Source organism: Aquarana catesbeiana, linkage group LG03, assembly GCF_042186555.1.
Source record: "Aquarana catesbeiana isolate 2022-GZ linkage group LG03, ASM4218655v1, whole genome shotgun sequence".
NCBI lineage: Eukaryota > Metazoa > Chordata > Amphibia > Anura > Ranidae > Aquarana > Aquarana catesbeiana.
Genome location: NC_133326.1, coordinates 496,153,878 through 497,189,112, shown reverse-complemented (window position 1 = coordinate 497,189,112; position 1,035,235 = coordinate 496,153,878). Strand labels below are relative to the sequence as shown.

General features: G+C 43.5%; 1 protein-coding gene and 1 long non-coding RNA gene across 6 annotated transcripts; one reads left to right on the top strand and one right to left on the bottom strand.

Moving 5' to 3' along the window:
* The first annotated feature begins 157,867 nt into the window (after positions 1 to 157,867).
* Positions 157,868 to 249,239, top strand: LOC141132529 (uncharacterized). The gene is made up of 3 exons (XR_012242922.1): positions 157,868 to 158,312; positions 226,118 to 226,178; positions 247,588 to 249,239. It is a non-coding gene; the product is annotated as an uncharacterized lncRNA (long non-coding RNA).
* Positions 162,367 to 793,397, bottom strand: RNF213 (ring finger protein 213). 5 transcript variants are annotated; one of them, XM_073621071.1, is made up of 68 exons: positions 793,306 to 793,397; positions 753,319 to 753,448; positions 746,878 to 747,062; positions 710,881 to 711,963; positions 694,585 to 694,977; positions 686,119 to 686,213; positions 682,617 to 682,775; positions 663,471 to 663,673; positions 635,727 to 636,007; positions 633,497 to 633,753; positions 617,445 to 617,645; positions 610,663 to 610,852; positions 599,884 to 599,936; positions 593,487 to 593,640; positions 574,767 to 574,925; positions 569,736 to 569,825; positions 567,336 to 567,458; positions 559,780 to 559,963; positions 549,299 to 549,472; positions 546,402 to 546,548; positions 540,871 to 541,487; positions 538,885 to 539,050; positions 535,104 to 535,321; positions 498,157 to 498,297; positions 452,459 to 452,614; positions 449,029 to 450,184; positions 445,673 to 445,866; positions 427,344 to 427,493; positions 417,982 to 421,533; positions 397,486 to 397,622; positions 395,924 to 396,019; positions 394,726 to 394,844; positions 393,546 to 393,653; positions 390,205 to 390,434; positions 389,023 to 389,164; positions 377,941 to 378,076; positions 376,991 to 377,173; positions 375,999 to 376,138; positions 373,226 to 373,380; positions 366,293 to 366,505; positions 364,236 to 364,417; positions 363,737 to 363,857; positions 359,038 to 359,138; positions 355,733 to 355,915; positions 354,285 to 354,430; positions 314,033 to 314,138; positions 313,827 to 313,941; positions 295,704 to 295,911; positions 292,017 to 292,198; positions 288,921 to 289,043; positions 274,951 to 275,064; positions 271,762 to 272,004; positions 270,941 to 271,019; positions 268,395 to 268,429; positions 257,938 to 258,032; positions 251,870 to 252,029; positions 250,749 to 250,923; positions 249,781 to 249,875; positions 239,253 to 239,510; positions 226,424 to 226,556; positions 225,306 to 225,389; positions 224,305 to 224,485; positions 208,437 to 208,638; positions 205,725 to 205,802; positions 202,931 to 203,128; positions 201,536 to 201,625; positions 195,489 to 195,667; positions 162,367 to 164,052 (listed from the first exon to the last, which is right to left on the bottom strand). In XM_073621071.1, the coding sequence occupies exons 2-68, from the start codon at positions 753,422 to 753,424 to the stop codon at positions 163,908 to 163,910; spliced, it is 16,257 nt and encodes a 5,418-aa protein (XP_073477172.1). In that variant the 5' UTR covers positions 753,425 to 753,448; positions 793,306 to 793,397; the 3' UTR covers positions 162,367 to 163,907. The 5 variants fall into 5 exon arrangements, with proteins under 5 accessions (XP_073477172.1, XP_073477174.1, XP_073477173.1 ...); XM_073621073.1 differs by having other exon boundaries at positions 793,266 to 793,374; XM_073621072.1 differs by lacking the exon at positions 793,306 to 793,397 and adding an exon at positions 792,913 to 793,026.
* Between the last annotated feature and the right edge of the window lie 241,838 nt (positions 793,398 to 1,035,235).

Genomic DNA, 1,035,235 nt, shown 5'->3' with positions numbered 1-1,035,235 from the left:
CGATAAAAATCGCTGATCGCCGCCATTACTAGTAGAAATAAAATTATTACTAAAAATGCAATAAAACTATGCCATATTTTGTAGACGCTATAACTTTTTCGCAAACCAATCAATAAACACTTATTGTTATTATTTTTTTTTTTTTTTTACCAAAAATATGTAGAAGAATGCGTATCAGCCTAAACTGAGGAAAAAAAATGTTTTTTTATATATATTTTTTGGGGCTATTTATTACAGCAAAAAAAGTAAAAAATATTGCTTTTTTTTTCAAAAGGTGATCAAATACCACCAAAAGAAAGCTCTATTTGTGGGGGAAAAAGGACGTCAATTTTGTTTGGGAGCCACGTCGCACGACCGCGCAATTTTCAGTTAAAGCGACGCAGTGCCGAATCGCAAAAAGTGCTCTGGTCTTTGGCCAGCCAAATGGTCCGGGGCTTAAGTGGTTAAAGAAGGAGTCAAATTTGGGTTGAGAAAAATGGTAATTTGGTTCAGAATTTAAACAGTTATATAATCTATGATAAAAATTCCCCAAAAACTTTGGACATGGCCTGGGGGCAGTAGGTAGGGGATCCATTAGCTTGTATAAGAAAATCTGGGAAGGAGTGAAAAGGGCGGGGTTTCGATCTGTTCACAAGCATCCTGTGAGGATTGTTGGAATATTCATAGAATTTCTGCTTGGACCACAAAGGGGATTTAGCATTTTGTTTCATGTCCAAAGACCTGAGTTGATTGCAGAGGAAAGTAACAACGCGGAGGGGGACCACCGTGGGGGAAGAGAGCAGCAACTCCTCAGCCTTACGTAATTTGAACAAAATTGAGGATCGTTGAAGAGCAGTCTCTCTCTTCAGACGTGCTCCAGCTGAGATACATTGGCCTCGAAAGTAGGCTTTGTGTGTTTCCCACAAGGTGGAAGCCTCTGACACTGTACCCTCAATGAGCTAAAAAAACTCAGCCAGTTGACAGTTGATCCCTCATTTCTGGGACACAGAGAAATGTTTCATTAAGACACCAATGACATGTTCTAGGAGAGGTGGTATGTCTAAAAGTACAGATGAGTGATCTGACCATGTCATGGGGTTGATTTCTGTGGCTACAGTGGCTGACAGCAAAGGGGAGGTTATAAAGAAATGGTCCAGTTTGGAGTACACTTTGTGGGGGGAGAGTAAAATGTGTATTGCCTATATGTAGGGTGTTTTATTCCCCAAATATCAAGGAGGCTATGTGTTCGAACAAGTCTGCAAAAGGAGGTGGATAGGCGACTCACTTTGACAGCTGTAGTAGGGAATAGTACTCGCCAATCTTTCCCAGGTGACATAGTCAGATTAAAATCTCCCCCTATAATCATGAGGGGTTGAGAAAACTTCTCCAGTCGCTCAAATAAGTCAGTGAGGGATTGAATTTGACCAGTATTAGGAGCATAGACATTGACCAATGTAAAGGAATGCGTGAGATAATCACAATCTAGGGAAACAAATCTCCCACTGGGGTCTAAATACGAGGATTTAATTTGTAGGGGGCATGAATGGCGGATTAGGATTGCTACACCTGCTTTTCCTGAAGGATCGGAAGCCATATAAGCAGTTGGGAATAGTTTACTGGCAAATTTAAAGGACCCTCCTGGGCGGAAGTGAGTCTCCTGGATCATGATCACATCAGCGGCTGAGGACTTAAACTCCTTCAACGCCATCCATCTCTTTTGAACCATGTTTAAGCCCTTGACATTATAAGTAAGAAATCTTAACATCATATTATCGTAAATAATTCAGAAAGCAAATGACTTAAGATGCTGTACAACAAAAGTAGAAATGAAGGAGGCCATGGTGTATGAGGTAGAGGAATAGCAGAAAAAGATGTCATTAGAATTGTAGAGACATAAGTAATACAAAAAACTTTCAAATAGTCCATATGGTGGACTGACAACAGGTCAAAAAAGGACCTGAAAAAAAAAGAGAGAGAAAAAAAAAAGAAAAAAATACAAAGAAAACCTGAGAGGTAAAAACCCGTCAGAAAGCCAGGGCTGCGGCCCTGGACTAAAGGAGTGGCACATGAAGACCTCCAAACAGTGGAAGGGATGAGGGGTCCCCGCCATCTTCTGGTATAAGAACATAGGTATGTAAGCATTAGAACAAACAATATTCAGTCACAGAAAGAAAAATAAGGTTTCAACGGAATTAAAAGAGTCATCCTATGGATACGAGGAAAAGTGTTCCCAACCCATGGAATCCGGCTAAAGGCGAGGAGCGCACAGCCAGAGACCCAGAAAAAAGGAAAAAAATAGGGCTCGTGGATGTGGAGAGGTCCGTCAGGTAGAGAGTCTGGAAGGAGGACGCCCCTGAGGGGTGGAGATGGACTTGGGATGTCGTTGTCGAACTGGGGTCCAGATCTTGCTTGGAGCAACTGGTGCTTTCGGTGTTTGAGGCAAGGGCAGGAGATCCTCTTCAGGAAGGGGTGGTATGCCCAGGTTTCGGAGGAAGGCTTCACTCTCCTGGAGATCACGCATGGAGTGCTGTATTCCCTCCCGGGAGGCAGAAAGGCAGAATGGGAGGCCCCAGCGGTACATCATTTTATGATTTTGCAGGTGGCTGGTTATAGGTCGAAAGCTCCAACATTTGGCAAGGGTAATGGGTGACAGTTCACTAAAGATCTGTATTTTGGCCCCCTTGAAATCCAGCCTGGTTTTGTTGCGGGTAGCCATGGTAAGGGCTTCTTTACCATCATAGTAATGAAAGCGGACGATGATGTCCCTGGGGTTCGCCCCAGCTGGGGGTTTGGGAGCTAAAGATCTGTGTGCCCTATCCAGGTACTGTAAGTTATAAACAAATATATACCGCGCTGTCTCAAAAAAAAAAAAAAAAAAAAACTAAAGCAGCCAGCACAGCAGTGGATAAAGTTGCAAAAATGACAAATAGGGTGAAATGTGCAGCGCTTATGTGATCATATAAACCATGACAAATAATATTAGTACAGAAAACTTGAATAATAAATGATGTGCTCAAAAATACTCCAAGCAGTCCTCTATTATGACATGTGATGTCTATAAACAGAGTAACTGGACGTGTGATGTCCAAAAAAGAAAAAAGTCAGTGACAAGCTTCAGTCATGTGTGATGATAATCCTCAACCACATGTGGATATAATATAGTGACAGTCTTTAACTTCAAATAAGTATGATGTAATAACAGTTAATAGTGGGTCCACCACCAAAGACACCAGAAGCTGCTTACCAGAGGGATTGAACTCAAATAGGTGTACACCTAGTGAGTCAATCAAGCTTTGTGGTATAATATACCAAGGGGATCAGATGCTCTATCCAGATATGACCTCCAGATGGACCTCCGAACAAGTGTAAGGTATGGATGGACTCAGTAGATATAGGCAGTCAGCCCCATAATTAAAAGAAAGAGGAAGGCATATAGTGTAACTCCATATGAAAATTTTAATACATAAAAAGCAAAGAAAACACACTCATGTGTTAAGCAGTAAAATCAAGCGCTTGTATAAAAGAAGACAGTGGTCTCAGCATATCCTTCCGACGCGTTTCGACTTAGAAGTCATCATCTGATTGCCTATATCTACTGAGTCCATCCATACCTTACACTTGTTCGGAGGTCCATCTGGAGGTCATATCTGGATAGAGCATCTGATCCCCTTGGTATATTATACCACAAAGCTTGATTGACTCACTAGGTGTACACCTATTTGAGTTCAATCCCTCTGGTAAGCAGCTTCTGGTGTCTTTGGTGGTGGACCCACTATTAACTGTTATTACATCATACTTATTTGAAGTTAAAGACTGTCACTATATTATATCCACATGTGGTTGAGGATTATCATCACACATGACTGAAGCTTGTCACTGACTTTTTTCTTTTTTGGACATCACACGTCCAGTTACTCTGTTTATAGACATCACATGTCATAATAGAGGACTGCTTGGAGTATTTTTGAGCACATCATTTATTATTCAAGTTTTCTGTACTAATATTATTTGTCATGGTTTATATGATCACATAAGCGCTGCACATTTCACCCTATTTGCCCTATCCAGGTGCCAGTCAATATCCGGGATGTCAGGGGCCACAGTCTTAAACAAGCTTAGGAGATAAGGGCGCAGATCCTGGTCACCCACTGTTTCAGGCACCCCTCTAAATCGTAGATTTTGTCTACGTTTCCTGTTCTCCAGGTCTTCTTGTTGCATCTGGATCTGGGTGACAGTGTGTTTTAAATAAGCATTGTCCTCTTCCAGAACATGAACATATTGTACCAACTCGTCAAATTTGGTTTCTAGTGTGTCAGTACGTTCACCTAGATGGTCAATTTCCCCTCTTAGTTCTTGGGCAATCTTCCCCACCTCTAGTGAGATATTATGATATTTTCAAGCAGGGGGTTCAATTTGGCATCCAGGACGTCTGCAGTCAGTCGGGTGAGTGACCCTGGTGGTTGGGAATGTGGTGCATGTAGGGGGTTACCTCCACCGGTCGCTGTGGTAGGGGGAATTCGGTGAGGTGACTCCCGAGGCTCGTGGAGCTGTGAATCGTGCAGCGGGAGTCTCGGAAGAACGGCAGGAACCAGAGCCGAAGGATCACACATCCGCCATGTTCAGAAACCGTGCATGCGCCCCCCTCAGTTGTTTTTCTGATCCATCTCTTCTGATAGGAATAATCAATCTAGTTGACAATCCATTCAATGTATATGCCACACATGATTTTGATCAATAGCTAAGATACAATTGTTAGTTATTGAGCGTATCTCTCGTTTCCACAATTTAATGATGTGATTGACGCCAACCGGTCAATTATTTTCTGCCCTGGCTAATCGACACAGATTAATTTAGTCCAATACAAATTAAGTTTAAATCAGTCAGAAAGGAAGTTATGGATATTCGATTGTTCACAGATTAGATCATTTTGGTCGAATCGCACATACAGTAGATAACATTAAAGCATATACGGCCACCATAACAATTTAAAACTGAACTCCTGCTAACACTTTTTAAGCAGGTACAGCAGTTTGATTTTTCCTTTTGGGAAGTATACTATACAGGATGCCAGGGATGGGTCCTGGAAGGCAGATATGTGTCAGGAAGCTAATGCTTGTTTTTGCACAGCTAATGCTTGTTTTTGTGCAGCTAATGCTTGTGTACTAGCACACAGACGAGCTCAGGCTAATATGAAGCATGCACTGACATGTAAGCGCATTTCTGTGCTCCAGCGCGCATTGGCATGTAAGTCCACACGTCTCGGTGCCAAGCTGCCTATTTAAAGGAGATCCTGGTGTGTGCTAATCACTGGATGTTCTTCAGCTTTCCTGTGACCAATGTTCCTGTGTTCCTGCCTGCTGACTGATCTTCCATTGCTGACCTTGCTCTGTGGATTCTGGATACCGACCTCGGCTTGCCTCTTACTATTCTCTGCCTGCTTCCCTGGTACTGAACCTTGCTCTGCCTGCTTCCAGTCCACGCTGCTGCCTCACCGTGTATGACCCTGGATCACCTTGACTACGTCTCTGTCCATGGACATCACCTGCAACCAAGCTACTAACATAGGTGCTTTTTTGAGCCTTGTTCCTCTGTCACCACATTAATGTCCTGTATACACGATTTTCCGACTGAGAAAGTGCGATCGGATTGTGTTGTCGAAAATTCTGATCATGTGTGGGTTCCATCGGACTTTTTCCGTCGGAATTTCCGACACACAAAGTTTGAGAGCAGGATATAAAATTTTCCGACAACAAAATCCAATCCTTTAAATTCCGATCGTGTGTAGACAAATCCGACGCACAAAGTGCCACGCATGCTCAGAATAAATTAAGAGACGAAAGCTATTGGCTATTGCCCCGTTTATAGTCCCGACATACGTGTTTTACGCCAACGTGTTCAGAACGATCGGTTTTTCCGACAACTTTGTGCGACTGTGTGTATGCAAGACAAGTTTGAGCCAACATCTGTCGGAAAAAATCCGATTTTGTTGTCGGAATGTCCGATCAATGTCCGATCGTGTGTACAGGGCATAAGGAGTGTTTGGACCAGAGCCGCAAGGGAAGCCTCCAACCAAGGTATGTGACAGAAACATCCATCCATGTCTGAGGCCGAAAGAGGTGCTACTCCTTTAGAGAGTCTGTGCCAACAAATTGTGATTTTCGCCCAGTCTGTGAAGAATCTGCATATTTTCAGCTCGAGGGACGGATACAGAACCTGTCCACCACTGCCACCACCTCAGGCCGTAGCCCAGCTACAGGTGCAACTGCGCTAGCCTCCACTTCTGGGAACTCTCAACCTGTGATTCCTACTGTGGTAATACCACCACCAGAACCTTGGGTGCCAATCCTCAAATGCTTTTTAGACAATCACAGGAAATTTAGTGTGTTTAAAAAAGCGTGTGAACTGTACTTTTTTTTGCAACCTCAGGCTTTCTCATTGGAATCAGTAAAGGTGGGGTTCATTGTGTTCTTGCTGAATGATGAGGCCCAGTCATGGGCACACCACCTCCTGGAACAATGTAGCCCTGTCCTTTACCACTTCAATACAGGGCACTTTCCCCCCTTCCTGCCCAGGTCAATTTTCAGCTTTCAGCGCTGTCGCATTTTAACCGCTTGCCGACCGCCAGCAGAATGAAACGGCTGCGCAAATTGACGTACTTGTACACCCCTTTGAATTTGCCGCCATGTGGTAGCGTGCGCACCACCGGCGGCGTGCGTGTTACCCTGCCGCAAGCTCCGTGAGTGTGATCGCGGGTCCCGTGGACTCGATGTCTGCAGGGATACCCACGATCGTCTCACGGAGCTGAAGAACTGGGAAATGCTAATATAATCATTTCCCCGTTCTGCCTAGTGACACTGTCACTGATCACCGCTCCCTGTAATCGGGAGCGGTGATCAGTGATGTGTCACGCGTAGCCCCTCCCCCCCACAGTTAGAATCACTCCCTAGGACACACTTAACCCCTACACTGCCCCCTAGTGGTTAACCCCTTCACTGCCAGTGTCATTTACACAGGAATCAATGCATTTGTATAGCACTGATTGCTGTATAAATGTCGCAGTCCCGATAAAAATCGCAGATCACCGCCATTACTAGTAAAAAAATAAAAATTAAAATGCCATAAAACTATCCCCTATTTTGTAGACGCTATAACTTTTGCGCAAACCAATCAATAAACGCTTATTGTGATTTTTTTTTATTACCAAAAATATGTCGAAGAATACGTATCGGCCTAAACTGAGGGAAAAAAGTTTTTTTATATATATTTATTGGGGATATTGATTATAGCAAAAAGTTTTAAAAAATTGCTTTTTTTCTCAAAATTGTCGCACTTTTTTGTTTATAGCGCAAAAAATAAAAACTGCAGAGGTGATCAAATACCACCAAACAAAAGCTCTATTTGTGGGGAAAAAAGGACGTCAGTTTTGTTTGGGAGCCACGTCGCACGACCGCGCAATTGTCAGTTAAAGCGACACTGCCGAATCGCAAAAAGTGCTCTGGTCTTTGGCCAGCCAAATGGTCCGGGGCTTAAGTGGTTAAATGACAATTGCCGACCATGCGACACTGTACCCAAACAAAATTTTTATAATTATGTTCCCACAAATAGAACTTTATTTTGGTGTTATTTCATCACCACTGGGTTTTTATTTTTTGAAAAACAAAGTTCTCCTTCACTGATGGGCACTGATAAGGCGGCACTGATGTGCACTGATGAGGTGGCACTGATGGGCACGGATGATGAGGTACTAATATGCAGCACTGATGGGCACTGGTAGGCAGCACTGATGGGCACTGATAGGCCACACTGATGGGCACTTATAGGCGGCACTGATAGATGGCACTGATGGGCACTGATAGAATTGAAGTGGGTGATGGACTTTAAAGGCACATATGAAAGTAATACATTTTATTAATCTACATTCAAATTCATAACATAATACAAAGCTAGTAACGTCACAAAAGGTTGGTGGGACTATAACGTGGTTCCTCTGGAGGGTGTGATAGATAATACTTCCTGTGAGACAGGATTGAAGCTATGCCCACACATAAGCTCCTCTCAGAATGGATTCCACTTGTCTTCCTTGTTTTAAAACAATTCTACTCTACATGTTTCACGACCTTCAACGTCGCTTCTTCAGGAGCTTGAATATTTATATTAAAAAAAAATACCTTAATTAGAGTACATAATACAGTTGATGATATATGTATATGCATGTAAATATGTTCACATACAGACAAACAGCAAGTTCAATACAATCACCACTCACTTGCACCATGGGAATCAAAGCCACAATACCAACCCCCAGATGACCGTCAGGGCCCCTTGCAGACAGAGAGCAACCACAATGGGCATATTTGCCAGGATGTGGGGACATACAAGGTAGCTATAATAGTGTGAAAGGTAATAATAGCAAATAGCCCAGAATATGTTTACTTGTACAGTGGGGACGGAAAGTATTCAGACCCCCTTAAATTTTTCCTCATTTTTTTTTTCTCATTAATGTAGACATGGCACCCCATATTGACAGAAGAACACAGAATTGTTGACATTTTTGCAGATTTATTAAAAAAGAAAAACTGAAATATCACATGGTCCTATGTATTCAGACCCTTTGCTGTGACACTCATATATTTAACTCAGGTGCTGTCCATTTCTTCTGATCATCCTTGAGATGGTTCTACACCTTCATTTGAGTCCAGCTGTGTTTGATTATACTGATTGGACTTGATTAGGAAAGCCACACACCTGTATATATAAGACCTTACAGCTCACAGTGCATATCAGAGCAAATGAGAATCATGAGGTCAAATGAACTGCCTGAAGAGCTCAGAGACAGAATTGTGGCAAGGCACAGATCTGGCCAAGGTTACAAAAAAAAAATCTGCTGCACTTAAGGTTCCTAAGAGCACAGTGGCCTCCATAATCCTTAAATGGAAGACGTTTGGGACAACCATAACCCTTCCTAAAGCTGGCCGTCCGGCCAAACTGAGCTATCGGGGGAGAAGAGCCTTGGTGAGATAGGTAAAGAAGAACCCAAAGATCACTGTGGCTGAGCTCCAGAGATGCAGTCGGGAGATGGGAGAAAGTTGTAGAAAGTGAACCATCACTGCAGCCCTCCACCAGTCGGGGCTTTCTGGCAGAGTGGCCCGAAGGAAGCCTTTCCTCAGTGCAAGACACATGAAAGCCCGCATGGAGTTTGCTAAAAAAAACACCCGAAGGACACCAAGATGGTGAGAAATAAGATTCTCTGGTCTGATGAGACCAAGATAGAATTTTTTGGCCTTAATTCTAAGCGGTATGTTTGGAGAAAACCAGGCACTGCTCATCACCTGTCCAATACAGTCCCAACAGTGAAGCATGGTGGTGGCAGCATCATGCTGTGGGGGTGTTTTTCAGCTGCAGGGACAGGACAACTGGTTGCAATTGAGGGAAAGATGAATGTGGCCAAGTACAGGGATATCCTGGACGAAAACCTTCTCCAGAGTGCTCAGGCTGGGCCAAAGGTTTACCTTCCAACAAGACAATGACCTTAAGCACACAGCTAAAATAACGAAGGAGTGGCTTCACAACAACTCTGTGACTGTTCTTGAATGGCCCAGCCAGAGCCCTGACTTAAACCCAATTGAGCATCTCTGGAGAGACCTAAAAATGGCTGTCCACCAACGTTTACCATCCAACCTGACAGAACTGGAGAGGATCTGCAAGGAGGAATGGCAGAGGATCCCCAAATCCAGGTGTGAAAAACTTGTTGCATCTTTCCCAAAAAGACTCATGGCTGTATTAGATCAAAAGGGTGCTTCTACTGAATACTGAGCAAAGGGTCTGAATACTTAGGACCATGTGATATTTCAGTTTTTCTTTTTTAATAAATCTGCAAAAATGTCAACAAGTCTGTGTTTTTCTGTCAATGGGGTGCCATGTGTACATTAATGAGGAAAAAAAATGAACTTAGATGATTTTAGCAAATGGCTGCAATATAACAAAGAGTGAAAAATTTAAGGGAGTCTGAATACTTTCCATCCCCACTGTATATAGGTATAGATTCAATCCCCCCTTCCATTACTTACATAGCAAGATGAAGATAATAATAACAATCCAATAATACTGCAATAAAGCTGTAAAGAGCTATCAGGAATCCAGTGGGAAAAAGAGAGAATTTCCCATATGATTAGTAACTGATGCCTGGGTAAGGGGCATACAGAAAGGCACATTGAATATTTGCAATACTCACTGATATGTTGGTGGTGAGTTCAAGCTCAAAAGTGCATTGATGGGCAATATGGATAGACTGAAATTGGATAGACTGAAATTGACTGAATAGGTGTCACTGGGCGCTGATAGGTGGCACTGATATGCAGCATTGATAGGCAGCACTGATAAGCATTCGTAGGTGGCAATGATAGGCCACACTGATGGGCACTTATAGGCGGCACTGATGGGCAGCACTGATGAGCCACTGGCAGGCATTACTGATGGGCACTGATTGGCATGTTTAATGGGCTCTGATTGGCACCTCTAATGGGCACTGATTGGCATCCCTGGTGGTGCACTGATAAAAGCAGACCCACCAATGCTTATCAGTGCGAATAGAGGAAAAGCCTATAAATGGCACTTCCTGTTTACGATGTGACCAGCTGTGATTTGACACAGCTGATCACATGGTAATGAGCCTACATAATAGGCTCTTTACTGATATCGGTAATGCGGTGTGTCATACTGTCACACCACCGATTGCCACGCTGCACGCCCCCACAGGCGCACGTGAGCGGCTTAACCTGCTGGATGTCAAATGACGTCCAGTCAGGATAATGAAACCACTTTGCGGCCGTCATATTGCTATATGACGGGCGGGAAGTGGTTAATTCAGTAGCAACATTCTTTGAATCCATGGCTCAACTTTATGATGATCCTCAACGCACAGCTACAGCAGAGGCTGCGTTACATTCACTTTAACAGGGTTGGCTGCCCGGGTGGAAGACTCCACCAGCGAAGTTTGCAGATGGGCAATTGACACAAACTGGAAAGACTTTGCTCTAAAGTAGGGGTCCCCAGCCCCTGGGTCCATGGCCTGTTGATGGCCGGGCAGCACAGTGGGAGGTGAGCGGCAACCGCAGTCCCAACAGGACTGTCACAGACTGTGGTTGCCACTCACCTTCTGCAGTGTCACCGAGGCCCTGTGTCTTCTGGGTCTCCACACACTGCCGATGTCAACCTATCTGTATAAGCTGTGTCCAATCACAGCTGATCACTGTGTAAACAGGAAAATCCCTGTATCGGCTTTTCCTCTATCGCGTCTGACAGACGTGAGTAGAGGAGAGCCGATCGGCTGCTTTCTTGACAGGGGGGGTCTGCACTGATTGATTATCAGCGCAGCCCCCCCTGAGGATGCCCACCCATGATGACCACCAGGTATGCCACCCATGACCACCAGGGATGCCAATTAGTGCCCACAAATTATGCAAATCAGTGCCCATCAGTAATTCCTGCCAGTGCCTCCTTATCAGTGATGCCCATCAGTGCCCATCCATGCCGCCTATCAGTGCCACCCATAAGTACCCATCAGTGCAGCCTTTCAGTGCCCATCAGTGTCACCTATGAGTGCCCATCAGTGCCGCCTATCAATGCCCATCAGTGCTGCATATTAGTGCCCATCATCAGTGCCACCTCATTGGTGCCACCTCATCAGTGCCACCTTATCAGTGCCTGTCAGTGCAGCCTCATCAGTGCCCATCAGTGAGGGAGAAAACGTACTTATTTACAACATTTTATAATGGAAACAAAAAAACTTTTTTTTTTCAAAATTTTCATTTTTTTTAAATTTGTTTAGCAAAAAATAAAAACTCCAGTGGTGATCAAATACCACCAAAAGAAAGCTCTATTTGTGGGAACAAAATGATAAAAATTTTGTTTGGGTACAGCGTTGCATGATCGCGCAATTGTCATTTAACCACTTCAATACTGGGCACTTTCACCCCTTTCCTTCCCAGGCCAATTTTCAGCTTTCAGTGCTCTCACATTTTCAATGAGAATTGCGCGGTCATGCAACACTGTACCCAGATGAAATTTTTATAATTTTGTTCACACAAATAGAGCTTTATTTTGGTGGTATTTATTCACTACTCAGTTTTTTATTTTTTTGCGATATAAGCGGAAAAAAGAGCGAAAAAAACAATATTTTCTACTTTCAATTTTAACCTCTTGCCGTCCGCGCTACAGCCGAATGACGGCCACAGCGTGCGCTGTGATCACCGAGTGACTGAGACTCGGGTGATCACAGATCCGAGGAAGGGGCCGGTCCCAGACATATGTACGCAGATGATTATTGGGACAGATGATTTTACTGGGACATGTGGGGGACAGGTGTTTTTACTGTGTGGGGACATGTGTGTGGTGACACTGTTGTGGGGACATTGTGTGGGCACACTGGGCTGGTGATAAGTGTGTAAAAAACTGTAAAAAACAGCTCTTACTCACTGATCGCCAGCCGGCTGCAACTATCCGCTCTCCCTCTCCTCGCTGACAACTTCCGTGTGAGAAGAGGGGAGCTGATCGCCTAGCAACCGACTCTATATTTACATCACATGATGACTGTGGTTGGACACAGCCATCATGTGATCAGGAGGGCCAGTCACAGAGCCTTGCTGCCGATCTGAGATGCGCCGTGTCCAGGGTGACACGAGCGCATTGGGATTGCGCCGCTGCACGGGCACGTGCGCGATCCCTCACCTTCTGAAGGACGTTCCTGAACGTCCACTCAGAAGGAGGAAATAACCACCCAGCCGTATATGTGCAGTGGGCGAGTGGGAGGTGGTTAAAAGGCGACAGCGCTGAAAGCTGAAAATTGGCCTGGGCAGGAAGGGGGGAAAGTGCCCTGTTTTGAAGTTGTTAAACCATTCCCTTGTTGTAGGTCTTTCTGGATCAAGACATTTTTTTGGTATTACTCCTTTAGCTGCATTTAGCAAGTAGAGAACTAATGTATTCTTATACTGCTTTTTTGTATTATTTGTACTATGAAATAGACAGCTCCACAGATTATCTGGTACCTCAATTTCAGAGATTTCAACTATCTTTTGTCTGACCTCCCGCCAATATTCCCGTATCTTTTGGCATTCCCACCGTATGTGGGTCATAGTGCATTCAGAGTTACATCCTCTCCAACACAATGGGGATTTCTCTAGTTGATATTTATGTGCTTTAAGTTATATACCATTTCACCAGACATTTATAGTTCATTTCTATGCTGTTAATATCCACCGAGTAACTATATACAGCTCTTAGTATTTTATTTAATTACTGCTCTGTTAATCGTGTACCCAAATCCTTTTCCCATTTTTCATTGTATGGAGGTATTCCCAGCTCCGCCATTTCCAAAGGTATTTTACGCTATGTAATGTTTAACAGGCCCCCGTGAATTACATAGTTTTTCAAATTGACTCAACTTCTCTTCTGATCTTATCGATGTCAACCTAGCCTTAATCTGAATGTGGTTTAGAAACAGTTTGTAAACCTCTGATACAGAGCAAGCTCGTTGCACCACTGTTTAAACTCCTAGTCATAAACTATTTTCCCATCATACACTGAAGTCCGTTGGGGGGAGTTAGCAAAGCTTTCTGCGCTACTGTAATAGTATAAGTGGAATGCACTCATTAAAGTGATTGTAAACCTCTTACATGAGGTTAGAACCTAGGAGCGTAGCATCAGGCAAGCCCGCGGCTCGGGCCTAGCCCGTCGGCCATCTTGGTACACCCAGTGCGGCCGCAATCCACCACCTCCACCCAGAGCTCATCCCGGACCCCCCCAGCAGGTTAGTACCAGGACCCGGTCCCTCCTGGCCCCCCCAGGCCTGCACCGGCCCACCTCCAGGCAGGACCACCACCCCACCGACCCCTACCACGGTCCCACCCCCCCGGGGGCACCACCGCAGCCGCCGTCCAATCACCCCGTTCTCTAGCAGTTAGACTCGGGGGACAGACCACGGCTGCAGCCTACATCCAGCCAGCCCCCTCCTCGACACTGGACTTCCCTGCGTGGGCACAGGTTACCACCGGACCTGACCAGCGTCCATCTTAGATCCTCCTAGACCCATCCTGTACAGGTAAGCCCACGGGGTAACCTAGCAGTTTGATCCAGGGTCCTTGAGTCCGATCGCCCCTCAGGGGGTCAGGAAGGAATTTTTCCTCTGCTGTAGCAATTGGCCAGCTCAGCTAGGGTTTTTTTTCCCTTCCTCTGGATCAACAGGAAGGCGGTAGGTAGCCTCCATCCCCCCCCCCCCTCAGCAACTTGTGCTTCTCACCATGTTCAATTTCAAGAACACAGCGGACGCCCTCCACAGGCTAAGAAACATCGCTTCAACTTTACCAACCGCCACTCAAAAAAGACTAAAAAAAGAAAAACTACTTAGGACCAACATACAAGCAACCATCAAATACAGGGAGACACCAATCCAACCACAACAACTAGCATGCGCCCTGATCAACACCAGATCTGCAGTCAAGCACAGACTGGAAATCCATGACTTCATCATCGAAAACAACATAGATTGCCTCTTCATTACGGAAAGCTGGCTAACATCCGACTGCAACACTATCCTAACTGAATTAGTGCCTGAGAACTACAGCATCCTAACCGAGCATAGAATAGGAAAAAAGGAGGAGGCCTAGCAGTGATCTTCAAATCGCACCTTGCCTTCACCAAACCAACTTCACAGAACTCAGTGCCTTTCATGGAGATACTCCCCCTGCATCTTCAAACAACACCCCAAGACACCATTCACATACTACTATGCTACAGGCCACCAGGACCAAAGACCAATCTCCTTACACCACTCAATTAATTCATTTCAATGCACACCTTGAAAACCAAAAACCTGGTACTTGGGGACTTAAACCTCTGGGCAAACTCTACCCAAGACCCTATTGCGACTGCCTGCATCAACCAACTGGAAGAACTAGGTCTTCAACAGCTGATAAATACTCCCACGCACGGCTCAGGACACACTCTAGACCTCATCTTCAAACAGAATATGGACATCAACATATTCGACAACACACCACTACCATGGACGGACCACCACGCCATCAAATTTAAAATCACCACTAACACCACCCTCCAAAAACAGAAACATGCAACAACAACACACTGGAACAGATCCCAGAAGAAACTGCACTCTGAACTCTTCAAAACCACATTATCAAACAAAATACAATCGCTAAACTTAAACCTCTCAACGGAACAAACACTCAACTCCCTAAATAAGGCATTACTACAAACAGCAGACTTAGTAGCGCCAAAACGCAGAACACTCATCCGCAGAAAAAACTTGAGATGGTTTAATGACACTCTCACCCTACTCAAGCAAGAACGTAGAAGAGCTGAAAGAGCGTGGAGAAGAAATCCTACCAAGAAAAACCATACAAACTACAAAGTACTCACTGTTAGATACCACAAAGCAATCTTCGAAGCCAAAAAAGAACATTTCTCAAACATCATCTGAACTGCCTTAAACCAGCCGCGGGAACTTTTCAAAATAGTTGCCCAGTCAATGAACCCAACCTGCTTAGAGCCCCCAGCAAGCGATACTCAGGAATTCTGCAATGCGTTATCAAATTTCTTTATTGACAAAATCAACAACATTCGAAAATCAATTCAACAGAAAAAAACAACCAACCTTACCCAAGAAAAGCAAAAAGAGGATATCACGAACATCACACAACCGCCGGACGTCTTCCTGACCCCAATCACCACTGACACGACTAAAGACATTATGAGAAGCCTTCAAGACAGCACATCACCAAATGACATCATTCCCACAAAACTCCTTAAAGAATGCTCCGACATTCTGGCTCCCACGATAACATACCTCATAAATCAGTCGTTCAAAGTAGGGATTGCGCCAACCACCCTCAAGCAAGGCATCGTCAAACCCCTGCTAAAGAAACCCAATCTCGACCCTAAGGACCCTAACTACCGCAGACCGATAACAAGCCTTAACACCATCTCCAAGATTATGGAGAAAGTGGTAGTACAACAGCTACAATGCCACCTGGACACGCATCAACTTCTGGACACTCTACAATCAGGGTTCCGCCCAGGCCACGGCACAGAAACTGCACTTCTAAAAATATGAGATGATGCCCTCGAAGCAGGAGATGACGGAGAATCATGCCTCCTGGTACTGTTAGACCTCAGTGCAGCCTTTGATACAGTGGACCACAATACTCTACTTGTCCGCCTCACAGAAGTAGCAGGAGCCACAGATTCTAGTCTAAAATGGTTTGCATCGTTATTAGAGAATCGCTCTCAGACAGTGAAACTAGGAGCATTCACCTCTGAAACCCGAACAATCTCCTGTGGAGTCCCTCGGGGTTCACCCTTGTCGCCAGTGCTATTCAACATCTACATCCACCCACTCCTCAAAATCATCAAAAAATCTGACCTCTGCTTCCACTCATATGCTGACGACACCCAAATCTACTTCCGCATCACCGGACAAAAAGACCACCATCAGCAATTAGAGAAATACCTCACTTTGATAGATGATTGGATGAACATTAGTTTCCTCAAACTCAACGGGTCAAAAACAGAACTTCTTTTCCTACACGCTAACCAAAATCCCCAAATCAAGACTCCATGGACAACGCCCCCCATCTTTGGATAGACCATCTCTCCGAGCACCAAAGCCAAGAGTCTCGGAGTTATCTTTGACTCAGAAATGACAATGGATGCACAAATAGGATCAGTAGTTAGTGGATCTCACCATCTCCTCCGCCTGCTACGCAGACTCATCCTCTTCATCCCAGAATAGGACAAAGCAGCAGTAGTTGGAACAATCATCAATTCCCGACTCGACTACGCAAACTCGCTCTACAGAGGATTACCCCAATATGAGCTTGCGCGCCTACAGGCCATCCAAAACATGGCGGCAAGACTGCTAACAGGAAAAAAACCCTGGGAGTCCATCTCCCCATCCCTGAGGAGCCTCCATTGGCTAACCGTAAAGAATCGGATCACATTCAAGACCCTCTGCCTCACCCACAAATGCATACAAGGTAACGCCCCTCAATACCTCAGAGAGAAAATAAAACACTACACACCCAATCGCAATCTGCAATCATCCAACCAAAACCTCTTCCTCATTCCCAAATACCGCTACAAAGCAAGGGGAGACCGAAGATTCGCAGATTTGCGCTTTACAAATCATTCATTCATTCAGTTACTCTTGTTGGGCGCAGGAATGGGCCCTGCTGTTAAATATTATTTGAAAAATTTTAGTTACATGCCCCAGTCAAACAGGTGCAGAAAAATTGGGCCATGGGTGTTGGTAGTGCCAGAACACTGTAACCCCTCACAGTTACTCTTGTTTAGTGCAGGAACGGGCCCTGCTGTTAAATATTATTTCAAAAATTGTAATTACATGGAGCTGTTAAACATGGACAGAAAAATTGGGCCTTGGGTGATGGCAGTGCCCTAAAACAAAAATATTGTTGGAAGCTAGCATTGTCAAGATTCAGGCATAGGATAAGGAGCATAGGCAGTCTTCAAGGGATCCCAGATCCATAGCAAATTTAATTAGTTACATCAGCACCGGGGGCTTGATAGCTGCTGATCCAGGACTGATTCATTTTTATAAATGTGAACCTATCAACGGAGTCTGTGGACAGGCACACTCATTGATCCATTACTAACCCTCCAACAGCACTGAATGTGCGTTCAGAAAGCACACTGGATGCAGGACAGGCCAGTAGCTCGATTGCATATTGAGCAAGTTCTAGCCAGTGGTCCATCCTCAAGACCCAGTATCCCAGTGGATGCTCTGTTGGAAAGGTCTCCAAGTCTGCTCTTGCCCCTAGATATTCCTGCACCATATAATGCAGACGCTGGCGATGGTTGCTTATACCTATCAGGCCTTGGGGCAGAGGACTGAAATTCTTTAAAGGCATTGGTCACCCGGCCACCTTCTCCACCGCTCTTCCTCTGACCGAATGAAGCCTCAGAAACAAATTGTCCAGCACCAGGAAATGATGCCACATGAAGGCCACGTGAAGATGTTTCATTCTCTGCTCCCTCTGCGAAGGCAGGATGAGTTCTGCCACTTTACCCTTGTAACATGGTTCAAGAAGGGTTGCCAGCCAGTAATGATCCCCCTCCTTAATACCAGGAATCCTAGGGTTCTTTCACAGGCTTTGCAGAATCAGGGAGGCCATGCAGCATAAGTTTGCAGAGGCATTCGATTCTGAGTCCTCTGGGTCACTAAGGATGATATTATCAGGAACTGCCTCCTCCCAGCCACGTAAAACTCCTTGGGTTTCTGGGGACTGAAAACCATCCCTTGAAGTCTGCTGCTGAGTGTTATCCTCTACATCCATGCTGACACAATCCTCCTCCCCCTCTTCTTCCTGTGTGTTTGGCGGCCCCACAGGAATGCTATCTGCATAAAGGGGACCTTGAGAGGAAAGGAAGTCCTCCTCTTCCTCCCGCTGTTCTGCCTCAAGTGCCCTGTCCATGATTCCACGAAGCGTGTGCTCCAGCAGGAAGACTAGAGGGACAGTGTCACTAATGCATGCATTGTCGCTGCTCACCATCCTTGTGGCCTTCTCAAATGGTGACATGCATCTTTTATCAGTAGCCACTGGCGTGGCGAAAAGATGCCAAGCTCCCCTGACCCTGTCCGGGTGCCATACTCACACAGGTACTCATTGGTGGCCCTCTGCTGTGTGTGCAGCCACTGCAGCATTGCCAATGTTGAGTTCACCTGGTGGGCATGTCACAAATGAGGCGGTTGGTGGGCAGGTTAAATTACCTTTGATGTCAGCCAGCCGAGTACTGCCATTGTATGACCGCCGGAAATGACTACAGACTTTTCTGGACTGCCTCAGGAGATCTTGTAAGCCTGGATACCTGGTCAAGAAACACTGCACCACTGAATTCAGGACATGTGCCAAGCATGGAATATGGGTCAAGTGTCCCTGTCGGAGGACGGAGAGACGGTTGCTGTCGCATACAACTGTTCCTGGCTCAAGCTACCGTGGCGTCAACCACCTCTGAGCCTGCCCCTGCAGAGGTGACAGAATCTCTGACCCAGTGTGGCTCCTGTCCCCTAGGCAGACCAACTGAAGCACCACATGGCATCTTTTAGCATGACTGGTTGCATAGCCCCTTGAGCACTTACGGAGTACTGCTGGTTCAGAGGACAATTCTGCAGAAGAGGCCCTAGAGGAAGAAGAAGAGGAGGGAGGGGAGCATACAGCTGTTGTGGCAGAATCACCACCAGCTTTTTGGAGGCGTGGTGGCGGAACAAGCTCCAACACTGAACCCTGTCCTGCATTCTTCCCAGATGCCAGCAGAATTACCCAGTGCGCCATGAAGGAAAGGTAACGTCCCTGCCCATGCCTGCTGGACCATGAGTTAGCGTTAATATAAAAGAAGTCAAACAAATCGCAGACCGGGCTTTCCACTGTAGGTTCCTACATGTGTGGCCATAACACCTGTAGGCAGTGTCATAGACATAAAAAAAGCACCTCAGTTTTTTCTTTTTCTACCAAGAAAACATATACCATCAAATAGTATATAAACTGCAACTCTAAATCGGTGGTATATGTTATTCAGTGTAGTGCCTGCAGTCTACAATACGCTGGGTGCACTATACGCCCGTTGAGAGTTAGAATCCTGGAACATGTGAATGACACTACAAATACTAATGCTAAAAATATCTCAAATGTGTCAAAACATTTCCGGGAATTCCATCATGGTGATCTTGGTAAACACTTTTTCCTTTTTTGGTGCTGAACAGGTTAAAAAACCCCAAGAGTAGGTGACACTCATCATATTTTGCTCAAGTGTGAAGTATGGTGGATACATACCCTCAATACTAGAAAACCGTATGGTTTGAACGATAGGATGGATATAAACCTTTTTTTAACATAATCGCATTTTTCAACATAGTCGCATTGTTTGATACATTTATTGCACCATTTTGAATATGCTTTATTTGTTCATATGTTTCTCGTATGCCTGCTGTGCTTCTCTTTCTTTTCTCCAAGTGTTTTTAATTGTTTTGATTGCTCTGATTAGGATGCACCTGCCCTATTTGGAGTGCTTACTCTGTTATAAATATCAGTTTTTAAATCAAACATGTATGCTTTGATGAAGGCTTCTTAGCCGAAACGCATCAGCGTAGCCTGTACTCGTGTACCCATGTAACCCAATAAAGAAAAGAAAAAGACTGAAAGATGCTCCTTAACATGAGACACCTCCATCCCTATATTTCACATAAAAAATAAAAGATTCGCCCATGGGACTTTAAATGAGGTGTCCATGCTGATCACAGGTGAACAAATATAAAAATAGAAAAATGTTGTATTAAGATTTATTAAAATCATTAACGTCCAATACAGGTCATACATATAGATGGCAATTCATAAAAGAAATAGCATAACATGATAGTCCTACAAACATAGCCAGAGTGACATACATCAAAGTATCATAAATACAGATATACATAATACATCTCTAACCCGACGCGTTTCGCGAGCTCTCCTCGCATCATCAGGGGCTGATGTGTATATCTGATGTCTGTAACAAGTAAAAAAAGTAAAAAATAATAATTTGGAGTATAGGTTATGATTTGGACAAAGGCACAAAGCCAAAACTAATGGTCACCGTTATACTGTTTCGTATTCCTCTGCTACATCTATTTTTATAGATTTACATATATATATATTTATACTCATATATCTTATTATAGTGAGCACACTCTGCAAGGATTCTGGGTGACATTTGCGTCCAACCCTCTCCTCCTCTTTTCCATTCTGTTGTCCTGCCTGCCCTATGCCTGACCTCGGCTTTCCATGCTTTGGCCGTCGTCCCTTCAGCTCCCGTGGGAGAGGCTCTCCGTCCGCCCCTGCTGGGGGTTGACCCCTGGAGCTAATTACCTGACAAGTAAGTACGGTGACCATTAGTTTTGGCTTTGTGCCTTTGTCCAAATCATAACCTATACTCCAAATTATTATTTTTTACTCTTTTTACTTGTTACAGACATCAGATATACACATCAGCCCCTGATGATGCGAGGAGAGCTCGCGAAACGCGTCGGGTTAGAGATGTATTATGTATATCTGTATTTATGATACTTTGATGTATGTCACTCTGGCTATGTTTGTAGGACTATCATGTTATGCTATTTCTTTTATGAATTGCCATCTATATGTATGACCTGTATTGGACGTTAATGATTTTAATAAATCTTAATACAACATTTTTCTATTTTTATATTTGTTCACCTGTGATCAGCATGGACACCTCATTTAAAGTCCCATGGGCGAATCTTTTATTTATTATTTTTTACATGTAACCCAATAAAGGACTTTTATTCAAGAGCATCCGAGTCGCCAGCCCTTTTTTGATCCAAGTACTGCATTTTGAGGCCTGAACGTCCTGGCTAGAGCATCGGATCACAGCTCAAAGATCATCATATTGGCAGTGGAGCTGGGGTATCATTTTGCTTCTTCAGCGGTAATAAACCTTGCAGCTGACCGCCCTGTGCAGCGAGGCCAAAACATTACCTTGCACATTACGGCAGAGAGCTGGAATGGCCTTGCGTGAAAATAAATGTCGTTTTGGAACCTGCCACTGTGGTACAGCACATTCCACAAATTCACAAAAGGGGGCAGAGTCTACCAGCTGAAAAGGCAGCAGTTGCAGTGCTAGCAATTTGGCCAAGCTAGCATTTAGACACTGAGCATGTGGATGGCTGGGACAGAATTTTGGTTTACGATTCAGCAACTGGGGTAGCAAAATTTGCCTGCTGAAATCAACTGGTGGTGTAGCAGATTGGCTGCAAGTACTTGTGGCACCTTTTGCTATATCTTTATTCCTCTCAGTGCAAGTTTTTGAGAGGACTGGAGGTATAGTAGGGTTTGAGATCCAAGATGAGGAGCAAGGAGAAGTCCGCCTTTTTCTATGATGTGGGTCTTTCAAGTGCTGTTGCCAACGGACTGCATGGCAGGTCCTCATATGTCTTGTCAAGCATGTGGTGCCCAAGCGGCTGCTGTTCTGCCCATGCTTGATCCATTTCAGACATAGATTGCAAACAGCTTCTACTGCACACGTGTCGAAAAAAGCCCACACCAAGGAACTTTTGCAAGTCAGTGGGGAGTCAGTAGAGCCCTGCACCTGCGGAGCTCTATGGTGTAATGCAATAGGGTGGCTGCACTTAGGCTGACCCCTAGAGGACTTCCTGCCTCTTTGGAGTTGTGCCTCCCCCTCCTCCTCACTTTCCTCCTGTCTTCTCTCAGGTACCCAAGTACAGTCAGTGACCTCATCATCCCCTCCCTCCTTGTCACTGGAGCAAACTTGTCAGTACGCAGCCACGGTGCCCATCAAATGCAGCCACTGTGCCCATTAAACGCAGCCACTGTGCTCGTCAAAAGCAGCCACTGTGCCCAAATGCAGCCACTATGCCATAAAGCGCAGCCATGTTGCCCATCAAACGCAGCCACTGTGCCCGTCAAATGCAGCCACAGTGCCATCAAACGCAGCCACTGTGCCCATCAAACGCAGCCACTGTGCCCATCAAACGCAGCCACTGTGCCATAAATCGCAGCTACGGTGCCCATCAAACGCAGCCATGGTGCCCGTCAAACGCTGCCACTGTGTTCATTAAACGCACGGGGGGGCTGTTTGCAGGGGGGGCCCCATACAACATTTTGCTATGGGGCCTTGTGATTTCTGGTTACGCCCCTGCCTGGGAACCAACATCAGAGCCTTCAAATTGCTCTGCATCCTCCAGTAGCATGTAACCGACACTATGGTCAAATAATTCTGGTGACTCCTCCGTGCATGATGGTGGGGCTACGGAAAAAGTAACTGTGGACAAGGAGCCGGTGGAATAGGCCGCTTTGGCAGCTGCATTGGAAGGCAAACTACTATGAGCCTGGGTGACAGAGGATGAGGACGGCTTCGTTATCCACTCCACCAATTCTTCTGTGGCTCAATAACATGGCCAGCAGCAGAAAAAAAGGATAAGCGTGCCCACAGGCCATCTGCAGAGGATGCACCATGTCAACGACCACCACTGTTCACTGTAGACACAGAGACTGCTTGCCCTCTTTTAGTGGCCTGTGAGCATCTGCCTCTCCTCGGTGGCCTTCTGGACATGATTGGGATTTTTTTTTAACACCGCATTACACTGTATTATATACTGTGTACACCGCCTGCACTGTATTAGAAACTGCACACCATCTGCACTGTATTATATACTGTGTATATCGCCTGAAGTGTATTAGAAACTGTACACACTGTATTATATACTGTGTCCACCGCCTGCACTGTATTAGAAACTGTACAACGGCTGCACTGTATTATTTACTGTGTACACAACCTGAAGTGCTGTCAGGGAATTTAGTAGACCAGACTGTGTGAACTACAAAAATAAAAATTAAGTACAGCGCTACGTTTAGAAAGAAAGTGAAAAGCAGCCAACACACCTATAGACTCAAGGCAGAAAAAAAACAAAAGAAACAAAAGTGTGGCGCTATATATCACATCCACAGCCGTGTGTATTACAATAAAGACATATAAAAATAGTGAATACTACCAAAAAATGTATGATCATAAAATGGATAGTGTCAAATAATTAATCAGTGTTGATCACATATAAAGTAAATACACAATAATGCTTAATCATCAGATGTGCCAGTGATTAGTAGAAACCCGTGCTGGTTCCATGAGCCAGACACCAAACATAAAAAACATAAAACTTTAAAAGTCCATAAAAAATGTGTAGAAAAATAGTGAAGAAAATATTAACAGAGTTCAAAGGGGGTGATGCATGGCCACATGGTATTCACAGAATTTTAGTCGCACCAAATCTGGCGAGTGGGCAGAAGTCGCACCAAAGTCGCACCAAATCTGGCGAGTGGGCAGAAGGGAAACCATAAGTGTACATAGATTGTACATCAGTGCCGGGGCCAACACCAGGAGTAGAGGAGGCTTACCGGAAAAAATTGACCTGAAATGGCGTACGCCAGACAAGTCAAAAAAACATAATAACCACTGGTTCTGGTAAATGCGTCTTGTCAGATGTCATCAACAGATGGTGGAAAGAAAAAGGGGGGGTCCGCACGGCTTCCTCTGCCATAGGTGGACCCCTCACGATCGCCGCTATTTGATATTTGAGCTCTGTTTCGTTCTTCCAAATGTGAGTTTGTTTTTTATTATTTTAATAAACTAGTGTTTTAAAACGTTATTACGCTATGTGAGTTTTGTTTGCTCCTTGCATGGCATATGAAACTACACGTTTGGCTTATGCTGGATTACCTATGGGAGAGGAAGCCGTGCGGACCCCCCTTTTTCTTTCCACCATCTGTTGATGACATCTGACAAGACGCATTTCCCAGAACCAGTGGTTATTATGCTTTTTTTACTTGTCTGGCGTACGCCATTTCAGGTCAATTTTTTCCGGTAAGCCTCCTCTACTCCTGGTGTTGGCCCAGGCACTGATGTGCAATCTATGCACACTTGTGGTTTCCCTTCTGCCCACTCGCCAGATTTGGTGCGACTTTGGTGCGACTTCTGCCCACTCGCCAGATTTGGTGCGACTAAAATTCTGTGAATACCATGTGGCCATGCATCACCCCCTTTGAACTCTGTTGATGTTTTCTTCACTATTTTTCTACACATTTTTTATGGACTTTTAAAGTTTTATGTTTTTTATGTTTGGTGTCTGGCTCATGGAACCAGCACGGGTTTCTACTAATCACTGGCACATCTGATGATTAAGCATTATTGTGTATTTACTTTATATGTGATCAACACTGATTAATTATTTGACACTATCCATTTTATGATCATACATTTTTTGGTAGTATTTACTATTTTTATATGTCTTTATTGTAATACCCACGGCTGTGGATGTGATATATAGCGCCACACTTTTGTTTCTTCAGACTGTGTGGACTGCACAGGGGAAACCAGAAATGCATGTAAGTGAATAATAATGGTGTTTATTTAAATAGGTGACAAATAAGTGAATATAAACAGTGCAAAACCAACCACAGACCCACAAACAGTATATACAAATAAATGGAGAATCGTAAACAAAAGCCAGGCCGAGGTCATACACAGGGAGGTCAGCAGATGGATAAGGATGGGAAACCAACAGGACAGGGGGAGGATGGATGGATAGGTTACATGGCAGGGATCCAAGGAAATCAGGAAACAGGAGGGACAGGTCCAGGATGGGCTTAGGAAAGGGATCGGATCAGATCAGGTCAGAAACAGGCTCAAGGTCAGGATACAGGCAGCAAGGTCAGGGCGCAGGGAGAAAGATACCAAGGCAAGCATGTGAGGGCTTACTGGGTATTTATGAGACTGCCTGTAATTGACCTTATGTCACACCTGAGTGCAGGAGGTGCTGTCTGCTCCACACTGCCGGAACACGCCCGCTGGTGGACACCGGTACTACGGCCCAAGGATCCAACAGTGCCACCAGCAGGTGAGTCCTCTTATTACAGGTCCTGGGTGTTGGAAGACATCCGCTGGTGGACACTGGTACTGCAATGCAAGAGACCAGCAGCGCCAACGGGTGAACCCTTTCATGACAAGTGTATTAGAAACTGTACACACTGTATTATATACTGTGTACACCGCCTTCACTGTATTAGAAACTGTACACTGGCTGCACTGTATTATATACTGTGTACACCGCCTGTTAACTTGGTGGACAGATCTGATTTTACCAGCTGACTAAAGGACCATACACACAATCAGAAAACCATACAAAAAAATATCTCTTTTGAAGGGATCGTACAATTATCTGATCATTAGTACACAGCTTTCGTCAGAAATTATCCAAAGGGACAAACATGAATATTTTTCTCGTACGATTCCAGATCATACAATTTTCATTTAAGCAGTACAACGTTTGTCTGAAAATACAATACAAACACAATACAATATATTATATCACTTTTGAATTTTTATTCTGTCGTTCGAGAATTTTCAAAATTTAGTAACCTCTTAATTTTTGACAGCTTAACCTCATCTTTTGACCTAAACCAACGGACACATACTTCCACTCACTCCAATGGTATTACCCTTGACCTTGTATTCTCCCATCTCTACAATCCTGGCAACCTCACCAACACCCCCTTATCTCACTCTGATCACAACCTTATCAGTTTCACTGTATCCTTACCTCAAACCACCCATCCCTCCAAGCAGCAAACAATTACTTGTAGGAACCTTTGCCACTTTAACTCTTCTCTTCTCTATTCTGCTACTGACTACCTATGTGACATACTCTCTGCCCTGTCCTGTCCCGACCTAGCCACCTCTGTCTACAACAGTTCACTCTCATCATCACTAGATGCACTTGCTCCTCTAAAAACATGCAGAATCAGGCCCCGATCGTTACAACCCTGGCAAACTGACAACACTAGAAATCTCAAGAGACATTGCCATGCTCTTGAATGACTATGGCGTAAAACCAAATGCCTGCAAGACTTTACCTTATATAAATCTGCCCTTCTAAAATACATGGCTCAATGCTGCTAAACAAGCCTACTTTGTCTCTCTTATTAATACCTTGTCATCCAGTCCCCGTCGGCTCTTCTCAACCTTTAACTCTCTGCTTCATCCCCCACCCCCTGTACCCACTAACTCACTCACTGCCCAAGAGATTGCCAATCACTTCAAAGACAAGATTGATGCAATTTGTGAGGACACCTCCACTGTGTGTACATCTTCCCCAGCCAACATACCTTGCCTAACAGCACATTCAAGACTCGCCTCTTTTGAATTGGCTACTGCTGAAGAGGTTACAAAACTTTTCTCAGATGCCCACCTAACCAATTGTCCCTTTGATCCTGTTCCCTCACTACGGTCACCCTCTTCTTCTATCCTATGCTCCCTCACTCACATCTTCAATCTTTCCCTCTCTAGTGGCACCTTCCCCTCCCCTCTAAAACATGCGCAGATCACTCCCATACTTAAAAAGCCCTCACTGGACCCCACCAACCTGAACAACTTAAGACCCATCTCATTGTTCCCATTTACCTCTAAACTTCTAGAACGCTTAGTCTAAAACCATCTTAGCTCCTACCTCAGTGAAAATAACCTTCTTGACCCCTTACAGTCTGGCTTTCTCTCACAGCACTCCACGGAAACTGCCTTACTAAAACTCACTAATGATTTACTAACTGCTAAAACCAACAGTCAGTACTTCATACTCCTACTACTTGACCTCTCTACAGCCTTTGATACTGTTGACCACCTGCTCCTTCTCAATAAACTACATTCCCTTGGCCTCCAAAGATTCTGCTCTATCCTGGTTCTCTGCCTATCTATCACAGCGCTCCTTCAGTGGAAAGAAAGGAAGTAGTGGTTGTTATGACCTTAGTAGATAAGGCACCTCATCCCAATAGTAAAATAAAATAGGGAGCAAGGAGATGGGGATTGTTGCGGTGCCAGAAATACATCAATACAAAATAGTATAAAATAAATGAGTTTATTACAATTGATTAAAAAGACAATTCATAGACAATACATAAGTTGAGGGAGCATAGAACAGTGTCTGTACAACCAATAGTGGATGGAGGTAGGTCAGGGTGTCCCTACTAGTTTCGCCAAAACATTGGCTTCATCAGGGACACAGAGCAAGATATACATCGGTTGTTATTCTACAAAAAAGACATATGAGCATTAATTATGCAAAAAGAAAAAACAAACATCGCTGTGTGTGTCACTAGATGGCTATGCATAAGGGCTAGACAAGTACGGTCCCCTCCCAGATGTCCCCTCCCCCGGATGGAAGACCATCTGTTGGACACTAAGCCATATAAAGGTCACCCAAACATACCCTGGGAGCCCAACGGGGCAGGATGGAGCAGAAAGATCAAGAACACAAAAGATACCGATACCTTTAACAGAGGAACAGATTTTCGTACTTAAACTCGGACTTACATTTTGCCCTTCTGTTGATCTTGATAGATTCCAATTGATTAAGGATATACACCTGTTCGCCCGACATTTGATGTTTAAAGTCATTTATGATAAACCTTTGTCCACTGAATCCCCTGACTTTTCCCCAGTGGAATGAAACTGAATTGCAGGCCATGGATGACCTTATGTCGCTTTGGGAGGAGGGACACACTGACAACGACGGGCCGTCCAATATTGCCCTTTCCTGTGTCGTCGTCCCTGGTGTGTCCTTTCCCCCTCCTGTTTCTTTTAAGCCTAAGTCTCGCGCATTCCCACTACTTCAGTCGAATCCCAACATTTGGGCCTTTGTCCAACAAACTACTTTTGAAATCAAAAATCTCGAAACACACGCAAAGCTCTCAGGAACCTTCAATGTCACCCTAACTTGCTCATCAAGCCGGCTGACAAAGGTGGCAATGTCGTTCTCATGGATGTCCGGGCTTATGAGCGCATGTGCCTGGACATCCTTGACAATCGACATTGGTACCAGCCCAACTCTAAAACCTTAATACAAAACTTTACCCGCGAGTATGATTTAATTTGTAAAGCCTACCAAGTGGGCATAATTGATTTAAATACCTGGAACTACTTGAATGTGAAAGATCCAAAGATACCCACCTTTTACTCTCTCCCAAAAGTGCATAAGTCCCTACAACATCCTCCTGGACGACCGATTGTTTCGGGCTGTTCTAGTTTAACCGAGAATGCCAGCGCTCTGGTAGATAAGTATTTAAATCTGCATGTTACGTCTTTGTTTTCTTATGTTCAAGACACTATTGATTTACTCAGAAACATAGACGGCAAACAAATTCCCCCTAATACTTGGTTGGTAGCCTTGGATGTGGAAAGTCTCTACAACTGTATTCCACATACCAAGGGTTTAGAGGTTATCCGTGATCAATTGAATGAACATGGACCTTCGTCCAATTCATATAGCCGGTTTGTTCTTCAGTTGTTGGAGTTCATCCTAACTAGAAACGTATTTATGTTTGGCTCCTCCCACTACCTCCAGGTGCAGGGTGTGGCTATAGGGACCAAGTGCGTGCCCTCATACGCCAACCTGTACCTGGGGGGGTGGGAGAGAAGCCTTTGTTCAAATGACTCGTTGTCTGCATTACTCAAGAATCTCATCGCCTGACACAGGTATATTGATGATGTTCTTATATTTTGGTCTGGTACTCGGGATGAACTCACACAGCTGATGGACCGACTGGCCATCAATGATTACAATCTCACTTTTACTATGGAATACAGTCAGTCCAGGATTAATTTCCTGGACTTGCAGATCCATGTTGATAGTGACGGAACTCTACATTCGTCCTTGTATCGTAAGCCCTCCGCGGGCAATATGTTATTACATGCTACAAGCGCACACCCACAACCTCTGTTGGATAGCATTCCATATAGTCAGTTTCTCTGACTTAGGGGAAACTGCACTTTGGATCATGACTTTTACCAGGCATCCAAAGATTTGCACAATAGACTCCTTCAAAGAGGCTACAGCCAATCCTTATTGAAAAGGGCGTTCAATAGAGTAGTCAAACTTAACAGACGAGATCTTATCCATTCAAAAAAACCTCCTAAATCTGATCAGTCGGTCTGTATTATAACTCAATTTTCTAAACAGCACATGCAAACTAGAACCATTCTGAAATAATTTTGGCCTCTATTGACCGCAGACACTACTATTAGCAAGTATGTAAAAGCTTATCCAGAGATCACATACTGACGGGCTCCCTCTATGAGGGACCGTCTGGTTACAAGTCATCACATGTGAAAAAATCCAGTAAATTGTGCCAACGCTGGCACTTTTTCCTGTGGACGCTGTGACATCTGCTCCTTAATCATCAACTCTAGAGATGTCACTCTCCCTAATGGCCAAACTCATTCTGTAAAACATCGAGTTACATACTATTTAAGTGGTCTATTTAGCTATCTGCATTTGCAGATGCTTTTACAACGGAAATACGAAACGTCCATTCTTTAAGCGTATTAAGGACCACATCACGCCCCTTTATAAACGATTCACCAACACTGCTCTTAATAGACATATTGCTACCCAACACAACTATGATCCCAATGTTGTATGATTTACAGCACTTGAGCATGTACCTTTACATGTCCGAGGCGGTGGTATCGATGTTACATTACTACAGTTGGAAACTAGATGGATACATTGTTTGGATGTCATTAAATACCCTGGCCTGAACAAATACATAAGATTTAAGTCCTTCTTATAAAAAAGTTCTTTTATATAAAAAATAAAAAAATACATCTCAGATTAACCTGTTCAGTCTGGTATCTAATGGGTTTGATTTGTAGTTTGTACGTTTGGTTAATCCCCACTTTTTCATCGTGCTTCCCCATCCCATGATTATGACAATCACTGCTTTACCAACCCCCTTACCATCTTGGGGTCTAACATATATGTTAGTCCCTAGTCACTCATGTATTTTAAAATTTTACTTTAATTGGTATTTGTTCTTGATTTCTTTTAGTCCGTGTTTGATGCTTTTCCCTTTGTGATGAATTCAATTCATATTTTGTTTTTTATTTTTAGTTATATGTCTTAAATGGATTATGACTTTACACATCTTTTGCATTCTTGATCTTTCTGCACACACTGTTCTTGTCTTTGTACCCTTTGTACTGTTCATTAAATTGCAAGAATATATGGTCATTGTCAGATTTACATCGCTGTTTATATTGTCGCTGGATGACTGGCTGAACTATCTGGCTTCTGGAGCATTGCCTGGCTGTTCCTTACCTGGCCCGCATCCCGATCTCCTCTCGCCCCTGCCATCCCTCTCCCATTCGCTCATCCACCTCTGGTTTCCTTCTGTGGTTTTTGGCCACTTCCCTCTCTCGGTCTTGTTCACCTAGTCACAGCCTTTGGCTGTATGGACACCCAAGGGCTGACTGTCTGGAACAGCCAGACAGCCCCCCGGCATATCTCCGCCCCCTGCCCTCCGCTCTGTACATCAGCCTCCTTTATTATCCTCCCCATGGTCGCTGGCTTCATTCCGCCCCATGGGCAGGCCTACCACTTGCCCACGCCCCTGTTTGCTTGCATCGAATGGTGTTCTGCCGAGAAAGTTCCGCTCGGCGGATAAGGACCCCCCTGTACTGCGCAGGCGCTGGGCCTGCGCAGTAGGATCCGGTGGAAATAGCCGAAGGTGAATAGGTGAAAATCAGCTGTACACGGCGCCTGTAAGAGGGCCCCTCACGGGCTCGCTTCGCTCGCCACGCTTCGGGCACGGCCTCGCTTTGCTCGGCTCTTTTTTATTCCCCCTCTAGGTCCACTTGGATGGTGGGGAAGGAACCTGGACCCAGGGCGCAGGCGCCGTGAACAGCTGATTGTAGATTTTGAGCTTCGGCTATCTCCGGCGGCTCATAGTAGTTCGTACTGCGCAGGCGCTGTGCCTGTGCAGTACAGGGGGGGTCCTTATCCGCCGAGGGAACTTTCTCGGCAAGACACCGGCTGCCGCCCTCAGATGCATCACATTCGGCGTTGGCCTCATGGGGCTTGTAGGCATCGTGCGGCGGTCACTGCACAGACGCATAGGCCTTTTTTCGTCTGCTCCTGATTGGCTAAATCTCGTTATCAATCAAGTGGGGGGCTTTAAATGTGTATGCTCTCAGTCTGCTGTTGCTGACTTAACGGGACGCTGCTGTGTTGGACTGTTTCGTTGCAGGTAAACTTTATTTCTGGCAATCTTGTTGCTCGTCTGAGCTGTTTTTTCAGTCTTGATTGAATACTAATTATAACCTTTATTCATTGGGATATATGTTTGTCCCATTCAATAGGCTTATGCACTCTAGTGATGTGAATATCCCTTTCACTCACCCCGGTCTCCTGCTCAAATCTGCAGCAGTTTTTGCACTGTTCTTGTTGATTTCAGGCTGAAGGATAAGTCCCTAACCTCCTTCATTGAGGTATTATTTACTATCTAGTTTGTTGGCATATCCCCATTTTTTACCATCATTATTTTTTTATCCTTTAATTTTTCTCTCAATATACTTCACTTTCTCCTTCTCCCCTTTTTTTCCACCCAACTATTTTTATGAACTTACTAGCATAGCCGCTCCATACGGTCTAACTATACATTATCGATTTCTACAGCGTCCCGGCACTAGGATATCATATTTGTGCATTTTGGTATGTAATTATGTATTGTTCCCTTTTTCCTTGAACATAGTTGAGCTTTCTATAGCCCTATAATTGTGTATTTTTTACAGTTTTTACTAGGTTTTCCTACCAAGCCCCCTACAGCCATACTATGGCAGTGTGGGGTGGCCATTCCCGTGACAGCGGATTGCATCCATCCTGCCCCGTTGGGCTCCCAGGGTATGTTTGGGTGACTTTTATATGGCTTAGTGTCCAACAGATGGTCTTCCATCTGGGGGAGGGGACATCTGGGAGGGGACGTACTTGTCTAGCCCTTATGCACAGCCATCTAGTGACTCACACAGCGATGTTTGTTTTTTGTTTTTTCTTTTTGCATAATTAATGTTCATATGTCTTTTTTGTAGAATAACAAGCCGATGTATATCTTGCTCTGTTCCCCTGATGAAGCCAATGTTTTCGCAAAACTAGTAGGGACACCCTGACCTACCTCCATACACTATTGGTTGTACAGACAATGTTCTATGCTCCCTCAACTTATGTATTGTCTATGAATTGTCTTTTTAATCAATTGTAATAAACTCAGTTATTTTATACTATTTGTATTTCTGGCACCGCAGTAATCCCCATCTCCTTGCTCCCTATTTTATAGCGCTCCTTCAGTGTTACCTACAACTCTGTCTCCTCCTCTCCATTGCCCCTTTTTGTGGAGGACCCCCAAGGCTCTGTTTTTGGACCCCCTTCTCTTTATACACCTCCTCCCTTGGTCACTTGATAACTGCCCACAGCTTCCAATACCACTTATACGCCGATGACACCCAAATCTATCTGTCTACTCCTCACCTCACTCTTTCAGTCTCCTCTCCCATTACTTACTGACATATCAGCATGGATGTCGCACCACTTCCCTAAACTAAATCTCTCTAAAACTGAGCTTTTAATATTCCCCCCCGCCCGTGCCCCCCTCCATGACCTTTCCATCAAAATCAACAATGCAACCATCAGTCCTTCCCCTCACGCCAGGGTACTAGGTGTAATCCTAGAGATTTGTCATTTCAGCCTTAAGTCCAATCTTTGTCAAGTTTGTAGAATTTACCTCGTAACATCTCTAAAATTCGCCCCTTTTTAACAAATGAAACCACCAAGCTCCTTATTTACTCCCTTGTTATCTCTCGCCTTGACTATTGCAACTCCCTTCTCATTGGCTTGCTTCTCCATAGGCTATCCCCTCTCCAGTCTGTCATTAATGCTGCTGCCAGACTTATCCAACTTTTTAACCGCTCAGTGTCTGCCAACCCTCTCCTCCAATCCCTACACTGGCTCCCAATCACCCAGCAAATTAAATTCAAAATACTAACCACAACATACAAAGCCATTCACAACTCTGCCCTGAGCTACATCACCAATCTTGTCTCCAAATATCACCCAAACCGTCCACTCCTCTCAAGACCTCCTACACTCAAGCTCTCTCATCTCCTCCTCCCATGCTCGTCTCCAGGATTTCTCCAGAGCCTCTCCCATCCTCTGGAACTTGCTACCTCAACCTGTCCAGCTATCCCCTACTCTTGCTACCTTCAGGCGATCCCTGAAAACTCATCGCTTCAGGGAAGCCTATCACGCCTCCAACTAATCTTTTACCACTTCCATCAGCTCATTCCCCACAGTTACAACCTTTTGTACCACCTGCCCCACCCGATTAGATTGTAAACTCTTCTGAGCAGGGCCCTCTTAATCCTCTTGTATTTTATTGTATTATAACTGTATTGTCTCCCTTCTGTATTGTAAAGCGATGCGTAAACTGTTGGCGCTATATAAATCGTGTATAATAATAATAATTGCGCAGTCGTGCGACGTTGTACCCAAACAAAATTGACATCCTTTTTTTCCCACAAATAGAGCATTTTTTTGGTGGTATTTGCTCATATCTGTGGTTTTTATCTTTTGCGCTATAAACAAAAAAAAGACCGCCAATTTTAAAAAAAAAACTATTTTTTACTTTTTGCTATAATAAATATTCCTAAAAAAATGTAAAAAAATACATTTCTTCATCAGTTTAGGCCAATGTGTTCTTCTACATATTTTTGTTAAAAAAAAATGCAATAAGCGTATATTGATTGGTTTGGGCAAAAGTTATAGTGTCTACAAAATAGGGGATAGATTTATTGCATTTTATGCCATTTTTATTATTTATTCATTTTTTACTAGTAATGGTGGTGATCTGCGACTGCAACATTGCGGTGGACAGATCAGACACTTTTGACACTTTTTTTGGGACCATTGACATCTATACAGTGGTCAGTGCTATAAAAATGCACTGATTACTGTATAAATGTCACTGGCAGGGAAGGGGTTAACACTGGGGAGAGATCAAGGGGTAAATGTGTTTCCTTGTGGGTGTTTCTAACTGTGGGAGGATGGGACTGACTGGAGGAGGAGACATTTCGCTGTTCACAATTACTACGAACAGCAGATCTGTCTCTCCTCTCCTGTCAGAAAGGAGATTTGTGTGTTTGCATACACAAATCCCCATTCTGGTTCTCATGCCCAGGATCGTGCATGGCAGGCGGACATCGCGGCCGCCGGCAATGCGCATCAGATCCCCCACCGTGTAGCGGGCGCGTCTACTATGGCTCTTATAGGTCCCGCGATTCGCGGGAGGGAGCCACATTGCCGCCGGCAAGTGGTTAAGGGCTTGTGTCTGTAGCATCCCCCCCCAATGCCCACAGCCATTTGAGGGACCCCTAGTGGCTGGGTTGGCTGACATTTACCCCAGGGCTGAGTCCATATCTAAAAGGGATTGGGAAACATTGAGCATCAGTCACTTTAAGTGTGTTTTCAAGGATTTTATTGCTTAGCACACAGAGAGAGGAATAAGGGCTGTAGGAACCCAAAAGCAACACTTAAGCAACACTTAACGTCTCCCCGGAGAGCCACCTGGCCCCTGCAGATATCCAACTCCAGGTCATTATTGTGTCCGCTGACATCATTGTTGGGTTGTTAATGTGTCAAATGACACCAATGCTGAGAGTTATTATTGTGTCCACTGACACCAATGTTGGGGGTTAATATTGCGTCCACTGACAGCTGTGTTGGGGGTTAATACTGCGTCCACTGACAATGTTGGTCACTAGTATTGTGTCAACAAGCACTGACACCAATGTTGGGGATTCATTTTGCTTCCACTGACACCAATGTTGCAGGTTAATTTTGTCTCCAATGACACCAATACTGAGAATTATTATTGCATTCACTGACACCAATGTTAGGGATTAATATTGTGTCCATATCAATGTCGAGTGTTAATATTGCATTCAGTGACACCAATGTAGGTTTTTTTTTTTTTTTGCACCAAAGTTGGGGTAATTGCATCCACTGGCACAAATGTCGGGGCTTATTATTACCACTAATAGCATTGTCTCCTGTGGGTATCCAGCTCCAGGTTATTATTGTGTTCACGGACACCAATGTTGGGGTTATTATTGTGTCAAATGACAACAATGCTGAGAGTTGTTACTGTGCCCACTGACACCAAAGTTGGGGTTCAATATTGCATCTGCTGACACCAGTGTTGGGGGTTAATATTGTTCCTACTGACAGCAATGTTGTGTATTATTATTGTGTCAACTGGCATCAATGCTGAGAATTATTGACTCTCGGTTGGTGCTGATTTCCTGGACAAGACAAGAGCAGAGGCAGTGTTATGGCTGTATAGGAAGATGTTATGTATGGTCATTTTTGGAGGGTCACTCCACCCAAAACTTTAAGTAATAGATGGAGGAGCCTTAATTCCCCACGATTAAGTTCCGAGGCAGAGTGAAATGCATTGGAGAGGGGCATAGCTTGGTTGGAGCCTGGGCTGAGGCTGCCATATGCCTCCTCACAGGTTTTGCTGTGATGTGCGACTTTTAGGACTTTCTTTCCCTCTTGGATGTTTTGAGCTGGGATAAGCTCTGTCCTTGTCAGCACTCCTAGCAGTTTGTCATGCAAGAGGACCCGTTGGAGCCTTGAGTGGCACCTGTAATTTGTGTTGTGGGTCACATAGATGGAGGAGCGTTATACTTCCTAACTGTATTTCATATGTTGTGATGAGATGTCTGGACCTGAGATCCCAGATCTTCACATTTACTCCAACTCCAATGGGGGGTTGACTCTCCCAGATGAGCGATTAAATTCTTCGGATGGTGCATGCAACAGGGGAAATGGGAGCACCTTATTGTGAGCAGGAATAGAGCAAGAAACTATTGTAAGATGATGACACTACAAGAGACGTAAGAAGCCATGGACGACTAAGCCTAGCACACTCCATTTTTACCTGAAATATCACTTTTGGATGGACTGGCCCTTTGAATTGTACAGGTGTTACAGAGGACATTGCAGAGGGAGTGTGTGTAACCCCCCCACCCAGTGCTGCTGACGTATGGAATACATTAGTGGGTTAAACTAATGTAGCGCCCTGGGGTTTAGTCAGGGAGCTCCTCGCCAAATTCCTTGTCAGGAGTAGCTACTGTAGTTAATTACTAGGGATCCATTGACTTCTTAAGTTTGGCCTGGTCGTACTTTCCTCTTCTACCACCAGGTGGCCGGGCACTTGGAGGTATTAGATTGAGAAGGACAACTCAAGGTCAAGTTATGGGTATATGAGGTTTCTCAGCCAATGGGCAGGGATTTTGTTGAATCCCTTCGCCTGCTGTGAGAGCCTATATATTTGGGTGAGGTCAGGTGATCCAGGTTCTTGTGTGTCACCCAGACCATTAGATGGCCGGGTACTTGGTGGTACTATATATGAGAAGGGCAACCCAAGGTCAGGTTATGGGTATGTGGGTGTCCCAGCCTTTTTATCATTTTATATGAAAACAACATTAACACAATACAAAGAAAACCACAAAAATAAAAATCGCACCAAAATAAAAAAATTAAAATAAAAAAAAAAAACCATAGACCATCCCCTTTCAACAATCGTCACCGTCCCACCACCCTCTACTCACTCGGAGTAAATATGACACACACACAAAAAAGAATAACAATATCCAGTATTACAAAGTACACAGTACCCATTGGTTGACATGATACCTAAGTCATAGATTGAAGCCATCTAGACCAAATAGCATCAAACTTATTCAGGGAGTTCTTTAGGGAACATGTATGTTTTTCAAAGAGAACAATCCCATTAAGATCTACAATCCAGTTGGGTACAGTCGGTGGGTGTGGAGAGGTCCACTTAAGAGCAATCTGTCTGCGGGCAACAAAAAGTGCATGCCTTATAGTGTTACCAGTAAAGGAGGTGTAGATAGAGGTATCACAGTAACCCAATATACATATAAACAGTTCAACCGGATGTTAATATCCAATATCCTGATCAAGGTGCCAATCACCTCCACCCAGTATCTTTGGAGTTTCGGACATCGCCACAGAAGGTGTATTAATGTACCTGTGTTACCACATCTAGCACAGACTGGCTCAGATTTCAGTCCAATTGCACAGAGAAACTGCAGAGTTCTATAAACCCTATGGAGAATAAAAATCTGGGTCAGTCTGTGTGATGGAGAAAGAGACACCGTGAACGGGGACCAGAGAACATCGTCCCAAATCTCCTGAGATGGGACCAATGTCTTTCTCCCAGCCAGCCCGAGAATGGATGGGGAAGTTCAATAAGAACCCTTCTAACAATATCCTATAGGTAACCGAGGTAAGACCCTTTATTAAGCCTGACCATATTATTTTATCTAAGACAGGGATAGAGGGGGAAAAATATCTTAGCAGAAGAAAACTTGGCATGTTGAGCATGTCTTAATTGAAGACATTTGTAAAACCAATTGGATTCTACAGAGAACTCTCCCCTCAGAGCTTCAAAAGATTTAAGTATACCATTCTGATATAGCTGAGCTAAAGTAGTTATTCCTAATTTTCCCCATCTCTGATAGCCTCTAAAAGAGACAAAATTTGAAAAAGTCTATAATTTTCCCATATGAGTATATCTAGTGGGATATGAGACACCCAGCATTTTTTTAACTGTATCCCATACTTTACAAATTAACATACAGGTAGGCATATCAGCAAGCGAGACACCCCCTCTTGCACCATTGGGGGCAAAGAGAGGAAACCGACCCTTAAATGCAAAAGAGAATAATCGTCGAGCAGGAATGGATATCTGTTCAGACTCCCATCCAGCAAAATGCTGTAGTTGGGAGGCGAAAATATATCCTTGGATTGGGAACAGTCTCCAGTTTGATACGAGGGGTTTTGTTCTGCCATATTAATCACCTAAATATAGTGTTTATCTTAAAAAAGATCTGGACAGGTATCCAAATCGGGGCATTATGTAGAAAATAGAGGAGCTGAGGCATCCATATCATTTTTATTAAATTAATATGACCTATTAGCAATAAAGGGAGCTTGGTCCAGGTTTTGCTCTGATTTTGAAATCTAATAAGTAATGGAGATATATTATCCACAATATATGACTTTGGGGAATCTGACATAGTTATCCCCAAGTATTTTATGGATCATACAACCTTAAAATGAGAAAGTATAGGTGACAATGGATCCGGAAGGGGGTCTAAAGGCATCAACATGGATTTCTCCCAGTTTATGCCTAAACCGGAAAACCTTCCAAACTCCTTGACGTATTCCATTACTACCGGCAGGAATGAACAGACATTAGACATGAAGAAAAGATCACCTGCATATAATGATATCCTTTCCTCCATGTCTCCCCTAGTCAGACCAATAACATCAGGAGGGGCCGTATGAGACACGCCAAAGGCTCTATGGCCAGGGCAAAAAGCAGGACAACGGACACCCCTACCTAGTGCCCCTGAAGAGTCTGAAACTAGTAGATTGAAATCCATTCATCCTCACCGATGCCCCCGGAGCAGTATATAACAACCAAATCCACTTACAAAAACCAGAACCAAGCCCAAATTTATCAAGAATGGCCCACAAATATAGCCATTCGACACAATCGAATGCCTTGATTGCGTCTAATGCTAAAAAAGCACGGTTTGGATGGTCCGGGGCCGGAACATGCATATTTAAATGTGCAATAATACTAATACTGAGTGCAGTTGATTTGTTGGACATAAATCCTACCTGATCTGGATGAATAATACTGTTAATAACCTTATTTAATCTAGTTGCAAGAATCTTCGCAATAATTTTAACATCTGTAGATAATAAAGAAATTGATCTATAAGATACAGGGTGTAGCAAATTTTTGTCCTTTTTGGGTATGACTACTATTAAGGATTGTCCAATAGTCTGGGAGCCAACCTATATGAAAAGCCTCATTTAGTGTACTAAGAAGAGCGGGAAGCAATTCTTTGTTATATTTTTTATAAATCTTGATAGGGAGACCATCAGTCCCCAGAGCCTTGGCATTGGAAAAACTAGCCGCTGCATTTACCAATTCCAATAAAGTGGAGCATTGAGAGTTTCTCTCTCTTCTATTGAAATAGCCAGAAGATCAATACTGGCCAAGTAACTAGATAGCTCTGCAAGGGTGAAATCTGCCCTGGAAGTATATAAATCTTGATGATAAGCCTTAAAGATAGATATAATTGAACTGGTCTGGTTACAAACCTCCTCCTCTGCATTCATTAAAGCTGAAACATGTGTAGGGTTGGATTGGGACCTTACTAACTGGGCCAATAATCTACCATTCGCTTCTCTCTCCGCCCAGCTAAGTTTCTTCTGAAAAGAGTTTATTCCTGGTCCTAGATGCCAATAATTCGTTCAGGCTATTTTGAGATGAAAGCCATTCCTGTTGAATATCCGAAGAGGGATTTTGAATATATATGGCTTCCACCGCGGAGGAGCCGCGCCAGCTCAAGCTCTCTATGGGAAGCACTTTTGTTAATGTTTATATTCTGGATTAACAATCCCCGAAGATAGGCCTTTAAAGCATCCCATACAACTTGTATGGAAGCAGAGCTTAGGTTGAGGGACCAAAAATTCAGGATACGGGTAGGAATAACATCCTCCTTGGGGAATAATTCCAACCAAAAAGGGATTCAACCGCCAAGACATATTGGACGCCTGACACTCTGATGTTAAAGTAACTAACAGAGGAGAATGGTCTGAGATACTTCGGGGTTCGATATTCACATCCAGCACATGTGGCATAAAATCAGCCGAGCACAAGACCATATCTATTCTTGATAGTGTGTTTTGTGTTTTAGAATAGCATGTATAGGCATTTTCTTAAGCGTGTAGCTTCCTCCACATATCATGCAATCCTACCCGTTGGTCATTGACCTTAGAGCTGAGCATCTGTCCCACCTCATATCGACAACACTATTGAAGTCTCCGAGTACCAATAATGGTATCTGAGGAGAGATCCCTGCAAAGGAGATAAGCTGACAAATTATTTCTGAATTATATGGGGGAGGTAAATATAGCGGCAAGGATCAGCTCGAGATCATCCAGCTTGCTTTGTAAAAAATATATCTGCCATCATCGTCTACCATAGTCCAACTGCAGGGGAATACAACACCAGCATAGACCAGGATTGTAACCCCCCCTTGAATGAGAGGTATATAACGAGTGGTATGCCTCTCTGACCGATCGGCGCTTCAAAAACCTGGTTGTGCTGGATGTGGCATGTGTCTCCTGCAGACAAACGAGGGCAGGACGAAAAGAAGCAATATAGTCAAATATAGATTGTCTTTTTAGAGCATTATTCATACCCCTAACATTCCAAGAAAGTATTAGTAATTAGTTGATTTCCATATGTACAATGGCATAACATTACTAGTCAACCAGCTTGTACTGTACACAAAAATATAATATATAAATGCAACGGAAAAAACAAAATATATATCAATGCTCCATAATTTCATACTGTATACATATAAATTTGCTAGAGGGGTGGGCCTAACACCACAAAGTCTAAGTTTTAACCTGACCTTCAAGCCAGTCCTTTGCATCCTGCGGTGTTTGGAATATTTGTACATTGCCTTCGTGATTCACTCAGAGACAGACAGGGTATAGCATTGAGTATTTAAGCCCTTGCAGTAACAAACGTTTCTTCACTTCTTGAAAATTTGCCCTCCGTTTCTGAACCTCTGGTGAAAAGTCCGGAAAAACATAATTTTGGATCCATTATATTTAATATCATTTAGAGCCCGTGCCTGCCGCAGAATATTTTCTTTATCTCCATCATTTAGAAGACTTATTAAAAAAGGTTGAGGAGTTTTTCCCATTTTCTGAAAATGGGAAGGGACCCGGTGGGCACGTTTTATTACAAGTAGTGGAGAGAAGTGTTCCTTGCCGAAAATTTCAATGAGCCAACGTTCAGCAAAGCTAACTGAGTCGTTACCCTTGGCATTCTCTGGTATGCCCAACACTCGGACATTATTAGAACGTAAACGATTCTCCAAGTCTTCGATTTTAGAGATAATAGTATTTAACTTGCGGGTAGCTGCCTTCATCTCAGTTACCATGGGAGAAAAAGTATCCTCTATGCAACTAATCCTGTTTTCAAGGATCTTAGTGTTTTCTTGTACTTTTTGGAGGTCCCCACATATAAAAACAACTTCTTCCGGTATAGCCTGAACCTGGCCTGTGAGCACAGAGAGGGAGGAGGAGCAGTGTTGTATCAAAGAATAAACATCCCTTAATGTGGGTTCAATAATCTTTCCAACTGTCCCCTTCAGTTGGTTTCTGACTAGAATCTGTTTGAGCAGTTTGAACAGTTAGAGAATTGGTGTTCATACTCACATTGAGCGTAGAAGAAGATGAACTCGGGGGGGGGGGGGGGGGGGCATTCACTGTCACCACAAGAATACGGCGTAGGCAGGGGATCCATCTTAGTGGTTTGCGAGGAGGGTACTTCTGTGCCAAAGACCACACTGCAATCCTCTAGTTGACCATGGTGGTCTGGGGTTGAGTTGATGCCATCGTGGCGGGCGGCAATTCCTTTTGCAGTTTCTGCTCTTATAGTAGCTCTAGAAAGAGAAGCATGGGTAGACACCTCTCCAGCATTCGCTGGTCTTTCAGGGTTTGACATAGCTTTAGTAGAGATAGTAATAATTGTACCTTTACCCTCCTTAATTTTAGACATAATGAACAAAAAAACCTGTGTCTCAGCTTCTTTGCAACTCTGCTTCAAAAACTCAGTATCGGCTCAGTATCAGCTCAGGATGGAGCAGTGCCCGGCTCTCCCACGCAGCACCCAATCAGCAACCACAACTGTCCAAAAGCGTGGAGGCGGGGGGGGAAGACAAAAAAAAGAGAGAAAAAAAGGGGAGCCGACCAGTCAACAAGCCAGCTAGCTAGTCAGTCTAGCAGGATGTTTATCACAATGTCTATCTCACAGCAAAGATCACAAACCTCTCGGCTGCAGATGGATTGAAGAGGGAGAGCTGTCCGTCGCAATCATCCACCAGTCCTCTGGAGGTCCTCCGGAAAGCGGTAAAGACGAAAGCCAGCAGCCCACTACTCATAGCCCCAGCACAGTGCAGCCCAGCACACAGCGCAGGAGGCACAGGGAGCCAGCATGGCGCAAACACAGCTAGGACAGACCGTTCAGGTATGCAAGTATGCAGTGGGATGAGGTGGGGGATGGATGTGAGAATGGGGGCACAAACACCGCCCCGGTCACGGCTTTCTCGCAACTCTCCCCAGCTCTCTCTCGATTCCCCTGTCATCCTAATCAGTGCAGTTAGCAAGGCAAAAAAAAAATGGCTCAAACAGAGGCTCGATCAGAGGCTTAGTCAGCCTTTCGTTTTCGCTCTGTAGTATGCCTCAGACAGCCCAATATGGCTCAGACAGCATATGGCACTCGGTATGCTTGTTTTATGCAGGTATCACAGAGATAGAACACGGTGTGAGACACGAGGACGGAGCACTAACAATGATCAGTGAGCCAGGCATCGGAGCCCAATCAGCTGTGAGTGCTCACAGCTGCTCACATCCTCCTCCTCCTGTGTTTTTCTTTAATCCCTTGGCCTGCTGGGAGAGCTTATATATTTGGGTGAGGTCAGGTGATCTGTGTTCTGTGCAACCCAGACTGCCATCTGGGTGGACGTGTGTCGTCTGCCCCGGGATGTTAGGCCAGAGATTGGGCCTATCCCAGGGGCATCAGGATGTCAGACTGTGTGAGGGCCTATCCAGAAGTAAGAGGGCAGCGCAGGGTTGGGACTGCAGCTTGCAATCCAACGAAAAGTGACAGTTCTCCAGGCCGGAGAACCTGTTGTGGTCGGAGGTAGAAGGGAAGCTGTTGCCACTAAGAGACCAACCACCTTTACTGGGGACCATAGTAAGTAAATGAAGCATGTACTAGAGCAGTATTCTCACCGAACCAGCGCGGTGGAGAATCTGGAAACTTCAGTCGGTGATCAAGTCAGGGACCCAACCAGCGGAGGTGACGCTTGCAGAGCAGCCTTGTGTGCCAAGCTAGGGACCGAGCCGGTCAGCAGGGGTGAAGCTTGAAGGCATCCGAAGTGCCAAGCTAGGGGCCCAGCAGGGAAGCATGAGTGATGCTTGAGGGAGATACCACCGCAAAAGCCTTGAGGAGCTCACAAGATTCAGAGTCAGTGAATCCAGAGGGTCCAGTGGGAGATCAGGAGCTCAAGGGGCTGAAGAACTACAAGGAGAAATTGTAGTACAGCTGAGAGAACTGTTACATTGAGTTAGGAACTGTTTAAGTACTGTTGCCATATGAGACAGCAATCCTGCCTGTGCAGAAGTGGCACCTTGCTGGGGCCTTTCCCTGTACGGTTGTCCTCCTGTTGAAGTCTTGGAGTCTGTCATTTGAAATTGCAGCTACTGAAGGGTGTCCTTGGCATTTACCCTCTTTCCCTTGCAAAATTTAAAAAAGGACTGTCAAAGACATAAAACCTCTTTTACATCCAAGAAGTGTTTGGCGTCCAATGACTTTTATCACCTTTGCACCCACTATGTCTCACAACCCACCACATATTTATTTATTTGATTCATTTCCGGTACTTATATAGCGCTGTCAATTTACACAGCGCTTTACATATACAGTACATTGTACATTCCCATCAGTCCCTACCCTCAAGGAGCTTACAACCTAAGGTCCATAACACACATTCATACATATACTAGGGCCAGTTTTTTTAGACAGGATCCGATTAACCTGCCAGCATGTCTTTAGAGTGTGGAAGGAAACAGGAGTACCCGGAGGAAACCCAAGCAGGCACAGGGAGACCATGCAAACTCCAGGCTGATGCTATTGAAGGATTTCCGCTAGCTTTTTCCCTGAAGGTACCCATTAGACTGGAATAGGGCGTACACACGGTCGGACTTTGTTCGGACATTCCGACAACAAAATCCTAGGATTTTTTCCGACGGATGTTGGCTCAAACTTGTTTTGTCTACACACGGTCGCACAAAGTTGTCGGAATTTCCGATTGCCAACCACGCGGTCATGTACACCACGTACGACGAGACTAGAAAAGGCCGGTTCAGAACCAAGCGCGGCAACCTTTGGGCTCCTTTCGCTAATCTCGTGTTAGTAAAAGTTTGGTGAGAGACGATTCGCACTTTTTCAGACTCGTGGCTTTCAGATCGTTTTCTGCCGTTCAGTTTGTGCTTGTGGGTTTGTATCTGCTCTTCAGTGCGTGCAGCAAGTTCCGCGTGACTTTAATTAGTCATTGTATTCTTGTTCGTTCGTTACTGTTTTTCAGGCCGCTCTTCACAGGCCTTGCTGTTCTTCAGTGCGTTCTGTTACTTCGTTCTGAGCAGCCGATCGTTTTCTAGCCATGTTGCGTATGCGTACTCCTCGTAGAGTTCGTGCTGTGTGGGGGCTTGGTGTTGGGGTCCTGACCTTGACACAAGTCCAGTCCATGAACAGGGTGGGGAGGAGTTCATGGACCAAGAATTGGTTGCTTCAGCGTGACCAGTTCTCTCATATGCCTTTGCTCCGTGAGATCCGTGAGAATAATCCTGATGATTTCAGGAACTTTCTCCGGATGACGGACCCTGTGTTTCACCGTTTGTTGGCTTCGCTGACCCCCTATATCAGCAGGCTGGATACCTGCATGAGGCAAGCCATCACTCCGGAGCAGAGGTTGGTCGCTACCCTGCGGTATTTGGCGACAGGAAGAAGTCTGCAGGACTTGAAGTTCTCGATAGGCATCTCCCCCCAGGCTCTGGGGATCATAATCCCAGAGACCTGTTCTGCCATTATACAGGTCCTGCAGAAGGAGTATATGAAGGTAAGATTTTTATCCTTTAACATCACATTTTATTGTATTGAATGTTTGCTAATATATTGTATTTCTTTCCTCATTCCCTAATTACCATGATTGTAATATGCTGTGAATGTCCCCTTTCTCCTCATGCATGCTGGATTTTTATGTAATTATTATTTTAGGTCCTTCATACATATTTGCCCTTCACTAACCTCCCCAGCATGGTGTCTCCTGGCCCTATATTCACCTCATGTAGTCACTTAACAATGTATTTTTTCTGCTCCATAGTAGTGCTTTACCCCAAACACCCCCTAAAATGTTTGGAAATGTTATTTTTGCTTTAAATTCTGGCAGAGTGCCAGAGGCTTTTTTTGTGGTGTCCCCAAATAATTTTTAGTAACCCTCCCTCCCCCAACTGCTAAGTCAGCTGATCCCAATTCTCTATCCTCAATCATCTATCTGCTGACTTTGCCAAACCCATACACACTATACCCATCTCTTTAGTGCTCAGATTTATGGATGAATTCCCCAAAGCATGTAGTGCAAGGGCCTGCCTGTATTCTTTCAAATGGTACTGTTTAAAGTTTTGGGATCCTATTATTATCTTGATAGGTAATAGCAGAATGTCCAAATGTCCTCAAATGTGTACAATGTGTATTTATATCTTTGTATTATGACACTTCTTACCTGTCCAGTGGGCTGCCAATAGTGTAACTAAGGAGGGGCTGTTCCAAGTAATACCCTGTATTTAGGCATTCATCTCTCAATGAAGTGAAGAGGGTTACCTGTCCAAGATTTCCACACACCCCCTATAATGTTAGAAATGGCCCATGAGAGGGGGGGGGGGGAATATGATAGGTGTACCTTATACTTTGGCGTTGGTAAATTCCCCTTAATAAATGCTATCTGGAGGTTGCCCCATAATGTTTGTGTCTAATCTGCTTGCCATGTTTCTGAGTAAAAATAGTAATGTTTATTGTTTTTTCCTCAACAGTTTCCTTCCACGCCACAGGAATGGCAGACTGTGGCCTCCCACTTTGCCGAGCGGTGGGACTTTCCTAACTGCGGAGGGGCAATTGATGGGAAACATGTCCACATCGTCCCACCACCCAACTCGGGGTCATACTATTATAATTACAAGGGGTTCAATAGTATAGTGATGTTGGCGGTGGTGTCGGCTAATTACGACTTCTTGTATGTGGACGTGGGGAAGAATGGCCGGATGTGTTCTCCATAACTTTTTAAGGAAACATTCGGCCAACTATGCTAGTTCACTTGGGCCTGAGGCCGGAATGATACATCAAACCACACTGACGGCGCTTGAAAGTGGCCGTCCTGGCTTGCCCTCCCTGACTGCCTGTGATGTCCGGTTACGCTACCTGGAGTTCTTTGCGGGTAGGGGGGCTATCAATATGCCAGACAAACTGTGAAGCCTTTTTATAATAAAAACAAAAAAGAAATTCTTTGTGGACATTTACTGCTTGTGTTTGTTTTAGCTGACCCTGACAGAAATGTGTTGAGTCCAGAAAATGTTGTGATTGTGTAACCTTATTATACAAAGCACTGTTGGCTGTTATTTACTAAATGCAAAAACACATTTCGCTACAAGTGCACTTGCAACTGCACTGAACCTGCACTTGTAGTGCAAAGTGGTCTTTTGCCCTTAGGAAATAACCCCCATTTTTGCTGAAAACAGCAACTACATCACCCCAAAAGTGTTGTAGTGTTGAGACAATAATCCACACATTCTTGAGTAACCAACTTTTTTATACCTGCACAATCACATGTGCATTTATCAAAGGTTTTTAAAACAAACCAACATGTTTGTTGTATAACAATTTTTGGAGTAGCATTATCAAAAATAGAAATGTCCATTTAAGATAAAACAGGCCTGTGTAAAACCAACAAGAAAGACAAAAAACTTGAACTTACAAAGTTCACATTAGGTAAAACCTGAAGGCTATATCAGACATCAGTATTTAGGAACTGGGTTTGATATAGCGTTCAGATGGGGGGAAATCACCCCTGGAAAAGCCAAATTTGGAAGATGCACACCAATTTACGAATGTCAACATGTGCTAGCTGCCATCAGGGAGGATCAAGGGACGTGTTTTGGGGGAGCAAGCCCTTCCTCACCGCTACTTTATAATTGAGGAAGGGGTTGCACCCCCAAAACGCGTCCATTGATCTCCCGTGATGGCAGATAGCACATGTTGGCACACTGTGTGCATCCTCCAAATTTGGCTTTTCAAAACATTGCAAAAAGATTTAAAAGATTGGACCACAATCCAAAAAGTGATTTTGTGGGGTTTTAAATTCGCCCCAAAACATCAATGATGTTATTATTTTTTTTAATCACATCATTGATTTTTTGCTGTATGTTTTGCAGTTCTACATTACACCCCATGATCTCCCCGATCAGGATCTGGGCACTTTCTGATGTGAAAGGATCTGGATCACGATCACCTAAAAAGAGAGAAACAAAACAAAAACAGGTATCAAAAATCTGCCATCATCCATCTCTTACCTGAGCCTGTGGTCGCAGACACTCACCTGTTGTGGTGCCAATCTCCACCACATCTTCTTCTTCCTCCTGCTCAGCTTGGGTTGGTGTTATTTCCCCTTCTTCCATAGGTGGGGGGGTCTCTGGTCTCCTCGGATGAGGGGTGTCCTCCGAGTCTTTTCTCCCCTATGTAAAACAAAAATGGTATAATTAGCACACAGATATTTGATGGCAGAACTAGAAATAGGAAACATTGCTTGGAAGTGGGGTACAATTGTCAATTTTAGCCGAGTTCCAAGATGTCTTTTTTTTATTGCCCTTTGTCAAGCTGCAATACTTTACCTGTTTAGTACAAGCTTCACAGATGGAGACCCCCCTATAGTATACACTGGAGCACCTGTGTGGCCCCCCTAATAAAAATGGTGTTCTTGTGTCCCACACTAGTGCTCCAGTGTCCAGATGTGAAAACAGCTGCTCAGTGTCCTCTTCTTACACAGAATCTAGTTTGCATTTCATTCTAGTAACAAACCCATCTACACAAACAAATATTTGGCATCCAAGTAGGCCCCAAAAAAATGTGGGAAAATGCATATGGCCTAAACAATGGTGTTTTAGAGGCCGAAAGAAAAATGTTTGATACGAACGAATAATGGGCTCATGAACATTAAAGTTGCCCTTTTAAACGTTACAATTAAGAAAAGCATATGGAACAGCAGGAACGGAATAAAGACAGAAAGAATAGGAACACAGCAGAACTACTTACTTTTTTGCAGCACTCTCCGGATCTTTCGGTACTGCTCTGGCTCTCTTAATTTCAGGTCCGACCACCGCTTCCTGAGCTGATCTTTCGATCGTCGTACCCCGAAATTCTTGTGCAGACTTTTGATCACTTTCGCCATGATCTTGGCCTTTCTGATATTGGGGTTGGGGTAAGGCCCATACTTTCCGTCATAGTCGGACTTCTTCATGATGTCGACCATCTCCAACATCTCCCCAAAGGACATATTTGTGGCCTTAAAACGTCTCCTTCTGGATCGGAACGTGTCCAGATCCGGGCTTTCCTCCTCCTCCTCGTTCCTGCAATTATCACGCACCTGCTGTGACTCCGCCATGTGCTCTTCCCCCACTGCGCCGAACGAAAAGGGGCGGGGAATAGACTAGAAAGAACGTCAGGGGCGGGCGGAGGTACACGCATGCGCCGTGTGTATAAAGCGTAACACGCGTGCGTATTACGTACGATCTGTGAGCGAAGGAAGGAGCATTGGACGCGCCGATCGTAAGAACGAAGGTAAGAGACAAACTTGTGCCTATACTGCTTCTACATTGAGGCCTATATTGTAAGAAGATTAGGAGAGTTTTGTCTGACATTAGGCTTTGTCTTGTGTTGTGTCTTGCAGTGAACATGAATATGCTACTGAAAGACAATGACTTCATGTCAGTATTTCTAGATATGTTAAGGGAGCTGCCATGTCTGTGGGAGATTAAACACCCCCATTTCAAGAACCAAGCAAAGAGGAAGGCAGCCCTGGAGCAATTGTGTGAAATTGTGAAGCAGGTGATCCCCACAGCAGACATCACCTATTTAAAGATATTAATTGGTGGCCTGAGGAGCACATATCTAAGGGAGCGCAAGAAGGTCCAGGATTCACAGAGATCCGGAGCAGCAGATGACATCTATGTCCCCAGGATGTTGTACTATGACAGGCTGCATTTTCTGGCAGGCCAGACTGAACCCAGGCCATCCCTCTCCAGTCTTCCTTCCATGCTTCCTTCCCCCCGGCTGAGGCTTCTGACGCCCAACCTGGGCCTTCCAGGCCGCATGTGGAGGAGCCCAGATTGAGCCAGGTATAGCATTCCTCGAAATATTTCTGCTTGTCCAATCAATGATGTTAACTAGATGTTAGTTGGGAGTACTAATTTATGATTGTGATTGATGAAGCAAAAACTAAAACCATGTCCCTTTTTCATACACAGGGAAGTCTCAGCCAGGAGGTGGCCGGGCCGAGCCGGCTGGCTGATCTGCAGGTCCCTCCACCCCCCCTGAAAAGAGAAAGTGGCAGTAGGAGGAGTGCCCTAGAGGAGGCTGCCAGAGGACTCTTTTGGAGGGCTACAGAGGTCCTGGGAACACCACACACCGTGGAGGAGGACATTGCTGCCGTCATTGCATATAAAATGCAGAGGATGGAGGAGGGCCAACAAGGCATGTGTGAGTCCCTCATATTGGAGGCTCTTAACAAAGGTATGAGGGGCCAAATTACAGCTCAGACACACCTTTGCGATGGTCCTCCTCCTCCTCCTGCAGGTCCTCCTCCTCGTCCTCCCTCTCCTCCAGGTCCTCCCAGTCCTCCTCCAGGTCCTACTCCTCCTCCTGCCACATCTCCAACAGCACAGCCACAACCCGGAATGAAGCGTGGAAGGAAGACCAGAAAGTGAGGACCCTGGATCCAGTCTGGTCGGCCAAAAAATGCAGCCTCTTGTGGTACCACAGCCTGGGGACACACATGTCATCTGCTGCTTTCAAGATCTCTGAGAATCCCGGACCAGACTGCCCTCCCTTACATATGGACTCCTCAGGCCACCAATTTTGATGTTCAAGAATTGATGTCTGCCGTGGGGGTCCCAGGCTTCGCTAATTTCTCCTGTTGATCCAGTGTTGCCTTCCTCTTTGTTTGGTTCTGATCCCTTAATAAAGGATTTTTGTTTTGAATTATACTCTCCTATGTGTTTTACTTAAAAAATGACAGTTTGTTTGTGAGGATTCAGGTACATTTCAAATATACAATGTGAAATGAACAAGGGACACCAACAACAAACAATCTCCTGTTGATTAAATAATAAAAGATATCAATGGTGTTGGGGTAACTTGACACACAAAACACACACAAAAATATTCTGGAGTAAAAATAAAAATAACATTGAACAAAGATCAGCCTTTGAAAAAATACAAACATTAAATAAAAAAAAAAAAAGGCTTAAAATCCCCAAAAAAATTAAATAAAAAATAAAAAATTATGTCAGATGTGACAACTAATAACAATATATTCAGGGAATACCAATAAAAAAACAAAAATAAAACTTTGGGAGAAGTGTGTGTGAATATGAGCAGCAAAACTACTTCATTCTTGTCACATTATAAAGAAGAAGAGAGTGCGCTGTATTAAACCATTTTTAACATTGCAGCGTGACAAAAGTGCTGTAACCATTGCGAACGCTAAGTTTACCAGAACGAGCTGTTCCGTCTTGGAATTTCTTCTGAGCATGCGTGGCACTTTGTGCGTCGGAACAGGCCACACACGGTCAGAATTGACGCGATCGGATTTTGTTGTCGGAAAATTTTATCTCCTGCTCTCCAACTTTGTGCGTCGGAAAATCCGATGGAAAATGTCCGATGGAGCCCACACACGGTCGGAATTTCCGACAACACGCTCCGATCGGACATTTTCCATCGGAAAATCCAACCGTGTGTACGGGGCAGAAGAGGTCAGAGGTTCTGCTACACTAAGGATATGTAAACCCTAACAATGAACTTCTCCTGTTTTGTCCAATTTAAAAAAAAATACCTGCCAGAAATCTATTAAGCCTGTAAGTTCCCGTGCTCTGTGCCTCTGCTGCACTGAAACCTCAAGCAGTATTGTCAGCCCTGCTGAGTTCTCATCTATAGACTACAGAACACCTGCCCCTTATGTTATGAAGATCAGGAGGGGTTGTCCTATAGTCCTAACACACTTTTTGCCCAAGGGTGGCTATGATGCTTTTCTATGCATACAGTATGGCAAATGAACTTTGTCACCCTAGGACAGGAAGTATGTAACTGGCAGGATCATCAGATGAAAACTGATGTGGCCACCACATCTTAGGACTGGTAAACAGTAATATATTACATTTTCACTGCTCCCTTCTTCAGATGGCATACTCACATTCCTTTCACTCTCCTGCCACTCTATTAAAACCCAAATGAACATTTTGTTTAAATTGGCTAAATCTTGTTTGTTCCAGGTGCATCATGACAAAAGGGCGTTCAGTGTATTGCAGTTGGAAAAACAGCCACAGCCTGCCAGCAGCTGCAAAGTGGGGCCCTTGCTTTCCGTGTGGAAGCAATTATCTCTCTGTAGAGGTCCAACATGCCCCATGCTGAGCCTGAGATATAGCACTGCAATCAATACAGCTCAAGCTCCCTGCTATTGGAGAGCTCTAGCTCTGACCCTTCAGGGAGAAAGCTGGACCTCTGCAGAGACTCTTCTGCTTCCCTGTGTAGAGCGAGGGACCTTTCCTGCAGCATGATGGCGGGGCACAGGTCTAGTCAGGCTGCGGCTAATGTTTAAAGATACCAACCTGTCTGGCTTTACACACCTTTTGTTTTTATGCCTTTGGTTTGTACTGAGCTGATTGAAAATAAGTTTGGTTTGGCTTTAAGGTCAGGGGTTAAAGTGAGCCTGTGGTGTGCCTATGGAAAACAGTTAAATTTGTCAGCAGCTAACAGATTTACTCAGTTGTGTTGTAGCGATTGATCGCTAAAGGCTAAACAGAAACCACACAAGAATAGTATGTAATTCTACATTTTGTTGTGTTCAGAACAAACGAAAAAAATTTGACCAGCACAATAGCTGTGTGTTGATGTCCGCTGTGGTGCACTGCAACACATACAGTATGTGTTGGAAGTGCACTGGGTCAATGTGCTGAGGTACCATTGACAATGAATGGCACTGCAACACACTAAACATGTAACATGTGATAACATGTATTGCAATAACACACAAAAGTGTGATTCAGTGCTTAAGCATGGCAGTTCACAGAACAATACAATACACAGAACACTTATCAGCCAGTCAGCAAAAAAAGTTCAAATTGTTTGAACAGTTTGGTTTACGTTGGATACATTTGCAAATGCATGTGAAGCTGCACTGTCACGTCAAGGCTCCTCTGCAAAGTGCGGTCCCTCACTTTACTCTAACATTGTTTCCAAGTGGAGACATACATAACAAGAAATACATTGAGAGTCTAAACTAGTTTAAGAAATTCATAAAAAAACAGGTATTGGTTCCATATATTTGCAATCATATGTGAAATCACCTTCCATTATAGCAAAAAAAGGTCCAAAACATGCCTGAAAAAATGACTGGCCTCCTCTTAAATCTAGACCTGAAGATTGTCACCAAAACCTTACTAACCGTCTTTTACCACACATCACAAATATCATACACCTGGACCAAGTAGGACTTCTCCCCACTACGGAGGCCAGGGACAATGTCATCAAAGTCCTCAACCTCATCCTTGTTGTCTCCTCCCCAAAGACACTGTTGCCTCTTCCTATCAACCAATGGCAAAAGGGCTTTTGATCCGGTAAATTGGAAAAAGACATATAGGCATAGGCCCCAATTTCCTCCAATGGATCCGCACAATTTATTCTAACCCCTCTGTAGGGGTCAAGGAGAATGGTATTCTGTCTTACCCATTCCCTATCATAAAGGGGACCAGACAGGATTTCCCTTTGTCTCCACTTCCCTAGCCTTCTAAAAGATGTGGATCTCTATGGAGACCTCACATTCTTTAAAATGAATGTACAAAAATCTGAGGCCATGCCTGTAGCCATGCCCCTTACTCATTCGCGGGCCTTCCAAACAAGCTTCAAGTTCCACTGGGCAACTAAAGCTCTTAAATACTTGGTACTCACATTCCAGTGAATCTAAAACACACTTTTGAGCTCAACTTTCCTCCTCTCCTTTACAGGACCCGTCAACTTCTACAAAAATGAAACCCTGGTCCCTTTTCCGGGTTCGGCCCCTGCAAGATCCTTAAAATTACAATCCTCCCAAAAATCCTATACTTATGACCCTCCCGATCTACACCCCTCCCTCCGTCAACTCTACTCGACTTATATGACTATTGGACTGGCACAAACATGGAGACCTGAAAGAGTGGATCCCTCTGGAACTATCCACAACTAGCTCCCTTCTGAGCTACCTACCCTGGTGCTTCCCTCACATTCTTCTTCCCTTGCATCCTTGAAAGCCCATCCTACACTCAGCCCCATAATCTCTTGTTCTGCCAGAGCACAAACTCTTCCTGGTCCCATCCCCTCTGTACCCAACTTTAGGTAACCGATTATTTTCCCCAGGTAAAAACCCAGGCCTCTTCAGGCCTGGATTTTTTTCAGACCTCCCACTTTCTGGAAGCCCTCTCTGACAGACTCTGCCCTCTCTAATTGAACTTTTAGAGCACCTCACAGCTCCACCATTTTCTACTTATGGTCCCTGCCTCATCAGCCTTTTGAGGGTCCCTCACCCAGTTCAAACACTCCATGGTCTCCTACTGGCCTCCAACCTTCCCTTATAGCTGGTCTAACACCTGTCTGAAAAAAGTACCAGTCTCCAACCTCCCCTCATAACCAGTCCAACACATGCCTGCACAAAAAGGCTACTAGTCTACCAGCCTCCATCCTCCCCTCACAGCTGGTCCAGCACGTGCCTACAGAAAAAAAAGTCTACTGGCCTCCAACCTCCCCTCACAGCTGGTCAAACACATGCCTGAAGAAAATGAAAAAAATCTACCAGCCTTCAACCTCCCCTCACAGCCGGTCCAACACAAACCTGCAGGGAAAGAAAAGTTTTCTGGCCTCCATACTCCCCTCACAGCTGGTCCAACACATGCCTGCAGAATAAAGGTTTATTGGTTTCCAACCTTCCCTCACAGCCGGTCCAACACACGCCTGCAGAAAAGAGAAAAGTCTACCGGCCTCCAACCTCCCCTCACAGCTGGTCCAACACATACCTGCAGAATAAAGAAAGGTTTACCGATTTACAACCTCCCCTCACAGCTGGTCCAACACACACCTTCAGGAAAAGAAAATGTTTTCCGGCCTTCTACCTCCCTTCACAGTCGGTCCAACACACGCCTGCAGGAAAAGAAATGTCATCAAACCTCCTCTGACAGCCGGTCTAAAACATGCCTGCAGAAATAAAAGTCTTCTGGCCTCCAAGCTCCCCTCACAGCCAGTCCATCATACGTGGATCTCGCCAGAGTGGAGATGGAGGATCCCTCTATACACGCCTCCATCCCTTACTACAAGCAGGAGAAGCCAACACATTTGCTTTGAGTGCCCTGCAGTGCATTCTGGGAGGTGTAATCTCTGCAGAGAGCAGGCACCGGCAGGTTAAGTCTAGTGTGTGATGTGGAGAACTACAACTCCTGCCATGCAATGTGGTGCAGGTTTTGAGAGAAGGCTAGGACGGCAGTAGAGCCTGCTTTTGGCTGCAGCTGATGAGATGTTCCCTGTGGTGTGAGTGAGGGGGATGTTACAGCTGGCTGAAATCTCCATGGCTTTACCCCAGTGTGTGCCAGCCTGCTTACCCCGCCAGCCTGGTGACACCCAGGGCTGTCTTTAATATTGATTGGACCCTGGGCAAATATTTTCCTGGGTTGATAGAGGTTACTGCACATAATTACCGCTTACCCATTGGTTGCTAGAGGTTACTGCACATCCTTACCGCTCACTGATTAGTTGCTAGAGGTTATTGCACATTTTTACCACTCACTGATTGGTTGCTAGAGGTTACTGCACATTATTACAGCTCACTGGTTGCAATGGGTTACTGCTTATCATTATCACTCACTGATTATTTGCTAGGGGTTTCAGCACATCATTACCTCTCACTGGCAGGGCAGTATTGTGGTGTGTGTGTGTGGCAACTGTTGGGGGTACAGTTGGTTGGATGACAGGATGCAGTTTGGGGTGATGGTGGCAGCATTGGGGTGAGAGGCTGATGTCATATCTCCTCTATAATGATAGGGGGTAAGGTGATAGGATGCCAGAGGTGGGGTACAAGAGGGATGAGGATTATAATGACAGAGGGCAGGTGTCAGGGCTGGGCTCAGCCCTTCTTTCTCTGAGCTGGCCGCTCAGCTGTCGGCTAATTGCCAGCTCTTATCTCTTCACAAGTACCCAGCTGTTGGTGATATCCTGCTCGTTAGTCCTGCCTGCTTAAGCCATCAAGCCCAGAGGATCTCTGCCTTCGCCTTAGTCAACATCACAGAGACGTTCTCCTGCATTCCTGTTAAAAGACTTGCTTGGCTGATCCCTTTTGGCTCCAGATCCTGCTAGCTGTTTTACTACGCTCATCTCCAGCTCCTTGACGCTTGACCTGTCAGGCTATCCATTCCGGTTCCTTAACTCTGGCTATGTTTTGACTAAGTTTGTTCTATTTACTTTTATTATTAAACAAGTGTGATTTAACTGTACTTCTGTCTCGGTCTGATTTCATGGTTTCTGATAGTAGGCGAAGGCCATGAATTCGGAAGATACAGTCAATCCACTTGTTGGTAATATTTTTTCCAGATTGGATAAGCAAGATCACCGCATGGATCAGTTTGCCATGGCGTTACGAACGCTCCTGAGTCACACGGCTCACCTGGAATCTCCCATTGTGGCTGCTCCGGTTCAACCTGAGTTGCAGGCCATCCCTGCTGCTGCACCAGTCCCTGTGCAGGCAGCCGCCTCGAGTATTACCTCTATAAGAGGTATGTCTGGTTACGCTCCACTTCCCCCGCGATTTGAGGACGATCCAGTTCAATGCAGAGGGTTTCTCAATCAGGTTGAGATATACTTTGAGATGCTGCCCCAGGCATTTCCCACGGACAGAAGCAAAGTAGGTTTCGTGATATCTTTGCTTTCTGAGAGAGCCTTGGCCTGGGCAAACCCTCTATGGGAGACGCAAAAACCTGTTGTCTTGAGTTACCCTTTGTTTGTGGCCTCCTTTAAAGGGGTAGTTGATGTTCCCGAACCCTCCGTTTCTGGTTGCCAAGTGCCTCATGTCCATCAGAGTATGAGAACTGTTGCTGACTACGCCATTGAATTCCGTACTCTGGCAGCAGAGGTTGCTTGGAACATGCAGGCCCTCGTGGCTGCTTTTTCTCATGGTCTCTCGGATTCCATCAAGGATGAGATAGCAGCCTGAGATATACCCACTGAGCTGGAGAAGTTGATCACGTTTGCCATCCTCATTGACTCCAGACTCAGGGAAACACTCTATTTTAAGGAGCGCTTGCGGAAGCCTCCTGTAAGTTTGCCTCCGAGCTTGCAGTCCCACCCGTGCCTCCCTCACCTCCCATGCCTCCTGGTACCGAGTCAGTCAGTGAAGATGAACCCATGCACTTGGGCTTCACGCGTCTCTTTGTGGATGAAAGAACCTTTAGGAGGAGGAAGAGATTGTGCCTTTATTGTGGCCAAGCAGGTCATTTTTTTGAAGTCTTGTCCTACCCGTCCAGGGAACGCCCTAACCTTGAGGTCCTGTCACGGACAGACCTTAGGTGGCTTTGTTTCGTCCCCAGTTATCCAGAAGGATGAGCCCCTGGTTTCAGTCACCCTTTCTTGGTCTGAGTCATCCATCGAAATACAGGCTCTAATCGACTCTGGGGCTGCAGGCCTGTTCATTGATGCTGCCTTTGTATCAAAGCACTCGATTCCGCTGCAGCTGTGTGACACTCCACTTGCCATTGAGGCTCTTGACGGGAGACCCCTACAGTCTGCCCATGTGTCTCATGAGACAGTTCCGTTGTCCATGGCTCTTCACTATGAGATAATCCAATTCCAAGTTATTTCCTCACCTAAGTTTCTGTTGGTTATTGGTTATCCTTGTTTACAGAGGCACAACCCCTCTTTTGATTGGCTCCATGCTGAGGTTCTCTCCTGGTCACCACAATGCAGTGAGACATGCTTCCAGAAGGTAGCCAAGGTCCTGTGCACCTCTTCACTCTCCTCCCTGTCGGAGGAGTACCACAATTTTAGCAATGTCTTTGACAAAGGTCAAGCGGGTAGTTTGCCTCCACGCTGGCCGTATGATTGCGCAATTGACCTTCAACCTGGTGCCATACCCCCTCGTGTCCGGGTTTACCCTTTGTCGGTCTTGGAGGATAAGGCCATGGAGGAGTATGTTGCAGATGCACTTTCTTGAGGTTTCATCCGCACTGTTGGATAGCAACATGGTTTAATATCTTACTTCTGGTATTTTACTTCCTGTTTGATACAGCTAGGTAGGAATGAAACACATCAAAGCTTTGTGATCAGAAGAACAATGCCTTGGCTCAAGCCCACCTGCTGTGACATGTGTGAGTACAAGTTTCAAAGAGACCACTGCTGCCAAGATGTCTATTGAAGATCTGACACAGGGCTAATAGAGACGCTGGCCCTGGTGGACAATATAGCATGCTTCCTGGAGAATGGGCAGACATTTGGGAGGGATACCTCTCGGCAATGTATATTGGATAAAAGGCAAATGGGGGTGGCTACGAGTGGGCGTGTATGTTTGAATGAAAGGAACACACAGGCTTTTGTTCTTTCTCTTGGTTGCTGAGAAGCCTGCTGTAAGGGTGTCCCTCTGCTATCTTGGGACCTCGCTCTGACCGAGGGCTTGGGCCTATATTCCATGTGGCCCAGACCCCTTTTATCATCCAGAACCCGCAGAGGAAACCATGTGTGATAAGTATCTTTGATATTTCATTGTTGTTATATGTTGTAGAGATATGCTGTTAGTATAGTGTGTTCTGATTGTAAGCTATGTAACACTGTAATACCCTTTTAGTACTTTTATGATAGTTTCCTAACTCCTTGGGAAATAAAATAAGATATTGTTTTACTAGCAGCACCGTGTGTTTGGTTTCATAGCTAACCTGGTATTATTGTGATATTAACAATAGCATGTGCTCAGAGTTTAATAGACCAACTAATTATAGGGACTAGATAAATTAATACACAGATATAATATTAATAATTATTATCGATTATTACACGCACATACTCGTCCCCTGCTGGTGCTGGTTTCTTCTTCATGAAGAAGAGTGGTGAACTGAGATCGTGCATTGATTATAGGGGTCTCAATCGTTTCACACTTAAGAATGCCTATCCAATTCCGTTGATTACGGAGTTATTTAACTGCCTCAAGGGAGCAACGGTTTTCACAAAGCTTGATTTGAGAGGGGCATACAATCTCATGAGGATTAAGGAGGGCGACAAGTGGAAAACTGCATTTAATACCAGAACAGGCGACTATGAGTACTTTGTAATGTCTTTTGGTCTTAGTAACGCCCCGGCAGTTTTCCAGGAATTCATTAACAATGTCCTCCGCGATTTGTTGCAGTTATGTGTGGTGGTTTATCTCGATGATATACTCATTTTTTCCAAGTCCCTGGAGAGCCATGTCTGTCGTGTGCTTCAGAAACTGAGAACAATCTCTATTGTAAATTGAAGAAGTGCGAGTTCCATCGTGAACAGGTTAAATGTCATTTCCACTGCTGGTTTTTCGATCGACCCAGAGAAACTTTCTGCAGTCCTACAGTGGCCCCGGCCCGTGGGTTTACGCCCTCTGCAGCGTGTCCTGGGCTTTTCCAACTATTATCGGAAGTTTATTCATAACTTATCTCTGGTCAAGCCCCTGACTGATATGACCCGAAAGGATGGTAACCCACAAAGTTGGTCTCCGGAGTCCGTTAAGGCCTTTGAGAGTCCCAAGGCTGCCTTTTATTTCTGCTCCTGTGTTGGCACATCCTGATCCTACGTTACCTTTTATCCTTGAGGTTGATGCTTCTGAGACTGGAGTTAGCGCCCTTGTGTCTTAACATCCTACCTCTGAGAGCGCTTTGCGTCCTTGTGGCTACTTTTCCAAGAAATTGTCACCTGCGGAGTGCAATTATGAGATATGAGATTGGTGACAGAGAGCTGTTGGCAATCATTTAGCCCTAAAAGAATGGAGACATCTCCTCGAAGGTACCACTGGGCCGGTTCTCATTCTTACTGACCATAAGAATCTCACATTCTTGTCTGAGGCTAAACGCCTCTCTCCCAGAAGGGCACGATGGGCTCTTTTCTTGTCAAGTTTCAATTACATTGTCTCATTCTTACCCGGTACTAAGAAAGTAAGGGCTGACGCCTTGTCACAACAATTTTTCTCAACTTCCAAGTTGGAGTTGGTTCCGGTTCCTGTGATTCCTCCTGATCGTATTCTGGCTACGGTTCGCACCAGTCTCACTTCTCCTTTGGGTGACAAAATTCTTGCTGCTCAGGTCCATGCTCCTCCTGAGAAACCTTACCGCTGCTTTTTCCCAGAGTGTCTCCATACTGCCGTGCTCCAGACTTACCATTCTCCCAAGGCTGCTGGCCACCTTGATAAGAATCAACTCTTTTGGGCTATTTCCCAACAATTCTGGTGGCCTAATCCTACGTGCTGATGTAACCGCCTTCGTAGCTGCCTGCCTTTAATATGTCATTCATTCTTTCTACCTTCCCACTACTCTGGTAGGGGTGGTAGGCTGTGTGAAACTACTAAGGCGTACTCAAATCGTCCACTCTTTGGCATTTGGATGTGGTCAATTTGTATCCGCTGGAAAGGGTACAAGGGCTTTGCTAGGTGTTTCTGCAGCGTTTTCTCTGTGCGTCCCGGGTTACACTTTGCACAAATGGTGAATGACTTACAGAAGTTGCTAGTCAGTGGAGTATTTCCTGAAGTTACATAGTATTTGTTGATGAGGGAATTCATAAGAGTCTTTGACAGGATGGGCAGCTCCATGTGCCCAGTGTACCACAGCCGGGTACATATTCCTGGGCAAGCAAGGTTTCTTGTTACACTCGAATAGTCCATCCTTGAGGGTTGCTCCCTTCCTCTTCCAGCTTTCCTTCTCATCCGGACTTGCTGCTTCTTGTAGTTCTTTCAAATAAACTCTGTCCACTTGGAAGAGTCTGTAGAGCAAGCATGGGATGGTCTTCTTCTACCACTCTACTTTCCACTTCCCGTGGACCGCTGGCTGCCTGCTTGGCAGTTGAATTGGCTAGATGATTGCCTCAGGCTTCCTTCGAGTTCAGTTTGCTGTGTGCTTTTACTTTCAGAATAGCCACTTGGGGTGGGAGAAGTAAGGTGTCCATCAGGTCTTTGATAGCTGAACTGTGTTTCACAGGTGTTCCTGCAGCTGCCCAGAATCCTCTGGCCTTCCAGATAACACCAAAGTCATGGGCAACGCTGAAAGCATATCTTGAGTCTGTATAATTGTTGGCTCTTTTTCCCTTGACAGAATGACAGTCTGCCATGTTTATGTAGCACTGTCCCCTTGGGGACTGCTTGAATTTACCGACTCATCTGCACCTTCGTGACCCTGAGAATGCTCCAATCCACCTGACACTCTGGGTTCAGACATCTTTGCACCACCTTAAAGTAATAAGTCAATCACGCAATGAGTTTATATTCTTTAAAAACGTTTACTGAGTAACTCAAGGAAGATTTTGTTGCAAAAGAAGGTAATAAATCCACTGAACTTCGGATAACAGTCCTAGTTCAGAAGAAGAATTCCTCCACAATAATACAAATAAACAATCTGAAGGTAACAATATCTTATATACACATATATACAATGGAGTACCACTTGAACAAGACCTGAAAGGATAAGCAAGAGTTAAGACCTTATTCCTGGCAAGACTTCTAAAAGGGAAACCCAGGCCGGCCTATTCAACTTTAATCCTAATGAGAGATCAATTGAACAAGAACAGTATGAGGGCCCCTTTAAGTGGTAAAGGCAGTAATGTCCAGTTACAGGCCTGATGGTCTTAGCTAGCAGTTGGAGCTTGTTAACTATATCCAATAATGTGCAATAACAAGGCACTGGTATTTCTTGGTAAGGTTGATGTGACAGGTGTGTGTGTGTGTGTGTATATGTGTGTGTGTGTGTATATGTGTGTGTGTGTGTGTGTGTGTGTGTATATATATATATATAAAATGTTCAAATAGAGATGTAGTAAAGTGTTTCCCCAGGGTAAAGCTGTCTGTGCACAGTGTCCCAGTGAAGTAACGAAGGAAGGTTTGTAAAGTTAGGCAATTGCACTCTCACCAACGACCAGGACTGATTCAATGCCTTCTGAACAGCGATTCCTTAAGGATGTCCTTGTAGCGGTTCCACTCACGATAATCATCCGATGAACAGCATGAAGCACGGGTTGCTGGACTATCGTGGTGATGCTGGATAGATGCCTGAAGATCAGCAAGTAGAGATGGGCCAGGAACACAGAGGTCCGTCACACGCCAGGCCCAGGAGAAAGAGAGCGTAACGCACGTCTCTGGTCTCTTTTATGCTCCTCTCAACATTCTCCCTGATAATAGCAAACAGAGGCGGCTCTCTAATTAGGCAAATCAGGCGTTTGCCTAAGGCCTCGTAATCCCAGGGGCCTCGCAAAAGCCTAATTTGCCCGTAGCTCAACGTCCCCAGGATAGTCCTGGCGAATCAGAGGATATGGATATGAAATCCACCCCCCTCACCCCCCAGCACAAGTCTTTCCCCCTCCCAAAGAACTCCCTAGCACATATCCTCCCCCCCCAATCAAAAAGATGCCCTCTGTGGCTGTAGTGTTTGGTAGCTGCTGCAGCGATGTGAGCGTTTGCTCGTCATTATCAATCTCTGACCGTCTCCTGTCACCATCTCTGCAATCTCTGACCATCTTCTGTCACTACCTCTGCAATCTCTGACCGTCTCCTGTTTTTAAATCTGCAATCTCTGACCGTCTCCTGTTTTTATCTCTGCAATCTATGACCGTCTCCTGTATCATGTCTGCAGTCTCTGACCATCTCCTGCATCATGTCTGAAGTCTCTGACCATCTCTTGTATCATGTCTGCACAGTCTCACACCTTTTTCTGTATCATGTCTGCACAGTCTCTGACCATCTTCTTTATTGTGTCTGCAGTCTCTAGGAGGGGGGAGCCAACAGAAGAGTCAAGAGCTGGAGCGCTGCTAGGATGGGGGTCACAGGAGGAGTCAGACGTGTGTGTGTGTGGACTGTGGAGAGGATAATATAGGATGAAACTAGAGCCACCAAGCTGGAGCCCAGAGAGGACCGTCTGGCTGAGCCCTGCATGGTGCACCTGAGAGGAGGTCAGTGACAGCGCTGCAAAGATAGTCTGATGGGGGTCAGTGATGTTAGGGGGAGTGAATACAGTAAGGTAAGGGGGCACTGGTATAAAGGTTCCCCCTTATATTAGTAACCCCCCTTTTACCTTAGTGTATTCACTCTGCGGGTGGTCTGTGGTCACCAGCGTATCCCCCACATTGGACTTCTCATTTTAAATGCAAGTTGGAACTCCACGGACCCTGACAAAAAAGGGGAACTCTGATGTAAATGGGAATGCTGAGCACTCTGATATAAGGTGATCTCTGGTCACCAGAGCCCCCCTTACTTTAGAGTTTCCCCTTACTCCAGTCTGCAGCATTGCCCCTTACATCAAATTTCCCCTTGCTCTGTAAGAAATATGATTTTTGACTTTTATTCTACTACTACTACTACACATTACTAGTAGCAGCTGCACAAATTGTATTTACATTTGTGTGCATGTAATATATATATATGTTTAATGATGATTTGCTAGAGAAAATTCTAGAAACTGTGAAATTATAGTTCATAGTGTTTAAAGCTCTTAATATATGCAATTTATACAGTTCATTTTTATCGCTTGAATTATTTTTCCCATTATGGGCGTGAGTGGGGCCTCATGTCTAGGTTTTGCCTAAGGCCTCACAAAGCCTAGAGCCGCCTCTGATAGCAAAGACCCCTGGGATATGAAGTCCGGTTGCATAGTGTCAGGTCTGGGCTCAGCCCTTCCTTCTCTGAGCTGGCCACTCAGCTGTCGGCTAATTGCCAGCTCCTATCTCTCCACAGTGACTCACCTGTTGATGATATCCTGTTCGTCAGTCCTGCCTACTTAACCACTTCAGCCCCGGAAGGATTTACCCCCTTCCTGACCAGAGCACTTTTTACAATTTGGCACTGCGTCGCTTTAACTGCTAATTGCGCGGTCATGCAATGCTGTACCCAAACGAAATTTGCGTCCTTTTCTTCCCACAAATAGAGCTTTCTTTTGATGGTATTTGATCACCTCTGCGGTTTTTATTTTTTGCGCTATAAACGGAAAAAAACGAAAATTTTGAAAAAAAATGACATTTTCTACTTTTTGTTATAAAAAAAATCCAATAAACTCAATTTTATTCATACATTTAGGCCAAAATGTATTCGGCCACATGTCTTTGGTAAAAACAATGTCAATAAGCGTATATTTATTGGTGTGCGCAAAAGTTATAGCGTCTACAAGCTAGGGTACATTTTCTGTAATTTACACAGCTTTTAGTTTATGACTGCCTATGTCATTTCTTGAGGTGCTAAAATGGCAGGGCAGTACAACCCCCCCCCCCCCAAATGACCCCATTTTGGAAAGTAGACACCCCAAGGAAATTGCTAAGAGGCATGTTGAGCCCATTGAATATTAATTTTTTTTTGTCCCAAGTGATTGAATAATGACAAAAAAAAAAAAAATTACAAAAAGTTGTCACTAAATGATATATTGCTCACACAGGCCATGGGCATATGTGGAATTGCACCCCAAAATACATTCAGCTGCTTCTCCTGAGTATGGGGATACCACATGTGTGGGACTTTTTAGGAGCCTAGCCACGTATGGGGCCCCGAAAACCAATCACCGCCTTCAGGATTTCTAAGGGCGTAAATTTTTGATTTCACTCCTCACTACCTATCACAGTTTTGAAGGCCATAAAATGCCCAGATGGCACAAAACCCCCCCAAATGACCCAATTTTGGAAAGTAGACACCCCAAGCTATTTGCTGAGAGGCATGTTGAGTCCATGGAATATTTTATATTTTGACACAAGTTGCGGAAAGTGACCCATGGCATGTTTGAGCAATATATCATTTAGTGACAACTTTGTGCAAACAAAAAAAAAAATTTGTCTTTTTCCCGCAACTTGTGTCACAATATAAAATATTCCATGGACTCAACATGCCTCTCAGCAAATAGCTTGGGGTGTCTACTTTCCAAAATGGGGTCATTTGGGGGGTTTTGAACTGTCCTGGCATTTTATGCACAACATTTAGAAGCTTATGTCACACATCACCCACTCTTCTAACCACTTGAAGACAAAGCCCTTTCTGACACTTTTTGTTTCCATGAAAAAATTTTTTTTTTTTGCAAGAAAATTACTTTGAACCCCCAAACTTTATATATTTTTTTTAAAGCAAATGCCCTACAGATTAAAATGGTGGGTGTTTCATTTTTTTTTTCACACAGTATTTGCGCAGCGATTTTTCAAACGCATTTTTTGGGGAAAAAACACACTTTTTTAAATTTTAATGCACTAAAACACACTATATTGCCCAAATGTTTGATGTAATAAAAAAGATGATCTTAGGCCGAGTACATGGATACCAAACATGACATGCTTTAAAATTGCGCACAAACGTGCAGTGGCAACAAAATTAATACATTTTTAAAAGCCTTTACAGGTTACCACTTTAGATTTACAGAGGAGGTCTACTGCTAAAATTACTACCCTCGATCTGACTTTCGCGGTGATACCTCACATGCATGGTGCAATTGCTGTTTACATTTGACGCCAGACCAACGCTTGCGTTCGCCTTAGCTCGTAGCTTCCGGTTTCTTAGGCCATAGAGAAGGTTGGAGCCACTCTGGTCTCTGATCAGCTCTATGGTCAGCTGGTTGAATCACTGGCTGCATTCTCAGGTTCCCTGTTGAGACAGGAGAGCCAGAGAAAAACACGGAAGACGGTGGGGGGGGCATTCCCTCCCACTGCTTGTAAAAGCAGTCTAGAGGCTAATTAGCCGCTAGGATTTCTTTTACATGAAAGCCGACCGCTGGCTGAAAAGAATGATACCAAGATGATACCTAAACCTGCAGGCATCATTCTAGTACAACCACTCAAAGTCGTGAATTGCGTACCTGAAGACAAAAAAATGGTTAACAATAAAACACAGTAAACGGTAAAGTATAAAAAATTGCATACCTGAAAAGCAAACATGATAAAACATAATAACAATAAAACATTGCAGAATAGAATACAGTAAAAAAGAGCAGAACAATAGAGAGAGAATAGAGAGAGAGAGAACAATGAAACGACAACTATTTTTTTTATTTTATATTTTTTTTTGTGGTTTTTTTTTTTTTTTACACTTTTTTTTGTAACTGTAACTTTTATAACTGTAACCAGTTCCAGGTTCGGGTCTCTCAAAATGCGATGGCATCTTGGGAGACCCTGTGAAAGTGTGCCTAGTTTGTGCAATGCTGTACCCTACGCTAATACTCAACTAGTGTATGGTAGCGTTCAAAACATGCACCAATGCAAAGACCAGGATTGTCAGGACAGGAGGGACAATAATAGTGGGTGTCACGCCTATATCCGCGCTTGCTGCAGACACAACATCTTTTTGGGGGGGTTCGTTGGGTAGGGGTACTCAGTAGGACATAAAAATGCCTCTCATGCAGCCGACTGCATTTGGTTGGGGATGTGAATGGGGGAAGTACGAGCGCTGCAGAAGTGGTGGGTTCCCAATTATTAGGATTGGCGAATGCAGCAGGAAGGGCATTATGGGCACGACGGGCCTGTTTGTCTTCTTCTTGGTGGCAGCGGGACACTACTTGTGCTTGCCACCTCACCAGCTTGAACTGCACTTATGGGACTCGCCACGTCACCAAGTGTTACTGCAGTGCTGGTTTGACTACGACCGGGGTGTACTAGGCCGCTGGTGCTTGCCAGTTCACCAAAACGCTACCAAAAAAACTGTTAGCGATTGCAGTGATCAGGCCTGACTCTGCGAACGCTGCAGTTATGCGTTTAGTGTTTTGTAAGTGTCAGTGATCGATCGATACTGCACTTGGGTGGGCTGGGCTGGGCGGGCGGAGGGGCAAAACGCAGGTGCTAGCAGGTATCTGGGCTGATCCCGATAACACTGCGTTTTTGGGAACCCTAAACTGCTGGGGACGCTAGTATAGATCTGATCGGATCAGATATTGATCCGTTCAGATACTATACCACTAAGGGAGGTGTATGTTGCGTGCGTGGGTGTTAGCGGTACTGGCGCCAATCTGACGCTGCCTGGGGCGACGCATATCACCGCCGGGCGATCAGGGGGCTAAACCTTTATTCGGTAATAAACGGCAGGTGCCCTGACACTATAAAAAATAAACAAGCTAACCAGCGTCACCCGTAACAGTTATACTGTGATCAGTGGTGAAAGGGTTAACTAGGGGGCAATCAAGGGGTTAAAACATTTATTAGATAGTATATGGGGGTCCCTGTCGCTATAAAACGCTGACGGCGAACCTAAATATTTACCTCCCTAACTAGCGTCACCAGTGACACTAATACAGCGATCAGAAAAATGATCGCTTAGCGACACTGGCGACGGGGGGTAATCAAGGGGTTAAAACTTTATTAGGGGGGGTTAGGGGGGTACAGGGGGATAATACTAACTGCCCTACCACACTAACTGTCACAAACTGACACCATGCAGTAATCAGAAAAAAAAAAAGAAAAAAAGACTGCTTGGTGTAAGTGTGACGGGGGGGGGGGGAGGGGTGATTGGGGGGTGATCGGGGGGGGGATCAGGGGTGTAAGGTGTGCCTGGCATGTTCTACTGTGTGTGTGTGTTGGTGCACTCACAGTGAAGTCTTCTCTCCTCGGCGCCGGAACGGAAAATACCGAGCTGAGGAGAGATGACATCATTTCCTTTGCTGCTGTTTAGCATACAGCAGCAGAGGAATGATTCTGATTGGCTGGGAGCGATCGCGAGGGGGGGGGCCACGAATGGATGGTCTCCCCCTCGCCTCTCATCGCTCCCAGACCAAAGCCGACTGTCTCGGGCACCGGGGGGGTCGTCTGATCGGACCGCCCACCCGCGGGAGGCAGATCACGTACAGGTACGTGATTCTGCCTGGCCGTGCCATTCTGCCGACGTACATCGGCGTGAGGCAGTCGGCAAGTGGTTAAGCTGTCCACCCCAGATGATCTCTGCCTTTGTCAACATCACAAAGACTATCTCCTGCGTTCCTGTTAAACACTTGCTTGGCTGACATTCCTTCTGGCTCCAGATCCTGCTTGCTGTTCCACTACACTTATCCCTGGCTTCCTGACTTTCTAGCTTGTCTGACTATCCGTTCCGGTTGCCGAACTTTGGCTATATTTTGGCTGCGTTTGTTATATTTACTTTTGTTATTAAACAAGTGTGATTTAACTGTACTTCTGTCTTGATCTGATGGTTTCAAATACATAGTCATACGGAGTGATTGCCATTCTGAGGAACTACTAATCCCACAACACCTTTGGGTCAGCTTACAGATATGATGTCAGTTAGTGATGCTGAGCACTAGAGAGACAATACAGTATATAGAAATGACGGGGAATCGCCATGCTTTGCAATTGTAGTCCACATTGCTACATTTACATAGGCAGACCGCCGTTCTGCCTTTCCTCTGAACGATTTGCGGGTCTCATCGGCCATCGTGGCCGCCGGACCCATAGATTGGCTCCCGCTGTGTTCAATCATAGCAGGAGTGGGCCACCAGCGCCCCAGACCCCGAGGTGGAAACAACATACAGGTACGTTGTTTTGTGCAGGCGGGCTGCCCGGCCGCAGTATATGTGTGGTAGGCGGTCCGGAAGTAGTTAATTACATGTACAAATGCTGTAATTATGAAAATTTTACATATTGTTGATGGGCTTTTCAATAAAATTGACTCAACTATACTCTTCTTTATTTGTATTGTGCCAGGGGGTGTGCCAAGTGTGCCTGGGCACACCCTAATAACCTTATGCAGCATCGATTACCCCTGCTGCCTGGGCCCTCGTGTCCCACCCCTACCCCACAGTGCTTCTGGCTTCCCTTCTCTCCTCTCTCACCAGCTGCTGTGGGGATGTGTCAGGATGGAGAGTGGGGAAGGGACTGGTAAATATGTCATTTACCAGCCCCTATATTTTCTGAATGAATACAGTGAGTGATCGCTACTGATCACTCCTCGGTCCCTTTCTCTGTCTCAAAAGTGAGACATTAGGGGTCTGTCCCCCAATAGGGCTCAAAAAAAAAAATTAAAGCATTTAAAGAATTTTTATAAAGTTTTTTTTTTTTTTTTAATAAAAAAAATAAAAAACTACTGACAGTCGACTGCCCTACTGATACCATCTACTGCTCTACTGACAGTGGCGGCTGGTGAAGTTTTAGGATGGGGGGGGCGCCAGACCCCGCCCTTCCTTTTTGACCCCTCCCACTTGGTGAAAATGGGCATGGTTTCAGTGAAATAGTGGGCGTGGCTAGTGGTGTGGTTAGTGTCTGAGATGAACGAGGGATGGAGGGAGAGAGGGATGGAGGGACAGCAGGCCCAGATCCTACACAACAAAAGAAATATGTGTATTCTAGAAAGTTGAACAATCAGCAGATAAAGATACTCCAAACACCTGGTGTTAGCGCTTCAATCATCCCAGCACCATGGTTGTTATGGTGTCAGGATGATTAAAGCGCATTATTTCTATTATTACATTGTAATATAAAATGAAATAATTTAACTCACCATAATGCAGAATCAGTGGGAGCCCTGAGCGTGTCACTAGCCATGTCGCCTGCCACCAGATGCCATCAGGTGTCCCCAGCGGAGTCCCTCCTTACATCAGGTGCCCCAGAGGAGTCCCTCCTTACATGCAGCCTGTGTCCCCACCAAATTGCAGCAGCAAGTGTCCCCACCAAATTGCAGCAGCAAGTGTCCCCACCAAATTGCAGCAGCAAGTGTCCCCACCAAATTGCAGCAGCAAGTGTCCCCACCAAACCCCCCTTCCCCGGTTACTTACCTTGCTGTGTGTTGTCCTCTCCAGCGGTGTCTCCTGTGGAGAGGTCCGTTCCTCTCATATAATATGCTGCAATTGGTGGTGAGACATGCTGCTGTAATTGGTGGTGACACATGCTGCTGCAATTTGGTGACACATGCTGCTGCAATTGTCCGGCGTCCTAACACAGTGCACTTAAGGACCTTTTTTGTTTTTGTTTTTCTTAAAGGGCCAGCTTTAAAAAAAAATTATTTATTTATTTTTTTTACATTTTTTATTTATTTTATTTATTTTTTGACCGCCTGGATCGGGGGCGCCGCCCAGGCACCCCCTATGGATGGGCCACCACTGTCTACTGATATTGTCCATGTTTTAATATAAATTAATGTAAACAAACATTTTAAATGGTAAGTATGTATGTAGATAGATAGATAGATAGATAGATAGATAGATAGATAGATAGAACTTTGGGGTGTACAACCTAATGCAATAGGCTGCGCATACCTTTGGTGCCACTACTCTACCTATATACATAACATGCATTAGTCAGGTGTTACATGCATTTACCCTTTACTGACTGGTCTGAACGCACCTCATATAATGTCCCACCCTTTCTTTTTTCTTCCTAAATGAAACAGGGATGGAGGCACGTGGCCTGAGTTGCGGTGTGCTTCATTTAAAGTCCCAAACCCCTCCTTTTTAATGATTGATTAGGGATGGAGGCGCAAGATACTCAGTTGGTATGTCTGATGATAGCCTCATGGCTAATATTTCAGTTATTTATCCTAAAGGCAGACTCTAGTACAGGTGATCTGCCATTTACACAGTTCGAGTGTATAATATGGCACTATCTAGGTTACACATTACATCAATCACATGTTTCATTTGAGAATCCAGCCCTCCTGGTCTCACGCAGTGTGGGCATGTGGTTGATGGGTCTGTTTGTTTCTGGGAGCTGCGATGCACTCAAATCTCTGTTCACTTCCCTTTTCACCCCTCTGGGACACTCAGCCAGACACTCTGGAACATGGCTACAATATGCAGATTGAGGTATATTACTTAGGGATCGAGATTTCACTTTTATTATATTTTGTACTTAGTTTTGCACTTACCTCGATATGTTCCTCGTGGGATCATTTCCCCTTGGTTCCACAATCTCCCTTGTTCCCCATTTCTTTTTTTCATTTTTGCGATCATGACTACCTCCACACTTTCTCACTTCACCCTTTGGTGTAACTGACTTCTAAGGCTTGTTTAACTCTGGATCAGATTTACCAGCACACCTTTTTTATTCTGTTTTCTTTCTCTCTTCTTTTTGGGATTCAACTGGTAGACACTTACTTTTTGCAATTTTGAAACCAGCTATCACAACAATCATGCATAATGTAATATTTTTTGTGATGGTTGATTTAGTGACCATTGACTACACCATGGACATTCTTATTTTTTTAATGATGTCCTCTTTTGTGTACCTTGGCACTCACGGTTAGTATTCCCACAGTTCCCAGTACAGATATCCCCAGATGGCCCCCTGCCCACAGCAATGTGTGTTGAACCTTGAGCTGATTTGTGAGTACATTTATAAGGGTATTCCTTCATCTGGGTGGGCTAACTCTCTCTCTCTCTCCCACCAGCAACAAAAAATTTAAAAAAAAATCACAGGGATTGAATATATTAGGTACCTAGGCACCAAATGTTCCTCATCCACTCACTTATATATTGAAGTGGGGCTCTGTGGCAAATCCAAGCCTAATTAGAAAACAGAATGGTACCAGAAAGAAGGCACCATCCAAAGAACCACTCAATTTAGCCTCAGGGATGTAGCAACAAATGAAACAAAAAAATAAACAAATTAAAAAAATATCTAATTTATTAATGACAAAATCATACAAAAATAGCAAAACTTCCACCATCTAAAAAGACAACATTGTCAATACCAAAAAAAAAATACATCTAGTCGCCACTCACACCACCATGCATGCCTGAGCATCAAAAATAAAAATGAAATAGAGGACTATGAAAAATACAGGTATATCAAGGTAGCCCATCCAGCTGATAAATGTTTAAAAAATATTTCTTTAAACTGTGGATCATATCGTACAGATCAGCGGGCAGGAGCATGGAGCGATGTCAGATGTGCAAGGGCATGACAACAACACGTTTCGCTGGGGAACCCCAGCTTCGTCAGGACATTGGTACCCTCTAGCTGGGACATGTATAAATACACTTTTTAATCCAGTCTCTTTTTTTTTCTCTTAGGGGCACCTGATGCATCATTTCCATTTCATTAAAGTTGGGTTATGACATGGTCAGAAAATATGAATGAAAAAGACACAACGAAGGGAAAAATGGCAAGCAAAAGCACATACATCAACCCACAAAAAAGAAGAAGATGATAATTAAAGGAAATAGATGAAAGACCTTAAATATGTAACTAAAAATACAGAGTAAACAAAATGAAAAAAAAAGGAGGACCATAACATTGTTTACATACCTTTTACAGTTACGCTTATTGTACCTGCTCCTGAGGAAGTGGAGTACAATCCATGAAATGCGTCAAGCTTTTAGGATGCATTCTTTTGCCTACCACAATGCGTTTACATAATTGTTATTTTACCATATGGACTTTTACTATATGAATTTTCCGCCATACATGTATGCACATTGTTTTATTTACTTCAGCTCTTGACCCTATTTTTACATATCATAGCATATGGTGATCCAATTGATGTATTATTTAATTACATGTACAAATGCTGTAATTATACAAATTTTACATATTGTTGATGTTCTTTTCCTATTCTTTATTTGTATTGTGCCTCTACTCTACCTATATACATAACATGCATTATTCATGTGTTACTTGCATTTACCCTTTATCCACTGGTCTGAACACACCTCATAAAAAGTCCCAACCTTTCTTTTTTCTTTCTAAATGAAACAGAGGTGGAGGCACATGGCCTGAGTCGCATTGTGTTTCATTTAAAGTCCCAAACCCCTCCTTTTTAAAGATGCATATACATTTCTATATTTCATACATTCCTATACTATACATAATCGTTTAAAAAAGAATGTTTGAATGCCCGATGAAACTTATCCTAGCACATGGGCATTACAATAAGTGCAATTTTTCCACAGTTTGTAATCTGATTTTGACAATAAAAGTCCTGCTCTGAAAATGAGTGTGCCTAGCTTTTGGCACCAAACATACCAATGACCATATACATGCACCAATACGCATTTGTACCTTCACATCATTTGGACACTCAAAATCTTGTACAGAGATGGTCATCCTTGGGTACAAGCCACACAGAGTGTAGTAATCAACAAATCTGGTCTGACATGATCTTTCTTGGTATATAATGGTATAGATCAACATGTTCCAGAAAATCTCTAATTCTAGTCTTCCCTTCACATTCTACAGCCTAATGCTTTTTAGACATACTGTACATTTGATGTATACAATCTCATCAATAATTTATTGTATCATTTTAAACATTTTTGATCCTCTGCAGTAATGATTGGTACCTAGAATTTAGCCTGCCTTGGCTGGCAGCTGTGAATATCAATTTCTATAGTTAAGGAAAAGGGTAATTTTTGATCCAAAAAGTAATGATTTGGAAAGGACAGGGCTTTGAATTTTAACAACAGGCATAAGTTTAAAGGACAAGTTGACCTTTGAGAACATGTTACATGTTCCACTTGTTTTTAGGGTAGGACATGGTAGGACATGTAACATGTCTCCACTTCTCCCCACACACACTGTCACAATTTGAAAAGAGCGTGGCCATGTGGGGCTCCACCCACACGGCTGTGTCATTTATTCACAGAGTTCAGTGAATGAATGCATACTTTTAGCTCTCAATAATCTGTGAGGACACTGATGAGCACTCTTATAGTCCATTGAACTTCCTGGACTGAAGTAACTGCCTGCCCGTATCATAGGTACAAGCAGAAAGCTACACTGACAGTCTGCAGGAGCACGACACCGCACCTGTGATCTGCTGTTCGCTGGTGCAATGCTTTACAGGCTTCTAATAAAAAAAATGCACATTTTTTTATCTGCAAAAAATGTGCATCTATTATTTTTTTAAGATGAACTTATTCTTTAACCACTTGCCGACCGCCGCACGACTATATACGTCGGCAGAATGGCACGGGCAGGCAAAAGGACTTACAGGTACGTCCTTGCCTGCCCGCGGGTGGGGGGTCCGATCGGACCCCCCCCGGTGCCAGCGGCGGTCGGATCGAGGTCAGGGTCGATCGAAGGTGAGGGGGAGGCCACTCATTCGTGGCTCCCCCCTCGCGATCGCTCCTGGCCAATGACGAGCTTCCTCGGCTTCTGTGAATGTAAACAGAAGCGGAGGAAGTGATGTCATCTCTCCTCGAGCCAGTCTTTTTGATCCGGCGCCGAGGAGAGAAGACATCCAAGTAAGTGCACCAACACTACACTAACAGTAGAACACGCAGGCACACTTGTCACCCCCCAGTCACCCCCTGATCACCCCCCTGTACCCCCACACATACTGACACCAATAGCAGGTTTTTTTTTTTCTGATTATTGCATTGGTGTCAGTTTGTGTCAGTTGGTGTCAGTTTGTGTCAGTTACAATCCATGAAATGCGTCAAGCTTTTAGGATGCATTCTTTTGCCTACCACAATGCGTTTACATAATTGTTATTTTACCATATGGACTTTTACTATATGAATTTTCCGCCATACATGTATGCACATTGTTTTATTTACTTCAGCTCTTGACCCTATTTTTACATATCATAGCATATGGTGATCCAATTGATGTATTATTTAATTACATGTACAAATGCTGTAATTATACAAATTTTACATATTGTTGATGTTCTTTTCCTATTCTTTATTTGTATTGTGCCTCTACTCTACCTATATACATAACATGCATTATTCATGTGTTACTTGCATTTACCCTTTATCCACTGGTCTGAACACACCTCATAAAAAGTCCCAACCTTTCTTTTTTCTTTCTAAATGAAACAGAGGTGGAGGCACACGGCCTGAGTCGCATTGTGTTTCATTTAAAGTCCCAAACCCCTCCTTTTTAAAGATGCATATACATTTCTATATTTCATACATTCCTATACTATACATAATCGTTTAAAAAAGAATGTTTGAATGCCCGATGAAACTTATCCTAGCACATGGGCATTACAATAAGTGCAATTTTTCCACAGTTTGTAATCTGATTTTGACAATAAAAGTCCTGCTCTGAAAATGAGTGTGCCTAGCTTTTGGCACCAAACATACCAATGACCATATACATGCACCAATACGCATTTGTACCTTCACATCATTTGGACACTCAAAATCTTGTACAGAGATGGTCATCCTTGGGTACAAGCCACACAGAGTGTAGTAATCAACAAATCTGGTCTGACATGATCTTTCTTGGTATATAATGGTATAGATCAACATGTTCCAGAAAATCTCTAATTCTAGTCTTCCCTTCACATTCTACAGCCTAATGCTTTTTAGACATACTGTACATTTGATGTATACAATCTCATCAATAATTTATTGTATCATTTTAAACATTTTTGATCCTCTGCAGTAATGATTGGTACCTAGAATTTAGCCTGCCTTGGCTGGCAGCTGTGAATATCAATTTCTATAGTTAAGGAAAAGGGTAATTTTTGATCCAAAAAGTAATGATTTGGAAAGGACAGGGCTTTGAATTTTAACAACAGGCATAAGTTTAAAGGACAAGTTGACCTTTGAGAACATGTTACATGTTCCACTTGTTTTTAGGGTAGGACATGGTAGGACATGTAACATGTCTCCACTTCTCCCCACACACACTGTCACAATTTGAAAAGAGCGTGGCCATGTGGGGCTCCACCCACACGGCTGTGTCATTTATTCACAGAGTTCAGTGAATGAATGCATACTTTTAGTTCTCAATAATCTGTGAGGACACTGATGAGCACTCTTATAGTCCATTGAACTTCCTGGACTGAAGTAACTGCCTGCCCGTATCATAGGTACAAGCAGAAAGCTACACTGACAGTCTGCAGGAGCACGACACCGCACCTGTGATCTGCTGTTCGCTGGTGCAATGCTTTACAGGCTTCTAATAAAAAAAATGCACATTTTTTTATCTGCAAAAAATGTGCATCTATTATTTTTTTAAGATGAACTTATTCTTTAACCACTTGCCGACCGCCGCACGACTATATACGTCGGCAGAATGGCACGGGCAGGCAAAAGGACTTACAGGTACGTCCTTGCCTGCCCGCGGGTGGGGGGTCCTATCGGACCCCCCCCGGTGCCAGCGGCGGTCGGATCGAGGTCAGGGTCGATCGAAGGTGAGGGGGAGGCCACTCATTCGTGGCTCCCCCCTCGCGATCGCTCCTGGCCAATGACGAGCTTCCTCGGCTTCTGTGAATGTAAACAGAAGCGGAGGAAGTGATGTCATCTCTCCTCGAGACGGTCTTTTTGATCCGGCGCCGAGGAGAGAAGACATCCAAGTAAGTGCACCAACACTACACTAACAGTAGAACACGCAGGCACACTTGTCACCCCCCAGTCACCCCCTGATCACCCCCCTGTACCCCCACACATACTGACACCAATAGCAGGTTTTTTTTTTTCTGATTATTGCATTGGTGTCAGTTTGTGTCAGTTGGTGTCAGTTTGTGTCAGTTACAATCCATGAAATGCGTCAAGCTTTTAGGATGCATTCTTTTGCCTACCACAATGCGTTTACATAATTGTTATTTTACCATATGGACTTTTACTATATGAATTTTCCGCCATACATGTATGCACATTGTTTTATTTACTTCAGCTCTTGACCCTATTTTTACATATCATAGCATATGGTGATCCAATTGATGTATTATTTAATTACATGTACAAATGCTGTAATTATACAAATTTTACATATTGTTGATGTTCTTTTCCTATTCTTTATTTGTATTGTGCCTCTACTCTACCTATATACATAACATGCATTATTCATGTGTTACTTGCATTTACCCTTTATCCACTGGTCTGAACACACCTCATAAAAAGTCCCAACCTTTCTTTTTTCTTTCTAAATGAAACAGAGGTGGAGGCACACGGCCTGAGTCGCATTGTGTTTCATTTAAAGTCCCAAACCCCTCCTTTTTAAAGATGCATATACATTTCTATATTTCATACATTCCTATACTATACATAATCGTTTAAAAAAGAATGTTTGAATGCCCGATGAAACTTATCCTAGCACATGGGCATTACAATAAGTGCAATTTTTCCACAGTTTGTAATCTGATTTTGACAATAAAAGTCCTGCTCTGAAAATGAGTGTGCCTAGCTTTTGGCACCAAACATACCAATGACCATATACATGCACCAATACGCATTTGTACCTTCACATCATTTGGACACTCAAAATCTTGTACAGAGATGGTCATCCTTGGGTACAAGCCACACAGAGTGTAGTAATCAACAAATCTGGTCTGACATGATCTTTCTTGGTATATAATGGTATAGATCAACATGTTCCAGAAAATCTCTAATTCTAGTCTTCCCTTCACATTCTACAGCCTAATGCTTTTTAGACATACTGTACATTTGATGTATACAATCTCATCAATAATTTATTGTATCATTTTAAACATTTTTGATCCTCTGCAGTAATGATTGGTACCTAGAATTTAGCCTGCCTTGGCTGGCAGCTGTGAATATCAATTTCTATAGTTAAGGAAAAGGGTAATTTTTGATCCAAAAAGTAATGATTTGGAAAGGACAGGGCTTTGAATTTTAACAACAGGCATAAGTTTAAAGGACAAGTTGACCTTTGAGAACATGTTACATGTTCCACTTGTTTTTAGGGTAGGACATGGTAGGACATGTAACATGTCTCCACTTCTCCCCACACACACTGTCACAATTTGAAAAGAGCGTGGCCATGTGGGGCTCCACCCACACGGCTGTGTCATTTATTCACAGAGTTCAGTGAATGAATGCATACTTTTAGTTCTCAATAATCTGTGAGGACACTGATGAGCACTCTTATAGTCCATTGAACTTCCTGGACTGAAGTAACTGCCTGCCCGTATCAAAGGTACAAGCAGAAAGCTACCCTGACAGTCTGCAGGAGCACGACACCGCACCTGTGATCTGCTGTTCGCTGGTGCAATGCTTTACAGGCTTCTAATAAAAAAAATGCACATTTTTTTATCTGCAAAAAATGTGCATCTATTATTTTTTTAAGATGAACTTATTCTTTAACCACTTGCCGACCGCCGCACGACTATATACGTCGGCAGAATGGCACGGGCAGGCAAAAGGACTTACAGGTACGTCCTTGCCTGCCCGCGGGTGGGGGGTCCGATCGGACCCCCCCCGGTGCCAGTGGCGGTCGGATCGAGGTCAGGGTCGATCGAAGGTGAGGGGGAGGCCACTCATTCGTGGCTCCCCCCTCGCGATCGCTCCTGGCCAATGACGAGCTTCCTCGGCTTCTGTGAATGTAAACAGAAGCGGAGGAAGTGATGTCATCTCTCCTCGAGACGGTCTTTTTGATCCGGCGCCGAGGAGAGAAGACATCCAAGTAAGTGCACCAACACTACACTAACAGTAGAACACGCAGGCACACTTGTCACCCCCCAGTCACCCCCTGATCACCCCCCTGTACCCCCACACATACTGACACCAATAGCAGGTTTTTTTTTTTTTCTGATTATTGCATTGGTGTCAGTTTGTGTCAGTTACAAGTGTTAGGGCAGTTAGGTTAGCCCCCTTTAGGTCTAGGGTACCCCCCCTTATGTCCAGGGTACCCCCCTAACCCCCCCTAATAAAGTTTTAACCCCGTGATCACCCCCCGTCGCCAGTGTCACTAAGCGATCGTTTTTCTGATCGCTGTATTAGTGACACAGGTGACGCTAGTTAGGGAGGTAAGTATATAGGTTCGCCGTCAGTGTTTTTTATAGCGACAGGGACCCCCATATACTACCTTCTAAAGGTTTTAACCCCTTGATTGCCCCCTAGTTAACCCTTTCACCAGTGATCACCATATAATTGTTACGGGTGACGCTGGTTAGTTGGTTTGTTTTTTGTAGTTTTTTATAGTTTATTATAGTTTATTATAGTTTTAGGGCACCCGCCGTTTATTACCTTATAAAGGTTTAACCCCCTAATTGCCCGGCGGTGATATCAGTTAAGTTTTTAGGGTCAGATAAGGTCTGCGTCGCCCCAGGCAGCGTCAGGTTAGCGCCAGTACCGCTAACACCCACGCACGCAGCATACACCTCCCTTAGTGCTATAGTATCTGAACGGATCGATATCTGATCCGATCAGATCTATACTCCCCAGCAGTTTAGGGTCCCCCAAAAAAACGCAGTGTTAGCGGGATCAGCCCAGATACCTGCTAGCACCTGCGTTTTGCTCCTCGGCCCAGCCCAGCCCAGCCCACCCAAGTGCAGTATCGATCGATAACTGTCACAAAACACTAAGCACACATAACTGCAGCGTTCGCAGAGTCAGGCCTGATCCCTGCGATCGCTAACAGTTTTTTGGTAGCGTTTTGAATCAGTCGCTGACAGTCAGGAGCTTTTTTGCCTGTGAGTCTCACTAGTGTACCCCTAAATTTAGAGCCCAAAATGGCAAATCGAAGGTACACTAGTGAAGAGGCCTACACGTTTCTGAGCATGACAGATAGTGAAGAGGAAGTCACTCATCTGTCAAGTTCAGGCTCAGAATACGATCCTGTAGAGGACAGCGGCTCCATGACAGATAGCTCTGACGACGGAGTTGTGGTCCCTGCTAGGGTCAGGCGTACCAGACCCCGAACTTCTTCTTCTGTCCTTGAAGTGCAAGAACCGCAGGTCCCTCGTATTGAGCAGAGCAGTACTAGTGCCGCTATTCCTTCTGGTGAACTGGCAAGCACCAGCGGCCTAGTACACCCTGGTCATACATCCAGCACTGCAGTATCACGTGGTGACGTGGCGAGTCCCATAAGTGCAGTTCAAGCTGGTGAGGTGGCAAGCACTAGTAGGGTCCGGCTGCCACCAAGAAGACGAACACAGGCCCGTCGTGCCCATAGTGCCCTTCCTGCTGCATTCGCCAATCCGAATTGGGTACCCACCACTTCTGCAGCACCCGTATTGCCCCCATTCACTGGCCAACCCGGAATTCAGGTGGAAACAGTTGATTTTACGCCACTGGATTTTTATTCACTGTTTTTCACCGAAGATCTCTATAGATCTATTGTGGACCAAAGCAATTTATACGCTGGTCAACACATCGCCACTATTCCCCAGTCCTCCCTTGCCAGAGATTGGAGACCAATTACGGTCTCCGAATTTAAGATCTTTCTGGGCCTTTCCCTCAACATGGGCATAACCAAAAAGAGTGAGTTGCGGTCATATTGGTCCACTGACCCAATTCACCATATGCCCGTGTTCTCTGCCTCCATGACCAGGGCACGATACGAGCAGATTTTGCGGTTCATGGACTTCAACGACAATGAACTCTGTCGTCCTCGTTGAGACCCTGAATACGATCGGCTCTACAAAATTCGGCCCCTCGTAAACCACTTCAACCAACGTTTTGCAGACTTGTTTACTCCCCATCAAGTTGTCTGCGTTGATGAGTCCCTGATTAAATTTTCTGGCCGCTTGTCATTCAAACAGTACCTTCCCAGCAAGCGTGCCAGATACGGGGTCAAGATGTATAAGCTCTGTGACAGGGCCACAGGCTATACATGTAGATTTATGGTTTACGAGGGCAAAGATAGTCACGTAGAGCCGACAAACTGCCCTGACTACATAGGAAGCGCTGGCAAGCTAGTGTGGGACTTGGTGTCACCCTTATTCGGAAAGGGGTACCACTTGTACGTGGACAATTATTACACGAGCGTGCCACTTTTTAGTCACTTGTTTGATCATCAGATTGGAGCATGTGGCACCGTGCGACCTAATCGCCGGGGCTTTCCTCAGCGGCTTGTAGATTCCCGTCTTAGGCTGGGGGAGAGAGCCTGCTTGCAGTGTAATAACTTGCTCGCTATGAAGTGGAGGGACAATAAGAATGTTTTCGTTCTTACCTCCCTTCATGCAGACACGACGACCCAAATTACTACGGCGACTGGTGTTGTGGAGAAACCCCTCTGTGTCCACGAATATAACCAAAATATGGGAGGGGTGGACCTCAACGACCAGTTGTTGGCGCCGTACCTAATTGCCCATAAGGCCAGACGCTGGTACAAAAAAGTGTCTGTATAATTATTTCAATTGGCTTTGCTGAACGCTCATGTGCTATACAGAGCTTCAGGACGGACTGGATCCTTCCTTAAATTCCAGGAAGAGATCGTCAGAGCCCTTCTGTTTCCAGACGGTGCTCCACCTCACCTTCCCCAACCAAATGCAGTAGGCCGGCTGCATGAGAGGCATTTTCCTTATGCCATCCCGAGTACCCCTACCCAACGAGCCCCCCAAAGAAAATGTTGTGTCTGCAGCAAGCGCGGATTTAGGCGTGACACCCGGTATTATTGTCCCTCCTGTCCTGGCAATCCTGGTCTTTGCATTGGTGAATGTTTTGAACGCTACCATACACTAGTTGAGTTTTAGCGTAGGGTACAGCACTGCACAGACTAGGACACACTTTCACAGGGTCTCCCAAGATGCCATCGCATTTTAAGAGACCCAAACCTGGAACCGTTACAGTTTTAAAAGTTACAGTTATAAAAAAAAAATGCAAAAAAAAAAAAAAAAATACACAAAAAAAATATAAAATAAAAAAACCAAAAATAGTTGTCGTTTTATTGTTCTCTCTCTCTCTATTTTCTCTCTATTGTTCTGCTCTTTTTTACTGTATTCTATTCTGGAATGTTTTATTGTTATGTTTTATCATGTTTGCTTTTCAGGTATGTAATTTTTTTATAGTTTAATGTGTTTTAACCATTTTTTTGTTTTCAGGTACGCCATTCAGCTGCAGCGCGGATTTATTTATCTTGACAGCAACAGCGTTTGCTCCCACGATACATAAAGCCGTGACTCCAGCGCTGTCAGAGGTGATTTCACCACCACAGTTACATACTTCAGCATATATGCCGAAGCGTGTGGGCAGCAGTGGGTGGAGGAGCGATTTGCTCCTGCCTTTTGTGGGAGGATGCCCCCATGCTTCGGCATATATATATTTTAGGTAGGCACAGGTTGCGTTAAATGTTTTATTTTTTACTATGTTTTTTTTTTTGTATTTGCTTTGCAGGTATGGTAAGTATTACTGTTATACTGTAATGTTACTTTGTTTACCATCATTTGCTTAGCAGGTACGCCATTCAGTTGCAGCGCGGATTTATTTATCTTGACAGCAACAGCGTTTGCTCCCACGATACATAAAGCCGTGACTCCAGCGCTGTCGGAGGTGATTTCACCACCACAGTTACATACTTCAGCATATATGCCGAAGCGTGGGGGCAGCAGTGGGTGGAGGAGCGATTTGCTCTTGCCTTTTGTGGGAGGATGCCTCCATGCTTCGGCATATATAAAACGGTGCATGTATGCCCATCATTAGAAGTGGGTGAATGAAGGGAGGTATTCTAATGGTGGGCATACCCACCGATCAAGATCTTTTTTTCGTTCAGCCCACAGGCTGCATGAAAAAAAAGTTTACAATGTATGCCCAACAAGGACCAGCAATGTACTGGTATGTTGCTGGACTTTGAGTGGTTATACCAGAATGATGCCTGCAGGTTTAGGTATCATCTTGGTATCATTCTTTTCAGCCAGCGGTCGGCTTTCATGTAAAAGCAATCCTAGCGGCTAATTAGCCTCTAGACTGCTTTTACAAGCAGTGGGAGGGAATGCCCCCCCCCCCACCGTCTTCCATGTTTTTCTCTGGCTCTCCTGTCCCAACAGGGAACCTGAGAATGCAGCCGGTGATTCAGCCAGCTGACCATAGAGCTAATCAGAGACCAGAATGGCTCCAAACATCTCTATGGCCTAAGAAACCGGAAGCTACGAGCATTTCATGACTTAGATTTCGCCGGATGTAAACAGCGCCATTGGGAAATTGGGAAAGCATTTTATCACACCAATCTTGGTGTGGTCAGATGCTTTGAGGGCAGAGGAGAGATCTAGGGTCTAATAGACCCCAATTTTTTCAAAAAAGAGTACCTGTCACTACCTATTGCTATCATAGGGGATATTTACATTCCCTGAGATAACAATAAAAATGATAAAAAAAAAAAAAAATGAAAGGAACAGTTTAAAAATAAGATAAAAAAGCAAAAAAATAATAAGGAAAAAAAAAAAAAAAAGCACCCCTGCCCCCCCCTGCTCTCGCACAAAGGCGAACGCAAGCGTCGGTCTGGCGTCAAATGTAAACAGCAATTGCACCATGCATGTGAGGTATCACCGCGAAGGTCAGATCGAGGGCAGTAATTTTAGCAGTAGACCTCCTCTGTAAATCTAAAGTGGTAACCTGTAAAGGCTTTTAAAGACTTTTAAAAATGTATTTAGTTTGTCGCCACTACACGTTTGTGCGCAATTTTAAAGCATGTCATGTTTGGTATCCATGTACTCGGCCTAAGATCATCTTTTTTATTTCATCAAACATTTGGGCAATATAGTGTGTTTTAGTGCATTAAAATGTTAAAAAGTGTGTTTTTTCCCCAAAAAATGCGTTTGAAAAATCGCTGCGCAAATACTGTGTGAAAAAAAAAAATGAAACACCCACCATTTTAATCTGTAGGGCATTTGCTTTAAAAAAATATATAATGTTTGGGGGTTCAAAGTAATTTTCTTGCAAAAAAAAATAATTTTTTCATGTAAACAAAAAGTGTCAGAAAGGGCTTTGTCTTCAAGTGGTTAGAAGAGTGGGTGATGTGTGACATAAGCTTCTAAATGTTGTGCATAAAATGCCAGGACAGTTCAAACCCCCCCCAAATGACCCCATTTTGGAAAGTAGACACCCCAAGCTATTTGCTGAGAGGCATGTCGAGTCCATGGAATATTTTATATTGTGACACAAGTTGCGGGAAAAAGACAAATTTTTTTTTTTTTTTTTTTTCACAAAGTTGTCACTAAATGATATATTGCTCAAACATGCCATGGGAATATGTGAAATTACACCCCAAAATACATTCTATTGCTTCTCCTGAATACGGGGATACCCCATGTGTGAGACTTTTTGGGAGCCTAGCCGCGTACGGGACCCCGAAAACCAAGCACCGCCTTCAGGCTTTCTAAGGGCGTAAATTTTTGATTTCACTCTTCACTGCCTATCACAGTTTCGGAGGCCATGGAATGTCCAGATGGCACAAACCCCCCCCCAAATGACCCCATTTTGGAAAATAGACACCCAAAGCTATTTGCTGAGAGGTATAGTGAGTATTTTGCAGACCTCACTTTTTGTCACAAACTTTTGAAAATTGAAAAAAGAAAAAAAAAATACGTTTTTCTTGTCTTTCTTCATTTTCAAAAACAAATGAGAGCTGCAAAATACTCGCCATGCCTCTCAGCAAATAGCTTGGGGTGTCTACTTTCCAAAATGGGGTCATTTTGGGGGGTTTTGTGCTATCTTGGCATTTTATGGCCTTCGAAACTGTGATGGGTAGTGAGAAGTGAAATCAAAAATTAACGCCCTTAGAAATCCTGAAGGCGGTGATTGGATTTCGGGGCCCCGTATGAAGCTAGGCTCCCAAAAAGTGCCACTCATGTGGTATCCCCATACTCAGGAGAAGCAGCAGAATGTATTTTGGGGTGTAATTCCACATATGCCCATGGCCTGTGTGAGCAATATATCATTTAGTGACAACTTTGTGCAAACAAAAAAAAAAAAAAAATTGTCACTTTCCCGCAACTTGTGTCAAAATATAAAATATTCCATGGACTCAACATGCCTCTCAGCAAATAGCTTGGGGTGTCTACTTTCCAAAATGGGGTCATTTGGGGGGGTTTTGTGCCATCTTGGCATTTTATGGCCTTCAAAACTGTGATAGGTAGTGAGGAGTGAAATCAAAAATTTATGCCCTTAGAAATCCTGAAGGCGGTGCTTGGTTTTCGGGGCCCCGTACGCGGCTAGGCTCCCAAAAAGTTCCACACGTGTGGTATCCCCGTACTCAGGAGAAGCAGCAGAATGTATTTTGGGGTGTAATTCCACATATGCCCATGGCATGTTTGAGCAATATATCATTTAGTGACAACTTTGTGCAAAAAAAAAAAAAAAAATTGTCACTTTCCCGCAACTTGTGTCAAAATATAAAATATTCCATGGACTCAACATGCCTCTCAGCAAATAGCTTGGGGTGTCTACTTTCCAAAATGGGGTCATTTGGGGGGTTTTGTGCCATCTTGGCATTTTATGGCCTTCAAAACTGTGATAGGTAGTGAGGAGTGAAATCAAAAATGTATGCCCTTAGAAATCCTGAAGGCGGTGCTTGGTTTTCGGGGCCCCGTACGCGGCTAGGCTCCCAAAAAGTCCCACACATGTGGTATCCCCGTACTCAGGAGAAGCAGCAGAATGTATTTTGGGGTGTAATTCCACATATGCCCATGGCATGTTTGAGCAATATATCATTTAGTGACAACTTTGTGCAAAAAAAAAAAAAAATTGTCACTTTCCCGCAACTTGTGTCAAAAAATAAAATATTCCATGGACTCAACATGCCTCTCAGCAAATAGCTTGGGGTGTCTACTTTCCAAAATGGGGTCATTTGGGGGGGTTTTGTGCCATCTTGGCATTTTATGGCCTTCAAAACTGTGATAGGTAATGAGGAGTGAAATCAAAAATTTTGCCCTTTGAAATCCTGAAGGCGGTGCTTGGTTTTCGGGGCCCCGTACGCGGCTAGGCTCCCAAAAAGTCCCACACATGTGGTATCCCCATACTCAGCAGAAGCAGCTGAATGTATTTTGGGGTGCAATTCCACATATGCCCATGGCTTGTGTGAGCAATATATCATTTAGTGACAACTTTTTGTAATTTTTTTTTTTATTATTTATTTTTTTTTTTTTTGTCATTATTCAATCACTTGGGACAAAAAAAAATAAATATTCAATGAGTTCAACATGCCTCTCAGCAATTTCCTTGGGGTGTCTACTTTCCAAAATGGGGTCATTTGGGGGGGTTTTGTACTGCCCTGCCATTTTAGCACCTCATGAAATGACATAGGCAGTCATAAACTAAAAGCTGTGTAAATTCCAGAAAATGTACCCTAGTTTGTAGACGCTATAACTTTTGCGCAAACCAATAAATATACGCTTATTGACATTTTTTTTACCAAAGACATGTGGCCGAATACATTTTGGCCTAAATGTATGACTAAAATTGAGTTTATTGGATTTTTTTTATAACAAAAAGTAGAAAATATCATTTTTTTTCAAAATTTTCGGTCTTTTTCCGTTTATAGCGCAAAAAATAAAAACAGCAGAGGTGATCAAATACCATCAAAAGAAAGCTCTATTTGTGGGAAGAAAAGGACGCAAATTTCGTTTGGTTACAGCATTGCATGACCGCGCAATTAGCAGTTAAAGCGACGCAGTGCCAAATTGTAAAAAGTGCTCTGGTCAGGAAGGGGGTAAATCCTTCCGGGGCTGAAGTGGTTAATATACATGTGTCTTCACCTTTCTAGATGACAGTGACTGAATGCCAGAGCAATGCGGCTTTGCTCTTTTTCATTCAGTTGCTTGAAGCCCACATCCACCCTCTGCAGGGCTCTGTGTCAGCAGTCTCCATAGCGAGGGTGCTGAGCAAAGTTCCGAAGCACCAGCAGCTGGGTCTTCCCCTTCTCCATGGACCCTTGCATCTGGATCTCCCCTGACCCTCTACAGAAAAAGGCCTGACAACAGCAGGATGTTTATGGGACCTGCAGTAGCCATTGATTCTTGGTTATTACAATCAGCCACCTAAAGGAGGAAAAATAAAATAAAGTCAAGCAAAAGCTTGACTCTAAATTGTACATGTAAAGGTCTGTGCCAGAGAATGTGTCAAGAAGACCCCTAGCAAAATATGAAATCCTGGCTTTGAGCTACATTTTTTTATTTACTCGCCTTCAATACAGAGCCATCTCCTGAAGAGCCTCTTATTTTCCCAGTCTTATGGGATAAATGATACCCAACATCACTCAACACAGAAAATAATGACTCTACAGTGAATTCAGGGCATCATGGCCCAGCTCCATGAAAGGACATCATTATGGTGTCCTTTACTCACCTGGTGCAATGATAAAGGTCGGACTGCAGGGTCACATGACTGGGCTTAATGCTGAACTAAACCCATCGATTTAACAGTTTCAAAAAACTATTACATTCAAGGCATGCTGGGATTGCTAAGGCTGCATTCACACCTGAACGTTTTCAGCTCATAAAACGCTTGTAAAATGCCCCAAAAAACTCCTGAAAAACGCCCAACAAGCAAAATCCCATTAATTTCAATGGCACTTGTTCACATCTGAGTGTTTTGTCACCTGAAGCAAAACGTGTGAAAAACGACCTAAGCTCAGAAAAGAACATGAGCTTCTTTGGGGCAGATTACAGGTGTTTTTCTGCCTTTTACATTGGTGACCTGAACAAACGCGGTAAAAACAAAGCTCTCAAACAAACTGCCAAACCATCAAATGTCTACTGGCATAACTGAATGCCAAAAGATTTAATGCAAGCGCCTTTAGGGCTCAATTATAAAATGGAAAGCGCATATTGCTGTCCGCTCTGTTATACTTCCCAAGGACACCTATGAAAACTACACCCTGAATTCATAGTCTGCTTCGCAGCAGAGAGAGAGCTTTGTGATTGGAGGAGAGCCTGACATGAATTTATTTATTTAGTTTTTGTTGCCCTTTGGTGGATTCATATCCCTGAAGCTAACTGAGCACAATGCATTTGGCTTTTCCTATCTAGTTAGAGAAAATCAAGTGCCACATTCTGTAAAATTAAGTAATTAAACCAAACACGAATATTGGGATTTTTTCAGTGACAAAACTACTTGAAACAAAAACGTAAATATTTATTATATTTCTTAAAAACACTGTGTATATTGTCATTAAAACTTAGCGTAAATTGGTCTAGAGCCAAATATTGTAACCACCATGAGATACATCTACATGGCTATTGCATGCAAGAACCCCAACACGATTCAATTCCTGACACAAATCTTCATCAGGGGGATATATCACAGTGGTTAAACATACAGTATAAGCATATACTGTATGTTTCATGCATAAACCATATACACTATATAACACCAAATGGAAACATAGATGATAACCAGAGGCGGCTCTCTAATTAGTCGAATTAGGCGGTCGCCTAAGGCCTCGCACTCCTGGGGCCTCACGGCCGTCTAATTTACCTAATCTGTGTGTGGGAATGTTCCCCAGTTGGTGTCGCCAGGGCTGTCTTTAACGCGGGGCAAAAGCCTGCGGTGCCCGTAACTAGTTTTTCCTGGCCAGGGGAGGACTGAACACTTGAGCTCTGCCCGAAGTCTCATTGTCAGTGGATGGCTTCGTGTACTCCCCTCTCCTGGCTCCTCCACTTCTGCCATGCTCTGCAAATCTCCTGCCATGTGCAGAGCGCAGATAATGCCCGCAGCGGCTGTAAAGCTCTCCCTTCTGGGAAGGACAGTCTCTGTAAGGGAGAACCTGCCAGAGCTGGCAGCTGACAGTCATTGAGGAGCCAGTCTGCCACAGCCTCAAGGTACTGTCTGACTGTCCTACCCGACACTACAGCATCCTGTGATGTCACCTCCTGAGCGAGGGTGCTCCAAAAATCATCACTGCCGGCTGCCCCTGACCTCACACACACAGCCCTGATGATATGTATGCTATCCAGCATATGATGCCACCTGCTGACCCTCTGCCATAATCATTATCCTCCTAATCATCCCCCTGATTCTGGCATCCCACCACCCTACCTCCTGTCATCCTGCTTCCATTATCAACTTCCTACCAACTTACCCGTCATCATCTCTATCCTCATCATAATCCCCCTATGCCTGGCATCCTACTACCCTACCCCTGTGTCATCTTCATCCCCCCCGTACCCCTCTGCCAGCTTCTTACCACCCCACCCCATATTCATCAGCCCATCTGTACCCCATTTCCAGTTTATTACCACCCCACCTTCTGTCATCTTCATCCCTCCCACGTACCCAACTGCCAGTTTCCTACCACCCCACCCTTGTCATCTTCATCTCCCTGTACCCCTCTGCCAGTTTCCTACCACCCCACCCCGTGTAATCTTCACTCCCTCATACCCCACTGCCAGCTTCTTACCACCCCATCATCATCATCTCATCTGTACCCCATTACCAGTTTCTTATCACCCCACCCCCTGTCATCTTCATCCCCCTGCATATCTCTGCCAGCTCTTTCCACCCACCCCCTGTCATCTTCACCCCCCCCATACCCCACTGCCAGCTTCCCAACACCCCACCCCCATCATCATCATCCCATCTGTACCCCATTGCCAGTTTCCAACCACCCGTTTCCTGTCATCTTCATCCCCCCTGTACCCCTCTGCCAGTTTACTACCACCCCACCCACTGTAATCTTCATCATCTGCACCCTCCCCCAGCTTCCTACCACCCCACCCCGTCATCTTCATCCCCCCATACCACACTGCCAGCTTTCTACTACATCACCCCCATCATCATCATCCCATCTCTACCTCATTGCCAGTCTCCTACCACCCCACCCCCTGTCTTCATCCCCCCTGTACCCCTGTCTCAGCTTTCTACCACCCCACCCACTATCATCATCCCCATACCCCACCTCTGACATCCTACCACCCTGCCTCCTGTCATCAACATCCCCCTGTACTCCACCTCTAGCATCTAACCACCCTACCCCCATTATTATCATCATCATCCTCATCCCCATGTACCCCACTGCCAGCTTTCTACCAACCCACCCACTATCATCGTCATCATCCCTATACGCCACATCTGACATACTATCACCCTGCTGTCAGGGCTGGCTCAGCCCTTCCTTCTCTGAGCCGGCCGCTCAGCTGTCAGCTAATTGCCAGCTCTCCTCTCTCTCCACAGTTAACCAGCTGTTGTAGATCTGCTCGTCAGCCCCGCTTACTTAAAGACATCCAGCTCACTTCATTCCTGCATTCGCCTTGGTCACATCACAAGAAACCATCTCCTGTGTTCCTGTTTAAAGACTGGTTTTGCTGACATCCCTTCTGGCTCCTTATCCTGCTTGCTGTTCCTCTACTTGGATCCCTGACTTCTGGTCTGGTTCATTACCCGATCTGGTTACTGAACTCCAGCTTGGCTGAATACCCGATCTGGTTACTGAACTCTGGCTTTGCTGACTACCCGATCCAGTTACTGGACTCTGGCTATGCTTTCACTACGCTTACTCTATTTACCTTTTTATTTTTATTAATAAACAAGTGTGATTTTACTGTACTTCTGTCTCGGTCTGGTTCATGGTTTCTGACAGTAGGCGGAGGCCATGAATTCAGAAGATACAGTCAATCCACTTGTTGGTAATATTTTTTCCAGATTGGATGAGCAAGATCACCGCATGGATCAGTTTGCCATGGCGTTACAAACGCTCCTGAGTCGTACGGCTCACCTGGAATCCCCCACTGTGGCTGCTCCGGTACAACCTGAGTTGCAGGCCGTCCCTGCTGCTGCGCCAGTCTCTGTGCAGGCACCCGCCTTGAGTATTACCTCTATAAGAGGTATGTCTGGTTCCGCCCCGCTTCCCCAGCAATTTGGGGGCGATCCAGTTCAATGCAGAGGGTTTCTCAACCAAGTTGAGATATACTTTGAGATGCTGCCCCAGGCATTTCCCACGGACAGAAGCAAAGTAGGGTTCGTGATATCTTTGCTTTCTGAGAGAGCCTTGGCCTGGGCTAACCCTCTATGGCCTCCTTTAAAAGGGTATTTAACGTTCCTGAATGCTCCGCTTCTGCTGCCAAGTGCCTCATGTCCATCAAACAGAGTACGAGAACTGTTTCCGACTACGCCATTGAGTTCCGTACCCTGGCAGCAGAGGTTGCTTGGATCAATGAGGCCCTCATGGCTGCTTTTTCTCATGGTCTCTTGGATTCCATCAAGGATGAGATATACCCACTGAGCTGGAGAGCTTGATCTTGTTTGCCATCCTCATTGACTCCAGACTCAGAGAAAGACTTTCTTTTAAGGATCGCTTGCGGAAGCCTTCTGTACATTTGCCTCCGAGCTTTGCAGTCCCTCCCATGCCTCCTGGTACCGAGTCGGGGAACACCCGAACCTTGAGGTCCTGTCATGGACAGACCTTAGGTGGTGTTGTGTCGTCCCCAGTTATCCAGAAGGATAAGTCCCTGGTTTCGGTCACCCTTTCTTGGGCTAAGTCGTCTATCGAGATACAGGCTCTAATTGACTCTGGGGCTGCAGGCCTGTTCATTGATGCTGCCTTTGTATCAAAGCACTCGATTCCACTGCAGCTGCGTGACACTCCACTTGCATTTAATCAATGTGATCCGGTCTGTTTCGGGTTTTTTTCTCGTTTGCAATTACCAAGATGGCCACTAGGGGACTACCGTCCTTTTGGACGTGTTTCCTCTGTCCGACCATTTCCGGCCTGTGTTACGGACCGCGTTGGGCGCTGCGGTTTTAAATACCTCTGACTCTGCCGCGGTCTGTTTTTGTCCGGACTCAATACATCCCTTCTCTGACCCCGCTTCATGAATGGGCTCATTAATTTGGATGTATACTCCTCTAATGACACAATATCTCACATTTATATTTTATTTCATTTTTCGGTTACTGATTTTAATTTTTGGTCACCGATTTTTATCAGTTGGCTATTGATATCATATTCGATATCGATATATATAGGGCACTCTCATTAGGATTGTGAACAATATCTTTTATGTGCCTTATGTCCTATTAACCTCTGATCCCATATCCTCCATCCTGAGAATAAAAGTCTGTAAATTCCATGGACTATACTGAATCCTCATTGATTACGGGCGCATATGCGCATTTGGATCACTCAATGTTTGCGATCCAGGCCCATTATGGAAGTCCGCCGATGCAGCGGAACTCAGAGTGAGGCTTGGATTGGTCTTTTGCTGTATATAGGGAGGTGACGCGACGCGCCGCCCGTGCCCCTGGAAGACGTAATTTTATTACGAAACTCCGCGTAGGGGGGAGCGACACGTTCGCGTCACCTCTCACCGCTGTTGTGACACCAGTAGGACGGGCTGTCTGTGAGATTCCGGCTGGCGCTCCAGACTTCTTTTCTAGGCGCTCAACTTTAACATTTACATGTGAGTGTTTACTTTTTTGATTTAATAAAGCCATACGATTTTACACTATTTTAGTTTTTTTCCGTTTATATTACATCCACTTCGTTGAGAGTTTGACGTCCTGCAAGTGTGAACCACTCCATCAATATATCAAGGCCCCTGATGTTCCATCCCAGTGTCAATGGTCGGTCTTTTGGTGGTGGCATGGAGCAATTAGTTCTAACAGCTCACTCTGACCCTCTGTAGTGGGGGGTCATGAGTTTCTGGTAAGCGACCAGTCTCTCTCTGTGGTGGTGGACCAAGCACTCTGTCCTTATCCATTAGGACCCCCATTGATTTCCAGTAATCACTTGGGTGACTCATCTTGTTGTCTACACATGGACTTATATATAATAGTTTTTTTCACTGTTGCACAATAAGAATGCATTTTTGATGGACTATTTATTCGTTATTCATTCTCTTATATTGGTGGTTCATTTATATGCTCTACACACCTAATTTGTTATTCACTTACCAGGAGGACTGATGGTCATTTGCATGGACACCAGTTTCCTCCCTAGTGCGATTCCATTTTTCTAAGTTTATTTTATTGTGTTTGTGTTACATACAGGAATTTGCAGCTTGTATATCGTTTTCTTTTGTTTACACATTTCACCTATGCGCAGTTATATCCCCCCTTTTTTTCTGATCACAGGGGTGATAACCCTTCCCTATGTTTTCCAAAAAGCTTAAAATAGATTTTTTGGCTGGAGCTAAACACGTTCAAAATGTACCAGTTGAAAATGTACCAGTTCAAAATTACAAACAGATTCTACTTAACAACAAACCTACAGTCCCTGTCTTGTTTGCACCGCCTGTATACTTCTGTTCAGAGTACAGAGCCTGTATACTGCTCTTTCCTTTTTTTAATTTGGGTGCGGGGTTCCCCTTAATTTCCATACAAGACCTAAAGGGCCTGGTAATGGACTGGGGGGTACCCATGCCGTTTGTCTCACTGATTTTCATCCATATTGCCAGGACCCGACAATACATTAAAGCCGCAAGCAGTTTTAAATGACTTTTTTTCCTTTAAAGATGACATTTTGTGCAGGTACTGTTCTAAGCACGGGAAACACGCGCCACTTTACAGGCATACTATAGACACCCCCCAGGTACGATATTTAAAGGAATATTTCACTTTTTTTTTTTTTTACTTTAAGCATCATTAAAATCACTGCTCCCGAAAAAACGACCGTTTTTAAAAGTTTTTTTGCATTGATACATGTCCCCTGGGGCAGGACCCGGGTCCCCAAACCCTTTTTATGACAATACCATGCAAATTAGCCTTTAAAATGAGCACTTTTGATTTCTAACGTTCGAGTCCCATAGACGTCAATGGGGTTCTAACGTTCGTGCAAATTTTCGGTCCGTTCACAGGTTCTGATGCGAACCGAACCGGGGGGTGTTCGGCCCATCCCTACCCTGGACCCACCTGTCTATGGATTTCATTATGGAGTTCCCCAACTCCCAAGGCAACACGGTTATCCTTATGGTGGTTGACCGGTTCTCAAAGATGTGTCATTGTATTCCACTTAAAAAGTTGCCCACTTCTAAGGAACTGGCTTCCATTTTTGCTCGGCAGATCTTTCGTTTACATGAGCTACCCAAGGTGATTGTCTCGGACAGGGGTAGTCAGTTTGTGTCCTGGTTCTGGCGAGCCTTTTGTGCACAGCTGGGAATTCAGCTTGCTTTCTCCTCTGCGTATCACCCGCAGTCTAATAGGGCCGCAGAATGGGACAATCAGTCCTTGGAGCAATTCCTTCGTTGCTATATTTCTGACCATCACAACAACTGGTCAGACCTATTACCATGGGCAGAGTTTGCTCACAACAGTGCCTTGAATTCTGCTTCCCGATTGTCTCCGTTTATGGCGAATTATGGTTTCCAACCTACCATGTTGCCTGACTCGTTTGTTCCGCAGAGTATTCCTGCGCTAGAGGAGCATATCCATGGTCTTCGTTCCACTTGGGCACAAGTCCAGGAGGCTTTGCGTCATGGTAATGATAGGTACAGACTCCATGCTGACCGCAGACGCCTGCCTGCGCCTTCCTACCAGGTTGGGGACAGGGTCTAGCTGTCATCTCGCAACCTCCGACTTTGCGCTCCCTCACTGAAGTTTGCACTTCGGTTTATTGGGCATTTAAGTATCCTACGCAGGATTAACCCAGTGGCTTACGCGTTGGACCTTCCTCCTAGTATGCGCATCTGAAATGTGTTTCATGTCTCCTTATTGAAACCGTTGTTCTGCAACTGCTTTACCACCTCGGTGCCACGTCCTAACCCTATACAGGTTGAGAACCATGAGGAGTATGAGGTACAATCCATTGTTGACTCCCTTAGGTTCTGTGGCCGCATACAGTACCTGCATTGGAAGGGATACGGTCCGGAGGAACGCTCCTGGGTCTCAACCTCAGACGTACATGCCACTGCCCTCCTTCCTGATTTCCATAGACGTTTTCCCCTCAAACCCGGTGGTCCTCGGAGGGGGAGGGGTCATTGAGGAGGGGGTACTGTCAGGGCTGGCTCAGCCCTTCCTTCTCTGAGCTGGCCACTCAGCTGTCGGCTAATTGCCAGCTCTCTTCTCTCTCCACAGTTAACCAGCTGTTGTGGATCTGCTCGTCAGCCCCACCTACTTAAAGACATCCAGCTCACTTCATTCCTGCCTTCGCCTTGGTCACATTACAAGAAACCATCTCCTGTGTTCCTGTTTAAAGGCTGGTTTTGCTGACATCCCTTCTGGCTCCTTATCCTGCTTGCTGTTCCTCTACTTGGATCCCTGACTTCTGGCCTGGTTGCTTACCCGATCTGGTTACTGAACTCCGGCTTGGCTGATTACCCGATCTGGTTACTGAACTCTGGCTTGGCTGACTACCCGATCCAGTTACTGGACCCTGGCTATGCTTTGGCTACGCTTACTCCATTTACCTTTTTATTTTTATTAATAAACAAGTGTGATTTTACTGTACTTCTGTCTCGGTCTGGTTCATGGTTTCTGACACCTTCAAACTGGAAAAAATTACTGCGCTATCCCCAAAGAGCAATAAATGTGAAAAAATTATGAAGAAAAAAATATTAATGAAAAAAATAATAATATCATAATATATAGCTGCAACTATAAATGTGAGACACATCCACTGTATAAGCAAAGACCAAAAAGATAAATGCACTGGAATTAGTGAAATTAAATCAAACAATGAAATAATGTGATCACCTTATTAAACACAAAAATAAAAATAAAAACATCCATACATAGTGAATTCGCAGTGAAACAACAGTTGAAAAGTCCTCTTGAGAAAAGAAAAACTAAATTGTAAAACCAATAAACATGAGAAGTCCAATTGCAAAAATGCATAAAGTGAAAAAGTTCATTAGGATGAAGTGATCTTGGCAAAGGAGAGAGTAACAGACAACCCAACGGTGTATGACATGCGTCCTTATCACCCGGGAAAATGTAGTGACAGAAAGGTTCCTCCACCTATGAATAGACTGACCCTTACCGACTCCTTTGATCTCTTATCAGGAGATCATACGGGCGTGTGGCTGTCTACCCCAGCCTCAGGTATAGGTAGTGAACGGATCCCATGTAAACCTCCTTGACAGAAATCTTCTAAATGCTGGATGGGCACTCGTTCCCCATGGAAACATAAAGAAAGAAAGCTCCCATAGCGTAACACATTTAACAATTTATTAAAAGAATAAAATGGAAATACACTCACAATGTTGTAGAAAAAGATGCGCATAAAAATCGAACGCCGGCCGGCTTCAAAACTGCTGCCCGTAGCTTCCGGGATCAGCGAGGATAGTGGTGACGTCAGCACGCCGCTCCTCCCTATGCCGTTTCGTCACAACTGACGTCTTCCAGGGGCACGGGCGGCGTGCTGACTCACCACCTATAAATATCCTATCAGTCAAACGGAACGCCCCTATCTGAGCTCAAGGTGTCCCGCGGTTGATATCGCCATTTTGAAAGAGGGCGAACGCCCTTCCCCAGAGCCGACATGTGTAATGCAGTGTTAAATCTATGAAGAAATCCTTAGTCCCCATTAGATCTCACAATACCCATCCGAAACTGTTTATAAGATGCAAAATATTAGGAGGCAACCCTCCTCATCGCCCCTTCTGTAGGCGATAAAGATTAATATTCCTATATAATCCTATAAATTCATGGGGATTAATTTAGCAATGCCAATCCGGCTATACTTAGCAATCGCAACCCAAAAGGTGCCAGATATACCACTGAATTCTGTGCGGACACTGAAAAAAAGGCACAGCTTATACGGTAAAGAACATTAGCTAGTTAACATCAATAGGACCGTACCACCGATCCCATATTTATTAAAGGGTATAAAAATGATTTTAAAACCTCAAAAAGGTTGGATAGTTTGTCTTACCCCGAAATCGCAACGCAATTAAGGGTCGCAGAAAATCAACGGGATGTGTGCCTAGGTCCAACTCGTTCTATATGTTATCTTGTGTTCCCCCTAGCTACTTAAGTAGGCCATAAATATTCAAGTCAATGGTCATATTTAATGGATGGAACTGAAATTGATGTGGAAAAATTATTATGATGGACCCCAAAAAAATATATATATTTCTGACACCTGCCTCCTGTCATCAACATCCCCATCATCCCCCTGTACCCCACATCTAGCATCCAACCACCCTACCCCCATCATTATCATCCTCATCCCCCCTGTACCCCACAGACAGCTTCCTACCACCCCACCCACTGTCATCATCATCTCCCTTTTCTGACATGCTACCACCCAGTTCATTGTCATCAACATCCCCATCATCCCTCTCTACCCCACCTCTGGCATCCTACCACCCCACCCCCTGTCATCATCATCCCCATGTACCCCCCTCTGGCATCCTACCACCATGCCTTCTGTAGTTATAATCCTCATCCCTCATGTACCCCACCTCTGGCATCCTATCACCCTACCCCCTATCATTATAGAGGAGATATGATCTCAGCCTCTCATTCCAACGCTGCCACCATCACCCCAAACTGCATCCTGTCGTCCAACCAACTGTACCCCAATAGTTGCATCACACACCACAATACTGCCCTGTCACCTAGTGAGAGGTAATGATATGCTGAAACCTCTAGCAAACAATCAGTGAGTGATAATGATACGCAGTAACCCATTGCAACCAATCAGTGAGCTGTAATAATGTGCAGTGACCTCTAGCAACCAATCAGTGAGCAGTAATAATGTGCAATAACCTCTAGCAACTATTTTGTGAGCGGTAATGATGTGCAATAACATCTAGCAACCAATGGGTAAGTGGTAATGATGTGAAGTAACATCTAGCAACCAATGGGTGAGATGTAATGATGTACAGTAACCTCTATCAACCCAGGAAAATATTTGCCCAGGGTCCAATCAATATTAAAGACAGCCCTGGGTCCAGGCTGGCGGGGTAAGCACGCTGGCACCCTGGGGTAAAGAGGTTTCAGCCAGCTGTTACACCCCCCTCACACAGGGAACATCTCATCAGCTGCAGCCAAAAGCAGGCTCTACTGCCGTCCTAGCTTTCTCCCAAAGCCCGCACCACATTGCATGGCAGGAGTTGTAGTTCTCCACATCACACACTAGACTTGGCCCGCCGGTGCCTGCGCTCTGCAGAGACTGCACCTCCCAGAATGCACTGCAGGGCATTCAAAGCAAAGGTGTTGGCTTCTCCTGCTTGTAGTAGGGGATGGAGGAGTGTACAGAGGGATCATCTGTCTGCACTCTGTCTGCCGAGATAGTCTATGGCTGTGGCTCTAGTGGCTGCTACAGCAATGTGGTGTTACCATATTAGCCAGGAGACAGTTTGCTTGTCATTACCATAAGACCATCTCTTGTATCATGTCAGCACAGTCTCTGACCATCTCTTGTATCATGTCTGCACAGTCTCTGACCATCTCTTGTATCATGTCCACACAGTCTCTGACCATCTCTTGCATCATGATGTGCAGCATTCCCCTTTTCATCACAGTTCCCCTTGCACTGTAAGGGGGAATCCTGCAGACTCTGATGTAAGGGGGAACTCTTTGCTGGCTGGGTTATATTAACCACTTCAATACCCGGCCATAGTCAAATGACATCCACAGATGGGATCTCCCATCCTGGGTGGACGTCATATGACGGCCTCGGCTTTCCGTCGCTACTGCGGGCCCCCGGGGGCCCGCAGAGCGGCGATCGGGGTACCGTTGTGTCCCTCAGGACACAGCCGTTCCCCGATGGGGGTATTGAAGCGGCGGCGGGGCGGCGGTAAAGGCAATGCAGAGCGGCATTGGGAATCGGCGTGTGTCGTTGGTGACGGCGCTCAGAGCGGTGATCGGGGCTGAGGCTTTTCCCCTGGATACAGCTCAGCCCCGATCACTGTAGCCAATGACATGGCTCCAATCACAGCCGGTCAGTAATATAAACAGAAACACTGTGGGTAACTGCTGTTGCTGGGCTCTTCTCCTCACACACCGATCCAGTGTGAGGAGAAGAGATCAGCTAACAGTGAGTTACCTATTGTACATGTACTACTGTGCCCAGATTGCCCCCCCTAAATAAAGAGTACCTGTCATCAGGAGTACCTGTCATCTAGAGTACCTGTCATCTAGAGTACCTGTCCATCAGGAGTACCTGTCCATGAGGAGTACCCGCCACCTCACCACCTGCCACCAGAGTACCCACCACCTCATCACCTGCCACCAGAGTACCCGCCACCTCATCTCCTGCCACCAGAGTACCCGCCACCTCATCACCTGTCACCAGAGTACCCGCCACCTCATCACCTGCCACCAGAGTACCTGCCACCAGAGTACCTGCCACCTCATCACCTGCCACCAGAGTACCTGCCACCTCACCACCGGCCACCAGAGTACCCGCCACCTCATCACCTGCCACCAGAGTACCTGCCACCTCACCACCTGCCACCAGAGTACCTGCCACCTCACCACCTGCCACCAGAGTACATACAGCCAGTCAGCCACTATGTCCAGAAAGATGTACACCCCAGAAGAGGCATACCAAATACTGAGTCTGACCGATGAGAGCAACGGGGAGCTCTCACCGCTCAGTTCAGATTCTGGTTCCGGTTTGGAATATGAGCCCCCCGAAGGCAGCACATCAGGATCCGAATCAGAGGAGGAAGCAGTCCGTCCAAAAAGATGATGGTCTGAACACCAGGCAGCTACCAGCAGTGCCAGCGGCGGTAGACCCCAAAAGGAGGGGCCCGGTACAAGCGCTGCTAGACCCCAGGAGGAAAGGCCCAGCACAAGTGCACGCCAAAGAAGTAGGGCCCTAACCCATCTTCCAGATTCCTTGGCAAACCCATTGTGGCTGCCTTCTACCACAGGGTCAGCCACGATCCCTCCTTTTACAGCACAGCTGGGTGTGCAGGTCAACACTGCAGGTTTTTCACAAATGGATTTTTTAAATTTATTTTTCCCTAACGAATTGATTCAAGGCATCGTGGACCAAACTAATCTCTTTGCCCAACAATTCATTACAACCAACCCCAGCTCCAGCTATGCCCGTCCTTTTGAATGGAGACCCCTAACGGTAGTGGAGCTAAAATTGTTTTTAGGCCTAACCCTCAACATGGGGCTTACAAAAAAAAATGAAATTCATAAGTATTGGTCGACCAAACCCATCCACCATATGCCAGTTTTTTCATCAGCCATGTCCAGGTCCCGATATGAAATCATAATGCGCTTCTTGCATTTTAGTGACAACTCACAGTGCCCCCCCCCCGAAATCACCCAAACTTTGACAAACTATATAAAGTTCGCCCCCTAATTAATTTTTTTTTCCAGAAGTTTGCCGAAGTTTATGTCCCTGACAAAAATATATCTGTGGACGAATCCCTGGTGCATTTCACAGGCCGGCTGGGAATCAAGCAATATATCCCCAGTAAGAGGGCGAGGTATGGCTTGAAGCTTAACAAGCTTTGTGAAAGCGCCACCGGTTATGTGCACTCATTCCGTGTGTACGAAGGCAAAGATTCCCAGCTCCAGCCCACTGAGTGTCCCTCGTACATGGGAATAAGTGGGAAAATTGTTTGGGAGTTGGCATTCCCACTCCTCCAAAAGGGGTACCATATTTATATGGACAATTATTATACTAGTTTGCCCCTTCTCCGCCACCTATATCTCAAACAAACTTTGGCCTGTGGTACAGCAAGAAAAAAACGAAAGGGCTTCCCACAGCGTCTTGTCACCACAAACGTTCAAAGGGGGGAATCGACAAGCTTGAGGAACGAAGAAGTGTTGGCTGTGAAGTGGAGGGATAGAAAAGATGTGTACATCATGTCCACCATCCACGATGACACCTCGGTGGAACTTCACAGAAGATGCGGTACCGTTCGCAAGCCTACCTGTATCACTGAGTACAATAAATACATGGGGGGGGGTGGATTTAAACGATCAGTTGTTGCAGCCCTATCTTTCAACAAGAAAATCCCTATTCTGGTACAAAAAAGTCGCAATTTACTTTTTTCATTTGGCCCTTTTAAATTCTTTCATAATCTACCAAAAACAGAAACACCCACCACCTTCATAAAGTTTATTGAAGACATTGTCACTGCCCTGATTTATCAGCAAGTATCCCCCCCAGAAAGCATTCGCTCCGATTCTGTCAGCAGACTACATGAGCGTCATTTCACGGACCATATTCCACCAACAGAATCCGGAAGACGATGCCAAAAAAAATGTGTGCACCAAAAAAGGGATTAGGAAAGATACCAGCTTCCATTGTACAGACTGTCCCTCCCAACCTGGCCTTTGCATCGGAGAATGCTTCAGGCGATATCACACTCTGGAAAATTATTAGTCCATATTTCTAATACTGCCATTTCCCCGTTTTTAATTTCTGTCCTGAATATTTCCCTTCCTCAACCAACCATATAATTGCCTTTCATGTGAACCGACCCTGGCCTGTCTCTCGACTATGCCTCTGCCTACCGTCTGCATTGTTTTTCCGCCATGTTTTTGCCTTTCACGTGAACTGACCCTGGACTGTATCGACTATGCCTCTGCCTACCGTCTATTTCTGCCTTTTACCTGCACTGACCTTGGCCTGTTGACCATGTTTTTGTCTGCCCCTTGGATTGATGTTTCACCCTGCTACACAGGGGTCTCACATATGTGAGGGGCTCCAGAATAGTGTTCGGAGTTCAGAAAACCAGTTTTTGGTTTTCTGTGTTCCCATAACAGGGTCTGGTTGCCCGGAGGCTTCAAAGCGATTTGGGTGGGAGAAGCCTCTACCCCTGACCCCATTCTTTCCTGACCGATGCCCTAAGCTTGATGGTACTACCTGCTCCCTGGACAAATACTCTGGCTGTGCTGACCATACCTCTGCCTGCTGCATGTACTATCTAAGGACAGTATTCCTGCCTGCTGCATGGACGATCCTTTGATCCTTTTGCTGCTGCTGACCACATCCCTGCCTGCTATCTGGACTAATGCTTTGGCTGTGCTGACATCTCTACCTGTACTGACTATTCCTGCCTGCTGCCTGTCGCTGTCCACGTTCCTGCCTGCTGCCTGGACCGATGCTTTTCTCTGTGGACCACTGCACTACTAAAACTGCAGGTAATCTTATCTTTACCCTTTACTCAGCAGAATGTATTTTGGTTTGTAATTGGTATGTACAGTACATGCTATGTGTTAGAAATATGAAGGGCCTTCAACAATGTGATAGGTTGGCAGGAATTTGTGTGTAATGTATGCTCCTAGAACAACTGACAGTGCTACTTGGATGTTGGGCCTCTGTATGTGGCCAGACTATGTAAAAGTCTCACACATGTGGTATCGCCATACTCAGGAGGAGTAGCAGAATGTATTTTGGGGTGTCCTTTTTGCTATGTACATGCTGTGTGTTGGACATATCTTATAAATGGACAACTTTGTATAAAAAAAATGCGTTTTCATTTTTTTTTTCACAGTTTCCAAAAACTTCGGGAAAAAAATGAACCATTCAAAAGACTAATTATGCCTCATAGATTATACGTTGAGGTGTTAGCTTTCCAAAATGGGGTCATTTTGTGGGCGTTTCCATTGTCCTGGTGCTCCAGGGCCTTCAAAATTGTAATAGGTGGTTGAGAAATGAGATGTGTAATTTATGCATGTAGAACGCCTGACGGTGCTACTTCAATGTTGGGCCTCTGTATGTGGCCAGGCTGTGTAAAAGTCTCACACATGTGGTATCGCCATACTCAGGAGGAGTAGCAGAATGTATTTTGGGGTGTCATTTTTGCTATGTACATGCTATGTGTTGGAAATATCTTATGAATGGACAACTTTGTGTAAAAAAAAATGCGTTTACATTTTTTTTCCACAGTTTCTAAAAACTTTGGGAAAAAAATGAACCATCATTATGCCTCATAGATTATACGTTGGGGTGTTAGCTTTCCAAAATGGGGTCATTTTGTGGGCGTTTCCATTGACCTGGTGCTCCAGGGCCTTCAAAATTGTGATAGGTTGTCATCAAATGAGATGTGCAATTTATGCTCGTAGAACGCCTGACGGTGCTAGTTGGATGTTAGACCTCTGTATGCGGCCAGGCTGTGTAAAAGTCTCACACATGTGGTATCACTATACTCAGGAGGAGTAGCAGAATGTATTTTGGGGTGTCATTGCAAGTATGCATGTGCTGTGTGAGAGAAATAACTTGTTATTATGACAATTTTGTGCAAAAAAAAAAAAAAATTTCCAAGAATTATGGGAAAAAATTACAACTTCAAAAAACTCAAACTACCTCTTACTAAATACCTTGGAATGTCTGCTTTCCAAAAAGGGGTAATTTGGGGGGTATTTGTACTTTCCTGGCTTGTTAGGGCCTCAAGAAATGAGATAGGCCTTCAGTACATCAGGTGTGATCAGATGTGATCATTTTTCAATGATTTGCGCCATAGCTTGTAGACTCTATAACTTTCACAGAGACCAAATAATATACACTAATTTGGGTTATCTTTACTAAAGATATGTAGCAGTATACATTTTGGCCCAAATTTATGAAGAAAAATTACTTATTTGCAAAATTTTACAATAGAAACTAAAAAAAGTGTTTTTTTTTTTCAAAAATTTCTCTCTTTTTTCGCTTATATTTAAAAAAATAAAAAGAACAGCAGTGATTAAATACCACCAAAAGAAAGCTATGTTTATGAGAAAAAAATGATAAAAATTTGGTTTGGGTACAGTGTAGCATGACTGAGTAATTGTCATTCAAAGTGTGAGAGCGCTGAAAGCTAAAAATTGGTCTGGGAAGGAAGGGTGTATAAAAGCCCTGTATTGAAGTGGTTAACCTGACCTTCATGGTTTTTGACCTTTGTTAACTTAAACACATTGCTAGTAGCAGCTGCACAAATTTTATTTGTGGGTGTAATATATACATATATATATATATATATATATATATATATATATATATATATATATATATATATATATATATATATATATATATATATATTTAATGATATTTGATTAAAGAGTAATTGGTTAGAGAAAGTTTTAGAAACTGTGAATTCATAGTTCATAGTCTTTAAGGCTCTTAATATATGCAATTTATACAGTTAATTTCTATCGCTTGGATAATTTTTTCCATTGTGGAAGTGAGTGGGTCCTCATGTCTAATGCCGCGTACACACGGTCGGACTTTTCGTCTACAAAAGTCCAACGGACGCTGACGGACTAAAGCTGGCTGGTAATCCGATCGTGTGTGGGCTTCTCCGGACTTTCAACGGACTTTTTTAGCCTCAAATCCGACGGACTTTAGATTTGAAACATGCTTCAAATCTTTACGTCGTAAGTACGACGGACCCGAAATCCGCTCGTCTGTGTGCTAGTCCGACGGACAAAAACCCATGCTAGGGCAGCTATTGGCTACTGGCTATGAACTTCCTTATTTTAGTCCGGTGTACGTCATCACGTACGAATCCGTCGGACTTTTGTGTGGTCGTGTGTAGGCAAGTCCGTTCGTAAGAAAGTCTGCCGCAAGTCCGCCGAAGGTACGTCGGAAGTCTGTCGGACAGGCTGTCGGACTTTTGTAGACGAAAAGTCCGACCGTGTGTACGCGGCATAAGAGTTGCCTAAGGCCTCACAAAGCCTAGAGCTGCCTCTGATGATAAGGTGTGGTGCGGCTCTTGTCAATGTTAAGCAATGTTAACAGCTCTTTAATTAGGCGACTAGTGAAGTAGATTTGGCAATCCATAATAAACAAAAACTTCTCCCACAACACTTTAGCTACAGTTACTGCTTTCTGATCTTTGGTGGGATAGGCTTGAGCGTATCGAGTATAGTGATCAGGCACAATCAGAACATTTGCCACACCACTGCTGTCATTGTCAATACACAAAAAGTCCATGCACACTAAATCCATTGGACTAGAACTTTTCAAGTGTTCCATAGGAGCAGCTCGAGTAGGCAAAGTTTTCCGTTGCAGACATCTCACACAACGGCGGCAATAGTCCACAAGAGATTCCCTCATTCGTGGCCAAAAGAAACGGTCTTGGATTAGTCCGTAGATTTTTTTCAACTCCTAGATGTCCATGTTGGTCATGCAAACTTCTCAAAACAGATTTTCTGTAGACTTGAGGGAGCACTAGCTGTCTCCTTCGAGGATGATCATGGAACAAATGTACCCTGTATAAAAGTCCATCAATTATTTTGAGTTTATCCCATTGTTTAAGATAGTAGGTACTCTGCTCAGGTAGGGTTTTTCTCATGTAATTAGGATCTTTGTGGAAAACAGATTCTCTAATGCCCCGTACACACGAGCGGAATTTTCGTCAGAAAAATCTTGGATGGTTTTTCCGACGGAATTCCACTCAAGCTTGGCTTGCATACACACGGTCACACAAAAGTTCTCTGAACTTTCGACCGTCAAGAACGCAGTGACATACAGCACTACGACGAGCCGAGAAAATTAAGTTCACTGCTTCCGAGCATGCGTCGAACTGTTTCCGAGCATAGGTAGGAATTTTGCGCGTCGGAATTGCTACAGACGATCGGAATTTCCGATAGGAACTTTTTCCTTTGGAAAAATAGAGAACCTGCTCTAGATCTTTTGCTGGCGGAAATTCTGCAAGCAAAAGTCTGATGGAGCATACACATGGTCGGAATTTCCGACCAAAAGCTCACATCGGACTTTTGCTGGCAGAATTTACGCTCATGTGTACGGGACATAACATGTCTGATTACCGGATCTCTCTTTTGTAGAAGGATCATATCTTTCTCTTGCAGCTGGATGTTTTCTGGTACCCCTAAAGCGGTGGGGCAGAAATACATGTTTGGTGTTGGTGATACACTCTTCACCAGCTCCCAAGGAGTCAACAACTCGTAAGTCAGAGAAAACAATATTGTCTCCTTGTACAGCAGCTGTAGCACAGTAGGCCAGGTACTTCCTCCAATTCACTTTCTTCTAAGTTCACTGGCAACCCAGGACGCCTATAGAGAGCATCAGCCCCAATATTTTTGGGCCCTGGCTTGTACTTGAGAGCGAATTGGTAATTAGACAAGGCAGCAAGCCACCTATGACCAGTGGCATCCAGCTTAACTGTAGTAGGGTTGCCACCTTTTCTTCAAGCCAAACCTGAACATTTTAGTGGTGCTCGGCACTGCGCTTGCTTAACTCAACCCATTCACCTGAATGGGGCTGCGCTACAACTGTGTGCAATGCACATGGCTACAGCAGTGTTATGGGTTTTTAGGGATTTAAAACAGGTGGTGAGGAGGCAACATAACTCTTATTCACCATCTGTCAAATACCTTCAAAACATGATCCACTATGGATCACTCTTCAGAGTGCCCTGCGATTCCGTTTACACTTGTGGTTGGAGGACAGTAAAAATTAGAGGTTATGCTGTGTTTTAACAGCTACCCAACCATTCCCCTTAAGCTGAAAAGGCAGCAAAGGGGGATGGACGCTTGCCACAGCCAAAATGTTCTGCATGACAGCGTGGCAAAACATGTCTGCACTGCTGGGTTCAGTGAGCAGTATTGCCTGCCAAATGTGGACCATTCAAGTGAATGGGGGCTTCCTGAATCCATGTGCAATGCATTAAATTGCGGGGCAATGCTGTGGGGTTTAAACAGGTGGTGAGAAGGTGATATAACACCTCCTCCCTGCCTGTCAAATGCCCTCTGAAGAACAAAAACAATGTGGATTGCTCTTCAGAGGGCACCACATGTGTAAACTAGGAGGGGGCAGAGTGACAGGAGGGGGCAGAGTGACTGGAGGGGGCAGACAGAATGACAAGGAGGGGAACAAGGAGGGGGCCAGGCAGAGTGACATGGAGGGGGCAGGGTGACAGGGAGGGGGCAGAGTGACAGGGAGGGGGCAGAGTGACATGGAGGGGGCAGAGTGACAGGGAGGGGGCAGACAGAGTGAGAGGGATGGGAACAGGGAGGGGGCCAGGCAGAGTGACATGGAGGGGGCAGAGTGACATGGAGGGGGCAGAGTGACAGAGAGGGGGCAGAGTGACAGAGAGGGGGCAGAGTGACAGAGAGAGGGCAGAGTGACAGAGAGGGGGCAGAGTGACATGGAGAGGGCAGAGTGACATGGAGGGGGCAGAGTGACAGAGAGGGGACAGAGTGACAGGAGGGGGCAGAGTGACAGGAGGGGCTGACAGAGTTACAAGGAGGGGAACAAGGAGGGGGCCAGGCAGAGTGACATGGAGGGGGCAGGGTGACAGGGAGGGGGCAGAGTGACAGGGAGGGGGCAGAGTGACAGGGAGGGGGCAGAGTGACAGGGAGGGGGCAGACAGAGTGAGAGGGATGGGTGCGCGATGACTTATATAGGAATGGGGCGTGGTCATCGGGTGATGATCCCGCCCCCTTATTATGTCACAGTCCCAGGGCATGATGGAACTGTGACATCATAAGGGGCGGGGTCACTGGGTGACATCACCCGGTGACCATGCCCCATGCCTATATAAGTCATCGCACACCGCTCACACAGCATTACAGCGGGAGAGAGCGTCGTGTCAACATCGAAAGAAGAGAAGAAGGAACAAGACGGCGGAGAAGACCGGGCCACCGCTAGCAAAAGAGCGGCAAAAGAGCAGAAGATAGCGGAGGAGCCCGGCAGAAGATCCGGACACCGGTAGAAGAGGCCGGAGAGCAGGAGAAGAACCGGACACCGGGAGAAGAGGCCTGAGAGAGCGGAGAAGAAGACCCCCCGAAGTCGGAAGAAGACCCCCCAAAGTCAGAAGAAGACCCCCCCGGAGCTGCCTAATAAATTACTTTTAAAACCTGTGTAGTGTGTTTTTTTATTGACACTTTCCCCCCAGGTGAATGGGTAGGGGTACAATGTACCCCATACTCATTTAAAAAGAGTACTCAAGCGCTGTAATGAAAATAAATGAGACACTAAATAAACAAGATAAATTATGGTGCACAAAATATTTTGACTTGGAAGAAAGCCAAATAATAAAAGCTGCAAAACTAAAAAAGTGTTCAGCCACCTAAAATTAAAATGTGAAAAAATATATAGTTGCACTAATATTAACCTTCCAATCAAATACAATAATGTCTAAATCATCCAATTGCTAGGATTGCAAAGTGTATGTGCTCAAATCACAACCACTAAACTGTGAATAAGTGCTAAAAAGTATATATATCACTAAACTCCCAAAAACCATCTGTGGTGATGATTATAGTGAAAAACCATAATAGAAAGTCCAGTATTAATAATAGGAAATATATAAAAATACAGTAAAAATTTATACCACAAGAAATGTCCCAATAAAACATATAAAATTGATGGCCGTTCTTGTTTATACTTCAACAGCACACATAGGAATAATCCCCTTTACATTGGAACATACAATCTGATCATCAAGTGCTTCCAATATCGCTGTGTGGTAAGATGTTTCCAACAGAATATTCTTAGGTATCACCAGTATATGTAAGGAAAAAGAAAAAACATCATTGCGCAGTGAACTTGTACTAGAAAACACGCAGCACTACACTCACATAAGCCTGGATTGTTAATCAGCCTGGATGGAAGACAATCAGCCGCTTGGGGCGCAGTGGATACTCACACCGCTCGTTACAAGCTGCTGACTAGCCACAATATCATACGTCACTGACTCCTCCTACGCGTTGCATCACCCGACACGTGACTATTTCAAGGATAGTCATGTGACGCTCGAGCTCCATTATATATTGGTGCCAGCGTCAGCGTTACTATAGAAACAGCGGTATCATCGAATCATCATTTTGTTCTTACATCGGGCTTGATTATCATACTACATACCAACTTTATTCACAAAACAGCATTAAAAGATTAAAAATCGCTAATCCAATAAATGATTAGTAATGTGTAGTTACATTAACAAACAACATTAAACACATTTAAACACAAGGAGGTACTAATTACTCACATACTCCCTCTAGTGGATAATATAAATCCACTATCATTAAAGCGGGGGTCCACCTATCTATAGTTTTTTTTTTTTTTTTTTTTTGAGTTCATTCACAAACTTTTCTTCTCAGCATTACATACTCACATATTGTGTGTAATATGTCCACCTGTGTCAGATTTCGTCGGAAAGAATAACTTATATTATTCACTGCAGGTGGTTTGCATCTTCATTGTGGGCATTTGAAACCCACAAGCATTTATTTCCTGGATGTGGTGAATGCTGTGCTCCCAGCATTCACCGCTCGTTCCCGCACATGCTCAGTGGCATCCTGGGAAGCCTGAGACTAGCTCCCAGGAGTCTGGGAGAGGCTAGAAACACGCCTACTCCCACGGGAGGAGAACCAGGAAGTGCAAAGAAGAATAGAAAAATAAAAGGTAATTACGGCGATTTAATTTTTTTAAACGGCATGTCAGCATCTAGGCAAGGAAGAGAATACATACAGATATTGTTCAAAATTTGGGTGGAACCCCGCTTTAAGTATTACACTCGTGGGATATATGGAAGAAATGCAGGTAGTAATAATGCAAATAAATAAAATAAAATATTGTAAATTAGGTGTTCCTCCAAAACAATCCTAGTCATTGCATGTATAGTCAGCTTCCCTACCTATCAAATTAACCATATAGAAGCCATATCCAAAAAGGGAACAATAAATAAATAAATGTACACTGCTAACTAAACCCAACAGGATATCGACAAAAAAATGTAACTCTAACATAGGGGTACTCATACATTAAAATACCATATTACATCCAAATATTCAAATATGTAGAAATTAAGACCATATAAAAAAAAGAAATGCCATAAGAAAACCATATAAATATATAAATGGTAGCTATGGATCCCCCTAGTGGAGATTTAATAAAATAGCATGTAATTAAAATATTAAAAATATCCAGATAAACATGCCTTATGGATATATATAAAATTAATAACTCAAAATAGTGCACTAGTCAAATTGATTAATTACAAAATCATCAAAGTTAAAAGGAGAGACACGAGAATAGTAAATTATTGCAGGAAAAATCAAATGGAAACGATATCTAATAATCTGATATAAAACAATTTAAATCAATTTCTATATTCAACCCCCTCGGCGTAAGTGTACACATTTAAAACATCCACCTGGATTCACTCTTGCTAAGTTCTCTAATTTTATTAGATCCTCTCCAGTGTGGTGTGTACCTATCAATGGCCCAGAATTTTAAGCCAGTAGGATCTTTATTATGGTGGGTTGTGAAGTGTTTAGAAACACTGTGCTTCGTAAAACCGTTCTTAATATTCTGTATATGTTCTTTGATCCGTTTCCATAGTGGGCGTTTAGTTCTTCCCACATATTGTAAGGAGCATGCACATTGTAACACATATACAACTCCCTCAGACCTGCAAGAAATGAACTCTTTGATTTCATATTTCTTCTTTGTACTTGTTGATTCAAATATTGTACACTTTTGTCCGTTGAGGTTCATATTTTTGCATGCAAAGCATCTTCTGCACAGATAGAATCCTTTTCCCTGGAAGAAAGTTAAACCTGCTGATTTCTTTGGTGGATCTGGGACATTTTTTGCTACAGGGTCTCTCAATGTGGGTGCTCATCTGTAGATAAAGTGGGGTCTTTCAGGTATACTATTTTGAAGCATTTTATCAGCTCTAAGGAGAGGCCAATATTTTTAAATTATTTTTTCCACCTGTTTGTGTTGTGCACTATAATTCATTATTAGTGGAATCTCATTTTGTTACAAAATCAATCGGAACAAGTATTTAATTGGCAATTAAATTTAAAACAAGGAAAAACTGGATCTACTACCTCATCCCCTGAAAGGGAGGTAAGGATTGTTACCCCACAAAGGGAAAGCAGGTATTTCCCACAATATGTGGGAAGAACAAAACGCCCACTATGGAAATGGATCAAAGAACATATACAGAATATTAAGAACGGTTTTCCGAAGCACAGTGTTTCTAAACACTTCACAACCCACCATAATAAAGTTACTACTGGCTTAAAATTTTGGGCCATTGATAGGTACACACCACACTGGAGAGGATCTAATAAAATTAGAGAACTTAGCAAGAGTGAATCCAGGTGGTTTTTTTAGATGTGTACACTTACGCCGAGGGAGTTAAAAATAGAATTTGATTTAAATTGTTTTATATCAGATTATTAGATATCGTTTCCATTTGATTTTTCCTGCAATAATTTACTATTCTCGTGTCTCACCTTTTAAATTTGATGATTTTTTAATTAAACAATTTGACTAGTGCACTATTTTGAGTTATTCATTTTATATATATCCATAAGGCATGTTTATCTGGATATTTTTAATATTTTAATTACATGCTATTTTATTAAATCTCCACTAGGGGGATCCATAGCTACCATTTATATATTTATATGGTTTTCTTATGGCATTTCTATTTTTTTCTATGGTCTTAATTTCTACATATTCGAATATTTGGATGTAATATGGCATTTTAATGTATGAGCACCCCTATGTTAGAGTTACATTTTTTTGTCGATATCCTGTTGGGTTTAGTTATCGGCAGTGTACATTTATTTATTTATTGTTCCCTTTTTGGATATGTCTTCTCTATGGTTAATTTGATAGGTAGGGAAGCTGACTATACATGCAATGACTAGGATTGTTTTGGAGGAACACCTAATTTACAATATTTTATTTTATTTATTTTCATTATTACTACCTGCATTTCTTCCATATATCCCACGAGTGTAATACTTAATGATAGTGGATTTATATTATCCACTAGAGGGAGTATGTGAGTAATTAGTACCTCCTTGTGTTTAAATGTGTTTAATGTTGTTTGTTAATGTAACTACACATTACTAATCATTTATTGGATTAGCGATTTTTAATCTTTTAATGCTGTTTTGTGAATAAAGTTGGTATGTAGTACGATAATCAAGCCCGATGTAAGAACAAAATGATGATTCGATGATACCGCTGTTTCTATAGTAACGCTGACGCTGGCACCAATATATAATGGAGACTCGAGCGTCACATGACTATCCTTGAAAAAGTCACGTGTCGGGTGACGCAACGCGTAGGAGGAGTCAGTGACGTATGATATTGTGGCTAGTCAGCAGCCCCAAGCGGCTGATTGTCCTCCATCCAGGCTGTTTAACAATCCAGGCTTACGTGAGTGCACTCAGTGTAGTGCTGCGTGTTTTCTAGTACAAGTTCACTGCGCAATGATGTTTTTTCTTTTTCATTACATATACTGGTGATACCTAAGAATATTCTGTTGGAAACATCTTACCACACAGCGATATTGGAAGCACTTGATGATCAGATTGTATGTTCCAATGTAGAGGGAATTATTCCTATGTGTGCTGTTGAAGTATAAACAAGAACGGCCATCAATTTTATATGTTTTATTGGGACATTTCTTGCGGTATACATTTTTACTATATTTTTATATATTTCCTATTATTAATACTGGACTTTCTATTATGGTTTTTCACTATAATCATCACCACAGATGGTTTTTGGGAGTTTAGTGATATATATACTTTTTAGCACTTATTCACAGTTTAGTGGTTGTGATTTGAGCACATACACTTTGCAATCCTAGCAATTGGATGATTTAGACATTATTGTATTTGATTGGAAGGTTAATATTAGCGCAACTATATATTTTTTCACACCCCATACTCATTGACATAGGGTGGGGGCTCCCGGATTCCGATAAGCCCCCACCCGCAGACCCCGACAACCAACGGCCAGGGTTGTCGGGAAGAGGCCCTTGTCCTCATAAACATGGGGACAAGGTGCTTTGGGGTGGGGGGCCGCAGGGCGCCCCCTGCCCCAAAGCGCCCATCCCCCGTGTTGAGGGCATGCGGCCTGGTACGGTTCAGGAGGGGGGGGGGGCGCTCGCTCGTCCCCTCCCCCTTTCCTGACCGGCCGGGCTGCGTGCTCGGATAATGGTCTGGTATGGATTTTGGGGGGACACCCACGCCGCTTTTTCGGCGTAGGGGGTTCCCCTTAAAATACATAGACCTAAGGGCCTGGTATGCCCCTGGGGGGGAACCAATGCCAGTTTTTTATTTAAAATTTGGCGCGGCATTCCCCCTCATGATTCATACCAGACAGCTGTCAGCACTGCCTGTCGCTCATCGCGAAAGGAAAAAAAAGCTTTCCTTTCCCCAAGGAGCGAGCCAGCTCGGTGCTGGCTCCTGCGACGGGGCTCACAGGTGTCAAATCTCGCCGATAACAACAGCAAGATTGACACAATATCGCAGTCACCTACTGTATGTGACCCACAAAGTTTACTGAAGAGCGAGCAAATTTATATTTGTCCATGGAGAGTTTCAGACCTTCTTTTCTCAGACGATCTAGCACTTTAAACAGTCTCTGGTCATGCTCCTCCAGAGTGGAGCCCAAAACAATTATGTCATCTAGGTAGACAATGCATTGAGTGGGACAAAGGTCTCCCAGTGTCCCATCCATTAGACGCTGGAAAGTTGCAGGTGCACCACGAATGCCCTGAGGCATGTGAACAAACTGGAGAAACCCCAGGGGGCACATAAAAGCTGTCTTTTCTTGATCTTCCTCACTCATCGGTATTTGGTAATAACTGGATCTTAAATCCATTACTGTGAACCATTTGCTACCATGCAGGGCATCAAGAGTTTCCTCAATGCGAGCTAGCGTGTATTGATCCGAGACCGTTCACCGATTTAGAGTCCTATAATCAACACATACAGTATTCGTACTGCACCATTTTTCTTTCTGACCACCAATATTGGGGATGCATACGGGCTTTTAGACTCAACAATGAAGTTTGATCTTTCATTTTGTGCAAGCGCTCTCGAACATCATACAGATCTTTAACCACTTCAGCTCCGGAAGGTTTTACCCCCTTCCTGACCAGAGCACTTTTTACAACTTGGCACTGCAACGCTTTAACTGCTAATTGCGCGGTCATGCAATGCTGTACCCAAACTAAATTTGCGTCCTTTTTTTCCCACAAATAGCGCTTTCTTTTGATGGTATTTGATTGCCTCTGCGATTTTAACTTTTTGCGAAATAAATGGAAAAACCGAAAAAAATTTTAAAAAATTATATTTTCTAATTTTTGTTATAAGAAAAATCCAATAAACTCAATTTTAGTCATACATTTAGGCCAAAATGTATTCAGCCACATGTCTTTGGTAAAAAAAAATGTCAATAAGCGTATATTTATTGGATTGCGCAAAAGTTATAGCGTCTACAAACTAGGGTACATTTTCTGGAATTTACACAGCTTTTAGTTTATGACTGCCTATCTCAAAAAAAAAGAAAATTTTTTACAAAAAGTTGTCACTAAATGATATATTGCTCACACATGCCATGGTTATATGTGGAATTGCACCCCAAAATACATTTTGCTGCTTCTCCTGAGTATGGGGATACCACATGTGTGGGAATTTTTGGGAGCCTAGCCGTGTACGAGGCCCTGAAAACCAATCACTGCCTTCAAGATTTCTAAGGGCGTAAATTTTTGATTTCACTCCTCACTACCTATCACAGTTTTGAAGGCCATAAAATGCCAAGATAGCACAACCCCCCCCCCCCCAAATGACCCCATTTTGGAAAGTAGACACCCCAAGCTATTTGTTGAGAGGCATGGTGAGTATTTTGCAGCTCTCATTTGTTTTTGAAAATTAATAAAGAAAAGAAAATTATTTTTTTCTTTTTTCAATTTTCAAAACTTTGTGACAAAAAGCGAGGTCTGCAAAATACTCACCATATCTCTCAGCAAATAGCTTGGGGTGTCTACTTTCCAAAATGGGGTCATTTGGGAGGGTTTTGTGCCATCTGGGCATTCCATGGCCTCCGAAACTGTCATAGACAGTGAGGAGTGAAATCAAAAATTTACACCCTTAGAAAGCCTGAAGGCGATGCTTGGTTTTCGGGGTCCCGTACGCGGCTAGGCTCCCAAAAAGTCTCACACATGTGGTATCCCCGAACTCAGGAGAAGCAACAGAATGCGTTTTGGGGTGTGATTTCACATATGCCCATGGCATGTTTGAGCAATATATCATTTAGTGACAACTTTGTGCAAAAAAAAATAAAAAATTGTCTTTTTCCCCACAACTTGTGTTACAATATAAAATATTACATGGAATCGACATGCCTCTCAGCAAATAGCTTGGGGTGTCTACTTTCCAAAATGGGGTCATTTGGGGGGGGGGGTTTGAACTGTCCTGGCATTTTATGCACAACATTTGGAAGCTTACGTCACACATCACCCACTCTTCTAAACACTTGAAGACAAAGCCCTTTCTGACACTTTTTGTTTACATGAAAAAATAATTTTTTTTGCAAGAAAATTACTTTGAACCCCCAAACATTATATATTTTTTAAAGCAAAGGCCCTACAGATTAAAAAGGTGGGTGTTTCATTTTTTTTTCACACAGTATTTGCGTAGCGATTTTTCAAACACATTTTTTGGGGAAAAAACACACTTTTTTTTTCATTTTAATGCACTAAAACACACTATATTGCCCAAATGTTTGGTGAAATAAAAAAGACAATCTTAGGCCGAGTACATGGATACCAAACACGACATGCTTTAAAATTGTGCACAAACGTTTAGTGGCGACAAACTACATACATTTTTAAAAGCCTTTAAAAGCCTTTACAGGTTACCACTTTAGATTTACAGAGGAGGTCTACTGCTAAAATGACTGCCTTCGATCTGACCTTCGCGGTGATACCTCACATGCATGGTGCAATTGCTGTTTACATTTGACGCCAGACCGACGCTTGCATTTGCCTTTGCGCGAGAGCAGAGGGGACAGGGGTGCTTTTTTTTTAATTATTTTTTTTGCTTTTTTATCTTATTTTTAAACTGTTGCTTTCATTTTTTTAAATAATTTTTATTGTTATCTCAGGGAATGTAAATATCCCCTGTGATAGCAATAAGTAGTGACAGGTACTCTTTTTTGAAAAAAATAGGGTCTATTAGACCCTAGATCTCTCCTCTGCCCTCAAAGCATCTGACCACACCAAGATCGGTGTGATAAAATGCTTTCCCAATTTCCCAATGGTGCTGTTTACATTCAGCGAAATCTAAGTCATGAAATGCTCGTAGCTTCCGTTTTCTTAGGCCATAGAGATGATTGGAGCCATTCTGGTCTCTGATCAGCTCTATGGTCAGCTGGCAAAACCACCGGATGCATTCTCAGGTTCCCTGTTGGGACAGGAGAGCCAGAGAAAAACATGGAAGACGGTGGGGGGACGACGACATTCCCTCCCACTGCTTGTAAAAGCAGTCTAGAGGCTAGTTAGCCGCCAGGATTACTTCTACATGAAAGCCGACCGCTGGCTGAAAAGAATGATACCAAGATGATACCTAAACCTGCAGGCATCATTCTGGTATAACCACTCAAAGTCCAGCAACATACAGTATGTTGCTGGTCCTTGTTGGGCATATATTGTATTTTTTTTTCATGCAGCCTGTGGGCTGAACGAAAAAAAAGAGATTGATCGGTGGGTATGCCCACCATTAGAATACCTCCCTTCATCCACCCACTTCTAATGATGGGCATACATGCACCATTTATATATGCTGAAGCATGGGGGCATCCGCCCCAAAAGTTAGGAGCAAATCGCTCCTCCACCCCTGCTGCCCCCATGCTTCGGCATATATGCTCTTTTTTTAACTGTGGTGGTGAAATCACTCCTACAGCGCTGGAGTCACGGCTTTATGTATCGTGGGAGCAAACGCTGTTGCTGTCAAGATAAATAAATCCGCGCTGCAGCTGAATGGCGTACCTGGAAACAAAAAAATGGTTAACAATAAAACACAGTAAACAGTAAAGTATAAAAAATTGCATACCTGAAAAGCAAACATGTTAAAACATAATAACAATAAAACATTGCAAGATAAAAATACAGTAAAAAAGAGCAGAACAATAGAGAGAGAATAGAGAGAGAAAGAGACTATTTTTGTTTTTTTTTATTTTATATATATATATATATATTTTACACTTTTTTTTGTAACTGTTGTAAGTGTAACGTTTCCAGGTTCGGGTCTCTCAAAATGCGATGGGATCTTGGGAGACCCTGTGAAAGTGTGCCTAGTGCTGTACCCTACACTAATACTCAACTAGTGTATGGTAGCGTTTAAAACATTCACCAATGGAAAGACCAGGATTGTCAGGACAGGAGGGACAATAATAGTGGGTGTCACGCCTATATCCGCGCTTGCTGCAGACACGACATCTTCTTTGGGGGGCACGTTGGGTAGGGGTACTCAGGAGGACATAAGGAAAATTCCTCTCATGCAGCCGTCTTACTGCATGTGGATTGGGAAGGTGAGGTGAAGCACCGTCTGGAAACAGAAGGGCTCTGACGATCTCTTCCTGGAATTTAAGGAAGGATCCAGTCCGTCCTGAAGCTCTGTATAGCACATGAGCGTTCAGCAAAGCATCTGGCCTTATGGGCAACTAGGTACGGCGCCAACAACTGGTCTTTGAGGTCCACCCCTCCCATATTTTGGTTATATTCGTGGACACAGAGGAGTTTCTCCACAACACCAGTCACCGTAGGAATTTGGACCGTTGTGTCTGCATGAAGGAAGGTAAGAAGAAAACATTCTTATTATCCCTCCACTTCACAGCGAGCAAATTATTACACTTGAAGCAGGCTTTCTCCCCCAGCCTAAGACGGGAATCTACAAGCCGCTGGGGAAAGCCCTGGCGATTAGGTCGCACGGTGCCACATGCTCCAATCTGATGATCAAGCAAGTGACTAAAAAGTGGCACGCTCGTGTAATAATTGTCCACGTATAAGTGGTACCCCTTTCCGAATAAGGGAGACACCAAGTCCCACACAAACTTGCCAGCACTTCCTATGTAGTCAGGGCAGTTTGTCGGCACTACGTGACTATCTCTTCCCTCGTAAACCATAATACTATGTAAGTATAGCCTATGGCCCTGTCATAGAGCTTATACATCTTGACCCCGTATCTGGCACGCTTGCTGGGAAGATACTGTTTGAATGACAAGCGGCCAGAAAACTTCATCAGGGACTCATCAATGCAGACAACTTGATGGGGAGTAAACAAGTCTGCAAAACGTTGGTTGAAGTGGTTTACGAGGGGCCAAATTTTGTAGAGCCAATTGTATCCAGGGTCTCCACGAGGATGACAGAGTTCATTGTTGTTGAAATGCATGAACCGCAAGAGCGATAGGCCCAGAAAGAGCTTAAATTCAGAAACCGTAATTGGTTTCCAATCTCTGGCAAAGGAGGACTGGGGAATAGTGGCGATGTATTGACCAGCATACAAATTGCTTTGGTCCACAATAGATCTATAGAGATCTTTCGTGAAAAACAGCGAATAAAAATTAAGTGACGTAAAATCAACTGAATGCCAGGTTGGCCAGTGAATGGGGGAAGTACGGGTGCTGCAGAAGTGGTGGGTTTCCAATTAGGATTGGCGAATGCAGCAGGAAGGGCTCTATGGACATGACGGGCCTGTGTTTGTCTTATTCTTTGTGGCAGCGGGACACTACTTGTGCTTGCCACCTCACCAGCTTGAACTGCGCTTATGGGACTCGACCACGTCACCAAATGTTACTGCAGTGCTGGTTTGACTACGACCAGGGTGTACTAGGCCGCTGGTGCTTGCCAGTTCACCAGAAGGATGAGCGGCACTAGTACTTCTCTGCTCCATATGAGGGACCTGCGGTTCTTGCACCTCAATGACAGAATTAGAAGATCGGGGTCTGGTGCGCCTGACCTTGTCAGGGACCACAATTCCGTCATCAGAGCTATCTGTCATGGAGCCGCTGCTGTCTACAGGATCGTATTCTGAGCCTGAATCTGACAGATGAGTGACTTCCTCTTCACTACCTGTCATGCTCAGAAACGTATAGGCCTCTTCACTACTGTACCTTCGATTTGACATTTTGGTCTCTATATTTACTGGTACAGTAGTGAGACTCACAGGTAAAAAAAGCTCCTGACTGTAATGCCATGTACACACGGGCGGACTTTTCGGCATCAAAAGTCCGACGGACTCTCTAACGAACGGACTTGCCTACACACGATCACACAAGTCCGACGGATTCGTACGTGATGACATACGACAAGACTAAAATAAGGAAGTTCATAGCCAGTAGCCAATAGCTGCCCTAGCGTCGGTTATGGTCCGTTGGACTAGCATACAGACGAGCGGATTTCTCGATAGGAACTGGGTCCGGCGGAGTTCCGGCGGAAAGAAGTCCATCAGATTTTTGACCGAAAAAGTCCACTGCAGGTCTGATGGAGCCCACACACGGTCGGATTGTCCGCTGGATTTGGTCCGTCGGACCAGTCCGGTCGAAAAGTCCGCCCGTGTATACACGGCATTAGCGACTGTATCAAAACGCTACCAAAAAAACTGTTAGCGATCCCGGGGATCAGGCCTGACTCTGTGAACGCTGCAGTTATGTGTGTTTAGTGTTTTGTAAGTGATAGTGATCGATCGATACTGCACTTGGCTGGGCTGGGCCTGGCGGAGGGGCAAAACACAGGTGCTAGCGGGTAACTGGGCTGATCCTGCTAACACTGCGTTTTTGCAAACCCTAAACTGCTAGGGATGTTAGTATAGATCTGATCAGATCAGATATTGATCCGTTCAGATACTATACCACTAAGGGAGGTGTATGCTGCGTGCATGGGTGTTAGCAGTACTGGAACTAACCTGACGCTGCCTGGGGCGATGCAGACCCTATCTGACCCTAAAACAGGGCGATCAGGGGGTTAAACCTTTATTAGGTTATAAACGGCAGGTGCCCTGACACTATAAAAAACAAACTAACTAACCAGCGTCACCTGTAACAGTTATACGGTGATCACTGGTGAAAGGGTTAACTAGGGGGCAATCTGGGGATTAAAACCTTTATTAGGTAGTATATGGGAGTACCTGACACTATAAAAAGCTGACGGTGAACCTAAATACTTACCTGGCTACCAGTGACATTAATACGGTGATCAGAAAAAAGATCGCTTAGTGACAGGGGTTAACTGGGGGGTGATCAAAGGGTTAAACCTTTATTAGGGGGGGTAGGGGGTACCCTAGACCTAAAGGGGCCTACCACTAACTGCCCTACCACTTATAATGCCGCGTACACATGAGCGGACTTCTCGACGGACTAGGTCCAGTGGACCGGACTCCATTGGTCAATTCGATCGTGTGTGGGCTCCAGCGGACTTTTTTTTCCCAAAAGTCAGACGGACCTAGAAATAAAACATGTTTCAAATCTTTCCGACGGACTCGAGTCCAGTCGAAAAGTCAGCTCGTCTGTATGCTAGTCCGACGGACAAAAACCGACGCTAGGGCAGCTATTGGCTACTGGCTATGAACTTCCTTATTTTAGTTCGGTCGTACGTCATCACGTACAAATCTGTCGGACTTTGGTTGATCGTGTGTAGGCAAGTCCTTCGGAAAGTCCGTCGAAAAGTCCGCCGGATCTAGTCCGTCGAAAAGTCCGCCCGTGTGTACGCGGCATAACAGTCACAAATTACACCAATGCAGTAATCAGTAAAAAAAATAAAAACTGCTATTGGTGTCACTGTGACAAGGGGGGCGGGGGGGGGGTGATCGGGGAGGTGATTAGTGTGCAGGGCCATTTGAAGGAATTTGGGGGCCCCAAGCAAAATGGACATGGAGGCCCCCCCCTGCACGCAAAGCCTACAGAGAAGGGGTTCCTGTCCTCAGGGGGGAGAAGGGGTCGTTGTTCTCAGGAGAGAAGGGAGTCCCTGTCCCCAGGAAAGAAGGGAGTCCCTGTCCCCAGCAGAGAAGGGGTCCCTGAGGAAGGGGAGGGGGTCCCTGTCCTCAGAGGGGGGGAAAGGGGTCCCTGTCCTCGGGGAAGATGAAGTGGGATATGGGATGGTCTCACTTACCATGACATGCAGGTCCCTCATCTATGGTCATCTGGGCTCCCTCCAGCAGCATGGATGGCAGCAATTGATGGGCTCACTTGCAGCAATTGATGGGTACAGTAGCTGCGTTTGATGGCACAGTGGTGGCAATTTATGGGTACAATGGTTGCCTTTGATGGGCACAGTGAGGCAGCGTTTGCTGGGTGCAGTGAGGCAGCGTTTGATGGGTGCAGTGGCTGCGTTTGATGGGCACAGTGAGGCGTTTGACGGGCACAGTGGCTGCGTTTGATGGGCACAGTGAGGCAGCGTTTGATGATACAGCGAGGCAGCATTTGCTGGGTGCAGTAGCTACATTTGCTGGGTGCAGTGGCAGCGTTTGATGGGCACAGTGAGGCAGCGTTTGCTGGGTGCAGTGGCTGCGTTTGCTGGGTGCAGTGGCAGCATTTGATGGACACAGTGAGGCAGCGTTCGATGGGTGCAGTGAGGCAGCTTTTGATGGGCACAGTGAGGCAGCGTTTGATGGGCACAGTGAGGCAGCGTTTGATGGGCACAGTGAGGCAGCGTTTGATGGGCACAGTGAGGCAGCGTTTGATGGCAGAACAATGTACTGTACTTGGACTCAGTGCTATGCACGGGGGCCCGCCCCCCTCTTCAAGCTCTGCTCTATCTCCCCCTCCCACCAATTCTCCGCCTCAGCCCACCCCCCGAGTCCATAATTTTTCTGGACCCTGGACATACATGAGATTCGTGCATGCGCGATTCAGGGCGTGTTAGTGGGGCGGGCGGGTCTGTTTCTGACATTTAACCATCTCTCCGCCTCTGCCCGCCCGCTCGAGAGCATAATATTTCTCGACCGCGGCTCGCTCCCGCGTATGCGCGATAAAGGGCCGTAAAATCGCGCATGCACGGTAAAGCCCCATCGTCAGCTGTTTGAGTGACAGAGCCGCACAGGAAGTGACGCGGTCGAGATTCTGCATGGGTCGCAGAAATTTTTACAACACCTGCCGGACTGACAGGAAGTGAGCACTCAGTGTGTGCACTTCCTGTCAATCCGGCCGGGAACAGGAAACCGAATCTCCTGTACCGTGCGGACTGCAGGAGGAAGGAAGAGGAGCTTAGCCACGCTACAGGCTGCAGCTTATAGGAAGCGGCGGCCGGCGGCGCGGCTGGGGCCCCAGGCCAGTTCGGGACCCCAAGCTATTGCTTGTTTTGCCTGTCCTGTCGCCCACGGGAGGCGAGTAAAGTACCCATATGTTACTTTGCACACCTGATAGTTCACAAGTAAAATGCCCTACACCTCATGATACCTCCACTGCGCTTCTGAATAAATAAAAAAAAAGTAAAAAAAGTGCGTGTCTCAAAATAAACTTTGATGATATATAACAAATAAACCTGCGCTAGCAATTTACTAAAAATAATTGATTAACTATACCAAGACCAAATCATAAATAATCTATACAAATAATAGTGAATGTGAAAAATGTGTAAAAAATATTGATAATATATACCATACACAATTAACCGCACACTGGGTGAAATCGTGCATGAAATGCACTAATAAGGAAAAAATATGCAAAGTGAAAGAGGACAAATCGCAAATATATGTGATGAACAAGCGCGACTATGAAGTGATATAGTGTCATTAAACTAATGCAAAAATTATATAAAATAAAAGCACTCTCATAAATGGTGAATGACAATGAAGTAAGCCTCTAAACAATCATAGACGCCAAGTGAAAAAAAGAGACAAAAAAGTCAATTGCATCCAAATTTACAAATGATGGAATATCCATAGCTTTAAGAAGCTCCTTCACAGAAGGGACAGATGGCAGACTTCCAGCATATTCATCCGCAGGATGATATATGGCTACCGATATGCTGATGTTAAAGATGGTTGGGACCATAGAACTTGCGTTCCACCAAAAAAGAAGGGAAAAATATATAGCATAAAACCTTAGGATAACATAAGGTCACCTGCGCATATATGCGCTACTCACAAGACCGGCATGCAGAGCAGGCATTCAGATAGTTGGTCGGTTCGCCGCTGATCGGCATGCGTTCCACCAAAACAGGAAGTGATGTCACTGGTACTGGTTAGCAGGCGTAGGCAGGATGTTACGTCGACGCGTTTCGCCCCTCCCCCAGGGCGTCATCAAAGACTAAACATCCCGCTCACGTAAGGAGCTATTTGTAACAGGCTCAATGAGTGACAGCCAATTACGGCCAATGGCTGAAAAATCACCCATTCCTTCCTCTGTCATCATATCCTGTTGCAATTAAAACTTTATTCGGTGGCCAAAGGCACAAAACATATCCAATATGCAAATGAATACACTTGTACCATTTAACGCTATCCATCTTAAACAAAAATAAGAAATATATTACAGCATAATATCTAGACAAATACAAATTCTATATGCATATGTAAAATATTCGATTCCCTAATTACAATAAATCTTTTAATATAATATAAAATAAACTAATAGACATATGAGATAAAAATATATATGTGAAAAATTACACGTACATATAAATAAAATATGATTAATCAAAAAATATTTTTAATAGGAACACTATACCTTACTGGATTGCTAAATCTTAACAAGAAGAGTATGATGTTCATATTAATGAACATGGTATGGAATTATCCCAACAAATAAAAAAAAAAAAAAAATTAAAATAAAATAAAAATAAAAAATAATAAAAATAAAATAAAATAAAATAAAATAAAATAAAAATAAAAATAAAAACTACCAGTTAGATAAAAAACAATTTAGGTCCAACTCAATATTCAGGCCCAGGGGGTTCAACGTACGTAATCTATGTATCCACTGGGTTTCATTTTGTGAGATGTTTTGTCTAAGATTGGAACCTCGCCAGTGTTCCTCGACTCTATCAATCCCACAAAAAGTAAGTAGGCTTGGGTCCTGATTATGAAATATTTTAAAATGGTTGGAAAGACCATGAAACTTGTACCCCTTTTTGATCCTATTTACATGTTCCTTGAGTCTTGTACCCAATTGCCTAGTAGTTCTTCCCACGTACTGAAGATTACAAGGACAAGACAAAAGATAAGTAACATGTGTAGTGCTACAGGTTATAAATTTTTTGATTTCATAAGATCTGCCATCCACCAGGGAACTAAAGTGGGTAGTTTTCCGCTTGCGGAATTTGGATGTCCTACACATTACACACCTGCCACAGCTGTAAAATCCAACACTGTCTAGAAAGGTCAATACCTTCCTAGGAGGGTCTATGACATTGTGTGCTAGCTGGAGCCTTAATGTAGGTGGTTTGGTGTAAATAAATCTAGGTTGTTTTGGCAACACCTTCTTAAGATCATTGTCCTGAAGAAGGAGAGGCCAATGTCTCTTGACAATTTTCTCTAAGTCACGATACTGTCTGTTGAATCCTGTAAAAAAGGACAGACTATAATCGTTTTGTTCCCTTTTCTCTCTAGATCTAAACAGATCATTCCTGTCCATTTCCCCAACCGTTTGTTTAATCCTCTCCAAATTTTCCAGACTATACCCTTTTTCTTGGAATCTTTTCAGAATAATATTGGCTTGCAAGTTGTAATCACTTAAATTGCTACAGTTTCTTCTAATCCTAAGTAGCTGGCTTTTTGGGATACCCCCCAGCCATCTTGGATGATGGCAGCTTGTCAGGGGGATATAGCCATTTCTATCAACATCTTTAAAGAAGGTACGAGTAAGTAGTTTATTCCCCTCTCTGAAAAGTGTCAGATCTAGAAAATTAATTTGTTGGTAACTAAAACTTTCGGAAAAAGAGATACCAAACCGATTGGTCCCTATTTTGGCCAAAAATTCCAAAAAGGAGTCGGGTGTTCCTGCCCAGATAATTAAAATATCATCTATGTACCTTCTGTACAACCTGAGCTCTGGGATATTAGATTGAAAAATAGCCTCATCCTCCCAAAAGCTCATGAACAGATTAGCCACTGAAGGTGCATACTTGGCACCCATTGCGACTCCTTTCTTTTGTCTATAGTATTCTTTTTGATGCCAAAAATAATTGTGGCTCATTGCTAGGTCAAGAGCTTTTAGGATGAACTTCTTTTGCTTTGATTTCATATCTGTATTACCCAGGGCCCATTCAACTGCTTGTAGTGCATGTTCTTGTTGGATATTGGTATAAAGTGAATTCACATCAATACTTACAAGTAGACAGTTTTCATCTATTGTTAAGGTCTTCGTTAATTCAATTAATTCTCTGCTATCTTTAAGATATGCAGGATATTTTTTGGTGAGTGGTTGTAAGAAACAGTCCAGGTATTCACCGAGTCTGGAAAAAAGGGATCCAATCCCGCTGATTATCGGTCGGCCTGGAGGCTTAGATCTATTCTTGTGAATCTTCGGCAATTGGTATATCACAGGTACCCGTGGTGCATCAGGGGTAAGGTATCTGGCCTCTTTTTTCTTCAAAATACCCTCTTCAGTTGCTGTTTTAATTAAATTCTTTAATTTTATCTTAAATTTCCTAGTAGGGTTACTCTTTAGCTTTTCATAAGTTTCTTGGTCTCCAACTAATCTGTTTAATTCTTCTAGGTAATCGGTTTTATTAAGTATCACCACTCCCCCTCCTTTATCGGCTGACCTAATCACTATGTTTTTGTTTTTTATCAATGACTCCAAACCTCTTTCTAGATCTTTTTTACGTTTTTGGGGTTTAACAACAAGTTTGTCCAGATCCTGTTCAACCAGAGATTTGAACACCCCTACGAAATGGTTGTTATTAATCTGGGGGTTGAAGATTGAATTGTTCCTCAAAGTTGTATGCATATACTCCTCTTCCGGGGAATTTAATGCGAATTCTTTGTTAGAGAAATGTTTTTTTATATTGACTTTCCTAATGAATTTTTGTAAGTCAATGAACACATCAAATTTGTTGAGATTTTTTTCCATAGCGTATTTTAAACCCAAATCTAAAACCTTTAATTCTTCTTGAGAAAAAATGACATCACTTAAATTAAAAATTCCTTATATTAAACCATTCTTTTTCGCTTTCCTTTTCCCTCCTCTACATCCTCTTGTTCTCCTCTTCTTTCTGGATTTGGTTGCGGGGTCATGGGATACCATGGTCTCCATTGTTCTGGTGGACCCTGGTCTCTCCCCCAGCCCCTGGGGGTTGTGACACCTCTCCCTCTCGTGATAGGTGGTCCCCCTGATCCTCTCCTCTGAAAATCCCCTCTTTGGTTACTAGGGTACCATCCTCTTCCTCGATGGGTTGAAGGAAAATGGTCAGACTGGTTGTAGGCCCAGGATTGTCCTCCATATTCTCCTCCTCTATTATTGTATCCCCTTTGATTATGAGATCCTCTATGGTCGTAGCCCCTTTGTCCATAGGATCCCCTTTGGGATGGTTAAGGATGATCATAATCAAGGGGTTCAAAACGGTTGTAAATGGGTACACTGTACCCAGATGCTGATGCACCATAATAGTCATTGTTCTGACTATTGTAAGTGGCTTTCCCGGGGTCTCTATAAGAGCCGTCATATTTCCTAACAGGAGTTTTGATGGTATCCAACACTCTAGTTGGCTCTGTCTCCATAGGATTGGATACAGTGTTTGACTCCTCTCCTAATTCTTGCCATTTGTAGACCTTATTAGATTTGTAATCATTAGTATCTTTAAAGAATTTTTTAATTTTTTTCTTTTGAGTATCTTTATCCAATTTGTCTACAAAATCCTGAAGCTGTTTGAGTTTGTCCTTACACTCGCCCGAGGCGATGAGAGGACCTAATTTGGATTTGATTCCATTAATGTTAGCTTCAATTAGTTTTAATTTCCTTTCTTTTCTTGCTATCAGCATTTCTAAAAGTTTCCTTTCAACGCCGTTAAAAAAGGAAAACCATTCATCCTCCAGATCTTTGTCTGTAAGTCCATCATTTGGGGCTAAATCCCATCTAAGCCGTCTGGGGGTCATCCTATCCTTCACATATTTTCTGAGGGAAAAAATATCCCACCAGGTTCTTACTTGCTTGTCAAGGGCACCCTTAAGATGTTTAAATTCTGAATTGATATCAGATTGTTCATTATTGGATGAAAAGAAATCATCCGCATTTAGACTTCTATCATTAATAAATGAGAAAATCTCCATTGTGATCTAAATATTTTTGCAGCTGCTGTGACCAAGTGCTCTACTTGTAAAATGCAAAAAATATATATAAAACAGCGCTCGCAAATGAATTCATGTAATGTAGTGATCTTTAAAAATCCTCTTGCAGCTGCAGGATAAAAGTGCTTACACTTTGATGATATATAACAAATAAACCTGCGCTAGCAATTTACTAAAAATAATTGATTAACTATACCAAGACCAAATCATAAATAATCTATACAAATAATAGTTAATGTGAAAAATGTGTAAAAAATATTGATAATATATACCATACACAATTAACCGCGCACTGGGTGAAATCGTGCATGAAATGCACTAATAAGGAAAAAATATGCAAAGTGAAAGAGGACAAATCGCAAATATATGTGATGAACAAGCGCGACTATGAAGTGATATAGTGTCATTAAACTAATGCAAAAATTATATAAAATAAAAGCACTCTCATAAATGGTGAATGACAATGAAGTAAGCCTCTAAACAATCATAGACGCCAAGTGAAAAAAAGTCAATTGCATCCAAATTTACAAATGATGGAATATCCATAGCTTTAAGAAGCTCCTTCACAGAAGGGACAGATGGCAGACTTCCAGCATATTCATCCGCAGGATGATATATGGCTACCGATATGCTGATGTTAAAGATGGTTGGGACCATAGAACTCGCGTTCCACCAAAAAAGAAGGGAAAAATATATAGCATAAAACCTTAGGATAACATAAGGTCACCTGCACATATATGCGCTACTCACAAGACCGGCATGCAGAGCAGGCATTCAGATAGTTGGTCGGTTCGCCGCTGATCGGCGTGCGTTCCACCAAAACAGGAAGTGATGTCACTGGTACTGGTTAGCAGGCGTAGGCAGGATGTTACGTCGACGCGTTTCACCCCTCCCCCAGGGCGTCATCAAAGACTAAACATCCCGCTCACGTAAGGAGCTATTTGTAACAGGCTCAATGAGTGACAGCCAATTACGGCCAATGGGTGAAAAATCACCCATTCCTTCCTCTGTCATCATATCCTGTTGCAATTAAAACTTTATTCAGTGGCCAAAGGCACAAAACATATCCAATATGCAAATTAATACACCTGTACCATTTAACGCTATCCATCTTAAACAAAAATAAGAAATATATTACAGCATAATATCTAGACAAATACAAATTCTATATGCATATGTAAAATATTCAATTCCCTAATTACAATAAATCTTTTAATATAATATAAAATAAACTAATAGACATATGAGATAAAAATATATATGTGAAAAATTACACGTACATATAAATAAAATATGATTAATCAAAAAATATTTTTAATAGGAACACTATACCTTACTGGATTGCTAAATCTTAACAAGAAAAGTATGATGTTCATATTAATGAACATGGTATGGAATTATCCCAACAAATAAAAATAAAAATAAAATTAAAATAAAAAAAAAAATAAATAAAAATAAAAATAAAAAATAATAAAAATAAAATAAAATAAAATAAAATAAAAATAAAAATAAAAACTACCAGTTAGATAAAAAACAATTTAGGTCCAACTCAATATTCAGGCCCAGGGGGTTCAACGTACGTAATCTATGTATCCACTGGGTTTCATTTTGTGAGATGTTTTGTCTAAGATTGGAACCTCGCCAGTGTTCCTCGACTCTATCAATCCCACAAAAAGTAAGTAGGCTTGGGTCCTGATTATGAAATATTTTAAAATGGTTGGAAAGACCATGAAACTTGTACCCCTTTTTGATCCTATTTACATGTTCCTTGAGTCTTGTACCCAATTGCCTAGTAGTTCTTCCCACGTACTGAAGATTACAAGGACAAGACAAAAGATAAGTAACATGTGTAGTGCTACAGGTTATAAATTTTTTGATTTCATAAGATCTGCCATCCACCAGGGAACTAAAGTGGGTAGTTTTCCGCTTGCGGAATTTGGATGTCCTACACATTACACACCTGCCACAGCTGTAAAATCCAACACTGTCTAGAATGGTCAATACCTTCCTAGGAGGATCTATGACATTGTGTGCTAGCTGGAGCCTTAATGTAGGTGGTTTGGTGTAAATAAATCTAGGTTGTTTTGGCAACACCTTCTTAAGATCATTGTCCTGAAGAAGGAGAGGCCAATGTCTCTTGACAATTTTCTCTAAGTCACGATACTGTCTGTTGAATCCTGTAAAAAAGGACAGACTATAATCATTTTGTTCCCTTTTCTCTCTAGATCTAAACAGATCATTCCTGTCCATTTCCCCAACCGTTTGTTTAATCCTCTCCAAATTTTCCAGACTATACCCTTTTTCTTGGAATCTTTTCAGAATAATATTGGCTTGCAAGTTGTAATCACTTAAATTGCTACAGTTTCTTCTAATCCTAAGTAGCTGGCTTTTTGGGATACCCCCCAGCCATCTTGGATGATGGCAGCTTGTCAGGGGGATATAGCCATTTCTATCAACATCTTTAAAGAAGGTACGAGTAAGTAGTTTATTCCCCTCTCTGAAAAGTGTCAGATCTAGAAAATTAATTTGTTGGTAACTAAAACTTTCGGAAAAAGAGATACCAAACCGATTGGTCCCTATTTTGGCCAAAAATTCCAAAAAGGAGTCGGGTGTTCCTGCCCAGATAATTAAAATATCATCTATGTACCTTCTGTACAACCTGAGCTCTGGGATATTAGATTGAAAAATAGCCTCATCCTCCCAAAAGCTCATGAACAGATTAGCCACTGAAGGTGCATACTTGGCACCCATTGCGACTCCTTTCTTTTGTCTATAGTATTCTTTTTGATGCCAAAAATAATTGTGGCTCATTGCTAGGTCAAGAGCTTTTAGGATGAACTTCTTTTGCTTTGATTTCATATCTGTATTACCCAGGGCCCATTCAACTGCTTGTAGTGCATGTTCTTGTTGGATATTGGTATAAAGTGAATTCACATCAATACTTGCAAGTAGACAGTTTTCATCTATTGTTAAGGTCTTCGTTAATTCAATTAATTCTCTGCTATCTTTAAGATACAATGTCATAGACCCTCCTAGGAAGGTATTGACCTTTCTAGACAGTGTTGGATTTTACAGCTGTGGCAGGTGTGTAATGTGTAGGACATCCAAATTCCGCAAGCGGAAAACTACCCACTTTAGTTCCCTGGTGGATGGCAGATCTTATGAAATCAAAAAATTTATAACCTGTAGCACTACACATGTTACTTATCTTTTGTCTTGTCCTTGTAATCTTCAGTACGTGGGAAGAACTACTAGGCAATTGGGTACAAGACTCAAGGAACATGTAAATAGGATCAAAAAGGGGTACAAGTTTCATGGTCTTTCCAACCATTTTAAAATATTTCATAATCAGGACCCAAGCCTACTTACTTTTTGTGGGATTGATAGAGTCGAGGAACACTGGCGAGGTTCCAATCTTAGACAAAACATCTCACAAAATGAAACCCAGTGGATACATAGATTACGTACGTTGAACCCCCTGGGCCTGAATATTGAGTTGGACCTAAATTGTTTTTTATCTAACTGGTAGTTTTTATTTTTATTTTTATTTTATTTTATTTTTATTATTTTTTATTTTTATTTTTATTTTATTTTAATTTTTTTTTTTTTTTTATTTGTTGGGATAATTCCATACCATGTTCATTAATATGAACATCATACTCTTCTTGTTAAGATTTAGCAATCCAGTAAGGTATAGTGTTCCTATTAAAAATATTTTTTGATTAATCATATTTTATTTATATGTACGTGTAATTTTTCACATATATATTTTTATCTCATATGTCTATTAGTTTATTTTATATTATATTAAAAGATTTATTGTAATTAGGGAATCGAATATTTTACATATGCATATAGAATTTGTATTTGTCTAGATATTATGCTGTAATATATTTCTTATTTTTGTTTAAGATGGATAGCGTTAAATGGTACAGGTGTAATAATTTGCATATTGGATATGTTTTGTGCCTTTGGCCACTGAATAAAGTTTTAATTGCAACAGGATATGATGACAGAGGAAGGAATGGGTGATTTTTCACCCATTGGCCGTAATTGGCTGTCACTCATTGAGCCTGTTACAAATAGCTCCTTACGTGAGCGGGATGTTTAGTCTTTGATGACGCCCTGGGGGAGGGGCGAAACGCGTCGACGTAACATCCTGCCTACGCCTGCTAACCAGTACCAGTGACATCACTTCCTGTTTTGGTGGAACGCACGCCGATCAGCGGCGAACCGACCAACTATCTGAATGCCTGCTCTGCATGCCGGTCTTGTGAGTAGCGCATATATGCGCAGGTGACCTTATGTTATCCTAAGGTTTTATGCTATATATTTTTCCCTTCTTTTTTGGTGGAACGCGAGTTCTATGGTCCCAACCATCTTTAACATCAGCATATCGGTAGCCATATATCATCCTGCGGATGAATATGCTGGAAGTCTGCCATCTGTCCCTTCTGTGAAGGAGCTTCTTAAAGCTATGGATATTCCATCATTTGTAAATTTGGATGCAATTGACTTTTTTTCACTTGGCGTCTATGATTGTTTAGAGGCTTACTTCATTGTCATTCACCATTTATGAGAGTGCTTTTATTTTATATAATTTTTGCATTAGTTTAATGACACTATATCACTTCATAGTCGCGCTTGTTCATCACATATATTTGCGATTTGTCCTCTTTCACTTTGCATATTTTTTCCTTATTAGTGCATTTCATGCACGATTTCACCCAGTGCGCGGTTAATTGTGTATGGTATATATTATCAATATTTTTTACACATTTTTCACATTCACTATTATTTGTATAGATTATTTATGATTTGGTCTTGGTATAGTTAATCAATTATTTTTAGTAAATTGCTAGCGCAGGTTTATTTGTTATATATCATCAAAGTGTAAGCACTTTTATCCTGCAGCTGCAAGAGGATTTTTAAAGATCACTACATTACATGAATTCATTTGCGAGCGCTGTTTTATATATATTTTTTCAAAATAAACTTTAGCTGTCACTTAATGTATGACAAATGTGTGACTGAATTTAAACCTCTAAAATAAGTGGAACAAATAGTAGCGCTTTAAAATAAATATGTGCTAATAAACAAAAACAGTGATGAACCTGAATGAGCAGTAGCAATAATATATAGATGTGAGTACTTGAATAAGTTGGTTGTGAGGAAACATGTCAGGGCGTGGCTATACGGCAAGCATCTGAAGCGTGATGTAGGACGTTGTGACGTGACACGATGCATTGAATGGTCGAGGCTTGGGACTAGGAATGGGTGAGACTGCACAGCTGACACACTATCCTTGGTCCGCCGCGACCGCTATAGATCGCTTTACCAATGCATGGAGTTTATGTTGCGATTTCCTTTGTAGTGTTTTTGGCTTGTTGTAGTTTTTACACATGTGAGTGTAATGGTGTGCGATGGTGTAAAATTTTAATACATTTGCTGTACTTTATCACACTATTTGGAGCATTCTTTCATTTTCATGTGGAACAATCACTTCTTGAGGAAAAGGATTTGTGGTGTTTACATTTGCTATTTGCCATTAAGTGTGGGTTGAGGCGAGATATGCCAAATGCAGCTGGTGAGTGCAAATCTTTAAGTGGGAGTGGAAGCACAAGCATTGAGGTGTGGTGGATGATCACAAAGAACAAAAAATAGATTTTATTTTTTTTCACCATTCATTGAATATTCACAATTTATGAACTTTATGTCAACACTTTATTCACTATTTCGGTTCGGGGGGGGGGGGGGGCTGGGGGCGCTTGCTCGTCCCCACCCCCTTTCCTGACCGGCCGGGCTGCGTGCTCGGATAAGGGTCTCGTATGGATTTCGGGGGGACCCCCACGCTGTTTTTTCAGGGTGGGGAGGGTTCCTGTTAAAATCCATACCAGACCTAAGGGCCTGGTATGCCCCTGGAGGGGAACCCATGCTGTTTTTTTATTTAAAATTTGGCGCGGCGTTCTCCCTCATGATTCATACCAAACACCTGTCAGCAATGCTTGTCGCTCATCGGGAAAGGAAAAAACACATTTTTCCTTTCCCGATGAGCGAGCCAGCGTGAGATGCACAGTATCCTGTTGCCGAGAACCAGCGCGATGGGATCGCGCTGGAAACAGTCTCGTGGGCAGGTACTGTAAGTTCCCTGTCCTGGAGGCGACTTCAAGTCGTGTTGTAAGTCGCCCCAAGTCGCGCTGTGATTCATACTCAAGTCGTGTCTAAGTTGCCTCCCAAAGTCGTGCTGGAAGTCATGTTGCCCCTGTGTGAATGGGCTCTAAGTGTTGCTGATAGAAGGGCCTGTATATGATAGTCAGCTGAGAACCAGTATCAAACAGAGCAGTAGTGGGTATATCATTAACAAACAAATTGAAATTACATCTGCGGCCTATCCCAGGTAGTTTGGTAAACATTTGTTTTATAGATTTTCCCTGTTTTCTTTTGTACACATGTCCAGCTTTACTGTGAATTTCAGAACTATCAGCCAGCAGTGGACACTTACGAACTGTGTGGCCTGCATGTCCACAGCGGAAACATTTAATGTGGAAGAGAGGCTTATCACTGGAGGTTTTATCAGCAGATTGAGCTCTAGGCTGTGGGTGTCTACCCACTTCATTGTTTTTAGCAACAGTCTAATTTTTGTGCTCAACCAAAGAACTCTGTTTAACTTTGCTCTTAGAAGGGCTACTAAAACGGATATCAGATTCCTGTTTCTTTACTTCAATCATAGTTTCAGTGAAAGTGAAGTTTCTCTCTCTCAAAACAACTCTTAGTACCAGTGACATTGGGTGATGTGGCAGGTCCCTGGTTCAATCCCAGGTTACAGCGACTATACATGCTCCTTGGTAGTATTAGATAGGATCCACCATGGAGGAAGTTTTGATCATGTTAAATTGCAACATGAGAGTAAATGGATATGTCATTTGAAACCACCTGGATTTAATGAATCCATTTAGGGGTAAAGCTAGAAACCACAGGGTCCCGTAGCAAAAGTTTTATGGGGCCCTATGTAAACAGAAAATAAAATGCCACTGAACAACACCCTCATTACTACAGTCATATGGCACAGGGTCTATACTACAGCATGTATGCAGCAAATATAAGATCAGCAGGGAGGCAATGTTACATTATAGGCTGGTTCACACCAAACGCTGCACTAACATATGCAGTCCTGTGTGTTATGCACACATCTTTTAGCAGCACGCAGCAATACACAGTAAGTGCACCGCGTTACCTTTTAAAATCTATGGAACCACAATGCACTTGACCAGGGATATGCATTTTTCCCCAACACAATACATGGCAATGCAAGAACACGTGTTGCATTGTGGCAAACTGAAATACAACCTTTTTGCATTCTTATTCCTCTTTCATAGTTATCCACAATACCCAACACTTCTGGGTATGAAGCAAGCATATGACCTCCTTTCCTGTGACAGTGCTCAGATCAAGCAGCCAATGGCTAGGCTCAAGCATTGTCACATGGCTGACACCAATGATTTCATTAGAATTAGCAAAAACAAAAACTGCACTTAGTGCCAAGTAAATCACATAAACTTGTACAGCAGCACTCAAGAACATAAAATGCAAGTGTCAAAAATATGCTATTTACAATATTGTCTTAAGGAAGCACAGGGCAGACCAATAGGGTATTCAGCTATATGTCCTCTTTCACTCCAAAGATGGCAATCCGGCAAAAAGCAAATGACAGCCTCCAATGGTGTAAACCCGTATAGTTTATTTAAAAGAATCATTATGCATTTACTCACAATCTCTGCAGTAAAACAAGCAGTGAGTGGCAATGCTGGATCTGACTCCAGCGTGCACAATGACATCAGCACAGCCTCTGTCCAATCATTGCGCACCACTCAGTAGTGCTACTCACTGTTTGAAACACTTGTTTTACCGCGGAGATTGTGAGTAAATACATAGTAATTCTTTTAAATGAACCATACAGTTTTACACTATTGGAGGCTGTCATTTGCTTCTATTGCCGGATTGCCATCTTTGGAGTGAAAGAGGACATATAGCTGAATCTCCTGTTGGCAGGGGCATTGCTAGGTCTACAAAAGATCTGGGGCTAGAGCCCATAGCAGCGAAGTAAAGAAAGTCATAAGCTTGGGCGGGTATATACATGTATAAAGTATACATGTGTGTGTGTGTGCCTGTATTATATATATATAACATTATCATTACATTAGGGTCCCTAAAGCCCCCCTTTATTACATCAGGGTCCTGAGAGCCTCCCTCTTACATTGGGGTCATGAGGGGGCCTCCCCCTAACATTGGGGTCACCAGAGAGCTTGTCACGTTACCTGCCACAAGATGCAGATTGTCACTTGCCACGTCACCTACCACCAGATGTGGATTGTTACATACTGAGAGGCTAGGGTATATAGAAGAGAGGCTAGTGTATACAGAGAGGCTGGGTATACAGAGAGGCTGGGTATACAGAGAGGCTGGGTATACAGAGAAACTAGTGTATATACAGAGAGTCTAGGTATACAGAGAGGCTAGTGTGTATACAGAGAGGCTGGGTATACAGAGAGGCTAGTGTATATACAGAGAGGCTAGTGTATATACAGAGATGCTAGTGTATATACAGAGAGACTAGAGGACACAGAGAGGCTGGGTATATACAGAGAGGCTGGGTATATAGAGAGGCTAGTGTATATACACAGAGACGTTGGGTATACAGAGAGGCTAGTGTATATACAGAGAGGCTAGAGGACACAGAGGCTGGGTATATACAGAGAGGCTGGGTATATACAAAGAGGCTGGGTATATATAAACCATACGGTTTTACACTATTGGAAGCTGTAATTTGCTTCTTTTGCTGGATTGCCACCTTTGGAGTAAAAGAGGACATATAGCTGAATCTCCTGTTGGCAGGGGCATTGCTAGGTCTACAAAAGATCTGGGGCTAGAGTCCATAGCAGCGAAGTATAGAAAGTCATACGCTTGGACGGGCATATACATGTATATAATTTCCATGTGTGTGTGTGTGTATATATATATATATATATATATATATATATATATATATAGCATTATATATTATCATTACATTAGGGTCCCCAAAGCCCCCCTCATTACATCAGGGTCCCCAGAGAGCCTCCCTCTTACATCGAGGTCACCAGAGAGCCTCCCCCTTGCATCAGGGTCACCAGAGAGCTTGTCACGTTACCTGCCACAAGATGCAGATTGTCAATTCCCACGTCACCTACCATCAGATGCGAATTGTTACATACAGAGACGCTAGGGTATACAGAGAGGCTGGGTATACAGAGAAACTAGTGTATATACAGAGAGGCTGGGTATACAGAGAGGCTAGTGTATGTACAGAGAGGCTAGAGTATACAGAGAGGCTGAGTATATACAGAGAGGCTAGGTATACAGAGAGGCTGGGTATACAGAGAGGCTATTTATACAGAGAGGCTAGGTATATACAGAGAGGCTGGGTATATATACAGAGAGGCTGGGTATATATACAGAGAGGCTGGGTATATATACAGAGAGGCTGGGTACATACAGAGAGGCTGGGTACATACAGAGAGGCTAGGTATATACAGAGAGGCTTTGTATATACAGAGAAGCTGGGTATATACAGAGGCTGTGTATATACAGAGAGGCTGGGTATATACAGAGGCTATGTATACAGAAGACAGGCTAGGGTAGTACAGAGTTTCCCCCATCCCCCATGGTCTGCACTCACCTGCTCAGGAGCTCAGTGTGAGAAAGTTCCCCCTGACTCTATGATATGGGCGGAGCAAGGAGGAGACTCACTCTCACACTGATCTCCCTTCTCTGGCTGTCACTGAAGCACTGAGTGCAGACTCAGTAAGAGTTCTGCGGCTGTGCGGGATGCGCTGTGTCAGGCAGCCCGGGACACTCTCATGGTAGGGTCAGCCCTGAACTCGGGGCTTTGGGCCCCAGATTTGGGGCTCCAGTCTCAATACCCACCCCCTAGTGATGCCACTGCCTATTGCTGTGCCCTGTGCTTCCCTAAAGCCCCTGAAACACGGGCTGAATATCAGCTGTATTGAACGGGAATGCTGGAAAACCAGTATCCAATCAGCATCCGATCAGCGCTGGCAGCCAATGGCTGAGAGCGCTGACTGGTGTATTCTAATGGAGGGGCAGTCCCCCTTTAATAACACAATAGCTCAGTGGGAAGATCGCTGTACTAACGGATAGTTAGTACAGCATGTTCTTTTTGAGCTCTTCAGTTATCTTTCATTCAGACTGGTGGGTTGAATGAAAAAAAAAAACTGATAGTGTGTACCAGGCTTATGATCTGATGATCCATTGTTGCAAGGTCCATGCACCTCTGTTCTATTACATACAGCCTATAATTTGGGGTCTTTTTATCTTGTAAGAGGCTGTGTGGCACTAGTTGGTGGGATTAACTGGTGGCATCTCATATTAGGAGCTACTGGATGGATTAATGGGACTGTTTAAAATGTTTATATTACATGTCTATGGATTTGTTTGATTCTGTTCATCATAGGTGGTGTTGGTCACATTTAAGTGTATTTGGTTTTGTGATCACTTATTTTTTAGAGGTATAGCGCAACAATATTGTAAATAACAATGATTTAATTCCAGCTGTAGAGGAGGAGGGAGCGGAGAGGGAATGCTGGTAAGGCAAGTATATGATGGTCGGGGAGAAGTCCATCAAATGTAAAAAAATCCACGTTTGTTAAGTCGAGTTGTTCCAACAGGACCACCCACAACTCAGGTTTCAGCTGATTTAGAAGGAATTGGCCAAAACTGGCCAGCTTTAGACCACAGAAGAAGCAGGCAGAGAGACCAAGAGAACATTATATATATATATATATATATATATATATATATATATATATATACTGTATATATTTATTTTTTACTTTAAAGTCGGCCAGTTTCTGGTGAATTGGCCAAAATTGGTTTAGAGAGTGGCATCCTACCACCAGACATTCTATCATCTGAAAGCAATTGTTCATTTTTTTTACTGTAAATAACAAACATGTTATACTTACCTGCTCTGTGCGAGGGTTTTGCACAGAGTAGCCCTGATCCTCCTTTTCTGGGGTGCCCCGGCATCTTTCCAGGCTCCTCCTGTTTTGGCGAGTGCACTCACAGAGCAGATTTCCATGGGGGCACCCGCGCGGGCGCACTCGCAAGTCCTGCTGCTGCGTCCATTGACACAGACAGCAGGACTCGGCCCTGCCCCAGCTCCTGTGTCACTGGAATTGATTGACAGCACCAGGAGTCAATGGCTCCTGCTGCTATTAATCTGTCCAATGAGGACCCGAGACGGCTGGAGATGCTGGACTCGTTCTCGTTGGAACGATCAGGTTCAGGTAAGAAACGGGGGGCTCTGGGGGGCTGCTGCACAGAAGGTTTTTCACCTTAATGCATAGAATGAGACTGAGACTTTAGAACTCCTTGAAGGATCTCGGTGGACAGAAAAATGGAAACACAGAAGAATGAAGGCAGAAAAAAAGAACCAAGTGAACCATCAAGTTGGCCTCATTGTCCGAGTATAAATCTAGATTTGTCCTAATCATGTTTGAATCTACTTACTGTTAATGGACTCACTACCTCTGCTGGAAGTCTATACCAAGCATCAAGATTAGTTATGAGTCACATCCTCATTTTAACCCCATTTAGCCCTTACAGTCCAATGGCTTAAATAAAGATCTGTATTCCTATGATAACACTGGGAATTCAGACTTATCACTTCATATAAAGTGTTCCTGCAGATCAAATATTTTCATTTCTGCATCACTTTTATTTTATTTATTTTTTGAAATATCTTTTATATTATAATTATTACCCAAAATAATCAACTTTTTTTATTTTGTTTATGATCCTTCCGGTATTTGTTTAGGAGGCTCAAACCTCAGTTGATCAGTCTGAGCTCAAAACAAAGCTACAATAATTACCAACAATGCGTGTAAGACACTATCAGAGCTGCAAACAAGAGAGGCTGCTGATATGTTATATCAATCATTTTCTCTGTACTCTCTCTCTCTCTCTCTCTCTCTCTTGCTGGCAGTTGGTGCAGGCATTTCCAGTCTTCCTGATTTTAACTTTCTGCTGGTATGCAGGGGAATGGGCCCCATTCACACCGCTGCATCGCATTTGTTGCACCATTTTTGCTGCATTTTTCACACCACAGCACAGGGCAGCCCATTCCTTTGCCTGATCTGCCCCACATGCAACAAATGTGCCAAAAGAAGCTCCAGGACCTTTTCTGGTATGGAATGGTGATGCGTGTTCTTTACTCATTTTTCATGCGTTCCGGGAAAGCACGTGGAAACACACATTTCCGCAGATGTGAATGGGGCCTTAATGTAAAAGGGGGTGCAGCAGAATACACATAGGGCTCCGCAGGGGAGCAGTGATATCCGCAGACGTGAGAAGAGACAGAGAGGTGGAGGCGTGAGCATCAGACGAGTTTTATTTATTATTATGGCTGTTTTAACCCTTTCACTGCCAAACCATTTTCTTTTTCTTTTTCCGCTCACATGTTAAAGTATAAAGGCAAATCTTTTTTTTTTGTTTTTTAGTTTTGGATGGAGTGGAGAGGGATTGTAACACTTGTCAGGTTTTCATTGCTGTCTGTGTCCCGTTAACGGGATTCACCCTCTGTATTTTTTCATGTTTACCGTTACCACCAAAAGTGTAAAAAAATCCCAAATTTCGGGTTATTTCCAGAACAGGAATAAAGAGAAAATCTTCCAATGGGGAGACTAATTCTGGTGACAACCAGGGATCCTGCCACTGTCACTTCCTGTTTCAACTATGAGGCAGAAAGTGAAGGGAAATCCCCCAATGGGGACACATGGCAAAAAACAGACAGGGGTTATAAGCCTTCCCTACTCTATCCCCCCCAAAAATAATTGCCTTTAGTTCTATTTAACTTCCAGTTGGTATGCAGTGGGACGATGTGATTGTAAAGCGTCAGGTTTTCTTTTAATAAAACAAAAAACATGTCATACTTAACTGCTCTGTGTAATGGTTTTGCATACAGTAGCCCCGATCATCCTTTTCTGGGGTCACCCGTGGGCACCACTAGCTCCTCCTCTTCATTCAGTGCCCCCATAGGAAGCCCCCTTCCCATGGGGGCACTCGTGCGGCATCACTCCCACCTCCGTCTTCATAGAGTTTTATTGACAGCAGCAGGAGCCAATGGTTCCCACTGCTTTGAATCTGCCCAGTGAGGAGGGATAGAGCAGAGAGAGACACTGTTCTCATGCACAGTGCTGGATCACGATGGGGTTCAGGTAAGTATAAGGGGGGGCTGGGGGGGGGGATCCCAGGTACAGAAGTTTTATCTACTTATCTATGGGGCACATTAATGCATAGAATATATGATGGTAAAAACCCGTAAAGCATGGGAACCATTTTAATCTAAAAGAGGGTGCAGCATATTACACTTGGTGCTCTGCGGTGGTGTAGTGTCCGCAGACATGAGCACTTGCCACTGCCAGAGAGAGGGAGGGATGAGCGCTCAGGTATTCATTAGAGTCATTTGATCCCTTTCACTGCTGGACAATATTTTCCCCATTTTTTCCACACATGCTAATTGTCAAAGAATGAAATTATTTCTGAAATCATTAAGGCCCCATTCCCACCTGTATGTCACAAGTGCATTTCTTCAGGCATCTTACTTGTGTCTGGTTATCACTACAATTCATGAGGGCTTTATACAGGATGTCTCTATACTACTGGAAGCAGGGCTGGGACAAGGGGGAGTAAGGGTCATATGACCTAGGCACTGGGTTGGGGGGTGGGGCACTGGTGACAGCTAGTGTATCCCTCTCCTAGCACCTCCCCCAGAACACTACAGTAGAGAGATTACATCATACTCTCTCCACCCCACCCCTAACTATTCTGCTCCACCCACTCCTCAATATGAATCCTCTTATCTTCCTTCATACGCCAAGAGACTTGAGGAGTCGCCTCCCATAAATTGTCCCTGGCTCCACCTCCCATACAGGCTCCATGGCTCATAGAGCCTTCACTAAAATGACAGACAACCCACAAGTCCCTAGCAACCAATGAGCTCACATGTGACCTACATCCTCTGCATCAGGTTTCTCCTCCCAACTCCTGACTCCTGCCTGCCAGGCTACAGAGACATCTGGGACAGGGCACTGTGATGGGGCAACTTATCTATAGGGCACTGTGATGGGGGCAACTTATCTATGGGGACACTCTGATGGGGGACAACTTATCTATGGGGATACTCTGATGGGGGCAACTTATCTATAGGGACACTCTGTTGGGGCAACTTATCTAGGGGGAAAATCTGATGGGGTCAACTTATCTATGTGGATACTCTGATGGGGGGCAACTTATCTATGGGCACTCTGTTGGAGCAACTTATCTATGGGGACACTCTGATGGGGGGCAACTTATCTATGGGGATACTCTGATGGGGGGCAACTTATCTATGGGGATACTCTGATGGGGACAACTTATCTATGGGGACACTCTGATGGGGCAACTTATCTATGGGGACACTCTGTTGGGGCAGCTTATCTATGGGGACACTCTGTTGGGGCAACTTATCTATGGGGACACTCTGATGGAGCAACTTATCTATGGGGATACTCTGATGTGGACAACTTATCTATGGGGACACTCTGATGGGGCAACTTATCTATGGAGCACTGTGATCGGGTAACTTATCTATGGGGCACTGTGATCGGGTAACTTATCTATGGGGACACTCTGATGGAGCAACTTATCTATGGTGCAATGGGGCGTCGGAGGCTCCACCCTAAGCGTTTCATCACAAATGGACGTCTTCTGGGGATTTCGGCCAATCCCCAGAAGACGTATTTAATCTTAATAATTAATTAATTTGTAATCGCTCTATACTATCATATGTGTATAATAAAGCTCCTGAAGAAGCGGTATCTCTGTCCGCGAAACATGTCGAGCAATTAAAGTGGAGTTCCACCCAAAAAAGTTTACTTCCGCTTTAAGGGAAGGCGACCCTCTGACATGCCACATCTGGCATGTCATTTTTTGGGGGTGGGAGATGAAACCCTTTTTTTAGAGGGTTCCAGCTCCCACTTCCTCCCGGCGCACCGCGGCGCCAGAAGCAAGTTAACCTCTCCTCCCTCCCTCTCGGCAATCATCTGGGACACGTCACAGGTCCCAGATGATTTCCCAGCCAGTCACGGTGTGCCACACGGCTCGTGCATGCGCAGTGCGTGCCTGGCTGAGAAGCCACAGTGACAATGCCGGCGCCGCAGAGAGGAGGGGGCGACGAGCGGGGCTTCATTCCCCCGCATCGCTGAACCCTGGGACAGGTAAGTGTCCGATTATTATAAGTCAGCAGCTTCAGTATCTGTAGCTGCTGACTTTTATTTTATTTTTTTAAGCGGGACTCCGCTTTAAATGCACAGATGGTATAACTGTTTTAGTGTCACATTTTCTGTGACCCTATAGAGCTATTGTTCTTTGTCTTAGTTTTTTTTAAAGCTATGTATTTTAATAATTTTTTGTAATAAAACTTAAAAATTCTTTATATCAAGATTGTTATTCTTTGTTTTTGTACGGTACCATTCCATTTCAGCCTCCCCCCTAAACTTTCACTCCACTGATGTTGGGACGAAGGTACCCATTTAATATTAGATTATTTAAGGGAGTGCCAGGAATATATAATATATGGGGGCACTTTGATGGGGTAACTAATCTATAGAGACACTCTGATGGGGCAACTAATCTATGGGGGCATTCTGATGGGGTAAGTACTCTAAGAGAGCATTCCGATGGTGAAACTAATCTATGGGGGCACTCTGATGGAGCAGCTAATCTATGGGGGCATTCTGATGGGGCAACTAATCTATGGGGGCACTGTGATTGGTGTGACTTATCTATGGGGGCACTCTGATGGGGCAACTTATCTATGGGACACTGTAATGGGACAACTTATCTATGGGACACTGTAATGGGGCAACTTATCTATTGGGGCACTTTGATGGAGCAACTTATCTATGGGGACACTCTGATGGAGCAACTTATCTATGGGGACACTCTAATAGGGCAACTTATCTATGGGGCAAAATATCTATGAGGACACTGTGATGGGGTAATAAATCTATGGGGCACTGTGATGGGGCAACTATTCTATGGGTCACTGTGATGGGGCAACTTATCTATGGGCACACTCTGATGGGGCAAGTTATCTATGGGGCACTGTAATGGGGCAACTAATCTATGGGGCACTGTGATTAGGTTACTAATCTATGGGGCAATGTGATGGGGCATCTAATCTATGGGGACACTCTGATAGGGCAACTAATCTGTGCGGGTACTATGATGGGGAAACTGATCTATATATGTAGTCTGATGGGAGCAACTACTGTATGGTGGTATCGTATTAGGGGCAACTAATGTATGAGGGCACTTTGATGGGGTGACTAATCTATGGGGAAACTAATCTATGGGGCACTGCAATAGGGGCAAATGGGTTCACTTTGATGGGAACAACAAATCTATGGAGTCACTGTGACGGGGACAACTAATCTATGGGGCACTCTAGTGGGCGGGGGGGGGGGGGGGGACTAATGTTTGGGGGCACTCTGTGATGGAGGCAAATAATCTATGGAGATCTAATGAAGATGGCTTGAAAAATAATTACACAAAACATAGTACGTACATACGTTTGTGGGATAAAGTTATTTACTATGCCCAAAAGAGCAAAATCCAGGTATTTAAGGATCAAATAAGTGTACATTATTATCCAGAAGTGGTTTAGACCAATACCTGGATATGAGTGGACACGTCCAGAACACATACATTACTACATAATTTATACTACTTTATATACTACATGTTTGATGCATTACTGAACCTACAGGTTATAGTCACTCATGGTAATTTGCGAGGTGCTCCGTCTGTATTACTTGTGTACCAGACAGCTGAGGTACCACCTGGCTGATATTACACAAGACAGGCTGGAAAATTGATTGTACAGAGTGTGGCCTTAAAACCATTTTTTGGTTGTGCTTCCTCCTAACAAGGGGACAACTTGGGCAAGCCTGCTGTGTATTTTTTTGCTATTTTTAACTTTTTCCCACAAATCCTCTTCAGCAGATCTCACATCGCATCGACCTAGTCTATTTTGTAGCTGCCTATTTATTTCCTAGAGAAAAATTTTTGACACTTCTCTCCCGCATGCTGACTATGCAATTTTCCTCTTCTTTGCCTGCAGAGCAGATTACACATTTCTCTGCACTTTTCCTTTCCCTCTCCAGAAATATATTCACTTTCCCTGTTCTCTGCCTTCAGCACCAACTGTGCATTTCTCTTCTGCTCCTCCATAGCTGTCAGTGCAGATTGGTTCTCCTCTGCCTTCAGCATAAATCATGTACTCCTACACCTCCAGTGCTGACTTCTCTCCAACATTGACTGTGCACTTCTCTTCAATAGCAATCATGCATTTCCTTCCACATCCAGTGCTGACTATGCAATTCTCCCCCACCTCCTGCAACCATACACTTCTCACCTTCTCCATTGCTGACCATCATGCACTACTCCATTTTCTCCTCCAGAGCCAAACTAGTATTTCTTCTTTCCCTATCTCCAGAGCCAATCGTACAGTATACTTCTCCTTTACTCTAGTGCCTACTGTGCATTTCTCTTCTACACCTCTAGTGTTGACTGTGCACACGCCCATTTCCCCTACCACCAGCGCTGACCCCCCCCCCCCCCCCCCCCCCCCATACCATTGCTTCTCTTATGCCTCTCTTATGCCACATACACATGGTCGGACTAAAAATGTTCGATGGGAGCTTGTTGTCGGAAATTCTGACCGTGTGTAGGCTCCATCGGACACTTTCCGTCGGAATTTCCGACAAACAAAATTTGAGATCTGGATCTCAAATTTTCCGACAACAAAATCCGTTCTCGTAAATTCCGATCATGTGTACACAATTCCGATGTACAAAGTTCCACGCATGCTCAGAATCAAGCAGAAGAGCCGCACTGGCTATTGAACTTAATTTTTCTTGGCTCGTCGTACGTGTTGTACGTCACCACGTTCCTGACGTTCAGAATTTCCAACAAGATTTGTGTGACCGTGTGTATGCAAGACAAGTTTGAGCCAACATCCGTCGGAAAAAAAACACGGATTTTGTTGTCGGAAAATCCTATCGTGTGTACAGGGCATTACACTTTCTCTTTCAATGTTTTTATTGAAGGTTAACATACAATTAGGTAACATTACAGCCATAAGCCCTTCATGGTAATGGCTAAGGCAAATGGAGCTCGCAACCCCTCTTCCACTTTTATTTATAATGTCTCCCCTGATCTCCCCAACTGTCTCTGGTAGCATTTCTACAGTTCTTGACTGTCTCCTGTAGAATGTCCATAGTACTTTAATGCCTTCCGTAGACTATTCACAGTTCCATACTGTCCCCAGTTAAATGTCTGCAGTCCCTGACTGCCTCCTGTAGAATGTCTGAAGCCCCTGAGTGTCTTTTGTAGAGTGTCCCAAGTCCTTTAATGCCTTTGGCATCATGTCCACAGTTCCTGTCTCCAATAAAATATCTGCAGTTCCTGACTGCAATAAAATGTCTGCAGTCCCTCACTGTCCCCCGTAGAATGTCAGCATTCTAGCTTCTGTATTTTGAGTTTAAAGCAAACAGCGTGTGGTCTAGCTATTGTTTAAAAGATGAGAAATCAGTTGAAACCAACTTTTAGGGGTTCATTTATAAGGGAGAATGGATCTCATTATGTGCTGCTTGCAATAAATAGTTAAACCTGTAAAATACTACACTATTGTTGGTAATATTTGGATTGCTTAAAAATTTATTGGGTTTTTTCAACCTCTCAGTTGCAGTTTCCATATGTAAAATGTATCTCAAAGTGATAGAATAACTTTTCGCAGCAACGGTATGTACAAACAAAGGCTATATGTAACAAAGTAATCCTTCATAATATTTACAAAAGAAAAATAAACACAAAAATACTAGGAGCCTAATTATTACTTATTACTACAAGGTATGGCACTCCACAACGTCCAACTCCACCCCCCCACACACATTCCCCATGAACCCCACAATACCCCCCCCCCGCAAAAAAAACAAAAACAAACTACTATCCCACACCCACTAACCCCCTGGACCCCTAAACTGATGATATAGGGCTCATAGGAACCTCCCCTTCGGAGCTTGGACAGCGTGACTGTAACTAACTACCCCCCAAGATGTAACCCCTGATAAATGCCCCTGCAGCAAAAGGTTAGATCAGAGTCCAGGAATGCAAAGGCTCCAATGACATCCCAGGATCCAGGATGGAGTAGCTCTACACCTTAAAGCCACAATGGGTGAATGCAGTGCAACCCACCATACCAGGTAATCCTGGAAGTCGGCCACACTAATAACAAAATTGCCCCGCTAGTAACAATCCTGGGAAATATATGATCAAACTGCCAGTCCCGTCATAACAAGTAATGGTAAGTGCCTGGAGAAACTATATGGAGAGATGAGTGGCAATGTGGAAATTCATGTGGCCAGCAATTGGCTATAGCGATGTATATGAGAGACCACTCCAGAGGCTGATAGTTCCGCTGATCGCTTCACACCTGTATGATGTCATGTGATGAAAGCAGTGGGATAGCATCAATTATGAATCTCAGGAAACACAGGACAGTGTAAACATGAATAATATCCTCTAACTGCATTTGATCCAACCAATGCTAGTAGTAAGTCCCAGTGCTTTGGGTATCTGTGTAAAACTGCGGATATGATTGCAGATAGCTCAGTTACTGTCCCGCTTCCATCTTACGACATCTCTGTGTGTGCTGTAGTCGTTGGGCATCCCATATCTTGGTAACCTCACAGGTGGTGCGATCAGATCAAGGATAGTATGTCATACAACATACTGGTGCAGGCAAGTGTCCCGTGCAGGTGCCAGAAGGCACCAGATTACCATGCTAAAGCCGTGCATCCACAATACAGAGACAACCAGTCCCATAGGGTACCAACAGCAGAATCGGCCAACAGGCTATCCAATTGCCAACAAGTCCCATGGATGGGAATTTCAATGGTATCCAACAAGTAGCTGAGGCATGCAGTTAATCAGGGGGTGTGGGGTCTGTCCCTGTATCTTGTCTACATGTTTCGTTCTGTCCCCAGAACTTCGTCAGGACATAGAGGCGCTCTTCCTGTCACTGATTATAAATACATGTAAGCACCGCCTATCGGCTGCCATTCTTAAAGCAGCTGTCCATAAATGTGCCCTATCAAAGCTTTGTGCATGCACCAATCTATCTGTTCACAAAAATTAAACAGTGTAATTTTTTATATACAGTATCTCACAAAAGTGAGTACACCCCTCACATTTTTGTAAATATTTTATTATATCTTTTCATGTGACAACACTGAAGAAATTACACTTTGCTACAATGTAATGTAGTAAGTGTACAGCTTGTATAACAGTGTAAATTTGCTGTCCCCTCAAAATAACTCAACACACAGCCATTAATCTCTAAACTGCTGGCAACAAAAGTGAGTACACCCCTAAGTAAAAAGGTCCAAATTGGGTCCAATTAGCCATTTTCCCTCCCCGGTGTCATGTGACTCGTTACCGTTACAAGGTTTCAGGTGTGAATGGGGAGCAGGTGTGTTACATTTGGTGTTATCTTTCATTGAGGGAACCATGAATGCCAGCATGTACTGTGACATACTGAAGCAGAGCATGATCCCCTCCCTTTGGAGACTGGGCCACAAGGCAGTATTCCAACATGATAATGACCCCAAACACAACTCCAAGACCACCACTGAATTTCTAAAGAGGCTGAGGGTAAAGGTGATGGACTGGCCAAGCATGTCTCCAGACCTAAACCCTATTGAGCATCTATGGGGTATCCTCAAATGGTAGGTAGAGAAGGGCAAGGTCTCTAACATCCACCAGCTTCATGATGTCATCATGGAGGAGTGGAAAAGGACTCCAGTGGCAACCTGTGAAGCTCTGGTGCATTCCATGCCCAAGAGGGTTAGGCAGTGCTGGAAAATAATGGTGGCCACAGAAAATATTGACATTTTGTGCCCAATTTGGACATTTTCACTTAGGAGTGTACTCACTTTTGTTGCCAGCGATTTAGACATTAGTGGGTGTGTGTTTAGTTATTTTGAGGGGACAGCAAATTGACACTGTTATACAAGCTGTACACTCAATACTTTGCATTGTAGCAAAGTGTAATTTCTTCAGTGTTATCACATGAAAAGATATAATAAAATATTTACAAAAATGTGAGGGTGTACTCACTTTTGTGAGATACTGTACATCAAGTTAGGCATAGTTATTGCCCAGAGAGACATAGAAAATGCTGATATTGCTTAAAAGAGCAAAATACATACCCCAACTACCAGTCATATATAGCCTACAGGAAACAAGGAAAGGGAACATCCCCATTTTCCAGTGCTCACATTTGGGCATCTCCCCAAATTAGCTAAAATCACCTAAGAGACTGAACATTGGTGGTATACATCCCAGTTGTATGCAGCCACTAATACATAGGAAGAGGAAAGAAATCCCTTTTGTCCAATAGGGAGTTGCAGGGGAAAGAGGTACACACCACTCAGATGACATTGAGTCCAAAAGGAATATCCATTTGGCTTCCTTTTGTAGCAGTATTTTGTCCCGTCTCCTCTGCTATCAGACAATTCAACTTTATATATGGCTCACATTTAAATCCTTCTGTTGAGGCCTCATGCATATCTCTAAAGTGTATTGCTACTGGTGATTCATCATCTTCTTTAAACCCCTTAGTGCCAGCCATACGCATATATGCGGCCTCGGCTTGAAGGGGTTATACTGGGGTGATGCCTGCAGCTTCCCTATGGTTTGCTTGCATTTTATGAACTTTCGGGGTGACATAGAACATAGGGATATTATATTTGTTCATTTTTAAATACTCATACTCTTTTTTTTATTAGCAAGTCTACTTCAAATGCCTTACTAAGGCAAAAGTTTATCTCATCAACCAGATCTGGGAAAGGGTTCTGAGGACATTTTTTATAGCAAAACGGGTCATTAAGTTGCCTATATACCTCATCTGTATGTGCTTGTTCCTGCCAAAGGACCACATTTCCCCCTTTATCACTTGGTTTGATTATACAGTTGGGTAATTCTTTAAGTTCTTCTAGGGCCCTACATTCCCCTGGGGTCAGGTTATCCACAAAAGGTTGCATCTGTTCCCATTCAATAGCAAATCATGCGCAATAGCTTCCAGAAACACCTGCAAGCATCTATTACTTCCAAATGTCGGAAATTTTTTAGATTTATTTGCTAATTCAGATCGGGTGGAGGGTCCAATAGATCAGAATCCATCCATGTATTCCCTTCCAGATAGTCCAGTAGTTCAGTGTCACCTAGACGTTCAAGCTGGTTGGTTCCTTGAGTATTGTCCCTATTGTTGTCCTTGCCATAATACATGATCTTAAAGTTCTCTCGTCGCAAGAACAAACAGATATCTTTATAAATAATAAATAGATTTAAAAGGTTACATGGTGAAAAACCTAGACCCTTGTTGAGTAGGGATAAGTGGTCCTGTCCTAGTGTATATTCAGTTAAATTAATAACATTCTGATCCAATTTTTCCAGTTCTGTGTCATTACACTGTTGCCCCGGGAACTGAATTTGCCCTCCTTGGATTGTGCTGTTTTTCCCTATTTGGGGCTCTTTTCCGTTGTTCCCTTCTTTTTCGTTTCCTTTTACTTCTCGCCCCAGGTAATCCCTGTATGCTCCATTCTAGTCCATCTCTAAAAAATGAACCGATTTTCCTGCTAGATCTGCATCCCTATTCTGTTTTCTAAACCTATCGTGGGATCTGCTACGTCCTCTTTTCCCTTCAAGATCAAATACCTGTCCACTCTCAAGTCTGCCACATCTCTCTGATATTTTTTCTGTTTACCTAATTTCTGTTCCCTCTGGAATTTTTCTACTTTCTTTTTCAGTCTATCATTGCATCTCTCAAATTCTTCTATATCTTGATATCCGCCTTTTGAGAGAATTTGAGTGATTCAATGATAGACTGAAAAAGGAAGAAGAATTCCAGAAGGAGCAGACTTTAAGAGTGGACAGGTATTTGATCTTGAAAGAAAGAGGACGGAGCAGATCTTGCACTAGATTTAGAAAACAGAATAGGGATGCAAATCTATCAGGAAAATCGGTTAGTTTTTTAGAGATGGACAACAATGGAGCAGACAGGGACAACCCGGGTGGAGAAGTAAGAGAAAAAGGAAACTAAAAAGAAGGGAACAAAGGAACAGAACCCCAAATAGGGAAAACAGCACAATCCAAGAAGGGCAACTTCAGTTCCCGGGGCAACAGGGTAACAACACAGAACCGAAAAAAATAGAGCAGAATGTTATTAATCTATTAATTTAACCTAATATACACTAGGACAGGACCACTTATCCCTACTCAACAAGGGTCTAGGTTTTTCACCATGTAACCAAGGAAATCTATTTGATATTTATAAAGATATATTTGTTCTTGCACAACAATAGGGACAATACTGAAGGGACTAACCAGCATGAAGGTCTAGGTGACACTGAACTAGTGGACTATCTTGAAGGGAATACATTGATTTGCATCTATTGGGCCCTCAATTGGGCCCCTGAATTAGCAAATAAATCAAAAAAATTCCTGATATTTGGAAGTAATAAATACTTGCAGATGTTTATGGAAGCTATTACGCATGATTTGTGGTTAATTAAATGGGAACAGATGCAACCTATTGTGGATAACCTGACCCCAGAGGAATGTTTCGATTTTGAATTTATGCAACTACCAATTATTGATTGCATATAGGTTTAGCACAATTCAATTTTCTTCTGATTTATGCCTACTGTGTTTATGTTATACAGGAGAATTGCAGCTTGTATCATATTTTAGAAATTTGTGTTATTTTATTCTCTTAGCGCAGTTTCTTCACCCCTTTTTCTACTGTTACCATATACCATAAGATACCCCTTGTATTGTGACCCTACTACATCCCTGATACCCCCTACACTGTGTCCTCTCTACATCATTAATACCTCTAGCACTATAGCCACCCAAGATACCCCAAGCATTGCTACCCCTGTAAACCCCAGATCACCCCTCAGCATTGTTTTCCCCCATACACCCTTGATATCCCCCAGCACCATTATTCCATCCATGTAGTACCCCCTTTTCCAGTGGAGATACAGTGCATGTGAACTTTTGGCTATGTGCCCACCTCCAGCACTGTGACAAGGACTCACCTATACCAATCAAGTCATGCAGGCAGAAGGAGGGGCGGAAGAGGGAGCATCCCTCTGGGCATTCCAAGCCCTTCGGTGCAAGCAGTGCTGGACAGCTGGGCTCACTATGACACCATCCACAATGTCACTTACGCAGGCAGGCTCTCAGTGCTGCCGACTCAGCAGCTCCCACGCCAGCTCCTACCCCGTGGTCTCCGAGTCCGGAGAATGCAAGCTGCATTGGGGTGGGGTCAGAGCATCACTGGCACTCCGGCCCTGCCCCTCCCCGCTGGCTGTGAAATAGGTATCATTCTGCACAGCACGGCGCACCGCTGCCAGCCTGCCTCCCCTGTGTATCCATCACTCTCAGTGCCATGATGGTGCCCCCAATTTCTGGGCAGCATGGGCTCAAGGAGTAGCTGCTTTGGGGAAAGTGCAGGGGACACCCATATAGCTGGGGCCCCTGGGCAGTGTCCTAGGTGTGCCCGTTCATTAAGATGGCCCTGATCCTGGTTGATTGATAGAGATCTATTGATTTCTCCATAAGTTTGGCCTTGTTCCGCTTTTCTCTTCTATCACTAGGTGGTTGGGTACTTGGTGGTAGTCCTCGGCTGCAGCACGCTGACATCTACCACATCTAGTCTACACCCGGGACCCCCCTAGACTGGACCCCGCAAGTGTCCCCGGGTCTGGAACCTCCTGTCCATCCTCCATCCCTGCTCTTTTCTGGACCATCCCCTGACCGGCATTACTCCATCCCCCCTGCTTATAGCATCGGGGACCCCCTGATTCTGGGGATCATCCAGCGGGGGTAATACACCCGGCCACTCCGGACCCAGGCCTAGACGCACCATTACTTATCACTTTTTTAGCCTCCCGCCTACATACCACTGACGGGCTCATTCAGATTGGAGCCCCCTAGGATCATTCCTTACTATTGGTGGTCTTCTCTGACGCCCTCTGTTGGGGAAGTTCTTCCTGGCGGCCGCGCCGTGGGGGGCACACAAGCCTTGCGGGTTGTGGACCAGGACCAGGACACACCTTTATGTTCAGCAGTGTTACGTCCCCTTCAGACCCCTGATCTTTCTCTTTTTGGTTTTAAATATGGATGCAGCATTAGACACATGCCCTCCAAGCAATACTTTATGATATACCCTTTGCTTGCCGATTCCAATCTGATACCCCTGAGGAAGAGTATATATCTCGAAACGCGTCGGGTACTCCCCGCATATGTGTTCCATGTGTATTGGAGTTCCATGATTGTGAATTGTTTGCATTGGCATTTGTATTGCTATTTCTTTGTATGTATTACGTATGCTGCATATGTACCCCCATGTATCACAGATCCCTTTAACTATCTATATTACCAATAAACACTCTATCATACTAATTCTACATTTTCCATATTCTTTATGACCCATGAGTAGGTGTTCCCTTTAAAAGTCCCGTTAGAGGATCAATTTCCATGTAGCCAGTTCAACTTGGGATGTGGGTTCATCCTACCTTCTAGACCAACCTAGCACCAAACCCCTCCTCGTAGTAGATATGAGAAGGCCAACGCAAGGTCAGGTTATGGTTATGTGGGGTATCTCAGACAATAGGCAGGGGTTTTCTTGAATCCCTTGGCCTGCTGGGAGAGCCTATATATTCAGGTGGAGTCAGGTAATCTGTGTTCTGTGCCACTGTTGTCTGGGTGGATGTGTGTTGTATTGCCCTGGCTGCTAGGCCGGAGATTGGCCCTATCCCGGGCACATCTGGCTGCTAGGCTGTCTGAGGGTCTATCCAGAAGCAAAAGAACAGCAGCGCAGGGTTGAGATTGCAGCTTGCAGTCCAACCGAAAGTGATGGTTCTGCCGGACAGAGAACCTGTCGTGGTCGGAGGTAGAGAGATAGCTGTCGCCAGTAAGGGACTATCTGCCTGCTTACCAGGGACCACAGTGAGTAACTGAAGCAAGTACTGGAGCAGCATTCTCACCAACTGGGGAAGGTGAAGAATTGGGAAACTTCAGTGGGTATCAAGCCAGGGACCAACCCAGCGGAGGTGACGCTTACAGAGCAGCCTTGTGTGTCAAGCCAGGGACTAAGCAGGCCAGCGGGGGTGAAGCTCGAGAGGTATCTAGAGTGCTAAACTAGGGACCCAGCAGAGAAGAGGGGGTGACGCTTGCGGAAGATACCACCGTGAAGATTGGAGGAGCTCAAGGGATTCAGTGGCAGTGAATCAGTGGGTCTAATGAAAGATCAGGAACTCAGTGGGCTGAAGAACTACAAGGAGAAATTGTAGTGAAAGTGAAGGAACTGTTACGCTTTGTGTTAGAAACTGTTAAAGACTGTTGCCATAGTATAAAGCATTCCTGCACGTGCAGATGTGGCGTCTTGCTGGATGCCTTTCCCTGCATGGCTGTCCTATTGAAGTCTTGGAGTCTGCCCATTAATCTTGCAACTACCTAAGGGTGCCCAGGCCCTAACCCTCTCTTCCCCCAAAAAAAGTTTGTTGAGAGAAATAAACTTTCGTTTACATTCAAGAAGTGTCTGGCGCCCAATAACTAACTACTCTGCACCCACCATGCCTCACAACCCACTACATACAGAAGGATGTCATCTGTCCCTGGCTCTGGAGGTTCTCATTAGATCAAAGGAGGCCTGGGTCCTTGCTACATGTCAAATCAAACCAAGTGATAAAGGGGGAAATTTGGTCCTTAGGCAGGAACAAGCGTATATAGATGAGGTATACAGGCAAGTCAATGACCTGTCTTGCTATAAAAAATGTCCTCAGAACCCTTTCCTGGATCTGGTTGATGAGATAAACTATTGCCTTGGTAAGGCATTTGAAGTAGGCTTGCGAATTAAAAAAAGAGTATGAGTATTTAAAAGTGAACAAATATAATATCCCTATGTTCTATGTTACCCTGAAAGTTCATAAAAATGCAAGCAAACCACCAGGGCAACCTATCGTTTCCGGGATAGGGGGTCTCTTAGAAAGGGTAGGGAAGCATGTGGACAAATGCATTAAATAAACATCTGGTCATGGAACTGCCATAATTTGTCCTTTATTCATCTGAACTTCTACGTAAAGCGAAGGACCTTATTATACCAGAGGATTGTGTCCTGGCAGGGGTGGATGTTGAGTCTTTATACTCCTCCAACCCACATGAGGTACTACTACATGTGGTGTCCCAAAAGGCTAGAGGCACATTACCCCCTGGCAGGACCACATAACGAGTTCCTGGTGGAACTGTTAGAGATGATCTTGAATAACAACCTCTTCATATTTAATAAAAAGTTTATTGCATTTGGGATGGGATGTTTGCATTTGGGATGGTGGGAGCGGGAGGATGTATACACCCACCCTGCCTTTGACCAACATGTGATCATCTGGGTCTGCTATATTGATGATGTGCTGGTGGTGTGGAGGGGTTCTTCAGAACAAGCAGAGTTCCACCCATTTTTTTTTAACTTTGTGCTGCATACCCTTAGTTCATACTTTTCACAATGGGCATTTTTTTTTTGCTTGTAAATACCTTTTTTTTGTATTTCTCCGTTACTTTCGCCTTTCCTCCTCCTAGGCAATTACATCACTAGGCGATTTGCAAGGGTTCCTGGGATAGAGGCGTCATGTATCCCAGGAGTCCTTGTGAATCGCCTACTGCCGAAATCTTGCGTTATTTGTAGATAGGAAATTACGCGAATGGGAGGAGTTACTGCATCAGCCGGGAGGAAGTGTAGGAGAGATCTGTTCCTACCCATATGTGGCCTGGCCAGGACTATTCAGGCAGTGCCAAGGGGGCCCCATAAGAGGCTTGTGGTAGGACTGGAGCCAAGTGGGCAGTGGTGTCACTAGGGGGTAGCCCCGAGTCTCTGCAGCCAGGCCGCATGACAGAGCTGCACCAGAGAACGAGCGGGCAGCATGGGAGAACCAGAGAGTGGGCGATAGAGCAGAGAGATGACATCTCTCACCGCCCACCCTCACAGTGCCATGGGAACGTCTCACCGCTCTTCCGCCCTTACTATGTAGCTGTGGGGAGCAGAGAGATTACATCATCTCTCTGCTGCCTGCCCTCTCTCTGGGGACCCTGATGTAAGATGGGGGGACTCCCTGGGGGCCCACATGTGAGGGGGGAGGCTCTCTGGGGACCCTGATGTGATGGGGGGAGGCTCTCTGGGGACCCTGATGTGAGGGGGGAGGCTCTCTGGGACCCTGATGCACGGGGAGGCTCTCTTTTTACCTCTTCTTCGCGTGCTCTCTCTTTTCACACGCTCTCTTTTTCTCACGCTCTATTTTCTTTCTCTTGTTTGGTATCTATCGCTGTCTTCTTTCTTTTGTCTTCCTTTTTTTTCCTTTCTACTCGATCTCGATTTTTCTACGTACACCCTATTCATTTTATTATTTTTGTTTTCTTTTAGGTATAATTGGACAACTAGGATTCAACCTAAGAAAATGTTATTATAGCAATAATGTATATTTTCATGTGCCAATAAAAATTGATGTCATTAAAACGTGTATTTTACAACATGTGCTTTTTTAATAAATATTTCATTTATTTAGATATGATTTTTTTTTTCGATACCCACTGTATATATGCTTTGGCATTTCAGCCTTGGTTGAGTGCCAATGCATCTGCGATTAGTAAAACAGAATTGGAAAATCTGATATGCGGGTGCCGGGCACTGGATGTGCTACGGTGACCGCCTATCCTCTGTAAACAAACCTAACAGGGATCTGCCTATGTAAACTAGGCAGATCACCATTAGACAGGGGGGAAGCAAAGCAGAGACTACAATCCACCTATTCAGGTGCGCTGTGCGTCACTTATGCTTTGATCAGACATTGCATGTGATTGGCACCGCAGCGAACTGTCAATTCGGACAGGAATTGGATCACATGAGTGTGAACACCCATGCGTTACGATTCTGGTGCGGACCAGAAAAAGGGCCCTGTGCAAGTGTGGTCCAAATTCGATGCAAATTAAGCCATACTATCTGTATGGCTGAGTTTGCATCGCACAGACATTGCATGTGATCTGCACTGCAGTGTGGTGCGAATCACATCCAATGTCAGACAGCACAGCATAGTAAATCGGTGTCCTGTCAAAAAATGCCTCAGATGAAGCGTGCATGCACAGTAATGACGTAACTACAGCTAATCGGGAGACCCGCTGGAGTGACATTACATACTGTGCATGCGCGGATCTTCGGATGCATTATTCGATGGAAGGCATTATTTGACTATCTGCACAGCGCGGAGGCAAAATCTGACAGTCATATTGTGCCTCGCTCTGTGCACACCTGTGTAAGGAAGCCCTAATGGGAGGGGGAAGTCTTGGGGGTCATTATAATTATAGCCTAATATTCCACTTTAATCAGATGTTACATCTGCAATAAACTGCAGCAACAATTCACTTCACACACATAAAGGAGTTTTGCAGGGAGAGGGCAGAATATACAATGTGCACACTGTGAGCGGACATACTCCTTGCCAGTGCCATGACATGTTGTACAATGCCTTTGCATGCCGTACAGTATCATTACATGTTGTACAATACCACTGCATGCCGTACAGTATCATCACATGTTGTACAATGCCATCACATGCCATACAGTATCATCACATGTTGTACAATGCCATCGCATGCCGTACAGTATCATCACATGTTGTAAAATGCCATTGCATGCTGTACAGAGCCATCGCATGCTGTACAATGCCATCACTGTGCATGCTCAGCTCATTGAATGCATTATCTGATGGGAGGCATTATTGCACAGGACACCTACAGTTGGCTACCAGTGAGTTGATGGAGGCGGAGTGAGAGCCGCTTGTCAGAGGAAAATGGGGCGACATAGAGAGGACACAGCGCTGCTAATCATCTGTTACCATGGCGGCCCTGCTACTGAGAGGAGGCCTGAGCAGAGGGCCTGCACTGCAGGGAGATGGTGTAAGGGGTAAGTCACCTTCTGTGTGTGTCTACAGGCTGATACCTACTTACATGGGGGGGGGCACAGCCATGTACACATAGTTGCCAACTGTCCTGGACATTCCCGGGATTTAGACTCCATTCCCGATTTTGTTGTTTCCCGGTAAATGTCCCAAGAAATCAGTTTCTTCACGGATTTTCGCCGCCGCCTGCCGCTAGAGGTCCGCGGCCGGCAGAGACATTGTCTCCGCCGGCCGCCATTTTTCAGAAGAACAGGAAGACGCCGGGGGGGGGGGGTGTTAGACGGAGCTCCTGCATCGCCGCCCATCCCCCGCCCCGCTGCCAGTCTGTTATGGAAAGGGGCGGGGGTTCTAGCCATGCAGCCGGTGGAGGGAGACAGTATACACTGTCTACTACACTACTAGGACACCTGAGGTGGGGGGGGGGGCGCACCGCTGGGGGAATCTGATGTAAGGGGGCTCCACTGGGGACACCTGATGTGAGGGGGGCTGCACTGGGGACACCTGATGTGAGGGGGGCTGCACTGGGGACACCTGTGAGGGGGGGCTCCACTGGGGACACCTGATGTGAGGGGGGCTGCACTGGGGACACCTGTGAGGGGGGGCTCCACTGGGGACACCTGATGTGAGGGGGGATGCACTGGGGACACCTGATGTGAGGGGGGGCTGCACTGGGGACACCTGATGTGAGGGGGGGCTCCACTGGGGACACCTGATGTGAGGGGGGGCTCCACTGGGGACACCTGATGTGAGGGGGACTCCACTGGGGACACCTGATGTGACAGGGGGCTCCACTGGGGACACCTGATGTGAGGGGGGGCTCCACTGGGGACACCTGATGTGAGGGGGGCTGCACTGGGGACACCTGTGAGGGGGGGGCTCCACTGGGGACACCTGATGTGAGGGGGGATGCACTGGGGACACCTGATGTGAGGGGGGGCTCCACTGGGGACACCTGATGTGAGGGGGGCTCCACTGGGGACACCTGATGTGAGGGGGGGCTCCACTGGGGACACCTGATGTGAGGGGGACTCCACTGGGGACACCTGATGTGACAGGGGGCTCCACTGGGGACACCTGATGTGAGGGGGGCTCCACTGGGGACACCTAATGTGAGGGGGGCTGCACTGGGGACACCTGATGTGAGGGGGGGCTCCACTGGGGACACCTGATGTGAGGGGGGCTCCACTGGGGACACCTGATGTGAGGGGGGCTCCGCTGGGGACACCTGATGTGAGGGGGGGCTCCGCTGGGGACACCTGATGTGAGGGGGCTCCACTGGGGACACCTGATGTGAGGGGGCTCCACTGGGGACACCTGATGTGAGGGGGGCTGCACTGGGGACACCTGATGTGAGGGGGGCTGCACTGGGGACACCTGATGTGAGGGGGGGCTCCGCTGGGGACACCTGATGTGAGGGGGGCTGTGCTGGGGACACCTGATGTGAGGGGGGCTGTGCTGGGGACACCTGATGTGAGGGGGGGCTCCGCTGGGGACACCTGATGTGAGGGGGGCTGCACTGGGGACACCTGATGTGAGGGGGGGATCCGCTGGGGACTCCTGGTGTGAGGGGGGGCTCCACTGGGGAGATCTGATGTAAGGGGGGCTCCGCTGGGGACATCTGATGTAAGGGGGGGGTCCGCTGGGGACATCTGATGTAAGGGGGGCTCCGCTGGGGGCACCTGATGCAAGGACGGACTCTGCTGGGGGCACCTGATGCAAGGACGGACTCTGCTGGGGGCACCTGATGCAAGGACGGACTCTGCTGGGGGCACCTGATGCAAGGACGGACTCTGCTGGGGGCACCTGATGCAAGGACGGACTCTGCTGGGAGATCTGACGCAAGGACGGACTCTGCTGGGGGCACTTGATGCAAGGACGGACTCTGCTGGGACATCTGATGCAAGGACGGACTCTGCTGGGACATCTGACGCAAGAACGGACTCTGCTGGGACATCTGACGCAAGGACGGACTCTGCTGGGACATCTGACGCAAGGACGGACTCTGCTGGGGGCACCTGATGCAAGGACGGGCGGCTGGTGGCAGGCGACGTGGCAGGTGACACGCTCAGGGATCCCACTGGTTCTGCATTATGGTGAGTTGAATGATTTCATTTTATATTACAATGTAATATTAGAAGTAATGCACTTCAATCATCCTGACACCGTAACAACCATGGTGCCGGGATGATTGAAGTGCTAACACCAGGTGTCTGGAATATCTTTATCTGCTCATTGTTAAACTTTCTAGAATACACATATTTCCATTGTTGTGTAGGATCTGGGGCTGCTGTCCCTCCATCTCTCCCCCCCCCCTTTCCCTCTTCATCCCTCATTCATCTCAGACTCTAACCACACCCCGTTAAGCCACGCCCATTTAAGCCATGCCCACTATTTCGCATAAACCACGCCCATTTTTCGCAGCAACGCGCAAAGCGCACCGCATTTTTGCTTTGGCCCTTTGTTACACCCACAAATGCATGCCCCCGCCCCCTAATTAAAACAAGACTCCACCTACAGCCAAAAAAGTGTCCCTAAAATTTTTTTTTCAATGTTGGCAACTATGTGTACACAGGCCTATACCTACCTACACAGGAGGGCACTGTGTAAATGGCTGTGCCCTCCTGTGTATAGATATATAGGTACATGGCTCTCCTGTACCTGGCTCTCGCGTCATGGTTTCCATGAAGACTGATAAGGTTTGAAGGAGGGAGGTTCTATGAACATAACGCGTATGAGGAGGAGCTATGCGCTGACGTCACCCGCTGCCGACCTGCATCCTACACACCACTCAGCCATCTGTGATGGAAATGCTGTTTTTAAACAGCCGTTTGTGAGTAACCATTTTTTAAAATAAAGCTGCTTTATAACTGATCCACAGTGAGCGCTGATGCCGCATACACACGGCCGGACTTTCTGACAGAAAAAGTCCGATGGGAGCTTTCGGCCTGACATTCCGACCGTGTGTATGCCCCATATGCCCCCGGACTTTTTCTGTCTGCATTTTCGATGGACTTAGATATAGAACATGTTCTAAATCTCTCCGTCGGAAAGAGTTTAGACTGTTCGCAAATCACCTTCACCTTTTGCATATTTTGGAGAATCTACTAGAGTTCCTGTCTTTGCCTGAATCATTTTCCCTATGAAGGGACCTGCTTATTTGACCATTGACCATTATTTGACCACCTGTTAATTCAGTGGTCCAGTCCTTGAGGTGAGCAAAGCGATTACTCTGAAGGTAGATTGTCTATCACCATTATCTTCCTTGAATTGTGCTATTGCCACGTGGAATCCTCTTGGTGCTCGCTGAGACTTCTAGTCCTCCTTCCCTTCCCTGTTGGACTTTTATTTGACTGCTTTTAAATACCGTATTCATAATTTATCTGTTCTTGCGCTGCACCTTGCCTTATGCATCTCCTCTGTACACGGCTCTCCTCTGTACATGACTATGCTCTCCTCTATACATGGCTATGCTCTGCTCTGTACATTGCTATGCTCTCCTCTGTACATGGCTCTCCTCTGTACATTGCTATGCTCCCCTCTGTACATGGCTATGCTCTCCTCTATACATGGCTCTCCTCTGTACATTGCTATGCTCTCCTCTGTACATTGCTATGCTCTCCTCTGTACATGGCTCTCCCCTGTACATAGCTATGCTCTCCACTGTACCTGGCTCTCCTCTGTACATTGCTATGCTCTCCTCTGTGCATGGCTCTCCCCTGTACATGGCTGTGCTCTCCTCTGTTACTGGCTCACCTCTGTACACGGCTGTGCTCTCCTCTGTACCTGGCTCTCCGATATACATGGCTGTGCCCTCTTGTGTAGGCATTTATAGGCCTGTGTACATGGCTGTGCCCCCCTGTGTAGGTTGGTATCAGCATGTAGACACACACAGAAGATGACTTACCCCTCACACCGTCTCACTGCAGTGCAGGCCCTCGGCTCAGACCTCCTCTCGGTAGCAGGGCCGCCATGGTAACAGATGATTAGCAGCATGTGTGTGTGTTTGTGTATATATATATATATATATATATATATATATATATATATATATATAAATATATAAACACACACACATTTAATGATGTTAATAGTACATTTGCCTGTCAATAACATTTTGTGGGGGTGCACTCTTTGCCTGATCCGACCTCTATTACGTTCCCCTCCTGTTCTCTGATTGACAAATTGCTACAGCAATGGGGCGGGAACTTCCGCTGACGTCTACATTGCTATGGCAACCTGTCAGAAAGAAGGATGGCCTTGCTGAGGCATTACTGAGCATGTGTGAGATCTGGAGGTGCTTGCTGGGTAGTCAGCTGAGCTAAAATGGAACCTGCCTGCTTCCGAGATCTGTAAGTAACAAATTATTTTTAAAGAAAGTAAATAGCATAAAAATATGACATGTTAGAAAAGTTCATGCACAGGTTTGGACAATTACAGAGCAGTTTAAAAAAAAAAAAAATATGTTTGGGGGACTGGAACTCCGCTTTACGAACTTTATCCTGGACCTCAATAGGAATAATATAAACATCTTTCTTTTTAAGATATTAATTTCAAATTGAATTTCTGGATCTTTTGATCAGTAAAGAGGGTACAAGGATAAGAATTAAAACTTTTGGAAAGCCCATGGCAGGCAATACCCTCCTCCACGCCACCAGCCATCATCCATGGCCCCTAATCAGGGGTATCCCAATAGGGCAGTCCCTGAGGATTGACAGGAAATGTTCTAACACTAGGGACTTCCATCAGGAAAGCAAGGAACTCAGACACAGATTCAAGGCACGTGGCTATCCCAATTCCATAATTACACAAGAGGCGAAGAAAGCATTACATAAAAGTAGGGTACACATACTTGGACTTGAACATAACACTAATAACATCATACCTGAATTAAAACGTGAACGAATAGGAGTTGTAACTTACTTATGGGACACATTGGAATCGTTTGAAAACAGTCTTGACTAAACATTGGCATATTCTCTTTCTCGACCACGGACTCAAAGAAATTTTAGGTCCCTGACCGAATCTGATTGCAAAAAGAGCCCTGACTATAGGAGATGCCCTAGTTCAAAGCCAAAATAGGCGAAAAGAACAAACTGGCGGGTTTGTATGGGGCAAAAGTCTGTTGAATGATATGCACCCCTGTGGGCAAGTCCCATGACCATAGCCTTTTCTTGTTTGCAACCGCTATTGGGGATGGAGGCTTGTCACTGTGGTTTGTGCCAGATAATTTTTTGCTTTTCTCCATGTAGTGAAAACAAAGTCTTTCATGGACTCAGAAAGTAAAGGGATGTACCAAATAAGATCATTTGTCATTTGTGAATTGCTCCTCTAGTTTTAGAAAACGTTATCCATTGTAAACGTTTTTGTGAGCGTTATATGATTTTTTCCCAGTCCTTGCAAATACCACTTTTTCTGGACAGCGTGTTCTGTTTAAAGCGGAGCTCCACCTTAAAAAAAATTTTAAAAGCCAGCAGCTACAAATACTGCAGCTGCTGACTTTTAATAAATGGATATTTACCTGTCCCAGGGTCCAGCGATGTTGGCAGCTGAAGCCGATCGATCGGTCGTCTCTCGGCTGCCCCGCCGCCATCCTCGGTCAGGGAATCAGGAAGTGAAGAGTTGCGGCTTCACTGCCCGCTTCCCTACTGCGCATGCGCGAGTCGCGCTGTGCGTCTTCACTGGTCCCCGTTGTGTTCTGGGAACTGTGTGTTATAGGGGAGATTATCTGCGGCTATCTAAGCCCGGAAGTGGGTGCAGATACCTTTATTAGACAGGTATCTGCACCCCCTCCCCCCTGAAAGGTGCCAATTGTGGCACCGGAGGGGGGGAGGAATCCGATGAGTGGAAGTTCCACTTTAGGGTGGAACTCCGCTTTAAGGAAAGTAAAAAAATAAACGCTCTACTGGCAGGATTAACAGGTAATAAAGTTAAAGTAGAATTCTAGCTTAACTATAACAATGACTGGACCAGACTAAAAATAGGTAAGTATACCTATACTATATTTTTACATAGGTTTGGCAGAACAAGTAGCAGGAGAGGGCAGGGAACATTTTTAAGCATAGTTAGTGTTAGGCAGGAATTTTTCTGTAAAGGTGTGACCCAGAAAAACAAAAAATGCTGTGTTATTACTATTAACAGATTGCAACATTTATTTTTCTCATAGTTCCATTTTAATGAAATTCCTGTTTTCTGTACATGATATAAAACAATCTATGCATTTATTGCACATAATTAGAATCGTACAGGTTTTGTTGGCACAAAGCAAATTAAAGTAATGTAAAGTGCTAAAAATAAACATGTTATACTATATGTGGTATGAATAGTTAGGTCCCACCTGCATGTTCCTAGCTTAGGTAGCCCGCTGGAGTGGTTTAATGACTTAACAATATTAACTTTCAAGTGTAAACCCTTTTATGCATAACTATATACGGCATAAGCTACATTTGTAAACCTGGTTCGTAGATATGGCGAATATGTCATATAATGCTATCAGTATCAATTACATGAATCATCTGTAGCCACAGTACATACATACCACTGAAATTAGACTGGGAATGTATATACAGATTTTTTTCTTTGGTATGTGCAAAACGGCAATGTGACAAGCGCAATAACCTGCAACTAATTGAAACAAATCCGTTTCAAACGAGTCCCGATTGGTTATTAGCTTTACTGCACTTTGAGAATCATTGCTGATTTTGCAGTATGTTAATGAGCATGCCTAAAATTGTTCTAGGAATGTTCACAACGTTATACGCCTATAGCTGTTCAATGAACTTTCTGGCAAGGCCAATTGTAAATCAACTGACACTACTAGTGAGTTCCTGGTTTTACCATTTCCCAGTAAATGTTTTGCCCTTTATATGAAAGAACAGTAAAAAACAAAATGTTACTCTAAACTTGACAATAAAAAAATGCTGATATATTTTAGGAAAACCGGGTCTATAGTTCTTGGAAATTACCGCCACAAGGTCTTTGAATGATCATTTTATATGGATTATTTTACAAGTGCATATTCAGTATTGTTAGGTTCCATATAACCAGTAAAATGTGCTTGTTTGTTTGAAAAGTACAAAGGTTGAAGTGTGCTGACTGGTTATTTTTTCTGGTCTGTAATTGGTAAGCATAGTATATTTTTTTTACCCGAGTTATGGTAACAATATAAGAGGCAGAGAGCTGGGTTCTGCTTATACAGCTTTGCAGCTGCCACAATTGCCTCAGTAAGGCACTGGTAACTTCCAGCCTACCGCTATTTAAGAATGAAAATGCCTCTGCATTCCCTCTGTTGTCATTTTTATAGGACTGTGGCGTGTCTAAGTCTGGCATGGGCACTGGGCAGTAAATTGAAAATTTTATAGACTCTCTAAAGCATAAACTACAGATGCTTACTACATAACTAAAAGGCAGCACTAAACTCTATATTGTAAAAGACAAAATTGCAATATCCTATTTTGCACTAATTTTAAGCTATTAGTCATTACTTTTTTTTCCCTAGTATATCACATTCAATTATTGCTATATATTCTATTATGCATCCTGTGCATATATCTAGACAACTATATCATGTTTATAACAGAGCAAAATATAACCTTTATAAAAATATAAAACAGCCTGAGTTAGCAGCAGCAATATAAGGTCTTGAAATGCAGTACACAGACTTCACAGCCACTTTTATCCCTTTCAAGTGGCTAAATGCGATTCCATTTCTTAGTGGCAGCAACCTTCCATGCTTCAATGCAGTGGGCTAGTGCAATTTGTTCAGGGAAGTCATTCTCCAGTTCTGGGAAGGTAACCTCTTTATCATCAAGAAAAGGAACCATCACGTCCCTTAGGCTGCAATCACAAATGTTAACATTAGTATCATTTGGAGATGGAAAGGGGTAGGGGATATTCTATAAATGTAAAAATAATGCCCATCACCTCTGCTGTCCAAGCCAAGTAATCCGGTGATATAATGTTATGACAAATCTTCCACCAATTTTTTAAATAAAATGTTTATGTCTCCTCAAAATAAAAATAAACATCATAATAGTGAAGAATGGATGTGAAGATACACAATGAGGGGAATTTATCAAAACTGGGGCAGACAGAATCTGGATCAGCTGTCCATGGCAACCAATAAACGTCTGTTGTTAATTTACAATGCTTAAAGTGATTGTAAAGTCTTGTTTTTTTCCCCTAAAAATAACAAACATGTTATACTTACCTACCCTGTGCAGTTGGTTTTGCATAGATCAGCCCAGATCCTCCTCTTCTCGGGTCCCTCTTCGGCTCTCCTGGCCCCTCCCTCCTGTCAAGTGTCCTCACAGCAAGCAGCTTGCTATGGGGGCACCCGAGCAGAGTCACACCTCCCTGTGTCCATTCAGACACGGAGCCCCGATTCGACCCCACCCCCCCTCTCCTAATTGGCTGAGTATGATTGACAGCAGCGGGAGCCAATGGGGCCGCTGCTGTCTCTCAGCCAATCAGGAGGGAAGACCTGGATGACCGAGAAACTCGTGGACATCGCTGGAGAGAGATGGGGCTCAGGTAAGTAATTAGGGGGCTGGGGAGGCTGCTATAGAATGCATTGAGATAAAAACATTCTGACTTTAACTGAACAAGCTGAAGATAGAAGCTTGTTTTGATGCCATGCACAGCTGCTCCAGATCCTGTCTGCTCCAGTTTTGATCAATTCCCCCTAATATGTTTTATAAAAGTGAAGGTAAGCATAAAAAAAACTGTGGAGACATCAGTACAAACCCATCCTATAATGTTACAAATGTCGATGGAAAATCTTATGCAAACAGATGTTACCATTAATTCCACTTTGTTGTTACATCAGTTGTAATTTACATTTTTTTGTTGTCCATCAAGAGACAAAAACAAGATAGGTATCAGAGAGGACATTTGTCTTTTATCACAATTTACATGTCACAGGTTGTAAGGGAGGAAGGGCCCAGAAGCACAGGTGACCCAGGGTTGTGAGGGAGATTTACTAAAACTGGAGAGTGCAAAATATGGCGAACCTCTGCATGGTAATCAATCAGCTTCTAACCTCAGCTTGTTCAATTACGATTTGACAAGAAAACCTGGAAACCAACTGGTTTCTATGCAGAACTGCACCAGATTTTGCACTCTCCAGTTTTAGTAAATCTCCCCCACTATGATTTATGGTGGTAGCAATAGCATTTGGAAAATACATTTGAGTGAAAATACTGTATGTATACAGAGCCGGTACAAGGGGGGGGGGGGGGGGGCGGATGCCCTGGGCGGCACAATTTATTGGGGGTGGGGGTGCGCAGTGAAGTGTCCTCAGGGCCGAGCTACCGCTAGGCAAACTAGGTACTGCCGCCTAGAGCACAGCCATGGCCGCTGGCTTCTCTATTCTCTGCCAGATGACATCTCCCAAGCAGGGGCACACTGACCATAATAAACATCTGTGCAGAGTGTGCGGTGGCACCGCCCCGGCCAGGATGCAGCTCAGAGTGCAGCTAATCAGATCGCTCAAGGAAGGGGGGCGGGATCAGGAGATCAATGGGCAGTTATGATCCTTCTCCCTTCCCCTCCCGGCTGCTCAATGTCATTTCGCTCCTCCTCAGGGGTTACTCCGCACCTCCGCCCCTCCCTTCCTGTCCAGCTCCGATTCTGTAGCTCGCCTCCAAGTATTCCTGGCTCCTTCCTCGGCTCACCCGGGCACCTTGTCTCGGCTCCTCCCCGATCCGAGTATGGAGCTTGCTCCTGGGTATTCCTGACTCCTCCTCCGGCTCACCCCAGCGCCTCAGCTTCGCCCCTCCCTTCCAGCACGGCTCCTAAATATGGAGCTTGCTCCCGGGTATTCCTGGCTCCTCCTCCGGCTCAATCCCAGTGCCTCAGCTCTGCCCCTCCCTCCCCAGTTCGGCACCTGAGTATGGAGCTCACCCCCAGGTATTCATGGCTCCTCCCCCGGCACCTCAGCTCCGCCCCTCCCTCCCTGGGTCAGCTCCCATGTGTTCCCGAGTGTGCTCTCCCGCCCCAGCAGCACATCTGACCCGGGATCCCATCAATCTCCAAGTCCTCCTCTTCCTCCCCAGGGAAGGATGCTGGGGATGTCAGGACCAATCAGGATCTGCCCTTCTTCTCTAGAAGAACCAAGAGCTGCTCCAGGCTGTCAAGACTGAGGACCTGGGCACCATGGTGCAGAAGCTGCTGCAGTGACCCAAGGCAGGTAAAGCCTACGGACATACCTACCTACTCTGATGATGAGTCTAATGGGATCAGTCATTAGATGAGATTAGAGGTGGGGGGGGTGGGGTAGGGTGACCACATTTCCAAACTGCCATTCAGGGACAACCCCCCCGCCCAAAAAAGATGTTTATTGCTACTTTTTATGCCAATTTTTGGAAAAACAAAAGCAAACGTGACAATTCAATTCTCTTAACCGCTTTTCATTATACTGTGGCAGGTCGGCGCGTACCGTCTTAGTTATACGTCAGCTCGCGGGATCGGGATAGCAGGCGCGCACATGCGCCCACTGCACTGCTCGTGGCAGACGGTCACATTGACCATTGGCCATGAGTGATCGCGGGCACGAGAGGCAGAACAGGGATGTAAACACACAAATCCCTGTTCTGTTCTGTGAGGAGAGACAGATCGTATGTTCCTAATAGCTAGGAACCACGATCCGTCATTTCTTCTAGGTCAGTCCCCTCCCCCTACAGGTAGAACACAGAGAGGGAACACAATTAACCCCTTGATCGCCCCCTAGTGTTAACCCCTTCCCTGCCAGTGACATTTTTACAGTAATCAGTGCATTTTTATAGCATTGATCGCTGTATAAATGCCAATGGTCCCAAAAATGTGTCAAACGTGTCCGATGTGTTTCCGCCATAATGTCGTAGTCCCGATAAAAATCGCAGATCGCCGCCATTAGTAAGTAAAAAAACATAATAATAAAAATGCCATAAATCTATCCCCTATTACTTTAAAAAAAAAATGGGGATATTTATTATAGCAAAAAGTACAAAATATTGTGTTATTTCAAAATTGTCGCTCTTTTTTTGTTTATAGCACAAAAAATAAAAACTGCAGAGATGATCAAATACCACCAAAAGAAAGCTCTATTTGTGCGAAAAAAGGACGTCAATTTTCCTTAAGGCTCTGTTCCTTAAGGCCCTTTTTCCACTACTGCGAGTTGTTGTGCGACTTGACACATGTCAAGTCGCATGACAAGTCAAAACCCATGTATTTCAATGGCCCCCATTCTAATTGGTGTGACTCAAGTCGCAGCGACTCCAAAAAAGGTTCTTGCACTACTTTGTTCCTACTTCGGTGCAACTTGTTCTCACATGGCTTTACCGGTCGCATGACATCGCATCACAAATCGCATATCAAAGTCGCAGTGTAAATCACGTGACTTTGGGGACGCAATAGTGGAAACATAGCCTAAAAGCACAATGTCAATAATGCCAAAAGCTTCTTGAGAATATTTAACATAGCAGCAGAATTTGAAAGAAGCATGTTGCAGGCAAGGGGAACGTATAAACCTGTGGATATTTCAATTTACAGATACAGATTATTACATCTTCTTCTACAAAGCAAATGGGTCACTACTATACAGAACAATAGACATACAAGCGGAAATCGCATTTAATTCCCTCTTTATGTACAGTTCACGACATGTACAGAGTCAGACTTGTTAGATCATATACAATACAAACCTGGAAGTTTGGCTGGGGGGCCCCCCCTCAGGCGCTCAGTCGGGCAGCTCGGCTCACGGTTGTGAGGAGGAGAGAAGTCTGGCTGCGGGCAATGCGCTGAAGGCAGCGGGAGTTGGCCCCGGGACTGGCACTGGGCACCGGCTGCTGTGGATCTGCCGAATGCCGCTGGACTGGACTGGACGAGTCAGGACTCAGGAGGTGATACACACGCTCTCTGGCTGCTCTCTCTATGCTACTGCTGATGCTGCCGCGGCCGGAGGCGGAGAAGGGGAGGAGGTGGGTGGACGTGGAGCGCTGCGCAAGGCAGCTCTGGGTAAGGCCTTGCTCAGCCTCTGAATGACTGGGAATATGATGTCACTGGTTGCTAGATGCGAGGTGGGGCGGCCCTAGCAACCAGTTTGTTGTTTATTAGGTTGGCTGTGTGTCCTTATTTCATTCCAGGACACTGTATTGTCCCGGAATGAAGGTGCCCGGGACACGGGACATGAATATGAGTTGAGGGACAATCCTGGGCAATCCAGGATACGTGGGCACCCTGGGAGGGGGGGAGGCGTGGTGATCAGGACAGGCTGGGGTGGACTATTTGGGCACTTGAACACTGCCCGGGGTCCCCATTACCACTGGAGTCCCAGAGCCCAGTGCCGGAACATGGCACTTGGCTCCACTAATTCACCTCCTACTGCAAGGGATTACACTGGGGGATTTATACGGGGGAGGGGACTACACTGCAGGGAGTACACTAGGGGGATTTACATGGTGAGGGTGGGATTATACTGGGGGGGGGGGATTTACTCTTAGGTATGCGTTAACCACTTCAGCTCTAGAAGGTTTTGCCATCTTCGCCCTGGGCACCAAATGGCCTTGTCCCAGCACTGTATGTATATATTGGGGAATTCTATACAACTGCCAAAATAAATAATTAATATTCTGTATCAGAAGTTTCTTTAGAGATAAGAATGATAGAGGGTCCCATAAAGGTTTTCCTGTGGGCCCCATTACACATGGTTATAGCACTGCAAGGAGGATAAAATATATTTTTCTTGGTGTTCATTGAGGGACACAGAATGTCATATACTGTTATGTTACACTTAACAGTATATTCGAAACTAGCAAACAATAAAAAAAAATCTGTAGGCAATTCCAAGGTAACTACTTCTCCTATTCCTAGCATGCCTCAGGTTTTTAAAATGCAGTACCAGAGCATAATCACAAACATAGATTAGTGGGACCTGTGTCCCTCAATGTACACTAAGAAAAGGATTTTACAATGAGTACAATAGTCCTATTTTCTTTCTTGTCTATTGAGGGATACAGGAAGTCAACCAGATATGCCCAACACGTTTCATGGATTAAACCACTTCCACAAGGGCGGGTGCAGCCATATCTGCAAAAGGACATAGGTAAACCAATATGGTCTAATATTACACCCATATATTGGGAAAAATTGTACGTGGAGGGGAGGGAATAACCTATAGCTTTATATACTCACAAATCGGCTAAGTCTGGAACCTGTGAAGCTGAAAACTGAGGGCTGCTTATGATGTTTATCCCGGGAACTGTGATATTGGGGACTCTGATACCACAGTTCCCAGGATAGACATCATAAGCAGCCCTGTTTTCAGCTTCATAGGTTCCAGACTTAGCCCATATGTGAGTATATAAAGAGATAGGTTATTCCCTCCCCCAACGTATAATTTTTCCCAATGTAAGGGTACAATATTAGACCATACTGATTTACCTATGTCCTTTTGCAGATATGGATGCACCCGCCCCTGAGGAAGTGGTTTAATCCATGAAGCGTGTCGGGCATATCTGGATGCATCTTGTTCCTTATAGACAGTATGTATGTATTTAATCTTGATTTTACTTCACTATCCTGCTTTTCAAGTGATCCTATGACATGGAGGACATTTGTCCTATGCCACATAATGCAATGTGCTATGTTGTTATGTTCTTCTCTTTGAATATGGTCTGCAATATGTTATTTATATGTTCATAAATCTATGTATGTATCTACGGTATTTAGCTATGCCATTTACTGTTTAAGACAATAAACATATTTTTTACATTTGACTCATTCTTTAGCAATTCTGTACATGCCTCATTTAAAGTCCCAACCCTTTTCTTTTTTGCTTACAGTTATAGGGATGGAGACATATATTTCCATGCATTTCATTTAAGTGCCAACCCCCCCTCCCCCCTACATTAGCTGGTCTGTATAGTAGTAGTAGTAGAAGACGAGAATTCTCCACCAACAGGATCTTAGCACAGAGAAGAGAAGTTCTTACCAGCCTCAAAAATGGTGGGCTGGTTCATCAGGATAGAGACTACCTTTTTCTTAGAGTTAGACAGATAAGTCTGCCTAGATCCACAATGCAGAGGGGAGGGCTGTCGTTTGAAAAGAGAAACAGGCACCCACTTTTCTCCTTAAAGGGAGACCCGTTGGCACCCGACTCTACTGCAACTGTTGAGAAACTGGTAACTTCCTGACCTAGGGAGAGGAGCATGAGGGTAAACCTGCAAGATCAAGTTAAATTTGTGAGGCTGAAGCCCATTCAGAAGGTAAAATACTCTAAGGCCCACAGCGACCAATCTCTTCACAGGAAGTTGTCCGAGTGTCCCACAATGGGGATGTTATGGGGAGAAGCTAGTACATACACTGGAGCATTCTGAAGAACACTAGCTGTTCAGGGACAGCACTGGTCAGAATTCTGCTGGGACAGTGATCAGAGAGTACTGGTCCCTGCTTATCATGTAGATCAGAGGGTCCCCCTGGGGAGGAACAGGAGTAGTGGATCCAACAGATACTAGGCTTAACCAATGGCCTCACATGTTCCAAATGAGACAATTGATTAACCTCACCCAGAATATGGCCCATTTTTAAGAGTAAATGTGCACAAGGGCTAGTGCAAGACTTTCTTGTTTCAGGAGGTCCCAAGGGAGCAGAGGTAGGTCTGATAATCTGTTTGGTGGCACCAGATGGTAGAAGGTGCACTGTTGAATAAAGTGTCAGAGGCCAATAGTGAATATGTTTTTTTGGGGGGCTTTTCCTTGTAGCTTTTTAACACCTTTTTCTGACACTTTTTAAACAGCTTTTTTTCTTTGCTTCCTTCAGCCTACTAATTATGGGGAGTTGTTAATTGGTCACAGGTGCTTGAGGCCTATATAACCTTGTGTAGAACTCATTGTGAGCCTGCTCATCTTTGAGTCTGCTGGAACTCTGTCCAAGTGAAACTGGTCTAAGTGGTGAGTTAAAACCAGATTTTAAAACAGGAGGTTATAACAGGGGTCATAGTACCTGTGTAGTGTGAGTACCTGAGTGTTGTCTGAGTAGTGTGTGGATCGTTAGTACTTGTGTATTGTGAGTGCGAGTGGTCTGCGAGTGCGCATAGTTCTGTGAGTGCACGTAGTTCTGCTAGTGGTCTGCGAGTGTGCGTAGTTCTGCGAGTGGTCTGCGAGTGCACGTAGTTCTGCGAGTGGTCTGAGAGTGCACTTAGTTCTGCGAGTGGTCTGAGAGCACACGTAGTTCTGCAAGTGGTCTGAGAGCGCACGTAGTTCTGCGAGTGGTCTGAGAGCGCACGTAGTTCTGCGAGTGCACGTAGTTCTGCGAGTGCACGTAGTTCTGCGAGTGCACGTAGTTCTGTGAGTGCACGTAGTTCTGAGAGTGGTCTGCGAGTGCACGTAGTTCTGCGAGTGCACGTAGTTCTGCAAAAGGTCTGCGAGTGCGCGGGGTTCTGCGAGTGCATGTAGTTCTGCGAGTACACGTAGTTCTGCGAGTGGTCTGCGAGTGCACGTACAGTAGGTGACCGCGATATTGTGTCAATCTCGCCACTGTTATCGGCAAGATTTGACACCTGTGAGCCCCGTCGCGGGAGCCAGCGCCGAGCTGGCTCGCTCATTGGGAAAGGAAAACTTTTGTTTACCTTTCCCGATGAGCGACAGGCAGTGCTGACAGCTGTCTGGTTAGAATCATGAGTGGGAATGCCATGCCAAATTTTAAATAAAAAAAACGACGTGGGTTCCCCCCCAGGGGCATACCAGGCCCTTAGATCTGGTATGGATTTTAAGGGGAACCCCCTACACCGAAAAATCGGCGTGGGGGTCCCCCTTAAAATCCATACCAGACCCTTATCCAAGCACGCAGCCTGGCCGGTCAGGAAAGGGTGTGGGCACGAGCGCGCATTTTGACCATGTTGATGAGGACAAGGGCCTCTTCCCGACAACCCTGGCCGTTGGTTGTCGGGGTCTGCGGGCGGAGGGCTTATCGGAATCCAGGATCCCCCTTTAATAAGGGGGCCCCCAGATCCTGGCCCCCCCACCCTATGTGAGTGAGTATGGAGTACATCGTACCCCTACCCATTCACCTAGGGAAAAAAAGTGTCAATAAATAAAACACACTACACAGGTTTTTAAAGTAATTTATTAAGCAGCTCCGGGGGTCTTCTTCCGACTTCTCCGCTCTCTTCGGCCTCTTCTCCCGGTGCCCGGTTCTTTTCCCGGTGTTCGGCCTCCTCTCCCGTTGTTCGACCTCTTCTCTCGGTGTCCTCCGCTATCTTCTGCCGCTCAGAGAAGTCGGAAGAAGACCCCCGAAGTCGGAAGAAGACCCCCGGAGCTACTTAATAAATTACTTTAAAAACTTGTGTAGTGTGTTTTATTTTATGACACTTTTTTTTCCCTAGGTGAATGGGTAGGGGTACGATATACCCCATACTAATTCACATAGGGTAGGGGGCCGGGATCTGGGGGCCCCCTTATTAAAGGGGGCTCCCGGATTCCGATAAGCCCTCCGCCCGCAGACCCCAACAACCAACGGCCAGGGTTGTCGGGAAGAGGCCCTTGTCCTCATCAACATGGGGACAAGGTGCTTTGGGGTGGGGGGGCCCGCAGGGCTCCCCCCTGCCCCAAAGCGCCCACCCCCCCATGTTGAGGGCATGCGGCCTGGTACGGCTCAGGAGGGGGGCGCTCGCTCGTCCCCACCCCCTTTCCTGACTGGACGGGCTGCGTGCTCGGATAAGGGTCTGGTATGAATTTTGGGGGACCCCCATGCCGATTTTTTGGCGTAGGGGGTCCCCCTTAAAATCCACACCAGACCTAAGGGCCTGGTATATGCCCCTGGGGGGGAACCCACGCCGTTTTTTTATTTAAAATTTGGCGCAGCGTTCCCCATCATGATTCATACCAGTCAGCGGTCAGCACTGCCTGTCGCTCATCGCGAAAGGAAAACAAAAGTTCCTTTTCTGATGAGCGAGCCAGCGTGACATGCACAGTACCCTGTCGCCAAGAACCAGCGCGATGGGATCGCGCTGGAAACACAATCTCGTGGTCAGGTACTGTAGTTCTGCGAGTGCACGTAGTTCTGCGAGTGCACGTAGTTCTGCAAGTGGTCTGCGAGTGCACGTAGTTCTGCGAGTGGTCTGCAAGTGCACGTAGTTCTGCGAGTGGTCTGCAAGTGCACGTAGTTCTGCGAGTGCACGTAGGTCTGCGAGTGCATGTAGGTCTGCGAGTGTATTGTCTTGTTGAGTACCTGTGTATTGTCTTGAGTATTAGTGTCAGGAAGCTAGTTGTTAGGTAATTTGGACAGGGTATAATCCCCAATCCACATTAAATTTAATACCGATGCCCAGCGGGTGTGGAGAGGCGGCTTGTTGTACATCTTGCGGCATGTATGCGTTCCTTGATCATCCGATCGAGGGTGAATACTGCTGTGCAAAATGTAAACGCATTGTTTCCCTGGAAGCCCAGGTTCTGAATCTGGGGAAGCAACTGTCAGCACTGAGAAGTCCCTCCTTACTAAAGGAGAGCCAGGAACGTACACGACAGGTGCCGGCAGGGGCCAGCACAGAGGCGGGGTGGAGACAAAGAGGTGCAGGCACTAGCAAAGAGTAGATGGGTACCAGTCAGGAAGGGTAGAGGGGGAAGTGCCAGGGAGGCCGATCCAGGGCTGGAGCGTCCCAATAAGTACGCTCCATTGAGTGACATTGGTGAAACCAGTCAGGGACCAGCACTGCTGGAGCTGAGGGACTCTCCTAGCTGCCGGGGGAAGAACTCCTCCAGTGAGAGTGGGGGGGAAGCAAAGGGAAAGGAAAGACAGATTCTGGTGGTAGGGGACTCAATTCTTAGAAGGACAGAGAGGCCAATCTGTAACAAAGACCTGAAGCGCCGAACAGTATGTTGTCTATTGGGTGCTCGGGTTTGGCAAATCACGGATCTGGTGGACAGATTACTAGGAGGGGCTGGGGAAGACTCAGCTGTCATGGTGCACGTTGGCACCAATGACAAAGTCTGAGGCAGATGGAGTGTCCTAAAGAACGATTTTAGGGACTTAGGAGCTAAAATGAGGAAAAGGACCTCCAAGGTAGTATTCTCAGGAATATTACCGGTACATTCGAGCCACACCAGAAAGGCAGAGGGAGATTAGGGAAGTAAACAAGTGGCTGAAGAGCTGGTGTAGTATGGAGGGGTTTGGGTTCCTGGAGAACTGGGCCGACTTCTCCTACTATAGAAGGAACGGACTGCACCTAAATGAGGATGGTGCAGATCAGCTGGGAATAAAGATGGCTGAAAATTTAAAAGTTAAAAGGGGTTTTTAAACTAGGCAATGGGGGGAGGGTCCAGAGGTAGAGATAGTCAGCACGGAACATATTCCAGAGGGTAGTATTGGGGGCACTAGTGGTAGGTTGATCAAAGCACATAAACCTAAGGTAAGTATAGTAGCAAGTCCTAGTTGCAATCTCAGAACACCCAATAAGAGGATAATATGCGACCGGACTCAACTACGTAGCATGTTCACCAATGCCAGGAGCCTGGCGGACAAGATGGGTGAACTAGAGATACTATTGCACAAGGAGGATTTGGATTTTGTGGGAATTTCAGAGACCTGGTTTAACAGCTCTCATGATTGGCTGGCAAACATTCAAGGGTATACCCTTTATCGCAAGGATAGAGAGGGTAAAAAAGGGGGAGGGGTATGCCGATATATCAAGAATAATGTACAAGTGAATGTGAGAGATGACATCACTAAGGGAGCTAGGGAGGAGGTGGAATCCTTATGGGTAGAGCTCCAAAGGGATGAAGCTAAGGGGAAAATAATACTGGGAGTATGCTATAGGCCTCCTGACCTGAGGGATTAAGGGGAGACAGATCTCCTATCACAATTTGGATTAGCAGCAAGGATGGGAAGTGTAATCATAATGGGGGATTTTAATTATCCAGACATAGACTGGGCGGAGGGAACCACGCATTCATCTAAGGCTCGCCAGTTCCTAAATGTCTTGCAGGACAATTTTATGGGTCAGATGGTAGACGCACCAACTAGAAATAAAGCGTTACTGGATCTACTGATTACCAACAATACAGACCTGATCACGGATGTGGAAATACGGGGCAATTTAGGGAACAGTGATCACAGGTCCATTGGCTTCCATATAAATCACACAAATAGGAAACATAAGGGGAATACAAAGACACCAAATTTCAAAAGAGCCAACTTCCCTAAACTACGAACCTTGGTAGAAGGCATAAATTGGGATAAAATCTTAGGAACAGGTGCGCATGCGCGTGAGTTCCGTAATGGCCGCTTGAGCCGCGAGCTCCGCTCCACCCCGGCCCGCCGAGCTGTACAGAACGCGCTACACAGCACTGGGAGGAATATCACCTACCCCCTCAGGTCCGGGAGGCTAACGGGCACATTCCAGGATGTCCGGGTCCCTCAGTCAGACGTGACCTAAGGCCGCAATTCGATACGGTGGCGGAGGACGGGTGTACCAAGATGGCCGCCGGCATTGAATCAAACATGCCTCATGCGTCCTTACAGGCCAGGAAGCCAGAGAGCAGGCAAGTTCTCACCCCAGCCACACTGACCTACGCCCAAGCGGCCCAGGGCATCGCCAACAAGCCCCAAGCAACCCCTCTTGGCATCCAGGGGTCCCAGGCCCTCTCCCCAGCCGTCCTGACCTTCTCACTCCATTACCCGCTTATGGGTACCTCCCGTTGGGACAGGAGTCCCCTCTGTTGATGGAGCTTTGCTCCAAACCTAGATTTTGGTTCATTTAGGTCCACACTTTCCCGATTATCATTGGTCCCCATGGCTTTGCTGACACTAAGCTCCTCTAACCAAAGGTGAAACACTTTCATAACTGTTTGTCAGCCTACACTACAAACTTCCAAGGAGCGGAGCACTGGATCTTTCTCCCCTCCAGTTAGGGGACTTTGCTTAAATGGCCCCGTCGACTCCGGGAGGCGAGGGTCTTTCCCCCTCCGGGTCTACTACAGGACTTTAGGCCCAACTGGGTCCAAATCTATCTAGGGACTTTTACCTATGATCCTTCAAGTAACCTGCTCCCCCCTCCTTTTTTGGGAGGCTCGGGGCCCTTTTTGTCCTCCGCCCCTGGCCTGTCCGGCTTCTCCCCGCTGCCAGGTGGGGGGGGAGGCGGACAGGTCTCAGGAGAGCATTTCAGGGGTGGCCTGGCCTAGTGCCAATAACGGTTTATATTTTCTTCACCAGTTTGTTATGTTTTGATAATTTGGCGGTTCGCACCCAAGACATAAATTGAATAAGTGTTTGTGTTTTAATTTCCATCTGTTACACGGGTCCGGGGTGGACCCCTTGCACCTCCACCCATTCCTTGGAAACCGATTGTGTTTCTTCGGCATGGGTCGTGGGTCATCCTCTTTAGGTGACCGACGTTTGAGATTTGGGGGGTGGCGGATATTTCCTCCGCCACTCACCACGGATCTTGTTAAAAGACCCATGTCTTTGTGGTTGTTTTTATTTTACTTTCCCCCTTTTCTTTCTTCTTACACCTTCGTGCCTATCTTCGAGAGATAACTCCTCCCAAGATCAACTCAAATCTCGGTTGCGTCAACCCTATTCATCCACTACTCAAAGGGAGAAGTCGTCGAAGGGTAAGTGGCTAACTGCATGGCGATTCCCCCCCCTCTGTTCCCATGGCTGATAATACGGTGAAGGGCGTAGACCTCAGGGTGGCATCTCATAATGTCCAGGGCCTGAATTCCCCTAGGAAGAGGAGAGTAGCATTCGAACACTACAAATCTCTCAAACTAGATGTTGTGATGATTCAAGAGACGCACTTTCTGATTCGATACAACCCCAAGTTCCTCCACGCCCACTACCCATCCTTTTTCATTGCTAACGCTCCAAACAAGACGAAAGGGGTTGCTATTCTGTTTTCCAAAAACTGCAAGTTTTCCCACATCTCTGAGTATAGGGACCCAGAGGGTAGGTTTATTCTTGTAAAGGGTACGCTGGAGGGTATACTGTACTCTCTAATCTCTTACTATGCCCCTAATAAGGGTCAAACTCTAAGAGCCTATTTTCAACTCTAAGCCCCCTCCTGGAGGGTAAAGTCATTTGGGGGGGGGGGGGGGATTCCAATGTGGCTTTTGACCAGGGTCTTGATCAAAACCTTCCTCTTCTAAGAAGCTGGTCAACACTAACGCATTTAGCGCCTTGAGGCGATTCAGTTCGCATTTGCAGCGCTTTACAAATCATTCATTCATTCATAAAACGAAGCCCCCTAGAGATCAGCTTACGCGCCAACGAAACAGAGTTGCAGAATAGCCAAACTCTTACACTCTAATGGATTAGTGGACATCTGGAGGGAATTGAACCCTAAGAGTAGAGACTATACACACTACTCCGCCCCCCATCGATCTTACGCTAGGATCGATCACTTACTTATACCGTCACACCTTGTCCCTCTGACCAATAAAGCTTCTATCTTGGACACAGCATGGTCGGACCACTCTTTAGTCCTCCTTTCTCTTAGAAACACTCTAACTGGAAAAAAGGGGCTCATTCTGGTGACTCAATGAATCGCTTCTTAGCGACCCGATTCATACCAAGGTATTGGCTGACGCCATCAAAGAATTTTTTAATTTGAACGATGTTGACAACATTTCTCCAGAGACCCTATGGGCAGCCCACAAGGCTACCATTAGGGGAGAGATCATTCGCATATCAACCCATGTTAAGAAAGAACGTCTGATTGACATTCAAAAACTAGAAGCAACTTTTGTAGCCTTAAAAGCAGGACACAAGAAACAACCCTCGAAAGCCCTAGCAGATAAACTGGACGTGACTAGGCTCGAACTAAACCTAGCATTAACAGCCAAAGCGGAGAAACACATCCGATTGTCATGGTTATGCAATAGAGCTTGTCGATCAGCATACCTGTCTCCATGTGTTCATCTCTAGAGACCAGCTGACCTTCACATGACTGCTTTTGTAACCTCTCCTCTAAGCATGGCCCCACCCCAGGCCCTATCAGGGAACCCTATATTAACCTGTGCACTGCAAGCCAGCAGTGCTGATCAACCATTGTGTGTTATGCTGGCCATACACTATACAGAAAATCGGCCAAACCCATTTTCGAAAAACGAACGTTCGACCGTGACCGCAAACGATCGTGCCATCATATAATGACCGATAAATTGTTCAGTGGACATGAATAAATAATTTTTTGTTCGTTTTTTTGCATATACCTAGTGCAGACAGTTCGGACGGGAAACACATTAACCTTGCAATTTATCGTACGTTCGGCAGAAATTTTCCAAACTTCCCGTTCGTTTTTTTCACACAAAAACGTCACAAACGATTATCGATTTGTGCCCATTAACTTGCCGAAAAACGAACGAAGTGTCTATACGAACGATTTTTCGGCCGATTTTTCTTATAGTGTATGGCCAGCATTTGCCTCTGTGTGTACTTGCTGTGTTTCCTACATCTGATTCCTGTTACCGACTTTGGCCTGTTCTTAACTATTCCTGTCTGCTCGTGACCCTGACCTTTGGCGTGTTCCTGACCATCCCTGTTTGCCTGTGACCCTGAACCTTGGCGTGTACTCTGTTGTCCTTGTCTGCTTGTGGCCCCGACCTTGGCTTGTCCCTTACTTTCCTTGTTGTTCCAGCCTACTGCCTCCTTCCTCTTCTCCTGTAGTCTACTGTGAGCATGAGCTGTGAGACCCTGGAGGCCGCGACCTGGAGCCAGACTGCAGCGCAGTCCATCCTTACCATTAAAGGCTCTGGTGAACACCTGCTGGCTCTTAGACTCTGCGCCCTGGGGAATCTATGCTCTAGCTCCCATTGGGATCTGTGTCAGTGATCCAGTAGACCTGCTTCCTGGACCTCCCAGGGTTCAGTCCGCAGCAGTCAGCCGTAGGGTCCACTACCTTGCGGTGCACTCCTGATCCCAACGGTGTGCATCTGTCACCCAGCCTCTAGGTGACCTGACACCGATGGAGCGGGGCCAAATATTACCAAAAAGACAAAATAGGTATGATGTTAGCAGCTAAACTTACCCCCAAGTACCACTCTCGCTCTTTCCCTAAACTGCGTATTGCAGGACAGCCCCCTACTGCCAATCCAAACAAAATTATGTCCGCCTTCCACGAATTTTATTCCAAGCTATACAACTCAAACCACTCTATTAGCAACTCCGTAACCACTTCTTTCCTGCTGAACATCCAAGTACCCTCTATTTCCGAAGATCATAAAGAAATTATGGAGGAAGCTTTCATGGTAGAGGAAATAAGGGAGTTTATTAAAGGACTCAAACCTGGTTCAGCCCCTGGCCCTGATGGCCTATCAGTCCCCTATTACAAGACATTCGGAGAAACTTTAGCCCCATATATGTCTAAATTTTTTAATTCCACAAGATCTGGTTCCCCTCTTGATCCCCACCTCAACACTGCGTTCATTTCCTTAATCCCCAAACCAAACAAAAACCACGAAGAAGTAGAAAATTATCATCCCAACTCCCTAATTAATAATGACCTGAAAATCCTAGCCAATCGTCTAGCCTCTTTTATTAAAGGTTATATTCACAAGGACCAAGTGGGTTTTATCCCAGGCAGGCAAGGGCCAGACCAAATCAGGAGAGCGGTTGACATCATCTCCCATCTTCAATCTAATTGGGTAGGGGGCACCAGGCAAGAGGGAATGATCTCATCACTGGACCTACATAAGGCCTTTGATTCGATCGAATGGCCCTATTTATTTACCCTATTAGAGAGATGGGGATTTGGAACCCGATTTTTAGGGGTCCTCAGCTCCCTTTACTCTACCCCGAAGGCGGTGATCCGTTTGCAAGGCCTGTACTCCAACTGCCTGAATATAGCGAGAGGCAATAGACAGGGCTGTCCTCTATCTCCCCTAATTTTTGCAATGGCTATTGAAACTCTGGCAATAGCAATACGAGATAATCCCAATATTCAAGGAGTGTCTTGTGGGAATAAAGTTCACAAATGCGGCTTCTTTGCGGACGACATGTTACTTTTTATCACGTCCCCGATCACCTCCCTTCCAAACCTCCACAAACTCCTGAAGGAGTTCTCAGCGATCTCGGGTTTACGGGTCAACTACACTAAGTCATATGCCCTTAACATCTCCCTCAAAACAGAAGTAGTGGCCTCACTCTAAAGCTCCTTCAACTTTAAGTGGAGCGACTCCGCCATTGACTACCTTGGGATTAAACTCACGGCAAAAACGGAACAACTATACCCTGCTAACGTCCCACCCACATATCGCAAGCTTGAGGCAGACCTGGGGGTTTAGGCAAGGGGGGAGGTTTCCTGGTTAGGCAGAATACATGCTGTAAAAATGACGTTACTGCCAAGACTCCTCTATCTCTTCAGGGCCCTCCCAATAAACATCAGAAAGGATCACTTGTCTGCTTTCCAAAGGAAAGTCAACAAATTCATATGGGCGGGGAAAGGACAGACTCCAGCAAACAACCCTGTTTCCAGATCTCAAGGAGGCCTAGGACTTCCCCAGTTCTTTTGGTATTATCAAGCTGCCAGGCTAGTCCAACTCTCCTCAGTCTACTCCAGGGCTGAGAAGCCAGACTGGATCCAAATAGAAAGGCAGGCGGTGCCTTCATACAGCCTAGATTTCTTACTCTGGACACCCCCACGACTCTGCCCCCCAATCCTATCTCCAACTCTCTCTCAATCATTAAGAATCTGGGACAACATGAGATCTAACCCTTCATTAACATCGAGCACCCGTCCTCTAGCTCATATTTTCAACAACCCTGACTTTACTCCGGGCCTAAACATTAAAGCCTTTAAATGGTGGCTGGACAAGGGGTTGTATCAAATCGGACACTATTTCTCTGCCAACGGTCCTATTTCCCTTGATTTCTGTGTTAATCAACTAGATATCCCAAATTTGGAGCGTTTTAGATTTCACCAATTGAGCCACTTCCTGCATCATATCTGGGTGGGGAAACCCTCCCCTCCAAGTTTCATCCTGTACGAACTATGGTGCAGCCAGCCCATGGAACAGAGGGGCGGAATCACCATTATCTATCAGGCACTGTCTCACCAATCTGAAAAGACCTCGTACATGATAGAATGGGAAAAAGATTTATCCCTCAATTGGAACTTAGAAAGATGGAGGACCTCCTTCAATAGATCTTTCAAGGGTATCCAGAATATTTCCCTTATAGAATCTAGCCTTAAGGTCATCACCAGGTGTAACCTTACCCCGGTAAGACTATCCAAAATGTTTCCCTCAGCAGACCCTAGGTGCTTCCATGGTTGTCTTCTCAATGGCACCCTAGTCCACGTTTGGTGGGAATGTCCAAGACTTAGACCCTTTTGGAGTAAGATCTTCGCCCTGATCCGTAAAATAACGGATATCCAGATACCAAAAACCCCGGCCATTGCTAATGATAATCTACCCAATACTCCAAAACAGACGCGAAAGACACTTCATACTCCTGGGTGCCAAGCTAACCATTGCCAGAGCGTGGAAACAACCCAGAGTCTCCTTCAAAGCGGCCACATGAAAAATTTCCTGGCTCATGTCCCAAGAGAAACTCTCAAGCATCCTCCTCGACACCAATTCGAAATTTGAGGCCACCTGGGAACCATGGGCCCGCTACTTGGGCATCTCCCTCATTCCGGGGGTCCAACCATAGAGCCCCTGGGGCTGCCAGAGTACACGAGGTCATCCCCCGTTGATAGGCTCTTTTCTCTTTCCCCCTCTCTACTTCCCCCTCCTCTTTCCCCCTCTCCCACTTCCCTCCCCCCCTCCTATGAGTCCTCTTTACACATGGAGTAACCCTCCGATAGTAGTAAAATCTTTTTCATTCACAGGGAGGACGTCCCCTTTGGGACTAGCACATCAGGTGTTAGCAACCCTAAAGTTTATCTTAGGTTTCCGTCTGGACCGTTGATGTATTGGGCCTAGGGGCTCGGAGGGAATTGGCCGGGCACAGCATGATCCCTTTCGGGGTGCTGGCGGATTCTCTACGTGGCCTCTCCCAGTTTAAGTCCCAGGCTCGACGGATATACAAATGTTGGTTGTTTGGGAAGGGCTTTTAGGAGACATTCCATTTGTTTGAAGCTAATATGCATTTTGCCTTACGTCTATAATATCTGATCAATCACCAAAGAGTTTGGTTTTGTATTATTGTATTATTTTGTTTGCTTATGATTGTACTTTTAATTTTGAAAAATCAATAAAATACTTTGATATAAAAATCTTAGGAACAAAGAACGTAGAGGAGAGATGGGTTTGCTTTAAGAGCATATTAAATAAGGGCATTAGCCAATGCATCCCATTGGGTAATAAATTTAAACAGCGAACAAAAGTCCTGGATGGCTTAACTCCAATGTAAAAATGCATATAAAAGCAAAGAAGGCCTTCAAAAAATACAAGGTTGAGGGATCATCATCAGCATTCAGACTTTATAAAGAATGCAACAAGAAATGTAAGGGTTCAATAAGGACGGCTAAGATAGAACATGAAAGACACATAGCGGAGGAGAGCAAAAAAAAATCCCAAGAAATTCTTTAAGTATGTAAACAGTAAAAAAAGGGAGGACGGACCATATTGGCCCCATAAAGAATGAGGAAGGACATCTGGTTACAAAGGATGGGGAGATGGCGAAGGTATTCCACACTCAATCCAAGCTATGGGTCTCCCTAAAGAAATATATGGTGGGGAGAAATTTGGCCTATGCCCCATGGCTGGCCCAGGAACATAGGGGGCTGTCTACCTCTACTTCTCCGCTGAAGACCCAGGCTCTGAAAACCAGGGACCGACCTAACGCCAACTTGGCACTGGTGCCCCCTGTGTCCCCTCTGGCCCTATTGGGCGGTTGTCTGTGGTTCCTGCCGGGTGAACAGGTGGCTTTTTTCGGCTCCTGGGTAGAAGATGGTAGCGCCAGTTGTGGTAAATTAATGCAAGACAGTAAATGAATACCCTTTGAAACCCTATGAGACCGGACGGGGAGTTTCCCTATGGACTTGTGGCGTTATAGGCAGCTACACCATTTTTTTAAAACGCAAGGAGGCTCCATACAAGTTATCTCCACCCTCACACCTTTCGAACGCCTTTTCATAGCAGAAGAACCAATCCCACATATGATCTCTGAACTCTACCAACTGCTTAGCACTGCTTCTCCCGCAGTGAAGCCCTCATACATTAGGGCCTGGGAACGGGACTTAAAGACAATTTTTACCCCCGCCCAACTATCTTCCATCTACCAACTCACCCGATCCAGCTCAATTGACTCCAAGACACAGGAAATTAACTACAAAATACTAATGCGCTGGTCCCGAGAACCGTCAGAACTAGCAAGAATATACCCATCCATATCAGACCAATGCTGGAGGGGTTGCGGTCAAAAAGGCACCCTTTTGCACATTTGGTGGGATTGCCCTGTGATCAGGCCTTACTGGGAAAACAACAAGTCCCAAATTAAAGAAATTATGGGCATAGACATGCCTCTCTCTCTCCGATTCACTTCCTGCTGCACATTCCTCCCATGCCAATGAGCCAGTACAAGAAAAGTGTGCTGCCCCACTTGCTAAATGCAGCTAAGCGGCTACTCCCCATATTCTGGAAGCGCCCGCAAACCCCAAGCAGGGAGGAATGGAGACGCAGGGGGGGTGACATCTAGGAGGCAGAGGATTGGATCGCCACCTGCAGGGATGCCCGTGACCGCTTCACCGCAACTTGACAGCCCTGGACAGTGTATGTCTCGGACGTGGGCCATATGCCTTCCAGCTTAGATGTAGTCCTCCTGGAACTGGCGGAGCCATCCCTGAGGGGGCGCCCTAGAGGCTCACAGATGGGAACCAAGAGCTAAAGAGCTCCAACATACCACTACGTCATTTAACCAATTGAGGGAACGGGGACGAAATGTTCTTTCCTCTCCTTTTAGCTCTTCAGCATGTGTGGAGATGTTGACGGGGCTCGGAGCGGAGGCGGAGTCGGACGTGAGGTTCCAGGTATGTTCTAACCTACCTTTCTTTTCCCTTCTTTTTCCACTTTCTATTACTCCATGTCTTAACTGATTATGACCGCCTATCCATAGGTGGCCAGTATGTTAGATGCCAGGTGACGGGTGAGAAATAGAAGAGCAGGCTGGCCTGACGTAAATTGGTGATCTGGTGCCATGGGACACCCGACCTGTAAGGGGCACTGGCACCTTTGTGCCACCATGGTACAAACGCCTGGACTGGGGGGGACCAGGGCGGGAGGCGGTGTGGGCAGAGACTAGTCGGAGGCACAAGTTCGCCCCCCACACACGCCCGTTTGGCACATCCCTTAACCCTATGCGATACGCCATAATTTAAGTATTGTCCGGGAAACCTGCCAAATATATTGCGCACAAGAACCCCTCTTAGGAGGATAGATATGTCCCATACTCAGTGGAAAGTATGATGGGTGGAGCTTACCGCACTCGAAAAACAAGTTGAGACTATTTTGTCGACCCGTTACCTGATAATTGCTCTTTCTATAATTTTAGTTGCACCAAAGTACAATTGTGACTGTGATTGTTTATCATCCATGTTCTCATACTTTTTTTCATGTGAAAAAAAAAAAAAAAAAGAAATGATTGGTGTATTACTTGAAGCCACCACTTTTGGCAAATATTTTTATATTGCAATGTAATAACCTGTCTTTCATAAATAAAGATTGTTTAAAAAAAAATGCCTCTAATGTTCTTGTGGTTTCCCTGTTAAGGTGGGTCCCTGGCAGATCCACAGTGGATATAGACCGCTGTATTTCAAATTCCTTTAAAAAAAGAAACAGATTCAAGAAGCAGTCATGGGGGGTTTAGGTCCTCTCAGGGTGCTTTCAATCCTCAGAGAAATACAGGTGCAATGGGAAGGTTTTTGCAGATGTAGGAGCCCCAGATGTAGAGTAATATGTACTGCATCAATTAGGGTGGACAAAGTCTTGAAATTCTGAGGTAATGGCAGAGGACTGCGATTCCTCAAACAAACTCATCAGAGAAACAATGAGGGAACCTGACTCTGAGTCAGAGATGGTAACTGTGACCGGTGGCCTGGTCTCTTCTAAAGGGAGACAACCAAGCCGCTCACTTCGGACCTCCTGCTCTCTAGCTCCCTTGTCACCTCCTCCCATGCTCGCCTACAGGATTTCTCCAGAGCTTCTCCCATCCTTTGGAACTCCCTACCACAATCTGACCGACTGGCCCCTAATCTATCCATCTTTAGACGATCCCTGAAAACCCTTCTCTTTAAAGAAGCTTATCCTGCTTCTAATACACTGTTTTACTTTCTCCATCAGCTCATCCCCCACAGTTATTACCTTTTTGTATCAACTGAACCTCCCTCCTAGATTGTAAGCTCTAGTGAGCAGGGCCCTCTGATTCCTCTTGTACCAAATTGTAATGTAACTGTAATGTCTGCCTTCATTTTAAGCGCTGCAATAACTGTTGGTGCTATATAAATCCTGTATAATTATATAATAATAATAATAATAATAATAAAGGGAAATCAGAATTCAACCCTGCAGATGAAGGTGCTAGAGCATTCTTAGAGCCTCTGTGCTATACACTGCAAAGGACTAGGTGAATTTGGCCACAAAGGCACAAAGTAAATAGGAAGTGTGGCCTGGGGTCACCTGTTACAGCAGTACTGCTGCCTTTGTGTCTAGATACAGATGTTGTGACCATGTGCCAGTGATGCAACTAAGCCCAGGGTACAAGGTACTCACAAAACTCAGACAACTGGTAGCCAGAGGGTCAGATGACCAGGGGTAAACAATGTCACTGTAGACAGGCAAAACAAACAATGCAAATTGTGATAGCGATATAATATCATCAAAACAAGTCCAGTGCACTAGCAAATTGTGATGGTGATATAATGTCCTCAAAATAAACAACCTGTGTTCAACTTTTTACAAATTCCAACGGTGTCCTTCAACCTTTCACATCCTGAGAAAGTCAAATGACAAAATTTGCTGAGCAGAAATTACTTAAAATGCACGCACACCTGGATGTGCTGATCTCTGTGGATTTTAAAGCGTAATAATTTGATTTAATTTTGTAAGTATATTTTCTTAAAATAAGTGTTTTTTTTTATCCTAAAATGTGTAAACTATGGAAATATCTCTGACTTAATGCTGGTCCTGAGTGAAGGAAAGTTTTTTTTTTTTATCTCCAATAAAATTCTCTTTTACAGAAAAACAAAACAAAACATCACAAAACAGTACATGTTCCAGAGTATGCACAAAAATACATTGAAAGAATACAGTGGTTCCGATTACCGCCACATATACCACGGCTCATACTCAATGGACCATAATCTGTTCTCCACTATCTAATTCCATCCTGGAAACATAAATTCAGTCATGACACCAGAACTCGGCAACTAAGGTTACATCAAATTAGAAGGCAGTCCAAAATGAATTCTATAGAAGAAAGTCCTGGGGTATCTCGCCAAGGGGACCACAATTTATCAAATTTGCCCAATTACCGCCACATATACCATGGCTCATACTCACTGGACTATAATCTGTACTCCACTATCTAATTCCATCCTGGAAACATAAATTCAGTCATTACACCAGAACTCGGCAACTAAGGTTACATCAAATTAGAAGGCGGTCCAAAATTAATTCTATAGAAGAAGGTCCTGGGGTATCTCGCCAAGGGGACCACAATTTATCAAATTTGCCTGGGCATCCTCTGCCCTGGAAAATATATTTCTCCAAATGCAACGTATCTCCCATTTGGACAACGCACCCCTTTAGCGAAGGTGGTTCAACAACTAGTGTCTGAGAATTAACTTATGGGCCTGGAAGAGAGCTCTACTCATGGCTTGTTTGGGAAAGTCTTCAAATGGATGAGCATCTAAAATTACCAAAATGCAGGGTTTAGGATCCGCCTGAATAGTAACCTGCAATACCTTATTAATAGTATTGAGCACACCTGTCCAATAGAGGTGCAACTTTGGACATCCCATAGAAGGTGGATTAAATCTCCATGGTCTCTGGAGCAGGGGTAGGCAACCTTTGAGAGGCAGAGTTCTACCTGAACAACATTAAAGAGATCAAAGATCACCAGGGTTCGGCGCCCCCCCCTTTTCCCTTTTTTTTTTCAAAGAAAGTAACTAGCAAGGCCTAACGAAATAGTAATGAAAACTTAGAAAAATATAGTAATATAAATATCACTGTAAAAATATATACTTACACTAGCTTAAAAGGGGACAGTGTCAGAAGGGCAGACGTTGGTGGATGGGCAGTCGACGGCAAGTGGATGGTATAGGTGTGTCAGTAGGGCAGAGAACAAGGTCAGTAGATCAGTGGGCAGTGTCAGGAGTTTTTCTTTTTAAATAATTTTTTTACAATTTTTTTTACTATTAAATTTTTGTTATTGCTTTTTACTTTTTTTTTTTTTTTTTAAACAGCCCTGTTGGGGGACTTTGGTGAAATATCAGGGGTATAAATAAACCTCTTATGTCTCACTTTTGAGACAGAAATTTGAGATTGAAGACAGTCCTCAACCACCATGGTTTACCATGCTTCAATTATGAATAGAGATGGGAGTGACTGGTACCAATACTTTACTGTGTTAATTCAGGAAAGGAAGGGGCTGGAAAATATGATATTCTTACCGGCTCTTCCTCTGCTCTCCATCCTGAAAGCAGCAGCTGGTGGGAGAGAAAAGGAAGGAAGCTGGCAGTGCTGTGGGGGGGTTCAGAGAGACAGGGGAGCACACATAAGAGTAGCCTAGACAGGGCAGTGGGGGTGGCATGTACAGTGTGATTTCCTTTATTTTTCTCATGCAGCCGCAGAATACCGGCGAGAGGGAAAGGAGCTTTCAGTAGCTGCAGGAGGAAAATACAGGAAATTGGTCCCTGTATATGCCACCCCCACTGCCCTTCCTGTCCAGATGTAAAACCAAATGTGACAGGGAGGCAGCACTGGTCACTGGAGCATACATAGGGTCACCACTGCCACAGGCCATTCATGTCACACTTCAAGTCCCAGCATGTCCAGGACTCACCCCCTTCCCCATGCTTGCTTCTGCCACTCTCCCACATATGGGATGTCCTCAGTACAGGGGGAGGTCTCAGTCTCACTCAATGTGTAGAAGTCCCCCAGCCCTATGTCCCAGACTGTAGAATGTTCTCAGCATCTTCCACATCCACCCCTCCTCCTCCCCCTCTCGCTGCCTCCAGCTGGACGGCATTACCCCCTGCCTGGGCCTTTGCCGTGATTGACAGAGAATGAGTGTGGAATAAGCTTGGACAGGGACAGGGAGGGCAGAGGGGAGAACACTATCCCTGCTCGTTAATGTGTAGTAGTCGTGCATCATTGCTCCTCCACTCAGCAGCCCCATCCTGTGTGAAGGGGCATAGTCTGTCCTGTCACATTCCTCTCATACCGTTGTCCCCCTGCCCACACACAGGCACACTCTGCTCGGTGTCACAGGTATGTGAGAGGGAGGCTGCATTCATCTCTATAGCAGAGCAGAAACCAAAAACACATTGCCTTCTGATAGTTCCCCATAGATCTCTATAGAGCACAAATTCGCATTGCACTGTCCAAAAGACGCACTAGACCCGCACTGCAAATCAGCTGCACATATCACCCCACAGAACAGTTCCCAAAATTCATTCATATTGCTATGCACAAAACGCATTACAAATCGCAGGAATATTTGTTGGGTCAGCGGGGCATGGACTCATTGGTGATCTGCCTGTCACCTGCCCGCGGTCGACAGGTCGATGGCGATCGACGGGTTGCCGACCCCCTTTCTAGAGCATCTAGTGCAGACTGGGTCCTCTCTTAAACCCATTTTAATTAGCCTTGCTGGTGTAAGGTGAACCCTCAGTGTAATATAGAGCTGAGACAAGCATTGTGAGACATTGAGAGAACATGCTGGTACCGCCTGTAAGGCCTCCTGCCACCAAACAGAACAACATCATTCTCCCACCTATCAGGGCCCTGGAGGGGAAACCTTTCAGAAAGATGGTCAACAACATAAAATAGCACCTGGAGATAAACCCTTTGAAGTAAGACACCTCTGACATGTAATGAAAAATTGGGGAAGGGGATAGCACCCACATATCTATACCTGATTGCGCCCTGACAGCATGCTGCAATTAAAGATAATGAAACCACAGATTGTGGAAGTTGAAATTTGTCCTGCAAATCTGGAAATGAATAGAGCGTACCATTAGCAAAAATATGTGCCAGGTGAGTAACACCATATTGTTTCCATCTGGGCCCACCTTGAAGGCATAGCTTGGGCAATGTGTTGTAACTGGGCTGTCATGTAATAAAGACACGGATAAGGTAACGCCAAACCGCCCTCATCCTTAGGTTTCTGGAGTTGCTCCAGTTTGATCCTTGGGGGGGGCTAGGTTGCCATAGGGAGGTTAATAATATAAAATTGTTTTAGTGGGACAACCATTGGGGAATTGTGCAATATATATATAGGAGTTGTGGCAATAAAAAATAGGATTTTCATAACAGCTTACCTGTAAAATCCTTTTCTTGGAGTATATCATGGGACACAGAGCCATAGTAATTACTAAGTGGGTTATAGGCCACCTTTAAGTGATGGACACTGGCACACCCTAAGAAACTCCCTATATAACCCCTCCCACTACTGGGAGTACCTCAGTTTTTGTAGCAAAAGCAATATACGTGTATTAAAAGAGGGGAGGGACCTCTGTGTCCCATGATGTACTCCAAGAAAAGGATTTTACAGGTAAGCTGTTATAAAAATCCTAATTTCTTTATCGTACATCACGGGACACAGAGCCATAGTAATTACTATGTGGAATGTTCTAGAGCAATACCAACTGAGAGGAGGGAGACACAACAAAATTAGGGCACCATGAGACCAGAGGACTTAAACTGCTGCCTGCAGCACACTGCGCCCAAAGGCGATATCCTCATGCCTTTTTACATCAACCTGATAGAATCTAGTAAATGTATGGATTGAAGACCAAGTTGTGGCCTTGCAGATTTGAGCCATGGAGGCTTGATGATGCACTGCCCATGAAGCACTAACAGCCCTGGTGGAGTGCGCTTTGATTTGAGAGGGTGGAATCTTCCTCTTCAAACCATAAGCTTGAACAATTACTTGCCAAATCCATTTAGAAATAGTAGATTTCGATGCTGCCTGCCCTTTTTTAGGACCTTCAGGCAACACAAACAAAACATCCGTTTTTCGAATCTGAGCAATCACCTTCAAGTAGACTTTGACTGCTCTCATCACATCAAGAGAATGTAATGACTTTTCTTTCGTAGAACTGGGCTCTGGAAAAAAGGTAGAACAATATCCTGGTTTAGATGAAAACCTGACACTACCTTCGGTAGAAAATTAGGACGAGGACGCAAAACTGCTCTATCCTTGTGAATAATTAAATATGGCTCTTTAGAAGAAAGAGCAGCCAACTCTGATACCCTTCTTGCAGATGATATGGCTACCAGAAAAACTAGTTTCCTTGTCAAAAGGACCAAGGGATCATGACGTTTTGGCTCAAAAGGTTGTTTCTGTAATGCCGACAGAACTAAATTCAAGTTCCAAGGGTTCAGGGGTGACCTAACCGGTGGATTAAGACGCGTTACCCCCTGTATAAAGCTATGGACCAAACAATACGAAGCAAGTGGTCACTGAAACATTTGCTGAAACAATACCGATAAGGCTGAGATCTGGCCTTTGGTAGTACTCAAGGTCAGCCTCGTTTCTAACCCCATCTGCAGAAAGTCAAGCATTCTACCTATGACATACTTTCTGGGATGCCAACCCTTGGATTCACACCAGGAAACAAATGCCTTCCAGACTCTATAATATATGATTCTAGAGGCCGGCTTCCTTGCATTAATCAAGGTAGATACCACTGAACCTGACAGCCCACGCTTCTTCAGAATGTGGGTCTCAATAGCCAAACCATTAAATTTAGCTTTTATAAGGTAGGATGGAATACCGGACCTTGCAAGAGTAGGTCTGGACGTGGTGGTAGGGTCCACGAGTCCCCTACCGCCATCCTTATGATCTCTGCATACCAAGATCTTCTGGGCCACAAGAATCACCGACTTCCCTTCCTGCTTGATTCTGCGAAGAAGTCGTGGAAGCAGCAGAATAGGAGGGAATGCATAAATCAGTGAGAACTGATTCCACAGGACCACCAAGGCATCTGTTCTGCATGCTAGCAGATCCCTTGTTCTTGACACAAAGTTCTCGATCTTCTTGGTGAACCTGGACGCAGACAGATCTACGTCCGGGATCCCCCATCTTCGGCATATTGCCACGAAAATTTCGGGGGGGAGAAGGGACCATTCTCCCGGGAACAAATGCTGGCGACTCAAATAGTCCGCCTGCCAATTTTCTATCCCTGGAATAAAGACTGCTGATAGGCAAGATAAATTGTTTTCTGCCCAAGTTAGGATATAATTCACCTCTCTCTGGGCCGCATGACTTCTTGTGCCCCCTTGGTGATTGATTTAAGCCATTGGCTGTGGCATTGTGGGATTGGATCCTGACAGGACTATTCCGTAACCTGAACGTCCAGGCCCTCAGGGCAAAGCACGCTGCCCGAATCTCTAGAATGTTGATGGGCAAGGCCATTTCTGATTTGGACCATTTCCCTTGGACGGTTGCCTCCTCCAGGACTGCTCCCCAACCCGAAAGGTTGGCATCTGTTGTTACCACTTTCCAGGTAACTAGAAGGATTTACCCTTTTGCAGATTCTTGGTTATCAACCACCAATGAGACTCTGACGCACCTTTGGAGACAGATACATTGGGAAATCTACAGCTTGGACTTTCTCGTTCCAAGCTAATAAGATACTGTTTTGCAGCAGCCTCGAATGAAACTGAGCATAAGGAAAGGCCTCGAATGAATCCAACATCTTTCCCAACAACCTCATGCAAAGCCGAATAGAGGGATTCTTTTTTGCTTTGACCACCTGAATCAGTTCCTTTATGGTGCTGAACTTTGCCTGGGGCAAGAATACCTTTTTCTAGGCTGTATCTATGATCAGACCCAAGTATTCTAATCTCCTTGACGGTTTTAAGGAGGATTTCTCTAGGTTGAGAATCCAACCTAGGTATTCCAGGTAGTCGACTGTGGTGACCATACTTTGGTCTAAGCGCGCTACCGACTGGTCTATCAAGAGCAGATCATCTAGATAAGTTATAATTTTTATACCTTGGGCCCTTAATCTGGCTAGAGGAGGGGCCAGGACCTTTGTAAACACTTGAGGTGCAGTAGCTAGACCGAAAGGTAGAGCTACAAACTGAAAATGAAGATTTTCTACCTCGAAACGTAGATATTTCTGGTGAGCAGGGAAAATCGGCATATTCGGAGGTATGCATTCTTGATGTCGATTGACGCCAGAAGTTCTCGTCCTTGTAGGATAGAGACTACTGATCAGATTGACTCCATGCAAAAAGAGCAGATATTTAGGAACCAGTTTAGATCTTTGAGATCTAGAATGGGTCTGACATCTCCATTTGGTTTTGGCACCGTGAAAAAGTTTAAAAAAAAAAACCCAATCCCTGCTCTTGCATGGGGATCACCGAGATCACTTTTTGAGACAAAAGACGCTCCAATGCTTGAAAGAGAGATTTCTTTTTTTCTGGATCCTTGGGAACGTTTGATCTGAGAAAACGAGGAGACTTGGAACTCTAGCTTGTACCCTAGAGCTATTGAGGAAGTCACCCATTTGTCCAGACACTCTTCCTGCCTGACCCTTGAGAACTGCAGAAGTCTTCCCCCCACTTAAGCGAGTGGGGGCGCACCTTCATAAGGAGGCTTTAGTATTTTGTTTTGTAGGTTTCCTCCCCCAGGACTTCTTTTGTCCCTGGGGTTGACCCTGAGGTTTACCTCTTGAACCTGACGGCGAAGGCCGTTGTGACTGCCTGGAAGCTGATGCCCCTGGTACTGGAGAAGGAGCTTGCTTAAATGAAATACGTTTACTCCTTTTCCTAACTGGCAAAAGGGTACTTTTCCCACTAGAAATTTTTTGGATGTATTTATCCAAATCGTCCCCAAACAGCCGTTCACCGCGGAAAGGGAAACTAGCCAAAAGCTTTTTGCAAGGCGCTTCGGCTGACCAATTTTTCAACCATAGCATTCTACGCATATGTACCAGCCCAAGCGTAAGGCGTGAGGCCTGAAGAATCGAATCTCTCATAGCGTCTACTGCAAAACATAAGGCTCCAATCCATGTACTCACCCTATGCTGCATGCCAACAGACCTTACTTTGTACAGTAAACGTTTATGGGGAACTGTGTCAAATGCTTTTGCAATATCCAGATACACCACGTCTACGGGCCTTCCTTTATCTAGATGGCAGCTCACTTCCTCATAGAAGGTTAATAGATTGATTTTGAAAGAACGATTTTTTATGAATCCATGCTGATTACTGCTAATGATACAGTTTTCATTACTAAAATCTTGTATATAGTCCCTTATCATCCCCTCCAAGAGCTTGCATAATATTGATGTTAGGCTAACTGGTCTAATTCCCAGGGATGTATTTTGTCCCTTTTTTAAATATTGGTGCTGCATTGGCATTTTTCCAATCAGCAGACTGTCAGTAAAAATTAGGAACAATGGTCTGGCAATTACTTGACTGAGTTCCCCAAGTACCCTCAGGTGCAAGCCATCTGGCGCCGGTGATTTATTAATATTAAGTTTCCCAAGTCTATTTCTAATTCTGTCCTCTGTTAGCCATGAGGGTGCTTCCTGTGATGTGTCATGAGGACAAACACTGCAGTTTTGGTTGATGGGGGAAAAAAAAGAAAAGGACATGGTGACTGTCATGGTCCTGAAGTTAACCGAAAAATCCTAGTGAAGAGAGGAATAATTTGGATGTTCTACTGACACATATAGAATACATTCTTTAGGCTTGCTTTAAGATAGTGAGTTAATAAATCCGGTGAGCCTTTTATCTACCTATAGCTCTGGGATGTATATAAATGAAGATACAACTGTGTTTATTATTATTTAGTAGAATATTGTGTAAGCTTATAATTAATACAAACTATGCTATGGAGATATTTATGTTTTGAACTGAGGAACATACTGAATGTAGATTGCAGTGGGATAAGTGAGAAATTGGAGCTGGTTTCGTTGACCTTCCTTTAATACATAATGAAAGATCTGAGGAGAATTTTGAACATCCTGCTAATTTTATCCCTTTTGGAAGAAGTGTTTCATGACTGACTTATTTTTATAAGGGGTCGTGGTTATCTAGTAAGCCTTTTTTTCTGCTTGGGAAAACACGAAACACAGAGGTAGAAGCACAGATGGAATTTGTATGAAGTTGAACGCAGATTATTTATTTTGGAGGACATTACATCACAGTTAGAATTTGCTAGTGTACCGGATTTGTTTTGAGGATAGCACATCACTGTCACAATTTGTCACACTGGATTTTTCTATTTTGATTCAATTTATACTCATATTCTATGTATTTTCACAAGGGCAGTTTTTTTATATATTTGTTTGAAACACTAGGGGGTGTTACTTTACTGCCAGCAGCTGTTGGATTATAATAAATACATTTTGTTTTACCAGTGCAGGAAATAAGCATTTATATTAGCGGTAGGAAAGGACTGTAGATTGGAGTTCCACGTGCCAAAGCAGGAGCAACTGTGGGGTAATGATTTAATTCAATGCACAAGCGGCACTCCACCCAGTGGATGATATAAGCTCTCAGTTCCTCAGCATTAACCCATTATGTGTCAAAACCAGAGGAGTAGGAAATTCAAAGGTGTCCAGCTATGCAAATAATGAGGTAGTCACTGATGCTCAGGCACATCAGCCTACTCAAAGAGTAAGTCTTCAGAGACAGGGCAGGTATAGAGCCAATGCCAATGGCTCTGGACCTGGAAAACACTTGGTGGCTAACTTACATAGTTACATAGTTAGTAAGTAAGGTTGAATAAAGACACCAGTCCATCCAGTTCAACCTGATAGTTAGTTAAACTTGTTAGAAGGAAGGAATCTGAAAATCCTTTTATAGTACCCAGTGCAGGCTAGCCCTGCAAGTCCAATCCAGCAGGGTCCAGGTATGGCACTCCAAAGCTAAGCTGAGGCAAGGTTGAGAATAAGCACAGACATCTCTTGGTGTTGGACTGTCAAAAAGAAATAGCAACTGAACAATGTTTTCAGACCTCTCCAATTCCCCCTTGCAGCAGTTGGCTGTGGAATGTCTACTACTGCCATAGATTTTCAACCAAATCAGTTGACATCCCATTTCTAACACTAAAAAACAAAAAAAACAAAAACAAAAAAAAAAAAAAACACATCCCAGCAAGAACAGAGATTCACTCACATCCAAGAAGGTTTGAAATCATGTACACTTTGTGGATTTCGTAATTTCAGCACGATCATCTCATGCAGCTCCAGAAGGAAAAGGTTGGTGCCATTCTGTTCCAGGAAAACATTAAGTGCGTGTTTCCCCTCCTTGCCAAGTTCCTGCTTGTACGCTTTGTCAACATTTTCAAATGGATCCTGAAACATTATCACAATACACTAGGTTACAGAAAATATGATTTCTTTATTGTTCTGCAATAACTCTAGCTATAGCCAGTGGATGCTGGTCAGTGAAAATTGCAAGTTAGACTTACCGGTAACTTGTTTTCCTATAGGCTTTCAGGACAGCACCCGAGAGATCATGGCTCCTCCTCCCACAGGAAACACCTCATCAATTAAGTCTTTAAATTGGAGCCCTCCACGTTGCCTCGTCAGTTGTTTGTAGAGAACTCCAGCCCCAGCTGCAACACATAAGCGACAGTTATATCATAGTATTACAGCATTAACATAAAAAAAGGGTGGGTTACTGCTGTCCTGAAAGCCTATTGGAAAACAAGTTACCGGTAAGTCTAACTTGCAATTTTCCAAAACGTCTTTCAGGACAGCACCCGAGAGGATAATCGAGACTTACTCCATTTAGGGTGGGACAACAGCCTGTAAGACTTTCCTTCCAAAAGCCTGGTCCCCAGCCGTCATGAGGTCTAACCTATAATGACGGGCAAAGGTTGTAAGACTTGTCCACGTAGCTGCCTTACAGATTTGTTCGGGGGTGGCGCCAGCTTTTTCTGCCCAACTCACCGCCGAAGCTCTTGTAGAATGAGCCCGGACATTCATTGGACTCTCTTGACCTGTAAGGGAATAGGCTTCTGAGATAGCCATTCTCAACCATCTGGCAATGGTTCCTCTAGAAGCTTGTCTTCCTTTTTTATTACCGGAAAATAAAACAAATAGAGCATCTGAACATCTAAAGTCTTTAGTGTTTTCCAAGAAACTCAAGACTGCTCTTTTAACATCCAGGGTATGGAATTCTTCTTCCTTCTTACACGATGGATTAGAACAAAAGGTAGGAAGTATTATTTCCTGAGTTCAATTCTGGATCGAAGCGACTTTCGGCAAAAAATTAGGATCCGTCTTCAGAACAATTCGGTCTGAAAAAATGGAAAAGAAAGGCTCCCTGATTGATAAGGCTTGCAGCTCACTGACTCTTCGAGCTGTTGTAACAGCCACTAAAAAAACTGTTTTCAAAGTAATTAATTTCAGGGAGGCTAAATTCATGGGTTCAAAAGGTTCCTTGGTCAGGGCCTGTAGAACAACCGATAAGTCCCATGCTGGACAGCTTCTGATTACCACTGGTCTAGACCGGGTAAGAGCTTTGAAGAATCTTATTACTAGGGGTTCTGATGAAATGGATTTTTCCAGGAATACCCCCAGCGCAGCAACTTGAACCTTGAGGGTGCTGACCGCTAGGCCCTTGTCCGCCCCTTCTTGCAGGAACTCAAGAACAGAAGAAGTTTGTTTTGGTGATCTGTCAGATGCTGTGCACCAGGAGTTGAAGATTTTCCAAACTTTGGAATATATTGCTCTTGTAACCTTCTTTCTACTGGATAGGAGGGTAGCTACCAACCTATCCGAGAAACCTTTTCTCTTCAAGAGCTGTTCCTCAGTAGCCAGGCCGTGAGCTTTAGTTTTGCTACTTCCTGGTGAAGCAGAGGACCTTGTAACAGAAGGTCTTTTCTTAACGGAAGGTGCCAGTATGGTTTTAGTTGCATCTGAAGAAGGGATGAAAACCAAGGCCTTTTTGGCCAGAAGGGAGTGATGAGGATCACGGTTGTATCCTCCTTCCTGATTTTTGCTATGACCCGAGGGATAAGCTGAAACGGGGGGAATGCGTAACAGAGGTGAAATTTCCAATCGTGCGCCAGAGCATCCACTCCCAGTGATGCCTCGTTCCTGTTCAGGGAGAAGAAGCGAGACATTTGCGAGTTTTCCTGGGTGGCAAAGAGATCCACTCTTGGGCGCCCCCATTTCTGCACTATTAAATGGAAGACTTCTGGATTCAATTGCCACTCCGCTTCCAATATCTGGTTCCTGCTTAGGAAGTCCGCTACTCTGTTTAGGGTCCCTTTTAAATGGACCGCGGATAAGGATAGAGTATGGAGCTCTGCCCAACTCAGAATGCCTTTTGCCAGGCTTTGCAGAACTTTGCTTCTGGTTCCCCCCTGTCTGTTTATGTAAGCCACCGCCGTGGCGTTGTCTGACAGGATCTGAGTATGCTGCCCCTGGACTTCTTTCACAAAGGTCAGTAAGGCCATCTCTATAGCTTTTAGTTCCCTCCAATTTGAGGACCTCAGTGCATCTTTTGTGGCCCACGAGCCCTGGGCCCACCGGCCGCTCATATGAGCCCCCCAACCCCAGGAACTGGCATCGGTTGTCAACCTCACCTGGGTTGGGAAGGACCATAACAGACCCTCTGAATACCTTGTCTGGTTCTTCCACCACCAAAGACTTCTTTTTACTGAAGTAGGGATCTTCACTAATGAATCTAGTGAATCCTGCTGGTGATTCCAGGTTTTTAACAGGAAACTTTGCAGAGGTCTGAAGTGGAGCTTTGCCCACTGGATGGCCGGTATGGAAGAGGTCAGGGTTCCCAATGCTGACATGACCTTCCTGATGGACAGAAATTGATTGGACTGTAGCAGTGACATCACTTGTACCAACTTTTTCTGTTTTTCCTCTGGAAGAAAAATTTTTTGTTCCAAAGAGTTGATACGGAAACCCAGGAATAACACTTCCTGTGAGGGAATCAGATTTGATTTTTGAAGGTTTAAAATCCACCCTATGGATTCTAGGTGAACACGGGCTCTGAGCAAGTTTTCTTGAAGACCTTCTCTGGTCTGGGCGAAAAACAGCAGGTCGTCCAGATAAGGAATAACTGAGATCCCCTCTAGACGCAGAGGCGCCAGAGCTTCGGCCATTATTTTCGTGAAGACCCTTGGGGATGATGACAGACCAAACGGGAGTGCTCTGAATTGTAGATGTACCACCTTCTTCCCTTCTTTCAGTGCTAACCTCAGATATTTCTGTGACCTGGCGGCAATAGGAATGTGGAGGTAGGCATCTTGTAAATCTATTGATGCCATATAGCACCCTTGATACAGGAGGTTTCTTACTGAAAATATTGAATCCATCTGAAACCTTCTGTACTCTACTGATTTGTTCAGCATTTTGAGATTCAGGATAAGACGGAACTTTCCTAAAGGTTTCTGAACCAGAAAAACATGTGAGTAGAACCCCTGGAAGAACTCCCCTGCCGGGACCGGAACAATGACTTTCTGATTTTCCAGTTCCTGAATTAGGGACTTCATGGCGAAAGCCTTGACTGCACCCCTTGGGACGTTTGTCACCAGGAATCTTTTTGGAGGTTCCTCCGTGAATTCTATCACATACCCCTGGGAGAGCATATTTACAACGAACTGATTTGAAGAAATGGCTCTCCACTGAGGAAGAAACTCCTGGAGTCTTCCCCCGACCTTGAAGACTTGAAGTCATTGTGGTTTTGCGGAGGCCGCAGGAGGATTGAAGAGGACTCCACCCCTACCTTTTGGCTTCTGAGAAAACCATGATTTCCTCTTGCCCTGCGTTTTTCCTTCCTGCTGACCTTTTTTGGGACCTTTTTGGGGCCGAAAGAAACGCTTACGGGTTTGCACCTGCTTTTTCTTAACCGGAAACGACTTTTTCTTATCTGCTGTACGGTCAAGAATGGACTCTAGCTCTGAACCGAATAGCAGATCACCTGCAAACGGAATACCACACAGTCTATTTTTAGATGCAGCATCCCCTGGCCACGTCTTCAGCCATAAGGCCCTTCTGGCAGAATTAGTTAAAGCTGCTGACCTTGCTGACATGCGGATAGATTCCGCAGACGCATCCGCAATATATGATATTGCTGCAGACAGAGTTGAAAAAGAGTCTAGAATCTCCTGTTTTGAGGAATCTGCTATGACATGGGCTTTCAACTGGTTAACCCAGTGATCTAAGTTCCTTGCAACACAGGTTGTTGCCATTGCTGGTTTCAGATTGTGCATCACTGATTGCCAGGTTCTTTTAAGAAGCAGGTCTATCCTTTTGTCCATAGGCTCCTTCAGAGTGCCCATATCCTCAAAGGCGAGGTCCGTAGACTTAGAGACCTGAGAAAAGGCAGAGTCCAATTTTGGAACCTTATTCCATATAGAATCTGGATTTTCCTCAAATGGAAATCTTTTCTTGTGAGCCCGGGAAAAGAAAGGCTTTTTCTCAGGTTCCAGCCACTCTTTTTTAATCATATCAGTGATAACTGAATGGACTGGAAAAGAACGGCCTTTTGAATCTCCTAAACCAGCATACATGCGGTCATGCAGGGAGAGTTCCTTCTTTTCCTCTTCTATCCCCAAAGTGGCATGGATTACCTTCAGGAGTCCTCCCACCTCTTCTAGTGACAATTTGTATTTAGAAGCAGCATCTGAATCATTTTCCTCCTCCTCAGAATCTGTATCATCTGGAGCGAGGGAAACGGACCCTTGGGAAGCGTCCTGGGATATCGGACCCCCAGAAATTATTTGAGAGCCGCCCTGGGGTTCTGAGGATGGCTGCGGAACCAAAGAATCCCTAGAGGGACCTGGTTCCTCTCTTAGGTTAGACCTAAAAGCTTGAAAGGTGGCCCGGAGCTCATCCTTTATTGTTGAAACCAAGTCGCCACGGATGGAGTCTCCTCTCTGACCAAATTTGTAATGCACTCTGCACAAAGCGTTTTGGTCCAAGCATCGCTTAATTTCTCTTTGCAGACAGGGCACCTTTTCTTGACTGGTTGGGCAGAACCTTTGGCCTGGACAAACAGAAAAGAGACATGGAACCACGCTTAAAAGGCTGCAATACAGCGCAAATAAGACACCCAGGTGCACTAAGGAAGATAACATCTCACTTTCCATGTGCCCAGCAAGCCACCACCACTTAATCCCCTGTTGTAGGGCAGATATACTAAATCTAGCCACTGCAACATACATTCCCATGAGGGGGGTTGGGGGAAAGGGTGAGTAACCCCCCCCACAGGACAAAACGGCCCCGGGTAATAGAGGACACAGTCCCTTACCTTAGCCTTGCTGGCGCCTTGGCTTGCCCCTTTATCCGCTGCATCGCTATGCATAGCTGTCTGCGGTGCGTGGTGAAACGACCGGTTCCAGATTCGAAAACGCCGGAAATGACCCTGCCCTCTCCCACTGCGCTTTGCGGCTGGAAATGATGCGCGCGCCGACCCGGAAGTGCTGCCTCCTCCCATTACAGGACGTGGCTGAAGCGCTCTTCTGCCACCAGAAACATGGCGGCCGCCACCGCTTGTTCCTCCAATGCAGCCAGCAGGGAACAGAGGCGGCCGCCTGTCTGGCCAAAAAATTTGGAGGCAGCACCCCCAGACGTACAGGCTCTCCCCGAGCACGGAAGAGGGAGAGGGAGCCCACGGGACCATCCATCTGAGAGGCAAGTGGGAGGCTCACTCTCCTAGCCATAAAAAGACCTAACAGGTGAGAACCTGTGTCTCCCAGGATAAACCTGAGAGATCATGGCTCCCACCAGAGGTGTTCCTCCAGCTGGAGGAAACACAAAAAACTGACGAGGCAACGTGGAGGGCTCCAATTTAAAGACTTAATTGATGAGGTGTTTCCTGTGGGAGGAGCAGCCATGATCTCTTGGGTGCTGTCCTGAAAGACGTTTTGGAAAGATATCTTTGCACACACATGCGCATTGCCAACATGAATGCATATTTATGGGACTTGCATCACCCCCCCCCCCCCCCCCCCGACACCCTGAGCTATATCGGATCCTGTGAAAGTCTACTGATACCTTTTGTTAATTTCAGATTAAAACTTATCACAACTTTTAATATCACTCAATCATTTTGAACCACAGTATTAGACAAACTCCTCCATAGGGGCCAGGATTTTCACCCTGTTGTAACCAGAGTTTTTCTTGTTGTGATTTCATTGTAAATAATGTTTTGGATATTTCTTTTAAGCCAAAAACATGTGAACATCTTACCCTCTTTAGATGTAAAAGATGTTGTGACTTCAGTGCAGTGAGAAGCTGCCAAAGAGCTATTGTGTTCTTCAGGTGACAGCGTTTCAGTGCCTACAAAAAAAAGGACAAATGGCATGTTTATTAAATCAAATGCATTCACAGTGGATTCAAATGCAAATATTTGGCCCTTCAATGCCAAGTTTAATGACCTATCTAATAAGTGTATCGTTATTTAAAAATTCTTTGTTTTTCAGTTCCGAATATATTGGATAACGATTATAATTTAGTTTCTATTACTTTTTGGGCCCGCTTTGTATATTATTACATTGTTCCATCAGTTACCATGACAATAATAAAATCCTGACACATGAATTGGTCAGTGTTAGAATATTATTCCAAATTCATTATTCGGCACTTATAGGTGATAAAATTCTATTCATGGCAAGCTTGCAAAACAAATTTGGTTTTATGATTAGTCATAATAAATATAGTATGTGTGAATGACCTTGATCAATTAATTTGATGATTCTTCATCTAAAGCTGAGTATTACTAGAAGTTTCTGGTGTATGAGAATGACATATAAGGTATCCTGGTATAGAATGTCATGAGAAGACAAAAATAGACACGTATCTACGTAGCTAGATGAATAATACATATTTGTTCACATCCTGTTAAGTTAGTTTAGTGTAGTCTCAGTCATATTAATAAGTATTAGTATATAGTTACTTAATGTATTTCAAGTTGGTAATATGTGTTCATATAAGTAGATGTTTGGTTATATGATATTACATGATCAGCACATTACTACAAGTGTTACATATGGGATTGTTAATCAAACTCTATATATGGCTCTCTAAGTTAGTATCTCCTTTTGTATAGCATATTGCTGAATTTAGCAGAAATAAATGTGTGCCATTCAAGGTTCTACATTTTTGTGAGGTTATAACGTTCACATGTAACATATACAGCCAACACTTCCATACTGAAGGTCAGACAGACACACACACCCACTAGGAGAGATGACACAGACATTTTTACACCAGGACTTTGACAAGCTGGAACAGCTGAATTCTCCCAGAAGTGTAAGAACGTCATTTCCTGCTTCTTTTTGGTTACACAAGACAGCATGGAGACAGAAGGCAGCAGCCATGAAGCACACATGCTTTTATAAGCTTATTACAGCTTTATAACTATTTATTCTATTTCATATATTTTTACTTACACTGAACTATTATACTTTTTACATTGTAATTATGATGCCAACTGTGTGACAATAAACTCACACTTTGTTTTAAGTCAGTCTGACTATAAATGCTATTCATCCAGAAACACCCTTGAGATACAAGAATATTAGATAGTATTTATACTATTCTTCAGTTAGCAGTACAGAACAAGTGTGACTTGACAGAATCTACCTCGAGAACATGTGCGCTGCTCTGTTCTCCCATCTGTAAGATGTCTTCCACATATTCTGTTAAGGAAAGGTCTGGATTTTCTCCTGACGTTGCCAGAAACCCCAGTGAGATGTCCACAATGTTTAAGGCCTCACAGACATCACTGAATGCATTCAGGTCTTTGCTTATGGCATTTATTGCTGAGTTTGATAAAGAGTCCTAAAATAACAGAAAGAAACAGAAGAAAAATGATATCAAATTATTTTTACTTGATTTCCACAGGAACAGTAAAATTGTACCAGGTAGCACTGGAAATGTAATATCCTACTATTGAACAATCCCTCTTTTACCTGACATCGATATCTACTCAGAGGGATGGGCTTCTATCACTGTGTATATATAGCAATATCACACTTATTACTAATTATTATTACAACTGTACAAAAATGTATTGAGAGAACTGAAAACTTGCAACCCATGCTATGGTTTATTTGGGGAATAATAAAATGCTTCCAACCATAAAAAAAACTTGGAAAAAATGACTAATCCAGTACAGATCATAACCTTTTTGATTAGGAAATCAAAGTAGAACATTGCCATACATCAGCCAAGCAGGGTGGATGTCAGCACTCCTTTGGTGTAAGAAGGTAGATGTGGTATTATTTATTACAGTTATTGAGAAATTATAATATGATTAGTAGTGTTATATATACATTTCACCAGTGAAAGAAAGCTTGCATGGTAGCTCCCATTGATGCTCAAGTTGTGGATGTACGGTGGGCTCACGCTGCATTTCAAAGTATATCTCTAGCCAAAACTTTGTTTTGATTTGTTTTAGAGTGGGGAAAGCTCAAAGGATATCTAAACCCAAAAATGTATGATATTGTAGCTTACTGGTCCTTAGATGTGGTGGCTGCATTAATTTTCTTTTTGCTGGTCTTTTTTCATTTATTTTCACCTGGTAACTCTGCACGTGATACAGTTCCTGCCTCTGGATGACTACGCTCATTTCTCCATTGTAGCTATGGAAAGAGCCTTGGTTGTCACACAGGCTGGATTCTATGCCTGCCCTTGTTCATCTCCATTGCATGGTTGTTGATGGGACCAGCAGTTTAACCCCTTCACGCCAACGTAAAGCAAATTTGCAGCCTTCGGCTTCAAGGGGTTTACCAGGGGGAGGCCTGCAGCTGTTTGCATCTCCCTGGTACCGTGGTTTAGAGTGGACAGTCGGCTTTCTTGTAATAACAACTGATGCGGCTAAACTGTTATTACAAGCAGCAGGAGGGGATGACCCCCCTTCCCGACGCCTTCCGTGGCTTGTCTGGGCTCTCCCGTCCCACCAGGAGGCCCGAGCGACAAGCTGGCATGTCCGTCTGCTGGCTGGAGACCCGAACAATGTCAGAATCAGCTTTGATTGGGTCTTGGATCTAGTAACCCGGAAGCAATGCCATGACATCACGTCCAGTTAACTGAAGACTTAAAGGAGCCAGATTTAAAAAAAAGAACAGTATTCAAAACTGCCAAACTTGGTGTTTTGAATGCATTTAGTTGCAAAGGAGAGATTTGGGGTCTTACAGACCTCAGATCCCTCCATAAAGAGTACCTGTCACTGCCTATTATTGTCACAAGGGATGTTTACATTCCTTGTGACAGCCATTAAAGTGATCAAAATTAAAACATTTAAAAAGGGACAGTGTAAAAAAAAAAAAAAAATTAAATAAGATAAATAAGAAAAAAAAAAAATAAAGCACCCTATTCCCTCTATGCTTGCATGCAAAAGTGAATGCATACGTAAGTCGGGCCCACAAATGTAAAGTGTTCAAACCACACGTGAGGTATCGCCGTGATTGTTCGTGTAAAATCAATAATTCTAGCGCAAGACCACCTCTGTAACTCCAAACAGGTAACCTGTAGAAATTTTCAAAGTGCCACCTATGCAGATTTTTAAGTACCGTAGTTTGTCGCCATTCCACGAGTGTGCGCAATTAGTGTTGTTAGGTATCTTTTTACTCAGTGCAACATCATCTTTCACATTATACAAAAAAATTGGGCAAACTTTACTGCTTTGTTTTTTTTTTTTAATTCATGAAAGTGTATTTCTTCCCAAAAAATTGCATTTGAAAGGCCGCTGCGCAAATAAAGTGTGAGATAAAATATTGCAACAATCGCCATTTTCTTCTCTAGGGTCTCTGCTAAAAATATATATTTAATGTTTGGGGGGTTCTAAGTAATTTTCTAGTAAAAAATACTGATTTTAACTTGTAAGCAACAAGTGCCAGAAAAAGGCTTAGGCAAAAAGGGGTTAAAAAAAAAAAGAATATAAGGGCACTTCCTATGCTCTTTGAGGCAGCAAAAACAAAAAGACACTGCAATTGTGACAAGGCCAATAAGTTTTATCTTTTTTTGTACTTACTGAAAATGTAATTAGCCTGAAAAAAGATCCACATATTTTTTCCAGTCTGTGTACCATTGGAGACATATGCCTTCACTTCCTGTGCTGGTAACACAACAAAAAGTGAGAGGAAATCCCCTTTCAGACATTTGTTACCAGAACAGATGTCCCCATTCAAAGATTTCCTCTCTATTCCTTTTCAAGTGAAAACAGTAATATTTTAGATTTCCCATCACTTTCTGTTACAGTGACAATGGTCACTAGCCCTGGTATAGTAGGATGAATCTCCCCTGTGGGGCGCACACAGCACCTAACAGGTCTTTCAGCACTTTCCCACTCCAAACAAAACTAAAATACGTTTTGGATTTAGATACACTTTAAACTCCTCTTTAATGCACAGAACACTTATTTGAAATACATTACCTGAGGAAGTCTTTTCTTCACATCTGTAAACAGATTCTTGTAGTTTCTATCATGGGAAAGGGTGAGAGTTGGCAATCCCTGGAATGTACAAACATCTAATCTTACAGAAAGTAATACTTTAGGTATAATAAATAAAAAAAAAAACGAAACTTATATTAAATGTATTAAGTCAAAATTATATTTAAACTTATATTCGGCCTACTGTGTCAGAGGGGTTTTCCAAAAGCAGTGGACCTATGTGCAAGATGACTTACTTATAGAATGAGGCCATTTTGAATAGAGATATACAGCACAATATCCTTGGAGGTACACTGAAGGAACTAGAGCCCAACATTAGATAATGGGGCACCTGTTCAGGGGCCAGTAGTGAGTGAAGCAGAGTGTAGAGTTCAGTAGTAAGTGATACAGATTACAGGGGTCAGTAGTAAGTTACAGAGAGTTCAGAGATCAATAGTTATTCAGAGTTCAGGGGTCAGTGCTGATGCAGAGTTCAGAAAGTAATCGTGATGCAGAATTCAGGGGTCATTAGTAAATGATGCAGAGTTCAGTAGTAAGCGTGACAGAGTTCAGAGGTCAGTAGTAGGTATCACAGAGTTTAGAGGTCAGTAGTAAATGACACAGAGTTCAGGAGTCAATAGTCAAAGATGCAGAGTTCAGGGGTCAGGAGCAAAGGATACAAAGTTCATAGGTCAGGGATAAATGATGCAGGGTTCAGGGGTCAATAGTAAGCTATACAACGTTCATAGGTCTGTAGTAAACAACGCAGATTTCTGGGGTCAGTAATAAGTGATGCAGCAGCTGTAATGTGAGACAGAGGGTCAGTTACTACTGACTTCTGAACTCTGTGTCACTAATGATCCCTGAACTCTTCGTCACCTACTACTGACCTCTGAAACTACGTACCCTAAATCCTGCATCACTCATTACTGACTCCAGAAATCTGCGTTGTTTACTACAGATCTATGAACGTTGCAGAGCTTACGACTGACCCCTGCATCATTTATCCCTGACCTATGAACTTTGTATCCCTTACTCCTGACCCCCTCACCTAGGCGAGAATGATTAGTGAGCCAGCATAAAAAAAAAATAAGGTAAATAAGAAGAAAATGAAAAAATGGAGGGTGGAGGGTTTTAATGCCCCAAAGTTCGATTTTAGAGTAAAGGTCCTCTTTAACCACTTAAGCCACCGGAAGATTTGTCTGCTCAATGACCAGGCCATTTTTTGCGATAGGGCACTGCATTGCTTTAACTGACAATTGCGCGGTCGTGCGACGCTGTACCCAAACAAAATTGATGTCCTTTTAGTCCCACAAATAGTTTTTTTTTTAATGGTATTTGATCACCTCTGCGGTTTTTATTTTTGCAACAATTTTGAAAAAAAACACAATATCTTTTACTTTTTGCTAAAATAAATATCCCAGTTTTAAAAAACAAAAAAAAAAATTGCCTCAGTTTAGGCTGATATGTATTCTTCTACATATTTTTGGTAAAAAAAAAAAAAAAAAAATTCGCAATAAGTGTATATTGTTTGATTTGCGCAAAAGTTATAGCATCTACAAAATAAGGAATAGATTCATGGCATTTTTATTATTATTATTTTTTTTTTATACTAGTAATGGCGGTGATCTGCGATTTTTATTGGGACCGCGATATTGCGGACAAATTGGACAGTTTTGACACATTTTTGGGACCATTGACAATTATAGAGCGATCAGTGCAATGCACTGATTACTGTATAAATGTCACTGGCAGGGAAGGGGTTAACACTAGGGTGTGTGTGTGTGTGTGTGTGTGTGGGGGGGGCTGACTAGGGGAGGAAAGAGATCGGTGTTCATACTTGGTATAAACACACAATCTCTCTCCTCTCCCCTGAGAGAACTGGGATTTGTGTGTTTACATGCACAGATCCTGGATCATGCTCTGTCACGAGCGATCGCAGGTGCCCGCCGAGCACTCGCACCCCGGCGTGGCACCGTGGGTGCACATGTGCGACCCCTAGTGGTCAAAAGGCGTACCAACGTGCAGTTACATCGTTTCTCCCAGGGGAGCCAACCTGCCGCAGTACAACTTGCCGGGAAGGGGTTAAGCATTAAGACAACAACAAATATTCTTAAAGTGGACCTTCAGTCATTTTTCATCTTTTCATCTATTAAATCTTCTGCCCTTGCTGTTTTAACTTTGGATAGTAAAACATTTTTTTTCTGTCAGTAAATACTTTTTACAGCCCACTTCCTGTTTCTTGTTTGGTAAAAAGCCTAGGCTTATGACATCATCACAGCTCTTTCTCTCTCTCTCTCTCTCTCTCGAGAGAGAGTTTGCCAGTAAGGAAGGGGGGCAGGAGAGTGGAGGAGGGATGAGTAACAGGAGAGCTAGAGGAGGCTGGATGAGGGTGAAAATAGGAGGAGACTGCAGAGATCCATGTGTATTTAATAGAGAGAGGAGAAACGTGCAGGCAAGCAGGGGCGTGTGTGTCTGCCTCTCTGTGTAAATCTAGAAAGTGAACAGACAGCAGCTTCAGCCGCCCACAGTTAAATTGGCTGCAGTCAGACTGAGTGGAGGGAGATTTCTGCAGCATATTTGGCAAGTACAGAATCACAGTATATATAAAATAATATGCAAAGAGGTTGGAGGGAAGCTTCAGAATGGCAAAGATGTTTTTATTACAAATTATGTGAGCAGACTGCAGTTCCTCTTTATTAATAAAGCACATACAACCATGGTGATGAGAGGCTTCCCCTGGAAAAGGCGGGTGGTCAGTTGATGCTGGATTGTTGGAAAGTCAAATTCTTGTAGAGTCTCTTTGCCACTCTCTAGACTATACTGGCAGTTGGATAAGATTATAGGCACTAGATCCTTTTCCAGCTCATAACTGATCACATGTAGATCCATTACTTCCGAAGCTTTAATGGAGTACCTAAAGAAAGTAAAATTAAGTAAAAACTCTAACTGTAATAATGATTTGCTAGCACACACTAGACAGAAAAGAAAGAATAAAAAAACCCTTGCGGATGAACTGATCTTTGTAACATTGCTTTTAACATCCCTTCCCAATTTATTGGGTGAACTTACTCGCTTTGCGTCTCTGTCTAATTTTAAGATAAATGATACCAGGTCAGTGGCAATGGCGATTGAGTTGGATTATGACATGTGTAGTGGAATCAGTAAACATTTCCTGTTTAATTGGTTTACCTCTCATATTCGCTACTTTGGAACTAACATTCATATAATACTCCAGTGAATTTTTAAAATTCAATTTCAGTCCCTTTGCTAAATTAATCGAATAAGCTTTACATAGGTGGAACAAGGAAGTTTCCTGACAGACTCTATGGCAGCATACATATGGGTTAATCCCGCCTCCACTTCTTCCCTATAGGACCCCACTCCCATAAATCTTTGCTCTGAGCCAGAAGCCGCATTCCGCATTTTTTGTCCTCCTAAGGACCGGTTTGGTTATTTTTCCACTCCACGATCAGAACCGGCCAAAGGTGACTACTGGGAAGACAGGTCGCAATACTCCGATAAGCCTTAACTACTAGCTAGGTATGGAGTGGGCAAACAGAAGAGGCACTGGAAGAGCTAAAGCCTGGCCATTGGCAGGCAAGTGGCACATTGGCCAGAGAGCCTAGCTACTAGAGGGTGGCCCTATCTGCCCCAAGTACGGCGTGATCAGGCTACCTAATCTGGTTTGATCGTGGAAGCAGGATTAAATTGCAGATCTGTGTTCATGCCATGTGCGGTGATGTATACTTTTATTTTACATATTCCATGGCGGTTTGTGTGTTTTCTGTTTGTCTGTTTTCTTCCCTGGCTCTAATGTCTTTCAGTCTATGGCAGCTGGAGCGCATTCAGTGGCGTTGTTAGGTGGGGCCGCACCGGGTGACACCCGCCAGAGGGGTGACACCCGTAGGTAGCGGCACACACCGCTACACTGCCCGCTGCCCTGATCTGCGCCACGGGACTTGTGCTGTGTCCCTCAGCACAGCGGACTGAAGCCGCCTCCCCCTCCTCTCTGTTTACTTCACACAGGAGGAGGAGGAGCCCGAGGGACACACACGGCTGTGTGCATCTGTCCGCGCTGTTCTGAGGTCTGTAAACTTTATGCATTACATACAGTATGTGGGTGGACATCATGTGCAGGGGGATTCTATACTAATGGGGGGCGCTGCACTGAGGGGGATTCTATACTAATGGGGGCTCTGCACTGGGGGATTCTATACTAATGGGGGCTCTGCACTGGGGGGATTCTATACTAATGGGGGGCTCTGCACTGAGGGGGATTCTATACTAATGGGGGGCTCTGCACTGAGGGGGATTCTATACAAATGGGGGGCTCTGCACTGAGGGGGATTCTATACAAATGGGGGGCTCTGCACTGAGGGGGATTCTATACTAATGGGGGCTCTGCACTGAGGGGGATTCTATACTAATGGGGGGCGCTGCACTGAGGGGGATTCTATACTAATGGGGGGCGCTGCACTGAGGGGGATTCTATACTAATGGGGGGCGCTGCACTGAGGGGGATTCTATACTAATGGGGGGCGCTGCACTGAGGGGGATTCTATACTAATGGGGGCTCTGCACTGGGGGGGATTCTATACTAATGGGGGGCGCTGCACTGAGGGGGATTCTATACTAATGGGGGGCGCTGCACTGAGGGGGATTCTATACTAATGGGGGGCGCTGCACTGAGGGGGATTCTATACTAATGGGGGGCGCTGCACTGGGGGATTCTATACTAATGGGGGCTCTGCACTGGGGGGGATTCTATACTAATGGGGGGCGCTGCACTGAGGGGGATTCTATACTAATGGGGGGGCGCTGCACTGGGGGATTCTATACTAATGGGGGCTCTGCACTGGGGGGATTCTATACTAATGGGGGGCTCTGCACTGAGGGGGATTCTATACAAATGGGGGGCGCTGCACTGAGGGGGATTCTATACTAATGGGGGCTCTGCACTGAGGGGGATTCTATACTAATGGGGGGCTCTGCACTGAGGGGGATTCTATACTAATGGGGGGCTCTGCACTGAGGGGGATTCTATACTAATGGGGGGCTCTGCACTGAGGGGGATTCTATACTAATGGGGCGCTCTGCACTGAGGGGGATTCTATACTAATGGGGGGCGCTGCACTGAGGGGGATTCTATACTAATGGGGGGCGCTGCACTGAGGGGGATTCTATACTAATGGGGGGCGCTGCACTGAGGGGGATTCTATACTAATGGGGGGCGCTGCACTGGGGGATTCTATACTAATGGGGGCTCTGCACTGGGGGGGATTCTATACTAATGGGGGGCGCTGCACTGAGGGGGATTCTATACTAATGGGGGGGCGCTGCACTGGGGGATTCTATACTAATGGGGGCTCTGCACTGGGGGGATTCTATACTAATGGGGGGCTCTGCACTGAGGGGGATTCTATACAAATGGGGGGCGCTGCACTGAGGGGGATTCTATACTAATGGGGGCTCTGCACTGAGGGGGATTCTATACTAATGGGGGGCTCTGCACTGAGGGGGATTCTATACTAATGGGGGGCTCTGCACTGAGGGGGATTCTATACTAATGGGGGGCTCTGCACTGAGGGGGATTCTATACTAATGGGGCGCTCTGCACTGAGGGGGATTCTATACCAATGGGGGGCGCTGCACTGGGGGATTCTAAACTAATGGGGGCTCTGCACTGAGGGGGATTCTATACTAATGGGGGGCGCTGCACTGAGGGGGATTCTATACTAATGGGGGGCTCTGCACTGAGGGGGATTCTATACTAATGGGGGGCTCTGCACTGAGGGGGATTCTATACTAATGGGGGGCGCTGCACTGATGGGGATTCTATACTAATGGGGGGCTCTGCACTGAGGGGGATTCTATACTAATGGGGGGCTCTGCACTGAGGGGGATTCTATACAAATGGGGGGCTCTGCACTGAGGGGGGAATCTATACTAATGGGGGGTCTGCACTGAGGGGGGATTCTATACTAATGGGGGGCTCTGCACTGAGGGGGGGATTTTATACTGATGGGGGAGTCTGCACTGATGGGGGATTCTATACTGATGGGGGTCAGCACTGGGGGGGGGGGTGTATGTACTGATGGGGCGGTCTGCACTGAGGTGGGAGGTTGATACTGATGGAGGGGGGTCTGCAGACTCTGTACTGAGGGAGGGTTTCTGTACTGATGGGAGGTCTGTACTGAGGGAGGGGGTCAGTACTTAGTGGGGGGTCTATACTGAGGAAAGGGGGTCTGCACTGAGTGGGGGTCTGTACTGATGGAGGGGGTCTGTACTGAGGGAGGGGAGTCTGTACTTAGTGGGGGGGTCTATATTGATGGAAGGGGGTCTGTACTGAGGGAGGGGGGCTATATTGATGGAGTGGGGTCTGTAGTTAGTGGAGGGGGGTCTGTACTGAGGTAGTTGGTGGAGGGGGGTGACACCAATTTTTTTGGCACCGGGTGACACCAACCCTAGTGACGCCACTGAGCGCATTGGTGTTCCAAGCTGCTGCTTTCTCTTCCGGCTGGGCATCCCTAGGTTACTCCTGCCCAGGGAGTAACATCTTTTCCGTGGAGAAATTCAATCAGCGGTTAGTTCTGTTGATGTTAGGATTTCTCTGTGGGCAATCATCACAGGCATATGTTCTGCACTAACACCCTGGTATGCTGCCTGTGTGATTCTGCTATTATTTGATCACCTGTGCAGGTTGTCTGTCTGTGCAGTTTTAAACTCTGGATGTTTCATTGCCCCCCCCCGCCCCCGTGGCCAGCCCTTGTGTAGCAGGTATGAGAGGGTGGGTATAACCCTTTCCTTTTCCTTGCTGACCTGGGTACTCTTTTTGTTTTGTTTTTTTTTTCACCATTTTCTTTCTATCCTATTTTGCTTTTTTTGAGTCCTCTAGATCAGATTGACAATATACTGCACGAGATGATAAATACCTCATTAGGTCACAACATTCCTCTTCCAGATATACAGTATTTAGCATAGGTCACTGTCAAGGTCCAGCCTTCATAGTAGAAGCTATGAATCCTCCTTTACGCATCCACCGCTATGTCAGCCGCTCCAAGGTGGGGGGCCTCCTGAAGATGCGGGACTTCAGTCCCAGAGGGCGAGTCTTTGTGTGAGCTATGCTAAACCCAGGCGTTTGGAAAAGGTGATGGTGATTTCCAGCAAATGGAATCTCTGGTGAGGCAGGTGGTGCAGGAATGGGATACAAGCCACATGAAAAGTTCAACAGCCATTGCAGTGTGTTCTCCCACTAGGATGGCCTGGAACTGTCCAACAACCAAGCCATGCATCTATAAAGACCTCAGACAGTGAGGCAGAGGGAGATGAGTCTCTTTAACCTTGTAATGCCTTTTGGTTAAGGCAATGATGGGTGCATTTACATGAATAGAACCTGTAGAGTCTCCTGCAAAGCAAGAGGAAGTTCCGTAAGCACCTTGGGCTTCCGTTTTCCTCCAGTGCGACTTGTCATGCAACTTTGGACACATAGGGTCACAAGACGAGTCTCGGCCCATTGATTTCAATGGCACCCATTTCAATTTATGCGACTTAAAATTGCAGCGACTCTGAAAAGGTTCCTGTTCTACTTTGGTGTGACTTTTGATGCAGCTTTGATCCAAAGACTGTAAAGTTGGTTCAGGGCTGCACTCAGAATCGTATCAGGGTCGTACTCCAAAATCGCACTCTAAATCCTGCGACTTTGGGGTCGCAATAGTGGAGACGTAGCCTTAGAGAGAGTGTTCTATTCTACCCATTCCTAACAGAACTAGGGGACATCATTTTGGATGAATGGAACAAGGTTTTGAGATGTACTTCCCTTCTGAGCAAGCATATTGCTTTTCCTTGGAAGATGCAGTGAATACCCCGAAAGTTGGCCTGGGCTCTTGTGGCCATGTTGAAAAGGATGAAAATGTGGCTGGAGAATATGGATGCAGTATTCAAGAACGTTTTCTGTAGTTCAGGAGCCGGTGCTGGTGTCAGTTTCCATAGGGAAGCTCCAATTGACATCATCCTCATAGTGGCACGGGTTATGCTATCGTCAGTTACAGCAAGTGATTGCTATGGCTGGGTCCCAGGCTTGCTGATCCTGCCTCTAACAGGCGTAATATAGCATTCCTTTTGAAGAAGCTTCATCTTTTGGCAAGCTGGATAGCACCGTAACCCGGGCCACAGTTGGCAAGTTGGGGTCCTGCCTCAGGACTGGCACCTGATAGGCTGGAAGACAACAAACTACAAAGTTCTCCCAGGTCAGGATTCCAGGAACAGAGGGTATGGAGACCAGGTTTCCCTAAAGCATGGTCCATCAGAAGTCCTCTTGATCTTAGTTTCACTTTAATGGATTTTACCTCACTCTGAGATAAAGGAAGCATATATTCATGCTTTATGTAAGTCACTGGTGTTGCAAAGTGCTGCTGTGCCAGTCTCTGAATGCGAGAAATATCAGGGCAGTTACTCACCCCTCTTTATGGTCATAAAGAGGAACAGCTTGCGGAGGCCGGTTTTGGACCTTTCGCACCTGAAACAATTTTTAGCAAGGAGAAGTTCAAGGTGGAAACATTGTCCCTTAATCATAGGGGGTCCAGCCAGATGACTGGCTTGTTTCCAATAGACCTAAGACGCTTACTTTAATTTGCCCCTTGTAAAAGACTTTCGCAAGTTCCTACAGCTCGTTGTAGGTCAAGACCATCTCCAGCTCCAGTCATTCGGGCTTTCAACATCACCCTGTATAACTTCAGGGTCTAATTGGTTGCGATGGTCTTTATCAAAACAAGAAGCATACGCCTGCATAGTTATGTGGATGCTCTTCTCCTACTGTCCCAAAGCAAAGGGCAACTGCTGGAGCCCAGAGCTCAGGTCTTTTCAATGCTCGTCAATTTCGTATGGCAGCTGAATCTGGAAAGGAGTCACCTGGAGCCCACTCAGTCTCCTATGTGTCTCGGGGCTCAGTTCCATATAATCAAGAGGACCATTGCCATGACTCTGGATCCCAATGTTCTGGAGCAGAATATTTCTGGCCCTGTCTTCCTCCCACCCGCATGCCTTTCAGTATCTAAAATTATTGGCACCATGGTGTCTACAGATACGAGGGTCAAGTGGAAACTGGAGAAGGTGGCCCTTCCGGAAGGGGTTACTCCAGCCGTGGGAGCCAGGAAGCAGAATACAGGCCTTTCACCATATAACAAAGGCAGTGTCAGTGCTCTTAGGTTAGTCAACACTACGGCGGTCTCCTACGTTAAAGACAAGAGGGACTCACAGCCTGTTCCCTATTACAAGAAGCGGAGTCGATTATGTCTTGGGCTCAGAAGAATCAAGCCTACATCTCAGTTGCTTTTTGTCCCCAGAGTCCAAAATATTCTAACAGACTTTCTTTCCAGAGTCCAATTGGACAACAACGAATGGTCTCCACATCCGGAGGTTTTTCAGGCACTGATGTCTTGATGGATCATTGGAAAAGCAGTAGGACCTGTGCATTTCTTGCTGTCCTTGTCAACCTTGGGTTTCTATGAAGACTCCGAACAGAGGTTGTGGAGGTAGTGGCAGTGATGCCTTATTGGCCAATTAGGCCATGGTTCCCCTTGCTAACACAGTTCAGCTTCCAGAACCCAGTGCAGCTTCTCCTCAGGCCAGACCTTCTGTCACTGGGTGCAATTCTACATCCATGTTCAACACGGTTGCGTCTGACATCCTGGTTCTTGAGATTGGAGCTCCTCCAGCGCCATCTCCGCTCTCTTGAATACTAGAAGTATGAATGCAGTTTACGGGAGAATCTGGTCAAAGATTGTTCAATACATGTCTGCTGCTGACAAACCATGTAGTGATCTAGAAATGCTAAATATTCTATGCTTCCTCCAATTGAACATAGATCTGGCCCTATCGGTCAGCTGTAAAAATAAAACCGGATATGCTTTAAATCATTTTTAAATTGGGGTGCTACCCATCACTAGGGGCAGGGTGTATTCACAAGGCATACAGTTGTACTCAAAGGTTTGCATACTCTGGCAGAAATTGTGGAATTTTGGCATTAATATTGAAAATATGACTGATCATGCCAAAAAACTGTCTTTTATTTAAGGATAGTGATTTATTATCACATAGTTTTTTTAATCCTTTTTAAATCATAATAAACAGAAATCACCCAAATGGCCCTGATAAAAAGTTTACATACCCTGGAATGTTTGGCCTTTGTACAGACACAGAAGGTGGCACACCCAGGTTAAAATGCCAATTAAAGGTTAATTTCTAACATTTGTGACTTTTTAAATCACAATTAGTGTCCATGTATAAGTAGTCAATGAGTTTGTTAGCTGTCTCTTGGATGCCCTAAGCAGGCTAGACACTGAGCCATGAGGAGGTAGAAAAGAACAGTCAAAAGACCTATGTAACAAAGTAATTGAAATTTATAAAGATGGAAAAGGATATAAAAAGATACCCAAAGCCTTGAAAATGTCAGTCAGTACTGTTTAATCCCTTATTAAGAAGTGGAAAATTCAGGTCTCTTTTGATACCAAGCCAAGGTCAGGTAGACCAAGAAAGATTGCATCCACAACTGGCGGAAGAATTGCCCAGGATACAAAGAAAAACCTACAGGTAACCTCAGGAGAAATAGAGGCTGCTCTCCAAAAAGACAGTGTGGTTGTTTTTAATGAGCATAATTTACCGATACTTGAACAAAAAAGAGCTGTATGGTTGAGCTGCCAGAAGGAAGCCTTTATGACAATGCCACAAAAAAGCCCAATGAGGCATGTCAAGGTGTTGTTGGGCATATTGTACACATGCTTTTTTTGTGGAACTTTTGCAGTAAAGGCTTATTTCTGGCAACTTGACCATGCAGCTCTTTTTTGTTCAAGTATCATCGTATTGTGCTCCTCAAAAACAACCACACCATCTTTTTCCAGAGAAGCCTGTATTTCACACAATTAGCTGTTTAGATCACTTACGTTTCAACAATGTAGCGCTTCAAGTCATAGAATCAGTAGGGAACTGTAGCTGAAGATCACAGCAAGTATAAAGCATATTATATTATTGTATATTAGACATAATTCATTACATCCGATCCGGGCCAGTGCAGAGTCCCAGCACTCCAGGTAGCCCTGAAGCAACTGCTGATATTATCTGTCTGCAATAGCTAAAAAGTACTCACAGTCCCATTTCCTCGGATATGGGCTCAATGTAAATTGGAGTCCTCCAGTTCCAGGATCATGTATCTGCAGGCTGGGTAGCTGTAACTGCGAAATATTGTGTGTTAGGCGGCTGGTGCAGTGCAGCCGATTCCTCTGTAGATACCAATTACGCACACTTGAAGTATTGAATAAAACTCCCGTTTGAAGAGGATTTACTCAGCATTACAGCCATACAGAGTGACAGAAGCGTGGATACAAATTGTAGCCAAGCGGTGGGCAAGTGATCAAAGGGTTCCCTTTATGAAAGTTCTGTTGAAGGTTGATTTGGTTGGTTAAGAGTCACTATGGATCTCTATAAACAGCTAAATAGCCAAGGCATGCGGTGCTGTGGGGAATGAGGGGGGGGGGGGGTTTCGCTCCTAGGTCTGGTCTATCTACATGTTTAGTTTTGCCCCCGGAACTTCATCAGGATATCTATCGGTCAGGTCCCTCGGAGTTCAAGAGTCAGCTTTAATAAGCCTTCACATGTGTATCCCGGTCTAGGCATCTTTTTCTGTCCAACAATTCTTCAAGGGAGCAGCTAGGCTCAGACCTCGGAGTAAACAGAGGTTTTCCAAATGGAATCTCCCTCGTGTTCTCAACTCCCCCTCGGGAATTGGAGCGTAGTATTCTAGGGCTGTCTCCGTTAAAGGCCTATCAGTAAAGTTTGCCTTCTTTCCTGGCTATCATGTCGGCAAAAAAAGCCTCAGAGATTGATTCACTGGCCTTGGTGAACTTTCTTAACATTCTTTCCAATTCAAGTGGTGCTGTTACCTATCCTTAACTCATTTCCCAAGGGTGCATTAGTCTTTCATGGGAGCCAAGAAATTGTTCAACCTCTGTTCAACCTTTAGGCCGGGTTCACACCTATGTGAATTAGATGCGGGTTTCCCCGCATCTAATTTGCACAGCAGGAGAATGTGACTGGCTCCCTATGAAGCCGGTTCACATATCTCCATTGTGGCTGCGGAGCGCACTGCACAGAAACGCTGTGCGTCTATGGCTCTGTTTCAAGGCCGAATTCAGGCATAGATTCGGCCCCGATTCATCCCTGAAACAGGGAACAGGGACGCTCCTGTGCGATCCGCAGCGGGTTCCAGTGTGAACCGAGCCTTAGAGTTCTATCTTGCGTCCTTTAAACGTGGGAGAGGGCGCGCTGTGGCTTAGTTGGTCAAGCGCATGTCTAGTAAACAGGGAATCCTGAGTTGACTTCCAGCAGTGCCTTCCTTCAGTTCTAGGAATCCCTCAGATATTGTGATGTTATATCTACAAAGCTACAACTTCCTTCAGGCTTCAGAACGCCTGTTCATTCTTTTGCCAGAAAGGACAGAGTAACGTGCCTCATCTAGGATGATTGTGGCACGGATTGCCTAGGCCATCCAACAGGCTCACAGAGCCAAGGGCCTGGCTCCTTTGGAGGCAGTGTCTGCTCACTCGACCAGGAGTGGGTCTACATCTTGGGCATCTTTGCAGCATATGGTTCCCAAAGTAGTCTGTAGGGCAGCCTTGTGGTCCTCGATCAATATGTTTATGGCTCATTATTGTGTAGAGTCTGCTTCCTTATCCTCTGTTTAATTTGTACCATCAACAGAGGGGACCTGCAAGCCAAAATAAAACCTTTGGAGTAGCATCGCCTACCCATTGGGTGTATGGCGAATTAGCTCCCAATACATATGCTGCCATGGAGTCTGTCAGGAAAACGGAAAAGTTCCTATCAAATACTTACCATAATTTTCCTTTCCTGATTGACTCCATGGCAGCAGGAGTCCACCCCCGTGTCATGAGTAGGCTAATTACGGAACGCAGCCTCTGGCTCAGAGCAAAGATTTACGGGAGGAGTGGAGGCGGAGTTAACCCATACGTATGCTGCCATGGAGTCCATCAGGAGAGTAAAATTATGGTAAGTATTTGATAGGGAGTTTTCCGTTGTTTACCTGGTTTGGCGACAACAGTATTACCAAAATGAACGTTCTTCCCTGGCAGTTATACTTGATGCAGACCCATTCCACCACCACCTGGTTTTCTAAAGGGTTTGCGTGGGGGAGCAAGCCTGCATGCAATAAACGTTCAGTTTTGACTTTACTAAAACTGAGGGGGGCATGGCTTTTGACCGATCAAGCACCATGAAGCATTGTATTTATTGAGAAAGCTTGACTGGTATACTTAATATGACTATAAACTGTGGGTCAAATTGGAACAATCCCAATTTGCTTCTCCATTAGCAGATCTCCAGTGCCTTCCTAACCTTTCATACCACATAGCTATTAACAAACACTTAATGGTATCTGGAACACTTTGAACTCTTAGTGGAATATTTCATATCACATTCCCACCACCAGCGGCTAGTTTATGTTTCCATGCACATATGTTTCATGTCCCATGTTTATGCACATACCAGATCCAACCAGCAATTTAACACCCTTCTACAGAAGAGACTTTTTGCCTCACTCATTTCTTGGAAGGCAATCACCCCTGTGACCAGACTGGAGTTGGAGACCAAATTTACACCCCAATTAGATTTCCTATGACTGGCTCAATTAAGCAGCTTCCTACATGACCTCCATAAGTTTTGTAAGATGGTATGCACCCCATTTACATGGAAAGTATTCACAGCGCTTCACTTTTTCCACATTTTGTTATGTTACAGCCTTATTCTAAAATGGACAGGTGTGTACCTTTCCAGATCATGTTTAAGCAACTGAATTTACCACAGGTGGACTCCAATCAAAATGTAGAAACATCTCAAGGATGATCAGTGGAAACAGGATGCACCTGAGCTCAATTTTGAGTGTCATGGGCAAAGGCTGTGAATACTTATTTACATGGGATTTTTTTGTTTTTTATTTTTAATACATTTGCAAAGAATTCAAACAAACTTCTTTCACATTGTCATTATAGGGTATTGTTTGTAGAAAGTTGAGGAAAATAACGAATGTAATTCATTTTGGAATAAGGCTGTAATACTTTCTGGATAAATTGTAATTCCTGTGAGACAATCTTTGCCACTCTTTTATGCCTTCCTGACCGATAAAGTGATTACAAATTAAGCAAAGTTACTAAAGCACTAGGAAGAGGACCTGGGCATTGTTTTCTTCAAAGCTCAAAGGGAATGCATAGACCTTTTTGCACATTAAGCCTCCCTTGCCTGATAATATATTAAGAAAGTGGTTACAAACTGTTAATCCAATGGTACAGAACTCCCTGTGTTTTCCTCCGCATGTTTCCACAAGTGTAAAACTGTTGTTGGAAATGTTTGGAGGCAGAGGGAACCCTTCTTCCTTTCTTTTGAGACTGCCCCAGCCCCAAGTTGAGGGCATACTGTGATTCTGTGGAATATACAGTAAAGACCCTCACAGATATGTCTCTAGAAAGAACTCTGGCAACCTACTTACTGCATGATACCCCTCTGTCTATTAGGAATACAAATACTTGTTGCTTAAACACCTCCTTAACGCTGCCAAAGCTTATATTTCAGCAATGTGGAAACAAAGTTCTCCTCTCACCATCTCAATGTGGTAGGCTAAGATCACAACAAATGGAACAACTCACTATGGCTCCGAGGGAGCAAGATGAGAAGTTATTTTACAAGGTTCAAACTCAACTAGCTTTCTAACTGTAGAATTTACTCTTTACTTCCTATTGTTCCCCTTCTGGCCCCAACCCACTCCCTTTCTTTATACTACTACTGCCCCATCTCCCTGAGTCTTTCGATCTCATTCACTTTCCTAAACAAGTACACTGGTATTGTCTCTTTTTTTTTTTTTTTTATAAAGAGAAAAAGAATAGATAACAGAAAAAACACAAAGCAAACAAATAGTGTAGATAACATACTATACTTTTTTTTATATAAGACTAAAAGTAGAACAACAGTTTCTAATTGCATAAACTTATTTATGTATGTTTTGAAAAAAATGATCTGTCAACTACTGCATATATTCTGTGTGCATCTGTAAATGTATATTTTTATTTATTGGCATATAACACTCACTTTTTCACCATGAAAATCGGGTGCAAATAGCGTGTGCGTGTTATATGCCAATACTTCAATTTTAGCTGCCTCGGAGGGTGGCGGGACGAGCATTGTCAGATTCTATACAGTGAGAATCTCCTGTTTACTTGGCGGCCTCTGTAATAGAAAGTTCTGTCTCCTGGGCCACCACTGGACCACTGTTCTGTCTATCATAGAAGATTCTCACTGTATGTAATCTGTCAGCGCTCATACCACCCCCCGTCCCCTCTAGGCTTCAGATGGGCATCGATCAGGCTGCACTGATGGCAATAGTGAGGCTGCTGCATTGATGGCAATGGTGAGGCTGCTGCATTGATGGCAATGGCGAGGCTGCTGCATTGATGGCAATGGCGAGGCTGCTGCATTGATGGCAATGGCGAGGCTGCTGCATTGATGGCAATGGCGAGGCTGCTGCATTGATGGCAATGGCGAGGCTGCTGCATTGATGGCAATGGCGAGGCTGCTGCATTGATGGCAATGGCGAGGCTGCTGCATTGATGGCAATGGCGAGGCTGCTGCATTGATGGCAATGGCGAGGCTGCTGCATTGATGGCAATGGCGAGGCTGCTGCATTGATGGCAATGGCGAGGCTGCAGATGGGCATTGATCAGGCTGCATTGATGGCAATGGTGAGGCTGCAGATGGGCACTGACCCTAATTTTGCTTCAAAGTTCCTTATTTAACCACTTCCGGACCGCCGCACACCGATGTACGTCCCTACTTTGAGGACTGATATCGTTGTTATGGCAGCAGCTAGCTACCATAACCCCGGTATCCCCATGTTCAGCCGACGGTCCGGTACAAGATAAAAGTGGTCTCTGAGGCAGATTCCCGCAAGATCACTTTTATTGGCAGCGGGACAGGACCTCCCCTCCCGCTGTGATCCGGTGCCCTTCGCTGCTTACCGGAGCCATCGGCAGCAGCGGAGGCGATCGGATCCTTCCTGTGGCTGTGAATGGAGATGAGTGAGGGGAAGATGGCTCCCACCCGTCTCCATGACACTGCAGGGAGCACTTTCACTTTCGCACGTCACTTTCGCCCACAGCTCTTAAAGGGCCATTTTATTTTTTTCATTTTTTTAAATGACAAATTTTTTTTTTTTTTTTTTTTTTTGCATTTTAGTGTAAATATGAGATCTGAGATTCTTTCTGACCCCAGATCTCATATTTAAGAGGTCCTGTCATGCTTTTTGTCTATTACAAGGGATGTTTACATTCCTTGTAATAGGAATAAAAGTGACACTTTTTTTTTTTTTTAAAACAGTGTAAAAATAAAAAATAAAAGGTAAAATAAATAAGAAAAAAAAAAAAAATGTTTTTAAACGTGCCCCATCCCGCCGAGCTCGCGTGCAGAAGCGAACGCATACGTGAGTAGCGCCCGCATATGAAAACGGTGTTCAAACCACACGTGAGGTATCTCCGCAATCAGTAGAGCGAGAGCAATAATTCTAGCCCTAGACCTCCTCTGTAACACAAAACATGCAACCTGTAGAATTTTTTAAAATTTTGCCTATTTTTAAGGGTAAAAGTTTGTCGCCATTCCACGAGCGGGTGCAATTTTGAAGCGTGACATGTTGGGTATCAATTTACTCAGTGTAACATTATATTTCACAATATAAAAAAAATTGGGCTAACTTTACTGTTGTCTTATTTTTTAATTAAAAAAAAGTGTATTTAACTGGTTCAATACAGGGCATTTTCACCCCCTTCCTTCCCAGACCAATTTTTAGTTTTCAGCAGTGTCGCAATTTAAACGACAATTGCGCGGTCCTGCGACGTTGTACCCAAACAAATTTGACGTCCTTTTTTCCCCACAAATAGAGCTTTCTTTTGGTGGTATTTGATTACCTCTGCGGTTTTTATTTTTTGCGCTATAAACAAAAGAAGAGCGACAATTTTGAAAAAAAAACACAATATTTTTTACTTGTTGCTATAATAAATATCCCAATTTAAAAAAAAAAAAACACCACATTTTTTCCTCAGTTTCGGCCGATACGTATTCTTCTACATATTTTTGGTAAAAAAAATTGCAATAAGCGTATATTGATTGGTTTGCGCAAAAGTTATAGCGTCTACAAAATACGGGATAGATTTATGGCATTTAAAAAAAAAAAATATTTATTTATTTTTTTTACTAGTAATAGCGGCGATCGCGATTTTTTTTCGTGACTGCGACATTATGGCGGACACATCGGACACAGTTTTTGGGACCATTCACATTTATACAGCGATCAATGCTATAAAATTGCATTGATTACTGTATAAATGTGACAGGCAGTGAAGGGGTTAACCACTAGGGGGACACAAGGGGTTAAATATGTTTCCTAAGGGAGTGATTCTAACTGTAGGGGGAGGGGACGTACAAGGGGAGGAGACCGATCAGTGTTCCTCTGTACTGGGAACACAGATCGGTCTCCTCTCAACTGACAGGATGTGGATCTGTGTGTTTACACACACAGATCCACGGTCCGGCCCGGTTAACGGGCAATCGCGGGTGCCCGGCGGACATCGCGGCCGCCGGGCACACGCACCGGGTCCCGAGCAACACGGCGGGCGCCCCCTAGACGGCCGGGAAGCCCAGGCCGTCATATGACGTCCACCCAGGATGGGAGATCCCATTTGTGGACGTCATATTACTATAGCCGGGTAGGGAAGTGGTTAAAAAAAAAAATGCTCTTATAAGACCGCTGCGCAAATACGACAAAATGTATTGCAATGACCGCCATTTTATTTTCTAGGGTGTTCGAAAAAAGAAAATATATAATGTTTGGGGGTTCTGAGTAATTTTCTAGCAAAAAAAATTGTTTTTAACTTGTAAACACAAACAATGTTTTATAACAATTTTACAATTGACTTGTACTTTTGATTTTTCTTTGGTTGGAGGAATTTTCTGTAAGCTGCAATAGCAGGGATATTATCTAAAACTGCATCATGCCCCTCTTTTTTTATTTGGTGTTAAAAATAGTACAGTTTAAAGTGAAACTAGTAATGTAATCTACATATAAAAAATAAGCCTCTGAAATGGTGTTAAACTAATCTAATAGTGACAGAACCTTTTGTATAAGTATAATGTCATTTGCCATGCCAGCCAGCAAAGACTGTATCTTCCTCTTCCGGACGGAGGGGGAGAGACAGATAGGATCTGGGCTGTGATAGGATGGGGTATGTACTTTTTTTTTAGCATATTCAAAATTCTTTACCTCTCCAGCCTCTAAAATCTCACGAACCAATATGCTTGTGCTGTTCATAATGAGGAATCACATGGAGGCCATAGACATGACACTCCCAAGCGGCTGTATAATGGAGGGAGCAGTGACAACCACAATCTTACTCCTGTTAATGCAGTCTAACAATAAATCAATTCTAGTTTAATAGAACATATTTTGAAAGAATATAATAAAACAAGAACATACTTTTGTTCAATGTTGGTGTATTTTGCCAGTGCGTAAATGAAACTGTTGTGCAATGCTATGAGGTAGCTGGTGAGGGCTGTAGCACACAGGCCTAGTCCCTGCCGACGAGGAAGAAGAAACTCAAATTCGCTGTCCATGGTAAGGATCTGATCACACATGCCTTCTGGGAGCTTTATTTCACCTATAACATTTCCAAAAAGAGAAAATAACTGAAGTAAAATACTATAGGCACAAGCTCAGGTAATTTCTTGTACTGCTCACTGGTTTAACGTGCACTTGTCATAGTGATATCTTTTTCAGTTTATAAGCTAATTTCAGATATAAGATATTGTTTGATATTTCTTATTGCTGGAAATCTACCTGTTTGAGGGTTCGCCGTACTTGGTGGTGGACTGCTCACCCATTTGTCATATGGTTGATCATCCAGCACTTGGCCGTTTAGTTCTGCTCACTCTGTCTTTCTGTTGAGGATTCTGTTTTCTGTGGTTGTTCGTCCTGTCTTCTGTTGTTGCTGTTCCTGTTGGTACTGTCCACAAACTGTTCCTAGGTACCTTGTCATTGCTAAGTTACTGTATTTTTTGCTGTCTCCTAGCTTTCTCGATTCCTGGAATTTGCTGAACTTTTGTTTATATCTTCGCCCTACACTCCAGTTTTGACACTCAGCTCTGGTTAAACCTAGCGATGTCCTTAGGCAACTCCCCTTAATTACTCCACATTTCCTAGCTCCCTATTGCTATAGGATTGTGAACTATCCTAACAAGGCTGACCCAAAATGCAAAACTTCAATGAGCAAAACTACAAACAACCAAAAACTTTTCGATGCAGTCATCACCATGTCACCATTTTCAGCCACGATACACTATCATCTAACATCCAATCCAGGAACTATCCACTTCTTCTTAATAAGCAGTATTGTCATGATTACTGTATATATGAATACAAAAACTGCACTTCAAAAAAGTAGCCAGGGCAGAAAAGTTGCAGTGAGAGTTGATACTCACCGTTGGTCTGCAGGGAAAGCCGCAGATGATTCCAAGCAAGCATAAATTCTCGTATACGCTCATTAAAAATACAGCGAGCTCCTTCTGTAAAATGAATAAGACCATTGTAGCAATATAACAATTATAAACATATATTTATATCAACTTCTATAATCTGAGATGCCAAAACCCACCCAGATTTGATTGAAATTGTGCTCTTCTTAAAAAAACCAGACCTCTAAAAACAAACTTATGCAAATTTTACATACAAGGCACTCACAACAAACAGATGGCCAATGGGGAAATAAAGAGTGTGTAGGGAAGTTGTGCCATGAGGAAGATACACAGTATTGTACTGGATGGATGTGAAGATTCTACCATCTTAATTTATTACTGTAATGTACAGTCAGGCTGCATATACAGTAATAAATATGCCTCTATTTTACTTTTTGTTATCAGCTAATTGCTGCTGCATAGGTTAAGAAAAACCCTACGCTGCTAGCTAGGAATCTGACCTCGACCCTCACACACAAACTTTTCTGGGGTCTAACAAACCCAGCTCTAATCAACATCACTTCTAGCACTGTTGATTAGAGCAGCATTCAGTGGGGAGTGGAAGAAAGCTGAACTGCGGCTTGTGTGTGAGAGTGGTAGCCTGGCTCTATTAGTCTTTGCAGCAGAGTTTTGTTTTATTCATTACTGTTCATTACAAACTGACTGCATTACAGTAATGAATTAAAATTGTTCAGCTAGGCTTTAGGATTCAGGGTAGTGACAAGCAGTACTATGCCTGTGCAGTGTGTGTTGACATGTCTGCTTGTGTTGTTCACCAGGGTGACAGGAACACAGCTGGGAAACATTTGTCGCCCTACAACCTAGAAACACCTGAATAAGGTAAGCATCCTTATCTTAGAAAAAACAACCTTAATTAAGCTGCATATTAAAAAAAAAAATGAAGACAACTTTAGAAATCACATGAACATGTTAACGTTTTATGGAATTTTAGTGATTGGATTTAGATCTGCTTAATCATGAAAAATAGTCTTTCATAGCATAGGCTACCATTTTGTATCTTTAGGTCAAACTACCAATAATGTCCTATGCAACAGCGAAGATGTTGATAAATGTTTGACGGGTACCAGAGTTTATGCTCTTTATGAATTCTTCAATAGTTGTATAACTGAGGTCTCTGTAATTTTGGAACTTCTTCACCAAATCCTTCTGAAGTTTTAAAATATTTGGCAAAAACTTCACCATCTGAAGTTCAGTTTCCTGCAAAATAACAGAAATGTAATGTAATAATAGTTTTCTTTATTTGGAAATATTTCCATATAGCAACAATATTCCACAGGTGGTGTGACAGAACTCACTCTCAATGTGTGTTTTGGAGGGGGCTGTGGGCTGGCCTCCTACCCACAGACTATGGCACAGCAGAGAACGGGATATTAGGGGACTAATTGCCATCTCCAGCAACCAAGAGAAGATGCCACCTCCAGACATTTGTGTCCACGTTCTCCGGTTCATCGGAACCGGGTGAACGAGGTATCTGTGGCTCGGCTCTTGGAGCCGTTTCCAGCTACTTAAACCTATTGGACCGGCTGAGCTAAATATATACTTTTATTCCACAAACAATGTAATTTTAGCTGATAAAGGCCTATACAGGATGGTGGTATGCCCAAAGCGTGGGGCTACGAGACTTGGGGACAAAATGGTGTTGGGATAATGTAATGATGTCCCTATATAAGTTGCATCCCTTCTCCCCATCCTCCCCCTCTTGTTATTGTGCTTAAGTATGTTATGTCATGGCACGTAAACAAAAGGTGTCCCAGCAGGGGAATGTGTAAGGAGGGGCTGCCTGCTTGTCAAAATCCCTTTATGTGTTTCAACTGTAGTTTCCGTTTGAATGTACAAGTGTTGAGTTTCCATTGGTTCTTCCTTGTCCCCTACCCCCTCTATGACGAAGCTAAGGGGAGTGTCCCTAACTGTGTTTAAAAGTGTATGTTTTGTAGTTATTAAACAGTTTATGCTCTGCATGTTTAACCCTCAACATCTGTGTGGTTTGCCTCGTGATTGGGGGTTAAGAGCTGGTTATAGTGAGTCGGCTGGCTGAGGGTGCGTTTGGAGAACAGGAGACACAGTTCTGGCAGAGGTGCCCAGTCGGGGTATCCAGGATCTATCACAAGTGGTAAAACAGCATACACAAATATCAATGCTTAAAGCATAATTGAACCCTAGGAAAAACACTACCAATAGCTTTCTAGTGCATTATAACAGTAGGGGAGACCAGAGTCTTACTGTTTCTTTAGGTTTGAAAGCAACTCACAGCCATAGTTAAAGTTTTACTAAACAAGTAGTGAGTGTACAGCTTGTATAACAGTGTACATTTGCTGTTCCCTCAAAATAACTCAACATACAGCCATTAATGCTTAAACCACTGGCAACAAAAGTGAGTACACCCCTAAGTGAAAATGTCCAAATTGGGCCCAAAGTGTCAATATTTTGTGTGGCCACCATTATTTTCCAGCACTGTCTTAACCCTCTTGGGCATGGAGTTCACCAGAGCTTCACACAGGTTGCCACTGGAGTCCTCTTCCACTCCTCCATGACAACATCATGAAGCTGGTGGATGTTAGAGACTCCTCCACCTTCTGTTTGAGGATGCCCCACAGATGCTCAATAGGGTTTAGGTCTGGAGACATAAATGGTCAGTCCATCACCTTTACCCTCAGCTTCTTTAGCAAGGCTGTGGTCGTCTTGGAGGTGTGTTTCGGGTCGTTATGTTGAAATATTGCCCTGCGGCCCAGTCTCTGAAGGGAGGGGATTATGCTCTGCTTCAGTATGTCACAGTACATGTTGGCATTCATGATTCCCTCAGTGATCTGTAGCTCCCCAGTGCCGGCAGCATGACACTTCCACCACCATGCTTGACTGTAGGCAAGATACACTTTCCTTTGCACTCCTCACCTGGTTGCCACCACACATGCTTGACACCATCTGAACCAAATAAGTTTATCTTAGTCTCATCAGACCACAGGACATGGTTCCAGTAATCCATGTCCAGTTTGTCTTCAGCAAACTGTTTGCGGGCTTTATTGTGCATAATCTTTAAAAGAGGCTTCCTTCTGGGACGACAGCCATGCAGACCAATTTGATGCAGTGTGCGGCGTATGGTCTGACCACTGACAGGCTGACCCCCCCACCCCTTCAACCTCTGCAGCAATGCTGGCAGCACGCATACATCTATTTCCCAAACACAACCTCTGGATATGACGCTGAGCATGTGCACTCAACTTCTTTGGTCCTAGGCCTGTTCTGAGTGGAACCTGTCCTGTTATGGTCTTGGCCACCATGCTGCAGCTCAGTTTCAGGGTCTTGGCAATCATCCTATAGCCTAGGCCATCTTTATGTAGAGCAACAATTCTTTTTTTCAGATCCCCAGAGAGTTCTTTACCATGAGGTGCCATGTTAAACTTCCATTGACCAGGATGAGAGAGTGAAAGCAATAACACCAAATTTAACACACCTGCTCCCCATTCACACCTGAGACCTTGTAACATTAACGAGTCACATGACACCGGGGAGGGAAAATGGCTAATTGGGCCCAATTTGGACATTTTCACTTAGGGGTGTACCCACTTTTGTTGCCAAAGGTTTAGAAATTAATGGCTGTGTCTTGTTATTTTGAGGGGACAGCAAACTTACACTCTTATACAAGCTGTGCACTCACTACTTTACATTGTAGCAAAGTGTCATTTCCTCAGTTTTGTCACATGAAAAGATATAATAAAATATTTACAAAAATGTGAGTGGTGTATTCACTTTTGTGAGATACTGTATGTCCGTTGGAAATAAAGTGAACTTAATATACAGCCGCCTCTATTATATAGATTGTGAATGTTGAAGATGAACACAAAACAGGTAAAGTAAATAAATATATATCACAGTATGGTAGATGAATATTGTGGAACAGGCAATTACAACCTTTGGATTAGAGAGTCAATCCATCATTTTCCATCCATAAGGAAAATGCATGTAAGAAAACATGCTAGAGACTTAAGGAAATGGTCTTCATGGGGAACCCAACAGGGGTTTCAATCCTAGGACGTAAGATTGAAGCCAATATCCAATACAGTCATCGTCTAGAAGCTGGATAGCATTAACACAAGTCCTCCAATCAATGCGCACTCAAGATTTTAGAATGGGCTTCAATTTATATATCTTAGTGGAATTCACAACACATATAGTTGATAGCTATGATGAGAGATGACCACTAATGACGCAATCCACTACTGACAGCAATAATAGTCACTATAGAGTCTATTGATATATGCTGATTTCCAGAAATTATGTATAAATATCTGCCGACTCTATACAAACCTGTCACCTATGGACAGGTACCATAATAATGCTGCAATGTAACAATCTAATACATAGACATAACCAATCTCCTAGAGACACAAATCCTCAATGTAGTTTGGCAAAAAAAACAGTGAAAGATGATGGTCAGCCATGTCATAGTAAAGTTCCTGTAAAGCAGAAATAAAGGTGCCAGTTCCATGCAAACACAGATAATGAGGTATTCATTGCAGCTTAAAGCGGTAGTAAACCGCTGTTCTTTTTTATTACAAAAGCTTTTATTGAAAGATCAATAACATACAATCATTGTGTTGGACAAAGTCTAATGTCTAGAATAATATATAGCAGCTACATAGTGAACTGATACAGTCAGGTAAATGGGGATCCACAATAAGAAAACAGACATTTAACATTGTGTTTTTGTATGGACAAATATACATTCAGATGGGATATCTTAGCAGTACTTATCTAGATCATGAAAAAGCAGTATTCCAATGCTTCCATTTATTATCATATATATGCATAGTGTCATATATTGTATATATTGTATGGTGAATGCGTTCGGACAATTTGATAGCTTCCATTCTAGCTAACACTTGTGACCAGGGAAGAGTTGAAGAACGCCAATTTAGAGCTGTTACCCAATGAATAGCAACAAAGAGCGTGTGGATTAGCTTTCGCAAGGTGCAGAGACATCAGGAATAGAAGTAAAGCATAAGCACATTTGTACTGTTAAAGTGATTAAACGACCTGCAATGGTGGATGCCTTTGAGGCTGCTTTCTGCCAGATGGGTTTAAGGAGTTTACAGCTCCAAAAAATGTGGATTAATGAGCCTAGCTCGTTGCAGCCTCGGAAGCAGAGGAGATACCTCGGGGTAGATAGAATGGATTTTCTCGGGTGTCATGTACCATCTTGTGTGAAGTTTGATAGCTGTTTCACAAATTGTGTATGACCTTGTGTGTTTAAACATGTTAGTTAGCATCTCTACCCAAACAGGCGGCTCAAAGGTTAGGCCTGTCTCACTCTCTCAGTTAAGCATTGGTTTAGTCTTAAATAAGTGATATTGCGCTAAGTGCATATAGAGTAAATTAAATTATGTACAGTGGGGACGGAAAGTTTTTCAGACCACCTTAAATTTTTCACTCTTTGTTATATTGCAGTCATTTGTTAAAATCATTTAAGTTCATGTTTTTCTTCATTAATGTACACACAGCACCCAATATTGACAGAAAAACACAGAATTGTTGACATTTTTGCAGATTTATTAAAAAAGAAAAACTGAAATATCACATGGTCCTAAGTATTCAGACCCTTTGCTCAGTATTTAGTAGAAGCACCCTTTTGATCTAATACAGCCATGAGTCTTTTGGGGAAAGATGCAACAAGTTTTTCACACCTGGATTTGGGGATCCTCTGCCATTCCTCCTTGCAGATCCTCTCCAGTTCTGTCAGGTTGTATGGTAAACGTTGGTGGACAGCCATTTTTAGCTCTCTCCAGAGATGCTATGGGTTTAAGTCAGGGCTCTGGCTGGGCCGTTCAAGAACAGTCACGGAGTTGTTGTGAAGCCACTCCTTTGTTTTTTTAGCTGTGTGCTTAGGGTCATTGTCTTGTTGGAAGGTAAACCTTTGGCCCAGTCTGAGGTCCTGAGCACTCTGGAGAAGGTTTTCATCCAGGATATCCCTGTACTTGGCTGCATTCATCTTTCCCTCGATTGCAACCAGTCGTCCTGCCCCTGCAGCTGAAAAACTCCCCCACAGCATGATGCTGCCACCACCATGTTTCACTGTTGGGACTGTATTGGACAGGTGATGAGCAGTGCCTGTTTTTCTCCACACATACAGCTTAGAATTAAGGCTAAAAAGTTCTATCTTGGTCTCATCAGACCAAAGAATCTTATTTCTCACCATCTTGGAGTCCTTCGAGTGTTTTTTAGCAAACTCCATGCGGGCTTTCATGTGTCTTCCACTGAGCAGAGGCTTCCGTCGGGCCACTCTGCCATAAAGCCCCGACTGGTGGAGGGCTGCAGTGATGGTTGACTTTCTACAACTTTCTCCCATCTCCCAACTGCATCTCTGGAGCTCAGCCACAGTGATCTTTGGGTTCTTCTTTACCTCTCTCACCAAGGCTCCCCCCCCCCCCCCCCCGATTGCTCAGTTTGGCCGGATGGCCAGCTCTAGGAAGGATTCCGGTCGTCCCAAACATCTTCCATTTAAGGATTATGGAAACATTCGTTTGTCCAGCACCCTCCACAAGTGTTCGGACGTCTCCGCTGCTCTGTGCCTAGCCTCAATTGTCTAGATTGTTACATTGCCTCTAGGCACGGAGCAGCGGTGATGTCTGAACACTCGTGGAGGGTGCTGGACAAGCGAATGTTTCCATTTTGAGCCTAATTTTATCGTTTTTATTGTAAGTACAACTTTTAATAAACTCCTGTGTGTTTTTAAAAGAATGTTGCGCAATGAGTTTATCTTCCTCTTTCATATGCTGAATGTGTGACCGGACTCTGGAGTTTCCTTAACTGATGATAGCTGTGGAATATACACCTGTGGAATCCAATCAAGCAGGCTGGGTAGTTGATGCGGTTGAGCACATAGTGAGGGGTGAAAGCTCACTAATGTGCAGATAGACCCTGGAGGGTCTAAAAATCTGGTAAGCAGATATACTTACCCTGTCTATCCTGTGGGGAGCACTGGGTGTCTTCACCAATTGAACATTGGAGCAACACACATTTTGAGTTCACTTTATAGATGTGGATTTGGGACATTTGGACTATTATTAATAATAATTTTTTTTTTTTCATTTTTCACATTTTTCATCTTTATTGCATTATATTAGATGTTTTTTTGAACTTTGATCATTAAGGTCATGGTTTGACAGCGCTACACGTTTTTGAATTTAATTGGTTTAGTCTTGTCTTCTAAGGCAAACTAATTGAGCAAGCGATAGAGTCTGGAAATAACACCTTTGTCCCTGGAAGACTATGTGCATATGTGTTCATATTGAGTGCACTGTGTTTGAGATTCCAAGGTGCCCCTACAATAGTAAAAGTGTTTGATTTGCGTGTAACTGTATAATTCAGAGGGGGGAAAGTCGTGATCTACTTGTAGCTGAAGAAAAGTTTTAAAGTGATGACCTTTTTTGAGAGATTGAAACGTAGTTACTCCAACAGTACACCACAGGAGAAACTGGGTTCTATCGTGAAATGCTGGAGCGAAGTCAGAATCACTTATAAAGGAGTATAAGGGAGAGAGGGGTGAGGCTAGGTGGAATTTACCACCATATAGTGACCACAGGTATAAGGATTGATGTACTGTCGCGTTTAGAAGGGTGAATTGACTCCGTTTAATTGATCTGGACCACAATAATCCTGGCAGTAGGAAAGGATAAATAGCTTGTGCTTCAAAAGTAATCCATGGTATATTGGTAGAAGGAGTGTGCCATTGATCTGTTTGAGCTAATCTGGTCGATAAATAATAACGCCAGAGATCTGGAAGGCCTAGTCTTCCGAGAAGTTGGGGTCTGTATAGTAGTGATTTGTGGAACCTAGGTTTTTTGTGATGCCATATGAACTTATTGACATCTCTCTGAATTGAATCAATGTAAGACTTAGAGACATAGAAGGGGAGAGACCTGAAGAAGAATAATAACTTAGGTAAGATTGCCATTTTAATGGCTGTGACCCTTCCCCAGGAACGATATGTGGTACTTATGCCAAATTTTTAGTAGAGATCTGATTTTTGATACTATAGGTTGGTAATTTACTTGAAAAAGTGACTGAAACTTAGGGGTAAGCTGTATTCCTAAGTAGCGAAATGTATGGGTACACCAGGTAAATGAGAAGTGGTGTTGTACGGAGGTTGCAAGGTTGTTTGGGATATTTATTGGCATGGCTAAACATTTAGCTAAATTAACCTCTAGGCCTGATATTTCAAGGAATGAATCTAGCAAAGAAATTAGGTTGGGTAGTGCAATCAGTGGGTTAGTTAGAAATAAGAGGACATCGTCGGCGTAGAGACTGAGTTTATATTCTTTGGATCCTTTATGATATCCTTTAATATTCAAATTTTCTGAGATGGCACGGGATAAGGGCTCTAAAGCCAGAGCAAATAAAAGGGGGGATAAAGGACACCCCTGTCTGGTACCTTTTCGTAGTGAGAAAAATTGGAAATTGTTAACTGGTAGCTTTATCCGAGTTTGGGGGTTAAGGCATGAAATCCTTGCAGGACTTCGCCATTGATGCCGAATCTGGGTAACACCTCATCTGGGTACGGCCAGCTGACGCTGTTAAACGCTTTATGTATATCAAGCCTGAGAAGAAGTGTCTGCTTAGAATGTAAATTGGAATCTTGTATTATTTTGGTAACTAGGCGGATATTATCCATTATTTGGCTTCCTGGAATAAATCCAGTTTGGTCAGGGGAGAATAGGGACATTATGACAGAGGCCAATCTGTTTGCTAGCAATTTGCCAAAAATCTTCAAGTCATTATTGATGACAGAGATTGGCCAGAAGTTTTGGGGAAGGGAGTGATCTTTGTGGGGTTTGGAGATGAGGGACATGTTGGCTAATAACATTTCTGCGGGGAAAGTATTGCCTTTTAAGATATAGTTATAGAGGGTAGCCAATTTAGATGATAAAATATGTGAGAATTTTTTATAGTAGGAGGCGGAGTAACCATCTGGGCCCGGTGCTGTGGAGGTTTTTAGTGATTTAATTATAGTGATTATTTCTGCCTCAGTGCAGGGAGCATTTAATGCCTCTGTCTGCAAGTCAGATAAAGTGGGTAATGTCAGGTTCGAGAACCAAGATTGGGATTTTGGGTCACTAGTTGGTTGGGAGACTGCGTATAAATTTTTGTAGAAATCTACAAATATGTCCATTATGTCATTCGGATGTGTGACCAAAACCCCAGATGAGTTGCGTAGTTTATAGGTGTGGGGTGGTTTCATAGCCTGGTTAAGTTTTCATGCAAACATCGTGGACGCTGTGTTGCTATTTAGCATAAATTTGGCGTTAGCCCATCTCAAGGCTTTCTCAGTATTTTCTGAGAGCAGGATATCCAAGGCCTGCTTTTTGTCCTTGATTTGTTGAAGGAGGTCTGGGGAGGGAGATTGGCTGTATCTGTTGTATAGCCTGTCCAGGGTTTTTGTAAGAGATCAGAGTTCAATTAATTTGGCCCTATTTTTTTTGGAGGCTATACTGATAAGATGACCTCGCATAACAGCTTTATGAGCTGTCCAGAGTGTTTCAGGGAGCTGATTGTCCGTGAAATAGTCACTGAGTTGTGTGCGAGGGTGTCTATGGTGGAGGGATCAGTCAGTAAAGAATTGTTGAGTCTCCAGGTATAAGTGGTGGGTTTCAGGCCTATTCTGGATACCGTGAAGGAGACCATATGATGATCTGACCAGGGGAAGACGTGAATATCAGACCTAGATGAGTTTGCTAAAACTGTAGGGGTACTAAAAATATAATCTATACGAGCAAAGCTGTCATGCGGGTTCGAGTAGAAAGTGTAGGATCTGCATTGAATGTTATGTGCTCGCCATACATCAATAAGTTGTAGTGTGTTCAGGCTGCTGGTGAGCGATTTAGGGAAGGCTTTAGAGGAGGGGGTAGTTCTACTTTTGTCTAAACCTGGGTGTGCCATAAGAGTAAAGTCTCCTTCCACTATTAAGTGTGGGGAGAGATAGCGGTCTAAGATGGTAAAAAATTGTTTGAAAAATGAAGCATGTGCTTCGTTGGGGGCATAGACAGAAGCAATAGTAGTGGCCCGACCTTGGATCTTACCATGTAATATTATAAACCTACTACTTGGGTCCTTATATATATGATCAACTTCAAATAATACTGAGTTTTTTATGAAAATGACTATTCCACGGGATTTGGTGGTGTGGGTTGTACAATAAAATTGTTTAAAAGATCTGTCAAAGAATAGTGGGTGATTGGTGTGGGAGAAGTGGGTCTCCTGCAATAAGAGAATATCTGCACCCAGACTCTTGTAATGACAGAATGCTTTCTTCCATTTTTGAGGGAGACTAAAGCCTTGCACATTATGTGATATTATTTTAAGGGCCATAGGAGCTCAAAGAGTGTGTAGCTTGGTGTTCGCTATAGGGGCTGTGAAAGGAGTAATACCATGGAATAGCCAAAGTCACGTCATTTAGCCAGTAAAAAAAAAAAAAATGTAAATACTTCTTAATAGAAAAGACCTTTGTCTGCGGTTCAATATGAATTGGTATTGTTAGAGAAGATCTTACCGAGCACAATAAATGAACAAACTTAAACATACTAGTAGAATCTGAAAAACTGCTCAAATACAAAAAAACGAGCATGTGGGTCAATGGAAAACATCTCTATTGACCAACTATAAACCTTTTTTGGACTATGAAGTCCAATACCAACCGGGGGGTCCACGAGTTGCCGAGGCGAGGAACAGAGCGACCATAAAGAACAGGTCGCGCTGCGCCACACCACGGAAAGGGACAGAGAGTCGGTAGGGGGATGACTATGGACGCGAGGAGACTTACCGCCCGAAGGCATTAAGTTATATTGAACATTGTTCTGATGTGGACAAACCCTCCAGAAAGATGACTCGCCAGATGGGAACCGTGATGCAAGGGAGAGGAGGGTTCCCTTAGGGCTTACTACATGAGCTGTGGACCACAGAGTTGTGCTCCAACTATATAATCACAACTGGGAGAATAGGAAACCCCCTCAACATGGCTCAGTTCTAGTGTTTGTTGAGTTAGGTAACCATCTTGGGGCGAGTCAGACTTGTAGAATTCTGAAGAAATTACAGGCAGGGTGGGTTAGGCTGGCTGGTCCCAAAACGGTTGGCGCCATCTGCCTTGGATCCGACGTGAAGAAGGTGTGTTCCATATTGGACTAGGCCCTGGCGTGGGAGGCTGCCGACTCGGTGCGTCTGGTTCCAAAAGGCAGAGTTTGAGCAAGATTTCCTTTCCTTCAGCGACATTGTAGGCTGTGTACCTGGGTACCACTGTGTGGAACAGTAAGTTTGAAGGGGAAGCCCCATCGGTATAGGATGTGGGCTGATTGGAGCACTGATGTGACTTCCTTCATCTTACGCCTACGGTCAAGTGTGGCCTGCGAGATATCGGGGAAGATTTGGATCTTCACTTCATCCAATTCTATGGCAGAGAGTAAGATGTCTTCCTTGATCAGGTAATCTTTCAAGCATAGTACAACATCCCGTGGCGGTTTCTCAGCAGGAGGTTTGGGGCGCAAGGCCCTGTGAATCCTATTGCACACAAATGCTGAAGATGGAGAGGAAGGAAGGAGCGCATGGAATAACTTATTGGCCGCAGCAGGGAGGTCGGTAACGGTTTCTGGGATGCCACGCAATCTCAAATTGTCTACGGTTACGGTTATCGAAATCCTCGACCTGTGACTGCACCATTTGGAAGTTTACAGCAAGTGAATCATAATCCTTACAGAGATCAGCATGTGCCAGTGCCAGCTTGTCATGCTTGGTTTCTAATAAGTCTGTGCGACCGCCCAGAGCAGTTATTTCTAATGACAATGTATTGGTTGCTTTGTGTAGCTCTAATTGAAAAGTACCTGCTAGCTTTTCATACATGGCGGATAAACTATCCTCCAGATCAGTCTTTGTAAGCTGTGCAGGGCACTCACCTTCTTCTCGGGCTGATGCTGAGAACACAGGGGAAGCCGCTGGAGACTGTGAGCCTCGCTGGGTCTGGGCGCCATCTTTAGCCATGCCTGTTCGTTCTGCAGTGCGCAGGAGATATGTGGTGAGGGACCCTTGCTCCTTCTAGCTGCGTCTGTCTCCCAACGAGCCGCGCATGCGCCCCCGTTCTTTTTTTTTTTTTTTAACCTGCAAAGGCAATGGCATAATGTGCTAGTATGCATCGCATACTAGCACATTATGTGAAACTTATCTTAGAACAAAGCCCTCTAGTGGTGTGCTGTCACCGCTGAAGGCGCTTACATCTTCACCTGGTGTCTTCTTTCCGGGTTCGCAGACTCCGACTGTGAGTGGCTGATGATATCACTCCGCGCATGCGCCTGGGAGCCACCGTTTACGGCACAGGACTCGGACTCTGAAGAAACGCCGTGGGTATGCCGTTCCTTCAGAGCGCATGCGCCAGTGACTTCACCAGCTGCATGTACAGCAAGTCCCCTTTCACACTGGAGGCATTTTTCAGGCGCTTTAGTGCTAAAGATAGTGCCTGTAAAGCGCCTGAAAAAAACCTCAGCTGCAATCCCAGTATTAAAGCCAGAGTGCTTTCACACTGGGGGCGCTGCGCAGGCAGGGCGTCACAAAAAGCCCTGCCAGCAGCTTCTTTGCAGCACTGTAGGAGTGGTAAATAAACTGCTCCTCCACCGCTCCTGCCCATTGAAAACAATGGGGCACCGCTGCCATACCGCCAGTATAGTGCCGCTGCAGCGGCACTTTGCGGACGGTTTTAACCCTTTTTTCGGCCGCTAGCGGGGGTTAAAACCACCCCGCTAGCGGCTGAATAGCACCGCTAAAACGACGGTAACCGCTTTACTGCCGACGAACGGGTGCTTTCAGAGTGAAAGGGCTCTAAATATCTCCTAAATGGTGCATTGGTATTAACAGTATCAGTTTAATATAGGCTTACCTATAGGTAAAAATCATGCATGGGAGCTTTGTATAGAAGATTATACTTTACCAAAATCCAAGACTCACTTAAAGGGGTTGTAAACCATATGTTTTTTCACCTTAATGCATCCTACACATTAAGGTGAAAAAACTTCTGTCAGTGACCAGCCCCCCAGCTTTACTTACCTGGGTCTGTATTTTCCTCGGCGGAGATGCGCTGTCCTCTGCAAGGGGGCCCGGCTCTTGATTGGATAGATTGATAGCAGTGCAGCCATTGGCTCCCGCTGCTGTCAATCAAATCCAATGACGCGGGCGCCGGGGCCGAGTCCAGCATTCTTGTCTGTGGACGCAAATGCTGGACTCGGGAGCGCGCCCACAAGGTAACCCCACCCCCCGGAGGGCCCTTCTCCTAGGGTGTTATCTGATGCGAGGAGCCGCGAGAGCCGCCAAGGGACCCCAGAATAAGACGATCGGGGCCATTCTGTTCAAAACAAGCTGCACAGTGGAGGTAAGTATGACATGTTTGTTATTTTAAATAAAAAAAAAAAAACGAAGGCTTACAATCACTTTAAATAGGAACGATTAATGTCAGATCCATCGAGCAGAGGCGTTCAAAGAATATGGCTTAGAAAGAGGACAAGGCCAGTTGAATATCTGTCCTACACCACCTTGCAGTGGGCCCAAACCAGTTTGCTTGGTTTGTAAGCAATGCCCCTCTCTGTTGTGGTCCGACATGCCCCCTTTTAGGTTCCTGTTCCCTGCTGGTTGTAGGGCTGTGGGTCTTACTTAGGGGGTAGTAAGGGTCTCAACTTTGCATCCTGCACACTAAGCTTTTCAGTTACACCACAAAAGATAAATTTGATGAACTGGCCATTGGAATCCTGTGTTAGGATAATGAGCAAGTATGTCTGGCAAAAAATGGGGAGTTGCTGGATGTTTTTGTCCCTAGTAAATTGGGAATTATATCTTCAAAATATCACACTGAAACCAAAAACAAGGACTTACCTTCTCCAGGAATTTCCAGAGTAGAGGCAGAGTGTCCTTTCCATCCTTCTGCTGGACGGCATGTAGAATATATTCAATGGAGATCCGTTCTCTGCAGCTCCATATTCTAGAGCAATACACATTACTGTCCTTTGGCAAGTCCATCTTCTCTCCGCTTATCAAAGGATCACCATAGACCACCTTCACTACAGGATTTGAACTAATTCTCTCATCTTGACGGATGTAAATGTTCACAGTCATCAGGTCTGTGTCTAAGCTCTGAAAACATAAAAATAATATATTTAGAAATCCAGCCACATGTACAGTCTTCTTCTTTATACTTTACACAAGCAGTGTAAAACCTTTAACCGATTCCCTGCCATGGTTCATGTTTTTACCCTTGCTCTACCCATATTCTACCAGTGCCGCTTGTCAGGGACCACCACGTCAGGAACCACCAGTGCCGTTTGTCAGTGAGAACACTGATCGCTGATGCCCCACCCCCCATCATTATGATTGCCAGCACACTGTTCCTATAACGGCGGGGGATGGGAGATCAGCGATCAGTGTTCTCATAACAATACCTGACACAGTGGGAGATCCCAGCTGTTTCATACAAGTAATTACTGATGATAATCCCCGCTCTGCATGGAGATAGCAGGCGGGCGGTGTGGCGGGGATGCGGGGAGGAGTAGAGGGGCGGTGACTGGCAGGAGCAGAGGAGGAGAAGGAGGACACCTCCTCCATGGGCGGTACAGACCCGGGGCTGTGAGACCCCTTCCGCCCACAACATGTCCGCTTCCTCCCTGCTCGTTTTCAGAGGACTACAACAGGGTGTGTCAGACCGCTGGCTGAGCTTAGGAGAGGGATAGAAGCCAGCTGGCAATAACAGTTCTTCAGCAAGTTCAGCAACCTATTACAGAGGAACTACAGAGCTCAGAAGAACATGGATGGCAAAGTTGGTGAAGGTAGGAGATCAGCACTGTTACTTCAGTGCCAAGTGGTTGTCCTTCTGCATTCTGAACACAGGAAGCTGGTTGCTTGGCATGGGCGCCATTCAGAGAATACTTTGCACTTTCTTAGTAAATTCAAAGCGTTCTCTGTTCGGACAAGGTGGAGAGCATGACATCACTGCCTCATCAAAACATATGAAAAGGAGACTAAGCCCAGGTTCACATCGAGCCGACTTGGCAAGCGATGTGACATTTCAAATTGCATGCCAAATCAGTGGCTATTGCTGGCAATAGCACCGTCCAAATCTTTGCTGTGCCGCACCGATTCCCAAAAGTAGTTCCTGTACTACTTTTGGCGACTTCGGGGACGATTTCAATAGACATCTCTGCAGCAACCCACAGAGATGTCTCTGAAATCGCTCCCAAAGTTGGACTGACATGCGGGTATGAAATTCAGCTGAACTCGCACAATTTCTAACCCGCAGTCAGTGTGAACCTGGGTTAAAGCAAAAGAAATGTTCAAGCAAGAAGGAAAAATGTGCACATGCACCCACTTCAAAAATACCGACAGAAATAGTTACATTCCTACATCTAGTGGCCATCACCCAAAATGGATAGCAGATATACCTAAAGGGCAACTCATGAGAATAAAAAGAAACTGCGACCGACACAGAGTGTGTGACGAGGAGACCCGGTCAGCGGCATCTCCCAGGCAATCAGGGCACTGATTATTAGTGCCCTGATTACAGTACAGCCCCAGCAGTGCCCATCAGTGACACCAATCAACGCCCATCAATGACACCAATCAGTGCCCATTAGTGATGCCATTCAGTTCTGCCTTTCAATGCCCATCAGTGCCCGCTCATCAGTGCCTCCTCATTAGTGCCCATTAATGCCACCTCATCAGTGCTAACTTATCAGTGAATGAGAAAAATTAATTATTTACAAAATTTACTGAAAAAACGAAAAAAAACTTTTTTTCTATTTGTGTGAAAAAAAATTATAAATTTGGGTACAGTGCTGCATGACCACGCAATGGTCATTCAAAGTGTGACAACGCTGAAAGCTGAAAGATGGCCTAGGCAGGAAGGGGGTGAAAGTGCCCAGTAGGCAAGTGGTTAAAAAAAAAACAAAACAAAACAAAGATTTAATATCACTTTGAGTAATCTCTTTGAGCAAAAATGTGTGGAAGGCCCCAGAGCGGTACAGAATGTCGTAGCAGGTGTTGTGACAAAATGACCAACATGGCAGAATGTTCAACCCGCATCACTTCCTGTGATGTGGAATCAGCTGTAGCTCCAAACCGTGTGCAATGCGCAGGCGCAACGCATCATACATCCGTTCAGTGGCTGACATCAGTGTACAGAGGAATTTGCCTGACAAAATGCTTGACTGACTACAGTTTATAGGATGGGGTTCCCTATTATAACACTAAGTGAGAACTACCTCACGTGATAGACTAGAGAGCATGGGGTGAGCAATCACCAAGCCACGAGAAAAATGTAGAAGATAGAAATTGGTATGTGCCTAAATGCTAAACATCAGTAAATTACAGATGCTGGGGGATCTCTGGGAATCAGTCTGTAGAGCAGTCAGATAATTGAACACGTTTAGTGGGATGGGCAGGTAAGTGCCTGGGGCATCTTAACACTGCATGTGGAGGGGACACAACACATAAGAGCGATACTGAGAACAGGAGCAATGTGATCAAAGCCGGCAAAAGAAGTTGACCAGTGTCAAGGACGTTTCTTTTTAGGGCGAGCGCTGAAAGACTTCCCAGCTTTTAAAACAGGCAGCATGTTTATCCCAAACCCTAATAAAGGGAGGAAGGGTCTAATAAAGGGAGGAAAGGTCCAATAAAGGGATTCAGGCCTATTAAAACTCAGGTAACAGTCAGGGATTTAGGATAGGAGGATCTGTGTAGAAAAGGGGGTCCATGTAAAAAGCTAACCCCTGCAAAGTGAGGAGCAGAGTTCCAGGGACCTTGAGTGGAGAACTGGACACTGGTTGTTTCAAAATGAGCCTGCCAGCAGATCCTGAGGGAAATGCTCATGGAGAGGCGACCGTAGTGGGGCTATGACAGTATGTTCATGGACATGGGGTCAGCTATACACAGAATGTTCTGCTGAAAGAAAAGTAGATAATTCCGATGTGAGTATACGGCCCAGATATCCCATGCAGGACAACGTCAGGGGTGAGCCCATCAGTGTTTGGGCCTATGTTGTAATGATTTTACTCATGAGCTTTTTAAGAATAGAGTCTCCAAGGTACCCTGGAATATAAAAGCTCAGGAATTGAATAAGTCTAAAGCTATAGCACCAAATAGTGTGGTGAGTTCAGAAATGTAAAAGTTAAAATGAAGGGTTAATAGATGGGGAGTAAAAGTGATAAGACTGAATTTGCTATTTAAGTTAGAGGATCTCTCATTTGATCATTTGAGAGATATAGTGGTAGGTCTATAGGGCACCACACAGAAGCCACACTGCTGAAGGGGAACTGCAGTCTGCTCATATAATTTGTAATAAAAACATCTTTGCCATTCTGAAGCTTCCATATTTGAAGGGATATTTAGCTTAACCACATCCATTTTACAATTTAGTTTCCATTTTGTGTTTTTCCTTACTCTATTTCACATATTACTAGGTGTGTAATGTAATCTAGTTTCGTTTCTCATGTCCCTGTTATCATTAATGTTTCGTTTCTTGTAAAGCACGTGATTTCTTAAAAATAATAAGTTTCACTTTTGCATAAAATGTCTCTGTATTTGATTGGATAATTTGTATGACACGTTCAAAGGGCGGTAGTTTCTGAAAGCCCCTTTAAATATTCACACCAAAGAATAAAGATTAGATTTGCTCGACGAGACTTTGTCATTTTTTTTTATCATTGTCTCAATGGGCTAATCTCACAGGCCTGTGGGGATTGTAAGGTACACCTTATGCAGAGTTATCGAGGGTCTAAAAATATCCCTAGACAATCTACATTTCTCAACAGCTGGGGACTTGTCCGAAATTGATCATAATACGTCCGGTGATCTAGATTTATATCTATTTTTCTCTTGCCGTGATTTACTTAGAGATTGATTCCTTTTAAGGGACCTGTGATGAATTTTTAGAACTCAATAAGTTTAATTGCTCTGAGAAGCAATAATACAGCTGTTCTGAGTTAACAGCTAGATAAAGCCCTGGGTGCGCTTCAAAAAAATTGCTCTGAGAAGCAATAAAAAAAACCTGGGTGGGTTTTAAGGACTTTAAGGAGAAGTCCATAGAATAAGACTGCAGCGACTGTTTCGGGAAAACAGTATATAACTCCGGGAGAGTTTAATGATTTATACAGTACTGTAATTATAAGAAAAAGTCTGATAAGGTGTGCTGGACAAAACCTAAACTCTTTGCTTTATCCTCCTATTGTATAGCTAGCTGTTATAAGATGATTTGTAATGTTTGTCTGTGTGGAATTTGTCGGGTGTCATAAGGTAAGATGACACCTTTCCCATTGCATTATACTCAAACGAGTGAAGCTACAATATCTGGTGATGTATTGATGCTTACTTTTAATCATTTACATATGAATGCTTTGACTCTAAAGTTTAAGATATAACCTGTATCATATTGTAGTCTGCAGGATGACTCTGGCATTGATTCAGTGAGTAAAAATATTTTCTTTTCCTTGCAGTAATCAGACATTCTGTGTCATTTTAGGGAAAGAACTAAAAAGAGAAATCAAATATTGGGTGGTCTGACAGAACTAAGTCTTATGCCCCGTACACACGGTCGGACTTTGTTCGGACATTCCGACAACAAAATCCTAGGATTTTTTCCGACGGATGTTGGCTCAAACCTGTCTTGCATACACACGGTCACACAAAGTTATCGGAAAATCCGATCGTTCTAAACGCGGTGACGTAAAACACGTACGTCGGGACTATAAACGGGGCAGTGGCCAATAGCTTTCATCTCTTTATTTATTCTGAGCATGCGTGGCACTTTGTCCGTCGGATTTGTGTACACACGATCGGAATTTCCGACAACGGATTTTGTTGTCGGAAAATTTTATCTCCTGCTCTCCAACTTTGTGTGTCGGAAAATCCGATGGAAAATGTCGATGGAGCCCACACACGGTCGGACAACACGCTCCGATCGGACATTTTCCATCGGAAAATCCGACCGTGTGTACGGGGCATTATACCGAAATTATTGTTTTAAGGTTTATTGGTGTTTAGTTTCTGCTGATTTATCTGTATAGAGTTGAATAAGAATTTTAGAGTTTATAAGGAACCCTGGATTGGTGATTATCCAGGTTAATTTCTTCTTATTTACTATCAAATGTCTCTAAAGTGTCCTGATTGTATTACTGGTCTGTTATTCTGTTATACTGGTCCTCGGACATATCTTGTAGCCAGTGTCCCGGGAGGTTATCATTCTAAATTAGGAAAGGGACCCTTATTTAGAGAAGGCAAATCACGGGTTCAAGTTTTAAGGTTTAATTTACATAACAAATTTGTGTTTTAAGAAGGGTTGACAGTGAAGGGAGTAATGTCACTTATTCGAAGAGCAGGGGAGACTTATCAAGTCTGTCCCAGGTCTTTGAAGTATTGTGACATTAGGGACGTTTTTACCAATTAAAATATGGGTAGAGTGTTAATAACACTTTCTTAAGGTAATACATAAATTGGTGAGGCTAACTTTTAATTAAAATATGCTATTTGAATAATTCTTTTTGCTACTGACATTTTTTGCGAAGGTGAAGTCAGGTGCAAAATTTGGACATTTGGCTTTTTGCCAACAGGGTTCAAGTGCTAATATCTCACTAACCGTAATAGTTAGTGGGGAATTATTTGCTGCATTAATACTACCGCAATTGAAGGCACTGTTTGAATCTGTTGGTACTCTGCCAAAAATTTGAAATGTAAAAAAAAATTGTTTGGTTATAAACATAGGAAAAGTAATAACATACAAAGACTTAGTATCTACAAGTATTTAGAATGTTTAGAAAGAAAAATAAAGATGAAAATAAAAATGCATGCTGTGGAGAGCCCCAGCTGGACCCCTATAGCATCCTAGCCCAAACATTGTCCACAATGAGGTTAGCAGAGTCATAGGATGGTAAATTTAAGGGTTAAATCAACCTTCTCTATGCTTGTACTGTGTGCCCCGCCTCCTCCCCCTTACATTCCACAACCAGATAAGGACCTCATCACATGAAGACACACAGCGACAATTTTTTTTTTTTTTTCAGCTTGCAAGCAAAAGTCAGCAGAATCTGTGTTAGAATTCTGGAAAAGATTTATAGAAGTTTGAACACAAGAGGCAGTATTTGTTCAGTATAACATGCACAGTCTCTTAATACAGACATACTTCAGCAACTTTGGCCCTAAACATGCACTTACAGTAAGACAGCAAATATACGATTGGGCTACAAGCACTGTAACTGATTTTTGCAAGAAGCTGACAGAGAAGGATGCTGCAGGATGTTTTGACATTCCTAAACAAACACCAGTGCAGACACATTATCAAAATGATTTCTCAGGAGATCAAAGGGGGAACTTTTATACAAAGAGGGAGGGGGCAATGACAAAGAGGGAGTTACACATAGAGAAAAAGAGGATTTCTTAAAGAAAGGAATCTTAAGGGAAATTGTCTCGCCCTACAATACTCCCTTTAACCCGGCAGTAACCAATCATTCCAAGAAATGTAAGCATGTCTTTCTTGGTAAGTGGGCGGGGCAAACCCACAAGAGCGACAGCTCTTTTGTGACTGACTTTCCTAACTCCCGGAGACAGCACAAACCCTAGGTACTCAACCTCCTGTTTACACCATTGTAACTTTTTCTTAGACACTTTGTGACCACATACATGTAACCATTTCAATAAGGATGGCCACTTCTTTCACTCTGGGACACAACACCACACTTCACACCACCCACAATGTGTCAATCTTGTTGAAAAATGTACATACACAGCACGTCTGCTCAGAGGTTGAGCAGATATGAGGTGATTTTGCTGTCCAATCCAAAATTGCACATCAAATATGCTTCTCCCACTGCAGGCCCAACACCAATTTTAAATGCCCTTTTAGGATTAAAAGGAGAACAGGATGAGGTCGTGCCACATGACTGCATTAACCTCATTCACCAAGACACATCACCCAGGTCTGATTTATCTTCCACAGCACTACCAGACACACAGAATGTTTTTGTGGATGGTACTTGCTCTAGGCCAAATGATTACACATACCATGCAGGGTATGCAGTTGTGCAGCTTCCAGATGTTATACTTGAGGCCAAGCCTACCCCGTATCAATCAGCAAAGGCTGCTGAATTAATTGCACTCACTGGAGCATGCCAGGTCTTTGAAGGTCAGGACGTAAACATTTACACTGACTCGAAGTATGAGTACGACGTGGTACACGACTTTGGTGTGATATGAAGTAGGCATGGCTTCGTGGCAGCAGATGGAAAGAACATTTCACATTCTTCTTTGGTAATATCACTGCTAAAAGCTATCCAACTACCTAAAACACTGGCTATAGTACATTGCAGAGCATATACGGGCCAACAGACAGAGATAGCCAAGGGAAATGCCCTGGCTGACCTTGCTGCTAAACAAGCTGCTATCTCACAGACAGCAGACATCCAAATGGCTATGCTGATATCTGACCTATCTCCATTTGAACAGTCACTCGCAGATCTCCAGGATTATGCATCAAATTATGAGTTAAGGGACTGGGATAAAAAGGGTGTGCAGAAAGATCCACAAACTGGACTTCTCTGCAAAGAGGGGAAACCATGTATACCAACGGCAAGTGCATCACTCTTCATCTCACAGTACCACAGAATAGGCCATGCAGGTATACAGGTCACGGCTGATCTTCTGAGTAGAGATTTTTATATTCTCAAGATGGGTCGAACTTTTCGTGACCACAAAAGTAGATGCACAAACAGTAGTGAGGATCCTCACTCAGGAAATCATTCCTCGATGGGGATGCCCACTTCAAATAAACTCAGACAATGGTCCAGCTTTCATGGCCAGGGTCTACCAGGACTTGGTAAAAACTCTCAAGAATGTAAGTTTCACATTCCCTACCACCCTCAAAGCTCAGGGATAGTAGAAATAATGAACAGAACAATAAAAGACAAGATAAGAAAGGCCACAGGAGGAACCTTTGCCAACTGGAAAAAGGTCCTCCCAGCAGTCCTGGCAGAAATAAGAATGACCCCTTCCAAAACAACAGGGTAGTCACCTTTTGAAGTTTTTATGGGTAGACCTTTCCCCACCCCATGGGCCAGAGCACCTTTAATGGTAGAAAAGGGAGAGACTTAATACAGGAAGAATATGTAAGAAAACTGGTTGAAACATTGGAGTCGAAAGAAATGTTGCTTGCACGTCTCCTTTTTCTTCACAGTTAGCTACTCACCCCTTCAAGGTGGGAGACACCGTGGTGGTCCAACAGCTGAACAGAAATAAGAAGCAAGAGTATCCCTTTGGACCTCCTACCACAGTGGTTGCAGTGACCAGAACAGCCATCCTAGTGGAAAACTGCCAGTCCTGGATCCATGCCAGCCGAGTAAAAAAGGTTGCCCAAAGCCCCAGGAGCAGGAAGTAGACCTTGGATAAAGGAGGCCCTCAAGCAGAAGTCCAAGCAGATGAAGGAGGAGTTCCTGGGAAAGCAGGTCCGGCCAGAGAAGATGACCTCGCTTATTTCACCACAGACTTCTGGCAAGGCATTTTGCCTCCTGATCCTGATCTCTTTGATAGTGTTCCTGCCTACCTGGATCATCACTAACTGTATCTACCACCCTGAAGATTTGGGTGCAATTAAAAGTATCTGTGGGAACACACACACACACACACACACACAAGAGAACATTACAGTGACACAAGCTAGAACAGAGAGATTGGAGATAGTTTTACTGATAAGATGCTTTTGCTAAAATTTAAGTATGCTTATGCTCAAAAATCAGGGTATGAAGAATGTTGGATATGTAGCAAACAACATCCTAGCACTGCCCGAATTCCCCTTTTGGCTGTACCTTTAAATATTTCCTCCTTCCTCAACAAGACTCCTCCTGTCTTCTTAACTAACATATCCACTCTGTACATAAACAACACTGTTACCTTTCCAATAGCAGGTAAAACTAATTCCCCTGATTGGTGTTTTAATTTAGGGAATGAGACACAGACTAACTCCTCCATTTGTAGTAGGTCAATATTTAACATCTCCATGTGCGAACCTAGAGGCCAGTATACACCCCAGATACCCCCTCAAACACTGCGACAAAAGGGAATTGTTCTATAAACAAGATATAGCCTGGGCATGGTTTCCTTCTTGGACAGGATGGGCTATAGACATGATGAGAAGGTTGAACAATTATTCAAGTATATTGGATGAGATAATGGAGAGGAATTCAGATGACATTGCTATGTTAAGCATAGAAACTAGAGCAATTAGAAAACAGCTAGAACTACATGAGTTAGCTATAGAAAGCATGAGTGCAGCTCTCACAGGTTTTTGTGAAATGACTTAGGACTAAGAATGTTGTACTTGGAACTCTAACACAAGTACCAAGGTGCCTGACTACTATGATATTTATCCTTGCTCTGATTCTTTACCTCTGCTTTAAGTGTTGTATTTGCATAATTGCATGCATTAAATCTCCTGATGATAAGGTTCTATCCTACATGACATACATGAAGAAGCATCAGGCAATCTATGCCACAATCCCAAAGAACTACTAGAACACTAGATAGTATGTAGAGATCATCTTATATGATCTAAGAGGGGATTGAAGGGATATTTAGCTTAACCACATCCATTTTACAATGTAGTTTCCATTTTGTGTTTTTCCTTACTCTATTTCACATATTACTAGGTGTGTAATGTAATCTAGTTTCGTTTCTCATGTCCCTGTTATCGTTACTGTTTCGTTTCTTGTAAAGCACGTGATTTCTTAAAAATAATTAGTTTCACTTTTGTCATAAAATGTCTCTGTATTTGATTGAATAATTTGTATGACACATTCAAAGGGCGGTAGTTTCTGAAAGCCCCTTTAAATATTCACACCAAAGAATAAAGATTAGATTTGCTCGGCGAGACTTTGTCATTTTTTTTTTTATCATTGTCTCAATGGGCTAATCTCACAGGCCTGTGAGGATTGTAAGGTACACCTTATGCAGAGTTATCGAGGGTCTAAAAATATCCCTGGACAATCTACATTTCCCAACAATATTATTTTATATATACTGTGATTATGTACTTGCCAAATATGGTTCAGAAATCTCCCTCCATTGAGTCTGGCTGCAACCATTTTAACTGTGGGCAGCTGAAGCTGTTACCTGTTCACTTCCTGGATTTACATAGACACACAGAAGCACACCTCCAGTCCAGCTCTGCAGCTCTTATTGGCTCTCTTATGACCCATCCCCCCTCCCTTCCTGGCAAACTCTCACGAGGGTGTGAGAGAGACCTGTGTATGATGTCATAAGCCTAGGCTTTTTACCAGACAAGAAACAGTGTACTGTGGGAGGCCAGATATAGTGAATGCAGGGTCCTGGGTTTAGTAACACTTTAACACACAAGTACAAACACATTCCTTACCCTGAGCACAGGGGTAATGACCATTGATGCAAAATGCTTTTCCCAGCTGTTCCTCATTTGTTTGGTTGACCAAACATCATCAAAGTTGACAGGCCCTGCAGATAAAATGATTACAGATTTTTAAAGAAGATTTAGCCATTAACTAAAAATTTCAACAAACTTTTTTTTAGATAAGAGCGAGGAAAACGTTGATTTTCTTTCAGGTTTCCTGGCTTTGCTCGTACTCTGGAAAACTCCCTCCCTTCCTGTGCCTGGGAAAAATTGGATAACATGACAGGAAGTGATGGTACACCACCATAACAGAGACCCCCCAGACAGCAACAACCTAACAGATGTTCTATCCCTATTTAGTCTATAAAAAACTGAAAAAAAAAAAAGCATCTTAAAGGGGTTGTAAACCCTCGCTGTTTTTTTAAAATAACAAACATGATATACTTACCTTCACTATGCAGTTCGTTTTGCACAGAGTGGCCCTGATCTACCTCTTCTGGGGTCCCCCCGGCGGTGCTGGTAGCTCCTCCCTGCATCGGGTGTCCACATTGGAGAAGCGCTCTCCTTGGTGGACACCCGTGCACGCGCGCTCCCGAGTCCTGCTTTTGCGTTTTTTTTTTGGTATTTTCACACAAAGCAGGACTTGGCCCCGCCCCCGCGTCATTGGATTGATTGATAACAGGAGGAGCCAATGGCTGCGCTGCTATCGATCTATCCAATCAGGACACAAGACACCAGCTAGAGTTTGTGCGCTCATTCCCGCCCAGAGGAAGACAGCGTTCAGGTAAGTAAAACGGGGGGGGGGGGCTGGAGCACTACAGAAGGTTTTTCACCTTAATGCATAGAATGCATTAAGGTGAAAAACCATGAGGCTTTACAACCCCTTTAACTATCCAGTTGGTACCAATAATGCTCAGATTGGTTGCACTGCTAACAGTTGGAAACACATTGTAAAGTTATTAATAAAGCATACTTACACTGCTCAGACTGTTGAGGGGTCAACATTTTGTCAAGTACAAGATGTACAACAGTTGTGGTGTCATCTGTGCTTTTTCCAAGGCTGTTCTTCAGATATTCCAGATCTCTTTCAATGTGACGGAAAATAAAATCTGTAACATCTCGAATTGGTGGCTTCACAATATGCATCAGGCTCTGTGACAAAGAAAATAGTGCATACAAAAACTATACACTCAGCAACTTTAATCTTCTCTAGTTAATTATTTTTTCACATTCTGTTAGGTAATCATATAAAATAAGAATCCAGTATAAACAATAGGAATCTCTCAGATAAATAACCATAATAACGCACGCTTCAATAAAAAAAAAAAAAAATTAAAGACAACAACATCTGGCAGAATCTTCACGTTGTCATATTCAAACTTCTCTGTCTTGAAGGACTACAGGGTCTGGCAAAATCTCCACATCGAACACCCTTCTGGGTGTGTTGGATACCTGGTCCCCCACTGCACTCAATGGTTTCCCTAACTGTCCCCCACGTGCGGTAGGGGATGCATTCATCCAACATTTCCTTTAAAGAAAGAAGAGTTCAGACTCTTCATCTGCTAGCAAGGTAAGAATTTAAAGGCTTCTATTGCAGGGAGCTTTTATTCAATTTTTTAAGTGAAATGTCAGTTCAACATTTACTGGAGACAGCTGAGGTGATCTGGTCATCTTATACAGAGGCTCCTAGGAGTCCGGTTTGAGCAATTCCTGCCCTATACACATCGGTTTTTACTTTTTTCTTCAGAAAGGATTGCTCAGATTTGATTCAATAGTAAAAATAGGTTCTGTTAAATGAGACTGGGCACAATGACTGACCCTGTCTGAAAGAAACTATATATTGCTCATAACAACCAAGATTGAGACAAACATTTTGGAGGCCTGAGCCTTTATGTGAATATTGTGGAGCAGGAAGGAGCATGCCATCATGGTTGGTGGGGATTATTTCAGGTACAACGGGTTTTCTAACCTATACGACCACTACTCCCCTTCTCTCTGACCCCCCCCTTCAGATATCTCATCAAGAAGCTCCTGCAGGTGACTATAAACATGAAAATGTCATTATGACCACATTTAAGTGAATTTCTCAGCATGATACCTGATTATCCTCTTCTGATCCCAGAAGCATTGCCAGATGTGTTATCATCCTTAGTAAAATAAAGGCAGGGGCCGCTATATCTCGGTCTGGAGCCACAGCTGGGCCCTGACGAGCCGGGTCCCCCAACACATGTCCAGTCTGTGTTCGGTCTACATTCTGCCTGTTATAAACAAAGTCATTGTTACAAAAAAAAAAGAAAATTATGTAGCCAGGATAATTTTACTAAAAGAAGTAAACAAGTAATGGCTCTAGGCCTGTGAGGGCTTGGCCCTCCACAAAGAAACTGGCAAATAAGGGAGCTTAGATTGTGAAGATATAAAAAAGTAATATTTCAGTGCCTGGTACTTTAGGAAGCCAAGATAACTCTAAAGGAATACAATTTATTCCAGCTATATATTTATTAAAACAACTTTTCGTGTATTTTTAAATACAATAATAGGAGCTAGAATCTGTATTATTAGCTTCTGGTGATCCCTTGTACTGCAAATTGGGTGAGGAAATAATGAACCTGTAAGCCAGTAAGGCTTTACCACACTGCACGGTAGGAACGCACCAACATTTCAGCCACTGAAAATTATGGGCGAAAATAGGGTTTTCATCGTTGTGCCGAAAGAAAAAAAATGCTGATAATGGCTGCAGAAAACGCCTGAGATTTTGCTGCAATTTTACCATGCTTTTGGTGTTTTTTTTCATAGGTCACGTTACTCAAAACATGCATCAAAAACGCAATATGGGCGCATTTTTTTATGCGTTCTTGCTGCGTTTTCAGTGCATTTCAATGGGGAGGTGCATTTTTTTTAACTGACCAAATATGCACCAAAAATGCAGCAAGCAGGATTTTTAACATTGCTTCAGAAGGTGCCGATAATGGCTGACAATAAATTCATATTCGGTTAAATTAATGATAATAATTAAAAAGTCGAATAGAATAGAATTATTTATTAATATATATATATTTTTTTAAAAACGTCAATTTCAGTTTAAGCGGTTGTATACCCTGCTTGGTGATTTTTTACCTACAAGTAAGCCTATAATAAGACTTACCTAAAAATATACGAAGAAATGCGCTAAGTGCATAAATAGTGAAAACATAAAATGAGAGAATCATTAATAAACAAAATAACTGTGATAAGAGTCCTGCTGCTAAACACTATAACCCCGATATAAGGCAAAAAATTGTATGGATGTTAATCAGTGTAGCGCTGGACATACATTCAAGTGAAAAAATATTAAATGACAAATAGTGATATAATAATAATGCTAAAAATGATGAAAAAATATTAACCACAAAATATGCTAAAACAATCCAGGGTATTAATAAATCTCCAATGTGTGAAATTTCATCAGTGAAGAAAAGGTATGTCAAACCGAACAGTGTAGCGCTGGACTGGTGATATAATAAACATATATGTTATGAACACATGTGAATTATAAAATCTTGACCTAAACTTAATCCATCATACAAAAATAGTGAAAATCACATAAGTAATAATAATTGTTAATATGAGTCCATACCCTGGAAGGGTGTATGCAAAGAAAAAAACACAAGTGCAAAATGAAAAGTATAAAATGTAAAGTTCATAAGTGTCATCAATGAAGAAATAAATCCAAAAAAAATCCAAAAAAGGCTATTGCAGGGTTCGGGATTGCATGATCCACCACTAGTGCAGCCCACCACCAGATGGTAAAATTAGAGGCTTACCAGAAAGCCTGCGACCGCCCTTATTCAGGGGGGTCAATACAGTCCCCTTTGTTTTTTTCTCTTGGGATTTGTGGCTTATTTGTGCCTGGCCCATCCGGGAAGAAGCACTGAAGGAACCCCTGGGAGTATTCCCTCCATATTGGAGTCCCCGTTGCTGCGGACCATCTGTTTGGCGAGGAGAGCGGGAGAACAGTCTAGGGAACTTATCATCTCCGGATATTTTCCACTACTAAGCTTGTATTGACCCCCCTGAATAAGGGCAGTCACAGGCTTTCTGGTAAGCCTCTAATTTTACCATCTGGTGGTGGGCTGCACTAGTGGTGGATCATGCAATCCCGAACCCTGCAATAGCCTTTTTTGGATTTATTTCTTCATTGATGACACTCATGAACTTTGCACTTATGAACTTTACATTTTATACTTTTCATTTTGCACTTGTGTTTTTTTCTTTGCATACACCCTTCCAGGGTATGGACTCATATTAACAATTATTATTACTTATGTGATTTTCACAATTTTTGTATGATGGATTAAGTTTAGGTCAAGATTTAATAATTCACGTGTTCATAACATATATGTTTATTATATCACCAGTCCAGCGCTACACTGTTCGGTTTGACATACCTTTTCTTCACTGATGAAATTTCACACATTGGAGATTTATTAATACCCTGGATTGTTTTAGCATATTTGGTGGTTAATATTTTTTCATCATTTTTAGCATTATTATTAAATCACTATTTGTCATTTAATATTTTTTCACTTGAATTTATGTCCAGCGCTACACTGATTAACATCCAATAAGACTTACCTGTAGGTAAAATGAATATCTCATAAACCTGCACAGTTTAGGAGATATTCACCCTGCATGCAGCCACTGATGCCGGCAGCGCATGTGCTCTGAAGGTCCGGTGTATCATGCCGGAACACAGGGCTCCCATGCACATGCGTGGGAGTGACATCATTGTGGCTTAGGCCACTCACAGCGCCGGAGCCCACAAACCCGGAAGAAACGCCGGGGGGAACATGTCAGCTCCCTCAGCGGTGACCGGGCGCCGATGCGGGGGCTTCATTCTAGGGTAAGTATTTCATAATGTTCTAGTATGCGATGTATCCTGAATTTTTGGATTTCAGTACCAGAATTTTCGTTTTGGTGCACCACTACTGCACAGTATTGTTTGTCTAACAATAGGAGCACTGTGGTCATTCTTAATTGGAGATGGGTCAGTGACTAAGCTGTATTGATTAAAGAATATATACAATATAATATATTAACACACAACAACCACAGTACATTCTAATGTAAGAAATAACATTTATTAACAATGCTCAAATGTACCTTTGCATAGTTGCCAACAGTCCCGATTTTCCCGGGACAATCGGGACTGTTCGGGATTTTGCCTTTTTTGTCCAGGGAAATCAGGAATGTTTGGCTCTGCAGCAGCTGGCTCCAACAAAATGGCCCCCGGCGTTCCCCTTGTGTTCAGTATAGAGGGGAGGGGGCTCAATCCGTGCAGCCAATGAATCAGCTTCTCTCTTCGCAATTCTGAAGCCGTGGTTAGCTGCACGGATCGGCCCCTCCCCTCAACACACAACGCCGCTCGTGGAGTTTGCTCTGCTCTTGTCCCTCTCAGTGTACAGCCCAGGCCAGCAGCGATGTATCTGTAATGTACAGGGGGAGGGTAGTAACTATGTACAGGGGGGGTAACTATGGCTCTTCCTGGGACACTGGTGTAAGGGCGGACTCGGCTGGGGGCACCTGAAGCAAGGGCGGACTCGGCTGGGGGCACCTGAAGCAAGGGCGGACTCGGCTGGGGGCACCTGAAGCAAGGGCGGACTCGGCTGGGGGCACCTGAAGCAAGGGCGGACTCGGCTGGGGGCACCTGAAGCAAGGGCGGACTCGGCTGGGGGCACCTGAAGCAAGGGCGGACTCGGCTGGGGGCACCTGAAGCAAGGGCGGACTCGGCTGGGGGCACCTGAAGCAAGGGCGGACTCGGCTGGGGGCACCTGAAGCAAGGGCGGACTCGGCTGGGGGCACCTGAAGCAAGGGCGGACTCGGCTGGGGGCACCTGAAGCAAGGGCGGACTCGGCTGGGGGCACCTGAAGCAAGGGCGGACTCGGCTGGGGGCACCTGAAGCAAGGGCGGACTCGGCTGGGGGCACCTGAAGCAAGGGCGGACTCGGCTGGGGGCACCTGAAGCAAGGGCGGACTCGGCTGGGGGCACCTGAAGCAAGGGCGGACTCGGCTGGGGGCACCTGAAGCAAGGGCGGACTCGGCTGGGGGCACCTGAAGCAAGGGCGGACTCGGCTGGGGGCACCTGAAGCAAGGGCGGACTCGGCTGGGGGCACCTGAAGCAAGGGCGGACTCGGCTGGGGGCACCTGAAGCAAGGGCGGACTCGGCTGGGGGCACCTGAAGCAAGGGCGGACTCGGCTGGGGGCACCTGAAGCAAGGGCGGACTCGGCTGGGGGCACCTGAAGCAAGGGCGGACTCGGCTGGGGGCACCTGAAGCAAGGGCGGACTCGGCTGGGGGCACCTGAAGCAAGGGCGGACTCGGCTGGGGGCACCTGAAGCAAGGGCGGACTCGGCTGGGGGCACCTGAAGCAAGGGCGGACTCGGCTGGGGGCACCTGAAGCAAGGGCGGACTCGGCTGGGGGCACCTGAAGCAAGGGCGGACTCGGCTGGGGGCACCTGAAGCAAGGGCGGGCTCGGCTGGGGGCACCTGAAGCAAGGGCGGACTCGGCTGGGGGCACCTGAAGCAAGGGCGGACTCGGCTGGGGGCACCTGAAGCAAGGGCGGACTCGGCTGGGGGCACCTGAAGCAAGGGCGGACTCGGCTGGGGGCACCTGAAGCAAGGGCGGACTCGGCTGGGGGCACCTGAAGCAAGGGCGGACTCGGCTGGGGGCACCTGAAGCAAGGGCGGACTCGGCTGGGGGCACCTGAAGCAAGGGCGGACTCGGCTGGGGGCACCTGAAGCAAGGGCGGACTATGCTGGGGGCACCTGAAGCAAGGGCGGACTATGCTGGGGGCACCTGAAGCAAGGGCGGACTATGCTGGTGGCAGGCAACGTGGCAGGTGACACGCTCAGGGGTCTCACTGATTCTGCATTCTGGTAATTTTGAACAAGTGGCGGGATGATTGAAGCGCTAACACCAGGTGTTTGGAGTATCTTTATCTGCTGATTGTTAAAGTCTGGAATACACATATTTCTATTGTGGTGTAGGATCTGGGGCTGCTGTCCCTCCATCCCTCTCCCCCCTTTCCCTCTCCATCCCTCATTCATCTCAGACTCTAACCACACCCCCCTTTGAACCATGCTCATTTAAGCCACGCCCACCATTCTTCAGCACAATGTGCGCCGCATTTTTATTTTTCCTATACCACGCCTACAAATGCATGCCCGCCCGATTATAATGCCACTCCGCCTACAGCCAAAAAAGTGTGCCTAAATATTTTTTTACAATGTTGGCGCTATGCCTTTGTTTAAAATAAATGTTTTGTACTTTTTTATAATGTTTGTTTCTATGAGATCAATTCTCCACCTAACACAGTGCCCTAACTACACTCACTCCAGCTGACAGTCTGCAGCTAGTCTGCAGCCCTCCCTAACTTCCTGTAATAAAGGCTTCACTCTCATCCTGCAGCCATTCTCACACACATTACATTTTAAACAGACTGCTTCTTTACGGGACCTAATCCATCTGAGAGGACATGTGACTGCTAACTGACAGGTCAGACACAGAGGGGAAGAACATTCCCCGCCTGTGTGCACTGTAGTTTTGGCAGGGAGGCTTTGCTGTCAATCAACATAGCAGGGCTGGGAGGGGGCATGGCACTAAACTGACTACAGTAGAGGATGCTGTGCATATGAATGGTGTGCTATATCTCCAGAAAACAAACTGACCATGCTAGAATGGATCTGCCTCCATGCCTAGCGTGGTCAGTTTGAAACAGGAACCCAAGGAACTGGCAGTATCATGAGAGTTTCTTCAGCAACCTGCTTAATGAAGACAGGTTACAGGCAACACTCACTAAGCACTACAGTATGTATATTTGAAAGCGTATATGGGTTTTAATTTTAGGGGTAACAATTACTTTAAGTATATGAGAGAAAAGCAAGATCACTGAGCTGGCAGAGGTACATAGATCACTAACTGGACAGAAATACAAATGTTTTGTCAGGTAACACAATTCCTCTAATATGTATTTAGCTCCTTGCCTGGAGTTCAGCTTTAAAGAGCAGTAATTTGGCTACTAATAGGACTCATTTTATAAGGTGTTCACATTCATGCCAGATTGTTCTTATTTAGTCAGTAATCGTACGAATTAAAGGACTGCAAAGCATTAAAGAAATAAACACAAACATACTGAATTCTCTGAAATCCTGGAACGGCTGCATGGTTTTGGCCTCCAACATTGACACCACAATCCACACATCGACTGGTCTCCATTGGCTGACCACACTGTTTAGAAATGACAACAAATTATGAAAGCATCCTATGTGAAAGAATACTATTTGCTTGCAAAATATAAACATTTGATGGTTAGTTATAAGTGGGTTCCTTTCCTGAAGGGATTAGAATGATCACAACATCTCTTCAATACATTGCCTCTAATATAATTATGCACTTGCACCTTTCTACATTCCCTTCCTTTTTACTTTGGGTGATGTTACAGGTATCAGCAGTATTAATCAGATATGGAGCAGTAAGCTGGCAAGTTTTAGTTAGGAGGGGGAAGTAAAAGTGGTCTAAGCTGTGAATCTATAACAAATTCATGTATACCAAGGAACATCCTAAGGGCCTGTGCTGACAACCTTTTGTTTGTATCAAGTGGTTTTGCATTGCCACGCAGGTCTACACAATAAACAATGCAAACAGACCCACATAACAAACAAGTTAAGAAAGGCTTGACAGGCAAATAGAGAAGTTTTTACCTGAAATAGCATCAGAGGAGGCCTGAACATCTACCTACATCTACATCATCCCCCAGTAACAAACTGTCTTTAATACCACACTTTTATTTTAAGGGCCTCTCCTGCCTATTTATGCTGAAGTGTCTCTCTAAATGGTCGCTGGGAATTAACTTCTATCCTTGGGTGCCAGCAACAACAGTTTTTTATCTCCTTCATTCAAGTGTTGGTGGGTTATGTTTCACTTATATATGAGTAATTGCTAGGTTCACTAAGTGTGGAGGGACACCTCTATTCCTCTCCCCCTTCCTTCCTGGCGCTATCCCCCGCCCTCCTTTCCTCCCTCCCACCCCCCCCTTCTTTTTCCCTCCCCTTCCCCCCCATCCAATTCCCTCTCTCTTTTTTCCTCCCCAGCCCCCCCCTTTTTCCCTCCCCCCCTCTCCCTTCCTTTCCCTTTCCCCCCTCCCCTAACTCCAGCCCCCCCCCTTTTCTTCCCCCCCCTTTTTTTTTCTTCCCTTCTATTCCCTTGTCCCACCCCATCCCTTTCCCCCCTTTTCTCCTCCTTTCCCTTCCCCCTTTTCCTCCCCCTATTAATCCCTCCCCTCCCACTTCTCCCCCCCCCCCTTCCACTCCCCAATCCTCCTCCTCCTATCCATTCCTTTTTCTCCCCCCCCCCACTGTCTTTTCACCCTATTCACTCAGGTGGAAATCACGTCATCATTAGTTGATACCCCACACCAACACTCATTATATCTTATGTTTTCTACACAATAGCTTACTTTGCCAAAATACCCCCCTTGCTCGCCCCCGGGGGAACGCCCGAAGTGGGCGTCTCACAAGTGCCGTCTAAGCCCGAAGAGGCAGTGGTTGGCGAGTGTACTTTCAAAATTTGAGTAACTACTCCAATATCATGCTACCTACTTCATATTACTTCTCATCACTATGTATATATAATTTTGATTGTTTTACGTTGTAGATAGTTTACTTGGACGCCTCCTGAGGAAGCGGCTTGACCGCGAAACTGTCGAGGCTTACGTCCTTAAGTATTCAAAACCTGCCTTCATCCACCTATGCGGGCGCTTAAAGTTATTTCAACAAATACTGTATTGTAATATATGTCTTAACTATACCTGTGTTAATCTATATTGTGTATATATAGATTTTTTAATGTTTATTTTTGAATAAATTGATATTTTACCTATATTGCATACTTTCATGAGGTACCGCGATAGTCCATACTGCTTCTCATGGTAAGGTAGGACTTAATTGGAGAAGTCCTGGTTATTCCCTCCCCAATTCCCCCTACTAATAACTCTCGAAGGATGATGGTACCTACAAATTATACAACTTCCCCTTCTTAATTTTGTGGCATTCACTTTATAATTCTGAACATCTACCTGGTGAAATTTAAGATAAGTGAACAGAAGCTAAGGTGGCCAACTTGAAAATCTAAGACACAAATGCCTGATGCTAAAAAGCTCATGAATCGCAAACAGATCTGGTAATGCGTGCCTTAACAGGGAAGAGAGGGATACTATCCTTCAAAGCATAAGCTTGATAAATGATAACCCATTTGAACCACCAAGCAATAACAGAGAAAGAAGTAGGGAAACCCCTGCAGACCCCTCCAGAATTACAAAGAGGGAATGTGATTGCCTAAAAGAGGATATAGCTGAGAGGTAAACTCTCACATCATGTACCACATCAAGATAGTGGAAAAAATTGATTTGGATGTTTTGGAACAGGACATAAGGAATGAAGGGCAATGTCCTGGTTGAGGTGTAAAGACTTATGCCCCGTACACACGGTCGGATTTTCCGGTGGAAAATGTGTGATAGGACCTTGTTGTCGGAAATTCCGACCGTGTGTAGGCTCCATCACACATTTTCCATCGGATTTTCCGACACACAAAGTTTGAGAGCAGGCTATAAAATTTTCTGACAACAAAATCCATTGTTGGAATTTCCGATCGTGTGTACACAAATCCGACGCACAAAGTGCCACGCATGCTCAGAATAAATAAAGAGATGAAAGCTATTGGCTACTGCCCCGTTTATAGTCCCGATGTACGTGTTTTACGTCACCGCGTTCAGAATGATCAGATTTTCCGACAACTTTGTGTGACCGTGTGTATGCAAGACAAGTTTGAGCCAACATCCGTCGGAAAAAATCCTAGGATTTTGTTGTCGGAATGTCCGATCAATGTCCGACCGTGTGTACGGGGCATAAGACCAGCTTCAGGAGAAAGGAGACTTTAGGCCTCAATCTTGTCCTTGTGCAACACCAAGAAAGGCTCTTTACTTAGCAAGGCTGCTATCGCAGAGCCCCTCCATGCAGAGGTGATAAGAAAAGCCATATGTTTGACACCCTATACCAAGGCCTTAAATATGGAGTGACAGGCTTAGGGTCTCTAAAACAGAATGGTTATGGTCATGATTTGTCCTTTGATGGTTCTCAATACCATGGTGTACTTTCTAGGAAGAAAGTTCCTTGACAGCAAAATAGGTGTTCCAAGTGCAATGGTAGAGAAGTTGATTATGAAACCTTCAAGAGGGTGGAGATGACTGATTGACAGTTTCCTGTCTTCAACAGCCATGCCGTTAAAGCCAGAAACAGAGAAGCAGGATGGAAGATTAGCCAGCGGTAGCGTCTACTAGGAGTCTCAATATATCTGGGTACCATATTCTCCTTGACCAATTCGGTGCAAGGAGAATCATCTGAATGCTTTCCCTTTTGATCCTGCAAAGCAGACAAGGAAGACTCTGGAGGGGTGGAAAGGCATAGATCCGGTTGAACTGATCACACAGGGACACACCACAGCATCCACTGCAAATTCCCGAAGGTCCCTGCACTAGACCTGACGACATACCTGCCCAGTTTGTTTTTGAAACTGGGTATCTGGCATCTCCCACCTGTGGCAAAGGGCTTGAAACACTTTCAGATGAAGAGTGCGTTCCCCCAGATAAAGAAGTTGACAGAGAGTCTGCCTGCCAATTTTCCTGGGATGTGGTTAGGTGACAAGGCTGGAATGTGGAATTCTGCCCAGGAAAAGATCAAGTTTGCTTCCTTTTGAGCAGTGTGACCTGGTGCCTCCTCAATGACGGATTTCTTTCACAGCCATGACATTGTCCAATGGGATTTTTTTCAGGTGTCCTCGCAAAACAGGAGACCAGTGTTGAAGAGTTAATTGAATCACTCTGGGCACCAAAATGTTAAGGGGGAAGGCAGGTGCTTCCTCTAACAACCAACTCCTTTGCACGGAGAAGGCATCTAGGACTGCTCTGCAGCCCAATAGACTGCATCCATAGTTAGAATCTTCCATAAACTTAGAGGAAAGGGCTTCTGTACCTCCAGCATGGCGTTGGTAATACACCACACTAGGGAGAGTCTGGCCTTGAGGCCATATGCATGGGATGGTTGAATGACCGAGTCTGATTGTCCCATGCTACCAGAATGTTGAGTTGCAACAGTCTAGAGTGAAACTGAGTTTACAGCACAGCCTCCAAGGAGGTAACCACTAGCTTCAAGACCCACATGCAGGCAATGATCAAGCAGTTTCCCTTGACCCAGAGGGCCCGGGCACAAAAGCGGAGGAACAGAAGTGTGTCCCAAGGCAAGAAGATCCTGGACTGGGCTGTGTCTAGCATCAGGCCCAGGTACTCCAATTTGTGAGATGGGTCCAACAAAGACTTCTTCAGGTTAAGGATTCAAGTGACAATCCGCAGTGGCTGCACAGTCTGTTGGAAGTTGGCTAACAGGGAAAGGGAGGACTGGTCTTTTAATAGGAGGTTGTCTAGGTATCCCACACATGGCTACTTTGATCATGAAGCAGAGCCAAAACTGGCACAAGCACCTTGATGAAAATCGGGGGGGAATTGTAGACAGGTCAAAGGCAAGGATGACAAACTGGTAATGCTAATTGCCCAATCAAAAAATTCAGAGATCACTGATGAAGCAGAAAGCTTAAAATATGCAAGTAAGCATCCAGGATGTGTATTAAGACCAAACAATCATCCAGAAATAGGGTGGCAATGAATAATCTGACAGTTTCCCTGCAGAACACTTGAACCCATAGGAACAAATTGCGAGCCTTCAGATCCAGAATAGATCACACTCCTTTGTTCAGATTGGGAAACAGGAAAGTTTCAAGTAGAAACATTGAAAGTGTACATCTCTTGGTACAGAGGTAATGACCCTTTGAGGTACGTGTTGCTGGACAGCAGCAAACATCCCATTACTGGGAAGAAGTCTTGAAACCAGGCTTGCCTGGTTTGGAGGACCATGGCTTCTTATGAAAATATGTTCCTGCCTTAGATTTGATATTGGAAGTCTGAGATGGGTGAAAGGAATCTTTCCTAACCTTGGGAGTAGGAGCCCTATTGGTAGAGGCGCAAGCTTTGTTTTTCTGGGGGAGAAGAGTATTCCTATCGCCTGTAATTTGCTTGATGTGCTTTTCCAAGGAGAGAACAAACAGGCATTGGTCTTAAATGCTGGTCAGCTGAGTTCCCATTAAAGAAGCAGTTACCCTTTGAAGGCAAAGGATCATGAGCATGTGGATAGGGACTTAACCTGGAGTTCTAACGGACTATGGTCTGAAGAATTCTTTAGGATTGAACTAAGATCTTGGGCCATGTGTATAGGCAAGACAGCAATGGTCTGGAAAACTGCCATAAAAGCAACCACAATGCATGGTGGAGGCCCCCAGGAAAAGGGAGCTTTAAAGAGTGCCTTTAACTTCTTGTCTACCGAGGCTTTAAACACAAGATTATCCTCCATGGGGGGCCGTGGGTGCTTTATTAAAGCAACATTTATCTGTATCTGAGCACCACAAACCGAAAATGCTATTTCATTCATTTTTAATAGTCAGAGCAAACTCACCCATCCATGCCTCCATGCTTTATTATGTTAAGAAATCACTTTGAAAAACACTCCCTAGAATTTTTGGCCATGCCTATCTTGAGTAAAGACAGATAATTTGTTTAGTGTTTACTTCCAGGAATCCATGTGCCCTTAGCTGCAGGCAGGAGGATGTGTTTAGCTGAGAAAGCCCTTCCTTCCCTCCTCCAGATGAAAGAAAAAAAATGCAAATGAAGACTCTTGGGATTTATAACATAATTTTGGCATAGGCCAGAAACCAGGAAACAACTGAAGAAATGTGAAGAAAAAAAGTTTAAAACAAGTAAATATAATATACCTTCTTATCTGTATACTAAGGCTAGAAGCATAAGGATTAAAAATAGTTAAAGTTATTGAGAGAGTAAAGTTCCACTTTAAGACAAATTGCTGGATCTACCAGAGGAATTGCCCACTTACATAGGAAACGTTCCCAAAATGGATACTGCAGAGCAAAACGTATCTAAAGTAAAAATGTTCTCTCAAAATGTGACATTGACCGTGAGGGGCGTAACTGGATGCTCTAGAGGGCGGACGTGTATGACCTAGCCCTGCCGTAGCTCCGGGAAGAGATCCTGTAGGCTGGAGCCGATGCAGTAGCGTGGGGACGGCTTACACTCGGCTTAGCAGTTCTGCCGCCCCGTCGTTCCGCCAGGAGGACCCAGTCTTCATATAGGGATCGAGGGACCAGAGAGAGAGGAGAGCCACTGGCACACCCGCAGTACGCTCTGCCATCGTCTTCGGGACATGCGGCGTGGATGGTCAGACGCTGAGTAGGGGGAGAAGTCACACAGCCTGATTACTGACTGAAGAGAGGAGAGACCTCAAAGCTGAAACGTGAGTCCAGCATTTGAAAATTATCTAACCAGGGGAGACTAGGCTTGGTCTGCAGGGACACCCAGTTGATATTTAGTTATCTGCATCTGGAATATTTTAGTTCTCTTTTGCATCTGAAGGGGGGGGGGGGGAGTAAGGGGGCCTCCATCGGACTATTGAGATGCTACTTCTCGGCTTCGTTAGCCTGCCTCCCCTTTCTTTCTCTTTTTCTCGTGTGTAAGCGCTATCCTCCCCCAAATGTCTTTGCTAACACATAGTAATGACAAGGAAGATGGGGGGGCACAAGAGGACAGCGCCAGCTCCAGTACCCAGTCACAACGAAGTGTGAAGGGGAACCAGGCAGCAGCCAAACTAGAGATTTGCCCATAACCCAGGTCAGATCCCCTCAAAAGGAGGGCAACAGAATTTTCAAGCGCAATCTAAGGCACATGCTGGGGCCACAGCTGTGAGGAAAAGCCAAGGTCCAGGGCAAGCTATGGCAGTACCAGAGGTTAATCACATAGGACTGAAATCTGCAGGGGAGGATATCCAGGACATTCAGGATACTCCAGAGTCCCCGTCTGGAGCTGGAGCTTTAACTGAAGGATATCCATCATTGAAAGAAATCCTGCAGGCAATTAATTCCTGTAGGATTTCTTTAGGTGAACTGTCAGACCAGCTTTAAAACAATCAAGGAAGAGCTATCCTTTGTCAGGCATGACCTACAAAAAGCGCGAGAAGAGGAGGTGGAGGATGACCTGAACCCCCTTAAGCGGAAGATAAGAACAGTAAAAGAACAAATGGCCAATTATGAGATAAAAATGGATGATGTTGAAAACAGGATGCAAAGGAAAAATATAAGGATCGCGGGGCTCCCAGAGCGCAGTGAGGGCCCGGATCCTGTGATATTTCTAGAAAAATGGTTCAGGGCTCTTTTTGGAAAGGACACTTTCTCACCCTTCTTTGCAATGGAGAGAGTTCATGGGGTGCCTTCTAGACCTTCTCCACCTGGGGGCCATCCAAGATCACTACTGGTAAAAATGCTCTTCTATAAGAACAGAGTAACTATACTACAGAAGGCCAGGGAAATGGGTAAAATCATCTATGAAGGTGCTAGGGTATCCATATACACAGATTTTTCACCAGAACTGCAAAAACGGAGGGCTAAGTTTTTGGAAAATAAACGTAAGCTACAACAACTGAGTTTCCAATGCCCTGCTATATCCAGCAAGACTGTGGGTGACCTACATGGGGGAGACTTTGTTTTTTGATTCCCCGGATGGGGTGAAGGGGTGGTTGGCATCCCATAAGGGAAAATTATAGAAGAACTAGAAAATAGCGTTTCAAAGATAGAAGTATAATAACTGCATGGGTGACTTAGGGGCACAGCTGATCACTTATTTTCACATTAAGGAGCTGGGGAGGGGGGTTGCATTTAGGTTAGAAGGATAATGTGTATATGGCCCCCTTTCTCAAAGGGATTTGGGAGAATGTTTTCTTTATTTTTGTATCTGCATGAGCTTTTAAATTTTTTTTGGTGGGGAGCTTATGTATGAAAGAAATAATATTTGTCATCTTGAGCACATAGGAAGGTCACTTTGGAAGCCCCCAGAGAGGACCCAAAAGGGTGGTGAGTGAATCGGGAATGAGACACGGTTGGGGTGCTAGGTATGAAAGGGGTATGTGGGGATGTATGAAGAATAAACGCATGTATGAAGAACTATATGTTCTTGGAACGTCCAGGGGTTGGGAGATCCTGCAAAAAAAACTGCAGTTCTTTCCGTAGCAAAAATGTATGGGGTGGGATTACTGCCTGCGGGAGACACACCTCACTAATGTCTCTATACCGCAGCTGGGTTGGGGGGAATTCCGAACCCACTACCATTTAATTCACACCTCCTACTCTGGGGGGGGTGAGTATTCTGATCAGGTCTGGGGTGATGTTTACCTGCAGGCAGATCAAGACTGGCGAATTGGGGCATTACATTTTCCTATATTGCACTATAGAAAATAGAACTTACGTGTTGGCTAATTTATATGTCCATCCTCCATTCGACACTTTCATTTTGTTCAAATTAGTGGAGTTTTTTCTGGACAAACCGGGTGTGCCGGTTATTGTCATGGGTGACTTTAACACGATTTGGGCCGGAAGGCGGATAAGCTTCCCCAGGAGACACAGACGGGCGCTACAGCTGATGTCCAACGTCATCGGCTGTCCCTATTTTTGGGAGAGGCCGGACTAATGGATATTATGGAGAGTGTGGAATCCGGCAGCACTCATGTTATGTTTTTCCAGGACACACTCCACTCTTTCTAGAATTGATTTGGTTCTAGGGAATGAGGAGGCACTGTAGGTGATAAAAAATGTAAGTTACATGCCAAGAGGCCTCTCGGATCACTCCCCGGTGATAGTGTCGATAGAGGTGAAGGAGAATTTTCGACCTGGGGAGTGGAAAATAAGCCCCTTCGGGATGGAACTAATGGGTAACCCAGATGAGGTGCTAACAGCTTTTAGAGAAAAAAATTGTTTGTATATTAATTAAATATGGTAAATGAAAACATTTTTCAATAAAGATTATAAAGTTAATAAAATGTTCTCTGGGTGAAGCTAGGGCAGACTCTACCATCGAGTGGACTGGTAAAGTCTTCATTTAGGCAATTAAGGGACCTCATGATGAATAACTTTGGGAGGACAGAACCCAGCTGCTCAAACACTAAGCAAGAGCATTGAGCGTCAATAAGGGTTAGCAATGGTATCCTTCAGTTTGGGCAAAATCAATATTACAGGTGTGTCATTAAGATCCAATTTCTTAGAATAAGAAGGATCATCCTCAACTACCATCATCTTCCCCAGATAATGGGGGAGATTTACTAAAACTGGAGCACTTAGAATCTGGTGTAGCTGTGTATGGTAGCTAATCAGCCTCTAACATCAGCTTGTTCAATTAAGCTTTGACAATAAAACCTGATAAAACCTGGAATCTGATTGGTTTCTATGCAGAGCTGCGCCAGATTGTGCACTCTCCAGTTTGAGTTAATCTCCTCCAATGTGTCTGGGTCAAATTTAAAGGCATGGGTGTGACCCCTACTATCTATGACCTTGATAAAGCTAGAAATGTTGCCCTTGATACCAGACAGTGCGGCAGAAAATTCCTCTCCATGGAATTGAAAAAGGCAGCTAGCTTGGCACATAGGCAAGCATGATGGTCTGAAGAAGGCAGTGTTAATCAGATTAGGGACAACCATTAGATTAAAGGGTACTGGGACCCTGGGTAGATAAACTATCACCCCTGTCAAAGTCATTAGGTGAGCTAGCAAGTCTACAGACCATTTTCCCATTCGCTTAAGATCTGCCATGCTTGTGAAATATTATCCCCAGAGGAGTACCCATGACCTCTGCTGCTGTAGAGAGGGAGGGGAGTGCCTCGCTGTCGAGCACCTGTAGGCCACTGTGAACCCAGGTAGTGTGGTTAAAACTGCTATACTGTGCAACTATGAGAGAGCCAGGAGTTGTTGCCGGTCCAAAGTCACCCCCAGCTGCAATAACCCAATTGAAAGTGATATATAGAGAGAGAGAGAACTGTGTTTGGTGATTGCCAAGTGCTTTAACTATGTACAGCCACCTCTTCCCTTCCATCTCAATGGGCGGCTGTACGAGGCGGCAGCAGGTCCTGTGGAGGAATTATGCAGGCTCTATATGCTGTACAGCCACGTGTGTAAAGCCGAAGACTAAGGCCTTCATATATGGTATGTGGCAATACATGGCAGCCAATAAGAAATAACTTTATATATGTTATATTTTGTTATTCTGATTACAACAAATTGATTCTGACCAGATTAACTTGTTAATTGTCTGCCTGAAAATCTGCACTTTGTCTCACCTTAAAATACCTTTCCAGTCTCCTTTTCTTGTAGCTGCCATCTGTGTGTATAATACGTTGGAAGGAAGCAGTGCCAAATCTAATAGGTGGTCCAGGAGAATCAGTTACATCTCCTCACTTATTACTCTGCCCTGCCATTGCTAATGGAGAAAACACTAGTTTGTGGGTGGATCACTGCTCATAGTGCTCCTTTGACCTTGCATTTTTTCAATATTTGACATTTCTCTCACTTGTACCCATGCTCTTATTAGTAAGAATACACCAGACATACTAATACTTCACAATAATGTAATATGTGCAAAGTTATGTCAAGCCTAGCTTACCTCTCCGATGGCACAGTAGTGGCCATTGGGACAAACTGTAATAAGAGAAAGTAAAAGGTTTAAACACTTAAAGGTAGATCTGCAGGCAGATGTAAAAAAAAACACTTTTGTTTTTTAAAATCTAATATTTAAAATTACATTCAAGCATATTTCTTAAATAGTACTTCTATCTTGCTTTATGTCCACTTACACTAGGGTTGCCACCTGTTCCACATAATCCAGGATTGTTCCAGATCTCAGGCTGACATGCTGTGTCCTGTATTGGTTCAATATGCCACACAGTTTGTTCCATATTAGTACATCATCACTGCCACCTGCTGACTCAACTAGTGGACGCTGTGGTGGCCTGTAACATGGTGTGGAGCCTATCCATCACTGTGACAGACCGTTCCCGTGCACCATGCACTCTGTGCAAGATTGCATGCCCCCCCAGCATCAAGTAACTCGATGACTGGAAGAAGTAATTCTTGGGGATGGTGCTGGAGGCTGGAGAGAAACAGAGCAGTGCTGAGTGGAGGGCTGCCCATTGTGCTGCTAGGGGGCCAGTACAGTACTGGAAAGACCACCTTCATCAGTTGGGAGCATGTCATGCTGGGTATAGTGTCTTCAGTGCTGTGCCAATGGAGTGGGCTGACTCTCAACCTCTGTGTGCCATACATGCCACCTGGCTAATGCCCTGTACACGATCGGATATTCCTACGACAAAATCCATGGATTTTTTCCGACGGATGCTGGCTCAAACTTGTCTTGCATACACACGGTCACACAAATCTTGTCGGAAATTCCAAACGTCAATGACACGGTGACGTACCACACGTACGACGAGCCGAGAAAAATGAAGTTCAATAGCCAGTGCAGCTCTTCTGTTTGATTCCGAGCATGCGTGGAACTTTGTGCATCGGAATTGTGTACACACGGTCGGAATTTATGACACCGGATTTTGTTGTCAGAAAATTTGAGAACCAGCTCTCAAATTTTGTGTGATGGAAATTCCAATGGAGCCTACACACGGTCGGAATTTCCGACAAAAAGCTCCCATCGAACATTTTCCGGCGGAAAATCCGACCGTGTGTACGGGGCATTACTCTGTACTGGTATGCTTCCTTCTGTGTGACTGACATGGCTCATCCTCAATGTGCCACCTTTGCTATACTTACCTGCTGTTGCTGTACCTGCATGCTTATTTTTTGTGCGACTGGCATGGCTCTGACCCTAAATATGCCACCAATGTAATACATGCTGGCTGTCACGAAACTAGCATGCTTTCTTCTGTGTGACGGGCATCGCTATCACCCTCACTGTGCCACTTGTGCAAACTGCCTCTGTATTGATGTACCTGCACCTGTATTACTTGGATGACTTTCACCCATGTTAACTGTAATGACATGCTTATTTTTTGTGAATGTATGTCTTTTAAGCTCACTATACCACCTTTGTCATGTATGCTGGCATCCCCTGGACTGCCATTGTTTTTACTCTCACTATGCCACCTCCACCATGCATGCTGGCTGTCCCTCTACTGACATGCTTCCTTCTTGTGAAGGGCATGCCTTTCACCCTCATTATGCCACCTCTGCCATGCCTGCCAGCTACCCCTGTACTGTACCGCTGCACACAACTTTCTATTCACTCACTTAGACCTGCTTCATCCTAAATGATATTACTTTATTTTCGAGTGTATTGTACTTTTCTGGAGATTCTTATAATTATTCTATTCATAGAGATACACATTACATTTTTGATTATATGTGTCTCTAAATTCCTTTTTTTTTTTTAAACAAAGCTTTTCTTATATAACCTCATATGTTGGTTTTAAATAGTAATACAATAAAGATTATTTTTATTGGGCTTTGGGAAGGGAGGGTTCTTTTGCATTTTTTGTATTTTTTCGCATTTTTGTACTTTTTGGCATTTTTGTTTTTGCATTTAGATATCAATGCTATCCAATTTTAATAGGTCCCTGCGGTCTGATTATACTTGATCTAGCTTTCACACATTTCTGCAATAGATCCGCACACACCTGACACTTCTTTTTCACTAAATGTGACATCCAATGATGCATAAAAACTCCCCCACATGCCTGGAATCTCCAGCCCCATGAATAAGCTCTGAGGGGCTGAGCAAAACATGTTGGGGGCGTTGCCCGGCCAGAGTCCAGGCTGAGGTTGCCACTTACTTATCATACCTTGGGATATTATGGATGCGTGGTCACAGGTACACCTTCCTTCATACTGAACTACCCCTGTACTACTATGCTTCCTTATGCTTTTGTGAAATCCAAAACGGCGGCACCCTGCAGCCGCGCAGGGCTTTCGGATCTACACAGGGGAGGCTTTCAGGAGTAAACAACATGCCTAAACCCCTATATGCATATTAAAGCACAGTGGCATTCAAGACATCAACTGGTACACATCACAATGTTCCACATTGAGAAAAATTAATTCTCCAGATGAAGCTGGATCCTGAGGCACCTGCCAAAATTGCTCTGTGGGCAAGCCATGCAATAAACAATATCCAAAATGATCAGAAACAAAAAGTATACTTACCATACCAGTGCAGTTGTTCTCCCACTGCAGATCTAGCATTGGAGAGCATGTCCTCTGGCATGGTTGGCAAAAAGGAGTTCTTAAAACAGGATAAAAATAAATGTATTTATATGCCTACTTGAACTTATAATATAATTAAACCCTCCGTTAAAAATAGATGTTCTAAAATAGCATGTTAAATGCTGAGGAATCTCTATTTTTGAGCTCTCCTTTATCATTTTACATTCAGGTATGTTTACATAATCATGCCATGTTTGGCACTGCAGCTTCCTAGGCTGGATTCCTTTTTATGCACCAGCAGCAGAGTCACAAATGCAAGTAAGGGAGCAAAGCCACGAGTCTCTTCTTTATGGACCACGTATCTGTTGCTCTGTGGCCAGTCTTGACGCTGTGGCTTTAAAGAGGACAGTCTCAATAGCAGCAAAAAAGCTGAAAGCACCTGCACACTGTGACTTGTACTGCTGCAGGAGTGAGTGTCCTAAAGTGAGAATGTTACTCCTGCAAATAAGTGCTGTTGTAGAATGTAATGCAGGAATATATATATATATATATATATATATATATATATATATATATATATATATATATATATTTTTTTTTTTTTCCTTAAACAAGTACAATACGTCAATATGCGCTAACTACTGGCTGCATATGAAACTATAAAACATTCATATACTTTGTTTTTCACATCACATTTTTCCAGTCTTATCATCTTCTATATTTAAAAAAAAAAAAACTGTATCTGGAACCCAGTACCTCAGTTTACAATATGTTCATAAATGTCAATCAGAAATAACAACAATACAAACAACATAATTTACCTGCATTCTAGCAGAAAAGAATGAGAGATTTTTCAAGGGTAGTAAAATGTGGTTATTTCCAGATAGAAGAATGGAGGCCAAGTGCATGGCTAATCCAAAAATGGTTGTGTATGACCCTCTCATGCCGGGAACAGCTTGGAGGAATGGTCGGTTGTTCCTCAGCAGTGTCTCCAAAAACTGATTCAGAGATCTGTCCTTGAAAATTTGGGCATTTTTTATAAAGTCCATCACAGCCTTCTGTTCCTATGTCAGACACATTTGAAAAGATATTATTTACTAGGTTGTGAACGCTTAGGTACAATATGCTGCAGGAGTTCACTGTATATTGCAGCAGAAAAGCATTTAAAGCAGGGCAAAGCTGCATTTCTGATTAGTGTCAACCCCACCAGATGCTTATATTTCTCTTCCCTTAGCTACCCCCTGCTCTGTTTGTGTTATACCTTATACTTTTGGGTATAAAAGAGCATGTGATTCACTTCCCTTTCTCCTGTGTGACATTACTAGTGTTTAGCACCTAAATGGGTATGAGGACTCTCTCTTTATCCCTCTTCATGTGTGAGTGCATACCTCCGAATCATCCTGGATTCCGCTGGATTTTCCCGCACTTTCATGTAGGTCCAGGGGTCCAGCGGATCTGGGCTAGAGTCCCGGATTCCCCCTTAGTGTATCATCAGTGGGGATGCTCTTATTCATTTCTGGTCGGCAGGGCATTCCTGCACACTGCGCTTCTGCCCCTCCCCTCTCCTCAATCTTCTGTGCAAGAACTGCTATGCAGGTGCACAAAGCAGGAGGAAACAACCTCCGTCCAGAGCAGCTAGTCCTCCCAGGTCTCTCCTCCCGACTGGAGAATGCCAACTTCAAAGGTGAAATCAGACCAAATGACCGATCTTCCCATCCCACTAGAGGCATGCTATGTTGCTATCAATAACATTTCACTATTTGAATGGTACAATTAAGGCATTAAGTGGCTGAAAGATTTGTACCAAGCTGAATTCATGAAACCATTCCCGACTCTTTAAGCTGAATATCACATACCAGGGAAAGAGTATTACACATACTTACAACTTAAATTACTCTTACACCACAACCCAGAGAAGGTATGACTAATCCCCAGGAAAATTGCCAAATACTTCCAAAGCCCCATGCCTTCCAAAGGCAGCATTTGCCTTATTTACAGAATCATACAGGATAAAAATAGTTTCTGTAAATCTGAACCTTTCCTTGCTTGGGAAAGAGCCCTAGACCAGACCTATAGCCCTCACCAATGGGAACAGGCCATATCTTCTACTTATAAGTTAACGAGAAGTGCCAATCTATGGGAATCGATGCACAAAATTATGTTACGCTGGTATTTGACCCTGTATAAAATATCAAAGTTCCAACCACACTTATCCAGCCTTTGTTGAAGGGAATGCGGTCAGGTGGGTACTCTCCTCCATAATTTATTGGCCTGTAAATCTTTAGCAAAATCTTGGATTCCCATTTTAAACACTATCTCGGAAATTATAAAAATTCCTGTACAGCCATCCCCTGGTCTAGCACTATTAAATGTAGGCATAGATTATTTCCCTTATCAATCCAGAATAGTAGTTACCAACACCCTTTTAGCTGCAAGGCTAGTTCTAATGAGGCACTGGAAATCCTCCACACCGCCCTCTGTTCAAGAGGTAATAAATACAGTGCATACTCTATATACATATGAAACTCTATTTGCATTATCTAATGGTTCTTATAAATGAGTTTGCTTGAGTTGGAGTGTCTGGTCGCAATGGTATAACAACCAATCTTGAATTATTGGTGCATTTACTACTGTGTTGGATGTGTATTACGATTAGTCGTTGTCTCATCTTGTTCATTCTGACATTTTACAACCTTGTTGGTGGTTTTTATGACTCGTACATTTGTTTTTTTCTTTACTTATTGTTTATCTCTGATCTATAGTTTTGAAGTGATATATGTATGCATACGGTTATATAGCTTCAAAGTAACCATACAGTATGTTTTTGTATACCTTTATGCTTTTGAAACTCCAATAAAACATTTATTGACCTTAAAAACAATCATAGTGGCTGTTCAGCTGCTTGATTGTTTTTACAGGCGGAGGAAGTTTACCATAGAGAATACCGCAGACCAGATGGTCCCCGGCAGTCTCTATGACCTTCGGAGGACCGGGTGCAACGTTATGACGTCACGTCTGGCCCAGCAGATGCAAACACTGCCATGTACTCAGCTAGAAAGGCTGAGATCGTTTTTTGTTTTTTTTTTAGCTTAGTCTTTTCTGCCTAGAGAAGAGATGTGCGGAGGAGGACCTGTCATGTCCTATTCCTATTACAAGGGATGTTTACATTCCTTGAAATATGACTAAAAGTGATAAAAAAAATAATAACAATAATTTTAAAAGGGAAAGTGTAAAAAAAAAACAGACATTGTAGTGTCATAGTGACACTGTACTTGCTCTGGTGACAGTGTGTAAAACTATTTTTTTTTTCATTTTTTTGAAAAAAATGTTTACAGTTTTTTTCTACACTGTCACCAGAGTAGTGTGGTGTCACCATAGTGGGGTGATCAGGGCTTTTTTTTACAGTATGATTGCTTATACAGTGATCAGCACTAAAATAAGCAATCATTTATACTGTGTAACGGCATTCATAATGCCATTTCTTAGTATTGTGATCTATGTGATTGGTCACATTTATCACATGGTACAGGGCCGCTATGATTGGACCTGTACAATGTGATCACTGTGACCAATCACAGAGATCACAGCAGTTCTCAATGATGTCATGAATAACAGCCATTGTGTGATCCCTGTGATTGGTCACATGATACCAGGGCCGCTCATAGCGGCCCAGTACACTGATCTGTATTACACTGTGTCTGGTAGATACAGTGGTCACAGATGGTGTGGCTGCGAGCACCAAAACTAGGAGGACGTAACAGTGCGACCAGTTATAACAACACTGCTCCCGCCTAGCCATACCTGTGCATTGGCAGAGCGGGAAGAGGTTAAAAGGTTATATTCTATATGTTTAATGGTCATTTGTATTCTCTTGGTGCACACTTAAACACTGTCATTATGCTTTATCCTTTTGATGTTTGTACAGTTACACAATACGTTACAAATAAAATAAAAGCAAATAACTAAAGCAACAGACATTTGTATTTAAGCAAATTTTTTTGACTACTTACAGTGTGTTCTGTTCCTTGTTGACCACAGTTACGTACCCCATAGTACAAGGTTATTTCACGGAATACAGCAAGCAAGAGGTGGACAGCCAGTGCCTGATCCTGGCTTTTACATTCCTTAGAAAAAACAAGACATACTGAGCTAAGAAGTGTAGAACTAAAACAAAAATCCTTATAGTGTGCAAAACTCGGAAATAAATAAGTGTCGTGGTGTTCACAGTCAGCTTCAAAAAATGGCCTTTGCAGTTCTGTGTAGCACTTTTATGACCCTAAAATGAAACCTGACTTGTGCACAGTCCTGTCAGGGGGTGGCAACTGCTGTTTGTAGGAATAGGTTCCTGGTGACCACACACCTTAGCAGTCCAAATGGAGCTTTCAGAAGGGTTTGGAAGCCCAAAGAGGGGCCCAGTTCTTAGTGTGAAGGAATGTAATGTAGATAATAATAATAAATCAGAAAATGTCTATTTTCTTATGTGTACACATGTTTTTTCTCCTTACTCATTATATAAGTATACAGATTTGCTCTGTTTCTTTATCTTCTCAAAATGGCGGATACACCCTACATCCCACATATCAGAAGAATGTGGAACTGGAGACAGAACCAGCAACTACCAAACCTCGACATGAAGTTTCTCCATTTTCTCTTCTATCTTAACCAATGAGATGTACCTATTAGACTAACATAGCAATGACGTATTTTTGTGTATAAAACATTAGCACCTCCTCGAATAAATTAGAAGTGTAACAAGTAATCACGCTGAGCGTGTCTCAGAGTGTTTACTTCTATATGCATGCATATCCACACTTTCCAATTAGAGACAGCAGCAGATAACCTTGAGCTCGATTGAAGCTCTTAACCTTAACAGCTGGTGCCGAAAACTGGGAGCTTCAGGCTACAGTCGAAGCAAGAACGCGATAAGGGTCGGGCGGCTAAACTGAGAGAGAAGGAGGGGGGTCTGCGCAGCCCTAACAGTACGGTAAGCAAATATATTCTTACCACTGTACGACTTTCTTGTCTCTTGGTTGGTCGCTGGATTCTGTCGGTATGCTGAGACTGTTTTAGAGGCAGGTATCATTTCCTCGCCTGAGGCTGTTTTAACGAACCTGCCGATGGGTTTCTGCTGACTGTATTATCTGTTCACTGTCTGTCATTCTTTGAACTGCAACTCAGCAGACTAAAAGTGCTGCAGATGTGTGTTCTCATCCCAATATGAGCTGTCAGCCTCTGGAGTGAGATGTTATCCTGCAGCAAGCGTTTATAGACGGGTTACTCGAGGTTTGTAGGACCTCTGAGGGTTTATCTCAGCTGCTGGCTTCGCAGTCTGAAAGTGTTGCAGATGTGTGTGTGTTCTCATCCCCAGATGAGCTGTCGGCCTCTGGAGTGAGATGTTCTCCTGCAACAAACGTCTAAAAATGGGTTTTGCAGGGGAGTTGTCTGCACTTGTGGTTTATTTTAGCCTGCTGAAACTTTGCAGTTCAGAGAGTGGCAGGTGTAATGTCCTGTCCTGAGTGTATTTGTGGTTTACTGTTTGCTATACACGAGAGGGGTTGGGGACTGCTGAAAGTCAGAGAAGGTGTCTACACGAAGGATCTGTTGGGTCACAAGCCGTTGCTCCCCACTACCCCTGATGTGCTTGCACTGAGATTAAACGTACATTACCCGGTGACAGGGGGGTTTGGGCAGACCCTCGAACAGATAGAACAGAGAGCCACGCAGGATGGTTATCAAACTATAAGTTGTCCTCACTCCCCCCTCAAACCGCCAGCCGAGACTGCGGCAGACAAACAGAACAGAGTTGGAGACCTTGGTTACGTGTTAGAAGGCCCAGAGAGAGGAGGGGAAGATGGGTCAGAAGAACACTAAACCGGAGAGAGGAATACTAGCTTGTGATATTGTAAAGAGGAGGGAGGGCAGTGAAGCAGTTAAACGATTGTCCAAAATAGTGAAAGTTTGTGGTTTAAAAGATTGCGTTGCTAGGCTACAAGCAGAGGAATGGCGTGTGCTGTTAGAGAGAACAAAGGGGGTTTATGTTTGATAACGGCTTGTTGGCTGTGGCAGAAGCTTGGTACAGGAGTGCAAAGGCATTGCACAACGAGGGTTGGATAAAAGAGGAAATCAAGAAAGATGCCAATTGTATTACATATGTGTATCACAGAGTTGATAATGTGCCTAAACCGCCCCCCCCCCTATGAAAAAACCTGGACCGAGAGAAGGGAGGGACAACCCTGACCTCCACCTGACAACCACTCCCTTCACACCACCCCAGCCCAAGCACAACCCACTGTGACAACTCCGCGGCCATCTTAGTGCACCCATGCCTTCACTTCCTACCCAGCCCAGTGCACTTCCTGCCAGCGGCCATCTTAGTGCACCCATGCCTTCACTTCCTACCCATCCCAGTGCACTTCCTGCCGGCGGCCATCTTGGTGCATCCATGCCTTCACTTTCTGCCCAGCCCAGTGCACTTCCTGCCGGCGGCCATCTTGGTACACCCAGTAGGCTCAAATACGGCCTATACCCAGTCCTCCCTGTTTTAAACCAGGATGGTTCCTTCTACACACCTGTCTTCTCCAATATGGAAGCACCACATTCACAAGCCGGATATGTTAATGATGAAGAAGCATCTAAGTGGGAAGGCCAACAACAGGCAGCATGGCCACCCTCTGATTTAACCCCCAATCCAGTTCCGGACTCACAGTTCCGAGAGGATCTCAAACACATGCTGGCAACCATAAGGAACAGTGTCCCTTCCCAGCCCCCGCAACAACAACAGTCTCGGTTACCAAAAGGGGCACCAGTGATGTATGTCGCTTTTACCCCATCACAAGCAGCGGCCTTAATGACAAGTCTGCCTGACCCAGAGAAGCAGCCAATGCCCTTCTCCCGCGGGATAGTGCAGCTACAAGAAACTTACTCTGCTGCCTGGAGAGACTTGATCAGCCTATGTCAAATCAAAGCAGGACATGTCTTTTGGCCGGTCATGCAGACGGCCTTCAATGATGCCTGCCTGACAAGTGCCACTTCCTACACCTCAGGCGTGGAGTTCTGTGCACAACTCCGCGACTGGGCAAAGGAGAAATTGGCGGACCAGACTACCACAATCCAAGATATTGCCCAAGATAAAGGGGAGTCTGTGGAGAAGTATCATGCTAGACTCATGCAGGCCTTTGATGATCTGGGATTCTCCCATTATGAAAAGGCACACACACACACACATTATCAACTGCTTTTGTTTCAGGGCTCAGAGAGGATATTAGAAAAAGCCTGATGGTGGCCCGCCCTGAATACCGTTGAATGAAAACGTCTGATTTATTGTTGGTGGCCAGAGGTATAGAAAATCAAAAAGGTAAAAAACCAACACCCCTCATGGTAACCCATGACGAAGATCCCACCTACACTCGTCCACCACCACTGCCCAATACCAAGGAAAGGATCACCTGTTACAACTGTGGGAAACAGGGTCACTTTAGAAAAGAATGCAGAGCCCCAAGATATCCCAGATGAGGCAAGGATCCCCATGAAGGGCAACGGGGACATGAACCACCACCACGCCCCAACTCTCGCTAGGAAATCGGCAAACCCGTGTCACCCCTTATGGCAGTGTCCTCAAATGGGACTGGGGGACCCCTAGCAAAGGTCACGTTACCTATACAAGGAAAACCTACCACTTTTCTCATTGACACGGGTGCAGCCAGAAGTGTGTTGAGGGCTGTGGACCTGCCTGATAGTTCTTTCCTTTCCACTATTGATGTTTCCTGCCTAGGAGTGGATGGGGTGCCCCGCTCCAGTTCACTTACTGAGCCACTCCAGGTGGGAACATTTCCTGATTTACTTGCCAGATTTGTGGTGTCCTCTACATGTCCCTTGAATCTGCTAGGAGCTGATGTGCTGTCCAGATTGCAGGCTTCAATCATTTTCACCCCTGAGGGGGGGTGAAGTTGCATACTCCCCTATCCTCAGACGACTCATCTGCCTTGTATTCTCTGCCTCGCATGATGACACTTCATGAAGCAATAACTCCAAGTTCAATACCACAGGAAGTACTTGACAGAATCCCTGCGTGTCTATGGTCCACAGGACCGGAAGACATTGGTCACTTGAAAGTGCTACCAGTATCAGTCAAGCTCAAAGAGGGCGCATCGTTGCCCCGGAAACCACAATACCCACTTAAGTTGGCTTAATCAACAGCTATCTCAAAACATGTAGCTGCTTTGGTCCAGAATGGGGCCTTGATCCCCTGTACCTCACCACGTAATACACCTCTTTTTCCTGTCAAGAAGAAAACGCCTAAGGGAGAACCTGACAGATACAGGATGGTGCAGGATCTGCGAGCAATTAACAAAGTCACAGCGTTGGACACCCCAACTGTGCGAAATCCACACACCTTATTATCCGGTGTACCTCCAATGGCTGAGTACTTCACTGTGGTGGACCTGGCAAATGTATTCTACAGTGTACCCCTGCATCCTTCCTGCAGGTACCTCTTCACTTTCTCCCACGAAAGACAACATTACACCTGGGCAGTTATGCCACAAGGGGAGCAAAATTCTGCGAGTCAGTTTGCCAAAGCCATAGCCTCCATACTTGATACATGGCAAAAAGAACACTCTTCAGTGACTCTCCTCATATATGTGGACGATCTTCTCCTCTGTGCAGATGACCAACACGCTGCAGAAGTAAATTCAGAAAGTCTACTATGCTACCTTGCGGAACAAGGTTGTAAAGCCTCCAAAGACAAAATACAGTGGTATTCCAAAACAGTCATTTTTTTGGGCCACTACATTTCCAAGGGTGCAAGACATCTCACATTGGACCGAGTAGCTGCAATCCAGGATATTCCCCAACCAAAAGCAGCTAAACAACTGCATGCCTTTCTTGGACTCATTTCTTACTGTAGGGCGTGGATCCCGGATGCATCAATCCTTATGCAACCACTCTATGATGCCCTCAAGTCTGTGCCATTTACCCTGTCAAGCGAGGCTCTGGACAATTTTATTCTGCTGAAGCAAGCAATATCCACCGCTCCTGCTTTGGGCCTTCCAGATTATGGGAAACCCTTCAAACTGTTTGTGTCGGAAAAGAAAGGCCACGCCACAGGGGTCCTAGCCCAAGATCATGGAGGACGGATCAGACCCATTGGGTACTATTCTTGTCACTTGGATCCTGTGGCAAGGGGTGGCCCTTTCTGTTTAAGAGCTGTCTTTGCTGCCCAAGCTCTGCTGGACAAGATTTCAGATCTCGTTTTAGCACATCCCCTGCTTCTTCTGGCACCGCATGATACTGCTGCCATCCTGAATCAGGTGCAACCCAGACACCTGCCCATGGCCCAGCCATCAAGGATTTAATGGATGCACTACTCCTGCCTGACCAAGTGGCTGTCTTGAAGGTTAAAGCACACGGCAAACTGAATTCTCAAGAGGCCAGAGGGAACCACTTGGCAGATATAACTGCTAAACAGGCAGCAAGAAACCAGCGAAAAATGGCCGAAGTGGCCAAAAAGGAGAGTGAATCCTCAGCACAAATGCTTTTGGCAGTGCATGTGTCATCTGACCAGCAATACCTAGCCTCTATGCAAGGAGCTGCTCACACAGAAGAAAAGTTGGAATGGATCGATAAAGGAGCGGACCACGATGGAGATCTGTATTTGATGAGAGGGAAAAACTTGTTTACCAAGATATATGTATCCAGCAGTTGTCCAATGGGCGCATGGACCTGCACATGTCTCTAAGAACTTAAAGAATTCATTGATCAGCAAATACTACTGGGCCCCAGGGATAACCACCTTAACCAGAAATTACTGCACCTCGTGTGCAGTATGTGCAAAATACAATCCGGGAAGAACAGAAAAGACACCACAGAAGCGTTTGGCGAAACCCCTCTATCCGTTCCAGAGGATACAGATTGATCATATACAGATGCCAAGAAGTGGCCAATATGATTATGCCCTAGTAGTGGTGGACATGTTCTCCTGCTGGCCAGAAGCCTATGCCGTTACAAACATGACACCCAAGACCACGGCTAAGAAACTACTAAGTGAGATAGTATGCAGATTTGGGGTCCCAGAGGTGATAGAGAGTGATCAGGGCCCAGCCTTCACAGCAACCCTTACAAAAGAGATTTGGGCAGCACTGGGGGTTCAGTTGGCACTACACACCCCATACCACCCTCAAAGTAGCGGGAAGGTAGAAAGGATGAATGGGACACTAAAAAACAGGATGTTAAAGATGGCCCAAAAGACTAACATGAGTTGGCCAGACAGTTTGCTCATTGCCCTGTTCAGTGTCACACACAGCCACCGGGTGAAACATGCCCTATCCCCTTATGAAATTTTGTTTGGTTGAGCCCCCAGACTTGGTTGTTACTTTCCACAACAGTTACAGTTGCAATCTGATGTGCTAACTAGCAATGTCACACGTTTGTCTAGGGAATTAACCAATATCCATTTGCAAGTGTTTTCCTCCATTCCAGATCCAGATTCAGACTCGGTAAACCCACAGTCTTCAGCCAGGAGACTGGATGTTAGTGAAGAATTCACGAGGAAAAATTCCCTTGATCCAAGATTTGATGGACCATTCCAGGTGCTGCTGACCACAGCTACATCAGTCAAGCTAGGAGGGAAAAGCACCTGGATACACACCTCCCACTGCAAGAAAGCCCCATCTTCTGAAGACAAGACTCTGCCTGCACCACAATGATCGTGGTGTATATCCTTTGTCTAATAAGTTTGGTAGAAGCTCAGCAGATAGCTATCACCAAAACAGGTACTCAACAGGCAGCCATCACTAAGACAGATGGCATCACCACATTCTGGTACAATTCATCCAACACACAAGTGGTTGCGTTTACCTTTGATTTTTGTAGCATAATACCCAGATATTGCAACAGGTATGAACTAGGTTGGGCAAAGCGGGCTTGCATGGCGATTCGCCTGGATCAGATATATATATGTGTAACGGATGATTATTGGGGACAAAACTGTGACCATTGGGGATCAGTGGGATGGAGTACCGGAGCAGGCTGGGGGTATCAACCACAGAGCGCCTTAGAAAGGAGAGATCACATGGGCAAGCCCCTCATTAAGCGTATGTCCATCTGGAAGTCAGGGTGTAGTGATGACGGAGAAAGACTGGTCTTAAACATTGAGAATCCCACCCCCCGTGATGCGGGACTTTACTGGTTAGGCAGGTACCCATCGTATGGTGTTCCAATAGCAAAATTTTACCTAAAAGACATGTATAACGTATCAAAGCCAATAACAAATCCCCTTAAACCTTCTATCACTGCTATAAAGGACATGGTAGCAATGGCAAACCCAACCTTTGAAGAGACGATGGCAGCCGAAACCGGGTTCTCTGACACTAATCTGTGGCTTGAGTGGATGAGATTCAGTGCAAACCAACATAACAGAAGTAACTGCTATGTTTGTGGTAGTGCCAGGCCACACTTAGGGACAGTCCCTCTCCAGATACCACAAGACAGTGGGGAATGTTTCCTCAGTCTTTTCACTAATACATCCACCAATCACACTGCGTATGAAATGTGGAAAAAGGAGTATCCAATAGTTATCAAAAACCCAAAGCCTGGAGAGGGCATCACAATATATCCCGGGAACTACACCTGTTACTCCAATTACCAGGGTAAGGGAAGGTTCCTGGGTAATTTCACCGAAGGCTACTGCTCCACCTACAGTAAGGTCCCGGGAAGTTAACACAGAACCAAATCCAGTCACTTGGTGATGTGTATTGGATTTGCGGGGACCTAAAAATCAGGACCAGATTGGAGGGAACCTGGACAAGTGAATGTGCCCTGGCAAAGGTCATTATGCCTCTCCATTTCCTAACCGAAGATACCCCTGATACATACACTGACCCAGAACACAGTCAGAGGAGGAATCGAGCAGTTCTCCCCGGAAGCTTTGACCCTCATGTATACATAGATGCTATAGGGGTTCCAAGGGGGGTCCCTGATGAATTTAAAGCCAGGGACCAGGTAAAAGCTGGTTTTGAGTCTTTTATCCCCATAATAACTGTCAACAAGAATGTAGATTGGATTAACTACATATACTATAACCAACAGAGATTTGAAAATTACACTAAAGATGCCCTCCAGGGAATTGCTGACCAGTTAGCCCCCACTTCCTACATGACATTCCAGAACTGGATGGCCTTAGACATGGTGTTGCTGAGAAAAGAGGTGTTTGTAAAATGATAGAAAAAATGGGAACCTGCTGCACCTACATTCCTAATAATACTGGCCCAAATGGTAAGGTTACTCTAGCTATAAAGAAATTAGAAGATCTGTCACTGGAGTTGAAGAAGAACTCAGGTATCACAGACCCATAGGATCAATACTTTAGCTGGATGAGTGGGTGGCAGAAGGTGCTCGCCCAGATAGGGGTAACGGTATTAATAATCCTGGTTCTTTTAGCGCTGATTGTATGCTGTATTCTACCTTTCGTAAAAAAGTTAATGAGCAAGGCTGTAGACAACAGCACACCTACATTTCTCCACCAAGAAGTGGTGGACCCCCTTATGATGGAAGATGACAAACCCTTCACTCCTCTATAGTCACTCCCTGTTCAAAATCTTACAATTCTAAAGGGTTATAGGGATAGATAGTGCCTGACTGCACCTCTCCAGCTGTATCGAGGAGGGTAGTGAACAAGTTGCTGCCTAACTCTATATACAGCCTAAAAGAGTTGCTGAGGAGAATGGGCCAGGCGAAGTAGGACCTTTAGTATTAGGGACAGAAAAGAGAAAATAGCCATTTTAGGGGGGACTGTGAAGGAATGTAATGTAGATAATAATAATAATCTGAAAATGTCTATTTTCTTATGTGTATACATGTTTTTTCTCCTTACTCATTATATAAGTATACAGATTTGCTCTGTTTCTTTATCTTCTTAAAATGGCGGATACACCCTACATCCCACATATCAGAAGAATGCGGAACTGGAGACAGAACCAGCAACAACCAAACCTCAACATGAAGTTTCTCCATTTATTTTCTCTTCTATCTTAACCAATAAGATGTACCTATTAGACTAACATAGCAATGATTTATTTTTGTGTATAAAACATTAGCACCGCATCGAATAAATTAGAAGTGTAACAAGTAATCGTGCTGAGCATGTCTCAGAGTGTTTACTTCTATATGCATGCATATCCACACTTTCCAATTAGAGACAGCAGCAGATAACCTTGAGCTCGATTGAAGCTCTTAACCTTAACATTAGAAGCATGTGGTATCTCTCTAGAGCAGCTTTTCTCAATCTTTTTATTTTTTTTAATACTGAGGAAACCTTGAAATTACTTTCTGGGTTCAGGAAACCACTGCTAATAACTACTATATCTACAGTTTACAGCACATTAGAGTGTGATGGTCATTGGAATGAATGCTCCTCATATCTGTGGTCATTGGGGAAAATTCCTCCTTACAGATAGCTAAAAAGATCATTGTTGTCAGTAGTTACTCATCTCAGAGGCAGAAGTTACCCATTGCTCAAGGAACCCTAGGGTTCCACAGAAGCCTGGTTCAGAAAGGCTGTTCTAGAGGTAACGTGGACAAGGTCAGGGAGTAAACCAGTGGTCTGCAATTTAAGTTAAAGTGCATGTATAGCCAAAACTTTTAGTTTTGGATAAGGTAGAGAACAATTTCAGATTAGAAATGTATTTTTTAGATGTGTCTTGCTGGGGAGGTTTACCCTCACTTCCTCTCTTGGACATGCAACAAGAAGTGAAAGAAAATCTACCTGATGTGAAGGGAATTCCCATCTTAGTCAGATGTTACTGGAACAGTCCCCCCCCCCATTGGAGGATATTCTATCAACTCTTGCTCTCATGACAACAATGTGATTAAGGATTTCTGCTTAGGCAAGCCATAGATTATTCATTTTTCTTTCCTTCCACCACAAGTGGAAGGAAAAATCACTCAATTCCCCCATCAACATAGTCAGTACTGATGGGGGAATCTGTCTCGCAGTGTTATTGTGTTCTGCCAGCAGAAAGCCTTCCCAGCCGGCAGAACATGACGATTGCTGCTAGTGGCTATAGCCACCAGCAGTAATTGCATTTAAACATTTTGACAGGCTGTCTCTACCCATGTCAATCGATGGATCAACTTGGGTACAACCAGCCTGCCCATAGATGGATCGAATCTCGGCTGGTCCCTGCTGAACTAGCCGTGATTTGATCCATCTATGACTGGCTTAACTCTTTCCCTTGGTGACAGAGGGTGAATCTTCCCAGCATTGACACAGACCACAATAAAAGTCTGACACATTATTTGGGAGCAATACGTATGGAGAGGGAGCTAACTGAAGAACTTATTTAATTGACGTTTGTGAACCTAGGCACTCATGCCTAGTCAAATGTAGAAAAATAAGCTGAAATCCTGCAACAGGGCTAAGTATTTATGGTAAAACTGGTAACAGTTAATATAAATAGGATATCCCAGTCACATGTCTATACAAAGAACAAAACTATCTGCTAAAGACTATAAATCATTATCCAATGATGATAACTGCTTATATGAACTATAAGAAAAGCTACTTTACTTATGCTTACAGGCTGTGGTTGGATGCTTTATTTAATGAAAAGTAAAGGCACTGATCTACATTATTTTTCAGCCTTCAATACTAGAATTGTGTCAACAACATGGCTGTTTCTGTATATATTGTGTATAACGCTAGCTGTTGTGGACAGCGATATTCCTTGCCATATCACAGCGTTCAGGATTCATCCTCTGTGGAATCACATAACTCCGTAGAATAACGTGACCAGGTACCACCTCGACGTACGTTTCGTGAGTTACGTTTTTAGGAAAACGAAATGTACGTCGAGGCGGTACCTGGTCACGTTATTCTACGCCACTTCCGGTCCCTCTGGTTGTCGTTTGGAGCCGGTGGAACGCACGCCATTCATGGAGGTGGACGCAAGGTTGTTACAACACATCACTCGATATGACAAGCCAACAGCCCCAGTGCCAGGACAGGCACTTTTAAATGTAAGGAGCCATTTGGCCACAATTTTATAAATTATTCTTAATAAACGTTATCACGCTATGGATGTTTTCCATTCTCTTTGTATATCCCGCTTTTATCCTTGAGGAGGAAGGTTCTCACATATCTCCAATCCAATCCATGTAAGCAGGCACTATCCTGCACAAGCGTTGTTTGACTATCTTTTTAATTAAAGAGGTCAAATTTTTCTGGTAAGCAGATTACATATCCATTCACTTTGGGTGCTGATTTTTTAGGTTTGGTGAAGGATCACTTATTAATTTGTTGGAAGATATCATCACAGCTGTTTCTTTGTTGGATTCACATGAACTTTCATTACTATCTTCAATATGTTGGGACTTTATTATTAATATTTCATTATATATTTTTTCAATTGAATATTTCACTATATATTAATTAATTAATAATGATCCCGCGCTACAGCCATAAAAATAATGTGCAAAACGTGACAAATAAATATTATTAATAAGTGTAGAAAATTGATTAATTAATAAATTAATCCAGGGACATTCAAAGTAAAATGACAAAAAGTCAATATGGTGGTTAGAAAGTCATCTTCTATTCAGGCATCTTTCTGATTACTGTCCAAAAATGCTTCTCATAAATAGACTAAATTAACCACACATCTTGAGGGAGAGAGGTGTGTGCTCTCATCAATGAGCTCCCAGAACTCTCACCTTAATTTCTTGAATCATCAGCATGTATTTCTATAAGAAAATCTGTTCCTCTATTCAGACATCTACCACCAGGGGGTCCTCCATTCCAGCTTGTGTTATGCTTGTATGGAAGCTGTAAACCCCTGATGAAGTCAAGTGATGACGTAACGCATAGGGAGTGGCCGGAAGTGGAGGTCGAGTAAATACCGGAAGTGACGTGAGAATGGTGTCCAAACGCCACATGATTAAGTTTTTAAGCTTTTTGTATTTTTTATTCATGTAAGAGTCCAGCCTGTTTACCTAATAAAAGTAATTGTACATTTTGGACATGCTACACTATTGGAGTTCTCTCTTTCTCCCACCCTCTCCCCTTCTTCCTCCCCCCCTCCCCTTCTGGGAGTGTGAGAGCATTACGAAGTCGTGAGTTTACAGCTTCCATACAAGCATAACACAAGCTGGAACGGAGGACCCCCTGGTGGTAGATGTCTGAATAGCGGAACAGATTTTCTTATAGAAATACATGCTGATGATTCAAGAAATTAAGGTGAGAGTTCTGGGAGCTCATTGATGAGAGTACACACCTCTCTCCCACAAGATGTGCAGTTAATTTAGTAATCGCTGATGAAGTCTTGATGTGGACGATACGCGTGCGGGAGGTTTTTGGACATCACTGCAGCCACCATTCAACTGACGCTATCCTTTGATGGTATTTTATCTTTATCCCAGCACTAGCGCATAGTGCTGTGTATGTGAGTACCTGACTTTTAATAAATGTTACCATTTTAGCCACGCAGTGTGCACTATGTATTTTCATTTTCATTGCATGTGAAATGATCATCAATATTGAGTGCCATCCATATTACCGTGGGACCATCTGCCTATACAAGTCTTCATCCCTATCCACTTTTTAGGTTATTAACTATATATTAATTATTGTCACCTAACCTTAATAATAATATTTTGTAGTGTGAACACTTTAAGATATATTAGCATCACACTATAGCACCCCCTATCCCACTATAAAGTAGAAGATTACCTCCTATATAAATTACAACCCCTCCTGGATACATTTAAATTTAAGAGTAAGGCGTGGTCCAAACTACCGTTATCTGTGGTGGAACGGATGAACCTCATCAAAGTGATTTGGGCACCACAATTATTGTACATTTTACATAATTCTTCTGTCAGGATCACCAATAGCTGGTTTAAAAGAATAGACTCTCTCACTTATATGGAAGGGTAGGAATCCCAGAATTTGTTGGTCCATTTACAATTGCCAAAAGACAGCAGGGGGCCTAGCAGTTCCTCAAGCGCAATTATATTTCCTCGCTGCTCAATTACATTCTAACAATGGACAGGATACACAGTGATTATTTTAGTGTGCCCTGACATGCAGAGAAACAAGCAGAAAAATCCAGTTGCAGACCTCTCTATTCTTCTACATAAAAGAATAATCCCTAGAAGTCCACCAGCAGACCATTTCAGTTTCCCTGTCGTCCCTTTGAAACTCCTTGCTATAGCTCAGAATCTTGATTAGCTTGGGTTGGGAATTAAAGGATAGATGAGCGAATTAATGAACATGCTAAACTAACAGGAAGAATTGTGTCTGTCAACCCTAAACCCATATCCCTGACCCCTTCTTTACATCCTTACTTTCTTTTTGTCTTTACCTCCCCATCTATCCCCTCCCTCTCTCTTTATGTTGCTCTTTCTTTCACCCCCTATAACCTTCTTTGAGGATAATATGGAGTTCTAAATGTGTTTTCCTTTGTTTATAAATTAGCTCAGGTCACCCCACAAGAACAGACACTGACTTCACAGAGCCAGGCGATCACATAAAAGAGGGTTATTGAGCAGTTTCAAACAATCGTTTTTCAAATAATCCTTGTCAGATTGATGGTACTGCCCAAATGGCCCACAAGATCGTTGGGGAAGGGTGATAATTCAATTTTATTGATGTATTGTAATGGAATGTGGACACTATTGTTATGTGCACCTAATATAACAACTGTTCCTCAATATGGTGTAACTTTTCATTAAAACCTTATGGGGAAAAAAAAAGAATTGTGATTTTCTCCAAGCGTTTTTCGAAGTCAAAATTGTGTGATGACAGCATGTGCTGTTAACACTCAATTATAACAATATTCTAGGAAGAATGGGTGGCTGATATCAAGAAAAAGGTCCTGTCAATAGCTGCATAATAGCTTCCATAACTGCTCTAATGTGTTTTTTGAAGACTTGCCCTTGAACTCGACTTTGGTGAAGTATGTAAGATAGATTAAAAAACCTGAGATACCTCTAATGCAGTTGCAATCCTTTCTTCTTTGCCTTCCATCATTGCTCTGCTTATTCCCTCCCTCAGTACTTTGTAGCTTTCACCACATACCAAGAAATGGTCCATGTGATTTGTCTCAGTGTCCTGCAAAAACAAACATGGCACAGGGTAATAATGAGTGTCAGTCTTGCCAAATGTTAAGATTATTCCATATATACAAAGCATATTTGATCTAGGTACTTGCTAAACATTTTTAAAAAGGACTGCACACTAAGAAAATGATGACTAACATCCTAGACAAAATAGCACAAACAGGTTAATTTACTAAGGGAAATAAATAACTGGCCGCGCTAAACTGTGATGATGTGCAAACAAAATAATCACTCAATTAATGTGAAATCCAAAAAAAAAGCAGCAATGAGTATGGAGACTGAAACTCCTATCAGTGCAGCAGTGGATCCTGTGTAATATATGGGCTGCCTTTGATTTTAACATACACTGAAGTGGGAGATACTGCAGCAATCCAGCCAAGCAGCGTGTGTGGAACTCCTTCATGATGAGGCTATCATTTATAGGCTGATTTGACTAAGTAATAGGGTCTATCTGTTCCGGTAAGAGTCTGTTTCTTACGGTGGTGATGGTCCATATGGTGATCACACTATTTGATTCAACACGATATTTGTAACAGAACAACAGTGATTTGGCATTCAATTGAGACTGTCATTATTTTTTGCACATATGTAAATTGGACTTTATGATTTTTTTTTTTTGGATTTCACATTAATTGAGTGATTATTTTGTTTGCACATCATCACAGTTAGCGTGGAAAGTTATTTATTTATTTTGCTACACAGTTTATCTGACTGCTTCTTACCAGAGGCTTGATTTTGCACCTGCCAGCATGATTTCTATAAATTTTTTTTAATTTACTTAGGGGCCTATCACATGGGCTTTTCGATCAAGTCAGTCTGTCAGTTTTTCAAGCAGACCTGATCGGACTCTCCAGTCTCCCCTACGGACACATGCCGCTAACACCCGCCACTATTCGATCCGATCCGGACGGATGGTGGTCCTATTTTCCATCCGTCTGCCGGATCGGATGAAAACGGACAGGCGGTCATATTCCATCCGATTTCCCCATATAGGAAAGTCCATGTCCGCTCTGCACAGCGGAGTGGACCTGTCACCCGCCTGCTCAGTGGGGGTCAGTGGAGCGATCCCCCCCCAGCAAGCGGATTCCGTTAAGCGGAGGCGTCCGTGTGAAAGGGGCCCAAGGGAGTAGAGCATTATCACATTGCAAGGTGAATAAAAATGTGAAGCTGTGCTGACTTCAATCAGCCACTCGTGCATACAAAAAAAAAAGTTTTTTTTCTTGCACAAGTAAGTTTTCACTTAGCATTACCTCATTCAATAAACTGTGTGAAAATTCCCTTGGCAAAATGAGCATTCTCTACTCCCTAAGTATATAAACCCAATTGAGTTTGCTAATTAGTTTATGAATACTTTTGAATTTATTAGTTATTCTGCAAACAATAGGAAATAACAAATTGCAAAATTATTAAATATATGTGGAATTCTGGCAAAATCATTTAAGTTGCTTCACATATGAGTTGTGGCAACACTTGCCTTTAAAGGTGTGTTATGGCAGTGCACGCACCATGCATTGCTGTTCATTTTAAATAAAAATCCTGGTCTGGCCGCACCTAGACTATGCTGTCCAGTTCTGGGCCCCAGTCCTCAGGAAGGATGTACTGGAAATGGAGCGAGTACAAAGAAGGGCAACAAAGCTAATAAAGGGTCTGGAGGATGTTAGTTTGAGGAAAGGTTGCGAGCACTGAACTTATTCTCTCTGGAGAAGAGACGCTTGAGAGGGGATATGATTTAAATTTACAAATACCAAACTGGTGACCCCACAATAGGGATAAAACTTTTTTGCGGAAGGGAGTCTAACAAGACACGTGGCCACTCATTAAAATTAGAAGAAAAGATGCTTAAACTTAAACTACGTAGAGGGTTCTTTACTGTAAGAGCGGCAAGGATGTGGAATTCCCTTCCACAGGCGGTGGTTTCAGGTTTCAGCGGGGGGGGTATCGATAGTTTCAAAAAACTATTAGATAAGCAGTACCTGAACGACCGCAACATACAGGGATATACAATGTAATACTGACATATAATCACACACATAGGTTGGACTTGATGGACTTGTGTCTTTTTTCAACCTCACCTACTATGTAACTAAATAAATGTAAACTCCAACAGTAATGGACTGCTGTGCGTTGTGGTATGGTAGGTAGGCAGAGGAGGCGCAGGTGCAGTTCTCAGTGCTTTGTGGTGCAGCGGCAGTGTATCAGCCCGCACAGATGTGAAGAGATCAAATATAAGAAAGGTCAGAATATCTCTCAGGTTCTACTGTTCTGTGTTCTCTTTCTCCCTGTCCCATTGGCAATGGACAGACACTTATATTTTTAGGAAAAATAGTTTGAAAATCTAGTTTTATAATGTTAATAGTATTCCCATTGGAGAACCCCCTTCATTTTCTGACCCTGTATAAGCTGTAACCAGAATAAGAAGATAGGAAAATCTACCGGACCAGAAAGCAAAAAAGCAAAAAACTAAAATATAGACAGCCCCAGAACACAGGCCCAATGACCCCAGAACACAGGAGGTTGAAGTTTATGTAAACCCAGACAATGTACCTTAATTGCCTATTTTTGGTCTGTTAAATATACAATAGAGAGCATTTGTTATATGTGTACAATAAGTGCAAGAAACTACTTGTTGACCCTGCCAGAAAACTTGTTGGCTAATAACTTCCTGTAGTAAGTAGATAACAGCTCAAGTGCATCAAAATCTCAAGCGGTTTTATCAGATTACAAACATGCCTGCCTTTGTTCATGTCTGTAGCATGATGGATTGATGGGACTAGTAGTTTGCACAAAATCGATAATGATATTTGTGCTTTGTTTTCTGGCAAGATCAACAAATGTTTTCTGTAAATGCTGAAAATGTTTTTAGATCAAAAAAGAAAACAATTGCAGCCACAACATCCAATGACTGGTAAGCTGACATATATAAAATGTTATGTTCTTGGGTTTATATATTCTTTATATGTGTTACCTTATTTTGCAGCATTTCTTGAGGGAACAGCCATGTGAATGCACGGTCTTTAAAATGTCTTTGGACTGTGTCCATGCCATGCAGGTTAGCCAGTTTGCGTATTAGATAAACTCGGTACCAATCATTGCCAGACTGGGAACATAAATCCTTCACACATCTCATGTATTGTTCATGTATGCCCCCTGAAACATAATTCCAATGTTACATAATAAACTACTTAAAGAGGAACTGCAGTCTGCTGACATCATTTGTAATAAAAACATCTTTGCCATTCCTAAGCTTACTTCCAAACACTTTGCATATTATTTCATATATACTGTGATTCTGTACATGCCAAATACTCTGCAGAAATCTCCCTCTACTAAGTCTGGCTGCATCCATTTTAACTGTGGGCAGCTGAAGCTGCTGCCTGTTCACTTCCTGGATTTACACAGAAGCACACCTCCAGCTCTCATTGGCTCTTCTTGTGACTCACCCCCCTCTCTTCCTGGCAAACTCTCACAAGAGTTAGAGAGAGAGCTGTGCATGATGTCATAAGCCTAGGTTTTTTACCAGACAAGAAAGAGGAAGTGGGCTGTATAAGGTATTTACTGGCAGAAAAAAAATGTTTTACTATCCAAAGTTAAAACAACAAGGGCAGAAGATTTATTAGATGGGAATATGAAAAAATGACTGAAGTTCCGCTTTAAGTAACAATACTACACAGCAAGTGATGTACACAAAGACCATATGAAACTGGAACATGACAACCCCCCTGTTTCTTTCTTGCTTAACCTTCTGGCCTTTATCCTTACCTTTAATCATTAGATGACACATTCTACTCACAGTTTTCCAGGGCTGTAATGGGATCTAATGTTGCACTCACTTTTGCAAACATATACATGCACCAATATAAACATAATATCTTATAGCCTAGATTGGCACCACATGTGTTGTTTTATCATTGTTATATAGACAAACTCATGCTCCTTTGGTCTGGAAGTGTTAATGGACTGACACAGAGAATTGATAAGCTCAATGATATGCCTACCCCAATCAAGTTTACTCTAAGGGCAGGTTTATACCTGCTTTGCTGTCTAAAGAATGATCTGCGCACAGATCGCTCTGCAGCAAACATTTGACAAGCGGTGAGGAGGCATTGTATCGCCTCCTCATCGCCTGTTTAACCCCCTAAATACTGGACCACCATGCTGCACACATTGTGCGTGGTTGGGGGGCGATTGCAGTGTGGCCACATTCACTTGCGCACCCGCTGAGAACAACAGGGGGTATAGTGGATTTATAGATATATAGTGGATAAAGTAGAGGTGGATTTGTTCTGTATTTCTGTCCTAGGGCGACAATGCTGCTTCTGTATGGATACAGTATGGTGATGGTGTCACCCTAGAATAGGAAAAGTGTTACTGTCAGGCTACATGCCCACAAACGTTTTAAAAAAACGAGCTGCAAAGCTAGTACCGACGCCAGGAAAAAAGCGGCGTAAAAAACGCGTCTCTTTTTGTGTTTTGCATTGGCGTCAATGCGCGTTTAGCCACGCTAAAAACGAGCTGCAAAGCTAGTACCGACGCCAGGAAAAAATGGCGTAAAAAATGCGTTTCTTTGCGTGTTTTGCATTGGCGTCAACGCGCGTTTAGCCACGCTAACTTTCAGCCGTGTTTCTCTGTCTCTATTCAAAATCAATGGTTCCCTATGGGAGCCCACTGATTTGAATAGAAGTCGCACCAGAAGTCGGATCAAGATGATCCGACTTGCGGTGCGACTTGTGTGCTGAGAATCTTGAAGGGGAACCCTGACAAAATTTTGAGTGAGGTTCCCCCCCAAGACCCATACCAGACCCTTATCCGAGCACGCAGCCCGGCAGGTCAGGAAAGGGGGGAGGGAACGAGCGAGCGCGCCCTCCCCCCAGACCATACCAGGCCACATGCCCTCAACATGGGGGGGTTGGTGCTTTGAGGAAGAGGGGGCCCCTGCGCCCCCCCACCCCAAAGCACCTTGTCCCCATGATGACGATGACAAGGGCCTCTTCCCGACAACCTTTGCCTGGTAGTTGTCGGGGTCTGCGGGCAGGGACTTATTGTGATCTGGAAGCCCCCTTTAACACGGGCCCCCCCACCCTAGGTGAATGAGTATGGGTACCCCTACCCATTCACCTAAATAAAAAAAGTGTCAAAAATAAACACACTACACAGGTTTTTAAAGTATTTTATTAGGGCAGCTCTGGCTCTTCTCCCTCTTCTGGCGACGTGTTTTCTCCTCTCCGGTTCTTCTCCCCTCTGCGCTGTCCTCTCTCTCCGCTATCTTCTGCTCTTTTGCAGGGTCTTCTCGCTCTTTTACTGGGTCTTCTCCCCTCTCTGGTTCTTCTCCCCTCTGCGCTGTCCTCTCTCCACTAGCTTCTGCTCTTTTGCTGGGTCTTCTCCCTCTGTTCTTCTTCCGATGTTGACTCAACGCGATCTTCCGGTGTAATGCTGGGTCCGCCATGTGCAATGACTTATATTGGCATGGGGCGGGGCCACCCGATGATGTAAGTTAGAGGCCACGCCCCTTGTGATGTCATCACCCCATTATGCCACGGGTGATGACATCACAAGGGGAGTGGCCTCTAACTTACGTCATCGGGTGGCCCCACCCCATGCCAATATAAGTCATTGCACACGGTGGACCCAGCTTTACACAGGGAGATCGCGGCGAGTCAACATCGGAAGAAGAACAGAGGTAGAAGACCCAGCAAAAGAGCAGAAGATAGCAGAGGGAGAGAGGACAGCGCAGAGAGGAGAAGAACCGGAAAGGGGAGAAGACCCGGAAAGGGGAGAAGACCCAGAGAGGGGAGAAGACCCAGAGAGGGGAGAAGACCCAGCAAAAGAGCGAGAAGACCCTGAAAAAGAGCCGAAGATTGCAGAGAGAGAGGACAGCACAGTGGGCAGAAGAACCGGAGAGGAGAGAACACGTCGCCAGAAGAGGGAGGAGAGCCGGAGCTGCCTTAATGAAATACTTTAAAACCTGTGTAGTGTGTTTATTTTTGACACTTTTTTATTTAGAGAAATGGGTAGGGGTACCCATGTACCCCATACTCATTCACCTAGGGTGGGGGGCCATGATCTGGGGGGCCCCTTGTTAAAGGGGGCTTCCAGATCTTGATAAGTCCCCGCCCGCAGACCCCGACAACCACCGTGCATGGATTGTCGGGAAGAGGACCTTGTCCTCAAGGGGGCCCCCTCTGCCCCAAAGCACCAACCCCCCCATGTTAAGGGAATGTGGCCTGGTATGGTCAAGGAGGGGGGGGCGCTTGCTCGTCCCCCCTCCCCTCTACTGACCTGCCAAATCAATGGTTCCATAGGAAACCATTGATTTTGAATAGAGACAGAGAAACGCTGGATGAGGCATAACGCTGTGTATACAGCGTTAAGCCTCGTTAAATCGCGTTTAACACCTTTTACTATCGTCTGGCATTTTTACAGCTCTAGCGCTGGAGCCTCAGAACGCTCTGGTCCTGGATTTTTTTGGAGCTTAAAAACGCCTATGCCACTTACAGCTCAAAAACGCCATGGTGGGCATGAGGCCATAAGCTAACATGGAGAGGCGTTTTTAAGCTGCAAAAAACGCTCATAAAAGCAGCTGTAAAAATGTCCGTGGGCATGAGGCCTCAGAACTGCAAAATGATGATGCAGTGTATATGCTTTTTCCACATACCTCTGGGTTTGACTGACATCACTTCTGCTGCCACATCAAGTGCCAGCCTCACCCTGGCCACATCCTGAAGTAGCTTTACAGATGTCTCCTCCTTTCTTTGCTGCTTGTTGCTTCTTAAGTAGTCTTGTAAAAACAGCGCTTCCACTTCCAAATATTTGAGTTTTTCATTTTCATGTTGAACTTTTTGTTTCCTTTCATATAGTGAATCCTGTAATAAAGCCCAGGTATATTCAAATAATATGCTATATGTGAACATTTTGCTTAATATCACACATATATGCCTGTTTACAACACCACTGTCCGGATGTTTCTATTCTCCAACCAAAGTACAGCTTTCAAATTTTTAGAAATCCACCAAGATGTTCTGTGCACGTGCAATGGGGCCACAATCACCTCACTTGGAAGCCCACCTGTCAACCTTGGGATGGACTTTCCAATTAAATGAATAGATCTGTGGGGCACATACACTACTACAGCTCACCAGAGGATTTATGAATTTAGTCTTAGGCTATAGGGTGCCAATGGGCTGCATGATGAAGCTTTACAGACAGGTAAATTCAGGATATGCTTAGTGAAATGGGAGAGGTGACTTTTCTTGAATGCCTAGTTTAACCCTAAAGATATGAAAACAAGCAATGTAATCATATGATGCAGGAGGTTAATAATGGATCCGAATGGCACACTCCATACTTGATAGGCAGGTCACAGAAATATCCAGGTTCATCAATATCAAAAAGACATCAGGACTCACACAAGGAGATGGATATATTGTGCGATCACCAACAGGATATAAACCCAATAAAGAGAAAAGCAACAATAGTGAAGCCCGTAAAGGTAAAACACACGTTTTTATTGTAGTCTACTTACAGGTAAAAAGGAATATCATGACATATAGCAAAAACTCAGCGGCTCACAGCGTACTTGCATCGGCCAGCCTGACATGTTTCATCCTATGTGGATATCATCAGAGGTGTGGCCAATGATGCAAGCACGCCCAAATATATACTAAACATCTCAAGCCATGCTGACCTCTGATAGGACAGCATGACATATATTGCAGCTGTTTCGTTTAAAAGCTCCGACCGCACATGCGCACTAAGGCCGTGCTATCCAGGAAGCAGGAAATGGAAGACAGCATTATTCGGCCGCACATGCGCAGTGCAGCCGTGCGGTTTAAGAGAACAGGAAGACAGAACCAGCAAAGTCACCTATCACCTCAGATGGGAGGAACGACGTCAACGCCGATCGGAAGTAATATTGGCATAACACAGCAGAACACTGCCCGTACGCCATAACAACATCCGGAAGGTGAAAATCAAAACACCTAGCCCGGAAATGATGTAGCTGAGGCGCATTTCAACCATGTTTGCGTCTCAAGCTAAAATAAACAATAGGATACAAAGATGGGAACAATGAACAGCAGTATAAAATTAATTAAACAGAACCCTACATAGACCTTCATATTAAGAGGGATCTCACAATTCTAAAAAATGCAATTAAAAAAGCATATTTAAAAAATTATTTAAAAAAATGGCAATATCTTACATTGAAGAGAAGAATTAGGAGGCTCTCAAATATACAATGCAACAATCAAAAGATAATACTCGCCATAAAAAATAATATATATATACACACTCACATAGACTTGTGTGGTAGACATATAATATTAAAAAATTCTAAAAATACAGGTATAAAAACCGTAAAAATAATTATATGTAAACACTGCCCACTAGTGTTGAAATATATAAAAAATTAACTATTATTGATAAAACAATTTACATCCCAATCGACATTCATGCCGAAAGGGGTGTAACACTTTAGGTCATATATCCAGCGGGTCTTGAGTTTGGAGATCTCCCATTTGGACAGACTTCCACGCCAGTGTGGATTGAACTTGTTGATGGCCACAAAGGTAGTTCCCTTAGGATTTTGATTATGGCACTCCAAATAGTGTCGGGAAACAGTATGTTTCGGGAATCCCTTCTTTATATTTGTAATGTGCTCATTTACCCTAACGTGCATGGCACGTGTCGTGCGGCCCACTTATTGTAAGCTGCAAGGGCAAATCAATAAGTATACCACATTTAATGAGGTACAGGTGATAAAGGTGTTGATGTCAAAAACTCTACCAGTGGTATGAGATTTAAATTGGCATACTTTCTTACTCTTATCCTTATTGATAGCACAGACATTACAATAACGACAAGGGTGATAGCCTTTAGACTTTGGAAAAAACTACACTCTATTAGGAGCATCCAAGATATTGGGTGCTATTTGAAGTTTAAGGGGGGGGGGGGGACTCATCTAAAAACAACCTGTGGCCAATCTGGAAGCACTGGACCCAATAATTTGTCATTTTTTAGGACCCCCCCAATGTTTAGTAAGAATCTTCTTGATATCAAAATGTTGCTGGGAATAGTAGTAACCATTGAGAAATTATAATCAATCTCACTAGATGAGGGTTTTTTTCTTATTCTGAAGAATAGAGGCTCGATCCATACTACCCACTTCATTGATTACTATATTCAAATCGTTAGGTGAATAACCTTTTTCAATAAATTTTTCTTTCAGAGTGGCGGCCTGTATGAAGAAATCTTCTTTAAGAGTACAATTTTGCCGTAAAAGGAGGAATTTGCTCTTAGATACTGACTTAAGTCACGAAGGGTGATGGCAACTACCCTGTCCATTATAGCCATTTCTATCGGTACTCTTAAAGAAAGTGGACATATTGAATGCACCAGGGGCGGATCCAGATTCTAGTCTCGGGAGGGGCACTGCCAGAAAATATATTTTTTCGGGGTACATCTATCGGGGAAATGGCTGGTGTTGGCGCTTCAATCATCACGGCACCATGGTTGTTATGGTGTCAGGATGATTGAAGCGCATTATTACATTGTTATAAAAAATTAAATAGTTTAACTCACCATAATGCAGAATCAGTGGGAGCCCCGAGTGTGTCACTTGCCACGTCACCTGTCACCAAATGCAGATTGTCACTTGCCACATGTTGCGGATTGTCACTTGCCATGTCGCTTGTCACCAGATGCAGATTGTCACTTGCCACGTCGCCTGCCACATGTTGCGGATTGTCACTTGCCACGTCGCTTGTCACCAGATGCAGATTGTCACTTGCCACGTCGCCTGCCACGTGTTGCGGATTGTCACTTGCCACGTCGCTTGTCAGCAGATGCAGATTGTCACCTGCCACATGTTGCGGATTGTCACTTGCCCCGTCACCTGTCACCAGATGCAGATTGTCACTTGCCACGTCGCCTGCCACATGTTGCGGATTGTCACTTGCCACGTCGCCTGTCACCAGATGAAGATTGTCACTTGCCACCTGCTAAGGTGGTCTCTTGTGTCCCAGAGACAGGCAGCAGAAAGATGATGTAATCTCTCTGCTGCCGCAGCTGCCTGCATGGTGAGGGGGGAACTGCAGGGATGCAGGGCGGGCGCCGGGTGGTGAGAGATGATGTCATCTCTCTGCTCCCCCGCCCGCCGGCTCCCTGATTGGCCAGCAGCCAACAAACACATCGAGCGGCGCCGGCACATCTCACCAACTGAGCCGCCAGGCCAGCCCGCTGTCTCTCTCCTGCGGAGCAGCCCGGCGGCTCTCTCACCTATGAAGCCGCCCGGCGGCTCTCTCACTTACGGAGCCGCCCGCCGGCTCTGTCACCTATGGAGCCGCCCGCCGGCTCTCTCACTTACGGAGCCGCCCGCCGGCTCTGTCACCTATGGAGCCGCCCGCCGACTCTCTCACTCACCCGCATTTTTCGGAGGGGGCAATTGCCCCGTTGCCCCCCCCCGGATCCGCCCCTGGAATACACCATGTACAGTTAGACCCAATAAATTGATCTTATTGGTGCTGCTCTCAAATTGTAATACAATACCCAATGGATATTTCTATGACCTGCCTATCAAGTATGGAGTGTGCCATTCGGATCCATTATTAACCTCCTGCATCATATGATTACATTGCTTGTTTTCATATCTTTCTGGTAAGCAGATTGATAGCACGTGGGTGTGGTGTGCTTTCCTTTGCACATTGAAGTTTGGTGGAGGCTCTATGTCATCTCTATCTTATATTGTTTTTCACATGGACTATTACATATATTTTTATATATTTTGCTTCATCTAAGCGCTGCATTTTGGACTTTTATATTTGTGTTTGTTGAATCAACAAACTATGCTGGCTGCTTTTCCTGTTCCCTTTTTTTAGTTAGTGCAGATATTTGTTCACCCCGTTAACCCTAAAGGTCCTTTCATACCATACTGCACATAAAAATGTGTAAAGAAAATGCATGTGCAATAATGTGCATTTGTATAATTTTTATGTGTATTGCATTGCATTTATATGTGTTGCGTTGTAAATGAGGCACACATAAATCCATGTTTTCTATGTGTGTATTGCAGTGACCTGTGTCTATCCAGTGCAGAAAAATTAAGGTAATCAGATGTGATGTCAATGAGCCCTTAAGGGTCAAATATAGGGGCCAAATAGCAAGCGGCATTGGTCGGTGGCTATTGAAACATTTGGACCATGCGTACGGCAGCCGGGTTGGCTTCTGTCGAAGGGGCATGACTGAAAAAGGCCTGCCAATTTTATCTAAATGTAAAAAAAAAATGCTGATAGGAAGGATTTTTAAAACAGAAGAGACTTGAATGGTCTCTTTTGTCATAAATGTCTTCCCCTGCCTGTCAGCAGTAATGTGATCTGAGCCGTACATGCGGAGCTAAGACCACAGCTTCACAGCCTGGCACCCACTGCGCATGCGCGAGCGGCGCTGCGCGTCGTGACTGGTCGCTCAGTTACCTGGGACCTGTATTGGGTCCCAGATGATTGACAGGAGGGAGGGAGCAGAGCCGAGCCCTTCCTGTGCCGAGGGGGAAGTGATGTCACCAGCCCAGGCACTGGAAGAGGCAGACTACGAGGGACCCCCCAGCATTTAGAGGTAAGTAAGTCATGAATTTTTTTTTTTTTAGGGTGGAACACCACTTTAACAACCAGTCTCCTACAAAAAATAAATAAAAATAAGCATGAAAACTCATAAAAAATGTGTGAAAAAAAAAAAAAGCGCAATAAAAACACATTGAAAAAGGCATAATTATGCAGCAACACGTGTGAACATAGGGTAAGACTTTACACACCTTTTTTTTGATACAACTAGAATGCACAAAGCAAGGTCCATAAAGACATGGATGAGCGAGTTTGGGGTGGAGGAACTTGATTGGCCTGCCCTCAACCTGACAGAACACCTTTGGGATGAATTAGAGTGGAGACTGCGAGCCAGGCCTTCTTGTCCATATCGGTGACTGACCTCTCAAATGCGCTTCTGGAAGAATGGTTAAACATTCCCATAGACACACTCTTAAACCTTGTGGACAGCCTTCCCAGAAGAGTTGAAGCTGTTATAGCTGCAAAGGGTGGGCCAACTCAATATTGAACCCTACGGACTAAGACTGGGATGCCTCACACAGGTATGGAAAAAAGATATGAATATTGGATTAAATGAATGCTAGTAGGAATTTCAGGCCAGAACCATTTTGCAGTAAGCAACTACAAAGCACATATAAGGCCTCATTTACAGGACACTGTGTCCCACTGAGAGCTTTGTTTATGCAGCTGCCTAGAGCTGCACACAGGCATCTTATGTTACTCTATAGGGACACAGTGGCTCTACTGTGCCACACACCCACATGCCTATCAAAGTAGGACCCGCGGTTGTATCCATACAGTCACTGCTTCTCCATGGAGTAACATAGGCTGCCTGCACACAGCTCCAGGCGGCTGCAGTTGAATAAAAAAAACTCTTTCATCCTGTACTGGCCATAGCACATGTGTTAATGAACCGTAACAGTGCTTTTTTTAACAATCAGAGTAGCTCACGTTCAGCCATTTCTAGCTTGTATAAGATTTTATTGAAAATGTTGTATTGTCCAATTGTTGTTTTTGTATGCCAAATATAAAATTACACATATACATGGGTGAGTTCAAGAAGGGAGGGGGTAAAATCAGTAGGGAGAGGTTGAGCAACAGATTGAGAGAGAAATAAGAAAAGAAGTAAGGAGGCAGGTTAATATCATGACTGGAGTACGAGTACTTAATGTGAAATGGAACAGCTTAATGTAACATTTACATTTGGCCTTAAAGTTTTACTAAACCCAGGACCCTGCATTTACTAATATCTGGTCTCCCACAGTACACAGAACATTGAAATGCAATTATTTTAGTAAATATAAACTGCTAAATACCTTTTCTCATCAGCAGTATATAGCAGTTTTGTGATTTCTATCAGTCTGGTTAAAGCTTGTAGGAGATTTCATTCTACTCTGACTGTCCTTTGATGTGGCAGGACCCCTGACCCTCTGTCTGAACAGTGCTGATTGGCCCTGTGCTGATCACATGCACTCTCCCAAGAAAAAAAAAAAAAAAAGCTCTCTAGCAACACACACCAAACTGAGCATGTGCAGAGGGACTCCAAAGGCTCCGTTCTCTCAAAAATACAAAATCATCCTGATGTAGTTGTGAAGGCAGCAGATAAGGGTGGCAACATGGTTCTTATGACTAGGAACCTTTATGAAACTATGTGTCACAACATTCTATCCAACCCTCACTGGTATCGGCATATTCCCATACTCCGTGCCTCCTCTTTCAAAGATGAATTTCTTACCATTATCAATGACGTCTATTCCCAAGGCCTCACTGATAAAGACGTTTACGATTACCCGAATGTTCGGTCTCCCAGGGTGGCGACGTTCTATGCACTCCCCAAGGTGCATAAGAACCCCTTGTCGCCCCCTGGGAGACTGATAGTTTCAGGAATCGGTTGCCTTACTGAAAATGCTAGCAGGCTTGTGGACTCTGTCCTAATGCTACACGTGGCAGCCTTACCCTTATATACTAAAGATATGCTAGATTTGCTCAAACAGATTGCGGGGGTGGTCGTTCCTCCCGACTCCCTGCTCGTGACCTTGGATGTGGAGGCCCTGTACTCCAGCATCCCGCACGAGCAGGGAGTCGAGACGATTCGGACCTTCCTTTATGAGGAGGACCATCATCATTGGAACGACAACTAATTCATTCTGAAACTGTTGAGATTTATCTTAACTCACAACTGGTTTGATTTTATGGGCTCCCACTACCTCCAGGTACAGGGCGTAGCCATGGGCACTTGTTGTGCCCCTGCCTATGCCAATCCGTATCTGGGGGGTGGGAGCGATATCTGCTTTCCTGCGAATCATTGACTAAATTCACTGATCAGATCCTATGTTGGAGACGTTATATCGATGACGTCTTCATCGTATGGACAGATACCCATCATTCGCCCGTGACGATTTCATTCAATCTTTACACAATAACCAGTTTAACCTAAAATTTACCTATACCTGTTACATCAAATATACAAACTTCCTTGACCTTGTCATCTACAAGGACAAGGATAACACAATAACAACCAACCTCTTCTGAAAAACTACAGCCGGCAATACTTTGCTGCAGGCAGCTAGCGCACACCCTCCAGCACTTATTCGAAGCATAGCTCAGTACATCAGACTCCGCCGAAACTGTACGCAGATGTCAGACTTTCAGCATCAAGCCAAGTTACTACAATCACATTTACTGGCACTAGGTTAAAGCCTCTCACTGCTGTGTCACGCCTATAACAAGGCTGCGCGCCAATCGCGCAGTGACCTGCTTTACAAAACCAAGACCCCCCTGAAAAAACCGACAGTAAAACTGATTACTAAATTTTCATCACATCACGAGGACATCAGAATGATAATGGACACACACTGGCATCTCTTACAAGAAGACCCAATACTTAGAAAACATGTGGGTGAACGTCTGGAAATCGTTTTCAGATGTGCTAACTCTCTTAGAGATAGACTTGTAACCAGCCACTATGCAGCACATAACCTTTGCACACCCAAGCTGCCCTTGGGGACATCACGTTGTGGCAATTGCGCATTCTGCCCATGGGTACTACCTGGACATAAAATTCTACTCCCCAATGGCGAGACCTACCACCCTAAATTTTCTGCCACATGCTGCACACAAGGGATAGTTTATCTTATGGTGTGCAAATGTGGGGCTTTTCATGCGCGGTAGCCGGCGGTCGGACCGGCGTGTGTCACTTCCGTTCGGATCTGACGCACTTCTGGTGGGGATGTGTATAATATACCCAGTGCCTCAAGCTGTCAGCAGAGGCTGATGGGCTATCAAGCTACGCACATCGCTTCCACGGCCTGGTTTTTTACTCTTGAGGTAACTACTCTCTTCTATTGATGTACACACCACTAGCTCTATCATCCTTGTGGCTAAAATAGCAGCTCTGCTCCACACTAAAAAACTTTTTTGCTTGCATTATAGGTGTTCACCTCCCTGAGCTGCTGGTCTGTTTTTTCCTCATGACTACATAAACAGACCACAGTACCACATTAATACTGGGTTACCAACCAGTATTTTACCCTTCCAGTGCTGTGCTGCCATTATAGGGTGTGCCCCCCAAATATGTTTTTGTATATTGTAATAGACCCTGACCAGGTTTTTTTGGGCTGGAGCACCCCTCCCCCTCCTCATTACCTCTTATTTAGTGGTCACCAGTGCATAGGAGGAATCCCTTCAGTTCTCCCACATAGAGGAGTTTGGCTCCCATGGTTGAGACAAAGGATCTTTCATTCTATTGCTAGGGTAAGACCCACTATTTTGGGGTACTTTGTTGCAGTAAGTGGGCTTAGCACTATATGACCATATAGTGTAACCAAACCCCCATATTTTTTTGAATATGTTCAGATGTTTTTAACTAGCCTTGCAGGAAAAGTCATTCTTGAATGTGTGCGCTGTAATCTGTTTTGTATTGTTTGTTGGTCTTATAGCAGCACCATCTTGAATTTAAACGCATTTTAGGGTGTGCCCCCCAAATATGTTTTTGTTTTTTCCTCATGACTACATAAACAGACCACTGTACCACATTAATACTGGGTTACTAACCAGTATTTTACCCTTCCAGTGCTGTGCTGCCATTTAACTTGTGGTCTCTGGATAGACCCTGAAAACTGTGCTTGTTAGTTATTTTTGAGTTTCTGTGTCCCGCGTCTGAGTATCACATGGTAAGCTATGTATTTAGCCCTACTCATTGCCGTTTTCCTACTCAGTCTTATATCAGCCTCTCTGGTGTAGACCGCCCTCCATCACTGCAGAATTTATGTCCAACCTATATGTATACATATACTCCCCCTTAGTTCCCCCTCTTCCTAGGTAATTGCTGGTCTCTTATGTCCTCTAATACCATTTCGTTTCCGCATCATTTGTTGACATTATGGATGTCATAAACTTATTTTTTACTCTTAAGGTTGCTTCATTAATATATGTTATATACATACCGGTTGGTGGCTGGTCCTAATACCAGGCTATATCAACTAAGTACTACCATATACCCTATTTTCACTGTTACAATATACGTCCCAATTATCTAACTTTGCTTTCTGTCACCGGGTGCCCAGTCCCTTATGGGGTTTTTGCATGTAGCCTATTGGCCCGGTGGGAGCAATTCTCTGTACATCTGTGAACGTTGTTATTATTTTGTTTTTGTTTTTGCCTCTTTATATGGTGCTAAATTGTATATATATTTATATTTGTTTTTTCACGTATATTTAATAGAATTTCTTATGTTCCTGAAGAAGCGTATTCCTACGGGCAACATGTCGAGCAATTAAAAGATCATGTATACCCGGACCTACACCCTGACCCACAAGCCTGCCTATCTACACCCTCAACAGAAATACCATTACGGGAATTTGATTTCCATTTTGTTGGTTACACCACTATTTCTATGTATCATATGAAGCGGTGTTAAGGTTATGTGCGGGGTATACAATATTAATCTCACAGAATTTTATATGCCTTTATCTGTACTTATTGTTTGTACTATATGAATTTTTGTATCCAATAAACCAACCTTACTATTTTTAGACAGTTTACTTGTGTGCCTCTAAAGTCCACTTTTTAGTTGTTTAGTATTCATATGCTCTCAGGAGATTGGAGACAGTGGAAGAAGGGGAGGATCAGAGGAGACAGGATCAAACAACTTTTTTTTTTTTTGCTACTTCAGCGCTTCCATTGAGAGGATTTAAATCACCATTTATGGCTCATTTTTTTGTCCCGTCTCATCGTCACATCATAGTAGCATAACCTTGACTTTTTTATATTTTATTCGTTTTGAGAAATCTTTGTTTATTCTTTACAAAAGTTACAAATCAATCAACTAGCACTAACCCACGGTATGCTACTTAAAATCTCATGCCCCAGCCCGCCCCCAACCTGCAGTCATGCTTCCGATAGAACATGCATTCATTACAAGAACTTCTCGGCGAATCTCCCAGTTTTCTTAAAGGATATCCGCTTCGCCCACTTGTCTCCATCCAGATCATCTTCTATCTCTTCAGGCCTAGTATCGTCAACCTCGCCCGCCTCTAAGATATAGGTTTCATTGACCCTCATTAACCAATCTCGAATGCTTGGACCCTCAGCATCTTGCCATTTTTTTGGTATTAAGCTTTTTGCCGAATTTAAAAATACCAGAGTTAGAGATATATTGTACTTGCTAATATGACCCAGGGGCGGATCCAGAGTCTAGTCTCGGGAGGGGCACTGCCAGAAAATATATTTTTTTGGGGTACATCTATCTGGGAAATGGCTGGTGTTGGCGCTTCAATCATCACGGCACCATGGTTGTTATGGTGTCAGGATGATTGAAGCGCATTATTACTATTATTACATTGTTATAAAAAATTAAATAGTTTAACTCACCATAATGCAGAATCAGTGGGAGCCCCGAGTGTGCCACTTGCCACGTCACCTGTCACCAGATGCATATTGTCACTTGCCACGTCGCCTGCCACATGTTGCGGATTGTCACTTGCCACGTCGACTGTCACCAGATGCAGATTGTCACTTGCCACGTTGCAGATTGTCACTTGCCATGTCGCCTGCCACATGTTGCGGATTGTCACTTGCCACGTCACCTGTCACCAGATGCAGATTGTCACTTGCCACGTCGCCTGCCACATGTTGCGGATTGTCACTTGCCACGTCGCCTGTCACCAGATGCAGATTGTCTCTTGCCACGTCGCCTGCCACATGTTGCGGATTGTCACTTGCCACGTCGCCTGTCACCAGATGCAGATTGTCACTTGCCACGTCGCCTGCCACATGTTGCGGATTGTCACTTGCCACGTCGCCTGTCACCAGATGCAGATTGTCACTTGCCACGTCGCCTGCCACGTTGCGGATTGTCACTTGCATGTCACTTGCCACGTCGCCTGCCACATGTTGCAGATTGTCACTTGCCATGTTGCCTGTCACCAGATGCAGATTGTCACTTGCCACCTGCTAAGGTGGTCTCTTGTGTCCCAGAGACAGGCAGCAGAGAGATGATGTAATCTCTCTGCTGCCGCAGCTGCCTGCATGGTGGGGGGGAACTGCAGGGATGCAGGGCGGGCGGTGAGAGATGATGTCATCTCTCTGCTCCCCCGCCCGCCTGCTCCCTGATTGGCCACACATGTCAATGGTGCTCTGTCACCTATGGAGCCGCCCGGCGGCTCTTTTACTCACAGAGCCACCCAGCGGCTCTTTTACTCACAGAGCCGCCCGGCAGCTCTTTTACTCACAGAGCTGCCCAGCGGCTCTCTCTCTCACGGAGCCGCCCGGCGGCTCTTTTACTCACAGAGCCGCCCAGCGGCTCTCGCTCTCACGGAGCCGCCCGGCGGCTCTTTTACTCACGGAGCCGCCCAGCGGCTCTCTCTTTCACGGAGCTGCCCGGCGGCTCTTTTACTCACAGAGCTGCCCGGCGGCTCTCTCACAGTGACACTCACCTGCATTTCTCGGAGGGGGCAATTGCCCCGTTGCCCCCCCCTGGATCCGCCCCTGATATGACCTTTAGTCCCATGGAACAAGCACACCCAAGGGTCCTCCTTGATCTCAGTACCCATTATCTCCTGTATTATCTTTAGCACCTCCTGCCAGAATTTTTAAATAATTGGGCACTCCCAGCAGAGGTGGGCCATTGTTCCCCTGACGGAGCACCCCCTCCAACAATTTCCGGAAATTTCCGGTTGCATCTTATTTATCCTATCTGGTGTCATGTACCATCTGGCTAAGCATTTGAAATTTGATTCAATCATTCTCATGTCCACTGCTGATTTGTGTGTTGCGTTTAGGATGGCCTCCCAAGTCACTCCGCTAGATGCAGATCCCAATTCGGATTCCCATTTATTGAAATATAACGATTTCGCTGCTTCACCGCACTATTTTATATAGTTCTTTTGTTTTCCTTATAACTCTATTTTTCAGGAACAGTTTCTCCAAAGGCCTGAGGTTCTTCTTATCTCTAATGGGACCTAGGAGGCTTTTAATAAAGAGCGCAAGCTGGTTATATCGCCATGTGTCTAATTTCATTAGATCTTTGAGTAGATTTAACTCCTGAAAAGTGACAATTTTACCATTTTTCATAATATCCATCAATTGTGTATAACTATTTTTTATCCAATTCCCTCCCACTTCCCTCAACCCTGGCAGAAAAAACTCATTATCTTTTAAGTAAATAAATGGTGAATTAAACTCCCAAGCATTTTGTTTGTGTAACTGATCCCAAATCTTTAAAGTGTAACGTGTTATGCTATGTGTATTAGTGCCTAGCTTTCTAACGTGTGGGGGATTCCAAATTACTTGGTGTAATTTTGCATTACTCAAATCTTTTTCTAGGTTTACCCATCTTTTATCTATCGGTTCCTTTCCCCAATCTAACACCCGTGACAATACTATCGCTCTGTGATATTTTTTAAAGTCTGGAAGTGCCAGACCACCCTGTGCTTTATCCCTGCTCAGGACCTTATAGGCAATCCGTGGCTTCTAATTTTTCCATATAAATCTAGTAAAAATATTGTTCAATACCCTGAAAAAAGTCTGCGCTAGCGCAATTGGGAGTAACTGCATTTTATACAGGATCTTTGGGGCCAGGGTCATTTTAACAGTGTTTACTCGACCGATCCAAGAGATCGGGAGATGCATACTTTTTTTCGTTTCCTGCTTGATCTCGTCAAGTAGAGGAATGAAGTTTAAAAGGTACATTTTCTTTAAGGAATTTGCTAATGTGACTCCCAGGTAACTGATTTTTTTGCTCCACGGAAAATGGAAAATTTCCTTAAGTTTGGTTACTTCTCGTCCATCGATATTGATGTTTAGGACTACTGACTTACTAAGGTTGACCCTATAATTTGATAGCTCCCCGTATCTCCTCAAAGTAGCCAGAAGGTTGGGGAGCGAAATCCTCGGTTTAACAATGTAGAACAATACATCATCGGCGAACGCTGAGAGCTTGTGTTCGTCTTCCCCCACCACGCATCCGCATATATCCGCGTTCTTTCGAATCGAGGCTAGTAAGGGTTCTAGGGTCAGAATGAACAGAAGGGGGGACAGAGGGCAGCCCTGCCTGGTCCCGTTTTCCATCCTGAACTCTTCCGACGGTGTGCCATTCACCCTAACAAATGCCGAGGGAGATTTATACAATGCTTTAATCCAGTTCAACATGGTACCACCCAAACCGACTGCCCTCAACGTCCTCAACATGAACCCCCAGTCTACTCTGTCGAAGGCTTTCTCTGCGTCAATCGACAGAAGTAGACCGGGGGTCCCCTTCGCTTTCAACGCATCCATAACCAGGAGCGACCTAACGCCGCTGTCCCTTCCCTCTCTTCCTGGTATAAAACCTGTCTGATCTGGATGAATCCAGTACGACATTTTATCCTTTAATCTACTGGCTAATACCTTAGCGTATAATTTAATGTCTACGTTTAGCAATGCTATCGGCCTATAACGCGAAAACAGCGAGCTATCTTTCCCGTCCTTTGGTATTAGTGTTACTGACGCCGTCAGTGCCCCCTCACATAACTCTTCCTGACCCCCTATCCCATTCCAAATCTGGCAAAGCTTAGGGATCAGGGACTCCTTAAATTTTTTGTAGAAATAGGAAGTAAAACCATCTGGCCCTGGACTCTTTCCAGAGGGAGATGCTTTCAAGGCCCTCTCAATCTCTACTACAGTAATCGGTCCATCCAGTTCTTTTGCATCACTGTCCGAGAGGCTTGGTAAACCTGCCTCCCTTATAAACTCATCCATCTTTTCCTCTCTTTCCAGGGTATTTATCCCGCCTTGCCTAACCTTATAGAGGGATGCAAAGTATCTCCGAAATTCTTGAGCTATGTCTTTGGAAGTATATTTTAGTACCCCCTTTTTATTTTGGATCCTATCTATAAAGTTGGTCCCTCCTTTCCTTTTCAATACTGTTGCCAGATGCTTCCCCACCTTATTACTCCATCTAAATCTATCTTTTCGATTTTTGTTTAGGATACGCTTAGCATATATCTCCATTACATCTTTTAGTTCTTCTCTTTTTATAATTAGTTGATGTAGGAGCAAGTTGTGACTACTACTAGCGGCCTTATGTAGCTGTTCCAGGTGGTGAATTTCTTCTATGAGTTCTGTTTTCCTTTTTGAACTTTCTTTTTTCTCATTAGCCCCTATTGAGATCAGAATGCCCCTTATATAAGCTTTTAGCGCCGCCCACAGGACTGATCCAGAAATCTCACCGGTGTCGTTTATCAAGAAAAAAACATTGATTTCTTCCTGTATATTTCTACTAATATTAGGATTCTCGATTAGCTTTTCATCTAAATGCCATGAAAATGGGGATCTCCGGAATCCCCACCTTCATCAGGACTGGGGCGTGGTCAGACAACGTGGAAACTCCAATCTTCGTATCCTTAACATATTCTAATAATCTATGATCTACCATAAAATAATTGAGCCTTGAATAAGACCCGTGGACTGAAGAAAAAAAGGTATAGTCCCTGTCCTTTGCGTGCTGTACTCTCCATGCATCGATCATATGGCAACTATGCAATTTCTGTCTTTTTTTTATTTTTTTTTATTTTTTTTAGAGTTTCCTACCCACTCCCTGTGATCTAGATGTACTATCCAATGTTGGATCTAAGCAGAAATTGAGATCTCCTGCCAAAATCACCTCACCTGCCTTAAAATCCATCAACTTGTTCAGGACCTGAGACAGGTATTCGATTGGTTTTCTATTGGGGCAATATACATTTGCTAGAGTAAAAACCGTTTCTCCAACCCTCACCTTTAAAAAGAGGTAGCGGCCCTCCAAATCTGCGCTCCTCTCCAAGAGCGCAAACTTGGTCCTTTTTGAGAACCCAATTACCACCCCTTTGGCCCTCTTAATAGGAAAGTCACTATAGAACCAATTGGGGAAGCAACTGGAAAACAATCTAACGTGTGCCTCCTGTGAGAGGTGGGTCTCTTGTAGAAACACAATGTCTGCATTGAGATGCTCTAATTCTCTTAACACCTTGTGTCTCTTGAGAGAGGAATTCAACCCTTTAACGTTATATGTCAGACAAGTGAACTCTGTCATTTATTCTTAGATAGAACTGCTTTGTAATGGTGCATGTTACTCTTTGAATCCCAATACGGAGCCTCTGCAGGACCAGATCCCCCCCCCCCCCCAACACCTACCCCATACCCTACCCACTTTCCCCCCTCTCCCTGCCTGCCAATACCTGGCTACAAGACCGCAGCAGAGAAATACCGTTGATCTCTGCCTATGACCAGCCAAATCATTGGGGTGCGACTCTGACAACGGGTCGCCACGGTCGCTCTGCTCTCCCCCCATCGGGTAGAAAAAAGGGGGGGAACAAGGTGAGCGGGCGGCCGGAGTACCGCCAATCCCCCCCACACAGGGCACCGCCCCGCCCGCCACTTCAAAATCACTGTTCCAATTACATCATCCAATGTCCTTGGAGATCTGACAGCGATCAGGAACATCCTCCTCCTAATTAGACATAACTGGGACAGGAATGTCAAGCTCGCTACAAAAATCTTGCAAGTTCTCTATGTGTTTCAGTCTGACTGTTCTGCCTGCTTTCACTACATTTAATGGAGTGGGGAAACCCCAACTGTATTTCATATTTGCCTTCCTCAGTTCTTCCAGCAGAGGTCTTAGCTGCCGTCTCCTGGCTAGAGTCCCCACCGAAATATCGGCAAAGATCTGAATTTCTGCCCCATCAAATTTTACAGGCTGAACTTTTCTAAGATTGCTCCAAATTCTTGCTTTATCTTCATAATGGTGGAACCTAATAATGACGTCTCTAGGTGTATTTTCACTGACGCTTGGGGGTTTCCTTAACCTATGGACCCTATCAATCTTCAGTTCTTCATTTGGGCCTCTATCTAAGATTGGATTGAAGATAGCTTTCATTTTGGAAAGCAGGTCTTCGCCATGTTGTTCTGGTAAGGCGCGCAGTCTCAGGTTTTGTCTGCGACTTTGGTTTTCTTGCTCTTCTAATTTATAGAGAGTGTGGGCCAATTGCAGATTCCTTACTTGTTGTTTTAGTTCGACTATTTCACGATTTTGTTTCTCTGAGACCTCCTCCACTATTTCCACTCGCTTCAATAAGTGGCCCATGTCAGTTCTAACGTTGAGGATTTCTGTTTTGATTACAGTTTCCAATTTGGCGAACATCTCTAGTAGTTCAGTTTTTGTTGGTAGTGCTTCCATGGTACTATCTTCCGCCGTGCAGGAGACTTTCCTTTCCTCCCCGGATGTTCCGCCGTGAGCGCCTTGATTCTTCCCCGATTCTTTCTTCTTGTCCTTCCCACTATGCTGTTTGCTTTCTTGAGCTGGGTTCTTTGAACTTCCCAGATTTGCCTCCTTCAGGTACTTCTGGATGGAGCTAGAATTTAGACTATCTCTCGGCTGCTTCACTTCCGCTCCTCTTTGAGGGCGCCCTCTCATTTTCACCACCACTCACAAACCTCTTCTCTCTATCCCCACCTACTAAATTTTTTCACTTCTCTGTTGCTTGTCCCCACCACATTCCGGGCCTCCAAGACGATCCTTAATGCGTATTTAACACAGAGCCTTGCGATACCCAGAGATCTATAAATCACTCTGAGTCCTTTGGCGAACAGTTATTTAAGCTCTAATAAAATCAGGACTGTCTGCTCTTACACATCCATTAATCAATAATGCTTTGGCAATGATCCAGACATTTAGCTTACTAAGGTATATTGTTGAAAAATATAATTTTTTTTTTTAACTTCCTTTGAAAGCGACACGGCTTGACATTAATTATAGCGCAGCCTCCTCCATAAACCTTTTAGGGCATTAATCTATGCAACAACCGACCAGCACTTCACACGTTTGTACTGGTATCTACGGATAATGCATATCTTCAAGTGAACCTGCTCACATTACACAGTTCTCAACACGTTACCTCTGAGACCTGAACTGTCTTCCCGGGGTTCCGTCTGGGGTCTCACTGATGACACAGCTCCCATCCTCTTCATAGGGTGGAGTCCCACTGAGGCTTTTCAGCCAACCTCCAACTCAGGCAAAGCCCTGGTGTGGCCGGAAAATTGTGAGGTTGCCCTCCTGCCAGGTGCTGCAGCTCGTTTTATTTTCGGGATGCAGTGAGAATGATGCGCTGACCAGCCTGTCGGCAATCCAGGTGCAACACAGGGGAGTCAGAGAGGCTTATAAGGCAGGTGGGGGGACGACCTGGGAAAGGCCGTAGAGGGCGACTCACACCCAGAACAAGTCCAGTATGGTAGGTGGGGTACAGGGAGGAGAGCCCGCTTGGTGCGCGCAGCGTCCCCGGCAACCCGAGATCCACTGCTAGGAGCCGAGACAGCTGTCCTACTTACGGCTCCGTCAGGGTCGACGGCTCTTAGTCTCGCGTGCTGCTGCTGTTTGCATCACGAGCTACTCCGCCGCCCGCTTCCATGGTGCCGCCATCAGGCCCCTCCCCCAGTCCGTGCGCGTCACATCATGCACCTCCTCCTCCTGACCTCTGTCTTCTAACAGGATCACACCCAAACAACCTTTTTAAACAATGCAGAGGATTAACCCCTTAGGTTGCACAGTCAGTAGAATAAGCACGATTTACTGCATATACAGACTGATTTTACTGTTGTGGATTTAGTAACACTATAAGTTCATGTGGTGGCTAGTACCACCACCTGTTATATCTATATATGTGAGAAAGTCTTACCTCTAAACAGTTAATGAATAGCACGTAAACTTCTTTTGTGTCTGCAAGTTTAAGAAGATTGCTCCTTTTAACTTTGTTTAAATATTCTTGCACATGCTTCATGATGATGTCAAAGCTAAAATAAGAAGAGCCAAAAACAAACATAAATTAGCCACTTACTGCCAATGCAAAAGAGTACAAGACGGCCGACTGTCCTTTTTTTTTACCTGTACTTCAGCAGCAGTTTCAAAATGACAGAGCGTATCACTGGGGTTTTGTCTACAGCATCCTCAAAGGGGGAAAGAGAACGTGTGAAACTCACAGACCCTAAATCTGGAAAGAACAGAAACAGCCTACTTAAAAGGTAACTATTTAGACTTTAGGTACATTTAATTTTACATTTACTTGTAAGTTTGTTTTCAAACTATTTCAATTAATTTAATTTTTTAAATTTTTTTTTTATAAATTCTGTTTATTGTTTTTTCTTTTTTATATCATACAACAATGGGCTCGTCCGAGGGACCGTGCCCATAAGGTCAACATGACCTCATATCTATCTAACAAAGACCAACTATCTAACAGTCATTCCCTCCCCCCCTTCCCCACCCCTTTGAACCACAGCTCGACATATTATCATACTTCCATACAGCACTTTTCATGATATGTACTCCCTGTTCCCCCTGTGACAGAATTTATAACATTCAGTTTCTCTAATATCCAGATGTATTTTTAGACATTAAGTGATTAGGACCTTCTGGCATCTATTGTCCAACACAGGATATCACTTTGCTTAAATTAAATTACAGTAGATTACAGTAAATTATTTCCCCATTAACCCACCGTGCTGTTGGATTTAAACCACGCTTGCCACACCCTATCAAATTTTTTCATGCATCCTCTGGCCTCGTATGTTGCTTTATAATATGGGAGCATGGCATTTACCAGGCCTTTCCAGGCAGCAAAACTCGGTGCTTTAGATTTTTTCCACTCCAAGAGAATGGCTTTCTTAACATAGAAAAACAAGACAGTTAGCATTGTTCGCATGGCCCTTAAGGGTACAACTTCATCCACCAATCCCAACAAACACACCCTGACATTCATTGGAATCGGTACTGATATCACTTCAGAAATACATGTCGTGACATCAGTCCAAAATTTTTGAATGTGTGGACAGTTCCAAAAAATGTGGTTAGCGTCAGCTGGAGAATAAGAGCATCTCCAGCATTCCGCCGACACCATGGAAAAAATCTTATTCAGTCTAGCAGGCGTGTAGTAGCTTCTATGAAGGAATTTAAACTGAATCAGCCTGTCTCTCGCCGATACTAGATGTTTAAATGGCTGTGTCCATAAATCATCCCAGTCCTCTCCCTGCACTTCTGGGACTTCCTCCTCCCATTTTTCTCTGCATCTAGACATCGCTTTTGGTGTTACCTTAAAAAGTTCCTTATAAGTATTTGAGAGAGGTTTGACCAGATCCACGTCTGACAACATAGCTTCGAGAGACGAGGGCACAGATTCCACCCTCTCCTCGCGAAACTGCATCTGATATGCATGACGAATTTGCAAAAATCTAAATAGATAGGAGTTTGGGAGATCATGCCTAGACTGTATTTGTGGAAAAGTTAAGAGTTCACCATACATTGTAATATCCCCCAGCGTTTTTATACCTTTAATTGCCCAGATCATGGGATCCGGTAAGTTATAAAATTGTGTTAACCTTGGGTTCATCCATATGGGAGTTGACGGCGACACTCCCCCATAACTAGGACATGCTAGTTTAACTGCTGTTTCCCAGGCCTTAATAGTGGCCTTCATTGTCAAAGTCAAGGGTAACTCAGACCTGGATCCCCTATACAGAGCAAACTTGAGACTTTCATAGGATCCCAAGTGTGTCGCCTCCAGCACCGTAGCTGCGTCTCCATCTTCAATCGTCAGCCACCTGTGAGCAAAGACCATCTGTCCCGCTATGTAGTACTTTTGCCAATCTGGCAATGCCAGACCTCCCTGCTCTCCTGGTTCCTGCAACACCTTATACCCAATTCTTGGAGGCTTAGGGGCCCAAAGGAAGGACGATATAATACTGTCCAGCCTCCGAAAATATGATTTCGGAACCCAGACAGGTGCATGCCTTAGAAAATATAGTACTACCGGGAGAAATTTCATTTTCAGTAGGCTGATACGGCCTATTAATGATAGCGGGAGTTTTGTCCATGTCAGCACCCTCTGCTTTAACAACGTGACCAGGGGTAACAGGTTGAGAGATATGTAATCTCGAATGTTCGCTGTGATCTGTATGCCAAGGTACTTAATGGAGGAAACCCACTCCAACTGCAAGTCAGGATCTGCATCTGCTCTAGCATCTGGGTCTATCGGTAGGACTGATGACTTATTCCAATTTACTTTTAGACCTGAAAACATTGCAAAGCGATTAATAATTTCTAATGCTGCTCTCAAGGATTCCCTGGGGTCATCCAAAAAGAGCAGCATGTCATCTGCGTAAAGTGCCAAGGTTTCCTTTATGGTGCCTACCCGAATGGATTTTATTGCGCTGGCTGATCTCAGTGCAACTGCCAGAGGTTCCAGTGCAATGGCAAACAGAAAGGGGGATAGCGGGCACCCCTGCCTAGTTCCCCTACCCACTTCAAAAAAATCCGAGGTGGAGGTTCCCAATCTGATTGCTACTTTTGGATGATTATACAGCATGGCCACCCATCTCCTAAAGTAGGGCCCAAATCCCATAATCTCCAGGACCTTAAACATAAAGGCCCAATCCACTGAGTCGAAGGCCTTTTCAAAATCAATAGATACTGCTATTCTGGTTCCAGGGGTCATTGAGTGCACTTGTAAATGAGTAAATAATCTCCTTAAGTTAGTGTCTGTCGACTTCCCCGGCATAAAGCCGGTTTGATCAATATTGATGATCGAGGGGAGTACTGTAGCCAACCTCATGGCCAATACTTTAGTCAGAATTTTAAGGTCTGTATTTAATAATGCTATAGGCCGATACGAGGCACATTCCTGTGGGTCTTTCCCTGGCTTTAGCAAAAGGACCATATATGCCTCTAACATGGAATCAGGCAGGGCGTTATGTTCATGACAATAAGCCAGTAGTGTGTTAATTCTCGGGGCCAGGACCTCCACGTTTGCCTTATAGAAGTCTGCTGGAAACCCGTCTGGGCCAGGAGCTTTTTTTTGGGGGAAATGAAAAAATTGCCTGTTCAATTTCCTTTTTGGTAATTTTGGCCTCCAGTGTATTCCTGTCCGCTTCGGTAAGTTTTGGTATTGGCAAGCCCTCAAGTAAGGAGTCTAAGTCAGTCTGGTCATAAGTGGGGATTGGAGAGTAGAGAGAGGAATAGAACCGGGCAAATTCCTGCATAATCTGTTCTGGTTCACTAAGTATGGACCCCCCTTGGGGGTTTTAATGAATGGAATATTTGTAATCTGTCGAGAGTCAGCGACCAACATGGCCAGCAGTTTCCCGTTTTTATCTCCCTCTGCGAAGACCGTCTGTGCCCCTTTAACCATTTCTACCCGGGCCTGTCCCGTAAAATGTAGTGAAATGGACCGTCTTGCTTCCAGCAAGGCGTCATAGGATGTTCTTGTAGGGGAACCCGCATGGGCTTCTGCAGCTTCTCTTTCTTTATTCTCTAGAATTTCTATCTCTTCTCTATCCTGTTTACGTGTTGTTTTAATGGCTGAGAGAAATTCCCCCCTTGTCACTGCCTTGAAGGCATCCCATACCACAGGAGGTTCCGCCGAGTCAACATTGGAGGACCAATATGTATTCATGGCCTCAGTTACCTGGGCGGAAACTTGCTCATTCTGTATCCAGCCGAGTGAAAGCCTCCATCCCCCTCCTCTGGGTCCCAAACCAAGGATCAGAGTAACAGCTAGGGGACTGTGATCAGTCAGACCACCAGCTAAATACTCTGTGCCTTTCACCAATGGTAGCAAGAGATCATTCCCGAAAGCAAGATCAATCCTTGCTGCAGATCTATGAGCTGTTGACACGTGTGAATAGCATCTATCAGTTGGATGTCTCCAACGCCATAACTCCGTGAGACCGGCCACAGATTCCCATCCATTCAGATCACTGGAGCTTCCCCTAGATGGGTTAGAGCTATCCAATGCTGCATCAAGAACCGCATTGAAGTCCCCCAAAACCACCACAGGAAAGTGAGCATAGGGTGCTAATTTAGGCAAGAGGTCATATAGTATTTTAGCCTGAAATGGAGGAGGTACGTAAACATTTATTACCACGATAGTTTTATGACATATCTAGGACTACTGCTGCAAAGCGACCATTTGGATCTGTGAATACCTGATGTATCGTGCAAGAGAGATTTTTGCATATCAAGATGGAAACACCCCTAGCAAACGTGGAATAGGTTGAGTGTATTGCCCTTTGAATCCATGGTTTGCGCAAAGAGAGAATTCTACTGCCATCCAGGTGTGTTTCCTGTAGCAGTATTATATGTGGGCGGATCTGTTTAATGTACTGGAATATGGAGGCCCTCTTAAGTTTGTGGTTCATGCCTCGGACATTCCAAGACACAATCTTAACCTCCGCCATCATTGTGTCTACCACCGTCTGTCATCAATCGGATGTTTATCCATATAGGGGGGTCACCCCAACATATCTTATCCATCACTACTGTACAAGAATTTAAAATAAAACAAGAAACTCTATGTCGAGCTGTGGTTGCAAAACTCCCCCCCTGCTTTTATACCAGAAACAGAACACCCCAGTCCAGTATATAGCTTATTCCCTAAACAAAACAGCAGCAAAAAAAGAAAACTTGCGGTGACCTCCCGCCGCGGCAATCGAAAGTTCGGCAGCTCTTTAACTGGTCTTTTATCACCTCCACACACTCCTACTGTAATAGTTAGAGTCCATTAGGGAATTTTCCATAAGGACTACGTGAATTCCTATCCCGCAGTACATGTGAATTATTCAGGATATGCTGGTAAGAGAAAACAACTTGTATTAAATGAAAAAAAAAAAAAAAAATTAAAAATCTTTTCCCTCTCAAAAACGGGAGTCTCTGAAAAGAGATACAAAATCACCCCTTTTAACTCTACAAGGGATGCAGAACATGTGCGTCAACAATTTAACTGTGGTCAGCAGTACCATACAGAATTTCCATCCGCACTGTACCCCCCATAGCATAAATTATAATAGTAATAAAAAAATAAATTGGGGGTGTCAATGAGAGTTACTACATGTTAGGGATTTCTTGAAGGGGAATATGAGCCGTCATGCCAAGTTATGGTGGTGTAAAGCTCAACAGATCCATGCTTCCTCATCATTTCTCATGAGTATGGACTCCATAAAATATAGCCGAAAACAAAAATTCCCAGGAAAAATTAAAGATATGAAAAGGGAAAAGAAAATATAACATGAATGAGAAAGAAAAAAATGAGAAGAAAAACAAAAGCCGATTTCACAAGGCCTCACCCCGTATCTTTCACTTCAGGAGGACGATATCTTCGTATATTCAGCGTGTTAAAGTTCCTTGTCCATCCATTCACTGGCCTCCTCTGGATTCTCAAAAAATTTCACTGATCCCTTATGCTGGATCCTGAGTTTGCTAGGATATATCATACTGTATTTGACTTCTTTTTCTCTCAGGCGTCTTCTGACTTCATTGAAGGATCTGCGTTTTTGCTGAGTCGCAGCTGAGAAATCTGGAAACAGCATTATACGTGTGTTGTCATGCTTCAGTTCCTGTGTCCGCCTGGCCTGCATCAGGATCATGTCACGATCACGGAAGTTTAAGAAGCGGACCAAGAATGGTCTGGGGAAAGCCCCCGGGGGTCTGTTGCCCGTCGGAACCCTGTGCGCTCTTTCAACCACATATGTTGGGGGCATATCTGGCATATCTAGCAATTGTTTGAAGAAATGTTCAGCAAACTGTGCAGGCCTTTCCCCCTCAGCTCCCTCAGGGAGACCCACCACTCTTACATTGTTCCTCCTCTGGCGGTCTTCTGCATCTATGGTTTTGTGCTGAAGGGATCTGACCTGATCTCTAAGCTCTGCAATTTGCGCTCCATAATCATGTGAAGTGTCCTCTATGTCTGAGACACGTGTCTCCACGATGGTTAGTCGGCCTCGGATTTTATCCAGATCATGCCTGATTAGATTGCACTCTGATGAGAGATGATCAATGCGCCCCATGAGCTCTGCTTTGCTAGCGTTAATTGCCTCAAGAATCGGCCTTGTGATAGCTTCTGCGTCTACTGCAGGGTTCAGCTCACCTGCTCCCTCCATTCCCCCTGCACTCTCCGTGTGAGCCATCTTACCAGGATGTGTCTTGGCGCGCTGCTCTTTCGGAGAGGAAGACAAGATGGCGGGGGCGGGGCCAGGCGCCGTGTCCTTAATGGAGCGCATCTGCCGCTGATCTGGCGGTGCCTTGCCGGACTTTTTCGAGGTTGAAGAGGGCATCCCCACGTTCAGCGTTCTCTCCCCCACCAGATCTGAGGTTTGTGGGTCAGAATATGTGCTCTGTAGCTGCGGATGATGAGCAGGAGAGCGGAGCTGTGGAGAGGTGCGTCCTGTCTCGATCACATCCGGCCGGAAGTCTCTTAATTTTTTAAATTTAACTACCCCAATACAGGGCACTTACACCCCCTTCCTGCCCAGACCAATTTTCAGCTTTTAGCGCTCTCACAGTTTGAATGACAATTACCCAGTCATGCAACACTGTACCCATATGAAATTTGCGTCCTTTATTTCACACAAATAGAGCTTTCTTTTGATGGTATTTAATCACTAGTGGGTTTTTATGTTTTGTGTTATAAATAAAAAAAGATCGTAAATTCTGTGAAAAAAATGCAATTTTCTTTGTTTCTGTCATAAAATTTTGCAAATTAGTAATTTTTCTTCATAAATTTTGGCCAAATTTTATACTGCTACATATCTTTGGTAAAAATAACCCAAATTAGTGTATATTATTTGGTCTTTGTAAAAGTTATAGAGTTACAAACTATGGTGCCAATCACTGAAAATTTATCACATCTGATCACACGATGTACCAAAGGCCTATCTCATTTCTTGAGACACTAACAAGTCAGGAAAGTACAAATACCCCCAAATGACCCCTTTTTAGAAAGTAGGCATTCCAAGGTATTACGTAAGTAGCATGGTGAGTTTTTTTAAGTTGTAATTTTTTCTCACAATTCTTTGCAAAATGAAGATTTTAATTTTTTTTTCACAAAATGTTAATTTCAACAGGTTATTTCTCACACAGAGCATATGCACAAATTACACCCCAAAATATATTCTGCCACTCCTCCTGAGTATGGCGATACCACATGTGTGAGACTTTTACACAGCCTGTCCACATACAAAGGCCCAACATTGAAGTAGCACCTTCAGGCGTTCTACGAGTATAAAGTACACATCTCATTTCTCAACCACCTATTACACTTTTGAAGGCCCTGGATCAACAGGACAATGAAATTGCCCACAAAATGACCCCATTTTGGAAAGCAAACACCCCAACGTATAATCTATGAGGCATAATGCGTCTTTTGAATGGTTCATTTTTTCCCAGAAGTTTTTGGAAAATGTGGGAAAAAATGAAAATGCATTTTTTTTTACACAAAGTTGTCCATTTATAAGATATTTCCAACACGTAGCAAATACATAGCAAAAATGACACCTCAAAATACATTCTGCTACTCATCCTGAGTATGGCGATACCACACGTGATACTTTTACACAGCTTGGCCACATACAGAGGCCCAACATCCAAGTAGCACCATCAGGCGTTACATATTTAATTTCCTGGCAACCTATCATTTTTGAAGGCCCTTCATATTTCTAACACTTAGCATGTACATACCAAGAATTACAATCCAAAATTATATTGCGTAAAGAGTAAAAAAAAAAAAAAAGCATTACCTGTGCTTTTAGTAGTGTCCACAGAGGAGCGTACTGGTACAGGCAGCAGGCAGGGATGTGCTTAGCGACAGCAATAGTAATTATACAGGCAGCAGGCAGGAATATTGTCTATAGTCAGCACAAGGATATTGTCAGCACAGTCCATAGAAATTGTCCAGGCAGAGACAGCCAGCACAGCTATAATATTGGTCCTGGTACACTGTTACCTGCAGACACTCATTATTGCACCACTATCCAGCGCTTCACAAACATACTGCCTCTTGCTACAGCTAATTATTAGCATAGTCCAGGTAGCAGGCAGAGGTGTGGTACATTCATGTGGCAGGCAGAGGCATGATAAGTCAGCAGCAGGCTGAGGGCCGCAATCAGGTAAGACCTGTACACAGGGGCACAGGGGTAGAGGCTTTGCCCACTCAAATCTCTATAATTTCCCTAATCAGGAAATTACGAAACCCGGAGAAAACAAAAAAATAGTTTTCTCCATCCGGAAAAATAATTCTGGAGCCCCTCACATACGTGAGACCCCTGTGTACTACAGTAGCAGGGCAACAGATCAGTCCAAGCGGTAGGCAAAAGCATAGTCCATAAAACAGGCCAGGGTCAGTTCACTTGGAAGCAGTCCAAACGGTAGGCAGAGGCATAGTCAAAAAACAGGCCAGGGTCAGTTCAGGTGGAAGCAGTCCAAACGGTAGGCAGGGGCATAGTCAAAAAACAGGCCAGGGTCAGTTCACGTTGAAGGCAGTGGCATGGTTATTTGGGGAAGCATGGAAAATGGTCAGCAAAGATTATGAAAATGGTTAAAAATATGGGCTAATATTTTAGGGATGTATGATAAAGTTGGAAGCATTCACCAATGCAAAGGCCAGGTTGGGAGGGACACTGGGGACAATGGTAGCTGGTATCTCTTCGAAATCCTCTTTTGCTGCATGTGCCATTTTTTTTGCCGCCTTCGGCCTGCTTCTGATGGTGGAATGTTGTACGGGAAGTGGTGCTCATGAAGTCGGCTAACAGCATCAGAGCGAATGTCTTCTGGGGGGTCTTTGTTGATAGATGAGGGACGTGACAATTTCTTCTATGAATTTTAGGAAGGGGGGGGCTTTTCGTGGATTTGGTGTAGACTACATAGGAATTATAAATGGCCAAATGGATGAGATAAATTGCTACCTTCTTGTACCAGAATCAGGACCTCCTTATTGACAAATAGGGCTGAATCATTTGATCATTGAAATCCACCTCCCCCATGTAGAGATTGTAATCTTGGAAACAAGTTGGCTTTTCAATGGGACCTCATCTTCTTTGAACCTCGATTGTAGTGTCGTCATGGATGGTGGACATCATGTGCACGTCCCTTTTATCCTTCCATCTCAAGGCCAGCAATTCGTTGCATCTCAGTTTTGATCCTTCCCCCTTCGCAGCTTTTTGCTCGCTAAAGATTGTGGGAAGCCCTTTCTATTCTTGGATTTTGGAGGTTCCGCAGGCTGGGTTTTTGCGATGTAGAAGTGTTTGAAAAGGGGCAGGCTGGTGTAGAAGTTGTCAAGGTATACGTGATATCCTTTGTTCAGAAGTGGGTATACCAGGTCCCATACAATCTTTCCAGTAGGTGCCCATGTAGGCCAGGCACTCAGGGGGCTAGAGCTGGGAATCTCTTACTTCATATATGCGGAACGCATACAGATATCCCGTGACTCTCTCATGGAGCTTGTAAAATTTTACTCTGTATCTGGCCCTTTTTCTAGGAATGTATTACTTTATTCCTAGCCAGCCTGAAAAGGGTACCAGGGACTCATCTACACATATATTCTGCTTGGGGACAGTTGAGGACAGTTCTGCAAATCGTTGGGAAAATAAATTTATCAGTGGGCGAATCTTATATAACTTATAGTAATTTGGATGATTGTGGGGAGGGCACTGGGTGTTGTCGCTAAAATGAATGAATTTCAATCATCTCGTATCGGGACCTGGACATTACGACAGAATAAATGGGCATGTGGTGGATGGGGTTGGTGGACCAATAGGCATGTCCTTCATTTTTTTGGTAAGCCCCATGTTTATGGTGAGGCCCATAAACAATTTGAACTCTTCCAAATTCAGATCTCTCCACTCAAACAGACGGGCATATGATGATTGGGGGTTGCTGGCAATATACTGCTGGGCATATAAATTGGTCTGGTCCACAATGAATTGCAGCAGTGTCAGGCAAAAACAGATAAAAACAATTGATCTGTGAAATTTTGGGTGTTGGCCTGCACACCTGGCTGTGCTATGAAAGGGGGAATAATTGGTGACCCCGAGTCGGAAGGCAGCCAGGTTGGTTTGGCAAGACCATCTGGCATGTAAGTAGAGGCCCTGGCTCTTGGGAGACGTGACACTCCAGTAGTTGGTGGATTTGAATTTCCTGTGCTGGTATTCAAGTGTGATGTGACAGCACTGGTACTGGGCCTGGGCATTTGTTCCCGGGGCCTATCGTTGGAGGCAGCGCTGGTACTGGGCCTGGGAATTTGTTCTTGGGGCCTATTGCTGGCGGCAGCGCTGGTACTGGGCCTGGGAATATAATTCTGGTTGCTGGCGGCTGCCTGGTTTCCAGAGCTCCATGCCCTTTAAGGAATGACCCATTCTTCCTCCGAATCATTTGGCGATTCACTACTCTCAATCGGTTCAAATGCCAAATTTGATTCGGAATCAGAATTGAAATCTGATGAGAACTCTCCGCTGTTCTCATCAGTTATGAATAGGATCTGGAATGCCTCCTCACTGGTATATAATCTTTTGGACATGACGCTGATGGCTGTGTGACAGGTGACGGTCACTGATGGGCTGTGTGATGGGTGGCAGGTGACGTTCACTGATAGGTGATGACGGTGTGACAGGCGATGATCACTGATGGGTGACAGGCAATGGTCACTGATGGGTGACAGGCCACGGACAGTGACGGGTGATGGTCACAGACGGTTGACAGGCCACGGTCACTGATGGGTGACAGGTGATGGATGACAGGCCACGGTCACTGATGGGTGACGGATGACAGGCCACAATCACTGATGGGTGACGGGTGCACTGCTGATGGTCACTGATGGGTGACAGGGCACGGTCACTGATGAGTGACTGGTGCACTGCTGACGGTCACTGATGGGTGATGGATGACAGGCCACGTTCACTGATGGGTGCACCGCTGATGGTCACTGATGGGTGACAGGACACGGTCACTGATGGGTGACGAGTGCACCGTTGACAGTCACTGATGGGTGCACCGCTGACGATCATTAATGGGTGATAGGCCACAGTCACTGATGGGTGCACCGCTGACGGTCACTGATGGCAGTCTATTATGTGACAGGTGCACTTTATGGGGTGACTGTGGTGACTGTTGGGTGACAAATGACAATGGGGGGGGATGGGACAAGTGTTGTTGTCAGAGAGGTTACCTGGTTGGGCGCTGGTGCGCACGTTCCTGTGCGTGCTGGGGCGCGTGTTCCTGGGGGCACTGGCGTTTCTAGTCCGGCCTGCCATGGTGTGCGGGGTGGCGCCGGGCGCGCGTTCGCCTATGGGCGTTGCTGCACGTGTGCCTGGTGGTGCTGGTGTGCGCACCGGTGTCCGGGGGCGCGCTTGGGCGTGTGCGGGCGTCTGGGCGTATCGGCGCGCGCACGAGCGCGGCGTTTGCTGCCGATCAGCCTATTTAGGTTTCCTTCAATCTCTGATCGGTGCTGCCTGATCAACAGCTCTGTGCCAAAGTTCCGTGATCCTCTCTGTGTTTCCGTATCTCCGAAGTTCTGATCTGTTATCACCTGGCTTGCCCTTGGACCTCCTTGACTGCTGCCTGAACCTGACCCCGGCTTGTTTGATCCTGCTTTTGCCCTTGTTTGACCCCGCTTTTGCCTGCTCCTTTTGTACTTCTGCTGCCAGCCCATTGCCGACCTCTGCCTGTGTGTGACCAGCCTAATAAGCTCCTGCTCAGCATCAGTTCCCAGTGTTCCTGAGTTCTACCTGCTGCTTGGAAGACCACCTCTCCTCCGGATCCTTACACCAGGCCCTCATACCACTCCGTACTCATGGGCTTCCTGTCTGCTCTATCAGGGGCCCCGAGTCGGATTCGTAAGGGTGCCTACCCTCTGCCCAAGCGGACTCACCGGTCTGGTAAGTGTGAGACCCGACAATTGTGCTTGGTGCAGACACTACAGAACACAGATCTGTAACTCACTGCTCCTGGCTTTTCTCTCCTCACACTGGAAACAGGTAGTTACCGGTCTGCGTTTACACTTAGTGATCGGCTGTGAAAGGATCACAGCCAATCACATGGTAAATAGCCGCCGGCCAATGGCCGTTTACCAGCGTCGGTGACGAGCAGTGTTCCCGGGAGGTACCTGGGGAGGTACCATCTGTGATTGGCCGTGACTTCATCACGGCCGATCACATGGTAAACAGCCATGCATAATGGCTGTTCACCCCCGTCGGTGATCGCGCGCATGCCCTGTTTAAATGGACGGACGTCATATGACGCCCGCCCAGAACAAGAGCCGCACCGCCCAGCCGTCATATGACGGTGGGCGGGCAAGAGGTTAAACTACATTTTCTTGTTGTTATATAAATGGTTTGTTTAAACATTTAATACAGGATGTACCCATGACACTGGATTTACAACGCATGATGGGGTTTCTAAAGAGTGCAGCAGAAGCTGATTACTTTCAGCCTCTTTGTCTTTGACTAAAACGATAGCCTTATTTTTCATAAATAATCCTTACACAACCAATATTTAATAGCCCTGTAATCTAGTGTTCATGAAATAATTTCAAAACTGTGTTTTCTGCCTCCTTGTAACATTCTCAGTAAGTTCCTGATCCTTCCTTTCCTCACTTCCTGTTTGGAATAACAACAACATCAACATGTGCACACTACAAATTCCATAGTTCCTAATCCATTTCCTCTTACTTACTGTGAGACCATGGAGAACAAAACAAATAGTGCATCGCTAAAACAATGAATAACTCAGCAGAAAAAGGAAATATAGTCGTTATATTAGATTCAAATAATGCAATAAGTGCGGCGCTAAAAATTAAGAAAAATATTTGAACTAAAAAAATTGGGAAATACCTAAAAATATTGAAATGAGCCCAAAAAAATTATTTACAAGTTGGATAATAAATTTGAGAAGAGTAAATCTAAAACACAGCAGCAAACATAATAGTGAAATACTCAAATAGTGATAATTCTAATAATAAATAAAATAAAACCAACAATTAACCCCAAAAAAAAGAAAAAAATCCAAAAAAGAAAAAAAATAGGAAAAAAGAAAACTAAAGCAATGTCCCAAAGTGATCCTTAAGAAAATCCATAAATAGTGTGCCTCCACAGGAGAAAAGGTGAATTGTAGGAGAACAGAAGCTGTGGTTTGGTGGTGAGTTTTTTCTACAAACATGTGGTGTAGCAATGGGGGCTAAGTTTGCCCCTAGCTTAGCAAACTTATTTATAGCCCGATGGGAACAGGAATGTATAGACAATAATCCACCTGGAGAGTTGCGGTTATGGAAAAGATACATTGATGACGTGTTGATCATATGGGAAGGAGATTTCTCTTCCCTGAAAGCTTTTTTTTAAAAACTGAATCAGAATGATAGGGGTACGGATGTACGTCTAGCTGAACATGTAGGTAATATAAAACTAGGTTTTAAAAAAAACACAATTTATCTAGGCACTATGACAAATACCATGACCGACAGTTGAAAGGAACACTGTTTTTGCCCATTGATATGGCCCGTCCACATTGGAGGGGTACTCACATGGTTAGATCCATCTCAAGGCTTGAGACCAGATGGATTTTTAATATGAGAAGTTTTGTACCCTTTGGCCTCAACAAAGATTGGGACATTAATTGTTTTATAAACAACTCCTAAATTTGTCTTCAACTAATTTTTATTGTTTTTAGCTGTGGTTTAATAAAATTCCTTTTATTTTTCAATTTTTTATTGTATGATTATTAATATTCATTGCACATATTCATAAAAATGAATTAATTTATTCATGTAGTCTCATTTATATCGAGCTGACGGTGTCACTATCAAAATCTCTTTGCTTCCCCCCTCCCTTTGCGTTCATTAGCCTCCTTTTTATAATTCCCTCTTTGGTTTTTGCTTTTCCGCCACTAGATGGCGTTGATATCCATTGTCTCTATTCCCCTATTCATATTAGTAGCCGATACTTAAGATGGATTCGGCACTCTTTCATATATGATATTGCCCCGGTCGCCAGTAGTAAAAATGGCGCCGTAGGGGTATATATACACCTTCGTAGTGATGACACATTCATTCGACCAATCCCCAGAAGACGTCCGTTCATAACAAAACGCGTAGGGTGGAGCCTCGGACGGTAACGTCATCACGCCAGCCTTCCACGACGGTGGTGAGACGAACTATTTGGGAATAGGGAGAAGCGAATAGAGACACCGCAGCTTTACACGAGACTTAACCGCTTTTGATGACACATCGTTTTTGTAAGTACAAATCTTTCTTTTAATAAATAAGATTGAATTGATATAATGCACTATGGAAGTTTCTATTTTCTATTTCTGAGCATTAATAGAAAGAACGGCTGATCTGGAGAATAATAAGTTCTGGGGAGACTTTCAAAATTCCCTGTGCTGGGAGAGACTGTTAGCAGCAGTCATGGCTTTTTGCTAAGCAAGCTACCTCACTCTTGGGTGTTGACCTGTTAATTCGTATTAGGAAGATTGGAGTCACAGCTTCTGTTTTCCTGCAATTCACCTTTTCTCCTGTGGAGGCACACTATTTATGGATTTTCTTAAAGATCCCTTTAGGACATTGCTTTAGTTTTCTTTTTTCCTATTTTTTCTTTTTTGGATTTTTTTCTTTTTTTTGGGTTAATTGTTGGTTTTATTTTATTTATTATTAGAATTATCACTATTTGAGTATTTCACTATTATGTTTGCTGCTGTATTTTAGATTTACTCTTCTCAAATTTATTATCCAACTTGTAAATAATTTTTTTGGGCTCATTTCAATATTTTTTGGCATTTCCCAATTTTCTTAGTTTTAAATATTTTTCTTAATTTCTAGCGCCGCACTTATTGCATTATTTATTATATTGGAAGTTTTGTGGTATTGATCTTTGAGTGCTGGCTGCTCCACACTCTTTACTATTTGCTAATTATTGAGCGCAGCGTTGACCTTAGGGTCTTTTTCTTTCTTATATTAGATTCCCCTAACCAGTGACCACTCGTGATGCATCTTCATAATGGTGACAACGTGCATAGCTTTCACCTCTGATATCACTAGCCGCTCACCTCAGATCGTGGACCCTCTGAGTGAACAGATGGGTCGAATGCACCTTCCCATAAAGGGTCAAAATCCACATCGATCAGTGAAGTAACCACCAGCCGTAATGAAGGCGTAGATCTAATATTCCAAATCCTGATCTCCTTATGGCAATATACCAGAACTCCAAACGGTTATGGCACATGTAACAAAAGGAGGTATCTAGATATCTAATGCTCTCTGTATACAACTTAATTTATTGAAGAAAGCAGAATAAAACTTACAAACATGGCACTTTGACCTAGCGCCAGGTAAACGAGCATTTAGTGTAACCACGATGATGGCCACGGGTGACGCCATGCAATTCCTTCCGTTCTGTACGCATTACTTCCTGTGGGTGGGACTTCGTCAGCGTATACGGAATCACATCACCTACTTGCATATTTATAATCACGGCCGGTGCGCTATTAGCTATTAGGGGTTAATCATGGTACATCACGTATTCATCTATTAAGCATCCACTTCCGGCTCAGCCCGAAGGGCACCTCCTTTGTATATGTGTTACTATGGAATCACCCCACTCACCCAGCTTAACCAGGAAGTGTTTAGTAAGCGCTTGAAAAACATTTATTGTATAATAACTGCAAAGGGGGTGTGCAAGAAAAAACTTGGAAAATGTTTCAATACCCTAATACAATAGCAGCATAATGAATTTAATTGAGTGTTAAAAATTAATCATAGAAACAATTAAATACCCATGTAATAAATAATACAATCATCCACGTCCATCATGTAGTATAAAAATTCATATTAAAACTAACGATGAGATAAAAAAAAAAAAAAAATCAAATTCGACATTCAAGCCCGATGGCACAGAAACTTTGGTCTCATATCCAATATGATTCTCTTCTGCTTAACCACTTCCCGCCCGCCCTATTAGCAAATGACGGCGGCAAAGTGGTTTGATATTACTGATTGGACGTCATATGACGTGATTAGAAATATCAAGCCGCTGAGCACTCCCGGGGGCGCGCATCGCGGCGATCGTTGTTGCGGGGTGTCAGTCTGACACCCTGCAACACCGATCTAGGTAAAGAGTCTCTGACGGAGACTCTTTACTACGTGATCAGCCGTGTCCAATCACGGCTGATCACGATGTAAATAGAAAGAGCCGGTGATCGGCTTTTCCTCACTCGCGTCTGACAGACGCGAGTAGAGGAGAGCCGATCGGCTTCTCTCCTCACAGGGGGGGTCTGTGCTGATTGTTTATTAGCACAGCCCACCCTCGGATCCCGACCAGGACCACCAGGGAAGCCGCCTAGGACCACCAGGGAAGCCATCCACACTGGACCACCAGGTATGCCCCTAGACCCCCAGGGAAATACTAATGTGTGCCCAGGCAGCTGCCAATCTGTGCCCAGGCAGCTGCCAATCAGTGCCCACTCCAATGTCTACCACTGCATGTGCCACCAGGGATGCCCATCAGTGCCTCATATCAGTGCCGCGTATCAGTGCCCAGCAGTGCCGCCTATCAGTGCCACCCTATCAGTGCCCAGCAGTGCTGCCTTTCAGTGCCCAGCAGTGTCGCCTATCAGTGCCCATCAGTGCCAACCAGTGCCACCCATAAGTGCCCATCAGTGCCGCCTATCAGTGCCACCAATCAATGCTGCCTACCAGTGCCCATCAGTGCCACATATCAGTGCCCATCGTCAGTGCCCGCTCATTGGTGCCACCTCATCGGTGCCGCCGTATCAGTGCCTGTCAGTGCTGCCTTATCAGTGCCCATCAGTGAAAGAGAAAACTTACTTATTTACAAATTTTTTTAACAGAAACAAAAAGCAAAACTTTTATTTTTTTCAAAATGTTCGGTCTTTTTTTATTTGTTTAGCAAAAAATAAAAACCGCAGAGGTGATCAAATACCACCAAAAGAAAGCTCTATTTGTGGGAAAAAAATGATAAAAATTTAGTTTGGGTACAGCGTAGCATGACCGCGCAATTGTCATTCAAACTGCGACAGCGATGAAAACTGAAAATTGGTCTGGGCAGGAAGGTGTCTAAGTGCCTTGTATTGAAGTGGTTAATGGTCTTATAAAATTCCCTCCCCTCCAATGCTTTTTAACCCTCTCGATGCCCCAAAATTTTAAGCCCCTCGAGTCCCTATTATGACATGACCGAAAATGCTTGGACACATTATGTGTTAATAACCCCTTTTTTATATTGTTTACATGCTTGCCTATGTGCACGTGTAGGGGCCTAGAGGTCCTCCCTATATACTGTAAACCACAAAAGCACTCGAGCATGTAAATGACGCCAACTGCGGAATATGTGATCAGATCCTTAATGGTGTATTGTCTATAAGTGGCCTTGGCTGTAAACTCATTTCACTCACATTTTCCTTCAAGTGCCTACAGGCAGTACATCGACCACAAGCATAAAATCCTGATAAAGAAGAAAAAAGTTTACTGTCTGTGTGGGTGGATCCACAACTCCTGGTGCTAAAAAAATCGTGTAATGTAGGGGCCTTTCTGTATATAAACTGTGGGCGCATGGGAAGCACAGAACCCAAACCTCTGTCTTAATTTAATATAGACCAATGATTTAAAACAATTTTTTATGTTGTACATTATAGTCCAACAAAATTTTAAAATTAGAATGGTCTTGTTTAGGTTCCCTACTTTTATCCGCTACTGTTTGTCGATCCATCATTCCTACCAGTTCAATTTCACCATTTAAAATCATTTTCTCATACCCTTTCTGTTGAAATCTATTGGACAGAACCTGAGATTGGGCTATAAAATCTTCTTTTTGAGTACAGTTCTGCCTCAATCTAATGAACTGCCCTCTGGGGATATTACATAACCATTGACGATGATGGCAACTATCTAAAAGTATGTATGCATTGCGGTCGATTTAAAATAATTACACATTTTAAAATTGTTACCCTCTTTGATAATTTCTAAGAAAACCATCCGATCCTGGCTTATATTCCACGTTAATGATATATTTTTGGTATTATTATTCAATTTCTGTATGAACAGATCCAGACTGACCACATCTCCCTCCCAAACCATAATAAGGTCATCAATAAACCTTTTATAAAATACGAGCTCAGGGGGACGATTAGTGAAAACCGATTCCTCCTCCCAGTGGGCCATGAAAAAATTGGCCACACTGGGAGCAAATCTGGCCCCCATCGCTACACCCCTGGTCTGCAAATAATGCTGCCTGTCATACCAGAAATAATTTCTCCATAAACAAAAGCACAAACTATTTAAGAGAAATTTCTTATGTTTCCTTGAAAGGTCAGAGGAGGAATTTGCTCCCAATGTGGCCAATTTATTCATGGCTCACTGGGAGGAGGAATCGATTTTCACTAATCATCCCCCGGAGCTTGTATGTTATAAAAGGTTTATTAATGACCTTATTATGGTCTGGGAGGGAGATAGGTCAATCTAGATCTGTTCATACAGAAATTGAATAATACCAAAAATATATCTTCGACTTAGAGATTATCAAAGAGGATAACAATTTTAAAATGTGTAATTAGTTTAAACCGACCGCAATGCACCTTTAGATAGCTGCCATCATCGTCAATGGTTATGTAATATCCCCAGAGGGCAGTTCATTAGATTGAGGCGGAATTATACTCAAGAAGAAGATTTTATAGCCCAATCTCAGGTTTTGTCCAACAGATTTCAACAGAAAGGGTACGAGAAAATGATTTTAGATGGCAAAATTGAACGGGTAAGAATGATGGATCGACAAACATTAGTAGCGGATAAAAGTAGGGAACCTAAAGAAGACCATTCTAATTAGTGGGACTGCTTTAGCAGTCCCACTATTGTTATTCAGTTTTATTAGTGGGAATGCTTTAGCAGTCCCACTATTGTTATTCGTTTTTATTTATTTTTAATTTTATTCCGTACGTTTTTTGGCTCTGCGTAACTTCTGCATACTTTCAGCTATTAAAACCATTCAACTATTAAAATGTTTGTCTCTTTCAGCTGATGATGGGACTTTTTTTTTAACATTGAAGTCAATGGGAGCATGCTTCAGATCCTTAAAATCTTCTTCCGCTCCCAAAAGTTTCAGCTCCTTCATACTTTCACCTACAGACGCCAAACAAACTTTAAAATGTTCACAAAATATTCAACTATCTGGCTATATCTTTTCAGTTTGATATCTTTTACAGTTTTTGTAAAAAAGCTGTTTAGTGGTCATTTCTGGAAATTTTATCCATTAAACAGAGTGTACTGTGTTGCTTTTGTTGCCATGGTTACCAAAGCTTCTGTTATACACAAGGGGGGGAGGTGGCTGGAGCATCTCAGCTCTGATTACAGAGTCCGGGGGAGGGGACAGACACACCATGTACTGATTTATAATAGAGGAATATGATGGGGCAGTTTTGATGGGGCAATTCTGATGGGGCAGTTTTGATGGTGGCAGTTCTGATGGGGCAGTTTTGATGGTGGCAAAATGATGGGGGCAGTTATGATGGTGGCAATATGATGGGGCAGTTTTGATGGGGCAGTTTTGATGGTGGCAATATGATGGGAAAGTTTTGATGGGGCAATTCTGATGGGGCAGTTTTGATGGGGCAATTCTGATGGGGCAGTTTTGATGGGGCAATTCTGATGGGGCAGTTTTGATGGGGCAATTCTGATGGGGCAGTTTTGATGGGGCAATTCTGATGGGACAGTTTTGATGGTGGTAATATGATGGGGCAGTTTTGATGGGGACAATTTTAATGGAGCAGTTTTAAAGGTGGCAAAATGATGGGGCAGTTTTGATGGGGGCAATTCTGATGGGGCAGTTTTGATGGCAATATGATGGGGGCAGTTTTGATGGTGGCAATATGATAGGGGAGTTTTGATGGTGGCAATATGATGGGGCAGTTTTGATGGGGCAATTCTGATGGGGCAGTTTTGATGGTGGCAGTTTTGATGGGGCAATTCTGATGGGGCAATTCTGATGGGGCAGTTTTGATGGTGGCAGTTTTGATGGGGCAATTCTGATGGGGCAGTTTTGATGGGGGCAGTTTTGATGGGGCAATTCTGATTGTGGCAATATGATGGGGCAGTTTTGATGGGGAAATTATGATGGGGCAGTTTTGATGGTGGCAATTTTGATGGGGCAGTTTTGATGGCAATATAATGGGGGCAGTTTTGATGGTGGCAATATGATGGGACAGTTTTGTTGGTGGCAATATGATGGGGCAGTTTTGATGGGGCAATTCTGATGGTGGCAATATGATGGGGCAATTCTGATGGTGGCAATATGATGGGGCAGTTTTGATGGGGCAGTTTTGATGGGGCAATTCTGATGGTGCAATTCTGATGGGGCAGTTTTGATGGTGGCAATATGATGGGGCAGTTTTGATTGGAACAATTTTGATGGGGCGATTCTGATGGGGCAGTTTTGATGGCAGTTTTGATGGGGGCAGTTTTGATGGCAGTTTTGATGGGGGCAGTTTTGCTGGGGGCCGTTTTAGCAATTCAGCTATTCAGCATTCCCACGCATTTTCCCCAGGAAATGCATTTTCTAGTTCCGTATGTTTTTTGGCTCTGCGTAACTTCTGCATACTTTCACCTATTAAAACCATTCAACTATTAAAATGTTCATCTCTTTCAGCTGATGATTGGACTTTTTCAACTTTTTTTCTACTATTTATACTTTTTAGAATATTAAGCTTTTTAACACTTTTTTTTAACACTGAAGTCAATGGGAGCATGCTTCAGATCCTTAAAATCTTCTTCCACTTCCAAAAGTTTCAGCTCCTTCATACTTTCACCTACAGACGCCAAACAAACTTTAAAATGTTCACAAAATATTCAGCTATCTGGCTATATTTTTTCAGTTTGATATCTTTTACAGTTTTTGTGAAAAAGCTGTTTGTTTAGTGGTCATTTCAGGAAATTTTAGCCATTAAACTGAGTGTACTGTGTTGCTTTTGTTGCCATGGTTACCAAAGCTTCTGTTATACACAAGGGGGGGAGGTGGCTGGAGCATCTCAGCTCTGATTACAGAGCCCGGGGGAGGGGACAGACACACCATGTACTGATTTATAATAGAGGAATATGATGGGGCAGTTTTGATGGGGCAATTCTGATGGGGCAGTTTTGATGGTGGCAATATGATGGGGCAGTTTTGATGGGACAATTCTGATGGGGCAGTTTTGATGGTGGCAATATGATGGGGCGGTTTTGATAGGGCAATTCTGATGGGGCAGTTTTGATGGGGGCAGTTATGATGGGGGCAGTTATGATGGGGGCAATATGATGGGGCAGTTTTGATGGTGGCAATATGATGGGAAAGTTTTGATGGGGCAATTCTGATGGGGCAGTTTTGATGGGGCAATTCTGATGGGACAGTTTTGATGGTGGCAATTCTGATGGGACAGTTTTGATGGTGGCAATATGATGGGACAGTTTTGATGGGGACAATTTTAATGGAGCAGTTTTAAAGGTGGCAAAATGATGGGGCAGTTTTGATGGGGGCAATTCTGATGGGGCAGTTTTGATGGCAATATGATGGGGGCAGTTTTGATGGTGGCAATATGATAGGGGAGTTTTGATGGTGGCAATATGATGGGGCAGTTTTAAAGGGCAATTCTGATGGGGCAGTTTTAAAGGGCAATTCTGATGGGGCAGTTTTGATGGGGCAATTCTGATGGGGCAGTTTTGATAATGGCAGTTTTGATGGGGCAATTCTGATGGGGCAGTTTTGATGGGGGCAGTTTTGATGGGGCAATTCTGATTGTGGCAATATGATGGGGCAATTCTGATAGGGCAGTTTTGATGGTGGCAATTTTGATGGGGCAATTCTGATGGGGCAGTTTTGATGGCAATATAATGGGGCAGTTTTGATGGTGGCAATATGATGGGGCAGTTTTCATGGGGACAATTTTGATGGGGCAATTCTGATGGGGCAGTTTTGATGGCAATATAATGGGGGCACTTTTGATGGTGGCAATATGATGGGGCAGTTTTGTTGGTGGCAATATGATGGGGAAGTTTTGATGGGGCAATTCTGATGGTGGCAATATGATGGGGCAATTCTGATGGTGGCAATATGATGGGGCAGTTTTGATGGGGCAATTCTGATGGTGCAATTCTGATGGGGCAGTTTTGATGGTGGCAATATGATGGGGCAGTTTTGATTGGGACAATTTTGATGGGGCGATTCTGATGGGGCAGTTTTGATGGGGGCCGTTTTAGCAATTCAGCTATTCAGCATTCCCACGCATTTTCCCCAGGAAATGCATTTTCTAGTTCCGTATGTTTTTTGGCTCTGCGTAACTTCTGCATACTTTCAGCTATTAAAACCATTCAACTATTAAAATGTTCATCTCTTTCAGCTGATGATTGGACTTTTTCAACTTTTTTTCTACTATTTATACTTTTTAGAATATTAAGCTTTTTAACACTTTTTTTAACATTGAAGTCAATGGGAGCAAGCTTCAGATCCTTAAAATCTTCTTCCGCTTCCAAAAGTTTCAGCTCCTTCATACTTTCACCTACAGACGCCAAACAAACTTTAAAATGTTCACAAAATATTCAGCTATCTGGCTATATTTTTTCAGTTTGATATCTTTTACAGTTTTTGTTTAGTGGTCATTTCAGGAAATTTTAGCCATTAAACAGAGTGTACTGTGTTGCTTTTGTTGCCATGGTTACCAAAGCTTCTGTTATACACAAGGGGGGGAGGTGGCTGGAGCATCTCAGCTCTGATTACAGAGCCCGGGGGAGGGGACAGACACACCATGTACTGATTTATAATAGAGGAATATGATGGGGCAGTTTTGATGGGGCAATTATGATGGGGCAGTTTTGATGGTGGCAATATGATGGGGCAGTTTTGATGGTGGCAATATGATGGGGCAGTTTTGATGGGACAATTCTGATGGGGCAGTTTTGATGGTGGCAATATGATGGGGCAGTTTTGATGGGGCAGTTTTGATGGTGGCAATATGATGGGGCAGTTTTGATGGTGGCAATATGATGGGGCAGTTTTGATGGGGACAATTCTGATGGGGCAATTCTGATGGGGCAGTATGATGGGTGCCGTTTTAGCAATTCAGCTATTCAGCATTCCCACGCATTTTCCCCAGGAAATGCATTTTCTAGTTTAAAAATGTTGGTGGACTATAATGTACAACATAAAAAATTTGATTTTTTTTTTAAATCACTGGTCTATATTAAAACAAGACATAGTGTTGGGTTCTGTGCATCCAATGTGCCCGCAGTTTATATACAGAAAGGCACCTACATTACGTGTTTTTTTTAGCACCAGGAGTTGTGGATCCACCTACACAGATAGTAAACTGTTTTCTTTTTTATCAGGTTCTTATTGCTTGTGGTCAATGTACTGTCTGTAAGCACTCAAAGAAAAATGTGAAAAAGCAAAAAGAGTTTACAGCCAAGGCCACTAATAGACAATAAAGAATAGAAATAAAAACTGCGCTATAAAACAAGTGAACAGTAAATAATCAAAAAGCTGCACTCCCGACAATAAACATCAATTGTAGAAAGAAACATAAAAAATCTGAGAGTTGCGCTAGTGCATGTGCAATCATAAATATATAATATATATATACAGTATATATATATATATAATATATAGGGTTCCCCTGGAAGACGTGATGATGTCACGAAACACGTAGGGCGGAGCCAGACGACGCGCTGACGTCACCCCCAAACAGTGTTACTTCCCAAGAGGACGGTTTGTCCGCGCTCCTGTGGCCAAGGAACCGGACTTTAGGCTATTTTATCTTCGCACATTTGTAAGTGTTCATTTATGTATCCAATTTTAAAATAAATCTTTACAGTTTTACACTATGTGAGCTCCCCTTTTGTATTCTATGGTGTATCCCTGCTATGGGTTCTGCTGGTGTGGCTGACGCTGTGACGACCTCTAGTGGATGCCGATAGGAGCTCCCATTGTCTGTTCAAAATTTTGCCTGCTAGCTGTGATCCTCTGTGGTGGGGGCTCATGGCCATTTGGTAAGCATTAACCCCTTCCATTTTTCGGTGGTGGATCCTCCTTTGTAGTCACGAAATAAGTAATAATCATCACCTGGATTTTTTCTACATTATCTGTGGGCTATCTGGAGTCATTACCATTTACATTGAACTTTCTTACCTTGATGGAACATTTTGGTGGATCATATTCAGTTGTTATCTGCCTTTACTTGTGTTTGCACATATCATTATAGTTTGCTCACTTTGGTTATATATTTATGATTGCACATGCACTAGCGCAACTCTCATATTTTTTACACTAATAGACAATACCCCATTAAGGATCTGATCACGTTTCACAGTAGGCGTCGTTTACATGCTCGAGTGCAACTGTGGTTTACAGTATATAGAGAGGACCACTAGGCCACTACACTTGTGTATATGCGAGCATGTAAATAATATAAAAAAGGGTTAATAAAGCATAATGTGTCCAAGCATTAGGTCATAATAGGGATCCGAGGGGCTTAAAATTTTGGGGCATCGAGAGGGTTAAAAAGCATTGGAGGGGAGGGAATTTTATAAGACAATTGAGCAAAAGAGAATCATATGATATGAGACCAACGTTTCTGCGCCACTGGGCGTGAATGTCGAATTTGATTTTAATTGGTTTTATATCTGATCGTTAGTTTTAATATGAATTTTTATACTAGATGATGGCCGCAGATGATTTTATTATTATTTATTATATGGGTATTTAATTGTTTATATGATTCATTTTTAACACTCATTACTAATTGAATTCATTATGCTGCTATTATATTAGGGTGTTGTACAGTTTTCCAAATTTTTCCTTCACACCCCCTTTGCAGTTATTATACATTGCATGTTTTTCAAGCGCTTACTAAACACTTCCTGGTTAAGCTATACAAAGGAGGTGCCCGCCAGGCTGAGCTGGAAATGGATGCTTTATAGATGAATACGTAATGTACCGTGAGTAACCCCTAAAAGCGCACAGACTGAGAATATAAATATGCTGGTAGGCAACGTGATTCCGTATCCGCTGGCGAAGTCCCGCCCACAGGACGTAACGCGTATGGAACGAAAGAAAGTGACGTCACCAGCAGCCATCATTGTGTTTACACTGAACGCTTATTTACCTGGCACCACGTCAAAGTGCCATGTTTGTAAGTTTTATTCTGCTTTCTTCAATAAATTAAGTTGTATACAAAGAGCACTAGATATCTCCTTGTGTTACATGTGCCATAACAGTTTGGAGTTCCGGTATATTGCCATAAGGAGATCAGGATTTGGAATATTAGATCTACGCCTTCATTACGGCTAGTGGTTACCTCACTGATCGATGTGGATTTTGACTCTTTATGGGAAGGCGCATTTGACCCATCTGTTCACTCAGAGGGTTCACGATCTGAGGTGAGTGGCTAGTAATATCAGAGGTGGAGGCTCTGCACATTGTCACCATTATGAATATGCATAACGAGTGGTCACCGCTTTGGGGAATCTAATATATGGACTATATTTCGTTTCTCTGCTGAGTTATTGTTTTAGCGCTGCAATATTTCTTTATTATTATTGTGCTGGGATTTGGTTTATTGACTCTGAGGGTTCATCAGCTTTATTTTATTTTATTATATTATATTGGATAGTTGCGCTGATTGGTTTTCTTTATACATGGAGAATAAATGTATCCACCCTCCAACAGATAGATCACAGCAGTAAAATAAAATGGAATTTGGAGATCTAGAGGAGGCTGAGAGCACTAGAACAAACTTTTTGAGTTAATAATACATACTTAATGAAATAATATATTTTTTTAAACCCAAGTTTAGTGCCACTTGAACCTCCATAGGGTTCTTAGCAGAATAGGCAAGGAGGGGAGGGGGAGGGGGTAGATATTCTACTGTCTTATTCAATTTTCTGTGTAAATTGAAGCTTTAGCTACTGAGCTCTGTCTTTTTTTAGCTAAGCAGATATAAATTTTCTGTTTTCCTGTCGCATTATGGCAGCACACACTGGGAAGTAACTCGCTAAACTGGTGGGTGCTTATAAGGTATTCATTTATTCACAAGATACAGAGAAACTTGCTTGAACAATTTTTTTCCCAAATTCTACTGTCATCTATTGCGTGGGATCTACTCTGTAATGTGTCATGAACGATGTCTTTGATGACCAAGTAGCCGCCTTGCATATGGTTTCTGCCGAGACCTTGCAGTATGCTGCCCATGATGTTGCCACTGCCCTTGTAGAATGAGCCCTTAAGCCCTTAGGTATTGGAATCTGCTGTGCAATGTATGCTTTTTTAAATTAGGCTATTTTGCGAGACGACGCTGCTTGTCCTTTTTTTGGACCATGCGGGATCATCAGAAGATTCTCCGTCTCCCTAACTGGGCTGGTAACGGTTGGGTATGAGGCAATAGTGGTTGTCCAAAGGATGTGGATCACCTTGACTAGTGAGGAATTGAGGTAGGTTGATTTCCTGATTGAAATGAAAAGCGGATGATACTTTTGCAATGAACAGATCTGATGGTCTTTGAACTACTCTATCTGTGTAGAATATCAGATGAGGTTCCTTCATCTGTAAGGCTTGCAACCCTTTTGTCTAATATTATGGCAATAAGAAAAGTTGTTTTAAGCGTTAAATCCCAAAGGGAGACTGCTTCGATGGGATGGAAAGGAGAGCTTGATAGTGCCTCCAACACTGTGGCGAGATTCCAAGTAGGAAAGGCTGGCTTCTTTGGTGGTCCTATCTTCAGGCATGCTTTCAAAAATTGAGTAATGAGAGGATTTAAGGCCCATTTTATCCCCATCATTGCTGACAAAGCAAATACCTGAACTTTTAGTGTACTAAAGCTTAGGCCCTCATCTAGGCCTGATTGTAGGAATTCCAGATTTTGTGAAACTGTGGGTACAAGCGGATCCCCGTCTTGCCGCTGTGCAAACATGGTGAATCTCTTCCGTACTCTTTTGTAGGTGTTATTAGTTGAATTCTTCCTAGTCTGTTGTAAGGTAGCAACCACTTTTATTGAACATCCCTGACTGACTTAGCAGCCTATCCCTTTCAATTTCCATGCCGTCAGATGGAGTTTTTCCTGAGTCGGATGTAGGAATTAGCCTTGTGATAGTAGATCTGGTGTTACTGGTAGGGGAAATGGTTCCTCTATACTCAACTGCAGGATGGTTGTGAACCATGGACATCTTGGCCAGAAGAGTATCATTGCTATCACCGTGGAGGTGGATCTTCGAAGTCTGGCTAGAAATCTCGCTATTAATGGTACTGGAGGGAAAATGGATCCCAGGCTGAAGTTCCATGGTTGGTGTAGACAGTCTACTCCCGCTGCTGTGGGATATAATGTTCTTGCCAGAAACCTTGGACATTTGGCATTTATCGGTCTTGCTGTCAGATCGATGTCAGGGACTCCCCAGGTCTGTGTTAGAAGCGAGAAGGCTTGGAAAGTCAGGCGCCATTCATTGTTTGAAATGAAGGTTCTGCTCAGGTCGTCGGTCAAATGGTTCTGGACTGCTGGGACATAAACTGCTCTCAGATCCGTCAAATACAACTGAGCCCATTCGAAAATCAGACGTACCTCCCTCATGAGTGTGCGACTTCTGGTCCCACCTTGTCTTTGTATATAGGCAACTGCCAGTCTGTTGTCTATACATAATTAAACACTCTTTCCCCTGATAAGTGGATTGAAGGCTAGGAGAGCTTGGAAGGCAGCCCTCAGTTCCAAGATGTTTGAAACTACCCCTAGAGGTCTGAAGTGCCAAGGTTCCTGTACCGCTTGGTCCCGGTAGTGGGCTCCCCATCCATCTAGACTGACATCCGATGTAATTATCTCTGGATAAGAAGGAATAATTTGGCAATAACGTTTTAGGCTGTAGGTCTAAGTCCACCACCATATCGACTGTTTTCCCATCTCGTGATTATATATCAGCTGATACATTGAGACTCCATCCCACTGCGTCAATAATTAATTTTGGAATGTTCTCACGTGCCACTGTGCCCATTGGATCGTAGGTGAAGTGGCCGACATGGACCCCAGAATACTTATGCATGCCCTGGCTGGAAGGTGAACTGCTGCCCTCAATTTCTTCATTTTGTGAGTTAAGGGCTTTTTCTTTTCCTGGGGGAGTTCTACTTTGTTGTCTCTGGTATTTAATTCTGCTCCCAAGAAGATCATCTTTTGGGTTGGTTGTAGGTTGCTCTTTTTTCCAGTTTATTAGCCACCCGAACTGCTGTAGTGTGGATAACAGAATTTTCCGGTGGAGAATGAGAGACTTCTGGCTGTTGGCCAATAAAAGGATATTGTCAAGGTAATGGTGGACCCTCAATCCTCTTTCTCCCAAGTATGCTATGACTGGAAGTAGGATCTTTGTGAATGTTCTGGGAGCCGTCAAAATTCTGAACGGTAGGCTTTGAACTGGAAGGTCGGATGTATGGGGACGTGCAAGTAGGCGTCTGACAAATCGATTGACAGCGTCCAATCTCCAGTGTTTACTGCCATCAGGATGGATTTGAGACTCTCCACTTTGAATGATTCGACACAAATTTTCCTGCTTAGTCTTTTTAGGTCCAAAACTGGACGGAGGTCTCCCGTTTCCTTTTTTACGAGAAAAAGAGGAGAATAGAAACCCCTTCCTCTCTGATTGAGGGGAACTTGCGTGATTGCAAACTTCTGAAGCAATTTAAACACATACTTGATCAACACTCTTTTGCAGAGAAGATGGAAATCTGGTAGGTTGAAAATGGTCCATGGGAGGACTGTTCTTGAACCTCCACTTGTGACCTCCGAGGGTAGTGGATATTGCCCACGGATCTTATGTAGACCGTTTAAGCCTGCAAAAAAAAAAATCTGAGTCTGGCTCCCACAGTTGCAGGTTGGACGGTTGCGCCTTCAAACGGATTTTTGTTGATCTCTGGTGATAGCGGGTTTTGGTTTTTGTAGATGCAGAAAGGAAAATTGGGTATTCTTCCAATTGCGCTTGAACTCCTTTCCTGGTCTATATGACCTCGCTTCTCTATACCTTTCAGGTAGATTGCGTCATTTTTCAGTTGTTTTGGCCTTTTATCAGATGCGATAAGGCCCGACTTCCCACCGGTGACTTTCAAGATGGCTGAGTGTGGTTTTTCGCCAAACAGACTTGTTCTGTCATAGGGTATTTTACACCAGTTTGTCTTGGAGGCTGGGGCTGCCACCCATGGCTTTAACCATAGAGCCCTTCTTGATGTAACGGAGGCCAGTATAGCTCTTGCTGATGTCCCGATTATGTCTACTGAAGCTTCTGCCACAAAATCTCCAGCTAAAGTGATTTCCTGCAGGGCGGACACCATCTTTTCCTGATTGGCCCCCTCCAGGAGTAGCTGGAGTAATTGCTATACCTACTGCCACCAGTGCGATAGCTGGCCTACAGGCACCCCCCTGCTGCTGAGCAAGATCTTTTTAGGTCGAGGTCGATCTTGCAACCAAGTGCGTCTTCAATAGGCAATGCCACTGGTCTGGTGAGGCGCATTAGGGATGTGTCAACCACTGGTGCCAAAATAAGAGGGTTAACATTTGGTTCTTTTAATGGATATATTTTTGCTAGTCTGTTGTTTAAGCTAGCTTTCTTTTCTGGCTTCTGCCATTCATCTTTTATTAGGTCCTCCAGCTCCTCTATAAATGGAAAGGTCTCTGGCTCTTTTTTCAAATTTGGAAATTATTTCCGAATCTTGCGCGGTGCTTTCTTCGACTCCTCCCAACCGGTCGCCTCTTTTACAGATTTTGTAAATGGGTCTTTTAGAGCGAAGTCGACGCCCGTAGATATTTCTAATCCCTCCCTGTCAGAGGAATCCTCCGATTTTTGAGCTAAATGTGAAGTGGCTGAAGATGTGCTTGGACCTGGTCTGTCCGCTTCTGGAGCAGCCACCTGCATAATAGATTCTCTTACTGGCTCGTATAATATTGGTTACTTCCCTTGCATCTGTATCTTTTTCCTGTGTTGCTTCCTCAAAACATTTAGCTTGTCTGGGAGACCTGAGGCCCCACATACCCAGCAAGCTGGCCGTTGGGCAGGTGCGATGACTGCCATATGATGAAGATGGCTTTCTCTGGTGCGACTGATGCCTATGGGAGGGGGATCTTGACCGACTTCTTCTGGATTGTCTACTTCCTGAAGAGGAGTGATGTGTTAAACGATCTCTGCGCTTGGAGTGGAAAGATCTTGATGACCTGGCAGGGCTGTTCCAGATAAAATGGTATTAGTGGAAATGCTCTAATTTTCTCATCTTCAATACTTACCAAAACACCCCTTACCTTAAAGACTTGTGATGGTCTGTTTGGACAGCGGCCTTTATGAGTAAAGCAAAAGACAGACACCCCCTAGAGTATTATGATAAGATTTGGTAGGAGTGAGGAACAAGCAGAACAAAAATGAAGCATAGAGACAAAGTTTAAAAAGGTAGCTTACCAGGAGAGGAACAATAGACCAATAGAGCAGCAAGGAGCAGATGAGGAAAAAGCTTGATCCAGCAGCAGCAGGGAATCCATACTGTTCCTTCAACCATCTATCATTTTTTTTTTTAAAAGACAGAAGGCTTTTTAAATTTGCCACCGTCCCGGCGGAAGTGACGTCATTGCTGCACATGCGCGGTATGGCTCTTCTGCATCCTGCGCCATCTTGGAGACTGGCAGCAGAGCCCCACTCTTGCATCACTTCCGGTTGCACATGCTCAGTGTGGCAGCCATCTTGGAAGGTCATGGATCCGAGGCACTAGAGAGCCCAGCAGACTAGCAGAAAGATGGAACGGAAAACAAAACATTCTGAATCTAAAAAGGAGTGACTTTAGAAGAAAGACCTAAGAGGTGAGCAGGAGATAGAGTAAAATGCAGGTCGCTGTGAATGTTCTAAGCCTATATAAGGCTTGTATGGTATAATATAAGCAACCCCTCAGACCATCAGAATGGGGATCCCTCCATTTAGCGACTGTACAGGTGGGGACTTCCATCCAGGAGAGGCTGAACCTGGCTGGGGCAGATGCGGTAAGGGGTCTGGAGCCATCCATCCACTCCAAACCAGGTGAGGAAAAAAAAAGGAGAATAGGGAGGTGGGTCTCTCTTCAACTCTTATAGCTAACCAGTCCTACCAGGTTGTGGGGGCAGAGTCACAACCCAGTGTGTGCTGCAATGATGCAAAACAAAAAATAGGATTTTTTAAAACAGCTTACCTGTAAAATCCTTTTCTTTCAATGGACATCACAGGACACAGAACCACAGTAATTACTGATGGGTTATATAGGTATCACTGGTGATTGGACACTGGCACACCCTAACCAGGAAGTTCAACCCCCTATATATTCCCTCCCCTTGCAGGGATACCTCAGTTTTGTAGCCAAGCAATATAGTGTATTAGAAGAGGGGCGAAATCTCTGTGTCCCGTGATGTCCATCGAAAGAAAAGGATTTTACAGGTAAGCTGTTTTAAAAAATCCTATTTTCTTTCTCGAACTTCACGGGACACAGAGCCACAGTAATTACTGATGGGATGTTCCAGAGCAATGCTATCTGAGGGGGGGAACCACAACCAAGTAGGGTGCAATCAGACCTGAGGACCCTGTACCGCTGCCTGCAGCACACTACGCCCAAAGGCGATATCCTCATGCCGTCTCACATCCACCTGATAGAATCTGGTGAATGTATGAACTGAAGACCAGGTTGTGGCCTTGCAGATCTGAGCCATCGGGGCCCGGTGATGCATTGCCCAAGAAGCACCAATAGCCCTTGTGGAATGTGCCCTGATCTGAAACGGAGGAATCCTCTGTTTCAAACCGTAAGCTTGAATGATCAATTGTCGAATCCATTTAGAAATGGTAGCTTTTGATGCTGCCTGTCTTCTACTGGGACCCTCTGGCAGCACAAACAAAACATCCGTTTTGCGAATCTGAGCAGTCGCTTCCAGATAGGCCTTAACTGCTCTTACTACATCCAAAGAATGTAGTGATCTTTCTTCCAGAGAACAGGGATCTGGAAAAAAGGAAGGCAGAACAATGTCTTGGTTTAGATGAAAATCTGAAACCACCTTCGGCAAAAAACTAGGATGAGGGCGCAGTACAACTCTATCCTTGTGTACAATCAAATAAGGCTCTTTACAGGAAAGAGCTGCTAATTCCGATACTCTTCTAGCAGAAGAGATGGCTACCAGAAAAATTAACTTCCTTGTCAGCAAGACCAAAGGAATCTGACCTATTGGTTCAAAAGGCTGTTTCTGTAACACAGACAGATCCAAGTTCAAGTCCCAGGGGTTTAGGGGCACTTTAACCGGAAGGATTAAGGCGCGTCACCCCCTGCATAAAGTTTCGGACTAGAGAATGCGAAGCAAGTGGCTGTTGAAAAAATACTGATAAGGCCGAGACCTGGCCCTTGATGGTACTCAAGGCCAGCTTCATCTCTAACCCCAATTGTAGAAAGTCAAGAATTCTACCGATCACATACTTTCTGGGATGCCAACCCCTGGATTCACACCAGGATATATAAGCTCTCCAGACTCTATGATAAATCATTCTGGAAGCTGGCTTCCTTGCATTGATCAAGGTAGATATCACAGGACCTGAAAGCCCACGACTCTTCAGAACGTGGGTTTCAATAGCCAAACCGTCAAATTTAGCGTTTGTAAAGCAGGATGGAACACTGGACCCTGAGATAACAGGTCTGGTCGTACTGGTAGTGTCCACAGGGAACCCACTGTCATCCTTACTATTTCCGCATACCATGTCCTTCTGGGCCAAGCGGGGGCCACCAGAAGTACCGACTTCCTTTCCAGCCGGATCCTGCGAAGGAGTCGTGGCAGTAGCAGAATAGGTGGGAATGCATAAATCAGTGAGAACCGATGCCACGGAATCACCAACGCATCCGTCCCGCATGCAAGAGGATCTCTTGTCCTTGCCACAAATCTGTCTATCTTTTTGTTGAATCGGGATGCAAAGAGATCTACATCTGGAACCCCCCATCTTTGGAATATGGCCCAAAAGACGTCGGGATGCAGAGACCATTCCCCTGGAAGTAACTGCTGGCGACTTAGATAGTCCGCCTGCCAGTTCTCTATCCCTGGAATGAAAACTGCCGATATGCATGGCACATGCATCACTGCCCAGACTAAGACCTGGTTCACCTCCTTTTGAGCAGCTCGGTTACGGGTTCCTCCCTGATGACTGACATAAGCCACTGCTGTGGCATTGTCAGACTGGATCCTGACCGGGCAACCCTGTAGCCTGATAGTCCAGGCTTTTAGGACTAGGTATACCGCCCGGATCTCCAGAATGTTGATGGGTAAGGTCCTCTCGGTTTTGGACCATAGCCCCTGGATCGCAGACTGTTCCAGAACTGCTCCCCAACCTGACAGACTGGCATCTGTTGTTACCGCCGTCCAGGTGACTGGTAGAAAGGATTTCCCCTTCTGCAGGTTTTCGGGTATGAGCCACCAATTGAGGCTCTGACGCACCGCATGCGACAGGTGCATCGGAAAGTCTAATGCCTGAACCTTCTAGTTCCAGGCCGACAGAATACTGTGTTGCAGCATTCTTGAATGAAACTGAGCATAGGGAACTGCTTCGAATGAAGACACCATCTTCCCTAGTAGTCTCATACAAAGACGGACAGAAGGACCCTTCTTGGTCCTGACTGCCAGAATCAGCTCTCTTAAAGCAGTGATCTTTGCCTGAGGTAGAAATATTTTCTCCTGGCTTGTATCTATGATCAGACCTAAATACTCCAGTCTTCTTACTGGTTTTAGGAAAGATTTTTCTAGGTTGAGGATCCAACCCAGGTGTTCCAGATACCTGATGGTGGTCTTCAAATTTCCGTTCAAGGAGGCTACCGACCGGTCTATCAGGATCAGGTCGTCTAGGTATGCTATGACGGCTATACCCTGAGCCCTTAATCTGGCCAGAGGAGGAGCCAAGACCTTTGTGAACACTCGAGGTGCAGTGGCTATCCCAAAAGGCAGAGCCACAAACTGGAAATGGCGCCCTCCTATCTCGAAGCGCAGAAACTTCTGATGAGCAGGAAAAATGGGCACATGCAGATATGCATCTCTGATGTCTATTGATGCCAGAAATTCTCCTCCCTGCACGGTGGAGACTACTGTCCAAATTGATTCCATGCGGAAGGATTGAATCCTTAGGAATCGGTTCAGATCCCTTAAATCCAGAATGGGCCTGACATCCCCATTTGGTTTTTGGACCCTAAAAAGGTTGGAATAGAAGCCCAATCCTTGATCCTTCGCCGGAACTACCACAATGACCTCCTGCGACAAAAGTCGCTCTAACGCTAGAAGGAGCGACTGCTTCTTCTCTGGATCTCTGGGGACACTTGACCTGAGGAAACGGGAAGAAGGGAACTCCTGAAACTCCAGCTTGTACCCTAAGGTTACCGTGGAGATTACCCATCTGTCCTGGAAAACCTCCTGCCAGAGCCCTGAGAACTGTCGCAGTCTTCCCCCCACTCGAATGAGCGCCCCCTCATGCAGAGGTCTTAGTGTTTTGCCTAGTAGGCTTCTTCCCCCAGGACTTCTTTTGTCCCTGGGGTTGACTCTTGTCTCTGGACCAAGATGGAGGAGGCCGTCGAGACTGCCTGGAGACTGAAGCCCCCGGCGCTGGGGAAAGAGTCCGTTTGAAAGAGGGACGCTTACTCTTCTTCTTAACAGGTAAGAGAGTGCTTTTCCCACAAGAGATTCTCTTGATATAGTTATCCAAGTCTTCTCCAAACAACCTTTTACCACGAAATGGAAACCCAGCCAGGAGCTTCTTACATGGTGCTTCAGCTGACCAATTTTTCAACCATAGGATTCTACGTATATGCACCAAACCCAGTGAAAGACGGGAGGTTTGCACGATAGAATCTCTAATGGCATCAACAACAAAGCATAAGGCCGCTGGAAGGTTAGCCAACCCCTGGGCCTGCTGTTCAGGTAAAACTTTGATGACCTGTTTAACATGGTCTCTTAAGTATTGACAGACTCCAATCGCTGCTACGGCAGGTTGAGCCACTGAACCTGCTAAGGAGAAAACATCATTCAATAGGGATTCCATCTTTTTATCTACAGGATCCCTGAGCATCTGAGCATTGTCTACAGGACAAGTCAGACTATTATTTACAGAGGAAATGGCGGCATCAATGGCCGGTATTCCCCACATTTTAATAAACTTTTCTTCCATAGGATAAAGTGTAGAAAACTTTTTCGGCGGAAAAAAACGTTTATCTGGGTGATCCCACTCAGCATAAAGGAGCTTTTCAAGTAAATTATGAACAGGAAAAGCCTGTGCTGTTTGAGGAGGTTTCAGTGACCCTAAAGAAGAAGAGGGTTCTTTAACTAATTCAGATATGAGCAACTTAAATGTGGAGAGGACCAATCCAGTAAGGATCTGCACTAAGACTTTTTCCTCTTGGGAAGTCGCAGAGGGTCCCTCTCCACCTGATTCCTCCGAAGAGGAATCATCTGTCCCATCCCGATCCTCTGAAAGGGATTCCTCTCCTTTATCCCAGAGCTCCTCTTCCTGAGGGTCTTGGGGAACAGAAGAAGGCCTAGTGCGTTTTCTTCAACCAAGTGAAGACGTAATCACGGCCATTAATCTTTCCTCTAAACCATTAATGGTTGAGGAAAAAACCTCCTGTGTAATATATACAGGGGCTGAAGTGCCAGAAGCAGGTGTAGCCCCTGACCCCAACTGCTCTCCCTGGCTAGCCGTCCCTGGCCCCTCAGGGGGGGAGGATGCTGCAGACAGGGGGCCCTCAGAACCTGAACGAGATCCCCTAGTGTCTCTGGTTCTTGGGGTGTTTGAACCTCTTCTACCCATAGTGCAAAGCAACAAGGTGGAGGTATCAAAAAATGAACATTGACTGCTGAGCGATGTAGTCTGGCTAAAAGCCTTGCTACCCAATGCTCAGTCTGGTGTTACTTTAGTAAATGCTGCCTAGGAGAATGCCTGTGTCCCACCTTACATGCGACTGTCAGCTTTGTGTCCCTCCAGAAAGGCTTAGTGCACCTGTAATTAGTGCCTTTAATAGCCTGCAGCCGGTCCTGTGGGCGTCTGAACACACTGTGCTGATGCCCCGCCCCCTCCCCTCAACCGCGCCCCCCCCTTCGTTTTTTGAAAAAACGAGCGCTTCCCGCGCTAGCCGACCCTTCTAAATCAAACATGGAGGTGGCTGGGGGAGGGGGAGGAGGGATAGAGTCTGGTAATGATGGGCCTGTCTGTGTAATGGCGGCGGCGGCCGCGACGGCTGTGAAAATGCGGTGTCTAACCGCCTTACAGATCACCAGCGGCCTCCCCCTAGTCTGGGGGGAGATATCCCTGAGGAGAGCCCTCCATCCCATCTTACCTGGAGCCGGCCGGAGGAGCTTGTACAGTGTTGAACACTTGAGACAGACATCAGCATGAAAAGGTATGTGCTCTTGGCAGCCCCTGGTGGTCACAATAGGCATAGCATGCATTTACCTTAAAGGAGAAACCTACTAGAATTAAAAAATTCTGTGGAATCTAACTTACCTTATCCAGCCGCAGGGTTCTGTTGTACAGACCCAATCTTCGCCTCTCACGGTTGGCTCAGTTTGAAAAAACCGTCAGAGACTGGGGCCCCCTACGAATAGGGGGATCCACAGTTCTGGCCCTGTAAAGCACCCGGCTAGAAATTAGGCTAGAAAAACCATTTTCTAATAAGCGGGGTCCAGCTCTCTAAAAAGAGAAGCGTTACAGGTAAAACCTCATTTCTTCTGACACGAGGCCCGGGTACCATCCAATTCGGCCATGAAAAGACACTTTGGAATGGATCCGGTTCGCCTGGCCTGCCCCAGTATAGGATATCAGAATATTCCCTTTGGAGCTCAGCACAGGACATCTTTACACGTCCATCACCTAAGACACTGGCGTAAAAACTGAGGTATCCCTGCAAGGGGAGGGATTATATAGGGGGTTGAACTTCCTGGTTAGGGTGTGCCAGTATCCAATCACCAGTGATACCTATATAACCCATCAGTAATTACTGTGGCTCTGTGTCCCGTGATGTTCGAGAAAGAAATACTCTTGTGCACGAATGTGTTAGCCAAGCAGTCCAAAGTTCAGGATGGATAATAGCTAGCGGCCTTGTTGCCCTCCAGGATAGGGGTATCCTAGCAATCAAACAGTGCGCCCTCTCTTTTCTGTTTTCCTGTTTGTGTGCTGCAATGATTTTTTTCTCATTCATTGAGGGATACAAGTTGAAAAAAGGAGTTACCATAAAGAGAAAAAAGGACCCACCACCTGACATGATCAACAATGGAGCTCTTAAAAGCAAGAAACCCCAAGAAAGGACCTAAGCTAAAAACATGTTCTGTAAAGCAGACCAGTTTGTCTATATGGGGGTGGCCCTAAAGCTTTTAGATGCTTGACTATGTATACAAATGGAAAATGCGGGTGGTGGGGATTTTTTGGGGCATATAAATAAACAGAAGAAAAGGCATTAAAAATGCATATAAACTTTATTGTTTACAGCTAAAAATCCACAATATCTGCCATAGCTTTGGAAGTGTATCCCACAAAACATATACAAGGTTAACAAATGGCGTAAATACTAAACACGATACATTTTCTGATGTTATAATCCCCCAAATCGGGATTGACATTGTAACATGAATGTGTAACATAGAAAGACTTCTGCCCAAATGTCCAATGTGTTTCAAGGCTTGTTTTTCGTCAGGGACAATCAAATGAACCTTAAAGAGGAGTTCCAGCCGAGGTCCAGTCAAAAAAAAAAAAAAAAAATTAAAAGTCAGCAGCTACAAATACTGCAGCTGCTGACTTTTAATTGGACACTTACCTGTCCCAGGGTCCAGCGATGCGGGGGATTGAAGCCCCGCTCGTCTCCCCCTCCGTTCAGCGGCGCCGGCATTGCAACTGTGGGTGCCGGGCTGTGGCTTCACAGCCTGGCACCCACTGGGCATGCGCGAGCTGCGCCGCGTGCCGTGATTGTCCGCTCAGTCACCTGGGACCTGTAATGGGTCCCAGATAATTGACAGAGCTGAGCCCTTCCTGTGCCGAGGGGGAAGTGATGTTACCAGCCCAAGCACTGGAAGAGGCAGACTACGAGGGACCCCCTAGCAACAGGCATTTAGAGGTAAGTAAAAAAAAATAAAAAATATCCAAATGTTTTTTTGTATTTTTTTTAGGATTTTTCATGTAGTTTTTTTTTTTTTGGGTGGAACCCCAATTTAACTGTGTTGTATTAAACATGTAAGTTACATCAAATTCTTCAATAAAGATAATATGGCCTTTACATGCATATTAAAACCAAGGAAGTCAGTGCAATCCAAAAAAAGAACCTCCCAGGGAGGCAGTAGGGTGAGGCCTCACGCCAAAATACACAGAGAGATCCCATGGGGCGCTTCAAAATACTTGAATAATGGCTCCCCCACCCAACAGACTGCTGCCACCACCACCAGGGCATACCGTGTCACACTTAAAATTGCCCATAAGTTGCAGACAGTCTCCAACACTGGAAAAGTAGATCCAGTCAGACCTTGCAGGTGTAAGGTCCTTCAGGAAGACGCTGGTTACAAGGATCCACGAAACTGACCCTCTTCACAGGAGATTACCTGAGCATTCCATAATGGGGATGACAAGAAAAGGCACTCGGTCAAACACAGGAGCTAATGTTTTGAGAGCAGCATTAGGTAAGCATGGGTGATACTGAGGATCCAGTTCCTCAAATGGGTAAGAAGTAGCCAAAGCTAGTCCATGTCGACCTGGTAGGCCAGGGGGTCCCTCTGAAGTGAAGGAATGCTAAAGGGTACCATGCACCATCAAGGACTTAACATGTCCCAAGGACAGGGCATTTATCTGAGGTTAAAACTGGTGGTCCAGATAGGGCACAGCTGCAGATACCAGATTAACACATAGACTGGATCAAAGGGTCCAGAGGTGAATGGAATCCAAGGAGAAGGGTACAACAGTCTGTGCAGTAGCACAGGGAAGATAGGAGGGGGAAGCTGGAAGGGGCAAACTACACAAGGACACTCTAGAACTCACAATCAGCCTCCCATTTCTAAAAACGGGGGAGGACTTAGCCAGTGCCCGACTTCAAGCCCTATGGGCGGTCTGTGAGTCAGGAGCACCTACTGCAGAAGTAGATAAAAAAAGGGGGATGGGACCGCACCAAACTCTCATTAGACCTCCTGCGTTAAGGCACAAGTACACTTTGGCATCCCATAGCATCCCTGATGACGGTATCGAGTGGAAGGCCAAAGAGGCAGCATCCTTCAAAGGCCAAGTGTGTCAGGGAAGTAGTGCAGGGATCTGGGCCTCACCCAATGGAGCTGGAGGGGACTGCAATAATGTGAACCTTACAACTACAAGGTCATTGGAATCTAGATTGCATGCATTGGTTTCTTAAAAGGATACCAATCGATGCCCCTGGAACCATTAGGAAAGCATGGGCTAGAACCACCAGTGGCAGCAAGACTTTCCCCTCTTTGTCAGACATGCGCAGACATGTTGCTACCAAGAGGCGGTGATGCCCAAAATGTGAGGCAAGTCCTCGGGTACTCACAAACCCAGGCAGCTTGTCCTATGAAGGGTCAGGCAGCTGCAGGTGTCAGGTAATTGTAGGCAGCAATGGAAGAAGGCTGGTGACCAAAATTCAACAGGGTGGTTATAATAGCAGGAGTAGCACTGGATGATGCTTCATCTACTCCTAATGGCAAGATGAAGTGCACAAGTTCGTGAAACTCCACCCAGCAGATGACATCCACACTCAGTCCCTCAGTATTAATTTATTCCCTCATAAAAATAGACAGAAGAAGAAAAATTAAAAATGCACCTCGTGGTGCAAATAGTAAAGTAACTCCAGGTGCTTAAGCCTGAATGGCCTTGCTTTACAGATTGAGGCTTTCGAGACTGTGCTGAGTGCTGAGACAATGACAAGGGTCTGGACCTGGAAAGGGGTCCAAGGCAAACATTTACTAGTACACGAAGGTCTGGAAAGCCCCACAAGCCAGAGTCCATTGTCTGAAGGAAACAATCCAGCCCCACAAGTCCAGTACAGCCCAGCATGGTCCGGGTATAACACTCTAAAGATCAAGGAAAATCAGATCCAGATAGCCGCTATGTAGAGACTAGCTCAGCAGCGATGATGTGAAGAACCTCATTTGAAGTTGATGGAATTCCTGTGCCCCTCAATGGACAGGAAAGAAAATATACATTTTTTATTTATTTTATTTTTTTTAGTTCTGACCATAATAAAGAATATACACTCAAAACCACTATACGTCCCCAGTAAAAAAGAATAATAAATCAATCCTAGCTGTTCTAACGAAAGATGTTGCTTACCTGTGTTGTTGAACAGGAAGGATAGTAGATGTTGTATGACCTCATCATCTGGTGGGCTGTTGTCCTTGAAGCACAAATTGCATACGATATCCACGAAAAATCCATTGCATTGTTTTCTGAACTCAATATTTTTCTGTATGGAGTCCCTTGAAATGATAATTAGATAGATAAGTAGCACTCAGTGAGTGACTTTTTTTATTTCTGTGAATCACGCCACTTTATGCTATTTAACTTTTAAAGGCTTAATTACATTTATACACATGGCATTGCAGGCCAGTGATTCCGCAACAGCAAGGTTTCCTTCAGCTGTATCGTCTATTTATTCTGGTGTAGAATCTAGTAGGAAAGGATTGACAATCCTGCTTGGCTTTAATGGTACAAGTTCCCGAGTGGGAGAGCAAAGAATTATACTGAAATCTTGCAGTTGGAACTTGAAAGCTAGTCAAGGTTTTAACTGTCTATCATTCAATCAAAAATAACAGTTTGTGGCGAATGCAATGATTACTATATTGCAATTGATTATATTTGCACAGTTAAATTAAGCCTGCAAGAAGCAAGGGAGCTGTCATTGCTAACTTTTAAAGGTCCAAACTTAGGGCTTTCATACAGATCATGGCCTCGCTACCAAGTGAGGTGGATAAAAGTGCATTTTGTGCAAAGATGTACTGCAGTGTTTGTTTTTTGCCAAAATATGCACTTTAAAATCAGTAACATTTTATTTGACTGACATTTTAATGGGCTACTTAGACTTTTAAGAACATGTGTTTGATCATATAAAAAGGAAGATATTTGTTTAAAGGAAATCGGTCTTGAAAGAACCATGGCTCCTATTGCTACTATTCCTTTGGAAAATGCTAGTTGCCTGGCTTGCACACTAATGCTTTGACTATAGTAAGACTCAAAGTAACCTGGAAACAAATAGAGATAATCTGGCTACTTTTTAAATACTCATTTCTTGCATGCTCACAGCTGGTATCCGTTACCCTCAGCATTACCTGCTTACTGAGTATTGAGTGCAAATTTATGCCCAGTATGAAATCCAGATGGAGGTGTAGAGCTCCTACCCAAAGCCAGTAGTATATGATTGCTAAACAACCAGAGTTGTCCTGGTCAGAGATGGCAAGTGAAGGTGCCATTCTGGAACAGAATAGCTGCAGAGGAAGGACTAAGATCTTCACTCATCTTGGGCTTCAGTAGAGCTGTTCAAGGAAATCCATCAACTCTTGAATTTTGGCAGAGATGTGCAGTTATTGAAAAGAATAAGCTTCTTACTGTTCTTGTTCGTGCCTTCAGGACGTGACACAAATACCTTTCTTTTCTTTCTGTGTCCAAAGAGGAAACTAAAACTAGGCACTAATGCACCTGGACTGACACTCTTGGCATGTGCCACAATTTTCACACTGCCAGTCCTGGACAGGCTGTAAGAAATAAATATAACTGTAAAATACCTGATTTCTTTAGAGACAACCATTTTGAAATTTTCTGGCACCAGTTGTTTACACAATGGACAAGTCCTGTTAGGGGTGTCCAGCCACTGCTTCAGACAGGATCGGCAGAAAACATGGCCACAATCAAGGCAGACTGGCTCATTTGGGTCACCACGGCAAACTGTGCACAATTGCATTCCAAACCTATAGAAAAACAGCTTAATAAATAAAAAGGATTAAAAACAAAACATTGTAAAAATGTTTGAATTAAGTTATGGACTGCCACTTGACCTCTGGAAGATTTTACGCCCCCTTCATAACCAGGCCATTTCTTGCGATACGGCACTGCGTTACTTTAACTGACAATTGCATGGTCATGCAATGCTGTACCCAAATAAAATTTATGTCCTTTTTTCCCCACAAATAGAGCTTTCTTTTGGTGGCATTTTATCACCACTGCATTTTACATTTTTTGCGCTATAAACAACAAAAGACCAACAATTTTGAAAATAAAACAATATTTTTTTACTTTCTGCTATAAAATACATCCAATACTTTAAAAAAAAAAAATCTAATTTCTTCATAAATTTAAGCCAATATGTATTTTGTAAAAAATCCCAATAAGCGTGTATTGATTGGTTTGCGCAAAAGTTATAGCGTCGACAAATTATGGTATATATGTATATACACTGGAATTTTTATTTATTTTTCACACTAGTAATGGCACCAATCAGTGACTTATAGCAGGACTGCCATATTGCAGTGGACAATCAGACACTGACACTTTGTGGGAACCAGTGACATTAATACAGTGATCAGTGCTAAAAATATGCATGGTCACTGTACTAATGACACTGGCTTTGAAGGGGTTAAACATCTAGAGCGATCAAAGGGTTAACTGTTTGCCTAGCCAGTGTTTATGTGTACTGTGTTAGGTACCTTTACTGAGGGAAGTGATGGATTTTATTCCCTGCTTTGCAGGGACACAAAATCCATCACCCCCTCCCTCCGTCAGAATGGACCTCTGCCTTGGTTACATAGGCAGAGCTTCGTTCTGTGTCTCTGCCCGACAATTAATCACAGATTAATCACAGTGATTAATTACAGCAGAAGCGACTTGTACCCCCCCTAACATCTGAATAGTTGTTATTGCTTTCTGTGTCCCCATTAATCGATATATTTCCTCACTTCTTATCCCAGTGAAGGCAACACACAGGCATCAGTAAGAACCCTTCAGGTTTTAGTATGGAAGGGTTACAATTTCTGCCACATGTTATTACTGTGTTCCTGTTGGGGAGATTTTCCCTTCCTTTCTGTTCTATAATCTGTTGTATAATGTCACAGGAACAGAATAAGGGAGACCATCTCCTTAATACCACCCTATTCAAGAGAAATCTTCTTTTGAAATTTGATAACAAACTGATATTGCAGGAATGTCAATCTTCTGCTCTCCCACTGCACTCAGGGGTTCCTCCCACTGACCTGGACTGCTACCTGTAGTGACAAGGAGGTTGGCAGTAGGAACCACTAAGTGCAGTGAGCGGCACACGGGGCCTCAATGTATGTCAAAGTCAAAACTTTACTAGACAGCAAAGACTTTGGCGTTTGAGCCCCCCTCCTAAAAATCTACACCAGACCCTTATTTAGGAATGGATTGACAAAGAAAGGAGACAAACATGCACCCCTCTCCTCTTGAGGGATGCCAGGCCACAAGCCCAAAAAAAAAACAACACCCGTTTAGGGTTACCTCTAAAATCCATACTATACACTTATCAGGGCATGGAGCCTGGCTGGCCAGGAAAGGCAGGAGCAGTGAGTTTGTAGCAATGCTCCCTCCTGAATCCCTGATGGGGAAGTTGATGGAGACAAGGGCCACATCCGCACACTCTTGGCCTGGTGGATATGGGGGGGTGACTTATCAGTATCTGAAAGTCCCTGTTAGAATAAGGAGGCTAACAGATATCTGATTTCCCACTTGTGTGAATGAGTAAGGGGTACCTAGTACCACTGGCTACTCAAGCACAAAGAAATTGTAAAAATAGTATATAAAAAACAGACAGCTTATAAAAATGTCTTTATTAAAAGAATTCCTAAATAAATGTCCAATGATGTAGATTCAACGTCCAACTGGCCAAAGCTTGCCATTTCCTTCACATGTTCAATGAATGCAAAACAGCTTAGGTTCATGTCGACTTCAAAGTCACACCTGAAGCTCCTCCTTATATATAACACATATATTACTATATCATATAACATTTAAAGTGGTTGTAAACCTTTATATATACCCAGTGAAGTGATTGGCCTCAGGTGATACACTGAGACGAAACCTATATAAGTTGTACCTGCCTTGTCTGCAGTCTTCTCTTATTTAAATCCATTCAAATGCTGGATTATAAAGCTTGTCTGAGCATTAAAAAAAAAAAAAAAGGAGGCGGAGAGCTGAAGTTGCACTCTGTAGAGCACAGTGAGGAGAGCTCTGAGAGCTGATTGGAGGGAAGACACCCCACTCCAGACTATACAGGAACAGAGCTGAGGCTCTCAATCAGCTGGAGGTCACTCCCCTGTCACATTTTTCGCTTGGTGTTAGGAAAAATTGTCAGACGTGATTTATGCTGATAGCAGAAGAACAAAGCAGCAGACAAAAGTGACACTTAGCTCTCTTAACTATGGGTGGATATGCTTTGCTTATATTTTGTGTCTGAGATTTACAACCACTTTAATATTTTCATAGATTGCCTTTCCATTTCAATCTGTAGGCAAATGTGATATTCTAAAACTAAAAAAGTGTAAAGTATTTTATGCCTGAACAAGGCCTCTAGTAATTTACCTTGCCTTTCCCATATTGTTAAAGTGGTTGTACACCCTGTACAACCACTTTTACCTACAGGTAAGCCTATATTAAGGCTTACCTGTAGGTGCATGAAATATCTCCTAAGCCTCCACAGTTTAGGAGATATTTACAATAAAGCCATGCGCCGATGTCTACGGTGCATGCACACTTTAGAAAAGGCAGATCGTGCCGTTTCTAAAGGGGGTCATGCCGTGACTGGCAGCTCCCGCGCGCATGGAGTGACATCACGTGACTTCGTCCAGTCACAGAGCCGGAGTTCACGGCCTCGGAAGGAAGAGGGGTGAAGATGGACGCTTGCTGCTAGTGGGGACAGTAATGACATTGCATGCTTCGTTTTCATGTAAGTGACACATAGGAAGAATAGAATACTATTCAGGAAGAATAGTAAAAAACGAAAGTGAATAGAGTCTGTAGCGCTGGTAGCAGAAATTTAAGACATTGTTTAAGTAATGCAATGTTTGACTTTTTGTTTTACCTTGATACAGATTCAGCAACTTCATTTCTGCATTTGTGAAGTGCATCTACAACAGCCATGAAAGGTCTGGCTGTCTTTATATCTGTAAAGTTTTCCAGACGCTAAAAGATAAAAAAAAGGAAATATGCACTATTAGCTATACAAAAAAACGATAAAATAAGCCTGGCCACAGAAATAAAAACTATACTGAAAAAAGGACTTGAGGGAACATTACACCTAAATTGTAACTCCACTGATATCTTGTAACTTGCTTATACTTTGCTTTCTGCTGTTCCTCCTTTCCCTCCTCATGAAGATGCTAATAAAAAGTTTAAATTAAACTTTTTTGTTTCTATTACATATCTTATTTTAGACACAGCGACGTAATGAACTTTGTGCTTCTCTAGTCCAGTGTTTTTCAAACCTTTTTATAGTCAAGGCACCCTTTAGAATTGCACACAATTCCAGGGCACACCAGTCTGAGAACTCAATCACACAAGAGGGTGTGTACGAGCCCAAGCACTTTTTTGTGCATTCTGTTTTTTTAATAGGCTGCTCTATGCTTGTGAAACACTCTAGCCACAAACACCCCTTACTAAATCCTCCTCTTTGCCCTTGCTACAGCAAAATGACACGAAGCCCTGTAGAGTCGGACCATAAAGCAGTTACTGTGTTAAGTTCTGTGTACAGAAGGAGAGCACATCCCATTCCTCCTCCGGGCTCTCTCCTCCTCTATGCTGTTATCTGTACTTTTGCCAGAAAAAATGAAAGCCGTACAGGCTTATACAGCTTTCACTTTTGCCGGCAAAAGTACACATAATCATTTTGCTGTGGCACCCCATAGGGAGTCTTTGCAGCACCCCGGTTTAAAAACTCTGCTCTAATCATTGTAACAGATTATGATGGGCGGGAAGGGCTGGCAGGGTGCTGTACAAGCCTTCCTGAAAAATTCACTCCACCCTGCCTCAGTACATCTCAATGCCTCTCAGCTCTGATGCCAAGCAGTAGGCTGGCTCTTGGGAGGAGTTATGCAAATATTGAAATGTCTTGATGGGTGAATGTCTATCTAGAGGAGTGGATGCGCCTAGGCAGACTGTATATGCATGCAGATAACTTTTAGTAATGCCAATATGTGTTGCTGAAACCTTATTTTTGGACTAAAGTCCAATTAATGAAATGGGTGGGCCAGGAACATTAGGGCCTGTGTCAATGGCTTGGGACTTTTGTCAAAATCAGATTGACATCAGCTTGAAACTTTTCTGAGATAACTCAGAAATCATTGACCGGTCTATTTGACCTGCAGTTGACTCCCTTCTTAACTGCATTTGACCTGATTCAAGCAATTTTGCATTTCCATAAACGTGTAATTGAATGCAAAATTCACTTGAAACAAACAAAAGGCCATTGACACAGGCCCCAAGGCTGGGAAGGAAAGGGCCTGAAAATGCTTGATGTCTTCTAGTCAGGAAATAAGGTTGGCACTATCTGATTGGCTGTAGCTAGAAATGCACACTATCATTTATAAGCTATAAGCTTTTAGCATGTGCATTGAAAATAGAGTAAGCAATTTCAGTAAAGAAGAGAAGCCTGCACAATGTAAGGCTGGAGTTCAGCTTTAATAGCTGCAACAGTTTTTTGCTGCCATCTTGAATTTATAGACAAGTCCACCCACATGTAAAGCTATATTCAAATACATTTATTTCACATACACACTTAAAAGCTGGGTTATGTTAGTAGTAAAGGCAGTAGTAGAGATGATAGTGTGGAACCTGGTGCTGGCTTTACTTACTGGATAATGTTATGGATTCTGCACACTATGCCACTGCACTGGGACCCACTCCCAGCCACAGCACCGATACACATTTCCACACTAGCTGCCATTGCACCGACACCCTTCAACTGCATATATACTTTTTTGTTTGTTGCCACTGAATTGACATACACTTCCGCAGACATACACACACAGTATTCTTTTAAAAGGGGTCCTGCTTAATGTAAAAAAAAAAAAAAAAAATCATATAAAACAATAACAACCTGATGTCCTCTCAAACTCATATCGTAGGATTTCTAGTTTATCTGCAAAAGTGGGCACTTGTTTTAGATCATTCTGTTTAGTAATGCTATAGATAAAGATTACTGTTGCATTTGCAATATGGCATGAAATCTGTGCTCCTGCAGGTTTCCTGCATGTGTAAAATCTAGCAGTATTCCACAAGCTTCAGCATGCCTTTAAACTTACTAATGTCTTCAGCTAACAGCCAGCACTTGCATTATGACCTCTTTTTAACCTTTCATGACCAGATGTGTTGAGTAACTTGACTATCACTCTCTGACTTGGGGTCCTTTCACACGGGACGGATCCGTGATGATCCACCCCGTGAACATCCGCTTGCTCAGCGGGGATCGCTCCGTGGATCCCCGCTGAGCAGGCAGATGACAGGTCCGTCGCTGCACAACTGTCAGAGTGCCGCTCTTCCCTATGGGGGATCGGATGATGACGGACCGTAGAGTTGGTCGTCAACTGATCCGATAACGGATGGAAAAGTAGGTTTTTCCTCCGTTACACTTTTTCGGATCGGAGCGGGTCGAATGTCAGCTGACATGTCACCGCTGAAATCCGACGCTCCATAGAGGTCTATGGAGGGTCCGTTCAGGTCCGCCTAAAAAACTGACAGGCGGACCTGAACAGATCGTTCATGTGAAAGAGGCCTAATATACATAAATGATACTTTTTAAAGGCATTTTGTCACACTGTTTAATCAATACTCAGCTAAAACTTTTTAAAACTTTTGGAACTTTTAAAACATAAATATTTTTTTAATACTGCAATTGTATCAGACATTGTCCTTTTTCCTTTGCGTGAGTGCACACAGAGAGAGAGGCACAGTTCTACCTGCAAGCTGGAGATTTATTTGTAAGGAAATCTCCAGCCTGTATGTGATCACCATGGTTGACTGCTTTAGTGACCCCATAATTGGGAACAACACTGGCTGGTGTCTGATTATTAGTCTGTGACCTTGGCTGTCACTGAACTAACTGTGCAATGGAGGGCGCTTATAGTTCTCAGCTGCAACGTCCATTAATGTACTCTCTGGATGGGAACCTTGATGTACAGAATGCAAATGTCAACTGCTAACTTCTCAAAATTGAGTTGAAGTGCTTAAAGGTTTAAGGGCCAGTTCACACCATAGAAAACGCAGTCCAGATGCATTCCAGATGCTTTTCTGCATGCACGTTTTTGACGCATTTATGTTGCGTTTCAATGCGTTTTTTGATGTGTTTTTGATGCAGTCCAGTGCATTTTCCCCTCTTTTTTCTTAACCTTAAAGGACGTGTGTTTCAGTGCATTTTTGGTGCGTTTCAGTGCATTTTTGATGCTCTTTACAGCGTTCTAGTACAGTCCAGTGCAGGAAAAATGCAGCATGTTCTACTTTTTTTTTCTGCAACTGGAACGCACTGGAACTGCAAGCACTGGTGTGAACTATGCCATTAAAGACCATATAACCTACTTTTCATGTATTTTTGATGCAGAAAAAAAATGCACTGGACTGCATGTGGTGTGAACTGGCCCTTAAAGTGATTGTAAGGGTTTGTTTTTTTTGTTAAATAACAAACATATGATACTTACCTCCATTGTGCAGCTCATTTTGCACAGAGTGGCCCCGAACATCCTCTTCTGGGCGGCTCTCACGGCTCCTCCCCACATCAGATAACCCCCTAGGAGAAGCGCTCTCCCTGGGGCTACCTTGTGGGCACACTCCCGAGTCCAGCAATTGGCGTCCATAGCCGCCGAATGTATGACTCGGTCCCGCCCCCCCAGCGGATTTGATTGTCAGCAGTGGGAGCCAATGGCTGCGCTGCTATCAATCTATCCAATCAAGAGCCGAGAACCCCAGGCAGAGGGACAGTGCATCCTCGCCGGGTCAAGTTCCCGGGCTCAGGTAAGTAAAATGGGGGGGCTGGGGGGCCGGTCACTGCCAGGTGTTTTTTTTCACCTTAAAGTGGGGTTCCACCCAAAAAAACAAAACTAACTGAAAAATTGTAAAAAAAAAAAAAACAAAAAAACATTTGAATATTTTTTTTTTTTTTTTTACTTACCTCTAAATGCCTGTTGCTAGGTGGTCCCTCGTAGTCTGCCTCTTCCTTTGCCTGGGCTGGTGACATCACTTCCCCCCAGGCACAGGAAGGGCTCGGCTCTGCTCCCTCCCTCCTGTCAATCATCTGGGACCCATTACAGGTCCCAGGTGATTGATCAGCCAATCACGGCATGCGGCGCCGCTCGCGCATGCGCAGTGGGTGCCAGGCTGTGAAGCCACAGCCCGGCGCCCACAGCTGAAATGCCGGCGCCGACGAGCAGAGGGGGGGGGACGAGCGGGGCTTCGATCCCCCGCATCGCTGGACCCAGGGACAGGTAAGTGTCCAATTAAAAGTCAGCAGCTGCAGTATTTGTAGCTGCTGACTTTTAATAATTTTTTTTTTTTTAATGGAGCCCCTGGGTGGAACTCCTCTTTAATGCATAGGACGCATTAAGGTGAAAAAACACGAAGGTTTACAACCTCTTTAAGAAAGCTGCTTGGAGCCTGTTGTCAGGTTTGCAAATGCTTTGTAAATGCTTGTTGTACACTGAATTTACACAAGATGAAGCCTGTGTTTACAATGTACTAATGCCCAGGAGTGCGATTCAATGCACAGAATTTAAATTGAATGCACTTCCACTCACCCTCCCAAGGAACAATGTATGGCCTCTTATCAGTCCCTGCATGTTTTCATCCTGAAGATTCTCCTCCACCAGCAGATGTTCCATAAAAAGTGCCATGGAATATACACAGTTCCAGAGTTTTCTGTGATGAAACAAGAAAGGAGAAATAGGTGTATATAATTTATTAAAATAGTAAACAAACCATTGTAGGCCACTATCCATTGTATTATATTATAAAACCTCACAAACTACAATTTTGGAACCCCTATTTATGACAGAATATCAGCATGCTCCTTGTGCAGCAACACAACTCATTGGCTCCTTGTACTGTTTTACCCACTCCCTCCCTGCACTCTGATGTATGGTAGACAGAATACTTATACCATGTCAAAATCATGCACTTACAAAATAGATTTAATCATGCAAGATGAATAAAGAAATCATGAACATGTGTCCTTTATATCTGCCTAGAGTTTTGAGCTTTAACAAGCATTCACTGTTATATACATTCTCAGGGTACCTGATCTGTTTGATTCCTTTTTCGCACCAAGAACCCTGGCCCTGTAAATATCCTTCGGAACAGGTCAATTCAATAGGCACTTGTATGTTTTTTACTTGCTGCATCCATTTTTTAGAGTCTGAACTCTGCATAGTGTGCTTCAATGATTCTAGGCAAGCAATGGCAGCATAGAGGTCAAGAACCTGGAAAAAGAACAAAATGATGTTGCTACACCAGCTAACAGCCCAATAAGAGCATTTTGAAATGGTTATGCAGTCAGGTTGTATAACAAATAAAGAGTATGTCACCTTTATATTTTTACTATCTGGGTGCTTAGAACTGTAAACGCTGGCCTGTGTCAACAGCACACTGGAGAGCTGGACCACTGCAATCACATATAGCACATCAGGTCTGAGTCTCTAGTGGTCTGATATGCCCCCTAAACAGTGCTCTGAGTAACATCACTCATGCTCAGGCAGATACTTACAGTGGTTGTAAACCCTTACATATACCCAGTGAAGTGACTAGCTTTAGGGGATACACAGAGATGAAACAAATCCTCCTACATAAATTGTACTCGTTAATTTAAAAGGCTTATGAGAGGTTTTAGAAAGCAGGGGGCAGGGAGCTGAAGTTACACACTGTAGAGCTCATTGATAGCTGATTGGAGGGAAGGGACACACCCCCTACACACAGCACAGAGGAACAGAGCTGAGTCTGTCATTCACAGACAGTGTGCTGGAGCTCCATCCCCATCACCTTTTTTCTCTTGGTGTCAAAAAAAGTGCCTTCAAAAACAAGGCAGCAGTGGCAGCTCTCATATTCCCATCTTAACCACTTCAGCTCCAGAAGGTTTACCCCCCTTCATGACCAGGCCATTTTTGTGATACGGTACTGCGTTATTTTAACTGACAATTGCGCAGTCATGCACAAACCCACACCCACAAACAGAGCTTTCTTTTGGTGGTATTTGATCACCTCTGCGGTTTTAATTCTTTGCAATATAAACAAAAAAAATCGACAATTTTAAAGAAAAAAAAAATATTTTTTACTTTCCGTTATAAAAACCAAATTTCTTCATCAAATTTAGGCCAATATGTATTCTGCTATATGTTGTTAGTAGAAAAAATCCCAATAAGGGTATATTGATTGGTTTGCACAAAAGTTAAAACGTCCACAAACTATGGGATATTTTTATGGATTTTTAATTTATTTTTTTACTAGTAATAGTGGCGATCAGCGACTTATAGCGGGACTGCTACATTGCGGTGGAGAAATTGGACACTAAGTAACACTTTTATTAGTTCTTTGGGGACCAGTGACACTAATACAGTGATCAGTGCTAAAAAAATGCACTCTCACTGTACTAATGACACTGGCAGGGAAGGGGTTAATATCAGGGTGTGTCCCTAGGGGGTGATTGTTAACTGTGGGAGATGTGCGAGGGGGTGGGAGGGGGTCACCGCGACCTGGAAGTGCAGAATCACGTACCTGTACGCGATTCTTTGCACAGAAACCGCCGCCCCGCAGTAAATGTGCGTGGGGCAGTTGGCAAGAGGTTAATGTAAATCTAATGTGCAAACTGTTTTGTTTCTTATGGAGTAGGAAAAGGGTGAAACCTCATCAGTTTTTTGCCATCTGTGTCCCACTGGGGAGATTTCCGTTGACTCCATTCCTGTGAATCCTACAGGTTGAGAGGAAATCTTTCCAAAATGACTAAAATCTCCTTCTTAGCTGTCATCAGAGCAAGTGTTACCATTCAAAAAAATCCTTCTATTTCTGTTCTAGTGATAACTTATACTTTTTTGATTTCCCTCACTTTCAGTTACAATGACAATGGCCACCAGGAGAAGTAGTGAATGGAAATTTTTCCAGGAGGTTCAAATCGTTGCCAACTCTATCTAAAATAAGAAAACGTTAGCTTTAGATGCACTTTAATAGCAAATTATTTACTTACAATTCTGAACTTTAAAGGTGATACTTTAAAAAAATCATTTGCTAATTTGCTCATTTGGGCAGAACATGAGCAATCAGACTGACCTACTCCTACCAAGTTTCATGGAACGCAATATCCTCACCATCTCATTTCTTAGCATTGGCTTTGGATCAGCAATCTTTTGAAGGAGGGAATCCACTACTGAAGGGTTGACCACCAAAATCCTGTTCAAGTTTTGAAGCCTGTGTTGATATGTACTATATCCAATATGAACCCATGGAAGCAGTAGGGGTTCCTCAATTTTTGTAGAGGATCTTAATTCTTCGATACAGGCAGACAGAGCAAATTCAATGATCTGTAACATAAAAGGAGTAGGTGTATCTTGTGTTATCAAATTAACCTACACATTTAACAAGACACCCTATTGTTTAAAAATTACTTTTGCCTCAAAACATACTTGTGCTGTCTGCTAGCCACATCCATTGTTAAGAGTATGTTTCCCCATACAAAGCAACTCCTAGTGTCAGCTTTTAGCTCCATTAGCAGAGGGTAGAAGGGAAATGGTTAGTGTTCTGACAATGAAAGTCACCCAGATTTTCTCTGCTGCAATTATTTTAGCACCAGATACAGTTAGGGTTCCAAAGCCATGACTATAAATTGAAGGAAGAGTGCACTATAATAGCCACATCCAAAATATTCTAGGGACAAAAACAAGGGTAGTACTGAGTATTACCGAAAAAGGCAGACTTTATAGGCTATGAAAACAATGGAGAGGGGAAATAATACAATAAATAAGTTTATTGAAGTTTACATAACAAAGAATAATCAAAATGAGATAAAAAGCATCGCATATATGCATCTGTGTTTAGGTGCAGTGAGCCCTTGTATGTCTACGCGTTTCGCTGTTAGGCTTCTTCAGGACACGGCCAATGTTCAAACACAGAACAAATAAGAGAAATATTTCTTTATCTGAAATGAAATACAATGCCATTAAAATCACAGCTGATACAAAGACAAATTTATATTAAAAAGAACATGTGCTGAGCCCCTGCAGATATTGAAAACATGGACGAACAACAAACAGGTAACTAAATTTGGGTTATAAGCTAAAATGTACCCAGAGTCAGATGGGCGATGAGTTTTTTGGAAGTACAAGCTAAAGAAAAGCAAATACAGCCAGTAAACAACCATTTATAATATAGTATGGCAGGGTTATATATTTTGTAAAGGCAAAATGACTTACTCAGAAACGGTTTATTTGGCTAAGTCTGTGTACAGGGCAGAGAAAAGCTTGTATTCCTGGTCAGGAAGAGGCCAAAAAGGAGGTAAAGTGGTGTCCGCAATACATGAGACATATGTGTTTAAATAGGCTTCAGCAGTGCTAGTAGCCAAATAAAGCTGAACAACCGGTAGCTGTGTCTATAAATATAAAACCGAATATATAGATAATTATACAGTTATCAAACTAATAGGGTAAGGAGAAGTATGTGTCTAAATCTGGGTAGTAAAGTACTTACGTTAGCAGTTCATTTGGAAAGCATGCCCCTGGGAGACAAACAAATCCTGCACTCAAAGCTTAGCTACGTCTGAGGGCTGTTTATATGGTAAACAATATAACAGCTGAGCGTCATGAGGGTCATGTGACGCAATCACAGCAAAGGCTTATGGGCAATGTAGGACAAGGGTGATGCCTTATCCGTTTGTGAGCATGTGCAAACAGCACAACAAACCCCAGGGGAAAATACAAGAATGTCCATATAGACATTGCAGCAGACGAGGCGCGCACACGCACCAGACATACAAACTTTGAAAAACAAAAACTGGCCGAACATCACACGCCGCATGTATCACAGCACAGCTGACCAGTATAGCAGACAAAGCCCTCATCCAGTGTACACAGACCTGCAGAGATGATCTATGTAAATAAAAACAAATGAGCATTAAATAAAAAATATTATTGGATGAATACAAAAAACAGCCCCTGTAGTGTGGTGATAAACTAGTGACAGCTTTTTTAATCTCCTAAGTGCAGTTAGAAACATAATGTAAACCCAGACAGAGTAACCTGTATATGATATGTATCGTCCCTGAATCATGCATGAGGGCAACACCTGTCCCATTAAAATTAAAGGACAAAAAAACAGAGATGCATACTACAAATTTTAGCGAGTACAAAACAAAACCATAAATCAATACCATTGTGTACAGTAATTGGCAATAGAGTAATTGTATTAGATGTATGTCATGTCATACATGTTACGATGTATGTCATAACAACCAACAAATCAATTCCTATAGCCCTCACATAATTACTATGGTATGTATAGGAATATACAATTATGTTGTATGAACAAAATGTTGTCAATTGACAGTTAGACATTGAAGTGGGGGAAAGGACGGGGAGGGAAGTGGGGGAAAGGACGGGGAGGGAAGGGGGGGGAGAGAAAGGGGAGGGGGGGAGAGAAAGGGGAGGGGGGGGGGGAGAGAACAACACCATAGGGGGATAGCAGGTCACAAGCAAACATATAATTGAAAAGATAATAGAATCAGAGAAAAGGTTAAAAGCTAATCATGTCATTCAAGCCTGGATAAGCAGTAGCCTGTAATTTATGTATCCATTGAGTTTCCCGTTGGAGTACCTTTTGGTCAAAGTCACCTCCACGGGAGTCTGCGTGAATGACAACAAGAGCAGCGAATTTGAACACCATAGGGTTATATTTATGTTTAAAAGCTATATGATAACCCATAGTGGTGTTCAAAAGACCGTTTGTGGCGTAGTATACATGATCCTTTATTCTTCTCCAGAAGGGCCTGATAGTTTTACCAACATAGAAGGCTCCACATTGACAAAATATAATGTAAATAACTCCTTGAGCTTGACAAGTAATGTGGTGTCGTAGAACATGAGTGTGACCATTAGGGAGAAGAACAGAGGATCCTACTATTAAGAGATCACAGAAATCACATCTGCCACATTGGAAAAGGCCAGTGGGGGGCTGAGTCACATTGGTTGATTTGCAATAATGGCTTCCTCAACTAACTCTCATTTATCACAAGGCTCTAGGACATCGGACCGGGGACGAAAGAGGCCGAGGCTCAAGAAAGAGAACTCAAACTGGTGGTGGGCACCAAACAGGTACAGATAAAAAAAGAGCACTGGGTGAACTGACCTCTCCAGCAGGTAATAGAAATACGCTGCAGACCGACTCCACCTCTCTGACAAATTCAGGGCTTTCTATGTTTCCTAACCAAACACCGGGTGTCTCCCCTGATACTACTTCTATCACTATACCATTAAAATCCAAGACAGAACTAAACACGCGATTACAAATCATAGACTGCAAAAACTTTTGAATCATCTAAACCTATCAGCACTGCAGCAGCTGGAGCAATTCAGAAAGACGCCAGAAAATGACGCATAGACCAATTTTTTCCTAAAATTGCAGATCAACACCCTGACACTAATGTTGACACTATACCCTTGCCTGACCTCACTATGAATACAACAGCAATAGGAAATCAGGACAATAAAAATTTCATAGCAAATGAGTGTAAACTAGAAGTGATCAATTTGTCATCTTATGTGTACACTGGATGAGGGCTTTGTCTGCTATACTGGTCAGCTGTGCGTGTGCGCGCCTCATCTGCTGCCCCTCGGGTTTGTTGTGCTGTTTGCACATGCTCACAAACGCATAAGGCATCACCCTTGTCCTACATTGCCCATAAGCCTTTGCTGTGATGGCATCACATGACCCTCATGACGCTCAGCTGTTATATTGTTCACCATATAAACAGCCCTCAGACGTAGCTAATTCTAGCTATAAAAAAAAAAAAAAAAAAAAAGCTATATTCGGTTTTATATTTATAGACACAGCTACCGGCTGTTCAGCTTTATTTGGCTACTAGCACTGCTGAAGCCTATTTAAGCACATATGTCTCATGTATTGCAGACACCACTTTACCTCCTTTTTGGCCTCTTCCTGACCAGGAATACAAGCTTTTCTCTGCCCCTGTACACAGACTTAGCCAAATAAACTGTTTTTGAGTAAGTCGTTTTGCCTTTACAAAATATATAACCCTGCCATACTATATTATAAATGGTTGTTTACTGGCTGTATTTGCTTTTCTTTAGCTCATACTTCCAAAAAACTCATTGCCCATCTGACTCTGGGTACATTTTAGATTATAACCCAAATTAAGGTACCAGTTTGTTGTTCATCCATGTTTTCAATATCTGCAGGCGCTCAACACATGTTCTTTTTAATATAAATTTGTCTTTGTATCAGCTGTGATTTTAATGGCATTGTATTTCATTTCAGATAGAGAAATATTTCTCTTATCTGTTCCGTGTTTGAACCTTGGCCGTGTCCTGAAGAAGCCTAACGGCGAAACGCGTAGACATACAAGGGCTCACTGCACCTAAACACAGATGCATATATGCAATGTTTTTTATTTCATTTTGATTATTCTTTGTTATGTAAACTTCAATAAACTTATTTAATTGTATTATTTCCCCTCTCCATTGTTTTCATAGCCTATAAAGTCTGCCTTTTTCGGTAATACTCAGTACTACCCTTGTTTTGGTTCCAAAGCCATGTCCGGATTGTATTTAAGCAGCTCTAATCAAGAAAGAGTTCTTTATTTCAAAAATGCTCATTCTTGAACTGAATTTCTGCTTTGTCCATGAAAAGCAAAAGGGCAGCTATTTATCTAATTGCAAACAACATTTTCAAGTAAGGATGAGCTCCGGCGTGTTCGCACAGCCCACGTGCAGAGCCCGCCAGGAAGTCAGCACTGCGCTGCGCTAATCACAGGCAGTGAGACATTGTCCCGATGTGCGGCTGCAGAGATCAGGAAATGTCTCCCTGCCTGTGATTAGCGCAGTGCCGACTTCCTGGCGGGCTCTGCAAGTGGGCTGTGCGAACACGCCGGAGCTCATCCTTATTCTCAATTAATGACTGGTAATCAGAGACCATGTGATCCAGGTTGCCTAGGCTTGGAGATTGAAAACAAAGGTTTCTAATTTTCATCTGGTAAACGGTAACCACTTCAGCCCTGGAAGATTTGGCTGCTCAATGACCAGGCCATTTTTTTTCGATACGGCACTGCGTCGCTTTAACTCACAATTGCGCGGTCGTGCGACGCTGTGCCCAAACAAAATTGACGTCCTTTTTTTTCCACAAATAGAGCTTTCTTTTGGCGATATTTGATAATTTCTGCGGTTTTTATTTTTTCGCTATAAACAAAAAAAGAGGGACAGTTTTGAAAAAAAAACACCTTATTTTGTACTTTTTGATATATTAAATATCCCCAATTTTTTTTTAAAAAAAGCTAATTTTTTCCTCAGCTTAAGCCGATATGTATTCTTCTACATATTTTTGGTAATAAAAATCGCAATAAGCGTATATTGATTGGTTTTGCAAAAGTTATAGCGTCTACAAAAAGGGGGAAAGATTTATGGCATTTTTATTATTTTTTTTTTTTTTTTACTAGTAAAGGCAGTGATCAGCGATTTTTATCGGGACTGCGACATTATGGCGGACAGATCGGACACTTTTGACACATTTTTCGGACCACTGACAATTATACAGCGATCGGTGTTATAAAAATGCACTGATTACTGTGTAAATGTCACTGGCAGGGAAGGGGTTAACACTAGGAGGCGATCAAGGGGTTAACTGTGTTCCATGACTGTGTGTTCTAACTGTAGGGGGATGGGAGTAACTGGAGGAAATGACAGATCGTGGTTCCTAGCTAGTAGGAACTCACGATCTGCCTCTCCTCTCCTTACAGAACAGGGATTTGTGTGTTTACACACACATGTCCCTGTTCTACCTCTCGTACCTGCGATCGCGAATGGCCGGTGGTCATCGGCACCCCGTAGTGCAGCGGGCGCATCCCACTTAGAGGGACTGATGTACAGCCATGACTGTTTGCGGGATCATGCTGACCTGCAGCAGTATAATGGCGGCAGCTGGTCGGCAAGCGGTTAACTTCAAAAAAAGTAAATAAAGCTATTTCGTAATGCTACCATGTGACATGCACATTTCATGTGAAGTGTTCTTTTAAATGACTGGTCCTTGTAATGGTCATTTTGTTTGCATCACAAGTCTCCCCTGCCATTTTGTCATAATGCATAGCCACAGAAACCTCTCCTCAGACTCTTAATTGGTCAGATGGTCTCTGTCAACACCCCTTTAATACCAGAGAAAAGGGGAATGCCAAGATAGTTTGAGAGCTCTCGTTTAACATCAAACCAAGGAACATCTAACCGGACTACAGAGAGCCGCTGTACCATCTATGCTTATTCATTGGAATCTGCAAACCAGGACATTGTTAAGTATTCTTCATTTTCAACTCCTTTTAATTTCTCTTTTGCATTATTGTCTCTTTATTTCTTTGTAACACCCTTTTTCTGTAAATATTTTATTTGCAACACTTTGACCTTTTCATTATTAAACCCTATTTTGAAAAGTGTAAAAATGTCTCTAAAACTTTGAATGCAAGCTAAAAGAATCCCTGTCTCTTGAAAAGTGCTACTGTAGTATAAATCTCTGAACATACCTGTCTGTGGTGACACCGTGTGTATAGACGTTTATTTTTCATGATTGTTATTGCTAATCTTGTGGAAGTTCTAACTCTTCTGTAAAAGTTTGTGGTGGCAGTTAAAGAGTTAATTACTTAAATAACTAACCCAGTGACAATCGCTTTCAGGCTGCTGGCCACTAGACGGTGGTCCCACGAGCTGGAAAATCTTTGTGTCAGGTGCAACTGAGAGTGGCATTGTTGCGTAAGTGATAGCATGGTGGGAGATTGGTCAGTCATTTGTCATGAGTTAATGAAAAGGGCTGGGGTCTGACATCCGCTTTCAACACAGTCCTAGCTTTATATTTTAATATTCATACTCAACCACAGTGGGGGTCAGCACACTAGTGTAAAGCTCATGGATTTATACCCAAGTCTTTATTACTATCCCTAATATACTGTATCTAGAAATCAATGTATGTATTGTGGGCACACATCCAAATCTGTATATCGTACATTTCTAAAGTCCAAATGACACTACTAATTCTACCTTTAACTCTTCACCAGAGGATAAGCTCATAGTCATAAGGATAAAGTCTCTCTTATAGTTCAGGAAAATGTTGTATTGTGCATTCTCTTCTTGAGAAGATACATATTTTCCCAATTGTGTTTTACAAAAGATCTCCAGAAATTTCATTGCAGGACCTAAAAAAGCCAAAACATATAATCATTTATTTTTTTTAATTCAGACATACACACATCTAGGAAGCAAAAAGTGAAAGTTACTCAAATTAATTTACAACTAGTTGAAGGTGGTGCAGAACAAAGATGGGGCCCTATTCACAGCCATTGTGGTATGTTAAAGCAAGTGTGCTATGTCACATATTAACGTGAACTAGGCTGCCAAAGCACCACAATGGCCATTTTTAAAACGGCTGTAAAAGGTTTTTAAAAAACCTTCTGTGTGCAGCTCCCCCCTCCCCTCCAGCCCCTTATATATACTTACCTAAGCCCGATCTCAATCCAGCACTATGCCGAGAGCAGCAGCTCTCTCCGCTTTTTATCTCTCCTCACTGTACACGGAGGCAGCAGCTGGAGCCATTGGCCAGTGAGGAGAGAGCGAGGGGCAGGGCCAACTGCACTATGTGTGTCTATAAACACACAGAGCAGCTTGGGATTGAGCCCACACAAATGCACCAATAGCAAGCAGTTGCTATTGGGGCACTCCACAAGGGGAAGATGCCAGGAAAACAGTTAGGGGAGCTCAGAAGAGGAGGATGGGGACTGCTCTGTACAGAAGCATTGCACAGAGCAGGTAAGTATGACATGTTTGTTATTTATAAAAAAATAAAAATAATATGTTTACAATCACTTTAAGCAATGCACTGTAACAAAATAAAACAGTATAAAAAAATCTGCGCTAGGTAAGCAAGACTCAAAAAGCAGCTTGCTAAAAAATTGTGATACCAATTCTCGTGTTATACAGTACATCTAGGGAGGGGGAGCAAGGTTTTTTGCACAGTGCAATTATCTACTAAAGTATATATCCAGTAAGTGAGTACTGTATTTTTTTTTTTTTTTTTTATTTTTAAAAATCCTTAGAGAACCTCAGACTATCCATGCAATATATCAATGAGAAGAGATAAAAAAAACTAATTGTACAGCGTCCAAAGTACTGCCTCACAGAAGAAGTCCATTCGGATGAAACGCACGTCAGGCTAGACAGAGAAGCAGCGGTGACGTCTAGCACCCGTGGAGGGTGTAAGACGGATGGTGTGGTTTCCAAATGCCCGTTTTAACATTGCTCTTGTAAGTAGTTTTTATTAAATCCCTTTTTTAATACTTTGGACACTGCGCAATGAGTATGTCTTTTCTCTTCTCATTGATATATTGCAGGGCTGGTCTGAGGTTCTCCAAGGATTTTCATCAGTGATGTCCACAAGGCGGCTGAGAAAACCTGAAGAGGGGTTAAGCTCACTGATGCGAGTACAGACCTTCAGAGGTTTTAAAATCTGGTAAGAGGATATATTTGCCCTTATTTCCTATGGGGAACACTGGGTGTTACACCAATTAAGGATTGGAGGACATCTGCACTTGATTGTGAATCACCTTCTATGGACTTTATGGACACTTACCAATAATTTGTTTTATTTATTTGTATTACATTATTGATGTAGTCACTTGATAAGTCATTTATAGTGATTTATGCATAGGGAATAGAACAGCACAACACATTCTTATTTTATTTTTGGTTTATTGCTATGTACAATATTGTGAGTGCTGCTGCTGTTCACGTATATTTTCCTTCCCACATATTTTTTCATTTATTTTTATATTTTTTCACACGGGACTCACCGAGCGCAGGTTTTTACTTTTTATATAACTTGTATTAACACCATTTTACATGAGAGTTCAATTGGGCTTCAAGGTTACATGTAAACATGCCCTATTGTGTCTTGAGAAATAGGCAGAGAGTCCTTAAAATGCGTAACCATGCCCCCTTCAAGCTCTCAGGCATCTGATGTCACACTGACTTACATGGCTCCCTGAGCATTTCTGAGTCAGTGGATGTATAGAGTCTCTGGACTGAATCGCTCCTGTTATGTGCTTTAGTGATCTGATGAAAGCCCGTAGTAGAAAAAGTTTGTATGACAGGCACTTATTAAATGTGAGTTGTTTATTGTTGTTTTCACTAATAAATGTACATTTTACTGCACTTAGGTGCACACTCTGCTGTTTTTCTTTTTAAAGTGTTACTATACCCATAACAGTAAAATCAGTCTGTATATGCAGTAAAGCATGCTTGTTATACTCACTGTGGATCCTAAGGGGTTAATCCTCTGCATTGTGTAAAAAGGCTGTTTGATCCAGTCTTCTCTGATCCTCCCATTCTTCCACAGGCCCCAAACCATCTCTTTATAGAACAGAGCCTTGAGGGCACTCTGCACATGCTAAGCTTGCTGTGTAGTGCTGGCAAGTTTTTTTTGTTTTGTTTTTTTTGGAGACTGCATGTGATCAGCACTATCCAGACAGAGGGTCAGGAGTCATACAGACTCATATAACAGAGTAGAATGAAAACTCCTCCTACAAGCTTTAACCAGTGTTAGGCTGGACACTGATAGAAGTCACAAGACTGCTATATACTGCTGATGAGAAAAGGTATTTACCAGTTTATATTTACTAAACTAATTGCATTTCCATGCTCTGTGTACTGTGGGAGACCAGATACGGTGAATGCAGGGTCCTGGGTTTAGTAACACTTTAAGTTTACATGGCAGATTGATGTAACTGCTAGTGTATGAAATACACAGGCTGAAGAATACCTGCTGCCTGATCTATGTGCTGGGCCTGAGTCCAAATATCTTCCAGATAATCTTTAATCCTCCAGCTGAAAGGTAAATGGTTTTCCCCAAATACAGAAATATTCATGTAATTCTTCACCAGAAAGGTTTCAGTCTGAGAACTGTAACAGAAACAGTCAGACAAGCAAACAGTTAGCAGTTATTATAGTCACATCTTAAAGGACTGTCTAAGCAGCACTGAATTCCTAATGAAAGATGGATCCTAGCACAGTCATTTAGGCACAATACTCAAGTAGGCTTTGCTTCTTTGTTGTGCTTTGCTCATCCTCTTATTTTACATACAGAGAGAAAACAGTCACTGCTATGTAGTCCTGAATTCTGAGAAACACCCTCAATTCTGCTGTGTTCTCTCTTTAGCTTACCTAAGAGAGATCAGGATCAGCATATCAACACAAGGAAAAGGCTCTTTTGACTATAATAATGTAATTTGGTAATGCTGACACAAGCCATATGAAGTGTTTTTTTTTTTTTTAGTGATAGCTTCACTTTAAACAGACTCTGTCACCTTGCCCATTCAAGCCAATGTGACAGGGTCACTTTAACCCCCTCCCCCAACCCCATTCTACTCCTACTCATTGTGCTCTCGTGCAGCTCATTCCTCCATCACAACTGCTGTATAAACCCTTCACTTCTGGGTATAAGAGACGCATATAACCTCCTACCACAATGCAGTACTCTCTGCATCTCTAACATGAGAGAGGAGGTGACACCACGCCAAGTAAGCTATGACACCATGTATTTTGCATTAGCTGTGATAGAGGAAGGAATGGCGAGAAAGCGTGTAAAGGTAAGAATAAGGTGCTCGTGGGGTTACATTACAGATATCCTGACTCGTCAAGGTGACAGGATTTTTTTTTTTCTAGAGAAAAGTAAATTTAAGTTAAAAACAGAAAATCAGTTCACTTATTAATTGCTTAGTAGTGATTACTTATTATTTTTACTGTTTAATTCACCTGAGACTATTTGAGATAGGCAGTAGCTTTTCATCGTGAAAAATGTGCATCCACAGGCATTTCACATAGTTGTCCACTTTCTGGTCAACGAGAAGGTCCAGGTTGGCATTACGATCGATCACAGACAAAATTTGTGACAAAAGTGGTGTTACAGCTTTCTGAACACGTTTCCAAAGGGTTTGCCTACACAATATAGAATTATTTTTTATTGCATTATTCAGAGAACTTTGCATTATTCATATTGTTCCTATCATAAAGCAGCTTACAATAATCAAAACTACTAGCCTATTGAAAATCTTGCTCCATTGTAGCATAGCAAATAAAGTTGTACTAATGCTAAAATAATGTTTCATAAATAAGGTAAAAAGAAAACATTACTATACTGCTTTAGGAATAAGTGATCCATACATCCATAGATGAAAGATAGCAAATAAAGTTGTACTAATGCTAAAATAATGTTTCATAAATAAGGTAAAAAGAAAACATTACTATACTGCTTTAGGAATAAGTGATCCATACATCCATAGATGAAAGATGGAGATTAAATTATATCTAAACCCAAACTTTTTATTTTTAATAGAGCAAATTTATTAAAACCACTCGTGAGTTATTTTTGCTATCTATGTACAATTGGGGAGATTTTCCTTCCTGTTTCAAAACACAATAGGATGGGATAGGAGATCTCTACAAAGTAAAGCAAATCCTCAAACACAGCTGTACCTGGAATAAGTGTTCCCATAGGATGCTTTCTCATCTATTCCTGTTTTGGTGACAACGCAGAATTATAGAATTTGCTTCGCTTTCAGTTCCAGTGACATTGGTCACCAGGACAGATAGAGAGGGTAAATCTCCCCAGGGGGGATATAAACAGCAACAAAAAGCCAATAGAGGTCCTAACTCCTTTCTACATTATCTAGAGTGAAAAAAAAGTAAACTTTTTTTTGCGATACCTGAAAGTTCCAGCTTCCTGCAAAGCATCTTGATTTGCAGCCTCTCGTGCAACCCATTGGTCAGGCAATAAGGTATTTTCTTCATGCATCTTTAGTAAGTAATGCAGACGGCACATCAACATTTTTAAGAAAGCACCTATAGGTGAAAAACACATTAAACATGTTATATATATCTATATAAATCTATATATATCTATATATATATAGATATATATATATATCTATAGATATCTATTTATATCTATAGATATATATATATCTATATATATATCCAAAACTGGTTTAGAGGCACTCACTGGTCTTGCAGAGGAAGAAGATCAAAAACAGCAGTGTTTTCATTGTCAATGTTTTGATGAAGCTCAATCCATCTTTCTCAAGACACTACAACATGGAAGTGAACAGACTAATAAACCCCAAACCCCCCTACAAACAACGCCCCCCTAGTGATGACCTCACACAGTGCAATGGTTAATGCGGTGTTATGCCCGCCCCCCCACCTCCAAAATTTTAAAGTCAGCACATACTGTAGCAACTGACTTTTAATAATATTAGGACACTTACCTGTCCCGGAATCCAGCGATGTCGGCACCCCAGCCGATGTTTCCATCAGTTGTCGGGTGCTGCCGCCACCAATGCCGCTAAGGGAACCCAGCAGTGAAGCCATGCGGCTTCACACCTGGGCTCTCCTGCGCATGAGTGAAGTGTGCTGCACTCTCTTACTGGCCCGGCAGCAGGGGAAGAAGGAGGGAGGAGGCCGAACTTCGGACGTACCTCGCCGTGGCAAGGTCCGATGAACGTGGGGGGGACAGGGTACCTGTCAAAAACAGGTACCCCCCGGTGCCACATGTGGCACCAGAGGGGGGGAGGAATCGGATAAGTGGAAGTTCCAGTTTTGGGTGGAACTCCGATTTAAGACATATAAGGTTAGAGGTCAAAGAAAGAACACAAAAGAAGCAAATCACAATAGTTCATCAAAAAAGCATAATATACAGAGTACTAACTTAAATCAAGCTATTAAAATTGCTCCTACATGAAAATGACAAATTGCAAAAAAAGTGGAACAAACAAAGAATGTATTACACATTCACAAGATGGCCACCATAGCACATGGCAAACACCAGGCAGGCATGGACCCTCCATAATTAGTACCATGAAAAAAAAACAAGTAATATGCTAGGGCAACAAATGAAAAAATAACCACATAGAAACAACAATACTACCCAAGACCAAACACCCCATATGTACCAAAAGCAAACAATTGTAGGCGTGTGAAAAGCACCCAACATAAGCCAATAAAGCACAAAGATAGAAATACATACAAATGTACTTTATATAAATCAACGCTCCACAGCCAGATAGAAGAATCCAGGACTCAGAAAAGAACATGCCATCCCAAATAGAAGTAGTGGGTATAGAAACCTAGTAAGGTTTCCTTTAAAGAAAAATGTTCTAGACTCCCAGAACACCACATAGAAGAATCAGTCTAATATAGCACCAACAAGGCTGAAAATAGCATAACATAGAAATAATTATTATTATTATTAAACAAAATGTATATAGCGCCAACAGTTTGCGCAGCGCTTTACAATATGAGGGCAGACAGTACAGTTACAATACAATTCAATACAGGAGGACAGAGGGCCCTGCTCATTAGAGCTTACAATCTAAAATTGAGGGTTAAGTGACAGAAAAGGTAATAATTGTGGGCGATAAGTAGCACATATACCGTATATGAAAAAGTTTGCCAAAGAAATTAGGGTCAGAACACTATGTATGAAGAAGGTCATTACCTGGATATTCATCCATTTGTCAGGGAGCTATATGCCACTTACTGTTTTGACAATCATTTCTCAATCAGTCAAGGTGTGAAAAAGCACCAATAGGCAGTCAGCCAGAAGTTCCAAAGGATCACAAAAAGCAATTGAGGCATAGTTGGTATAGAATGATTTTGTTCTGAGAATTGGCATGCCACCAGTTAGTTAGAAGTCTGGGAAGCAATGGTCTTTTGGATGGCAGATCTGTGGTTGTTGAACCGATCCCTAAAATAGGTGATAGTCTTGCCTTTATAGTACAGACTGCCGGCACAGCAAAGCACGTATATCACATATTCTGATGTACAAGAAAGTCTGTGTTTAATATACACACGTTTGCCCGACTGAGTGTAGAAAGAATTGACTGGTCAGCCTATGGCAAAATATGGTACAATCTGGACAGCAGTAACAACCAGGTTTGCCAGGACTTTTGGCTGTTATCGCTGTCCAGATTGTACCACGTCACCATATACTGACCGGTCATGTCTTTCTACACTCAATCAGGCAAATTGGGGTATATTAAACACAGACTTTCTTGTACATCAGAATATGTAATATACTTGCTTCGCTGTCCCTGCAGTCTGTACAATACTATATAAGCAAGACTATCACCTCTTTCAAGGATCGGTTCAACAACCACAGATCTGCCATCCGCCAGGCATCATTCTATACCAACTTTTGAGTATGAAGAGGGCCATTATCTTGATATCCATCCAGTCAGGGAGCATATATGCCACTAAATGTTCTGCCCATCATTTCTCCATCAGTCAGAGTGTCAAAAGCACCAACAGGTAGTCAGCCAGAAGTTACAAAGGATCATAAGAAGCAATTGAGGCTTAGCTGTTCATTAGAATTAATCTGTTCCAAGAAGTGGCATGCCACTGGTTGGTTAGAAGTCCGGGAAGCAATTGCAAATGCAGCCAGACTGAGTGCACCTAGATGCTGCTGAATTTCTAGTGTGCATTCAGCCATAGAAAACTATTACATACTTCCAGATGTGTTTAGAAATTAGGCTGCAGAAACAGTTTGCATTGCCAGAAAAATAAAACTTCATTGCTGGTTTCTTGCCAGGGCTTTAAAATAAAAAAAAAATCACTGCTCCCATGCCACATGGAATTTTTAAAACATTTTTCTTCCATTGGTATCTTTTCCCTAGGGCAGTGCCCTCCACCTTCCCTAGTGCTATTTTCTTACACCCACTTGCCTATTAGCCCCATTGGTTTCAGTGGGGTTCATGTTTGGCACTGGAACTTTTCTGAAGCTCCCCGAACCCTACTCAAACAGAACCCAGGGCAGTATGGCTCGACACTAATCTCCACCATTTTTTGTCCCTTGTACATACATTGATTTCGTACCCAGCCAGACAACACTGCTGCATGGTCTCCTCTCTCCATACTCAAAGTGTAGGAAAATAGTTCTTGGGAAATGTAGTTCTGTGGTTTGCCTAGAAACTGACCCCCCAGCAGCCTGATTATGATGTCACAGGAAACAATAAAAGCTGTTTCTTTCTAAAGGAAGTGAAAGAAAAATTATTGCTGGCACATACTCTAGAGTGATCTCCAAACTGTGGCATGGGGGCTGGATACGGTCCTTTGCTTGCCTTTATCCAGCCGTTGGGGCACTGATCCTTCCAAAGACACCAACGATGGAGCATTGTTCCTCTCACTAAGACCAACAACTATTCTTCCCACTGACACCAACGGTGGGGCACTATTCCGCCCACTGATACTAATAATAGGGCAATATTCTTCCCACTGATACCAATGATGGGACACTACTCTTCTCCTAATACTAAACATGGGGCACTATACCTCCCACTGACACTGGGACGTTTTCTACTCCCACTGGCCAGTCAGGCCCCCCTAAGGTCTGAACGACAGTAAAGTGGCCCTTTGTTTAGAAAGTTTGGAGACCCCTGCTCTAGAATGGGAGAGGAAGATCTGGGGGTAAATTTGGGTAATGCCTGGAAATACACTTTAACCACCAGCCTACCGCCCACTGTCATATGACAGCAGGACCGTAAGGCTCTAGTTCTGTGTGGACGTCATATGACGCGAGTCCGTTTAAACAGGGCATGCGCGCGATCGTGTGCCCGCAGCCCTGTACTGTCGGTGGCGGCGTGTCACCGAGCCACCACTTATCACCGACAGGGGTGAACAGCCACTGGCCATGGCTGTTTACCACGTGTTAGGCCGTGATGAAGTCACTGCTGGTCACGAATGGTAACTCCCCGCATTGCACGGCGCATGCACGCAATTGTGAGCATGCTGCGCGGGCACATCGGTGGCAGCATGTTCCCAGGAACACTGCTCGTCACCGACGATAGTAAAGAGCCATTGGCCAGGGCTGTGTACCACGTGATCGACTGTGATCCATTCACAGCCGATCACTAAATGTAAACATAGAGCTGTCACTAGCTGTTACCAGCTCTTCTCTCCTCACACACCGTTTCCAGTGTGAGGAGAGAAGAGCTAGGAGCAGTGAGTTACAGATCTATGTTTAGTAGTGTCTGCACCAACACCACACCTGTCCCATCGCCCCCCCCCAATTGTCACCTGTCACCCAACAGTCATCACATTAAAGTGTACCTGTCACATAAGAGACTGCCATCAGTGACCATCAGCGGTGCAACCGTCACCCATCAGTGACCGTGCCCTGTCACCCGTCACCCATCAGTGACCGTACCCTGTCACCCGTCACCCATCAGTGACCGTGCCCTGTTACCCGTCACCAATCAGTGTCCATCAGCGGTGCACCCGTCACCCATCAGTGACCGAGCCCTGTCACCCATCACCCATCAGTGACTGTTCAGCGGTGCACCCGTCACCCATCAGTGACCGTGGCCTGTCACCCATCACCAGTCACCCGTCAGTGACCGTCGCCTGTCAACCATCTGTGACCATCACCTGTCATCGTCCGTGGCCTGTCACCCATCAGTGACCATCGCCTGTCACCCATCAGTGACCGTGCCCTGTCACCCATCAGTGACCATGCCCTGTCACCCGCCACCCATCAGTGACCGTCAACAGTGCACCCGTCACCCATCAGTGACCGTGGCCTGTCACCCATCACCCGTAACTGAACGTCGCCTGTCAACCATCTGTGACCATCACCCGTCACCGTCCGTGGCCTGTCACCCATCAGTGACCATCGCATGTCACCCATCAGTGACCATCGCCCATCACACCATCATCACCTCTCAGTGAACGTCACCTGCCACCCATCGCACAGTCCATCAGTGACAGTCACCTGCCACCCATCGCACAGCTACCCGCCACACAGCCATATCCAAAAGAGTATATACTAGTAAGGAGGCGTTCCAGATCCTCTCTATGACTGATGAGAGCACTGGGGAGTTCTCATCAGATTCCAATTCCAATTCCGAATCAAATTCGGCATTTGAACCGATCGAGAGTAGTAATGATTCGGATGAAGAATGGGTCCCTCCTAAAAGGGCACTCTGGAAACCAGGCAGCCGCCAGCAACCAGGATTATATTCCCAGGCCCAGTAACAGCACTGCTGCCAGCAATAGGCCCCAGGAACAAAGGCCCAGTATCAGCGCTGCCACCAGCAATAGGCCCCAGGAACAAAGGCCCAGTATCAGCGCTGCCGCCAGCGATAGGCCCCGCTAACAAATGCCCAGGCCCAGTACCAGTGCTGCCACATCACACCTGAGTACCAGCACAGGGAATTCAACTCCTCCAACTACTGGAGTGTCACGTCCCCCAAGAGCCAGGGCCGCTACATACATGCCAGAAGGTCTTGCCAACCCAACATGGCTGGCTTCCAACTCGGGATCACCAATTATTCCCCCTTTCACAGCACAGCCAGGTGTGCAGGCCAACACCCAAAATTTCACAGAGATCGATTGCTTTCACCTGTTTTTGCCCGACACTTTGCTGCAATTCATTGTGGACCAGACAAATCTGTATGCCCTGCTGAACTGGATTTGGGACAGCTGTGTGACAGGCAGAGACAGTACATGCGTTTCACTTGGACCAGCCCGGATCGGAGACAACATTCCTGACAGCTGCTGGGGAGATCTTCTCATTACACGGTCCCTGCAGAGGGCAAAAATCTGCATGCCTGATAGACCCTGCCAAGGAGGGGGTCCAACACGGAGGGTAAGAGTCCACCTTTATCACTTTCTTACTTATTGGAGTCGCCGTCAGTGGATTTGTACCATCCTGCACATCTCTCTACTTTGTCAATCCACTCATAGGGGGATTAGTTGCTGCTGAGCTGTATAGTGGATGGAAGCTTTTTTTCACTGATGAACTTTTTATGTTTGAATCCATGGACTGAGTTTGTTTGATTTTCAGATTTTCACGCTATTAATATCATTGTACTTCACATGTACACATTTTTTGTTTCTTCTTTTTATTTGAGTTTTTATGTTTTGCACTTATATATTTCTACCACTCATGGAGTCATTTACTTGCTCTCAGTAGATTGTGGTTTTTACTACCACCCACATGTATTCACATCTATGTGTGTATTTTCATATAATTAGCGCACTTTATTTATTTTTTAAATCTGTATGCCCAGCAGTATATTGCCAACAACTCCCAATCATCTTATGCCCGTCTGTTTGAGTGGAGAGATCTGAATTTGGAGGAGTTCAAATTGTTTTTCGGCCTCACCTTAAACATGGGGCTTACAAAAAAAAAAAAAAAGAAGGACATGCCTATTGGTCGACCAACCCCATCCACCATACGCCCATGTATTTTGCCGCAATGCCCAGGTCCCGATATGAGATTCTTTCATTTTAACGACAACACCCAGTGCCCTCCCCGCAATCATCCAAATTCCGATAAGTTATATAAGATTCGCCCACTGATAAATTTATTTTCCCAACGATTTGCAGAACTCTATGTCCCCGAGAAGCATATATGTGTGGATGAGTCCCTGATACCATTTTCAGGCCGGCTAGGAATAAAACAATATATATCTAACAAAAAGGCCAAATACGGAGTAAAATTTTACAAGCTCTGTGAGAGAGCCACGGGATATCTGTATGCGTGAAGGAAGAGATTCCCAGCTCCAGCTCCCTGAGTGCCTGGCCTACATGGGCACAACTGGAAAAATCGTATGGGACCTGGCTTACCCACTTCTGAAAAAAGGATATCATATATACCTTGACAACTTTTATACCAGCATGCCCCTTTTCAGACACCTATATATCGAAAAACCCTGGCCTGCGGAACCTCAAGAAAAAATAAGAAGGACTTCCCACAATCCATAGTAAACAAAAGCTGCAAAGGGGGGGAAAGAGTAACACTGAGATGCAATGAAGTGCTGGCCTTGAGGTGGAAGGATAACAGGAACGTGCACATGATGTCCACCATTCACGATGACACTACAGTTGTAGTTCAGCGAAGACGAGGTCCCATTGAAAAACCGACATGTGTCCAAGATTATAATCTCTACCTGGGAGGGGGGGGATTTCAATGATCAAATGATTCAGCCCTATTTGTCAATAAGGAGGTCCCGATTCTGGTACAAGAAGGTAGCAATTTATGTCATCCATTTGGCAGTTTATAATGCCTACATAGTCTACACAAAATCCACAGAAAGCCCCGCCCCCTTCCTAAAATTCATAGAAGTATTAATCTTGTCCCTCATCTATCAACAAAGATCCCCCCAGAAGACCTTCGCTCTGATGCTGCTAGCCGACTTCATGAACGCCACTTCCCGTACAACATTCCACCATCGGAAGCAGGCCGAAGTCGGCAAAAAAGATGTCACGTGTGCAGCAGAAGAGGATTTCGAAAAGATACCAGCTTCCATTGTACCTCCCAACCTGGCCTTTGCATTGGTGAATGCTTCGAACTTTATCATACATCCCTAAAATATTAGCCCATATTTTCCCCATTTTCATCATCTGTGCTGACCATTTTCCATGCTTCCCCAAATAACCATGCCACTGCCTTCCACATGAACTGACCCTGGCCTGCTTTTTGACTATGCCTCTGCCTACCGTTTGGACTGCTTCCACATGAACTGACCCTGGCCTGTTTTGTGACTATGCCTCTGCCCACCGTTTGGACTGCTTGCATGTGAACTGACCCTGGCCTGTTTTGTGACTATGCCTCTGCCTACCGTTTGGACTGCTTCCACGTGAACTGACCCTGGCCTGTTTTGTGACTATGATTCTGCCTACCGCTTGGACTGCTTGCACGTGAACTGACCCTGGCCTGTTTTATGGACTATGCTTTTGCCTACCACTTGGACTGATCTGTTGCCTTGCCACTGTAGTACACAGGGGTCTCACATATGTGAGGTGCACCAGAATAGTTTTTCCGGATGGAGAAAACAATTTTTTTGTTTTCTCCGGGTTTTGTAATTTCCGGACTAGGGTCTGAAGTCCGGATGCTTCATAGAGATTTGGGTGGGTCGAAGCCTCTACCCCTGTGCCCCGGTCTTACCTGATTGCGGCCCTCAGCCTACTGCTGACTTACTGCCATCATGCCTTTGCCTGCCGCATGAATAGACCACACCTCTGCCTGCTACCTGGACCATGCAAATAATTAGCTGTAGCAAGAGGCAGTATGTTTATGAAGGGCTGAAGAGCGGTACAATAATGAGTGTCTGCAAGTAACAGTGTACCAGGACCAATATTATGGCTCTGCTGGCTGTCTCTGCCTGGACAATTTCTATGGACAAATGCTTTGGCTGTGCTGACAATATCCTTGTGCTGACTATAGACAATATTCCTGCCTGCTGCCTGGATAATTACTATTGCTGTCGTTAAGCACATCCCTGACTGCTGCCTGGACACTACTAAAAGCACAGGTAATACTTTTTTTTACCCTTTCCAAAATGGGGTCATTTTGTGGGCAATTCCATTGTCCTGGTGCTCCAGGGCCTTCAAAAGTGTAATAGGTGGTTGAGAAATGAGATGTGCAATTTATGCTCATAGATCGCCTGATGGTGTTACTTCATTGTTGGGCCTTTGTATGTGGCCAGGCTGTGTAAAAGTCCCACACATGTGGCATCGCCATACTCAGGAGGAGTAGCAGAGTGTATTTTGGGGTGTCATTTTTGCTATGTATTTGCTATGCATTGGAAATATCTTATAAAATGGACAACTTTGTGTAAAAAAAAAAAAAAATGCGTTTTCACTTTTTTTCCACGTTTTCCAAAAACTTCTGGAAAAAAATAACCATTCAAAAGACTCATTATGCCTCATAGATTATATGTTGGGGTGTTTGCTTTCCAAAATTGGATCATTTTGTGGGCAATTCCATTGTCCTGGTGCTCCAGGGCCTTCAAAAGTGTAATAGGTGGTTGAGAAATGAGATGTGCAATTTATGCTCGTAGATCGCCTGATGGTGCTACTTCAATGTTGGGCCTTTGTATGTGGCCAGGCTGTGTAAAAGTCCCACACATGTGGTATCCCCATACTCAGGAGGAGTAGCAGGATGTATTTTGGGGTGTAATTTGTTGTATGCATATGCTCTGTGAGAGAAACAACCAGTTAATATGACAATTTTGTAAAAAAAAAAAAAAAAAAAACAAAAAAAAAAACTTCCTTTTGCAAAGAATTGTGGGAAAAAAATTACAACTTAAAAAAACTCACCATGCTATTTACTTAATACCGTGGAATGTCTACTTTCTAAAAAGGGGTCATTTGGGGGGTACTTGTACTTTTCTGACTTGTTAGCACCTCAAGAAATTAGATTCACCTGATGTACTGAAGGCCTGATCAGATAATTTCAATTTTATACCATAGTCTGTAGACTATATAACTTTCAAAGACCAAATAATATACACGAATTTGGGTTATTTTTACCAAAGATATATAGCAGTATAAATTTTGGTCAAAATGTATGAAGAAAAATTACTAATTTGCTAAATTTTATGACAAAAACAAAGAAAAAGGCAATTTTTCACAAAATTTACGGTCTTTTTTTATTTATAGCACAAAAAATAAAAAACCCATTAGTGATTAAATACCACCAAAAGAAAGCTCTATTTGTGTGAAAAAAAGGACACAAACTTCATTTGGGTACAGTGTTGCATGACTGAGTAATTGTCATTCAAAGTGTGAGAGCACTGAAAGCTGAAAATTGGTCTGGGCAGGAAGGGAGTTTAAGTGCCCTGTATTGAGGTGGTTAAAGTAAATCTACTGTGAGAAATATGGAGCTATTATTACTAAACTCCTACTGATTTTTTTTTTTTTTTTTTAAGATATATTTATTGGTTCTCACGTAAAGACAATACAGAACCAAGAATGGTCTCTCATATCTAATCATCACATATAGTAACAACAAAGTCAGAGCTTATATATCGGTTATATCCACATTAGCAAAATATTAAAAATATATAGAAAAATTAGCAAAATAGACAAACCGCAAATTCTTTCTGAATTTACTAGTTGCTGGGCTGTTATAACTCTGCCTTTAATACTTTTTGAGTTACCTGGAATATTTCTGCAGAACAAGAAAGATGAAGAAAAGTTAAACGTAACCTGCATACTGATTCTGGATTAGTCACTCAATGCATTGAAGTAAGAGAACAGCCAGGCATCCAGTATTTTCAGAGGAAAGGTCAGCAATGGCAGCCTCCATGTTTTTCCCATGAAATTATATCAGACTGGTTGCTATGGGTATGAGCCCCATTATTTCACTTTCTGCAATTTACAAAAATCTTCTTCTTATATTTTCTTTCCAGACTAAATTGCAACAAGTGAAGTAAACAATGTATATTTTACCATCTAAATAGAGAACTCAAGGTGTTATTAATGGCTCTCATCCATTTGTTGAAGTTAGGCTAAGAATTCCACAACCTAAAGTGGTCTTTTATTTTTCATTTAGAAGCTGGTGCTGGTAAAGTTAGATTTCAAGTACCCCAAACTTTAAATTAGAAAGCCCCAGCGGAATTAAAGACTACATATTTACATGCTGCATTTTAAACAGAAAAAGGCCCGCCATATCTACTCTTATAAAGCTACTTTCACACTCAGACCCCCCAAGCGCCAGCGGTAAAGCGCCGCTAGTTTTAGCGGTGCTGTGTGGGCGGAAGTGGGGCGATTTTAACCCCAAAGAAGGTGTTAACAAGGGGCTAAAAGCGCCCAAAAAGCACCAAAGACCAAGCTTGCAGGACTTTTTTTCCGGTGCAAGCGCACCGCCCCAATGTGATAGCACTCAGGCTTTCACACAGGGGAGACTTGAGCTATTTTTAGCACTAAAATGCCTGAAAAAGCACCTACAAAGGGGTCTAAATCTAAACCTGAAATAAACGTATAAACAAATCAGGTAAACATACTTTTTATCTGATCTTCTATGCTCAACAGGCTTATCAGGATCTCAATCCTCCTGGTGCTGCGGCTTTCAACATTTTCTTCATCTCTTAATAAACCTATAGCATTCTGAACACAGCTTCGGATGAGAATGGTGGTATCCAACATCTGCAAATATATGAAAAAAAATGCTTGTATGGCTTTAAAGCAATCAGGGATAAACATTGAATATAAAGAAAATGAAATACAGCATGAGTAAATATGCAAAGGTAGACAGAAACTCCCAAAACAGGAAAACAGAAACTGACATGTGAAAGGTTAAATCTCTGTTCTCACATGACTAAATTTCAGCAACTGGTCAACAAAAGTACCAGTTACAGATTCACAGTCAGTCACCAGAGGGAACATCCACAAGGGTAAAATGTAAATTTTTACAATTTTGTGAAATCTGATCACAAAAATACAGCAAACACAACATTTTAAAAATTATATAAGAATCATTGAGAAATGGTCATACTGTCATGAAGGATCTGATTGGCTTTTGCAGTTTGTGAACAGTCTGTAGACAACTGTTTCTAAAGTTCTCCCCTTACAGACGACCAGGGACACATTGAGCTTTCTCTTATTGACATACAATGCATGAGGCCAGTCCCTAATTCTTTAACCTTTTGTTAGGACAGACAGTGTTCAAAACTAGTTTACAACTGATAATGAAGCCGATCCAGCCGAGTACAGACAGGATGAATTATGGTACACATTAAATTCAAAAGCAAGGAAGTAAAATGCTAGGCAGCAATTTTTAAATACTTTTTTAAAGCTATGTGAATGTGAACATGTAACAAATATACTGCAAAGTATCCTGATTTGACTGCAAAATTTTGGATAGAGAAGCAAATGATAAGATAAGTAATAAACATCACTGTGACCAATCACAGCTAGCAACACAATTGTACACAATGGATGGCATGAAAGGAATCCATCCATTGTTTACAATTGTCATGTGATGTGCTGTGATTGGTCACAGTGATCATATGGTACCGGCAGGGGGCCGGATCGGTGTGCACAGCCAGTGACAGATCACGCTCGCAGCACAGCCGCATGAGGCCCGTTCCACCCGGAAAGACAAAAGTGCTGCACGGCTATCATTTTGCAATAGGCAGGGCATACTATAATCCAATTCGTGCAAACATTACTGGATTCATTCTTACATCCTCTGGTCTTTGCAATGGAATATCAGTTTCCATTTCATGGTCTTCAGAAATTTCATTTTCAGTCTCCATTTTTTCTTCCGTATATATATCAATCGCTGCCTCCATGTCTTCTTCATCACCCCTGCCTTGTATCTTAACGTCTTCATTCGCACGGGCCATTTCTACCTCCATGTTTATTTCCATGTTTGCTTTATGCTTAGTATCATCCTTTACAGTTTTTTTTTTCTCTGCAATATTAAAACAAATGGATTAAAGCAGAAAGCAAGCACAAAAAATGTGTTTCATTTTGACCATATACAGTGCCTTGCAAAAGTATTCACCCCCTTGGCTTTTTATCTACTTTGTTACATTAATCTGAATTATGTGTGATGGATCAGAACACAATAGTCTAAGTTGATGAAGTAAAATTAGAAAAATATATACATAAAACTATTTTTCAGAAATTGAAAACTGATAATTGGCATGTGCATATGTATTCACTCCCTTTGTTATGAGCCAATAAAAAGCTCTGGTGCAACCAATTACCTTCAGAAGTCACATAATAAGTGAAATGATGTCCACCTGTGTGCAATCTAAGTGTCACATGATCTGTCATTACATATACACCTTTTTGAAAGGCCCCAGAGGATAAAACAGTTAAGCAAGAGGCACCACTAACCAAACACTGCCATGAAGACCAAGGAACTCTCCAAAAAAGTAAGGGACAATGTTGTTGAGTCAGGGTTAGGTTATAAAAAAATATCCAAATCTTTGATGATCCCTAGGAGCACCATCAAATCTATCATAACCAAATGGAAAGAACATGGCACAACAGCAAACCTGCCAAGAGACGGCCGCACACCAAAACTCACGGACCGGGCAAGGAGGGCATTAGAGGGGCAGCACATAGACCTAAGGTAACCCTGGAGGAGCTGCAGAGTTCCACAGCAGAGACTGGAGTATCTGTACGTAGAACGACAATAAGCCATACGCTCCATAGAGTTGGGCTTTATGGCAGAGTGGCCAGAAGAAAGCCATTACTTTCAGCAAAAAACAAAATGGCACATTTTCAGTTTGTGAAAAGGCATGTGGGAGACTCCCAAAATGTATGGAGGAAGGTGCTCTGGTCTGATGAGACTAAAATTGAACTTTTTGGCCATCAAAGAAAATGCTTTGTCTGGCACAAACCCAACACATCACATCACCCAAAGAACACCATCCCCACAGTGAAACATGGTGGTGGCAGCATCATGCTGTGGGGATGTTTTTCAGCAGTGAGGACTGGGAAACTGGTCAGAGTTGAGGGAAAAATGGATGGTGCTAAATACAGGGATATTCTTGAGCAAAACCTGTACCACTCTGTGTGATTTGAGGCTAGGACGGAGGTTCACCTTCCAGCAGGACAATGACCCCAAACACACTGCTAAAGCAACACTTGAGTGGTTTAAGGGGAAACATGTAAATGTGTTGGAATGGCCTAGTCAAAGCCCAGACCTCAATCCATTAGAAAATCTGTGGTCAGACTTAAAGATTGCTGTTCACAAGCGCAAACCATCCAACCTGATGGAGCTGGAGCAGTTTTGCAAGAAGGAATGGGCAAAAATCTCAGTGGTAAGATGTGGCAAGCTCATAGAGACTTATCCAATGCGACTTGGAGCTGTGATAGCCACAAAAGGTGGCTCTACAAAGTATTCACTTTAGGGGGTGAATAGTTATGCACATTGACTTTTTCTGTTATTTTGTCCTATTTGTTGTTTGCTTCACAATAATAAAAAAAAAATCTTCAAAGTTGTGGGCATGTTCTGTAAATTAAATGAAGCAATTCCTCAAACAATCCATGTTAATTGCAGGTTGTGAGGCAACAAAACACGAAAAATGCCAAGGGGGGTGAATACTTTTGCAAGGCACTGTACATGGGGCTGTCTTCTTCAATGACCAATTACAGACTAGAGAAGAGAGGCTACTAAGGAAGCAGAATTGCAGCAGCCATTTCTTCCTGAAGTCTATGAGTGTTTGACATTACTCTGATTTAGGAAGGAAAGGGTGCTAATGCTTGCATTTAAAGAGTAATGCAGAACATACAGTACTGTGCAAAAGTTTTAGGCAGGTGTGAAGAATTGCTGTAAAGTAGGAATGCTTTCAAAAACACATATTTTAATTGTTTATTTTTTATCAATTTACAAAACAGAAGAAAAATCTAAATCGAATCAATAATTTGTGCGACTACCCTTTGGCTTCAAACCAGCATTAATTCAATTCACCAAGCTCTTTTGAGGAAGCAAAAAGAAACTGGCAACGTTGAGGATGGTAGACGCAGTGGTCGGACAAGAAAACTTAATGCAGCAAAAGTAAGACACGTCTCATGCTTACTTCCCTTCGACATCGGAAGATGTCCAGCAGTGCCATCAGCACAGAACTGCCGGAAACCAGTGGGACCCTGGTACATCCATCTACTGTCTGCAGAAGTCTGGCCAAAAGTGGTCTTCATGGAAGAATTGTGACCAAAAAGTCATACCTCCGAAATGGAAACAAGGCTAAGTGACTCAACTATGCGTGAAAACAAAGGGAATTGGGGTGCAGAAAAATGGCAACAGGTGCTCTGTACTGATGAGTCAAAATTTGAAATATTTTGCTGCAGCAGGAGGGAGTTTATTTGCAGCAGGGCTGGACAGCAGTAAAATAATGAGTGTCAGCAGGCAACAGTGAAGCATGGTAAAGGCTTCTTGCAAGTTTGGGCCTGCATTTCTGCATCAGGGAAGTGTCTGATCTGAGCCCCAAATTTGCAGTGAAATGACCCCAAACATACAGCCAATGTCATTAAGAACTATGTTCAACTTAAAGAACAAGAAGTTCTGGAAGTGATGGTTGGCCCCCATAGAGCCCTGATCTCAACATTATCAAGTCTGTCTGGGATTACATGAAAAGACAGAAGGATTTTAGGCAGCCTACATCTACAGAAGAACAGTGGGTAGTTCTCCAAGATGTTTGGAACAATAAACCTGCCGAGTTCCTACAAAAACTGTGTGCAAGTGTACCTAGAAGAATCAATGCGGTTTTGAAGGCAAAGGGTGGTCACACAAATCATTGATTTAATTTGGGTTTCTTTTTTGTTCATTCACTTTCCATTTTATTAATTGATAAAAAAAGAAACTATTAACACTTTTATTTCTGAAGGCATTCTTAACTTATAGCATTTTTTTACAACTGCCTATAACTTTTGCACAGTATTGTATATGTGGTATGTGCGATCCTGAGATTATGATTTTTCCCCTGCAAGTTCATTTTTGTAGTTCATATCATTCAAAAAGATCTGGTCTATTTTTTTGAGATGCACTTATATTTCCTTCACTCCAGCTTACCTTCAGTATAGAACAGATGGCTTATAGTGAGATCCTGAAGTGCTGTAACATCTTCCACCATATCCTTAGACTTCCTTAGATCATCAATGTGGATGGACTGCCACAATCCTACAAAGAACACAAATCATTTAACAAATCATCATGATTGTTAATGGACTGAATTATCCATTGAAACCTCACGCGGAATCTGATTGCAATATTTTTGCCTCAAAATTACCATGTTCAATGTATTACCAGGCGATCAGAATTTTTCATTCTTGATTTATTATATGTAAAAAGTTTACAGGTTTATAACAATGTTTTCATTATTTGCATGTAAATCTGTATATCATAAACAAACATTTAATGAAGTGTGCACTCAAGTCACCGATTTTGCAAAGCATTTTGAGTTTCCTTAAGAGAAAGCCCAGCACTAGGTGCTCACTTTCTAACTCTTGTAGTCTGAAAATCCAAAGTGTTATGTGCAAAGCAGAGCTGGTGATGCTGGAGTCCAAGAGATAAAGGAAGCTAGCAGATAATTCAAATTATCTGCATCTAAACTAAAATATCAGTCCTTAAGCCCTGGTTTACACTGGAGCATTTTGACATGCGATTTGACATGTCAAAATCGGCGGCAATTGCCGTCAGTGGCACCGCCCTAATCAGTGTGACGCTGCATTTGCGGCGCTGCACCGATTTCAAAAAGTAGTTTCTGTACTACTTTTTGCCATTTTGGGCTGCAATTTACATTGATATCTGTGCAGAAACCTGCACAGATGTCTCTGAAATTGCGGCCGAAATAGTGACTGACATGTGGGAGTGAAATCGTGAGCGTTCAGCTGACTTTGCACGGCTTTATTCCCGCAGCTCAGTGTGAACCTGGGCCATATCACAAACAAAACCTTTTCTTTTCTGGTCAGTATGTTTAAAATTTTGGGATTCTAGAGCACAGAGTACTAATGGACTAGCTAATGGCTAGGACCAAATACAAACAAATTTAGAAAATACTTTTTTTTATATATATATGAGAATGGTGTTTAATTATCACATTCATTTTATTTTAAGAGGCATGTGTTAATTGAAGTATTCACACAGGTTCAGTTGTAAAGTAGCAACAAAAGTGTTCTCTTTAGATTTAGGCAAGAATCAAGTACTGTAAAAGGAAGCCCCTGTATTGACTGCTATGCCGCTGGTAACTTACCTCCACGGAAGCCCACATAAGATGTGCCTCCTTGCATTCTGGGAAGTTTAGTTATGAAGTAGACAAATACACACATTTCTTTGAGATTCGCCTTTTGTATTTCATTCACAGCAGAGTACCTAAAAACAAAGGTAAAGACTGTAATAAGTATTTAAAAGGTAATATAATGGAGCAAAAATGTCTCATGTAGCCAGTATACTGTGGTCACCTTTGGGGCTATGCTGACTATGGTATACTGGCTAGTACAGGCAACACATTTGCTCCATCTATCCTGGACTGTCAAGGAGTAGAGCCAAGAAATTCACTATTGTACACTACTGGTCATGTTACTTTTTCCTGCTCTGGCATTGCTCCTTAGTCAGCCGAGCCCTTGATATGCCTTTATCTTTTCTACCACAGATTGAGTGCATTTTTTTACATAGCTACATAGTTAGGTTGAAAAAAGACACAAGTTTATCAAGTTCAACCAATAAAAGAGAAAAATTATATAACCCCATATACCCAATCCTATACCCACGGTTGATCCAGAGGAAGGCAAAAAACCCCAGCAAAGCATTATCCAATTTGCTACAGCTGGGGAAAAAAAATCCTTCATGATTCCCCCAAGAGGCAATCGGATTTTCTCTGATCAACTTTACCTATAAATGTCAGTACCCAGTTATATTGTGTACATTTAGGAAAGAAACCAGGCCTTTTTTAAAGCAATCTACTAAGCTGGCCAGAACCACCTCTGGCGGGAGTCTATTCCACATTTTCACAGCTTTTACAGTGAAGAAACCTTTCTGTATTTGGATATTAAATCTCTTTTCATCTAGACATAAAGAGTGCCCCCTCGTCCTCTGTGATGACCTTAAAGTGAATAACTCAACACCAAGTTCACTATATGGACCACGTATGTTTGTGCATTTTGATCATATCGCCCCTTAATCTCCTCTTCTCAAGAGAATAAATTAAGGGAGAGCGCTTCTCCATTGGGGCACTTGAGAAGAGGAGGAGCCAGGAGCGCTGCTAAGGGACCCCAGAAGAGGAGGATCAGGGCCATTCTGTGCAAAACCAACTGCACGGAGGAGGGAAGTATGAAGTTTATTTTTATTTTTTTTTAAACAAACCTTTAGTAACCCTCGAATGTCAAGGACATAACTCATAGGCAAAAATATATTTATATAAAGTTTCTTTGAGATATGAGAAAATAGCTTACTTTGCTGATGCCACAAGATTTGCTCCTTGGGATCCTTCTTCAAAATCAGTTTGTATAATCAGTATTAGATTACGAGATGGACTCTCAAGAAAACTCCTGTATTAGAAATAAAAACAGATTGTTATTCATCCAATACTGCTCTGTTTGGTACCCTATAAACTATTTTAACTCATTATAATCTACATCAAATTCACCATCATGCAATATTAAACTATTACTAAGAAAATGTTTGTGAATACACACATGTTCATCTTGTATCTCAATTTGATTGCCATTTGATATCTGAAAATAAATTCAATTTAGGCTTTACTGTTTTATGTCCCCCTATATAAAAAAGTTTAACAAAAGTACTAAATATTATCATATGGGAACACCGATGTAAAATTATAACTTCATATCTTCTTTCTTTTCTCTTTAAAGAGGAAGTAAACTCCTCTGTTTTTGTTTGTACCTATAATGCTTACCTATAGGTACTGTAAGTATCACCTAAAAGCACAGTTTAGGAGATATTTATTGTATGCGATTACATCATCAGCGCATGCGCTCTGAAGAAACGGCTGCCCGTGCCATTTTTTCAGGGCCTGTGCCTTGACCAGCGGCTCCCGTGCGCAGGAGTGATATTATTGCAGCTCTGGCCAATCACAGGGCCAGAGACCGCGAACCTGGAAGAAACACCGGTGAAGATGTCTGCTATGTCAGTGGTGTGTGGGCACTGCTGCAAGGCTTCGTTCTAAGGTATGTCATAATGAGCTAGTATGCAATGCATACTAGCTCATTATGCCTTTGTCTTGCAGGTTTTTTTTTTCTTTACAACCTCTTTAATCACTTCATATTATTTACCCCTCTTAAAATTCTTATGAATCTTTCCTAATATGATTCACATTTGTATATAAAATGCAATTATATTAATAAAATTTGTCCATATGCATTTGTAAACTTTACTAGTTAAAATTTTGAAAACAATATTACAATTATCCGATTCCAACCTGCCAAATATTTATGGAAAAACTATTAAAGCGGTTGTATACCCGAACAGAATTGATTCATTTATTTTTTTTATAAAAAATCCTGTAAGGCATAATGAGCTAGTATACAGCACATACTAGCTCATTATGAAATTCTTAGAACAAGGCTTCTGCAGCTGATCCCGGTCCACACCGAGGAGTGGACATGTTCCCTCGGCGTTTCTTCCGGGTTCGCGGCTCCGACACTGTGAGTGGCCGGAGCCGAGATTACATCACACCCGCACGTGCACGCGGAGTTTTCTTCCCGGCAAGGTCCGGCAGTGGCTGCATGCAAAGTGAATATCTCTTAAACCGTACTGGTTTAGGACATATTCATTTTACCTACTTATGGGCTTACCTGTAAGCAAGAGAAAAAAAAAGAAAAAGGGTATACAACCGCTTTAATTTCAAACTTTAAAGTGACTAAAAATGACACCCCAAACCACTGACTGAATCTAAGGAACTTTTGAAAATATCACCAAGGTTCATCCAACAGACTGTCAAGACTAGGCCTGATGATCATTTTAGTGTATATTGCACTGTTGAGTCAAAACTTACCGAATCTTTTTCAAGAACGAGAATTCTGTATCAAACTGCTGCAGGGACAAAATTTTGATAGTATCGATGTGATTTTTTAACTCTGTTTCCAGAACCTTTCTGTCAGCAGAAGTCAGAAGGCGGGAAAATGTTGTGATCTAAATAGAAGAATTTTGATTAAAGCAGAATTCCAGCTAAAAATAAGACAAAGGTGAATAGCTCATTAAACTATAATATAAACAAATATTCAGCTTTTCCTCTGCAGTTGTTATTTATTTTTGGCTGCTAGATGTCCTTAGTTTGACGGCCAGCATCATTCATCCCATTTTCTTTGAGGCCAGGATGTTACCATCCAGTGAAAGGTAAAGTAGCACAGAGATGGGCTCATCTCTCTGTCACTCTGCTTTGTCTTCCTATCAGCATGCTTGTCAAAACATGAACCGATGGTGCCTTGTGTTGCCTCTTCCTCTCCTGCCCTGTTGTACAGGGAGAAAAGGCGGAAACCAGGTCAAATTCAGGCATTTACACTGCATGTAATTAAATAATACATTTAATGATGTAGTAAAGTGGTTCTAAAGGCAAAACCTTTTTTGTAACCTTAATGCATTCAGGTAAAAAATGTTCCATTACCTATCCTAGCCCTCCTGCCCCTAAACACTTAGCTGGCATCTCTCACTAATGCAGCACTGTTCCAGCTGCAACACCTATCCTCCACTTCCTGGTCTCACAGGAGAAAACAGGCAACAGTGGGAGCCATAGGCTGTCAGACAAAACTCCTGTGAGGAGGGGGCATAGCTTACCGACACTGTGTCTGCCTATGGACACACACAGCCCGGCTCGGGAGCACGCTTGCACAGATGCCCCCTTAGCACACAGCTTATTGAGGGGGCATCCAGAGGAAGGAGAAGTGGACAGCACTGGCAGGAGACTCCAGCATAGGGGGTAGCATTGCACAGAGCGGGTAAGTATAATGTCTTTTTTATTTTAAAGCAAAATAAAAAAATATCCTTTAGTATCATTTTGAATGGTTAAAGATAAGTTCAACTTTTGGGGCAGAATTTCACTTTTCATGATAAATAGAAGTGTTTTCTAATGTCATTTCTGCTCCAGCCATCCTAATGTGCTCATCTCTCACCTCATCTATAGCACCTTTCAATTTTCATCTGTCTATTTGGATATTTTAAAATGTTTTTTTATTTTATCACTTCATGTAGATCATATCCCAGAATACACTGCCTTGCTGCATCACAGAACAGGGCGTGACAGAGCATGATCACCTGTCTGGACCACACCTCCCTCATTATTATACCCCCTCTTGTTTTATTTCCATCCACTTTCTGTACAACCTGATTGTACAAGCTCCTTTAGATCTATCATCACCTATATAATGTTCGGGTGGGTCCTCCTATTCACAATTAGCGTAGTGGAACCATACGTTTAGCTAGTTTTTCCCTCGACACGCATAGGGCAGAAAAACATTTATTGCAACGGGCTGCCCTACACGTGGCAAAGTAACTCAAAGGACATTTTGGCCAGTTGCAGGTTTCACATTTTTTACTGGGTGTTTTGCTGCGTTTGTCGCTTGTTTTTTTCACATGGCAAAACAATTTTCCCAACCTAGGATCCATCCAGGACGAAATGGAGAGGTTATCAATATAACAATCTGGGGGCTCAGGTAAGGTCTAGTGTAGGACATATACAAAGCTTTTTTCTTTTCTGCAAAAGAGGCACATTAATGGTATATCGGTAACTAGGGAAGCTAGAAATTACAATATATAAAAAAATAAATAAATAAAAGGTGAACATCCCTAAGAACATGAAACCTCCCTAAGCATTACAGCACCCCCAGTCCATTAATATGGAGTGCTACATTTTACCAGCTTTTCAATTGCTTATTTCATTACCCTCCCCTCTCTGTAATGCAGAAGGCAGAACTCACGAAGGGGCACTCAGCTGTTGCCTACCCACACATGCACAGTCACTTTCTTAGAATGCTGAGCTGCAAGAGCGAGTGCATCTGTGGGAAGTGAATTTGCTTGTGAGTTTCCAGGGGCCGCACATTCAGCGCTCAGTACTTTGTGCCATCTGCAGCATAGAGAGGGGAGGGCAATAAAATAAGCTGCTTAAAAAGTAAGTATTCATTTACAATACAGAGCAGTACTGAGGATGCTGGAATGCATGGGGATGTATTTCGCAGAAGTCATTTAATGTGAACTAACAATAAAAATTACAGTGCTGCACTGAAATAATTTCCAGGTTCCTGCTGATAGAGATCTCCCGAAAGTGAGGGCAAATTCCACCTTTGACAGTTGTCAAGAACAGTGCCGGGACAAGTTCATCGGGTGCCCAGGGCAAAGATGGAAAACTGCGACACCTCCGCCGCTGTGAAAGCTACAACGCCTACAGACGATGGGATCTATACTGGGGAAACTTGTCACGCCCCATTCAGTACAATGACACCGTTCTAATCGGAGCAACAGGACACAGCACATCAGGTCACAGGTCACAGTACATCAGGGCACAGCACATCAGGGCACAGGTCACAGCACATCAGGGCACTGCACATCAGGGCACAGCACATCAAGGTACAGAGCCCAGCACATCAGGGTACAGCACACCAGGCTACATCAGGGTACAGCACATCAGGGCACAGCACATCAGGGTACAGAGCCCAGCACATCAGGTCACAGTACATTGGGGCACACGACATTAAGGCACTGCACATCGGGGCACAAGGCACATCGGGGCACATAGGACATTAGGGCACATCCGGGCACATAGCACATCAGGGCACGGGGCACATCAGGGTACAGAGCACATCAGGGCACAACACATCACAGTACAGGGCACAGCACATCAGGGTACAGGGCACATCAGGGCACGGGGCACAAAGCACATCAGGGCACTGAGCACATCAGGGCACATCAGGGTAAGGAGCATATCAGGGCACATGGCACATCAGGGCATATCAGGGCACGGAGCACATCAGGGTACGGGGGCATATGGCACATAATGGCACATGGCACATTATGGGGCACATCAGGGCACATCATGGGGCACATCATGGGGCACGTCAGGGCACATCAGGGAACATTATGGGGCACGTAAGGGCACATCATGGGGCACGTAAGGGCACATCATGGGGCACATTATAGGGCACATCATGGGGCACATAGCACATTAAATGTGGCACATTGTTTACTAGCCTGCATGCAGAGCAGCGCTGGAAGCATCTGTGATAAGTTCTCTCTTTCATGCCACGCTGCTCCCTGGCGGCCCCTCCTCTCTTCTCGTCCATCCCAGATGATGTCACAAGCAAATAGGGAAGGACGAGAAGAGAGGAGGGGCCGCCGGGGAGCAGCGTGACATGAGAGAGAGAGAACTTATTACAGATGCTTCCTGCGCTGTTCTGCATGCATCTCGATCTACCCGTCAGACGCCAGCTGTCGGCGATTGATGGGTAGATCCTCCAATGCGGGATAGAAACCCTGATAGGGAAGTGAGAGACGGGGCTGGTCTCAGGCTTGTGCCGGGTGCAGGAGCGCACTCGGCACATGTTAAAAATTATCAATTTTCGCGCGGCCGGTGTTGTAAACTCTGCATAGGTAGCAGGAATTTTTACAACACCGGTTCACTGGCGCTTCTAGTGCGCCCCTCTTACTCCATTAAATGGTCCCGCCCAAGGGCATCCGCCCCTTCCGCCCCCCCTTGTACCGGCCCTGGTCAAGATTGAGGTGTTCATTCTGGGAATATTCCATTCTATTCCCCACCTGACAGCAATATAAACCTGACAAAGTCAAACTGAACCCAGAACAATAACTCTGATCTACAGAAAACAATCATTTCTATAGTTTGTAATGGCAAAGCTGTTTGGTGCTCTAAACTACTAATTGGCTTTGTATCTGTCTCTGAAGCTAAGAATGTTGCTAGTATGCACAACAGCTGATATTCTAATACAGAAAGCTCTGAATCATTTCAACCCTTTTCACACTGGGGTGGATTTCAGGCGCTTTAGCGCTAGAAATAGCCTCTGCTAAGCGCCTGAAAACCGCCTCCCATTCATTCCAGTGTGCCTTATCACACTGGTGCGGTGCACTTGTGGGAAGGGAAAAAAGGTCCTGCAAGCAGCATCTTTGGGGCGGTTTAGGAGTGCTGTATACAGCCATTGGAATGAATGGGCAGCGCTTTCAAAGCACCTTAAAATCGCTTTAATAGGGCCGCAAAACTGGTATTTTTAACTCCTTGTTTGGGGTTAAATTCGCCCCGCTAGCGACCGAAAAGTGATGCTAAAACGAGCGGTAAAGCAATACTAAAACAATGCTTTAGCGCTAACGTGGCCCCAGTGTGAAAGGAGTCTTCTACTCTCATACCTTCCAGACATATAGCTATTGATGGTAGTGATAGGGTAACAACAAAGCATGGCTCTCAGTGACCTCTGATGTTTAAGACTGAAATGAACTTTCAGTTAAAATTTACTGAGCCTATTCCAAAAAATTCTTAGGCCTCATGCACGCAGGACGTTTATTTAACTATCCCAGAAGGCAGCAGCATTTTTGAGGAAAAAATGCCTGGAGCTTGTAAAAGCGTCTTAAATTTTTACAAGCTTTTACAGGCGTCAAGCTTTTGGGCGTTAATTCATTTAATTGGCCAGAATAAATCATTTATTCTGGTGATTGAAATGAATTAATGCTCAAGCATTAGTAGCTTCAAACATTTTTTCTGCCCAAACTCTGCTGCTCCTGAACACACTGGTAGTGTTTTTTTTTTCCTCCCTCTAACAGCCTCTAAAAGCTCCCGTCACTAAACGCTGCTAAAAGCCTGTGTGTGCATGGACACGTAGGCTAACATGGAGGGGTGTTTAGAGGCAGGGAAAAAAAAACCGTCAGACGCCCCTAGGAGCAGCTGTAAAAACGTCTAGTGTGCATGAGGCCTTAAAGTCTTAAAATCAGTTTTCTTTATAAAGCAGTCACGACCTGAGTAAAATGCCATCATGCTGTAGAGAAAGACTGTGTGTGGAAGCAGTGGTCCCTCTGCAGATGTATGATGCAAACCTGCTCCTTGGTGGTTGGAGAGCTTTAGCTCTGACTCGGCAGAGAGCATATCTGACCTCTGCAGAGAGACCACTGCTTCCACACAGAAAGAAAGCGTCTCCTGCAGCATGTTGACCAGGAATAGGTTTTTTTACTCAGGCTGTGCACTGTAAGATTTTGAAAACCTTTCATTTTGATACAACACCAATAAATTTAACAGATTTAAAATGAAACTGTAATTGGGTTTTAGGGCCAGTTCACACCATAGAAACGCAGTCCGGATGCGTTCCGGATGCTTTTCTGCATGCACGTTTTTGATGCGTTTTGGGTGCGTTCCAGTGCATTTCCCCCCTCACCTTAACCTCGGAGCTAAAGGAAAGGTGTGTTCCAGTGAGTTTTTGGTGCGTTCCGGTGCATTTTACTGTGTTCCACTACTGTCCAGTACAGAAAAAATGCAGCATGTTCTACTTTTTTTTCTGGAACTGGAACGCACTGGAACTGCAGGCACTGGCACTGGTGTGAACTATGTAATTGAAAACCATATAACCTACTATCCATGCATTTTTGATACAGAAAAAAAATGCACTGGACCACCCTTAGCTGAACTACAGGAGACCAGTTTTATTTTCCAAGCAACAAACAAAAATGTAACCCTGTCTACATCACAAATCAGATACAAACAAAACCATCAGCAGTGCAACAAAAAAATGGAGCAAATGATAATTGATGAGTCATAAGTATCTGAATATAGTCCCAAGTCTTTGGTAAGAACTAAAGCAAAGTCTTCTGCAGCTGTTCCATAATGACCATTGAGGCTGGGTTCACACTGGTGCGACACGACACTTGTCCTACTTTGGATCCGACATTGCCCTGCAACTTGAAGCCGACATACGTCCGACTTTCAATGAACAGGGATCCGACTTGGATCCCCGCCAATACCAGGCACTGTGTTTGGTATGAATCTTGAGGGGGAACTCCATGCCAAATTTTAAATGAAAAACAGGCATGGGTTCCCCCTTATCCGAGCACGCAGCCTGGCTGGTCAGGAAAGTGAGTCCCCCCCCGATCCGTACCAGGCTGCATGCCCTCAACATGGGGGGGTGGGCGCTTTGGGGCAGGGGGACGCCCTCCCCACTCCAAAGCACCATATCCCCATGTTGATGAGGAAAGGGCCTCTTCCCGACAACCCTGGCCGATGGTTGTCGGGGTCTGCGGGCGGGGGGCTTATCGGAATCCGGGAGCCCCCTTTAATAAGGGGGCCCCCAGATCCTGGCCCCCCACCTTATGTGAATGAGTATGGGGTACATCGTACCACTACCCATTCACCTGGTGGAAAAAAGTGTCAATAAAAAAAAACACACTAGACAGGTTGTTAAAGTAATTTATTAGGCAGCTCCGGGGGTCTCTTCCAACTTCTCTGCTCTCTCCAGCCTCTTCTCCCGCTCTCCGCTATCTTCTGCCGGGCTTCTCCGCTATCTTGTGCTCTTTTGCTAGCAGTGGCCCTGCCTTCTCCGTCGTCTTCTTCCCGCTTCTCTTCTTCCGATGTTGACACAACGCTCTCTCCCGTTGTAATGCCGTGTGCACGTTGCGCAACGTCTTATATAGGCATGGGGCGTGGTCACCGGGTGATGTCATCCAGTGATCCCGCCCCTTATGATGTCACCGCCCCATCATGCCCCGGGTGGTGATGTCATAAGGGGTGGGGTCACAGGTGACATCACCCGGTGACCACGCCCCATGCCTATATAAGTCATTGCGCACCGCACACATGGCATTACAGTGGGAGAGAGCGTTGTGTCAACGTCAGAAGACAAGAGGGAAGAAGACGACGGAGAAGACCGGGCCACCGCTAACAAAAGAGCAGAAGACAGTGGAGAAGCCCGGCAGAAGATACCGGAGAGTGGGAGAAGAGGCCGGAGAGAGCGGAGAAGTCGGAAAAGGCCCCCGAAGTCGCAATAGGGACCCCTGGAGCTGCCTAATAAATTACTTTTAAAACCTGTCTAGTGTGTTGTTTTTAATTGACACTTTTTTCCCCCAGGTGAATGGGTAGGGGTACGATGTACCCCTTACTCATTCACATAGGGTGTGGGGCCGGGAACTGGGGGCCCCCTTATTAAAGGGGGCTCCCGGATTCCGATAAGCCTCCCGCCCGCAGACCCCTGACAACCAACGGCCAGGGTTGTCGGGAAGAGGCCCTAGTCCGCATCAACATGGGGACAAGGTGCTTTGGGGTGGGAGGGCCGCAGGGCGCCCCCCCGCCCCAAAGCGCCCACCCCCCCCATGTTGAGGGCATGCGGCCTGTTACGGTTCAGGTGGGGGGGCACTCACTCGTCCCCACCCCTTTTCCTGACTGGCCAGGCTGCATGCTCGGATAAGGGTCTAGTATAGATTTTGGGGGGACCCCCACGCCATTTTTTCGGCATAGGGGGTTCCCTTTAAAATCCATACCAGACCCAAGGGCCTCGTATGCTCTTGGAGGGGGAACCCATGCCAGTTTTTTATTTAAATTTGGCGTGGAGTTCCCCCTCAAGAGCATCAAAGCACAAGTCGCATGCCAAAGTTGGACCATGCAAGATGGCGATCCGACTTTAATGATAGTCAATGGGCTGAAGTGGGATCAAAGTCGGACCAAAGTAGTACAGGGAGCATTTTCAAAGACGGACCGACTTGTGTGGGACCAGTTAAGACGGCTCCCATAGGGAAACATTGATTTTCACACGTAATGCGACATGAGCTCCCAATGTCAGAGTGTTTGTCGTACCAGTGTGAACACGGCCTGAATGTAGTATTATATAAATTTGAAACAAACATCCAATAAAGTGTATCAAGTATAACAATGCAAGTTAGAGTTGATACACTTTATTGGATGTTTGTTTCAAATTTATATAATACTACATTCATCTCTTATACTTGATACACTTTATTGGATGTTTGTTTCAAATTTATATAATACTACATTCATCCTGATTCTTATAATTAATAACAAATGCCTAGAAGAATCTATAAATTACAATACCTTTCAAAAAACGTTATGGATCAGCTAAAGAGTGTCCCTATGCTTTGATTTAGTTCAGTGAATGTGAGCAAGCCGCCTCTGTTGCCTACTCCTTCATAGCCATATTTTTGTAAGTGTATTATACTTGCTTTGAATGTCATATGAATATAATAAAATCATGTACAATCTGGTAAAAAGTAATATAAATTTCATTATGCATTTTCTTTTGCTTTTTGATGTATGTAGGATTGCTTCCACTTCCTTATCGAATGATGAAGACTTTATATAAGTTGAAACGCGGTGGTTGACTTGGTGGATATACAATTTATTTTAATAAATTTTACATAACCCTGCAGTATATGTATATTGTAGGAATAGTATAGGATCAGAACGTGAAGTGTCTAGACCAGCCAATTTTAACCCTTTCATGACTAAGCCTATTTTTGAAATTTGGTGCTTACAAGTTAAAATCCATATTTTTTGCTAGAAAATTACTTAGAGCCCCCAAACATTATATATATTTTTTTAGCAGAGAATCTAGAGAATAAAATGGCAATTGTTGCAATATTTTTTATCACACGGTATTTGTGCAGCGGTGTTTTAAACGCAAGTTTTTGGAAAAGGGACAATTTCTTGAATTTTAAAAAATCCAAACAGTAAAGTTACCCCAATTTTTTTGTATAATGTGAAACATGATGTTACGCCGAGTAAATAGATACCAAACATGTCACCCTTTATAATTGCACGCACTCGTGGAATGGCGACAAACTACGGTACCTATGAATTTCCATAGGTGATGTTTAAAATTTTTTTACGGTTACCAGGTTAGAGTTACAGAGGAGGTCTAGGGCTAGAATTATTGCTCTTGCTCTGATGATCGCGGCGATACCGCACATGTGTGATTTGAACACCGTTTACATATGCGGGCGCGACTTCCGTATGCGTTTTCTTTGCTGCGCGAGCTCGCGGGGACAGGGGCACTTTAAAAAAATTTTTTTTTTTTTTTTTTTTAATTTATTTTATTTTTTCTTTTTACTTTATAAATTGTGTTTTAAAAATTTTTTTTTTTTTTTTTTTTTACTTTTATTGCTGTCACAAGGAATGTAAACATCCCTTGTGACAGTAATAGGTGGTGACAGGTACTCTTTATGGAGGGATCGGGGTCTAAAAGACCCCCCATCCCTCCTTTACACTTCAAAGTATTCAGATCGTCGAAAACGGCGATTCTGAATACTGTGTACTTTTTTAAATTCGGCGCCATTGGCAGCCGAGTAAACGGGAAGTGACGTCATGACGTCGCTTCCGCGTTTGCAACAAGAAGGCTGGAACGAAGCCGCTCACAGCTTCGTTCCAGCCCGCCCCCAGCCGCCGAAAGTACCCGATTGGACACCGGGCCTCCCGATCGCACGGGAGGCCCGGGTAACAGCGGCGGGAGGGGGGATGTCCCCTCCCGCTCCTCCAGTATAAAAACTGAGCGGCTTTTAGCCGCATCGGTTGTTATACATGGGTAGCCGATCGCCCGCTGTAAACAACGGTACCGGGATGATGCCTGCAGCTGCGGGCATCATCCCGGTATAACCCCGGAAAGCCGAGTACGCATATGTGCGTACGGTCGGCGGGAAGGGGTTAAACCTGTTGTTCAATAAAAGTTTTTCTATTTTTTCTACACCAATTTGTAAATTGTTTTTTCTATTGCTACAACTAAGTCCTATGGGAGATATCTTTTGTCTACTGTCTCTGGGGGTTGCCACCACATTCCTGGGGGGAGGGGGGGTGCTAAAGTTGTATTTACAAAAATGCAATAAACATCTCATGGTCTAGATGTACTTGCATTGCCATACATTTGCATGCATTTAGCTACAGTAAACAAGGCTAAAAAGAGTCCCCGAACACACAAATCTCTTAAATATGTAAACACATATAGAATGAAAGCACACAGAACCTGCTGCATGTCCAATGTGAATTCAGCAATAGAAAAGCATTACATGCTTCTAGATTCATTTAGAAATGAGCTCAAATGAAATAATGTATTTTGGCATCTGTGTGCATGAGGCCTGTTGGTAGGCGACATGGTTTAATATCATATTTCTTGTATTTCATTCCCTGGTTGATACAGGCAGATGGCCCCAAGTTGAAATGTAACCAGTTACACATCATAGCTTTGTAGCATATCAGAATCTGCATCTGAAAGCTAGCAAGGTTGTAACAAGGGCTTGGCTCTGGGCTGACGGTATGATAATACACTGCAAGCAATCTTCAAAGAGAGCCATGGCTGCCAGGATGATTGATGACGGTGGGTGACAAACATCAAAGGATCAACAGGCACGTAGAGATGATACATGAACAATGCTGCCCCTAGAGGCCAATACAGCAGGACGGACAGTAATATAATATGTTAAAAGGACTACCTCTTGCAATGTCTCATTGGACAGTAGGCTAGTGGGGGGTGGTTACGAATGGGTCTGAATGAAGGTGTAAAAAGGGCACACAGGAGGGAATTCATCCCTTTTTTTTTGCTGGTGGCTCTTTGCCTTCTGAGCCCAGCTGACCAAAGTCTCGAGGAAAGCATTGTGATAAGTATCTTTGATATTCTTGTATTATATGTTCTGGTGTTATATGCTTTGTAATATCTTTTAGTATTTTTATGTTAGCGTTTTCCTATTTTCTTGGGAAATAAATAAGACTTTGTTTTATTAAGCAGTGTGCTTGTTTTCATAGCTAACCTTGTATTATAGTGATATCAACAGTAACATGTGATCAGAGTTTTAATAGACTAGCTAACTATAGGAATAGACAAGGTAATACATATGTGCAATAAATAGAGGGAATCAGTAACCACTTTCGAATAATATTTATTGTACCAATTACTTCGAAACCCTAAATAGTAAAGCAAGGATAAGGATAAAATGCCCTAAAGTCTACACTTTTAAAGACAAGTTACAAGTGGCAGTGCTGATGTTTCTTTCCAGATGGGTTAATTTAACATTGGGAGTTTGTGGGAGCCATGTTATTTCTGCTCCCACCATCAGCATCACTATAAACAGCTATGACATGTCAAGGAGAATACATGGGCATGTGCAGTGCCTATCTTTTTTTGAATTTGTACGATTGTTAGTAAAAATAGGATTTTTGACTAACCTGTACAATTCTTTTCTTAAAGTACATTACAGGACACAGTATCTTAGTCTACAGCTGGCCATAGACGGTTAGTTTTTTTTCTAACAATCAACCTCTGTCAAAACAGGGATGGGTATGCACTAATCAAAATTAGACTGCTCTCTGCTGAACCAACCGAATTTTGATCAATCTATGGCCAGCTTGGGACCATGGGATATGCAGCTACCTTCAGCTGGATGGACACTGGCAAACAAAGACAGTTCTGACATGTCCCCCCTACTTCCAGCAAGCCTGAGTTTTGTAGCAAGCAATAAGTAGTAGAGGGACCCAGTTTACTCTAATGTACTCCAAGAAAAGGATTTTAAAGGTAAGTAAAAAAAAATGGATTTTTGACTAATTTGTAAAATCATTTTCTTGGGGTACATTACAAGACACAAGATCTTAGTCCTCGATGCTTGGGTCAAGCAGTTACCTTCAGGGGATTGGACAGTGGCAAGTAAAGCTGTAAGGCTAGTCCCAGAATAACAGAAAACAGGGAAGTTGCACCGCTCCTGGTAATCCATACAGATGCCTGATATCTATGTAGGGAACCAAATGCTGCTGCTGTAAAAAGCTGGGTGCCTTCTGAGGTCCGCAACCAATGAACAAATGCAGGGAAAAGGAAGGTGGCGGCATATCCAGCATAAAAACATCAAACTCTGATTGTCATTGGAATGACTAAGTGCAGGTGTGTGAAACGTGTTTGCTGAAATTTTTCTTGAACTGCAAGTGCATGTCATGTCCTCATTTTTATGCTGAATGTGCCGCCACCTCTCTTTTCCTTGCATTGTCCCAGAAAAACCCCTGCATCTTCCAGCATCCTCAGTGAGTAGAAAAAATGAAGGAGTGGATCATAATAGTAGAAGGGAAGGGGGAACCTGTATCTTGTAATGTACTCCTGTAATGGTGGAATGAGAGACAGGATGTCCCCTACGAGCACTATCAGAAATGGCAAAGAGAATCTGAATTCTAAAAATAGTATGTTTATGTCATACTTACCTGTAAAATCCTTTTCTTTGAGTACATCATGGGACACAGAGTCAGGCTAATATTCATTACCTGTTGGGTTATACTTTATCATCAGGTGAACAGACACTGGTAGACCAAAGGTCTTCAGACAGGAAGTGATCCCCTACATAACCCCTCCCATACAGGAAGAACTTCAGTTTTGTACCAAGCACTGAATCCTCAAAAAGAGAGGGGAGGGATCTCTGTGTCCCATGATGTACTCAAAGAAAAGGATTTTCCGGGTAATTATGACGTAAAAATCCTATTTTCTTTTTCATACATCATGGGACACAGAGTCAGGCTAATATTCATTACCTGCTGGGACGTCCCAGAGCAATAGCCTTGAGGGGAGGGAGACACCCTGCCAAACAATAGCCATTAGAATTTATATGGCAGCCAGCAGTATGCCAAATCCTCAGCTGCTCGAACATCCACTTGATAAAATTTTGTGAACATGTGCACTGAAGACCAGGTGGCAGCCTTACAAATCTGAGCCAGAGATACCTGAAGGCGAAAAGCCCAGGAGGTTCCTACACCCCTGGTAGAATGAGCTCTCACCCTAAAGGGAGGAGCTTTATGTTTCAGACCGTAGGCCTGAATGACCAGTTGAAGGACCCAATTGGCAATGGAAGCTTTGGAAGCTGCCTGCCCCTTCTTGGGTCCTTTTGGTAAAACAAAAAAAATAAAAAAAAAATAAAAAAAGAGTCTGATCCTCGGATCGCCGCAGATCTAGAGGAATAAACCTTGACTGCCCGGACAACGTCCAAAGAATGCAGTCATCTCTCTTCTGCCGAAGGAGGCTGAGAGAAAAAAGAAGGCAAAATAATGTCCTGATTTAAATGAAAGGCCGACACCACCTTTGGCAAAAAGGAACAAAAAAGGAACAGGTTGTAACACGCCAACTCCGACACCCTTCTAGCTGAGGTGATAGACATCAGGAAGGCTAGCTTGCGTGACAGCAAGTCTAATGGAATTTCCTTAATAGGTTCAAATGGTTGTTTCTGTAACACAGACAGCACCAAGTTCAGGTCCCAAGGACACATAGGTGACCTAATGGGGGGAAGCAAGCAAGTTGCCCCTTGCATAAAGGTTCGGATCAGTGAATGGGAGGCTAAAGGCCTTTGGAAGAATACTGATAGGGCCGAAACTTGACCTCTGATTGTACTCAAAGCCAATTTGATTTCCACAGCTGACTATAGAAAAGAGAGACTTATTTCTGAGGATGCCATTTTCTGGCTTCACATAAAGCAATATAAGTCTTCCAGACTTTATGATAAATTTTCTTAGTGACAGCTTTTCTAGCATTCACTAGAGTAGACACCACTGGTCCCAAGATGCCACGGTCCTTGAACACCCTGGCTTCAATAGCCATGCTGTCAAATGTAGAGACTGTAAATTGGGGTGGAATATAGGACCTTGAGACAGTAGATCTGGGGGGCCATGGAAGCGTTCATGGCCCCTCTATTGTCAGTCTCACAATCTCCGGGAACCAGGGCCTTCTGGGCCAGGCTGGTGACTCCAGAATGACTGGAATCCCCTCTCTCCGAATCCTGTGGAAGGAGAGGGATCAGAGGGAAAGCATAAATCAGGGAGTACTGGCTCCATGGAACTATCAGAGCATCTGCTCCAATTGCCAGAGGATCTCTTGTTCGGGACACAAACTGCTGTAGCTTGTTGTTGAACCTGGATGCCAGTAGGTTGACCTGGCCATCCCCAACGTTGGCAAATTTCCTGGAACACATCTGGGTGTAGGGACCATTCCCCCAGGCAGATCTGCTGCCGGCTGAGATAATCTGCCTTCCAGATCTCTATTCCCGGGATATGGACTGCCAATATAATTGGCACATGTCGATCTCTGCCCAGGCTAGTATGTAGTTTACCTCCTTCAGAGCTGAACAATTCCTGGTACCGCCTTGGTGGTTTATATAGGCCACTGCCGTGGCATTGTCGGACTGAACCCTGATGGGGCAGTCCTGAAGCTCCACCATCCAGGACTGCAGGGCCAGATGTACTGCCCGTAATTCTAGGACATTGTTGGGCAGGGTCTGCTCTGTCCCTGACCAAATGCCCCTGAGCTGCGAGCCCGTCTAGGGTCGCTCCCCAGCCTGAGAGACTGGCATCTGTAGTCAGTACTCTCCAAGTTACCGGGAGAATAGATTTTCCCTTTTGCAGATTCTGATCCTGCAATCACCGGTTTAGGCTTAAGCATGCCTGAGGAGATAAGCACATTGGAAAATCCAGGGCTTTTCTTCCTCTGTTCGAAGCCAACAAGATGTCCTGTTGTAAAGGCCTGGAATGGAACTGGGCATAGGGCACTGCTTCAAAGGAGGATACCATCCTCCCTAGAAGGCTCATACAGAGCCGAATGGAGGGTTGTCTGGTGCCCCTTATCCGACGCACCTGATCTTTCAGGGCACAGATCCTTACGGGTTGCAAGAATACTCTTGCTTGGATCATGTTTAGAATCGGACCTAAGTATCTTAGACTTTGAGCTGGTTTCAAGGTTGACTTTTCGGTATTTATAATCCAGCCTAAGCTTTTCAAATACCGCACTGTGTATATTATGCTCTGTTCTAGAGCCTGTACTGAGTGATCTCTGAGCAGGTCGTCCAGATACCCGAGCACCAGGATCCCTTGGGCCCTTAAGCGACCAAGTACTGATGCGAGGACCTTTGTGAACACCTGGGGAGCTGTAGCAAGCCCGAAGTGTAGAGCCACAAACTGAAAATGACATTCCTCTACTGTAAAACGTAGGAACCTATGATGAGGCTGAAAGATAGGTACGTGTAGGTACGTGTCCTTATTATCGATGGAGGCTAAGAAGTCTCCCCTCTGGAGCGAGGTTACTAATGAGCGGACAGACTCCATCTGAAAGGACTGTATCAACAGATACTTGTTCAGGGATCTTAGGAACCTCTGAGGGGGTACCCCTTGTAACTCCAGCTTGTAACCGCAACATATAATTGAGGTGACCCACTCATCCTGAATTGTTGTTTTCCAAATGTCCGCAAAGTGCAGCAGCCTTCCCCTCACCCGATGGAGTGGGGATGTCCCCTCAAAAGGAGGGCTTGGTGCTGGGTTTAGAAGAATTTTGGACCCAAGGCCTTTTCTGGCCCTGGCCTTGCGGCTTGCCCGTGGCCCTAGCGCCCTGTTGGTGGTGGAACCGCCCTGACATTGAGACATTTGAGGAAGCAGTCCCTGGGTTTTTAAACGAGGGACATTTGGTGCTTTTCTTCCAGAACTCTTCCCTCTGGAAATCCTTTGGATATATTTGTCCAAATGATCACCAAATAAACGCTCCCCATAAAACGGGAAAACAGCCAATAACTTTTTACAAGGAAGCTCTGATGATCAGTTCTTAAGCCATAAAAGTCTGCGCATATGTACAGACAAGAGAGCCAGACGAGAAACCTGCTGTACTGAATCCTTTAAAGCATCAACAGCAAAACACAGCGCTTGAGGAATAGCTGTCTTACTGTCCTGTCAGGATGTTCCCGAACAGCATACACCGCCTGTTCCAACAGGAGATATAGCGGGAAAGTCTGTGCAACCTGAAAAGGTCTCAGAGATCCCAAAGAGGACCAGGGGGGCTCTGCAAGAGGCAACTTAAAGGCAGAACGAACCGTTTCGGTCAGAGTCAGGATCAAAAACCACTGCAACTGAGAGGCAGACATCGAGTGGATATCTTCTTGTCCAGATTGCTCTGAAGCAAACTCATCTGCTGGGCACTACACCTAATCTTGAGCTTTAAGCTCTTCCCCATCCTCAACCCATTCCTGCTCCAGACGAGGAGACTCCAGGGAGGGGGATCTGTCACGCTTCCTGCTACCCTGCGGGATGGAGGCAATCATGCCGGTAATCCTGTGCTCAAACATGGCTAGGACTGAGGACAGTTCATCCTTAGTGATAAAGGGTGAAGCAGCAGCATTGACTGTAGGCACAATACCAGATAGGCACATCGGCTAAGATTGCCCGGGAGCCTCTGGTCTTTCAGGGGATACAACACTAGGGTACGACTAGGATAATTAGGAACTACTGATGACGGAGGTGTGCCCTTCCCTGTGGTGTTAGTCCCACTCCTCTTTTTGGAAGACATTCAATATTTGCAAACAAAGAGTACTTGGGTGTAATTAAAACACCTCAGAAGGGAGACCCTTTAATAGGGCTCACCAAGCTCCTATGCAACAATCCTGCTAAGCACCTTTAGCCTGCCAAGCAACACCTGGTGACTCACGTGACCCAGGTAAGGAAAAATTAACCACTGCAAGTGTTTGTTCAGAGCCTGCTCTGTGTCCCACAGCTGCCTTCTCGAAGCACCACATGCTTGGCCTGCACAGCTTAAATAAACCAGTTGTTCGCCGGAGCGTTCTATGCGTGTGTGCGCACGCATGTGCGTGGTTCCGGCGAGGGGGCGGGACTGTATTTGCGTATGACGCGAATCTTCGTGCGGCCAGATAAAGGCTACAGCGCATGTACGGGCGAAGCCGCATGCGCCATGGTCGCCAAACTGCCGAGCCCAGCGGCGCTCTTGCAAACGCACGTGCGCCATGGCGAACCAAGGCGAAATGGCGTGGTGCGCCATCATACAGGTAAAAAATAGCCAGACAAGCAAGAAAAAAGGTACACCTTGCAAACACCCACAGCTAGCCCAGAACTCCCCCATATGGTCACTGCACACAGATGTCCAGCCTTTAGCTAGCTTGACTGATTGTTACAATCACTGGGACACCCCACAATAATAAAATAAAGGGGTTTCACTTACCCTTCCAGGCGCAGGGCCACTCAGAAACTAAGGGCCCAATCTTCACCCTTCACGGCGGGTTCCTGTCACTAGGACCTTCAAGGACTGGGCACCCTTTCATGTTTAGGGTCCACTCCCTTGGACCTGTACAGCACCCTGCAGGAAATGCCTAAGCGCTGTAGTGTCCAGGATTTCCACTCCACAGGGTCCAGTGCCCAGAGGCCATATTATAGGCAAAACCTCGCAGTATCTTGAGTCTTCTTTGCAGGGCTCGGGTACCATTTATCTAAGCATAAAAGCCAGTGTCAAATGGATCCAGTCAATCCCTTGATTAATTTTTGGAACCGTTTGTGGGAAGAGAGACCTGGAGCTCAGAGAGCTCAAACAAACCGTGCCATCCACCTTGTAGACACTGGTAAAAAACTGAAGTGCTTCCTGTATGGGAGGGGTTATATAGGGGATCACTTCCTGTTTGAAGACCTTTGGTCTACCAGTGTCCATTCACCTGATGAAGTATAACCAAGCAGGTAATGAATATTAGCCTGACTCTGTGTCCCATTATGTATGAAAAAGAAAAAGGCTGTAAATATACTCCTATAGCATGTACCACCATCCAGACAGTGGCGAGAAATCTCCTAGGAATGTTTTGGAGACAAAGGATAAAAGAAAGGAAGCATGACGTCCTAGTTAAGGTGGGAGGAAGGAACCACACAAAGAAGAAAGAAGGCCTTAGGCCACAAGACAATTTTATGACTGTGTGACACTAGGAGGGTTTCTCTATGGGATAAAACTGCTAACTTTGAGACACGTTTCCCAGAGGTGACAACCACAAGAAAGGCAACTTTGTGAGTGAGGGAAGACAGTGGGATATTCCTTTGAATGACAGCCTCCACAAAGGTCTTCACCAATGAATAAGAGGAAAATTGTGTCTGTGTGATGGTAGACTTTAGTCAATCAACTAGCTTTTATGAGAGTATGGATGACAGCTAGCCATTAAACCCAGCTACCAAAACCAGGATGATGGACTACCCCCTGTGACAGAAGAGCTGGGAGGGCCAAAAGACAGTCTGCCAAGAACATGAGGGGGTCCAAATACCACCTGCTCTTGGGCCAGTTCGGTGCAATGAGGATCACTAGAATAAAGGGCTTCCTTGATTCCAGCGCCAGACTGGAAATCTGCCATGCTAGAGCAAGCCTGGATTTACTGACCAGGCGAATGAGATGATCCTAAGATGGAATATGCATGTCCCACGCAACCGGAATGTTTCAATGGTCTTGAGTGAAATTGGGCGAACATTGCTGACTTAAAAGAGACTACCATCAGCCCAAAGACCACTATACAAAAGCAAATGTTGGGGCATCTCCTGGACCATAGGGTCTGAATGTGGCAGTGAAAGGCCAGTAGCTTGTCTGGAGGGAGAAAAACCCTGGGCACAGCTGTGTCCAGAACCGGGCCCAAATACTCTAATAGGTGAGTTGGTTCCAGTGCTGACTTCTGGAGATTTAGGACTCATCTGAACCTCTGCAGGGCCTGCACCATCCAACAGATGTTGGCAGACAAAGTATGTACTGATTTTTCCTTCAGGAGGAGGTCATCCATGTATCCCACAATTGGGATATTGTTAGAATACAGCAGAGCTAGGACGAGCTAACACCTTGGTGAAGGTCCCCCAGCTGCTGGGTAGTTATGGCTGCAGGGTAGAAACATAAGGAGACATCCCCAGCACTCAGCTGCAAACTTATACACTCATTAGTGCAATGTCACATCAGTCAAAAAGGCTAACATTTCAGGGCCATGCAGGGTCGCTTCCTCAAGGCAACATAGTGACAAAAGCGGCCCTGCCCGAAAAAAATTGGCTTATTTGACTGATGTGACATTGCACTAATAAATGCGTATACATGTTGGTAGTGGCGTACTGGTGAAATCTTATTGTTTTACTGTGATTTATACAGCACCATCCACTACAGTCACTATGAGCACACATCTATTACCAAGGTTGAAGACTGAATGGAGTGCGGTCCTCATCCTTTGATAAGTGCAGAGCACAAATGACTGGCAATCGAGGAAAGGGGAAATGCTGTAGCTTTGGCGACAATGAACAGGTTGGTGCAGAAACCTTTCCTTTATTGGAACCGGAGCAATGCCCCCCCCCCCACTTATGACAAGTGGGGATGCTCCTCATTGAGAGGAGGACAGGTTCCCAGACTTGACTGGCTTGGAAGTCCAAGTCTTACATTTTATGTTTGTGCCAGGCTAAGACTTGTACTCAAAAGCCTCAGAGAAACAAAAGGAACCCTTCTTCATCTCAAGAGCCAAAGCATTTCCTGTAGGGCCTTTTGCCTTTTTCTTGGGTAAGAGGGTACACTTTCCTTCTGTGACTTCCTTGATGTTAAAATCCAGAAAGTCACTAAATAGACATTGTCCTTTAAAAGACAACTGCACAAGGTACTTCTTGCAGGGAAGCTCCGCAGGCCAATACTTGGGCCAAGGGATGCATTGCATATGTACAAAATAGAGGCTCATGCTGGATATTTGGCTGAAAGTATCTACTAACCCACCAACACAGTAGCATAAGGTTATGGGCAAGAGCTCTAGATTCTGTGTTTTTTTCCACAAAGTTCTTGAAAACAGGGACATTTACAGGGACCATTAAGATTGTGAAAAACGTTTACAAGTATGCGTAGTATGCTCGGTGGGAACGAGGTGAGCAATGGCAGTTCTGGCCCATGGCTAAAATGTAAACACACAAAAAGTCACCACAGGCTGCTCCCATTCTTTTGGCCACGATTGATAATTAAAAAAAGTGTCACAGCCTGCGCCCCTCTGTTAACTCCACAGGGACCGGAGCAACAACACCCTGGGCTCCCAATACAAAACAGAGTCCAGAATTAGTGCAGCCTATGGAGCCTAGTATTGAAGGGTGGATGTTAGGGACACCCCTGTCCAGATCTTATCCCTCCCATTGGGCATACCCCATAAGGGGGTCCCCTCAGAGATAGGGTCAAACCACAGGGTAATGCCACATTCCCTGTCCTGTACAGCACCCTGTTGCTAATTCACTGCATTGCACTACGTGCCTAGGTGACCACCAATGCAGGATCCAGTGCCAGAAGCAACAATACAGAAGAGCCATGCATTTTCTTCGTTGCAGGGTCTGAGTATGGTACCGAGAGGCACAGCCAAGGAATCAACTGATCGGGAAACTGCAAAATGGAAACCACAGTGTCTATGAGCAGCTAGTAACTTGCTACAAGAGCTTCATGGAAAAAGAAAAAGAAGCACAAGCATAAAAAAAGAGGCTTGCCAGGAGAAGAAGGGGTTAGGCCAGGTCTGTCCTTATAGCTATGTCCTGTAATGTAAAATTAGGAATATATGACTTACCCAAAGTATGGAGTTTTTTTGCCCTGGACTGAGTTTATGTTGATCGTTTATTTGTAAATAATCCTTGGTAGACTTTTTAAAATTTAAAAATTGGTAATCAGCTTCGTAAGGGCATAACATGTGGCACAATTTTCAAGTGTATTACAAAAAAATACTAATCACAAGTATAACAATAATAAGAAATTGAAGAAAAGTTATACAGTACCTCTGTAAAAGTGGTATGATTATTATATCCAGTTGTCACATGACAGCAGAGGAAATCTAATAATGACCCATGTTTCTGCTTCTTGAAGTACTCATCAATTAAGTCTTTCCGGCCTAAACGGATAACAGAATCAGGTGTGGCACAGTTTAGCAAGACTTGTTCTGCTTGGTTCCTCACATCTGTTTTATTTTCAGTATCAGTATGAGATTGTTTCATGTTCTCTGTCACTTGAAGGACAACTGAGGCACAAGTGTCTGAATGATAACCAATAAAAACATCTGAAGGCCTGTATGTTTGGGCTTTACCAATGTTGTGGTTTTGGTTGCCTTTAGTGAAATCTTCTACCCAACCTTCTAACTCTTGAACAATAACCTTGTGTTCTTTTTTTAGGAATGTGTTTATATCCAAGTAATGTTTCTCAAGACGGTTGATCAGTGGAATTGGAAAATCCTTGTACACAATTTCTTTTTCTTCAATGACAATCAATCTGAATTTTGGATGGACCCTGCACTTGACACGATGTGTGCCTAAGCCCAGGTCAACATATTTTTGACCAGCTAGATAAACATAGTATTGGTTTAAAGCATCATAGAGGCTTTCATACAGGTTCTGGAGATTAAGCAGTATAACCATCTTTCCAGTTTCCATGCAAATCTTAACACGGTTGATATTTCGGCAAATCTGAGTATATTCCTGGTCCTTTGGAAAACTGGAGCCGAAGATGATTTCTGGTTGTTGATTTTCTTTAAGGAAAGCTTGCTGGAGGATCTGTAATGCAGCATAGTTTTTGGTTAATATTAACAAGTAACGACAATCATCACTGTCACTCCTGATGTTTTCCATGATCAAATCTATTGTATTAATATCTGCTAAATTTTTCCTTTGATCTCTTAGGAAAATGTCCAAGGCATTCACCTCATCTTTCCCGCTGAAATTCCTCAGGACAGCCCTAGCAATTTCATCCAGGGTAAGGATATCTTGGGACTGTTTGGTAAACGCAAACACCATTTTTATTAGACTGTAGAAATCTCTTAGACCAAAGAATTCTTTTTCCTGTTCTTTCAATGTTTTGCAAACTTCAAGATAAGCCTCTGAGAAGCTAAGAAAGTGCTGTACAACTTTACGGAGAATTAAGTTATTAGAAGAACAAATTCCCTTTGCACTTTCAATTAGTTCTTTTCTGTTTGGGTCACCACGGGATACAAATATCCCTCGGTTCATTTTTGCTGGATCTAAAGCCCAATTAGAGATGCCAATAAATCCAACTTTTTTGTGTGGTGAGGTGTCATCATCTATGCATCCATCTTCCAGCAAAGGATGAAGTGTTTTTAAAGGCATTTTAGGGGAGTCTTCTGCAAGCCCTATTTCATCGAGTACAACTACAGACACATATTCATTTAAATTCTTCCCTTCCTGGAATCGTGCACAGTGCTTAAATGTACCAATGATCCCTTCTGGTGTTGAATGAGGACTACACTGAAAAGACACCAGGTGGATCTGCTTAAGGTCCTTGTACAGGTCTGTATGAGCTGCTTGGCCTTGCATAGCATCCGCAACAATAGTCTTTGCAAGAGACTTTGAACTTCCAGGTTTTCCGACCAGAAACAACGGAATCTTAAGCTCAATGCAGATGACCATCATAAAGAGGTTTTCCTTCAATGCAAGATTTCTTGCGATGGTGTCCCTTAACTGTACACCTTCCAAGAATAGATCCTGAATGGAAGTTATTTCCTTAAAAATATTTGTGGGGTCTCTATAAGGCAGAGGAAAGAATTTGCATATAGCCCTCCTGTAAGAATCTTTGGTTTCCAAAGATGCTTGATAGCACACGCCAACAGCATGAACTAGAGACCAAGCAGATTTATCTACCACACTGTAAGTACTCTTTCTTCTCTGTGCAAGGGATAGACAATGTTTCAACAGCTTCTCATGACGGTTAAAAAACCACTTGAAGACCTCTATGCAACGTTCCACATCTCTAAGGCTTACAAAGCTGCACTCATCATTTTTATTTCTCATGTAGGACTGAGAGGCTGAAAGGACGTCTGTCAATAATTGGATGTCAGTAGTAGAAAGCTGAATCTCTTTGGCTAAGCGCAACACAATCTGTTGAATGTATTTTTTCTCAGTCTCATTGTTCAGCTGCCCAAAATCCCATACAAGTGGCATCATGCTAGGTGGCAAAGCATGCACCCTATAAACAAGCTGTCTTAGTGGAATGGAGCCAAGTCTTTCTTTGGTCTCATCTGCTCTCACTTTATAACCTAGACCGGCAGATTCCAAACGTTTGATCATGTCATCAGTGTGCTTTCTGTAAGGGTTGCAAGCAGCAATAATATGCAGTCCAGAGTCTTCTTGCAAAGGCACTCCTTCTACTGTGTGATCACACAGGGCTTCTTTGATGCTGCTAATGGCCTCCGTGGTGTTTGCTTCATCAAAAAACAACACAGTTTCACATCCTTCTGCCTTGTTAATCTGTGCAGTTTCTTGGGCCTCCAAAATTTTCTGGTAGATTGTCTCAGCAGTAGTACCACCATGAACCTTAACAAGTTTTACGTTTTCTGTTTCAACAAATCCCTTACACAAATGACACAAAAACTTAATCAGCCTGGTTTTTCCACAACCAGTTTCTCCCATAACAACCACAGGTATTCCACATCGGAATCTCATCTTGATTGCCAAAATCTTTAGCATGTTATCCATGGTGAGTTCATATGTTTCATCAGGGTCCATCGGCCACTGAATTCCTAGCACCATACATAATCTGCTTAGTTTCTCATGCCTGGGCAACTGGTCAAAGTCAGTGTTGAAGGGCACTCTTTGAAGCCTCAAACCTTCATAAAGTTGCAAGGACATAACATTTTCTCTGATAATGGACTTATTTTTAGGATTGATGGCATCCACCCCACCAGCATTATTGGGCTGCAGGTGGAATCCTATAAATGTCATGGATGCGTGGTCTTCATTAAAGAAGATATAGGGATGTGGCTCAGACTCCCATCGCTTGCGCAATAAAAAAGGTACCAAGTCTTGTTCCTTAACTCCATCAAGATTTATCCCATATCTTCCTGGGCTTTGATCTGCAATATGCAAGGAAGGAGTAGCAAAGTCTTTTGCCATTAGTATCATGAAATTTACCACAAAGTTTTTGAATCCTTGCAGTGTATCGCCAACTAATTCATGGTTACAGAACACTGAAGCTTCACAGTCTCTTAGTTGAAGATTTAGAAACCATGCAAAGTTCCGAAGTTCAGACCAAGAAGGATCAACTATGCCACAGTAAAGAAGGAACATCTGCAGACATTTTGCTGGGTCACCTTCAGTGTGACCTTCTATGTACACAAAGGTATCTAGATTTTGTCCCATGTCAAAGAGAGTCAGGTATTGGTATGGTCTCTGGAAACATTCACTACGAAATTCCTCAATATCCATTCCTGGAACTTCATATACTGTCTCATCAATTTGTGTAGTTTTTGTGAGAACCTCTTTTGGTGAGCAGCAGGAAATCTTGGGGAAGAAGTCTATAAAACCATTTTGCACTATTCTGGGAACCTGCAAGTAAAAAGAAATAATATTGCTCAGTTAAACATCTTATTACAGTACCTCTGACATTTACTAAAAACAAGTTAACATAAACCCCCTTATCTAAAAGCAACTAGTATAGTCTTACACCTCTTTTTTTGAGTATACAAACGTAATTATTGTTGAGGATATTGTTGCATACAGTGGGGAAACTAATTATTTGATCCCTGCAGATTTTGTATGTTTGCCAACTTACAAAGAAATTAAAGGTCTATCATTTTTATCATAGGTGTATTTTAAATGATAGAGACAGAATACCTACCAAAAATCCAGAAAAAATACATAAAACAAATGCTATAAATTAAGATGAAGTTCAGTGAAAAAAATAAGTATTTGATCCCCAAGCAAAACATGACTTAGTACTTGGTGGAGAAACCCTTGTTGGCAAGAAGATGTTTCTTGTGGTTGGTGACCAGGTTTGCACAAATCTCAGCAGGGATTTTGGTCCACTCTTCTTTACAAATCTTCTCTAAATCCCTTAATCTTTCCGCCCACCCCTCCAAAAATTAAAAGCCAGCAGCTACACATACTGTAGCTTCTGACTTTAAATATTAGGACACTTACCTGTCCTAGAGTCAAGCCATGTTGGCACCCCAGCTGATGTTTCCGCTATTGCCAGTAAAAAAACCTGGCAGTGGCTTCATGGCCGCGTCCCTACTGCACATGCGTGAAGCTCGCTGTGTTCTCTTACTGGCCCAGCAGCGGGGGGAAGGAGGAGGGGGAGCTGGACTTCTGATGTACCTCGCCGCAGTGAGCTCCGGTTGAAGTGGGGACGGTACCTGTCAAAAACAGGTACCCGCTCCCCCGAAAGGTGTCAAATGGTGCCAAAGGAGGGGAGGAGACAGATGGGTGGAACTCCACTTTAAGGATTCTTGGCTGTCTTTTGGCAAATCGAAGTTTCAGCTCCTGCCATAAATTTTCTATAGGATTAAGGTCTGAAAACTGGCTAGGCCACTCCATGAGCTTAAATGTGCTTCTTCTTGAACCACTCCTTTGTTGCCTTGGCGATATGCTTTGGGTCATTGTCATAGTCAGGATTTTTCTTCCTCCACACACGGCGAGTTGAGTTAATGCCGGAGCTCAATTTTGGTCTCATCTCACCACAGCACTTTCTCCTAATCCTTCTCTGAATCATTTAGATATTCATTGGCATGACTGTATATGTGCCTTCTTGAGAAGGGGGACTCTTCATGTTTGGAGGAAGAAAAATGCTGACTATGGCCCTAAGAACACCATCCTTACAGTCAAGCACAGAGGTGGAAACATGATGCTTTGGGGCTGTTTCTCTGCTAAATGTACAGGCTGATTTTGCCGCACTGAGGAGCCAATCGATGGGGCCATGTATTGTAAAATCTTGGATGAGAACTTTCTTCCCTTTAGCCAGAACACTGAAGATGGGTCATGGATGGGTCTTTCAACATGACAATGACCCAAAAACATACTGCCAAGGCAACAAAGGAGTGGCTCAAGAAGAAGCATATTAAGGTCACAGACTGGCCTAGTCAGTCTTCAGACATTAATCCTATCGAAAATGTATGGAGGGAGCTAAAAACTTTGAGTTGCCAAGTGAAAGCCAAGAAACCTTATGGATTTAGGATCTGTAAAACAAAGTGGACCAAAATCCCCTCTGAGATGTGTGCAAACCTGGTCACTAACTACAAGAACCGTCTTACCTCTGTGCTTGCCAACAAAGGTTTCTGCACCAAGTACAAAGCCATGTTTTGCTTGGGGATCAAATATTTATTTTACTCTCTGAACTACAACTCAATTTATAACATTTGGATTAGGCATTTTTTCAGGATTTTTGCTTAATATTCTGTCTCTATCATTTAAAATACACCTACGATAAAAATTATAGACCCTTCATTTCTCTATAAGTGGGCAAACTTACAAAATCTGCAGGGGATCAAATAATTATTTTCCCCACTGTAGCTCTCCCTAAGATGTGCAAACAGAGAGCTGGGGTTTATGAATACAGAGTATCTCCTTTGCAATCCTTTGTGTGACGTGCTTCTATCTAATTGCAGTTTCTTCTGCAGCTTCCCCTTTCTCAGTAATTGTGTCACCTTGCTGCAATCCCAGTAATTAAAGTAGAATTTAATGCACAACTAAATTCTTCATAGGACACTGTGTGTAAAAGAGGATAGCTTTTTTTTGTTTGCACACAGTTTTCTCCTAACATTGTATGTGTATTCTCTCTGTCCACTGTGTATATCTTGTGGGCTCTTTGTATGAACTTCCTTTGGACATGTATGATCTCTAGCTGCAGCTGAACTCTTCTGAACACTGATATCCATTCCTTTTAGCCTGCATGAACCCCAACCTGTTTACAATATTGCCCTCCCTGTAACCTCATTACCTCAATAACACCCTTTCTTTCTTGGGCACGTTAACCCTCCCTCACCCATCACCCCCAACTCACACCATCCCTGACAACTCTCACCCTTGCCATTCTGGAAAAGGCACATTTTTGCCAGCTGTATTTAAAATACATTTAATTGTGTTTTAAAGAATACATGCCTGCCTGGCAATCAGATTTAAAGTACATATAGTTTGTTGTTTTGACTGTTACTCCGTTTCAAAACACCATGCGCACTTGACACATATATGATGGAAGTACCACATTCCTCTACACATTTTAAACCCATTATTCTTTCAATCAACTACACTCTCTGACACGTCTCTCCTAATAACGTCTTTTAGCCCCCTCGTTTTGAGATAGGCCACCCCTCCCGCTACTGCATAATCAGCAGCTCTTCTGAAACATACTTTCCATATATTGCATGCCAACATAGCGCATGCATGGTGAGGCTCCCATCATATATGTTCAGTGGACCATGACTTTAGCATTCAAATGATGCTTTGTACTGACTACTAATGTTGCAATGCGGGTTAACATATATCTAGTGGCTGATGGATGAGCACTTTCTTCAGGAAGGTGGTCTTAGTTTATTACTACTCAGGGGGTTCTAAATTTACAATTCCTCCCTTTCCATACCCCACCAGATAACATAGTTAATGGTCATTTGACCTGCACTTATACATTACTATACAAACTTTATATCACTCTGTGAATGTGCCTTTTCGGAGTCAGTTTGTTTACTCTGGCATCTACCTCTCCCCACCTCCTACCCTACACTAAATCAGGGAAATCATGGGCACGCTGTTTCCCAATATATAGGCCCTTCTAGAGCCTATTTGAGCTCAGTTTATTTATTCTTTCCTTAGTCTGCTACTCTACTCTTCTATATGTAATGATCCTCACTCCTGCTGCACTCTCCAACATGCTGCAACCCTGCTTTAAGATTCCCCAAACTACACTCACGACCTCATATATAACCCTTTGCCTTACTTCCTACTTCAGCTCCGCTACAACCCATTAGCAGGACATCATTTAGTTGAACTGTTCTTTACTCGACCCTCACCTCCTGAACTTCTTCCTATTGCCTTTTGTTTTCTTCTTCCTCTTTTATCTTCTTTTGCCCTTACCTTTCTCCCCCTCTCACCCTTTAAATCTTTAATTTAAATTTTTAATTTAAAATTAAATTAATTTAATCTTTAATTCCTCCTCCACACCCTTTTTCCTACCCTCCAGCCTCTCCCTGCCTTGCCCCTTTGACATAAGTGACATCCCGGCTGTGAACTTCCAGATCCTAGCTTTTGTCACGTTCCTAAGGGGATTTCTCCCTGCACTATGGTAAATTTTTCAGTGAAAATGAAAATGTAATATCTTTTTCTGCCTCAAAAGGACTTGTATCACCTACACAAAGCCACTATTGAGCCCTTGTTTCTATCAGACTACCACCTGATTCTGATCATGCTGACATTCCGAGAACAGTTACACCAAATGAAATCAGTGATTCCCTGATGAAGTCACGCACGTGACCTTGATGTAACGCGTAGGGCGTGAGTGGAGGCATACCAGAAGTGATGCCATTGTGGAACAAGCTCGGAGCTCGTGGATATACGCCGTTACTCTTTTTTAATGTGAGTGCACTGTATGATATTATGATTTTAATAAATTCATTCTAAGTTACTACACTACGAGAGCGCTCTTCTTCCTTTATATATACCCCTTTGAGAGGACATTAGAGAGAACCCCCTGGGAGAAAACAGAGACAACATATGTGAGAGCAGATCATCGGAAACAACTATAGAGGACCCCAAGAGGTGACAACACGCCAGTACACCATCCAAGGAACCATAGGCTATGCTGATTTAATACTTACCTGAGGTGAGAGGCTAGAGAGCACGGAGGTGATGTGGGAGCAAGATTGTCACCTATATTATGAATAATCACCACTAAGGGTGTAGGGATATTGTGCACTACCTCTTTGGACTTTTTATATAAGGACTTGTATCGATGGACATGCACAATTATATTGTTGTTTAGATTTGTGTGTTAGGTGTCCAGCCTTGAGACACAAGCTATCATTTATGCACTAGGATCACTTTTATTACATGTTTTGGAATATTATTTATATTGCATGTTTATACACCTATCTTCTAGTGCTGCTGATTTAACACAGTGTGAAGAGTGTAGCGATCGCTGGATGACTAGGGGCATCACAGAGTGGTTGCTTTTAGCCTTGAGGTTACACCCAGTAACGTTCAAATGGTTTATGCACTGAAGTCACTTTATATTTATTTTGATAGTTATCTATTAGGAATGATTAACTAGGTTTACCTACCACGAGAGTTCACGTCACATATTGGTTAGATTGAGTTAACTGTCAGTGCCCCACTACTCTCTAACAGCTTCTCTTCTTCTTTCTCCCTCTGGTTGCACTGCAGGTGGATTGGTGCTAGTGCATGTGCCTCTTCCATCTGCTTTCCAAGCCCCCCGTTTGCCCCTTTCCCCCGCAACACTTCCAGCTTCCCTCCTCTCCTCTCCTGCCGGAAGCTACTGCGGGCACAAAGGAAGATGTTTCAGGATAGAGAGTGGGGGAAGGGTCTGGTAAATAAGTAATTTACTGGCCACTTCCTTTCCTGAATGAACACAGTGAGTGATCAGAATCAATCACTCCTATGTCCATTTATCACTGAAGCATATGTTTACTATGCTTCAGTTTGTGAATAAGCAGGAAGCCTCAGAGCGTATTCTATTCATGAATCTGTACTGCTGAGGCTGCAAAGAAAGGGACTGATAAATCTATCTCCTTGGTCACTTTCAGCTGGGAAGAGGGGCCCTGTCATGTAAGGTATATGGGGCCCTGTGATTTAGTGCGTTTTTCTTATTTTTGCAACATGAGATGTGTTTGTAATACATTTGACACTTTGTATTATACAGGTTTCTTTTAGTTAATTATTCTGAGTGTTGTGCTTATGTTAGGTGGTTTTCCACCAAGCATAATTAATAACACATTGTTTGGGGGAGGTTCTTTTATAGCACAGCAGCTTGGGATTAAATATTAACTTTGATTTGTTTTATTTTAGTGCAGCGAGGGTTTGAATAGAAGCCCAAAGCATAGCCCATAGTCTTGTATTGAAAGTGAAGATGCAGAGGGACAGGCTACTGTTCTATTTTAAACTGGTTGGGGAGCCAAGGGTCAGGTAAGTAAAACTGCTTTTTGCACACCCCTAGATCTAAAAGAGCATGTAACTTTCACAGTGTGGTAGCAGCCCTAATGCAAATGAGCATATATAGTTTTCTCAGAGATGGGCTTCAGGCATTCAAAATGAGCAACTATAAACATAAAAATGGTTGATAAAAGTACTTCAAAGGTTCAGAGAAGCTGGCATTGATATACACATTAAATACAAATATAATCAAATCTTACATATTTGAACTGTTTAAAATTGTCTGAAGATTCCAAAATTTCAATGATGTATAAGTGACTGGGCAGGCGCTTCCATATTCTTCCCTGAGAATCCATCAGATATTGCAGAATCAGGAGTTTAAACAGGAACTCTGAAATGCCACTGTTCACCTGTATTACACAAACAGAAATATATCAAACAATGAAATACTGCAGATCCAACAGGGATTGTTATTTGTTCTGAACAAACATTTCCTATGCTAAATGAATTGTACATACTGGTCTTTGCCCTGTGTAAGCCTAGGTTCACACCATAGGGGGTCCTGCATGCTGCGTTTGCATGGACACAGCAGCCCATTCATTTGCATTAGCAGCTGTACCTGCAGGAAATTCAGGTAAAAAGTCCCTGACCCTTTTTTAAAAATGCAGCCGCATGGTACTGCATGGTGCTATGGGAGTATTTGGCTCCAACTACACGCAATTTCAGATGCGTAGGTGCGCCACTGAAATTTAATGGCACCTCTGCACAACTGAAAAGGAGCAGCTTGTGCTTTTTCCTTGTCAAAAGAAGTTTATTGAGTATACAATGTTATAAAGATACATAAAGTAAGTTTACAAGGATCTATAAAGTAAGCTCATTGTTTTACAGTAGGGTTTATAAAGGTAAATATCATGAAATTTCAAATATTAAACATTGGGTTCACGTAAACCTAAATTAAAGATATATATCATTTCCTTAGTTACTTTTGTAGGTATTTAAATGATTTATACCTACTATACATATTGTTTACAAGTAGAGTGTATATAGGTCAAATAAATTCTGATAATGAGCTTTAATCGTAAGGTGGAGAAAAGGAAAGAGAAAGAAGAAAAAGGGTTGAAAGGTAGAGGTATGGTCCACAAGGTTGTCCCACTCGTCAGTTTATTATTCTTTTTAGTTCTCTTTGAAGCCTTAGAATGGGTGTCTCTGTAAGTCATTTAATCTGTTACCATGGCAACAGGACAGAGTCATTGAAGTTTGACAGGAACTGTTGTTTTATCCAAGGATGCCAAAGTTTTTCAAATTTTGGAATTTGATTTTGATCGATGGCTACCATCTTAGCATGGGACATTGTATTATTCATTCTGTGAATTGTTTCTGCTAGTACCAATGTAGGAGATTTCCATGCCTTGGCCACTGTTTGTTTTGCAGCCGTTATTAGTTGGATCATAAGTTTGAATTGAGAGAGTGTTAACCATTCCGGTTTTAGATTAAGTAAAGTTAAATATGGATCTGGTTGTATTATTTTTTTAAATATTTTAGATGCAATCACGAAGACTTCCTTCCAGAAGGTTTGGATTACTGGGCACGTCCACCATATGTGTAAATATGTGCCTATTTCTGGGCATCCTCGAAAACAAAGAGCTGAGGTATTAGGTGAATATTTTGCCACTCTAGCGGGTACAAGGTACCAGCGAGTTAGGACTTTATAATTTGTCTCCAGTGCTAAGATGTTGGGTGAAGATGACTTAGATGTGAGCCATATGTTAGACCAGTCCGTGTCTTCTAAAGTTCGTCCCAGGTCCTCCTCCCACCTCTGAACGTAAGAGGGTCTATTAAGATTTGCTACTCCATATAATTGATTATAAAGTGATGAAATTGTACCTTTAGCAAATGGATCTTTTGTACAGATTGATTCAAAAATGGATAATTGGGATAATGGTGTATCCCCCTTTAGGAATGGTGTATAGAAATTTTTGATTTGGAGATATCTAAATATCTCAGAGTTTGGTAGATCATGTTTTTCTCTAAGCGATGGGAATGAAAGGAATGATTTAGATGCTATGAAGTCATTTAGTGTCTGAATGCCTGATGTTGTCCAAGCTTTAAAAGAATTTGGGTAGATCCATGCCGGATAAAAGGCCGGATTTCTGATAAAAGAAAGGAGAGGATTGTGTGGAGATTGTAACTGATATTTGGTTTTTAGTTTATCCCAGAGAGATAAGAAGTGTTTAGTTATGGGATTATGAATTTTAAAGCGGTCTTTAGGATCAAGCCATAATAAATTTGATATTAATAGAGGGTCATTTTCTGAAGCCTCTATAAATACCCATAATGGGATTTCCTGTTTTGCATGGTATTTGGACAGACTGGCCAAATGTGCTGCTCTGTAGTAGTTAGTAAAATTAGGGTATCCCAGGCCTCCTTTATTTTTGGGAAGATGTAGTGTGTGTATAGGTATACGTGGTTTAGAAGAGCCCCATATAAACGAAGTTGCTCTTTTTTGTACTATTCTCAAAAAATAGGAAGGAATTGGAATAGGGAGGACTCTGAATAGATAAAGCAATTTGGGTAGAATAGTCATTTTGATTGCATTAATCTTCCCTATCCAGGATAAAGGAAGTTGCGACCATTGTTTTATTAGATTTGTGATCTGTCTTAATACAGGAGGATAATTGGTTGAGAATAAGTCAGAATGAGATGCTGTTAAATGAATTCCAAGATATGGGATTGATTTTTCTGCCCATGTGAATGGGAGTGCAGCCCTAGCCGGGATCAATTCCATGTTTGTGAGTGAAATATTAAGCACTAGGCATTTCTTAGGATTAATCATAAGGCCGGATAGGGCTGCAAACCCATCAAGAGCTGGTTTTAAGTTAGGACCAGAGACCTGTGGTGATGATAGAAAAAGTAATATATCGTCTGCAAATATACATAATTTGTGTGTAATACCTCCTACTTCAATGCCAGTTATAGTCTGGTTTGTTCTGATGTATTGGGCCATGGGTTCGAGTATAAGGGCAAATAATAAGGGAGATAATGGGCAACCCTGTCGGGTACCTCTTTCGATATTAAAGGCTTCAGATTTGTATCCAGCATATTTTATATAGGCTTTGGGTTTATTATATAATGCTTTGATCCATGTTAAAAAGTGGGGTCCAAAACCCCATTTTTGTAATGAATATTGCATATATTGCCAGGATACTGTGTCAAATGCCCTCTTAATATCGAGAGATAGAAAACATAAAGGGATTTTCCGTTTTTTAGCAATATGTGCCAATAACACTGCCCTGCGTATATTATCGCCTGCCTGTCTATTTGGCATGAAGCCTACTTGATCTCTATGTATTAATTTTCCTATAATGCTATTGAGGCGTTTTGCTATTATTTTTGCTAATAATTTAATATCGAGGTTTAACAGAGAGATAGGCCGATAATTCACACAGGAAGTATCATCAGAAAGGGGTTTTGGGATCATACAAACAATTGCCATTAGTGTTTCTTGCCGAAAAGAATGTCCATCTAGAAGTTTGTTAAAAGTTTCAGTGAGAATGGGAGAGAGTATTTCTGAGAATGTTTTATAGTATAAAGCCGAGTAGCCGTCTGGGCCTGGTCTTTTATTAAGTTTTAGGTCTTTTATGGCGTTAGCAACTTCATCTATAGTTATAGGCTCATCCAAACTGCTTTTTTGATTTTGAGATAACTCAGGTAAGGTTATTTTTGAGAAGAAGGATTCAGCCTCTGTAGGATTAAATTCATTGTTTGTCTTGTATAAAGTTGCGAGATGTGAGTGAAATTTATGGACTATTTTAACTGGATTACAAGTGTAAACATTTTTTGATAATTTCAAACGTATTGGTTTGAAAGATTTGTTAGTTGAATTTAATGCCCGAGCCAAATATGTACCTGGTTTGTTTGTATTCATGTAGAAATTGTGTTTGGAGCGTTTGAGGGATTTATCAACTGACTCCGTGAGAAATAGATCGTATTCCAATCTAGATTTTTCCAGATGAGATTTTGTACTCTGAGATGGATTATCTTGGAATGATATGTAGGCTGCATTAAAATTGAGTTCTAGTTTTTTTGCTAGATTTTTGCGTTCCCGTTTAAATAGTGCCATTTGTCTTTGTATTGTACCACGCAAGACAGGCTTATGAGCTTCCCACAGTGTTATTGGGGAGATGTCTGTTGTATTATTAATTGATATGTATTCCTTAAAAGCTTGTTCAATGGCCATCTGATGTAGTGGGTGTTTGAGCATTATGTCCGGTAAGTACCACGTTGGGTCATGCGCTTTTGGTATGGCTGAGGCTATAGTAGTGTATATTGCATTATGGTCAGACCACGGAATCGGAATTATATCTGATGCAATAATTTCTGGTATCATTCCTATTGTTAGAAAAATATGATCTATTCTGGTGAAGGTTTGATGAGGGTGCGAGAAATAAGTGAATTTCTTTTTCATTGGGTTACTTTCTCTCCATGAATCTACCAGATTGTATTTGGAAAGAAGTTGAGAAAAAGGTAATCTAGAGGTTATTTTGGATGGTGTAAAAGGTGATTTATCTAGAAATGGGAGGAGGACCTGGTTCGAATCCCCACACATTATCACTGTTCCTATTTTGTGTGTATTAATCACTTGTAATATATGTGAGAGGAATGGTGTAGGTTGTTTGTTAGGAGCGTAGTAGGAAATCACCGTGATTGCTGTATCTATTATATAACCCATGAGTATCAGGTATCTACCTTCTGGGTCTTTAATTTCTGATGATAAGGTGAATGGTGTGGATCGGTGAAATGCAATTAGAGTTCCCCTTTGCTTGGTACAGGCAGAAGCCGTGTAAATTTGTTGATAAAAAGGAGAAATATATTTTGGAGTAGAATCTTTGGTGAAGTGTGTTTCTTGGAGGCATACTATGTGAGCCTTCTTGTTATGGAAAGTACGGAAGGCTTTGGTCCTTTTTTGAGGGACATTTATTCCCTGAACATTCAGGGAAAGTATATTCAATGGTGCCATGGCAATAGATCAAATAGTTTTGACTTACTTTTTGTTATGCAGAGCTGACTGCGCAGATCAACCTGTGTGGACTGAAGAGATGAATAGATAGAAAAGAAACCAGTGAATTCTGGAGTAAAGAGTAAACAAAAAACATACGAGATTAGATGATACATGTATAAATTATTTTTTGCAAGTAATCACAATTTACCCGTGAAAGAGAATAAATATCTCTCTCAGGGGAATAAGTGCCTTCGTCACACTCCCACATAATATGGTTGGGAGAATGAGGAGGGCTAATGGGGGTACACGGATCTTCCGCTTACAGGAGAGAAGTGCTATGTCAAAAGACATCAAAATGATGTTTCATTAATTGGAGTGCAGAATATAGTTTTTGTTGAAATTATTTATTCCAGGGTGGTTGTATATGGTTAGTCTTGCCCTAGGCTAAATAATTCAGTTAGAAAGGTACTGTTAATAACTTTGGTATTGATGAAGATAGTTTGAATTATTTTGGGATTTTAACCCTTTTAGAGTAAACAATTACATATTTTATTCATACGTAACTGTTTAGATATGTTAACTCATAAAATTGAGGTTGTATTGCTTCAGATTAGAATAAACAAAAACATAATTCTAGGAACTAGTTAGGTAATAATATATTTGTTTTAAGAAAAGAAAGAAAAAGCTTCCATTACTTCTGGATTATTGAACATATTTGTCCTAAAAAGTAATAAATCTATTGTTATTACCTGATAATATATAACTGAACAAGAATTTCCTTATTTCACTTATATATTCTAAGGCTATATGAATCAGAAGTAATAAGAAATATAACTGGAATGTAACATGATCCCACACAGTGTGTGACTATCAGAATGCAGTTACATTCAGTTATAAATATAGGTTTTTTATAGAGAACCATCTCTTAGTATAATAAATGAAGAGATATCAGGAATTAGGATGTCAGTCCATTGAATCTTCTTGGTGTGATGTGGCATAACGGCCTCTTTTGTGAGAATGGTGATTCCCATTTTGTTCTGAAATTGTTCTGAAATTTTCTGGGTGCTGCCTGAAGGTGAAGATGATGCCATTCTTCTGCGTGTGGGAGTGTTGCTGCTTGTGGGTTCTGTCAGATTTAATTTTAAAAGGGTTTGTTGTAGTTCATCTGCTGATCTGCTTCTGTAAATTGTACCTTGGTAGTTAAATCTGACTGAAAAGGGGAAGCCCCATTGATACATAATGTTGTGGCGTTGCAGTTCCATTAGTTGGGGTTTCATGGATCGTCTTTTAGTAATAGTAAGTTGGGATAGGTCAGCAAAAATTTGATAATTGTGTCCTTGAAAATTAAGTTCCTTTTTTTCTCTTGCAGCAATTAGTATTTGTTCTTTCGTTCTGTAATAATGAAATTTTGTGATTATATCACGTGGGGGTCCATCTTTCTTTTTGGCTGTGAGGGCTCTGTGTACTCTGTCCAGTTCTAAACGTTCAATAGGGATATCTGGCTTTAGTTCTTGTAATAGAGCAGTAATAGTAGATTGCAGGTCTGTCACAGTTTCAGGTATTCCCCTTATGCGTAAGTTTGAACGTCTGGCTCTATTTTCGTAATCTTCGAGCTTAGTTTGAAGTATTAAATTCTCTTTTTTTAATTGTTCCAATTCTGTTATATTTTCTCGGGTTGTAATTTCAATTTCATCCATTTTTATTTCTAAGGCTGCAGTGCGGTTTCCCAGCTCTCTTATTTCTTTGGTTAGGCTTTTTGTTATTTGGTCTGAGGTTTGTTTTAAAGCCTTATGAAGCATCTTTTCAAATTGTAATAATATTACTGGGGATACTGAGGAGGCTTGTGGAGAAGTTTGTGAGAGGATTTGTTCTGTATCTGACTCAAATGGAGAGTCTTGCTGTGACATTTTCTGTCTGTGAGAGCGCCCTGATGCTGTATCTTGTGAGGTGACTGGAGCTGCTTCAGCTGCAGTGAGTGCCTGTGAGCTCTTTGTGAGGTGATTTTTATTTCTGCCACGGTTTCCTCCCAGTACCATATTTCCTGCCCAAACTTTCACAGTTTGTTCCCTGGGGCAAAAAGGTTCAAATGGATACCTTTTGAGCCTGCAGGCTCCGCTTTGTCCTTCTCTTCTCTCCTCAGCGGTGTGGAGCTCTAACAATGCATGTCTGCTCTGCTAGGCTCCGCCTCCTGCCCTCGCAGCTTGTGCTTTTTAACCATATTAACCACTTGCCGACATGCTCACAGTAAATGTACTGTGAGCAGATGGCACAGGCAAGCATGGTAATGTACTGGTACGTTGCTCATACACACTAGCACGCACAATCCCATGACCGCTTTGTCCATCGGACACAAAGAATCACAATGCTTGGTATGCAGCAGCTCACAATCATAGCGATCACATGATAGTATGTAAGCAATCGGTCATGAATGGCTTTTATTCATGAACAGCTTGCTTAATGTTGTGATGCTATGATTGACCCACAACTATCACATGGTACCTGGTACCCTGTGCCACATGATTAGCTATAGCCAATGACAGCATGTCAACAGTAAGTGATTATCACTGTTGTAAGCAAAAACACGGTAAAAAAAAAAAAAAATTCTGATCACCCGCCCAGAGTAGTACAGTGTCACTATGGTGACACTGTACTACTCTAATGAAAGTATGTAAAAAACAGTAAAATAAAAAAATTGAGTATCGCTTTTTTTTTTTTTTTTTTTTTAACATACCCATCACCAGTCAGTATCCCTGATCACCACCACACCAATTGTAAGATTACACTGTATTGCACTAGTGACAGTATTTAAAAAAAAAAAAAAAAAAAAAAAAAAAACACATTTTATTTCATTTCTTTATTTTTCAAAAAAATTACAAAAAATTACAACTTCAAAAAACTCTCCTTGCCTCTTACTAAATACTTTCCAAAAAGGGGTCATTTGAGGGGTATTTATACTGTCCTGACATTTTAGGGTCTCAAGAAATGAGACAGGTCGTTAGTACATCAGGATTGATCAATTTTTAAACATATATACCATAGTTTGTAGACGCTATAAATTTCACACAGACTAAGTAATATACGCAGATTTGAGTTATGTTTACCAAAGAAATGTAGCAGTATACATTTTGGCCTAAATGTATGAAGAAAGATTATTTGTTGGCAACATTTTATAACAGAAACTAAGAAAAACAGGTTTCATTTACTGAAATGCAAAAAATGCTCTGGTCATGAAGGGGGTAAAACTTTCCAGAGATCAAGTGATTAAAGTGTAACTACACCCTAACAATACGGGTCAATTTGCTCAGTTTTGGTCCATTAAATGTACAACTGAATGTGTTTTGTTTGATCAGTATAAAGAAAAAAAAACAAAAAACAAGGTGATCCTGCCAAAGAATGGAGCTGATAACTTCCTGTAGACTCTGCCTGTGCTTGCTATTGCCAGTCAGCACTGTTTAGATTGGTGAGAGGTTAGAGCCCTTGTCAGGTTTTTGCTGATGTCTGTGTCCCTGTTAGGGAGAATCCCTTTTCAGGTTTAATGTTATTACTGAGGATGAAAGTGAAAGAAAATCCCAAATGATCCTGGCGACAACCAGGGATTCCCTCACTTTGGAGGAATTTTCTCTCACTTCCTGTTTTGGCTATGAGACAGGAAGTGAACGGACATCTCCCCAATGGGACACAGGTAGCAAAAATTAACTGACAGTCTATCACCTTCTCTAACTCTATCCAAAATAAAAACAAAATCATTTGTCTTTAGTTCTACTTTATAAAAGGGATGAAGCAAAACACCTCATCCCTATGTTAAAGTTCACCTTTTTAAACAGAATTTCACTTTTCATAATAAATAGAAGCCTTTTCCAATGTGCTTTCTGCCATAGCCATCCTAATGTGCTGATCTCTCACTTACCTTGTCCATGGAAGCTTTGAAATTTCACGTTTAAGTTTTTCAAAAATACTTTTAGCTTGCATCACTTCCTGTTGATAATCTCTCATCATGCGCTGACTTGCTGCATCCCTGATAGGGAGTGTATTATGAGTCTGGACCACACCTCCCTCATTACTATACCACCTTTTATTTTTTTTCCCACACACTTTGCGTACAATCTCCTTTAGATCTACTATCGGCTATGTAGTGCAAGGGCCTTGTCTGATTTGACGCAAATTGAAAAGATTGTTCAGGTGGGTCCTCCCATTCCATAGTTTTGGTAAACCTAAAGGTTATTGTACAGAGATTGAACAATCAGAGAGCATAGTGTATAGCCATCTTTACACAAGTACATTGGAAGGCGTGGATGGAGACACTCAGCTGTCAGGCCCCGTTCACATTTTCACATAGTGGGAACTCACGTTTTCACATGCATTTTTTGGGAGGCCTTTTGGAACATTTTCACTTGAATGGGCTGCCCTGTGTGTGGTAAATGCCCAAGCTCCAGAACTTTTTTTTTTTTTTTGAGCGGAGCATGGCACAGATATTAAGGAAGCTTAATTGTTCTTGTGTAAACACACAAATTTCACTTTTAGGCCCCCTTCACACCTAGTGTAGTGGGAAAGCACATTCAAACGAAATCCAGAATTCGCTGCAACACTTCACCTTTATTGATTTTTCATGCAAAAGACATCACAGACAGTGTGGGGTACAGTAAAAGTACCCCTTACTGTCTGTGCTGTCTTTTGCATGAAGGATCAATAAAGGTGCAGTGTTGCAGTAAATTCCGGATTTCTTTTGATTGTGTATCTGCAGACGAGCTGTGCAAGCACCTTTACTTAAACCCTGGTAATGCTGTGGATGGATGGCTAATGTGCTCACCTGGAGCAGCTTTTTCTTTAGTAGTGGAAGTGCACATTTTTTGGCTCTTTTTCCTGTGACACGCATAGAGCAGCCCACTGATTTCACATTCCATTTACACACGGCAAAGTAGCTCATGGGACATTTTGGTATTTTGCTGTGTTTGTTGCCAATTTTTATATGTAGAAAAATGTGTTAACTTCTGAGTTTGGGGTGCTGTTACAAATAACAGCACTGAAAGCACAACTAGTTCATTTAAGGTGTATAAAAGGTGGACACACCGATCTATCGAATCAGGCAGGCCCTTGCACTACATAATTGATGGCAGATCTAAAGGCGATTGCACAATCAGATGGTATGTGTGGTGATGGCGAACCTTGGCACCCCAGATGTTTTGAAACTACATTTCTCATGATGCTCAACTATACTGCAGAGTGCGTGAGCATCATGGGAAATGTAGTTCCAAATCATCTGGAGTGCTAAGGGTTGCCATCACTGGTATAGTGTATGGTGAGATTTACAGACTTCCAGGGACACACTTCTCCTGTTTTCAATACTACAGCTCTGCTCCACAAAGGCTGTGATCGCTCAGCTCCTGCACAGTCTGCCAAATGAGTGATCGATGCAAGAAGACAGTAAGGTCTAAAACGAGGAAGACCCTGTCTGTGTATTCAGTGAAAATGTTGTTCATTGACATTGTATAGAGGCTGGTGGGAGCAACCTCCTAGAGGGAGAGAGCAGGTGCAGGGTATGTGCTAATGAGGTCAGCTGATGTATTCCTTCCTCTGTCTTAATGGTTTTCCCAACCTAAGGTCTGTCCAGAAAGTAGTTTTCCATACAACACACTGGTGGTAAGGGCAGGACTAGGACATATAGAAAGAGGTTTTTTTGCAACAGAGGTTCATTATTTTAGTAAATAGGGAAGCTGGAATTTAGTTAGCCTTTAAAGAGATTGGGGGGGGGGGGGTGAGTCTGTAGTCCTAACACTGCCCCTCCATAGATGCAGTTTGATGAGTGATATCACTCTAGGACAGGCAGTGGGGAAGCGTGTCTGATTTCCAGTATGTGAAGAGCCTTATCTCAGATTTCCGTACCACACTGAGATCCTTCAATTATCCTACTAAGCCCCAGGCTTGAAAATTTGCTGCCCATCTACCAGACCCGACTTAGGAACACGTCAGGCGCCTGAAAATGGTAAAATACAGCCAGAGTCTGGATCCAACGCCAGTGGAGAGACTCGCTTGGTTCGCCCATGAGGCGAGCCAAGATGGCGACCAATCGGCGGAAGCACAACACAGCTCTCCAGCCCTGATGGCCGCCTGTGGACCGAGGGGGACATGGACTGGTTGGACCCATCTGATCCATTGACGAATCCCCTGCCCTCTTCCTCGCCTGAACCGGGGGACAGTGGCTCTGATGCACAGGTAAAAGAGCCAACACTAACGGAGATAATGGACACCTTTAAGAGTTGCCACGTTTCGCTATCCACACAGATTGAAACCATAAGGGTGGACTTTGCTCTACTAAAGGATGATGTGCACAAAATTAGACACAGGGTCACCAATGCTGAACAGCGCATTAGTGCAGTGGAGGATGACCTCAACCCACTGATGGTGCAGGTGAGGGACATGGTGGCGGACTATAAGTCCCAGGAGGCTAAACTGGGTGATATTAAGGATCAGCTCCTCCGGAATAACCTCTGATACATGGGATTCCTGGAAGCATCAGAGGGCAAATGTCCTGAGGAGTTCCTGCTATCCTGGCTCAAGCAAACCTTTGGAGATGATAGCTTCTCCCACCTTCTCCCACCTGTTTGCCATAGAACAGGCTCCTAGAGTCCCCTTGAGGGCCCCTCTACTGGGCAGATACCCTAGACCCATGCTGGCTGGATTCTTGTATTTCAGGGATAAGGAAATTGTACTGTAAAAGTAGAAAAAAAGAATACAGCGCTGTGTGGAATAAAGCTAAAAACATCAGCCAACACAGCTATAGACCGAAAGCAATATGTGTGAGTGTAAAAAGTGTAGCGTTATTAAACCATATAAATCATTTTCTTAGAATGTAACCATTGAAGGTAATATTATATTTGTAGAGTAGAACTCTGCAATACAAGTGCTGAAAAATGTGCAAAAATGCATATACAGTACATAAAGGTCAATATAAAAGTGACACGTGTTATATATACAGCACAATATATAGATTCCCAAAAAATCTTACTAAAAATGTAAAAATAAACCAAATAAAAAAGTGACTAAATAAGTGAATAAAGTGATAATACCACAATGAAAATAATAATGTGATTAAAGTGCCAATGGTGACAAATCTATTCAGACACAAAATATCTTTGTGAAAGGCAAAGTCCAGAGTATAGCTGACGAGTATGTTTGTAATGATGGAAGAAGGACCCAAAACACACTTGAGCAGATATTCAGACATCAACACTCCAAAGGGACTGATATAGTGAATGAGCCACCACCGGTGAACAAAGGGAGGCTTACCAGATGTCGATGACTTGGAAAGGCTTATACCACCCAAGTTATAAAAGCTTTAAGATCAGCTGGCTTGAAGGATACACCTGACTAGGCAGGCACAACGGATCCTGAATCGAATTTACAGCTTGGCACAAACGTTCTCGGACATCAACATGAGGGTAGTATTGCAATAGGAGCCAGAGGCTCGGTGTTCACAAACCATGCGGGAATAAAATGAAAAAACTTGCATAGCGTGATAACGTTTAGCAAAGGGTTTATTAAAATAAGAGTGTAAACTCACATGTTAAAAGATCATCACAGGCTTCGTATAGGTACAAGAACAAGAGCAATATATGAAAGTGGGTGGCACAGATCTGGTCAAGGTCACAAAAACATTTCTGCTGCACTTAAGGTTCCTAAGAGCACAGTGGCCTCCATAATCCTTAAATTGAAGACGTTTGGGATGACCAGAACACTTCCCGGAGCTGGCCGTCTGGCCAAACCGAGCTATCGAGGGAGAAGAGCCTTGGTGAGAGAGGTAAAGAAGAACCCAAAGATCATTGTGGCTGAGCTCCAGAGATGCAGTCGGGAGATGGGAGAAAGTTGTAGAAAGTCAACCATCACTGCAGCCCTCCACCAGTCGGGGCTCTATGGCAGAGTGGCTCAACGGAAGCCTATGCTTAGTGCAAGACACATGAAAGCCACATGGAGTTTGCTAAAAAAACACCTGAAGGACTCCAAGTTGGTGAGAAATAAGATTCTCTGGTCTGATGAGACCAAGATAGAACTAAGCGGTATGTGTGATGAAAACCAGGCACTGCTCATCACCTGTCCAATACAGTCCCAACAGTGAAGCATGGTGGTGGCAGCTGCAGGGACAGGACGACTGGTTGCAATCGAGGGAAAAATGAATGCGGCCAAGTACAGGGATATGCTGGATGAAAACCTTCTCCAGAGTGCTCAGGACCACAGACTGGGCCGAAGGTTTACCTTCCAAGACAATGACCCTAAGCACACAGCTAAAATAACGAAGGAGTGATTTCACAACAACTCTGTGACTGTTCTTGAATGGCCCAGCCAGAGGCCTGACTTAAACCCAATTGAGCATCTCTAGAGAGACCTAAAAATGGCTGTCCACCAACGTTTACCATCCAACCTGACAGAACTGGAGAGGATCTGCAAGGAAGAACGGCAGAGGATCCCCAAATCCAGGTGTGAAAAACTTTGATCAAAAGGGTGCTTCTACTAAATATTGAGCAAATGGTCTGAATACTTTGGACCATGTGATATTTCAGTTTTTCTTTTTTAATAAATCTGCAAAAATGTCAACAATTATGTGTTTTTCTGTCAATATGGGGTGCTGTGTGTACATTAATGAGGAAAAAAATGAACTTAAATGATTTTAGCAAATGGCTGCAATATAACAAAGAGTGAAAAATGTAAGGGGGTCTGAATACTTTCCGTCCCCACTGTATATCTCTAATTAATATTGATGCAAAATTATTAGCTAAACTTCTTGCCAAACGACTGAACAAGTGATTGCCTTTGTTATTGATCCTGATCAGACAGGTTTTATACCTACGAGGTTGACGGCCATAAACCTGCATCGCCTGTTTACTATCATTCAATCGGTAGGTCCCAATCCTAAAACTAGGGTAGTGGTATCATTGGACACTCAAAGCGTTCGATTCTATTGAATGGCCATATTTAATAGTAGTCCTAGGGCGGCTTGGATTCAGTCCCAAATTTATAGCCTGGGTGCAAATATTGTATGCTAAACCACTGGCTCGAATGAGAGTTAATAATATTATTACAGATAAATTTGAAATGGCTAGGGGTACTCGACAGGGGTGTCCACTATCGCCCCTGTTATTTGCCCTCACTATAGAACCATTGGCGGCCCTCTTGAGAGCAGATGGGGACGTCAAGGGTTGCAGGATCAATGCACTGGAGGAAAAAACATCCCTCTATGCTGATGACATGCTTCTATATCTGGCAGATTCAGAGGGGTCCCTAATCCACGCCCTAGATAGGATTTCCAGGTTTGGGAAATATTCGGGATTCAAAGTGAATTCGAATAAGTCCATAGTTTTCCCCCTCAGCTCTGAGTACACTCCTAGGCTGCCTCCAGATGTCCCACCACAAGTGGTTTCTCGCTTTCGGTACTTGGGGGTTGAGATTCAGCTACCACTAAGCACATACATACCTAATAATCTTTCTCCCTTGCTGGTGCATCTGAGGGAGAGCTTACAGACATGGACTAAGTTGCTTCTCCACCTCCAGGAACGAATTAACATATTTAAAATGATTTATCTCCCCAGATTTTTCTATTTGTTTTGGCAGTGTAGTGGCATCCAAACTGCTGTCATCATGCTTGCACTTACTTCCATCACACCTGCCCGTTGGTAGGGTAAGTCGATGGTGCGGATGTCGTTTCACCGCTGGGCTTACCCTTGGGTCGAAAGCTGTCCATGCTTTGAAACGTTGCCAAGCACTCCTTTGGGTCTTGGGTACCTGCAGGGGGTCAGGGGTTAATTCATTTAGGTCATGTCCTGTTACATGGAGACCCTGGTTACAGCCCAGGGATCTATAGTCTCTCTCAGGGTGGATGCTGGGCCAATGTCCACTTGATGGCCCACAAAGTGGTAGGTTTGGGCCACACGTCATCTCATTCTGGGTTCCATTCTCAGCGCAATCTCTTGGTTACGATGTTGCCTGGAGAACTGCTAAGGTACATAAAGACCAGTCATCTGTTGGTTGACCCCTAGCCTGTATCGAAAAGGGGGGGCTCACAGTCACTTTGGGTATGCTGAATCATGCTATAAGACTTATTCTCCAGAATGGAGTCCGGCCCTCCTTCCTTTTTCAGGACTCAATTTGGTGGTCAGGTCACAAGCAGAAGCTCGACCCGGGTTATATAGGGTGGGACCAGGTTCTGGGTGTCTGTTAGGGTTCTCCATGTTTAAACCGTGCTTATTGCCACAGCATATTGGCCCTATCCGCCAACACTATCAAACACATCCATCAGGTATCCAGCACTTCAGACCCCTGCTTACTCCTGTCAGGTCGTCCTTTTTTGCGGCTTATCCTCCCTAACTTCCCCATACCAAGCATAGACAGGCCAGGGGTTCGTGGAAATTTCACGGAGTTACATAACTGGTGTCCATTCGAAGCGTTCGATCTTCTCTGCCATTAGTTTGCAAGGGATCCTCGGGTCAGCCCTTGCTCCTTTCCCCTCACGTGTCATCACGCCACAAGCAGTTCGTTCCCAGGTCTGGGTTTACTCGGAATCGGGCTTAATCCAAATTAATTACGGGATATTCATCTGGGTTCTGGGCAGCTGCAGGTTCCAAGCAGGGGGTCCCTCCTTAGTAGCAATTCATGGGACGTTGGTGTTTATCCTGTCATAGCTGATACACCGGATCAGTGTACTGAAGCCATCCGGCGTGCGCTACCCTGTTAGACGGTTTGTTACCTACCTTTCATCTAGCTTTTCATCACACCTACTTTTCGTGTCTTTTTGCCCTCTCTTTCAGGCATACTGACCAGCTAGGCCAAGGCACACCTCAAGCCTTGGTAGTTAGGGTATCGCATTTCCAACTGACTACAAGTAAGAAGGCTGGCGGTAGATACATATCCCTCCTCCTCTGCCTGATTCTGCGTCGGCTCATATTCAGGGTTCCCACCCACTCGTTTCCCCCAATTTTCACATTTTCTCATATACATCCTATTTTTTTTCATATTCATACACTCAGGGTATGCCCTCTCTTTCAGGCGCACTGACCAGCTAGGCTAAGGCACACCTCAGGCCTTGGTAGTTAGGGTACCGCATTTCCAAGTGAAGACTCTGACTACAAAGAACAAATTACAGCTGCAACAATCAAGTGAGATATTATCACAATACAGGATTAACAAAAAATATGTTGCGCTAAATAAAACTCAAATAGTAAGATGAAACAAGTCCAAAGAGTCACAAACATGACAGAAATAAGTGAATTTTGACTGTTGTGTCACCACTTCCTCCACCTTGTGAGACCACCACCAGTAATCAAGATGTGCCCTTACCAGAGAGCATTGACCACCTATTACAGGAGGTCACATAGGCTTATGTATCTGGGATACTCCAAATCTGTAATGAGGTCCACTTTGAAAAAGCTCCAAACAGCCAGCGGGGGAGACATCGTGTTCTCTAAAACCAACCGTGACATAAGATCGTATACCCCAAATAACGCCAAAATAGTGTAAAATCTATATACACGTTTTGAAATCATTGTGTCTGGCATATGCAGTTTTTATTCATCTTTCATGTAAGTGCATTACCTTAATTAAATCTTGGTGGAAAAAGGTTTTACACTATTTTGGCATTTATTTCTTACTTGGGGTATACGATCTGGTTGGATTGAGAGAACACAATGTCTCAAGGGGAGCCGTGCATTACAGAAACGATCTCACAGCGTGTGCTCTCTGTGGAATTGAGCTCAGACATCAAGCTCTTTACTGCCACCTCTGGCTACTATGTGCATGTGCACCCCTCGTGTACTGGGCTTTTCTGTGTCACCAACATGTCAGCTCTGTGAAAACGAGCTGGGACCAGGTAGGAAGAAATTCTTTACAAGTATGGGCTGTGAAGGAAAGGAAGGGGGCTGTTTGTGTACGGGGGGGGGGCAGAGCCTTGTGTGTGTACAGATTTATGTATGTGTGGGGGGGCTGGGCTGGCATATATACAGGCAGTGGTGGTGCACCCATTAGAGGCGCACAGGTGCCGCCCCTCCTCTCCAGCCACCCACCTCTATGTATCATGGATAGATTCATGCATTGCATTGCATGAATCTATCCATGGCCGCTGTAGCAACCCCCTATTCAAGAGCCCGGCCCTTTTTCGGGCACCGGCCTGAATTACAGTGGTGGGCGTGTATTTTTGAAGCACCTGATTAGAGCCATGGGCTCTAATAGGCTTCAAAAAAGGTGACCTGCGAGCGCAGAGCATTGTTCACCCAGGTGTGTTAGAACAACGAATGAATATTCGCTTTTCTGCCACTGAACCGCCTCTCCACCAATCAGGGAGCACGGGCGTGTTACCCGCCACCTGATTGGCTAAAACGACAGGTGCTGTGATTGGATGCCTATCAGGAGGAGGAGAGGAGACGCTTGAAGGACACAGCTCCTTCTGTCACCCGCTGCCCCACCAAGATGGGGTAGCGAGCGAGCGGGGGGTCACAATGTTAACTGTTAAATGGGCACAGTGGCGGCCTTTGGTGGGCACAGTGGCGGCCTTTGGTGGGCACAGTGGCGGCCTTTGGTGGGCACAGTGGCGGCCTTTGGTGGGCACAGTGGCTGCGTTTGGTGGGCACAGTGGCTGCGTTTGGTGGGCACAGTGGCTGCGTTTGGTGGGCACAGTGAGGCTGCAATCGTTTTTTTTTTTCTGAATTTTTCAGTTTGTGTGTGCCCCCCCGAAAAATTTTGAGCACCAGCCGCCACTTTATACAGGGGTGTGTGTGTGGTGGCATTTATACAGGTGTGTGTGGGGGGGGGGGGCTGACATACATTACAGGGGTGAGGGGGCTGACATATATACAGGTGTTTGGGGGGGACTGACATATATACAGGTGTGAGGGGGGCTGACATATATACAGGTGTTTGTGGGGGGGCTAGCATATATACAGGTGTGTGGGGGGCTGGGCTGACATATATACAGGTGTGTTGGGGGCTAACATATATACAGGTGTGAGGGGGGCTGACATATATACAAGTGTGTGTGGGGGGGCTGGCATATATACAGGTGTCTGGGGGGGGCTGAAATATACAGGTGTGAGGAAGGCTGACATATATACAGGATTGAGGGGAGCAGGGTGCGTACAGGTGGGGTGCCTGGTGTGCGGTTTCGGTAGCATGGCCAATGGGCAAGCCCTGGGGAATGTTGGTGGTCAGGCTGGGGGGGGGGGCAGGCCTAAAGCTGTGTAAGGGGCCCACAAATTTCTGATGGCTGCCCTGTCTTGCCCTGTCTCCCAGCTCCTGAGTGTGCAGCGTGAGGTCATGCAAAGAGGAAGGCAACTATCAAATTTCAGGTGACCTTTCACCATTTGATTCAAGCTGTAGACTTGGACACGGACAACCTAAGTACAGCTATGAAAGAACAATTATAATAATTTAGTAAATAAAGTTTACATTATTGCCTATGTACAGACATAATTGGTTCTCTTTATATTGTTAAATCAAGAGATCTATAAGTAAAAGTCTTACACAAAGGCTGTCCATTTTTCTGGTCCCAGCACTAATACATTTATTCACAACTATAATATAAGCTGTACATTGCTCAGATATTTTTTTACTTACTGAAGATGTAATATCAATGTGGAATATTATAGGACAATTCTTCAATTTTCCATCTAGAAAAGGAAGCAACGATTCCAATATTTTGTTCCCATCCACTTCTGGCTTAATGAGCCGAATTATTTTGAGAAGTGGCTTTTTACTTGAAAATCTTGACTCAAGTTTTTGGTAAAGCCTTTTCACATATAGAGATTTTCCTAGGGTAACAGGGACATTTAATATTGTTACAATGGTTTACAAGTTTAACTATAACCTTTTTGAAGCTACAGTATATGCAAATTAATTAAAGAAACATTTTTTTTTGCTGGAATTCTTTTTGTTCTTTTGTTCTATTGTGGAGATTTCCATTCACTTCCTGTCCCATAGCCCAACAGGAAGTGAGAGGAAATCCTTCAAATTAAGAGAATTCCTTGGGAACCCCCAGGTCACCAGAACTACTGTCCCTATTGGAAGATTAGCCCTCTGTTCTAGGGTCAACCTAAAATTTGAAATTTTCTTTTACTTTCAATGATAGTTGTAAACAGGAAATATAGAGAGGGGGGTCTCTTTAACTGAGGCAGAGACAGCAATAAAAACTGACAGGTGTCCTAATCCCTCTTTACTCTATCAAAAACGAAGAAAAAAAGTTTTGCCTTTAGTTTTACTTTAATGTTTAATTTAAAATGAACAGGTGTATCTATTATCATCTGTTAGCAAGGTTTTGCTGGGTTTAAAAAAAAAAGAAAGCCAACACAACCTGAATGTTTGTTAGCAACCTGTGTATATGACCTAGGTGGTCCAGAGACAGAAGGGTTGTCTCTCTCTTCTGAGTCATTATGAAGTGAATGTAATCTGATTTCTCCTGATATACAAATCCCGTTCACAGCCGAGGAAGGATGCTTTTTAAAGCTGCAGGGCTTACCCGGGCAGTTGCCACATTTTGGCTACGTTTTATATAATGTTCAAATGAAAGTTAAATGCCTATGCTTCATGCACACTGGGTGTCAAATATGCCACTTTTAAGGGCATTTGACATTTTTTTCTGCCTCTAAACACCCCTCTTTACTAGGAAATGTGTCCTTGCACACTAAGCTTTCCTTTAGGTTGGGAAGGTAGCCCATTGCACGAAGGAAGGGGTTCTGAACTAGGCTAGATCAGCATAAATTGCAAATGTTTGACCAGCGAAGGGAGCAGCTTTGCCCCTACCCCCAGCCCCACATTTAGGCTTCATGCATACTAGAAAGCTAAAAAAAAAAAAGCTGAATAAATAGGCAAATATTTTAGCAGTTTTTGCTGACGTTTAGCAGTGTTTAGCACAGTGTGTAAGTTCCTTAAAAGCGGATGTGCCATCAGCTGAATGTAAAAAAACACAATTGCCGGCAATACAAAACCGTGAAAAAAAAAAAAAAACAGTGTGTGTGTGTGTGGGGGGGGGGTGTCCCCTGCCCCCTTGTGATGTCATTGACTGGGACATGCTGGGTCGATGACGTCACGAGAGGTGATTTCCCTCTGTGGCCCCACCTCTTAGTTTATTTAGCCACAGGAGGCGGAGGAGGGCATGTGGCCTGGTATGGTTCAGGAGGGGGGGCACTCGCTTGACCCCCCCTTTCCTTGCGCACCAGGCTGCATGCTCGGAAGGGTCTGGTTTAGATTTACCAGACTCAAAGTAGTATGGATTGGGGGGGGGGGGGCCCACGCTGTTTTTTTTATTGCTATCAACTGTTTTTTTTTTTTTTACATTTATCTGTCAACAGGGAACCTCACTGACAGTTCATGACTCTCTGGCCAGCTCCTTAACAACCAGCTATTTAAAAAAAATGCTGGGCACCAGAGTTTGGCGGAGTTTAGGAGCTGTCAGTGTTGTTTCTGCCAAAGAGCTGCTGCTCTTGAACGTGCTGGGAGAGGATTTTTTCTTTCTGCCACTAAATTCTTATGCCTAAAAAAACACTGCTAAAAACCTACATGTGTGTGCATGAACACAGGATAACATGCAGGGAAGTTTAGAGGCAGTTAAAAAAAAAAAAAAAAAAAAAAACATCTGATAACTAAAACAGCAGCTGTCCAGTGTGCACAAGGCCTTATCTGCTCTTGAGAAGTGATAGGCTGGTACACAACTTTGACCGACCACACTATCCCCTTGGTTTATTGCAGGAGCATAAATGTAGCTGGGTCCACTGCCTAGGTTGCCTTGTGGATTCTCTAGCTCGGTTTTTGATATGAGTTTTCCCTTTTATAAACAGATCTCTGCTTTTGACCCCCAGTTTAGTATTATACTGCACCAATACAGGAAGATATAAAATACAGTCGAGAAAGCAGTATTTTACTCAAAGTATAACTAAAGGCAAATTTTTTTTTAAGTTTTGGATAGAGCGGAGTGGGATTAGAACCCTGGTCAGTTTTTTTTGCAGTCTGTGCCCATGTTAAGGAGATCCCCCCCCCCCCCAATTGTCCTGTTTACCATTATCATTGAAAGTAAAGAAAATCCCAAAAAAGTAATAAAGGGTAAATCTTCCAATGGGGACGCTAGTTCTGGTGACCTAGCTATGGATTCCTTTAATTTGCAGGGACTTCCTCTCAGTTCCTGCTTGGCTATGGGACAGGAAGTGAAGGGAAATCTCTGAAATGGGACAAAGATGGCGAATAAGAAAATCTGACAGGTGTTATAACCCTACCTTGCTCTATCCAAAATAGAAAAAAAAAGGTTTTGTCTTTAGTTCTACTTTAAAGCGGAGTTCCACACAAAAATGGAACTTCCGCTTTTCGGAACCCTCCCCCCCTCCGGTGTCACATTTGGCACCTTTCAGGGGGGAGGGGGGTGCAGATACCTGTCTAAGACAGGTATTTGCACCCACTTCTGGCATAGACTCCCATGGGAGTCTATGCCTCTTCCCGTCCCCACCGCGCTGTCTGCTGGGAACACACAGCTCCCAGGAGAGAGCGGGGACCACTAGGGACGCGCAGCGCGACTCGCGCATGCGCAGTAGGGAACCGGGAAGTGAAGCCGCAACGCTTCACTTCCTGATTCCCTCACCTAGGATGGCGGCGGCAGCTGCCGAGAACCGAGCGGGTTCTCGGCGTCCCCTGCCGACATCGCTGGACCCTGGGACAGGTAAGTGGCCATGTATTAAAAGTCAGCAGCTGCAGTATTTGTAGCTGCTGGCTTTTAATTTTTTTTTTTTTTTGGCGGTGTGGGTGAACCCCCGCTTTAAATACATGAGTTGCAAGACCAGGTTTTACCTGCTGTACCCCATGCATAAATGGCCACATGGGTCTCTGTTATGGTAAAATGTAGCAGGTGCACATATATGAAACACCCTGACAAAAATAGCTGCACTCATCCAATGATATCTTTCCATACTGTTACCACTGGTTGTACTTACCAACTCCTGCTCGCTTGGATGACACAATTCCTGCACTCATTCCGTCTTTAAACACAGAGGCAGCTGACACCACATCAGAACCAACTTTAAAGTGTGTACACAGGTAGCGGTGGATCGCCACAGGTTGCCCTTGGGGGATCATATGAATCTTGAACTGGCTGAAAACTGAGGGAATGTAGCAATGCTCTCGATCAGAGTTACATATGATTACGAGACTGTACTTGTCCATGCCTTGGGCCTGCAGTTGTTGGAATAACAGCTCAGATTTATACCCTATGTCATAGCTTAACTGGTCTGCATAGATCAAACTATAAATCTTCTTCCCGCTGTACCCTGCTGTTAGACATCTACGAAGAAACAAGGCCACCTCTTCATAGGTGGTATGAGGCGTGCACAGAAGAACTTCATCATAAGATGGTAGTTGCTCACCAGAGCTGTGCATATATATGGCTATAGCACAGGACAAGATGTCTGAGGGAGGACAAAGAATAAGATTTGGCCGACCTGGTTGCAAACTGGGATGAAGATCACGATTTATTGGTTTCTCATTTAGCTCAGCCAGCGCAGCTAAGCTTGTACCTAAAGTGTCTAGATCCAGACATCCTGGGAAGAAAGAGCTCATGTTATCCATAGAGAATTTCCAAACCAGCTCTAGTTTCTTTGAAACATCTGTACAGTTTTCAAGTTCCATTGCAAAATCCATCATATCTGGTTGGTTTACAGCAGTTAGAAAACGGGAATTGGCCTTTGGAAAGCAGGAGTTGATGGTGTCTATTTTTTTACAGTCAGGTTTAATAAAAGACAACATAACAAGAGCTTCCTCGCTAATATCCCTCATTTGATATTGCTGGCACAGGTACACCACCTGCTCTGCTGTGTAGTAATTTAAGTAGTATAGCTGAGATCTCTTCTTGTTGACAAAGGCTAACCACTCATCTAACAAGCGCTCCATGGTTTTGCAGATGTCTGGAAGCAAGTCGGTAAGAGCTTCTTGTCCCTGAAGCTCATCAATTTCGTCAATATTAAAGCTCATGAAAACACTGACTCTAGCATTATCTTCACAGTGAATTTCAGCTTCCCAGGTTCTAAACAGCATATTTCCAGCCAGGTAGAGGTCAATAAAAGATCCAGCCAGCCTCTGAACATTGGAAAATATCTGGATAAAACAAGATAGGATATGAAATCGGCACCGTATTTCTGAATGGCCTTAACCCAATATATTTTATTTAATACATAAAAACGAAACAGTAAAATACAGTTCTCTGTGAAATCCTTTTTCTTTCTTAGCCAAGCTATCTTGAAAGCATAAGTGTGGACTTAAAAAAAAGCAAACAAAGCAAATTAAAAGCCACTCTGTCGCCAAATGTAAAAGTCCAAATACAAAATGTGCCTTACTTACCTGTAATGAAGCCTGTGCCAATGAACATTATTTCACTGGAGTGAAATCCCCGGATGAAGTCTCTCCAGAAAGACACTTCTAGTATTGTTAATCTCCTGGTCTATTGCTGTACTTAATGTTTCCTCCCGCCGACTCATTTGTCAATGCAGGAGGCAGTAATCTATGGGTGGGTCTATGGGTGGAACTTTCGAGAGCAGCGGGTGATCAGGAGAAAGACATGAAGAAACTAGTTTTCACCAGGTCTTTTCAGAGGTAGCAGAGGGTATGGCAGGGAAGCACTGGCATGGTAAATGGCAGGAGAGGCCTTAACAAAGACAGTGTCACTTTGCTTTGAATGGACAACAGTGGATTAGTTCTAATCCACATTGATTCGCTAAATATACACGCTCTAGGTAGTTTATCTTAGCTTATGTAATTTTTTTTTTTTTTTTTTAAGGGTCCTTTCGTATGGGGTGGAACTCCACCTGCGAGGCACTTGCTAAGCAGGGGATCTGTCTGCTGATGCCCACTGAACAGACAGATGACAGATCTGTGTCTGCTCTGTTTATGCAGTGCAAGCACGGACACAGCCCGCTCTCCTCTATGGGCGGTCAGATGTAAACAGACCACCAGTAAATTTATAATGGACTGTGATTTGATCCGATCGATAGAAGGGGAATGGATTCCCACCTGCCTGTTTTAAGCAGATTGGATTGGATGTCGGCAGGTGTAAACAGACACATGTCCGTTTACACCCTCCGCTCCATAGAGGAGAGTGGAGGTTCCGATTGGGTCCACCTGAAAAACAGACAGGTGGACCCAATCGGAACATGCGTGTGAAAGAAGCCTTATATGGCATCAACACAATACCTTTTAATGTCTTAAAAGGTTCACCCCTCGACCCACTTATACTAACTTTGCAATGCTCCTCCACCTCTCTTCTGAAGCCCTTGGTTCAAGCAGACCTTGCAGTAAAATGCAAGGTCCACTTATATTACCTGGACCCTCACCCCCTTCACAATTCATCTACTATTAGTAAGTGTAAAATGTAAGTGAACACAAAGGTTAGGGTTTACACTTACTTCACCTCTGTCTTTCACTCATGGCACCTAGGCCAGGATGGCATCACAATAGTATTGGTTAAACCATGGGGAATGAAGAGCAGCCAAAATTTCACAAGAAGATTCTCGCAGATATATTACCCAGGACAGTGATGTCATGCCCAGCGATATAGAAGAGGGGAGGGTAAGGTAAGAATAAATCTAACTTTTTTCTTTACAGGTACATTTTGCACTTATTTAAAGTAAGTGATTTGAAAAGGGGGAAAGGGGGAAGGAGGAGGGTCACCCAGGCAATTTGAGTGGACCTTGCATTTTACTGCAAGGTTCTGATTTATTTAGCGGGGTCCCCCGGTATAGGTAAGCATATGACCTCCTAACCAGGATGCAAATGTAATTAATTTAATTAAACCTGTGTAGGCTCCAACACCATTTAACAGTAAGATTACATAAGGTTAGAACTTATCAGACGAAGGAAAAGAGGGACAAGGGGTCACTAGGAAGGTAAATATAAGAGGATCAGGGAATGGACATTCCGGAGACTCTGCAACTTTGGTTGCTGACAATCTCTTTAATAAAGCACAATGAACCATTAACATCAAACCTTGTTCCAGAAGAAACTTAATGTCCTTACCACAGGCTTACACATTCTGGGGACAATTTGGTAAGGTGACATATAACAAATAGGATTTTAGGATGTGGGAGGAAACCAATGCTAACCCACGCAAGCACAGGGAAAATGTCCAAACCCCATGCCAATTTTTTCAATGGGAGAACTTTAAAAATCTGGACAAAGTTGCATGCAAGACAAGTGCTACTTTCTTAGCAAAACTGCTACCTAAAAAACTGATCTGTATTCAGCTGGGCACAGGTGTTAAGACGATGATAATATCATACACAAACAAAAATCAAGGTTTGGTGTGCACAGGCCCCTACGAACAGAAATGAATGTGCAACACTGTACATCAGCCAATATAAGTTCCTACTGTTTTACCTCTGCAAACTTGTCAACTTCTGAGTTGCCTTGTTCTCCTTTGCCTGACATAAGCATAAGTTTGTTGAGCAATTCCTTTAGTTCCTCTAGCGTGTAACTGCGCTTATTTTCCTCATTCTCCATCAGAACCAGCTGTAAAACACTGTCAGGTGTAATCTGTGGAAAATTCATAGAAACAAAAAATGATACATCAATAAATTCTGAAGAAGTAAATCATATACAGCAAATGGAAGCTGTGGGCATCCAAGTATTACCTGCCTCTGGTTTTAGTAAGGTTAGTTGTCATATATTCAGTGGTCTAATACGTGTGGGTTCTGTTTCAATCGTTATTTTTTAATTATTTTGAAAAGAACAAAAAGTAAGTGATCATTTTCCAGAGCAGCAAACAGTTCTTGCGTGCTCTGTACATAAAACAAGAATGATACATAAGTGGAGGGAAGAGGAACAAATAAACCAAAAAGGGAGACCTAGAAGATCTTGGTAGTTAGGTTGAGTCCTTCATAAGGCCACAGGTGCATACATGAACTCCAAACAGCACAAACTTTGTTAACATTGGGAGATAGCCGTCCAGACAGCTGCCCTTGAAAATAGAATACAGAGCAACAAGTCATAAGGATCTGGAGGTCAACACCTCACCAATGTTTAATCACTGTAAGGAGGCCTACAATGTAGAAAAGCCTTAATCCAGTGATTATAGCTTCCTGAGTATTTCCCATTATCATACAATAAAACTATCCCACATAAGGAACGCCATCCCCCCAGCTGTAAACATGATCAGCGCTGTTAAGAAAGGAGCAAAAGAGCTGCTAGAGCAGTGGTTCTCAACTCCTGTCCTCAGGACCCACTAACAGGCCAGATTTTAAGTATTGCCTTGGGGAGATGCAGACTAGAATACTGTAATCACTGAGCAGCAAATGAGATCACCTGTGATGTATTTTAGTTATCTTGCAAACCTGGCCTGTTAGTGGGCCCTGAGGACAGGATTTGAGAACCACTGTGCTAGAGCACGAAGCCAAGACTGGCAAGAATCAGAGGAACAATAGAAAAGGTAAGAATAGGAGAAAAAGAAATAAGTGATACCATCTGGGGATCCTCCATACATTATCAGCCACGCTCATTCGAGACCTGCAGGTAGGCCAACAAAGTACTAAAATCGGTAAAATTATATCCTCTACACCGACTCACTGACAATAATAATGTATAAAATATATGATGAAAAATATATAAAGTAACAAGTGCTTAATAGCCAAATAAAGTGACAATGTGCATTCATATAGTGATGAAAAAAATATTAAAGCAAATAAGTCCGTGGAAAATTTAAATAGATCCAAATACTGGAATTATAGAAAAGTGTTTAACCACTTGAGGTCCGGGCCATAGCCGAATGACGGCTACAGCGCGGACCTCAATCTCCGGGAGGACGTCATATGACGTCCTCCCCTATGCACGCGCACCGCGCGCACCCTGCAGGGCGCGCGGTGTGCGCGCTGTGATCACCGAGTCACAGAGACTCGGATGATCACAGATCCGAGTAAGGGGCCGGTCCCGGCCCCTTACCATGTGATCAGCTGTCAGCCAATGACAGCTGGTCACATGATGTAAACAAAAGCTCGGTGATCGGTTTCGTTTTCTCCTCACGCTGACAGCGTGAGGAGGAAAAAAAAGCCGATCACCGGCTCATGTCAAAGGGACATCGGTCCCGAAGAGGAAGGAGGCACAGATGCCTCATCTGTGCCTCCAAGTGCCATCTGCCAGTGCCCACAGTGCCCACAAGTGCCACCTATTAAAACCCACAAGTGCCACCTATTAAAACCAACAAGTGCCACCTATTAAAACCCACAAGTGCCACCTATTAAAGCCCACAAGTGCCACCTATCAATGCCCACAAGTGCCACCTATTAGTGCCACCTAGCAGTGCTGCCATCAGTCAGTGCCCAATCAGTGCCCAACACTGCCACCCATCAGTGCCCATAACCGCCACCCATCAGTGCCCATCACTGCCACCTAACAGTGCCCATCAGTGCCGCCCCATCAGCGTACATCAACGAAGGAGAAAAATTAGCTGTTTGCAAAAATTGATAACAAAATATAAAAAAAAATATAATTTTTTTTCAAAAATTCTGTCTTTTAAAATTTTTTTAACAAAAAATAAAAACCGTAGAGGTGATCAAATACCATCAAAAGAAAGCTCTATTTGTGGGAAAAAAATGATAAAAATTTCATTTGGGTACCGTGTTGTATGACCGCGCAATTGTCATTCAAAGTGCGACAGCGCTGAAAGCTGAAAATTGGTCTGGACAGGAGGGGGGTTTAAGTGCCCAGTAAGCAAGTGGTTAAGTGCACTGTGAAAAGTTCAAATTGATTCAATTTACAATTGCTCCACACTCCATGCGATTCAGGTTTATGAGACATGTTTACCGCCTGCAGCTGATTCAAAGAGGATTTATGGGTTTATTATTGTTAGTGGAGGCTCACAGGACGTTCTATATAATTTTAGGCTAACAAAGTAGACTATATTTTATCAAAAGTGGATTGTTTATCTCGTAGGACTCTCACTACTTTTTACGTGTGGGTTCTAAGGCATGCACTGGTTTTGCACTGGTTAACATAATCTGCTACACTACTCAGGTTTCATTTACATTTACTTGTTCATCAGACTGTAGAAGCATGTTAAAGTAGGAAAAAATATGATTTTTGATTTGGCAGTAAAATTAAGTACTGCACAGGACATAGGCGCTTTAATCTTTATAGAATCAAAGGATGTGTAGTCCAACAATCTCTCAAAATGCTCTTTTCGAGTCAATTTACACTTGTGTGACTTAAAAAGTTATTTTCACTGTGACTTTACTCTGCGACTTTGTTATGACTTTGGCTTTGACCAATGTGATCATTTTGTTTGTGCTCCACAAAGTCATTAGACGTGCAGAACGGAAACATTTGTTTAGTTTTGCTTGGTTTCTTAATTCTCTAAGAATTCTTAATTTTCAGAACAATTCAAATCAGTCGAATTGATTGCCCAATTTAAATTCTGTGCTGGTTGTTAAGGAGTGGGCTGGAAAGCCGGCCACTGCATCCTTAACAATCGATGACTCATCAGCTGTCAGTGGGTTTCCCCACTGATTGCTGAATGTAAAAAATAAATTGCCAGGCAATGAAAAATAAATGAAAAAAAATGGCATGGGGTCCCCCTCAATGGATTGTAAGGGGAACCTCCCACCCCAAAGCACTTTGATGGGAACAAAGGCCTCTTCCCCACAACCCTGACCTGTGGTTGTGGGGGTCTGCGGGTGGGGAGCTCATCGGAATCTGGAAGCCCTCTTTAATAAGGGGACCCCCAGATTCCCCCCCCCCCACAGGTAAGTGAATATAGGGTTCATAGTACCGCTACCCATTCATCAAATAAGTGCAAAAATTAAGTAAAGACACAATGTGAGTTTTTGTCAAGTCTTTTATTAATAATGTTTTAAAAATGCCCCCCCGGTGTGGATCCATCGTCAATCATGCTCGCTGGATCAAACAAAAGAAGGAAAAAAAAGAAAAACTCCGCCCGCACGAAGGCTCCTGCTGTCAGGACCTGGACTTAAACCTGGAACCTCATCTGGGTCTGGCAATGAATCTTCTCACTGAGCTATCTGAGATGCTGTATAACAAGTGTTTGGCGCTAAAGTTAAAAGCAAATGACAATATTATGCATATAAATGATGAACTGGAACAAGGGATAAGAAAAGATAATAGTAGTCCATGATGGTGTGCATAAAGTCAATGATGAGGTATAAAGCCCACATTCACGGCAGCCTTCCAATGGGGATGGAAACCATATTCCCAAAAAGCACTGTAAGAAACAATGAAAGGAGGCGCCTCTGGGTGCAGACTTAAAAACAATTTTAATAAAAAGAGCAGCAACAGAGATTGCACTCACATTTGTGTTGAGTTAAAAAGGCATATGAGAGTCCCAGATGTAACTGGAGGTTTACGATGTAACAGTTACATCTGGGACTCTCATATGCCTTTTTAACTCAACACAAATGTGAGCGCAATGTCTGTTGCTGCTCTTTTTATTAAAATTGTTTTTAAGTCTGCAGGGGCGCCTCCTTTCTTTGTTTCTATCTGAGATGCTGGACAGTGCCTTGTCGGATCCTGTAGACAACACTGCCTTGTGCCTTGATTTCTGCTGAACCTTGAACTCTTTGCTCCCCCCAAGAACTTCCTGATAAAAGCCATGTCTCTGCACTTCCTCTTTGCCAGAATATTGTGCTATCTCCAGCCAGGATCTCGCTCCCTGCTACCGCCTATATTTGCTACTGCTCATTATCGACCCTTGGCTTGTTCCTCAACTATGCTTCTGCCTGATCCCAACCAGCAACTACTCGTTACCGACCTTTTGGCTTGTTTACTGACCACGCTTTTGTTTGATCCTTACCTGCTTATGCGCTACTGGACCCCAGCTTGCTCACCTCCTGGTGGGGCGATCCTGAGGCCTGCGACCTGGTACTAACACGTAGCAAAATACATCTCCATCATCAGGCACTCTGGTGAACACCGGGTAGTACTTAGACTCTGCACCTCAGGTGAGCCTGCATCATCTGTCAGAGTGACTGCCTGTGTACCTATTCTGCTGATCAGTGGTAGTCCTGCAATTACTATAGCAACTGGTCTTTGAGCCTGACCCCTGATCATGACACCCACCAGCTACCTTCTCCGTTGTGTGACAGCTCTTAAATAGCTAAGAGATGGGGCCACCCGGTAAAGTCACCTGCGGCCCTGCCCCCTGTGACATCACCAACCCAGCATCCACCAGTCCATGACATCACAAGGGGGCGGTGCCAGCAGGTGACGTCACCAGGTACCACCGCCCCAAAGCTATTTAAGAACTGTCACACGGCAGAGCAGGCAGACGGCGTGAGCCCTCAGTGAGTGCACAGTTTTTTTTTTCTTCTTTTTTCGGGACTGGCATGATTGACGATCTGCAGCGGGGGACATAGTTTTTATTTTTAAAACATGTTTCATAAAGAACTTGTCACAAACTTGTGTTGTGTCTTTAATCAATCACGTTTCACACTTTTTTGGTGAATGGGTAGGGTATACTCATTCACATGGGGGGTGGGATCTGGGGACCCCCTTATTAAAGGGGGCTTCCAGATTCCGATAAGACCCCCGCCCCCGACCCCCACAACCACTGGCCAGGGTTGTAGGGAAGAGGCCCTTGTCCCATCAACATGGGGACAAGGTGCTTTGGGGGGGGGGGGAGTTGTGCAGACCCCCCCTGCCCCAAAGCACCCCCCGTGTAGAGGGCATGTGGCCTTGTATGATTCGGGGGGGCTTGCTTGCCCCCCTCTTTCCTGACCTGCATGCTCGGATAAGGGTCTGGTATGGATTTTGGGGGGACCCCACATCCTTTTTTTTTTTTTTTTCTTTTCATTCGGCATTCACAAGTCACACTCAAATTGCATCTATATCATGCAGGTGTGACTTTCATTCAAGTGTGAATGGGGCCTTACTTGTATATTCAAGTGCAATTATACAAATCACATTTTAGTCATTCAGCTTGACAAAGGACGCGGTTGTTTGAAACCGTTGCTATACTGCGAAAATGTGATTTGAATATTTGCAAATACTGTGACACACGGTGTTCTTCGTACCATCTTTTTATTGTGAGCTTGATAGTTTGTTTTTTCAAGAACAGAGTGCAGGGGCCCTCCAAGAAATAGATTTTTACTGGTAAGCGAAATGTCCTGTTTTCTAAGGCTTAATGTACACGGGACATTTTACAACCTCCCTTGAACGATTTAACTTGACAGATAGTAAACGACGTTTAAAAACGTCTGTTTTGCCAAGTTTACATGTCGAGTTTGCTTTTAGAAGCATTTTTTTTTAAAAACATTTTTTTTTTTTTGCAAATAGTCAAACATGAAAAACGTCTAAGCGAAACGTGGCTAAGCGCGAGTTACCGCGTTTACAAGCATTTACAAGCTGTTACAGGCATTTGGCATTTCAAATGCCTCTGAACATCCATCCTGAACGCATTGTTTTGCTTTCCAAAATATGCTTCTAATGCCGCGTACACACGATCAGACTTCTCGTCGGAAAAAGATATGATGGGATTCCACTCACGCTTGCCTTGCATACACACTGTCACACAAAAGTTCGCTGAACTTTCGACCGTCAAGAACGAGGTGACGTACAACACTACAACGAGCCAAGAAAATGAAGTTCAATGCTTCCGAGCATGTATCGAATTGTTTCCGAGCATGCGTAGGAATTTTGCGCGTAGGAATTTTGCGCGTCGGAATTGCTACAGATGATCGCATTTTCGGATAGGAACTTTTTCCGACTGAAAAATTCAGAGCATGCTCTCAATCTTTTGCTGGCTGGAATTCAGCCAGCAAAAGTCCGATGGAGCATACACACGGTCGCATATTCCGCCGAAAAGCTCTCATCGGTCTTTTTCTGGGCAAAATTCCGATCATGTGTACGCGGCATAAGGCTTCATGTACATGGGACGTTTCTACAACCTCTCCTGAACGATTTAACTTAACAGATAGTAACCCACATTTAAAACGTCCGTTTTACCGCGTTTACATGCCAGGTTTACTCGCGTTTAGCCGCGTTTGAAATGCCTCTAAACACAGCTTCTGAACGCATTTTTTTGGGTTCCAAAAAAAGGATCTAAACGCAACTGCCTAGAAACGACTATAAACAAACCTGTGTACATGTACTGATAAGATAACAGAGGAGAGTTCAGGAACAGTTAAAAAAATGCCCAACTGCTCCTAAACATCCATTTACCTGGCAGCAGTGTATATGAAGCCTAAAGAGTATCCTTAAGTTTCGAATAAATTCATTCTCATTCGATTCCTCTGAGACGGGGGATCTTCCTTATCCAAGACCTCCTTTAGTAGGCTGTGAAAGATAAATAAGAAGAAAGGGCATGTGGCAGAAGGGCCAGCAGAGTGCCAAGAGGAAGGCAGGGAATCAGACTTGGGGAAATCGTTTGAGCAGAAGGTACCAGACCCATGTGGAGATAAACTACCAGCCCCTTGAAACTGAGCTAGTGATGCCATCTAACACTATGTTTGCACTGCACATGGCAAATCATAACTGTAAGAGAAAGTGTCCCCAGAGGGGTACTTACGGCCCGACTGCTGTGAAGAGGGAAAAGACAGCCCAGGTAATATAGCTTAATAAATTCCAGCTATGGAGGATTGGAAGATGTTTCTGCTGTGAAGGCATGTCCAGAACAAGAGGAAGGCAGTGTATGTAGGCTCAGAAAGTTATCCTAGAGTGAGGCAATACTGTCCATATGACCACACAAGTGCAGAATGGGCAACCCGGAAAGGCCCATGCAGCTGCAGTACCATTCATGAACCCGCACCCAAGGAAAGAAACATATTTATTTCTCCTTACTAGGCATTCCGGACCCCAGTACAGCCTACTGTAGTCACAGCAAGGCTCCCTTACCAGCAAGGGCATGCAGCTTGGCAAGTAGGGCTGTGATTTTTTTCTTTTAAAGGGCTTCAGGGCCACACTGATCTTGGCCAAGGACCTGTATAGCACCCAGTGGCTAACTCAATATAATGCATGTGTCAAGGTGAACTCCGAAGCAAGATTCAGTGCCCTGAGCAATATTACAGGCTGATCCCACATCTTTTGTCCAGCAGGGTCAGGATAGGGTCCCCCAAGACAAGTAGTCAAGTGATCTGAAAGCTGCAGTGAGAGTAAAAAATGGCTATGGTATAGCAAAGGAACCTTGGAAGAAGAGTCATCAGGATAGAAGAATCATCAGAAAAGAGAAATTCTATAAGAACAATCAGTAGGAGAAAAGAGGTCCATTACCTAAAGACACTGTCAAAAACTAAGGATAGTGGGCAGTGGGACAATTTAAGTTGGGGATATCACAGCAGCTTTTTTTTTTTTAACAATTTCCAGTGGGTGCAATGTGTGTGGTGCACAAGGGTCCCAAGGAGTGGAGCACACTGTGCCCTCACACATTGCACAACCTGGGGAGATGCTAATTCTCCATCTGGGGAAGGAGCCAATCAGCGCACATAGCAATGAACTCCATGCCTGTTTGGAAGGAGCCAAACCCCACAGCTGCCAGGCATCTATTGCCATGGTTTAGGATTAAGCTCAGAGACCAATAGCTGTAGCAGTAGAGAAGTTCAGGAGTAGTCAGAAGGAGATACACCAGTATATCCTCCTAGTGGATTACATGGATTCACCCAAGGATCAGGGTATAAGTACTAGCCAGTATTCACCAGAGCTCCTGATGGGAGAGATGGGTTTCGCTGCTTGCTAGTACCAGTTCACAGTCCTCGGGATCGCCCCACCAGGAGGTGAGCAAGCTGGGATCCAGTAGCAAATGTAGCAGGTAGTGTGATCAAGCATAAGCATAGTCAGTAAACAAGCCAAAAGTTGCTAACAAGTAGTAGCTGGATGGAATCTGCAGGAATGACAAGTGACAATCTGAATCTGGTGGCAGATGTGGTAAGTGGCAATCCGCATCTGGTGGCAGGCGACGTGGCAAGTGGCAATCCGCATCTGGTGGCAGGCGACATGGCAAGTTACAATCCTAATCTGGAGGCAGGTGACATGGCAAGTGACAAGCTGCGTCTGGTAGCAGGCGATGGTGGAAAGTGACAAGCTCAGGGCGGCCACAGATTCTGCATGATGGTGAGTTGAACTATTTTATTTTATATTACAATGTAATAATATAAATAATAATCATCCTGTAACTTAACAACCATGGTACCGTGATGATTGAAGCTCCAACACCAGCCATTGCCCTGACAAATTGCCCACAACCCCCCCCCCCCCCTGGAGATTATGCGTAAACGTACCCGTATGTTGTATCCATATGTTATATTTTGGGATGTTGGCATTTAAATCACACCCACAACAATTATCCAGAATTGAAACATGGCCTCTGTATACAAAATACTTTTTCCTGCTTTGATAGCTGAAAGACTGTCATTGGTAAGCTCTTGGAAACAAAAAGAAGCATCCTAATTGGCCTCAGTAGTACACATACTCAGAATACACACTTCGAAAGTATGTGTGCTCATATCCATGACACAAGGCCCAAATTTCAAAGCAATTGGATCTGCTGGCTGATGGACAGATACAAACTCAGAGATTAATAATTTTTCTAGGAAGACTTTTTCTTGTCCTTTTATCCTTTTATATAGAACGTAACATTTTTGAGTAGTCAACAATAACTCCACTACTAGTAAATTAACCATAATTATAATCTGTATTACTCTTATGTATTTATAGAATGATAAGACCTACAGTTTGTTAAATTTTATATTTCTCATTTTTTCTTATCCTCCTTACCCTGCCCCCCACCCCCTCTTTGTTTTTTGATCCTTCTTTGTTTTTATAGGCGCATTTAAATACTACCTCAGTAAGTGCAGATCTCAACATCATTCATAAATTTTGCCACTAGACATAAAAACTAGGGGTGCACCGAATGGGTTTTTTTGTGCCAAAACCGATACCGAAAATGAAAAAATACACTAGGCCGAAAACCAATACCGAAAAATAGGATTTTTTAAAACAGCTTACCTGTAAAATCCTTTTCTTTCGAAGGACATCACGGGACACAGAGCCACAATAATTGCTGATGGGTTACATAGGGTATCACTGGTGATTGGACACTGGCACACCCTATCAGGAAGTTCAACCCCCTATATAATCCCTCCCCCTTGCAGGGATACTTCAGTTTTGTAGCCAAGCAATATAATGTATTAGAAAAGGGGCGGGACCTCTGTGTCCCGTGATGTCCTTCGAAAGAAAAGGATTTTACAGGTAAGCTGTTTCAAAAAATCCTATTTTCTTTCTCGAACATCACGGGACACAGAGCCACAGTAATTACTGATGGGATGTCCCAGAGCAATGCTACCTGAGGGGGGGGGAACCAAGACCAAGTAGGGTGCAATCAGACCTGAGGACCCTGTACCGCTGCCTGCAGCACACTACGCCCAAAGGCGATATCCTCATGCCTTCTCACATCCACCTGATAGAATCTGGTGAATGTATGGACTGAAGACCAGGTTGCGGCCTTGCAGATTTGAGCCATAGAGGCCCGGTGATGCACTGCCCAAGAAGCACCATTAGCCCTTGTGGAATGTGCCCTGATCTGAAACGGAGGAATCTTCTGTTTCAAACCGTAAGCTTGAATGATCAATTGTCGAATCCATTTAGAAATGGTAGCTTTTGACGCTGCCTGTCCTCTATTGGGACCCTCTGGCAGCACAAACAAAACACCCGTCTTGCGGATCTGAGCAGTTGCCCCTAGATAGGCCTTAACTGCTCTTACTACATCCAACGAATGTAGAGATCTCTCTTCCGGAGAACAGGGATCTGGAAAAAAGGAAGGTAGAACAATGTCTTGGTTTAAATGAAAATCAGAAACCACCTTCGGTAAAAAACTAGGATGAGGGCGTAGTACCACTCTATCCTTGTATATAATCAAATAAGGCTCCTTACAGGAAAGAGCTGCTAATTATGATACTCTTCTAGCAGAAGAGATGGCCACCAGAAAAATTAACTTCCTTGTCAACAAGACCAAAGGAATCTGACTTATTGGTTCAAAAGGCTGTTTCTGTAACACAGCCAGGACCAAAGTTCAAGTCCCAGGGGTTTAGGGGCGCCCTAACCGGAGGATTAAGACGCATCACCCCCTGCATAAAGTTTCGGACCAAAGAATGCGAAGCAAGTGGCCGCTGAAATAATACTGATAAAGCAGAGACCTGGCCCTTGATGGTACTCAAGGCCAGCTTCATCTCTAATCCTAATTGTAGAAAATCAAGAATTCTACCTATGACATATTTCCTGGGATGCCAACCTCTGGATTCACACCAGGTTATATAAGCTTTCCAGACTCTATGATAAATCATCCTGGAAGCTGGCTTCCTTGCATTAATCAAGGTAGATATGACAGGACCTGAGAGCCCACGACTCTTCAGAACGTGGGTCTCAATAGCCAAACCGTCAAATTTAACGTTTGTAAGGCAGGATGGAACACTGGACCTTGAGATAACAGGTCTGGGCGTACCGGTAGGGTCCACGGGGAACCTACTGTCATCCTTACTATTTCTGCATACCAAGTCCTTCTGGGCCAAGCGGGGGCCACCAGAAGTACCGACTTCCTTTCCTGCCTGATCCTGCGAAGGAGTCGTGGTAGTAGCAGAATAGGCGGGAATGCGTAAATCAGTGAGAACTGATGCCACGGAATCACCAACGCATCCGTCCCGTATGCAAGAGGATCTTTTGTCCTTGCCACAAATCTGTCTATCTTTTTGTTGAATCGGGATGCAAAGAGATCTACATCTGGAACCCCCCATCTTTGGCATATGGCCCAAAAGACGTCGGGATGCAGAGACCATTCCCCTGGAAGTAAATGCTGGCGACTTAGATAGTCCGCCTGCCAATTCTCTATTCCCGGGATGAAAACTGCCGATATGCATGGCACATGCATCTCTGCCCAGACTAAGATCTGGTTCACCTCCTTTTGAGCAGCTCGGCTCCGGGTGCCTCCCTGATGATTGATATAAGCCACTGCTGTGGCATTGTCGGACTGGATCCTGACCGGACAACCCTGTAGCCTGATAGTCCAGGCTTTTAGAGCTAGATGTATCGCCTGGATCTCCAGAATGTTGATGGGTAAGGTCCTCTCTGTCTTGGACCATACCCCTTGGACCGCAGCCTGTTCCAGAACTGCTCCCCAACCTGACAGACTGGCATCTGTTGTTACCACCATCCAGGTAACCGGTAGAAAGGATTTTCCCTTCTGCAGGTTTTCGGGTCTGAGCCACCAATTGAGGCTCTGACGCACCGCATGCGACAAGTGCATCGGAAAGTCTAATTCCTGAACCTTCTTGTTCCAGGCCGACAGAATACTGTGTTGCAGCATTCTTGAGTGAAACTGAGCATAGGGAACTGCTTCGAATGAAGACACCATCTTCCCTAGTAGCCTCATACAAAGGCGGACTGAGGGACCCTTCTTGTTCCTTACTGCCAGAATCAGCTCTCTTAAAGCAGCGATCTTTGCCTGGGGTAGAAACATTTTCTTCTGGCTTGTATCTATAATCAGACCTAAATACTCCAGTCTTCTTACTGGTTTTAGGAAAGACTTTTCTAAGTTGAGGATCCAACCCAGGTGTTCTAGATACCTGACTGTGGTCCTCAAGTTTCCATTCAAAGAGGCTACCGACCGGTCTATCAAGAGCAGGTCGTCCAGGTATGCTATGACAGCTATACCCTGAGCCCTTAATCTGGCCAGAGGAGGAGCCAAGATCTTTGTGAACACTCAAGGTGCAGTGGCTATCCCAAAAGGCAGAGCCACAAACTGGAAATGGCGCCCTCCTACCTCGAAGCGCAGAAACTTCTGATGAGCAGGAAAAATGGGCACATGCAGATATGCATCTCTGATGTCTATTGATGCCAGAAATTCTCCTCCCTGCAGGGTAGGAACTACTGTTCGAATTGATTCCATGCGGAAGGATTGAATCCTTAGGAATCGGTTCAGATCCCTTAAGTCCAAAATGGGCCTGACATCCCCATTTGGCTTTTGGACCATAAAAAGGTTGGAATAGAAGCCCAATCCCTGGTCCTTTGCGGGAACTATCATAATGACCTCCTGCGACAAAAGTCGCTCTAACGCTAGAAGGAGCGACTGCTTCTTCTCTGGGTCTCTGGGGACATTTGATCTGAGGAACCGAGGAGAGGGGAATTCCTGAAACTCCAGCTTGTACCCTAAGGTTACCGTGGAGATTACCCATCTGTCCTGGAAATCCTCCTGCCAGAGCTCTGAGAACTGTCGCAGTCTTCCCCCCACTCGAGTGAGCGGGGGCGCCCCCTCATGCAGAGGTCTTAGTGTTTTGCCTAGTAGGCTTCTTCCCCCAGGACTTCTTTTGTCCCTGAGGTTGACTCTTGTCTCTGGACCCCGATGGAGGCGGCCGTCGAGACTGCCTGGAGGCTGAAGCCCCCGGCGCTGGGGAAAGAGTTCGTTTGAAAGAGGGACGCTTACTCTTCTTCTTGACAGGTAAGAGAGTGCTTTTCCCACAAGAGATTCTCTTGATATAGTTATCCAAGTCCTCTCCAAACAACCTTGCACCACGAAATAGAAACCCAGCCAGTAGCTTCTTACATAGTGCTTCGGCTGACCTATTTTTCAACCATAGGATTCTACGTATATGCACCAACCCCAGTGAAAGACGGGAGATGTGCACAATAGAATCTCTAATGGCGTCAACCACAAAGCATAAGGCCGCTGGAAGGTTAGCAAACCCCTGGGCCTGCTGTTCAGGTAATACTTTGATGACCCGCTTAACATGGTCTCTTAAGTATTGACAGACTCCAATCGCTGCTACTGCAGGTTGAGCCGCTGATCCTGCTAAGGAGAAAACATCCTTCAATAGGGATTCCATCCTTTTATCTACAGGATCCCTGAGCATCTGAGCATTGTCTACAGGACAAGTCAGGCTATTATTTACAGAGGAAATGGCGGCATCAATAGCCAGTACTCCCCACATTTTAATAAACTTTTCTTCCATCGGATAAAGTGTTGAAAACTTTCTCGGCGGAAAAAAACGTTTGTCTGGGTGATCCCACTCAGAATAAATGAGCTTTTCAAGTAAATTATGAACAGGAAAAGCATGTGCTGCTTGGAAAGGTTTCAGTGACCCCAAAGCAGAAGAGGATTCTTTAGCAGTTTCAGGTGGGGGCAACTTAAATGTGGAGCGGACCAATCCAGTGAGGATCTGCACTAAGACTTTCTCCTCTTGGGAAGTCGCAGAGGGTCCCTCTCCACCGGATTCCTCCGAAGAGGAATCATCCGTCCCATCCTGATCCTCTGAAAGGGATTCATCTCCTTTATCCCAGAGCTCCTCTGTCTGAGGGTCTTGGGGAACAGAGGAAGGCCTAGTGCGTTTTCTTTTACTGAGTGAAGACGTAATCACGGCCATTAATCTTTCCTCTAGACCATTAATGGTTGAGGAAAAAACCTCTTGTGTAATATATACAGGGGCTGAAGTGCCAGAAGCAGGTGTAGCCCCTGACCCCAATGGCTCTCCCTGGCTAGCCGTCCCTGGCCCATGAGGTGGGGAGGATGCTGCTGACAGGGGGCCCTCAGAACCTAAACAAGATCCCCTAGTGTCTCTGGTTCTTGGGGTGCTTGAACCTCTTCTACCCATAGTGCAAAGCAACAAGGTGTGAGGTATACAAATGAACACTGACTGCTGAGCAATGTAGTCTGGCTAAAAGCCTTGCTACCCAATGCTCAGTCTGGTGTTACTTCAGTAAATGCTGCCTAGGAGAATGCCTGTGTCCCACCTTACATGCGACCGTCAGCTCTGTGTCTCTCAGAAGGCTGAGTGCACCTGTACAGAGTGCCTTCAATAGCCTGCAGCTGGCCTGAGTGGGAGTCTAAGCGCCTGTGCTGACGTCCCGCCCCCCCCCCCCTCTACCGCCCCCAACCCCCCCCCCCAAGTGTTGAAGAAAAAAACGAGCGCTGGCCGACTCTCCTATGATTTTCTATGGAGGAAGGCTGGGGAAGGGGCAGAAGGGAGGAAGCTAGTCAAAAGATGGTGGTCTGAGGCAGCAGAGCCCGAGCGGTATAACCACTTTCTAGACCCCTGTGGCCTCTTTCTAGCCTGGGGGGAACATTCAAACATGAGAAATCCCCCCTTCCATCTTACCTTGCAGCCAGCCTGAGACGCCATGAGAAAAACACATGCAGCGATGAGTCACTGAGACAGACCGTCTAGCATGTGAAGGTTTGTGCTCTTGGCAGCCCCCGGTGGTCACAATAGGCATAGCATGCATTTACCTTAAAGGAGAAACCTACTAGAATTAGAAAATTCTGTGGAATCTCCTCTTACCTTATCCAGCTGCAGGGCCCCTCTACGGTGGGCTCCGTTTAAAAAAACAGTCAGAGACTGGGGCCCCCTATGGATAGGGGGATCCTACAGTTCTGGGACCGTAAAGCACCTCGCCAGAAATTAGGAAGTTTAAAGCCATTTTCTGATCTGCGGGGTCCAGCTCTCTAAAAAGAGAAGCGTTACGGGTAAAACCTCGTTTCTTCGGACACGAGGCCCGGGTACCATTCAATTCGGCCATGAAAAGACACTTTGAATGGATCCGGTTCGCCTGGCTTGCCCCAGTATAGGATATAGGATATTCCCTTTGGAGCTCAGCACAGGACATCTTTACACGTCCATCACCTAAGACACTGGCGTAAAAACTGAGGTATCCCTGCAAGGGGGAGGGATTATATAGGGGGTTGAACTTCCTAAAAGGGTGTGCCAGTGTCCAATCACCAGTGATACCCTATATAACCCATCAGTAATTACTGTGGCTCTATGTCCCGTGATGTTCGAGAAAGAAATGACTGTTTTTAAAAAATATTTTTATACAGGAAATGGTCAGTGACTGGGGACATGGTACAGGAGATGGTCAGAGACTGCAGACATAGTACAGGAGATGGTCAGAGACTGCAGACATAGTACAGGAGATGGTCAGAGACTGCACACATGGTACAGGAGACGGTCAGAGACTGCAGACATAGTGCAGGAGACGGTCAGAGACTGCAGGCATAGTGCAGGAGACGGTCAGAGACTGCAGACATAGTACAGGAGATGGTCAGAGATTGCAGACATAGTACAGGAGATGGTCGGAGACTGCAGACATAGTACAAGAGATGGTCAGAGACTGCAGACGTGGTACAGGAGATGGTCAGAGACTGCAGACATGATATAAGAGATCAATGCAGCCTCAGCAGTGCCCAACAGAGGCAGCCAGCCTGTGTGTCCCCAGTGCAGTCTTGCCTGTGTGTCCCCAGTGCAGCCTACCTGTGCAGGGGAAGAGAGAGGAGAGCCACCGCCTGGTTGATTAGAGTGCCGGGAACATCACAGCTTTCATTTCAGTAGCTGTGTGTTCCCCGCCACACACCGTCACATACAGCCCCTCCCCCTTGTCTGGGGAACTTTGATAGACAGATCACCCATCCCAGGATTGAAAGCTGTGATGTTCCCGGCTCTGTAATCAACCAGGCGGAGGCTCTCCTCTCTCTTCTGCGCTATATGACACCCCTGTAATGGGCAGCACCAGGGGCAGGGGGCGGAGCCCCACCCAGGCCCCGCCCCATTTTAGGCTCCATTATCGGCCTTTTTTCTCTTTCTACAAATTGCCGAAATTTCGGTACATCCCTAATAAAAACAGTTATATATGTATTACTCTGTATCATGAAACTTAGTACTCTGACTTTCTATTATATGTAAATGCTGGGATCTCACCTAATTTTGATATTAATGCTACTTTTTGTAATGTCTACTTCAAAAATCTTAATAGAGACCAATAGTTTAAAAAAAATGGCCATTCTATTTGTTCATGAATGGGAAATATCTTTTTAGACATTTTAGTACACAGAGGGGAGAATCAAGTGTGACTATACCAAGGCTTTGGCGCAGGATAGAAGTGAGCATACCTACATTGGCAAGCATATTGCATGACGTCACAGCATCAGATGTATGGGAGTTGGAGTGAGAAATCTTCTGCGGCCTCCTTTAACACAGCGTCTGAGTACTCCTCAAAGTTTTCAATGCCCAACCACTTGTAAGGGAGGTAGTTTCACTTTTGACTGCGTAAAGAAGGTGGAGGTGGAGAAGAAGCCTTATGCTTTTGGGCACTGGACAGTGATGGCTAAATTAGGACTGTTAGCTGTCTAAGAAATTCTGACATAGCTGTAAACAAATCTGCCTTTGTCAGATAGGCCGCTTGTTTCATGCCTGAAATAGAGCTAGAATCGGATGCAGATACCAGTGTTAAAATAAGGTCCTGCTCTGGTGCAACATCATTAAGTGGTTTGAGTGCCTTGCAGTCCATTGGCAGAGCGAATATTGCCTGAACCTTTGCCGCAGTTCCATTGCTATCAGTAAGAATGTTCCCCTGTGGGTTACACACAGAGTAGAGTTAAAAAATGGGTTAAGCACGTCCAGAGAAGGATACACAGCAATCCAGTTGTCAATCGTTCTGTCATGACATTCCCATGGCAAAAGGCTGGAAGTAAGTGTCTGAGTACCTTATAAGGGTTCTGGGCAGAAATGGTGGTAACAGGACGACTTGTGATGTGGTGTAACACCTAATTATCCACCCGAGACTAAGCTCTGAAAGGTGGAAATTTTACAGCCAAGTTTGAAAGTTTAAACACTCAATAAGTAAAAAAAAAAAAAAAATTGTGGTTTCCTGATAGCTTAACATATAAAAAGAATACTATTCAGAAGACACTAATAAGTGTAATGCAAGTAGTGGAAATACATTTAATAATTGCTATAAGGCTACAATAACAGTCTGATAACAGGCCAAACCTTTCTTCCCTTTTTAGGTTGCTGGTCCCTGTATGGGTTCAGGCTTCATCTATCATGGTGAAAAGGGTTTGGGTTCCATAGAAATAAACCACACCCTTAATTATATATAGCACCCTGTGGCTAACTAAACGCATTGCACTAAATGCTGAGGTGAGCACCCAAGCAGGATCCAGTGTCTGAAGCAACATTACAAACTGTCCCCACAGCAGGGGTTCTGGGTATGGTTCCTAAGGTATTGCCGAAGTTGCACCAATCTGGATGCACTGCTTCTACTGCTATAGTATAAGGCAATGAATTGTTGATTAAAAATGTGAAATAAATTAGAACTAGATAGGCACAGAAACTGGTGGGGGAGTGGGGTAGGGTTATAGGGGTACACCCAAGGAAGGCATACTCAAACACTTTACCAGTATCCAATCACCTGAAGGTAGCAGCCTATAACCCAGGGTCTAAAAATATCCACCGGTGTTCTCTTTTCTATGATTGAGAGAGGTCAGTTATTGAAAATGATATACAAATATTTGCATGGAAATATACTTTGCCTTGATTTTTTATGTTGCTTTAATGTATTGTCTCTTCCCCTTGAATTGTGTTTGCGCTTTTCAGCGTGGCACACATCTCACTTCTTCCTTCAGCCATTGTTTGCAGTGTGGAAGAATATAGTGTTATGCTGGCTAGCAGATGTGCAGTGAGGTGAATAGGTGGGGCGTTAATGCACCCAAATTACTTAAAGTGATTGTGATTGTAAATGTAATTATTTTTTATACTTAACTGCTCTGTGCATTGGTTCTGGACAGACAGCCCTGATCTCCCTCTTCTCAGGTTCCCTGCCAGTGCTCCGGGCTTCTCCCCACTGCCGAGTTCCCCCTATAGCAAGCCACTTGCTATGGGGGCACTCATGCGGGCTCACTCATTCGGGTCCATAGACACACACAGCATGGCTAGGTTATGCCTCCGGTTCTCTGCTCATTGGTTGTGATTAATGGCTCCCATTGCTGCCTCTATGGCCAGTGAAGAAAGAGTGGAGAGAGCGCCACTGCTATCGGGCACAGCGTTGGATCGAGATCAGGCTTAGGTAAACATTCTCTGCATTGAAGTGGATGTAAACCTTCACATATACCCAGTGAAGTGAACAGCCTCACATGAAACAAATCCTCCTACATAAGTTTTGCATGTATATCTGCTGTCTTTAGCTTTATATATACTTTAGAAAGTTCAGATCCGTTTTAGGAGTTTTTATCTTCCTGTTCAACACTGCAGTGAAGCCTGGGCATACAGCCAAGACAGCTGATTGGAAGAAAGGCACACACCCCCTCTCCTCATAGGTAGAGGCTTTCAGGATTGTTCATTGAATAGTTCAGCTCTGTGCTGGTGCAGGAGAAAGCTATGGGGCATAGTATTTTGAAGAGAGATAAGAAAATACTGCAGATATATGTGCCCAGCTCAAATTCCATGAATAGGGTTTACATCCACTTTAAGGTAAAAAAACACACAAGGTTTTTTTTACCCTAATACAGAGAATGCACTGAGGTAAAACAGCCTTCTGCCTTTAGGAACACTTTAAAGTGAATTGTTAGTCAGAAAATTAAGTACTGATAGATCACTTCAGGCTGGCCCCTTTTGCAGGTATAGTTATGAAAAACATTAAAAGTGCCTATACTGTTTAACCACTTGACGACCGCCCCATGCACAAATACTGCGGGGCGGCAGCTCTCCTGCGCGAAATCACGTGCAGGTACGCGATCTCACACTTCCAGGTCTGCGGCACTGGCAACCTGCTCCCACTGTGATTGGGCACAGCAGATCACCATTCTGTGACAAGGGAAGAAAGAGATCTTGTGTTCCTGCTAAGCAGGAACACAGATCTCTGTCTTCCCACAGTTAAAGCCCCCCCCCCCCCCAGTTAGAAAGCACTCCCTAGGGACAGATTTAACCTTTTGATCACCCCTGATGTTAACCCCTCCCCTGCCAGTGATGGTGCATATTTTTTTAGCACTAATCACTGTATTGATGTCACTGGTCCCCAAAATCTGAGTATCTTAGTATCTGATTTATCCGCCGCAATGTTGCAGTCCTGCTATAAGTCGCTAATCTCCACCATTACTAGTAAAAAAAAAAAAAAAATTCTATAAAAATATCCCATAGTTTGTAGACACTATAACTTTTGCTTAAACCAATCAATATACACATATTGGGATTTTTTTTAATCAAAAATATGTAGCAGAATACATATGTTCTATATATTTCTAAATTGATGAAGAAATTTGATTTTTTACATTTTTTATTGGATGTGTTTTATACGTGAAAGTAAAAAATAGTTGTTGTTTTTTTTCAAAATTGTCTGTATTTTTTTGTTTATAACGCAAAAAATAAAAACCACAGTGTGGTCAAATACCACCAAAACAAAGCTCTATTTGTATAAATTTTATTTTGAATAACAATGTAACAATTGTTAAAATAACGCAGTGCCGTATCGCAAAAAATGGCCTGGTCATTTAGGGGGGTAAACCTTCTGGAGCTGAAGTGGTTAAAATCAAGTAATGCCCTGTCTCACCCTGCTCTGCAAATGCTCTCTATTCTCAGGACTGTGCCTAAAATCAGAGCCACTAGAGGCCAATCAGCTGACAGTTTTAAGATCTACTACTGTTGAAGGGGGAAGAAAGCAATAGGAATGACTCAGGCTGTGGAGGGAATACAGATTAAGAAGGGAGTAAAGAAAAGCAGGAGAGGTGACAGGGCAAACTCTGCTGTCATGGAGACACAAAAGAGTTAAACTTACAAGTATAGTGTCTTATCTTAATCTCCCTCTCACTCATGTCTCCCTCAGGGGGCAGTCTGAACTTCAGCACTGTAAAGCTTCTGTTAGCCTTCCTCTCTGAGCAAAGGCATACATTAAAGGCTGGAAATATACATATTTTAAAAGTGACATATAGTTTTTGAGACTATAGAGAGTGGAAGAGTTTCCACTAACATAGTTGCCAACATTGAGAAAAAATCTTTTAGGGAAAAGCTTCTTTCTGTGTGGCGAGAAAGCCTCTGTAGGTGGGGCATAGCTTTAATTAGGGGCAGGGCATCAATATATTATGGGCGTGGTTACACAAAAAGCAAAATAAGCAAGAATGTGGCTCTCCTCGCATAAGTGGGCATGGTTTAAAGTACGCTAAATTTTGGGTGTGGCTTAAAGGGGTGTGGTTAAATCAAGTCTGACTTGGTTTGCATAGTGCAGAATGTGCTAATGTTAAATAGGGAATGTACAGTGTAGAACGAGGGAGGATGGAGATGTGTGTGTGTAGGACATGCCTGACGAAGGGGTCCTGCGTGACTCTGAAATGTTGCACTACTCCTTTAATGTGATCATGCATTAAATAATTTGCTTGGACGCTTCCTTGTTGATCCATGATGTGCTGGCAAACATTTTCCTTGTGACTTCTGAACCAGTTCCCAGCTGGTTGTTGCTGCAGCACCCAATCCCTTGAGAGCTTTTCCAGGAACGTGTGCAATGGGAATATGGTGTACTATGTTGGACAGAGAGGACTGTGTGTGTAGGATGGGGATCGTAGGATGGGGATCACTGTGTGTGTGTGTAGGATGTAGAAGACAGTGTGTGTAGGATGGGGATGACTGTGTATGTAGGACAGAGATGACTGTGTGTGTGTAGGATGGGGATGACTCTGTGTGTGTGTGTGAGACCCCGAATGACTGCTGCCCCCCCCCCCCCCTAAAAAAAAACAAAAAAAACAGAGAACCCAGCCACCTTGATTTTCCCCCAGAGATGTAGCTGCAGTGAGAGACCAAATTGCAGGATAGAAACATACTTCTGCTTGGGTGCACTCAAGCCTCACATGTGTTGCAGCTGAGCTCAAGACAGACTGGCATATTCATTTTCACCTCTCCGAGGCTGTTCACGCCCCCTCTCCAAGTCCTACCCAGTCACTGAGAAACAAGCTCCACCTGAATCCTTGCACACTGACTTCATTGAAGAGGAGGAGGCAGGGGGAGGATCTCAGAAAGCTGTATTATTAACCTTTGTTTTACCCCAGTGCTGCGGCTGTGTTTTTCTAATACAAAGTATACTAGGCTGCTATCTGTGACATTGCTTATTTTTTGTGATTCTACCTGTCCCAGGTAATTAGGGACTGTTGGCAACTATGCAAAAAGGAAGTGACTGTTCAACAAAATGGCGGCCTCCAGCAAGAAGAAACAGTGGCAGTGCTAGAGGCAGTTTACAGCAGGGACGTGCAGTCAGGGAAAAAGAAAAAGAGCTTAGACGGTCGAGGTAGCCTAATGGGGCGTACACACGGTCGGACTTTTCAGCTACAAAAGTCCGACAGCCTGTCCGACAGACTTTCGACGGACTTGCGGCGGACTTTCTAACGAACAGACTTGCCTACACACGATCACACAAAAGTCCGTCGAATTCTTACGTGATGACGTACACCGGACTAAAATAAGGAAGTTGATAGCCAGTAGCCAATAGCTGCCCTAGCGTGGGTTTTTGTCCGTCAGACTAGCATACAGACGAGCGGATTTTTCGACCGGACTCGAGTCCGTCGGAAAGATTTGAAGCATGTTTCAAATCTAAAGTCCGTCGGATTTGAGGCTGAAAAAGTCAGTTGAAAGTCCGGAGAAGCCCACACACGATCGGATTACCAGCCAGCTTTAGTCCGTCAGCGTCCGTTGGACTTTTGTAGACGAAAAGTCCGACCGTGTGTACGCGGCATAAGTCCTACCCCACCACTGGTAAAAATATGGGGCATAAAAAGGAATTGAGATAGTGAAGCGCATGCGCGGCAGCTCCTAAGCTGGCCGCGAGCATCTAGCGCTCCACCACGGCCCCCGGAGCAGCCACCGGAGCTCTCAGAGCGCCCGCCCGCACAACACACCGGGACATCCCAGCGGGGGGATACCCCCGGGTATGCGCAGATGTCATCAGCACAAGCCAGGAGAAGCCTCAATCACCAGATGACGGCCAGCCTGCACAGCTACGCCAACATGGCGGCTGCTCCACAAAGGGGACACACAGAGGAGGATGTGGAGGAGTCCATTGTGGACCAGGATTTAATCCCTCCGCCTTCTCCAGGTACCAGTCAGCCTCCCATACACCCATATACCTCTCCCTCATCCACTGAATCCCTGTTGGGCAGACTGAACGCAGGGCTCCCCTCCACCCCCATGATGGACCTACACACAGGCCTGCTCCTGGCTGCATGTGAAAACGATGAAGCTGCTCCTTCCCCCACTGACTCCCCCTCTATGATGGAGACTTTTTCACACATGCTCTCAAAGAGCCTAGCTTTAAATGCTGGCCAAATCACCTCATCTATTCACGCAGATTTGCAGCAAATAGGAATGAGGATTAATGTGATCAAGAAAAATGCTGATCAATCTGTACCAAGAATTAACCAAAACTCTGCCAGACTCCAGGATGTGCAAGATCAATTAGAAACTGTGTTTGCAAAGATTGATGGCCTCAAGAACAGATCGAGACCCTATAACGTTAGGATCAGGGGGCTCCCCGAATCTGAAAAGGAGGTGCAATCAGCAGTCAAATCACTCATTAAAGGTCTCATCCCAGATATTGCAGAGCACCGCCTGGAATTGGACAGGGTGCACAGGACCCTGCAACCCCCCAAGCTGACGGCCTCCCCAGAGACATCATTGTAAAGCCCCATGTTTACTCAGTAAAGTAGGAAGTGATGAGGAAGTCCAGAAGCTCCGACTCCCTCGCTTTACACGGACACAAAATCCAGATATTCGCAAATCTTTCTCCTTACACAGTGCAGAAAAGACGTTCGCTTAAACCCCTACTCCAGATCCTCATCAACAAGGAAATCACCTACAGATGGTCATTCCCGCTCCGCCTGAACTTCTCCTATAGGAACAAAGGCTACAGTTTCTCCTCTTTTGCAGAAGGAGAGCGCATACTGCTACACCTTGGCCTGATCGCTCAAGAAATCCCCCCGTCCACACCAACAATGGACCCCCCTCTTCCATCAAGAGGCCACCGCCAGCAAGCCCACTGCAACCCACTTGGCTGAACCAACACTCAAAGAGATCCAAAGAAAACTTACCAACATGATGAGCAAGCTACCCCAATTAGACCAGGGCTCTGGTCTGTGACTTTATCTCCTCACATGATTGGGGTTTGACCCCGGGACTACACTTCGGTGGTTCCCCTCCAGGATTCTCCTACCCGTTGACCTAGCAGAAATTCTCTCCTTTCTCCCCTACAGATCCTGATCTAATAGGGCGACTGACACAAGGCTTTACTAAGGGTTAAGGAGTTTACCCCTTGAACCCTTGAGTGGGTTCCTTTTGACCGCTGAATGCCTTTATTAGACGGCATCCCACACTAACACAGTGTCTTGTTACATATTGAGTTTTTGTTTTTTTTGTGTTTTCGTGCCCCTATAGAGGGAGTTCTTAGCCTTTACCCACCGTTAGGTGGAAACAGTTATTTTATAGTTAATATTTTCTATACAACATGTTCCTATTACCTCCGCCTCCAACTTGGCCTCCATGATTACTACTCCAGTGGTACAAGAGCCCGTACCAACTATACTAATGTGGGACTACCCGATATAGGCTAAAAGGGTTTACTCGTTCCCCCGAACCGGGCCTGAGCGCCCTCCTGAATTCCCAGCCCCTCGGGCTGGGGGACCTGGATGGCAACAGGGTGGGGGAGGGGTCCCCGGTGTCCTTATTTCTTTTTTTTTCTTTTATTATTAGCACCTGATATAGGGCACTCTGTGCGGTTTATATTATGAATGTTTAATTCAAGTTTGTTTTCATAGGTGGCGGGGCTGTGGTGGACCCAGTGCACCTACGTTAGTCTCCGTGGACATCTTTGGTGTCCAAGGAGACATCCCTGGAATCCCTGTAGTCAGGGCGTTCCAGTCCTCTCAGGTTAAGGGGTAAGGGATGGCGAGTACATCGCTTACCCGGGATGGGGGGGGTGGGGGTCAGGGGACCCCCGATACTGTGCTACCTAAGTTATGTTGCTTACATTAGCAATTTGACACGATTATTCTTGTTTAACCTCTCTCTCTTTTTCAACCCTTTTTTTCTCTGCTTCGCCTTCCCTTGTACGAGTTACTCCAGGATCACCAACCGCTTCTGGCCTACCTCTCCGGGTACAACTATCAACTTGGCTTCTGCTTGTCTACGTTTCTCCAGGAGAAGGTAGGATACATATATCTCCCACGGGTTCCTCACCTCTGAACCATGACTAACACAAATCTCACACCCCAAATGCTCAAAATTATCACCCATAACACCCAGGGACTCAACTCCCCCATCAAACGCAGGAAACTCTTCCAACTGTACCAGTCCATGCACACGGATATCGTCTTACTACAAGAGACCCACTTCCCAGCTACATATAAACCCACTTCCCAGCTACATATAAACCCACGTTCCTACACCAGAGGTACCCCCAATTTTTTTAATCTGCTTTGCTAAACATATCAACCTTTCTCAACCCAAAATTATAGCTGACCCCTTAGGCCGCTACCTTCTGGTGTCCGGCTCCATCGATGGGAAGACATATACTTTTGTTACCTATTACACCCCCAACAAGGGTCAGAAACATTTCTTTGAAACTTTGCTTCTTAAACTGCAGAAGCACTTTAAGGGTCTAGTTTTCATTGGCGGAGACTCTTAACACCACGTTTGATTTCTCCCTAGACAAATCTTCAGGTGGGAAACCGAAACCCAAACGTCCCTCTAAACAAAGCGCAAAAATTGCCCACTTTCTACACTCAGCTGGGATAGTGGATGTCTGGAGAGAATTTAATCACCATATTAAACATTACACCCACTTCTCAGAGGATCATCGATTGTAGATTCCCCCCCCTGTCAGATCACTCGATAGTAACTCTGATTTTGCAAAGACCGTCGGGATTCAGGGGATCCTATCATTGACGTCTGAATGAGGCCCTCCTGACTGACCCGATACAATGCTCCTTACTTGAGCAGGCTATTAAAGAATATTTTCTAGACAATGATAACAATGAGATATCTCCGTCAACTGTCTGGGCGGCACACAAGTCCGTACTCAGGGGGAAATTCATTCAGCTTGCATTGAAACTTAGAACAGAACACAGAGCAGATACCCAGAAATGGACGGAGGAATTCCGTCACCTAGCGAATTCACACAAACACAACTTCTCACTGGAATCACTGACGAAATTAGACACAGCTCGTGCACTTCTCAATCTGTCCCTTACGACTGCAGCAGAGAAACACCTCAGATGGTCTGGGGCTAAATACTATTCTCAAAGAGACAGGATTGGCTCCAGACTTGCGGTCAAGCTGAGCCCTAAACATTGCACACTAGCTTTTACCAAAATTCGTTCGGCTTGGGGCGACTTAACACAGAATCCGACAAAAATAATGGACACATTTCTACAATTCTACTCTGACCTGTACAAAACTATGCCAACTCCCCCCCAACTACTTCAGGACACTTTCCTGGATAGCCTCCCTTTGCCGTCACTGGCCGGGGAACAGAAGGAACGGGTTCTGCACTGGATATTACAAAAAATTTGGCCAAACTCTGGCCCCGCCCCTGGCCAAGTTCTTGAATTCTCTCAGGAATGGAGCCCCTCTAGCAACTGATCTCAACTCTGCCTATATATCGGTCATCCCAAAACCAGGAAAGGACCCAAGTGAGGTCGGAAACTACCGTCTAATCTCGCTTATCAACAACGACATAAAAATTATGACCAAGATTCTTGCAAATAGAGTTGTGAGTTTTATATCTTCCTACGTTCACAGAGATCAGGTGGGCTTCATCCCTGGGAGACAGGGATCAGATCAGATCCAGAGAGCAATAGATATCATTTCATTACGCCAATCACAGTGGAGGGCCCCCCCAAAAGGGTTTTTTATTCTCAATAGACTTTCATAAAGCCTTTGATTCAGTAGACTGGGCCTACATGTCAGGGATACTGAGTCGATGGGGCTTTGGCCCATACTTCCTGAACATAATACACTCGCTTTATTCAACCCCACTAGCCCAAGTACGCCTAATGGGCAGATACTCTGAACCCTTCCCTATTAGGCCCGCTTTCCCCCTCCTTTGCACGATAGCCATAGAAACTTTGGCCATAGCAATCAGAACAAGTCCTGATGTTAAGGGGGTACTCTGCGGAGACCAGGAACATAGGTGCGCACTGTATGCGGATGACCTACTCCTTTTTCTCACCTCCCCACTGACGTCTATGCCTATGGTCTATAAAATACTGCAAACCTTTAGCAAGATCTCTGGATTGACAGTTAAACAGCTTACACACAACTTTGCCTTCTCCTGGGCACCCACCGCGATACTGTATCTTGGCGTCAAACTCACCCCTGATATCAATAATCTCTTCCAAGCGAATTATCCCCCAATGATGCATAAATGTAAGGGGGACCTAGAGAGGTGGTCGAAGTGTGGTCTATCCTGGCTGGGCAGAGTTCATGCGTTTAAGATGATTCTGCTCCCCCGCTTACTGTATTTATTTTGCTCTCTCTCGATCAAGAAAAATTTCCTTACTAAACTCCAGTCCTCTTTAGTGCGCTTTGTCTGGGGTAACAAAGGCTACAGACTCCCCACAAGTATTCTAATTAGACAAAAATCTCAGGGTGGGGTGGGCCTGCCGAACTTATGGTGGTATTACCAAGTCGCTCAACTGTCCCAAATATCCAGTTTTTTCTTCCATAACACAATCTTCTTTTTCTTCCATAACACAAGATTCCCACCGAGCCTAAATATTAAATCCTTCCAATGGCGGACGGACAAAGGCCTTTACCAAATAGGACAATATTTTTTTTCTCCCAGGCCGGACCTCTTTCCTTAACTCACTGCAGGAAGAAATTAGAAATGCCAAATTCTGAACTATTTCGATTCTCCCAAATATCTAATTTCCTACATTCCATTTGGCCCAATAAAACAGATCTCCCCACAATCACCCCATATGAACACTGGTGCTCAAACACTGTGGATCAGAGAGGAGGGATCTCCCTAAACTATTCAGCCATGGCGAAAAATGAAGACACGCTGTCAAATGCCTGGGAGGAGGACACCGGCTGCTCCTGGACTACCTTGGACTGGTTTAGCGCGTTTCAGCGCTCATTTAAAAGTATCCTCAACCTTACTCTCGTAGAAGCCAGCCTTAAAGTACTGATGAGGTGATATTATGTCCCCTCCAGACTGGCAAGGATATACCCAGGGACCTCTCCCTTGTGCTTTAGGGGTTGCGGGATGGAGGGCTCAATGTTCTACATATTGAGGACATGTCCCCGCATCAGATCCTTCTGGAGGAAGGTATTCCACACCATTAGGGTCCTGACAAATATCACGGTCACTCCAGACTCCAACATAGCACTGCTAAACCACCTAATACGTGGGTTACCAAAACATCAACAGGCACTGATTTTCTATGTTTTACTAGGTGCTAAAATTACGCTAGCCAAAGCCTGGAAAACCCCACGGTATCCTTCCAGGGGTTCAAGCGGAAAGTTTCTTGGATAATGGCACAAGAAAATATAGTAGCGAAACTTCATGCCATTTGGGAACCCTGGGCCTCCTATAGCAATATCTCCATCTGCCAAGGCATCCCACCTAGAGCATTGGCGTATTCTGGAAAACCATGAACCCACCAAATTCTATGATAAAGATAAATATTGAAATATCAAAAAACTATGGGAATTCCCATTTAGAATAAAGTGTACACTGAGCAAAATAGCAGAAAAATGTCAATATTGTACCGAAGACAAAAGGATATCTTTGCAAAAGCCGGCTCATAAATGACCAAAAATTAGAATGAAAAGTAGACACTAATTATATATGTAGCAGAATAATGTGTCCTGTAGGGCGCGCGTGGAGTCACTGAGACTCGGGTGATCTCCAATCTAAGTAAGGGGCCGGTCCCGACCCCTTACTATGCTATCAGCTGTCAGCCAATGACAGCTGATCACATGATCAAAACAAAAGCTCTGTGATCGTTTTTCTTTTCTCCTCGCGCTGACAGTGCGAGGAGAAAAAAAAGCAGATCACCGGCTCACCAGCAAGGGACATCGGTCCCGAAGAGGAGGAGGCAATAATGCCTCAATTGTGCCTCAATTGTGCCACCAGTACCCCCTGCCAGTGCCACCTTACATTGCCTCATCACAGTTCCCACAGTGCCCACCAGTGCCACGTATCAATGCCCATATGTGCCACCTATCAATGCCCACCATTGCCACCTAACAATGCCCACCAGTGGTGCCAATCAGTGCCACCTAGCAGTGTTACAGATCAATGTACCAGATCAGTGCCCATTATTGCCACCAATCAGTGCCCATCACTGCCACCCATCAGTGCCCATCACTACCACCTATCAGTGCCCATTGGTGCCACCTCATCAGTGCCCATTGGTGCCGCCTCATCAGTGTACATCAATGAAGGAGAAAAAGTACCCTTTTTAAAATGTTATAACAAAATATAAAAAAAAAAAAAAATTTTTTTTTAAATTCAGTCTTTTTAAATTTTTTTAACAAAAAATAAAAACCGCAGAGGTGAACAAATACCACCAAAAGAAAGCTCTATTTGTGGGGAAAAAATTATAAAAATTTCATTTGGGTACAGTGTTGTATGACCGCGCAATTGTCATTCAAAGTGCGTCAGCGCTGAAAGCTGAAAATTGGTCTGCATAGGAGGGGGGTTTAAGTGCCCTGTAAGCAAGTGGTTAATTGGGAGCTCATTGAAGTCCAAATTAGGAAGCTAAAAGGAGCATCTGCATAACCCCTCCCTATTCTGAAGAAGTCCTCTGATTGGAGCCGGTGCAGACAGGAGCAGAGAGGGCAGGTCCGGTCACAGGCAGAGTTGGCAACAAACGGTCAGCAAGGTACAGAGGAACAGGCAGGCTCAAGGTCCGGGTCACAGGCAGGGTTGGCAACAGGCAGGCAACGTGGTACAAAGGAGCAGGCAGATTCGTGGTCAAGGGAAGCCGGGGTCAGGTGCAGGCAGATGACAGAGAGGAGTCCAAAGACAGGCTGGGGTCACAAGGAGATCAGACAAGCAAATAGGAAGCAAAGAGGAAACAGGAAACAGGAACTCAGGAACTGGGAGCTGCAGATCGGACAGCACCGAGCAGAAGGTTCCAGCAAGCTAAATAGGGCGATTGGCGCCAGAGTGCCCAATAGCAGATCCCTTCCGAGACCTTCTCTGACAATGGCGCTTCACAGTGCAGATGGACAGTGACCCGAAGCATACTGCGAAAGCAACCAAAGAATTTTTTAAGGGAAAGACAAAACTGAAGGGAAAATTCCCCAAGAACAAGCAGGAACTAAAGACAGTTGCAGCAGAGGCCTGACAGAGCATCACCAGGGATGAAACCCAGCATCTGGTAATATCTATGCGTTCCAGACTTCAGGCTGTAATTGACTGCAAAGGATTTGCAACCAAGTATTTAAAAAGTAAAAGTTTGATGGATGATTGTTAATCTGTCCCATTACTTTTGGTCCCTTAAAAAGTGGGAGGCACATATACAAACTGTTGTAATTCCTACACTGTTCACCTGATTTGGATGTAAATACCCTCAAATTAAAGCTGAAAGTCTGCAGTTAAAGCACATTTTGTTCGCTTCATTTCAAATCCATTGTGGTGGTGTATAGAGCCAAAAAGATTAGAATTGTGTCGATGTCCCAATATTTATGGACCTGACTGTATATTCAATTCCTACAGGGATTGAAAAGGTGAATGGTAAGGTGGTGTTTTCCCTAAAGGTTAATGACCTGGGAAATATAAAAAGGTTAAAATGGATTTATTCCAGGAATATAATTACATTAGTGGAAAGCTACTCTAATAGTTGGCCAGTCCTAAAATAATTAGGTATTCAAACCCTCTTCATAATTGGGTCCATGATCTGGATAATGACTCTAATAGTCATAATAATATTGCTAAATGCATATTACCCATTTCTATGGAGGGAAAAACAGCCAATCATTTATTCCTGGTAATCAATGACCCAAAATATCATGTGTACATTGGCAACAGTATATTACATCGCTTTGCTATACACATGGATCTGGTAAATTCCACTTTGTGGTCCAGTTTAAAAGAAAACCCATGTAGTTTCATAAATGAACATGAAACTCTCAAATCATCTTAGTTACTGCCATATGCAGTAAGCATCTTAGTACCACATAATGTCATTATTCATCCAGGTGTGACAGGGGTGGGCTCAGCCCTTCCTTCTCTGTGCTGGCCGCTCAGCTATCAGCTAATTGCCAGCCCCCTTCTCTCGCCACAGTTACTCAGCTGTTGATGATCCTACTCGTCAGTCCTGCCTACTTAAGCCGTCCAGTCCAGAGGAGCTCTGCCTTCGCCTTGGTCACATCACAATAAACGATCGCCTGCGTTCCTGTTTAAAGACTGGCTTTGCTGACATCCCTTCTGGCTCCAGATCCTGCTTGCTGTTCCACTACTTTGATCCCTGACGTCTGGCTTGGCTGACTTCCATTCCGGTTGCTGAACTTTGGCTATGTTTTGACTACGTTTGTTCTTTTTACTTTTATTATTAAACAAGTGTGATTTAACTGTACTTCTGTCTTGGTCTGATTTCATGGTTTCTGACAAGGTGTTAATCATTTTTTTTTTATTACCCAGCCAGGTATAAATAGGTCAAAATTAAAGAATCCTGTTGCATTAATATGCCTCGCAGATATGCCTCGCAATATGACACACCTCGTGTTTATATCAAGCATCACCGTCTTCCCCTAGCTTGTTATGATTCGCTAGTGGAAATCATTAAGAATTTCAAGGAGAGGAACGTTGTAAGATCGGTGCACAGTTCTTGTGATAATCCTATACTTGGTATTCTTAAACCAAATGGTCAAATGCGTTTATGTGCTGATCTTAGACAGCTAAATAAACGAGTATATATGTATGGCTAACCAATGCCATATATGGATCCCTGCTTGATATAAAAATACAAGGCGCTAAGTACTTTACCACACTAGATTATGCTCAATGATGTTGGACCATTCAGGTAAGTCCTGAAGATCAACGTGGTAAGGAATAGTACAGCTGGAACAGAATGCTATTTGGTTATATAAATGTAGATTATGAAATTGATTTTTGTTTTTGTTTGTCATTTTACATAAGGCTATGCCTGATGCAACTGAAAGAGGAAATTTAACATACGTGGATGATAATTTGTTGAATAGCATAACGTTTGAAAAGCATATCCAAGAGATTAGACATTTTCTTGATGTCAGGGCTGGGCTCAGCCCTTCCTTCTCTGAGCTGGCCACTCAGCTGTCGGCTAATTGCCAGCTCCTATCTCTCCACAGGTACTCAGCTGTTGATGATATCCTGCTCATCAGTCCTGCCTACTTAAGCCGTCCAGCCCAGAGGATCTCTGCCTTCGCCTTAGTCAACATCACAGAGACGCTCTCCTGGATTCCTGTTAAAAGACTTTCCGACATCCCTTCTGGCTCTAGATCCTGCTTGCTGTTTTACTACGCTCATCTCTGGCTCCCTGACGTTTGGCTTGTCTGACTATCCGTTCCGGTTCCTGAACTCTGGCTGTTTTGACTACGTTCTATTTATTTTTATTATTAAACAAGTGCGATTTAACTGTACTTCTGTCTCGGTCTGATTTCATGGTTTCTGACACTTAACCAGTTGAGAGAGGCGGGTGTTAAAAATATCATTACAGAAAGACCAAAGGTGCTGCTCCAAGGTTCATCTCCTAAGACATGAGGTTACTTACGGCCTAAGTCTCCAAATAGATGAAATGGAGGCTGTGATGAAGTCAAAAACATCTGCCAGTATCAGTGAATTGAGGACATGTTTGAGGGTATGGTATAAAGTATTCAATTGTGTGCTTGTCATCCTAGGCATCCAACTAAGAATGCTGTAAGGTAATGTATAAGAGATTTTTATGACCTCAAGAGAATGTGAATGTAATAATTTGGCATTGTGAATATGTATTCATACTGTCTATTTACTTAAAAAGAAGAAGATTGACAATCCAGACCAGATCGTTGATTGGTAAAGATGATGACGATTACCAAAGACACAGCAATATTATGGATGATGGTAATCCTTAGCGCCCAGTTCCAGATGGAACCTGTCACCAAATTGAATCCTTCATCAGGAGTTATGATGCAAGATGCTCCAGGATTTGTATTTACGGAAAGAAAGATTTCTTTCAGAAGATCTTGTGTGCTTGAATCCATTGAAAGGAGGGATAATATATCCAATTTTCAGCTTGTAGAGATGCAAGGACGGATCCACTGAAGAGTTTCTTCAATCTCTGGTTTACCAGCTTTGGTTTGACTACACTTGAAATGGTGGTGTACACCACCATTATAACAATTCATTTTGTTTCCATAAAGACTGGAATCTATCGAGGAAAATCCAAGTCAGACAAGAACATTCCTTTATCAATATGGATGAAGAGAGAAACATCCTTAAAGTATAAGGAAAAATAATAATATGGCCATATATTTTAAAGAATTATGATATTCCTTCAGACCTGTTTTCCTGATTATATCCGAGGTTGATCGCCTTAATACTAGAGAAACGAAGGGGGGGGGGGGGGATTTGTCAGAACTATTGGGGTTAAAAAGAATTAATTCCCAAGGTCTCTGCATCATATATTTTTTTAATATATATTTTATGAACATGACAGAAGCCATTTTGCTTAAATTTTTGTTTTTTTTAAGAGATTAACTTAAGTTCATTGTCTTTAAACTAAGAAACCCTCACTAGAGATTTTTTAAGAGACTCTAGGCACCTTGCATCCTTGCATATCAGCCTGAGTTGTAAATTACGAATCCTTGTCAGTTAATCAATTAAGGCATTAGCCAGGGAGGCCCAATGTTAAGTTAAGATAAGGGACTTCTAAGCTTCAAATAACAGTGAACAGACATCAGGGTTGATTTACTAAAGGCAAATCCACTTTGCACTGCAAGTGCACTTGGAAGTGCAGTCACTGTTGATCTGAGGGGGACATGCAAGGAAAATAAAAACAGCATTTTTGCTTGTATATGATTGGGTGATAAAATCAGGAAAGCTTCCCCTCATTTCAGATCTTCCCCTCAGATCTAAAGCGACTACACCACCAAGTGCACTTGTAGTGCGAAGTGGATTTGCTTTTAGTAAATCAACCCCATTGTCTTGTCATGGCCGAGACACAACAAAATATCATAATTTTTCATTGCTCCAGGAAAGCACTCCCCCTCCCAACAGAATAGGCTGATCGCCGAAGTAAAGAGACAAATGCTGAAGCCAAGTAAACATGAACAATAATGTCATCTTACACGAAACCAGCTGACAATGGTCACAATTTGTGTTTCCAAATCCAAGTTACAAAACCTTCGATTAAAGAAAAAAAGTGGGTAAATAACCCCATTGTTTCAAAGGGTGAAATTGTCTCCTTAGTCAACCCCAACGTTGACTCAAGCTGTCCCCCAGACAATGACTGAGATGCGAGGTTCATATTACACCAAAACGTCAACAGTGCCAAATGTATGAACAGACTATAATGATATTGACTAAAAGTGTCTATAAGGAGAAATTGTTTGTACAGCTAAACCTTTCTCTAAACCCTCAGTAAAGCCTGTCCAAAGTCTATTTCCAATACTCAAGGAAGACATTCAGTTCCTGTATGATTTTTTTTTGTATATGTAATCATAAGTGATGCAAATGCTATATATCTGACTCCAGGTCACAGATAACGACCATAATTTGTATATCCATTAACCCCATGAGTAATCTGCCATAGATAGAAATATAAATTTTGAGGTAGAACAAATAAAGAACAGTGTCTTGATACCATCATTGTTGTAAAGACATAGAAACCGTGACCGCATCTACATGAAAATACCCATATAACCCATGTGTGATATTAATTAATCAAATTTATACTAAATGTATTATTATTTTATACCAATTGCCGGGGTCCCTGAACAATATAGACATATATTCAAAAGCCCCACTATATAGATAAATACTCATTATAAAAGAAAACATATTTTTATTTAACAAATAGTTTAGAATACATTTTCTTTCCTCAGACACATCTAGTGGCTGAAGATGATATTACCTGAGCTTACCAGATAAATCATTAAAGTTCTCCAAACCAATGGAGAATAAGCCAGACCTTCTAGGCTGAGCTTATGATAATTTTATAAGTTTATTGTCCCAGATAGTATAAAGGATGTGAGGACCATAAAGAAGAGATCACAGACCCACACGCCAGATACACCCCTAGATGATCAAGAAGTCTGCCCATATTTGACCACTCCCCATCTTGCTGGACCTTGTAACTGGAACCACTCGATGTACTTAGATATTGGCAGACATCTTCCCCTTTAAAACTGTTGGTAAGATGCAGATCATACAAATCTTAATGATCTTTTCTCTCAAAATTGTAGGGATTATATTTTTTAGTTTATGTATTGACATTAATTGATTGTCTAGGTTGTGTATTATTGTAGCAGTGTTTGTGGGAATTCAGACAAACTTGTTTACATCAATTTAAATTTCTGTGGTCCCAGGGAGAATACTATTGCCCCATTTAATTTCAGTAGCCCTGTTGGTTTATTTCAAATTGGCAATATTTTTCTGTTGACTCCGTGAGACATACTTTGGATTCCTTCCGGCCGGAGAACTTCAGAGGACTGTTTCCCTAAGCGACAAGGGATATTGTGTTCTTGAATATAAAGCTCGATTACCGCACATATTTTTCTAACAGACCAATTTGACCCTGAGTAAATTGTAATATTTAGATACATTATTTCATTGCCATGTTGATGTTTTGATAATGTGTGTGTGAAATATCAATCACCAAAAAATCTAGTTCTGTATGAAATTGTATAACTATACTCGTTAATTAATAAAGTCAAATTATTTACTTATTAATTTTGTTGGGAGATATTTATACATTTGTAAGAAAGATGTGAGGCACTGAAAAACAAAATACTGAGATCTTAAAGCGTTTGTAAAGGTGTTTTTTTTTTTTTTTTTAAAATAACAAACATGTTATACTTACCTTCACTGTGCAGCTCGTTCTGCACAGAGTGGCCACGAACCTCGTCTTCTGGGGTCCCTCGGCGGCTGTTTCAGCTCCTCCCCGCAAGCATTCACCACCTTAATGCGAGCTCCCTCGCACGGTGGTGAGTGCTTGCGGGCGCGCTCCCGTGATACAGCCGGCGGCTATAGCCGCTCGCTGTATCACTCGGCCCCGCCCCCCGGCGCGCCGCGTCATCGGATGTGATTGACAGCAGCGCGAGCCAATGGCTGCGCTGCTTTCAATCCATCCACTGCAGCCAATCAGCGGCCAGGGTGAGCGGAGGAACAGATGTCGGGAACGCGAAGCTGACTTTCGAGGCGTCAGGTAAGTAAAACGGGGGGGCTGGGGGCGGCGGTTCTGTCAGAAGTTTTTTCACCTTAATGCATAGAATGCATTAAGGTGAAAAAATTTTTACCTTTACAACCCCTTTAATTAAGATTCCGTACCACACTCACAACCGGCTCTTTGACTAAGGAATGAAAGTAGAAGAGACATATTAACCAATTATGGTTTTAAAATACTTTTATATTAATTACTGCAAATATACAAATTAGCAATGATTCTCATCATTATATTTACATTATATTGAAGTAATTATATGCATGATTAAGTGAATAATTTTACATATATTGATTTATTTTAATAATCATTTTTCTTTCATAATATATTCATAATATATTGTTTGGATATTCATAAAACCCATTAATACATATATATTATTATGATAAGGGTATGATAAGGGTTACAAATATGGACTCCTATGAAAAGTTTAAGAGTATAGAAATTATACTGGTGTAATAATCCTTGTATTTAATATTTGAACGTATATAATATCTTTTTGTATTATCACCAATTATATCTGATTTTATTTTACACTGAATTTTTAGTTAATAAATATATATTTTTGGCACATTGTTGAACTCACTTGTCTTCAAAACAAACTTGAATTAATTGGTTGTATTTGTGGAAAAATGTGAAAATCTCCCTAAACCACAGATTTTGCATAATTACATAAATATAATACTGTGTTAATATTTCAGTATACATATATATATATATATATATATATATATATATATATATATATATATAAATATAAAACACACACACATACGATGCTACAAAATACTCCCACAAATGCGGGCCATTGATTGCAACCAAGATTTGTTCATTTGCACGCACCAAAAAAATATTTTTCCTAACAAATTCATTCAAGACCATGTTGCAAAAATGAATACTCCCCAATGAAAGTCTTAGGAGCAAAACTAAATTTTAGACAACAAAATCCCAATTAACAAGAATTCAACTACAGGCCAGTCTAATTATTCATTAAACAGGTGTCCAGCAGACAGCCGATTATAAAAAGGGTGTTCCTTAAGAAATCATGCTGTCAGCAATGGCACCACATGGAAGAGAAATGTCACAAGGCCTGAGAAAGAAAATCATTTCTATACACAAGAAATGTGAAGGCTACAAGAAGATCAGAAAAGCTTTACTTATCAGTCAGAATACTGTAGCAAAAGTGATACAAATTTATCAAGGATGGAACTGCAACCATCTCACAGAGATGTCCAGGTCGTCCACGGAAGGTAACACCTGGACAAGAGCGTCTTCTAAAGAGTAGGGTTTACAGAAAATCGCCATGCAAGTTCACTGCAGTAAGCTAAAGAAGTAGAAAGTCAAACTGGGGTGATTGTTTCCCATGACCCAATATTGCGTACATTGCAGAGGATTGGTATGCATGGGTATCATCCACAAAGGAAGCCTCTTCTAATGCCCATGCACGAAAAAGCCTACTTATAAATTGTCAGGGCCCATGCTGAAAAAGAAGACAACTACTGGGACTCTGTACTCTGGAGTGATGAGACCAAGATAAATGTTTTTGGAACTGATGGCTTCAAAACTGTATGGCGTCATAAAGGTGAGGAGTACAAAGAAAAATGCATGGTGCCTACAGTGAAACATGGTGGAGGCAGTGTCCTTCTGTGGGGCTGCATGAGTGCTGCTGGTGTCAGGCAGCTGCATTTCATTGATGGTATCATGAATTCACAGATGTACTGCTCTATATTGAAAGAGAAGATGCTACCATCACTCCGTGCCCTTGGTTGTCGTACACTTATTCAACATGACAATGATCCAAAACACACATCTAAGGCCAGTGTTGCATTTCTGAACAAGAATAAGTTGAAAGTGATCAGTGGCCAAGTATGTGTCCTGATCTTAACCCAATCGTACACCAATGGGGAATTCTGAAGAGACAAGTTGAGCATTACTCTCAATCCAGCATCTAGGCTCTAAAAGAGGTTGTTCTTGAAGAATGGAAAAAGATAGAGGTTGCAATATGTCACCAACTTGTTCATTCCATGCCTAGAAGACTTGGTGCTGTCCTTACAAATCATGGAGGTCATAAAAAATACCAGATGTAGTAGATTTTGTTGTGGGGGGTATTCATTTTTGCATCAACTAATTTGAGTAAAACTGAAGATTTTGTAATCCAAGTTATATTATCAACCTTACTTTCATGTAATGAGTTAAACATGTTCTATAAAACTCAGTTTTGTCAAAATTTGGAAATTGTTCTTGGGTTCATTGAGATATTGATTAAAATCTTACTTTTCAAAAGGGGTGAACTCATTTATGACGAGCACTATATATATATATATATATATATATATATATATATATATATATATATACACACATATACACACACACACACACACACACACATAGGATAATAAAGCTGTTATAATAACATCCTTATTAAAGCGGAGTTCCACACAAAAATGGAACTTCCGCTTTTTGGAACCCTCCCCCCTCCGGTGTCACATTTGGCACCTTTCAGGGGGGAGGGGGGTGCAGATACCTGTCTAAGACAGGTATTTGCACCCACTTCCAGCATAGACTCCCATAGGAGTCTATGCCTCTTCCTGTCCCTCCGCGCTGTCTCCTGGGAAACACACAGCTCCCAGGAGATAGCGGGGACCAGTTACGATGCGCAGCGCGACTTGCGCATGTGCAGTAGGGAACCGGGAAGTGAAGCCGCAACGCTTCACTTCCTGATTCCCTCACCTAGGATGGCGGCGGCAGCTGCTGAGAACCGACCGGGTTCTCGGCGTCGCCTGCCGACATCGCTGGACCCTGGGACAGGTAAGTGGCCATTTATTAAAAGTCAGCAGCTGCAGTATTTGTAGCTGCTGTCTTTTAATATGGTTTTTTTTTTGGCGGTTTAGGTGGACCACCGCTTTAATACATGTAAAACAGTACATCTTAAGGCCTTCATTACTATTGCTCAATATAAACAATTTATTTTTGTCTATATCCCTAATGCACTTTCCCTGACTTTGTCTGTTAATTCGGTTGTCGACAGGACGTGAGGGGAAATCTCTCTGTTGGAGCTCTGGATAGCAGTAGTAGCAGTACTAGTAGTAGAGGTAAAAATCAAGTAAAAGTTATAATCCTTCCCTGCTGTACCCAAAACTAGAAAAAAAAGCTTTTTGCCTTGACATACACATTAACAAAGCTGAGCTTAAAGAGGATGTAAACCCTATTACACCACTTGTACCTACAGGTAAGCCTATAATAGGGCTTACCTGTAGGTACTGTGAATATCTCCTGGCACAGTTTAGGATAGTGGTTCTAAACCCTGTCCTCGAGTACCCCCAACAGGCCATGTTTTGGGAATTTCTCTTAGATAAAACAGCTGTCCAAAATACCAAGCCATGGACTCTGATTTAAAGCACCTGTGCAAGATAAAGGAAAACCTGTAAACGTGGCCTGTTGGGGCTACTTGAGGAGAGGGTTGAGAACCACTGGTTTAGGAGCTATTCACTGTATCCGCATGTGCCAACATCAACGGTACATGCACACTGAAGGAACTGTCTGCTCGTGCCGTTTCTCCAGGAGCTGTGCCGTGATCGGCGGCTCCCACGCGCATGCATGGAAGTGACATAATTGCGGTTACCACGCGCATGTGCGGGAGTGACATCATCGCGGCTCCGGCCAATCACAGCGCTGGAGCCCGCAAACCAGGAAATAACTCCGGGAGACATGTCGCCGGTCACAGCAGCCTGCGGGGACTGCTGCAGTAGCTTTGATCTAAGGTAAGTATTTCATAATGAGCTAGTATGCAATGCATACTAGCTCATTATGCCTTTGTCTTGTAGGTTTGGTTTTTTTTTTTTTTTTTTGGAGTTTACAACCACTTTAAATGTTTATGGAGCTTTCTGCAGTGCTATAAAAGCATTTTAACCTGAGGACAATCAAATCATACCTACACTTCTAACTTGACCAGCTTCAAACAAACTTGTCATTTTAAAATGAAAAGATGCTTGCCATTATCTTTATCGGTGAAAGTAACCCTCTTTTGTGGCTAATTCAGCCCAACTGCTGGTGAAAGCACTTCTGTGGCTATAAGGGCAACTTTACTCAATAGGGTCTTAGGCAGCTAGGAGAGGCTTATCTCAGATGTCACAGAAGGGAAGCCCCAAGTATCAAAAGTAAAAATAAATTAGAGGGAGAACATTGAGGGATTTTCTGCAGAACAAAAAAAAAAAAAAATTGTAGTACCAGCTGCTAGGGGAGACTTTTGTCTTTATAGGTGAAAGATTTCTCTTGGCTGGCAGGGTCTCCTGTCCCGCTCTAGCATCTTTTCCTGCTAAACATAACTGGTTGGGTATGCTTGGCCTGCTGCATATAGCCCTTGTACTAAATAAAATCTTGTTATGCATTCTTATTCCTTGTATTGTACTTGTACTGTCTGCCCTAATGTCGCAAAGCGCTGCGTAAACTGTCGGCGCTATATAAATCCTGTATAATAATAATAATTCCTTGTTAGGGATTAGAGCTGCACAATTAATCGTTAAAAAATCGTGATCTTGATTCACACCCCCCCCCCCCACGATCTCCGATTCTTTCATATAAACAAGTGGAGAGACTACTATCTGCTCGCTCAGCTGTCAAAAGAAAGCATCTGGGCATTCTGCCAAGTCTTTAACTTGAAACATTGTAACTAAGCTTCCTTCTTAGGGTCGGTTCACACTGGGGCGACTTGGGATCCGACTTGTACGCCCTCAAGTCGCCCCAAGTCGCCCCAAGTCGCTTTGTATTTAGATTAACATGGTAGGCAATGGGAGCGTCTTAATTGACACTACTGAAGTCGCTCCGACTTCAGAAAAGGTTCCTGTACTACTTCTATCCGACTTGTAGGCGACTTGTACCCATTCAACTCAATGTAAGTCGCCTGCAAGTCGGATCTCTCTGTAAAGTCAAGCGACTTTGCAGAGAAAACCCCTCCCTCCCCCCCTCCCTCCCAGAGAGGTGATTGGCCACAGGCAAAGTCGCCTGTCATGGAGGCGACTTCAAGTCGCCTCGTAATTTGCCGAAGTCGCGCTGAAGTCGCGCTAAAGTCGCGCTAAAGTCGCGCTGAAGCCGCGTTGAAGTCGCGGTACAAAGTCGCGCTAAAGTCGTGTTGCCCATGTGTGAACCGACCCTTAGATTAAAGGGATACAACTTCTGTGTAAATAAATAATCTGGGAAGACTGCCAAGTTTTCAACAAAGTGTAAATGCAGGAAGTTTAACCACTAAAAGTCCAAATCTTTTTCTGACACTTCTTTCTTAAGTTAAAAGCAATATTTTTCCTAGAAAATTACTTGGAACTCCCAAACATTATATATATTTTAGCAGAGACCCTAGGGAATAAAATGGCAATTGCTGCAATATTTTATGTCACACTGTATTTCCCCAGCGGTCTTTCAAATGCAATTTTTTTGGACAAAAATACACTTCAATGAATTAAAAAAAAAATGAAACAATAAAGTTAGCCCAATTTTTTTGTTTTAATGTGAAAGGTGATGTTACGCCGCGAGAATCTTGAGAGAATTGTGATCTATTTTCTAAGCAAAAAAAATCGTGATTCTCATTTTAGCCAGAATCATGCAGCTCTATTAGGGATGCACCGAATGGGTTTTTTGGTGCCAAAACCAATAGCAAAAATAAATCTTCCTTGATCCTGAAAACCGAAACTGATACCGAAACAGCACCGAAACCAAAATAGGCTTTTTTATATATTACCCCAAAAAAATATGGATATACAAAATTGTGTTACATTCGTATTTGTTATATTATTTATATTCAACGTAATCATTAAATTTTATGAACAAAAGAATACTACAATACAGTAATGTCAAAAAGCACTTTAATAAAAAGTAACCCACATAAAATTGGACAGTGGACATAGAAGATAAAATAAAATAAAAAAAGACCAATCAGTGCACATTGCACCACCATACCAAATAAAACAGGCATTAAAAAAAATAAATGTATAAGTAAGTACTTTAAAGAACAACTAACCATAACAGAAATATGGCAGAAGGCCGTTATTCTGTTTCACAGTTTCTGTAAATATAACATAGTACAGTGCTATGCTATAATAAAGTTTTTATTTTATTTTCTTCTTTCAACTTAAATGAGAACTAGTAGTTTTTTTCCCCAAGTTCTCTCCCTAAGGTGTCAGCGGCTGGATGTGCGATATAAAAGTGTATGTATGTAGCTGCGGGTTAGATACATAGTCAATACAGTAGACCGCACTGTGTTCCGGCCCGGGTATGGACGGAGACATCCTGGAACACAGACTAGTCTACAGCAGCGGTGCTCAGCCAATCACAGCAAGCAATGTAGACTAGTCTGTGTTTATGGAAGTCAACACCCATACCCGGAACATAGTGTGGTATATTACTGTAGTATATAGACAGCCACAGATACAGAACAGTTTTGCTTTTGCACATGCAGCGGGCTGACAGCTTAGGGGGGGGACATAGTTTGGTCCAACAGCAACAAACTATGGTGCAGTAGTTCAAAAGCTGGAGTTCTCTCAAGTTGAAGTGCAAAAAACTGTAGAAGAACTACAATGAACGACCAACAAATGGCACAACTAAACAATTGGAACATACTAGGTAGTCAGTCATAATATGTTGTATGTTCCAATTGTCCAATAGCACAGTTCTATACCAATTTACTATGTTCAATATGGTAAATGAATTGGTCTATGCTACGGATTTTTACATCTATTTCAGTAAAAGTGGCAGATTTCGCTTCAAGAACAAAAGCTGTTCAGTTTTCTCACAGGAGAGACGGTTTCTCTTCTCATCAAGAATATGAGATGCTAGACTGAATAGTCTCTCACTCTCTGTACTGGTGCTTGGGGCAGATAAATATCTGCGTGCAATCTGTGCAAGCAAGGGAAAAGGTTCTTTGTTGATGCGCCAGTACTCAAGGGGATTGTTGCTTCTGGCAATAGGCTGTTCAGCTAAATAAATGTGCAGCTGTTGGGTAGTTGCACTTGTTGTGGCACCGCTATGGATTGGGGTGCATTCGGGTAAAATTACTTCAAACATATCAGATATGGAGGGAGTGTGTTCCTTTTCACTTGTATGGGACCATTTCTCACTTTCCTCTGTGCGACACCTTGAAACTCCTTCACTAGATGCTTCCACCACCTCTATTTGTGCCAGTATCATTTCCCGTGCACGCTGCTTTTTCTCCACATTAAAGTAATGCTCTTTTAAATCGAGGATCTAGAACTGTTGCAATGCAGTACAGAGGGTTAGACTTGGTGTCTTGAAACCGGTTGGTAACGGCCCCCAGTAGAGTGGTTTTAGCTGTTTTTACGCCAAGGTCTGTTTCTACCTCTTTTCCAAGCAGAGGCTTCAGTGCAGCAATCAAGGGTATAACTTCAGCAATGGAAGAATTAGCTGAGCTTATTTCTTTTGTTAACTGTTGCTAGCTCGTAATCTGCAATGTATGCAGCTAAAACACACTTTTGTTCAAAAAGACTTTGTAGCATATAGTAGGTGCTGTTCCAACGAGTGGCTACATCTTGCTGCAGTCGTTTCGGTGCCATTCCAAACTGCATCTGCAAAGCTTGTAATCTGGAATAAGCAAGCAGAGAATGCTTAAAGTGCCCCACAATTTTTCTTCCTTTTGATATGATATCAGATATGGTGTGCTGACTCAGCAATCCTTCATTCACAGCCAACTGTAGCGTGTGTGTCATGCACGGTATGCTTTGAAGTTCACTGTCCTCCATAGCCTTTGCCATGTTCCGCGCATTATCTCGGACAATCAAATGCACTTTAGACTTCTCAATGTGCCAAGTGTCAAGCATGGTTTTTAAAGCATCAGATATTGCTGCTGCAGTATGTGATCCAACAAACTCACGTGCGTTAAGTAGGATGTTTTGTAATTGAAATTTGTCATCTATCCACTGGGTTGTCAGGCTGAGAATGCTCATTGGACTGACATCTGAACTCCAAATGTCGGTAGTAAAACTGATTGCTATGATGTCGGTAGTCATGAGCTCCTGAACGTGTTTTATAACACTGCTAAACAATTCATGTAGACTGGTATCTGCAAAGTAGCGTCTGCTTGGTAGTGAGTAACGCGGCTCAATATGTTGCATGAGCCTATGGAATCCAATGTCCTCCACAACAGAGAATGGCTGGTCGTCTAATGCAATAAATTCCATAATTTTAGCTGTAATGGCATGAGCTTTGGGACTGTCACTTGTATATTTTTTAACCTTTTCAAACACTGTGGCCACAGATGGTGTTAAGCCTGAGGCACTTTTTGAAAGTGGCGCTGTTTTCTTGTAATCAGAATGCTGAACTGGATGACACGTTTTCAGGTGGTGTATTAAACCTGCTGTTGAAAAACTCTTTGGCACTGTACCCCCTCTTGAAATTTCTGTTGAGCAAAGAGTACAGATTGCAAATTTGGGGTCTTTATCAGTAACTTTAAAATATTTCCACACTGCAGACATGGTCCACCTTTGCTGGTAACGTAGAAAAATATCGTAGAATGATTTATAGTGAAATCTGAGGGGGGGGGGGGGCGAAATCAATTTAAAAGCTAAACCCCAGGAGGCAGCTTTAAAAAATAAAATAAAAACTAACCAATCCTTTTTTTTTTTTTTTTTTTTTTATGGTACTGCTCTTGGCATGCAAGGTAGTTATGTACATCTGGCTTGTACCAAAAAAATATAGTTGAACTGAATAAATTTGATTTGAAATGGGATAGATTGCTTGCAAATTGCAATTGCATGCTATTTTATTTTTTTTTAGCTATTCTGTAGTATACTTCATGCGCCTTGTTATTGAATAAAATTTGTCAAAGCGTGGTATTATAAGTTATACAGTTATACGACACGGACATGACAGCAAGCGCATGAATTTTTTAAACATGACATTACGCAATAAATGTAATTATTAATATATTAAATATTTATTGTATACTGTCATGTTTAAAAAATTAATACGCTTGCTGTCATATCAGTACTGTATAACTTACACTACGTTTTCAAAGTGACACATTCAATAACACAAGCGCATGAATTTTATACTGTATACTACAGAATAGCTTGCAATTTGCAATCCATTACATTCAATTTCAAATCATATTTAAATCACTCAGTCAGTTCAATTATATAATTTTTTTGCTACAAGTCAGATCAGATGTACTGCAGTGCAGACACACAGTCATTTTAAATAGTTAGTACTAGTACTATAATAAAATAATCAAGAAAAAAAATTACTAGTTTGTTTCTGTCAAATTAAGAAGGCAAAAGCAGCAATGCTTAACAGTGAATAGTAATGGTAGCCATCCAGGAGTGACAGTGCCCACTTTTGTACTTGAGTATGCTATGTGCAGCCCTCTATGAAGCTGTCTCTCGCTTCCCAGTACCGTCTCTCGCTTCCCAGCAGCGTCTCTCAGGTCCCAGCAGCGACTCACAAGCATGAGGAGCGTCCGCGGGGAAGGTACCAGCATTTCAGCAGGGAACGTGCTTACGAGTGCGGCATTGCGGTGTCTTAACCGCGAGGAACGTGCACACCGCCCACACGAGTGACGTCACCCGCTGGTTCTGCCGCCTCTACTGCGCATGCGCAATTTTCGGCGCCAGTATCGCCAAGAATTCTCTTTCGGCTTTTTGCCGAAAGGGCCATTTTCGGCCGATATGTTTCGGTGGCCGAAATTTCGGTGCATCCCTATTCCTTGTATTGCAAAACGGAGTTTATTATGCTTAGACTGTATTTAGTCTTTATCTAGTGATCTTCTATCTGGTCCGTACTATGGGCTATATTATGTTATTTTGTGAACTTGCTGTGACAAACCCATTTCCTCTCACTATATGACTGCTCTGGAAACCTTTACCAAACTTTTCTACGATAAAAAAAAAAAAAAAAATTCCATGATTAGCTCTAAATTACCTTGGAACATAGCAATTACCTTTTTGTTGTCCTTGGGTGTTTTGATGATGTAGATTCCCTTTTTGTTGATAGTTGTTGCCAGAGACAGTGATGACAGTTCCACTGAACCATGGCTCTCTTTTACAGTCTTTAACCATTCTATATGACGAGCAGAGTCTGCCTAAAATTAACGATAGAATAAACAATAAATAATAAAGAAATGTGTTATCTGAGAATATGTTTAAAAACACATCTAAAAAAAAAAAAAGGCAAGTACAGCTATACTTGTTTTTAGTTATAAAAAAAAAAAAAAAAAAAAAAAAAAAAGAAGACAGGGTCACTTTAGGGTAAAATGACAGAGTCTGCCCACTTCCCATCAAATTATACTCACTGATCCCTATTCCTTCACTGTCTCCATGTTACATTGGAACCCTTGCTTCACTGCTCAACTTCTGGGTATCAGGGAGCATGTGACCTCCCCATCTTACAGTGCCAGTAGTCTTTTACAGTAGCCAGGGTCTATCAGTAGACACTGTAATTTTGAAAAGTGAAACAGGCTTCTATTTATTCGCTTTTATGATGTATTATCTATTTATTCCTATAGGTGATTCAGCATGGCAAATTTTACGTAGCAAATTCAAGTTAATGCAAAATCCCAACACCATTTCACAGGAAAAAAAGAAAGCCCTGATCGCCGTGCTCCGCAGAAAGCAAGAGCAATCTCAGCCTAGCTCTGTCCAGGCCACACCGTGCTGACACATTTCACCCCGCCCCCAGGGCTTAGTCGTGGAGGTGGATATTAAGTGTGGCAGAGGAGATTATATGCACAGGATAGGTAAGATAAGATAGCATAGAAGCCGCCTGATGACCATTTCCTCTTTATGCAGCAGGGGCTAATGAAGTATATAATCTTCCCTGCCACACTGAATCCCCACCTCCATGACTAAGCCCTAGAGGCGGGGTGAAACAAGTCAGGAGAGCGTGGCCTGGATGGAGCTAGGCTGGTGCTGCTCTTAACAACCAACAGAAATTGCAGGCAAAAATGCATTCCAATGCGTTTTGCCACGTTACATATTTGGTAATGTTGAATAAAGACATCCGTCCATCCAGTTCAACCTGAGTGGGTGTGTGCATACACTTATGTCTCTACCACTTCCCATATCCCTGTATACTCAAAGATGCAAATCTAATAGTTTTTTAAAACTGTCAACATTTCCAGCTGACACCACCGATTGTGAGTCAGGTTTAAAAAAGACACAAGCCCATCTAGTTCAACCATAAATTGTTCTGACAGTAAAGAACCCCTTACGCAGTCAAATTGTTTCTCGTCCAACCTCATTGAGTGACCATGTTTCCTCTTGAGTGACCAGAGACTGAACAGTTTCCTCCCTATGCTAGGATCTCCATTTCCATATTTGTATATTGCGGTAATAACTCCTCTTAGGCGTCTTTTCTTAATGAATTCAGCATACACACAAAGCAGCACCGCTCTGACTGAGAACCTCCATTTATAGTAGTTGATCACTAGTACCTCTACACCAGGTACTCAGGTTCAGACAACCTCCCACTCGTCACCAACACAAGATAAGGATATAGAAAGAACGGAAAGGGGTAAGCTAGGGTGTAGCTTGCATTGACATTTTTAGCCCCCAAGTGCATTATTGTAGATTTTCTTACATTGAACTTCATTAGCCATGTGTTTGACCACACCTATTCTAACTAGATCTTCTTGTAAGGTTTCAATATCCTGTTGTGAGGTTATTTCCCCGCTTAGCTTTGAATCATAAGTAAACACTGAGATTGAACTATTTATCCCAACCTCTACATCGTTTATGAACAAGTTAAACAGAATCGGTCCCAGAACAGAGCCCTGGATCACTCCACTCACAACTACAGACCATTCTGATGTTACACTAGTTATCACAACCCCCTGGACACACCACTGTAGCCAGTTTTCTATCCAGGTACAAATACCATCATCAATACCAACAGACCTCAATTTGTAAATTAAGCGTTTCTGGGGTACCGTGTGAAATGCTTTGGCGAAAGTCTAAATACACTACCATCCACTGGCCTTCCTTTATCCAGATTACAACTCACATCTTCATAGAATGTTAATAGGTTGGTCTGACATAAACGATCTTTCATATATCCATGCTGGGTTACTACTAATGATACTATTCTTATCTGAAAATTCTTGGATATGCTCCCTTATCGTCCCCTCAATAGTTTATAAACTATATTGATGTTAGTCTGACTGGCCTGAAGTTTCCAGGTATGTGTCTCGGCCCTTTTTTGAATATTGGTACCATGTTAGCTTTTCATCAGTCTGCTGGTACTTTTCCAGTCAGTAAGAAGTCCCCATAGATTAGGAATAACGGTCTAGAAATGACATGGCTAACTTCTTTGAGGACTCAGGTAATCCATTTGGTCCTGGTGATCTGTTTACAGTACAGTTCAGTGCGCAGAAAGTTCTAATTTTTTTAACTGCACTGGAACGCACTGGTGTGAACTATGCTATTGGAACCCATATAACCAAGTGTCCACATGTTTTTGATGCAGAAAAAAGCACACTAGACTGCATCTGGTGTGAACCTGCCCTTTCCCAGAGACAGCAAGCACAGTGTGAGCCCACTGCACTTAGATAAAGGGCAGTATAACATTTTTCAAAAAAGCAAAAAATAAAAAAAAGGCTTACTGAACAACCAAGTATACAGAAAAAGAGCACTATTTAAGAAGGTGAATTCCTTCTCCCTCAGATGTTTGCTAGCATTTAATGAGGGAGGTTTTGACTGAATAATTGGTTCTTCAATAAAATTTGGGATTCTGTCCTGATTGGATCCAAAGAGTTTGGGACAGAGTGAGGAGGGGTTAAAAGCTATGTCACATTTAAATCACTGAGCATGAATCTAGGCAGTAAAAAAAAAAAAAAATTCTAGTACAATGGTGAAGCATTAAAACATCTGTCATCTTTTCACTGTTTTCTATTCTCCCCTTAGAAGTTTTCCCCTCTTACACTTTCTAGTTGAAAAAACAGTAGGTGAACAGAAATCTCTTCAGTGGGGACAGAGATGACCAATTAAAACCTAGAAGGTGCAGGGGAACAGCAGAACCATACAAAAGGTTGAGGATTATAAAAGTATTAAAAGCTAAGTTCACTTTTTTTTCTAAATTCCAGCTTCCACATGTACCAATATACCATGAATGTACCTCTGTTGCAAAAAAAAAAAAAGAAAAAAAAAAAAAGCTTTCTCCATTTTCTAGGACAGGTATTATTTTAGGCTCTGTCTCCTACAGAAAACTCCTCCATTACACATTCTGGAATCTGGTATTTGGGATGGAAAAAACGTTAGAAGGAAATCGTTTACCATCTGACCTCATTAACATACCATGCAACTGCCCTACCCCTCCAGGAGATTGCTCTAACCCACCTCTGCAGTTTCATTCTTCTCTAATGCAATCATTATCAGTGAATAAGGTTCTCACTAAATAAACAGCCATCAATTGGTTTGTGTGCAGGAGCTGAGCGATCACATAACAACCTATGTAAAGCAGAGCTGTAGTATTGAAAACAGGAGAAATGTGTCCCTGGAAGTCTGTAAAGCTCACAATACATTGTACCATCTCCTTAAGGCTCGGTTCACACTGGTGCTGGTGATGCGAGAACCCTGCGAATCCAGTGCGGGTTCCCGCATCGCACCTGAATCGCATATTGGTTCACACTGCCATATGCAAACAGCTGGAAGTGTCAATACAAAGTTAATGGAATCCCCAGATCGGTTCACATATCGCAGCGCGAACTGTCAGTTCGTACGTGAATTGAAAGCATGGGTGTAAACACCCATGCGATCCAATTCTGGTGCGGACCAAAAAAAAGGGTCCTGCACGACTTTGGTCCGAATGCAATGCAAATTCAGCAATCTGTATGGCTAAAATCGCATCACACAGACTTTGCATGTGATTTGGACTGCAGTGCGAATCATATGCGATATCGCAAAGCGCACCAGTGTGAACCGAGACTTAGATCTACCATCAACTATGTAGTGCAAGGGCCTGTCTGATTGGATACAGAGTGACTGGATAGATGGTGTCTCCTCCTATTTTATAGTTTTGGTAAATCTAAAGGAGATTGTACAGACATTGTACAATCAGATTGTATAGTGTATGTCCACCTTTATACACCTAAAATTAACTAGTGGCGCTTTTGATGGCTTTAATTGTTATTGGCATCCAAACACAGAAGTTACATAGTTAATAGTAGATAAGGTTGAAAAAGACACAAGTCCATCAAGTCCAACCAGCCATTTGCTAAAATAATTTAAGTTAATTTTTTTCCTCATTAATGTACACACAGCACCCCATATTGACAGAAAAACACAGAATTTGACATTTTTGCAGATTTATTAAAAAAGAAAAACTGAAATATCACATGGTCCTAAGTATTCAGACCCTTTGCTGTGACACTCATATATTTAACTCAGGTGCTGTCCATTTCTTCTGATCATCCTTGAGATGGTTCTACACCTTCATTTGAGTCCAGCTGTGTTTGATTATACTGATTGGACTTGATTAGGAAAGCCACACACCTGTCTATATAAGACCTTACAGCTCACAGTGCATGTCAGAGCAAATGAGAAACATGAGGTCAAAGAAACTGCCTGAAGAGCTCAGAGACAAAATTGTGGCAAGGCACAGATCTGGCCAAGGTTACAAAAAATGTCTGCTGCACTTAAGGTTCCTAAGAGCACAGTGGCCTCCATAATCCTTAAATGGAAGACGTTTGGGACAACTAGAACCCTTCCTAGAGCTGACCGTCCGGCCAAACTGAGCTTATCGGGGGAGAAGAGCCTTGGTGAGAGAGGTAAAGAAGAACCCAAAGATCACTGTGCTGAGCTCCAGAGATGCAGTCGGGAGATGGGAAAAAGTTGTAGAAAGTCAACCATCACTGCAGCCCTCCACCAGCCGGGGCTTTATGGCAGAGTGTCCTGACAGAAGCCTCTCCTCAGTGCAAGACACATGAAAGCCCGCATGGAGTTTGCTAAAAAAAAAAAAAAATAAGATTCTCTGGTCTGATGAGACCAAGATAGAACTTTTTGGCCTTAATTCTAAGTGGTATGTGTGGATAAAACCAGGCACTGCTCATCACCTGTCCAATACAGTCCTAACAGTGAAGCATGGTGGTGGCAGCATCATGCTGTGGGGGTGTTTTTCAGCTGCAGGGACAGGACGACTGGTTGCAATCGTGGGAAAGATGAATGCGGCCAAGTACAGGGATATCCTGGACAAAAACCTTCTCCAGAGTACTCAGGACCTTAGACTGGGCCGAAGGTTTACCTTCCAACAAGACAATGACCCTAAGAACACAGCTAAAATAAAGAAGGAGTGGCTTCACAACAACTCCGTGACTGTTCTTGAATGGCCCAGCCAGAGCCCTGACTTAAACCCAATTGAGCATCTCTGGAGAGACCTAAAAATGGCTGTCCACCAACGTTTAACATCCAACCTGACAGAACTGGAGAGGATCTGCAAGGGGAATGGCAGAGGATCCCCAAATCCAGGTGTGAAAAACTTGTTGCATCTCCCCCCCCCCCCCCGAGACCACCGCCTGTGGAAGGGAATTCCACATCCTTGCTGCTCCTACAGTAAAGAACCCTCTACGTAATTTAAGGTTAAACCTCTTTTCTTCTAATTTTAATGAGTGGCCATGTGTCTTGTTAAACTGTCTTTTTCTACATTAAACCATGTAGTTGCCCACCCCATGAATTTGTTCATATCTTCTTGCAAGGTTTCCACATCCTGCGGAGAAGTTATTGTCCCACCCTTCAGGTCGTTTCTGAACAAATTAAAGAGGATAGGTCCCAGCACAGAACCCTGTGGGACCCCACTACCCACCCTTGACCATTCAGAGTATTCCCCATTTATCACCACCCTCTGAACTCACCCCTGTAGCCAGTTTTCAATCCATGTACTCACCCTATGGTCAATGCCAACGGACCTTATTTTGTACAGTAAATGTTTATGGGGAACGGTGTCAAATGCTTTTGCAAAATCCAGATGCACCACATCTACGGGCCTTCCTTTATCTAGATGGCAATTCACCTCCTCATAGAAGGTTAATAGATTGGTTTGGCAAGAACGATTCTTCATGAATCCATCCTGATTACTGTTAATGATACCGTTTTCATTACTAAAATCTTGTATATAGTCCCTTATCATCCCCTCCAAGAGCTTGCATACTATTGATGTTAGGCTAACTGGTCTGTAATTCCCAGGGATGTATTTTGGGCCTTTTTTAAATATTGGTGCTACATTGGCCTTTCTCCAATCCACTGGTACCATTCAGGTCTGTAAACTGTCAGTAAAAATTAGGAGCAATGGTCTGGCAATTACTTGACTGAGTTCCCTAAGTAACCTCGGGTGCAAGCCATCCGATCCCAGTGATTTATTAATGTTAAGTTTCCCAAGTCTAATTCTAATTCTGTCCCCTGTTAGCCATGAGGGTGCTTCCTGTGATGTGTCATGAGGATAAACACTGTATTTTTGGTTACTAAAGCACCACGATTCCGTCGTGAAGACTGAAGAGAAGAATAAATTCAACACCTTCGCCATCTCCCCATCCTTTGTAACCAGATGTCCTACCTAATTCTTTATGGGGCCAATATGGTCTGTCCTCCCTTTTTTACTGTTTACATACTTTAATTTCTTGGGATTTTTTTGCTCTCCTCCGCTATGTGTCTTTCGTGTTCTATCTTAGCCGCCCCAATTGCACCCTTACATTTCTTGTTGCATTCTTTATAAAGTTTGAATGCTGATGATGATCCCTCAACCTTGTATTTTTTGAAGGCCTTCTCTTGCTTTTATATGCATTTTTACACTGGCGTTAAGCCATCCAGGACTTTTGTTCGCTCTTTTAAATTTATTACCCAATGGGATGCACTGGCTAATGCCCTTATCTAATATGCTCTTAAAGCGAACCCATCTCTCCTCCGTGTTTATTGTTACTAAAATTTTATCCCAATGTATATCTTCTAGCAAGGTTGGTAGTTAAGGGAAAAGTCAAACACAGATTTTTGCACGTGAAAAAAAGGAGAGACAAACGTAGGAAAGCGTGCAGTAAAAAAAAATGTGCAAACCTCAGCATGCCAAAATGTCCCATGAGTTACTTTGCCACATGCATGGCATTCCATTGAAATCAATGGGCTGCCCTATGTGTGTCGTGGGAAAAATGAGCCAAGAATGTGCCCTTCCACTCTGCTAGGTGTGCATGGGGCCTGAAAGTGAAATTGAAATGACATTCACATCTGTGCATTTTGGATCGCATAGCATACCACACAGAAAATGTGCGCTTTGCTGCATGTTTTGGAAGCGCACTACAGATGCGCATCACACTTGCGTTGCCATTAAAGTGATTGTAAAGTCTTGTTTAAATAAATAAATAAAATAAATAAAACATGTTATACTTCCCTTCTCTGTGCAGTTGGTTTTGCACGGGGCAGCCTGGATCTTACTCTTCTCTGGTCCCTCTTCTGCTCCTCTGGCCATTTCCTCCTATCGAGTGTCCCCACAGCAGCAGCTTGCTAGGGGGGCACCTGAGCTGAGTCACACTAATTGACTGATCGACAGCCGTGGAAGCCAATGGCACCGCTGCTGTGTCTCAGCCAATCAGGAGGAGAGTGTCGGATGGCTAAGACACTTGTGGACATCGCTGAGAGAGATGGGGCTCAGGTAAGTAATTAGGGGGTGCTGAGGAGGCTGCTAAGATAAAAAACCTTCTGCCATTACAACTTCTTTAAATGGTAATGGCACCCCAAGCATGGGTAGCAGGTGCACGTTTTTGTGTGACAAACGTGCTAAAAATGCACCAAAAAGCGTGGTGAAAAATGCTTGTATAAAGCTGCCCATACACTATGCAGTATGAGAACCACCAAAAGAGATGTTACAGTGGAAGGAAAGACAGTGGGGGAAAGGGTGGGGTGGAATAGAGATAGGTTAAAAGGGGCAAAAGTGGTATAGCAAAGAAGAGGGGGAAGGGGGAGTAAGTTGGCTGTCCGTTTCCCCTATATCTCGCAAAAAGCGCTCTGTTCAATCAAGTTATATTTATACCCAGTAAAGTTATGGGGCAACGGATTCTAAATAATAGAGCCAGCATGCCCAAATGTGTGTAAATTTAGACAGATTGTTCTTTGAAATGCTGATCAGCTCTTCCATGTTTGCAGTTTGGCAGACAACCAGCTGCCAGTCTGGGAGTGTTGGTGGAGAAGAGGTACCCCATTTCAAAAGGGATGCAGTGTCTGGCTTCATTAACAAAATGTGTGGCTAAAGATTTGTGGTATGAGGAATTTGGAAGATAGGAATGATGTAGTAGATATTGTGCAGGCGTGAAATCGAGAGTATATGTCGTACTTTTTCGTTATAGATTGATGAACCGCTTTGCAAAAAGTTTGCAATTTTGGGCAGGACCACCATAGATGTAGTAAAGAGCCTGTGACAGAACCACATCTCCAGCATAGAGGGGATTGCGAGGGTGAAAATTTGGAGTTGGGTAGGTGTCTTGTACTATCCTGCAAATATTTTGTCTCCGGCGTTGTTACACTAATTGACCCTTTGTGCGTATTTTTAAAGAATTTTTACCACTCATTGTCGGTAAAGGAAAGACTGAGATGTTTTTTCCCCATCTTAGACGAGGTCTACTCCTCAGAATTGAAAAATAGGAGAACGTACATGAAGGATATTAGATGGCTCTGTGGATTGGTTCTGGAACAGATCATTGGTTCTCTGGACCAATCAGGGGATGTATTTGGGAATTTTAAAAAAATGTCTTAACTGAACATACGTCTGGAAGGGGAAGTACGAATTGTGAGTTTTAGGCGTTAAAGATTCATAGGACAGAAGGGAACCCCGTTGACAAAAATGTTCCGCTCCTATCTGATCATGAGGCCAAACCTCTTTCAGGAATTGAGACGAAAGTCCGGGTGCGAAGTCTGGGTTATGTTTAAGAGGGGTCAGTGGTCCAGGAGAAGAGGTTAAATTCAATTTCTTACACGTTAGGTGAAAACAATGGAGAGAGGGGCCAATGGTCGTGTGGTCTTTTTGTTTCCCAAGGGTGTGATTGGAGGGGAGCCAAGGGATCAGATGCAAGGGGATTGGATTGGTGATCCTGCATTTTCTGTTTGAACCCATGACTTTGTTTGCTCATTTAAATTCCAATCCGCCACCCTAGTTAAATGGCTTGCTAAATAGTACTTCTAGATGTCTGGTAGCCCAATGCCTCCTTTTAGTTTTGGCATTGTGAGTAGGTCGTAACGTCTGGGGCCTTTATGTCCTCATAGGAACAAAATGCAAGCTTTTCTATAAGTCATAAATAACATTTTGGGGAGTTGTATGGGTATCGTCTGCAGGACATAAATTATGTGGGAAAGTATGTTCAGCGTTCATCTTGATTATTGCAGCCCTGCCAAACCAGGAAAACAGGCCTTTATGCCAAGTTTGAAGGTCCCGCTAGATACTTCTCAGTATAGGTAGGTAATAATGGGCATAAGGGCATTAGACTTAGAAAAATTGATTTGTAAGTTAGCTAGAACTTTATAGTGGGCAAAATCATTTAGTATGTTGAGAATGGACAGTTGTGGTTCTGTTAAAAAGAGAGAGTAGTACGTCATCCGCTAATGCTGCTATTTTGTGTGTACATCCTAATACATCAATCCCTTTGATGTTGTTGATCACTCTAATACGTCTCAGTAGTGATTCTAGGATGAGCATGAACAACAGTGGCAAGAGTGGGCATCCCTGTCTTGTACCATCCGATATGGTGAAGGCATCCAATAGGTGGCCGTTGACACAAACTCATACGGATCAGAATAGAATGCAAAAATAAAGTTAAAGAGTAACTCCACTTTGTTGAGAAAAAAACATTTCCCTCTGGGTGATCTATGTACATTGCAAGGATTATAACAACCTTTTCTGCCTTTTGTTATTCTGAAGAAATTACAGTTTGTTCCTCTGTGCTGAGTGTGTCTAATGGGAGTGGCTTCCCTACCAGGGCTGAAGCCTACCTGGTCTGTATTGATCAGTGATGTCATATGCAATGATAGTCCATTTGCTAAGATTTACGCAAAAAGTTTTAAATCTACGTTAAGTAATGAGATCTATAGTTGGTGACCTGTGTACAGTCTTTCCTTTCTTTGAGGATCACTGAGATGTGAACCTCTAGTAGACCTTTTAGACCAATTGGTCTGAAAGGCAGGGAGTTAAAAGCTACAAGAAATGGACTGACAAGAATAGCTGTGAAGGTTTTGTAGTATGGTGCAGATAACCCCTTTGGGGCCTGGGCTTTCCCCTAGTTTTAGTTGTTTTCAAGGCTTGAATTAGTTCCTCCGAGGAAATTGGTCGATCTAGTTGTTTGGAGTCAGTTTTGGCAAGTGCTTTCGGACTATATTATCGGCGAGATTGACACCTTGCGAGCCCCGTCGAGGGGTATACCAGGCCCTTAGGTCTGGTATGGATTCTAAGGGGAACCCCCTACGCCGAAAAAACGGTGTGGGGTCCCCCCCAAAATCCATACCAGACCCCTATCCGAGCACGCAGCCCGGCCGATCAGGAAAGGGGGTGGGGAAGAGCGAGCCCCCCCTCCTGAACCGTACCAGGCCACATGCCCTCAACATGGGGGGTGGGTGCTTTGGGGGAGGGGGCGCCCTGCGGACAAGGGCCTCTTCCCGACAACCCTGGCCGTTGGTTGTCGGGGTCTGCGGGCGGGGGGCTTATCGGAATCGGGGAGCCCCCTTTAATAAGAGGGCCCCCAGATCCCGGGCCCCCCACCCTATGTGAATGAGTATGAGGTACATGGTACCCCTACCCATTCACCTAGGGAAAAAGTGTCAAAAAAAAAAAAAAAACACACTGCACAGGTTTTTAAAGTAATTTATTAGACAGCTCCGGGGGTCTTCTTCTGACTTCGGGGGTCTCTCCGGTTATTCTCCGCGCTCTCCAGGTCTTCTGCCGGGCTCCTCCGCTATCTTCTGCTCTTTTGCCGCTCTTTTGCTAGCAGGCGTCCGGACTTCTGCCTTCTTCTCTTCTGCTTCTTGTCTTCCTCCCTCTTCTCTTCTTCCGATGTTGACACGACGCTCTCTCTGGCTGGAATGCTCTCTGAGCGCTCCGATGTGACTTATATAGGAGGTGACCCCGCCCCCTTATGCCGTCACAGTCCCTGGGCATGCTGGGACTGTGACGCATAAGGGGGCGGGGTCACCAGGTGATGTTGACCACGCCCCCCGTAAAATGTCACATCTATACATGACATCTACATAGTGACATATAGATGCATCTATATGTCACTATAAAGGCTGGTACTATCTGCACTTTAAATGGGACTGTATTTCTTTGCACTCTTTTGTGGAAATATCAGATCGTTATTTGCACACTTATGATTTTATTGCCTTTATTGCACAGTTTTTAAGAATACATATCTGCCTATTTGCACATTTCATGCACTATATTTATAAAGATTTATTGCCTATCTGTATTAAGGATCACGTTATATAATATTTGCTTAATTTGCACATTTACTGTATATTAGATGCACTTTATTATTATTATTATATGTTAGATTTAGTAAGCTCCACATTCCTATAGCTTTCAAATTTATTTAGTGTGAGAACACCATTGATGTTGGCAGCTACTGGTTAGATTTTTGTATCCTGTGGTGTGCGCATTAGTATCCCCCTGATTTACATTGTTTATGGGATGCCTCCAGTACCCTAATGCGCTTTGTTAATGTGTCTATGCGAGCTTGCCTCTCTTTGCGTCTATATGAGGCTGCAGCAATAAATTCCCCTCTAATTACGCACTTATGCGCTTCCCAGATCAAAATTGGTGACACTAATGGGTCATTGTTCTCCCTAAAATAGGCTTGAAGGCACGAGAGGAATTTTGCCATCAAAACTTTGTCTGTGAGAAAGGAAGCGTCTAGGTGCCACATATATATGCAGCGATTAGTGTCTGGAAGAGACAATGTCAGAGTGATTGGGTTGTGGTCTGACAGGATCGATGGTTCATTGGTGGAAGTTGATAGGAATTGTAGGTCAGATTGGGATAAAAATAAATAATATAGTCTGGAGTATCTGTTATGCGGTATAGAGAAGTGCGTTTGTGGGTTGAGTGTAAGCCATGTGATCAAAAGCTCTTGTAATAAAAGGTTAATGCATTCTAATGCTCTGTAAGAAATGGACGATATACCAGTAGTGGTATATTGACATCTCCTCCCACCACAAGAATGCCTGATTTAGAGGTTGACAACTGTGTTACCATAGAGTCTAGAAAGGAGACTTGTTTAATGTTTGGGCGATAGAGATTTACCTCAGTGATCGGTCTATTATAAAGAGTGTCTTTTATTAAAAAAATACCTGCCCTCTGCCAAAGTGTCTGTAACAGTAAGAGGAGAGTGCTTGGAGATGAGGATAGAGGCACCTTTTGACTTCGCCAAGTTATTGGTGGCATGGTGAGCTATTGGAAAACATTGGTTAGTAAATTTGGGTATCTGGTCCATTCGAAAATGTGTCTTGAATGAGTACTACGTCTGCTTTTTGCCTCCTCGTAATAACTCATAAGTAATTGTGATCTTTTTTCGGGAATATTGAAGCCTTGTGCATTTATCGAGATTAATTTCAGCTTCTTGGAATGGGTCTCTTTACTATTGGTGGCTGTTTTTGTTGTGATATAAAACTACAGAGGGGGGACCTGTGTAGCAGAGAGGGAGGGGAAGCAAAGAGAATAAGGTGCTGGTGGGTGTGCCTGAGGTTTGGTAAGGGTCCGATTGACTGAGAGGAGGGTAAGCAGAGGGGAAAGAGTATTGGTAAAGTGGAAAAAGGAAGAGAGAATGTTTTTTTTTTTAAAAAAGAAAAAACAAAACAAAACCCCATCAGGAGAGGAGGGGGGTGGGGGGTTGCGTACAGTTAGGGAAATCTTGTGAGGCAAGGAAGAACCAGCTAACTTGTACAATGCAAGGTTGGGGGTCCCGGAACGGTTCAGCATAGAAAAACATGCTGTGGGGGTAGAGTAACCTCTATGTACGTGATGTATGTGATTAAGGCCTAGTAAAGGACAAATATACTGTATTGAATAAAGAACGAGATCTCAAGTAGGATTAAGTCATAGTCAAAGTTGTCAAGGGGAGTGTAGGTGTCTGGGTGTGGTGAGCAGCATATGATGCTGATGTTAACTTGTCTCTTGAGAAGGGCCTAACTATAAGCCCTAGGTAAGATCTTGTAGGTGTGTCGTAACATTGAATTGCATATAACACAAAGATATCATACTCAGTAAATCGACAAGTTGGATATGTATCTCTAAGTACAAATTAAAAAGGGAAATCAAAATATTTAAAGCAAGAACATATAAACATATATAGTAACTGCAGGAAGGAGGAGAAAGGATATAAGGCTAGACAGAGCGCAAAGCCCTTATGAGGTCACATTTATTATTGAAGGACTTGTTTCAAGTCTAAAGTCACAGCAGGTTTTAGTAAGTTATCAAATCATGTAAGGCCCAAGCCTAGGCCCATTGTTGCTTGGCTTTTACATGAGAGGTATGCGATCCCTTGTTCTTAAATTAAACCAGCATTAAACCAGTAATAAACTGAAGTATGAATACACTTGGAGCCTAGTTGCAGCAACCCGTGTTGTTTTCTTTAGAGTAATCAAAGTAATGAAGACCAACCAAACAGGGGAGTAAGGATTTTCAATTAGAAGGTCATAGTTGATAAAGAGAGTTTAGCACCATTAGTGACATTTCCTGAGATGGACAGGTAGCATAGCAGGGCAATTTCAACAGACCTCAACAAAGTTCCCGGCAAATTAGGTGAGCACTGTTAAAGATGTGCCAAAAACCAAACTGCCTCTGGAGCTATTAATGTTTCCAGGTATAGATGTGGGATAATACAAATGGGATCAAAGTTAGTTTCACATCCTTAGAGTTAGTTCTTAGGTCGGACATAACACGACTGTAAAGTCAAATTTAAACTAATATACAGCTTGGCATGTTGAGTGTGTCCCTGTCCTAAGGCCTTGGTGTCAGGGTTATAAGAGTCTATCCACTAATCCTTACTGTCAAGCTAAAGGTGGTTATGGTGGATCCCATCATGTGGGACTAACAATACAACAGCATCGGTCATGTTCGTTCCAAAGGGGATGATTAGGTGCATATTTTTACAGCTAGATCTGACCATTGGGAGGCATCGGAAGTCTATGAAGTTAGTATCTATGTGGAAGTGTAATCAATCATCTGAAACAGTAAATTCCTCATTAGCTCCTTGTAATAGCTCAAGGTATAGTTCAGGGAAAAGATGACATGAGAACTGACATTAGGTTTTGAATGCCCCTTACCGTGATGATAGTTGAGAGGCGCTTAAAAAATAACATGATAACAGTAAAAGACAACTTAACTGCGAACTGGGTAAAGGTAGCGAAGATCATTTTAAGAGTCTTGTCTGGGTCTCCAAGGAGCAGGAGATGCTGCAGAACTAGGACCCTTGCAAAGATCGGCGAGCATTCGGAGCGGGTGATCCTGATCTTGGTGATCTGTGGCGCCGCTGGCGAGAGAACTGTACATCCATCCGATCTTCTCCGTAGCGATCCCTTGTGGTTGGAGGAACGTGGAATTCGCTGTACCAATCTGGCACTTGCACTAAAGGAATATCCAGGCGTTCACAAAATTGAGGGAAGATCTTTGGGAACTCTAAACATGGCTGAACAGCCAGTAGTGGACGTGGAAAGGCAGAAGGGAAATTTCCATCTGTAATATATGCCCAGTGTTTGTAGAACATCTAGCGACATCTAGAAGTGACCAGCATGTTTGGCTGTGAGAGGGGGCTGTGGGGGAGCTGTGGAGGTGCGCGGAGGGATCGGCATACATTTTTTTAACTGCTTAAGTTCAGTATCTGGACCCTACACCCCACAAATATGGGACATTTTTTCTCTATTTTGGAGTTTACCATTTGGGAAAATTTTTCACTAACATGCTGTGGTATCTTTTTCTTCACAGCATACTCTATGCTACCCAATTCTTGGGTTCAGCAGGAAGAGGTTCCACCATTTGAGAGCATTCTATTGAATAACTCCTACTCGTCAAACCTGTGTAAGTTCATAGCCCCTTAGTTTCCTCATAGTTTGCATGGAATTAATTATATACATTATAATTAATTATTATAATTTATTAGGCCATGCACCGCTTTCTTTCTTTTTTTCAATATCTTTTATTATTATTAAATTTAAGTACAAAAATGTTCCAATACAGTTTAACCACTTGCCAACCGCCCACAGCTGAATGACGGCTGCAGGGCGGCTGGATAACTCTGGAATCACGTAATATGACGTGATCCTGGAGAACCACTCCCGCGCGCCCCCCCGGGCGCGCACACAGGAACATCCGTGTTCGCCGGGTCCACGGGACCCCGCACAACACGGATCGCGGTAAAGGGCCAATGACAGCGGCCCTTTACCATGTGATCGCTCCGTCCAATGACGGAGCGATCACAAATGTAAACAAAAAGGGAAAGCAGAGTCATCAGGAGGTTACAGCTCTCCTCTCCTCACACCGATGTAGCGTGAGAGGAGAGGAGAGCTTTACGGTGACAATCAGTGAGTTTTTCCACCTTTATCAGTGCCCAACAGTGCCACAGCAGTGCCCAACAGTGACACAGTAGTGCCCAACAGTGCCACAACAGTGCCCAACAGTGTCATCTGTGCCACCTGTGCCATCTGTACCACCTGTGCCACCTCTGTGCCACACCAGTGATAATACAGTGCACACCAGTGCCACACCTGTACCACACCAGTGCCACCTGTGCCCATCAGCGCCACTGCAGTGCCACATTAGTGCCGCCTAAGCCCACCAGTGCCGCCTGAGCCACCTCTGTGCCACCAGAGCCACACCAGTGCAACCAGAGCCACACCAGTGCAACCACAGTGCACACCAGTGCCACTACAGTGCCCCATCAGTGCCACTACAGTGCCCCATCAGTGCCACCAGTGCCAACTGTGCCCATCTGCGCCACTGCAGTGCCACATCAGTGCCGCCTGTGCCCACCAGTGCCGCCTGAGCCACACCAGTGCAACCAGAGCCACACCAGTGCAACCAGAGCCACACCAGTCCCACTACAGTGCAACCAGAGCCACACCAGTCCCACTACAGTGCAACCAGAGCCACACCAGTCCCACTACAGTGCAACCAGAGCCACACCAGTCCCACTACAGTGCAACCAGAGCCACACCAGTCCCACTACAGTGCAACCAGAGCCACACCAGTCCCACTACAGTGCAACCAGAGCCACACCAGTCCCACTACAGTGCAACCAGAGCCACACCAGTCCCACTACAGTGCAACCAGAGCCACACCAGTCCCACTACAGTGCAACCAGAGCCACACCAGTCCCACTACAGTGCAACCAGAGCCACACCAGTCCCACTACAGTGCAACCAGAGCCACACCAGTCCCACTACAGTGCAACCAGAGCCACACCAGTCCCACTCCAGTGCCACCAGAGCCACACCAGTCCCACTCCAGTGCCACATCAGTGCCACCTGTGCCCATCAGTGCTCATCTGCGCCACATCAACCTCACCAGCCACCAGTATGGCAAAAAAATGATTTACGGCCGAGGAGGCCTACCAGCGTCTCAGCATGACCGATGAGAGCAGCGGGAGCTCTCTGTGTCTCTGTCCGATTCGGATTCAGCCTATGAACCCATGACAAGCAGCGAGTCTGATACAGAATCGGAAGAGGAATGTAAGCCTGTGAAAAGAAGGCGTTCTGGCGTGGAGCAGAAGCCTACTACCACCTCAAGCGCAGTGCCGTCCACCTCAAGCGCAGTGCCGTCCACCTCAAGCGCAGTGCCGTCCACCTCAAGCGCAGTGCCGTCCACCTCAAGCGCAGTGCCGTCCACCTCAAGCGCAGTGCCGTCCACCTCAAGCGCAGTGCCGTCCACCTCAAGTGCAGTGCCGTCCACCTCAAGCGCAGTGCCGTCCACCTCAAGCGCAGTGCCACCGCAACAAAGGCCAGGTACCAGTAGGTTGTCCCCTCAGCCACAAAAGGATAGAGGCCATGCCACCCTTCCCTATGCCCTTCAAAACCCCCTGTGGCTTCCCCCTCATTCCGGAGCAGCAAATATCCCCCCTTTTACCGCCCAGCCAGGTGTCCAGGTGAACACTGATGTGATTTTGTGATGCTTGATTTTTTTTTATTTGATATTTACCGAAGACTTACTATCGTCCATTGTGGCCCAGTGCAACCTATATGCACAGCAGTACATAGTAAGCAACCCTGGCTCTAGTTATGCCCGTCCCTGAGTGGAGAGAGCTTACCATAGAGGAATTTAAAATTTTCTTAGGCCTAACTTTTACAATGGGACTCACAAAAAAACCCGAAATGTACTAATATTGGTCAACTAACCCCATCCACCACATGCCACTCTTCTCTTCGATAATGCCAAGATCAAGATACCTTATGATTTTGCGCTTCCTCCACTACAATGACAACACCCAGTGCCCTCCCCGAAATGACCCAGCATTTGACAAATTATTCAAACTTCAGCCACTCCTAAATTATTTCGCTGAAAAATTTCCCCAATTATATACCCCCGAACAGAATATTTCCGTGGATGAGTCCCTTGTAAAATTCTCCGGCAGGCTCGGCATCAAACAATTTATTCCCAGCAAAAGGGCCCGATATGGGGTAAAAATGTACAAACTTTGCGACCGAGCCACGGGGTACATTTACGCCTTCCGGGTGTACGAAGGGAAGGACACCCAACTGCATCCCCCTGAATGTCCAGAATATATTGGAGCCAGCGGCAAAGTTGTCTGGGAGCTTGTTTATCCACTCCTTGGAAAGGGGTACCACCTTTATGTGAATAACTTTTATACAAGTTTGCCCCTCTTCCGCAATCTTCACCGGAGAGACACCCCAGCATGTGGTACCGTAAGAACGAATAGAAAAGACTTCCCGCGGGGGGCGTGGCCGACTGGCGAACGGGAAAGACGTGCTCCGGAGCAGCTCCGCTTGGCCTACTGCTATCCACGGCCATCCGGAGGTTTCTGGAGACAGGAGAGCATAGAAACTCTCCACAGCCATCCCCAATAGGCACATGCTTAGTTCCCAGAGGGAATTACTGTGGATTAAGGCAGCATTGGAGTCCTCGGGCCCGAGGCCGGGCCTGCAACTGTGACGGACCGCCGCCATCTTGAGGCCTACTGTGCCTCCTTCACTCCCGACCTACAGTGCCGTGATCCGCGGGCGGAGAGGGAGCGGATCGACACACAAAAAGGCCGGCCATCCCTGGGAAGGTGAGGGGGACTAAACGGTCGGAACAAGGATCACGGAGGCCGCGCCGGAGGGCCGCGGCCGCCGCCATATTGAGGCCTACTGTGCCTCTTGCATCCCCGACCTCCGGTTCCGCGATCCGCGGACGGAGGGACAGCGGACCGTCGCATGAAGAGGCCGGGCATCACTGGGAGGGTGCTGCAGGGTGAGGGGGCCCCAACGGACATCAGACAGTGCACAGAGGCTGTTCCTGGAGGACCGCGGCGCCACCATCTTGAGGCCTACTAGCCTGGGCAGAGCCTCCAGACTCAGGTACTGTACTCCCTTACAGCAGCGCCGCTCTCCCTGCACCACAATCTGGGTCCTGAGGGTCTCTCACTGCCTTCCTGGAGTCATTACCTGGGATTCTGCTTCTCCCTTCCAGACCCCCCCCTCACCCCTCTGGAGATTGGGCCCAGTTAGAGAGAACCTAAGCATGGATGGCTGAGGACACCCATCCCTGAGTACCGTGCCACCCCGACAGCGCAGGCTATGTATACAGCATAACGCACCCGAGACATACATGGCGACAGCTGGCTCACACTCCTCAGAGCTCTCTGACCCTCATCAAGGCACCATACAGAGATATCTCCTTAGAACAGCGCCCGTCGATCCTCGGACACCCAAAGACAAGATGGCGCCTGGCCGTACCACAGGAAAGACCAAACCTCCACTTACCACTTCAGCCGGCACGGTGGAAGACAACAATACGAGACTCAAAGAATTCGCAGGAGAACCCTCAGCCTCATCGGTGAGCTTAATCGCACCGCTAGACACAGGCGCTAGGGAATCTCAGTCAGCCACACATCCCCTGTCAGGAGAGCCCATCAGAACGGAAGCTACAGCCCTCCTTTCTGCCTTCAGAATGGATTTTGAATCATGGGCAAGCAAAATGGAAGATTCCCTTCACGTGGAGCTAAATGCTCTTAGACAACAAGTCACAGCAAATGAGGAAGCAGTGTCAGTCTTAACCACGGCTCAAGATGACCATGAAGCACGTATAACAGCACTTGAAACCTCAAACGTGACACACCTCCGTCGCCTACGCTAACAGCAACTCCGCATAGAAGACAGCGAAAATCGCAGTCGCCGAAATAACATTAGACTGCAAGGCATACCGGAGGCAACATCTGGAGCAGAGTTGAGACCCACTGTCATAGCTATCCTCAATAAAGTACTGGGGAGAGAGGCAACATCACCAATTGAAATAGACCGTGTTCACAGAGTGGGAGGTCCGGAGGGGACACGAGATGGTCGCCCCCGAGACGTTCTTTGTCGGGTCCACTATTTCACCTTGAAGGAAGAGGTCATGCGAAAGGCATGGAGCCTGGGCTCAGTAGACTTTTTTGGAGCCCCTATACACCTGTACCCGGACCTGTCTCGCAATACGCTGTACATGCGTCGAGTGGTACGTCCTCTCCTCGACCTTATACGACAAGCCGGAGGTTCATACACATGGGGTCACCCCTTCAGCATCAAGGTGACCAGAGGAGCAAGCAGGTTCACGCTATCAGACCCAGATCAACTACCGGACTTTTTCCTCTTTCTCGAGCAAGACCCGGTAGATGTCTTAAACTGGCTGGATCCTCCAGAAGACCGAGTACGACAGATGGGACTTGGCTCACTACCACAGCGCCGTAGACGTCCTAGGTCTAGATCAGCCTCATCCGGCCCCGGGATAAGGGGACCTACCTCCTCAGAAGATTGATACAACAGCTTACTGGGGACTGATGTCTTGTATCGCCTTAACCTGTCTACCATACTACAGAGAGGTCCTGGTAGTATCGCCATATTTCTGAAGTCCTGTTATCGCTATGATCCTCAGAATGTGCCTTTCCTCTTCTTTAAAGCCAGAGCTCTCTAGTAATCTTGGAAAGTAGGTCTGTGAGTAAAGGACTTTGAAATACTAGCTCTTTCCCTGCTCTTTGCCGATTTAATAGCTGGCTGGGGTTCGGGAGAGAGCATAGGTAATAGCCACTCTGTGACCCTCAATGTGACGGGCGCCAGGTAATGCCAACGTATATATAAATGTTTTTTCTTTCTCTGTGTTTTTGTCCCATTACAAATTGTTTTATCTCAGCCTCCCTTATGTTGTATGTGCTGGGGGTTTGTGGTGGGAGTGGGGGATACCGCTCTGGGGAGCCTTGACCACAGGCTCTATTTAATCCCTGCTTTGTGTGCTACAGGACTAAAGTTGCCACCCACAGGGTGGTTGGTGGCGTCCGTGAGCGGATCCTTCGCTCCCCCCTGCCCTCTGTATATGTATATGGTGGGTTTGGCTACATAATCTCTCTAAACACAGGAACTAATATAAGTGTTCTAGTTATGTACCCCCGGGTTAACTACCTGAATCTTATTCACAAATTTAGTGGGCTGTTCCCAACTGTTATCATTAAAAGTAGTTCATAGGAATGGGTTTCTATTATTTTGGTGAATAGGTAAAGACAAACGCATCCACAAGTCTTGACACACTGGCCTTATATATCTGATGAGATTTAGGAATAGAGGCTATGTATCAGAAAGGGAATAACAAACATAGCAAGGCTTAGTTTACTGACCCTCACCCCACCCATGTTCTTCCGTGCTGCAGTGGGAGTTATTTCAATCCCATACAGAAGGTACTGTCATTATTGCTATAGGAAAAAGTAGTCGCTCGCTTCACAAGCGGCTCAAACGTTAAATGTGCAACACATAATTTTTATACGCCTGATTCGCTGTCGGGACCACGGCTCAGGTCCTTTCGTCTCGACCTCTCCCCCACGATAGGACGGACACTGTTTGTGCCTAGCGCGTGATATTTCACTTTCACGCAGTGTTTTGCGTTAGCAGACACATTAGCCTCTCAGACACATATTTTTAGGTGTCTTTTCTTTTACATTTTACTTCCCCCCCCCCCCCCCCCAACCCTTTTTTTTTTTTTTTTTCTTTTATATAACCTATAGCATCCCAGCATGGCTCACATGGTGACCTCACACCCACAGGTGAAATTTTGTTCATATAATGTAAATGGGCTCAACATCGCTTCAAAACGTGGACAAATTCTATATCAGATGCACAAAAGACAGGTTAACGTGCTTCTGCTGCAGGAGACCCACTTCCAGTCTGGCTCCACCCCTTCCTGCTCCAACAGATACTTCAATAGATGGTTCCACAGTACCAACCCGACACAAAAATCTAGGGGAGTATCTATTGCATTCCACAAAACACTCCCTATTGAATTGCTTGACCATATGACAGACCCACAGGGCAGATACGTCTTTGTAAAGATATCCCTTTGGGGGACTAAATTTACAATAGCCAATATTTATTTACCTAACACGCATCAAGTCCCATCAGCCTTGCAGTATCTAAAGACTCTGACAGGTTTTGCTGAGGGCAAACTCATACTTGGAGGGGACTTCAATACTCCCCTGGATCCATTATTGGATTCTTCAACACCCCGTTCCTCTGTTTCCTTTCCAAAATTGCGGGCTCTAAAACGTGCCATGTATAACATGCATCTTGTTGATGTATGGCGGATACTATATCCTGACTATCGAAACTACACTCATTTCTCCAGCGTGCATCACTCTTACAGCCGTATAGATTACTTCTTAATAGACCACGGCTGTTTAGACTGGTCCCCAAAATGTGACATAGATCCTATGGTTTGGTCTGACCACTCACCAATAACCCTGACGCTTGAGGTCCCTTCTACCCCAATAAAAGAATGGACATGGAGGTTAAATGACTCAATACTAACTGAACCAGGCTCCGATACACAGATAGCAGAGACTATAATAAACTTTTTTGCGGACCACGCCTCTGACGACACTTCACCACCGATTCAATGGGAGGCATTAAAGGCGGTCTTGCGGGGTAAATTTATCCAATTGGGCACTCGCTTGAAAAAAGAACGCTCAGCTGCAATAACTACGGCGGTTCACAAACTTAAAACGCTTGAGACTACCCATAAGCGTTCCCCCACGGCGGAGGTGCTTGCGGAGGTTTCTACCGCTCGCACTCAGCTTAAGGAACTATACGAAGCATCAGCACGTACATTTGCGAACAAACTAGCCTTTCACCAATACAAATTCAAGGATAAATGTGGTAGATCGCTAGCTCGCACCTTACATTCCAAACAACCCAACACTTTTATACCTCACATTCAAGACAGGACCGGGAAAACTGTCTCAGCGCCAGCTGAGATGGGACAGGTATTCCGAGACTTCTACCAATCCCTATATAACATACCTTCAGTAAACCCCAATGAATCTACCTCCATCACAGCGGAAACACAGGCCGCATATATTGCGCAAACTGCACTTCCTACCTTAGATGGTGCAACGATAGAGGACCTTGAGGATCCGATATCGGAAGATGAGGTCGCCCGTGCCATTACATCTACCCCATCTGGAAAAAGCCCGGGCCCTGATGGCTTCACTCCAAAATTCTACAAACAATTGGCTCCCCTCCTTACCCCCTTCTTAACGAAAGTGTTTAACTCCATATCTGAGAGCTCAGTATTCCCGCCGCAAACACTAGAGGCTCATATCACCCTTATCCCAAAACCAAAGACCTGACTATTTGTGCTAATTACCGACCCATATCGCTGATAGGGGTAGATCTAAAGATGTACGCGAGGGTGCTAGCTAATAGACTACAACCATTATTACCCCGTTTAATACACCTAGATCAGGTGGGCTTTGTGAGTGGAAGAGAGGCGAGGGATAACACCCTGAAAACACTTCTCATTACAGATTATGCTCGGACACATAATGTCCCATTGTGCCTCCTCACGGTGGACGCAGAGAAGGCGTTTGACCGTGTTGATTGGCAATTCCTTCGCCTCTCACTACAGCAGGTCTAGGCCTAGGCCGAAACATGATTTCCAGAATAATGTCCCTATATACAACGCCCTCCGCTAGGATTAGACTAAACGGTTCCCTCTCTCCAAAATTCACTATCCACAATGGAACGAGACAGGGGTGCCCCTTGTCCCCCATTCTCTATGTTCTGGTTATGGAACACTTGGCCATTGCCATTAGAAACAATACGGCTATTCATGGTGTTAATGTAGGCCCTATACATACCAAAATGGCCTTATTTGCGGATGACCTGCTCAGGTTTGTCACCCAACCGCAAGTTTCCCTGCCTGCTATTATGCAAGAATTTAGGAGATATGGAGATGTTAGTAACTTTAAAGTTAATCATAGTAAGTCAGAAATTCTCAACATTTCACTTTCAAAAGCGGCTCTCCAACAGATCTCATCCTCCTTCCCTTTTAAGACAAGCTCTACTACTATTCGGTATCTGGGAATCCATATTCCAACAGACGCATCCCAACTATTTTCCAGTAACTTTACCCCTCTACTTCTCAGAACACAAACAGATCTGGCTTCATACGCGTCTAAACAGCTCTCTTGGTTGGGGAGGATAAATGTTTTGAAGATGGATGTTCTCCCTAGATTCCTATATCTCTTTCAAACCATCCCCATATATATTCCCATTTCGTTCTTTCAAAAGCTTCGACAGATCTTTTCCAAATTCATATGGAAGGGAAACCGCCCCAGGATAAAATACGACACGATGACCCTCCCGAAGGCCCGGGGGGGAGCGGGGGTCCCGGATGCTTCTACGTATCAAAGCGGCGGTACTCACACGTATAGTAGACTGGTTTCACCACTCCTCCTCCAAGCTATGGGTTCAATTGGAGGGACATCTCAATGAGGGTGACCTCTGCGCCCTGCCGTGGACCACTACGTCGCAGCGTAAGGATAATTCATTCTCTACTGCTCTTACTCGGCAAACCCTTCGGGTCTGGGACTACCTGACTTTAACTGGTAAACTATCTAAACCTCAGGGCCCAATGACCCCTCTCTTTGGAACTCCAGCCTTCCCCCCGGCAGTACACAGTAACAGATTTGGACCATGGAATAGGGATAGTCATAGACGCTTAGCGCAGGTTTTACGAGCTGACCCATCTCTGAGAACAGACATACCCCCCCAGACGAGCAGAGGGCCCCCAACAATGTGGATACAGAGGGGTCAATTAATGTCATATGTACGTACTTTCTCCTCCATCTCTGAGATCTTAGCTGACCCATCAGACTTTGACAAGCTACTTTTACAATCAGACCCGCCCGCCCACGTAGTATCATTGCTTTATTCCATACTACTAAACATCTCTGCCCCAGACCTTCCAACATACACGCATAAGTGGGAAATAGATCTACAACACTCCATCTCCCCTGCTGACTGGCAAAAAAGCTTTATCCTGACGCATAGGATTTCCTTAGCGACTAAGTCCCAAGAAAAAGGATTTAAGCTACTAACGAGGTGGTACAGATGCCCAGCGACTATCCAACGGTATAATCCATCCTTGTCAGATACCTGCTGGCGGTGCATGTCCTCTAAAGGGACAATGCTCCACATCTGGTGGGAATGTCCTCCAATCAGGAAACTTTGGCAAAAGGTCTTCGATTTATACAGCAGGCTGATGGCGACCGCAATTAAACCTACTCCAGAGATAGCCCTACTATCTATGCTTCCAGGCCCCCTCAAAACGATTAAAAAAGATATATTGCGCCACTTCTTAGCCGCAGTCAGGACAGTGATTCCCCGCCACTGGAGAACAACAGAGGTACCTTCTTTGGGTGACTGGGCTGTGGAGGTGGACCAGATTAGAGATCTGGAGCGTCTGTTGGCGTGGGAAATGGGGAAGGAGGAACAATTTTCCATCACCTGGACCACGTGGGCAATGTTTCGTTATTCCGACGACTTTTCTGTATGGGTCAGGGATGCCCCACTACCATCTACTGGCTAGCCATGCTGGGATGCTCCCCACTTTCTTCATCATTCTTTACCTGTTCTCACAGAGTTATTCTCGTCCCTCTATCCACTCATTCCCCTCTATGTTTTGAACTAGTCTTCTCAGCTTATGAACAAAGGCCATATACCCAGATTAGGCTAACAACATCAATACTTTGTATAAGTGAGCAAAAAAGGCCCCGACAGCTTATCATGTAGGGGGAGATCCCTCCGATAACACTAATACACCAAACCATAAGAGTAAACATATGTTGGATCCCACTCATACAACATACTTCCCATATGTATAAAGACCTTTGTTTACATTGTGATATTTTGTTGTTTAATCAGAGACCTTATGTCAAACTATATACAGCTGTTCATATATGGTATAGTTTTATAACAGTGTTTGCTTTTTTTTTTTGCATAATACATGTAACCACGGGATGTAAGAATACAATGTAGCAAACTTTCTCTCTCTGTTATATATCCTTTTGTATTATGTTTTTCTCCTTTTCTGAAATAAACTAAGATTGAAAAGAAAAGACTTCCCGCAAAAACTGGTCAATGAAAGGCTACGCCGAGGGGAGACGGCGTCTTTGCGGAACCAGGAGCTATTAGCTGTCAAGTGGAGGGACAGACAAAACGTCCACATGCTGACGACAATCCATAATGACACCTACGTGGCAGTCCCAAGAAGAAACGGCCCAGTCCAGAAACCTGCTTGTGTTTACGATTATAATTTGTTTATGGGGGGAGTGGACTTCAACGATCAGATGATTGAACCCTACCTTCCCACAAGAAAATCCTGTCACTGGTATAAAAAAAGTGTCCATTTATTTTTTCAGTTTGGCCATGTATAACACTTATGTTATTTACCAAATATCTACAGAGAACCCCGTATCCTATCTGCACTACCAGGAACAAGTAATCTCCGCCCTTTTGTACCCTGAAAGCCCACCAGAAATTATTCGCTCTGATTCCGTGAGCAGACTCCACGAACGCCACTTTCCTGGCAAAATCCCCCCCCAGTGAAACAGGCCAGAGACGTCAGAAGAGATGCCGGGTGTGCTCCAGAGGAGGAATTAGAAGAGACACCTCGTTTTATTGTCCCCAATGTCCTTCCCAACCAGGCCTCTGTATAGGTGAATGTTTACGCCGTTACCATACTTCTCTACATTATTAGGGAAGTATGGTAAACGTAATTCTCATTTCCATTTAATTTTCCTCCACACCCCTTATGCCACTGCGCTGAACTGTACATACCTCTGCCTTCTCCGGAATCGACCCTGGCCTGTTATACGACCAAGCTTCTGGCTAACGATAAACATACCTCTGCCTTCTCCGGAACTGACCCCAGCCTGTTATACGACCAAGCTTCTGCCTAACGCTAAATTGTACCTACCTCTGCCTGCTCTGGAACTGACCCTGGACTGTTTGACCATGTTTTTGCCTGCCTCTTGGACTGATCATTTACCCTGCTATGCTAGTGGGAACACAGGGGTCCCACATATGTGAGGGGCTCCAGAAATGTTTTTCTGGATGAAGAAAACTAATTTTTTAGTTTTCTTATTCCCAGATTTAGGGTCTGGAGACTCGGAGGCTTCAAAGAGATTTGGGTGGGAGAAGCCTCTACCCCTGTCCCCATTCTTTCCTGGCCTGCTACTTGGACCATGTTCCTGCTTACTACCAGGACCAATATTTTGGCACAGCTGGCAATGTCTCTACTTGCACTGACCCTGGACTGTATAAGGACATTATCCCTGCCTGTACTATGACCAATATTCCTGCCTGCTGCCTGGACAATTCCATTCACTGTCGCTGACCATGTCCCTGCCTGCTGCCTGGATCAGGGCTCTCCTCCTGTGGACAACTGCACTACTAAAACCACAGGTAATCTTTTGCTTACCCTTTGCTCAGCAGAATGTATTTTAGGGTGTAATTCTTGGTATGTTCATGCTATGTGTTAGAAATATGAAGAGCCTTCAAAAATGTGATAGATTGTAAGGAAATTAGATGTGTAATTTATGCTCCGAGAACGCCTGAATGTGCTACTTCAATGTTGGGCCTCTGTATGTGGCCAGGCTGTGTAAAAGTCACACACATGTGGTATCGCCATACTCAGGAGGAGTAGCAGAATATATTTTGGGGTGTCATTTTTGCTATGTACATGATAGTGTTGGAAATATCTTAGAAATGGACAACTTTGTGTAAAAAAAATGTGTTTTCATTTTTTTTCCACATTTTCCAAAAAATTCTGGAAAAAAATGAACCGTTCAAAAGACTCATTATGCCTCATAGATTATACGTTGGGGTGTTTGCTTTCCAAAATGGGGTCACTTTGTGGACGTTTCCATTGTCCTGGTGCTCCAGGGCCTTCAAAAGTGTAATAGGTGGTTGAGAGATTAGATGTGTAATTTATGCTCCTAGAGCGCCTGAATGTGCTACTTCAATGTTGCGCCTCTGTATGTGACCAGGCTGTGTAAAAGTCTCACACATGTGGTATCGCCATACTCAGGAGGAGTAGCAGAATATATTTTGGGGTGTCATTTGTTTAATGTACATACCATGTGAGAGAAATAACCTGTTATAATGACAAATTGGTGTGAAAAAAAAATAAAAATAAAAAAAATCTTAATTTTGCTAAGAATTGTGGGAAAAAATAACAACGTCAAAAAACTCACCATGCCTCTTACTAAATACCTTGGAATGTCTACTTTCCAAAAAGGGGTCATTTTGTGGGTATTTGTACTTGCCTGGCTTGTTAGGGTCTCAAGAAATGAGATAGGCCTCAGTACATCAGGTGTGATCAGATGTGATCAATTTTCAGTGATTGGCACCATAGCTTGTAGACTCTATAACTCACACAGACTAAATAATATCCACTAATTTAGGTTATTTTTACCAAAGATATGTAGCAGTATAAATTTTGGCCCAAATTTATGAAGAAAAATTACTTATTTGCAAAATGTTATAATAAAAATGAAGAAAAATTAATTTTTTTTACAAAATTTTCGGTCTTTTTTCATTTATAGCACAAAAAATAAAAAACCCAGAGGTGATCAAATACCACCAAAAGAAAGCTCTATTTGTGTGAAAAAAAGGACGAAAATTTCATATGGGTACAGTGTTGCATGACTGAGTAATTGTCATTCAAAATGTGAGAGCACCGAAAGCTGAAAATTGGTCTGGTTAGGAAGGGGGTTTAAGTGCCCAGTGGTCAAGTGGTTAATAACATACATTTCATCCCCCGAAAAAATGTCTTCTCTACAACTAGATACAAATTACCTCAAAGCTTTTAAAACCCCTCTCCCCATCCCCATACTATTCTTTCCCGTCCCCTCTCCTGCTCTGGAGCCAACATTTAATGTCGCTTGCATCTATCTCGGTACCTAAACCAATCAGGCTCCTACCATCTCTGCGAACTTCAAAGTAAGCTTAAATATGTACCAATCATTCCATTTTCTCTCAATTCCCACCCAACCCTCCTCTCTACTAAATCTCAGGTATTCCAAATTATAAATATCATCTACTCTATTACTCCAGTTCCTCAGCGTGGGGCTATCTGGATCTTGCCAATGTCTGGGAATTAAACTTTTGGCTGCGTTCAGGAGTGAGGGAACCAGGGTTTTCAGATACTGGTTAACTGGTGTTTTCGTCCGGTGGAACAAACACTCCCACTGACCATCTTGGACTTTTTGTTATCTCTTATTTTCTGAATTATCTCTCTCCAAAATTGTCTAATTTTAGGACACGTCCAACAAATATGAGACAGTTATAACTCACTTATACACTCGATTTTTATTTGCACAAGAGCTGCTATTGCCACATTTATTATTAACATTTGCATTTATTGGTATTTTTGCTACATAGAGCCACTGGTATTATTATAGCACTAGGGCACTTTACCAGTCACTGATTTTCTAACTTTTTTTAGTGGCCGACCTATCTATATAAGAGATTATTATTATTTAATTTTGGTGCATGTAGCTATTTAAGATTTACTTTTATTTTATTGTGCTCCATTATATCCACCAGGAGCATCCGAACAACGCCATTTGTGTTCCCGCTAGGATTAGCGCAGCACCACTTTTATTTATTTAATTTCTATCATATTGCTATCCTGTGTCGTTACAAAAACCAAACTCATAATTTTTCTCATCTCTGACTGATTCACTTGTGACCCCAATTCCTCCTCCCACTTGCTGATGTATGGAGGCTTTCTCATCCCAGTTCCTTCTATAAGGATTTTATATAATACCGATATCCCCCTCCTTTTTTCTACCTCCAAACATAGTTTCTCCATCGGTAGCAGATTATCTGCTGACCTCACTGGTTGAGGGAGAGAATCAAAAAAATGTTTTAGATGGGAAAAACGCCATTCATCACCATTATATTATTTTTTTGTTTTAACTTTTGAAATGTGCATAACCTTCCCCTTACCATCACATCTTTTAATTGTGCGTTTAGTTTTTTAATCCAATTTCCAAACAAATTACTTTTCCCCAGTGGAAAATACTCCGTGTCCTTCAATACACGGGGAGTTATAGCTCCATTTTTGTTTTTTGTGTATCATATCCCATGTCTCTAAGGTTTTAAGTGTCATCTTATGTGATTTCTTTCCTAAATTCCTCAAATGTGCAAGTACCCATATCATTTTCCCCAACTCGGTCTTACTAATTGTATTTTCCAGTTCCACCCATCTTTTATTTCTATTGTTTTTTGCCCAGTCGATAACCTGCGTGAGGAGAACTGCTTTATAATAGTTCTTTAAATCAGGGACTCTGAGGCCCCCTGCTTAGTTAGTACTTGTAAGCCTATTCTCGGCTTTTTCCCTTTCCAAATAAACCGTATTGTTTTCCAAGTTTTAAAATACGCTTGTAGGAGAGGTATCGGCAGCATCTGAAATTGATACATGATCTTTGGCAATAGACTCATTTTAAATATATTGATTCTCCCCAGCCAAGACACATGTCTAGACGATATCTTACTTAAGTCCTTTTTAATTTCATTCAATAAGGGCAGGAAGTTTTTTTTTTTTTTTTTTAACAAAGTAAAGGGCAGGAAGTTTGATTGGTAAAGCATGTCCGTGGACTGTGTAATCTTGACCCCTAAATATTTTAGCTCTTTCTCTCTCCAGATAAATGGGAACTTCTCCTGATATACAAGTGCCAGACACCTATATTCAGGATCTCCGACTTAACTGGGTTTATTTTAAAATTTGAACAATCACCATACTGTTTCAGTTCTTTCATCAAGTTTGGCAGAGTTATCCTGGGACGTGAAACGTAAAACAATATATCATTGGCATATGCGGCCATCTTATGTTCCACTTCTCCCACCCTGATCCCCCTAATGTCCGCATCCTGTCGTATTTTCACCAATAATGGTTCAAGTGACAGGACAGTAGGGGGGGAAAGGGAGCACCCTTGTCTAGTGCCGTTATGCATTCCAAGGGGTTCTGAAGTGGATCCGTTCACCTTCACCCTTGCCGTGGGACAGTTGTAAAGCGCCCCTATCCACTGCATATATCTAGTACCTATGCCCATCCCCGCTAGGGTGTCCTGCATGAACCCCCAGTCTACCTGTTGAAAGCTTTTTCAGCATCGATCGACAGGAGTAGACCGGGGGTCCTGGATTCCTTTATTTCATGCACCACCAACAATGTCCCGATTCCATTGTCTCAACATTCTCTACCGGGTATGAACCCTGCCTGGTCGGTATGTGATAGTTCGCTAATTAAAGGTTTCAATCTTCCCGCCATTACCTTAGCAAACAGCTTAATATTGTCTTTCAACAAGGAAATTGACCTATAACTTGAGCATAATGAAGTATCTTTCCCCTCTTTTGGTATAATGGTTATGGCCACCTCTAAAGCCTCCTTCCTTATTGCCTACTTCGTTCCAATCCCGTTTAAGTATGAACATAATTTAGGGATCAGGATATCTCCAAACTTTCTATAATATAACGTTGTCAGCTCGTCCGGACCTGGGCTCTTACTCAGAGGAGTAAGAAGTGTTGTTTTGTGCTTCCCACCAGCCTGGTATTTTGACAAGTGGTATGTCCAATCTATCACATAAAATGGCCGTGTCTTCTGGGTATCTCAGGGTAGCTGACTGTCCCTCTTTTCTCCCTGTTAGGCATGCTGGAAAACCCTAAGAGTATTGTATATTATTAAGTTTAAGGTGCTTCAGTAAGGGTTTCAGTGTTCTTCTTCTGGCCAGGGTCTCGGCTGATAAGTACGGAAATATCTGCAGGATGGACTCTTCGTATTTAATCGGTTGTTTGTTTTTCAGACTTTGCCAGATCTGTTCCTTATCTTGGAAATAATAAAATCTTGCTATTATATCTCTTGGTATTTCTGCTGCCAGTGTAGCTGGCTTTCTTACCCGGAGCACCCTTTCAAAATTTATTTTTTCAGTCTCTTTTAGTCCCAGCAGGTGCTCAAATAATTTATTCATTTTTACCTGTAGATCTTCTCCCTGCATATCTGGTACTCCCCTTATTCAAAAATTTTTCCTTCTATTCCGATTTTCCTGGTCTTCTAGCCGTTACATTACATCTCTCTGGTCTCTTTGTAGTCTTACCATCTGCTCTTTCAAATCCTTTATTATTACTGCTTGTACATCCAGTTGCTCTTCTGTGCCTTCCACCCTTCTCAAGATGTGGTTCAAATCCTCATGTAGGGTGGTGATTTCCCCCTTGATAGGTGTTTCTAATTTTGCGAACATCTCTGCCATCTCTCCTTTGGTTGGCAATTGTTTTTTTTGTCTAGGTTCAGTTGCCAGTTCTTCCTCTCTGTCCTCACAAATGCTCTCTGAGATATCTGGTGTCTCTGGGTCCTTTGGTTGTTTTCTCGGTCTGTTTTTTTGTACTCCCTCTGGGGGTTCTTTACTCTTAGCCCCTGTTGGTTTCCCCGGGCTCTCTGTCCCCCCATCCTGTGCCATATATTAATAGAGCCAGGGCTCGCACTCATTATGGGTGGATTCGCACTTGCCCTCTTTACGGATTTCCACCTCATCTTGTTCTTTATTTATATTTCGGGTATAAGTTCGATATAGAAATTTTATATATAAAAAAAAAAAAAAATCCGCTGCTGGCCACAAACGGGTCCGGTGAGGTGGGGGGGGGTTTAGTAGCTGCTTGGTTAGTGTGTAACCTTATCTACCTACCCGCTGTCACACAGGTTGATACTGGTTGGTACAGGGTGTTCTTGACGGTAATTCAATGATTCACTACTATCCGATGAACAGCGCAATGCTTATTAAAGTGCTAATATAGTGAATTCAGACACTTTTCCTTTGTTAGAGACAAATATAGGAATGGGCTGAGAAGCTTGTATATGTTAGTGAGGGGAGGATCCAACCATCCCTGCTCTCCTGACCATTTTCCGAAAATTTTTGAAGAGATCACCTAATGTCCACAAAGGGATCTGGTGAGGTGGAGGGGGAAGTTAGGTGACTGCTTAGTTAATGTCTAACCTTATCCACCTTCCCGCTGTCACACTGGTTGTTTCTGATTGATACAGGTGTTCTTAACGGTAATTCAATGATTCACTGCTATGAGGTGACCAGCACAGTGCTTATTATCTTACAGTTCTAATTTGTTGAATTCAGACACTTTTCCTTTATTAGACAGAGATGTAGGAGTGGGCTATGACACTCATATATGTTGGTGAGGGGAGGATCCCACCATCCCTGCTCTCCAGACAATTTCCCAGGAATTTTTGAAAAAAAGAAAAAAAAAAAATCAGCTGCTGGCCACAGTCAGGTCTGGTACGGTGGGGAGAGAAGGGTGAATGACTGCTTAATTAGTGTGTGACCCAGTCCCCCTTCCCGCTGTCATACTGGTTGGTACTGGTTGATACAGGGTGTTCTTAACGGTAATCCAACAATTCACTGCTATTAAATGAACAATGCAGTGCTTATTATCTTACAATTCTAATATATTAAATTCAGACACTTTTCCTTTGTTAGAGACAGGTGTAAGAGTGGGCTGTAAAACTTGTGTATGCTGGTGAGGGGAGGGTCCCACCATCCCTGCTCTCCCGGAACTCTCTTATCACCAGACCTTTCCAGTTAGTCTCTGCTTCCACTAATTATCCAAGATCCTCCTTTATTCAACTGGATTGCCTTGCTTATTTGCTTCCCATACTTTTACTGTTGTACATAACACCCCTGTGTACACAGTCCAGTCTACCATAAGACCCAGGAACCGGTTTTAAGGAACTTAATCCCTTTCACAGTTTTAGTCCTTGTACCAGCGGGAGTCTCTCTATATCCTTATTTTTAATCCATCCAGTAGTACTGCAGCGCAGATATATTATGAGCAAATACAAAGCAGATCACTCATCCCTCTGTTGGCTCACTCCTGGAGGTTTCTGAAGGGAGCACCAGGTTAGCAGAATATGAGGTCCTGAGGGGGAGGGGGGGCGCCGCGGACCTCTCCTGTCCTTCAGTCCGTCCACTTTAGCAGCAGCACGTCTCCTCTCAGCCTCCTGTCCTCTTAGCCAGGACACCGCCACCATGCGGCGGACCCGAGTGTCTGGTGAGCTCCTAGTACACACTACTCTCTGTGTATGATCCCAGAGAACCGCTGTGTGCTCTCACCATCACCACACATTCTTGCTGGCGTTCCTGCAGATACTCTGGGAGCGCTCTGTTGCGTCCTGCATTCAGTCACTCATCCGATCACCAGGCAGCTAAGGAGGGGGGAGAAGACAGGAACAGAGAGCGGAGAGGATGTCCATTCCTCACTTTCTCATGCCGGGGGAGGTTCGCAGGATTCTCAGGTCATCAGCAGCTGCATCCGTCAGGTTCCCTCATCAGGCCCGCCCTCCCCTCATGCACCGCTTTCTAAGGGTTCCTATTTGCTGTTGAAATTTCAATGTGTCCTTCCATGTTTGAGATTACTTGGGTCATTTTTCTATCTGGACATTACGTCATATAAATAAGATCTTGGTTGTATTTGTGGCATTACTCATCCACCACTTGGTTTATGCTATATGTACTTATGTATATTTATGTATATTTAGAAAATCATTGCAATTTATTCCCTAATATAATAGGGTCTCCTGAGGAAGCCAGTTAAAGGTGAAACACGTAGAGACCGGTGCCTAATATTTTTCTGCAGTTTGGCCCAGTACATCTGGTGGATATTGTAAACTACTCCATTAATATGTATGGACATTCATAAGTTATGGCTATCAGAATAAGTTTAGGGAGATCTTTATAGGCAATTTGACACTGTAAAAAATATTTATGGATGTAGACATTTTTAAGAAATCATGCTGTGAATAAAAACGGTTTTGAATTTTAATCAGATTAGTATTAATTTTTCTGGAGTTACGTGTGGCACCTTAAAGTCCTTTTTTGTTTTGTTAAAAATGTGCGTTGCCCTTCCATGTACACCTTAACGTAAAGGCTGGTTATAAGGTTGGGGTGGTTGCCACCTTTTTGTACATTGAAGGTCCACTAATGATGAAAATATATTTTTGCCATCAGGGCTATCAGGTGTGAGGCCGTGTCCACTTTGCACAATTTACAGGACCTTGAACAAGAGGCCACTATCATCTATGTTACTTCCCCCACCACAAAAACATTTCAGCTGCGGGAGAACACAGAGATTACTGCTAGTGGCTATAGCTGCTGGCAATGATCAATGGTTTTAAACCTTTGACATAAAATATGAACAAAGCATACCCCCTCTATAGTGTGTACTTGTCTCAATCCAGAGTCATTTCTCTCTGCTGCCTGTTCCACTGCTATCAGCATGATTTACTTCCGACAAGTTTTCATAACATCAAGAGATAAAAAAAAGAAGACAGGAGAGGGAGCTCCAGCATACAGCATGTGACTGACAGTCTCAGCTCTGTTCCTGTGTGCTGTGTGAAGGACGGTGTGTCACTTCCCACCAATCAGCTATATTCCCTGAGCTCTGCAGAGTGTAACTTCAGCTTCTCACCCCCTGCTTTCTGAAAGCTCAGACAAGCTGTATAAATTCTGGACTGTAAAAGCTGTAGAGAAGAAAGGGCAGAAGATAAACAGGTACAACTTATGTTGGAGGATTTGTTTCCTCTCTGTGTATTACCTGAGGCCACTCACTTCACTGGGTATATAAGAGGGTATACAACCACTTAGTTGCAGATCCAGTGTTTGCAGTGAGTAAAAATGTCTGCCCTTCTGTACTCATATTAAAAAAAATTGTAAACGCATAAACACACATTGATAATATTAACCACTTAAGGACCGCCCCACATACATTTACTGTGGCAGGGCGGCTCTTAAGCGCAAAATGATGTACCTGTACGTGATTCCTGTTGGTAGCTCTGGGGCGTGCGCACGCCGCCGGAGGCGCGCTCCCGCTGTTGGATTTTTTTTTTTACCAAAAATATGTAGCAGAATACAAATTGGCCTAAATTGATGAAGAAATTACATTTTTTTTATTGGATATGTTTTATAGCAGAAAGCAAAAAAAAAAAAAATTGTTTTTTTTTTTTTCAAAATTGTTTGTCTTTTTTTCGTTATAGCGCAAAAAATAAAAACCACAAAGTTGATCAAATACCACTAAAAGAAAGTTCTATTTGTGGGGGAAAAAAAAGACATCAATTTTATTTGGGTAAATCGTTGCACAACCGCGCAATTGTCAGCTAAAGCAACGCAGTGATGCATCGCAAAAAAGGCCTGGTCAGGAAGGAGGTAAAACCTTCCGGAGCGGTTAAAGCTGGACTACAGGTATGTTTCATAGTTGCATTAGTCTAGCTTGGGCCAATAAAAGTATACATATTCCATACCTGGCCGATCCCTGTGGAAAAGGAGAGCCATTGGAGTATCTGCTGCTACTACACTGACCCTCACTGTTTTTCAGGTCCAGTGCTGAATGGCTGCATAGTAACTATAAGAGGTTGCCCACACATTCACAAATGCCATTCAGAGAAAGCATTGTATTTTACTGAATGAATACAAGGCAATCTCTGATTGAATGTCTCCGCCCAGCCTCTCCACCTCGTGCTATCAGACTGTTTTGCATTCATTGAGAAAAATGCAAGATATTCTCTGAATGGCATTTATGGAAAGCAAGCAACCCCCTGTGGTTACTATGCAGCAGGGTAGCCATATGGCACAAGACCCAGAAAACAGCGAGGGTCACTATAGCAGCAACAGCTACTCCAGTGATTCTGTTGTCCACAGGGATGGGTCAGGTATTGCATTGCTCCAATTTTTGCATTGGTCCAATAAAACCTAGACCAATGCAATTATGCGAAAAACATTCAGCTTTAATTACCGTATTTATCGGCGTATAACACGTGTCGGCGTATAGCACGCACCCCAAGTTTAGGAGGGAATTTTAAGGAAAAAAACTTACATTTAAATGCCCATCAATGCAGCCTTATCAGTATCCATCTGCAGCCTTGTCCAGTGTCATTTGCAGCCTTGTCCAGTGTCATTTGCAGCCTTGCCCAGTGACACTGCAGCCTTGTCAGTGTCACTGCAGTTTAAATATGGCGCCGCCGAGCTACACAGAGCCCGTCCTGTGTATCTCGGCTCCTCTCGCAGTCCCGCCCTATGATGGACATAACACAGGTCCAATGGCAGGACTGGGCGTGACTATGATGTATGTATATCGGCGGAGCTCGCTCCTCCGCTCACAATCAGCGGGGGATCGGCGGCGATCGTCGTATAACACGCACCTACGATTTTCCCCTGATTTTCAGGGGGAAAAAGTGCATATTATACACCGATCAATATGGTACTCTCCATTCAATCTATTTTACTTGTTAATAAAAAAATAATTAATTAAAAAAAAACCTCAATAGGTGTATACTTTCTCTTTACTGTAATAAGATTTGACTTACAAACTTTTCTGGAAGTTTTGGGTCACTTTTTAAGGCTTTCCATAATTTCTTCAGGCATTCCATAAAGTCGTTGAATCCAAACTCAGGCTTTAAGTCATACAATAATGGTGAATACCCCAACACTGCATCATGGAAGCAGGCAACACGGTCAACATCCATATCATTCTCTCCAGCAGAAATTGAGGCCAGATCAACAAACACTTTTAGCTCATTGACATCTAAATAGAAAATAATAAACCATGAAATGGTTAAATGGATACATTAGTGTTAATGTACAATATGTGTTAATGTACAATATGTATTAATGTACGATAATATTTTTAAAGTCTAACTGAAATCATACACTTTTCTCTTTATAATCATGTTTTCCATATGTTTAATTTTTTTTTTTTTTTAGAACTGATTTTGCTTAGAAATGTATTGAAATACCATTTTCTTTTAGTTGAAATGCACCTGTACATGTACATTGTACAGCCATACTTTCTTACCAGATATGCAGGCTACCTATTCTGTAGGACTGTGATTGCACTTTATGACTGCTCACTTTACTGCATCCCTGTGGATAAGCAAAGAAGTAATGCGATTACATACCTAGGCACCTCTGGAACATGCCCTAGTCAGTAATGGCGAACCTTGGCACCCCAGATGTTTTGGAACTACATTACCCATGATGCTCAACTACACTGCAGAGTGCATGAGCATCATGGGAAATGTAGTTCCAAAACATCTGGGGTACCAAGGTTTGGCATCTCTGCCCTGGACCTTTTGGCAGGTATCTGGGATCTTAAGTTTTTCCTCCCTTTCATTTGTCGCATAGTTGCCACATTATCACTATGCCAGGCCCTACAAGAGGTGTACCACCCACCTCCCTGCAGTGACCACACATAGTAATGTAAAATGCCTGTTCTCCAACTGCATCTAGCCATAAGTACGATTAAAGGGAATTGGTGCACTGCATGCTCCAAGACAAAGCTGCAAAAAAAGCTGGGAAAAGACACCTTTCCATCAGTAATCCAACCAAAATGCTAAGGTGTAAGAAAGGGAAAGAAATTACAGGACATTATTAATATTGTAATGATTTTTTTCAGTGCTAGTTTAAGCGTGCTTGCCAGTTATTATTTTAGGGCCAGTAGACATATATAATATATATATATACTGCGTAGACCAGCAGTTTTCCACACTGGAAAAACACCAGTCACTGCTAGGACACAAAAACGCAACACACCTTTGTGCAATCCAGAGATATGGGGAAATAACGCAATGCAAATGCATCAAAAACACAATGCAACAAAATGGAATATGCATTTTTTCAAGGGAGCAGTGTGAAAGCAGCTTTTTAGGTTTCATTCAATAAGTTTGCAATACTGTACATGTATTATTTTGCAACATGTATTTTGAAACTGAATTCTAGGCAGATATAAAAGACCCATATTAATATAGCTCTGTACTCATTAATACATCATTAAAAGTGTATTTTTCAGTGCAAGCAGTTTAAAGTATTATTAAAGTCAAGGTTAATAAAAACATGTCATACTTACCTGCTTCTGTGCAGTGTTTTTGCACAGAGCACCCCGATCGTCCTCTTCTCTGGTCCACCGCTGGCACTCCTGCCCCCCCTGCCAAGTGCCCCCCCCAGCAAGCAGCTTGGAATGGGGGCACGCGAGCAAGCTTGCTACCGAACCATGGCTCTGCATGTCCATTCACACACAGAGGGCTTGGCCCTGCCCTATCTCTCTCCTCATTGGCTCACTGATTGACAGCAGCGGGAGCCAATGGCTCCCGCTGCTGTCTTAGCCAATGTGGAGGGAGAGTCTCCGGAAAGCTGAGGCTTTCGTGCACATCGCTGGAGGAAAATCAGGCTCAGGTAAGTATTAATGGGGCTGCTACACAAAGAAGGTTTTTTTTACCTTCATGCATAGATGCATGAAGGTAAAAAACCTTCAGCCTTTACAAACACTTTAGATATTTTGTATCAGCCTCTTGCAGTCCCTGTACCGCCAAGTCGGACTAGGGAACAAATCAGTTGTGCCAGTCTTTAGATGTAATGCCTGTATAGGTTTTTCTTTTTTCAGGCTTTTTTTCTTTTGTTTTCACCCGGTGAGTTACACCAGGGGTGCCCAACCTTTTGAGGAACAAGGGCCACTTTAGCACCTTGGCAACCAGTTGCGGGCCACAATGAGTGGAGCAGGCAGATGACAGGTCCATGTCCACTCTGCATATACAAACACAGCCCACTATGGGCCCTCCGATCCGATCTGCCCAGACAGAAGGGGACAGATTCCCTTCTGTTTTTTTAAGTGGATCGGATTGGAGATAGGCGGGTGTAAACGGACACAAGTCCATTAACATCTGCCGGTTTATAGAGGTGAATGGAGGGTCCGATCGCGTGAAAAGGGCCCAAGGCAGCCCACGATCTGGTGGCGGGCCAAATCAGAGGGGCCCGCGAACCAGCAGTCAGGCACCCCTGGGTTACACGCTTTCTGTCCTAGGGTGGCTACTATCCCTCAGCTGTATCTATGGAGGGAGTACCATTCACCCCAAGCTTTCACAATTTAAACTACAATTATGCCCTTCTCTATTTATCTTCTATATACAGGGGAGGGAGAATTTTTAATTTACACAACATGGCTTGGAAAGGAAGATATGTAAAAACAGCAAAAAGAATGGGATATAGAGTATCAGCTTCTACGTTAACCCCATTAGAAGGTATAAAATCAACCCTAATTAATCAATAAAGTATTTTTTTTTTGTTTGGTCATTTTTATAATTATGTGAATGTTTATATTGCACCTTGAACATTTAGCACTTAATGGACACTTAAAGAGGTTAGAATTGGAAGGAGACTGCATACAGATTTATGGGTATAAGAAGTAGTAAAGATAATTGGAAGAATACAGTATATGTTAGTACACAGTAGCAAGTAGGCATCTCATTCTAATTGGAAATATGGGAAGGTGCAATATGTAAATAAGAAAAATAAGCACACACAAAGTTAAAATGCAAAACAAAATTTATTTAATTAACTAATAAAAGTTTATTTCTTTACCCTCTGATTGTGTTGACATAAAAATAAAACCTCCTGGTAAAAATCTTTAGAGGAAAATAACATTTGTGACTTGAGTGTAAATCACAGACAGTTGGGGGCTAGTTCACACATGGCTGTTAATCCCCTGCAGGGCCACGAAGCTTAGGTGTGTTTGGGGATGTGCACCCGCACAGGTGCCACATTGAGAGCAGCAGCTGTGTTTCTGTGCAGCTAATGTGATCCAATAGGCAGCAATGAGACTGGCAACATGGCGATGCACGCAAAACTTGTCCATCCCCATGGCAGTAAGCACAGCCCTGCACGGATGAAAACAAATCCCGTATGAAAAGGGCCTTACAAGTACACTGCATTTCTGGCAAGATCAATAGAAATTTTCTTAGCATAAGAAAGACAAAACGAATGCATCCACTATCCAAGGACTGGTAAGCTACAATATATTACATTTTTGTTTTTTGGGTTAGGATATTCTAAGTGCTGCAGCCAAAGGAACTTCTAGGAAATTATTTTTTGAATAAACGTGAAAACTGCCTTATTATAAGCATTCCATAATCTTCTGCACACCAAGACAAAGAATGAGAGATATAAGGCCAATATTGTGAGCTTGCAAGGCTATATTGAGTGTCAGAGTCCTGTCAATATAACATTTAAAAAACTAAAAGAAGGGGTGAGCAGAGAATGACCAAAACTGAGGCCTTACTTCTCCTTCATTATCAAATGTTTAAAAAACAGACATACCTTCCAATGCTTCTTGAACCCAGATGAAAAACTCTTTTCTTTTCAAAGCCTCCATAAGACATGCAGTGTGATTTTCATTCATTTCGGACAGCAGTTTTTTGGTTTTCACTACTTCTTCACTGATGCAAGATAGACGATTTTGCTTAAAGTTTTCAAAGTTATCCGCCTGCAAGATAGGCTAGTAATTACCACACTGCAGAGCAAATTCATCTAATCTTGATGTTTCAAATTATGGTGGATATAAACAGTTTAAATTATTCACCAGCTTCTTATTGTCTTTAGGATTACTGATGTGTAACAGTACAAACTGCATCAACAACTCCATCAGGTAAGGAAAGTTTTAGTGTCTCTAAGCATATACAAGCATAGATGCAAATGTGTTGGTTGGCTTACACAAATGACAATAAAAAAACAATGAGAATTTGCTGATGCTCTGGTTAAAAGTCCCAGGAAGATTGGCGTATGGAGCACCCAAGACTTACAATTCATCTCCCCTTCACCAGGTCTGTAAGGAAAGATCTAATCAAAGAAGGTTAACATTATTGATGCTTAAACACTTTCCCAGTGTAACCTAGTCATTTTAAGTAGAGCTGCCCTTTAAATCTATTTCATTTGAAAGCTGTGCTGAGATAATTAGGTCAGCTGTCACTGCTGACACTTCTAAAAAATTCTAGGCACCTGGCCTTCACTAATTATGAGTTTTTGGCATTGGCAGAGCAGAGCTGGAATCTTTTGGTGCAAAGCAAAAGCATGTAGGATTTGATATACTGTTCCTGCACCAATTAGGTTATACAGCTTTGCACAGTGCTTTAATCTACAAAGATTTGTAGATGAGGGAAGAGAGAGCAAGAGAGTTTACCCCCACCACTGACTTGCACCTCCACTATCCAGTTTTAGGCTGGCACTGGTCATTGACAAAGTTGTAGTAGTACAGAAAAGTAGGGTAAGGGACCTGACTCTGCTACATGGTAAGAGTTGCAACAGAAGAGGGGCAGTATGTGATTATTTTATTCTTTTATACTTGCTTATCTATATTGCAGAACTGAAGACACAAGGGTTATTGATAGGAGTCACTTTCTGATGCTCAAGAAGCAAGCAAACATCAGGAAAGACCTATTGTCAAATAAGGTCCTCCATATTATCTTGCTTTCCCAATTACCTTATTGTCATTAAAGGTAACAGAACACATGAAATATGCCTTAGCCACAAAAATCCCTATTTTGGGATACCAAAGCAGTTGCCCACATGATTGATGAATCAGAATTTTGATTGGGTAGGCAAATGGTCAGATAACAAGCAGCACTGGAAAATCTGTGTAGTGGTTTATGAAACATGGGTTCTACATTAGATGGGCAGGAATGGGGGGGGGGGGGGCATAGGTATCAAATCCATTTTTTTTTAAAAGTATCTTGAAGGGTCTGTCTTCAATAACAAACTGCAAATGCAGCCCTAGCAACAGGCATCTATAAAACTCTGATCATCGTGGGCACTAAGATCAGGGGTATGACAAGTTTAGGCTCTAAAAGGAGTCATTTATTCTTAAAAGTTTTGAATTATTGGTTCATATGCCTACTGATAGGTCTCACATTTATTACTAGCCCTAATAAGAACATGTTTTCTTTTTACTTCTTGTTTTTTATACTTCTTTGTCATGTAATGTGTGCCCTTTTTGGCTCTGATAATTACTGCATTAAGATGTTTGTACTTTTATACTTGTATATATCCATAGCTTTTAACAAATTTTATGGATTCTTTGTATTTTCTTTATTGTCTAGTTTTTTAAGCCCGATGAAGGGAGAGTGCTGAGTCCCTGAAATGCGTTGGATGTTACAAAATAAAAAATCTTTTTAAAAAACTGTACAAGCTGGTGTGGTGCTCCCATTCTTTCAAAACTTTTATTACTACATCACACAACATCTACTTACTTAATCACCATCTCAGAAAATAATATATTGATGCATAAATGCAAACATTAGTCCTACTTACAAATTGCAGCAAGGTTTCCAAAGTTCTGAAGTTTCCCGTCAGCTTCAAAAACCTTTTTAAATCAAAGATGACCTTTGCAGATCGAAAGGCTACATCAAGTTGGTGATACTGTTCTATCTGCCTCACACGATCGGAGATCCATTTCCCATCACTTTTGCCTCCCAAGGGACACAAGAGTTGAAATTCTTTTTCCAATTCTTGGTACCTGTCTTTGAAATCTTTTAAAAACTCATCCACAACTTCAAATGTCACGTTTCCAGATTTAATGTCATTATAAATCCTCTTACAATTTTCAAAACATGGACTGAAGAGTTCATCATTTATTTCTTCAACTGTGAACTCCAAATCATTGCCATCATTATTTTCTTCAGTGGATTCTTTCGGGCATCTGTCAGCAAGACCCCTAGCTTCTCTTTCCCAACAAGTGGTGAAGATGTGGCTAATCCTGAAAGTGTTCAGGCATTTGGCCATGGTCATTAAATCGTCACTGAGGTTGTAATAGGAGTCAAGTTCGGTAAATTCATTAGATGAATTAAGTGTCCTCACTGGTAACATATCCATCAGCTTCTGTGGTCCCAGGTCTTGCGAATGCTTTGAGAGGATTTCACAAACATTTACTTAGGAAAAAACAACATAATTACAGTTAAATATGATGCAACTTGCAAAGGTGTATAATTACTTTTTCCTCCAAATTCTATTGAATTTTCTTTGGCACCCCTTATGTATACATTTCAATATGGGAGACTAGTATTAAAAGTGGTTGTAAACCCTTACATATACCCAGTGAAGTGACTATCCTCAGGTGATACACAGAGGTGAAACAACCTCTCCTATATATTGTACTTGTTTATCTGCAGCTATTATTATTATTACTATTATTTAAAGGTACTTATATAGCTCAGTCAATTTACGCAGCGCTTTACATATATATTGTACATTCACATCAGTCCCTACCCTCAAGGAGCTTACAATCTAAGGTCCCTAACTCACATTCATATACTAGGGCTAATTTAGACAGAAGCCAATTAACGTCCCAGCATGTCTCTGTGTGGGAGGAAACCGGAGTACCTGGAGGAAACCCACGCAGGCACAGGGAGAACATGCAAACTCCAGGCAGGTAGTGTCATGGTTGGTATTCGAACCAGCGACCCTTTTTACTGCTAGGCAACAGTGCTACCCACTACACCACTGTGCCACTGGCAATTGCTTCTCTACAGCTAAATATAGTCCAGACTATTTACAGCTTTTCTGAGCTTCCAGGGGCAGGGGTGGGGATCTGACATCACACACAGCACAGCTAAGAGAGGAGAGCTGAGTGTAACTTGAGACCTGAGGGGAGGGAATGGACACACTTCCTCTGCACAATCTCAAGGCTTTGTGCTGGATACCTCCATCCCGTCCCCCTCCATTACCTGGAGTCAGCACAGTCTATCAGAAATGACTCATGCAGATAGCAGAGAAACCAGACTGCAGACAAAAATCACACTTAATGCTTTGAATTGAGGCAAATACACACTATAGAAGATTACGCTTCTTTAATTTTTCAAGTCATAGATTTACAGCCACTTTAACCTAACTCTTCCATCTACCATGGTGGGGATTTCAGATTATATATAATATTTAGCAATACATTTTCAAGCAGCAAAGAGTATATCTGATACACATTTGTCTAACAGATGGCTCCATAGGGCAGCCCATGAATCGTGCCCTGGGGTCCAAAGCCAGAGAGGAGCCTATTATATCATATGAACTGGACAACCTGTTTCTAGTAGCACTTAACATGAGGGCAGCACCACCACATTTTATGAAATTAGCAGATGTCCCACTGCATTTGGGACACAATGAACTTCAGTTTTTTTTTACAACAATCCAATCTAATGAGCTGCAAATGCTTGTGAGTTTGTGGCCAGAAAACAGTACGCAGGTAAAAAAATCCAACTCCATTTGGCATGTAACCTCTGTTTTGCACCTGTGTATTGCTATTGTAAAACTTATATTTTGCTTTTTTTCTTCTACTTCAATAAAACACTTCTGTAACTCTTTTGGCTTACTTTTTCTGATAATATATTAAATAGTAAAACTATAAGGACCTGGATCGACAGGCTTTTGTTCACTTTAGAATTGCTTCTGTTTATGACACCACTACAAAAGCAGGTGAAGCAGAAGTCTCAGACTGACGTGAAACACATGCTGCATTTGCCCATCAAAGCCTGTCGACATAATCCCTAATGATAATTGTACAGATGATGTTTGCACCTTTATCAATAAAGGCAACTCCTTACGTTTTAGCCCTGACAGGTTTCAAAACGTATAGGTGGAAGGCATTGGGTCAGCTGGTAGCTTGATCATACAATGCAAACTAGTGATTGATACATATTGGAGTGGAAAAATAGGATTTTTGCATTTACAATAAAATACTTTTCCTGAAAGCCACTGAGGGACAAAGGAAGTCTTTCACCTTCGGGTATACTGCCATCTACAATGGGCCGCTGATAAAATTATTGCCCCACCCTCAACTCCACCCTGCTCCCCCCAAACCCACCTTGAATTAAAGTGCAGGTTGGTCTTTGTGCTGTGATTGGCTACAGTCGGTCAACAAGTCTTGGCCATAAATCATTGGTCAGGACCTGCTGACATAATCCTGCTGTAGCCAGTGACAGAGTGGGTTAACAGCAGGCCCATCCCTAATCTGGAACAGGCTGGATGACATACATGTATGTGATTCAGCCTGCCTTGCCACCCTGCTGCAGTAAATGTACTGAGGGCGGCAATCAGTTTAAGGGGAAAGGTCGGAGTGGTAAAAACGAAGTGTAAAGTAGCATCCCACTGTCTCTTATGATCATTAGCGGTAGGCTTCTTTCACACGACAGGTCTGATCAGGTCAGGTCCATTTTCCAGGCGGACCTGATCTAACCCTCCATTCCCTTCTATAGAGCGATGGATGTAAATGGACTTTTGCCCATTTACATCCACCTACCTCCAATCTAATCCACTAAACAAAACGGAAAGGGATGTGTTCCCCACCGTCTTGCGGATTGGATTGGAAGGCAGTCATGTGTAAACGGACAGCTGGTTTTCTTACACCAGCCATCCTTAGAGCAGAGCCGGCTGTGTCCGCTCTGCATAAGCTGAGTGGACACGAACCTGATATCTGCCCATTCCACTCAGTGGGGGATCTGTCACAGTGTGTCACATGACATGGCTGTCAGGTGCTGACCTTGTTAACTTATGACTAATACCTTAACAAAATCAACACCCAACAGCCATGTCATGTGACACACTATGACAGAGATCCTGCTGACTGCTATCTGTGTGTTATATCACCATAGTAATGTGCAGTATATCTTATACTTACCCCAGGCACCCCTGTGCTGCAGCCAGGATGAAGTCTGGCTCCTTCTGCTCCCTGCCAGCTGCCTGCAGCCACCCGCCTAACAAAAGCCTCTTACTCATGGGTACTGAGTGTGGAGCTGAGCGAAGAAAGATCACTCCGCAAGGATAGGCAATGGGAAGCCACAGTGGTAGGTGGCCAGGGCGTGAGCAGAGCAGCCAGCAATATGCAGCACGGGCATGGAATGCACATGTGCCGGAAATTTGAAAAAAAAAGTTAATCGATCTGCTCCACCATCACATAATCAGGGAGGGGCCCAGGAAATAGTATTAATACACCTCACCAAGCTAGTAGGAGTGGCCAAGTGGGGGTATAATTTAAAAAGCCTTATTTTTCTGCACTGAACAGCTTGTGAAGCTGCCTGCCGCTGATAAGCCAGTACAACCAGCCCTGTTGTACGGGGCCCGGCGTCATCAGCTCAGCTGAGTCCCCCTCAGTGGCCCTAACCTACAAGAAGACAATGGTAAACAAAAAACTTTAGGCTAGTTCACAATAAGCCCTTCTACTAACAGCTTGCCTTAGTTTTGTAGTAAACAATAGTAGTAAACAGTACAGAGAGCATAGGAACACAGAGGGGTGGTACCTGTGTCCCTCAAAAAATTAATGCAGACCATAAATCATCTCTGACTGGTGCTTGTGAAATGTTCCAACTACTGCGGTTTCTTTCCAAAGTGCTCCATCACCTTCAGAAATACAAACTTCTTACCCGTCAGCTGTATGTATTATTTTTTGGATCACACTGGATAAATTTTATGCCTTGCCCTGTGAGTAGATCCTTTTAATAAATTGTTTAGTTTGAGTTGATACTGGGCAATTAAATATTTATTATTTTTTGTCTGAGTGGCATGCTTTTCTGATTGAGTTGATGAAACACTAAAGCCCCTGAGAGTGTGCCAGAGCCACCTAGTGTGGAGTGCCAGAGTTGTATCCTAGACACAGGCATGCTGTAACAACCTCCTATAATTTAGGAGTATGCCTGTTTGGTAAAGAGTTTGTATTTCTGAATGTGATGGAGGAGTAGTTTGGAAAGCACCAGCAGTGGCTAGATTTTTTTACAAGCACCAGTCTGAGATGATTTGTGAACTGAATGAATTTTTAATTATTTATGCACTATAGCACTTCTTTGCACCTTTGGGATGTATGAAATGTATATATTTATTTATATATTTTTTTACACTGTAGAATATTGTATATTATATTTATCATTACATGACACCTATGAACTGGTTTTATATATTTATTGAATTTCACATCATATAATTGATTAGTTTGCATTCATCCGGATATATTTGAAGAGATATCCATCTGTTTCAGTAGTTTGACTAGCTCAGACGAGGTGAAAAGGGTCAAGATGCAGTGCTCCACTTCTGTTACACACATTTAAGGCAGGTTTAAACCACAGAAGCACAATCCCAATGCATTCCAAATAAATGTATGCATGCATGTTTTTGATGCATTCTGGTGCATTCCAGTGCATTATTTTAAGCATTGTGCATTTTCATGCAGAAAACAATGCAGCATGTTCTACTTTTGTTGACTGTACTGAAAGTGGTGTGAACTATGCCATTGGAATCCATGTAACCTACTTACCACGTGCTTTTGATGCTGAAAAAAAATGCACTGGACTGCATGTGGAGTGGACCGCACGTTAGATTGTAGCTAGATATCTAAACACTGTCACAAGTACTAAATGTTAATTTTATTTTCCAAAATCCTATCCTAGGCCATATATATATCAGATTTGAAGAAAAAGGCATACACGTAAGCGTAATTTATCAATGCACTTACCCTCTACCTCCATTATTCGGCTTTTGCTAGAGTTTGCTTTTTAACACAATTAAAAAAAACATAATACACCATATAAGGAATAATCTTTTCCACCCCTGGCAAGGTCATGACAGGCTGAGACCTTGAAAAGCTAAGATACTTGTTTTATTGAGCTGGGAACCTAACATATATATCTAGGAAGTATCTACTGGGAACAACAAAAATACTATTAAGGTGCTTGATGCCCATATACTGTGAATGAGACTTTTTTTATGCTGCCTGAACGCAGTGAATGGGCCTCAGAGCCAGTGTGGCTTTACATAACTTCATAAATAAAGAATAAAAGGAGAGAGAATTATTTAGGACTGAATACCTTTTATGTGCTGATAAACACTCTGGATCATTTTGAGAAGGCTGTCCACCCATTCACGCTCTAAATGTAGTGTATGTAGTTCATCTTTCCTCCAGTTCAACACTCGATTTATTTCAATCAAGGAGAGCTTCTCTTTTTTTTCGGTTTCTAAAAAGAAAAGCAGTCCACAAAACTATTATTTTTTTTCCAGAAAATTTTTATTGAATTTTTGCACATATACAGAAATAAGATGCAAGGGCATTTATAACATAATATCAACATCATCGTAGTACATATCAGATACAATACTACAGAAGTTTGAAGACAATGAAAGAAATATAGGCAGGTAAGTTAAAGTTATAGTCAATGCTGCTTGATCAAAACATTGACAGTTTCAAACATATTTTGGGTAGTTACATCATTTAAGTAGATAGAAGGTATTTGGGGGGAGAATTTTCGGCAACTGCCAATCCTCTTGAGCCTTAGCCCTAAGAGGTGTTGAGTGCAGTGAAGGGGTTTTGAGAGATATGCGAGGGTAAAGCAGTACAGGTCAACCCAATTCCCATTCACCCCTAAAGGGATCTAACTGTGAGCGGTAAGGGACCTACAGTTATCTCAGATGATTTTCTACAGATATGGTTTACCCCGTGTAACATAACTATGATCCCCTGTATAGAATTGGAGTTTTCTGCGGTCCATGGGAAAGTTGGAGACTGTTGCCGGGCCAGCCAGCAGGTTCCGTCAGGTAAGAATAGCGTTGGGGTATATCCTGTGTATTTCAGCTTGGAAATATTGAGAAGTCCGTCACTAACCTAAAGGTCAGGTAGAGAGGGGATAGGAAAGGTAGTGTGAACGCGGCAGAGTTTTTATGTGTCTTGGTGGACTGTTACTTGGTTTCCCCCTTCCAAGGTTACAGATGTGGTCTGGGGGGTGGTAGACACCGTGGAGTCTCTGTAGTGTATCCAGCAAGCCCAAGTGTTTCTGTATTTACTGTGATTGTCTTTAGCTTGGTGAATGAGCCTTTCCATTTCTGCTTTTTTATCTATTCTGCAAAGCCATTCAGCGATAGTAGGTGGGTTAGTACTTCTGTAATGGACAGGTATGCATTGAGTGGCGGCATTAGTGAGGTGTAAGGTAAGGGATTTTCGGTATGCTGACCACGGCAGTGACGTGTGGTGAAGGAGGTACTGTGCAGGAGTGAAGTCCGGGGTGTAGGAAGTGATGCTCCCTATGAGATCATGTACTGCCTTCCAGAAAGTTTGAATTAATGGGCATTCCCACCATATATGGATGAGAGAGCCGAGAGCGAAGTTACATCGCCAACATGTTGGGGGGACAGTCGGGAAGAATCTATGTAGTTTATCAGGTGTGCGATACCATCTAGAGTAAATCTTGTACCTATTCTCTTGGGCTGATACGTTAGTGGACCCTTTATGTGTGTGTGTTCATATATTCGTTCCCAATCGTCTTTAGATAGTTCAGTTGCTAAGTCTGTCTCCCAGCATTGTTTTGTCTGAAGGTTGAGCGTGTTGTTGGAGGTTAGGAGTGCAGAGATCGCTGAGATCTAATGATTTTGGGGCTCTGTGATATTACATATGTGTTCAAAAGGTGTTAAGTCCCTGTTCTATTGAGAGATTGGATGTGTGCTCTGAAGAGTTGGAGGTATTTGAAAAATGGTATGTTGAGCTCAGGAAATTTAAAGGACATGGCCGTGTGTGAGAGGAGAGTATCACCATTAAAGAACTGATGGGCTCTGACCGGGGGGTCGTTGGGAGGTGCAGTTAAGTCATGTGCTAACACGCTTGGCGTGAACTCCGGATTTTGGGTTATAGGCGTCATTGGTCCATGGGTCGGTGTCAGGTGCAAAGATTTGCACGATGCTCTGTAGTTAAATAATGTTGGACCTATTAATGGGTGAAAAGAACATTCTGTAGGTACTGACTGTTGATTGATCCAGGGAGGATGAGAGATTGGTATTTGAAGGAAGGCGCTTTCTATGTGTATCCAATCTTTGCTGCTTTTGTGAACGTGCCAATCCACATTTCTTGTGAGTTGGCTCGCTCTGTAGTATGTGTGTATATCTGGTAACCCTATGCCTCCTTTCTGTTTAGGCATTATCAACTTTTCCCAGCTCAGCCTGGGAGGGTGTGTGGACCACAGAAGGTTCCTGCACATTCGTTTATATGTAGCAAAAAATGAGGGAGGGGGGAGTTTGAATAAGATGGCTTGCAGCAAGTACAGTAGTCTAGGAAGGATGTTCATCTTTAAAATCGCCACTCTACCGAACCATGAAAAAGGTCCCTTATTCCAATTGTTTAAGTCTCTCTGTATTCTCTGTAGTGTGGGCAGAAAGTTTTTTTGCATACAGATCACCAGTTTGGTGGGGAGTTTAATGCTTAAGTAGGTTATTTCATGGGGCTCCCAGCTAAAAGGAAAATTGTGTTGACACTGAGCGATTGTAGCCGTTGGAAGTGTTATGTTGAGGGCTTTGGATTTCTCTAAATTGATTTGTAAGTTGGACAGTTTTTTAAATAAAGAGAAGTCCTAAAGGAGGTTGGGGATGGTGGTAATAGGATCGGAGAGGAATAGTAGTAATAGTAGTAGGAATGTCGTCTGCATAGGCAGCCAATTTATATTGCTTATGTTTGATGTTAATCCCTTTAATACCTGGGTTTTCTCTCAGTCTGTGTAGGGTTCCATAGTGAGAAAAAAAGGAGGGGTGAGAGTGGACAACCCTGCCTGGTGCCATTGGCAATGGAGATGGCATTCGACAGTCGGCCACTGACCTTGATCCTGGCAGTGGGGGAGGAGTACAAGGCAATGATCATTTGTAGAAGCACAAAACTCTATTATACATACCCTACCTTCATCTTGTCAAGTAAAGTATACATTGTTTTGTCTTGCATTAAAGGACTTACTCAGTTTACAGATGGCTACAAACTGATTCCTGTGATTTAGAATGCTTTCCATATGTTTAAACAGCACCTCTCCATCTATAACATTTCTTACAGCTTCCAGAAACACAGATTCCGAAAGAGCCACCAGTTCTTGGATGTCCTCTCCAAATTGTGATATGATGCTGCTATCTGTTCCTGAAATGAAACAATTTAACAGAATGCTATTATCAAAATACGATTCTACCTGTTACCGATAGCATGGTACAAAGACAGGCTGTCTGTTTCCCAACAAAGGACCTACTGTATATGCCCACATGTGTGACTCTATAGTCACATAGGCTTCTAAAATTTGATGGGGAAGAAATGCTCAGCATAGACACACAAAGTGAAAACTGAGCATGTGCAGAGCTGCCAAAACTGCTTTGCAAAATCCCTAACTGAATTGGGCGCTTGGACAGAAGTGAGAGAACAGCAGGATCAACCAGGTTTTTTGCAGAATACAGAAAACTAATCTCATAGTGACTGAGTGAGTATGAACAGCATGTAATACAGCATTTATTGAGTTTTTTTTTGTTTTTTTTGTTTCATACATTTTTATTTAGTGAACGCAAGAATAGCATACAACATTCCATTGCAACATTCTTGCATGTGATCATACGAATCTACCTCATAAACCTCTCAATAGAGATATTGATTACCTTTTTGTCATTCCAGATGTACCCCGAAAAAGTACACCAGGTTCTTGTTCCAGCATTTCTATGCAGCTCAGACCAACCATTATCCAAGCTGATGGTACCAAAGACTGGGTCCCATTCCACCCTTCCCAAGTTGGGGAGCATTTTACTAGATCTGCGAGTGCTTCATAGGCTTTTCGGCATCAAGCAACACTGATTTGCAAGGCTGCCACCTGTTCTAATTTTACAAGTTCTCCAAGTTCTACCAGATCAATGTTTCCATCTACTCCGATGCCAGTTAAAGACTAAGGGCTTTTTAGGTGGCTCTTTAAACTCCAGGCAGTCCCCAGCTCTCTTTATTTTTGGGGCCAGTTAACATTTGTTTGCTGTTTTAACCACCCATCAGTATGACTGGTTTTGGATGTCTCAAAAGTTATAGATTTACTGTGTCCTTCAATGGACAAGAAAGAAAACATGAATTTTTTATTCACCATAAAATACTTTTCTAAGAAAGTCTATTGAGGGTCACAGGCCCCTCCCCTCAGTTTATGATCATGCTCTCCGTACTGCTTTGCTACAAAACTGAGGCATGCTGCTAGCATGAGGGGTTATCCTGGGCTGGCCAAGGGTTTCTTTGTCCAATTCTCCTGTAGCTTTAGTCCAATTCTCCTGTAGCACTTTAAACTTATTATTATTATTTTATTTATAAACTTTTTTTTTTTTTTACACTGTCCCCTCAACTTTTTTATTTATTTTATTTATTGCTATCGGATGAATGACATCCCTTGCTATACCATGGCCCATGACAGGTCCACTTTATGGAGAGATCTGGGGTCTATTAGATCCTAGATCTCTCCTCTGGCCTCCAAAGTATCTGATAAACCAAGATCGGTTTGATCAGATGCTTGTAAAAGCCGGTAATGGCCTGTAAACACAAAACTGAAACCAGAAGTGGCAGTTTGTGATGTCACAGAGAGGTCAGAACAACGTCAGTTCCTCTCTCTCTGTATAATGTAGCCGATACCAGTGGCTGGAGCAGTCCTGAGCTCCCAGATGGGACAGGGGAGCCCAGGAAAGGCAGCGGCAGGAGGTGGAGATGGGTCACCAAATCACTTATACTTTACAGGGTATCAGCTGCTGAAAATTTTGATACTGAAATGAAACCTGTAGCTGCAGGCATCATCCCAGTACAACTACTTAAACCTGACAAAGTCCTACGACTTCAACCCAGGGTTAAGTGGTTAAGACTCTAGGCATTCTGCACATTACCGTGTGCGCGTTAAAACAGCGCAACAATGTGAATCTAACCGAAGGACTGCTGAACTGCAAAATACCATATTTTGTTCTTGGGTTTAAATAAGCTTAAAACCAGACAGACATTCTTAAGCCTGGTTCACACCAATGCGACTTGTCATGCGACTTGACAGTAGTTTAAAGTCACAATTCACGCCCCATTTGAGGCAATGGAACCATTCAAATCGTTGCGACTCAGTCACAGTGACCTTGAAAATAGGTTCCTGTGCTATTTCAGTGCAACTTGTACTGACATCTGTTAAATGAAGATGCACAGATGTCAACAAGCTGCACTGGAAATCGCATTGATAGTCAGCTTTGAAGTCACACTGAAGTAGTGAAACTTCGTTATATCAGCATTAATCTACTGTCTATGACATACATGTACGTAGATCAGTCTGTATTGTTTTTTCCTTTATTATTTTATTTGATTTTGTCTTTCTTTTGTTATATAAAAATGAAAATAAACACCTTTAAAAAAAAAAAGAAGTAGCGAAACTTCAAAGTTGCACTGGTGGGAACCAGGGCTTAACCAGAGGTGTTGTGGCATACTGGTTGAGAAGGGCTATCAAGCTTCCACTGTGCCCATTTACAGTTCAGAGCTCTGCCAGTCTCAGCCCTGTATAGATAGCACAGTGGATACTCGATCAAGGGATGGGCAGAACAATGGAAGGTATAGGCATCTTCCTGAGTCCTGACCTAATCCACATTCCCCCACAGAGCAGTACTAAACAAACAGTTTACCTGGCAGTACGAGTGCAGGTACTGTAAATCTGCATTTTTAACCAGTTTTCGCCCCCGTTCTTTAGCATAATGACGGCCGGGTGGGACTTTTATCTGGGTGGACATCATATGACGTCCTCCCAGATCGTGCTGTGGTGTGATCTGTCACGGGCACAGCCAATGACTGATCAGGGTACTGACTCGCTGCCGGTACCATGTGACTGCTGTGCCAATCACAGTAGAACACATGACAGTTTTAAACAATGGATGGCTTCCTTTCATGCCATCCATTGTGTACAATTGTGTTGCTAGCTGTAATTGGGCAATGTGATCACAACATACAGACAGGGCCAATCACAGCCCATCTGTACCCTGTGATTAGCTCTGGCCAATCGCAACAAAATAAACTGAATGAATCATTCTCATTCAGTAAAATGCTTACTGATAGCAATTAAATTCACGGCTATAAGCTATCATAATGTGTAATAAGAAAAATCCTGATCACTTCCCCAGAGTAGTACAATGTTATCATGGTAACATTACTTTGCTTTGGTTACAGTGTGGCTAAAAAAAAAAAATATATCATTTAAAAAAAAAGAAAAAAGGTTAAAAAAAATAAATAAATAAATTTTTGTACTGTCACCAGTCAGTGTCCCTGGTCACCGCCACACCAGTTATATGATAATGTGTACTGCACTGGTGACAGTATGTAAAAAAAAAAAAAAAAGAAATTGTGTTTTTTTTTTTTTTTTTTTATTTGTTACATTTTCCCAAACATTAGGACAAAAAAATTACAACTTCAAAAACAACGTACCACACCTTGGACTTTCTACTTTCTAAAAAGAGGTCATTTGGGGGGTATTTGTACTATTTTGGCATTTTAGGGCCTCGAGAAATGATAGGCCATCAGTACATCAGTATTGATCAATTCAGATGTATACCATAGATTGTGGACGCTATAACTTTTCTATGGACTAAATAATATACACTAATTTGAGTTATTTTCACCAAAGAAATGTAGCAGAATACATTTTGGCCTAAGCTTATGTAGAACAATTATTTATTTGCAAAATTGTATAACAGAAACTAAGAAAACACATTTGTTTTTTCAAAATGTCCTGTCTTTTTTCATTTATGCAGCAAAAAGTAAAAAAACCCAGCAGTGATTGAATACCAACAAAAGAAAGCTCTAGTTGTGCAAACAAAAAGGGTACAAATTTAATTTGGGTACAGTGCTGCATGACTGCGCAATTATTATTCAAAAGTACAACAGCGCTTAAGGCTGGAAATTGGCCTGGGAGGAAGGGGATAAAAGTGTCTTGTATTGAAGTGGCTAAAAAGGCTATATATAATATGTGTGTTTGTGTGTGTGTGTGTATATATATATATATATATATACACTGTATATATATATATATATATGTATGTATGTACGTACGTGAGTTTATGTGTTTTTGCCCTAATATAAGATGTGTCTGAACTATGATATCTGATTACACCAACCTCGACACTGTTGGGGGGCAGCATGGAAAGCTGTCACAGCAGGTTTATCCATCAGGGCTTTGTAACTAAAGAATGCATATCAGAACCTTCATCTGAAAGAGTCATGCCCCCTGGCGGGGGAGTATGGGAGTAGAGCTTGGCTCCAAACCACCTGGTGTAATAAAGATTGAAGTGCCTGTTTATCATGACTGCAAACAAAGCTTCAAAAAGCAACTACTGCTAAGATGACTGATGGCCTGAGTTACAGAAGATCAAATAGCAGTGATTCATGGACAAATGCTGCCCCTAGTGGTCACTACAGCATGCTTCCAAGAGGACAGAATAAAAAGTGGTCTAGGGCGCACAGGACTATTGTAGTCCAAATAATGTCTCTATAAAGGATCGGCAGTCCAAAATGAGCAGGAGAAATGTTGGTGGATAGGGATGAGAGGATGGTAATCTTCAGCAAAAAGGGCTGCAACTTTAAAAGACTTGAAGCAGGGTCTAAAATGACATAAAAAACAAACAAAGGCGCCTCTAAGTGCAGAAGGTAAACAATTTTAATACCCCAACTGGGTTAAAAACACTTACAAAATAGGAGTGGTTAACAGGCACATCGTGGGTAAGGCTGCATAGGAGAAGGGGTCACGATCAGAGGAAGCCTTCAGGAGGATGGATGTGGTCACTGTCAGCAGCGGTGTAAAGCACAGGGAGCCGCTGTGAAGCCGGCGTCGTCAGCGTGTGAGGGCTGCGAAGCCGGAAGTGATGTCATCCGATGAGCGGCTCTGTGACCAGCCTGAACCGCAAACGAAGGGCCAGAGAGGGGATGTGATGTCATCAATGAGGGACGCGTTTCGGAACCGTCATTCGTTCCTTTCTCAACCTCGGACTAAACTGATGGCTGGGGAAGATTTATGCAAGCACACTGGCAGTGGATTGGCCGGGGGGCGGGGGCAACAAGGTATAATAACAATAAGACTAGTAAATACATATGAATGTAAGCGAATACCTGCAACAGCATACTAAAAAACAGAACAATGGAGGAAAATGGAATAAAATAAAATAAAATCAAGGATGGTGATAATAAAAGTTTAAAAACGATCTGTATGACGATCAGAGTGCCTAATATCTAGGACTGACAGATCATAAAAAGTGCATGCACATAACAGATAATCAGCAAATGGGTAACATGGGGGGGGGGGGAGGTTTCACATGCATGATATTGGTAACATTGAGATATCATCATATGAAAGTGTGTAAAATGTGGCATGAAAATGCCCATAGATTCAAATTAAAATAGGGGGGTATGTTAAAATGAAGGAGTAATGGTGATAATAAAACATCTTTTTATTAAAAATTTTTTAAAAATTTTTTAAAAAAGGAGGAGGGGAGCCTAGATAAGTGTGGAAAGGGAATGTATTGTCAAAGTATGGCACTAACTTCGAAGTCCTCGTTTAACCCCCCAGGGGCCAAAACATTTAATAGGAATATCCAATACATTTCTCTGTGGCATAGTCGTCGGTAGCGTTCGGCTGGGGGGAGATCTTTTGGCATTGCCTCAATTACCCATACTCTAAGGCCGCTAGTGGACTTATCATGGACATGAAGATAGTGTTTGGGGACACTGATTATCTAGTCCGCCTTCGATGAAGCGACGATGTTCACCAAACCGTTTCCGTAGTGGCCGGATGGTGCGCCCTACATAAAATACCCTTAATTGGGTATATTTTGCCTTTAACGTGAAAGTCTTTCTGACCATGTGTCACAAACCGACAGGTCTTGCAGAGGGGTTTACGGCACTGATACATCCCAGAAATAGCTAGGAAGGTGGGCATATGGTGACCCGGAGGTGGAGGTCTAGCCCTAAGTTTACTGGTCGCTACCTTGCTCTTGATGTTAGGTGCTTTCCTATAGGCAAATTGAGGTCTATTAGGCAGAGTAGGAAGTAGATGTTCGTCTTGTAGTAGTAAAGGCCAATTTTTTTTAACGATATTTTCCATTTGTTTATGTTGGGTATGGAATTGGGTAATAAATCGTAAATTACTATTGTCAGTATTTTGGCGTGGATGAGAATGTTCAATAGGCGGTTTACTCTTATATTTTTGATAAGCTGTATCCACAAGGTCAACGGGGAATCCCTTTTCAAGAAATTTTTCTTTTAGGATTAGACCTTCAGTGTCATAATCACTCTTCAATGTACAGTTCTTGTTTAGCCTACAGAACTGACTCTTAGGTACATTGTTTAGCCATAGGGGGTGGTGGCAGCTCTTATAATGGAGGAAGGAATTTCCAGCTGTTGGTTTGGTGAAGTTTTTGGCGTGTATCTCCTTACCTATCCAAAAAAGTTCGAGGTCCAATAAAGCTAATTTGTTTGGGTCAATAACAGAGGTAAAGGTGAGGCCCATATTATTGGTGTTGCAATATGTTACAAAGTTTGAGAATACTGATACACTGCCATCCCAAATGATGATCACGTCATCTATATAGCGGCCATAAAAAACAATATGGGAAAAAAACGGGTTGTTGTTCCATATATATTGATGTTCCCAGTGCCCCATAGTGAGATTCGCATATGAGGGTGCAAAGTGCGCCCCCATAGCTGTCCCCTGTAGCTGCAGAAAGAAGTTGTCCTCAAATTTAAAATAATTATGTGTAAGACAAAAGGAGGTGGCCTCAACAATAAAGGAAGCTTGCCTTGGATTGAGCATGGGGTCATGACAGAGAAAAAACTGTAGGGCATTGAGGCCCACTTCATGAGGTATAGATGTATATAGAGATTGAACATCTAAAGAGGCCCAGTGGTAGTTTTTGTCCCAGGAGTAGGTAGTTAAGGTTTCCAGCAGATGAACGCCATCTCTTATATGTGACTGGAGGGATTGGGCCAGTGGCTGGAGGAATTGATCTATGTACTGTGATAGTCCACTGCTGATGCTATCCATAGAGGCCACGATCGGTCGCCCAGGTGGTGTTTTAAGGTCTTTGTGCACCTTGGGCAGGTGGTAAAAGTAAGGAGTGAAATGTACTTCTTTAACTAGAAAAGAGGCCTCTTGTTGTGTGATGATGTTTTCCTTCAGTGCTTTTTTAACAAGGGAAGAAGCTTCGATGGTGAATACGGGTAAGGGATCTTTATTGAGTCTGATATATGTATTGGTGTCAGATAATAGTCGGGTGGCTTCAGAGACATAGTCAGCTCTATTTTGTATCACTATACCTCCCCCTTTATCAGCACTCTTTATAACCAGTTCTAGATTGTTGGTGAGTGTGTCAAGAGCTCTTTGTTCATGATGGGTGAGATTGGAAATGAATTTTTTATTATTTTTGTTCTTATTATTATTACACAGTTCCTGTATTTCTGCATGAACGATGTGATAAAATGCATCGATACATGAGCCTTTAGACTGGGTTGGATAGAAGACCGATGTGGGTTTAAAAGTGGTGTTTTGAATGGGTGGAGAAGTTATCAGATGTTGTGTGTACAGCACAAAATCATTTTCGTGATCTGCTGGGGGGAGAGGATAAGGTGGAGGGATGATTATATAATTCTTCTAAAATGAAAAAAGGGTCACTGTCAGTATGGACCTCAGTGGTATTGTGGGACACTTCAAGTATGTTTGAATCAGCATGTAAGCGATGTTTATTGGATTGGATATTGAAAAATCTTTTTAGGGTAAGTAGGCGGACAAATTTGTTCAAGTCTTTGAAGAGAAGGAAAGGGTTGGGAGCAGCAGTTGGAGCAAAATTTAGACCTCGACTGAGTAAAGAGATTTCGTCTTCAGTTAAGACATGGGAGGAGAGTTGAAAGACTTTCACGTTAAAGGCAAAATATACCCAATTAAGGGTTTCCACACATGTTCCTCTGACCATGTCGTATGTTGCCTCACTTGTCCCTGTGGTCTATTTTATGTAGGGCGCACCATCCGGCCACTACGGAAACGGTTTGGTGAACATCGTCGCTTCATCGAAGGCGGACTAGATAATCACAGTGTCCCCAAACACTATCTTCATGTCCATGATAAGTCCACTAGCGGCCTTAGAGTATGGGTAATTGAGGCAATGCCAAAAGATCTCCCCCCAGCCGAACGCTACCGACGACTATGCCACAGAGAAATGTATTGGATATTCCTATTAAATGTTTTGGCCCCTGGGGGGTTAAACGAGGACTTCGAAGTTAGTGCCATACTTTGACAATACATTCCCTTTCCACACTTATCTAGGCTCCCCTCCTCCTTTTTTAAAAAATTTTTTAAAAATTTTTAATAAAAAGATGTTTTATTATCACCATTACTCCTTCATTTTAACATACCCCCCTATTTTAATTTGAATCTATGGGCATTTTCATGCCACATTTTACACACTTTCATATGATGATATCTCAATGTTACCAATATCATGCATGTGAAACCCTCCCCCCCCCCATGTTACCCATTTGCTGATTATCTGTTATGTGCATGCACTTTTTATGATCTGTCAGTCCTAGATATTAGGCACTCTGATCGTCATACAGATCGTTTTTAAACTTTTATTATCACCATCCTTGATTTTATTTTATTTTATTCCATTTTCCTCCATTGTTCTGTTTTTTAGTATGCTGTTGCAGGTATTCGCTTACATTCATATGTATTTACTAGTCTTATTGTTATTATACCTTGTTGCCCCCGCCCCCCGGCCAATCCACTGCCAGTGTGCTTGCATAAATCTTCCCCAGCAATCAGTTTAGTCCGAGGTTGAGAAAGGAACGAATGACGGTTCCGAAACGCGTCCCTCATTGATGACATCACATCCCCTCTCTGGCCCTTCGTTTGCGGTTCAGGCTGGTCACAGAGCCGCTCATCGGATGACATCACTTCCGGCTTCGCAGCCCTCACACGCTGACGACGCCGGCTTCACAGCGGCTCCCTGTGCTTTACACCGCTGCTGACAGTGACCACATCCATCCTCCTGAAGGCTTCCTCTGATCGTGACCCCTTCTCCTATGCAGCCTTACCCACGATGTGCCTGTTAACCACTCCTATTTTGTAAGTGTTTTTAACCCAGTTGGGGTATTAAAATTGTTTACCTTCTGCACTTAGAGGCGCCTTTGTTTGTTTTTTATTCCAAGAGGACGGACAGAAGAATAATATATTAAGAAGGACTGCCTCTTATCGATTTTGATTTGTCAGAATCCTAGATAGGTTGGCAATGGGTGCTGTGTGGGTGGTGTCTGAGTGGGCTTTAAAAGTTCTGACCGGCTGGAGGAACTTCCTTTTGCCATTGAGCCCATATGAAAGCTACTGAACACCGAGGATGACCATACGTAAAGTATCATTGATGTTCTTTTGTTTCATATGCTCTGTAACATTTTCTTTTGGTGTTTTATGTTAGCATTCCTATTTTCTTGGGAAATAAATAAGACCCTTGTTTATTTAAGCAGTGTGTTTATTTTGAATAGCTAACCTTATTATTGCACCATCACCATTAACGTTATCATAGCTTTGCTAGACTAGCTAATTATAAGAATAGACAAGTTAATACATATATAAATATAAATAGGGGGAATCCATAACTACCCAATATTTATTTCAGTGTGTGTGTATTTATGTATGTATGTCTGTACGTTACTATTAATTCTGACCTCTAATCCTGTACAATCAGGACTGCTTTTTTTAGGGCTTGTGCACAATAGCAGCAAGGACTGCCACTCTTCTGAAAAAAGAATCAATGCTCGGATTGTTTTTCAGAGGCATTTGGCAGGTGGTAAGGTTTTAACCCTTTAAATACAGAACCACCATGCCGTAACTGGGCAAAATGACGCATGGTTGCAGGGCGGTTGCAGCGCAGCCCCATTCACCTGAATAAGTCATGGTATGGGGGGGGTGGTAGTGCCCGCTGAATGTGAGAGGGGGCACAATTCCTGCTGCAGCCGCAACATGTGCATGAGCCCAGCGGCTGCAGCTAAAGGGGGAGTACTTGGTGGTTTTACCATCTCCCGAACTCACGTGTGAACAAACCCTTAGGCTGGGGTGCCTTGACTAAAACAAGGTTGAGAAACACTGCTTTAAACCATAAGGTTGTAGATTAGAAATCAGGGTATATAGGAGGGACATTTTATTCCTTTGTTGCTACTGCCACCAAATACCACATACCAAGAACTATATTGCACTGGGGTCTTAGGATCAAAAACCAACATACCATCTTTTTATAAGTCAGTAAATATTGTGGTGTGAAGGAAGTTCTAAAACAGTGTGGTTTTAGTTTTGAGGAAAAAATGTAATGTACAGTGCACTAAAACCACTATTTTAAGGTGAAATGTAACTAATACATTCTAATTAATTGCAGCAAAGTAGCTCTTACCATAAAGTTTAAATATGTACGTTGCATCGGGCCACGTTAGCAAGTGCTGTAAAATTCCATCACTGTCTTTTACATGTTTTCCTTGATTATCCTTTGGCCAAGAATTTTCTATAACACTTGAAACCAAACGGCCAAAATGTCCCAGATTGTGCAGACTTAACTGACTAAGAATATTGGTCTCAGACTATTTGAAGAAGAGGGAAAAAAAATATTGAGCAAAGTTAAGCTTCAGTTACAGATTCACGTAAAACTTCACATCTGATTGCAGGTTACAAGGCTTACTCTTGGCAATTTAATGGTCAGACTTAAAGCTCATGTGTACAGGCATTGTTTTTCTGTGTTTGATGTGTGTTTAAAACAAACATCAAAACGCAGGTCAAAAAATTGCCATTGACTTTAATGGAGCAGTACAATCTAGTTCAGAGGCTACAATTAACCTGCTTTGCGGGTCTTTGGATGCAGCACATCCTATTAATGTGCTTTTGAGGAAAAGCAAGTCAAAGGCAGCATCTTCTTGTCAAAGCCTGTGTTTTCTGTTTAAACGTAGCTCCATTTAAATGCTATGATCGAATAGAAAATGCAGCGTTGGACATGAACTCCCATTAACATGAGCCCTTGTGTCTGTCTAACCCACAAAAATGTTACTTTTGGCCAATCCACCTGACACAGACAGACTCCAGCCTGCTTTCTATCTGATGGGTGACTGGTTGATTCACCAGCCCAAGAAAAAAATAATTATTTTCCTCAAAATTGTACAAACAATACCCCATAATGACAACGTGAAATAAGTTTGTTTGAAATCTTTGCAAATTTATAAAAAAGCACAAGTATTCACAGCCTTTGCCATGGCACAAAAAATTGAGCTCAGGTGCATCCTGTTTCCACTGATCATCCTTGAGATGTTTCTACAACTTTATTGGAGTCCAACCTTGGTAAATTCAGTTGATTGAGCATCATTTGGAAAGGCACACACCTGTCTATATAAGGTCCCACAGTTAACAGTGCACAGACCAAGCCATGACGTCCAAGAAATTGTCTGTAGACCTCCGAGACAGGATTGTATCGCGGCACAGATCTGGGAAAGGGTACAGAAAAAATTCTGCAGCATTGAAGGTCCTAATGAGCACAGTGGCCCCCATCATCCAAGATCCATGAATGGATGAAGTTTGGAACCACCAGGACTCTTCCCAGAGCGGACCGCCCCGGCCAAACTGAGCGACCGAGGGAGAAAGGCCTTAGTCAGGGAGGTGACCAAGAACCCAATGGTCACTCTGACAGAACTCCAACATTACCCTGTGGAGAGAGGAGAACCTTCCAGAAGAGCAACCACCTCTGCAGCACTCTACCAATCAGGCCTGTATGGCAGAGTGGCCAGCGGAAGCCACTCCTCAGTAAAAGGCACATGACAGCCCACCTGGAGTTTGCCGAAAGGCACCTGAAGGACTCACAGACCATGAGAAACAAAATTCTTTAATCTGATGAAACAAAGATTGAACTCTTTGGCCTGAATTATGTGATGGAGATTTTGAAAGCCATATTTATATTAAGGCGTTCCAAGGGAACCATTGCAAGGACTCTAATTAAAATTGCCATGCCCCATTGAATGTATGTATATGTATATGTAGGGATGCGTGCATACATATATGTGGGTAGGTGTATATGTATGTGTATGTATATATATATATATATATATATATATATATATATATATATATATGTGTGTATATAGGTGTTTTAATTTCATGATATTGAATAAGGGCCCAGCTCACCTTTTTAGAAATGCAGTCTTTCCTGTACTCTCGTGGGAACCAGGGAAGGTCCCCAGGTGTTAGCTGAATCAAAGAGTATTTGCAGACATTAAGGCTCCATCTCACCAGGGGCCGTTAACATGCTAATGTCGGAACTGTTTGGGCTGGGGGATCAAAGGAGATTGTTCATTAACTCATGACTGAATGGCAACGGAACTTTTAAAATCTTAGCATGAACTTTTGGAAAGCTTCAGATGTGACCAATCAGAATTGGAGGCAACTGTTAACCGATGAGCAGTAGGCTTCAGATGTAGCCAACCAGACTTTGAGGCAACTCTGAACCAATGAATGTGTGGCATCTGTTGATTGGTGGAGAATGTATATAAAATAGGGAAAGAGCCAGCTGTTTGCTCTCTGTCCAGCTCCAGACCATCAAGACCAGAGGATGTCCATGTAAAGTATTTTTGTATCTCTCTTTAAGCTTTTCCCTAACCTTTTGTATTCTAGGATATGTCTTATAACATTGATAGCCTGTGTATGTCCATGGTAACCTTATCTAGTGAAGCATGGTGGTGGCAGCATCATGCTGTGGGAATGTTTTTTAGCAGCAGAAACTGGGAGACGAGGAAAAGATTAATTCAGCAATGTACAGACACATTGCTTCCTTGATGAAAACCTGCTCCAGAGCGCTCTTGACCTCAGATTGAGGCGCAGATTCATCTTCCAACAGGACAACGACCCTAAGCACACAGCCAAGATAACAAAAGGAGAGGCTACGGGACAACTCTGTGAATGTCCTTGAGTGGCCTAGCCAAAGCCCAGACTTGAACTCGATTGAACATCTCTGAAGAGACCTGAAAATGGCTGCACACTGACGCTCCCCATCCAACCTGATGGTGCCTGAGAGGTACTGCAAAGGAGAATGTGAGAAACTGCCCAAAAATGGGTGTGCCATCATACTCAAAAAGACTTGTAATTGGTGCCAAAGATGCTTCAACAAAGTATTGAGCAAAGGCTGTGAATACTTATGTACATGTGATTTTTTTCGTTTTTGATTTTTAATAAATTTGCAAAGATTTCAAGCAAACTTCTTTCACAGTGTCATTATGGGGTATTGTTTGTAGAATTTTGAGGAAAATAATGAATTTAATCCATTTTTGGAATAAGGCTGTAACATAACAAAATGTGTAAAAAGTGAAGAGCTGTGAATACTTTCCAGATGCACTGTACCTGTGGTTGTACAGAGCTTTCAATATTGGAATACAGCATTACTCATGTCAATCCTCACAATGATACACTGATGACAAGAAAGTTTGTTTCATCATTCCTGCAGCCCTGTAAATGGTGAGGTGAGTTGTGCTGGACTCCATTAGTGCCAGGTAAACTGTATGACTGCAGGATGCAGTATATTAACCACTTAAAGACCAGCCGCCGCAGTTGTACTGCGGCAGGTTGGCTCTATTACGCGAATCACTGTCATTGTAGGTCGTTTCGTGTAACAGGCATAGCAGGCCCGCAGGGCGGCCCTGGAGCCCGTACGCGTGGCTGGTGGGCACGATGTCCGCCGGCCACCCGTGATCACTCCACACAGACACAGGACGGGGGATCTATCAGTGTAAACACGGTGGATCCCCATTTTGACAGGGGAGCTGAGAGTAATTGTCTGTTTCTAGTGAACACATTTAACCCCTTGATCGCCCCCTAGTGTTAACCAATTCCCTGCCAGTGACATGTATACAGTAATCAGTGCATTTTTATAGTACTGATCGCTGTATATATGTCACTGGTCCCAAAAAAAGTGTCAAATGTGTCCGATCGGTGCGCCGCAATGTCCCAGTCCCGCTAAAAATCACAGATTGCTGCCATTACTAGTAAAAAAAAAAAAATAATAATAATAATAAAAAGGAAAATGTAAAAAAAAAAAAAAAAACACAAAAAAACAAATTTCCTCCTCAGTTTAGACCAATATGTATTCTTCTACATATTTTTGGTTAAAAAAAATCGCAATAAGCATATATTGATTGGTTTGCGCAAAAGTTATAGTGTCTACAAATAATAAATTTATCCCCTATTTTGTAGACACTATAACTTTTCCGCAAACCAATCAATATACGCTTATTGCGTTTTTTTTTATCCAAAAATATGTAGAAGAATAAATATTAGCCTAAACAGAGGAGTAAATTCATTTTTTTTTAATTTTTTGGGATATTTATTATAGCAAAAAGTAAAAAATATTGTTTCGTTTTTTCAAAATTGTTGCCTTTTTTGTTTATAGTGCAAAAAATAAAAACCGCAGAGGTGATCAAATGCCACTAAAAGAAAGGTCTATTTGTGGGGAAAAAAAAGGACATTTTGATTGGGTACAATGTTGCACGGCCGCGCAATTTTCAGTTAAAGTGACGCAGTTCCATATCACCCCTGGTCCTTAAGGGGGCAAATCCTTCCGGTCCTTAACTAGTTAAACCACAGCCACCAACATTAGTGATTCCAAAAAGACAGGTTAATGCCTGCTCGCAGGCAGTGAGCTTTTGGGCATTGTAGTCTGGTGGAGTGTGCCAGACACAAAGGGTGCCCTAATGATCTTTCCCACAAAAGAACATGTTAACAGCAAATAATCATTTTACTACATTTTAAAAGGGATGAGGTGGGGGCTTTCCAGATATGGTTATATTGCCAAGAGAATGGCTTTAAAGCAGCTCTGTCACTAAAATACAGTGCCTTGTGAAAGTATTCACCCACCTTGGCTTTTTACCTATTTTGTTACAGTACAGCCTTTAGTTCAATGTTTTTTTAATCTGAATTATATGTGATGGATCAGAACACAATAGTCTAAGTTGGTGAAGTAAAATTAGAAAAATATATACATAAAACAATTTTTTAGAAATTAAAAACTGATAGTTGGCATGTGCGTATGTATTCACCCCCTTTGTTATGAAGCCCATAAAAAGCTCTGGTGCAACCAATTATCTTCAGAAGTCACATAATTAGTGAAATGATGTCCACTTATGTGCAATCTAAGTGTCACGTGACCTGTCATTACATATGCACACCTTTTTGAAAGGCCCCAGAGGCTGCAACACCTAAGCAAGAGGCACCACTAACCATACACTGCCATGAAGACCAAGGAGCTCTCCAAACAAGTAAGGGACAATGTTGTTGAGAAGTACAAGTCAGGGTTAGGTTATAAAAAAATATCCAAATCTTTGATGATCCCTAGGAGCACCATCAAATCTATCATAACCAAATGGAAAGAACATGGCACAACAGCAAACCTGCCAAGAGACGGCCGCACGCCAAAACTAACAGACCGGGCAAGGAGGGCATTTATCAGAAAGGCAGCACAGAGACCCTGGAGGAGCTGCAGAGTTCCACAGCAGAGACTGGAGTATCTGTACATAAGACGACAATAAGCCATACGCTCCATAGAGTTGGGCTTTATGGCAGAGTGGCCTGAAGAAAGCCATTACTTTCAGCAAAAAACAAAATGGCACATTTTGAGTTTCCAAAAAGGCATGTGGGAGACTTCCAAAATGTATGGAGGAAGGTGCTCTGGTCTGAGGAGACTAAAATTTAACTTTTTGGCCATCAAAGAAAACGCTATGTTGGGTGCAATCTCAACACATCACATCACCCAAAGAACACCATCCCCATAGTTGAAACATGGTGGTGGCAGCATCATGCTGTGGGGATGTTTTTCAGCAGTTGGGACTGGGAAACTGGTCAGAGTTGAGGAAAAGGTGGATGGTGATAAATACAGGGATATTCTTGAGCAAAACCTGTACCACCCTGTGTGTGATTTGAGGCGGTTCACCTTCCAGCAGGACAATGACCCCAAACACACTGCTAAGGCAACACTTGAGTGGTTTAAGGGGGAACATGTAAATGTGTTGGAATGGCCTATTCAATGCCCAGACCTCAATCCAATAGAAAATCTGTGGTCAGATTTAAAGACTGCTGTTCAGAAAAGCAAACCATCCAATTTGAAGGAACTGGAGCAGTTTTGCAAGGAAGAATGGGCAAAAATCCCAGTGGTAAGATGTGGCAAGCTCATAGAGACCTATCCAAAGCGACTTGGAGCTGTTATAGCTGAAAAAGTTGGCTGTACAAAGTATTGACTTTAGGGGGGTGAATAGTTATGCACATTGACTTTTTCTGTTATTTTGTCCTATTTGTTGTTGGTTTCGCAATAAAAAAAAAAAAAAATCTTCAAAGTTGTGGGCATGTTCTGTAAGTTAAATGATGCAAATCCTCAAACAATCCATGTTAATTCCAGGTTGTGATGCAACAAAACGCAAAAAATGGCAAGGGGGGTGAATACTTTTGCAAGGCACTGTAAACGTGTACAATAAACTTTCCCTGCAAAGTAGGAATTTAAGACTCACCTTTTCCCTTGCACCATCTCTGGAGTAGGGAAGAATCTAGAGGCCTAAGAACCTGCAAAATCCAACCCTTCCAGGACTGACAATTTCCTATTCCCCCTCTGAGCTCTGTGATTGCTCGAAACACACATTTCCTTTATGGATTAACATCTCTGTGGTGCAAGCAGGCATTCCCTTGTGGTTATAGTACAGCCATAAAAAAGGGGAATTTCATCTTTATGTCCTCATTTTTAAGTGAAATAAGCACTTATTTGTGTTGTTATTTGCAATAATAAAATGATGCGATTCCTGCTGCCTCTCTTTTCTCTTTCTCAACAAGACTTGTGTTTTAGAATATAGGTACTGCTATACTGGTCAAATATATGGACAGAGACCAGCATCAAAATCTACAAACAGTATGGCACCAACATCCCTTGGAAATAGAAGAAAAATTTAGGAGATACGGGACTTTATGGGTGCATTTCAACATAGAAATCACCCAAGAGTGTATTTAAAAATGTATACAAAATTTTATTTAAATGAACAATATCATAAAACCAGTGCATACAATACAATCATAGCCATGGGTGTGCGCAAACATCCTATTCATGACAAAGAGTTACTGTAATCACATTCATATTTTCATCACGTTCATATTTTCTACATATTTCGCCATATGTAGTTTTCTGTGCACATTTAAAGTTGATTGATTTTAGGTCTTCATATTTAATAAATTAATGCTCACGTTGTTTCCTGAGGAAGCCATATGGTGAAACATGTAGAAAATACGAACGTCATGAAAATATGAAGGCGATTACAGTAACTCATTGTCATGAATAGGATGTTTGCGCACACCTATGGCTATGATTGCATTGTATGCACTGGTTTTATGATATTGTTCATTTAAATAAAATTTTGTATATATTTTTACATATACTCTCGAGTGATTTCTACGTTGAAATGCACTCAAAGTCCTGTATCTCCTAAAAAAATGTTTACCTCTATACTGGGTTAAACACCCATTAACACAGAGTGCTCAAAATTTTGTATAACCTCTATTTCATCATAGAACAAATTAATGATTATGGGACTGGAAGCATTGAGCACAGCATGGGACCAGGAATCTGACACTCTCGGAAGTGATGGATTATGCACATACTTCAGCCAGTAGTTTATCTTCACTACTGTAGAGATCGGGGACCTGGGGAGAAGGCAACCTAAAATGTCTTCGTTGCAGGTAACAGTTTGTCGCACACATTTATTTCAGTGCACTGAAGAGCACTTAAAATAAGAAAACTATAAAAATATGAAATGTGTATGAAAAATTGCTTCCAAGTAATCATTATAAATAATAGCGTACTTACGGAAAATATACTACATTGTCCAGCCTCTCAAAATTTATCTAAAATTACATTCATTTAAGAAAACACCTCGGTGTGAAGTAATTTACCAGGCAAGCCATATGCACAGCTCCAATGGCACAGTCTTCAAAGCATTTATTAATTGATGGGTGAAGATCTTTAAACTGATTTTGTTCTTTACAGTACAATTGAATCTGTCGAACTGCATCTTCCTATGAAAATATAAAAAGAAACACGAATTGGTGCCATTTTTATAGCATTTATATAACATTTAGAGTGTAACAGCAACCTAAACCTTTTTTATAAGTGCTTTAAAAAGGGGCAATGGGCAAGAACCTGGATACTAACTGCTGTCTTGAGGGAGATTTCCTCTCACTTACTGCACCAGTGACAATTTTGTCACCTGAACAAAACAACTGAGTGGTTTGTGATACTTTTTGCACTAACAAACATTTTCAGACAAGCTTTCATAGCGTGTCCCCTACTTCAAGGTCCAAGCAGATCTAATACAGAACATTTTGGCAGAAATAAAAAAAAAAAAAGGATTACAGACCGTACTTAACTGTTCGTTTTGCAAGTGCACTAATATGGCTATAATCACATCAAGCATGATGGAAGATACTGCATATAGCCGCATGAAAAAGAAGTTAACTAACCTGATTACAAAGGAAACACAGATCAACAGTGACATTTTTCTCCCAAGATAAAAAAAAAAAAAGAAAAGAAATCTCATACAACATTAAAATTCCTTATGCAAATACTCTTAACTTTCCTTCCACAGAAGGACTTTGCAAACGTACCAGTGATCCAAGTTTGATAACCATTGCTGAGTACATACTTTTGTGTGTGTTTTTTTTTTCCTCAGACTGTTACTTAACATTCTGCTAAAACTTTGTGTAATAGTACTGCTTGGACCTTGAAGAAGTGGACACACCCTGAAAGCTTGTCCTGAAAATTTTCATGTTAGTGCAAACAGAAAAAAGTATCATGGACAGTACTCAATTGTTCTTTTTGCCAGTGCACTAATACGGCTACAATCATATCAGTGACCTGAACAGGACATTTTACAAAGATCAACTTCAGTACAACTAGCCTGCCCTTATTTGTATAAAACCTTTGTTAACCACTTCCCGATCGCCTCACGTACAAATACGGTGGCAGAATGGCACTGCGGCACAAACAGCCGTATATGTACATCAGCCCCTTTAACAGCCATAGCAGGCGCCCATTGCGCGGCGGGGGACCCGATGTGCATGGCCAGCGGGCGCAATCGTCGCCGGCCACCCGCGAGAAAGCTCTATATGTAGGAAAAAAAGGATGTCAATTTTGTTTGGGTACAGCATCGCACGATTTGTGCAATTGTCAGTTAAAACGACGCAGTGCCGTATCACAAAAAATGGCCCGTTATTAAGGGGGCAAATTCTTCCGGGGCTCAAGTGGTTAATACATATGTAGTATGCTGAGAACTCAATAAGCTTGAATTGCAGAGAGCTTATAAGGAAGCCTAGCATTGCCTGCTTTCTTTCCGATTGCCTCTGCAGATTGAAAATCCTGACAGTCACATTTCTTCTGAGAAACAAGTGAAGTTTGTCTAAAGTCAGCCATAGATGGATCTAAATTCTGCTTGCCAGGCAGGAACCGGACGAATTTCAATCCGTCTATGGCTGGCTTTAGACATACTCCACTTCTTTGGACTGTCAGAATGTTCAATCTGCAGAGGCAATCAACAAGAAAGCAGGCAATGCTGGGCTTCCTTATAAGAAATCTTAACATGCTCTTCGATTCAAGCTTAAAGAGGAGGTCCAGCCTCCCCACGAAAATTTAATTAAAAGTCAGCAGCTACAAATACTGCAGCTGCTGACTTTTAATAAATGGACACTTACCTATCCAGGGAGACCGCAATGTAGGCACCCCAGCCGATCTTCGGATCGGCTGTCGGGTGCAGCCGCCGTTCCTGTTAAGGAAACCCGGCAGTGGAGCCTTTTGGCTTCACAGCTGGTTCCCTACTGCGCATGTGCAAAGCATGCTGCGCTTTCTAATTGGTCCAGCGGCGGAGGCAGAAGGAGGGGCCAAACTTCAGAGAGACAGGGCCGCGGCCCCCTCTCCCAAAAGTGGGGAACGGTACCTGTCAAAAACAGGTACCTGTTGGCCACCCTCCCCCTGAAAGGTGCCAAATGTGGCACCGGAAGGGGGGGGGAACGGATAAGCGGAAGTTCCACTTTTGAGTGGAACTCCGCTTTAATGAATCCTCATCATACTACATATGTATCAGTAAAGCATTTATACAAATAAGGAAAAAAACAAACATTGCAAACAGTAAAAAAAATATAAAATTATATTACCAAAAACACTGTAGCTTCCCTTTAACATAACTTTGCGTTAGTTAGGTAAATCTATGGAAAGCTGTAATTATTTGAAGGTTTGGGAAGAACACAGAACAGAAAACGTCAATAAATCTTTTAGGTGAATGTCTGTATAAATTAGGATACCTGTTTTATCTTTCTGAGTAAAACACACAGAAGAGAGTCCTTCCACTTTGGAGTTACATTTTCACCAGCCTTCAGAATCTGATCCCATACCTAGATCAAACAGGACAAGCTGAATTAAATACATAAACCAGTAAAAATATCATTACTATGCAAATGTCACCTATTCTCTATATGGCATGTATAATTACATAAACATGTGGCTTTTTGTTATAACTCTCTCTTTTTTGGTATCAATCATTTTAATTTTTGAAAATTTAAAGGGATACAATGGCATCACAAAATCAGAAAAAAGATACAATATTATATTAATTAATATTATATTAAATCCAAGCATATATATTTTAACCAGTTCCCCACTGGCTCACGTGTATATACTGTGGCATAATGGCACCATTGGGCGAAAGCCCCGTATAGGTACGTCTTCCCCTTTAAAAGCCACCAGAGGGCGCACATGTACGCCCGCTGCACAGCGGGGGACCTGAGGCGCTTGGCCGGCGGGTGCGAACTGGCCACGCGCAATCGCGTACACGAGAACCAGCACACCTGTTCTGTCAGGAGAGAGGAGGCACATTGTTTGTTCCTACTAAGTAGGAACAACGATATGTCTCCTCCCCCAGTCAGTCCTATCCCCATACAGTTAGAACACATCCAGGGAACACACATTTAACCCCTTGATCACCCCCTAGTGTTAATCCCTTCCCTACCAGTGACATTTACACAGTAATCAGTGCATATTTATAGCACTGATCGCTGTATAAATGTCAGTGGTCAGTGGTTAAAATGTGTCAAAAGTGTCCGATCTGTCAGTCGCAATACCGCTTAAAATCGCAGATCACTGCCATTACTAGTAAAAAAAATAAATAAATAATAAAAATGCCATAAATCTTTCCTATAGTTTGTAGACACCAAGAAATTTTGAAGAAATTTTTTTTTTTTAAACTTTTGGGGGATATTTATTATAGCAAAAAGTAAATAATATTGTTTTTTTTTTTTTCAAAATTGTCGCTTTTTTTTGTTTAAAAAAAATAAAAACCGCAGGAGGTGATCAAATACCACCAAAAGAAAGCTCTATTTGTGGAAAAAAAAATGGATGCAAATTTTGTTTGGGTACAGCATTGCATGACCGCGCAATTGTCAGTGCCAAATTGTAAAAAGTGCTCTGGTCAGGAAGGGGATAAAATTTTCCAGGGCTGAAGTGGTTAACATTCCTCTGGAGAATGAAAAAAAAAAAAAGTAGTAGTAGTACTCAAATCAACATGTTGCCTGCAGTTCCTCTCCACAAGATGTTCTCGGTCATCCGGATTATACGACACCCAAGCATCACTCAAATCGGTCAAACCGATAGAATAAGAAAATACTGTGAGTGCCCCCCCTTCCTGAGCACAGCACACTGAACATATAGTGTATTTATGCAGTGAAGAGTTCTGATGTCATCACATTAGTACTGTTTTCTAAATCATCCAGGACTGACCACCACCAGCAGCAGTCTAAAGAGAAAGGGGAACCAGCGTGTCAAATGACTGGCCAGAGGACATCAGGCGAAGGCAAGTTAAAAAAAGAAACAGATGTAAATAAGCATAACATACTTCTAGCATGAGCCTCAAGGGGGAGCCCAGAGTTAGGCTTTAAACAGTGTTATGCCAATGCAGACACTGAAAAAATGCACATAATGAATTCAAAGGAATACATTTCTTATATAAATCACCACATGGTAGGTTATTATACAATAATTGAGATACAGCATATAGTAACTTGACTGCACAATGTCTTCATTCTAAATTGTTCAGTGCATATTCCTGTGTGTCATAACTATTTGATAGTGCTAATATTTTGCGAGTGCAGAGGAATGGAATTCACACTTGGAAAGGAGATTGTAAATTAATTTTATAACGAAGGAAAGGAAGAAAGCAAAACCAGAGAACAGAGAGATTCAGCGAGGGCCCTTAATACAGATTGGCATAGTAGAGACATTAATCATACAGTGCCTTGAAAAAGTATTCATACCCCTTGAAATTTTCCACATTTTGTCATGTTACAACCAAAAACGTGAATGTATTTTATTGGGATTTTCTGTGATAGTCCAACACAAAGTGCCACATAATTGTGAAGTGGAAGGAAAATGATAAATGGTTTTCAAAATATTTTACAAACAAATATGTGAAAAGTGTGGCGTGCATTTGTATTCAGCCTCCCCTGAGTCAATACTTTGTAGAACTACCTTTCGCTGCAATTACAGCTGCAAGTCTTCTTGGGTATGTCTCTACCAGCTTTACATATCTACAGTGTGACATTTTTGCCCATTCTTCTTTGCAAAATTGCTCAAGCTCTGTCAGATTGGATGGAAAGCATCTGAAAAGCATTTTTCAAGTCTTGCCACAGATTCTCAATTGGATTTAGGTCTGGACTTCGACTGGGCTATTCTAACACATGAATATGCTTTGATCCAAACCATTCCATTGTAGCTCTGGCTGTATGTTTAGGGTTGTTGTCCTGCTGAAAGGTGTATCTCCTCCCCAGTCTCAAGTCTTTTGCAGGTTTTCTTCTAAGATTGCCTTGTATTTGGCACCATCCATCTTCCCATCAACTCTGACCAACTTCCCTGTCCCTGCTGAAGGAAAGCATCTCCACAACATGATGCTGCCACCACAATGTTTCACAGTGGGTTTGGTCTGTTCTGGGGGATGTGCAGTGTTAGTTTTCCACCACACATAGCGTTTTGCTCTTAGGCCAAAAAGTTAAATTTGCTGTATCCCCCACATGGCTTCTCCCAAACTGAAAATGGGACCTCTAATGGCTTTATTTCAATACTGGCTTTCTTCTTGCCACTCTTCCATAAAGGCCAGATTTGTGGAATGCACGACTAATAGTTGTCCTTTGGACAGATTCTTCCACCTGAGCTGTGGATTTCTGCAGCTCCTCCAGAGTTACCATGGGCCTCGACTGTTTCTCTGATTAATACTCTCCTTGCCCGGCCTGTCAGTTTAGGTGGATGGCCATGTCTTGGTAGGTTTGCAGGTGCCATAGTCTTTCCATTTTCGGATGATGGATCGAACAGTGCTCCTTGAGATGTTCAAAGCTTGGGATTTTTTTTATAACCTAACCCTGCTTTAAACTTCTCCACAACTTCATCCCTGACCTGTCTGGTGTGTTCCTTGGCCTTCATGATGCTGTTTGTTCTCTAACAAACCTCTAAGGGCTTCACAGAACAAACTGTGTTTATACTGAGATTAAATTACACACAGGTGGACTGATTACTAATTAGGTGACTTCTGAAAGCATTTGGTTCCATTAGATTTTAGTTAGGGGTATCAGAGTAAAGGGGGGCTAAATACAAATGCACACTACACTTTTCAGATATTTATTTGTAAAAAAAGATTTGAAAACCATTTATCATTTTCCTTCAACTTCACAATTATGTGCTACTTTGTGTTGGTCTATCACATAAAATCTCAATATAATACATTTACGTTTTTGGTTGTAACATGACTAAATGTGGAAAATTTCAAGGGGTATGAATACTTTTTAAAGGCACTGTAAGCATGTTAATGTGCGTAATAAGTTAAAAGTCTGCGCTTAGGAGATTAAAGGGTTGCAGCCTCCCCCTAATTAGTTCCCAAAGGGACCTATTAAGGTGAAAAGAGGAAAAATGGGGATATGGCACTACCCTAAGTGACGCAAATTATAATTGTTGTAAAAAATCTGTGGTAAGTGAACTACTGATATATACCTTATAAAAATATATATACACTCTGCAGTGCAATTAAAGAGTAAACATATATAAGTGCGTGGGAAAATATATAAAATAAAAAACGCTAGCTCCCAGATTAGCTGATACACAACAAACGCTCTATCACAGCAAAAACAGTAAACATTAAATCACCACCAAAAAGTGATAATTATTTGCAACAATATTGGAAAATACTTAAGTATGTGATCTGTGTATATACCAAGTCAAAATGCTTCGCTCCTGGTACAATTAATTATAAATTAAGTCCTATACTTGTGCCAAAAATTGTGTGCGAGTATCTATTATGTAATTACAACACTGATAAATCCATAGAAAGTATGTAAATAGTCCCAGCCGGGATCCCAAAAAAGTGTCCTCCCAACTTGTGCAATCCAGAAAAAATAATAAATGATAAAAAACCAGTGACTTCTGTGCTCATGGAAACTGGTGACTTCAGGTGCTCCCCCAATGTTTCCCCACTCACCAGAAGTAGTCACCCCTGCAGGGGTAATAGGCATAGAGTGGGTAACGAAGGATGAGTGTCCCCTTGGATGTTCCGCCTAATGGTCCGCTCCTCCACCGACTTGACCAGCGGTCTGATTCAGACCTCCCAGCGTCCGCTCCAGACCTGGACCCCTCCGTAACTTATCACCACCAAACAGTCCTCTCCTTAATGTATTCACTGCATTATCCTATTGCCGCCCACGCTTTAGCCGAATGACAGCTACAGTGCGGGCTTACTTTGCAAACTTTAGCTTCCTGGAGGACTCAGCCTTCATGATGCTGTTTGTTCACTAAGGTTCTCTAACAAACCTCTAAGGGCTTCACAGAACAAACTGTATTTATACTGAGATTAAATTACACACAGGTGGACTGATTACTAATTAGGTGACTTCTGAAAGCAATTGGCTCCACTAGATTTTAGTTAGGGGTATCAGAGTAAAGGGGGCTGAATACAAATGCACACCACACTTTTCAGATATTTATTTGTAAAAAAGATTTGAAAACCATTTATCATTTTCCTTCAACTTCACAATTATGTGCTACTTTGTGTTGGTCTATCACATAAAATCCCAATATAATGCATTTACGTTTTTGGTTGTAACATGACTAAATGTGGAAAATTTCAAGGGGTATGAATACTTTTTAAAGGCACTGTAAGCATGTTAATGTGTGTGAGTCCATGTCAGCAGACTTTTCATTTTTAAATGGGTATTGAAACTGACAAATTATCAATAAGCAGAAATAGCTGGTAACTGGTTATCCTTCATTAAACAATTAAAGAAGTATAAAAAAACATTTACCCGGAGCTCCAAAGAAAACTTTCCATAGTCATAGAAATTAAATCTGTGCCCAAACACATCTTCCAGCCATTTGTTTGTCAGCAGCAATGCATCTTCTAAAATCCTCTGCAGATCAGGCTCTTGTGAATTTGATTCTGATGCTTCTTCTTTACAATGATGCTAAATTAAATTTAAAAAAAGATGAATCAGTGTACACATACAAAAGAAGATACACACTATATGGGCAACATTTTTGGACACCAGAGCATCACACCTATATAAGCATGTATAACAACCCATTCCAAAACGATAGGAATTTGTGTGGTCAGGTAATAAAGCTGGACAAGAAGACATAGCTCATAATCAATGTTCTAATCCATCCCAAAAGGGTGTGGGCACCCCCTTGAGTTCCTCCACACTAAACTCATAGTACCATGCATTCATAAAACTGGCTTTGTGCACAAGGGACACAATCCTAATGTAAAGAAATGGGCCTCCCACAAACTGTTTCCACAAGGTTGGAATAGAAACAGTGTTTCTCAAACTTTTTTTCAGTCAGGGCACCCTTTAAAAGTATTTTCACTCTCAAGGCACCCCAGTCTAAAAAAGCAGATCTGCTTACTTAAAAAAAAAAACACTTATCATACAAAGTGTAGGGGTCAGGAGTATACCTCATTGACACTGGTGTACTTAAGTGTGCATCTGTGTGAGAGCCATGTTTGCTCACACAGAGATGCACAACTGCTCCATGCATTCCTGTGCAGGCAGTCCTATTCATGTCAATTGGGGCACAGTGACTGCACAGACACAGCTGCTGCTTCCAAATTTGATATCTGTGTGGGTAAGGGTCCCTGAAACCACACTGTCTGTGTTCAGGGAGCTGCAACCACATGGATGTATAAATTGGGAGCAGCAGTTGTGTCCATGCAGCCGCTGTGCCCCAACTAACGTGAACGAGACTGCCTGAACCAGGATGCCTCTACATACCCGTGCAAACATACACAGCCCTCGCATGGGTGTACATTTAAGTACACTCATGTGAATGAGGCCTAACAGTAACGTCAAAATATATACACACAAACATACACAACCACATATAAACATGCATATACATAGATAAATACATAAACTCACATACAGTATATACATAATAAAATACACACACACATACATACATACATAAACTCACATACATACCGCCTTTAAAAAATAAAAAAATATGTACCGCATACAGGCCTTTTACAGATATGGCATATTTACTTCTATTGTAGAGCAAAGAGGCACATTTATAAAAACCTTGAAAAAAATATCTCCACAGTTAATTGCAATTCCAAAATGTTTTCTTTTTACCAAAAACATGCAATTATGCATTAGAGAAAATATACCATTTAAAATACATACAGAATACAGGATAAACATGCAAAAACAAAAAAGGTCCTTTCAAAGGAATAACTAAAGGTATTCCCCTTCTCTATAAACCAATGTTGCATGGCATTTGGCTACTGTCTTTTGAAATAAACTGTTTTAGGGGCAATTTAGGAACTGCTTTTTATTGAAAACAATTGGATATTCGCATTGCCCAGCCGCCCTTACTGTACCTGGCTGACACGTTCACATGCCAAAACTGACGGGTAAAGGTTCTGCATGGTAGAAGGAGGCGGGGCAGGTCAGTGGGACTCAGGAAGGAGCCTTCCCTTGTCCACGGCTCTGCCCATTACAGCCTGAATTCAGCTCTCACTCTGCAGTTCAGCACGGAAGTAGAGAAGCCTCAATCAGGACGCTGCAGAACCCCTGATGGACCCAGATGGCACCCTGGTTGAGAAAGGGTAGTCTAAACTGCATCAAAAGAATGCTCATATTGCAGATATTCCATAGAAGGCAGTCAGAGAAAAAATTAATCTGCTTTTTTTCTTTGTCCATTTTTTGTCAGAGGTTAGAGCCTTTAACTTGTCTAAATTTCCATATTAAAATAATAGCACATAATATGCATCTATTGACTATAGTTAAACTTGACTATGACAGGCTGAGGAAAAAGGAAGAGTGGCTAACCAATTCAGGAAGCAACATGATTTTTACATCACAATAACTGAATTGAATAGAGAAAAAAAAAAAAGTTAAAATAGAGGTATAATATATATATATAAAAAAGGAGGAGAAATGGGACTTTAAATGAAGCACACAGCAGCACAACGCAGGTCAAGTGACCAAAATTCATTTATTTGGTATAATCCATGGTGTGTAAAAAACATTTCGGGCATCCAACCTCTAAAATGCTGTGGGCATCAAGCCTCTATATAATAAACCAGGATTGATTATACATAAAATACACATAAGTTGCACAATATCCATTGTCACACAGAGAGCAAAGATAACAATCAACATACATGTGTACAACTGTTACTGTGATTAGACCCAAAGAGAGCCATAAAAAATTAGGACAAATAATTCAAATAATAAAAAGGATTTAATGCCATGACAGATACTTATGGAGGTAAATGGAATAATTGAAATCTTGGTATTTCATGATATGTGAAGATTGGTAATAATCAAAGCTCTACGCGTTTCGCGGTATAGCAACCACTCATCAGGAGCATACGTCATGGAATGATTCTAAAAAAATATATTTTTATATAATAAAAAAAAAAAAAAATATTTTCAGTAAATAAACAGGAAATGAAAAAAGGTTTTGTATACAAATATTTTACTTGTATAAAATGAAATGAATTAAAGGTTGTGCGTCCAAACTCACGTCTGCATCAGTGATCCAGTGAAACAGTATCCAGAATCGCAGAGAGCTGCAATGCAAAGCCGCCCGACGCCAGGGTGTTCTGCGGGAATGAGAACAACAGCCATAGGCAAAACCATTGCTGGTAGGTGCAATGAGTGTAGGATGCGGACCTCTGTGTGGGAAACCTATATGAAACAAATCATAGTGATGTGTGTTGGTGTGTGAATGTGAAAAAAATGTAAAAAAGATGTAAAAAAGAGTGATGTGGGGACAAAGGTGGAAATCCCTTTGGTGCTAGCCTCATTTAAAGTCCCAAAACTTTTTCCTTGGAAGGTGGAAATAGGGAGAGAGAATGGGATAGGAAGGGGTGGGGAAAAAGCAAAAATAAAAAGGAAAATTAAAAAAAAACGGAAGGAATAATACCTGGTGTGCACAGAGTGGACAACTCCATGCATGCGAGTGTGATGCTGAACAGGAAGGAAAGTGCAGTGTGTGAAGGCCAGCCTTGGAGATGCCTATATAGGTGTTCCATCATGGCCCAGCCCCCCACATTAAGTCAGCAGACCACACCTGGGAGCGGAGCACTTTCACCTGGGCAGCTCAGCCGTCGGGCGATTAGCACCAGTCCATCTCTCCAGTGTGTCCACCGAACAGCGACACACCGCCGGAAACATAGCGCCACAAGGACGCCCTGCGACAGGCGGATGTGACGTGAGAGAGGGAAGGACCATGCATCCGCCCCCTCCCTGACACCCATGGGCAGGGAGAGGGGTAGGAGACCCACATGAAACACCGCAGCTAACGGAGGCGAGTAAATGCAGACAGATCAGCGATATCAAAAACACTGTCCAGGGATCGCAGACGCAGACCCAGCAGGACACACAACCAAACATCAATATGAAAGGTTGATTGTGGGACCACTGATACCAATGGCCTACATAGATATTGAAATAAATGTGTGACTGCTGCTGTGTGCTTCCATCCCAGGTTATGTATTTAAAAAAAGGAAAAAGTTTTGGGACTTTAAATGAGGCTAGCACCAAAGGGATTTCCACCTTTGTCCCCACATCACTCTTTTTTACATCTTTTTTAATTTTTTTTCACATTCACACACCAACACACATCACTATAGTTTGTTTCATATAGGTTTCCCACACAGAGGTCCGCATCCTACACTCATTGCACCTACCAGCAATGGTTTTGCCTATGGCTGTTGTTCTCATTCCCGCAGACCACCCTGGCGTCGGGGGGCTTTGCATTGCAGCTCTCTGCGATTCTGGATACTGTTTCACTGGATCGCTGATACAGATGTGAGTTTGGACGCACAACCTATAATTCATTTTATACAAGTAAAAATATTTGTATACAAAACCTTTTTTCATTTCCTGTTTATTTACTGAAAATAATTTTTTTTTGTATGCTCCTGATGAGCGGTTGCTATACCGTGAAATGCGTAGAGCTTTGATTATTACCAATCTTTACATATCATGGAATACCAAGATTTCAATGATTCCATTTACCTCCATAAGTATCTGTCATGGCATTAAATCCTTTTTATTATTTGAATTATTTGTCCTAATTTTCATGGCTCTCTTTGGGTCTAATCACAGTAACAGTTGTACACATGTATGTTGATTGTTATCTTTGCTCTCTGTGTGACAATGGATATTGTGCAACTTATGTGTATTTTATGTATAATCAATCCATGGTTTATTATATAGAGGCTTGATGCCCACAGCATTTTAGAGGTTGGATGCCCGAAATGTTTTTTTACACACCATGGATGATACCAAATAAATGAATTTTGGTCACTTGACCTGCGTTGTGCTGCTGTGTACTTCATTTATAGTCCCATTTCTCCTCCTTTATTTTATAACCAATGACCGGGATGGAGGCGAGCATCCTTTTGGTGCTAGCCTCATTTAAAGTCCCAAAACTATTTCCTTTTTTTAAATGCATACATACATACATACATACATACACTATAGATATCTCTCTATCTATATATATCTATAGATAAATAGATATTGTGACAGAGCGAGGCTTTGTCCCTACGGAAATAGATTAAAAGAGGACACAGGGTTTGCATGTCTGTTGACTGCAAGGCTACAGAGTATAGATTGTAAAAGGAGAAAACTGCTCTGGAAGCTTTCTCCAGATCTTGCGATTTCTGGATGGGGCTCTGTAATTTGGAGACCCCTAAGAGTCTTGGGTGGGACGGGATCTCCAACCCTGTGTCCGGGTGTTGTGGACAGCCAGCAGGGTGTGTGCCCAGGTGCACACAGCGCATATAATGAGAGGTGGTCAGAGCAGAAGGAGGTGGAAGGTGGTGTGTGAGCAGCTTGCTGCTGTTGAAAGACAGACCTTTGTTAGTAAAACTGTCTGCCGTGTGAGACTACATCACTGGTGAGGGGGGACTTCTTGTCTAAAGGACTGGGAAGGTTGGGACGGCTACAAGGGCCTACGAGACCAAAAGAGGGTCTGGGAGGCTGGGAAAGCCGAGGCGGCTAGGAAGTCCTGAAGTCTGGGGGACAGTTAGCAAACCCAGGGGGCTGGGGAATCCTCTTAAGGCCTGGGCAGCTAGGAACTGAAAACCGAGGCTGCGTAAGCCTAAGAGCCAGGTGGCTTGGCATTCATTTCATTGTTACATTTGCTGGAGAAGAACCCGTGAGGGAAATCCTATGTATAAACCTTTTTTTTGTTTTTTTTAATAAAAATGGGCTGCCATGCCCTTAAAACTGATAACCGACTGGAAAAATGCATCTATCACTGAGCTAAACACTCCCAATATCACAATATATACACACACACACACTGTTGCTAGCAAGCTACTTGCCAGGCCTTAAAAGTTATCCGCCACCAGTTGCCCCACCCAACCCTTGCCCTGCCCCCCCCCCCAAACATGCCCTCGTAAATTATCTCAAAAAAATTACACTGTTAAATTAAATGTTTTATGCAGAGTTAAGTTACAAAATAAATAAAATAAATATTAACAACTTATCAGTGCAGCATCATCAGTCCAGCTTATCAGTGCCCATCAATGCAGCCTCACCAGTGACCATCAGTGCAGCTTAACCCGTGCCCATCAGCCCAGCCTCACCAGTGACCATCAATGCAGCCTTACCAGTGCCCATCAACGCAGCATGATCAGTGCCCATCAATGCAGCCACACAATTAAAATGTAAAATATGGAAAAAGCACTTTTATAAAAATGTTAACTATTTTGCATATGTTTTGTCTAAAATATCTATAATGAATTAAAGACCTCATATTAATTTGTAAATTAGGCCAGCACTTCTGCCTGGCAGTACCAGGGTCGTTGGTTTGAATCCCAACCTCAGCACTACATGCATAGAGTTTGCATGTTTCCCCTGGGCCTGTGTAGGTTTCTTCCGGGTATTCAGGTTTCCCCCCAAACTTCAAAGACATGGTGGCAAATCAACAGTCTCATGTCCCAAATTAGCCCCAGCATGTGTGTATATGCATGCGAGCTAGGGATCTCAAACTGTAAGCTCCTTGAGGGCAGGAAACCATGCAAATACACAACATACATGGAAAGCGTTGCATAAATTGTCCGCACTACATAAATACCTGTAATAAACAGAAATAATAATGGTGATAACTTTTCCTACAATTACAATTAACTTTTCCTACAATGTGAACTTATATTTACAGTAATATATAGCTACTGTATATATTGAGGGATTTTTTTTAATGTACACATTTCTGAATCCATTGTGTCCAATCCATTGTTTATCTCTAGTTCATCATTAAGTCCCCTTCGTGCTAGAGAGTCAAGGGCAAAAATCCAATATGTCTCTCTATTACATATACATTTTAGTAAGAGCTTTTATACCTTCGAGCAAATCAACAGGTTTGCTACGTAATGTAGTTCACTAGCTGATGCCCAGTACACTCATATATATATATATATATTATATATATTATATATATATATATATATATATATATATATATATATATATATATATATATATATATATATATATATATATATATATATACTGGACAGTGCTTTCGCTCACATCTATTTCTCTGCTATCCTATTTTATGTGCAATTACTAAAACTATTTGTTTTGCTAGATGTTTTATGCGGTTCAGCTGGTTAAGGTAGTCCGTCTGCTGCTGTCTTTGTCAGCACTGAGAATATCAGGTTGCAGTGTTGTGTCATGTGCCCTCCCTCTTCTCCATGACAAAGCAATCACAGTATTCCCTCTAGGTAGGCTTGACAAAGAAGGAGGTTCTTCAAACTGTGTTACCACCCCCACTGCTCCACCTGCATATGATGTCATCCAGAAGATTCCCTGTAACACACTGTGCCTGTGTATAGCGCTGTGGTCCGTCCTTCAGCTGCAGGTTTTCCTCCATCTGACAGCGCTGCTGTCCAGGACTACAAGTGTGAAAACAGAGACACCCATGCTGGGGAGTGTTGAGTACATGCCTTTTCCATTTTAATTTTGTTGATGGTCAATTTGAATTTGGTTTTAACCACTTCCGGACCGCCCACCATCGTTATACGTCGGTACTTTGAAGAGGAGTATCGTTCTTATGACAGCAGCTAGCTGCCATAACCTGGGTATCCTCATCTTCAGCGGACGGTCTGCTTCAAGATAAAAGTGGCCTCTGCGGCGGATTTGCCACGACATCACTTAGGGGCCCCCCTCCCGCCACGATCACTTACCAGAGCCGTAGGCAGCGGCGGAGGAGATCGGATCCTTTCCCTAGCCTGACATGTAGACGAGTGATGGGAAGATGGCCCCCACCCGCCTCCATATCATTGCAGGGTGGAAGCAACATCAAAACGTCACTTCCTCCCATAGCTCTTAAAGGGACTTTTTTTTAAAAATTTTTAAATGACACAATCTATTTTTTTTTTTTTTATTGCATTTTAGTGTAAATATGAGATCCTGTCATGCTTTTTTTGGATGTTTACATTCCTTGTAATAGGAATAAAAGTGACACAATTTTGACACAACAGTGTAAAAATAAAAAATAAAAGGTAAAATAAAGAAAAAAAAAAAAAAAGCGAACGCATACATGAGTAGCGCCCACATATGAAAACGGTGTTCAAACCACACGTGAGGTATCGCCACGATCGGTAGAGCGAGAGCAATAATTCTAGTCCTAGACCTCCTCTGTAACTCAAAACATGCAACCTGTAGAATTTTTTAAATGTCGCCTATGGAAATTTTTAAGGGTAAAAGTTTGTTGCCATTCCACGAGCGGGCGCAATTTTGAAGCGTGACATGTTGGGTATCAAATTTACTCGGCGTAACATTATCTTTCACAATCCCAAAAAAATTGGGCTAACTTTACTGTTGTCTTATTTTTTAATTTAAAAAAAAGTGTATTTTTTCCAAAAAAACTGCACTTGTTAGACCGCTGTGCAAATACGGCGTGACAGAAAGTATTGCAACGACCGCCATTTTACTCTCTATGGTGTTAGAAAAAAATGTATAATGTTTGGGGGTTCTAAGTAATTTTCTAGCAAAAAAAAAAAAAACGTTTTTTAACTTGTAAACAACAAATCTCAGAAACAGGCTCGGTGTGCTCTTGTTCGTTTGTATGCCATTTGTAGATTTTCCCAATTTTGTGAGGAGCAGCAATTCTGCTCTTCCTGTTTGTTGACTTATATTACTATGATTGTGGCTCTTTTCTTTAACACATTTGCCCTGCCCCTCTCCTATATATCTCAGATCATATCTGTCTCTAGCGACTTTAACACCTTCACCTCCTTTATATTGCACATTAACAACTCATCTCCATCCTCTCACTCTATGTCACGTGTATTAACCCATTTACCTCTTACTCCCTCTGTGTATGACAATAATAATGTATCAGTGCACCATTACCATGCTCTATGTTTTAACCACCTCAATACTAGCAGGTTTCTTCATTTCAAAAAAATTGTCACACAAATAGATCACCTTGGAGTGTCTACTTTCCAAAATGGGGCATCACTTGCTGTCCTGGCAATTGTTTTTATACGTTCTATAATGGACAGTAGGGAATTCAGGTTTTATTTGTATAGCAAACAGTAAAAAAGCCCAGCTGTTTTTTACATAGCACCAAAATTCATTTAGGTACAGTGTTGCATGACATGTAATTATCAAACTATCACAGCACTGAAAACTGAAAAATTACCTGGTAATTAAGGTAATGAAGGGATATATACAGGCTGGTACTAAGGTTGTTAAAAATGTAGCTATTAAAATATTATTATTTCCTATGAATCTGTACATCCACATGTATTGGATCTCTTTCCTACTTTTATTACCAGTCATCTCAAACTAACACACTTAACACCAAACATGAGTAAGCTGTAAACCAAAACCCCTGGTTTAATGTTTTTTTTTCTTTGAAATGAACTTTATTAAAGAAGAGGCACACTGGTAGAGGTTATTCAAAATTATCACAGTCAAAAGGTTCAGTTAAGGTAGACATGGTAGCTCACCATGTGAGCGGACGTCTTTCTTAGCAGCTCCGTGATCACCTCTGCATAATCCTGTGCAATCCTGTGTACCTGCCTCTGTATCTCGGCTGATTTCCTACCTGGCTGCTTGGTGAAGGCCCCATGCTCCTTTCTGTGCATTTAGTTAGTGGATGGAAAATTGCAAGAAGCAGCAGCCCCCGGACAAAATGAATATCATGTTCTGTCTGCAACAAACTCACCGCCCTCCACGACCTCTTCATCACAAATTCCTTTAACCTACTTGCCATTACTGAAACCTGGCTTCATGAATCGGATACTATTTCTCCTGCTTCCCTCTCCCATGGGGGCCTTCTTTGGACTCACTCCCCCAGACCAAGTGGACGGAAGGGAGGTGGAGTGGGAATCCTTCTAGCCCCATGCAGCACCTATCAGGTTCTTCACCCACCTCCCTCTCTGACACTCTCCTCTTTTGAGGCACATTGCATTCGTCTTTTCTCTCCCATTTCTCTAAGAATTGCTGTCATCTACCGGCCCCCTGGACCGGTATCAGCCTTTCTTGATGACTTCTCTGCCTGGCTACCCTACTTTCTCTCTTCTGAAATCCCCACAGTTATTCTTGGGGACTTTAACATCCCTGTCAACACTAACACTACTATTACTTCTAAACTTCTCAGTCTAACCTCATCGCTTGACCTGAAGCAATGGATACAGGCTCCTACCCACTCCAACGGCAACACCCTTGACCTTGCCTTCTCCTATCTGTGCACTCCGTGCAACCTTTCCAACAATCCATTCCCACTCTCTGATCACCACCTTATTAGTTTTGCTCTCTCCTTGTCTTCCACCTCTTCTCCCTCCAACCGCCCAACAGTTACACGCAGAAACCTTCGCCACCTCAACCCTTCTCTTCTCTACTCTGCTACTGATCACCTCTATGACAAAATCTCCCCCCTGTCCTGCCCCAACCTAGCTACTTTCATTTACAACAGCTCACTGTCCTCCTCCCTAGACAAGCTGGCCCCCCTCACTACACGCAGAATTAGGCCCCGACTGCTACAACCCTGGCAAACAGATGACACCAGAAGTCTCAGAAAACGTAGCCGCGCTCTTGAGCGCCTGTGGCATAAGACTAAGACCCAGGAAGACTTCACACAATATAAATCTGCCCTCCTAAAATACTACTCCTGCCTTCACACTGCCAAACAGACCTACTTTATCACACTCATCAACACCTTCTCATCCAGTCCACGTCAACTCTTCTCTACCTTCAACACTCTACTCTGTCCTCCACTGCCTCCACCCACCAACTCAATCACCGCCCAGGAGATTGCCAATCACTTCAAAACTAAGATTGATACAATTCATGAGGAGATCGCCAATGCGCAAAAACCTCCACCATGCAACACCCCATGTCCACAGATACAGTCATTACTTCCCTCATTCAACCCTGCTACTACTACTGAGGTTGCTAAACTTTTATCTAGCACTCATCTAACCACTTGCCCCCTGGATCCTGTTCCCTCGCAAATGCTACGCTCACCCTCTGACTCGATTCTACGCTCTCTAACTCACATTTTCAACCTCTCCCTCTCTTGTGGCATCTTCCCAAACTCTCTAAAACATGCACTAGTCACCCCCATACTAAAAAAGCCCTCACTGGATCCCACCAATCTCAACAACTTACGTCCCATCTCCTTACTCTCCTTCTCCTCCAAACTTCTTGAAAGACTGGTCTACAACCGATTAAGTGACCATCTGACCATGAATAAACTTCTTGATCCCCTTCAGTCCGGTTTTCGCCCTCAACACTCCACGGAAACTGCTCTCCTTAAACTCTCAAATGACCTACTAATGGCTAAAGCCAATGGACACTATTCTGTACTACTTCTCCTGGATCTCTCTGCTGCCTTTGACACAGTGGACCACCCACTCCTCCTCGAAAAACTCCACTCCTTTGGTCTCCGTGACTGCACTCTTCGCTGGTTCTCATCCTACCTATCCCACCGCTCCTTCAGTGTCACTTACAACTCTACTTCCTCCTCTCCTCTTCCTTTTTCCGTTGGGGTCCCCCAAGGTTCTGTTCTCGGACCTCTCCTTTTCTCAATCTACACCACCTCCTTGGGTCAGTTGATTGCCTCCCACGGCTTTAAATATCATCTCTACGCTGATGACACCCGAATCTATCTCTCCACCCCCCAGCTCTCTCCATCTGTCTCCTCACGCATTACCAACTTATTAGCAGACATATCAGCCTGGATGTCACATCACTTTCTCAAACTCAACCTATCCAAAACCGAGCTCATGATATTTCCTCCCTCAGGTGCCACTTCCCCTGATCTCCCTGTCAAGATCAACGGCTCAACTATCAACCCATCTCCCCACGCCAAGGTCCTAGGTGTAATCCTGGACTCTGAACTAACCTTTCGACCCCACATTCTATCACTATCCAAAGCTTGCCGCCTCTGTCTTCGCAACATCTTCAAGATACGCCCCTTCCTAACCATTGACACCACAAAGCTTCTAATCCACTCCCTGGTCATCTCCCGCCTTGACTACTGCAACTCCCTCCTCATTGGTTTACCTCTAAATAGGCTATCCCCACTTCAGTCCATCATGAACGCTGCGGCCAGGCTCATCCACCACACAAACCGCTCAGCGTCTGCTACACCCCTCTGCCAATCCCTCCATTGGCTGCCACTCAGTCACCGAATTAAATTCAAGATACTAACTATAACTTACAAAGCCATCCACAACTTGGCCCCTAGCTACATCTCTAACCTAGTCACAAAATACCAACCTAATCGTTCTCTTCGCTCCTCCCAAGACCTCCTGCTCTCAAACTCCCTTGTCACCTCATCCCATGCTCGCCTTCAGGACTTCTCCAGAGCCTCCCCCATCCTCTGGAATGCTCTACCCCAATCCGTCCGTTTTTCTCCTACTTTATCCACTTTCAGACGATCCCTGAAAACTCATCTCTTCAGAGAAGCCTATCTGGCCCCCACCTAACAACTGTACATTTATCTTCTCAATCAGCACATCACCCACAGTTATTACCTCTTGTATCTCTTGACCTCCCCTCTTAGATTGTAAGCTCTAAGGAGCAGGGCCCTCTGATTCCTACTGTATCAAATTGTATTGTACTTGTACTGTCTACCCTCAAGTTGTAAAGCGCTACATAAACTGTTGGCGCTATATAAATACTGTATAATAATAATAATAATAATAATATCACCACACGCTCCGGACAAGAAGGCTCCACTGCTCCACATGCATCCCTTGCATCCATGCCAGAATTGTTTGGAGAGGATCCGGACCCTTCTCCACCAACCTCCCTTGGGGCCCCCGTTCAACCGGTGCTGCTATCCCAGATCTCCCCCAGCGAGGATCGCATGGAAGAAGACCCAGGAGTTTACTCTGCTGGATGTCCTCAAAATCATCAAGGTAAATCATTCATATCTTATGGGCAAGTTGGAGGAGCTTAAACTAGACATAACAAATGCGCCAGGACATGCACAAGATCCGGGATCGGGTCTTGGACACGGAGAGGCGCATTAGTGATCTGGAGGACACTGTACACTCTGTCATTCCTGCTCTTAAAACCTGTGGCACCCAAATCAGATCACTGGAAGATAAGGTGGACCATTTGGAAAAGCGCCTGCGCAGAAATAATCTGTGACTGGTGGGCATCCCTGAGTGGGTCGAGGGGTCTGATCTGGTATTCTTCCTGGAAAGCTGGTTTACCCAGGAATTTGGGTGAGACTGCCTGTCCCCCTGCTTTGTCCTGGAAAGCCCCCTTAGAGCTCCTGGCAGACCACTCCCTGAAGGTAACCCTCCCCGCACCATGGTTATCTGTCTACTCAACTACCAAGACAGGGACGCCATCCTTCGCGCTGCTCGCCTGAAAGGGAGCCTCAAGATCAACAACGCAACAATGCCCCTCCTCCCTGATTACTCCCCTGCTGTTCGTGCATTAAGGGCCAAATACCAACATGTCATGCAGCTGCTGCGGGGAAAAGCCATTCAATACTCTGTTATTTTCTGCCCAGTGAATGCTCTCTCCTGGTTTGAATCCCTGCGACAACCTGGTCATTTGTCTGACCAGGTATCTGTCACCTGAACTGGGCTCTCATTTTGGTAGTGAATTCTACCCCTACTTTTGTCACTTCCAGCTTTTGGAATTGTTACAAAGACAGGTACTTAAAAATATTTGCTCTGACAAGAGGATATAGACATGGGAGACTATGCTGCTAAGGTTACTTTCATTTTTGATCACTGACTGATCTAACATGTTTTCATTGACTTTGGATGTATAGGCCAGGTCCCCTTCCTTTATTAGTCGTTTGGGGTTTAGGCCCGCTCCTTATTTTTTGGAGCCGGGCAGGGGTCAAACTCAGGGTAGAGGTGTTTAATTCAAATGTCCTCCTTTCAAATTGCTTGAGTGTTTGCTGATATGTTTGCTTGTATGTGTGTTGTATGTTTATGTGTGATAGCAGCCGTGTGGGGGCCTACGGTCAGTCCAGGGGCTGCTAGCCCTTAATATTCTAAGGCTTAATATAATTTTCCTTACTCCACCATGTCCAAGGTCACGTGCATCTCCTGGAATGTGCGGGAGTTAAATACCAAGTTTAAAAGGGCCTCGTTGTTTGATTTCCTCAAGGTACACAAACCACATATCCTGTGCCTGCAGGAGACACATTTAATGGGGTCCAAGGTCCTTGCTCTCAAAAAACATTGGGTACTGTGCAGATATCATGCTACCTATTCTAACTATGCCCGGGGTGTGTCAATTTTAATACGTAAATGACTACCCTTCTCCTGTGAAAGGGTTGTTTTGGATCCAAAGGGTCAATATATTTTTCTCCTCTGTACAGTATATGCGGTGCCAGTACTACTAGTGGTGGTATATGTCCCCCCACCCCCGTTATGGTTTTTACAGAATTGAGTGTTCACAGAGTCTTCACTGTCAACCTTACCAAAAGGTGCAACCCTCATTGTCGGAGACTTTAACTCGGTGCTTGACCCAAGTCTGGACCGCTTGAAGCCTCTTCACTACGAATTTAAGTTGTTTGGTCAGTGGTGTGCTTCCTTTGGGTATGTTGACATATGGCGACAGAGGAATCCCTTACTTAGGGTGTATTCGTGTCAATCCTAGATCTACCGTGCTCTTTCCAGGCTAGATTACACCCTGGTGACATCAGATCTAGCCTCCTCTATTCATGCAGTCTGATATATAGTGCAAACGATATCAGACCACTCTGCCCTTTCAGTAGAGCTCATTTCGGCTGTGGAAGCTCAGTCCACTCTGGATAACCACTCCTGATCTGCAGGACCCCATACACCAGGATATGTCCCATTACTGGAGGGACACAATACAGGGTCCTCCCCCATGGGCCCCACTTGGGATGCCTTTAAGGCAGCTGTGCAGGGCTCTTACAAAGAATGGCAAAGAATGGCAAATTGCTGGCATATCTTTCTCGTACAGCATACACCGATAGGTCTATATCACAAATTAGACTCCATGATGGATCAGTCTTATCGGATCCTTCAACCATTAACCAGACATTTAGGTCCTTTTATGAACACCTCTACACGGCTCCAGCACCCCCTGCCGAGCTTGAGTTGGCGGGCTTCTTTGAATCCATCCAATTTCCCAAATTGGAGGACTCCCACAGACTTATTTTGGATAAACCCCTAATGACTGAAGAAATTACAGAGGCCATATACAGTATTTTCTCCCTCCAAACAAGACTCCTGGGTTAGACGGTATAGAGTGGTACAAGCAATGTGGAAGACCTTGCAAAAAAACTACATTCTCTGTTTGAAGCTGCGTTGAAGGAAGGGGAGCTTCCCGCCTCTAAGTGCGAAGCTTTTATTGTTGTACTCCCCAAACCTGACAAGGACAAATTATTATGCGGGTTATATCGCCCAATCTCACTATTAAATAGTGATGTTAAAGTGCTGGCCAAACTCCTAGCTATAAGACTAGAGAAGGTTATTCTTCACCTTGTCCATCAGGACCAAACAGGGTTCATGCCTGGTAAGAGCACATACGTCAACATTCGGCGTCTTTATTTACATGTTCACAGGGTGGCCACTGACCAAAAAAGCGGACTGGTGTTATCCTTGGATGTGCTGAAGGCTTTTGACACCGTTAATTGGTCCTTCCTTTGGGAAACCATGCATTGGATGGGTTTTAGCCTTCACTACATCAATTGGGTTTGCCTGCTCTACACTAACCCTAGGGCCAGGGTATGCACCAAGGACATATCTGATGTTATTTTTCTTTGCAGAGGGGTACGAGACAGGGTGCCCGCTCTCGCTGCTTCTGTTTGCACTGGCCATAGAGCCTCTTGCTCTGGCAGTACGACAGTCGGCAACAGTGGGTGTCATACGTTATGGTGAGCAAACGGAAAAGATCTCTCTCTATGCCTATGATGCATTAATTTACCTAGCTGGCTCGGAGCAGTCCTTTGTGTCATTAATGGTGGTCGTGGAAGAATTCGGGAAGGTCTCTGTGCTACGGGTCAGTTGGGAAAAAACTGTTGCATTTCCCATTGGCCCTAACCTCGATTACACATATCTAACTTGCTCCAAACTGGTCATTCAACCCACATTTAAGTATCTCAGGATCCATATAAATGCAGATTTGTCTACTTATAAATCCATTAACATAACTCCAATTATAACACACATGGAGAATAGGCTGCACACCTGGACTTCCTTGCCTCTCAAACTGATTGGCCGTGTAAACATTTTTAAAATTATATACTTACCCAATTTTTTATATGTTTTTCGTGCATCTCCATTTTTTTGTTACAAAAACTTTTTAAAAATTAGACTCGATTTTGTCCACCTTCCTCTGGCAGGGCGCACGTCCACATATTGCAAAAGCATCTCTCCAAGCTGCTAAAGCAGATGGCGGATTGGCTTGTCCAAATCTAAGGCACTATTTTTTGGCATCACAACTTACCTACATTTATGACTGGTTCCTGGAGACCTCATCTCCCTCCACCACTCTGCTGACTGCACTCTATGGTTCTAGGACCTCAGCTGTGGATGCACTACACAGGTCGATACCTAAATGCTACTCTCCGATAGAGGTTAGCTGGCTTGCCTGGTATGAGGGTACTAGAACGTTGACAACTTCGGGAGGGGTGTCTCCTAATGCCCCCCTGTGGCAAAATCCCAATTTCTCAGAGCTCATGGGCCACCCGGACTCCCTGTGGTGGACACGACTAGGGGTCACCCATATCTCTCACATTTTTGTTCATAACATTTTGCTTCCTTTGATGAGTTGAAGGCCAGTTGTGGAGTGACTAATTATTTTTTAAATATCTTTTGTTGCGTCATGCCATCCGGGCACAGTTTGCCAGTTTGACACAGGAGCTCTCAGAATCACCTTTGGAGGTGCTGTTGTCCTATCCAGATATTGAGAAACTGGTTACGACAGTTTATTCACGTTTTCAGTAGCTGGGGTCAGTTCCATCCCAGCTTACTCAAAGGAAATGGGAGGCTCCGATTCCTGGGCTGTCCGAGGAGGGGTGGGAGGAGAGGCCTCTGAAATCTGCTTCCAGGACCTAAGTTCTAATGATCGCTATACACAGTTCAAATTTATACACCAGCTGCATTACATTCCTGCCAGATTAGCCTGCATGGGCTTTGACTCTGTGTCCTCCTGTTCCAGATGTGGGCATACTGAAGCTGAGTACTTACACATGTTTTGGTCTTGACCTGCCTTGTCAGTATATTGGAAGGACTTATTTTCTTTTTTGACAACACTTTACATTTACCTGTACCTCATACTCCTGAAATTGGTTTACTTGGTGTGTTAAATGACTTTATCCAAGGACTCACGCTCGTACCCTTGTACATATATTGTTATTCTATCCCAGGAAATTAATTCTGTAACAATGGAAAACGTTGTGGCTCCGGATATACAAACCTTTTACCGCACGGTGAATAAAGTATTGCCCATTTTCAAGCTCATTTACCATGGCAGAGCCTGCCCAAAAAAGTGATTCAAGATCTGGCAGCCATGGCTGGATATTGCTGATTTCTTTCAGAGAAAAACTCTGCTATTCCAAAAGTAGTGGGTAGCGGACTCATGTTATAACACTATATTGTACTTATCATGTGTTCAGATTGGGGCCTTTGGGTGGCTGAGGAGGGGTAGCAAGGCATGTGTGTGTGTGTGTGTCAGTATGAGAGACAAATTTGGTTGTCAATTGAATTTGAAAGTTTTCCTGCTTTTATGAAACCGTACGGTTGAAGCAGGGGGTCCGACGCGGTCCCTAAAAAGCAATATTGAGAACCTACTATATGACATTCTCCCCCCCCCCCCCCGTTTGGGAATTGGAGGTTCTGATTCTGATATATTATTATGTTGCCCATGTTGGGCCAGAAGTTCTATAACACTCATCGTATTCCTGATGTACCCTTTTGAAAAGTGTCTGTTCAATAAACAAATACTTAAAAAAAAAAAAAAAGAGGTACACACAGCAGCAGTGTTACCACATAACCATTAAACAAACTGCAATTATGTGCATATAGAAGGATTGAACAAATAATAGTTGCTAGGAAATAACATGCTTTGTTTAAATTCAATACGGTGTGAGAGTAGTATTCTGTATTGGGTTATAATAGCACATGAGGAGTGACTTTAGACATAAAGAACAAAATCACATGTGCATAGAGGAAGGTATTAATACAGAGTTGCACTGTTCATAAGTGTGGGGGCAGTAAACCCAATCCCACCAGATGTTATCAAATTTAGCAAGATATTCCCTAGCCTCATAGGTTATTCTATAAAGAAGGAGCACTTTATTTACTAATCTATTCTACGTGTTGACTTTCAAGACTTCAGTACGCATCCAATTTAAAAAAAAATTTCTGGCATAAAAAAAGCAGCAGTTGTAGGAGGGTTTCCTAGCCACATCTAATTCCATATCACCAAAAAAAAAAAAAAAAAAAACAAAAAAAACAGAAGACTAGAAAAGCACAACTTTGTTTTGCAAGTATTGGGAATGAGAACATTTTGTGAAATAAATTCTGTAACACAAGACCTACATAGTCTAACCTTAGAACATTCCCAGATCGTGTTTGTTCCAATTAATCCTAAAACCTAAATAATATTAACATGGGCCATGTAAGGGTCAAAGGTTTCATGGGTAAGCAAAAACAGAACTTGTTTTTTTTTTTCTTTTGACCAGTACTGGAAAAAAAAAAAAACTAAAAAATTTAAAAAGCAGCTGAAATACTCACCTACTCCTGCATGGACTTACTGCACATACATTTGAGGGGGCTTTAGGGAGTGGGGGGGGGGGGTTGATGGAGAAGTTGGAGTACAGCCCTAAAATGGGGAAGTAACATATTGTAATGAAAAGTGCTATGCTTTTGCTAATGGACATCACAAACCTATTTTTTTATTATTCTTACATGTGTAGTAAACATTACACTAATACCTGACTGTTCGATGCCTTCGACCCCATAAAGAGTAAAAGGTTTCATGAAAGGGAAAACTTATTTTAAAAAATACTATGCATTTGCAACATGTACTCACCGATGGATCCGAAATACGTAACAATGTTAAAATGATTTCAGCAGAAAGAGCTGGGAGCTCATGTTGTCTCTTTAAAATAGGATCGCAGCAGATACATTTGTGCAGGTCCAGGGTAGCTTTGCAACACACCTGAAATGAATCAGCATTAGGAGGCCTGCACAGGATGACAAAGATTAGAAGAAAATGTTAGGAAAGATATATATGGAGGAGAATATACTGTAGCTTCAACAGTAGTCTACAGAGATAGCAGAGATAACTATGGGCTCCATGACAATGTGTATATTATATATATATACAGAGACTCACACACACACACATTGTTTATATTACTTTTTAACCGACTGGTGTTGATATATAGGAACAAAGAAGTCTTTGTCTACTAATCGCACCAGCATCTCTCCCAGATTCTCCACTTATGAGCTGCAGATCCTGGGACAGAGATATTGCAGTGTAACTGACCGTTTGTGACAAAGCGGTTGTGTGCTGTGATGAGAAGCCATCTCAGCTACATAAACTGGTAAACACCAGAGATCAGCCGTGATCCTGAGGATCACGGCTTTTCACTGTTTCATAAACGAACACCAAAGTGAAGGTAAATGATCCCAACAGAAGACAGACAACAAAAGAAAAACTGTTAAAAACTTCCCTATCCAAAACAAAGACAAGAGTGCATTTGACATAAACCTTAAAGGGGATGATCTGAGATTGCAGACATGCTACAGGAGTGGTTGGAGTCAGAGGACCCTATAAGGGAGAGATATGATATTTATTTCCCAGCAATCATAGCAACAATACTCTGCTTAAAGCAGAGACTTTTATCAGGGTTCTGTACAGAATTGAGTTCAAATTACAGGGGAAAAAAAATCTCGTCCATCCACTGAAAACTGCTAAATGCGCTACTCAGTTAAAACGCAACTCTGTCGCTTCCCCCAGAAAATTTAAAGAATGATCCCTGTAGTAAAAGATTATGAAATACTTCACTGCATGTGACTGTCAGAAACCATGAATCAGAAGGAGACAGAAGTACAGTTAAATCACACTTGTTTAATAATAAAAGTAAATAGAACAAACGTAGTCAATACATAGCCAAAGTTCGGTAACCGGAACGGATAGTCAGCCAAGCCAGAAAGTCAGGGATCAGTGTAGTGGAACAGCAAGCAGGATCTGGAGCCAGAAGGAATGTCAGCCAAGCAAGTCTTTAAAAGGAACGCAGGAGATAGTCTCTGTGATGTTGACCAAGGCAAAGGCAAAGATCCTCTGGGCTGGACGGCTTAAGTAGGCATGACTGACGAGCAGGAAATCATCAAGTGACTCATCAGGTGAGTCACTGTGGAGAGATAGGAGCTGGCAATTAGCCGACAACTGAGAGGCTAGCTTAGAGAGGGAAGGGCTGAGCCCAGCCCTGACAGTACCCCCTCCTCAACGACCCCTCCCCCTCGGAGGACCACCAGGCTTGAGGGGAAAAAAGCCTATGAAAATAACGGAGGACAGGGGCATGTACGTCCGAGGATGAGACCCAAGAGCATTCCCCCGGACCATACCCTTTCCAATGCACCAGGTACTGTATGCACCCACGGGAGTCAACAATGGACTGTACTTTATACTCCTCATGATTCTCAGCCCGTACAGGGTGAGGACATGGCACTGAGGTGGTACAGCGGTTGCAGACCAAAGGTTTTAATAAGGAGACATGAAATACATTAGAGGTACGCATATTAGAAGGAAGGTCTAACGCGTAAGCCACTGGGTTTATCCTGCTAAGTATAAGGAAAGGCCCAATATACTGAGGTGTGAACTTCAGAGAGGGAACACAAAGTCGGAGGTTGCGAGATAACAGCCAGACCCTGTCCCCAATCTGGTAGGAAGGCGCAGGCAGGCGTCTGCGGTCAGCATGGAGTCTGTACCTATCATTAGCATGTCGCAAAGCCTCCTGGACTTGTGCCCAAGTGGAACGAAGACCTCGGAGATCCTCCTCTAATGCAGGAATACTCTGCGGACCAAATGAGTCAGGCAACATGGAAGGTTGGAAACCATAGTTCGCCATAAACGGGGACAATCGGGAAGCAGAATTCAAAGCACTATTGTGAGAAAACTCTGCCCACGGTAAGAGGTCTGACCAGTTGTTATGATGGTCAGAAATATAGCAACATAGGAATTGCTCCAAGGACTGATTGCCTCGTTCTGAGGCCCCATTAGACTGCGGGTGATACGCAGAGGACAAAGCAAGCTGAATTCCCAACTGTGCACAAAAGGCTCGCTAGAACCGGGACACAAACTTATTACCCCTGTCTGAGACAATTACCTTGGGTAGCCCATGTAAGCGAAAGATCTCCCGAGCAAAAATGGAAGTCAGTTCCTTAGAAGTGGGCAACTTCTTAAGAGGAATGAAATGAGAGATTTTTGAGAACCGGTCCACCACCATAAGGATAACTGTGTTGCCCTGGGAGCTGGATAAGTCCACAATGAAATCCATAGACAGGTGGGTCCAGGGCCTCTCTCCATTGGGTATGGGTTGTAGGAGGCTCACTGGAAGGTGTCGTGGAGTCTTACTCTGAACACACACGGAACAGGCAGCTATGAAGGCGGTTACATCAGCACGTAGACTAGGCCACTAGAATTGTTGGGAAATGGCCCAAAAGAGTTGATTCTTCCCAGGGTGGCCAGTAAGTCTGAAGCACGGCAGTACGGAGACTCTCTATGACAAAGCCGCAGTCACACGGTTTCTCAGGAGGAGCATGGACCTGAGCAGCAAGAATTTTGTCACCCAAAGGAGAAGTGAGACTGGTGCGAGCCGTAGCCAGAATACGATCAGGAGGAATCACAGGAACCAGAACCGACTCCATCTTGGAAGTGGAGGAAAATTGTCGTGACAAAGCGTCAGCACTTACATTCTTAGTACCGGGTAAGACAATGTAATTGAATCTTTACAAGAAAAGAGCCCATCGCGCTCTTCTGGGAGAGAGGCGTTTAGCCTCAGACAAGAATGTGAGATTCTTATGGTCAGTAAGAATGAGAATCGGCACAGTGGTACCTTCGAGGAGATGTCTGCATTCTTTCAGGGCTAAAATGATCGCTAACAGCTCTCTGTCACCAATCTCGTAATTGCACTCCACAGGTGACAATTTTTTGGAAAAGAAGCTACAAGGATGCATAGCGCTCTCAGAGGTAGGACGTTAAGACAGAAGGGCGCCAACTCCAGTCTCAGAAGCATCAACCTCAAGGAAAAAAGGTAAGGTAGGATCAGGATGTGCCAACACAGGAGCAGAAACAAAGGCAGCCTTGAGATTCTCAAAGGCCCTAATGGACTCCGGAGACCAACTCTGTGGGTTGCTTTCTGGGCATATCAGTCAGGGGTTTGATCAGAGACGAGAAGTTACGAATAAACGTACGATAATAGTTGGCAAAGCCAAGAAAAGGCTGCAGAGGACGTAAACCCACGGGTCGGGTCACTGTAGGACTGCTGAAAGTTTCTCTGGGTCCATCGAAAAACCAGCAGTGGAAATTTAACCTGTTCACGATGGAATTCGCACTTCTCCAATTTACAATAGAGATTGTTCTCCCTTAGTTTCTGAAGCACACGACAGACAGTGTGGTGGCTCTCCGGGGACTTGGAAAACATGAGGATATCGTTGAGATAAACCACCACACATAACTGTAACAAATCCCAGAGGACACCATTAATCAATTATTGGAAAACTGCTGGGGCATTACAAAGGCCAAAAGGCATTATGAGGTACTGGTATTAAACGCAGTTTTCCACTCATCGCCCTCCTTAATCCTCACGAGACTGTATACCTCTCTCAAATCAAACTTTGTGAAAACTGTTGCTCCCTTGAGGTGGTCAAATAACTCTGTAATCAACAGAATCGGATAGGCATTCTTAATCGTGAAAGGATTGAGACCCCTATAATCAATACAAGGTCTCAGTTTACCACTCTTCACAAAAAAGAAACCAGCACTGGCAGAAGACGAGGATTTGCGGATGAAACCTCAAGAAAGTGCGTCTGCAACATACTCCTCCATGGCCTTATCCTTCAAGACCGACAAAGGGTAAACCCGGCCACGAGGGGGTATGGCACCAGGTTGAAGGTCAGTAGCGCAATCATACGACCGATGTGGAGGCAAACTACTGGCTTGACCTTTTGTCAAAGACAACACTAAAATTGTGGTACTCCTCCGGCACGGAGGAGAGTGAAGAGGTGCACAGGACCTTGGCTACCTTCTGGAAGCATTTCTTACTGCATTGTGGCAACCAGGAAAGAACCTCAGCACGGAGCCAATCAAAAGAGGGGTTGTGCCTCTGTAACCAAGGATAACCAATAACCAGCAGAAACTTAGGTGAGGAAATAATTTGGAATTGGATTATCTCATGGTGAAGAGCCCCTACGGCCATGGACAATGGAACAGTCTCATGAGTCACATGGGCAGGCTGTAGAGGTGTCCGGTGAAGAGCCTCAATGGCAAGTGGAGTGTCACACAGCTGCAGTGGAATCGAGTGCTTCGATACAAAGGCAGCATCAATAAACAGGCCTGCAGCCCCAGAGTCGATTAGAGCCTGTATCTCGACACCCAAGAAAGGGTAACTGAAACCAAGGGCTTATCCTTCTGGATAACTGGGGACGAAACAACACCACCTAAGGTCTGTCCATGACAGGACCTCAAGATTCGGGCGTTCCCTGGATGGGTAGGACAAGACTTAAAAAAGTGACCTGTCTGGCCACAATAAAAGCAATCTCTCCCTCCTCCTAAGGGCTCTCTCGTCAGCAGAGAGACACGTGAAGCCCAAGTGCATGGGTTCACCTTCACTGACCGACTCGGTACCAGGAGGCATGGGAGGTGAGGGAGGCAAGGGTGGGACTGTAAAGCTCGGAGACCAATGTACGGGAGGCTTCCACAAGCGCTCCTTAAAAGAGAGTCTTTCTCTGAGTCTGGAGTCAATGAGGATGGCAAACGTGATCTCCAGCTCAGTGGGTATATCTCAGGCTGCTATCTCAACCTTGATGGTATTCGAGAGACCATGAGAAAAAGCAGCCACGAGGGCCTCATTGTTCCAAGCAACCTCTGCTGCCAGAGTAAGGAATTGAATGGCGTAATCGGCAACAGTTCTCGTACTCTGATGGACATGAGGCACTTGGCAGCAGCGTGCAGGAACTTCAAATACCTTTTTAAAAGAAACCACCAACTCAGGGTAACTCAAGACAACAGGTTTTTGCGTCTCCCATAGAGGGTTTGCCCAGGCCAAGACTCTCTCAGAAAGTCAAGATATCACGAAACCTACTTTGCTTCTGTCCGTGGGAAACATCTGGGGCAGCATCTCAAAGTATATCTCAACCTGGTTAGGAAACCCTCTGCATTGGACTGGATTGCCCCGAAATTGCTGGGGAAGCGGAGTGGAACCAGACATACCCCTTATAGCAGCAATACTCGAGGCAGGTGCCTGCACAGAGACTGGAGCAGCAGCAGGGACGGCCTGCAACACAGGTTGTACCAGAGCAGCCACAGTGGGAGATTCCAGGTGAGCCTTGTGACTCAGGAGAGTTTGTAACGCCATGGCAAACTGATCCATGCAGTGATCCTGCTCATCCGATCTGGAAAAAATATTACCAACAAGTAGATTGACTGCATCTTCTGAATTCATGGCCTTTGCCTACTGTCAGAAACCATGAATCAGACCGAGACAGAAGTACAGTTAAATCACACTTTCGTTCACTTTTCGTTTAATAATAAAAGTAAATAGAACAAGCGTAGTCAAAACATAGCCAAAGTTCGGTAACTGGAACGGATAGTCAGCCAAGCCAGAAAGTCAGGAGTCGATGTAGTGGAACAGCAAGCAGGATTTGGAGCCAGAAGGGATGTCAGCCAAGCAAGTCTAACAGGAACGCAGGAGATAGTCTCTGTGATATTGACCAAGGTGAAGGAAGAGATTCTCTGGGCTGGACGGCTTAAGTAGGCAGGACTGACAAGCAGGATATCATAAACAGGTGAGTCACTGTGGAGAGAAAGGAGCTGGCAATTAGCCGACAGCTGAGCGGCCACCTCAGAGAAGGAAGGGCTGAGCCCAGCCCTGACAGTGACAAGCCGAACTCCACTGTGTTCCAACACAGCAGCCTCGAGCAAAATCTTCCACTTTCAACAATTCCAGTCAGAGTCAAATGCCTACAACCACCACTGTGCTCAATGGTTCCTCCTACCGGCCCTACATCACTACTGTGTCTGGTGTCCAAAGTGAGTAGTGGGAATACAGGGATCCAACATTGTCCAATGATGAAGACAATGCAGGAGTGCAATTCAGCTCCCCACCTACCAGGGAGGTTAGTATTTGCAGTTTTCTATTGCAGTGAGCTATTCCTAGGGGGAAGCGACAGGGTCGCATTAATACAAAATGCAATGTACTTACTTGCCCTGCTTTTCCATAAGTTGTATCAACTTCTTCAATATAGGTTTAATTTTCTGCAATTACAAACAGAATAAATAAAAAGTAAAATCTCTAGATATAGCACACACCACTTTTGTCTACCAGTAGCAGTTTAGAAACAGTATAGCTAATATTATGTGAAGAATGATACATTATACAAGGACACCACAGGTTTTAAATTGCACCTATCATGAACGAAATAGGTAGGCTCCTTCTGAAAATGCTACTTGCCTGACTGTCATGCTGGTTGTTTGACGTCAATACTTCTTAAAGTAGAATCCTGGGCATTTACTAGCTATGCTTAAAAACCCTCCCTCCACTCTCCTAACACTGATACTAACTAACCTGTGTAAAAAATATATCTATACTTGCCTATCTTAATGCGACTCCAGTCTGGTCACGCGACTGGTTCACCCTTGTCAGCTAGCGCTACTGCACCGGAGAAGAGGGAGCACCAACAGCGGATGAGCCATAGTAAGCATGGCATCACTGCGGCATTACCAGACATCAAGGGTGACATCACCAGACATAAGGCTGACATCACCGCGACATTACCAGACATTGTCATGTGCTCTCTCCACGCTCCTGTAGCCAGCACTGGCTGACACAAAGGAAATCATGTGACCGGACTGAAGCAGCCTGATAATAGGCAAGTGTGGATATCTTTTTTTTTTTTTTTTTTTTTTTACACAGGTTAGTTAGTATAGGTGTTAGGAGGGGGAGAGGAGGAGTGGTTTTTAAGCATAGATAGTAAAAAGCCCAGAATGCTACTTTAAGTGACCATTGTGGAAACAAGCAATGAGATATGGACTTGTTGCCTATAGTGACCAATAAGAATTCTTGTTTCATTTTTCCACAAAATTAAAGGTAAACCATGAACCAGACTTTGAAGCATTGACATAGAAAAAGTATGCAAAATGGCTTGCGGGTATTATATTATTATTCTCCGTCAATGACACAGACAGTTCGGAGGCCAGAGGATCAGAATCATAGTTAGGCAGCTAGAAGTTTCAGGATAAGGTTAGCAATGCCTTCTTGCATACATCTGTCATGACTGGTTTACCTTACAGATTTTTACCTTACAGTTTAGTTCACCTTTCTGCTTAAAAAAATTGTAAAAAAATCAATTTAATTTAGGTTTGCATCACCATTTCTATATATTCCAAATGAATCCATAGTTTTTTTTAAGTGTAAACTTTTTTTTTATTCAGATATCTCGTGGGTAGAGCTTAAAATGAACCTGTAAAATTAGCTCCCAACTATCCTTCATTTGGATGGTCTCTTATTTGGAACCAAATCCTTCTGTCCCTCTTCATTTGTATTTACAGTATATTACAGTCAGGTCCAGAAATATTGGAACATTGACACAATTATAATCTTTTTGGCTCTATACATCACCACAATGGATTTGAAATGAAACAAACAAGATGTTCTTTAACTGCAGACTTTCAGCTTTAATTTGAGGGTATTTACATCCAAATCATGTGAACGGTGTAGGAATTACAACAGTTTGTATACGTGCCTCCCACTTTTTAAGGGGCCAAAAGTAATGAGACAATTGGCTGCTCAGCTGTTCCATGGCCAGGTGTGTGTTAGTCCCTCATTATCCCATTTACAAGGAGCAGATAAAAGGTCCAGAGTTCATTTCAAGTGTGCTATTTGCATTTGGAATCTGTTGCGGTTAACTCTCAATAGGAGATCCAAAGATCATTCACTATCAGTGAAGCCAAGCCATCATTAGGCTGAAAAAACAAAACAAACCCATCAGAGAGATAGCAAAAACATTAGGTGTGGCCAAATCAACTGTGTAGAACATTCTTAAAAAGAAAGAGCGCACCGGTGAGCTCAGCAACACCAAAAGACCCGTAAGACCACGGAAAACAACTGTGGTGGATGACCGAAGAATTCTTTCCCTGGTGAAGAAAACTCCCTTCACAACAGTTGGCCAGATCAAGAACACTCTCCAGGAGGTAGGTGTATGTGTGTCAAAGTCAACAATCAAGAGAAGACTTCACCATAGTGAATACAGAGGGTTTACCACAAGATGTAAACCAGTGGTGAGCCTCAAAAACAGGAAGGTCAGATTAGAGTTTGCCAAACATCATCTAAAAAAGCCTTCACAGTTCTGGAACAACATCCTATGGACAGATGAGACCAAGATCAACGTGTACCAGAGTGATGGGAAGAGAAGAGTATGGAGAAGGAAAAGAAACGGCTCATGATCCAAAGCATACCACCTCATGAGTGAATCATGGTGGTGGTAGTGTCATGGCGTGGGCATGTATGGCTGCCAATGGAACTGGTTCTCTTGTATTTATTGATGATGTGACTGCTGACAAAAGCAGCAGGATGAATTCTGAAGTGTTTCGGGCAATATTATCTGCTCATATTCAGCAAAATGCTTCAGAACTCATTGGACGGCGCTTCACAGTGCAGATGGACAATGACCCAAAGCATACTGCAAAAGCAACCAAAGAGTTTTTTAAGGGAAAGAAGTGGAATGTTAAGCAATGGCCAAGTCAATCACCTGACCTGAATCCAATTAAAGACTATAAAATGAGTCCGCGTAGTGGATATGGGTACAGATGGAATATAGAACTGCTGCCTCTACAGGTACAGTTCCACCTGGGTGGAGTGTACTAGAATATATATAGAAAACAAATGTAGCTGTTCTAGTGGAGTAAATATTTTTTGTAAACCCATTTTTGGTTTGAAGTAGTCCAATTGCTAAAGGACACCATAAGTCTGCAGCACCACACTGTGATATATGTGCACACACATAAGGTTTGAGGCACTTGCCACTAATTTATAGTATATACAATTTAAACTATCCAACTTTTATACCTGGTCTAGGAGACTACACAAGGTATAAAACGGCGGTTTTACCATCAAATATTTACTCCACTAGAACAGCGCCACATCTGAATCCAATTAAGCATGCATTTCACTTGCTAAAGACAAAACTGAAGGGAAAATGCCCCAAGAACAAGCAGGAACTGAAGACAGTTGCAGTAGAGGCCTGGCAGAGCATCACCAGGGATGAAACCCAGCGTCTGGTGATGTCTATGTGCTCCAGACTTCAGGCTGTAATTGACTGCAAAGGATTTGCAACCAAGTATTAAAAAGTGAAAGTTTGATGGATGATTGTTAATCTGTCCCATTACGTTTGGTCCCTTAAAAAGTGGGAGGCACATATACAAACTGTTGTAATTCCTACACCGTTCACCTGATTTGGATGTACAGTAAATACCGTATATACTCAAGTATAAGTCGTTCCAAGTATAAGTCAAGGCCCTAATTTACCACAAAAAATGGGAAAAACTTAGTGACCCGAGTATAAGACGAGGGTGAGAAATGCACAGCTACTGTAAGTGGAAAAGAGGGTCAACAATGCCCATTTGCAGCCTCACTGTGCCCATTTGCATGCCTCACTGTGCCCATTGGCAGCCATAGGTACCCTGAACTTCAAACTCAGTAGTTAAGGGTTCCTAGATGCCCCCTAGCTGCAGCCAAAATTTGGGGTCTCTGAACCCAAATGGTTCCGAAATGACATTGTTGCAGATGGACACAGTTGACCGACTTTGGGGCCCTGTATCTCGGGGCCACTTAGTGCTAGGAACCCCAAATTTGGTGTGCAAACTCAGTGGAACTAGCACCATAAAATATCCAAAATAGCTGGGGTTTCTAGCACCAAGTGTCCCCGAGATACAGGGCCCCAAATATCGGTTAAGAAAATGTCAAGCACTTTTCTGCAGCAGAGAATGACATTTTCCGAACCGGGTTTTGGGCCTGTATCTCAGGTCCACTTGGTCCTAGGAACCCCAGCTTTGGATATGTTATGGCACCAGTGCCACTGGGTTTGCACACTAAATTTGGGGTTCCTAGCACAAAGTGGCCCTGAGATACAGGGCCCCAAAGTCGGTTCGGAAAATGAAATTTTTTGCTGCAGAAAAGTGCTTGACTCGAGTATAAGTCGAGGGGGGCACTTTCAGCACAAAAAAATGTGCTGAAAAACTCGACTTATACTCAAGTATATACGGTACCCTCAAATTAAAGCTGAAAGTCTGCAGTTAAAGCACATCTTGTTCGTTTAATTTCAAATCCATCCTACACTCTCTAACCCACATCTTCAATCTCTCCCTCACCTCTAGCATCTTCCCCAATGCTCTAAAACATGCACTGGTCACCCCCATACTTAAAAAGCAGTCCTTGGACCCTACCAATCTTAACAATCTACGCCCTATCTCCTTGCTCCTCTTTTCCTCTAAACTCCTTGAATGCCTGGTTTACAACCAAATGAGTGACCACCTCATTAAAAACAACCTTCTTGATCCCCTTCAATCTGGATTTCGCCCTCAACACTCCACAGAAACTGCTCTTTTAAAACTCACAAATGACCTACTAACTGCAAAAACCAACGGACACTATTCTGTACTCCTACTTCTGGATCTTTCAGCTGCCTTTGACATGGTTGACCACCCCCTCCTCCTCAAAAAACTTTACTCCCTCGGTCTCCGTGACTGTGCTCTTCAGTGGCTCTCATCCTACCTATCCCAACGCACCTTCTGTGTCACTTACAATTCTACTTCCTCCACTCCTCTTCCCTTCTCTGTCGGGGTCCCCCAAGGTTCTGTTCTTGGACCTCTTATTTTCAATCTACACCTCTTCCCTGGGTCAGCTGATAGCCTCTCACTGCTTTCAATATCATTTCTACGCTGACAACACACAAATATATCTCTCCACCCCTCAACTCACTCCATCAGTCTCCTCACACATCAGTAACTTACAAACCAACATATCTGTATGGATGTCACACCACTTCCTCAAACTCAACGTGTCCAAAACCGAGCTTATATTATTTCCTCCCCCACGTGCCTCTTCCCCTGACTTGTCTGTCAAGAGCAATGGCACAACCATCCACCCATCCCCACGTCAGCATGCTAGGTGTTATCCTGGATTCTGAACTCTCCTTTCGGCCCCACATCCAATCACTTTCCAAAGCTTGCCACCTCAACCTCCGCAACATCTCTAAACTATGTCCCTTTTTAACCAATGAAACCACAAAGCTCCTGATTCACTCCACTTACCTTTAAATAGACTATCCCCCCTTCAGTTCATCATGAATGCTGCTGCCAGACTTATCCACCTTACAAACCGCTCAGTGTCAGCTACCCCTCTCTGCCAATCCCTCAGCGAATTAAATTCAAAATACTAACAATAAGTTACAAAGCCATTCACAACTCTGCCCCCAGCTACATCACTAGCCTCGTCTCAAAATACCAACCTAATCGCTCTCTCCGTTCCTCCCAAGACCTCCTGCTCTCTAGCTCCCTCATCACCTCCTCTCATATACGTCTCCAGGACTTCTCCTGAGCCACGCCCATCCTCTGGAATTCCCTACCCCAATCTGTCAGACTGTCTCCAAATTTATCGACTTTTAGGCGATCCCTGAAAACTTTCCTCTTCAGAGAAGCCTATCCTGCCTCCATCTAACAACTGCACCATTTTCTCCATTAGCTCATCCCCCACAGCTATTACCCTTTTGTATAACTTGACCCTCCCTCCTAACGAGCAGGGCCCTCTGATTCCTCCTGTATTGTATTGAATTGTATTGTAATTGTACTGTCTGCCCTAATGTCGTAAAGCGCTGCATAAACGGTTGGCGCTATATAAATCCTGTATAATAATAAAAATCCATTGTGGTGGTGTATAGAGCCAAAAAGATCAGAATTGTGTCGATGTCCCAATATTTATGGACCTGACTGTGTATTAGTCCAAGCTAAATAGATCTAAAAAAAAATAAAATAAAAAATCTTTTATCTGCTGTAAGCCTACTTTCAGGTGCTATAGCGCTAAAAATAGTGCCTGCAAAGCTCCTGTAAAGCGCCTCTCCTCTCATTCCAGTGTGAAAGTGCCCTAAAGATCTTGCTAAGCATATGAGTAGATTAATACACCGCTAAAAACCCGGACAATAACACCTTAGTGCAAACTATTTGTGATAAATAAAAAAGTGCTCAAAATCCCCAAAGTGCAAAGACATTAAGCCCCGTTCACATCGGGGCAATTTGACATGTCAAATTGCATGCCAAATCGCAGCCTATTGCCGGCAACAGCACCGACCGAAACGGTGCGGCGCAGCAAAGTCGACTTCGGGGGCGATTTCAACAAATATCTGTGCATGAACCCGCACAGATGTCTTTCAAATCGCCCCCGAACTCGCAATGAATGTGGGTTTGAAATCCGCTGAACTCTCACGATTTCAAACTCGCCTCCAATGCGAATGTTCCCCAAAGTGGTATTAAACCTAAAACCAAAAATGTAATATATTACAGCTTACTAATCATTAGATGTGGTGGTTGCATTTGTTTTCTTTTTTAGGCATGTTTACCTCTGTTTTCACCTGGTAATTTGGCCAGTAACACACCTCCTGTATCAGAGTACCCATGAATGAGCAAAGGGGCACTTTTGGACAGCAGCATTGTGAGGCTTGGGGGAGAAGTGTTAGATGTACTGGCAGATTTAAAGTGATTGTAAAGGTTTTTTTTTTGTTTTTGTTTTTTTTATAAAAAACATGTTATACTTACCTGCTCTGTGCAAGGGTTTTGCACAGAGCACCCCAATCCTCTTCTTCTGGGGTGCCCGGCAGCGCTCCTGGCTCCTCCTTTTCATCGGGTGCCCCCACGGAGAGCCCCATTCCATGGGGGCACCCATGCGGGTGCGCTCCCGAGTCCCGCTGCTGCATCCATTTACACAGACAGCAGAACTCGTCCCCGCCCCCACTTCCGTGTCACTGGATTTGATTGATAGCAGTAGGAGCCAATGGCTCCTGCTGCTATCAATCTATTTATTTAGGACGGAGACAGCGGCTGGAGTCACTGGGCTTGTGCACATCGATTGAGCAAATGGGCTCAGGTAAGAAAAGGGGGGCTCTGGGGGAAGCTGCAGCACAGGTGTTTTTTCACCTGAATGCATGCATTCAGGTGAAAAATCTGGAGACTTTACAACCCCTTTAAGTACACTAACAAATTGAAGCCAATCTCCACTTAGTTTAGAAGCACTTACAGCAAATTATTTTCTTTCCTTTGGGATAAAGGATTTACATAAATAAAAGCTGATCCATGTACACACCCCTGCCAGTGGTAAATAGTTTGTCTCATCCCTGTAACTGATACATCTGCAAAGAGCTTGTTCTTTTGAAAAATAATAGACTTAAATTGTTTGTTACCCCAACATTTCATATTCCTGATATGTGCCTGCTGTACTATTTACTTGTATGGAAAAGTATCCTGTTCAATTTATATTGCTTCCTTTGTGTTAAATCCCTTGTGTTCCTGCCAGTCCCTCTGCTGTCCTATTAGAAACAGACCACACTAAGCAGGAGAACACACCATGGTCAGTTCTCTAGCTATACTGGGAGCCCAGCCTGCTCTCCTCTAATGATCAGATATGTCCTGACATGCCCTCCCTGCACAGCCATTCACTGGAAAGTTCAGTGTGCTGCTGCTGCTTCTCCTCCCCCAGCTCTTATGCAGCTAAGAACAGAGATTATGTTATCACTTATAAAAAAGGAAAAAAAAAGGGGGGGGAATTTATCTTTTTTTTTTAATATCTATACACAAATATTGTGCTTTCCATTTCAGTTTTAGCTTAGGTTCACACTGATGCGGGTTAAAAATTGTGCGAGTTCAGCTGAACTCACATTATTTCAACCTGGCAATGCAGTCCAACTTCAGGGGGAGATTTGACAGACATCTATACAAATCGGCCCCCCAAAGTCGCCAAAAGTAGCACAGGAACTACTTTTGGGAATTGGTATTAACTCCTAGACATACTTTCCCCATAGACAGAGAATTAAGCCATCCATGCATGGATCGGAATTTGGCCGTTTCAGCAGGAACCAGCCAAACTTTTAATCTATGTATGGGCAGGCTGGTAGTACAGAAGTTGATCTACCAATCGACTTCTGTACAACCACCCTGTTGGGTTTTTCCTGATCGATCAGTGCCACTGGCTATAGCTGACAGCACTGATGAGTGTATTCTGACGGCGGGGAAGTCTCCCTGCTGTCAGAAAACATCAAGTGTGTCGATGAGGGGATTCGGGTCATTTGTTATCCTTAAACCCCAAGCTGTATCTTAATCTGCTAGTACATCCAACACCCCCCTCCCTCAGACTGACAATGCTGCTGTCCAAAAGGTGCTCCCGCCAGGAACCCAGGAGGAAGAACATCTCCTGGCATCTGAGCTCAGTATGTTTTAGGGACTGGGGTCAAATTGAGGGGACATAGTGACCTGTGGGAGGGAAGTATAATAAAGATTTGTGCTGGCATTTCTATTGGGAGGGGAGATTTAGGGGAGTGCAATTGGAGAATTTGTGGTGGATGATTTTCGCTGGAGGGTGATTTAAAGAAGGGGGGAGCTGAGAGGGGGTATTTGTGCTAGAAGGGGTAAGATGATTTTTGTTGGGAGGAGGGGATTTGGGGGAATATGTACTACAAGGGGGTTTTGGGGTTAGACGATTTGTTCTTGGTGGGGGTTTGTGAAAGAATGGTTGATTTTGTACTACAAGTATAGGTAGGGAGGATTTATGCTAGCAGATAAGAGATTGTGCTGGAGGGATTAGGGTGGGGATTTGTGCTGGGAGGGGGAATTTGTGCTAAAAGGGGAGAGTATTTGTGCTGGGAGGGAGATTTGTGCTAAAAGGGGGAGAGTATTTGTGCTGGGAGGGAGATTTGTGTGTGCGTGTGGTGGTGGTGGGGGGGTTGGATTTGTGATCTGTGCGGAGAGGGGGAAATGAGGGGTAGGGTGTTTTGCTGGGAGGGGGGAGGATTTTTTCTTGGGGGTAATTGGGGGGGTTATTTGTGCTTGGATGATTGATTTGGGAAATTTTGCTATAAGGCAGTTGGGGGGGGGGGGGGGGGTTGTACTAGCAGTAGGGTGAGAATTTGTGCTGGGAGGGGAGATGGGGGGGGGGGGGGGGGGAGAGTGTGCTGGGGGGATTTTGGGAGACAGAACAATTGTGTTGGGAGGAGAGATTTGCGGGCATTTGCGAGCATTTGAAATGTATGGAGATAGATTTGTGCCAGCAAGGGGGAAAGGATGTATGCTGGGGACAGATCTCTGCTGAGATGGGGAGATTGGGGGAAGGGTTTGTGCTGGGAAAAGGTTTTGTGCTGGAGGGTTGGGGGGAAAAGAAGATTTGTACTACAAGAGGGATTTGTGGGGAGGATTTGTGCTGATAAGAAAAGATTATTTGTGTGGGGAGGGGGATCTGGTGAGGAGAGGATTTGTGCTAGAAGGGGGTATAGGGGAGGAGTTGTGCCAGCAGGGGGAGAAGATTTATGTTGAGAGAGGGAATTGGAGAAGAAGAGGATTTGTGCTGGGAGAGGGGATTTGGAGAGGGTGGGAAAGGATTTGTGCTGGGAGGGAGGATTGGGGGGGAAGAAGGAAAGGAATACTTCCATTGCCATTTCTTTAAAAGTTGCAAGTTCCTTAGGTGTCTTCCTGAATCTCTAGTGCCTTTCAGACTAAGGACTTGTTCACACATAGTGAGGTGTTCTTTCGCACTGGAAGAACACCAATCACCGAACGGGCACCATGAAAACAATTGTTTTCAATGTGCCCCGTTCACACTGCAATGCAGCCCGTACGTGCGGTGCAGTGAGCTGCAATAAAATAAAGACATGCTGCATTTTATTGCTGGATGGCTAAGTATGAATGAAGTGTCATTTTGTGCATTTAAAATAAAGTTGAAAAAAAAAATAAGTGACCTGTCATGTGCATCACACCGTCCCCTCACCGTGACTCACTGCAGCCAAAATGGACAGTTGCCCGCACACTAAACTACTCTGGTTTAGTTTGCAGGCAGTGTAAACAGGCCTTAAGTAACTATCCTAGAAAAAGTATGCAGTTTGGAGAATTCAAACATTACTGACTAAATACTTTGTACAGTTTTACTTACCTGACCCCCCCCACCCCCCCACCCCTTCATGCAGGGTCCCTCTGAAATGTAAGGCTGATCCCAAAGCCTCTTCTCTCCTATGCCCCAGCAGTCATAGGTTCTCTGATGTCATCAAGACCAATGCAGGGTTCATAGCCCTGCATTGGATGTGAGAATGCAGAGGAAAAGTCCACTGCTGGAACATAGGAAAGCACCAGCTACTATTTGAGCGAATCAGATAATTAAAACAGATTTTCCTGTCTCCTAGACCGAGAACGAGAGTTTAACCTTTGCTGTGCGGGGCCTGACTGCAAGTGTGTATTTTTCAGATACACTGGCTTTCATAAATGCCCTTTTTCATAATTTCGAAAGCTGAAATCTAGACAGATATAAAGTGACATGCACAATACAGAAATACAGAATAAAATTTATTTTTTAAAATGCAAGCAGGAAAAATACATGGATACGAACTGGTAACAGCATCTTGCAGTCCCTGTACAGCAGAGCTCAGGCTGGGGGAGGGAGAAACAGCAAAATAAGCTAAACAGTAGTGCTGAAGTGCAAAGTGCACACTGATGGGAGGAGAGAACAGAGTGACAGGGCAAGAGCTCATCAATCAGATTCTTCTCCCCTCAGTGTCCAGTTACAGGCAGGGGAAGAGAGGAGAAGAATCAGATTTACAAAGCTGTGTAAATCTCAGAACAGGATGGACAGAAATACAAATCCATTTGGAGGTAAAAACACCGCCATCATATGCACTTCATCTGTGTATTTAGAGGTTTGCCTAGAGTTTAGCTTTGAATGAACATGTTTTTTACTGACCTTTATGTGGTCAAATTCAGCTCCAGGAAATTTAAAGTAACATGCTTTTAGAGCACTAACAATCTTCACTGGAATCTCTTCCAAAAATTCAGCCATGTGGTTAAGCGGTATCAGACACAGCCAGGATTCTATCAGTGCCATGTCTGCCTGTAGCAAATATTTTTTAGAAATCATCTTCTTCAGAATATCACTGCCAATAAAAACGAGATTCATATTCATTACATGTATAAATTAGAGAAAAAAAGAAAATGAGGCATTCAACTCTCACAAACACACTACAAAATGATAATTATATACACACATACTGATTTTCACATAGCTTTTATTAAAGTAGCCAAAAGGCCTTCCTGGTGTATTGCGCTTGGCACTTTTTAATTTTTTTTTATTTATTGCACATATTTATCCTTTGTCCTTCAGGTCTTTTTCCTCTTCCTACAAGGGGTGTTTCTTTGGGAGAGCCCTCATTAATTACTTGATGTACTGGTTTCAGCAGGTCCCTAAGAGCCCATTCACACCTGAGCGTTTTGTAGCTTGAAGCCAGAAGCTACAAAACGTTTGAGGGGAAAAAAAACATTATTCTCTATGGAGATGGTTCACATGTCCACTCCAAGTCGCCTGAAGCCCTATGCCTGAAGCTCAAACAAGTTCTGGACCTTTTTTTGTCGCGCGAATCGGGCAGATTTGGGCATTTTTGGAGCAGGAAGCAGATGACAAAATATAACAACATAGCAACAAATGATGAAACAGATGATCATTTTTCCTATTGGCTAATAAAAAAAATGCCAAAGCTCAAAAACGCCGGACAACGCTGCATGGAAACATGCAAATATGCCCGAAAAAATGCGCGACAAAACGCCAGAATAAACGCTCAAAAACGCTACGCTCAGGTGTGAATGCAGCCTTAGGAGTGGGGTCCACCTGGCTTCAGTCTAGGTAAGTCAGAGCACCTTGCTCATGTCAAGTGCTTTGAGCCCCTGGGAGTTCCTGGCTCTCCCTTTTTTAGAGTTTGGATCTGTTCTGTACGCTCCTGCACTTTTTTCATGTACTTCGATTTCTCTTTTTTTTTTTTTTTTGATCACTGGGACTCAACAAGGACAACACCACAGAGCTCCAAAGGAAAAAAAATGGAGTGTAATCTTCAGTGGAAAGCAATAATTCAAGGGCTATTACTCTTGTTTAGCTCTAAACAGATGACCTGTAGGTAATTTTAAAGCTTCACTTATGGAAAATTTTGGGTACAGAAGTGTGTCCTTGTTTCACAGGTGCGTGCAGTTCTACATGTAGCAAGGTCTTTTACCTCTTTTGGTCTAATGAGGACCTTCAAGGCCAAAGATAGCTGACATCCTTCAATACATGGTGGGTTGTGAGGCATAGTGGGTGCAAAGATGGTGAAAGTCATTGGACGCCAGACACTTCTTGGATGTAAAAGAGGTTTTATTTCTTTTGACAGTCCTTTTTATATATTTTGGGGGAAAGAGGGTTAGGGCCAGGACACGCTTAGATAGTTGCAAACTCAATTGGCAGACTCAGAGACTTCAATAGGAGAACAGCCGTACAGGGAAAGGCCCAGCAAGGTGCCACTTCTGCACATGCAGGATTGCTGTCTCCTATGGTAACAGTCCTTTAACAGTTCCTAACTCAAACGTATCGGTTCTTTCAGCTCCACTACAAATGCTACTTGTAGTTCTTCAATACTGAGCTCCTGGTCTCTCACTGAACCCACTGATTCACTGACTATGAATCCCTTGAGCTCCTCCAAGGTTTGAGATGGTATCCCTTCAAGCGTCAACCCCCACTTCTCTGCTGGGTCCCTAGCTTGGCACTCCCGGATACGCCTCAAGCTACACCCCTGCTAACCACCTCGGTCCCTGGCTTGACACACAAGGCTGCTCTGCAAGCATCTCCTCCGCTGGTTTGGTCCCCGACTTGATCACCGCCTGAAGTTTCCTGATTCTCCACCGCGCCCTTCGGTGAGAATATGGTTCCGGTACTTGCTTCAGTTATTCACTGTGGTCCTTGGTTAAGGTGATTGGTCCCTTCGTGGTGACAGCTCCCCTAACTCTGACCACTGACAGGTTCTCCAGCCGGCAGAACCGTCACTTTTGGTTGGACTGCAAGCCGCAGTCCTAACCCTGCGCTGCCCTCTTACTTACCTCACACAGCCTGGCAGCCAGATGCCCCCAGGATAGGCCCAATTTCAGGCCTAGCAGCACACGTCCACTCAGACGGCAATCCGGGTGGCTGTGTTTCGTTTGTTACAATATGATTTTTTATATTAATCAAACATAAGATACATGGGACATAACATTACACAATTGTGGTTGGTCATAGAGATACTGTCAGGTTCTGGCATGAGTAGACAATGGGTACGTTGTATTGTTGTAATCAATCGACAGTTTTCAACAGGCTATTGTCTCTATAGCTACAGTACACAAGTAAGAGATTTAGTTGTTTGAGGTTCTTTCAGTTCTCAAACTGAAAGAATGACTGTTAGATTACTTTGAGTCCATTGTCTACACAGCTACAGTAAACAGGTATGTTTTCTGTTGTTTGGTAACTATGGTAAACAGGCTGGCACATAAAAGGGGGATTCAGGCATAAGCTAGGGACACACACCATCATGCTGTAAGAAAAGAAGCCACCCATGATAGAAGATACGTGCCTGATCCTCCAGAAGAATCGTTGCCAATGGAGTAAACGAACATACAGTAACAGAAAATAAGTAACCTTTAAGTGTATTTGTACTGATATAGACCATAGGCTGTTCATTTGCTAGGCATGTTATAGATATCTGTCAGTCTTGTATTGTATTCCTAAGATTGTAATAGTTTTGTATGTACAGCATCTTTGTATAGTAAAAGCACATTAACACACTGCAGAAGTCTCAGCTTTCTTGCTTATACCACAGAGTAACCTTGATAGACGCAAGCAAAACAGTGGCACAGAACACTGATCATCTGACCTCACCCGAATATATAGGCTCTCCCAGCAGGCATAGGGTTTAAAGAAAACCCCTGCCCATTGGCTGGAACACCCACATGCCCATAACCTGACCTTGGGTTGCCCTTCTCGTATCTAGTACCACCAAGTACCCGGCCACCTAGTTTTAGAAGAGAAAAGTGCAACAATGCCAAGCTTAGGGAGAAATCAATAGATCCCTATCAATTGACCAAGATAACTACTCTTGGCAAGTAAATTTGTGAGGCACTCCCTGGCTAAACTCCAGGGTGCTACATACGGCTTATGTTTTGTATCCATCTACTCGGCGTATCCTCATTCTTTTTATTTTACCAAACTATTGGGTAAGATATTGCGTCTATAAAGAAATAAGTGCGTTGCGCTAGAAAAAATATCTTAATAAATATATACCTGTGTGTAAATTTGCATCAAATGTGTATCAAATACAAAACGTATGTGACAAATTCATGAAAGTCCGTGCCAAAAAAGTTTTAAAGTGCAATGTGCATATACAATATCAATAGATCAAAAGTGCATACATAAAATATGAAAGTGCACAGTGCTCAAATTTTCCTTTGTGATAAGTAAGAATCATAAAGATCACTTTTATTTATATTGTATATGCACATTGCACTTTTTTAATTTACTTTCATTTATTTGATTGATATTTGATGCTTATGAATTTGTCACATACGTTTTGTATTTGATTGATACACATTTGATGCAAATGTACACACAGGTATATATTTATTAAGATATTTTTTCTAGCGCAACGCACTTATTTCTTTATATCATTTTTGCACGGTTATGAAACGTGATCTGCGTCTGCAGCTGGATATTATTATTATTTCCACTTTATAGGCATTGGACTGTTGTGACTCGCAAGGTCTCTACTTTATTTAAGATATTGCGTCTGTATGTCCTAAAATAACTTAAATTGGAACCTAAGTTTACAATTATTATATTATACAGGATTTATATAGCGCCAACAGATTGCTCAGCGCTTTACAACATAAAGGCAGACAGTACACCGACAATACAATTCAAAACAAGAGGGTGCTCCTGCGAGCTTACAATCTAAGAGGGAGGGGCTGGTGAAACAAAAAGGTTGGGACTGTGAGGGATGAACTAATGAGGGTAGTAGAAGATTCAATTGTTAGCTGGAGGCAGGATAGACCTCCCTGAAGAGATCAGTTTTCAGTGATTGCCTAAAAGTGGACAGCGTAGGAGAAAACCAGACAGATTGGGATAGTGAGTTCCAGAGGATGGGCGAGGCTCTGGAGAAGTCCTGGAGATGAGCATGGGAAGAGGAGACAAGGGAGCTAGATAGCAGAGGAGCAGAGATAAGATTGGTGATGTAGCTTGGGGGAGAATTGTGAATGACTTCATATGTTATTGTTAGTGTTTTGCATTTTATTTGTTGGGCAATGGGAAGCCAGTGGAGGGATTGGCAGAGAGGAGTAGCGGACACTGAACGGTTGGTAAGGTGGATGAGTCTGGCAGCGGCATTCACAATAGACTGAAGAGGGGATAGCTTGCGGAGAGATAGGCCAACGAGGAGGGAGTTATAATAGTCAAGGCGAGAGATAACAAGGGAGTGAAAAAGTTGCTTAGTGGTGTCAACGGTTAGAGAGGGGCGTATTTTGGAGATGTTTCGGAGGTGAAGTCTAAACTATTTAGATAGTGATTGGATTTGGAGCTGAAAGGACAGGTCAGAGTCTAGGATTACACATAGTACCTTTGCATAAGAGAAGGGGCTGATGGTTGTATTATTGATCTTGATGGAGAAGTCAGGGGGAAGGGCACGGGCTGGAGGAAAAATTATGAGCTCGGTTTTAGAAAGATTGAGGAAGTGGTGTGACATCCATGTTGATATGTCAGTTAGTAAGTTAGTAATGCGAGAGGAGACTGAAGGAGTGCGGTGAGGAGTAGAGAGAAAGATTTATGTGCCGTCAGCATAGAAGTTGGTACTGGAAGCCATGGAAGTTTATTAACAGACCACGGGAAGAGGTATAAATGGAGAAGAGAAGGAGTCTGAGGACAGAACCTTGAGGTACCGCTACAGAAAGAGGAAGTGAAAAGGAGGAAACAGAGTTATAGGTCACACTGAAGGAGTGCTGTGATAGGTAGGAAGAGAGCCAGGAGAGAGCAGAGTCTTGAAGGCCAAGACAGTGGAGTTTTTTGAGGAGGAGAGGATAGTCAATAGTATCAAAGGCTGCAGAGAGGTCGAGTAGTATGTGTATAGAGTAGTGGCCATTGGTTTTGGCAGTTAGTAGGTCATTAGAGAGTTTCAGTAGGGCAGTTTCAGTGGAATGTAGCAAGAAAAAGCCAGACTGTAGGGGGTCAAGAAGGTTGTTGTCAGTGAGTTAGGAGCTAAGACAGTTGTAGACTAAGTGTTCTAAAAGTTTTGACGCAAATGGGAGCAAGGAGATGGCTCTTATGTTGTTCAGGCTGGTGGGATCCAGTGAGGGCTTTTTAAGTATGGGGGTGATCAGGGCATGTTTTGGAGGGGAGGGGAAGGTGCTAGTAGAGAGTGAGAGAGTGAGAGATTGAAGATGTGAGTGAGGGAGCATAAGATAGAATAAGAGGGTGACCGTAGTAGATGAAAGGGAACAGGATCCAGGGGACAGGTGGTAAGGCGGACTTCTGAGAAAACGTTATCAACCTCTTCGGTAGTAGCAAGGTCAAAAGAGGAGAGTGTTGAGAGTGGATTTGTACAGGGTGTGTTAAGTGGGTTAGATGTCTGTGCAGTGGAGATGTCCCCATGAATTGCATCAAACTTGTTTTTGAAGTGATTGGCTCGTGAGCGAGTTACTGGGTGGAGATGATGGTGGAGAAAGTAGAGAGTTAAAGTAGAGAAGAGACGACGATGACTGGAGGACAGAGTATTAATGAGGGTGACAAAGTAGGTTTGTATGGCAGCATGGAGGGAGGAATTGTATTTTAAGAAGGCAGATTTATATTGGGTGAATGCATGCTGGGAGTTGGTTTTACGCCGGACTCGCTCGGCTATGTCTCTTAAGGTTTTTGGTGTTGTCGGTCTGCCAAGGTTGTAATAGTCGGGGCCTGATGTTTTGTGTAGTGAGAGGAGCAAGAGAATCCAGTGAGGATGAAAGTGAACTGTTGTAGGTAGAGGTGGCCAGGTTGGGGCAAGAGCGGGATGAAATTTTGTCATGGAAATGGTCAGTTGCAGAGTAGAAAAGAGAAGGAATAAAGTGGCAAAGGTTTCTGCGGGTAATTGTTTTCTGCTTGGTCAGACAGGTGGTTGGGGACAAGCACAATACTTCTGTTTCAACAAGCTGAGGTCTCTCATGGGCGCCAGCATCTTGTCCTCGGCTTCCTCCTTAGCATCTTGTCCTCGGCCAGCGCAGGATGATGTCACTTCCTCACCTGTGCAGTAGATGTTCTACAGATAACTGCAGACAGGTAATTTTATTTTATTGCAGAAGAGACATTGCATATCTCTTCTGCAATAAAGAACCTGCCTGCTTGCAGTTTTTTTTTTAATTTTTACTTAAGTTCGGGGTTTTAACTAATCTAAAATTATTATTTTTTTAAAACATGTGAAAAAAGTCAAACAGCTCTGGTAGCGAAACGATTAAAAGAACAGAAATCTAAACAATAAAAGCAGGGACAGCCAGGCTGGGGTGAAAAGCACTAGATGATGATGCATGTCACTAAACCAGTAAATGAAGTAGACTATTTGAATTGCTGCATCTTCTAATGTACACTGTGAGAAGTGGGTTTTGATTTATTTTTACTTTTAAAAGTGTGACAAGGTCATTCCAGGGAAGTTAAATTAAAAAATAATGTAACCTAATTACCTGTTACAATTTTTCACTTTATGATATGCAAAGCCTTCCAGACCTGCCCATACATCTTCTTGTTTGTCTCTTGCGGCTTTATATGAAGCATCCGGATTTGATGAAGCAGTAAATGCGTGAAACACAGGCAGTACCCATATCCATTCATCAATACTGGCATCTATGCATTTCTGACACAAGGTCCTTAAATGGTTATCCATCCTGTAACAAGAATGAGACAGCAATTATGATCACATTAAGGCTCAGCTATAGAACTGAATCAATATTAACCTGAAATAGCAAATGGTAGGTAAAAGCAAGCTCAGCCTTTGTTTTTTTTTTGTTTTTTTTTTAGTCACGAAGCTTCTATTTGTGGAAGGATGCTATAAGCCATACCATCTAGAAAACCTTTCCTGAGAGAAACATGATGATGGCCATTGCTACTTGTTCTGGGCTGACCCCGCAGCTCACATCCCCACTGCTGGTTCAGTATGAAATGTGCAGAACAGGAAAATGTATGCACCTAAAGATTTCAGACTTTCCTGAAATGCATACTTGGTTTGGTTGTGTGACTTAAAGTGTATGTTGGAGCTGATCAGTCCTTGGATGTTGTGGCAGCATTATTTCTTTTTTTCCCAGAAATGTCCTTTTTTCACCTACTGAGCCTATCAGTAACAGTCTGGTGGCAAACTGCTGAGCGAACAGTGACTGCAACCTATCATCTACAGTTGATATTCAAGTGTTCCTCTGGAGCTGTGGCCACTTGAATACAATAGCCGGCTGTTAAAGTGTTACTAAACACACAACCGTAAAATTAGTCTGTATATGCATGCTTGTTATACTCACTGTGGAACCTAAGGTGTTAACTCAGCGCATTGTGTAAAAAGGCTGCTTGATCCTATCTTCTTTGATCCTCCCCTTTGTTTACTGTCCCCAATCCATCTGCTGCAGAACAGAGCATTAGAGGCATTCTGCACATGCTCAGTTTCGTGTGTATTGCTAGAGGTTTTTTTTTTTTTTGGGAGGGTGCATGTGATCAGCACAGGGCCAATCAGCACTGTCCAGGTAGAGGGTCAGGGGTCATACAGCCTCATAGGACAGTCAGAGGAGAATGAACTCATCCTACAAGCTTTATCCAGTGCTCGGTCAGACACCGATAGAAGAAGTCACAAGACCGCTATATACTGCTGATGAGAAAAGGTATTTAGCAGTTTATATTTACTAAAATAATTGCATTTCCATGTTCTGTGTACTGTGGGAGACCAGATATAGTGAATGAAGGTCCTGGGTTTAGTAACACTTTAAGGGAGGATGGAGAAATCAACTGTTTTCCTTTGTTCAGCGCACGGGGCTGAATGAGAGAAATCTAACTGTGTATGGTGTGAGAACTAGCATCAAACAGTAGAGCTTTTCCTTTCTTCTTTTTAAGAGTTTTCCTGGCCCATTTTTATTCAAAGAAAGTTCAAAAACAAAAACAGGAGTTTCCCTCACAGGGGTATTCAGCGTTGCCCTTCCATACAAACAAGATGACATTGAGCCTCTGGCTTACACATACAGCACTGTGGTTCAGGCTTTACGCTACAGGCCCTTGTATGTTTCCTAGTGACTGTCTGCTCACGGGCACACACTTTGTCCATACAAGCTAGCAGCCCTTTGCTGCTCTGGCTCCCACCTGTCTCCTACAGTAGGTGGAGCTCTACTGACTCCTGGGCAAGGACCTCCTGTATGTCGGAGTAGAGCCCAGAACCATGGTCACGTCTCTACAAAAAGTCCTGCACACACCTATGCAATCAGTGTACTGGCTGTTCACAAAACCTGGACCCGAGATTAGAGCTTTTATCCCACCTGGATCTCTAGGAAATCTCCAGGCCCCAAAACAGAATTTACAAAACAATGAGGGAACAGAAAAGCCAGTTTCCTCTGCCTTAAGCAAACCCCATGGAGCCCTTCAACCTGCCTTGCTGAGAATCCTGGGTTATAATCTCTATTTAGTCCCTGGCAGGGTACCGCACTGCCACAATGGCTAGCCTAAAGATGGGTGTACACGTATCAGAATTCAGTTGGTTCAAGAGGAACTGTCCCAATTTCAGTATGTGTTTAGCTCTGTCTGTTCAAAAGAAGCCAGATGTTAGACCAGTTTTTGACAAATGGTCCTGCTGGAAAACCAGTATTTGATCAGCCTCTGCAACCAATGGCTGTTGATCAGTGTATTCTGACAGGAAAAGGGAATGGACGCCACTAGACCTCTGAAGGTATGCTGTGCTATCTGGAACCAAGTAGTCAGTAACATCCTTTATGTCCTGTAAGTTGCGAGATGGTGCCTCCATGGATTGGACTTGTTTTTCCAGCACATCGCACACATGCTCAATTGGCTTGAGATCTGGAGAATTTGGAGGCAAAGTCAGCACCTCAAACTTTTTGTTGTGTTCCTCAAACCATTCTTGAAACATTTTTGCAGTGTGACAGGACGCATTATCCTGCCAAAAGAGGCCACTGCCATAAGGGAATATAGTTTCAATGAATGGGTGTACTTGGTCAGCAACAATGATTAGGTATGTGGTACGTAGTTACATAGTTGTTAAGGTTGAATAAAGACATCAGTACATCCAGTTCAACGTGTGTACGCGCGTGTGTGTGTGTGTGTATTTTCCATATCCCTGAATATTGTGTTCCATAAGATGTCCATCTAAGAATTTTTTTTTAAATTAGCAACATTGCCCGCTGCAACCACCAATTGTGGAAGGAAGTTCCATATCCTTACCACTCCAACAGTAAAAAAAAACTCTTACGCAGTTTACGGTCGAACCTTTTTCTCGTCCAACTTCATTAAGTGGCCAGGTTTCTTCATGAGTGACCAGAGACTGAATAGTTTCCTCCCAATGCTGAAATCACCATTAAGATGTTTGTATATCGCTATCACATCCCTTCTTGAAGTGGTTGTAAAGGCAGAAGGTTTTTTTATCTTAATGCATTCTATGCATTAGGATAAAAGACCTTCTGTGTGCAGCAGCCCCCTGAATACTTACCTGAGCCCTATCTCTATCCAATGATGTGCACGATTGCCTCGGTCGTCCGGGACTCTCCCTCCTGATTGGCTGAGACACAGCAGCGGCACCATTGGCTCCCACTGCTGTCAAAGTCAGTTAACCAATCAGGAAACGGAGGAGGTGGGGCTGAACCTTGGCTCTGTGTCTGAATGGACACATGGAGCTGCAGCTCAGCTCGGGTGCCCCCATGGCAAGCTGCTTGCTGTGGGGGCACTCGACAGGGGAGAGGGGACAGGAGTACTGAAGAGAGACCCCGGAAGAGGAGGATCTAGGCTGCTCTCTGGAAAACCACTACACAGAGCAGGTAAGTATAACATGTTTGTTATTTTTAAAGAAAAAAAAACAACAACAATACTTTAGTATGACATTAAGCGTCTCTTCTCCAGGGAGAAGTTTAATGCTTGTAGTCGTTCCTCATCCTGTCCATTTATTAGCTTTGTTGCCCTTCTCTGGACTCTTTCCAGTTCTAGTACATCCTTCCTGAGGACTGGTGTCCAGAACTGGATGGCATATGCAAGATGTGGCCGAACCAGAGGTTTGTAAAGTGGTGGAATTATGTTTTTCTCTCTTGAGTAAATACCTTTTTTAATGCAAGCTAATATTCTGCTGGCTTTTCTTGCTGCAGCTTGGCATTGCATGCTATTGCTGAGTCTTTCATCAACCAGGACCCCCAGATCTTTTTCCATCCTAAATAGGGGTGTAACATGTTGCTAAAGGTGGAGATAACCTTAAAGGAGTATTTTATAGGTACAAAGAATGCAGCAAATGTGTGCAGTGAGTACTGCGCATAGGATTAGACCATATCTAAAGCGGAGCTCCACCCAAAAGGGAAGCTCCGCTTATCAGCTTCCTCCCCCTCTCCGCTGCCACATTTGGCACCTTTCAGGGGGAGCGTATACCTGGTAGAAAGAAGTTCGGTCCCCTCCTTTCACCGCCTCCGGGCCATTCACTATTTGCATGTGCAGTAGGGAACCAGCTGTGAAGCCGCACGGCTTTACTGTCAGTTTCCCTTAACCAAGATGGTGGTGGCAGCACCCCAGAACTGACTGAAAAAATCGGCTTGGGTGAGAACACTGCTGGATTTGTGAACAGGTAAGTGTGCTAAAATTTAAAATCAGCAGCTACAGTATTTGTAGCTGCTAACTTTAAATGTTTTCTGAAGCAGTATGGAGCTCCACTTTAACTATGTTCCTTTAGGCCACGCCCAATATCAACACAATTTAACCACACCCACTTTTCACCTCAGCACGCAGTCAATTTTAAATGTTGGCATGCATCCCCATTAGGGTATTCACAGAAAAGAATGCAGAAGGAATGGGGTTTTGTGTGTACCTGTTGCAGGAGCTGCAATAACTCTGTTACAGGTACTGATTGTGGTCCTGTGGCTACACCCGTGTAGCAAAAGGCAACAGAAAGTACAGCAAATATGCGGTGTACGTTTCTGGTGGATATAGCAGGCTGAAGTGCAGCAGCTGAGAGACATGTGGTGATTAAGCCATCTTCCTGAAACTAGATGTGGATAGGGGGAAAACATTTTTTAGAGGATTTTTTATTTAAGTAAAAATTACTTATGGTGACAAAAATGTCAATGAGTATGTGTTAGAAGTACTTGTGCGCTACAATGTGTAAAATTCCCACTATTCTTAATTGTGAACAGCTGCGACCACCTCACACTAAATTAAAAGTGATAATAGTAAATAAATGGTGCACTTATTCTAATTAAGGAACAGTAACAAATTCCACCAACTGTCCTTCCTAAGCACCTATATACTTTTTAACCATATTCAGTGCTGAACAAACCCCTAAATACATTTAATAATCTTTAACCACTTCAATACCAGGCACTCTCGCCCCTTTCTGCCCAGGGCAATTTTCAGCTTTCAGTGCTGTTGCACTTTGAATGACAATTGCTTGGTCATGCAACACTGTACCCAGATTAAATTTTTATCATTTTTTCCCCCACAAATAGAGCTTTCTTTTGGTCATATTTGATCTCCTCTGGGGTGTTTATTTTTTCCTAAACGAACTAAAAAAGACCGAAATTTAAAAAAAAAAAAAAAAAAGTTTCTATAGAACATATATTCTATATATTTATATAACATTTTGTTTTCTCCTTCACCAATGGGCACTGATGAGGCGGCACTGATTGGCACTAGATGGCACTGATGGGCAACACTGATGATGAGGTACTGACAGGTGGCACTGATTGGCACTGTGGTGGGCAATGACTGGCCCATCCCCCCACCCCGACCACCAATATTCCCCAGGGCTTGCCTACAGGCCATCCTACTGAATCTGCACTCTGGCCACCTCACCTGTACGCACTCAGCCCCCCCGCAATCCTGTATATATGTCAGCCCCACTCACACCTGTATATATGTCAGCACCCCACCCCCACACACCTATATATATATATATCAGCGCCCCCCCCCCCCCCCCCCACACACACACACACACCTGTATATATGCCAGCCACTCATATACACAAACCTGTATATATGGCAGCCCCTCACATACACAAACCTGTATATATGGCAGCCCCTCACATACACAAACCTGTATATATGGCAGCCCCTCACATACAAAAACCTGTATATATGGCAGCCCCTCACATACAAAAACCTGTATATATGGCAGCCCCTCACATACACAAACCTGTATATATGGCAGCTCCTCACATACACAAACCTGTATATATGGCAGCCCCTCACATACACAAACCTGTATATATGGCAGCCCCTCACATACACAAACCTGTATATATGGCAGCCCCTCACATACACAAACCTGTAAACACACAATCCTCTGGCCCTTCCCTGTACACAAACAGCCCCCCTCCCTTTCCCTCAAAGCCTCCTCCCTTTCCCTCACAGCCCCTACTTGTAAAGAGGGTCTTCCTACCTATTCCCAGCCCGTTTTCACAAAGCTGACGTTGCTGAGGATTACAGTACAAATCACACGAGGGGTCCACATAGACATAGTAGCCAGAGGTGGCAGTAAAGGGCTCAATGTCTGAGCTCAGTGACACGAGAACAGCAGAAGCTGTGAAATCATTTCTGCACTGCACAGCACGGCTCCCCTTCACCCATCCTGCCTTCTTCTGGCCAAGGCGGGCCCCTCAGGCCCCTTACAGTTGTGATGGCTGTACCCCCCTGATGGCTGCCCTGACTGTGGGTATGTTGTTCTTTTGGTGATTTGCAGTGTTGTTTTTACGCCAAACATATCTTTTAGACTTTTGGCCAAAAAGTTCAACCTTAGTTTCATCAGACTATAACACATTTTCCCACATGCTTTTGGGAGACTTCAGATGTGTTTTTGCAAAATTTAGCCGGGCTTGGATGTTTTCTTAAGAAAAGGTTTCCGTCTTTCCACTCTACCCCATAGTCCAGACATATGAAGAATACAGATTGTTGTCACATGTACCACACAGCCAGTATTTGCCAGATATTCTGCAGCTACTTTAATGTTGCTGTAGGCCTCTTGGCAGCCTCCCTCCCTCCCTTTTCTTCTCGTCTTTTCATCAATTTTGGAGGGACTTCCAGTTCTTGATAATGTCATTGTTGTGCCATATTTTCTCCACTTGATGACTGTCTTCACTGTGTTACAAGGTATATCTAATGCCTTGGAAATTCTTTTGTACTCTTCTCCTGACTGATACATTTTAACAATGAGATTCCTCTGATGCTCTGGAAGCTCTCTGCGGACCATTGCTTTTGCTGTAGGACGCGACTAAGAATAATTCTGAACACAGCTACATCCCCAGTTATAAAAGAGGGTGTGTACACTTATGCAACCACATTATTTTTTATTTTTACTTCCACCCTAAAAGATTTCAGTTTGTTTTTCAACTGAGTTGTACAGTTTATAGGTCACATTTAAGGTGGAAAAAGTTCTGAAATTATTTATCTTTGTCTCACTTGTTTACATCCCAGAAACCTGACATTTTAACAGGTGTGTGTAGACTTTTTATAGCCACTGCATGTGTGTGTGTGTGTAATATATATATATATATATATATATATATATATATATATATATATATATATATATATATATATATATATATACACATATATATATATATATATATATATATATATATATATACACACATACATACACATACATACGCACACACACACCGTATATACTCGAGTATATAAACAAAAAAGTCAGTGCTACTACCCATACATCACATAGAAAGCAGAGATCCCGGGTGCTCGATCCACAGTCACTGGCTGAGTAGGGAAATGAGGAAAAGATGATCCGCACTCCGGTGATTGCTCTTAAAAAGTGTAATATTTATTGACAAGCCACAGTGACCAAACGCAAATGAGAACAGTTGACGCGTTTCAGCCTATAAGGCCTTAGTCATCCTTATAGGTTGAAACGCGTCAACTGTTCTCATTTGCGTTTGGTCACTGTGGCTTGTCAAGAAATATTACACTTTTTAAGAGCAATCACCGGAGTGCGGATCATCTTTTCCTCATACTTGAGTGAAAAACCCGCCTCGGCTTATACTCGAGTGAGTTAAAAAAAAAAGTCCATGCTGTTTCAGATCGCCGTGCAGCCAGCCGCATAACGATGTCCTGCCTTCTCTTGTGACAGACGGCACAGTGATCCAATGCTAGGAATCATTGTGCCGTGTGTCATAGGAGGCGGGAAATCGTTACCGCGGCTGCACTGTGATTCAGATCCAGCTCTCCTCTCCCTGCAATCAATGCAGCCCGCTCTCTCCCAGCTGAGCCAGGACTCATCCCTGAGTGCCAGAACGGAGCCCCCACTGTCTCCACTGGGAACCCGATCTTCAGCAACCCTGCAGAGGCAAAAATGTGCCTGGATCCCTCTGCAGTGAGCCATGAGGTGAGTATCAGTACTACATTAACCTCTTCCCTGCCGATACAAAACCCTCAGCCTGACTCCATAAGCTGCCTTCTCCACTGTGGAACAACCAGCGTGACATCTCATTACCAGGCACTGGTAGGCTGTACCTGATGGGCACTGGCAGGCTGCATGTCATAGGCACTGATAGGCTGTACATGATGGGCACTGGCAGGCTGCATGTCATGGGCACTGATAGGCTGTACATAATTGGCACTGGCAGGCTGCATGTCATGGGCACTGATAGGCTGTACCTGATGGGCACTGGCAGGCTGCATGTCATGGGCACTGATAGGCTGTACCTGATGGGCACTGGCACTCTGCATGTCATGGGCACTGATAGGCTGCGCATGATGGGCACTGGCAGGCTGCATGTTATGGGCACTGATAGGCTGTCATTATGGGCACTTTTGAAATTTACCAGTAGCTGCTGCATTTCCCACCCTAGGCTTATACTCGAGTCAATACGTTTTCCCATTTTTTTGTGGATATATATACAGTATATAGATATATCTATATATATATAGCTATATCTATAGATATATATATATATATATATATATATATATATATATATATCTATATCTATATCTATATATACACACACACACACACACAAACACACACAAACACCTTTACCAGCCTCCCTAATTTGAATTGGCCTGGTGGAGCCAGTGACATCACTTCCGGTGGCTCGCATGCCCAGAAAGCGGTGAGGAGGCAATTAGCCGATACTCCAGCCATCATAAGTGCTGCATAAAGATGTGCTAAATAAATATCAGTGCGTTTTTCTTGATGCAAATAAAAGTGGACTTTTTTTTAGCAATACTGCGCAATGAATATCCTTTTGTTTATATATCCGGAGCAAATGGGAAATACTAGGAGTGCATCTAGCTAGTACCTTACCAGGAAATTGGTGGTGAGATGGATCACATCAAAACGGACAGATACAGGATCTCAGCATCATTTATAACAACCAAAAAGGCGCTGTCATTCCCTAAGGTGAGCGGCCAATTCACATTAAGGTGGCTGGGGAAGGTTTTTGTATATATAGTTCCATGAACAGCTCACAATTTTGGGCACGGATTGGAACAGGGGTCAACTGTGTGCGGATGAAACACCTGTTTACCTGCTTTCACGATTGGCATATTATTCACTACTATATGGACATTTTTTTGTGATTGTTTTTTAAAGATTACTAAAATAGGAGTTTATGTTCAGCACGATACACTGAGGCTCGGTTCACACTGGAAACGGCCGCAGATAGCACAGGAATGCTGTGCGTCCCTGTTCTGCGTTTCAGGGTCAAATCAGGGCCAATTCTTGCCTGAATTCGACCTGGAAAGGGAGCCAAAGACACGCAACGTTTCTGTGCAAGCCGCTCCGCAGCCGCCCTGGAGATATGTGAACCGGCTCTATTGAGAGCTATGCGAATTGGATGCAGAGAAACCTGCATGCAATTCACATAGGTGGGAACCCAGCCTAAATATGGTTAAAAAGTATATACAGTATCTCACAAAAGTGAGTACACCCCCTCACGTTTTTGTGAATATTTTATTATATCTTTTCATGTGACAACACTGAAGAAATTTCACTTTGCTACAATGCAAAGTAGTGAGTGTACAACTTGTATAACAGTGTAAAATTGCTGTCCCCTCAAAATAACTCAACACACAGCCATTCATATCTAAATCGCTGGCAACAAAAGTGAGTACACCCCTAAGTGAAAATGTCCAAAATGGGCCTAAAGTGTCAATATTTTGTGTGGTCACCATTATTTTCCAGCACTGTCTTAACCCTCTCGAGCATGGAGTTCACCAGAGCTTCACAGGTTGCCACTGGAGTCCTCTTCCACTCCTCCATGACGACATCACGGAGCTGGTGGACTTTTAAGACCTTGCACCCCTCCACCTTCCATTTGAGAATGCCCCACAGATGCCCGATAGAGTTTAGGTCTGGAGACATGCTTGGCCAGTTCGTCACCTTTCCATCAGCTTCTTTAGTAAGGCAGTGGTCATCTTGGAGGTATGTTTGGGGTTGTTATGTTGGAATATTGCCCTGCGGCCCAGTCTCTGAAGGGAGGGGATCATGCTCTGCTTCAGTATGTCACAGTACATGTTGGCATTCATGGTTCTCTTAATGAACTATAGCTCTCCAGTGTCGGCAGCACTCATGCAACCCCAGACCATGACACTCCCACCACCATGATTGACTGTAGGCAAGACACACTTGTCTTTGTACTCCTCCCCTGGTTGCCGCCACACACGCTTGACACCATCTGAACCAAATAAGTTTATCTTGGTCTCAGCAGACCACAGGACATGGTTCCAGTAATCCATGCATGTCCTTCGTCTGCTTGTCTCCAGCACACTAGTTGCAGGCTTTCTTGTGCATCATCTTTAGAAAAGGCTTCCTCCGTATGTCTCTTTACAAGAAAAAGCTGCCAATTCTGAAAATCTTCTTGCGGAAGTTACCGGAACTAAGAGCACCAATTTGCTTGTCACAAGGATCAAGGGGACATGGTGCAAGGGCTCAAAAAAAAACCCGACAAAACCACACTCAAATCCCACGGGCACAAGGGCAACCTAACTGGCAGATTTATACGCCTTACCCCTTGTATAAAGGCCCGGACCAAAGAATGCGAAGTAAGCGGTCTTTGTAAAAATACTGACAAGGCCGAGATCTGACCCTTGATGGTACTCATAGCTAACTTCATTTCTACTCCTAATTGTAGGAAGGAAAGAACTCTACCTATAATATACTTTCGAGGATGCCATTTTTTGGTTTCACACCAAGAAACGTAGGCCTTCCAGACCCTATAGTATATGGTCCTAGAGGCCGGCTTTCCTACATTAATCAGGTTAGTTACCACTGAACCTGAAAGCCCCCTACTCTTTAGAATGTGGGTTTCAATAGCCAAACCGTCACATTTAGCATTTGTAAGGCAGGATGGAACACCGGCCCCTGCAAAAGCAGGTCTGGCCGAGATGGAAGAGTCCAAGGGTTCCCTACTGCCATCTTTACGATTCCTGCATACCAGGATCTTCTGGGCCACTAGAATTACTGGCTTCTGTTCCTCTCTGAGCCTGCGTAATAGTCACAGTAGCAGCTGAACTGGAGGGAACGCATAGATCAGTGAGAACTGATCCAAAAGAGTCATTAAAGCATCCGTCCCTTGTCCTCGACACAAAGCTGTCCAACTTCTTGTTGAACCTGGATGCTAATAGATCTATGTCCGGGGTACCCCATTTCTGGCATATGGCTAGAAAGACGTCGGGACGTAAAGACCATTCTCCCGGGAACAACAGTTGGCAGCTCAAGAAATTCGCCTGCCAATTCTCCACTCCACTGGGATGAAGACTGCAGATAGGCAAGGAACATGTTCCTCTGCCGAAGTCAGAACATGGTTCACCTCCTTCTGGGCTGCATGGCCTCTGGTGCCCCCTTGGTGATTGATATAGGCCACTGCTGTGGCATAGTTGGACTGTAACCTGATGGGACAATTCCGTAACCTAAACGTCTAGGCCATTAGAGCCAGACGTACTGCCCGAATCTTCAGGATGTTGATGGACATGGTCTTCTCGGATTTTAACCACTTCCCTTGAACAGTGGTCTCTTCTAGGACTGATCCCCAGCCCCATAGGCTGGCATCCGTTGATACTATTCTCCAAGTAACCAGAATGAAGGATTTCCCTTTCAGAAAATTCATGGTTATCAACCACCAACTGAGACTCTGGCGCACCTTTGGGGCCAGATTCATTGGATAATCCAAGGCTTAAGCCGTCCTGTTTCAAGCAAACAGAATACTGTATTGCAACAGTCTTGAAACTGGACATAGGGACCTGCTTCGAATGAAGCCAGCATCTTCCCTAGCAACCTCATGCAAAGGCGAATGGAAGGACCCTTCCTCGCTCTGACCACCTGGATCAGCTCCCTTATAGCATTGACTTTTTCCTGGGGCAAAAATGCTCTTTCATGGGCTGTATCTATGACCAGTCCTAAATATTCCAGTCTCTTTACTGATCGTAAGGATGATTTCTCTAGGTTGAGAATCCAGCCCAGGTGTTCCAGATAACTGACTGTACTGGACACCCCTTGGTTTAACCGTGCCACTGACAGATGACCTGCTGCTGGGAGATCAAGGTAGGCCATTACTGCTATACCCTGGCCTCTTAGTCTTGCTAGTACTGGGGCCAAAACTTTCGTAAATACCCGGGGAGCGGTGGCTAACCCAAAGGGCAAGGCAACAAACTGAAAGTGGCACTGTTCCACCGCAAAACGCAGAAACTTCTGATGAGCGGGAAAAATTGGCACATGTAGATATGCATCATTGATGTCTATTGATGCTAGAACTTCTCCTCACCGTAGGGTGGATACAACTGACCAGATTGACTCCATGTGAAAAGAGCGGATGTTTAGAAAGCAATTCAGATCTTTGAGATCTAAAATGGGTCTGACATCTCCAATCGGTTTTGGTACCGTGAAGAGATTTGAATAAAACCACATACCTTGCTCTTCTGAGGGGGTCTCTGTGATTACAGCCCAAGACATCAATCCCTCCTCGGCCTTGAGCGTCCGGGCGCTCGGCCGGGCGCCCCCTCGTGAGGGGCGCCTGGGCTCGAGGTTTCCAAGCCTTCCGAGCCCCCTCTGCCACCCCCCTGGGTAAATGGCGGCGGGGCCCGTGCGGTACCCGACTCGGCCTGCCGGCGGGCGGTTTCTCCTTCGGGTTGGAGGGGAGGGCCGCCCGAAGCGGTCTAGCATCAGAAATAAAGACCTTCTTTTCATTGTGTCTTTGGGGAGTAGCCTAGGGCTACCACAGAGATGACTGATCCGTCAAGGATGTCTTCTTGCCAAGCCCAAGCCCCTGAAAAACCACAGAAGTCTTCCCCCCACCTCGTTCGAGCGGGGGCGCCCCATCACAAGGAGGCCTTGGGACTCTGTTTTGTAGGCTTCTGCCCTCAGGCACTTCCGTAGTCCTATGCAAATAAACACATAGGTAAATAGTTCCAAAAAAAACAAGTACATACGTATACAGCTTTAATGTATGCAGCGTGCGTTCATGGAAGCATGAGTCCATACAAATATGCTTTTAGGCAAAATATGAAAAGTGCGCACTGTACACCCGCATTCATGTAGCACGTGCCATGGAACAAGCATCTTTGCAAAGTAAGCATGCATTTATGAAACGTGTTATGCCACATTACTCAACACGTATCTATGCAGACATGCATTCCTATGCGACCATGAGAAATCATGTATATTTAAGTAAACATGTATTAACATGCCTCTATGCAACCTTTCATCTTTAGGCGATCATGCAACTTTAGGTGATCATGCATCCTTATGCGATCCAGCATCTTTATGCGGTCAAACAACTTTATGCAATCAAGCCTCTCTGCGCGATCAAACATCCTTGTGTGATCGAGCATCCTTGTGCGCTCAAGCATCTTATGCGATCAAGCACCCTTTTGCGATCAAGCATCTTATGCAATCAAGCATCTTGTGCAATCAAGCATCTTGTGCAATCAAGCATCTTGTGCGATTAAGCATCCTTGTGCGATCACGCATCCTTGTGCGATCAAGCATCCTTGTGAGATCAAGCATCTTGTGCGATCAAGCATCTTGTGCGATCAAGCATCTTTATGCAACGAAGCATTTTTATGCGACTATGTCAAAACCATGTATATCTATACAAACATAAACATGCATTTTTATGTGACCATGTAACCCTAAGCGATCCTGTCACCTTATGCGATCACGTGTTTTTATGTGATCAACAATAAACATTTTTTGTTTTTGTTTTTGCACAAACATGTCCAAACATGCATTTTGTCCACACATGATCATATATTTTTATGCAAACATGTGAACTGGTAACAACAGTTATCTTCAGCAACCGTGTGTTTCAGCAACCGTGTGCTTCAGCAATTGTGCGTTTCAGCATCTGTGCATTTTAGCAACTGTGCGTTTCAGCAACTGTGCATTTCAGCATCTGTGCACAACTGTGCGTTTTAGCAAGTTTGTAAGCAAGCACCTGCCCAACTGCAGTTGGTCCTATTCTTAGACCTGCAGGATAGCAAGCACATATGCACTATATTGGAGATACAACTCCCTAAAATGCACCCATGCTCCTGTTTTTCAAACGTGTACTTTAAAAAACATGCAATTAAGCAATACATTTGCAAGCACATATATTCTTGCTGTTCCTGCCTACAAGCAGATAACACTTTTAAAGTGAACTGCTAATCATCCAGGAGTGTATCTGCTTACAGATGTACATGCCCTTTGGATAGGCAGAAAATATGCAGCATGTAATCATGACTTGTCTGCACCCAGTTCCCCCAAGCGAGTACTCACACACTCATGGGCCACCGCTCTGTCTCCAAGGCCTATCTGAACCTGTTCCCACATGGCACAGCCAACCTTCCTCTTCCTGCCTATATAAAAAAAAAATAGCCTAGACTTGAGCGAACCTGCACCCTCTAGTGGCTGGGGAAGAAACAGCAGCCTGCATGAGTAAGAGCACATAGCACTGTCTCAAAATCCTTTTTTTTTTCAGTGAAAAAAGCGCAGCAGAGACTGTTTTTCCTTCGGAGAATGAAGCAGGCTGGATTGCCCTTAAAGCTTCTGGTCAATTTCTATCATTGTACAATTGAGAGTATTCTTCTCCACTGCGCTGTAGTGTGGTATGCCAGCTGCAGGGCGGAAGATAAGAAGTGCCTGTTTCGTGTGGTGAAAACAGCACAGCTGATCATAGGAACAGAGCTACTGAATTTGGACACAGCATATGCGAGCCGATTAAAAAAGCGGGCAAAAGCTATTAGTATTGATCCAACCCACTCAGGTTACACTGTGTTTGTTCCATTGCCATCAGGAAAAGATATAGAACACTTAAAAAGCACACTAATCGCTTAAAGTATAGTTTTTTCCCTAGGGCCGTATTGTCCATAATCCCATAAGGTACAGTGTTTTAGGAATTTTACGTGGAATTCTAATATTCTTTTATTTATTTTTAAATAACATTTTATATTTTGATATATTTAAATAGATCTGTGGTCATGTGCTAGGAGTATGTATGTGTGGTTTTGTTGAGAAGTGTTTTATTAGTCTATCTATCTATCATTAATGAACAGCGCACTGCTCCCAGTGGTTACTGGAAAACAGACAGTCAGATCTTAAGGAAGTCCATAGGAGTTACCTCAGGATCTTCTTAACTTACCATTCCCGCCGCAGGTTTCTGCTGGAATATCACAGTGACCCAAACTTCACCCATCACGGCGGGTTGTCGTCATGCCAGACCTTCAAAGACCGGGTCCCCATTGTATATAGGGTCCACTCCCTTGGACCTGTATGGCGCCCTCCCAGAGCAAACCTGTGGTATAGAATGTGACCAAGGGGCTGGATACCAGGGCCCAGCTCTCAGCGAGAAGCGTTACAGGCAAAACCTCGCTCTTCTGTACAGAGGCTCGGGTACCATCCACTTTAGCCTTTGTTTCCGGCTCTTTGAATGGATCCAATTGCATAGCCCCTCCTGATCCTATCAAGAATCACCTGTGGAGCTCTTCTTTCACTTCATTAACCGTGACCAACACCTTAAACACTGGCGAAAAAACTGAGGTACTCCCTGTATAGGAGGGGTTATATAGGGAGGGACTTCCTGTCTTGGGTGTGCCAGTGTCCATCACCTGAAGGTGGCCTATAACCCACATAGTAATTACTATGATGCTCTGTGTCCCTTGATGTACATTAAAGAAAGTAAAAATTCATTCGCTATTGTCACACAACTGGGTGGGCTCGGGGGGCGCAGTGATCTGCGCCCCGAGCCCACCCTTTTTTGAAGCCTATTAGAGCCTTACTCATTCCCTTTTTTCAACAATACCTTGCCTATTAGCCTTGAAAATGGCCAGCTAGTTTCACCACTCAGACTTCAAAAGGGGTTCAGTATTAAGTTTAGGGTTTGTAGGTTTATGGCTAAGCTTGCCAAACCCGTCTCAAACCAAGCCCGAGCAAGTTTGCACATTCTCAGTCATGATCACAACAAACAAAGAAAATACGTACAAAATAACTAGGGAATGTCACACTTGAAAAGAACAAAAAAGTACAGTTGACTTCTAAATGGTTACACATAAAGCAGGAAAAACTTACCCTGGAATTTTACAGAATGTAGTTTGTGCTTTCTGAAGTTCCAGAATCATGTTTTCTCTGGACATGCCATCCAAACACAGAATACTGCAAATATCTGCAAGCCCCTTTTTTTGGATATTAATTTCGAACATATTTACTACCGTGACACATATCAACCCTGCTATTAACTTGTTCTTGATATCATCCTCCTGCAGTGTCCTCTGACCTAGGAAAGGTTCACAGACTCTACTGAGACTTTTCAAGAGGAGGTCGCGTACCTAGATTTAAATAAAAAATAACTTATATAAAACGACAGATACTGCAAAATAGGTAGTGCCCAATCAGATTTCCTGTTTTAGAACATATTTTCCCAAAGAATAAGGCCCCTTTTACATGGGCGGACCCTTCAGCTCAGACTGTCGCCTGTCAGTTTTTTAGGTGGACCTGATCGGACGCTCCATAGAGGTCTATGGAGCGACGGATGTCAGCAGTGACATGTCCGCTGACATCCGGCCCGCTAAAGTGTGACGGATGGAAACCCTTTTTTCATCCGTCTGGTGGATCGGATGAAAACGGACTCTATGGTCCGTCTTCATCCGATCCCCCATAGAGGAGAGCGGCGCTCTGACAGGTCGGTCCCTGCACAGTGTGCAGAGACCGACCTGTCATCTGCCTGCTCAGCGGAGATCGACGGAGCGATCCCCCGCTGAGCAAAGCGGAGCCCGTACACGGGCACGTCCATGTGCAAGGGCCCTAAGGGAGGAAACTCAACTGGGCAGCACAATTTCAGACAATTCCTGATTAACTGGCTGAAATTTACTTAATGGATGGCCTTGTCGGTCGCCTCCCACCCGTCATCCTTGAAAATCAAAAAAGCCAGGCAGAAAAATGTTGGCCAAACAACGGCAGCAGCCAATCAGGTGCAGTCTCACTTCTGGTAATTTAATTACTGACTTGGCCAGCTGTCAGAATACAATAGCAGCAGCAGGAGAGTCTTTCATCTGCGCTGTATAGCGTAGATGGAGGAATAAGTCAGGTTTTTTTGTTCAGGCTGAGCCAAAAAAAAAAAAAACAGTATACGGCCAACTTTTCCCGTTAACCAGTTTAGTCTACACACCTGTGTACGCCTTAAGGACTAGAGCAATATTTAAATCTCAGCTTTGCGCCTACTAATTCGACAATAACTTTGTCATTACGTATGCAATTACAAATCTACAGACAGAAGATGCATCACAAAATGAAAAAAAGTGTATTTTCTCTTTTTTTTTTTTTTTTTTTGGTAGAGTGCAGAGGGATTAGAACGCCTGTCAGTTTTCATTGCTGTCTGTGCCCCCATTAGGGAGATTCACACTCTCTATTTGTCCTGTTACTATTAACATTGAAAGTGAAAAGTAAAGGAAAATCCCAACTTTTGGGTTGTCCACAAAAAAGAAATGGAAGGGAAATCTTCCAATGGCGACTCTAATTCTGGTGACCTGGGGGGCCCAAGGGATTCCCTTAAATGGCAGGGATTTCCTCTCACTTCCTGTTTTGGCTATGAGACAGGAAGTGAAGGTAAATCTCCACATTGGGACACATATGGCAAAAACATGGTTAATTTTCTTAACACTTTTTTGGTGCTTTATAAATTGTTCTTCAATGTATAACAGTGCTATATCAATCAAAAAAAGCAATGTATAAATTTCCATAACTCCTAGAATTAAAGTATAAATAAAAGCACAACTAAAAGCAAAACTTTTTTTAAGTCTTGAATGTAACGGAGAGGGATTAAAACACTTGTCCGTTTTTATCGTGGTCTGTGCCCCCGTTAGGGAGATTTACCCTCTCAATTTGTTCTGTTCACTATTATCATTAAAAGTAAAAGAAAAACCCAAATGTTGGGTTGTCCCCAGAAAAGTAATAGACTGGAAATCCTGTAATGGGGACACTAGCTCTGGTAGTCTTCAAAAAATTCCCTTAATTTGCAGGGATTACCTCTCACTTCCCGTTTGACTATGGGACAGGAAGTGAAGGCAAATCTCCCCAATGGGACACAGATGGCGAAAAAAGAACTCTGACAGAGGTTATAACCCTCAGTTTCTCTATCCAAAATGAAAAAAAAAAAATTTACCTGTAGTTCTACTTTAATCTTTCAATGATATGACTATGCAGTGTGATGCTGGACTCTGCCCATCATCCTGGCTCTCCGCATTGTTTCACAACATACTGACTTTGATGTGGCAATTAATCTCTTACTGTACAAAAACATTACCTGATTTACTCCAAAGTCAAGACTCTTCCATGAAATTTTTTTGTCTCCAAATAAAATGGGATCAATATACACAGCATAAAACTGACGGAGTTGAATAAAGAAATTTGACAAATTGATGTGATCACTGTTGGTGAGAACACTGAAAATGCTACGAAGCATGACTTCACCAGCGACAATCCTTCCCTTAAAATTAATTTCGTATCGATTTTTCCACAGGTTCCTTAGCTTATACAGCATCCCAGGATCCTCACTCGTACACACATCATCATACTGGTGCCACTCTGCAAAGGAAGAAAGATAATGTATTAGGTAAATCAACGAGCAGTATACATCTGCCTTGAGCAGCTTTGCTCACTTTTTAGCAGGAGCTCAATGTTTGCAGCGTGAACTGCACTTGCAAAAATGGCCATATGTCCCTACTATCTATAAGTCCATCATCCAATATGGATTTTGCCCTCTCCAAAATATCCATAGGAACACCAAAAAATAAAACTATTTTACCATGTTATAAGTGCAGCGCAAACCAAACAGTCCAAAACGTTGATGAACAACAAGTCCCAGAATGTAATATCAGTGCAATAATAAGAGTAAGTCCAGAGAGTTGATGGACAACAGGTCCCAGAAAACCTTCACCAGTGATGAGATAATCCACAATAGGTGACAGTCCCTCCACCTCCAGTCTTATTATCTACTCTCACCTTAAAGCATGGACTCCTGAACAGGTAGTCATGCAAGCAGTTCCCAATATATTAGTGGGTTGAAATGAATCATACACTCCTTTCCAGACTCCTCAAAATTCAGTAAGGGTGCCAGACCATAAATGATAAAGGAGAAGATCTAAGTGCTCACTGTGTAATATTAAAATTTAATTGTGTCCAAACGCAGACTACTCACATTTAAAACTATTAGGTACAGCATAAACTACAGACATGTGTCTAATTCCGAAGGGCAGCAGCAGGTGACGTCATCCATACGCAGCTCTCCCCACGCGCGTTACGTTCCTGTGAACTTTCTCAGTGGGGAGGGTTATGGGGTCACCCGTCAATCTATTTATAAAAGCCTGCTCTTATGGCAACAGCCGATGCCAAATACAGCGGGTCAGGGCTACGACATCATCCGTCAGCCTATTCAGAATGCGTCACTGTTATCGCAACGGCCGATGCCGAGCAAAGCGGCAATAAAAACAGCTCTGCAACCAATAGATTAAAACGATCTATGCACAAAGCTTTTAGACCTTTATCTAAACTAGGCTTTTGTATTAAATAATCAAAATTCACCGTATATAGTTAATGGCATAGATTTGGTATCAGCACGATTAGGCCAGTATATCGATTTTTTTCTAAAACCTATTCTCAGAGACTAAGTCCTTTCTTAGAGACACTAAACAATTTATTCAAATCTTAGAAGGTGTCCCATGTACGTCCAACAGCTCTTTTATTACTGCTGATCTCAGCTCATTATATGCCATTATCAGCCATTCGGATGCTATTCTTGTGGTTAAATGGGCTTAGTTGCGATCTGACCTATCTAGTAAACACAGAATATTCCTATTACAGTGTTTTGTTTGACCAAAAATAATTTTTGGTACAATAGGAATTTTTATTTACAAATTATGGGCGTTGCAATGAGGGCGAAATTCGCCCCCATTGTTGCTAATTTATTTATGGCGTTATGGGAGGAGGAAAGTGTCTTCAGAGAACCCCCGCATCAACTGAAATGTTATAAACGATATATCGACAATCTCGTCATGATATGGGAGGGAGATATGTATAGTCTTGAGACATTCATGCTTAAATTGAATACCAACATGAATCTCATCTCCCTTTCACGGAACATTGATTCCCAGAAGATTGTGTTCCTTGATCTGGAGATTTTTAAGGAAGGAGATATATTTAAGACACGTAATCACTTTTTTTTTTTTTTAACATAGAAGTTTATTTAAATTTTCACAACAAAAACAATTCACTTCGTGTTAGATTTGAATACAGATGACATGCATAGAACAGTTACATGACTTTGTATGAGTAAGATTCAATTATCACAGTAGTTATCCATTTCAGAAGAAGATACTAATACACTCATTAACCACTTCAATACCAGGCACTTAGACACCTTCCCGCCCAGCCCAATTTTCACCTTTCAGCGCTGTTGCAATTTGAATGACAATTGCGCGGTCATGCTACACTGTACCCAAACAAATTTTTTATCATTTTGTTCCCACAAATAGAGCTTTCTTTTGGTGGTATTTGATCACCTCTGCGGTTTTTATTTTTTGCGCAACAAATAAAAAAAGACTGAAAATTTCGAAAAAAAACAAGTTTTTCTTTGTTTCTGTTAAATTTTTTTATAAATAAGTACGCTTTCTCCTTCAATAATGGGCACTGATACGGCGGCACAGATGGGCACTGATACGGCGGCACTGATGGGCACCGATGAGTTGGCACCAATGAGGTGGCACTGATGTGGTGGCACTAACGGGCACTGATGATGGGCACTGATAGTGGCACTGATGGGCACTGATAGGTGGCACTGGTATGCGGCACTGATGGGCACTCATAGGTGGCACCGATGGGCACACATAGGCGGCACTGATGGGCACTCGTAGGTGGCATTGATTGGTATATATGGGTGGTACTGATGGGTACGTATGTGTGGCACTGATGTGTGGCACTGATGGGCACTGATAGGTGGGCACTGATGGGCACAGATGGGCACTGACAGGTGGCACAGATGGGCAATGACAGGTGGCACAGATGGGCAATGACAGGTGGCACTGATAGAGCATTGCTGGGCAGATCTGGGCATGTCATGGACATAATAGTGCCAATCAGTGCCCATTTGTGGGCACTGATTGGCACAGATTGGGCACGTGTGGATGGCCATGGGGTACATACCTGGCCATCCACGTTGCCCCTTCCCTGGTGGTCCTAGTGGCATCCCTGGTAGTCCAGTGGGGTGATCTGAGGGGGGGCTGCGCTGATAAACAATCAGCGCAGACCCCCCCTGCCAGGAGAGCCGCCGATCGGCTCTCCTCTACTTGCGTCTGTCAGACGCGAGTGAGGAAGAGCCGATCAACGGCTCTTCCTATTGACAGCGTGATCAGCCGTGATTGGACACGGCTGATCACGTGGTAAAGAGCCTCCGCCGGAGGCTTTTTACCAAGATCAGTGTAGCGGTGTGTCAGACTGACACACCGCTCCACCGATCGCCGCGATGCGCGCTGCGGCATGTTATCCTGCTGGACGTCATATGACGTCCAGTCAGGATAACACAACCACTTCCCGGACGTCAATCCGCTATAGAGCGGGCGGGAAGTGGTTAAGGATATTAATATAAGGTGTAATTGTAAGGGATCCCACCTTTCAACTTGGAACATTCTAACCCACTCGTATATAGTTTTGAAGAGTCCTGGGGGCAAGTCAACGCCAATCCCAATGGGCCGGACCCAACATTTCATTCAACAGACAGGTGTTTTGCCTTCACCCACGCTGCCCAAATTTTCTCAAATTTTTTTGGACAATTTCTTCCCATATATGTCATTTTATATAATGGTAGCGCCTTATTTACCAGAGATTGCCAGAGTTGTTTGGTGGGCGGTTGGGAGTGATTCCACTGCAGTAAGATTGCTTTTCTAGCATATAGTGTGGTGTAGAAGATGAATAGTTTCTTCCCCCATGTGACTTCTAGAAAGTCACAAATACCTAGTAGAAGAGGTATTGGGCTATATGGGACTTGCAATCCCCCTATAGAGTTGATATCAGCAAGTATACTATTCCAGAATTCCACCACTCCAGGGCAGGACCAGACCACATGAAAGAAATCGGCCTCCCCAGACCCACATCTAGGGCAACTCGCTGTTCTATCAGGGTATATTTTTGCCAGGCATATTGGAGAGTAGTAGGCCCTATGTAAGAACTTCAGCTGCATAAATCTATCCCTTGCTGAAATTGTCAAGGGTAAATATTGCTGAATTCCCTCTTCCCAGTCCTCATCCGTCAACCCCGGAACATCCACCCTCCACCGCTCACATAGCTGGGAGACTTTAGATGCATCTCGAGTCACAAGCAAATTATAGACGGCGGACAGCGTTCTTCCGCCATCTTGGTTTTTTAATATACTTTCCATCGGTGTCTCCTCCAGAGTCAACAGACTGGGGAACTGGGACCGGAACGCATGCCTCACTTGGAGGAATCTGAAGAACATATGATTGGGTAGATCCTTTTCTCTTTTTAAAGCATCAAAGGTGATTAGTTGTCCCTGGGCAACTATATCCCCCAGGGTCGTGACTCCATATCTGGCCCACACAAACGGGTCGGGAATGGAGTGAAAATGAGGCAGGCGGGGGTTACCCCATAGGGGAGTTGCTGGGGACCAATTACTAGGTCCCAGAAATAGCGTATTAACAGTGTCCCATACCTTAAGGGTTGTTTTCATGGGACATGTCACATCTGGATTGGATCTAGGGCCTCTATGCACCAAATTCCTCAACTCTGCATAGGAGCCGATCAGCGCCGCCTCCAAGGAAGCAGCAGGGTTAGCCGGTTCTTCTGAGAACCACCATTTTACTGTTACCAATACCGCTGCCCAGTAGTATTTTAGGAAGCATGGCAAGGCCAGACCCCCCAAGGTCCCTGGTAGTTGCACTGTAGCCCTGGCTATTCTAGGAGTTTTCCCATTCCAAATGAATGAGGTAATAATGCTATCTAAGTGTCGAAAGAAGGTCATGGATATAGGGATCGGGGTTTGTCAGAATAGGTATATAAATTTAGGTAGAATTGACATTTTGATTAAGTTGACACGGCCAACCGGGGTTAGTGGTAGGGATCTCCATGTGTTACATCTTTGGGATAGGTGGTTAACCACAGGGTTTAAGTTGAGGCTGATACATTTTTTTAAATCTTGATGTATTTCTACCCCTAGGTATCTAAACTGGGAAACCCTACTGAGTTGTCCATCCGTCTGCAAGGGAGTAGACCCCGCCCACAGAGGAAACAGGATTGACTTTCCCCAGTTGATACATATACCAGAGAATTTTCCCAAACCTATTAATTACCGAGAGAGCCTCTTGTAGGGAAGTACCGTCATCTTTAAGATAGAGTAAGGTGTCATCAGCATATAACGACACCTTTTCCTGTAGAGGACCTCTCGTAATCCCCCTAACCCCGGGTGTGGCCCTGAGAAGGGCAGCCATAGGCTCTATTGCCAGGGCAAAAAGACCCGGCGAGAGCGGGCACCCCTGTCTAGTTCCCCTACCCATAAAAAAGGTCGGGGAAAGTACTGTACCTGTGCGAACTCTGGCCGTGGGGGCCTTGTATACCATCCTGACCCAGGAGATAAAGACCGGGCCAAACCCGAACCTGCGGAGGACCTCCCATAGGTAGCCCCACTCAACAGAGTCAAAGGCCTTCTCTGCGTCTAGAGAGGCCACAATTTAGTCTCGGGCATCCTCCTCCCCAGAGGCCAGGACAGCATACAACCTGCGAATGTTTATATCCGTGCCCTTTCCAGGCATGAAACCTGATTGATCTTCATGAATTAGATCGAGTATTATTTCGTTTAACCGCTGGGCCAAAATTTTGGTTAAAATCTTCGCGTCAGAATTAAGTAAAGATATATGTCGGTATGAGGGGCATAGTTGGGGGTCTTTTCCCGGCTTTGGCAGGACCACTATAATGGCTTGTGACATGGATAGTGGTATCTCCCCATTTCGTAGGGTCTCTGTAAGCATTGTGTGCATCTTAGGCGCCACCTCGCCCATATACTGTTTATAAAATTCAGGGGGTAAGCCATCCAGTCCCGGTGTCTTCCCCGTTTGTAAGGAGCTTAGAGCCTGTTGGACCTCTTCCAAGGTTATTGGAGCCTTGAGGCCCTCTCGTGCTTCAGCCGTGAGGGTCGGAAGCGTTATTTCGTCTAGGAAGTCCGAGAGTTCCTTCGCTGAGTATTGTGCCCTAGAGGAGTATAGGGATGAGTAATACTCAGCAAAGCAAGCGTTAAACTTCGCAGGGTCTGATACTAGGGTCCCGTCATTCTTTCGGATACGAGCTATTGTGGACACTGGGGATTGCTCCCTGGCCAACCAGGCCAAAAGCTTACCTGTTTTTTCCCCTTGCTCAAATATTCTTTGAGTTTGGGCTAGTTGGCGTTTGTTCGCCTTGGCTACCCTCAGTAGCATTACCTCCCGATAGGCAACCTTCATGTCTTGTGCTATAATAGGGTTGGCCGTGAGGGTGTATCTGGTCTCTTAAGTCCCGGGCTTTGGTCTCTGCCTCTTCCAACAGCATCTTATTATTCCTGCGCTCTCTAGCTATGGATGACATATAGCAGCCTCTAATGTAGGCTTTAAAAGTGTCCCATACCATCCCCGGAGTGGAGGAACCCGCGTTAGCCAACCAAAATTGTTTTTATCTCTTTTACTATCTCAATTTCTATAGTAGGATGTTCAATCCAGAATCGGGAAAGTCGCCAAATTCTGTCCGCTTGTGGAGTGGAAGTATGCATAATAGCGGGGAGTGGTCAGAAATTCCCCTCGGTAACGTTTCAATATTTATAACTTTGGGAAGCATGGGTGAGCTTGCGTAAAGAAGGTCAATATGTGATAATGAGTTATAGGAGGATGAGTGACATGTGTACACTCGTTCTGTTGGATGTTTCCAGCGCCACACATCCTCCAATCCCAGCACCTGGGCCCATCTAGTTAACGCAGAATCTGTAGCTGGGTCCGGGGACATTTTATCTAGTGAAGGGTTAGGTTTGATATTAAAATCCCCCGTGAGAATTACATTGTCTGTGGGGAATTGCGCAATTATAGTAGTGATCTTCTGCAGTAGGGAGATGTTAGCCTGTGGGGGTAAATATACCCCCACTATAACCATAGCCAATGCTTCTATATTAGCGTGGATTATTATGTATCTGCCTTCTGGGTCTGTGAGAATATCAAGGGGTTCAAAATTGGCGTAATTAGTGTAGGTGGCATGGTAATGGTGTCCCACCCATGGTTTCTTTAACCCCAACACTCTGCCCCCCATCAGATGCGTCTCTTGAAGAATACAAATACTGGGTGTATATTTCTTAAGACATTAAAAAACTAGTGAGCGTTTAATTTTGTGATTAAGACCCCTTACATTCCATGACAATACTTTCAGCTGAGCCATATCTCAATGTGGTATATATTTCTTCCGGAAAACCATGTATAGTTAGAATATATAGATAACTCCTTCTCATCCCTCCCCCCTTCCGCCAAGGGACCCATAATCAGTCTGGTAGCCTGGAGCATGTAGCCTATGCCTTTGCTATTGTCAAGCCATCTATAGGAATCTTTCCTTGAATAATGAAGCGAAAAACAAAAGAACAAAAATTAAAGTTAAACATCCTAAACAATACATCCCTCATATCCCGCCCCACACCCCATTAATTAAACCTCGGGGTGTTTGAGTACCCATAACAACCGAAAAAACAAAAAAACAGGAGGAACCTCCTAGGGGGCGGTGTGTAACAATTGGCACACCTAGGACCTAATTTTCTTAACGTGAGATCAGAGACCGCACTATTCACTGCATCTGCAGGCCTTTACTGATAATAAACAAAGAGAAGGGGAAGGGAAAATAAAGATTCCCTATAAAAAAGAGAAAACCGGAAAAAGAAACAAAAAAAAAAAATTGGACAGGAGAAAATCTTAGTAATTAGGGGGGGGGGAACCTCCCCCATATCCAGGGCCCCCTCCCTTCCATGTGGACCAGAGGAACCTGTCTGCGCCAGAGCAGCCATTAGCACTTAGATATTTCTAAGGGTACAATCTTAGTTACAAACAATGGTAGTTTCTAAAAACCTGTGGAAAGCAAAGGAAATTGGTTAAACAATAGAAGCAGTCATTTAAAGTCCTCTTGAAGAGCTAAACCACTTAACAGAATTCCACCATTAACCCCTCCCTCCACCACCCATCTCCAATAACAGGATGAACATTGGTTATGTGTGGCATCATCTGCTGAGGAAGTCCCCGCCCACTGGGACGCAACGCGTCCAGAACGTGACGTCGTGACGTCATCCGCGGCTACTGCGCATGCTCCACCGCTTGTACGGACCCTGCTGTGTTTCTATGTCAGCATCCTGGCACTTGTGAAGTGCCTGTTATGTAAGTGATACTTTACTTTCTTATAAATAAAGCATTTTATACGGAGAGCACTATGTCTGTATCCTTTGTGATTTCATGAATACGACATCCACCTGCTACCTGGTTATCTGGAGGAGTCCCTTGCCTTTGGACCTTTTTCATTTATCTGCTGACCCATATGAGATTGCTTGTTTGATCCTTGTGACCAGGTGAGAGGCCATTTGGTTCATGGTGAAGGGTTCCATTATCAGCCACACATTTTTGCTGTGATCATCACGTTTGCCTGGTGGATTCATGTCTTCATATTTGGACATTTTACATTTGGACATTCTTTGTGCTCTTTATCAATTTTAGTTTTATCACATTGTTATTTCCTTCCCCTGGGATTTAGTACTTTTATATATTCTCTATGGTTGTTTTATTGATTTTAGCGCTGCACCTTTTTGATTTATTTGTTTAGAGGGATTTGACCGTTTGACCCTGGTGTTCAGCTGCTTCCAGTTTTTTTGTCATACGTGCGCTGATATATATTTTCATATTCAGTTATGTGTGGCATTATGTCTCGCATTCTCCCCTTTTTTGTCATCCCTGGGGTCAGTAAATACAGCAACAAAGTTCCATGGCTCCATATCGTTGGTCAGGACTGCCGACATCTGGATAGTCCCTTTGGGGGGAGAAAGGAGCCCCAGGAAGGGGGGGGGGGGGGGAACGACACTCATTCCAGGCATTCCAGCAGTCCATATCCAACACACCCCCACCGTCCCCCCCAATCCCCCGACACAGGACCGTTCAGCAAAGCAAGTATCCATCCCCCGTTGTATGGTTAGCTGGTTCGGCAATACCCCCATCAGATAGCCAGGCCCCTCAGGATTCATGTATTCCATATTTCCCAGACAGTATGCCGCTTACCAATAGGGGTGGGGGTTATTGAGATAACAAGCTGTAAATCTTACCACCGGTCATCACCAGGTAGATAGAGGGTTAGTTGTGGTGTACTCCATACATCGGATCAATGATTGCGTGGCAGGGATTCAAGCCATCTGGTTGCTTCCTCTGGAGGGGTGAAAAATTTAGTAGTTTCGCCATCCACTACCCTGAGTCGTGCAGGGAATAACATGCTGTATTTTAGTCCCTTAGCACGCATTAGGGCCTTGACCTGGTCGAATGTCCTGCGTTGCCTCTGTGTTTCCACTGAGTAGTCAGGGAATAGCATTATCTTCGCGTCCTCAGTGCGCAGCTCTCCCACCTTTCGTGCCTCCCTTAAGATCAGATCTCTATCTCTAAAATTCAATAAACGAAATATGAAGGTGCGTGGAGGTGTTCCTGGTGGGCCCCGAGTTGACGGCATTCTGTGGGCTCGCTCCACCGCAAAGTGTGCAGAAAATGGTGCTTGTGGGAGAAGGTTTCGCAGCAACTGCTCCATGTATGCCTCCGGGTCTCTTCCGGAAGTCCCACCAAGCGCAGATTATTCCTGCGATTTCTGTTTTCCTGATCTTCCGCACGCGATTCCAGCATTTTCACTTTAACTTGCAGTATACGAAGGGAGGCGCTGTGGTCTCGGATTTCATCTTCATTCTCCCCTACCCTCCTTTCAGCCTTCGTCAGCCTGTCTCTGTATTTGTCCATATCCCGTCTTATTAGGCCCATTTCTGATTGTATTTGCTCTATTTTGCTCTATTTTGGTAGTTAGGGTAGTTTGACAACCTGTGATGGCCTGCATTAATGCTTGAAACTGACCCTCTCCCATCTGGGAGGACTCAGCCTGAGTGTCTGTGTGATCTGTCTGTGAGGCCATGTTTGAACACACTGCTCCACGTGGGCCCTGGGCTGGTGGCAGTGTGTTAGGGGCTTTGTGTTTCTGCTTCTGGGCGCCACAGGTTCTTCTTCTCATGCCCAGTTTTGTTCCCAGTCTGCCAGGTATTATGTGACAGGCAAGGGTCCCCCAAAAGCCGGGTTATAATATAAATCTCCAGCCCGCCGTATAGTCCTGTCTCCCTCACCTCCCAGCAGGTCTTGTCACTAGTCCCTCCGCCACTCACCGCCGGATGGCACCGACGTGGGGCGTGCAGCGGCCCTTCTTCCGCCGATCGCAGCACCTGAGGCTGGGGATCACGGAGGCCTCGTAGGCCTCAAGATGGCGGATCCCCTCCGGAGTGAAGAACCGGCCGAGGACCTCTGAGGCGGCGCGGATATCCCCTCTCGTCCGCTCCGGGTCTCCCCCCGCCTCCTAGCGGCGACAGCCACAATGGATGGTTCGTTGCGGCCCCTCTACGGCCGATCACGGCACCCGAGGCCGGGGATCGCGAGGCCGCACAGGCCGCAAGATGGCGGATCGCCTCTGTGACGCAGAGCCGGCCGAGGGCCTACAGCAGCTTCATCCGACGGTCCGCGCCTTCAATACTCCCCGGCTCCGCCGCTGGTAGTGGAGTACAACAACACCGGGTCAGCTTTAAGGGGAATCACGCAGGTTAGAGGCAGGATTCCTGTGGATGCAGTAAGGGCCGGCGGAGCTCCCTCAGATTACTTATCCGGCAGCGGTGCCCGGGAGCCGAACGCCACTATCATCAAGCTCCAGCTTTCCCCACCTCTGTGCCCGGTCACAGCCACATCTCCATGGGGCAGTTAAATAGGTTGTTAGTCCACGAAATAGCGGATTTGTAGGCCTGCTGTATGCGGAGCTCTATCTCATCCGTCCTATCTGGTCGCCATCTTGACCACGACACGGACACGTAATCACTTTAAGCCTTCTGACAGAAACGGCTACATCTGGTTGGATAGTTGCCACCACAAAAGTTGGCTTTGTAGCATACCTAGGGGACAGTTTATCCATCTTAGACGAAACTGTACCTCTAGTAATGATTTTCTAGCCCAATCGAATATTTTGGTGGATAGATTCCAACAAAAAGGTTACAAGAAGGATATTATTCAGAATGAAATAGCAAGGGTAGGTTCTTTGAATAGGACCGACCTTATTTCTGACTCCAATAAGAAAAAGGAAGCAAAGTATGAATTTAAAATTATTTTGGATTATAATATCCAACACAGTTTGAAAAAATAGTGGGAAAATATTGGGAGGTATTAAGAAAGGATAAGGTCCTGGGAGCTGTTCTTCCTCCACGCCCTTTATTCATATATAAAAGGGCTCCCACCCTGAGGGATGTCATAGCCCCAGGAGTTATCGATCCACCTGTTTTTAAAGAGAGCAGAATTTTTTCCTTTCTCACAGGCTTTTACGCCTGTGGACGCTGTCAAGTGTGTAAACAGTGTAAAGTCAATAGTAAAAAACGAAAGGAGTTTACTTCTTTTTCCACTAAGAAATCTTATACGATCAAGAACCTTATTACGTGTGGTACTGTTGGTGTGGTCCATATGCTGGAATGCAATTGCGGGTTCCAGGCTTCCTGATGACACAATCAATACTTGCAAAACGCGTAGAGGCTGCTGGGAGATTTTGACATCACTTCCTACCTAGTGAGAGCGAGGCTTGGAACGCACGTGGAGTAGAAAACACACAGAGGAACGCACACCGGTATCCAGGACCCCACACACACAGCTGGAATAGCTTGGTGCTGGCATGGTCACAATAACATGTGAGTGCAATAGCCTTTTAAAGCTTTTTTAAATAAACAAGTTTAGATATACTATACCATGATGGCCATTTATTTTCCATGAGAACTAGGGGATTACCTGCGATTGATGTTGAGCCAAACTAGGGAAACGGACACTACGCTACACACAGAAAAGCTGGCCGAGAAGAACCCAGGGAAGAGGCCTTGGGGCCAATCTCTGCCCAGTAGAAAAAAGGAAAAACAAAAAGACATGGGGGTAGGATGTGGTGGTTGGGGAGTGAGGGGGGAAAGGGAAGTTGAAGGGGGGGGAAGGGGGGAAAGGGAGGGTACTTACATTTCACAATTGCCTAACACTTCCGGGTGTTACCCCTGACCTCACTGCTCCATGCCTTCACATTCTCTGGGTTCCCCCTACCTATCCCTGACAGGATTTATACATCTCAACATCATCCCATCCCTCACCTCTCCATTTCCCTTCCCCTTTTCCCCCACAGTTTCTGCGTGGGGGAAGCTTCTGACATTCAATAATCAGACACTCACCTGTCCCACGGTCCAGCAAAGTGGGCGCACAAAGCCCCGCTACTCTCCACGGCGCCGGCATTCTAATTGTGGGCGCCCGGCTGTGGCTTCACACTCGGGCACGCACTGCGCATTCACGAGCCACACTGCGCGCTGTGAATGCCCGGGCAATCTTCTGGGACCTGTGACGTGACTCAGAAGATTGCAGGGAGGGAGGGGGGAGAGGCGAACTTCCTTTAGGCGCCGCAGAGCCAGAGGAGGAAGTGGGAGCTGGGTGCCCGTAAAATCTGGGTACCCGCGCCCCCCCCCAAAAAAATCACATGCCAAATGTGGCATGTCAGGGGGTCACCATCACTTAAAGCGGACATTCCATTTTTGGGTGGAACTCCGCTTTAAGAGAAAAAAGCTGTCCAAACCTCCCTGGCCCTATGTGAAAAGTAATTTCGCATAACATTTTTTGAAAAGCTGAGTGGCTGGCTACCTAAATTACTCCAAGAGCACAACAACTCATCCAAGAGGTCATAAAAGAACCCAGAACAACATATAAAGAACTGCAGGCTTCAGTGTTCATGATTCAACAATAAGAAAGACTGGGCAAAGATGGCATCCATGGGAAAGTTCCAAGGTCAAAGCCACTGCTGACCAAAAAGAACACAAAGGCTCATCTCATGTTTGCCAAAAAAAACATCCTTATTATCCCCAAGACTTTTGGGCAAATATTCTGCGGACTGTTGAGATAAAAGTTGAACTTTTTGGAAGATTTGCCTGCCATTATATCTGGCGTAAAATGAACACAGCATTTCATAAAAAGAACATCATACCAACAGTCAAACATGATGGTGGTAGTGCAAGACCTGGACGACTTGCCATAATTGATGGAACCATGAATTCTGTATTCCGGAACACACCAGCAAGTCCACCTCTGAATGGCTAAAAAAAAAACTAAATTGAGGTTTTGCAGTAGCCTAGTCAAAGTCCAGACCTAAATCCAATTGAGATGCTGTGGCATGACCTTAACTGCTTGCCGCCCGCCCACCCTCAAATGAAGGTGGGGCGGTGCGGCTCTCGTTCTGGGACGCCGTCATATGACGACGTCTCAGAACGCCCGCTCTCGCACGCCCGTGGGGGGCGCACGGCAATCGTGCCATGTTGCTAGTACATGGCACAACCCCGATCTCTGAAAAGAGCCGCATCCTCGGCTTTTTAACCATGTGATCGGCTGTGTCCAATCACAGCTGGTCACATGTAAACAAGAAGGTGCCGGTAATCGGCTCTCCTCGCTTCACACTGACAGAGTGTGAGGAGAGGAGAGCCGATCAGCGGCATCTCCTCACAGGGGGACATCTAGGAAAATAATCAGGGCACTAATCATCAGTGCCCTGATTACAATATAGTGTCATAAACCACAGTCCACCATTGCCCACCAATGCCAGCTATCAGTGCCCACCAGTGGCAGCAATCAGTGCCCACCAGTGGCAGCAATCAGTGCCCACCAGTGGCAGCAATCAGTGCCCACCAGTGGCAGCAATCAGTGCCCACCAGTGGCAGCAATCAGTGCCCACCACTGCCCACAAGTGCCAATCAGTGCCCATTAGCGATGCCAATCTGTGCCGCCTATCAGTGCTGCCCATCAATACCCATCACTGTTGTCAATCAGTGCCCATCAGTAATACCCATGAGTGTCACCCGTCAGTGCCACTCATCAGTGCCCACCAGTGCCGCCTATTTGTGCCCACCAGTGCCGCCTATTAGTGCCCACCAGTGCCGCCTATTAGTGCCCACCAGTGCCGCCTATTAGTGCCCACCAGTGCCCATCAGTACCGCCTATCAGTGCTCATCAGTGCCACATATCAGTGCCACCTATCAGTGCCCATAAGTGCGGCATATTAGTGCCTCCTCATCAGTGCCACCTAATCAGGGCCCATAAGTGCCGCCTGATCAGTGCCCATAAGTGCCACCTCATCAATGCCCACCAGTTCAGCCTATCAGTGCCCATCAGTGCCGCCTCATCAGTGCACATCAGTGAAGGCGAAAAATTACAAAATTTACTGACAGAAAAAAAGTAAAAAACATTTTTTTTTCAAGTTTTTTGGTCTTTTTTTTGTAAAAAATAAAAAACTCAGCAGTGATTAAATACCACCAAAAGAAAGCTCTATTTGGGGGGCGAGGCCTGACCGGGATCCAAATAGGACGTGCTGCTGCAGAGCTCCTGTAATCCCCCTGTATACATCCTCCAGCAAGGCAATCCTGCTCCCCACAAGGCATCCAGGGCTAACCAGACAGCCAGCGAGCCGCTTGAGACTGTATCGCGGCTTTCTTCTGTCTTTGAGGCCACCTGGAAGATCCGCGGCTCCGGCCTAGCTCCGGGAGCGGCGGCCATCTTGCTACACCCGGCCGCGGTCCCAGCGCCGAATCCTGGCCCCCGAGACCTCCCATTAAGCGGCTCATCCTCCACACGGAACCCGGAGACCACCTGCCACCCGTGGCACCCACTGACTCCCCTCCACGGTGGCTTGCAGACAGAAAAACGGCTCTGGCCCTGTGAATGGCGGCCATCTTGCTGCACCCGGCCACGCTGCTGGAGCCTAATCCTGGCTTCCCAGACCTCCCTATCCACGGCTATTCCTCCCCACGGTAACCGGAGACCACTCACCACCTGGGACACCCACTGACACCCCTCCACAGCGGCCTGCAGGTGAAAAAACAGCTCCAGCCCTGTGAACAGCGGCCATTTTGCTCCACCCCGCGGCCATCTTCCTGTACCCGGCGCTCACCTTTCTGATTCCTCTGAGACTGGTAAGCCGCCCCTGGAGGCTGGAGCACTCTGGCCGGCCAGGCTGTGACCCCCAGGGATGGACAGATTGATTCTACCCTGTAACGAAAGCTGAAATCGCAGCCCTAGGGGGGTGCATGCGCGTGAACAGGGAAAATGGCTGCCTGATTCCCCTGCTCCGCACCAACGGAACGACAAACCTCAGCTAGCATAGCACAACCCGCACCCGGCACACACTGAAAGCCTCCCGCAGCTTCTGAACACATCAGGCATCCGGCGGTTATGTACCGCTCGACGAAGAACCGTCACAAGTGTAACACACAGCCCAAATCAGCTCTGGCCACACGGAAGGGGAAAAGGGCAATGGCTCCAAATCCACCAGAACCGGACGACTCCTCACAACACTCGGCAGCAGACCCTGCCTCCCCAGCCGACAGCCTGCACCAGTTCCCTACGGACCTGGTAAGTCACCTGCATGCAGACTCAGATGCCCTGCTGAACAAATTTCGCTCCATTGTTAGAGATGAAATCACACAGGCCTCACGCAAGCTCTCCTCTGACCTAGTAAAAGGACTTAAAGAGATAGGCCACCGCACTAACCAGTTAGAGCAAGAATGGACTTCGCAACCACTGTGCTTGAAGGCCATGAAGAAGAGGTGGATAAATTGTCTGCAGAGCTGGAGTCCCTGCGAGACAAACTAGAGGATGCTGAAAATAGGGCCCGCAGGGATAATCTCCGTATCCGCGGAATCCCGTAACAAATCACTGATTTGCAGGGTATGGCAACAGCCTTTTTCCAGGAGCTGGCACCTGAGATACCCCTGGAGAGACTGGAATTTGACCGTATACACAGATCTCTAGCATCCAAACCGTCAGAAGGCCCCCCAAGAGATGTCCTCATCAAGTTCCATTTTTACCGCACCAAGGAGCGGCTCCTCCAAGCTGCACGGGAACAGCAAGACCTCTTTTTCCAGGGTAACCCCCTTCAGCTTTTTGCGTATCTCTCTCCAGCAACCATTGCAAGGAGAAGAGGCCTGAAACCCTACCTCCAGATCCTGCAGACCCAAGGGATCAAATATAGATGGGGGTTCCCTTTTAAGCTCTCATTTTCGCATCTCGGTCGCCAGTTCCACGCATCCTCCCCCTCTGACCTGAAACGTCATTTTCAGGAACTGCAGCTGGATATACCACCTTCCCAGGAAGATGCACCCTCTTCTTCCTCCCGGCCCAGATCCTTCCAGCCTCTTCGCCAGACCCCTCAGCCCCTCCAAAGGTCTTAACCCGGATCACAGGCCTTGCGAGACCTGCAGGCCCAAAGGTTCATGGCAGGCCTTAAGGGCTGATGGCATATAACCTCTCAAGTTGACTGTTCTTCACAGAAAAGTTACAAATGACTCCATGAAACCCTAAGCCTGCCCCCGGCTGCTATCGAACTTACATTATGTCTAGCACCCGCTGATACCCAGCATGTTGCTACTGAGTTGGTAATAGGCAGAACAGACCTCACAGATGCTAGTTTTTTCCGTTCAATTGAACCTGATCTGACACTCAATTTCTTGCAAGAACTTCACAGGACTGGGCCCCCCTGAGACGCCCCAACTGCGAGATGGTACCTCCGGGACATGTCGGTCTCACCCAGGCAAGACATTGAGCACTCAATAAGGCATGTCACTTTGGCCCCCCTTACAGGGGTCTTACGTGGCGGCCGCGCAGTGTTCAGCTGACTGCTTACTGCCGCTTCCGTAGTGGGGTGCACTCACACCCTGTTACACAGCGGGATAACAGAATTTTGACAGGTTCTACTTTGTTTTTTCCTGCTCTGTCAAGGTTTTTTTTTTTTTTTTTTTTTTTTTTTTTTTTTTTTTATGCAAACATGCTGGTTCCCTCAGCTCTCAGGCAGCCATCAATATGCTGCGGACTGCTGACAGTAGTTTCCCGTCCACGCGGGGAGGCGGGTGGGTTTCAAAATATGTTGTTATATTTTCTCACCCTGTTAGTGTTGTGATTTACATTTTATTTTATTTTTATTTTTTTAAGATTGATTGCCTCTCCCTCTCTATATATTTGGTAGCCATATGGGACTACCTCAATGTCATTTTGGTCGCTCGCTCGCAATGGGCCCCCTCGACAGTGGAGGGGAACACAGGGCGACAGAGAGACTTAAAATAAAAGGCAACCACATATCTCAGGATGTTTGTGTTCCTCTTTAGTGCCTTAAGTGGTGCACCAAGTCTTGTGCTTAAAGATTTAAAGTTAATTTTACTATATAACAATGCCGAGCGGTTCCGTTGGATCACTGCTCCCCCCATGTGTTGGCTCTTGGTTCAGACATTAGTCCCGACCAAAATTCAACCCCCTGTGGGCCTTTAGACCCACAACCAGTTGCACTCATACTTTTTCAGTACTATATGCTACAATTTTTTACTGGCCATTATATGTACTACAGTAAGCCTTTCTACCTTGTTCTTTTCTTTGTTTCACTCCCTCTCTACCTCCCTTTTCAGGTCCTCGCAGTGGGTGAGTAAAGTAGTTTTATGGCTAACTTCCCATGTACCATGACACTTAATTAGTTATCCCTGAATGTGCAGGGAATGAACTCCCCCCAAAAAATGGTTAAAGTTTTTAAATATCTTAAGCAACAGAAAGAGAACATAGCATGCCTACAGGAGACCCATTTCTCATCTTCTTCTTGTCCTAAATACTTCGATGCCATGTACCCTCAAGTTTTTCTGGCTAATGGCCCGACTAAACAGAAGGGCGTTTTGATTGCCATTCACAAGTCGGACCCCTTCAGTTGCAGTAGAGAGATTGCTGACCCAAATGGAAGGTACCTTTTACTACAAGGCACTATTCAGGACAAGGAGGTCACCATCCTAACATATTATGCTCCAAATAATAACCCGGGACCCTTTCTCTCCTATATCTGCTCCCTGTTGCAGTGCCACCAGAGAGGCACTCTCCTCTTAGCGGGAGACTCCAATGTTACGCTGAACCCTGCTCTGGATAAGTATCCCTCAGAACACAAAGCCCCATCACCCGATGCAAAACAATTCACACATTCTTTACAAAGTCGTGACCTGGTAGATATATGGATGGAGCTACACCCCATTGGCACGGACTACACCCATTACTCCCATCCTCATCATTCCCATTCCAGAATTTACCATATGTTTGTTCTGAGGAAACATCTCCCCCTGGTTGTGTCCGCTTCCATTTTAGCAGCTCCTTGGACAGACCACAACCCTGTTTTGGTTGTATGCCACTCACTGCTCAGCAAACCCCAATATTCCCCTTGGACTATGAATGACTCTTATCTTTTAAGGAAGTCCTCACCGATATTACTCAAGCATCAGTGGAATATTTCAGGCTTAACGCTGGGTCGGTTTCCTCCGAGGTGACTCTCTGGGAAGAATACAAAGCAGTACTCAGGGGGCATATAATTCAGCTGGCAGCAAAACGCAAGCGAGAACGCATAGCAATGTGGCACTCTTTAGAAGCGTGCCTAGAATCCCTATCCACAATTTTTAAACAGTCCCCTACTCCAGCTAATCGTAAACTATTAGATGGGGCATGTACAGAACTCGACCTATGCCTCACTGAAGAGGCAGAACGTACATTACGCTGGGCCTGCCAGAAATGGTACGCCAAGGCCAACAGACCCAATTCAATGCTGGCCAATAGGCTGCGCACCTTTACCCCGAAACACAACCCTATCACTCTCTGCACTAGACATAATGTCCTCACAGGTAATCCGTTAAAAGTGCTGGAAGAATTTAGGTACCGCCTCACCACCCTCTACAAGGCCCCCACTCAGCCTCCTACTCAAGACCTGACAACCTTCCTGACAGGACTGACATAGCCTAAACTGTCCGACACACACGCATCGTTAATGGATCGAGACATTCAGTTAACGGAAGTATTACAGGGTATAAAAGAACTGAAAGTAGGCAAACGTCCAGGCCCGAATGGCTTCACAGCCCTTTACTATAGAAAGTTAGCAGACGTCTTAGCCCTCCATTTAACGACTATGTTCAATGCAGTAAAATATAGCCATGCACTCACCCCTAACCTCTTAACCGCCAATATTGTTATGATTCCAAAACCCGACCGTGACCACACGTCTTGGACCAATTTTTGGCCCTTCTCACTTATTAATGTAGACATTAAAATACTGACCAAGATCTTGGCCAATCGTTTAACCACTTCAATACCAGGCACTTAGACACCTATCCGCCCAGACCAATTTTCAGCTTTCAGCGCTGTCACAATTTGAATGACAACTGCGCGGTCATGCTACACTGTACCCAAACAAATTTTTTATCATTTTGTTCCCACAAATAGAGTTTTCTTTTGGTGGTATTTGATCACCTCTGCGTTTTTTATTTTTTGCGCAACAAAGTTTTTCTTTGTTTCTGTTAAAACTTTTTTGTAAATAAGTACGTTTTCTTCTTCAATGACGGGCACTGATATGGCTGCACTGACGGGCACTGATACGGCGGCACTGATGGGCACCGATGAGGTGGCACCAATGAGGTGGCACCGATGAGGTGGCACTGACGGGCACTGATGATGGGCACTGATAGGCGGCACTGATGGGCACTGATAGGTGGCACTGGTATGCGGCACTGATGGGCACTCATAGGTGGCATTGATGGGCACTCATAGGTGGCACTGATAGTTGGCACAGATGGGCATGGATGGGCACTGATAGATGGGCACTGACAGGTGGCATGAATGGACACTGATGGGTGGCACTGATGGCACTGGTTGTTTGCAGTGATGCCCCTAAGGGTGGCATTGCTGGGCATCACTGCAACATAATGGTGCCAATCAGTGCCCATTTGTGGGCACTGATTGGCACAGATTTGGCACACTGGGCACATGTGGATGGCCATGGGGTACATACCTGGCCATCCACATGTTGCCCCTTCCCTGGTGGTCCTAGTGGCGATCCCTGGTGGTCCAGTGTTGTGATCTGCGGGGGGGCTGCGCTGATAATCAGCGCAGACCCCCCCTGCCAGGAGAGCCGCCGATCGGCTCTCCTCTAATCGCGTCTGTCAGACGCGAGTGAGGAAGAGCCGATCAAGGGCTCTTCCTATTGACAGCGTGATCAGCCGTGATTGGACACGGCTGATCACGTGGTAAAGAGCCTCCGCCGGAGGCTTTTTACCAAGATCAGTGTAGTGGTGTGTCAGACTGACACACCGCTCCACCGATCGCCACGATGCGCGCCCCCGGGGGCGCGCTGTGGCATGTTATCCTGCTGGACGTCATATGACGTCCAGTCAGGATAACAGAACCACTTCCCGGACGTCAATCCACTATAGGGCGGGCGGGAAGTGGTTAAACTCCTTCCTACCACACCTGGTCAAATAGGGCCAGGTGGGGTTCGTTCTGGGGAGACAAGCAGGAGACGCTATTAGACGTATAATACAACTTCAGCACACAGCCCATAGCCGGTCTATAGCAACTATGTTACTGTCTCTTGACATGAACAAGGCCTTTGACACTTTGTCTTGGCCTGGCCATGGACGGACATAACTGGTGTTGAGATAGCAGGGACACCCCATAAGATATCACTGTTCGCAGATGATATCCTCCTAACCCTAACAAACCCTAGAATCACCCTACCTAACCTGTTCTCTTTACTAGACTCTTTTGCCTCCCTCTCTGGCTTGTCCGTTAACCCCACCAAATCAAAAGCCATGTCAATCAATCTTTGGTCTTTAGACTTGATAACCTTAAAAAACACCTTCACGTTCCAATGGCTGACCTCATTACCCTACCTGGGAATCCGGCTCACCCCAACCTACGCGGGACTCTATAAGGCAAACTTTCCTCCTATACTTAAGAAGCTGACAGACATGTTGTCCTCCTGGACTCATCTCCCATTATCCTGGTTCGGCAGGATCGTGGCAATTCGTATGACATACCTCTCAAAATTACTCTACTTCTTTAGAGTCCTACCGATCCCGCCGCATATCCTACGAATACACCAGCGCAAAATCCTGAAATTTGTCTGGGGTTCTACCCGCCCCAGGATCAATAAGCAAATACTATACTATATGCCCGCAGAACCAATGGTGGACTTTCAGTCCCTAACCTACAAACCTACTATATAGCTGCAAACATAGCCCCATTATCCTAACTCCATGCACAACACCAAATGCCGCTATGGGCCACTATGGACCACTATGGACCTAGTGGATTCACACCCAATACCCATCTCCTCATTGCCCTGGCTCCCTCCCACTCATCGCCCTCTCGTGACGGGGCCATGTCTGGCCCATTCCCTTCGCATGTGGGACTCGGTCAAGTATTCAGTCGGCCTGATTTCTCATCTACCCCTACTTCAAATTCTCCAGTGCCCATTGTTCCCACCAGGCTGCGAAAACCCCCAGCATTTCTCCTGGTGGAAGACAAACGGATTCACGGACATTCACTCTTTTTTCACCCCCACCAGGATAATATCATTTGAGGCTCTACGTTCCTCTCACGATATTCCATTACGCGAACACTACAGCTACCTACAGATTCGTCACTTTCTCCAGGGGCTTATAAAATCTCAACCGACCCCTTATATTTTGACCCCCTTCGAGAACTTCTGCAGAGCAAGACCCCAAACCTCGGGTTTAATATCACTGATCTATTCCTCTATTATTACCTCTAAAAAAACACCGACACGGCTCTGTCACCTTCAATGGGAAAGGGAACTAGGAAAACAGCTCGATCCGGAGGACTGGCAGGTCATGACTTTAGCAATATCCAAATGATCAAGGAATGTCATCTTTTTAGAAAATGCTTATAAAGGTACTTTACAGGTGGTACTACACACCTGCTAGACTGGCCCGGTTCATCCCAGCCTACTCTCCCTTGTGCTTCCGAGGGTGCTCCCAGGAGGGCATAATGTCACACATCTGGTGGACCTGTCCGAGGGTACGCAGGTTATGGATCAGAGTTTACTCCCTCCTCCGAAACACTCCATGCTGACCTCAAAAAGGATCCGTTCGAGGCACTTCTCTGCAACCCAATTGTGGGGCTGCTTCGCGCGGAGCGCCAGCTGGCTCTGCATCTCTTTACTGCAACCAAACTAACGATAGCTAGGGCATGGAAGACACAGACACGAAGTTTTGAGGCAGTTAAGAATCGCATGGACGATATAATGGTTAATGAAAAGCTGACTGCTGTCCTTTCGGACACTCATGATAAGTTCCTGAAGGTATGGAGGCCATGGGTCGAATATACTAAACCCACCAGATATTATACCACCCTTCTTCGGATTTAATGCACTCTTGCTCCCCAAAGCGAGGACCCACCCTCCCCTCTTTCTTCCTCTTCTCTACTTTCCCCCTATTCTTTACTCCTCCCTTCTTAGCTAATCTCTGCCCCTAGCTCTTCTTCAACCTCCCTCTCAAAATTGTTTTCAGCCTCTGTTATATTCATATTGTTTTGTTTTTCTTTGATTTACTAGCATACTTATTTTATTTATAAGATGCTAAACTTTATGTTATGTTTATTCATGATGCATTATCTACACTGTAAAACTGTGAAATTGCTATGATTATCAATAAAACCCTTTGTAAAAGAAAGCTCTATTTGTGTGAAGAAAATTATAAAAAATTTCTTTGGGTACAGTGTAGCACGACCACGCAATTGTCATTCTAAGTGCGACAGCGCTGAAAGCTGAAAAATGGCTTGGGCAGGAAGGGGGTGTAAGTGCCTGGTAGGCAAGTGGTTAAACAGGCCTCAAAAACTATCCAATGTGGTTCAATTAAAACAATTCTGCAAAGAAGAGTGTGCCAAAATTCCTCTACAGCAATGTGAAAGACCCATTGCAATTTATCGCAAATGTTTGATTGCAGTTGTTGCCGCCAAGGGTAGCACAACCAGTTATTAGATTTAGGGGGCAATTACTTTTTCACATTGGGCCAGGCAGGTTTGGATAGCTTTTTTCCCTTAATAAATGAAATCATAATTTAAAAACTGCATTTTGTATATACTCGGGTTTTCTTTGTGTAATATTAAAATTTGATTGTCTAAATCATTTAGACCCCTTTCACACTTAAAAGTTTTTCAGGTGCTTTTGGGCTAAAAATAGCGCCTGTAAAGCTCCTGAAAAATGTCTCCCTTGCAGTCCCAGTATGAAAGCCAGAGTGTTTTCACACTGGGGCGCTGCGCTGGCAGGACGTTAAAAAAATCCCTGCAAGCAGCATCTTTGGGGTGGTGGTGGAGTGGTATACACCTCTCCAGCCCACTGAAATGAATGGGCACCGCTGCCAAAGTGCCTGCAAAGCAATTCGGCAGTGGCGCTACACGGGTGCATTTAACCCTTTATTCGCAGCTAGCAGGGGTTAAAAGTGCCCCGCTAGCGGCTGAATGGCGCCACTAAAGCGACGGTAAAGCGCTGCTAAAACTAGCGGCGTTTTACCGTCAATGCCCGCCCCAGTGTGAAAGCAATCTTAATGGTGATAAATATGCAAAAAAATAAAAAGCCACGAAGGGGGCAAATACTTATTCACAGCACTGTAGTTCTCAATGTTTACTCACATGTAAAGCAGAAAAGTTAAAAGCTAACAAACCAATTAAGAAACCTCTATGTTCATAATACACCAGGATGTTACTTAGTACAAGCCTCCCGCAGTCCCTTATACAACAGCACTCAGACCTAGTCTGTGTAATTCTATCTGCCCCTTGCATTCCCTCAAATGTTGCTGTGCTGTCAGTCATAGTAAAAGCTATGAATATATATAGTGAGCGTCATGGGCACTATTTCATATTCTGTCAAGCCTCTGAACAAAAAATGCCAGTGCTTGCAACAGATTCAAATAAACAATCAAGGAGTTAATATGGCGCACAATGGAGGTAGCCGAGTACATATAACTAAAAATGGTGGGGGGAAAGGGGTTGGTTGGGGGTTCCTGAGAGGGGGAACTTGATGGTGGTAGTTAATGTTTCACAACAAGTTCAGGTATTAGTCCATGTAAGGATAAAATGATGCTGAATAAATGGAAGGCAGCCAGTCTATAAAAGCTAGAAGAAGCTCTGGAACAATAAAAAAGAAAGAAGGGCGGCGCCCTCTAAGTGCAGCATGTATGTTAAAAATATTTATTACAATAGATAAAAACACTCGCATTTGAGTTGCTAAAAACCAGCATGTAAAGTAGTTTCATCCGCGTGCTCTCGGGGGATGTGGGTGTCACGGGCCAGTGGGGGGGTTCCTGCGATGTAAGTCCCGTGACCTGGGTCCTGGTAGCTGTTCCGGTGGTGCCGAGGGTCCTCAGAGCCTCCGGGCGGCCAGGATGTCGGTCATGGATCCTCCGTGGAGCGTCGTGCTGACCTGCGTCTTCACTTCCGGGAGCGGGGTGAGGCGGGCGGTGCTTCGCGTTCGGAGCATGCATGCTCTTTCATCAGGCTATGCTGGTGGCCATATTCAGTGTGGGAATTTATACCATAGGCAATGGGAGGGGTGGAGAGGTAATTGAGAGGAGGGCGGGACTATGTATAACGATTGGGCGCGTAGGTAACCATGGAGATGGGGTGTACACAATGTGGGAAGGGAGTGAAGGGAGACGGAGAGTGGGCGGGGCGGGGAGTGAGGAGGGGGGGGGAGATATGCAAATGAGTATGTTGTGGTGAGAACATATATGTGTGTATATGGATCGTGGGGTAAGGAGAAGGCGGTCTATATGAAGAGGAATGTTGTATTGATCATAGTGGACAGGAATAAAAAAAAAAAAAAAATATATATATATATATATATATATATATATATATATATATATACACATATATACATATACATACATATACACACACACACATACATACATACACATATCTATATATACACGTAAACATATATGGGATGGGAATACAAAAATGCAGAAAATGGTATATAATTAAATAGGTATATAATTATAGGGAGAGATTGATGGTATATATGAGAAGAAATGACGCAATGATGGAAAAGGAATAAAACATGTACAATGTATATACGTGTGTAAACACAAAGAACCATTTATAAAGGATCCCTTCACACACACAATTCACCACGTATTGTTTCATCCATTGTCCTACCTGTTGTCTCATTTATTGTTTTATCCATCATCTAGTCATTAACTTACAGTCTACGTGGAACACGTGTATGGGTATACCCGTACACTAGTGTATACCTGTCTCCCACCCATTACCCCTATCCACATAGCCCTAGTGTATAACACATACCATTTTTAGTTTTATTTTTATTTATATTTTTATATTTACATTTATTTTTATTTTTTATTCAAATTTTTATTTTTAATTTCTTTTTATTTTTATATTTATTTTTATTTATTTGTACTTGTATTTTTACTTTTATTTTTATTATTTTTATATATATATTTATATTTATTCTTATTTATATTTCTATATATTTTTATTATTTTTACTTTTATTTATTTCCCAGTATTTCCCATAACATTCCTCTCATTCCCAATACCCGTCTGGAAACACACTCCCCCCCTCCTTTTGTCCCAATCTTACGTGTCATTTAAATGTGTATATATGTGTATGTGTTTGTGAAGGGATCCTTTATAAATGGTTCTTTGTGTTTACACACGTATATACATTGTACATGTTTTATTCCTTTTCCATCATTGCGTCATTTCTTCTCATATATACCACCAATCTCTCCCTATAATTATATACCTATTTAATTATATACCATTTTCTGCATTTTTGTATTCCCTTCCCATATATGTTTATGGGTATATACAGGGGCGTAACTACCACCATAGTGACCCATGCGGGCGCTATGGGGCCCAGTGAGGATAAGAGCACCACCGGCACAGTCTCCCAGCCAGGGAAAGAGAGAGGAAAGGAAGAGGCGAGCTGTCCGTATCAGCAGAGAGCTAAATTGCCCTATGTAAGAGCTTTCATTAGAACTTCCAGTGTTCCCGGGGCTCACGTCACATAGCTCCACCTTTTGGCCAGGTGCCTTTGATAGACAGAACGCTGATCCAATGCGGGACATGTGACGTCATCAAAGGCATCGGGCCAAGAGGTGGGGCTATGTGACGATGAGCCCCGGGAAGACAGGAAATTTAAATGAAAGCTATTACAGCGGGCAATCCCGCTCTCTGCTGATCCGGGTGGCTTGCCTCTTCCTCTGCATAGGTGGGGCTGTATGGGGCAAAGGCAGACCAGGCTGTATTGGGCACAGGTCACGCTGTATGGGGCACAGGTCACGCTGTATGGGGCACAGGTCACGCTGCATTGACACTAGGGCAGCTGTGGGGGGGCTGTTTGCAGGGGGGCCCCATACAACATTTTGCTATGGGGCCCTGCTATTTCTAGTTCCGCCCCTGGGTATATATATATGTATATACATAGATATGTGTATATATATATATATATATATATATATATATATATATATATATATATATATATATATATATATATATATATATATATATATATCTATCTATCTATATCTATATATAGTTTCCGTCCACTATGATCAATACAACATTCCTCTTCTTCTCCTTACCCCACGATCCATATACACACATATATGTTCTTACCACAACATACTCATTTGCATATCTCCCTTTCCCCCCCCCCCCTCCTCACTCCCCGCCCACTCCCCGTCTCCCTTCACTCCCCTTCCACATTATGTACACCCCATCACCATGGTTACCTACGCGCTCAATCATTATACATAGTCCCGCCCTCCTCTCCACCCCTCCCATTGCCTATGGTATAAATTCCCACACTGAATATGGCCACCAGCATAGCCTGATGAAGGAGCATGCACCGCCCGCCTCACCCCGCTCCCGGAAGTGAAGACGCAGGTCAGCACGACGCTCCACGGAGGATCCATGACCGACATCCTGGCCGCCCAGAGGCTCTGAGGACCCTCGGCACCACCGGAACAGCTACCAGGACCCAGGTCACAGGACTCACATCCCAGGAACCCCCCCACCGGCCCGTGACACCCACATCCCCCGAGAGCACGCGGATGAAACTACTTTACATGCTGGTTTTTAGCAACTCAAATGTGAGTGTTTTTATCTATTGTAATAGATATTTTTAACATACATGCTGCACTTAGAGGGCGCCGCCCTTCTTTCTTTTTCTTGCAACAGATTCATGTACCTTTCGGAAACAGAGGCACAGAGCCCAGAACTGTGGTCGGAGAGTCAATACCGGACACTTTAAAGGAGAATTTGACCTTTGTTACAGGTTACATCCATTTGTAGGGTGTAACATGTTACAGTACAGCACCTGCCTGTGCATGCCTCTTACACCCCCCCCCCCCCAAGGCGGGGACCTTTTCCTGGCACCCGCTGTAACATTTCAATAAAAGCACAGCCCACACAGCCGCATCATTCATTCACGGTTTCCTGTGAACGAATGAACTACAAGTACAATCCACCATAGAAGATGGCTTTCCTTGTAGTTGTCAATGAACTGTGAGGGTGCTGGTGAGCGCTTTCATAGTGCAATGATTCTTTGTGCAGTTGAGTATCTTTCTGCCCATATGGAGGCATGAGCAGACAGCTGTATTGAGAGTCTGCAGGATCCCGGCAATGCACCAACGATCTGCTGATCGCCGGTGCAATGCTTTATAGGCGACAGTGTTTTTACAAATAAATAAAAATTGGTGCATTTATTATTTTTTTTTAAATAAAAGGTAAAATTATCCTTTAAACAGTTTAGTGAGACTTCTTCCTAAACTTTCTTTCGACTTCAGTAAAAATTACTCCGAAATAAATTATTGCAGGAAATCTTACCTTTTCCATGAAGGTATTTGGATTGAATACACAGGCAACGATTCATAGGTGAACTTTCATAAGTATCAACATTATAGATGAATTCATATTCCTGTTTCTCATTCGCCCGCACAATAACATATTTGTATGGGATGTCTATATTCAAACTTTCCTTAGAAACTTGAGTCTGCCCTTCATACAGAAATCCATGGTCCTTGATTTCTCTTTCAGAAAAAGAAAAATGCAAGTCAACATCTTACAAACATTATGCTTGAATTTAAACATATGAACTAAACATTTTAGCACATATTGTGCATATTTAAAAGCAGTTGTAAAGGCTTATGTTTTTTTTCTATTAAAATAATAAACAGGTTATACTTACCTGGAAAATGGTACAGTATAGGGTAATGGACTTTAAATATGCCAAATGAGAACAAAGAAAACGTATATATACATTTTATTGTTGTAAAAATATAGAAAAGGGAAAAGAAAAAAGTTACAGTGAAAATAATGATTAAAAACTCTTTTATATAGAAGAAACTTCTGGCTTATTTAAAACCATATCAATATACTGTATACATGTAATTGTAAACGGTCTACACCAGGGATATACAATTAGCGGACCTCCAGCTGTTGCAGAACTACAAGTCCCATGAGGTATAGCAAGACTCTGACAGCCACAAGCATGCACCCAGATGCAGAGGCATGATGGGACTTATAGTTTTGCAACAGATGGAGGTCTGCTAATTGCATATCCCTGCTCTACGCTAATCGGTCAAAATTGGTACTCAGTGACTCTATATTTGTGTCACCTGGACTTTCTTTTTTACACATATATTTTTTAAGGTTACTGTAATAGAGATGATTTACCTCATCACCTCACTGGGGCACTCTTTTTAATGTTGAGGTGACCTACATATTCCTTGGATTATATTTATATACAACTAAAACATCATCTTGAATATTTATCTCTAACCTAACTGGGTAAGAAAGAAACATTGTATTTAATCATATAATATGCATCATTTCCCCCTCTCCTTCTTGAAGGGGTACAAATGCAGTTATAGCAGCATATAATCCTGATATGTATGTATGTATGTGTATATATATATTATATATATATATATATATATATATATACATACATATACATATATATATATATATATACATACAGGGCTTTTTTTCTCAAACAATAGGTGCTGGAACTCAACCACGACCCCCCAAAACCCCTCCCCCCACACACCTTCCAAATCACATCAAATAGTGGGTGTGGTCATATTTCACTAACAGTAGAAGGGTCTTAAAGGGGCATTAAATATCAGGATTGCATTACATACAGAGTGCAGAGTTCATGGGGGTTCCACACAGAGTGTAGAGCTGTCACTTGTAAACACAGAAACCAGACTTCTGTGTTTACAAGTGATTGTGGTGAGCAGGCACCAAAGGGTCTGAGCCAGAGGTGGTGGAACCGTGTTCCACCAAGTTCCCCCCTGAAAAAAAGCCCTGTATATGATATATATCTCATATATATATATATATATATATGAGATATAGAGAGAGAGATAGAGATATATATATATATATATATATATATATATATATATATATATATATATATATATATATATATATATATATATATATGAGATATATATATATATATATATATAATCTTTTGTATATACTCTGTGGGTTTTTCAGGTCTGGATTCTATCCCATGGGCAGGTAGGCAAAACATCTTCTCAAGACAGTCCTTTTTATTCCTTCCCTCTGTAGTAGTGACGATTAACCAATCCTTTTTTCACTTTAGGTAATTGTTTGCCATATTGTGACATATTTTGATTTTATATATATAAGTAAAATAAAAAAAAAATGTTTCCTCCTCCCTCTTGCCTCCCCCCCTGTTAAAATCATTGAAGGTAATTTATATTTGCAATTATGTATTGTAATATATTTTGTTATTTATATTAAGTGATGTATTTTTCTTTCATTTATAGTAAAAACGTTATATATAGCATATCTACAATACATGTACGGTCCTGAAGAAGCGGGTGATTCCGTGAGACACTTAAACCGTTTACAAGTACATGTATACAGTATATTGATATGGTTCTAAATTAACCAGAAGGTTCTTCTATGTAAAAGTGTTTTTAATCATTTTTGCTGTAACTTTTTTCTTTTCCTTTTTCTATATTAGTTCAAACAATAAAATGTATATATACACTTTTACTTTGTTCTCATTTGGCATATTTAAATTCCCATCACCCTATACTGTACCTTTTTTGCAAAATATTTACGGGATGATGCCAATGCGAACTTGCCAATGGTTCCCATGACATGTCACCAGTTTTAATATTTAATTATCCTTATCTGCTCTGTGCAATTTTATTGCACAGAGCCACCCCAAACCTCCTCTCTGGCACTTTTAACTCCTCCTCCTTTCTATTGGGGTGCATGTGTAGGCTCTCTCCCAAGCCAGGCTGTGGATCCTCTACCATTTTGAGCATTCACAAGTTTTGGGGGACTTGGGTCCCAAACATATTTATCACTTTGTTTAGGATTTATTTTTGGTTCACATTATTTAAGTGCTGCACTAAAGTTTACATGATCCTGAATTAAGGGAGCCTAGTTCCCTGGATCTCAATCCCCCTAGTCCCAGATCTGCCATGCTAGCCATACTCACAACGAGGCACAATAGCTACAATGCTAGCACTAGCATCCAGAAGGTTGGGGGGTGGGATCACAGTGTACCAACACCTGGAGGCTTCTGAGTACCCGGTCACATTGCAGCCTATGCTGGGTGTGTGTTTTAGCAAGTATGTCTCACTCATGGTTAGTCTGTCCCCAATAGCATGGGTAGGTGGATCGCATATGTGCAATGGCACCACTGGCCAAAATCTTTTCAAAAGACAGTCGTGCTTCATGCCAAGGAGGAATCACTGCACCAAAATAGAGGGACTTAGCTCATGCACTGATGGATGCCTACAGTGCCGTCTAGTGGCATTAAGCTAAGAAATGCTCCCGTTAGTGCGGCAGGTAAAAAAACATTGCTCATTCTCTCCAGTGCCCAAACGGAAAAAAGAAAGAAGCACAGAAGCACAGGGGTGGTTACACAGCAGAGCCAGAAAATTTACTCAATCTGCACCTTCTCCAGGACAGGCATACCCAATAAGGTCATGGTCATTAGGGACTGGGTTTGCTGTAGCAGACTACAGCCCTGGACCTGTAAAAGCTTCCCACCTGCTAACTCATAGATGAAATCGACTGCCAAAGTGAGCGGCATACCGAGTATCCATTACCAATGCAACTTACAGCCTGTCCCCAATCTTCCACCAGGGCCCAGATAGTGTTCTAATGCAAAACACACATCCTTAGGAACCGATCCACAAAAAAATGTCACTGCTATAGAGCACCAAGGCTCAGCAGAGAAAGGAATTTTAAGCATAAAATGTGTGCATCAAAGCAGAAAAGGCTCTCTCGGCAGAAAGAGATAGGACCATTACCTACGAACAGTAGCAAAAAACTGGGATAATGCTGGGAGTAGGAGTTTGCAGGACAGTGTCAATCTTTGCTATTTGCCAGCGTCCAATCACCTGAGTTTAAGCATAACCTCATAGTCTAAGAATTTACTCTCCTGTGTTCTGTGATGTACAATTAGGAAATATCTTTACAAACTAAAGATGAGATTTCAGACAGATCCATGGATAACCAGAAATCAAGCAAGCCAAAGTATTTACAAGAAAGAGCAGCCAACTCTGATACCCTTCTTGCAGAAGATATTGCTACCAGAAAACTAGTTTCCTTGTCAAAAGGACCAAGGGAATATTTCGTAACGGCTCAAAAGGCTGTTTCTGTAATGCCGACAGAACTAAATTCAAGTCCCAAGGGTTCAGGGGTGACCTAACCGGAGGATTAAGCCACGTTACCCCCTGAATAAAGCTACGAACCAAAGAATGCGAAGCAAGTGGTCATTGAAATAATACAGATAAGGCCAAGACCTGGCCATTGATAGTACTCAAGGCCAGCTTCATTTCTAACCCCATCTGCAGAAAGTCAAGGATTCTTCCTGGGGTGCCAACCCATGGATTCACACCAGGAGACATATGCCTTCCACATTCTATAATATATGATTCTGCCGCCTTCCTTGCATTAACCAAGGTAGATACCACTGAACCTGACAGCCCACGTTTCCTCAGAACGTGGGTCTCAATAGCCAAACTGTTAAATTTAGCGTTTGTAAGTTAGGGTGGAATACTGGACCTTGCGAGAGAGGGTATGGACGTGGTGGTAGGGTCCATGGGTCCCCTACCGCCATTTTTATGATCTCTGCATACCAAGATCTCCTGGGCCAAAAGAATCACCGATTTCCCTTCCTGCTTGATCTTGCAAAGAAGTCGTGGAAGCTGCAGAACAGGAGGAAATGCATAAATCAGTGAAAACTGATTCCATGGGAATACCAAGGCATCTGTTCCGCATGCTAGCGGATCTTTTGTTCTGGACACAAAGTTGTCGATCTTTTTGTTGAACCTGGACGCAAACAGATCCACGTCCGGATTACCCCATCTTTGACATATTGTCAGGAAGATATCGGGGTGAAGAGACTATTCTCCCAGGAACAACTGCTGGCAACTGAAGTAATCCTGCTGCCAATTCTCTATTCCTGGAATGAAGACTGCCGACAGGCAAGGTACATTGTCTTCTGCCCAAGTTAGGATATGATTCACCTCTCTCTGGGCCGCACAACTTCTCGTGCCCCTTTGATTGATATAGACCACTGCTGTGGCATTGTCGGATTGGCTCCTGACAGGAAAATTCAGTAACCTGAACGTCCAGGCCCTGAGGGCCAAGCGTGCTGCAGTGAATCTCTGGAATATTGATGGGCAAGGTCATTTCTGATCTGGACCATTTCCCTTGGACAGTCGCCTCTTCCAGGACTGCTCCCCAACCCGAAAGGCATCTATTGTTACCACCTTGCAGGTAACTGGGAGGAAGGAATTTTCTTTTCTGCGGATTCTTGGTTATCAACAACCAAATGAGGCTCTGGCGCACCTTTAGAGGGAAATCTAGAGCTTGGACCTTCTTGTTCCAAGCAGATAGGATACGGTTTTGCAGAAGTCTCGAATGAAACTGAGCATAAGGAACGGCCTCGAATGAAGCCACCATCTTTCCCAACAACCTCATGCAAAGTCGAATAGAAGGATTCTTCTTTGCCATGACCACCTGAATCAGTTCCCTTATGGCACTGATCTTGCCTGGGGCAAGAATACCCTCTTCTGGGCTGTATCTATGATCAGACCCAAGTATTCCAATCTCCTTGATGGTTTTAAGGAAGATTTCTCTAGGTTGAGAATCCAACCTAGGTATTCCAGATAGTTGACTGTGGTGACTATACTTTGGTCTAAGCGGGCTACCGACTGGTCTATCAAGAGCAGATCGTCTAGGTAAGCTAAAATCGTTATACCTTGAACCCTTAATCTGGCTAGAGGAGGGGAAAGAACCTAAACACTCGAGGTGCAGTAGCTAAACGGAAAGGTTTTGGTACAGTGAAAGGTTTGAATAAAACCCCAATCTCTGCTCTTCCATGGGGACCACTGATATCACCTTTTGAGACAAAAGATGGTCCAATGCTTGAAAGAGAGACTTATTTTTCTCTGGATCCCTGGGAACGTTTGATCTGAGAAGACAAGGAGACGGGGACTCTCAGAACTCTAATTTGTACCCTAGAGTTATTGAGGAAGCCACCCATTTGTCTCAACACTTTTCCTGCCAGACCCTTGAGAACTGCAGAAGTCTTCCCCCCACTAGAGCGAGTGGGGGCGCCCCTTCATAAGGAGGCTTTAGTATTTTGTTTTGTAGGTTTCCTTTCCCAGGACCTCTTTTGTCCCTGGGGTTGACCCTGAGGTTTACCTCTTGAACTTGACGGTGGAGGCCGTCGTGACTGCCTGGAGGCTAATGCCCCTGGCACTGCAGAAGAAGCTCGTTTAAATGAAATACGCTTACTCCTTTTCCTAACTGGCAAAAGGGCACTTTTCCCATTAGAAATTCTTTGGATTTATCCATATCATCCCCAAACAGCCGTTCACTGAGAAAGGGAAAACTAGCCAGGAGTTTCTTGCATGGCACTCCGCCTGACCAATTTTTCAACCATAGTATTCTACGCATATGCGCCAGCCCAAGTGTAAGGCGCGAGGCCTGGAGAAAAGAATCTCTCATAGAGTCTATTGCAAAACACCCCTGGTAGCTCGGCCAAATCTTGGGCCTGCTGATCAGAAATAACCTTGAGCACCTGTTTAAACTGGTCTCTCAAGGATTGACATACACCAATTGCTGCCAGCGCAGGCTGAGTTACTGAACCTGCCAGAGAAAAATGGTTCTTTAAAAGGAATTCCAACTTCTTATCCATTGGATCCCTAAGCATTTGAGCATTGTTTACCAGACAAGTCAAACTTTTATTCACAGAGGATATAGCAGCGTCAATTGCTGGAATCTCACATTTTGTATTAAACTTTTCCTCCATAGGATAAAGTGTTGAAAACTTTTTCGGAGGATAAAAATGCTTATCTGGGTGATCCCACTGAGAATACATAAGCTTTTCCAGCAATGAATGGACAGGAAAAGCATGCACAGCTTGGGGAGGCTTTAGCCAACCCAAACAAGAAGTGGGCTTATCAGCCAACTCAGTTAAGGGTACCATAAATGTGGAGCGGACCAATTCAGTAAGAGAACCATCGATCTTTCGGATTGTGAACATGATCCTTCCGCATTTGACCCCTCAGAAGAGAAGTCTTCAGCCTCTTACCGGGCCCCTGAGAAAAATTCATCATCTCCCGCCCCTGGATCCTCAGTTTGAGGGTCCTGGGTAATGGAAGGGGACCTATCGCGCTTAGTCCCACTCTGGGATGCAATTAAAGCCGCTATTCTCTGCTCCAATTCTAATGTGGTTGAGGAAAAAACCTCTTCAGTAACATAGACAGGGGCTGCAGTGTTGGAAACAGTTGCAACACCTGATGGCACATTCTGACCAGCCACTTCAGATCTCTCAGGGGAGCATGCCATTGTAGAGATGAGTTTAGGCTTTTTTTGAGCTTGAACAAGTCCCTCTTAAGCCCTTTTTTGGGGTGTTTCTACCTCCCCTTCTGAACATAACCTGATGCACAAATGCAGAGGTACTACCAGAAGAAATTGCACCCACTGCTTGAGCAAATAGTCCAGCAACTGCCGCTGCTATTAACGTTCAGCCTGATGCTTTTAGTAAATCTGCCAAGTCAATGCCTGTACTTTTTGCTCGTGTCCCTCCGACAGCTGCAGCCAGCAAAAATGGAGCTTTTAAAACATACTCCCGCGCTGGACATTGCTACACGCCAACGCCGCGCCAAGCCCCGCCCCCTCCGTCACATCGCGGCCCCCTTCTCTTTTTAAAAGAGCGTTTTACCCACGCGGGCCTCCGATCCGATGGGATCGCCGTGTGTGTGTGTGTGTGTGTGTGTGTGTGTGTGGGGGGGGTGGGGGGTGGCAAGGAGGAGACCTGGTGACAAACGGAGCGGCATCGCCAATCGTTCTGGCTTCCCCCTATCCAGGGAGAGCTTTGTCCAGGTGGGGGTGTTTTTTGGAAGAAAATCCCCCCCAATCTCCCGGAGGGCCTGGGCTGCTAGCCGGAGGGAAGTCTGCTGCTTCTGCTGACACAGCGTGATCTGAGGAAAGCATGACAAGGTATGTGCTCTATACAGCCCCCAGTGGTGACTTTTAGGCATGACAACATTTACTTTTTAAAGGAGAAATTTCATAAGAGAATTTAAAATTCCTTAGAAATCTCCACTTACCTTTCCCGCCGCAGGGATTCTGTGGTAAAACCAACAGACCCAGTCTTCACCCCTCACGGTGGGCTCCGATGTAAAACCTTCAGGAACCGGGGCCCCTTTTTATCGAGATCCACACTCCTGGACCCGTAAAAGCACCCCGCCAGAAAAACTTTATGGCTGAAAAAAACCAAAGCACTGGATCCCGGGTCCAGCTCTCTAAAAAGAGAGGAGTTACAGGCAAAACCTTGTTTCTTCCGTCACGAGGCCCGGGTACCATTCAATTCGTCCTGAAAAGACACTTTGAATGGATCCGGCTGCATAGCTAGCCCCAGCAAGGATTGCTCCAGTGGAGCTCAGCATAGCACATCTTTACTCGTGACCAACACCTTAGACACTGGCAAAAAAAACTGAGGTACTCCCAGTAGTGGGAGGGGTTATATAGGGAGTGGACTTCCTGTCTTAGGGTGTGCCAGTGTCCATCACCTGAAGGTGGCTTATAACCCACATAGTAATTACTATGGCTCTGTGTCCCGTGATGTACGATTAAGAAATATGGTCCTGCAAGGTAGGGGGGGTTTCTTACTCTATGAAGTGAATCGAATTACAAAACGGTTTATGTCATTAGGTAAGTGGCCCAATTTTATATTGAAAATAATTTTGTTGCTGTATACTTAAAAAGGCCACATAATAGGCAATGCATTTCCTTACAATGTTAATTATGACAAACATGACAATTTAACAGGGATGAGAATCCCAAACAAAAATGTGAACAGGAATCCCATTTGTTTGCTGCCTTTCCTGTACCATCAGAGCAAAATCACAATGTAAAAGAAGATGATCCAATAGAAGTGCAAAGGGATCTTGGGCTGTCTTGCATGAACTGCACGTTTGAGATCTCCCCAGAGTGGCTCATTGATATTGAGGTCAGGAGACTAAGATGGCCACTCCGGAACCTTCACTTTATTCTGCTGTAGCCAATATGACAGGTCGACTTGGCCTTGTGTTTTGGATCATTGTCATGTTGGAATGTCCAAGTACGTCCCATGCACAGCTTCCTGGCTGATGAATGCAAATGTTCCTCCAGTATTTTTTGAGAACATACTGCATTCATCTTGCCAACAATTTTGACCACATTTTCTGTGCCTTTCTAGTGCAAACATGCCCAAAACATCAGCGATCCACACCGTACCTTTTATCATAGGCCTTGTTAACTCCTCTCCGAATGTAGCGTTCATGGCTGTGGCCAAAAAGCTAAATTTTGGTCTTATCACTCCAAATGACTATGTGCCAGAAGGTTTGAGGCTTGTCTCTGAGCTGTTTGGCATATTGTAAGTGGGATAATTTGTGGCATTTGCATAGTAATGGCTTTCTTCTGGCGACTTGACCTTGCAGCCCATCTTTCTTCAAGTGCCTCCTTATTATGCATCTTGAAACAGCCACACCATATGTTTTCAGAGAGTCCTGTATTTCACCTGAAGTTATCTGTGGGTTTTCCTTTGCATCCCAAACAATTTTCCTGGCAGTTGTGGCTGAAATTTTAGTTGGTCTACCTGACTGTGGTTTGGTTTCAACAGAAGCCCTCATTTTCCACTTCTTGATTGGAGTTTGAACACTGCTGGTTGGCATTCTCAATTCTTTGGATATCTTTTTATAGCCCCTTTACTGTTTCATACAGTTCAACTACCTTTTCGCGCAGATCCTTTGACAATTCTTTTGCTTTCCCCATGACTCCAGAAACGTCAGTGAAGCATTGGATGAAAAAGGCAAGGGTCTGTCAAGAGTCCAGAAACTTATTGACCTTTTATACACACACACTAATTACAAGCAAACAGATCACAGGTGAGGATGGTTACCTTTAATAGCCATTCAAACCCCTTTTGTGTCGACTTGTGTGCATGTTATCAGGCCAAAATCACCAGGGTATGTAAACTTTTGATCAGGTTCATTTGGGTAGTTTATGTTGTCATTATGATTTAAAAAGAGTAAACACAGTTGATTGATAATAAATGGCTTCAGCCAAACACTAACCATGAGTGAAATAAATGTTTTTGTGTTATCATTTATATTCTCTGAAAAATGGCCAAGAATTCATAAATTCTGCCAGGGTATGTAAATTTATGAGCACAGCTGTATATACAGTTGTGCTCAAAAGTTTGCGTACCCTGGCAGAAATTGGGAAATTTGGGCATTTATACTGAAAATACGACTAATCATACCAAAAAAAAATGTCTTTTATTCAAGGATAGTGATCACATGAAGCCATGTATTATTACATAGTTTTTTGGCTCCTTTTAAAATCAGAACAGAAATTACCCTGATCAAAAGTTTACATACCCTGGAATGTTTGGCCTTGGTACAGACACAGAAGGTGGCACACACAGGTTAAAACGGCAATTAAAAGGTTCATTTCTCACATTTGTGGCTTTTAAAATCACAATTAGTGTCTGTGTATAGCACTCACATGGATGCACTAAGGAGGCTAGATACTAAGCCATGGGGAGCAGAAAAGAACAGTCAAAAGACTGGTGTAACAAGGTAATGAAACTTTACAAAGATGGAAAAGGATATAAAAAGATATCCAAAGCCTTGAATATGCCAGTCAGTACTGTTCAATCATTTAATAAGTGGAAAATTTGGGGATCTCTTGATACCAAGCCAAGGTCAGGTAAATCAAGAAAGATTTCAGCCACAACTGCCACAGGAATTGTTCGGGATACAAAGAAAAACCCACAGGTAACCTCAAAAGAAATACAGGCTGCTCTGGAAAAAGATGGTGTGATCATTTTTAAGGAGCACAATACGATGATACTTAAACAAGAAAGAGCTGCATGGTCAAGTTGCCAGAAAGAAGCCTTTACTGCACAAGTTCCACAAAAAAGCCTGGTTACAATATGCCCAACAACACCTTGACATGCCTCATGATATGATCAGTCATATTTTCAATATAAATGCCAAAATTTCACAATTTCTGCCAAGGTATACAAACTTATGAGTAGCACAACTGTATATAATTTCAGAACTTATTCCACCTTTAATGTGACCTATAAACTGTGCAACCAAGTTGAACAACAAACTAAAATCTTTTAGGTGGAGGGAAGTAAAAAATAACAAAATAAAATAATATGGTTGCATAAGTGTGCACACCTTTAAACTAATACTTTGTTGAAGCAACTTTTGATTTTTTTACAGCACTCAGTCTATTTGGGTATGAGTCTATCAGCATGGCACATTTTGACTTGGCAATATTTGCCCACTCTTCTTTGCAAAAACACTCCAAATCTGTCAGACTGTGAGGGCATCTCCTGTGCACAGTCCTCTTCAGATCACCCCACAAGATTTTCAATATATTCAGGTCTGGGCTCTGGCTTGGCCATTCCAAAACTTTAATTTTCTTCTGGTGAAGCCAGTCCTTTGTTGATTTGGATGTATGCTTTGGGTCGTTGTCATGCTGAAAGATGAAGTTTCTCTTCATGTTCAGCTTTCTAGTAGAAGCCTGAAGGTTTTGTGCCAATACTGACTGGTATTTGGAACTGTTCATAATTCCCTCTACCTTGAATAAGGCACCTGTTCCAGTTGAAGAAAAACAGCCCCAAAGCATGATGCTGCCACCACCATGCTTCACTGTGAGTATGGTGTTCTTTTGGTGATGTGCAGTGTTGTTTTTGCACTAAACATATCTTTTAGAATTATGACCAAAAAGTACCACCTTGGTATCATCAGACCATAACACATTTTCCCATGCTTTTGGGAGACTTCAGGTGTTTTTGCAAAATTTAGCCAGGCTTGGATGTTTTTCTTCATAGGAAAAGGCTTCCATCTTGCCACTCTACCCCATAGTCCAGACATATGAAGAATCCAGGAGATTGTTGTCACATGTACCACACAGCCAGTACTTGCCAAATATTCCTGCAGCTCCTTTAATGTTGCTGTAGGCCTCTTTGGCAGCCTCCCTGACCAGTTTTCTGCTCGTCTTTTCATCAATTTTGGAGGGACGTCCAGTTCTTGGTAATGTCCCTGTTGTGCCATATTTTCTACACTTGATGATGACTGTGTTCCATGGTATATCTAATGCCTTGGAAGTTTTTTTGAACCTTTCTCTGGACTGATGCCTTTTAACAAGGAGATCCCTCTGACACTTTGGAAGCTCTCTGCGGACCATGACTTTTGCTATAGGATGCGACTAAAAAAATGTCAGGAAATACCTACTAGAACAGCTGAACAGGGAATTCCACATCCTTGCCGCTCTTACAGTAAAGAAGCCCTACGCAGTTTAAGATTAAACCACTTTTCTTCTAATTTTAATGCGTGGCCACGTGTCTTGTTAAACTGCCTCCTGCAGAAAAGTTTTATCCCTATTGTGGGGTCACCAGTATGGTATTTGTAAATTGAAATCATAGCCCCTCTCAAGCGTCTCTTCTCCAGAGAGAATAAGTTCAGTGCTCGTAACCTTTCTTAATAACTAATATCCTCCAGTCCCTTTATTAGCTTTGTTGCCCTTCTCTGTACTCGCTCCATTTCCAGCACATCCTTCCTGAGGACTGGTGCCCAGAACTGGACAGCATACTCCAAGTGAGGCCGGACCAGAGTCTTGTAGAATGGGAGAATTATCGCTTTATCTCTTGAGTTATTCCCCTTTTTAATGCATGCCAATATTCTGGTTTGCTTTGTTAGCAGCAGCCTGCCACTGCTGAGTCTATCATCTACTAGGACCCCCAGGGTCCTTTTCCATCCTTGATTCCCCCAGAGGTTCTCCCCCCCAGTGAGTAGATTGCATTCATATTTTTGCCACCCAAATGCATTATTTTACATTTTTCCACATTAAACCTCATTTGCCATGTAGTTGCCCAGCCCATTAATTTGTTCAGATCAAGGGCGGCACAGTGGTGTTAGTGGGTAGCACTCTCGCCTAGCAGTAAAAAGGGTCGCTGGGTCAAATCCCAACCACGACACTACCTGCCTGGAGTTTGCATGTTCTCACTGTGCCAGTGTGGGTTTCCTCCGGGTACTCCGGTTTCCTCCCATACTCCAAAGACATGCTGGTAGGTTAATTGGTTTCTGTCCAAAATTGTCCCTAGTATATGAATGTGAGTTGGGGACCTTGGATTGTGGGCTCCTTGAGGGTAGGGACTGATGTGCGTGTGCGATGTATGTGTAGAGCGCTGCGTAAATTGACTGCGCTATATGGGTACCTTAAATAAATAATATAATAGATGAGCATCTTAATGAGACACAATGTACAGGGATAGGGACAATTGTAGACACGCACCCACACTCTGGTTGAACTCGATGGACTGGTGTCTGTATTCAACCTTACTAACTATGTAACTATGTACTAGCAAGGTTTCCACATCCTGCGGAGACATTTTTACCTTGCATAGCTTAGTATCATCCGCAAATAGAGAAATTAAACTGTTTACCCCATCCTCCAGGTTGTTTATGAACAAATTAAATAGGATTGGTCCCAGGACAGAACCCTGGGGGACCCCACTTTCCACCCCTGACCATTCCGAGTACTCAAAATTAAAAATAAATCTTGTGAGCCACACTGGTCCTATGCCCAACATGTACTACCACCAGCTGCGTACGCTAATCACGTTTCATATATTGTGCAAAGGTATAATTAGAAAGTATGCGCTGCGCTTGAGTAACCCAAAAAATTAGAAATAAAAATTGTAAAATATATTATAAAAATAAAAAATCCAACTATGTGCGTGTAAATCAATTGGTACAGTAATAATACATAAAGTACAATATACGAAATAAGTGTATGGAAATAAATATTAAACTAAACAATAAAGTGCATAGATAAGACAAGTGCTTATTGTTCCATAACAAACACCTTGAGTGCCCATAAAAAGTATCATAAGTGCTTAGTGCTCCATACAAGGCTTCTTGCCTGCCATGATAAAATAATAAAAAATGACAAGTGAAAAAAAGTTCTATTAGCACTTCAAATCAGTCCGTGCAGGTGATATCCAACTAAAATATCAAATCAGTGCGTGCAGGTGATATCCAACTGTGCTACCAATCATCATGCCGAAATATCCGGAGTGTTGCAAACCATGCTCCGATGCACTTCAGTGGCCCCCTTAAGCTAATATGCTCACCTCAGAGCGTCTGACCCAGCTGATGCTTTTTATGGGCACTCAAGATGTTTGTTATGGAACAATAAGCACTTGTCTTATCTATGCACTTTTTAGTTTAGTTTAATATTTATTCCATACACTTATTTCGTATATTGTACTTTATGTATTATTACTGTACCAATTGATTTACACGCACATAGTTGTATTTTTATTTTTATAATATATTTTACAATTTTTATTTCTAATTTTTTGGGTTACTCAAGCGCAGCGCATACTTTCTAATCATTCCGAGTACTCCCCATTTATCACTACTCTCTGAACTTGCTCTTGTAGCCAGTTTTCAATCCATGTACTCACCCTATGGTCCATGTCAACGAACCTTACATTGTACAGTAAACGTTTATGGTGAACGGTGTCAAATGCTTTTGCAAAATCTAGATACACCACGTTTACTGGCCTTTCTTTATCTAGATGGCAGCTCACCTCCTCATAGAAGGTTAATAGGTTGGTTTGGCAAGAGCGATTCTTCATGAATCCATGCGGATTACTGCTAATGATATCGTTTTCATTACTAAAATCTTGAATATATTCCCTTATCATCCCCTCCAAGAGCTTGCATGCTATTGATGTTAGGCTAACTGGTCTGTATTTCCCAGGGATGTATTTGGGCCCTTTTTTAAATAATGGTGCTACATTGGCTTTTCTCCAATAAGCTGGTACCATTCCAGTCCAATCAGTAGACTGTAAGTAAAAATTAGGAACAATGGTCTGGCAGTTACTTGACTGAGTTCCCTATGGACCCTTGGGTGCAAGCCATCTGGTCCCGGCGACGTATTAATGTTAAGTTTTCCAATGCGATTCCAATTTGAATGCGATTGCTTAATTCTGAACACTGCTACATCCCCAGTTATAAGAGGGTGTGCACACTTATGCAACTGCATTATTTGGGGTTTTTTATTTTTCAACTGAGTTGTACAGTTTATAGGTCACATTAAAAGGTGGAAAAAGTTCTGAAATTATTTATCTTTGTCTCATTTCTTTACATCACAAAAACCTGAATTTTTTACAGGGGTGCCTAGACTATACACACACACACACATATACATATATATATATATATATATATATATATATATATATATATATATATATATATATATATATATACACACACACACACACACACACACTATCTCACAAAAGTGAGTACACCCCTCACATTTTTGTAGATATTGTATTATATCTTCTCATGTGACAACACTGAAGAAATTACACTTTGCTAATGTAAAGTAGTGAGTGTACAGCTTGTATAACAGTGTAAATTTGCAGTCCCCTCAAAATAACTCAACACAGCCATTAATGTCTAAACTGCTGGCAACAAAAGTGAATACACCCCTATAGGAAAATGTTCAAATTGGGCTCAATTAGCAATTTTCCCTTCCCAGTGTCATGTGACTCGTTATTGTTACAAGGTCTCAGGTGTGAATGGGGAGCAGGTGTGTTAAATTTGGTGTTATCGCTGTTGATCCCCCTGTCTTATGACAGAAAGGATCAAAAAGGCTTGTGGGTCTCCAGGACGTCCTGTTACAGCCCTTTAGACTTTTAATAAATACCTCTATTACTTTTACACTATGAGGAAGCCATCCTCTTTGTTTCTTTTATTGATACTGCTGGCGACATCTCGTTTGAAGCAATATTCAACACTGGGAGGAGGATCTCCAAGAAATTTGCCTGAAAGATCTAACGAGGTCCTGGAGACCCACAAGCCTTTTTGACCCTTTGTCATAAGACAGGGGGATCATCAACAACATCTGGTGAGTGTGCATCTACAATTTATTACTTACCGCAGGATTATGCAAGAGGAAGTTTTTACTGGATGACAAAAAAGTACACTTCTTTGTTTCATTATTACTTTTATTTCACATTTATTTTATATATATTTATTATAGCTAGGATTTGTTTGTTGACACTTGTTTTTTTGGCACTACACAATTGATGCGATTTGGGTTTAAATGTTGAGCAGGGAATTTTTGTGAAGATTTTGCCTTTGCCTAATAATATAATTTTAGATGTTATTTTATGGCAATTCCTTATTTTTGTTTGCACATGGAGTTATACATACTCACAGCATTTTTTTCAATCCTAATATAATCTCAGCAGGCGCTGTTTGCACATAGTGTTTGTTGTTGTGTGCACTTTTAACAAGGACAATAAGCAGCCTTGTGAATTCAACACCAACTGCAGCCTCTTACCAAGACCCGAAATTATAGGGGGTTTTATAGCAGCATGCTGTCAGTAATCAGCCATCCCCATATGGCAGATCACAGCAACAGATTGTTCAATGGCACTCAGGAAGTCAAGGATACAACAGCAGGGATCCATTGTTTGCACCTCAACTCCCCCATGTACATTAAGACGTGTAAGAGATAACCAAGCATTCCAGAATGCAAGTCACAGATTTTTGGTAATAAATATTGTGCACCTACTCACATAAATACAAGCATAAATCCCATGGCTTAAAATATATGGTGGAGCAGGGGTGAAAACAGTGATTCCCTGCTTCATGTTTATTGTTCTATTATGTGTCATTTTTTTTCCCATTTTTATTAGGATTATTGTTGTTGTTACGCATATCAAATTGTTTGACTATACTATTATGATCCCTTGTATTGGGATACATATAACTAACACACATCTGATTTAGTAACACTATGCAATTTTTTTTTCTGAGATTTGAGATATATTGCTTGTTACACTGAGCAAGCCCAGGGAATTAGGGCTGTTTAACACCACAGAGATGCGGTTTACATGCATGTGGCAGCACAGTGGTTAGCACTTCTGCCTAGCAGCACCAGGGTCGTTGGTTCAAATCCCAAACATGGCATCTGCCTTGAAGTTTGTATGTTTTCCCTCTGCTGTGTTGTTAGATTTTATTTTTGCCAATTTTGTACATTTCTGACAGGTTTCAAATAATGAAAACAAAAGAGATGGCATTACAAATAAAGAGAGTGTGGGTTTCCACCCAATCTAGAACAGGTATGGTCTTAGAAGTATGGTGTGATCATGCACCCATATGTACATTTTGGATGCCGATGACGAATGTGCTTGTCAACAATTTGAAGCAGCCCTCACAAATTTGAGATTTCCTGCTTTGTACCCTTGACATGCCCAACAACTTACAACTTGAATTGTTTTATGTTTGTGAACACTGATCATGGCCAGAGACTTGGACATTTGATATTTTCTGTTGTACACTGCGCAAGTACATATGCTTATATAGCTGATCCATTCTTTCAGTGCATGCTAATGGACTTAGATGTTTGGCCTGTAGTCTGTGAATTGATGCGCATAGCCAAGGTATTACAGCGTTTGAGAGTATCTGTTCCTGATAAGCAGGTGCAAACACGAAGAGACAGATTAAATGACACTGGTGGGCGTGTCCTTTACTGGGTGTGTGTAGGTGTGTTAACAATACATCCTATGTTAATAGACTGTAGTGGTGGCGTTTTCTTTGCCTGAGAAGAGGCCAAATTATTTGCTGTCAGTTCTTGCTTTTTTTTTGGGGGGGGGGATATTGTGCATAATGACCAACACCCCACTAAGGCTGTGGTTTGATAACTGTTTTGTTTGCTGCAATTGTTTTGCATGTTGTCCCTCAAAAGTGGCTTTTTGCGGGTATGGCTTCAATTTTGTGTGTCTTTGTGCAGTCCGATCATGCGTTTATTGTTTGTGAGCATCAGCTGACCCTTGTCTTGTTATTAGCACTGACAAATCTCAAGTGTTATACCGCGTACACACAGTTGGAATTTCTGACAACAAATGTTTGATGGGAGCTTGTTGTCGGAAATTACGACCGTGTGTAGGCTCCATCGGACATTTGCTGTCGGAATTTACGACAACAAATGTTTTTAGAGCTGGATCTCAAATTTTCCGACAACAAAATTTGTTGTTGGAAATTCCGAGCGTGTGTACACAATTCCGACGGACAAAATTCCACGCATGCTCGGAATCAAGCAGAAGAGCTGGAATCGCTATTGAACTTCATTGTTCTCGGCTCGTCATACGTCTTGTACGTCACCGCGTTCTTGACGTTCGGAATTTCCGACAACATTTGTGTGACCGTGTGTATGCAGGACAAGTTTGAGCCAACATCCGTCGGAAAAAAAATCCACGGTTTTGTTGTCGGAGTGTTCGATCGTATGTATGCGGCATTAGACTTACAACTCCTAACATTGATCTAGCTTACTTACTTCACCACTTCCCTACTGGGCACTTTTACCCCCTTCCTGACCAGGCTCATTTTCAGCTTTCAACGCTGTCACACTTTGAATGACAATTGGGCGGTCATGCAACACTGTACCCATATGAAAATTTTCATCATTTTTTTCAAACAAATAGAGCTTTCTTTTAGTGGTATTTAATCACCTCCTTGTTTTTTTTTTGGTAAACAAAACGAAAAGACTGAACATTTTGAAAAAATAAATATTTGTCATAGTTTGATATAAAATTTTGTAAACCGGTAATTTTTCTCCTTCACTGACGTGCACGGATGAGGCTACACTGATGGAGTGGCACTGATGGGGCGGCACTGGTGGGTACTGATGAGGAGGCACTGATAAGTCTGCCCTGATGGGCACTGGTAGGTGACACTGATAGGAAGCACTGATGGCCACTGATTGGCAGCACTGGTGGGAACTGTTGGGACTGCCCTGATTATCAGTGCCGATGTGCCTTTAACACAAGGCGATTTTCGGCTCTCCTTCTCTCCTCACGCCCTAATCGTGAGGAAAGAAAAGTCGATAACCGTCTTGTGTTAACTTCTGTGATCAGCAGTCATTGGACACAGCTAATCAGGGGATAAAGGGTCGCTGTGATTGGCGATTTACCCTGATCTGTGATCAGTTGAGGCCGAAGCACTCAGTGATCACAGAGCGCGCTGCCTGTGCGCCGCTGGGGGTGCGAGGGCAGCGCAATCACAGTAAGATGTCCATGTACGCCCTCCCGGCAAATTAAGCCTGCGCTGTAGCCGTCTTTCGGCTATAGTGCAGGCAGGAAGGGGTTAATCATTTAGAAATAAATTAAGCTTCCTGCTAAAACTAAACAGAAATGTATGCGTGTGTGAATTGGGGGGGCTGGGGGAAATGGGGGACTGTGGTGGGTGTAGTTTGTTATATGTGCAGGTAGGAAGGTTTATAATGCATTTAACATTGTTAGGAGTTATGGGTAATAAGGCAAAATTATAAGCCTATTAACATAAGAAAACAAACTGCATAACTTACTTTGAGTAATTCATCACACAGATGGCATCTAACCATTCACGATACCCTTTTATCTTCCCGCCTTTCACTACCACTTTGTCCTCGTTAACTTTCACATTAAAATACTTGGAAACAATGACATGGAAATACAACGTGATGCAATTGTCAGGATCAAGTTCCCTGTAGACATAAGAATTAATAAGTTGTATGCATCTAATATTATTTAAGAAGTAGTTTATATTAAAAAAAAAAAACTTGAATTTTAAACTTTTGTATTTAGCTTAAAGCAACCATATCACTATACAAAATTCTGCAAATCAAGCTATATCTGTAAAAGAAGACTGCGTACACTCCTATATCCCATTGCCTGCACTTCAAAATACCGCTCCATCCTGAGAAATGTTGATGTGCTGTCCACAAGGAAACCGACACAGTGTCGTAACTGCTGCCTTTCAGGATTTCACAGTTTTATATACAAAATTAAGCCTAACCACTCACATTTGTTTTAAGTGCAGTTGGCCATACATAGATCAAAATTTGGCCAATTCAGCATGGACCACCTGTTTTTCAATCTATGCAAGGGCACCTTGATTACAAGATTGACTTCTTTGCAACCATCCTGTCAGATAAATACCATTCGATTAGGCCAACCGGCTATAGCGAGCAGCACTGATCAGTGTTCTGACAGCAAGGAAGTCTCCCCGCTGACACAACACAATAGCTCAGTGGGAGTGATTACCCCATCCTCATCGAATGTGTGGATAGGGAAATCAGGTCAGTTTTTTTTCATTCAGCTGGCTGGGTTAAAGGGGTAGGCTGCTACTAGGCTCATAAACAGCTTACCTTCCAATGGCTTTGACACAAAGCCATCAGCACAAAAGTTTACAAATTAACCACCTCAATTACAGGGCACTTGCACCCCCTTCCTGCCCAAGCCATTTTTCAGGTTTCAGCGCTGTCGCACTTTGAATGACAACTGCGCGGTCATGCAACACTGCACCCTAATGAAATTAGGATAGAGCTTTCTTTTGGTGGTATTTGATCACCTCTGCGGTTTTTATTTATTGCGCTATAAACAAAAGAAGAGGGACAAGTTTGAAAAAAAACACAATATTTTTTACTTTTTGCTATATTAAATATCCGATTTTTTTTTTAAACAAATATTTTCCTCAGTTTAGGCCGATATGTATTCTTCTACATCTTTTTGGTAAAAAGAAAAAAAAAAAAAAAATCGCAATAAGCGTATATTGATTGGTTTGCGCAAAAGTTATAGCATCTACAAAATAGGGGAAAGATTTATAGCATTTTTATTTTTTTTATTTTTTTTTTTACTAGTCATGGCGGTGATCTGCGATTTTTATTGTGACTGCGATATTGAAGCGGACATATCGGACACTTTTGTCACATTTTTGGGACCATTCACATTTAAACAGCGATCCGTGCTATAAAAATGCATTTATTTCTGTGTAAATGTGACTGGCAGGGAAGGGATTAACACTAGGGGGTGATTGAGGGGTTAAATGTGTGTCCTAGGGAGGTGATTCTAACTGTGGGGGGAGGGGACTGACTGGGGGAGGTGACCGATTGGTGTCCCTATGTACAAGGGACACACCAATCGGTCTCCTCTCCTCTGACAGGACGTGGATCTGTGTGTTTACACACACAGATCCAAGGACCTACTTAGTTACTGGGCAATCGCGGGTGCCCGGCGGACATCGCGGCCGCCGGGCACACGCATCGGGTCCCCAGTGACGCGGCGGGCGCCACTGGCGGCGCACCCCCTAGTGGCTCGGGAAGGCGATCACGTCATATGACGTCCGCCCAGAACGAGAGCTGCCTCGTCCCACCGTCATATGACAGTGAGCGGGCAGCTAGTGGTTAATTTATAAAACAGTTGCACATAACATAACTGTAAATACATACAGTTGTGCTCATAAGTTTACATACCCTGGCAGAATGTATGATCTCTTGGCCATTTTTCAGAGAATATGAATGATAACACAAAAACATTTCTTTTACTCCTGGTTAGTGTTTGGCTGAAGCCATTTATTATAAATCAACTGTGTTTACTCTTTTTAAATCATAATGACAACAGAAACTACCCAAATGACCCTGATCAAAAGTTTACATACCCTGGAATGTTTGGACTTGGTACAGACACAGAAGGTGGCACCCATAGGTTAAAATGGTAATTAAAGGTTAATTTCCCACATGTGTGGCTTTTTAAATCACAATTAGTGTCTGTGTATAAATAGTCAATGAGTTTGTTAGCTCTCACATGGATGCACTAAGGCTAGACACTGAGCCATGAGGAGGTAGAAAAGAACAGTCAAAAGACCTGCATAACAAGGTAATGAAACTTTACAAAAATGGAAAAGGATATAAAAAAATATCCTAAGCCTTGAATATGCCAGTCAGTACTGTTTAATCACTTATTAAGAAGTGGAAAATTAGGGGCTCTTTTGATCCAAGAAAAATTGCAGCCACAACTGGTGGAAGAATTACTCAGGATACAAAGCAAAACACACAGGTAACGGCAGAAGAAATACAGGCTGCTCTCCAAAAATACGGTGTGGTTGTTTTTAAGGAGCACAATTCAACATTATTTGAACAAAAAAGAGCTGCATGATTGAGCTGCCAGAAGGAAGCCTTTACTGCGCCAATGCCACAAAAAAGCCAATGAGGCTTGTCAAGGTGTTGTTGGGCATAATGTAAACAGGCTTTTTTGTGGAACTTGTACAGTAAAGGCTTCTTTCTGGCAACTTTACCACGCACGTTCGAGTATCATCGTATGGTGCTCCTTAAACACAACCACACCATCTTTTTCCAGAGCAGCCCGCATTTCTCCTGTGGGTTTTTCTTTGTATCCAGAACAATTCATGTGGCAGTTGTGGCTGAAATTTTTCTTGATCTACCTAACCTTGGCTTGGTATTAAGAGATCCCCAAATTTTCCACTTCTTATTAAGTGATTGAACAGTACTGACTGGCATATTCAAGACTTTGGATATGTTTTTATATCCTTTTCCATCTTTGTAAAGTTTCATTACCTTGCTACGCAGGTCTTTTGACTGTTCTTGTCTACCTCCTCATGGCTCAGTGTCTAGCCTGCTTAATGCATCAATATGAGAGTTAACAAACTCATTGACTATTTATACACAGATACTAATTGCGATTTAAAAAGCCACAAATGTGGGAAATTAACCTCTAATTGCCATTTTAACCTGTGGGTGCCACCTTCTGTCTGTACCAAGGCCAAACATTCCAGGGTATGTAAACTTTTGAGCAGGGTCATTTGGGTAGTTTCCAATGTCATTATGATTTAAAAGAGTAAAACACAGTTGATTGATAATAAATGGCTTAAGCCAAACACTAACTACGAGTGAAAGAAATGTTTTTGTGTTCTCATTCATACTCTCTGAAAAATGGCCAAGAAATCATAAATTCTGCCAGGGTATGTAAACTTATGAGTACAACTGTATATTCCTGTAGAATTCTGTCAGAAAGAGTTTCAGCATACTGCACCTTTTAAAAGCTTCTTGTTCTTCTTTGTTATCTATCTTTTCTTTACTGGAAGATTTTCCAACTCCACCTTGCAGGTTTGCAGCAGCTTTGCCCTTCTGGTTAAAAAAAAAATTATCAGAAAACTGAGATATAATTATTTGCTTAGTAAAACAATGAAACAAAACTTTTTAAAGAATTTCTAATGGTAGAGCTGTTTAATTCTCCAAGTACAGTATAACATACTAAATAACGAGACTCAATTTCATATATGCAGATCAGTCGATCTTCTAAGCCAGAAAAGCATCTATACTGTGTCCGTACAATCAAATATACAGTATATACCAATAATGCAGCAGTTAACAACACAGTGTAAAACACAAACTATCAATCTTCCTCCACCACACTGAGAACTTTTTACACTGTCCATTATTTCTTCCTGATGGTAACTTTTCCACCCAACACACATGAACGCCTTTCCCAACAACTGAAACCTCACTCGGCGGCTGGTGCTCAAAATTTTTTTGGGGGGGCGCAAACAAACTGAAAAATACTGACCCCCCCCCCCCATCAATTGCAGCCTCACTTTGCCCATCAAATGCAGCCATTGTGCCCGTCAAACGCAGCCACTTGTGCCCGTCAAACGCAGCCACTTGTGCCCGTCAAACGCAGCCACTTGTGCCCGTCAAACGCAGCCACTTGTGCCCGTCAAACGCAGCCACTTGTGCCCGTCAAACGCAGCCACTTGTGCCCGTCAAACGCAGCCACTTGTGCCCGTCATATGCAGCCACTTGTGCCCGTCATATGCAGCCACTTGTGCCCGTCATATGCAGCCACTTGTGCCCATCATATGCAGCCACTTGTACCCATCATATGCAGCCACCTGTGCCCACCAACCCCCCCTACTCGCGGCTCTGGCAGCACCCAACACCCACCCTCTGCGCGCGGCTCTGGCAGAGGAGACTTACCGCAGCAGCTCCTCCAGCGTGTCTCCTTCGCTCCTCTTCCTAAGCGCCAGGCATCCAATAGGGTGGCCTGGCGCTTTGGCCAATCAGGAAACAGGTCTTCCACCCTGCCTCCTGATTGGCGGGGAGGAAGGTCAGTGTGAAAATAGCAAAAATGAATGTGCTATCGTCACACAATTGGGTGGGATCAGGGCGCACTCTCTGCGCCCTGAGCCCACCCTATTTTGAAGCCTATTAGAGCCTCTGGCTCTAATCAGGTGCATCAAAAAGTACCACCCCCCGCCATAGGAATCCATGTGTCTGGCATCCTGAAAGGGGCCGGGCGCATGGGTGGGGGGGCGGCACCCGTGCGCCCACAGTGCACGGGCCGCCACTGTTTGTTTTACAGTGTTGTGTTTACATTCATGTTTAGTGCACATAAATGTCAGTTTGTTATTTTGGATGGTTAATTATAGAGCACAAGGTGGTAGATGTAATATAAGTGCCGCATTATTGGTATATTTGTTTGCACAGGAGATTTTGATTTGGATGTAACAGCTGATTGGTGGGTTTAGTGGGGGTACATACACTGATCAGCCATAACACTATGACCACCCCCCTAATATTGAGTAAGTCCCCCTTTTGTCACCAAAACAGCCCTGACCCATCAAGGCCTGGACTCCACTAGACTTTTGAAGGTTTAATGTGGTTTCTGGCACCAATCCGCCAGTAGCAGATCACTGCTTCCTTGCCTTCTTCCCGTAGTGCATCCTACTGGCATCTCTTCTCCACTTAAGAGACGCGCACACACCCAGCCATCTACATGATGTAAAAGAAAATGGGATTCATGAGACCAGGCCATCTTCTTCCATTGCTCTGTGGTCCAGTTCTGATGCTCTAATGCCCATTGTAGGCAGTTTTGGCTGTGGCTTTTGGGCACCCTAACGGGTCTACAGCTACACAGCCCCATGCACAACAAACTGAGATGTGCTATATGTTCTGACACATTTCCTTTGGAACCAGCATTAACTTTTTCAGCAGATTTTTCAGCAGATTGAGCTACAGTACAGTAGCCCTTCTATTGAATTGGACTACACGGCCCAGCCTTTGCTCCCCATGTGCATCAATGAACTTTGGCTGCCCTTGACCCTATCACCGGTTCACCAGTTTTCCTTCTTTGGACCACTTTTGACAGGTCCTGACCACTGCAAGCCGGAAAAATCCCAAAAGAGCTGCAGTTTTGGAGTTGCTCTGATCCAATCGTCTAGCCATTACAATCTGGACCTTGTCAAAGTTGTTCAGATCTTTACACTTGAACATTTTTTCTCCTTTCAACACATCAACTACAGAGACAACATATTCACTTGCTATTTAATATATGCCACCCACTTTCAGATGCCTTTGTAATGAGACAATCAGTATTATTTACTTTACCTGTCAGAGGAACACAGAGGAACAAGTTTGAAATGTTGACTTCCAAATTCTCCAAGGCTTCAATTTGTCACTTAACAGTGCTTGAAGCCAGAGACATCTCCACACCAATCTAGAGAAAAGCCAAAAGATGTGCACCATGTCCACGCAAGACAACATTACAAGAAAATGGGCGTCGGTCGCCTCAGACCCCTGGGAAAATGGCTGCCACACTCCAAGAAAATGGCCGCGGCTACAGGAAAATGGCTGCGGTTCCCGCGGCAACCGTTCCCCCCGCATGGCGGCAACGAATGGTAAAAATGAGGCGACCAAACGAAGTTAACAAATGAGGCACCCAAACGAAGTGAACCAACGAGGCGCACAAACGAAGTGAACAAACGTGGGGGACAAACGAGCGGAACAAACAAGCAGAACAAACGAGGCTAACACAACAGCACAACCCACTGCCAGGACCCAGAGACCCCCAGGAGGACCCCCGGGCCAGGTAAGTGACAAACACCCCCTACGCCCAGCCACGCAGCACCCCTAGTACAGGGAGGAGGGAAAAAGCAGGGAGGAAAGGGAGAGAAAGGACCCCCCTAATTGACCCCCCCCCAGGGAGTGCCCAGCTGCTCCAGCCTGCCTAAACAAGCGGAGCCATACTTACCCCTCCTGCAGAGACCGCTGGACGCACTCCACAGACAGAGCCATCTCCCCAGCAGTACGGAGTAGCTGTCGGCCACGGCACACTGTGACTCAGACAGCAGAAGCCAGAAGCAGAGCATATAGCTCACCGGCCGCCCCGGACCAGAATGGGGCCTGAGCTAAAGGTCTGCACTCGCTCGATGGCCAGGCTGGGGAGACTACCAGGATCTATATTATCCAGCTTGTCGCCCAGCCCGGCTGTTGATTGTAGATCACGGGAAGCAAAAAAGAAAAATCTTCAAAGAACCACTGGTCCCCATAGGGAGCCAGGTCCTTCTCCTAGACTAGGCAGAAAAAAACTGAGCTGCTGGGTGCAGAGTGAGGGGTTATTGCCAGTTGGACTGCACCCTGGGCGGTACTGTGTTTTGCTATGTTCTGCCTAGTCCTCTCCTAAAGGTGGCGATATAACCCTAAGGTCAAGATTAAAGTGCTGTGTCCATCATTGAACGAAAGAGAAAGGGGAAATTTTAAAATGGAAACACTTTTTCCCTGCCTATCAGCTGCCTTGCCGTCACCCCCCCTCCCAAGCACATGTCCACCCAACCCTCCCATGTAGCTGGTAAGCCTAGGGGGTTGAGAAATTCATCTCACCGCTCCATCTCCAGGAAGGAGCACAGAAACGCCCAAGTCTGTCTGCCTGTGTGTCTGATCCCTTTGTCACACAGAGAGTGCCACAATGCCGCCCTGTGCCCACACTTCCAGGCCATGACCGACACCTGCCCACTGCAGAGAAGGAGATGGGGAGAGCTGGACCGGGCACAGCTCAGGGGAGACCCTACAGTTGTTTTAACCCATCCCTTTAGATATACTTAAAGACACTGTTAGGAAGAATACTGTAGTCATTTTGAGAGGTAATGTATCTCTGCAAGTATTACACTTAACAATGACTTACTTAGCCTATCTGCACTTAAAGCAGAGTTCCACTCATTTAAAAGTCAGCAGCTACAAAAAGTGTAGCTGCTGACTTTTAAAAATCAGACACTTACTTTTCCCACGATCCAGCAACCTCGCTCCTCTCCCCTTCCTCTCTGCGGCACCTGCATTCTAACTGTGGGCGCCCGGCTGTGGCTTCACAGCCGGGCGCGCACTGCGAATGACCGGGAAAAGAAATTCCCTTTGGCAGAATTTTCCCCCTCTCGGAACTCTTGGTTCTGAAAGACTATGTCAACGAGAACATCAAGAAGGGGTTCATCCGACACTCTACTTCTCCAGCCGGGGCAGGAATATTCTTTGTCGAAAAGAAAGACCACTAACTCCAGCCATGTGTGGATTACAGGGAATTAAATTGGATTACTGTTAAAAATCGCTACCCCCTGCCTCCAATTCCAGAATCGCTCCAGAGACTCCGCTCTGCAAGGATTTTCACCAAGTTGGATTTACGAGGTGCTTACAACTTGATCAGAACCAGAAAGGGTGATGAGTGGAAAACGGCCTTCTGGACTCGATTTGGCCATTTCAAATACCTCGTTATGCCCTTTGGGTTATGTAACGCCACAGCAACCTTCCAGCATTTTGTAAATAATATCTTCAGAGACTTCCTAGACCTATTCATGATCGTTTACCTAGACGACATTCTGATTTTCTCGGTTTCTCTAGAACTACATCGTGTGAAACAAGTCCTTCTTAGGTTAAGACAAAATGGACTCTATGCCAAGGCCGAGAAATGTGAATTCGAACGGCAGACCATTCACTTTCTCGGACTAGTAATCTCTACAGGAGGGATGCAATGGATCCTCAAAAGGTCGCAGCCATAATGTCCTGGCCACCTCCCGTTGACAAGAAAGGGGTACAGAGGTTCATCGGTTTCTCCAATTTTTACAGGAAATTTATTAAAAACTTCTCTGGTATCATCATGCCCATCACTCAACTCACCAAAAAACAGAACCGCTTTCAGTGGACAGAGGTAGCTCAAGCTGCTTTTGACAAATTAAAAAGACTGTTCACCTCTGCCCCGGTATTAAAGCACCCTGACCCTGCCCTTCCATACATACTGGAAGTAGATGCCTCAGAGGAGCGCTGTAGGGGCCATCCTGTCTCAGCGCCAAGGACCTAAAGCTCTAATGCACCCTGTGGCCTTTTTCTCAAAGAAATTAGGGCCTTCAGAAAGGAACTACGATGTGGGAGACCGGGAACTGTTGGCAATCAAATCAGCCCTGGAGGAGTGGCGGTACCTCTTGGAGGGAGCAACACACCCAATACTGATCTTCATGGATCACAAAAATTTAGAGTATCTCAGGACTGCCAAACGTCTCAGACCCAGACAAGCAAGATGGACTCTTTTTTCTCGCTTCAGTTTCCATATAACCTACCGGCCCGGATCCAAGAATGTGAAACCAGACGCGTTATCGCGTATGTTCACGGAAGTCGAGGTTCCACCCCAAACGGATACCATCTTACAGGCTGGGAATTTTCTGCTTACACAAACCGATTTAATGACACAGATTCGTCAAGCATCCAGGGGAATCTCTCTGCCTCCAGATATGAACCTTCAAGAAAACGATGGGCTCTATTGGCAGGGGAGTAAAATTTTCATACCACAGAATCTGCGCACTACTATCTTACAAGTGTGCCATGACTACCCGCTGGCCGGCCATTTCGTGGATACAAGACCATGGATTTGATCCAGAGACATTTTTGGTGGCCCAGCTTAGCAAGGGACTGCAGGAAATATGTTGGTTCATGCTCAATCTGTCTCAGAAACAAAAACAGCAAAAGCAAAGCATGGGGATTATTAAGATCACTACCCATTCCTGAAAGACCCTGGGATAAAATTGCGATGGATTTTATCGTAGAGCTCCCTCCATCGGAAGGGTTTTCATCCATCTTTGTAGTGGTAGATCGCCTCTCCAGGATGTCACATTTTGTCCCCATGAAAGGGACCCCATCAGTAACAGAAACTGCTGAAGTTTTCATTAAAGAAGTGGTGAGATTGCATGGAATCCCTAGTGACATTGTCTCAGATCGTGGAGTGCAGTTCACTTCAAGATTTTGGAAAGCACTGTGCGAAGCACTGGGCATCAAACTAAATTTCTCTTCAGCTTACCATCCCCAGTCCAATGGGCAGACTGAGCGTACCAACCAAAGGCTAGAACAATACCTGCGCTGCTTTACCTCTTTTACCCAAGAAGATTGCCCTTGGCGGAATTCGCATTTAACAACTCTGCCCATGCAGCTACCAACCAATCTCCCTTTTTCTCAAATTATGGGTTTCATCCCTCTTTCTTGCCAACGTTAATTCCAGACTCTCCATTGCCAGCTGTTCAGGACAGATTAAATTTCCTTGCTACTAATAACCAGGTGCTGAGAGAGACCATTTCCAGGACACAGGAGGTTAATAAAAGATTCTTTGACAGGAAGAGGAGAGGAGAACTGGATTTGAAAGTTGGTGACCGTGTGTGGCTTTCGACAATCAATCTGAAATTGGCCTGTCCGTCCAGGAAATTGGGACCTAAATATCTGGGACCTTTCCCGGTCAAGAAGATCCATCCTGTGTTTCATACTTCCTTGTTGAAACTTGACGTGGTTAATCCCTTTCCAGGTCGTGAAGTGGGGCCCCCCAGAGGCTATAATGGTGGATGGAGAGGAGGAGTTCGAAATCGAGACATTGTAGATTGCAGGAAAAGGCAAGGACATAATCAATATCTAATTAAGTGGAAAGGTTTTGGTCCAGAAGAAAATTCCTGGGAACCAGAAGCAAACCTCCATGCCCCAAGGCTTATACAAGCCTTTCATCGCTCTCATCCAGAAAGAAGGATCCAGAGGGGCATCCGGAGGCTGCCCGTAAGGAGGGGGCAATGTCAGAGAACCATCACAAATGCTCGTTTCCGTGTGCCAGCCAGACGTGCAGCACGAACGAGTGTGCCCCGGACCAGGTACGCACGTTAGCACTCTCATAAGAACGAGTGCACGTCAGCGTGGGCACATCCGCACGCCAACGAATCACGGCGCCCTATTTAAAGGATCAGCATACTAGTGTCAGTGCTGGATTGTTGTCATGGTTATGCAATAGTGTTGTCTATCAGCTTACCTGTTTCCATGTGTTCATCTCTAAAGACCAGCTGACTCTCACCTGACTGCTTTTATTAACTCTCCTCTAGCACGGCTCCACCCCAGCTCCTATCAGAGAACTCTATATGAACCTCTGCACTGCAGGCCAGCCCTGCTGATCAACCTTTGTGTGTTTGGCTTCCTGTTCCTGCCTGCCGTGTGCTCTACGTTTGTCTCTGTTACCGACCTTGGCGTGTTCTCTACTATTCCTGTCTGCTTGTGACCCTGACCTCTGGCGTGTCCCCGACTATCCCTGTTTGCCTGTGACCCTGAACCTTGGCGTGAACTCTGTTGTCCTTGTCTGCTTGTGGCCCTGACCTTGGCTTATTCCTTTACTATCCCTATTCTCCTGTTGCCTACTGTGGGTGTGAGCTGGGGGACCATGGGGGTCGGGACCTGGAGCCAGTTGCAGCCCAGTCCATCCTCACCTCTAGAGGCTCTGGTGAACACCTGCTGGCTCTTAGACTCCGCACCCCAGGGAATCTTACGCTCTAACCCCGGTGGGATCTGTGTTGGTGTCCCAGCGGCCCTGCCTTCCTTACCACCTGGACTCCCATCCACAGCAGTCAGCTGTAGGGTCCACTGCCTTGTGGTGCACTCCTGATCCCAACGGTCACCCAGCCTCTAGGTGACCTGACAATTGTCTCAGCTAGTTCCTGTATCCTTGCTGCTGTTTTGATTGAACCTTGATCCTGAACCCTTGGCTTTCCCGACTACTCTTTCGGATTATCCCTGCAACTCTGCCTACCTCAGCTTCCTGTACCGAACCCGGCTTGAACTTCTGACTACGGCTCTGTCTTCCGGTCTTGCACCTCTCTGCCAGCTCGTTGCCAACCACCGCCAGCTCCTGACTACGAACCTGCCTGCCGATTTGTGTACCTTCCTGCCAGCATGTTGCCGACTCCTGCCTGTCCCCGACCTTGCAAGTACTCCTGTTGGACTTTCCTGAACCCATCCAGGATCGGCATCCCACCAGCTCCTCTTAGGCTCCGGTGTTCCTGATCCTGCCAGCAGGCACCTGCGCCCTTCCGTTGCCCTAGTAGCCCTGTCTGAACCTCCAGGGGTGCTAGGACCTAGGTGCTAGAAACCGTGCAAGAGGCTACCCTCGTCATTTCAGACTCAGCTGTAAGGTACGTGACAGTACCCGTTCCTCCCCCAGAAAAATGACATGCCAAATGTGGCATGTCAGGGGGTCACCTGCACTTAAAGCGGAAGTTCCATTTTTGGGTGGCACTCCGCTTTAACACAAACAAAAAACGTCACATATGTTCACATATTCAGTTAGGTGCCATATGTTTTTGAAACTGTAAGTAACATTTAGAATCCTTAACATGGCACACTTGCCTACCAAACACAAAGATTATACAGTTCTGTAGTAACTTACCTTTGCACCCTCATTATTGTTTTTGGAATTTTCATTTTTCTGTGCTTTATTGGTCGTGTTTTTGGATCCTTTTTCATCTTCTTTCTTTGTATCTTTCTGAACCAACCTATTACCTGATTCTGGGGGACAGGCATTAGTACTTTCATTGGGTTTTTTTTCATTGTCAATTTTTTTTTGTGGCCTTGTTCTTGGTTCAGTTTCATATATTTTATCATCACAAGTATTTTCATTATTTTTATTCTCCAGTGCACAGTTGTTGTTTTTCTCTTTCTTGGTTGAAACCTTTGTAGAGGCCTCTACCTTTGTGTCATTTTGTCCAGCCTTCGTAGAGGCATCTACCTTTGTGTCATTTTGTTCAGCTCCACCTTGCAAAGGTTCAGCAGTGTTGTCCTTCTGAGAAAAGAAATTAGAAAAAGAAGAATTTTGACTAGTCTGTAAATTCCATATCATGAAGTACAGTACACATGACACAGGCCAAGTATTCATAGACCCTAGCTTTAAGGCTTGTAACTTTATATGATTGGACACCTGCAAGCTTTTGAGGACATGCCCCCAGGGCACCCAACCCCCTATAGCCCTACCCCCTATTGTAGGAAGCATTGCAGACTAATCAATGAATAGGAAAGGGAGCGGCCTGTAACCTGTACTCCAAGATATGGAATTTACTAAGTATTATCTTAATTATACAGTACAGGACACAGGCTCAGTGTGCATAGACTCTGGGACATCCCAAAGCATTGAATGTGACAGCTGGGCGACAACTAGGCAAACCAAACTTTGCCAACAGTCTCAACAACAAGTACAGACTAAAACTTTAGACTGCAGCTGTAAGAACCTTGTGGCCAAAAGCTGCATACGCAGAAAACTTGACTTCCACTTTGCAGAAAAACTGTCCTCATTGAGGTGGAAAACTGATACCACCTTAAGAAGACAGGATGGTTATGAGACTATCTTACAAGACACCTACCACCTCAGAGTAAAGTCTGCAGGAAAAGTCAATTAAGGAGATATCCCTGATGGGTTTAAAAGTAGCTTTCTGCAGGTTGAAGAGAATCAAATTTAGATTTCAAGGAAGCACTAGGTGGGGTGCTGCAAGGGGGGCTTGATACAAAATAAAGGTTTTGACAAGGGAGACCGAAAGCCAGGAGGTTTTTGAAAAAGAAAAGACAAAAGGACAAAACCTGTTGTTTGAGTGCTTAAAGCAGAGCTCCAGTCATTTTTGCGTTTATTAAAAGCCAACAGCCACAAAAGTAGCTGCTGGCTTTTAACCTCCCTGGCGGTATGATTATTTCATATTTTTGATGCTGAAAGCGGTACAATTATTTTGCATGGAAATTTGGCGTTTTATATTGTAGGCCTGTAATTCTTAGGTATAACTCACTTAAATCTGTCCAAACCAGAGTCTAGTAGACATCCCGGGTATGATAAAGTTTGAAACACGAAACCATAAATTATAATATAATAAATAACTTTAAATAATTATACCAAATAATAATATAATAATAATAATAATAATAATAATAAAAATTATTATTCAATAATGTAATCAAAAACACTGAAATTTGCTCAGAATTGCCGCTGTCATTACTTTTCAGCGTTTGATGACGGATCTCCCCACAAATCACTATCGCTCAATTCTGTGAGTGATTCTAATTTATTATCGCTGTTTTCTAGCTGGTCTAAAACCACTTTAGATGCAAAGGGACGGTTTTGGTTGCTATGGACAATCTCCAGTTTCCAGGCAGAAAGAACAGTTTTTATAATATAAAACTGCATGCAGGGCACTGGAGAAGCCAATAGGGACAAAAGGGATGTGAAATAATTTCATACAGTAATGTAATCTGTAAGATTACAGTATACTGTATGTATTGTATGTGTTTCACTTTTTGAATTTGGCGCCATTCTTCATCTCCGTGCGTCGCAATGCTCGCAGGGAACGGAGCCCGGCTCCGCGATGCATCGAGTGGAGGACAAGCCGCTCACACTGTGGGGAGACATCGCAGGATCCAAGGGACAAGGTAAGCAAGCTCTTCCTGGATCCTGCGATGCAATCCCGAGTCTGGCTCGGGGTTACTGCTTTTGGTTCTGAAATTCCACCCCGAGCCAGGCTCGGGAATACCGCCAGGGAGGTTAATAAATACACACTCCCCTGTCCCAGGATCCAGTGATGTGGTCACCCAGTCACTTCTTTCTCTCTCACCTCTCCCTGGTGTCAGCATTTCAACTATGGTCACCTGGCTGTGACAGCTTGCGGCTTCACAGCCAGGTGCGCAGTGCGCATGTGCGGGTCGCGCTGCGCCTCCGGAATGGTTCGGCATTCTTCTGGGACCTGTGAAGTGTCCCAGAAGAGTGCAGGGAGGGAGAGGAGGGGATTTCTGCACGGATCGCCTGGGCGATCTGAGCAGGGGTGGAAGCGGCTACCTGTGAAAACTATGTACCTGCCCCCACCTCCCAAAAAAATTGCACAGGAGGGTAGAAGTGCTTAAAGCGGAGCTTCCCCTTTTGGGTGAAGCTCCGCTTTAAGGCCAGAATGCAAGGCACAGAATCTCCGGGACTGAAGTGCCTGTGTTCACACCAGGCAAAGAAGCATTTCCTGGTACAATAGTAGATCTTTCAGAAAGTGGATTTTCTTGCTTTTTTTTTTTCAATATGCTTTTTATTGTAAGTTTTGTTGAAAACACAATAAGGATTTTTTTGCTTTTCGCACGGTAGAAATGACAAACTCAGAGACCTTTTTGTCTCTTAAGATCTGGGCTTCAACAGGCATGCCATTAAAGCCAGAGACTGAGATGTAAGATGGAACAGAGGGCCCCACGAGACTGCAGGTCTGGTCTATTGGGAAGAGGTCAGGGGTTGTCTGATGGTAGTATTTCTGTGTAACAGGTTCTTCTGGGGCAGTTTGGTGCGCTAAAAAGTGTTGTTAGTGTTGTGTGGGCCTTCGGCAGGGCGAATGTCTGAGATTTTGCCATGGCTCCCCTTCACCTGGTTTCCGCCATTGCTACTGGTAAGGGTATTTCACTATGGGGTACTCATGGAGTAGGGTATGGAAATACAGGATTATCATGTACAGAAGGGATGCACAGCAACCTGAGTGTAGACCATCCTGCAGCTAAGTCTTCGTGGTGAATAGGCGGGAGGAAGCACTTGAGTACTTTATAATGGCTCAATGTGGTGGTGGTAGAGTGTGTGACCAGTTGTGTGATGGAACACCTGGTCATGCACCAGAGCCTAACCTCTGAGTAATGGAGCTTTAGAACCAAGTTTGAAAAGTTTACACTGTATGGTACATAGCCCTGTTTTTACAGTAAAGTTCAGAGATACAGGCTGACCCTGTCTTACCTGGTTATGATCCTGGACCCTATATAGAGCCCAGGCTTCACTCATTCCAGTGGAAATAACCCTGTAGGGGTATTTAGGGTCTGAGTTCCAAAAGGATGGACCATAGCCCTTGACAGCACTCTGTGGTTGACTATACGTGTTACACAAAGTGCAGAGGTGAGTTCTCCTGCAGGATCCAGTACCCAAAGCAAGTTTACAAGTTGTACCCGCGGTGTGGGGTCCAGCTCCCAAGGTTTTACTGAGGTTACACCAATCCGAATGTACTCCTTCTATTGTGGTATTAAACAGTAAAGGACATTTTTTCTATTTTTTTAAATTAGTGATCACTGACACACAGTGTCAGGCACTGAAACACAGGGGGCACGCCACACACTGGAACCGGACACTTACAGGATACCTTTACCCAGGGACGTTTGGATATTTTCCGCTTGTCACTTAGCCCGTATTTCAGGCTTGTATGACAGTTCGCCCTATGCTCCTTCTATCAATCTTTACTGATGTTGCAGATGTAGTGCAATTGGGATTCGGTCATTGTGGTCTGGCTTCCATTTAACAGGTTGTTTGCACCTATAAGCCCTTGGTGCTCCTCAAAAATGGAATCATTCTATTGGAACTAAAACATATGTAAATATATCCAACTCTCATCCCCTGATGAAGGTATCAGAATACTGGAAACGCGTCGGGCATCAGGGTACACTAGCCCTAGGAGAGTACATATGATGATCTGTATCTGTGCATACTTTTTTGTTTTGTTTTCCATGTGATGTATTTCATACATTTATGTAATGTGTAGACGACATATGTCTTTTTATTCTTATTATTAAAGATATTTTTTATCATTGAGTTGGTGGTCTGTCAAAGTCCCATTTAGGGGGTATTTTTTCTTGTTCCATTATGCCAGGGATGGGACTACCATACTCTACATTTGATATGGTTGAGGTCTCTCTTTTTTCTAAAGATACTTGAGTGTTACAATTTTTCACTAATTTTTAATACTGGAGAGGTTTACTTCTGTACATATGATCCACTAAACATTGTTGCTCAGTTGAGCTAATAAACTAAACAACTCAATTCTATTCTGTGGATGCACGGTGTGCACAATTTTAGATTAAATGCTTCCATTAACTGTACCAACATGGAAATGAAATCCTTTAATGGCTTTAAAATGGAATTGAATATCCCAAAATTTTTTTATTATATACAACTCACCTGCACATTGTAATCTTACAGACTTACAACACGGAGCAACTTTTACTTAAAGTAGACGTTTACCCTCCTGTGGCACTCCTCCTCTTCATCCTGCCCCACCCCTGATATAGTTTTTTTTTTCTTTGTGCATTTACATTTTTTTTCTGGCTTCAAAGGCTTGGCCCAGAATTCACCTAGGCAAATGGCACAGTGCCCCTGATGCCTCCTAGGATGCATAAAGTGCAGTCCCATTTAGTAAGGAGAAGGGGGGTGGGCCTAGCAGTGCCTTCACCCTGGAGAGCAGACAGCTGTCACGGGCAATATGGCAGCGCCAGACTCGTGCAGTGGCTGCAGAGAGGATGCCAGCAGCTCAATGCTGTATCAGCTGGCTAGGTGAGTATGCTTACTGTGCGGAACACAGTAAAAGGTAAGGCCCCTTTCACACTACCGCGACTTCAAAGCCGCATGATTTTGCCGCGATTTCAGGGAATGCCTATGTAAACTGAGGTCTATGGACCTCAACTCGCAAGAAAGTCGGACCAAAGTAGTACAGGGACTACTTTGAAGTCGCAGAGATGTGAATGGTACGCATTGGAAAACACGGGGAACGACTTATCATGCAACTTTGCAGTCCCAAGTCTTAGGACAAGTCGCACTAGTGTGAAAGGGGCCTGTGCAGGGGAAAAAAAAATGCGTTGAGGGAAAAAGGCTGAAGTTCCTCTTTAATACAGGTCATAAGGAGTTCATTTTGCAATATTACTCTTTTTTTATTCTAGGTAACAACTACCAAAAAATCAAACCCAAATTGACTACATGACCTCCCAAACGATGAGGGTGAATGGAAAGACATATTTAATCTATATACAGTAATATTGTGGTAATATACTTTAAAGACAAATTGATTAAATTAAAATATTTTCACAGGATATCCTGCGCCCAACCTGTTAACTAGGTCATGCAGAAATTCATAATTTTTAGACATATGGTGTGGGAGTGTCCAAAAATCAGATCCTTTTGGTCCGAGGTCCCTAATTTTATTTCAGAAAGCTTTTCCATCAGGGAAAACATAATTAATTGCATACTAATTTACATAGGTTGGACTTGATGGACTTGTGTCTTTTTTTTCAACCTCACCTACTATGTAACTATGGGGTTGACTTACTAAAGGTGAAGCCTCACTCTGCAAAGAATACCCAATCATGCAAGGAAAGAAAAAAATAATAAAACAAACAGCATTTTGGCTTGCACATGATTGGATGATGGAAGTCAGCAGAGCTTCCCCTCCTTTACTAAGCTCTTTCAAAGTGCTCAGTCTATTTACCTATAGTGAATCAACCCCAGTACCTACTTGGCAATTTCCTATAGAAACAGATATGACTAATGCACAGGCGATGCCAATTCATTCTTTTTTCTATGCAAAAAAACTGATAGCAATTTGAACAGTTAGAAAACATTGATTAACCAAGCAATTCCAGAGTACAAGCAGACGTTTATACCAAAAAAATTCAACAAAATATGGTCATGTAGGATCAAACTGCCGGTTACTATAAACTCTTTTCTATAAGCGACACCATTCTAAACATTATAAAAGATTGCTTAACATGTGACAACTACTTGCTATCAGTGGGTGAAATATAGTGAAAAAGCAAACAACTTAAAGGGGGGTTGTTTACGAAAGGCAAATCCACTTTACACTACAACAAGTGCAAAGTGCACTTGAAATTGCACTGTAAGTGCACTTGGAAGTGCAGTCGCTGTAGAACCGAGGGGGACAAGCAAGGAAAATAAAAAACAGCATTTTAGCTTGCACATGATTGGATGATAAAATCAGCAGAGCTTCCCCTCATTTCAGATCTACCCCTCAGATTTACAGTGACTGCACTTCCAAGTGCACTTTCAGTGCAATTTCAAGTGCACTTTGCACTTGTAGTGCAAAGTGGATTTGCCTTTCGTAAATAACCCCCAAAGTTCTTTATATTTACAGCTGTTGTGTACCATTTAGGGCTGAAACAACTAATTGATTATGAAATTAATCGATTATTATTTTCATAATTGATTAATCGTCCAATAACATAATGAGGTTAAAAAAAAAATAAAATGAGCCCTTTATAGTACAAATCGCTACTGTAAATATTACTTTCACAGGTCTACAGTAAAAAAAAATGAGCCCCTTACAGTAGTGATTATCTGCTTTTTTTTTTGTACTATAAAGGGCTATTTTTAGTTTTTTTTAACCCAATTATGTTACTAAACGTCTTAGACCTGGTTCACATCTACGTGTTTTTTTTATGCTTTTTGCAGAAACGCACTACAGTTCATTTACATGGTTTCCTATGGGACACATTCACATCTATGCTTTTTTCATCTGCTGCGTATTTGGAAAGGGTCAGGGACTTTTTTTAACGCAAAGCGTTGCTTTTTTGGTTCAATATACTTCAATGGAGAAGCTGCAGAAAAGCATGTAATGCGTTTTTGTAGCAATTTGTGTTTTTTTACTTTGCCCAACAACAAATTGGCCAAAAAAAAAAAGAAAAAAAGCAAATCGCAGCAAAATCACGTTTGCAAAAATCAAAACGCACAGCAAAAAGCACTGCAGAAAGAGATCAAAGGAAAACTGCATAGGTGTGTACCGAGACTCATGCTGGACACACTGATTCATTTTCAGATGAGAATATTCAGACTAAAAATCTTTGTACATTTGCTGAATGAAAGAATGTTGTTTGAAATTTATTTGTTTTTAACATTCTGCTTTTAAAATGAATGTAATTTCTGAACGAAAACTACATACTCTGTCTGAAAATTCTTTTGACCAAGAAGTTTTCTATTATTTCCAAATATTCCCATCACTGTGGTTGAAAACGAGCGTCGATTTGACCCCACTAATGATTAGAAAATCGAACAAACGTTCTTAAAATTACTTTTTTTTTTTTTAAGGAAAACAGTTTGTTTTTTACATAAAAAAAAATGTGATCTCTGAATCTGATATTTACCAGATTTACCCTTGATTAGTATATACAGTATCTCTCTTCTAATAGTATATACAGTATACTATTAGAAGAGAGATACTAATAGTATAATACTGTATATACTATTAGAAGAGAGATATACTGTATATACTATTAGAGGAGAGATATACTGTATATACTATTAGAGGAAAGATATACTGTATATACTATTAGAGGAGAGATATACTGTATATACTATTAGAAGAGATACTGTAATCTCTCCTCTAATAGTATATACAGTATATCTCTCCTCTAATAGTATATACAGTATATCTCTCCTCTAATAGTATATACAGTATATCTCCTCTAATAGTATATACAGTATATCTCTCCTCTAATAGTATATCTCTTCTGTCTGTTATTCTCAGAGTGGATTAGATATTTTGCTCCCTAACCATATAGTTGGTTATTTATATTTACCATTGCATAGAAATATTTAAGAATAAATTCCCTTTTTTAAAACTTTACATATTACCTAAATTATGCACAACACTTTTTTTTTTAAGGTTATTAGCCTATTAATCGAAACAATAATCGGCCAACTAATCGATTATGAAAATAATCGTTAGTTGCAGCCCTAATACCATTGACACATCAATGTTTGATAATGCACTTCTCGCGTTATCCTGTCATCTATGCTCAAAATCTGTGCCCAACATGATATTAAAATGGATGTAAACCCTCACATATACCCAGTGAAGTGAACAGCCTTAGTTGATACACAGAGATGAAACAAATCATCCTACATAAGTTTTACTTCTTTATCTGCAGTCTTCTCTTGTCTACACTCCTTCAAAAAGGCAGATCCTGTTAAAAATCGTTATTCATCTGTTAGAAGCACAGAGTAGGAGGGTGGAGAGACTGCAGTTACAGTGTGTGATAGCTGATTGGAGGAAAGGCACACACCCTTCTCGTACACACGATCGGATTGTTATCCAACAAAACCGTGGACTTTTGTCTGAAGGGCGTTGGCCCAAACTTGTCTTGCATACAAACGGCAAGGAATTGTCAGACAACAAATACGAACGTAGTGACGTACTACGTTGTTTTTCAGCTCTTTAGCGCCACCCTTTGGGCTCCTTCTGCTAATTTCGTGTTAGTAGAAGTTTGGCGACTGTTAATTCGCGCTTTTCATTTCGCGCTTTTCAGTTCATTTCTGAACGGCCGTTCGTCAACCAGCCATGTTGCGTAATCGGAGGAGAGAACGTGTTATTTATTATTGGCCTTGGAATTATTGTTTTGACATTTTTTTTTGGTTGAATAATGATTTGGTTTGGTACATTTTCTTTATTTTTGGATGCATAGAATGCACTTTTTGGTTAAAGTTCTATTGGCAGATAGCATGTCTAATTTTATTTGTTTTCTTTTTTTAATGCACAATAAAAAAATTGTGGAGAATAATACTTGGCTATGTGTTTTACTTCAAATGACAGTTTGGGAGAAGGCAGTTACATTAAAAAAAATACAATGTAAAATTGACAAGGGACACCAACATAGTAACAGGATAACGGTGTTGTGGTAACTTACCGAAAAAAAAAAAAAAATTATTCTTGATATCACAAGAAAAAAAAACCTTTGAATATTCTTTTGCAATAACTCCATCAGTATCACCAGCAAAGCAGCTTCATTATTATCCCATTAAAGAAGAAGAGAATGTGTACTGCATTTCAAGATTTCATAATTTGCCGCGTCACGAATGTTAATTCTCCATTACGAACGCTGGTTTACAAGACCGAACGCTTCTGGCTCGTCCTTGCTTCCGAGCATGCGTGTTTGTACTTTGGACTTTTGTCCGACGGACTTGTGTACACACGCTCGGAAAATCCGTCAACAGACATTTGTCCGCTGAGAATTTTAAAACCTGCGATCCAACATTTGTCCGTGGAAAATCCAACAATTATCCAATGGAGCATACAAACAGTCGGATTTTCTGCCAACAGTCTGTCATCACACATTTCCCGTCGGAAAATCCGATCAGGTGTACGAGGCTTGAGAGCTTTGGAAAGAGATAAGTAAACATTGCAGATATATGGGCTATGCTCAAATTCCATGACCAGGGTTTACAGGCACTTTAAATGTTCTTAAAGAGGTTGAAAACCCACTTTGTCTTACAGGTGTTAGTTTTTTTTTTTTCAAAGGCAAAATGAGCTAGTATGCATAGCATACTAGCTCATTATGTAATACTCTCCTGAGATCGAAGCCCTTGCCGCGGTGCCTGTACTAATCACTCCCGGGGGTTACTTCCGCGTATCGCGGCTCCGATGCTGTGATCGGCCAGAGCCGCAATGCTCGCGGGAGCTGCCGGTAACAGCACACTCACTGAAGCAAACAGCATGTTCATTCCATTGCTTCAGTGCAAATACAGGGGATATCTCCTAAACCGTGCAGGTTTAGGAGATATCCAGGGTAGCTACAGGTACGCCTTATTATAGGCTTACCTGTAGCAAAAAGTGGTCTGTAAGGGTTTACAACCACTTTAAAGTGTTACTAAACCCAGGACCCTGCATTCACGATATCTGGTTTCCCACAGCACACAGAACATGGAAATGCAAGTAAATATAAACTGCTAAATACCTTTTCTCATCAGCAGTTTATAGCAGTCTTGTGATTTCTATCAGTTCCTGGTGAAGCTTGTAGGAGCAGTTTTCATACTGCACTGAGCTGTCCTATGAGCCTGCAGGGCTCCTGGCCGTTTGTCTGGACAGTTCTGATTGGCCCTGTGCTGATCACATGCGCTCTTCCAAGAAAAAAAAAAAAAACCTCTATAGCAATGCACACCAAACTGAGCATGTGCAGCTTGACTCCAAAGGCTCTGTCTTATACGGACTTGTCCAGGGGGACAGTGCAGGAAGGGGAGGATCTGTACATAGAAGATCAAACAGCCTTTTTACATGATTAACCCCTTAGGTTCCAAAGGATTTTACTGTTGCGGGTTTAGTAACACTTTAAAAGCAGTTTAAAAAGAGCTTAAAAATACTGAGATCACATGGGAATCTGAAAGCCATTCTGTGCCTGCGCCCACACATAGCACTGCATCACCATCTGCAGATGAGATGCATAGAATTGAATAGAACAGAGTAAGGACTAAGCTAAGAACTTTTTAACATACCTAAGGCTGCTTTCATACTGAGGCACTTTGCAGGCACCAAAGTGCTAAAAATAGCGCCTGCAAAGCGCCCTGAAAAAGCCGCTCAATTCACTCCAATGTGAAAGCCCCGAGGGCTTTCACACTGGAGCGATGCACTTGCAGGGCAGTCAAAAAAGTCCTGCAAGCCGCATCTTTGCAGCACTTTAGGAGCGGTGTATTTACCGCTCCTAAAGCGCCCCTTCCCATTGAAAATAGGGCAGCACTGCAAACCCGCCGGCAAAGCACCACTGCAGCGGCACTTTGCTGGCGGTTTTAACCCTTTTTCTGCCGCCAGCGGGGGTTAAAACCGCCTCGCTAGCGGACGAATAGTGCCGCTAAAACGACGGTAAAGCAGCGCTAAATATAGCGCCGCTTTACCGCCAGCGCCCTCCCGCCTCAATGTGAAAGCAGCCCAAGTTTCTTCTGAGCAGACACAACTTATGCAATAAGCATGTCCCATGAAGTAACAGCTACTCAACTTTAGAACTCTTGGTCCTACATTTATTCTGTACTGTACACTGACTCCCAAAGTGGGTTTAGGCAAACTGTCACCAACTTACAAACAAACCTAAATGCACTTTTTGATTGGGCAACTAAGTGACATATGAGTTTTACCATGACTATGTGAGGTTTAAAATTGATAAATTTAAAACTCACACTTGGGGGCTAAAAACATGCTTGCCACATACATTGTAGGGGAATTCAATCATCAAGAAGCATCTGGGTGTTCTGGTAGATCAATGACTTAGGGCTGAACTCCCAAAAAAAGAAAATCTTCCTTTGTAGTGGAGCTCCCCCCACACTGCAAGGTTTAAATGCTTATTTATGCCTAACAAACCTGAAAAAAGAATTTTACTTACCTGATCCCTCACTCCCTAGCAGCCGGCACTCGCCGCTTCTCCCAAAGCTATACCTGTGTGTGTGGCCCCTCAGTGTCATTACATACAATGCAAGGCTTAGGGGTGACTCGCTGGAGTGAGGGCTTAGGTAAGTAAAAGTACATTTTTCCAGGTACCCTAGACATAATTTCACATAAGAAAAATGTCTGCACACCCAAAGGCTACCGCCTTAAATTTATTATGGAAAAAATTAATTAACATACAGCATCACAAGTCCCCCAACACCCCCCCCCATATTCCATGCCACCAGCCTTCTCCTGACTCAAAACTCTCCCAGACACTAAAACAATAACCCCCTCCTCACCAGTAAATGCAACCCCGACACAAAGCTGGGACAGGCCACCCTACAAAATGACCCCCTAAAAATTCCTGCTACTAGCACCTGTCATGGATAAACAGGGCTTGACAAATCCTGGGCGCCAGGTCGCATTGGCGACTAGAATTAGCGACCTGGCTCCCGGGCTGCACTGCAGGAGGTGTCTTGTCCCTGTGCCTCCCCACCCTTTCAACCTCTGCAGCAATGCTGGCAGCACTCATACGTCTATTTCTCAAAGACAACCTCTGGATATGACGCTGAGCACGTGCACTCAACTTCTTTGGTTGACCATATTAAGGCCTGTCCTGAGTAGAACCTGTTAAACCGCTGTATGGTCTAGGCCACCGTGCTGCAGCTGAGTTTCAGGGTCTTGGAAATCTCCTAGGCTATCTTTATGTAGAGCAACAATTCTTTTTTTCAGATTCTAAGAGAGTTCTTTGCCATGAGGCAACTTCCAATGACCATTATGAGAGAGTGAGAGCGATAGCCCCAAATTTAACACATGTGCTCCCCATTCACACCTGTTACCTTCTAACACTAATGAGTCACATGACACTGGGGAGGGAAAATGATTAATTAGGCCCAATTTGGACATTTTCACTTAGGGGTGTACTCACTTTTGTTGCCAGCGGTTTAGACATTAATGACTGTGTTAAATTATTTTGAGGGGACAGCAAATTTACACTGTTATACAAGCTGTACACTCACTACTTTACAATGTGGCAAAGTGTAATTTCTTCAGTGTTGTCACAGGAAAAGATATAATAAAAATATTTACAATAATGTGAGGGGTGTACTCATACTGTATATATTAAAAAAAAATCTAACATTTGCCTGTTTCTACGATGCATACATTTCAAACGTATGTATTTTTGGAAAGAAACAAGCAAACCAGAGATAAGACAGTCATCCCAGAAACTTGCAGAACTGGATGAAACTGAACTAATGGAGTACATGGAAGGTAGAATATGGATTAACTCAGATCTCCTAGACCCCCTTCCATCATCTGGGTTGATGAATAAATCAAAATTCTTCCCAAGCTTTGGAATCAACAGGCACCTCCAGGTGTTTCTGGAAACTACCACATACGATCTACGTTGCATTGAATGGGAACAATTGACTCAAGGTGAACATATAGCCCTATGAGAACTTAAAGAACTACCTGCGTGCATTACTAATCCTAATGATACAGGAGAAAATGTAGTCCTGTGGCATGAGAGGGACTACCTAGAAGAATTATATAGGCAATTGGAAAATGGCCCAAAAATCCATTCCCTGACCTGGTTAGTGAGATCAACTATCGTATTAATAGAGCTTATGAAGTTGGATTACTTACAAAGAAAGAACATGAATACCCAAGGGTGGATAATTATAACATACCTACATTCCATGTCACCCTTAAGGTGCACAAAGATGGAAAAAAAAAAACAGGACAACCTATCGTTGGCAGGCATAGTAAGTCCATTAGAAAGAGTAGGCAAATACATAGACAGAAGACTAAAACATTTAATAAGAGAACTACCCTCTTTTGTTTTGGACTCAACAGACATATTACGAAGATTAATGAATCTTACTATATGATTGCATTTTGGCAGGGGTGGACATTGAGTGTCTTTACTCCTCCATCCCACATGCAGTTTCCCAATGGCTTGACATCTGTCATCCCTTGGCAGGTCCCTACCATTAACTATTAGTGGAATTCTTGGATATGGTGTTGAATAACAACTTTTTATTTTCAAAAGAAAGTACTATCGCTAGAGAAGAGGAGTTGCCATGGGAGCTGCATGTGCCCCCTCTTATGCTTGTTTACATCTGGGATGGTGGGAAAGGGAGGTGGTCTATGTTCTCCCAGTCTTTGAAAAATACGTTGCCTTATGGGTTCGTTATATTGATGATGTGCTGGTGGTGTTGAGGGGGTCATCGGAGCAATTTGGTAAATTTATCTTGAATCTCATTCAGAACAATAGAAAATATCTACCTTACATTCAAGGTGGACCCTTACCAAATTGAATTCCTGGATATACTGAGTTGAAAGGAAGGTTTCAAATTGGTAACAAATACCTTCAGGAAACCTACGCATTTACTGTTGAGGAAGGGGTTATTGTTTTAGAGTTTGGGAGAGTTTTGATAGGCGGGGGAAGGCTGGTGGGATGGGATGTGGAGAGTGGATGGGCAGGTGGTGTTGAGGGACTTGTTATGCTTTATGTTGATTTATTTTTTCATAATAAATTTAAGGAGGTAGCCCTTGGATGTGCAGACATTTTTCTTTTTTGGAATATTGTCATTGTTGTGATCACACCCTCCCTACACTTGAGGGGAGCGCCTCCTCAATCATATCACTGCAGGGTTCCCAGAACCGCCAATCTTTTTGGAATTTACCCTAGACATAATTGAGCATTTAACCTTTTCAGTGCTGAATGCATCTCACTGCAAAAGTGGCATCTTCTTTTACCTGTAGTTCAACTTTAATAATAACATGCAACGCCAAGCTGCAGGTATCTAAAGCAGGCATAATACTTTCTTGTATTAAAAGAGGTATAGACTTAAAAGAGAGAAAGAGGAAATATTAATATTGCCCCTGTACAAAGCATTAGTAAGACCTCCTCATCTGGAACATGGGGTTATATGATCCATATAATGAATTTTCAAAAAATATTCACTTTAAAGTCACTGCAACAGGACAAGAGGGCACTCTTTGCATCTGGAGGAAAAGATCTTTAACCTCTACATACGGAAAGGCTTCTTCCCATTCAGAGCTGAAAAAATGTGGAACGGGCTACCTTGCGAACTAGTTCTAGCCAGCTGTTGATGGTTTTAACCACTTCCCACCCACGCTATAGCTGAATGACAGCTACAACGCGGACTTACATTGCCGGGAGGCGTCTGATATCCTCCCGTGATCGTGCGGATGTCCTCCCGTGATCGTGATTCCAGTGCGCCCCTCTGGGGCACGCTCCGTGATCACAGGGTTCTTCCAACTCTGCTGATCACAGATCAGGGTAAAGGGCCAATCAGGCAACCCTTTACTATGATCAGCTGTGTCCAATGACAGTTGATCATGGAAGTAAACACAAGCCAGTTATCTGCTTTTCTTTCGTCACGCTGACAGCGTGAGGAGAGAAGAAAAAAGTCGATATCCAGCTTGTGTTAAAAGGGACATCAGCACTGATAATCAGGTCACAGGTTATCAGTGCAGCCCCAACAGTGCCCACCAGTGCTGTCAATCAGTGCTGCCCATCAGTGCCTCCTCATCATCGTAACCTATCAGTGCCGCCTATCAGTGTCCATCAGTGCCCATTCGTGCTGCCAATCAGTGCCCATCAGTGTAGCCTCATCAATGCACATCAGTGAAGGAGAAAAAATAACCGTTTGCAAAATTTTTAACAAACTATGAAAAAAATATATATATTTTTTCAACATTTGCAGACTTTTTCATTTGTTTAGCAAAAATGAAAAAAACTCAGTGGTGATTAACTACCACTAACAGAAAGCTCTATTTGTGTAAAAAAATGATACAATTTTCATATGGGTATAGTGTGGCAAGACCACGCAATTGTCATTCAAAATGTGACAGCGCTGAAAGCTGAAAATTGACCTGGGCAGGAAGGGGGTGAAAGTGCCCAGTAGGCAAGTGGTTAAAGAAAAGGCTGGGTGCATTCTTAAAATGTACAGACTTTAACTGGCTTTTAACATGTATAAGTAATAATAGAGACGGTTGATTCAGGGAATATCTAATTGCATTTGAGAATCAGGAAGGAATGTTTTTTCACTGTTGAAGTAAATTGGACCACCCTTTATAAGTTTTTTTTTTGCCTTCTGCTGAATCAAATGAGGGCAGGTGGAAGGTTCTGTATATGGAGGTTTTTTTATATATTTACCTAATAAATAGGCCCCTAAGGGTTACTATAAATACTACAAGAAGTGGTCTCTAACAGGCATCAAGTTCTGCTTTAATATGTACTTCATAAATGCAAACATTTTTAGTATTATTACTAGCAGCTGGTTACATAAGCTGTAGGGACAGCAACCACTAAAAGTTAACCATTTTTACTCCCCAAACAAGCTGTTTCAAATATACTGCTTCTTACCCCAAAATGTGCAGCTAAGCATATTTACACATTGCACATTTTGACTGGCAGCTAAACTCATCTCCATCTCTAGCCACACACCCCTGGCCACTAACATACAGTACAGAACGTTAAAAAGCAGTTCTTAAGCTCTAGTTAAGAAGTGATTGTGCCTGGGTCTCCAAGGCTAGGTCCTATTGTTAATATTCAAGACTAGATTCTCTTTAAAACATATTGCAATATTTATTTTGGTGTTAACATATTCAGTTAGGTGCTAAATGTTTTTAGACAATCAAACAACTTGCAACAGCACAATAACACAGCAAACACATTTGACAATTTTGTAGTAACCAACCTTAGCATCCTTGTTATTTTGTTTGGTAGCTCCATTTTTCTGCGCTTTCTCCTCATTTTTGTTTTTAGATCCTTTGCTGTTTTCATTTTTGATTGTATCCTTCTGGATTATTGTATTAGAGGTATCTGGGAGACTGTCTTTAGTACTTTCTTCAGCTTCCTTTTTATTTTGTGGTTTTGTTGTCAGTTTAGTTTCACATATTTTACCATCAGAAGTATTTTCATTATCTTTAGTTGCATGTCCATAGTTGTTTTTCTCTTCATCAGTTGAAACCTTTGTAGTGGCATCTACCTTTTTGTCCTTGTGGGCAGGTGGTACCTTGTTTTTGGTGTTTTCTGCTTCCGATTCCACTTCAAGTGCTCTTTCAGAACCAGCTGACTTTTGAACATGTTTACTCATGTCAGGTTTTATGCTGCTTTTGCCTGTGTTTTGCATACCTGCGTTAATAGTGTCCTTCTCACTACTGCTGTGAATATTTTTTGACCCTTCTTTGTTCTGTACATTTTGACTCTCATGCTCATTTCCAAGCTCAACCCTTTTAAGTTTAGAGTCAGCTGACATGTCCAAAGTACTCTCAGGAATTTTTAGTTCTTTGACTTGGACAGCAATTATCTTCTTATCCCTGGAGTCCTCTTTCTCACCGACACTCTTAATTTCTAAATCAGTAGAACTAGTTACCATGCTTTCAGGAACGTCTTTCTTTGAGGATACCAAAAGTTCCTCTCTATTGGACACTTTGGGCATTCCATCTTTAGCTTCCTTTTTGTGCTCATTCTTGTTAGGCGGCACATCTTTATTGTGTATTAACACTGCATTGTCTTGTGCACTACTAGGATTTTCCCTATCTTTCAGTTCCGTTTCAGCATCATCAGCCTTGGCTAATGTATTGGTAGCATTAGCATCAGCATTTCCTATAGTCAATGCAGTAGGTTGTATGCTTTTGTTAGTAACAAGGTCTGTAAGGCTGCCACATCCATCATCATCATCGCTTTCAACAATAGTGGAATCTTCCAAATTAGCTGGAAGTGAAATAAATGCTGAGTCACTGTCTTTCTTCTTTTTACTTTTCTTTCTGTTTCTCTTCTGCAAGATAAATTAGTACTTTTTTTTAAATAATCATTAAATGTTGGCAAAAGAAGACACAGAGCAGGACTAGACAAATCGTAATGGTCAGACTGCCAACTGGGTTTAAAAAAATACAGCTGATTCCTAACTATTTGGACCTTTCTTTCTACAGTATGTGGAGGCCCAAGTTGCCTAGCTCTTTAAAGGAGACCTGTACTGAGAGAACCACACCAGTTCCAGTGTCACCAGACCAGTGAAGACAGTCGCAGTGTTCCTGATCACAACCACACCAGTCCCAGTGTCACTAAAAATAGTCTTCCTGATCGCCACTAGTTCCAGTGTCACTAGACCAGTACAGCCAGCAACAGTGTGCCTGAACGCAGCCACACTAGTCCCTGAGTTACCAGACCAATGCTAGTCAACAGCATTCTTGATCACTAGCCACACAACAGTCCCAGTGTCACCAGACCAGTGTAAGCCAGCAACAGTGATCTGACCGTCGCCACACCAGTGCCAGTGTTGCCAGACTAGTACAGTCAAAAAAGGAATCCTGATTGCTGCAACTCCAGGGACAATGTTACCAGACCAGTGTATGCCATCAACTGATCATCACCACATCAGTCCCAGTGTCACCAAACCAGTGCAGGCCAGCAACAGTGTTCCTGATCAGCGCCACACCATTCCCGGTGTCACCAGACCAGTGCAGCCAGCAAAAACGTTCATGAACCCCACAGCACAAGTCAAAGTGTCACCAGATCAGTGTCAGCCAATAACAATATTCCTAATCACTGCCACACCAGGCCCAGTGTCACCAGAGCAGTGTAAGTCAGCAACAGTGTTCCTGATTGCCATCACACCAGTCCCTGTGTTACCAGACCAGCGCAGCTAGCAACAGTGTTCCTAATCACCGATACACCCGTCCAATAGTCACCAAAGCAGTGTAAGCCAGCAACAGTGTTTCTGATTGCTGCCACACCAGTCCCAGTGTCACCAGAACAGTACAGTCGGCAACAATGTTCCTGATCACCTCCACACAAGGCCTAGTGTCACCAGACCTGTGTAAGCCAGCAACAGTGTTTTTAATCATTGTCATGCCAGTACTAGTGTTACCAGACCAGTGCAGCCAGAAACAGTATTCCTGATCACGCCACACCAGTCCCAGTGTCACCAGAGCAGTGTAAGTCAGCAACAGTGTTCCTGATTACCATCACACCAGTCCCTGTGTTACCAGACCAGAGCAACTAGCAACAGTGTTCCTAATCACTGATACACCCGTCCAATAGTCACCAAAGCATTGTAAGCCAGCAACACTGTTTCTGATTGCTGCCACACCAAGAGCCAGCAACATTGTTCCCGATTGCCACCACACCAGTGGCAGTGACCAAAACTAGTGCAACCAGCAACAGAGTTTCTGATTGCTGCCATACCAGTCCCAGTGTCACCAGAACAGTACAGTCGGCAACAATGTTCCTGATTGCCTCCACACAAGGCCTAGTGTCACCAGACCTGTGTAAGCCAGCAACAGTGTTTTTGATCATTGTCACGCCAGTACCAGTGTTACCAGACCAGTGCAGCCAGCAACACCATTCCTGATAGCAGCCACACAAATCCAAGAGTTACCAGAACAACAGAACATTGTTAGTCAGCAAGCAAAGTTCTTGATCGCTTGCCACATCAGTCTCAGGGTCACAAGACCAATGTAAGCCAGCAGCATGTTCTGATCAATCACTCTAATGATAATACACTATGTAGTACTTCTGGCCCCTATGAGGTTAAAGCTACAGGCTGTACCCAAGAGGCACTGTCATGGTTTATAAAGCTCTGTAGACCTGATATATATGGGAGGTCATGTACATCTGGTAAAAATGTGTGCAATATGGTGGTGAAGCACTGAAGTGGACACACTTTGTTGAGTGAAGTGTCATGTGTGCTTTAAAGATTCTGGATGGACCATCTGCACACTGCTATACACTCTTTCCAGTAAACTATGCAAATGTAAAACAGGGTTTTTTAGCTCATATATATTGCAACACATGTTTAAGATGACCAACTGTGCCAAAATAATCCCTTTTATGGCCAGTCCTACACTGTAGGGGGGCTACTAGGTTCAGGTCTGGTCCCTGACCTGCATTACAACAAAGAAAACATATACTGGGGTCCCTGTTATGGCATTGTCAGAAATGCCATAACAGGGACCCCAGAGGTTTGAAATTCTGAGGGATTGAGACCAGCATTGGGGGGGGGTAACTATATCCGTCATATTAGTCAAAGAGAATCCTACTGAATTGTAGAGACTAAGGTTTTGACACCTGAAGGGTTAAATGTTGACTTCGACCTTAACTGCTTCATCTCTGACAAATACATCCCCTCCCTCTTTTTATTGATATTTTATTAATAACCTTTGATGGGTTTTTATATGGATTTTTAACACATGAGTTTTTTTTAGTATATTTTTTGTCTGTCTATTGTATTTTTGAATGTTTTTTTATTATATTGGTAAGGTTTTTATCATATTGGTAATGTTTTGATCGTTATTGAACCCGAAGGTCAGCATCGGGTGATGTTAAATTGAATATACAATTTTATGGATGGGATATCATTAATGTCCACATGATGGCAGTGTTTTAACTTTATTTTTGAATTTGTATTTCCAAGCTTTTTTTTACTTCCTTGTTGTGTAGAAATACACGGAAGTTCAGAATATATGGGAACCAGAGCTCAGATAGGAAGTAAGTCTGGAGGCTTTTTATGGTTTTATTCCATATATTGGTGGTGACCGCTCTGTGTGGTGTCGGCTGTAGCCATAACAGCGGCACATTTGGACTTGGCTGATGGCTTTATGTCATGGCCCTGCCCCGCTGTGGATGGCATCGGCTGTAGCCATAACAACGATCTCCTATAAATTGACGGTTGGCGCCGAAGCCACGCCCCGCTAAGGAAGTTCACAGGAACGTAACACGTACGGGGGAAGGCTGCGTATTACGTCACCCGCTGCTGCCCTTCGGAATCTGTATGACACATGTTTGTGTTTTTTATGCCTGTACCAAACTGCTGAAATGTGAGTAGTCCGTGTTTGGACACATTTATAACTTTATTAAATATACAGTGAGCACTTAGATCTGTTCCTTTTTTATCATTTATGGTCGGATGTCCACATTTGGTTCTGAGGAGTCTGGAGATAAGATTGCGATCTGCTTTAACCCATTTGGTGTATTGGGATCTGCTTGCATGACTACCTGTTAGTTCAGGAGTCCATGCTTTGAGGTGAGAGTAGATAATAAGATCAGAGGTGGAGGGACTGTCACCTTTTGTGGATTTAACATCACTGGTGAAGGATTTCTGGGACTTGTCGTCCACTAATTATCTGGAAAATATATTCTGGGATTTGTTGTTTACCAACGTTTTGGCATTTTTCTGTTTGCGCTGCACTTATACCCTGTTTAATGGTAATCAAATACTACCAAAATAAAGCTCTATTTGTGGGAACAAAATGATAAAAATTTTGTTTGGGTACAGTGTTACATGACCGCGCAATTGTCATTCAAAGTGCGACAGCGCTGAAAGTTGAAAATTGGTCTGGGCAGAAAGGGGGGAAGTGCCCAGTATTGAAGTGGTTAAACTATCAGGTGCTAAAGGGGTGTGACCATATATTAACGCTACAAATTCTGGATGGACCCTTTTGCACACTACTATACACCCTGCCAGCAAACTGTGCAAATGTAAAATAGGGATTTTGAGTTCACATATATTGAAATACATGTTTAAGCTGACCAACTTAAAGCTTTAAAATAAAGCGTTACTAGATCTACTGCTTACCAACAATACAGACCTGATCACGGATGTGGAAATACGGGGCAGTTTAGGAAACAACGATCACAGGTCAATTGGCTTCAGTATAAATCACACAAATAGGAAACATAAGGGAAATACAAAGACACTGAATTTCAAAAGAGCCAACTTCCCTAAACTACCTTGCTAGAAGATATAAATTGGGATAAAATCTTAGGAACAAAGAACACGGAGGAGAGATGGGTTTGCTTTAAGAGCATAAAAGTCCTGGATGGCTTAACGCCAATGTAAAAATGCATATAAAAGCAAAAGAGAAAGCCTTCAAAAAATATAGGGTTGAGGGATCATCATCAGCATTCAAACTTTATAAAGAATGCAACAAGAAATGTAAGGGTGCAATTAGGGCGGCTAAGATAGAACACAAAAGACACAGCGGAGGAGAAAAAAATCCCAAGAAATTCTTTAAATATGTAAACAGTAAAACAGGGAAGACAGACCATATTGGCCCAATAAAGAATGAGGAAGGACATCTGGTTACAAAGGATGGGGAGATGGTGAAGGTATTGAGTTTATTCTTCTCCTCAGTCTTCACAAGGGAATCGGAGGGCTTCAGTAACCAAAACTGCAGTGTTTTTACTCGTGACACATCACAGGAAGCACCTTCATGGCTGACAGAATTAAAATTAGACTTGAGAAACTTAACATTAATAAATCACCGGGACCGGATGGATTGCACCCGATGGTACTTAGGGAACTCAGTCAAGTAATTGCCAGACCATTGTTCCTAATTTTTACTGACAGTCTACTGACTGGAATGGTACCAGCGGATTGGAGAAAAGCCAATGTAGCACCAATATTTAAAAAGGGTCCAAAATACATCCCTGGGAATTACAGACCATTTAGCCTAACATTAATAGTATGCAAGCTCTTGGAGAGGATAAGGGACTATATACAGTATTTTAGTAATGAAAACAGTATCATTAGCAGTAATCAGGATGGATTCATGAAGAATCGTTCAAGCCAAACCAATCTATTATCCTTCTATGAGGAGGTGAGTTGCCATCTAGATAAAGGAAGGTCCATAGACGTGGTGTAACTGGATTTTGCAAAAGCCTTTGTCACAGTTCCCCATAAACGTTTATTGTACAAAATAAGGTCTGTTGGCATGGACCATAGGGTGAGTACCTGGATTGAAAACTGTCTAAAAGGGCCAGTTCAGAAGGTGATGATAAATGGGGAGTACTCGGAATAGTCAGTGGTGGTACTGGGGTCCTACAGGGTTCCGTGCTGGGACCAATCCTATTGAATTTGTTCATAAACGACTTGGAGGATGGAGTAAACAGTTCAATCTCTGTATTTGCGGACGATACTAAGCTAAGTAGGGGAATAACTTCTCCGCAGGATGTGGAAACCTTGCAAGAAGATCTGAACAAATTAATGGGGTGGGCAACTACATGGCAAATGAGATTTGATGTAGAAAAATGTAAAATAATGCATTTGGGTGGCAAAAATATGAATGCAATCTATACACTGGGGGGAGAACCTCTGGGGGAATCTAGGTTGAAAAAGGACCTGGGGGTCCTAGTAGATTATAGGCTCAGCAATGGCAAGCTGCTGCTAACAAAGCAAACAGAATATTGGCATGCATTAAAAAAAGGATTAACTCCAGGGATAAAGCGATAATTCTCCCACTCTACAAGACTCTGGTCTGGCCGCACCTGGAGTATGCTGTCCAGTTCTGGGCACCAGTCCTCAGGAAGGATGTAATGGAAATGGAGCGAGTACAAAGAAAGGCAACAAAGCTAATAAAGGGTCCGGAGGACATTAGTTATGAAGAAAGGTTGCGAGCACTGAACTTATTTTCTCTGGAGAAGAGACGCTTGAGAGGGGATATGATTTCAACTTACTAAAACCGTACTGGTGACCCCACAATAGGGATAAAACTTTTTCACGGAAGGGAGTTTAACAAGACACTTGGCCACTGATTAAAATTAGAAGAAAAGAGGTTTAACCTTAAAATACGTAGAGGGTTCTTTACTGTAAGAGCGGCAAGGATGTGGAATTTCCTTCCACAGGTGGTGGTCTCAGCAGGGGGCATCAAATATTTCAAAAAACTATCAGATAAATTAGATAAGCACCCGCAACATACAGGCATATACAATGTAATACTGACATATAATCACACATAGGTTGGACTTGATGCAACTATGTAACTGCTCCAAAGTAATTCCTCTTATGGCCAGTCCTACACTGCCTTGCCACTGCAAATGCTACGGTGGACACCATGCCAACCTGGGGCATAAAGACACAAGGTGGAGGGGGAGCTATTAGGTTCAGGTCTGGTCACTGATCTGCATTACAACAAAGAAAAGTTATACCTGTGCTCAAATCCCAATAGCTTGTACATGTGTTTAACCCCCTTCACTGCCAGGTTCGTACGGACCTACAACACTGCCTCCAGGTGGCCAGGTCCGTACGGACCTCTTTCCTCCCTCTCCTATAAGCTCATGACCACTTCAATGACCATAAACTTATAGTAGAATTGTTCAGCAGACTCTGCTGAACAATTCTATAACTCTGATCAGCGAATTACAACCCGCTGATCAGAGTTATTAACCCTAAATGTGTTTGCATTCCCCCCCCCCCATGCCACCGCTTCCCTGTCCCAAGCCTCTCCATTCCCCGCTGCTCCCTTTCACCAAAAACGAGCGGTGTGGGTGATGTTTGGGCTTGGGGAGGCTTGGTAAACTTTGTTTACCACCCTCCGTCTGTATAGCACCCTGGGCGCATGCAGCGATCACTATGATATCTCCTAAATGCCCACTGACATCTGATAATAGTAACCGCGAGTGTTACTATGTATCAGACTATCAGTTTATGAATAAATGGAATCTCTATACAGATTCCATGCATTCATTCAAGTAAAGCGATACAGAGGAAAGGACCATCTTCAGTCCCTTTCTCTCTCTCTAAAAAAAGAGATATGGGGGTCTGTTTAGACCTCTGATATCTCAAAGACCCCCCCCCCCAAAAAAAAATAATGTTTTATATATATATATATATTATACTGTAAAAAAACAAAACAACCCTAGTAATTCGCTATTGTCACAAGTGGGTGGGTTTGGGGTGCAGCGTTTTGCGCCCCGAGCCCAACCTTTTTCAAGCCAACTAGAGCCTCAGGATCTAATCATGTGGCTTGAAAAAAAAAAAACTCATACAAACGTATAAGTCTGGCACCCTGCAGGGGAGCAGCGCCCGTGCACCCCTAATGGACCGCCCCACTGGTAAGACCCCTTTCACATGGAGCTGACTGTCATGCAGATCCGCCTGCTCAGCGGGGGATCTGTATATTTTCTGCTGATGCAGAGTGGACACAGAAACAGACTGCTGTTCTCTATGGGTGGTCGGATGGAAACGGACTGCTTGTCCATTTCCATCGGATACCATCCGATCCCATCCGATCCGATCTGCTAGATGGATAAGGAATGGAATCCCCATCCGTCTGTTTTTAGCAGACTGGACTGGATCGGATGCAGGCGGGTGTAAACGTACACATGTCCATTTACATCAGTCTCTCCATAGAGAGCAATTGGTGGTCCGATTGGGTGCGCCTGAAAAAAATGGACGGGCAGACCTGATCGGTGTGCTTGTGTGAAAGGAGCCTAAGGCCTTGTTCACACAGGGCATACACAGCGTACCTTTACAGGGATGTAGGCAGTCCCATCAATGTCATTTGGGATGCAGCAGCTGCACGAACAGAGCCGTTGCTCCCAATTTTACATCCATGTAGGTCCGCATGCATGTCCCTGAGCTCACACTGTCTGCATTCGGGGTCATGTACCCACACCCACGTGGATGTTAGATTGGGAACAGTAGCTATGCCTGTGCAGCCATTGTATCCCAATTGACATTAATGAGACTGCCTGTACGGGGATGCATGGAAAACCTGTGCATCCCCGTGTGGGTAAATATGGCCCTCCATGGGCGTACACTTTAACATACCACATATGAACGACGCTTTAGTACTAATTTAGCAGGAATTTTGTAAGTTACATTGTGTTTGTGTGTATTTTTTGTGAAAATAGCGATATGATGAACATTTGCGCAATTATTGCAGGGCCCAAAAAATCAGTAGCACTTTTTTAACCACTTGCCAAATGACGGCTGAAGGGCGGTCAGATAACTCTGCGAGGGTGTACTATGACGTCCTCCCCGAATCCCGCTCTCGCGTGCACCCGAGAACATCCGTGACCGCCGAGTACAGAGGACCTGGCGCATCACGGATCACGGTAAACGGCCACTGATATCGGCCGTTTACCACATGATCGTGCCGTCAAATGATGGAGTGATCACTTGTAAACAAACCGGCGTCACGTATGGTTCCTCTCTCCCCTCCTCGTACCTATTGGTACAGTGCGAGTGGAGAGGGGAGAGATCGGTGGCAGCAGCTCTGTGGGCTGGATGTGTAGTGCCCACAGCACTGATATGTGCCCATTCCAGCCATCCATACCCAGCATACTCATCCATCCATAGCATACTCATCCATCCATACCCAGCATACTCATCCATCCATCCATAGCATACTCATCCATCCATCGCATACTCATCCATCCATCCATACTCAGCATATTCATCCATTTATACTCAGTATACTCATCCATACATGCTCAGCCATCCATGCTCAGCATACCCATCCATACTCAGCATACTCATCCATCCATCCTCACCCATCCATACTCAGCATACTCACCCATCCATGCTCAGCCATCCATACTGAGCATACTCATCCATACATCCATGGTCAACCATCCATACTCAGCATACTCCTCCATCCATCCTCAGCCATTCATCCTCAGCATACTCATCCATCCATCCATGCATCCTCAGCAATACTCATCCATCTATCCCCATCCATAATTAGCCATACCCATCCATACTCAGCCGTACCCAACAATACTCAGCTGTACCCATCCGTACTCAGCCGTACCCGGCCATACTCAGCCATACTCATTCGTGCTCAGCCATCCCCATCCACGGCTCATCTATCCCCATTCATGCTCATCCATGCCACATCAGTTATCCATGCCACTACAGTGCCTCACAAAAGTGTAATAGGTAGTCAAATTAGATTTGAAATTTATGTCCCTAGAACACCTGACGGTGCTCCCTGCATGTTGGTCCTCTGTATGTGGCCACACTGTGGAAAACCCTCACACATGTGATATCGCCGTACTCAGGAGGAGTAGGAGAATCTATTTTGGGGTGTAATTTTTAATTTTTGGTATGTACATGCTATGTGTTGGAAACATTGTGTAAAAAAAAAAAAAAAATGCGTTTTCATTTTCTTTTCTTTCTTTTTCTTTCATTTACACATTTTCCAAAAACTTGTAGAAAAAAACTGACATGTTCAAAAGACTCGATATGCCTCATAGATTATACATTGGGTTGTTTTCTTTCCAAAATTTATGCTCCAAGAACGCCTGATGGTGCTCCCTGCATGTTGGGCCTCTGTATGTGGCCACGCTGTGTAAAAGTCTCACACATGTGGTACCGCCAGAAAGAATAGTAGAATGTGTTTTGGGGTGTAATTTGTGCTATGCATATTCTGTGTGTGAGAAATTACCTGCTATTATAACAATTTTGTGGAAAAAAAAAAAAACCTTGATTTTGCAAAGAATTGTGAGAAAAAATTACAACTTCAAAAAACTCACCACGCCTCTTACTAAATACCTTGGAATGTCTACTTTCCAAAATGGGGTCATTTGGGGGTATTTGTACTTTCCTGGCTTGTTAGGGTCTCAATAAACGAGGCCGTCAGTACATCAGGTGTGATCAATTTTCAGAGATTGGCACCATAGCTTGTGGACTCTATAACTTTCACAAAGACCAAATAATATACACAGATTTGGGTTATTTTTACCAAAGATATGTAGCTGTATAAATTTTGGCCAAAATATATGAAGAAAATTTACTAATTTGCTAAATTTTATAAGAAAAATGCATTTTTTTTTTACAGAATTTTCAGTCTTTTTTCTTTTATAGCGCAAAAAATAAAAATCCCAGCAGTGATTAAATACAACCCAAAAAAAGCTCTATTTGTGTGAATAAAAGGACAAAAATTTCATATAGGTACAGTATTGCATGCAATTGTCATTCAAAATGTGAGAGCACCGAAAGCTTAAAATTGGTCTGGTTAGGAAGGAGGTTTAAGTGCCTAGTGGGTAAGTGGTTAAATTCTACAGGTCATGTGCTTTTAGAAAATGTCTAGTTTACGGGGTCTTTTCAAATTCTGTAAGTGAAAAATGGTAACCTCCGGATTTTTAGCGTAAATTGTTATTTAGTCTTGCGTACCTTCAGTTTTCACCATTTCACAAAAAGGTGCAATTTAAAATGTACAAATATTTGTTATTTATTACCTCAATACAGTTTTAATTTTTAGATTTACTAGGAATTTAGCAGGAATTTTGTACATTTTGCCATGTATGAAACCACTCTTCATGATTTGAGTGTATTATTTAGAGAAAATATTGCTTTGGTAAACATTTGCGTGGGGCCTTTAAAATCATTAGCACCTTCTTTTTATTCAACTGGTCCTATGCTTTCAGAAAATATATGGTTTGGGAGGGGGGGGGGGTCTTTTTACAAATTCTGAAAGCTGTAAGTGAAAAATGAAAACCTCCAGATTTTTAGAGGCATTTTTGGGTACGTTCGATTTTCAACATTTTTCAAAAAAACACAATTTAAAATTTACAAATATTTGTTAATTTATTAACTCCATACAGGTCAAGCTTTTATATTTAGTAGGGATTTAGCAGGAATTTTGTAAAATTAGCTGTGTTTTTATCTGCTAATAATGGTGTTAGTATATTTTTTGTGAATATATTGGTTTGATATACATTTACGCAAATACCGTGGGGTCTAAAAAAATCATTTTTTATTCTACTGATCATGTGCTTTCAGAAAATATATGGTTTGGGGGAGGGGGCTTTTACAAACTCTGAAAGCTATAAGTGAAAAATAAACAAGCAAAAGAAAAAATTGCAAAAATGGTCTGGCCACCTAAGTGTACAAAATGGAGCACAGGGCCTGGCAGCTAAATGCTTAAACCAGTGTTTTTCAACTCTAGTTCTCAAGATGCCCTAACAGTCATGTTTTCAGGATTTCCCTAATGCCGCGTACACACGGTCGGACTTTTCGTCTACAAAAGTCCGACAGCCTGTCCGACAGACTTCCGGCGGACTTCCGGCGGACTTTCGGCGGACTTGCAGCAGACTTTCTAACGAACGGACTTGCCTACACACGACCACACAAAAGTCCGACGGATTCGTACGTGATGACGTACACCGGACTAAAATAAGGAAGTTCATAGCCAGTAGCCAATAGCTGCCCTAGCATGGGTTTTTGTCCGTCGGACTAGCACACAGACGAGCGGATTTCGGGGTCCGTCGTAGTTACGACGTAAAGATTTGAAGCATGTTTCAAATCTAAAGTCCGTCGGATTTGAGGCTGAAAAAGTCTGCTGAAAGTCCGGAGAAGCCCACACACGATCGGATTACCAGCCAGCTTTAGTCCGTCAGCGTCCGTTGGACTTTTGTAGATGAAAAGTCCGACCGTGTGTACGCGGCATTAGAAGAAACGGCTGTGGTAATTACTAAGGCAGTGAAACTGATCAAATCACCTGTACAAAATCATGGAAATCCTGAAAACATGACCTGTTGGGGTGCCTTGAGGACTGGAGTTGAGAAACACTGGTTTGAACTAAGAAGTGCTAAAGGGTGTGACCACATATTAGCATAGCAGTGTGAAGAGGGTCCATATGTGGTCACACCCCTTTAGCACCAGATAGTTTAAATACATGTGCAAGCTGTTGGGATTTGAGCACAGGTATATCTTTTCCATGTTTGCTTTAAACATGCACATTGTTGGACATTTATTGTTTGCAGAATTTATACACTGTCAAATATTTCATACAGGTTGCACATTGTTTTTCATGAGTTTATCTTCACTGATTCATTTAAAATGATAATGTAGCAATTTTTCGTTTAACCACCATATTACAACACCATTAACACAAAAATGGCGGCTTGGTGGAGTCAATTTTCTGGAGCATCATTTATAAACGGTGCTGCTGAAAACACGGATGGGTGCCCAGTTTACCCTTTTAATTCCTCTGGTCGAGCGGTCATTAGACAGGGCAGATTACAGGCAAAATCACTATGAATCAATCACAGTGATCACAAATGTAAATAAAACATGTCAACAAAGCCCTTCCCCTTCTGCTAAATCACTTCTCTGTAACCTTGCTCTTATTGACCATCAAAAAAAACGGGCATATTGAGCAGCAAGGAGTTTTGCTGACCAGCAAGTGGGTATATGGACGATCATAGGGGCTAAGGATGAGCTCAGGCGTGTTCACAAACAGCACGTGCAGAGCCGCCAGGAAGTCGGCACTGCGGAGTGCTAATCACAGGCAGTGAGACATTTGTCCCAATGCGCAGCTGCAGAGATCGGAAAATGTCTCACTGCCTGTGATTAGCGCTGTGCAGTGCTGAATTCCTGGCGGGCTCTGCACGTGGGCTGTGCGAACACGCCTGAGCTCATCCTTAATAGGGGCACATAGAGCAGCAAGGGGGTATATGAAGTGGAACTTCATGCTCTGAACATTGACAATTTGCAATTCTTATACTGCTAGCATTAGTAAATAGATAGGAAAGTATATTATATTTACTTGTTTTCAAACTTTTTTTTATATTTCCTCATTTACATTCTGGTTTCCAGGCCTAGGGAAATGATGTTATACATCCCAGTAGTGTTCAGGAGGGAAGGAGGGGTTGACCATCAATATTATGATGAAAAAACAACAACATCACTGAGCAGCAACAATTATGGGACATTAATCACCGATCACCAATATTTAAGGCGGCACACACCTTTGACCACCAGCATTTAAACCTTTCACTGCCAAATACATTTTTGCATACATTTTTTTGTACATATTTTAAAAAAAATTAGGCCTGAAGATTAGTTAAAACCCCAAACATTCAATATTTTCTGAAACACAACATTTCAGTAAAAAAGATACACTAACGTTAAATTTTAGGGCACAAATACTCAGCGTTCGATTTACTAAAACTGAAGAGTGCAAAATCTGGTGCAGCTGTGCATAATAACCAATCAGCTGCTAACTTCAGCTTGTTCAATTAAAGGAGTTGTAAAGGCAGAAGGTTTTCTATCTTAAAAGGAGAAGTCCAGCCTGAGCTCGTTTGGCTGGGCTTCTCCCAAGGGTCACAGGATTGCAATTCGTTTTGCACTCCTGTGACCAGTTTTCAGCGGAGAGCGGTCTGCAGTCCGCTCTCCGCTGACGTTACTGCAATCAGTCGAGGCAGCGCGTCATCCCGACTTCAGAAGTATGGATCGGCCAGCTGCCTGGACTGACAACAGTCTCAGCATCTGAGCGAGTCCCTGAGACGGCCGCTCCCCGCCCCTTTAAAGCTCAACGCTCCAATGAGCGTGGAGGAGCAGAGAAGAGGAATGCCGACTGACAGTCAGCAGCTCTCCACTCAGGGAGTTGTGAGAACCAAGCCATTGGCATTGTTCGGTGGCTCAGTTCTCTGTGCAGAGATGCCGGGGGATAGATACAGCATTGCTCTGATGCTGCATCCACCTAGGCAAGTATGAATCTAAAAAAAAAAACAAAAAAAACCCATAATTCTCTTTTAATACATTCTAAGAATTAAGATAAAAAAAATCTGTGTGTAGCAGCCTCCCCAGCACCCCCTAATTACTTATCTGAGCCCCATCTCGCTCCAGCGACGTCCACGAGTGTTTTAGCCACCTGGGACTCTCCTCCTGATTTTTTTTTTTTTTTTTTTTTTTTTAAACAAGACTTTACAATAACTTTAAGCCTTGACAAAAAAACAAAAAACCTGGAAGCTGATTGGTTTTCGATGCAGAGCTATACCAGATTTTGCACTCTTAAGTTTTAGTACATCACCCCAATATATTACTCAATTTATAAAAGAAGAGGTTGTGCTGAGTAAATAAACACCCAACATGTCCAGGCTTAAAATTGTGTGTGCCCGTGAAACAGTGCCAAACGTTGGTACCTTATACGTTCCATAAGCAATGCTTTAAAAGCCAATACACATCAACTAACCATGAATAATGGACTTTAGAAAGTAGTCCATTAGAAAGTATTTCTCTCACTCTAGCATGCACAGTGATGTGTAACTTGAATATGAAATTCAAAGTTTGTTTTTGTGCGAAGGCGCCCCCGGCTCGTGTATGGGGTGGTGGAGCTCAAAATATTTTTTGTAGAAGGAGGGGTGGCGGGGGGTTTAGGTGCTTTTGTTTTTTACACTAAAAAAAAAAAAAAAAAAGAAAAAAAAAAAAAAAAATCGGTAAACTTTATTTTTGATCACATAAGTGTCAGGTTTGTGCTGTCTCTTTGTGACATCAGGGGTCTAAAAGACCAATAATCCAAGAAGGCGAGTGGGGAGTTGGGGTGGGGGGGTATGCCTTCAGCTGCACAACCACAGCATCACTTCCATCTGACAGCCAGCTTGAGTGTTATGCCGCGTACACACAATCAGATTTCTTGTCGGAAAAAGATATGACGACTTTTCCGATGGGATTCCGCTCAAGTTTGCCTTGCATACACACAGTCACGCAAAAGTTCGCTGAAATTACGACCGTCAAGAACGTGGTGACATACAACACTACGACGAGCCGAGAAAATGAAGTTCAATGCTTCTGAGCATGCGTCGAATTGTTTCCAAGCATGCGTAGGGATTTTGCGCGTCGGAATTGCCACAGACGATCGCATTTTCGGATAGGAACTTTTCCCGACCGAAAAATTGAGAGGAGAGTTTGGAGAGTTCATTGACTGTAGAAAAAAACAACTGAAGCCAAAAACAGCAGCTGTAAAAATGTCCAAACACGACCCCCGCCAAGCAGACGAGAGACAAGCATTGACAAGATAAAAGCAATCGAAAAGCAGCTGATGGACTAAATTTCTAGGTGGACAAAATGGCAGGACCTGAACCACATCGCTTTGAAGTGATGTTAATGTATTATGCTGAGAGGAGTATTAAATATGCCCAGCATACCCATAAAAGACAGGTTCAGAAGTAAAGGTCCTGCCAGGCATAGTCCATCATCGTCCCGAGCATCAATCATCACAATTGATACCACAGCACCGATGCTATCAGTCCCACTAGATATGTGAATCAATGTGTATATCAATCCATACACTCAGATGCCCAGTGCTCAATTGTGATATGTTTTAACCTTTGCCAGCGTTTCATCATACTCCAAAAAAATATCAAACAAACAATCAGTGCTCCATCTTCCTTGCAGATTACATCCTCACCTCAGCTATCGACCCATATATCATAAGTCTCATGCACGTAATCCTTTACCTTAATGGTAGATATGATATCTCCTCCACATAGGTTAGGTTCTTGGATTTAAACCAACTGATGTGCAGGTCCCTTTAAGAGATCAGGATCCAATCACAGACAGAGGCTGGAGGGAATGCTCAGATAAATATTCCTCTTTTATTACTTAAAGTGGTTGTAAACCCTTTACAACCACTTTTGACTAGAGGTAAGCCTAAAATAAGGCTTACCTGTAGCTACCCCGGATATCTTCTAAACCTGCACAGTTTAGGAGATATCCCCTGTATCAGTATGTGCCAACGTCACCGTCACACGTGCACTGAAGCAACGGCACGTCCATGCCATTGCTTCAGCTAGTATGCCGTTACCGGCGGCTCCCGCGAGCATGCGCGGGAGTTACGTTACCGCGGCTCCGGCCAATCACATCGCTGGAGCCCACGATATCCGGAAGTGACTGATGTCGCTGGCCGGAGGAGTGTACGAGGACCTCTGCAGGGGCTTTGATCAAAGGTAAGTAATTCATAATGAGCTAGTATGCTATGCATACTAGCTCATTATGCCTTTGTCTTGCAGGTTTTTTGTTTTTTTTGTTTGCTTGTTTTTGGGGGTTTACAACCACTTTCAAATGTGCACTCCAGGTGAACAACCTCCATCATCCCCTTATGGGTAAGCACTCATCTTATGTTTTGATCCTCGCTACAAAAGATCATGCAGGGGCACTGATGGTGTCAGTCACGATGAAATGCATTGGGCAGAGCTTAGTGATCCTGGAGTGAGCAGGCTACATGTTGACTGAAGGGATCATAACACTTGTGGTATACAGTGTATAATTCCCAAATAGCGCTATATATATATATATATATATATATATATATATATATATATATATATATATATATATATATATATATATATATATATATATATATATATTGCAGTCCCTTTCTTATACAGTATACATGTGAATGCAATATTTATTAGTCGATTTTATAAGAAATACATTTTTTTGCAGTAAGCACTATGTCCCTTCTCTGCTTCTTTTTGATAAGGATATTGCAGAGGTTGTTCACCTGGAGTGCTCATTGTCACTGTTTTGAAAGTTCATGAAAATTTGGACTTTTTGGATTTATCGCAAACTTTGTACAGAGGTTTTGAGTTCCAATTCAGGTTTTTTTGCACCGATTATATGTCATATGATTTTGATCATTTTAATGTAGCGGTCTCCCCGACTTCCAAGGGCCTGATGGTGACCCCCAGAGCCAGGGAGAACTGACATTCCTCCTCAGGGTGCAGGTTACTAGGCATAGTGAGTGTGGTGCAAGGTGGAAAGATTGTTCATTTTTACAAAAAGTGACTGGCACCCAAAGAGATTTTATTTCTCTTAACAGGAACAGTGGGAGAGAGGGTTAGGGCACAGGACACCCTTAGGCAAATGCAATAGCAATTAGGCAAACTTCGTAGACCAAAAATAGAACTAGGCAGACAACAATACAGATAAAAGGACCTTTAAGCTAAATGTAGCAATCTGTATCTTGTAGCAACTGCTGTCTCCTATAGCAACAACTTATCTCACAGTATCCTACTGTAGATCTTCCAGTTCAACTCACAGTATCCCACTGTAGATCTTCTAGCTTAACTCACAGTATCCACAGTATCCCACTATAGATCCTCAAGATCAGCTCGCCATCTCTCGCTAGACTTCTTGGACTCTCAGTTACCTGCTGGATCCCTCGAGCTTCACCCACAGCTAACCGCTGTACTTATCTTCAAGCCTTATTTACAGCTACCCGCCGTACTCCTTCAAGCTTTACTTACAGATACCCGCTGTCTTCCTTGATGAGTCTCCACTGAAGCTTTCCCACTTACTTCACCGTCCCCGGTAGTGAAGCATCTGCTCTGGTACTCCTTCAGAACTTCATCCCTTCCAAACTTGCCTCCCGTAACAGGAGTGGTCGTCACTCCGGCAACTGCTTCTCCTTTACCCTTGGCAACCAACAGGCTCCCCTCAGGCTGAGCCTCTAACACATGTGGTTCCGCCCAAGGCTTCAGGCTTAACCTGTGCTGCTCCTCCTTTGTGGAACCCTGAATTACTGGATAGGCCTCACATTGACCTAGCAGCCAGTAGGACTCCTGGATAGGCCTTATGCTCCAGGCCTAGCAGCCAGGAGCTGTCTGACACACATCCACGCAGGCCGCAGCCCCGGGCGGGAAGAACCCCAATTATCTGACTCCTCCTGAATAAATAGCCTATCACAGCATGCACAGCAGCCAAAAAGAAACTCATGCTGATGGGTAAATAAGTTGTCTCAGCCAATCATCTGAATTCACTGTAATCCACCATCCTAATGCCAAAGGCAACAGTGCCACCTATTGAGAGTCCACCAAAAAAAAAAATCAGACTTAGGACAGAAATCAGTGGATCAAAGACTACCAATAAACCAAGCTAGTTACCATCTAGCACAACTAGATTTATTAGTAGCCCTGTTTAGGAACAAGGGTGCTACATTAATTTTGCGAGTTGAGTTTAGTGTTGCACTGGTTATTATTTAACCAGTGCAACACTTCTTTATATATATTTCTAAGGCGGAAAAGATTTATTTAGCGTAGCACTTTTTACACACAATTCCCCATATTGGTTTGTCAAAATAGCAATGATAAATTTCACGTAAATTCTTAAACCTCTGCAACGTAAAATATATTCTTATAACCTCCTTATTATGTTATAGTTCATGGCAAACAATTTTAAAAAATGCCCTCAGAACTACCATCTGCAGTATTTATAAAAAAAAAAAATACCTATAAAAATGATTTTTTGGGGGTTATTTGTGTTATTAGCCTACCATGCGTAATCAGCTTTGGAGATGCCAGGAATCATAAGGTTTGTTACTGCACATACTTTGGACCTTATGAGATATACTGTAGGGCTGAAACAACTAATCTATTAATCGACAACTAATCGATTATGAAATTAATCGATTACTATTTTCATAATCGATTAATCGGCCAGTAACATAATGGGGTTAAAAAAAAAAAACCTAAAATGAGCCCTTTATAGTACAAAAAGAGCAAATAATTGCAACTGTAAATATTACTTTCACTGTTCTACACTAAAAAAAAAATTAACCCCTTTACAGTAGTATTATCTGCTTTTTTGTTCTATAAAGGGCTAATTTTAGTTTTTTCACCCCATTATGTTACTAAACATCTTAGACCTGGTTCACATCTATGTGTTTTTTGGTGCTTTTTGCAGAAACGCACTGCAGTTCATTTACATGGTTTCCTATGGGACACATTCACGCAAACCGGTGCTTTTTTGGTTCAATATACTTCAATAGAGAAGCTGAAGAAAAGCATGTAATGCATTTTTCCAGCAATATGTGTTTTTTTAATCTGCCCAACAACAAATTGGCCAAAAAAATGCAAAAACGCAAATTGCAGCAAAATCACGTGCACAAAAATCAAAACGCACAGCAAAAAGCACTGCAAAAACAGATGAAAAGCAAACTGCATAGGTGTGTACCGAGCCTTATGCTGGCCACAGGGAACAATTTTCAAACGAGAATATTCAAACGAAAAATCTTTGTACACTCACTGAATGAAAGAACGAACGTTCTTAAAATGACATTTTTTTTTAAGGAAGACATTGTTTTTGTTTTTAATAAAAAAAATTTGATCACTGAGTCTGATGATATTTACCAGATTCACCCTTTTTAATAGTATATACAGTATATCTCCTCTAATAGTATATACAGTATATCTCTCCTCTAATAGTATATACGGTATATCTCTCCTCTAATAGTATATACAGTATATGTCTTCTGTCTGTTATGCTCAGAGTGCATTCAATATTTTGCTCCCTAACCATATAGTTGGCTATTTATATTTACCACTGCATAGAGATATTTAAGAATAAATTACCTTTTTTTAAAACTGTACACATTAACTAAATTACACACCACACTTCTTTTTAAGGTTATTAACCGAATAATCGATTAATCGAAACAATAATCGGCCGACTAATCGATTATGAAAATAATCGTTAGTTGCAGCCCTAATATACTGTATATTGTTTTTTGTCAAAGAACCGATGCGCGCGCGCCCCCCCCATTCCGTATTTTTTTATCCTATGGCGACGCTAAAACAGGGAACACTCCTTATGAAGAGACCCCACAGCTTCTTAGTTCATAACTTTTATTTATCCTTATTTACATGTTTACCCAAAAGCTAACCATTAGTATAATATACACTTCTCTACAAGTAAACCTATAATAAGCCTTACCTGTAGCTACTGTGACCATCTCCTAAACTTGCACAATTTAAGAGATATTCACATTGTTCCCAGCCAAAGACATCAACAGCATATGCACAATACGCTCTGCATTCATGACACTCTCAGAGTACTGTGATTGTTCTGAGTGCCATGCTGTAAAAGCGACTTCAATGCACAAGCGCAAAAGTGACGTCATTGCAGCCCAGGCAAACAGCCAGATAGCGCAAGTCCAGAAAGAATGGACAAAATGGAAGCGCTGGGGGCTGTTACAGATCAGTAATGGGGGGGCTCTATTTGAAGGTTGGTCTATCATAATGTGCTAGTGTTCAGTGCATGCTAGCACAATATGGCATAAAATGGCAGGGGCCCAATTAAAAAAAATACCGTATTTTTCGGCGTATAACACGCACCCAATTTAGGAGGGAAGTTTCAGGGAAAAAAAAAAAACTTTTTTTTTTAAATAAACAAACCACTTTGAAGCAAAATAATGGTCAGTAAGAATTAATGCAGCCCGATTAGTGCCCATCTGCAGCCTCAATGCAGCCTAATCTGTGCCCATCTACAGCTTCAGTGCAGCCTGATCTGTGCCCCATCTGCAGCCTGATCTGTGCCCCATCTGCAGCCTGATCTGTGCCCCATCTGCAGCCTGATCTGTGCCCCATCTGCAGCCTGATCTGTGCCTCATCTGCAGCCTGATCTGTGCCCCATCTGCCCCATCAATGCAGCTCACCATCTCTCATAGGACATCACCGAGCCGTCATCTGTTTTCTTGGCAGTCACATACACAGTCCCGCCTCCGCCATCGGCATTGGACCAGCTCCTGTGATAGACAGAACACTGGTCCAATGCTGATGGCGGAGGCTGGACTGTGTGTGTGACGTGCAAGCCGAGTTAGAGCCGAGTGAGAGCCGAGCGGAGAGCCAAGTGGAGAGGAAATGAGGGCTCTGTAATTTCCAGCGGCACTCGTCCCCCTCCTTTCCCTCTGAGGTACGCTGTCGGCGTATAATACACAACCGTGATTTTCCCCCTATTTTTAGGGGGAAAAGGTGCGTGTTATACACCGATAAATATGGTATGTTTGTTTGGAGAATTTACTACTGTGTTAATATTCTACATCATTCCATTTCTGAAAACAGTAATATAAATATACACATACATATTATTATTATTATACAGAATTTATATAGCGCCAACAGTTTGCGCAGCACTTTACAACATGAGGGCAGATAGTACAGTTACAATACAATTCAGTACAGGAAGGGTCAGAGGGCCCAGCTCATTAGAGCTTACAATCTAGAAGGGAGGGTCAAGTGAAAACAAAAAGGTAATAACGGTGGGGGATGGATGAGCTGATGGAGAAAATGAAAATACAGTTGTTAGGTGTGGGTAGGGTAGGTTTCACTGAAGAGAAGGGTTTTCAGGGATCGTCTAAAAGCTAATAGAGTAGGAGATAAGCGGACAGATTGGGGTAAGGCATTCCATAGGATTAGAGAGGTTTTGTAAAAATCCTGGAGGCGAGCGTGGGAGGAGGTGACGAGGAAGCTAGAGAGCAGGAGGTCTTGAGAGGAATGAAGAGAATGAGTAGGTTGGTATTTAGAGACTAGGCTAGTGATGTAGCTGGGGGCTAAATTGTGGATGGCTTTGTAAGAAGTGGTTAGTATTTTGAATTTAATTTGTTGGGTGAGCGGAAGCTAGTGGAGGGATTGACAGAGGGGTAGCAGACACAGAGCGATTGGTAAGGTGAATGAGTCTGGCTGCATCCAGACATAGACTATGTAGAGGTAAGCCAATGAGAAGGGAGTTTCAGTAGTCGAGGCAAGAGATGACTAGCGAGGTAATTAAGAGCTTTGTTGTGTCATTGGTTAGAAAGGGGCGTATTTTGGAGATGTTGCGGAGATTGAGGCAAGATTTGAACAGTGATTGGACGTGGTGCTTAAAGGAGAGAGTTCAGAGTCCAGGACTACACCTAGAACCTTGGCATGTGGGGATGGGCTTATAGTTGTGCCATCGATTTTGACAGAGGGATCAGGGGAAGGGGAAGGGGAATATGGGGGGAGGAAAATGTAGAAGTTCGGTTTTGGATAGATTGAGTTTGAGGAAGTGGTGTGACATCCATACTGATATATATCGGACAGTAAATTAGTGATACGTGAGGATACAGAGGGAGCGGGCTGAAGGGTAGAGAAATGGATATGATGTCCCAAAATGTACTATATCTTTTACATTTCTTCTATTACAAGACTCCAAATAATACGATTGAAAAAGAAACTTTTCTTGGCTATCTCTGGTTCAAATACCTACCCACTCACTGACCTGGAGAAAGCATGTAGTACTAAAGCCGGAGAAAGGTCTAAACTGCTGATCAGAATACTTGACCCGAGTCGATGACCCAGAAAGTATTGTCCTTGACCTTTGGGTCAACTTAAACAGGCAACTACTATTTTTTAAAGTCAAGTTCAGTAAAGGCAGCCTAGGTATTCTCTCAGTACATATTTCCTTCAAAAGGTTCCTAGACTGAACCAGCCTTCTTATGAAAGATTTGTTCACTCCTGACAAACTGCAACCTCAAGAAAAAAGGGAAATTAAAAAAAAAAAATGATCAAATTTCAATTCATCCAAATTCTTTGCTCATCAGCAGCTATGTTGCCTATATCTGTTTAAGTGGTTTCACCTGCCAATTTTCTGTTTTGGCTGGAGTAGCCTAATCTATGGCCAGGGCCGGATTAATATAGGGGCTATTGGAGCTGCCCCTTACCTTAAGATAGGCCCATTTGCCCCAAAAAAAAAAATCACAAAAAAGAAAAAAAAGACCGACTTCGAGCGTAGGTAGCTGAAGACATACCCCATCACTGGTCCAACTTTGGGGCTCCTATCATCTAGGGTTTCCTGGAGATACAGGGCTTCTTACGCAGCCTGTCAGAAGCTACATACAGTTTTTAGTTTTTAATACAAGCTGGCCAACTCTGTTTGCAGCAGACAGAGGTTGAGCTCACAGTGCATATCCTCACTTCCTGTCAGAGGTACTGAGTTCAATGGACAGCTTGGATCCTGCAAAATTTGACAGGCAGCACCGCCTGTCAAACTGGCCTATTGATTTCAATGGGGTCACTCTGCAACTGCAAGCCAAACTCGCTCACAGTGGCAGCATAGTCCAACAATGTAAAACTACCATTCAGCGATGTAAAAATAAATAAATAAATAAATAAAAAACCAAGGAGGTGGCAGTAGCACCTCATTAATGCCTGTCAGCTGCTGCTATACCACTCGTTAAAAAGCAATCCACCACAGATGATTTTTCAGATGGCAGTAAGCATTACTGCAAATGTGAAAGAAACTTGAAACACATCATTGATTTCATACTCACCACCAACCAGGTCACTCCCCAGCCACTTCCCATGTTAGCCACCTCACACCCCCCTGCTGACAGAAAACTCTCCCCAGCCTGTCCCCACACACCCTCTCACCTGCTGACCTGTGGATGGGGGAATCACTTCCGCAGTGTTATTGTGTTCTGCCAGTGGGGAGCCCTCCCTACCCACAGAATACAATGATCAGTGTTGCTAACTATAGCTGGCAGCACTGATTGATTTGGGAAAAACCTGACAGGCTGCCCATACATAGATCGACTATGGCTGGTCTCTGCTTAATTGGCTCAATTTCAATCCATGTATGGGCCTCTTAACCACTACGCAGTCCCTAAACATCCTTCCACAAACCTTTACATTTTTCCTTCCCAGATTTCTTCATCTTCCTCACCTGTACATAGTGCCCGCTGTTGTATCCTCCACACTCCTCTCCTGTACAAACTGCTCACTGTCATACCCTCCACACTCCTCTCCTGTACATACAGCCCACCGTCATACCCTCCACACTCCTGTCCTGTACATACTGCCCACCATCATACCCTCCACACTCCTCTCCTGTACATACTGCCCACTGTCATACCCTCCACACTCCTCTCCTGTACATACTGCCCACTGTCATACCCTTCCCACTCCTCTCCTGTACATACTGCCCACTGTCATACTCTCCACACTCCTCTCCTATACATACTGCCCACTGTCATACCCTCCACATTCCTCTCCTGTACATACTGCCCACTGTCATACTCTCCACACTCTTCTCCTGTACATACTGCTCACTGTCATATCCTCCACACTCCTCTCCTGTACATATGCCCACTGTTATACCCTCCACACTCCTCTCCTGTACATATGCCCACTGTTATACCCTCCACACTCCTTACCTGTACATACTGTCCACTGTCACACCCTCCACACTCCTCTCCTGTACATACTGCCCACTGTCATACCCTTCCCACTCCTCTCCTATATATACTGCTCACTGTCATACTCTCCACACTCCTCAACTATACATATTGCCCACTGTCATACCCTCCACACTCCTCTCCTATACATAATGTCAACTGCCTTTCTCTCCACACTCCCCTTCTGCACATACTGTCCCTATCATACCATCCACACTCCTCTCCTGTACATACAGTCCACTGGCATACCCTCCATACTCCTCTCCTATAGATACTGCCCACTGTCATACCCTCCACACTTCTCACCTATACATAGTGTCCCCTATCATAGCCCCCACAATCCTCTCCTGTACATAATGCCAACTGTCTTTCTCTCCACACTCCTCTTCTGTACACACTGCCCCTATCATACCATCCACACTCCTCTCCTGTACATACAGCCCACTGGCATACCCTCCACACTCCTCTCCTGTACAAATGCCCACTGTTATACCCTCCACACTCCTTTCCTGTACATATTGCCCACTGCCACACCCTCCACACTCCTCTCCTGTACATACTGCCCACTGTCATACCCTCCACATTCCTCTCCCTCACCTGCACATACTTCCCACTTTTATACCATCCATACTCTTCCTCTAGGTCTCTTAACCACAAAAACAGTTCTTTAAAATTATATTGAATATCCTCAATGTTTCCAGCTCTAGAATGGGCACGCTTTTGTTAGTTCAAGTAAAGGAAATATTCTCAGTCCTCATATTTGTTCTGCCTATTATTAGTACTCATTTAATTTTGCGATTACTACTGTGATGTATAAAAGGAACATAGGGGATGTCAGCTACTCTACAAAGTGTCCCTGAAAATATTTTTGAAATGTAGGCAACTATGCACTTTGGCACTGCCCAAGGGTCACCAGGTCAGTAGAGGGCCCCATGAGAGGCTCCTGGGATCCTGTGATATTAAAGCGGTAGTAAACTTCGCTTACATTTCTACTTTTTAGAGGCCCTGAGGTAGGTTATGCCATAATGTACAAGTCTGCAGCATATTAGCACATTAGGGTACACTTACCTGTCAGACTGAGCCCTCGAGCTCTGCGATCAATTCGGCGGGTCCCGGGCGCTTCCATCTTCACCCGGTCTTCCTACCGGGTTCTGTGCCTTTGGTCACTTGCCTTGGCCGGGCTACATTAATGTCCCTCCCACGCATGCTCATGGGCATCCTCTCTCTCTCATCATTCCTCCCTTACCCCTCACCCCTCTCTCATCCCCTCTCTCTCTCTCATCCTCTCTCTCTCTATTTAAATTTAATTTGTTATAACAAAAAAGTTTAGCATTTTTATTTTTATATTTTTTTTTTTTTTTTATAAAAAGCCCCACCAAAATCCTCAGCACCAGGCCCATGATGTTCTTAATCCAGCCCTGTCTATGGCGATGGCCTAACCCATACAATTCAGAAGCTCTGTGCTTGAAATTTGTTCAAAGTTAACAACTGCCCTCTTTCCCCAAAACCCATTTCTTTTGTGCTGTGAAATACAATATTTAATTTGCTGCTTTGTGGACTTTCGCCTAAAGAAGAATTAGCCCAAAAGGAGAGAGACTGAGAAGCTGTTACATTTAACTGCTCAGATGAAAAGGTATTTCAAGATCTTTCCCCTATTACTTTCAAACCGTAGAGCACTACGACCATTGTTAAATGTGCTAAGGGAGAACAACATCTTGTATCAGTGGAAATGTTTTTTTTGGCCTCTCTGCAACACATCAAGGTAGAAAAGCCTTCTTGCAGACGCCAGATGATCTCAGAATGATACCAGGAATTTCTGTCGCCAGCCACAGATGTTGATCCCTCTCAGCTACCACTGGAGCAATAGCCATTGAGAAGAAGGGACATCTCCTTTCAACCCTACTACAGGTGCAGAGAGAATGACTGTCCCGGAGACAAGGACCCAGCATGAACTGCTTCATCCTTACCAATAGGTACTCTTCAACTAATGTGGAGCCCTCTGTGTGAAGGAACTCATATGTTTTTTGACTGATTATCTATGCCACACTTTCTTTCAATAAATTGGTCTTGTTCTGAGCCATAAAGAACTATATTCTCTACATTACAGATACCGGCCTTTTAGCATGCAGTGTGCCACTCATCTATACAGACTGGACGTATCCATAATAGAAAAATTATGGTGGAAATAAAGCTTGTTTGTTATCTTTAGGCGTGACTAAAATATTCCAGCTCTTAAAGGGGTTGTAAGGCTTCATGTTTTTTCACCTTAATGCATCCTATGCATTAAGGTGAAAAAACACCTTGCACTCTCCGCCCCCCCGAGCTCCCGTTTTAATTACCTGAGCCCCGAATCTCCATGGCTGATCGGCTCCTCATTGGATAGATTGAGAGCAGCGCAGCCATGGACTCCCGCTACTGTCAATCAAATCCAGTGACGCAGATACGCATATACAGCCATACATACGCATATATGTCATACACTCGGCTATGCACGCCAAGTTTATAACACGGGAGCACGCCTGCAAGGTAACCCCCTCGGAAAAGAGCTTCCCAGAGGGGGTTATTGCGGGGAGGAGCCGAGACAGCCGCTGTGTGACTCCAGAAGAGGATGTTCTGGACCACTCTGTGCAAAACGAACTTCACAGTGGAGGTAAGTATGATATCTTTAAAAAATAAAAACCGAACCTTTAGTGTTCCGTTAACATGGAACGTACTGCAGTCTTAATATTAGGACGGGTGTACTGGCCCCTCTTGCTGATACGTTTGTAGTATGCCTTTGGCAGCACTTTTGTTCCATATAAGACACACTTACCTGCCTATAACCCACTACTGTTGAGTGTGTTTACTCCAAGTCCACCAATTCATGATTAACAGAAGTATGGCTCATACAATACAAAATACAAAAAGTAGAAGTAGTCTATAAAAGATCAGTGGCAGCAGGTATGCTGACCATCCAGCATCAACTTCGAAGCAAACTACTTGAATAACTAGGGCAAAAGACAGCGGCATTTCTGGCTCAAAAAATATTTCATGAACAAGCTTAAAAAAGCAGAAACCTTCTAGCTAGATCTGTACAGGCAAGGAAAGCTGACATGCCTGTACATGCTATCCATGACAGACAGGGAACAGGGTATCACAAAACTAAAGAGAGTTTAACAGTTTAACCACTTGCCTCCCAGGCCAATTCTGACATTTCTCTCCTACATGTAAAAATCATAATTTTTTTGCTAGAAAATTACATAGAACCCCCAAAAATTATATATGTTTTTTTAACAGAGACCCTAGAGAATACAATGGCGGTCATTGCAACTTTTTATCTAGCACGGTATTTGCGCAGCAATTTTTTGAATGCATTTTGGGATTTAAAAAAAACAAAACAAGAAAGTTAGCCCAATGTTTTTGCATAATGTGAAAGATGAAGTTACGCCGAGTAAATAGATACCCAACATGTCACGCTTCAAAATTGCACACGCTCATGGAATGGCGCCAAACTTTGCTATTTAAAAATCCCCTTAGGCGAACGCTTTAAAAATTTTTACTGGTTACATGTTTTGAGTTACAGAGGAGGTCTAGGGCCAAAATTATTGCTCTCGCTCTAACGTTCGTGACGACACCTCACATGTGTGGTTTGAACACCGTATTCATATGTGGGCGGGACTTATGAATGCATTCGCTTCTGCGTGCGAGCTCACGGGGACAGGGGCGCTTTAAATTTTTTTTTTTTTTTTTTATTGTTAGTTTTACTTTTTTATTTTAGCTTGACACTTTTTTTCCCAAAAAATTTTTTTTGATCACTTTTGTTTCTATTACAAGGAATGTAAACATCCCTTGTAATAGGAATAAGCATGACAGGTTCTCTTTACAGTGAGATGTGGGGCAAATAAGACCCCACATCTCATCTCTAGGCTTAGAAGCCCGAAATAAAAAAAAAAAAAAAAAAAAAAAAGCCGAAGCGGAGCCGTTTTTTTTTTTAATACAGAGGCCGGGCGTGACGTCATAACATCGCGCCAGGCCTCCGAACGATCATAGAGACTCCGGCGACCATCTGGTCCACCGGAAATCTCTATGCTAAACATCCGGGGCTGGCGGATCCTGTGACCGACTCACCGATCGTAGCGGCGAGTCGGTACAAGCACCGGAGGGCGGCGGACGTCCCCTCTTGCCGGCGAAACTGAGCAGCATGAGAACGATCAAGCGGCGGAACAGCCGCTATGATCATTCTTATGCTGCTCAGTTTCGCCGGCTCTAAAAAACGATATCTGGATGATGTCTGTAGCTACAGGTATCCCCGCTCAAAGCCGAGGACGTCATTTGGCGTACGGCGGTCGGGAAGTGGTTAAACAATATTACGAGAAATTGCATAATCTTGAGTCTCTAGATGCAGCAACTCGCCTTTCCTCATGACAATACCTTCTCTCTGAAAGCGTATCCACCCACTGCCCCCACCCCACCATTTTGTGGTCGGCTATGGAAAAATTGGGCATGCCTATTGTGGAGGAAGAAGTTAAATTGTCTCTTAAACAGATGAAAGCGGGTAAAAGCCCAGGCCCAGATGGCCTTACGCTACAAATGCTTCTCTGAATTACTTCCCTCCTAGCCCTTCACAACTACGACTGAAGGTCCATGCCACGGTCATACATAAAACAGACAAAGACCCCACCCAGGTTACAAATTACAGGCCTATTTTATTCCTCAATGTCGATCTTTAAATGTAGGCTTAGATCCTAGCCAACCATCTGCTATCCTTAATTCCATCCTTAATTTCTCTCATTCAGGTCAGTTTCATTCCCAAAAGAGAATGGTGCGATAATACTATAAAAGCCCTCATTATACTGTGTATCAATGGTTAATTAAGCATGGGAACTCAGGTTTCTTCCTCACGATGGATGCGGAGAAGGCATTCGATAGAATGTCCTGGGACTATATGGCTAAAGTACTTGTGTCCCTTGGTTTAGGAGAAAAAATGTGCAAAAGAATTTGTGCTCTGTACACATCACTTCAGGCCAGAGTTAAAGTGAAGGGCCACCTATCGGATGCATTCTTGATATTTAACGGCACTCAGCACAAGTGCCTCCTCACACATTATTTTTGTTTTGTTCTGTTGTTCTGAAGAAGCTTAAGTGACTGAGTGAAATGCATTAACGCTACAGTGCTTTACGGCTCGGCCATCTGGCCACTCACATGCGGTTCCATCTCCCGCATCACTCCGCCTAAACGGAAGAAAATCTGGCATCACGGGGAACCACTATCCAGCGCCAATTTTGAAGCAATCCAACATTGGCTGATGATTCATTTAACTGCTTTAAAATATCCAGAGTAAGGTTACCTGAAAACCTGAGGATTCAAATGGTTGTTACACCTTACCGTTATGAACGGGTCACAGAGACAATCAGCATAGTGGGTGAAATCTTGATATGGGACGCTAAAGTCCTGCTACTACAGTGTTTCATTTTTGTATCGCATTTATAAGTTCTTACGGTAATCAACTGTTGTACCTTTATCTACAAGAGACACTTCCAGTTAACCCCATATATCTCCCCATGGTGAATCTATTTGTTTCTAACATCTATACTCTATATCCACCCGCAATCGCACATGCGATTATCTCTGGATAGCATATATCTGCTCTTTCAATGTAGCTAAATATCATAGTGGCTGTTTCCTCGGATCAATATCCCCGCTTCCAGTGTTTGACAGTGCTGTGTGTCATAGAATTCAAGGGATCCCTGAACAAAATATTTCTTGCGATTTGGTGCTACTGGAAGCCTTATCTCAGGCTTTGAATTATCAGCCATCCCCGTGTGTATGTGGAGTGACTGTGCTGATGAACCTAGGCTGTTTTTTAATCATGACATGGTTGTCATTAAAAGGGGTTGTAAACCTTAGTGTTTTTTCACCTTAATGAAATAGAATTATGCATGAAGGTGAAAAAACTTCTGACACTGGCCAGCCCCCCCAGCCCCCCCGTTTTACTCACCTGAGCCCTTCAATCCCTTGGTGGAGACGAGCTCGTACCTCTCTGCACGAGGTTCTTGGCTCTTGATTGGATAGATTGATAGCAGGGCAGCCATTGGCTCCCGCTGCTGTCAATGTAATCCAATGACGTGGGCGCCGGGGGGCAGGGGCGAGTCTGGCATTGTGTCAATAGACGCAAATGCTGCCCGCAGCTTCTCCCAGGGGGTTTACAGATGTGGGGAGGAGCCGCAAGAGCTGCCGGGGGAACACAGAAGACGAGGTTCGGGGCCACACCGTGCAATACTAACTGTACAGTGGAGGTAAGTATGACATGTTTGTTATTTAAAACAAAACAAAAAAAGGAAGAGGGTTTCCAAACCCTTTAAGTTTTAATCATTCTATTGGTGAAGGTTCTGATTAATTGTTCTGGCTATTTTTCCATATGATATGTTTATATTTCAGATTTTTGCATCAATAAAATGTTGTACCTATTCCGCAGTGTGTGTTCCATTTGAAGCCCCTTAGTAACCTCTCTAGTTTAATTCTCTCTGTATGCATTCTATTAAGGCTTCAGGAACCCCAGTTATAATTAAGCTGAGTCGGTAATGTACTTAATATATTTTTATTTAAACTCTCAGCGTTGCCTGTTGGGACTGGTGGAGGACCTGGTGCCCAGGGTGGCTGAGAGAACCCCGTTAGGTCTCTTGCTGTTCTATGCCAGGAAGTCCATCGTCCTATGCTGGAAGCGGAAAAATCCTCCCTCTATAGGTCTATGGAAAACACTTGTCAATAATGTGATACCCCTATACAAAGATACATGTATTCATAGAGGCTGTCCGAAAAAATATGACAGGGTCTGGTCTAAGTGGTTGGCGGAACCCTCCAATGCTGCAGCTTATTAGAAGGTCTCTCGTTATCCAATGAACTCCCTTGAAGTCTTGATAAACCAACCCTTGCCAGTACTTATGTGAGCTAGTTAATTATCAACCTTTCCTTGGAGCGTGAGCCAGGCCAACACATGGATGATGGTACATTATGGTAGTCGCAAATAATCTAACGTTTCTTGGTTCCATTATGCTGACTTGCGACCCCTGCGCGGGTCCAACCCCTGATGTTAGCCAGATGTTGGCTGTACTGTTGTATGTTTGTTTTGTCTATGTGTTTGCTAAAAACAAAATAAAAAGATTTTCAAAAAAAAAAAAAACTCTCAGCGTTGAATTCTCCCTTTTCATATCTGTTATGTTCTGTAACTAGAACCTTTTTTTTACATAGTCTACGTAACAACCCTGACATTAAAAAGGTATTTCTATCCCAGATAAAGAATACAAAATTTTAGCATATACAGATGATGTCCCCCTTTTACTGCCTGAGCCTCTTATAACTATACCCAACCAAGAACATTTTAGTCAAATATCAAATCCAAAAGATGAATAATAATAATAAACCATATGAGGTGAAAGTGACTCACACCTGACATTCACTGTTGCCAAAGAGAATTCCAATTTGTTTGGAAAATAGGTGAAATCATATGCTTAGAGATTCAATTACTTTCCGACCTAGGGACACTTTATTCTCGCAACCACCTGTCCCTACTACAAGTGGTACAGCAGGATATTAAACACTGGGAAAACTATTTCTAGACCCTCGATTTTCAAAATGAATGTCCTACCCACACTGCTTTACTCATTACAAGCAATACCAATTAAAATGCCCTCCTCATTTTTTGCATCTCTATGCAAGGAATTCAGTGCGTATATTTGGAAAAATGCCACCCTGGGATTAGCCTCAACACCATCTCCCTTCTCAAATACTAAAGGGGGGATTGGCCCTTCAGATATACAATTTTACTATAAGGCATGTCATCAAACTAAACTGGTGGAATGGCACATCCACTGTGACCTGAAAGACTGGAGGAATCATTTGTAGCACCCTAGATGTTGCACCGTGGGTAGGTGCTGAGGGACATTACAGAGACCTGGATATCCACTCATTGGTGCAACATTGCATTATTTTTGGCTGCTAAGTACAACATCATCCATTTCCTCAATTCCATGTCCTCTGACTGTCATAAGGTATAAGCCAGACTTTCCTCCTGGTTCCCAGCCAGACTTCCCCAACATAGGGGGTGTCAGAGGACTATTATGAGTTACTCAGTTCTTTGACAAAAGGAAAATTCTGCACTTTTAGAGACCTTGTTGATATGTCACCACTGTCTGATATCCCGTTTTGGGGCTCAACATTTTGTCAACCACCGTAGAATGAAAGTGAGCTTTGGTAGAGCACTCTCCCCCTTTAAGAAGCTTTGCATCGCAAATTCTCCCCAACATCACTTGATATCTATCATCTACAGATTATTCTTTTGCGATCTTTTGAATGGGACTACTAAACTTAATCATGGGAAACAGACCTAGGGTAGAGCTATCCGAGGAACACTGTAGTGAGATCCTTATAACTTACCCTTATCCACCCAGGCTCCGTAAACATCAATACCTATGAACTTAAAGTGATATGAAAGTCTTGTTTTTTTTTTCTACTACAAGAACAAACTTGTTTACTTGCCTACTCTGTGCAGGGGTTTTGCACAGGGCAGCCCAGATCCTCCTCTTCTCGGGTCCCTGGCTGGAGCTCCTGGCCCCTCCCTCCTGTTGAGTGCCTCCACAGCAAGCAGCTTGCTATGGGGGCACCCGAGCCAAGCTGCAGCTGTGCGTGTCCATTCAGACACGGAGCTGTGCCTAGGCCCCGCCTGTTCTCTCATTGGCTGACTGAGTTTGATTGACAGCAGCAGGAGACAATGGTGCCGCTGCTGTGTCTCATCAGGAGGGAGAGTCCCGAAAGACCGAGGCATTCGTAGACATCACTGGATAGAGAGGGGGCTCAGGTAAGTATTAGGGAGGCTGCTGCACAAAGAAGGTTTTTTTATTTTAATGCATTAGGATAAAAAACCTTCTGCCTTTACAAGCACTTTAATTACAAGATGTTTTCAAAATGATACAGGACCCAGTCTCTACTTCACAAACTGTATCTCAATATGACAGATCGCTGTTGGAGATGCAGGACTGTGAAAGGAGACGTGATGCATGTGCCCCCAGTATTCAACAATATTGGACACAAGTTCACACAAATAAATTAGGCAGGGTTTACTCTAAATCTTTAGCTATGCATATGGTTAGTGCGGCATGGATGTGCATCCCTACACATTGGTGGAATCAACTTGCCCCTTAACAAGACTGAATAAGATAGCTGAAATGGATGAGCCAATATATTACTCCTAAGACAGAATTTCCAAATATAGTAAAATATGGTCACACTGATGTCATTTTAAAACTACCACTGACTACAAAAATATCTTTTCACATGTATAAACAATAGGAAACATATAGGATGCGAGAGCACACACAGTGAGGTTAATTTATGGAGGACTTATTTGCAGATAGCTAGCTATTTATGGAGGACTTATTTGCAGATAGCTAGCTGCCAAGCTGTGTCAGTGGAGAATATAAAATGTTTTCTCCTGTGCCCTATATTATATATATATATATATATATATATATATATTATATATATATATATATATATATATATATATATATATATATACACATATACACACACACACACATACACATAGCTCCACTTATACTCTCTACCCACTCCTACCTTTTTCTGCTGCATTACTGGTCCGTCCCCCCCATTCAATTACTTCTTTCCCTTCCCTCATATCTGCAATTTTTTTTTCCTTTTTCTCTTTCCCTCTCTACGTATTTAGACCCCATGTGGCAGTTATCTTCATTACCTCTATGCCTGCATTTTGAAACTACAAACCTCTCAACTTTCATTGTTCCCCTTGTGAAAAGAAGGGTCATTCTACAGCCATGGCCAAAAGTTTTGAGAATAACATTTATAATATTTGTAGAGTTGACCCTTCTGTTTCAAGACCTTTGCAATTCACCCTGGCATACGGTCAACCAACTTCTGGGCCACATCCTGCCTGATGGCAGCCCATTCTTGGAGTTTGTCAGAACTTGGGGGGGGGGGGGGGGTTCACCTGCCTCTTGAGGATTGACCACAAGTTCTCAATGGGATCAAGGTCTGGGGAGTTTCCTGGCAATCAATGTTTTGCTCCCCAAGCCGCTTAGTTATCACTTTTGCCTTATGGCAAGGTGCACCATCATGCTGGAAAAGGCATTGTTCGTCACCAAACTGTTCTTGGATGGTTGGGAGAAGTTGCTCTCATTCTTTATTCATGGCTGTGTTTTTAGGCAAAATTGTGAGTGAGCCCACTCCCTTGGCTGAGAAGCAACCCCACACATGAATGATCTCAGGATGCTTAACTGTTGGCATGACACAGGACTGATGGTAGGGCTCAACTTTTTTCCCCGGACAAGGTTTTTTCCAGATGCCCCAAACAATCAGAAAGGGGATTCAGAGAAAATTACTTTACCTCAGACCTCAGCATTCTAATCCCTGTACCTTTTGCAGAATATCAGTCTGTCTCTGATGTTTTTCCTTGAGATAGGTGGCTTCTTTGCTGCCCTTCTTGACACTAGGCCATCCTCCAAAGTCTTTGTCTCACTGTGTGTGTGGATGCACTCACACCTGCCTGCTGCCAATCCTGAACAGGCTCTGCACTGGTGGTGCCCCACTCCTGCAGCTGAATCAACTGTAGGAGACGGTCCTGGCACTTGCTGGACTTTCTTGGGTGCCTTGAAGCCTTCTTTACAAATACAGTGGAAATGTTTTCTATGGTATGAATTTCATTTTCATGGCAAAGAGGGACTTTGCAATTAATTGTGATTCTTCTGATCACTCTTCATAAGATTTTGGAGTATATGCAAATTGCCATCATAAAACTGAGGCAGCAGACTTTGTGAAAATGAATATTTGTGTCATTCTCAAAACTTTTGGCCACCACTGTATGTGGTTTCTGGCCACCATGGTGAACTCTGTTCATTTCTTTTCCTCTACTGACTGTCACAGAGATATATTTTTAACTGAAGATTATACTTCTGGTTTTGGTTCTGTTTCTTTTATTTTTATGTTTGTTTAACATATGGCTGTCATGTTTGTACTTCATATTGATACTTCCATAAAAATTTTATGAAAAAAAAGAAAAGAAACAGGAACAGACAGTCAGCAGGACCCAGTGGGGGTAGAAGAAACACAACAGGAAACAAGCCCAACAAGGGGACGCAGCAAGCAGAGCATAGGTAGGCTTCGAAAAAAGAAGAGGAAATGGAAATAAAAACTCTTGCCTTTCGTTTCTTAACTGGAGGGCCAGTATCCTTTAGGGCCTGTGGTTCATCGTCACTTATTTTTAATTGGTCACTGGTGTCAACGGTTTTGGTTATATCTGCAATCAATTCTTTCCCAGGTTCCAACTCATTTAGAAAAGCAAGAGTCTGGTCTCCACTTTCAGAAATTTTTGCATCATTAATTTCTGCAAAGAAATTAAAAGGAGATTAGAAAAGTAAATTAGCCACACATCTATTATAAATACACTTTATGTATTTACAGTATTAGGGGTGCTTTGCAGTTAGTTACCGTGCATCATCCATACTTAGCTCTCAGCAGCACATTGACTGTAAGGTTTTGGGAAATGTCTAATCAAAATTTGGTTCTAATCTAACTAAGAAAACAGTCTACACGGCCTATTGTAGTTTTACTCTTGTCTGTGCAAGGTTTTTCCACTAGGTTCCAGGATTTACATGGCTCTTTCATCTGAGATACAACGTCTCAGTGCAGGAGGTAGATGTTGGACAAAGCTTTCAAAAAAGACATGCAAAGACATTGTCACGGAGAGTACTGTGATCTCTTTAAGCGATAATATGTACTTGTAAGTTTTACACTTAAAGCGGAGCTCCACCTTAAAAAAAAAAAAATATTAAAAGCCAGCAGCTACAAATACTGCAGCTGTTGACTTTTAATAAATGGACACTTACCTGTCCAGGGTGCCGTGATGTCGGCAGCAGAAGACGAGCAATCGCTCGTCTCTCGGCTGCCCCCGCCGCCATCCTCGGTGAGGGAATCAGGAAGTGAAGCGTTGCGGCTTCACTGCCCGGTTCCCACTGCGCATGCGCGAGTTGTGCCGCTGTAACGACATATTCGGTGACCCATCGCAGTTTGCTACGGAAGTGACGTTCCGTCGCCACCATCTTGCTACACCCCACACTCGTCCACAGTAAGGATATACTAAGAAGGGGGAAAGAGGACATGTTGTTACACCCACCGGAGTTTTGCATTTTACACGTATTTATAACAGTAAAGTGAGTTTCCATAGTGAAATACAGAACTCCGGCTGACTGCTTAGATGTTGAATTTTAAAAGCAGCAAACTTCTGTCAGATTAGCAAACCTGTGAGATGAGCAGGGTTGCCGCTGCTTTTAAAATTCAAGATCTAAGTAGTCAGACGGAGTTGTAAGTACTGTATTTCACTATAGAAACTGACTTTACTGTTATAAATACATGTAAAATGCAAAACTCCGGTGGGTGTAGCAAACTGCGATGGGTCGCCGAATATGTCGTTACACCGGGGGGGGGGGGGGGGCGGGGAGTGGCGTATCTTCGGATATAATATAAAAATAAATTAATAAATTGCAAAAAAGAAAAAAAAAAAAGTGCATTTATTATTTTTTTTGCATTGGAGCTCAAAAAGCATTTCAACTGCAAAAAGTGCATCATGGTTACAATGCACAGCGCCCTGCAAACTATTTCTCCAGACCCTGGCATACACAGAAGAACGGACCCACCATTATGGGGCTGGAAATAATCAATTAAATACCACACTTCATTACTTCAGTACTCTATTGAAATCTATAAGTCACTCTGCCTCAGTGGAAGATGGGACTTGTAGTCTTCCTTTCCCAGATCCGTGTGAACAGATATGTGGTTGGATGACAAAGCTGTGCGGGCAAGCTATGCACAGCAGCACCAATCTAAAAATAAAGAATGCTGCAGAACCCCACAATTCAGGTGCGATTTGGTGGCTTCATGTTACACCTGAAATATGGGTGTAACATTAAATATTGTCAAAAAAGTGGAATTCGCTTTAACATGTATAAATAATATGGTACTAAGGCCACTTTAAAGGGGTGAGTCAGTAAATTTAAAAAATTTAATGTTTTTCCCAGACATAAAACAACACCTCTTAGCTTGTTGGTTTTATTGGAGCAGAAGCTGCAGTTTTCAAATTTACTTGCACTGACATAAGTTCAGACACACAGCTGTGTAGGAGAACCACTATATCTAAAGAGACTGGCTTTAGATTGCCCAGGAAAGTAATGACAAAAGATCATTTAAAGTTCATGCACATGGAGATTTTCTAGGCATTTTCCAGCTCCTGGTGAGCCGCAGGTACTGCTTACAGTCTGTTATACAGTTGAATTACAGTACAGGGCTGTATTCTTGTCAATGCCAATACTTCTTTTTATTGCCATTTACCCATGCATGCGCATCCAACACAATTCCCGAATGTGGAATTTTCACCTTCAGTTAATATGTCTAACATGCATGCGCACACAATGCAAAGAAGCATTGGTGTTTACAACATGACAGCTGCACATCACCAGTTACTTGTTTGGACTGCTGTATGCGGCACCTATGGCTCCACAGGCACTTGAATGCACCAGGAAAATTAAGCTAGACATATAAAAAAAATGCCTACACAATCTCCATGTGCATGATCTCCTAATGATATCACAAAAAAAGACTAAAGTCTTAATAAAAAAATTATTATTCTGGCTCCCTGCTAAAGTGGTTGTTAAGCCACTGTGTAAAGTACACGCAATCCCCTCTTCTAGAAAACATTTTATGCTTTGTAAAAAATATGCCTATTTCTACCTTATTTCACAGCGCCGCTCACGTGACTCCTCGCTGCTCCCTCTCCTGATCTGACAGCTACAGTGGGAGGGGTCCAGAATCCTCCGATGACGTCAGTCGGGAGGATGGGAGGAGAGGGCCGAGACGTCAGCCGGGGAGGAGAGGGCCGAGACGTCAGCCGGGGAGGAGAGGGCCGAGACGTCAGCCGGGGAGGAGAGGGCCGAGACGTCAGCCGGGGAGGAGAGGGCCGAGACGTCAGCCGGGGAGGAGAGGGCCGAGACGTCAGCCGGGGAGGAGAGGGCCGAGACGTCAGCCGGGGAGGAGAGGGCCGAGACGTCAGCCGGGGAGGAGAGGGCCGAGACGTCAGCCGGGGAGGAGAGGGCCGAGACGTCAGCCGGGGAGGAGAGGGCCGAGACGTCAGCCGGGGAGGAGAGGGCCGAGACGTCAGCCGGGGAGGAGAGGGCCGAGACGTCAGCCGGGGAGGAGAGGGCCGAGACGTCAGCCGGGGAGGAGAGGGCCGAGACGTCAGCCGGGGGGGAGAGGGCCGAGACGTCAGCCGGGGGGGAGAGGGCCGAGACGTCAGCCGGGGAGGAGAGGGCCGAGACGTCAGCCGGGGAGGAGAGGGCCGAGACGTCAGCCGGGGAGGAGAGGGCCGAGACGTCAGCCGGGGAGGAGAGGGCCGAGACGTCAGCCGGGGAGGAGAGGGCCGAGACGTCAGCCGGGGAGGAGGGGAGGAGAGGGCCGAGACGTCAGCCGGGGAGGAGGGGAGGAGAGGGCCGAGACGTCAGCCGGGGAGGAGGGGAGGAGAGGGCCGAGACGTCAGCCGGGGAGGAGGGGAGGAGAGGGCCGAGACGTCAGCCGGGGAGGAGGGGAGGAGAGGGCCGAGACGTCAGCCGGGGAGGAGGGGAGGAGAGGGCCGAGACGTCAGCCGGGGAGGAGGGGAGGAGAGGGCCGAGACGTCAGCCGGGGAGGAGGGGAGGAGAGGGCCGAGACGTCAGCCGGGGAGGAGGGGAGGAGAGGGCCGAGACGTCAGCCGGGGAGGAGGGGAGGAGAGGGCCGAGACGTCAGCCGGGGAGGAGGGGAGGAGAGGGCCGAGACGTCAGCCGGGGAGGAGGGGAGGAGAGGGCCGAGACGTCAGCCGGGGAGGAGGGGAGGAGAGGGCCGAGACGTCAGCCGGGGAGGAGGGGAGGAGAGGGCCGAGACGTCAGCCGGGGAGGAGGGGAGGAGAGGGCCGAGACGTCAGCCGGGGAGGAGGGGAGGAGAGGGCCGAGACGTCAGCCGGGGAGGAGGGGAGGAGAGGGCCGAGACGTCAGCCGGGGAGGAGGGGAGGAGAGGGCCGAGACGTCAGCCGGGGAGGAGGGGAGGAGAGGGCCGAGACGGCAGCCGGGGAGGAGGGGAGGAGAGGGCCGAGACGTCAGCCAGGGAGGAGGGGAGGAGAGGGCCGAGACGGTAGCCGGGGAGGAGAGGGCCGAGACGTCAGCCAGGGAGGAGGGGAGGAGAGGGCCGAGACGGCAGCCGGGGAGGAGAGGGCCGAGACGGCAGCCAGGGAGGAGGGGAGGAGAGGGCCGAGACGGCAGCCAGGGAGGAGGGGAGGAGAGGGCCGAGACGGCAGCCAGGGAGGAGGGGAGGAGAGGGCCGAGACGGCAGCCAGGGAGGAGGGGAGGAGAGGGCCGAGACGGCAGCCAGGGAGGAGGGGAGGAGAGGGCCGAGACGGCAGCCAGGGAGGAGGGGAGGAGAGGGCCGAGACGGCAGCCAGGGAGGAGGGGAGGAGAGGGCCGAGACGGCAGCCAGGGAGGAGGGGAGGAGAGGGCCGAGACGGCAGCCAGGGAGGAGGGGAGGAGGGGAGGAGAGGGCTGAGACGGCAGAAGGGGAGGAGAGGGCCGGGACGGCAGCTAGGGGGGAGGGGAGGAGAGGGCCGAGATGGCAGCCGGGGAGGAGTGGGCCGACATGTCAGCCGGGGAAGAGGGGAGGAGTGGGCCAAGATGTCAGCCGGGGAGGAGGGGTGGAGAGGAGGAGAGTAGCAAGGAGTCACGTGAAAATGTAGTAATGGGCATATTTTTTTACAAAGCACAGACACTGGAGCAGGAGCATTGGATGTTTTCTAACAGAGGGGATTGCATGACATTACACAGTTATTTCAGCAGCAGGAGGGGGGGGGCCCTGACACAGAGCTGACAGGCAGGGAGGGAGGGGGGAAATCAGAGGAGAGAGGAGAAACAGCGGATGACGGAGGCACATAAATGGACCACAGTGTCAGGGCTCAGCAGCCATGATGAACCGTGGTTAGTTTACAGGGGGGAGGGCAGAACCAGGCAGGATCAGCCAGGTATTTCAGGTGTTACAAAAGGACCAAATTACAGAGCACAAGCACTGTGCTGCATAACATGCTTTAAAGTAACAGAATTTTTTTTTTAGTGTTACAAATGCTTTAATGGCATAATGTGCTAGTATGATCTGCACACTGGCACATTATGACAGACTTACATGTAAAACAAATCCCTCCAACATCATGCTATCACTGCTGCCAGGGCTTCCATCCTCACCTGTGCTTCCTTCCGGGTTCACAGGCTCCGGCCGTTTGAATGACTGAGCCACAATGACGTCCCCCCCGCAAATGTGGATGGGAGTCACATAATGACACAATGCTCTGGACTGACAGCACATTTAGTGTGCCCTTAATTTAGAGCACCGCCGATGTCACAGCTGCAGAAAAAGTGAATATTTCCTAAACGTTGTACGTTTAGGAGATATTCACTGTACCCAGAGCTAAGCTTTGTTAGAAGCTTACCTGTAGGTAAAAGTGACCAAGTAGAGTTTACTACCGCTTTAAAATCATTTGTCAAATAAAGATTTCTCTAGAGAATTTAATTTGGTATATAGGCCAAAATTCAACAAAACTAAAGAAATATTCTACGGAGCTTTCAGAATGGACTGAGCCCTCTAAATAGAGACGTGGTCCCCCGTAGGTCCATGGGAACAATGGCCTCTTTGTGTAGAGGCTCAGCCCTTTTAGTCACCAACCATGCTGTGAGATTACTATAATTAAAAGGATAAGTTCACCTTTCTCAACAATTTACATGTCACAACCGTAGTTAGGGTGTAACATGTTGAGCATTCACCACCTCACCCCTTGATCCACCCCCTCCTTGTGACAGTGGGCGTGAGACCTACGGGGCTCCGCCCATACACCCATGTTTTTTATTCACAGAGCTCTGTGAATGAATGCCTACAAGTACCACCAACAATAGCGGCTGACGGCTTGTAGTTTTCAATAAGCTGCGAGGGTGCTGATGAGAGCTTTCGTAGTCCACTGAGCTTCCTGTACGTCTGTAACAGCCTGCCTGTATCAGAGATACAGGAAGGCAGTGTATTGACAGTCTGTAAGAGCCTGGCATTGCACCCGCATTTTGAGGATCTCAGGTGCAATGCTTTACAGGCTTCCAAGAAAATAAATAAATAGATGCACATATTTTTTACCTGAAAAAAATGTACATTTATTTTTTTTTTTTTTAAGGTGAATGTATTCTTTAAGACAGAATCATCAATTAAGAGGCTGCGTGGTGTATGTGAGGTGCTACTGCTGGAGTGTGGAATCCTTCGATCAAGAGCTTGGAGAGATTTTGGCAGCTTATTATATAAGCTACAGAGAGTCTTGCAACTGTTCTCAGTAGTCCCAGAGTTCCTTTTATTGCTGCTGTATTTACCTAAATGAATTTAAAACAGGCAATAGAAAAATTTCAGCACAAAAGGTAATTGTCTTGCTTGGTGCAGCCCTACTGTACTGTTTTCAGAATACTTTCTTTGTGGTAATTACAGCTCACCCCACAACCATCAAAAGGTGAAGGTGTTTGCTGTATCTACTATGAGGAATGACCTACCTTGGTTCACGGAGACTGGCAAGGAGGTACGTAGCAATATCCCACATTCGCAACAGAATTTGGGGTGTTCTTCCTTCGATTCATGACCACAGTGGTAACACTTCATCTTCTACGATGTGCTTTCATAAATCTATTGCACCATATAAATAATCATCGTATTAAAGAAACATTAAAAAAAAGTATAGTTAATGAAAGAAACATGGAAGCTCTACATTTGACAAAGCTAGTTTCCTTGTTATCTTGTTGCCCCCCTTGTTTCCATACTTTCTGAGTCACTGACCTGGAACAAGTATGCAAATAAAGTTTACAGACTTTTCTGTGATCCGAGTGCTTCTTTTTGACTCAAAGTGTTAAAGTCAAGTGACCACCAGGTCACCACAACAGCCAAGCCTAGCATTTCCACAGAGGTCAGAAATGGCAGTCCCCATATTTCTCTCATGACAAGTTTACTTTAATGTGACCCTGTCAAGAGGTGAACAAAATTACACTGGCAGTACCCAGTGAAGTAAGCATCATAATACTTACCTGTCAGGTGGCCCATTTATTAAAACCTTGCTTTGTAGCAGAGCTCACGGCACCAATCCCATTTAATGCTCCTGGGTGTGTGGAATAATGTGTACCTCGCTGGCTGCTGGGGTTCCTCCCACAGACCTAAATGTTACTACTGTGTCCTACAGTGACTAGGGGCCAGCAGTTTTTCAAACACAATTTTGTTAAAAAAAGATACACTTTAATACGTAAAAACACACACACACATACTTTTGTTACGCTGAGATGTTATGCCGAGTAAATCCACTTAAAACTCTACATAGGAGACGCTTTAAAAATTTCTACAGGTTACCAGTTTAGAGTTACAGAGGAGGTCTGCACGCGAGCACGGGGGGTAGGGCCACCCATTGACTTGTATGGGCAGGCTCCGCTGACACCCGCCTGCCATCTGATCCAACAAGTTCTGCTCAAAACAGACGGATGGCGATATGTTCACAATCCATCTGGCGGATCGGATGAAAACAGACATGCTGTTCATTATCGTCTCATTTTTCTATTGTGGAGAGCAGGGCTCTGTCAGGTCCATCCCTGCACAGTAGCGCTGCACAATTCTGGCTAAAATGAGAATCATGATTTTTTTTTGCTTAAAATAAAGATCACGATTCTCGCGGCGTAACATCTTTCACATTATACAAAAAAATTGGGCTAACTTTACTGTTTAGTTGTTTTTTTTTAAATTTATTGAAGTGTATTTTTTCCCCAAAAATTGCGTTTGAAAGACCGCTGCGCAAATACAGTGTGACATAAAATATTGCCGCAATCGCCATTTTATTCCCTAGGGCAAGGGTAGGCAACCTCGGCCCTCCAGCTGTGGTGAAACTACAAATCCCATCATGCCTCTGCCTCTAGGAGTCAAGCCTGCGATTGTCAGGGTCTTGCAATGTCTCATGGAATTTGTAGTTTCAAAACAGCTGGAGGGCCGAGGTTGCCTAAACCAGTGTCCCTGCTAAAAAATGTTTATATAATATATATATATATATATATATATATATATATATATAATGTTTGGGGGTTCCAAGTAATTTTCTAGCAAAAAATACTGATTTCAACTTTGTAAGAAACAAGTGCCAGAAAAAGGTTTAGTCTTTTTATGTGGTTAAACGTCCCTCATTTACAGACCGAAGTTCATTCCTTTGATCTAAGAACAAAAAAAGTGTTTATACACTGAGCAAAATTATAAAACGCAAAACTTTTGTATTTGCTCCTATTTATCATGAGCTGAACGCAAAGATCTACGACTTTTCCTATGTACACAAAAGGCCTATTTCTCTCAAATGTTGTTCACAAATCTGTCTAAATCTGTTAGTAAGCACATCTCCTTTGCCGAGATAAGCCATCGACCTCACAGGTGTGGCATACCAAGATGCTGATTAGACAGCATGATTATTGTACAGGTGTGCCATAGGCTGGCCACAATAAAAGGCCACTCTAAACTAAAAAACAGCTACCAGCACCAGCACCAGGCCATTTGGTGCCTAGGGGGAAGATGGCAAACTGCGCCCCCCCCCCCCCCCCATCTCCCCCACTGTAATATCCACATCTCCCCCACTGTAATATTCACATCTCCCCACTTTAAATATTCACATCTCCCCCCACTGTAATATTTACATCTCCCCCCCACTGTAATATTCACATCTCCCCACTGTAATATTCACATCTCCCCCAAAGTAATATTCACATCTCCAAAACCGAAAAAACTCTCTCCTGCGCTCGGGTATCTAGAACCTCCGTGAGTGGTAAGGCCAGAATGCTTCAGTGGTGTCTGCCGTCTTGCAGCCCTCTTCAGAATAATGGGTATTCATGGGCTACAAAAAAAGAAAGGAAAGAAGGCGCACCGACCTAGTGCATTACCACTGACAGCGTTTATTAGAAAAGTAAAACAGCAAATGGATACTCACAAACGAGCATGAATGACAAACATGGACAATAGCTGCAGGTGCGCAGTGACAGACATCAGAAAGAAACCGGGACCGGACATCAAGTGGATGAGGCAATGGCTGACACGTTTCGGGGGAGAACCCCTTTCTTCAGAGCCTAAGCGGGTAATGACTGCTCGCAAGTGAGAGCTCCTCTATATATGTATACGCATGTAATTATGCATCCCAATCACCACCAGCACCAGCCCACAAAGGCCACTCCCACTACACAGGAAGCACAGACCTCCAAGATGAAAAAGCCCTCCCTGGTGTCATTCTATCGTCATAGTAACACCATGGCGATATTCCCCACACATCCATGGCAAGAATACCAATCGATCAATAAATCAATGAATGCGGTTAGTAAGAAACCATATCTTAATATACAGGAATAGACTACATAAGCAGGCAAGCGGAGCTAGTCTAACAAAAATCCTGGCCATGTCCTATGTGCAAATGTATGAGCTGACAGCCGGAGGTGGCCAGGCAATATTGAACATCTATAGTTAGATTGGGAGGGACCCCACCTGTTTCGCTGGGGTCCTCCTGTTTTTTTAGGACATAGATAGTCATTGAGCATATTTAGTGTAGGGGTTTGTTGTATGATTTATTCATGTGTTTTTATATGTATATTGCAACAGTATATGTGTCTTTTCCATTGGGTTCAGTTTATATCCCTTGCGACATCAGAATTCAGCGGGTACATGGCGTTAGAAAGTCCCCTGCTAGGAATTTAGCACCTATTTTAGGTGCCCCACTTTCCGCTATAGCCTCATTGGTATATAGACACACGTCTAGTTTTTATATATATTTTTTTATATGAGTATGTAGAATGAGTTGACATGAGTGCACAGATTTGTGCACATGTGTTGTGTCCACCTTTCTATCGATAATAAATTTCTATGATATTATTATTAATGAGAATCACCATGATCCCTATTTTTTAATATTTTATCTTGTAGTACTATTTTTAATTCTATTTTTAATTCTATTTTAAAATTTGCATTTTTTGATTAAGTAAGGTTAGATTAGGTTCCTTCTTGTATTTATCATTTTGAAAAGGCGTGTGTGTGTATATATACATATATACACATATGTAAATTCTCTGGATGGGGTCTGCATTTAGATTCACAATACTATGTAATGCAATATATATGTATTTTTATATTGATTACAATGATTTTATCTTCTTTTACTTAGGTATGTCTGTATTTACTTGTACCACCCACATTACACTGGGGACTTTCTAATGACCAACTCTATGAGGTTGACCCCCTCTGTGTATTGTGTTTTGCGTTTTCTGTGCATCTTTGTTGCCTTCCAGCATCAGCCTCCCCCCCCCCCCCCTTTTCTTTTGGGCCCTCCCTCCTCCAATTTATTTAATACAATTAGACTGAGTCCATCCAGGGGGTGACTAGTATCCTATACACATTGTCCTGGATGTGCTTGCCTATTTTGGATGCGTGCGCATCCACACAGCACTGCTCCCAGCGAGCGCTGGGGCCACAGCGGTCGGAGGTGGCGTGTGGAACGCACATCCACCCGCACTTCCGGGCCGTATCTACTGCGCATGCGCGGGCGGAGGTGACATCCAGGCTAGCCGGAATTCGCTGGTGGAGCACAAACGTACCCGCACTTCCTGGTCATCTAGGCGGCGTGCGTTCCACCGGCGACAGATGGCAGCTGAAGGTCCCCTGAAGTTTCTCCTGGTATGTGCTATTCCCACAATATTCTCTTATACGCGGCAACTGCGGAGGTGGTACAGATGGTATATTGCCTGGCCACCTCTGGCTGTCAGCTCATAGATTTGCACATAGGACATGGCCAGGATTTTTGTTAGACTAGCTCCGCTTGCATGCTCATGTAGTCTATTCCTGTATGTTAAGATATGGTTTCTTACTAACCGCATTCATTGATTTATTGATCGATTGGTATTCTTGCCATGGATGTGTGGGGAATATCGCCATGGTGTTACTATGGCGATAGAATGACACCAGGGAGGGCTTTTTCATCTTGGAGGGCTGTGCTTCCTGTGTAGTGGGAGTGGCCTTTGTGGGCTGGTGCTGGTGGTGATTGGGATGCATAATTACATGCGTATACATATATAGAGGAGCTCTCACTTGCGAGCAGTCATTACCCGCTTAGGCTCTGAAGAAAGGGGTTCTCCCCCGAAACGCGTCAGCCATTGCCTCATCCACTTGATGTCCGGTCCCGGTTTCTTTCTGATGTCTGTCACTGCGCACCTGCAGCTATTGTCCATGCTTGTCATTCATGCTCATTTGTGAGTATCCATTTGCTGTTTTACTTTTCTAATAAACGCTGTCAGTGGTAATGCACTAGGTCGGTGCGCCTTCTTTCCTTTCTTTTTTTATATTCACATCTCCCCCACTGTAATATTCACATCTCCCCCCACTGTAATATTCACATCTCCCCCCACTGTAATATCCACATCTCCCCCCACTGTAATATCCACATCTCCCCCACTGTAATATCCACATCTCCCCCCACTGTAATATTCACATCTCCCCCACTGTAATATCCACATCTCCCCCCACTGTAATATTCACATCTCCCCCCACTGTAATATTCACATCTCCCCCCACTGTAATATTCACATCTCCCCCCACTTTAATATCCACATCTCCCCCCACTTTAATATCCACATCTCCCCCCACTTTAATATCCACATCTCCCCCACTTTAATATCCACATCTCCCCCCACTGTAATATTCACATCTCCCCACTTTAATATTCACATCTCCCCACTTTAATATTCACATCTCCCCACATCTCCCCCACTTTAATATCCACATCTCCCCCACTTTAATATCCACATCTCCCCCCACTGTAATATCCACATCTCCCCCCACTGTAATATCCACATCTCCCCCCACTGTAATATCCACATCTCCCCCCACTTTAATATCCACATCTCCCCCCACTGTAATATCCACATCTCCCCCCACTTTAATATCCACATCTCCCCCACTTTAATATCCACATCTCCCCCCACTGTAATATTCACATCTCCCCCCACTGTAATATTCACATCTTCACATCTCCCCCCACTGCAATATTCACATCTCCCCCCACTGCAATATTCACATCTCCCCCCACTGCAATATTCACATCTCCCCCCACTGCAATATTCACATCTCCCCCCACTGCAATATTCACATCTCCCCCCACTGCAATATTCACATCTCCCCCCACTGCAATATTCACATCTCCCCCCACTTTAATATTCACATCTCCCCCCACTTTAATATTCACATCTCCCCCCCACTTTAATATTCACATCTCCCCCACTGTAATATTCACATCTCCCCCACTGTAATATTCACATCTCCCCCCACTGTAATATTCACATCTCCCCCCACTGTAATATTCACATCTCCCCCCCACTGTAATATTCACATCTCCCCCCACTGTAATATTCACATCTCCCCCCCTGTAATATTCACATCTCCCCCACTGTAATATTCACATCTCCCCCCACTGTAATATTCACATCTCCCCCCACTGTAATATTCACATCTCCCCCACTGTAATATTCACATCTCCCCATACATCAATACATCACAGTCTGCTCAGCCCCCCCACCTGTCAGCACACCACATCACAGCCCTCAACAACTCCATTTTAATGTCCTCACCGAGTCAGCACACACTTTCCCCCTTATCAGTGTCCTCACTTCCTGTAACTTCGCCCCCTCCCTCACTTACCTTGCACAGACCGAAGATCGGAGGGAGGCACGGCATGTCTCGGATGGAGGGCGGTGTTGCAAGATGGTGATTGGTTGCTGAGACCGCCCTTCATCCTAGCAGCCAATCACCTGCTTGTTAACCTCCGGCAGCTCCGCCCTCCATCCAGAACTGTCCCGCCTCCCGCTGTCGGCTCTGTGTGAGGATTACAGAGGCGGCAGGGGGAAGAAAAGACTGCTAAATGGCGGTACCGCGGCGGGCAGCATAGGAGAGTGAGACGGTCCGCATTTGGCCCGAGGTCCGCCATTTAGTGATGCCCGTTTTAGGACATTTCACTGCGTCCCCCCACCCCCAATAAACTGTTCCGCCCAGGGCGTCTGCCCCTTCCGTCCATCCCTTGTAACGGCTCTGGCCAGCACTTCCCACACTTCCCTAAATGTGACAATGCAAACTGTTATATCAAAATGTGCGGCGCTAAAAGAATAAAAAAAAATTAAAGAACTATAAAACTAATATACATGTGTAGCACAAATACAATAAATACCGTATTTATCTGCGTATAACACGCGCCGGCGTATAACACTTCCCTAAATGTGACGGCTAGCTCCGCTCACAGTCACGCCCAGTCCCGCCCTATGATGGACATAACACAGGACTGGGCGTGACTGAGCGGAGCTAGCCGAACCTAGCCGAGTAAACTCAGCTATGTATGTATGTCAGCGGCGCACGCTCCTCCGCTCACAGTCAGCGGGGGAGCAGCGTATAACACACACGCGCTATTTTCCCCTGATTTTAGGGGGAAAAAGTGCGTGTTATACGCCGATAAATACGGTAACCAGAAAATATATCCCGTGATGCAAAGGTAATTAATAAATGTCCAAAAAGATATATAAATAAAGTGTACGTGCTCCGTGTATTGCACAAAAATCCTTAATATAATATATTTCAAAAGTCCATTATGAAAACATAAAATGATTCGGTCTCCGCTATTGCAAGCTTCTATTGTTTTCCACATGTGTTATATATGAGGAGACTGCTAATAGCCAGAAAGAAGCAGTGGCTTTTGATCTGCACTTTAAATCAGGAGGAAGGAGTGATTCTTGCATCAGTATTTAAGCCAAAATTAGCCACCACAGGAAAGAGGAATCATAGGAGGATCTTTTCAAGCAGATAATATTTATCACAGGCTTTTATATAAACTCCTTAAAGCTGAGTTCCACCCAAAAGTGGACGCGATCTCGTCGGGACGGGGCGCGTTTAAAATTTAAAATTTTTACACTGTTTAAAAAAAAAAAAAAAAATTGTCACTTTTATTCTTATTACAAGGAATGTAAACATCCCTTGTAATAGAAAAAAGCATGACAGGACCTCTTAAATATGAGATCTGGGGTCAGAAAGACCTCAGATCTCATATTTACACTAAAATGCAATAATAAAAAAAAAATAAATTGTCATTATAAAAAATCATTTTAAAAAAAAATGGCCCTTTAAGAGCTGTGGGCGGAAGTGACGTTTTGACGTCGCTTCCGCCCAGCAATTGTATGGAGACGGGTGGGGGTCATCTTCCCCTCACTCGTCTCCATACCCAGATACTGACAGGGCGCGATCACCTCCGGTAAGCGCCGGAGGCCACCAGATCGCGGCGGGAGGGGGGAGGGCGCCCCTCTCCCGTCACCGTTAAAAGTGATCTTGCGGTGAATCCGCCGCAGAGACCACTTTTATCTTGTAGCGGACTGCCCGCTGAAGAAGGGAATACCAGGGTTATGGCAGCTAGCTGCTGCCATAACAATATCCTTCTTCAAACAGCCGATGTAAAACTGTCAGGCGTGCCGTAAGTGGTTAAGACTACTTTCACACTGAGGCACTTTACAGGCGCTACAGCGCCAAAAATAGCGCTTGCATAGCGCCTGTAAAGAGCCTCTCCTGTCTCTCCGGTGTGAAAGCCCGAGTGCTTTCACACTGGAGCGGTGCGCTGGCAGGATGCCAAAAAAAGTCCTGCAAGACACATCTTTGCAGCGCTGTAGGAGTGGTGTATACACCGCTTCTAAAGTGCCCCTGCCCATTGAAATCAATGGGGCAGCACCGCCAAAACGCCGCTGCAGTGGCGCTTTGCGGGCAGTTTTAACCCTTTTTGGCCGCTAGAGGCCAAATAGCGCCGCTAAAACGATAGTAAAGCGGCGCTAAAAATAGGGCCTCTTTACCGCCAACGCTCACCCGCCCCAGTCTGTGGGTAGCCTAAGGTCTCTGTGCAGGGAAGAGCAGTATCTGAACCCAGAGAAGGTGAAGGCTGTATAGACTGGAGATAATATAAGGCATTACAATGAATTCAAAGTAAAAGTTTACCAGTATTCAACCAGTGCATTATTTTTAACAATAATTATATCCATGCAAAAAAGTCTCAGCCTTTAGTATTACTTTAATATAAAAGATTTATATCTCCCCCATCATCCTTCATGTAACTTTATGTCTAACTCCCAGTTAAAATACCCTGTATAGCCTACTTTTGGGTATATGTATTCATTTCACAGCATAAAGTATCCCCTTATAGTAGTGATTATCTGCTGTTTTTGTACTATAAAGGGCTATTTTTATTTTTTAACCCATTCATGACAGTCGATACAAAAAGCATGCTGCTACTAAATGTCTAAAGTCTCGTACACACGATCGGATTTTCCACAGATAAAACCTCAGACTTTTGTCCGAAGGTGTGTGCCTGGATTTTGTTTTGCATACAAACGGCAAGGAATTGTCAGCCAAAAAACACGAACGTACTGACATACTACGTAGTTTTTCAGCTCTTTAGCGCCACCCTTTGGGCTCCTTCTAATTTCATGTTAGTAGAAGTTTGGTGAGTGTTGATTCAAGCTTTTCATTTCGCACTTTTTATTTAGCTCTTTTCAGTTCCCGTTTTTCATTTCGTGCTTTTCGGTTCGTTTCTAAACGGCCGTTCGTCAACCAAACATGTTGCGGAATCGGAGGAGATAACGTGTTATTTATTATTGGCCTTGGAGTTACTGCTTTGACCCAAGTCCAGTCCAGGAACAGGAGGAGGAGTTCTTGGACCAAAAATTGGTTGCTTTATTAATCTTGATCATTTATGTCATATGCCTTTGCTGCCGGAGCTCCAGGAGAATAATCCAGATGAATTATCTCCGGATGACGGACCCCTGCTTTCACCAACTCTTGGCATTGTTAACCCCCAATATTAAGAAGCAGGACACATGAATGAGGCTTTTATTTTATTTTTTGGTTGAATAATGATTTGATTTGGTATATTTTCTATATTTTTGGATGCATAGAATGCACTTTTTGGTTAAGTTCTATTAGCAGATAGCATGTCTAATTTTATTTGTTTTCTTTTTTTAATGCACAATAAAAAAAATTGTGGAGAATAATACTTGGCTATGTGTTTTACTTCAAATGACAGTTTGGGAGTAGGCAGTTACATTTTAAAAAATACAATGTAAAATTGACAAGGGACACCAATATAGTTGTATCTTTGATCTTAACCACTTAACCACCACAGGGCACTTATACACCTTCCTGCCCAGACCAATTTTCAGCTTCCAGCGCTGTCGCACTTTGAATGACAATTGTGCGGTCATACACTGTACCCAAAGAAAATTTTTATCATTTTGTTCCCACAAATAGAGTGTTCTTTTGGTGGTATTTGATCACCTCTGGGATTTTTATTTTCTGCTAAACAAATAAAAAAAATCACCGAAAATTTTGAAAAAAAAAAAAAAGTTTATTTTTTCTGTTACAAAACTTTGTAAATAAGTAAGATTTCTCCTTCACTGATGGGGCTGCACTGACGGGCACTGATAAGGCGGCACTGATGGGCACCGATGAGGTGGCACTGATATGCAGCACTGATAGGCAGCACGGATGGGCACTGATGTACTCTAAACGATGGTACGGATGGATGCCAATCAGTGCCCAACAATGCCTGCCAATCAGTGATGCCCATTGTGGGCACTGATTGGCAGCCATTGTGGGCACTGATTGGCATCCATTGTGGGCACTGTTTGGCATCCCTGGTGGTCTAGGGTGGCATACCTGGTGGTGACATCCCTGGTGGTCCAGTGTGGGCATCCTCGGGGGGGGGGGGGGGGGGGGGGGGGGCTGCGCCGATAATCGATCAGCACAGATCCCCCCTGTCAGAGGAGCAGCCGATCGGCTCTCCTCTACTCGTGTCTGTCAGACTTGAGTGAGGAAAAGCTGATCAACGGCTCATCCTGTTTACACTGTGATCAGCCATGACTGGACACGGCTGATCACATATTAAAAAGTCTCCATTAGAGACTCTACCTAGATCGGTGTAGCAATGTGTCAGACTGACACACCGCAACAACGATCGTCGCGATGTGTGCCCCCGGGGGCTTAATATCCTGGAGATGTCATATGACGTCCGGTCAGGATATGGAAACCACTTTGCCGCAGTCATTTTGCTATATGGTGGGCGGCAAGTGGTTAAAAACTACGTGATAATAGTTTTGTGGTAACTTGCCCAAATAAAAAAATAAAAAAAAGCATAATATTATTCTTGATATCACTAGAAAAAAAAAGCTTTTGAAACTCCATCTCACCAGCAAAGCAGCTTCATTATTATCCCATTTAGGGCCGAAACAACTAATCGATTAATCAACAACTAATCAATTATGAAAATAGTTGTCAACTATTTTCATAATCGATTAATCGGCCAGCTGATTAGTTGGCCTGCATACAGAATGCATTATTTGTTTACATTTCAGGAAATACAGTGCAGCACACATACAGCTCAGTACACCGTCCATACATGTCAGGAAGTGCCTGAGAACTTGTGAATGTGTGAGGAGCAATGCCTCATGGGACATGTAGTCCTGGGCAGGAAGTGAGTGGTTCTAAAGGCAGAAGTTTTTTTTACCTTGCTATAGGGCCAATCTAAACTATAATCCGCAGCTTACTATTTGGGCACTATAAAGGCAGGAGGAGGAACCCAGAAAAGGAGAATTAGGGCTGCTCTGTGAAAACGTTCTTAAAATGAATTTTGTTTTGAAGGAAGGACATTGTTTTTGTATGGCCAGCATAAGTGACAGCAGGCGCAAGTAACTTTTATCAGCCACATGCCTATGACAAGGGAGTCTGTAATACATAGTATATATTACACTTCTGTCTAAAAATCACAAAACTGTCTTTATTTTTTTTTTTTCTTTAACCACTTAACAACCGCCCATAGCCGAATGACGGCTGCAGGGCGGTTGCTTAACTCTGGGAGGACGTCATATGACGTCCTCCCGGAATTCCCTCTCGCGCGCCCCCCTGGGGCGCGCACCCGAGTCCAGAGGACCCGGCGCATCACGGATCCCGGTAAATGGCCCGCTGATCGCGGCCGTTTTACCATGTGATCGCGCCGTCATCTGATGACGCCGGTTCCTCTCCTCCCCTCCTGTGTACCGATCGGTACACTGTGAGCGGAAAGGGGGATGGATGGATGGCTGCAGCGCTGTGGGCTGGATGTGTAGTGCCCACAGCGTTGCACAGAGACATCCAGCCCATCCATCCATCCATGCTCAGCCATCCCTACATTATTCTGCAATACCCCCACAATACTCTGCAAAGGCCCACATTACCCCGCCATACTCCGCAATACCCCGCCATACTCCGCAATACCCCGCCATACTCCGCCATACCCCGCAATACCCCGCAATACCCCGCCATACTCCGCCATACTCCGCAATACCCTGCTATGCTCGGCTGTACTCAGCCTCTGTATGTGGCCAGGCTGTGGAAGTCTCACACAGGGTATTGCCGTACTCAGGAGGAGTAGGAGAATCTAATTTGAGGTGTCATTTTTGGTATGTACATGTTATGTGGTGGAAATATTGTATAAATGGACAACTTTGTGTTAAAAAAAAAAAAAAAAATGCGTTTTAACCACTTCCCGCCCGCCGGCCGTCATACGACATCCTTGACTTTGTGCAGGGATAACTGAATGATGGGTGCAGCTACAGGCATCATTCAGATATCAGCTTTTTCAGCCGGCGATTCCCTACACCATAAGAATGATCATAGCGGCTGTTCCACTGCTTGATCGTTCTTACGGGAGGCGAGAGGGGATGCCCCCCCCCGCACGCTTCTACCGACTCACCGCTACGATCGAAGCCAGGATCGGTTTTTTTTTTTTTTTTTTTTTTTTTTTTTTTAATTTCAGGCTTCCCAGCCTAGAGGTGAGATGTGGGGTCTTATTGACCCCATATCTCACTGTAAAGAGGACCTGTCATGCCATATTCCTATTACAAGGATGTTTACATTCCTTGTAATAGGAATAAAAGTGGTCAAACATTTTTTTTTTTGGAAAAAAGCAATAAACTAAAATAAATAAAGTAAAATGAACAATAAAAAAAAAAAAAAAAAAAAATTTTAAAGCGCCCCTGTCCCTGTGTGCTCGCATGCAGAAGCGAACGCATACGTAAGTCCCGCCCACATATGAAAACGGTGTTCAAACCACACATGTGAGGTATCGCTGCGATCGGTAGAGCGAGAGCAATAATTTTGGCCCTAGACCTCCTCTGTAACTCAAAACATGTAACCAGTAAAAAATTTTAAAGCGTCGCCTATGGGGATTTTTGAGTAGCAAAGTTTGGCGCCATTCCACAAGCGCGTGCAATTTTGAAAGGTGACATGTTGGGTATCTATTTACTCGGCGTAACTTTATCTTTCACATTATGCAAAAACATTGGGCTAACTTTACTGTTTTGGTTTTTGTAAAGCACAAAACAGTTTTTTTTTCCAAAAAAAAGGCGTTAAAAAAATTGCTGCGCAAATACCGTGCGAGATAAAAAGCTGCAACGACCGCCATTGTATTCTCTAGGGTCTTTGCTAAAAAAACATATATAATGTTTTGGGGTTCTATGTAATTTTCGAGCTAATAAATGATGATTTTTACATGTAGGAGAGTAATGTCAGAATTGGCCTGGGTGCTCCAGAACGCCTGAAGGTGCTCCCCTGCATGTTGGGCCTCTGTATGTGGCCACGCTGTGTAAAAGTCTCACACATGTGGTATCGCGTACTCGGGAGTAATAGCAGAATGTGTTTTGGGGTGTAATTTGTGGTATGCATATGCGGTGTGTGAGAAATACCCTGCTAATATGACAATTTTGTGGAAAAAAAACCTTGATTTTGCAAAGAATTGTGGGAAAAAATGACAACTTCAAAAAACTCACCATGCATCTTTCTAAATACCTTGGAATGTCTTCTTTCCAAAAAGGGGTCATTTGGGGGGTATTTGTACTTTTTTGGCATGTTAGGATCTCAAGAAATTAGATAGGCCGTCAGTACTTCAGGTGTGATCAATTTTCAGATATTCGCACCATAGCTTTTGGACTCTATAACTTTCAAAAAAAACAAATAATATCCACCAATTTGGGTTATTTTTACCAAAGATATGTATCGGTATAAATTTTGGCCAAAATATATGAAGAAAAATTACTAATTTGCAAAATATTATAACAGAAATTAAGAAAAATGTATTTTTTTACAGATTTTTCGGTCTTTTTTCTTTTACGGCGCAAAAAATAAAGAACCCAGCGGTGATTAAATACCACCAAAAGAAAGCTCTATTTGTGTGAAAAAAAGGACAAAAATTTCATATAGATACAGAGTTGCATGACTGAGTAATTGTCATTCAAAATGTGAGAGCACCAAAAGCTAAAAATTGGTCTGGTTAGGAAGGGGGTTTAAGTGCCCAGTTGTCAAGTGGTTAAATAAAAAATTTGTTGTCTGATTATATTTACCAGATTCAACCTCTAATAGTATATACAGTATATCTCTTCTGTCTGTTATTTATATTTAATACTGCATATAGATATTTAAGAAGAAATTGCCTTTTCTTTTAAACTTTACATATTAACTAAATTATACACCATACTTTTTAAAGGATATTATTCGATTAATCGAAACAATAAATCGGCCAACTAATCGATTATGAAAATAATCGTTAGTTGCAGCCCTAAATTCCCATTAAAGAAGAAGAGAATGTGCGCTGCATTTCGAGATTTCATAATTTGCCACGTCACGAATGTTAATTCTCCATTACGAAAGCTAGTTTTCAATACTGACCGCTTCTGGCTCATTCTTGCTTGCGAGCAAGCATGTTTGTACTTTGGACTTTTGACTGACGGACTTGTGTAAACACGCTCGGAAAATCCAACAACAGACATTTGTCCGCGGAAAATTTTAAAATCTGCCATCCAACATTTGTCCGCAGAAAATCTGACAACAATTGTCCGATGGAGTGTACAAACGGTCAGATTTTCCGCCAACAGCCAGTCATCACACATTTCCCGTCGGAAATTCAAATCGCTTGTACGAGGCTTTAGTTACAGCAAGTGCAGCTAGCTGGTCTCTAACTACCAGCTTATGACAAGGAAGCCTGGCTTGCATAATATATTAAAATTCTGTCTGAAAATCTGCAACACAGCTTTTTTTGGTCTTCTTTTTTTTTTTTCTTTAAATAAAAATTCTTATCTCTGAGTCTGATGTTATGTACCATATTCATCTTCTAATAGTGTGTAAATATATAAATATATATTTATTTATTTATTATACATATACACACACACATACCAAGCATGGTGGTGGGAGTGTCATGGTCTGGGGCTGCATGAGTGCTGCCGGCACTGGGGAGTTACAGTTCATTGAGGTAACCATGAATGCCAACATGTACTGTGTCATACTGAAGCAGAGCATGATCCCCTCCCTTCGGAGACTGGGCCGCAGGGCAGTTTTCCAACAGAACGACCCCAAATACACCTCCAAGACGACCACTGCCTTGCTAAAGAAGCTGCGGGTAAAGGTGATGGACTGGCCAAGTATGTCTCCAGACCTAAACCCTATTGAGCATCTGTGGGGCATCCTCAGATGGAAGGAGGAGGAGCGCAAGGTGATGTCGTCATGGAGGAGTGGAAGAGGACTCCAGTGGCAACCTGTGAAGCTCTGGTGAACTCCATGCCCAAGAGGGTTAAGGCAGTGCTGAAAAATAATGGTGACCGCACAAAATATTGACACTTTGGGCACAACTTGGACATTTTCACTTAGGGTGTACTTTTGTTGCCAGCAGTTTAGACATTAATGGCTGTGTGTTGAGTTATTTAGAAGGGACAGCGAATTTACACTAGTATACAAGCTGTACACTCACTACTTTACATTGTAGCAAAGTGTAATTTCTTCAGTGTTGTCACATGAAAAGGTACAAAATTATTTACAAAAATGTGAGGGGTTTACTCACTTTTGTGAGATACTGTAAATTGAAAGTGTTTAGGTTTGACCTCATATTATATGGTTTTGGTAAATCTAAAGCAAAGTTTGTACAAAATTGTATAATCTTTGGCCAGCCTTAGTCACATCCTACAGCAAAAGCCATGGTCCACAGAGAGCTTCCAAAGCATCAGAGGGATCTCATTGTTAAAAGCGATCAGTCAGGAGAAGGGTACAAAAGAATTTCCAAGGCATTAGATATGCCATGGAACACAGTGAAGACAGTCATCATCAAGTGGAGAAAATATGGCACAACAGTGACATTACCAAGAACTGGACGTCCCTCCAAAATTGATGAGAAGATGCTGCCAAGAGGCCTACAGCAACATTAAAGGATCTGCAGGAATATCTAGTACTGGCTGTGGTAATGTGAAAACAATCTCTCATATTCTTCACATGTCTGGGCTATGGGGTAGAGTGGCAAGATGGAAGCCTTTTCTTACCAAGAAAAACATCCAAGCCCGGCTAAATTTTGCAAAAACACATCTGAAGTCTCCCAAAAGCATGTAGGAAAATGTGTTATGGTCTGATGAAATCAAGGTTGAACTTTTTGGCCACAATTCCAAAAGATATGTTTGGCGCAAAAACAACACTGCACATCAGCAAAAGAACACCATACCCACAGTGAAGCATGGTGGTGGCAGCATCCTGCTTTGGGGTTGTTTTTCTTCAGCTGGAAGAGGGGCCTTAGTCGAGGTAGAGGAAATTGTGAACAGTTCCAAATACGTGTCAATATTGGCACAAAATTTCAGGCTTCTGCTAGAAGGCTGAACATGAAGATGAACTTGATCTTTCAGCATGACAAGGACCAAAAGCATACATCCAAATAAACAAACAAAGGAATGGTTTCACCAGAGGAAGATTAAAGTTTTGGAATGGACCAGCCAGAGCCCATATATGAATCCAACTGAAAATCTGTGGGGTGATCTGAAGAAAGCTGTGCAAAGGTCATGCCCTCACAATGGAGTGTTTTTGCAAAGAAGAGTCAAGATGTGCCATGCTGAAAGACTCATACCCAAAAAGACTGAGTAATAAAATCAAAAAAGGTGCTTCAAAAAAGTATTAGTTTAAGGGTGTACACAATTATGCAACCATATTATTTTATTTTTACTTCCCTCCACCTAAATGATTTCAGTTTGTTGTTCAACTGAGTTGTACAGTTTATAGGTCACATTAAAAAGGTGGAAAATCATTACAGAAACCTGAAGTTTTTAACAGGGGTGTGTAGACTTTTATTCAGGGAGTGTTTTTATATATTTATTGACATATAACACACTTTTTTCCCCTTAAAATCAGAGGAAAATCGTGGGTGCGTGTTATACGCCGATCCCTACTCTCTCTGAGGGGAAGAGGAGCGAGCGCCGCCGAAATATATATCACTTCTGTCTGTTATTCTTAGAGTGAGTTAAATATTTTGTTTCATAACCATATACAGAATATTACCAAAAGTATTGGAACGCCTGCCTTTACACACACACACACACACAAACTTTAATGGCATCCCAGTATTAGCTTGTAAGGTTCAATATTGAGTTGGCCCATCCTTTGCAGCTATAACAGCTTCAACTCTTCTGGGACGGCTGTCCACAAGGTTTAGGAGCATGTCTATGGGAATGTTTGACCATTCTTCCATCTCATTTGTAGGGTCAGGCACTGATGTAGACAAGAAGTCCTGGCTCACAGTCTCCGCTCTAATTCATCCCAAAGGTGTGCTATCGGGTTGACGTCAGGACTCTGTGCAGGCCAGTCAAGTTCCTCCACCCCAAACTCACTCATTCCTGCCTTTATGGACCTTGCTTTGTGTACTGGTGCGTAGTAATATTGGAACAGGAAGGGGCCAGCCCCAAACTGTTCCCACAGAGTTGGGAGCATGAAATTGTATAAAATGTCTTGGTATGCTGACGACCTAAAAGTTCCCTTTACTGCAACTAAGGGGCCAAGCCCAACCCCTGAAAAAACAACCCCACATCATAATCCCCCCTCCACCAAATGATTTGGACCAATGCACAATGCAAAGTTCATAAAGACATGGATGAGCAAGTTTGGGGTGGAGGAACTTGACTGGCCTACACAGAGTCCTGACCTCAACCCAATAGAACACCTTTTGGATGAATTAAAGTGGAGACTGCGAGCCAGGCCTTCTTGTCCACATCAGTGCCTCACCTCACAGATGCGCTTGTGGAAGAATAGTCAAACATTCCCATAGACGCACTCCTAAACCTTGTGGACAGCCTTCCCTTAAGAGTTGAAGCTGTTATAGCTGCAAAGAGTGGGCCAACTCAATATTGAACCCTACGGACTAAGACTGGGATGACATTAAAGTTCATGTGCGTGGTAAAAGGCAGGTGTCCCAATACTTTTGGTAATATATTGTAGCTGTTTATTTATAATTACCACTGCATATAGACATTAAAGAATAAATGTTCCTTTTTTTAAATATACATATTAACATAATTATACACTACACTTTGAGGTTTTTATCTGATCAAAACAAACATCGGGCAACTAATTATGAAAATACCGAATTTTTTTTTTTTTAACCGGGGGGGGGGGGTGGCCGGGGATCGGGCGGTCCGTCCGCCTTTCCTGGCCCTGCGTCAGCGCTGCCAGGACAACTCCAGATAACAATACTGCAAGCCCCCTCCCACACACCTCTCCCCGATACCATTGTATGGCAATTCAAACCCCTCCACCCGCTCCGCCCCCTTCCTGAAGTGTAGCTTGTGATTGTTGGAGAGCGGTCATGTGATCGTCAATGATTCAGAGCCGAGATATGTCACATGACCGGGTTCACGGTGCCAATGGAGGTATTCAAAAGATCCACAAGTGACACAGGAGGAGCGGCGCACGAGAAGGGGCCGGCAGTGATGCTAATGAAGGTATTCAATAGCTTCGATCCAGAGCATGCTGGCAATGCCGTCCCAGGAGACTGGGGGTCTCCTGGGAGTGCAGAGGAGGGGAGGCTTTATAAAGAAAGGGATCTGTGTGCCATGCGGGGGCTCAGTGTGTTATGCAGGGGGCTCAGTGTACCATGCAGGGGGTCTGTGTGTTATGCAGGGGGTCTGTGTGTTATGCAGGGGGTTCTGTGTACCATGCAGAGGGGCTCGGGTCTGTGGAAAGTTTTTTTCCTGAAACTTCCCTCTTAAAGTTAAGGTGCGTGTTATACGTCGGTGCGTGTTATACACCGATAAATACGGTAATTGTAAGGCCTGGTTCACACCTATGCAAGTTGTGGTTGATGCATTTTCTGGGTGCTAAAAATAGCGCCTGAAAAAAGCCTCAGCTGCAAACCCAGTGTGAAAGCCCGAGTGCTCTCACACTGGGGCGCTGCACTGGCAGGACGTCACAAAAAGTCCTGCCAGAAGCTTCTTTGCAGCAGGGAAAGAGCGGTGAATATTCTGCTCCTCCACCGCTCCTGCCCATTTAAAACAATGGGGCAACGCCGCCATATCGCCGGCAAGGCGCCGCTGCATTTTGCGGGTAAATTTAGGAGCCAACTACAATAGTTCTGTCACATACAGTAGGTGACCGCGATATTGTGTCATCTTTCGCTGCATTTCTCGCAGTAGCCAGCGGCGAGATGGCTCATTTATCGGGAAAGGATACCAGGGGCATACCAGGCCCTTAGGTCTGGTATGGATTGTAAGGGGAACCCCCTACGCCGAAAAATCGGCGTGGGGGTTCCCCCAAAATCCATACCAGACCCTTATCCGAGCACGCAGCCCGGCCGGATAACACAGTACACAGGTTTTAAGAGTAATTTATTAGGCAGCTCCGGGGTCTTCTTCCGACTTCGGGGGGGTCTCCTTCCGACTTCTCCCGGTGTTCGGCCTCTCCTCCCAGTGTTCAGCCTCTTCTCCCGGGCCCCGCCGCCATCTTCTTCCAGCTCTATTGCCAGCGAGGGGTCTGCTGCCGCTGTCTTGTCGCCGCTGTCTCGCCGCTTCTTCTCTTCTTCCGATGTTGACACAACGCTCTCTCCGGCTGAATGCTTTGTGCGAGCTGCGGAGCCATTTATATAGGCGGTGACCCCGCCCCCCTTGTGACGTCATGGTCCCAGCATGCGCAGGGACTCTGGGGTCACGCCCCTTATGACGCCAGAGTCCCTGCGCATGCTGGGACCATGACGTCACAAGGGGGGCGGGGTCACCGCCTATATAAATGGCTCCGCAGCTCGCACAAAGCATTCCAGCCGGAGAGAGCGTCGTGTCAACATCGGAAGAAGAGAAGAAGCGGCGAGACAGCGGCAGCAGACCGGGCCCCTCGCTGGCAATAGAGCTGGAAGAAGATAGCGGCGGGGCCCGGGAGAAGAGGCCGAACACCAGGAGAAGAGGCCGAACACCGGGAGAAGTCGGAAGGAGACCCCCCGAAGTCGGAAGAAGACCCCGGAGCTGCCTAATAAATTACTCTTAAAACCTGTGTACTGTGTTTTTTTTTTTTTTATTGACACTTTTCCCTAGGTGAATGGGTAGGGGTATGATGTACCCCATACTCATTCACACAGGGTGGGGGGCCGGGATCTGGGGGCCCCCTTATTAAAGGGGGCTCCCGGATTCCAATAAGCCCCCGCCCGCAGACCCGACAACCAACGGCCAGGGTTGTCGGGAAGAGGCCCTTGTCCTCATCAACATGGGGACAAGGTGCTTTGGGGTGGGGGGGGGGGCCCCGCAGGGCGCCCCCCTCCCCCAAGGCACCCACCCCCCCATGTTGAGGGCATGCGGCCTGGTACTGCTCGGGGGGGGGGGGGGGGGCGCTCGCTCGTCCCCACCCCCTTTCCTGGCCGGCCGGGCTGCGTGCTCGGATAAGGGTCTGGTATGGATTTTGGGGGAACCCCCCACGCTGATTTTTCGGCGTAGGGGGTTCCCCTTACAATCCATACCAAACCTAAGGGCCTGGTATGCCCCTGGGGGGAACCCACACCGGTTTTTTCATTTAAAATTTGGCACGGCGTTCCCCCTCAGGATTCATACCAGACAGCTGTCAGCACTGCCTGTCACTCATCGGGAAAGGAAAACAAAGTTTTCCTTTCCCAATGAGTGAGCCAGCGTGACATGCACAGTACGCTGTCGCCGAGAACCAGCGCGATGGTATCGCGCTGGAAACACAATCTCGCGGTCAGGTACTGTAATTAAATATTAGTGTAACACTTACTGATGCACAGGTTCACAAGGTAGCAGTGCTCACCAGGGGTTGGGGTGTCCAGGGGTGTGCTGTTGCTGGGATGCAGGCTCCGCTGACAGTCCTCTGGCTGTGGGGATGTAGGAATCGTGGTTACAGCGGCTGAGTCCCGTTGTCCATGGTGTGGGAAGCTCCACGCTAACCACCCTGGAACGCGGAAGTAACATCAGCAGTGATCAGCGGGCATCCAGATACAATGTGAAGAACGTACAGGCTACGCGCTCGGGGCTCACAGCTCCTTCTACTGCGGGTGCGACTTCTATTTAAATCAATGGGCTCTCATAGGGAACCATTGATTTTGAATAGAGGCAGAGAAACGCTGCTAAAAGCTAGCGGGGATAAACATGCATTAACGCCAATACAAAAAGCTACTAAAAGCATGTTTTTACAGCCGCTTTTTCCTGGCGTTGGTAGTGGCTTTGCAGCTCATTTTTTTCTAACGCCCTCTGTGCATGAAGCCTTAAAATCTGTATTTTTTGCTAGAAAATTACTTAGAACCCCCATATATATTGCGGTCGTTGCAATATTTTATGTTGGACACCCCAATCCCTGATGAGCACCGCCACCTTGTGAACCTATGCATCAGTAATTGTTACACTAATATTTAATTATGTGACAGAACTATTGTAGTTGGCGCCTCCAAACCCCCCCCCCCCCCCCCCTTCTTTTTTTCCTCATGATTGCTTACAGAGGTCATGGACACCCTCTGAGGATGGCTGCCTCCTTATTATTTTTTAAATACATTTGGATTGATTTTAGTGCTATTTAAAGTGAAAATTGCACCATTCTATCAAGACATTACAACATTGGGAGCGCCAGAATCCCTTCCTTCTTTGAATATTGACCTGGGTTTTTTGTACAGCTTGAAAACGCCTATGCCAATTACAGCTCCTAAAAGCCTGTGTTTGCATGGACACATAGAACAACATGGAAAGGCGTTTTTAAGCTGCAAAAAAAAAAAAAAAAAAATATATATATATATGTCTGATGCTGCTAAAGGCAGCTGTAAAAAGACCCTGTGTGCATGAGACCTAACTTGTAAACAACAAAATGTCAAAAAAGACCTGGTCTTGAAGTGGCATTAAAAATACACTACTAATCTAATAAACACAGAGCTGTAATAATCTACGTATTTTATCTGTCTGGAGTTCAGCTTTAGAGAGACCCTGTTGCCACACCCTTCATTTCAACAGGAATCATACCATAAGATTATATGTGCATGTAACAATTTTTATGAATATTATAAAAAAGCCTCCCTTGCGTAGGCATATAAGGGCCTGAGACTTCTGCTGTGAGCCACCATCTTGGATGTGATGTCAGCAGCCGTGGCAGATCTCACATTTGCAACTCATGTGACACTGTATAGTAATCCCCCTCACTTATCCCCCAGCAGCTACATAAGTCACATGTCAGAAACATTTGTGCAAATGGATGACATTTCACTGTATGTCTTCAAATAGATTAACTCTTGTATAGGGATGAGCTTCGAGTTCGAGTAGAACTCATGTTCGACTCGAACATCGACTGTTCGCAAGTTCGCCGAATAGCGAACAATTTGGGGTGTTCGCGGCAAATTCGAATGCCGCGGAACACCCTTTAAAAGTCTATGGGAGAAATCAAAATTGCTAATTTTAAAGGCTTATATGCAAGTTATTGTCATAAAAAGTGTTTGGGGACCTGGTTCCTGCCCCAGGGGACATGGATCAATGCAAAAAAAGTTTTAAAAATGGCCGTTTTTTCAGGAGCAGTGATTTTAATAATGCTTAAAGTCAAACAATAAAAGTCTAATATCCCTTTAAATTTCGTAGCCGGGGGGTGTCTATAGTATGCCTGTAAAGGGGCGCATGTTTCCCATGTTTAGAACAGTCTGACAGCAAAATGACATTTCAAAGGAAAGAAAAATCATTTAAAACTACTCGCGGCTATTAATGAATTGCTGGTCCGACAATACACATAAAAGTTCATTGATAAAAACGGCATGGGAATTCCCCACAGGGGAACCCCGAACCAAAATTAAAAAAAAAAAAAAAAAAACACGTGGGGGGTCCCCCTAAATTCCATACCAGGCCCTTCAGGTCTAGTATGGATATTAAGGGGAACCCCGGCCAAAATTTAAAAAAAAAAAACAGCGTGGGGTCCCCCCAAAAATCCATACCAGACCCTTATCCGAGCACGCAACCTGGCAGGCCGCAGGAAAAAAGGGGGGGGGGGGACGAGAGAGCGCCCCCCCTCCCCTGAACCGTACCAGGCCACATGCCCTCAACATTGGGAGGGTGCTTTGGGGTAGCCCCCCAAAACACCTTGTCCCCATGTTGATGAGGACAAGGGCCTCATCCCCACAACCCTGGCCGGTGGTTGTGGGGGTCTGCGGGTGGGGGGCTTGTCAGAATCAAGGGGCACCCCAGATCCCGCCCCACCCACGTGAAATGGTAAGGGGGGCCTACCATTTCACTAAAAAACTGTCAAAAATGTTAAAAATGACAAGAGACAGTTTTTGACAATTCCTTTATTTAAATGCTTCTTCTTTCTTCTATCTTCCTTCATCTTCTTCTTCTTCTGGCTCTTCTGGTTCTTCCTCCGGTGTTCTCGTCCAGCATCTCCTCCGCTGCGTCTTTTATCTTCTTCTCCTCGGGCCGCTCCGCACCCATGGCATGGGGGGAGACTCCCGCTCTTCTCTTCATCTTCTTCTCTTCTTCCTCTTCTTCTCCGGGCCGCTCCACACCCATGCTGGCATGATGGGAGGCTCCCGCTGTGTGACGTGTCTCCTCTTCTGACGGTTCTTAAATAATGAGGGGCAGGGCCACCCGGTGACCCCGCCCCCCTCTGACGCACGGGACATGACGGGACCGTCAGAAGAGGAGACGCGTCACACAGCGGGAGCCTCCCACCATGCCAGCATGGATGCGGAGCGGCCCGGAGAAGAAGATGAAGAAGAGAAGAAGATGAAGAAGATGAAGAAGATGAAGAAGAGAAGAAGATAAAGAGAAGAGCGGGAGCCTCCCCCCATGCCATGGGTGCGGAGTGGCCGAGGAGAAGAAGATAGAAGATGCCGTGGAGGAGATGCTGGACGAGAACACCGGAGGAAGAACCAGAAGAGCCAGAAGAACCAGAAGAAGAAGCAAAAGAAGATGAAGGAAGAAAGAAGAAAGAAGAAGCATTTAAATAAAAGGAATTGTCAAAAACTGTCTCTTGTCATTTTTAACATTTTTGACAGTTTTTTAGTGAAATGGTAGGAGTACTTTTGTACCCCCTTACCATTTCACACGGGGGGGGGCGGGATCTGGGGGTCCCCTTGTTAAAGGGGGCTTCCAGATTCCGATAAGCCCCCCGCCCGCAGACCCCCACAACCACCGGCCAGGGTTGTGGGGATGAGGCCCTTGTCCTCATCAACATGGGGACAAGGTGTTTTGGGGAGCTACCCCAAAGCACCCTCCCAATGTTGAGGGCATGTGGTCTGGTACGGCTCAGGAGGGGGGGGCGCTCTCTCGTCCCCCCCTTTTTTCCTGCGGCCTGCCAGGTTGCGTGCTCGGATAAGGGTCTGGTATGGCTTTTTGGGGGGACCCCACGCCGTTTTTTTTTTTTTTTTTTTGGCGCGGGGTTCCCCTTAATATCCATACCAGACCAGGTTGCGTGCTCGGATAAGGGTCTAGTATGGCTTTTGGGGGGGACCCCACGTCATTTTTTTTTTTTTAATTTTGATTCGGGGTTCCCCTGTGGGGAATTCCCATACCGTTTTTATCAATGAACTTTTATGTGTATTGTCGGACCGGCAAGTTTTAAATTACTTTTTTTCCTTTGAAATGTCATTTTGCTGTCAGACTGTTCTAAACATGGGAAACATGCGCCCCTTTACAGGCATACTATAGACACCCCCCAGCTACGAAATTTAGAGTAATATTACACTTTTATTGTTTGACTTTAAGCATTATTAAAATCACTGCTCTTGAAAAAACGGCCGTTTTTAAAACTTTTTTTTGCATTGATTCATGTCCCCTGGGGCAGGACCCAGGTCCCCAAACACTTTTTATGACAATAACTTGCATATAAGCCTTTAAAATTAGCACTTTTGATTATTCATGCTCGTGTCCCATAGACTTTAACGGTGTTCGCGTGTTCGAACGAACTTTTTTCCTGTTCGCATGTTCTGGTGCGAACCGAACCGGGGGGTGTTCGGCTCATCCCTACTCTTGTATTATCAGCTGCTTCTAGTGGCCAAAATGCAGTATTTTTTCTCACTGAGGTATTTCAGAAAACAATACTGCATTTTGAATAAATATAAAACCTTGTGAGCCGACACCCTAAACTTAAAATATCCTAAATCACCATATAAATATAAAATGAAACTATAATAAGCTGCTCGCACTTTCCACACTTCCCCAAAATGTGATAATAACAATATATATGACACAATGTGCAGCGCTAATAAAATAAACAAACAATACTACAAATACAAATGCATAAAAACTATGTATAACATTATATATATATATATATATATATATATATATATATATATATATAACGTGACATCCTATATATAAGATAATGAAATATAAAGTGCTCGTGCTCTGCGAGTCATACTCGGTCCTTACTGGAGTATAAAATCATTCAGCAAAAGTCCAAATAACATTTGACATGTGATAATGATGTATTAATGCGGTGTGCACACGACCCCCACCAGGTGTACCCTCACTTGACGGGCTTAAATAATAAGCCTGTATTTTGATTGGTATGGACCATAAAGCACCTGCTCCTCCCGGTGATAGCCCAGCCATATATATTGATGTTATACATAGTTTTTATGCATTTTTATTTAGTACTTGTTTATTTTATTGGTGCTGCACATTGTGTCATACATAAATACTGCATTTCGGCCACTAAATGAAGCCAATGATACAGTAATTAAAGACTAAGTTCACATTTTCGGGCAGAATTTCAGTATTCATAATAATTAGAGGTCTTTTCTAATGTCTTTTATGCCATAGCTTTAAATTTGCATCTGTTCAAAATTTTAAACGCAATGCACTCCTGAACCCTGCATTCTAAGCATCACGCACTCCTGAACCCTGCATTCTGAGCATAACACACTCCTGAAATCCTGCATTCTGAGTGTAACACACTCCTGAAACCCTGCATTCTGAGTGTAACACTCCTGAAACCCTGCATTCTGAGTGTAACACACTCCTGAACCCTGCATTCTGAGTGTAACACACTCCTGAACCCTGCATTCTGAGTGTAACACACTCCTGAACCCTGCATTCTGAGCGCAAGGCACTCCTGAACCCTGCATTCTAAACTTAACGCACTCCTGAACCCTGCATTCAGAGCATAACACATTCCTGAACCATGCATTCTGAGTGTAACACACTCCTGATGCATGCATTCTGAGTGTAACACACTCCTGAAGCATGCATTCTGAGTGTAACACACTCCTGAAGCCTGCATTCTGAGCATAGCTCACTCCTGAACCCTGCATTCTGAGCGTAACACACTCCTGAACCCTGCATTCTGAGCGTAACACACTCCTGAACCCTGCATTCTGAGCGTAACACACTCCTGAACCCTGCATTCTGAGCGTAACACACTCCTGAACCCTGCATTCTGAGCGTAACACACTCCTGAACCTTGCATTCTGAGTGTAACACACTCCTGAATCCTGCAATCTGAGCATAACGCACTCCTGAACCATGCATTCTGAGTGTAACACACTCCTGAACCCTGCATTCTGAGCATAATGCACTCCTGAAGCCTGCATTCTGAGCATAGCGCACTCCTGAACCCTGCATTCTGAGCGTAACACACTCCTGAACCCTGCATTCTGAGCATAACACACTCCTGAACCCTGCATTCTGAGTTAACACACTCCTGAATCCTGCATTCTGAGCGCAGCCCACTCCTGAACTACTGCATTCTGAGGGTAATGCACTGGTGAACCCTGCACTCTTGTAATAAAATATTTGTACTCAGAACAAAATTAAGCATTAAAAAAAGAAGAAAAAGGTCGGTCTTACTGGCTTTTTTTTTTTGGAGGTGATGCCCGGTGATCTTTGACTTCATCAGTGTTTTTCAAATAGATCTCCATCTCTCAAAGGTTGCCTACCCCTGCTACAAGGTGTACTGCAATGTGTTTTCAACATGTTCTGCATTGCATCTTTTCTACAAAGTTACATGTCCTAATTTTTTCAGCACAAAATGAACAAAGCACCATTGCCACAAAATGAAGCCACAATACATAAAGCTATTTGCCTTGTCCTTGCATTGCGTAAGGCAGCCTAATTCTAACAGTGTGAATGACGCATTTTATAAAATGTATAGTGGGCCCTTTCCTGCATCGTATAATTGGTTCTGGGAGGACTCTGCCTACGGGCTCATTTAATGACATATCCCCTTCCCTTACACGCCTATGTTTACCATTGTGATCCTATCAATCTGTTATATTCTATATTGTGAAAACAATAAAACATTTTTGAACAAAGAAAGCATACCCACTTATCAGACCTATGCCCACTTACCTTTCAATCTTCACCTTGGTTGGGGTATGCCGTTAAAGTGAAAAGAAAGTCGTTTGAATCACATCAGCCTGAGCTCACTGTCAGGATGACTGTAATAAAGTATCTGTTCCTGCACTTTTATGTTAGAATTAGTTTCACTTTCATTTCTCAGCTCTACCCCACCCCTGGGGGCAGTTCTTCTAAGATACATTGATCTGAAAAGAAAGTCTCAGTGAAAATGAACCTTGACTGCTCTATGTCAGCGTTTCCCAAATTGTATCACATTCCTGGTGTTTTCCAAATGATCTCTGGTGCTTATGGCCTTTTACCAATACTCATTTGTGTACAAATCTTATAGGAACTATCATTTATACCTCTAAATAGAGCTGTCATCAGTCTCATTCCCAAAGGACCGATGGGGAGGCACAGTACTTAAAACCACTAAGTTTATAAAGAATTTAAGAAAAAAAAAAAAAAAAACAGTAAGATTGTTGAATAAAATGCTCATATATATTTCTATACTTACAAGTTTGATATTATTTCTGTTTGTAGAAAGGCATGCATTATGGCTCGTTCAGGCCTGATTCACAATTGTGCAGGTTGCATATTCTAGGTGCATTTTACGTTTTTCAATACACATCTTTAAACCATTGAAGTCTATGGAACCACAAACCATAAAAAAAAAAAAAAAAACCTGGCACTTTCCATAAAATGCACAGATGTGAACTACATCTATAGAAAACCGTGTTAAATGGACTGTAGTGTGTTTCTGCAAAACTGAAAGCGCACAAAAAAAATGCATAGGTGTGAAAGAGGCCTTACACTGCGGCCATTCAGACCACTATTCGTACACTTACAAGTGGATTCAATCTAAGCCCAGTCAAGAGCTGGTTCTAAAAGCATATACGAAGTTTTAAGCCGGCTATAAATGGTTTGAATCTTGGCCCATTCAGCAAGGACTGGCCAAGATTGGAGCCATGCAAGGACAGATTAATTGTTCCCAAGTTGATGGCTCTATCAACTTGTGTACAACCAACCTGTACAGTCCCTGACAAAAGTCTTGTCGCTTCTCTATTTTGTAGAAACCCCTGCAATTAACCAGACTTTAATTAATCAATTAGTGTTAGAAATAGCTCATATGAAAAGCTAAAGCCCTCCCAAATGATGTTTAATGCACTGAAATAAATTAGTTTCACTGAAAATAGATTTATCATTTAATCAAGACAGACAGGTCAAATTTTGGTAAGACAAAAGTTTTGTCGTCTATACAGAAATTGAACAACTTTACTGAAAATCCAAAAATATGTCAGCAAATTAAGTAGTGGTGCTGTGTGATCCAAATGTAATATCTTGTATGACTTCCATGAGCTTGAAGGACAGCATCCATGCGGTTTGGCAAGGATTCATACAATTTATTGATGAAGTCATCAGGAATAGCAAAGAAAACAGTCTTGCATGCCTCCCAGAGTTCATCAATATTCTTTGGTTTCGTCTTCCATGCTTCATCTTTCATCCTACACCACCTATGCTCAATGATGTTCATGTCTGGTGACTGGGCTGGCCAATCCTGGAGCATCTTGATCTTCTTTGCCTTAAGGAACTTTGATGTGGAGATGGAAGTATGCGATGGAGCACCATCCTGCTGCAAAATTTGGCCTTTTTTATGGTTGGGAATATAAGAGGTAGCTAAGATTTCTTGGTATTTTAGATTATTGATGTTGCCTTCCACCCTGCAGATCCCTCGCACACCCCCATACTGGATGTAACCCCAGACCATGATTTTGCCTCCACCAAACTTCACTGTTTTCTGGGTAAATCTTGGCTCTATGCGGGTTCCAGTATGTCTCCTGCAATATTTGTGTCGACTGTGGTGTGATTCAACAGAAGATTCATCTGAAAAATCCACCTTCTGCCACTTTTCCAGAGTCCATCCTTTTAGCAGGCTGTGGCCCTTGGCAAATGCCACACGTTTTTTCAATTGTCTTTTGTTTAGTGCTGGCTTATGGGCACTGTTTCGACCATGAAGGCCATTTCGAGACAGAATCCAACAAACTGTTCTGGTTGACACAGGGACTTCAGGTGACCAGGTCTCGTGGAGCTCTGCTGCAGTGGAAAATGGGCTGGCCTTGGATTTTCGAGCCAACAAACGGTCCTCTCAAGCAGTTAGCTTGCGGGGTCGGCCTGACCTGGCCTTGTCCAAAATGTCTCCAGTCTCTTCAAATCTTTTTTTTATCCTCTGAACTTGACGCTGAGACACATTGAAGGTGTCTGCCACATCAGCAGTGGATCTGGTCTTCAGCCTCTTGATAATCAACACTTTAGTCTCCGGGTGAATCTTAGGCATGTTTGCAGAGGTCTAGTTGCAGTTGAGAAGGTCTAGTGTACTGGTGTTCTTTTTATACACACCTGAGACCTAATCGATCCATTATTAGTCACAGGTGAAGCTCATATAACAAGGCGACAACACTTATGTCTTGGCAAAAATTGACTCAATGGGCTTTACCAAGCTGTGAATATTAGAGTACTTTTTGTCAGTTTCGTTTTGCACTGAAACATTATTACAAAAGCTGTTTGGATTAAAATGACGCATTTTTTTGTAACAAAATCTTGATTAGAAATATATTTTAGCGGCACTTCAGGTCAATTTGCACACAAGCGACAAGACTTTTGTCAGGGACTGTAGGATTTTTCATGGCAATAGTCACTGTGTGTTTTCCCAGCTGGGACGGCTCTCCCCACTGGGAGAACACTGGTTATTGGACTGTTGGGGGAAATCAAGCGATTTTCTTTACTGCAACTGAAAATCACTCCATCTATGGCCACCTTAAAGTGATTGTAAAGGCTCGTTATTTATTTTCTTATAAAAAATAACAAACATGTTATACTTACCTCCTCTGTTGTAGTGGATTTGCACAGAGCAGCCTGGATCCTCTTCCCGAGTCCCTCTTCTGTGATCCTGGCCCCTCCCTCCTGTTCAGTGCCCCCACAGCAAGCAGCTTGCTATGGGGGCACCCAAGCCAAGTCACAGCTCCCTGTGTCCATTCAGACATGGTGCCCCGACCTGGCCCTGCCCCCTCTCTCCCCTGATTGGCTAGCTGACTTTGACAGCAGCAGGAGCCAATGGCGCCACTGCTGTGTCTCAGCCAATTAGGAAGGAGAATCTCGGACGGCTGAGACACTTGTGGACATCGCTGGACAGAGTGGGACCTCAACTAAGTATTAGGGGAGCTGCTGCACACAGAAGGCTTTTTATCTTAATGCATAGAATGCAACAAGATAAAAAACCTTCTGACTTTACAACCTCTTTAAGGGTTCAGACTTTGCAGCTGGAGAGCAGTGCATCGTGGTATGCCTGTTGAATCGCTATCTACATAGTATAGACCACCATTACCTGCTATCTTCTATGGCTCTGCAGTTCAGCGATCAGTTCTTCTTGACTCAATACGGTGTGAATGATGCCATTATTTTCACTGCTTTTTAGCACTGTGTGGAATAGCCTAGTTAAAGCAAAACTTCTTTAAAAAAAAAAACAGGAAGCTTCGCTTATCCTTCCCCTCCCCCCTTCCTCTATCCTTTTTGGATATTTTTATTAAGGGGAAGGGGGGGGAGACATAGGTACCTAGTTCTGACAGGTACCCACAATCTCATAGGCAATCCCAGTGGAAGTTTGCCCCCTCCCTGCCTGCAACTTCCTTGGACACATCATAGGTCCCAGGAGGCTGAGGGACCATTCACAGCACACAGTGTGGCTTACACATGCGCAGTGGGAACCCGGCTTTGATGCCACAGTAAGTAACAGCAAACTTTCCTTGGTTAGCAAGCTGGGGTTGGAGACCCAAAGACCGGCAAAGAACTGGCACAGATTTAGGACAAAAATATATAAACCTTGCGCCAAAAAATAAGTGTGAACAATTAAATAGGGGCTGCTATCCCCCAAACTAGATAAGTATTCTAGTGCAAGTGAAAAATGTATATGGTGGGGGGCGCTAGGTGTATGTTGACGGTGAACTAAATTGCATATGAAATGTTATACTCAAACAAGATTATTGAATACACATCGGTGTGCCATACAGAAATACTAGATATATGTATAGAACTGAATACCAAAAGTGCATATTACAAAAGAATAACAACCATGCAGTCCCTGCATGTATTGGAAAATAATGTCCTTGTGAAAAAAAACAATATAACAATCCCAATGGAAAAAATAAAAAAAAAGAGTCCACGTGCAAGTGAAAAATAATATGCAGATCGATATATGTGAATCTTCTACTGTTGCAAAATATAATATACAAATCGATATATGTGAATCTTCCCCTGTGTGGATGAACAACCTTCACCAGCTATGTTAAACACCCAAAGTGCACTGTAAGCGGATGTCCGCTTACCAGAAGATGTTGACCTTTTTAATTAAAAAGAGGTCAAATAAAGCCTTTAGCAAGAAATGGCTTGCTGCCATAGTATGGATAAGCCTTGTGGGTAACCTTTTCCTCTCCCCAGTAGAACGTAAGGGAAATATGTAGAAGGATACAAGAAGGACTAAAATAGTGTAATCCCATTTATTGATATAACGATTAAAAACAAAAAGCCAAATGGCTGCTTACATTTAGAAGTGCCCTCGCCCGGCACTGAGGCTGTACCGCTCGTAAAGTTCTAAAGGCTCCGCTCTGCGTGTGGTAGCTGGCGTGCGCTTCACCAACAGCCACCGACAACCACAGGGACCGGAATAATGGATCGAAATTGCGTAACCATGCACGCCTCGACGTACGTTTTGATTCCCGTCTTCAAGAGACGCCAATCAGTGCCCACAATTGCCACCAGTGCCCACAAGTGACAGCAATCAGTGGCCATTAGTGATGCCAGTCAGTGCTGGCTATCACTGCTGCCCATCATTGCCGCCCATCTGTGCCCACCAGTTCTGCCCATCTGTGCCGCCTATCAGTGCTCAGTGCCACCTATCAGTGCCCATAAGTGCGGCATATTCGTGCCTCCTCATCAGTGCCACCTAATCAGTGCCCATACATGCCGCCCCATCAGTGCCCATCAGTGGTGCCTCATCAGCGCCCATCATTGAAGGAGAAAAATTAGTTATTTACAAAATTCACTGACAAAAACTAAGAAAACTTTTTTTTTTTTCAAAACTTTTGGTCTTTTTTTCTTTTTTGGAGTGATTAAATACCACCAAAAGAAAGCTCTATTTGTATGAAGAAAATGATAAAAAATTTGACATGGTTACAGTGTAGCATGACTGTGCAATTGTCAAAGTGTGACAGTGCTGAAAATTGAAAAATGGCCTGGGCAGGAAGGGGGTGTAAGTGCCCTGTATTGATGTGGTTAAAGGGTTTGTAAAGGTGCAGTTGTTTTTTTAAATAACAAACATGTCACACTTACCTGCTCTGTGCTCTCTTCTCGGGTCCCCTGATGGCACACCTAGCAACTCCCCCCTGCCAAGTGCCCATATAGCAAGCTGCTTGCTCTGGAGGCACTTATGCGTGCTCGCTCCTGAGTCAGCTCTGTCTGTCTTTGAGAAACACAGAGCACGGCTCGACCCACCTCATTGGCTGTGATTGAAATCTGCGAGAGCCAATGAGCAGGCAGAGACCTGGGAGAGCTTCTGCTCTAATGCACATCACTAGATCGGGATTGGGCTCAGGTGAGTATAAGGGGGAGGGGAGGGGCGCTGCACACTGAAGGTTTTGTTATTACCTTAATACAGAGAATGCACGAAGGTCAAAAACCTTCAACCTTTAGAACCAAAGTATACCACTGAAATCAGGTTGTTGGATTTTGAAAAACTTATTCACATTTGTGGCCTGGTTATAAAAGAAATAGGTGCCTCCCTTAACCTAACATGACTGGCGAAAGGGGATGTTCACATGCTGTGGCCGCGATGCTTTGCTTCATGGCCTGGGGCAAAAATGACACCCTCTGTCACGATCAACAGACAGTACCGCCTCTGCACATTACCCATTAAAGTGAATTAGTGATGTCGGCCCAGGATTCTTTGGATCGCCTGAGAACCTCCACCGCAGAACAGAAACGTTTCTTTACATGGTGTTTTTTGAAGAGGGGGAGAAGACAGGCCGCCTGTTGGCAAAAATTGCTAGGGCACAGCAGTCCTCCCCAGTTATTGGAGCCATAAACTCCTCTACTGGATGGGTAGTTAGTGACCCGCATCAAATTGTCATAGAATTATCATCATTTTACTCTGACCTATATGGCGCCCGAGATAACTACTCCCCTGAGTCACTAGCGCACTACCTTACCTCTGCCCACCTCATTTTCTGTGGCCCGTCTAGAATCGGATGCCGCGCTTACTCTCGATGAGTTCCAGAAGGCGGCATGTTCCTTCCCCACATGCAAAGCCCCTGGGGACGATGGTATTCCCATGGAGGTTTACACCACCTATAAGGAGACGATCCTGCCCAGGTTGCTGGAGGTTTTCAATGCCTCTATCGAGGTGGGCTCCCTGTCTGTTTCGATGTCTAGGGCAAATGTTGTATTGCTGTATAAACCGGGAAAGGATCCCCTGGACCCTAGCTCTTACAGGCCCATTTCTCTGCTACATTGCAATGTGAAGGTCTTGGCACTGGGGGTGAACAAATGTATCCTGTCCATTATACCAGTGTTTCTCAACTCCAGTCCTCAAGGCGCCCCAAAAGGTCATGTTTTCAGGCTTACCATTATTCTGCACAGGTGATTTGATCAGTTTCATTGCCTTAGCAATTACCACAGCTGTTTCATCTGAGGGAAATCCTGAAAACATGACCTGTTGGGGCGCCTTGAGGACTGGAGTTGAGAAACACTGCATTATACATTCCAACCAAGCAGGGTTCATGCCTCAAAAGTTCACAGCCACCAATCTCAGGAGGTTGTTCCTGAATATGCAGACACAAGCAGACAATATGGGACAGAGAGTACTTCTTTCCCTAGATGCAAATAAAGCATTTGAGAGCATCAGCTGGCCATACCTCTGGGCGATACTGTCCAAGTTTGGATTTGGTGATTGTTTCATCTCATGGGTTCGCCTTCTATATAGTTCAACCCAAGCAGCGATTAGAATATCTGATAGACAGTCACCATCTTTTGCATTGGGCAGGGGAACTAGGCAGGGATGCCCCGTCACCCCCTGCTCTTTGCCATAGCAATCGAGTCCCTGGCCACCCTAGTACGCAATAGCTCACATATCACCAGGTTTCAGTATGGTGAATTGCATGAGAAGATCATGCTATAGGCTGATGATATGTTGCAGTTCCTAGGAGAAACTTCCTTATCATTGAATAGTGTCATGTCCATAAACTTGGAGTTTGGGCGGTTCTTGGGTCTCACTATTCGTTGGACCAAGTCGGCATTAATGTTGTTAGATAACGCACCTGGACAGGCAGCGTCTATTCCCTGCTCCATCCCTTTAGTGTCCTCTTTTAGATATCTGGGTATACAAGTCTCTCCTGTTGTCATGGAACACTGCCGTCTTAATGTGCACTTGCTGCTTGCCCGGTTTAGGCTCTGTTTCCACTAGTGCGACTTTTCATGCGACTTGGGACTGAAAAGTCGCATGACAAATTGTTTCCAATGATTTCCAATGAGTACCGTTCATATCTGTGCGACTTCAAGTCGCAGCGACTTCAAAGTAGTCCCTGCACTACTTTGGTCCCACTTTGATGCGACTTGAGGTCCATAGATACAGGCATTGCTTCAAATCGCGGTAAAAAGTCGCGGTAAAATCGCGGTAAAAAATCGCGGCAAAATCGCGCGACTTTGGGGACGCACTAGTGGAAACATAGCCTTAAAGATAAAATTTATATCTGGAATAATCTCAAAATGTCTCTGGCAGGAAAAACGAATTTAATTAAAATGATACTTATGCCCCAACTTCCATATGCCTTGCATAACTCTCCTGTGGTGGCCCCCTTGAAAACGCTTTGTGCGATTAATTCCCTTTTCAGGCTTCTACTACTCTATTTCTTAATGGCACCTCAAATGCGCCTAGCAGACTTGTGTTTTGTCATGTGAAAACACACAAGGCTCACCCTTCAAAAAAGGTGCAGAAGCTACTTTGGCGCATTTGCAGCACATAGGGCAGCTCATTCAAGGGATTTGGGGAGCCTATAGCTCCTTGCAGTAATATATAAAGAGTCCAACAATCTGGTTGTACCCAAGTTGATCGATGGATTGACTTGAGTACAATCAGCCTGCCCATACAACAGATATAAAAAGTCTACACATCCCTGTAAAAATATCAGATTCCTGTGATGGAAAAAAAAAAAAGAGACAAAGATAAATCATTTCATAATTTTTTCCACCTTTAATGTGACCTATAAACTGTACAACTCAACTGAAAACTTTTATCGGGGGGTAAAAATAAAATAATGTGGTTGCATAAGTGTGCACACCCACTTATAACTGGGGATGTAGCTGTGTTCAGAATTAAGCAATCACATTTTAAGCTCCATTTGTGGGGAAAAAAAGAACAAATTTTATTTGGGTACAGCTACGCATGACCGTGCAACTGTCAGTTAAAGTAACGCAGTGCCCTATCACAAAAAATGGCCTGGTAATGAAGAGGGGTAAACCGTCTGGAGCTGAAGTGGTTACGGGGATCAGGGAGGGGGCAGTAAAACCATAGATCAACCACCTATTTTTACCACCCCCTGAGCGCAAACCAGCCCTAAATAGCTAAAACAGTCAGGTTTGAGTGTATATAAAAAAAATAAAAAAAAAAAAAAAACTGAAATACATATTTATATATCATTTATTTTAAAACAAACTAATCTCGGAGCGTTGCTCAGCCATTGTTGGGAATCTATGTATTCTTTGAATATATACAAAGCTTATTGCAAATTGCTGAGCCTAGGCTGTTCCAGGAGCAGGATGGGAAGGTTCCTGTCGTGTTTACCAAACACGCTATATACTGCATGTAGGCATGTATACTGCATGTACTGCGCCTGCGCAGTAGATGGGGGTCCTTATCCGCCGAGAGGAACTTTCTCGGCAGAACACCGTCCCTCAACAGAGCTCCTGGCTCCTCCCCTTCTTGAGAGCCCCGTCGGAGAAGGACTCTCCCGTGTCCATTGAAACAGACAGGACTCAGCTCCGCCCCCTGCAGCATTGGATTTGATTGACAGCAGCAGGAGCCAATCGCTGCGCTGCTATCAATCTATCCAATCAGAACCTGAGACACTGGCTGGAGCGGGAGTGCTTGTCCCTGGCGCAGGAACGATCGGGCTCAGGTAAGTAAAAGGGAGGCTCTGGGGGGCTGGTGCACTACAAGAGGTTTTTTTCACCTCAATGCATAGAATGCATTAAGGTGAAAAACCGCGAGGGTTTACAACCCCTTTATTTACCTACATTATTATTTATCACCATTATGGCAGCACTTCTTTATGAATTTGTTTGCAACAATATTGCCACAAGTAAACATTTTGCACCTAAGAACTACCTGAATTTGACAATAAATGAATTAAAATTTTGCAGGGTTTTCAGGAATTGGGTGCAAAGCTTCCAATTATATACATGCACCAAAAATGCCTCGCAAACGCTTAACTGAATGCCCACCAATGTCTATTTAAGGCTCCTTTCACACGGGGCGGACTTCGTCTCAACCACTAGGGAGTAGGGGATATGTCTGCTGATCTCAGCAGAGAGGACAGATGAAAGGTCCGTGTCTGCTAAGTTTATGCAGAGTAGACAGGGACAAAGCCCACTCTGCTTTATGGGCGGCCGGGTGTAAATGGACTCCACTTTTCGTTTACACTCGATTGCCCTCCGGTCTGATCTGCCTAGACAGAAGAGGATGGATCCCCTTCCATTTTTTTTTTTTTTTTTTTTTTTGCAGACTAGTCTGAATCAAGAGGTTGGCGGGTGTAAACGGGCACAAGTCCGCTTACACCCGCCAGTTCATATGGGTGAATGGACCATCCAATCAGATCCAACTGAAAAACTGACAGGCGAACCCGATCAGACCTGCCATGTGAAAGGGGTCCAAGGTTTCTTTCACATCTTTCAGCAGGCTCTGAAAAGCGATTCATGGTGAATCACTTTTCAGATCACCAGTTAAAGCCGTTTTAAAAGAATGGCTACAGCACGGTCCTGCTCACTTTAAGGCCCGGTTCACACCTATGCATTTTTTAGTGCATTTTCAGTTTTTCAGAAACACACTACAGTCCATTTAACATGGTTTGCTATGGGTCACATTCACATCTCTGCAATTTATGGAAAGGGCCAGGGACTTTTTTCTGGTTTTTGGTTCCATAGACTTCAATGGATCAAAAACAAACAAACTGCAACTTGCGTAGTTATAAAAAGGCCAGGAGCGTTAGGTGTAGAAAGCTGTAGAATGAGTTTTGCAGTGTTTCTTAGCAAAACTATACTCCCACAAAAGCTTATGGCTCAAAAATACTGATAAACGATGAATAGCCGGATTTTTTTTTTTTTTTTTTGCGTTTTTCAGCATTTTTAAGCTTTTACCCACTAGTTCTGTTTTTTTTCCAGCCAGAAAAAGCCGATAACAGCCTATGTGTGCATGGACACATAGGATAACATGTTGCGGAGTTTACTGGCTGCAGAAAAGAAAATGCCTTAAAGAGGAACTGCAGCCTGCTCACATAATTTGTAATAAAAACATCTTTGCCATTCTGAAGCTTCCCTCCAACCACTTTGCATATTATTTTATATATACTGTGATTCTGTACTTGCCAAATATGCTGTAGAAATCTCCCTCCACTGAGTCTGGCTGCAACCATTTTAACTGTGGGAAGCTGAAGCTGCTGCTTGTTCATTTCCTGGATTTACACAGAGCCACACCTCCAGCTCTGCAGCCCTAATTGGCCCTCTTATGACTCATTCCTGGCAAACTCTCACGAAAGTGAGAGAGAGCTGTGCATGATGTCATAAGCCTAGGCTTTTTACCAGACAAGAAACTGGAAGTGGGCTGTATAAGGTATTTACTGGCAGAAAAAAAATGTTTTACTATCTAAAGTTAAAACAAGGGCAGAAGATTTAATAGATGGAAAGTTGAAAAAAGGACTGAAGTTCCGCTTGAAGACAAAAGCAGCAGCTGTAAAAACGTCCGGTGTGCATGAGGCCTAAAGCTGCGAGTAGACAGGCTCTTGATTGCAAAAGAGACATTCAAAAAGTCTCTTCTGCAATAAAATAAACATACCTGGTAGTTCACAATCCTCTGCAGAATCAATGTACACTGAGCTGCACATGCGCAGCTCATCTTACATTTTACGCACAGTGACAGCGTGCCAGAATCAGTGACTCTAATGCATTATGTCATCCCACACCCTCCAATCAAGACAGCCAGCATCCAGAAAAAGCAGAGGAGAAGGTGCCAGCGCCAGTGAGGGACCTTGCAGGTAAAGATGGGTTTGAGCATGTTTGAAATCCCATGTACCCGATCCCGCCAGGAAGCCGACACTGCACACAACTAATCACAGGCAGTTAGACCTTTCCTGGTCCGCGGCTGCAGAGATCAGCAAAATGTCTCACGGCCTGTGATTAGCTATGTGCAGTGTTGGCTTCCTGGCGGGATCAGGCATGTGGGATTTCGAACACGCCCGAGCCGATCTCTACTTGCAGGCATTGTACTACAGGGGTGTACTCTTGCTTTCAGTTCCACTTTAAAGGGTAGGTTCACCTTTACAGAAAAATCTGTAAAGTGAACTTACACAGAACCCCGTCCTCACACACCCCCACCCCCCATCCCGCTGACCTGGATCGCAGCAATCTCCCATTCTGAGCCCTGCTATAGCCCCCCCCCCCGGGCTTAGAAATCCCCTCGGCATCCACGCGTCTTCTTCCCAGCTGACAGGACAGGTTACGCAGCTTCTGATTGGTCGATGGCACCAACCAATTAGAATTAAGGATGAGCTCAGGCGTGTTCGCAAACAGCACGTGCAGAGCTCGCCAGGAAGTTGGCACTGCAGGGCGCTAATCACAGGTAGTGAGACATTTCCCGATCTCTGCAGCCGCACGTCAGGACAATGTCTCACTGCCTGTGATTAGCGCTCCCCAGTGACGACTTCCTGGCGGGCTCTGCACGTGCTGTTTGCGTACACGTCTGAGCTCATCCATAATTAGAATGCTCCAAAACGTTCCTCCTGACAGGGTACATTTTGGAGATTCAGCTGCGGGGATTTCTAAGCCCTGGACTCCTGAAGCGGAAATACCGGGGGCTCAGAACGGGAGATCGCCACAATCCAGGTCAGCGGGAGGGGGGATGAGGAGGGGGACCTGTGTAAGTTCACCTTACAGATTTTTCTGTAAAGGTGGACTTACCCTTTAATGGGAACTTTTGTCAGGCGCAAACTCAACATACCAAATCAACAAACTTGTGTGCCACAAAGCAACACGTACGTACAATAAACAGCAATAGTGGCGGCCACTACCGCAACGCAAACTGCAAATGTGAATGAGGCCTAAAAGCACTAGATCACACTACGGACAGTAAAAACTTACGTGGTGAGCGGGGTGATGCTTTTCCAGGAAATGCTAATGCACAAATTACGACGATCACATGACTGAACTTTGAACAGAAGTGATACCATATCGTTATATGAGAGTTTTAAACTCTATGTTTGCATTGTGGGCATGTCCAGCAGTATAGTGTAAACACAGATCTGCTTTTCCTGGAAAGCTATGCTGCTACTTGTATAGTGTTAACACAGACTGCCAAAGACACACCACACTGTGTGCATTTCATCAAACAACAAAGACAGAAATACACACTGAGATCTGATCTGAAGAGTGTACATTTACAGCCCATGATATCTTCTATCAGATCAACCTGATCAGTTATTAGTGACACATACCAACAGGACAGATTAGATGCACACTGACAATTCCACCCACCAGCCTATAGAAAATGCACAGCATCCAGCTAGCAACACTTCCGTCTTCACATGGAGGAGACTAGCAGTGGATCAGGTGATCATCAAGCAACCAATCAGCACTGAATATGTAAATGTATTGTTCAGTGGTAATCCTCTTATATTAAAGGGACATAAGTTTAAAAACTGTATGAGCTGACTTGGGAAAGTTACAAATATAGAATACATACACTTTATATAATTATGGAATACTCTGCAGCCTTGAGGCTTGTTGCCGATATTATTCGAAAGCAAATCCAGCATTTTTTTTTCTTCATTTTGATGGAGCGGGAAAGGATAAGCCTCTATAACTGAGGCCATACACACTTTAATAAATTATTGATCTCTTTCCCCATCTTCTGAATAATCAATTCATAGTCCCTGTTGATCAATATTCAACACACAGAAAAGTGAATTTTCATAAATTGTCATTTGCATCTGTTACCACAATGCAATTTCATAGTCTGATCGAAATACAATCATATGATCAAAGTACTTTGGTGCAACAAAATGTTTGATAATATTCAGCCCTGGCCTCACTTTGATCAAATCTGATCAACACTAAAGTTGGATACACACTATACAACTTTTGTTGTTCAATTTCCTTTAGATTTACCATCAACTATGTAATGCAAGGGCATACCTTCCAACTTTTTGAGATGGGAATGAGGGACACCTATCAGCAAAAGTATGCAGGCATAGGACACCCCCCCCCCCCCCCCGCCATGCCCCCTTTAAGGAGAATTGTACAAAAAAAAACAAGATTGGTTAAACCCACAAGTGGTTTTTTTTACTACTATTATTCCTTTATATTGGCTCTTGGAATTTACAAATGTAGCAATTTAGAAATCAGATGAAAGGTTTAGCGCTGGAAAACACTTTTTGATGGATAAAAAGTGCATTTTTTATACAACTATATGGATCAGACCAAAATGAGGGACAAATGAGGAGGAATGAGGGACAGAGGGACATTGCTCCAAATCAGGGACAGTCCATCGAAATGAGGAACAGTTGGGAGCTATGCAAGGGCCTGCCTGATTGCATACAAATTGAAAGTGTTTAGGTTTGACCTCCTATCTGAGGGTTGCACAGGGGGTCTGCCGGTGGTGCCTGGGCACACCCTAATCACCCTGGGCGGAGCAGACTCCCCCTGCTGATATTTTACCAAAGCCCCCTAAAGGGGCTCCAAACAAATTGTAAGAAACAAAAAATAAATAAAATTAATAAACATAAAAAACTACTGACTCCATCCACTGCTCTACTGACAAGTCCACAGCCCTACTAACACCGTCCATGGTTTAATACATTTGGGTGCACACCCTAATACAATAGGCTGCGCACACCCTTTGCCTCTTATTATATGGTTTTGGTAAATCTAAAGGAAACAATCTAAAGAAAATTGTATAGTGTGTATCCAGCTTCAACCTAGGTTCACACCTATGCGATGCGGGAACCAGCACAATTACAGTGCTGGTTCCCACATCGCATCTCTCCTGCAGGCAGTTCACACTGCCCTCTGCGAACCGCTGCGGGTGTCATTACAATGTTAATGACACCCCTAGATCGGTTCACAGATCGCAGTGCGAACTGTGGATTCGGACAGAAATGTGTGAACACCCATGCGATCTGACTTCAGTGCGGGAAAAAAAAAAAGTCCCTGCACCTTTTTTGCAAATCCAATGCAAGTTCAGCCAAACAACTGTATGGCTGAACTCACATTGCACAGACATCACATGTGATCGGCACAGCAGTGCGGGTGCAAATCACATGCGATGTCCTGGATACACACTATACAACATTCGTTGTCCAATTTTCTTTAGATTTACCTTCAACTATGTAGTGCAATGGCCTGCCTGATTGCATACAAATTGAAAGTGTTTCGTTTTGACCTCCTAGTATATGGTTTTGGTAAATCTAAAGGAAAAAAACATTTTAGAAAATTGTATAGTGTGTATCCAGCTTAAAGCGGAGTTCCACCCATTTAAAAGTCAGCAGCTACAAAAATTGTAACTGCTGACTTTTAATAATTAGACACTCACCTGTCCCACGGTCCAGCGATGCGAGCACATGAAGCCTCCCTCCTCTCCCTCTCCTCTTCACAAGCGGGCATGCACTGTGCGTGCGCGAGCCGCGCTGCGCACTGTGAATAGCCAGGCAATCTTCTGGGACCTGTGATGTGTCCCAGAAGATTGCAGGGAGGGAGGAGGGAGGAGGGAGAGGTGATCTTCCTTCCAGCACCACGGAGCCCCAGGAGGAAGTGAGAGTTGGATGCCTCTAAAGAGAGGGTATCCGCTACCCTACCAAACATGGGGGGTCACCAGCACTTAAAGCAGAAGTTCCATTTTTGGGTGGAACTCCTCTTTAAGGCTGGATTCACACCTATGCAGTTTTAGTGCTTTTTGCATTTTGCAGATTTGCACTGCAGAACGTGTTCCATAGGAAACCATGTTAAATGGACTGTAGTGCAAATCTGCAAAATGCAAAAAGCACTAAAAATGCATAGGTGTGAATCCAGCCTAAGGCCTCGTTCACACCATGGTGCAGAGAGGTCAGTTTTATGTACGCATTGTACAAGGGCACAAAAAAAAAAACAATTGTGTCCTGTTCACACCACAATTCTGATATCACGTGATTGTTTCTGCACAGGAATATGCAACATATATGCAGTTTTCTGCACAGGAAAAAGACTGACATGGCATCAACACTGTGGTGTGAAAAGGATGTACATTAACCACTTCAGCTCGGGAAGGTTTACCCCCCTTCATGACCAGGCCATTTTTTGCGATACGGCACTGCATTATTTTAACTGACAATTGTGCAGTCGTGCAACGCTGTACCCAAATAAAATTCATATGCTTTTTTTTCCCCACAAATAGAGCTTTCTTTTGGTGGTATTTGATCACCTCTGCGGTTTTTATTTTTTGCGCTGTCGCAAAAAAAAGAATGACAATTTTGAAAAATAAATGTAGCGCCCTGCTCCTAATGAGCAGACGCTATTTTCTTTTGTTGAAATTTAAATCAGTTGAAGCTACAGTTTAGGCTCAACTTATTATTACCTAAATTTAATGGTTTCTGTGTCAGATTGGTTGGACTGCGCAGATTTCCATCTAACCATAGGTGGTGCTGTCATCATTGGTGGATTGGAAAATACAGTCTGGTCAAGCACATTGACTACTCGCTGCTCAGAGGCTTTTCGGTGGGAGTGGTTCACACCGGATATTTCTGGGTAGGGGTATTTAAGGCACAGACGCCATCTTTGGTGGTTCTTGGGTGGCTATCAGTTGGTCTGTGCTTCCTGACCCCCCGGGCTCAGGGGTGGGTTGGCGTTCCCTACCTCGTGGCCCTCCTGGCCTGGGAGACTACGAATCCTTAAAGGTCTTCCTTAAGCTTGGCAGACCTAAGGCCTAGCTACTAAGCAAGGATCGGAGTCTTGGTGGCCTATGGGTCAGAATGATGGTCTCTTTGCTGTCAGGCCTGCGGGAAGAAGCAAGGGACTGCAGTGACCAGGGGAGGACTCTTCGGGAGAGGACCGAGCATAAGGCTGGTATCTTAAGAAGAGCCTGGGAACTCTGTCGGAGACGCATCTTGGATTAGTACCACAGTCAGTTCTTTCAAGACTGTACGGTCTGTGGCAGAGACTGTTTAGATCGCTCACAATTTGTTCACCCAGAGTCGTAAGCAGTGGCGTAGCGTGGGGGGTGCAGGGGGTGCCGTGGCCCCGGGCGCGACATTTAGGGGGGCGCCAGTATGTGTCACTGGCTGCCTCCTCCTAACTTCTAATTCCTGTGTCCCCGGGCTCCGGCCGCCATGTTAAGTGTTCGGCGCCCTGTGATTGGGCGTATGGGGGTCATGTGAGGCGTAGAGCTGGCCTGTCCTCGATCGCTCCTGAAGTCCCGCCTCCGCACATGACCCCCCATACGACCAATCACAGGGCGCTGTATACTGAACATGGCAGCAGGCAGAGCGCAGGGGAGAGAAGAATGTGAGCTGCCGCTGTCTTCTCCTCCTCCTCATCCGGATCGATGCAGGCCAGGATAAGAAGGTGAGTGAGACTCCCTCGTGAGAGTCTTATTACTGGGAGGGGAAGGGAGGGGGGGGGGGCGAGAGAGAGACTGTAGGCAGGACAGTGTAGTATAGTATGGAGGTCAGTGTAGTGGACAGTGTAGTGTAGTATAGTGGATAGTGTAGTATAGTGGTCAGTATAGTGGTTAGTGTAGTATAGTATAGTGGTCAGTATAGTGTAGTTTAGTATGAAGGTCAGTGTAGTGTAGTATGGTGGTTAGTGTAGTGGATAGTATAGTGGTCAGTATAGTGTGGTCAGTGTAGTGTAGTGGTCAGTGTAGTGTAGTGGTCAGTGTAGTGTAGTATGGTGGTCAGTATAGTGTAGTGGACAGTGTAGTGTAGTATGGTGGTCAGTGTAGTGCAATGGTCAGTGTAGTGTAGTATGGTGGTCAGTATAGTGTAGTTGACAGTGTAGTATAGTATGGTGGTCAGTGTAGTGTAGTATGGTGGTCAGTATAGTGTGGTGGTCAGTGTAGTGTAGTGGTCAGTGTAGTGTAGTATGGTGGTCAGTATAGTGTAGTGGACAGTGTAGTATAGTATGGAGGTCAGTGTAGTGTAGTGGTCAGTATGAGGGGCAGTGTAGTGGACAGTGTAGTGTAGTATAGTGGACAGTGTAGTATAGTGGTCAGTATAGTGGTTAGTGTAGTATAGTATAGTGGTTAGCATAGTGGTCAGTATAGTGTAGTTTAGTATGGAGGTCAGCGTAGTGTAGTGGACAGTGTAGTGGTCAGTATAGTGTGGTGGACAGTGTAGTATAGTGTGGTGGTCAGTGTAGTGTAGTGTGGTGGTCAGTGTAGTGTAGTGTGGTGGTCAGTGTAGTGTAGTATGGTGGTCAGTGTAGTGTAGTGGTCAGTGTAGTGTAGTATGGTGGTCAGTATAGTGTAGTGGACAGTGTAGTATAGTATGGTGGTCAGTGTAGTGTAGTGGTCAGTGTAGTGTAGTATGGTGGTCAGTATAGTGTAGTATAGTGGTCAGTGTAGTATAGTGTAGTGTAGTATGGTGGTTAGTGTAGTGGTCAGTGTAGTGTAGTATGGTGGTCAGTATAGTGTAGTGGACATTGTAGTATAGTATGGTGGTCAGTGTAGTGTAGTGGTCAGTGTAGTGTAGTATGGTGGTCAGTATAGTGTAGTGGACAGTATAGTATGGTGGTCAGTGTAGTGTAGTATGGTGGTCAGTATAGCATAGTGGTCAGTGTAATATAGTATGGTGGTCAGTGTAGTGTAGTATGGTGGTCAGTATAGTGGACAGTGTAGTGTAGTATAGTGGTCAGTGTAGTATGGTGGTCAGTATAGTGGTTAGTGTAGTATAGTATACTGGTTAGTATAGTGGTCAGTATAGTGTAGTTTAGTATGGAGGTCAGTGTAGTGTAGTGGACAGTATAGTATAGTGGACAGTATAGTATTGTGGTCAGTGTAATGTAGTATAGTGGACAGTGTAGTATGGTGGTCAGTATAGTGTAGTGTGGTGGACAGTGTAGTGTAGTGGACAGTGTAGTATAACAGACAGTGTAGTATAGTGGTCAGTGTAGTGTAGTATAGTGGTCAGTATAGTGGTTAGTATAGTATAGTGGTCAGTATAGTGTAGTTTAGTATGGAGGTCAGTGTAGTGTAGTGGACAGTGTAGTATAGTGGTCAGTGTAGTGTAGTATAGTGGACAGTGTAATATGGTGGTCAGTATAGTGGTTAGTGTAGTATAGTGGTCAGTGTAGTATAGTGGTCAGTGTAGTATAGTGGACAGTGTAGTATGGTGGTCAGTATAGTGTAGTATAGCGGTCAGTGTAGTATGGTGGTCAGTATAGTGGTCAGTGTAGTGTAGTATAGTGGTCAGTGTAGTATGGCGGTCAGTATAGTGTAGTATAGTGGACAGTGTAGTGTAGTATAGTGGACAGTGTAGTATGGTGGTCAGTATAGTGTAGTATAGTGGTCAGTGTAGTGTAGTATAGTGGTTAGTGTAGTATGGCGGTCAGTATAGTGTAGTATAGTGGACAGTGTAGTGTAGTATAGTGGACAGTGTATTATGGTGGTCAGTATAGTGTAGTATAGTGGTCAGTGTAGTGTAGTATAGTGGACAGTGTAGTATGGTGGTCAGTATAGTGTAGTATAGTGGTCAGTGTAGTGTAGTATAGTGGACAATGTAGTATGGTGGTCAGTGTAGTGTAGTATAGTGGTCAGTGTAGTATAGTGGACAGTGTAGTATGGTGGTCAGTATAGTGTAGTATAGTGGTCAGTGTAGTGTAGTATAGTGGTCAGTGTAGTGTAGTATAGTGGACAGTGTAGTGTAGTATAGTGGACAGTGTAGTATGGTGGTCAGTATAGTGTAGTATAGTGGTCAGTATAGTGTAGTATAGTGGACAGTGTAGTATGGTGGTCAGTATAGTGTAGTATAGTGGACAGTGTAGTGTAGTATAGTGGTCAGTGTAGTGTAGTATAGTGGACAGTGTAGTATGGTGGTCAATATAGTGTAGTATAGTGGACAGTGTAGTGTAGTATAGTGGACAGTGTAGTATGGTGGTCAGTATAGTGTAGTATAGTGGACAGTGTAGTATGGTGGTAAGTATAGTGTAGTATAGTGGACAGTGTAGTGTAGTATAGTGGACAGTGTAGTATGGTGGTCAGTATAGTGTAGTATAGTGGTCAGTATAGTGGACAGTGTAGTATGGTGGTCAGTGTAGTGGTCAGTATAGTGTAGTATAGTGGTTAGTGTAGTGGTCAGTATAGGAATCAGGTAGGTCAGTACTATTGTATTTGAAGGGACTCAGGGATAGCTAAAAGTCCGCAGGTTGGGGGGGGGGGGGGGGGTGTGCAAACTACTTGCCTTGCCCCGGGTGCTGACAACCCACGCTACGCCACTGGTCGTAAGGTCTGTGGCAGAGGCCGTGTTCGAGCATTGCACTGCTAGGTCAGTGAGAGGGGCCTATCCGGTGATTGCTGGATCCAGCTGTGGAAGTGTTATTTTGCTGGATGTGGAAATTATCTCCAACCGCAACGTCTAAGGTACCTGAATCCCTTTTCACCCTCTGTCTTTCTATTGCGTGTGATGTTGCTGAATAAAACTTGGAAAGAGGAACAAAAGGGACTAAGTGTTGCAGCCAGTGTTTTAATTGAACGAGTGATGAGTACCCCTAGGATGGACACTGGAAAGAAGGTAACTGTAAGCCCGAAAGAAAATAATTAGCAGTTGCTTTGGGGTGAAGAGATTAAAGTAATAATCTGATACTAGGCAGCCGAAGTGTATAAAAAGTAAATATTCTATTGCATAAACAATATTTTTTACTTTCTGATATAAAACATACCCAATAAAATCTAATTTCTTCATCAGTTTAGGTCAATATGTATTCCGCTACATGTTTTTGGTAAAAACGAAAATCCCAATAAGGGCATATTGATTGGTTTGCGCAAAAGTTATAGTGTCTACAAACTATGGAATATTTTTATGGAATTTTCATTTATTTATTTTTCTTACTAGTAATGGCGGTGATCAACGACATTGCGGCAGACACATCGGACACTAAGTGAAACTTTTGATACTTTTTTGGGGACCAGTGACACCAATACAGTGATCAGTGCTAAAAAAATATGCACTGTCACTGTCTTAATGAAACTGGCAGGGAAGGGGTTAACATCAGGGGCGATCCAAGGGTTAAATGTGTCCCTAGGGAGTGCTTGCTAATTGTAGGTGATGCTTTAACTGTGGGAAGACAGGGATCCGTGTTCCTGCTTAGCAGAAACACAGGATCTCCATCTTCCCTACTAACAGAATGACGATCTGCCTTGTTTACATAGGCAGACCGCTGTTCCACTTCAGTCGAGAACAATCGGCGGGTCCCGGCAAACATTGGGTCTGCCAGACCTGCTGATTGGCTCCTGCTGTGTCCAATCACAGCAGGAGTGGGTCGCCGGTAGGGTGCGTGCACGCTTCAGACCCGGAAGTAAAAATCACGTACGTGATTTCACGCAGGAGAGCTGCCGTCCCGCAGTACATATACGTGGGTCGGTCAGCAAGGGATTAAAACTGATGTCAACGTGCATGAAAACTGCTGTCTCTGCAAGCAAAATCGGCACGGTTTTCCCATCAGTTTTCATGCACATATGGTGTGAACGAGCCCTAATGCTGTATATACACGGGCGGACTTTTCGGTATCAAAGGTCCGACGGTCTTTCCAACGGTCTTTCCGACGGACTTTCGACGGACTTTTGATGGACTTTTGATGGACTTTTGAACTAACGGACTTGGCTACACACGATCACACCAAAGTCCGACGAATTCGTATGTGATGACGTACGTCAGGACTAAAATAAGGAAGTTGATAGCCAGTAGCCAATAGCTGCCCTTGCGTCGGTTTTCGTCCATCGGACTAGCATACGGACGAGCGGATTTTTCGACTTGAATCCGTCGGAAAGATTTGAAACATGTATCAAATCTAAAGTCTGTCTGATTTTCGACCAAAAAGGTTTGTCGAAAGTCAAAAAAGACCATGTGACTTTCCTGTGGCTGCGTTTTTGAAAAGGTGCATGCACTTTTTTTTTTTTTTTTTTTGCAGAAATGCAGGCACGGCAGCCTGCACAGAATGCAGATGTGTGAACCTAGGGTAAGAGATTGTCCCTTACTGCCCTGGTGAAATAGTTGCACCAAACAGGAATTGAGGGAAAAATCAACAGAAGCAAACATTCCAACTTTTTGAGATGGGAACGAGAGACACTTATTAGCAAAAGTATGTAAGCATAGGACACACCCCCTCTCACTCCCTCTTAAAGAAGAATTATACTAAAAAAATACTAGTTAAACCCACAAGTGTTTTTTTTTAACCACTACTATTCCTTTATACTGGCTTGTGAAATTTACAAAATGCAGTCATTTAGAAACTGGATGAAAGGTTTAGCACTGGGAAACACTTTTTTTGATAGATAAATATACAACTATGTAGATCAGACCAAAATGAGGGACAAAAGAAGAGAAACTAGGGACGTTGTTCCAAATCAGGGACAGTCCCTCAAAATCAAGGACATTTGGGAGATATGCAGATGGGACACAGGCGGCACTGAGGGCTCATTCACAATTTACACCATTGCATTTTATATAAGCTACAACACAGCTAGGCAACATTATTAACCTATGAAGCTCTTTACAGCAGTGCTCCCTGTTAAAAGGTTTTGCAGCAATATGGCGCACTCATTTGGTGCTGTGGCTCTTGGCCTCCTTTTTGGGTTTCCAGTAACGCCACGAAGAACATTGTTTTGTTAGAACTATTTCCCATAGTGGTGGCTTTCGAGTTATGGGGTGAATTTTTTGCTAACAAACGGATTTTAGTTCATTCAGATAACAAAGGAGTGCTTTTTGCGTTAAACTGTCTTTCTTCTAAATCTGTGTCTTTAATAAAACTTCTGCGCTATTTTGTTTTATCATGCTTAAAATTTAATTTTTGGGTTAAAGCAAAGTATGTTCCCGGTAAACAGAATGTGGTAGCTGACGCATTATCTCGTTTCCAGATGGCTCATTTCAGGCAGCTTTTTCCTGAAGCGGACCAAGTTGGTTACACATGCCCGAGTCATCTATGGAATTTGATTTAATCTCTGTTTTTTCGGCTATTCAGTATTCTATTGCTCCTAGAACAAGGACCGAATATTTAGTTGCATGGAAAAGATGGCTGTTTAATGAGGAAATGGGTTTTTCCGGTTTTTCACCTACTGACAGTATTAGCATTTCTTTGTTTACTCATGCAAAAAAATGTTTCTTATAATCCTATTAATAAGAGTTTGGCAGGAATTTCTTTTTTTCTTAAAACTTCATAAATTGCCAGATTGGACTTATTTTTTTCTCAGTACGTCAGTACGTCAAGCGCTTAAAGGTTATAAGAAAAAAACTTTTACACCGGATATGCATAGACCCATTTCTTTAGATCTATCAAAAAGCGTTTGTTTAACAACTCCTATGGTATGCTATTCAGAATACGAAACATTGTTACTTCATTCAAACTTTGTTCTAATTTTCTTTGCAGCGCTTCGTATCTCTGAGATGATCCCATGAATAAAAAAGGTAATTCAGGCTTACATTTTGATGAGGTTTTAATTTCACAAGGTAAGGTACAGGTTTTTATCAGCAGATCTAAGACAGACATTACTGGTAAAGGGCATTGGCTCACTTAATATGCTTGTGGCGACTCCATTATTTGCCCTTATGAGGTGCTTTCTAAATATCTTTCTATTCGGCCTTTGTGTTTGGGTGATTTTTTTGGTCCATTTAGATCATTCCCGTCTTACTAAATTTCAATTTTCAGTGTTATTACAGCGCTGTTTATCTCATTTAGGCCTTTCTCACCTTAAATTTTTCTTCACACTCATTTCGCATTGGAGCCGCCACTGAAGCAGCTAGATTGGACCTCCCTAGCCTGCGGTTAGGGAGGTGAGAGTCCAAGAGGTTTCATCTTTATGTTCGCCCTAATTTATCTCTTTGATTTCTTAGGTTCCAAGTCTTACATTTGGATTATTGGACATTCGTTTGTTTATTGGGCTCACAAAAGAGCATGCCAACATTGTTATACTTCCAACTTATCGTTATCTCCTGCTTCTTTTAAAGTTCTTTGGAGGGGCATTCGTGGGCTTCAAAGGACTAATCTTTTCTTTCACCTTTCTGAATTGGCTCATCTTTGGCCCTCTCCAACTATATTAATAGTTCATCTAGGTGGTAAGGATGTAGGTAAACAATCAATGTTGGATTTGATCTTTGTAATAAAACAAGATTTGCATTGCATACAACTTTCCTTTCCTGGTACTCAAGTAATTTTTTCTGAGATGGTTCCGCATCTTGTTTGGTTAGCTTTTTCCGAGATGAAACCTTTGGAGAAGATTAGGAGGCATGTGAACCATTCTATTGAGAAGTTCATGCCTTTTTTAGATTCTCTTTCCGTCATGTAGATTTGGAGGGAGGTTTTTCTGGCCTTTACAGACAAGATGGAGTTCACTTGATTGATGTGGGCCTGGATATTTTTAATCTAGGTCTCCAAAATATGATAGAAATGGCCGCGGTGGTGGGGTAGGCCGTTTTTGTTTTAACAAAACCGGCTAGTGGGGGACTTTTGCTGAATGTTTTTTGTTTATTATACTCGCTAGAGTTCTATGACTGAGCGAGATATTGATAGATAATTTTTTTAAAAATCTTAAAGCTCTATTTATTGATGAATTTAATAAAGATAAGGATTAATAAAGTTTGTTTATATACAAATAAAGGTGCCACGCCAATTTTATCACCATTTAAGAATTGTGTGTGTGTGTGTGTGTGTGTTTGGTTTATTTTCTTTACATAAAGTTCTTTTGTACAGCCTACATTCCCATGAGAGAAGTGGACATTAATTAGTGCCCACAGCATGGGATTGTGGAGGTCAAAAGAAAAAAAAAAAAAATTTTGATTACTGTCCAAGCCAGAAAACCGTGATTCCATGCGGGAAAAACGTGTATTCCGGAGCTATACATGTGTTTGGGGTCTATATAAGATCTTGGCTTCAGTCACAGTTAACCCCATAGCGGCTTTGCGAGCTCCCCTTCCCTCCCACCCTGTCGCAGCACCTGTTATGTGGTTTGTCACCCTTGGATCAAGGGGGGCTTTTGCTGAATGCTTTTTATTTATGGTACTCGCTCGAGTTCTCTGACTGAGCGAGATATTGATAGATAATTTTTTTAAAAATCTTAAAGTTCTATTTATTGATGAATTTAATAAAGATAAGGATTAATAAAGTTTATGTTTATATACCAATAAAGGTGCCGTGGCCATTTTATCACCATTTAAGAATTGTGTGTGTTTGGTTTATTTTCTTTACATAAGGTTCTTTTGTACAGCCTACATTCCCATGCCTGAGGAGCACTTCCCTTGGAGGGAGTATAATATTACGGTGTACCCAAAATCCTTGCAGTTATCCAGCTGCTGATGGGAGACAATGGCAGAAGAGTAATGGAAAAACCTACTCTTTCCTGTCTCATCAGGTACCTTTCCCTATCCTTGCTCCTATTTTCTTCCTAACCAACAAGGCTCTGTCCTTGACCTACTTCCACACTGTGGGCACGCAAAATAACACATAATCTGCTATTTAAGCCCTTCTGTGTCAAGATGACCAACCAAATTTTGTGAGACTTTGGCATCCAATAAATGATGCCAGCCTCCCAAGATGGCCATCTGCAGATCATAATAAGGGACAAATTTATCCCCATTAGTCTTGTTCCAGGCTAAAGAAATGGGACAGCGCTACGTTTAGGTTGGCTGATATACTGCAGTTCAACACCTGCCCTTCAAGCCGGTGTGGCCTTTGAGTAGGAACAACACTCACTTCTTTGATGCCAAGGGGCAAACTTTCCACGGCTGTTGCATCTTAGCAAGAGGACAGGACACGAGGAAAAAAACTAGGGGTTTTTGACATGATTTGGGAGAACCAACATGGCCTACAGAAATGTGACTTAACATGATAATGAAAATGAAAAAAGAGCTGACAGGCAGGGGTTTAGGACAGAAGAGACCCTAATGGTCTCTTCAGTTAAAAATGCTTCTCCCCATTTGGCAGCAGTAATGTACACTGAGCCATGCAGGCACATTATGGCTCCCATTTTGTACCACGATGAAGTGACTCCCATGCACATGAGCGAGAGTCATTGAGGCCTACCCACTTAAAAGACCGAATACACGAAACCCGGAAGGAAGACCGAGACATGGAAGTGCCCGGAACTTGCAGGATCAGTGACAACACAGTGCTGGAAGGCAAATTATGACAGGTAAGTCTGTCAGAAGTTACTAATATGCAGTGCACACCAGCACATTATGGCATACCCCCCTGTGGGCCCATTTAGGTAAAAAAAATAATAAAAAAAGGAGTTTAATACAGCTTTAAATTAAGCAAGAGATTTCTTAAAAACACGGTGCTTTTGCTTCTACTGTGACCCCCGGTGATTTACCCTATAAATGCTAATTCTTGAATTGTTACCACCTCTGGGACTCTTATTCACTGTTTATTTTGCATTTTGTGGTTTCAGCTGTTATAATATTGTGTTTTGAATTTACATAAGATCCATCATGGGTTTTATATTTGCATGCTTTATTGCATGCCTACTTTATTAGTCACTTTCATAGGTTGACACTTTGTAGTCTATCGCACTCCACACTGTTTTGCACTTCTGCCATAAAAAATGTTTGCTTGTGACACCATATTCGCTTTCTTGCGACTTTAAGTCGGATGGCGCCTTTTTTATTTTTACAGTTGCGAAACACATAATATTTATGGATATTAGTTTCTATACATGAGAGACTAGCCCCTTTTTTTTATCTCCTTTTCATTTCTAGCGCTACACTTTTACCCACATTTCTATCAAAATTTGTCTAATTGTTGTGTTGGCTGCTTACATGTTATAGGTTGGCGCAGTATTTTACTTATATTTTCACTTTGTTTCAATTATAGCTGCAGATTGAAAACAACTTTTAAAATTAAATTAACATGTTAAAGCTTATATGAGATTTTAGGAATTGTGTGTTAAATCTATTTCAAAAGCCTTCACTTAAAAAAATATATATATATTTGTGCAAGTACCATCTTCCAAAATTAGGTCACGTGTGAATTGATATCCATTATTCCAGTTACCCTACAAGCAGCCTAGGATGAGGGATCACTGCAGAAGCTCATGTTAGTAATATGTGATTGAGTCACATGACAATGAAAGTAGGTTTGCTGTGCAAAACACTCAACAGACATGTCACTATGCTGCCAATTATGCTCTATGGCAGGGGTTTAATTGTGCTGATGTTGTTGGATGGTTTTATAGTGCATGCTCCTACAGTGCATAATCTGAGCTATGGTGGTACTGAAAGTGACAGAATAACTGCCATTTAATTGTAGTGCCACCACTACAGTCCATAGGATCTCAAGAGCAGAACTAAGATTTATCGCCTGATAAATCAAAAAAGCTGTTTGCAAAGCAGCAGGGAATGTAAGACTCACTTATTGCTACAGATGGAAAATGTTGTTTATACTTCCACTTTTATAGTCATTACCGCAATGATGGAAGCATAAACGTTTTAATATTTGGAAGTAGTTGCTTTCTTCAGATATAAAGATCAGCTATTAAGAATACCCTTTTTTAACACAGTAGAGTAGTAAGGATCCTTTTTGAAATTATGATTTTACTTAGCATCTGTGTCATGTGCTTTCATACATCAAGCCCTTTTCAACCAGGGTGCCCAGGCACCCTGGGGTGTATTTAGGTTTCTTCAGGAATGCTTTAGTAAAACGTCTAAAAATTTCCCAAAAATTGTATAAAAGCCAGGAGGTGGATGAAGCTTGCCATTTAGTTACACAAAGCCACAGATTTTCACAGCCTGAAGAAGGAGCACGCATGCTCCGAACGCGCGCCTGCTGGCCCTGTGCCCCACATCCAGTGACGTCATAGCCGACGGGGAGACAGGGAGAAGACTGCCAGCTTGACTCGGAGCCTTGGAAACCCCTGCAGCTAGCGAGACAGCCGCAGCACCCCACACCGCCGGCTATCTGGATCAGGACTACACAGCGAGCCTTCGCTTGTGACTAGTCATTTTAACCCTTACCCTGTGAGTTAATTCTTATTTACATTTTTTTATCTTAATAAATTCATCATTAATCATTTTAATATACTCAGATGAGCGCCGCTGTTCTCCACATTATATATCTACAGAGCTGCTTCCTCTTCCACAGTTGGCTGCACCTCTAGAGTGCTATATACAGTGGGCAGAACAAGTATTTGATATACTGCCAATTTTGCAGGTTTTCCTATTTACAAAGCATGTAGAGGTCTGTAATTTTTATCATAGGTACTCTTCAACTGTGAGAGACGGAATCTAAAACAAAAATCCAGAAAATCACATTGTATGATTTTGAAATAATTAATTAGCATTTTATTGCATGACATAAGTATTTGATCACCTACCAACCAGTAAGAATTCTGGCTCTCACAGACCTGTTATTTTTTCGTTAAGAAGCCCTCCTGTTCTCCACTCATTACCTGTATTAACTGCACCTGTTTGAACTTGTTACCTGTATAAAAAACACCTGTCCACACACTCCATCAAACAGACTCCAACCTCCTCTCCACAATGGTCAAGACCAGAGAACTGTGTAAGGACATCAGGGATACAATTGTAGACCTGCACAAGGCTGGGATGGGCTACAGGACAATAGGCAAGCAGCTTGTTGAGAAGGCAACAACTATAATAATTAGAAAATGGAAGAAGTTCAAGATGATGGTCAATCTCTCTCGGTCTGGGGCTTCATGCAAGATCTCACCTCGTGGGGCATCAATGATCATGAGGAAGGTGAGAGATCAGCCCAGAACTACATGGCAGGACCTGGTCAATGACCTGAAGAGAGTTGGGACCACAGTCTCAAAGAAAACCATTAGTAACACACTATGCCGTCATGGATTAAAATCCTGCAGCGCACGCAAGGTCCCCCTGCTCAAGCCAGCGCATGTCCAGGCCCGTCTGAAGTTTGCCAATGACCATCTGGATGATCCAGAGCAGGAATGGGAGAAGGTCATGTTGTCTGATGAGACAAGAATAGAGCTTTTTGGTCTAAACTCCACTCACCATGTTTGGAGGAAGAATAAGGATGAGTACAACCCCAAGAACACCACCCCTACCGTGAAGCATGGAGGTGGAAACATCATTATTTGGGGCTGCTTTTTTGCAAAGGGGAAAGGACGACTGCACCCTATTGAGGGGAGGATGGATAGGGCCATGTATCGTGAGATCTTGGCCAACAACCTCCTTCCCTCAATAAGAGCAATGAAGATGGGTCGTGGCTGGGTCTTCCAGCATGACAACGACCTGAAACACACAGCCAGGGCAACTAAGGAGTGGCTCCGTAAGAAGCATCTCAAGGTCCTGGAGTGGCCTAGCCAGTCTCCAGACCTGAACCCAATAGGGAGCTGAAAGTCCGTATTGCCCAGCGACAGCCCGAAACCTGAAGGATCTGGAGAAGGTTTGTAAGGAGGAGTGGGCCAAAATCCCCGCTGCAGTGTGTGCAAACCTGGTCAAGATCTACAGTAAACGTATGATCTCTGTAATTGCAAACAAAGGTTTCTATACCAAATAAGTTCTGCTTTTCTGATGTATCAAATACTTATGTCATGCAATAAAATGCAAATTAATTACTTAAAAATCATACAATGTGATTTTCTGGATTTTTGTTTTAGATTCCGTCTCTCACAGTTGAAGAGTACCTATGATAAAATTTAAAGACCTCTACATGCTTTGTAAGTAGGAAAACCCACAAAATCTGCAGTGTTTCAAAAACTTGTTCTCCCCACTGTGCATCTTAACCCATTAAACTTGTTCCTAACCCATTCTAGCCTGAACTGAACTTTCCAGGGTCCAAGCTACCCCCAACCATTGGATTTTTTAATCATAAAATCATAATCACCTTTACCTATAGTTTTGTTTCCCACCAGTCCATCTCTCTCCAAGCGCCACTATACTCCCCCCCCCTCTTAAAGCCACAGATTTTCATTATGCACCTTCTCAACATTCTAGCCGCCGGCATCCTAACAACCAATCACTTCATTGGTTGATAAGGAGGATGTCTGGCACTTGCACGGCATCTTGTTTTCCTTTTCCTTGCCCCTCTCTTTTGGCACTGGGGTCACATTAGTTAAGTGAGGTAGCGAAACTGAGGGAGAAGGGAAACATTGAAATAATGGTCAGTACCAGTGTACAAATAAACACCTCTAAGGTTGGGTGTCCTACATGTGTAGATGTTGCTGTAATATGTAAAACTATTAGTTTAGTTTTTTACATTTTAGAAAGGGGTGCCTTGAGATTGTGTAGGATTTTAAAGGGTGCCTTGACTGAAAAAAAGGTGAGAAACACTGCATACATACTGTATAAAAAAAATGTTTTTAAAGGCTGCATATGAATGAGATTAATTGAATGACCTAATAAGAACAACCTGAATTGAATATTTATATATGGTCTCTCCAGAAAAAAAGTTACATCCTTGGCCTGCCTGAGCGATAAGTATTAGTGGTAAAAGATGATATTTACCCCAACCCTGCACCCTTCCCCTAAGGCCCCTTTCACACGGGACGGATCCGTGTTGATCCGCCCCGTGTTTATCCGCTGCTCAGCGGGGATCGCTCCGCTTTCCCCAGCTGAGCAGGCAGATGACAGGGCGGGACCCACACACTGTGCAGGGACCGCCCTGTCAGATCTCCGCTCTCCCCTATGGGGGATCGGAGGAACACGGACCGTCTGTCCGTGTTCCTCCGATCCGCTCTGCAGACGGATAGAAAAATAGGATTTTCTTCCGTCCGCAGAATCGGACGAGAGCGGAGGCGGACAACATCGGGTGTCAGCGGATGTACATCCGCTGACACCCGCTATCCCATAGGGATGCATGTATGTCCGTATTTCATCCAAAAACGGATGGATGAAATACGGACATACGGTCCGCACGTGTGAAAGGGGCCTTACTTTCTGAAGCCCTGCACTTGCTACTTTTTTTTCATTAAAAGCTGCTTTATACAACACTTTATTTCTGCAGTCTTTTTCAAGGTCCAGTGGTCAAGTGGCCCCCCTAGGGGACAGGTCCATGACAACCTGATTTCAGAGGAAGTGGGCTCAATGATGTTGGCTGCCATTTAGCGCTGGTTCACACTGGTGAGATTTCTGATGTGACTTGAGTCGCACAGGGTCGCATGACAAGGGAAATCACATTTTAAATGGTACCTGTTTCCAATTGTTGCAACTCTGTGTGGTGCAATATTGGAAAAGATTCCTGCACTACTTTAGTGCAATTTACAGTGCAACTTGGCCCTGTAGAAAGTGGCACCGCAAAGTTGCACTGTAAATCACATCAAAAAGTGACATTGCAGTAGTGTGAATCCCGCATTAAAGTGTAAGATGGCAACACTCTAGTGGTGGAAAGGATATACTGTAAACATACAGTATACAAAACCATTATTTATTCAATTTATGGAGGAGTTAAAAATAAAATGTAATATCCTGTATCCTATACATATCCTATGTACAGTAGACAGTGGAAAAAGACAAGAAATTATGTAAAAATATTGTCCACTTTATAACTAAGTATAATTCACAACACAAAGACATACACAATGTGACAGACCTAGCCGGGAGAGAGACTTTTGGAGGGGACTGAATGCTAGCCTCTTGCCGATCAATCGTGGGCCCTGGCATTTGGGGGAACGGTGCTCTTTGTGAGCTGTATGCCTGGGAACCCTGGAGGTGGTATTACTGTGGATTCGGGTCGGGTCTTATGGCGGATGCAGCAAGTGCTGACTGACCTTGATGAACCTGTTTCTGCATTGGATGATCTTGGATGGAGGAATGTGCCTGTCCAGCAGCATGCCAGAGAATCGGCAGTGGAAAATCTGAAGATTGCCGTCCCCAAACCTGAAGTGCTGACAACAGGGCAGAGCTCTGCTAACTTCTGCCCAGCACTGATAGCATCTTCTGGGTTCCAGGGACAGGAGATGGTTAACCTTTATCCCCAGACACCAGTTGCAGAGACAGGGGATTTGATAGACTTTTCTGCTGAGGAAGAACAACCTGGTGAGCCTCCAGCAGAAGAAGAGCTGTTATTAGGGCCAAACTTCACTGTGCTCTGCCCAGCACTGATAGCATCTTCTGGGTTCCACAGAGAGGAGATGGTGAACCTTTATCCTCAGACACCAGTTGCAGAGACAGGGGATTTGATAGACTTTTCTGCTGAGGAAGAACAACCTGGTGAGCCTCCAGCAGAAGAAGCACTGTTATTAGGGCCAAACTTCACTGTGCTCTGCCCAGCACCAACAGAAGTATCTGTGAAGTTACAAGGAACTTCCCCAGCTGAATCGCTGGCAACCGGACAGAGGGTCCAAGATCTCTGCCCTACACCTGCGGCGGTTCCGGAGGCTCAGGGTGAGAAGGAGGTGGTCACTTCCCAGCAGCAGTTCAGGATACAGGGGGAGAAGGGAGAGGAGATGTTCGTCGTCCTTCCCCAACAGTTGGCCAGGGTGGAGGAAGTGGTCTTTCCTCCCCAGCAAAGATCCGTGCACCTGGGAGACAGTACCACAGACATATCGTCCCAACATCCAGATGAGGGAATGGAAAAGGAAGCAGCTGGCTCACCTCCCCAATGGCAGCTACACAGTTTGGGAGTGGAGGAAGCCAGCCTCCTGCCCCAACAGTTAGCCGGAGCAGATGGTGTGGGGTTTCCAGCAGAAGGGCTGGCAACAGGGCCGAATACTGCTGGACTCTGCCCTCAACTAACAGAGGATGGATTTCCTGTGAAGGTGGATGGGACTTCAGTCTCCACCTGTATACCCCAGGGATGCTGGGCAGTCGGCCCAGATCCTCAACAGCATGACAGAGTGAGCCCAGACACCCTGTCATCTCTCCAGCGGCAGAAAGGACTCCAGGGAGAAGAGCCAGTCCAGGCTTCTCCCCAGCGGCAGATATGTTCTCTGAGAGAGGCAGAGGTTGGCTGGGTGAGTAATGCTTTGTTTGGAACAATTTGTTTGGGCTACTCTGTGGGTACAGGCATTAGAGGACTGGAACTACTGACTAACTTCGGAGTCAACCCGTCTGGGGTCTTCTCCTGTGTTAGTCCCCTGCCGAAAGGGGAGAAATGTAACAGACCTAGCCGGGAGAGAGACTTTTGGAGGGAACTGAATGCTAGCCTCTTGCCGATCGATCGTGGGCCCTGGCATTTGGGGGAACGGTGCTCTTTGTGAGCTGTATGCCTGGGGACCCTTGAGGTGGTATTACTGTGGATTCGGGTCCTGGTCCCCCAGGACACACAGACCCTGGGGACCCTGGATTTGCCATATTAGAATTAGTGGCTGATTCATAATGCTGGGACAGATACTGTTAGTAGATGCTGATGTAAATTCCAGCACCTGTCTGTCTGTTGCCTGCTAGAATGTGTATTGTAAATAAGTCTCTAGTATGGGATCTAAGAGTCATTAGATCCCCATTGTTGTTTGTGTTAATTAACTCTGCCATTGTGATAATGTTGATTGGGTTTTCTGAGCTACAGGACGACCAGTCTGGCCTAAAGGTCATGTCTCAGTCATCTAGGCTGTCTAAAGGGATTAGTTAATTAGCCCATGTTAATTAGGTTAATTAGGTTACAGGTGTATTGTTAGAGTAATATGAGCCGGAGGTATGCACCTCCACTTTTAGTGTATAAAAGAGCCTGTATTTTCCAATAAAAGAGATTCCTGGTTGAACTTACATACAGCCTGCCTGGTGTTTGTTCTGAGCTATCACAACTGGGTTAGAACGGCACATAGCTGTAGTTCTAATCCCGAAGCATTGGATGACCGAACAATCAGATGTTGCGATCTGCAGTCTGATTCTATAGCCGCAGAGGAGTGTCGGGAGAGTGGAACCGAGCGCGCAAGGGGCTCGTTACACACAATATTCTAGAAATATTTTTTCTTTTCTTTTTTTTTTTAGAGATAATGGGAGAACAGCAAACCCCTGACATGCCTTAGATTTGTATATTTTAGGAAGGTAAAACCTTTATGTGACCATCTGAAATTTCCAATTTTCATTGGAAAGAGGGGGAGGTGGCTCGGGGACAATGCGACTCCTGTGACTGGTATGATTATTCCAGAAATTGTATTAGTAATTTGTAATATGTAAACATTGATAAGACATTGTAATTGATAATATGCTGATGATTGCAGGCTGTTATTTCAATGGGTAACAGTAATGTTTGAATAAAGGATTGCATATTCAAGCTGTTGATAGACTGAATGATAGTTCCCATGCAAGTGATAAGGATGTTAAGAGTGGATATTTATTAAAATGCACTTCACACAAATTAACACAAATTAACACAACATTACAACATTACCAAATCACAATAAATATTTTAAGAAAAAAAGGTTCCTCTTGCTTTTCTATTGATGAAAACCTGCTGTTCTACGCTCCCAGTCTAAGTTGCCTAAGTCACTTGGCCTCTGGATACCAGTCATGAAAACAGAGTGAACTGAGGGTTGACCTCATCAATGTGCTGCTGCTCCTTTGTGGTCCAGCCAGCAGGATGGAGTTATGTCACCAAGTTGTGCTGATGCCAATGATGTCAAAGACTTACTCTGGTTGCCCCCGTGTACACAGATAATTGCATCTATATTAAAAAACAAGGTTTTTAATAACATACAGTACATTGATAAAATGTTTTAGATTAAAGTGGATATAAACTCGATTCATGAAATTTGAGCTGGGCACATATATCTGCAGTGTTTTCTTATCTCTCTTCAAATCACTAAGTCCCGTGGCTTTCTCCTGCTCCGTTCTCCTGTTATCAGCCTGATAACTTCTGACAAGTTCTCCGACACGTGATAAAACCAGGCTGAATTTTGTGTTGTGGAAGTTTGTTATAAATAGATTGGCAGAAAGCTGCTCTACTCACAGGACAGCTCTGAAAGTCTCTGTCTATGCGGAGGGGGGGGGGGTGCTTTTCCTCCAATCAACTGTCTCCCAGTGTAATCCAATACTACAAAACTACACTGCTACTGCTGAATGACAAAGTGAAATTTCTAACATGATGTGCACTTTCTAAACCGAATACACAAGATATACTGTACATGTAAAACTTATTTAGGAGGATTTGTTGCATCCCTGTGTATCATCTGAGGCTGTTCACTTCACTGGGTATATGTGAGGGTTTACATGCATTTTAAGTTCATTTACTTAGATATCAGAAAAATAATAAAATACTTAATTTCTTCTTTCCTGCAGACGTTTAATGAGAATATCAAATCTAGAATTTATCACACTGTATATTAGTGTAATGCTTTCCCCCAAAGGAACAACTGATGTTTAGGTTAGCTTATTCCTGGTACTGGCGACCCACTGGACAGTAGAAATGTACATGGAAAATGTTGTTTAGTTTTGGTTTCATTAGTTAAGTAAATCATTTTGTTTCGTCCATAGGTGTGCACAGCCTATTGCATTAGGGTGTGCACCCCAAAGCTCAAACACATATGTGTGTGTGCATGTGTATATATACTGATGGTGTCAGTAGAGTGGACAGTGTCTTTAGGACACAGATTGGTGTCAGTAGGGCAGTGGACGGTGTCAGTTTTTATTTTTATTTTTTTATTTTTTACAATTTTATTTTTTTTTAATTATTTATTTTTTCAGGAGCCCCATTAGGGGGGTTTGGTGAATAATTAGGGGTCTAAACAGGAGAATCTGTGCCACACAGGGTGATTAGGGTGTGCCCAGGCACACCTGGCACACCCTGTGCGCACACCTATGGTTTTGTCATAATGGTTATGTTAGAATGATTCATTTTTGGGATGATTTGTTCTTTAGGGAGAGTACAGTATATACAGCATTAGTTGTTCCGAATCGATTCTTCTTTCCGGAAGTTCTTTTCTTTTTTCCAGAAGTTATTCTTTTGTTATCTAGGAAGATTGGCTATATTCATTTTAACATGAATTAATACGAAATTATTCATTCATTATGTTATTAAGTTGAATTAATTTCCCCATTCCCAGCTGACTTTGTTTGTTGGGCAACACACATAAAAATTAAATGAATAGTCTCTCAAGTTCAACCCCAATACAAAAATAATCTTATTCGAATATTTACACTACGATCACTAGAATAAAAACAAATGGATCCGAATCAATTTGGATAATTTGGCATTACATTTAGTTATTTTTGAATGCTTCAAACACTAACCACCTCAATACTGGGCACTTTCATCCCCTTCCTGCCCAGGCCAATTTTCAGTTTTCATTGCTGTCGCGCTTTGAATGATAATTAATCGTGCAACTCTGTACCCAAATGAAATTTTTATTATTTTTTTCAAACAAATAGAGCTTTCTTTTAGTGGTAGTTAATCACCACTGGGTTTTTTATTTTTTGCGCTACAAATAAAAAAAATACTGAAAATTTTGAAAAAAAAATGCGTTTTTCTTCATTTCTGTTATAAAATTTTGCAAATAAGTAATTTTCCTTCATAACTTTTGGCCAAAATTTATACTGCTACATTTCTTTGGTAAAAAAACAAACAAAAAAAACAAATCAGTGTATATTATTTGGTCTTTGTGAAACGTCTACAAGCTATTGTACCAATCATTGAAAATTGATCACACCTGATGCACTGACCGCCTATGGCCCCTTTCACACATGCGGACCGTTCATTTCATCAGTTCAGTCACATCAAAACGGATGAAGTATTCATCCATTTTTTATCCGTTTTTCATCTGTTTTTTCACCTGTGCTCAGTTTTTCACCTGTGCTCAGTTTTTTTTCACATCCACTACCAATGCAAAAACGGATGAAAAACTGACCATTTGTCAGTTTAGATCCGTTTTTCGTCCAGTCCGTTTTTTTGACGGATGAAAAATAGGGCTTTCACCGTTCAAGAAAAACGGATGTTGACGGAAGCAGATGAAAACAGGTGCAAATGGATGATCATCCGTTGTCATCCATTTTTCCATAGCAATGCATTGATGTCCATTTTTTATCCGCCAGCGGATGGATGAAAAGCAGGCAAACGGTCTGTATGTGTGAACCCTTTTTGGAAAGTAGACAGTCCAAGGTATTTAGTAAGAGGCATGGTGAGCTTTTTGAAGCTGTAATTTTTTCCTACAATTCTTTGGAAAATGAAGAAATTCATTTTTTTTTCACAAAAATGTAATATTAACATGTTATTTCTCACACAAGGCATAGGCATACTTGCAACTACACCGCAGAACACATTTTGCTACTCCTCCCGAATATGGCGATACCACATGTGTGAGACTTTTCCACAGCCTAGCCACATAGAAAGGCGCAACATCTAAGGAGTACTTTCAGGTATTATCCATGTAGACAAGGCCTTCTTCCAATACTTTTTGTTTACATGTAAAAAATCTGTATTTTTGCTAGAAAATTACTTAGAACCCCCAAACATTATATATTTTTATAGCAGAGTCCCTAGGGAATAAAATTGTGGATTTTACAAATTTTTATGCCACACGGTATTTGCACAGCAGTTTTTCAAACACAATTTTACACACTAATGCATGAATACATTTTAATGAGTTTCAATGCACACAGAGATTATATATTGTGAAAAATGTAGGTTGGTAAATGTAAATGTAGATGGAAGAAAAAAAAAAAAAAAAAAACAATAAATAGTGTCTGTTTGTGTTTATCCAGCTGAGGTCTAAAATGTCCAAACAATTGCCTTTGATGAACTTGCTTGTATTTGAATGATCACAGATCACAGTTGCATGATGAATTACATTTGCAAGGTGATGATTCACATAAAGATAAAAGAAAAACCATCATTGTGCAGTGTTTTTAAATGCTACAAAAACTGGGCAAACAATGTAATCCACTCACACATTTGCAGTAGCTGAATCGCTTTTGTTATAATGGTCAGACAGGTTCACCGCTCATACAGCTATTGCTGTGTTTGCCGAACACTATGCGAAGACGTCACTGACTCCTTCTCCCCACGCGTATCATCACATGTCACGTGACATTCTAAAGGGTACGCTGACTTAAGGGTGTGCCATAACTGTGGAAAAAACACACAGGAGTTATAAATACATAGTCCCTCCTTATTGCTCTTCCACTGGCAAATAGTAAATGTCTGTCGGTGGCTAGCGTTGTGGCCCAAAGTCTACATTGGAGCACTCTAATGAGAGTTTTGTAATCCAAAAAAAAGAAAAGAAAACACTCCCCAGGGCAAATCCCTGGGAACCCCAGAAAGGAGGTAGTACTGTCCCTTTAAACAGGAATGTAACAAAGATAGTGGCCAAAAGCCTCTCCTCACTCTGGACTTGATCACCCTCTCCTGTGTCATCCAGAACAGAGTCACTGAGGGCAATGACAGTAGTCATTGCCTTAAATGCAGCCACAACGGTACTGGCTGAAACAGCAGACATCCTGGAACTAGACATTCTCTCTCACAGCATATTGAGCTTTGCAGTCCCACAGCAATGCAAATCTGGACACCACAAATGTTAGCAAGGTCATACGCAGGAAGGCAAACAGTCTTTCATCAACTGCAGTACACAGTTCTGCTCAAAAGCATGGCCATCTGTGCACACACAGAGGACATTATGACTGCAGTGGTCTCTGAGCAGGTACAGCAGCCCAGTTACCATCATCACCAGGGTCTCTCAACAGTACCTGGTCTATCATAGCAGAGAAGGAGGTGTATGATAGCACTGTAGGTGGCCCTGTGCAACAACCAAGGCTGTATGGCTGGAATAACACTGGCAGCCACAGACCAGGCTAAATACTCCCACCTTCAAAAAAGTCTTTGGTCCTCAAAGAGACAGCACAAGTACAGAAAAAAGTAATAAAATATTAAACTTGACATAAGATTATACAATCGTTTAACAACAAACTGAACAAGTTTATTTATGAATTAACTTAACTTTTGACACATTATCTATTAAACATATCAGCACAAAGAGGCTTCCCACCATGCATGTCGTGAGACAGCCCATGGTCTTTGTCCCCCAAAATCATGGTGGACAGCTTCAGCACCTCTAGTAACCTTTAAGCGGTGGAAACAGCTCTTCTGAACTATGACCTAGGAAGTTGGATGTTAGTCTTTTAGGAGGGCATATTGACTTTTTGCCTCTGATAAACCTATAGGTGGAGCCAGGGGCTGAGGTACCCCGTTGGAGGGCAGCACACACACAGACCAAAATGTGATATGATTGCTTGTATTTAAAGAAATGGTTAATAAAGTTAGTAGGAGAAAGCACTTGCAGGCAGTACAATCCAGTAAACACACATCAGCTGCTCAGCTGGTAATGCACTAGAACAGTCAAGTGGCACAGAGTTGCAGTGGTAAGACATTCAATAAGGCACAGTATTGCAACAGCATATTACTTGGAAAACAGTATTACAGCAGTATTTATCTCAATATAGGCACTAAGGTTGTGTTCCAGGCTGTGCTTGCTTTAGAAGAGGATGGCTTCTGATAGAGGGATGGTTGACTAGGTGAAGAGCATAGCGGTTCTTTTGTGCTAAGGGGTTTTCCGAAGCTGCTCCAGGAACCAGAATGTATCCAGTTTAATGGTTAACTCCTCTATTTTTTCTTTCTCTTGGGTCAGAAGCACAAATTCATGGGCATTAGGCTTGCAAGTTTGCCAAATAATTGTCAGTGAGAAAGGTAGATGGAATGCATTGGCTCAGATGGCCACCACCAATCCATACAGATCTTTTCTTCTTCATTGTCTTCCTCCTCTTCTCTGGCAGATAAGGATGACTGATTGGATCACTGATCCTTGTCTTGGCGAGATTCAGCTGGTCAGCAATGGCTCAGCTTGCTGGGACACCCATACTGTCAGACTCAGAGGCAGAAAATGATTTGGATGACAAACTCTTATAAGCCCATGTTCCCTTCTGGGTGGATCTGATACACTGGCAAGCCGGACAGTTCCCTGCAGATGATATAGTGTAATGAGAATTGAAACCACACCACTGCTAAGAGGTCCAGATACAACTTTATTCCATTAAAAGTCAGGGGTGCAATCCAAAAAGTAGAATAAAGTAAATAACATATACTGGTGTCCGACTCCCACACGGTGTGTGTAGCAGTGGCGACCCGTGCATTGTGGGCGCATGGGCTCCACCCCCCCAACACCTCCGCCACCCTCCCTATCCATGTGCCCAGTCCCTTTCAGGACGCCGTTCACATGAATTACTATGGCGGGGATAGGGCTGTGTACTTTGAAGCACGTGATTAGAGCCAGAGGTGCAGAGCACTTCGTCCCGATCTCACCCTGTTGTGTGACGATAGCGATTGAATAGTCGCTATAGTCACACTACAGTTCTTCCCCGCCAATCAGGAGGCAGGTCTGTAAGACCTGTTTCCCGATTAGCCAAAGCGTCAGGCGACCCTATTGGACGCCTAGCGCTTTGGCGGAAGAGGAGACGCACAGGGGAGAAAGCCTGAGGAGTGGACACCGGAGCCACTGCTGCCCGCACTGGAGGAGAGGAGGACAGCCCCGCAAATGCAGGAGAGGAGTAGAGCCCCGCCACAAAGCGGGTAAGTGCCGCCAGCCCACCCATGGGTGGTCCGACTGGTGGTCAGTGCCTTGGGTGGTCCGGCGGGTGCAGCTATGGTCAGTGCCACGGGTGGTCGGGCGGGTGCTGCAGATGGTCAGTGGAGGGGGGAGGGGGGGTTGGTGCATGTTTGTCGCCCCCCCAAAAGGAGAACCCACCAGCCGTCATTGGTGTGTAGTCTCTTGTAACTCAAAACTGTCACAAAAAGGATTGTGGACAAATAGTATTCACCCTCCAAAAAGCAGTTACCTACAGAGACTGGGCAGCATAAACCAGCTTAGTATATTAAAAATCTGTTTTATTTATCAAATTAAAAAAATCACTGTCTTGCAGTATCAAAATACAAAATGTGAACACCTTACTTACATCCATCCCCATAAAAAAGAGACAACATTGTCTTCCCACCTAGTATCCCCCCCCCATGACATCATGGGGTGGCCACAAAAAGTGAGTGAATGGGTCAGGGACTATGGTACCTAGTCCCGAGACCCCTCAACACTCCTGAAATGATAAAACCTCCGTAAGAGCACAAAAATGCATAGGGGCTTACTGGAACGATATCAAATATAAACTGGTAAAAATTAGAGGGTTAAATTGCATCAGTGTAAGTTTGTAATAGGTGACATCTGTCTATTATTGCAGCTGACAAAGCTGAGATAGATACGCCCATCGGTAAAACATGTTGACGGCACAACGTTCAGGATGTCACGGGCAACCACGCCTATCCCGGACGCCATGGCTAACAATCACAGAGTGGTGACTGGCATCTCTGACTGAGAGGCAGATATGCACGCCATCCCATAACGTCATAAAGGGGGAGGGATACTAGGTGGGAAGGCAACATTGTCTCTTTTTTATGGGAAAGAATGTAAGGTGTTCACATTTTGTATTTTGATACTGCAATACAGTGATGTTTTTAAAATGGATAAATAAAATTGATTTTTTATATACTAATCTGGTTTATGCTACCCAGTCTCTGTAGGTAACCGCTTTTTGGAGGGTGGATACTATTTGCCCACCCACCACAATTTGGTACAATCCAAAAAGTAGCCAAAGTGTTTCAGGTGTCCAATTGTCCCCTTGATCGGTGCTTGACTGGCAACAATGTGAACAAGCCAATAGTGAACTGGACCTACGAGGTATTTTTTTCCAGTGTGAAATACAAGCACAAGCCTTATCAGCAGCCTGCCAGCAGGTACCCTTAACTTTTAATGGAACAAAGTTGTATCTGGACCTTTTAGCAGTGGTGTGGTGCTTCAATTTCAATTCTCTTTACATTACACTACAAGGCAGGGAGATTATGAAGATCCTCTGGAGTATAGAAGCTGTCTGCCTAGGAATCAGATAATTTACACCAACATCCATACCTAAAGATAACAATACCAGTAAGCTGTCCCTTCAGGTCCAGCGCTTTCTTTCTACTCTCCTCAACTGCAGATGATACAGGACTGGGATCTCAGACATCCTACTAGCTTGTGCTTTCTTGGGATGCCAAGATTCCTCAGCAGCACCCTATTACCAAGTTGTAAGTCCCGAACTCTAATGCCCCGTACACACGGTCGGATTTTCCGATGGAAAATGTCCGATCGGAGCGTGTTGTCGGAAATTCCGACCATGTGTGGGCTCCATCGGACATTTTCCATCGGATTTTCCGATACACAAAGTTGGAGAGCAGGAGATAAAACTTTCCGACAACAAAATCCAATCGCGTCAATTCCGACCGTGTGTGGCCTGTTCCGACGCACAAAGTGCCACGCATGCTCAGAAGAAATTCCGACACGGAACAGCTCGTTCTGGTAAACTTAGCGTTCGCAATGGATACAGCACTTTCGTCACGCTGCAATTTAAAAAATGGTTTAATACAGCGCACTCTCTTCTTCTTTATAATGTGAGAAGAATTAAGTAGTTTTGCTGCTCATATTCACACACACTTCTCACAAACTTATTTTTTGTTTTTTTTATTGGGATTCCCTGAATATATTGTTATTTGTCACATCTGACAGAATGTTTTTTTGTTTTTTTTTTTTTATTTTAAGCCATTTTTGTTTTAGATTTTATGTTTGTATTTTTTCCAAGGCTGATCTTTGTTTAATGTTGTTTTTAGTTTTACTCCAGACTATTTTTGTGTGTGTTTTGTGTGTCAAGTTACCACAACACCATTGATATCTTTTATTATTTAATCTCAAGGAGATTGTTTTTTTGTTGGTGTCCCTTGTTAATTTCACATTGTAATTTTGAAATGTACCTGAATCCTCACAAACCAACTGTCCTTTTTGAAGTTAAACACACATAGGCAAGTATAATTCAAACCAAAATTCCTTTATTAGGGCTCAGAACCAAACAAAGAGGGAGGCAACACTGGAGAAACAGCTGAAATTAGCGAAGCCTTGGACCCCCAGGGCAGACATCAATTCTTGAACATCAAAATTGGTGGCCTGAGGAGTCCATATGTAAGGGAGGCCAGTCTGGTCCAGAAGTCCCAGAGATCCGAAAAGCAGCAGATGACATCTGTGTCCCCAGGCTGTGGTACCACAAGAGGCTGCATCTTTTGGCCGACCAGACTGGTTCCAGGGTCCTCACTTTCTGGTCTTCCTTCCACGCTTCATTCCGGGCTGTGGCTGCGCTGTTGGAGATGTGGCAGGAGGAGGAGTAGGACCTGGAGGAGGAGGAGGACTGGGAGGACCTGGAGGAGGAGGAGGAGAAGGAGGAGTAGGAGGAGGACCTGCAGGAGGAGGAGGAGGACCATCTGTGAGTTCGCAAAGGTGTGTCTGAGATGTAATTTGGCCCCTCATACCTTTATTAAGAGCCTCCAATATGAGCGACTCACACATGAGTTGTTGTCCCTCCTCCATCCTCTGCATTTTAGAGGCAATGATGGCAGCAATGTCCTCCTCCACGGTGTGTGGTGCTCCCAGGGCCTCTGTAGCCCTCCAAAAGAGGCCTATGGCAGCCTCCTCTAGGACACTCCTCCTCCTGTCACTTTCTCTTTCCAGGTGTAGGGGAGGGACCGGCATATCAGGCAGGCGGCTCGGCCCAGCCACCTCCTGGCTGAGACTTCCCTGTGTATGAAAAAGGGACATGGTTTTAGTTTTTGCATCATCAATCACAATCATAAATTAGTACTCCAAACTAACATCTAGTTAACATCATTGATTGGTCAACCTTAACTATTTAGAGGAATGCTATACCTAGCTCAAGCTGGGCTCCTCCACATGTTGTTGCCTGGAAGGCCCAGGTGGCGTCAGAAGCCTCAGCCGGGGGGGAAGGAAGCGTGGAAGGAAGACTGGAGAGTAATGGCCTGGGTTCAGTCTGGCCTGCCAGAAAATGCAGCCTGTCATAGTACCACATCCTGGGGACATAGATGTCATCTGCTGCTCCAGATCTCTGCGAATCCTGAACTTTCTGGCGCTCCCTTACATAAGTGCTCCTCAGGCCACCAATTAAGATCTTCAAAAATGTGATGTCTGCCGTGGGGATCACCTGCTTCACAATTTCCAACAATTTATCCAGTGCTGCCTTCCTCTTTGTTTGGTTCTTGTAATGTGGGTGGTTGATCTCCCACAGACATGGCAGCTCCCTTAACATATCAATGAATAGTGACATGAAGTCATTATCTTTTAATAACATATCCATGTTCACTGCAAGACACAACACAAGACAAAGCCTAATGTCAGACAAAACTCTCCTAATCTTGTTACAATATAGGCCTCAATCTAGAAGCAGTATAGGCACAAGTTTGTCTCTTACCTTCGTTCTTACGATCGGCGCGTCCAATGCTCCTTCGTCCGCTCACAGATCGTACGTACTACGTACACGTGTTACGCTTTATACACACTGCGCATGCGTGTAACTCCGCCCGCCCCTGACGTTCTTTCTAGTCTATTCCCCGCCCCTTTTCATTCGGTGCAGTGGGTGAAGAGCACATGGCGGAGTCAGAGCAGGTGCGTGCTAATTATAGCAACGAGGAGTTGGAGGAGGAGGAAAGCCCGGATCCGGACACGTCCCGATCCAGAAGGAGACGATTTAAGGCCACAAATATGTCCTTTGGGGAGATGTTGGAGATGGTGGACATCCTGAAGAAGGCCAACTATGACGGGAAGTATGGGCCTTACCCCAACCCCAATATCCGAAAGGCCAAAATCGTGGCGAAAGTGGTCAAAAGTCTGCACAGGAATTTCGGGGTACGACGATCGAAAGATCAGCTCAGGAAGCGGTGGTCGGATCTAAAATTAAGAGAGCCCGAGCAGTACCGAAAGATCCGGAGAGTGCTGAAAAAAAGTAAGTAGTTGTGCTGTGTTCCTATTCTTTTTGTCTTTATTACGTTCCTGCTGCTCCATATGCTTTTCTTAATTGTACAGTTTCAAATGTCAATTTTAATGTTCATGAGCCCATTATTCGTTCGTATGAAACTTTTTTTTTTTACGCCCTCTAAAACACCATTGTTTAGGCCATATGCATTTTCCTACATTTTTTAGAGCCTACTTGGATGCAAAATATTTGGTTGTGTAGATGGGTTTGTTACTAGAATGAAATGCAAACTAGATTCTGTGTAAGGAGAGGACACTGTGCAGCTGTTTTCACATCTGGACGCTGGAGCACTAGTGTGGGACACAAGAACACCATTTTTATTAAGGGGGGTACACAGGTGCTCCAGTGTATACTATAGGGGGGTCTCCATCTGTAAAGCTTGTACTAAACAGATAAAGTATTGCAGGTTGACAAAGGACAATAAAAAAGGGACATCTTTGAACTCTGCTAAAATTGACAATTGTACCCCACTTCCAAGCAATGTTTCCTATTTATAGTTCTGCCATCAAATCACTGTGTGCTAATTATACCCTTTTTGTTTTACATAGGGGAGAAAAGACTCAGAGGACACCCCTCATCCGAGGAGAACAGAGACCCCCCACCTGTGGAAGAAGGTGAAATACCCCCAACCCAAGTGGAGCAGGAGGAGGAAGAAGATGTGGTTGAAATTGGCACCACAACAGGTGAGTGTCTGAGACCACAGACTCAGGTAAGAGATGGATGCTGGCAGATTTGTGATACCTGTTTTTGTTTGTTTTCTCTCTTTTTAGGTGATCGTATTGTTAGGGATCGAGATCCGTTCACATCAGAAAGTGCCCAGATGCTGATCGGGGAGATCATGGGGTGTAATTTAGAATTGGAGAACCTCAAGTCAAAAATCAATGATGTGATTAAAAAAAATAATAACATCATTGATGTTTTGGGGCGAATTTAATACCCCACAAAATCACTTTTGTTTGGTACAATGTTTAAAATATTTTTGAAATGTTTCGAAAAGCCAAATTTGGAGGATGTACACAGTGTGCCAACATGTGCTATCTGCCATTACGGGAGATCAATGGACGCGTTTTGGGGGTGCAACCCCTTCCTTAATAATAAAGTAGCGGTGAGGAAGGGCTTGCTCCCCAAAAACACGTCCCTTGATCCCCCGTGATGGCAGGTCGCACATGTTGGCATTCGTAAATTGGTGTGCATCTTCCAAGTTTGGCTTTTCAAGGGGTGATTTGACCCCATCTGAACGCAATATCAAACACAGTTCCTAAATACACATGTCTGATATTGCCTTCAGGTTTTACCATATGTGAACTTTGTAAGTTCAAGTTTTTTGTCTTTCTTGTTGGTTATACACAGGCCTGTTTTATCGTAAATGGACATTTCTATTTTTGATAATGCCACCCCAAAAATTGTTATACAACAAACATGTTGGTTTGTTCTAAAAACCGTTTCTAAATGCACATGTGATTGTGCAGGTATTAAAAAGTTTGTTAATCAAGAATGTGTGGATTATTGTCTCAACGCTACAACACTTTTGTGGTGATGTAATTGCTGTTTTCGTAAAAAATGGTGGTTATTTCCTAAGGGCAAATCCTCTTTGCACTACAAGAGCATTTTCATTGCAGTTTCAAGAGCACTTGTAGTATAAAAAGTGTATACGCCTTTAGTAAATAACAGCCAACAGTGCTTTATATAAGGTTACACAATCGCGCCATTTTCAGGACTCCACACATTGCTGTCAGGGTCAGCTAAAACAAACACAAGCAGTAAATGTCCACAAAGAATTTCTTTTTTTTTTTTTTTTTTTTAATTGGAAAAAGGCTTCACAAATTGGAAGGCATATTGATGGCCCCCCTACCCGCAAAGAACTCCAGGTATCGTAACCGGACATCATGGGCACTCAGGGAGGGCAAGCCAGGACGGCCGCTTTCAAGCGCCGTCAGTGTTTCAGGTATCACTCCGGCCTCAGGCCCAACTGAGCCAGCACAGTGGGCCGAATGTTTCCTTAAAAAGTTATGGAGAATACAGCACGCCAGTATAATATGATTCAGTTTATACTCCGCCATATGGATAGGTGTCAGAAATAGGCGGAACCGGCTGGCCAGGATTCCAAATGTGTTCTCCACCACTCTTCGGGCTCTGGCCAGCCGGTAATTAAAAACCCTCTGTTCCGGGGTGAGGGTCCTCATCGGGAATGGCCGCATCAGGTGGTCCCCCAGCGCAAACGCTTCATCAGCAACGAACACGAATGGGAGTCCTTCCACATTGTCCTCTGGAGCTGGCAAGTCCAAGCTGCCATTCTGGAGACGCCTGTAGAACTCCATCTGGGTGATGACTCCACCATCGAACATCTGGCCATTCTTCCCCACGTCCACATACAAGAAGTCGTAATTAGCCGACACCACCGCCAACATCACAATACTATTGAACCCCTTATAGTTGAAATAGTACGACCCCGAGTTGGGTGGTGGGATGATGTGGACATGTTTCCCATCAATTGCCCAATTGCCCCTCCGCAGTTAGGAAAGTCCCACCGCTGGGCAAAGTGGGAGGCCACAGTCTGCCATTCCTGTGGCGTGGAAGGAAACTGTTGAGGAAAACAAAAATAAATTAATATTTTTGCACAGAAACATGGCAAGCAGATTAGGCACAAACATTCTGGGGCAACCTCCAGATAGCATTTATTAAGGGGAGTTTAACAACACCAAAGTATAAGGTACACCTATCATATCCCCCCCCTCTCATGGGCCATTTTGAACATTATGGGGGGCGTGGAAATCTTGGACAGGTAACCCTCTTCACTTCATTGAGAGATGAATGCCTAAATACAGGGTATTACTTGGAACAGCCCCTCAGTTACACTATTGGCAGCCCACTGGACAGGTAAGAAGTGTCCGAATGCAAAGATATAAATACACATTGTACACATTTGAGGACATTTGAACATTCTGCTATTACCTGACTCAAGATAATAATAGTATCTTAAAAATTCAAACAGTACCATTTGAAAGTATACAGGCAGGCCCTTGCACTACATGCTTTGGGAAATTCATCCATAAATCAGAGCACAAAAGAGATGGGTATAGTGTGTATGGGTTTGGCAAAGTCAGCAGATAGATGATTGAGGATAGATAGAGAATTGGGATCAGCTGACTTTGCAGTTGGGGGAGGGAGGGTTACTAAAAATGATTTGGGGACACCACAAAAAATAAGCCTTTGCCACTCTGCCAGAATTTAAAGCTAAAATAACATTTTGAAACATTTTAGGGGGTGTTTGGGGTAAAGCACTACTATGGAGCTGATAAAATACATTGTTAAGTGACTACATGTGGTGAATATAGGGCCCGTAGAGCATGCTGGGGAGGTTAGTGAAGGACAATCTGTATGAAGGACCTAAAAAATTAATTACATAAAAATCCAGCATGCATGAGGACAAAGGGGACATTCACAGCATATTCCAATCATGGTAATTAGGGAACGAGGAAAGAAATACAATATATTAGCAAACATTAAATACAATAAAATGTGATATTAAAGGATAAAAATCTTACCTTCATATACTCCTTCTGCAGGACCTGTATGATGGCAGAACAGGTCTCTGGGATGATGATACCCAGAGCCTGGGGGGAGATGTCTGTCGAGAACTTCAAGTCCTGCAGACTTCTCCCTGTCGCCAAATACCGCAGGGTAGCGACCAACCTCTGCTCCGGAGTGATGGCTTGCCTCATGCAGGTATCCTGCCTGCTAATATAAGGGGTCAGCGAAGCCAACAGACGATGAAACACGGGGTCCGTCATCCTGAGAAAGTTCTTGAAATCATCAGGATTATTCTCACGGAGCAAAGGCATATGAGAGAACTGGTCACGCTGAAGCAACCAATTCTTGGTCCATGAACTCCTCCCCACCCTGTTCATGGACTGGGCTTGTGTCAAGGTCAGGACCCCAACACCAAGCCCCCGCACAGCACGAACTCTACGAGGAGTATGCATACGCAACATGGCTAGAAAACGGTCGGCTGCTCAGAACGAAGTAACAGAACACACTGAAGAACAGCAAGGCCTGTGAAGAGAGACCTGAAAAACAGTAACGAATGAACAAGAATACAATGACTAAGTCACGCGGAACTTGCTTGCACGCACTGAAGAGCAGATACAAACCCACAAGCACAAACTGAACGGCAGAAAATGATCTGAAAACCACGAGTCTGAAAAAGCGCGAATCGTCTCTCACCAAACTTTTACTAACACGAGATTAGCAAAAGGAGCCCAAAGGGTGCCGCGCTTGGTTCTAAACTGGCCTTTTCTAGTCTCGTCGTACGTGCTTGACGTCACCTCGTTCTTGGCGATCGGAAATTCCGACAACTTTGTGCGACCGTGTGTACGCAAAACAAGTTTGAGCCAACATCCGTCGGAAAAAAACCTAGGATTTTGTTGTCGGAATGTCCGAACAAAGTCCGACCGTGTGTACGGGGCATAACTCTTAGATCATAGTTTTCTTTTGTTAGGCTGGGCTCAAACATCTAATATAGCTAGAACATTCTCATATGCAGTCTTTTTTAATTGTTGCTATCAGAATCCCCCACATATGGAAGAGGGTGCAGTTGAATCTATCAGGCTGTGGGTCCTCTTGTGGGCAATAAGGAGGTGTTCTGGACTTTTGATTGCCCAACAGATCCAGCAGGTGTTTGATAAGTCAACTCTACAAGTCTCTGCCTTAATAAGTGTGGATTTCTTAGCGAAGCCCTTGGGGAAATAAAGAATTTTTCAACCAGACCCTCTGCCACTGTTGATGCTCATTGATCTTTTGTTGGGAAAGCCTGGACATAGTAAGTGAAATGGGATAAATGGTCTGCCACTACAATAACATATCTCTTTGCGCTCATTTTGGTCTCCAGACACAAGAAATCAATGCACACCAACTCTACGTGTCCTTGACTTTGGAGATGGCAACTCTGGAGGGCAAAATTTTTCTACCTGGTCCTAAGTGATCTCATTATTAAAATTGGCTAGCATGGTTTCTCCATTTTTCTTTGAGAGAAACAATTGCCACTTGTCTTCAGGATCATCCGAGGGGCCCCTTTGGTACACTACCCTGTCACGCAGTTGTAGCTGATCCCACTTTTTGAGGACCGGTTGTCGATTTTTTTGTTAGCCCTGTTCTTTCTTTCTTGTTGATTCTTCCTGCTAATTCCTCCTCTTTGTCCTCGTCTAATTTTCTTTTTTCCTTGTGAGCTCCCTTTGGTGGCGACATCTGAAAATTATGAATGACGGAAGAAGTGGCCTGACTATCCTGTTCCGATGGGGAGGAATCCATATTTAGGTGATCTTGAGATTTTGGCCTTGCACCTAGTAGAATGTAACTCTCCAAGTCTCGGGACAGGGGACTATAGCTATTTCGAATTGGTATATTGTATATTGGGGGTTGAGATAGGATTTGTGGGGATGGTACACAACTGGCTGCGTGTCCCCAAATGGATGGAATAGTTACCTCTGGGACGGAGGGTGGGGATGAAGTATGATCTAGAACAATGGCGGCTGAATAAATGAATAAATGTTATTGACAGGGTTGGATGTCACTGTGTGAGGTAGCATCAAGCTCAGATAGGGCTCATGTTGGGGAGGATGGGTGCCCCTCTGTGGGTGCAGAGAGGGGTACTTATTCCTATTTTGTTTAATGTTTATTGGGTATGGAGGATTTGTTACCCCTGGATTTGTTTGTTTTTGCATATGTTGTTTTTGTTTTATATGTTACAGGGCCTACACCTTCCTGAGAAGGGTGCCTCCAATCAAACACTTGACCATTGCTATAGTCAAAAAGGTAACGTTACAATTTGTTGGTTTTCTTTAGAATGAGGTTGTCTTCGTCTTTCTTCACATTTTTATTTAAAACTTGTAACAACTTTGAGTATGGACAGGAAGTGCTAAACTTTTGGATAAGTGCTTCTTTTTCTTTTGCTTGTTGTGCCAACTCCAACTTCCTTTCCTTTTGTTGAACCAAAATTTTTATCCATTTTATAGTACAAAATTCAGCCAATAGTCTCCATTCTTTAAGGAGGTCCTTGTCCAAGAAACAGCACTGTTTCTTGATCCGAAGACCTCTCTGGGTAATTCCTAATTCTAAATATTTTTTAAGAAAAGCTAAATCCCATCATCGAGTATGTTCATACTGTTTGGCATCTTGTGCTGGGAGAAAAACTTTTCTCATGCGAATTTTGAATGCCTCAGTGTGTGGTAGGCTATTAGACGAGCAATTTATTGAATTTTCTGGATTGATATTGTTTATATTATTTTTACCAATGTTATTGAAAATGGCTTGTAGCCGATTGGACCTATCTAAATTCATGGCGTGTTGCAGTATCTAACAGGACACAAACAAACACACAAACAAAAATTTTTTTTAAATTTATATTTAAATATGTAATTGATTTGGTCATGAGAATATACATATATCGATAACTAGTAAATGATTCTAGAGTTGATCTAAAACTAAGAGTTTAGAAGTTGAAAAAAATTATAAAAAAATATAAATGAGAAAATAAACAGCCCCTATATAGAGACCTACTATCCAGCTGTTTACAAAGACCTCTTAGCACTGTGCGATAATCCTACCATCAATAGACATCGCAATCTTACAAGGGATGAAAGCCAGGCTCTAAAGAATCTGACAGCCAACCCAGACATCACCATCAAGCTGACAAGGGTGGTAGCCTAGTTGTACAGAACAGAGTAGATTATATCAGAGAGGCCAGAATGGAGACATCAACTCTCGACAGTCACAATTTCTTGTTAAATCAACTGAATTTTGCTTAAGACGCAATTATTTTACATTTCTTGAACAGTTTTACATACAATGCAGCGGCAGAGCCATGGGGGCCAACTTTGCTCCTGTATACGCTAATTTAATGATGGGCTACTGGGAGGAGGGATACATCTGGGCCAACAACCCATTTGCAGAGCACATTGTGTTTTTTGGCAGGTATATTGATGATATCCTACTCATCTGGAGTGGCGGTCCAGATGTGTTCCCCTCCTTTGTGGCCCATTGCAACGCTAATCCTTCCGGCTTTTCTTTTACACACGTACGCGACCCCAATGAGTTGGCATTTCTGGATTTGGTGTTAACCCATGATCATAGTGTGATTGTCACCAAAAATCATATTAAACCCACCAGTGGCAATTCCTATCTGTATTTTGACAGCTGCCATCACCCGACATGGAAGCAGAATATTCCTAGGGGACAGTTTAACAGACTCAGGAGGAATTGCTCAAGATTGGACGAATACGTCACACAAGAGGGTTCGATGCCAATGAAATTTGAAGAAAAGGGTTACCCAAGGGAACTAGTCCAAGATGCTTTCCTGACACACATGAATCCCCCCTCAAAAAAACAAAATCTAGCTGAAGTGAATGACAATCACGCAGTTAGATTTGTGTCAACCTTTAAAAACAAGTTCATGTCAGTCTCCAAAATTTAAAAAAAAAACTATAAGATTTTATTATTAGATCAGCGTTTGGCACCGGTGTTACCAGAAGCCCCCAAGTAACTTTTAGAAGAGCATGAACCATGAAAAACATATTATAACCAAGCAAAATGATAAACAAGTCTAATAAATCTCCTCTAGACATCCGATCCTACTTCGATAACAGGACAGGAATTTTTCAGTTTAAAAAAGAAGGATGCCTGACCTGTCAATTTATCACCCATGGCCGTAATAAGATCGCTACGAATATGGGGAAAACCTACACAATTTAACAATTCATCACATGCTCCACAGATTTTGTTGTATATGTGTTACGGTGTCCATGCACCATGGGCCGCACAATACGTGCCCTACGTGCAGGAATTGGTGACCACCGTAGACTCATCAAGAAAGGATGTGATGAATACAGCGTTCCACAGCATTTTCACCATTTGCACAAAGTTGACATCAAATGCCTAGACATTTTTGTGATAGAGACTATCCCCAAAGGAACCCTGACTGCCAATGAGAGATTTTCTCTATTATGCAAGAGGGAAGTTTTCTGGATATATATGTTTGACTCTTGCGCCTAAAGGATTAAATGAGGAACTAGAAACTTGCAGTTTTGTATAGTTCTCCTCTCCCCCTCTTCCTTTTTCAGTTACTCACCCCTCTCCTCCCCCCTCTCCCCCTCTTTCTTCATTTTATCTCTCCCCCCCCATTCATCATTCAGTACAGTAATGCCTGCACAGTATATATAATTTTTATATTTATATAGTTTTATATATATCTTCACATCATTTCCCTTAGTGAGTGCATTTATTTTATTTTTATTTTTTAGCTGTGATTACAGGTTTTCGTTTCAAGTTGTTTATGTTAGTGTGTGATTTGTTTATATATTTTTTAATCCATGTTTTTCAATCTGCACATAAGTGTAGCTATACTATATTTGTGTGTTTAAAGAAAAAAAAAAGGGGGTATATAACCATATACCAGGAATGTGGGACTTTGTGTGAAGCATATTTGTGTGTTGATACATTTCATGTGTGAAGGTTAGAGTATGTTCATATGTGCACTGATTCTTCCTATACACATTTTCATACAGTACCTGACCGTGAGATTGTGTTTCCAGCGCATATATATATAATGTTTATATACAGTATCTCACAAAAGTGAGTACACCCCTCACATTCTTGTAAATATTTTATTATATCTTTTCATGTGACAACACTGAAGAAATTACACTTTGCTACAAAGTAAGTAGTGAGTGTACAGCTTGTATAACAGTGTAAATTTGCTGTCCCGTCAAAATAACTCAACACACAGCCATTAATGTCTAAACCGCTGGCAGCAAAAGTGAGTACACCTCTAAGTGAAAATGTCCAAATTGGGCCCAATTAGGCATTTTCCCTCCCCAGTGTCATGTGACTCATTAGTGTTACAAGTGTTACAAGGTCTCAGGTGTGAATGGGGAGCTCATACTGGTCACTGGAAGTTCAACATGGCACCTCATGACAAAGAACTATCTGAGGGTCTGAAAAAAAGAATTGTTGCTCTACATAAAGATGCCTAGGCTATAAGAAGATTGCCAAGACCCTGAAACTGAAACTGCAGCATGGTGGCCAAGACCATACAGCAGTTTAACAGGACAGGTTCCACTCAGAACAGGCCTCGTCATGGTCGACCAAAGAGGTTGAGTGCACGTGCTCAGCGTCATATCCAGAGGTTGTCTTTGGGAAATAGACGTATGAGTGCTGCCAGCATGTTTGCTGGTGTACTATTTTTTCAGAGCATTGCGCAATGAAGTTTTTTTTCTTTTATTTGCTTTACATATGATATTCGATGCTGAAAACCACATCTTATGAGGCTGGAGTTGAATGATACTATCGTTCAGGATTAACAAGCAAGCACTCCAATTAAGCAATTTAAGAACCTCTAATACTGGGACTATATTTATCCTCCATTTGAATGGGCTGTCTTGTCTCTCTCCATATTTATACTACATTATTAGTGTGTCTATTTCATTTTAATCACTTGGAAACAATTAATATTTATATTATTTATGGTTTGATGGCTAATTATTTTGGTTTTATATTTCACTGTATTTACATATATTTGTAACACAACTCTATTTTGACATAGGTATTTATTAGTTTTAACACGTGTGGTTACATATTATAGTTGCATTTTCATTGCACACTAGCTGGGTATTTTTGTGTGGGATACACACATATTCATTTTAAATCCACTAATCAAGCAGTGAAGCGCTTCAATCTTTTTTATATTTAATGGCTGTGTGTTGAGTTATTTTGAGGGGCAGCAGATTTACACTCTTATACAAGCTGTACACTCACTAACTTTACATTGTAGCAAAGTGTCATTTCTTCAGTGTTGTCACATGAAAAGATATAATAAATTATTTACAAAAATGTGAGGGGTGTACTCACTTTTGTGAGATACTGTATATATTTAAAATGGAATTTATTTTTTATAAGTAATTTTGTTATGGTTGTTAATAAGGGGGCCATATGGCCATTTAATCCAGAAGGTGTGGCGTGTTATTTCTTTAGGTATTTTAAGGGTAAAGGTTGTGGGTTGGGGTTAGCAAATGGGGCAGAGGGCACATCAGCCATACCCCAGTCAAGTGTTGAATGAGGCAAATGTTTTGGCAGAGTACACACACAGCTTTTTGTAAAAGCAAAATGTGTCAGCAGGTATTCACAGTCAATGTTTAGAGAATGAAGTAGTGAGTAAAGAAATGATTTAAAACTCTCATATCTGTTGAGATATATATATTCCATGACTCTGTACTTCGATCCTGATAATTCTGCCTAAACCTGAATAGCAATATCAGTGGGTATTTCCTGTTATTCAGTACAAGTTTCATTTTATCTGAAATGCATTTGATCCTAGTTTCATTTCTAACCACCACAGCTCACATGATTGTGACAGCCCTGCTGCTAGCTAAGGTTTCTGGCAAGAGTCCCAAATTTTATATTTGGGTGTATTCAGTATGACAAAAAACTCTGTGAGAAGTTTACGCTTCAGGGCTCATTATCACTTCTTGTGTTGTTGTGCATTTTACTATGCTTTAAAATGCAGGTATAAGGCTTACACATCAGAAACACATTATTTTCAATTGGACCATTGACACCAACATGTTGGGAGAAAGTATCACATGTTGCATTTTTAATGCTCTAACATATATTTTGCTACTTATGTCAGTTGAATGGGGTCCTGCAAAAATGCAGTGTAGCACCCTCTAGTTGTGCTATGTGTGTACAGATAGATTTTTGTTAGCGTAGGTAAATTTAAGCAGGATTTCCTGGTAGCCAAGCCTGTTTGTTTTGATTCTGGGTTGGCAGGAAGCCAGGAAGAGCTGAATGATTCACAGGCAGCATCACTAAGACCTCCCCTCTCCTTCCAGAACATGCTAGAATCTTCTGGAAAGGAAAGAGGAGAGGAGAGGTGGTGCTGCCTGGAGTATTCTGAGGGCCCTGTACAATCCCCAACCAGGAATGGCAGGGGGCCGGCCCCCTCAAATACTTAGGATCAGCCCAGGTGGGGAGGAGTTGTGATCGGGTGGAAGAGGGAGATGGAGCGTTAGGCTGTCATGGCCTTTGAGGGAGCTCTCCAGTCTGGGGGGGTGACCTTGGGTGCTGACGGGACCCTCTTACAATCCATAGATGTGTCCTGACCAGGAGGCACAAGAGGAGCAAGAGAGAACAGCAGGAGAACACTGCCAGGAAAGTCTCCAGGAGTTCCACAGAGGCAGCCAAGAGGGCTGGTGTGTGTTCACACAGTCAGGAGGACTGGGAGGCATACCTGAGAGGACTGGGAGAGTGCAGAGCCAGTGGAGTACACTGTGGTAGCATGGGCAGTGGAAAGAGGCAGCTGCAGCCAGGAGTGCTGACAGGGCCTGAAGATGTGGTGCTGGGATCAGTAGCCACATGGACAGCTAGCACTAGGATTACCATTTTTGCTGCACCACCTTTGGCATTTGCTTAGGCCTGGCAGAGCCAGTGGCAGGCCTCAAATACAGTGCTAGCTGGTCCAGAATAAGCAGTAATAAAGTGATGTGCTGAAGACTGACGTGAGGAATAAGCAGTAATCAAGTGATGTGCTGGAGCTGGAAGTGAGGAGGTGTATATACAGAGAGTGTATATAGTTCAGTCCAAAGTCTTTAACTTTTCTTTAATCAAGTGGGCATCCCATACTTACCTTTACCCCATTCAAGTTAAATTCCCACAATAAAAACAAAAAACAAAGTGCAAGCACTGGTTTTCTGCTTAAAGCCTCATACACACGATAGGACTTTGTACAAACTTTCCCGTGGATTTTTGCACATAGGGCGTTGTCCTTAAACTAATTAAGCATACACACGGCAGGACTTTTTCATCCAACTTTCACCAAATCACGTGGTTTTTCAGCTCTTTACTGCCACCCTTTGGTCAACTTCTGTATCAGCGAGATTTGACACCTGCGAGCCCAGTCGCGGGAGCCAGCGCCGAGCTGGCTCGCTCATCGGGAAAGGATAAATGTGTTTTTTCCTTTCGCGATGAGCGACAAACATTGCCGACAGGTGTTTGGTATGAATCATGAGGAGGAACACCACGCCAAATTTTAAATAAAAAACCAGCATGGGTTCCCCTCCAGGAGCATACCAGGCCCTTAGGTCTGGTATAGATTTTAAGGGGAACCCCCTACGCCGAAAAAACGGCGTGGGGGTCCCCCCCAAAATCCATACCAGACCCTTATCTGAGCACGCAGCCTGGCCGGTCAGAAAAGGGGATGCCCTCAACATGGGGGGTGGGTGCTTTGGGGCAGGGGGGCGCCCTGCAGCCCCCCCACCCCAAAGCACCTTGTCCCCATGTTGATGAGGACAAGGGCCTCTTCCCAACAACCCTGGCAGTTGGTTGTCGGGGGCTGCGGGCAGAGGGCTTATCGTAATCCGGGAGCCCCCTTTAATAAGGGGGCCCCCCAGATCCTGGCCCCCCACCCTATGTGAATGAGTATGGGGTACATCGTACCCTACCCATTCACCTGGGGGAAAAAATCAATAAAAAAAACAGACTAGACAGGTTTTTAAAGTAAATTTATTAGTCAGCTCCGGGGGTCTTCTTACGACTTCTCCGCTCTCTCTGGCCTCTTCTCCCGGTGTCCAGTTCTTCTTCCGGGCTCCTCCGCTATCTTCTGCTCTTTTGCTAGCGGTGGCCTGGTCTTCTCCGTCGTCTTGTTTCTTCTTTCGATGTTGATACGACGCTCTCTCCCGCTGTAACCCCCGCCCCCTTATGACGTCTCAGTCCCATCATGCCCCGGGACTGTGACGTCATGGGGGGGTCACCAGGTGACACCTGGTGACCACGCCCCATGCCTATAAGTCGTTGCGCACCTCGCACACAGCATTGCAGTGGGAGAGAGCATCGTGTCAACATCGGAAGAAGGAACAAGACGACAGAGAAGACCGGGCCACCGCTAGCAAAAGAGCAGAAGATAGCGGAGGAGCCCAGCGGAAGAACCGGAGAGTAGGAGAAGACCGAACACCGGGAGAAGAGGCCAGAGAGCAGGAGAAGAACCGGACACCGGGAGAAGAGGCCAGAGAGAGTGGAGAAGTCGGAAGAAGACCCCTGGAGCTGACTAATAAATTACTTCAAAAACCTGTCTAGTCTGTTTTTTTATTGACGCTTTTTCCCCCAGGTGAATGGGTAGGGGTACGATGTACCCCATACTCATTCACATAGGGTGGGGGGCCGGGATCTGAGGGCCCCCTTATTAAAGGGGGCTCCTGGATTCCGATAAGCCCTCGGCCCGCAGACCCCGACAACCAACGTCCAGGGTTGTCGGGAAGAGGCCCTTGTCCTCATCAACATGGGGACAAGGTGCTTTGGGGTGGGGGCTTTGGGGTGGGGGCTTTGGGGTGGGGGGGCCCACCCCCCCTCATGTTGCATGTTGAGGGCATGCGGCCTGGTACAGTTCAGGAGGGGCACTCGCTCGTCCCCACCCCCAGGCTGGGCTGCGTGCTCGGATAAGGGTCTTGTATGCATTTTGGGGGGACCCCAATGCCGTTTTTTCGGCGTAGGGGGTTCCCCCTAAAATCCATACCAGACCTAAGGGCACAGTATGCTCCCAGAAGGGAATTCCCTCTTGCACTCGCTGCAATAGGAAAATGTGTTTTTCCTATTGCAGCCAGCGCAAGATGTACAGTACCCTGTTGCCAAGAACCAGCGGGAAACATTCTCGCGGGCGGGTACTGTAGCTTGTACAAAAGTCTGATGGTTTTGTGTACACACGATCGAACTTTGCTCCATCAGACTTTTGTTGCCGGAATGTTTGTCCGTTCGCACAGCCAACAAAAGTCTGATGAAAACCAAAAAAGTTTGTCCGATGGAGCGTACACAGGGTCGGATGTTGCCTCAAAACAGCTAATTTGCATGTTTGTTGTCAAAAAGTCCGATCGTGTGTACGGGCCTTAAGAGTGACTGAGAACTGTATGCCTGATTGTGCAGGGTGAGAGGCAACCCCATTGAAAATAATTGAGGCTACTGGCTCCAGCAGCTAGTGAAGCTGAAGAATTACCTGTGTAAGCTGGCAATCTCTCATTGCTTTGAATGGGCTACTTTCTGCAGCTAATCGCCAGGAATGCCTGCTGTGGTTTCTGCATGTAATCAGTGTTGGGCCCATTCACAGGTGTAAATGTGGCCTAAATCTTTGCAGACTCCTGCCATGAGTTTTGTAGCTCTCATCCTCATAAATGGCAAGACTCACTGGACCACCTCACAGGGAACCCCTAAAGTGCAGACTAATTAATTTAAAACATGAATTGATGACTGTATACAAGCCCTTTGATTTGCTGGCAGATCAACAGTTAAAAAATTGGTTCATTCATTTACACAATAGTCTAAGGCAATGCCCATGTGTGATACTAAACTTCATTACTGAAATAACAAAATCAAGTGAATGAAAGGGACAAGCCAGAGACTATGATGTTGGAGGGGAAAGAGTAGATGATGCTGGTCCATGAGGACATGAGGTGGGCTCTGATTTTCTGCAGATTCTAATGCACTCTGTGCAGTTGAAGTGGCTGTATAGGCTGAAGGATTTTTCTCTTCATGCATTCAATGCATGAAGTTAAACCTTCTGTGTGCTGCATTAACCCCCTGCCCCCCCTGCAATACTTACCCAAGCCCCATCTCAATCCAAAGATGTGCACGAGAGCAGCAGCTCTCCTGGGTCTCTCCCTCCTCACTGGCTGAGACACAGCAGCGGGAGCCACTGTCAATCACAGCCAGTCCAGTGAGGAGGGAGCAGCAGCGGGGCTGAGTCGCGTTCTGTGTGTCTTAGGGACACACACAAAGGTGGCTCGGGAGTGAGAAAGCACAAGTGCCCCCATAGCAAGTGACACTTGCCAGGGGGACAGGCCAGGAGAGCTGGCAGGGGACCCAAGAAAAGGAGGATCCGTGCTGCTCTGTGCAAAACCATTGCAGAGAGCAGGTAAGTATAACATGTTTGTTATTTTAAAAAAATAAATAAACATGAGTATTTAATCATTTTAAATAAGCAATACCAGTACTGTAGAGGAGACTGAAAGTAAGGCTGAAGTTAATGTTTATGATGAAAAGCAAAGATTAAAACCCAACTTCAGGCAAATACAAAATTATCCCTTGCAGTGGGGCTGTGTGTGCACTGAAAGGGTTAACTGCCCATTTACATCTAAGGGAACAGTAAAAGGTGATATAATCAGTGGCAGATTGTGCTAGATATTTTAGGGGGGGGGGCGCAAATCAACAACCCCCCCCCCGTTCCCGTGGGAGACAAGACGGACGGGAAGACAGCAGAGGCCTCCTTACCTTAGGAGGCAGATGGTAGGGCTGCTTCTCCTCCCGGCTGAACAGGAAGTGGCTCCTGAGACCCGATTGACCGGGAGTCTGCTTCCTTATTGGCCAGAAGAAGAACCAGGAAGACATTTAGCAAATAATAATTTGCTATTGTCACACAACTGGGTGGACTCAGGGTGCAGTGCTCTGCACACCTAGCCCACCCTTTATTGAAGCCAATTAGAGCCTCAGGCTCTAATCATGTGCTTTAAAAAAAACAAAAAAAAAACAATTGGAATCCAATTGGCACCCTGCATGTAGATTAGGAGCCAGGTGCATGGATTAGGGGGGCAGCGTCCCTGCGCCCCATATAGACGGGCCACCACTGCATATAGTTACCTGATCCTCTGCCCCTCCCTGCAGCTAGACCGCCCCTGCAGCTTCTGCAACCCCTGCACACTAGTGATCTAGGGTCCTGGCATCATCAAGACACGAGTTGTGGAACTTGTGCCTAAAAAAAAAAAAAAAAAAAGACAGGCAGAGTGCAACAGGCAAGTAACCAATCACTCGGTGTGGAGGCCACAATTTTGGTAGAAGCAAGACTGTACCTCCTCATGTTAGTACTGCACCTCCTCAAGTACTGCACCCCCCCAGATTGGTGATCTGTTGCCTGGTGGGGGATTATTCAAGAAGCAGCTTCAGAGGTGCAGGAAGCACAGATCTACAGCTTGAATAAAAGAAGCACTGTAGCTTTCTCTCCAATAAGGAGAACCATGAGCAGTGCAGTAAGGACATCACCGAATCTCACTCCAAATCTTGTTAGACTAGGGGTCAGAGGCAGCAGTGCCTTAGATTTCACCCTGCAGGCATATTGCTATAAAGCTGTATATCTGCATTTTTACATGATATCTAAAAGGTAGCAGATCTTCATTTATCAGTTCCACTTTAACACTAACAACTATAACACTGAAATAATGTAATTTAGAAATGAGGTCTGCAAACAGTGGTTTTCTGCAACATCTGCACATATTTTCAAAGAATTAGGGTTCCTATTGCAATTATGAAAACTAGACTGTCTAGTTCAGGACCAGCTAGGTGGCAATCCTTGGGTAAGCCTCCAGGGTAAATAAGTCAGCTGAACAAGTCTGTCTCAACTGTTTGAATATGCAAGGGAGTGTCCTTTCTTGGTGTGCTGTAACTTCAGGATGAGAGCCCTACACTGGGGGTATAATATATGTAGCGGTACCCCCATGAGGGCTGCTAATAGACTCTGTACCCCACTAATTACCTCGACTCTGCAAATCCTCCAATACCTCTGACACCCTGGGTTCAGCCATCTTACCAACTGTATTAATAAGGAGAGACTCACACAGTATCAATAAAACAGTTCACGTTTGTTTACTGTGTAGCAAAGTGTTTAACCTCTTCCAGTCTAATGAAGACCTCCAAGGCCAAAGGTAGCTGACATCCTTCAATATGTAGTGGGTTGTAAGGCATAGTGGGTGCAAAGTCATTGGGTGCCAGACAAGTAGATTTGGGAGGGGGGGAAGAGGGTTAGGGCCAGGACACCCTTAATTAGCTGTAGATTCCATTGTCAGACTTCAATAAGAGGACAGCTGTGCAGGGAAAGGCCCCAGCAAGGCATCACATCTGCAGATGCAGGAATGCTGTCTCCTATGGCAACAGTCTGTAACAGTTCCTAACCCAAACGTAATAGTTCCTTCAGCTTCACTACAACTGCTTCTCGTAGTTCTTCAACACTGAGCTCCAGGTCTCTCACTAGACCCACTGATTCACCGACTCTGATTCCCTTGAGCTCCTTCAATCTTTGCAGTGGTATCTCCCTCAAGCATCACCCACGCTTGCCTGCTGGGTCCCTAGCTTGGCACTCCAGATACTCCTCAAGCTTCACCCCTGCTGACTGGCTTGGTCCCTGGCTTTACACACAAGGCTGCGCTGCAAGCGTCACCTCTGCTGGTTGCGTCCCTGACTTGATCACCGCCTGAAGTTTCCTGATTCTCCACCGTGCCCGTTCGGTGAGAATATTGCTCCGGTACTTGCTTCAGTTACTCACTGTGGTCCCTGGTAAAGGTGGTTGGCCCCTTAGTGGCGACAGCTCCCCTTCTACCTCCGACCACAACAGGTTCCCTGGCCGACAGCTCCCCTTCTATCTCCGACCACGACAGGTTCCCTGGCTGACAGAACTGTCACTTTTGGTTGGATTGCAAGCCGCAATTCCAACCCTGCCCTGCCCTCTTACTTCTGGATAGGCCCTCACACAGCCTGGCAGTCAGATGCCCCCGGGATAGGCCCAATCTCCGACCTAACAGCCGGGGGCGTACGACACACGTCCAACCAGACCGCCTTCCAGGTGGTACAGAACACAGATCACCTGACTGCACCCAAATATATAGGTGTTCCCAGCAGGCCAAGGGATTCAAGAAAACCCCTGCCCATTGGCTGAGATACCCCATATATCCATAACATGACCTTGAGTTGCCCTTCTCATATCTAGTACCACCAAGCACCCAGGCCACCTAGTGGTAGAAGAGAAAAGTGCAACAAGGCCAAATTTAGGGAGAAATCAATAGATCTTTATTAATCAACCAGGACAACTACTCCTGGCAAGTAAATTTGTGAGGAGCTCCCTGCCTAAACTACAGGGTGCTCCATCCTCCCCCTGCCCAAAAAACAAACTCTCTGAGTTTGCAGAAAAAGTAATTTTTCAGCCCTCAAGCCTGAGAGCTGATGTCCTGGCAAAAACTGGGATAGGTGGGGAAACAGTGAAAGAGTAACAAATAACAGTGTATGTGGCGTACCACATGAAATAAGCATGGTATTAAACACATGAGGTAATAAATCACATATGACAAGGAAATTTCAAAAATAGTTATATGCAGCTTTAAAAGTAAACAAGAGCAATGGTATCTATCTACTATATACAGTAATAATAAGATATAGAAAGGATTAGGGTTATCGTCTGGTTAGATCCCTGTCTCTCCTTAGCCAAGGAAGATGCGCCGACTCAGCAACACCTGGAAGAGCGTAAACAGCAATGCAAATGCAATCTATCCTATGGTAACATACATGCGTGATTAAGCAAATTTCAATTGTCCTCAGCCAAAGACAGCATAGCAGTGTAAATACACCCTATAGAATATTGCATTATTTACATTTTTGGAAGCAGATCCCATCCTCCATAAAGAATACCACCTTCTTCCCATTGAGCAACAGATCTACATCAGCACATAATGTGAATAAAGTTCTCTCAGGTCGGCACCGATCACGCCACCTGGTGATCACACTAGAAACATTCAAGACATATGGTTCAGTCCATTATTCACATGCATTTCAACCTCATGAATTGTCCTTTTGGCACATTTAACAACCAAGGGGCATAAAGGCAACTCTTCATGGGTATATAGCCATTCCTTTCAACCGTCTTAAAAAAAGTTTTAGTTTTAAATTTTCCTTCTGTCACAGATATGGTGAGATCCAAAAAATGCAAGTTATTGTCATAAAACGTGTTTGGGGACCTGGGTCCTGCCCCTGGGGACATGTATCAATGCAAAAAGAAGTTTTAAAAACTGACATTTTTTCGGAAGCAGTGATTTTAATAATGCTTAAAGTGAGACAATAAAAGTGTAATATTCCTTTAAATTTCATGCCTGGGGGGTGTCTATAGTATGCCTGTAAAGGGGCGCATGTTTCCCGTGTTTAGAACAGTCTGACAACAAAATGACATTTCTAAAGGAAAAAAATCATGTAAAACTACTATCACTACTAACTACTCTAAAACTACTATTGCTAGCGCCGGCTATAATGAATTGTCGGTCCGGCAATACCCATAAAAGTTCATTGATAAAAACGGCATGGGATTCCCCCGCAGGGGAACCCCGAACCAAAAATGCGTAGGGGTCCCCCTAAATTCCATACCAGGCCCTTCAGGTCTGGATATGGTATGGATATTAAGGGGAATCCCGCGCCAAAAAAAAAAAAAAATGGCGCGGGGGTCCCCCTCAAAATCCATACCAGACCCTTATCCGAGCACGCAACCTGGCAGGCCTCAGGAAAAGGGGGGGGGAACGAGAGTGCGCCCCCCTCCTGAACTGTACCAGGCCACATGCCCTCAACATTGGGAGGATGCTTTGGTGTAGCCCCCCAAAGCACCTTGTCCCCATGTTGAGGGGGAGAAGGGCCTCATCCCCACAACCCTTGCCCAGTGGTTGTGGGGGTCTGCGGGCGGGGGGGCTTATCGGAATCTGGAAGCCCCCCTTTAACAAGTATACAAAATGTACCCCTACTATTTCACAAAAAAAAAGTGTCAAAAAGGTTAAAAAACACAAGAGATGGTTTTTGACAAGTCCTTTATTAATTTCTTATTCTTCCATCTTCTTTCTTCTGGTCTTCCTTCGGTGTTCTTCTTCTTCCGTCATCTTCTCCTTCCCCATCTTCTCCTTCCTCCGCTCTTCTCATCCCGCATCTTCCTCCGGCTTCTTCTGTCTGCCTCAGTGGGAGTCTTCCGCCGTGTGACGCTTCGGTTCTTCTGACACTTCTTATATAACGGAGAGCGGCGCCACCCGATGCCCTCCTCTGATGCACGGGGACTTCATGGGGACTTCCCTAGTGGCTTTCCCCGTGTTGTCAGAGGGGGGCGGGGTCACCCGTTTACGTAACTGGGTGACCTGTTATGTAAACCCGCCCTACGTTATATAAGAAGTGTCAGAAGAACCGAAGCGTCACACGGCGGAAGACTCCCACTGAGGTGGATCGTGCAGACGGAGCGGAGAAGAAGCTGGAGGAAGATGCCAGATAGGAAGAAGGAAGAAGGAAGACCAGAAGAAAGAAGATGGAAGAAGGAACGAAAAAGAAGAAATTAATAAAGGACTTGTCAAAAACCGTCTCGTGTTATTTAACCTTTGACACTTTTTTGTGAAATGGTAGGGGGCTTCCAGATTTCGATAAGCCCCCTGCCCGCAGACCCCCACAACCACCGGGCAAGGGTTGTGGGGATGAGGCTCTTCTCCCCATCAACATGGGGAGAAGGTGCTTTGGGGGGCTACAACAAAGCACCCTCCCAATGTTGAGGGCATGTGGCCTGGTACGGTTCAGGAGGGGGGGGGGCCTGAAAGGTCTGGTATGGATTTTGAGGGGGACCCCCACGTCATTTTTTTTAATTTTGGCGTGGGGATCCCCTTAATATCCATACCAGGCCTGGTATGGAATTTAGGGGGACCCCCACGCATTTTTCTTTAAATTTTGGTTTGGGGTTCCCCTGTGGGGGAAACCCATTCTATTTTTATCAATGAACTCTTATGTGTATTGCTGGACCGACAATTCATTATAGCCGGCACTAGCGATAGTAGTTTTACAGTAGTTAGTAGTGATAGTAGTTTTACATGATTTTTTTTCCTTTAGAAATGTCATGCGCCCCTTTACAGGCATACTATAGACACCCCCCCAGGTACGAAATTTAAAGGAATATTACACTTTTATTGTTTAACTTTAAGCATTATCAAAATCACTGCTCCTGAAAAAACGGCCGTTTTTAAAACTTTTTTTTGCATTGATACATGTCCCCTTGGGCAGGACCCAGGTCCCCAAACACTTTTTATGACAATACCATGCATATAAGCACTTTTGATTTCTCCCATAGAATTTTAAAGGGCGTTCAGAGGCTTTCGAATTTGCCGCGAACACCCCAAATTGTTCACTGTTCGGCAAACGGGCGAGCAGCTAATGTTCAAGTCGAACTCATGTTCGACCCGAATATAAAGCCTGTCCCTACTATTAGTAAGCATTGTATACGAATAAATACTGAATAAAACTTTTTTCTGATTTTATCATATAGTGTGTCACAATTTGATGTTGTAATGTTTATAGGTGCAATTTCATTTAATGTGCAAGTCCTGGTGGGTTGTAATAAATATTTATTTGAGGGGGCAGGAACATCATATTACCACTTACGTCAGCACAATAAGTCTTTCATCTGGTGTAAGTTTCCTCGGCTGACCCCTGCATAGTTGGTTCTACACATTGCCTCTTTCATTGTGTACCTGCAAAAGAGCTTAGACAGAACACTTGGAAACACCTTTGTTCCTTGAAATATCTGCCTGTTGGAGTAAGGTTATGAATCATCCCCGTTTGCTGGGGACAGTCCTCATTTTGAGACTGTTCCTGGCAAACAAGCATCCCCTGGAAAATCCCTGGGCAGGAAAGTCTGACAGTTTAACCTACATTGTGCAGGCGCCACAGCCACCTCAATATGAGACTACTGGGCTCTAAAGACATTGCATGTGCAGCAATTGTTGGGCGTTGGGTCAAGTTTCCTTATTCAGCTTTTGGAACTGAAAAGAAAAGCTGGCATGCTACATGAGTATTGCTGCACCTGCACATCTGGCTGCGTAATCCCTCAAGACCATACTGGGGTGACTGGTGCCTGCACAGTATGGGTTAGACTTCCCCACCAGGATCTAGGGATGTGTGTGTGCTGGAAATCAATGATGCTGTACAATTTCACAGATCTGGTTACTTTCTTTACAGACCAAACCGGCTATCAAAAAAACAGATCTTTTTTTTTTGTTACAGAGAACAGCTCCTAGAATTGGCAATAGGAACCAATCAAATTACAGTTTTTCTGTTTTCTTAGTTCAGGTGGAAAAGTGAGGACGAGCATATGGTAACTCAGCAACTGTATGATGGTCTTTTTTTCTAGCCAGAACTAAGAAAACAGAAAAACTTTTAATTAATTGGTTGCTACTGACAAATCCAAGGGCTCATCTCTGCAGATAAAAAAATGGCAGTAATATAGGAACATTTGTCATTTTTTTTTTACTATGTACTAAGAATTTTAATACTAAATACACTACGTTCTATCTTTACTTATCCTTGACCTCTGCAATCTGGGCATTACTTACCCCTGACACCTGCATTCTTTGCATTACTTCCTCCTAACATCTGCACTGTTTGCATTACTTACTCTTGACCACTGCACTCTTTGCATTACTTACTCCCGATACCTGCACACTGTGCATAACTTACTTTGGAACCCCTGAACTCTTTACATCACTTACTTCTTACCCCTGCACTCTTTGCATTACTTACTCCTGATGGATACTAACTCCTGACCCCTACACACTGAGCATTTCTTATTCCTGACCCCTGCACAGTATGCACATCTGACCCCTGCAAACTTTGAGTTACACACTTCTGGTCTCTGCACTCCGTGCATTATGCAATCATGTCCCAGAGAAGAGTGGGCTTAGGTTTCATTTAAAAGTGATTGTAAACCCTCACCATGTAAAAACAACCCATTCAAGTTTAAAATAGAAATGGAAGACAAAACATGTGTGTGCACATATAACACATTATAATTCTAAATACCTTCTTTCCCCTTTTTTTGCATCATTACATACCCTCTGTTTTCAGCTGCAGCTGTGCGGGCGAAGGGGTGTCAAACTGATCTTAGGAGGCAAGCAGACTGAGTTCACAGCATAGCTGGAGAACTGACCACAATGTGTTTTCCTGCTTAGTGTGGTCAGTTTTTAACCACTTAAGGACCGAGCCTCTTTCTTAGATATGTTGTTTACAAGTTAAAAACAGGTTTTTTTTGCTAGAAAATTACTTAGAAAAAAAAATTATAATGTTTGGGGGTTCTAACACCCTAGAGAATAAAATGGCGGTCATTGCAATACTCTGTCATACCGTATTTACGCAACGGTCTTACAAGCTGTTGTGAATTCATGAAGAAATATATTTTATATTTCTGGCAGAAACATGAGAGATGCTTAGGCCTCAAAAAGTAGATGAACTGTGATGTTGCAATAATTGAACTGTTGCCCTTTTGGAGACCTTTAGGACAAAATAGACGTTCTCATGTTTTACCAAGTTTTCTACTACTTCAAATATTGAAGACTTTTACAAGCATGTATTGTGAGGAAAACTCATGGAACAATGGCTGCTCTCATCACAAAACAAGGAGATATTTACATGGTATTAGTGAATAAACGAAAACTATCCTTATAGCCATAGGATACAAGGTTATACAGACTATTCTCACATAGAAATAACCTCACCTGGCCTAAACCTATTGTGTTCAAGTGAGGGACTGTTTAAATAGCTAACACCTTGGCTAACAAAACCCATTGTGTGAATTTTTAGGAACTGTTTAGACAAACAAGTCATCTTTAAACATCCAGTGGGAAAGATTTGAAGTTGGTGCAAGTCAAAAATATTTTAAAAGTATCTATACGGTTATTATAAGTCATTTCAAACTATCTATGACCTTGTAGGTCACAGAGACATATTATAATTTTGGGCATCTGCGGACCCAACAACTGTGGTATAAAAAATATATATATGAAAGTGTGATTTTATAAGTAGAAGTGTTTTAAGAAACTAATTGGTATTAGGAAAAACTTATAATTATGATTATAACTATATAAGACTGTAGCCTATGTTTAGATAAATGAATATTCATTGGAGATACCAGAATTATACAGGTATCCATATAGATAATAATTTTTAGGTAGTATTGATGAATATATATAACAACGTGTGTATTTCATAGATAGACCAGTTTTTATAAAGATACATTTATAGATATATATATATATATATATATATATATATAACCAGTTATGTAAAAATGATTAATCAAGATTGTACTGAGTGTATTTTATATTAGACCGATTACCAGAATATTTAAAGGTATATACTATTCTTACCATTATACACATTATGAAAATAGAATGTATTAACTTAAAAGGATAGACTCAAGACACATGTGAGACACCTGGTGGTTGGAGATGGTATTATGCGGACTCCCTAAATATCCAGAGAAGGTTAATAATTAGGTCTCCTAACCCAATGGAAAGTGAGCCACGTCCTTTTGGGCAGAGCCATTATAATTTTTATGGTCTTATTATCTGAAATGGTATTTAGAGGCAAGTAAGATGCCAGGAAAGGGAAGAAAGAGGAAAAGGAGGAAAAAGAAAGGAGGAGAGCTCAGAAGGAAGGAAGCTCAGGGATCCACCCTGAGGGGGGACACTGGGAGATACACACACTCCCAGACTGACACTCATGCACCATGCATGAATACATCTCTTTACATTCATGAAGATTCCTCAACACCTAATCTTAGAACTCGGAGGTCACAAGAAGTAAATCCTTTTAAAGAGTATCCATTTTGAAACTACGGCAGCCATCTTAACTCTGGTAACCAGCCAATAGGAACAGTAGCCATCCTGGAATGGGTAATTACGTCATGTTGATTTTATCTTGTATGTTCTCTGAAATATTGATATGTTCTCTCAAATATTGATGTATTGAATATTATACAATTGATAATCATTCTCCCGAATCAATAACCACCTTGTAGATTTTTCTCTAAAGATTCAAAATTTTCATCATATTTTTCTTTTTGCATAGTTGCCACATTAATTGACAAAACAAACGTCTAATTTATTTCACATTTTTAACCACTTACTTACCTGCAGTATAGTAACGGTTGTACGTGTGAAATACTGACGTTCTGTTTAATTGTCAAGTTCACAATGTTATTGATTCTACCGAGAAGTTATCATGGTGGTATTATGTCAAAGGGACGGTACGCCCATTTTTGCAAGTGTTTTTATTGATTTTCAAGACGTTCATGTAATGCAATCAGTATCTTAATTTCATGTGATTATTTGTTTTTGTCAACCAATAAATAACTGTTTCGTATGCTCACACGTCTCCGTAAAAAAGTTTCACATGCATAGACTGTGTCATATAGATTGATTTTGTATCTTAAAAATATCCTCGTTAAAAATTACTCAATGATAATTATTGTGCGGGAAACCTGTCCTTAAAAAGGCACAACTTATTATTACTTATTATTCACGACAAAGCGCACTTTTTTTGGAAAAAATACTTATTTTTTTAATTAAAAAAAGTGTAACAGTAAAGTTAGCCTATTTTTTTTATATTGTGAAAGATAATGTTATGCTGAGTAAATTGATACCCAACATGTCACGCTTCAAAATTGCGCCAGCTCGAGGAATGACGATAAACTTTTACCCTTAAAAATCTCCATAGGCGACGTTTAAAAAAATTCTACAGGTTGCATGTTTTCAGTTACAGAGGAGGTCTAGGGCTAGAATTATTGCTCTCGCTCTAACGATTGCAGCGATACCTCACATGTGTGGTTTGAACACCGTTTTCATATGCGGGCGCTACTCAGGTATGCGTTCGCTTCTGCACGCGAGCTCGGCGGGACAGGGTGCGTTTAAAAAAAAATGTTTTTTCTTATTTCTTTTACCTTTTATTGTTACACTTTTTTTTTTTTTTTTTAAAAAGAAGAACAAAGTGCCACTTTTATTCCTATTACAAGGAATGTAAACATCACTTGTAATAGAAAAAAAGCATGACAGGACCTCTTAACTATGAGATCTGGGGTCAAAAAGACCTCAGATCTCATATTTACACTAAAATGCAATTTAAAAAAAATAAATTAATGAAATGCCATAAAAAAAAAAAAAAAAAGTCCCTTTAAGAGCTATGGGCGGAAGTGACGTTTTGACATCGTTTCCGCCCTGCAATGATATAGAGATGGGGGATCATCTTCCCCTCACTTGTCTCCATGCCTAACAGGAGAGCAGACCCCATTGGCCCCAAAGTGATCTCGTGGCGAATCTGCCGCAGAGACCACTTTTATCTGAAAGTGGACCACCGCCCGCTGAAGAAGAGGATACCGGTAGCTAGCTGCTGCCATAACAATGATATTCCTCTTCAAAGTAGCGACGTAAAACGACGGCGAGTGGTCCATAAGTGGTTAATAGGAAAGCAGAGGGACTGACAGGAACACCAGGGATTTCACACAAAGGAAGCAATACAAAGAACAGGAGACTTTCTCATACAAGTACAGCAGGCACATATCAGGAATATGAAATGTTGGGTTTACATACTGTTTAATTGTATCCCTTTAAACTCCTCCCAGTTCCCCTTTAGTTGCAAAGGCAGCAGATGCCTCCTTGCCATCTGCCACATGCCCTCTGAAGAGCAATACACCTCAGATCACTCTTCAACGGCCAATACAAGTGTAAATGGACCCCTTATGGGTGTACCTTAAACAGCTGATGGGGGTTTAAGGGCAAAGAGTGGACACACAAAATATGATTTAGGTTGTTTTCTATTCTCATGCACTTTGTAGGTTGTTAGTTGATAGTGTCAGTATTAGTAGAAGGAAACCTGAATACATGTAGGAAACCCATACAAGTATGGGAAGAACATACAAATTCCACATAGAACGTATCCTGACTGGGCTTCATATGGACAGAAGTGCTTACCACAAAATCTCTGTGCTACCCGAAAATGAACTAAGCATTATTTATAGAAAGGTAGTCTGGGCATCAGAGAAGATGGACTTATTGTATCTCAGCAGCTACTGCAACATATTATTTAAATGTACAATTTAGGAGTTTTGACTCCATTATAGCCTGAATGTGACATAGGGGTAAGTGAAGAGAGATGTTTAAAGAAACATTAAGGAAAAATGTTATCCATACTTACCGTAATTTTCCTTTCCTGGATCCTCCCCATGTCAGCCTACTATGGGTCAGCTCCACCCCCTCTGACTCCTCCAGGACCACCTCTTTTCTAGCCCATAAAAGGGCTGCTGTCTGCCCACACCAGTGTTCAAAAAAACCCCGCCTCACGAAGGATAAACTGGGTGGGAATCCTCTGGCTGACATGGGGAGGATCCAGGAAAGGAAAACTATGGTAAGTATGGATAACAATTTTCCTTATTCCTGGACCTCCCCATGTCAGCCTACTATGGGATGTACCAAGCAATATTAAGAAGGGAGGGAAGACAAAAAATAAAAAATAAGCCAAACCCTCAATGCAATGCTACTCAAATTTTTTTAATGGGTAACAGCTGCCGTAATAACCATAGAGCCAAATGTTTCCTCAGGCGGACAAGCCATATTAAGCCTGTAATGCCTAACAAAAGGTGTTGGGGGCGCTCCAGCTTGCTGCTCTGCAAACTACCTCAGGGGCGATCTTCGCGTATGCCCAGGATGCTGCCATACCCCTCATCAAATGTGCTTTGATCTCTGAAGGAGGAGGAAGGCCCAGCGTTTTGTATGCAATATGCATGGTCTTGACAAACCAGGAAGACACAACTCTGGATGTTGCTGGCATACCCTTTTTAGGCCCCATTGGGAAAACCTACAGCTGATCTTGTTTTCCAAAGCTTTTAGTCCATTTTAGGTAGGTTAAAACCGCAGAGACCAGGCCTAACCTACTCCACTCATCAGCTGTATCCACCGGAAAGGCTGGAAGAATGACCTCCCAGTTCATACGAAATTATGTGGCCACCTTAGGTAGAAAGCTCGGTATCGGCCTAAGGACTATCTTGTCTGGTAGGACCAAACAATATGGTTCTTTAGATGAGAAGGTGCACAACTCGGAGTGTCTTCTGGCCGAGGCCACGGCTAGTAAAAAACAAAAACAAAAAGACTGTTAACAGAAATAATGAACAAGAGAAAGCTTGTTCAAACAGAGGAACCAGCAATGTTCCCAAGACTAGTGTTAAGTCCTCTTTTGGAAAAAACTATTTCAATGAAGGTCTGATTTCTATGGCTGCCCAAAAAAAAAAAAAAAATCACCAACAGATGTAGAGCATATCTTGTACACGACATAGCTGACACGGCAGGGATTTGAATTATATTAGGGACTTATAAGCTAACCCTTGGAGACTATTCTGCAGAAACTCCAAAATGTTAGATACGGAAGGAGATCCAAGGTCCCAACCCCTTTCCATAGTATTCCAGATCCGATGATAGGTTACATTTGTTCTGACGATCCTGTAATAATGTCATTAACTTTATCCTCCTGTGGTTTGGGTGTCAGGCCCCACTCTGCAGAAGGAGATTTTGACAAGGAGGCAGAGGGATTGGTGAGCCCAACTTTATCCTCCAAGCCAGAGGGAACCACAGCTCCCTGAGCCAGTAAGGTAGGACTACTATTGCTGTGACCCTTTCTCGCTGAATCTTCAGCAGGATTTTGAGAACCAATGGAAGCGGTGGGAACACTTACACCAAAGGGAAGTTCCAAGACCTGGACAGAGCACCCTGACCCAATGCCTGTGGATGCTAGGTCCGGGAGAAGAAGTAAGGCAGTTGACAATTCTCCAATGCCATAAGATCTATCGAAGGCGTCCCTCAGACCCTGAAGATCTTGCGTAGGTACTTGGGGTTGAGGCCCTATTTGTTGTGATCCCAAAAGCCTCGACTCAAACGATCTGCTAAATCATTGCCAGGCCCTGGGATTTAAGATGCTGTAAGAGCCGAGATTCTTCTCTGTGGATAGGAAGATTGACATGCCACCTGAAGGAGGGTGACTTCTTGTGCCCCCTTGATGAGACATATAAGCCACCGTAGTTTTGTTTGTGTCCAAAAGAATCTTGACAGCTTGACCTTGCTACATAGGTTGGAACGCTAACAGCGCGTCTGACAGTATCCAATCCCAGGAAATTTGAACTCTTCGCCCCACAAAGGTTCCATTGGCCTTGAACCTGCTGTCCCAGGCAGTGTGCCCCGCAGCCTGCCAGAGTGGCATTGGTTGACACCACTATTGGTTCTGAGGCCTTCAACGGAACTCCGCAGGAAAGATTGCGAGCTACTGACCGACCAACCAGGGACCAGATTATCGGAATTGGCAGATGATCCCACTGAAGAAGAAAGTTGCATTAAAACCTCCTTCTGCGCCACCTGACCCACGGGACTGCTGGAACTGTGGCTGATAAAACCTACAGATACTGCATGCATTCCTTCAGCATCATAGAAGGCCTGGCCATCATTGCTTTGTCTGAGACTGGATCTCCTGGACCTTTCTCTGAGGAAGAGAAACACGACCCGATCCGTGTTGAATTGTACTCCTAAATACTCCAACATTTGGGTCAGATGCATCTGGCTCTTCCGAAAGTTGATCAACCAACCGAAATGAGCTATTGTTTTGCAGGTGAATTCACATGAACTCGAAGGAGCTCATTTGAGGGACCCAGAAATAGCATGTCATCTAGATAAAGGAATATTTGCACTCCCTTGACCCTGAGAGTCGCAACGACAGCAGACAGTAGCTTTAAAAATGTTCTCGGAGTCGTGCAGAGACCGAATGGGAGATTAAAAATGAAAATGAGAGCCTTCCACGGAAGGCCTGAGAAAGCGATGGTGAGATGTGTCTATGGACACATGAAGATACGCATCCGCCAGATCGATGGAAACCATCCAGTCTCCTGACTCCACAACCGAAACGATCGTTTCCAATTACTCCATTTTGAATACTGGAACCTTCATGTAAGAATTCAGGACTTTGAGGTCAAAAACTGGTCCGAAACCCCCTGAAGCCTCTGGGACCAAAAACAGAGGGGAACATAATCTTTGACCCAATTCGTGCCTTGGAACCCGGAAGGATGGCCCTTGCTGCCAACAGCTTCCCTATATATCCTTGCAAACATTGCCTCCTTTCCACATCCGTAGGAAGTCCAGTTTCTATGAACAAGGTCTGAGGGAGCCTTGTTCTGAACTCGAGACAATAACGTGATCGAATGACGGCTACAATCCAGGCATCATGTAATTTGTCCGCCCAAACCCCCCCTGAATTGGGCTAGTCTTGCTCCTACTTGAGAGGGTTAAGCGAAGACAGCTTCAGAAGGACTTATTCGAAGCCTTAGGCTCTGTCTCCACTACTGCGAGTTGCTGAGCAACTTGACACATGCGAAGTCGCATGACAAGTCAAAACCCATGTATTTCAATGGCCCCCATTCTAATTGGTGCGACTCCAAAAAAGGTTTTTGCACTACTTTGTTCCGACATCTGTGCGACTTGTTCTCACATGGTTTTCACAGGTCGAATGACATCGCATCACAAATCGCACAGCAAAGTCGCAGTGTAAATCACGCGACTTTGGGGACGCAGCAGTGGAAACACAGCCCCAGGAGCTTTGTTGGCCCAGGGCTTGGAAGGTTTCTGGAAGGTTGAACCAGCTCCCCTCCACTGTCTGAAAAACCTGTCTGTAAGCCCTGGCCTCTCTGAATCCTTCTTTGGATCCCTTGTTAAACCGAAAGGGCTGCTGTGTCTTTTTCTCTTCTGCAGGATTAGGCCAGATCTGCCCCTGGAAACCCGCTGAATTGCTGATGCTAAGTCTTCACGAAGAGTAGCTTCCCGTCAAATGGAACCGAACACAGACTGTGCTGAGAAGACATAGCCTGCTGCAAATCAGCAATGAGCATTCTGGTGTTTGCCAGGCAACCCAAAGAGGAAGCTACCTCTGACCTCACCTGCTCATCTCTGAACTTCCTGAAAGAAGTACATGTGGAGGCGGTGAACTACAAGTCCCAGCAAGCCAAACCACTGCCTGAACACACAAAAATATGGAAGGAGAGGGTGCCAGCACCTGCCTAAAGAAGGTATATACAGTCATTTATAGTGCCAGTGACCTTTGCCAGTAATACACAGTCATTTATACTGTACCATGCAATCCCAGCACCACCGGAACCCACCTCCTCAGGAGATTTACAGCCTATATGAGGGGGGGGGGGGGGGTGTGTCTTCTGAACTGAGAGAGGCTGAACCCGACAGGATGTATGGATGGAGAAGGGAAAAAATAAAATAAAATAAAATAAATAAAAATAAACTTTAAAAGGCATCCGGAGCGAGGACGAAAAAAAAGAACACTGGTGTGGGCAGACAGCCGCCCTTTTATGGGCTAGAAAAGAGGGAGTCCTGGAGGGGTCAGAGGGGGCGGAGCTGACCCATAGTAGGCTGACATGGGGACATCCAGGAAAGAAAATTATACCTGCCCAGCAGTGTTCATGTGCTGCTCTTGCTCTTGATTAAAAAAAAATACGAAATAAAACTGGAGTAAATTAAAATTGGTGCCAACAGCTCAATACTAAAAGGTTGGATTGCATGTTTCATTTGCTGAAGTACAAGACCTGATTGGTTGCCAGCTCCACATTTGAACAGGTCAGTGATTTTCATAAATTAGTGCTAATAGTTTATATCAGCTTATATCGCATAGTTAGAGTTCCCTAATTCTTATGCCATAACTTTATTTTTATTATTATTTAATGCCATGTACTCTGCTTTATGTGGACTGTGGAATTAGGATTTTGTTTAGTTCAGTCATTTAGGTTCCTAGTAATACCTGGGCACTGTAAAAAAAATAAATAATAAAAAATGTTAAGCTACCATACTAACTTCCACCACTAGATGTCATAATAAGAGCCATTTTACAGCTAAATGCAGTATAATGTCACTATGTCAGCATAGAAAGGAAAACTTGTGAATAAGTTCTACTAAAACTATTAACATAAGCTTGTGGTAATAATGGTAAAAATGAAGCACACGTCCGCAATAATAGCATGTTTTATCTATAACACATCTCTTGTTTGCTAAGTTTTATTAAATAAATTCCAAGAATAATTTTCGGCAAGACTGCAAGAGATGAGATCATATCATTCACCAGAGACACAGCACTATGAAAACTCTGCTGAAGGCGCAGTGGTACTGTTAGTTAACCGATTCTGAACCCAGGGAATTGCATGAATTGAAGGAGACGCTCCAAGTCCATAGACATCTACTGAACTGATTACTTCAAGTAATGCAAAGGGACCCAAAATAGTCGGCTAACAGTACTATAGCACCTGTTCTCAACTGTGACTGCCCTTGCTGGCCCTCTGAGAGTTGATCCGTGGTGGATCACTTTTTAGAGGCATTTGACCTCCTGATTTACCCTGTAAAATCCACACCACCACACCACTGAATTTTTATTTTTTCCCATGCCCATGAAGCACAGTATTGTGGCAATGGCATGTGTACAGCCCTGAGCATCTGAATACCCTTGTTCAGGCAGGTGATTGGCGGGCTAAATCTCCTGGTCTGTGTTGCATTACAAATGCGTTACTGCTAATGTGATAAAAACACATCTCTTCTCTTCATTGCCCTGCCTGCCTGTGTCTGTCTAATTACTGCGTAATAACTCTCACCTGCAGAGCACTTTACTGAGAGGCCCAGGGATTGACAGACTACAGAGGTCATGCTTTAACCATTCCTCCCAACTTTTTGAGATAGGAACGAGGGATACCTACCCTGTTTCCCCGAAAATAAGACCTAGCGTGATTGTCGGTGATGGCTGCAATATAATCCCTACCCCTCAAATAAGCCCTACCCTGTTTCCCCGAAAATAAGCCCTACCCTGAAAATAAGACCTACAAGGACTTTAACTAGGGCTTATCTGGGGGGTAGGGCTTATATTGCAGCCATTACCGACAATCACGCTAGGTCTTATTTTCGGGGAAACAGGGTATTAGCAAAAGTATGTATGCATAGGACACTGCATTTTATATATGTAGCACTAACTCTCGGTGGAGCTGCTGGTTTAAGCGGGCTTGTTACCTTCACACTCCTTGCCTCTGTTTTACCGGCACGGGGTCTAGGGGTTCCGTTGAGTTTACCTCTGGACGATGCACGCACCAACACTTGAGTACGTTTTCAATGCTTTTTTGAACAATTTACTAAGGAAATAGCAGGAAAGAGGCAGAAGGGAAACTGCAGAAGAAACTCAAATATCTTCTCATAAGGTTCTTGACAAGTGTCCTGGTAGAATTTGAATATTATAATAGAATGCGCTCCCCTCGTGGGACACACTCCTTGCTCGCCTGGATAGGCCTCTGTCACTTGCCTAGCAGCCAGTACGTAGCACGAACAAAAGTCTCTGCCACAGACTTGTTTGGGGATAAACCGGTACGATCCTCTGCCACAGGATGTATGGGTTTTCTGCAATGAACGTCAGTCACAGTGTGTGAACCTTTAAGCCAACCCGGCAACACTATGCTGTATAGTTACTTTTAGGATACGTCCTCCAACCGAGTCACCAGGCCCCTCTCGAGACCAGCACGCTGCGTGATCCTTCCATGACGGGTCCTCCCCTGGGATCTCCTCGGTTGTCTAGCTTCTTCACTCTGGATAGACAGCTCAGGACCATTACTCGGCTGCTGTGGTAGGCCCCAGACAAGCTTCTGGGCTCACCCCTGCACCGCAGCGACGTGGGCCTCCGGAACGGAGGACCATGAGAGTGCTCTCTAACGCATACCTGTCGGCCAGGAGGACCAGCAGGTGGCTGTAAAATGAACCCCACAATATGTCGTCTGTCCCATAAATACCCTCGCCCAGAACTCGGAGGACCACCTCCACCAAGTTGTCTCCGGGACAGAAGAGCATCCATACGCTTCAACACGTTGCCTTTCCAACACTGACCAGTGATAACAGCGACACCCACCGGTCAGTATGGAAACACACACAACGTCAGCCAAGCTGGAACAGAGGCAAACCTAACCTATTTAACAAACAAGTTACTAAATTTACCTAACATATGGTAGATCGCAAATCTACCAGCGCTACATATACAACTATATAAATCAGACAAAAATGAGGAATAAATGAGGAGGAAAGAGGGACTTTGTTCCAAATCAGGGACAGTCCCTCAGAATCAGGGACAGTCAGGAGCTATGCTTTAACCTGTGCAGTACCATGCTGCATGTCTCATGTTTGAGCACAAAGAGATATTGCTGACAAAGGAATGTGAAGGTGTACTCTACTACAGACTGTGTGTATAGGACAACAAATGATACCATGAAACTACACAGAAGATGCAGGTAGTAAGGTTTATAATGCCTTTAAGTGTATTTAGGGCGGTACAGTGGTGTAGTGGATAGCACTCTCGCCTAGAAGTAAGAAGGGTCGCTGGTTCAAATCCTGACCACAACTGACCACTACCTGCCTGGAGTTTGCATGTTCTCCCTGTGCCTGCGTGGGTTTCCTCCAGGTACTCCGGTTTCCTCCCACACTCCAAAGACATGCTGGTAGGTTAATTGGATCCTGTCTAAATTGTCCCTAGTATGTATGAATGTGAGTTAGGGACCTTAGATTGTAAGCTCCTTGAGGGTGTAGGGACTGATGTGAATGTATAATGTATATGTAAAGCGCTGGGTAAATTGATGGCGCTATATAAGTACCTGAAATAAATAAATATTTTTCAAATCAACCATTGTAAGTGCCTGGATATGACTTGGTATCAGCCTATTGCAATCCCCTTTATAGCAAAGATAAAACAGCATCAAGTGCAAACTAGTTGTGCTTCCATAAAGGCAGTGAGCATGCTGATAGAAACAGAGAGCAGAGTGACAAGGCAATGAGCAAATCAGTTTGCTGCTTATCCCCTCTCTAGCCTCCTTTTACTCACAAAGAGCAGATAGAGGCTCTGGCCTTTCAGAGTTGCTCTATTACAGACTCTTGTGTGCCTACCCTACTATAGACTGTCCTTTTTATGAGTGGTCCTGTTAGGGACTAAGCTTTGTGGGTGGTAGTGACAGGCTAGGATAGAATAGGGCCCTAAGCGAGGTAGAAGCTCTGGCTCTCCTTTTTTTTGAATGGCACTGATAAGGATTGCAGATAACGCAGAGAAGCTTACCCATTTTAATTGTCTGTATTGACTTAGCCCCTTCCCATCAGACACCAACTGCCTACAAGTGTGTTCTTCCTTGAGAAGTGACAGGCTGATGCACAGCTTTGAACAATTGCACTATGCTGCTGCAGAAGGATGAAAGTTGCTGTTCTCCCTAGACATTTACCAGGCCCTAGGCTCCTGCCTAGGTTGCACTATCTTGATCTGGCTCTGATGGGTGGCCCTTCTAGAGGTAGTTGATACTATTTAACTACTGAAGCTCTTAAAATATTGCTTATTAACTTTTGGTCTACCTTGTACCAATAGTTCTAGGATTTGGCTAACCTGAGGCACACAATAGTACAAACAAAATATTGACAGGGCTATTTTTCTCAGAGAATAGCTACAGAAATATGCTGCATCAGATGATGGGTGTGGACAAGTTGCTCAGTGGAAGGGCCTTAAAGGGAAATTGTTGAATACCAGGAGTGCATTATGTACAGAGTTCAAGATTGTGCTTTGTTTGTACACAGTGCATAGTTACCAACATTTCAAGTTCCAGGGACACCCTTTTAAGTTGTGCATTCAGCAAGCCTTTGTAGAATGTACTTTATGTGAGGGGCATTTATTTAAGCATGGCATGTATGACAGTATGTGCAGCAAAGGAGTGTGGCATGTATGATGGTCCATGCAGGAAAGTATTGTGATGTGAATGACAGTGTGTGCAGGAAAGGAGTGTGGTGAGTATGACAGTGGGTGCAAGAAAGGAGTGTGTTGTGTATGTCAGTGTGTGCAGGAAAGGAGTGCAGTGAGAATGACAGTGTGTGCAGAAAAGTAGTGTGGTTTGTATGACAATGTTTGTGCAGAAAAAAGTGCAGTGTGTATGATGTTACGTGCAGGAAATGAGTGTAGAGGGTATGATGGTGAGTAGTAGTATGTTCAAGAAAGAAGTGCAGAGTGTATGACTACAGGTAGAATAAAGGCCTCTTGAGCCCTTTAGGGAAAGAGAGCCTTGACTGATGGGGGCATGGCCAGGGCAGGTCAAGGTGACCAAGGGGTCACTAAGGATTGGTTGTTAGGGGGACGGGCTGGGCCTGAGCTCGGTAAAAGTGGTGCCCCAGGGGACTCTGGGTCTTTTTGGAAGCGTGGTTGTAAGAGCTGGACCCGACCCTGCCCAGCCATGGACACTGAGCTCCTGTTGGCCAAGGTCCGCGAACTGGCTCTTCAAGGTCAGGCTGACTGGCTCTTCGCCCTCCTGTCCCCAGAGACATTTTCAGCTGCCTCCCCCCCCTCCTCTTGCGGAACCTCTCGAGGGGCCTAGGGCTCGTAGATGGGTCCGCCCGCCTTCCTGCCTGAGCCCCAGTCCTTCCAGGGCCTCCTACAGACATTTCTCCCCTCCTTGCTCCACTGAACACTCTGCGGTCACAGGCGCCAGCGCTTCCTCCGATGCGAAGCGGGGCACTTCCCTCCGCCATCGCTGGGGCCCCACTCGGCAGGCCTCCTTCCCGCTCACACAAACTGCGGCCCGGGTTTCTTCACGTAATACCCGCTCGCGGAGCCCTCGGGCCTCGATGTGCTTCGCTCGGGCCACTCCACATGCTGCCCCTTCCCCTGTCTGCATTGATCGATCTGGCCGGGCTGGAACCACAGCGCTCCCTGACGCTGTGTCGCTCGTGGGTCCCGCTGTCATACCTGAGCCCCCCCGCTCCCTCGGCATGCGGGGGGGTGGCGGTCGGTGGGGGGGCCACGATCCTTTGGTCATCTGTCCTCTGGGAAGTCGGGGTGGCGAAAGAAGCTCCATAAGGAACTCTCCTCAGCTTCGCTAGCCTCCCTGCTGGCGATTCCGCTGGGGAGTTGGCGCCGGCTCTGCTACCCCCAGTGGATCCTTCTCTCCCTGCGCCCGGCTGGGCGGGAGATTTGAATATGCCTGGTTATTCGGCTCAGGTAGTGATGTGTAGGCAACATCTCCCTGCGCCCAGCGGGGCGGGATATTCAAGTGTGCCTCGCACCTCAGCCCCATTTCCAATGCCTGGGCGGGAGATCTGCATAGTCCACTGATCTCATACCAGCCAGGGTTGTTATTACAGAATCCCCCTGCACCCGATTGGGTGGGGGAGCGGTATTTCCCCCAGATTATTCCCGCTGTTTCGTTACCTCTTGGCGGACATGGTCTCAGGCAGGGAGGGTGACGGTTTTTCCGCGGCTATAATCCACCCGCCTCAGTTGCATCTTGCCCACCAATGCCTCCCCGCGCCCAGCAGGGCAAGTGATGGTAACGCTGCTCCGACCTCCCTCACCTCACCGATGCCCACGCACCTCCTTGCGCCCGGCCGGGCGGGAGGTTCCTGGGGGCCGCCTGCCACCACAATTCAGCCTCGTCTCCCCGCGCCCGGCAGGGCGGGAGATGCCTGCTCCATGCCCGGGCTGGCAGCTGCACCCGCCCTGGGTCATCCGCCTGGAGTCAGCAGGTGCTCTTGTCATTACTCAGCCACAGTCCTTGGCCAGTCGGACTCCTCAGGGTCGGGGGTCGGACCCCCTCCCCTGGATCTCTCCATCAGTCACCACAGTCCTGCCGCACATGGCCCCACCGTTCCTCCAGGCGATGGTCGCCTCAGACTCCTGCCTTCCAGGGCTGTTCCTGAATCGGATTCTCCGCCGGGTCCTGCTGCTGGTCGCCCTTCATCGGCTCTGCCTCCGTGCATAAGTGAGTATGACTGTGAGTTAATTTGGGGTAGGTCAGCTGATGCTTCCATTTGTCGTCAAATCGGTTCTGTCCAGTATGGGGGTATTGGGTCCGGCGCCTACCCCCCCCCGTCTCCGGTGGTGCTTTGTGGGCGGTTGCACCGACTGGTACGCACTTAACGGAGGAAGTGAAGGAGAAGATATGGCGACGCAAATTCGTCGACTTCCTCGCTCTTGTACTGCCGGACAGGGAGATGATCAGCAAATCTCGTCGGGTCGATGTATCGGCACAGGGTGACAAGCCAAAACAGCTTCCTAGGACATTCGGGAACTGGCTGCAAGGGTTCTGCGCTTACGGGGGAGTGCTCTGTGAGCGGTTCCCGGAGTTGGCCACTTCTCTATTTTGTAATTAGACCTTATTTGGGGTGATACAAGGTTTACGGGGGTCAGTGTTGGTTTCACTAGGACACCCAGTTTCTCCAGAAAATGGCGGCGCGTAAGGAGCTTTGTTTTGATTGTCAGGACGGTAGCCTGTGGTTGTTGCTTATGTGCCCCCACAGGCCTTCGTCCTTTCAGTTCTCGGCTGGCGCTTCCCCCAGAGCGTCGGCCGCTCCAAAAAAGGGTATCTGCTGGCTGTTCAATGAAAGCCACTGTAAATGGTACACCGCCTGCCGCTTCAAGCACGAGGGGGCGCACACCCCATCAGCCGGTGCTTCCGGAGGGGTAAGCAACCACTTCCCAAGACAGGAGCCAAGACTGACCTTTCTAAACCGGAGGACACCGGTGAACGGCTTAGAGATGCTTCCTTGGCTAGACCGGTACCCACCTCATAGGGAGGCCTTGATCCTGAGAGACGGCCTGGACCGTGGTTTTTGGATCCCCTTCTCCCCGTCGGATACACCTACCATAGCACCAAATTTAAAATCTGCAGTTGAATTTGAATCCATTGAAGCTTCAGAAGGAACTGGAATTGGGGCGTATGGCAGGCCCGTTTGATCTTTCCCCTTTCCACAACCTGAGGGTGTCCCCCCTCGGTGTGGTCCCAAAAAAGGTGGGGGGTAAATTCCGCCTTATTCACCATTTATCCTTCCCTTCTGGCTCCTCGGTCAATGACGGCATCAACAAGGAGAAATCCAGGGTCCATTACGCCTCTTTCGATAAGGTGCTTCAACTAGTTGGGGGCGGCCGGGCAGTCGGCTTTGCTGGCAAAGGCGGACATCGAGTCTGCCTTCCGCCTCCTCACGGCCCACCCGGACTGTTTCCACCTCCTGGGCTGCTACTTTCAGGGAAGCTACTTTTTCGACATGTGCCTTCCCATGGGTTGTGCCATTTCGTGTTATTTCTTTGAGCTATTCAGCAGCTTCCTTGAATGGGTGGTCACCCAGGAGGCTGGTTATCAGTCCCTACTGCACTACCTAGACGATTTCCTCTTCGTAGGCCCAGCGGGCAGTGGTCGGTGCCAGCGTCTCCTCTCTGTTTTTCAGGACACCTGCTGGCGGTTCGCCGTTCCACTGTCCGCTAACAAGACCGAAGGTCCCATGATGGTTTTGGCATTTCTAGGCATAGAAATAGACATGGTGGCGATGGTTTTTCGGCTGCCTAACGACAAGCTAGCTAGGCTTCTTTCATTGGTCCGCTTGGCAAAGGGGGCCAAGAAATTACAGTTAAAACAACTTCAGTCTTTGCTAGGTGACTTGGTCTTTGCCTGCAGAGTCATACGCATGGGAAGGGCCTTCTGCAGGCTCTTGACGTGGGCCATGAAAGGGGTAACCGTCCCTCACTACTATGTCCGAATCACCAAGCCCATGTGTGACAACTTGGGGATTTGGTTATCCTTCCTTCAGTTCTACAATAGACAGTCTTGTTGGCTGCGAGAGGAAGTACCAAACCCACAGCTGGAGCTATACACCGATGCGGCAGGCTCCTGTGGCTTTGGTGCCTTCTTTCAAGGGGAGTGGTCTGCTGAGTGTTGGCCGGCCTCATAGGCCCGCATGGATTTGTTGCACAACCTCACCCTTCTGGAGCTCTTTCCGATCATTGTTGCCATTGAGCATTGGGACGAATGGTTGCGCAATCATCAAGTAGTCTTCTGGTGTGATAATATGAGCGTGGTGCAGGTAGTGAACAAGCAGTCAGCCATTTCTCCTCCAGTCGTCTCGTTAATGCGGTTTTTGGTTTTAAAATGCTTACATTTTAACATTTGTGTTAGGGCTAGGCATGTTCCCGGAGCCGCTAATGATATCGCTGATGCTCTCTCCTGGCAACAGTTTATTCGTTTCCGCTCCCTGGCTCCGTCGGCTTCACTGGAGGGCCTCCCCTGTCCGGCCCACTTATGGAACCTCGTTTCTGGTGCTTACTAGAGCTCCTTCGGACGTCGCTTTCCCTGTGGACGTGGGCGTTGTACTGTCGGGTCTGGCACGAGTGGATACAAGTGTCAGGCGGTGAGTTTTCAATTTCTTCGTCAAATGACAGACGTATGGCTTTGTTTGTTTTTTTTTTTTTTTTTCCATAAAAGTTTTATTGACCGATACGTAAAACAGAAAACATATACAGTAACAGTGAAATTACATGGTATTGATTGTTCCACGAAACTGAGAGACATATAGGATAACATAAGCAAAAAAGTATCAAATTATATATCTTCGGTTGTACATCAGTCATTTTACAGATTGTCTTGAGTAACCCTTTTAAAGTGAGTATTAAAGGAGTAGTATAACACCATTCAAAGGGTAAGGGTTATGAGAGAAAAAGGGAAACATGAAAGGGAGAGAGAGAGGGAAGAGGGGTAAGAGGAGAACAGATGGGGGGGGGGGAGAAGAGGAAAGAGGGGGGAGGGGAGGAGGAGGGATCGAGTTACACAGGGAGTAAACCCTACAGTAGTGAGGTGAGGGGAGAGAGAAAGTGTAGGTGATGGATTGGTTAGATGACAGGGAGTGAAATAAGGGGGGGTGGGGGGGTAGAGGAAGGGAGCAAGGTCTTCCCCTTTGTCTCCATCCAGCCCCCCCGCCCCGGCGTATCATCCTCTGCTTCCTGTCCCCTAAGGGGGATAGTTATTGTGGTTCAGGGGTTATGTTCACCAAAGCGTTGAGACAGTTTGAAGTGTGTCCAACAGGCCCATATGGTCGTAAATTTTTGGACTCGTTCCTGCGAGATATGTACCAGCTCTTCCATCTCCTCTATTTTGGAGATCCTTTGAAACCACTCTCCAATCGTAGGGGTGGACGTGGATCGCCAATGTGTCGGAACGCACAATCTAGCCGCATTCACCAAGTGCATTGCCAGTGACCTGTAGTATTCTTTTTTAGTTAAGTGGGTATGGTGTAGGAGGTATTGGGCAGGGGAGTAGGTTAGGGAATACGTTGTGATATGTGTGATAAGATCGTGTACCTCCTTCCAATATGGTTGAATGAGATCACATTCCCACCATACATGTAACATGGTTCCTTTTGCCTTTCCATACCTTCAGCATGTATTTGGGATTGTTGGGGAAAATTTATGTAAGAGCGATGGGGTCCTGTACCAGCGCGTTAACATTTTATATCCATTCTCTTGGATAGCTACATTAAGGGAGCCTTTATGTACATATTCATAGATACATGTCCAGTCTTCCTCTGTGAAAGTCATCTGCAAGTCCTTTTACTAGGCTGTGCGTGTGGGATCTGCGGGGCAGGTAGTATCGTCTATGAGTTCGTTGTATATGTAAGAGATGAGGTGTCTTTGTGGGGGGGCTCGGGTACATAGTTCCTCAAATGGGGTTAGTTGTCTTGTCCATGTCGATGTTGTGCCCTGGGTGGAAAGGAAGTGTCTGATTTGTCTGTATGTCCAAAAGGGGAAGGAGTGAAGAGGGGACAGGTCTACTAGGTTCTCGTATGATCTGGGTGTTTTACCTGTATAAAACTGATGTGCTAGTATTCTGTCGTGTGACCATGCATGGTTAAGAAAGGATGGGGATAACCCTGGTGTGAAATCAGGGTTACCCTTCAGTGGGGTTAGTGGGCCTGGGATGGAGGAAATTGATGAAGCTTTAATTGACCATTTGAAAGCTCCTAATGAGGCTAAGATGAGAGGGTGTCCTACTATTGTTTGGGTAGGATCCAGGGTATGGACTCTAGTGGGATTTGAGAGAATGATTTCTCTAAGGTGACCCAGACCTTTCCCGACTCATGTGTGTTCCAATCCACGAGCCGGGAAAGGTGACTGGCTATAAAATATTTGTGGAGATCCGGAAGCCCGATGCCGCCTCTAAGTTTTAGACGTGTGAGGCGGGCAAACTTAATGCGTGGAGGTGAGCCCTTCCAAAGAAACAGTGTGCACATCTGCTTGTATGCGGCGAAAAAAGAGGCCGGAAGGCTAATAGGAAGACATTGGATAATGTGGAGGAACCTTGGTAGGGTCACCATTTTTAGAAGAGCAGCACGGCCGAACCAAGATACATTGATTTTTCCCCAATCATTGAGGTCGAGTTGGGCTTTTTTTAAAACCTTGCTGAAGTTGGCGCTATATAGATCCACTAAGTTAGCAGTTATATTAATACCTAAATAGGGTATTGCCTGTTGGTTCCACTGGAATGGCAAGGACGTCTGACAACATTCCACTTCCCGTGTTGTGAGTGAAATGTTTAGCGCTTGCGATTTCGCATAGTTGATCTTTAGGTATGACAAGGTTCCGAAATGTTCTATGTCTTTGAGCAGGTTGGGTAGGGAGGTAGTTGGGGCAGTCAGGGAAAGTAAGATATCATCTGCAAAAGCAGAAACTTTATACTCTTTGCCTTATATGTTGATACCTTTAATGTCGGGATTATTTCTCAATTTGTTAAGGAGGGGTTCTAAAGAAAGTATAAATATCAGAGGCGAAAGGGGACAGCCCTGGCGGGTCCCGTTTCTGATAGGGAAGGCGTTCGACAGGTGGCCATTAGCTCTTACTGCTGCGCTAGGGGAAGCCCGAGATGTGGGCCAACATGCGTGGATGAAGGCCAGTCTTCCTGAGCACCTCATGCATGTAGTCCCAGGCCACTCTGTCGAACGCCTTCTCGGCATCTAATGACAAAAAGAACCCCTGTGTCTCTGTGGAAGTGAGCCAATGATGGAGGTTTAATGCCCTGATGGTATTGTCCCTGGCCTCCCGTCCAGGGACAAAGCCCACCTGATCTAAAGAGATGAGGTTCTGTAGAAGTGGGGACATTCTATTGGCTAAAATTTTTGCGTAGACCTTAATGTCCACGTTAAGGAGAGAGATAGGTCTGTAATTTTGTACTTGTGTGGCATCCTTGCCCTCTTTAGGGATAATAGTGACGTGGGCCTCTAACATATGACCCATGGGTATTGCGGGGTTGGCCAGGGAATTGAAAGTCGCCAACATCTTTGGGGCTAGGGTCTGAAAGAAACACTTATAATACTGCAGTGTGAACCTGTCCGGGCCCGGGCTCTTGCCTGTTTTCATCTGCTTAAGGGCATTTTGTAGTTCATCCACTGAAAGGGGCTGTTCTAATTCCTCTGCCTACGCTTGTGAGATTGGGTGTGGGCCATATTGGGATAAGAAGTTTTTAATAGCCTCCTTTCTGAGGCCGTCCTGGTCTAAGTTCTGATTGTGGGATTTTAGGTTATAAAGGTTTTTGTAATATTGTTCAAAGGAATGAGCAATATCTTCATTTCTGGATAGTAATGTACCCTGTTGGGTCCGGATGTGATGGATCGTGTTAGACGGTCTAGAGGCACGGACTGCTCGGGCCAATAGTTTCCCGCATTTATTGCCTTGCTCATAGAAGACTCTCTGATGCAAGACATAGCGGCGCCTGGTGCGTTTTCCCAATTCTTCCAACAGCATTGAGCGATATTGCATCAGCTCCTGAAGTGTCTGCTGAGAATGAGAGCGTTTGTGTGCAGTCTCTAGTCTTCTAATGTTAGTGATCAGGTTGTTTACCGTGTTCTGGTGGCTCCGTTTTATTTTCGCCGCTTGGGTCATCAGTTCGCCTCTGATCACACATTTGTGTGCCTCCCAGACTGTGATAGGAGATATGTCCGGGGTAGAGTTTTCCTTGAAATATGTGTTTATGCTAGATTCTAGGTGTGTAACAAACTCGTCATCTTTTAACAAGGAAGAGTTAAGTCTCCAGATTTTTGTTTTTGGGATTGAGTCCGGGAAGGTCAAGGAAACCGAGATGGGGTGGTGGTCAGATAGGTACATAGGGTCGATTGTGGCGTGTGTGAGGTAAGATAAGTCAGGTTGGGAAAGGAAAAAGTAGTCCAGTCGAGAATATTTTTGAAAGGGAATAGAGTAAAAAGTGTAGTCCCGAACGGAGGGGAACAGCGTGCGCCATGTATCATGTAACGCCAAACCCTGGAGCTGCAATTTGATCTGGCGAAGGGCCCGGTACGAAATCGCGGAGGTGCCTGAGGAACTGTCAAGGTCTGGGTTGAGGAGCACGTTGAAATCTCCTCCCATCAGCAAGACGCCTTCCTTAAATGAGAGTAGAAGATCTCTTACCATCCTGAAAAAGGAGACTTGACGGTCATTTGGGGCATAAATGTTTGCCAGGGTGATTGGCCTAGAGGCGTAGGAGCCTTTGATGAAAACAAATCTTCCCTCAGGATCTATCAGGGAGTCAGCAAGTTTGAAGGGGGCATGTTTGGAAACTAGTATGGACGTTCCTTTGGTCTTTGCTAAAGGGTTTGTGGAGTGGAGAGCTGTCTGGTATATATGGTTAGTAAGTTTTGGGATTGAATTGGAGCGGAAGTGAGTCTCCTGAATGAAAATGAATTGGGCTTTCTGCTTGGTGAGAGCGGACAAGACCTGTGAACGCTTTTCAGGAACATTTAAGCCCTTCGCGTTAAGTGAGACACATTTCAGCATTAGAGGCGTTGGAGGGGCCATGTTAGCCCTAGTATTGGGGAAGCTGGAAAAAGTATAGAGTCAGGAATGCGGGAGTTAACTATCTCACCTGAAAGGTGCCTGGCTACGCCGGGGCGATTAGGCTAAGGAAGGGGGGAGCAGTGAAATATAAGATAAAGATGAAGAGGGGGGATCAGTGGGGGAGAATAGGTATAGGGTGGGGGGGGAGCCCCAGAGATGAAATAAGAATGAAATGAAAGCAGGGGAATCAGCAAGGGGGGGCAAGTATAGGGTAAGGGGGGGAGTACCAGAGGTGGAAATGGAAATGCCAGCCCACCTGTAGAAAATGAGGCTGGATGGTCAGCAGACTAGATACTAGAGCTGCTGCGGGGGGTTAGTGAGAGAGACTGGAATCCTACTCCTTTGCCATGTGGAGGATCAAAAGGAGACAGTAGTTCCGTGGGGAAAGGTGCAAACATGAATATTGGGGAAGACGACTCAGGTTGACCTCAAGTTTGTAGCGTGTTACCTTAACACCCTTTCAGGCGTTATCAGTGTGAAAACTAAAAACTGAACAAAAAAAAAAGGGAGAGAAAAGGGGAAAAAGGAAGGAACGTAACACCCATGTAACAGTAACAGACTAACTGATATAATCATCTTAACTCGTAACTTCGTAGGTACGTTTCCCACAGTTGTTAATATGGCAACTTCATTGAGAGGAATAGGCAGGTTCTGAGTCTTACACCCACAGGCATATTAAGATCAGGAGCTGGGTCAAAATCTCGTAAAGCTTAGTAGTGGTCACCCTCCCTCCTCTCCCACTTCACAAACATTGCCTTCTATTTGTTCCTAAACGAGTGCCCAGATTGGGGGGTCTCTTAAAACAAGAGGGGCCCGTAAGCCCCCAAGGCATGCTTTTCGGAGTGATTAGATAGGGTTTCGGTTGTGACTCAAGGAGATGTACCTTACTGTTAACATAGCAATAGCGCTAGTAGCTGTATATAGCTCAGAAAGAGCAATCACGGTTGTGTAGGGGTGCAGGGATCAACCATTAGCAGCCTTGGTGACTTCCAGGGAACAAACAGACATAGAAAAAAAAAAAAGCACATATTTCAAGTATGATTATCTCTTATAAGCATAAACCCGTTGGGAGAGGGAGGGGGGTAAGGAACCAGGTATAGGAAGGGAAGGAAGAGAAGGGAAAGGGGGTAGTGAGAGGGGAAAAATAAGGTGGGAAAGGAGGGGAGGAGGGGAGGGGAGGAGGGGGGGGGAGGGGGGGAGGAAAGGGGGGATGGAGGGGAAGGAGGGGAAAGAGGGGAAGGGAGGGGGGGGGAGAGGGGAAGGGAGGGGGGGGAGAGGGGAAGGGAAGGGGGGGGGAGGGTGAGGTTTCAGAAGCGGGAGGTATAGACCAGTTACAGTTGTGGTGAAAAAAGGGTCATCTTCCGTTCATCTGATGTAGGTGTTCATCTAACGGGGAGAAATGCCATAGGTGTTGCTGGAGCGCTTGGTTTCGAGTTTGTCAGAGTGTCAGAGTTTGTTGGTGTAAGTTCCAAAGCATATTAGGTCGTATCTGCGACTCCAAGAAGTCTAGGGAAAGATCCCGCATCAGATACATTCGGAAAGTCCTTCAGGGTGGGTCTCTTAGGTGTGGTGGATAGAAGCCTATTGTAAAGTGGGTTGAAACGTAAACAGCGAAAAAAAAAGAAGGAAAAAAAAAAACAGAGTGGGTGTAAAAATCCGAACGTAAACTTCGTGGGTGATCGTTCCTATAAAGATTGGGTCAGGAAGTCAGGCATCCTGATGGATCCTGCGAGGAGTTACAGGCTGTCCCAGGGCCTGGTGATCCAGGTCTCGACGGGAGGTATGGGCTCCGGGTGAAGGAGGACCCGATCTTCGGCATCTGGAGCGGTGTCTTTGCGCCTTCGGTGAGGGGTTATGTGATAGAGGTCGCCATGGCTCTGATGGGAAGTGGAACGAGCACCAGTCCGGAAGCTCCGTCATGGGTAGATCAAGTTGCTCACAGAAGGCAGGTAAGTCATCCGGGGACCTTAGGAGAGCGGTGCGGCCTCTGGCGGTAGCAGACAAACAGAACGGGAATTTCCAGCGGTATTGAATATTCCTCGCCCTGAGTTGGTCCAGCAGGGGGCGCAAAGCTCGTCTATTCTGCAGAGTGGTTGGTGACAAGTCTTGGAAAAGCTTAATCTCTATGCCATTATGCTGTACCAGGCCTCTTTCTCTAGCTTTTCTCAGAATTTCTTCCTTGAGAGGAAAATTCACTACACAGCATATGACATCTCTTGGGGGTTCATTATCCCTGGGAGGTGGCCTGAGGGCCCGGTGCAACCGCTCCATCTCGATCGGAGAGTCTGGTGGCCGGTCTAGAAGGTCGTTAAAGATGGCACATATAACTTGGGGTAGTAAGCCTACTTCCATGCCCTCCGGGACCCCCCTCACTCGAATGTTATGTCTCCGGCCCCTGTTGTCAAGGTCCTCGACCTGGCGATGGAGATCATAGAGATATGAAAGTTGGGCATTATAGGTGTGTTGCACTTGCCTGATAGCAGCTGTATGGAGCTGCGTAGTTTGCTCCACGTCTGATATGCGGGCCGCCACTGCCTGGATATCCATCTTCAGGTCTAAGATTGCCGCTTTCAGTGTGCCTGTGATGTTGTTAGTGATATCGGATGCAACATGCTGTAGGTTCGATAGGTTCACTGCTGGGCTGAAGCGGTGAGACCGAGTGTCTCCTTCTTCAAGCTGGGAGTCTGAGCTGTGACTGGGGGAGTTAGGGCCTGAGGCCTGTGGTGTCTGTGAAGCCTCGTGATCGCCCGACCGGAGTGTGCGGAATATCTCCGGGATATTTCGGCTGAGTTGTGTAACCGGGTCTTTCGGTGTCCGGGAGGCAGAGACACTCCTATTTGACTTCCCCATCATGGAGGAAAGTGATGGTTCCCCGAAAAGAGCTGATTATAGTCCTCGGATGGCAGGAGCTCTGTGTTCAAGCGGCCATTCCGGGATCCAGCCAAGCCACGCCCCGGCTTTGTTTGTTTACCTAGTTCATTTGCCGCAGAAAGGCGTTTCGGGTTCCACTGTTTCCTCCACCATGTCGGCGTTGTCCTTTTTGGTTCCAACTTCTTGGGTGGGAGGATATCACCAAAGCATTTCTGGTCCGACGGGTACTGCGGGGTTGGAAACGGGTTACCCATTCCCCCGATTCAAGGCGCCCGATTTCACTCCAGATCCTCTCTGGTATCCTTTCTCTGTTGCCGTCCATGTGCTCCTCGGTGTTTGAGACCCTTCTTTTTCGGGTGGCCTTTTCGCGGGCATTCTTCAGTGCCTTGCGCATTGGCAAATTGGTTTCCAAATCCACTTCGTCGTCGGGTGGCATCCTGATGGAGGATATTTCTTTCTCTGAGCGATGCGTGACTGTTTTGTTGCGGACATCTAAGACCGATAGTTTCGGCAGGTGCCGAAAGGTAGTCCTGCCCCCTTGTGGTGGCCCATTTTGTCCTGTGTCGCTGGCCGCTCCTTTTGTGTCTGCGCGCCCCCCGTCTCGCACATTTTTGTTCACGCCGACTCCTCCTCCCTGAGTAGATTTCAATTTTTACGGGTTTTCCATCGTTGCCTCGAGGTTATGGGCCTCCCTCGTGCGATTTCTCAACTCACTCGTTCTGCATCGACGCTGTGACCGCCGCTTGTGAGAAGGGTTTCTCCGATACGGAACATCAGCGACTGGGTAGATGGGAATCATCTCGTTTTTGTACGTCCGCGCACATCTGCTGTGTTAAATTTACAGGTTGTCGTCCGGCTCTGATATGGATACTTGGTGATTCCTTCATCTACTGGGCCGCTCGTCTTGCGGAAGTTCAAACCTACTGGAGGAACTTGGGCTTCGCCTATGATCTTGCCAGAATCCGCTGGCTCAGGCTACGCGGGTTACGTTGGCCTCAGATCGTTCCGGAATGTCAGCAACTTCGTGCTCATGTTTCCGGCTCTTTCATCTTGGTTCTCCATGCTGGCGGAAATGACGTTGGTTACGCGCGTTCCGTGGACTTAATTTCCGCTATCAAGCGAGACATTGCCCAGTGTTATGCTGTCTTTACCAGTTTGATTCTCATTTGGTCCCAAATTGTGCCTCGCTCGCTATGGGTGCGGGTGATCCATGGCTCCCCCACCGGAACGCTTTTGTCGGAAAGTCAATGCTTAAGTCGCAAAGTTTGTGCGGCAAATCGGGGGGTTCGTGATCCGACACAAAGATTTAGAAGGCACCAATGATGATCTACTGAGAAAGGATGGCGTCCACCTCAATGATATTGGATTGGATATCTTTAATCTTGGCCTTCAACGGGGTGTGGAACAAGCGCTGGCTGCGGTGGGGCGCCCGTCAGTTGCTTACTGACAGGCAGGTGGCGGTTTTCTTGACCTTGCCAGCATAAAATGGCTGTAATGGTATATGCCCTTGATGGTAATTGGGAAGTAGACGGCCTGTCCAGCACTTATGGTAAGGACAGGCCCCTCCTTCATCTCCCTCCCCTTTTGAAGGGGCAAGGAATAAAAGTTGGCATGCAGAGATGTTATAGTTAATGGTACCTGGGCTCATTGCACCTCAGCAGTCATGAAGGCCTCTTGAGCCCTTTAGGGAAAGAGAGCCTTGACTGATGGGGGCATGGCCAGGGCGGGTCAAGGTGACCAAGGGGTCACTAAGGATTGGTTGTTAGGGGGACGGGCTGGGCCTGAGCTCAGTAAAAGTGGTGCCCCAGGGGATTCTGGGTCTTTCTGGAAGTGTGGTTGGAAGAGCTGCCCACCCTCCCGCCCTATTTTCTTTGGTATGTCACAGCTTGCTGCGGTTTTCTTGACCCTGCCAGCATAAAATGGCTCTAATGGAATATGCCCTTGATGGTAATTGGGAAGTAGACGGCCTGTCCAGCACTTATGGTAAGGACAGGCCCCTCCTTCATCTCCCTCCCCTTTTGGAATTGTGTGCTCACAGTACAACTGTGACCGGCACTGCTTGAAAATATTCATATGCTATGTGTTGGATTTAATAAAGCTGTGGCTTTGCCCTTTCCAACTTAATGGTTGTAAGTGTTTTTATTTGGTGGGATGAAGGGGCAAGGAATAAAAGTTGGCATACAGAGATGTTATAGTTAATGGTACCTGAGCTCATTGCACCTCAGCAGTCATGTTCAGGAGAGGAGTGCAGAGTGTATGACAGTGAGCATAGCTCCCAACTGTCCGTAGTTTCAAGGGACTGTCCCTGATTTGGAACAAAGCCCCTCTGTCCCTCTTTTCTCCTCATTTGTCCTTCATTTTGGTCTAATCTATATAGTTGTATATAAAATGCACTTTTTACCTTTCAAAAAGTGTTTCCCAGTGCTAAACCTTTCATCCAATTTTTAAATTGTTGCATTTGTAAATTTCAAAAGCCAATATAAAAGGAATAATAGTGGTAAAAAAGAGCAATTGTGGGTTTAACTAATCATTTTGTTTTGTATAATTCTCCTTTAAGGGGGCATGGCAGGGTGTGTGTCCTGTGCCTACATACTTTTGTTACTCGGTGTCCCTCATTCACATCTCAAAAAGTTGGGAGGTATGCAATCAGTAGTATGTTCAGGTGAGTAGTGAGGGGTGTATGACAGTAGGTAGTATGTTTAGGAACAGAGTATGGAGTATATGACAACAGGTAGTATGTTAATGAGAGGAATGCGGAGTGTATGATGGCAGACAGTATGTACAGGGAGAGGAGTTAAAATAGTATGAAGGTATGTGCTGTGAACGAGCCCTAATTCAATGCTCCATCACTGGGCAGTGGCATGCATAAGGGCAGCCACGAACTGATGTTAGCTGCAGACACACAGCACCATTGCTTACCAACCTCCTGAACACTCACCCCCCTTATGCACCTCCCTGCTACCTTTACACCTTGCCACACCACCACCATAACATCATGCTACACTGCCACCTTAATATCTTGCCACAATGCCACCTTAACACTTTGCCTCCCTGCCAACTCAACAGCTTGCCTACCTGACACCTTATCTTTCCACTCTCTTGACTTTCCACAACATCCCGCAAGCTTACCTACCCATACACATCCTGGATACATCCTTCCTGGTGGTATCTCCAAGGCTGAGCAATGAGCTCCCTTCCCATCCGCACATATTTCAACATCAGCCGGCAGTAGAGATGCTCCTCCTCCACCTCTGCACTCTTTCTGTAATCAGCACTAGAGGTACTGAGCATGAGAGCTGCAGAGTGTGGGGAGAGATGAAGAGGGAAAGAAGAGCAGCAAGGTTTTGTGGCACCACTGGCGGTGGAGGAGCACTGTCACATGTAGACACAGAAGCCAGACTGTTAGTGAGCTATAAGCACAGGTCCAACAAAGTGGGTTATATGCGCAAGGGCATGGGAACACATGGTGTATTAAAGTCCAAATTAATAAGGATAACGTCTATACACTCATCAGCTTCAGTTCAAGAGCGTAGCTCACCCTGTACATATAGCAGACAAAAGCACCACTAAGTGTAGTAGATTAGTATCAGTTTAATTAAGCCCCCATAATGGGTTACTCACAGGATAATGGTGGAATACAGGCTCATCAGTAATGGTGGACACTGGGTGGTCTGTCAGTCCTTAACCGGAGCGCTAACAGCAGCGTGGATTGTGCTGTGGCTGGAAAGGAAGCCGGAGGGTTGTTGGAGAGACTTGTGATCCAGGTGGAACACGGCATGGCGTGAGCGGCTTGGAGAGTACAGACGTCACAGGTCCCAGGGTGCTTTGTGACAGAGCAGGCACCATTCTACGTTAGAGCATACTGTCACGGTCCCTACCATGCCATGCAGACAGCCAGGCGTGGTCACCCCCCAAGAGGCTCAAAGAGGTATTGAACCTATGACTGCCTGTTTAGTGCTCCTGTTACTTTGCCTCTGAGCCACATCTCAGTTCCTTTCAGCCTGCTTTCCAGCTTTGCCTAGTTCTGCATGAAATACAAGGGCTTTTCTCTGGATCTTTCCTTGCAATCAGTACCTGTCGTTCCTGGATCAGCTGAGGCAGGTCACCTAATCAGCTGGATATAAAACACTGCCTCATTCTGAGGGCTTTGTCAGTTCATTGTCTCCTGTTTTGCCTAAGGTTCCAGTGTTCCAGTGTTCCAGTGTTCCAGTGTTCCAGTGTTCCAGTGTTCCAGTGTTCCAGTGTTCCAGTGTTCCAGTGTTCCAAGACTGACTCCGGCTTCTGACCCTGGCTCTGCTTATCGTTTATTCTGACTTCTGGAATCCCTGACTACGGCTTTACTTCGACTATCCTTTTGCAAATTCCTGTCAAGCCCCCGTGCACAGATTCACAGCCCAGGTAGCTTATCTATTTGTTACCGTGGGCTGTGTCTATTTGCAAGGGTGAGTGTACATCTCTGCGCCATGGACTCCAACCTAGGTAAGCCCTTACATAATGAACTGACCAACATGGAGTTGGCAGAGATGTACAGGATGCTCACCTCCCTTGCTCTGCAAGTCTCCAGCCTGGGCCAGACTGTTTCTGAGTTGCAGCAAGAAGTCCGCTTGTTTAAATCTACAGTACGCCCTAGCCCTGGAACCTGCATGTCTGGAACCGTTTGTTTTGATGCCTGAGAAGTTTGATGGTAATTGTGCATCATTTTTTTAACTTTAGGATGGATTGCGAGCTGTTGTATGCCCTTAAGCCTAGGACCTATGCCACCGACTATATTAAGATTCGTGCTTCCATCAACCTGCTCACTGGACAATGCAAAACTTGGGCTCATCAGCGTTTACAGGAGGGGAGTCCAGTCTTGGACAGCTGGGTATAAAACACTGCCTCACTCTGAGGGCTTTGTCAGTTCATTGTCTCCTGTTTTGCCTAAGGTTCCAGTGTTCCAGTGTTCCAGTGTCCAGTGTTCCAGTGTTCCAGATTCACAGCCCAGCTTATCTATTTGTTACCGTGGGCTGTGTCTATTTGCAAGGGTGAGCGTACATCTCTGCGCTATGGACTCCAACCTAGGTAAGCCCTTACACATGCTCACTCCTTTTTCAAGCTGGAGATAGTACAGGGAACCTGTTATTTATGATGGAACAGCTGGAAGTGGTAGCCGACAATATTACAGCAATACAATCTAGCTGTAGATAGAAATTACAGTGGGGACGGAAAGTATTCAGACCCCCTTAAATTTTTCACTCTTTGTTATATTGCAGCCATTTGCTAAAATCATTTAAGTTCATTTTTTTCCTCATTAACCACTTAAGGACTAGCCTCGTTTTGGATTTTAGGTGTTTACATGTTTAAAACAGGTTTTTTCGCTAGAAAATTACTTAGAACTCCCAAACATTATATATTGTTTTTTTTCTAACACCCTAGAGAATAAAATGGCGGTCATTGCAATACTTTTTTTTTGCACCGTATTTGCGCAGCGGTCTTATAAGCGCACTTTTTTTGGAAAAAATTCACTTTTTTTGAATAAAAAAAATTAGACAACAGTAAAGTTAGCCCAATTTTTTTTTATATTGTGAAATATAATGTTACGCCAAGTAAATTGATACCCAACATGTCACGCTTCAAAATTGCGCCCGCTCATGGAATGGTGTCAAACTTTTACCCTTAAAAATCTCCATAGGCGACATTTAAAAAATTCTACAGGTTGCATGTTTTGCGCTACAGAGGAGGTCTAGGGCTAGAATTATTGCTCTCACTCTACCGGTCATGGCAACACCTCACATGTGTGGTTTGACCACCGTTTTCATATGCGGGCTCTACTCACATATGCGTTCGCTTCTGCGCGCGAGCTCGTCGGGACAGGACGCTTTAAAAAATTTTTTTTTTCTTATTTATTTTACTTTATTACATTTATTTTTGCACTGTTTAAAAAAAAAAAAAAAAATTGGATCACTTTTATTCCTATTACAAGGGATGTAAACATCCCTTGTAATAGAAAAAAGCATGACAGGACCTCTTAAATATGAGATCTGGGGTCAAAAAGTCCTCAGATCTCATATTTGGACTAAAATGCAAAAAAAAAAAAAAAAAAGGTCGTTTGCAAAAATTGACATAAAAAAAAAATGCCTTTTAAGACAAGTGGGCGGAACTGACGTAATGACGTAGCTTCAGCCGTCCAATGGTATGGAGACGGGTGGTGGCCATCTTAGCCTCACTCATCTCCATACCCAGGCACTGAAAGGTCCTGAGCCGTTGGTAGTGGCGGAGGGCGCAGGAGAGCGGCGGGAGGGGGGCTGCCGTTACCGAGATATCCATCTTCAAAGTGCCGACGTATATGTACAGGAGCCGGTCGGTAACAGCACCCCATATTGAAAGAAAAACACAGAATTGTTGACATTTTTGCAGATTTATTAATAAAGAAAAACTGAAAGAAATATTCCAGAGATGTTGGAGACTATAGAAATAATGGTGTTTTTGGGTGGCAGAAACTCTTCTTGGTTGCTCCACCTATGGAGGTTTCGTCTGGCAACATCGAAACGACTATGCCAACAACCGCCTCTATACCTTCAACATCTCTAGCCTCCCAACCCCTTGCTACCAAGGGTCGGCCCTCTAGGGGCACAGAGAGATACAATGAAGACCCTTATAAATCCCAACCAAGAGTGCGTCATTACAGCCCACAGACTCCCAAAAACTTTTCAAGGGGGAGGGGCAATTATAGAGGGAAACGTGGTGGTAGGGGTAACCCCAGAGGGGATGCATACCACTCTGCCACATGTCCCCATTGGGAGTATGACAACCAACCCCAACGCCCCCCATTTTCAAGACATGAGACACGTCCTGATTCATATTATGACGAGAGTCCTTACTATCGTTACCCCTCCTCCCCAATCCGTACCTATAATAGATACTCACCCCTCAGAGATACCCACACCAGGAGAGACAGTTATGTTGATCCTTCATATACTCAAAACCCTACGACCTATCACAATCAGGGTTTTCACAAGGACCGACACGTCAGAAAACGGGGTCCAGACCCAAGAGAGGGTGCCGAGGGGGGAGGAGAGTACAGAGAAGAAAAGAGAAAAAGAGTGTAGTAGGACAAGGGGTATTTAATTTGAGTACCCAGGCACTCACTCATGCCGAAATATCAGTGCTTGATAAAGGTCTCAAATACGCCCCCCCCAAGAAATTAAATAAATTTCATACGTTCATTGACGTCCACAAATTCATACGTAAAATTAACATCCAAAGGTACTTGATTTCCAATCCCACTCAAACTGATTATCCAGCAGCTACCTCAGGTACTGTACATTCGGGATTATCTAACCCTTCCTTATTCGTTCCTCCGGTCCCTATCACTCCTGCAGTGAAAATCTTTAGGGATCTCGTTCTTGACGATCTCGCTAGACTGCCAGAAAAACACATTCGACATTCATCATTGCCAAAAAAAGGATTACAATCCTTGTGTGCACGAAAAAATTTAGTTGTCCGCCCCGCGGACAAGGGAGGAGGAATAGTGGTGTTGGATAAGAGCCAATATGATGAGGAGATGTATCGGATATTGAGAGAACCAGATACTTATGTAGAACTCTCCAACAATCCTACCAGTATATACAAAAAACAACTACAGACCCTTATAACTAAAGGTTATGACTCTAGGATTCTAAACAAAAAAGAAAAAGCTTTCCTGATACCTTCTGCACCAAGAATCCCCACCATCTACTATTTGCCAAAAATCCACAAAAATCCGACGTGCCCCCCAGGGAGACCCATCGTGAGTGGTATTAATTCTATTACTTCTAGAATAGGCAAATACATTGACTTCTATTTGCAACCCATTGTTTCAAAGACACCTTCTTTCTTGAAAGATACCAGCTCCACGATTAAACGTTTGGAAGAGATTCAGCTACAGAAAGGTTTTATTATGGCCACAGCGGATGTGGCCTCGTTATACACGTGCATACCACACGAGAGAGGCATAGAGGCTGTCAGACACTTCCTTTATCGGGAAGAATCCCTGGCTCCCTTTCAGTGCGATTATTTGATAGAGTTGCTTGAATTCGCGACCAAACATAACTATTTTTGGTTTGATCAAAGGTACTATCTGCAACAACGTGGAGTGGCCATGGGAGCAAAATTCGCTCCGAGTCTTGCGAACCTCTTCATGGCCAAGTGGGAGGAGGATGTCATCTATGCCCATAGGACCACCTCATTGGTCCTGTGGGCCAGATATATAGATGACATCCTCCTCCTATGGAATGGTACTCCAGAATCATTGAAACAATTTTTCGAACACCTTAACACTAATGATAGAGGTATCTCCTTATCTTATGAAGCTAGTGAAAATGAGATCCACTTCCTTGACCTAGAAATTAAGATCGTTAACAATCAATTTGAATTTAACACTTATTTCAAGCCAACAGATCGAAACAGCTTCATCCCCAAGGATAGCTGCCATCACAGATCTTGGCTTAATGCAGTCCCTCGCAGTCAGTTTCTACGTCTTCGTAGGAACTGCACAAATTTAGACGTATTCATAGAACAAGCAAATATTTTAAAACAAGGGGTATGACAACACCACTCTAGAATTAGATCTCCAGAGAGTCACTAATATGGACAGGAATTCTCTGTTTGAGGTGAAACCTGACAGAGAACCAGATTCCACATTCAAGTGGGCAATGCTAACCTCATATTCAGTGCAACACAAACAAATCAAAAGTATTGTGAAAAAGCATTGGGGGGTGTTGAAGCAAGACAATATTTTAGGTAAGATGTTACCAGAACAAGCCAAACTAATTTTTAAAGGAGCACCATCCCTACGTGGCCTAGTAGCACCCAATGTTACGAACCCTCCAGTGCGTCCTTCATTTTTCCATAACTTGACTGGATTTTTTCCATGTAAGAAATGTGTTGTATGTCAACACAATGTATTAACGGGACGCAAGACAACAGATTTTATGTCAACAGTTACAGGGAAAAGGTATACTATCAAGCCTTTCTGTACATGTAACTCTAGATATGTAGTATATTTGATTACATGTCCATGTGGCCAACAATATGTTGGCCGCACAACGAGAACTTTCACCAGAAGAGTGGGTGAACATATTGCCCTAATTAAAGGGAGGAAGTCGAAACATAGCGTACCCAGACATTTCAAGTAATTCCATAACGGTAACCCACTAGGTTCACAATTTCTGGTTATTGACCAATACATTCCACCTTGGAGAGGGGGTGCTAAGACCAGGGGTGTCTCCCGTCTAGAGACTTTCTGGATAAATGAGCTACAGTCCCTCTCCCCAAGGGGTATGAATATGGAAATTGACATTAACGCATTTATCAATGATTCTTAGTTTTACTTGAGAGCAAGTATAAGTTTTTTATGTTGATGTTTAATTGTGTAGAACTCTTTTGAGAATATATCTCGGGTCTACGGAGGCCAAATTTATGTACATATATAGAAAGACTTCATTGACATCAACATTGTCACTATAAAGATTCTTCACATTTTAGATTCAGAGGTGTTTTTTTTGGTCCACATTATTGCACTCTAAGGTGGTATATTTTTACCACTCCCTAAATGCATATGTATTCACACATTTATCTTTCATTCATTTTTTTTTTTTTCATTTTTATTTATTATTTATTTTTATTTTTTATTTTTATTATTTTTTATTTTACTTTATTTCTTTATTTTTTATTTTATTTTTTATGTTTAATTTTATTTTTATTTTTATTTTCTATTTTTTCATTTTTTATTTTTCATTTTCATAAAATATTTCTATTACCTTATCACGTCATGTCTTATTAATTTCATTATTTTTTCCATCACGATATCACTACTCACTGAACACACTAATAGTCATTGATATATTATTTTCATATTTATACACATTCATTTATTCATCTAAAGATCATCTATCGCTGCGCAGATTTGAGTTTTATTGCACACTGTGCTTTCCCATTGTTGTTAATACAGAGTTTAACTGACGTCACTGGGTTGACCATTATCAGAATGAGGCTTGATCTGCTGTTTATTTCCAGCCGCCCATGTGATGGGTAGTTACGTGCCTTCGCCCCGTTCGACGTGGTGATGCACGTTCTATTGCTAGGTGGATACACACCAAAAGGAGGCTTGAACCGCTGTTTACCTTTAGCGGTCCATGTGAAGGGAAGTGACGCGCGCTCATCCCGTCCGAATGGGTGACGCACATCCGGCCACTCGTTCTTCCCTATCTCGGACCACACTCTCTACTACGGAATGGAGAGTGATAATAATTGTTTTATATTGGGGACATCCCCACAAGGAAGTGGTCTTTATTCTTATTTTATCCCTACACTCATAATCTCATCACACCCTACAATAACATCCCAGTACAATGCTGGAACGCATATACACACACCAAATAGAGGCGTGGAACGCACGCGGGTCCGCCATCTTGGCTAAACCCGGAAGTGCCTTAGAAATTTAGACACGAGCTGTATCCTCATTAAGGGGGCTAAGATATCTATATTAAGGGGTATGGTAGCAGTGGGTGAGCACCCCAGATGAAGTCTTTTAAGACGAAACGCATCGGGAGACTCCACTGCCTACCATAATTTTACTTGAAGCGCTTTTTTTACTACCGAAATGTAAGTTGTTTACTTATTTTAATAAATCTGTTTTTCCAAACGGTATTATGCTATGTGGCCCCCCTTCTTTATGAACTATCCATCTGAGATGATCCGTGGGAAGGTTTGCCATTCATTTTAAAGTTCCGTCAGAAGTTTGGATATGTTCTGAAGTTTTGCTGCCATCCAGTCGTGAGGTTCCTCCTTTTGATTGCCCGTTGGGGTTACAAGCTTGATTGACTCATTGAACGTACGTTCTTATGAGTTCAATCCTTCTGGTAAGCCTTCACTTTTTCTCTATGTGGAGGGTCCATCACACTTTTGCATGTGTTATCCACGTGGTGAATAAGGAACTATACATACTTTTGGACTAACATCAGTCCCTTTCAGCCCTTAAAACATCCGAAGAACATCAGAGACTTTGTTTGTTAAGCTGTCATATCTTGTAATTTTTGCTGTTTGACATAGACGTTTTCTTTATTCTTTATTCTTATATCTTTATAAGTTTTTTTAAACCTACAGTGCTACACTTGTCTATGCATAGTTGTATGCCCTTAAGCCTAGGACCTATGCCACCGACTATATTAAGATTCATGCTTCCATCAACCTGCTCACTGGACAATGCAAAACTTGGGCTCATCAGCGTTTACAGGAGGGGAGTCCAGTCTTGGACAGCTGGGTATAAAACACTGCCTCACTCTGAGGGCTTTGTCAGTTTATTGTCTCCTGTTTTGCCTAAGGTTCCAGTGTTCCAGTGTTCCAGATTCACAGCCCAGCTTATCTATTTGTTACCGTGGGCTGTGTCTATTTGCAAGGGTGAGCGTACATCTCTGCGCCATGGACTCCAACCTAGGTAAGCCCTTACACATGCGCACTCCTTTTTCAAGCTGGAGATAGTACAGGGAACCTGTTATTTATGATGGAACAGCTGGAAGTGGTAGCCGACAATATTACAGCAATACAATCTAGCTGTAGATAGAAATTACAGTGGGGACGGAAAGTATTCAGACCCCCTTAAATTTTTCACTCTTTGTTATATTGCAGCCATTTGCTAAAATCATTTAAGTTCATTTTTTTCCTCATTAACCACTTAAGGACTAGCCTCGTTTTGGATTTTAGGTGTTTACAGGTTGCATGTTTTGCGCTACAGAGGAGGTCTAGGGCTAGAATTATTGCTCTCACTCTACCGGTCATGGCGACACCTCACATGTGTGGTTTGACCACTGTTTTCATATGCGGGCTCTACTCACATATGCGTTTGCTTCTGCGCGCGAGCTCGTCGGGACAGGACGCTTTAAAAAAAAATTTTTTTCTTATTTATTTTACTTTATTACATTTATTTTTGCACTGTTTAAAAAAAAAAAAAAAATTTGGATCACTTTTATTCCTATTACAAGGGATGTAAACATCCCTTGTAATAGAAAAAAGCATGACAGGACCTCTTAAATATGAGATCTGGGGTCAAAAAGTCTGAACTGACGTAATGACGTAGCTTCAGCCGTCCAATGGTATGGAGACGGGTGGCGGCCATCTTAGCCTCACTCATCTCCATACCCAGGCACTGAAAGGTCCTGAGCCGTTGGTAGTGGCGGAGGGCGCGGGAGAGCGGCGGGAGGGGGCTGCCGTTACCGAGATATCCATCTTCAAAGTGCCGACGTATATGTACAGGAGCCGGTCGGTAACAGCACCCCATATTGATAGAAAAACACAGAATTGTTGACATTTTTGTAGATTTATTAATAAAGAAAATCTGAAATATCACATGGTCCTAAGTATTCAGACCCTTTGCTGTGACACTCATATATTTAACTGTCCATTTCTTCTGATCATCCTTGAGATGGTTCTACACCTTCATTTGAGTCCAGCTGTGTTTGATTATACTGATTGGACTTGATTAGGAAAGCCACACACCTGTCTATATAAGACCTCACAGCTCACAGTGCATGTCAGAGCAAATGAGAATCATGAGGTCAAAGGAACTGCCTGAAGAGCTCAGAGACAGAATTGTGGCAAGGCACAGATCTGGCAAAGGTTAAAAAAAAATTTCTGCTGCATTTAAGGTTCCTAAGAGCACAGTGGCCTCCATAATCCTTAAGTGGAAGACGTTTGGGATGACCAGAACCCTTCCCAGAAAACTGAGCTATCGGGGGAGAAGAGCCTTGGTGAGAGAGGTAAAGAAGAACCCAAAGATCACTGTGGCTGTGCTCCAGAGATGCAGTCGGGAGATGGGAGAAAGTTGTAGAAAGTCAACCATCACTGCAGCCCTCCACCAGTTGGGGCTTTATGGCAGAGTGGCCTGACGGAAGCCTCTCCTCAGTGCAAGACATGTGAAAGCCCCCATGGAGTTTGCTAAAAAACACCCGAAGGACTCCAAGATGGTGGGAAATAAGATTCTCTGCTCTGATGAGACCAAGATAGAACTTTTTGGCCTTAATTCTAAGCGGTATGTGTGGAGAAAACCAGGCACTGCTCATCACCTGTCCAATACAGTCTCAACAGTGAAGCATGGTGGTGGCAGCATCATGCTGTGGGGGTGTTTTTCAGCTGCAGGGACAGGACGATTGCTTGCAATCGAGGAAAAGATGAATGCGGCTAAGTACAGGGATATCCTGGACGAAAACCTTCTCCAAAGTGCTCAGGACCTCAGACTGGGCCGAAGGTTTACCTTCCAACAAGACAATGACCCTAAGCACACAGCTAAAATAACGAAGGAGTGGCTTCACAACAACTCTGTGACTGTTCTTGAATGGCCCAGCCAGAGCCCTGACTTAAACCCAATTGAGCATCTCCGGAGAGACCTAAAAATGGCTGTCCACCAACGTTTACCATCCAACCTGACAGAACTGGAGAGGATCTGCAAGGAGGAATGGCAGAGGATCCCCAAATCCAGGTGTGAAAAACTTGTTGCATCTTTCCCAAAAAGACTCATGGCTGTATTAGATCAAAAGGATGCTTCTACTAAATACTGAGCAAAGGGTCTGAATACTTAGGACCATGTAATATTTTTTTCTTTTTAATAAATCTGCAAAAATGTCAACAGTTCTGTGTTTTTCTGTCAATATGGGGTGCTGCGTGTACATTAATGAAGAAAAAATGAACTTAAATGATTTTAGCAAATGGCTGCAATATAACAAAGAGTGAAAAATGTAAGGGGGTCTGAATACTTTCCGTCCCCACTGTACACCATACAACAAATAAAAATGAAAATGAATATAAGAATAAAAGTAAAAATGGTAATAATGATAATAAAAATCACAAGTATATGTGTAATCACAAATATATGACATGGAGTATCAAAATTAGAGCACATGTATAAAAACTTTTTGCATACGACCTGATATATTGGATCGTTGGTGGAGTAAGATATCAACCCATATATTTAAAAGATGTATATACAAAAATATATATAAAAAAATATTCATATTAAGACACTGATTGACATTGAAAAACACTAAATATTAAGAAGCACCATACAAATGAAAGATCAGCAATAATAAAAACAATGATGTCAAAAAAGGGGTAATAATAATAACAACAATGATCAATAGCAATTAATAACAAACAAGACGCATAATGTGTTCATCAATTACTAATATTTATAACAACAATTCTAAAACGGAACTCCTTATGTAATAGTGTCCAAATATGTTTACTCACTGGTGCTGAAAGTCCCGACCACCCCCCCCCCCCCCCAAAAAAAAAGAAGAGACATAATTTTTATATATTTAGAGTTTATATTCCTGTAATAGAAAAGAGAGGGAAAAGGATAATGAGAAGGGATGTATTGTGGCTTTATACAAATGTTAATCTCATAAGAGCATTATAAAATGGTGTTTACATCCAACTCTTCATTTAACCCCCCAGGAGAGAGGGTGTCGAACGTGAATATCCAAAAAGTTTCCCTTTGACTGAGCTTATGGAAGCGTTCCACCTCAGGGAGATCTCTGGACATGGCCTCCACTATCCATACTTGTAACCCTTTGGTGGATTTGTTGCGTACGTGTAGAAAATGGCGGGGAACACTGTGTTCATCATTTCCTTTCTCTAAAAACCGACAGTGATCACCAAACCTCTGACGTGATGGCCTACATAATATAGGCCACAAGGGCAGATGAGAAAATATACTATGAAGTCTGTAGAACAACAAAAAAAGTATTTTATAGGATACGTTTTTCCCTTCATGACATAATTTTGTTTGCCATGCTCTACAAATTTACACGTTTTACATAGTGGCTTTCGTACATACCGGTTAGGGGAATAAAACAGGGGATAATGTTAGGTTGATGTTTCGGTTTTAATTTACTGGGAGCTATTTGCTATTTTTGTTTGCTGTTTGGAGCTCTACTATACTTTATTTTGTATACTGTTCTGAAGATGTGGATCTGATTTAAGTATCGTCCAATATTTTTGCACAATAGATTCCATTTTACGATGAAATCGTGTGATAAACCTAGTGGACATAGAAAAAAATATATTAGTTCTACCTGATGGTTCTTTGTTAAAATATTGATTATAGCCAGATTCTACCAAATCATCTGGGTATCCTTTATCCTTGAATTTTGTCTTAAGAAACAAACTTTGTTCCTTATAATCATCATGGTTTGTACAATTTTGCCTAAGACGACAATATTGGCCCTTGGGGATGTTGTTTTTCCATGTAGTGTGATGGCAACTACTATAATGCAAAAAGGAGTTGCCAGCTGTGGGTTTGGAATGATTTTTTGCATGTATAGTATGATTTATGTGATACAATTCAAGGTCTAAGAATGGCAAGTTAACTGAGTCTGTTACTGAAATGAAAGAGAGGCCTAGAGAATTATTATTGCAGAAGGAAACAAAGTTCTCAACTGTGGGTAAGGGACCCTCCCAAATGATGATAATGTTGTCTATAAAACGACCATAGTAAACAATATTTTCTCCAAAGCGGTTGTTATGCCAGATATAATTTTCTTCCCAATAGGCCATGGTAAGATTGGCATATGAAGGAGCAAAATTGGCACCCATGACTGTGCCATGGACCTGTAGATAATATTTGTCATCAATTTCTAATTCTTCCTATCTTCTATTCTTCTATCAATTAATTATTTTTTTTATTCGTTTTTAATTTTTATATGATGTAATTTTCTATCTACATGTAGATTGTATTGTAATATTCTCGGCCACCACTTCCGGCCATTCCATCATAAATAACAGGTTCCCTCTACTATTTCCAGCTTGAAAAAGGAGTGTGCATGCTCTAATGTAGCACGGCGCATGCTCCAAAACATGTCGCAAGGCACCCTGGGACCTGTGACGTCTGTACTCTCCATGCTGCGCTCCACGACACATTCCACCTGTATCCCGGTGTCTCTAAAGCATCCCTCCGGCTTCCTTCTGGCCTCGGCTTCAGCTCCCAGTCACAGCATGATCCACACCGCTGTTAGCGGTCCGATTAAGGACTGACAGACCACCCAGTGTCCACCATTATTGATGGGCCTGTATTCCACCACTATCCTGTGAGTAGCCCATTATGGGGGCTTAATTAAACTGATACTAATCTACTACACTTATGCCCCGTACACACGGTCGGATTTTCCGATGGAAAATGTCTGATCGGAGCGTGTTGTCGGAAATTCCGACCGTGTGTGGGCTCCATCGGACATTTTCCATCGGATTTTCCGACACACAAAGTTGGACAGCAGGAGATAAAATTTTCCGACAACAAAATCCGATCGCGTCAATTCCGACCGTGTGTGGCCTGTTCCGACGCACAAAGTGCCACGCATGCTCAGAAGAAATTCCGAGACGGGACAGCTCATTCTGGTAAACTTAGCGTTCGCAATGGATACAGCACTTTCGTCACGCTGCAATGTTAAAAATGGTTTAATACAGCGCACTCTCTTCTTCTTTATAATGTGACAAGAATTAAGTAGTTTTGCTGCTCATATTCACACACACTTCTCACAAACTTCTTTCATTACTATTTATCGGGATTCCCTCAATATATTTTGATTTCTCACATCTGACAACATATTTTTATATATTTTTGGGCTTTAATGTAGATTCTTTTTTTGTGTTTCTATTTTATTTTTGCGATTTTGATTTGTACTCCCGAAAATGTTTGAGTGTGTTTTTTGTGACAAGTTCCCACAACACCATTGATATGTTGTTCTATTTAATCTGTAGGAGATTATTTGGTGTTGTTGTCTCTTGTTAATTTCACATTTTATGTTAGACATGTACCTGAATCCTCACCAACAAACTGTCCTTTTTGGATGAAAACACACACAGGAGAGTAGAATTTCCCCAAAAAATGTATTAAGGGCTCACAACTATAAACAAAGAGGGAGGCAACACTGGAGAAACTGCAGAAGTGGGTGAAGCCTTGTACCCCCAGGGCAGACATCAATTATTTAAAAGCCAAATTGGTGGCCTGAGGAGTCCTTATCTAAGGGAGGGCAGTGTGGTCCAGAAGTCCCAGAGATCTGGAAAGCAGCAGATGACATCTGTGTCCCCAGGCTGTGGTCATACGAGAGACTGCATCTTCTGTCAGACCAGACTGAACCCAGGGTCATCACTCTCTGGTCTTCTTTCCACGCCTCCTTCCACGTGGTGGCTCTGGTGGTGGAGTTGTGGCAGCAGCAGGAGGAGGAGGAGGAGGAGGATCGTCCATCTCAATGACATCCGTCTTGGGTGTTAGTTCCCCACTCACCCCCTTACGTAGGACTTTATAAATAAGGTCCTCAGAGAGCCTGCGTTGGCCCTCCTGCATGCCCTGCAATTTGGTGGCAGCCATGCAGGCAAAGGCCTCTTCAGGAGTTGGTAAGGCTCTGAGGGACGCAGAAGCCTCCTGGATCAGCCTGAATGCTGAATCCTGCACGGGACTCGGAGTCGTCTTCCTGGCTCGTTTATGTGGCAGGCGGAGGGGAGGGACCTGAGACTCAGTCAGGCTGCGACTTGTCCCAGGCTTCTCCTGGCTGACACTTAGCCCCGCCTCCTCCTGGCTGCCACTAATCCCCGCCTCCTCCTGACTGCCACATTCCACAACCTCCTCCTGGCTGAGGTCTTCCTGTGTATGAAAAAGGGACATAGTTTTATTTTTTTTTTTCATCAATCACACACAATTTTCACCTCCTGACTGCTGCAAATTGAATGTTAACAAATATAACTGACTATCATTCTGAGCCCAGCATTTTTCATTCTTGTCCCAATTTTGGGTGCCCACTACTGTCTATTGATATGTAAAACACTTTTTTCAATCAGCAATTAGTGATCAATAATAAAATCTAGTAAACATCATTTATTTATTGACTAGAAATCTGTAGAAGAATGCTATGCCTGACTCCAGCTGGGCTCCTCCACTTCTTCCTGGCTGGAAGTCCCAGGTTGGACATCAGAAGCCTCAGCTGGGGTGGAAGGAAGCGTGGAAGGAAGAGTGGAGAGGGATTCCCTGACTTCAGTGTGGTCTGACAGAAATCGCAGTCTCTCATAGTACCACAGTCTGGGGACATAAACGTCATCTGCTGCTGCTCCGGATCTCTGGGAATCTGTGACCTTCTTGCGCTCCCTTAGATAAGTGCTCCTCAGGCCACCAATTTTTAGCTTTTAAATAAGGAATGGTTGCTGTGGGGACCACCGGCTTCACCAACTCCAGCAGTTTCTCCAGCACTGCATGCCTCTTCTGTTTATGGTTATAGTGGGGGAGTCTCACTTGCCACAGACAGGGCAGCTCCCTGTACTTGTCTATGAACAGGGGCAGGAAATTGTGGTCGTTGAACCCATCCATTTTCTATGCAAGACACAACACAAGACAAACCCTAATGTAAGGCCAAACTCCCCTAATCTTGTTACAATATAGGCTTCCATTTCAAAGCAGTATAGGCCCAAGTTTAGATCTTACCTTCGTTATCACGATCGGTGTCTCCGATGCTCCTTCCTCCGCTCACAGATCGTACGTAAGACGCACGTGTGTTACGCTTTATACACACTGCGCATGCGTATAACTCCACCCGCCCCTGACGTTCTTTCTAGTCTATTCCCCGCCCCTTTTCGTTCAGCGCAGTGGGGGAAGAGCACATGGCGGATAGACATCATGATCGTGATAATTGGAGCAACAAGGAGGAGGAGGAAAGGCCGGAGCCTGAAACGTCCCGATCCAGAAGGAGATTTAAGGACTCAAATATGTCCTTTGGGGAGATGTTGGAAATGGTGGACATCCTGAAGAAGGCCGACTATGATGGAAAGTATGGGCCTTACCCCAACCCCAATGTCCGAAAGGCCAAGATCATGGCGAAAGTGGTCAGGAGTCTGCACCGGAAATTCGGGGTACGACGATCGAAAGATCAGCTCAGGAAGCGGTGGTCGGACCTGAAATTACGAGAACATGAGCAGTACAGAAAGATCCGGAGAGTGCTGCAAAAAAGTAAGTAGTTGTGCTGTGTTCCTATTCTTTATGTTTATTACGTTTCTGCTGCTCCATGTGCTTTTAGGAACTGTTGTACAGTTTAAAATGGCAACTTTCATGTTCATGGGCACATTATTCGTTCGGATCAAACATTTTTCGTTCCATATATAAAATACCATTGTTTAGCCCATATGCATTTGGCCACCATTTTGACGCCCTATACTTGTCTTCAAAGAATTGGGTTGTGTAGATGGCTTTGTTACTAGAATGAAATGCAAACTAGATTCTGTGTAAGGAGAGGACACTCAGCAGCTGTTTTCACATCTGGACACTGGAGCACTAGTGTGGGACACAAAAACGCCATTTTTATTAGGGGGGCCACACAGGTGCTCCAGTGTATACTATAGGAGGGGCTACATCTGTGAAGCTCACACTAAACAGGTAAAGTATTGCAGGTTGACAAAGGGCATTCAACAAATTACAACTTGGAACTCTGCTAAAATTGACAATTGTACCCCACTTCCAAGCAATGTTTCCTATTTATAGTTCTGACATTAACCACTAAGCCACTGCCCACCGTCATATGACGGCTGGACGAGGCTTCTGTTATTCTGGGAGGACGTCATATGACGTCCTCGCCTTCCCGAGCCACTAGGGGGCGCGCGCGCGCCGCCGTGTCACTCGGGACCCGGTGCGCGTGCCCGGCGGCCGCGATGTCCGCCGGGCACCCGCGATTGCCGGGTAACACAGCAGGAGCGTGGATCTGTGCATGTAAACACAGATCCACGTCCTGTCAGAGAGGAGAGGAGATCGATGGCGTGTCCCTTGTACATAGGGACAGCGATCGGTCACCTCCCCCAGTCAGTCCCCTCCCCCCACAGTTAGAATCACCTCCTTAGGTAATACATTAACCCCTCGAGCGCCCCCTAGTGTTAACCCCTTCCCTGCCAGTCACATTTACACAGTAATCAATGCAATTTTATAGCATTGATCGCTGTATAAAAGTGAATGGTCCCAAAAATGTGTCAAAAGTGTCCGATGTGTCCGCCGCAATATCGCAGTCACAATAAAAATTGCAGATCGCCGCCATTACAAGTAAAAAATAAATAAATAATAAAAATGCTATAAATCTATCCCGTATTTTGTAGACGCTATAACTTTTGCGCAAACCAATCAATATACGCTTATCGCAATTTTTTTTTACCAAAAATATGTAGAAGAATACGTATCGGCCTAAACTGAGGAAAAAATTTGTTAAAAAAAAAAAAAATTGGATATTTATTATAGCAAAAAGTAAAAAATATTGTGTTTTTTCAAAATTGTCCCTCTTCTTTTGTTTATAGCGCAATAAATAAAAACCGCAGAGGTGATCAAATACCACCAAAAGAAAGCTCTATTTGTGGGGAAAAAAATGATAAAAATTTAATCAAGGTGCAGTGTAACACGACCGCGCAATTGTCATTCAAAGTGCGACAGCGCTGAAAACTGAAAAATGGCTTGGGCAGGAAGGGGGTGTAAGTGCCCTGTATTGAGGTGGTTAAATATCTGTGTGCTAATTATACCATTTTGTTTCACATAGGGGAGAAAAGACTCGGAGGACACCCCTCATCTGAGGAGACCAGAGCCCCCCCCCCTCTGGAAGAAGGGGAAATCCCCCCAACACAAGCTGAGCAGGAGGAAGAAGACGTGGTGGAACTAGTCACCACAACAGGTGAGTGTCTGCAACCACAGGCTCAGATAAGAGATGGATGGCGGCATTTTTTTTAAACCAAATTTATTTTGGGGTTCCTCTCTTTTTAGGTGATCGTGAGGTTGTGGATGAAGATCCTTTCACATCCGAAAGTGCCCAGATCCTGATCGGGGAGATCATGGGGTGTAATTTACAATTGGAAATCATCAAGCAAAACATCAATGATGTTATTCCAAAATATAAAAACATCATTGATGTTTTGAGGCGAGTTTAAAACCCCTCCAAATCACTTTCTTCTTTTGTGTGCTACAATGTGCTAAATGTTTTTGTGAATTTTTCCCAAACCCAAATTTGGAGGATGCACACAGTGTGCCAGCATGTGCTATCTGTCATCACGGGAGATCAAGTAGCAGTGAGGAAGGGCTTGCTCCCCCAAAACACATCCCTTGATCCCCCGTGATGGCAGGTAGCACATGTTGACATTGGGAAATTTGTGTTCCAGGCGTGATTTCCCCCCATCTGAACGCAATATCAAACACAGTTCCTAAATACTCATGTCTGATATTGCCTTCAAGTTCTACCAAATGTGAACTTTGTAAGATCAAGATTTGTGTCTTTCTTGTTGGTTTTACACAGGCCTGTTTTCTATAAAATGGACATTTTTATTTTGGATAATGCCACCACAAAAATTGGTATACAACAAACATGTTGGTTTGTGTGAAAAACCTTTGGTAAATGCACATGTGATTGTGCAGGTATTAAAAAGATTGTTAATCAAGAATGTGTGGATTGTTGTCTCAACGCTACAACACTTTTGGGGTGATGTAATTGTTGTTTGATGAGAAAATGGGGGTTATTTCCTAAGGGCAAATCCACTTTGCACTACAAGTGCAGTTTCAGTGCAGTTGCAAGTGCACTTGTAGTGAAATGTGTTTTTGCATTTAGTAAATAACAGCCAACAGTGCTTTGTATAAGGTTACACAATCACGCCATTTTCTGCACTCCAAACATTTCTGTCAGGGTCAGCTAAAACAAACACAAGCAGTAAATGTCCACAAAGATTTTTTTTTTATTATAAAAAGGCTTCACAGATTGTCTGGCATATTGATGGCCCCCCTACCCGCAAAGAACTCCTGGTATCGTAACCGGACATCACGGGCGCTCAGGGAGGGCAAGCCAGGACGGCCGCTTTCAAGCGCCGTCAGTGTGGTTTGATGTATCATTCCGGCCTCAGGCCCAACTGAGCCAGCATAGTTGGCCGAATGTTTCCTTAAAAAGTTATGGAGAACACAGCACGCAAGTATTATATGGTTCAGTTTATACTCCGCCATATGGATGGGTGTCATAAATAGGTGGAACCGGCTGGCCAGGATTCCAAATGTGTTCTCCACCACTCTTCGGGCTCTGGCCAGCCAGTAATTAAAAACCCTCTGTTCCTGGGGTGAGGGTCCTCATTGGGAATGGCCGCATCAGGTGGTCCCCCAGTGCAAACGCTTCATCAGCAACGAACACGAATGGGAGTCCTTCCACATTGTCCTCTGGAGCTGGCAAGTCCAAGCTGCCATTCAAGAAGTTGTAATTAGCCGACACCACCGCCAACATCACTATACTATTGAACCCCTTGTAATTATAATAGTACGACCCCGAGTTGGGTGGTGGACGATGTGGACGTGTTTCCCATCAATTGCCCCTCCGCAGTTAGGAAAGTCCCACCGCTCGGCAAAGTGGGAGGCCACAGTCTGCTATTCCTGTGGCGTGGAAGGAAACTGTTGAGGAAAAAACAATAAACATTACTATTTTTACTCTGAAACATGGCAAGCAGATTAGACACAAACATTATGGGGCAACCTCCAGATAGCATTTATTAAGGGGAATTTAACAACACCAAAGTATAAGGTACACCTATCATATTCCCCCTCCCCCCCTCTCATGGGCCATTTCTAACATTATAGGGGGTGTGTGGAAATCTTGGACAGGTAACCTTCTTCACTTCATTGAGAGATGAATGCCTAAATAATGGGGATTACTTGGAACAGCCCCTCCTTAGTTACACTATTGGCAGCCCACTGGACAGGTAAGAAGTGTCTGAATACAAAGATATAAATATACACTGTACACATTTGAGGACATTTGGACATTCTGCTATTACCTATCAAGATAATAATAGGATACAAAAACTTTAAACAGTACCATTGGAAAGTATACAGGCAGGCCCTTGCACTACATGCTTTGGGTAATTCATCCATAAATCTGACCAGTAAAGAGGTGGGTATAGTGTGTATGGGTTTGGCAAAGTCAGCAGATAGATGATTGAGGATAGATAGAGAATTGGGATCAGCTGACTTAGCAGTTGGGGGAGGAAGGGTTACTAAAAATTATTTGGGGACACCACAAAAAAAAAAGCCTCTGGCACTCTGCCTGAATTTAAAGAAAAAATAACATTTCCAAACATTTTAGGGGGTGTTTGGGGTAAAGCACTACTATGGAGCTGATAAAATACATTGTTAAGTGACTACATGAGGTGAATATAGGGCAGGAGACACCATGCTGGGGAGGTTAGTGAAGGGCAAATATGTATGAAGGACCTAAAATAATAATTACATAAAAATCCAGCATGCATGAGAACAAAGGGGACATTCGCAGCATATTACAATCATGGTAATTAGGGAATGAGGAAAGAAATACAAGATATTATCAAACATTCAATACAATAAAATGTGATATTAAAGGATAAAAATCTTACCTTCATATACTCCTTCTGCAGGACCTGTATGATGGCAGAACAGGTCTCTGGGATGATGATACCCAGAGCCTGGGGGGAGATGCCTGTCGAGAACTTCAAGTCCTGCAGACTTCTCCCTGTGGCCAAATACCGCAAGGTAGCGACCAACCTCTGCTCCGGAGTGATGGCTTGCCTCATGCAGGTATCCTGCCTGCTGATATAGGGGGTCAGCGAAGCCAACAGACGGTGAAACACGGGGTCCGTCATCCTGAGAAAGTTCCTGAAATCATCAGGATTATTCTCACGGATCTCACGGAGCAAAGGCATATGAGAGAACTGGTCACGCTGAAGCAACCAATTCTTGGTCCATGAACTCCTCCCCACCCTGTTCATGGACTGGACTTGTGTCAAGGTCAGGAAACCAACACCAAGCCCCCGCACAGCACGAACTCTACGAGGAGTACGCATACGAAACATGGCTAGAAAACGGTCGGCTGCTCAAAAAGAAGTAACAGAACGCACTGAAGAACAGCAAGGCCTGTGAAGAGCGACCTGAAAAACAGTAACGAACGAACAAGAATACAATGACTACCTAAAGTCACGCGGAACTTGCTGCACGCACTGAAGAGCAGATACAAACCCACAAGCACAAACTGAACGGCAGAAAACAATCTGAAAGCCACAAGTCTGAAAAAGCGCGAATCGTCTCTCACCAAACTTTTACTAACACAAGATTAGCAAAAGGAGCCCAAAGGGTGCCGCGCTTGGTTCTGAACCGGCCTTTTCTAGTCTCGTCGTACGTGGTGTACGTGACCGCGTGGTTGGCGATCGGAAATTCCGACAACTTTGTGCGACCGTGTGTAGGCAAAACAAGTTTGAGCCAACATCCGTCGGAAAAAATCCTAGGATTTTGTTGTCGGAATGTCCGAACAAAGTCCGACCGTGTGTACGCCCTAATAGTGTTGCTTTTTTCTCTTTATAAGCACAGGTCCAGCACTGGAGGTGGTGGAACCTAATTCCACCAAGCTCCAGCTGAAAAATACTCTGCTGATAGTGACAGCTTTGCACACTAATACATTGTATAAAAATAATTATTTTAAATTTTCAAATGAAATTACAGAATTGTGTGTAAATCTTTGGCAGGGATACATCCCTTTTCTATTTTGCAAAAGGTGTCCTCTCCCATCTCAGAAAGTTTGGAGACATAGACACAGGTACTGCTGCTTAGAGGGTGCCCATTGCCCAATCCCGATATACACTGACATGTATCGTTATCCTTCCTCTGCTTAAGCTGGCAACCACAGTGGCACGTTCTCTGCCTCTGCCCTTCTCTCCTCTCTCCAGAGTTTGTGCAGTAGCAAAGGCCCACCCTGCACAGGGAGAAGCACACTGCAGTCACACAAAATCTTTGTGCTGCACCTCATCAACTGAGCGATAAGGTGCCCACAGCAAGATGGGCTGCGTGACTCGGGGAAAGAGTAGCAATTTGCTGCAAGTAGCACACACAAACTAGGCTGTCCATCAAAGTGCTGCTGGTGACTGGATACACTATAATGCCACGTACACACACGGACTTCTTGTCGGACTGAACACCGAAGGACTTTTCGACGGAGTTCCGATGGAGTGCCAACGAAACGGACTTGCCTACACACGATCACACCAAAGTCCGATCGTTTCGAACGTGATGGTGTATGACCGGACTAGAAAAGGAAGTTCAATAGGCAGTAGCCAATAGCTGCCCTTGCGTCGTTTTCGGTAGCATACAGACGTACGTTTTTTTTTCAATGGGAATCGAGTCAGTCTGAAAGATTTGAAATATGTTCTATTTCTAGGTCCGTCGGAATTTTCGACAGAAAAAGTCCGATGAAGCCCACACACGATCGAATTGTCCGACGGATTCCTTCCGTCTGACCTTTTGATGCTGAAAAGTTCGGTCGTGTGTATGCGGCAAGAAATACTAAAAGTTACTGAAATTCTTTTTTTTTGTTCTGGATTCTGGAATTAAAACGGATTCATTCATTTAAATCGTATGCATTCATTCATATAACTGATATTATTTTTTTTTTTTTTTTTATAGCACTCAAAACATATGTAAAATGTATGATGTGGCCCCACACTGAAAAGTTTGGAGACCCCTGTCCAAATAACCTGAGTCTGTTATTAAACCAATGCAGTGCTAGGATCTAGAGCAGTGGCGGCTGGTGAGGTTTTTTTTGGGGGGGGCGGCAAACAACCCCCCCCAGCCACCGGTGGAGCGACACTACTCCCCCTGCGGCACTAACACAGCCCCCCTCCACCACCCGCTATCCTTACCCTGGATGCGGACGGTGAGAGTGTGGCGGGATTGAGGAAAGCTGCTCCGGTGACCGGTGTCCTCTCGTAGAGCAGCTTCTGTGGTGTCTCCTCTCTCCTTCTGGCGCTAGGCATTCAATAGAATCGCCTGATTTTGGCCAATTGGGAAACAGGTTTCATACCTGTTTCCCGATTTGCCGGGAGGAAGATCAGTGTTGTAACAGCAAATTTTCATTCGCTGTTGCAACACACCTGGGTGGGCTCCAGACACAATGCTCTGCATGCCGAGTCCTCCTATTTTGAAGCCTATTGGAGCCTATGGCTCTAATCAGGTTCTTGCCATTCTAATTCATGTGCCCGATGACCCAAAAGGGGCCAGACACATGAATAGGAGGCGGCCGCGGTGGCCGTGGATAGATGCATGCTATATAGGGAGTGGCGAGAATAGGGATGGGCCGCCCCTGCTCTAGAGAAGCCAGTGTTCTGTCAAAATAGCCAATTCATCGAGAACTCCAATCACGTCACTTCCGGTTACTGTAAAGCATCAGTAATTGGAGATTTAGAAGAGTTGCTGTTTTGACACAACACCGGCAAGCGTGTACAGTCTGGTACACAAAGACTTTGCTGCTTTTACAGAACACCGGCTAAGGAGGAAAAAGTTTTGCTGCCTTGGAGGCGGCCATGTTGTTGGTTAGTATCGGGTGGACTAACAATGTCCACTCATAACATTGTGTAGCGGAGTGTATACGCTTGCCGGTGTTGTGTCAAAACAGCAATTTGTCAATCTCCAATTACTGATTACAGTAACCGGAAGTGACGTGATTGGAGATCTCGATAAATTGGCTATTTTGATAGAACACCGGCATGTTGCATGTCCACTGTTTAGCATCTTTCCTTTCACTAATGGCCCAGATAGTCTGGCTAATCCACTGCTTAGGCATGATTTAGTACTTCCACCCTAGACTAGAACATGCAGTAAGCATAGATAACAACTGCTAGTAACTGTTGCCATCTACTGGCACCAAACAGATTGCACATTTAAGCATAAGACCCGTTTTACAGGCGCTTTTGGGCTAAAAATAGCACCTGTAAAGCACCTGAAAAAATGGCTCCCATGCAGTCTCAGTGTGAAAGCCAGAGTGCTTTCACACTGAGGCGATGCGCTGGCAGGACGTTAAAAAAACTATTTTTTGACCGCGAGTAAGGGTTAAAAGTGCCCCGTTAGCGGCCGAAAACCTCAGCAAAAACGACGGTAAAGCGCCGCTAAAAAGCAGCGCTTTACTGCCGACACCCCAGTGTGAAAGCAGCCTAAGGGTCCTTTCACACGGGCTTGTCTGTGGATGGACTCTGCTTTGCTCAACAGGGATTGATTTGCTGAGAAAGCGGGTGACAGGTCTGCCTCTGCTTACTGTGCGGAGACAGACCTGTCAGAGCCCCGCTCTCCTCTATGGAGATCGAATGAAAACGGACCGCCTGTCCGTTTTCATACAATCCTATCCGATCCGATTCTCCAGACAGATGGAAAATAGGGATTCCATCCGCCTGGATTTCACGGACAGAATCAGATCGGATACCAGCATATGTCAGCGGACACGTCACTGCTGACATCCGCAGCTCCATAGAAGTGCATGGAGCGTCTGATCAGGTCCGCCTGAAAAAGTGACAGGTGGACCTGATCGAAAGCGCCCGTGTGAAAGGGTCCTAAGTGAAAACACAACAGTTTACAACCTAGAAATAAAGCAGAGGACAATCAGCGCAAACTAAATGTAATAATGAATGCAAGCTGGACACTTAAAGGATTCACCAACCTCAATAGCAAATAACTAAACAAATGAAAGTGCAGCGCAAACTGTTAAAAGCATTAAATAAAAGCATTAAATAAAAAGTCCATCTAGTAAGACATATATTATATTCTTCTTGGCACAAAGAGACTGGTCCCCTTTTCCTGCATCTCAGATGTCATATACAAAATCGTATGGGTATGCTTACCGGAAAGGATGGACCCCTTAATTACAGGGGGTCAGACACGCCTGGATGAATATCTGATGGGCAGCTGCCTTAGATCTCATCTGCGGTGGTCTGTCAAACAGTATATCTGAAGTGAAGCCGTAACCTGGGAACTCATCACATGTATCTTCATGGTGCGACAATGCCTATAGAATAAAGAGGATAGTAAGGTGTGTGAAAATTTCCAAGTGATGAGGGGAAAAAAATATAAAGTGTAAAAGAGGTCATTTATCTCTGGCTCACCTTGTGCTGTTTACCACATGCCCTATTACCTGCCCGACTTGGTAAGTGTGTGTGGCCAATTACTCATAGCATAAGTTTACTTATTTTTTCCCCTCTATATTGAGTATGGTTTACCATATTTATTATATTCTATAGGCAATTGTCGCATCTGCTCCTGACGAGTGAAGGTATTCACGAAACGCATCAAGCTATAAGTTAAATCTGATGCCACTTCTACCCTAGCTTTATATTTACTAGAAAACAAAAATAATAATGCGCTAACCAAAACAAAATAGGAGGAGCTGCCAACACGACAATCAGACTAATTGTAACAAGAGTATAAAGTGGACAAGTGTGGCGCTAAGCAATACATGTGCGTTATTGAGCAAAGCCTGACAGAATAGATATCTGGAAGGACACCAGCCCAATAAAGTGTATTTGATGAAACACAAAATTAATCGTGTATAATAATTAGTAAAACACAAAATGAATCGTGTAAAAACTATACATAAATCCAAATACGTAGTGTGAAAGTGGTAATGGGGGTATTGTGTGTGTAAAAACCTGACAGTATAGAACTAGAAAGGTCATGTGAACACTGGTGGCCAACGTTAACAGGATCAGGTCACCGTGAGGTAGTGGTAGACAAGGTACAAGGGGTAATTGTACAATATAAATCCCCAATTCCTTTGGAGCAAATGTGAAAAAGTAAAACTGGCAAGGGCCTCCTAAAGGTAGGTACCATAAATGAAAAACTTAGAATAAACAAAACAATATACAACATGAACTGCTGTCAAAACCAAAAATCCAACATAAACTTATAGGTGGCTGGTATGACTGAAAGTCCAACATCAGTGGATGGGTGAACATCTAGAGATGTGATTGGAAGGTCTATAACAACCAAAATCGATGGTATGAAGCCCTTAAATCCGGGGATGGCATCCACAGAATAAGGTATCCAACATATGTGTAAAAGGGATAGGCAAATATACCCTTACCGGCAGTGATGGACTCCTCAGCCAGCTGCTCAGGAGTCAAACAGGCTTGAGATAGAGATGGAAGGTGTCTCCACAGCAGCTGGAGATGTTGAAGGGAAACAGCGGCACTCACCAACCGAGCTTCTCTGGTCACAGCGACTCTCGGTATCCAAGATATAAATGAGGAACTGCTTACAGGGATGTTGTCTCCAATGAGTGGAAGTAGGCCCTCAAGTGAAAAAAGGGGATCAAAAGGAAAACTTCCCCATAGTGTGAATCCGCTTATTAAAAAGCATTTATTTAAAAAAGGGCAATACAATACACCCTGACTTAAAGATTGAAGTCAGGTATAAAACCATAAAAAGCGCTTAGATCAAAGATAGTGGCAAGACAGGCATAACCACCCGGCGCGTTTCGTCCGATAGGACATCAACTGGGGTACATGTACCCCAGTTGATGTCCTATCGAACGAAACGCATTGGGTGGTTATGCCTGTCTTGCCACTATCTTTGATCTAAGCGCTTTTTATGGTTTTATACCTGACTTCAATCTTTAAGTCAGGGTGTATTGTATTGCCCTTTTTTAAATAAATGCTTTTTAATAAGCGGATTCACACTATGGGGAAGTTTTCCTTTTGATCCCCTTTTTTCACTTGAGGGCCTACTTCCACTCATTGGAGACAACATCCCTGTAAGCAGTTCCTCATTTATATCTTGGATACCGAGAGTCGCTGTGACCAGAGAAGCTCGGTTGGTGAGTGCCGCTGTTTCCCTTCAACATCTCCAGCTGCTGTGGAGACACCTTCCATCTCTATCTCAAGCCTGTTTGACTCCTGAGCCGCTGGCTGAGGAGTCCATCACTGCCGGTAAGGGTATATTTGCCTATCCCTTTTACACATATGTTGGATACCTTATCCTGTGGATGCCATCCCCGGATTTAAGGGCTTCATACCATCGATTTTGGTTGTTATAGACCTTCCGAATAACATCTCTAGATGTTCACCCATCCACTGATGTTGGACTTTCAGTCATACCAGCCACCTATAAGTTTATGTTGGACTTTTGGTTTTGACAGCAGTTCATGTTGTATATTGTTTTGTTTATTCTAAGTTTTTCATTTATGGTACCTACCTTTAGGAGGCCCTTGCCAGTTTTATTTTTTCACATTTGCTCCGAAGGAATTGGGGATTTATATTGTACAATTACCCCTTGTACCTTGTCTACCACTACCTCACGGTGACCTGATCCTGTTAACGTTGGCCACCAGTGTTCACATGACCTTTCTAGTTCTATACTGTCAGGTTTTTACACACACAATACCCCCATTACCACTTTCACACTACGTATTTGGATTTATGTATAGTTTTTACACGATTCATTTTGTGTTTTACTAATTATTATACACGATTAATTTTGTGTTTCATCAAATACACTTTATTGGGCTGGTGTCCTTCCAGATATCTATTCTGTCAGGCTTTGCTCAATAACGCACATGTATTGCTTAGCGCCACACTTGTCCACTTTATGTATTTATATTTATTTATCATGTGATCATGGACACAGTCATCGGGTATGCCACTCTTGGCACCTTTAGACCATATTATCGCTTTATATGCCAGTATTTCTATTACCATGCATCTATTATGACATGCGTCTTTATTTGATATGTATTGTTGTCTACTATGTTTACATCTTGTGCTAAAGATATACATGTTTTATATATGGAATTCTTTTTGTCTATCATTACCTATGTTACGAATTAAAAACTTTTTACTCCTACCTCCACATTTTACCTGCTTCATTTAAAGTCCCATCTTCCCTTTGTTATATACCTGAGACAGGGATGGAGACACCTAATCGTGCCTCATTTAAAGTCCCAAATCCCCCTTTCTTATAAATTAGATAAAAAGGAAGCCAAATATTTAAATTTGAGAGCCCCAAAAATCCCGGTTATGTACCAATTGCCCAAAATGCACAAAAACCTGGTCTCACCACTGGGTAGACCCATTATTAGTGGTATCAATTCTCTATATTCCCGGATTGGAGAATACCTTGATACTTTTTTCAACCCTTGGCAGCCAGAGGGGAAGCTTTCCTGAAGGATGGCAAGGAACTAAAGAAACTATTAAAAGATGTTGGTGTGGATGGGTCATCCTTTCTGCCGACATGTGGAGTCCCTCTACACTAACATCAGGCAAGGTGATGCATTGGACGCAGTTAAATGGTCCCTGCATAAACATACCAATCCTAGATCTTCCCAGATCAAGTTCTTGGTGGAGGGGCTAGAGATGGTCATGTCCAACAATTTCTTTTGGTAAGGTGGAGATTTTTTCAATCAGGTGAAAGGTGTCGCCATGGGGGCTAAATATGCCCCCAGCGTGGCTAACCTCTTTCTAAATAAATGGGAGGATGAAGATATTTTGACGGGGGAGTGGCCACAATTAAAACTCTACAAATGTTTTATATTGACAATGTGTTTTTCATATGGGAGGGCACCCTGGAGGAGTTGGAAGGGTTCATGTCCCATATGAACAGCAATCGTTATAACATCAAACTGACAGAAAAATTAAGCTATGAGAAAATTCAATATTTAGATTTGGAGATATTCAAGAAGGAGAATAGGATGTATACAAAAACTTATTTTAAAGAGGTGGATACAAATGGGTATATCTCTATTAGAAGTTGCCACCATCCAGGATGGATTAAGGCCATCCCTAAGGGCCAATTATTTAGAATCAGAAGAAATTGCAACTTAGATGATGACTATTGCATCCAATCGAAAACCTTTTTGAATAGGTTACTGGAGAAAGGATACAGACAGTCTGACCTAGAGAAGGTCAGAATGGATGTATTCTACAAGAATAGAGAAGAACTACTGGGTAACAAAAATAAAAAGGAAATCAAATATGAGTCAGCCTTTGTTACTGGATTTAATCTAGACTACAAACAGGTGGAAAAATCCTTCAAAAAATGTTGGCCTATCCTCCTAAAAGATAACACCTTTAAAGAAAATTTTGCCACTAAAGCTTTCCTTTATTTATAGGAGAGAAAAACATAGTGGACCCCCCTAAAATGAGATAGAGAAAACTTTTTTGGACATCATTGGGTTTTATAGGTGTGGGAGATGCATCTCTTGCCAAACCACAGCAGATAAGAAAAGAAAAACAGAAACATTTTTTGGTTATAATGGAAAAGAATACACTGTGGATAAATATATTTCTTGCAATACAAAATACGTGGTGTATCTTTTATCCTGCCCGTTTGGTTTACTCCATGTGGGCAGGACTACAAGATGTCTTTATAAAAGGATTAACGAGCATATAAACAATATTAAGATCGGATTTAGAAAGCATAGCATTTCCAATCACTTTAGGACTCACTACAATCAAAATCCAGCTCTTTTAAAATTCTGTGGGATTGACAAGCTTCTACCACACTGGAGAGGTGGGGATCTGAAAACTCAGGTGTCGCAAGCTGAAACCAGCTGGATTTTTGAAATAGGCTCTCTTGCGCCAGTTGGCCTCAACATAGACATAGACATAGATATTTCTCACAGATTATTAGTAGAGAGATCTATTGAATTTATGCATATTACTATACTTTTTTGTAAGTAAATGGTTACATCCATTCAGCTAGTATTTGGTTTTTCTTTTTTCGTATTAATTATTTTTTAAATTTTTTCATTTTTTTCGCATTTATGATCATATATATCCATAAGTCGGGAGGCTGAAGATACATGTGTTTTGCAGAAGGCATGTCTGTCTTGGCAGAGCATATCATTGTTTCATCCGAATGGTAGGTTCTGTTTCCTCTCTTGTTCACATAGTTCTTGCAGACTCAAGTTTGTCCACTAGATGTCTCCCTATGTCTTTTATTATTTTGATAAAGTTTAGGCAGGGTTTTTCTTTGTGTGTGTTTTAGAAACGTATACTCTACTGTATCAATAAGTTTTGATGGATTCTCATTTGTACAGCTTTTATGCTCAGATTGTAGATGTTACTGGGAAATGATGGTATTTATTTTATTTTTCTATAAGAAAAGGTCCGGAATATAAGCTGTTTTTTTGGATAGCCGCCCTTTGTTAATGCCATTGCATTTTAAATGTACCATATTGTTCTATATTTGTCATTAAATCGGATTCTCTAGCAGCTGTGGAAGTTAACTGTTTACAAAAGAAATTATTTAAAATTTTAGAGGAATTTTAGGTTTTAGTCCATGTTTTGTTCTGGACCAATCACGTTGGCTGGTCCGCTATTTAAGGTAAAAAAAATCTGGGTCAGACCCCCTTCCTGATGACGCGTGCTGGACGCGAAATGCATAGAAGCTAGGTTTGGCACGCACTTCACGTCACTTCCGCTGGGGGCTCGCCTAATGCATAGCATACACCGCTGGTCAGATAGCGCTGTCTGAACGGACTTCCACCGCACTAGGTGTTTCCGATATACTGATGCATTCCCCTGCTGGAAATATTGTAAGTGACATTTTTTAACAATAAACATAACGATACTACACTATATCTGCCTTCCCTGGCTCTTTTTGGCGGAGCTTGATTTTCATATATGGGAGATTGGAGTGGAGGATAAACAAAAAAGATTTGATCTGGCTGTTCCCGGGCTCATTCGACCAAGTTCACCATACATGTGAATAATTGATTGGAAAAAGATCGTTGAATGGTCTCCAGGATTCGAGGAGGTGCTTCATGTCTTATGGTCACTTGCTGGCCAGGGCCATCTGGTAAGCGCAATTTGCTGTCACTTTGGGTGAAAAGTCAAGAATATTATTTGGAACACAGATTTTATTTCTCACATGTTGTTGGGGTGGAATCATCTAGAAAGAATTTTGGAGCTGTTTTGAACTTTTTATGATATATTTGTTTGAGCAATCATAAATAAATATATTAATATAAAAAAAAACATTTTTTTGAAATATTTGTGCACATATATAAAGTGAAGTCATTCACTAATACACAATTTTGTATGTATACATACTATTTGTATAAATCACTTTTTGCATTTTTAATGATGCTATTGGGAGCGCCCTTTATCACAGCATTCATGAAACGGTGCATGCCTGAGACCCGGGGCTTTTCGGAGACCCATTCGGGGCTCCAGCCCCCCTCCCCCTCCCGACGCCACTGACCCCTGTCACTGCGGTTATGATTATATTCCACATCTGTATATAGATTTAGTTTGGTATTCAGTTGTTTGTCACTGTGGTTGGTTGCTGGTTAGTTCACTATTTGTCATATTAGAGGTGCGTTTACTTTTGTTTATCCTTTTAATAAATCATATTATTTATACTTTACACGTGTTTGGTTCACTCTATTGCAGTTCACACATTTCAGGTCATACCGCTCCATGACATAATACCAAGGCCATCCCTGACCAGAAGTGGCTTCACAGAGGAGCCATCTTGGTTCTGCTGTTTATGCTAAAATGCATCCGGAAGAGGTTGTCTATTTTTCTTTAATGGTGACAGAGGATAATAATTAGAAGATATTGAAGGAGTGGGCCAGAATGTATCCGTCTTGCTCATTCCCTAGTTGATCAGGGCAGTATGCTCTTTGAAGACGTTCAGCATTTGATTCAGGTGTGTGCAGAGCTAACTTTGTCCAGTATTCCTAAAGGTAGTGATGACTTTTGTCCTCCCTTTAGTATAGCTCAGGTAGAGTCTTTAGTGTGGCTTATGGAGGATGACTCAGCGTATTTCTTTGAGCACTATTCAGCATGTTCCCAACAGATGCTCGTAGAGTGTGTTAGCACAGTGCAGTCTCTTGTCAGACAGGCAGCATGTAAACTGAATTTTGTTCAGCCATTACTACAAGCATGGTCAGATACTGTATATTACACTCAGCCTCAGTCAGCTTGCAACAACCCATTCCTGCTGCCAGACACCTGCCTGTTCAAGTGTCTCTCTCTCTATCACCCACGGCAACCCCAGTCTCAGCCCAATATTCCCTGCTACCAACTAAGTATCAGTACCCTGTTTCCACTCGCTGCACCTACCCTGCCTTTAACCCATCTGCCTCTTCTCTGCTGCCTCCTTCAAAAATCCCCCTTAGCCACTGCTCCCTCTTTTTTACCGTACTCCAGCTCTTCTCTTCAATCAGCTGCACCCCCTACTTACAGCCCTGCAGTCACTTACAGAACTTCAGTGGCTAAACCAAAAAAGACCAAAAAAAGAAGTTTTTTTCTGACCCATACAATCCTGCCTTCATCCCAGCCTGCCTCCACGCCAGCCGATCTGCTCCAGCCTGCCTCCACGCCAGCCGATCTGCTCCAGCCTGCCTCCACGCCAGCCGATCTGCTCCAGCCTGCCTCCACGCCAGCCGATCTGCTCCAGCCTGCCTCCACGCCAGCCGATCTGCTCCAGCCTGCCTCCACGCCAGCCGATCTGCTCCAGCCTGCCTCTATGAATGCCAATGGGATTAGGCTAGCCTCTGATGGTCCTGAACCTAGTGACCCACTTGACTTCGCTAATCCTCTGCCTGCTGTCCAGTCTGATGTTCTAGTGCCCACTGCCCAACCTGATGTTCCAGTGCCTCTGCCTGCTGTCCAGTCTGGTGATCCTGTTCCTGATACCCAGCCTGATGTTCCAGTACCCGCTGTCCGGCCTGATATTCCAGTGTTCGCTGTTCAGCCTAATGTCCCAGTGCCTCTTCCTGCTGTTCAGTCTGATGTTCCAGTGCCTGCTGTCCAGCCTGATGTTCTGATGCTTCTGCCCGCTGTCCAGCCTGAGGTTCCAGTACCCGCTGTCCTGTCTGATGTTCAGGTGCCCACTTCCCAGTCTGATGTTCCAGTGTCCGCTGTCCAGCCTGATGTTCCAGTGCCTTTGCCTGGTGTCCAGCCTGATGTTCTGGTGCCGGCTGTCCAGCCTGATATTCTGGTGCCGGCTGTCCAGCCTGATGTTTCGGTGCCAGCTGTCCAGCCTGATGTTCCAATGCCAGCTGTCCAGCCCAATGTTCCAGTGTTCGCTGTCCAGCCTGATGTTCCAGTGCCTCTGCCTACTTCCCAGCCTGATGTTCCGGTGCCCGATGTCCAGCTTGATAATTCGATGTCCGATGCCCAACTGGATGATCCCGTTCCTGATACCCAGCCTCATGGTCCAGCTCTTGATGACCCGGTTCCTGATGCCCAGTCTGATGTCCCAGTGCCCATTGTCCAGTCTGATTCTGTGCCCATTGTCCAGTCTGATGTTCCAGTGCCCGCTGCCCAGCTTGATGTGCCTCTGTCCGCTGCCCAGCTTGATGTGCCTCTGTCCGCTGCCCAGCTTGATGTGCCTCTGTCCGCTGCCCAGCTTGATGTGCCTCTGTCCGCTGCCCAGCTTGATGTGCCTCTGTCCGCTGCCCAGCTTGATGTGCCTCTGTCCGCTGCCCAGCTTGATGTGCCTCTGCATGCTGCCCAGCTTGATGTGCCTATAGCCTGCTGCCCAGCTTGATGTGCCTCTGCCCGCTACTCAGTTTGATGTGCCTCTACCCTCTGCCCAGTTTGATGTGCCTCTGCCCACTGCCCAGTTTGATGTGCCTCTGCCCGCTGCCCAGCCTGATGATCTAATGCCTGTTGAACCGACACCTACTTTCCAGCCCACCACTGATGATCCTTTGACCAAAGATCAGCTTGTTGTTAATGTCCCTCTACTTACCGCCCAGCCAGGTTCTACTGACTTTATGCCTATGGATCAATTAGCGCTTATTGACTCTATGCCTACTGCCCAGCTGGATTGTCCTGCAGAGGGAAGGATTCCCTCTGCCATTGGGTCTGATACTCCTGAGTCTTTGGTTGCCTGGCATGGGTTATCTGCGTTGCTTAAGATTCTTTTTTTGTTGTCTTGGTTGGGTCCCTCGCACAGTACTCCAATGGCGTCAAAGCCTGGTGGTCAGAACATACCTCGCACAATTGGTAGCTATGTTCGCCTTTATGACCTTGGTAGTGGTGAGCTCCTGGGGAGTTGCAGAGCACCATTTGTGCCTTGCCATGAACCGGATGCGATTTTCACAACTCCAAGTGCATTAGGGGACCCGTGTTGGATAATCAGTACCCTGGGGAAACCTAGATGGCTGTCAAAGTGTGGAACTGGAGATCAGGCAAGCTACATAATTGTGACCAGACATTCCGGTGTCAGAATTACGGTATTGTCACTTGACTCCAGGACTAAGTGTGCGAATGACCCTGGCGGCAAGGCTTGTGATTTGGGCCCCAGCACTCCTTGGACTTTCTCAGCCTACGACTGGTTGGAGCGTCCGGAGGTTGCTCCTTCGAGGGGGGGTAATGTCAGAAATGGCCTGATGGCACTATAGCTCCCAGACCTATAGGCTACAGTTCTGGTGTCCACCAGCGGGTGGACCTCGGCAGTCAGGAGCTGACATCATCTCCTGCAATCAGGCATTACCTGATGTTGATTGCAGGAAGCATATTTAAACCTTGTAATCCATTGCACTCATTGCCTTGGTATTGTTTCCTTGTGCCCTGACCTGCGTTTGCTATCCTGAAAACCTGTATTCCTGTATCCTGAACCATGTAGCCTGTGTTCCTGAACCCTGCATCCATCCCTGGACTCCTGTCTTGCAGCCTGATCCCTTCTGCCTGCTCTCTCTGTCCCTTGTTACCCCCTCCCTGTCCTGTCTTGCCCCCAGCTCTATCTGATTGACCTCCCGTTTATGACCCTGGCTTGTTACAGTTACGATTATATTGCACATCTGTATATAGATTTAGTTTGGTATTCAGTTTTTGTGTGTCACTGTGGTTGGTTGCTGGTTAGTTCACTTTGTCATATTGGAGGTGCGTTTACTTTTGTTTATTTATCCTTTTAATAAACCATTATATTAATACTTTACTTGTGTTTGGTTCACTCTGTTGCAGTTCTGGTCACACCAGTCCATGACATGTTGTTGCTGGGTACCTAGTTCAGCGTGCTCCAGGCGTGCGGGTCCTACTTGGGTATAGAGACCCTAAGACCCTGCCCAGGCTGTCTAAGGTGCAGCGAATCATCATAAAGAAAGTGGCAGAGGAATACGGGTAACTGTATCCTTACATACCAGCTCACCTAGAAGAGGAAGTTCGGGATAAAGAGACCCAATGGGTAGTTGAAGCTGTGCGCAGTTTCCTCAGGATCCCTCTACAGTAGAATCTTCAAAGCTATCACCAAAAGTTGCTGAGCGATTCATCTCAGTGTTACACACCTGGGGCTACGACCGTAGAATCAATGTGGACATTGTAATCATCCGCAGGCCAGAAAGAAGGACATTAAACACTATGGGGGTTATTTACGAAAGGCAAATCCACTTTGCACTCCAAGTCCACTGAAAGTGCACTTGGAAGTGCAGTCGCTGTAAATCTGAGGGGTAGATCTGAAATGAGGGGAAGCTCTGCTGATTTTATCATCCAATCATGTGCAAGCTAAAATGCTGTTTTTTTTATTGTCCCCCTCGGATTTACAGCGACTGCACTTCCAAGTGCACTTTTAGTGCACTTGTAGTGCAAAGTGGATTTGCCTTTCGTAAATAACCCCCTATGCCGTCACAGTAAATGCCAAAGGAGAGGATGCAACATTGCCAGATCGGGTACTACTGGTAAATGCTGTGGGACTATATTCTTTAACAAAACCTTGTGGATTACAAATGTGTGCAGTGTGGAGTTAAGAACGCTATGCTGAGAAGCCACTCCACCTTTGTACAAGAGAAAAATTATTGCTATTGGTGAACATTCCTGTTGGCTGTACTGCTGAGATTGTGCTGGACTGAATGCTGCTGGCAGATACAGGGAGTGTCCACTTGAATTGCACCGGCCAATGCTGTGGAGTTGCCAGTGTGGTTCCCTCTGAAAAGTGACCTGTGATGTTCAGCAGGTTATTTCTTCAAGTGATAGGAAAATCTTTCTCAGTCCCCGGCTGTCATGCGGACAGTCTGAGGCTACTATTGCAAGGGGACCTGTGTCCCAAAGTGTGGCGCCTTGCACCATGGCCTGGCTGCTTGTTGCCTGAATGCAGCTGTGCCTTTTTGTCTCCGGAGTTACCCTTAAAGAAGAAGGGAGACTGCTGGGAAGTATTATTCATCCAGAGTAAAAATTGAATGGACTGTGACACCTCAAGGACACTGGGGTGTGTAGCTAGTCAGGTAGAATGAGCTTTGTCAAAGGGGCAAATTCTTACCTGTGAATAATGGACTAATCCATGCATCAGAACTGTTTCTAGTGTTGATCACCAGGTGGCGTGAGCGGTGCCAGCCTGTGGGAACCTTTATTCATTTGATATAACGTACTAAGGAAAGTTTTCAGATTAATTAAAAAGGGGGTGGCATTCTCGGCTGAGAATAGGGCCCACTTTCATTCATGTGTATGATGTAGACATATAGGGTGTACTTACACTGCTATGCTGTTCTCGGCGAGAACAAATAACAACTACTTAATCACTTATGTATATATTTTTATTATAGAGATAGGATGCATTTGCATTGCTGTTTATTTCTCTTTCAGGTGTTGCTGCACCACTGCGTCTTTCTTGGACAAGGAGAGACAGTGATCCAACATGGATTATAATGCTAACCATTTATGCCCTCTTTGTTACTGTATATATTAGGATATAAGGCCATTGTTTATATTTCCCTCAATTATTTGTGTGGGACGCCACACTTAAATTGTACATAAAATGTCTGATATTTATCTACCCTGTGTGAACTACCATTCACTCATGTATCTGTTATACATGTTTGTTCCATGTGGTATGCCATGTGCATTGTTTGTAATTGTTATTCTTTCCCTGTTTCCCCCCATCCCAGTTTTTGCCAGGACATTCGCTCTCAGGCTTGAAAGCTCAGATTATTTTTTTTCTGCAAACTCTGAGACGTAGTTTTGTAGGCAGGGGGAGGATGTAGCATCCTGATGTTTAGGCAGGGTTGCGCTTAAATTTACCTGCCAGGTATAGTTGCCTTGGCCTATTGTTAGGGATCAATTGATTCCACCCTAAGTTTGGACTTGCTGCTCTTCTCTCTTTTGTCGCTAGGTGGCCGGGTACCTGGCAACATTAGATAAGACAAGGGTAATGCAAGGACAGATTAGGAGTATATGGGGTATTTTAGCCAATGGGCAGGGTTTTTCTTGAATCCCTTGGCCTGCTGGGAGAACATATATATTTGGGTGGGGTCAGGTGATCGGTGTTCTGTGTCACCTGGACGGCTGTCTGTTTGGACGTGTGTTGTGCTGCCCCCGGCTGCTAGGACAGAGTCTGAGGCCTATCCCTGGGACATCTGGCTGCTAGGCTGTCTGAGGGCCTATCCAGAAGCAAGAGAGTAGCGTGGGGTTGGGATTGTGGCTTGCAGTCCAACCAGAAGTGACGGTTCTGCCGGCCTGTCGTGGTCGGAGGTAGAGGGGAAGTTGTCGCCACTAAGGGACCAACCTCCTTATTACCAGGGACACTAGTGAGTAGCTGAAGCAAGTACTGGAGTAGCATTCTCACCAACCAGGGACGATGAAGAATTGGGAAACTTAAGCAGGTGTCAAGCCAGGGACCCAGCCAGTGGAGGTGACGCTTACAGAACAGCCTTGTATGCCAGGCCAGGGACTGAGCAGGCCAGTGGGGTGACGCTTGAGGAAGATACTGAGTGTGAAGATTGGAAGAGCTCAGGGGATCCAGTGGCAGTGGATCAGCAAGTCTAGTGAGAGAGACTGGTAGCTCAGTTGAGTGAAGATCTACAAGAAGTGATTGTAGAGGAAGTAAAGGAGTTTGTTACAACTCATGTTGGAAACTGTTATAAGACTGTGCCATAGCGATCCTACACATGCAAATGTGGTGTCCTGCTGGATGCCTTTCCCTGCATGCCTGTCTACCTGTAGAAGTCTCGGAGTCTGCCAATTGACACTGCAACCACTTAAGGTGTCCTGGCCCTAACCCTCTCTCCCACAATCTATTTGCATTCAAGAAGTGTCTGGCACCCATGAATCTATCTTGCACTACACCCACCATGCCTTGTAACCCACTCTATACAGAAGGATGTCAGCTGGGCCTAACTCTGGAGGTTCTCATTAGACCAAAGGGGACCCAGGACCTGGCTACGCTAATAAATCTGTTTGTAAAAGGGCTTATCTTAGTAATTCCACACATAGCCAGTACTGTGGTATTAGTGTCTTTCACAAATGTACAGTATAGTTCAAAAACCTTAAAGAACCTTTTATTTTGTCAAGTTATGTTTCGAGTCTATATTATTTTCTACTGTATAAGCACAAATGACCCATCAAATGTAATTTATTTTTAAAGTTCTTAATGATAATACATAATAAAACAAATATTAAATAATGAATAATCAATAAATAATAATAGTTTACAATTAAGGATTAAGATAGGATTTAACCACTTGCCGCCCGCCATATAGCAGAATGACGGCGGCAAAGTGGTTTCAATATCCTGACTGGGCGTCATATGACGTCCTCAGGATATTAAGCCGCTGCGCGCCCCCGGGGGCGCGCATCGCGGCAATCGTTGTTGCGGTGTGTCAGTCTGACACAACGCAACTCTGATCTAGGTAAAGAGTCTCTGTCAGAGACTCTTTACTACGTAATCAGCCGTGTCCAATCATGGCTGATCACGATGTAAATAGGAAGAGCCGGTGATCGGCTTTTCCTCACTCGCGTCTGACAGACGCGAGTAGAGGAGAGCCGATCGGCTGCTCTCCTGACAGAGGGGGTCTGTGCTGATTGTTTATCAGCACAACCCCCCCTCGGATCCCAACCAGGACAACAATCATGCCGCCCAGGACCACCAGGATGCCCATCCACACTGGACCACCAGGTATGCCCCCCTAGACCCCCAGGGAAATACTAATTTGTGCCCAGGCAGCTGCCAAACAATGCCCAGGCAGCTGCCAATCAGTGCCCACTCACAATGCCTACCACTGCCAGTGCCACCAGGGATGCCTACCAGTGCCTCATATCAGTGCCCAGCAGTGCCACCTATCAGTGCCCAGCAGTACCGCCTATCAATGCCACCCATAAGAACCCATCTTTGCAGCCTTTCAGTGCCCATCAGTGCACACCAGTGCCACTCAGTGCCACCCATGAGTGCCCATCAGTGCCACCTATCAATGCCCATCAGTGCTGCAAGCTCAAGCTCAGCTTGACAAAGGAGCGCCGCCGTCACGCCACTCACGGCAAGCCAGCTCAGGAAACGCGTCGCACAGCGTGTGACATCATCATCCCTCGCCTGGATATTGTTTGCCATCTAAGCCTCGTTTTGGTGTCTGTCCCCGCTGTCGGCCGGTATACATCCAGCGCTTTAGACTACCCAGAGGCTACACATCTACCAGCTGAGAGAGATGACTCCACGGACCCCCTGGATTGCCTTGGGACTATTTTATGCTTGAAACCTTCTTCCCAAATGTGAGTGCAGATCTAGCTGTTGCTGTTTTTATAATAAATTGTTTTAAAGTCTGCACCCAGAGGCGCCTCCCTTTCCTTGTTTTACATTATTCCTATATTGAATGCTATTATTTTATTACTACTTTACAGCAGTTTTTTAGCAATCTTTTTTAGCAATAGTTGTATATTAACTAGTTGTCGTCCGCCCACCGTCAAATGACGGCGGGGCTGTGCGGCTCTCGTTCTGGGACGACGTCATATGAAGGCGTCCCAGAATGGCCGCTCTCGCGTGCTAGGACCCGGCACAACCCCGATCTCTGTAAAGAACCACGTCCGCAGTGCTTTAACCATGTGATTGGCTGTGTCCAATCACAGCCGGTCACATTTAAACATGGAGATGCCGGTAATCGGCTCTCCTCGCTTCACACTGACAGAGTGTCTGGAGAGGAGAGCAGACCAGTGGCATCTCCACGCAGGGGGGCATCTAGGAATGTAATCAGGGCACTGATCATCAGTGCCCTAATTACAATATAGCAATATAGTGTCACCAATAAGTGCCCACCAGTGTTGCCAACTTACCAGGTTTAAATTTACTGACACAACACACAAAATTTTCTGGCACAGCCAAGTTTTTACTGACATTTCCAAAAGTTACATAATTACAGTTTTAAGTGCAAATGAGAGTATTTAGGCTACAAACAAATACAATATGCAATTAACAATATGATTTAAAGTAGATAAGGCAAAAAGACATATTTCCTATTGTGACGGACCTAGCCGGGACAGAGGCTGTTGGAAAGGACTGAATGCAAGCCTCTTGCCTTTTGATTATGGGCCCTGGATTTTCAATGGAACAATACTCTTTGTGAGGTGAATTAGAAATCCAGTCTGAACTGTATTAATCGGACTCAGTCGTGTATATATTGTATGTTGTTTGATTCTGTTGGAGACTCCTTGCTGTGGTCATTTGGGATGTGTGTCCCTGAAGAGGGAGGGAGGATTCCTCCAGCAGCCCCCTGCTGATAAGACTGATTCATACTGTTGGGACACATCCTGTGAGGAGATGCTGGTGTCATCAACTCCACTCACCTGTCTGATGTCAGCTATAATGTGTTTAATGTAAATGAGTTTAGTCTGGCTTACCACAGGTTCTAAGGGTATTAAACTCATTGTTGGTTGTTCTAATTAACCCTGTGTTTATGGTAATGTGTGTTGAATAGTCAATGAGCTGATCACATTGTCCTCTATATACAATGTAGGAGACTGGCCGACACCTATTGGAGCTTCTGCTATTGTGAGAAAATGTCCTGTGGTTGTACTTATGATAATTAACAATGTTACTGCGTGAAGCTTGGTGCCCACAAGTCTGTGTCCTGCAGGTCATGTCTCTGAGTCATCTGGTCTGGGTAAAAGGATTAGTTAATTAGCTCATGTTAATTAGGTTAGGTTTTAGTCATTCTGCTGTGTATATATTTGTGTGAGATCTCAAATAAAAAGTCAGTCCATGTTAGCAACAAGCAAGTGTCGCCTTGTTTTGTGCTCAGAGAGGTTGGAATATCTGATATCTGTATCCAGACTACAAGGAAGTGGTATACTGACGGAAACACTCAAGCGGAGTGTGGGACGTTCCGTGACACCTATTTTATTTTCAATATAGTAAGTAAGTAGCTCAGGGACAGGACTCAGGAGGGCAAGAAATTAGAATGGGAGCACACATACATAAAATTCACTCTCACAGTGACACTGACAGCAGTGTGCAGCAGCACAGATGATGATGAGGCCTCTCTGACACAACACGTCCCCTCCTGATTCACAGTGACAGTCTCTCTCCAAGCCAAGCGCTCCCTGCAGTCCTCTCCAGTCTAAACAGCACTGACGGTTCGGGTCCCAGCTTGTCTTGCTCCAATACCGCAGACCTGCACACGAGGCTCTAGCCACTCTGCTTGGCTCCATTGCACCATGAAATCACACGACACGCTCAGGCACCGCCTCTGCCAGAGCCGCCCGATCACAATGTAGCAGGCACTGGGATGGTCTCAGCCAACTCTGGACCAAGCCGAGCGTCAGAGCCATATTTTTTACTGGCAGCCTTTTACTTTTACTGGCATTTACTGGCAGGAGAAATGTGCCTGTTTTCTACTGGCTGCCAGTAAAAAATAGTGATGGTTAGCCCTCCAATGCCAGCAATCAGTGCCCACTAGTGGCAGCAATCAGTGCCCACAAGTGCCACCAATCAGTGCCCATTAACAATGCCAGTCAATGCTGGCTATTAGTGCCACCTATCAGTGCCCATCACTGCTGTCGATTAATGCCCATCAGTGTCGCCCATCAGTGCCGCCCATCAGTACTGCCTATCCATGCCACCTATCAGTGCCCACCAGTGCTACCCATTAGTGCCCATCAGTGCCGTCTATCGGTGCCCATAAGTGTGGCATATCAGTGTGACCTAATCAGTGCCCATAAGTGCCACCTCATCAATGCCCACCAGTTCAGCCTATCAGTGCCCAGCAGTGCCGCCTCATCCGCGCACATCAGTGAAGGCGAAAAATTATTTAGTTACAAAATATACTGACGGAATAAAAGTAAACTTTTTTTTTTTCAAAATTTTTGGTCTTTTTTTTGTGTAAAAAATAAAAAAAACAGTATTGATTAAATACCACCAAAAGAAAGCTCTATTTGTGTGAAGAAAATGATAAAAAATTTGTTTGGGTACAGTGTAGCATGACCGCGCAATTGTCATTCAAAATGCGACCGCGCTGAAAGCTGAAAAATGGCTTGGGCAGGAAGGGGGTGTAAGTGCCCTGTAGGCAAGTGGTTAACCACTTGCTGACCGCGCACTGTAGCTTTACTGCTACAGTGTGGGCTGGCTGCATAAAATCAGGTATATATATATATGTAATTGTTTACTTCCGGGTAGAGGGCATGCACGTGTGTCACTGGCTCCAGCACATGAAAGTGATTCGGGGCCCGCTGATCAGCAGAGCGAATGACAGGGGAGAGATCTGTGTTGGTTAACAACACAGATCTCTCTACTGACAGCGGGAATGTGCTGGTCTTTGTCTCCCTGCAAAGCAGGGAATTAAAACTGTTACGTCCCTTAGTAAAAGCACTACATAATAAACACTTTACACATTACTAGGCACACAGTTAACCCTTTGATTGCCCCGATGTTAACCCTTTCATACCCAGTGTAATTAGTACAGTGACAGTGCATATTATTAGTACTGATCACTATTAGTGTCACTAGAAATGTCAGTAGCAGTTAGTCAGTTCCCAGTTAGTGTCAGTTAGTGTCAGATGGCCCACCGCACTGTCACAGTCCTGCTATAAGTCAGTGATCGCTGCCATTACTACCGTAGTATAAAAAAAAGTAAAAAATTTTAGTATATATACACCATCATTTGTAGACTCTATAACATTTGTCACAAACCAATTATTATACACTAATTGGAATTTTTTTTTACCAAAGACATGTAGCAGAACACATTTAGGCCAACATCTATGAAGATATTTAATTTTTTTAATTTTTTTTATTGGATATGTTTTATAGCAAAAGTAAAAAAAATGTTTTTTGTTTTTTCAAAATTTTCGGGCTTTTTTAGTTTATAGCACAAAAAAAAAACAAAAAACTGTGGTGATCAATACCACCAAAAGACAGCTCTATTTGTGTGACAAATTTCATTTGTGTACAGTCTTGCATGACTGCGCAATTGTCAGTTAAAGTATTGCAGTGCAGAATAGAAAAAAATGGCCTGGTCATGAAGGGGATAAAACCTTCAGGAGGTCAAATGGTTAAATTTTAAGTCCAGCACAATTTTTTTTTACAATTTGGATGGAGTAGAGAAGGGTTAAAACATATTTATGCTTTAATTGCTCTTTACCCATTGGAGAATTTTTTTCTTGGCTTCCTATCCTAGTGGCACCAAGACGTGTGGAACATCTGCTCAGTGAAGCCATAGACACCAATGAAAAGAGAGAAAAGTTCTAATCCTTGCTCACTCTATCAAAATGAAAACAAACTTTTTTTGGCTTGTGCACTCACCGAGCCATGTTAAATATGCATGGACTTACTATTTAAATATTAAAATGTTTATATTCTTTTATGTCAAGAAAGTGAATAAATAAAATTTCCCCTGAACAATTTGCAGCATATGGTAGTTAAAAAAAATAAGACGTTCTTCCTGAGGCAGAAACAAGGAAACTTTGACACAGGTGAAATCTCAATTACAAAATAATTTGGAAGTTCAGCAGAATTTTTGATGAACATCTGCTTATCACTTACTCTATAAAGTTAGGAATACATAATGCACATACAATGTGAATGTTCACAGCTGACCAATTACAGATAATCAGTGTTTTGCTGATTACAACTTTTCCTTAACAAAAATAATAAGCATTTCATTGTACCAGCTGCCACTTCTTGCCAGCTTTGAGGAAGAGAAAAGATGTAAGTTTGTCCATGTTAAAATGTTCTTTTACTTTATGTCACCTGACATTATAGACTTGACATGAGTCAATTTGTTTAAGGGGTTTTTCCAGGGAAAATGGTGACCTGCTCTATATTTGTTGCATGTTCACATTTACATAGTGTAAAAAAAATAAATAAATCTTTAAAAATTGCAACTTACCGTTTTTAAAATGCTCTTTTCTAGAACTTCCAGCAAGGAAAAATTCTGCTTAGTGTTCTGTTATGAGGGATGGGGAGTTGTGTTTGCCATAATTTACTCTATCTGTACTGTTTAGGTAGATATCTCATCAGCTATACTAGAGTAGAACGCTGCCTGTAAAATTTATAGAAGTTGGTCTTCTCCGTTAAATGTCAATGGGGCAGATCATGCAGAGATAGCTGGGAAATGCTTGCAGTTAGCCATGACACCTTCCCCTTAAAACATCAAAAAGGTAAGAAATACTGAAAACAAAAAAATAGAGGTATGCTGTGTGAATAGGGACATAAAACAAACATATGTGAGGTTTTCTCAAATGTAAATGCAAAATTGGAATACACTTGAAAGCCCAGATGTGACCTTTATTTGTTTTTTAATTCAGTTTGTGTTTGTCATGAGAGTTCCCCTCACTTCATGTCCTGGTGACCATAAAGAAAGTGAAGAGAAATCTCTCCAAAGTGAAACCAGACAGCAATTAAAAAACTCAGAGGGCTTCTAAACCTTTCATATTGTACACAAAACCAAAGAAAAAAATGGCTGGAGTTGGGCTTTAAAAATTCTAACATTTGGAGGTAAACATTGTCTAAAATGCTATTGGTCATTCAAATCTATTGTGCATTGACAGCTTAGCAGTGCACACATTTGGTCATGCTATATTTTTTTAAGCCACTCAAATGACCCTTGATTTGAATACTGGAAATTTTAGAAAACTCTTTAGTGTGCAGTCTCAGTTTATTTTGGTTTCCAATGTTTTTATTCAAGTTTTCAGATACAAAATTAGCATTTGTCATTGTAAGTGAAAAAATAATTGTACACGAACAAGACATTGAAGGTCAGTTACATAACTGTTAAACCTCTATACACTGGAGTCTGTATATTGCATCATTCCCCTATTAGGGTCAAAACTGAACCAAACTTGCGACCCACTAACTGAACTTCCCCATGGGCTCAAGGACCATATATGGTACAAGAATCCACGCGATGTCAGATTCACGCGAAACAGAGATAGTAAAATAAATGGAAAAAAAAAGTAGAAGGTAGGGAAGGGGATGCCCTCTAGTGCCAGGTCAACTCGTTATGTAGTTGTGAGATATTTGATCCAGGGGTCCCATATTTTATTAAACCAAGTTACCTTGTCATTTAGAATTGCCGATAGACGTTCATTCACCATTATCCATGATAGTTTAGCTTTCAGTAGATAAAAAGGGATCGTAGGGGACCTCCAAGATTTGGCTATAGCTATTCTTGCCGCAACAAATATAAAGGTTATAAGTCTTTGCATTGGTTTTAATGTCCTCTCCACTGGGCGTCCCAACAGTGCATGCAGAGGTGACTTAAGGAGGTTCACTCGGGTCAAAGAGTATATAAATTTATACGTGCGTATCCAGAACCGTCTCATTTTCGGACACGTCCGCCAAGTATAATACATGGTGCTGTCCGTGTTACATCCTCTAAAGCACCGCGGGGATGCCCTTGGGACAAAGGTTGCTACCTGCGCTGGGACCATGTACCACCTCATCAAAACTTTATAGTTTGCCTCTATCAGAGAGGTATTAATGAGTGATTCATTTGCGTTTTTGTATCATTTTGCTCCACTCATCTATATCTAAGTTAGTGTCCATATCTTGCTCCCATTTATGTATGTAAAACAAATTTTGAGAAGCCGAGGATAAAATGCCATAAATCTGTGATATGTGGCCGGTGTGTTTGTCGAAAGTCCTACAGAGATTTTCCATTGAGGTGAATGTGGTGAGGTCAGAAGTGCGATTTAGTGTCGCCAAGAAATGTGCTATCTGAGTGTAGCGAAAGAATTCCGAATTTGGGAGGCGATATTTTTCCTGTAGAGCTGATTTCGACAAAGCACCTTTGTGGTCACAGAGATCCACTACTCGTAGCAAGCCTTTGTTAGTCCACTATGAGAAGTCTTGGGGGTGGAGACCCGGGGTGAATGAGGGATTATTAAACAATGAGGCCAAAGGGGTGTGTTGGGATTAAAAGTTGTAGGTAGTTACCAGCCGATCCCATAAATTTAGAGAAAAGGATAAAGTTGGGCACAGTATGATCAGTCTATCTTTCCCTTTCATCCACATTAAGTGGCTAATCTCTCTATCTGGGTATAGGGAGGACTCCAACGACATCCATATCGGTCTGGGCTGTCGCATGTGAAATCAGATCAGTTGGGCTAATTGTGCCACGTGGTAATACTTAAGCAAATCGGGCATTACAAGGCCTCCTCTCAATTTTGGCGCATACAATGTTCGTCTGACCAATATCCTTGTCAATAATTTAAGGTCGACGTTTATTAACGAAATAGGGCGGCAGTTTGCGCAGTCCCCGTGGTTCTTATTCGGTTTGGGTATAACATGTATAAAGGCCCTGTTCTCGTGCGGTGGTAAAGGGGAACCCTTTCTCAGTGCATTGTAGAAGGAGCAGAGATGTGGAACCAGAATTTCGGTGTACTTTCGGTAATAGTGGCCTGAGAATCCATCCAGACCCGGTGACTTTGACGGATTTAGGGATTTAATAGGCACTACTATTTCACTTGCTGTAAACGCTGCTTCCATCATCTCTGTGTGGTCACTTGATAGTGTAGGGACCGGTATGTCCTGCAAAAATTCCTCCGCCTTATTCGCACTGAAACCTTTTGGGGCGTCGTAGAGTTTAGAGTAAAATGTGAAGAATTCCTGTAATATAAGCTGAGGGTTTTGTGTAGTTTGTAAATTATAAACAAATATATACCGCGCTGTCTCAAAAAAAAAAAAAAAAACTAAAGCAGCCAGCACAGCAGTGGATAAAGTTGCAAAAATGACAAATTGGGTGAAATGTGCAGCCCTTATGTGATCATATAAACCATAACAAATTATATGAGTACAAAAAACGTGAATAATAAATGATGTGTTCAAAAATACTCCAAGAAGTCCTCTATTATGACATGTCATGTCTATAAACAGAGGAACTTGGACGTGTGATGTCCAAAAAAGAAAAAAGTCAGTGTTAAGCTTCAATTATGTGTGATGATAATCCTCAACCGCATGTGGATATAATATAGTGACAGTCTTTAACTTCAAATATGTATGATGTAATAACAGTTAATAGTAGGTCCACCACCAAAGACACCAGAAGCTGCTTACCAGAGGGATTGAACTCAAATAGGTGTACACCTAGTGAGTCAATCAAGCTTTGTAGTATAATATACCAAGGGGATAAGATGCTCTATCCAGATATGACCTCCAGATGGATCTCTGGGGCCCCCAGATGATGACTTCTAAGTCGAAACGCATCGGGAGGATATGCTGAGACCACTGTCTTCTTTTATACAAGCGCTTGATTTTACTGCTAAACACGTGAGTGTTTCTTTGCTTTTTTATGTATTAAAATTTCCATACGGAGTTACACTATATGCCTTCCTTTTTCTTTTAATGATGGGGCTGACTGCCTATATCTACTGAGTCCATCCATACCTTACACCTGTTCGGAGGTCATATCTGGATAGAGCATCTGATCCCCTTGGTATATTATACCACAAAGCTTGATTGACTCACTAGGTGTACACCTATTTGAGTTCAATACCTCTGGTAAGCAGCTTCTGGTGTCTTTGGTGGTGGACCTACTATTAACTGTTATTACATCATACATATTTGAAGTTAAAGACTGTCACTATATTATATCCACATGCGGTTGAGGATTATCATCACACATGATTGAAGCTTGTCACTGACTTTTTTCTTTTTTGGACATCACACGTCCAAGTACCTCTGTTTATAGACATCACATGTCATAATAGAGGACTGCTTGGAGTATTTTTGAGCACATCATTTATTATTCACGTTTTTTGTACTCATATTATTTGTTATGGTTTATATGATCACATACGCGCTGCACACTTCACCCATTTTGTGTAGTTTGGCCCATTCTGTAATCTCAATTTGGAGGGTGCAGGGTTAAATGGTCTAGGAGTGAGCTTCCTTGCTAATAGTTTGTTAGGCTTATCCCCCAATGTATAATATCGATGTCTAGCCCATCTAACATATTTTTCTGCTTTTGTTGTGAGACTCAAATTTAGGGCCATTCTCGCTACATCAATCTGGTTCCTAAGATCCAGATGTGGGTTGTTTTTTTGTTCTCGTGTGAGACGAAGTAGCTCTCCCTCCTGTTGTTGGATCATTTTTCTCACTTCCATTTGACTCTAGTAGCTAATTGTAATAGTTTACCGCGTAGTGGCCTTATGGGCTGCCCAAACCATAGTTGGGGAGGAGGCCGAGGAAGGGTTGTCCTGGTTATATTGTTGTAGGGTAGTTTCTACTTCTTTGGCAATAATAGGGTCGCTCAATAAGGATTCGTTTAATCGCCAAAAAGACGGTTGTGATTTAGACTATAGGTCTGTTAAAACAACTTGAACCGAGGAATGGTCTGACCATGCCATGGGAACTATTTTAGTCGACAAAACATTTGGAAGCAAGGGGGACAGTGTGAACAAATGATTAATGCGTTGATATGTTTTGTGTACATGCGAATAAAACGTGAAGTCTCTAGTGGTGGGATGAACGTCTCTCCAGAGATCAATTAGATCATAGCTATGTAGTAAATGTGCTATTTCTTTATCGTACATCACGGGACACAGAGCACCATAATAATGACTATGTGGTTATACGCTTACCTTTAGGTGTGTTAAGTAGAGCCTTGAAATAAAGGACATCAACGCCAATAGAGCTGCATTTGTCTCATGCATGTTTACTTCAGAATATACACTGTACATAACAGCGGACCCCTCTCCTTAAAGTCAGGAGAGTGATCCAGTTTACAAGGCAGTACAGCTTTTATAGAGAATGGTTATACAGTAATCTTATGGCGGGCACAAGCCCAAAGTTACACATCACAAGTACACATTTTACTAAGTATTTCAACACAGGTTTGGCTAACTTTCTGGGTTACTTTGACCCAAAATATTTTAATGTGACAAGTTGTTTTGACAGAAGGGAGAAATAATTGTAGGAATAATTACTTGGAAAGAGATTAAGTTGACATTTAGACAGGGACTTTCTATGTCAACATCTTTCCATATCACATCTTCCGAGAATTGTGTCAGGTCATTGGCAGAACATTTTAATGTCAACTGGTCAGCCACATGTGTTGCAATACCAAAAGAATTCAGAAACATTTTACAGAAAAACAAGTATAATAAGAATTATCAAAAATACAGCTTTATGTTGAAGATGAACTCTGGATACATAAAAAGATATAGTTCCTATATCTCATATCTTCACAGCCCCTCCTGTGTTTAGAATTCTTTCAGTATCCCTTTTAAGCTTCTTCTGTGTCTTTAGGTTGATCTCCAGGTATATGGACCACCATCTTATGAGCAGTTCTGACTCAAGACCTTAAGGGCTCAGAAGAACCAATATTAGTACCAGCACGTGTGATTATCTTCAAACAACATTTGCATAACATAGGTGCGCATTTAACTATCAGGATTATAAGGACTATAATTCCTACAATATATAAAATACCATGCAAAATTCCAGAAAACCATCCTGCAATACCAGAAAACCAGTTGAGGGGATTGAGCCAGGAAAGCCAGCTTTCCCAGCTACCTTCCACCCAAGCAGTTTCGGTATGTTCTTTGCGAAATTTAACCTTCATTTGTTGTACCTTTTCTACATGTGAAATGATGGCATCTTCAGTCTTAGTATAATTTCCAATGTAGTTACAACAAGTAGTTCCCACTATGGTGCATATTCCTCCTTGACTGGCCGTGAGATAATCCAGCACCAGCCGGTGCTGCAAAACCTCTTTTTTGATCATCTTTAATTCTATAGCAAGGGCTATAAAGTTTCTATCATACAAGGCAGTAATGTTATCCATCAAGTCTGCCAAATCAATGATGAAACTGAAAGCCTTTTTCCTTGTCAAAAGAAGTTTATTGAGTATACAATGTTATAAAGATACATAAAGTAAGTTTACAAGGATCTATAAAGTAAGCTCATTGTTTTACAGTAGGGTTTATATAGGTAAATATCATGAAATTTCAAATATTAAACATTGGGTTCACGTAAACCTAAATTAAAGATATATATCATTTCCTTAGTTACTTTTGTAGGTATTTAAATGATTTATACCTACTATACATATTGTTTACAAGTAGAGTGTATATAGGTCAAATAAATTCTGATAATGAGCTTTAATCGTAAGGTGGAGAAAAGGAAAGAGAAAGAAGAAAAAGGGTTGAAAGGTAGAGGTATGGTCCACAAGGTTGTCCCGCTCGTCAGTTTATTATTCTTTTTAGTTCTCTTTGAAGCCTTAGAATAGGTGTCTCTGTAAGTCATTTAATCTGTTACCATGGCAACAGGACAGAGTCATTGAAATTTGACAGGAACTGTTGTTTTATCCAAGGATGCCAAAGTTTTTCAAATTTTGGAATTTGATTTTGATCGATGGCTACCATCTTAGCATGGGACATTGTATTATTCATTCTGTGAATTGTTTCTGCTAGTACCAATGTAGGAGATTTCCATGCCTTGGCCACTGTTTGTTTTGCAGCCGTTATTAGTTGGATCATAAGTTTGAATTGAGAGAGTGTTAACCATTCCGGTTTTAGATTAAGTAAAGTTAAATATGGATCTGGTTGTATTATTTTTTTAAATATTTTAGATGCAATCACGAAGACTTCCTTCCAGAAGGTTTGGATTACTGGGCACGTCCACCATATGTGTAAATATGTGCCTATTTCTGGGCATCCTCGAAAACAAAGAGTTGAGGTATTAGGTGAATATTTTGCCACTCTAGCGGGTACAAGGTACCAGCGAGTTAGGACTTTATAATTTGTCTCCAGTGCCAAGATGTTGGGTGAAGATGACTTAGATGTGAGCCATATATTAGACCAGTCCGTGTCTTCTAAAGTTCGTCCCAGGTCCTCCTCCCACCTCTGAACGTAAGAGGGTCTATTAAGATTTGCTACTCCATATAATTGATTATAAAGTGATGAAATTGTACCTTTAGCAAATGGATCTTTTGTACAGATTGATTCAAAAATGGATAATTGGGATAATGGTGTATCCCCCTTTAGGAATGGTGTATAGAAATTTTTGATTTGGAGATATCTAAATATCTCAGAGTTTGGTAGATCATATTTTTCTCTAAGCGATGGGAATGAAAGGAATGATTTAGATGCTATGAAGTCATTTAGTGTCTGAATGCCTGATGTTGTCCAAGCTTTAAAAGAATTTGGGTAGATCCATGCCGGATAAAAGGCCGGATTTCTGATAAAAGAAAGGAGAGGATTGTGTGGAGATTGTAACTGATATTTGGTTTTTAGTTTATCCCAGAGAGATAAGAAGTGTTTAGTTATGGGATTATGAATTTTAAAGCGGTCTTTAGGATCAAGCCATAATAAATTTGATATTAATAGAGGGTCATTTTCTGAAGCCTCTATAAATACCCATAATGGGATTTCCTGTTTTGCATGGTATTTGGACAGACTGGCCAAATGTGCTGCTCTGTAGTAGTTAGTAAAATTAGGGTATCCCAGGCCTCCTTTATTTTTGGGAAGATGTAGTGTGTGTATAGGTATACGTGGTTTAGAAGAGCCCCATATAAACGAAGTTGCTCTTTTTTGTACTATTCTCAAAAAATAGGAAGGAATTGGAATAGGGAGGACTCTGAATAGATAAAGCAATTTGGGTAGAATAGTCATTTTGATTGCATTAATCTTCCCTATCCAGGATAAAGGAAGTTGCGACCATTGTTTTATTAGATTTGTGATCTGTCTTAATACAGGAGGATATTTGGTTGAGAATAAGTCAGAATGAGATGCTGTTAAATGAATTCCAAGATATGGGATTGATTTTTCTGCCCATGTGAATGGGAGTGCAGCCCTAGCCGGGATCAATTCCATGTTTGTGAGTGAAATATTAAGCACTAGGCATTTCTTAGGATTAATCATAAGGCCGGATAGGGCTGCAAATCCATCAAGAGCTGGTATTAAGTTAGGACCAGAGACCTGTGGTGATGATAGAAAAAGTAATATATCGTCTGCAAATATACATAATTTGTGTGTAATACCTCCTACTTCAATGCCAGTTATAGTTTGGTTTGTTCTGATGTATTGGGCCATGGGTTCGAGTATAAGGGCAAATAATAAGGGAGATAATGGGCAACCCTGTCGGGTACCTCTTTCGATATTAAAGGCTTCAGATTTGTATCCAGCATATTTTATATAGGCTTTGGGTTTATTATATAATGCTTTGATCAATGTTAAAAAGTGGGGTCCAAAACCCCATTTTTGTAATGAATATTGCATATATTGCCAGGATACTGTGTCAAATGCCCTCTTAATATCGAGAGATAGAAAACATAAAGGGATTTTCCGTTTTTTAGCAATATGTGCCAATAACACTGCCCTGCGTATATTATCGCCTGCCTGTCTATTTGGCATGAAGCCTACTTGATCTCTATGTATTAATTTTCCTATAATGCTATTGAGGCGTTTTGCTATTATTTTTGCTAATAATTTAATATCGAGGTTTAACAGAGCGATAGGCCGATAATTCACACAGGAAGTATCATCAGAAAGGGGTTTTGGGATCATACAAACAATTGCCATTAGTGTTTCTTGCCGAAAAGAATGTCCATCTAGAAGTTTGTTAAAAGTTTCAGTGAGAATGGGAGAGAGTATTTCTGAGAATTTTTTATAGTATAAAGCAGAGTAGCCGTCTGGGCCTGGTCTTTTGTTAAGTTTTAGGTCTTTTATGGCGTTAGCAACTTCATCTATAGTTATAGGCTCATCCAAACTGCTTTTTTGATTCTGAGATAACTCAGGTAAGGTTATTTTTGAGAAGAAGGATTCAGCTTCTGTAGGATTAAATTCATTGTTTGTCTTGTATAAAGTTGTGAGATGTGAGTGAAATTTATGGACTATTTTAACTGGATTACAAGTGTAAACATTTTTTGATAATTTCAAACGTATTGGTTTGAAAGATTTGTTAGTTGAATTTAATGCCCGAGCCAAATATGTACCTGGTTTGTTTGTATTCATGTAGAAATTGTGTTTGGAGCGTTTGAGGGATTTATCAACTGACTCAGTGAGAAATAGATCGTATTCCAATCTAGATTTTTCCAGATGAGATTTTGTACTCTGAGATGGATTATCTTGAAATGATATGTAGGCTGCATTAAAATTGAGTTCTAGTTTTTTTGCTAGATTTTTGCGTTCCTGTTTAAATAGTGCCATTTGTCTTTGTATTGTACCACGCAAGACAGGCTTATGAGCTTCCCACAGTGTTATTGGGGAGATGTCTGTTGTATTATTAATTGATATGTATTCCTTTAAAGCTTGTTCAATGGCCATCTGATGTAGTGGGTGTTTGAGCATTATGTCTGGTAAGTACCACGTTGGGTCATGCGCTTTTGGTATGGCTGAGGCTATAGTAGTGTATACTGCATTATGGTCAGACCACGGAATCGGAATTATATCTGATGCAATAATTTCTGGTATCATTCCTATTGTTAGAAAAATATGATCTATTCTGGTGAAGGTTTGATGAGGGTGCGAGAAATAAGTGAATTTCTTTTTCATTGGGTTACTTTCTCTCCATGAATCTACCAGATTGTATTTGGAAAGAAGTTGAGAAAAAGGTAATCTAGAGGTTATTTTGGATGGTGTAAAAGGTGATTTATCTAGAAATGGGAGGAGGACCTGGTTCAAATCCCCACACATTATCACTGTTCCTATTTTGTGTGTATTAATCACTTGTAATATATGTATATATATATATATATATATAGGTTGTTTGTTAGGAGCGTAGTAGGAAATCACCGTGATTGCTGTATCCATTATATAACCCATGAGTATCAGGTATCTACCTTCTGGGTCTTTAATTTCTGATGATAAGGTGAATGGTGTGGATCGGTGAAATGCAATTAGAGTTCCCCTTTGCTTGGTACAGGCAGAAGCCGTGTAAATTTGTTGATAAAAAGGAGAAATATATTTTGGAGTAGAATATTTGGTGAAGTGTGTTTCTTGGAGGCATACTATGTGAGCCTTCTTGTTATGGAAAGTACGGAAGGCTTTGGTCCTTTTTTGAGGGACATTTATTCCCTGAACATTCAGGGAAAGTATATTCAGTGGTGCCATGGCAATAGATCAAATAGTTTTGACTTACTTTTTGTTATGCAGAGCTGACTGCGCAGATCAACCTGTGTGGACTGAAGAGATGAATAGATAGAAAAGAAACCAGTGAATTCTGGAGTAAAGAGTAAACAAAAAACATATGAGATTAGATGATACATTGTATAAATTATTTTTTGCAAGTAATCACAATTTACCCGTGAAAGAGAATAAATATCTCTCTCAGGGAGGGGAATAAGTGCCTTCGTCACACTCCCACATAATATGGTTGGGAGAATGAGGAGGGCTAATGGGGGTACACGGATCTTCCGCTTACAGGAGAGAAGTGCTATGTCAAAAGACATCAAAATGATGTTTCATTAATTGGAGTGCAGAATATAGTTTTTGTTGAAATTATTTATTCCAGGGTGGTTGTATATGGTTAGTCTTGCCCTAGGCTAAATAATTCAGTTAGAAAGGTACTGTTAATAACTTTGGTATTGATGAAGATAGTTTGAATTATTTTGGGATTTTAACCCTTTTAGAGTAAACAATTACATATTTTATTCATATGTAACTGTTTAGATATGTTAACTCATAAAATTGAGGTTGTATTGCTTCAGATTAGAATAAACAAAAACATAATTCTAGGAACTAGTTAGGTAATAATATATTTGTTTTAAGAAAAGAAAGAAAAAGCTTCCATTACTTCTGGATTATTGAACATATTTGTCCTAAAAAGTAATACATCTATTGTTATTACCTGATAATATATAACTGAACAAGAATTTCCTTATTTCACTTATATATTCTAAGGCTATATGAATCAGAAGTAATAAGAAATATAACTGGAATGTAACATGATCCCACACAGTGTGTGACTATCAGAATGCAGTTACATTCAGTTATAAATATAGGTTTTTTATAGAGAACCATCTCTTAGTATAATAAATGAAGAGATATCAGGAATTAGGATGTCAGTCCATTGAATCTTCTTGGTCCATGGATGATGTGGCATAACGGCCTCTTTTGTGAGAATGATGATTCCCATTTTGTTCTGAAATTTTCTGGGTGCTGCCTGAAGGTGAAGATGACGCCATTCTTCTGCGTGTGGGAGTGTTGCTGCTTGTGGGTTCTGTCAGATTTAATTTTAAAAGGGTTTGTTGTAGTTCATCTGCTGATCTGCTTCTGTAAATTGTACCTTGGTAGTTAAATCTGACTGAAAAGGGGAAGCCCCATTGATACATAATGTTGTGGCGTTGCAGTTCCATTAGTTGGGGTTTCATGGATCGTCTTTTAGTAATAGTAAGTTGGGATAGGTCAGCAAAAATTTGATAATTGTGTCCTTGAAAATTAAGTTCCTTTTTTTCTCTTGCAGCAATTAGTATTTGTTCTTTCGTTCTGTAATAATGAAATTTTGTGATTATATCACGTGGGGGTCCATCTTTCTTTTTGGCTGTGAGGGCTCTGTGTACTCTGTCCAGTTCTAAACGTTCAATAGGGATATCTGGCTTTAGTTCTTGTAATAGAGCAGTAATAGTAGATTGCAGGTCTGTCACAGTTTCAGGTATTCCCCTTATGCGCAAGTTTGAACGTCTGGCTCTATTTTCGTAATCTTCGAGCTTAGTTTGAAGTATTAAATTCTCTTTTTTTAATTGTTCCAATTCTGTTATATTTTCTTGGGTTGTAATTTCAATTTCATCCATTTTTATTTCTAAGGCTGCGGTGCGGTTTCCCAGCTCTCTTATTTCTTTGGTTAGGCTTTTTGTTATTTGGTCTGAGGTTTGTTTTAAAGCCTTATGAAGCATCTTTTCAAATTGTAATAATATTACTGGGGATACTAAGGAGGCTTGTGGAGAAGTTTGTGAAAGGATTTGTTCTGTATCTGACTCAAATGGAGAGTCTTGCTGTGACATTTTCTGTCTGTGAGAGCGCCCTGATGCTGTATCTTGTGAGGTGACTGGAGCTGCTTCAGCTGCAGTGAGTGCCTGTGAGCTCTTTGTGAGGTGATTTTTATTTCTGCCACGGTTTCCTCCCAGTACCATATTTCCTGCCCAAACTTTCACAGTTTGTTCCCTGGGGCAAAAAGGTTCAAATGAATACCTTTTGAGCCTGCAGGCTCCGCTTTGTCCTTCTCTTCTCTCCTCAGCGGTGTGGAGCTCTAACAATGCATGTCTGCTCTGCTAGGCTCCGCCTCCTGCCCTCCTGAAAGCCTTTTTAATACAACATCTATTTACCCAAGGAATAGAAAACAATGGTTTAATCTCTCTATCGTGTGATTCAATATTTGTAAAGTTATCATCTGACTTAGGATAAAATGTAGGCCTATCAGGAGAATTGTCATTTTTCTCATTAATCTCGGAGTCTTCTTCTTCCTCTTGTCCTCCTGGGATTTCATCTTCTCCTGGAACTGACTGATCAGTGAGATCGCTTTTAACAAGGTGCACAGAATCTTTTTTAAGAAAGTGTATAGGTATTTTGTGGAGCTGTGTTTCTTGAAAGTCATTATCCTCCATATACCTAGTAGCAGGTATGACTCTACCAAAGTAACAAACCCCATTAGAATTCAAAGGAACCCAAGAATATGCTTTCTTTCCACATATGAAATAATAACCTGGTGGGGCAGCACAAGCTTTATTGAAATTATATCCTTGTAGGCACATCAATAGCTTCATATTATTCTGCCGGGAATGTTGACGATGTGTGTAATCATGTAATTCCTGATATCTGTCAGTACTCCACACAACATCCTTACCATCAAACCAGTACTTGATATCGGCATTATCCATGCAGTTGGAGTTCCTAATCAGTCGGGTATTACTCTGATAACCCTGGGAAAGTAACTCAGGTGTATAAGTTCGAGTAAAGTTAATGCAGACTGCTGGTTTTCTCAATGGAGCATTTGTGAACAGTAGAAGTGAAATAACTCTGTCAATCATTGTTCTACTGACATCACCAAAGTGTGCACTGTCCTCTATTTCAGCTAAAGTGCTAGGTATTCCTAACAAGGGTATAGTCTTATGAGAAATAGGTGCATGTGTGCATATCCAGCAATTAGTGATATTCAGTTTCATGGCAGCTTGCAGGTGCATAGCTACAAAAGAGTTATGGAAAGGCTCTGCCAGCTTGGCATGATATTCGTGTGCAGCTTCCCTCCGTGTTATTAAATCAGCATCTGAAACCGGTTCACGTTGTGACATTTCTTCCATTACAGTAGCATTAAAAAGAAAAGTGTCTTGTATCTTACCCTTTTCTTTCTTGTATGTCCATTCATATGCCATGACTGTAATCCATACCACCACTCCACCGCAGAGGATAACACTCCAGAGCTTCACATTCATCTTAGGCCCTAGGAGATTCATTCTGCAGTTTTCTTGCTCACGCACGAGTCAGTGGAAGAGACCTGAAAGGTAAAGGTACAGAACAATTCTTGCCAGTAGCAGACCGGCTTATATTCTCTTTTGGAACCACAGATTTCTTACAGTGTGAACCATGCACCCAATAATTATAGTCTTTCAGCTTCACTGCAGTAGGAGACACAAGAATGACCTGAAATGGTCCTTTCCACTTAGGGGACAAAGTAGTCCGGGGTGTGTGATTCTTGATATACACCCAATCTCCTGACTTTAGTCCATGAGTTCCTTCACTCGTGTCCACTGGTTGTCCTGCTTTGGCTCTGGAAAAAGTATCAGAAAACACATTTGCCAATTTGCGAACATATTCTATCATGGAATCTTGACCATTTATTAAAGACACTGTCTCTGGCTACACAAGAGATGAATGTAGTCTTTTAGGCGGTTGCCCAAATGATATGTCAAAAGGTGACAGTCCATGTTTCTCTTTAGGGGTAGTCCTAATGGTTGCCAAGGCTATAGGTAACGCTTCTACCCATGTGCTTTGTCCATTAGCAGTTATTTTGGCCAAATACCTCTTCAAAGTCTGATTGCTGCGTTCCACCAGGCCACTAGCCTGAGGTCTGTAAGGAGTATGCAATTGCTGCTTCATACCCAAAATACTCACTACTTCTGCCATCAGCTTATTATCAAAATGTGTACCTCTATCTTAGGAAATTATTGACCCTATACCAAACCTTAGGATCAATTCCCTCGTCAGACATTTTACCACAGTTCTGGCATCATTTTTCGACGTGGGCCACACCTCTGGCCAGGCCGAAAATTGATCAATGCAAACCAAAAGATACTTAAATCGACCACAAGGGGGCATATCCGAGAAGTCAATTTGCAAAATTTGAAATGGCTACTCAGTATGTGGAATATGCCTCATGGGAGTGGGCACTGACTTTCCAATGTTATGCATTTGACATATAGAACATTCAGTAACCTGTTTAGCAGCATATGCAGAAAAACCTGGAGTCCACCAATCTCTGGCTATCACTCGACACATCCCTCCTGTTGAGACATGGCAAGGCCCATGGCTCAAAGCAAACAAAGAAGGAAACAATGTCGGAGGAGCAACCAGTCTGTGTTTTAGTTTCCATATACCATCTGCTCCACAAACAGCTCCCTTTGTGGTCCAAAAGGATGTATGAGGCGAGCTTGCCTGTAGAGCTGATAAAATATCCAGATCCACTTGAAGATCTGTGAGCAGAAATGTTGGAAGCGCTGTAGTTGGCTCATAAGAATGTATAGCATCTTTAGCATACCTATCAGCCAAAGCATTCCCAGGTGATATACTATCGTCTGCTCTAGTATGTGCTTTACATTTACTTACTGCAACTTTAAGAAGCAGCTGGACCGCTGCCAATCTAACAATTAACTCTTTATGTTGTATAAGGGTTCCTGCTGCTGTCAGATAACCCCTCTCTTGCCAGAGTTGTGCAAAACTAATCACTATGCCTATAGCAAAGGCTGAGCCACTATAAATATTTACAATAGCTCCTTCTACTTGGGGTTAATAAATTGCTGGTATAAGGAGCAAATCTAAAGTCTCCCTTTACTTCAAGTATGTTTTACTCCCATTCCTTCAGTGGTTAAAACTATAGTTACTCCTATATTTATTACTACACCTCTGTCTAGCAGACTGTCAGGGGAGTATGGCGATAAAATAAAAGAACATTTATGACACTGACCTCCCATTTTTATTTATAGATGCTCAGTGACTGGCAGTAATTACATCATTACTTTCCCCGACCAAAATTACCTGCTGATTCGAAGTGGAAACATTGGCATCACATATATTTAACAAACTCTTTGAATCGCCTTTATCTATTAAACACAGGATAGATAAACCATTAACTGACACATCAATCATTGGTTCTGTATTTTGTCCCAAATTCAAGACAGCAAGTTCAGGGAAGGAATGAAATTTTCATTAATCAAATCACCACACTCTACTATCTGTTGAACCTGAGCCCCCACTCTTGGGGCATTTCTAACATAAGTCTTAGCTCTGCTAAACTTAGCTCATCTTTCCCTTCTACTTTGAACAGCTAAGATCTATAATTGTAGAATATTGAGGTAAAAACAATACAATACCCCACTAATCCAAGGAATGCTCTCAACTGTTTTAGAGTTGTGGGCATTCGTTGCTTTGCAGTTACCTTTTTCCTTTTATCTGTCAAATGTTCGATACCTTGGGAGACACAGTGGCCCAGGTATTGTACTTTTAATTTAACCCATTGCACTTTTGCAGCATCTACTTTTTGTCCTATACTGGCCAGGAAATTCATTAAAGAGATAGAATCCTCAGTACAAGCCTGTTCATCAGAGGATGCTAGCAAGAGATCATCCACATATTGCACTAATATTGATCCCATGAGTGGCTGCCACTCATCTAATTTATCCTTTAGCACCTGAGAAAAGCAACAGGGGGAATCATGATACCCCCATTGGCAATCTGGTCCAGGTAAGTTGTTTTTTCTCAAACGTGAAGGCTAGCAACCATTGATCATCTGGATGAACAGGAACACTAAAGAAGGCTGAGGCAAGATCAATTACAGTAAAGTGAGTTGCTGAAGGAGGTATTGTTGCCAGTATAGTAGAGGGGTTGGGTACCACAGGTACTGATGGTATAATTACCTTGTTGATTGCACGCAAATCATGCACCAATCTCCACCGACGGCTGTCTTCTCCTGTTTTTATAGGTTTGGGAACTGGATAAATAGGAGTAATAGCTGAACTCCTACAAGGAGTAAGAACACCCTCCTGTAGTAACTCCTCTATTACTGGTTTAATACCTTCAACTGATTCAGGAGATAAGGGGTATTGAGGTAGTCTAGGTACTGGCAATGTAAGGTCTCTATTTAACCGCACAGGGGCAACTTTCATAAGGCCAGGAGTGTTTGCTCCTGTTACCCATATGGAGGGGTTAATTTTTTGTTTGGCTTCTTCTGGGATTCCTCCCTCCATATCAGTTACTAATAAAGGCATGAACAACAGATCAGTTGCTTCTTCTCTTAACCTATGCAGTATGTCAATGACAGTTTTATCCGGAGATAAAGCAATGGTTACCCCCATCTTAGAAAGTAAATCTCTTCCTAATAAATTGCAGGGGGAATGTGGAGACAATACAAATGAGTGTTCTGTTGAATGCTCTCCCAATGTCACTGGTACAGATTGTGTAACTCTTGCTGAGATTATATTATTACTTACTCCCACCAAAGAAACTCTTTCATTTGGAAAGTGGTAAGTTAGGGTCAAAGACATTTAAAAGAGACCGTGAAGCCCCTGTGTCTATGAGACCACACAAATCAATACCGTTTACATTTATTTTAACCATTGGTTCATCAACAGAATCAACTTCAATTACACTTAAAGCTTGATAAAATGGGTCATCTATATTGTCACCACATCCCACCTTATCCTAGTGCCCCTTACAGTCCCTGGCCATATGCCCACTCAATCCGCAATTGAAGCAAGTGGGGAAGGCACCAGGCTGCTGGGTCAGGAGCCTTACTCTATTTGGGATGATTTGCTGATATCGGGACTGAATTCTAGGGTTTATGCATTATCCCTCATTTCGTCTCCAATTGCCACGCTTTTGCCGCGGCACCCCATATTTAGAGATATATACCACTCCCGAAGGTGGGTAAGGGGGGCCACTACCGGTACACCCTGAGGTGTTACCTGCACTGTAGATACTGGTACCCCCTTAGGTTCACAGGCTTTTTCTTTAACCTTTGGCAGTTGTATATTCATCATTTTTGTTTTCTCCTTCTTTTCTACCTTGTCTTTTGTTTTTTGCAACACTTCGTAAGCTATTTGAGCAATCTCAACTAACTCAGGGGCAGGTTTCTTTCTCCATCCCACTGTACGAAGCTCTATTTCTTCCCTAATCTCAGGCAACATTCTACCCACCAATACATTCACCAACTCTGCTCGCTTCATATCACTCTCATCATCTGGAATTCAATCAGTATGCTTCTGAATAGCATCTTTGAATCTATTCCAGTAACACATCCTCACCTTTCTTCTGCACAACATCCATCAATGCTCGCATATCTTGCAAATACATTCCATATATCCACATACTTTTCTGGCACAGCACAATCAATCAAGATCCACATATCAATATATGTAGCTTGTTGCGTTCTCTCTATCCACATCAACTTTTTATACCATTTCTTTGGACATTTCTCTAAGTTGGGCAAATCAGCAATAATTGCCCTACTCTCATTGAGTTTCCAGGGGACATAAACTTTTCCTATTCTTGCGGTATAATTACCCTGGCCATCTTCATCCCCCGGTAAAGCTACCTCTCTCAAGGGCATTTGTCCAAATGGTTCTAATTTGGATTTAAAATACTGTTTTGTCTCTTTTCTCTTTTTGCTGAAGGAGTACTAGTATCAGGTTTACTTAATTTACTAAATCTTGCTAAGGCATCTGCTCTTGCTGGAGTATACTGCCACAGTTCCCCATCTTTTTCAAATGTCATTGTACCATCTACATCATAGAATGGTTCCTCTCTACGGTAATGTAGGGAATATTGTTTTATTAACAAGTTTACCTATGTGTCTACGCTGTGGAGTTTCTGTCATAATACTTAGAGTGGCCTGCTGATAACCAGATGCCTCTCCTATATCATCACTAGCTGACTCCCCTCCTGTAGTTTCCACTTGCTGTACCATAGGTGTAGACACTCCTGACAACTCCCTTCTTATTGAGTCATAAGGGGAAGCCCATGCATTGGGCATTTCATCCTCATCTTCTACATGTAAAACAGCTTTCTCTGAGCACATTTTATAGGGGTGTGTTTTTTTTATCCTTCCTGGATAGTTCCTCCCAGGCTGCTAAACATTCAATCCCCCCACAATCAGACCTTTTAAAAAGCAGATTAAACAATGCATCAATTGTAGGTGTATTAAGGGACCCTCTGGCGGCCACCATTTAGATGGTTCCTTCTTATACTCCTTTTTTGTTAGTTTACACCATTTTACATGATGTTTCAGGGCATCTGGGTCTCCACTCACCATCATTCTGATGATAGGAGCACTCGGTTGTAATTTAGCAATACTTAGCCCTGTTGCTTTTGCTATTTTCAATAAGTTTTTTGCCTTATCTTTTGTTAACCCAAATGTTTTCATATCAGGCAAAACATTTTTTTCAAGCAAATTTCCCATATTTATCACAATTTCTCATTAATCTCTTCAGAAATTACAATAATTTGGAACTCCGGGATCAAGAGCTCCACCGTTTATCTTTATGGCTGTGTACCAGCAGCCCAGTACATAAGTTGAGATATCTCACTCGTTCTACTCTCAGAAGGACGTCTCCTTTCTAAGTGGCAATAGGCTAGTCCCTATCTAGACTCCCTATTCCAGAGAACATACAGCAGGTCATTCACCTCATTTGTGGCTATCCGCTGAAGGCAATATCTATCCGCCCTAGGACCACAAACGCTCAAAAAAAAAACATACAAAAAAAACATACACAAAAAAAAACACCACCACCAACTTCTATTCACTCTCTAGAAATTGTGGTACCTGCACTTATATATCCCTTCATAAAATATATATATATACATTGTCATTTCTGGAGACAAGGAGAAAAAGGCAAGCGCTTAAAATGATCATTCTTTAGCATGCTTTAAATTATAATATGTACCTTTAACATTCTCAGTAATCATGCAGAGACAAAATGCAGGCAAAATCAGGAAACGTGTTACCATCTGTGGCTGCACTCCCCCAACCGCACAGAAAAGACAGTATTTATCATGAGAAAATAAAAGTTTTCTCACCTGAGGCCTCTTTGCTGCTGTCTGTCCTGGAGAGGGTGGGGAGCCGGTGGTGGAGATGCAGACAAGAAGACAAGTCTCGGGGTCACCAAATGTTAAGTAGAGCCTTGAAATAAAGGACATCAACGCCAATAGAGCTGCATTCGTCTCATGCATGTTTACTTCAGAATATACACTGTACATAACAGCAGACCCCTCTCCTTAAAGTCAGGAGAGTGATCCAGTTTACAAGGCAGTACAGCTTTTATAGAGAATGGTTATACAGTAATCTTATGGCGGGCACAAGCCCAAAGTTACACATCACAAGTACGCATTTTACTAAGTATTTCAACACAGGTTTGGCTAACTTTCTGGGTTACTTTGACCCAAAATATTTTAATGTGACAAGTTGTTTTGACAGAAGGGAGAAATAATTGTAGGAATAATTACTTGGAAAGAGATTAAGTTGACATTTAGACAGGGACTTTCTATGTCAACATCTTTCCATATCACATCTTCCGAGAATTGTGTCAGGTCATTGGCAGAACATTTTAATGTCAACTGGTCAGCCACATGTGTTGCAATACCAAAAGAATTCAGAAACATTTTACAGAAAAACAAGTATAATAAGAATTATCAAAAATACAGCTTTATGTTGAAGAGGAACTCTGGATACATAAAAAGATATGGTTCCTATATCTCATATCTTCACAGGTGATAGGACACTGGCAACCAATAGAAAGACGGTTCCTCCCATATAACCCCTCCTATACCGGAAGTACCTTATTTTTTTCGCCAGTGTCTTGAAGGTGATGGTCATGGCTGTTGAAGCTGTTCAAATTTCTTAAAAAAATGTCCCACTGAGGACGTTATAATCGGATCCATTCGGATGGCATAAAAAAGCTAAAGTGGATGGTACTCGAACCTCGATTCAAGAACGAGGTATTGCTTGTAATGTGTCCTATATAGGCGCTGGACCCTTGTTAAGTTGGTATTCCTGGTCAATCTTGCCCAAGGCAAACCAGAAAGGGTGCTTTACAGGTCCAGGGTCCCTGAAGGTCCTTAGAGGCACTACCCACCGTGATGGGGGAAGATTGGGCCTGGTAAGACAGGCCCTGCTGCTTGGGATGGTGAGTACTCCCTTTGGGATTTTTATATATATATATATATATATATATATATATATATATATATATATATATATATATATATATATATTTATTTTTTTTTCCCTTTGAAACTGCTGGTAAACCTTAAGCCTGGGTCTGGGATTACAGAAGGCCGGTTTTGGCGCGCATTTTGAGTACTGCTGCCGGCGTGTGTGTGTGCGCCGCTGGCGTGTGTGTGCACCCTTGGTGTGCGCGTGCGCCGCCGCTGTGCACATCAGGATGGCGCATGCCCTGTGTGGTGGGCATGCCGCTGATCGCTGATGCGCACACTCACTCTCAGGCTAAAGCTTTATAGGGATGGAGCTCCTGGCGTGCACGTGGACAACAAAGAGCGATATTTGGGCACGTGAGTCTGGTGGTCTTGGACACAGTGGTGACAGGTTAAAGGCTGGTTATAGTTGATGGGGAGTACTCCTTTTCTTCCTCGTGTGTAAGCAATGTCTTCCAGAAAACGATACCAATATACCTGCCTCGGCAGGTTGCCTTGAGGGCAAAATAGCTGGCATGATTGCCTCTGTAACACGGGGGGGATGAAGCGTAATAGATCTCCCTCCCCTGAGCCTTGGCCAAGTGGAGAGGCACTAGAGCATCAGGACTCTTATAGCCAGATGGGTCATGGTGGTCTGGAACCAGAATGGGCGGAGGATTTGGAAGAGGTGGTCATAAAAGACGGGGAGGAAGGAGAGGCTGAAGAAACCTCGGTTGAGGACTCTGGCTCTGAAGAGCCAATTTCAGCCTCCCATTCCCAAAAATTGTTTATCCAATCTCTAATTGAGATGGTACGAATTGGGTTTAAGTTACCCCCAGTTCAGGAGTCTGGACTCTCCTGTTCTACTTTGGGATCTTTGCGACCTCAGCAAATTTCCCAAGCTTTCCCTTTGCTTTCATTACTGGAGCAGGTGGTTTACGCGGACTGGGAGCACCCTGACAGGATATACTTACCTCCAAAGAGGTTTTCTGTCTTATATCCTATGGACGAGAAGTTCAGGAAGAAATGGGGGACACCTTTGGTGGATGCTGCCATATCTTCAGTAAATAAAAGTTTAACCTGTCCAGTGGCTAATGTCCAGGTATTTAAGGATCTGGCTGATAAGAAGCTAGAGTCCTTATTAAAAGCCTACTTTTCGGTGGCTGGTGCAGCAGTTCAACCAGCAGTTGCAGCTATTGGGATTTGCCGAACCCTAAAGGATTGCTTTAAAAGGTTGGTAAAGAAACTACCTTGCCAGGAGACGCGTTGAAGGACTCAATTCAACAGATGTCTTGTTTTGCGGTACTGTTACCAATCCATATGCGCAGAGTCTTGTGGCTAAAGAACGGGTCTGCTGAGGCGCCATGTAAAAGGGCTACTCGCAGCTTTTCCATTCCATGGAGAGCGCTTGTTTGGCGAGGATCTGCATAAATATATCCAAAAGATCTTTAGAGGAAAGAGTGCCCTACTCCCTATTAAGAAGAAAGGGAGGCAACCCTCTTATAAAATTCCCAATGCTCCAGGACCTAGTGCTTCTTCTCCTAAGCGGTATCGACGGCCTCAGCCATCTGGCTTTAAAAGAACCCATGGTCAGAAGAAACCCTGGACCCAAAAGCCACCCAAGCCCAGCTCCAAGTCTACCTTGTGAAGGGGCGCCCCCGCTCTCAAGAGTGGGGGGCAGGCTTCAGCTGTTTGGGGAGGCCTGGGAAGAACTGGTTCAAGACAGATGGGTCATTTCCACTGTTAAATACGGTTACAGAATAGAATTCCGGGAGATCCCCCCGAATCAGTTTCTGTACTTAAGGGTTCCGTCGGATCCAGAGAAAAGAAGATGCCTATTCCTAGCTTTACAGCATCTGCTGATGCAGGGGGTAATTGTAAGGGTTCCGCACGAGGAAAGATTCAAGGGGTTTTACTCAAACCTATTCACCGTGCCGAAACCAAATGGGGAGGTAAGGCCCATTTTGGACCTCAAGGCTCTCAACTTCTTTGTAGATGTCCGATCCTTCCGCATGGCGTCGGTTCGTTCAATAATAAAATCCCTGAGAAAGGGAGACTATTTAGCGTCCATAGAAATCAAGGACGCGTACCTTCATGTGCCGATCTTTGGTCCACATCAAAGGTTCCTACGCTTCGCTATAGAAGGCAGTCATTTCCAATTTGTGGCACTACCATTCGGTCTTGCCACGGCCCCCAGGGTTTTCACAAAGATTCTGGCCCCAGTGTTGGCTTCCTTAAGGTCTCAGAAGGTCTCCGTGGTAGGATATCTAGACGATCTTCTCCTAAGGGAATGCTCTCGCCCCATACTGGTTCAAAACGTGTCAAAAACAGTATGGGTTTTACAACGCCTAGGTTGGATTCTAAATGTGGACAAGTCAGCTCTTTGTCTGACCCAAGCCTTGGTGTATCTGGGTCTGGTCTTGGACACCGCCCAAGAAAAGGTGTTTCTTCCTCCCTTAAAGGTCGCCTTCATAGTGGAACTTGTACAGAAGGTGAAAAAAGAACTAGCACCTTCTGTTCAGCTGTGCATGAGGTTACTGGGCAAGATGGTGTCGTCCTTCAGCGCAGTGCTATATGCACAATTCCACTCCAGAGTGTTCCAGAACAGTATTCTAAAGGCCTGGGACAAGTCGGCTCGAACCTTGGATCAGCCTATGGTTCTATCTCCACAGGTTCTATGGAACCTCTCTTGGTGGTTAAGAACCAGCAACTTGAAAAGAGGGAAATCTTTCCCACCGGTAGCCTGGAAAGTCGTAACCACAGACGCCGGTCTTCTCGGCTGGGGAGCAGTCCTAGAGGAAGCGTCTGTTTAGGGAGTATGGTCCCAGACACAAAGGACCCTGCCCATCAATCTATTGGAGATTCGGGCAGCTCGTCTGGCTCTGCGATTCTGGACATCCAGATTGCGGGGTCTTCCTGTCAGAGTCCAGTCCGACAACTCCATGGTGGTGGCATATATCAACCATGAAGGAGGTACCAGGAGTCGGGCGGCCCAAAGAGAGGTAAACCATATATTGACTTGGGCAGAGAAACATGTGCCGTTCCTTTCGGCAGTGTTTATCCCGGGGGTGGACAATTGGCAGGCAGATTTCCTAAGTCGCCAGAAATTGTTGCCAGGGGAATGGTCCCTGCACCCTGAGGTTTTTCTGCAGATCTGCCAATACTGGGGGACCCCAGATGTGGATCTGCTGGCATCCAGACTCAATGCCAAGCTGGACAGGTTTGTCTCCAGGACCAAGGATCCACTTGCTGTCGGGATAGACGCATTAGTAGTTCCTTGGGATCAGTATTCTCTGATATATGCCTTCCCTCCGATCTAAATCCTGCCGCACTTATTACGCAGAATACAGGAGGAGCAAAAACCAGTGATCCTAGTGGCCCCAGAGTGGCCCCGGAAATCCTGGCACTCGGAGATCGTGAAGTTGGCAGTAGGGGAGCCATTGGTCCTTCCATGTCGTCCAGACCTGTTTTCTCAGACCCATATTCCTTGTCAAAATATTTTATTATATAATGTAATATGGAAATAACATTGTACAATTGACATATAGTAGTTATAATACAGTCTTATAGAAGATGGTTAAGTATAAATACATAAATAATCAAATATTGCTTCCATAGAAACAATATATTAATATCAAGAACAAATTAAGATATTAAAGGTAATATATAAGCCTTGTTCAGTATATTGTATATTGTTGTATTAATAATAGACTTTTATTATAATCTTAACAATTTTAAAGAGACTGTTGATTGAAAAATATGAAAAAAAAAAATTATATAAATAAGACAGTAAAGGTATTATGAAAATAAAAAATATACCATAAAATAAAAATAAATAAAAACTAACTTAAAAGAAAGAGGAAAGGAGGTAGAGAAGAGAGTGTAGAGTGGAGAGGTCCGCGAGGTAAGACTATAATCTATTACTACTATTTAAAGAAGCATACATTTTAAAATTCTTCATTCAAGTTACCACGGCAATAATACTTGATTATCAAAGGTTTGTGGTATATAATAAGTTATCCAGGGTTTCCACATTCTTTCAAACTTAGGGATCGTGTCCATGTCAATAGCTAACATTTTAGCATGGGTCATAGTATTGTTCATTTTAACTAATGCTTCTTTTACGATTAAATTAGAAGTTTTCCATGCTCTTGCTATTGTTTGTTTCGCCGCTGTAAATAGTTGCATTAACAATTTGAATTGGGCATGTGTTATATTATCAGGTTTTAGATTAATTAGTGCTATTGCTGGATCAAATGGAATGAACTTATCAAATAATTTAGATGCTATATAAAAAATTTCTTTCCAATATATTTGAGCTTTTGGACACAACCACCAAATGTGAAAAAACGTTCCCAATTCAGCGCATCCCCTAAAGCATTGCGCTGAATAGTTTGGTACATATTTTGCCACTCTTGCTGGTACTAAGTACCATCTTGTTAACACTTTATAGCTTGCTTCAAGCTCCAATATATTAAGTGATGCTGCTTTAGTTGAAGACCATATTTGATTCCATTCAGATCTATCCAGTTTTCTATTCAAGTCTTTTTCCCATTTCTGTATATATTGTGGTTCATTGTGATTAGTATGAGCCAGTGTATGTGCATATAGTACAGAAATAGTACCTCTAGCGTGTGGGTTATTCTTACAAATAGCTTCAAAAGTGGACAAGTGGGTTAGAGAAGTTACAGCATTTAATAATGGTGCGAAAAAGTTTTTGATTTGGAGGTATCTGAACAACTCCGATTGTGGTATATTATACATTTCACATAAATTCGGAAAAGAAATGAATGATGAAGAATTTACAAATTTGTACATATGAGTTACATCTCTAGATGTCCATTCTTTGAAGGATTTGGGGTATACCCATGCAGGGTAAAAAGCAGGATTTTTGAAAAAAGAGAGTAAAGGAATATGTAAGGATTGTAATTGATTTTTATATTTGAATCTATCCCAGAGGGAAATAAAATGCTTGGTAACCGGGTTTCGTATTTTTTTGCGATGTTTTGAAGACAACCAGAGTAAGTTGGAAATAGAAATAGGATCACATTCGGCAGCTTCAATAGATACCCAAAGTGGAACCTCGTGATGAGCATGATATTTTGCAATACTCGCTAAATGAGCAGCCCTGTAATAGTATGCAAAATTAGGACACCCTAAGCCCCCTTTTGTTTTAGTTAAAAAAAGTGTATTTTGCTGAATTCGTGGTTTGGAAGATCCCCAGATGAATGACATTGTTTTCCTTTGTATAATTCTCAGATAATGTATTGGGATTGGAATTGGTAAAACTCTAAACAAATAAAGTAATTTAGGTAACAATGTCATTTTGATGGCATTTATTCTACCAAACCACGAAATTGGAAGGTGAGACCAAGAATCAATCATATTTGATAAGTTTTTCAATGTCTGAGGATAGTTGGCTGAAAATAAGTCAGATAATAATGAAGTAAGTTGTACACCGAGGTATGGGATTGATTTGTCATTCCATATAAATGGGAGTGCAATTTTTGCAGAAGATAGTTCCAGATTCGAAAGGGATATATTTAGAGCTAGACATTTTTTTGGATTAATGTAAAGACCTGAAATTGCAGCAAAATTATTGAGAGTTGGCATAAGATTAGGGCCAGACACTTGTGGCGAGGAAAGAAATAAGAGAATGTCATCAGCGAATAAACAAAGTTTATGATGACAACCTGCTACTTCAATTCCAGTAATTGTAGGTTCATTTCTAATTTTTTGTGCTAGTGGTTCTATAAGAAGGGCGAAAAGTAAAGGAGAGAGTGGGCATCCCTGTCTAGTACCTCGTTCAATATCAAAAGAGTCAGATTTATAGCCAGCATATTTGACGTATGCTTTTGGTTTGTTGTACAGTGCAAATATCCAGTTAGTGTAGTTTGGACCAAAACCCCATTTCTGTAATGTATATTGCATATAGTTCCAGGCGATAGAGTCAAAGGCTCTTTTGATATCAAGGGAGAGAAAACAAGCAGGAATATTGCGTGTTTTTGCAATGTGTGCCAACAGGACTGCTCTACGTATATTATCACTGGCCTGACGTGAAGGCATAAAGCCTACCTGGTCTCTATGAATAAGTGTTCCAATAATCTTTTTTAGCCGAGCTGCTAAAATTTTCGCTAATATTTTAATATCAATGTTTATCATAGATATAGGGCGATAGTTTATGCTAAGGGAGTCATCTGATTGTGGTTTCGGGATCATACAGATAGTAGCCATTAAGGACTCTTGACGGAATGATTTGTTATTTAAGAGGTCATTAAACGCTTCTGCGAGTATAGGAGAAATAATATCACTGTAACTTTTATAATACAATGCTGAATATCTGTCAGGACCCGGTCTTTTATTTATTTTTAAGTCCTTAATGGCTTCTGTAACATCTTTAACTGTAATATTGTTTTCTAATTGTATCTATTGTATTTATTTTAAACCTATGTAGTCTGGTCACGTCTTGTTTATGTCACGTTTGTCTCACTGTGTGACGAGTAAGGATGCGGGTCCTCGGGCCAGCCCTGAAAGTCTTGGGAGGGGGTGGACATGGCCTTTTGGCTTAGTTCGCCCTCTCTCATGGGGTCTCCCTTCGGGGGAGCCTCACCTAGTACTTGGGTGGGTCCTGTTTCGGCAGGCCCTCCAGAGAACGGGGTCTGTCTGGTTTCGGCCAGATAGACCATTGTAAGTACCTTTGTCCCCGCAGGAGCCTAACGCCCCGGGGGATCAGGGAATTGGCACGTCTGTGTACCCGTGGCACTTTTTTGTGAGCACTCTTTATGTGTGTGCACATTTTTTATGCACCGGGTGAAGTTTTTGGGGTGTGTTTTGCACGCCATAGGCTTTCAAAAAAAAAAAAAAAAAAAAATTGTTTTCTAATTGTGTTTTTTGTGCTTCAGTCAATTGAGGGATATTTATTTGGGAGAAAAAGGAATCTGCCTCATCAGTGTTGAATGTATTTGTTTCAGTATATAGATCTTTTAGATGTGATTTGAATTTCTGTACTATTTTTTGTGGATTACTAGTGTATACATTATTACCCATTTTAAGTTTTATAGGTTTGAAAGATTTATTAATGGATTTTAAAGCCTTAGCTAGTAAAGTACCATGTTTGTTAGATTTCACATAGAAAGTATGTTTAGTTCTACGAATTGATTTATCAGCGGAGTTTGTGAGAAAAAGATCATATTCTAGTCGTGTTTTTTCTAATTGTTTTCTAGCAGAAGGAGTAGGATTATTTTGAAAGGACATATACGCTGAATTAAATTCCATTTCTAATCGTTTTGCCAAATTTTTACCCTCCCTTTTAAGAATTCCTGATTGTTGTTGAAAAATACCTCTAAGGACCGGCTTATGTGCTTCCCATAGTGTAAGAGAAGATATGTCTATACTAGTATTGATCTTTAAATATTCCTTTAATGCTAATTCAATGGTTTTGCGGTGAGTCGGATGTTTAAGTAGTGAGTCAGGAAGGTACCAAGTAGGATCATGAGCTCTAGGTATAATAGAAGCAATAGTGGTACATACCGCATTATGATCCGACCAAGGAATGGGAATGATGTTGGACATGATTATTTCTGGTGTCATACCTGTTGTTATAAATATATGGTCTATACGGCTAAATGTTTTATGTGGATTTGAGAAATATGTGTAATTTCTTCTTGTTGGATTAGATTCTCTCCAGGAATCAACCAATTTGTGTCTGGAAAGAAGCTGAGAGAGAGACCATTTAGTTTTGTATTTTGGTGTGATATATGGGGTTTTGTCTAGAAATGGGAGTAGTACATGATTGGAGTCACCGCATACAAAAATGGAACCCATTTTGTGTGTAATTATAACTTGAAAAAGATGTGATAAAAATGATAGAGGTTGACGGTTGGGGGCGTAATAGGAAACCACTGTTATAGGGGCGTCCATTAGATATCCTGTTAATATTAGATAACGTCCTTCTGGATCTTTGATTTCAGAGTGTAACGTGAATGGTGTAGTACGATGGAATGCTATGAGAGTACCTCGTTTTTTGATGTTAGCTGAAGCTGTAAACACTTGTGGGTAGGATTTACTGAAAAAGGTGGGAGTTTTAGATTGTGTAAAATGCGTTTCTTGGAGACATACAATATGTGCCTTTTTAGCTTGAAAGGACCTAAATGCTTTTGTTCGCTTGTGCGGAACATTGAAACCCTGGACATTTAGTGAAAATATATTTAAAGGAGGCATGTCAGAAGATTCCGTCAGCTAAATATAGTTTATGAGATAAACTTAGTTCAGTGATAATTGGACTTACCTTCGCGGACAGGAAAGGGAGAAAAGGATAAGAAAGTTCAGAATAATTTAACTTAAAAAAGAAAATAGAAACATAAATTGTTATATAGCATGCTAGTACAGTAAAAACACATAAGAGTACAAAGAATGCCCGTGATGAGGAGTAAAACTCCCCATCAGGGGATAAAGGACCTTCTTCGAGTCCCCACATAATAATGTGGGGATCCGAGGAAAGCATGTTGGGGCACATGAAGCATCCGTGCACTGGGGAATCGCCTAAGAAGTATAATATACATCTCAGGGATGTAATAGTTCTAGCCCTATCTATATATTTCAAGGCATATATAAATTAAGGTCTAAGATAATATAATAATAAATGAAATGAGAGGAGAAATCTCTCAGAAATATATTTTATAAAGCTAAAGTAATGAAAAAGATTATTCACAGTAATGGTGTAACCAAAGTTTGTTCAGAACATTGAAAATGAGATACTCACAAACTTTGTTATTTAGTTTCAAAACTGAAAATTACTATATAATTACAAAGTAACTCAAAAAACTGCTACTAGATAACAATAACAAGTGGAGGACCTATAACTACTTAGTTCATAAGCAATAATGGATCTTAGGCTGGGAAATTAAAAGGACAATTTCCAATATTTCAGATATAAGAAAAAAAAAAAAAAAATAAAAAAATATTTGATTTGAGCTATAGATTCAATAAATATTGACATTGAATCTGAAGATAAAAAAAAAAAATAAAAAATAAAAAATAAAAGGGATCAAGTGGAATAATAAATTATTACTAAAATAAACTTTCAGAAATAATTCGTAGAGATATATAAATTTATTTAGCATTTTTAATGCATCTCGATTTATGAGATATATATCCTGTTGTTTATGTGGGATAATATGCAAAATTAGAGCATCCATTAAATTTTCCTTAGCCCTAAAAATGAATTATATTAACAAAAATTGAAGAATTTTATGTTATGTAAGAATTTATTCAGTCCATGGAGTCATCTTGTCCTTGGGGTGAAGTTGCAAATCTTCCTCTTTTATGTGAATGGTAATTTCCATTTCTTGCCTCAGAATGTGTTGCGTTGTGGATGGAGGAGGCTGAAGCTGACCTTCTTCTTGTAGCAGTATTAGATGAATTCCCATCAATTAAATTGAGGTCTTGAAGTGCTTGTTGGAGTTCATCAGCTGTTCTGCAGGATACTCTAGTGCCTTGGTGGGTGAATCTTATAGAAAAAGGGAAGCCCCATTGGTATTTTATATTATGACGTTGTAATTCCATTAAATGTGGTTTCATTAATCTCCTCTTAGTTATTGTTAATTGGGAGAGATCAGCAAAGAGTTGGTAATTATTTCCTTGAAACATGAGATTGTTTTTTTCTCTAGCTGCATTTAAGAGCTGTTCCTTTGTCCGATAAAAATGGAATTTTGCTATTATATCACGCGGGGGTCCGTCTACTTTTTTGGGCATGAGAGCCCTATGCACTCTGTCCATTTCCATCCTTTCTAATGGTATTCCTGGCAATAGTTCTTGGCATAATGCTGTTATAGTTGCTTGAAGATCTATGACCGATTCTGGTATCCCTCTAAATCGCAGGTTTGATCTTCTGGCGCGATTCTCATAATCTTCCAGTCTGTTCTGCAATGTTATATTTTCTTCCTTCAGAAGGTCAATTTCAGTTATAAATTCTTGGTTAGTGCTTTCAATTTCCTCCATTTTAAGCTCCAGTGAGGCTGTGCGTTGTCCTAATTCTCTAATTTCTTTGGTTAAATTAGTAGTTATTTGCTCTGAGGTTTTCTTTAGAGCTTTATTAAGCATTTTTTCGAATTGTTTCATTATGCTAGTGGGAACTACAGATTCTTGAATTGTTGTATGTGATACAGTTAAATCAGTCTCTGAATCAGAGTCCCCAGGGGAGATAATTTGTGACATCTTAGGCTCATTACTTCTCTCTGAGGTAAATTTGCCTGAGGTGACTGGCGCTTTCTTTGTGATATTCCGCGCTTGTGTGCCGCTATTAGGGGTCTGTTTTGTCTTGTTTCTGGCACCCCCCAGCACCATTTTAGTATTAAAATGTTCCCCTCACCTCTCAGGAGTAAATGCCTTAGTTTATTGTAGTTTTATGACGGCGGGCTGTCAGTGTGTGTCGGCTTTCTTCCCCTCACGGAGCGGAGCTCTAGCCTGACATGTCCGTCCCGCTAGCCTCCGCGCATGCGCCCATCTTCTCAGACCCATATTCCATCCTTCTTTACGGTTGCTGAATTTGATGGCTTGGCTATTGAGACCAGACTATTGAAAGACCGTGGTATTATGGGTTCAGTCTTGTCTACTTTGATAAACGCTAGAAAGTCAATTTCTAGCGCTATCTATTATAGAGTCTGGAAGTTATACATTTCTTGGTGTGAGAAAAGGAGATGGAATCCTCGTAGGTATATGATTGGAAGAGTTCTTGCCTTTCTTCAAGCAGGAGTAGACTTGCAGCTCGCTTTAGGGACAATTAAAGGACAGATTTCGGCCTTATCATTTTTTTTCCAAAGGCCAATTGCATCCCATTCTTTGGTGCGAACTTTTGTCAAAGGAGTAACACACCTGAGGCCACCGGTTAAACCACCGTTTTGTCCCTGGGACCTAAATTTGGTACTGTCAGCCTTACAGAATCAACCGTTTGAACCTATTAGGCACGTTCCTTTTGTCCTATTGACCAGAAAATTAGTTTTCTTGGTGGCTATAAAATCGTCTAGAAGGGTGTCAAAGTTGGCCGCCCTTTCTTGCAGGGAACCTTTTTTGATTCTTCATCAGGACAGAGTGGTCATGCGCCCTCGTCCGGATTTTCTACCAAAGGTGGTTTCCAAATTTCATTTGAATCAGGATATCATTTTACCTTTCTTTTTTCCAAACCCTAAGACTAGGGAGGAAAGGTCGCTTCACTCACTGGGTGTGGTGAGGGCGATCAAAATTTACTTGAAGATGTCAGCTCCCTTTCGGAAGACTGTTTTTTGTCTTGCCAGAGGATCCTAAGAAAGGACAGCCGGCAACAAGTTCAACTATATCCAGGTGGATTCGCCAGACTATTATCCAGGTGTATGGATTAAAGCGCAAGGTTCCAACTTGGGATTTAAAGGCACACTCCACTAGAGGGGTTAGTGCATCATGGGCAGTACGCCAACAGGTCTATGGCTCAGGTTTGCAAAGCGGCCGCTTGGTCTTCAGTTCATACGTTCACCAGGTTTTACCAGGTGGATGTGAGTTCTCAAAAGGAGACTATAAAGTGCAGCTTTATAGTCTCAGGCCCGTTGGGCTTAGGGATAATGTGTTCCCCCCCTCAGGTGCATTGCTTTAGGACATCCCACATAGTCATTATTATGGTGCTCTATGTCCTGTGATGTACGATAAAGAAAAACAGATTTTTAAAACAGCTTACCTGGAAAATCCTTTTCTTGGAGTACATCACGGGACACAGAGGTCCCTCCCCTCGTTCTGGGATCGTCATTGCTTGCTACAAAACTGAGGTACTTCCGGTATAGGAGGGGTTATATGGGAGGAACTGTCTTTCTATTGGTTGCCAGTGTCCAATCACCTAAAGGTAAGCGTATAACCACATAGTCATTATTATGGTGCTCTGTGTCCCGTGATGTACTCCAAGAAAAGGATTTTACAGGTAAGCTGTTTTAAAAATCCGTTTTTCACTACTCTGTTTTGGGGTGTCTTTTAGGATCGACCTCCCAGGATCAGACCTATCCAGAATCTGGTCTAGGGAGGTGTTGCTATCCCCACCGAATACCACATGACCCACCATGTGAGGCATTATTACTTCTAACATCATGCGAAAAAAAGGTAATTGGCCCACATTGGGGGCGTAATAGGAGAGAAAGGTGACTGCACAATCATTAATCTTTCCAGCTACCATGATGTAGCAGCCTTCTTTATCGCTTATTACATTAGTGGGTGTGAAAGGGACCTGTTTGGCAATACATATAGCTACTCCCCGTTTTTATCTAGTCCGTTAGACAGGTAAACTGTCGGGTATCTTGCATTTAAATATTTTGGGGCTGAGGTCCGTGAAAAGTGTGTCTCCTGTAAAAGTAAGATGTCCATCTCCATTTTGTAGTATTGCAGAAAAGCCTTTGCCCTTTTGGGCGGGGAGTTTAGGCCCTGTACATTATGTGTTAGGATAGAATAAGTTGGTTGGGATCTACTGGTCACAATGGTTCGGCAGATTGTACTCACATTTTAGCTGCTTCAAGAGGTCTGTTCGGGAGCCCCCTGCAGAGTGCATGAGCATCATGGGAAATGTAGTTCCAAAACATCTGGGGTGCCAAGGTTCGCCATTACTGCCCTAGGGTAAGATCTCCACCTTTTTTGGGTACTGTGGCCTATGACCAGCTCCTTCTTACTTATCATTTACCTTTTTGGCCTAGGTAGATTTTGTTTGTGTCCCATGGGTCGGTAGGCATACTCACACCTTGAGACGTTCTTTTCTTTTCTTTTCTTTTCTTTTAATGTGGACATCATTTGTAGTGTGTGCTATTCACCACTACAGGTAGGACCGATCTTTAATTGATTATGTCAGGAATGAATAGATATGGTGTTTTCTCATATATTTTAAAGTCCATATACAGTGGGGAAAATAATTATTTGATCCCCTGCAGATTTTGTAAGTTTGCCCACTTACAAAGAAATTAAGGGTCTATAATTTTTATCATAGGTGTATTTTTTTTGTTTTATTATTATTAATTTTAATTGAAGGTTTCCAAATAGTAAACAGGGAATAAAACTGGACAAAGGGTATAGATTATGGAAATAATCACAATAAACGTCAAAAAGAGCTAGCAAAGAGAATATCATCATGTCTCCGATAGGGATTACAACGGTAATCAGCTCTAATACTAGAAAAATACCGATTATCACAGTATTGGGGTAGAATTAAAGTGGGGCACAATTGAAATAAGATGACATACAAAAATAAAATAAAATAGAATGCAATACTGTAAAGTAAATAAAATAAAGTAAAATAGATGGGGTTTGAGATGGACATGTTTCAGTAATCGGGTAAATGAGGGACGTTAGTCAGTGAGTAGGTAGTTATCAATCATAGGTGTATTTTAAATGATAGAGACAGAATATCAACCAAAAATCCAGAAAAAAAACCACATAAAACAAATGGTATAAATGACGCTGCAGTTCAGTGAGTAAAATAAGTATTTGATCCCCAAGCAAAAGATGACTTAGTACTTGGTGGAGAAACTCTTGTTAGCAAGCACAGAGGTAAGACGTTTCTTGTAGTTGGTTCACCAGGTTTGCACACATCTTAGGAGGGATTTTGGTCCACTCTTTTTTATAAATCTTCTCTAAATCCTTAAGGTTTCTTGGCTGTCTCTTGGCAACTCAAAGTTTCCCTCCATAAATTTTCTATAGGATTGTGGTCTGGAGACTGATTAGACATGTGCACCTCGTTTCATTCCTAATCGAAATTTGGACTAATTTTTCATTTTGGACCAATTTTCATTCAATTTTCTGAATTACAAAAGTAACGAATTTAAACGAATCCGAAATAATGATTCAAATCGAAAAAAGAAAACAAAATTCGAATCGAATTAGAAAACAAATTCGAAAAAATAGAAATCAATTTTATAAAAAATACAATAAAATGGAATATAAAACAATAAAGCAATAGAATAAAAATAAAAGAATAGTAAAGAATAGAATAGAATTTAATAGAATGCAATAAAATAGAACATGACCGTCTTCCGAAATTCGAATTCCGAATAGTATAAATTTGAATTCAAGAATAGATTGAAATATAATTCAAAACGATGGAAACTAAAATAGAAAAGAATAGAAGAACAATAGAACGGAATAGAATATTTTATTCTATTCTGTTCTATTGTTATACTTTTCTCTTCTTTTCTATTCTATTCTAATCTTTTCTATTCCATACGAAATTCAAGTTTCTTCAAATCGAATTTGAATAGAAAAGATTAGAATAGATTAGTTTTGAATTTGAAAAAATTTTGACCGAATTCGAAAAAAGTCAATTAAATTTGAAAAATTTGATCAAATTCAAAAAAAATTCTACTGCAATCGAAAAAATTTGACCGAATTTCCAAAAATTAAACTATATATAACCATTTTCCAAAATTTGAATTTCATATAGAATGAAATCGAAATAGAATAGAAAAGATTAGAATAGAATAGAAAATAATAGAAAAGAATAAACTAGAAAAACAATAGAACAGAATAGAATAAAATAGAATATATATTCTATTTTATTCTATTTTGTTCTATTGTTTTTCTAGTCTATTCTTTTCTATTATTTTCTATTCAAATCTTTTCTATTCGAATTCAAATTCATTCTATACAAAATTCGAACTTCTGAAGCCATCTTCCGAAATTCGAATTTCGTATAGAATGAATTTCGAATTCAAATAATCTTAATCTAATCTTTTCTATTCAAATTCGAATTCATTCAATACAAAATTCGAATTTCAGAAGATGGCTTCTGAAGTTCGAACGGCCTACGAACGGCCTATAATTTAATTAAGAAAGAAAGGTACCAATGGGGTAATAAACCAGGGAAACATCTGGCGAAGGTACTTAAAAAAAACAAAATTATATAGAGAAGATACAAACAAGTACAGGGGAGCTGGTATACAAAACGACAGAAATTGCTAAGACCTTTCAAGACTACTATGGGGGACTCTATTCAATCAACAAGACAGATACAATAGAAGAGGTAGAAGGGAAACAGGAGAAAATAAAAGATACCTGCTTAAACAGAATCCCAGAAGATAAACTTAGCTACTTAGAGGCCCCCATAACAGAAGAGGAGATAACAAAAACCCTAAAAGAATCACCGGCTGGAAAGAGTCCTGGACCCGACGGCCTGACGAACCTATACTATAAAAAATTCTATTTTCTATTCAAATCTTTTCTATTCAAATTCAAATTCATTCTATACAAAATTCGAACTTCTGAAGCCATCTTCCGAAATTCGAATTTCGTATAGAATGAATTTCGAATTCAAATAAAGATTACAATAGAATAGAAAAGAATAGCATAGAACAACAATAGAACAGACTAAAAAAAAATATTATATATAAATATTTTTTTTTTATTTTGTTCTATTGTTTTTCTATGCCAGTGTTTCTCAACTCCGGTCCTCAAGGCGCCCCAACAGGTCATGTTTTCAGGATGTCCATTATTCTGCACAGGTGATTTGATCAGCTTCACTGCTTTAGTCATTACCACAGCCGTTTCATCTAAGGGAAATCCTGAAAACCTGACCTGTTAGGGCGCCTTGAGGACTGGAGTTGAGGAACACTGTTCTATGCTATTCTTTTCTATTATTTTCTATTCTATTCTAATCTTTTCTATTCAAATTCAAATAATTTCATATAGAATGAATTTGAATAGAAAAGAATAGACTAGAAGAACAGAATAGAAAAATAATATTAAATATATATACACACACACACACACACACACACACACACACACACACACACAGTGGAACCTCGGATTGCGAGTAACATGGTTAACAAGTGTTTCACAATAGGAGCACTGTATTTTTAAAAATCGTAACTTGGTTTGCGAGTGTTGTCTCGCAAAACGAGCACGATTCAGGCCAAAGCGTGTGCAGTACCGCGTTTAGCCTGAGGTGGGGGGGCGTCGGAAAGGCCCGAGGACAGCTCGGCTGACCTCGGCAAACCTCGGGAATGGAGTCTTTCCGAGGTTTGCCGAGGTGTCCTTGGGCCTTTCCGCCCATTTCCGAGGCTCTCCGGCGCCCCCCCACCTCTGGCCACATGCAGTATTGCATGCCACTGAAGTCAATGCGGAACAAATTATTTTAGTTTCCATTGACTTCAATGGGGAAACTTGCTTTGATATCCGAGTACTTTGGATTACGAGCATTCTCCTGGAACGGATTATGCATGTAATCTGAGGTTCCACTATATATAGTTGGAGGAGCTATAGTTGGAGATTGAATGAAGAACTGCTACAGGATAAAGATATAGAAGAGCGAATAAATATAGAATTAGAGCATTTTTTTAGGATCAACAATACGGGGGGAATATCAGAAGCCACTGTATGGGAAGCCCATAAGGCCTATATTAGAGGGATCTTGATAATGGCTGTCTCAGAAAGGAAAAATAGGAATAAGGAGAATAAAATAATTTTAACTAAAGAAGTTTATGAATTAGAACAGCAACATAAGATAACAAGAGATAGGGAACTTCTATTAAAACTTAGTCGGAAAAGGGAGGCTATGAGAGAATTAATAGAGCAGGAAACACGAACGGCCTATAATTTAATTAAGAAAGAAAGGTACCAATGGGGTAATAAACCAGGGAAACATCTGGCGAAGGTACTTAAAAAAAAACAAAACAGTTAATTATATAGAGAAGATACAAACAAGTACAGGGTAGATGGTATACAAAACGACAGAAATCGCTAAGACCTTTCAAGACTACTATGGGGGACTCTATTCAATCAACAAGACGGATACAATAGAAGAGGTAGAAGGGAAACAGGAGAAAATAAAAGCTTGTCTAAAAGATACCTGCTTAAACAGAATCCCAGAAGATAAACTTAGCTACTTAGAGGCCCCCATAACAGAAGAGGAGATAACAAAAACCCTAAAAGAATCTCTGGCTGGAAAGAGTCCTGGACCTGACGGCCTGACAAACCTATACTATAAAAAATTCAAAGATATTTTAATCCCTAAACTGTGTGCTTATATGATTGGGATCGGGGATAAATGAAAGATGAGAAAAGAGGTGCTGGAGGCCACTATAACTATTATATTGAAAGAGGGGAAAGATAGCACACTTTGCTCTCCCAGTTATAGACCTATTTCGCTCCTAAATTCCGAATCTGGAGATTGAAAACAATAATGAATAACATTATACATGAAGATCAAGTAGGATTTGTCCCAGGAAGGGAGGGGAGGGATAATGTTATTAGAACACTCCTGGCAGTAGAGAAAATTAAAGATAGCAGAGCCCCAGGACTGTCTATTGATGCTGAAAAGGCATTTGACAGGGTAGACTAGGGCTTTATCCAGAGTACTTTGGAGGCACTGGGATTAGGAGCGAAAATGAGGAGCTGGATAAAAGCATTGTATACCCGACCTACAGCGAGGGTAAAGATAAACGGGGCTGCCTCTGGACTATTCAAACTGTTCAATGGCACTAGACAGGGGTGCCCACTATCTCCCCTACTGTTCGTGTTGGCATTAGAACCCCTCTTAAAGAGGATAAGACAAAATCCTGATATTGGGGGGATAAAGGTAGGGGAGGAGGAACACAAAGTAGCGGCCTATGCGGATGATATCCTATTTTTTATAACTAGTCCCAGGATAACCCTCCCAAACTTAATAAAATCCTTAAAAGAGTACAGAGAAATATCTAACTTTAAGATAAACCTGGCCAAAACAGAAACTCTGACCATCAATACATTAAAAATTGAGGAGCTCATATATCAAAAAAACTTCCCATTCGTGTGGGGGGGAAAAAAGAAATAAACTACCTTGGGGTCAAGATAACAACATCTATGGAGACATTGTACCATGCAAATTTTATACCATTACTGAACGATATTAAAATAGAATTGAATAGAACCACAACAGGACAGCTATCCTGGGGGGGAAGAATTAATATTTTTAAAATGGTAATTTAACCTAAAATTACATATAAGATGCAAATGCTTCCAATCCCACTTCCACAGGCATATTTTAAGACACTACAAATGATGTTTCTTAGGTTTGTTTGGAGAGGGAAAAAAGCACGTATTAGTTTGGCACAGTTGATAAAAGAGAAGGCGCAAGGAGGATGGGGTGCAACGGATTTAAGAAATTATTACAACGCTATAAATTTAGCACGAATAATAGAATGGGCAAAAAACAATAAGGAAAAGAGATGGGTAAAAATGGAAAGCACAATCAGTAAAGTCACATTGGGGGAGTTAATTTGGATTCCTGCATAATATAGGGAACTTCGTAAAGACACGCACGATCGCACAAACAATGCATTAAAATATGGGATAACTTATATAAAAGGGAGAAATAGGAATACAATTCACCCCTGATCCCACTGAAAGGCACAAAATACTTCATACCCGGGATGGAGGAAATGTTTGGTAATTGGATTATACAAGAGGACACACAACTAAAAGATGTAATGGTACAAGATAAAATGTGCACTTAACAGGAATTAATAAACAAAAGAGAACTGATGGTGATAGATGTTTGGCGGTATACCCAACTGAAACAATTTTTCGAGACTCTACCCCAACTTATAAGATCAGTAGAGAACCTACTTCAGCTGGAGAAGATGTGTGTAGATAAAAACAAGAAGAGGGTGATCTCTAGTATCTATAAAATACTGAATGATTCGAAAGGACCAGAGATACCGCCATACATCGAGAAATGGGGAAAAGAACTGGGAACACAGGTGAAAGGGGTAGAGATTCGAGAACTGTTGAAGCGGGTTCACTCTACGTCAGTAAACAGCAACAGGATAGAGTTAAACTACAAGTGCCTGGCCAGATGGTATATCACCCCTAACAAGGCACATAATTGCCAAAGGGAAACATCACAGTTTTGTTGGTGGGGGTGTAAAGAAATTGGGACTATGGCCCACATATGGTGGCTATGCCCTAAAATTAAAATATATTGGGATGAGATCAGGAAATTAATAACTGAGATTACTGACATAGAGGTTCCGGATGACCCATGGGGGTGCTTATTCCACGGGATTAGAATGTCATCTAAGCAATATAAGAGAACATTGCTCCCACAGCTCTTAAATGCTGCTAAATGCCTAATACCTAGACAATGGCAAGATTTGGAAAGGCCAACACTGAAGGAATGGTGTAATAAAATAAATTATATACAAAACTTAGAGTATCTTAGGTTCAGTGATGAGGAGGGTTTAGCGGAATTTGAAGAGAAATGGAAGAAATATACAAGAATACAAGTACTCAATGAGATTTGCTGAAGTAATGGGAGTATAATGAATAAGGTAATAAGTATAAAGTTAAAAATAGAACAGGAATTAGGTAGTTAGACAGGTGGAGAGAGTAGATTGGGGAAGCGAAAGAGGGATCAGGAATGAGATTTGAGACGTGTATGGTGTCAGGGTAGGAGGAGAGGGGGGATGGGGGGAAGGAGGGGAATGGGGGGTGGAGGTTTGGAGAATGCACTATGAAGGGTTTTCATTGTTGGTATCATGTAATGTGGAGACGAGAAGAAATCTCAATATTTGTACTATGTTTTGACACAGAAAAAATTAACAAAGAAATAATAATAAAAAAAAAAGATCAAAAGGGTGCTTCTACTAAATACTGAGCAAAGGGTCTGAATACTTAATACTTAGGACCATGTGATATTTCAGTTTTTCTTTTTTAATAAATCTCCAAAAATGTCAACAATTCTGTGTTTTTCTGTCAATATGGGGTGCTCTGTGTACATTAATGAGGAAAAAAATGAACTGATTTTAGCAAATGGCTGCAGTATAACAGAGAGTGAAAAATTTAAGGGGGTCTGAATACTTTCCGTCCCCACCGTGTATGTGTGTATATATATATATATATATATATATATATATATATATATATATATAGAGAGAGATAGAGAGATAGAGAGATATCTATATATAAAACATCTATCGAATTTCGTATAGAGTAAAATCAAATTTGAATAGAAAAGATTAGAATAGAAAAGAATAGCATAGAAAAACAATAGAACAGAATAAAAATATATTATATTTTTTCTATTCCATTCTATTGTTTTTCTATGCTATTCTTTTCTATTATTTTCTATTCTAATCTTTTTTATTCAAATTTTAGAAATTCTTAAATTCTAATTTCGTGTAGAATGAATTTGAATTAGAGTAGAAACGAGTAGAAAAGAATAAAATAGAAAAACAATAGTATATAATATATATTATAATATAATATATATCATATTTTATTCTATTCTGTTCTATTGTTTTTCTAGTCTATTCTTTTATATTATTTTCTATACTATTCTAATCCCTTCTATACGAAATTAGAATTTCGGAAAATGGTTTTATATATATAAAGCGGGCACCTACTTTTAGGTAGGTGACCTTTCCTTGTAGTTTTCTATGTCAGGTAAATTTAGACAGGCTTGTGCTATTACAGCAGGCCTGTTGTTGTTTAATTTTCATTTGAGTGGCAGATAGTTTGTATGCTCGGCCAATCGTTAATTTGCTTGGTAATGCCCGGGATTCTCATATAAAAGACTCACATTCATGGTGCTTAACAAGGACAATGTTATGGACACTAGGATGTGCTGTATCTGCTAAGTCCCTTTGTTGCACAAGTACTTCTATAAGGACTCTTGTTTAAGAGCCAAACAGAAAGTTTATTTGCCAACGGGCAGACAGATTGAATTGCTGAGCATGTCTGTTTGGGATGCGCTTTGCAGAAGGACTGCTGGACTCCTTTTGAGGGAGCGATTATCCCAACAGAAACGTACATGCCGTAAAGAATTGTTTATTTGTTCCATTACCCAGTAGAGGATGATAACCCCCTCTGTTTGGTAATGTTTGTGTAATAGTTAGCATAATTTAGAATTATTTTGTGTTTTCTTTTAGGAATTTTGAAGATGTGACGGCTGTCTATCTCACAGATGAAGGCCTGTGGTAAGCAGAGTATTCCTCCTGCGGGAGCAGTGCTTTGGTTCCGCTTGTATGGGATGTTAGCTGTAGGGACCTACAGTCAGGCCATGTAAATTGTATAAAACATGTTATGTTGCCATTGTGTACAGAGATATTGATGTCATTGTTTTTCAAGTTTATTTTCCTTTTCCCCTATTTCATTGATGTAATGAGATGCTCTTTTTTCCTTAAAATTAAGGAGGTACTCTGAATTCATTCCCCACAACTGGGGACAGTTGTGATTCAAGTGGGGGGTGTATGTAGCGGGCACCTACTTTTAGGTAGGTGACCTTTCCTGGTAGTTTTCTATGTCAGGTAAATTTAGACAGGCTTGTGCTATTACAGCAGGCCTGTTGTTGTTTAATTTTCATTTGAGTGGCAGGTAGTTTGTATGCTAGTCTCGGCCAATCATTAATTTGCTTGGTAATGCCTGGGACTCTCATATAAAAGCGGGGTCACATGGTTCCCGAGAGTCGAGTCCTGTCCTGTAGGAGCGAGAGAAGCCAGCCTGGTTTCCGGAAGGGAAGCCAATGGAGCCCCCCCTTGCTGAAGGGTGGGGAACTGGTCTCCATGGAGGAAGAGACGACATCTTACAGCATGTAATCGCTGGTGTCATTGGCCACCCCTGCGGGGAGGGGAACGGGCCATGAAGGAGAAAAGGAACTAAGAATCATTGCGGGAGAAGTAGCAACAAAGTGGAAGGAAACTGGGCGATCAATCGTTTATGAGTGGCACATGGACTATTGATCACGTGAGTGAAAGCCCAAGGGAAGGGTACTACCAGAGGCTGAGGTTTGTTGGTACGCAAGTCAGTGAGATGGGCAGTGATGGCCTTTGACTTTGGGTTCAGCAATGCCCCAGGATTCCAATCAGTCAAGCGAGAGGAGTTATTCAGAGTGACTTTTCTTTAGCTTAACTTGGAAGTACCATGCAGATGGGAAGTAGTGGTAAAAAGGTAGCGGTGAAGCTGCAAGCACACATATAGAGATATGGACTGTTCTTGAAAAGTCATGCGGATGAAGAAGTTATTCAGAGTGACTCTTTGTCAACTATTCTCTATCAAATCTACTTCCATCTTCCCTGATTGAAGAAATCACACAAAGTGATTTCCCAGCTATCCGCAATTGATTCTAGTTTTCCTGCAAGAGCATCTCAAAAGTGCTTCTCCCATCCCAGTTCATGTTAATAAATAAAGCAAGTGAAAAAGCATTAAGGACTGTGATTTATGAATCTATGGGCTGCGAGGGTTGGGTGGTAAACGTGAATTACGGATATAACAATTATTTAGCCGCTCCTTCGGGGGTAAGCGCTTCATATATACATATACATATATACAGTGGTGTCTCCAGCTTTAATATTTAGGGGGAGCACATGGGGGGACAGGGACAAAAGTAGGGGGCAACTATAAAATGCAATTATATATATATATATCCTGGGGCCCTTTACTACGATCCCACAACGGCCCTTTCATATGTTCTGCAGTGAGCTCCCTTCCTACTGTATTGGGGCCCCCCCAAGGTGGCAGAAAACAAGAGATATATGTCACCAGTATACTAAGAAAATATTAGGGTCCAAAGCAGTGGCAGAACTATCAGGGTTGCAAGGGTTGTCTTGCCACCAGGCCCTGGTGTTCTGCCACTGTGGGGTTCCCCAGCCTCCTCTTGCTGTCCTACCCCTGCCGTTGACAGCGCTGGTCTGGAATCTCTTGGAATTTACAGGCTGGTTCTCTTGTCCTAAAGATGGGAAAAATCAGTCTGTTTTTTCAGTAACTGAGAGTCCTGGTGGAGTCCTTCCTGCAACTCGCTCTTCTCCCAATAAGGATGCAGGGGAAGGAGCAGATCTGGCGGCCATGGTTGTGTGAGCACTCGCATTATGCAGTGTCAGCGAGCAGAGGGAGGGGGGAGGAATCACCCGCAGGAGCTGACTGGGGACGCTCTCCCTCTTAGACATTGCTTCTTTTGTAAAAAAAACAAAAAAAACAAAACATGGTGGGGCACTGCATAAGGTCGGGGGGGTCAGGGCCCCCTTTGGGCCCCCCCTAGGGACGCCATTGCATATATATATATTATATATATATATATATATATATTATATTATATGTGTATATGTTTTTTTTTTTAATATATAGAATAAAATAGAATGAAATCGAATTCTAATAGAAAAGACTAGAATGAAAAAAACAGTAGAAAAAAATATAATATATATTGCTATTGTTTTTCTATGGTATTCTTTTCTATCATTTTCTAATCTTTTCTATTCAAATTCGAATTCATTCTATACAAAATTTGATTTTCGGAAGATGGCCTCTGAAGTTCGAATTTCGTATAGAATGAATTTGAATAGAAAAGATTTGAATAGAAAAGAATAGACTAGAAAAATAATAGAACAGAATAGAAAAAAAAAATATATATTATATATATATATATATATATATATATATATATATATATATATATATATATATATATATACATACATACACAGTGGAACCACGGATTGCGAGTAACGCAGTTAACGAGTGGTTCGCAATACGAGCACTGTTTTTTTAAAAACGTAACTCGGTTTGTGAGTGTTGTCTTGCAAAACGATCACGATTCAGGCCAAAGCGCGTGCGGTACCACGTTTGGCCTGAGGTGGGGGACGTCAGAGCTGAGCGGCACCGATTGGCGCCGTTCGGAAATGCACGGAAAGGCCCAAGGGCAGCTCGGCTGACCTTGGCAAACCTCGGGAACAAGGTCTGAATACTTTTGGTCCCCACTGTATATATAGATATAAATCTGTATGTATATATATATATATATATATATATATATATATATATATATATATATATATATATATATATACATACAGATTTATATCTATATAGATATATGTATATATCTATATATAAAACATCTTCCGAAATTTGAATTTCGTATAGAGTAAAATCAAATTTGAATAGAAAAGATTAGAATAGAATAGAAAATACCGTATTTATCGGCGTATAACATGCACCCCAAGTTTATGAGGGAATTTTAAGGAAAAAACTTTTTAAGGAAAAAAACTTACATTTAAATGTCCATCAATGCAGCCTTGCACAGCGTCCATCTGTATGCTTGTCCAGTGTCATTTGCAGCCTTTGCAGCCTTGCCAGTGTCATTTGCAGCCTTGCCAGTGTCATTTGCAGCCTTGCCAGTGTCCATCTGCAAGCCTTGTCAGTGACATTTGCAGCCTTTGCAGCCTTTCCAGTGTCATTTGCAGCCTTGTCGGTCTCCATCTGCAAGCCATGTCAGTGACATTTGCAGGCTTGCCCAGGCTGCAGTTAAACTGCAGTGACTTGTCAGTGTCACTGCAGTTTGAAAATGGGCCGTTGGCGCCGAGATACAGAGCCGGCTCTTCTCGGCTCCTCTCGTAGTCCCGCCCAGTCCCGCCCTATGATGAACATAACACAGGTCCAATGGCGGGACTGTGAGCAGAGCCGAGCGCAGCCCATATACACACATAGCCGAGTGTACTCGGCTAGGTTCAGCTAGCTCCGCTCACAGTCACGCCCAGTCCCTGTGTTATGTCCATCATAGGGCGGGACTGGGTGTGACTGCGAGCGGAACTAGCCGAGGCTGGCCGAGTACAATCGGCTATGTATGTATATCGGCGGCCGACGCTCGCTCCGCTCACAATCAGCGGGGGGGATCGGCATATAACACGCACCCGCGATTTTCCCCTCATTTTAAGGGGAAAAAAGTGTGTGTTATACGCCGATAAATACGGTAATAAAAAAAGAATAGCATAGAAAAACCATAGAACAGAAAATAATATATATTATATTTTTTCTATTCCGTTCTATTGTTTTTCTATGCTATTTTTTTCTATTATTTTCTATTCTATTCTAATCTTTTCTATTCAAATTTTAGAAATTTCAGAAGTTCTGATATTCTAATTTCGTATAGAATGATTTTGAATTAGAGTAGAAAAGAATAAAATAGAAAAACAATAGAACAGAATAGAATAAAATATAATATATATCATATTTTATTCAATTATGTTCTATTTTTTTCTATTCTATTCTTTTCTATTATTTTCTATGCTATTCTAATTCCTTCTATACGAAATTATATATATAAAACCATCTTCCGAAATTTGAATTTGGTACAGAATTAATTTGAATTCGAAAAGAGAGGATTTGAATGGAATATATATTATATATTATATTTTTTTCTATTCTGTTCTATTGTTTTTCTATGCTATTCTTTTCTATTATTTTCTATTCTATTCTAATCTTTTCTATTGGAATTTGATTTCATTCTATACGAAATTCGAATTTCAGAAGATGTTATATATATCTATATAGATATATCTATATAGATATAAATATATATAATATTTTTTTCTGTTCTGTGCTATTGTTTTTCTATGCTATTCTTTTCTAGTATTTTCGATTCTATTCTAATCTTTTCTATTCAAATACAATTTCATTCTATACGAATATCGAATTTTGGAAAATGGTTATATATAGTTTACTTTTTCAAATTCAGTCAAATTTTTTCGAATGCGGTAGAATTATTTAGAATTTGATAGTTTTTTCGAATTCGCTAGATTTTTTTTCAAATGCGGTAGATTTGTTTTGAATGCGGTCAAATTTTTTTCAAATTCAAAACTAAACGAATCCCGAAAATGAATGTAACGAATGCAACGAATTTAACTAAACAAATTTAGTTAAATAACGAATTGAAATGAAACAAAACAATTTTTTTCATTCTGCACATGTCTAACACTGACTAGGCCACTCCATAACCTTAATGTGCTTCTTTTTGAGCCACTCCTTTGTTACCTTGGCCGTATGTTTTGGGTTATTGTCATGCTGGAAAACCCATCCACGACCCATCTTCAGTATTCTGGGTGAGGGAAGAAGGTTCTCATCCAAGATTTTACAGTACATGGCCCCGTCCATTGGCCCCTCAATGCGCAAAGTCAGCCTGTACCTTTAGCAGAGAAACAGCCCCAAAGCATCATGTTTCCACATCTGTGCTTGACTGTAAGGATGGTGTTCTTATGCCCTGTACACACAGTCGGATTTTCCGACGGAAAAAGTGCGATCGGATTGTGTTGTTGGAAATTCTGATCGTGTGTGGGCTCCATCGGGCTTTTTCCGTCGGAATTTCTGACACCTAAAGTTTGAGAGCAGGATATAAAATTTTCCGACAACAAAATCCGATCGTGTGTGTACAAATCCGACGCACAAAGTGCCATGCATGCTCAGAATAATTGAAGAGACTAAAGCTATTGGCTACTGCCCCGTTTATAGTCCCGACGTACGTGTTTTACGTCACCGCGTTCAGAACGATCGGATTTTCCGACAACTTTGTGCCGCCGTGTGTATGCAAGACAAGTTTGGCCCAAAATCCGTCGGAACAAATCTGACAGATTTTGTTGTCGGAATGTCCGATCTATGTCCGATCGTGTGTACAGGGCATAAGAGTCATGCCCTGTACACACGGTCGGACATTGATCAGACATTCCGACAACAAAATCCATGGATTTTTTCCGACGGATGTTGGCTCAAATTTGTTTTGCATACACAAGGTCACACAAAGTTGTCGGAAAATCTGATTTGTTTTGAACGCGGTGACGTAAAACACGTACGTCGGGACTATAAACGGGGCAGTGCCCTTTTCTGACCTGTCATGCTGTTTGCTTGGATAAGGGTCTGGTATGAATTTGGGGGGGGGACCCCCTTAAAATCCATACCAGACCCATAGGGCCTGGTATAGTCTGGGGGGGACCCTATGCCATTTTTTAAAAACATTTTTCTATTGCCGGGCAATTGCCGGCATTCTTTATATTCATCTGTCAGTGAGGAAGCCTGCTGACAGATGATGACTCATGGTTGTTAAGGACGCGGAGGGGGGGGGCTTTTTTTACTTTTTTTTTTCGACTGATCCGAATTCTAATCTTTCTGAAAAGTTGGAATTTGTTCTAAAATTGATAAATAGAACAAATTTTAACAAAAACAAAATTAAATTTAACGAAAACGAAATGGAACGAAATGAATTCCAAAACCAAACGTAACAAATTCCATAATGAAACAAAATTAGTAACATAACGAATCTATCCGAAACGAAACAAAACAAATGTTTCCGTTCTGCACATGTCTAATGACAAGTATGTTAGAGAAGTGCACTGTAAAATATTACATAAACAAAATATGTATACAGCCTCTGCCTATTTAACTATGGCTAGTTTTCCAAAAGGACGTCTCCCCCCCCCCCCCCGAAAACATATTTTCCAGATTGATGTCTTTGCTGTGTGCCTGATACTGCAGCTGTTCCATTTTACTTTGCATGCAACAAAATGCCTAATGCTCACTACTTATAACTGATGAATATGTGACGATTATGTAAATTCAGTGGCTTATTTTGCATGAAATTTGTCAAATAAGTCTCCATTTACCTGATAATAATCACCATCATAATGCAGCACATACAGTATCTGTAATCACCGCAATGTGTTTTTGCATTTGAGGCTTCCATCAACAATACACAGAATTACCATAAGTGGAAAAAAAAAAACTTTGGTGTTTGTCATGCAAATTATATTAAAGAATGGTCATGTTTACCCGAGCATATGAAGGATGATTACCAGATTGCTTGAACAAGGTGTGAACCTTGAAAAAGTGTAACATATCAGTAGCTGGGTGTCATAAGGACATCTTTTTGTTTCCTGACTAGAGATCAGCAAAAAGGGCAGAAAACAGACAAAGTAACTGACATGAAGAAGTAGTTAGGGCTGATTTAGTTTTGACAAGCTGCCATTGGTTTATAAATTGTACTACACAAAAGCCCAGGGCATGGTTTTGCAAGTAATTATAGTATACATTGTTGATTAAAAAGTAAACATTACAATAGATTCTGAGCTTTTATGGAGTAATATAAATTGATCCACTTCCCTAAGGAACATAAAAGTGCCCTATATAATTAGAGCAATGACAACTGACCTGTTTTTAAAGCGGAATTTCACCCAAAACAGGATCCTCCCCCTCCTCCTTCACACTTAGCACACATTTTTTTTTTGAAGGAACAGGTACCTAGTTTTGACTGGTACCCGCTCCTCCATGTCTGGTCAGATCTCCGTGGCAATCCAAGCTGAAGTTTGGCCTCCCTCCTTCCCCCGGTGCCTTCTGGGACACGTCACAGGTCACAGAAAGCTGCGGGACCAATTAGATCTTGCAGCACAGTGAGCAGCCACCTGTGAAGCTGCAAGCAGTCACAGCCAGCTGCCCACAGTTAGTATGCCAGCATCAGCGACCGGAAGGCCCAGTGAAGAAAACGGCTTGCTTGCCTGCTTATTAAAAGTCAGCAGCTACAGTTTTTGTAGCTGCTGACTTTTAATTTTCCAATATATGACTGAACAACCGCTTTAAGACTAACATAGACCAAACTTAAAGCTATCACAATAAAACAAAAAATGAGAAAAAGGTAAGACTGTGTCCATATTTTAGATCTTGATTACCCACCAAAAGATATAAAATATGCTGTACTATGGTTATAACATTCTCCTAAATATATGCCTGCCCACGCTTTCACACAGATCTAAGTATATACACATCTGTATGAAAACCCCACACACTATGGAAATAAGGCCACTAAGGAAATATTCAGGTCAGAAGCCTCGTTGAATTTTGGGTGTGTGGATAAACTTTGGTCCATGGTAGTCTTAAAGTGGTGTTCCACCCTAAAAAAAAAAAATGCATGAATGTGCCTAAAAAAAACAAAAAAAAACATTTGGAATTTTTTTTTAACTTACCTCTAAATGCCTGCTAGGAGGTCCCTCATAGTCTGCCTCTTTCAGCGCCTGGGCTGGTGACATCACTTCCCCTCGGCACAGGAAGGGCTCAGCTCTGCTCCCTCCCTCTTGTCAATCATCTGGGACCCATTACAGGTCCCAGATGACTGAGCGGCCAATCACGGCGCGCGGCGCCGCTCATGCATGCGCAGTGGGTGCCCGGCTGTGAAGCCACAGCCCGGGGCCCACAGTTGCAATGCCGGCGCCGCTGAACGGAGGGGGAGACGAGCAGGGCTTCGATCCCCCGCATAGCTGGACCCTGGGACAGGTAAGTGTCTAATTAAAAGTCAGCAGCTGCAGTATTTGTAGCTGCTGACTTTTAATTTTTTTTTTTTTTTTTAATGGGAACCCCACTTTAAACAGGTTCCAGACCTTCTTGAAAAAGTTAGATATCTGTCAGGTAACCTGAGTTCAGGTGACAGATGCTCACCGTTGGAGTCAGGAGTGCACCGCTTAGGTAGTGAACCTTATGGCTGACTGCTGCGGATGGAACTCTGGGTGGTTCAGGAAGGCAGGTCCACTGAAGAACCAACATGGATCACACTGGGAACTAGAGCATAAGCTTCCCCAGGGCGCTGAGTCTAAGAGCCAGCAGGTGTTCATCAGAGCCTCTAGTGGTGAGGATGGACTGCGCTGCAACTGACTCCAGGTCGCGGCCCCCAGGGTCTCCCAGCTAATGCTCACGGTAGGCTACAGGAGGATAGAGAGGAAGCAGCAGTCCAGGACAACAAGGGATAGTAAAGAGATAAGCCAAAGGTCACGGCGACTAGCAGACAAGGATAGACAGAGATCACGCTAAAAGGTCAGGGTCACAAGCAGCCAGGGATAGTCAAGAACAAGCCAAGATTGTTAACAGAGACATAGAGCACACGGCAAGCAGGAAACAGGAAACCAAACACACAATATTGCTCGGCAAGGCAGGCTTGGAGAACACGGTGTAAAATAATGGTTCCTGTTGAGGCTAGGGTGGAGCCACACTGAGGGAAGATTACTTAACCATGCAGGTGTGAGAGTGCAAGCCCTAAGGCCGATACACAGACCAGGTAAGAGACAGACAGGGTATGAAAGTATTACTGTAGAGTCATGACAATATCATTCTAGTTAGATGTAATAGTTAGGGCTAGCCTTTGTAGTTTCATGGAGAGTTCAGAAATGAAAAACTGACAGGAAAATTCCTAATTAGGGATGAGCTTCGTGTTCGAGTCGAACCCATGTTCGACTCGAACATCGGCTGTTCGATCGTTCGCCGAATTGCGAACGATATGGGCCGTTCGCGCCAAATTCGTGTGGCGCGTCACGGCCCATAATTCACTGCGGCATCGCAGTGCATTGCTTGCTGATGATTGGCCAAGCATGCACTATGACCCGCATGCTTGGCCAATCACAGCGCCGCCTTAACAGAGAGCCATAATTGGCCAAAGCCAAGGAGGCTTTGGCCAATTATGGCTCAGGGGATTAAGTACACGCCCCACACTATATAAGGCCGCCTGCATGGCGGCCCTGTGCAGTGTGTTCCGGTGTGCTTAGAGAGAGAGAGAGACAGTGTCATTTCATTTGAGTTTGCTAGATTAGGCAGGACAGTCAGTCAGTTAGCTGCACTTAAAGTGTATTGTGTATATATATGCATCCCAGGTGTTGCATATATATATATATATATATATATATACACTGTATTCAGTTTAGCTAGATCCGTTCCTGTTATCTTCTAGACTATTTACATTTAGTGCAGTGCGTCCTGCTCACAGTGTTCAGCTAGATCCGTTCCTGTTATATTCCTACTGACAGGCAGGCTTGTCTTGTTACAGTATTTTGAAGAAAATGACTGGCGTTCTTTTGATCCTATTAGTACCACAGTCAGGCAGCTAGACTATTTACAGTTAGTGCAGTGCGTCCTGCCCACAGTGTTCTGCTAAACCTACAAGCTAGTGGGGTGCGTCCTGCTCACAGTGTTCAGCTAGATCAGTTTCTGTTATCTTCTTACTGACAGGCAGGCTTGTCTTGTTACAGTAAATACAGCTACCTGAAGAAAATTGCTGGTGTTCTTTTGATCCTATTAGTACCACAGTCAGGCAGCTAGACTATTTACAGTTAGTGCAGTGCGTCCTGCTCACAGTGTTCTGCTAAACCTACAAGTTAGTGGGGTGCGTCCTGCTCACAGTGTTCAGCTAAACCTACAAGTTAGTGGGGTGCGTCCACCTCACAGTGTTCAGCTAAACCTACAAGCTAGTGGGGTGCATCCTGCTCACAGTGTTCAGCTAGATCCGTTCCTGTTATCTTCTTACTGACAGGCAGGCTTGTCTTGTTACAGTATTTTAAAGAAAATTGCTGGTGTTCTTTTGATCCTATTAGTACCACAGTCAGGCAGCTAGACTATTTACAGTTAGTGCAGTGCGTCCTGCTCACAGTGTTCTGCTAAACCTACAAGTTAGTGGGGTGCGTCCTGCTCACAGTGTTCAGCTAAACCTACAAGTTAGTGGGGTGCGTCCACCTCACAGTGTTCAGCTAAACCTACAAGCTAGTGGGGTGCGTCCTGCTCACAGTGTTCAGCTAGATCCGTTCCTGTTATCTTCTTACTGACAGGCAGGCTTGTCTTGTTACAGTAAATACAGCTACCTGAAGAAAATTGCTGGTGTTCTTTTGATCCTATTAGTACCACAGTCAGGCAGCTAGACTATTTACAGTTAGTGCAGTGCGTCCTGCCCACAGTGTTCTGCTAAACCTACAAGTAAGTGGGGTGCGTCCACCTCACAGTGTTCAGCTAAACCTACAAGCTAGTGGGGTGCATCCTGCTCACAGTGTTCAGCTAGATCCGTTTCTGTTATCTTCTTACTGACAGGCAGGCTTGTCTTGTTACAGTAAATACAGCTACCTGAAGAAAATTGCTGGTGTTCTTTTGATCCAATTAGTACCACAGTCAGGCAGCTAGACTATTTACAGTTAGTGCAGTGCGTCCTGCTCACAGTGTTCTGCTAAACCTACAAGTTAGTGGGGTGCGTCCTGCTCACAGTGTTCAGCTAAACCTACAAGTTAGTGGGGTGCGTCCACCTCACAGTGTTCAGCTAAACCTACAAGCTAGTGGGGTGCGTCCTGCTCACAGTGTTCAGCTAGATCCGTTTCTGTTATCTTCTTACTGACAGGCAGGCTTGTCTTGTTACAGTAAATACAGCTACCTGAAGAAAATTGCTGGTGTTCTTTTGATCCAATTAGTACCACAGTCAGGCAGCTAGACTATTTACAGTTAGTGCAGTGCGTCCTGCTCACAGTGTTCTGCTAAACCTACAAGTTAGTGGGGTGCGTCCTGCTCACAGTGTTCAGCTAAACCTACAAGTTAGTGGGGTGCGTCCACCTCACAGTGTTCAGCTAAACCTACAAGCTAGTGGGGTGCGTCCTGCTCACAGTGTTCAGCTAGATCCGTTTCTGTTATCTTCTTACTGACAGGCAGGCTTGTCTTGTTACAGTAAATACAGCTACCTGAAGAAAATTGCTGGTGTTCTTTTGATCCTATTAGTACCACAGTCAGGCAGCTAGACTATTTACAGTTAGTGCAGTGCGTCCTGCTCACAGTGTTCTGCTAAACCTACAAGTTAGTGGGGTGCGTCCTGCTCACAGTGTTCAGCTAAACCTACAAGTTAGTGGGGTGCGTCCACCTCACAGTGTTCAGCTAAACCTACAAGCTAGTGGGGTGCATCCTGCTCACAGTGTTCAGCTAGATCCGTTCCTGTTATCTTCTTACTGACAGGCAGGCTTGTCTTGTTACAGTATTTTAAAGAAAATTGCTGGTGTTCTTTTGATCCTATTAGTACCACAGTCAGGCAGCTAGACTATTTACAGTTAGTGCAGTGCGTCCTGCTCACAGTGTTCTGCTAAACCTACAAGTTAGTGGGGTGCGTCCTGCTCACAGTGTTCAGCTAAACCTACAAGTTAGTGGGGTGCGTCCACCTCACAGTGTTCAGCTAAACCTACAAGCTAGTGGGGTGCGTCCTGCTCACAGTGTTCAGCTAGATCCGTTCCTGTTATCTTCTTACTGACAGGCAGGCTTGTCTTGTTACAGTATTTTAAAGAAAATTGCTGGTGTTCTTTTGATCCTATTAGTACCACAGTCAGGCAGCTAGACTATTTACAGTTAGTGCAGTGCGTCCTGCTCACAGTGTTCTGCTAAACCTACAAGTTAGTGGGGTGCGTCCTGCTCACAGTGTTCAGCTAAACCTACAAGTTAGTGGGGTGCGTCCACCTCACAGTGTTCAGCTAAACCTACAAGCTAGTGGGGTGCGTCCTGCTCACAGTGTTCAGCTAGATCCGTTCCTGTTATCTTCTTACTGACAGGCAGGCTTGTCTTGTTACAGTATTTTAAAGAAAATTACTGATGTTCTTTTGATCCTATTAGTACCACAGTCAGACAGCTAGACTATTTACAGTTAGTGCAGTGCGTCCTGCTCACAGTGTTCTGCTAAACCTACAAGTTAGTGGGGTGCGTCCTGCTCACAGTGTTCAGCTAAACCTACAAGTTAGTGGGGTGCGTCCACCTCACAGTGTTCAGCTAAACCTACAAGCTAGTGGGGTGCGTCCTGCTCACAGTGTTCAGCTAGATCCGTTTCTGTTATCTTCTTACTGACAGGCAGGCTTGTCTTGTTACAGTAAATACAGCTACCTGAAGAAAATTGCTGGTGTTCTTTTGATCCTATTAGTACCACAGTCAGGCAGCTAGACTATTTACAGTTAGTGCAGTGCGTCCTGCTCACAGTGTTCTGCTAAACCTACAAGTTAGTGGGGTGCGTCCACCTCACAGTGTTCAGCTAAAGCTACCTGTAGAAGGTTGGTGGTGTTCTCATACTACAGGCAGGCAGTTGATTTTGCTAGCTGCAGTATCAGTACATATATATATATATATATATATATATATATATATATATATATATATATCCCAGCTTAGTGCAGCTACAGGCCATTAGTATGTCTGGAAGGCCAAGAAGGAGAGGCAGACAGTCACAAGCCAATAAGAGAGGGCAAGCAGGCTCTGTGTCTAGTGCTGGTCGTGGAGACGGTGCATCCTCATCAGCACGTGGCCATGGGACACGCTTGGCCTTTTTTTCGGCAGCTGGCCATGTTGAGCCGCAACATGCGGAAGACTTGGTCGTGTGGATGACCAAGCCGTCCTCATCCTCCTCATCCTCTCTCACCCATGCCCAGGGTACTTTGTCTGGCAAAGCAGTGGCCTCTTCCCTCGGCTCAATGTCATCAGTGACTCCTTCCCTAGCCCCACCATGTCCTCCTGAGGAGTCCCTCAAACTGTTTGACCACAGTGTTGGGTACATGCTCCAGGAGGATGCCCAGCGTTTGGAAGGCTCTGATGATGATACTGAGCTCGATGAAGGCAGTAACACGAGCACGGACAGAGGGGGTGCCCAAGAAGGACAGCAATCTGGCAGTCATGCTCCCCCTGCTGCAGCATACTGCCAGGTTTGCTCCAGTGATGAGGAGGGAGGGGATGATGAGGTCACTGACTCAACGTGGGTGCCTGATAGGAGAGAGGAGGAGGAGGCGGCACATCACCAACGAGGCAGGATGCCCTCCAGGGGCCAGCCTAAGGGCAGCACATTGACTGCATCACACCCCAAAGCTCCACATGTGCAGGGCGCTGCAGTCTCTGCGCAATATTTAAAAAGTTCTTTGGTGTGGGCCTTTTTTGAGATGAGTGCATCAGATCGCACTGCTGCTATTTGCAACATATGTCTCAAGTGTATCTCGCGTGGCCAAAACATCTCCCGCTTGGGTACCACATGCTTGACCAGACATATGTTGACCTGCCATGCAGTTCGTTGGCAAGCGTAGCTAAAAGACCCACACCAAAGAACAAAGAGGACCCCTGCTTGCTCCTCATCAGCTGAGATTTCCAACCCCACTAGACCTTCAGTCCTCTCTGAGACCTGCACTGAGAGGAATGAAGGTGTAGAATTAGGTGTGTCACAGCCACGTACTTGTGGGCAATCTGATTTTGGTACACCGACGTCAGATTGTACCAGGCAAATTTCCCTGCCCCAGCTGCTGCACCGCCGAAAGAAGTTTTCTCCCAGCCATCCACATGCCCAACGGTTGAATGCTAGCTTGGCAAAATTGCTAGCACTTCAACTGCTGCCTTTTCAGTTGGTAGACTCTGCCCCCTTCCGTGAGTTTGTGGAATGTGCGGTTCCTCAGTGGCAGGTACCCAAACGCCACTTTTTCTCACGGAAGGCGATTCCGGCTCTCTACCAGCATGTGGAAGGCAATGTCCATGCCTCGCTGGACAGGGCGGTCAGCGGTAAGGTGCATATTACCGCTGACTCATGGTCCAGCAGGCATGGACGTTACCTAAGTTTCACGGCGCATTGGGTGACTCTGCTGGCAGCTGGGAAGGATGCAGGACAAGGTGCAGTAGTGTTGGAGGTTGTTCCGCCACCACGCCTCCAAAATGCTAATGATTGTGACACACCTCTCTCCTCCACCCCCTCCTCTTCTTCTTCCTCCATGGCCTCTTCCTCGGAACCAGCGGTGCTCCGTAGTCGTTCAAGGGGCTACGCAAGTACGCAGGCCAAAAGATGCCATGCGGTGCTTGAGCTGGTGTGCTTGGGGGACAGGAGCCACACTGGGGCAGAGGTTCTGTCAGCTCTGCAGGGGCAGGTTCAGAGGTGGTTGATGCCACGCCAACTTAAGGCAGGAATGGTGGTTTGCGACAATGGCACCAACCTCCTCTCTGCCCTCCGACAGGGACAAATGACCCATGTGCCCTGTTTGGCTCACGTCCTTAACTTGGTGGTGCAGCGGTTCTTGGGCAGGTACCCGGGCTTACAGGATGTCCTGAGGCAGGCCAGGAAAGTCTGTGTGCATTTCCGCCGGTCATATAATGCCAGTGCTCGGCTGACGGACCTCCAAAAGGAGTTTAACCTGCCCAAGAACCGCCTAATCTGTGACATGCCCACCAGGTGGAACTCAACGTTGGCCATGCTGCAGCGGCTGCACACGCAGCAGAGGGCCATCAATGAGTACCTGTGCGACTATGGCACCAGGACAGGGTCAGGGGAGCTTGGCTTTTTTTCCCCACGCCAGTGGGCCATGATCAGGGATGCATGCACTGTCCTGTCACCATTTGAGGAGGCCACGAGGATGGTGAGCAGTGACAGTGCATGCATCAGTGACACTGTCTCCCTTGTCCACCTGTTGGAGCACACGCTGCGTGGAATAATGGACAGGGCACTTAAGGCAGAACAGAGGCAGGAAGAGGAGGACTTCCTTAGCTCTCAAGGCCCCCTTTATCCAGACAGTGTTCCTGCGTGCCCGCCGATCACACAGGAAGAGGACGAGGAGGAAGAGGAGGAGGAGGAAGATTGTGTCAGTATGGAGGTGGAGCCTGGCACTCAGCATCAGCAGCAGTCTTTAAGGGATCAGTCCCAAGAAACACATGGACTTGTACGTGGCTGGGAGGAGGTGGCTGCGGACCATGTCGTCCTTAGTGACCCAGAGGACTCCGGACCGAATGCCTCAGCAAACCTACGCTGCATGGCCTCCCTGATCCTGCAAAGCCTGCGTAAGGATCCTCGTATTCGTGGTATCAAGGAGAAGGACCAATACTGGCTGGCAACCCTCCTTGATCCACGTTACAAGGGTAAGGTTGCGGACCTTATCTTGCCATCGCAGAGGGAGCAGAGGATGAAACATCTTCGGGAGGCCTTGCAGAAAGGTCTGTGCAACGCGTTCCCAGAGACTGGGAGGTTACAAACTCCTGTTTCTGGACAACGTGTTGCTGAGGCTTCGGTCAGTCAAAGAAGGAGCGGTGGAGAAGGTGGCCGTCTGACCGATGCGTTCAGACAATTTTTTGGTCCGCAGCCCCAAGGTATGATCGGTTCCAGCAACCATCGCCAGCGTCTGTTTTACATGGTGCAGGAATACCTAGGGGCAAGATCAGACTTGGACACCTTTCCCACCGAAAATCCTCTGGGTTACTGGGTCTTGAGGATGGATCACTGGCCAGAGCTTGCACAGTATGCAATTGAGCTACTAGCCTGTCCTGCATCCAGCGTTCTTTCGGAATGCACATTCAGTGCTGCTGGAGGCGTGGTAACCGATCACAGGGTGCGTCTGTCCACTGACTCGGTCGATCGACTGACCTTCATAAAAATGAATGAGTCTTGGATCACCACCAGCTACCAAGCACCTGATGCTGATGTAACCGAATAATTTTTTTTGAAATCTCAGATCCCTTCAAAGACTGCCTATGCTGATGCTGAGTGACTATCCCTGAGTAATTATCCTCTTCCTCCTCAATCATCACGCTGATAGCTTGTAAGAACATTTTTGGTTCTGGGTGCCACCACCAGTGCCTAAGGCACAATTTTTCAGCCCCTGTTTAACAGGGGCGTGTAATTACGATTTTTGATGTAATACTTTGCAGCAGGGCTCGTTCCTGCATTCCAACTAGAGTGTCTGTGAGGGGTTGCAGTGTTGTGGCACCAGCACCAGTGCCTAAGGCCCAATTTTTCAGCCCTTGTTTAACAGGGGCGTGTAATTACAATTTTTGATGCAATACTTTGCAGCAGGGCTCGTTCCTGCATTCCAACTAGAGTGTCTGTGAGGGGTTGCAGTGTTGTGGCACCAGCACCAGTGCCTAAGGCCTAATTTTTCAGCTCCTGTTCAACAGGGGCATGTAATTACAATTCTTGATCTAATATTTCACAGCAGAGCCCTGTGAGGGCTTACAGTGTTGTGGCCACAGCAACACCTAAGGCCCAAATTTCTGCTGAGTATATAGGGCAGGACCCTACTTTCAAACAACTAACTTACAAACGACTCCTACTTGCAAATGGAAGGAGACAACAGGAAGTGAGAATAAATCTACCCCTAGGAAGGGAAATTCTCTCCTGTAAGAGTTAATATGGGAAAAACATTTCTCCTTTCCACTGATGCTTTCCAATCCATTGGGACAAAAAGTGAGGTGAAATCTTCTGAAGAGGAGGAAAGACAGCAAAACAAATGTCACAGGGGTGATAACCCTTCCCTATGTTTTCCAAAAAGCTTAAAAAAGATTTTTTGGCTGGAGCTAAACACGTTAAAAATGTACCCGTTCAAAATTACAAAGAGATTCTACTTAACAACAAACCTACAGCCTGTATACTGCTGTTCAGAGTATATAGGGCCTGGTGGCCCCACACCTTTCCTTATTTTAATTTGGGTGCGGGGTTCCCCTTAATATCCATACAAGACCCAAAGGGCCTGGTAATGGACTGGGGGGTACCCATGCCGTTTGTCTCACTGATTTTCATCCATATTGCCAGGACCCGACATTACATTAAACCCTCAAGCAGTTTTAAATGAGATTTTTTCCTTTAAAAATGACATTTGGTGCAGGGACTGTTCTAAACACGGGAAACACGCGTCACTTTACAGGCATACTATAGACACCCCTCAGGTACGATATTTAAAGGAATATTTCACTTTTTTTTTTTTTACTTTAAGCATCATTAAAATCACTGCTCCCGAAAAAACGGCCGTTTTTAAAAGTTTTTTTTGCATTGATACATGTCCCCTGGGGTAGGACCCGGGTCCCCAAACCCTTTTTAGGACAATACCATGCAAATTAGCCTTTAAAATGAGCACTTTTGATTTCGAACGTTCGAGTCCCATAGACGTCAATGGGGTTCTAACGTTCGTGCGAACTTTCGGTCCGTTCGCAGGTTCTGATGCGAACCGAACCGGGGGGTGTTCGGCTCATAGATAAAAAGAGAGAAGGGCGCACCGGCCATGTGTATTATCTTTTGTAAAACATTTATTTAAGTAAATGATAAAGGAAATTACTCACAAGCAGTAGAGTATCATGTGCCATGAACCTTGGACATCAGCCTTGAAAAGATAATACACATGGCCGGTGCGCCCTTCTCTCTTTTTATCTCTGTGTCTGCTAGGATTCCCCATCCTTGAGGGCAGCAAGGCCAGTGTATCCCTTTGATCTATTGGGTCGACCACTTGTGCGCAGGAGTCATTTTCTGTTTTTCTATCGGTTGATGGTGTTCGGCTCATCCCTATTCCTAATACAAAAACACTGGACTTTATCGGCACATCCGTGAGACAACTGCACATTTAATAAAAATCAAAAATTTTATTACAAAAATCTTTAAAAAAGGCCAACATGCAATGTTTAAACATATAAGACAAGTTTTCCATATATGGATGTCTGATTTACATTGTACCCCGTATGGAGCTAGCCTTTGTAGTTTCATGGAGAGTCCTGCCCTTCAATGGCTTCCTGAAAAACAACAGGAATATTATCTTTGGAGTGTGATGTGCATGGCCAGTCAGGAAATCAGTAGATAGAAACAAATATAGGGTTTCCATTACTGTCCTCCTTTCTGAGCCACCAACCTGAAACAAGAATGCAGATTTGAAAGCCAAAGTAAAGTCAGAACTCCTGATCTGAATACTTGATATGAATCAGTTGGACCACAATTCCAAAAAAGCTGAGACGCTGTGTAAAAATCTACTTAGAAACAAAAAGCAATGAGCTGCAAATCTCATAAACCCATATTTTATTCACAACAGAAAGTAGAAAACATATACAGTAAGTTAAACCAAGAAAATGTACCATGTTAACGGCTTTCAGACCGTGCACCGCACATTTACTGTGGCAGGGCAGCCCAGCGGCGCAAGACAACGTACCTGTATGTTGTTGTCTCTTCCTGGGTCTGGGGCGCACGCACGGGCCACAGATGACCCTCTCCCACTGTGATTGGACACAGCGGGAGTCAATCAATGGGTCCGGCTGAAGTGATGTCCACCAATCGTTGACATGACCAGTGTAGTCTAAATGTACCCATGTTATTATCACTGTTATCCACTTATACTCCGACCCATTTCTTACCCACTTAAAAGATGAGACCACACCTTTATTTTTTGGAGTAAAATGGCCATAACAGCCTTTATTAAAACAATCCAAATAATAACTCCACTCCAATATATCTATAACATCAATAACACAACTTGTTAACCCCAGTCTGCTGGTCTCTGATGGCGACCCACATTCCACCACATATACCACCAAAGCACTGCGGGACCTTTTCCAACCTGATAGGCCTCCAGCTGTAACCGCTCGGAGACAACCCCCTTCCCGCAGTGCAACCATTACAGTATTCCATCCACCGTTCTGGAATACACCGGAGGGGCACATACTACCGATGAGCCCCCCACCCCTTTTTATCACCTCCGTTTACTGCCACCATCAAAGACCAACAGAAAAACACAGCCACAGCCCAAAAGGGTGACAACCTTACCCTTGAAGGGCACCACCACACCCGCAGGGCCCGTTGGATCCCCTCCTGCAACCCCCTAGAATGTAGGTCAAATTCCCACCTCCGAGAGGTGAACTCCATCCCTCCTCAAATAGAGACCAACCTTTGTCTCTAACTCTCTGTGCCTGATCACCATACCCCCAGTCTGAGCAACAAAACTTCCCCACTACTTTATCCATCCTGATGCGGGTCTGACTAATTCGCACCACAGACCTATCCCTGCCCCATGTCGCCCTAGCGACTATGTCAGACCACAGCCGCATAGTGCTATGGAAATCCATGCTCAACTGTACCAAATCAGACTTGATGTCCGCGATCAGATCCCTGACCGGTCGGACCCCTAAATCATAACCCCCCCCCGCATGTATCACTAACACATCAGGTGGTCTATCCACCCTTGCTTACCTCTCAACCTCCGCTAATACTCTGCCTCACAGCATCCCAGGCACTCTTAACCAGCGCACATAAGCCTCCCTCCTGGAAACCACCCATTGTGCCTACCAGCCGGTCCTACATCTCTTCTCCTGGCCCCCCAACAAACCTAGGAGTGACCCATGATCCAGACGAGGCATATAGAACCTCCATCTGAAAAGAAAAGATGACAACAGAAAGATAGCATCACCCAGAACCACATCCTTTTAACAACTACCACATCACATCCTGCGAATCCAGACTAACCACATGCGCCCCCCTCTTCTTTTTTTTTTTAATATCGCCAGTTGAAGCCTTACATAGGTACGGACTCTCCTCGATCCCCACCTCCCAAACCTTCGTGCCACTGCCTCATCCAACCCACATCTGGCCACTTCAGTAGCTGCCCTGATACGGAAGGAGTGTGAATCGTAGTCCGCCACCATCCAAAATAGCCTTTGTAATACATTTCCTGACTGATATGAACTGAAACTTTGACAAACAGGACCCGTCCTTCAGCTGTTCCACCTCGTCAAAATGTACGCACAGCTTCGACCGTGCATACCTTGGACCCCGGCCATGCGACAGCGAAACATTCACACCCTCACCCTGCTGATCTGTTTTATGGACCTACTCAGCCGCAAACACACTCTGTCCACAACCACCCGCACGTTTTGCTCCAACAGCCCCCCCGCCAAAACACTGCAATGGGTTCACTAATTCCCCTATACGACATGACCCATAAAATGCCAGCGAGAATGCTGCTGTAAAAACAAAACCTCATAACATGATGTGCACACTGAACGCAACGTCCCACATATGGACCTAAGGTTCCCAAAATTGACAGGCAGTCTTGCATCCTTTTCTTGTGCCCTTTACGATAACCTTTTAATGTCTGCCTCCCCAAAAGCTTTTTGTCCAATCTTCCCCCGCAGTAATTTAAAGGGAATGACAAGCCCGCCATCTTCCACACAATGGAAGAGACCAATCTCCCACCTTCCATGTTCCTAGATACGAAATACAACACCGATAACCTTACTTAAAAACCCCTCTGTACCAACCCCAGCTTCATGCACCAGAAACAACCATTCTTACCATACCATCGCGTATGCTGCCCACGTTGACTCACTTACTGACTGCCATATCCATCCCGCAGCGACTCCAAAGGCAGCTCTCACATCCAATCCGGGTAAGGAATTCCTGCCTTCCCTGCGCCTGTAGCCAGCATGATGATGACATGTGATTGCCCACTTACACCATGCCCATGTTGTCGTAATCCAGTCTAAAATTTCAGATACTGGCATGCATCCCCCCACCGTTCCATAGCCAGCACCACTGGAAACAAGCTCCAATCGCACCAGGTTACGAAGGAACCCCGCTTCCACCCAGGACTGTGGCCAGGGTTCCGCTCTCCAACGCCCCTGGAAAAAACCCATCGTAGCCCGTGGATTCCCTGCATCTGTGATCAATTCCACAGCACAATTTCACACCCAGCCAGACATTCACCAACCTGCCGTTGTATGTGGCTAGAAACTCCTACCAGACCTTCAAATCCTCACTGTGTTCCCTGGCCAGGCGACTAAAATGAGTCGGGGATTCAATCCCCACTGTAGCTGCCGACATCCGTCGGCCAAAACCCACCCCATCGGGATGATCTTACAGGCAAAATTAAACTTACCCAGTAATGCCTGCAAAGTCCTCAACAGTACTTTCTGCAGTCCGTGTATCTCCAGAATTTCTTCCCGTAGGTCCTCTAACTTACCTCTTGGCAGAAGTCACTCCCTTGCCGCTGAATCTAACACAATTCCCAAAAACTAAAATCCGTCATTGGGCCTTCCGTTTTCTCGGCTGCCAATGGCACTCCAAACCTGCCCGTGATGTGCTGCAACATAGAGAGGAGAATCGCACACACAGCGGAGGCAGGGGGGGCCAATGCCCAGGAAGTCATCCAAATAATGTATGACTAAATCCAGGCCCAACCTTCCCTAACCACCCACACCAGAAAAGGCTGAACGCCTCAAACATGGCACAAGAAACGGACCAACCCATGGACAAGCATCTATCCCTATCAAACTGCTCCAGCCGGTAACATCCCAGCAGCCGGAAACTATCCAGATGCACCGGAAGCAAGTGGAACACAGATTCTATGCCTGCCTTGCCATAAGCGCCCCCTTTCCATAGCGCCTTCAGGGTAAATTACATCATTGACCGAAACCCCCTTTTGGAAAGGATAAGTGATGACTCAGGCGGAACTTATTTGGTTCCTTCTTGGGCACCACCCCCAATGGAGAAAAAACACCATATCCTACAAGGGCTTTTGCAAACGGCCCCCCTATGTGGCCCCTGGCCACCTCTTTTACCAACTTCTCCCCCACCATCCCGTATGTTGTAATGCAGATTTGAGATTACTCGCCATTGGCAGGACTACCGCCAATGAACACGGGAACTGAAAACCGTCCCGAAACCCCAAAGCCAGAAACATAGACGCTTCCTTATCTGGATACCTACCTAGAAAAACGGCTGCATCCTTTCCTCCCTCACCGGCCTCATCCCTTTTGTGAGCAAGCTCGCCGGTACACTTCCCTCTCTTGAAACACCGTGACAATGTATTGGCTCCCCCACCCACTGAACACTCCTGCTTAAACTTGCAGGACCCCCGAACTTCCAAGAGCCCTCATTGTACTGCCAGCACACACACCCCACTTTGTCCCAGCCAGAAATCCTGAGGTATGTGCCCCCCCCCGGCCCCCCCTGAAGAAACCGAGGCGGGGCCCTCACTGATAACATAAGCCTCATCCCGAGGCTAATAACTTTTTTGCTCCCCGCGAAGAGCACCGCTCTCCGCTGTCGGAATTGCTCGTCATATCTAAGCCAAGCAGAACCGCTGTATGCCCTGTGTGCCTCTCAGACAGCGTCCATGTAACGGAACAACACCAAGCAATGCTCGGGGTTCTTCTCGCCAATAACGCTCACCATAATGGCGAACACTTGTAACCAATTAACAAATGTACGTGGGATCAACATGTACCTCCTCTTCCCCTCATCCCCCTTCTTGGCATCATCGGGTTATGCCCCATCCAAGTTAAATGTTTCAATGGCAGTAGCGAGAAAATCTCCACATACTCGCCCTTGCAAATCTGATCCTGGATCTCCTGTTGAAATGCGCTCCCAGCGGATCCTCGAAACATACGTACACCTCCCACTTTTTCCGCATCCACAATCCTTACCACATCTGTCCTCCCCTCTTTCCCTGCCTTCTCGGTGACAGCTCCAGCTGTGCCCCAGACCCTGCACTGGCGGGCCTGTTCCCCGCCAGTTGCTGGTCTGGCACTTTTACTGACCCCGCTGTACCCGCTTTTACAACCCCTAACAAACCATTCAATGCATCAGACAATGACAACGTATTAGTGGACTTACCGGGCTGACCAGGAGCTCTCCCAACAGCCGCTGCGCTGGTATCCCTCGCTGGTACTTGTGGTTCCTCATCCTCTGACACCTCCCCTTCCGACCTCTTCTCTTGTTCCAGGACAGGTGGTGTTGCTAGCCCCCCTCGGGTGAAGTGGCCCCGGAGGCCGTGGCCCTTTGGCGATGTCGGGCACGTCTCCCCCAGAAGCTCCGCCCCCAGCTGCCTGGCATCGCTGTACTGAGCCGCCGTTCACCTGGCCGACCTGCTTGTGTCCTACTTCGCCATCTTGCACTGCTGTACACCTCTCCGATAGGCCCTTCCCACACGCGGCCTTCCCAGCCTTTCTTAATCCCCACTCCTGTGGCTCTGACCGCAGCTCCTTCCCTCCTCGTCTCCCCCCTCGGATCGATGTACTCAGTGGGGGATGCCACCATTCTTATTGTCCAGCGATTCCCAGGCGAGGAAGCGGCGCCATACCGGCCCGTGACTCCACCCCCCAAGTTAGGCCAGCGGCGTGCGGACTGCCCGGGCCTAGCTGCGGCCTGTTGCTGTACTCTTTTTGATGGAGGAACCGATCGGTCCTCCAGCGGGCTCCAGGGGAGGCGAACGGGCAGGGATGCCGGCCCTAGTGAGGAGCGTGCCGGAGGCCGCGACCTCCGCGCGCTAGGGAACCCCTCACTTGGTGAAGACCCGTCTGCCTTGTCCTCTATGTAGTCCGCAACCTGGCTGTGTCCCCTTTCCGGTCCTCTCACCGCTGCAGCCCTCCTCAGTCAGGCTAAAATGACATCCCTGTCGGCCATCGTGGAGGAGCAGTGAAAAACTGCCTCCTCCTTCAGCTTCTTCCTCACACTGCCCACTTGGCTCCGCTTCTCCTTTAAATATAGCCACTCCCCCCTCCAACTAAACTTCTCCCTTCTAGCACTCCCATTACCTCTTCCAAATTAACCCCTTATGTGTCTACCTTAGACACACTGTCATGCCCGGCCCTACACTATCGATCCTTACAGTCTCTTCCGTTCCGGGCCTCACTGGAGAGGCAGAACTTCTGTCTGCATATGTAAACAAGGATTGCCACGGAGATCTGATTAGACATGGGGGAGTGGGTGCCAGTCAAAACTAGGTACTCGTTCCTTCAAACAAAAAAAATTTGTGCCAAGTGTAAAGGATCCTCTTTTGGGTGAAGTTCCGCTTAAAACAGGTCAGTTGTCATCATTAGTCTAATTATATAGGGCACTTTTATGTTCCTCAGGGAAGTGGATCAGTTTATAGTACTCCATAAAAGCTCAGAATCTTCTGTAATGTTTACTTTTCAGTCAACAATTTATACTATAATTACTTGCAAAACCATGCTCTGGGCTTTTTTTTTTTCCAGAGAGGAAAATAGAGATATTGAGTTTCTGCTAAGCAGGAACACAGATCTCTCTCTTCCTGAAGTTAAGCTATCCCCTCACAGTTAGAAGCACTGCCTAGAAGCACACTTAACCCTTTGATCGCCCCTGATGTTACCCCCTTCCCTGCCAGTGTCACTTATACAGTGACAGTGTCACTAGTCCCCAAAAAGTGTCACTTAGTGTCTGATTTGTCGGCCCCAATGTCTCAGTCCCACTAAAAATCACCTGCATCACCTCCATTACTAGTAAAAATCAAAATGCCATAAAAATATTCCATAGTTTGTAGACACAATAACTTTTGCGCAAACTAATCAATATATGCTTATTGGGATTTTGTAGCAGAATACATATTGGCCTAAATTGATGAAGAAATTTGATTTTATACATTTTTTTTTATTGGATATGTTTTATAGCAGAAAGTAAAAAATATTGTTTTTTTTTTCAAAACTGTCAGTCTTTTGTTGTTTATAGCACAAAGAATAAAAAAACACAGAGGTGATCAGATACAACCAAAAGAAAGCTCTATGTGTGCGGAAAAAAGGACACAAATTTTGTTTGGATACAGTGTCGCATGACCGCACAATTGTCAGTTAAATCAACGCAGTGCCGTATTGCAAAAAAATGGCCTGGTCATGCAGGGGTGAAACCTTCCGGGGCTGAAGGGGTTAGGAAAAAACAAGATAATTTTGAAATTCATGGCAGCAACACATCTAAAAAAATTAGGACAGGGCTATGTTTATCACAGTGTAGCATCCTCTTCTTTTAACAACACTCATCTCAGGATCCGTATTACAGACCAAGAAATAGGAACATCTAAGAAAAAAAAAGACAGTAGCAGCTTCCTAATTTCTGTTGTGAAAGGTTCACTTTAGAAATTATTACTGTTCTTTATCATACTTGTCGGATAGGAAGCTGTAAAACAGAAAATGGATTTTCAGATTTGTGTCAAGTGAAATGTCAGTGTTCTAATAAAGTTGTTGAAAGGTGCATTGAAGTCTTGTCTACGGGTTGAAATGATGGCTCACCTCTTCATAGATAAATCAAACAATGCAGGGATAATTATAAGGGAGAATCTCACAGCAGTAATTCACGAGGGTGTATAATTACAGGAGAATTTTTGGAAAGCTCAGATGTGCTGCTATGCTGAATTTTGTTAGAACAATTATTTCTGATAATTATACATCACTGTAGTACAATTCCACATAGAAGTGCTGTACCGTTTTATTATCTAGCATCAGGTGTGATTCTCTGTTTTATTGCGTGCTATATGCTGATTCAATCTCAGGCCATATTATTGCAATTTAAAGTAAACTTGTTAGAAACATATGGAATTCAACCTAAGAATATTATTTTAAGTGAAAAGTAAAGGCCAGAAGTTATAGAGATAAAGGGTACACTTGTTCTGTCACCCTTTTCTGCCCTTGGGACCACTATATTTCCTGTATCGTTGTACTCCTTAAGGACTAGAGAAATTTTTATATTACAGCTATGGGCAATAATATTATCACTACATTTTCATAAGAAAGCACTACATATGTGTTTTGTTTTTTGGCACAAAATAGATGTTCTTTTGGCTACATTGTTTTCGAAAATTATTTAAGTGAGGTCTTCCTGCAGAGGACAGTGTGGGATAGGTTTTGACAACAATTTGCACATTCATCCACCTTGAACAGCTAACTCCTGCCCCAAATTTTATGGCAACATTGTATGCAAAGAACCATCTGACATGCAAATCTAATAATTTAGGCTTCCACTGTGCCACATTAAAAAATATATCCAGAAATGAAAAACTGACAGGAAAATTCCTAATACAAAAACACTGGATTTTATTGGCACATCCATGAGACAAATGCACATTTAATAAAAAACAAACATTTTATTACAAAAATCTTTAAAAAAAAGGCCAACATGCAATGTTTAAACATATAAGACAAGTTTCCCATATAGGGATGTTTGATTTACATTGTACTCCATATGGAGCTAGCCTTTGTAGTTTCATGGAGAGTCCTACCCTTCAATACCCTTCCATCATCTTTGGAGTATGATGTGCCAGTCAGAAAAACGGTAGATAGAAACAAATACAGATTTGCCATTACTGTCCTCTTTTCTGAGTCACCAACCAGAAATGCAGATTTGAAAGCCAAAGTAAAGTCAGAACGCCTGATCTTCATACATGTTATGAATCAGTTTGACCACAAAGGTACCACCCCATTTACAAAAAAAATTGAGATACTTTGTAAAATCAATATAAAAACAGAATGCAATGATTTGCAAATCTCATAAATTCATATTTTATTCACAATAGAAAACATATCAATGTTTAACCATTTGTCGACCATCCGCCGCAGTTGTACTGCGGCAGAATGGCACAGCTGGGCGAAATGACGTTATATAATGTCGCTTCGCCCTGTGGCCACTAGGGGGTGAGTGCGCTGGCCCCCCGCTCGCCCCACGAGCCAATGCGAGTGCCCTGCGGTCAAGATCACCGATGGGCTCCGGCGATCGCTCGGGGCACACGGAGAATCGGGATCTGTGTGTGTAAACACACAGTTTCCGGTTCTCTGAGGGGAGAACAGACACATCGTCTGTTTATACAGAGTATGAACAGCAATTTGTCAGCTCCCCTGCACAGTCCCCTCCCCCTTCAGTTAGAACACAAACTAGGGAACACATTAACCACTTGATTGCCCCCTAGTGTTAACCCGTTCACTGCCAGTGACATTTTTACAGTAATCAATGCATTTTCTATAGCATTGATCGCTGTATTAATGCCAATGGTCCCAAAAATGTGTCAAAATTGTCCAATGTGTCAGCCATAATGTTGCAGTCCCGATAAAAATAAAAATGCCATAAAACTATCCCCTATTTTGTAGACGCTATAACTTTTGTGCAAATCAATCAATATACGCCTATTGCGGGTTTTTTTTTTTTTTTACCAAAAATATGTAGAAGAATACATATCGGCTTAAACTGAGGAAAAAAATGTTTTCTTATATATTTTTGGGGGATATTTATTACAGCAAAAAGTAAAAAATAATGCATTTTTTTCAAAATTGTCGCTCTTTTTTTGTTTATAGCGCAAAAAATAAAAACCGCAGAGGTGATCAAATACCACCAAAAGAAAGCTCTATTTGTGGGGAAAAAAAAGGACATCAATTTTGTTTGGGTGTAACGTCGCATGACCGCGCAGTTGTCAGTTAAAGCGACACAGTGCCGAATCGCAAAAAGTGCTCTGGTCAGGAAGGGGGTAAAATCTTCCGGGGCTGAAGCGGTTAAACTGAGAAAATATACAACTTTAAGAAAAAAATAAGGTAATTTTGGAATTAGCAGCAACACAACTAAAAAAAGTTGGGACAGGACCATGTGTAGCATTCCCTCTTCTTTAACAACAAAATAAAATTAGTGCTGCGCTGCTGAGGTTATACGCATTTAGCGGTACCTCAGTAGGGGCTGCTGGTGATTGTGGTTCATCTCCCGCCCTACACAGCCAGGCACATGAATTTCCAGACACACTTCAGTCAAGAAACAGTCCTTGTACTTTATTTTGTTTTGTTTTATTAGGGGAATAAAACTTGGTTGGGGATATGAGGCATATGGGATGCCCACTTAATTGAAGATAGGAAATTTAGGGACTGAACTATATACACCACTGCTATATACAGTATCTCACAAAAGTGAGTACACCCTCACATTTTTGTAAATATTTTATTATATCTTTTCACGTGACAACACTTAAGAAATGACACTTTGCTACAATGTAAAGTAGTGAGTGTACAGCTTGTATAACAGTGTAAATTTGCTGCCCCCTCAAAATAACTCAACAAAAGGCCATTATTGTCTAAACCACTGGCAACAAAAGTGAGTACACCCCTAAGTGAAAATGTCCAAATTGGGCCCAATTAGCCATTTTCCCTCCCAGTGTCATGTGACTCATTAGTGTTACAAGGTCTCAGGTGTGAATGGGGAGCAGGTGTGTTAAATTTGGTGTTATGGCTCTCACTCTCTCATACTGGTCACTGGAAGTTCAACATGGCACCTCATTGCAAAGAACTCTCTGAGGATTTGAAAAAAACAATTTCTACTTTACATAAAGTTGGCCTAGGCTATAAGAAGATTTTGAGGACCCTGAAACTGAGCTGCAGCATGGTGGCCAAGACCAGGCAGCGGTTTAACAGAACAGGTTCCACTCAGAACAGGCCTCGCCATGGTCGACCAAAGGAGTTGAGTGCCCGTGCTCAGCATCATATCCAGAGGTTGTCTTTGGGAAATAGACTTATGAGTGCTGCCAGCATTGCTGCAGAGGTTGAAGGGGTCAACCTGTCAGTGCTCAGACCATACGCCGCACACTGCACCAAATTAGTCTGCATGGCTTTCCTCCCAGAAGGAAGCCTCTTCTAAAGATGATGCACAAGAAAGCTCGCAAACAGTTTGCTGAAGACAAGCAGACTAAGGACATGGATTACTAAAAGCATGTCCTGTGGTCTGATGAGGCCAAGATAAACTTATTTGGTTCAGATGGTGTTAAACGTGTGTGGCGGCAACCAGGTGAGGAGTACAAAGACAAGTGCTGCCAGCACTGGGGAGCTACAGTTCATTGAGGGAACCAGGAATGCCAACATATCCTGTGACATACTGAAGCAGAGCATGATACCCTTCCTTCGGCGACTGGGCCGCAGGACAGTATTCCAAAATGTTAACGACCCCAAACACACCTCCAAGAGGACCACTGCCTGGCTAAAGAAGCTGAGGGTAAAGGTGAGGGCCTGGCCAAGTACGTCTTCAGACCTAAACCCTACTGAGCATCTGTGAGGCATCCTCAAATGGAAGGTGGAGGAGCGCAAGGTCTCTAACATCCACCAGCCCTGTCACGTCATCATGGAACTTCAGTGGCAACCTCTGAAGCTCTGGTGAACGTCATGTCCAAGAGGGTTAAGGCAGTGCTGGGAAATAATGGTGGCCACACAAAATATTGACACTTTGGGCCTAATTTGGACATTTTCACTTAGGGGTGTACTCACTTTTGTTGCCAGTGGCTTAGACATTAATGGCTGTGTGTTGATTTATTTTAAGGGGACAGCAAATTGACACTGTTATACAAGCTGTACACTAACTACTTTACATTGTAGCAAAGTGTCATTTCTTCAACTAAATCTCTCTAAAACTGAGCTATTAATATTCCCCCCCGCCCGTGCCCCCCTCCACGACTTTTCCATCAAAATCAACAATGCAACCATCAGTCCCTCCCCTCACGCCAGGGTACTAGGTGTAATCCTAGAATCTGACTTGTCATTTCAGCCTCAAATCCAATCGTTGTCAAAAGTTTGTAGAATTCACCTCCGTAACATCTCTAAAATTTGCCCCTTTTTAACAAATGAAACCACCAAGCTCCTCATTCACTCCCTCGTTATCTCTCGCCTTGACTATTGCAACTCCCTTCTCATTGGCCTGCCTCTCCAGTCTATCATGAATGCTGCTGCCAGACTTATCCACCTTACCAACCGCTCAGTGTCTGCCAACCCTCTCCTCCAATCCCTACACTGGCTCCCAATCACCCAGCAAATTAAATTCAAAATACTAACCACAACATACAAAGCCATTCATAACTCTGCTCCGAGCTACATCACCAATCTTATCTCCAAATATCACCCAAATTGTCCTCTCTGCTCTTCTCAAGACCTCCTACTCTCAAGCCCTCTCATCTCCTCCTCTCATGCTCATCTCCAGGATTTCTCCAGAGCCTCTTCCATCCTCTGGAACTCGCTACCTCCACCTGTCCGGCTATCCCCTACTCTTGCTACCTTTAGGCGATCCCCGAAAACTCATCTCTTCAGGAAAGCCTATAACGTCTCTAACTAATCTTTTACCACTTCCATCAGCTCATTCCCCACAGTTACAACCTTTTGTACCACCTGCCCCACCCTATTAGATTGTAAGCTCTTCTGAGCAGGGCCCTCTTAATCCTATTGTATCTTATTGTATTATAACTGTATTGTCCCCCTATTATATTGTAAAGCGCTTTGTAAACTGTTGGCGCTATATAAATCCTGTATAATAATAATAATAATAATAATCAAATATTTACAAAAAAGTGAGGAGTGTGCTCACTTTTGTGATATACTGTACAACCTCTTCTCATCACATCCAGCACATACACTTGCTTGCAGACTATCACTCCCAATACCAACTAGCACTGTGGTTGGGGCCTGACACTGGCTCAGGCAGGCCCAAAGCAAATGCCCTTTGCAGGCAGGGACTGTGGGCCCCTACGGTGTAGCAAAAATTGTTGTTGTAGTTCTTAGTGCTAGCTGTCCCATATGTGGCTACACTTAAACATCAAAAACCGATCTACAATTCTAGCACTAGAGGGTGCTACTCATGAACAATAGTAAAATATGCAAAAAATGACAAAACTTTAATATCAATAGAGAATGAAAAATTCCCACACATAGTATAGGATTCACGACAAAGACACATTGTGCATATTTATACGTAGTATACCAACTGTTATTACAATGTAGGTGCACTTGTCTCAATCCACAAGGTCAATGCATTTTGCATACAGGGTAGCTTACACAGGACCATATGATATAGGGTTTCAATCAAGATGGCAGAACAGCATATGTTGTGCTGTACACATCTTGGGGAAAGACACAGGAGCCTCAGAAGGACCACAGGCCCCAATGTGGCATGGATACTTGTAGGGGTAGCCAAATGGTGCATATAACATTATCTATCCTGTAAACGTTCCCATCATAGCTCATGTGTAAGCCAGTGCAAAAAGAGTGGACTTTCCGTGAATCCAAAAAATTCAAGATAGGATGGAGAAGCGCACCTCTAGATCAGATTCATGGGCTACAGTTGTAAAGCTCTAGGTATCAAGAAGTCCTTATATCCTAGTAAGTACTCCCGTAGGCACCAGCGTCAACCTGCTCCTTGTATCAACAACAAATGCCACCATACATAAAACATTCTCAGGATTAAAGAACAAGTCCAGTTGAATGTGACAAACTACCAGTATCTATACGATGACCTGCATAAAGGAGAATCTTCAGACATATTTGTACCTCTTCAAAATATTGAACTCAGATGAAATGTTCATGAACATTTTGGTATGTAATGTACAGACCAGCTTAGAGGGTCAAGATTATGTAGTATACAACATGTTAGAGTGTAATTGCCAGGAGAATTTAACATACAACGTAGAATATGTATAGGTTCTCAGAGGGAGTAGAAATGCCCCTAGTATTATTATCAATAGGAGGAAGGCAGTCCCTTACATTGTTGTTTGTATTAGCAGTTATGCATCTGTCGTGCATAAATATATAGGGTTCAGTTGGGCTTTAAAGCTGTTTAGTCATTAAAAAACATATTTATGGGTTTTTTTTTGGAGCTAACTTACCTGATGTCCCACTTTGAGCAGACAGCAGGGTCTTGGAGAAAGCTGCACTTTAGGGATGTCCTGTCCTCTTCCTGTCTCTGAATTTCTCAAACTGTGATAGTTAATAGCTTTGGATCGTCTGTAAAGATGCTATGAAATAGTTCTTGATAAGGTCCCGTCCCCATATGCAGCCTGACTGGATTATACTAACAAATACACAGAGTTTAATTGGGCTTTAAAGCTGAAGTTAGGCATTAAAAAACATTTTTATTGTTTTGGTGAGCTAACTTACCTGTAATTCAAGATGTCCCATATTGTTCAAATAGCTGGGTCCTGGAGAATTGTACACTGCAGGGATGCGCCTCCTGTCTAAATTTCTAGCACTGTGCGGGTTGATAGTTTTGGGTCTCCTGTGAAGCTGCTGTGAAAATGCTCCCGACAGGGGCCCAGCACCTCTGCTCTCCTCCTCCATTTAGAAATATTCTTTCATTTCTTTTGCTGCCTGTAACACAATCTGTGAATAAGGAGAGAATCCTGTGACTCATTAGCTTCTCTCCCATTCACAGATGATGTTACAGACACTGAAAGTAATGGAAGGTTTTTTTCTCAATAAAGGAGGAGGAAGTAGGTGGTGGGACCTCTTCAGGAACTTTTTTACAGCAGCTTCAAAGCTTCACAGACTCTGGTCCAGCCGCATCTTGAGTATGCTGGGCACTAGTCCTCGGGAGGGATGTGCTGGAGCTGGAGAGAGTCCAGAAAATGGCAACAAAGCTAATAATGGGACTGGAGGACCTCAGCCGGTGGCGGCTGGTGTTTTTTTTGGGGGGGCAGCAAAAAACCACCCATCCAACCCCCCCCCAGTGCCACCCACCCCCCTCAGCTGTTTGCTGGTCGGTCCGGCACTTACCCCATTAGTGGCGGCGGATGGCAGGCAGCGTGGTGCAGCGAGCTCCAGTCCTCTCCTCCATGGCGGCTTGCAACTCCTCTCCTCCTCCTCCTTATAGGATCGCCTGGAAGGTTCAGCCAATTGGGTGACCGGTGTCAAAACCTGCTTCCCGATTGGCCAAGAGGAGGATCAGTGTTACAACAGTGAATATTCATTTGCTGTTGTAACACACCTCTCTGCGACCCAAACCCACCCTATATTGAACCCTATTCGAGCCTCTGGCTCTAATTGGTGCTTCAAAAAAACAGCCCCTCTGCATTGGAATCCATGTGCCGGTGTCCTGAAAGGGGCCGGACGCATGGATAGGGGAGGCTGTGATAAACGGGGGAGTGGTGCCCGTGTGCCCTTAATGGACGGGCCGCCCCTGACCTCTGCTATGGGGAAAGGCTGCAAGCTTTGAACTTATTCTCTCTGGAGAGAGGACGCTTGAGAGGGGATATGGTATCAATGTACAAATACCGTACTGGTGACCCTAGCATAGGGATAAAACTGTTCAGTGAAAGGGAATTTAAAAAGACACGCTGCCATTCACTAAAATTAGAAGAGAAGCGGTTTAACCTTAAACTGCATAGCAGGTTCTTTACTGTTTTCCACAAGCAGTGGTTTCAGTAGAGAGCATCGATAATTAAAAAAACTATTAGATGGGCACCTAAACAACCACAACATACAGGGATATACAATGTACTATTGACATAAACGCACACTCTCACACACACACACACACACACACACACACAAAGTTGAACTGGTTAGACTTGTGTCTTTTTTCAACCTCACCAACTATGTAACTATGTAAGATCTGAAGCTATTAAATATGACAGTGTCAGCAGCAGGAAGAGGATAGGGCATCCCTGCAGTGAAGATTTCTACAGGTTCCAGCTGTTTACATGACAAGGGATACACTTTATTATAAGTAATTTGGGTTGACTAAAGCTATAGAGAATATTTGTTTGTTTTTTCTTTATTTTCTAGATAAACTTCAGTTTTGATCTGTCCTACATAATTAAACCTATGCATTCTGCATTTTATTATTTTAGTTTCTGCTGTTTACAAATCTCTGCTTTCTATTTTTTGTGAAAAATGTCACTTATTTTCTTCACAAGCACTTACAAATGTAATCACAGAGACGGGTATGTGTGAAGGTGTTCAGAAACCAAGGAGTTGATTTGTACTGAGTAGACATTATTATTGTTAGTAGATGGATAGCCAGATAATCTGAAGGAATCAAAGAATCTATTTTTAATGGCTGTGTAGTGAGGACAGGACTGCCAAGCTGGTTAATGTTGAATTAATGTCTCAAGAATGTATTTAGCATAGCAATACGTATAGAAGATATTTATTTATCCTTGGGAAACCAGGCTTATGCTTGTTTAAACGGGAGATTGAGTAGATTGGGAAAGTGTGTTTATGGATGAGTTAGGTTCACAGACACACTGTATAAACAGAAAATTACTGCCTGTGGTAGGTGGACATCAACATTTTGTAGTATGACTTTCTATGTTCATTCATGTTTTTTAAAAACCCACACATTTAATTATTCTGCATGGGTGCTTTTGGTACAGCTGTCAGTAACTAAATGGTACAAGGAAACTCCCACAATGCAAGCCCCAGATGCTACGTGGACATTATTATTAAAGGTACTTACACTCACCGGCCACTTGTTTAGGTACACCTATTCAATTGCTTGGTAACACAAATTGCTAATCAGTCAATTAAATGGCAGCAACTCAATGCATTTAGATATCTAAACGTGGTGAAGACGATTTGCTGAAGTTTAAACCGAGCATCAGAATGGGGAAGAAAGGGGAATTAAGTGACTTTGAATGTGGCATGGTTGTTGGTGCCAGACAGGCTGATCTAAATATTTCTAAAACTACTGATCTCCTGGGATTTTCGAGCACAACCATCTCTAGGGTTTACAGAGAATGGTCGGAAAAAAAGGAAATATCCAGTATGCAGCAGCTGTGTGGACAAAAATGCCTTGTTGATGTCAGAGGTTAGAGGCAAATGGGCAAGATGGGTTCAAGATGATAGAAATGCAACAGTAACTCAAATAACCCCTTGTTACAACCAAGGTATGCAGAATGCCATCTCTGAAAGAACAACACATCAAATAGGAAACTGAGGCTACAATTCGCACAGGCTCGCCAAAATTGGACAATAGAAGATTGAAAAAACGTTGCCTGGTCTTATGAGTCTCGATTTCAGGTGCAACATTCAGATGGTAGGGTCAGAATTTGGCGTAAAAAACATGAAAGCATTGGGGATATTTTCTTGACACACTTGGGACCCCTTAGAACCAACTGAGCAACGTTTAAATGCCAGGTCTACCTGAGTATTGTTGCTGACCATGTCCATCCCTTTATGACTCCAGTGTACCCATCTTCTGATGGCTACTTTCAGAAGGCTAATGCACCATGCCACAAACCTGAAATCATCTCAAACTGGTTTCTTGAACATGACAATGAGTTTACTGTACACCAATGGCCTCCACAGTCACCAGATCTCAATCCAATAAAGCACCTTTGGGATGTGGTCGAATGGGAGACTCGCATCATGGATGTGCAGCTGACAAATCTGCAGCAACTGCAAATATGTCAATATGGACCAAAATCTCTGAGGAATGTTTCCAACACCTTGTTGAATCTATGCCATATAGAATTAAGGCAGTTCTCAAGGCAAAAGTGGGTCAAACCTGGTACTAGCAAGGTGTACCTAATAAAGTGGACAATGAGTGTATATTGAACCACCAATTTACACAGAGCTTTACATATTTATTATACGTTTACATCGGTCCCTGCCCTGAATGAGCTTACCATCTAAGGTCCCTAACTTATATTCTTACATACAGTACACTTACCAGGCTCAATTTAGACAGGAGCCAATTAACCTACCAAAATGTCTTTGGAGTGTGGGAGGAAACTCAAGCAGACACAGGGAGAACATATAAACTCAAGCCAGGTAGTGCCATGGTCTGGATTCAAACCGGTGACCCTAGTGCTGCTGTGCTAAGCCACTGTGCTTACCTTCATCCTTCTTTACCTTGGGCTGCTATAACCAGCAGGTTTCAGCACTTTTTGCACTGTTAAGTGCTTCTTCCACCACCCCCACCATGTCCCTATTGCCAGCAAAGGCCATTCACAAAAGTGGTGGGCCAGTAGATAAATGCAGAAGGTGGGGGCTAGCATTTGACCTGCAAACATATCTACTTTTTAGAATCTATACTCCAATACTACGCACTCCAGGAGGGAAAATTAAACACTAACCAATATTAGTATAGTAGGCAGCTGCCCTTTAATTCATATAATAACAAAATAAAAAGACAAATTACAACAAATACTCCAGCAGTGCTCTACCACACTTAGAAGGAATAGCTCTAAACTTCCACTTCTCAGTGACACAACTGTGAGAAATAATAGTCCATAAATACAGTATCATCAACTGTATGGTAAAGAGTCTATAAAAAAATGCTTGACATTCACTCGAATAGCTAAAATCATCACAGTGCATTAGGTGAGCCACGCTCCCCTCTTGACACCTCACTCACTGAAAATTTTTGCCTCTCATTTTACCGATTGGCTTATGAAGTTCAATTCTCCAATCACAGTGCTGGTTTCAACTCTGGTTAGCAATCCCCGTTTGGATGGTCTGCAGCCCCGGCAACCCCACCCATACTCCACCCCAATGATGTGCACATACACAGCACTGTGAAAGGGCTTTCTGTGTGTATTTGCAGGTGCCAAGTTAGAGTACACAGACACTACTGTAGTGCACAGTGATAGATCCTGGCTGGATAATTGGTGAGTGCCGGCATACTGAACACCCACCCTCCTTCCTCCTTGACATTTGCAGATGCCCTTCCCTCTGCTGCTCTGACTGAAAAAAACTGCCACTCCTCCAATCCTGCAATCGCACAGATTTCTTTTCAGAGGCCTTTGACAGGCTGTATGTCGCCTCCTCACCACCTGTTTTAACCCCCTAAATGCTGCATTACTCCACCACAAGTACATGCATTACACAAGGTTGTAGGTAGATTGCATTTGGTCAGTGGTAGTGCCCACCAAATACAACTGGGGGTATAATTCTTGCTGTAGTCATGAATCAAAGCAGGGCCTAAACTGGGGGGCACCGCATTGAAAGAGGTGCTAAAAGCATCTTCTCCTCCCACCTGCTGGGTATAATTTGCTGCAGGTAGAGCCACAAAAGATAGGTTCCATTAATTTCTCCCCACCCACTACACTCACCCTCTCCAGTCCACTATTGGATTCCACCTCCCCTCCTCCACACTGCCTAGGCCCCCCCCGTGTAAATCCCCTCCCCCTAGTCCTGCCAACTTCTCTCCTCTCCTTCATTTGCAGTGTAACTAAGGCTGCAGAAAGCAACTGGAGAATGTGTTTTTTTTGTGTTAACTGATCTGCACATGTGCAGCTTAGTGAACAGTCCCGGCATCTGCCAAGGTGAATGAACGTGCATATGTGTGAGTTACTATATCTAAATCAAGCTGGACCTAGATGAAGACAGGTAAAAAATGTTAGCAACAGTGAGGAAGCTTGTGGATTTTGCATCTCTGGAGATAAGGTGAGTATAGTTCAAATGAAATGCATACAATCTTTGGGAAATATACCACAGATAAATATAGTTAGTGGGTAAATTTAAGCATTCTATGGAATATCTACTATATTTACTGTACATGTCAGGCCAGGTGCCCCAATTTTTTTCTATAGTAGTCAATGAATGTTCTTTAAAAAGTCTACCTAAAACTAATTAGAGTTTGTTCTATACTTGCTGGCTGTCCTCCAGCATTTTTGAGGCTGATCGTAAAATCTCCATTCCCCCCAACTGTTCCATATCCCACAGGATCATCCCAGTATTTGAAAAACCACACTAGTCAAAGACATGTTTCGCCATGGATTTGAATGGGCTGCTGCTGGTAGGACAATTTATCCACTGTAGAAGAGGGTTGTTGGTCACCTAGCCAAGCTGTCTGCTGGTTCTTGCACTTCCAGGCCTTTCAGCTAACCCCTGATGCTGGGACATGTTTCCATCCACTGACCACAGATTCTGGGACATTTTTCCTCCCTCTGACTGCTGATGCCGAAGCATTTTTCCATCCACTTCCCATGCCTATTTTTTTAATGCTTTTAGGCCACATCTAATATTAAGTGTAAAGTAGCCACATCTACTTTACATCCAGACTAGCCTCAACCTCCTAACTATTCCCATGTCAGCTTACCCTTTTTCCTAGCGTAGCGCTTACCCCTGTAGCACCCCCTAGCTGTGTTGCTAGAGTGGTAGGATGTTTGTGTTAGTGTAGGTAAATTTCAGGTTTGGCTGTCAGCAAAGCCTGTGTGTTTTTTTCTGGGTCAGGGTTTAAGTGACCCAGGTAGGCTGGATGACTCATCAGCAGCTTCTCTGGTGAACTCCTTCCTGCTAGCTGGAAACTTGCAGAATTCTGAGGGCCCTGACCAATCCCAAACAGAAGGGTTGGCAGGGGGCAGGCCCCCTCAAATACTCAGGGTCAGCCCAGCAGGGACAGTGTGGAGTTCGGGTGGAAGCTGGCAATGGATTGTTAGGCTGTTGTGGCCTCTGAGGGAGCTCCCTAGTCTGGGAGGTGACCTTGAGCCTGGGCTCGAGTGCGGACAGGACCCTCTTCAAGACACACAGAGGTGTCCTGGCCAGGAGGCATGGGCGCAAGGAGAGGACAGTGGGAGAACACTGCCAGGCAAGTCTGCAGGAGGAAAAGGAACAGCGAGGAGGGCCGGTGAGTGACACACAATCAGCAGACTGGGAGTCATGCCTGAGAGGACTGGGATGGCGCAGTCTGGGATGGATGTAGAGCCAGTTTTAGAAACCATGAACCAGACCAAGACAGAAGTACAGTTAAATCACACTTTTTTATTAATAAAAAGGTAAATAGAGTAAGCGTAGTCAAAGCATAGCCAGAGTCCAGTAACCGGATTGGGTAGTCAGCCAAGCCAGAGTTTAGTAACCAGATCGGGTAATCAGCCAGGCCAGAAGTCAGGGATCCAAGTGGAGGAACAGCAAGCAGGATAAGGAGCCAGAAGGGATGTCAGCAAGCCAGTCTTTAAACAGGAACACAGGAGATGGTTTCTTGTGATGTGACCAAGGCGAAGGCAGGAAAGGAGTGAGCTGGATGTCTTTAAGAAGGCGGGACTGACAAGCAGATCCACAACAGCTGGTTAACTGTGGAGAGAGAAGAGAGCTGGCAATTAGCCGACAGCTGAGTGGCCAGCTCAGAGAAGGAAGGGCTGAGCCAGCCCTGGCAGCCAGTCAGGAGGACTGTGGTAGCACGGGCAGGAAAAAGGCGCAGCTGCAGCCAGGAGTGCTGGCAATGCCTGAGGAGGTGGTACTGGGAGCAGTAGCCACAGATAGGTCAGCTAGCACCAAAGACTTCTATTTTTGCTACACCATAGGGGCCTGCAAAAGGCATTTGTCCAGGATCAGCTGAGATTGTGCTGAACCTGAAACTTGTGCTAGTTGGTCCTGGGAGTATCAGTCTGCAAGCAAGTTGTACTGGAGGTAATAGAGGAAAAAAAGTGTATACTGCATGTATATAGTTCAATTCCCTAAAAAGTTCTGCTGATCAAATGGGCATCCCATATCTACCCTTCTCTATCCAAGTTCAAATCCCCTAATGAAAAAGAAACAAACAAAGCTGCAAGGACTGGTTCTTGTCTCTGAAGTTAATGGAAAATTTGTGTGCCTGGCTGTGCAGGGTGGGAGACCACCACATTCACTGAGTGGCCCCTACGGCGGTATCGCTACATCCCCCGAAAGAGCTGCTGAGAATAACCTCAGGTATTCATTGCTAGTACAGACACTACCTGCCAAGACACAGTCCGAAGCACACTGAAAATACAGGGGATATCTTTTGTGGATTTTATTTTCAGAGATTTGAACAGGAGGGGATTTAAGGATTTAGGATACTCCAAAACAGTAGCATAAATCCACAGGAGGACAAATGTCCTACAAAATCCTTTGAAGGAGGTAGTAGGCAATGGCACGTTAATCTAGAACTCTATAAAAGCAGCTTCAGTCCTCACACTTACCTCCCCAAGTACATGCACACCTAGGATCCCAAATATTTGTCTTTACTCACACAGTCCAAAGATAGCTTCCATGTGACACTCTCCAGTGTGGGAGGAAAAAAGGTTTCCTTCTCCAGACCAGTGTTCCCAGGTGCTGCCCTCCACTAGTCTTCTTTAGTCAAACCACCTCTGGGCCCTCAGCCCTCAGGTAGTAGGCAATGGCGCGTTAATCTAGAACTCTATAAAAGCAGCTTCAGTCCTCACACTTACCTCCCCAAGTACATGCACACCTAGGATCCCAAATATTTGTCTTTACTCACACAGTCCAAAGACAGCTTCCATGTGACACTCTCCAGTGTGGGAGGAAAAAAGGTTTCCTTCTCCAGACCAGTGTTCCCAGGTGCTGCCCTCCACTAGTCTTCTTTAGTCAAACCACCTCTGGGCCCTCAGCCCAGCACATGCTGAAGTCCAAACGGCCACTCCAATACACAAATTGCATCCCAGAGCAGCAGCCCCAGGACAAAACTGCTCTGAGCAAGCCTCACAAACACGTATCTTCTCCCTCAGCCCCCTTCTAGGTGCCCCTCCCATGGTTTGACTGAGCACAGATAAATATTCATAATTTCAGTAGCTGACCCTCCTACTCTATTCTCTGGAAGCTTCTTCCAGAGTCAGACAGGATTAATTAACTATCAAGCTTAGGGAAACCTGGCCAGACCTAGAAAATAGATTACTACTCCACTGAGTACAGCAGAGCCAAAAACTAAATTTAACCTAGCTAGTTCAGGGTGTTACCGTAAGCTCTAAATTTAGAAAGCATAGAGTTCACAGCCACACCCAACTTTCAGTGCCATTATGAGTGGAGATTTCACAATTCTTATTGATTTTTTAGCTTTTTATTTAACTGATAAAATACTTTTTCATTTTAGTAGGATGAAGAAGATATGTTTATTTAAATTTGCTATATTGGATATCACAGGTTCTAACATGATACAGCTCAGCCTACTTTATGTACACAGTTGCTCTTTCAGCTCAAACACTTGTAGTTATCTCAACAACCAAGTGGTTCATTGTTATATCTATTTGCCTTTACCAAGAGATAAAATAGGTCAGGGGACTGTAGAACTCAGTAGCTTCAGCCAAACAAATAATATTAGTTTTGGGTAGATTGGGCCCTTTGAATTTGAATTATTTTTGAGTTTAATAAGAGTTTGCCATTTTCAGCCTTAACCAGAAGCTTATTGTTGAAATTCAAGTTCTTTTTGTCCTCTCCATGCCCTTTGGCCAGTGATGAGATATGGCCAGAGGGTGTCTACTAGCAAAGAGGGAAGACACATTAAGGAGAGATAACAGTGCTGCTCACCCCAATATGGACAAGAAAAAATGGAAAGGAGTCCCCCAGAAGGGTTTTTTGGCAGCTAACTATAGATTTGAGCCAAACATTAATGTAAAACATTGGAATTTTTATTAAAAAGTGATAAATAGGTATAACAATATATCAATATAAATTGTGAGCTCAAGTGGGGAAATACCCATACCAAATACAGACAATAGCAAACATAGAGGTTATACATAGCATGTGATAAAGCCATTGCACAACAAATCTGACGCGTTTTGACCCATGAAGTTTGGGGTCTCTTCAGAGGATGAGTTTGCTAAAGAAAAAGAAAAATTATGACATATCCAGCTCATTTTAAAGAGTTATAGCATAGGCGAGTTTGTTGAGTAACATAATGTACATAATTACCACTGAGTTTGGATGTACCCCTCGATCAGAGCCTCCCCACATAGCAGCCAGGCCATCCAGCGTGCCCACATGTAGCAGCACCCCGGAAAGAGGGGAACAGGAATCCACTTGATGTGGCTTGCAAGGAGTCACACGTATAGTTGCCTCCCCACCAACACGCCACAAGGGAGGTGGGGCCAGAACCTACGACAATTATCAGAGCATTAGCTCATGGACAAACCCATGTTAATTGATGATTGGATTTATCTATATATAGGGCGGTCAGAAAGTGTTGTAATGATCTATTACAGGTTAGGTGTATTCATCATGTAGAATTTATAATAATGATGTTGATAAGATAACTGTGTTGGTATACCTAATGTATAATATGCCAGGAATAACCTTATCTTTAAATACTGACAGTAGCAGTAATGAGAAGGGAAGTGAAAATTGTGCAAAGTGAATGGTAATGTGAAAACTATCAAAAGGGGGTGTGCATGAAAATAACAGTGAGTGTGCAAGGAAAGGAAAAAGAGTGGGAGAGAAATCGATGAGTGTGTGTGTATCATGTGATCGAAGGAAAAGTGCATGATGTTACCAGGTATCTAAATCTGCGGCATCAAGAGCCGATGTGCACATAAATCAAAATTAAATATAGGTAAAAATGTTGTTCTGTGTGATCTGACAAAACATAGATAATCAAATATATAATAGTTTCATACTCACTCCTGCAAATAGAGAGGAGAGTCTGGCCGTCCAAGGAAGAGTATGAGGGGATCACAACCGGATCAACCCTCATTATATAGTGTCCTTAATTAGTACACAGTTATCTTATCAACATCATTATTATAAATTGTACATGATGAATACACCTAACCTGTAATAGATCATTACAACACTTTCTGACCGCCCTATATATAGATAAATCCAATCATCAATTAACATGGGTTTGTCCATGAGCTAACGCTCTGATAATTGTCGTAGGTTCTGGCCCCACCTCCCTTGTGGTGTGTTGGTGGGAAGGCAACTATACGTGTGACTCCTTGCAAGCCACATCAAGTGGATTCCTGTTCCCCTCTTTCCGGGATGCTGCTACATGTGGACACACTGGATGGCCTGGCTGCTATGTGGGGAGGCTCTGCCTCAGTGGTAATCAGTGGTAATTATGTACATTATGTTACTCAACAAACTCGCCTATGCTATAACTCTTTAAAATGAGCTGGATATGTCATAATTTTTCTTTTTCTTTAGCAAACTCATCCTCTGAAGAGACCCCAAACTTCATGGGTCGAAACGCGTCAGGATTGTTGTGCAATGGCTTTATCACATGCTATGTATAACCTCTATGTTTGCTATTGTCTGTATTTGGTATGGGTATTTCCCCACTTGAGCTCACAATTTATATTGATATATTGTTATACCTATTTATCACTTTTTAATAAAAATTCCAATGTTTTACATCAATGTTTGGCTCAAATCTATAGTTAGCTGCCAAAAAACCCCGCTGGGGGACTCCTTTCCAGAGGGTGTCTACTAGAGCTTGACATTATATTTTAACAATTACTACAGTCCTAAATAAATTGTGTTAAGAATTTAATTAGGTTTCATTATGAAGTCATGTGTAGCTGCAAGAGAACTGTTCTGTTTCCATACTTTGCCATCTGAATAAGAAGACTTTGTTGGGATACTTTAAAAAAATGCAAAGCATTAAAGCAGCCTTTCTGACCCTTTTTTACCCCAGAGGAACCCTTGAAATAATTTTCAGGATTCAGGAAACCCCTGGTATGATTATTCATCAGGGCAGTCATTGGGAAAATGCCCCTTGCATTGGTGGTAAATGGGAAAAATGTCCCTCACCTTATAGGGTGACCAGAATGACACCCTTACAGTCACACCGCTGACTTAGCTAAATGGCACTGGACCTGGAACTATGAAGGAAACTTCATTTGAGAGGTCACAGCTCAAAGAACCCCTAGCCACCCCTTGAGGAACCCTGGTTGAGATTTAAAGATTTCAGTGATAAATAAATCACAACAGGGATATGAAGCAGAGTCTGGGTTCTTCCAACCAAAGCCAAACTCTGTAAACCATCAAAACCTCTCTGTAAAGTGTGGTTCCTAACTACAGCCTAATGGAGCTCCCATATTGGGACATGCATAGGAATAAAAAGAAGGTAGAGAAGAGAAGGTTTGCCTTATGTCGCGTACACACAATCGGATTTTCCGACAGCAAAACCGTGGATTTTTTTCCAAAGGATGTTGGCTCAAACTTTGTCTTGCATACACACGATCACACAAATGTTGTCGGAAATTCCAAACGTCAATAACACGGTGACGTACAACACCTACGACGGCACTATAAAAAGGAAGTTCAATAGCCAGTGCGCCACCCTTTGGGCTCCTTCTGCTAATCATGTTTATTTCATGTTAGTAGAAGTTTGGTGAGAGACAATTCGTGCTTTTCAGCCTTGTGCTTTTCAGTTCCTTACTGCTTGTCAGTTTGTGCTTGTCGGTTCGTATCTGTTCTTCAGTGAGTGTTGTCAGTTCATTCCTGTCTTTGAGTGCGTTCTATTTAATAGTTCGTATCTGTTTTTCAGTGCATTCTTGTCTGCTCGTTCTGATTTTCAGCTCGCTCTTCTGAGGCCTTTCTGATTTTCAGTGTGTTCTGTTAGTTTGCTCTGACCAGCCGACCGTTTTGAAGCCATGTTTTGGGTATGTACTCGTCGTAGAGTTCGTGCTGTGCTTGGGCTTGGTGTTGGAGTTCATACTTTGATGTAAGTCCAGTCCATGAACAGGGCGAGGAGGAGTTCATGGACGAAGAATTGGTTGCTCCAGCGTGACCAATTCTCACACATGCCTTTGTTGCTGGGGATCCAGGAGAATAATCCTGAAGATTTCAGGAATTATCTCCGGATGACGGACCCCGTTTTTCATGGTCTGTTGGCTTTGCTGTCCCCTTATATTACGAAGCAGGACACCTGCATGCGGCAAGCCATCACTCCCTAGCAGAGGCTCGTCGCCACCTTGCGGTACTTGGCGACGGGGAGAAGTCTCCAGGACATCAAGTTCACAACTGGAATCTCCCCCCAGGCTCTGGGAATCATTATTCCAGAGACCTGTTCTGCCATAATTCAGGTCCTGCAGAAGGACTATATTAAGGTACGTTTTCTCCTTTAACATCACATTCTATGTATTTAATGCTTGCTAATGTATTGTATTTATTTAATTATTCCCTAATTACCATGATTGTAATATGCTGTGAATGTCCTCATGCATGCTGTAAGCTTTTAATGCTCCTTTTTGTCCTTCATGTATATTTGCCTTCACTAACCTCCGCAGCATGCTACCCTGGGCCCATACAAACCTAGCCTAGTCACTTAACAATGTATTTTGTCAGCTCCATTGTAGTGCTTACCCTAAACAACCCCTAAAATGTGTACAAATGTTATTGTTGTCCTTAAATTCAGGCAGAGTGTAAGAGGATTTTTTTTTTACGGATGAATTCACCAAAGCATGTAGTGCAAGGGCCTGCCTGAATACTTTTAAATGGTACTGTTTAAAGTTTTGTTCTCTTATTATCTTGATAGGTAATTGCAGAATGTAAAAATGTGCTTCAATTTGGACAGTGTGTATTCATATTTTTGTATTATGACACTTCTTACCTGTCCAGTGGGCTGCCAATAGTGTAAGTAAGGAGGGGCTAGCCAAAGTAACACACATTATTTATGCATTCAGCTCTCAATGAAGTGGAGAAGGTTACCTGTCCAAAACACCCCCCTAAAATGTTCACAATGGGCCATCAGAGAGGGTGAAGAATCTAATAAGTGGACCTTATACTTTTGTCTTTAAATACTCCTTAAAAAAAAATGTTATACTTATGTTGGCCAAGAATGTTTGTGTCTAATCTGCTTGGAATGTTATGTGCAAAAGTACTATTAACATGTCCACTTCGTCCCACCCCTCAACTCGGGGTCATATTATTATAATTATACGGGGTATAATAATATAGTGTTGTTGGCGGTGGTGTCAGTGACGTACGAGTTTCTGTATGTGGACGTAGGGAAAAATGGCCGGATGTCGGATGGTGGAGTCATTGCCCAGATGGAGTTCTAGAGGCATCTCCAGAATGGAAGCTTGGGCTTGCCACCTCCGGAAGCCAATGTGGCGGGACTCCCGTTTGCCTTCATCACGGATGAAGCTTTTGCGCTGGGGGACCATCTTCTGCGGCCATTCCCGATGAGGACCCTCACCCCGGACCAGAGGGCCAGAGCAAGAAGAGTGGTGGAAAATGCCTTTGGAATAATGGCCAGCCGGTTCCGCCTATTCCTCACAGCTATCAACATGGTGGAATATAAACCCAATCATATATTTCTTGCATACTGCATATTACATAACGTTTTGCACAAAAATGCATCAAACTATGTGGCCTCAGTTGGGACTGAGACTGGCTTATTCCCAGATCCAACAACTCTGACAGCTCTTGAACCTGGCCATCCTGGCTTGCCCCCCCAAAGCGCCCGCAAAGTTCGCCAAAAGTATCTAGAGTACTTTGCGGGTAGGGGGGCTCTTGATATGCCAGAGAATATATAAACATGTTTGAAATAATTTTTTTTTATAAACTGAACTCATATTTTATTTGATTTACTGCTTGTGTTTCTTTTATCTGTCTCCTAGGTTCTCCAATGGCCTTTTATTTTTTGCCCATTTTATTCAATAGTGCAAACGTAACTTGTTTGATACATCAGGTGACAATTTCTTTCATCAGCTAACTATTTTGTTGTGCTATGGGTCTGCTACACACACATCTTGTTTTTGTTGTTAATGTATGTAATGCATTAATAATAAAAATAATCCTCCTTTTCAACTCCATGAATTAATTGCTTGCAGTCCCTAAAATGGCCTGATTGGGGCAAATTTTAGAGCACTGTGGGGGTTATTTACTATAGGCAAATCCACTTTGCACTGCAAGTGCACTGCAACTGCACTGAAAGTGCACTTGTAGTGCAAAGTGGATTTGCCTTTAGTAAATTTATTTATTTCAGGTACTTATATAGCGCCGTCAATCTACGCAGCGCTTTACATATATATTATACATTCACATCAGTCCCTATCCTCAAGGAGCTTACAATCTAAGGTCCCTAACTCACATTCATACCTATACTAGGGCCAATTTAGACAGGATCCAATTACCTACCAGCATGTCTTTAGATAACCCCCATTGTCACTGTAAACACCAAATTACTGCAAAAACTGGTATTGAGTTTTGAAAGAAGAAGCCACACTTTGTTGAGTAGAAACCATTATACTCAAAGCACATTCACATGTGCGTTAGAAAAGAGTTTTTGAACAAACCAACATATTTGTTGTATAATACCATTTTTACGTTTGACAGTAAAAATAGCCTTTTTTGGGTTAAACAGGCATGTTTAAAACCATAAACATACACAACTCAGGAACTTACAAAGTTCAACTTTGACAAAGTGAAGGCAATATCATACTGTACATTAGTATGTCCAAATTGTGTTGATATTGCCTTCATCAGATGGGGTGATGTCACCCCTGTGAAAGCCAAATTTTGAAGATGCACACAAATTGGGAGTCAAAATATGGATTTCCCTCCTGATCCCATGACTAATGTCAACATGTGCTATCTCCCATCATGGGGGATCAATGGACATGTTTCGGGGGTGCAACCCCTTCTTCCTCTCATCTACTTTAGTTGCGAGGAAGGGGTTGCACCCACAAAACGTGTACCTTGATATCCCGTGATGGGAGATAGCACATGTTGGTACACTGTGTGCATCTTCAAAATTTGTCTTTCTAAAAAATTTTTACAATTTGTTAAAATCAGAAAAATACAAACAAACTTGAATAATTTTGTGGTGTTTTAGATTCTGCCTAAAACATCAATGATGTTTTTTAGTCTTTTTTCCACATCATTGATGTCTTCCTTGATCTTTTGTAAATCACGATTGCACACCATGATCTCCCCAATGAGGACGTGTGCTCTTGCACTTGTGAAATGAGATTCTTCTTCCACAACATCCACATCACCTAAAATAAAAAAAAACACACCATGTATTAAAAATATACAGGCATACATCTATTACCTGAAGATGTGGTCTCAGACACTCACCTGTTGTGGTCACTATTTCGTCCACTTCATAAACCTCTCCTTCTTCTACCACATCCTGAGGTTGTGGTGTCCTCTGATGTCCTGAGTCTTTTCTCCCCTATGTGAATTAAAAAAGGATATACTTAGCACACAGATATTTGAGGCCAGAAATAGGAATATGAAACATTGCTTGGAAGTGACGTACAATTGTCTGTTTTGGCAGAGTTCCAAGCTGAAAACCTGATTTTTTTGCCTTTTTAAAGCTGGAATAATTACCTGTTTTGTGCAAGTTTCACACATGGAGACACCCCTAGTATCCACTGGAGCACCTGTGTGGGACACCCTAATAAAAAGTTTGTTCTGGTGTCCCACACTAGTGCTCCTGCGTCCAGATATGTAAACAGCTGCTGAGTGTCCTCCCCTTACACTGAATCAAGTTTGCATTTCATTCTAGTTACCAACCCATCTAGACAACAATGTTGTTTGCGGCTCCGGGCTTTCGTCGTCCTCCTGGAAAGAAGGTCAGGGCGGGCGGAGTTTCACGCATGCGCAGTGGAATTGGTGAAGACGCAGATCCCCACGGCAAAAATCAACTATTTGAAGTGCAAAATTGGTGGCCTGAGGAGCACATATAACAGGGAGCGCAAGAAGGTCCAGGATTCCATAAGATCAGGAGCAGCAGCAGATGACGTTTATGTCCCCAGGCTGTGGTACTACGACAGACTGCGATTTCTGTCAGACCAGACTGAAATCAGGTCATCACTCTCAACCCTTCCTTCCACACTTCCTTCCACTCTTCCTTCCACCCCAGCTGAGGCTTCCGACGTCCAACCTGGGCCTTCCACCCAGGAAGAAGATGTGGAGGAGCTCAGCTTCTGAGCACCACGGATCTATTTCTTTGCTTTGCATTGAGCCAGTGAAGTTCCAGTGAAGTTTCCTCCTTGCTGCGGGTGGATGACCCCGGATCGTGCCACTGTGAACCTGAAGGATATCGACACCTGGAGATCAACATTTCACGCAGGGGTAGGGCGCTCCGGTGAGTGTGACTACATAGGGGGATACCACCACCAATAATTACACTTCCCCATTTATATACCATTGTAAAGGAGAAATTCAGATATATTGGAAGAAACGTCAAGTCACCTCTATGAACATTTTAATTTTATTTTTATTTCTATTTTTGTTTTTTCACATTTTACAAGTTTTTGGCTGATGCACAACAAGTGGATGAATTGCATTTTGTTTTTCTGTTGCTTCTTATTCATATTGAATTTTATGGCACAGGGTTTCATATATTTAGACATATATTCAGTATACTTTTGCACTTGTCACTTTGGATTTCCAAACCAAAGGACTAACTTTTATTAGATGTACAAGCACATGTCACTTTAGTTCTAGTTTTTCACTTATATGGTATAGTGATTGGGTTACCATTATTTGCATATTGGTCACAGTTCTCTATTGCACTATTTTGCACTTATCATATTATATTCAAAATTTTTGTATTGATATATTTGATCAATTTTACTTTTGCACCTGTCACTTTATAATTTAAAGAAGACTTACCATCGTATTGACATACCCGTCACTTTATATTCCCAAGGAGAATTATTAGACTCTCCCTTTTTTTCCCTATAACAGCGCCACTCCCATTGTTCAACATATTTCTCAAAATTGTGTTTGATTGATGAACAATAAACTAAAACTATGTCCCATTTTCATACACAGGAAAGCCTCAGCCAGGAGGAGACTGTGGAAAGTGGCAGCCAGAAGGTGGCGGGGGAAAGTGGCAGCCAGGAGGTGGCGGGGGAAAGTGGCAGCCAGGAGGTGGCCAGGCCCAGTAGCCTGACCGAATCCCAGGTTCCTCCCCTCCTCCTTCCAACAAAAAGTATCAGGAAGGGGAGCAATGTGCAGGAGTCAGCGGTTTCTTTGATTCGGGAGGCTACTGCGGCCCTCAGAACCACCCCAAATCTTCAAGAGGCCTATGCCTGCATGGTAGCCAGCAAAATGCAGGAAATAGAGACAGGCCAACACCTCTTTTGTGAGGAAGTGATCTATCTGGCCCTAATAAGGGGTTGTGGGGCGAACTCACAAGCAAAATCCACCTGTGTGAGTTGGACCGTCCTCCTCCTTCTAGACCTCCTGCCACAACCTCAACACCAGAGCCACGGCCCGGAAGCAAGCGTGGAAGGAAGCGTGGAAGGAAGAAAAGAGAGTGATGGCCTGGGTTTAGTCTGGTCTGACAAAAGACGCAGGTTGTTGTAAGACCACAGCCTTGGGACATATATGTCATCTGCTGCTGTTCTTGATCTAATGTAGTCCTGGACTGGATTATGCTTCCTATTAAATGGACTCCTCTGGCTACCAATTTTGCATGTGTGCCCTGGGGTACAAAGGCTTCGCCAATTTCACCAGTTTATCCAGCGTTGCCTTCCTCTTTATTTTGTTATGACCCCTAATAAATGCCTATTCACAAATACTTGGCTATGTGTTTTAGTTCAAAAAGGACAGTTTGTTTGTGAGTAGGCAGGTACATTTTAAAAAGACAATGTCAAATTAACAAGGGACACCAACACCAACCAATCTCTTTGAGGTTAAAAAATACAAGATAATAATGGTGTATTGGTAACTTGACACACAAAATGAACAAAAATATTATGGATATTACTATAAAAAAAAATTAAAAACATTAAAAAATCAGGAGATCTTGATAAAAAAAAGTAGATCACTATAAAAAAAACAAAAAACAAAAAAGCAAAAACATTATTCTGGGGATCTGGCAAAAAAAAAAAAAAGATTATTCATGAGATCACAAGAAATAATAAAGAAATCAGTTTGTCAGAACTCGTGAATATCAGCAGCAAAACAACTTCATTATTCTAGCATTCTAAAGAAGAAGAGAATGCGCTGCATTAAAAGATTAAAAAATTTGAAGCGTGACGAATGTGCTATCTCCATTATGAACGCTAGTTTTACCAGACCGAGCGCTTCCGTCTCGTACTTGATTCAGAGCATGCGTGGAATTTTGTGCGTCGGAATTGTCTACACATGCTCGGAATTTATGATAACGGATTTTGCTGTTGGAAAATTTGAGAACCAGCTCTCAAATTTTGTTTGTTGGTAATTCCGCCAAAAAATGTCCGATGGAGCCTACACACGGTCGGAATTTCCGACAACAAGCTCACATCCAACATTTGTTATCGGAAATTTTGATCGTCTGTACGCAGCATTAGAGTTACAGGGACAGACCAGAAACCCAGCTCAGTTCAAATGGCAGCTAAATACCTCTAGTATCTATCTTCAGAATTACAAGCAAAACAAAAATGGCAACCACTCAGGTCAATTTACACTTATAATGACTAAAGTAAACTAAGGCAGGGCAATTCACAGAACAATAAAATACAGCAGCAGTCAGACAGCAGCAGCCTTCCAGAAGAGCAATAATTTAACTCACTACCCAGTCGGTCAGGTACAGTAAATATAAACCTTTTTATTTTACAGAGTGCTTTTGCTTTCAGGTCGTTCCTGTAGTGACAGGGTCACTTTTAGTTTGCTGTTTTGTAGAACTCAGATTCTAGCATCAAACAGTTGTACCTGGCTCTTTTGTGCACTCACTCAACGTCCTAAAACCCTAGCAATTATCTCAGCAACTAAGTGGTTTATTATCGCATGTATTTGTTCTTAGTTCTATGGATCCAAAAGAGTCAGGAAAGGTTCACATAGCTCTGTTTCTACTGATGATCTTGCGATACGTGTTACGTCAAGGAACAAACTAATTACATTTGGTTCCAGAGCTCTAACAAAGGCTGAACACAAATAGCTGTACGCAATTATTATTTCTTAAGAGGAAATTGACAACTTGTTATCTTAATTACACGGTCCCAAAATTATTAAACTAGTTTGGCCTTTTTTTAATTATGTTTATTAACCATAGGAACAATGCATCAAATGATCTAAAAGGGCAGTTTTCCAACTTGTGCTTGTTGAACGTTCATTTTAGAAATAAGTGCAAATTGTAGGATTATTTACAGTAGAGTAATACATTGGCTTTCTCTGAGCTGCTTTTGTTTTTATTTACCGAACAAAACTCAAGTGTCTTCTGAATTAGCAATAAGCAGGGATAATTCAAGCTTTTTGCTTACATGAGGCTTTAATGTACAGGCGCAGCCATGAGAGGAAGCCTTTCACCACTGGATATAAACAAGCAACGCAACAGAGGCCAATGCCATTAGATCTTAGTAAATAAATAAATATACATCTATGGAGGGGGAGGATCATTTAGGATAGGGCAAATGGGGGAAAAAAAAGAGAAAAAAGTGCACTTTGTCTGAAAGTGCAGTTAATCTATAAAGTAGTTGAATAGGTTAACATCTATAAACATGATAATGTGACTTGTGGCATTAGCTTTGCAGGTTAACATAATAATAAAAATCGCCAAACATACAGTAATTTATTTTTTAGTTTTTTATTTGCTGTTCTTGTGACCACAAATCAACATGCTTATCTAAATCTTTGCAGCGGGTGAGTATTAAACCAAGGTTCTGTTACATAACTGCTGGAAGTTATGTTTCCCATAGGTTACTCCAATTTCCAGGACAAAAGCTGCTAGGGGATAATCCTCTCCTTCCTTCCTGGCAGCAGCTGCTAAGGGCACACAGGGGGGTCATTTTAGGATGGAGAGCGGGGGAGGGGGCCGGTAAACATGTCATATTTTCTGATTGAACACAGTGAGTGATCTGAAGGCTGCAGACAAAGGAACTTTGAAATCTATGTTCTCATTCCCTTTCTCTGTCTCAAAAGTGAGACATCAGGGGTCTGTTTAGACCCCTCATATTTCACCAAAGCTCATCCAACAGTGCAATGAAAACATGTAAAATAAGAATTTAAACAATCAATTTGAAGAAAATAAATACTTGTTCACATGTGCTTTGCTCTTTGAAGAGCAGTCAGCAATTATATCACCTTTCAGGGAGCATTTGACAGGAAGTGAGGAGGTACAGTATCTCACAAAAGTGAGTACACCCCTCACATTTTTGTAAATATTTTATTATATCTTTTCATGTGACAACACTGAAGAAATGACACTTTGCAAAGTGCAAATGTAAAGTAGTGAGTGTACAGCTTGTATAACAATGTAAATTTGCTGTGCCCTCAAAATAACTCAACACACAGCCATTAATGTCTAAACCGCTGGCAACAAAAGTGGGTACACCCCTAAGTGAAAATGTCCAAATTAGGCCCAATTAGCCATTGTCAGTGTCATGTTAAATCGTTAGTGTTACAAGGTCTCAGGTGTGAATTGGGAGCAGGTGTGTTAAATTTGGTGTTATTACTCTCACGCTATCATACTGGTCACTGGAAGTTCAACATGGCACCTCATGGCAAAGAACTCTCTGAGGATCTGAAAAAAAAATTATTGCTCTACATAAAAATCGCCTAGGCTATGAGAAGATTTCCAAGACCCTGAAACTGAGCTGCAGCACGGTGGCCAAGACCATACAGTGGTTTAACAGGACAGGTTCCACTCGGAACAGGCCTCGCCATGGTCGACAAAAGAAGTTGAGTGCACATGCTCAGAGTCATATCCAGAGGTTGTCTTTGGGAAATAGACGTATGAGTGCTGCCAGCATTGCTGCAGAGGTTGAAGGGGTGGGGGGTCAGCCTATCAGTGCTCAGACCATACGCCGCACACTGCACCAAATTAGACTGCATGGCTTTCGTCCCAGAAGGAAGCCTCTTCTAAAGATGATGCACAAGAAAGCCCGCAAACAGTTTTCTGAAGACAAACAGACGAAGGACATAGATTACTGGAACCATGCCCTGTGGTCTGATGAGAGAAAGATAAACATATTTGGTTCAGATGGTGTCAATCATGTGTGGCGGCAACCGGGTGAGGAGTACAAAGACAAGTGTGTCTTGCCTACATTCAAGCAAGGTTGGTGGGAGTGTCATGGTCTGGGGTTGCATGAGTGCTGCCGACACTGGGGAGCTACAACTCATTGAGGGATCCATGAATGCTAACATGTACTGTGACATACTGAAGCAGAGCATGATCCCCTCCCTTTGGAGACTGGGCCGCAGGGCAGTATTCCAACATGATAACGATCCTAAACACACCTCCAAGACAACCACTGCCTTGCTAAAGAAGCTGAGGTTAAAGGTGATGGACTGGTCAAGCATGTCTCCAGACCTAAACCCTATTGAGCATCTGTGGGGCATCCTCAAACGGAAGGTGGAGGAGCGCAAGGTCTCTAATATCCACCAGCTCAGTGATGTCATCATGGAGGAGTGGAAGAGGACTCCAGTGGCAACCTGTGAAGCTCTGGTGAACTTCATGCCCAAGAGGGTTAAGGCAGTGCTGGAAAATAATGGTGGCCATACAAAATATTGACACTTTTGGCCCAATTTGGACATTTTCACTTAGGGGTGTACTCACTTTTGTTGCCAGCAGTTTAGACATTAATGGCTGTGTGTTGAGTTATTTTGAGGGGACAGCAAATTTACACTGTTATACAAGCTGTACACTCACTACTTTACATTGTAGCTAAGTGCCATTTCTTCAGTGTTGTCAAATGAAAAGATATAATAAAATATATGCAAAAATGTGAGGGGTGTACTCACTTTTGTAAGATACTGTATATTGCCTCCTCCCTGCCTGCTTTAACCCCACGCTGATGCGCTGCAACGGCATGTTTCGCATGCCGTTGCGTAGCACTTGCTTAGCAGTGCTATTCAATTGTATGGGTTTACTTTGACAGGGGTATAATTTCTGCCATGCCTGCGAAACATAGCATCACAGCCATGGCATGTATACACCCCTATCCATTGCCTAGAGGGGAGTTTTACCCCCACCCCCAACATTAGATGTGTAAACAAGCACTAAGGACTCATTTACACAGGTACTCTAATGAGTGGATTGTTCATGTGGCTGGCCACCTGTTACTATTAAGGGAAGTAGCAGCTGTACAAACACAGCCGCAGATCCTAATTTGACAGGGTGCAGGTGAGTGGCCCCAAATTAACACTGTGTTTAGGGTCGTATACCCACACACCTATCAAACTGGAACCTGCGGCTGTGTTCGTACAGCTGCTGTGTCCACATAGTGTAACATAGGCTGCCTGCACACAGTTCCAAACCCACACAGAGCTTTATTTACTAACACAATAAAGTTTTATCTTTAAGGGCCCTTTCACACTGGGGCGGGGGCGTTGTCGGCGGTAAAGCGCTGCTATTGTAAGCGGCGCTTTACCGTCGGTATGTGGCCGCTAGCGGGGCGGTTTTACCCCCCTGCTAGCGGCTGAGAAAGGGTTAAAACCACCGCAAAGCGCTTCTGCAGAGGCGCTTTGCCGGCGGTATAGCCGCGCCGTCCCATTGATTTCAATGGGCAGGAGCGGTAAAGGAGCGGTATACACTCCGCTCCTTCACCGCTCCGAAGATGCTGCTAGCAGGACTTTTTTTACCGTCCTGCCAGCGCATCTCTCCAGTGTGAAAGCCCTCGGGGCTTTCACACTGGAATTAAAGCAGTGGCTGTTTCAGGTCGGTTTGCAGGCGCTATTATTCGTGTGAAAGGACCCTTAGATTTAGCTAGAATTTTGCTGTGTTTGTGTCCATTAATTGTAGTGTATTTTTCGGAAAAAATGTTGTTTATGTTTTTGTTTTTGGGGGGCCCTGTCAGGTAGGTTGTATGGGGCCCTGTGGTTTCTAAGAGCAGCCCTGCATGCAGTCCTTTGCTTCCTATTGTGTGACCCTTGGGTCCCAGCAGCTTGTACTGAGATAGGGAGTACTGTCTTGTAAAGAGGATGTAATCACAGAGATCTCTAGTAGTCGAATGTAACATTTCCTTAGTCTGTAGGCAGGTGCAGTTTATCCTCCTCTCTGTAGGTGGCCGAGAGAATGGCGGGTTAGAGGAACTTTGTTTCTCTGAAGCCTCCGTAGGTGCCATCTGGGAAACAGCAGTCTGACTGGACACTGCAACCCTTGATAACCTCAGTGGCCATCTTTAGTGAGGGCAGTGCTTCTAGATAGCACTGCAGTTGGCGTGCATTTGAAAAGTGGGTAGTGTAGGGACAGGATCTATGCTGGTTCGGGACAGTTCTGGCCCTAGCGAAACATTCCTGGCAAGGAGGGGCAGAATAAGGATGTTGCTGCTGGTTACACTACAGCTAGGACTCCAGAGCCGCAACATATATCCAGTCTAGACATGTGCACTGCTGAAAAATGTGTTCGTTTTAGTTTCATTTGTATTTTTTTTTTTTTTTTTTTGGGTAATTCGCTAGGATCGCAATTCGTAAATTCGAAAATTCGTAAACTCAAAAATAAGAAAGAAAATCCGAAAATTCAAAAGAACAAACATCCAAAAATTCTAAATAATAACTAACTAATAATAACTAACTATTAAATTATAGGTATTGGAATTTCTTTCAAATTCGCCTGTTAGTGAACGTAACGAATTTATTCGAAGTTACAAATTATCCGAAATAACGAATGCCGCATCTAAAAAATTGGAATGGAACAAAGTAATAATAAATAATAATAATAAAAAGTTTTTATTATTATTATTGTTATTTATTATTATTAATTTGTTATGTTCCATTCATTTAAATACGGCATTTTTTTAATTCGTAACTTTGGATAAATTCATATTCGTTACGTTCACTAATAGCCAAATTTGAAAGGAAATTCCAATACCTATTATTTATTAGTTATTATTTCAGATTTTCGAATTTTCGGGTTTTTCAAATTTCGAATTTACAAATTTTCGAATATTCAAATTTACGAATATCTCCGGGAAAAATTTGTCAAACGAATTGTCGTTAATTTGGATGTTTCCGAATGAACGAATTTGTCAAAATTCGTCAAAATTGCTATGGGGCACTCTTGTGCTCTCGCTCCCGAGCCACCCTGCCTGCGTCTATTGCCTCACCCCCTGCTCCCTCGTCATAGCATAGCAAAGGAGGGAAACCGTGGCGAGAGCCACTGCTTTAGTGTACATCGCTGGATTGGGCTTGGGTAAGTATAAGGGGGGGGGATCTTGTAGTACAAAAGTTTTTTTTTACCTTAATACATAGAATGCATTAAGGTTAAAAACTTTAAGGCTTTAGAACCACTTTAAATGAACTGATATACTAAATTAAATGAAACTGCTATTACTCTCGCTGCCCATACAAATAACCTGAAAACATAGTTGCTTTCATTACACAGGCTGCTGCTAGAGACTTTGCATTTTTGTATCAGGCAGAACATGAACATGAAATCCTATATTTTTTTTCCTTTCCAAATAATGCAAAAAAAACCTGACACATGAAAGGACTTTATTTCTTCTTCAACATACACGCATGTGTTTCCTCCTATTTATAAGACCTTGTTGAATTAACATACATATATTTGTAAAATGCTACGCATTTGCTAATCCCTAATTGACATTTTCACAGTCATGCACCATGTTTAGACTGCTGAAGAGATAATACTAATTAGAGGAAATATTAATTACAATACAAGGAAATGACTTGGCTGTCCTGATCCCTTTTAAGAACTGGACAACGTAACAGGCTGTTATTATAAGCTGTGTTAATGGAAATATAGCAATGACCTAACTACTGAGCACAGCACTTCACATACAACCTTGCTTGATATAAATTGTGCAACTAGCTTAATATACTGTATATTTTGATTCAGTTGCTGCTGTCTCTCAACATTCAAATCACACTTTCCATAAATTAAAATGAGAAAGCCTTTATTGTTATACAAGTTTGAAATGTAAATGCCAGTTCTAAAATACAATGACTTAGACCAGAGGTCTGCAAAACCTTTTAGTATGACGGCCATAAAATCAGTAGTGAATTAATATATTTTACTTAAAGTTTTTTTTTTTGCAATTGGCATGATATTCAGATTCAGAACAGCAGAGAAAGAACTGCAGTAAACCTAAGCAAAGAAATTCCATAAAACGTGAGTCATTAATATAGATTGAGCAAAAATACATTCTTGTGCACCTTCCTTATCAGAGCCCCCATTATAATCCCCCCTTACATTGCAGTCCACAACAAAGCCCCCCTATCATCAGGATCCCCATCAGAGTTCCCCCTTACATTAGACTCCACAACAGTGTCCACCAGCACATTAAAGTCATCCTTACATCAAGGTCCCCATGAGAGTCCCCCCACATCAGTGTCCCCATGGGTGTCCGATCTTATACATAGTTTCAGTGTGGCTGTATAAACAGTGTGACAGCGCAGCTTTTTCAGCAGGGCGATAGTTAGGAGACCGAGCAGGTCTGAACAGAAGAAGTTCCATGAATTGGTTGCTCGTGGATCTTTGCTCACCTGCAGTAAGACCTGTGTGTGAGCACAGTGGGCCCACATGGAGGATACTCTACTGAATCTAGCTGTAGGCCGATGTCAAGAGTCTGTGGAGGATACTCTACTGGAGGATACTCTACTGAATCTAGCTGTAGGCCGATGTCAAGAGTCTGTAATAGTGAGCCCTAACTTGGGATTCCTCAGGGTGCAGAGTCTAAGCCCCAGCCTGCTTCTTCACCAGAGCCCCTGGTGATCGGGATGGACTTTCAGCAAGCTGAAACTAGGTCACTGCCCCCAGGTACGCCCAGCTGAGGATGCAGAGGCCAACACATGTGCAGAGTACAAGCAGCAGGAAACAACCAGAAATCCAGGAGGCAAGCCAAGATCAGGGCGGGTAGCAAACAAGCATAGATGGTAAATGAAGCTGGGATTTGTACACGGGTAGTCTGATATAAGGTACACAAGAGACAAGCAAACAGGAGCTCAGAGAACTGTGATGTTGCTTAGGCAAGGAGCATTGCAATGAGCATGTGTAAATATAGGGAAGCAAACAAGGAGGTGACCCAGGAAGTAATAGAAGGGAAAGGGATATAAACCCATAGTGGAGCAGGCGACACCCAATGGTGAACAGAAGAAGCCAAACAGAAGCCGGTCGGCTTATGGGTTCTGATCTTTGGCCATTTTTGTTGACGAGGCCGAGATGACATCACTCCCGTGCATGTGTGAGAGTTCATTCATCTCAGCATTGCCAATATTGTACACTGAGCTGTGTGTGCGCACTGGCAGGTAAGGAACTTCAATGCAGAAGAGACATAGTATGTCTAGGTTTGAAGGTATTTTGCATACAGATATGTAGGCGGGCAGAGGTTAATATTGCCCTGGTTGGGAAGAGTATGGTTAATTATGTTCCTGGGATTTCTTCTTGGTGGGCTTTACTGGGTCCGACCCATTGATTCTGTGTGATATAAAAGGAACAGGGGGTTAGTACCCTAGTGTCCAGGGGCCTAGGGCTTGGAGAGATGTACTGTTTGCCATCGGACCCTGGATCATCAGTGACGTGCTGGGGTCAGCGTTCCCACTATTAGGGGAGATCACTGGGACTTGCAGTTCTCCCTGAAGAAACCTCCTATGGACTTCACCAAGTATAGACTCTCATCCTATACAGGTACACTGGGGCAGCCACAAGCCTGAAGTTAGGGACTAGGGATGTTAGGAAAAGACTGCACTTTATGTTGGACTGTTACTGTGTACGTCATCATGTTAAATTATTCTTAAGTAAAACTTTGCCTTTGCCGAGTCTGAAGTTACTTAAGGGGTGCAATGCAAGTAACCGGCATATACAGTCTACAGCTCGGGTCCACTAAACACTTTGAGGTATGAAAATAATGGTACAAGAGTTAATACAGTGTGACGATACAAGTGCTTACCAGGGGTAACAAAGGTTCCTCTAGCAGCCTGTTGTAAGCGTGTACATGTGACAGGTGGGATAGCTTCTTGAAGCAAGGGAGATGTTATTAACACTCCTTCTCAATGATTCGCCTCCCATAGCAACTGGAGCAGATCAGCACCGCAGAGGCCTCCAACCTGTACACAGGTATAAGAGGAAGAGTTAAAGCGGTTGTATTCCCTGAACAAAAAAAACCTGTAAGGCAAAGGCATAATGAGCTAGTATGCACTGCATACTAGCTCATTACGAAATACTTACCTTAGAACGAAGTGTCCACACCACCTCCAGGTCACAGCTGGTATGTTCCCTCCAGGTTCATGGCTCCAGCGCTGTGAGTGATGGGGGCCATGACGACATCACTCTCACGCATGTGCACGGGAGTTCCCATTCCGCCAAGGTCCGGCAGCATCCGCCGGACCTTCAGAGCGCATGTGACGCTGACGTCAGTGGCTGCATGGAAGGTGAATATCTCCTAAACCGTACAGGTTTAGGAGATATTAATTTTACCTACAGATAAGCCTTATTATAGGCTTACCTGTAGGTAAAAATGTGCAAGCGGGGGATACAACCGCTTTAAGTCAGTGCTATGTACAGGTCGGGGGTCCATACTGTTACTGAGAGTGAGGTATTGGTATACGCTGGACAGGTGGAAAGTGCAAGGGCTCTGCATGTCGCTCCTAAATGCACAAGTAATCGCGGCGATGTACATTACATTGAGAGCAATTATTAGAGGTCAGTTGGTTGTTCCAGCAAAGGTACCCCATGTGTAAGGCAGTGACCCTGTACAAAGTGCCTAATGTAGCCCAGAAGAACCCACCCCAGGGTAGGTCAGTCATGTGACCCTTGCTTGGTATCCAGTGAGGAGGGAAACATAGAGTACGTGATGACCACCCCATCACCCTATCCTTACAGTTAGTTAATCTAAAAGCTCCAGACAGCTGGCATTGGATTAATGCTGGGTGGTAATGGTGGTGGTGTTGGGATCAAAGCCAGGGAAAGGACAGGGTTTAGTGTAGGTTTGGTCAGGATTATTGGCCTTGTGTACAGTCTGGATGTGGATACAGAAGAAATTCAGCAGTTTTGCTGGCTTGTTTTTAGGACACAGATACAGTATACTTTAAGCAAAAAAACCCACAATTTTATCATACTTTTAAACCTCACTTTCTCCTAAACCGGAGTGACATTTTACTGTATCTATCCTACCAAAGTTAAGGAAGGAAAATTTTCTGAAGAGAAACTGGAGGCTGCCTCTGCTGACTGCTAAATGCCTGGTTGTCATGCCACCGCTTGTCAATTAATATTCAATGTATATTGCTGCGTGTCTTCACAGTATTTAAAGGGATTGTAAACCTTCGTGTTTTTTCACCTTGATGCATCCTATGCATCAAGGTGAAAAAACACCTGGCAGTGACTGACCCCCCAACCCCCCGGTTTTATTTACCTGAGCCCTGGAACTTAACCCAACGGGGACGCGCTGTCTATCTGGATCTTGATTGGATAGATTAATAGCAGTGCAGCCATTGGCTCCCGCTGCTGTCAATCAAATCCAATGACGCGGGCGCCGGGGGCGGGGCCGAGACATACATTCAGCGGCTATGGACGCCGAATGCTGGACTCGGGAGTGCGCCCACAAGGTAACCCCCTTGGCGGGTTTTCCGATGTGGGGAGGAGCCACGAGAGCCGCCGGGGAACTCCAGAAGAAGATGTTCAGGGCTACTCTGTGCAAAACTAGCTGCACAGTGGAGGTAAGTATAATATGTTTGTTATTTTTTTTTTTTTTTAAATGAACCCTTACAATCACTTTAACCTTTGAAGCCTCAAATTCAAATGTGCCTCATGTTATTATTATAGTATTAGTCCTTACAATGCACTTGTGTTCAATTACATACACGGTCATTTATATGTACATACCCTCAAGGCACACAATTGGATAAGTATTGTGCATATTAAAAACAGAAAAATAAACTCTGTTTCATAAATGCATATGGATAAATAAATAAACATTCAAATATGTGCCTTTGCTGCAACAAATGAGTTCTCTCATATAAAAAGAAAGCACTTTTTGAGTTTATTTGGAGCTTATTTTATTAAACACTATAATATTTCAGGAGTCATTTTGTGTTTTCAGGAGACTATAGACTCAATTAAAAAAATATACCCAGAATAAGTATCTATAGTCAAAAAATATAGTATCTACAGTATAGTCAAAAAAGCGAGTTGAGATAATATGTGTACACTTGAACCCCATGGGTGAAAATAGAGATCCTCAAGCTGGCAATACATGGCTTGAGTTTCGGGCATGGGTGACCTTGTCAGTACCACCCACCTAAAGACATTTCAACTGAAAATTTGAAGGAACCAGATGGAAAATTGTTGGCCGAACTGTGACTGCATCCAATCAGATGCAGTTAGTGTTTGGGTATTTAGCTGCAGCATCAGCAGCTGCCTGTCTAAATACAATAGCTAGCAGTGCAGATTCCTCCAGCCATGTTGTTTAGCAGGGATGAAGGAATCTGCACAAGGGATGAATGAGTGACAACTATGCATGTATGGTCAGCTTTAGGCCTATGTTAATGTTTTGTGAGTTGAGCCTTATGTACCTATAGAAAAAAAAAATTTTTTGTCTATTTATGTAATTGATCATAGAGGCTAGAGCACTAATGTGAACATAAGACACTTTTGGACCTGATCCCAGAGTATCGTCACAACAGCCAGGCAAATATAATTTTCAGATCAGGTTCTGCAATGACAGCCCCATCTTTCTCTTAGTACTAGTCCACTGTATAATTCTTCCCACTACTCAATTTAAATTTGACAACCCCCCCCCCAAAAGAAACCCACAACCTAGCAATAAGCCTTACCCTTTACCTCCCTTGATCTTAGCTGGCTTTGTTTTTATTGGCATGGAGGGAGGGGGGCAGCTGTGCAGCTTTAGAATCCTTTTTTCCAATTTACATACTGGTTGGAAAAAAACAGGGGTCATGAGGCAATTTGTGGGGCATTCGTGCCTTCCCTAGACCAGAAAAAATGGACATATTTCTTTTACATTTTAGTAAAAGAATGCCCAATTCATACATTTAACATGAATTCCCAAGACTCAACTCCAACCTGGAAGTAATCAGGTAGGTCTACGTGCTCCTTCTCCCCAAAAACACTTTAAATACTGCTCCAATCCAAAATTGTCTCTGAAAATTTGGTGGTTCTAAAATTTGTCAGTAAGTTGTAGGTATAAAATCAGTTGGCAACTGGTTGACGGTACCCAAGCCCACTTGATGTGGTTTACAGAGATTTATGAGACAATATTTGACACTCAATAAGTGAGCTAGAAGGGATGGTGATATGGATGTGTGACAGTCTCAAAAAGGCACCAACATCCCTGAAATTTAAATGGATTTAATTTTTGGGGGGGATTTTTTGGGTGCCAGCAAATATTGAAGACAAAAATTTAAGTATAAAAATACAGTTAGTTTTTTTAGTACAAAAAACAAACAATTAAAAAGTTTGTTGTGATTTGAACAAACATGAACATTAAATACAGCTTATCTTGTAATTAGGGATGGGCCCGATGTTCGAGTCGAATGTAAGTCTCCGAATAGCAAACATTATGGGGCGTTTGCAGCAAATTCGAGTGCCGCGGAGCACCCCATAATGCACTGCGAGATTGCAGTGCATTGAAGTCTGATGATTGGCCAAAAGCATGCACCTGACCTGCATGCTTTGGCCAATCACAGCTTGCTTTGCTGTGAGAGCCATGATTGGCCAAAGGCAGGGTGCCTTTAGCCAATCATGGCTCAGGGGGCTAAATCCACGCCCCGCACTATATAAGGCTGCTTACACGGCGGCCGTATATATAGTGTTATGATTGAGAGAACTTTAGCTAAAGACAGGTTAGTTAGTGGCGTGCAGGCAGTTTAATATATATATATATATATATATATATAGAGAGAGAGAGAGAGAGAGAGAGAGAGAGAGAGAGAGAGAGAGAGAGAGAGAGAGAGAGAGACACAGTGTAGCCAGTGTAGTGTAGACTATATATACAGTGCAGACGGTGTATTAATATATACATATATACCGTGTAGACCAATGAAAAAAACACAGAAAAAAGTGAACTGTTGCAATAAAAACGAATTCTGAGTAAACAAACAGTGGATAAAAATCTGTGTCTAAATGTCTATATGAAAAACTCTTCATCAATAATAATAAAAATAATGACTGAGCCCATAAATAAAATGTGAAAAATAATAATCTCAAAAGAGTGATAAAGTCCAAAATCCTTCCACCTTCACCAACGAAGGAAAAAGAAGGGAGGAGACAAGGAGAGGGGTAGACAGATCCTCAAGTCGAAGAAACAAACCCCACTCGGTGTGTGGGGACCCTTACCAGAACCGGTGGACCCCCTAAAGAGCAAGGTCTTTTGCGCAAGCAGATTTAGCCCTCTGCAGGGTCTAAAAAGAGCCTCCGTCTTCCTAGGGCACTCTGGATGCAGCAAGGAGTCCTTCACGATATCCACAATATACTTACTTTTGATGCGAACATCGGGCTCATCCCTATTGGTGTCATGTAACTGACCCTTCCAAGTGGTGTGGGCCCTAGAGCTATGCAGGCATCATCAGAAGGGTGGTCAATTAGTTAGAGCTCAAGGAACCCCCAGAAAACTCTGCAGGAACCTTAGTTGAGGCTGACCTAACCCTACCTTGTGTGGTACTGGCATTTTTAACTCATAACTGGATGCTGTACAACCTCTATTGCTTGGACTACAAGGGTCAGGTCAAGTTCACCTAGCCCCCATTTTTTTTCACTAGGCCAAGCAATGTCAAATAAAACTGGTGCAGTAAAGCTATAAAATCCCAGGCTTTGAGATTGTGCCCTACTGAATAAGATGTGCAACATCTCAGCTTAAGCGTGTCTGTGCGCTAAAACAGGAAACGTTTTAGCGCACAGAACCAATCAATTTTCCTGCCAACTGTTTGCCCAGAAGAAACTCTAATGTCCATTCTGATACAAGTTAAGTCCAGTACAGATTCATTAGCTGATCATTCACAGAAAATAATGTGTTACAGTGAGTTGACAGACATCAGACTTGAAGAAACACATTCCTGAGCTGAGATATGTCAATCATGCCAGTTATTGGCCAAAAAAAGATATTCACATCTACAGCCACTTTGTGGGGAAAGCTTATCTGCAGACACAATTATCAGACGGATCAGCATAAAATGAGACCCTTCACACGCTGCTGGAATCAATAACAAAGCTGTGAATCTCATCCATGTAGAAGATAACTTGGCACAGCAGTACATTCAAACGCATGCAATGATTATAGGATGACACCTCTCAAGAAATGTGGAGATGCCATGTGTTTCTACTTGATCTGAGTAACACATTTATATCTGTAGTTTCTCTGGATTGTTTTGCTTACAGCATGATTGACATCATGTTTCAAGCAAGGGAAGGTAGGCTGTTCTTATACAACAAACCACATTCATACAGATTATAGGCATGTGTCAAGATGAGTGCTCGAAAGAGGACTAGTCACAACTAGGCGTATGCAAGAGTTTGCATATTAATCTCTATGTTGATATTATTGTGCAGGCGTGCGTAAGAGGGATTTATATTTATCTCCCTGTTTAGCTTTGCTTACTTTGTCTAAGGTCTATTCTGGAGTTTGGAGTCAGAATCAAGAGGACCTATTTGGTTTGTTAGATGATGCCCTGTCAACTGCTTGACCTCATCCTGGAAAGCATCCCAGCCCTTAGGTCTAAGTTTACATTTGTGTGATGGGGGAATGCTTGTAAAATCATGCACGTTTCCGTAACACATAAAAAATAATTATGGCAGCCCAATGCACCTTGCCGACCAACATATCAAACGAATGATAACAAAATACCATGCATTATGTTGTGGTGCAATTATAAATAAAAAGTGCTTGCACTTCTTGGTGTGAATTTTGTGTGTAGGGCAGCCCACTGAAATGAAACGTGCATAGGTGTGAATGGAGCCTTAAAGGGATACTCAAGTCTTGTTGTTTTTTTTTTTAAATGGTTTAAAAATAACAAACATGTTATACTTACCTGCTCTGTGTAATGGTTTTGCAAGCAGCTTTCTATGGCGGCACCCGAGCCGAGCCGCTGCTTTGTGTGTCCATTCAGACATGGAGCCGTGGCTCGGCCCCGCCCCCTCTCTCTCATTATTGGCTCACTGACTTTGACTGACAGCAGCAGGCGCCCACTGTGTGTTTCAGCCAATTAGGAGGGAGAGTCTCGGACACATCGCTGGATTGAGATGGGGCTCAAGTAAGTATGAGGGGTGCTGAGGGGGACTGCTGCACACAGAAGGTTTTTTTCTTAATGCATAGAATGCATTCAAATAAAAAGCCTTCTGCCTTTATTTATTTTTTTAAGTAATCTTTATTTATTCAATATGTAAGAAACACAACATAAGACACATAGACATGAAATCATAAAAAGGCAAAAGAAAGTTATCCATTGGTCAACAGGCCCATCAAGAGCCCAACGTGATACATGTAAAGGGGTCTGACTGACCATCCAACATAAGGAACATAAGGGCACATAATCTGCATGTGTAGTATTAGTACAGATAAATCTACACACTATGAATTGCCGTGTTCCTTTCAGCGAGTCCCAGTTTCAGTTAACACCCATCAATATATGTTTGTAACATAAAAGTTTGTGATATCAAAGATAACCAAAAATAAAAAATAAAAAAAATGCAAGTGGGGGAGGGGAAAAAGGAAAAAGGGGAACAGAGTAAGGAGATAACAGAACAGCACTTTAGTATAGAAACTTGTAAGTAAACAATATAATATTCTTTGGATCTGATCCAGTGACTCTCAAACTATCAAGCCACAACACAGGCCATCATCAAGAAGTTGTCGGTTGGGAGCCCCGGGGGGACATACAAGTGTAGTGAATCCATGTAGCCCAGGTACTGTAAAACTTGTCATGTCTACCTCTGCACGTCACCATCCATTCCTCCGCAGCCATGATATTATTTACTAAGCATATCCAATCCTCCCTGCTAGGAATTTGAGCTGATTTCCAGTGAACTGGAAATAAACGTCTGGCTGCATTCATAAGGTGGGGTAGAACTGATTTACGGTAATGGCTAGGAGGGATGGTGGGGACATGCAATAAAAGCTCCAACGGGGAGTCAGGTAGTTCAAGATCTAAGAATACTCTGATCTGAGTTCTGATATCTTGCCAATAGGGTCTAATCTTGGGGCATTCCCACCATACATGCAGGAGTGTGCAGCCTTCTGCCTTTAGAACCAGAATGCAGAATCGAATATTAGACCCATAGGTAAATAGGGTTCTGCCATTAGATACAGTTATGAACACAGTAACTAGCAGATAGCACTCTGGCTCTATCCTACACTCTTTAACTCATATCTTCAACCTCTCCCTCTCTACTGGCATCTTCCCCAACCCTCTAAAACATGCACTAGTCACTCCCATACCAAAAAAGTCCCCACTGGACCCCACCAATCTTAACAATCTAAGACCCATCTCTTTACTCCCTTTTGCCTCCAAACTCCTTAAATGTTTAGTCTACAACTGACTGAGCAACCACCTGATTGAGAATAACCTTCTTAATCCCCTTCAGTCTGGATTTCACCCACAGCACTCCACAGAACCTGCCTTCCTAAAACTCACAAACTTACTAACAGCCAAAACCAATGGTCATTATTCCATTGGTCTCCATGGCTGCGCTCTCCATTGGTTTGAAACTTACCTATCTCACCGCACCTTCAGTGTCACTTACAACTCCACTTCCTCCACTCCAACTCCTCTTACTGTTGGGGTCCCCCAAGGTTCTGTCCTTGGACCTCTACTATTCTCGAGCTACACGTCCTCCCTGGGTCAGCTGATAGCCTCCCTTGGCTTTCACTATCATTCATATGCCGATAACACCCAAATCTATCTCTCTGCCACTCAGCTCACCCCATCAGTCTCCTCACACATCACTGATTTACTAAAAGACATATCAGCCTGGTTGTCAACCCACTTCCTCAAACTGAATCTATCTCAAACCGAGCTCTTAATATTTTCTCCCCCATGTGCTCCTTGCCCTGACTTCTCTGTCAAGATCAATGGCACATTTATCAATCCATCCCCACATGCCAGGGTGCTAGGGGTAACCTTACACTCTGAATTGCCCTTTCAGGCCTACATCCAATCCCTGTTTAAATCATGCCACCTTAATCTCCGTAACATTTCTAGAATATGCCCCTTTTTAAGTAATGACACCACCAAGCTTCTAATTCACTCCCTGGTTATCTTTCGCCTCGACTACTGCAACTGCCTCCTCATTGGATTAGCTTTACATAGACTTTCTCCCTTTCATTCCATAATGAATGCTGTTGCAAGACTCATCCACCTTACCAATCATTCAGTGTCCTCCACACCTCTCTGCCAATCTCTCCACTGGCTTCCCCTCACCCAATGAATAAAATTCAAAGTACTAACAATAATTTACAAAGCCATCCATAACTCTGCCCCCAGCTACATCACTTACCTAGTCCCAAAATACCAAGCAAGCCACTCACTTCGGTCCTCCCAAGACCTCCTGCTCTCTAGCTCCCTTGTCAGCTCCTCCCATGCTTGCCTCCAGGATTTCTCCAGAGCTTCTCCCATCCTTTGGAACGCCTTACCCCAATCTGTCCAACTGTCCCCTAAACTATCAGTCTTTAGACGATCCCTGAAAACCCTTCTCTTTAAAGAAGCCTATCCTGCTTCCAACTAATACTTCCTCCATCAGCTATTACCTTTTGTATCAATTGACCCTCCCTTTTAGATTGTAAGCTCTAATGAGCAGGGCCCTCTGATTCCTCTTGTACCAAATTGTAATATAACTGTAATGTCTACCTTCATTTTGTTAAGCGCTGTGCAAACTGTTGCACTATATAAATCCTGTATTATAATAATAATAATAACCTTAATTTAGGTTGTATAAGAGGCAAGAATGGTCAGGTCTTTTGGGGAGTGCATGTTGTGTTCTTAGCTTTGGTGCATACATTTTCAATTAAAATTTGTTGAGCTGGGTGGTGCTGACAGGGCCATCCACATCTCAAATTTTGGCCAATTCAGAAGAAATCTTTCAAAATTTGAGCTCAAGTTTGCATGATTTTAAAAATGAACGGCTGAGTATCCAGATTCTTGCATAGACCCGATTCTGACTGGTTCACTTTAAGAGGACATTCATTTCAGACAGTTTCATTTTACACCCCTTGAAGTAATTGGTACAATAAATATTATTCAAGGGTGGTTACGGATTCCCTCTATTTATTGCATAGACAGTATCTCACAAAAGTGAGAACACCCCTCACATTTTTGTAAATATTTTATTCTATCTTTTCATGTGACAACACTGAAGAAATGACACTTTGCTACCATGTAAAGTAGTGAGTGTACAGCTTGTATAACAGTGTAAATTTGTTGTCCCCTCAAAATAACTCAAAACACAGCCATTAACATCTAAACCGCTGGCAACAAAAGTGAATACACCCCTAAGTGAAAATGTCCAAATTGGGTCCAATTAGCCATTTTCCCTCCCCGGTGTCATGTGACTCATTAGTGTTACAAAGTCTCAGGTATGAATGGGGAGCAGGTGTGTTAAATTTGGTGTTATCGCGCTCACTCTCTCATACTGGTCACTGGAAGTTCAACATGGCATCTCATGGCAAAGAACTCTCTGAGGATCTGAAAAAAAGAATTGTTGCTCTACATAAAGATGGCTTAGGCTATAAGAAGATTGCCAAGACCCTGAAATTGAGCTGCAGCACGGTGGCCAAGACTAGGGATGGGCCGAACATCTCCATGTTCGGTTCGCATCCAGAACAGGCATGCGAACAGGCAAAAAATTTGTTCGAACACGCGAACACCGTTAAAGTCTATAGGACATTAACATGAAAAATCAAAAGTGCTAATTTCTTAGCTAAGTGCTAAGATCTACAGCTCTTATGTAGAGGGGGACGTGGTCACCCGTGCACGTCATTGGGAAACCCTGGCATTTCCCCTTGTCAGAGGGGTACAGGGTCACGTGACGGGTGGCCCCACCCTCAGCTACATAAGAGCTGTCAAGCTAGTGTCGCGTCATTGGCTGGGTGCCTCTGGTGGAGGCAGGATCCTGTGCGTGTTCCTCGCTGGAGATCATCCATCGCTGGAGATTGAGAATTGGATTACATCGCTGGAGTAGGAGCATGGATTTATTGGATTACATCGCTGGAATCTCTTTTTTATTTTTTTATTTTTAGTAAAGGACTTGTCCCAAGCCATCTCCTGTGTTTTTTTTAACATTTCGACACCTTGTTTTTGTGAAATGGTAGGGGTACAATGTACCCCTTACCAATTCACACAGGGGGGGTGGGATCTGGGTGTCCCCTTTGTTAAAGGGGGCTTCCAGATTCCGATAAACCCCGCGCCCACAGACCCCCACAACCACTGGGCAAGGGTTGTGGGGATGAGGCCCTTGTCCCCATAAACATGGGGACATCCTCCCCATGTTGAGGGCATGTGGCCTGGTACGGTTCAGGAGGGGGGCGCTCTCTCGTCCCCCCTTCTTTTCCTGCAGCCTGCCAGGTTGCGTGCTCGGATAAGGGTCTGGTGTGGATTTTTGGGGGAACCCCATGCCAGGTTTTTTTAAATCTTGGCTTGGAGTTCCCCTTAATATCCATACCAGACCTGAAGGGCCTGGTAATGGAATTTTGGGAGACCCCCACGCATTTTGTTTTTATTTTTCAATTACTTTCAATGACTTTTATGTATTTTATCGGGACTAACAATTCATTAATAGCCGGCACTAGCGCTAGCACTTTTAAATGATTTTTTTTTCCTTTAGAAATGTCATTTTGCTCTTAACAGGGTTTAACGGTTTAACAGGACAGGTTCCACTCAGAACAGGCCATGGTCGACCAAACAAGTTGAGTGCACATGCTCAGCATCATATCCAGAGGTTGTCTTTGGGAAATAGACGTATGAGTGTTGCCAGCATTGCTGCAGAGGTTGAAGGGGTGGGGGGTCAGCCTGCCAGTGCTCAGACCATACGCTGCACACTACATCAAGATGGTTTGCATGGCTGTCATCCCAGAAGGAAGCCTCATCTAAGGATGATGCATAAGTAAGCCAGCAAACAGTTTGCTGAAGACAAGCAGACTAAGGACATGGATTACTATAAAGAAAAAAGAAAAGGGAGAGGAAACTTAACTTCTCCTCAATAGAGTCCGGTGTTCTCAGGTGAGTAATTTCAGGCCATATAGCAGCCTCACCCGTTAGAGATTCACCCGGTTCCACCGTCAATTTGGGGTGTCCTAATACATATATTTGTTCTGGAGACCCCTAAATTTGGTTGTCCTCTGAATTGAACACATTACCATAAGAAAATTGTGAAAGCCACAAAGCAAATCTTCAGAGAGGACAAACCGATGGAAAAACTATTAATCATTTATTAATTATCCATGTAGAAAAACTACTCCTATCCCCAACACATATTAAAAAGACCTAATGTTTTGATAGGACATCGGTGGCCACCATTTCCTCAATTACACCTTTCATATCCCTCACATTCACACATACACATTCAGACCAGAATCGATCCACAGATCGGTTGGAATTGCTGGTATAAATGTCCATGAGCGCTAAAAATTAACAATAATTATATCTGGATTATCTTCCTTAGTATTGTGTAAGTGTTCATGGCTGTTCCTCCTCGGAAAAGAGAAAATATATATAAAGCTGAAAGGTACTGGTGCTGTGTGAAAGTTCCTCGGTATATCCGCTACACATACTATGTTGCAAAAAAAGTCCTTGTTTTAACAGATGCACATTATAATTGGAGATCACAGACTAATGACACTTAGTATCAAAACTGAATATTGCACAGATACTTTGCTTATTGGGTTAGTAATGATTCCTGATGACAATAGTCAAGGCATAATATAGCTCACCACATCTTCGTGTAAGAAGCTACTCGCAGCCTCCGGCATCCAGACAGGATTTCCGTGATCGATCTGTCACTGTCACAGCCGCTTCGGGGAGATGCAGGTAAATGGGGTGGCAGAGCGGATTTCCTCCGTTATTTGTGGATACAGTGATCCATGTCTGAAAGGAGGAGAAGGATGGGTCATCCAATTGTTCAGGAGGTCATTCACAGAGCTGTGCTGGAGTGGTGTCTCCCGTAGTGGTTACGTCGGTAGCCGGTCTCCGGTGCTAGTTATCGGTCCGAGGAAAATTAGAGGGGGGGAATCAGGTAAGCGGATGGCAATCTCAGTGTCCTCATCACGGATACCATGTTATCTTCATGCTTACATGTTTCGCTTTGTTAAGAGCTTCTTTAGATTTTGATCACCCCTGAATGTGTGTGTGTTAGTGCATGGGTGTATGAATGATACCGTGATTGAATCACAGCGCAATTAGATGGTCTTCATATGAAATTGATCAAGGTTTGATTAACTGAAGATTTAAACAAGGAGGATACATCATTGTGCATGCTCTGAAGAAGAATTTTCCTCGGACCGATAACTAGCACCGGAGACCGACGTAACCACTACGGGAGACAAAACTCCAGCACAGCTCTGGGAATGACCTCCTGAACAATTGGATGACCCATCCTTCTCCTCCTTTCGGACATGGATCACTGTATCCACAAATAACGTAGGAAATCCGCTCTGCCAACCCATTTACCTGCATCTCCCTGCAGCGGCTGTGACAGTGACAGATCGATCACGGAAATCCTGTCTGGATGCCGGAGGCTGCGAGTAGCTTCTTACACAAAGATGTGGTGAGCTATATTATGCCTTGACTATTGTTATCAGGAATTATTACTAACCCAATAAGCAAAGTATCTGTGCAATATTCAGTTTTGATACTAAGTGTCATTAGTCTGTGATCTCCAATTATAATGTGCATCTGTTAAAACAAGGACGTTTTTTTGCAACATAGTATGTGTAGCGGATATACCGAGGAACTTTCACACAGCACCAGTACCTTTCAGCTTTATATATATTTTCTCTTTTCCGAGGAGGAACAGCCATGAACACTTACACAATACTAAGGAAGATAGTCCAGATATAATTATTGTTATTTTTTAGCGCTCATGGACATTTATACCAGCAATTCCAACCGATCTGTGGATTGATTCTGGTCTGAATGTGTATGTGTGAATGTGAGGGATATGAAAGGTGTAATTGAGGAAATGGTGGCCACCGATGTCCTATCAAGACATTAGGTCTTTTTAATATGTGTTGGGGATAGGAGTATTTAATTTTTCTATCTATTTTTGTAAGTTTTTCTGTAAGTTTTTCTACATGGATAATTAATAAATGATTAATAGTTTTTCCACCGGTTTGTCCTCTCTGAAGAATTGCTTTGTGGCTTTCACAATTTTCTTATGGACATGGATTACTGTAACCATGTCCTGTGGCCTGATGAGACCAAGATATAGTTATTTGGTTCAGATGGTGTCAAGTGTGTGTGGTAGCAACCAGGTGAGGAGTACAAAGACATGTGTGTCTTGCCTACATTCAAGCAAGGTTGGTGGGAGTGTCATGGTCTGGGGTTGCATGAGTGCTGCCGACACTGAGGAGCTACAGCTCATTGAGGGATCCATGAATGCCAACATGAACTGTGACATACTGAAGCAGAGCATGATCCCCTCCCTTTGGAGACTGGGCCGTAGGGAAGTATTCCAACATGATAACGACCTCAAACACACCTCCAAGATGACCAGTGCCTTGCTAAAGAAGCTGAGGGTAAAGGTGATGGACTAGCCAAGCATCTCCAGACCTAAACCCTATTGAGCATCTGTGGGGTATCCTCAAACAGAAGGTGGAGGAGCGCAAAGTCTCTAACATCTACCAGCTCTGTGATGTCATCATGGAGGAGTGGAAGAGGACTCCAGTGGCAACCTGTGAAGCTCTGGTGAACTCCATGCCCAAGAGGGTTAAGGCAGTGCTGGAAAATAATGGTGACCACACAAAGTATTGACACTTCGGCCCAATTTGGACATTTTCACTTAGGGGTATACTCACTTTTGTTGCCAGTGGTTTAGACATTAATGGCTGTGTGTTGCGTTATTTTGAGGGGACATCAAATTTACACTGTTATACAAGCTGTACACTCACTACTTTACATTGTAGCAAAGTGTCATTTCTTCAGTGTTGTCACGTGAAAAGGTATAATAAAATATATACAAAAATGTGAGGGATGTACTCACTTTTGTAAGATACTGTATGTATTAACTTGTCTATTCCCATAGTTAGCTAGTCTATTAAAACGCTGATAAGCACAATGATATAAGATTACCTATGGAAATAAATACACTGCTTAGTAAAATAATGTCTTATTTATTTCCCAAGAAAATAAGAAAATGCTAACATGAAACACTAAAGGAAGATATTACAAAGCATATAACAACAGAACATATAATACAAAAACATCAAAGAAACTTATCGCACGGTCTCCTCGGCTGGGCTGAAAATGGTAGAGGGAGCCATGCGGCTCAGAGAGCCACCATCCAGACCCAACCCCATTGCCATCCCATCTAGACTTTTGATGAATCACAGTACTTATGGGGCAGTCCGCCTCAATATATTATATTACTGTACGCCCTGCTGTATTGGCCTCTAGGGGCAGCATTGTCCATGTATCATCTCTAGGTGCCTGTGGATCCTTTGATCTTTGTCACCCACCATCATCAATTATCCTGGTAGCCATGGCTCTCTTTGAAGATTGCTTGCAGTGTATTATTACACCAGTCGGCCCTGAGCCAAGCTCTTGTTACAGCCTTGCTAGCTATCAGATGCAGATTCTGATATGCTACAAAGCTTTGATGTGTAACTGGTTACATTCCAACTTGGAGCCATCTGCCTGTATCAACAAGGGAATGAAATATCAGAAATATGATATTAAACCATGTTGCCTTCCAACACCCCTCCCTTATACTTACCTGAGCCCCATCTCGTTCCAGTGATGTGCATGAGAGCAGCGGTTCTCCTGGGTCTTTCGCCCCTCATTGGCTCATACAGCAGTGGAAGCCATTAGCTCCTGCTGATGTCAATCACAGCCAGTGATACAATGAGGCGAGATTGGGGCAGGGTTTAGTTTGAGCTCTGTGTGTAAGGCTCGGTTCACACCTATGCAGTTTTGATTGTTTTTGTAGTGCTTTTTGCTGTGCGTTTTTTCAAATGCGATCTTTCCACAATTTTTCCATGATTTGTGGTTGGCATTTTTAATGCTTTTTGTTTTTGGCAGAATAATATTAAAAAACGCAAAACGACGCAAAAATGCGGTAAAATGGCGGCAAAAACACACTACATGTTTTCTGCAGCTTCTCCATTAGAGTCTATTGAACCAAAAAAAAGCACCATTTTGCGTTTAAAAAAGTCCCTGACCCTTTCTAAAAATGCAGTGGCTGAAAAAAGCATAGATGTGAACGTATCCCATAGGAAACCAGGTTAAATGAACTGTAGTGCGTTTCTGCAAAAAGCACCAAAAAACACATAGGTGTAAACCAGGCCTAAATGGACACACAGAGTGCGGCTCGGGAGTGAGCCTGCTTGAGTGCCCCCATAGCAAAAGTCTTGCCATGGGGGCACTCGGCGGGGGAGGGGACCCAAACGGAAGAGAATCCTGGCTGCTCTGTGCAAAACCATTGCACAGAGCAGGTAAGTATAACATGTTTGTTATTTAAAAAA

What these genes read in the sequence shown, in the direction of transcription:
- RNF213 (XM_073621071.1), bottom strand. Translation starts at nt 753,424, where the DNA reads ATGAAGTGTTACCACTGTGGTCATGAATCGAAGGAAGAACACCCCAAA. An exon ending in TGAAGAAAAGACTTCCTCAG is followed by an intron (nt 203,129 to 205,724) that starts GTAATGTATTTC and finishes CTGTTATTTTAG; the next exon opens with GACTCTTTATCAAACTCAGC. An exon ending in GCAGCGCACATGTTCTCGAG is followed by an intron (nt 201,626 to 202,930) that starts GTAGATTCTGTC and finishes TTTTTTTTGTAG; the next exon opens with GCACTGAAACGCTGTCACCT.